The 1,153,433-nt window shown below is 45.1% G+C and overlaps 1 protein-coding gene across 1 annotated transcript; it reads left to right on the top strand.

The window, feature by feature from the left end:
• The first annotated feature begins 214,795 nt into the window (after positions 1 to 214,795).
• SYNDIG1 (synapse differentiation inducing 1) lies at positions 214,796 to 1,140,238 on the top strand. The gene is made up of 4 exons (XM_069235041.1): positions 214,796 to 215,499; positions 446,852 to 447,410; positions 630,405 to 630,542; positions 1,137,172 to 1,140,238. The coding sequence occupies exons 2-4, from the start codon at positions 446,931 to 446,933 to the stop codon at positions 1,137,328 to 1,137,330; spliced, it is 777 nt and encodes a 258-aa protein (XP_069091142.1). The 5' UTR covers positions 214,796 to 215,499; positions 446,852 to 446,930; the 3' UTR covers positions 1,137,331 to 1,140,238.
• The last annotated feature ends 13,195 nt before the right edge of the window (positions 1,140,239 to 1,153,433 follow it).

The raw sequence follows: 1,153,433 nt of genomic DNA, 5'->3' as shown, positions 1-1,153,433 counted from the left end.
TCTCAAGCACCGCTGCACTGTGCACCGCCGTCTCAAGCACCGCTGAACTGGGCACTGCCGTCTCAAGCACCGCTGAACTGGGCCCTTCATCTCAAGCACCGCTGCGCTGTGCACCGCTGTCTCAAGCACCGCTGAACTGGGCCCTTCATCTCGAGCACCGCTGCACTGTGCACCGCCGTCTCAAGCACCGCTGAGGCCCTTCATCTCAAGCCCCGCTGCACTGTGCACCGCCGTCTCAAGCACCGCTGAACAGGGCACCGCGGTCTCAAGCACCGCTGAACTGGGCCCTTCATCTCAAGCACCGCTGCACTGTGCACCGCCGTCTCAAGCACCACTGCACTGTGCACCGCCGTCTCAAGCACCGCTGAACTGGGCCCTTCATCTCAAGCACCGCTGCACTGTGCACCGCCGTCTCAAGCACCGCTGAACTGGGCCCTTCATCTCAAGCACCGCTGCACTGTGCACCGCCGTCTCAAGCACCGCTGAACTGGGCCCTTCATCTCAAGCACCGCTGCACTGTGCACTGCCGTCTCAAGCACCGCTGAACTGGGCCCTTCATCTCAAGCACCGCTGCACTGTGCACCGCCGTCTCAAGCACCGCTGAACTGGGCACCGCCGTCTCAAGCACCGCTGAACTGGGCCCTTCATCTCAAGCACCGCTGCACTGTGCACCGCCATCTCAAGCACCGCTGAACTGGGCCCTTCATCTCAAGCACCGCTGCACTGTGCACTGCCGTCTCAAGCACCGCTGAACTGGGCCCTTCATCTCAAGCACCGCTGCACTGTGCACCGCCGTCTCAAGCACCGCTGAACTGGGCCCTTCATCTCAAGCACCGCTGCACTGTGCATCGCCGTCTCAAGCACCGCTGAACTGGGCACCGCCGTCTCAAGCACCGCTGAACTGGGCCCTTCATCTCAAGCACCGCTGCACTGTGCACCGCCGTCTCAAGCACCGGTACACTGTGCACCGCCGTCTCAAGCACCGCTGAACTGGGCCCTTCATCTCAAGCACCGCTGCACTGTGCACCGCCGTCTCAAGCACCGCTGAACTGGGCCCTTCATCTCAAGCACCGCTGCACTGTGCACCGCCGTCTCAAGCACCGCTGAACTGGGCCCTTCATCTCAAGCAACGCTACACTGTGCACCACCGTCTCAAGCACCGCTGAACTGGGCCCTTCATCTCAAGCACCGCTGCACTGTGCACCGCCGTCTCAAGCACCGCTGAACTGGCTACCGCAGTCTCAAGCACCGCTGAACTGGGCCCTTCATCTCAAGCACCGCTGCACTGTGCACCACCGTCTCAAGCACCGCTGAACTAGGCCCTTCATCTCAAGCACCGCTGCACTGTGCACTGCCGTCTCAAGCACCGCTGAACTGGGCCCTTCATCTCAAGCACCGCTGCACTGTGCACCGCCGTCTCAAGCACCGCTGAACTGGGCACTGCCGTCTCAAGCACCGCTGAACTGGGCCCTTCATCTCAAGCACCGCTGCGCTGTGCACCGCTGTCTCAAGCACCGCTGAACTGGGCCCTTCATCTCAAGCACCGCTGCACTGTGCACCGCCGTCTCAAGCACCGCTGAGGCCCTTCATCTCAAGCCCCGCTGCACTGTGCACCGCCGTCTCAAGCACCGCTGAACAGGGCACCGCGGTCTCAAGCACCGCTGAACTGGGCCCTTCATCTCAAGCACCGCTGCACTGTGCACCGCCGTCTCAAGCACCACTGCACTGTGCACCGCCGTCTCAAGCACCGCTGAACTGGGCCCTTCATCTCAAGCACCGCTGCACTGTGCACCGCCGTCTCAAGCACCACTGAACTGGGCCCTTCATCTCAAGCACCGCTGCACTATGCACCGCCGTCTCAAGCACCGCTGAACTGGGCCCTTCATCTCAAGCACCGCTGCACTGTGCACTGCCGTCTCAAGCACCGCTGAACTGGGCCCTTCATCTCAAGCACCGCTGCACTGTGCACCGCCGTCTCAAGCACCGCTGAACTGGGCACCGCCGTCTCAAGCACCGCTGAACTGGGCCCTTCATCTCAAGCACCGCTGCACTGTGCACCGCCATCTCAAGCACCGCTGAACTGGGCCCTTCATCTCAAGCACCGCTGCACTGTGCACTGCCGTCTCAAGCACCGCTGAACTGGGCCCTTCATCTCAAGCACCGCTCCACTGTGCACCGCCGTCTCAAGCACCGCTGAACTGGGCACCGCCGTCTCAAGCACCGCTGAACTGGGCCCTTCATCTCAAGCACTGCTGCACTGTGCACCGCCATCTCAAGCACCGCTGCACTGTGCACCGCCGTCTCAAGCACGGCTGAACTGGGACCTTCATCTCAAGCACTACTGCACTGTGCACCGCCGTCTCAAGCACCGCTGAACTGGGCCCTTCATCTCAAGCACCACTGCACTGTGCACCACCGTCTCAAGCACCGCTGAACTGGGCACCGCCGTCTCAAGCACCGCTGAACTGGGCCCTTCATCTCAAGCACCGCTGCACTGTGCACCGCCGTCTCAAGCACCGCTGAACTGGGCACCGCCGTCTCAAGCACCGCTGAACTGGGCCCTTCATCTCAAGCACCGCTGCACTGTGCACCGCCGTCTCAAGCACCGCTGCACTGTGCACCGCCGTCTCAAGCACCGCTGAACTGGGCCCTTCATCTCAAGCACCGCTGCACTGTGCACAGCCGTCTCAAGCACCGCTGAACTGGTCCCTTCATCTCAAGCACCGCTGCACTGTGCACCGCCGTCTCAAGCACCGCTGAACTGGGCACCGCCGTCTCAAGCACCGCTGAACTCGGCCCTTCATCTCAAGCACCGCTGCACTGTGCACCGCCGTCTCAAGCACCGCTGAACTGGGCCCTTCATCTCAAGCACCGCTGCACTGTGCACCGCCGTCTCAAGCACCGCTGAACTGGGCCCTTCATCTCAAGCACCGCTGCACTGTGCACCGCCGTCTCAAGCACCGCTGAACTGGTCCCTTCATCTCAAGCACCGCTGCACTGTGCACCGCCGTCTCAAGCACCGCTGAACTGGGCACCGCCGTCTCAAGCACCACTGAACTGGGCCCTTCATCTCAAGCACCGCTGCACTGTGCACCGCCGTCTCAAGCACCGCTGCACTGTGCACCGCCGTCTCAAGCACCGCTGAACTGGGCCCTTCATCTCAAGCAACGCTGCACTGTGCACCGCCGTCTCAAGCACCGCTGAACTGGGCACCGCCGTCTCAAGCACCGCTGAACTGGGCCCTTCATCTCAAGCACCGCTGCACTGTGCACCGCCATCTCAAGCACCGCTGAACTGGGCCCTTCATCTCAAGCACGGCTGCACTGTGCACTGCCGTCTCAAGCACCGCTGAACTGGGCCCTTCATCTCAAGCACCGCTCCACTGTGCACCGCTGTCTCAAGCACCGCTGAACTGGGCACCGCCGTCTCAAGTACCGCTGAACTGGGCCCTTCATCTCAAGCACCGCTGCACTGTTCACCGCTGTCTCAAGCACCGCTGAACTGGGCCCTTCATCTCAAGCACCGCTGCACTGTGCACCGCCGTCTCAAGCACCGCTGAGGCCCTTCATCTCAAGCCCCGCTGCACTGTGCACCGCCGTCTCAAGCACCGCTGAACAGGGCACCGCCGTCTCAAGCACCGCTGAACTGGGCCCTTCATCTCAAGCACCGCTGCACTGTGGCGGATTGGTAGGTTGTGATGGGGTGGGCGGTACATTGACTCTCGCCTGCGCTGTTTGTTTGTCCCGACTTGGCGGGCGGTGTGTTGAAGTGGCGGTCTCTGTTGGCGGTTTCCGCCAGGGTCGGAACTCCATTTTTTTAACCGCCAGACTGTTGGTGGTTTAGCCGCCGCTTTTACACCAACCGCCAAGGTTGGAATGACCCCCTATATCTATCTAAAACTTTGAAATTACATAATTCTGGTTCTATTGATTTGATTTTTGTTGTTCTGATCTCCTTTTGCTTGTTACAATTTACTCTATTTTTTAATTAGTTTAGGATTTTTCTTGTGTTGTGTTTTGACTTTTTTAGCTGTTTGTGTGCTGGATAAATGGTTTACATATTGCCTCTAACTTATGCCTGACTGCTTTGTGCCAAGCTACTAGAGGATTAGGAACAGGTTAATTTAGTGACGCTTGTGACTCACATTGACAAATATTGTGGTTAGTTCCTGAGTGCGGTTTTCACCCCATCAACCAATATGCAGATTATTTACAGACTGTTCCTCCGAGACTCATTCATTGATGGGAGGGTTTGCATTGAATTCTACATAATATGACTTTCAGGATACATTTACCGGAAAAGGGAGAAAATCCTTATCTCCTTACAGTGAGTATGATTGCTGTACAGACCCAGGCACAAAGAAACAAGAAACTCATTAGTCAAATATATCCATTAACGATAAAAGAGAATGAACATTTAAAGAAATATATTGAAAAATAACGAGAGAAATATACTGAGGAAAATGAAGACACTCCTCCTCAACAGCTGGAACACCTATATATGTTAGCCCTAATATAATGGTGAACTGATACCATCTGTGGATTATCTTGAACTGAACAACAGCACAGTAAAGAATTGATGCCCGTTACCTTTAATTTCAGTGTTACTTGATTATATTGGCACTGCAAAATATTCAGCAAACTAGACTTACGATAACCAGGGAAAAATGCATCTTTTTTTGCTCGGGGGCCCCCCCTGTCACAAAGGTATCCCATGCCAGAAACTGTGCACCTAGCAGCTTTTGGTTTAGGTTCCTTCTTACCAATTCAGTACAAGTACACCTTACATGAAACAAGCAGTTACCCATTAAAGAGGCTTTTTCTTATTTGCGACATCATCTGAAGGGTGCCTTGTGACTGGCGACTGTGTGGAATCATCATAAAAACCTGGGATATTAAATCACTGAAATGTACCACCTTTTGGCCCAGAAGATGGATGTTGTTCTTTACCAGATTCCAATATTATATTAGATAACTGACTGGGCAGCCAGAAAAGGAAACAGAATCCAAATGTTGCTTACCTGGAAAGGCTATTGACTCTTCTATTCCGTGGTGAGGCCTGCTACAGAAAAGAACTGAAAACCCATTTATTCCTATTGAACTGATTCAGAGTGGTAAATTGACCATGTTAGAGCAGCGCCAGCACACTTCATATTAGTAACTGTGAGATTTGTAGATTTGCTTCACTCATTCATGCTGAGAGATGATTTACGATAATGGAATCAGAGCCAGTGTACTGAGGAAAAAGTTTAAGGCAGCACAATTATGGCAAGAATTGTTTTTCTTTTAATAAAGTTGTTCTTTCCCACTCCAGGTCTTTTGGGAAAAGGTCTTACATTGATGTCATGAAACTCCAAGTGCAAGACATCTTTGGCGTTGTCAGCAATCCATGAGAAGGGATGTAGTATGATAGAAAAGTCAATGCTCCATTTGTGCGGAGATGAAGTTTTATACCAAAAATCTTCTGGTTCTATGATTCCATTGACCACACCAGATAGATCATGGAGGACAATTCATCAATTGTCTTTATCACCATTCTAATCCATCTAGGAAGCATACTGTGTTTGTGGTGTAGTAGATTTGTTCTCCAAATATACCCAATTCATACCTTTACAGACATTGCCCACTGCTACCCAGGTAGCTATGGTTTTAAGAGAGAGATTGTGAAGCTGCATGGCCTGCCCTCTAAAATGTGACTGATTGTTGGTCAAAGGTCATTTCAAAATGTTGGAACACATTGAGTTATGCATTTGCACAGTCAATTTTAAATCTGTCATTTTTCCCAGTCAGGGGGAGCGAATTAATCAATCCTTGGGGCAGTATCTCTGTTGTTAGATCATGAACCAACAGAACCAATGGGTTACTTGCCTATAATTAGCAGACATTACTTAAAACAACTCCTTGTACTCCTCTTTAGGATAGTTCTCCTTCTTCTAACTCCTTTGGATTTCACCACCAATTGTTCCCTTACATTTCAGATCCCATCTCAGTTTCAGCAGTCAAAGCCTTACTATTTACAATGTTTGCAGTGCAAACTAACACAATATTCAATTTACAACAAGTTACGGCTGACTACAAATGTTTCTCTGACCAGCTCTGTGAAAAGGCCCCAGTCTAGGCAAAACGGGATTTAGGGCTTCATTACAAGGCTGGTGGTCACAAGACCACCAGCCTCACAGCTGCGGTCGGGCCACCTCGGCTTTGGTGGTCCACTGACACATTATGAGTTTGGCGGGCGGATCCTCCTGAAGACCATTGTCCCCTCCAGGATCCAAGATCCAGACGGGCTGATGGCGGTCCTGCTTGTAATCTGCCAGGGCAGCGCTGAACTCAGCGCCACCTGGCTGATTACAACCTTGTACTTTGCCAGCCTTTTCATGGCAGTTCCCCACCATGAAAAGGCTGGCAGAAAACAAGTGCAGGGGGCCCACCCTGCCCAGCAACGTCAGATATCGCACTGTCTGCTTTGCAGAAAGTGTACATTCCAAGGGTTCTTGTCGTCCTCCTCTGTGCTACAAGATAGCACTCTGCTCTTTTAAGGGAGCTGTGTCCTGTCTTGTAGCACTGTTCCCGCTGGTCTGACCGGTGGGAACACTCTATTTTAAGGTTTCCGCTGGTCAGCCAGATCAGACTGGCGGAAACCTTGTAATAGTGCGAGGAGTGGATACCACCACCATGGCAGTGGCGTCCTTCCCGCGACTTTGGCGGTCCTACGTAGGGACCGTCAAACTTGTAATGAGCCCCTAAGTTTGGTTGTTGACCCTTATCTTGTCTTTGCCTGGTTTCCATCCTAGACTTACACCTAGATTGATTTGTGGGTCTTTTCTCAGTCTTATATTTGGTGGGTCAGGGAAAAGTGGCCTTAGTACTGCTCAAGGAGTGTGCTAGACTTGGCATCATTTACATGTTCTCCCCTAACTTTTGCCTCTACTTCCCAGGCTGTCTCTATGTGCTGGACTCTGTTTTTGTTGTTTTGTTTGCTCTGGATATTTTTACCACTGCTGATCAATGCTAAAGAGTAAGTGTTCCCTGTATAAAATGTATGTGTACATTGGCTCTCCATGATTGGCATATTTGATTTACCAGTAAGTCTCTAGTAAAGTACACTAGAGGTGCCCAGGGCCTGTAAATCAAATGCTACTAGTAGGCCTGCAGCACTGTTTGTGCCACCCACATTAGTAGCCCAGTAAACATGGCTCAGAACTGCCACTGCAGTGTCTGTGAGTGCATTTTTAAACTGCCAGGTCAACTTGGCAAGTGTACCCACTTGCCAGGCCTTAATCTTCCCTTTTGTCTTCATGTAAGGCACCCCTAAGGTAGGCCTTAGGTACCCCCTTGGGCAGGCTGCAGTATATGTTAAAGATGGGGCAGGTACGTATGTGTTTTCTACGTCCTGACAGTGAAATACTGCCAAATTTGTTTTTCACTGTTGCAAGGCCTATCTCTCTCATAGGCGAACATGGGGGCTGCCTTTAAATATGACTAAAGTGTAGATTCCCTTTGGGAGCAGATAGACATGTGGAGTTTGAGGTCTCTGAACTCACAATTTCAAAATACATATTTCAGTGAATTTGGACTTTAGATTGTGTGTTAGAAAATGCCACTTTTAGAAAGTAGGCATTTTCTTGCTAAAACCATTCTGTGACTCTGCCTGTTTGTGGATTAGTTTGACAGTTGGGCTGTTTGTACCTCTCCTCTAGACAGTGACACAAAGGGAGTTGGGGTGTATCCTGCATATCCTGAAGGGTCATCTGGGCTGAGGGGAGGGGAGGAGTGGTCACTTACACCTGAAAGGGCTGTGCCTGCACTCACACAATGCAGTCTCCAACCCCCTGATGTGTGTCTGGGGCCTTGCCTGAGCAAGGCAGGATCTTGAAAACAACAGAGACTTTCCATTGAGAGTGGCCTTCTCCAAAGGCAGAAAGGGGTATAAGAAGAGCACCCAAAGCCCCTGAAAGTCAAATTACTTGTGAAACCAAGAGGAACCTCTGCCAAGGAGAAGACCTGGAGAAGCTGTAGGAGGAGTACCGCCACTTTGCCTGTGACTGTGCTTTGCTGGGTTGGCCTGCAGTAGCTGCTTCTACCTGAGGGAGGACAAAGACTGACTTTTGTGTGACTTCCCACTGGTGAAGAATCTCCAAGGGCTTGAATTGAGCTTGCCTCTTGTTGAAGTCTCAGGGACACCAAAGACTTCTCTCTGCCAGCACTTGGGCTTTCTGCTGAAAGTCCTGCCTGCCAAGTGGTGCCCTAACCTGTCTCTGGGCCCTTGAAAGGTGCAGCTGGTGGAAAAGGACAGAAATCCGCACAAAGACCGCCATACGGGGAAACTTTCAACACACCACCCGCTTCGCGGCTGAAAAAAAAGCAACGCGCCACCAGCCTCGCGGCTAAAATTAACACTCCACCTGCATCGCTGCTGTTAACGACGCAGGCCTCCACGCAGTACGGTTTGTTGACACTGTGAAACTGGATTTCACTGCATCATCACTAGGCATGGAAGAATCAAGGCAAAGCCTGCCCGGACCAGAGGTGCCCGTACGTATTGACGCATCGCTGTCTTGCGGGAGAGAAAAAACGGTGCCCGCTGACCCGACTGGAGGAGGTACGACACATCCTTTCACCTGCGGGTGAGAAATCAACGCATCGCTGGCCTTTTTCAACGCACACTCGTCCATGCGGCTTTATTTTGACACTACCCAGGTACTTTTGTATGCTAACAATGTTCTCACTGTTTTCTAAGGATTGAAGACTCCTTTGCTTTTGAAATTCATAACTTGACTTGTGTATGTGGGATTTTTGTCATTTTTGGTCTTGTTTTGTTTAGATAAATATTCTCTATTTCTCTAAACCTGTGTTATGTCATTTTGTAGTGTTTTCAATGAGTTACTGTGTGTGTTGGTACAAATACTTTACACCTTGCTTCTGAACTTAAGCCTGACTGCTCGTGCCAAGCTACAAGTGGGTGAGCGGGGGTTAACTGAGGGTGATTCTCCTTTACACTAGAGTGAGGGCCCTTGCTTGGACAGGGGGTAACCAGACTGCCAACCATAGACCCCAGTTCTAACAGAGTGAAGGGTGCAACTGGTATATCTGGTATTTCATAATTCCAGAATCAAGTCTGCCACATCTAAACCTACTATCACTCCGACAGTCACCAAAGATGGGTATACAAAATTTGCACAACCGGCTATAGTAGACATTAGGGGCCCAATTCATAAAGGTAACTGTAGACCTGAAGTCTAAGTTTAGACTGAGAAGTCTAAGGTCCCAGTTCACAAAAGTAATATTAGACTTCAGGTCTCAGTTTACCTTTGTGAATTTTGCCTTTGTTAAGTTAGCCCTAGGAGAGTAAAAGGAAAATGTCATTATGTAGGCACAGATTGAAGAAAAGTGGTGCTGCATCCAATGCAGCGCCACTTTTCTTGCGCCCCTTAGTGCCCACCTAACACCACCATGTGTGCGCCATTTTAAGCACCATGGTGGTAGTTAGGGAACTAGTATCAAAAATGTTGACGCTAGTTTGGCGCTTCGCAGAATTAGCATCAAAAATGTTAATGCTAATCCTGCAAAGCACTTTGAGGCCCATTATAAATAATGGTGTACCTCTTTTTGATGACTGCTCCTTGCAGGCATTAAAAATGACCCAGAAATTGGCATTATTCTGAAAATATGTTTAAACAGCAACAGCTTTTGCTTTTGCATATAGCTGTTTAAAGACGTATAACTATGTAGTTCATTAGTTTCCGGAGCAATCCTAATGAAGGGTGCAGCACTAGTACAAGCAAAACTCCACTATGGCTTGAGAATAAATGAACTGGTTGCCTGTAAATCAAAATATTTTGAACCACCTACACTGCTCCACATGTTCATTCATAAATATGCTTACATTAAAATAAATTACAAAGCAAATTAAATATGTTATAGTGATCACTTCATTGATCTCAAAGCACTGTTTAAATATGTTTTTAAAACTTTGGTCCACATTTATACTGAATATGCATAATTTTTATACGCAAATTCGGAGCAAACTTAACTCCATATTTATCTCTTGATCTTAATCAATCAATCAAAAAATGTATAGAGCGCGCTACTCACCCATGAGGGTCTCAAGGCGCTTGTGGGGGGGGTGAGGGAGGGGTTACTGTTCGAACAACCATGTCTTGAGGTTTTTTCTGAAGAGTAGGAGGTCTTTGGTTTTGCGGAGGTTGGTGGGGAGGGAGTTCTAGGTTGTGGGGGCGAGGTAAGGGAAGGCCCTGCCTCCTGTGGTGGTTCGTTGGATGCGGGGGACTGTAGCTAGTGCGAGGTCGGCTGATCGGAGGTTGCAGGTGGGAGTGTGGAAGTTTACTCTTTCGTTGAGGTAGGTCGGGCCGGTGTTGTGGAGAGATTTGTGTGCGTGGATGAGGATCTTGAAAGTGATTCTCTTGTCTATGGGGAGCCAGTGAAGGGATTTGAGGTGTGGTGAGATTCGTTTGTGGCAGAGGAGGCCAAGGACGAGGCGTGCAGCTGTGTTTTGGATTCTCTGGAGTTTGCGTTTGAGTGTGGTGCCTGCATAGAGGGCATTACCGTAGTCTAGTCTGCTGTTGATGAGTGCATGGGTGACTGTCTTCCTGGTCTCTGGGGGAATCCATTTGAAGGATTTTTTTAGAGTGTGGAGTGTGTGGAAGCAGGAGGAGGTAAGTGCATTGATTTGCTGTGTCATGGAGAGGCAGGGGTTCAGGATGATGCCGAGGCTGCGTTAGTGGTTTGCGGGGGTCGGTGCAGGGCCTAGGGCTGTGGGCCACCATGAGTCGTCCCATATGGTTTTGTTGGGGCCGAAGATGATGACCTCGGTTTTGTTGGAGTTAAGCTTGAGGTGGTTAGTTGTCATCCAGTTGGCGGTGTCGAGGAGAGCAGCGTGTAGGTTGGTTTTGGTGGTGGTGGGGTTGCGGGTGAGGGAGAGGATGAGTTGGGTGTCGTCTGTGTAGGAGAGGATAGTGATTCCGTGTGGTCAGAGGATGTTGGCTAGGGGGATCATGTAAATGTTGAAGAGCGTGGGCCTGAGGGAGAACCCTTGGGAGACTCCGTAGATGATCTTGGTAGCGGTGTAGTGGAAAGGTGGAAGGCGGACTCTTTGGGTCCGGTCAGTGAGGAAGGAGGTGTGCCAGTCTAAGGCTTTGTGGCGAATTCCTGTGTTGTGGAGGCGTGTGCGGAGTGTGTGGTGGCAGACAGTGGCAAAGGCTGCGGAGAGGTCTAGGAGGATAAGTGCGACGGTCTCGCCTTTGTCGACTTTGGTCCTGATGTCGTCAGTGCATGCTATGAGGACGGTTTCCGTGCTGTGGGTCTTGCGGAACCCAGATTGTGAGGGGTCAAGAGGGTTGTTTTCTTCGAGAAAGTGGGACAGGCGGGCGTTGACTAGTTTCTCAGCAACCTTGGTGGGGAAAGGGAGGAGGGAGATGGGGCGATAGTTGGAGAGGACCTCCGGGTCGGGTTTCGTTTTTTTAGGAGAGCAGTGATTTCTGCGTGCTTACAGGGGCCTGGGTAGGTGGCGGAGTCGAAAGAGGAGTTGATTATGTCGCGGAGTTTGGGGGCGATGGTTGGGCTGGCTTTGTTTAGACCCATTTAGCGTCAAAATATAGGAGTTAATGTAATTTTTTGTACTCGTGAACCCACCTTGTGTCAATGAGATGCAAGGTAGGCGTTCCCGTCCCAAAAATTACTCTAAGCCCATAGCCCATTTTTATCCCCCCTGCTAAATTGACACACGGGTGGGAGGCGGACCCAAAAAATTAAGTTTACCCCGTTTTGCGTCAAAATTTAACCCCTGGGTCTGACCAGGCATTATAATGAGGCACATCCACCACTACTTAAGTAAAATTCACAGAAAGAACATTTGCTACCTCCAGGACAACATGTAAGTCGTACTGCCATAGCTAGGTGCACACTGCAAACGTCCGCAACAACAGCAGCTCCCTCCACCTCCACAACATCAACCTCAAACACCACCACAGCACTCACAAAGGCAACACAGAAGACAGGGGAGGATATTTCAGCAGAGGACAACCCTCCTTGGCCTCAGGGAGCAAGACATCATCAGGACTTACCTACCGTCTCAACAGGGAGTCCACTTTACGCCCGATGAACCAGATTGCGCCAGGCTGCAAACTCTGAATAACATACCACCCATCACAAAGGTCCTCACTGTTCTGCACATGCTAGTTTCTGGATCATTTTAGGCAACAGGGACACTAGTGCCTGGTGTCTCCAAGCCATCAATATCAGTTTTTCTGCCTAAGGTCCTAAATGCCTTCATCCGCCTCACACCCCACCACATCTGCTTCCCAAACACCCAGCGACTGCAGCAGGAGACCAAGCAAGGTTTCTGTCTAATTGCTGGGTTTCCGCACGTGCTGGGTGCAATGGACTGCACCCATGCACAACTGGTACCAGCTGCTGACACAGGACATCTCAACAGGAACTGCAAATCAGGAATCCCCAAGGTGCCTCCCTTGTTATCAGTCAGCATCCCCAGGGATTAGGGTTAAATCATATATCTGTTCTTGGTTAAACCTTCATGTTTCTAAGTAAACAAATTGTGCTGTGTTACACAATTGGTTTTATCAATGCTTGTTTTAGCAGTGCTTGTTTGCTAATGTGAGCAAGTGTAGATATGTGCTTCTAATTGGGTGTGGTGTAAATATGTGCTTCTAATTGGGTGTGGTGACTCATTCACATGAGGAAACTCAACTGCTTTCCTGATTGGCTATAAGTAGCAGAGTGAAGCATGCCTCCCTGCTTGGCTTTGTTTTGCTTCCTGATCTCAGCATCTGATTTGGTAGTCCAGTCCCTTCTGTCATCCTCGTATTCAGGACTTATGAGGCAATTCCTTTCTTCGTTCCTGTACCAGCTGACACCAGACATTCCTCCAGCACTCCGGTGAAGACTGCAGCTAAGTGGCTAGTATTCTCCAGGGAGTTTGTTCTTTGAGGGCCGCGCTTTCCTAGAACAGCTGATGTATTTCAGACCTCGTATTTTGGCAGAGTGCTTATCTTGAAGAGACAAATTCATTTCTGAAAATTCTACATTATTATTGTAATTACTTGCCTAAATGTGCTTCAGGAAATCTGCTTGAGCTCAAGTACTACAAAAAGTGACAGTGCAATTTTAAAAGGGCATTTACTTGACTTTTCTTTCTCTAATAGCATAACTCTTGGATTTTGTGTCATTCATGCCTGTGTTTCAGGTTTGAGGAATTTTCTTTTGAAGGGTTTTTCACACACACAGTGAAACCAAACCAAACTGTGCCACCCTAACTGTTTAAACCCAGAGTGAACATTTGTATTTCTTGGATTGTTTTTGTTCCTTTTAGTTTAACCCTATGCATGCAGGAAAGTTATACGTGATATAATTAATGCCCTTGTTTGTCTTTCTTGTGCATGATAAGTGCAACCACAGTTCTAATTGTAGTGTGCAACAGTGAATCTCTGTGAAGCCAGCCCTAGTGTCGCAGTACTTATTGTTATGGCACTCAGTTTGGGTTTTTGGTAATGCAGTGTTAGTAATTGTGCCAACAGTTATTATTATCCAAAAAAAGTGCTGGAGCATCCTGGAGTTCTTTTACCACTCCTGTGCCCATATCAGAAAGAGAGATTCAGTTTCAAGGAAGTTGAGTGCACTAACTCTACTATCACTCTGTCAACAATGACCTGCCCCCGAAGATACAGGATACCTGGCTGGACCGGCAAGACGTGGCAGTGTTTTGCCTCTTTCTCTTCCACTCCCCTTTCCTTTTGAGACACCTGCCTGGATTTCTGTGTCCACCAGGACGTGCCGAGAGGTGTTCCAGGAGGTCGGGGGACACCATCGCCCCTGCAGACATCCTGCTTTTCAGGTGAGTGGCCCGTCTCCACACCGCAAGCACATCCATTTGATTAATGTGCAGGCCATTGTGGACCACCGTGGGCTCTTCCCGAACATCTCAGCCAAGTATCCCGGCAGTGTCCATGATGTATTCAGATTCCGGTACTCCACCATCAACGAGCGGTTCCAAGTTGGACAACATGTCAATGGCCTACTTGTCGGTAAGTCAACCAACCAATCAAAACACACACAACACACCAACCCTGTAGGACAAACAACATATACACCACAACAAATACACAGGGGCATGGGACCACAGAAGTAATGGCAACAACACATATGTAACATGCAGCAGTACACCACAATGATTGGACATCACAAAATCAGACACCCACATGTACCTAACATAGCCACAAACTAACAACCACACCACGTGAAGGACAGGTGGAGCTATGTCCCCTTTGCATACAGAAGAAGACCACCAACCACTACGAGTGTCCACTGGTTGACTACTAAATACACTTCACATATATTAGACCAAACCAACAATAGCTCTGCCATGTCAATGGCATATGGTATGGCCAGGTACAGAAAGTCCCACCTACGCACATCCCAACCTCATTCATGGTATGGAAGACTCAGGCACAATCAACATCGAAATGCCACCCAAGTGGTGCCTACCAAAACTACATCTCATCTACACATACCTGACATAGTTATAGGCTACACATACATCTGTTGAATGCATTGTATAGCGCACATAAGAATACTAATGTACCTTCCATTAAAGACTATGAGGCAGAATCATGAGAAATGGTGCCACAACTTCTCAACTGACACCTCACATGCTCCATTTAGTGGCCCCTAACACCATTGTGCCTGTACTGTAGATTATCAATAGTTCACCATGGTGCTGATTCACTGCTAAACCGTACATGAATGCCATAGTAGGCCCCTGCAGGAGTATGGAGGACATGATGGCCATACATGCACTGTACTAGGTGACACTTCAAACAAGTAGCTGGGCCCCCTCCCAAAGTCTGCACTGCACATGTGTAGTAAGTGTGGCTGAAATTCCACTTACTAAGAAGCTAGGATTCTGTACCAAATGTGATCATCATACTAATATGTGAAACACACCTTTGGACACCTGGGCACTCATCATGAGTTTGTTGTCCGGTGGAGGCTGCTCAGCAAACTTCCACCACCGTTAGACTGCCATTGCAGTCTAAACCCCGCCGGCCCTATTAGGAGTTCACCGCTGGGCCTAAACGTTGCAGCCGGTTCATAATTGAGCCGGCTGCAATGTTAAATTGGGGCAGGTGCAGCAGCACCGATTGCGCTTTCTACTGTCTGTAATTTGTGCAGTGGAAAGCGCTACAGAGCTGTCCATGGGGGCCCCAACACTGCCCATGCCAAGTACATGACCAGTGCAGGTGCCTCTATGGGTCACCTGACACCCCCATTCCACCAGTCCTTGCATGATGGTGGAACCGCCATGCAAAGACTGGCAGATTGGGGAGTCGAAATCCAGAGGGCAGGGCTGCCCTGGAGGTTTAAGAGCGCCGGGACTGCCAGGCTGCTGGCTGCTGGCAACCTGGCAATGTTGGCGGTCCAACCGTGGGGGGTCCACCACGGTCATAATGTGGCGGTCATACTGCCTCGACCACGGTGGTCCAACCACTACCGTGAGTCTGGAAGTCTTGAGAACTCCAGATTTATAATGAGTGCCAAGATGGCTGACACAACGATCATCTGCCACTAAGGCCCACTAAGTGTTGCACTGCATGCATAATGCCACATGCCAACATCGACGTAATAGGCTGACTTTGTATGGCTACTATGCTGGCTACACATCTAACACCATCGTGCTGCAAAGGGGTGGTAGCCTCCATCTAACATAAGGACATTGCTACTAATCTGAACTACACAAAATATATTACATACATGATGTGCATACGTACTGGAACCCAAATGGTCATATACAGGTCCTTGAGTCAGTACCCAAGAAAGTCATGTACATCAACACAGTCTAATTGAACCATCTTACAAGACCAGGGACATACACAACACCACAATCACCTCTGATTCACCACTCAAACTGCAACAAACTACTGCCATGGAATATTCCAGATCCCTCTCAAGTCTTTACTTTATTTCATCCTCTTATCTTTGTGGTTGACCAAGGTTATGGCTTACAACCATGGGTCATGACACCATTTGCAAATCCAACAACCAATGAACAGCGTGCCTACAATGAAGGACACAGGAAAACACACAATGTAGTGGAGAGGACATTTGGCCTTCTCAAATCCAGGTTGAGGTACCTGAAGTTGACAGGAGGAAGACTCCTGTATGCTCCCCCACTGGTATGCAAGATTATACTGGTATGTGCTATTCTGCACAACATGTGTTAGAAAATTCTTTCCCTGGGATGGTCAAGTTGATGTCTACAATGAGGAGAAAGAGGATGATGATGCGGTTGAGGACCTTGAGGGGGAACAACCAAACACAGTGGCAGGAATTTGAAGGAGACTGACTATTGTTGAGAACTTTTATATCTAGCCAACCAAAAAAAGTACTTTGTTAATACCTCCATGAAATATTTGTTTAAGAACAGTATTCTTGGTCTACTCATTGTCCAATACATATACCATTGGAATGTGATTCTAACCTCTGGGAGTGTGTCAGAAACACAAAAACAACAATTATGGTACACACATCTTTTGTGATGTAGGAGGTTCTATAGACTCTATCTCACATATCAGTGACACCCAAATCCCTTGCATTTGACTTTGGAAGGCCTAGATCTATGCACCACTACATATATTGTGCCAGCATGTGGACAATGTGCAATTGTATAGGTCATTCACCACCACAATACCATGTGTAACAGGTTGTATGCAAGGAGGCCACACATAAGGTAGGGGCTGTCAAGAGATGGGGGTTAAGTAATGTTAGAACTGAACACTGTCACTACTCTGTTTGATTGTAGCTTTGCATGCACGGTACATGTGTGTCAAGGGGGGGAAATCATAGGTAAAAATGACCCTTCAGTAATTGCTCATGGAATGTAATTAATGTTGGAAGCTGAGCCATGGGAATATGTTCTGGCACTGCAATTGGCCACATTACTGGCAAATGGGGAATGTAAACCATGTATGGCACATACACATTGGCTGGGGAATGGCCAATGACTTGGAAGCGACATAAAGCAGCTAGGGGTGTTGAATCCATATACAAACACATGACAGATTCAATGGTTCTATGTTTTATTAATGGGAGAATGCATCAGCCAAATGATAGTCTGGCTGGAATGTAGGCAGAGTATGTAGCACACCCTATATACATAGGCTGCACACCTGTCACACAAATTGGCTTGCTTCACACATGCCTTCTGCTAATAATGAGAAATATATGAAGACAAATGTATGGGTGTCCATCCTAGGTAGCAACAGGTATGCCGTTATCCATAATGATTGCCCTGTGACTGCATGTCTACACAGTATGCTCTATATAACAACATTATACAGCACATTGCAATACAAAGCACTCATTGTCACTTATATGACAGATCCATTGCATGGTACCAAATGTAATTAAATAGCTCTTAGATGTACTGGCCTCCAATATCGCAATCAGGTGTGGCATGTGCAGCATTGTTCTATACTGTCAGAGACCCACATCACACTGAGTGGGAGTAGACACAGCCATATCAGTAGCATATGGCAAATGATAAATACAGCACTAAGAAGAATAGACACCTCAACATCATTCAGTCATGGTAAGAGTCAGCTAGGTTGTGGCATGCTGAGAGAATTGCATTGCCATGTTCAATGGAGGATGTGGAAGGACAGCTCTGAGATACCCACAAATACTTGCTGATACAACACACTATGTCACATGGAGACTACTTAAGTGCTATTTCCTGTGTAATGTCATATGTGTCTGGCACTCATTACATTTCACTAATATCGCCAATGGGACATTAACTACTAAGCTGACAGTTGTATGAGAAGGGAATATCTCCACATTACACAAGTTACCTGTTGTATCCAGACAATGTAGCTGTAGAAGATGTGTACAAGGTGCTAACAGACAAAATACTGGGAGCAATGAAGGACACAATACATAACTCACCAGTTATGCAGAAAAAAAGGGATAATGACCAGACATACACCAAAACAGACATTGTAAGACACCAATGTCTACATGCCAAACTTTAACTGATGTACAGAGAGGGTGGCCACATTCGTACATGACCCAGACATGTTTGCCACTAGCATACCATGGAATTTGTCCTTTGCATGGTACCAGAGCAGGAGACAGTCATATACAACACCATATATGTCATGTGTCCAACCTTGACATCACTATAGTTATACAACCCCTAAGCAAGCTGAACATGGACACAACTTTGGAACCCAAAAATACATACATGTCCTACATGTGTAAGCACACGACCTATGTATCTGAGAGAGAAGGCTGCCATCAAATACTGCTTTGGAAATCATTACAACCAGGTCTGTATGACCTCATTTGGTAGGCCTGCCATCTTTGCAACATTGCAACACAGTGGTAGGGTACTGCATGTGACAGTCATGACTAACATGATGTGAACAAATCAGAGTATACATTTGGCGGCAGGCACACATATCTCAAAGATCTCTGCACACATGTACCACCATAATGGGCCAGCCATGGTAATGTGTATGGATTCAGTACAAAAGCTAACCAAGCAGCAAAATAATGGCATAGGTATCACAAAACCTGTGAGAGTTAAAATATTTTTATTATTTGTGTAGTGAAATACAGAACACAGGTGCCAGTGATGTGACTACACAAACAATAGTAAAAAACAAACTTCTGTCTATGCAGAAAGATATCAATGTGAGCTTGCACATCCCCTTGACACAGCAATGTTGTGATGTGTGACACAAATGACACACAACACAGGTCTATATAGATGTATGGCATTTAGTATTGTTGACCAACACACGTGTACAGAACATCTGCAGCAACTATCATCATCATCATCATTTAACTTTATTTCGGTAAGTAAAAACATACCATAAAAGTACAATACAAACAATGGCAGTTAAGATTAAGAAACACTAAAAAAGCGTGCACAATAAGGAATTAAAAAATAAAAAGAGATTAAGATCCAACCAAAGTATCAAAGATATAACTCTTAACAATAAAAGGATCCCCTCAACAAGGGGCAACTTCCCAAGGTCCATAGGTGCTCAATAATATGGTAAAACGGCAGCTTTATACTAGAAAGAAAACTATTTAAAATCAATCATCAAAAGTCAATAAATATATATAATAAATGTAGAAGTTAACTACCCAAAGTTCTTCTTTATAGTAACTGATCTAAAGCGCCAAATTGCTTCGAGAAATTTTGCCACTGGTAAAACTACCTGGACAGATGGATCAGATTTTAAAATTCTCTCAGCATGAAGAAGACCTGACACCTATAGATTTGCAGAGCGGGATAATCCAAAGAGCTCTTTGTTTGAGGTATGCATGGCAATAAAAAAAACCATGTGAAACAGACTCTTCACTTTTACAACCCATCAGGCAGAACTTAGATCTGGTAGTGGAACTAGGCCATTTGTGCGTCAAAGAACATAGGGGGAGAGACCCTACTCTGAATCTAACAAAAAGTGCTCGTGCAAATGGAGATAGTGCGATGTCCATGAGGGGCTCAAATTCATAATGGCATTTGATTGATAAATAACTATCCGCCATAGACGACGGGACAATCTTAGCAAATTGCATAATCTGAACGTTATGCCAAAAAGCATCCTTCAGTACCTGTGCAGCATTTATTGGAATGGAAGATGGGTCCAGCCAATAGGAATCTAGGCCAAGGTGAATTAAAGACTGTTTAACATAAGCACACCATTTGGTTTTAGTGATAGTGTTATCGCCCCCCAAATTGAAAAGCCTGCAGCGAAATTGGGATAGGGCATCTGTTGACCAAAACCGGATCCAAAATAACAAGGGCTCAAAGCAGCAATCTGCGAAATAGAAAAAAGGTTTAGGTCCATTCGGATGGGCAGAGATGGAGTGCTGGAAGGGACTTTAAGCAACATTTTCAAAAATTGGTTTTCTGCCCTTGCCAAGTCCACCAGGTTACAATGGCCCCAGAGTTCGGCACCATATAGGGCCCCCCCCGGCTTGAGATTTGTATATTTCAAGGGCAGGAGACATTGCAAATTTGGGAGATCTGGAAGCAAATCTAATGCCGCCTGCCCTTTGCTTCAAGCACAGTAAAGATTTCTGGCGTTGGGCATGCCAAAGGTGTGAGTCTTCCAATTTAATACCCAAGTAGTCGAAGGTGCCCACTCTTTCCAGGGGAACACCTTCTAGGTACACCGGCCTCTTCATTCTGCACCTGTTGTCCCCAAAGACCATATATTTTGTTTTTACTAAGTTAATTTCCAACCCGTGATCCATACAAAACTCCATAAAACGGGAGAGCAATCTTGAAAGGCCCATTGCAGTTCGTGAAAGTAACAGGGTGTCATCCGCAAACAAAAGGCAAGGGAACTTTTGCCCACCCAAGATTGGAACGTCACCATAAGAATCTGAAAGATATGGAATACATGCATTGATGAACAGTAAAAATAAAGTAGGCGCAAGAACGCACCCCTGCCTCACACCACGGGCTGTAGGAAAAGCTTAGGACAAATCACCAGCCGAACCCCAACGAACTCTGGCATAATTATCCGAATAAAGATCTTTAATAATGTTGATCATAGAGCCCGGAATTCCAGTGGTGCTCAGGACCTCCCAGAGCTTGGCACGCGGGACAAGGTCGAACGCAGATTTCAAATCAACAAAGGCCACGAATATGTGGCCTCAATCTGCGTCTACGATCTTCCACTTTATGTTAGTAAATCGGAAGACCTGGTCGATAGTGCTGACCTTGTCCCTAAATCCAGCCTGTAGATGGCTTAAAACCTGGTTTTTCGTTATCCAGTTCCTTAGTCTGGATAGAAGCTGGAAAGTGAATTTTTTTTGCAAATTGTCTAATAGACTGATAGGTCTATAGTTCCCTGGGGAGCTCTTGTCTCCTTTTTTGTGGATGGGGACAATAATTGCCACCTTCCACGAGTCCGGGTAAGAACGGGTTGTCAAAACGCTGTTCGATACCCTATTGATGTACCGGGTCCATACGGATAAATCTGATTTATACAAATCCGAAGGGATGCCATCAAGACCAGGTGCCTTCCCTATTTTTGGGCGCAAATATCCAGCTCTGTTTCTTTTAATGTAAAAGGCGGGACAGCAGAAAGACACGATAAGAGATTAGTAGGAGTGATGTCCAGATCCGGGCAAGACCCATACAGATCCACAAAGTGGGAAAGCCAGGTTTCTGCATCAATATGACACTCAGGGATGGATAAAAGAGCAGGGTCTCTGTGAGAAACAAGAGACCAGAAGAGTTTGACATCGCGAGCACAAGCCGCCTCCGCCAAACATTTCCATAGAATTTCCTCATATTTAAGTTTAGATGGCTTACAAGTAGAAACATAGTTTTGTCTCGCATATACAATAGCGTCCCGGAACTTTGACTTTAAAGCTTTGGACAGAAGGCTCTTAGCCTCCCGGCACTCCTTATCGAACCATTTACAAGTTGGTACAGAAAGTTTCTTATGTGTTATAGGAGTTTTGGTGAAAAGCTCCTTAAGATCCGCAAAAAGAGCCTTATGGGAAGGCATAACTTCTGAGGGAGAAAGTACAGTAGATTCATCGAGAAGCTGGTGACAGGAAACTAAGGTGCAGAGCTTGTCGCTGAGCAGATTGGATTTCGAAAGCGAAGACCATCTTACCACGCGCCTATTGCTGGATAATTCCAGTAGATCTTTGGAAGCATCCAAGGCGAAAGGCGATGCGTGCTCTTTAAAGAGCATTGCATGGTATACAATTTGTAAAGGGGAGTGATCACTAGTACACCTCGAACCTACCTCCACATCAATAATGGAATGCCAGACTCGTAGATCGAGAAGGACATAGTCCAGAATACTAGTATATGAGCCTCTAAAAAAGGTAGGTTTGGCAGGATTGTCATTAGGAAATCGACCATTCCCGAAACGGAGGCCGTATGTTACTGCAAGATCTATTATCTGCTGCGCCCTGGGTGGAGGAATACATGATACTGATTGAAGTGGACGCGGAGGGACGTTCCACACTTCATCTTCAGCCTGAATAGACTCAGCAAAGGCTGAGTCAAATTCAATTTGGGCATTAAAATCACCTGCAATAATAACATGATATTTCGTGTGGGATTCAGATAGAAAGTTGTGCAATAGGTGGATAGTGTCAGACTGAAGATTAGATGGTCTGTTGTAAATGTTGATACATAAAACGGGAACATCAGAATTTGGCCATATTGCTATTGCTAAAATGTTGCATGAATCAACAGCAATTTCCTTTACCCTGCCCACCTCAGTCAACTTGACCCAAGTACATAAACCCCCAATTGCCCTTCCCCTGTTAGATTGGATTGCCTTTTTGGTAAAACAGCAATAACCTTGCCTATACACACAGTCCTTAGACCAGGTTTCCTGGAACATGCAAATGGAAAAAGAATCAACATAAGTCCCCCACTCTGGGTCAGATAATTTGCTCTTAATACCAGCTACGTTCCAGGACAATAATTTCCTTGGTGCGGTACTACAACGCAGCTTGCACAAGTCAACATCAAAAGCTGGATTGGGGTTCGCATTAATAGTGCAAAGTGGGGCCCCTGAAGAATCGACACCCGTGCCAAGTGGAGATCTTAGAGGTGGCACTTCCTGGTAATATGGAGTACTGGGTTTCCCTGAGGTAGAATGGCGTAGTCAATCCACATCATATGTATCCCCTAAACGAACAGAATCTCGGGTGTTAACACATTTAATGTTACGAGCCATAGCAGCCCCATCACTAAAAAAAGGCAGCAAACCAGGGGGAGCAACAGGGGCAGGAACATTACAAGGAATTGTAGTAGCCCTAGGCGGGCAAGCGGACGAGGTCTTGACATCCATACCAGGCAAGCATTCTCTAAAAAAAATGTCTAGATCCGTTCTTGATGGATTACGAGCTTCCATCTGCAAAAGCCCCTTAACTAGAGCGGGGTTAGCAAGATTGAGTTTAATGGTATCCCGCCCCCCAGGGCAGCCTCGAACGCGTAAAGTGAAAACAATGTCAGCATGAATTATAGAGCCACAACCCCTGGTGTGGCGAATCCAATATGACACCTTATTGATAAGAGAGGAAGTGTCTTCCCTCTTATGGGGTGTTAGTGGGGGTACGTTGCACATGACAATACAATTTTGATTAGACACAAATATAGAATGGTCCCTAGAGTAATCAGAGCTAAGAGGAGCTGAGACGATCGAATGGTTTCTATGGTGAGATCCTCAACTAAGACCCTTATCAGCTTCTCGTGGTGGTGGCAAAACTACTGGAATAGAAGCAGGAGCCAAAGGAGAAGAAACTTGTGCTGGCGTTGAGAGCGAAGTGCACTGGGGGTTAATTCAGATTTTTTGAGAAGTTTTAAAACTTCAAACCGTAAACTCTTCAGTTCCCCAACTTCACGTTTCAGACTAGACACCAATGATAAAACGTCTTCACTAGGAGGATCGCAGATGGAATTAGGGACTACATGAGGCAGAGACTGATTGGCATCTGCCAATTCTGGGTGAGCCAAAACAGAAAATCGGTTTACAGAAAGAATCCCATTGAGGAAGGAATCGGGAGGAGCTCCCTCCAAATTGGAACAAGATCGAGGTAGAGGCGAAGGATTGGCAAAGCAAGGCGAGGTGGAGGAAGCGGGCCGAAGGCTGAGGATTTCGAAGGCTGAACTGCGGTGGAGTTGTTAGGGCCTGATGTCAAAAACGGGAGCAAAGATCCAGGTTTCAATCTCTTTCCAGCGATGCCCTCTTTTTCCTTAAGGATAGATTCCACTTCCTCGATTAAACTGTCAATTTCTCTAGAGACACAATTAGAATGGATCTGCGTTGCTCTGTTAGATTTGGAAGATTTGAACTTAATTGAAGCTGCATCGGGACTAGAGCGTATCTAACGCTTACCCATATTAAAGTAAAAGGGAGAGGCTCATTCAGCACCACTGGCAGCACAAGAAGCAAAAATTAAGAGGTGTGGCCCAGCCCAGCCTCTTCCGGGCACTGACGGGCAAAGGACGGGCCCGCCCTTGGCCTGGGCTTTGCCCAGGCAGTTCCTGTGCGCGTCCCGCTAAGCGGGGGCACTGTTCTAGTTTAAAGGGGGACTTGGCCCCGCCCCCTCAATCAAGCAGCAGCAGTCCACTGTGGAAGTCCCGGAATCCCAGTGATGGCAACCCGCGAAGCGGGCGCGCTGTTCTAGTTTAAAGGGGGACTTGGCCCCGCCCCCTCAATCAAGCAGCAGCAGTCCACTGTGAAAGTCCCGGAATCCCAGTGAGCACGACCCGCGAAGCGGGCGCGCTGTTCTAGTTTAGAGGGGGACTTGGCCCCGCCCCCTCAATCAAGCAGCAGCAGTCCACTGTGGAAGTCCCGGAATCCCAGTGAGCGCGACCACTAAGATGCATGGGAAACTCCATGGCACATGTGTAGTTGACCTATAACTAGTTAAATGCGATAAGTAACCAGTGAGTAGACACATATGCATGCTCAACTTGACGGGATATGTCAATGCAGTCCCAGTCCACTGCATACTCTGAGTACAAAATGTAATGGCTGACACTTGCCTTAGCATGTGTTTGAGACAGGGCGTAAATACAAATATGTTTGTAGGTATTAGTGCACTAAAAGATAGGAGTTGAGGTGAATCCAGCCGCACATATACATTCAAATTGTACAATAAATCAGAACCATGTGCACGAATCCAAGAGGCCAACTCCTTAGCCTTCTATTATCAGAAATCCGATACAACTTGCATACAAGATTCAGCACATACTATTATCCTTATTTAGTGCATATAATATATTGGCATCCAATTGTCTTGTTTCAGTATTCAAATCCAATGCACTCCAGTAATCCAGTCATACTCAAATTTTATAAATCTTTATTGCTTTATCTTGATCATTCTTTTCCATTTAAAACAGCTAAAACAGCTACTAGCCGATGTGTTTTCTCCTCATGGACTTCATCAGGGCCAGAATACCATCTGTTCTTTTTTCTTTCCTGTGCAGAATGGATCAAAGGAATGAAGGGAGCTTCTCCTGCTTGGTTAGGGTGGCTGCCGGTTGGGTTTCTGCCACTCCTCCTGTGGGGTGGAGGGCAGCTTTGCTGCCACACTTCCCTCAACCTGCTGGGCTTGCTCAGAGCCTCATTGTTCCTGGGGCAGGGTGGGGACACTGGTTGGGCTATGTATACATTTATTGCCCACAGACATAACTATGTAGTCCACCTGTTACTCACAAGACATACACATATTTACACATAGCACACAATAGCCAACATACATGTGGACACAGCGTAGGCACACATGCACATATGCACGAAGTATGAGTGAGTGCCTACAGCTGACTCATGAATACACTTATTGGTTGCACATACCAATGACACTGTAATTACATTAATGCATAGACTTGCACATGTAGCCAAAAAACATATACTACATAGTAGGACAGCCCATGTAACATGTGAATTGAATCAGGGTGCATTCAAGGGCTACAGTGGAAAAATTCACGCTATTCTGCGTAAAAAAAAAATTGACTCAACTACATCAACACAGCACCACAACGTGGAGAAAATGACGCCAGGGCCCTGAACGGCAATTCAATGTTACCACTACTCTCAGTGCACCATGGAGAGAAATTGACGCATGACTCTCATGCGTCCAAAAAAAACCATGCATGGTGCAAAAAACTTGGTGCACATGCCCAGGACATCCTGCCTGCAAGCATGGTACACTCAGTGTAGTTTCACTTTTACTTCACAGTCTGTTCCTCTGTGACTGTGTGCAGTTTTGTTTTGGAGGTGGCGGTGGGTTTGTGGTGTGTTTGGAGGTCTTGTTGTGTCCCTTGTGCTCTGTCCTGTGTTTTTGGTGTCTAAATTGTTTATTTACTTGTAATTTGTATTGAAAGTGTACTCTTTTTGTCATTGTATTGTGGGGTGTCTGTCTGGGATAGTTTAGTTGTTGGAGCAGTTTGGGAAGTTTGGGATAGTTGTTGGGCTTAAGTTTCCTTTTCTTATATTGTTTTGGGTGACATCCTTTCCCCGTTGGAAATGTCTCGGAAGGGTAGGTTGGGGATAATGTCCACTGATGAACTGGGGGGGGGTTCATATGGTTGGTGGCCCATTACCTGCCTCTGATGCTGCAACTAGGTGGCCGGGTGATCCTTGGCTGCCTCACCGAGGCAAGACAGCTGTTGTGGGGCAAGATGGCAAGCATTTTCAAGACCGGACGCAATGAGCACCAGCTCAATCATCGGTGGGCAGATCTGGTGGCAAGGGAGCAGGATCTGCTGGACCATTTGGCCACTGAAATCGGCTGAACTGTTGGTAAGTCTCCTATTGCCATACAATCGGCTGCATTTATCATTTGACTGACAGTTGCAAATAAGTCAAAGTTCTGCATGTAATGGTTGTGAACATGTTGTATGCAACCTGTATGAAGAGTCTCTGCGCCACTTGAGGCCTGCAGTTCAAATGTAGAACAATTCAGCCAATGCAGGACACATGTATGATGAACCCTGCACAACCATCATGGAGAGGCATATTTAAGAGCCCCTAGCACAACCTTTGTGCTGCCATAGTGTCACATTATTGACGTTAAGGAGGCGCAAAACTGCTATTTACCCCACGTTGTCTTTACAAAGTGTTGCAATGCATGCACTGCACCACTTTGGGAAGTCTTGGCACACATTATGGCTGTGCCAGGCACAGAGTTTGCAAGGGGGCCGTTCTGGTGCAAAGGGGGCCTCGAAATTAGCACAAAGAAGTCAATGAGATTGCAGCACCCAATTTTTGGCGGATTTCTTAACGCCTGTTTTTTGCAGGCGTTAAAAATATGCTCCCGTTATGATTAATGGGCCTCTGGGTGGACTAGCGAAAAAAACTTTTGACACTAATCCTGCAAAGCACCAGACTACTGGCAAACAATTTTGACACTACTCCTCTTAACTGCCACCATGGTGCGCAGTCTATTGGAGACAGCGCAGACATAGTGGTATCAGGAGGATGATAGGGCCCTCACTTCAACAGGCACAGCACTAGGTGCTACGCCACTTCCATATATATGGGCCCAAGTATAGTGATGCATGCACAGTTAAACTTTTCAGTAAACAGCTAAGAATGACGCCTGTGCCATGAAACAGACATGAAAGTGTGTGTTAAAATTAGTTAGGGAGGGCAAACTCCAAACCTCTGAGTCACGGCATATTTTCCTATGTATGTATTCCAAACACTATGTAGGGCTACTGAGTGACGGTTTGAAATTTTGGCATATAAATGTTTAAGAAGGGCCCCTATGTCCTCAACAGAGGTTTTCTTGATCTGTAGCATCTCCTGCTGAGAGCATCGTTGGCATTCAAATGAGTCCATGATATTGGACCACACCTCCATTATACTGTGACTTATTTATGACTATGCACAGACATGGCTGTGAATAAGGGGTACACTAAGGCCCAGAAGTACAGTATAGATGCAATAGGTGCTGCATTACTATAGTCCTTTAGGCCTCTTAATGTAATTTGCTCAAGGCCATGAAAGGGAGCTTGACCATGCACTGGGTCCAGACTACTGGCAGTTCCATTTGACCTGTGCATTGTGTATCAGAGTCAGCCTATACAATCTCCATGACCACACACATGTGCTGTGTTTGTTCCACTGGCCTGCTGCTCCTCACTGACATAATGGGGCTGCACTGCTTCAGCTCCATCACTGGCAAATCACTCACTAACCTGCAATACCAGATGCATCCTCTGACCAATGAGCAACTGTGTCTGTGTTGAGCGATTTTCCTGTGCCCATGTACTCATCCCTCACTGGTTCTACAATGGTATACCATGGCAACAATGGCAGGGCACACACCATTGTCAATACATCCATGTTTCAGATCAGTCAATGTGCAGGAAGGTATAACTATCTTCACAAGTCCACTGCCATTGAAACATTCACAGTGTGACTGACTTGTAATAGCACTCACATTTCACTTACTTCACTGAAGGATGTATAATGTCAATCCTCAACACCTTGGAAAATCAACCCAACCCCATCGTAGCAGTTTATCAGTTTGCTATGATCATGATGTAGATGTGTACTACATATAATGCAGGCTGACATGCTATGGTTGTGATAATTGGCCAGCCACTGCAACAACCATAGTATGGCCCTCAGGTGGGATACACATGTTCAAGCTGTCCCCTAAGGTTAAGGAGGTGCTGTGCTAACAGACAGCTACATGAAAATCCCATGTAGAAATGGTGCATTGAAATGCACCACAGGAGTGTCATGGACAGTGATGGTTTGTAGATGTGTGGGTCTACCTAATCAGAGAGTACGTGTGACTGAGTGATCATAGTTATATGTCAGATTCACCGATCTTCCATCAGGGTGACTTCCTCATGCAGCATAACAAGTTTACACTGAACTATGTAGGCCATTTGCATGAACTTTGCATTTATACTAAGCAATGCTTACCATTCATGTCTTACATGTGGATCTGCCCCATACACCATAGGAGAGGTGGCGAGATTTGAAGACCCCCGATGCATCCAGTAAATGTCATACTGTGGCTCCTGTTAGCTACTCCAGGGTTTGGTGTGAGTCAGTCAGAAGTGTGGAATACAATGAGTGATTTTTTTCTGGACCAATGATCAGAAATCATAGGAGGATGGATGGTGACATCATGGGTCATGTGTAAGTGGCACAAGCTCCACTTGAGCGTATATACTTGTGAGGCTCCCGGTACGCTATGCCCTGCACCGTGTATACAAGGTGGGCTTAAGACACATTTTGGGGCTTCACATTATCTTGTCAATACGGCCCCTTCACATGCAGAGCTTTGTGTGGAAGGAGCATGCAATGGGTGTTGCTGTGTCTGTGCCACAGCAACACCCATAGCAATTAAACGGTGTTGCAGATCAACACATTTTCTTACTCCAGAGGCTGTTTCACATTCTGAAAACAACCAAGGTGTGACGTTAGCAGGGCACAATGACCTAAAATATATGTTGTTGAACCCTCCAGTTTTGCTCTGTCAATTGACGCTGCTCTTGGCAGCACACATTGAAAGTTCAATGACCCTTTGAAGGTTATGTTTGTGTAGGAAGGTGATCCTCCATGCACAATGACAATCTCCCCCTCAATGCAGCCAGCTATGCACCGTGGGGCAAGGGTGGCTGGGTCAAGTACTGGAAGCAAAACTAGCAGTGGCGTAAGTGACAACACAGTGATGCGCCATCTCCCAATCAATATGGTGCATCCCTGCATTGTGAATATGGCAGAGTGCTGCGCTTCCAATTGTCCGTCAGCATAGCGCTCTGTCATATTCCCATCATGTATGTGGTGGGGTTGTGCTATGAGAATGGCTTGCATGTAGTTCTATGGGCAACGTGTGCTGGCATGGAATTGTGTTTAAAAGGAATAGTAATGGCTGACCACATATTCACGGATTTCTGCCTTCCTAGGTCCCAGGCCAGCTGTATATGTACATAGCATACCTGTTGTAAACAACCTTGTCACAGCACCATAATCAGCAAAGTGTGCCATACATGCTTACACTTAGTATGTGAACAACCAAAGTCTCAACCAAATTGTGGCTGTGTATAGGCGGTGCGCACATCCAAGAAACACTATTGTCATGGATATCGTAAGTCCATAGTAGTTAATCCGATTCAGACAGAATAGAGTGCTCAAGTGGTAGTACACCCAGCCACAGGGTGTGGTACGCTGTTAACCACAGGGTAACAGTCCATGTAGGAAAGAAGAAAACCACGGCACATCACAGGATCGAAGTAAGAAAACTTTATTCCTTGGTATTACGTCAGGGTTGAAATCCTCTGGTGTCATAAAATTGCACTAGGAACGTGGTAAAAGAACACAATACTTTTTTCCAGTTTGAAGAACAACAGCCGACACGTGTTTCGTCATCCTTGACTTTTTCAAGGCTTGTTCAATAAGAATAGTGAGATTAAGTCATAATGGGACTCCAAGATATCAAGACTTTGTACAACCAGGTGTACAGTGGATTGGCATGGGAGCAATCAAAGGACATAGACCCTGATAAGTCTGCAGAGCGTCCAATATATTATGCACCAAAAGTAAGTAGCATCGTCCTAGGACACTTGTCGACAAGATGGCACAGATGTAGGGTTCTAACTGCAGTACTCTACAGGGGGATTCCTTAGGAGACACACACACACACACACAGGTGCCTTTGGACCCTCCAGAAATGATGAGGTAGTGGTACAGCAAGGAGCCATAATGTGCAGAACTGCAGTAATCAGTGTACACACTGTGTGGACAACTCCATTCAAGGTGTTTCAGGTAAAAGTATATTAATCTTTTAACACCAGATGTCAGCAGTTTTTCCAATATGGTGCAGCCACCATGTGAATTGTGATTGATGTAGGTCACATCACAGATGCATAAGAAGGCAATGCTGTGTGTGTAGCTGGTGCTGTGAGGATATCTGACATGCATCTGCTAATGATGTAAGATGCTTCTGGATACAGTTGTAGCACCCATAGCTGTGCCACAATTACTGTAGCCTTAATGGCATCCATACTGCCACCATGTGTGTGCTATTGAACACACTTAGGACTACACTGCACAGGGTAGGGGGCTTCAGTGCTCTTAGGTCTTGACAACAGTGATGTGCAGCTCAGGATTTCCCCAACCTTTCTCATGGCAAGATAGCATCAGTTGTACATGTGACTATAGTATGAAAAATGCAGCTGGACTCTTGGAAAGTAGTCTCAGGCCAGGTTTTACACCTGGACACATGAATGTAGATTTACTACAACATAGAATACCAGCTTTGTAGTTAGCAGTCCACCTAACAAATGGGCCACACCTTCACTCCATGATGAGTGCTCAGGACTTTGTGTATCACCAGGGGTGTTGAGCTGATGGATTGCATGCCCACCCCCCCTTTTGCTCAGGGAGACAGGAAATCCAAACTTGTTGAGACACTTGTTGCTCACAGAGTGATGTTGAGGGGGCCATTATTAGTTCCCTTCAGCTGTGACCCCTTTTGGTTTACAATGGATTGATGTCATCCCACTGAAATATACAAGATACTGGTGATGTATGGTTGGATAAAGACGCAGATGAGGAGCAATTTATTTTTTGAGGAATGTGTGTAGGACTGTATGTGTAATCAGCTGTAGCAGTGTAAGTTACAAATCTGCACATACTCCACCCAATGCTGATACTGATGGTTGCTTGCCCTCATTTTCCATCTGCCAACATGACTAGTGATGTGAGGCGCCAGTTGACATGGAGGGCTGAACGCTACCACCACATCCTGGAAGTGCATACAGGATACCACCACTTGGCATGCCATTTTCATGCAGAAAAAGCTTCTGGGGAATGACGAGCATTCCCATACGGGGGACCGACACAGCCATCCAAGACAATGCATGGAGCAAGCTCCTCAACCATGCAGGGGCTCCCAGCTGCACCCACCCCATCCACATCTGCAGCACCAGTAACCACACAGGCATCAAAAAGAAGGTAAAAAATCCAAGAAATGAACTTGTAAAGTAATGGACCACCTCCCAGGTCCTTCCTATCTCTTTTAAAGTTGTAACATATTTTAGTTTGGGTTTTATATAGTTAGTGGTAGGTTAGTGTAGTGTAGCCATTAGTTAGGATAAGTGTAGTTGGGGGATGGGTTACTATTCTTATGTTTTTATTGGTGGGTGGTTGGGTGGTGGTCATGTTGGGGTATGTATGTGTTTGTGCATTTTATATATATATATATATATATATATATATATATATATACATATATTTGTTTAGGCCATATGATTAGTTAGTACATGTGTAGTTGTAGTAATTGTTGTCCTACTTGTTTCTTGTTTCTTGAGGGTGGTGGGGGCAATGTTTAGAGTGTGGTGTTTCATGTGTAAGTTAAATGTAGCATAGGTTAGATAGATATAGCTGTATGTCAAGTATAGCTAGTATAGGTTAGTTTAGGATAAGGTGGATTTTAGTTGTTTGTAAGTAGATTATATTAATAATAAATATCTTCTTATAATTGCATACATTTTGTGTGATTAGTGTGAGTCTCAGAGTTCTCCCCATGAGTGCACTGGACAAACTGTGGAAACGGCCTAGGGAATCCATACTTCCTTCAAAACCCTCATTTACCATGTGATATTCCTAGTGACAACGGAGCTGTCAATTTGACTGCATCATCACATCAACTAGTCCATGTATCTGCCATCCAGTGTACCCACTATTCACAATGACTATGTATACTTTGTATTGGACAGGTAAGTCTGATACTTCAACTGTCACTGTTGTAACAATGTTGGGTACTGTGACACATCTGACAACAGTAACAATTGGAACTCTATCCTGCAACAGTAACCAGTGGCCATCTCTGATAAGGTTAGCCACCTCTGTACCACACTAATGAGTTCTTCTGGTACTCCTAGCTGACAATATTGTCTTACACTTGCTTTTAAGCCATACCTGCCATATATGATGAGGAAACCATACATGAGTCTTTCATTTGTAACATACTCAGTTAATTGCTTGTAGGAGATAAAACCAACATACACATTTGTCATCTTAGGATCCTTGAATGTAGCTTTGTGCCCCCACAGTCTTGCACTCATGTACTGATGTTCTGTGACCAATGACATGAATTTACACATTACAATCATTTAGCTGAATAGATGGATCACATTAGACTTAGACATGCTAAATGTGTACAAAGCGTTTATTTAGCAAGTGGAAGTATGAAAGGGAGATATTTACAATATCCAGGTCAGAGACCCCATTTGTGAAATCCAGATATTTGTGACACAATACAAGTCCAGGGTTGAGGGATATGTCATGAGACATGCTTCAGAGTAGTGTTGATAAGTGTGAAGGAACAAAAATTGCCAATTGGTAAGTGAGACACAATGACAGTCCATAGCAGACAAGTCAAAAGTGGGTGGGTGAAGAGTGCTCATTTCTCACTGTGACAACACTGGCATGATCTTAAGCCCAGAACTAAGGAGAAACTGGCCATGTGGCACAGACTGATGCTACCGGGTGCTTTTCGGAGTAAAAGTAATTTGTTCCACATCTTCATCCTCTGATGTTTGTGGTGCCTCCTGTGCCATTGGTGGTGGTGGAGAGGTAGAGGGGCCACAAACACTGCAGGGGTTAAAGATGTGGAGTCCAAGCTCCCGGCAGCTGCAATTTGTGGTATGACATATGGTATCACTGCAACAAGAAGGAACTGCTGGTTTTTCAATATAGCTGCAACATCACGGTGGTAGGAAGCCTTCTCTTCCCTGAGGGAGCCAACTTCATGCTGAATGGACTCCAGCCTGTTTTCTGTCATGCTGCTGCCAGTTTGGGAGGGCAGTTGTTGTGGCCTCTCCCTCATGGCAGCAGCCATGTCTGCCAGACATTGCTGGACTCCATGCAGTGGGGAGTGTGTGCCTCGGATAGCAGCTGTCTTTTCATCAGCTGTGACGATGTATGTGTGCACTCCCTCTAGGCTGTGTGCCACGGTCTCCATCCCCACCCTCACTTGCTTAGCCAGCTCCCACTGAACTCCTACCACTGTCCTCTGGAAGCTTGTCTTTGGGTCCTCGGAGTCCTGAGCTGTATTTGTACTGGCAGGTAGTATATTTTGGGTGTTGGGTGGGTCCTCTGGGGAGGCTGCAACATTGGGTGTCCTCCTTGCAACTGGAGGTAGTGTCTGGAGGGATCCCAGGACATCCTGGAGAGTCTTTTGGCTGATGGTTGTCAGCTAGTCAACCAGGTCATCGGTGAAATCCAGGTCATGCAAATCATCAGGTCCATCATCCTCTACGAGGAGATGGTGTAAAATCAATCTTTCTATCTTGTGGCAGTTGAAATGGCACATCATTTAATTGCTGTTGGAGGCTCAGTAACAACTTAAAGCCCAAACAGTATTCTTGTACATTATGGGTCCTATTTATCAGCCCTTTGCCCCACCTGAGAGTCACGTAAAGGGAAGCTCAGGTGACACAATGGACTGTGTCATATTTACAAGGTGTGATGTATTCCCTTATATGCTTGACGCACCTTCTTATTATGGCCCCTACACATGCATCAGTTTGCATGGGAGGGCCTTGCAATGGATGTTGCTATGGTGAAGCCACACCAACATACATTGCATTTTGTCACTGTCCCAGATTTAAGTGTTTTCATACACCTAAAGCAGCACAAATATCTTACACCACCCCAGGGATGGCATTACCAAGTCGCAATAATGAAGTTTACTTTGATTGCTCCTCATGTTTAAGTTTGTGTATGTGTGCTGCATTCCACAGCACACATGGACCTAGCAGATTGCAATTTCTGTTTCTGGTTGTACTGGAAGGTGCTCCTCTTACACAACTATGATCTCCCCATCAACACAGTCAAATTTACACTATGGTCAATCAATCAATCAGTGTATTTGTAGAGCGCACTACCACCCATGAGGGTCTCAGGGCACTGAGGGGGGTGCTGCTACTGCTCAAATAGCCAGGTTTTGAGCTGCTTCCTAAAAGTCAGCAGGTCTTTGGTATGTCTTAGGGGCAAGGGAAGGGTGTTCCAGGTCTTGGCGGCGAGGTGAGAGAAGGATCTGACTCCGGTAGTCGCTCTTCGGATGCTGGGGACGGTGGCGAGGGCGAGGTCGGCTGATCGGAGTTGGCGGGACGGGGTGTAGAAGGTGAGTCGTCTGTTGAGGTAGGCTGTACCGGTGTTGTGGAGTGCCTTATGTGCGTGGGTGAGGAACTTGAAGGTTATCCTTTTGTTGACAGGGAGCCAGTGTAAGTCTCGCAGAAGGGGAATTGATGTGGCTGTGGGCATTGAGGATCAAGCGTGCTGAGGCATTTTGTATGCATTGCAGTCGTTTGAGGAGTTTGGCCTGGGCTCCTGCTTAGAGGGCGTCTCCGTAATCAAGTTTTCTGCTGATGAGGGCTTGGGTGACTGTTCTTCCTGTATCTGTGGGGATCCATCCGTGGATCTTGCAGAGCATGCAGAGGGTGTTGAAGGAGGATGAGGAGACTGCGCTGACTTACTTGGTCATGGAGAGTGTTGAGTCGAGGATGATGCCCAGGTTGCGTGCGTGGTTGGTGGGTGTTGGGGCTGCTCCGAGGGCGGTCGGCCACCAGGAGTCATCCCAGGCTGAGGGGTTGGCGTTTAGGATGAGGACCTCCGTCTTATCTGAGTTCAACTTCAGTTTGCTGTTCCTCATCTATTCGGTCATAGCCTTCATTCCTTCATGGAGGTTGGATTTGGCGGTGAGGGGGGTCCTTAGTGAGGGAGATGATGAGTTGGGTGTCGTCGGCGTAGGAGATTATGTAGCGTAGGAGGTTGTGTAGCCGGGCGACGCAGGCGAGTGGGGCCATGTAGATGTTGAAAGTTGTAGGACTGAGGGACGAACCTTGAGGAATGCCCAGATGATCTTGGAGGCTTCGGAGCAGAAAGGGGGGAGGTGGACGCTCTGGGTTCTGCCGGAGAGGAAGGAGGTGGTCCACTCCAGAGCTTTGTCCTAGACCCCTGCGTTGTGGAGCCATGTGCGTAGGATGCAGTGGCAGGCAGTGTCGAAGGTGGCCGAGAGGTCCAGGAGGATGAGGGCCGCGGTTTTGCCATTGTCAAGCAGGGCCCTGATGTCGTCGGTGGCGGCGATGTGGGTGGTTTCGGTACTGTGGTTGCTGCAGAACCCTGACTGGGATGGGTCCAGGATGTTGTTTTCTTCGAGGTAGTGGGTCAGTTGTCTGTTGACGATCTTCTTGATGACCTTGGCCGGGAATGGGAGCAGGGAGATGGGACGGAAGTTTTTGAGGTCTCTCTGGTCCGTCATGGGTTTCTTGAGTAGGGGTTTTATCTCAGCATGCTTCCAGCTCTCGGGGTAGGTTGTGGTCTCAAAAGAGATGTTGATGACTTTGCAGAGGTGGGGTGCGATGGTGGCGCTTGCTTTGTTAAAGATGTGATGCGGGCATGGGTCTGATGGAGCTACAGAGTGGATGGTGCCCATGGTTTTGATTGTGTCGTCTTCGTTCACGTTGGCCCAGACGTGCAGGGGATCGTAGTTGAAGGTGGATGGAGGGTCTGAGGAGTCGGTGATTGGCGGGGTGGTCTGGGTGTTGAAGCTGTCATGGATGTCTGTGATCTTGTGGTGGAAGAAGGCGGCGAGGGAGTTGCACAGGTCTTGTGAAGGTGGGATGTCGTTTGTGCTGGAGCTGGGGTTGGAGAGTTCATTCACGATGTTGAAGAGCTCTTTGCTGTTGTGTGTGTTGCTGCAGGCGGTCTTTGAAGGAAGTTTTCTTGGCAGATCTGATGAGGTGATGGTGACTACGGATGGCGTTCTTGAAGGCAGCATGGTTGTCCGGTGTCTGTTCGAGGAGCCACTTTCTCTCCAGTTTCTGGCAGGTTTGCTTGGAGGCATCAAGGTCCGAGGTGAACCAGCTTATTCTCTCATTGGCACCTCTGTTGGAAGGTTTATTGAGCGGGGCAAGAGTGTTGCCGCAGTCATCGATCCAGCGCCAGAGGTTGCAGGCTGCGAGGTCGGGCTTGGTGGATTCGGTGGGTGGTTTTCGGGTGAGGCTGGTGTTCAGCTGGTCTTGGCTGATTTTGCTCTAGTTGCGGCGAGGGATCTGTTGGGTGCGGTGGTGCGTGGTGGGTTTCTGGAAGGTGAAGTGGATGCAGCTATGGTAGGTCCATGGGAGTTCGGTGATGTGGCTAAAAGTGACGTGGCGGCTAGCGGAGAAGATGGGGTCCAGCGTGTGGCTAGCGGAGCGTGTTTTGGGTAGTGACAAGTTGTCTGAGTCCGAGGGTGGCGAGGTTGTCAATTAGGGTGGTGGAGTTGGGGTTGTTGTTATTCTCCAGGTGAAAGTTCAGGTCGCCGAGGACGACGTAGTCGGCGGAGGCTAGGGAGTGCCTGCTGACGAGGTCGGCGATGGAGTCACAGAACTTAGGCCGTGGTCTGGGGAGTCTGTAGATGAGGGTTCCTCTGAGAGTGGTGTTGGGGTTGGTGTGGATCTAGAAGTGCAGGTGTTTGGTGGTGCTGAGGGTGTCGTCGGTACATGTCGTGACCCTGATGATGTTCTTGTGGACGATGGCGATTCCTCCTCCGAATGGCCTGGCACTGGTAAGTTGCAGTCATCTAACAGACTGGAAATGCCACCTGTCTGATGACACCAGCCCAGCAGTTCAATCAGCACTTCCCTCCAGATTATGATCCCGCTTTTCCACCAGCCTTTGTATGGTGGTCCAACCTCCATGCAAAGATTGGTGGTAATGGATAATGGTGTGCCCCTGAGTGCCCTTGCACTGCCCATGTACTTTGAATGGGTAGTGCAGGGGACCACATGACCAGGCCCTTTGGGCTTTCCACTACCCGATTTACTGTGACAAGTGCAGGGTGTGCCGTCACACCCAATGCACCCCAAGATTGGCGCGGGGCCTATTTTATCCAGAAACAATGTTGTGGTGACTTCCTCACAGAGCTGACATTAGCAGACATGGTATTCACCTGCCATCCGAGCGTGAAACTCGTAATGCCAACGGAGGAGGGAAGACCGCACTGGCAGTCTTACCAACGCAAGACTTGCCCGAGTGGCATCCACCGCCCATCAATGTGATGATGTGCACCATGATGTTCACAGACATACACCATATGTTGTATTTGGGTGATTGTTTCCCCATTTCTATGTGGCTCACATGGCTGTGTCAGAGTTGTTGTGGGTTCAACCTGTATGTCTTTTGTTCTACAAATTGAATTGCAATCTGTAGTGCACAGTTCTTATCAGCATCAAAATGTGTAGCTCAACACTGTACCAGGTTAGGTCCGCAGGGTAGTGCCATGTTTACTGTGATACACGACCACCCTTCATTTCCCCTAGCAGCTGCACAAATTAGTTCTCTCTGCACCCAAACAGGCATTGATGCAGCATGATGAAGAAGTGGCTGCCTTGTGGGGATGTCTTGTATATGTGCAGGGTGGTGTTCCTTCCTTTGCATGTACAAGTAATGTTAGCTAAGGTGCCATTTCAATGTGTGCTGTAAGTTGCATCACACATGTGTTTCGGCAATGGGACATGGCGGTAGCAAATTGTTTCTGCAAAAAACTTTCTTCACTGTCTTTGAAGTCTAAGTTGTGTAGGTAGAGTAGGCTTGACTATATTCATGGGATGTTGTGATGACATCGCCACAGGCACAGTAATTAAATGTGCCTTCAATCCAATGTGCTGCATATGTACATATTGGGGTATAGCCCTGGTGATTGACGTATGTCCAGGTTGTGTATGTGTTGTAGTGCATGGCACAACCAAGGCATATGTACATGTGTTTTGCTTATGTGTGAATAGTACATCTTGATTCATGGGTAATGTGTCCCGCTGCAATCCTTTCACATGCATTGAATGTGTCCTATGTGCCTCCTCCTTCTGGCATTTGTAAAATTGGCAGTTATTTTCCCCATGCAACATACCCTGCATTTGTGGTGGTTGTCAGAAATCTGTGCTGTCCTGTCCTTGTATTCCTGTGACCAGCTCTTCCAAGATGACCGCTGCAACCATCTCCTCCATCTCATCCAGATCCTCCTGTGGTGTTAGACTTCCACCTCCAGTTTGCAGGGCTGCCTTTCTGTTCCTGGCCATTTTCTCCTTGGTTCTACACTTGCAATCATGCCAGCGCTTCTTGCACTCAGTGACAGTTCACTTCATCTCTGCCACATTGTTGATTTTGTTGACTATTTGCTGCCATATAGCCTCTCTCTTACCACATCATAATTTTGATGCTAGCTATTTCTTAGCGCCATTGTGCGTCATATTATGAATATGATGCATGGATGGCGCTGAGGAATGGAGCATGCCGGTGCTAAACTTTTTGATGCAAAACTGCGTTTGTACAGTTTTACGTCAAAAAGTATAGATAAGGGCCTTTATTTATCATTTTGTAATAAACCACAAGTGCAAACATAAACCCCTGCAGTGAGAGAGACAGTGGAAATTATAACAGTGTTACATTCAGGCCTTTGGAAGAGACCAGGTGACCAAAGTACACATCACAATCCCTGAAGCAGAGCAGCATAAGAGAGGAGAGCTTAGCGAAAAAAGGGAAAAAAAGGGGGAGGATTGGGGCAGTGACCAGTACACATGTTAATTGGGGCAAATTACTCATGTTGGGATACTAATACTTTAGTTGCCTTGCACATATACATTTTATTGTTTTGTGTAAGTCTGAGGCAGTGGGGTCCAATGTCAACAAATATGCTGGAAGCAGCTGCTAGATATCCTCTGGGCAGGAAGATGGGGGCTGTAACATAGCAAAGATTTCTCTGGTAGTGTCACAGTGGATCATACTGCGCAGCCAGGCAGCTGTGGTCAGGATGAATTTGCTACCGCAGTGTAGGCCAATCTCCCATTTAGCTAAGAGTAAAACAATAGCAGTGAATCTGCAGACCCCTTTAGAAATATCTTTAACATATCTGAGTAGGGTCAGCAGTGGGTATGGATCTAGTGTGGACCCTATCATTATGGAGAGCTGGGACAACACATCATCATGACAGAATTCCCCTATGTGAGAGCATGTCTAAGTCAGATGGGCAAAGTCAGCATTGTCTGCCTGACTCCTAGGGCAATTGGCAGATCTCAACATGTCGATCTTCCCCAGTGCAGTAGGTGTGGTATATTCTATACTGAGGTACTTATATCATATAAATAAATGTATGTCTGTGGTTCAGAGAAACAAGCTGAATTTGGTTGCAGCGTTAGTGCCAGATTGGATCAATCAGGATGCATCCCAGCTCCTGTTCCCAAATCTTCCAGAGCGTTCCATCCCTTGGGGGTAGAAGGGCAATGCTGGTGTGACAGAGTTTGGGAACTAAGGGCCTGATTTAGATCCTGGCTGAGGGGATTACTCCATCACAAAAATGCCCTTCTACCCCCAAGGATCTAAATCGAGTACTAAGTTGGTTCCCTCAGTGTCATTTATAACTAATGTCAGAAGGGTGAACTCTTTTGGGGCCAACAAGTAAGAGGGGATCTGAGCTCACAATGTGCTATATATGTGTCGCACTACAAAGATGTCCATGTAGGTGGCACTGGTAAACCAAGCATCATCAGTATGTAGGAGGACATGTCCATTGGGGTGCAGGTCTCTGAATGTGTATGTTGTAATGTGTCAATGTGTGCTGAACATGGTTCCCTTTGTGATTGGAAGCCATTGAATATCTGTCAGAGGTAAGGCTGGGGAATAGAGGAGCCTCCCCCCAAGTAATCAGGTGGGTTTTCTCTACGCCCAGCTGGTGGTCGTGAGGGTTTGAATATCGGTGTAATCTAGTGACAGGTCCTTCAGAAGGAGGGCACATAGGGGCGCCAGATCTCCTGATCCCTCTACCGCATAGCATGTGGTAGAAGCACGTCTGTGTGGTACCAGTAGGGTGCATACCGACACTGTGCAGCAAGAAGATATGATAGGAGGTCAGTAACACCGAATCAGCAACACTTATAGGGAAGCACGGGATTTCATCACCCAAGCCAGGGTCTGTGACTCGCCCAGATGAGCCACAGTAAGAGATGTAACAGGGTAGCAAAAATGATGTTTGTAAGTGGGAAGGGGATGTTTAGGAAGAGGTACAGGAATCAGGGAAGCAACACCATCTTGACAATGACTATGCGGCCAGTCGTAGAAAAGGGGAGATGGATCCACCACTAAATTTGAATAGTTAGACTACCAATGACGATGCTATAGTTTAGGAGTATTATTTGGTCCTTCTCCTGGTGAAATACCCAAATACTGGACCAAGCCATCACACCATGTCAGGGGGTAGCCACAGGAAACAGAGGCAGTTATGTCTGCGAGCGGGAATGGCTCAGAATTGCTCCAGTTGACAGTAGGCTAGAGAATTTCCCAAATCAGATAATTCCTCGAGTGAATGGGGGCAAATTATTTGCAAGGTGGTGGACAAATGACAATATGTAATTCTGTTTAAAGTACATAACCCGGTGGAGATGTTTCTCTAGTAGCTGACAGACCAGAGGTTCCATTGCAATGATGTACAATAGCAGGGAATGCGAGACACCAGCTGTGAATACAGTAACATGAAACTTTGTTCAGTACTGAGAATTCAGCCCTTAAGTTAAGCAATGTGAGGCGGAGAGAGACAAAGTTTGGCTGCACTGGTGAGACTACGTGTAGCCTTGGTGTCTGCAAACTTGCGCATTGCCTCTTGCACTGTTATTGTGAAGTCTGGGATAAAGGAGACAGTGGCACCCTGATATTGTATCGGGCCCTGTTCCCATGCCAGTCTGTGCTCAGTGTCCCTGTCTTGAAAGGTGAGCAAGGCATGGCCCTGGGGACCGGCCACCGACCTAGTGTCCAGTTTGCATGCTCTATTAGAAAAGTAAAAACAACAGATGATGGATGGAATGCAGAGCAAATCAAACATTCACCCCCAGTCACAGATCTGGATTTAATTGATCAGCTGTTTTGCTTGCCATGCCATTCCAGTATGGACCCAGCCATATGCAAATCAGCCTTGAACCTGTTCCCCATGAGAACAGTCCACCCCGAACTGCCAGGCCAGGTCCTCCCTGGACCAGAAAAAAGCATCCTGGGACCAGTTTCAGGGTATCACCCTTCTTTATCCAGGCTGGCTTGAATCTGGTGGCATAGAAAAGCATGGGACCCACGTCTGGGTATACCCTTGCCACTTGGGGAAACAAAAGCAAATACAATAGATGATTGACTTTTCTTCTACAAAAGTGGGCGCAAAGTTCTGAAGACCAAAGGGTTCCAAACATAGGCGCTCCACAGAGATGTTCATACGGCCAGTGTTCGTAGCCACACCAAGGTTGTGAAGATTGTTTCAGTGAGACCTAATCTCCAGATCCTCGTGCTTAGTGACCAAAGTTTTGAGCAAACGTTCGACCCTGACTAGTCACTTGGGAACCATGGATGTGCTGTCCTCCAAACCGGATATTCATTCTTCAATGCCATCTAATCTGGTGTTCTGGCTGTCAATTCACCCCCGCATATGGTTGTGTCTGTTTGTGAGGGTGTTGAAGCAGGTGTCAGTGGAATGGAAGCTAGCCGGAGCTCCATAATAATGGCATCTTTACCTGCCATGCAATATGCCGAGTGGGTGCCAGCAGCTCCAGCCTCCCCCTCAGTAGGTCTTTCTGGTGGCTCAGTAGTTCGCAGCTTCTCAAAGGGCAACTTGCGCTGTCTGGGGCTGCCTTCACTATGGTTGTTAAGTTAGACTTGCAACAGTGTTGAGGTGTTGGGAAGGAGGATACCACACACAGTCATGGAGAATTGGACAATTTATGTGCCTTTAGGTGTCTACCTGGGCATGAGGGAGGGCATATTGTAGGACCCAGAGGGGTCAATCAGGTCCGCAAGTAACGCGAGGGGTCCCCCAATGGTGGAGTGAAGGAGGTTGCCTAGGTGCCCTTTTAGGGCCTACAGGGCTCCTGTGACACCGCCGTTCAGTGGAGAGTCAATGATCAGGTGGGCCAATAGCACAGTCCAGTCTCTCCCACCACTGGCAGATGATGAAGAAGATATGCCACATGTGTGGATAAAGTGGTGTTGTAGGCCCCAAGTAGCAGGCCATAACTGTGGAGTGCAGTGATAGGAGATGGTGCAAGGTTTCAAGTCAGTGAGGGAGCTTAACTTGAACCCTGCCACCAGGCCTACCAATGTATAGCAGGTGGGTCTTTCCTGTAGAAACCAGCTGCAGCTTGGGGACACAGCCCACCTCTGACCCGAGGTGCAGTGTAACAGCACCTGGGGGAGGCAAGCCAGAAGAATAGCAGTTGGCAAATAACCAAGTGGCCAGGACAGCCCAGTGCCCACTTTCACCCGTGGCCCCAACTGCCATGGGGCTTCCAAGGATGGCAGGGCCACTGCGCCATCAGTCAGCTGCTCCGCAGCCCACGCAGCACTAATCTCTCTGGCATGCTGATAATGAGGTGGCGCAAGACCTATGGCTGGCAAGGGATTGCAGCATGTGCCTTACCGCCAGGCCCGTCTAATGTGCAGCAAGAAGGTCGTCATGTAATTGTCTTGGGACCGCAGTTCCCTGGTGGTGTATTTGTCTGCATCCCCCACCAGGATCCCACTGCAGCGGGGGAGGACCATCAGGAGGGTGCGGCGTTGATGGTGGGTGAGGATGCTATCAGATGGTCTCAGATACCTCTGGAGACCCAAATCTCAATATTAAGAGCTATGTTCGCCAGAGCATCACAACGGAGCAGCCATCTTGGTTGCTGGCTTTGCCATGGCCCGGCATGGTTTATATATGTAATATGACTTATTGTGGTCATGACAATGTTTAAAATTAGTGAATGTGTTTTTGAAAGTCCCAAAGAAAAAGGTAAAAAAAAAAAAAAACTTTAACATTGGAGGAAACTACAGACCTCTTCTTACTCCACATTCTTCTAAAAATAAACCACCCTCGTGCTCCAAATAGGGTAATGCACTTATGTGGGAGCACTTTTGTTCCTGTATGCCACGCCACTTTAATGTTCTTATTCGATGAGAAGAGGATCATCTTCATTGGCGTGCATTTGAATCTGGGAGAGAAAACTACAGATAATAGCTTTCTTTGACATGTATAATTATTTGTCAATCTTTATTCGATTAATGCTATCAGGAGCATTGCTCATCAAAAAATAATGTCTGCTCTTCAAGGGGGATTCATGCTGTTGTGCACGATTTAATTCCACAAGTAATTTCGTTGAAATGCTTATTTTATGGTTGTGGCAAAAAAAGGCATTTTCTTAATAAATTGTGCATGCAGCTCTTACCTCTGTCTTCGGTTTGTACAATTGTGAAATTTAAATGAGTGAATCCCCAGCTGAAGTACAGTGCTCAGTTTACTCTTATATAAAGGCCTAGGTGAAATTCCCCTTATGCTGGTCTAATGCCACATAATGTCTGTAATTTTGCATTACGTTTGTTACGCAAAAATCCTAAAATCACCCTATTGCACCATGTCGTGTAATTATGAATAGTTTGCAGCAAAAAGCACGAATAAGCACAGGAACAATATGAATGATCAAAATGGGAGTGGCTGCTTGTGTTTGTTGAGCTATTTTTTAGCAGGAAATGCGTCTTCGCATCCAAAATGATCATGAGGACGCATTTTGCTCTAAAATATAACACCAAGCACTGGTTTTCTTTTTTGGGTAATGACACATAATTTTGCAAAATTTTTCATAAATGTCACGTAATTATGCTGTGGTAAAGTACGCAGACTTTCCACACTAAATGCCAGTACATGCATACAATACGACAAGGAGGCAGAAAGCTCTAATAAAAAGCCTGCCACCAGTGTAACTCCATTGTATTTTACCTCTCTTGTAAGTCATGATAGTATGTTTAGACAACCCACGGTCCATACAAGCTAATAGAAACAATATTCACATAAACACACTTTCAAATAACATGTTACTACCATGCAGTTTAAAAACGTTATGACATTATTATTGTACATTTAAAAAAAAAAATACCACAAGGTTTAGGCACAATCCATGTTCTCTAAATCTTTGATAGAAATTCCAAGCATTGTCATTGATTTGAGCAAAAACTTACAAAACAGCGGAACAAGAAATGTATCTTTGCATACCAAAAAAATTTGATAGATGCGTCTGCTTATCAGTAACCTCACACAAATAATCTAAAATTTACATCTAAAAAATGTTCGCGCAACTGATATTGTTTTTTTACCCAAAATACACATCATCATTAAAAATATAGCAAACGTCAGGGATAACCCTAACTTGTGTCTTGTATATTTAAAGAGTCGATATTAAGGTAGGGTTTTGGGGAGCTCATTTTTCTAAGCAGATCAAAATAAATCCTTTCCTTGATGCTCTCCACATTTTTTTCCACCTCTTTCTTCTAAATGCTTTGAAGTCAGGACAATGACCCAAAAACGAAATCAAAGCTGCCATAACAAGCAGTTAGAATGACTTTGTTTCTATCTCCTTATCAATTACTCTATCGATTAACGTCTCCAATGAGAAATACTCCACTCCACTCTAATGATTATATTTGTACCAATACTCTGCTTCTAGAAATGTAATAAAATAAAATTGTTATCCTTTCAAGTGAATGTTGCTTCATGGTTTATGGAGATGAAGGCGAAGGAGGGAAACAATCTTCTGTTCCATGACTAACGCAGTGTTTGGGAGCCAACACATACTAGAGCAACACGTGCAAACTTCCTACTCTAGGAAGTTTGGAGGGCCAGATGCATTGCTCATTTGGACGTTAATGACAGAATAATATGGCTGCATATGTTCAAGGGGCAAACTGTCCCTTGAAAGTTTGAGGCCGTATGTTTTTGTGAAATTTGTAACAATCTACTTTTCTCTAACGGGTTGAAGTAATACCGAAAAAGGCCTAAGTACCACAGCTTTCTCCTTGTGTTTACTCTACCAGTCAGTTCTCTCGCTACCCCACAATGTAGTAATGTACACTGTGGCAGGTACAGGCAGAAAAACAAAATGTGTAGTGGGGAGAACTAGGAAGACCGGTTGAAAAGACACAAGCGAATGAAAGCAGTGCAAAAGAGAGACATACCTACAAATGAGAACAACAAAATAAGAAACAAGGGTGATGGTGCTGTCAGAGCCCCGTTCAGAGGGCCAATGGGCAAGCAGGAGCTAATGGGTCCAACCGTGGGTGTTGAGGCTTTTTAACCCTGATGTCCCGGGGTCAGACCTACTATGGATCCCAAGCAACTAGGCCAAGTACCCCTTAAGCACTTGACTCTCAGAAATAGCGTGGTCAGAGCAGTAAGGTCACCCTTGGGAAGAGGTAAATACACAGGGGATAAACACAGGCCCACAACATAAAATACATGCAGTAGCAGCAATTTATTACTGTCCAGCAAAATATTCACTTTTACGATCGCAGAAGTGTTTTATTTTTGCAACGAACAATACAAAGAGAAATATGACATTCACAAAAAATCACACATTCTCCCTGAGTTAGTGGCTCTGATGTTTTGTAAACAATTCCCTGTATCCCACTCCCTCCTCATTCTAGCAATAGAGGTTATTCCCTATTCACTATAGGCAACACCCAGAGTAATCCCCACTAGTAGTCCGAGCCTCAAGAGTCCAATCTGACTCTGTATTAAAGTCAAAAGTGTTCCAACACTAAAGTGATATGTAGCAAGTAAGTTCCCCCTGTGTTGACTGGCCCAAAATAAGTCTAACCCACACAGGCAGGATCGGAGCAACTGGAGTTCCTGAGCAGACCCCCCTCCTCATGCACCGGAGGGGCAGTGGCTGATTCAGCTGAATTCACTGCTCAAAGTCCAGGCAAGCTGCACTCAGTGGTCCTGAAGTTCCTCACACTCTTTCATGGAACTGCAGTGACCCAAGGATCTTTGGACTTGTTGGTCCTGGTGACCTCGTCTGGCATACAAGATCACTATATCTCTACTGCATGTGGGCTCTGACCTGATGGGCACAGCAGAGTCCTTTATGGCAGCCCCTCAAGGTATACAGAATCATCAACTCACCACTACACAAGGACTGCAGCCCTCTCAGCATGGCAATCAGTCCCTCCTCAAGGGTGGCTAATCCCTAACTGCACAGGGGCTTTGCCTGATCCGCACATCAATGATCACTGTTCACTCACAGCGGCTCCTCCAGGCATAGTGGGTCACTGACTTCTCAATTCAAATGTGCTATGACCCGTTCCGCACAGCGATGTCTACAGCTCACTTCACGGTGGTCCTCCTCTGGCACTGAACTTCTCTCCCTCCAACGCTCTCCTCTTTATCATAGGGTGAACTGGTCTTGGCAAGTAGGCAGGCGCTGGTGCTTTAAGTTCTAGGGCAGGTGCTCTTGGATTTCCTGAGTGTTGTCCCCTGCTGGGATGCTAGCAGTTCTTGTCCCCATCCTAGTCAGAGGCAGAAGTCTTGCAGAGCTTCTCCTCCTCGCTTCCTCTCTCCTGGCTGTATGACAGTTGATCATTTTTGGGGTCCCAAGCTCCCATTTCCAGCCAACAGGTGTGATTTAGAGTCTGTGTGTTTGATGTTTATGTTGGGTCTCTCCTTCCTTTTGAAGGGCCCACTCCCCTGCCCTTTCTTCCTCTTGAAAGCAGTCTGTCACAGGAGGAGTGACTCCAAAGCTGATAGCCCCACAACACAGGTCATGTGAGTGACTAGAGTTCACACCTAGATGTCAGCCACAGTGATGTGCGTATCAAAAGGTTAGTCCAGAGCTCAGCCCTACTGTTTATGATTTTCTTCTCAGCCCAATCTCCTTCCTGGGATATGCCCAAGCCCCCTCCTTGTGACCTTTCTGAATCGAAGAACATCCTTTGAAGTGTCCTGGAGGAGCCTGGCTGTCCCTTCACCAATGTGTCCCACTCCACTAACAGGAATGCAGCAATACACAAATCTATCTGAGAGAATTTCTATACCTCCTGCCCATGTTTCACCATACAGTTCTGGGTCTCCCAAAATGGAACCCAGAACCCTCCATGTATTATAAACTTTATAGGCACACATACATCCAACACATGTATTCAACATACCCACAATGAACAGCATTACATCCTTCATGTACTGCACCACTCACAGGCACACACATACCCAGCACTTGCATTTAACTTGCGAGCACTGCACAGCACTACATTGTTGATGGATCATTCCACTCACAGGCAGACGTACAACCAGCACATGCACTTAACATGCACACACTGGACAGACTATGTTCTTAGGTGCTGTCAGCACTCCACAACAAACAGATGTAGAGTAAGAGGTGTTAAGCACAGAGCACTGGAACTTTAAATGAGTGACCTTACTCCAGTGACACAGGTTGAACTGGACATATTTACTCCTACTTATCACCACATGGTCTGCTGCCACCACTGCTCTTGTGCTGCTTAACTCCTGGTAAAGGCAGTAGCCTTTCACCACTATGAATGTAGTGCCTTGAGAGCCCCTACCGGTCAACAAGACTGCAATTCATGAGACAGGCCTATGTCCTCGCACACAACCATTATCTGGGTGCCTATGAAAACAAAAATCAGCATTAGCGATCCAGATATTAGTACAGTTGGGGCACTCAGGGCAGAGGTGCACGTCCGTTTCCATGCAGAGGACTTTTCAGCCCCAACAGGTGCAACTTTTGTAGAAAAAACAAAACAAGGCTGAAGATGGGTCACAAAGGGAATATGGCCAGCCTCCACTTCATCTAAATGAGTGTATTAAACCATGTAAATTCCCAAGAGAAGTGTTTGAACAAATGCCGAAAGCCATTAAAACAGAAAACAAACTTTTTTCTCATGGTAAGAGCATGGGAAAAGATAAAACATGGGAGGCAAAAAGGTGGGAATACTCCAGGTGCAGCCAAAAATATAATGTGGATGTTAGTCACCTTTTAGCAGTGAAGGGTCGTCACTGAACAAATAGGTTTAATTATATGTATTAATGACTTGAACAGTTCAAGGTTGGAATCATTTTTTAAGTATCATTTTGGTCAAATCAGTTGTTCATTTTACCAATGCTTAATCCTATTTACATAGGACTTTCATTTTTCTATGAACACTTATAATGTTTTGAAATTTCTGAATAAACAATTAAAATAGAAATGCAAAATAATTTTTATATTTTTAAAATATATATCATCTTACGTTACACAACATTCAAGACTAACGGTCTTATAAAGAGTTTGGCCGTCTGGTACTTCACAAATTTAGGATATATCCAGTCCTTCTTATTTTCAAGTACAGTATAGCCATATGCGCTTGCATTAAGGCGGATGTGTGTAAGGGAGTACTTACCTGTCAAACTTCAAGTCAGGACGTTGGTGCTACAGGATGACGTGCCAGAAAGGATCTATGTCTTTCAAGAGGAATGATGAAGGAAAAACATAGAAATACACACACCTGTTAAGAAAAGATACAACTTGAGCACATTCTTGAATTCTGCCGAAAAGGAAAATCAAAATTAAAACCAAAAGTTAAATTAAAAAACATTGTGATTGACTGCTGCAAATAAAACAAATCAAAGGAAAACTAACGGGAGTACCAGAATGCAAAGTTAGAAATAAATCCAAAAAGGCTACACGTAATAAACTTCATCCAATGCGTTCAGTTAAAAAAAATTGAAAGACAAAATATTTTGCTTGAGTGCAGTCGCAAAATGTGTTTTATCTATTTTATTACCCTTTTGGAACTGTTGGTCTGCACCGTAGACCTCCAATGTAGTGGCTAAGATGAGCTAAAAGACAAATGGAACACATGACAGGAACTGTTATGAGAAACAATAAATAGAAAATGGTGAATGTGCAAGAACTATAATGCCAAGTAATAGAAATATTAAGTAAGAAATAAAACAAAAAGGGGCAATATCTCCCCTGACTGGACACACACACATAAGAAGCACGCTGATGAGTTTGAACAGTCACAATAACTTTTGAAACATTTTAAAGCATATTTCAAATCAGATATAGGTCAAAGTAATTTGGATTTAGAAACAATTGGCTATTATCTGGTACTTCTGAAAGTCACAAAGCTAGCGGCTATTTTGATACAATCTCATTCTTTATTGAGAGTCGTTCAATGGACCACATTGTGCTGTATCTTGATTTTCTCATGACTATCTTGGGGAAGATTAACCCATCTCATAAAAATATTTGCGTTTTCAATTCAGATATGTAGTGATTCGCAATATTTTTCACTCCTAAGTGCAACATAGGTGCAGGAAAAATGAAATATAAAGTCACAAATGAAAAATTCTGAAATACGGAATCAAGGGCCGTATGTAGGAAAGAAACTGTTCGCGATTTCCAAATAGCAAACATGTAGAAATCGCTTTTAGGGAATCACAAAATGAGACATACGTAGAAGTGTTTTCCACTAATATAAATTTCTCCAAATTTGCATTTGCAAATGGGAAATTTCCTATTTGGAAATTGCACAGATGCGATTTCTAAATTAGAAATTGCAATTAGGAACGTTACCATTCTGGATGCAGAATGATGATGTTAGAACCAGAAGTTAAGATGCGGCCAAAACCCTTAAGCCTAGGAAGATGCCAGAAGGAAGGAATGCTCCTGTCCGACTTCTGGCAGTGGAAATCTAATTTCTGAAGAACACCATGTCCAAGGAATATGAACACATGGACCCTGGCAGTAGGAAGCACAAAGTAAACTTTTTTCTGAGAAGGAGCTGTAAACAGAAGAATGTGTGGCACACATGGACCAGCTTTTTGGGAAAGCATCATTTTCTGTTCCCGAGGCCCAGATAAAACAAAAATATAGAACAGCATCTCAGAGAAAGTCAACTCACTTACTATCACCTAGAGAACCATAAAAAAGATTAGGAAACATCAGTATGACCTAAGATCCTGCACCAAAGAGAAGATGATTAGCAGGATGGCTGAGGCTCGTGGCACAGGTGGTGCACCCTCCAAATATCCTCCTCTCACTCCATTTGAATCTCTGATTAGGGGGATACTTGAACCTGAAAGTGTGATGGGAGTGTCAGAAATTGAAACCTCAAATCCTGCAGGCTCCAGTCAAGGTAAGTCATTTTCTTGTTCATTGCTTGCCATAACATATTGTTTGTAAGTCCTCAAGTGCAACATCTTAGTTAACAAAACGCCATGGAGATGTTTGCTGTACTTTGGCAGTGCATTATGCAGTTGTGGTACATCTTTAGTTACATGGTGTACTGTGTGTTGTTAATATAACCACACATATCTGCAAACACATGAATCACATTTTCAACAACATCACTCAAACTTAATAATCATTTATTTACGATACCTATGCACATACTTTACCACAGGTTATACCCAGGACCTATCTGACACCATGAGGCTGGCAAAGCAGTAGCCACACACATTAAAATGCTACTCTTACACCCAATAACTCTACTCTAACTACTATGAGAGCAAACGTGTCACTACTACCAAACTTTGAAGAAGGTGATGGGAAGCTATCCCAAAGCAGGAACACAACTTCATGTGTGTGCAGGACATACAGACACCGTAGACTCTAACAACCAACAGTTCACAATGATAATGCTACAGATGACATGGCAGGTGGTTCCCCATTGTTTGGTGGCCTGGCGAAACCCATCCTCACAAAGGAGCTCCTGGAAGCCAGCCAGAAAAAAAACTGTTCACAGGCATCTGCAAAGCATGTCAATGCTGCAGTTGCAGCAAGGATATTGTTTGCTGCCCTGGAGAAGGAGCAATGTCTGAAAAGATGCAGGCACAAGCCGCACATGTCACGCTATGATGCTTTCCCTAAATATATCAGTCAACTGGCCGTAGCCACAAGCACTCATGCCAGGAGAACTTAATATCCAAAATTACATGGGGCACTGCTGGCAAAATGTTGCACAGAGACTGGTCCAAGTTACCAATGCTTTGCAAAAGATACAGACACATACAATGTCTTTCCCAAACATTTTGCCAACACCTGAAAGTGAAGACAGCTCTAGCCTCTGTGCCACATGTGTGCCAGATGGATGCTAAACCAGGTGAACACACTGACAAACATCTGGAACAGTTGTATCCCCACCTCCACAGCCAAGTCCTGCTAAGAAGGTGACCCACACCAGAGGCTACAAAAAGTGACTTTTGTAGACACTCAGATGTATGAGACTACCTTGTTATATTTGTGTTTTCAAACTTTGTTGCTTTGTTAAAAAACATGCATCCTATAGGATTACAATCAATGATGATAAATTGTATTGTTACAACCTGAATAAAAAGTTAACTTTCATTCATCCACAAAACATTACTATCATGTGTGTTGCTTATTCCTTAGATTCTTCTTAGATTTGGTGATCATTCTTATTTTAGAAATAGTTGTTGGTGATCTCAGTGCATCAAGATAGACCCTCTGCTGCACGTGTCCCGTCCCACTGAATATTTAGTGCTAGTAGTTCATCACCTGAGTCTGATTCATGCTCTATGTTGATGTTTTGCAGACCCTTCCTCATAGCTATGTTGTGGAGAATGGCACATGTGGCAATGATTTTACAACAGGTCTTTGGTCTGTGGAGTAGTCTTCCTTCAGTTTTGTGTTGAAATCTGATCTGAATCAAGACTTGAGTATTTCGAAGGTATGTTCCGTTATTGATTGTGTTATCTTATATGCCCTGTTGTACTGCCCTACACTTCTGGTTCTTGGATGCAAGTATGATGTCGGTATCCAAGGGCGCAAGGCGTATGCACTGTTTCCTTAAATAGTACAAGAAAGATAGACCATTAGGTCATTGTACAAACACTATTGGACACTGTATGAATTGAGTTTCCAATTCTCTTACCAAGTGAAAAGCCATTGCCAAAATAACCCTGAGACAGACGGCTATTTATTATACTGGGCTGAACAAGAGGTAGCCATGTTTGCTTCCTGAGAATCTGGCTACAAGGTCAGTTATGATGCATGAGGCATCACACACTACTTGTACATTGAGTGAATGTGGTCTTTTTCTGTTTCTTTAAATGAATTAATTTGCAGAGGGGGGCATATGGCAGTATGTGTGCCATCAGCACAACCAATTAAATTGGGAAACTGTGCTACCCGGTAAAACTTAAGTTTAGTCTGTTGTAAATATTGGGGAATATTTGGAAAATAAATATATTGGTTCACTTTGCTAGCCGTGGTGTCCAGAAACCTGTGGATAAAATAGAAAAAGCACTTTGTGACACTCCCCCAGCCACTGCAATGACTCACTGGTAACTGCCAAATGCTAAAAGGTGTAGACAACATAGTACCTGGACATGTGTGGGGAATGCATTGCTTCTGACTGTTGGGGTCCATAGCTGAGTTTATAAATCAGCTATTAAATCCAGATATACCCACTACTTAGTCTGTACTTCTCATGTAGCTCCTTCTCCATCTGTTCAAACAGGGAAACCTTCACCCTAAATATCCTCTCCTGTCTCCTCCTCCTTCTCTGCCTACCAGACAAAATCTGCATTTTCCTTGCCAAGACATACAGAGCAGCCATACTGAAAAAGCCAGGTGCATTTTGGGTATTTTACCTTGTTACCACCTGATCTACATTGATGATAATTGCATTTCCTAAATGGTCAATTTGTGACTATTCACATGTGAATGGACCATAAAGTGGTTGGTAGCTTGATGTGGCTGTATGGCCCACTACCACTAAGTGTTGGGTTCAATACTGTGATAGTGTTATCATTATTTACTGTCTCATCCTATTACTACTAGGAGTGCCAATAATTTGTGCTTCACTTGTGGACAGATTCAGAATGAACAATAACAAACTCTCAAGTTTTTGAAAACTGAACACCCAGAGATGCCAGGGTGCTGATAAGTGCATTGATGCCATTATCTCATCTACAATACCCAGCAAGTTTCAAACTTTCTATAAATGGCTAATATCGCCAAATGTATACTACCCAGTGTTTCCACACTGTACAAATGCTCTCCTTGTGTATAGCACCTGTGAACCAAACTGTCCTAAAATGCTAAGTGGAGCAATTGGCCATAGGAAAGATGCGGTATTCAGGTCCTAGCGCTGCAGCTACTGAGGGAAACCTACCAAACCTAGACATTTCAGAAAACTAGACACCCAGAGGAAGTCCAGGGTGATGTGACTCATGGGATTCTGTGTGGCCACTGAACATGGAGCCAAATACTGCAGCTACTTCCAAAGCCAAATCAAGACATTTTTTTAAAGGAAATGTTGATGTCTTGACATTGCATTTCCGGCTTTATTTGTTACTAGCGATAAGAAGTTGGGTACCATTATGATCAAGAAATGTGTGGGAACGCTGGATGGTGGCAAAACCTTGTGAAAGTCCAGACTCAAAATCCACAGGCACCGACATTGCAAAAAGAGGTTGGTTTTAAACATAAAAAGCGGATGTGTCAATGTTGTGTTTTGGGCCCTTTCCTGTTATGTGTACTGGGCCCATCTACCCAAATGAAGTGCTATTTTTCTAAAAAAATGTGTGCAAATGTCAAGTGAGAAGACATTTGTGGGTCTCCATAGATTCTGGAACTTTTCCTCACAAAAACATGTGGAAAATGTGTGTTCTTGGCCAAAGTTTAAAGTTTGAAAAGGGTTTTTTGAGAAAAACACCTAATGAGCTAATGAGAACCACACAATTCACACCAGCCTAATTATTCACAGGTGTCTATAAAAAAAAAAAAACGATGGATTAAACCCAGATCTTTGTGACTGGGGGTGAATGTTTGCATTGTTCAGCATTCCGTCCATCATCTGTTCTTTTTGCTCTTGTTGCCCTAAGTGGGAAGGTTATGCCCAGAAGTGGTTCCCGTGCTCACTGCGCCACTGGATTCAAGCTAGCCTGGCTGATGAAGGGTGATACCCTGAAACCTCTCCCAGGATGCTTTTTACCAATCTAGGGAGGACCTGGCTATGCAGTGCAGGCTGGACTGTTCCCGTAGGGAACAGGGTCAAGACTGATTTGCACATGGCTGAGTCCAAACTGGTGTGGCATGGTGGGCAAAAAAACAATGGATTAACCCCAGCTCTTCGTGACTGGGGGTGAATGTTTACATTGTTCTTTATTCTGTCCAACATATGTTCTTTTTTCTTTTTTTTTGCCCTTAGTGGGAAGTGTATGCCCAGACGTGCATCTTGTGCTCACTGCGCCACTGGATTCAAGCTAGCCTGGCTGATAAAGGGAGATACCCTGAAACCTGTCCCAAGGTGCTTGTTTCCTGTCCAGGGAGGACTGGCTTGGCAGTTTGGGCTGGACTATCCCCAGGTGAAACTGGGTCAAGACTGATTTGTATATAGCTGGGTTCAAACTGGGGTGGCGTTGTGGGCAAAAAAAATGTGGATTAAACCCAGATCTTTGTGTCTGGCAGTGAATGTTTGCATTGTTTAGCATTCCGTCCACCATCTGTTCTTCTTGCTTTTGTTGCCCTAAGTGGGAAGGGTATGCCCAGACATGGCTCCTGTACTCACTGCACCACTGGATTCAAACTAGCCTGGCTGATGAAGGCTGATATCTTGAAATTGGTTCCAGGATTCATGTTTCCAGTTCTTGGAGGACCTGGCTTGGCAGTTCTGGCTATCCTGTTTCCATGGGGAACAGGGTCAGGACTGATTTGTATAGGACTGGGTCCAAAATGGGGTGGCGTGGTGGGCAAAGAAACAATGGATTAAACCCAGGTCTTTGTGACTGGAGGTGAATGTTTGCATTGTTCAGTTTCCATCCATCATCTGCTGTTTTTGCTTTTGTCATCCTAAGTGGCAAGGGTATGCCCAGGCGTGAGTCCCATGCTCTCTGCACCACTGGATTCAAATTAGCCTGGCTGCTGAAGGGTGACACTCTCAAATCAGTCCCAGGATGCTTGTGTCCAGTTCAGGGAGGATCTGGCTTGGCAGTTCAGGCTGGATTTTTCCCGTTTAAAACTGGGTCAAGACTGATTTGCATATGGTTAGGTCCCGGCTGGGGTGGTGTGATGTGCAAAAAGCAATGGATTAAACCCAGATCTTTGTGACTGGGGTGAATGTTTGCATTGTTCCATATTCTGTCCACCATCTGTTCTTTTTGCTTTTATTGGCCTAAGTGGGAAGGGTATCCTAAGATGTGGGTCCTGTGCTCACTGGCCACTGGATTCAAGTTAGCTTAGCTGATGAAGGGTAATACCTTGAAACCGGTCCTAGGATGCTTGTTTCTGGTCCAGGAGTCCAAACTGGGTTGGTATGGAGGGCAAAAAAACTATGGATTAAACCCAGATCTTTGCAACTTAGGGAGAATGTTGCTTGTTCAGCATTCTGTTCATTTGTCTGTTCTTTTTGCATTTGGCGCCAAAGTGGGAAGGGTATGCCCAGACGTGGGTCCTGTGTTCACTGCACCTATGGATTCAAGTGAACCTGACTGATGAAGGGTAACACCCTGACACCAGTCACTGGATGCTTGTTTCTGGTCCGGGGAGGACCTGGCTTGGCAGTTCTGGCTGGACTGTTCCCATGGGGAACAGGGTCAAGACTGATTTGCATATTGCTGGGTCCAAACTGAGGAGATGTGGTTGCCAAAAAAATGATGGATTAAACCAAGGTCTTTGTGACTGTTGAAATGTTTGCATTTTTCAGCTTTCTGTGCGTCACTTGTTATTTTTGCTTTTGTCCGATCCACATGTAATCACTGTTTTTTATCAGAAAATGTGTAGGACACAGAATAGCAAAACATCTGTTATTAACAATTGGGGGTATATTTTAAGAGCCCCTAGTGCCATTCAAATGTCACATTAGCGTAATTTTTTTTTTAAACTAATGTGGTGTTAGAAGGCCAAAAACGCTGCGCTATATTTACAAAGTGGCACAATGCATGAATTGTGCCACTTGTAACACTTTGCACTACATTGTGCCTGCGCTAGGCATAATGTATGCAAAGGGGGCATTCCCCCATTAGTGGGGCCAAACAAATGGTGCAAAGAAATCTAACAGATTTCTTTGCATCATTTTTTCTGGCACTCTTAGGGGTATATTTATACTCTGTTTGCACCGAATTAGCGTCATTTTTTTTACTCTGATTCAGTGTAAAACTAACTTCATTTTATACTTTGGCGCTAGACCTGTCTAGCGCCAAATTTATGGAATTAAAGTCACTTTTTCGAAGCCAAAACTTACCTTGCCTTAATGAGATACAAGGTAGGCGTTCCCATGTGAAAAATGACTCTATGGCCTTAACACCATATTTATACCCCCGTGCAAAAATGGTGCATGGGAGGGAGAAGGGGTCAAAAAATGGGGCAAAGCTTGCTTTGCCCCATTTTTTAACGCCTGGGTCAGGACAGGCATTATGGTACCTGTGGGCCTATTTCCATGGTAGAACACCGTGGAAGAACCCAACGGGTGCCCTCTCCAGGCCCCAGGGACACCCCCCCACACTAGAGGGTCTGCGGAGGATGGGGGACCCCATCCCAGGTAAGTACAGGTAAGTATTGCATTTCTTTTTTTAAAGTGCCATAGGGACCCTTGAAATGGGGCCCCTACATGGCACTGGGTGCAATGGCCATGCCAGGGGACCCTGGTCCCATGCGCTCACCATTGGGGTGGTGGGCATGACTCCTGTCTTTTCTAAGACAGGATTCATGTGGTATGGATGGTTTTGCGTCAGAAAATGACTCTAGGCAGGTTAGTAATTTCTTTCACTCTAACATGCCTACCGTCATTTTTTGGTGTAAAACCCCCTTCATCCATAGCGTCAGCCTCACCCGACTAACGTTTATGCTAGCCCACCCTTTCCACCAGCTTGCACCATTCCATAAATATGGTGCCTGGCTGGTGCACAGAAATGGTGCAAGCTGGTGTTAAACTTTTTGGTGCAAAACTGTGTTAGTGCAGTTTTGCACCAGAAAGTATAAATCAGGACCTTAATGCCTGCTCAGAGCAGGTGTTAATAGGAGGCTTTGATTGGCTACAAATCTTTGACGTTAATCCTGCAAATCGCCAGACTAGCGTAAAAAATTCTGACGCTAGTCCCATACCTACCACCATGGTGTGCCATATTTTAAATACGGCGCACACATGGTGGTGTTAGGGTGCGCTGAGGGGTGCCAGGAAAGTGGCACTGCACTTGTATCAGTGCCACATTCTTTAAATCAGGCCCTCAATATCTTGTGTGACATGTTTCCTTCATACCCATTTTTCAGTACAAAATAAAAAAATGATAGTAAGGAGCAGGACAGTTGTTGTTGCTGGGTATTATATTTTAGGGGAACCCACAAGCCCTACATATTACCACAACCAGAAGGTTTTGTTGAATGTAGTAGTGTATTGCTGTTGGAAATCGCCCTTTTTGCAGGGTCATCCACAGTCTTTTTGCCTCCTGCCTCCTGCCTCCTATTTTTTCTGACATGTTGCTGTGAGCTTTTGAACTCTGAGCACTTTACCACTGCTAACCAGTGCTAACGTGCATATGCTCTCTGTGTAAAATTGTATGTGATTGGTTTATCCATGATTGGCATATTTGATTTACTAGTAAGTCCCTAGTAAAGTGCACTAGAGGTGCCAGGGCCTGTAAATCAAATGCTAGTAGTGGGCCTGCAGCACTGGTTGTGCCACCCACATAAGTAGCTCTTTGATCATGCCTCAGACCTGCCACTGCAGTGTCTGTGTGTGCAGTTTTAACTGTAAATTCAATTTGGCAAGTGTACCCACTTGCCAGGCCCAAACCTTCCCTTTTCTTACATGCAAGGGACCCCTAAGGTAGGCCCTAGGTAGCCCCAAGGGCAGGGTTCAGTGTCTGGTTAAGGTAGGACATATAGTAATGTGGTTTATATGTCCTGACAGTGAATCCTGACAGTGAAATATTGCTAAATTCCTTTTTCACTGTTGCAAGGCCTGTCCCTCTCATAGGTTAACATGGGGCCTACCTTTAAATCTGATTAAAGTGCAGATTCCCTTTGGGAGTGGATGGACATGTGGAGTTTGGGGTCTCTGAGCTCACAATTTAAAAATACATCTTTTAGTAAAGTTTATTTTGAGATTGTGTGTTTGAAAATGCCACTTTTAGAAAGTGAGCAGTTTCTTGCTTTTACCATTTCTGTGACTCTGCCTGTTTGTGTATTCCCTGTCTGGGTCAGTTTGACAGTTGGGCTGGTTGCACCTCACACTAGACAGTGACACAAAAGGAGATGGGGTGTAGTCTGCATTTCATGATGAGCCATCTGTGCTAGGAGGGAGGGGAGGAGTGGTCACTCACACCTGAAAGGGATGTGCCTGCCCTCACACAATGCAGTCTCCAACCCCCTGGTGAGTGTCGTGGGCCTGGCCTGGGCAAGGCAGGATTTCACATTCAAAAGAGACTTTACTTTGAAGTAGGCCTACTTCAAAGGAGAAATTGGGTATAAGAAGGGCACCCAAAACCAGAGACTTTAGAAACACTTCTGGAACCAAGAGGAACCTCTGCCTGGAGAAGAGCTGAATAGCTGAGGAAGAAGAGCTGCCCTGCCTGTGACTGTGCTTTGTGGAGCTATCCTGCAGTTGCTGCTTATGCCAGAGTAAGAGGGCAAAGACTAGAGTGCCTTCGATCTTGAGAAGAAATCTCCAAGAGCTTGATCTAGAGCTTGCCTCTTGTTGTTTGAGGTCTCAGGGACAGCAAAGACTTCTCTCTGCCAGCACCTGGAGTCTCTGGAGAGGCTCCTATTCTGCCCTGTGGTGCCCATCCAGTTCCTGGGACCCTGAAAGGAGAAGCTGGCAGCCCAAAGACAAGGAAATCCATGCACAGAGTGCTGTGCGGGGAAAAGATTGACGCAACTCCGATCTGCGGCTGAAAAAAACGATGCACCACCGACTCCGCAGCTGAGAAAACGACGCTCGCAGGAAATGCGACCAAAGAATCAACGCACGGAGCAGGAGAAACGACGCACAGCTTTGCTGACGGAGGCTGGGAGATCACAACCTGCGCTGCGGGGATTTCGGATCATCGTGTGACTGGATTTCTGACTCACGTACCGCTGTGCAGTGTTATTTTTGACGCACACCCGTCCGTGCGGGGTTATTTTTGACGCGCACCAGGTACATTTTCACACTAGCAGCACTAGTGTGTGTTTAAAACTACTGAAAGACTCTTTTTGCATTTTTATTGATAACTTGACTTGTGTATTGTGGATTTTTGTCATTTTGGTCTTGTCCTGCTTAGATCAATATTTCCTATTTTTCTAAACTGGTGTTGTGTCATTTTGTAGTGTTTTCATTAAGTTACTGTGTGTGTTGGTACAAATACTTTACACCTAGCACTCTGAAGTTAAGCCTACTGCTCTGCCAAGCTACCAAGGGGGTAAGCACGGGTTAGCTGAGGGTGATTCTCTTTTACCCTGACTAGAGTGGGGGTCCTTGCTTGAACGGGGGTAACCTGACTGTCAGCCAAAGACCCCATTTCTAACAATTGCTTTTCGGCCATTGCAACAAGAATTTACAGATGAAAATGTTGTCACAAACCGATATTATCCCTACTCATTTTCATTATTTTTTTATTTCAACAGTTAGGCCCAGATTTAAGAATCGTGCCGTTCCACATCAAGAAGCACCACTTTTCTTGTGCCCCCTGCATCCTCCTTACAACACAATGTGTGTGCCGTATTTAAGATGCAATAGTGGCGCTTTGCTCCACTAGTGTAAAAAATTCAGACACTAGTGAAGCGGAGCAAAGTGCAAGGAGGCCCATTGATTCCAATGAGTGCGTCCTATTAACTCCTGCTTTCAGCAGGCATTAGAAATGATGTAAGAAATGGCACAATTAAATCTTGTAGATTTCATTGCACCATTTTTGCGGGCCTCCCTGCGCAAGAACGCCCCCTTTGCATTTATTATGCATGGTGCATGCATAATGTGGCACAAAGAGTTGCAAAGTAGTGCCCTGCATGCATTGCGCCACTTTGTAGATATGGCTGGGCATTTTTGGCAATCTAACCCAACATTAGCATCATAAAAATTCCATTAATGGGGCGTTAGATGGTGCAAGGCATCCTTAAATTTGGCCCAGATTTATACTCTGTTTGCACTGAATTAGCGTCATTTTTTTTACGCTAATTCAGCGTAAACGTAACTCCATATTTATATTGTGATGCTAGACTAGTCAAGCGCCAAAATATTGGAGTTAAAGTCATTTTTTTGATGCGTGACCCCACCTTGCGTTAGTGAGATGCAAGGTGGGCGTTCCCATCCCAAAAATGACTTTAAGCCCTTAGCGCCTCATTTATCCTCCCCTGCAAAAATGGTGTATGGGTGGGAGGCGGGCCGAAATAATAGCGGTAAGCCTGCTTATCGCCATTATTTAATGCCTGGGTCAGGGCAGGTTTTAGGGGACCTGTGGACCCATTTCCATGGTCAAACACCATGGAAAGAGCCTAAAGGGGCCCACCCCAAGCCCCAGGAACACCCCCACCCACATTAGAGAGACACCGGAGGAGGAGGGACCCCATCCCAGGTAAGTATTAAAAAAAAGTGCCATTGGGGTCCCTGAAAGAGGCCCCCCTACATGGCACTGGGTGCTGTGGCCATACCCAGGGGACTCTTGGGATGGTGGGCATGACTCCTGTCTTTTCTAAGACAGGAGTCATGTGGTATGGATGGTTTTCAATTAAGAAATGACACTAGGCCGGTTTAAGTCATCTTTTTTGACTGTAACTAGCCTAACGGCATTTGTTGGTGCAAAACACCATTCTTCCGTACCATTTTCTATGACATTAACCCACCATTTGCGCCGGATTGCACCATTCCATGAATTTGGTGCCTGGCTGGCGTTCTGGAATGGCATGACCCCCCACTATACCATTTGACGCAAAACTGCGCAAACACAGTTTTGCGTCAAAAAGTATAAATCTGGGCTCTAGTTTCTCTGAGAAAGCCTTGAGGGACATACACAAGTTAACCCTTGCTGAATTGAGAATGTTGTATTACTTTCTGGAAATGTGTAGATTTCCAGGATCATCCATGAGTTTCACATCTGTTTCTACCCCAAACCGCAAGTAGGTTGAAACCACAAAAATTAGGAAAAATGGATTATCTCATTGAAGAAGTAATAACTGTGGAAACATGTGATTTTTATGTAACTTTTTTTATATAACCTTTCATTGATGCCATTTTTTTGAAAAAAATGCTTTCTTGCATAGCAGTTTTTTACCACGCCCCCCCCCAAAATGACTATAGTTTGGCTATTTTCTTGGCTCCCTCTAGGGGAATCCACTATCACTGGGTACCTTTAGAATCCTCAGGATGTTGTGAAAAAGGATGGTATGGATACATTAGGTGCAAAAAAAGTTATTAAGGTGTAAGCTCAAAGTAGCCCCAATAGCAAAAAGCACAGCTCAGTACTTGGAGTGGAAAAACCTTCATAGCGGTTAATAAGATACTGTTTGAAATGGGGTATCTGGTTGGCAGTCATTTTACACCCTGTCCCAGTAGGGGTCCTCTCTCTAGTCAGGGTAAGGAAGTCATACTCCTAAGATAACCCCTGCCCACCCGCTTGGTAGCTTGGCATGAACAGTCAGCCTTATCTCAGAGGCAATGTGTGAAGTGTTTGTACCCACACACTGTAACACAGTTTAAGCACTACAAATGGACACCACACCAGTTTAGAAAAATAGCCAATATTTATCTAAGTCAAACAAGACCAAAACATAGACAAGCAAAGATATGAACTTTTAAAGATTAAATCCCAATAAAGCACTTAGAAACAGAATAGCTGCAAGTGGTGCTACCACGATGTTGTGACAAAGTCATTCCCAACAATCCAACGCCACTCGTGAGGGAGTGTGGTGCTGGTCACGGAATCGCACAGATCCCAGGTACAGTACCTTGGAAACCAGGTAGAGTCAAAATGTGGCACAGAGTCGGGGAGATGAGGTGTCGCTGGAGCTAGTGTAGCGTTGCTTCCATACTGCTACGCAGGAGGAGAAGTGTTAGTTCCTTACTGCTACGCAGGGGAGGTGAGGCAGTGGTTCATTACAGAGGCAACAGAGGTGAGGCGGAAGCAAGGCATCAGGTCCCTACGTTCTGGCTCGGTTGATGACTCCAGTAGGTTAAGATGCGATGAGGTGACCTCCTGGGGTTGCGATCAAACCACGGGGCCACAGGCGCCATGGCAGAGTAAGGTGTCATGGACATCAGTGGCATGGCACTCAGGACTCACAATGTTGCTGGTCTTCAGAGGTGCTGGGGCGTTGTCGGGCCTGCATTGTCTGTTGCAGTCATCGCACTTCAGTGGGGACCATGGCTTTGGGTTCAGGCAGCGGCGCAGGTTCAGTAGTCGTCAAGAGTCGGTGTGCCTGGTAATTCTTGTTTTTATGCCAGACTTCACACCAAAGGGTCCATAAACTGGAGTGGACATCTCTTGGAAAGTCAGGGTTCTCAGCAAGAGAACCCAGGAGCTGGCAGATGTAGTCTTTGAAGTCCCTGAGACTTCTAAAAAAGGAGGGAAGTGCAGTCCAAGCCTTTGGAGAAACTTCACAGGCAGGATACACAGCAAAGTCCAGTCTTTGTCCTCTCCAAAGCAGAAGCAGGAACTGCAGGCCAACACAGCCAAGCACACACAGCAAAGGGGTAGTACACAGCATCACAGCTCTTCCGCTCCTCTCCTTGGCAGAGTTTCCTCTTGATCTAGAAGTGTTCTAAAAGTCTGGAGTTTTGGGTCCAATACTTATACTCATTTCTGCCTTTAAAGTAGGCAAACTTCAAAGGAAAGTATTTGTAGTGCACAAGACCCTGCCTTTCCTGCCCTGGTCCCAGATACACTCTAGGGGGTTGTAGACTGTATTGTGCAAGGACAGGCACAGCCCTTTTCAGGTGCAAGTGTCAGCTGCTCCCACCACTCTAGCCCAGGAAGACCCATCAGTGATATGTAGGGCACACCTCAGCTCCCTTTGTGTGACTGTCTGGAGTAAATTCACAACCAGCCCAACTGTCATACTGACTCAGATGTGTATTCCACAGCCAGGCAGAGGCACAGAATGGTTAAGCAAGAAAATGCACCCTTTCTAAAAGTGGTATTTTTAAACACACAGGTAAAAACCACCTTCACTAAAATATGTATTTTAAATTGTGAGTTCAGAGACTCTCAACTCCACATCTCTATCTACTCCCAATGGCAAATTACACTTAAGAGATATTTCAAGGCCATCACTATGTTAACCTATGGGAGGAATATAGGAAAGTAGCCTCTTTTTAGCTTGGTTACCCCCACTTTTGGCCTGTTTGTCAGTGTGTTTGACTGTGTTCACTGGGAACCTGCCAACCAAGACCCCAATGGTTATGCTCGCTCCTTTAAACTTGGTTGCTGGAATTGTATTTCATTCCACAATTGGCACACTGGTTCCCCAATATAAGTCCCTGGTATATCGTACCTAGGTACCCAGGGCCGTGGGGTTCCAGAGGGATCCCTATGGGCAGCAGCATATATTTTGCCACCCATAGGGAGCCCAAACAAAGGGTTCTGCAGGACTGCCAATGCAGCCTGCGTGAAAAGGTGCAAGCACCCTTTCACTGCCACTTTTCACTTTAGCAGGTCACTTATAAATAACCCCTATGGCAGGCCTTCTAGCCCAGATTTGAGGGTGCAAAGTACCTGTGTGTTAGAACACCCTTCACTAGCAGAGGTGCCCCCACGAACTTCCGGCCCATTTTCCCAGACTTCATGAGTGCGGGGATGCCATTTTATGCGTGTACTGGACATAGGTCAATACCTATGTCCAGCTACATAATGGTAACTCTGAATTATACAGCCAATGCTTGCAAAAGCATTGGGGTATGATTCAAACATGCTTGACACCAAACATGCCTATGTTCGGTATCAAGCATGTTTGAATCATACCCCAATGCTTTTGCAAGCATTGGCTGTTTAATTCCATGCACTCTGGGGGCTACTTAGAGGACCCCCTGTATTGCCATTACAGCCTTCTGAGGGTTTCCAGGCAGCAGAAGCTTCTGCCACTTCCCAAACAGGTTTCTGCCCTCCTGGTGCTTGAGAAGCTCAAGCCCAGGAAGGCAGAACAAAGGATTTCCTTTGGTAGAGGGGTGTTACACACTCTCCCTTTGGAAATAGGTGATAGAGGCTTGGGAGGGGTAGCCTCCCCAATCCACTGGCAATGCCTTGAAGGGCACATTTGGAGCCATCCTTGCATAAACCAGTCTACACTAATTCAGGGGCCCCCAGTCCCTGCTTTGGTGTGAAACTGGACAAAGGAAAGGAGAGTGAACATTCCCCTGTCCATCACTACCCGGGGGTGGTGCTCAGTGCTCCTCCATAGGATCCCTGGGTTTTGCCATCTTGGATTCAAGGTTGGCATGGAGCTCTGGGAGCATATGAATGGTCAGTGCCAGCAGGTGATGTCAGTGCCCCCTCCTGATAGGTGGTCACCTAGCTAGGTGACCAATCCCCTGTCAGGGCTAGTTGGGATCTTTCTCTATTTCAATCTAGATGCAGATTGTAAGACTCCAGCAGGATTCCTCTGCAACTTCCACTTCGACGTCTGACCAATGAAACTGCATCTGGATGCTCCAGGACCCTACAAGGTGCAACACAGAAGCAAGACACCTCCTACAACATTGTATCCACGGCTCCTTCCAGCAACTGCAACATTTCCCTGGTTGTTCATCCTCTGAGGACAGCCTGTCTTCACCCTGCATCAGAAGGAAGAAGGAATCCCCCTCAGAGTGAAGGAGTCACTCCAGTGCTTCTTCAGGCACCAACTACAGCGATGACCAGCTGCGTGGATCCCCTTTCCTTCTGAGCTGCGTGGATTACTGCATCACGGGTGGTGAACTGAAGTGGTCCCAATGCTCCTCTCTTCCAGTCTTCCAAGTTGGGTGGAGGTAAGCCCTTGCCTTCCCACACAGACAGTAACCCCATGCATCACATCTTTTGCAGTTGCCAAGGCTTGTTGGCATCTTTTCCACAAGATGATCAGGCATCTTGAAGCTCCAGCACTCCTTCCTGTGATACACAGCTCCCTGAGTGGCACTCCAGCGGCGTGGAAGATTTTCATAGTGCTGCTTGGGCCTCCTCCTACACTGTTGTGTCCCCATCCTGTGGGAGTTCTGTGGGTGCTGCCTGGGCTTCTGTGGGCTCTCTGTGTTGCTGAGGGCCCCCTCTTACTCACCTTGCTGGGTAGAGTCCACCTGGTCCTTCCTGGTCCCCGGCAGCTCCACTTTCCACTGAGTGCAAATTTTGCGTGCGCCAAGGCTTGTTGGCAGAATCCGAAAATGCAAACCCAACTGGAATCCTCCTTCCAGCGTGGGACATCACCTGCATCTTACAGAAACTCGACTTCGTCTTCTTGGGTGCAGTGCTGACTCTCCTTCTTCATCGTAGACTCACCTCTTGCATCTTCAGTCTGATGGGTAGGGCTCCTGCCCTTCCTGGACTCTGCTACGCTTCTTGGACTTGGTCCCCTTCTTCCACAGGTCTTGTCCAGGAATGCATGGTTGGTGTCTTGCAGTCTCTTCTGGGCTTTGCATTATTTGTCTTCTTTTCTAACTGGTTGTTCTGGGGAATTTACAGTGATTTCCTCCTGCTTTCCTGGTCGCTAAGGTGGGTTGTGGTACTTACCTTTGGGCTTTCCTAGTACTCCCATCTCCCCTCTACACACTTCACTAATATAGGTGGGAGACCGATTCTCGCATTCCACTTTTTTAATATATGGTTTGTGCTCCCCACTTGGGCTATTTTTCTCTATTGTGTTTTTCACTAATTGCATTGTTTTCTAACTGTGTTTATGCCTATTTCTGCATCCTAGTATATATCATTTGTGTATTACTACCCCCTAAGGGAGTATAGCCTCTAAGGTATTTTTGGTATTTGTGTCACCAAAATAAAGTACCTTTATTCTTATGACACTGAGGCCCTCATTATGACCCTGGCGGACGGCGGTATTTTGGAGAAGAGTACTGCCAACAGGCTGGCGGTACTCTTCCCCAAAATATGACATTGGTGGTTTGGCTGAAGCCAAACCGCCAATGTACCACTCCGTCCACCAGGGCGATAACAGCCGCCTGGCTGGAGACTTCAGTCTCCAGCAAGGTGGCCGTCACCGTCCCACCCACGGGATAATGACCCCACCTGCCGCCATGGTTTTCGTGGCTTCCTTACCACCATGAAAACCATGACAGTAGGCACTATCAGTGACAGGGAATCCCTTCCATATCACTGATAGGGGTCTCACTCGCCTCCCTCCCCAGAGTCCTCCCCCACCCTCCCACTCCAGAACCCCCACAACATACATGCACATTCAAACACCATCATACACATGCATACACACAACAATGCATGCACACACGCATTCCACATGCCACACACCTGCATGCATGCATCCACAAACATACACCCACACCCCCACACACACAACACCCCCATCCCCAACGCTGTCGGAGCACCGGACTTACCTTTTGTGAGGGGGTCATCCGGCAGGATACGGGACGGGGCGCTGCTGCCAGCAGCAGCTCCCTCCAGCAGAAAACCGCCAGGCCGTATCATGTGTCATGATACCGTCTGCGGCGGTCTACTGTTGTGGCGCTGATGCTGGCAGCAGCGCCACCTTATTGCTGTCCACCGCCATGACCGTAGCCGAATACCTGGACCTAGCATAAAGTGTGAGTACCATAGGTACCTATCACACACCAGGCCAGCCTCCTACAAGAGATAGGCATTGCAATAGTGAAAACCAAGTTGGGCAGTATTTCACTATCAAGACATGTAAAACACACCAGTACATTTCCTACCTTTTAAATATACTGCACCCTGCCCATGGTACTTACCGGGGCCTGCCTTAGGGGTGCCTTACATGTATTATAAGATAAGGTTTGGGACTAGCAAGTGGGTGCACTTGCCAGGTCAACATGGCAGTTTAAAACTGTACCCACAGACACTGCAATGGCAGGTCTAAAGCATCTTTACAGGGCTACTCATGTGGGTGGCACAATCAGTGCTGCAGGCCCACTAGTAACATTTGATTTACAGGTCCTGGGCACACATGGGCCCTCATTCTGACCTTGGCGGGCGGCGGAGGCCGCCCGCCAAAGTCCCGCCGTCAGGTTACCGTTCCGCGGTCGAAAGACCGCGGCGGTAATTCTGACTTTCCCGCTGGGCTGGCGGGCGGTCGCCTTCAGACCGCCAGCCAGCCCAGCGGGAAAGAGGCTTCCACGATGAAGCCGGCTCGGAATCGAGCCGGCGGAGTGGAAGCTGTGCGACGGGTGCAGTTGCACCCGTCGCGTATTTCACTGTCTGCGCAGCAGACAGTGAAATACATGTAGGGGCCCTCTTACGGGGGCCCCTGCAATGCCCATGCCAGTGGCATGGGCACTGCAGGGGCCCCCAGGGGCCCCGCGACCCCCCCCTACCGCCATCCGGATCTCGGCGGTCCGACCGCCGGGATCTGGATGGCGGTAGGGGGGGGTCGGAATCCCCGCGGCGGTGCAGCAAGCTGCGCCGCCGCGGAGGATTCAATGGGGCCGCGGTACACTGGCGGGACCCCGCCAGTGGTGCCGGTCCGACCGCGGCTTTACCGCCGCGGTCGGAATCCCCATTGGAGCACCGCCGGCCTGTCGGCGGTGCTCCCGCGGTCCTCCGCCCTGGCGGTCAAAGACCGCCAGGGTCAGAATGACCACCATGGTGTACTAAACTAGGGACTTTCTACTAAATCAAATATGGCAATCATGGATGACCAATCATAATCACAATTTACACAGGGAGCACTTGCACTTTAGCACTGATCAACAGTGAAAATGTGCCCAGAGTACCAAAACCAGAAAAACGAAAACCAGCCCACAATCAAAAATCCAGGAGGCAGAGGCAAAATGACAGGGGAAGCCACATCAAAAATGCCAGGTCTAACAGATATTAACAGAAATGTTCATTTTTTATATTCATTTATTTCTTGTGTGTTCATTAAAGTTGATTAGATTGGTGTGTGAACAGTAAGTTTAGATTCCCAGAGAAAAATATATTTTACAATGTTGTTTATTATACTGAAATACCTCATTTGTAGCCTCGCCCCAATATACAATACTTTTTTTGAATTTGCATAGTTTAGAGTGGACCTAATAAGTCTGATCCCCCTCCCCTACCCTGAACTCAACATGTTCTCCAAAGTTGCGTTGTTTGAATGCGTTATAGTGAATCTAACTCACCCTCCCACTTCAAAACTTTCCTGTCTTGCTTATTTTGGCGTGTGAGTGTTCAATCTGACATTCCCCTGAGTCCAACACTTTCCCCATTTTTTCTGATTTTGGAAAGGGAATATGTTAGAAATGGGGTCTTTGGTTGGCAGTCAGGTTACCACCTATCCAAGCAAGGACCCTCACTCTAGTCAGGGTAAGTCACACACAATCCAAATTATCCTGTGCCCACCCTCTGGTAGCTTGGCACTGAGCACTCAGGCTTAACTTAGAAGGCAATGTGTAAAGTATTTGTGCAATAAATCATGCAATAACACAGTAGAACACCACAAAAATACACCACACAGTGTTAAGAAAAGTATATGTTTATCTGGTAAAATGCAGGTCAAAACGATTAAGATGCAATAAGTATATTTTGAAAATATCACTGTAAAAATTATATAAAGTGTCTTTAGTCTCTTAAAAGCAACAAATGTTTCTTGCAAGCGCTAAGTACATGGTTTGTGTACAAAATCTCTGCAAAGAACCGAAGAGGAGGAGATGCATTGAAAACAGGGAGGTGTGCGTCGATTTGTCGGGCTGCACACGGCGATGCGTTGTTTATTTTCCACATACGGAAGGCTATGCATCAGTTTCTGACACTCAGTCTTGAAACCTCTTTGGGTTGCGGAGTTTTCGGACGTCCCGGGTCCGATGTGATGAAATCTGGCGCAGACTGGATGAAGTCACAGAGGCTGCGTTGAACCATTGGCATTGAAATTTCTACCACATGGCAGGCGCTGCGTCGATTCCTCTCAGGAAGTCGGGCTGTGTCATTCTGGCTCGGCTGTGCATCGAGCCAGTTGGCCAAGCGTCGAATTTCTGGTCCCTACGCTGGCACTGCGTTGATCTTCTCCTTGCAAAGTGGGGCTGCGTCAATCCAGTTCAGCATGCAATTAATTTTTCACTGCGGTGCAGGCTGTGTGTCATTTTCTTCTTGCAGAGATGAAGTCTTATTGGTCCTGAGACTTCAGGGAACAGGAGGCAAGCTCTATCCAAGCCCTTGGAGAGCACTTCTCAGCACAGCCAGAGAGCAGCAGGAAGAACCATTCAAAATGCAGATGTATGCAAGTGAGGTTGAGCATCCTGTGTTTGGGGTTTGTCTGAGTGAATGCACAAGGGAGCTGTCAACTGAACCTAGCCAGACGTGGATTGTAAGGAACAAAAGGATTTAAATGCAGAGAAATGCTCTCTTTCTAAAAGTGGCATTTCTAAAATAGTAATATTAAATCCAACTTCACCAGTCAGCAGGAGTTTGTATTACCATTCTGGCCATGCCAAATATGACCATCCTACTCCTTTCAGATCAGCAGCTACCACTCAAACAGTATATGAGGGTAGCCCTAATGTTAACCTCTGAAACGCACAGGCCTCCCAGCAGTAAAAAAATGAATTTAGGAGTTTTAGACCACCTGGACCTGTAAAATACACAGGTACATGTCCTGCCTTTTGTCTAAACAGCACACTGCCCTACGGGTTACCTAGGGCCTACCTTAGGCGTGACTTATATGTATAAAAAGGGGAGCTTTAGGCTTGGCAAGTACTTTTAAATGCCAGGTTGAATTGGCAGTGAAACTGCACACCCAGGTCTTGCAATGGCATGCCTGAGGCATGGTTAAGGGGCTACTTAAATGGGTGGCACAATCAGTGCTGCAGGCCCACTAGTAGCATTTAATCTACAGGCCCTGGGCACATATAGTGCACTTTACTAGGGACTTATAAGTAAATTAAATAACCCAATTGGGTATGATCCAATGTCATCATGTTTAAAGGGAGAGAGCATATGAACTTTAGCACTGGTTAGCAGTGGTAAAGTGCGCATAGTCTCAAAGCCAGCAAAAACAGTATCCAAAAAGTGGAGGGAGGCAGGCAATAAGTTAGGGGTGACCACCCTAAGGCTGTCAGGTCTAACAGAATAGTACAGTGGACTGTCCATAGTTCAACACTTTGCCCAATGCCACTTGGTTTGCAGTAGCAATAGTAAATGTTACTCCCACCAACCCCCAGAAGTCAAACACTTTCCCCCATATTGCTTGTTTTGGAATAGGGATAGAAATTCTGACCTACCCTCTCCAAAGTCCAGCACTTTCCTCAATGTTGTTTACTTTGGAATGGGATTAGTAAGTTTGACCCCTTCTAAGTTCAGCACTTTCCTCAGTGTTACTAAGTTTGGAAGGAGAATATTAAATATGCTCCCCAAGAGTCCCTCCATTCTGGCTTAATTTGGAGCTGGAATAGTACATCTGTTACTCCCTCACTTACAGAGTCCAAGACGTTCCACAATGTTGCTCAATTTGAAGTGAGAATAGTAAATCTGATGCCCTAAATATATGCATTTGTCCCGGGAGGAAGTTGGTTGGGAGTTAGAATAGTTAAGGTGACCCCTCTAAAGATGCGTATTTTCTAAAATGTTCATTGGATTGAAGTTAGAATGGTAAATCTGACATCCCCTAAATAGCTGCACATTCTTTAATTTTAGTTGTTCTGGAGTTGATATAGTAAACCAGGCCTACCAAATATGTTAACTCATTACAAATGAAATTGACTAGAGGGCGGAGCTTGCCGAGCCGCAAAATGGCCGCACTGTAAGAGCGCTCAATCAGCCACCTAACAATCCGTTTATTATCTGTCATAACGAGCAAACTATAACATTGGCCTGAGTACGGCATTTGTTGGGGATAGTGTACTGACGCTGGAAATCTTGGCTGCGGATGCAGAGATAGCCCGCATCAGCGTGAATCAGCACTGCGGCCTAGACAGACCTCAGGCTGGCATGCTTGGAGCGGCCCTGGCTGGAGAGTCGGAGCACGGAGGTGTCCGATTGGGACACAGGGATACCACAGAGGCTGGCGGCGGGAGTCAGATAGCCCGCACGGGTCAGCACTGCGGCCTAGACAGACCTGGGGCTGGCGTGCTTGGGAGCGTTCCTGGCTGGCGAGTCGGGGCACTGAGGTGTCCGACCAGGACACAGGGATGCCACGGAGGTTGGTGGCGGGAGTCGGAGTGGATGCTGGCTGTAGCCGGACGCAGTGCTATAAAGAGCCCCGAAGGGACGGAGTTGGCGAGACGAGAGGTGGGGTGCGGCGAGAGCAGACCGTGCTGCTTGCACTTGTGAGTGGCCTTGTGCTAAGGTGGAGTGTGATGTGACCGCATGCCCTGCAATGTTTTGGTGCTGCTCTGCGCTTGGTAAGATCGGCCCCCTGGCTCCCCGCCCCCTTCGAGTCTAATCGACCTTTAATTGCTAGAGACAGCTGTCCTGGGTTAAGACACTGAGAGCCCTGCAGCTTACGAGGCGTGAACATTGAGTGTGCTCGCGGCGGCTGGTGAGGTGAAATATTTACCTAGGCCGGGTACCAGGTGGAGCGCAACAGTGCAGCTGGTAGTTGGTGGACAAAGTGGCGCTGAGCCGGGTGTAGTTGGTGCTCGTGCTCCAGACGCGTGGCAACGTAGTGGTGTGGAAGGCTTCACTTAGACCGACCTGCCCTCCTGAGACCCGCACTATGGGCAAATTGGATAAAACCCAGGCCAAACTGCAATTTGACCGGCGTAAAGCAGGTGGTCCCTCTTGTGAGGATGCGGGACCTGGCCCGGCAGGAGGACCAAGCATGCCAGCGGGTGAGGAGAAGGACCTGAGGCAGATCCTGGTGGCGATGCAGCACAGTCTTACTCAAATTGACGGAAAGATTGATTCCCTCTCCTATCGCATGGACAGAATGTCCAAACGTTTAGATAAACATGTGGAGAGGCTGGATCAGGCAGAAAGGCGGATATCAGAAGTAGAGGATGGTCAGACGGAATTGAACACTGCGCATACTAAACAGAATAAAAGTATGTGCTCCTTACAGGCCAAGGTGGATGACTTAGAGGCCCGATCTAAAACGAATAATTTGCGCAAAGTTGGTAATGCAGAGTCCACTGTGACAGACAACATGGAAAGCTTCATTGAACGTCTGCTCATTCAGCTGCTGGGGTGCACCACTTTCTCTGACTCATTAGTAGTGGAAAGGGCCCATCGCTCTTTAGCAACTCGCCGCCCTCGGGTGCCCCTCCACGTCCTATTATAGCAAGATTACTGAACTACAGGGACCGAGATGCGGATCTGCGCTGAGCCAGAGAATTGAAAACATTACAATACTAAGGTATGACTGTCTCACTATACCCGGATTTCACATTACCAGTGCAAGAGGCAAGGTGAAAGTTTATTGCTGGGAAAAAACAACTTAGAGACCTGCAACTGGAATATAGCATGCTGTATCCAGCCAAGTTGTGAGTGAAGGTTGACGGGAAGCCGCTGTTTTTCACAGAACACAAAAAGCTTGCTTTATTTATCAAACATAGGACAGCGAGGAATGTGGACTGTGGCAGAGACAACACTGATTCCCGCGCAGCCGAAGACTGAACTGCCCACCACTGAAATATACCCACGGGGAATGGATGGATAGCACTGCAATGTGACGTACAACACTAGTGCAGTTTAGGCCCTTTTGCTGTCCTTAGGTGGTTGGTGGTGTGGTTCTCAACACTGCTGGACGCTGTGGGGGCGGTTGGTATAGATACTGTTTGATGATAAGGGCGAAGCCTTTTCGATCCTATCTTGCTATTTCTTTTCTTTGGAATATGCCTTAATCTGCTGCTTACTTGTTTGTTAGTTATAACTGTTGGTGACTGATGTATAAGTGCCGGTACGTAGCGGCTGGGTAACATCCACCTCAGCATGTACCACACTTATAGACGGGGTTAAAGGAAGACATTTCAGTAGGGGGCAGACATATTGAGTTAATGTCAGCTAGGTGAGTTGGGGTAGTGCCTGCTGTGGGAGGGGGGTGGGAGTTGAGGGATATTTTATACTTTCACTGCAGATGTAGTATTGTGTGTGTCCTATCAAGTGAGTGCCGACATATAAGTGAGACAGGACTATCAAGCTATAGTGACCACTACACATGTAATGTCACACGATCCTACACGTATCCGGATCATGGAGGGACCCGGACTGGCTTAAACTGGTCACGTGGAATGTAAGAGGCCTAAAGACGCTCGAAAGGTACTTAAGATAGTAGCCTACTTACACAGACACAAAGTGGATCTTGCTATATTACAGAAGACACATTTAGCGCCGGACAGCCCGGTGCTCAGCCCCAGACTATTAAAGGGACAATTTGTGGTAGCAGGTTTCACTACTCATGCATGTGGTGTAATGATTTGGGCTTTGCGGCCCTCAGGGATGGACCTCAGGAAGGTTGTGGCAGACCCGGGAGGGAGATATATAGTAACACGATGTGAAGGGAGCGTTGCCCCCTTTCTACTAGTTGGGATTTATGGCCCAAGTTTTGATAATCCTCACTTCTACTACGACTTAGCCACTAAGGTGGACTCATGGGGTGGGTTGTCGCAGATCTGGGGGGAGGCTTCAACTGTACGCTGGACCCTGCGCTTCAAAGATCGGGGTGGTGACCGCAGGCTGGAAGCTGCGGCTAGAGCAGTGATGAAAGTGGCATCCGATCTGGGGATGGTGAATGCGTGGCGCGATAGGCATCCAGGCAAAGGTGGTTACATGACTACTCAGCTGCACATAATCTACACACACAAATAGATTTATGGCTGGTTGCCAGGAGCGTCCTGGGTGGTGCACACCCTGGAGATCCGTGGCTGAAGACATACTCTGACCATTCCCCAGTCCCGCTGAGTGTGGTTGTGGGTGTGTGAGTGCCCCCTCCTTTCTTGTGGCACTTCCCTCCCTATTCATTGTTGGATCCCATTTTTCGTAAAGAGCTAGCTGCAGCAATTGTAGCCTTTTTCCAACTTATTAAGGGTTCGGTGGCCAGCGTGGGCATGGTATGGGAAACATTCAAGGTGTACATTAGAAGGGTCACAATCTCAAAGCATGCTGGGGTTTTGCAATCGATCAGGGGGCGCCTATGCACACTGGAGCGAGAACTGATGCAGTTAGAAAAAGAACAGGAGCTCAACTCTGATGACAGGACCCTATGCCATATACGAGCTAAGTTGACTGAGATTCAAGATACTGAGGGGGCCGAGGTTCAACACATGGGGAAATATGCTACGGCTCGGGTGTATGGGGAAGGGGAGAGGCCGGGGTCAACCTTGGCAAAAGTGATTCATCCAAATAGAGATAATAAACTGATTGCAGTAATACAGGCAGAAGATGGTAGCAAAATCTGGGAGCCAGAATTGATACCTAACAGATTTCGTAAGTATTATAAGTCACTTTACGCCACCAAGATTGTTCAGGACTCGGAGGGGCTGCTGGACTGTTTAATGCATATTGAGATGCCGAGATTAGCAGAAGCAGACAGAGAGACTCTCAGCGCACCTCTGACATTAGAAGAAATGAACAAAGTGAGAGAGGGCATGGCAGAGGGGAAGGCTCCAGGCCCGGATGGGCTAGCTGTAAAGTTTTATAAAGCCTATAAACACCTATTATTCCCTCATCTCAAAGAGGTTTTTGATGAAATGGTAGAGAATGGTCTTATGCCCCCTCTATTCACGAAGCAATGCTAATCGCGCTACATAAGTCGGGTAAGCCCAAGGTACTATTCTCATCTTATCGCACGCTATCTTTATTAAATGTGGATTTTAAAATATACGCAAAGATATTGGCAGATCGGTTGGCCACACTGCTACCAAAAATGGTGCAGCCGGAGCATCGGGTTTCGTTCTGGGTCGCAATCTTACCACGAACCTCCGAACACTGTTCGTTACATAACAAATATAATCCTGGAGCTGAGGACCGTTGCAGTTTTTTTAGACGCTGAAAAGGCGTTTGACTCGGTGGAATGGTGTTTTATGAAGGCATTTCTGCGGCGATTTGGAGTGGAGATATATTTCTGCGTTTGGTGTCTACTTTATACGGAGACCCATTAGCCAGAGTGAGAATAAATGGGATAGTCACTGCTGTGTTCCCTATTACTAGAGGCACTGACAAGGATGTCTATTGTCCCCCCGCTATACACTATTGTAGCCGAGCCTTTGGCTTGCGCTCTGAAAGAATACAATAGTCATCGAGGTCTCAGCTTTTCACACTGCACCCTTCTGGTTTCCACCTATGCTGATGACACTTTATTATATATCAAAAACCCACAACATAATGTTGCTCCAGTTCTGCGTGAGATAGCGCGGTACATACCTATTTTGGTCTTAAAATAAACTGGGGCGATCCATTATGTTCCCTCTGACGCCAGTGAAATCACAGGTAGAAGTGGGATTCCCTCTCCTCTGGGAGGCAGGCTCGGACAGATATCTGGGCATTAAGGTCCATGCGGACCCACAGGTGGTACTATCAGATAACTACATGTCCGCTTTAGAGGCCCTAGCCAGTGATATCGAGAGGTGGATTACACTCCCCCTTTCGCTGATGGGCCTCGTGGCAATTAAGAAGATGGTAGTACACCATCAATTTTTGTTCCTATTTCAAGACATCCCTATGCCACTACCAAAAGCATACTTTGCAGCTTTGAAAAAGTTACTTACCAAACTGGCATGGGTGGGTAAGCAGCCACGAGTTAAGTGGCAAACTCTGACACTCCCATACTAGCTGGGTGGCCTGGGAGCCCCGGACTTGGAAACTTACCACATGGTTGCATGGGCAGCAGCTGCACATGCTTGGATTCATGGGTCTGGTGACCTCCCTTTTTTGCCCATAGAGTGTGAACTGGCATCCCCGTTGCAGAGTAGCTTATTTCATGCTCCAGATAGGCAAGGCGACGAACTGGCGTCTCTGAATTCAGTCATGCATGCTTGGCATTCCTTATTACACAGGCAGGGATTGGCTTTGCTGTACTCTCCACATGTGCCCTTAGGGTGGTGTCCCTGGTTTGCACTGTGGCAAGATAGGAGTTTGGTGCGGGCCATGGACACCTTAGGCATCATCAGTACGGGGGATTTGTTCCAGAACGGGGTCCTGAGGCTATGGGAGGCCCTTCATGGATGGGACTCCGGACCGTCTACGCTGCTCCAATATCAATACTTATGGGCGAGACATGCTATTGCAGCACACTTAGGGGAAGACATGCGAGAACCTCAGGATATGCTGGCTTTATCTGCGGTGTTGGTACATGACCAGCCCCAGAGACTGATATCATATTTGTATGCACACATGAAGACAGCACGTCCTAACAATCTAAATACAGCCCGGCTTGCGTGGCAGAGGGATTTGGGGATGCAGCTTACAGATGTGCAGTGGCGTCACTGTTGCGAATTGACTCGCACTGTTTCCCTGACTGGTCGACATTGCTTGATGCACTTTAAATACCTTAATAGAGTATACTACACTCCCCTTAAACTTTATGGCTATGTACTCCGCACCAGTACAGCCTGTCTCAGGTGTAGTGCGGACTGAGCGGATTTTCTTCACATGTCCTGGGCGTGTGCGGGGGTGCAGCAATTCTGGGTGCTGGTTTTTAAAGAACTGGAGGTGATATACGAACAAAGACTTGTTTGTGAGCCTGTCCTGGTGCTTCTGGGGTGGGATGGACACATACCGAAATCTATTAGACGGTTGGTGGCCATTGGCTTACTGTTAGCCAAGCAACAAATTGCTATGAGGTGGGATCGCGGCCCACTGCCGGCAATCGTAGACTGGCACAGAGATATGGTATATTGCAACACGCAAACAGATGTATATAGCGAATTGCTACCACCAACTCATAAACTAACAAACTATTGGGACACCTACAAGAAATATTTAATAGGTAAAGAAACCGGCGAATCAGAAGATGCATGTAATGCTACCCGAGAGCAAAGTGGAAACGGGTAGGGGATGGTATCAGAATAAATATGGATATTAATAGTGACTTTCAGCTTCCTGCCAGACGTGTCTGTATGCTAACGAAATGGTTGAAACTTACATAATGGTCAACTACACTACGTATAGATGCACTTGCTCTTTCTTTTTCCTACTTACTGTATGTGAAAGTGTTTAAAAGTATAAATAAAATAATAAAAACAATAAAAAAAATGAAATTGTTTAAAAAATACTTTTACATTTTCAGAGATTTATAAGTAATGATTCTATATTCTAAAATTTGAAAAATGCATTTACATGTGAACGCATTTTATTGTATTTCTGTTACAATTTATTGTATTTGTATATTAAATAAATGTATGAAGGTTTCCAAAAAGTTACTTGTTTAATTGATATATATTATGCACATTAAATGTATTTTGATGTAAAAGTAATTTTGTTATTATTTATAATTTAAAATAAATATTATTAAGTAATAATTACAACGTTAATTCATTTTAATGCTATAACATATATGTTGAAAAATATTGCAACGTTTTAAAATGTAAACTAATTTAAATAAATACAGTTAATATTTTTAATATATGTTATATTTTTAGACCTGTTTTAGTTTTTGTTATTGTTGGTAATTCTAATGTTAATTTTAATACTCAATATTGTTATAAGCTTCATTATGTTTAACTTTAGAAACTCCATGTTAGTAGGTTGATATTTTTGTTGTTCAAATTCAGGACTAGAACCTCTCTGATAAGATTTATAAACAAATCCTTAACAGTAGCTTCCTGTGTGGTACTAATCCTTTCCTCCCACGGCCACCCGAGTCTGGCAGTAAATTGGACTTCAGTCATCTCTTTTTGGTCTATTCAGAGTACAAGTATAGCTCGTGGGGTGTGAAGCACACTATAAAAATGCTAAATAAATACGTAATAAGTCAGAAATGTAACTGGTTAACTAAAAATACCAATTCAACTGAAAATAATACAGTTCAATAAAAGCAAATAACCAGTTCAAAAATAAACTAGCATCAAATAGAAATGCTTCTGTAGTACTTCAGCGAGTGTTCAAAACCTAACAAAATCTTCAGCGTCTGCCCCTGGATCCAATATCAGTCATCCAGTGCTCTGTGATTACCAAATGTCATGTTACAAGAAAAAATTACAGAATTACGAATGTGTGAATGGCCACTATGCCTTTCTAAAAGGGTCTATTTAAAGTTTTACTTAATGGTATTTATGTTATTTTTGGCAAATTAGTCAAACAACGGCTTACGGCTCAGCCCCTTTTAGCCATCATGTGTAGTAAGTGTCAGAAGCACACACATTCATCAATTACTGGGATGCATATAACTGTAACTCGTGAAATATAGAGTTTCTTCCATTCATAGGCATTTAATTCAAATTCATTGGAAGAGTAGCCAGAGTTTGCAAAATGTGGGACCTTTTTCAGAAATCCCAGGGCAGAAAGAGGTCACTGAGCTCAGATTGCAACAGTCTGAGCCTTTTACCACAAGCGTCCAAGGCTTTACCCTTCTAAAGAGCCCAAAACTGAGCCCAAAGTACACCCCTTTACCACTTGACTATCAGGGTAGAGAGGGAGAAGTCCATGGTTTCTCATGGAGGTGGTGTGGGGTTGAAATTCAGGGCTCATAAAAATGTCTTACATCAACCCATAAATCTTGGTCCAGACAGTGCTTACTTCTGATACACAAGTGTCCGGGGGCTTTATCCTACTATTAAGTCCATACTGAGCACAAAATGCATCTCTTTAGACTTAATCATCAGGGTAGCAAGGGGAGCAGTCCAAGACTTTCTCATGGAGGTGGCATTTGGTAGAAACTCATGAGTCAATATACATTCAACATCAACTATTAAATAGGGGTCCAACCAGTGCTTGCATAGAAACGAAAAAGTACTGCACTTCTTGTGAGAAAAATAATTATTAGTGGGGGAGGATCGGAGTACACCACAAGTAATCAGACCCAACTAGACACTACCACCATGCAGTCTGCCTATCCATCTCTACCAACACCCAGGGGATTACCCTGAACACCTGGCTCACCATCACCACTCAAGAAACTGCAACAATGCAATCCATACACTCTGGAGCCCCACTGGACTGCTGCCATCACCATGTCTTTTTCAAAAGACTGGATCCCGCCAGTGCAGCCCTCACTCTAAACCTGAATGACTCAATCATCACAGCCACCTACCCGGACACCTGGAAACATGCTACAGTATGCCCCTCCTCAAAACAAAATCCTTGGCAGATCAAAAGTCACTAGCCAACTACTTGCCTAGCTCCCTGCCGCCCTACCCAAATGCCTAGTCATCCACCTCCTCAACACCACTCATTCTGATTTCAGGCCTAACCACATTACTGAGACTGCCCTCACTGTCACCATGGATGACATGTGGATGATCATGTACAAGCGTGACACTGATGTCCTCATTCACCTGGATTTCCATAGACTTTGACACTGTTGCCTACCCCTCCCTTACACAATGACTGTACAAAGCCGGCATCCAAGGTCCTGCACTTCACTGGATTGGCCCCTTCCTGACTTAAAGCATCTAGTTGGTAATCTTAGCACTATGCACCTCAGACACCGTCAACCTCATCTGCAAAAATCCACAGCCATTTTTCACTCAGCTCCCCTCTGTTTAATGCCTACATTACCCCCTTGCCAGCATCATCCCCACCTACAGAATCAACATCATATCCTATGTTACCCATGCCCAGCTCATACTCTCCCTCTCCAACAAGAATCCAAACACCAGGACCAAGACCTCCGCCTGCATGATTGAACTTCCCAGATAAATGAAAACCAACTGCCCCAAGCTCAACACAAACAAGACAAGTGTAGTAATCTTTGCCCACAGCACCTCCCTTTGAGATGCCACATGGTGGTCTGTGGAATGTGGACAATCCCAACAGTAACTCATGTAAAGAACCTGGGAATAGTAATTGACAACCAACTCACCATGACTGGCCAAGTGAATGCATTTTCTGTCTGATGCCTCCACAGACTGAAGATCTTCAGATGGCTACCCACCAACACTCATAGAACCATCAGTCAAGCTTTCCTTGCCAGCAAGCTGGACTATGTCAATTCACTTAATGCTGCAATCAAAGTTTAACTGATCGGAATATTCCAGTTCATACAAAACGTAGCAGCAAAGCTCATCCTCACCTTTGCGTCCCATGCTCACATCACCCACACCTCAGAGCTCCTCTGGCTCCCAATCCAATAACAAGCATACTTCAAACTCCTCACACACACATACAAACCCTTACACAACATTGGCTCCACCTCTCTTGACAACAGCATAAATGTTCATAAACCAATCAGACATCTCGGCTTAGCTGGAGTCTTATTGCACATACCCCCCTGCATATACAGAACCAGATCTGGCAGTCATGCCTTCTTAAACCTTGCTCCTAAAACCTGAGACAATCTCCCCCTGCCCTCCCCCTGCACATAAGAGACACCTCCGCAGTTCTTGAATTCCACAGGAAATCAGAGATTTGGCTCTTCACCTAAATCTGACACTATATTGGCCCATACAGCTCCTGCTTCAGCATCAGGATACCTTGTCATATCCTCAATGTGTGTGACACCCGACTCCACCGCGGCACTTACTGCCCAGTGGTGACCACGACCCCATTAGGTCACCCCACTGCAACTTTTCCTGCCAGACATCGACCTCATAGGAAGTGTAAGGGACGGACACCTCATACCGACTCAGCCTTAATTCCACTGCTCCGCAGAAAGGACCCGACGCCTCACACTGATCACTCCATTCCTCTGCTACGCAGCACCGGACAGTGCCGCACCGGATCCAGTGACGGCCCGCTCCCCGACTCCGTGACCCAGCTTGTTTTCTAATTTTCACAAGGTACTGTACCTGGGGGGTCCGTGTGACTCTGTGACCGGCACCATTGACATCACATTGTTGGGAACAACCCCTGTCACGATGCCATTCTAACACCAAATTGCAGCATTTGTGTTTCTAAGCACTATATTCAGGTTTAAATCTTTAAAATGCCATAACTTTGCTTGGATTTTTGTCATTCTGTTCTTGTTTTACTCAAATAAATATTCAGTATTTTATTTTTCACTGTGTTACTGTGTACAAATACTTTACACATTGCCTCTGAGATAAAACTGACTGCTTGTGCCAAGCTACCAAGGGCGTGAGCAGGGGTTATCCTAGGTATGTACCTCCCTTACCCTGACTAGAGTGAGAGTCCCTGTTTGGACGGAGTGCAAACTGACTACCAATCAGAGATCCTATTTCAAGCACTGACCACATAGTACATGGCCTCCCAAGAGGAGAGTCCAAAGCTCCAAGAGCTTGGATCAATGGGCCAGGCACCTACCAAGAAGAGGAGAGGCAGGGGAATGGGAATCTGCCCCAGAGATTCCCACAGTTTGTGAAGATGCAGAAATTGAGAGAGATGTTGTGGAACCTACAGGGGAAGACATTGCTGCCCTGGAAGACGTATCTGAACTGGCCGGTTGGCAAGCTGAAGGAGGCCCCTCCCAGACAGACCTCTGCCAAGCGCAGAAGGAGTGCCTCACCCTTAAGGAAGTTTGGCACCAGGCTGAAGCCTAGGAAAATGGAGACACCTTTAGTGATCACCTCATGCACTGGGAGAATTATCTCCTCTATAGTGAGCCTAAGATTCCTGTGCCTGAGGTAACCCGTGTGTTGGTAGTCCCACAGGACTACAGAGCCTTCCTACTGAGACTGGCTCATAATGTACCCCTGGTAGGACAACTGGGGCAGACCAAGGCTCTAGAAAGGCTGGTCATCCACTTTTGCTGGCCCTGGATGAAAATTACATCTGATCCGTTCTGTAGGTCCTGTCCTACCTAACAAGATGAGGAAAGACAGAGGGAAAGCAGAAGGCTCCCCTGGTTTCCATTTTCATTGCTGGCGCCCACTTTGAAAGTGTGGGCATTGATATTGTGGGGCCTCTGGACCCAAGACAGCCTTGGGTAACAGGTTGAGCCTGGTCAATGTGGACCATTCTACCCGGTATCCAGAAGACATCACTCTGAGACCTTCACTGTGCCCACTGTGGCCAGGGAACTGATTTGGATTCTTACCTATGTGGGATTAAGACGTAGTCAGGTAAACATTACTAAAATAATGCACATGTCATAGTAAACATAAATGATCATTAAAGGAACATCAGCAAAGACATGGCAAGTCATGAAAAACATATGATCACAATGGCATGGGTCATAGTAAAACACGCTCATAACTGCCCACAACAGGAACATTACTGCCAAACCATTTCCATGAATGTACCAGCATGATTCATATTGCCACAGTCACCACGTCCTCAGAAATACAAATTACTAATGAGGCGTTCTCGGTCTGTTATATGGCCAGTTCCTGGGGCCACATGGGGGGACTCCCGCACTCATGCAACATTAAGGAGGCGGGATCCCAACACTAGCCTGGCGGGGCGGGGCCTCCATTGAGGTGTCCTCCCTCCCTGCTAGCTGTCTGAATGTGGGTGAGGAAAGGGAGCAGCACGCACCCCCTCCGATCCTCTGGGGGAGGCCCCTATACCTAACACAATGACCACAAGGGGGCACAACTGCCCTAGCAGCCCTCGAAGGCCACAAATAGTCCTCGCGGGGGCAGGGTAGCCAGTGTGAACGAAAGCAACACTGGAGCCTTCACGTTGCTCACGCAGCAACCAGGGGTGAGGGACTTGCCCTTGTCTCCTCTGTGTCCTGCTCTTGGGCTGCCCCATCATCGACCAGGGGCAACTTGCAACCCACTATTCACAGGATGGGGCCTCCACTAGGGCTTTCTTACCGCAAGGTGGGGAAACAGAGGCTTTCGCAGCCTTGGGTGCCTCGGGGGACCACACACCTCCCCCGAATGCACCATCATTGTTGCAGGCCTTGGGGTGGCCCTGGGAGCAGGAGGTACCTCCAATGAGGTCTCCGTCCCTCCTGGGGCTGCTCCTCTACATTCGTCCACACTTGATCTGGTGGGCGAGTGACCACCTCACTCCCCGGGCTGCAGCGGTGATTCTGCCAGAGTTGGTGCCTGCTGGTGCCCCGGAGGCACTCTTCTTAGTGCACTTTGGCCCAGGGGCACTGCTAGAAGCGCGCTTGCTCCAGGTTTCATTTCCTCTTGCCCTGGGGATACAAAATGTAGCGTTTTTCAGGCGCGCTTCAACAAAGCCCGGGTTGCGGTGGTGATTTTCCCTCACAGGAAACAAGGACAGCTCTCTCAAGGCTCTTTAGAAAATTAAAACAGGAGCTCACAAGGTGCTTTAGTAAATAAAATAAAGAGGTGCTCTCAAGGCGCTATGGGCTAAAGTACAGTGCTACTCAGGCGCTGCCGCAACCCAGGCAAAGCACTCCTTTTATCTGGAAAACAAGTAGATATATGAGGCAGGAACCACAGCACACAGCCCCAGGAGGAAACAAGTGGAGCACAGAGCGGCAGGGCCCAAAAGCAGGCCAGCACAAGAGGTATGCAGTCAGTGGCAGTTCCTCCTAGTGATCCAGCAGGTCACTGGTCTGTGACCATTTCCTTAAGATATTTTTGGGCATTTTACATGGGGAAGATCCCCTGTACCTATACTCAGTTTTGCAAAGCAGTTTCAAACAGGGGGAGAAGAGGTTCCAACCAGTTACAACTGGTTCTATGAGTGTCCCCTCTCTCCTCCAGCCCAGGCTCCAGACATCAGTTGGGGATAAACAAGCCTTTTGTGTGAGGCCAGGGTACAGTCTTTACAAATGCTGGTGTGCCCCAACTCCAATTCTCTCAGCCCAGGAAAACAATTCAATATGCAGATGCACCTCTGTGACAGCTCCACCCTCCCTGTGTACAAGCTGTCTGAAAAGTATGCACAAAGCCTAGCTGTCAGTCTGCCCCAGACGTGGATTGGATTCAAGCTGCAAAACACCAGAGTCATAAGCACAGAGAAATGCTCACTTTCTAGAAGGGAATTTCTATGATGATAATAAAAAATACAGCTACACCAGTATGCTGCATTTCTCACTACTGTTACAACCATACCAAACATGCCTACACGCCCCTCATAAATCAGACAATTCCCCCTAGTCATAATGTAGGCATTTCCAATGCAATCTTATAAGCAAGGCAGTGAGAAACCAAATAGGCTGTTTGTCACTACGAGGACAGGCCACATAACCAGGCACATGTCCTGCCTTCTACATACATAGCACCCTGCCCATAGGGCTAGCTAGGGCCTTCCTTAGGGGTAACTCACATATACTAAAAGGAGAGTTCAGGGCCTGGCAAGTAAATTTAGATGCCCGGTCCCTGTGACAGTATACTGCAAATGCAGGCCCTACACTAGCAGGCCTGAGACAGGTTTGAAAGGCTACTTCTGTGGGTGGTTCAAGCAGCGCTGAAGGCCCACTAGTAGTATTTAATTTACAGGCCCTGGGTATAGGGATACCACTGTACAAGGGACTTACAGGTAAATGAAATGTGCCAATTAGGTGTAAGCCAATCAGACTAACTTTAGAAGGGAGAGCACCTGCACTTTAGCACTGATCAGCAATGATAAAGTGCTCAGAGTCCTAGAGCCGACAGCAAGAGGGATTACCTAGTGAAAAGGGTCAGGTCCAACAAGGTCCATGTATAAGCAAATAAGATGATTTATCCTAAATGCCCATATCACCAAAAACATCATCACCCTCATCATCTGTATCCCGCAAATCACTAATATCAAGGTGGGAAGAGGGAAGACACCCTGAATTCCAAACCTCTCTGGTGGGAGGACAAGGAATTGTGGTAACACATTTTAACAAAGCATTGTGTAATGCAGCACATTTCTTTCCCTATTAGCGAGAATATCCATGGAGCCTGAAAACATTTTTGCCATGAGGTTTCCAAGTTTTTTGACATGTTCAACATTGAGAATGAAACAGCATATTGAACAGAGTCCTTGATAAAAGACTGCAAATTCTTCATAAATACGTGGGCCTCTTCATTATCAGCCATAACTAACCCTTAACAAGTGATAAATAATACATAAATTAACACAACTTAAATTGAGGCAAACAAATATAAATGAACAATAATTGTTATCTCCCGTTCTAACAGGTAATACAGACAAAAAATGGGTTAAAAGCCAGTGAGGAGAAAAAATTGTCTGGCTTCTTGAAGGATGAGGGCCACTGAAACCTACGGATATTTTCAAGCAGGTACTCGCTTTAGGTGAAAAATGGTGAAAAAAGGTTGAGGCGCGATACAGAAAACGTGTCGGCCTGAATGAGTAGAATAAATAGCAGCTCATGAGAGTCGTGTGTTGGGAGATTAAAGCAAATCAAGAGCAATGGCTTGCGAGCAAAGCAAAGTGAAAACAGGTGCCAATATTCACAGTACAATAAACATATGACAACATTTAACATTAGGAAAACCGTGAAGATGAATTTGCAATACCTGTCTTGACTGTACACAGCAGTTGCTCTCAATCAGAATAATAATTGGTGAAGCTGACGTCCCATTGGTGGACCTATTGTGATGTCACGTCTGTAATTCTGGGTAACAAAGGTTTTTCTTTTTTCTCTGCTGCTGTTTTAATAAAGCAAGAAAATATAGCATAATACTCGTCCCCGGTCTTGTAATAACATTAAGTGGGTCATTACAACCCTGGCGGACGGTGTTAAAGCAGCGGAAATACCGCAAACAGTCCGGAGGACAAAAAAAGGGAATTATGACCCTGGCGGAAACCGCCAACAAAGACAGCCACATTAACACTTCGCCCGCCATGGCGGTACAGACAAGCAGCGTGGCGGTCACCGTCAACAGACAGGCGGAATGTACCGCCCACACTATTACAACCCGCCAATCCGCCACCTTTTCCGGGCCGGATTCACCGTGGATGAAAACACGGCGGAAACAGCTTTTGCTATGGGAAAACGCTCGCCTGAACATATCCCACGAGGAACGAGGAATCCATGGATCCGGAACTCCAAATACTCCCTGCCCTTGTGTTTCTGCTCTTCTACGACCAACAGCTGCGGAGGCGCCACAGACAACGGTGAGTACTGCACCTACGACATGGGGGAGGGGGAAGGCAAAAGTTAGGCGGACACACACCAAACACCCCCACCCCCACCCTCGCATATTACAACATACACACCAATGCATTCACAAAAATCACAGTAACAACCCACAATCCCCCCGGAAGAATGAATACACGAAGCGAAAATCGGTCAAACAATGTAATGTGCCAATATACATGTCATACAAAAATATACAGATATATATTTGAAAATCAGTCAGAATTATATACAAGACGAGAAGTAGTGCAGATATGTACATAACAATGTCCGTCCACCATCAGTCCAAAAATACATGGGCGAGGCCCACAAACGATACCTGACCACAATCGGAGAGAACACTGCTGGGGCATCAGATAGAAATTCTACAGGCACCTCAGGGGGAAGGGAAGGGGAGGCACCTCAGCCGGATGACTGCAAAGCCAGATCCACGACGGGGCTCCATCCCCATTCATGCCCTCCTGGGGAGTGCAAAGCCACAGTCTCAAGTCTCTACAGTGGGTGGTTTTCCCACTGTGCCATCCTGGGGAGTGCAAAGCCACAGTCTCTCAAGTCTCTGCAGTGGGTGGTTTGCCCACTGTGCCATCCAGGGGAGTGCAAAGCCACAGTCTCTCAAGTCTCTACAGTGGGTGGTTTGCCCACTGTGCCATCCTGGGGAGTGCAAAGCCACAGTCTCTCAAGTCTATCCAGTGGGTGGTTTGCCCACTGTGCCATCCTGGGGAGTGCAAAGCCACAGTCTCTCAAGTTGATGCAGGTCTCTACTGGTACTGGGGGGGACTGGTGCCCAGACTGGATGAGTCTCCCTGTGAAAGGTCGTGTCCTGTCACTGTCCCAGCTGCACATGGGATAAGGATGCCTGATGAGGCGGGCCATTCATTCCTACCCGGTGCATTGCCCTGTTCAGCGGTGCTTTGCTATGGCGGTCTGTGGCCTGTTCAGCGGTGCATTGACATGGCGGTCTTTGCCCTGTTCAGCGGTGCTTTGCCATGGCGGTCTTTGCCCTGTTCAGCGGTGATTTGCCATGGCAGTTCAGGACAGTTCAGCGGTGCTTTGACATGGCGGTCTGTGCCCTGTTCAGCGGTGCATTGACATGGCGGTCTTTGCCCTGTTCAGCGGTGCTTTGCCATGGCGGTTCAGGACAGTTCAGCGGTGCTTTGACATGGCGGTCTGTGCCCTGTTCAGCGGTGCATTGACATGGCGGTCTTTGCCCTGTTCAGCGGTGCTTTGCCATGGCGGTTCAGGACAGTTCAGCAGTGCTTTGACATGGCGGTCTTTGCCCTGTTCAGCGGTGCATTGACATGGCGGTCTTTGCCCTGTTCAGCGGTGCTTTGCCATGGCGGTTCAGGACAGTTCAGCGGTGCTTTGACATGGCGGTTCAGGACAGTTCAGCGGTGCTTTGCCATGGCGGTTCTGATAAGGACATTGGTGTGTGGCATGACATTTCATCATTGCCCAGCGGGGCTGTGGCAGCCGGAGCCCTCCAGGGCACTGACTCCGGTGGTGGCGGTGGTCTCCTGACCAGTGACGATAGTGGGGCTCTCCTGGGCACTGACTCCGGTGGTGCCGGTGGTCTCCTGACCAGTGACGATACTTGGGCCCTCCTGGGCTGTGACTCTGGCGGTGGTCTCCTGACCAGTGACGATAGTGGGGCTCTCCTGGGCACTGACTCCGGCGGTAGCGGTGGTCTCCTGACCAGTGACGATACTTGGGCCCTCCTGGGCTGTGACTCTGGCGGTGGTCTCCTTACCAGTGACGATACTTGGGCCCTCCTGGGCTGTGACTCTGGCGGTGGTCTCCTGACCAGTGACGATAGTGGGGCCCTCCTGGGCTGTGACTCTGGCGGTGGTCTCCTGACCAGTGACGATACTTGGACCCTCCTGGGCTGTGACTCTGGCGGTGGTCTCCTGACCAGTGACGATAGTGGGGCCCTCCTGGGCACTGACTCCAGCGGTGGCGGTGGTCTCCGGACCAGTGACGATACCTGGGCCCTCCTGGGCTGTGACTATGGCGGTGGTCTCCTGACCAGTGACGATACTTGGGCCCTCCTGGGCTGTGCATCTGGCGGTGGTCTCCTGACCAGTGACGATAGTGGGGCCCTCCTGGGCACTGACTCCAGCGGTGGCGGTGGTCTCCGGACCAGTGACGATACCTGGGCCCTCCTGGGCTGTGACTCTGGCGGTGGTCTCTGGACCAGTGACGATAGTGGGGCCCTCCTGGACTGTGACTCTGACGGTGGTCTCCTGACCAGTGACGATAGTGGGGCCCTCCTGGGCTGTGACTCTGGCGGTGGTCTCCAGACCAGTGACGATAGTGGGGCCCTCCTGGGCTGTGACTATGGCGGTGGTCTCTGGACCAGTAACGACGGTGCTGGCGGTTGTGTCTCGACCGCCAGAAATGATGGTGCACTTCTCCGCTGTGACACTCACAACAGGCTGGGCTGACTTCCTCTGGCCCTTCCCCACCTTTGGTGGAGTCACAGCTGACTCTCCAATCCCCTTGGAACCCATGTCAGTTGTTTTCCCACCTGGAGTCTTAACACGGTCCCATTGTCCACTCTCCAATTTTATTGCCTTTACAGGGGGTGGGCTGCCAGTGCCTTGGCTCCAGGTCCTACTGCCTGCCCTGGTGGCCGGGCACTCCAAAAACCTTGAACAGGCACCACTGGTATTGGAGGCTTTTAGGCTGAGGCGCTACGACGGGACTGATGAATTGGAGGGGTTGGGGTGGGGGCAAAAAGGTCAACTTTACAGAGGGACAGTTTCTGACGAACACTGGGATGGGTAGCTGGAGGGGGTCTGGGAGTGGAGGAAGAGGAGGTGGTTGTCGGAGGTGTCACTTTAGGTGTTTTGGGTGCAGGTGCAGGTAATGGAGGCTGTCGTGAGGTGGATGGATGTTGGGTGAGTGATTGCCGGCATTTGTGTACTTTGGGAGGGGGTGTCACAGACACACTGGGAGAGGACACAGGGGACGTGTAAATGGCAGTGGAGGTGGTGAGTGCAGGTGAGCGGGGTGTGGTGCTGGGTGTACTGGTGCAAGTTCTAGTGGCTGTAGATGTAGTGCATGCAGGTGAGAGTGTAGATGACACTGGGAGGGAGGAGGGAGAAGAGGAGGAGGGGGACACAGTGGAGGCAGTGGATGTTGTGTCTGTATGTGGGTGAGGCTTGCGTGAGTGCTTGTGGTGTGTGTGGTGCCTATGTTTGCTTGAGCTACTTGTGTGTGTTGACTTGTGAGCATGCTGGTCTGTAGGTGTGCTTGGGATGGGCTGGAGTACAGGAGATTGGGTCTGGGTGGAGGAAGTTGGAGGGGGGAGGCTAGACACAGGGACAATTGCTGCCATCAGTACTGAGGCCAAAGATTGCAGGGTTCGCTGAAGGACAGCCTGACCAGAATGAATGCCCTCTAGGAATGCATTACCGTGTTGCAACTCTCGTTCTACACCCTGGATGGCATTCACAATGGTAGACTGCCCAACAGTGAGTGACCTGAGGAGGTCAATGGCCTCCTCACTGAGGGCAGCAGGGGTGACTGGGGCAGGGCCTGAGGTGCCTGGGGCGAAGGTGATGCCCACCCTCCTGGGTGAGTGGGCACGGGGCGAACGCTGAGGGGCTGCTGGGAGGGCGGTGCTGGTAGGGGAGGTGGCAGCTGTACCTGTAGAGGTGGGGGGCACAGATGGTGCCGCCACCACAAGGGAGCTCCCATCGTCGAACAAGTCCGTGTCGCTGCTTGGTGATCCGGTGGCCGACGTGAAGCTCCCCTCGCCCTCCGTCCCACTGGTGCATTCAGAGTCTGTGGTGTGGCCCTCCATGGCCATGTGGGATGCAGCTCCCTCGTGCTCCGGTGCCACTGTACCTCCGCCTATTGATGCTGATGTACAAAAGGACAGGGAGAGCAGACAAAGGGGGGGAGACAGAAGAAAGAGGGTTTTAGTGCATGGCATACCGCTACCGTTGGCAGAAAAGACAAACGCAGATGCCCCCTGCATTACGCCGTGCCCCTGCCCTCTGCACATGCAATTTCTGGGATATGGCCTATATGGCAATGGTGGACATCGGCGCACATGGATGCCACAGGGGCAACTATACCTCGACTTGGCACTCTGCTGAGGTGGGGTAGAGTGCCACATGGGCTACATTACGGAGGGGCCTTGCCTACCTAACTCGCTCTGGCCTAGGGACACCCACAGCCCACCTCCCCCACCCAGACACCTCAACTGCACGCAAAGTCCGCAGAATGAGGTTGTACTCACCCCCTTGTGTCTGCTGTGATGCCCTCAAGCGCCCATCCAACTCCGGGTAGGCCACCACCAGGATCCGGAACATCAGGGGGGTCATGGTGCGACGGGCACCCCTCCCACGTTGAGAGGCCATCCCCATCTGAGCCTCCGCCGTCTTCTTGCTGCAGCGGCGAATGTCCTCCCATCTCTTACGGCAGTGGCTGCCCCGTCTCTGGTGGGCCCCCAGGGTCCGGACCTCTTTGGCGATGGCACGCCAAATGTCCCTCTTCTAGTGGGCGCTGACCTACATGACATGCACAAGGAAAGAGGAACAGTCATTACCAACTGCACCGTCGTTGTGAATGGCCCCCTCCCTACTCTGGCCATGTGGCCCATTCATTCCCATGCATTAATGTTCTATGGACTCTGCCCCCTTCCCTCTTCCAACCAGCCCTCTCCACCCAGGCCTAGCCCATACAACGTTCTCTCTGTGTACTAACCTGTTGGTCTGGAGGACCGTAGAGTAGCATGTACTGGGGAGGACCCCGTCTACCAGTTTCTCCAACTCCTGTGCAGTGAAGGCAGGGGCCCTTTCCCCAGACGCAGCAGCCATCGTCGCTTCCAGACCGAGGTCACAGCAGCACTTGCAGTGTAGGTCCTCTCCTGTCGAAGGTCAGGTATGTAATGATTGAACAGATAGAAAATGGCGGTCACGTCCGTGGCGGTGACATCCGTGGCCGTGCGCATCATCACGGCCGGCGCACCTGTTCATTGGCTCCTGGGACCCATAGGGTCCAATGTTAACCAGTGCAGCATTGCGCCGCGGTCTACGACCGCCTACCGCAACGGTGTGTAACGCCAGCGCAGTTACCCCACAATCCCATTGTCCCAGTTTAGAGGTCAGGCAGCCGCCATTTCAGGGGCCCACATGGCTTCATTTCATACTGCGTCACACATAGCTAGGCCTACACTCAACACATACAGGAAGGGTTATGTGAGTGGTGTAGTCTTGTGTGTGACTGTGGGTACATACCTGCAGGACTAATGACTGGTTCTTCGCTGTTGTCCTTCGTAGGCCCGTCTGCTGGGACATATGAGAAGATGGCGGAATCCTTCGGTGTACCGACCGCTGGTGGACCTGTTGACAATGGAAGAGCGACATATCATCGTAACCTACCGGTTTGACCGTGCCACAATCTAGGAACTATGTACCCAGTTGGAGCCAGACCTGATGTCACCAATCCGCCATCCGACTGGAATCCCCCCTGACGTGCAGGTGCTGTCAATGCTCCATTTCCTTGCAAGTGGGTCTTTTCAGACAACAGTGGCCATGGCATCAGGGATGTCCCAGCCTATGTTTTCCAACGTCTTGTCCAGAGTGTTGGCTGCCCTGCTGAAACACGTAAGGAGATACATGAAAGGTGACTTCTATGCCCTTGGACGTATCCCCAACATCATAGGTGCTATTGATGGGACCCATGTAGCTCTGGTCCCCCCCCACAGGAGTGAACAGGTGTACAGGAACAGGAAGAGTTATCATTCCATGAATGTACAGATGGTATGTTTGGCAGACCAGTACATCTCGCAGGTAAATTCTATGTTCCCTGGCTCAGTGCATGACACCTACATCCTGCGAAATAGCAGCATCCCTGATATGATGGGTCAACTCCAGAGGCACCGTGTATGGCTTTTGGGGGACTCTGGTTACCCCAACCTTTCATGGCTATTGACCCCAGTGAGGAATCCCAGGACCAGGGCAGAGGAACGCTACAATGAGGCCCATGTGCGGACTAGGAGGGTGATCGAACGCACCTTCGGCCTCCTGAAGGCCAGGTTCAGGTGCCTCCATATGACAGGTGGATCCATATTTTACTCACCAAAGAAGGTGTGCGACATCATCATCGCCTGCTCCATGCTCCATAATTTGGCATTGCGACGCCAGGTGCCTTTTCTGCAGGAGGATGATCCAGATGACGGTGTTGTAGGAGCTGTGGAGCATGTGGAGCCTGTGGACAATGATGAGGATGAAGCTGATGAAGCAGACAACGACAACAGGGAGTCAGTCATACAGCAATATTTCCAGTGAGACACAGGTGAGAACATTTTCATTTTTAGCATTACATTAACTTTCGCACGTCTACCTCTATCCTGTTTTTCGATTTAAGTCAACATTTGTTATCTGAGTTGTACCCTTCCATTACGGTTTCACAGGTGTGGTTCCCTACGTGTCAACTGCTTGCATCCTTCAAGGGCTTGTGATGTGTGACATAGGTATGTTAGCTTTAGAATGGTACACCCATTATGACACTGTCATTGATAATACATTTTTACTAAATCACAGACTGACTCCAGATTGTTTTGTGTTTCAAGGGTGTTTATTGAAGTGCTCAGAAATGGGATGGGGTTGTAAAATGAGGATGGGAGATGGTGGAGGAATGTCTATGGCAGAGTCCAGTCTATTTGTCTCACAGGTGCACTGCCCATCTGGGCATAGGAAGAGGAGCTGGGGCAGTTAAAGTATGGACAGGGTAACAAAGTGGGACAGTGGGAGGATAATCAGGGTGGTGTCATTTCCTGGCGGGGTCTTGCCATCTTGCTCTGTCCTGTTCCTGGATCTCAGGGACCTCTTGCGTGGTGGTTGTCTGACTGCAGGGGGTGGGATGCTGGTGTGTTGGTCCTGTGGCGGGGCGTCCTGTCCACTAGCACCAGCGGAGGTGGTGGGCACTTCATCATCCTGGCTAGTGTCAGGGGCCCCTTGGAGTGCCACGGTGTCCCTCAAGGTCTGCTGTATGTCCTTCAGCACCCCAACGATGGTGCCCAGGGCGGAGCTGATGGTCCTGAGCTCCTCCCTGAACCCCAAATACAGTTCGTCCTGCAGGCGCAGGGTCTCCTGCAACTTATCCAGAACCGTCGCCATCATCTCCTGGGAGTGGTGGTATGCTCCCATGATGGAGGATAGGGCCTCGTGGAGAGTGGGTTCCCTTGGCCTGTCCGCCCCCTGTCGCACAGCAGCCCTCCCAGTTCCCCTGTGTTCCTGTGCCTCCGTCTCCTGGACTGTGTGCCCACTACCACTGCCCCCAGGTCCCTGTTGTTGTTGGGGTGGTGGGTTAGCCTGGGTGCCCTGTAGTGGTGGACACACCGCTGATTGACCTGTCCTGGGTAGGGAGGTTTGGGCCCGCTGGGTGGGTGCTGTGCTGCTGTTACCAGAGGGTGGAAGGTCGGTGTTGGGCTGTGCCTGGGCAAGGGGAACCAACTGTCCCGAGTCCCACGATGGTCCGGGCTGGTCATCAGGATCCAGTAGGGCAGAGCTGCTCTCGTCACTGTGGGCCTCTTCTGGGGGTGGAGTGGTGTTGTCTGGACCCTCTGGTGTGGTGATGGTCCTTCGGGTTCCTGCAGGGGCATAAGAGCATGATTATTGCATGTGTGTGTGTAATGGTGTGCAATGGGTGGGTGTTTGTGTACCCCAGTGCATGCATTCCTGTGTGTGAGTTTGTGTGATGATGGTTGGGGGAGTGTACTGGGTATGTGAGGGGTGTCCATGCTTAGTTGTGTCATGCAGGGCTTGGTGTTGGGATGGGTGGTTTGTGTCATGGGTAGATTAGTGAGGTGTTGTAGTGATAGGGGAGGGGGTGTGTGATAGCATGCAGGTAGGGTGGGGGATATGATAGTTAAGATTTGACTTACCAGTGTCCCATCCTCCACCGACTCCTGCGAGGCCCTCATGATGCAAGATGGTCAAGAGTTGCTCCTCCCATGTTGTTAGTTGTGGGGGAGGAGGTGGGGGTCCGCCGTCAGTCCACTGTACCGCGATGTTGTGCCTGGAGACCGTTGAACGCACCTTCCCCCGTAGGTCGTTCCACCTCTTCCTGATGTCCTCCCGATTTCTTGGGTGCTGTCCCACGGCGTTCACCCTGTACACTATTCTGCGCCATAACTCCATCTTCCTGGCTATTGATGTGTGCTGTACCTGTGAGCCAAATAGCTGTGGCTCTACCCGGACGATTTCCTCCACCATGACCCTGAGCTCCTCCTCTGAGAAGCGGGGGTGTCTTTGGCGTGCCATGGGTTGGTGTGGGTGATGTGTGTGGTGGTGTATGTGGTGATGAGTGTGGTGAGTGTAGTGGTGTGTGGTGTTTTGTGCGTGGATGTTGTGTGGGTGATGGTGTTGTGTGCCTCTGTGTAGTGGGGTTGTCTATTCTGTGCTCTCTCTCTGTCACCTTCGTGTCTAATTTTTGGTTGTAGGGGTTTGTGGGTGATGTGGGTGTGTGTTTTATATTGTGTTTGGTGTGTGGGAGTGTTGTTTGTATGTGTATCAGGTGTGTGTATTTTGAATTGTCCAATGTGGCGGTGTTTTGGAGATGTGTGTGTATTTTGAGCGCGGCGGTGTGTACCGCCAATGGAATACCGCGGTTGAAAGACCGCTGCGTGGATTTGTGGGTCGTAATAGCATGGGCGTGTTTCTGTTGGCGTGGAGGTGGAGGATTTGTTTCCGCCAGTTTATCACTGACCTTTGGTGTGGCGGTGTTGTGTTGGTGTCTGAATTTGGGCGGATTCCAAGATGTGTGTCATAATACCTGTGGCGGAATGCCGCTGCAGTGTATTGGCGGTCTTCTGCACGGCGGTAAGCGCCTTTTACCGCCAATGTTGTAATGACCCCCTAAATGGCTTTCCTTATAGTCCTTACCTCATGTGGCAACCTTGAATATTTGGCAATTAGTGGCAGCAGATATTTAGGACATTCCCTGCTTGCTTATCTCAAATGTGGTTTTCACATATCATAAACACAATAAATGTGCAGATATTGATGTACGTTTTGAACCAAAATGACAGGTATTTTGCCAAGGAACAACATATTGCAAAGCATGTGAAAGTATTTTCACTTGCTAACAGCAAAATTAGGAACATGTGTTGGCGCAAGGGTGAGCAAATACCATTGCTGTAAAACAATTTAAACAACTGCAGTTCTATTAGGAAGTTTAAATTATTGCTTCAAGAAGTTCTACCCTTGATGTGAAAGTCTGTATGCTGTATCTATGAATTTCATGTCCCCTTTATTTAGTGTGGGCTAAAGCACTATTGAAGGCTAACCAACGAGCCAATTGTCCAACGAGGTGTTCATAGAACATTTTCAAACCAATTATACCTCCATATCATACACTCAAATGTTAGAAGTAGCAGATAAGCCATTGAAGTTTGCAGTGAATAATCTCTCATATTTCCCATTTTCCTTGGTGGGGAAATTAGAAAGCAACATTGGCGCAGGATAACTAGTGTATCAAATCTCAGCCCTAGCATGGGAGGGTCTTGGGGGAAGCTAGTCGCAGACTAGTCTTCCCATGGGAAGTTTGGTGGGACGGAGGGAGAGAGTACAGGATTGGCAAAAGGTGGTCAAGCAGGTGGGGTCAGGACTATTTAGAGGGCTGGGAGAGGAACCAACATCCTCTCCCGGTGAATAACAGTGATGGAAAAGAGTATTTAGAGCTCCTCTCCTTTTCTCTGGGGTGAGTTGAAGGCCTGTTTTGGAGAAGACTGAGACCCTTTGGGAAAGGTTGTGCAGGGCCAGTGAGCAGGGTGCGGAGCAGGCTCGACAAGTCAAGAAGGCGAAAGGTACACTGATGAAAAAGAGAGACAGATAGGGGCCAGAGAGTACGGGCCCCAGGGGCCACTGGTTGTGGGTGCCAGAAGAACCGGGAGACAGAGGTCTGGCAGAGGGAGCTGGTGCGGCTCGTGGGTTCTGTAGCATAGTGTACACGCCAGGTTGGAGCGGTCTGGGGAGTGGTGGGGCGAGGCCAGTAGACGAGGCTGCCAGAAAATTAGTGACACCAGCAGGGAGCATGATGGCCCAGGGATGTTGGTCTGGAGAACTAGGGGGGTTATCAACGGCCCTCCCTACCACGAGGGACCGCGTGCTTAGTGCAACACCCAAGGAGCAGACTGCCCTTGAAGGGTTTAGGCACACCTCCACGGTTGAGCGAGTGACAGAGTGGGGTTTGGATGATGCGTTTGATGCTGAGGGTGTGCTGGAGCTGGATTATGAGGATGCAAGTGATGAGTCGGCGGAAGGTGAGGTTTTGAATGAGGGTAGTTGGGTTGTGAAAGCTGGTGGCAGGGGGTGCTAACAGGCGGCAGACATTGGTGTATTACAGGAGTCATGTGCAGACACCGGAGCAACGCAAGAGCGACAGAAGCCTGCAGGCACGGTGGCCAGGTGCCCAAGGAGGAGTGAAACGGGTTTCCTGACAGGTAAGAAGGCTTGGTCAATGGTCTGGGAGGGCCGAGGGGGGGTGAGGGGATGAAGGAGTGCAAATCGATCAGAGTGGGGGAAGGGGTGATTGGTCAGGACAGCAAGGCCCCGTCTGAGGGGAAGGACAGAGTAGTTGTTTCAGGAACACAGGCAGATTCTGCTGCATCCAGTGAGGCAGTAAATGAGGAAGATAAGGAGGACACAGGTCACAGGAAACACCTGCCATACATGGACTCAGCCATGCCTTTAGAGTCCCATTTGTCCAATAAGAGGAAGGGTAGACTGTGGCATCATGAATACGTAGGTGTGCTCAAACTCCTTCATAGGGACATACAGGCGAAGGAAGGGTTGAAAGAAGAGGAGTGGGAGCTGGCTAGGCGACCCAGGGTTCCCATTACTATGGAGAACTGGACATCCGCGTTCCTGATATACGCTAGTGTATATTGTGATAAATTCCCAGACAGGGCCATTACCTTGTTCAAGTACATATACATTGTAAGGAAACCCCAGATGCATTTTAAGGGGTTTGCCTGGCTCAGCTATGATGAGCAATTCAGAGCGAGGGTTGGTGTAATCCCTTAGAAGCCATGGAAGGATGTGGACTCGGAATTATAGATGCAGTGGATGTCGACCACACAACCTACAGCCTCAACACATATGGCGAGTGGCTTACCTATTACATACAAGTCCTTTCAGCTGCGTCCCACCCTACAAGGCACAGGTGCCACACCTAGCAGCGCATGCAGAGTTTCCTACCCAGAAGATACAGCGGGGCATGTTGGAATTTCAACAAGGGATTTTGCAACAGGAACCCTTGTATGTTCAAGCATAAATGCTCCAAGCGCGGGGGCAGACATCCCATTACACACCGCTTTACACTGGCAACCCCGGCAAAACAATGGAAGATGGGGAGGGGCAGAGGACAGCAGGGCCCTGCTGGTCCAAAGGGCTCCTCACCAGTTAAGTTGGAAGCGCTCTTGCCATGGTTGGGGCAATAGCCGGAGGCAGATGTGGCGTTGCAACTGGAGTGGGGGTTCAAGGAAGGTTTTCGGGTGGGTTATCAGGAACCCAGAAGGCAGAAGTGGGCTGACAATTCATGGTCAGCCAAAGAGCTTCCAGAAGTGGTGAGAAAAAAACTGAGCAAGGAAGTGCAGGAAGGGAGGTTTGTGGGCCCCTTTTCGGAATAGGCGCTACCTGATCTGATCATATGTCCTTTGGAGGTGGTGACTGAAAAGGAGGATGGGGATTTCCGGTTGATCCATCATTTACCCTGGCCTGAAGGGGTGTCTGTCAATTATTTTATAGCCACGGAGGATACCAAAGTGGTATGCGCGTCAGTTGATTATGCCATTGGTCTGATCAGACAGCGTGGACAGGGAGCGGAGTTAGCGAAGTGCAACATTAAATCGGCATTCCGGTTGTTGCCCGTTAATCCTGGGGATTTTTCCTTGCTGGGGATGCAGTTTGAGGGAGCCATCTAAGTGGACAGGGTGCTATATCTTGCGCTCTTTTTGAGGCTTTTAGTTCCTTTCTACAGTGGGAGAGAGGGAGTGAGCACAAGGAGGTTACACACTATCTGGATGACTTCTTGTTCGTGGGACAACCAGCTTCTGGTGCTTGGGACAGGCACTAAAAATTTTGAGGACATGGCAGAGGCATTTGGGGTTCCTTTAGATCCTGAAAAGACAGAGGGCCCCAGTACAACCTTGGTTTTTCTGGGGATTGTGCTGGATACGACCACTACAGTAGCAAGATTGCCAGGGCAGAAAGTACAGGAGATTCAGACTGTTTTGGAGGAGGTGATTGGTGTGGGTCACCTGGACCTTCGGAGGGCGCATAAACTGTTGGGTTTTCTCAACTTTGCTTGCAGAGTGGTGAGGGGGGAGTATATTCTGCAGATGGTTGAGCCTAGCCATGTCTGGTGCCACATTGCAGCATCACAGGATTGGACTTTCCTTGGCGATAAGGGAGGTTTTGAGGTTGTGGCTCTTCTTTCTGGGGGACTTCAATGGTGTGTCCATGTGGTTTCAGGAGGACAGAGTTGTGTGGCAGGTCCAAATATTTTCAGATGCATCAGGAGTGAATGGTTTTGGATTGTTTTGGAATGGCAGGTGGTGTGCAGAGCGCTGGCCACAGCAGTGGCTGCAGCAGGGGTGCAATATCACATTTCTGGAGTTTTTTCCATTGCTGGTAGCATTGGCTGTATCGGGTGATGAGTTGCAGAACAGGACAGTGATGTTTCATGTGGATAACATGACTGTGGTGGAGCTGGTGAACCAACAGAGGGACTGGTACTTGAGTGTTTTGAGGCTGTTGAGGAGATTTATGTTGTTGTGTTTGCAAAAGAATATCAATTTCAAGGCGACTCACGTGCCCTGTGTGAACAATGTTATTGCTTATTCGTTGTCTTGTTCACAGTGGCACCGCTTTCGCAGTATGGCACCAAGACCACAGGCAGTCAAGATGTCAGTCCCTATGGAAGTTTGGAAGTGGGGGGGGTGAGAGTTCGCAGGCTGGTGGAGATGTCTTCAGCCGAGTCTACCAGAAAAAAGTATCAGCTAGCATGGAAGGATTTTCAGGCATTCCGGGAGGGAGAAGGGAAGTCCACAAGCAGGCATGGCCAGGACCGGAAAACATTGGTTTTGCTTTATGTTCTAGAACTAATGGACAAAGGTTTATCCCTGACAACTATTGCTGGCAAACTGGCTGGTTTGTCCTTCTATGGGAAGCTCTTGTGGGGTTTCGATCCAGTGGGTGACGAAATGTTGGGCAAGGTGCTGAAAGGGTGGGGCAAGGTGAAAGTGGGCGCTTGGAGCAGATTGAGGGAAGCCATTACATTTGACTTGTTGGAGGAGATTTTGGGATGCCTAGATGGATGCTACTATGACGAGCGCATGGTGGCGTTGTTCCGTTTGTGCATGATTTGGATGTTTGTTGGGGCATTCCGGGTGTCTGAGGCTCTAGGGTTGGGGAGTGAGCATGGTGTGCGATATGAAGATGGTGAAGATGGAATCTGGTCGCCTTCAGATATGGTTGCAAAAGTCCAAGACGGATCATGCAGGGAGAGGGAAGTGGCCATGGCTGAATGAAGGGGGTGTGAGACGGTGTGCCCTGTGTGGAAGTGGCGGTCGTTTCAGGCGTGGCTGGGGGACAAGCAAAGGGGGGATGTTGTCATCAGGATGGCAGGATGGCAGCAGGGTCATGGATTTTCAGCTTTTGAGGGTTTTGCGCAGAGACTTGCTGGCACTAGGCTGAGATCCGGCTGCATTTGGGACCCACTCATTTAGGATCAGGCGGCTACATCAGTGGCGCGTCTGGGGTGGAACATGATGAACATGATGAAGGTGTGCAAGATTGGGAGATGGAAGTCCCAGTGTAGTGAGTGTTATGTTCAGAAGTGAAGCGGCTAACATGTTTTCTTTTTCCCTACGGTGCGTGAGAGGCCCTACGACTAGCAAGGCGGTGACTTAGATAGTGGACCACTTGTTCATCCATTGGGCGGCTAAATACACTGAGCGACAAATACATGGACGCAACCTGGGACTGCCTAGCAGACTGCATGAGGTGCTCTGGCGGAGAAAGGGTGGCATGCGACGGGGTGGTTTACTGCCTTGGCTAGCAACAATGGTGCCTGGGAAAGGATGTCTGACATGTTGGTATTGCACTTAGGGGAAAACAATTTGGTACAGTTATAGGGACTGACACTGCTGCAACATATGTAGAGGGATCTGGTGATTCTCAAGCATAGACTTTCTGGGGCATGTTTGGTGTGGAAGAATTTAATCCACGTAGGATATGGAAAGGGGCAGTAAAACATGCAGCAATCAACAAAGCACAGAAAAAAGTGAACAGGACAATGAAGGTTTTTTGTGCGGGACGGGGCATTAATATAGTGTCCCATGGGGATCTCAAGAAAGAGGGAGGGAGCCTTTTTGGGTGGATGGCGTGCACCTGTAGGAGCTGGGTTACCCCTATTACATGTTGGAATTCAGGGAGGTTTTGGGGCGGTTGTGGAATGAATCAGTGTGGTGCGAATGAAGTGCTGGGGATGATTGTGTTGCAGCAGTGAGCGGGGAGTGTGGTGGGGCAGAAAAACACCCACCAGGGTTTTTCCTGGCAGTGATAGATGGGGGGGAGTCAGATGCGGATGGATCCACCCCTTGGGAGGAGGAATAAGGTTTTCAGGTGAAGGAAGATCTGGGGGTAAGTTGGCTGGAAAAGGTGAATGAAGTGGTGGTTGGAGGATGTTTCTGAAAGGAAGCGAGGAGAATAACGGTGATGGGAGAGAGTGACAGGGTGAAAGGCGGAAGGAAGGTGTGAGACATTATGGTGAGAGATTGGGGATGTGCGGGAAAAGGAGAAAACTGTTATTATGTTAAGGATTTAGTATGTTGTGTTGTGACATGTTATAATATTTATGGCAATCCTGTCCTAATAAATGGCCTTTTGCACTAATACTGGAGTCAGGATGATTGTACCATGATTATTTTACGAGTGCACTTTTTTACAATAGCTTGACTGCAGAGTTTTCTTGTTATGTTTTTCATGTAATTCTTGTAAATTGGAGACTGGTTTGTCGAGAACATTTCACAGAGACGACAGCCCAAATCAGGGAGCAGGTATCTCTTGCGACTTTGTACTCATGGGCATACCGTGACTACAAATTTCTAGCTGAAACCAGCCAAACATTGAGCTGGTATTTTGCAAGAATTTTATAAGCAAGAGCATCCAGTTTGTAAAATTTTCCTGCAGACGGCTGAGACTTATTTTGCACATCTGTAGCAAAAATATGCATATTATGCCTGGGCAAATATTACACTGTTTCACATGCCAGTGCAGTGCTAAAATGTAAGGACATAAACATTAAATTAAACTCACATACACTTGGCTGTAATTTACCGGTCCTGTAAAGCGAGCTCCTTCTCAAGGTCAGCAATGTTAGTCCAGGGTACATGAACTAATGAATGGCCTATGTAACCCAATGCAGCTGAGCATGCTGTGCTGCACTCGCCCTTGACAGAGTGTGTGCGCTCCTTTTGGGTTTTGGCTTTACTGGACCTTCTGTCTCCCTCTAAGATGAGAGTGAGGTGGTATAGCACGTAAGCATATAGAGTATGAACACCTCATCCTCCTCTTGAAAAATGTTCTGGATGTCACACCTGCACAAAGCTAACAGGAGTGAGGAATTCTGCCTGAATTAGCCATGACTGGGACAGAAAGGGGTGACAAAAAAAAAAAAAAAAAAAAACAGGCAGAAGAAATGAAAAATAAAAGCAGAGGGACAGAGAAACTGGACAGGAAGCAAAACTAAAATAAAAAACGGACATTGGTAAAGCCAAAAAGTATGGCCTTGGCAAGCTGGGGCAGTGGTTCTTATCTTTTCAGGGTAGAGCGTGAGTGTGCGTGCGCTAGCACATACGTCTCGATTGCAAGACTCAGGCCCTCATTACGATCTTGGCGGTTTGGCCCGCCATGCCGGCAGTGGTGGCAGAAGCTGCCAGCCGGCATGGCGGGTCAAACCGCCATATTATGAACAAGGTGAGGGCAGCCAGCGGCAGCCCTCACCCACTGACAGGCTCCCGCCGTCAGGCAGCCTGGTGGCGAGTTGAAACACCATCCGCCAGGGTAGCCGCACTACCTTGCGGATAATGTTTCATTTCCCGCCAGCCTTTTCCTGGTGGGATATCCCGCCAGGAAAAGGCTGGCAGAGGGGGTGCCCCGGGGCAACCCTGGGGGCCCCTGCACTGCCCATGCACTCTGCATGGGCAGTGCAGGGGCCCCGGTGCAGAGCCCCGTCACGCAGCTCACTGCCTGATTTTCGGGCAGTGATCTGCGCAACGGGTGCAACTGCACCTGCCGCACAGAGGCATTGACGGCAGCTCCATGTAGAGCAGCCATCAATGTCCCGGCTGAACTTTTCTGTGGGCTGGCGGGCGGAAACAATGTTTCCGCCCGCCAGCCCACAGAAAAGTTCATTATCTGGCTGGCGGGGTTCGGGGTCTCTGGCGGTCAGTGTTTTGAACGCCAGCATGAACACGACAGTTGTTTCCGCGGTGTTCATAATGACCACCTCTGTCGTGAACAGTAAAGGGTTTGGAGCCCTGCCTGTTGTTAACCATTTGTTGCATGAGTGACACTCTTCTTCACAGCCTCGTAATTCGTCCATGCATGCCTGGCATAATTTCCGTTCCTCCCTGTGGAGCAGGGACCAAGCAACGATTGAGTCAACTTAATCAGTAGCCTTCAGCTTCTCCCAATGTGATTGCAGTACTATTTTGTTCTTTTTAACTTGTAGTGCCCTGCAAACAGAAGGCTTGTGACTGGCAAAAACATGCCCAGCAGGACCAACAAAATTGCTAAGTTTTCTTTTTTATTGCTAACTTTCTTTTATTTTGCCAAGAAGTCTTGTCTCATTTTCCACTCATGTTTTCTTTTGTTTTTTGCTAGTGGGTGATTTTCTCAAAAGGTAGCGATTATCTTGTTCGAAATATTGCAAAGTGACATTGTTTCTTTATTATGTGTAATTTACGAAATGATGCTTCAACACATAATCATGCAGTACACCCCAATCTGCCACCCTCCAGTCTGCCCTGCTACAATCAACCCCAATCCAACCCACTTTACCCACCACCAATCCACCCCACTCTAATCCAAACCACACACCCAATCAAAACCAGCCCCCTCATTCCAACTGGTCCAACCCACTCCAATCTAATCTTCCTCACTCTAATCCAAAACAATCTGCCCCACTCCAATTCAAAACAATCTTCCCCACTCAATACAAAACAATATGTCCCCTTACAATCTAAAACAATATGCCCCAATCCCATCTACCCCACTCCAGTATGCCCACTCCAGTCCAAAACAACCTACCCCACTCCAGGTTGCCACAATCCAAAAGACTTTGACCCACTGAGATCTGCTGCGCTCTAATTCAAAACAACCCCCCACTCCAATTCAAAACAATCTGCCCTATGCCAGTCCAAAACAATCTTCCCCACTCCAGTCCACTTCACTCCAATCTGCCCCACTTTACTCAAAAATATTCTACCCCACTCCAATCCGCCCTACTCCCATCTGCCCCATTTGAATCCAAAACAATCTGTCCCACTCTAATCCACCCTACACCAATCTGCCCCACTCCAATCCAAAACAATCTGCACCACTCAAATCCACATCCCTACAGTCTACCCCACTCCGATCCAAAACAATCTGTCCCACTCAGCCCCACACCAGTCCAAAACAATACGCCCACTCCAATTCAAACCACCTCACCCCAATCCAATTCACCCAATTCCATCCCAATTCACCCCACTCTAAACTACACTACCCCACTCCATTCCACCCTATTACAATCTTCCCCACTCCAATCTGTTCCCATCTCCAATCATAACAATCTGCTCCACTCCAATCTGCCCCACTCAATCCAAAGAGTCTGTCCCACTCCAATCTGCCTTACTCCAATCTGCCCCATTCCAATCCAAAACAATCCACCCCACTCTAATCTGCCCCACCCCAATCCAAAACAATCTGCCCGCTCCTATCTGCCTCACTTCAATCCAAAACAATCTGCTCCACTCCAATACAGAACAATCTGCCCCACTTCAATCCAAAACAACCTACCCCACTCCAATTCATTTCAATCCGCCCCATTCAAATTTGCTCCAATTCAATCTGCCCCACTTTAATCCAAAACAACCTTTGAATCTCAAACCTGCATCACACTACTCAGCCCCACTCCAATCCAAGACCGTCTGCCCTACTCCAATCCAATCCACCTCACCTCAAACCAATCCACCGAACCAAATTCCAATTCACCCTTCTCCAGTACACCACAATCCTCCCCACTACAATCCAGTCAATCTCATACCAGTCCAATTCACCCCAATCCAGCCCACCCAATCTACCCCACTCCAATTCAATACACCTCACCCCAATCCAATGCACCCCACCCCAATCCAATCCATCCCAAAGCAGCCCACCCCACTCCAATCCATCCCACCCCACTCTAATTCAAACTACCCTACTCCAATCCAAACCACCCCACTCCAGTCCAATGCACTCCACTTGAATCAAGTCCACCACTACCCAATCTCCTTCACTTCACTCCAATCCAATCCACCCAAACCCCCTCAGTCCATCCCACTCAATACAATCCACTTGAATCCACCCCACCCCATTCCAGTCCAGTCCACATTAATTCCACCTTCCTCCAGTTCAATCAACCCCACTCCAAACAACCTTAATCTACCCCACTCCAATCCAGAGCACCACTCTCTAATTAATCCACTTTACACCAATCCAATCTACCCCACTCCAATCCAATCCACCCACTCTAATCTGATTCAACCTGCTGCAATCCAGTCAACCTCACTCCAGTCCAATTCATCACAATCCACTTCACTCCAATCTACCTCACCCCAATCCAATTCACCCAACACCTATCCAATCCACCCCAATCCAATCCACTGCACTCAATCCAGTCTACCCCACCCTAATCCACCCCACTCAATCTAATCCACCCCACTCAATTTAATCCATCTCACTCCAATACCCTCCACTCTACCCCACCTGAATCCAATGTATCCCAATCTGATCCATCCCAATCCAGTCCAGCCCACTTCAGTCTACCCCACTCCAATTCAGTTAACCCCACACAAATCCACCTCACCTAAATGCAATCCACCCCATACCCAATCCACCTCACCCCAATCCAATGTAACCCACCTCAATCCAATGCACCGACCCAAGCCAATCCAATCCACCCCCACTCCAATTCCATCTGCCACCTCCAGTCAACCGACCCAACCTACCCCATTTCAATCCACTCCACCTCACTCCAATCCACCAACTCCAAAACAACCACTTCAACCCACCCAACTCTACCCTAATCTACCTCACTCCATCCAAATTCACTCCACTCCAATCCACCCCACTATAATCCACCCCATCCCACTCCAATCCACCCCACTTCAATCCACTAAAATACACACTACAATCCACCCCACTACAATCCACCCTACCCAATCCAATCCACCCTACCCCATCCCAGTCCAATCCATCCACCCCACCATCCTCCGATGCAACATACTCAAATCCACTCCAATCCACTTCAGCCCAATCCAATCCAACATTCCCCAATCCATTCCAATCCAATCCGATCAACACCACCCCACTCCAATCCAATCAATCTCATCATCAACACAAGCTTTATTCGGTCATAAATAACCACAACAATCCAAAAATTACATACTTGATAAAAATATAAATAAGAAAGTTAAAAAAACATCAATCAATAGTTATAATAAGATAAAATTCTCATTCCATATCCTGCAGCATACATATTTACAGATTACTATTTTTTAAAAGACGAGTATGTGTGTGCCATGCAGCCACAAGGAAATTACTAACAGCAGAAATTAAGGCAAGTGAGGTATCGCTCCTCAAGATACTAAGGGCGATACTACATTGTCTTATGCCCATATTCTGGCATACTGGACGAATCAATTTACGTCGGGGAAGGGCGTACGCTGGGCAAAAAAACATAAAATGTACAACAGATTCAGAAACATCATTACAGCCAGGACATAAGTCGGGTGTCGATTGTGGTTTCCAGCTACCGGTTAAGGGCATTAGCAGTAAACACCTGAATCTAAAACGAGCATTCAAACTCTTACCCAATGAGTCAGGAATAAAACCTAAATAGGATTCGAACTGGGGACACCACTTAAAATCAAGGAATCGAGTGATCAGTGGTCCATATGATGTACAAAGAAGATAGTTATTTCTGACAAAGGACCAATAGGCAGATTTCAGAAGTTGTTTCTGGGCCTTTCCTAGATTCTGAGGGTTCTCCCAATAGTTCCCAAGTCCCAGGGTGCTAAACCATTTTGACACATGCCTTAGCCATGGAATGGAAGCTGCATTAGGTCTTTTTAGAATGTCAAGGAGGGAGTCCCTGTAAACGGTGAGCTCTGGTGTGCTCCAGATCGTCACCCAGAAGAGTAAGGGTCTCAGAACTATCACATCAGCAAATGGATTAAGCCCAAGATCCAGAAAGACCGTAATTAAGGGTGTAATACGTGGATATGCAAGTACAGTTCTGGCGAAGTTGTTTTCGCCCACAGACAATTTTTTTGTATTAGAGAAGCCCCACACCTCAGCACCATAGGCTGCAGCACTCTGCACTTTTGCCAGGTAGACCTTGATAGCCAGAGAAACAGCTTTCGTGGCAGTGCTTTTATAAAAGCGCAGAATGGTGATACACCTTTACTGATCTGATCCTTCCAATGTAAGTTGTTTGTAATTCTTACTCTCAAATAATCTATTGAGCAAACCTTACTTAAGGGGGCCCGTCTAAAGTAATGGTACATCTCCCATCTGGTCCTGAACTAAGTACCATCAGTTTGGTTTTACTAGCATTGAGTTCCAGGCCAAAGTCTAAACAGAACGTATTGAACCCGTCAATGAGAATCTGAAAACCCATAGGGGCTTTAGAGATGAAGAGGGAGTCATCTACAAAAATTAATATGGGAATTTTCTGCGCATTAAGGGAGGGGGCGTCATTTTGACAGGAGGACAAAGCATGCACCACCTCATTTATAAATAAAGTAAATAGAGTTGGTGCAAGAGCACATCCTTGATGAACCCCCCACTGAATGGCTATATGGTCAGTTAATTCTCCCAGACTACCCCATCTCACCTGGGCATATGTTTTCTCATGCAACCGTTGTAGTAAATAAATTATGTTGGTAGGGGTACCTATTCTGTGCAGAACATCCTATAGCTTTTCTCTGGGGACCATGTCGAAGGCAGACCAAAGATCCACAAAAACAACATATATGTTTTGCTTCGCCAGGACTACATGTTTCCAATATAGGAGTGTCAGCCTAAAAACCTGTTCCACCGTACTGGTTTTCAGGCAAAGGCCCACCTGAAGTGGGAATAGCACTTTATGGTCTTGTGCCCCATCCAATAGTCTGTCCAAAAGCTGTTCAGCAAAGATTTTCTGAAGGTTGTAAATAAGGCTGATTGGTCTGTAGTTGGCAGGGGAGCTCATGTCGCCCTTTTTGTAAATGGGGACTATTTTGGCCCCTTTCCAGGTGTTAGGAATTGGGCCTCCTGCAGCTATGGCATTTGAGATCATATTTATGTACCAGGACCAAATTACTGGTCCAGATTTCAAAGGATCCCCCGGTATCTTGTCAGGGCCTGGTGCTTTGGCAGATTGTAAAGAGTTAATAGCAGCTGTGGTTTCCGTCAGCGTAAAAAGCAATGAAATCATCATGACTAGAAATGTCCATTCCTTGATCGTTGGGCAGATAGCACTTTTTAGCCGGCAGCGAGGGGGTGGAGAATTCCTGCATCACGAAAGTACTAGGTGGGGCACAAATTTTGGAAAAATATTCCACCCAACTTTTGGGTTGGATTTAAGTGCAGATTATACCTTTGCCCCCTCTATGTCTATTGGACAATAGCTTCCAGAATGTCACATTATCATTGTATTTAATTGCATCAAGCAATTTCTGCCACATTAGGTCTTCCCAGCTTTTCTTTGCCTGTATTAGGGTTTTATTATAGGCAAATCTAGCTGTTCTAATCGCCCCCTGTGAGTGAGTGAAAATGGCTGATATTAGAGCTGATCTGGCATTAGAACAATCCTTATTATACCACTCCCTAGTTTTGTAATTATCAGGAGATTGCTTAGTAGTAGTCTTCCTATAGAAAATATCCTGTAGATTCCTCATAATTTCTTCATGAATGCTGAGGATTGGAATGTCACTGACCTCTAGCTCCTCATAATCAGCCATAACATCAATAAACAGTTGATACATTTTCTTGATCAAATAAGGATTAGACCTTTCTTTTGGCCAGCTAACACGAGTATGACTATTGTTCGAAAGAGGCCCTAGAACCACAGTGAGATAGATGTTCTGCGATCTCCTAAATACATTACTATGTAGGGTAGGAAGCAGCGGATTATGGTCACTCTTGTGACGAAAATCCACCTTCATGTCCAATAATAATGACCAAAGCCTAACATCCACAAAAAATAGTCAATAATGTTGGAGAACAAACGTTGCTTAAACGTAGGTGCAATATTCAAATCAGAACAGGTGCTTCTATTACAGGCCCTAAGTCCATATTTAAAGCATAGGGAAGTCTACTGTAAGGCAGCACGTGAGCGAGTACACTGTGACTTGTTCATCAATTGAGGAATGCCCCAAAATTCATCCTCTTCAGCCATCAGATCACTACTTAAACAGAGAGGTTCAAAAGTACAATTCATATCCCCTGCGACCACTAATTTGGTTGAAGAATGCAGGGTGTCCATATATTCGGACAGCTGAGCCAGTGTCTAAAACTCTAATCCCTGGGAGACAGACCTTGCATATACGTTAATTATAATCATCTTAAAATCGTGGGCAAATACAACCAATAACCAACCTATAACCAATAACCTGGACACCCAATAAGTGGGGGGGAGTCTATAATTAATGCAAAATGAACACACTATAATTTATTATTTAACAGTATCATGAGACCCCCCTTAGCACAGCCAAAGCCCCCCACTGCTGGCTGGGCCGCAGAAAAATATGACAGAAACCCATCCAGGTAAACCGGGTCCTCGGCCCAAGTTTCCTGGAATAGGCATATGACCTGCCTATTTATATAATTGACCCACTCGGGGTCTCCCAACTTTCTGCCTAACCCAGCCAGATTCCAAGACATGGTAGAAAGTTCTGAACTGGTTATCAAAACACTAGGCCTAGAACACTGGGCTTCCCTATGATTTCTAGACCCCTCTCCAACACTAGTCCCAGGAATCACAGTTGAGGGCATTAGGTGAGGATCAGTAAGTAGTCAGTCTACTTCTGATAGTGTATGAAGATGATTTGCTAGCAGGACCAAAGCACACTTTTGACCATGATCACATTTCCCGCCTGCTGGGCCATCACATAAAATTGGTGACCTACCAGAGGGTGGGTAGAGTTTAAGTCTAATACCAACCCCTCTGGGATTCCTGAGATAACAGGTGAGCAGTTCGAAATCATTGAGGTTATCCACCAGCAGTCTGTCTACAAAACGAATAGAGATGAAATCAAAGGTTAAACCAAGCTGACTGTGTCTGCCCACGTCAAGAAAATCTGCACAGATAACAGAGAGGCAGTTTCGCTGGACTCGTAACCAATAGATGACATTATTTATGAGGAAATCCTGGGTTTCCCCAACCATATAAATAGTGCCTCCTTTGCTCCACAAACCTCGACCCTGGTTCTTAACAACAGGTTGACTCGTTCCAGCCCAATATAAAGCATCATCAGATAGCTTAATAAAATCAGTAGAGGAGATGGTTGTTCCAGCCTGCACCTGGGTGCCACTAGTCCTCCGAAGGCCCTTAACATGATCTGCAGACTGGGCTTTATACGGCCTCTCTGGCCCACATATGTTCCTGTCCTTAAAACCAGAATTATACTTCCGGCTTACAGTTGCTGGCACAACCGGGAAACCTCTACACGGGGTACAGGCAAGTTTTCAGGAGGGGAGATAATAGCTGGCCCCAGCGGAAGCTTGTCCACTCGAGTGCTGGATTCAGACACAAAGGGGGCAGAGGGCAAGCCCCCTGGAGCAGGCAAGATCCCACCCCCGTTTACCCTCAAACATTTGCACGCACACCTCTGTGCCAGTTCTCCCATAAATGTATCCGTCATCAACAACACCAAGCTCTTTAGTTTGTCTAATTTCTGAAGGATGGAGGCCAGATCAGGTTTCCCACAAGGCTGTGACAGTCTGTCTAGGTCCAAGGGCAAACTAGTCTCAGTGTTGTCATTAGTACAAGCTCCAGAATGTAAGTGTAGGTCACAGTCATAAGACCCCCCTAATCTCTAACAGAGGCCCATAATGATTAAAACATGGGATATTGTAAGTCACCAAGACCTCAGGACTTAATTGGCTTAATGGAGGACGGGGAGCCTTTTCCCCCTGTAGGAGTGCCATATCACTGCGCAGGGGAATGTTTGACACAGGTCTCAAAGCTTGAGGTGCCATGTTTAGTACATCCTCTATGGCGGGATTGGACAGTTGTGGCTCTTTCTTATGTACATCAGGAATCTTTTTAGCAGAAGTATCAGAAGTACCATGTTTTGTGCATGGTATGTTGGAATTACTTCTCAAAATGGCTTCCACCTTTTCAAATAATGTATCAATGTCTTCTAAAGGGTTACTTCCTTTGTTAGACAGGCAGCTCGTTTTACTATTAGTCCGTTTTGTAGTTTTTTTTGTTCCACAGGAGTGTCCGGGTACATCCACAGCCTTACGTTTCCCCATATCTGTTCAGTCGATGATATAATCAGAAACAATGAGCGTAACCAAGGCAACTCCCAAAAACAAAGCCTTACTTCCCAGGGGTTAGATGCGTGCGCCCAGGCCAGCCTCTGGCGGGCGATGATGGGCGTAGATGGGCCCATTCTTGGCCCAGTCTTTGCCCGTTTAATGGGCTTATGAGCACCTGAGGAAGCAGAGGAGCCTGGTGGATGTGGTCCCACCCCAAGAGTGCTGCCAAGAAAGTGCCCAGCAAGAAGCAGCGCGTCTCGTGCTGCGTGAGTCTAATGCGCTTAAGAGCGTCTGAGGAAGCAGAGGAGCCTGGGGGATGTGGTCCCACCCCAGGAATGCTGCCAAGGAAGTGCCCAATCTCACTGCAGCCCACCACACCCCAATCCAATCCACCCCACCCCACCCCATTTCAATCCACCCCACCTCATTTCAGTTCACCCACTCCAATCCACCCCACATTATTCCAATCTACCCAACTCACTCCAGTCCACCACATTCTACTCCAATCCACCCAGTCTATCCCAATCCACTCCACTCCAGTCTATCCCAATCCACTCCACTCCAATCCATAAAGCCTGCCTCACTCCTATTCATCCAGTCCATCCCAAACCAATTCACCCCACTTCAATTGAATCAAATCCACCCAACTCTAATCCAATTAACTCCAATCTAATCCACTGCAATCCAATCCACCCCACTCCAATCCTATCCACCCAACTCCAGTCCACCACATTCAAATCCAGTGAATCCAGTCCATCCCACTCCAAACCAATATACCCCACTCCTAGCAAATCCCCTGCACCCCAGCCCTATCATTCCAATACAAAGCACTCAACCCAATTCAGTCTAATCCACCCCACTCAAATCCACCCAGTCCCATCCACCTCATGCCTTTTCAATCCACCACACTCCAATACAATCCATCCCACTTCACTCAATCCAAACCACCCTACTCTAATTCACCCCACTGTAGGCCAACCCAATGCATCCATCCAATCCACCCCTATACCTCAATCCACTACAACCATCACCACCCTATTCAACCTCACTCCACTCCACTCTACGGCACTCTCTGAAACTGAACTCTGCTCCCTCTACTCAACTTCACTCAACTCTCAACACTCTTCTCCTTCCTCTCCACTCTGACATTCAAACAAACACACTCTACTCCCCTACTTCCACTCTGACCCTCCATGTCACTAACCTTTAACCATGCTGAAACAGCAGCCACACTGATGGACAACATGGCAAACACATTGCCAAAGCCAATAGCTCTTGTATAGGCAAGGCCTATAGGGTTTGCCATTGCTTGTTTTTATTGCAGTCATATGTCTCAAAACGTAAAAGAAAAAAAATGGTTGCACGTACACTTGGCCACTTTATGCCTGCAAAAAATAGCAAATAAAAAAAAATTCACTGTTGTGGCTGTTTTACTACTGATTGTTTTTAACCCCTTAGGTTCAGCAGTCATCCAATGGTTGACAGCCGCACGCCCTCCTCAGTGCTTCTGTTTGTCTGGTTTTAGGTTTGTGATGATCAACATGCAGGGTGCGCTGATGTCATTACACTTCTAATGTGAAAGTCAAATGAGCCCACTAAACACCAGAGATTTTTTTAGAACAATATAGGGGTGGGGCTACCCATCAGGGCTTGGCCATGCCCCACTGCTAACATATATATGGAACATTGCTTCTGACCCCCATCCCCATAGGGGGCAAATGGGGTGATTATCCTTAATGTGCCCACTCCCCAGGGGGCAGAAAGCCCACTGGACATATCAGGGTACATTTAAAAAAAATAAACATAGGGGTGGAGGCTGCCCATCATGGGCATGGCCATACCCCACACCAGTAAGGATACCAATAGTCGTTTTGCAGTCTCAGTGGTGGATAGGGGTGATTACCCCCAATATGCCGCTCTCCCCGTGGTCAGAAAGCAACCTAAACGCCAGGGATTTTAAAATGGTACCAAAACAAACAAAAGCAAGTGGGTGCCTACTCTAGCATTAAACATTTCCCTGGCTCCAAAGGAGCAATAGTGAATTTGTGCCCCTCCCCCAGAGTAGATAAGAAGTTTGTCCCAACTGTGGAGGTTGCCTCAAAACTGCTCCCTGGGCAGGTAGAAAGGAACTTGACGTCAGGCCTTTTGCATTTGGGGCAAAAGAAAGGGGCATGGATGTTGCATTCTGTCATTGGCCACATCATCATCCCAAAAGGGACAACCCAATCTTCCTGCCACTCCCCTGGAGTAGATTGAGGTTTCCCCCCAAATTTCCGCCAGAGGCAGAAAGCACAGTGGATGACAGGTCTTTTTTTTTCTTTTTGGAAAGAATAGGGGTGGGTTTGGCCCATCCTGACTTCAGGCTCCGGTGTCATCCCTGAAGCCTCAACAGTCTTTCTGCTCCCCTGGGAACTATTGCAAAAAGAACAGATGATGGACGAAATGCTGAAAAATGTCAGACATTCACCCCTAGTTACAGATCTGGGCCTAAATCTGTTGTGTTTTTGCTCGTTATGCAATTCCAGTTAAGACACAGTCAATCAGTCTTGACCCGGCTCCCCAGGCTCCTAAAGGTAACAGTCCAGCTGAATTGCCAGGCCAGGTCTTCCTTTGACCGGAAAATAAGCTTCCTGAGACCGGTTTTGGGGTATCACCCCTCATCAGCCAAACTAGCTTGAATCCGGTGGCATAGCGAGCACGAAATTCACATCTGGGTGACCAATGCAAAAAACAAAATGAAATTCGGAACAATGTCAAACATTCAACCCCAGTCACAGATCTGTGCCTAAATCCATTGTTTTTTCACTCACTATGCCATTCCAGAGTGGACGCAGCCATATGCAAAATAGTCTTGACCCTGCTTCCCATGGGAACAATTCAGCCCAAACTGCCACACCAGGTCCTCCCTGGACAGGAAAACAAGCATCCTAGAGACTATAACATCCAATCCCTGAGGCATGAGATAAGACAGTTGATTCTTTTGTTTTTTGTTTCTCCATTTAGGTAGTCGAGTGGGGCTAAGTCCCAATATTTTCCCACTTGCCATGGTGAATGGATGCACTTTTTGAGCTAGGGTAGACCAGCACCTGGAGAAAACTACCAGACCCAGACAATTCAGAAAACTAGGCATCAAGTGGAGTTCAGGGTGGTGTGTCTTGCATAGATCCAATTATGTTTTGTTACCCACAGTGCCATGCAAACTTTGCCTAAAATCACAATTTTTCCTTGCATTTCTGTGATGGAAACTTCGAGAATCAAGAGGAATGCACAAAATCTTCACTGCCCAGCCTTGCCTCAATTGTGCCGATAAAAGCGCTGCATAAGTTGTGTGGCTGAGCCTAGTGCCCGCATTAGAAATGGATCTAACCAAGGTCAATGGGACCCCTTGCAACGGGACTCCCCTTGACCTTGGTTCGGTCAATTCATGTGACATGCACTAGGCCCAGCCACAGAAGTGGTGCAGCATTTTTATTAGCACAAGTTGGGTAATAGTAGGTGGTAGGAATGTTGTGGTTTACGCCTGATTTCAGAAGTTTCCATCACAAAAATGCAAGGAAAACGTGTGATTTAAGGCAAAGCTAAAGGTTTACAGGGTATTGTAGGTACGAAAACCTCATAGGAACCACACAAGTCACCCCATCCTGAATTTCCCAAGGTGTTTAGTTTTCAAACATGTACAGCTTTCTTAAGTTTCTCTAGGTACTGGATGATCTAAGGCCCTAAATTCCCAGCTACCCACTTTTCAAAAAAGGGTCATTTTGAGTAGAAAAAGTTGATGTATACATGTTGCGTTTTGGGATGTTTCCTGTGATGAGCACTAGGTCTAGACACAGAGGTGAGGAACCATTTTTATCAGTAGACTTAGGAAACCACTGAGTGGAAGAAAGTTTGCTGCTCCCCACAGATCACAGAATTTTCCATCACCGAAATTTGACAAAAATGTGTCTTTTCTTTTTCAAGGGATTCTGGGTAAAACAAAACACGATGAAAGCCATGCAAGGCACCCCGCCCTGGATTTCCCCAGGTGTATTATTTTAAAAAATGTACATGTTTTCAAGGTTTCCCTATGTTCCCAGCTGGGCTAAGGCCCAAAATTCCCAGCTAACCACTTTGGAAAAAGAAAAACAATTTTGACTGGAAAAAGGGGATGGATCATGTTGTATTTTGGGCCATTTCCTGTGGCAAGCACTAAGCAAACCCACACAGACAAGGTACCATTTTTATCAGGAGGCTTAGGGGACTGCTGGGTGGAAGGAAGTTTGTGGCTCACCGCAGATTACAGAACTTTCCATCAAAGAAATATGAGAAAAATGTGTTTTTTCAAGTCAAAGTTTGAAGTTTACAAGGGATTCTGGCTAAAGAAAATCTGGTGAGAGACATGCAAGTCGCCCTAAGCTGGATTTCCCTGGGTATCTTCTTTTAAAAAATGTACATTTTTTCTTAGGTTTCCGTAGGTGACATCTGAGCTAGGGCCCAAAATCCACAGCTACCCACTTTGTGAAAAAAAGGGTCAGTTTTGAAAAGAAAAATATGATGTGTCCATGTTGGGTTTCAGTCATTTCCTGTTGTGGGCCCTAGGCCTACTCACACAAGTGAGGTACCATTTTTATCAGGATACTTAAGGTACTACTGAGTGGAAGGAAGTGTGTGGCCCCACAGATACCAGAACTTTCCATCACAGAAATATGACAACAATTTGTGTTTTGAGTCACAATTGGAAGTTTGCAAGGGATTCTGGATAAATCATCCTTCCCAGAACCAAGCAAGTTACCTGACCTTGGATTCCCTGGGTATTTTCTTTTATAAAATGTACAGGTTTGCTAGGTTTAACTAGATCCCCGGCTGAGCTAAGGTCCAAAATCCCCAGCTACCCACTTTGCAAAACAAAAGGGTCAGTCTTGAGAGAAAAAATGTGATGAGTCCACATTGCGTTTTGGGCAGTTTCCTGTTGCCAGCACTAAACAAGGTGCCATTTTTATCAGAAGATTTGGGGAGTGCTGGGTGGGAAGAGGTTTGTAGATCCCCACATATTTCAGAACTTGCATGTGAGGATAATGTGTTTTTTTGTCAAAGTTTGTGGTTTGCAAGGGATTCTGGGTAAAAAGCTACGAACATTTATAAAAAGATCAGATTTCAATAGAAAAATGTGATGCAGCCATGTTGTTTTTTGGTCCATTTTCGGTCAGGGGCACTATGCCTACTCACACAAGTGAGGTATCATTTTTATTGGAAGACATGTGGGAGCACAGAATAGTAGAACATTTGTTATTATCAACTGGATTTCATTCCATTTATGCCTTCCACATGTAAGCCTGTGTATAAGAAAGAAAACAATTTAAATCATATGCTAGTATGGGCACACACAAACTCAGAGATGTACAAATAACTACTGCTTCTAAACTCCTTTTCTTGTGCCCATTGGTCTATAGTTGGTACACAATGAAAAAACATTGCATGGTACAGCTTAGTTGTTGGCTCTAGGCATCTTGGGTTCTTGGAAAAACTATAAATCCTATATATTCCCATCGCCAAAAGTGTCTAGCAGACGTAATGGTGTATTGATTTTGTAAATCAGCCATTGTGACAAATGTTACAGGTGAGAATGTTCTCAGCAATGGCAGGGTTTTTTTGCTCATTTTCAAATTTCTTTATTTCAACAGTAAGTTTCTTTGGGAAAAGCTTGTGTAATCTACACATATGACCCCTTGTTGAATATGGAATTCTGCCCACTTTTCAGAAATCTACAGCTTTCTTAGATCACCCATGAGTTTCACACTGGCTTCCATCACGAACTGCAAGTAGGTTGAGAGCAAAAGAAAATAGGAGAAATGGGCTGCCTCTTTGTAAAATGTCAAAACTCTTGAGCCATTTTTTCCTATTTTTCTCCAAAAACTCAAAATGTAGCTATATTTTGCCTATTTTATTAGTCCCCTGCAGTGAAATGCACAACCTCCGTTTACATTTAGATTATGCAGAATTTTAGAAAAAAGGACACATGGATTCCTTATGTGGAAAAAATGTTACAGAGTCCTTAGCGGGAATTACCCCCAAATAGCCAAAAAAGGGCTCAGCCCTTAAACACTTTACAACACTAACATTAAAAATTAGATGTAAAATAAATCACCAACTCACTGGTTACCTGAAGTGAAGGTGTTGGAAATGGGATCTACCCATTTTGCGCACCAGGATTTTTTGCTACTGATTGCGTGTTTTTTTAAAGTTTACTGTGGGTGAGTCTCTCTACCCAAGTCTCACTAACAGTTATTTTATGGCACGCTAACATAAGAAATCATTGGGCTACATTGCTTCCTTTATTAAATGCTAAATTTGGATTTGTGCCAGCTGTAGAAATACTTCTTCCACTCATTTGAATTATAATATGAAATCCACTTTAATGATAAAGCAAGATTTTAAGTTACTATTCCGAAAATACAACTTTCAGAAAGCTAGCATTTCCCTGCCTAAGGTTTCTGGGCCTTTGTTTGAGTGGTCAGCCGCCTAGTGATGCCACTCCCACTGGGAAATATGTATTGGAGCCAGACAGTGAACAAAAGGTGAGGGGATGCAGAAGGAAGTGAACCTTCCTGACAGAATGACTAAAGAGAAGCCATGCCCTGCACTTATTACCCTTCGGAGGACCTTGCCTCCAGCTCACAAAAAGGAACCTGACACCAGGCCTTCCCTTGCCTTTGTTTCACTAGCCAGGGAGAAGCCAAACCCAGGGGAACGAGAGGAACTAATCAGAACCAGTTTTCTGGTTAGACAAAGGGGTGTCCCAAACCCACAGGCTGGTGCTGGGGATCAATGTGGCATCCCTAGAACATGAAGGAGAGCATGACTTGAAACTTGGACTCAAACTGTGGCAACACCATGATCAGATGGAAGGAAAATCCATCTGATGCCCTGATGGACTGGGGAACCTGTCTACAGCTGATAGCAGGATTAGTGAGTCTCTTCAGTGCCAGTGATGCTGACCCTCTTATACCCTCTGAGGACCATTTGGGGTAGACCTGTACTTCTGTGACCCAGCAGGAGGAAAAGAACATCAAGACCCAGGCACAAGAGGAAGCTTACATGGGGAGCTGGTGAAGCCAGCTCCCTCTATAGTGAGCCCTTTAGAGGCCAGGAGACCTGTGGAAACTGCTCCTGATGGCTAGGGCTCACCACCAGGAGCAAACATAGAGATTTGCCCAGCAAGGCCCAAGTTATAGAATTTTAAAGGATTTTGACCGTTGACCCCTTTTGCTCAAGAAATTAATCACATAGTGCTTCGCTACAATTTTTCAAACTTACCTCTGTGGTGAGTCATTAACTATTTCACCATGGGTTGCTTGCATACGTGCATTCCCCCCCACCACCAAAAGCATATCTCCTCCGGGGGCCCTCATCTCCCCAGGGGGGGATATTAAGAATGGAACTAGCACTGCTGGGCCAGTGTATTCCAAGATGGTTGCCTGGGACCCCATCACTGAGCACCCAAGACAGAAGCAGGGTCCTGGGGCCTCTTTTAGGGGCACAGAAGAAAGAATCTGTTTCCTATCGTAGTAGTGCTCTTGTGTGGTGGGAGGAGAAAAAGAAGTGTTTGAAGAGAAAGAAGCTGTCAGTTTGACTGATTGCAACATTCTGTATGTTGTTGTGGACAGAAATAAAATGTAAATGACAGTAAAAGATCATTGGATGAAGCCTGTTGATTAAAAGGCCCTCTATGTAGGTGAACTACATATTTTGGAAAAACAATAGTCTGACAACACAGTTAAGACTGTCTCAAAGACTAGACCATAAGATAGGGCAGATGGGGAGAAGACAGTCAAAATGGAATGATGAGGGCTGTGAAAAAAGCAGGCAGGAGTAGGTTGGAGACAGAAGTGCTACATCCAAACCAAAATAGCAACTCTCCTCCGTGAAGGTGTCAGAAACGCCATTTACCGTAATTACCAGAAATTTTACTCCTGCTGGCCTCCAGAAAGACTCTCATCATAAGGCACAGCAGGAGGTAGACACTTAGTTGCAAAAGCTGATTCTGGTGGTCTTCCACTAGATATGGGATCTGGAGGAAGAGGAGTAGGCAGTAAGTCAGACATCCTCTCAGCTGCCTGTTGAACATCACATTCGCCGTGGACAGCCAAGTCAAACTACCATCCACCCCCCTACCGCAGCCAGTTACAACCCCTTCTCCAAACACCCTCCAGATCTTCCTACATACTGTTCTGGGGGGGCATAGAGAGCTTGGCCAGGACCTCAAATACAGAAGGATAGGATGGACAGGCTGGAGGGGGAGAGGTAGGTTAGTTTTCTTTTTTATGGCAATAGGGTGGGGTGGGTTAGAGAAGGAGACGGTTAGTTTTGTGTTTTGTAGGGCACTGGTGAGTCTGTTGTGGGTGGTGTAGGTAGGATCAGTTGGGGGAAGGGGTAGGTTAGTTCTGTCTATTTTAGGGAATAAGGGAGGCAAGGGGTATGGTGTAGGTGGTGTGGATGGCTGGATTTTTCCCTTTTTTGAAATATATATTATTATTTTATACAAAAATTGTCTCTTCCTTTGCTAGTTCATTGGTTTACTTTAATATTTGCTAATTGGCAGTATACAGTGTAAACCAGGAAGGGCTACAGACCTTTTGACACAAGCCTGTATGTGGCCCAACAAAACAAACAAAGACGTTTCATCATACCCTCTCTAAGTCTTTCCACATGTGTTCCCTTGCAAGACTACTCCAAATGCAGTGACTGAAATCAGACTATGCCAATACTCCCCTTCATGACTTAGCACTTGAGCCACCTGCCATTAGCAATAGCTGTGTGCTGCACTTCCCTCTGAAGTCATAAGTGGTAGTACCCATAGAGCTGATGCTTCTCCTCACCTGACAAGCGTGGTGGTGAACTCACACAATAACTCTAAGTAGTTGTTTCTGCAGGGGTTTTGGCTGCTCTAATAGGCCCAGGCAGGGAAGACACTACAGGATACAAGGGCCCATCTTCAAGAAAAAAGACGCACAACTGCGCTAGCGCAGTTGTGCTTCATTTGTTTTAACACAAGCTAAAGTCATTCCTTAGCGCCATCCATGCGCCATATTTAAAAAATGACGAATGATGGTGCTAAGGAATGGTTACAGTAAAAAATAAATTATGTCAACTATTGAGATATGCCATAAGGAAATATGATGCTAATGCTGCAAAAGTGGCGCTAGACTGTTTTGTGGCACATAAATATGTCGCAAAAGGGTTAGCGCCATTTTTTTGCCTCATTAGCGTTAAAACAAAACGCACCAGCAGGAAAAATTCCAATTTGAAGAGAAGATGGAGTTTTCAGGCCAGGAGAGACCCCAGGGAGACCCCAATCATACAAGTACCAGCCAGGAGGGTTCAGAGAAGTACCAGTACAAGGAGAAGAGAAAGAGCAAGATTTGCTTTAGTGAGGAGGAGCATGACAACTTGGTCAGAGAGGTGACGTAACACCAACACCAGCTCTTCGTCACCTCCAAATTGCCAGTTGGTAGGAGAGACTCAATATGGCAGGAAATATTAGACAAAGTCAACAGCATGGCAAAGGTGAAGAGGACTGTCACTGAGTGCAAAAAGTGCTGGAACAATTGCAAGAGTAGGACTTAGGAGAAACTGGCTAGGAACCAAAAGGCAGCACTGTAGACTGGAAGTGGAAGTCCCGCACCACAGAAGGATTTGGATGAGCCCGAGGAGATGGTTTCAGAGGTCATCCCGGAGGATCTTGTTACTGGAATCACAGGACAGGACATCTCAGTCTACCAAGAAGCACCACAAATGCAGAGTAAGTTGCAGGGGGGGAAATATCTAGAATTCCACAAATGGTAGAAGGGGAGGCACATAGGACACACTCAATGCACACTAAAGGGTTGCATTGGGACACATAGGCACTGAATCAAGATGTGCCATCCCCATCTAAGCCACACATGTACTGACAATTTGGTTGTGCTATGCACTCCAACATATACGCAATGTGGACATAGGCCACTCACTATGGCTATACTCCACCGTGTAAATATGCAACACACTGCCTGGAAGGGATGTGCAAATAGTGTGGTTGTGCCATGACAACACCCACTGCATATTGTCAAAGCCCCTGCACCTACACAACTCAGACATCAGAGACTAGGACGGAAGTCAATACCACCCCAGGGGTGGTGTCAGGGTGGTGTATCTGGCCAAAATGCTTCCCTTCCTCCTTGTCACGTTGCCTTTACTCATGTATGCTGCATCTTGTAGCACACATTGAAATGCCACCTTAGCAAACATAGCTTGTACATGTTCAGGAAGAGACACCTCCGTGCACATAAACAAACCATCTCCTCAAGGCAGGCACCCCTTCATCATGCGACAACAATGCCCATGTTGGTGCAGGGAGAACAAATCTATGCAGGCACAGCGGGAATTGCAGGGCTGTACTGTATTCAAGTAAACATAGCACATCCCTGTGTATCTAAACGGGTGCAGTGTTGTGCAACATACTGCTTCCGCCCTTCTCACCATCTGACAAGATAGAGGCCCAGATCAAACAGAAAATGATGGTGCTTGGCGCTGTGCCAAATTAGGCAGTCTCACACACTGTCATTTTCAAAACGTAGGGATGCATTCTATTTAGAAGAATACAGAGATCCCCTTTTGTTTCCCCCTGCACCTGCGTGAAATTAGCTGTCGTGCCCCAATGCAGCCATCCTTGCACCATAGTGAAAGGATGGCTGCCTTGAGAGGGAGAGATTGTTTTTGTTCAGGAAGGGACACCTTCCCACACAACAACAAACTTAAATGGTGATTTTCTCTTTTATTGTATGTGCTTTGCTATGCTAATGCCACCCCTGGACTGGTGTTAGATTTTGGCGCTCCATCTGGTTTACAAAAACTTGCAAATCTGAGGCAGTGGCAAAACACAATGGGTGTTGATGTGGCACACCCACAGCAACACCCATTGCACGCACCTTCCATGCAAAGTGCTGTGTTTGCAGGGCCCATATATACAAGGTGGTGTTAGGCCACAAAAAGTGGCTTTACGCCACCTTGTAAATACAGCGCTGGGCACTGCGCCACAGGAGCCTCACCAAAAGTGACACTCAGGTGGCGCTCAGGGCACCTAAATATGCCCCAAAGTACACTGTGAGCTTTACCCATGTGTGATGCACAATGCAACACATAGGTGGTCATTACGAACATGGCGGTAAACACTGCACCGCCGGAGGTGGCAGTAACTGTAGGAGGCTGGCCTGGTTTGTAGTGGTTACCTTGGGTACTTACACCTTATACCAGGTCCAGTTATCCCTTATTAGTGAAAGGTAGTAGTGTTCTAGCAGCATAGGCTGATGGAGATAGCAGTAGCAGAGCAGCTAAGGCTGAACTAGGAGACATGCAAAATTCCTGCAATACCACTATAGTTACACAGTACTTATACACAATAAAAGACAATACTTAGAGTTACCAAAAATAAAGTTACCTTATTTTAGTGACACAAGGCCAATAATATCTTAGAGGCAATACTCCTTCTGGAGGTAAGTATTGTACACAATATATACACTAGACACCAAAATAAGGTAAGTAAATAGTCATAGGATAGTGCAAACAATAGAAAATACCATATAATTCAATTGGAAGAAATAGGTCTAGAGGCAAACACAAACCATATACTAAGAAAGTGGAATATGAATCACAAATTCCCCCCTAGACAAGTGTAGTGTGTAGAGAATTGGTGGGAGTGTAAGAAAACCACAAAGGTGAGTAAAATACCCCACCTCAGAGTCCAGGAAAGTGGGAGTAAAGAACTGCAAGTTTCCTTAGTACACACTACAAGTCGTGATTAGAGTTATTGCCCGAACCAAGCAAGACTGCAAGCAACAAATGGTGGATTCCTGGACCTGAAGACCTGTAAAGAGAGCAGATCAAGTCCAGAATTCGCAGAAGATTCCAGGAAGGACAGGAGCCCCTGCCAACCTAGAATATGGTGCAAAAGAGGATTCTCTGGTTAGAAGTCTGCAGAAGAGCAAGAAAGAAGATGGCTGCGGGTTCCTGCATGATGCAAAGGATGTCCCACGTGGAGATGTTGGATGCAGGCAAATTGCAGCACTGGATTCGTCCAACAAGCCTTGGTTCAAGCAATGTCACAGTTTGCGTCAAAAAGGTGCTGCCTGGACCCAGGAAGGGCCTGGGGGCCTCAACTTGGACTGAGGAGGCAGAGGGGGCTCCCAACACTGGAGGGAACCCACAGATGACCAGGCAGCACCCACGGAGGTCCCAGGACACCGGGACAAAGAAGGTGCAAATTGTGGTTGCTGCAGCACTACAAAAGAAGGTCACACACCGCAGGAGATCTACTCAGTGAGTTCAGCATTGCAGGATAGAGTGCTGGGGACCTGGGCCAGGCTGTGCATGAAGGATTCTTGCAAATAGTGCACAGAGGCCCCAGGAGGTGAAGATATCGCGGTACACAGGGGTACTGTCATAAATGGGAAGGCAAGCTCTTAACTCCTCCAAATTTGGACAGCAGGATCTTAGGGGAGTCTGTGTCAAAGCGGTCCACCACCTGTGTTCCAAGGAGCATGCTCGCCATCAGGAGAGGAGTCCAAGAGAACTGGTCGTCATCTTAGAAGGTGCCTCCTGGAGCAGGGAAGTGACTCCGTCACTCCGCAGGAGATTTCTTCAGTCCTTCTGGTGCAGGTGAAGACAGGGCGTCCCCAGAGCGTGCACACCATGGAAACTGGTGCAGCTGCTGGCTGGAGCTGAAGTTGCAGAGTTGAAGTAGCCCTTCTGGATACTTTGCTGCAGTTACAGTGGTTCCTAGAGCAGTCTTCAGTTGATCCCAGGTCAGAGGATGAAGCAGTGGTTGCAGAGGATTCCTGACGGAACTTGCAAGCAAAATCTGAAGAGGAACCCACAGGGGAGACCCTAAATAGCCCTGAGAGGGGGATTGGCTACCTAACCAGGTATGTACCTATCAGGAGAAGTCTCTGACGTCACCTGCTGGAAATGGCCACTCAGAGGCCTCCAGAGTGTCCCCACACCTTGGAAAACAAGATGGCTGAAGTCTGGGACACACTGAAGGAGCTCTGGGCACCAACCCTGGGGTGGTGATGGACATGAGAGTAGTCACTCCCCTTTCCTTTGTCCAGTTTCACGCTGGGACAGGAACTGGGGGTCCCTGAACCAGTGTGGACTGGCTTATGAAAGGAGGGCACCATCTGCGCCCTTCAAACATTTCCAGAGGCTCTGGGAGGCTACCCCTCCCAAGCCTGTAACACCTATTTCCAAAGGGAGAGGGTGTAACACCCTCCTCCCAAAGAAAATACTTTGTTCTGCCTTCCTGGGACTGAGCTGCTCAGACCCCAGGAGGGCAGAACCTTGTCTGTTAGGTGGCAGTAGCTGTAGCAGTGCAAGACTCAGAGAGCTGGTTTGGCAGTACTGGGGGTCCATGGTGTAGCCCCCAAGATGCATGGAATTGGCTCCCCAATACCATATTTGGAATGGGGGACAATTCCATGATCTTAGACACCTTACATGGCCATATTCGGGGGTTACTATTGTGAAGTTCCACATAGATATTGACCTATATGTAGTGCATGCATGTAATGGCATCCCCGCTCTCATGAAGTCTGGGGATTTGGCCCTGGACAACGTGGGGGCACCTTTGCTAGTCCTCACACTTAGTAACTTTGCACCTAGCCTTCAGTATATGAAAGTTAGACATAAAGGTAACTATAAATTACTTATGTGCAGTGAAAATGGCTGTGAAATAGTGTGTGCACTATTTCACGCAGGCTGCAGTGGAAGTCCTGTGAAAGGGTTTGGCTGACCACCTTATGAGTGGCAAAAGAAATGCTGCAGCCCATAAGGATCTCCTGGAACCCCAATGCTCTGGGTACCTCGGTATCATATACTAGGGACTTATAAGGGGGGTCCAGTGTGCCAATTGGAATTGGTAAATTAAGTCACTAAACTATAGTGACTAATTTGGAAGCAGAGAGAGCATAAGCACTGAGGTTCTGGTTAGCAGAACTTCAGTGACACAGTTAAGTACTATTAACAACACACACATTAGACTGCAAACTATGGGCACTGGGGTCCTGGCTAGCAGGATCCCAGTGAGACAGGAAAAACACACTGACAAATAAGGTTTTCACTAGGAGCACTGGGTCCTGGATAGCAGGATCCCAGTGAGACAGTGAAAACACAATGACACTGTTGGACTTTTGCTTATGCAGGGTCATCCCCAGTCTTTTTGCCTCCTGCCTCCTATTTTTTCTGACCTGTTGCTGTTGGCTTTTCAACTCTGAGCACTTTACCACTGCTAACCAGTGCTAAAGTGCATATGCTCTCCGTGTAAATTGTATGTAATTGGTTTATCCATGATTGGCATATTTGATTTACTAGTAAGTCCCTAGTAAGGTGCACTAGAGGTGCCAGGGCCTGTAAATCAAATGCTACTAGTGGGCCTGCAGCACTGGTTGTGCCACCCACATAAGTAGCTCTGTAATCATGTCTCAGACCTGCCACTGCAGTGTCTGTGTGTGTATTTTTACACTGCAAAATCGACTTGGCAAGTGTACCCACTTGCCAGGCCTAAACCTTCGCTTTTCTTACATGTAAGGCACCCCTAAGGTAGGCCCTAGGTAACCCCAAGGGCAGGGTGCAGTGTATGGATAAAGTAGGACATATAGGCGGTCATTCTGACCACGGCGGGCGGCGGTAGCCGGCCGCCATGCGGTCACCGCCATTTTGCCGCTCCGCGGTCAAAAGACCGCGGAGGCCATTCTGGCTTTCCCGCTGGCCCAGCGGGCGCCCGCCAAAGGAGCGCCCGCCGGCCCAGCGGGAAAGGCCCTGCAACACAGAGGCTGGCTCCGAATGGAGCCGGCGGTGTTGCAGGGGTGCGTCGGGTGCAGTTGCACCCGTCGCCATTTTCACTGTCTGCTATGCAGACAGTGAAAATCATGCTGGGGCCCTGTTAGGGGGCCCCTGCACTGCCCACAGTGGCATGGGCAGTGCAGGGGCCCCCAGGGGCCCCACAACACCCGTTCCCGCCATCCTGTTCCTGGCGGTAAAAACCGCCAGAAACAGGCTGGTGGGAAGGGGGTCGGAATCCCCATGGCGGCGCTGCTTGCAGCGCCGCCATGGAGGATTCTCCCAGCCGGGAGAAATCCGTCGGGAAACCGCCGGACCCGGCTGGGCGACCACGGTCGGAATCCCAAATGAAGCACCGCCAGCCTGTTGGCGGTGCTTCCGTTGACCGCCAGGGTTGGAATGACCCCCATAGTAATGTGGTTTATATGTCCTGACAGTGAAATACTGCCAACTTCGTTTTTCACTGTTGCAAGGCCTGTCTCTCTCATAGGGTAATATGGGGGCTACCTTTAAATATGATTAAAGCGTAGATTCCCCTAGAGAGTAGATGGACATGTGGAGTTTGGGGTCCCTGAACTCACAATTTAAAAATACATCTTTTAGTAAAGTTGATTTTAAGATTGTACGTTTGAAAATTCCACTTTTAGAAACTGAGCATTTTCTTGCTTAAACCATTCTGTGACTCTGCCTTGTTTGTGGATTCCCTGTCTGGGTCAGCTTGACAGTTGGGTTGTTTTTCACCTCACACCAGACAGTGACACAAAGGGAGCTGGGGTGTAACCTGCATTCCCTGATTAGCCATCTCTGCTAGGAGGGAGGGGTGGAGTGGTCACTCTCATCTAAAAGGACTGTGCCTGCCTCTGACAATGCAGGCTCCAACCCCCTGGTGTGTGTCTGAGCCTTGCCAGGCAAGGAAGGATTTCACAAGTAGGTGTGAGTCCGCTTTGAAGAAAGGTGACTTCAAAGACTAAAATGGGTATAAGAAGGGCACCCAAATCTACAGACTTTAGAAACACTTCTGGAACCAAGAGGAACCTCTGCCTGGAGAAGAGCTGATAGCTGAGGAAGAAGTGCTGCCCTGCCTGTGACTGTGCTTTGTGGAGCTTTCCTGCAGTGTTGCTTCTGCCAGAGTAAGAGGGCAAAGACTGGACTTTGTGTGCCTTCCATCTTGTGAAGATATCTCCAAGGGCTTGAGTTAGAGCTTGCCTCCTGTTGTTGGAAGTCTCAGGGACAGCAAAGACTTCTCTCTGGAGAGACTCCTGCTCTGACAAGTGGTGCCCTATCCAGTCCCGGGGCCTTTGAAAGGAAAGCTGGTGGAAATCCAAGGAAATCGACTTCGGACGACTCCAGACCGACGCCGCTGCTGAATCTGGTAACGCCGCCTGCACCCGACGCCGTGACCCTCGCTGGAACGCGACGCTCCTCACAGGCCCGATGCCGCTGCATCCCCGCTGAAGTCCGCGACTCCGTGGAAGTTGCCGCACCACGTCGTGACCGACGTCGCTCGAAGTGCACGGATTCAACGTTTCGCACAGACGCCGCGATCCCCGACTTCGCGCATCGGCTTGTTTTTACTCTTCACCAAAGGTACTGTACTTGGGGGTCTACACGACTCCGTGTCCGGCGCCGCTGGTGTCGGCTTGTTGGGATCGACTCCGTCACGACGCCATGTTAACATCTCATCGAAGCATTTTTGTTTCTAAGTGCTATTTTTGAGTTTAATCTCTAAAAAATTCATAACTTGACTTGTGTATGTCGGATTTTTATCGTTTTGTTCTTGTTTTGTTTAGATAAATATTTCCTATTTTTCTAAACCGGTGTTGTGTCATTTTGTAGTGTTTTCATTAAGTTGCTGTGTGTGTTTGTACAAATACTTTACACCTAGCGCTCTGAAGTTAAGCCTACTGCTCTGCCAAGCTACCAAGGGGGAAAGCAGGGGTTAGCTGAGGGTGATTCTTTTTTACCCTGACTAGAGTGAGGGTCCTTGCTTGAACAGGGGGTAACCTGACTGTCAACCAAAGACCCCATTGCTAACATCGGTGATCAGCCGTTGGGATTTGGACTTGTATTTGTACTTGACATACAGTAATTAAGTGAACACTACTTTTTGAGTTCAGACCACTACGTGACCACATACTACTTGTTTGGTGATCTTTTTCTTTTTCTCTTAAGGACTCCTTTTTGTTCTACTTCCATGATTTTGCTGATCCCTTGACTGAATCTTTTTACTTCATTGGGAACTTATTTTCTGCCTTTGGAACTTTGCACTTGTGACCATCATGTCTCAATCTGGAGATGCAACAGCTGGAGCGGTGTTTGAAATAGAGAAACTGAAAGAGTACTCAGTTGCTCAATTGAAACAGTTCCTTAAATATCTTGACTGTCCCACTGAGAGCTCCACCAGGGAGGGGGAGCTGCAAAAGGCACAGAGGGCCTGTGTGACAGTCAAGGAGGCTGGAGGGCACACAGAGGAGGAGGATGTGGGTGGGGAAGTGCAGAGGATACACAGTGGTGTAGTGGAGGTACCTGTTACGCCTGGGGGGAGGGTCCCCAGGAGGGGTAGCAGGGTGTCACCCAAGGGTCTGTCTCCTGAAGAGTTACAGGACAGACAGGCAGAGAGGGCTCGCCTGTTGAAGTTCAAGGAGTTGAGGATGCAAAGGGAGAAAGGGTTGGAAGAAAGGAGGAGGGACTTAGAGATCAAAAAGAGGATTTGGGCTTATGAGCTCAAAATGAAGGAGCTGGAAGTCATAAGGGCTGAGTCCAGCTGGAATGGTGGCAGCAACAATTTTATATCCAGTGCTGCTGAAGAAGTGCACATGCCCAGAGATGTGGTGCCCTACTTGAAGGAGGGAGTTAACACACACCAGGAGGTTCAGGGGTATGAGATAGCTCCAGTGGTGCATAGGGTCCCTGAGGTGGATTGGGGAACTGGCATAGGGAGTCATATTCCTAGTGATGGTAAGGACACTCTTCTGGGAGAGTGGTTCCCCCCAGGTAGAAGTCCTGGTTATGGAGTGTGAAGACATGCCAGAAGAGTGTGGGTTGAGTGTCAGGGACAGTCAGGTACTGTCTCACCAGTCTCAGGAGGGTGATGTGGGGTGCTTTTTCAAAGCAGAGTCACTGGATGGTTGGGTGAAGGGTACTTTGGTTAATTCATGTGAGGGGCTGAGTGATGTAATTGCTGGAGAGCGTATGTCTAGTCCTTATTTTCCAGAGCTATGCCAACACCAGGTGGAGTGTGAGTTCTCTGACCCCATTGAACTTACACTGGAGGCAGACCTTTGGGTGAGTACCAGAGAGTCTGAAGAGGCATTTGGGAGTGCTCCTGAGGGGAGTGGCCTAGGTATTTCCCAACCAGGTGGGGTAGGGAAGGATTGTAATGTCCCAGGTAGGTCCCAGTGTAATGGGATGGGTGAGGGACCCCATGTCCAGTCTCAGAGGAGAGGGAATGGGGATGGCAAAGGAGGCAGACTTCTGGTTGCATACCAGAGGGTCTGGTGTGGCATTAGGGGGTGTACCTAATGAGTGTGGTCTAGGTGTTTTCCAACCAGGTGTGGTGGGAAAGGCTTGTGTCCCAGGTAGGTCCCAGTGTATTGGGCCGGGTAAGGCACCCCATGTCCAGTCTCAGAGGAGAGGGAATGGGGTTGGGATGAGGCCCAGGGTACCTGAGCTCCAGTCCCCGGTCCTGGAGGGTTCCATGAGTGAACGCCAGGAGGTGAGCCTAGCCTGTGCCGTAGGGCCAGCTGTTCAGAAGGATCCCATTTTGTCACTAGGACTTGGGCGGGTGGCTGGTGATAGCGTTCCTCTGGTCCTGGTGGCTGGTAGTCTCGCTCTACAGTGGAGGAGGCAGAAATCCAGGCATAGGGTTGAGAGGGGGCTGCGGGCCCCAGTGGAGAACCTGGAGGGTCAGGGGTCAGCTCTGAGAGCAGAGCCCCCCACGAATGACCTTGGTGAGACCATTTCTGGGCCGGGGGGGAATCCAGACTCTGTCAGATGGGCAGGGGTCAGGAGACCTGAGCCAGCTAGACTCTTGTGTGGCCCTTGGGGAAGGTGTTTCCCTGGTGGGGGGTAGGTGTGCCCCCCAGGAAGTCCCCAGGTGCGCCAGGCAATGATTCAACCGCAGGGTGGTGACTCTGGGTTGCATGATCAGGTTCAGGGGGTAAACTCTGACCTGATGGGGAGTAGGTGTGCTCCCAAGGAAGTCCTGGTGCGCCAGGCAGTGGTTCAACCGCAGGGTAGTGACTCTGGGTTGGATTGCCAGATTCAGGGGGTAAGCTCAGATCTGGTAGGGGGTAGGTGTTCTCCCAAGGAAGTCCTGGTTCGCTGGGCAATGGTCCAGTCTAAGGGTGTCGTACCCTGGACTAGATAGACAGGTTCAGGAGGTAAACTCTGACCTGGCTGGGGGTGCGGTTAGTGTGCTCACCTCCCCGTGAGAAACGTCTGGTAGCTTCTTCCGAGGTGGGGAGACGCAGGACTCTGGAAGTGGGGTTCAGGGAGGGGGAAGCCCGTCCCGGACCCCGGTGCAACCCAAGGGTGTTGTTCCTAGGTTGGGTGGTCAGTCGCCAGGCAGTGATCCTGGGCTGGCGAGAGAGTTGTGCAGGGCTGCTGTACCCAGCACCCTGGCAAGTGTGGATTCTGGTAATACCCCTCCTAGGAGAGGAGGGCGTGATCCTAGACGGAGGGGTAGAGGGAGGAGAGCCTCGCCTCTAGCCCCTGTAGAACCTATGGGTGCGGACCCTAGGTTGGTGGATCAGTGGCAGGGTAGAGCCCCTGAACTGATTGGAAATGGAGTGGGAACAGGTTGCTTTGCACCTGGGGCTACCGCCCCCCACTCTTTATGGTTTCAGAGACCAGAGGCTCCTAGATGGCCTGGGGCCTGGTTCTGGCCATTGGCAGCTAGAGAACCCCCGTGGGTTGGTCTAGGCTGCCTGGGAAGCATTGACAGAGAGATCCAAGTGGAGTCAGGAAGGCATAGAACTGGAACATGCCCCTGCTGTTGTGGGCCTGGGTCCTTGTTCTATCGCCCCAATCAGGGAAGTACATCAAGGTATTGATTGTTCTCCCCTGGCTTTTGGCTGGTAGGGGGTTGTGTTGGACTTTTTGCCTTACGCAGGGTCATCCCCAGTCTTTTTGCCTTCTTTCTCCTGGTTTTTCTGACCTCTTGCTGTTGGCTCTAGGACTCTGAGCACTTTATCACTACTGACCAGTGCTAAAGTGTAGGCGCTCTCCCATTTAAAGTTGGTATGATTGGCCTATACCTAATTGGCATATTTCATTTTCCTATAAGTCCCTTGTACAGTGGTGTCTCTATACCCAGGGCCTGTAAATTAAATACTACTAGTGGGCCTGCAATGCTGCTTGCGCCACCCACTGAAGTAGACTTTCAAACCTGTCTCAGGCCTGCTAGCGCAGGGCCTGTGTGCACAGTTTTCTGCCACAGGGACCTGGCATCTAAACTTACTTGCCAGGCCCAGAACTCCCCTTTTACTACATGTAAGTCACCCCTAAGGTACGCCCTAGCTAGCCCTATGGGCAGGGTGCCATGTATGTAGAAAGGCAGGACATGTGCCATATTGCATGGCCTGTCCTGGTAGTGACAAACAGCCTAACTTGGTGTCTCACTGCTGTGAGTGCTGCCTTCTCATAGGATTGCATTATAAATGCCCTGCCTTATGTGTAAAGGGTATTGTCTGATTTAGTAGTGTAGGCGTGTTTGGTATGGTTGTGATGGTGATAATAAATACTGCTTACTGGTGTGGGTGTATTTTTTATTCTATCACAGAAATGCCACTTCTAGAAAGTGCGCATTTATCTGTGCTTATGACTCTGGTGTTTTGCAGCTTGACTCCAATCCACGTCTGGGCAGAGTGACAGTTGGGGCTTTGTGCATACTTTTCAGACAGCCTGTACACAGGGAGGGTGGAGGTGTCACAGAGGTGCATCTGCATACTGAATAGTCTTCCTGGGCTGAGAGAAGGGAGAGGCGGGGCACACCTGCATTTGTAAAGACTGTGCCCTGGCCTCGCACAATAGGGTCATTAACCCCCCACTGATGTTTGGAGCCTGTGCTGAAAGGAGAGAGGGGGCACTCCCAGAACCAGTTATAACTGGCTGGAACCTCTTCTCCCTACCATTGTAAAACACTGTAAGAACTGACTATAAGTACAGGGGAATTTTCCCCACAATTTGGAGACTCTTGGAATCATCTTGGAACTGGACACCAAAGGCTGAAAGGACTCACCAGGAACCGCCATGGACTGCTGCTGCTGTGCTGACCTGTGACCTGCCTGGTCACTGTGAAGGACTTGCCACTTGCTGCCTTTCCCTTGTGCTGGCCTGTAGCTGGGCCCTCCACCTGAGGACCTTGTCTTAAGATTCTGCTCCCAGGGGCAGGGTGCTGTGGCCCCGACCCCTACATCCATTTCTTCACAAGGGGTGCTTCTCCATGGTTGCGCCTGCCATAGCGCTGATTGCAGCGCGCTTATGGAGCCTTGGGAGCTCGTAGGCTCCTTGCTGCATTGTGCCCCTTTAAATAAGATCACCGCAGCGGCCCAGGAAGCTGGAAGAACACTCGCACACCGCATCGGGTGCAGGCGAGTGTCTGCTCGGGCCCCAGGAGGGGTCTGATCTTATGGCTTCACGGCAGGACCAGGGGAAGGCGCGGGGAGTGCCCCCTTTCCCCTGGACTCTGCATTAGGAGCAGGACGCTCCTTTTTCTGCTGTTAGGTAAAACGGGCATTATTGTGGGCCCCCCCTTGGTAGAAGGGCCAGTGGAGGCCCGGGGTGGCCCCCAGGGATCGCAGGTCCCGGGAGGGGCCGGTCATTAAACCGGAGGGGGTGCGTGGTGCCCCCCTCCTGCCCTAAATTGTTTTTGCTGGCTTTGGCCCCCCTCGTGAGGGCCGGTTTAGGCCCTGGGGGGCCCACAGTAATCAAGGTCCCCGGAGGGGCCTGTCTATAAAAGAGAGAAGGTGCATGTCGCCCTCCTCTGACCCCAAAGTATAAGGGAGGCCCCTGTTTTGCGCATAAGAGCGCCGGGGGCCCCATTGTTCGCCTTCTAGGCACTGGAGGTGCCTTCATCCAACCAGGTACTGTTTAAAGGACCAATATAGTTGCAATCCAAAGTTCTTTCTACAGACTTTTGTTTGATTTATATATTACCTACCTGCGTTTGATGTTTTTACATATGTGTATGGAAATGTTCCTTTTATGGACATGCTTGCTAATATGTTTTTCTAACTTGCCATATGTTTTTTAATGTTCCTACTATGGGCATTTTATGATATTCTTATGACAAGTGCTGTGATGTAATAACATGTTTTCCTGACTACTGCTTATGTTGCAGAATACTGAGTAACATGTGTGTTATGTGTGACTACTGCTAGGTTGCAGAGTAACTAATGTGTAACGTTCTGACAACTGCTAAGGTAGCAGGATAGTACTGATATGTGATGTTTGGTCTGATAATTGCCTTGTGTACAATACAGTATATTTTCATATAATCTGGTGTTGTGTTTCCTTTGTGGTGGGGATATTGCGTCACGTGTGTTGTGTGTGTTGTGCAAACGCTTTACACATTGCCTCTCACAAACATGCCAAAAGTGGGGGTAACCATGCTAGAAAGAGGCTACTTTCTCACAGTAACTGCCGCCAACAGGCTGACAATCCGGACCGCCAAATAATGAAGCCCATGTGAAGCAAGTAGCGGTCCATCCACACACTGCCATCTGTGTAGTCCCGATGATGACAGAGGAAGCTGCCTACAGGCCGGCAGAAAGGTCCACCAAATAATGAAACACCAGATTGTCATCAGTTCCGGGGTGGGAACCACCACCAGGTAAAGCGTGGCAGAAAGGAACAATATAAAAGGAAACACTCACTGGAGGTACACCGAACACGCTGACATAGACATGGAGCGAGAGTTGGAAATAATGCCAGTGCTTCTCCTTGCCACATTCCTCCAGGACCGTTACCGACGACAAAGACGATGAAGTACCCCAGCCTAGTACACATAAGAAGAAAGGGCACAGTAAAACCCCCACAATGCACTCCCAACCCCTCCCACATCCCAAGCCATACATACCATAACAAGATGTACTTACCAGACACAATCCAAGATATACCTGCACCAATGCACACACCTTTGCACACCACCCCCCCCAAAGTGAAACGCTGAACAACGTCACAATATTGTGCCAACAGCACTGCTGGCACTTTAACTTTATTTGACATAACAAAACTAATGTTCAAATAAGGCCATTGGCCAGTCCTGTAAGTCCCTGAAGGGCCAATGTAGCCCAAACTTGACTCCCACGTGTGCAAAGGGTACGCCACTGAAAAGAGGCATCAATGGGGCAGCCAGGCACCTCTGGAAACAGGGGCAGGGGGTGGCGGGGGTGGGGACTTAGGTCTGGAAGGGTGGGTCTTGGGCTTAGGTTTGGGAGTTGGAGGGGGTTTGGGCTTGCCCTTGGAAGGAGGGGGAGTTTGCCTGGACCGGGGGTGGCAGAGGGATCTGGGCAGCACGGGCCTCTTCCTCCCTGGGGAAGGGGCATGGGATTGTGAAGGGCGGACATGGGCGGACTTAGACGAGGAAGGAGAGGACTGGGCAAGGACATGGGAAAGTTTAGGGACAAGACGGGGTGGGCCAGTGGGTTTGAACAGGTCAACATGAGATAGGAAAACCTTAGGTGTAGTTGGAGGGGATTTGGAGGCAGGTTTGGGAGTGAAGGTTGAGGGAGTGCTTGTACCAGGTGTAGGTGTACAGGATGTGGATGCAGGTGCCTGTATAGTATGCTTATGTGAGGTGGATGTGTGTGGTGTGGATGTGTGTGAACGTTTGAGTGTTTTGGGAGGACAAGGGGTGGACACAGTGGGAGAAAACAGGCTGCCAGTGTGGATGGATTTTGCTTGGATGTCTGCAGGTCTGGTGAGTGTGCTGAAAGTGTCTGTAAATGTAGAAGTGGTGAGTGCAGGTGTGGTGTCAGGGGTCATGTCTGGATGTCAGATGTAGTGGTGACTGCATGAATGGGGGCAGCAGCAGTGACTGAGGGTGCAGTGCATGTGGATGTGCATGGTGAGGTGACAGACAAGTGGCGGGGGAGGTTGACACACTGGAGGAAGTGGATGTTGTTGTGTGTGCTTTGGTATGTTGGGTGTGTGCCTGCCTGTGGTGGGAAGTGTGGTGCTTGTCTTTCTCTGTGTGCTTCTTGTGTGTTGATCTCTGTGCATGGCTGTCTGGATGTGTGTTTGGGATGAGTGAAGGGAGTGGGGTGCTGGAAGGGGTAGAGGTGGTTGAGGGGGACGGAAAGATCAAGGACACTGTCTGCCGTCAAAGAGGAGGTCAGAGCCTGAAAAGATCTCTGTAGGCCAGGCATGGTACAGTGAATGCCTTCCAGGAATGCATTGCTGCATCTGGGATGCTAACCCCTGGATGGCATTCATGATGGTTGTCTGCCCTACAGAGATGGTTCTCAGGAGGTCAATAGCCTCCTCCGTGAGGGCAGCAGGGCTGACTAGGACAGGGGATGAGATGCCTGGGGTGAAGGAGACCCTCCTGGGTGAGCAGGTACAGGCAACTTGGTGGAGAGCAACTGGGAGGGCGGTGAGGGAATGGGTGGTGGTGGAAGATGACAAAGAATGGGTGGGCCCAGTAGGGTCCACCACCACCAGGGAGCTCCCATCGGAGCCGGTGTCAGAGTCACTACCTCCAGTGGTAGTTGCCTCCCCGTGGTACTCCCCTCTCCCTCCAACCCACTGGTCCCCTTGGAGTCGGTCGACTCTGCTTCCTTGGAACCAGGGGCTGCTGCCGGTGCCTCAGCTCCCTTGCAGATGATGCTAATGTACACAAGGACACAGGAGTACAGAGGTGGGGAAACAAAACAAAGAAAGAAGTATGTCAAATCCTGAACATATGTACATTTTGGGTCACACGCACTCCCACCCAGGTCAGGCACGTACCCTCAGCAGAAACAACATACATTACGAATGTGCCCCTGACTAGTGGGCATGACCCCAGAATACACCACATAACCCTCATGAAACACAATCCTGATACACTGTGTGAAGTACACCCATGAGAAACCATGCCCGGCCAATGCACTTACAAGTCCCTAAGGCCACAATGAATACCAGATGACAAAAAGGGGACCCCTCATAGGCCTATAGAGCCTGCCAAAAATAGCTATTACACCATCTCAAGGACCTGGAGGGGGGCAGGAGTGCAGGGACACACCTGTCTAAGTGCCTGCAATTACAATGCATACATCCCACAGCACCCAAATTCAACCATCAAAGTGGTATCACAACACTGTGGCTACTCACCCCCTTGTGGCTGCTGTGATGGCTTTAAGCGCCCAGCCAAATGCGGATAGGCCACCACCAGAATGCAGGTCATTAGGGGGTCAGGGTCCGACGGACACCCCTTCCTCATTGGGAGACCTTCCCAAGCTGGGTCTCTCCAGTCTTCCTGTCCTAGCGCCTCAGGTCCTCCCACCGATTCCTGCATTGGGTGCTCTGCCGGTTCTAGTCTCCCAGGGTCCGCACTTCCTTGGCAATAGCTTGCCACATGCCTTTCTTTTGATGGGCGCTGACCTCCATGGGACACACAGAGCAAAGAAACAGACGTGAGTGTGGGTGCCCCGTACACAAATGCCATGCCCTTACATACTGATATGGCCCATGTTGACATACATATCAACAACTTACAGGCAGAACATGCCAGGCAACCTACAGCTGGGCAGTCACACACCGAACACACATGCATACAGGCATCCACCACAATCACACACATCTACGGATGACAGATGGTAACTCACCTGCTCCTCTGGTTGCCCATTCAACTGTGCATACAGTACAAATGTAGCACACATTTGCCTGACGGTGTACCTCATTCTTTCAGTTTGTGTGTGTTACCTATGTGACTCATTTTAAAAAGTACAGTGATATCATGTGATGTAAGTGTATGTTGACACTCAGAATGTGTTATTTCCTCCCCCATAGATACAGACCCATGTGGCGAGGGAGGGCGCCATCTTTTTACAGACCCCTGGTAGATCTGGACACTTTGGAGGAAAGTCACATCATTTTCACCTACCGACTCAACAGAGCTACAATTCAGGGCCACTGTGCATTAATGGATCCTGCTCTGATGCCGGACAATTGGAATCAACATGCCATCCCTACAACTATGTAAGTGCTATCTGTGCTCCATTTTTTGGCCATGGGCTCAATTCAGATGACAGTGGGCATGGCGGCAGGGGTCTCACAGCCAATGTTCAGCCTCATCCTCATCCAAATTCCTGGATGCCTTAGTTCACCACTTGAAAACTTATGTCCAGTTTCCCCAAAGGGCTGAACTCACCGCCATCAAATCTGGATTCTATGCCTCCACTAATATCCCCCATGTCATAGGTACCATTGATGGAATCCACATAGTTCTCATACACCCAAGAGTGAATGAACAGGTGTATAGGAATCGTACAAACTATCACTCCATGAATGTACAATTGGTGTGTACTGCTGATCAGTACATATCACATGTCAATGCCAGGTTCCCAGGATCAGTCCATGATTCTTTTGTCATGAGGAACAGCAGTGTGCCACACATTATGGGACAACTACAAGGTGACAGAGCTTGGCTCTAGGTGGGTGTGTATGACACTGGATCAGTTATATAGCTGACAGCCAGGCTGTATGCAAATAAAGGCAGTTTGCTCAAGTTATCTTTCACCCACTTTTGCATGTGATTTTGGCTACCCCTACCTTGCAATGGCTCCTGACACCTGTGAGGAATCCCAGGACAGATGCAGAGATGAATTATAATGAGGCCCATGGTTGTACTAGGAGGGTGAGAGAGCGCACTATAGGACTCCTGAAGGCAAGATTTTGTTGTCTCCATCTTTCCGGGGGATCTCTGTGCTATGTCACTGACAAGGTGTTTAAGATAGTGGTATCCTGCTGCATGCTGCACAACATGGCTGCGAGGAAAGCTATCCCACTTCTGGAAGAGGAGGGTGCAGTCCAGCTAGCCCTGCAACCCCAGAGAGGGTATGAGAGTGATGGTGAGGAAGAAGAGGGGGGGAGATCTTAACTCCAGGACCCAGCTAATCCGGCTATATTTCCAGTGACTCTAAGGTACTGTCAAACATGCTGATGTCTTCACTGCAAAGTTACAGTCTGTCTCATGTAATAAGTACTGTGGTGTCTTTTGTCAGTGACAATGCTAAATCATGACTGAAGTGGCATGTGCCAGGGAAACCAATATTAGGTACAGTGTGATATACTTCAGACACTACAGTGTGTTAGATCCCTTCCTCCTGCAATAAAAGTGTGATTATGATAGTAACTGGCTAATGCAGTCACAATCACAATTGATATCTCATATTAATGAAGGACATACAATTTGAGAGTATAGGTGTATTTATTCAATGGCAATATATATATAAGTGTTGCAACAGTGAAAGGGAGTGGGCACATGGTGAAAAACATACTCAGGTACATATGCTCAGCTGTTGATTGCACTGGGGTTTAGTCCATGTAGCCATTGGATGATGGTGTGATGGCAGTGGCATGTCAACAGGGTGGCTCAGTGGAACACAAGGGAGACAGTTCAGGGCAGAGTCACTTCCTGGTGCTGGGCTTGGTCTTGGCTGGTGTTTCATTGGCCTATCTGGGTCTGAGGGCACATTTGTGAAGGTGCAGCTGGGCTGCAGGGGTAGGGGTGCTGGTTTCCTGTGAGTCCTCTGGCAGTGACACCAGTCTAGTGAATGCTGCAGATGCAGATGGCAGGTCAGTGTCCTGGCTAGTGGTAGGGGCTTGCAGGTGAGTGGAGGACTCAGGTTGGCTGTGGTACTGATGCTGCAGCACCCCTGCAATGGAGGTCATGGCGGCTATGAGCTGTTTCCATTGCTCCATGGCCTCCAGGTGGTGTGCTATCTGCAGCCTCTGATTCTGCTCCAGGGTGGCCAGGAACTGGCCAATCCTGTCCTGGGTATGTTGGTATGCTCCCAGGACCTCAGATATCACCTCCTGGGCTGCTGCATCAATCTTTTGGCCAGCCCCCTGGGTCATTGATGCCCTAGCCCCCTGTGCCTGTGTCCCCTGCACAGGTCTGGCAGTCCCACTTGCAGTTGGCCTTTCATCATCCTGCAAGTTGGTGGGTGGAGACTCTGGCCTCTGTACACGTGGGCAGCCAGTCCGTAGCTGGGAGACACTGGTGTGGGGTCGTTTGGCCAGAGCTGATGATGGTGGCTGTGTGGTAGGGGTGTCAGTGGTGTCCTGGGTGGAGCTTCTGGAGGGTGACAGTCCAAAACTGTGGGAGTGGCCAGGGATTTCCTCTGTGTCCAGGCATTCCTCTGCACTCCCCTGAGTGGGGCATCTGTCTTCAGGTGGAGGGCTGGCATGCCTTGACATCTCCGTCCAGGTGGCATGGATGGTGGTGCCTGTGTGTGGGAGAATAGACATGTGGGTGTCCTGTACTTTTTCGGCAATTGCTGCACTGGTCTGCATTATTTTATGTTTATATTCTCCTATAGTGGCATGCAAGGTCCCTTTGTGTACATTTTGTTGCATTTTTTGTGGGGGTGGAGGTGCATTGTGGGAGATGTAGTGCCACTGGGATTCCATGCAGGGGTAGGTGACTATACACAGGGGGCTGGATGGAGATTTGTTTGTGGGATTCAGGGCATGCAGGGAGTTTGGATGTGGGTGTTGTGGACTGGGTAGCGTATGGGGTCTTGGTGGTAGTGAGGGGATGAGGTGATACATGCATTAGAGGTGTGGTGAATATGAAGATATTGTAGTTGACTTACCCCAGTCCTGTCCTCCAGTGAGTTTGGTGAGGCCCTTGGGAACAGGATGGCCAGGACCTTCTCCTCTTAGTTGGTGTATTCGGGGAGAGGAGGTGGGGGACCACCACCAGTCTTCTGAATGGCGATGTTGTGCCTGGATGCCATAGACTGAACCTTCCCACGCAGGTCGTTCCATCTTTTCCGGATGCCATCTCATGTGCATGGATGTTTCCCACTGCTTTGACCTTGTTGACTATCGTCTGCCATAGCTCTATCTTCCTGCTACGGGTGTCTGCTGCACCTGTGCCCCGAATAGTTGTGGCTCAACCCTAAGTATTTCATCCACCATGGTCCTTAACTCCCTATCGGTGAAGCGAGGATACTTAGGGGGTGACATGGTGTGTGTTGTGGGGGGTGTGTTGTAGGAGTATTGGTGAGGGTGCTGTTGTGTATTTGGGTGTGTGACTTGTGTGATGTTGAATTCAGTGTATATGTTGTGTTGTCAATATCTGTTGTGCTATTGGCATTGCAAAGGATTGTGGGGAGTGTATGTGAGTATTTTATAGTGTTGTGGATGTGTGTCAGGTGTGTGGGTTTCAAACTTGCCAATGTGTGCATTTGTTGTTTGTGGGTCCCATTGCTGGCCGTGGCGGTCCGTACCGCCAATGGTCATTCGGCATTCACTGTCCGCCAGGCTGATTTGTGCATCATTATTTGGTGGGCGGAGGATTTGTCTGCATGGCGGTGGCGGGGTGGGGTGTACTGCCTTTCTGCAGTCGTTGGCCCTGGTGGTAGGTGGATGTTGCAGGATTTTTGGAGGTCTATCTTTTTGGCATCATTATTCTGCACTGTGCAGCCCACCGTCACTGGCGGTCTTCTGTTCACTGTCGGCACGGCAGTCAGCAGTGTTTACCCCCAAGTTCATAATGAGGGCCATGATGTACAACTACAACCTTGGGTCAGTAACATGTCACTGAGCCTCCAGTAGCAAATAAATGATGTGCCATGTAAACAGCCACAACAATCTAAGATTGACTTTACACTATCTCATTGCAGAGGATGATGGCTTACCTCCTGCTGAACTGCCTGCCCTGGATTTTACACATGACATGAATGACCAGCTGCCAACCATCAATGAACATACTCTCCAGGATGTCCTTGGATCCTTCCAGGCACCACTTCCAGTTGCAGGGAGGACACACAGTGTTGTGGGATCTCCAAATGAAATACCCAGCTACAAACACACAGCACCAGCCAGTACTGATAGAGCCCTGGCCTCCGAGGACCCAGATATCACCTTTCAGAGGACAGTGGAAGGAGTCCAGCGGGAGCTGTCCGAGCAGGTGCATGTGAGGATGGAGACCATGGCAGGCAGCATAGAGAAAGTGAGGACATGCTTCAGTCCAAATAAGAACAACTCAGCTGCCATTAGAGGCACCCACTCCCTGCTACATGGGTTCCAGCAGTCCCTGGTAGATAGAGCTGCTGCCATGAGGCAGAGGCTACAACAATTGCAATCCCAAACTGCCAGCAGCATAACAGACAACAGGCTGGGGGCTATGCAGAATAACCTTAGACTCGATACAGTGGGAAGTGGCATCCCTCTAGGAAAACATGGCTGCCTATCACTGTGATGTTGCTATGGTGTTGAAAAATCAGCAGTTCCTCCTTACCGCAGTGATGCATCATGTGTTCCCACAAATGGCAGCTTGCAGGACCTTTGACTCCACATCTCTATCCCTTGAAGTATGTGTGGCCCCTTTTAACTCCACAACAGCACCAGCCAAGGGACAGGAGGTACCACACACATCAGAGGATGAAGATGTGGAAGGAATACCATTGACAAGGAAAAGCACCAGTCTGTGCCAAATGGACAGTATCTCCTTTGTTCTGAGTTTAAGATCATGCCAGTGTTGTGACAGTAGGAAATGTGCTCTTCACCCAACTACTTTTGACTTGTCTGCTATGTACTGTCACTGTCTCCATTCCTACCAATTCACAATTTTTAACCTCCTCCCTAATGCACACTACTCCTAACCGTCTCATGACATGTTCCGGAATCCTGGACTCTGATTTTGCTACATATGGCTAACGTACACTTATGGGGTCTGTGAACTGGACATTGTATAGAATTTATAAATACACTTGCACCTATAAAGCACCTTGTACACATGTAGCATTTCTACGTTCACTGTGATCAATCTATTCAGTTAAATGATTGCATTGTGTGAATCCTTGTCAATTAACACAGAATATCTGTACGTGAGTGCATTACTGTCAGACACATAGCCACACACTAGGATCCTAACATGAACAAGGTGAATGATGGTGTTTTTGGCTACAACCAACTTACTGAGTATTCTGTACAATTATTGAACAGATATCCTTTGAAGTTGACATACGGCATGTATGGCTCAGAACCATGTCAATGGTAATTTACCCAGATGGGAGTAGCAGTACAACTTATTTATGTGGTACAGAAGAAGCTAACCTCATCAGTAATGGGCACCTGTCAGTGTTGCAGGACACCGTTCCAATTTTGCCTGTTGTCAGATGTGCCACACTTGCCAACAATGAAACTGCAGTACCCCACCAATTACAGTTGAAGTTCCATACTTGCCTGTCCAAGATAAAGTATACATACACATTGTGAATGGCTGGATCAGTGGATGGCAATGCATGGACTAGTTGACATTATTTAGCCGCCAATCTGACAGCTCCTTGGTCATAGGGGATGCACATGGTAATCCTTGGAAATCAAGCCAGTAAACATAATCAAGGCCATTCCTCCAACTTGGCCAGTGCACACATGAGAACCCCTAGACACTCAATCAACTTTGAAAAAAAAATAGTTTAATAGAAACAGGATTTATTGTAAAATGTTAAACAACCATACACCTTCTGCCATCCTAAAAACTACCCTACACTAAACTAACCTAAACTAACTTAACTTACAACTACACCTATCTAAACTATTCTAAATGTATCTTACACATGTAACACTACACTCTAAACATTGCCCCCCCCCACCTCTAGATACAAGTAAGACAACATAAACTATGACCACACATGTACTAACCTAACCTATGGCCTAAACAAATACATATTGTTTTTTTTTTTTAATTGTTTATTTATTTATTTTTTATACACAAATACACCAACATGACCTCCCACCCAACCCCCACCAATAAAGAAAATGTACAAAAACCTGCCCCACAACTATACTTATTCTAACTTATACCTATCCTACACTAACCTAATACTACCCATCTAAAATCAAATCTAAAACTATGTACAAAAGTAGAAGGGTGGGGAAGGAACTAGGAGGCTGTGGAGCATGCTTATTACATATTTTTAAGTTTTTCTATTTTTGTGTTTCAACATCTTCTTGTTATCAGCACTCTCCTTCTCCAGTTTGTCCAGTCTGGCCATTATGTTGGCCATGTCCCATCTCATGTCCCTTTCAAATTTGCTGCTCATGACTGCAGCAGGTAGCTGCACTGGTGCCTGGCTCCTAACAGGTGCAGCTCATGAGGAGGGGCTTGGATCTGCAGTGGCCCCTGCACCACTGATGTTTTGCCAACACTGTCCTTCTTTTGCTGCGGCTGCTGTGGAGGTCCCCCATGTGCAAACGCACACCATTCCCCAGTGGCCTTTTCCTCGCAGAACCTCTTTCCCATCCTGTGGTATTCGGCATCCACTTCCGTAATGTGCCTGTCCCATTCAGCCCTGTTGGAAAATGGGTTATTGGTAAGGGCACGTAGATACCTACACTTAGCAATAGGCCACTAACCTTCACTTAGGTCCAGTTAGGTCTCAGTAAATTAAACCCAGCTCAACCCTTGGTAGCTTGGCAACGAGCAACAAGGCTTAACTTAGGAGACAGAGTGTAAAGCATTCAAATATCAAAAAACAGTACTTAAATAAAACACAGGTAACAGTTTAAAAATCCAAAACCAATTCATAAAAATAGATTATATTTTTATCTTTAAAATGACACAAAAACGAATAAAATCGGATAAGGGGTACCGGAAATATGAATTTGTAAAGAATTATTGTTTTTTTTAAGCGCCTAGAAACAAAAAGCGCCAATCGGGTCATCTGGTTGCACCTCGATCGGGGCAAAGTCAAAGTTTATGGCCGACCGCGATGGAGCCCGGCTCGGCTAGAGGCCGCTGGAGGCCTCAGTCAAAAGTTTACCTTCGCACTTAGTCGTTTTTCTGAAGATTTTCTTCAGCGGGACGAACCTGCCAGTCAAATCCGACCTCCTGGAACTCTTCTCCGGATACGAGTCGCGGGAGCCATCGGTGGAGATTTTTACCTTCGGACATAGTCGTTTTTTTCGAGGTGAAAATCCTTCGACCGGGGCAAACCTGGATCTTAATCGGACGTCCCTGGACCCCTTCTCGGATACGCTGGCTGGGAGGTCCGGTCAACTTTTTACCTTCGGACTTAGGGGGTCATTACAAGCTTGGCGGGCGGCTACCGCCGGCCGCCAAGCGGTAACCGCTGTGCGCCCGCCAATGCGGCCGCACTCCCGTGGACCCCATTACGACATCCCCGCTGGTCCGGCGGGCGCAAACCAAGTTTACGCCCGCCGGCCCAGCGGGGATGAGGCCGCAACATAGGAGCCGGCTCCTAATGGAGCCGGCGGTGTTGCGGCCGTGCGAAGGGTGCAGTAGCACCCGTCGCGCTTTTCACTGTCTGCTATGCAGACAGTGAAAAGCTGCCCGGGGCCCTGTTAGGTTGCCCCTGCAGTGCCCATGCCAGTGGCACCCCTTACCGCCAGCCTCTTCCTGGCGGTGCAAACCGCCAGAAACAGGCTGGCGGTAGGGGGGTCATAATCCCCAGGACAGCGCTGCTTGCAGCGCTGCCCTGGCGGATTGTCACCGCCGGGGCTAAAACGGCGGGAAACCGCCGGCCCCGGCCGTGCGACGGTCTCTGTACCGCCAGCCTGTTGGCGGTACGGACGCCACATTACCGTCGTAATGACCCCCTTAGTCTTTTTTTGGAGATTTTCTTCGCCGGGACAAACCTGCAAATCAGGCCAGGCCGCTGTTGAGGCAAGCCGGCTAGAGCTGCAGCGGCGGGTCGGTCCCTTTATGGAGCTTTTTTTCAAAAGTATTCCAAACTTCTGAGTGGAAATTCCCTCCCACAGGCACATCTCTTTGTGTGAAGCCAGGCCACTTCACACCTCATCAATGCAGCCTGGCCAGGCTGCCAGAGGCTGGCTAATCAGGGCAGAGCAGCAAAAACAATGCAGGTCTGCAATTGGCAACTTTTCAGGTAAAGTTTAAAACTCTTTACCTGAACAAGTTATATTAAATCCAACAACTGGAAGTTGTGGGATTTATTATAACAATTAATTTGATACTAAACTATTGGTATCCATTACTTAAGGGGACTTTAAAAATTAAAATAAAGTCTCCCCATTCTAGCCTATGAAGGCCATTCACTACAATGAGGGAAAAACGCATTTGGCTGTTTTTACCTCACCAGGGCTTATAAAACTACTTTAATAAGGTCCCTGATTATAGTTACATGGCACCCAGCCCTACGGACACATAGGGCACACCTTAGGGGGGACTTATATGTAAAAATAAGGTAGTTTAAGACTTTGGAACTACTTTTAATTCCAAAGTCGAATTTGCATATAACTTTAATTTAAAAGCAGCAAGCAAGGCAGGCCTGCCTTTAAAATGACACTGGTCACCTCAGCAGTGCACCTATGGGTGCACTACCTATGCTGTGGTCCCTAAACCTACATGCCCTACCATATACTTATAGGTAGGTTATCATAGCCAATTATAATTAGCCTAATTTGCATATTGATTTTACAAAGAGCACAGGCCCCGGGACTGGTTAGCAGTACCCAGGGCACCATCAGAGTCAGTAAAACACCAGCAAAAAGTTGAAAATGGGGGCAAAATGTTAGGGGGCCTCTGCAATCAGTCCTGTTTTCTCACAAGCCCTTTTGTGGAATGCGTGCCATTGGGCAGGTGTCATATTGGCAGCTTAAAAATAAGGAGAATTAAGCATCTCATTCAGCTTTGGGTGGAGGTTGAACAGACATATAAAGTACACTGCAACTGCAGATGACACATGCAGTCCACCACTCCTTCATCAACAATGGGTTACTCCTCATCTATGACTATTTCCTATCAGCCATCTACGGTATCATGTACATGTCACTGGGATGACGGCTGTCCTTTGTGACCATCAAGGCCCAGAGGTGAGTGGACTTAATTGTCCTTGATCAACGTTTATGTTATCAAACTTGTGAAGATCACATGCCCCAAGAAGTCTGGATTTCCTGTATCCTTGTCCATAAGGGGGGCTTTGCATGAAATCCACCACCTTGACACCCCTGGTGAAACATCAAGGCTTGCCCAGTCATCATGGATGCAAGGTGGGGGGGGGCATATGATAGGGAGTCTGGAAACATCCCGCCAGCTATTCTAAGGTTTGGTAAATCATCATTCATCTTTCCTGGTTTAAGACCTGGCCTGAGCATATGTTGCAAGGGGGCACACCATTGCCCATAATGTGCCCACAAGTACGACTAATGCAGTATCCCCAGGTTGTATGGCCAAAGCCTAACCTAAACATCATGGAAATCACATCAAAGTTGTCTACACATTACAGAACTAATGCCCCTACCCTGTACTATGTTGTGCTACAAGTTTAAAACGGCACACACATGGTAGTTGTTTGGGTGCCCTTAGGCTCACAGTAGTTTGGCACTGCACTGCGTTCTGCAAAAGTATTCTTATATCATCACATGCATGCCAGACATCATCAAAGTACCAGGTACACACTCAGCATTCACATCATATGCACATGTGGTGTGACCTATATCACTCACAAATATCATGGTGGCAGGACCATGTTGTGAACACTGCTGAGATCTGGCTTTGGAAAATTCATATACTTTTCCCACAACCATCCTGAGCTGACTTGTCGCCTAATTGTATACACTACTGACTGTTTTCCATCACAATATAGGTCCTTGCAGTACTACAGACTCAATATATATCTGAATGGTACTGAGGCACCAGTGGTACATGTTTCTCCTACATAAGCCCTCTATAGACCACTAAAGATATAACCTACATCTGTACCGTGTTGTGTGTAAGTGTAAGCTATGTGTGGCACACAGTGCTGTCAATAGTGCTGTGACAAAGCTGTTGTCAACAGTCATGCTATTTACATAAACAGCTGCTCTGACACCTATCATGATAGACATCAATGAATATGTGGCCAGCCATTCAATTTCCCAATACCCACAATTCCATGCCAGCACACGTTGCCTCTTGTGGTATAACCAAGCTATTCTCAATGCTCAACATTCCAACAGACATGATGTCACCATCCTTACTCAATTGATATCATATCATAGGTCAGGCAAAACCATTATTCATAGCATTCCACACATAAGACTGACTCACACCAAACCCTGGATTGGCACACATGACACACAAGACTACACTTCCTGTCTGCATTGGGGTCTTCAAATCTGGCCACCTCACCAACGGTGTAGGGTGGAGGTCCACCTTCAAGACATGAATGGAAAACATTGCTTAGTGATATTTATACATATCAGTTAATGGATAACATTGTTTACTATCAACTTGTTAAGCTGAGTGAGCAAGTCATCCTAGTGGTAAATCAGAGCAACTGAGAAACATCTATGATCAGTCAATCACACATAGTCTCAGATAATGGAGACCCAGTCACCCATTAACCATCACTTTCCTAGACACTCCTGTGGTGCTTTTCACTGCACCATATATACATGTTATTGTCATGCAGGTGTTTGTTAGCTCTACACCTCCATGGTCATATGGGACTGCATGACACTGTATACTGCATCTGAGGGGCATGCAATGGTTGTTGCAGTGGCCAGCCCATTATGACACCCATAGCATTTGAGCCCGCCCCAGATGTTGTAGACATCTACCTCATTGTCACCTCAAACTGACAAACAACTGCCCAGGGGTAGTGTGGGTATTCAAAAGTTTTGAGGAATGCCGTGATACATCCTTGTTTGAAGTTACTAATATGTGTGTGCCATCACAAGGCACACACACAAGCAATAATGCCATGGAGTTTACTTATGTTTAAATAGATGTACCTAAATAGATGTACCTATCTGCACATTGACTGATTTAAATTACGGATGAATTGCCAATAGTGTTTGGCCAGCAATTGCTGGCCTGGTATACTATTATTTGTCCAGGGAGGGATGCGAGCATGCGCATAGACATACGCCTCAACACAGACGCACTTGCTCTGTGGTCCAAGGATGCATATGTTGGTGCAGCTTTCTGAGTAATGTGCCAGTGATGGAGCAGATGCAGGGAAGCCCCATACTGTCAGTAAGATGCAGCTGTGGTACTAAATCAGCACATGTGTCTGTGGCAATAGACATAGTATAGGGTTTATGTGATACACAATGTACAGGAAGAGGAAAGTGCCAGTAGTCTGGACCCAGTGCATAGTCTAGCTCCCTTACAAGGCTTTGGCCAATGACACAAAGGGGCAGATTGAACGACAGTGGTGGAGCACCAAGTACATTACTACAGTCCTTGTGGCCCTCAGTGCACACCGTACCCCAGCCATGTTTGTGCCTAATGAGAATTAAGGCACAGCATGATGCAGGTAGGGTCCAACTGCATCTATTTATGCGTAGGAAAATGAAGTACTTAGCAGGAGTTGCAACAAAACAGATCATCACGACTTCTGCTGAGTACAGGGGGCCAATCACATACATTTATATGCCCCCATGTAACACCTGCTCTCAGCAGCTGTTCAAAGTGCATGAAATATGGAATTTAGGTATTTTTCATTTTTCACAGAGGCTTTAACATTTGCCCCCAAACAGACTTTTGGCCCCTTTTGCATACATGATGCATGGCGCAGGCCTTATTTTGTGCTGCTCAAGATCGAGTTGTCCTATGCATGCATCACAACACTTTGTAATGTTTGTGCAGGGAAGATGGCACATCTGCCCTTCCTCAGCTTCCTTATTGTACATGAGAATGGCAGCCCTAAGGTGGCGTCTGGGCTCTTCATATAGGCAGCATAGGACATGTCTATATCCTTAAGCATGTCGTGCTACACCTGTCATGCACATGCAAATAATGGACTTTGTATGGAAATGAGATACTTACCAACTGCTCCACCAATCCTGATGCCCAGGTGATCCAGCAGATCTTGCTCCCTGGTGATAAGGTCAGCCCAGCAGTATTTCAGTTGGTAGTCATTCCTTCCCCTGACAAAAACTCTAGTCCCTTGCCCCACCTCAGCTTCCTGGCCTCTGTGGGGTAGCCCTGTATGACACGGCCACCCAGTACCAGCATCATGGAGAGGTAATGTTGTATCAACCAAATGAAGCCTCCCAGCTCACCAACCGACATCCTTACCATTCTCCCTTTCCCTGACATAATGCACTGCAAATGCAGTTGACAGAAAAACTTTCCCAACTAACCCAAATACCCCAAAAAACTATCCTACCCCAGACACACACCCCACAATATAGTGACAGATACAGAACACTTACAATACAAAAGACAGATTAAAAGACAAATAATACACAACAGCTACAGGACACAGCACAAAACACTCCAAATACTCCAAAAGTCCAACAGCACCAGCTCCACACACCCTCACACAGTCACAGACAATAAGACTGTGAAGTGAAAGTGGGCTCACTGTTCCATGTACGCAGGCAGGATGTCCTGTTTCATCACTTCCTGGGCCTATATGTCATGTTTCCAGTCATGCGTCATTTTTTTACGCATGATGGTCATTGCTTAGGAGAAAAGCATGGTATATATGTATACATGTAAATATGTGATGCATGACGGTCATGTGTTGAATTTTTCCTCATTATGCAAGAAAAGGCCTGTGGACATTCAATAGATGTTCAGGGTCCAAGCGTCTTTTATCTGTGGACAAAAGTATGAGGTTTTTGCGTTTGCATCTATATTTTTGAGGCATGACAGTAATGCGTCAAATTTTCCCCATGGTGCCTAAAAAGGGCTGAGAAGGTGTGATAGATGCTAAGGGGCAGGCTATATTTTTCTGATGTTGCAGAGTGTAAATCTGAGCCGCCTGAATCATTCTTTTTTAACGCATGACGGGAATTCATGGAATTTTGCAATGTAGGCCTTTAGTGCACCCAGATGCACTTACTATGCCACATGGGCTATGCAACAATGTTATAATTATGGAATGGCTTCATGTGTGTAACTATCCAGTCATATCTTCACAGTGACATTGCTATGTTGAACCTATAGGTTTGTTTATAAGACTGCTGCATGCGAATAATCATATCTTGTGCATATGTGTTATGTCTGAGATACAAATGAACACATACCAACAACTCACAATATGTGATGGCCTATGTCCAAAATACGGTAAGGAATGGGACAGCCATGACAATTTGTACTTTGAGGATGCAGTGGACTAGGATTGAGTTGACATCATGTTACCCCTGCCAATTTGCGTGTGCATGTGTGTCCACTATGTGGTGTGTTGCTGGTTTTGCCTTCATGATGCTCTGTTACACGTGTGACATATAGTTCCCCATGCATCTTAGTTGCAGGAGATGGCATGTACACGTGTCACTGAAGGTTGCTATGTGCTGTGTGTGTGTAAAGATAAATGTAGCGTCATTTCATTAACATATGACCACAGGGATGTGTTCATGGGGTGTGAAAGCTCACAGGACTATCTTCCTGTATTAACACATGTTGGCCTTTGACAAATGCCTGTGTAGTCATGTCAGTACCATCTATGTTTCTGGATGACGGAACACATGTGAAGCTCATTTCTTTCAGTCACTGATCTTGTGATACATATGCCCTTACATTTGTGGTAGGTTGCCTTTTGTTCATAATCCTACACACATTGCCATGCCTGAGTGATTTCAGTGGTACATGTGTGCTGAGATATGTGGTATATGTGTGCATGCCACCAACTAGGCACTCACATTTGTCCACATCATGTTTTTCATGACTGTCACATACAATGGCTTACTACTGTGTAGCAGTGTTGCAGTCTGGCATAGATGGCAACCTATTCGTCATCACTACTGTGGGAGTTTGTATGGCAACACCGAACCATGGTTGCATTTGAAGGGGTAGGTTTATGAAGCTCCGGTTTACTCAGGCCACTGTGCACATGCATCAGGCCCCTGACAATGTCATACGTTTATGTAGCCAGAGCAGTGGTGTTAGTGTGCTTTGAGCAGGGAGCTAGCCTCTTCATGATTGCTACTTAGCAAAACAATGCACACTCCCCTGCAGAAGGACGCATGCACAATTGTGATCAAATTATCCAGCATATCACATGTTCCTCTGTGGTACTTGATGTCAGCCTTCCCCTCTCATGTACAGAGGACTGGGTACTTGCACTTGTAGGACATGTCTCATCATTTGATGTCCTTAGTAATTTCTATGGGTAGGTTGGTTAGGGGTTGTATATCTGGTGTGACTTCTATTTTGGGAATGTGCCAGGGGACAGATGGTGTTATCTGTCACTGCCTCCTGTCATGTTGGCATGTGATGGACAACTACCAGGTTATTGGCAAACATGACTGGGTTATGTATTGACCTGGCCACCCTCTCTGTACGTATGTTGGATGCTCATATGTAGACATTGATGTGTTGCACAGTCAGTATTGGTCTATGTGTGTTCCTCCTCAATGTTATACTGCATTACTTGTAAGGTATATATTGTCTCCCACATTACTCCCATTCATTAGCCTGCTTGCACATTGTACAGATCTTCTACGGCAACATTGTTTGGTCATACATGGACAGGATGCAACATGTGACTTGTGTAAATTGTAGATGTACACATCTTCTACTACTGGCTACATGATAATTACCATCCCATTGATGGTATTTTTGAGATGCAATGAGTGCCAGGGACCCATGACATTACAACTGCCACAACATTTGTGTTGTCTCCAAGTGACCTCCCATGTTGTATTTGCAAGTATCTGTGGGTATCTCTTAGTTGTCCATCCACATCCTCCGTTAAACATAGGTATGCATTTCCTCCAGCATGCCACAATCTAGGTAACTCTTAACATGACTGAATGTTGAGGTGTGAAATCATCTCAGTGCTGTTTTTTTCGTTAGCCAAATGCAACATATATGGCTACTTCTAGTCCCATTCATTTTTTGATGGGTCACCGATATTTTTTAACATTGCTGGACATAGTCACACGTGTCACACCTGATTACCATGTTGGAGCTCAAAACATGTATGGGATCATTTGTAATTATTGCTACTTTGCACTTGTTCTGGCATGTGAATGACAATGAGTGGTGAGTATTGCTATGTGCTGTCTGATGTTGTTATACAGAGCACACTGGGTAACCATACTGACATAGGCCAAGGATTGTTGGTACTAGCAAACCCTTTGCTATCTAGGAAATACACCTGTACATCAGTCTTCACGTGTTTATCTGGAATTGCTGTAGGAATGTGTCAAGACAGCAGATTTGTGTGAAAAGTGTGCATCTTATGTACATAGGGAGTGTAACACACTACATTCCACCCAGATAATTATTTGGTGGTGCATTGTCCTATTTAATTCTTAGATCCTGACAATAGGTCATATGTTTGGACAGTGATTCAGCAGCCATAGCTGCTTCATTTGTCTGGCAACCCTTAGCACACTTCACAGCCAACGTGTGTATGCCATAAGTGAGGTACAGTCCACCATGTGTCAGGGTTGTGCCCAACTGCAGTGCCAGGACATAATCCCATGGATACACTGTGCAGGCTCTGCCTCTAACATTGGTTACAGTCCCTATACAATTCCTGAAGGTCCATAGTTACCAATGATGTCTCCCCATTATCACAAATGCACTGTGGAGGCAAAGCAGCAATCACCCTGAGATGTGACAGTGATCAGTTTCTACCTTACTTATGCACCATTTGATCATAGCCCCTACCTTATGTGTGCCCCCCATGTATACATCCTGGTAGGTGTGGTGTTGAGGTGGGGAAAGGGTCAGGAATTAGCACCTTGCCTACTTGACGGCACAATATATGTTGTGGTGCATAGATCTAGGCCTTCAAGAGTCACATGCCTATGAATTGCATGTCACTGATATGTGAAATGGAGGCAGTAGACTCTCTAACATCACAAACGATGTTGCTACCATACTTGTAACTATTGTGTTTTTTACCTGCTCCCTGAGGTTTGAGTTACACTCCAATGGTATATATAGTGGAGAAAGAGAATCAGGTGCAAAGCATTCTATCTGTGCCAGTTACAATGTGATTCATGATAGTCCAGTCAATATGTATAAAAGTTCTGTACTCTGTGGATTCTCCTGCAAACTCCTGCAGCAGTGTTCTGTTGTTCCTCCTCCAATTTAGCTGCTCCATCATCCTCCTCCTCCATGTTGGGGACATCAACCTTTTCATCCCCGGGAAGAAAAAAAAAACATTATACACATGTTAAGGAGGATTGTACATGCCAGAAGGATTTTACATACCAGTGGAGTATACAAGAGGCTTCGTCCTGTTGGGGCCAGGCACCTAAACCTTGACTTCAGATGCCCAAATGTCCTCTCCACCACAATGTGTGTTCTTCTGTGCCCTTCGTTACATGCACTGTCTTCCACTGTTGTAGGACTGGCAAATGAAGTCATTACCCATGGCTGTATGCCGTAACCTTGATTGGCTGTAAATGAATGAGAGAAGATGTGTTGGTAAAGCTTGATAGTGGTTTGGAATGTACCATGGCAATTATTAGTTGCAGGTGGAGTGGTGACTCAGACTTGCTTGTGGTATAGTGTATGTTCCTGTTTGTGTGAAATGGTTCCATAGGTCTGTGTTGATGGACATGATGATCTTGGGTAGTGGCTTAGGGATCTTTGGATTTGCATATTGATTCCAAACTGATGGTTAAACCATTGCAAAGATGTGCTGTGTAGTCCATATTTGAGGCAGTGTCCCATCGTTGGATGGAACCTACCACCTGCTTGCACCACAATGGTGTCAGATGTAGAGACACAATGGCAGCCCTACAAAGCCAAACTGTGCCATCCATGATACCATATGGCTCTATGCATGCAGTGTGACACTTAGGGGCTTATTTATACTCTGTCTGCGCCGAATGTGCGTCAAAAATTTTGACGCACATTTGGCGCCAACTGTGCACCATATTTAAACTTTGACGCCTGAGCCCGCGGATGTCAAAATTCCTCAGTGTGAGTCATTTTTGGGATGCGGGAAACTGCCTTGCGTTAATGACATGCAAGGTAGGCGTTCCCCCCCAAAAAATGACTTTAAGGCCTGTGCACCTTATTTATACTCCTGCGTCATTTTGACGCACAGGAGGGGGCAGGTCTTAAAAAATGGCGCACAGCCTGTTGTGTGACGTTTTTTAACGCCTGGGTGAGGGCAGGTGTTAAGGGACCTGTGGGCTCACTTCCATGGTCTCTGACCATGGAAGGAGTCCAGAGGTTCCCTTCCCTGCCCCCAGGGACACCCCCTGCCACCCTCGCCCACCCCTCGAGAACACCCATGGATGGGGGGCCCCATCCCAGGTAAGTACAGGTAAGTTGAGATAAGTATTTTTTTAATTTTTTTAAAGTGGCATAGGGGGACCTAATTTGGGCCCCCCTACATGCCACTGTGCCCAATTACCATACCCAGGGGACAGATTCCCCTAGGCATGGCCATTGGGCAAGGGGGCATGACTCCTGTCTTTGCTAAGACAGGGGTCATTTCAATGGGGGTTGTGCATCAAAAAATGGCGCAAGTCCGGTTTGAGGCATGATTTTTTACTCAAACCTGACTTGCAGCATTTTTTGACGCACAACCCCCATTTTCCCCTACGCCTGCGCTACCTGGTTTGAGTCATTTTTTTTTTACTCTGACCAGTCCGCAGCACCGGCTAACTTCATTCCTTAAATAAGGCACCCGCATGGCGCTTAGGAATGGCGTTAGCCGGTGGTAAAAAAATGTATGCAAACCAGCGCCGGCGCTGGTTTGTGTCAAAAAGTATAAATATGGGCCTTAGTGACCTTTGTGGCAGATGATGGTTGTGCCAGCCATCAAGTGTACAAGGGTGTGTATCACACATAGGTTGATCTAATTTGGTGCAATAGTATCTCCTATCTTCCAATACATGTTTTATCACACACACTTTCAACACATGCACAGTGCAGGCTTTGGGAGGGGCCACACCTATTTTTCACATAGGTCCCTGTGTTCAGTGCATGTAAGGTCAGGTATGCCCTCTCTAATCCTGTCTAGTCCTACTATGGCATCCATGATCTTTACAGTTTTGCACAAACTCTCCACCATGGTGGACTGTTTCTAGTATATGGAACAGACATGACAGTGTTAGGGGGAGTTAAGGGGCGCATGTGAGGTGGCACTGGAGTAGCTGCTGCCCCATTTCTCATGATTCTTACCCATAGTCTTTCATGGCAGGCCAATTTGTATTCCTATGTGTGCAACACTATGCAGCAGACAGGTGTATGCACACTACAGGTATGTCAGGTATGTGTAGATGATATGTAGTTGGTAATGGCACCACTTGGGTGGCATTTGACATAGGTGCTGACAGAGGCTTACACAACATGATTTACGTGGGACTGTTCCTATGTGTGACTTTCTTTACATGACCATGGCCTATGCCATTGACATAGCTGAGCTGTTCTTTGATGGTGTAATGTGTGTAAGATCTGTATTGATTTGTCAACCAGTGGACACTTGTAGTGGTTTGTAGGCAGCTTCTGTATGCAAAAGGAACATTGTTCCATCTGTCCACATGTGGTGTGCCGGTCAGGTTGTGGCTTTGTTATGTACATGTGGGTGTATGTGTTTGTGATGTGCAATGACTGTGGTGTAGTGTGGCACGTTGCATATGTGTTGCAGCCTGTACATCTGTGTTCCCCTGCCCATGTGTATTTAGTGTGGTGTATGTCTTGTTTGTCCTACATGGTTGGTGTGTTGTGTGTGTAACGATTGGTATGGTGGCTTACCTACAAGTAGGCCATTGCCATATTGCCTATCCTGAAACCGCTGGTTGATAGTGGAATGGCGGAATATGTAGGCATCATGGACGTTGCCGGGATATTTTCATAGGATGTTAGTGAAGAGCCCACGGTGGTCTACAATGGTCGGCACATTGATCGAATAGGTGTACTTGCAGTTCCTATATAGATGGTCGGTTGCTGCAGGCGGTCCAGTTTGGCATGGGTGCAGTCCATTGCACAAAGCACATGTGGGAACCCAGCAATTTGGTAGAAACCTTGCTTGCTCTCCTGCTGCAGTTGCTGGATGTTTCGGAAGCAGATGTGGTGGGGTGTGAGATGTATGGTTGCATCCAGGAACTTAGGTAGGAAGACCGAGAAAGATTCCTGGGATATACCAGTCACTTTTTCGTCCAATAACTGAAAAGATCCAGACGCCAGCATATGAAGGACAGTGAGGAGTTTTGTCATGGGTGGAAAAGCTGCAGGAGTTTGCACCCTGGCTGTGATGTGTGGCACAATGTTGTGCAGCAGGCGCACAATGGTTCCGGGTTCAGTCGGTACATCCTGATGACATCCTGTTCCCTGAGGCCAAGGATGGTTGTTGGCTGTCTGAAGATCCTCTCCCACCTTCTGCGCTGCCTTTGTGGCTTCTGTGGGGCTGTTTGGGGTTCCAGCGGTGGTGGTGGAGGGACCTGCTGTCTTCGCTGACGTCTGAGGCATGTACCAAGTTGGAGCAGTATTGCTCCATGTTGCCCTGGTGTACGCAAATGCTCCTTCTGTGTGTTTTCCTTGAGACGTGGTGTGAGGGCCTCTTTTTATATTTTGATGCTAATTGGACTTAGTGTCATTTTTGCAGTCCGCTTCCTTAATATGTGTTGTTTTTGCATCAGGAGGTAAAGATTGGTGCTAGAGGTCTAGCGTCATTTTTTGGATGGGACTGTCTACCTTGCATCTCATTGTCGCAAGGAGACACAAGGTGGGTAGGTGCTTCCTAAAAACGGCGCTAACTCCAATATTGTGACGCCAGAGGGGTCTAGCACCAAAATATAAATATAAAGTTAAGTTAGCACCGCTTTTGCATAAAACAAATTACATCAAGGAGACACTAACTTTCCAAAAATATGGACCAATGTTTCCTATTTTTAGTAGAGAAAGTGAACCAGCAAATTTATCTTACAACATGAAAGAAGACATTCACTAAATCCAGCTCTCTATTATTGTACTAACATAAAGGTAGTGTAAATAATATATGTAACAATGTTATTTATTATCTATAGACAAAGGATGAGTACACCTGTGTAAAAGGTTTGAGATTTATTTTTTAACAACTTAAACCTCTGTGGCGCATCGATTAGAAGGAGAAGAGTGCAAATAACATACGTATTGCTTACCATTGAAAATTATTTTTAGCACTGTGCTGAAACATGGAGAGGGAACGGGGGATGATGTGGGAAACTTTTGACATTTATTACCTTATAGTTGAGGTTGTTTATAGTTGCTTATACTATTCTTGCCCTCCCAAATGTGAGATTTTTTGATAGCCAAAATATTACAGCAAAGTAAATCTCACAATTGGGGAAGAGGGTTAGTGTTTCAGTTGATGGTTGGGTATCAGAGCAGAAGGAGCATCAAGGTTTCTTGCTGAAGAAAATTGTTGAATTAGAAAAGAAAAGGCAGAGTGCATAGTGTCGCCGGGTCAGAGGCATACACTTAAGTAAGTGCAATAGACTAATGGTTGGTCTGATAACATCCCTAGAGAACGAGCTGCATGTACCCTAAATGAATGTTCTCACAAACATTAAAGGAAGTTTCGATTTGCCCCTCACATCTGCACATTACTCACTCTGGGTTCGCCACTTGAGCCATTAGTCCCTACAAGTCAGTATCAATCTAATTAAATCACCCGTTTCCAGTCCATATGGTTTGCCTCTTTATGTAATAAAGGAGAGGTACACTCTATATAATGAAATGGATATATGTATATGTATACATTTATATAAGACAGAAATGGGTTCTTCACGATGTTGCCGACAGGAATTGGATTTTTTTTTTTCTTCTACATGAAACACTCTTAGTTAACAAGAAAATAAAAAGTAAGTGATTCTTAAGAGTCAGGGTTAATGGAGAACCAGGTCTCAGAAGATCCAAGAGCTGCTGGAATAAAGGTAACATTGGGCCAGTGAATTCCCAGAGTAATCATCCAAGCATTAAAAATATGAAGTTTACCTAAGCGTCTTGTATCTGTCACGTTAATTGATTATTTGAAGTTCATTAACGAATCTAATCACTCGTTTCCAAACCAGTGTGGTATATATCTACGTGGATTTTTCTATGGTAGACAGGCACATAAGCTCTACAGTCGTTTCAATCATTTCAGTCTTCACTGACCATGTAAATGAAAGGTTGAGCATAAGAGGCACTGTGTTCTTTCAAAAAATGATGCATCAATTGAAGTCTTAGAGCAGTTAATTGCAAAGTATGTAGTTGACCCAAATTTTAATAATTTTTCAATTGTATTTATTTATGTCACCATCCGGGTCACCAGGGCAAAATGGCTAGATTATCATGATGGTCTGTACCTTGTACGTACATCGACCCATTTCAATGTATTGTATTTACATTTCTTGGCACATCAAATATAAAAATATAAATGGGTTTTTACTATTCATTTTGCTTTTTTTCTGTTCTCTCTCTCTAGAATATTTATTTTTATTCCAGAATGTAGAGTTCCTCTTCGTATTCAGGGACTTACAGTCTGATTTATATCTTGGCTGTTGGCCTGTCCTCCATCCACAACAGAGTTTTCAATTCATCCATTTGGTTGGCAGTGTATCTCCCACCCAATTTATATATTGGACAGGAGAATCAGCATCAGCCTTGACTGGCGTTCTACCATTCAACTAGCGATTCTCCCCCATAGATGTTGCACAAACGTATGGCATTCGACATTACTCTGCTGCACTTTGAAGTGGCAGTATACAGCTTGTCAATTTCATATATGACCATTATAGTAACGGCCTCGCAGTAGTGCACTACCAGAGTAAATACGTGGCAGATCTGTTTTGGCTTGGCATATCCATGTGTCATAAAGATAGACAAGTACATCACATACCTGAGATGAATGTGCCAAACAATCACACCTGCATAGAACACTATAAAACACACCCCATTCCATACCATGATCCTTTGCCTTTCACACATGCAACCAGCTAGAACTAGGCTATTTGTATTTGTTGTTGCCACTTTGTTTTGCTGTGAATTGTGTTCCATTAATCCCAGCTACTTCATTTAAATGCTATCTTTTTTGTCTTTATTTACACCATGTCTGGCAGAAGAAAACCCATATTCTCAGATACATCATTGACAATCATGGTGGATGAAAAGATTTAGAGTACGGCCAAACTTGTTTGGAGCACTTGTCCAAAGTACTACTGTCGTTCAGAAAAGGCGAATGTGGGAGAGAATTGTCTCAAGAGTGAATGCTGTATCTAACAACAGACTCTCACAGGAGGAAATGAGTCAGTGGTAAAATGATCCACAGGTAGGGGTTGGATCCCAGGCTTCTAAAGCCCACCTAGAGGCTCACCAGACTGGTAGTTGTTATGACAGGTCTATGAACCTCTTCCCCTGGGAAGAGACAGTTATAGGATCCTTCACACTGAAGCCTTTGCAGGAATCCCTGGTGGTTTCAAGACTGATACGTACAATCATTGTATGTTACATGGCAACTGTCACTTTTTCAATAATATCCTGCTAGAAGTTAGTGAGCTTTAACTGTATGTTTGTGGAAACTGTTTATTACCATTGTATAATGTGAAATCAAATATCAACCTTAATTCCTTTTCCAAATCTAATGTGTACACCCAAATATATAGGTTAGTGGTATATGTGTTATACTCTGGTGACAATTAACCATCCTGGGTGTTATTTTACAGCACCTACGTTAAACTTAAGATAGTGCACGTTTTTTCTCTTTTTGTGGGTCTGATAAACACCATGCCCTTTGAAATTCTTTTTAATATATTGAAATGTGTAGAGTGGTTCGGGACCAAATTGACTGTTCTGGTGGAAGAATTCGGCCACATGTGAGTGACAGTAGGACAGCTAGCTGAAAGAAAAATTGCTGAGGGCTTCCTACTTGTAGACCGCGCTTCCATTTCCAAAAGGCCTGCTACCAAATGGGAATTTTTGAGATTAAGTATTAAAGAGTCACTGCGACCAGGAAGACCAGAAGAACCATTGGATCGTTCGAAAGATAAAATGTCGTCATGAATGATTGAACCACAGCCCCTGACATGTCTCAACCAATGCGAGACCTTGTTGGCTAGTGAAGCTTTGTCTTCTCTCGTGTTTGGGGGCAAAGGTGGAACATTGCACATATATATGTAGTTGTTATTAATTAAATTAGAGTTGTAGCAGGAAGCTTTTGTGGTGTCCCATTTGAAGGGAACATTAGAGAGAAGAGGAGTAGTTCTTCCAAGAAAGGGCATGGGCTGTTTATCAGGACACTGATCTTCTATAGGACCTGCTTCGCATGCTGGCGACGGGGGGGGCCCAGTTGATAGGACGCCTTTTACAGGTGGATGTTTAGTTGACAAAAGATTTAGCTTGGACTCGCTAATAGGGAGAAAATGTTTATTTTTGAGAAGGGTGGTGATTTCAAGCAATAATGATCTCAACTCACCAACTTCAGTCTTGAGGCTACACACCAGTGCTAACAGGTCATTTTGTAGAGGAGCACTCTCTGTGCGTGGCGAAGTTGGGGAGAATGGTTGCTGATTATTCAGGTCATTGGGAGCTAGAGGAGAAAAACGGTTGGAGCATGGAATTATAGGGTGTGGTGTGTAGGCTCTTGGTGCTTCCGAGTCAGAGTGGGGTACAGAAAGGGCAGTGGGGTCTTGGCAAACCAACGGCTGGTGAGATGACTGGTGAGATGAAACAACAGATTGTGAATTGGAGGCAATATGTGAGCTGGATGTTAAAAATGGAATAAGAGTACCAGATTTTAGCTCCTTTCGTTTAGTCCTCTCCTTGTTGTTTAAGATCTGTTCTACCTCTTCTATCAGATCGTCTATTTCCTTAGCAACACAGTTAGTGTGGGGTAACGTAACCTTATTGGTTTTGGGTATTTTGGATTTAACAGAGCCTGATGCCGGGCTATCTTTTGCCTTGCGCTTCCCCATTGGAGAATAATACTATAACACAATGTGAAGGAGAATTTAGGGTACTTCCCTGTACAAAGTAGGCTGATGCCGTGCCTTAGAGCCCAGAGGGGGGGCCCAGCCCAGCCTCCTTCGGCCTCTGACGGGCGCGGACGGGCCCGCCCTTGGCCCAGGCTCAGAGAGACCCACTATCCGATCTGGCTCCTATGAACAGCTCCGGTCCTGTCTCAAGGGCCCAAACAGTACACGATCTCGATCTTCAGGGGGCTACCTCGGACATTGACTGACTATGTTTTACCAACCCTTGCACTTCCATTTTCAGTCCAGACTCAGTGGCTACGGACTTTCCACCTAATCCATTTAGCCCGGGCGTTTTTCTTCCATCGGATCTACAACCTGGAATTATTAACAAAGCCACAAATTCATCTAAGGCGAATCCTGCTGACAGCTATTTTCCAGTTGATACTATTACGAACTCAAGTAATTGTACCACCCAGGACACAGCAAAACTTCTGTCCTGGAATGTGGCTGGCAATAATGGCAAACTCGTCGATACTGAGTGGGGGGCATTTTTCGAAAATGTTAATGTCTGTATGTTCCAGGAAACATGGGCAACACATTGTATGTACAAACAAGGGTTTAGTTCCTTTTTTAAACCTGCTAAGCCATCTCCAGCAGGTAGGGCGGCGGGGGTTTAATTACTTGGGTAAAATCTACAGAGGTGAGAGGTATAAAGGAGATATACGTGGATTCTTATGACATTTTGGCTGTTGCCATCCACCCAGTCTCAGGTTTTCCTGTCCTTTGTATAAACACCTATAGTAGGCCGGGACCTTCCAACCACCGCTCTTCCACTATCGAGCTTTTGAATACCTTAATCCCAGACCTCCGTCTTAAATACCATATCATAATAGCAGGAGACTTTAATGTTCAACTTGAACTTAATGTAGACCACATAGAGGTCATGCAGCTTGAAGATAGTGTATGGAACATCCCTTCCCTTTTGATTCCTCATTCCATCCAGCGAAATTCATATAAACCGTGTGCCAGGGCTACACAGATAATAGACCTTATGATATCCCACGGCCTCCGTTTTGGTAATGGCCGCTTCCCAGCTGACACTCCTGCCAGACCAACTTTTTTTAGGGGCTCATACAGTAATAAACTGGATTATATTTTTTTTGATTTAAGAGTTTGGCACCATATACTAGATGTGGAAGTGGGCAACCCACATACTAGCGATCATGCACCTCTCCAGATTACATATAAGAGACCTCTCTTAGCAGGAGTTGTACTCCCGCCTGTCTCTTCTATTGCTATGGAGTTGTCTAGTAATAGGCGTACGGTCAGATGGGATTCCTTTGTGCAATCAAATAAGCTTCGAGGAAAATTGTGTGCCTTAACTTCTTCCCATCAGCTATTTGACGATAACTTTACTCTTGCTCCAAACGAAGTACTGCCTCTCCATTTGGACCTCTTTGCTACCTTGAAAGAGTTGTTTACTAAATGCCCTAGGCCATCGACTATCTCTTGTATCCAACCTCACTCTAAATGGTTCAACAAGAGGTGTAGGGAGGCTAAAAATACTTTGGTCAATGTGTTAAGGACAAAGGATAGATCAGGTATTATCAATGCTAGACGTCACTATGCCTCTACATGTAACAAAAGCAAACTAGAGTACGAAGAGGGGCTCTGGCGCAATCTACTTGAGGCAGCTACAGTCCACGACTCCAAACGGTTCTGGCTTCTGGTCTCTTGCAGCGATCAGAACCGAGCACCTTATCTGGAGTCTCATATTTCTCCTGACACTTGGCTCTCTTATTTTAAGGAACTGTATGGCCCTTCACTGGCCAGTCACATTCCTGACATAACCTTGGGGGAGTCAACAACTCTGGGTGAGCCCACGCCCTCCTTGCCTCCCTTTTCACTGAACGAAACTGTGCTGGCTATCACTGCTCAGAAAGCAGCGAAAGCCCCTGGGTCGGATGGGATTCCCTCTGACATGTTTAAAGTGGACCAGAACACCTGGGGTCCATATATCAATAGGCTCTCTAATGCCATTTTGACTACCAGAATTTATCCTGATTCATGGAAAGAGGCAATTATTGTGCCCATACACAAGAAAGGAGAGAGGAACATCCCGGGAAATTACAGACCTATCAGCCTCCTCGACAACCTTCAAAAAATATTCTGCTATCAGTTGTTGAGCAGGCTGAACAAATGGACAGTAGAAAATCAAATCCTAAATCATCTTCAAGCGGGTTTCAGAGAAAAAACTAGCACGATAGATCAGATATTCCGTTTTATTTCTATCAAATGGAAAGTTGTCGATGTAGACTTAGGTCATTTATATGTAGCATTCGTTGACCTAAAATCGGCCTTTGATCTAGTACCCAAGTGGGAAGTCTTGTCCAAAACAGGAGTCCCTCGCCCAATTTTAAACATTATCAGAGATCTCTATACTGGCAATTATGGAAATATCAGATGGGGCCCCCAAGGTGAATTAACTGAAAAATTTCTTACTGCTCGTGGTGTAAGACAAGGCTGCGTGCTTGCCCCTACCTTATTCCTCCTCTTTATAAACACATGTATTCCTTATCTTATGGAGTGTTCCAACGATTCCCCCAAACTAGGAGGGCAGAAGATTCCCTGCCTTCTATTTGCCGATGACACCCTGCTGATATCCCAAACAGCCACAGGTCTCTCAACTTTGCTTTCGAGGTTCATGGATTTTTGCAATGACCATGGCCTCGAAATTAATCGATCAAAAACTAAGTGTATAGTGTTTGGGGACAAAAAAGGCAGGATACAACGACATATCTATTTAGAGGGTGCTGCGCTGGAAAGAGTCAGCGACTTTGATTACCTAGGCTTGAAATTAGAAGACTCGCATAAGTGGCAGTGTCATATCCAGAAGGCCACCCCACGATTGAAACAGCGAGCGAGTGGCATTATAAGATTCGCAGCTAGATCTCCTAGCTTTGCCATGACGCCCGCCGTTAAAATCTACAAATTACAAGCAAGAGGGGGAGCAATTTATGGAGCCGAATTGTGGGGCCACTGTAGCTTAGATGATCTGACAAAGGTGGAAAACTCCTTCTTAAGGTCGTTGCTAAGAGTTCCTTCCAGCACCCCATTGCTCCCAATACGAATGGACCTAAATTTGCCCTCCATCAGCCAGATCGTCGCACTTAGGCCCCTGTTATATTGGATTCGTCTATGGTCATTAGATTCTCTCGCCCCCTATAGATGTGGGCTAGCTAATTTGATGGCCAACAACACCAGCCCAAAAATCAAGTGGTGTGTATACGTAGAACGGACCTTCTCACTACTTGGCTTGGGGTCTTATTGGAAGGACCCGCTATCTATCCCAAAAAATGCAATACAGATATTAAAGGATGCATTTTGGCTCTATGTCCAACTTTCACAATTGTCTGCTGTCTCGCCATCTTCCATGACGGGCAATTTCCTACAATTCAAATGCCACTACGAATTAGTACAATATATGGACATAGTTTCTTCTCCGTTCGTTCGTGCATTATATATTAGATTTAGGGTAGGCTCTCTTCCTTTGCGTACCCTTACATATAAATGGTCTAACTCTAGCTGCACTTCTAAGATGTGCCCGATGGGCTGCACCAGAGAAGAATCTATAACCCACATCCTCTTCCAATGCCCCGCATACCACAAACAAAGAGTCCGCTGGATTATTCCTTTATGCAGGAAAATGGGTTTTAAAAATTGTTCGCTGGCTCTGAGAATTTTTAAATCTGACTCATCTGTTTTAGTGGTTTGCTGTTTGGCAAAATATTTAGATTCAATCTGGCATATTAGATTGAACACGCTCAAAAAAATAAAGGAAGATTTAACAACGGATGTGGGGAGCAGTCATTGATGAATCTATCTTTGTATGCACTTACTATTTTAATTGGCCTAGACGCATCTCCCCTCCGCCCTTTTTATTTGTTCTGCTTAGATACTTTTACACTTTTAAATAGAAATGTTTTTTTATCTGATATGTTTGGCCAGGTCTGTATTTGATTTTTAATACCTACTATGTATTTTAACGCAAATCTATAATAAGGTGTGATTTTACAGTAGGGAAATGCTTATGCCCAAACATTTCTTTTTTCTTTTTTAACTTTTTATGACTAAAACTGTCTATTATGTAGTTCGTTGTTCTTTTTTTAATTATGAAATTGTCAAATGTGATGTGCTTTTATGGTATTTATACTTACCGAAATAAAGCTAATGAAATGAAACGAAATGAAATGTGTACATTTGTTGCTAATACTTTTTATATTATTGATGGAGTCATTGTAAAGTGCAGTACAAAACTACTTCTACACTATTAGTGGTCAATGACTAGACCTCCCATAAATCTTCTTTATGAGTAATGTTGATGTATGTAATGTTTCACTTTCATCATACCATATATTGAATTCATATGACTTCTAGACAAGTGTGATAGTCATCTAAAAATCCAATTACCCACTTTACAAAGCCTTCAGATAGAAAGCTGGGTTATCTGTTTCTGTTGTTTTACATTTACCATATTACTTATGTGTACTCTGTGCTCCATGGGGGATATCGGTTCATACGGTTTCTGATGCATTTTCTTGTGTTTGTGATGCTTTACAAGTCATGCTTAATATACAAATTGTACATTAACATGATGCACTGTTCAACATCAAAATTGTAATGAGAAAGGTGCATGTGTAAGAACATGATAAATCACCGCACTATAGCTTTTGTGTCATGACTTACAAGTGTAAGGTTATATCAATACTTAGCATATGATTTGTTAGGAATGTAATGTTTTTGCTTCTGGACATCTTCTCACTCTGACTAAAGAAGTGTAATTTTAAGGTCTAAATTGATGTGTTTGTTGTCTCTCCCTTAGAACACAGAAAGGAGCATTTTATTCACATTGAGAATACATTTCAGTTTCTGTATATTAAGCATTTTCAAATTAAAGGCAGATACAGAAATATTTTGATACCCATTTATACCTAGATGCTCAACTAATTTTTAATATTTTTCATATTGTAAGATCATCAGCCAGAGTTGAAGTCCTGGAAATAGCACCTAGTACTCCAACCATTGGTTCTACTCTTGCAGATGTATTCAATGAAAACAAAACTAATGCTGGTGGTCCTGATCCAGATGAGGAGCAGCCTGGTATGTCAGTTGCATCTCAACAGGCTGATAGAGTGAACCGTACCCTGTCTACCATCACTCATAACAGCAACTATCAACATCAGTAGTGTGTACCACAGTCCTGGCGCCTGTACTGCTAGCAAAACCATCTGCAGTTGAGCCAGGACCTAGAGTGATGGTGCAAACTGTGCATAGGCCACAAGGTACTTGGGGTAGGGGTGTGCTAGCATTTGGCAACAGAGTGAGGACAATGTTGCCCATAGTGCTGGGAAACTATGGGTCAGAACATCATAGCAGCCGCCTCCCAGCACAGAGACCAGATGGGACTGGTCATAGAGCTCCTCGGAGAGAATAACTTGCTCATGGGGTACATTAAGCAGTTGCAGTTGCAGAGGGAGCACAATGACCTCATGGAGAGGCAGATATCCGTCTTGTGCTCCCTATCTATTAGCAGGGCCATTAGTCAGTTGTCTACCCATTCCTGTGGACCTTTAACATCTTAAAACACTCCTCCAGTCTCCTTCAAAGAAATGTATTCCAATGCAAAATTTAACTGTAACTTGGAGTGAGAGAATGACTGTAACTTGGAGTGAGGGCACCTAATATTGGCAATCGTAAATCTACTTTGGTCACTAGTGGCTGTCAGTCTCATTACTCAAATAAGCATCAACAAGAAACATGTATAGGCATTTTGGAAAGATTGGTGCTGTTACTAGTACTCTCAGCATGACCTACACAGTCTAACCACACCCCTAAAGGGTGTGGGCAAAGGTTCATCATATTCCACATTGAAGTATACAACATAAAAATGATGCACAGTTGACACAGTCCCTAAAGGACATTATTTGGTTGCTAAACATTGAGTAATAGCATCTTTCCCCACTAGAGGGTGCCTTTTCATATGATCCTACACATGTCATATTATTGGCCACGAAGCTACAGCTAAATGTTTTTAAGCACATTCAGCTCAACATGCTGCACTTTAACTAAAGTCCCTTAACCCGTTTGCTGCAAGGCCTTTTCCCCCTCAGGTGGCAGGCCTTTTTTTGGCTATTTGGGGCAGTTCCCGCTTAGGCCCTCATAACTTTTTGTCCACATAAGGTATCCACGCCAAATTTGCGTCCTTTTTTTTCAACATCCTAGGGATTCCTGAGGTACCCAGAGTTTATGGCTTCCCCTGAATGGGACCAAGAAATTAGCCAAAATACAGCGAACATTTCATTTTTTTTTTTTAAACAGGGAAAAAAGGGCTGAAGAAGAATGCTTGTGGTTTTGTCCCTGAAAATGGCACCAACAAAGGGTTTGCAATGATAAAATCACCATCTTCCCAGCTTTCAGTAACAGGCAGACTTGAATCAAAATACCCAATTTTTCAACACAATTTTGGCATTTTACTGGGACATACCCATTTTTACTATTTTTTGTGCTTTCAGCCTCCTTCCAGTTAGTGACAGAAATGGGTGTGAAACCAATGCTGGATCCTTGATAGCTAAACATTTCTGAAAAGATGACACAATTATGAATTTAGCAAGGGGTAATTTGTGTAGATCATACAAGGGTTTCCTACAGAACATTATAGCTGAAATAAAAAACTATTGAAAATGAGGTGAAAGAAACAGCAATTTTTCTCCACATTTTACTCTGTAACTTTTTCCTGCTATGTCAGATTTTTGAAAGCAAAATACCCTTACGTCTTCTGGACTTTTCTGGTTGTGCTGATATATAGGGTTTGTAGGTTCATCAAGAACCCTAGGTACACAGAGTCAATAATTGAGCTTGCAATGGATTTTCATTCTATACCGGGTATACAGCAATTCATTTGCTGAAATATAAAGAGTGAAAAATAGGTACCAAGAAAACCTTTGTATTTCAAAAATGGGCACAAGATAAGGTATTGAGAAGCAGTGGTTATTTGCACATCTCTGAATTCCGGGGTGCCCATACTAGCATGTGAATTACCGGGCATTTCTCTAATTGACGTCTTTTTTACACACTGTCTTACAGTTGGAAGAGAAAAAATGTAATGAAAGACCAGGGGCAGTAACACTTGTTTTACTATTCTGTGTTTCCCCAAGTCTCCCAATAAAAATGGTACCTCGTTTGTAGGTAGGCCTAGTGCCCACGACAGGAAATTCCCAAAAACACGTGGACACATCACATTTTCCCAAAGAAAACAGAGCTGTTTGTTGCAAAGTGCCTAGCTGTGGATTTTGGCCTCTAGCTCAGCTGGCACCTAGGGAAACCTACCAAACTTGTGCATTTTTTTAAACTATACACCTATGGGAATCCATGATGGGGTGACTTGTGGGGCTCTCACCAGGTTCTGTTACCCAGAATCCTTTGCAAACCTCAAAATTTGGCTAAAAAAACACTTTTTCCTCACATTTTGATGACAGAAAGTTCTGGAATCTGAAAGGAACCACAAATTTCCTTCCACCCAGTGTTCCCCCAAGTCTCCCGATAACAATGGTACCCCACTTGTGTGGGTAGGCCTAGTGCCTGCAAAAGGAAATGCCCCAAACCCCTACATGGACACATCAAAATTATCAAATACAAAACAAACTGTTTTTTTGGGGGGTGCATCTGTGTTTTTGGTCTTGGGCTCAGCAACCATATAGGGAAACCTACCAAACCCAAACATTTCTGAAAACTAGACACCCGAGGGAGTCTGGGGAGGTGTGACTTGCATTGATCCCCCAATGTTTCCTTACCGAAAAACGATTGCAAACCTAAAAATTTAGCTGAAAAACACTTTTTCCTCACATTTCGGTGACAGAAAGTTCTGGAACGTGAGACGAGCCACACATTTCCTTCCATCCGGTGTTCCCCCAAGTCTCCCGATAAAAATTATACCTCACTTGTGTGGGGGCCCAGGTGCCTGCAACAAAAAAAGGTTAAAAACCTGTAGAGATTGAGGGGATAGCACAGCGAATTGATAAGCACATATTTTTCTTTTATACATCTTTAGGTTGACTCTCCTTTGGGGACCCACACAGGTGAGGTATCATTTTACTTGGGAGACTGAGGGGAACACTGGGGAGTAGGGAATTTGTGCCGGAATGGTGATCCTACAAAGAAAAGTGAGGAAAATATGCTTTTTTAAACACATTTTGAGGTTTGCAGAGGAGTCTGGGTAAGAATATGTTGGAGGATCCTCTTAAGCCACACCTCCCTGGACTCCTTGGGGTGTCTAGTTTTAAAAAAGTGTCTGGGTTTGGTAGGTTTCCCTAATTGAAGGCCGCTTCCGGGTCCAAAAACATAGGTGCCCCCTCCCCCACAAACACAGGTAGTTTTGTAATATATAATTTTAATGTGTTCATGCACTTCTGCGATGTTCCAAACACTAAAATTGTGAAAAGAAACACACTTAGGTTATGTTAAAAAAAACTCTCACCCACCAATCAAGTTGGTGGCATGCTTCATCTTCGGGGTCCTACCTAAGACACCTAACGTGTCACTGGTGTGCTGCGACGCCTGATTACAGCAGAGCAGGTTATGTAATTTTTACCACACATACTGGTTGGATTTGACACGAGGGTGAGTGACAGTTCAGTAGATCAAATTTTATTAACAAGACATTTCACAAAAATGAAATGCACTGTAAATAATAGAAAGGCCAAAAAACGGAACCAATGACTCACAGCTCATGAGCTGTAAAGCCACGTCAAGGCATCAACCGCTTTACAGTCCATTCACACACCTTTCAAACATGACATACACAAGACCATTCACGCCGCCAGCCACGGGCCCAGCACATTACAACACCTGCATCGACAGACAGCGCCACTCAAGGGCCCATCACTTACATACGCCCATATGCCTGATACAGCAATCACACTAGCTGATGGGAGTGTGTGGACTGACGATTGGCTGGAACAGCCAGCCAAGCGCCACCCCACACACACTACCAGCCAAGCGCCACCCCACGCACACTGCCAACCAAGCGCCACCCCACACACACCACCGCCATCACTTTTTTTGTTTATAAACAACAAATAAACATTAACTAATTCTGAAATAAGTACAAAACTTCCAACACAAAAGCTCTAACTAAAAACATGACAGAAATGTGAAACTGAACATCTGAAAATATAAAACAGGCAGTTTACGCTCACTGTAGTTCTCCAAAAATGTTTTGGGTGTGGTAACTCCTGAAACAGCCGGCCACACACAGCCCAGGCTTTGAAGGGCAATCGTGGCATCACATCTAGCTCTCCCTCCGGATACCTCTTCGAGCACATACTCTACATTTCTTAGTGGGAAAGTCTTTTTTGGGAGTGGGAGGAATGTGATCTGGAAAGTGGTGATCTTTTAATCTAGCCACATCCTCCACCACTGCTACTCTTGGAACTCTTGCCTGTTCCACAACAATGAGGCTCTCTATCACTGCCTCCTGAAATTTAACAAATTTGATACTTGACTCTGGTGAACAATCCTTGAACACAATAAAAGCATTAAAGTTGCCAAATGAAATAAATGTATGGTTAACATTTTATACCACACATAAGACTTACGAAGAGCAGTGTAAGGTTCCAACCTCTGATCTACTCTATCAACAGCACCCATGTGCTTATTGAAGTCGAAAATGTACGCAGGCTTGTGCACTTCGGCAACCTTACTCCAAACATTCACAGGGGAAGTACTCTCATCATGGATGGTAGTTAACATGTACACATCCCTCCTGTCTAAAAGTTTCTGAGCTAGCAGCTCAGTATTCCACAAGGAACTGCACTATCCCCTCTCAAGTGTTTTACAGACAAGCTCCCTTGGATTGCCTTTGCGGTTAGACAGATTTTGCCACAAAACAACTCCTTGAACAACTGCACTCGAGTGTAGAAATTATCTATGTACAAATGGTGACCTTTGTTAAACAGTCGTCTACCAAGTTCCCACAAAATGTTCTCTGTAACTCCAAAAGTGGGCGGACAACCAGGGGGGTCAATACTGGAATCCGTTCTAGTGTAGACCCGGAAATTATACATGTATCCTGTACTTCTTTCTGACAGCATATACAATTTAATTCTATACCGTGCCTTCTTGCTAGGAATATACTGCTTAAAAACCAAACGCCCCTTGAACAGGACCATACACTCGTCCACACTTATCTCTGTGCCTGGCACATACACCTCTGAAAACCGATCTACAAAATGATCATTGACAGGCCTAATCTTAAAAAGATGGTCACAATCAGGGTGATCTCGTGGCAAGGCTGAAGTATTGTCAACAAAATGCAGCATCCGAAGAAGAAGCAAATGGCGATTACAAGTCATGGTTGCAGGAAATATAGCTGTTTCCATCAAGGGACTAGTAGACCAATAAGAAGCCAGTGACAGCATCCTTATCAACCCCGTCAAAAAAGTCAAACCTAAAAACTTTTCCATCTCTTCCAGATTTGTGGGAACCCCACTGAGTAGCTCCATTCTGAGGCCTAAGTCAGGCAGCGTTGTCCCTCAAATATTGCTCCACATACAAATTAGTCTGCTCAACAATCTCTTCCAAAAATAAATCATCTATAAACAAGTGAAAGAAATTGATAGGCAAAACGTTTTACAAATTGACTCTACACCCTGGGAGACCAGTAAATACAGGTAACTGTGGCTGCTTCATGTTTGGGGCAATCCAGGTGTAAGGTATTCCAATGGGAAACCCTTCAGCCCCAGGTTGCTGCACTCTTGGCACATCAATGTCCTCCTCTAAAACAGGCTCTTCATCTGCACTGAGTGTGGCTTCCTCATCAGAAGAATCCTCTCTGACAGAAAACTCACTGCCAGAATCTCCTATATCCTCCTCTGCTTCAGATGCAGAGTCAGTCTCACAATCAAAAGATCGACTCAAAAAGTATGCCAACAACCTGCTGAGCAGTCACTCTGCGGCTAGCCATGCTCCTTTCTAACAACAAATGGATTGCCAACAACAATCAGCACTGTCTAAAATAAGTAATAAACAAAGTGTAGCTTTATCATAAAGAGTTATGTACTAAAAAACTATACCACTCACTAGCCTGAAAAAGCTAGACTCACTAGCAACTGCTATGCACAGACACAACAATCACCAAAGATATCCCACTAAAAAGAAAAAAGCAAATTAGACATAAGACAACACAAATATCATTGTGCACAAATCTAAGGACAATTTCACACACAATCCTGCATTTAGTACACCACCTACAAACATGTCATTCATGCATGTCAACAATACTCCTTTGGAGTAAATTGCTTTTAATTACCTAAAACATGCAACTATGCAAACCGCAGGACATCTACTGCCAAAAGCGCAAGGATCGACAGCAAAGGAAGCAAAAGCTTTGAACTAGAATTCGAACAAAAAGAAGAAATAAACTGTTATAATCACAAATACAAATACTTCCCCAGTTGACAAACACCCCGCCCCCAAAATCGTAAAAATGTTCTCTGGTGCCTAAGTGGCTTCTGCCCCCCTTAGGGGCATATGGGCCTAAATGAAATAGGCCGATATGCCCCCAAGGGGGGCAGAAATGGCCAACAGCTCTGTGCCCCCTTTGGGGGGTGACCCTTGTCAAATGGGGTACCCCCAGCACAAGAAAAAACAAAGGGGACCAATAAAATCATTGACGTCTTAGTGGCTTTTGCCCTCCTTGGGGGCAGATGGGCCTAAACAAATAGGCCCATCTGCCCCCAAGGGGTCAGAAATGGCCACCACTAATTTCCTCTCTTTGGGGGGGTGACCTTGCCCAAGGGTGCTCCCAAGACCCAAAACACACACAACACACAATCCATGGGGCCTAGTGGGTTTCGACCCCCGAGGCGAGATTGGCCAAAAACATGGCTGATCTAGCCTGGTGGGGCCAAAACACGGATTGTATTTGCCCCCAGGGGAGCGACCCTTGCCCAAGGGGTCACCCCCCCCCCAAAATAAAATATAAGATCCCTGGTGCCTAGTGGCCTAGTGGAGGATTCCTGCTCCACAAGCAAGAAACCATTGAAAACAGGCACGGGGGTGGAGGAAAAACTCTTTCCTTTCCCCCTGTGTCTGTTTTCCCCAAAACAAAACTCCCAAAAGAGAAGGACTCACCTTTGTTGTGTCCTCTCTTCTCGGCTATTTGCTTCCAGCACGTCCTCTGCAGCATTTGATGACGTTGTTGCCCTGTGAGTGTGCTGACATCATCAGATTGCCGAGAGGGTGGGAGGAAGGCCCACGGGGGGGAGGCACTAGCGCTCCCCCCGTGGACCGGGTGCAGAACGAGCTGGTCTCGTCCTGGGCACACGACGAGACCAGCTCGCCCCAGGCACCCAGGGGGTTAAAGAGTTCTATAAAAGCACCTGTAATTACAGCCTTTCACCTCTAGAAGATGTCCACCTTTCTAACATCCCTTGTTGTCACAATTCAGGCCACAAGGACAGCAGCCATGATCTTCACACATAGAGGGCACAGATCCACCACCCTAAAACAAAAGTTCCAGCTGGGTCAGAGCTTGGAAACACCTTGGAACCCTGGAAGGGTTATCCTTTCCAAGTGCCCTGAAACTGAGGGTGGGGACATCTGACTTTCTCTTTGGGGGACCCTGCGCTCCTCCTGCATCTCCCCCATCCATTTGCTATACATTGTGGTGACCCCCCACCTCCTGGGGCCACCAGAAGCCTAAAATGAGCAGTTTTGACTTGAAACCATGGGCCTCGCCCCGCTGGGCATTATAGGGCCCTCCTTCAGGAGTGTGCATACTTAATTAGCATCTCTCCTACTGAACCAGGGAGAGACGCTTCTCATGTCCTGTGTCCTCCTTGGTGCTTCTTTTTCTTTTGGGGCATCTGGTCCCACCTGGACACCCGTATACCAGGTGTGGTGGGGAGCGGTGCAAGGAGTCCATCCCTTGCCAGCCAGCACACTCCAGTGCTGGAGCAGGAGCCGGCATTTAGCTGCTGTCTGCTCGCTCCACGAGCTGACTTTCACTGTGCGGTCTGGAAGCAGGCCACGGGGGTGTGAGCTAGCTTTCTCCCGTTTCTTCTGGAGGTCTTCATGTCCTGTGGGCTGACACATGGATGATGGTGGCCCTCTTAAACTTACAAGGGGTCAGATGGCAGTCCCCTGGCCACACTACAAGGTCCAGGGATGGGGTTCTGGTCCTCCCTGGATGGCACCTTCCCCGGAAGCATGTTGGCACTCCCTGGCTTTGCTTTGGGGTCGGCCATGCCCATCCAATCGTTCGGAGCATGATGGTGCTCTCCAGCTGGTCTCTGGCCACACGGGGTGCCGGGATGGGTTCTGGGACCTCTTCACACTGGTAATGGGGTGTGCAATGGCACCCCCCTTTCCATTGAACTGCCAGGTCCCCTTGGGACCCTGGGATGACATCCAGGGCCCCTTTCCTTGCAAGACAGGGAGTGAAACAGCACTCTTCTGCACTTATTTTCTTCTTGTGGGCAGCCCCTGGGGCCCTGGCCCATCCTGTGGGCCTCAATGGGATGGAGGCGGAGACCCATGCACTTCATTGCTGGTGCTGCTAAAGGTCGTCACAACTCCAGGGCATATCCTGGGTCCCGGAGTGCCATTTTTGATGATCTATGGCTGACTTTGCTCATGGTGGCAAGCCCTACAAGGTTCCCAACTTGGTGGGGAGCCAGTACCCCTCACTTCCTGCGCCAGCCCTTCATTTGGGTGCCTTCATTTCTTCTGGGCAGCATGTTCTCCTTGCACTAGAGCCTAGTTTTTCCCCCAATTGGTCTTCAGAGGCAGTGGGGTACCAGCCTACCTGGTCCTGGGGCATGTCCCACTAGATGGGGTGATTCAGGGACAGAGTCCTTGTCCCAGAAGACAGTAACTACTGCTTTCCAGTTGTCCATGACACCTGTCTTCAGTCCCAGTGTTCTGCACAGAAGCTCTCTCCACAGTGCAACACCTTTTAAGTGGGGGCGGAAGAGTCCAGCAGGGCTGTGCCTCTGACCTATTCTGATGTGCCACATCACTTCGCCGCCCCATCTTGATCTTCCTGCACAGTCTTCTGGGATAGCTACAAATGGTGTGACCCAGGAGACAGTTGGCACATGTCCTCTGAGATGCTCCGCCCCTCCTCTCTGACATTACTGCTAGGACCTCTCCCAGCCACTCCTCTAAGGAGCCTTTCTCATTGAGGGTCCTGGGGCAGGCCCAGTTCCTGGCATGGAATGACAGCTGGCTGAATAATGCAAGGCCCTACTCCTGCAGCTGGACAGAGCGCTATTTGATACTAATCCTGAGCTGAGTCAGAGAAAGATGACATTCTTGGATGACCCATAAGCTGTACAGATATATTTTGTAACCTACTGCATTATTCTTTTCATACAGGAGCTGCCATGGCGGACAATACTGGAGACAAGGCCCTTAACTTCATACCTGAGGAGTTGGAATTAGTCACAGATGAGGTCCTGCTCGAGTCACCCATCCGTATGACTTGCCACAGCAAAGGGTACACAATTTAAAAAATAATAGTTTCTCATTATTAACGTATATTTTCTTTTTGTGTTAATCCGACCATGTGTTACTAAAACAATGGGTTTATGGAACAAATGGTAAATAAAAATTAGGAGAACATTGTGGAGAGATATTTTAGAAGATATTGATAAGATAATAATGATGTTACCTACACAATGCTCTGTGTTTTTATTATGTTTTACCTTTGGTGTGTATAGTTATTTCATTATTGACAACAACAAAAAATTAAAGGTGTAATTCACAATGTGATTAGAGGGTGGTGACATACTTTTTTCATGTTACCTGCATTTTACAAAAAAATGTATTCCAGCCAAACAGAACGGATATACCAAAAATATATTTATTTGTTTGGAAGTTTACTAGATATATTGATATATATTTTTTTTATAAGAAATATATGATTATATATATTGCGCATGGTTACAAATACATACATATTATCAGAAAAAAGTGAGACACAATTAGCGTGCAGAAGAGACAGAAAATAAATTTGATAAAAAATTATATCATGACTTCTGTTTTTCTATATCAAGAAAAAATGTTGACAACATGCATATAGGTATTTTATAAAAGCAAATAATTGTTTCATGAAGTCAAATCATATGTTGAGGTTTATTGGTCGTGAGTAAGGGTGTCTTTTTGGTTAATTTTATACATATATATATATATATATATGTATATACACACAGATACCTTCTTCAGTAGGCATTAATTACTAACTAAACAAGTTCACTTCAATCCATAGTTCTTCTCTTACCTGAATAGATGAGGCAAGGGAGTCTTCTTACTGCATGGGTTTTCCAAAGGTGGCACCTTAAGGAGGTGGTAGGGATAGTAGCAGCAAGCTATTGTGCTAACAGGGAAGAGAAAAGGTGCCACTTCCACCTATCTGAACTCCAACTGCAGGATTAATTAAAGGGCTATCTATCACAGTCAACTAGATTGAAAGAAAACAGCGATTTTATGGGTCATCTGTCATAACTTTAGGAAGACTGAGACCAGACTATCACAATGACAGCATTAGACACACAACAAACAAGACTATATGATAATAAAATCTAACAATATAATTTTCTGCTGAGCAATGGTGGGGAGCCATAAAACTAAACTTAGGAAATTAAACATAATGGAGTCAGTAGAAGAGGGCTCAGACTTGAGTGGTTGGACCAGGTTAAGCGTTTATGGAACACACACACAAGGCATCAATGATGATGTTGATGGGGCCGGTGTAGAATATTGCACAGGTAATAGAATGTAGATGATCATGCAGTGAGTTGGCATTGCTTTCATCACGTCCACCCCAGAAAATTTGTGATTTAGTGATGGTGTTAAACTAGGTCAACCTCAATAAATCACACAGCCTGGGGGAAGAGCTCTAGGGGCTCAATGAATGGATGGGAAAGCAGATTTGGGGAAAGGTGTGACAAGGACAAACACTACACAAAAGAAACCATAACAATATTCATTGGGGCGCTGAGCAGCACACCATCATCAGTCTGTTGTGGAAGGAAACGAAGGGATAAGTAAGTTACAGTTCAGTACATTTATTGTAAACAGTCTTTCTGCCCCAGAGATATCCCAAATAGTATATCCTAAGTGTTATGTCTTCTAGTTTTGAGATATGTAAGATTGAATTTAACCCACCCTGTTCTAAAAATTATGATTGTTAAAAGAAAAATTATACTGTATTGTCAAATTGGGCGATGGATCTCCATTGTTCTTGGAATGTCTGTCACTCTGGTGCCCGTCTGAACATGTCCGGTAGGTAAGCTGGAGTCTTGAGCCTTCCCAAAGTTTTTTTGAGCAGGAAAGGACTATGAGAAGGCCTGTGTATTGAAAAAAACAGTAGCTGTAATATAAAGGAGAAGGACAAAAGAAAGTAGGGCAAGCTTCATGAGGAGTCAGGAGTGTACCAAGAAGACTTAGAGGCAGCGCAAGAACATAAGAGGAGTTTCACATTTGAGCTAGCAATGCAACAAACTCATATGCAGCAGCATTTCCACCTCAATGTGCCTATCTTTAGTTTACAGAGTTGAATACTAGGCCTCAGAGTCTTCACAATCATCAGGGGTTCTAATTTTATCCTTTCTAGCTATTGAGGTTTTCCCGCCCTGAGTCCTTCGATCTTTCTCCTCCAGATTCTAAGTAACTCCATCCCAGTTCCAAACCGAGCAAGGTAGTTCTGTGAAGTGCACTGCTGTTGAAGAACAAATAGAGAAACAGAACTGGAATATTTTTTGTTTATATTTGAGTTTGGTAACTAAAGTGGCTGGTTTGTTCTGAGGAACCAGAAAAAGTGAATGGACCCTGCACATAAATTTCACTAATTTTGAAAGGCCAATCACTTTAAGGAAAAAATGATCAAGCATCAGCCACCAAACATTGCAACTCATCGAAAACAAGTTTAGAAATGTGTTGAACTCCTTTACTCACTGTCAGCCACCACATACTGTCGTAGTTTGGACTCTTGCTCAAGGCAAGACTGCTGGTTAAAGGATAACAGTACTTTTGTCTGTAGGCGACTATGCCTATCCTACAACAAATCGCAACTGTTGTCCCAACCTTACCGGCTCACTAGCAGCACCTCACCAAAAACACAATAGTAAAAGGTGATTTTTGGCAGCCTTTACGCATGGACTCGAGAATAAGACATCTCAGGGAGTGTCGTGGTTATACGGAGATTACCCTTTTCTCACAGATATATCATGTCTCATTCAAACACAGGCGATGACAAAGATGCAGTAAAGTTTCAATAGTTTTTATTTAAGACTACTGCAATTTGTGATATGTTGCATGGGCTGCAATGATTAGGATAATGAATAATTCAAGAAACAGAATTGTGAAGACGAGAGTCATTATTACAAAGACCCCCACCATCTTGCAATGCATGTAAAAGACATACGAGATGTAATATGCCCTAATACCCTCATGTGATAGGCCTAACCTCCTACCTAAAGGAGAGCTGGGTTTGCTAAACCTAATCTGCCAAATGTCATGTCCATGAGAGGAGCCTCCAACCCTCGTTACCTTGGAATGAGGTCTCTATCTCAGACTCCGCAGGGACACGAAGACTGGGTCAGCATCAAGACGACGTGCAGCATCGGTATCAGCGATGGTAGCGATGCCCTCTGGTCGGAATCCCTCTGATTATCTGTCTAAAGTGCGATGTATTTATACAGATCTACCAGGACCCCTGACGTAGGTTTGTTCCCAAACAATAGATAACAGACATGCTTGGGACGGCAATTATTATAAACAAATCCCTCAAAAGTATAGAGAGGGAAAATCCCTAAGTGTGAACACCTACTGTTTGTTTGTCTTTGTTGCTTGATCTTGACGCCTTAACGCGATGGCACTGATAATGCAAAGCATAACAAGTGTTCTAACTATAAACAAGGCAGCCATCTTAGATGAATTAAATTATTAAATGGGCTAAGACAGAGCAAGCTAAGTAATCACTCACAAATTCACAATCAATCAACATATCACTACTCATTGGTGTAATAGTTATTAGTTACCTCTTCCAATCCACGTTATCCGCACATTGGAATTAAGCATTGGCACTGGCAGTCTTTTAATCAATGATCTTCTAGGGAATCTCTGCTAAGAGATGTAAAAAATAGGAGAGGCAATAGCATGTGAGGGAGGCAGGTATCATCTCCAATGTCCTGAGGGGTATGTGGGACATCTTCATTGCACATGAAACTCCAATTCGGGCTTATATGTGACAATAAAATGTTGGGGCAGCATAAATCAGGCACAAACATAATGTTGCACTAGCATATTTATTTTTTGGAATGAAAGAAAGAGAAAAAGAAGCAGAACGAGAAATAATTTCAAAGTTCTATGGTGGCACTGGCATACTCAGTACGGGAAGTAGAGTTTGTCCTCAAACTCTGGTGGGTCTCCCAGAAGCTGGTCAGCTAACATCCTTGATTTTGACCAATCAACCTCTTCATCCTTCTGTGGTATTTTGGGAATGCTTTTTCATTTTGATCATCTTCAATCTCTTGACGTTTTGGGGTCAGAGATTGATCCTTCTCACTTCAAAAACTGCACCAACTGCACTGAATACACTTCAGCAGACACACTAGCTACAGGACAAGCCAGAAACCTTATTGCCAGCCTGCTGAGCTCTGGCCATTGGTGCATCTTCCCATACCAAAACACCAATGGGTTTTGAGCCACATACACCTCTTTTGGATCAACCAGATACTCTTGGAACATCCTCTGAATGGTCATTGGTTCTGCCACCTGCTCGACCGATTTTTCCTGCACCTCTGCATTGGACTTAAGACCTGCCACTTGAAACCAAGCCAGCACAGTGGTTGGGTCCAATTCTTTTGTTGCTGTTGTTGTCGGTTTTCTTGTGGGTGAGGTTGGCGGATGTGAGAGAAGAATGCCCTCTATGGAAGTTAAAGGCGGCACCCTAGAACTGCGGAGTGGGACTCTAAGCTTCAGCCATTCTTCTTCCAGTTCTCCTGCTTGCTCAACAATCTACATCTAGTATTGTGAAACATCCACTTCAGAAAAAAGGAAATGAAAGCGCAAAGATTTTTTTGCAGCATGGATCAAGTAGGGTAGCACAGATATACTCTTCAGACGAGATAATGTCATTTTGCAGCCTTGCATTTTAAGTCAAACAATAGTTTAGGCTCTCAACCAAGGGATGCGCTTTTGGGTTTTTGTTCACACCCCCAAATGCATACCTTTCAGACACCTTCTTTAGCTACTCCTGTAGCTGATGCAATAACGGGATAGCTTGGCCCATTGTACTGTCCTCCTTGCTAACTTTCTGCATGAAAACGTCAAAAGGGAGTAGAATCTGTGTGAGGCATTTGACCAGGCCCAATTTGTCCGCATCCATGGTCATAGCTTTCCCAATTGCATCAGCTCCTCTTTGAATGACATAGTCATTGATCTGCTTGCACTACTCAAACAGACATTACAACATATAATAGGTTGAGTTCCTATGTGTTGGCTCCTGCTGTATCAGGGCTTCAACTGGTACTCTATTACTGCGCTGAATAATCCGCAACTGTTTCCGGGGTTTAAAAGAATGGCTGAAATGAGTTCAGATGTGTCTGCAGGTGGTCAGTATGTTGCTGACTATGTCTTCTTTTTTAAGAAAGCCTTGTACAACCAGGAAAATGCAGTTTATGAAACACAGGATCCTGAAATAGCCACCATCTGCCATGGCCTTGTCTATATTATTGCCACTGCCGTGGCAACAAATTCAGTTCGGAGACCTCTGGGTTGCAGCAATTAAGACACCTTGCTATTGAATTTCTCCAAGATGTTTGCAGCTGTGTGTGTTTTCTCCATGGTGAACATGTCAACTATTGCATGCTGCTGAACACTGTTACAAATGTATTTGGAGTCAAGACCTATAGATAGCTTTTGCTTTACCCCCACACAAGAGATCATGTGTGCAATGATGCACATTAAATAAATTGCCTGACAACTGGCCCACTTGTCTGTCATTAGGTGGAGGGTCTGGACAACACTTTGCTGCAAAGCTTGTCCGAGCAATTCCAGCACTTCACGATGCAGTGCAAGAACAGCAACTCTGGCACAATAGGTCCAACTTGGACCCTTCCATTTCGGGCAGAGGGCTGCCACAAACTCTAGGAATCCCACCCCTTCCACAAAAGAAAAAGGGAGGCAGTCCAGCACTAACATTTTTTGCCAGTTTCCCATTGGGCAATCATGCCATTGAGTGGTTGTGGTCATAGGGCCCCCTCCTGCCTGTACATGCCCATAATTGTAGCCTGAATTTTCTTCTTTTGTGGGGTTACTGTTCCAGGCAACTTTTGAGATGTAGGTGGTGTCTCCATCTGACTCTGAGTCTTCTTGTGCCATTGTGAGGTTGCTGAGGTGGGTGATTTTGGTGGACTGCTCGGGACAGGGCTGTTTTGCATGAGGATGTCACCCTTTTCTTCTTCACCTTCCACTGTGATTTGACCAGTTGTAGCTGATGTTTCCTGGCTCTCCTCAGCTTCACCACCGCAACCAAGTTGAGACATTTTTTAAGGTGCTCCTCCCACTGGATTGTGTGATGTTTTTTCATATGGGCCATCTGGCCTCCAGTACCATAATGTGGACCTGGCTTACCTCGATGAACACTCATGTGGCACATGGATCATATGGCAGCGTTCTCATCCTGTTTACCAATCGTAAAAAAGTCCCAAACTGGGGAGGATTACTTTCTTATTCGGCCACTGCCAATGCCTGAAGAAGAGCTGAATGTAGGGGGGGGGTGTTGATTGTCTTTCTGCAGTGCATATTTTTACTGAGGTATGGGTTGGTGCAGGTCTCTGCTGGGGCCTTACAAACATGCAAGCTGGTGGTGCTGCCTGTGCCACATCCCTCGGAGCAGGTTGGATAGTAATGTCAGACTCCTCTGTACCAGCTTCCACAATCACTGGGTCATTGTCATCATCCTCCTCTTCATCATCCCCTTCATGATGCTAAGGCTTTCAAGAACTTTTCTTTTACCTTGCCTCTCCTGGTGTCTCCCACACCATGCTGGGATCCACTCCATGTTTGGATCATTGTCATCAGAAATGGTACTTGGAGAAGTACTCTTCCTTTTTCTTGCTGGAGATCAGGAAGCCATTGATTCTAAAAGAAGAGCTTTTTGCTCAACAGGCAGCTTGGCCTACTTTTCTGCTCCAACTTCGGGAAGATCTGGCTGAGACTGCTGTCCACTTTTCTCCGTTTCCTGAAACGATTGGCTACTACTTTGCAAAAGGGACGAATCCAATTCAACATCACAAGCTGGTCGTGTTGCCATGATTGCAGTGGCTGACTCACTGACAGACATGGTCTTGGGCTTGGGTTGGGGTGGTACTGTTGATGCGGGAATGCTGCTCCCAGGTTCCTTCACAAAGACCAGTGTGGCAGGTACAAGTTTCCCAAAAAAGGTTGCATTTGGCACAACACTAGCGGAAAGCTGCTTCTTCTCGTTGGCACACTTTCTTGGAAGAAACTTTCTTTAGTACCTCTTAAGCTCTACGTTGGCAGTGGTACTAAGATGCACAAGGGAAAGAGTTTGGTGCCTGCGGACCGAAGTAACTGTAAAGCCTTCTCTTTGGCAGTACTGCAGGTGATATGGGGTCACTTCTCCTGTGCACCAAAAAACAACCAAGCAATAAAAACATGTAGTTACTGAAACATGGTATTATTGCAGGTTGAAATAGTACAGAGAAATGCAATCTTAGTGTTGTTGGTTACTTATGCAATATACCTATTTAATCAAACATTGTAAAGGCAAACCATACCACCACACCCCAAAAAAATATTTCACATCTGACAGAACAACAGCTCTTTGCTTTGTTTCTATCTGTTTCAAAGTAGACACCTGGGGTAGTCAGAGAGAGGTACAGGGGTAAATGAAATAATCTTTTAAATAACCTATGGCGGCATTATGCTGTTGATTTCTCTGCTGTGCTCCGCAGCTGGGTGTCCTGGAGGAAATGGAATTACACTAAAAGAAACTGAATGCTGTAGTGCAGCTGTGCATCTTTGGTAGATGGGTGGATGGAGGAAAGGATCTGATGGATGTGGATGGATGGATCAAGGCAAAATGCAGAATTAAATAAAAATACAAATACAAAAGTATATAAAAAAAAATATATCTATATATAAAAATTTTAATAAAACAGACATTTAACAAATTAAAATAAAAAATAAAAATAAAACATAAAATAAAAATGTGAAAAATAAAAAATTATAAATAAAAAAACAAAATATATAAAACTTAAACTAAAAAACGAAATTAAAAATAAATGAAATTTAAAATGAAATAAAAAATGGCATAAAAAATACAAATTGAAAATTAAAAATGTAAAAAGAAAAAAAAAATAGAAACTTAAAAAACAAATAATCAATATTTAATTAGATTTGTATGTAAGCCTTGACAAAAACATACTGGCTGCACGCCCAAAATGGCTGCCAGGCAGCCACATGGTCAAACAACAACAAGGAGCAATGAGACCTGGCAAACAATGAACTTATGCAAGCCTATGGCAAGGGACACTGGCTGGATGGACAAAATGGCTGCCAGCCATATGTTCAAACAACAACAACAAGGGGCAAGGAAGCATGGCAAACAAAGAACACATGCAAGCCTGTGGCTATGGGACACTGGCTGCATGCATAAAATGGCTGCCAGCCACATGGTCAAAAAACAACTATAAGGAACAAGAAGAACAAAGAACACTTGCAAGCCTATGGCAAAGAAACATTGGATGGTTAGACAAAATGGCTGCCAGCCACATGGTCAATCAACAACTGTGAACAAGCAGGCATGGGGAACAATGAATACATGCAAGCCTATGGCAAAGGGACTCTGGCTGCATGCACAAAATGCCACCAGTCACATGGACAAACAACAACTGTGAACAAGCAGGCATGGCGAACAAAGAACACATGCAAGCCTATGGCAAGGGGCACTGGCTGGATGAACAAAATGGCTGCCAGTCAGCCATATGGTCAAACAACAACAAAGAGCAAGGAGGCATGGCAAACAAGAACACATTGAAGCCTGTGGCAAAGGGTCACAGGCTGCATGCACAAGATGGCTGCCAGCCACATGGTAAAAAAAAAACACTACAAGAAGCAAGAAGAACAAAGAAGGACAGTTGCAAGCCTGTGGCAAAGAAACATTGGCTGGTTAGACAAAATGGCCTCCAGCCACATGATCAAACACCAACTGTGAACAAGGAGGCATTTGAACAAAGAACACATGCAAGCCTATGGCATAAGTAAACTGGCTGTATGCACAAATTGGCCACCAGCCACACTGTCAAACAACAGCTGAAACAAGGAGGCATGGCAAACCACGAACATATGCAAACCTATGGCAAAGGGACACTGGTTGCATGCACAAAATGGCTGAAAGCCACATGATCAAACAACAACAACAAGCAAGGAGGCATGATAAACAAAGAACACATGCGGGCCCATGGAAAAGGTATACTGGCTGCATGAACAAATTGGCTGCCAGCCACATGGTCAAACAACATGCTATCAAATATTACACTAGAATATATACACTTTTTGCACAAAAAATGAATAGCAAAAAATAGCCAACATTTTAAATTTAACCTATGCCATCCCTGCCCTAAATTAAGTTTTCAAAACATATTGCACTGAAACATTTATTTCATGCACTGATGACTACTAGTGCTGCACCTACTGGCTAAATGGCCCTTTGGAAATCTAGGCCACATACTAAAATAATATTACAAATGTTACAAACATGTAGAAAAGGTACTGAGCTGTGCAACAATTTTCCTTTTCAAATGGTGACAAATCAGTGAAATGCAAAATTAAAACTAGGCTTATACTAAAACTCCAGGCCCCCTACCACTATAAAATTTAAAAATGTAATTAAGGGACAAAGAAATACTGGTGCATGCCCAAGGAAACAAAGAAAACCCTTATACAATAGTTTGTTTAACTTACTTGCGGGATTGAACAAAAACAAAGGCCCTCATTTATGACCTTGGCGGTCAGCTGACCACCACACCAGCATTGGTGGTAGTACTGTGGCCAGGCTGGCGGAGAAGACCAACAAATTATGGCTACGGCGGTGATCCCTCCCATAAAGAGCCAATGAACTGCTTAAACCGCCAGTGCGGTCCGGTCAACGACCACAGCGGTTGGCATCTTTAGGCTGGCGGAACACCATTCACCACCCACCATGTTACGACATAGCAGACCGCCAGGATTTCCTGGGCAGGACGACTGCCATGGAAAGCCTGGCGGAAATGACTCATGTAAAAGGAGACACTCACCTCCAGGGACACAGGGGAGTCCGCGGCTGCCATGGAACCCAAACTGGACGCCCTGCTGATGCCGCCGCCGACGTCGAGTACAGCCACCTAGCACACACGGAGGGAGGAGAGAGTGAGACACCCACACGCACAACACACACCATACACACATACCACACACGGAGAACAATCCGCTGATAAAGCCAACAGCAACACAAGCCAGTACTAAAGAAAGCCAGGACAAATACCTTAGGTCCAACCTCTATATTCCAGTGGGAATAGGGACCATGTGAAGCACAGGCAACTATATGAATGAAGGGCCATTGGCCAGACCAAAAGTGTCCATGCCACTACACATGACAATGTGAGAGGCCCAACTTGACTCCTGACAGCCCAAGTGACTCCACTGGGCAGGGACATTGTTATACAAGGCAGGCACCTCAGGGGACAGGAGGGGTTGAGGTGTGGGGGGATTTCTTCTTGGGAGGGGGGTCCTTGGATTTGGGTTTGGGAGGGTCTTTGGTCCTCTGTCTAGAGGGCTGAGGAGTGGGCTTGGCGTGGGGGATCGGAGTGGCTGTCCTGTGTCCCGTAGTGGGAGCTTTTTCATCAAGGGGAGGGACATGTGTAACACCAGGAGGCCATGAGAGGACTGGGAGCTGGAGGTACTTGGCTGGGGGAGCGGACCTTCCTTTACCAGAAAATACGGGGTGGGGCAGGAAGAGAGAAGAGGTCAAGGCGGGCAGGGAAACGTTTTTTGGGTACAGTGGGGTAGAGTGTGGGGGAGAGATTTGGAAGGGGAGGTAGAGGGAGTGGTTGTAGGAGGAGTAGGTGTGCTGGAATTGGTTGCTGGTGCATGTACAGCGTTGATGTGTGAGGTGGATGGCTGTTGAGTGTCTGAGTAGGAGTGTTTCTGTGTTTTTGGTGGGGCAGACAGGGTGGGAGAGGACAAGAAGGTCGTATGCATGTATGTTGTGGTTGTGTTTGCAAGTGAGGTGGGTGTGCTGCATGTGGTTGTGATTGGGTGGTGGTGACTGTGCATGTGGTGAATTTGGTGCTAGTCTGTGTGTCTGCTGTTGTGGTGACTGTGGGCAAGGCTGTACAGGTGGCAGGATCAGGGATTGAAGATGTAGTGCTTGCAGGTGTGAGCGCTGATGTGACTGTGAGGGAGGAGAATGAGGGGGAGACAGTGAAGGCAATAGCAGTTGTAGTGTATGCACCTAGGTGTTGGCTGTGTGTGTGGGCGTGGCAGGATTTGTGGTACCTGTGATTGTCTTTGCAAATCCTGTCTATTGTCCCGGGTGCATGCAGGTGCATGTGTGCTTGGGATGGGTGGGGGAGAGGGCTCTGAGTCAGGTAGTTGGAGGGAGGATGGAAGAACCAGGGACACTGGCTGCCATCAAACAGGATGCCAAAGCCTGAAACTATCTCTGTAGGGCAGCTAACCCACCTTGAAAGCCCACCAGGTAGGCATTCCATTGCTGCATCTGAATGCCAGCCCCTGGATGGCATTCACTATGGTTGACTGCCTTCAGAGATGGATCTCAGGAGGTCAATAGCCTCCTCAGTGAGGGCAGCATGGCTGACTGGGGCTAGAGGCTGAGGTGCCTGGGGCAAAGGAGACAGCAGGAATGAACTCAGACACTACCATCTGAACACCTACTGGGACTCACTAAGTCATGTCTGCCATGGTGTACCAGCTACTTGCCAATACCAAATGTACATACCACTCACCATTGCTAAGCAGGGCTCTACAAGATTAGCTTCACGGGCATATTAGGCCATACACTGACTAGACCCTTGCACCCAATCACCATGGCAGGCATCAGGAAAGAATTCTACACAGTGTGTACTCATCCCCTTGTGGCTTTTGTGCTGCCTTCAAGCACTCATCGAACTCCAGATTGGCCACTGCCAGTATGTGGGCCAATTGGGGAGGGTAAGGGTCTGACGGGCCCCCCTCCCTCGTTGGATGTCCCCAGTTGGGCCTCTGCGGTCTTGTGGCCCAGCATCACAGGTCCTCCAACCTCTTTCTGCAGTGGGTGCTCCGTTGGATATTTACCCATAGGGTACCTAATTAGCAATGGCACGCTATAACCATTTTTTCTGGAGGGCGCTGACCTGTATAGGGAACACTTACAAAAGGACACCATGAACTCCACACTACATTCTGTTACAGCAATGGCTTACATACTGCATAGTTCCCACATTAACCTCACACATTACTCATACCTCTGCGTACTCATTGCATGCAGTAAAAATATACTCCCCAAATGACACACTGCCTGCACACACATACATCTACATACAGCCGTATTGCATCCAAAGTACCCAAAAAGTGCTCACCTTTTGATGTGGAGGCCCATACAACTGAACATACAAGGGTAGGACCCCATCCACAAGCTTCTCCAGTTCGTCAGATGTGAAGGCTGGGGCCCTAACCCCTGTAGCACGGGCCATTGTGAGTTTCAGATACAGGACACAGCAGCACACGCAGTGGAGGTGTTGATGTGGTTAGAGTCAGGAATCAAGTGAAGTGGGATACAGAAAATGGCAGTCACGTCCGTGCCCCTGAATACCGTCACCACCAGCAGTGATAATCATTGGCCCCTGTAATTCCATAGACTTCCATGTTGAGTAGTGTGCACAGTGGTGCAGACTGCCCTCCGCCATGATACCAAATGCCGGCAGAGTGAGGTCACTTCCACCTGTCCCTGCATGCAGGACAGGCGGTTGCCATTTCCTGATGGTGGTACTTATGACGGTCAGTTTAATGTGTGTCATAGGTACTGATGGTAGACACCAAAGCAATTCTAGTCCACTACATACTTTGGTTTGGTTGTAGACTTTGGCACTCCAATTAGATCTCATACCTGTACAATGCTTGCAGATGAGTAGTTGACAGAACATGTAAAATGGGATGCTACAAGTCTGACTACATCTGTGAGACACAATGGCAAATGAAAAGTTTGTATTTTTGAGGAAGTCTGTTTGCATGTAGAGGATACCAGTGCAAATTATAATCACTGTGTGAATTTGATGTGACTGCTCTGTGTACTGTTATATTGTTCAACCATCCTTCCTGTTGTCACACACTTCTGATGTTTGGTTAAATTAGATACCAACCACTGCGAAGGAGGAGGAGAAGGCAAGCACCCTTGTACAGACTTCTAGGCGACTTGGCCACATGGGAGGAAAGCCACATTATACTCACCTATCGTCTGGACAGGGCCACAATTACTGAACTGTGTCAACAATTTGAGCCAGATCTAATTCCTTCTATTTGTAGCACTACAGCAATACCCCCTGCAGCACAGGTACTGTCAGTGCTCCATTTCCTGGCCAGTGGTTCTTTCCAGATGACTGTGGACTTGGCTGCAGGTATGTCACTGTGAGAAAGTAGCCTCTTTCTAGCATAGTTACCCCCATTTTTTGCCTGTTTGTGAATGTTTGTCAGTGTGTTTTGTCTGTCTCACTGGGATACTGATAGCCAGGACCCCAGTGCTCATAGTTTAAATCCCTATTTGTCAGTGTCTTTTGCCTGTGTCACTGGGATCCTGCTAGCCAGGACCCCAGTGCTCATAGTTCGTGGCCTATGTGTGTTGTCAGCATGCTTGACTGTGTCACTGAAGTTCTGCTAACCAGAACTCCAGTGCTTATGCTCTCTCTACTTACCAAATGTGTCACTATAGTTTAGTGACTCCATATTCCAATTCTAATTGGCACACTGCACCCCCCTTATAAGTCCCTAGTATATGGTACCTAGGTACCCAAGGCATTGAGGTTCCAGGAGATTCTTATGGGCTGCAGCATTTCTTTTGCCACCCATAAGGAGCTCATACAAACCTTTCATCAGGACTGACACTGCAGTCTGAGTGAAATAGTGCAAACATTATTTCACAGTCATATTACACTGCGCTAAGTACCTATATGTCTAACTTTCATTTACTGTAGGGTAGATGCAAAGTTACTGTGTGTGAGGGCACCCTTGCACTAGCAAGGATGCTCCCACGTTGTCCAAGGCCAAATCCCCGGACTTTGTGAGTATTATAAGCATGCACTACATATGTGTCAACACATATATGTAGCTTCACAGTGGTAACTCCAAATATGGCCATGTGAGGTGTCTAAGATCATGGAATTGACCCCCAATCCAAATCTGGTATTGGGTGGCCAATCTTATGCACCCTGGGGACTCCACCATGGACCCCCAGTACTGCCAAACCAGCTCTCTGAGGTTTTCACTGCAGCTCTAGCTGCTGCCACCTCTCAGATAGATTTCCGCCCTCCTGGGGACTGAGCAGCTCAATCTCAGAAAGGCAGAACAATGCATTTCCTTTATGAGAGGGGTGTTACACCCTCTCACATTGGAAATAGGTGTTACAGGCATGGGAGGGGTAGCCTCCCAGAGCTCTGGAAATGCTTTGAAGGGCACAAACATTGCCATCCTTGCATAATCCAGTCTACACCGGTTCAGGGACCCCCCAGTCCCTGCTCTGGTGCAAAACTGGACAAAGGAAAGGGGAGTGACCACTCCCCTGCCCATCACCACCCCAGGGGCATTAGCCATCTTGGATTCCAAGGTGTGGGGACCCTCTGGAGACCCCTGAGTGGCCAGTGCCAACAGGTGACGTCATAGACCCCTCTTTATAGGTGCATACCTGGGTAGGTAGCCAATTCCCCTCTTATGGCTATTTAGGGTCTCTCCTCTGGGTGTTTTCTCAGATTCGGTTTGCAAGATTCCTCCAGGACTCCTCTGGATCCTCTGCTTCAGCTTCTGACCTTCAGATCAACCACAGACTGATCCAGGAACCACTGTAACTTCAACAAAGTAACCAGGATGACTCCTGTGACCTGCTACTTCAGCTCCAGCTAGCATTTGCAACAGTTTCCGATGTGTGCGTGCTCTGAGGACTGCCTGTCTTTGCCCTGCACTAGAGGAACCAAAGGAATCTCCCGTGGAGTGACGGAGTCACTTCCCTGCTTCTGCAGGCACCCTTCTGCGATGACAACTGGTACTGTGGGACTCCTCTCCTTATGACGAGCGTGCCCCTGGAACACAGGTGGTGGACTGAAGTGACCCAGACTTTCCAAAGGTCCAGCTGTCCAAATTTGGTGGAGGTAAGAGCTTGCCTCCCCATGCTGCGACGGTACCCCTGTGCACTGCGTCTTCTGAAGCTCCTTGGGCTTCTGTGCACTTCTACCAGAAGTCATTTGTGAACAGCGCAGCCCAGGTCCCCAGCACTCCATCCTGGGACGCACAGCTCCCTGAGTTGTTCTCCGGCGGCATGGGACCTTCCAGTGTAGTGCTACGAAGACCGCCCTTTGCATCTTCTTTGTCCCCATGTTTATTGGCTCCCGTGGGTGATGCCTGGTCTTCTGAGGGCTCTCTGAAGTGCTAAGAGACTCCTCGGTCTCCTCAGTTTCAATTGAGACCCCCAGGTCCCTCCTGGGTCCAGGCAGCTCCTTTTTGACACAAACTGCATACTTGCTTGAACCAAGGCTTGTTGGCAAAATCCAATGACGCAAACAGCCTGCATCCAACAACTCAATGTGGGACATCTACTACACAAGCAGAAACCCACAGCTATCTTCTTTGGTGCACTTCTGTACTTTTCTTCTGACCTGAGAATGCACTCTTGCACCTTCTTCTAGGTTGGCAGGGGCTCCTGTCCCTCCTGGACTCTTCTTCGACTTCTGGACTTGGTCTCCTCTCTACACAGGTCTTCAGGTTCAGAAATCCATTGTTTGTTGCTTGCAGGCTTGCTTGGTTCTTGCAAAATCCTTTATCGCGACTTGTAGTGTGTCCTGAGGAAACTTGCTGTACTTTATTCCTGCTTTCCTGGGCTCTGGGGTGGGGAACTTTACTTACCTTTGGTGTATTCCTACACTCCCAGTGCCCCTCTACACACTACACTTGCCCAGGGGGGAATTCGACATTCACATTCCAGTATTTTAGTATATGGTTTATGTTGCCCCTAGGCCCATTGCAATCTATTGTATTTTCCACTGTTTGCACTATTCTATGATTGTTTACTTTCCTGATTTTGGTTACTAGTGTATATATTGTGTATAATACTTACCTCCAGAAGGAGTATTACCTCCAAGATATTTTTGGCCTTTTGTCACTAAAATAAAGTACCTTTATTTTTGGTAACACTGAGTATTGCCTTTTATTGTGTTTAAGTATTGTGTAACTATAGGGGTATTGCAGGAGCTTTGCCTGTCTCCTAGTTCAGCCTAAGCTGTTTTGCTACAGCTACCTCTAGACAGCCTAAGCTGCTAGAACACTGCCTACATTTCACTGATAAGGGATAACTGGACCTGGTATAAGGTGTAAGTACCTTAGGTACCCACTACAAACCAGGCCAGCCTCCTACAGTCAGAGCCAATTTTTTCAAATGTGCTGAGAAGAATTTTGGCTGCCTTGCTGAAATACATGAGCATCAACATCTCAGTCCCCCTCAGTGATGATTTGCCCACTGCAAAGGCAGCATTCTTCACCATGGGACACATACCACATGTGATTGGGGCCATTGACCGGATCCATATTGCCTTGGTCCCATCCAGGACAAATGACCAGGCCTACAGAAATAGGAAGAGTTATCATTCAATAAATGTCCAGATGTGTGCCTTGCTGAACAGTACATTTCCCACGTTACTGCCAAATTTCTAGGATCTGTCCATGATGCCTATGTATTGAGGAATAGCAGTGTCCCACAGGTGATGGCACAACTAGAGGGAGCGAGAGAGTAGCTCATAGGTGAGATTGAGGTTCACCCAATGTATGTCACTATGTGCCACCTGGTGTTGTCCTCTGTGCTAGTGTACATGGTTAATGTGTGTCTCTCACTACTTCCAGATGACTCTGGCTACCCAAACCTATCCTGGCTGGTGACACCAGTGAGGAATCCGCGAACAGGGCCAGAGAATCGTTACAATGAAGCATGTGGTTGGACCAGAAGAGTAATCAAAAGGACTTTTGGACTACTGAAAGCCAGGTTCAGATTCCTCCATATTTCTGGTGGATCCCTACTCTACGCCCCTGGGAAGGTCTGCCAGATAGTGGTGGCCTGCTGCATGCTACACAATTTGGCCCTTGAACACCATGTGCCATTCCTGCAGAAGGAGGGGGAAGACAATGCATCTGTGGCAGCAGAAGGACACTGAAGACAGTGATGAGGATGAGGCTGTATCACATCTGATACAGCAATACTTCCAATGAGACTCAGGTAAGACTATACTTCTGTTCATACCTCCATTACAATTAAGTGCTGTGTGGCTGCTATGTTGTGCCCAGCACAAATGTGTGCATTATGTGACCTAGCACTATTCCATCTGTGGTCAGTTGTACCAGTGTTATGGTAACAGCGATCAAGCTTATTCAGCCTATGGAATGTGTCAGTAGTTTAGCATTTTCAAATTTATGCCCACTTTAAACTGTGTCCTCATTCCATACAGTACTTAGCATATGTTGCTGGGAATGTCATGTTACTTGCAATGTGCTTACACAACCGCTGTGTGACTTCAATTTTCCTGACAGTGTGGCCCAGACTAAGTGGTCCAGAGGAGGGATTACCATACTGACAACATACATATCTAATACTGTGGTATCTTGTGTGAGGGCCTGAAGTGAGTTGTTTCTCTTCACTTATGGTGGTTGGAGTCAATTGCTGTTCAAATTTCTGAGTTGAAGAGACCAGCTGAATGTAGGCTGTTATGTTACAGGGGCTCATGTTGCTCTACTCTCTTTACTTCTCAATTGAATGTCACTAATGGTTCCCTTTTTGAAGATCTTGGTGTGGTTGCTACTTTGGACTCATGTGATGCCTACAGACTGCTTTCACACAGTTTGGTGGATGGTGAATTGTGGTATGCTCTCACACTGGTTATGTGTACCCCAAACTGACTGTCCATTGGATGGCTTCACACTTTACATAACATTCGCACAGGATACTAAAGGTCAAGACACTGCATAGTGTTGCAATATTATCACAAAACCTTCAATTGTGTTTAAGTGTGTTTATTGAATTGACAAAAATAGAGGGATAGTGCACAAGAGTGGGGGTGATGGTGGACGATATCTTCAGTGTAGTGGCCCAGTTGGTTTGTAGCACAGGTCCAGTATCCATAGGGCCATAGGAAAAGGAGCAATAGCAGTCCAAAGTAAACAAGGTGTCTCAGTGGCACACAATGGAAACAAGTTGTTGAGCCTCACTTCCTGGCAGTGGTTTTGGTCTTGGCCACAGTCTCTGTAGGATGTCTGGCTTGCAGGGAACATTTGCAGGGCGGTTCTTCTGCTGCAAAGGGAGGGGTGCTGGTGGCCTGTGAGTCCTGTGGCAGGTTCTCCTGTCTACCAGCTGCAGCAGATGTGGAGGGCTGGTCAGTACACTGGCTAGTGGAAGGGACCCGCTGGTGTGTTGTGTACTCACACATGATGTTAGCCATGTCACTCAGCACCCCTGCAATGGAGGTCATGTTGGCATTTAAGGCCTGCAACTGCTGCATGACCTCCTCTTGGTGTTCCCCCTGCAGCCTCTGGTTCTCCTGCAAGATGGTAAATACCTGGCCTATCCTGTCCTGGGATTTCTGGTACGCTCCCAGGATATGTGAGAGTGCCTCCTGGGCAGTCGGTTCCCTGGTTTGACCCACCCCATGGTGCACAGCTATCCTCCCACTGGCCCTGGTCCCCTGTGCCTGTGTAACCTGAACTGTGTGCACACTCCCACTGACACCAGGACCTTCATCGTCTTGCCTTTTTGGTGTATACTTAGGTCCCTGTACAGGTGGGAACACTGTTGATTGTCGTGTCCTTGGGACAGAGGTTTGGGGACACTGGATGTCTGCTGTGGTATTGGAGTCCGATGTGGGGTGGCCTTTGGTGGACTGGGTGCGGGCTGTGGTGTACGACTGACCAGTGGTCTCAGATGGGCCAGGGAGATCATTCAGATCCAGACATCCAAAGTTGTTCTCATCACTGGAGCCTTCTTCTGGTGGAAGACTGGGTTGCATGGCACATGCTGGCCTCTGAAATTGTCTCGGGTACTGAAGTGTGATATTCCAAAGGTTTCAAGAAAGGAAAATCCAAACAAATTAAAGTTGTTTTGTCACAATGTTTATTCTGATCCTTTTCCGCAAGAAGAAACTCCATCCACACCTCCAGATAACTATCACAATCTAACTTATACTCTGGAACCCTTTAACATTCCAGAATACCACAACAGAGAGGTAACGCAGGGGGAGGTAGCACATACCATGTGAACACAATATTAAACTACAACACTACACAGGAAAAAATAGAATAATACTACATGGAAATAGGAAATATTACAATACACTACCCTCCCTCTCAAAAGATAAATAAGGAAAATAAATTCATGTGAGTTTGACAACTCTGTTCAAATTCCAAATGTGGCCATCATCAACCTTGACTGGCCCTTTGTACTCTTTGATAACTTAGAAAATTTTACTGGAATGTGACTGTCCTGCTTATTTTTCCCAGCAATTTAATTTGATGAATCTTCTACTGCCACATTTATTTCATTCACAGATTTGCGAATATCATATACGTGCTTTCATTATCTTGAACATGTTTCTCTTTTTCTAGAGCAATACTCTTCTGATCCTCATAGTTAAAATGCTCTTTAACATACTCTTTCACCCATGGTGAACTCACTTTTGTGTGCAGGACATGTTTTCCGAACAATACAAATGGAGGTTGACTGGTGCACAAATGCGGAGTGTACCTATAAACTTCAACCTTTGACTTAACCAAATCCACCCAATTCACTCTCATTTGCTTTGCTAATTGAATACTTTCCTTTAAAGTTCTGTTAAAACGTTCCACCATTCCATTGGATTCAGGATGGTACAAAGTACACTACCTATGAACAATACCTTTTGAAGCCAAAAAAATCACACATCAACTTAGACATAAATTGAACTCCATTGTCAGATAGAATGTATCTCAGGTTCCCTTTTCTACCAAACACCTCGAAAAAGAAATTTCACAACCGTCATAGACGTAATTTCTGACGTTATTAAAACTTCAAGCCAACGGGATAACATGTCCATCAAAACTACTACGTATTTGGAAACTGAGCCACAACATACAGGACCCATAATATCCATTGACACCTCTTCCTATACTTCATTAGGAATCTTCTTCAATACAATGGGATGCGTCCTAGATTTCAAAGTTTCATCAGCGACTTTACATTCTACACAATCTCTGACCCTTCTCTCCAGGGCCAATTCCATTCCTGGCCACCAATATGCACCTCTCAGTCTTTCTTTAGTTTTGCGTATGCCAAGATGACGGGAATGTGCTAGATTTATAAGACGCTCACGCAGACTAGAAGGAGGTATTAATCTACAACCTCTCAACACCAACCCATTTAGCACAGAAAGAACAATCCAAACTTTCTTGAACTGCATAATATCCTATTCATTAACTTGCTTGAAGCCAACAAATCCCTGATTTTCAATAATTCTTCATCTTTGTTAATCTCTTGTATCCATTATTTTTCTGAAACACAGCGTCTGTCACACTGCAAACTTTGACATCATCATCAATCCACCATGATGTTTCACCATCACCATCATCAACATCAAAGCTCTCAAGCCTCATTCTGGACAAGCAATCAGCAGTTTTGTTCTCACAACCAGGAACATACCTAACAACAAACTGGAAATCTGGTAGGCCAACTATCCACTTGCAAATACGAGAAGATATACAATCCAAGCCTTTTTTCTCAAGGATTTCTTGTGATGGCTTATGATCCGCCTGTACTACAAAATGTACTCCCCAAAGAAACTGCTTGAATTTTTTTGCAGCCCAATATATAGCTAATGCCTCCTTTTTGATAGTAGAATATCTCAATTCTGCCCCTCTCAGACCTTGTGAAGCAAAGGCTATAGTGTTTTCCTTACCATTGTTTACTTCGGTCCTTCTCCTGCCTTCTTTCCTGTGTTTCTTGGTTTCTTTCCTGCAAATCTGTTTTCTCCTCCGTTTTTTCCTTTTTCTTTCTTTCCTTCCTGGTCTCTCCCCCCTCCCCCTTCTTTTCCTTTTCTTTTTCTGCCATTTTCACCGTTTTTGTGTGTCTCTTTCTTTTGATTGGTTTTCCCCTCGTTTTTTTCTCTGTTCTTCGTTCTCTTCCCTTTCTGCCCCTTTTTTGCCCCCCTTTCCTTATTTGTTTACTATACTCCCTCCCCCTTCCGAACCCCCCCTCCATTCCTCCCCCTCCCAGTCCTCTTCATCTTTATTCTTTTTTCCCCCGCTTTCCCCTTTTTTTCCAACCACTTATGCAGCACTCGCGAGGTGTCGGGCCTCAACCGCGGGACTCTCCTTCCCAGAGTCCCGCGGTCGAGCCTGACGCGCCGCACTCCACGCGGCGCGTCATCTTTGGGCACCCCGCCGTATCACTTGGACGGGGCTCATTCGGAGAGCTTTCTCTGAGCCACACTCTCCTCGGGCGCGGCCCTCTGCCGTGGGACTTCATTTCCCACGGGTCCTGCGGTGGGCCGCGCCCGTCCGGACCCAGCGCGTCATTGTAATGCGCCCGACCGCACTCGGCCCCATTGCTGATTTCGGTTGGTACGCAGGTGTTCCACATGCGTACCAACCAGTCAGGACGCACGTTGCCCGACGATGTCGGCTACATCTTTTCCTCATTCCCTGCGTTGATTGCCTGCCACCTTTGGCCTCACATTTGATTGGCTATTGCCACCCTTAAAACCGGGCCATCCCTCCACCGAGTACCAGAGCGGCCTGGCACCGGCATGTAGGTACTCCCCCGGTAATCCCTTTGGAGTGGTAAGTTTGAGCTTTCTTGGCCTTTGGGACTTCTCCTCATTCTATACCAGAGACACCCTCTATGGCCCACAACCCTCTTGGCCTACTGCCTCTATTTTCTCTTCTCTCTTCTCCTCTCCAACCCTTGTCTCCCTCATCTTCTTCTTCTTCTTTTTTTATTTTTTCTTCTTTTCTTCTTTTTTTCTTTTTTTCGTTTTTTCTCTTCCTCCCCTTTTCTTCTTGCTTTCTTTCTTTTCTTCTACTTTTTGCTTTATGTGTTCTTGCTCATTTTCCCTTTCTTTCTTCTTCTCTTCCCTTTCTCATGTTTCCCCTGTTGCTCTCCTCCCCTATATATTTTTTTCTCTTCTTTTTATTTTTAATTTTCCTTTCCTTCTCTTTCTCTCTCTTTTTTCTTCCCCCGTTACCTTTTTCCCTTTCTTGTCTTTTCCTATCTTCCCCCCGTTAAACCTTCAATCTCCTCAGAGTGTGACTACAAGGGAAACCCCCCCCAGCACTAGCCAGACCAGAGGCCACCCGCCCCCAACTCCGGCGTAAGTCACTAATGCATGTGTGTGTGAGCTCCTTTTTCGATGCACTGTCACTTTTTGCTGTGTTGTGTGCAGTGGTGTGCCACTTCTCACTCGTATTAATTTGTGGTTTATCTATTAGCTATTACAGACCTACCACACCATGAACTACCTGTTCAGGTAGGCCATTAATGATTCACTTTGAGCACTTCACCTACTGCTAGTGCTCCGACCCTGACGAATGCCCCTGACCTACCAGCACGCTGTGAGGGCAGAAACATGTTGGTCATACGTATTTTCTTTTAGACTCTAAGAGACATTATCCTCGAATGAGCCTCCTCCCCTGTTCTTAACCTTACCAACATGCACCCCCATTAAAACTAACTAGGAATAACCGGTGACATGTATGGTAATTTTATTTCCACTCCATCTGGATCTCTGTAATTATCCAGTCAGTTTAATTTCAGCACTCCCTCTGGTTCTTTTAACCAAGAGGTTGAGTCTGCCCAAGTAGTATCATTCTTACTTGGGTGGGGCTAGGTGGTCAAATGATGAAGCAAGACACTATTATGTGTGTGAGACCACCTAGTCCGTAAGGGAACTCCCCCCTCCCCCTGTAGGACAACACAGCGCCCCGCCGCTGGGACACTCTTCACCCATTCTTTCCCCACTCCATAGCACAAGGCGACCTTACTGACACCGCCGACCGAGGGAACACTGACTCAGTTCTACCCTCAACTTCTACTACCCCACACCTTTAGTGATTATATAGATTTCAATTGGGAGGTGGTGTGGGATAGCGATAATCCCAGTACTCTCTATTTGTGTTTTATATATACTTGCTTAAGAACACATCCTAAGCCCTTATCAGAGGCATCAGTGATAACACAACAGGGCACTCCTGGCTGAAAGCTGCTGAGAGACTGAGCAGAAGATAAAGCGTGTTTCAGATAATCAAATTCTTCCTGACATTCTTCTGACCAGACAAATTCTGCCCCCTTTCTGAGCCATCCCCTATTGGAACTAGACCTCTTGGCAAACTTTGGAACATATCTAGCATAAAATTCTGCCATTCCTAAGAAAGCTTGAATATCTTCTCTCTTTTTGGGAATGGATATATTTACTATTGACTTCACTAAATCATCTTTAGGTTTAATACCATCCCCAGATATGACGTGCCCTAGGTACGTTATCTCTGGTCTGGTGAATTAGCATTTTTCCCCTTTTAACGTGATACCCTTTGACCAAAATATTTGTAGAACTTCTCTGATTTTCACTATGTGCTGTTCAAGAGTATCTGTGAAAATAAGTACATCATCTTGGAAGAACTTAGCTCCTTCCATTTTTGCAAAAATTTCATCCATAAGCCTTTGGAAAACAGACGCTGCAGAATAGACACCAAAAGGCATTCTATTGAATTTGTAAACACCAAAAGGTGTGATAAACGAAGTTAACAATTTGGATTGTTCACACAATTGCACTTGATGGTAAGCAGAACTTAGATCTAAAGTGGTGAAATATTTAGCATTTCCCAAAGAACTAACCATCTCAGATATATTGGGCAAAGGAAACTTATCCTCAGTGACCGCCTTATTGAGGTTTCTGAGGTCAACACACAACCTGATGTCTCCAGATTTCTTTGTAGCAACTACAATCGGAGCGATCCATTGAGGTGCTTCCACTTCTTCAATTATGCCTTCTGATTGCAATCTCTGAAGTTCAACTCTTACTTTATCTTGTAAACTAAGAGGGATACTTCTGACCTTACAAGCAATTGGTTGTGCATCCTTTTTCAAAACAATGCGATGCTTGTAACTCTTAATACATCCAACCTTAGAATTAAAAATATCAGAAAATTTGCGTATTAATTCATCACCTAAATTATTGATTTTCTGTACTTGCACTTGTGGTACAGAATTTGGATTCAAAATAATTCCCAACAATTTTTGATGTGGCCAGCTCAATATAATATCACCTACAACTGGTACGTAGACTTTACCAAACATCTTGTTGCCTTTAAATGTTATTGTTGCCTAAAAATACCCTTTCAATTCAATAGGTTTACCTCCATAATTGTAAGGTGTAACATCTGGATATCGAAGAGTTACTTTCCCTTGAAAATATTTAACATAATCGACTTCGGATACGAGTGAAAGCTTTGGTCCTGAGTCCATCATCATTGAAGTGCTGATACCATTCACCTCAACCAAATCAGAGGGATATTCACATTGAATACTAGAGACACAATTTACATCATTAACGATTTGTAGAACAAAATCACATTCATCATCGTCACAATCAACCTCATTGACCCTGAATTTTGATTTTGTCAAGGATTTGCAACATTTAGCTAAGTGTCCTTTTTTCCCACACTTGTTACAATAAACATTAAGAGCAGGACATTCTTTGCTGTTGGCTAGATGTGAAGAGGATCCACATCTGAAACATAACAACTTTGCCTTCATGTTGACATGAATTTTGTTCTTGGGTTTGATGTCTAATGTTTTAACAATATCAGAATTGTTTTCAGATTTTTTCAGATTTTCAATGCATGACTCAGAGTTTTCAATTTGCTTGGCCACCATTAAAACTTCATCTAAGGTAGGATCACTCTTTCTCTAATTTCATCACTTTTACACTCAAGCATGAGCAGATCATGAATACACTCATCCACACTTTCACCAAAATTACATAGTGCAGCTAGTTTAGGTAGTACTGGCACGAAATCTTCAATTGATTCATCATCACTTTGTTTACGTTTACCGAAATAATACCTTTGCCGAATAATATAAATTTTTAGTAAATAGTGTATATCTAACCTAAGTAAAGTTATCTCAAACTCATTTAAGGGGGTGTCCCCTTCAGCACCATCAGGAGAGTTTATCGTTGGTAACGTTTCTTGTCCTTCTGCTCCTAGGCAATGTTGTAAAACAGACGTCTTGCTCTCTGTAGATAAATTGCTGCCACATACTCGGATGTACGTTAGAAAAACTTTTTTCCATTTAGGCCATGCAATGGGAGGATCTCCAGGAATAGATTAAAAAATGGAGTAGTCATAATATTTTGCATGGTGATAGAAAGGAAAAAAATGACAATGATGGATAACCTGTTGAAAGGAAAAATTAAAATAAAAAATAAGGTGCAAATAAATATTTTTTCTTAACAAGTGCTTTACAATTTCACATACTTATTATATTTAAAAAAACAATAAATTGTAAACTGTAAAAGTCTCTGCGACAGATGGAAAAAGAAAATAGTAGACAAAAATACCAAAGTCAGAATTTTCTTCAATAGCTCGAAAGACAAATTAAATTGGAAAACAAAATACATTGAGAAACGCTTATCCTGAAGCAAAGCCTGGAATTGGAAAAGAGCTCTGATGCAGGACATTGTGCTGGAATGGAGCGTGAAGTAACCATTGGCAACAGAAGAAAGCATCGAGCAGAGCATCATGCACGTCATGACAACCGTTGCTGGGATACAGAAGAAACTTTACAATGCGTGTGAGGCTGCGCAAGGCCGAGAGAGTCACTGGCAACAGAAGACGGCGTTGGAAAAAGCATCATGCACGTCATGACAACTGTTGCTGGGAGACATCAGAAGCCTTCTGATGCGAGCAAGGCCTGAAGATCGTCCGTTTTGAAAAAATAATTGTTTGTTTCGGTATAGGGTTTCAAATAATGAATCGAGGGGATAAAAAAAAGGAAAAGGTGTCAGTACCTTAACAAAGCTCAGTTCAGTGCAATCGTCATGGAAGTTTCATTGAAGAATCCAAATGCAGGTCCGAAATACAGATCATCACCAAAGTGAAGTGTGATGTTCCAAAGGTTTCAAAAAAGGAAAATCCAAACAAATTAAAGTCGTTTTGTGTGTGATGTGTGACAGGTGTGTAGGTGGATGTGGTTTCTGTGTGCAGTTCTGTAAATGTTTGAGCTGGCAACATGTAGCTAGATTTTAGTGTTTGCAAAGAATTGCGGTTTGTGTGGGGGAGTGTTTTTATAGTGCTGTTGGTGGGTGTGTATGGTGTGTATATATGTGTCAGGTGTGAGTTTTTCAGTCTGTCCAATGCTGGCTTCTGTTGGTGTGGGGTGGCCAAATCGACCACAGTGGTCGGCACCACCAATGGGTAACCAGCGTTGAGTGACCGCTGTGACGATTTGTGGTTCATTATTTGGAGGGCGGTGTGTTGCAGATGTGATGGGGAGGGTGGTGCGACTGACTTTTTTTCACCTTCATTTGGTCTGGCGGGATTGTTGTTTTGGCTGCTTTCTGGTGGTTTGGTGTTTGTGTGTAGTAATATGGCGTGCGGAATGCCGCCTCCTCGGCGATCTGTTGGTGGCCGTCACCACAACCGTCTTCAGAAAAGACTGCCAAAGTCATAAGGAGGGCCAAAGTCCATAAATCCAAAAGTATAGCCAGGAGCCAAAGAAATTGATCCTTCCACCTCGAAATCCAAATGCAAAGTGACCAGGAGATGGACAAAGCACTGGGAGGAGCCTGATAGACAGGAACAGGAAGTTGGAGTCTCTGCTGCCCTTTCTTCCTGTTTGAAAATAAAAGGCTTCTCCATCTGAAAAACAAATTGCAGGGTCAATTGGAGAAGTCAAACTAGTCAAAATCTCTTTTTTTACTAGATTGGTGACCCTGGAGTAGAAAATCTACTTCAGAAGTGAGTTTACGCTCACGCGTGACCTTGTTTTGGCCACCGACGTGGCTGGAAAACGCATGAATGAACGTGAAGTCTTGCACGCATGCACTTGCTAGCAGCGCAGGAGTATCACCGCACTCACTAGCGAGCATCAAAACCCAATCTTGCGAGCGTGAACAAACTCTGCTCTGTGCCGGAGTGTTGAATTTGGGAACTTTGTGCTACACCACGTAGCGTGAAGTGTCTGAATAATGCAAACCCCGCTGGTGGATCGGATTGCTACGCCCAGGCCTAACATTTACCCAATGAGGTAGCACTTATTAAGTAACCAGTAGAAAGTACTTCAGTTGGGTAGACATTTTTTGCAAAACTGTGGATTATTGTTGGATAAACTGGCAGGTTCAGTTATTTTGTAGCCAAGTCACTCATGCAGCTACTGACAAACCCACACAGACACTGACAGTCCCACTCAGGCTCACACACCCACTCACAGACCCACTCAGAGACTCATGCTCTTACTCACAGACCCACTCAGAAACTCATGCATTCACTCACAGACATACTAAGAGATAAGTCAAATAAATTCAGAACCTAACCATAACGTCCCTGTAACCTTTGGTTTTCTCAGTGAATATGTATGTGTTTATATATATATATATATATATATATATATATATGTATAATTACTTCTTGTGAAGATAGATTAGATGAAGATACCATATTCATATTTGTAAAAACATATTAATGTGCAATGTTTAATGTATTCATTAGAGAATGGTGTTATTTTTAACATAGATAGGATTTCCTGCTGAGACATCTAATATATGTTTGTATATTTTTCACTGTTTTCCAATAACATAGGTCAGCACTCAAAATGTGAAAACCATCTGGAGGACTATCTCAAGAAAAGTGCAGACCCTGCATTGCCGCAAGCAATGGGAGAGCCTGTATATATTTATATATATAATAGCAGACATCCAGCTGAGAAAGTTCTCCTGGCAGCGGAAGCAGGTGTGACGCACTCTAAATCCCCTAATGACGTGCAGTATGCCACATGCCTTCCCACTGCTTGATGGGGAGCTGAAGGCCAGAGAGCAGCAAGAAGGGGGATAAGTATGAGTTTATATGTGTGAACTTTTGTATGACTCATATTCTTTTTTCCAGAGCAACCTCATAAGTAGGAGCAATTATTATTACATCACAACTGTGACAACACATTTTCTTAAGGTGTATTTTAAATGCAACTTTTGAATTGTTGTATAATTCTGTTTTTGTATTCAGAAGTGCATAAAAATAATCCCTAATATGATAATGTTTTGTATCTAACAGATATACATGTGAAAAGGGTGTGTAAAAGCAAAATATACCAGGAAGTTGCAGATATATCTGCTATGTGCTTAGAATCACTATGGGGCATATTTATACTCTGTTTGCGCTGAAATTGCGTCGTTTTTTTTACGCAATTCCGACGCTAAACTAACTCCATATTTATACTTTGGCGTTAGACGCGTCTAGCGCCAAAGTCCATGGAGTTTGCGTCATTTTTTAGCGTGGACACCTACTTTGCGTTAATGATATGCAAGGTAGGCGTTCCCGTCTAAAAAATTTACTCCGAGGCATGTGCGCCGTATTTACACTCCTGGGCAAAATTCACGCCCGGGAGTGGGCAGGTCAAAAAAAATGACGTCCAGCCGCTTTTGCGCCAATTTTTAGCGCCTGGTCATGGCAGGCGTTAAGGGACCTGTGGGCTCGGAATGAGCCCAGAGGTGCCCTCCCATGCCCCCAGGGACCCCCCCCTGTCACCCTTGCCCACCCCAGGAGGACACCCAAGGCTGGAGGGACCCATCCCAGGGACAATAAGGTAAGTTCAGGTAAGTATTTTTTTTATTTTTTTTGTGGCATAGGGGGGCCTGATTTGTGCCCCCCTACATGCCACTATGCCCAATGACCATGCCCAGGGGACAGAAGTCCCCTGGGCATGGCCATTGGGCAAGGGGGCATGACTCCTGTCTTTGCTAAGACAGGAGTCATTTCAATGGGGGTTGGGAGTCGGAAAAAATGGCGCAAATCGGGTTGAGGCGAAAAATTTGCCTCAGCCTGACTTGCCCCATTTTTTGGCGCCCAAGCTCCATATCCCCCTACGCCGGCGCTGCCTGGTGTACGTCATTTTTTTTCACGCACACCAGGCAGCGCCGGCGGCTAACGCCGGCTAACGTCATTGAATAAATACGGCGCCCGCATGGCGCTTCAGAATGGCGTTAGCCGGCGCTAATTTTTTTGACGCAAAACTGCGTTAGAGCAGTTTTGCGTCACAAAGTATAAATATGGCCCTTTGTGTATTTGCATCCATTCATATATGGGCATGAGGGAGAGAATTTGTAATGAAGTCATTAGAGAAATCTGTACAGTGTTTGAAACCAAAAAAAGGTGTGTAAATAAGTATCTGAAAACACTAGTGCCAATGTTCCTTTGTGATTATATTTGAAAAAAGCATTTCAAAGTTACTGTCCCCAGGCAAAATATCAAACGCACCCACCCAGTCAGGATGGTCAATTTTGCCAAAAAATAACCCACAATAATTTCCTGTTTGAAGTATAAAAACCAAACTCGGCTAAAAACATGTTCACACTCAGCTGACAGACGACAGAAGCTGCATGCATCCAAAGGTTATGATAACGTAAGGTGTCATTAGTTTATACACATTTGCATATATTTAATGCAATATCCAACTATTGATCAATGTGTTTGGTACACGTCCAACTTTTTAATCATACTCCACCACGGGAAATAGGATGTTACTTTCCACCCTCAGGGGTGACATATGCCTTAAAAAATGATGGATTATGCTTAGACAATGGTTACATGGGCAATGTAGTTTTCCCATTGAAAGAGTCAATGCAGGCAGGACATGTAGGCCTCAAACCTTGTTGAACATTCTCCTGAGATGAGTGGCTTATAAGTGTTGAAGGGCCAATACTATAATTATTTTATAGAGTGCCTAGGTATGTGTACACTGACTTTACTAGGAATGTACAATAAATAACATGTTCCAGTTATGTGTAAGGCACCTTTGGAAGCTTGAAGAAGAGCACTCAAACGCTTTATCACTAGTTAGTGGTCCTAATCTAAACTTACCCATGACACCATACTTGAATAGCTTATCTACACTGAAGGGGTGAAGGTAACCAGATTTGGCTATAACCTTCAGTGTGAGACTAGTGTGGCAACTGTGTAATAAACTATCCCATTAGAGAGGCCCAATGTATAGTTGGTAGGGTTGTCAAATATTGATAGACTTTGGAACATGATGGGATCTAGTTGAAAGATAAATGATGCCCAGAAAATCAACATGACATACTTCTATAAAACAGTGACCCATATCTTCAAATGGCTTTTATGTCTATTCTTTGAATGTTACCAGTGCATCCCTACACAAATACAAACAAACATTTTGATCCTGATTTTAAGAAATATACTTCTGCCGGAGATTCATATGTTGTGTACTGCATGATTATTAAATTTAGAACATAATTTAAAGGTAAATTATGTTTGCTAAGAATCTGAAACAATAAGAAGCTTGTTACATCAGCAAACACTTTCCATACTAGGAATGGTACATCAGCACATTATGATGTGTGGAATAGGTGTGTGTTCTAGTATGATATTGGATTGATCCATATTCAAGGTATGTGTACATAGTAGGCAGAGACCTATAGGTAGACATGAACATAACTGTTAATGTAATAATTGGATTAAAACATCCTAAGTGCCCTCATGTATTTATGTGCCTAGCATATTTGTTAGTTACACACACAACACATACATTCGTACACAATAAATGATGTGGGCATAATTAGGAAATATTATACAATCAATCATGTTGTTAAAATTTGTCTATAAACATAAATGCAAGTCCTGATTATGGTGGATGCGTTCAACCATCAGAATGGTTCCAGATATTATGTTTACCTTAATTTAAGTAGATTATATCATATGATAGAGGTTGATTGACAGTTTATCAGGCATATATGTAACCTACACATCTGTCCACCATGTAAACCAAAAATCACTTGTGATTATAATATAATTCTATAAATAGTATGTGGAGTGATGATGGTTTTTCATATGGGCTAGTTAGACCCCACTTCCTTAATGTCCACCTAGCTTCCCATGACGTGCAAGTCTGTGGCAAACTGTACAATCTGCAAACTGTAAAGATATCCCAAATCATGAAGGAGATCTTCCACATAGAGGCAAAGCAAGAAATTGTGGTGGAGCTTGGCTGGGTCCCCTAGGGCAGGGTGGCACATGGGTAGGCGTTGTTGGTGCTGGTTCTTGGATTTTAGAGAAGGTGAAAGCAGGTATTGATGGCCTAGGGCTTAATTTTTGCCTCGGATGTCATTGCTGGATGTAGGTGTCCACTTCATTGAACCTTCATATGAAGGAGGGCTTGGAGAAGATTGGGGAGTGGTCTTTCTTTTCCTAAAAGAGATGGAGAAAATAATAAGTATGAGAAGTCATGACATCCTACTCTGCAGCAAACTCAACTTGCTGCTCTTCTCAGACTTCATGAAGATTGGGTGTAGCAGATACTTGTTGTTGAGTTTCCAAAGAGGTTTTGCATTTTCTGGGACAATTTCCTTTAGGACTCCCTGGTCTCAGCCATAAGTGCAGGCACTGCAGCACTGAGAAACATCTGCTTTGGTTTGGGTGGTGGGGGTATCATTGGTGATCCACGGGGGATCCTTGCAGTGTCTTTCTTCCCAGAAAAGGGTACAGAAGGTACCCACGCTGTGTACCTTGCCAGAAAAATGAAAATAACCTGATGCCAGTGATTGCAACATACTTCTCCTCTCTAGCCACTTTATTGACAGGTGAATGTTTCTTAGGTGGCATCTTATTTACTTCTTGTTAATCAGGAAATGTAGTGGCACTTAGCAGAGAGGTCTCTGCGCTCCGGTGTCAGCTAATTAGCTAATTCCCAGATGCCTCTCTCCTTCTCAGTCTTACTCCATTCTACCTGCAAGCAGTAAAAAAATAAGACAAGATAATCAGGCATTGCTATTCTATACATATTATCATCACAATAATATACCCATATGTAAACTAATTAAAGTAATTGTTTTGTTAGAAAAGGCACTACTTAGATAAAATCAGGTAAAAGTTATGTAAATAATAAATACTTGGGTTGCCTCTAGGTCCAACTGGACCCCTGTGGGAGCCAGAGGACACTGCAAAAAAAATTGAAAATAATAATAACTGTGGTCCAAATGGCCCAACTCATGTGCCAGGGAATGTGGTAATGAATTTTTAAAATGAGAAATGAATACCTACTGTCCCTCTAGGGACTATGGGACTCCTATGGGAGCCAGGAGAGGTTGGCGCAAAAGTGATTAAATTAATCACAAGTAATGATAACCATGGATACTATTGACTACAAACTACTATGACCAGCCTACACAAACAATATAATATTAGGAATATATTTCTGAAAACTGGAAAAAATAAGCAAGCATATCTGTGCGCTCCAAAAGTGCTATAACACAAGCTATGGTCTTAGCAGATGCAAACAATGTTTTCAAAAGTGGCATACGTTAGTTAATATTCAATGATCAGAAAGAAACACTTGTTTCACAATATAACAGAGGACAACATAGCTTGATGAGGCAGAAATCATGGAGACCAAAGACAAGATGACCATCTATGAGGCGCACACTGGATAAAAAAAAATGCGAACGTCCTCCTTGCAAAGAAAAAGGAGGCATGGAAAACAACGACAAAGTGGCTGCCTATGAGACACACCAGTTTCACAAAATGGTAGATGTACATATGTTAACGAAGTAGGAGTCATGAAGGACAAATGGAAGATGGCTGTATATGCTGAATTCCGTTCCTCTTATATCCACCAAAAAACACATGTAGCATTGCAGGGAAATGATTGCACAAGAATATACCCACATTGTATCCTGCATATATGTGTTGGCCTACACAGGGACCTTGCTATTAAGTGGCAGGGTCTGAACAAATTATGCAGCAGGGTTGACTAAATTATGTTGCAAGAAACAGCAACATGGTAACTGTAAAAAATGTCTTTGATTATATTTTTTTAAATGTCCCAAATAAAAAACGATCATAGGCATGAATGACCACAGCAGATAGCTTTTTAAAGTTTCAGAAAATGCATTTAACCAACTACTGCACAGATGCACAAAAGAACAGAGGAAAATATTTGGCTCCATAGACCTTGACTCCTTAAATGACCTTCACCAAAGCAACCACAGGACAGTGTAAATAAAACATAGGCCCTCATGATGACTTAGGTGGTCTTTTCCAAAGACCGCCGAAGCCGCGGGTGCCGAAATATCACCAGTGCTGGCAGTCTTAAGACTGCCCTAATACGACTGATCTCTGACTTCCACCCAAAATTGGGTGGAATTCCGAGACCAGTTGTGCTGGCGGTGCAGAGCAGTACCGCCACAGGTACCGCCACGCCAAAAAGAGACCGCACATCGTATTACAACTTGTAATATGGTGTGGCGGTGTCCAGATGGCGAGGTGCTGCCGGTGGTGAAAGCGCCAGGACCTGTCCCCTCCCAGACGACCTCCTTGACGTACGAGGTGAGTGGATCGTGTGTGTGTGTGAGTGTCTGTGTGAATGTCGTGAATGTGACGGGAGGGGGAGTGTTTGTTGGTGCATGTCTGCGTGTGAGTGATTGTGTGTGGACAGGGTTGGGGTGATTGTGTAAGTGGATGGGGAGAGCTGGTGAGTGTGTGTATGCGGTGCAGGGTGTGTGTGTGTATATGTATGTATGCACATGGGGAGGGGGGAGTGAATGCGTACATGAGTGCGGTGTTTGTGTATGTTTGTCAGTGTGAATGGGTGTGTATGTTCTGTTTGTGTGGGTGAGTGGGGGTGTGTTTGTATGTAGAAGTGTGTGAGTGCATGTGTGCTCATATGTGGACATGAGTGTCAGTGTATCCTGACGACAGGAATACTTATTCCTGTCGCAAGGGTGCAAGGCCGCCACTTTTCTGGCTGTGTGACCATCAGAAAATGTTGGCTGTTTGCTGCCTTGTGACACCACTAACGGTATCACACCATCCGCCTTACTAGTGGTATGCAGTAATGTGCTGTAACGGGTGGAGGCTCAGCAGTTTGACTTTTGCCAAACTGCCAAACTCCTAATTTGGCAGTATTCACAGCTGGCCCGTTGGCGGTGACACTGCTACAGCGGCCTTGGTGGCTTTCGGAGTGCCAGGGTCATCATGAGGGCCATAGTCTAAACTGGGCTTGAATTTAAGGCCAACTACAGGTCCCTAAAATATTGCTAGCATAGCAGAAGTGAGAATTTGAAAATTCATTATAAAAGATTATCAGTGAGATACAGACTAGACCCCAAACAGTAAAACACCACAGTATAATCACAAATTTGGAAAAGGAGGAAATAGAATGTCAAGCCCCCAACAAAATGGCCATTGACATTATACTCTTTTCTCTTAACCCCCACATGGACATGCCTAGCACTCTGTGGTCCAAAGTCCAGGTCATCCAGCAAAAAATAAACAAGTTCCAAAACATTAACCAAGTGGTAGTGCCTACACTCGCTCAAATATCAAACATGTTGCAATGTGCTTCACTGAACGTAATTTTCGAGAACCAAGCATTCCTCCCATCACCTTTTGTGGGTTTCATGTAACTCTCTAGTTAGCCAAGGGTATGCCCTGATGTGGGTCCCATGCTTACTGCCAACAGGTGAGCTCCAATCATGATGAAACTGGCCTTGGATTGCTTGTGTTCTGGATCAGGGAGAACTTGGCCTGGCAGTTTGGTCTGGACTGTTTCTATTGAAGCAGGGTCAAGGATAATTTGCATATGGGTTGGATCCAGTCAGAGGTGACATAGGCGGTCATTCTGACCTTGGCGGGCGGCGGAGGCCGCCCGCCAAAGTCCCGCCGACAGGTTACCGTTCCGCGGTTGAAAGACCGCGGCGGTAATTCTGACTTTCCCGCTGGGCTGGCGGGCGGTCGCCTTCAGACCGCCCGCCAGCCCAGCGGGAAAGAGGCTTCCACGATGAAGCCGGCTCGGAATCGAGCCGGCGGAGTGGAAGCTGTGCGACGGGTGCAGTTGCACCCGTCGCGTATTTCACTGTCTGCGCAGCAGACAGTGAAATACATGTAGGGGCCCTCTTACGGGGGCCCCTGCAATGCCCATGCCAGTGGCATGGGCACTGCAGGGGCCCCCAGGGGCCCCGCGACCCCCCCTACCGCCATCCGGATCCCGGCGGTCGGACCGCCGGGATCTGGATGGCGGTAGGGGGGGTCGGAATCCCCGCGGCGGTGCAGCAAGCTGCGCCGCCGTGGAGGATTCAATGGGGCGGCGGTACACTGGCGGGAGCCAGCCAGTGGTGCCGGTCCGACCGCGGCTTTACCGCCGCGGTCGGAATCCCCATTGGAGCACGGCCGGCCTGTCGGCGGTGCTCCCGCGGTCCTCCGCACTGGCGGTCTTTGACCGCCAGGGTCAGAATGACCCCCATAGTGTGCAAAATAACGATGGAGTTGGGTGCAGACTGATTAGTTGACAGTAGTTGAGATTAATTAAAGCATTCTTTCCATTTATGTCTAGTTCACTATTTATCCCACTTGCCTGGTAAAAAAAAATAGAAGTAAAAAGATGCATTTTGCCCTAAAAAAGTTACCTGAACAGTTTGCTTGGGTAAGCATTTCCCCGCAGGGAGACCCAAAAAAATTGCACAGTGAAATTTACAAGACTTCACTGCGCCATTCTAGTGTCATTATTTAACGCCTGCTCAGGGCAGGCGTTAAATTGACGCTAGTTCATTGGCCTATGGGCATCTCTATGCTTTGCTTGACAGGCGCCAACATTTTTGGCTCTAGTCCACCAAAGCACCACAACAGCATCAAAAATTGTGACGTTATTGTCCTAATGTGCACCACGGTGCGCTGTTTTGTAAATATAGCACTACCATTGTGTTGTTAGGGGGGAGCAGGGCGACACAAGGAAATTGGTGCATCAGAGCCGATGCGTCAGCTCCTTGTAAATATGCCCCTTAGTTTCATGACCCATGAACTTATATATTAGTAAACCGAGAGAATAATCTGTAGGTATCAAACAACCACCCTGGCTAACACACACCACTCACAAACACACAGACACGCAGTGTGTTACAGTGTTTGGTCAGATGCAAATGCGCTTATAGGTACAGCTAATGTGTGTAGAATTGCACCACTGAAGGATTGGTTTCACTGGGAAAATGATTTATAACTCAATACAAATACCACCAGATGATTGCTACAGATCAAAGTATGATAGGAGTAGTAAACGTTTAGACTAAATAGTAAATGCTGCTTGATTGAGGACATTCGTTATGATTTATGCACCAGGTGCAGTAGCCCTGGGTCCCAGGAAGGTGAGAGGCCCTCTGCACCCTAATTAATGACTTTTTTTAATACCAAATAAAGGTAGACAGTCAATCTCTTTCCTTGCATTAGGGCCCTTTGCACCAGTGCCACCCACTGGGCCAATTCTGTTTTCTGCAGTTAATTTTGAGCTGAACCTGTAACTTGACGGCCCCTTGCTAGTGCATTGCCGAAACAGGGACACATTCAGTGTCCTTTGTCGTGGGGACCTGTAAATGACTGCTTTTCATTTCCAGCACTGCTGTCTGAATGATACATGCTTCACTGACAAATTATGTCCAATCAGTCTCTTGGATGGCAATAGTTGAAAGGTAAACTGCAGCACAGCTGGAACACCAAGACAAAAACATAACCCCAATGCTGTGTAAGTTCACAATGTTAAAGAAAAAAACTGAGATTTAAAGTGTTTGTGACTTTTCAGCGTCTGCGTAATATATGTAAATCTGTGCATGTTCTTTAGAGCTACTATGTACCTCTCCGTGTTTGTGTGAGAGTATACTAAAAATAACCATTAACGGCATAACATGCGCGTTTATTGATGTTTTTACTACAATGATGTCGGTTTGGGGTCCGTTTTGCGCACTAGTATAATGGCCTATGATACTCTTGCTACGCCGCTGCCCCGTACTTGACTCGCAGTATCCTCTTATGAACTGACTTTCTTTCAGATAGGGAGAAAGCAAAGGGCCATATTTATACTTTTTGACGCAAAACTGCGCTAACGCAGTTTTGCGCCAAAAAATTTAGCGCCGGTTAACGCCATTCTGAAGCGCCATGCGGGCGCCGTATTTATTCAATGACGTTAGCCGGCGTTAGCCGCCGGCGCTGTCTGGTGTGCGTTAAAAAAAACGACGTACACCAGGCAGTGCCGGTGTAGGGGGAAAATGGCGTATGGGTGTCCACAAATGGTGCAAGTCAGGCTGAGGCAAAAAAATCGCCTCAACCCGATTTGCGCCATTTTTTTACGACGCCCAACCCCCATTGAAATGACTCCTGTCTTAGCAAAGACAGGAGTCATTTCCAGCACTGCTGTCTGAATGATACATGCTTCACTGACAAATTATGTCCAATCAGTCTCTTGGATGGCAATAGTTGAAAGGTAAACTGCAGCACAGCTGGAACACCAAGACAAACACATAACCCCAATGCTGTGTAAGTTCACAATGTTAAAGAAAAAAACTGAGATTTAAAGTGTTTGTGACTTTTCAGCGTCTGCGTAATATATGTAAATCTGTGCATGTTCTTTAGAGCTACTATGTACCTCTCCGTGTTTGTGTGAGAGTATACTAAAAATAACCATTAACGGCATAACATGCGCGTTTATTGATGTTTTTACTACAATGATGTCGGTTTGGGGTCCGTTTTGCGCACTAGTATAATGGCCTATGATACTCTTGCTACGCCGCTGCCCCGTACTTGACTCGCAGTATCCTCTTATGAACTGACTTTCTTTCAGATAGGGAGAAAGCAAAGGGCCATATTTATACTTTTTGACGCAAAACTGCGCTAACGCAGTTTTGCGCCAAAAAATTTAGCGCCGGCTAACGCCATTCTGAAGCGCCATGCGGGCGCCGTATTTATTCAATGACGTTAGCCGGCGTTAGCCGCCGGCGCTGTCTGGTGTGCGTTAAAAAAAACGACGTACACCAGGCAGCGCCGGTGTAGGGGGAAAATGGCGTATGGGTGTCCACAAATGGTGCAAGTCAGGCTGAGGCAAAAAAATCGCCTCAACCCGATTTGCGCCATTTTTTTACGACGCCCAACCCCCATTGAAATGACTCCTGTCTTAGCAAAGACAGGAGTCATGCCCCCTTTCCCAATGGCCATGCCCAGGGGACTTCTGTCCCCTGGGCATGGTCATTGGGCATAGTGGCATGTAGGGGGGCACAAATCAGGCCCCCCTATGCCACAAAAAAAATCCAAAAAAAATACTTACCTGAACTTACCTTAATGTCCCTGGGGTGGGTCCCTCCATCCTTGGGTGTCCTCCTGGGGTGGGCAAGGGTGGCAGGGGGTGTCCCTGGGGGCAGGGGAGGGCACCTCTGGGCTCATTCTGAGCCCATAGGTCCCTTAACGCCTGCCCTGAACCAGGCGCTAAAATCCGGCGCTAATGCTGGTTTTTTAGACCCGCCCACTCCCGGGCGTCATTTTTGCCGGGGAGTATAAATACGACGCATATGCATCGGAGTCATTTTTTAAGACGGGAACGCCTACCTTGCATATCATTAACGCAAGGAAGGTGTTCACGCAAAAAAATGACGCTAACTCCATGAACTTTGGCGCTAGACGCGTCTAACGCCAAAGTATAAATATGGAGTTAGTTTTGCGTCGAATTTGCGTCGAAAAAAACGACGCAAATTCTGCGCAAACGGAGTATAAATATGCCCCAAAGTGTGTAGACTCCAGTGTGCGCATTCTGATCCTGGAAAGGGATTGAGCCACCACCTGCAGGACAATAAAATATGATTGAGCATCTCTGCAGGCAGGGAAAATAAACAGTTATGAACACTATATACCACAAGCGGTTAACAAATGCTTCTGAAGCCCGGGATGCGTGACCCGAACAGACTTCAGAGGGAGCGCAGGGATAGCTCGTGAAGCGAAAACACCAAACACGGAACAGGTTGTGTAAGCAGGAAGGTGGCGCGGGACAGGAAGACATGACAAGACGCGCGCAGGGCAGGTGAGGAGCTCCGCGGTGGCAATCAAGTGGGTTTTTCTCGATAGCTGACTAGTCGAGAAGGAGCCGATACAACTGGCTTATGAATCGCCAGTAGCAAGGAATGCTATCAGGGGATGCCATCGCATATGTCAAGCAGCACAATTTAGTGTGTTTCTTCCACCCACTACTTCGAACTCCCTTGCACTGGGCCACTGCTGAGGTAGGTGTGCGTGTGAGGGGGGAGGGTAGTAAGACGGGCAGTAGAGGGGCATTCCTCCCGCTCATTAGTGCCTCTTGAGTTCTAACGATGCCGCAGGGATAGTTCAGTTCTGTGCACTGATCTCACCCTGTCCTTTGAATGAAACGAGCAGTCAAAGCGGTCCAGGACTGCATCTGGGGTTTCCTTTCCCCCGATGAGCTTCCCTGGTGGGGTCCCCTGGGACCTCCCAACCCTCACGCTCATGTGACGGGGGTCTTCTCATTCATTAATCGCCAATTATAGAAAAAGGGTGGGGGCGTATTGGAGTCGGTATGAGGGTCTGTAGCCCTCTCCTCTGAGGTGGGTCACAGGGACCTTGCTCCGTATTCAGATCACGAGGCTGTGCCGCACAGGAGGACACCTACCGGGGCACGGTACCAGGCAGAACCACAGTCTGGCGGCTGAAAGACGACGACGCAGCGGTGTTACCAGAGCCACGGACCCCCGACTCTGTGCACCGCCCCCTCGTTCTTTCTCGCGCCCCGACTAGGGTTGCGGATGAGACCGAGCATCCCGACTGTTCCTCGCTGCCGCGCCACAGTAGTGGGCGGACTGCGGTCTGAGCGAGGCGGGGGTCGAGGCTGGGCGGGCGCAGTGCGCCTCCGGCAGCAGTACTCACCGGGCGCAACGCCTCCTCTGTGCGCCGGGCTACAGGGATGAGAGAAGGTGCTTGGAGCAGCGGCGCTACATCCGGGACCTCCTGGTTTCGTGATCTTCTCAGAGGCAGGCAGGTTAGTGAACGAGTCTCTTGGGTGTAGGGTTGTGGGGACGCCAGTGCCTGCCTGTCCAGCTGCTGCGGGCTGTGAAGCGCTAACCAGTCTCCTTGGACGGGCACTGTGGAGGCGATGTTTTGACCGAGCGGAGACAGACAGCATTGTGCCTCAGTCTCAAACTAGTCGCGTTCACAAATCAAAATATTGATGATAATAATGAAAATAGTAATAATAATAATAATAATAGGACTGTTCGGCACTGCAGATGGCTGTACGGCTGCTGCATTCACGGAGCTCGTCGTCTGCTGCAGCCTCCGTCCTGTTCAAATGTGTCTATATTTAAAGATGCGTGCCATGCCATACAATGTCAGCTGTAAATCGTGAACTTGTCATGTTCCGTATGGCGGTGTTGGTCATTGCACGTGCTTATATCGGAATTCGCATGTTCGTCGACCTGTCGAGGCAGCATTTTAAATGGGATAGAACTGCATATTGGGAACACAAACATCAGTTTGGAAACATGTTTTATTAGGGTTTGACAAAGTCGTTTACTCGCTGAAAACGAGTTTAGCACGCAGGAGCAGGAAAATAAGGGCAGTGTTTTGCCTATGGTAATTAATTAATTCAACGAGATGGTCCCTTACCCTCAAATGGTCCCCAAGCAAAGTATTTAATGTGCACAGCTCCCTGAAGCTGTTCCGGTTCAGCCTTCCTGGCTCTTGTTTGACTAGCTATAGTGAGTGATAAGCAGGCGTGATTTCCAGAAGACTGTCCTTGAAGCAGCCAGTGAAGCAAATTACTGTGCTGTACTCACACGCGCTGGGAGACTCCTTATGGAGAGCACGCAGGGCGCGAGCCACAACTCAGCGCTGCTTTCGCGCAGCATCCGTCCTCTGTGAGAGGATTCGCCTCAGGTACCGATTGAGCAATCAGTGTAAGGTTTCTGCATTACACGTGCACTCAGTTCACCAGTATTTCATTCAAGGGCAGATCCTTCAAGCTTTTTTTCCTTGAATGATGAGTTTTTCTCCTAAAAAGCTGAGCATCAAGTCACACCTAAATCAGAAAGTCTGGAGTAAGACACAACGGCTCACAGAAAAAGGGTGGTGAACTGGGCGCCTACTATTAATTTCCCACCAATATGTAATATCTGTACCTGTCATCTTACATAGATGCAGCCATGCGGTCATTCCTGCATTCTGTCAACTCATTCATCAGTTCATTCTCTATAAATATTGGTATTAATATAGAGTCGAGTAATTCATTCATTCAGTACCGACCTCTCATCAATGAGGAGCGCAGGAGTCTACTCTTATTCAGGAAACACGCCACAGGCCTGTGTATGGAAGTACAGGTAACACTGCTGTTTCACTGCATCCACATTCCCCCTCCAGAGCACAGGTATGGCGTCTCCGGGTGGTGCAAAAATCTGAGGCACAGAGCTGCAGCGCTTTCCATTAATTCATATTTAATCCTGGGATAAAGGAAAGTGGTGCACCCTTTAAGTTACTAGCTTACCTTGAGCAATGAAGACGAACAGAAGCATTCTTCATTGAAAATAACTCGCTGTTTGTCAACCCGTTTTTTATTAGCTAAAAATTTACTCAGGGGTAACAAGGTGCTTTACAGCTAGGTGTGTGCAAAATTTGCGTAATTTACTTTCCTGTATTTATGCGAAATTATGGCAAAATTATGTGTAACAATGCTAAATGCAAATATGTCATTTCGCCCTATACTTTAGAGCAAAATGCTTCCTCATTTCAACTTTTCACATGGAGACGCATTTCACTCCAAAAAAAGCGAACAATACAAAAGCATTGTGACCAGCAGCAGGTCACGTTCTGTAGTCCCTATGCAATTGCAGTACATTTTTACCACTAATTGTGCTTTGTTAAACAAAGTGGTGTAACACAACATTTAAATTTCATTCAGGCTTATTCACAATAAAGCTAGACCTGAGCTTAAAAGCGATTTTGCAGTTGCAAAGGTAAAATTTGAACCCCAGGGACCACAAAAAGGCTTTTTAAATGAGCAAAACCCAAATCTGATTCAGTTACACATTACTGGAATGTAATGTGTGTTTCAGACGAAATACAAAATTGGTATTTGGAAGGGGCATGTAAAAGGCATCTTTTCCAAATACTGATTCCATGATTTATGTATTAATGTTTTCTGTATGAAATCCGTCCACAAAACATTACTATTTTACCACCAAATCCAAACTGGTGGTAACTATTCCCAAATGGTAAAAGTTCCCGAAAGTACACCTTCTCCTTTGTGAATGTCCACAAAAACATTTTTAAGAGCAAACAGTGGTACACAGCAGGATAAGTCTGGGGTCACAATTAGGGCCGGGCACTCCCAAAAAAGTAGCCCACATTCCCAAATCGTTATTTATTTGTAGCTTTATATAGTAGGAACTCTGCCCAAAAGCATTGGAGCAATTACCATGAGCACCAGCTACACTGCACAAGATCAAATTATTTTTTATTTTAGGTAGGGAAATTAAGTGATACGCCCAGAATCACCGGATGTTGAGCTGATGCCAGACATCAAACGTATTTCTCCAGTTCCGGCGTTGCCGCTCTGAGAACATGATGGTACATCCTGTGTTTTTATTTTTCTCTGGGAAAGGTGGCCTCACTGCAATGCCTATGCAAACACTCCAGGAACCCTCCACTAAACCTTAAAGACACTGGGTCTTAGGTGACAACCCCTGTTCCCTAGCGAGGCCACTTCTCTTATTCACCCCCTCCTCAGCCCACTTTAGCCTCAGGGTATAACCTGCAGAGGAGGGTCAAGAAAAGCATAGGGCTGTTGCTGCTACTCCAAGGGGGTGTGGGGTGCTTAGGTCAGAATGCCCCCCTACGAGGCCCCTGCATACTCCCACACCCACCATGGCCTGAAATTGATGGCCCAGTGAAGTATGACACTGCTTATTGGTTGGGCCGGCCACACCAGGAATGAGTCCCTAGGTGAGAATGTCCTAAGGGTCAGTACAATACCTGGCCCCAGCCTCAGTTGAACAGCATGGCAGGGGACTGCCCATTATGCTGGTGCCACATTACAGTGGCCTGGCGGTAACTAACTAAGACAAAAAGTATTTGTGAGCCGGTTTAGAGAGGACCTCAAAATCTTCCCACAGGTGTCACTGAGGCACCGGCCCAATGCCCAACTGACTGTCTTCCCAAACCAACCCTTGTCCACAAACCCTGCCTTTCCCTTGAAATGTTTGTAAAATAATACAACTTTATTTCTTCATTTAAACGCAATTACAGACATGGTGGTCTGCAATCCCATTAGGGCACCATGCCTGTGACTCTAACCAATCATGGTGGGTCTTAAATTGAGACTCACCACATGCCATATTAATGAGGTAGTTTGACTTGCAATCCACTACATAGCGGTATTTTGTGAGCCAACCTATAAACAGTTCACAAAAAACCAATGCATGTGGTAGAAGTCAGTAATCAAATTGCACCCACTTCTACCAAATCTGTTTGAGTAGATTCCTAATAAGAGATTTCAAATTGAATATGTGACAGAACAACTAGGTCCTAAACAACTATAGCCTAAACCACTACTGCTAAACAACTAAAAAGTCGCTACAACTAAGTACTGAACAACTACTGTCTAAACAACAATTGTGCCTGAATAACAATTGCCTGAACAACTAATATATATATATTCTAAACAACTAATAAACCATAAAAAAAAAAAAAAAAACCTTACCTTAAAATTATTTAGTCAGGCAATTGTTATTCAGGCACAATTGTTGTTTAGACAGTAGTTGTTCTGTGCTTAGTTGTAGAGACTTTTTAGTTGTTTAGCAGTAGTGGTTCAGGCAAGTAGTGGTTTAGACCTAGTTGTTCAGGATGTTTCCCTTTCAAATTCATTGTGTGATGCAATTTACGATTTCCCATTAGAAATCTTTGTACACCAGGCCCACGTTACACAGTTTTCTCCTTTAGTTATGGTGAGGTATATTAACAGATTTACTGAGAATCACAGGAATTTGAATGAGGGGGATTCAAACCTCTTCCCCATTTTCCTAAGTCTGCAGCTCCAGCGAGTAGGTCATATTTCTCCTTGCATAATACAACTGACACTGCAATGCTAATAATATTAGAGTGTTTGGGCGGCAGCAGCAGATTTAGGCACCCACCCACCTGTAGAGTCACCATTGTACTATTGAAGCTGTCTAACTTGAGGACATTTTTTAAATTGATCGCTGGACAAAAAAAATAAATTATATTATTTTGTATAAGTATGAGTCATGCAAAAAGCTACACTAGTTTCTATCACACTTTATAAAGACTGGGTTGTCTGTACAATTACACATCTGATGGGTGTTGTGTATGTGAGGCAAGCCTACTCTTCAGACATGGTCACCAGTGGAGCTCTTGAGTTATCTCCCAAATGTTCATCTGTTTTCCTTATCATATGTATCTATGCATGTATGTGGTATTCAATAGGCCAAATAAAGCAAAGGGGGCTGTACAGGGTCGAAGCAAGCATAAAGTCTGTGAGTGAAATGGGAGATGCAGTAGTTTGTGAACTGTTACTGCCTTGTGATATAGTGTTCTTTGTAGAGCTGCATCTTTCACTCTTTCCTAAATGGGAGCAGCATTGTGGAGGTCCTGAGAGATATGGCGAAGTTATTCTAGATCCTGGGTGCATAGATGGAAAAAGCCTATGACCATGTTTTTTCTTTTTTACACTTCTCAGTCGACGGTGCCCTGGGTGTGGGTGTGCTGTAAACCAGCATATATGGACAACTTGCCTGCAAAATAAATGGGGGTGCTGGTGATGATGGCTTTATAAATGATGTAGGTGGTTTTGAAGAGTCTATGGGCCGGCAAAGGGAGTCAATGGAGTCCCATCAGGATGAGGGTGATGTGATCATATTTCTTCAGGCCCTGGATGAGACATGCTGCAGCCTGTAGTATGTCCTTAAGGGATGCCAGTGTGGAGTCTGGGAGGCCCTGGAGTGTAACTTTATCATAATTAGTGACATTGAATTGTGTGTGTATGAAATACTGAAATATGCACCAGGTTGACTAAATTGTATAGCAAGAATACACATATGCAGCACAATCAGTGGCAGTATTCATTTCAGTGTTTTTGTCATTTTAACAGACATTAATTCAGCCAACATTTTCATGTAAATGCCAGTTTAACAACTACAACAGCAACCAGCAACTGAAATGTGACTAATTAATCTTTAAAAGGGGTCTGCCACTGAGTGGCTCCAAAAGTGGCACATTAAAAAAAACGTTTGGTTGTTTGCAGTATATTCAGAATTATGTTGAAAATGCAGTGGGCAAAAAAAACATTTAATTCTAGTGGTCCTGATTATAAGCCACTCTCACCTCCTTACTTTTGAAATGCAACACAGCCTCAAACATCACCTCTTGGAAATGTGGAGGAAATTATCACATAGGATTGAACGGAAAAAAGATAAATCGATGGCTAGCTTAATTAAGGTTGGACTAATACTGGATGATTGCTTGCTACAACTAGTGACTCAGCTGAAGGCCTCTGTTGACTCAGAATCCTTGCTCCACTAAGTTTGTTTTTAAATCTTGCACAAATGTTTTCCCGTACTAGTATCTTTAGCTAGTCAATACATGTTTGACTCTCAGTGGTGGTTCCCAGAGGTGAAGCCATCACAGCTGGGATGTGGAAAGTGACGTACAAAAAGCGCAGTTTTTGTATGCAAGGTCTGAATGCTGTCCAAGAGGATAGAAGACTTGAGAAGGAGATTTGAGGGGCAACTGTAACAGCAAATGGTGCATTTATATCAGTAACGACTGTGATTTAAACCATTGCTTCAAGTGTACTTAAAAAAGGGGCACATGTTCGCCAGTGTGCGCAACGGAACTACATACCTTGGAGGGGCTAGCATTTATTTACTTAATAATGACGATGTCACCGGGCAGAGGAAATTCCTTTGTAGCAGGCTTCAAATTACAAACATCTGAATGCAAGGCGTAAGGATTGACACTTGGTTGACAAATAAATGAATACAAATCTTCGGCGTTTCTCAGCTCACCACGTCAACAACGTTGATCACTAGTTTGCTGGTATGATTTGCCCTGACTGCTTCGTCAACTTTAAAAAATGTTTCACCTCCATTTCTTTCAATTGATTCACCTTCTAAAGCCACCCCATCTCACCCTCATTGGCGATTCATAGTAGAGAGCCATTAAAGAAACAAAGATTGGCATACCTTGTCTCTACAGAACAAAAAAGATGTCTCATGAATAAAGACATGCTTCAAGGAGTTTTTGTTAAAATGTATATTCTCTTTAGACTTAAAATGTGCAACAAAATATCTTCTATCTTTGTTTTTATGTTTCTAATTTTATTTTTCATTTTTTTTGTAAAATGCTCTGACATTAAGCTTATTTGTTCAGGTCTATAATAAAACACAAAAATAAAGTTGAGGGCCTAAATATAGGGTCTACCTAGGCAGTGCATTGGGTGTAGTGCCACGTTGTAGACTGTAGATTGTGTTGTAGGATGTAGGTGGTGTTGTAGGTGGTTTTCTAGTGTGCAGGCGGTGGTGTGGTAGATAACGTAGAGTACATGGTACTGGAGTTGTAGGTGTGTGGTGGTGGTGTAGGGTGTAATTAGTGGTGTAGGTAAAGGCACTGTCCGAACCCCGACCCCAAGCACTGCCACCGAATTCAGTCACTTACATGCAGACAACCTTGATCTTCCTGAAACTGTCAGTCTGCTTTGCAAACAGAAATATGAACTACAACATGATACACAGCAGTGAACCACTTCTTTTGTAGTTAGCACCTGTAAAGTACACTGACAATATCACCCTCTCATCCAACTGCTGTAAAACAATTGAAACACTTTAGACGCAGTGATGCCAAAACGTGACTCCCAAAAACATAATAAAGACCTAGTGAACTCTGAATTATGTTACCGGCCTCAATAAAGCAAGAAATCCTGGTATCCAGGGTCAGTTTCTGATGTAAGCTGATATAGGTTCAGTATGCACTGTGGGCCTTTTGGGCATTTCTGGAGCATTTGACACTCAAGCTCTTGGTGTCCTGACCCGCTGGCTGGAATCTCAGACGGGGGTTACAAGGACCAGCATCGGGCTGGATAAATGTAGGCTTGCCAAACAAATAAAGGTGGTGTCATCTGGAAGAGTGTTAATGAGAGGACAGTGATTAAATGTAGTGAACAGGAGGGAACTCGCTTCTGCCTCTCATTTAACTCAAACCAAAGGAAGGTTTGGAATATGTACCTTCATGTATGTCAATTTACCCCATAGTGAAATATATAAAAACTTCCAGTTTGCGTCTAGGAAGGTGTGCCAGTTGCTACCTTCCATGTGTACTTCTGGTGACCTCATAGGTATGCAGTGATTCCTCTCTGACCTGTTCTGCCATGGAAATGCTCTAAGATGTACTCCTGTCAAGGGAAGGAGTAAATTCCTTTCCAGGGTGGAAGAAGAAAGGAACATTACAAAATTACATGGGGGTGAAGGGGATGGTGTTTGTTAGACTTGGGATTCTTGGCATGGTCTTCCCTAACTTTTTGCCTCTGTTTCCCAGGTTGTTGATGTGTGCTGGACATTGTTTTTGCTGTTTTTGTTGTTCAGGGCACTTTACCACTGCTATCCACTGCTAAGGTGCAAATGCTCCTATGTAAAATATATGTGTAATTGACTTTCCCTGATTGGCATATGCACAGTGACTAGAGGTGCCCAGGGCCTGTAAATCAAGTGCTACTAGTGGGCCTACAGCACTGGTTGTGCCAACCATATATGTAGCCATGTAAACATGTCTGAGGCCTGCCACTGTAGTGTCTGTGTGTGCAGTTTTAAACTGCCAATTCGACTTGGCAAGTGTACCCCCTTGCCAGGCCTAAACCTTCCTTTTTCTTACATGTAAGGGACCCCTAGGGTAGGCCTTAGGTAGACCCATGGGCAGGGTGCAGCATATGTTAAAGGTGGAAGATGTACTTATGTGTTTTACATGTCCTGACAGTGAAATGCTGCCAAATTCGGGTTTCACAGTTGCAAAGCCTATCTCTCTCATAGGTTAACATGGGGGCTGCCTTTAAATGTTATTAAAGTGCAGAATCCCTTAGGGAGCAGATAGAAATATGGAGTTTAGGGTTTCTGACCTCACAATTTAAAAATACATCTTTTAGTGAAGTTGGTTTTTAGATTGTGCGTTTGAAAATGCCACTTTTCGAAAGTAGGCATTTTCTTGCTTAAACCATTCTGTGACTGCCTGTTTGTGGATTCCCTGTCTGGGTCAGTTTGACAGTTGGGCTGTTTGCACCTCTCTTTAGACAGTGACACAAATGGAGCTCGGCTGCAGCCTGCATATCCTGATGAGCCATCTGTACTGGGAGGGAGAGGAGGAGTGGTCACTAACACCTCAAAGGGCAGTGCCTACCCTCACACAATGCAGTCTCCAACCCCCTGGTGTGTGTCTGGGGCCTGGCCTGGGCAAGGCAGGCTCTCACAAACAAGAGAGACATTCCTTTGAAGTAGGCCTACTTCAAAGGCAGAAAGGGGTATAAGAAGGACACCCAAAACCCCTGAAAAGTAGATCACTTCTGGAATCAAGAGGAACCTGTGCCAAGGAGAAGAGCTGAAGAGCTGAGGAGAAGTGCTGCCCTGCCTGTGACTGTGCTTTGTGGAGCTAATCTGCAGTTGCTGCTTCTGCCTGTGAAAGGGGACAAAGACTGGATTTGTGGTATATTCCTACTTGAGAAGAATCTCCAAGGGCTTGGACTGATCTTGCCACCTGTTCTAAACTCTCAGGGCCATCAAAGACTTCTCTTACCAGCACCTGGACTCTCTGCTGAGACTCCCTCCTTGACAAGTGGGGCCCCATCCAGTCCCTGGGCCCTTGAAAGGAGAATCGGGTGAAAATCCAAGAACACCAACTTTGGACAACTCTGGATCGATGCTGCTGCCGAATCCTGTGACGCCGCCTGCAACCGACTCCGTGGTCCTCGCTGGAGTGTAACCACCCTCACAAGGCCCGACACAGCTGCAGCCATGCCAAAGTCTGCAACTCCATGGAAGTCTCTGCACCACGTCATGACCAACTCCGCCCGAAGTGCGCGGATTCAAAGCTTCACACTGACGCCGCCTCACCTCCACCGCTCTGCAGCAAGGACCCAACGCTTTTTCGTGATGCCTCCGCTCCTTCACCCTGCAGCACCGGAACCGCCGCCGCCTTGAATTCAGCGATGCCGCGATCCCCGACTTCATGCACCAACTTGTTCTCACGGCTTACTAAAGTACTTTATCTGGGGTTCTGCGTGACTCCGTACCCGGCGCCATTGGCGTTGGATTGTTGGAAACGACTCCGTTATAACTCAGTGTTTTCACCTTATTGGATCATTTTGTGTTTCTAAGCCCTATTTTTGAGTTTAATCTTTAACAAGTCATAACTTGACTTGTGTATGTCAGATCTTTGTCGTTTTGGTCTTGTTTTGTTTAGATAAATATTGGAGTCATTTTGTTGTGTTTGTACTATATTACTGTCTGTGTTGGTACAAATACTTTACACCTGGTCTCTGAAGTTAAACCTGTCTGTTCGTGACAAGCTACCAAAGGGGGTGAGCGGGGGTTAACTGAGGGTGATTCTCCTTTACCCTGACTAGAGCGAGGGTCCTTTCTTGGACAGGGGGTAACCTGACTGCCAACCAAAGACCCAATTTCTAGCAGTGTTTCTTTGCAAAACAAGATATTGCCCCACTGGAGAAAAATATGGGGTACTGCACAAAGGTACTGCCATGTCTGCAGGTATATTTGTAAACCATGTACGATTAGGTTGACGGAAATGTCCACGGAAAGGCTTAGCCAATAATTTTACAAAATTGTTTATTGAAGTGTCCTTTCAAAGTTGTGACAGTGGCAGCTTTTGAGCTGTAAACCAGATAAACTTTGTAAATACCTGAAAATAGTAAATCTGCACAAATGCGTGTCATACACATGCAGATGCAGGTTTATGCCTTCATTTATGGATTGGGCCTACAGCTCTTACCCATGCATTAATGTGTTTGTGCAAATAGTTGGTTTTTGCATATATTAGGGAATACAGACAACATATTTTCAAGCACCTACTCTATGCATTGTGTACAGCATTTTTTTACAGCAAAATTGTTTTTTGGTCATTGCTCTACCTGCCTGAGAAATATCTGCATCAATTATTTCTCCACCACTCGGTTGTGAACTGGGGGCATATTTATGAGAGGCTTTCACTGCGGTTGCATTACTTTTAGTGATGAAGCGGCGGAGCAAACCGCTCAACCATATCTATGGGGCCACTCAAAGTCACTCTGCTTGGCTTTGAAAGGCCTCATAGATATGGAGCAAAGCTAGGCAGCACAAGTTGCTGTGTTGCCTTACTCTGTGCCAGGGAGGCATTCCATAGGAGTTGTGGTGGGTTTTCCACACAACTTTCATGGCTTGTAAACCTGGGATTGTATCAAAATTTTAGGCCTCCCCGATGGAAGCACAACAAGGAGAAATATTATGATTTATCCTTGTTTTTTCCTTTTTCTGCAGAACACCTATAAAGAGGAAAAAAACCTCCATGGATTGTTTCATGCAGGAAGGTGCCCCTTCCTACACAAAAAACAATCCTGCTTACAACACAGGCACTCTCGCACCATGGTGCAAAAGTGCCTACATTGGCACTAGGCTGCTGAAATGGCACCAGCACAGGGGGGAAAGGACAGGAATGAACTGTATTGCATAAATGCGGTGCATTCCTGCCCTTTCACTTTGATGTAGGGCAGAGAAGCAAGGTGAGTTTCTGAGCTGCCTTATGCTTAATCTCTGTAAAGATGGCCCTGGGTGTGCACATATGTGTGGGAAGTCCATCAGCAAATGCTTGTAAATACCCACAAGGGGCATATATATGAGCCCCTTGTGCTGCCGCTGTGTCACTTTTTGTGATGGAACGGTGGCGCAAACCTCCAAATCATATCTATTGAATGGCCTCATAGATATGGAGTACGTCAAGGCAGTGCAAATTGTTGTGGAGGTGTTCCAGAAGCATTGCGGTGGGTGTTCTCATGCAACACCCATGGATTCTGACACATCCCAAGGTTTACCAGAATCTGGGAATGCGCAAAACCTTACGCCTCCCTAGGGGACTGTCGGAGGTGGAGGGGCGTTGAGTTCCAGGTCTGCATGGTGAGGTAGGAGAAGGATCTTCCTTCAGTCATGTTCTTCTGGATTGTAGGAATGTTGGCAAGGGCCAGTTGAGTAGAGCGGAGTTGCCTGGAGGGTGTGTAGAAGGTGAGGCGGTGGTTGAGGTAGGCAGGTCCGATGTTGTGAAGGGACTTGTATGCCTGTGCCACATGTAGTTACATACTGTTCAAACATAAAGGATGTCTGTGAAACCCTACGCATGTGCACATTACAGCTTTTCCTGTGTGGCGGTAGAGACAGGCAAAATTGCATATACTTGTTCATGATAAATACAGATACCATTTCATAAATGTACATGCATTATGCAAATTACACTTGGGAATGTCCATGTGAAAACTGTGCACAAGGTATTAGCTCACATATGAAAAGGTACATGAGATACATACCTTACGGATTTTCCATAGAGTTTCTAAAAGTCATGTGGTGAACATTGCTCATTCAGCACATGTGGAAGCAGGGCATTTTCACTTTGCACGAGTCTCGACTGAGCAAAAAACATGCGTGAGTAGTAAACAGGGAAAATACTAGGGGTAACGTAGCATACATAATTTACTGTATCACAATTATGTGAAATTGTATGAGATAACATGTGTTAGAAATGGGGTCCTTGGTTGGCAGTCAGGTTACCGCTGTCCAAGCAAGGACCCTCACTCTAGTCAGGGTAAGTCACACACAATCCAAATTATCCTATGCCCACCCTCTGGTAGCTTGGCACTGAGCAGTCAGGCTTAACTTAGAAGGCAATGTGTAAAGTATTTGTGCAATAAATCATACAATAACACAATATAGCACCACAAAAATACACCACACAGTGTTTAGAAAAACATAAAATATTTATCTGAATAAATGCCGGTCAAAACGATTAAAGTTGAAATAAGCAAATGTAGGGATATTACTGAAAGTGATATCAAGTGTCTTTAGAGTTCAAAGATTACTGTAAAAGCAATAAAAAGTGTCTTAAGTTCTCCTAGAAACAACAAGTGTCTCTTGCAGGGCAAAGTACCAGGTTCGCATTGGAAAATCCTCGCAAGGGACCGCAGATGAGGCGATGTGTGGAAAACGGTGAGTGTGCGTCGGTTACGCCCCTTCGCACACAAACTTGCGTCATTATTTTCCATGCGGGGGAAGACGTTGCGTCGACTTCCGGTGCGTGGACTTGGATCCTCTTCGGGTTACGGGGTTTATAGGCGCCCCGGGGACGATGTGTGGAATCCTGGGCATGCGGAGCGAAGTCCCAGCGGCTGCGTCGATTCCGCTAGGCGATGTGTGGAATTTTCTTCCGCACGGCAGGCACTGCGTCGATTCCATCGGGCATTGTCGTTCTGAGTCGGCTTGCGTCGATCCAGTAGGGCTGTGCTTTGAAGTTCCGGTCGCGTCGCTGGTGCTGCGTCGATCTTCTGTTGCAAAGTTGGGCTGCGTAATATTAAATCCAACTTCACCAGTCAGCAGGATTTTCTATTACCATTCTGGCCATACTAAATATGGCCTTCCTACTCATTTCATATTAGCAGCTACCACTTCAAACAATGTAGGAGGGAAGCCCCAATGTTAGCCTATGAAGGGAGAAGGCCTCACAGTAGTGTAAAAACGAATTTACGGGTCTTACACTACCAGGACATGTAAACTACACAGGTACATGTCCTGCCTTTTAGCTACACAGCACCCTGCTCTAGGGATAACCTAGGGCACACCTTAGGGGTGACTTATATGTAGAAAAAGGGGAGTTTTAGGCTTGGCAAGTACTTTTAAATGCCAAGTCGAATTGACAGTGAAACTGCACACACAGGCCTTGCAATGGCAGGCCTGAGACAAGGCTAAAGGGCTACTTAAGTGCGTGGCACAATCAGTGCTGCAGGCCCACTAGTAGCATTTAATCTACAGGCCCTGGGCACATATAGTGCACTCTACTAGGGACTTATAAGTAAATTAAATAGTCCAGTTTGGTATGATCCAAGGTTACCATGTTTAAAGGGAGAGAGCATATGCACTTTAGCACTGGTTAGCAGTGGTAAGGTGCGCAGAGTCTAAAAAACAGCAAAAACTGTGTCCAAAAAGTGGAGGGAGGCAAGCAAAAAGTTAGGGGTGACCCCCCTAAGGCTGTGAGGTCTAACATGTGTCCCCCCCAGCTGAAAGTGGGGAGGACTACCCAACCTCCTGGGAGCTCTCATCGCTAAGGCGGAAGTATCTGGAGAGACCATCATCACTGGCGTGGTCAATCCCCAGGCGATGCTCCACCGTAAAGTCTATCCCCTGTAGGGAAATGGACCACCTCAAGAGTTTTAGATTCTCACCCCTCATCTGCATGAGCCATCTAAGGGGCCTGTGGTCCGTCTGAACCCAGAAGTGAGTCCCAAAAAGGTGTGGTCTCAACTTCTTCAGTGCCCAGACCACAGCAAATGCTTCTCTTTCAATAGCACTCCACCTCTGTTCCTGTGGTAATAGTCTTCTGCTAATAAAGACTACTGGTTGGTCTAGGCCCTCCTCGTTTAGCTGTGCTATGACCGCCCCTATGCCATGCTCGGAAGCGTCTGTCTGCACAATAAATTCCTTGGAGCAGTCAGGGGTCTTGAGCACGGGGGCCGTGCACATGGCTTCCTTCAGGGAGTCAAAAGCTTTCTGACAAGCCTCTGTCCAAATCACCAACCTAGGTTGCTTTTTGGATGTGAGTTCTGTCAAGGGTGTCACCATGGTTCCATAGCCCTTGACAAATCTGTGGTAATACCCGGTGAGGCCTAAGAAGGCTCTCACCTCTGTTCGTGTTCTAGGTGGGTGCCAGGCCTTGATAGTTTCAATCTTGGCCTGGAGTGGCTGTACCTTGCCACCACCTACTAGGTGTCCCAAGTACACCATGGAACCCTGCCCAATCTGGCACTTACTGGCCTTGATGATCAGGCCTGCCTGTTGCAGGGCCTGAAGCACCTCCTTGAGGTGGAGCAGGTGTTCCTCCCAGCTGTCACTGTAGACGGCAATGTCATCCAGGTAGGCTGCGCACAACACATCCTTGCCAGCTAGGACACCATTAACCAACCGTTGGAAGGTAGCAGGGGCATTTTTCAACCCAAAGGGCATCACCCGGAATTGGTAATGGCCCTCAGGTGTGGAAAATGCCGATCTCTCTTTAGCCCCTTCAGTCAAGGCGATCTGCCAGTCCCCTGATGTGAGATCAAAAGTACTAAGGAATTTGGCAGCGCCTAGTCTGTCTACGAGCTCATCAGTTCGGGGGATGGGGTGAGCGTCAGTCCGTGTTACTGAATTGAGGCCCGGGTAGTCCACGCAGAACCGAAGTTCTGGCTTGGCACCGGGGGCAGAAGCCTTGGGTACCAGCACCACACGGCTGGCCCAGGGACTGCTAGACTTCTCAATAACCCCAAGAGCCAACATCTTGGAGACTTCCTCTTTGATACTGGCCTTCACCTTGTCTGACAACCTGTAAATTTTTTTCTTTACAGGGGGACTGTCTCCTGTGTCCATATCATACACACAAAAGTGTGTGAGTCCAGGGGTGAGAGAAAACAGGGAGGAGTACTGTTCCAGTAACTGTTAGCAGCCCCCTCTCTGGTCTAGGGTCAGGGAGTCAGAGAGAATGACACCCTCCACTGACCCATCACCTTTCTTGGCAGCGAGGAGGTCGGGGAGAGGTTCGCTCTCCTCCTCCACCCCCTCATCTGTCACCAGAAGCATGTTGACTTCAGACCTCTCAAAATGAGGCTTTAGTCAGATGACATGGAGCAACCTTAGGAGGTTCCTAGGGGATTGGAGGTCCACTAGGTAAGTGGCCTCCCCTTTCCGCTCCTTCACTTCAAATGGGCCAGACCAGCGGTCCTGGAGAGCTCTAGGCTCTACTCGCTCCATTACCCACACTTTGTCTCCATGTTGAAACTCTACCAGGGTGGCCTTCTGGTCATACCAGCGTTTCATTACCTCTTGACTGCCCTCAAGGTTACTTTTGGCCATTTTCCAGAAGCGGTGCATCTGGTTGCGGAGGGCCAGCATGTAGCTGACCACATCCTGAGGGGGTGCCTTTGGAGCTTTCTCCAATCCCTCCTTGACAATGCTTAAGGGTCCCCTGACAGGGTACCCATAGAGGAGCTCAAAGGGACTGCACCCTACCCCCTTCTGGGGTACCTCTCTGTAAGCAAAGAGAAGGCATGGTAAGAGGACGTCCCACTTACGCCTCAGGGCCTCAGGGAGGCCACCAATCATGCCTTTCAAGGTCTTGTTGAATCTCTCCACAAGACCATTAGATTGGGGGTGATAGGGTGTGGTGAACTTGTGGGTTACACCACACGCATCCCACATAGACGTCATGTATGCAGACATGAAGTTAGTGCCTCTGTCAGACACTATCTCCTTTGGGAATCCCACACGGGTAAATATCCCCATCAGAGTTCTGGTCACCACCGGTGCAATTACAGTCCTCAGAGGGATTGCCTCTGGGTAACGAGTGGCATGGTCCACCAAATCCAGGATGAACCTGTTGCCTAGGGCAGTTTTGGGGTCCAATGGACCAACAATGTTGATGCCCACCCTTTCAAAGGGGGTGCCAACGACAGGAAGTGGAATCAGCGGGGCCTTAACCCTTTTTCCTGTTTTACCACTGGCCTGGCAGGTAGGACAGGACCTACAGAATGTATCTGAGTTTGTCCTTATTCAGGGCCAATAGAAGTGGGTGACAAGCCTGGCAAAGGTCTTGTCTTGCCCCAAATGTCCTGCCGGGGGAATGTCGTGAGCCAGTCCCCATAGGAAGGTCCGGTAACACTGGGGGACCACCAGCACACTCACTGCCCCAATGGCCGGAACCTTAGGCTCACTGTAGAGGAGATCATTCTCCCAATATATGTGGTGTTCACCAGAGGCTGCACCTGCTGCCTGGGCTGAGGCTTGCTTCCTCATGCCCTCTAGATTGGGACATACTTTCTGCGCGTTGCAGAATTCCTCCCTGGTGGGCCCACCCTCAAGTTGCCAGCCAGCAAGCTCAGGTAGGTCACCTAGGACGGCAATGTCTTCCCCACTTGGCTTGGGGGCCTCCTCCTCAGGAACTCCGTCAACCACTGCGGGAACCTCTGGGACCGGTTTCCCATGCCACTTGCCCCTCCTCTTGGCAGTTGTCTGGGCCATTGTTCCAGGCTCCAGACGCCCTTGACTTCCCTCCCGGGCAGCCATGGACTGTGTGGTCATGCAGACCCACTCATGCAATCCTAACATCTCCAAGTGAGACCTTAGCTCTACCTCCTTCCAGGTAGTGTGCTCAAGGTTGTTGCCTAACAGATACTCTACAGGCATGGCAGGACTCACAGCTACTTTTAGAGTACCAGAGACCCCTCCCCCACTCAAAGGGAACTAGAGCTACCGGTAGGTGGCTCTCACGATTGTCGGCGACTATGACTTGGTGGAATGTATTTGGGAGGACCTGCTCTGCTGACACCAGCTGACCCTTGACAGTAGTCATGCTGGCTCCTGTGTCACACAGAGCCTCCACCCTTTGCCCATTGATGGTGACCCACTGCCTATACTTGAAAGTATTGGCAGGCATGTGGGTTTTTGGCACCATCTCTGCATCCCCCAGGGACAATAGGGTTACCTCTGTCTGCTCCCCAAAACTGTCTGGGACCATCTCCTCGCCGAGCGCTACGCTAGCCAACCCAGGTGTCTTCCCTCCTTTGGGGGCTGTGCCCTCTTGGGACACTTGGAGTCGCCCTCAGAGTGCCCATACTTATTGCACTCTGTACATTGGGGTACAAACCTCCCTGTCTTATGGTCAGTAAAACCTCTCCTTTTGGAATCAGACCGGGACTGGTTACCACTACTCCATTGGAAACTATTTTGGGGGCCTTTTGAGAACTCTTTGTTTTTAAGTTTTTCTCCCCCCTCTTTCTTCGGATGGGAACCCTGACCACCTTTGTGGGTGTCCCCCCCCGATACCTTTCTGGACACTCTGGTACTAGTCCAGAGGTCCGCCTCCTCAACAAGCTTCCTTGGATCAGTAAGCTTACTGTCTACTAGGTGCTGGCGCAACTCTGTAAAACAAATACTGAGCATATGCTCTCAGAATCAAACTATACAATCCTGTGTAATCATCTACTTTGCAGCCCCATACCCATCCATTCAGTGCCTTACTGGAAAAGTCAAAGAAATCTACCCATGTTTGTGTGGACTGTTTGGTGCTGTCCCTGAAACTCTGACGGTATTTCTCAGGGGTCAGCCCAAACTTGGCAAGTAAAATGGCTTTCTGAAGTGGATTTGTGTTTTGATCCTTTGGGTCCAATGTGAGAAGTGTGTCCCTCCCCAATGCTGGCACATAACTCAACATAGCTGTACCCCATTACCCTTCAGGAACCTCATGAGCCCTTAGTGCAACTCCATAAGAAGCTAGCCATTTATCTATGTCATCCCCCACCACAAAACTGGGCACCACATTTTTGGGTATATCAACCTTCTTTTCTCCAGCAGGTCCTGCCTGTATGCTGCCACCATTACTGCTGGATTCAGACTGCTTTGCCTTAGGATCCAGCTCCTTGAGACTCAGTTCATGAGCCAACAAAAGTTTCTTTTCAGCCAAGGGTCTCTCAGCTGATTGCGCTTCTCTCTCTGCCCTCCTTTCCTCCTGTTGAGCCTCAATTTTCAGTCTTGCCATTTGCAATTGGAACTCCCTCTCCTCTCTCCTTTCCTCTGTGGTCAGGCCTTGATCAGAGACACTGCTCCCTGATCTGGAAGGGGGCACAATTGCAGTGGTAACTTCACTCACTGATGGCAAGAAATCCTCTGAGGGGCTGTCTTCTGGCTCCTCATCCTCAGCATCATCCTCTGAATGGGCTTCTGCCGAGGCCCTCAGTGCCACTTGAAAGTCCTCCTTTCTGGAGGCCCCTTGGGTGGCTACACTCATCTCCTTGCAGAACCCTTTTAGCTGCTTGACAGTATATGTCTTCAACAGGGCTAGGTCAAAATCTCCTGCTTGAGACCCAGCCTGAGACATGGGGAGTGAGGATTTAGGTTTAGAAAATTGTCAGGAAAAATTAATTTAATTCCAGAAAAAACAAAACTTAGCATTCCTTAGTGTCCTGTTTTTGGGATACAAATTATCAGATGAAGGCAAGAGCCTAGCTCCCCGATTTTTAGAAAAATGCACAAAATTGCAATGACCAAACACTATCCAAAAGCTCCAGTCATTGCTGGGATTTTCAAACTTTGGCAGAAATTACATTTTAGATTATTCACAATGTATTAAACCATATATAACTTACTATGTCCTCACTTTTCAAACAAATATTGGACTGTCAAACACACATTCATTCTCAGAGCATTGCAACAAAGCATGCATGCAGCTAAACACTTACACACAAGAGACAATAAAACAAGTTTGGTCATTGGAGTAATTGCTGGTGCCATTGGTTTCACCTATGTAACATTCAATGAGGGTGATACTGTCCCAATTGCATATAAACCACATTTGTATTTCACAGCTGAACAACACTTTCCTCCCACAGAAAAAATTCTGACTGCTGTTCGGATTGCTGAGACCTCAGGCACAGGAGAATATATTGTTGTTGTATCTCCGATCTCAGCCCTTGAGGTTGTCACCAAAGTCAGCATTCCAAACATCAAGGCATTCATGTTGGATTCAATGGGCAACATCTCTGATGGCCACTGCTGTTGATTATGTTTTTGACCCTAAATTACAAACTCAAGCATTTCTCCAATATGAACTAGAATACCCAGTTCCAGCAAACACTTTGCCTATTGAACAATATCCAATAGTAATTATGTACACTGATGGCTCAGCTCAGCCAGTGGTGGGCACTAAACATGAATACGTCACCACTTGTATGGTTGTGAGTGTCTACATGAAGGATGTTAAATTCCATGCACAACATACCTACACGCAGACCTTAAGGAACTGTACTGCACAATTAGCAGAGCTCAAGGCTCTGTTGAGGGCGCTAGAGCACACGGATCCAGGACAGTTAACATGAATCGTCTGTGATTTGTACAACTGTGTCCAGTCCTTCAATTAATACCTGCATTATTGGCATCAGAATGGGTTCAGAGACTCAAACACAGACTCCAGTGGGGGAAAGTAGCTGATCTGAAAGAAATGCTACCTAATGTCCATGTAGTTCATGCATTGGGACATCATTGTGTTGGAATACACGTTACATGCCATACCTTGGCTGATGAAGCATCCAAGTCAGCAGTAGCTGCGGCTTCTGTTGCTGCAATAACTCGTTCATGTGCACGATTGAATGATGAAAAATTGGCTGCTATGAAAGTTTTGGCTGAAACCAAGCCCATGCCAAAGGCATATCCTGTCAAGTATTCCTACCACATATCTAGCCTAAATACTGCCCTAGTAGCAATACCAGGGGTGGGTGATCGTGTGATCCCCAATGAAGATCAGACACCAGAGTTCATTAAAGCAGCGCATGAGCGAGCTGCATCTGCCCCTGCTGGTGTGGGGGCTACTATTTCATTATTACAAGTGTGTTACTGGTGGCCAGGTATATACAAACAGACCAAGCAGTATGTCCTTTGTTGTGACATTTGTCAGCAAATAAAAGGGTCCACTGTCAAATGTCCTCCACAGACACCCCTCCTAATTTCCAACAAACCTTAACATTGTGTGTACCTGGAGCACTGTGGTCTCTAGACACCTGATGTTGCATACAAATACATCCTCGTCGCTGTCGACTCCTGGGAATACACGGTACCAGAACCGTTATCCTACCACCGCTGCCTGGTTCTAAAGAAAACTGCTTTGTCTCCATCACCAATGTCAAGCTACACATATGGCCGATCCTGCACAGCATACCTAGAGGACTCCTGGGTAATCCCCAATTCCATCTCACTACAGACCAGGATGTTCCCCTACAGGTTTTGAGCAGCAACCCTGACACCTCTCTGAGCTTGGGAAGGGTGGAGAATGATCTTTCCCACTAACTTCTTTTGCGACAAGCAATGTCAACAATATTGAGCAATTTTACTCAAATTGAACTCAAATGGATGGAATTGTTTATTATGAAACACTAAGGGAGATTTCTGCCAGTTCTCCTCTTCCGAACACAGCTCCAGTTTTTGCACGAACCACTTCTAGATATTTTGCCAACGTCAATGACTCTTTCACCCACTCATCTGCCTCTTCTGCACCAACACAGTCAAGAGCATGTAAGTGAATAGATTGGCTCACGATTAACTATTTCATTCTTCCACCAAACTATCTGTGGCTTTTACTAACTGTACTTGCCTTCCTTCCTTGGATTGTGTGTGTCATCATCTTTTTGTTATTAATACATAGTCATTATCTTCCTGAATGCTCTATAGTTGAACTGGTGGATGAGGTCCTAAAACCATATTTTTTCTTCCATAAGGTCCGCAGAGACTTGTCCCTAGTAAATATTTCAGCTATACCAATTCCTGATGGGATTTTTTTGGATAAAGTATCTTTTGATATATATAGCCCGACCGAGGTTATTCAAATTCAATATGTATTTAAACTTTCAATGAATGATGTAATAACACCTGGAGTTGTTTCTGATGATTGGGATGTAAAAACGGCTGATTCTATGTTATCTGAATTAGAATATTTTACTGTATTTGAAAGTGAAGATGTTTATCAATTGAAAGAAAAATATGGAGACATGTTCTGTTACAATTATTATGGACATCATTGCATTCATAGAGAAAGTACCCCAAATATTATTTTTAATGAAATACAATGGGAACATTGTCACACTCTGCCAATGTGGAGCTCTGAAACATACTATGAAATTTAGCATTTTATTCTGGACACAATGTTAAAAATGCTGAGTCATGTTATTTTAAATTGCCAATAACGGAAATACACTGCATTCTATTAACTAATACAAAATGTATTTATTCTGGTTCCTATGTTTCCCGGTTGGCTAGAGAAGGCTATGAGTATTGGTTAAAGTCGATTGATATGAAAAGTGTATGGGAAACTAAAAATTGGCAAATAAGGGGAAAGGAAGCTTTATATATACATGCCTGATACCTGTTCAAATTATATTTTTAAATGAAACTGTTCAACAGACAAGTTGTTTAGGGTTGTCAAAAATTAAGGAATTGAATGCACCCACTATCCCTGCTTCTGCTAATTTTTATAAATGGCAAATATATATCAATGCAACTGAAGATCAGCTTGATGGGTGAGTCCAAAATGGAACCTTTAACACATCTTTCACGTCCTGGTGGGTGGTTACTGTGGCCAGTGGACACAAATGGCTATCATGCGCATTTTGTAAACTCAACTGGGGTTTTAGAACAAATAGACAGGACCCTCGCTATGTGTCATCAGAACATTCGGGTATAATAACAACATACAGTGTAGGGAGATTATGCACTAATGTTTAAAAAGTTCCTCACTAGATGCTGTTAAAGAACACCTCAGTCTCCTGTTTAACAACCCAGATTTGCAGGATTTCCTGTTAGGCCCCAGAAGACAATGTAAAAAGAGTTTCTTATATGCATGTGTGAGACTTATGTAACTGAGAGACAAAGATGAGATCTGATCAACCACGATTTCCGTGAGAAGTCATAATGTCATGTGCCCTGTTGCCACAAATCATCCCTGCTCTTGGGAAGAGATGAGGCGCTGCTAGCTAGCCAGAAACTAATTAGGCTGACAATTCTCACATGGTGTGGGATTGGACTCCGTTCCCCACAATTCAGGTGATGCTGCCACCCAAATTCAGCAGCATCTTTGGTCCAATGAAAGCCAATGTGAAACATTATTTAGAATTACATATTACAAAAAATACCTCGGCCTGGGTGAAAGTGCCATTTAAAAGTTAAAAAATCTGTACCTTGTCTGCAACAGTGACAAAATGGGTGGCCATACTTGTGAATGAGCTCCCACCCAATATGAGAAAAACTAACAAACTTTCTAAAGAGCAAAAAGTGCTGAATGCGTAATTGTAAGCATGCAGCAGGAAAAATATTACATTTAATAAATTATAATGCAAGTGTTGGCAGGTATCTTTTCATTAAACAAACGGTGAAAGGATGTTTAATGAAAAAATATGCATTGGAAGTCTGTCAACAGCTTACAGAGCAATACATCTATAACTAAAGATGCTAAGCAACTTATGGCATACTCTATGCTGTTCTCGTTTTGCATATTATTAATTAGCAAAATAATAGGAATACTACTTGAAAAGGAAAAACAAAAAACATATGATAGCCTTCAATGGAAGTCTGTACAAACCCATGCACATACTGCACATAAAAGAGTAATGAAATTGCTGGGGGTGGAAAAATGCAGTTAACCAGTAAAGAAAATAAGTCTGCAACCTTCCCAGATACATGTGAGGTTCCAAAAGGTAGTTGAATGATTTCTGATTACATCAACGAAGACATCATGGCCCATGTTGATTTTCATTAACACTTTCCTTTTTAATAAATATTGTTTTTAAAGTATTATTTATCTTCATAACACCAACAATACAAACAGAAAACAAGTAAGGAGCAATAGCGTTTGAATAGTTTCACCTTGTGAATATCCTTCTTCAGGACTCAGTTTCCCAATACAAAAGGCAAAATACACTCTTCTTTCATCATGTGTTGCATTGCCCCTGAAACAAAAACCTATGCATTTAAATCAGTGGCGGTTGCTGCAAATCTGAAGGGGAGGGGCAGGTGGGGCGGGGGATGGGGACAGTGGTGTGGGACAGGGAGAGTAAAAGAATAATAAAGAAAGTTTATCTCTTCCTGTCGCCACTTCCTGCCGTGTTGCTCCTCTTACCAGCTCAGACTCCCCAGCAATCCTGGCACTGCTTTCATGCTAAACCAAGCATGAAAGCAGCATCACGATCAGTCTAAGTGGCTTGGACTGCAGCTCAGACACTGCCTTGGGGTCTGTGCAGTTTTTACAGCCAAGCTGTTCAACACAGCCGAGCTGGAGAAACCTAAGTGTGCATGTGTGTTTGGCCAGCTTAAGAAGCAAACACACATGCGCACTTAGGTTCACTCTCTCCTCCTCCCACTCCCTTCTATCCACTCCCTTGGCCCAGCCTAGGCCCTCCCTTCACGTTGTTCTGGCTGAGCCAGCAGCTGAAAGATAAAATGATAAAGAAATGTTGTTTTATTTTTCAGCTCCTGGCTTAGCCAGGGGAACGACGCTTCTTCACCATTGCGAAGGATTCACCCCTCATTTAAATATGTATACTCACATAAGAAAACATACCTGCAATATCACTACCCAGACCAATAGTACCTAATTCACAGCCCAAACATGTTCTCACTTTTTTCAGACATCCTTTTCATCTTAGAATGATATCTCTCTTGTGATACAGCAATTGATGTTTGCACCTCATCTCTCTATTGAAGGGGACTCAGCACATCCCCACCTCTGTTCAATTCCTCTGTGCATAGCCAGGACACCAGAATCACACTAATAGGTTAACATACCATGCCAGTGTTTTCACATACCTTTTATAAAGCCAGGTTAATTCTGCAGTTCTGGCTATATCTAATTGTGTAAGTGAAGCTAGTAGAGGCCTTAAATCACATAGACAAAGCCACCTACTCCACACATTCTCAGGCACCAATCGTCTTGTGATTAACAGCATCGTTTCAGCACAATACTGGAAAAATCATTGCTGTGGAATATTTTGGTATGAAACCAGAAAACCTAGCTGTAACTACTACCTTCCGGCGGTATATAAACATCTTCTGCTATTCCATATGCTTTTATTGCCACTTAATCATTCACACAAAGGGACCTTAATGGATATAATAGGTCATCATTACTTGACTAAATCCAAATGAAGTGCTTTCAGAGTACATTTATCTAAGTGAGGTTAAATGTGGTATAAGGTGACCTCCCCTCTGTTCTTACATAAATTAAACACTGTAACATATGCTGTGGTATTTAATCCCATTTTCTAGGCACAAAATTTAATCTTTTGTGTGTTAGAAAAGCGGTTTCTATTTGGCAGTGGTTTGCAACCTGTCCAAGTAGGGACCCTCACTCTAGTCAGGTTAAGCAGGTTAAGGGAGTCACACAGCTAAGGTAACTCCTACTTACCCGGTTGGTAGCTTGGCTCAAGCAGTCAGGCTTATCTCAGAGGCAATGTGTAAAGTACATGTATACACATACATACACACAGTAACACAGTGAAAACAACATAAATGTTCTCCGCACCAGTTTAGAAAAATAGCCAATACTTATCTGAATACAACAAGACCTAAACAACAAAAATCCAACATACACAAGTAAAGACATGACTTTTTAAAAGTTTAAATAAGTCTTAATCCAGAGGAATCAATGGTTGTAAACAAAGACGATGCGGGCCCCAGGGGAGGTGAGGCACCGGAAAAACAAAGCAGTGCGTCGGTTCCTTACTGTGCAGGGGAGGTGACGTGTTGGTCCCTTACTGGAAGGTGAGGTGATGGGTCAGTTTTCTCCTCGCAGGAGTAGTGATGCATCGGTTCCATCCTGGCAGGGGAGGTGAAGTGTCAGTTCCTTACTGGCAGGGGAGGTGATGCATCGGTTCTCTCCTGATAAGAGAGGTGATGCATCAGTTTCTGGTCATGCAGCCTCGGTTCCTTGTTGCTGTTCTGGGTCAATGCGTGGAAAATTCAGACGTTCTGTGATGATAGAGCTGCAATGGAACAGGTACTGTGTCGGTCCTTCAGGTGCTGCATCGATTCACCCACTGCAAGACATCGTTGCAGCCATTCTTCAGCCATAAGACAGGCGCTGCATCGATTCTTTTGCCGCAAGCCAGGCGTTGTGTTGATTTTCATCTGCTGAGCATTGATGCATGGATTTTCCTCCTCAGGATACCAGCTTCCACTTTCAAGGGCCCAGGGACCGGATTTGGCACCACTGGGCAAGTTGGGACTCTCAGCAGAATAGCCCAGGCAATGGCAAATGAAGTCTTTGATGTCCCTGTGACTTCTAACAGGAGGCAAGCTCAGTCCAAGCCCTTGGAGAACCTTTGAAAGCAGTATGTAGAAAGCAGAGTCCAGCCCTTTCACTCCCAGGACAGAGGCAGCAGGCAGTTGTGGTCTCAGAGGTCCAATACCTATACTAATTTCTGCCTTTGAAGTAGGCAAACTTTAAAGGACAGTCTTTGTAGTGCACAAGACCCTGCCTTCCTTTCCCTGGATCCAGACACACACCAAGGGGTTGGAGACTATTTTGTGTAAGGACAGACACAGCCCTATTCAGGTGCAAGTGTCAGCTCCTCCCTCCAGTCTAGCCCAGGAAAACCCATCAAGATATGCCGGCCACATCTCAGCTCCCTTTGTGTGACTGTCTAGAGTGAATGCACAAACAACCCAATTGTCATCCTGACCCATATGTATATATCACAGACAGGCAGAAACACAGAATGGTTAAGCAAGAAATGCTCACTTTATAAAAGTGATATTTTCAAACTAACAGTCTAAAACCAACTTAACAAAAAAATGTATTTTTAATTTGTGAGTTCAGAGACCCAAAACTCCATATCTCTATCTGCTCCGAATAGAAATCACACTTAAAAGATATTTCAAGGCAATCCCCATGTTATCCTGTGGGAGAAATAGGCCTTGCTACAGTGAAAACCGAATTCAGAACATGTAAAACACATCAGTACGTATCCTAACGTTCAAATACACTGCACCCTGCCCATGAGGCTGCCTTGGGTCTTCCTTAGGGATGACCTACATGTAGTTAAAGGGAAGGTTCGGACCTGGCAAGTGGATGCACTTGACAGGTTGAACTGGCAGTTCAAAACTGCACACACAGACACTGCAGTGGCATGTCTAAGACATGTTTACAGGGGTACTCTTTTGGGGGACACAATCAGTACTGCAGGCCCACTAATAGCATTTGATTTAAATGCCCCAGGCACACATGGTACACTATACTAGGGACTTACTAGTAAATCAAATATACCAATTGTTAGACTTGGCAGTCTAACACCAATCATGGATAAACCAATCACCAATACAATTTAGACAGAGGCACTTGCACTTTAGTACTGATCAGCAGTGGTAAAATACCCAGAGTATTCAAGCCAGTAAAAAGGAAACTCAGCACAGGATGAAAAACAGGAGATCAGAAGTCAAAAAGGCAGGGGGAACCACGACATAAGCTGACAGGTCTAACATTGTGTTAATGTGATTTCCATTTTAATGACTAGACTGTATACTGAATACTTTGTGATAAGTTCAATAAAATCTATGACAGCTTGCAATATATGCATAGCACATGTGTTTCATTTTCTTATTCAAGTCAAGTGTGATATCACAAAGAAAACCTTTATTATAACCTACAATAAGACAATAAGGTACCCACTCTACTGGAATAACTTACTACACTACTGTGATGTCCCAGTGTCGCCCCTAAAATGCGGTCACAGAGTCAAATTACATCTCCTGTTTAAACAGTAAAAACGACTGCTACCTTTATTTGTCTTTTGTACTACATTTTCTTGACATGAATTGCCATTAGCGGAAAAAATACTTTTTTAACAGTGTATTCTGAAATGAAGTTCAGTGGCTTACATTAGTTCTTTACAATTTCTGTACTGCTTGGTTTCTTTGAATGTAATTTAAAACAGATGAATCATGCACAACAATTTCGATTCCTGATATAAAAATATTTACCAGAGTAAGGGATGTAGATAAAATTGTTCAAGTAATGTGTCTGGTACATTGCCAATCGACACAGAAGAATCCTTTGTGAATCTTTTGTTATGAGATGAGAGTGAAAAGTATCTAGTTAGAAAGATGGATGGAGGGAGATAGACATACTGAAACACAAACTGAAGGTGGGAGAGGAAGGGGAGAGCTAGAATCAGAAAGAGAGAGAGGGACAGACATCAGACTATCAGATTAATGCATACAACCATAAATTATTTTGCTGTTTTAGTTAGCAGCACAGGGGTATTGGCCTGTTCCTTTAAAAAGCATATTTGCCAGGGAGGCAGTAGTGTGGTGTGATGTATACAATTGTATGATGGGTTAGATGGTATAATCTGAATAGGTGGCTTGGGCATCAGGAAGTACTGAAGTAATCCCATTAGATTTGTGTCTGGTATCCGGTGAATAATGTGCTTTAAAATTTTGTCTGGGTTCTGCTTTTGACCTGATACTTATCCTGACTATTCCTTAATGTACCTAATAACATCCTCCTCAGTACGTCAGAAGGCCTCTATTATATCTGAGTCATGGAGCTAAAAGTATACAATAGTGATGGCCGAACTAGGCAGAGAGCACTCGTTGCCTTCTAGATGGACCTGGAAGGTTGGGCTGGACTGCTCCTGTTGGATCAGGTCCAAGCCTTATTTGCATGCCCCTGGTCTCTGTCTGAAGTGGCATAGTAGGTTAAAAAAAACAAAGGACTGGAGGAATGTGGCAGCGAACAGGTAGCGGAGATTGAGACTTTTTCACACATTCCATGTATCACCCTTGTGTTTCCCCTGCCCGCTAAGACAATTGTTTTTTTTTTAGATTAGTACATTAGTTTTAAAATGAAAACATTTATTTTATTGTATATTATAAGAGGGGTAAGCTGCAGAGAAAGTTAGCATGTACACTGGCTTTAGGGCACACCAAATTTACACCATTTTTATTTCTGTCAGATATGAGTTATTGTGATGGCATGGTATGATCTTCACAAACAAGATAGGATTGGTTAAGTTGTGCTGTGTAGAGATATCATCAATAAAATATGTTATTTGTCTTGAATTGATTTCTTTGAGTAATGTATTGTTGACTGCTCTTTTTATAACATCTTACATAGGTACTGAAAAGGATAGAGTTAACTCACTACTTGGCGCGTGGGTCATTAGTTGTCTGGCATGCACAAGTAATGGGCCCGCCCTTGACCACCACTTGAAACCAAACACTCCATTGTAGTGCATGACTCTTATCTTATAGGGTAACATTTCAGAGCAGTCCAAGGCTTACTCAAGGGAGTTGGTATGGGCTAAGAGTCACCATTCACAAGCACACAAGAAGAACCCTCAATAAATGATTGTCCAGTCTCTGCTTTTTCATTTGATAAAGAAAAAGTACATTTATTAAACACACACTACTCAATACTACGCAATAATTTACAAATATACACAAGTTGATGGAAATACTTTTGGAGGACATTACATAATCATTCTTGTCTCGCCAAAGTGGAGATATAAACCAACAACCTACATGGCAGAACATTCACTTGTACTCTAATGCAATATTTGATCGTAACTTGGGAGTGAGAGCATCTGATACTGGCAATAGAGTGCATTTACTTTGATTACTGGTGGCTGTCAGACTCATTACTCAAATAAGCATCAACGAGGCATGTTTAAGCAGGGTGGAGAGGTTGGCATTGCTAGGATTACTCCCAACATGATCTACATGGTTGTTTAGGGCTAAGTTCATCATGGTCCACGTTGAATTATTCAACATAAGAGTGATGCACAGTTGAAACAGTCCCTAAAGGACATCACTTGGTGGTAAATCATGATGCAACACGATCCTTCACACCTATAGGGTGTCTGTACATTTTAAAACACATTTAGAATACCATGCTTTCATTTTAGCTTTAGGGACTTCATTATTGTAAAAACACCTGCAATTACAGCCTTTCACCCCTAGAAAGTGGTCACCATCATTAGGGCCACAAGGACTGCAGCCATGATCTTTGCCCTTAGAGAATGCAGTTCCAGCACTCTAGAACAAAAAGAATCCAGCTGGGATGTTGGTGGAAGCATATTGGAGCCCTTGAGCCCTTGGGGGGTTATCATTCTCAAGTCCCACCCAAACTAGTGTGAGGACATTAGGAAAATCCTTGGGGGGTGGCTGCACTCCTTCTGCAGCCCTCCCATCAATTGGTTACATGTTGGTGGTGACTACATCTTCCTGTGAACCACCACAAGCCCAAAATGAGCAGTTTTGGTGCTCAAACCTGGCCCACAGGGCATTATGGGGTACTCCTCGCTGGGGTGTGCTTATTTTATTAGTGCCTCTCCTGCTGTGCTGGGGAGAGCCGTATTGCTGCTGGATGATCGATCACTGCCACACAAGGTGAGTCCCTCATTGGGGAGTGGCACAGGGAGCCCTTCCCTGGCCGCTCCCACCAGCTCCCAGTGCAGCCAGCACTTTCCTGTGCTGCTGCAGGGTCTGGCCCTTTAGTGGAGTCTGCCCACTCCAGCGGGGAAACGTGCTTGGAGCTGCAGCTGGGTGGCCACCGGGGGGAGTGCAGGAGCACATCCACTGTCTCTTCAGCACCCTCAGGGCCGAGGGATGGGGTCCTGGGAGCCCATCCCAGCACTGCAACAGTGCTCCCTGACTTCCTCTTCTTTGTAGGGCCCCAATATGGGGTACGGGGCCCCTCAGCATTCTTTATGTGGAGCGTGACGGTGCTACCCAGCTTCTGCTTCGGCCTCTGGCCTCGCCCACAGTCCACAGGCTCATATTCTGTGCAGGGCCCTGGGGTCCCTTGGGCAATCTTTGCAGGGCCACTACAGCATTCTCCATCTTTAGGGCAGTAATTGGCCCCAATCCTGAGGTGTGTCAGAGAAAGATGACATTCTGGATGACCCATAAGCTGTACAAATATGCTTTTGAAACCTACTGCATTATTCTTTTCATACAGGTTACAGTGCACATTAGTGAGACTCTGAAGTCTGTGGACCCTAGGGAACTGCAGTTGCACCCTAGGCCAGCCTTTCTCATTGGCATATAATGATCACTACAATGAAAACAGTAAAGCACATTGACTATCGTTCACATGTATAAACCTATCTCATAAGGCCTACTTCAGGTTACCACCCTATCTGCATGGTTCCTTCTGCGCCAGGCTACCTAAGCGGAGTTCTTGGGTGCGCATGCCAGGAATCCTCCCTGCGCAACCCTCACACAGGTGCACACATGTGTGCACACGTGATCATTTGTAACCAGCCCTGGGCCTTCTACCCTTGCTGCCTTCCAGCAGCCTTTGCTTAACAAGGCGGCACAAGCAGTAAACACGCACAGTAAACACTCACAGTCCATTTTACCATAAGTTTACTGTGGGTGATTCCCAGACTATGAGTCTCCCTCTCAGTAAAAAGTAAAAAAAACGGGTGATCCAAAAGCAAAAATTCAGGGTGGACCAGATAGTCAGAACCATCCTCTCACATTCCTGAATTTTATTTTGGTTGTAATAAGATATTTCGTAGGCCTTTTGTATTCAATTGTAAATTATATGTCTCTGCTAAGAAGAATGGATAGATATGTTTTATTGCAGATTACCTGCATATTAGCATTGATCTTAATACGAGATTTTTAAGACTGTCTAAAGTGTTTTGAAAGCATGAAGCTTTCTCACAGACTCGTGAATAGTGATGCAAACAATGATGTGTTCGGTAAATCCTGTAGTAAAACTAGTAGAGGACGGAAGATTACTGTAATCGACAGAAGTAACTGGAGTTTACCAAGACTCTGTAAGCAGTCTATCTGCAATCATAGTTATGTCCTTGATAATCTCAAGCTATGTGACTGATTGTAGTGCATAAATGTATTGGATGCAACTAAAAAGAGTTATTTAGAGGAAGAAAGGGATACAAAGCATTTGGTTTAAAATTTGATATGGGGACTTTGAGAGTAACAATTTTCTGTACTTCCCTGCACTTATGGATCTGCAAACAAAGGGGCATAAATTACAGAAATGCCCCCGGGAGGTGGTGGTCCCTGGGGCTGCAGGGGGGCTGCGTGCCCCTTGCATACATTTATAGAAATGCCCTGGTGAGATGTCCTCTCTAGGACTGCAGGGTCCACGCAACCCCTGCATGCATTTACATGTTTGCCCTTGGGAGGTGGTGGTCCCAGGGGCTGCAGGGGGAGTTGCACGGTCCCTGCATACAATTACAGAAATACCCCAGGAAAGTGGCAGTCACCATGGCTGCAGGTGGGTGCGCACCGGCACATAAAATGACACCAATGAACCAGGAAGGTGGCGGTCCCCGCAGCTGCAGGGGGCTGGGCGCTCTTCCCGCATTTAAACAAAAAAATAAGCTCAGGGGAGGTGGCGGGTCCCGGGGCAGTAGAAAGTCGAGGAGGTACCCCATACATCCCCTCCCTATTTATCACATTTATCATGTCACACTCTGTGTACAGATTTATGAGCATACTTAAACTGGTTACATCACACTTATGGACTATAACTACCATAATGCCCTGGGACGCAATGTAAAAATGAATGGCAAATGAAAGGACTGATCTATTTTTGAATATCCCACTTTGAGGAAGAAGGAGGTTAAAATGCTTCATGGAGCAAGATGGCATCAGAGGTGGATGTTTTGTCATATAAGATAGAACTCCAGTTCTTGAGTGTGCAACAAATTCTTTTTTGGTCTACAAATTTTGGGGGTGCGGTTAAGCCTGCTGCTCGCACCAGCAGGGAAGCACGCCACTTCTGATTGTGCCCCATACATCCCCTCCCTATTTATCACATTTATCATGTCACACTTTGGGTACAGATTTATGAGCATACTTAAACTGGTTACAACACACTTATGGACTATAACTACCATAATGCCCTGGGGCGCAAAGTAAAAATGCATGGCAAATTAAAGGACTGATCTATTTTTGAATATCCCACTTTGAGGAAGACGGAGGTTAAAATGCTTCATGGAGCAAGATGGCATCAGAGGTGGATGTTTTGTCATATAAGATAGAACTCCAGTTCTTAAGTGTGCAACAAATTCTTTTTTGGTCTACAAATTTTGGGGGTCCGGTTAAGCCTGCTGCTCGCACCAGCAGGGAAGCACGCCACTTCTGATTGTGTTTGGTGTATATACATATATATATATATTACTCAGTGGTGGGCAGCGGTGTCTGACGGTATAGTTTTTTTTTGTTTTACTAGTAACTTTGGTCCACCGTTTGATGAATCCACACAAAGCTTTCCAAAAAGGTGCTACTTTTTCACTAGTTTAGAAATGGAAAGTTTCAGGGTGATCTGTTTAGCAAGGGCCAAGAAAAAAGGAGGGATCCCAAAAGGCATAATACCAATTCATTTTTCATAAGCTTCTTCAGGCAGGGCTACAACAAAAACTTGTTGACGAAATAACACCAAATTTGGCAGGAAGCTAGACTTGTGATTTGGTGTAAATCCGCAGTATTTTTTACCAAAAATTATGGTTAAAAAAATGTGGGTATATCTGGATGGTTGGGCCCATGAGGTGCTCAGGAGAATCTTGCAGGAGTGCCAGTTCAGAAATAGAGTGTTCTGTTAGCCCATGGGGCTTTATTTCCCTTGGGCCAATTCACTCCCATGGGATCGAGCACCCTAATTGGCTGCGAGAAACCTGAGAAAGATATTGCTGGCAGACATTACAGGATTTGAGGACTTACTTCCCTGTCCGGAAGCTTAAAAAAAAGGTGGTATAAGGGGGCAGGGTAGGTGTCCCCTGTCCCCCTAGACCTCATGAAGATGACCCAGAGGGACACCCCCAGGGCCAAAATACATAACAATTTGGCATTTTTGCAATCCCTCATGACCCCGTGGTATTGGAAGAAACATGGCGTCTTGGGGTCACAATATGTGATTAACGGGAGGGGATGCACTGCCCCTTCCCCCAGCCATTTTAGGCCCCAGGGAGCCCATCCCCAGGGCCTAAAAGTGCACAAAATAAGAAGGGTACCAAGCAGTCCCCCTCCCCAAACCTTCTAAGTCCCTTGGATTTCATCACCCATGGCCGATTCATTTGAATAATGGGAAGGGGGCCATGAGGCCTCCCTCAGCCATTATAGGCCCCAGGGAGCCCACCCCTGGCCAAAAAGTGAACAAAAGGGAAGAGGAGTCATGTGGCCTCCTCCCCAAGCCTCCAAAGGTCCCAGGGATCACATCCACTGTAGCCAATTTCATTTATTAAGGGGAGGGGACCACAACCTCTCTCCAGAGCTAAATGATCCCACCCCAGGTCTGAAATGTGCCAGAGGGGGCTGTGTGGCCCTCCTCCCCGAGCCTTCAATGGCCTCAGGGACCCCATCCTCTAGAGATGATTAACTTTTTAAAGGGGAGGGGAGTCACACAGCCCCCACGAGCCTTTTGTGCCCTCAGAGACCCTATCCCCCAGGGCTGCCTCAACTACTGTGTCCTGGGTAGCCCCTCCCTGGAACATAGCAGTTTCCCTGCTGACATGGGCGATGGCTAGAAAAAGTGTGTTTGCTCTTGCCTGACAAGAGCATTTTCAAAACTCCCGCCAAACGGGAGCAAACACAAAGTCTTATCCCAGTGTTCAGGAGCTTTAAAAAAACTCCTGCCCCGTGGGAGCAGACTTGAGAACCCGGCTGGCGGGCAGGAGCAATGCCAGCTCCCACAGCATTCGGAGGCAGCTCGGGCACCCACGCAGTCCCTAATGTTGTGTATGATGGGTACCCTGAGTGGGCACCTGGGTGCCCATCTATATTAAATGTAAGCCTCTGGGGATGGAATCCCTGGGTCAGAATAGGCCCAGGGAGGTGTGGCCTGGAGGAGGAGGTCCCCAGGACCTAACAAGGCTCATGGAGGGAGGGCCGAGAGGCCTCTCCGTCCCCTTTAAAAAAAATCCCTGGGAAATTGGGTCCCTAGGGCCATTTGTGGCTTTGGGAGGAGACACAGCTTTTGAGACAACTGGAATATGTGTGTTGAAAAGAAATCAACCAAAGTGTGCACACAACTATGTTAATTCAGTATCACAAAGCAAACAGAATTCCAAGAGGGCTACACATTGCTTTGAGACCGATGTCATGCAAATCAAACAACCAGTACTTGGAGAAATCGTTTTTGATCTTTAACAAGTGATCACTAGACTTGGTTCTATTAATTATTGAGGAATTATCAAAGGTATTTAAAGTTCTGGAAGAACACATACACAACATCAAATACAACCTAAACAAGAGATTTTCTGATGATGAATGGACAACTACATTGGAGGACATCAGTAAAAAACTTGATAGTTATTCCAAGGAAACACATGAGCGCAAACTACAAATATTCAAAGGGGACACCATAGACTATAAACTTCATGAAGCATACACCTGGGCTGAGGTCGATTCACAAAGTAGGATACAAAAGAAACCCACTACAGAGTCTTCAAAAGAAAGCTTGCTAAGTGAGGCAGGATGTTGTTTCGGCCAGCAATGCACAGTCAAGCACCTCAAAGGGAAGATCACTCAGTTAGCAATGTTTCACAGAAACCAATGAAACAAGATTTTTCAGTGATCAGCCCCGAAGCCAACAATTAGCCTGAAAAAAGTATCGAAAAACCAGGCAAAGCCAAACCTAAGAAAAGGGGAAAATGAACCTGCATAGTAAGAAGAATTAGTCATCAATATATTTTCCATGAGTTTAACTCCATTTCAAACCAAAGTATTAAACTGAAGAACCTCATTTGTGCCAACCTATTGGAGTAACATCACAGAAAGTGAGATATCATTTTTTAAATTCACTAAAACAATAAGGCTAAAATACTTTTTCAGTACCCTTGAGCCACCAATACAGTCACACAACAAACCTGAATTCGTGGAATTTAAGCCAAAAGTTAATTCATGTCACCAGTTTCTCATAAAACCTTGGATTCATTTGAGAGGCTTGTAAAAATTGCATGAAACAGGTGAATTTTGACATTAGAGTTCTAACGAACCTATCAAGTAAGGAATGAAGCACTTTACGTTCATTGGCAGACAATTGTAAGAACAACATTGCAATCTGCAGATGAAGGGGGAGCCGTACTGGTGATGGGTACTGAATACTATGTGGGTAAAGTAAACATTTATGTTAATGATGCAAATGTATATATGCCACTGGAAACAGACCCTACAGAAACATTCCAACTAATCCTGAATGAAATATTCCACAAAGCAGTAGACATGGATTGGATTAGTGACTGCACTAAAGATTATCTGTTCACTGAATTCCCAAGGAGATCCAAACTGTAGAGGGTCCTGAAGATACATAAAAATCTCTATGACCCTCCATTCCAGCTGAATGTATCGGCATTCAAAACTATCCATGAATCAATTGGGTGTTATTTAGATCAGTTTCTCCAACCATTTGTACAACAGTGGCAAACTTACATCAAGGATACCACAGCTTTTTAAACGTGATCAGGTATTTAAAGGCAGATTATATTGCTGATTGGTGGTTATATACCATAATTGTCAATGCTTTATACACATCTATATCACAGAGTGAAGGATTGGACGCAGTGAAGAATGCGCTAATCCAACAGGATGTAGTTGGGGCCAATAAAGTTTTTTTATTGGTACTCATTCATTTTGCCTGGTATCATAGCTATTTTCAATGTCAGGAACCCTTCTTCCTGCAAAAACATGGAACATCCGTGGGTTTTCCTGGGGCTTTGTCATATGCAAATATCTTTATGGCAAAATTTGAAGCGAATTGGGAGTTGCAGGATGAGCAATGGCACCTACATGTAGTTGTGTATAAATGGCTCATTGATGATATCTTCCCGATATAGAAGGGCAATCCCATAACACTTATTGAGATTATTCACATTCAATATACCAATCAAATCCACAGACAAGAAATATCTTTTCTGGAAGTCATGGTAAAAATCACCTCCATAAATCAACTCAGACCTTGAAGATTTATTCAGATCCTATGATGAGTTCAAGGCCAGATTTAGACATTGGAAATATCGCAAACATATACTGGATCAATCCATAACTCAAGTTGAACAATTGGATAGAAAAAACTTGTTGAAAACAACTCGGAAAGAGGATTCTCAGAGGATAGCATGTGTGCTAAGATACTCAACAAAGGCTCATTCCTTTAAAAGTATTATACACGAGAGATGGGAAATCCACAAAAATGAATCTGACTTTCATGGATTTTTCACTGACAGACCCTTATGTGCACATAGTAGATCAGGGAACATCAAAGAAATCCTGTCTTCCAAGAAACAAAATTGGAACTCCATGTTTAAAAGAACTCAAAGATGCTGAGCACAAAAGCAACATTCTAAACAAAACCAAGATATCTAGTGTAGCCACACACTGGGAAGAACCTGGCTATAACATTTCTCAACTAAGTTTTCAGATTTTGGAAGTCGTATTAAGAGCAGACACGGGTAACCATAAAATGCTGTCCAAAAAGGAATTCTTTCAGATTAAAAGACTGGATACAATCCAACTGAACTGGATGAATGATAAGCTGGAATACATGTGTTTTCTATAATTATGTGATGTCCATTCATATATTTAAACTCTATGAGCTGTGGTTTGATATGTCCACACCCATGAGGTAACGATACATTCTTAAGTTTTAGAGTACCAACACACATATGCTGTATATTTGTTTGAGATTGGGGATTTCATTTTGGAACCACAAGGAGATCTAGGGGAGACCGACAAATATGAGTGTGGTCTTTAAGATACTTAGGGCCAGATGTACTAAAATGCAATTTAGAATTTCCTAATTAGCGACTTCAGAGAAATCACTGTTAAGGAAGTACCAAATGCTAGGTACAGAAATACAAATTTCCTAATAGCGATTCCTACAAAGTAGAAATCACTATTATGAAATCGCAAATAAGGAATCCCATTGCATTTGGGTCAATGGGCGATTTTTGTGTTTCCCAGATAGTGATTTCCCATTAGGAAATCACTACTTGGGAAATGCAAAACCAAGGATGGCAATGGGCAAAAGGCCCCCTTTGGTGCACCCCAAGGGGCACGTGTGTGATTTAAAAAAACATTTTGGGGTGCTTTTTTAAATTGCACATGGTTACAATCGACTTCAAACAGTGGTAATTGCAAATCACATTTAGGAAATGCTTTGTACATCAGAATAGGAATCTCAAATAGGTAATCCTTATTTGCCATTTCCTATTCAGGGGATCACAAACTGCGATTTCTAAAGGATAAAAATCTCAATTTGCTATTTCCTAAAGGCCTTTGTACATCAGAAGCCTCCGTTTTGGATTTCTTAATGGCCTGAAATACCGATTCGGACCGTTAAGAAATGTAAAAAGGCTTTGTACATCTGGCCCTAAGTTATTCAGTAAAAAAAGGACACATGCATGTATTCACCCTCTGTCACAATTCTATCGTTTTTCATTTGATTTGTTTTATTTTAATCATAGTCATATTCATATTCTTCTTCTTGGTATTATTATTATTATTAGCATTTTTGTTTTTATAATGCTGGTTATGTTTCGCAGGTTGCACTTATTTGCATGGTTATGGCCATCACCACAGAGCAGATCGCATGTACTTCATAGTCACATTGTTCATGTTAGGTTGATGTAGGTTTTTGATTGGCTAGTTGACAGGCTACTCCATGACTTCCTGTACTTCACTTCTGTATTTATGCAGTTGCATGAATGTTCCGAAGGGCAGGAGTGTCAGGCGAAAGCTGTCTTCAGATCTTGCCAACGCAGCACCATTATTTACATGTTGCACAATTAGGGGCAGATTTGAGAGCCCCTAGTGCTTCCTTGCGCCACATTAGCGTCATTTATTTATACGCTAATATGGCCCAACAAGGCTAAAATTGCTGCGCCAAATTTACAAAGTGGGGCAATACATACATTGCCACATTTTGTAATCCTTTGCGCTACATTATGCCTGTGCCAGGCATAATGTATGCAAAGGGAGCATTCCCCCTCTAGGTGGGCTGAAAAATGGCACAAAGAAATCTAAGAGAATTATTTGTGCCACTTTTTTCAGCACTTTTAATACCTGCTTAGAGCCAGCATTAAATGGAGGCACACCATTGATTACAATGGGCCTCAATGGGCTTTGCAGGATTTGCGTCAACATTTTTTACCCTAATTCTGCAAAGCTCCAAACTAGCATCCAAAATGTGGATGCTAGTTCCCTAACTACTGCTACGGTCCGACGTATCTTAGATACAGTGCACACATGGTTGCATTAGTGGGGCTCCTAGAGGCGCAAGAAAAGTGGTGCTGCACTGGGTGCACAGCCACTTTTCTTAAATCAGGCCCTAAGTGTTACCATTTGTCGGCACTATTTCAATATTGGGACACGGTTGTGTAAGTCATCCACAGTGTGTTTCTTAATCATGGGGCATGATAGTTGCATGGGGTGTGTGAGGCGGCATACCTTTGACCATTGCGGTTTGATGAAGTAAAGATTAAAACGGTGAACTTCCATTAAAGGGGCATGGCAGACGAATTTTCAAACTGACTGTTCCGATACATTTTGCGTATTGACCAAAAGGCATGCAGGCACAGCACCTTTCGGAACGGATAGAAGCAATCACTTTCTTCACCTGTAAGGCATGAGATAATTTAGGGTTTTTTGACATTCAGTCACGTGAGTTTGTTTATTACTTTTCTATTTTTAATTTCAAACACACTAGGGTTTTTCACGTTGGTCCAATGAGGGCTCGCCATAATGTGTGGGCTTCAGCATGTACGGATCCTCCATACCCTGACTGAGCGGCGTTTCACTCGCAACCTATGGAGGATTGAAGTTCATGGGAGCATTCACAGCATGTATTTCCACAGCTTGGCGTTCACTTTGATGATGGATAACAACATGGACATTAATGCTCATACAAGGCCACACAAGGGGGTGTGCAGTGACCTTTTGTTGAGGAAGCAAATGCATAAATGGCTGTATTGTTTGATTTGCTTGATTTATAGATACTCCTGATGAAGGGTAATGGACTCGAAATGCATTGGGAATTGACAATAGAGAATTTCTGGAGAATACAACTAACGTCCTTGAATTTATGTTGTTTCTATGAATACATGAACTCTTTTGGCCATAATTAATTTGGAGTTTAGTTCACCCAACTTTTTCACCATTGGAAATACAATATGAGTATGAATAATATATAAAGAAAAGTTCACTACAAAAGTCTGAATACCAAACTAATGAACGGATTGCACCCAAAAAATCGATAGATAGATAATGGGGAAAAACATGGCTTGTGCCAGATAAAAAGTGGTGGTGCTTGGGCACTTTGCGCTGAGCGCAAAGGCTGCCTTGGACTCAAAAACAAAGAAAGCAAGCAGAAGGCTTTCAAGTTCCTGACAGTTTTTACTGTGACGTTTTCACCACAGGTTGCCTGGTAAGAAGCACTCAACACAAGAAACTACCCTCCCCACTCTGCTAGCAGGCATCTCTTTTAGATACAATGTAGGTCATTTACATTAAGCATGGAAATAACGTTATTTGCAAGGCCAGCTTCCAAATCATGGCTTACAGAATAAGGATTGACAGACTTCTACACACTAAGGCCCATTATTTTGTAAGTTTGCACCGCTTTTATGTTAAAAGGCGGCGCAAAAGCGGCGCTAAAAAATTATAAATACGGGCCTAAGTGCATTTCAGAATGAGGAAATGGCAATAGTATGATAGAATGTTTGCTATTATAATTTCCAGGATACTGGAAGCTTCATGGCACACTTAGGTGGATATACCCACTAAACTTGTCATCGGAAGGACTAACTGTGTTTAAAGTGTGGGTATGGGGAGAGAACTCTGATATATTTTAGTGTTGCTAATTGAAATACAGTTTTCCACAGGAGAAAGCATTTTACTGGAGGAGCACAAAAAGTCATATGTGCATGACATCAATAGAATATAGGGTCTCATGTTTTAAATCTAAAAAGAAGGGACCCTCTGAACTGTAGGTCCATACTTTTAAGATATCAGGATCAAGGGAATTATTATGAAAAATGGCAGGGAAGCAAGAGTTATAGAAGCACCCTTAGGCTGTTTGTTTAGGATCTTCCCTCTCCTATCCTTTGACGTGTCCCAAAGAGGGCAAAACATAAGAAGCCTGATAGCAAAATGCAAGGCTGCCAATGTGCAGGCTGAAGTGCTGCAATAGATTCAACTGTGGGGCTCTGGAAGATGGAGTTTCCGTTAATGGAAGACCTTTCCGGGGCACAAGACCTGCTAAAAAATACAGGTGAAACAAAAGAAAACTTACAAAGTGGACAAAAAAATACAAATTGCTGGGCCAGAGTAAAATATGTGTGGGCTACATGCTCTATGTAGAGCATGGTGACTTGATTCGGTTGTGGCTCCCTTGGAGTTTCAACAGAGTAGGATTTTTCATAGACTATGGTGATGGAATACATACACACTTTATTAATAGTGAGAGGGAGCAGAGTAGAGGAACGGGGCTGAGGACTGTGTGGAGGAGGCTGAGGTAGGAATGGAGAAGTCTGAGAAAATGGAAAGTGAATCAATTAGTTAAGAAGTAGGGGAAGAGGAAAAAAGTAAGAAATAAAAAATAAAATATATATTAAGACTAGGTTAGAGATAAGGAAGTGCAATGATATCATGCCCTTCTTGGAACAGACCACAGCTGAAATTAATTGTCTCCTATTGATGCATCACTCAAAGAAAAACCAGAAGGCCTAAACCAGACATTTGTGAGTACAAAATTTAGGAAATCCTGTGCTTCAGCATTTGTACAGGGGTGACTATCATAAAGGAACAATGTGGGTGATAGATGGATTACTATTATGCTCAAACAAGGAAAGGCATCTTTACTAGAGTTCATTTATTATGCACCTATCTGAGACAATCTCACCTTTAAAGGAGATTGTTTTTGCACTGCTATATTTTACAGCTCCACTAATGGTAGGTGTGAGAAATTGGGATGTTGGTTGACTGTTGTGTTAACCCTGGTCAATCAACAGCCACAATCCCTGGAAGGGGGAACCACAAAAAGTCACTAAATTAATCTGTGCCTGATCCTGGGTAGATTGGGTACAAAAAGCACTCAGGTTTAAATTAGAGGCAAGATGTTAAATATGTATGCAGCACGCAAGCATTAATAACATGAAAACAGAACACGAGAAAATTCCCACATCAATTTAGAAAAATAGAGTCAAGTTTAAAAAAGTATTTGACAACAAAATGACAAAAATCCAATCAGTGGAACCCGAGTCATGAATTTTTAAGGTTTCTAGTGAAAACTAGCACCTAGAAGATCAAAACACCAACCGTAGACATCTACGCTAATTAGACCTGGTCAAAGTCGAATAATATGCATTAGAGTGCAGTTCAGATACAAGAAGTGGTTTGGCTGGCTCCAGTCGGCGCTTGCCTTCGGATTTGCAAGAATTTTCATAAAAAATGTTCTGAGATGCTAAAGTTTAGCGTTGTGAGGCTGCAAGCAGTGTCAGAGGATGTGAGTGTCGTCATTCAGGAGCCACTGGACAGAGTCACTGTGAAGATTTTTCAGTTCGGACTTAGTCACTTTTGGAAGTCTAAAATCTCCAGGAGGTCGGATACCCCTTAGTGAAGAGTCGCAGACTGGGTTTGCTGCTGTGGAGAAGAACATAGTAAGAACAGCCTTGAAGTCAGGCTGACTGGCGATGCACTTGGGGCAGATCGACAAGCAAGTTGATCCCTGTCTTCTCTCAGTTCTCAGAGCTGTTTATAGCCCAAAATGTTCTAAGTTCCAAGTTTTGGATTTTGACTATTTGGTTTGACACCACTTGAGGGTTCAGGACTCACTTAGGCTGGGCCTGGGAATGGATTCAAGGTGATGGGAGCCTTTCATGCCCCTGTGGCTCTAAAGAGTAGGCCAGCAATATAGCCCGTGGGGTAATTCTCATAATCTTGTGTTCAGAGGAACATGCAGGGCTGACACAGCAGGGCTGGACTCTAAGGGTTCAAGGCATGCTTCTAGTAGCAAATCAGTCCTTGAAGGTGCAGAAATCTAGTTTTGTGGAGTACACAGCAGGCAGTTCCTCTTAGAGTCCTGCGGGTCTAGAAAGTGAAATGAAGAGTGGATCTGAGGGCCCTATTTTTATACTTGGTGCCTCCTTCGAAGTTGGGAGAAGTTTCCAGAGATTTCTCTTAGAACTGCTTGTAATTTCCTGATTCCCCTACCTTGGCTCCAAGCTGGCTGCAGAGACAATTTGGAGGTGCCAAGCCCTGTGTGTGAAGACAGAGCACAGCCTATTCAGTTGGAAGTCGGGCTGTCCCCAGCTTTATCCCCTAATACTGCCAGCACATGGACCATTCAAGCACACCTAATCCTCTATTGTGTGAATGTCTGGGAGGTATTCACAAAGTCTGTTAGTTACACCAGGTAATGTGACCCAGTGAAGGCTGCAGACACCAAATAGCTGAAGGCAAGCAAATGGCAGCTTTCTAAAAGTGGGATTTTCAAAATTGTAATTTAAAATCTGACTTAAAGAGGATTTGTATTCATGGTTGTTCAGATGCCAAACATGAAATGCCTATCTGTCCTCAATCAAACGTTAGTACTTATTTATTGCAATAAGCAATCCACTATTATCCAATGGGACAGATATGCCGCACAGTAGTGGAAACCCATTTAAGAGTATTTCGCTACCAGGACATGCACAACTTAAAATTACATTTCCGGCCTTTTAATTACAATGCACCGTGGCCTATGGGATACCCAGGGCCTGCCTTAGGTTTGACTTTACTGTAATAAAAGGGGGTTTAAGACTCAGTAGTCGGCTTATATGGCCAAGTTGAACTGGTAGTTTAAATCTGCATTCAGGCTGCAGTGACATATATGGGACATGTTTTAAATGGACTACTTAAGTAGGTGGCACAGTATGTACTGTAGGTAGGCCCACTAGTAGCATTTCATTTACAGGCCCTGGGTTTATGGTATACCACACTCCAAGGTCCTTATAAGTAAATTAAGTATGCAAGTCAGATGTAAAACAATGTAATCATGTTGAGGGGTGTGAGCACACACACTTTAGCACTGGTTAGCAGTGGTAAGATTCACAGAGTCCTAAGGTCAACAAAAATTAATTTCAGCAGAAAATTGAGGTAAGTAGTCAAAATGTTTGGAGGAAAACCACCCTAACGCTGACAGGTCTTACAATAGATCTAGATTATAAAGTGGGCTTACCACGTACAGACAGATTCACTAGCTCACAGAAACAATTTCATATTCGGAAAGGCCATATGCACAAGGCTGTCTGAAGGTGGCATGTGGCAAGCCTGCATTGTCATGGATTTACACCCTAAAGGCTCGATTCACAAATTGTATTTTGTAGTATGCAAAGTAGTAATAGAGTAACTACTACTTGCTTCCTAAAAATGAATTCCCAACCTACAAGTGTAAATCTTCACCTCTACCTCTCCAAACTTTCTATGGGTGATCGCCACCCAAGTAAGTTTACTACTTAGTAGTAAATGTAGAAAGGGTCAGGGAAATGGCTGGAAAAAGAAGAATACTTTATAATAAATAGGATGGGTTTAGGAAGGGCTAAGGAGGGCTTTAGGGAGGGACAGATACCCACCAGCAATAGAGTAAGCCATTGTTATTTAGAAACCGCACTTCTAAAAATGTCACCGCCAAAAAGGACCCAAATCAGTGGCAAATGTACTCCATTTCAGACCTGGAGAAAGGCCACTGCCACACATGACTAACCACTGGACATCCTCTCATGGACCATAACAGAGGCAGTGACTTAAAATAGAACCCTGAAGGAAATAAAGTTAAAACAAATGAATTAATTTGGACTTTTTAAACAACGATATACTCTCAATATATGTTAAAAATATATACAAATAATATTATTTTATGATAAAATATGTTAATAACATTCTATTTTAAAAAAACATGTAACTTGATGCCCCTGGTTTTGAAGCGTGTAGAGGATTTTCAAACAATGTGATTCAAGGGCTGTATTGATATGGCAACATGCAAAGAAGGGGGCAACACAATGCCTATGCCATATCTTGTGTTGAATGTCCACAGAGCCAAAGTTCAATAGTCATAGGGCCAAAGAGGAGGGTGGAACAAGCGAACCGTGACATGTAGGCCTAAGCAGTGGGTGGTAACCGGGGAGGGCGGCCATAAACATTTTGAACAGTATGGTTTGATTTTGAACAGTATGGTTTGTTTATGTGGGCATGTGAGATGGTAGGCCAAACTTACAGAAAATTAAACTGACAGTATAATCAGATTAGTGTCATCAGTGGTTATTACCTGATATCTCACCAGTGCTCTAATAGTATTGTTTCTCAACATTATCAGACTGTTACTTTAGTGCCCAGTGTTATTAGTGGCTTAGTATTCTTAGTAATTCAGTATCACCAGCAGCTCTTTATCATCGATGTCTCAGCATTATCAGTGATTCACTACCCACTAGTGGTTTGTTTCGTTGCTGAATATATGTTATGTTATGGGGCTGTATATTACTCAGTATGTGTAATTACGCAGTATGATTATTGGCTCACATTGTATTAAGCATTCATCCTACACAGAATACTATGCTTTGATCACAGATCCGGCCTCTCTCACCATCAGCAACATAACAGAGGCCCCCGCAGCCTCTGAAGTGCGGGGGCCCCACACACTCACCAATACTGGATGGGGCCCCCTGAGCCCCTACTGACGTGACTGTTGGGTGCCCCTTCAACATATCTTTCAGAGGGGTCCTCACATTGTTACACAACTGCTGACCTCCATGATTTGTTATTTGCTTTGATGTGATAATCCACGCAGCATCTTGGTGTAAGAGGCCAAATATTTCAGAGAATGTGTGGTCACCAATGTTTGGTCTTGCCTTATGTTGTCAAAGGATATAGGCAGCACCTTTAGCATTGAGCTGGCTGAGCCAGAAAAGAAGGAAAATGCAGCATCTTTGCTTGTCTCCATGTTGCAAAAACGTTCTGCTTACCCACAAAAAAAAGATCTGGCTTCAACTTGATCCTTGAAAAATCACACAGCATCAACTTAAAAATTTGTGTCCTGCAAAGCAGCTCATGTAATGGATGGTAGAGAGCCATTGTAGTGGAAGAACAAAGGTATAACTGGACAGACCACACGTTGACAGCATTATGGATATGCAGGCACCAAACAGGCATTGTTTAAAAAAAGTAAAATGGCACATTCACTGTCAGTATTTCTAAATTACCTGCATTGCACAGTATGCTGCAATTACGAGTAGTATTGGGAAGGGCTACGATTGTCAGTGTGTTATATCTTAGGTCTTCATTTCTGTAAAATCAAAATGAAATGCAGTGTGAGGGAGCATCTCAGAGAAGAACTTAGAGGAAAAGAAACAGACAGACAAGCATAGTTGGCAAATTCCATCACACATATGGAAAGCTAGGGGTGTATTGTGGTCATCATCAAAAATACTTTATTCAATTGAGTTTTACAATCATAAAAGCGATTATACATACAAAAAACAGTATTCAAGAAACAGGCAAGTACAAAATGAATATATAAATATAAATATGACCAAGTAAAAGGATAAAAATAGTAGAAAATCAATAAAACAATTTAGTTAAAACAGGAAATATGCTCTTTGATGAAATACTTATGAAGCTTAGAAGTCCTCACTTGTTTGCCTCATAGTGTAGTCTGGCCTTAATCACTGCACACAGGTATAAGGCTAATCCATTACAAACCATAATTGATGGAAGGGACAAGAGGTACAGAAAAGCTGATCGACATTGTTTAAAGTGCATTGGTTTTAAAAGTGGTGTCACAAACGTTTTCCTCAGACCTGAGTAAAATTTATAGAAGAAAAGTGTGTGCATTGTGTTTTGATCAGAAACTGTGTCACAAGGACATTTTTCCAAAGCTAAGGACCAATCATTAGTCAGAGGAAAGTTAACAAGGAGATGGAAAATCTCTAATCTTAAACGCGTAAGGACAAACCGATGTCTTGGCTTCAATACGTTACTTAGGTAAGGTTCCATGCCATCTGTTTATTGTAGCATACGATTTCTCCTAACGCTATGTTTGTTTGCCTCTATATCCCATCTCAAGTCGGCCAGGTGAGTGAGACAGATGTTTTTCAAATCTTTCCTGGAGATTGTTTTCACTTTATCTGGAGTTAAATACAACTCAGGATGGCCCAACTCCACGAGAAAATTATTTATATAGTTTAGCCATGGAATTTTAAGCGAGTGAGTTAATGCTAATGCGTCTTCTATAATGGCCCTGTTCAGCCTGGCAGGATCAGAGGTCCATACTTTATGCCAGAGTAAAATTGGTTGAACGTGAATAAGATCTGTGAGATATGTTACTCCCATTTCTAAATGGCATACTGATGTTGAGGTAGATTTTGGGACGCTTAAAGTTGTCTTTAAAAGAGCATTTTCAGCTAACTGTAAAGTGTTACAGTCCTGGTGTCCCCAAAGTCCTGCCCCGTACAGTGTGACCGAAACGCATTTCACATTGTATAGTGACATCATATCCTTAGGAGTCACTCTCCCAACCTTTTTAGAAAAGTTTTTTATGGCCATAATGGTTTTTGTGAAGAACAGTTTCCTCACTTTTATGGCTTGTGCCCATGTACCTTTATTGTCAAACGTAATACCTAGATATGAGAATGTTCCTATATCAACTAGTTTCACGCCTTTTAGCATGATCTGACATTTCTTTATGGAACTTCTGCTACATGTCATTGAAAAGGTTTTAGTATGATTAGTTCTGAGACCCAGAGCATCCATATAATTATCAAAAGTTGTTATTAGCCGTTGCATGGCTACTGGAGTACGGGCCATCAAAACGGCATTGTCCGCATACAGGAGCGCTGGGATCTTTCGAGGGCCTACTTGTGGGAGATCACTGCAGGTGTCGGATAGCACCCCCTCTAATTTGTTGATATATAAGGCAAACAATAAGGGAGCTAGCACACAGCCTTGACGTACCCCTCGTTGAATGGGGAAGGATGAGGTACATTCCCCCTGGAGCCCATAGCGAACCCTGGCATTGGCTCCGACATACAATTCCCTAATGAAATGTACTATAGCAGTATCAACCTCCATATCCAATAAGATGGAGCACAGTTTAGAATGCACCACACAGTCAAATGCAGAGGTCAAATCGACGAACACGAGGTATAGAGCTCCGGCCTTGGCCCTTGTATATTTACCAAGTATGATATCTAGGTTAAGAGCTTGCTCCGTCGTCCATATCCCAGCCCTAAACCCATTTTGCAAGTCCGAGAGGATATGGTTGTCCTCTGTCCAATCTTGCAGCCTATTTAAAACAATTCGTCCCGCAATCTTTGCAAGTGTATCGAGCAGAGAGTTTGGGCGATAGCATGCAGGATTTTGACGATCTCCCTTTTTGAAGATTGGGATAATTATAGACTCGCCCCAGGTCGAGATGAAAGCTGTAGAGCAACAGGCGTGTAACACCTGCGTCAATAGTGGGCCCCAGAGTGACACATTGGTTTTATAAATATCAACTGGGACTCCATCTGGGCCTGGTGCTTTCCCGTTTTTGCTGGCGTTAATAGCGTCAATAACCTCATTTAGGCTGAATGGTGGAGTAATGGGATCAGAGTCTAATCTAGAGAGATTTGGTTCCAGAGCCAGATTTTTTTAGAAGTATATAGCGGAGAAGAAAGCGACCCAATCCTCTTCCGTGATGGCAATTTCAATTGTTGGTAACTTTCCATCACATAGGAGGGGGGAGTTCACGATTTTCAAGAACTCAAAATTGTCATTCTGGAGGCTTGCGTCGTGAAGGGATTGCCATGCCTCGTTTTTTAAGTTCTGTTTCCTTTTCTTTATAGCATTTTTGTACTCCTTCCTCTTAAGACTTATTTCATGTTTATCAGGGTTTTGTGATTGTAAATAATGTTTTAGATTCTTAAGGGCTTGTGTGCATTCAGCGTCGAACCATCCTTTATCTACCTGAGGTCTCAATTTACTAAAGCTTACTTTGAGGGACTGTTTTATTCCAGTAGTTATTGCGGTGAAGGCTTTAATACAATCTTGTGGACTGGTGTTGTCTGAGAGAGAAGCATGGAATTATTTGGAATAATTACTCATTAATTGTTCCATGAAACCTATAGGTTCAATCTCTGACCAGCGAATTGTATAGCCATTTCTTGCTCCCAATTCGATGTTTACTACCGCCTCTTCCTATTCCCTGTGTTTGAATATAGCTTGTGGAAGTGTGAGACCTAAGGTTTGAGGATTATGGTCACTGAACATGGTGTCTTGAATATTATACTCAGGTACGTAAGAAAGAAGATTGTTGGATAGTGATATAAAATCAATTATCGTATTAGCCTGCCTACCATTAAAGGTGGGTTTTAATTGTAGTTTACCATGAGTGAGACTGTTGCACAGAAGGAGGTCAAATCTGAATAAGGCTTCATTCAGCAAGTTGCCTAGATTATTATGTGTGAAGTGGAGTTAATCGTCATCTCCGCCAAGGGCGAGAGGGCAGAGTCCCTCAATCATTTGAGGGCACAGATGTATATTAAAATCACCACCCCACACAATGTAAGACTGTTTATGCGAGGAATTGCAAACTCGATCTAGATCTTCCTGTAGGAGATTGAGTACAAATTGAAAACTTTGTTGAGGAGTGTTGTTATAGAAATTAATGACCACCAATTGTGCAATATTTTTTAGTTCACATGTGATCACCTGATAGAACATATTAGAAGTTAAAACAATGTCCTTGATTATATCGCACTTATTAGAAATGAAGGTGCATAGACCACCTTTAGCCCTGCCCCGTGCGGAAGGGACGGCAGGGGTATGGAATGTCCTGTAGCCGTTTATATGAATTGGGTTTACAGACCAGGTCTCTTGAAGACACACCCAAGGGAAACATTGAATGTATTCTAACCAGACCTCGTTCATCACTTTAGTTTGCAGGCCTACCACGTTCCAAAGTAAGAATGAAAAGTTCTCCCTCTGTGATTTAGTACCCAGCCCCACAGGAAACTTATTGCTTGCCTGATTTTTCCCTAGAAAGATGTTGCTTTCTTTGCGAACAAAAGAAGTCATATCCCCAACATCATAGGTGCCATTGATGGGACACATGTGGCTTTGGTTTCCCCCAACAGGAGTGAACAGGTGTACAGAAACCGGAAGAGTTATCATTCTATGAATGTACAGATGGTATGTTTGGAAGACCAGTACATCTCCCATGTGAATGCCAAGTTCCCTGGCTCAGTGCATGACGTCTACATCCTGCGGAATAGCAGCATCCCTTATGTGATGGGTCAACTCCAGAGGCACCGTGTGTGGCTATTAGATGAGCACCTGGAAGCAAGACAGTGGGAATGGTTGTCTGGGTCTGGGGACATCCCTACAGGTTAGTGTGTGTCTAACAGTTGTCCCTCGCCATTTGCAAGTGACCCTGGTTACCCCAACCTTTCATGGCTACTGACCCCAGTGAGGAATCCCAGGACAAGGGCAGAGGAACGCTACAATGAGGCCCATGGGCGAACTAGGAGGGTTATTGAGCGGACCTTCGGCCTCCTGGAGGCCAGGTTCCCGTGCCTCCATATGATGGTGGATCCCTATTCTACTCACCAAAGAAGGTGTGCCAGATCATCGTGGCCTGCTGTATGCTTCACAACTTGGCTTTGCAACGACAGGTGCCTTTTCTGCAGGAGGATGGTCCAAATGGCGGTGTTGTTGCAGCTGTAGAGCCTGTGGACAGTGAAGACGAGGAAGCAGAAGAAGAAGACATGGACAACAGGGAATCAGTGATCCAGCAATATTTCCAGTGAAACACAGGTAAGAATACAGACCTGCCTACTACATGTACTTAAACACTACTACCTCTCTACTGTCTGTTGTTTTCACCCAGTGTATGGTCACTGAGTTGTCACTTTCCCTTACGATTTCACAAATGTGGGTCCCACAGTGTGACATCTGCTTTGATTTCTCATGGACTAGAGCTGTGTGACATAGGTATGTTGACATTACAAATGAAAGAGCTTTTTGCCACAGTGACTGCTAATACAGTATTCCGAAATCACAGACTGGCTCCAGATTGTTTTGTGCTTCAAGGGTGTTTATTTAAGTGCACAATATTGGAGGGGGTAGCAAAATGGTGAGGGTTGATGGAAGAGGAATGTCCATGGCAGAGTCCAGTCTATTAGTCACACAGGTGCATTGCCCTAATGGGCATAGGAAGTGGAGCAGGGGCAGTTTAAGGATGGACAGGGTGACAAAGTGGGACAGTAGGGTGACAAATCAGGGTGGTCTCATTTCTTGGCGGGGGTCTTGGCATCGTTCTCTATCTTTGTCCTGGATCTCAGGGACCGTTTGCGAGGTGGTTCTCCGTCTGCAGGGGGTGGGGTGCTGGTGTGGTGGTCCTGTGGCGGTGCCTCCTGTCCACTAGCGCCGGCGGAGGTGGTGGGCAGTTCATCGTCCATGCTAGTGTCAGGGGCCCCTTGTAGTGCCACAGTGTCCCTCCTAGTATTGAGCACTTCCTTCAGCACCCCTACGATGGTGCCCAGGATGGAATTGATGGCTCTGAGTTCCTCCCTGAAGCCCAGATACTGTTCCTCCTGCAGCCCCTGGGTCTCCTGAAACTTGGCCAGTACCGTTGCCATCGTCTCCTGGGAGTGGTGGTATGCTCCCATGATGTTGGAGAGGGCCTTGTGGAGAGTGGGTTCCCTGGGCCTGTCCTCCCCCTGTCGCACAGCAGCCCTCCCAGTTCCCCTGTGTTCCTGGGCCTCCGTCCCCTGCACTGTGTGGCCACTACCACTGCCCCCAGGTCCCTGTTGTTGTTGGGGTGATGGGTTAGCCTGGGTTCCCTGTAGTGGTGGACACACTGCTGATTGACGTGTCCTGGGGACAGAGGTATGGGCCCGCTGGGTGGGTGCTGTGCTGGTGTTTCCAGATCGGGGAAGGTCTGTGGTGGCCTGTGACTGGGTGAGGGGAACCGACTGTCCAGAGGTCCCCGATGGGCCGGGCTGGTCATCTAGATCCAGTTGGACAGAGGTGCTGTCATCGCTGTGGGCCTCTTCTGTTGGTGGTGTGGACATATGTAGACCCTCCTGTCCGGTGATGTAGGTTAGGGGTCCTGCAGGGGTATAAAAGGATGTTTATTACATCTGTGTGTGGCATGGTGTGCAATGGGTGGGTGACTGTGTACCCCAGTGCTTGCATTCCTGTGTGGGACCTTGTGTAATGGTAGTTTAGGTGGGTGTATGGGTTTCTGTAGTAGACATGCTTTGGTGATGGGTGTCCATGCTTTGTTGTTGCATGCAGGGCTTGGTGTTAGGATGTGTGGTTTGTGATGCTGGAACATGTGTGAGGAGTTAGAGTGATGGGGGTGAGGGTGAGGTATGTGCTGGCATGCAGGTAGGGGATGTAATATTTAAGATTTGACTTACCAGAGTCCATTCCTCCTCCTATTCCTGCGAGGCCCTCAGGATGCAGAATCGCCAAGACCTGCTCCTCCCATGTTGTTAGTTGTTGGGGAGGACGTGAGGGTCCGCGGCCAGTATGCTGAACCGCAAGGTGGTGTCTTGAGACCACGGAACGCACCTTCCCTCGTAGGTCATTCCACCTCTTCCTGATGTCTTCACGATTTCTTGGGTGCTGTCCCACTGCGTTGACCCTGTCCACGATTCTTCGCCATAGCTCCATCTTCCTAGCTATGGAGGTGTGCTGCACCTGTGCTCCAAATAACGGTGGCTCTACCCTGATGATTTCCTCCACCATGACCCTGAGCTCCTCCTCCAAGAACCTGCGGTGTCTTTACCGTGCCATGGGGTGGTGTAGGTGATGTGTGGGGTGGTGTGTGGGGTAATAAGTGTGCTGATATGTAGTGGTGTGTAGGTAGTGTGAGGTGCGTAGAAGTTATGTGGGTGATGGTGTTGTTTGCCTGTGGATGCTAGTATTGTTGATGGTGGTGGTGTCTCTCTCTGGCCTTCTCTCAGTAATTGTTGTCGTAGGGGTTTGTGGGTGATGTGGGTGTGTGTTTTATATTGTATTGGGTGTGTGGGAGTGGTGTGTGTATGAGTATCAGGTGTGTGTATTTCGAATTGTCCAATGTGGTAGTGTTTTGTATATGTGTATGTATTTTGAGCGCGGCGGTGTGTACCGCCAATGGAATACCGCGGTTGAAAGACCGCTGCGTGGATTCGTGGGTCGTGATAGTGTGGGCGTATTTCTGTTGGCGTGATGGTGGAGGATTTGTTTTTGCCAGTTTATCACTGACCTTTGGTGTGGCGGACTTGTGTGGGTGTCTGAATTTTGTCAGATTCCGTGCTGTGGGTCATAATAGCTGTGTCAGAATTCCGCTGCTACGGCGGTGTGTTGGCAGTCTTCTGCACGGCGGTAAGCAGCTTTTACCGCCAATGTTGTAATGACTGCCTATGATTCCTTGTTAGCACCTGATATTAATCCAGTAAGGTATGGTGGATCTAAGATTGATGTATTAGGATACAGAGTTATGAAAATTCAATTTTAAAACATGGAGACCATTGGTAAAGTTTACGTAGCTAAGCGGGGGATAACTTATTAGGCTGATGCCACCAACGTGACATGGGAATTAGATTGGATCCAAACTCTCTGTGTCAAGTGATGGCAGTAAGTAATGGGAATACTAACCAATATATTTTTAAGGGATTTCCAACAGTCTTTGGTGATAAATTAGGTGGTTTAAGGAACTTCAAATATAAGATTATTCTTAAAAATAAATTTAAGAGGGCACAAATTAAGCAGGGTTCCCAAATTAATGCTGGAATCTTTAAGGAAGGAATTACATAAATTATTGGAGTTAGGTGTTATTGAGGAGATTGAATCCTCAGAGTGGTTGACACCTGTGGAATTGGCACCCGAGGAGGGTGGGAAACAAATTTGCTTGTGTGTGGACCTTGGAGATCTTAATAAGCACATAGGGGTAGACCGTCAACCCTTACCTAATATTTCAGAGGAACTCACTAGTTTGGATGGATCAAAGTTTTTCAGTGTTCTTGATTTATCCTCAGCTTACCACCAAAGTCTGAGTCGAGACATTTGACATCCTTTGTTACACCCCTATGTGCATACCAATTTTTAAGAATGCTGTTTGGTTTAGCCTCAGCAGCTGCTTGTTTCCAGCGTATCATAAAAACAATTTTAGGAGACGTACCATCTGCATTATTTTTCCAAGATGACATTCTGGTCCACGGGAGGACGTTACCTGATCATGAAGGACTCTGAGGATGGTATTAACTAAATTACCCTCTCCAGGGCTAATAGTAAAAAGAGACAAGTGCAGGGTCACTGCTGTCACCTATCTAGGACACACAATTTCAGGAGAAGGTATTAAACCCAAATTAGAATTTGTAGATTCTATAGTTAAAGCACCTGAATCCAAAGATAAGGATGGACTCAGGTTCTTTTTAGGGTTAGTGAAATACTATTCCAAATTCATTCCAAACTTTTCGAGTGCAGTACAACCCTTGAGGACTCTCTTGAAGAAGGGGAGTAATTTTGTTTGGACAGATCATTGTACATCTGCTTTTGCTTCAGTGAAGAATAACATCCGCAAGATGCATACTTTGGGTCATTTCAATGCATTTGCTAGAACTGTATTACATACTGATGCTAGTATTAATGGTTTGGGAGTAGTTTTGTCTCAGAAAGTGGCTGGGGAAGAGTAGTGATTCCTTTTGCTGTTTGCTGCCCATTCTCTCAAAGGTGATGAACTGAATTGTTCTGTCACAGAAAGGGAAGCTGTAGCATGTTCTTGGGCTATCAAACATTTCAAGTTTTACTTTTAGAGTGCGCCTTTCGTAGTAAAGATGGACAACAGGCCTCTCATTCAGATTGTTTCCCCAAAGAAGAACGAGGAATTAACCCCCAGGATAAATAGGTGGTTGGAAGGTTTAACCAAATTTAAATTTCAGGTGGAATATTTACCTGGTGCAAAGAATAGTGTGGATGATTTCTTGTCACATGCTTCAATTGAAAGAGAAGATGAGGTGGATGTGGGTTGTGTGATTAGTTGGGTGAGAGAAGAATCCATTTTATAGGAAGAATGGAGATTAGTGGGGAAACAGGACACAGACAGGAAAATGCTAAAATAATTTGTTGTGACGGGGTGGACAGAATTTAGAAACCTTCATTATTCCCCTAGTGGTTATTGGACTGTGAAGAAGTAGTTATATTTGTGTAGTGATGAGTTGTTCAGAGGATTGCAAACTATACCTCCGATGGGAGAAAGGGAGAAGATGATCAATTTGGCTCATGAGGGTCTACTGGGCAGGAATGTAACTAAATTCAGGCTTAGGGAGATGTACTGGTGGCCTGGGCTCGTTGAAGCAGTAGTGAAAGACTGTGTGTTGTATGCACAAAGCGACAAGAGTAAATCTGTGACTAAAGCCCCCCTTTCACCTGTTGAAGTGCCTGATAAGCCCCAGAAGATGGTTTGGATTTTATGGTTCCATTTTATTTACTACCTGCTTCTGAATTCTAGGTGATGTTAGTGGATGATTATAAATCCAAATGGGTTGTGTCAAAGAGTGTAGGAACTTTGGACACAAGAGTGGTGATTGAGTTCTTTAAAGAAGAATTCTTCCATGAAGGTATACCTAACCATTTGGTAACAGACAATGGTGTACAATTCACCTCTCAGGAGAGGCAGGATTTTTTGAAGTCATTGGCCATTGTATATGTGAGAACAGCTTTGTACTTGCCGCAAGCTACTGGTTTGGAAGAACAAATTAATAGAATGGTAAAACTGCGTGTTCAGAGAGCTCTTGAAACTAGAATTCCCTCAAATGAGGTACTCAGGGATATGTTGTGGGCATGCCGCAATACACCCACTTCTATTACATTGTTATCTCCTTTTGTGTGTTTGAGAGGTAGAGTTGGGTGTACTAAATGAACCCAGCTTGGATGGAGGAGTTGTTGAAGGAAAAACAGTGTGAACGAAGATTGAACGAAGAACCTGAGCTCAGAAGAGTGTATCAGCAAAAGTATAAATCTAGGTATGTCTGTAAACATGGTGTTTCTCATGTCAAATGGAAGGTGGGTGATATGGAGTTGGTAAAGAAACCTGGTTTTGGGAAGAAAGGGAAATCTGCGTTCATGGGTCCTTTCCAGAAAAGGGAAGTGAAGAAGAATGTAGTTGTTTTAGAGAACAATATTGTGTGGAGCATATCTTCTATTGTGAGATGGAATTGCCCATCTACTAGTCCAAACAAGTGCATTGTTCAAACACACCAACAGGAAAAATGTAAAGCTAATATTCCTACTAAGGTAGATTTTAGAACTAGAATCCGTCATAAAACTGAATGGTTGAAGGATTATTTACCATAAGTGCGAAATATTGCTGTTACAGTTGTTATATTGCTGTTACGGTTATTTACATTTTATTTTTTCTATATTCTTTCTTTCTTTATTATTTACTTGTTTACGTATTGCTTGTCTTAATGTTAGAATAATAGACAAAAGTTTGTGGGGAGGGGGATGTGTTATGTTTTAATAGCTAGTGTCATGACAACAGTACCTGGGTAAGCAATAAAGAACTCTAGTAGCCCAGGGTTCTATAAGGAGTCAGTTGATGTATCACTTCCATGAAGGCTGCCTGCTTCAGTTGGTGTTTATGAATAAACTACGTTTTACACCTCTGATGTGTAGCCTGCTTGCAACAGTATTTCTCCAAATCCTTACTTTTATCTGGGATGTAAGTACAGAATTGCTGAACTTTTAACATCCATCAGACTCTGCCCTCTTTTGCAAGAAGAAGTTCTAACTGCAAAACCATAGATCACTACCATCTTAGTATTCACAAACAAACAATAAGGATTTTGCTGTACTTGTTGCCAATTTATCAACTATTGTAAACAACTTCCTAATCTTCAAATCATTCAGTATCACACCTACAGATGGAGTCAATGCACTAAAAGTATCTCCTACCACTTCTCCAGCACTAACTCCTCCCCTAGTTCTAGATTTCATTTTGCATAGAGATCATAAATAAATAAATATTATGTGTGATTCCATCCCTTGAACAATGTGAAATATGCTTTCATTTCACAAGTAAAGTATACTGAAAGGAATAACAGGATATTTTCCATCAAAAAATATTTTATCCTTTCCTTTACCTCAAAAGTGTGTTCACATTCACTCTTCTCTATAAGTAATGGATGCAAATAATTGTGGTCAATTCGTATGCACAGCTTTCCCTTATGCTGCCAATTTAAATCTATTGCTGGTTGATTTCCCTTCACTCAATGTTCAATTTGTTTTCTATTACACTTGTGCGGTCTATGAAGGTCTTTATCTGTTTCAGACATAGACTATAGATCTCTTCTTCTGTCTTCCACAGGATTCATAAAATTTGTCTCTTCTGTCATGTCACAAGTCAAATTATGTCTGTGTGCATATGTAGTGTCTAGTGTTGTGGCAGAAACAAAATATTTGCTTTCTATTTCTGCACATTTAAAATAAAGATTTTTATTCAGGTAATTAAACAAAGGAACTTCTGGAAGAACTAATTCATAGTTAAAGAAGTATTATTGAAAACTACCTTGCCTATAAAATATACTTAATAAAAGACTATAGTAAACTCCATATGTCAAAGAAATGTGATGGTAGGTGATACCTTGTGAACCCGAAGCAGGTAATTGCATATAAACATAGAAATCCCTTGCATCCATTTTCTAATTTAGTGAGTGCCTTCTATCCTCAGTAGGAACTTAAATCTTAGGAACACTTCTAGAACTAATATCCTCTATACTAGACAGTGTAGGTAAACTCAATCCTAAAAGCAAAACAATTATGACTATAAATGTCACAACTAACACTCCTGCATATATATATTTACCAGTTATTGTTTCCATCTTCTATGATTTCACTAAATTCATACCTATTTTAATAAAATGCAGCAACAGCAGTAAACAAAGTCTATGTGATAAACCGCAATAGTTTATTTACAAAGGTTTTCATGAGTCTTCTGGTGCCCTACTCCATGTTCTTCTAAAGGACAACATTACACTCCTTCAGCTATGCCTCGAGCTTCTGTACTCTTCTTAATTCCCTAACAAAGTCAATGCAAAGTGTCTACATAAGGCACAGTTTAAATTTGCTAATAATCACATCCAGTGGAAATGTCTCAGTCTATCCAGCAGCACAGAAAACTCAAAGTAGAAATGAAGCACAATGTTTAATTCAAGGAGGTTCTATTGGCTTTACAGTGTTATCTCTAAATTGCCAAAACTTTCTCTCTCCATCATTTGCAGCAAAATGTATCCATTCAGGTGAAGTGTGCCTTTGACAAGATAGTCCAGTCTTTTAGATATCCTCAGTGCCAATCCTTCGTTTTCACTTACACTAGGATCAGAGTTATCAGTTCCTTCTGGGACTGTTTGACGCACACACTCACTGGGTAAATCCAGTTTCCCTCTTTCTTGCTTTCTGGGCCAATAGTCTCCGGCTTCCACTAGCCTTCTCAGAAATCTAGGTCTTTTGTCAGGGTCTGTATCTGAAGTTGACTCATTTGCCGCTGCAGGATGAGACTCTTCCATCTCAGCTGTGGATCTCTCCAGGTGCCCTGGTAGAGGTGCTGTCACATCATGGGGACACTCAACTCTGTGAGTATGGGAAGCATGACTCCAGTTAGGGGGACCTCCACATTTATCACTTGTCATTGTCACTAAGATGACTTGATATGGCCCACGCCAACAAGGCTCCAAACACATTTTCCTAATCTGTTTCTTTACCAGGACCGAGTTGCTGGGACTGAGGTCATGGTACTGTTCCTGATGGTGAGGGGGTATGGCTGCTTCAGCCTGATGATACATAGAATGCATCACATCAGCTATCCTTTCTCAGTTCTCAAAGATCATATCATCTGTAATGTTCCCAAATGCATTCACAGTTATAGCTGGCAATCTCATAGCTCTGCCCATGATTATCTCATGGGGAGACAATCCAGTCTTCCAATCAGGTACACTTAGAAGACTTATCAACACAAGGGGAAAAGCATTAGGTCATTTCAAAGATATTGAAGCACACACTTTTGTGAATCTGGATTTCAGTGCCCCATTAACCAGTTCGACAAGACCCAAAGCCATAGGTCTATAGCTGCAAGGTAGTCTCTGTTTCACTTACAGAACTGTGCACAATAATCTCAGCAGCTCATGATCAAAATGGGTCCTTTGGTCTGTCTCTAGAGAAGTTGGGAACCCGTACCTAAGAATCAGTTCTCTTCACAATAATTTCGCTATAGTGAGACTGTCATTCCTTCCAGTCAGGTACATTTTAACCCAACGCGAGAAGGTGAACACGACAACCAGGACATAACTCAGCCTATTACACACAGGCGTCTCCATAAAGTCAAACTGCATCCTGTTAGAGAGACTTCCTGATCTTCCTATGTGACTTAATATTACTGCAGTTCTCGTCCCAACATTGTTCACTTGACACAAATTCATCTGTGACACAGCGCTTCAACCATCAATCTGAATTTGGGATTAAACCACGTTTGCCTAAACAATCGCACCATGACATCACTACCAACGTGAGCTGGACCATGGAAATGCCTAGCCAATGGAGGCAGCAAACTATGTGGCAACACAGGTTTTCCCTCCATTGAAACCCAAATATCATCATTCTCTCTCTCGACACAACCTGCTCTGACCTAACTCTGCTGTTCTTTCTTTGACACCTCTGCATGAAGCCTCATAACCTCTTCCCACATGTCTGCAGTTGTTAACAAAAGGTTGTAATCAGTCTCATCCATTCCCTCATTTCTATATTCTCAGGTAAAGGGTCAAATATTCCGAACACAGTACTTTGCGATCTCATTTATCTATTGCCCAAAGTTTCATGATCATCTCCACTAGAGTGTGGTGGGCTCATGAAGATTTTTCACTTGTTCACCATTCTGGATAGGGGTTCCGGAAGATGTCATAATTACCCTCTGGGACCATAACTGTCCAAAGTCATGCACAACACCAAAGCCATACTGACTATCAATGATAATCATCACTTTCAGCTGGTCTGAAACACAACAAGCTCCAGTAAGAGCAATCAATTTAGCCATGAATGCAGAAAATATTCCTTGAAGCCAGGAAGCTTCGACAACTCCTAAAATTGTGTAGACTACATTGGCAGCTCTCATACTTCCTCCTTTGTCTGGTAAACACGAGCCATTCACATATAGCACAAAATCAGAATGAGGTAGTGACTCATCTTTTATCTCTGCTCTTGGCTGGTGCATAGTTCAGTGACATGGAAACAGTCATGCTCCACTTCACAATGATCAGTTTTGTTTCCTGGTACAGGCAACAGCGTAGCAGGATTTAGAACAGCACAGCACTTGACAAACACATTTTCAGCCGCAAGTATGGTATGTTCATACTTAGTAAGGCAGCTACTTGTCAAATGCTGGGTTGTAGCCCTTCTCAACTGTAACGCCACAGAATGCAGCACATAAACAGTTAATGGCTGACCCATAACAATGTGTTTCCACCTTTCTATACTGACATTGACAATTGCCACTGCTTTAAGGCATCCTGGCTGTGCAGAAGCTACGGGGTAAAGAGTAGCAGAAAAATAGGCCATAGGCTGTGTGGCGTTTCCGTGTAACTGTGTCAGCACTGAGAGAGTGCAGTCATCCCTTTCACTGAAGAAAAGTGCAAATTGACTTATTGTAATCAGACATTCCCAGTGCAATAGTTGTCCCACATTATCGGATCAGACAAATCTTTGAGTGTCAGCCTCTGTAAAGGCTTGGCCACTAGCAAAAAGTTGGATATCCACTGGTGACTTGTTGCAAAAATGACATGGGTTTGTCTTTCAGACTACCGACATCCATTTGGGACACCTCATCCTCTACCCTGCATCACAGTAGTTCCCTGCTGATACACTCCTTGCACAGCACCAACATTCCCTACAAAAGGTTACATCTGACTACTTCTCTGAGCAGTCACCTTCTGCACAGCAATTAACTTCTCCTTCAGTTTCTTCTGATTCATCTCTTTTTCATCACTGCAGTACTTCACATATCTCAAATGACTTATTTTGCCAACAAATCAAATGCTGCTGAATCATCATGCTAATTTCAAGTCTCAATTCTGACACAAACCTCAACACAAAGTGTCCCATAGCCTATGTTTAAAGTATCTCCATTTCAGTATACTGCTTAAATGCCTGCAACAATCTCTCATAGTAAGCATGAATCACCTCTTTAGGTTCTTGAGTCATTCTGTCAATTCTGAACCAATCAATATATTTGGGTGACACCTTTTCTTTGAATTTAAAAATGTCATCACCTGTAGATACTTTTTCTTCACCAACGGCAAAGGGCCTTTCTTTACTAGGCTTCTTGGCGGTTCTGACTCAGGCAGTTCAACACCTATTATACATTCTGCCCACAAGTCACTCAGAACCACAATGTCAAAGTATTCAAATTGACCCTTAATACTTGTGAAATTTTCACAAATCACTCACCCTACTTGTGCTACTCTATTGGCTTTTCCCTCAGCTTGCAAAGGTCATCAATGAATGATTTAAGATCACTTGTGCTCCTAGGCACATGAACACAACCTCCACCTAGCACTACTCTCAGCAAGAATTTGATGTGCTCACCTCTCCTGCTACAAGAGGAGGTGGTTCCCCTGTCTGTTTCTTCGGTTCTTTCTTTCTTGCCTATTGAATTTCCCATTTGTCTAACTCATTCCATTTCCGAATGTTCTGAATTAGCTCTTTTATTTGTATTTTCATGCCTATAGTTCTCATACCGACTATGACTTCTTCATTTAAAGCATAGACAGTAACTCCTCTGCAAGGCTTTGGTCTTGTTCAATTCTATCTCATACATTTTAGCCAAATCAGATAGTTTGTCATTAACTTGTCCTACATGTCTGGTAAAATCCTTACACATGAACACAATCTAATTTTCTTGGTAAGAGTCTAAACAAGTCATTTCAAAATTTCCACTAATCATCTCATTCAATTCAAACTTCAATTTTCCTATATCCACCAAGTTTCTCCATCACAGGTGCCTCTGAATCATTCCCTGACTCAACTTAGAACTCCTGCTATCACTAAAATGAGTATTGGTTTTAAAAGCTTTCACCCACTCATTGATTTCCTTATTAATGAGACTCTATTGCACCACAAAGATCTTAGACATATTCCCATCTCCATGGGTACCGCTAGTGGAATTTAAAGGCGGCTCCCATACAGGAGTTCCTGAAGTTGCCATTCCCTGATATGTACCTATGGAGCTGCACACTTTAAGATTTAAAGTTCAATCATCACTTGCCACACATGGAAAGCTTGTGTGTGTCGGGACTAGAGGAACAAATCCTTTCCTATTGGAACTTGCTGCAGCATTACCTGAAGCATCTGCTTTACTCAGGACAGCCAAATTATAAGTTGTTTTTTCCTGGGAAATGAGGCTTAAACATGGGAACCACAGGATCAATAGTAACTGGAACAGTAATATCATGGGCAGTATTTGGGATTGTAGGGTTAGCAGAAACACAAATTCCTGAACCTTCTCTATTGGTTAATAATACACATTCACTGGATTAACCCCCAATTAACCATAATTCAAGTTTATTGGGCAGTAGCTAATCCAGGACTGCTACCACCAATAATGCTAACTCCAGCCTCAACTCAGGTCTCATCGTAAGGAGGTGGACATTCTGACATAACACATCGAAAAAAGCTGCCATCAGAATCACTGTCATTGATCTCGTTTGTATGATTTGCCTCTTCTTGTCTTCCACCTTTCATTTTCTTGTCCTTTTTCTTTTCCTTCTCTCTCTCAAATGCTTTAATCGTTAAGGCTGGGTACAATCTTATTCCCACTATCATGTCAGTTGTTCATCTCTTTTGTTCAGCATCCCATCTAGCATTTGCACAGTGACGCACTGCTTTTTGAGCTCTTCCCTGATACTTCTATTTGTCTCTAACATGAGCAGCACGTTCCCAAGAGTTCAGCGCCTCACACTGTGCAGGCCTAAGAGGTGGTTTCATCTCATATAATACCCTCCTCAAGTTTTCAATTCTCAATTCCCAGATTAAACGTGCTTTAACATGGAAACCTCAATACACCTTCTTTTTTCGGGATCTTGTGCCATTGACCAAGCCAAATACATGTGTGGAACACTATATTTATCGTCATATTATGACCTGGGGTACCTTCAGGAAGTGCCTCTTCTCCCTCTCTACTAGTTATAGGCACATCTCCTCTAAACAAATCTTGTAAAACCTTGAAACAATTCATTTTTAATCAAATATCAGTAATCACAAATAAAAAGGTTGTTCCGGATGAGGAAATAGCTCTTTTTCTACAGTTCTCCTTCAAAAGCAACAACCAATAACAACATGACCCCTTATGACATGGTCAGCCAATACTAGTGCAGCACCACACCAATCAACCAATACCTGCGTTGCACACTTTCAGGCCAACCTCGCTCCTTGCAGCGGTTCACCCTCCTTCACAATCTGTACGCACACACTCTTTTCAGCACCAAACACTTATAATAAAACACAGTACAAATAACTTTTGTCTGCTCCAATAAGAATTGACAATATTCAATCACACAAGAGTCAAAGTAGTCAAGCACTTCAAACGAAACCTTGACCTACGGGGTATCATTCAGATTGGTACAGATTCACCCTGCACATTAGGATCCACTATACAAACCACATCTCAAACTCATGCAAAGATAAATGTCCCTATATCAATTGTGCCATCAACAAGCACCACCAAACTTATCAGGCAATTACCATTTAGGTCTTCTACACTTTTTAATACTATCCCGAGATCTTAGTACACATCGGACCCGATAACAACTTCAACTTCTTTTACAAAACACAACACTCACCTGAGTTTGAGTTCCTCAAAACACCAGGCAAACCCGATAAAGCACCACAAGCTAAGCATAACCCACTGCAACTCACAATCCTATTGATACTCACTACTCCCCTGACGCAACTCTTTCCTGAACCTCTGGAACTCCACAGTTCCTCCAAATTCTGGACATAGGCACTAGGGACTGGGCTGTAGGGGCTAACTAATCTAGAACAAAGGGTTCTAGCTCTCCTTAATTATAAACTCAAACCATCCTTACTCTGCTACTACCTAATGATGCTCTAGGCAAATAGGTTTATTTTTTTTCTTCCGGCTAACCTTTTTGTGATGCTAGAAAAGCAAAGGAGAATCAAAATCAATAATTTGAATCAATTGACAGTCAATCCTATTTGGTGACACATTAAATCCAGGAGGCAGATGATAACATTTAAAGGTTTCTTACAAATTAAGAGCCAAACTGATGTATATGAATCTGAAAGACATGAAGGTGAAATAAAGGGTTGAATGAGGTTAAATCTTATAATCATAAGGCAAGTGAGCATTTTGGTTGAAGCAACACAAAAGATGAGAAACAGACCCTGGTCACCTGTAAATAAATCACAGTTCTTTTGCCTATTAATTGTAGTATCTAAGTTAATCTGAATACCCTAAACTAAGCTATAGGGAAATCCTACTTAAGTTTCAGGAAATATGTGAAAGTGTCAGCAAAACAGAAACCTCAGTAGAACTTCTGATAGAGAGGTGATGCATAGCATAAAGGCACAAAGAAATAAGAGTGGATCTGCTCTCATCTAACTAGTTAAATAGCAATTAAACCTACAGAACCTTTGAGAAAGCTATATTATCCACACCAGTAGTTTTTCATCTTCCTTGCACAGTTGAGATAGATGACTCCCCTCAAATTCTTATGTCACGAATTGAACATCAGGATGACCTTGAAGGCATCTCAGAGTCACACACGGGAGTCATTTCTTCCTAGTTCATTAGCGCTCCTGGTTCTCGCGAAAGTATCCTCCCATACCCCACTGTCTTCAATAGACATGCCTTTCATTAACTGTAGATTCTCACAAATGCACCTCTAAAGTAAGAATATTGCAAAGCGAGCAAAACTCCACATTGAAAATCAGGCTCAAGAAATCAAATGTTCCATGCCTTTGGGTATGCTAACTTAATAAGGTATTGAATGCACATTCGAGTTACATGATTATAAGTGCATCTAGCAATTATAAATGAAACATGATTATAAATAAAGGATGAATATTCATGTGGTTACATCTTGATTTCATAAACCGAGTACATGTATATAAATGTGCATGAAAGCTACATTTCAGCATGTTACATTCAAACATTAGAACACACGTAGATATGAATTTCCAATCCTCTACTGTAAATGCACATTTTGTTATACGATTAATATACTCCACTGTAAGTAATGGTAAAGCACACAAGAAATGTACTGTTGAATACATTATTATGTCACTCCTGTAGCACATGATGGCACAACCAAATTGTTGTTTTACCAGGGTCTGCAGAGGCCTGTGTTATGCACCTCTCTCATCCCGCTATCAACAATAGCTCTGTGTAACCAGTACTTCAGTGTCATAAATGTCTTGGTGTTGTCAGTGGCTAAGTCTTATCAGTGATTCATATCACCAGTAACTACACAATCTTTGACATTTTTCATAACTACACAGTCATTTTCTCTCATTTGGCATTATCAGTTGCTCAGTATTACCCAGGCGTGGGTATCATCTATAGCAGGAAATGTTGAGGAGAGACTGATAGGAAAATGGTGAGATGAAAATAGCAAATACTTGTGAGTACAGAGCAAGCACAACAGGGAGAGTTGGGGCACAAAAGTAAAAAAGATTAAGGGTGTAAGACAAACATTCTGGAGCTGAGGTTCCTAAGAGATGGTAACCCAAGTAGAACCTGTGATTAAAAGTATTGTTCCTATCACCTTACTTAAAATGTATAGTATTTCTCTCTGAGCCATACTGACTTCTTTTCCACTGGGGTACAATATATGACATAGTCACTATTAATCACCTGCACATTCACTATTTTTACATTTGCACACAGTTTCTTTTTGTCACATAAGTTTTGCAGCTGCAGAAATAATGCTTCATGTACAGTGGCAGGTTCTAAAGTATTTGACTATTTCATAAGCTCTCCTTTGGTGTTGTCTACTAAACCTCAGGCCTTTTAGGCAATATATTTCACAATTAGGCTGTAAATATACTTTTAGAAAAGCTTTCTGAGGATTAACATTATGCCATCTTTGTTGGCGAGCTAGGTGAAATCACTTTTTGACTAAGTGATTATTCTCACCTCCTCTAACTTTAGTTATAGTATGTCAGTGTCTGGTGGGCCCACTGGAATGAAATATCCTGCTAGTTTTGGACTACAAATCTGGTGTATGGAGAAGGTGAGGGAGACAGACTGGATCACAGCTCTTCCTTATTTTCTGGGTTCTTAGTACACATTGGGCAAACTTTTCCTTTTAACACTATTTCCATTAAATAGGTGTGCTGGGCACAAACAGGGAAAGTATACCCTATTACAGACAGTGTGTTGCCCTCAGGCAGCCATGAACTCATGCTGCCCTGGGGGGCAACGCATTCAACTGAAATATTGAGCGGCTGCTTCCAAGCTATTCCCTTTCTACTGTGCAGGTGACATCTTGATGCACTTTCAGGAGGAATTACGGATCTGTTTGCAGATAGGTGCAGTGAGTAACTGCACCTGCCTGCAGGGGGGATGTGAGAGCCATCCATGAGACACCCATTCCCCAGAGAACTGCCCTTAGACGGTGTACTGACAGTGCACCACTTTTTCGTGGCACACTTTCAGTGTGCCTCCTGGCAGCTTCTTTGCCTTTTTGCCCCCATCCATAATACAGCTTTCTCACAGAGAAAAAGGGATTCCCTTGATTGCATGTGGACACTTGCCCATGCAGATGAGTGAATGGCATCTTGAGAGAGCGCTGGTGCTACATATGCACCAGCACTATCAGTATTACAGAAGGGCCACACAAGCATATACGGCCCCTTCTGTAATACCAAAGTGTCCGCATGGCTCCCAAAAAAAACTGATGGATTTAACCCAGATCTGTGACTAGGGGTGAATGTTTGATTTGATCTGCATTCCAGCCATCATCTATTGTTTTTGTTTTTTGTCGCCCCAAGTGGGAAGGGTATGCCCAGACATGGGTCCGTACTTGCTTTGCCACCAGATTCAAGCTAGCCTGGCTAATGAAGGGTGATACCCTGAAACCGGTCCCAGGATGCATTTCTCTGGCCAGAGAGGACCTGGCCTGGCAGTTTGGGCTGGACTGTTCCCATAGGCAACAGGGTCAAGACTGATTTGCATATGGTTGGGTCCAAACTGGAACGGCATGGCAAGCAAAAAAACTGATGGATTAAACCCAGATCTGTGACTGGGATTGAATGTTTAGTTTGCTCTGCATTCCGTCCATTATCTGTTGTTTTTGCTTTTTGGCTCACAGAGTGGGCACACATTCCCATTGTGTGCCGGGGTGCTTTCTGTATATGGCACCCAGTAGTTAAACCGAGATTCCTGTGGAAACATGAGCTTACCCAGAGAGTGAAGTGCTGAGAGCTATGTGATAATTATTGCACCCAATATTTCGTCTAATAAATTTATGGCTTGATTTATACTTTTGTTTAGCTCCGCATTTGCGTTATTTTTTTGCCCAAAAGTGGCGCAAACTTACAAAATTCAATTATATTTTCTAAGTTTGCACCACTTTTGCGTCAATAAATTACGCAAATGCAGTGCTAAAAAAGTATAAATCAGGCCCTAAGACAGGAAATAGGAGGAAATAGCCTAGAAAAAAGCTAAACATTCAGAATTGGGTGAATTACATCTCAATTCTTCACTTTAAACCACAAATCCCAGTGGAAATCATGGACTGAGAAACATTTTGCCATATCATATAAAGAACTCACCTTAAAGGGTATTTGAGTTCCCTTTACACAGTAAACATTTCACCAATTTCTAACCTACTTGAAATAGAGGCCAATGAGAGAAACAGCAAGCTTGTCGTAATTGTTTCTCTCAGGAAGATTTTCTGTGCTTATGAGACTGTTAACTTTCAAGGTTACAGTGTCCATTGGTGTTTTTTTTATTTGCAACACAAAAATGCTCCTGAAATGTCTTTTGGGAATGGGAAGAGGAGTCTATTCTCATTCCTTACAATATTTACTGTCATATATTCTATAGTTAGTATTTAAATGATTGTTATTTGCAGCTCCTACATATGTATCTCCATATATCACCGATTCTTTTACAATGTAAATTCACACAGTGAATTTGACTAAGAGTAAGAGGAGTGCTGCAGTGGATAAACACTGATGTTTGTATCCAGAAACAATGGGGCATATTTACAAGCCCCTAGCCCCACCAGAGCATTATTTTTTTGTGACGCTCTGATTGGCCCTGTACCCTACGCCATATTTAGAAGGTGGTGCTAAGCCACTTTCTGTGGCTTAGCAAGGCATGTCAATATAGGCCCCCCACGCAGTTTTCTGCAGCAGAGGGACATGCAATGAGTGCTGCTGTGGACATACTCATGCAACACCCATTGCTTTTTGACACTGCCCCAGATGTACAAGGGGGGGCGTTAGCAAGGCGCCACGAGAAGAAATACTTTTATTTCTCCTCATTTTTGCTTTTTCTGTGTGTGCTGCATTCTGAAGCACACATAGGAAGAGCAAACTGTCACTATTGATTTTTTATGTGCAGGAAGGTGTCCCTTCCTGCACATAAACAATCCTTAAATAATGAAGATTTGCTACTTCTATGTGTGCTGCATTGATCAGCACACATAAGAGTAACAAATTGCCATTATTGATTGTTTTTGTGCAGGAAGGGACACCTTTCTGCAAATAAACAATCATACCCTGTAATTCAGTACTGCGCTGTGCCACTTTCTTGTAAATATGCCCCAATTGACTTCTACCCCTAACCTGATTTCGAAATTATATTGTTAACTGTCTTTCTGTAGGATAGTAAATGTCCGTTTGAAAATGTGAAAGTTCACTGGATTATTCTAAAAAAATAATACCTATTTATGACAACTGCCCAATTTGGTGTTTTTTTGTATTTTAAGCTGCACATGTCATTTATTTTTTCTTTTAGTTTTAGTTTTATCGAATGGATACATACTGTGATGTAGCAAGGGTGTTGTTACGGGCCCTGCCTCAAGCAAGCAAAATGCGTTCCTATCTCGTTTGATTAGTAATACACAAGAATAACAGGGGTGAGGCCCCTCAGCTCTCTGTGGCCCACATGCCGTTACACCTGCTGCGCCAGTTATCGTTAAGTTTCCTCAAAGACAGTTAAATAGATGAAAAAGTTCATTACAGACCTGATTCAGATTCGGTTTTGTATAGCTGCGCAGTGAGTTGAGTGAGTATATTAATTTTAATACGGTGTGAGTTTTTGGCAGACTGCAGTCAACTTATGCAATGTCGAAAACTGACACTTTCAACTATTCTTAGATTATTATCTATCAGTACTTTGCATTGAGGGATGTGTGGGCTTGCGTTTCTTGATGCATACATTTGAAAGCCTTTCTCTTTGGCAGTGCTTGACTCAAAAGCCTGGGCTGGCCACGGGCATCAGGGATGACATAGGACCAATGGAAGTTTCAAACCATGCGCGAATAATCATGTGCATCCCTTCTTTTGTATTGCCAGCAAGGTATATTTTGAGTACTCCAGTACTGAGCAGGCAACTGCACTGGCTTACCGCTGTGTCTTGGAGCACACTTCAGCTGCCATTATTTCACAGTGTTTTTTCTTTTTTTTAAATTAAATCCGTGGTTTTAATCATTATGTCGAAATAATATTTGCTCTGCTGGTCTTCTATTGGTCAGTTCATTTAGCAACTGAATTCGGAAGGGACCATTTGTGCAGGCTCAACATTAACTTGTACAAAAAGTAAAATAAAATGTATTTAGAATTCAGTAGTATTTACAATAATCTTGTTGTGGTAAAATGTTGAGAAGGTATGTCTATAGATTTAGATAAAGAAACCCAACACCCATAGTCCTATTTTATTTTTAAATGGAGTGTGATAACAATATTTATTGCTCCTAATAGAAGCATTGCAAGAGAATGGTCTATCAATACTCCCAAAATATGGGTGATAAGATGCTGGTCTTCTGTTAAAGCTAATGCTGTGGGAAAAAAGAACACATATGTCAGATCAAGAGTGGGAAATAACTTGTATGTAGCGCTTGCTATAAGTAATACACATGTAATTCCTGGTTCAATACATCAGTGTGTTTCTTTTGTGATCCAGGCCATCACTTTCCATGTTGAGCATAGAGATGAGTGTTTACTCAACCCAAGTTGTGGTTCTCCTCTTCTCAAGATGCATTCTGCTCAGCCCTCTTACCTTAAAATGTTAGTTCCATCTCTCTTCTTTCCATGCAAGTCAAAATATCTCAAAAACATTAATCTTCAACTAATTTTATTTTGACCCTGCTCATTCGGGATTTTCACTCGAACACAGCATGCAGGTGGTCCTTGTGCCTATGCTGCACAACATCACACTTATGTTTGATTGGAACTTTATTACAGCCCTCATTTCTCTTGATCAGTAAGCTGTTTGTGACATATTTGAGCTCCCTATGCTTATCTTGGGCCTGCTTCACATGGTGATCTCCCACACTCTGGCATGGCAGCAGTCCTGTCTGTCAGACAGAGTGCCAGGTGGTTCTGTTTCACTCTTCACATCCAAGTTCAAACCTGTTACCTGCAGGATCCCTCATGGCTCCTCACTCAGCCACAAACTGATCAATGTTTCCTGCAGCACCGATACACTCATTTGGTCTTGATCTCTACACATATATGGACAATAACAACATTCTCATCAGGGTGAATAATCCCTAATGAGCTGTTTTTTTCAAGCGTTCAATTCTATGTGATAGAAACGGTTGAGTAGATGTTCCTTTATTCACGTAACCCACCATTAATCTGATGTCTGCTTGGTGGCTGATTCACTGAGTACGCTTCGTACTCTGTTGTCTCATTCTGACAACATGGGTGCCTTTTTTGCATTATCTTTAGGTTTGCCAATAAAATGGCATACCCCTGCTTTCTCATCTTGGAGACTCTTAAAAAATACTTACTTTTTTATCCACAGAAGACAGTGGTTAAGAATAAGTCCAAATATTTCCTCAGTAACACAGAAGCCAGCGGCCAATGCTTTTCAATGTCAATGTACTGAGCACAAAAGATTCACAGTCTAGATCCCACCCCATATCTCTTCAATCCACCACCAGAAACCCATTGCCCTTTTATCTCATCGTTGCAAGATCCTGATTTCTCCCTTTGTCATGTTTTCCTGTCTGCCTCTTCCTCCTCCTTTCCACCTTGTGATTTTTCTCTCTCATGCTCTTGGTCAAAGTTTGAAGAGGAAATATGTGTTGTTGTCCCCAAAAATGAGCAGCACTGAGCCCTATCTGCAACCACCAGCACTCTAAGTTGGCCATCAATTGGTGGTCCAGACCGTCATATTGCCCTGAGAGTGCTAGTGGAACTCCCTATTCCCTGACCTTCCCCATCATCTCCTAGAAGATCACAAAAAGCTCATACACAGCAGTCCATCTCCTACTAGCACTCAGAATATAGGAATCTAGCTGACCTCTGTTGCCCTCTCTCTATTGACTCCCGTTAGAGGAACACACTTCCTTGAAATCTTCAGCCATGTCCATAAATCTATGTATGGCACTAGTCCATTCTTCTTATCGAACACATTTCCTCTTCATATTCATGGACAGATGCTAAAATGTGTTTCCCTAGTACTTATCACCACTCCTTTCATTCACAGGCCACACACTAAAGATTGGCTTTTTCTGGCAGCCTCTGCTCAGAACTTCAGCCCTTTGGATGGCAGATGTGCCTCCAATCTCCTGGCTTTCAGAAATCACCTTAACACCTTTTTGTTTTCTTCTTAATCCTAGACTCCACCTCTTTATCTTTTGTTAGCTCTCAAGAATGAGGTACGGTAGAGTTGTAGGCATCTAGGAAGCAGGTTAGCAGATGGCATGAGATAGAAGGGTGTCACTGCACAAGGCAATGCTTTCCAACACTAGTAAGATGGCAGAAAACATAGGTCATAGAAGAGTAGTCCAGCAATGTGGCTATTTTTACTGCTTACCTAATCTTTTTCCTGTTGCTGGGCTGATAGGGTGATGCCATGGATATTCTCCAGGAGTGTGAGGCTGCTTTCATAGTTTAATTGTTAATGAATTCTTAGGTCATCTATCCCTGGGAAAATCTTTAAAGAATCAACAGTGGGAAGAGAGAGAGAGAGAGAGCAATTGAGAAAGACAGAAAATGAGAAATTTAGAGAGAGAGTGAAAGAGAGGGAGACTGTTAAAAAGCAGAACACTCTCAAAGGTAGAACGTAATAAAAAGCCACATCTGTTACAATTCTGGTTTTTGTAAAGCACATGTGCAAGCAAGTAGATCAGAGCTGAACACTGAGTGGCAGTATTGATAGCAAAATATCCTGAAATATTAGGTCGGTGGAAGTCAGGGTGGCTCTTGGGACAGGACCTTCACCACTCACGTATTATTGCAGGCAAGTTGGCACCACTGAAGACCTCAGAGCAGCTCCACTGTGAGATATATATCAGCACTCCATTGTCTCTAATGGAGCCCCCAACATTCCTATGTTCTAATACAAAGATAAAATCAACAGTAAAACTGTCAGAGAACAACAGGCTACCGGGAGCACTGGCTATATGCATCTCATCCATGGTGAATTTCATGTGGTCAGCAGTTGAGCTATCATCAAATGATATTCTATGGACTGCCATTAATTTCCAAAATGACTATAATAAAGGAATACTCATCTACAATGTATACACACTACCAGATCTGGTAAGAAAGAGGCTAACTCAGGACACATTGCATCATCATCATCATCTAAAACATCAACAAACATCTTACCTGGATCATGAGGTTATTGTAACAGGGTACCTAAATGAAGTACTCTTACTGGCATACCTGCAAGTCCCTGCCCTATGCAAATTAAATCTGTACAATAAGATTCCAGGAATGGTACACAACACCATCATGACAGGCAGAAGTAATATATTTCTATTCGATCGGGGCTGATAAACATAAATGGCCACTTATAGCCTGACACGTCAGCGAGGCCAACTGACATAGTTGGCAGTTCTGCTAAAGTACTGGACTACATAGCAGTATCCCCACACCTGTTGGAGCACGTACGGCCCTTTCAAACAGATTCCAATGATAAAAGTAATCTTCATTTGCAGGTGGCAAAGATCAAATAGGAACTAAAATTCAGTGAACAATTTGTTACAATCTCCTCGGAGGATGAAACCATCAGACTGCATTAAATAAGATAGAACATTCGCTCACAGGACAAGTATAGAGAGTGGAAACGGCATGAAGGGGGTGATCTTCTAACCAAAATGAATCATGTGAATTAAGACCTATCAATAATCCCAACCTGGTATAATAGCATTTAATTACGGGTTGACTACCAGCAAGCAAAGAGTAATCGAATAACGTTACAAAAACAGAACAATTCTTGGAAAAGCAAAAATAAGAATGAACTCCAAAGGTAATGAAAGGAGATGACACATCCATAAAGATTTCAACAAACAGTTAAAACTGTGCCACTGGTGTGAGTCAAGGGCTAACAATAACTCAGCTATAAAACAATTAGCAAACAAATATAAAACAAATTGTTGGGAAGCTAAATTGGCATTTGATGTCTATACCAAGGATAATATGATGTTTTGGAGGATAATTCACAAACAAGAAATATCTGAATCTTTAATAAACAATATGGATGAGAAATCTTGGATGAATCATTTACTACACATCAAAGGTGTAAAACGTCATTTATTCATAACCACCAACTGATGCAGGCAGCCCTCGTGGAAACAATACATCAACTGACTCCTTCACAGAATCCCGGGCTACTAGAGTTCTTTGTTGCTTACCCAGGTTTTGTTGTCATGACACTAGCTACTAAAACATAACATAGAGGTTTTCATCAATTTATCAAGAACAGAGCTTCTTTTAACATCCTTTCCCTCCCAGCCCCGTGACCATATTTGTCCCTAAATACGAACCAAACTACAAGAAATAAATATATAGCACCGTGGGATTCATGTGCTACCCCTCAAAAGCTTGTTGTAGAGGGTGTGGGTACAGCTCAGAAACAAAAGCACATGTAATCTGCTTACATAAGCTTTTAGTGCCTCTCTGAAGGAAGCTTGTATTTGTATGCTTCAATTGACTGGGAATAAGGTCAATGGAGCAAGCAATTAACACATGCCTGTGTGAGGTTGGCCTATAGCTCATGAGCCATTTATTGAAATTCTTGGACCTGACTATATCTGAGCTGGGGAAAGCAAAAGTGACCCAACACGCCCTCTGCACTAACAGACCTGTTGGCTTTGGGCTGCCAAACTGACTTCATATTGGAGACATGAATGAGAGTTTAGTGTGATATGCCAGTGGATGTACTGGGATGCACAGCAAATGGCTCTTCATTGTTATATTACCACTAGGTGGCCATCTGCTGGCTCCAAGACTTATTTATGCAATTGGCACTTTAATAACGAATTTAGGGCCAGATGTAGCAAAATGCGATTTTGCGAATGGGAAATTGCGAGTCGGTGCGACTCGCAATTTCCGATTCGCAAAATCGTATGCAGAATGGTGTCTCAGACACCTTCTGCGAATCTCAAGATAGTCGCAAAGACCCACCTCATTAATATTAATGAGGTGGGTTGCAATTTGCGACCCCCTTGAGATTCCCTGCACTCACAGGGATGGTGGCCTGCTGGTGACAGCAGACCTCCATGTCTGTGACTGCTTTTTCAGTAAAGCAGTTTTTTTTTTTTTCTAATGCAGCCCATTTTCCTTAAAGGAAAATGAGTTGCATTACAAAAGAAAAAATTAAACAATTTGGTTTCGTTTTTTCAGAGTAGGCAGTGGTCGACTGGACCACTGCCTGCTCTGAAAAAATATTTTGGGTGACATTCACAAAGGGGAAGGGGTTCCCTGGGGACCCCTTCCCTTTTGCGAATGAGTTAGCACCCACTTCAAGTGGGTGCTAACTGCGAATTGCTTTGCGACCGCTTTCGTGATCACAAAGCAATTCTGCATCACGGTGCGAGTCGCAAATAGGAAGGGAATACCGCTTCCTATTTGCGAGTCGCATTCCCATTTTGCGAGTCGGTACCGACTCGCAAAATGGGAATGTGCATCGCGATGGACGTTTTGCATGGCGCAAACTGCGATTTTCACAGTTTGCGCCATGCAAAACGGTTCGTACATCTGGCCCTTAATTACCTATCCTGTGTAACCGCCATCATATTGGAGACATGAAAGAGGTTTCAATGATCCAAGACTTATTGATGCAGTTTGCAAGGCTCATTTAACAATGAATACAATGACCTATCCTATACAAACAGCGTCATATTGAAGACATAAAAGAGAGGTCAGGGCAATGCGCCTATGGACACACTTAAAAGAAAAGCATATAGCATTTTGTTGTTACTCCATTTATCAGGTGGCCAATTGCTGGGTCTATGACATGTTTATACAATAGGAATTTTAACAATTAATTTAATGATTTGGACAATAACTCTCTCTACATGTTTGGTACGTTAGCCATTAGCAAGAGTATGTACTGGGCAACTGTAAAGCAACAAATTGCCTGCTAGGATTTACGGTTGAATCAGGAAAAGTGGCCATCATAATTTAGTCTTTTTATGTTAATGATACACGGGCAGCTATGTGCAAGAGTTCTGTTTGGGGGGGTTCAGCTAAACACCTTTTCTTTTTGATTGTTATGACTAGTTCAGTAACCTGATGATTTTAATAACTGTCAGTTAGAAGCGCTGCATTTACACGTGCTTTAATTGTAATGGTTTTTATGGACCCATCAACAAATTTGACTTTATGGGTTCAACTTAAGAGGTAATCAGAAAGTGTGTGTATGTATACACATACACACACATACAGCTAGTTATGGTAATAAGATCGTAGCTTACATTAAAAAAAACAGACATTACCAAAAGGTAAAGTGATGTTATTGTTAGGTTGTGAAATGAGCTAAAAACGAATGTTTACAAAACAAAACACTGAAATTCACCAGTAATAGTTTACTGAACTAACTATAGCTTGCACACCCACTATGCACTGCTTAAGACCTCACATATTATATCATTCATGACATGTTAAATGAATCATTGATGCCATCACTGATGTCTTCTTTTTTTCTGAACCAATAAATGAATTATTTAAAAATTAAGGATTCACTACTTGAAATGGGTGGGTTAAGCCAACCCCTTACAAATACTGATTACGTAAGGTATGTATTAATGTTTTGTGACCAAAATTCAGTCACAAAACCTTAATATTTTACCACCAATTCAAAACAGATGGCAATACATACACAAATGGGAAGTGGTTTGAAGGGGATCTCCTCCTCTTTAGGAATGTTGACAAAAACCTTTTTAGCAGTAGGCAATGGTTCAAGGGACCACTTCCAACTCCTAAAAAAGGTTAGTTTAACTTTTCATTCTTTTTGCAAACTTTTCGTTTTCCTTTTAGAAAAATGGTCTGCATTTAAAAAAAATGCTTTATTTTAAAACAATCACAGACATGGTGATGGGCTCATCCCAGGAGGCCACCAAGCTTGTGAAGCTAGCCAGTGCTAATGGATCCCAATTGCAAGGTGCCTCATGCATATTAATGAGGTAGGTTGATTTACAACCCACTACGATTTGAGATTTTTTTAACTGACCTGGTAGTGCGTTCGCAATTTGCATCCACTTTTTGCAAATGGGAAATGTATACATCAGGCCTGTAATTCTAAAATTCAAGATGCTGATTAATGCTCATTAGAGGAGCAAAAATTAAAAAATGTCACAGTGTGTATTTCATTTTTTAATTACATTTTTTTGAATCAGCCATCTTTCCAATTCCTTAATTGTTGGAATTATTGGGCTTTTTCAGCTCTTTGTAATCAATATACATGTGATTAAATCTGCTGTATACATAACCCTTTAGTACTTTGACTTGACTTACTTTTGTCTCCTCCACATAGATGTTCTTGTAAGAATTCTCAACCATTTGAGAGCAACTACATCCTTTGACACATCGGATAGAAAACAATTCCTTCAATGGTGTTACCATAATACGTACTGTTAGAAGATATATATATATATTATTTTTGGTATGAATTGATTTCTTACATCGTTTATAACATTTTATAATCTTTTATTACATGATAAGAATTAATAACAACTTCATAAAAAAATAATATAAAACAACTATCAATTACATGCACAGTGTGTCATCTTACAGCCCACATTTATAACATTTAAAAAACACACTTCAACAGCTTTGGACAATAAAAATGATTTGCTTCCTTACATTACTGTTAGACCTGGTCCCATTTGCATGGTCTCCCCCATATTTTAATCTCCTGATGCTGAACCTGTTCTTTTGTTGACGTTAGGGTTCTGAGTGCTTTTTGCTGCCAACTAGGGGTTGTGTTCTCTCCCTAAAAAAATGGAGAAATTCTCATCTACCAGATTGGTACAGCTAACCTGTTTGCAAGTCCCTAGTAAATGATTCCACATGTACCCAGGGCCTTTAATTTAATTGTTACTAGTGTGCCTGCATTACTCATTATACCACCTGCCAAGGTAGTCTTTAAAACGTTTTGCAGGCGTACCACTGCAACCTGTAGTGCTGTTTTAAACTGCCATTCTGCCCTGCCAAAGTAAACCTTTTGCCAGGCCCACACCTTGCCTTTAAATATTTATAAGTCACCCCAAAGGTAGGTCCTAAAGACTAACATGGCAGGACGCATTGTAATAAACAAGTACAGTATGTGTACTTCAGTTTTACATGTCCTGGCAGTGAAAAACACCTGAAAGTTATTTTCATTGTGGTAAGGCCTATCTCTCTTCATCTCTTTCACTAGGTTACCTTATTACATTTAATAAGTGATAACCTTGGATTGGGAGCAGGTAGAGATATTGGCCCTCATTATGACTGTGGCTGTCTTTTCCGAACACCACCGCAGCTGCCAGAAGACCGCCAGTGCTGGGGGTCTTCCAACCTTCATATTATGACTGTCCCCGGATATCCTCACCTCTGGCGGTCGGTGACATTCACTATGGCGGTCCGTGGCGCTTAGGCAGTTCCTCTTCCAGCACTTCCACAGCAGAAAAAGACCACCCACAGAATTATGACCAGTACTTCTGTGTGGAGGCCTTTTCTGGCGTGGTGGTACCAGCGGTGTGAGCGCTGGGTCCTGGCCCCTCATAGAGGAATGCTTCATCGTTGTCCACAAGGGGAGGGAGGTGGGGCGGTGTGAATGAGTGTGTGTATGCGTGCCATGAATGTGGAGTGGAAGGAGGGGGAGTTATTGTGCATGCGTGCGTATGTGCCTGTGTGTAAATGTGGTGATGCGTGTGTGTATTCATGTGGACAGGGTGGGGGTGTTTGCATGGGTGAATTTGTAAAGGGTAAGAGGGGTGTGAGTGCTTGCGTTTAGGTGTGTGTATGTTTGTATGTGTATATGGCGTGTGTGTATGTGTGTGGGGTGAGGTATGATTGGGGTGGGGGTATGGTTGTGTTATGATGAGAGGGATTGGGTGTTGTGTATGTATGTAGTTGAAGGGAGGGGGTGGGGGGATGTAGAGTGTATGCGTGCATGTGTGATGTGTATGGGTATGTATGTGTATCCATGGGGTGAATGTTGTGAATGTGTGTGTGAGTGGGGGTGTGATTTTGTGTGTCCATGCATGCAAGTGTGTGGAGATGTTTGGGGGTATCCCGGCGATGGGAACGCAAGTTTCTGACATCGGGATACCTTTCCGCCAGCATTTTGTGGCGGTGAGATGGCCAGAAAAATGTTGGCCGTGTCCCTAGTCAGAATAACCTCGGCAGTTATTTGACTCCTGCTGGGCTACATGTGGAAACCTCCAGCCCAGTGGGCTGCTGTAAAACGGTAGGACAGACGGGGACTCAGCGGTTTGGCAGTGGCCAAACTGCTGCGGTCGTAATATGACAGTCTGCACCGCCAGTCCCGTGGCAGTGAGACCACCACCGTGGCCCTGGCAGTCCATCGACTGGCAGGGTCATAATGAGGGCCATTGTGTTTACACTCAGATGAATTGCAATTTAAAACCACTTCTGAAGGTAAAGTACAATTTTAAGTTGCAATTGTGAAAATGGCACTTTTAGAAAGTTACCATTTTCCTGCCCAAAAGTTTCTGAGACTTTCTAAGAGTTTCCAGCTACGTGGGCCTATGAATTACCAGTCATGAATAAGTATTGGGCCCAGACTGTAAGCAATAGGATCTGGGAATTGTTAGGTGAGGGCCATACTGCCAGGATGGCGGTAGTCAGAGCTGTGTCTTGCATCACTTAGATTGTAAAGGGTTTTTTCTGTAGCACTCACACTAGTCGTTCTTCACCCCAGACATATTGGATCCTTGACAGGGAAGGAAGAACTTTCCAGAACCATGTGTGGGGGTAGCGTAGAGAGTCTCCCACTTCAAAGACTGGCAGTCGATAAAGTTATACTAGGTATAAATATTGAACTGCCAGAGCTACTCTTCAATACACTTTTGTATCTGCAAACACTATAGAAGAAGGATTGCCTTGTTCCCCAGAGACCTGACCTACTGTTGAGGCCTGCCTTGTTTCCCAGAGTACTGCGCTGCTGCTACCAAAGTACTGCCCTGCTGCTTGAATCTTACTTTTTCCCCAGAGTCCTGCCCTGCTGCTTGAGGCATGCAGCTGGGAATAAGTTGGTTCATGCCACGACTCTCCCAACCTTGATGACCACCAACGTGAAGCTCTGGTGAACCAGATACTTTGAGATAAGCAACTGCCAGCATCAACCAGCAATGCAAAATCTGCAGTTCATGCTACAGCAATTACAGCCTGAGGTGATCGTCAACATGAAGCTTCAACATTGACTGTCTGTGATGCCCGACCGGATCTTCGCGTTACAGCCATGACTGTCTGTGACATCAGGCCAGCTCTTTGCACTACAGCGACAATCATCTGCAACACTCTCTTTGCCCATTGTGGCCTCCTCCACTGAGAACTGGACTTTTCACCATGAACTTTGAGAATGTAACTTTTTCAGCAGGACTACCCTGGTGCTGAATCTGTCCCTCACTCCATTGGGCTCAGCCTGAAATTGTGACTTTCCCTCGGTTTAGCAGTACGAGATGACTGAGAGAGGTTCTTTGTCCATTGAGGTGCTTTAATTATGTAAAATTTTGAAAGTGAATATCTCCGGTTCTACTGATGGGGTTGTTGTTGCTTTGGTATCATTTTATTTTTTTAAATGTACTATATTTCTATAAATTGGTTTGGGATTTTTCTTGTGTTTTATTTTCACTTTATTAGTGGTTGCATTCTGCATAAATACTTTACACACTGCATCTAAATTAAGCCTAACTGCTTTGTGCCAAGCTACCAGAGAGTTAAGCACAGGTTAATTTAGTGACCTTTGCGATTCACCCTGACAAGGATTTTGGTTGCTGTTTAAGAAGAAGTCTCCCCCCACTCAACCAACAAGGCCAATTTCTTACAAGGTTAATTGTTTATTTTACTAAAAAATAAAATCAAATTTAAATATTTTAATCCCACCATTGAAACCCTTGCAATAAAGGACAATGTGCCTTAGGTTTCTGAAATCTTTTCTTTAACATAAATAGACTCAATCCTTCCCAAAAAAAAATACCAATATCAATCTACTTACAGAGAGAGGCAAAAATAAGTCTTATCTTAAATCTAAGAAATAGGTTACTCACCTCAGTGGTAGGTATTGACAAAAAAAATGGCTTTTGCCCATCAACTAATTCCATCAACAAATAACATGCTATTAACATCCTTCTTTTAAACAACAGATCACTGATTGGAGTATAACATATCAAACATTCAAAGGATGGCCACAATGGGGAATTAGGAAGGGGTGAGGTTACATAAGCAGCACTGAGCTACAGCACACATGAAATCAGATGATGAAGGATAAGAAAGGAAGGAAGCATTGAGGAATAAGAATAAGAGGAGGTAGGGCATTTATTGAACCATATGCACCTCCCAAACCCACATACATCAAACTAGAAATCGTTCGAATAAAGAGATATAATATGATAGATTGCATGTATATGGGAGGAATGGAAATGAGTAATGACACATAAGAAACATGTATTCCTAATACATTTTATAACGAAGCAGTGTTTACTTTCTCTATGAATTGGTGAGACATTTATTTTCTATTTCCTATGTATGCAGGTCAAGGCAGCCCTCAAGGCAGTGGAAAACCAACTTCTCTAGTAAGACATTCTGGGTTATTAGACACATCATGAATTTGTGCCATTATTTCCATATGGGGAAAATCATCACCACGTGATTCTAGGATAACTGACAAGACCAGATTTCAATATGTGTGTTTATACTTGGGCAGAGACGGAGAATGTGGATAATGCCACAGCCATGATAAAACCATCTCTAACAGAAGAAGTCAGAGCTGAGTCCAGCTGAGAGTATGTGTGAAGGTGATTAGTGCCACTCATGCAGTATTTTGAATTATGTGCACTTCTCATTTTCCTTTATGACTCTTATCATGCCAACGTAGCAAGATTGACCACTTTTCCTCAGTGGATACTGAGGAGGAGTGGTTCTTGAAGTTCTTAAAAACGTGTGAGTACTCACTATATGGTGGGTTTGCAAAATATCTTGACTAGCAAGGACTTACTGAGGCACAAGAACAACTCTCAGTTTCAATTCTGTGTATTTGGATGATCTGACATAAGCAATGAAGAGATGGTGCAAGGGCCCAGGACTAGCAGTTCACAAAACAGTGTGACTGTTGTATATATTTCTTCAGTTGTGAGACGTGGAGGCTAAAGTCAGCCTATTCCATCCAGTGGAATGTGTAGTCCCATTAGGTAATCTTACATTATGTCTTACAGGTTAATTCAAATGAAGAACACATTTCTAGCTGCCTATCTGTCAAATGCCATGATAAAAATAAGGAGTGTATCTTTAGTTTAGTAGATTTGGCAGAATTATTATTCTTTTCTGCAACATCATGCGCCTGCGTAGTAAGTTTTTCTTCATTATCAGCCAAGCCATACTTTCTTTGTTCTTCTAGAGAAAGATATTTGGAGGGCCATTAAACCGGAAGCAGGAAGTGGAGGCCCCCGTCATTGTCACTGCTTGGAATTAGGAGATTTGCAGACGCAATCTGACTGCATTTCACTTGAACTGCTTTATTTTGCTGTCTCATTGAAGTAACTAAGTTCAAGGGAAGTTCAAAAGCAGTATCTCAAGGATGTAGTTGCACCTCAGAGCAATTGACACCTTCAAATTCTGAGCCATGTCCCCACAGGAAGAGATGAAATTTCAGTCAACAAAGAAAATAGCAGATGTTTTTTTCAGCAATGGGTTGATATTGTCCCGCAACATGTTGAGCACACCCCGCTTGAGCACAATACTTAGGAATTTTAAATGTGAATGGATGCACCTTTATGAAGATGGCTTTTGTTTATTTGTGTTATGGGTAGCATATATCTCTTTATCTACTTAATATTTAGATAAAAAAAGAAAAGAGAATGCAGATAGTTTTTGAAGCAGGGAGGGAAGAGTATTAGTTTCTACTCACCTGTTGCCCTGGAAATCCCTGTAATGTGAGATTGTCTAATTGCTCTTGTCAAAGTAATCAGCGCGAGATAGAATTTAAAGGGGAACCTTGCCAGGTGCCTCTAATCACCTAAAAGAAAATGAAACCAGAGGAAAAATCATCTTGTGTGGTCTGATTTGTGTAGAACCACTTTACCTTGCTGATGAAGTCAGCATAAATTTTCGCCTTTTTGAACGCACTACAGTGATAGCTCCACCTCTGAGACAAACACTTTCTCCTTGTCCAGGGAAGGCACTAACTCAGTGTTGAGAACATCCAAAACTAGCGAAATATTTGGTATTTGAGTATTTGTATTGTTCCTAGTAGGGTGCCCTAGAACTAATCCTCATTAAGAGTCACGTATGAGACAAGAGGTTACTGTGCAGAGCCTATCCTCAAGAATCTTGGTTAGGATCATAATATCTGAACTAATCAGGTAAATAGAGTGTTAAATGGAACATGCTAGTGGGTCCTTTTCAGGCACAGGGTTGACAGAGGTAGGAACCTTATTAAAGCTGCATGAAACAAATTGGTGTGTTCTGCATCCCTTTATATTCTTCACAGAAACAGATAGTCTGGGTCTTTCAGTCTTATACAGATCTATTGCAATGCCCGTATCCCAATCAACGTGACATGGTTTATTTTCAATATTTCTTTGGCAGTGCTTGACTGCCCTCCAAGGGCTTGAGTTTCCGGCAACAGACAAGGTACTGGGAGCCTGCAGGAACATGTTAAAGTTATTTACATGTCTGAAAAGGAGGTAAATTAACTCATGATTTCCTCATGATCCATGGAGATCAATTGCAGCAGTCTTTGAATTAAGTTTCCTAAAGGATAATAAAAACAATTCAAATTAGGCAATCAAGCATATGTGGGCATGCACATGCGTAGACAACACTATTTGTAATGGTAAAAAACATTTTAAGATGGCTGCATGCTGATACGGGAAAAGAAAGATCAGGAGAAGAGAAGACATAGCAAAGAAAGCTGCAAGTCCTGAGCGAGGGGCTGACCCAACTATTCTCTGTGTATTGTATTTTTCACAACAGGTCTTCTTGAACAGATAGCTAAGGCTCTCTGTAGGCGAGATCTAAAGTGTTATGACACTGTGGTAAGAGTGAGTCTGTTTATGCAAATGTGAGTGCTCATTCACTCCAAAGGTTCATCATGTCTTATGTTAGAATACAATAACAATAATGGTTAGCCTCTGTATCCAATGAAGGGTAGAGTTACTGAGGTATGTCTTATTCCATTAGCATGTTCCATTACATGCCAATACACTGAATTCTACAAAGTGCTTTTAAAGACTGTTAGGTGTTTCCTTTCATTGCTTTCAGTGTTTGGACTTTTACTTATGGTTGAAGCAACGCTGGATTCAAAGTTTTGAAAGTTTAGTAAACCACTACTTAAATCAGTGATCCTTGCCATTCTTCCATACTACTGAGGCTGCTTTGATTTGGGCACTTTGCCAACAAACGCCGAGAAGAAGAAAGGCCAAAATGTTTGATGTTGAAAATTATTTGTTGTTAAATAGATTTAAAAGCATATAAAGCAATTACCTTCTTGAGTACTCTTCCAAGCATGGGACTTCACCTTTGGTACATCCTAGAATTTTTACTACTTGGTGAGAAGAGCTTTTTACAAACTGACACGTGAAATTTTAGGTACATCTGTGAAATCTGTAAAATTCTGTGTGAGACAATTTGTGCTCCAGCCAATGCCCTTGCTTATTATCTACAGTGACATTTGATGCCTCAAAATGAATTTTACGAACGTTCATATCATTTTCATCAAACTTAATTAAAGAGAATTTTGCAGTTTTGCAAGGCCATACTTAAAATCCATAGCACCATGGAGAATGATCCCAATGATATGTCTGTGCGCAGATGTATGAAAAAGCGAGAGAAAGAGGAAAAAGAAAGCAAGACCAAAAGCCATCAGTAAGCACCACATACAGACAATTTTAAAGCAATTGTCTGCATAAGATGACATCCCTTGCCACCTACTGACAAAATATGTCATCGTATGGAGTATGTCCTATAAAATTGATATGGAAAAAAAGAAAACAGCTCACACTTTCCTCTCTTAAGGTAAAATCAAACGTTACCAAGAAACACAGCATATCGCGTTTGTTGCTTTAGCATTACTCCACAGTCATCTAGTATGCAGGTCTGTAGTCTGCTGGGGAAAGCAATCTGCCAGTGAATAGACCCACTGAACCCTGCAGAGTGAGTAATTATCTGATGGATCCAAGTGACATTGTTGGGTGAAAGTCAGCAGTTTAGACCATAGTAGAAAAATGCACTGCTCCAAAGAAAGCACATCAGTTATTGAAGTAAATATTAGAAAAGCTTTTCTGTCAACAACAGTCCACCGTTTTTCTTGATTTCCAGGAACGGCGAGCGTTTTGATGCATGGTAATGTGAGAAGCTCATAATATCCCTGCTATGGGTTAGTGAAATTTGCATAAACTGTTTTCACATAATTGTATCAGAATTTCGGCAAAATTATACGAAATTACTTGTAAGCATGCCAATGCAAATCTATCACATAGAGTTATACGTAAGCAGGAAATATGTACATGTGTCAGTTGTTTACACAAGGATGCATTTTGTGCTTAAAAAATAGTGCAAAAAACACGAGTGCTGCGCACAACAGCTGCTCACATTCTGGTTGCTCGCGTTGTTCCGACGATCTTGTGCTATTATTTTGCTGCAAATACCAGCGTAGTTACATGACGTGACATAATTTCGGACAATTTGTGTAAAACGCATACCACGAAATTACCAAAATAATGTAAATTATGCTAGCATATTTTACACTTGGCAAGGGCCTAATCATACTGAGCACCACACCTGACCATCTGTCTAGTTAATAAGTAAGGTCAAGACCATTTTACCACTAAGGCCTCAGTACATTTGCAAAACTGTTTGTGAGAAAACAGGGCTGATTGCAGAGGCCCCATAACTTTTTGCCCCCATTTTCCACTTTTTGCTGGTGTTTTCCTGACTTTAAAGGTGCCCTGGGTACTGCTAACCAGTCCCAGGGCCTGTGCTCTGTGTAAAATGGATATGCAAATTAGGCTAATTATAATTGGCTAAGTTAACCTACCTATAAGTCCCTAGTATATGGTAGGGCATGTAGGTTTAGGGACCACAGCATAGGTGGTGCACACCTAGGTGCACTGCTGAGGTGCCCAGTGTCATTTTAAATGCAAGCCTGCCTTGCTGGCTGCTTTTAAATTAAAGTTATATGCAAATTCGACTTTGGAATTAAAGGTACTTCCAAAGTCTTAAACTACCTTATTTTTACATATAAGTCACCCCTAAGGTGTGCCCTATGTGCCCCTAGGGCTGGGTGCCATGTAACTATAAGCAGGGACTTTATAAAAATAGATTTATAAGCCCTGGTGAGGTAAAAACAGCCAAATTCGTTTTTCCCTCATTGAAGTAAATGGCCTTCATAGGCTAGAATGGGCAGACTTTATTTTAAATTTTAAAGTCTCCTTAAATGTTACATACCAAGAATTTGGTATCAAATTGATTGTTGTAATAAATCCCACAACTTCCAGTTGTTGGATTTAATATAACTTGTTCAGGTAAAAAGTTTAGACTTTACCTAAAAAGTTGCCAATTTCAGCTCTGCATTGTTTTTGCTGCTGTGCTCTGATTGGCCAGCCTGCAGCAGCTTCTGCCAGGCTGCCTTGATGAGGTGTGAAGTGGCCAGGCTTCACACAAAGGAATGTGCTTGGGGGAGAGAATCTCCCCTCAGCAGATGGTGAGGCAGGAAGGGGGAGGGCTGCCAAACTGGTCTTCAAAGGCAGAGAAGGACATTAGGAGCACCCAGCAACACCCCCACATCCTGCAACCCCAGACAATTAGGTGCCCCCTTGATTAGATTAGGAGAGGGCAGGAGAGGGGTGTGTTTATGATTTTTAGCCACACCAGTGGGTGGGCTCAGCCAGATGTAACCTCCAAAAATCAGATTCATCCATGTTGGATTTTTAGAGACTGTTGCCTTCTGGGATGGATTTTTGCCACACTTCCCAGGAAGTGGTCATCACAGGGGGACGACCCTGTCCCTGATTGGAGAACCAGGGCCCCCCTGCTTTTCACCCAGGAGCAAGGATAAAACTGGCAGACCTGCTCCCACACCTCAGATCCCTACCAGATTTCAACAAGAAAAGAACTAAAGGAGAAGAAGGACTGCCCTGCTGGACCCCTGGCCTGCACCTGGAACCTGCACTCAGAAGGACTGCACCAGCTGCACACTTGGGCTTCACCACAAGAAGGACTTTGCCTGGCTTCAACTGGTTCAAGGAGGGACTCCCTGTTTGCTACAGGTGAAAAATTGCTATCCAGAGTCCCCTGCACCAACTCCTGAAAAAGGTGACCAGCTGACCACTGTCCAGTGGCCAAAAAGGAGTTTGCGCCAGGTGCATTCTGGGAGTTGAAGTCCGCACCCCCCAAGGACCATCACAGAACTTCTGGACCCTTGGGGTGAGCTGTGGACCCCAAAAGAACCTTAAAAGGACATCTGGGTGAAGCCCCAGAAGTTTGGAGAAGATTTGACAAATTTTGTAAAAAAGCTCCAGAGAGGGACCGACCCAAAGCGGAAATTCTAGCCGGCTTGCCTCAACCGCGACCCGGCCTGACTTCGTGGTTCGTCCCGGTAAAGAAAAACATCCGAAAAAGAGACTAAGTCCGAACGTAAAAAGTTGACCGGGACCTCCCAGCCATCGGATCCGAGAAAGGCTCCACGGACGTCGGATCAAGATCCAGGTTTACCCCGGTCGAAGGATTTTCATCTCGAAAAAACGACTAAGTCCGAAAGTAGAAATCACCACCGAGGAAACCCACATCGCGTATCCGGACAAGGGCTCCAGGAGGTCGGATTCAACTGGCAGGTTCGTCCCGGTGAAGAAAAACTTCAAAATAAAGACTAAGTCAGAAGGTAACTTTTTAACCGAGGCCTTCCGCGACATGTAGCCGAGCAGGGCTCCATCGCGGTCGGCCTGAAAGTTTGACTTTGCCCCGGTCGAGGTGCAACCAGATGACCCGATTGGCGCTTTTTGTTTCTAAGCGCTAGAAAAGTAATAATTCTTTAAAAATTCATATCTCCGGTTCCCCTGAACCGATTTTAATCGTTTTTGTGTCATTTTAAAGATAAAAATATAAACTATTTTTATAAATTGGTTTTGGATTTTTAAACTGTTTCCTGTGTTTTATTTAATTACTGTTTTGTGATATTTGAATGCTTTACACTTTGTCTCCTAAGTTAAGCCTTGACGCTCGTTGCCAAGCTACCAAGGGATGAGCTGGGATTAATTGACTGAGACCTAACTGTACCTATGTGGAGGTTAGTGGCTTGTTGCTAGGTGTAGGTACCTACCTGCCCTACCAATAACCCATTTTCCAACACTGTTTAATTTGTTAAACAAAATAAATATGTGCAGCAAGTCCCAGTTTTTCTTAAGAGTCTTTCCCCGTACTACCAAATGTCGGGGTTAATGAATATCAAAGCTGGCTAATCCTGATTCCATCTAATGCCTCTTTCTTCCACCACTTCCTAATAATTTAACTCACATTTGCAGCCCAGATTCTCTCTTTGTCAATACGTTCCTGCATTTATTTTCTTCCTTATTTCTCCCTTTTTTTAAACTTTTTTCTGTCTTGTTCCAAGGCTAAGTCTGATGATAAAAATAAGTCCCAGCGGCAAAAAGAGTGCTAGAGCCAATACAATCACCAGCACAAATATGAAATAATACCCTTTGGCCAGAAAATGCAGCAAGATGCTAGCATGCCAACTTAAACAAATATGATCTATCCCTAGAGCATGTTGTTTGTTTTCACAGTTGTTAAGAGAGACTTTGTTAAACATAGGCCCCTTTTTATACTTTTTTGCGCCGCATTTGCATCATTTTTTGATGCGAAAGTGGCACAAACTTGCCAAATACAATTATATTTTGTAAGTTTGCGCCGCTTTTGCGTAAAAAAATGACGCTACTGCAGAGCAAAAAAAGCATAAATGTGGGCCATAGGGCCAGAAGTATCAAAGGGTTTTACCCATTCTGTGTCTATGGGAAAATGTGTTGGTACATTTGGCCCATAGGGGGTCATTACGACCCTGGCGGAACAAGTCCGCCAGGGCCGTGGGACGCGGTGGCACCGCCGACAGGCCGGCGGTGCCCCGCGGGGCATTCTCACCGCGGCGGCTCAGCCGCGGTCAGAGAAGGGAAACCGGCGGTCTCCCGCCGGTTTCCCGCTGCCCCAAAGGAATCCTCCAAGCCGGCGCAGCATGCTGCGCCGGCATGGGGATTCCGACTCCCCCTCCCGCCATCCAGTTCCTGGCGGTTCTCCCGCCGGGAACCGGATGGCGGGAGGGGGAGTCGCGGGGCCCCCGTAAGAGGGCCCCTAAAAGTATTTCAGTGTCTGCAAAGCAGACACTGAAATACGCGACGGGTGCAACTGCACCCGTCGCACCTTCCCACTCCGCCGGCTCTATTACGAGCCGGCGTCATCGTGGGAAGGGAGTTTTCCCCTGGGCTGGCGGGCGGTCTTGTGAAGACCGCCCGCCAGCCCAGGGGAAAACTCGGAATACCCTCCGCGGTCTTACGACCGCGGAGCGGTATTTCGGAGGGGGGAAGCCTGGCGGGCGGCCTCCGCCGCCCGCCAGGCTCGGAATGAGGGCCATAGTGTCCAAATGTGATCACTTTCCAATTGAAGAGGCAGTTTCACAGACACAGGATGGGTTAAGGGTCCACATGGAGGATCTTAATCCATTCCTTATCTTTAACACTAGTCAACACAAAATAAGAGAAATGTGGGAAGGGTTGCTTAGTAAAAAGATAAGTTCATTTCTATCAAACAGCAATTTGTGAAGATTTTCATTTTCTTAAGAGAGCCCCGTTGTGTGGTTTTATTTGGTTCTATACATATCTCTTACTCAATTAAACTACTTTCACTTTGCAATTTACTGGTTGCTATTGCACTTTCTTGAATTATTCAGTCATTTTGTGGCAACTTTCCAACTGTTTAATTGCTTTTGCTTTAATAGATAATGATGTCAATTGATTCTTGTACAATGTAAAAGCAATACCCTAAATTTAGAAAATCTCACCTGTTTTCAATTCTATTCAGCCTTGTCCTCAAATCTGCAAATATATTTCCTTTTTATAAAAAATATTGTGGTGATAAAAATGAAAATTAACACTGATGATCAGCTCAATGAAGCTGGATCTTTATTGGACACAGTCATCGACTGCTCCAACTGCTTTCTACAACTGTCCTCTCTGGAATCCCCTAGAGGATCTCACATTCCACATTCAATGTATAGCATGGAATGTAGAAGGTATGAGAACACCACAACATCTTCATTCGCTATACAAAATGATAACATCTGAATATAAATGCATTTCAAAATACATAAGTAAAATGATATCAACTGAATATAAATGCATTTCAAAATACATTAGTAAAAGCTTCATCACAATATCTAGCAAGTTTTTTTAATAATCCTCTTACTTCTGTGTCTTAATAGTTCTTCATTGTTTGCTTTCAAACAAGGTTTGTTTTTTTATATTTGTTCACTGTGATTTTTAATCCTACTTGACTCTTCAGTAACATCGTGAAATCTCCCTCTAGTGTCATCATCATAATCTCTCTTGATTTTCACTATTCTGCTTTTGTTCCACTATTCGTGACCTTTGTTTTTGGAAACAGCATCTACTGCCTCTGGACTTCTAAATTTGGACAACCCCTCAGCCACATTTTTGGGATCTTTTACTCTGATCCAATCACCTATATTAATTTCGGTCCTTTCTACCCATGCATTGTGTTTGTATCATAGTTGTTGTTAGACCTGACAGCCTTAGGGTGGTCACCCCTAACATTTTGCCTGCCTCCCTCCACTTTTTTGACCCTGTTTTTGCTGATTTTAAGACTCTGCGCACTATACCACTGCTAACCAGTGCTAAAGTGCATATGGTCTCTCCCTTTAAACATGGTAACATTGTATCATACCCAATTGGACTATTTAATTAACTTATAAGTCCCTAGTAGAATGCACTATGTGTGCCCAGGGCCTGTAGATTAAATACTTCTAGTGGACCTGCAACAATGATTGTGCCACCCACTTAAGTAACCCCTTAACCTTGTCTCAGGCCTGCCATTGCAAGGCCTGTGTGTGCAGTTTCACTGCCAATTCGACTTGGCAATTAAAAGTACTTGCCAAGCCTAAAACGCCCCTTTTTCGACATATAAGACACCCCTAAGGTATGCCCTAGGTAACCCATAGGGCAGGGTGCTGTGTGGGCAAAAGGTAGGACATTTACCTATGTAGTTCAACTGTCCTGGTAGTCTAAAACTCAAAAAATCGTTCTTAGACTGCTGTGAGGCCTACTCCCTTCAATGGGGCTGCCCTCATACATTGTTTGAGTGGTAGCTGCTAATCTGAAAGGAGTAGGAAGGTCATATTTAGTATGGCCAGAATGGTGACATAAAATCCTGCTGGCTGGTGAAGTTGGTTTAATATTAATATTTTAGAAATGCCACTTTTAGAAAGTGAGTATTTCTCTGCACTTAAATCTTTCTGTGCCTTACAATCCTCATCTGGCTGGGTTTAGTTGACAGCTCCTTGTGCATTCACTCAGACACACCCCAAACACAGGATACTCAGCCTCACTTGCATACATCTGCATTTTGAATGGGTCTTCGTGGGCTGGGAGGGTGGAGGGCCTGCTCTCACACAAAGGACTGCAAAATCCCCTACTGGGACCCTGGCAGACAGGATTGAACTGAAAGGGGACCTGGTGCACTTTTAAGCCACTCTTTGAAGTCTCCACCACTTCAAAGGCACATTTGGGTATTTAAACAGGGCCTCTGCCCATACCAACTCAGACACTTCCCGGAGAAGAAACTTGTAACCAGAACCTGCATCCTGCCAAGAAGAACTGCCTGGCTGCCCAAAGGACTCACCTGACTACTTTCTGTGAAGGACTTCTGCCTTGCTGTTGCCCTGCTGCCTTGCTGCTCTCTGGCTGAGGTGAAGAAGTGCTCTCCAAGGGCTTGGATAGAGTGTGGCTCCTGTTCCCTGAAGTCTCAGGACCAAAAAGACTTCATCTCTCAAAGAAGGACTCCTTGTGTGGTGAAATTCGACACACAGCCTGCCAGAAACGACGCACAACCTTCACTGCGGTGTAAATTTCACCACACGCCAAACCAGAACGACGCAGCCTGACTTTGCATCAAGAAGATCAACGCAGTGCCAGCGTAGCGACGGGAAATTCGACGCACAGCCCACTGGATTGACGCATAGCCGAGCTGGAATGTCGAAGCCCGATTTCCAGAGAGGAATCGATGCAGCGCCTGCTGTGCGGTAGAAAATTCAACGCAACACCCACCGGATCGACGCAGCTTCTGTGACTTCATGCTGACAGCACAGCAAATCCACACACCGTCCCCGGGGTGCCTGAAAGCCCCACAACCCGAAGAGGATCCACGACTGAGCTCCGGAAATCGACATACAGCCGTCCCCTGCGTGAAACTAAAGGATGCATCACCATGTGCGGCCCGAGAAATCGACGCACACCCCTTTGTTACCACGCTTCGCCTCCTCGTCCGGCCCTTTGCGGAGATTTTTCATGCAAACCAAGTGCTTTGTGCTTGAAAGAGACTTTGGTGGTCATTCTGACCCTGGCGGTCTTTGACCGCCAGGGCGGAGGACCGCCGGAGCACCGCCGACAGGCCGGCGGTGCTCCAATGGGGATTCCGACCGCGGCGGTAAAGCCGCGGTCGGACCGGCACCACTGGCGGGGTCCCGCCAGTGTACCGCGGCCCCATTGAATCCTCCGCGGCGGCGCAGCTTGCTGCACCGCCGCGGGGATTCCGACCCCCCCTACCGCCATCCAGATCCCGGCGGTCGGACCGCCGAGATCCGGATGGCGGTAGGGGGGGTCGCGGGGCCCCTGGGGGCCCCTGCAGTGCCCATGCCACTGGCATGGGCATTGCAGGGGCCCCCGTAAGAGGGCCCCTACATGTATTTCACTGTCTGCTGCGCAGACAGTGAAATACGCGACGGGTGCAACTGCACCCGTTGCACAGCTTCCACTCCGCCGGCTCGATTCCGAGCCGGCTTCATCGTGGAAGCCTCTTTCCCGCTGGGCTGGCTGGCGGTCTGAAGGCGACCGCCCGCCAGCCCAGCGGGAAAGTCAGAATTACCGCCGCGGTCTTTCGACCGCGGAACGGTAACCTGACGGCGGGACTTTGGCGGGCGGCCTCCGCCGCCCGCCAAGGTCAGAATGAGGGCCTTTGTTTGCTTCTAAAAGACTTAAGACACTTATATCAGTTTTCAGTGATATCTCTACATGTACTTATTGCATCTTTGATTGTTTTGACCTGCATTTAACCAGATAAATATTATATATTTTTCTAAACACTGTGTGGTGTATTTTTGTGGTGCTATATGGTGGTATTGCATGATTTATTGCACAAATACTTTACACATTGCCTTCTAAGTTACGCCTGACTGCTCAGTGCCAAGCTACCAGAGGGTGGGCACAGTATAGTTTGGATTGTGTTTGACTTACTCTGACCAGAGTGAGGGTCCTTGCTTGGACAGGGGGTAACCTGACTGCCAACCAAAGATCCCATTTCTAACAGTTGTCTTTCATTTTATTCTGAAACTTCTGAACACAAGGTCTAATGATCTCATCTAAAGACTTAGGCCCATATTTATTCTTTTTTAGCGCCGCATTTGTGTCTTTTTTTTATGCAAAAGAGGCGTAAACTTACAAAATACAATTGTATTTTGTACATTTGTGCCGCTTTTGGGTTAAAAAGTGGCGCAAATGCGGCGCTAAAAAAGTATAAATATGGGCCTTAGCTGTATCAGCTTTGGTCTTAACTTCTCTCAACCAAGCAGGACACAGCTTAGAGGCCGAAAAACAACTTCTCATCACTTCAAACGGACTTACACCAGTAACCGCTTCTGGAGAGGAACGGTGTGACCACAACATGTCCTCCACTGCTTCATTCACTTTTGTTTTATTTTGAATCACCCATTGTATACATTCAACCAGTGTGCGATTAATTTTTTTCAACTAGACCATTTTCTTGAGGATGATAAGGAGCTACCCACTTGTGTTAGATGGCATCTTTTCCCCAAAATTCTTTCATTTCTCTAGAGATAAACTGTACCCCGTTGTCAGACGCTAATTCTTTAGGGACTCCTTCCCTGGCAAATAATCACTTCAAACTTTTAATAACCGCATTTCCATTGGGTTCCTCCATAAAGTCTACTTTCCACCATTTTCTATCATAGTCCAGCACCACAAACACAAATTTAGATCTTCTTGTTGGGGTGCTAAAGGGACCAATAAAATCAATGGCCAGCCTGATCCATGGTCACACAGGCAAAATACTTGGTATTGAAGGTGCTGTCCGAGTTTTCAACACTTTGTCACTGTTTGCAGTTGAGCTTTGGAGGAGGCCTTGCTGGGTGGATCGTGCTCCTTGGCCGTGCTGCATGCTGGCCCCTTCTTCACCTTGGCAGGTGGCGGAATGGGTTGCTCCTTTGCAGGGATCAGTGGCACAGTGCCTTGCCTTATGGGTGTCCCCTTTGATCCTCTGGGAATTGCAGTGACCACAGCGGACGCCGACTTGGTGGCTGAGGTGCTGGCCTGGGATCTGGACACCCTGGCCCGAGGGGAAGGATGGGGAATAAGGGGTAGGTATACCATTGGCGGTACATACTGCCGTGCTCAAAATACACACACTCAAACAAAACAATACCACATTGGACAGTTCAAAATACACACACCTGACACACATACACACACCACACACTCAAACCACTATAAAACACACACCCACAATACCCACAACCCCTTACATCGTAAAAAAAGAGATCAAGCACAGAGAGACAAGCAAGGAGCACCCATTCAAACAGAGGCACAGACCACCATCACCCACACACCATTCACGCACATCACAGCATACACCACAACACATCACCCCACACATCCTCATCCCCAGGGTCCGCACCTCCTTGGCGATAGCATGCCAAATACCCTTTTTCTGGTGTGTGCTGACATGGAGAGAAAAGACAGCAGAAATGGAAATCACTCACCTGTCCGGACCGTCATACTCATTGCCCACCAGTTCCCACCCATACCCTGACACACATACACCGACGACCTTACATGCTGCACTCTAGCCAGGACGCCTCAGCACCCTCAAACATGTGGCTTACATCCACAGCATTCCATACATTCATGGCCCACTCATCATGCTCACAGTGTACTCACCTGTTTGTCTGGAGAACCATAGAGTAATGTGTATTGGGGTAGGACCCCATCCACCAGTTTCTCCAACTCCTCCGCTGAGAATGCAGGACCTTTTCCCCAGACACATGAGCCATCGTCTCTTCCAGACACAGGTCACAGCAGCACTTGCAGTGTAGGTCCTCTCCTGTTGAAGGACAGCTGGCAAGTGAGTGAATAGTTAGAAAATGGTGGTCATGTCCGCAGCGGTGCATACCGTCACCGCCGGCGTACATCGCCATTGGCTCCTGGAACCCATAGGGCCCAATAATAGCCAATGCGCAAAGTTGCGCAGCGGTCATCGACCGCCTACCGTGATGGCGCACAACGCCAGCACAATTACCTCATTTCATCTGTCCCTCCTCACAGATCAGGCAGCCACCATTTCAGGGGGGCTCAGGGTACGGCACCTAATTGCGTCACAGCAGACATTGGCACATCAACTGACTCTCAAGTTCACATACTGCTTCTGTAAAGTAAACAAATCTACATTAGTGCAAAAGATATGGAATTATGACCCTCTGCTCACCGTTATCTTCCATAGGCTTCAACCGCTGAGGAAGCATAAGAGATGACGGCATCCTCTGGTGTACAGACCACTGGTGGGCCTTGCGAAAATGGAGGACAGACACATTATCATCACATACAGATTTGATTGTGTCACAGTCCTAGAACTGTGTGCCCAATTGGAGCCAGACCTGATGTCAGCTATCCCCCAGCCCACAGAAATCCCTCCGCTAGTGCAGGTCCTGTCAGTGCTCCATTTCCTGGCAAGTGGTTCCTTCCAAACAACAGTGGCCATGGCATCAGGGATGTCTCAGCCAATGTACTCCAACATCTTGATCAGAGTTTTGTCAACCCTGCTGAACACATGCACAGCTACATTGTATTCCCCCAGGTGGAGGATCTGGCCACAGTGAAAGCTGACTTTTATGCCCTGGGACATATCCCCAACATCGTTGGTGCCATTGATGGTACACATGTAGCATTTGTCCCCCTCAGAGAAATGAACAGGTTTACAGGAATAGAAAAAGCTATCACTCGATGAATGTGCAGCTGGTGTGTTTGGTGGAGACAGTACATCTCCCATGGTAATGCCAAATATCCTGGCTCTGTGCATGACGCCTATATATTGAGGAATAGCAGCATCCCATATGTGATGGGCCAACTCCAGAGGCACTGGGTGTTGCTAATAGGTGAGCCAAAGGATCCTATCCGAGTATATGTTGATGTCTGGGTATGGGATTGCCCCTAAGGGTTAGTGTGTGTCTAACAGCTGTCACTCTATATTCACAGGTGACTCTGGTTACCCCAACCTCTCATGGCTACTGACCCCAGTGAGGAATGTCAGGCAAGGGCAGAGGAACGTTTCAATGAGGCACATGGGCGTACAAGGAGGATTATAGAAAGGACCTTCGGCCTCTTGAAGGCCAGGTTCCGGTGCCTCCATCTTACTGGTGGATCCCTGTAGTACTCACCCAAGAAGGTGTGTCAGATCATCGTGGCATGCTGTATGTTGCACAACCTGGCCTTGAGACGCCAGGTGCCTTTTCTGCAGGAGGATGTGCCTGGAAATGGTCTTGTGGCAGCGGTGGAGCCTGTGGACAGTGACGAAGAGGAGGCAGAGGAAGAAGATGTGGACAACAGAACAAACATCATACAGCAGTACTTCCAGTGACACACAGGTAAGACACTGCAAGTTCACTTTACATTTCAGTTTTCTGTTTGACATTGTACATGGCAGCCTGTTTCCCTATGTCTATGGCAACTGACTATTCCCTTTGGAATCTCTATTTTCAGATCACTGTGCCCCATTTTGGCTCCTGCTACATGTACTGCTGCCCACCAAAGGTCATCCTGTAGTATATTTCACTGTACATATAAGTTGCAATGCTTTGATGATAATGTACTAATACTACATTTGTGAATCATTAGAATGATTACAGATTGTTATTTGTTTCAAGGGTTTTTATTTAGGTGCTAAAAGTATAGGGGTATGTGCAAGGGGCTGGGGTGATGGTGGAGGAAAGTCCATGGTAGAGTCCAGTCTCCTGGTATCACAGGTGCATTGTCCAAGGGGGCATGAGAAGGGGAGCAATGGCAGTTAAAGGTGGACAGGGTAACAGAGTGGGGCAGAAGGGTGAAAGTCAGGAGAGTCCTATTTCCTGGCGGTGTCTTAGCAATGTTCTCTGGCTTCTGCCTGGATCGCAAGGACCATTTGCGGGGTGGTTCTCCCTCTGCAGGGGGTGGGGTGCTGGTGCCCTGTTGGTCCTGTGGCGGGGCCTCCAGTCCACTAGCACCAGCAGAGGTGGAAGGCTGTTCCTCGGTTTGGCTAGTGTCAGGCATCCTTTGTTGTGCCACTGCCTCTCTCATGGTGTTGCCCATGTCAGCCAGCACCCCTGCAATGGTGACCAGCATGGTGTAGATTTTTTTTAGGTCATCCCTGATCCCCAAGTACTGTCCCTCCTGCAGCCGCTGGGTCTCCTGCAACTTGGCCAGTATCTGGCCCATGGTCTTCTGGGAATGGTGGTATGCTCCCAGGATGTTGGAGACTGCCTCGTGGAGAGTGGGTCCCCTGGGCCTGTCCTCCCCCTGTCACACAGCAGTCCTCCCAGCTTCCCTGTTGTCCTGTGCCTCTGTCCCCTGAACCGTGTGCCCACTGCCACTGACCCCAGGTCCCTGATTGTCCTGGGTTTGTGGGGTTGCCTGGGTTCCCTGTAGTGGTGGACACACTGCTGATTGATGTGTCCTGGGGACAGTGGAATGTGCCCGCTGGGTGGGTGCTGTGCTGGTGGATACTGAGGGGGGAGGCTCTGTGGTGGGTTTTGACTGTGGCAGAGTAACCGACTGTCCAGAGGCCCCTGATGGGCCAGGTTGGTCATTGTGATCCAGGCATGCAGAGCTGCTGTCGTCACTGTGGGCCTCTTCAGGGGGGGACTGGATGTAGCTGGCACCTCCTCTCCAGTGACGTCGAGTAGGGATCCTGTTGGGATGCAAATGCATTGTTAATGTATCTGCGTGGCCCATATTGTGAATGGGTGTGTTTCCATCTCTGATTTCCCTGTCAGCTTTGCTTTGTGTGAGTGGTGATTTTGTGGGCTGGGTGAGTCTCTCTACTGGGCATGCTGTGGTAATGGGTGTCCATACAGGTCTGTGATGGGTGTCCATGCACTGGTCTTGCATGCAGGGCTTGGTATTGTGATGGGTGGGTTGTTATAGTGGGGTATACGTGAGTTGGTGGAGTGATGGGGGTGAGGGTAGGGGTCGGAGTTTGTGATGGCATGCAGGTAAGGTGGGGGATATAGTAGTATAGATTTGACTTACCAGAATCCAGTCCTCCTGCTACTCCTGTGAGGCCCTCAGGATGCATGATCACCAAGACTTGCTCCTCCCATGTTGTTAGTTGTGGGGGAGGAGATGGGGGTCCACCGCCAGTCCTCTGTGCAGCAATCTGGAGTCTTGATACCATGGAACGCACCTTCCCCCGTAGGTCATTCCACCTCTTCCTAATGTCATCCCTGGTTCTTGGGTGCTGTCCCACGGCATTGACCCTGTCCACGATCCTCCGCCATAGCTCCATCTTCCTTGCAATGGATGACTGCTGCACCTGTGATCTGAAAAGATGTGGCTCTACCCAGATGATTTCCTCCACCATGACCTTTAGTTCCTCCTCTGAAAACCTGGGGTGTCTTTGTGGTGCCATGGATGTGGTGTGAGTGATATGTGTGAGGATGTGTGGGGTGATGTGTTGTGTGGTGTGTTGTGGTGTATGCTGTGTTGCTTGTCTCTGTGTGCTTGGTCTCTCTTTTTACGACGTAAGGGCTTGTGGGTATTGTAGGTGTGTGTTTTATAGTGGTCTGGGTGTGTGGGTTTGGTGTGTGTATGTGTGTCAGGTGTGTGAATTTTGAATTGTCCAATGTGGTGTTGTTTTGTTTGAGTGTGTGTATTTTGAGCGCAGTGGTGTGTACCGCCAATGGTATACCGTGTTTGAAAGACCGCCGCAGTGATACTGTGGTTTATCACTGACCTTTGGTATGGCAGACTTGTGTGAGTGTCTGTATAGTGGCAGAATTCTATGTGTGGGTCATAATACCCGTTGCGGATTACCACCGCGCTCACGGTATGTTGGCGGCCATCAGCACGGCAGTAGGCGGCATTTACCGCCAGGGTTGTAATGAGGGCCATTGTCTCTTAAGCCTCTGTGTAGAATGAATTTATTGTTCCTCATCAAAATACAATTTTTCTCTACCAATAATTTGTCTGTAACTTTTGTGTAGGCTTGTAAATTTATTGGCAAAGAACTTTCCATGGGTTAAATAGTTCATATATGCATACCATATCTTCATCGTTTAACGTTTCTTTGTTCCACTCAGTCTCCATAAAAGTGTTGCCATCAAACACATCTACAACCGCACTTAAACACTCTTCATCTTCTTCATCCACAAACTCTTATTTTCTCGTCCGAATTGATTGGCGAACAAGACAAATATTCGGCCAAGATATGTTTCCAGCTAGGAATACACTCTACTTTGAAATCATACTGCAGTAGTTTTTAACTAAATCTAGCAAGTCTCAGAGTGTGTTCTTTGATAACTTCTCCACTAAGAATGTTCACTAATGGTTTATGATCAGTCTTGAGTGTGAACCTTCTCCTCCAAATGTAGTTCTTGAATCGCTCAACAGCCCAACAGCAAGCCAATAACTCTTTTCTATCACAGAAAAAAACATTTTGTTGACTCTCAAAGAACGTGACGCAAACCCTATAGTTTGTTTTTGATTGTTTTTGTCTTCTTGGGATAACATTGCCCCCAAAACATTGTTAATAGTATCTACAGTAACTTAGTGCAAGGTACAATAGGATCAAATGGCGCAAAAATTCCTGCCTGAACTATGTCATTTTTAACAGCTCTAAATTCTTCCTGTGATTTTGCATCCCATAAAAATTATTTATTTATCTTGAGGAGTTCCCATAAGTTTGCTGTTTTAGTTGAAACATTCTTAATAAATTTTGAATAAAATTCACACAAACCCAGAAAATATGCACCATGGTCTTTTCTTTTTGGTTCAGGTGCACTAAAAATCAGTCTTGGTTTAACCCAATCTTTTGAGATAAAATGACCTAAGTACTCTATGCTGGATTTAGCAAACTCAATTTTTTTTACATTTGCTACTACACCATATTTATGTGATCTTTGTAACACTTTATTCATTGCTTCATCACGGGTAGGTTCATCCTCACCAGCGATCAATATATCATCCTGAAAAGTTACGACAGCTTCAATACCCTGAAGTATTTTTTCTAAAACCCTCTGAAAGACAGAAGCGGCGGACACCAACCCAAAAGGCATTTTTCTAATTGAAAAGTGCCAAAAGGGGACACAAAAGCTGTGTAATGCCTTGAAGTTTCATCTAACTCAGCCTGATGATATGCCGAAGATAAGTCTAGTTTGCTGAAAACTTCTTTTCCAGCAAAAGTAGATGTGATGTCATCAATGCATAGTAAAGGATGTACATCGACCCATATGACCTTGTTCAGACTACGCAAATCAATACAATCTCTTAATTGCCCATTTGTTGGGGGTGATGACCAATGGAGATAACCAAAGTGACAACTCTATTGGTTCTATTACTCCATCAACAACCATTTGGTTAAGAATACTCTCTAAATCCTGTTGTACACTGAAGGGTACATTTCTCAATTTATGCTTTACAGGTGCTTCACCATTTTGTTTCAAACATGTGATCTTGCCCAAATTATTAGTGAACACCTTATTGAACTTTTGTAACCACATATTCGTGGGCTGTTTGTCTTGAACTACCAGCGATTCATCATTTAACTCATCGGTAACTAACGAAACTTGAACTATCCTCCCCGGTCTTAATGTTATCCTGATTAACCCCTGGTGATACCACCAGAGTATATTCAAACCTTTTTTAGCTACATAAACTTTTCACTAGAATCACTTTGTTTTTATATTTCATAAGTGCTTCAAAATAACCAATGAGGTCTACTTTTTTCCATCATACGACACAGGGTTTCTGTCAGAGAGTAACAAGCTCTTTTCCCCATTAGATTGCAATAGCAATTCTTCAGTAATTATGGCCATCCTCACCCCAGAATCTATTAATAGCCATAGTTTCTTCCCATCTACCTCAATGTTTTCATGAGGGTCTATGCAATTATGTTCACCACATTGGACCACTAGTATTACATCTTTCTTTGGGTTCTCTTCATCGCTAGCGCTTACATCTGGATCAAGTTCTTCAATCACATTCACTTTATCAGGTGTTTTACTACTCTGACAAACTTTGACAAAATGCCCTACTTTCCCACATATTCTGCACCTGACATATTTAGTTGGACATGGGAGAGTGTTGTTACATGTCTAGGATTACCCCATCTGAAACATATGTTCCTTCTGCTGAAGAATTTGTCTTTAGTTTGGTTCTGTGGTGGTCTCTTTAGTGTAATTGCTGGAGTCCCCTTTAATTTTGACAGTGCTTACTCCAACATGTTCTTTTTTGAAAGTTCTTTGCATGCTTTCTGAGACACTTTTTATACTTTTTACAATTTCTACTGTTTCTGACAAAGAAGGATTTTTTAATGTTAAACGTTTTTCTTGAACTTTCTCATCTCAGCAGTGTACCACTATTTGATCACAAATAAGTTGTGCCGTAAAGCTCTGCAAATTCGCATTCGGAAGCTAATGTATGTAAAGTTGCTACATAACAGTCAATTGATTCATCTTGACATTGTGCTTGTGTGAAAAATGTATGTCTATTTACTATGAAGCTTTGTTGAACACCAAACTGCTTTTCGAGTTTTATTTACTTCAAGTTGATACTTATCAATATCATCTGCTTCACCATCCAGTAATTCGTACAGTGGTAAGTATTCATAAACTGATTGGCCTTCAAACTCTAAATTGTGTTTTAATAAAACTCTTTTCCTCTCTGGGCAATATCTATTACCACCTATAGCTCCTAAATATTTTGTGAAAGCCCTATGCTAACTTCTCCAAGTGTTGTTGGATGTTCAGGTGTTTGTAAATATGGTGGCATAGTGTTTACGCTCTGCATAATGGCTACGATAATGTGTTGTAATAGTATGTGAACATAAATTTGATTAACATTGCTTCCTTTCTGCTTTGAATACATGTTGCAGTAGTGTTGGACCTGGCCCTTGTGGCAGGTTCATCCCCTGACTTTTTGCCTCCTTTCTCCTATTTTTTCTGACTTCTCGCTGTTGGCTCTAGGACTCTGAGCACTTTATCAGGGCTGATCAGTGCTAAAGTGCAGGTGGTATCCCATCTAAAGTTGGTATAATTGGATTATACCTAATTGGCATATTTAATTTACCTATAAGTCCCTTGTATAGTGGTTTCTCTATACCTAGGGCCTGCAAATTAAATGCTAGTAGTGGGCCTGCAGCGCTGCTTGCACCACCCACTGATGTAGCCTTTCAAACCTGTCTCTGGCCTGATAGCAGAGGGCCTGTATGCGCAATATTCTGCCACAGGGAACTGGCATCTAAATTTACTTGCCAGGCCCAGAGCTCCCCTTTTACTACATGTATGTCACCCCTAAGGTAGGCCCTAGCTAGCCCTATGGGCAGGGTGCCATGTATGTAGAAGGCAGGACATGTGCCAGGTTGCGTGGCCTGTCCTGGTAGTGACAAACAGCCTTACTTGGTGTCTCACTGCTGTGAGTGCTGCCTTCCCATAGGATTGCATTAAAAATGCCCTGCTTTATATGTAGGGGGTATTGTCTGATTTATGAGGGGTCACGTTTGCAAGTTTGGTATGGTTGTAATGATGGTAAAAAATTATTCATACTGGTGTAGGTGTATTGTTTATTAATATTACAGAAATGCCACTTCTAGAAAATTAGCATTTCTCTGTGCTTATGACTCTGGTGTTTTTTAGCTTGACTCCAATCCACATCTGGGGCAGAGTGAAAGTTGGGCTTTGTGCATACTTTTCAGACAGCCTGTACACAGGGAGGGTGGACGTGTCACAGATGTGCATCTGCACACTGAATAGTATTCCTGGGCTGAGAGAGGGGAGAGGCGTGGCACACCTACATTTGTAAAGGCTCTGCCCTGGCCTCACACAATAGGGTCATTTACCCCCAACTGATGTTTTGAGCATGTGCTGGAGGAGAGAGGGGGCACTCCCAGAACCAGTTGCAACTGGTTGGAACCTACTCTCCCCTCCTTTGTGGACACACTGTAAAACTGAGTATAAGTAGAGGGGAGTTTTCCCCATAATTGGGAGACACTTTTGGAACTTACTTAAAACTGGACACAGAGTGCTGGAGGAACTCACCAGGAACCACCATGGGCTGCTGCTGCTGTGCTGACCAGTGACCTGCTTGGTCACTGTAAGGAACTGCCACTTGCTTGCATCCTCTTTGTGCTGTCCTGTTGCTGGGCCCTTTCTCCTGTGTGCCGTGACCCTTCAACGATCTGAGGCGCTTGAGGAGTGCTTCTTCTTCCTTGATCTAGCGCCTGGAGGGCACCCTGTTTCTTCTTAAAAGCCAGCGCTTTGAAAGCGCTTTGTTTTGTTGCCAGAATTCACCTCTGTGACCAGGGTTTATTACGATGCCCTAGCGCTTTGAAAAGCACGTCGCTGTGCCCCGTTTCACTGCCACAACCTGGGCTCCCGAATTATCTGAGCGCATCAGAGATGCGCTGCTTTTGTGCCCCTGGGGCACAAGGAAAATACATAGAAAGGAACTCGGAGCAAGCGTCCTCCTATCGGTGCACCCGGGACGAGGTTCACTTAGAGGAGCGCCCCCAGGGCACCAGTAGGACAGGACTTAGGCCTATTCACTGCTGCGACCCAGCCGGGAGCAGGAACACTCACGCACCAGACCTCATCAGAGGTCTCCCCCCGATCCCAGGGCCACCCAGACAGCAGGACGCGGAGGAGGTAAGGAAAGGACCCCTCCTCCCCGGTCGCTGACATGGGAGCCTGAGGCTCCAGTGATCATTTGGGCACGGGGAAGGGCAGGTGGAGTGGAAGCCTCATCGGAGGCATCCCGCACCACTGGGCCCCTTGCTGGTTTTCCTTGAGCATTAATGCGCCCCCTGTGTGGAAGGGCAGTGGAGGCCAAGGGGGGCCCCTAGTTATTGCAGGCCCCTACAGGGGCCCGTTACAAACCAGAGGGGGGCGTGGCACCCCCCTCCTTCCCTAATTGTTTGGCTGACTTGGACCCCCCCTCGTGCGGGCCGGTTCAGGCCGGAGGGGGGCCCTGAGATCGCAGGCCCAGGAGGGGCCCATCATAAATCCAGAGGGGGTGCGTGTCACCCTCCTCCTCCCCAAATCACAGGAGGGCCCCCATTTTGCACAGTGGAGCGCTGGGGGCCCCGTTCTGCCTTTCATAGCACTGGAGGTGCCTTCATCATAAAACCAGGTACTTTTAAAAGGACAATATATATATCATAGATTCTTTATATAGACATTACGGATTTATATGTTGCCTACCTATGTTTATGATGTTTCCTATATGTATGCAAATGTTCCTTTTATGGGCATGACACGCTAATATGTTTTCTTGACTTGCCATAAGTTTTATAATGTTCCTAATAATGGCGTTTATGATATTTCTATGACAAGTGCATTGGTGTAGTAACGTGATTCCTGACTACTGCTTATGTTGAAGAATACTAAGTAACCTGTGTGTTATATGTCACTACTGCTAGTTTTGCAAAGTAACTAATGTGTAACGTTCTGACAACTGCTAAGGTAGCAGGATATTACTGATATGTTGTGTTTGGTCTACTAATTGCGTTGTGTACAATACAGTATATTTTCATATAACTTGATATTGTGTTTCCTTTGAGGTGGGGATAGTGCGTCACATGTGTTGTGTGTGTTGTGCGAATGCTTTAAATATTGCCTCTGGAATCGGCCTGACTGCTCGTGCCAAGCTACCAAGGGGGCGAGCAGGGGTTATCTTGGATGTGTAGCTCACTTGCCCTGACTAGAGTGGGTGGGTTCTGCCTGGCTTAGGTACATACCCCAACCACCCAGAAACCCAAATTTCTAACAAGTAGTATGTAAAAATACATTTGTTTAACACTGCTTCACTTCTATTTCAGTGGCTCCCTATTTGCATGTGGACAGCAGTAAAATCCACAAACTCCTGAATATTATGTGTGCGAATCGGAGTGAGTTTTTTCATGGGGGTGGCAGTAAAATCTACCGACTCGTGAATATTATGTGTCATCTGATCACAGTGGATTTGTTGTATGTTCGTATCTCAGTGAAATCCACACATTTCTGTGAGGGGTTTATTATGCGTGTGGATCTCAGTGAAGTCCACACGCTTCTGTGAGGGATTAGATTGCTGCATGTGTTGCTACGTATAATTCCACGTTTCTTTAATGTATTTTGCCAAAGTATGTCCACCGTACTTATTATGCGTGCGAATCGAGGTTTCCCAAAGTATGGCTGACGTGCGTATTTGTACGTGCCACGTGGCGTGGGTGCCTCAAATTGCATGGGGCTGAATATACGTAATGATGTAATGTGATGCTGGACGTGCTTGAATGCGTGTGATGCTGGACATGCGTGAGGCTATGTAGTGCATAGAGGAGACCGTTGGGGACCGGAAGTAACAATCACATAAAGTTGTAAAATGTAAACAAAATGAACGTACATGGGGGATCTCTGGCACGGAGCCTGTCAAAACTTCACAACAAAAACAAGCAACGGGCCTGAAACCATGTACCGCAGTCTGCAAGCTCTTCGCGCTCGTTGCGCTCGATGAAGGAGAATCCCTCAAGGTCCAGAAAAACTGGAATTGGGTTCTTGACTGTGGCCAGCTTGTCTCCAGATTTTGTGGTGATAAAAATGTGAATGAACACTGATAATCAGTTCAATGAAGTTGGATCTTTATTGGCCACAGTCATCGACCTCTCCGACTGCTCTCTACAACTACCCCTTCTGGAATCCACCTGAGGATCTCTCATTCAACATTCCATGTATAGCATGGAATGCAGAATGTATGAGATCACCACAAAAATCTGTTAAATAAGTAGCTCTTTTCTTGCCGTCTATGGCCCTGACTATGAGTTGGATGGCCCTGGAAGGGTGCAATCTCCACACCCCGGATTATCAGTATGATGCAGCAACATTCAACCAGTATCAATCATTTACAAGTTCAATCCCATGGAATAGTGAAGAACTGTGCGGACTTGGGGTTGTACAACCCACAGAAGTCTCATGTTTGTGGATTCAACTACTCCCATTTACCAACTGCTGTCAGTGGAGAGGTGTACGAGGGGAATGGATGAGGATAGGGAAAGGAAAGTGAAGAGGGGTACTGGCAGAGAGAGCATTCAAGGCTTTCTCCAAGCCAGAAAAGATGTTGGTGGGGGTAGGTACATGGCCTAGCTGTTGTTGCAGCTGAAGCCTAAAGTGATTTTACGAGCCAGTATTTCCAGCCAATAAAATTTGGACCTGTGTTCTGCAACTCAAGAAAACTGGGTGCAAACAAATACCAGTCAAGTCAATTCGCAATCAGGCAGAGCGTAATTGTATACAGGATTTTCGCTCCACATTCATAATGAGGCCCTAAATAATAAATTCTGAATTTAATTTATGATGTCTGTTTTTCATTTGCATTTATCATCAACCTGACTTGAAATGTGTAATTTGTAATGTAGTCACTGTGGTGGAGTCCTACCCTGTGTGGTGTCTACTGCTAGAAAACATTAATATTTGCTCAGACACAACAAAGTCATCTTCCTTCACACTATGGAAAAATTGGAGCTCCAACAATTTCTATTCTGAAGGTGATGAACACCAGAAAAGGTCTAGTTCCCATACACATTTTTTCTGTGAACTGGAAGTTGATATTGAGCACCCAGAATAAAAAAAGTTTTGCTTCCCCTGTAATGTGGAATAGAGCATTCCTAAAGAGAAGCCCTGCAATAGACTAGCCAAGAGCTTTGAAACAGGTATAAAGCTATGATCATATTTTAGAAGCTTATGGTTTGGAGCCACATGGTGTCTCTGCTTATTAACAAACCATTTAGTGAAGACGAGGGCTTAACTGGTCTCCAACACCTAGACACAGTAAACTTCAAAAAGCATATTATGTGGATTGATGGCCATTTATCTATCTATTTCTCTGTCAGTATGCCTGTCCGCCCACTCATCCTTTAATTTATATGTTATCAATCTGTCTTTTTATTTGTCAATCTATCTGCCTATCTGCTGGTTCTTCTGTCCTTCCATTCTTCCATTTACCTCTTGAGGTAAGTCACATGTGAAAAACAAATGCATGAACTTGGTAGATAGAAATCTGACTACCATAGGAAATTTGTCCTTTCTGCAGGGTCACCCCAGATTTTTTAAATTTTTCTGGACCCTATATTTTTGCTGGCTGCAGACCTCTATGCAATTTACCCCTCCTAACCAGTGATAAAGCGCCTGGAATCCCAGTTTCACCATGGTGAAATTAGCATACCCATATTGGCATGTTGAACTTGCCAATAAGGATCTAATGTACATGGTACAAAGTGCCCAAGGGCCACAAAGTTAAATGTCACGAATAGGCTGCAGCACCCATTGTGCCACCTACTACTGTGACAGGGGATACTTTACGACAGGTCTACCAATCATAGCCTGGCTGTTGCAGATTTAAACTACAAATTCAAACTATCACAAGAATAACCCCTTTTGACAGGTCAAACCCTTCCTTTTAAATATCTATAAGTCATCCCTGTATAACCTTTATTGCCCATAGGACATTTAGGCCCTCATTTCAACCTCGATGGTCTCCTCCAGAGACCGCTGAGGTACCGCCGGGCCGAAGACCGCCCGCCAACAATATTATGACTGCTGGCAGCCCTCCACCCTTTTTTGGATGGAGAGCTGCCAGCTGCCATACTGGCTGTCGTCGGTGAAGTGGAGGCTGCTCCACCATCACTGCTACGCCATCAGAACACCGCCCACCAAATACGACTCAGTATTTGGCGTGGCGTTGTTCCGGTGACGGGGTGCTGGCAGTGGAGCAGCCCCCATGGATCCTGTTCCCTCCCGGAGGATCACCGGAACAGGTAAAGTGATCGTCCGTTAGGGTAGGGGGGTAGGGGTTGTTGTGTGCGTGCATGGGGGTGTGCGTGTGAGTGAGTAGAGGGGTTGTGTGAGTGCATGTATGCATGTGGGGGTGTAATGTGTTTGGTGGAAATGTAACTCGTATGTATGTGTGCATGTGTGCATGTATGTGCGCGTGTATGTGTGTGAGTGGTGTGAGTGTGCATGTAGGGGAGTGTGGGGGGTATGTATGTTTTTTTTTAATGGGGATGGGGTGGAGAGGGGAGGGGGTCCTACTACCTTTGAGGGGTGGTAGGTGGGGTCGTGGGTGTGGGGGGAGGACTCAGGGGAGGGGGGAGACCCCAATCAGTGCCAGGGAACTAATTCCCCGGCACTAATGGTGCATACCCCATAGATTAAAAAAAACTAGTGACAGCTGTCGGGCTGGAGACCGATGTCTCCAGCCTGGCGGTTGTTACCACCAAGGTGGACGGTGCAGGACATTGGCAGTTTGGCATATGCCAAGCCGCCAATGTCATAATGGGGTGGTAATGACCGCCGGCCTGTTTGAGGTCTTACCGCCCTATTTGCGCTATCCGCCAGGGTTGTAATGAGGGCCTTAATGTTAAAGGTCCTTATACTGAAAGAGCCCCAAAAGTTATTTTTCACTGCATTACATCCAATTTGTGGTAAAGTCAGATTTTCGATACATATTAAGGAAAAGGTACTTTCTGAAAGTTACCTTTTCCCTGCCTAAAGCCTCTGGAGGACCTTTCACATTTGCTCTCCCACATGTGCCAGAAAATGATTAGCATAGGTGTGAATGAGTTATGCTGCCTTTCAGGAGCAAAAAATATACTGGCCTGAAGGGGCAGAGGTGACACTTCTGAATCTGACAGAATATGCATGGTGGAGCTGCAAGCATCCTTTGTGACATTACAGCTTCAAATTGTGCTTGAATGTCGAATCCTGCTTCACAGGTCTACTGTGTTTTTGCATATAACACTTGAGACACTCTTGCAAAAAGTGTCCCATATTAAAGGTAAATGTTAGTTGACTCCTGGACAGGGCACCTCCTTTTTCCCCCTTTCAAGACATGCTTTAATCACAAAGGGAATCTTTTTGACATTGTAGATTAAAATCCAGTTGGACTGTCGCACTCTGACAGGTCTGCTGATGTTTACATGTAATACTTAGGAAACACCTCAGAGGGCGAGAACAGGGTGCCCAAACAATTCTTATGTATCTGCTGCCTGGTTGCTGGAAATCCCAGATATCTGTCTCTTTGTTTATTGGGGGTACGGTGACTGCAGCAAACTGGATTTTAGAGTTAGAGGTGGAAGGACACTACGACTATCATAGTACATACCCATACACATTAAGCCCTCAGATTCAAAGTTTGGTTGACCAAAGAATTCTGCCACCTAAAAAATGCAGAAGGTGGGCAGGATTGCCCAGGAACATTTACCCCATTGGCTAGGGCATGCCTAGGAGTCATTCCTACACAGTAGCCCATGCTAGGCTTAAATGTGGCATCTCCAGACACCCACTTCAAGACCCTCCTTGACCTGAGGAAGATTCTAAGAGGACTGAACCTGCTGTCTGTGACCTCAGAAGAACCCGGAAAGGATCTGATCTGCTCTCCCTTTTGTAACCAGGACAAAGAAGTGGACTCCAAGGGGCATAAGGCTGACCTCCTGTTAAAGCTACAGTGATACATTAAGTAATAAGAGGCTTTATATGCAACCACCCAGCTGACCAGTGGCACTGTATCTGGACTAGATGCTCTGCCTGGCTCCCGGTGATTCTCTGTGTGTCTTCCTTAAGGTCCTGGGAGGCTTTAGAAGTGTATTCCTGTGGTGGCTTGTGGCTTACAGAACTAAAATCAGATGGACAAGGGCGTGACTGTTCCTTGAGATAGGTAGTCACCCACCCCAAGTTTTAATCCAGTTTATTTATTTTTTTGCAAGGCTGGGTAATAGATAGTTGTGGGATCCCCCACTGCTCATCTTCTTCATCAGTTAAACCACTTGTGAGAATAGAAGGCTCGAAGGTACAGTTAAAATCTCCAGCTATGATTAGAATAGTTGAGGGGTGGAGGCTGCCTACAAATTCAGACAGAATAGCCAGGGTATGGGACTCGGAGCCATTTGGGACCGATCGTATATAAGCATTAACAATAACAATTGATAATCTTCTGTTAAACGTAATAGACATGGCTTTTAGATCTACAGAATCAATTCCCAAAAGCTTGTAGTCACACTGCAAATTCTTGTTAACAAGTAATAAGAGCCCACCTTTTGCCCGGCCCCTCCCCTTCTCTGGAGGTATAGCAGGTGCACTAAATGAGAGAAATCCATCTATGTTGGTGGCATCCTCCGCCCAAGTTTCCTGAAACAAACATATGTCTGTTTTTTTAATAAAAGAGGCCCATTCACCATCATCTAGTTTATTTGCCAGGCCGGCAACATTCCATGACATAAGTTCTAATGTACATTTATCTTGGTTTGTCACCACAGGTGTGCATCCAGCGTCTACCACACTCGAGTCAGTACTACAAGTGTTTGGTGATAATGTTTTGTCATCAGCAGTGGGATCCAGGACTTATATATTTCAATACTACTCAGCGATTTAAGCTAAAATCAAAAATCCTTTTTGTAACTTGCCATCAAAGTTAGCTTTTTTATTTTTAAATTAATTTCTGATTTTAATTGCCAATTTTCAATTTTCCCTAAATTCACACCTTACCTCAAGTGTTTATACCTGTGATTTGTGAAGGAATGGAGATGGATCTCAACAGCATGGAGAGCCTCAGCATGACAGATCTGAGGAGTATGTGCAACATAAGTGGGAGCTAAAGCTGGTGAGGGTATCCAAGAATAAGAACTAACAGATTGCCCTCAGAGCCTGAGAGAAAGAACGCATTCCACTGTCACCCTCCCACCATAGAAGCAAGTGAGTGAGGAAGAAGAAAGGAGGTGCAGGAAGGAAAGAAACAAATATGACATTCAAGAGGAGCCGGACAAGAATGAGCCCACAGGGGCCAGATCACCAGCAGTGTACAGAACAGGGAGCAGTGTGTCCTGTCACAGCTTAACTCAGTCAGAGCTGGACGACAGGTGGTCACAGAGGGCTTTGAAATTGCAGTTGTATGCCCTTGCCCTAGAGACAAAGAAGGTGACTATGGCCAAAAAAAAGCAGCTCTGATGACTGAAGGAGAAAAGGCAGCATCAACTTTGGCCCTGGAGGAAAAGAAGTTCACACTGGCATAGGGGGAGGAAAAGGTCCTGCTGGTCCAAAGGGGATCTAGCCCAAGATGTACTTGAAGATGGTGGCAGAGACAGTGAAGTGCCTAGGAAGGTAAATGGGACTTCATCCCAAAAGACCTGGTACCTATCTGTATGGTGGGGGATGGCATAGATATGTGGTTAAGAGCATTTGTGGTGGTCCTATGTATGCATAGAGTCCCAGAAGGGCGTTTGGGGGCCAGTCTGCTGAAGTGTGTGCCCCATGCAGGAAGGAATACCTTTTGGTCCTTGAGGAAGCCACCCAGATTAACTATACTCCTGTGAAATAAGCACGTACAACAAAGTTTGGTTTAACCCCAAGAAATATTTCCTGAAGTTCAGGGATAGTCAGAAGCAGTCACACCAGTCATGAGTAGATTTAGTGTATTTTCCTAGCAAGGCATTGGATTGTTGGGTGAAGGGCAGCAAAGTGAATGATTACAAAGCATTTTACAGTTTGTTTATGAAGCAACACAATCTAAGTAATTGTTTTACAGAATTGCGGCCGCACTTAGTTGATGCCAAGCTTAGTGTGTCCACTGTGCCCTGTAGAAATAACTAACAAATTCTAATAATATATTCGCTAAAGTTTTGCTTTAGATTGGATGACAATTGGTGAGATCCATCATTAACATAGTAAAGTGCTCATTTAGAGTTTGTGGGAATGGGCGATCCACAATCAACTGACATCTTACTTGTTAAAATTGGTGGATTACATTGGGGGACCCTCAGCTGATTGTGATGGCAGCAAATCCTGGCCTGGCAGCAAATCTACCACTGATTACATTAGCTCTCCTCCTATTTAGGGAACACCAGCCATTACTTATATTTCCCTCTAAAGGACCACTATACCAGGAACATAGCTCACAGGAATTCAAATATTCAAATGTCTCCTGGGCAAAGGGGGAAAACTGTCAAAATATAATCATAGTTGGAAATAATGGTGAAAGCCATGCAAAGCAGGCCATGAAGGCCACCCACGATTTTGTCAGCTGAAATTAATCATGTTGCCTGCTTAGAAATAATGAATGAATTACACAGTACATTCTTTTTTCAGTTTTCCCTTTTTACTGATCCTTTTTGATGTTCCTTATATCATCCTGTAATGTGCCTTAAATTATGAGTTAATGTTACATCCTACAATATTGGAGACAATTCTAAAAGTGTAAAAAGTTTAAATGATGGCTTTGTTTCTTGACATCGGTCCTGCCTGGTTGTTATTATAGGCCACTGTTGAGGGTTATACCAGATATTGAATGCCTTGAACCTCAATTATAAGCCTGAGCCCCGGGGAAGGGCCTATCAGATGGCCTTAACAACTAATAGATCCAGACACAAAAAGGTGATAAAGCTATTAGAACATCTACCAACAGAGAGTAGAATGTTCTAAATGAAAAAGGGAGAAACAGAAAGGCAAACGTTGGAATGTTAGAGCAGAAGGCTTATACCAGTTATCATAAGCCCTGAGCCACTCCGTTGTCTTCAACGGATCTCCGAACATTCCAGTGTTTTCATATAGCCTTGAAGCCCATCGTAGCATCCTATTTCGGAGCTCAAGGGGGTTGGAATCCCAGAGGCTCCGAAGTCTTCGTTTCAGAGCTGTTGCTGTGATTGTTTTACAGGTAACACCCACGTGCAGGGCCAAGGCTGCTAGCTGTTGAACATTCATAGCAATAGCTGTAAAAGGAAGCTGAAGTCATCCCCTTGTTCTCCCTGGGCTCCTCTAAACTGCTTTTTCTCATTCAGCAGGGCCAGGGAGAGCCAGGAGATGAGCAACATTCCCCCTCCTCCTTCCAAGGCTCAACTGATTCTGAGAACTACTGGGGGAGGGTGAAGGATCCGGATTGTTCTGCAGCACAGCCTCTACCTTTCTCTTTCTCCTCCTCACTCCATATATTTTGGAGAGACAAGGGAAAGAGAAATGCAAAGGCTGTGTACAAGAATAATTAAATGCTGAGATTGATTGTCCTAGATCAGTTTAAATAGGCAGCTACTGTACCAGTGTTCTAACCTGACTTAATGAAGACATCAAAAGGTGATAATAAAATGCCATAATTTTAACAGAGGAAAGACATCAGGATATGGAATACATTTGGGTAAATGTCCTTAGAACACAATGTTTGTAAGAAGGCAGTGTAGGAAGGCAGCTTCCGAAAACTAGAGTTGGGCCATAAAATGTGCTACCTAGTCTTGTTAACATACAATAACTTCCAATTGGGCACAGGTCACTGTTGATGTCTTGCAGAAAATTCTCAAAGTTTTGATGCATGTCTTTAGACAAAAGCTAAGCATGGAATAGGTAACATGCCTAAAGACATTTATGTAATTTAGTATGGGTTGCAATGGGAATGTCCTTGCATGGTGACATAAGCAATGGTGGGAGCCTACTGATTTTTGCAAAAAAGAATGCATCCTGAACAGACATTTTTTTCTGTGTGAGAGATAAGTTAATTCTTCTTGGGTGAAAGTCCTGCTTCAGTGTAACACCTACTAACTTTCACTGACATTATGTGGGTATGTGTTGAGTGTATGTGTACATTGTGTATGTCCGGTACAGGGATGCCGATGAGACTGCATTCAATGTGATTATGTTGGCTGGGGCAAGTGGGAATCATTTTGGATCGACTCTGGTTTAACATGGCAAAAGAAGGAGGATGGATACTTCCTCAAATAGTAGTCCTACATTCCTGAAGTTGGAAGGTAGCATCCAGATACCAAAGTGAGGGAGGATGAAAAGTGGCTACTCTTAGAAATTCTACGAGGACCTTTCAGCAAGGGATTGCTGATTAGATTTTCCTTAGCAGTGCTAATTGATAAATGGTTGGTGAAAGGGGATTAGTCGGACATGTCTATTGTTACCAGTAGGGAAGTTTCTAGATAGGACCTACCCTTTGGTCTCTCCATGATTGCTACTTCAGGAAGTTGATGACAGCCAGGTAGAGAGTCATAACACTTCAATGATCCTCTGTTTTGGAAAATTCTGCTTGGAGCCAAAATCATCGCTATGTACTGAGTGAGCTGCAATACAATCAGAAAATGACATTTGAAAGGGACCCACCTCATACAGGTTCCAACACCTTAGATGGTAGTTCCACAGGCCCTGTCTTGAAAATAAGTATGAAAGTGGGATCCAGACTATCCTACCTAGTTAGAGCTCCAAGTACTATTAGACCAAACAAGGGATTTTTCCATGGAGTATTGAGTAGCTGTTATGGGAACAGGGGTGATCTCTGTATGACAGTCAGTCCTCCAGAAGTGAGGAGAACACACTTGAGGTCTGTGCAACCTGCTGGGGAAAGTGTGGGTTTGCCAAGCACCTAGACGCCTTCCTACAAACTCATAGAGGAAATGAATGTGCTTAGTCTTGCAGGTGGAGAGACTGTCCAGGAAGATACGCCCAGCCATGTTGTCAATATGTGGAGCAAACAGAAGAGGCTGACGGTCAAGTGGGAGTATCACAGGGGCTGACTTGAGACATTTGGTCTTCCATTTTGTGGTACCTGTGATGAACTCAATAACAAAACTGTGAAGCCAAACAAAAGTGTGCCAGCCAGCAGCCCAGCAGTGTAACCAGAGGACTAGTGCTGCTGATGTGTGTCACATTTCCCCATGGAGCCATCATTGTTGCTGAAGCATGAGACTTGTCCTTGCTCTGGAAACTGCAACAGCTGAAGATAAGCACCTATCAACCCCGGTTGACATTCTGAACTATTGTTCTGCCCAAGTGAAGGGTGTGATCACACCTGTGTTCAAGCGATGCCAAAGATGACACAGATAGGCTGAGCCCGATGAGCGCACCATCCAGTTCCAACTAGGTCGTGTCCCTCATGAAAGGCTGTGTTGCAAATGCACTGAAATAAACTGCCATAGGAAATTGCGTTTGTTAGTACAAACTCTTTAGGTTTAGGACTATTCAAATTGAATTACATTTTATCTATGTGTTAATGACTTAGTGTACTTGTACTGAAGAGTATTCTTGCCTATGACCGAATCATACAGAAGTGGGACATTGGGAGACACAATAAAGCAGGAGAAGTGCACAATAGAGGGTGTAGTACTTTACCTAAGAGTGCTTGTTAACCTTTTAGTCTTACCCTCTTTCTAATTGTGTAGTAGTATTTCCTGCTGTGAAATTAAAAGTGCTTTCTTTTTAGAAAAAGATAAACACTGGTCTGCAAAGTGATTTACTGCGCTAATTGAGTTCTGAGTCTCTGTGTCCCACACTTCCTCCCTGAGAAGGCTTTGACTATTCATCCTTACTTCCCTGAGAGTCAAGTGTAAAAAGGGTGGCCCATTTTTCAGAACCATAGCAGGACAGGCCCCCAGGACTCCAGTGATAAATGACCACAACCACCACAGTTGTAGCCCAGTATCCCCACTTTGCCCTGAAGCCCCCCAAAGTGGTTTGAGAGATTGCCTTCTAATTATGAAATTTCAATACATTACAAAATATTAATGAATCCTAAATTGACATGTACAGAGCCTGGACGATATCAGATTGCTAAGCAATGGTAGAGAGAGGCCACAGTCTTTTACTAAGCTCTTATGATGCCCAGTGTGATCCCTATAAGTTAAGTTACTTTCAGGAATCCATGGCTCAAGCTTGGTAACTTGGCTCAATTAGGAAGGCTTTCTTCAGAGAAGTGCATGTGGCCTTTGGCCAGAAACTAATCAAAACGAAAAACAATTAAGGCAAACCTTTGACGTTACTTAAAATACTAACTATATAAATAAGAAAGTCAGTCAATGCAGTGCAGTGCAGCAAGTCACTTTGCTGCACTGCATGACAGGGAAAGGGCAGGAATGCACCATATTTAAAATAAGATAGCACATTCCTGCATTTCACTGTGTATGCACCGTTTTGCCTGCCTAGTGCCATTACAGGCACCATTACACCATGGTGCAAGAGTGCCTGCAATGTAAGGATTGTTTTTGTGCAGGAAGGTGGACCTTCCTGCACAAAAGCAGTCATCTGAGGCATTTTCCCTTTCTATGTGTGCTGCAGAATGCAAAGATGAAAAAAGCTGAAAAAATTAAAATATTTCTCCTTGTTATGCCTCACCTGCAGTAGCAGTTTTGGCACATTCTCAGGTCTACCACTTTTGGTAAATCTGGGAACAGACCAAAATCTGTGGGTGTTGCGTGGGAACATCCACACACCACACATGAATGACTCCCTGGTGCACACAACGCAGTGATTTGCACTGCATTGCTTTACTATGGATTCATCAAGCCACTCATTGTCACTCAAGGTGGCCTTGCGTGGCTTGATAAATTTAATTTTGGAGTTGCGTTGCGCATGCACCATGTTGCATGGTGCAAGAGGTATGCAACTCCCTTATAAATATGGCCCTAAGAATTCAGCAACTAAAATACAAAAGACGGAAGGAAATCTAAGGTAGGGATCAAATGGTAAAGAAAAATGAATTGAGATCACTTTTGGTAAACCTAGCGTGTGAAAGCTTAGCACGTTTCAACATCACATTTTTTTTATTTTTTTATTTCATTTTTTTTATTTTTTTATTTAAAACTTCACCAGCTTTAAATGCAAAGTCAGTACTATTCTTTTTTTAAATGAGAAACAAAGAATCTCTACATGATAGAAACAACATTCCTGGTGCTACTCAGGCCAAGGAGGGTGCAGCAGCATTTTATGTTTCCAAAAATTTTGCAAGACCCACAGCAGCTAAAATGCAAAGTAGTAGCTGCTAAATGGATGTTGGCTTTTTGGGCTCCTTTCAACTATTCAGGACTAATGCCATCCCCGGATAGAACAATGGTAAACAATTTCTTGCAGCCTGTAGTTCTATCCATTGTGGTCGGGAGATCTAGTTGCATGCATCCGGGCCCTAGTGACACTTAACTTTCTGCTCAAAAGGTTTTCTTGACTTTCAAAACTTTGCTGGCAAAGTTTTCATGTTTCCTTTTACTTATAAAAATATCTTCTTTATACCCAGCAACCAAATCTTTGCTGTTAAATTTCATTTTATTAGAACAGTACAACCTGCCTTGAAAAAACTTTGTTTATCACACGGATCCCAATAAAAAATCAGTGTAGAGAGTAAAGTAACTGGGTACAACTTTGCATTGACTAGTTATTATGAGCCTGGCTCATAAAGGTAAATATGGGTCGAATGTATGAAGAAAGTCATTTGTGAGTCCCTAATAGTGAATAGTGAATTTTAAGAAATCGCTATTTCAGGCACACAAAATGTGATGTAACAAAATTGCGAGTCGGAAATAGCGATTTCTTAAAAATCGCTAATGCAATTTGCGAGGTCCAAATACTGAATCGCGAAAATAATTGTATTCGGTATTTGAAAATCGCAAATTGTGAAAACGGTCCTCTGGCATAGCCTGATGACATCACAAGCAGGAAGTGAGTCAGCCCATGCTGTTTCGAGGTACCACACCCACAGGAGCAGTCAGAGAGTCACAGACCAGCCCCAGGGAGCAAGTTTGTGAGCAAGCCAGGACCTGACACCAACATGGCCAATGCTGGTAATGGGAAGCAGAAGGGAGAGAGGAAGATGAAGCTGAAATTCAGTGAGCAAGAATTGGAGGTGCTCACTGAGGAGGTGGTCATGACGGGCTCTTTGGGAAGAGCTCACTTCAGGTGCCAGAGAGTGAGAAGCGGAAACTTTGGGCTGACATCCAGACCAAAATCTGCACAGTGGGGGTTGCGCAGCGCTCAGTGGAAGAGATACACAAGAGGTGGTACGACCTGTGTTCCCGTGCCTATGAGAGGGTGGCCATCAGGCTAAAGGAGGCAAGGAGCACAGGAGACGGACCATCCACCCAGACACCCTACACCCCCATGGAAGACCTGGTGGAGTCCACACTGCTTCCAGAAGCTGTCAGTGGGGTCACTGACATTGACACTTCCGGCACACCCAGCACCTGTAAAGTTAAGTCCAATAATGATATGTAACCCCATATGTGCATGTACAAATGCCCCTTAGGAAATAGCAAGTAGTGCAAAGTATTGTGATAAGTAGTCCATTCCACATCTTACATGCACAATAATGCCTTATGGGCGTGGTAGTCCACAACCCAGAGCTCAAAATAGCACATAGAATGCAATTAAGTAGAGCGACACCCAGAAGAACAAAACACCCAGTTCATAGTGATACGATGTAAGTGTACATTTATTACCATTGTGCCACTTTTGGTGATACATACATAAATGACATGCTGCACATTGTCGTTACAGATGGCTCAGGCCCAGCAGCAGCAGAATGTGCCAATGTGGGGGATGCAGAAACACAGCCTCTGTCTGACTCAAACACCAGCGAGTCATTGTGTATAGCACCAATCAGACGCAGGGCAAGGGTGTTACCTCTCCACGATTTGAACCTGGACTCCGATTACATGCCGGATAAAGGCCACACACCACCCCCAGAAGCTAGATCCACAAGAAGGCAGCAGTCCCTGCCCCCGCGTCACTCAACTCCCCGCAGGAGGCCTCACGATGCAGGCATACAGCACACAGATGTAGGTGAGGGACCATCATTCTTTGGTGGCCTTGAAGCGTCAATGCTTAAAGTGCAGCGCCTGCAATACAAAAACATGAGGGCAATGCACAGGCAGTTGCAGTCACACAATGCTAATACGGGGGGGGCTGCACAAGCAATTGGAGTGTCTGAATGCAAACATCTGCAAGATGCATGAGGGACAGCAAACCGCTGCAGAGAAAACCAAGGAACTGACAAATGCCATTAAGGAACTCTGGCGGTCATTCTGACCGCGGCGGGCGGCGGTCGCCGCCCGCCATGCGGTCACCGCCGAATGGCCGCTCCGCGGTCAGGAGACCGCGGATGCCAATCTGGCTTTCCCGCTGGGCCGGCGGGCGACCGCCAAAAGGCCGCCCGCCGGCCCAGCGGGAAAGCCCCTGCAACGAGGAAGCCGGCTCCGAATGGAGCCGGCGGAGTTGCAGGGGTGCGACGGGTGCAGTGGCACCCGTCGCGATTTTCACTGTCTGCAAAGCAGACGGTTCCCCTTTTCTGACCGCGGCTTTACCGCCGCGGTCAGAATAGCCCTGGAAGCACCGCCAGCCTATTGGCGGTGCTTCCGCTGCTCTCCGCCCTGGCGGTCAGAGACCGCCAGGGTTGGAATGAGGGCCTCTGTACTAAAATCAGGCATGAGCGAGTTAGCCACCGCAGGCGCGAAAGGCAATTCATGGGAATGTTCAATGGCTTTTGCAGATCTGTAAATCGTCTTGCTACATCTACTGCCCTGATATCACGGAGTGCTGTGGCCGCACAGGTGGAGGCAGCACATAGCAGTCGGGATGTTGCCCAGGGATTGGTGCAAATTACCAAGGTTCTGGATGCTATGCTGACAGCACACAGTGCTACACCCAGCGAACTGGGAGTTGGGGATACTGAGGAGTCATTTGCCTCAGCAGTCTTGCAGTCCCTGTGATGGATCCTAGGCGTCGCAGTGCCTGGCACAGTACTGCCTGTGAGCCTGATACAAGAGGTGCTGGCGAGGCCACTGCGCACTCAAGTGGAATGTGTGGTCGTGAAGTGACATTGAGGGCCACAGGGGACTACCTTCACATGTAGCAATACAGTAAACTACGATGACAATAGTGTGACACTGTTAATAGCTCATGTCTGACTCATATGTATTGCTTTGTCTTAGTGACACGTATGTTACCTGATGTCAAGGTAATAAAAGTGCTAACTTCCAGAATTCATGTCAGTGAGGTAGTGTTGTCATAACTTACATCTGAAATGGTTGTGCGTGATGTCAGCACGCCTTTGCCTGCCCTCTGCTGCACTGGTCCTGTCTGCTGGCTGTAGGGGTGGTATGGGATCATCATCCTCATCTGAGTCTGGCTCCGATATTTCCACAGGTATGCCCCTGGTGGTGGCAATATTGTGTAAGATCGCACATGTGGCCACTATTCTGCAGGTCCTGTCCAGGCTGTACTGTAGTGCCCCCTCCACTTTTGTGGATGCATCGGAAGCGACACTTCAGCAGGCCATAGGTGCGCTCCACAACATTGTGGGTTGCCCTGTGTGCTGAATTGTATCTCCGCTCTGCTGGCGTTGCAGGATTTAGATAGGGCGTCATCATGTAGGTGCGCACTGTGTAGGCACTGTCTTCTGGAAGGAACAGAGGGTATAATGAGTAGCTGTGCCATCTCACGTCACATTGCCATAAATGCACCATTGTAAAGTGGGAAATTACCGAGTAGATATCCTTCACAAAATTCCCCAGCTATCAGTCTTGTGGGAATCCCGCTGTGGCGAAAGATGTACGAATCATGTGTGCTCCCCGGGTACCTGGCCACGAGATCAGTTATGATGTAGGAGGCATTGCATATCACCTGTATGTTCATTGAATGTTGGGATTTACGGTTGCGGTACACATACTGTTGGAAAATGAGTTATTGGTAGGGCAGGTAGGTACCTACACCTAGCAACAAGCCACTAACCTCCACATAGGTACAGTTAGGTCTCAGTAAATTAATCCCAGCTCTACCCTTGGTAGCTTGGCATCGAGCGTCAAGGCTTAACTTAGGAGACAAAGTGTAAAGCATTCAAATATCACAAAACAGTAATTAAATAAAACACAGGAAACAGTTTAAAAATCCAAAACCAATTTATAAAAATAGCTTATATTTTTATCTTTAAAATGACACAAAAACGATTAAAATCGGTTCAGGGGAACCGGAGATATGAATTTTTAAAGTATTATTATTTTCTAGCGCTTAGAAACAAAAAGTGCCAATCGGGTCATCTGGTTGCACCAGGACCGGGGCAAAGTCAAACTTTCAGGCCGACCGCGATGGAGCCCTGCTCGGCTACAAGTCGCGGGAGGCCTCGGTTAAAAAGTTACCTTCTGACTTAGTCTCTTTTTTGATGTTTTTCTTCCCCGGGACGAACCTGCCAGTTGAATCCGACCTCCTGGAGCCCTTGTCCGGATACGCGAAGTCGGTTTCCTCGGTGGTGATTTTTACCTTCGGACTTAGTCGTTTTTTCGAGATGAAAATCCTTCGACCGGGGTAAACCTGGATCTTGATCCGACGTCCATGGAGCCCTTCTCGGATACGATGGATGGGAGGTCCCGGTCAACTTTTTACGTTCGGACTTAGTCTCTTTTTTGGATGTTTTTCTTTACCGGGACGAACCACGAAGTCAGGCCGGGTCGCGGTTGAGGCAAGCCGGCTAGAATTTCCGCGTCGGGTCGGTCACTTTATGGAGCTTTTTTTCAAAAATTCTCCAATCTTTTCCAAACTTCTGTGGCTTCACCCAGATGTTCTTTTAAGGTTCTTTTGGGGTCCACAGCTCACCCCAAGGGTCCAGAAGTTCTGTGATGGTCCTTGGGAAGTGCGGACTTCAACTCCCAGAATGCACCTGGCGCAAACTCCTTTTTGGCCACTGGACAGTGGTCAGCTGGTCACTTTTTCAGGAGTTGGTGCAGGGGACTCTGGATAGCAATTTTTCACCTGTAGCAAACAGGGAGTCCCTCCTTGAACCAGTGGAAGCCCGGCAAAGTCCTTCTTGTGGTGAAGCCCAAGTGTGCAGCTGGTGCAGTCCTTCTGAGTGCAGGGTCCAGGTGCAGGCCAGGGGTCCAGCAGGGCAGTCCTTCTTCTTCTTTAGTTCCTTTCTTGTTGAATTCTGGAGGGGATCTGAGGTGTGGGTGCAGGTCTGCCAGTTTTATCCTTGCTCCTGGGTGAAAAGCAGGGGGGCCCTGGTTCTCCAATCAGGGACAGGGTCGTCCCCCTGTGATGACCACTTCCTGGGAAGTGTGGCAAAAATCCATCCCAGAAGGCAACAGTCTCTAAAAATCCAACATGGATGAATCTGATTTTTGGAGGTTACATCTGGCTGAGCCCACCCACTGGTGTGGCTAAAAATCATAAACACACCCCTCTCCTGCCCTCTCCTAATCTAATGAAGGGTACACCTAGCTGTCTGGGGTTGCAGGATGTGGGGGTGTTGCTGGGTGCTGCAAATGTCCTTCTCTGCCTTTGAAGACTAGTTTGGCAGCCCTCCCCCTTCCTGCCTCACCATCTGCTGAGGGGAGATTCTCTCCCCCAAGCACATTCCTTTGTGTGAAGTCTGGCCACTTCACACCTCATCAAGGCAGCCTGGCAGAAGCTGCTGCAGGCTGGCCAATCAGAGCACAGCAGCAAAAACAATGCAGAGCTGAAATTGGCAACTTTTTAGGTAAAGTCTAAACTTTTTACCTGAACTAGTTATATTAAATCCAACAACTGGAAGTTGTGGGATTTATTATAAAAATCAATTTGATACCAAATTCTTGGTATGTAACATTTAAGGAGACTTTAAAATTTAAAATAAAGTCTGCCCATTCTAGCCTATGAAGGCCATTTACTTCAATGAGGGAAAAACGAATTTGGCTGTTTTTACCTCACCAGGGCTTATAAATCTATTTTTATAAAGTCCCTGCTTATAGTTAAATGGCACCCAGCCCTAGGGGCACATAGGGCACACCTTAGGGGTGACTTATATGTAAAAATAAGGTAGTTTAAGACTTTGGAAGTACCTTTAATTCCAAAGTCGAATTTGCATATAACTTTAATTTAAAAGCAGCCAGCAAGGCAGGCTTGCTTTTAAAATGACACTGGGCACCTCAGCAATGCACCTAGGTGTGCACCACCTATGCTGTGGTCCCTAAACCTACATGCCCTACCATATACTAGGGACTTATAGGTAGGTTAACTTAGCCAATTATAATTAGCCTAATTTGCATATCCATTTTACACAGAGCACAGGCCCTGGGACTGGTTAGCAGCACCCAGGGCACCTTTAAAGCCAGGAAAACACCAGCAAAAAGTGGAAAATGGGGGCAAAAAGTTATGGGGCCTCTGCAATCAGCCCTGGTTTCTCACACAACCCCCCCGCCCAGCCCACACACCCAGGAGACTCAGCCCAACCCTGGGAGAGTCTTCCTGGCTTGTTTGGCGAGGAAGACAGTGAAGAAAACTGGCTGTCCCTTTGCAGGGCCTACTCTGCCTTATATCCTCCTGTCAGGGTCACTCCCTATGGGTAGTGAAGCCATCCCAACAGTAAAAGGACCCAACTCAAACTGAAACTTTCCTCTAGGGGGGTCTTCCTCCTTTCTCTCTGCCAACTTGGGTAGTGAGGTGCCCACCTCCCGTACTCCAAACTTTGCTAGGGCAACACCTAGCTTACCCAAAGAGGTCACCCAACACTTGAGCAACCCCACCATGACCAATAGGGTCAGGGGGCCTACTTTGCTATTGGCCCTGGGGTCGGCCTCCCAGGCCAAGTACAGTGCTGCCAGGAAGGCTAGCACCCAGCAGAGGCTACTGACAGCTGTCAGTACCCAGAACCACACCCTAAGCTCTCGACTTACAGGTGGCTGAGCTGCTTTAGGGGCATCTTTGGGGTCCTGGCACCCCTCTTGCTGTCTAGAGTGGGGGGCTACCACCTCCTGTGGCAGACACCCTCCTTCCACTCTCCCTTCTGTCACTGCAGGGGCAACACCTTGCATCTGGACAGCTGCCTGACTACTCAGGACTTCCTTGGGGTCAGGTGAGGCCTCACCAGTGCCAACTCTGGGCTCCCCCCCTACTGGGGCAGAAGGCCCTTGGCTCCCTGGAACTCTCTTTAAGAGTGGCCTACCCTTCCTTTTCTTCTTTCCTTTTCTTGGGGACCCCTGTCTCCTAACTGTAGGGACTGACTCCCCAGGACTTTGGGTTGGGGGGGCGCCCTGGGCGACCACCCCATCTGTGACCAGACTCACCTCTGGGAGGTCATTGCCCAGGATACAATCTAGGGGAAGGTCAGCACTGACTACCACCCTAATCCAGTCAAGGATACCCTCCCTCTCTAGGGGCACTATGGCTACAGGTTTGGAGGTGACCTCCCCTGTGGCTATCCTGACTTTCTTTGTCTTTCCTGGGACATACATGTCTGGGGTCACTAACCGGTCACTCACTATAGTGTGACTGGCACAGGTGTCTCTCAGGCCAGTGGTAGGGATCCCATTCACTTGAATGTGGTGGAAGTGCCTACTCCCACCCTCAGGGATCACCAGCTTACCATCTGGTCCTGTCTCCCAGCACAATGCTAGGAGGACTTCATCTTCTGAGGAATCCTCCTCTATGGCTACACTGGACAGCCCAATGCTAACCACCTTCTTTGGACAGGCTGCATCTCCTCTGAAGTGACCTGTCTGCTGACAGTCAAAGCAAGCCCTACTGTCCAAGAGCTTTTTTAACCCTGGGTCTCCCTGTCTCTGCTTGTCAGAGTGGGAGTGGGATTTACTCTCCTCCTTCTTAGGGTTCTGGGGTACAGAGGGAGTCTCTGTGGTGGGCTTACCACCTCCCTCCTTAGGTTTTTGGGGACCTGTCCCCCCCCTCTTGGAGTCTCCCCCCTGGGACTTGACAACCACCCTGGTTCTCAACCACTCATCAGCTGCCTCCCCTAGCTCTCTAGGGTTGGTCTGCTTAGAGTCCACTAGATGCTGGCGTAACCTTTCTTGGGTACAATTGGTCAAGATGTGCTCTCTCATGATCAGATTGTATAACCCCTCATAAGTATCTACTTTGTTACCAATAATCCAGCCCTCTAGTGCCTTTAGTGAAATGTCCACAAAGTCAACCCAAGACTGGGTACTGACCTTCTGGGTGTCCCTGAACTTCATTCTATATTGCTCTGGGGTCAGACCAAACTTCTTGGCTAAGCACCTCTTCATACTAGGGTATGAATCTGCCTCCTCCCCCCTTAAGGTCAGAAGCCTATCCCTCCCTGAGTTGGGGACCAACTCCCACAAAAGGGAACCCCAGTATTGAGGCCTAACCCTTCTCATTTGGAGTGCCCTCTCAAAGGCCCCCAGCCACTTATCTATGTCATCCCCCTCTACATAAGCAGGAACTACCCCCTTGGGTAATCTGGGGCAAACTCCCCCACCCATGGACACCTCAGCTTCTTTATCGCTGCTTCCATCTCTTTTGTCTTTGTATGCCCACTTTTTCTTTTCTAGGGCCAGCTTCTCTGCTTCCAAAGCTATGTATGCTAGCTGGGCCTCCAGCTCTCTTTCTCTGATGGATGGGTTCTCTCCTCCTGAAAGGACCCCCTTCCCACCACTAGCTTTGGATCTGCCCCTAGTGACTGTATTTACTGAGGACCGTTCTTCCTCATCCTCACTTAGGGTCAGATGCCTTCCCTCCCCTGAGTGGTTAGAGCTTGCATCCTCCCTTCTTTCTCCCTCCTCTGGAGCTTCTTCTGACTCTACCTCTTGGGCCTCAGCCCATGCTGTCAGGGATGTGATCAGGATTTGCTTCCTGAGATCAGTGGTTGCAGGCAACCCTCTTTCAATACACAACCCCCTAAGCTGGACTACTGTCAGTGTGGGTAGGCTAGCCAGATCAAGCTCCATGGTTCCCTAGTTTTGTGTCAACAAAAACTTTTTGCTAAAATTGGAAACAAGAATTTAGAAAAATTACAAAAATTCAATAATTGAAATTAATCCAAAAAAAAATTAAAAACAATTTTTGCACAAGGACAATTTAAAGGATTTTTAATTTGTTTTACTGAAAACTGTAACGTGATATTGAACACAAGTACAGGATCCCGTCGCTGCTTCCAATTATGTTGGATAATGGGTTATTGGTAGGGCAGGTAGGTACCTACACCTAGCAACAAGCCACTAACCTCCACATAGGTACAGTTAGGTCTCAGTAAATTAATCCCAGCTCTACCCTTGGTAGCTTGGCATCGAGCGTCAAGGCTTAACTTAGGAGACAAAGTGTAAAGCATTCAAATATCACAAAACAGTAATTAAATAAAACACAGGAAACAGTTTAAAAATCCAAAACCAATTTATAAAAATAGCTTATATTTTTATCTTTAAAATGACACAAAAACGATTAAAATCGGTTCAGGGGAACCGGAGATATGAATTTTTAAAGTATTATTATTTTCTAGCGCTTAGAAACAAAAAGCGCCAATCGGGTCATCTGGTTGCACCAGGACCGGGGCAAAGTCAAACTTTCAGGCCGACCGCGATGGAGCCCTGCTCGGCTACAAGTCGCGGGAGGCCTCGGTTAAAAAGTTACCTTCTGACTTAGTCTCTTTTTTGATGTTTTTCTTCCCCGGGACGAACCTGCCAGTTGAATCCGACCTCCTGGAGCCCTTGTCCGGATACGCGAAGTCGGTTTCCTCGGTGGTGATTTTTACCTTCGGACTTAGTTGTTTTTTCGAGATGAAAATCCTTCGACCGGGGTAAACCTGGATCTTGATCCGACGTCCATGGAGCCCTTCTCGGATACGATGGCTGGGAGGTCCCGGTCAACTTTTTACGTTCGGACTTAGTCTCTTTTTTGGATGTTTTTCTTTACCGGGACGAACCACGAAGTCAGGCCGGGTCGCAGTTGAGGCAAGCCGGCTAGAATTTCCGCGTCGGGTCGGTCACTTTATGGAGCTTTTTTTCAAAAATTCTCCAATCTTTTCCAAACTTCTGTGGCTTCACCCAGATGTTCTTTTAAGGTTCTTTTGGGGTCCACAGCTCACCCCAAGGGTCCAGAAGTTCTGTGATGGTCCTTGGGAAGTGCGGACTTCAACTCCCAGAATGCACCTGGCGCAAACTCCTTTTTGGCCACTGGACAGTGGTCAGCTGGTCACTTTTTCAGGAGTTGGTGCAGGGGACTCTGGATAGCAATTTTTCACCTGTAGCAAACAGGGAGTCCCTCCTTGAACCAGTGGAAGCCAGGCAAAGTCCTTCTTGTGGTGAAGCCCAAGTGTGCAGCTGGTGCAGTCCTTCTGAGTGCAGGGTCCAGGTGCAGGCCAGGGGTCCAGCAGGGCAGTCCTTCTTCTTCTTTAGTTCCTTTCTTGTTGAATTCTGGAGGGGATCTGAGGTGTGGGTGCAGGTCTGCCAGTTTTATCCTTGCTCCTGGGTGAAAAGCAGGGGGGCCCTGGTTCTCCAATCAGGGACAGGGTCGTCCCCCTGTGATGACCACTTCCTGGGAAGTGTGGCAACAATCCATCCCAGGAGGCAACAGTCTCTAAAAATCCAACATGGATGAATCTGATTTTTGGAGGTTACATCTGGCTGAGCCCACCCACTGGTGTGGCTAAAAATCATAAACACACCCCTCTCCTGCCCTCTCCTAATCTAATCAAGGGGGCACCTAGCTGTCTGGGGTTGCAGGATGTGGGGGTGTTGCTGGGTGCTGCAAATGTCCTTCTCTGCCTTTGAAGACTAGTTTGGCAGCCCTCCCCCTTCCTGCCTCACCATCTGCTGAGGGGAGATTCTCTCCCCCAAGCACATTCCTTTGTGTGAAGTCTGGCCACTTCACACCTCATCAAGGCAGCCTGGCAGAAGCTGCTGCAGGCTGGCCAATCAGAGCACAGCAGCAAAAACAATGCAGAGCTGAAATTGGCAACTTTTTAGGTAAAGTCTAAACTTTTTACCTGAACTAGTTATATTAAATCCAACAACTGGAAGTTGTGGGATTTATTATAACAATCAATTTGATACCAAATTCTTGGTATGTAATATTTAAGGAGACTTTAAAATTTAAAATAAAGTCTGCCCATTCTAGCCTATGAAGGCCATTTACTTCAATGAGGGAAAAACGAATTTGGCTGTTTTTACCTCACCAGGGCTTATAAATCTATTTTTATAAAGTCCCTGCTTATAGTTACATGGCACCCAGCCCTAGGGGCACATAGGGCACACCTTAGGGGTGACTTATATGTAAAAAAAAGGTAGTTTAAGACTTTGGAAGTACCTTTAATTCCAAAGTCGAATTTGCATATAACTTTAATTTAAAAGCAGCCAGCAAGGCAGGCTTGCTTTTAAAATGACACTGGGCACCTCAGCAATGCACCTAGGTGTGCACCACCTATGCTGTGGTCCCTAAACCTACATGCCCTACCATATACTAGGGACTTATAGGTAGGTTAACTTAGCCAATTATAATTAGCCTAATTTGCATATCCATTTTACACAGAGCACAGGCCCTGGGACTGGTTAGCAGTACCCAGGGCACCTTTAAAGCCAGGAAAACACCAGCAAAAAGTGGAAAATGGGGGCAAAAAGTTATGGGGCCTCTGCAATCAGCCCTGGTTTCTCACACATACTCTGTGGCCGATGGTGGACAGATTGCAACATGTGTCCCATCTATGGCACCTAGAACGTGGGGGAACTGTGCTATCTGGTAGAAATCTATTTTTGTCTGCTGTATTTCCTGTGGGGTGTGGGGGAATCTGATGTACTGGTGTATCCTACTCAGCATGGCATTTAGAAATGCATTGAACATCTAGAGAGGGCACTCTATGATACCCCTCCAGCTGCTGCTATGACCCTAAGATAGCTCCCTAAGGCAAGTAGTTGCAGGGAGCATAATACATAACATGGGTGGGTATGCTATTGGTCCTATGTGTTGTGCGCTGCAGTATGGGTTGTAGCTCAGCTATCAGGTCAAGTATCATGGCTGAGCTCAACCTGTACTTCTCAAATATTTCCTCCTCAGTCTGATCAAAAAGGGTAATGCACACTCTGAAAATTCCCTCCTGTCTCCTCCTCCCTCTCCTCAAACCTGCCAAGATCCTCATTCTCCTCGCCATGACGTAGAGGACAGCCATTGTGGAAAAGAGGCTGAGTCATTCTGGGCCTCTTTATATAGGTTGCACCTGGTTACCACCTGGTTTCAATCCGTTGTAATTTGCATGTGTAAAAGGCCATTCTGCGGATATTCGCAATTTGCGATTTTTTGATGCATCGAATTGCGACATGGTTTTGCGTGTCGCAATGTGTGTATCGCAGTTTGCGACGAGAAATACTGAATCTGTATTTGCGGGCCTAACATTACTTGCCAGATTTGGGACTTGGGACTTTTTTCCATTACTTTCCATTACTTTGGCACACTTTTTTAAAATGTAAGATTATTTTTTGTTTTTTCAGAATTGTTACAGCTTGTAGGGAGATGGCTCTTTATGTAGTGGACCAAATTAGGTACACCATGCAAAGAGTTTAAGCTGTCCTCTAGAAATATCACAGAAGCACAAGTGACATTGCTGGTGCTCTCTTTTTGGGTTGTGTGGCTGAGCAGTTAGGCATATCGAAGGGTAGTATGAAGCATGTAAGGCACACACTCATGCAGTGAGACACACACTCAATAAAGAAATGGGACACCAATTAAAAAAAAATAATGTACTTTTATAGAACGTTTGATACCAGGATCACCGAAATCAGGTGAGTACTTTTTGAGATAGAAATTTTTACAGTTTTAAAAAGTTGACACACTATGCAGTTTTTGGGTGTGATGATATTATTCTCTAAGAGAAAAACATGTTCTGTATTCAGGCATTTCATAGAGACTTACAGGACTGTTCTCAGGACTTAAGGTCCAGGGGAACCCATGGGGGACGTGACTTTTGAGGTCCTTGGGCATGTGGGGACACCATCAGAACACTTCTCCGTGAGCTGTGGGGCTCGGGTGGAGTGGTGTCTTTTGGTGCTGGGTCTGATGCTGGAGTTCCTCACGGTTCAGGGGGCCGGCAGAAATAGTCTGCAGGTGTGGACTGGGGCTCTAGACTGACCAAGCCAACAAGTGGGCTCAGGTCTCACAACACTGGGAGACATGAGGACATCCTTGGTTCTCTTCTCCTATGTCTGAGGCGGAAAGGTGCAGGGATGTCCTGAGGCATCGGGTTTCTGTCTTCTGGTTACTCACGGTTGCCGGGGGGTCTGCAGAAACAGGCTTCAGATGCCGTCTCGAAGACCACAGTGGGCAAACTTAGGATGAGCTTCATCTCTGGAGGGCCTGAGGACCATGGTGACCATGGTGACCCAGTTGGGCCACTTTAACTTGGACTACGTGGCTCAGGTGCAGTGGTAATGTCCGGCATTGGGTTTCTGATGCTCCCATTCATCACAGTTCTAGCTCGAGTTGCCTGCAGATGCAGGGGAGCAGCTCCTCTATCCAAGGGAGTCTTCTTGGTGATTTGAAAGGCACTGGCAACTCTCACTGGTTTTTGGAGGCTGCATTGGCAGGACAGGTCAGTTGCTCCACGAGGGTCGGGTGCAGCAAGCAGGTTGGCAGTGTTGGTGCCAAGTCAAGCATGATACTCTGTTCTCAGGTTCAGCAGGCTTCTTGTTTACTCCTTCCTCTTTGTCTGCGAAGATCTGTTTTCCAGGTATTAGGGAGTCTCCTACATACTCCATTTAGGGGGTGTTAAGGTGGGTGAAGGGAAGTAGGTAATGGGCTACTTACCCTTGGGGTCACTGCACCCCCTAGATCAATGGTTCCCAACCTGTGGTCCGGGGACCTCTGGGGGTCCATGGAAACTCCTCAGTGGGTCTGGGACTGCTTATAAATGTAAATCATATTAACAGATTAGGTCCCCATCTTTCAGTATTGACTCAGTGGGGGGGGGGCAGATTCCAATAATGATTCTGTGGGGGTCCCTGGGTTCCAGTAATGATAAAATGGGGTTCCACAGAGGTCAAAAGATTCAGAATCAGTGCCTTAGATGACCACTTCCTTAGGGGAGTGGGCATCACCCTGTTTAGAGTACTTAAATTCCACCACATGCAAGATGGTGGAATTACTGAGGCTGTCTCCACTTCAGGCTGGCCACCCTAGGGATATGTCCAGCCTAGAAATGCGACACACCACTGCATAGCTACATTTTTCACCTGTCCAGGTGCCAGATGGGCCCTGAGGCAGGGAGGTTGCCAGTTCTGTATACCAAAGGCTGTGAGCTTCTTTCAAGCTCCATACCATGGAATGCAGATTTGTGGGCCATCCTGTTGGGATGGGTGTGTTAAGACCCCTGCCAGTGCAGGCTTTGCTTCTGAGCTCCAAGAAGTGGAGGCTCTCACACCTGGAGGTCAGATTCTCGTCTTTTGGTGGCAAACTGATTAGAACTGGTCACTGAGCTCACCAGCAGTTGGTAGATTTTCAGGGGGCACCTCTAAGGTGCATCTGGGTGCATGTATTAATAAATCCATCACTGGAACTAGTGAGGATTTATTAATATGATATTCTTTGATACCAAACATCCCTAGTTTCAGTGTAGCTATTATGTAGCTTGGGAACTCATATTGACCAGTGGCCAGCACATGTATTTAAACTGGCTTCCTTGTTCACTTACTATGTCTAAGAATCCACACAGACAAAGCAGGGGCATATCTGCTCTTGCAGATATGCCCACACATAATATAATGCACCCTGCCTTAGGGCTGTAAGGCCAGCTCTAGGGGTGACTTACAAATATTACATGCAGTGTTTAGGGGACATGGTACACAGACTGTGTGCCATGTTGTGTTTTCAGTTTTAGGGACCACCTTGTCATGCATCCTGCAATAGAAGTCTGCATGACTTTGGTGCTGGGCCCCTTAGAGTGGCACAGCATTTAGGGCCTTCAGTACCCATGTCCTCGGTAGTAGGGATACCATTTACTAGTGATTTACAGAGGTGCTAAAGGGCCTGGCCTCTGGTGGATCAAGTGATCAAGGGTCTTGCTTTGGGGATGGAACATTGGCACTGGGGACCTGGTTCGCAGGAAAACCAGTAGCGGCTAGTACCAAAAACTATTGGTGGGGCTACCAACCAAAAATGTAGTGTACCAGCTGCATGTGAAAAATAAAAAATACAAATGTACTCACCCCATTGGCTTGCCTTTTCCCGATACTCGGCTCTCGGTGCTCTGAGTGCAGCTATTCAATGCTGCATCCCAGTCTAGATGATGTTCTCATGCTATTGATGTTAGCGGCATGAGAGCAGCATCAGGATTGGTTGGAGCGGGCTGCCTCGACACTCCAGCAGGCACTGGGAACCTGTGCCTGCTCTCCACTCAGGAGAGTAGTTCTCTGTCTCTGCCTCTGTCAGGCTGGCCGTCGCAAGACAGCCAGCCAAAATTACATGTGCAGTGTAAACTGTGCAGTGTAAACTGTGGGCATCACACCCCTGCTGCCAGTCAGCAGTAGTGGCCCAGCCCCAAGCACAGCTGGCTGGGCAAAGGGAAAAATAAAATGTAATAAAATTATTTTTTCACTTTTTTGGCGGCGCTGGCTGGGAGCAACCGCCGCTGAGGAACTCAGTGCACTTCAGTCAAAGTTGCACTAAAAACAGGCAAAACGTGTGTGTGAGGGGTATTGCAACTAGAACCCAGCTTCCCACACAGCTATTCAGATTATATACACAGGCAACAAAATTACAAATACGTCCATGAAACCTTCATGAAGTGGACAGTACAGATTTCTTGTATGTCCTCTAAGAGTTAGTCTGTGCCTCAGACATTCCTAGGTGTGCTCAATGCAATGTGAGAAAAGAAAAACACAGTTGTGACATTTGGTAAATAGCAGGTATTACTGTTATCCAGTATAGTGGTTCTCAATTTATTGATTTCTGAGAAAAGGACGGATGGGTTGAACTTGCGAGTTTTGATCTCATAACCTTCACATCATAGAAGATGTCTTTGGATAGGGTGAACTCACTGAGCTGTACTGACATCCTGAAATACATACTTATTGAATCTCATGCAAACTTGGTAATGATCACTAAACCTAAGATTAAGCACATTTCGCACAAGGGATTCCTATATTTCAGTATATACTGGGAACGATTTCAACAACGGATTTATTTAAAATGTTAATTTGTTCCCAATGAAATGTATTAAACAACGTGTAAATATTATTAAATAGTGTCAACATTTCCATGGCAAGAAATACTCACCGAATCGCTGCATGAAAACACGTTTCCACAGTTTTCTGCTGGCATTCCAGCTTCTAACGCCTTCTTTTCAAATTCTTATGAGTCACACTGCTTTGAGTACTGTTACTTATCTATTTGTTCTCCGTAGTAGGCAGCTTAAGTTTTTATTATATTAGCCAATGCCATTGTGACTTACAGTAACAAACACTGAGAGTCAACATATGAAAGATATATTTAAGTTGATTACTACATACATCATGCTATGTGCTTTTGTGGCCATAAAATGTCACGCTAATTATAATCTGCATCACCAATTTACGAATTTGTGTTTTTCATTCATTCTTCAGTTCTCTTTCGAGAAATGTCAGGATTGTGACCTACAGTTTTAATCAGATGTTTGAAATTCTGTTTATTCATCTGGCACGAATGTGTGTGTGTTTGTGTAAATGTTTTTTTGTGTGTGTGTGTGTTTTTACAATGGATGCTAATTTGAAGGCATTGATTGAAAAAAGAAGGCATACCTTCCTTAACATGTAGATGACCTTTTTGGTACTTTGACTTTTTGGTGAAAAGTCAAAGGGAATGTTCTACTGCATATACCATCTGAAAATAGACAGCTTCCCCCATATACATATACATATATAATGTATACTCTCAGTAATGACGCCATGGAAGCATGCCATTTCATTAACAGCTATCTCTCAAAAGGTGAGACCGTGACACACCTTCCACAATAAATAATAATAAAGATTTGTTTCAACGAATTGTCCCTTGACCTTAGTCCTTCCTTTTTGATCTAAGACCCTGCTCCTCCAAAGAATTTTCATAAACATGTCACTCCCCTTGAAAGACACTTTTACCTTCTGGAGACAGGTGTTTTATGTCTTGAGTCCATGAGGAGGCCTAAAAATAGGTAAGAAGGGCCTGGGCGAATGAGACATTTAATTGTTATTTAGTTCTATATCTTAAATTACATGCATAAGTTTAGATCTAAACAAATCAAGCCAAGCCAAGCTATGCTAAAGTGGGCTTGTATTCCAGTTTTGTCTTTATTCTTGTGGCCAGTCCTGGAATATGGAAGGTGTGAGGTCTTCAATAATACCAGAGATGAAGGCTGGCTTAGACGAGCCAGTGCCCTGTTGTAAGAAAATGGGTTATTTGTTGAGAGCCCCACTCAAGTAATAAACGTAATTTTTGCCAGGGTAAACCACACAAACCACTAAATAAAGCTGTGCTTAACCCAAAAGCAGTCAGGCTTAAGTTACAGGCAATGCGTAAAGTACTTATGCAGCACTCAAGCAATAATAAAGTGAAAACACAACACAAGAAAAACCCCAAGCAATATAGGAAATATAACACATTTCAATAAGTAAAATGACACCAAAATGACAAAAATCCAATCAGTAGAACCAGAGTTATGAATTTTTAAAATGGTAGGCACAATTTGCACCAAGAAGCACAAAGAGCCACTAGCAGTTATCTGGACCAGAACACTGTCACAAGTTCAGGATGATCCTGATGAAGCATGGGTCAAATAAAGGGAGTCATTTTGTCCTAGTGAACAGTTTACTTTCTCAATGTCCAAGTCCATGTGAGGAGACATAGCTGGGGCATCACTTTGTCAGGGCCCAACAGGAGGCCATTGTCTAAGCGAGGAGCGGTTGCTGCTGGAGCTTTGCACTGGCAGTTGAAGCGGGCAGCAGCTTTTTGGTGAAAATAGCGGGTCGGCATCTGAACTTCTCATTGGTGGGAGATTCTGTGACCACTGCTAAAGTGAGTAGCCCATTTGCAGTTGCGAAGTTCTGCAAACGTCTGAACTTTCACCTCAAGATTGATATTGGTGATCAGGACTCACTCTAGCAGAGGCCTGCAGTAGGGCTCAGACTGGCCCAGTTGGGGCTAGTCAGCTAGGCAATTGGAGGGAAGGCCTCTGGAAGCTTGATGTGTCCCTGTAGGTCAAACATGAGGTCAGCCAACTGACCTTTGGAATCAGTACTAGGAATCCTGGGTTCAAGGTAAGCAAGCCTGTCTCCCTTCTTGAGACAGCAGGGCGTTTTTTCTTCTGAATATTCCACAAGTCCAGGACTATTCTGATTAAAGGTTCTGAGGGTGCCATTCTTATACCCAGAGCCAGCCCATGGGTGGTGGAATGCTGCCTTTTCTAACCTTCTTCCTTTCCTGGGTTTGGTTCCAGTCCGTCTAGGAAAACAAAGTTATGCAGGCCTCCGTGTGAGTTGCATTTGTCAGTGGAAGGGCAGGCAACTTTTAAACGTCAGGAATGGGGAGGGCACAACCCTCAGGTTACCCCTTTGAAGATAAGGAAGGGCTGAGTACAACACCGCAGGACATCCTGCTCAGACAGGAACACCCCACCCAATGCCTATTTGTTCCCATGTCTGGAAGGAATATAAGTCACACCAAAGGAAAGGTATTACAGTCATGTGACCTGAGACACTGGCAGAGAGGCAAATTTGGTTTGGGCAGAGAAAAGCCAACTTTAAAATTAAAGCGGGCTTCAAATTACAATTTGAATGAGTGGAAGAGGTACTTTTCTATGTGTCCTCAAACTTAGGTTATCAAGTATACAGAGTCCTAATGCCAACAAAACAAGTTCTGCAAAAAAAATGGGAGCGGATCCAAAACAGTCTAGGAGAATGCTATACCAGGATTGTCAGGTTTAACACCTTTTTTCAGCAGCAGTTGCAGGGTGAAGGAGGCTTGAGAACACAGCCCTTGTGTGGCTGAGCCCATGATCTGGTGCAGCCCTTGATGACAAATCTAGACTGCCTGCTACCTCTTTAATCCCCCAATCATGAAACCCATGGCTTTACCAGAAGGTTATTAGGCCAAGTGGCGGCAAGGTTGTGAAGTTTTTTTGGCCTTTTTGGGAAAGGTCAATGAGCAATACAAGTGGTGAAATCAGAATATCAAGTGGAATTCCAATTCCTGCCTCTTGAACATTGGTTCCATTCTATTCTTTTGCCATTAGGAGAAGAAAAGAGAGATACTCTCATCAAAGTACTCTAATGTCTCCTACAAAATGATGCAGTCATTTAGATATGCCATCTCCAATACAGTGTAGAAACGTACTCCATCATATCATTGGTCATAAAGGGGGTGATTTTAACCTTGGCGGACGGCGGAGGCCGTCCGCCAAGGTACCGCCGTGAAATGACCGCACCGCGGTCAAAAGACCGCGGCGGCCATTTAAACATTTCCGCTGGGCCGGCGGGCGCTCTCCGAAAGAGCGCCCGCCGGCCCAGCAGAAATGCCCCTGCAACGAGGATGCCGGCTCAGAATTGAGCCGGCGTAGTTGCAGGGGTGCGACGGGTGCAGTTGCACCCGTCGCGTATTTCAGTGTCTGCAAAGCAGACACTGAAATACTTTGCGGGCCCTCTTACGGGGGCCCCGCGGCACCCCCTACCGCCATCCTGTTCATGGCGGGTTTCCCGCCATGAACAGGATGGCGGTAGGGGGTGTCTGAATCCCCATGGCGGCGGAGCGCGCTCCGCCGCCATGGAGGATTCAATGGGGCAGCGGTAAACCGGCGGGAGACCGCCGGTTTACCCTTTCTGACCGCGGCTGAACCGCCGCGGTCAGAATGCCCTCGGGAGCACCGCCAGCCTGTTGGCGGTGCTCCCGTGGTCGGTGACCCTGGCGGTCACCGGCCGCCAGGGTCAGAATGACCCCCAAAATCTTCAGGTAATGTGAGACCCATTCTGGATCTGAAATGACAGAACAGGTTCATTCCAGTGGTTAACTTCAAGTTAGTTATTCACTTTATCAATCCAACAGATTTTTTTGTCAACTCCTGACTATTATTCATGTGCCATTTCATCTGTGGTCCCAGAGGTTTCTCTTAATTTCCAACTGGCAGCAATATTTATCAGTTCAGAAGCATGCCTTTCGGTTTATCTTCTGCATCCAGGACCTTCACAAAGCTACTGGTTCCCCTAGGTGCCTTTCGCTAGTTCAGGTAATTCAGTTGTTTCCCTATTTTATTGATTTAACTTGTGTGTTTCCACTTTGCTTAATAGCATGAGGATATATAATGGACCGCCAGGGCCGCGATGGCAGTCTTACCGCCACGGGACCGGCAGTGCAGACCGCCATATTACGACCTCGGCAGTCTGGCCACTGCCAAACCACCGCATGGAGGTTTCCACATGCAGCCCGGTGGGATTTGGATAACCGTCGAGGTTATTCAGACTAGGGACACCACCAGCATTTTCCTGGTGGTTTCACTGCCATGAAAATGCTGGCGGAAATGTATCCCGATGACAGGAACTTGCATTCCTGTCACTGGGATACCCCTAAACACCTCTGCACACACGCACGGATGCACCCACACGTACACAATCACACACAGACACCCGCCCACTCACACACGCAGTCAAAACATTCACCCCCATAGATATGCATATATAACCATACACATCATACACTCTCCATCCCCCAATCATTCCCTTCAACTACATACATACATACATACACAACCCCCACCCACTCACTCATCTTCTCACAATCACAAGTCCCACCCCAGTCGTACCTCACCGCACACACACACAGCATATACACATTCAAACATACAAGCACCTGCACGCACATACTCACACCGCCTTAACCCTTTCACATTAACCCATGCACACACCCCACCCCGTCCACATGCATACACAAACGCATCACCACATATACACACACACGCACACACGCACACACGCAAATCACTCTCCCTTCATCCCCCCAACATTCATGACACAAATACACAAATACACACACTCACACACACCCTTTCACCCCCCCAACCCTTTCCCCTTGCAGAAAACTCTTACCTTGTCCCACGAGGTGCTCCTTCATGAGGAGATGGGGCCCGGTGCTCCCACCGCCACGCCAGAAAAAGACCACTAAACAGAATTTCTAGTCATCATTCTGTGGGCTGTCTTTTTTCTGGTGTGACGTTGTTGGCAGTGGGACTGCCTATGCGCCGCCGACTGCCATAACGAATGCCGCCAGATATCCAACCTCCGGCGGTGTGGATATCCAGTGGCAGTCATAATATGGTGGTCAGAAGACTGCCAGCACTGCAGCGGTCTTGGGAATAGACCGCCACAGCCATAGTGTGTGAAATTCAACAAGACTGCAGATTTCTCTTGAAATTGAAAAAGCCACACATGATTCTAGCTTATTCATGGAGGCTATGTCCAGAACAGATCTGGGGATGGGATCTCATTTTCTCGTTCTGTCTCATTGGGATCCCACTTGTTTGAGTCTGCAGACACCAGTGCATGCTTCCCATTTAATTCGAAGAGAACTAGTGTAGTGGCTGATGAGTGGATGTCTCTTGAGCCTCCTCTTGGCATGATTGTTACCGCTCATGATGTGGGATGGAGAGCCATTCTAGAGGACTCAGTGGTGCATGGTCAATGATTTCAGTTGGAATTGGAGGAAGTTCTTAGTGGTGTTTCAGTGTCTCTAATAATTTGCTACTTACTTGATAGGTCACACAGTCTTAGGGCCTGATTTAGAGCTTAGAGGATGGGTAGTTTGACCCAAAATTGACAGATAATCTGAACCCCTTACTTTGAGTGCATTATGGTATCATGCACTGAATACGGTGGACAAAATTCCATTACATTTCTGATAGAGTACCCATCTGACAAACTTGAAATTGGGCCCTTCATCTGCTCAGACAACTAAGGAACTAACTTCTACAAAACACTCTATACAGTAACAGGCTTTCAGATTCTGGCAAAAGTGGCTTGCTCCACAGCATTGTGAGTGGAGTCCCAGATAGTGTCTTTGAAGGCTTATTACATGTGAGGGTCAGAAAATACCAAGCAGGCACACTAGGAGGAGTGTTACCATTTGCCATAGAATTCCATTCCTGTCTGGATGTCTGTCAAGACTTGACTTTGTAGCTGTGGGTTCCTTGGCTGGATTTATTTGTATCCCAAGGTGATGTGTTACAGCCCCAATTTACACCAGAATGATATTAGAGCATTACCCCTCAGTCTACCTCTCAGAGTTTTGCTCTCAGCGCTGGGAGGCCTATGGGTAGCCCTGCACTCTGTAAAAGACTTAACATAACATAACATTTTTAATGGTATGAGATTTAGATGCACTGTATGTCAGATGGCCCACAGGTCTCCTATATACCTTTCCTTCATTTCTCATCATCCCAGGGTTGTTCAGGTAGACTCAGCAGAATAAAGCTCAAGTGATATTATCACCTCCTTATTAGTCTAGGAAACCAGGGTTTTCTCTTTTAAGTAGATTGTCAAAAGTTCCTCTAATTTATCAATAATTAGCACCAAGTCTAGTACGGTTTCCCCTGTTATGAGGAGATGGAAACAGTGGAAACATTTGCAGGAAAGTCTTTAACATCAAAGATCAATGATTCATGTGATCTTCCCTATTTTACAAAGCCAACAGGATATCCTTTTGCACCCTTATCAGGCAAATAATATTTGTTATTTGCAATTATGTTAGCTTGGTGTATAGGGCATTAAGGACTTTGGTTTTTGAAGAACCGTACCTCAAATGCTTTTCCTGACAAACATATTTTGACTTCTCTGGATCCATGGAGAAGGCTAGACACAAAGCGGGGACCCTCCTTGGGACAAGCAGCCCATACTGGGGTCCTCTCTCCGTGAGTACCGATGGGACCAGACTCATTTTAAGCTCTAGGTCCTATTCAGCATCACACAAATTTCCTCAAGAATAGGGGTAACTTCAGATTTTCTGTTACTTTGACAAATGTGATACCAGGTGTGGGTCCGGTGGACACTATTAGGTACACCTAGAGATTAGATTAGGCATTAGTCCATTGGTTCTAAAAAAATATTACTGATCCATTTAGGGGCTATACCTGGTAAAAAGCAGGTTGACCTAGATTGGATATTGTGGAACCTGGTTTTCCCAACATCTCCATTGTTTTTTATCTTAACAAAGGCCTCCATGGATTAAATAGAATAGTTAGTGAGTTCAATTATTGGGGCAACGTAATTTGCACACACATCAAGCCTATGAAATTTGGACATTGTAGCTGATTCGGAAAAAAAGATATCTGACAAAGACCCCCCTTCAGGGTTCCATTGGGCATTCCAGCACTAGCACAATGAGGGGCATAAGCCCAATGATGAAGCATGTCACCAATTGGTGGGTGAGGGCTCTTGCTCCTAAACATTAATACTGTTTTTGACCCTCAGATGGTCCACTTATCAAAAATGGTTGTGCGTATCTCTTCAGAACTGCCCACCAGGAGATATGAATATGCCATTCAAACTAAAATATGTTGTTTGTATTTAAAAATGGATATTAAGCTCCCTGTTTTTATTCAGAACCCATCTTCCCCAGAGAATGTGAGCTGACACTACTTAGATGTCAGACAGGCAATGATAATCTATTTATCACATTCTTCTGTTTCTGCCCTCCTTTATTTGTTATTTATAAATAGAACATAAAGTTAACAAAACCACATAATTTACTGTTAGTTGGCAGATAAAGATGGATATTTCCACGCATGTGCAGTTGCAGGATTAAGGGAATCAAAACTTCCTGGATCGAGCAAAGCAAAAAGTATGTAATCTTTCATATGTCTTTAATTTGTAAGGCAGCCACCTTAGCTACCTCTAACACTTTTGTTCAACTTTATCACTTGGGTGATTTTTAGGACATGCAAGAGCCTTATCAGAAGAGGTTTTGACCTTTTCCACTGGACCTTATTAGATCAGTATGCCTTTTTTGTTAAGGAGTAAATAATTGTTGCTTTACAATCTGTGTTAAAAAACAAATTGAATGGTCAGCAGATAGTATATTAACTTAGTTGATTATCACTTGGTAAATAGGGGTGTGTGAAACACTGTGTAATTTGCTTTTGTGTAGTTACGCATAATTTTAGGAAAATTATGTAAAACTATATGAAATGCAAATTCGGATTTTAGCACTATATTTTAAGACAAAATGCATCATCATAAATTTTTGACATCCTATTTCTTTGACAAAGATTTCATTTCATGATGAAAGAAATCTATGATGAAAAACATGAGTGTCATGCACAATAGCTCATGGTAAAATTTTGCATCGCACAACGCATAACTCTTTCATGTTCATTCTGGGTGCAGAAGTGCTTAATGCTCAGTTTTGCCCACACAATTTTTTCCAGTTAATACATTAAGTAGTTGTGCTGCTAAAACAGTCCAAAAGGGGCCGTTCTGGGCTGTAAATCAATCGCAGACCATAACCACAAATATTTCCTCTGTTAAGGCTACCATTACATGTGTAATTCTAATGTGTCACAAACAAGCAGTTACCAGAATACCTGCAATTATAAATTTAGTGGGAACATCGCTGTTGTTCAAGCAGGCAAAGTCTTGGATATAAGTCTGAGAACATAAGGGAATCAGTAGAAAAAGCCTGATTCCTGCATGCTAGTCCTAAAAACATCTTACCATCATTACGCCCATCCACCAGGAGCCCAGATAATAGCTATTCAAAAGGAGCATTTCCTCAGATTATTAAGCCACTTGCAGCTTCTGAGGGAGGTGTTCAGACATATACAGAAAAGTGGCCTAACTCTTCGTAAGGACAAATGCAAGTTTTTCAAGATTGAGGTAACTTACTTTGGGAGCACCATAAGTGCTGATGGTGTCAAACCAAAACTCTGTCTTGTTGTATCAATTTTCAATACTCCAAGACCTACAAATAAGGATGAATTAAGATCATTTTTAGGATTGTGAAAAATGTATGCAAAGTTTATTCAGAACTATTCGGACCAAATTGAACCAGTGCAGAGTCTGACAAGAAAGGTGTTGACTTTGATTGGAATGATGAATGTGAAAGATGTGTTCACAAATTGAAGGAAGAAATTCAAAAAGCACCTTCATTTAATTTATTTGATGAAATCCTTTGCTCCATAGTAACTGTTGAGTGAGTAAGATTGGACTTGGAGCCATTTTGAGCCACCAATAACAACATTAAAGTCAATTGATTGCCTTTGCATCACATAAGCTAAAGAAAGCCGAGACAAGATACTGTGCACTTTGAAGAAGTTATTGGCTTGTGTGTGGGCGGTGGCAAAACTTTAAAAATGTTTGTTGGGAAACATTTACTAATTCACACTGACCATAAGCCATTGATAAGCATATTTAGTAAGTGCAGTACCAATAAGGTGTCTCCACATGTAACCCAAATCAGCCTGTATGTTACATGGCTATGTTTTCGATGCTGAGTATCTGCCGGGAAAGACCTATGTTACAGCTGACTATTTATCTCATTTGTCTTGTAAAGACAATGAGGAAGATTAAATGAACTCTATGAATTTTGACCTGGCTGTTGCTTACTTAGGGAGGCGTTAGGGGAGCAAGATAAACCTTAAAACTGTTTTTGCGAGGGAGGGTATACATCACTGTATTGTGAGTGACAATGGGTCTCAGTTCTTGTCAGTGGAAATCAAAGCAATTTTGCAAGCTTCAGTAATTGCCATTGTAAGTCATCCTTATGTCATTCACAAGGAAGTGGCCAAGTGGAGCAAGCTAACCATTTCATTAAGGAGGCCATTCAGCTGGCTTTGAGAAATAAGATACATGTGAGGGAGGCTTTCCATTATCGCTTGTGGGCTCACCAAACCACTTCCCACAGTGTTATGGGCGTCACACCATTTGAGTTGTTGAGGGCAAGAGTGCCTGCATAAAAACTGAGTACACGTTATGTGGCTAGACCTACAAATACTGGCATTGTAGATGTTCAAAGTAAGAGAAATAAGGTACAGGAAGTGGCAGCTGACAAGTCTGAAGAAGTACTATGATATGAGAAAGGCTGTTGTAGGAGACTGTGTCTCTATCTATTGTACAAAAATGATGTGCACTGTGCAGAGAGTCCAAACAACCCCACCTTGGATTACAGAGGTAAAGACTAGACCACCTAATGCTCTAGTTTTATGGTAATTTGGTTGAGTAGTTAGGCCTATCTTGGAGAAGTGCAGAGCATTTGTTGTACTCACAATATCACTATATGTGGACACACGCTTAAAAGAAAACTCAAGACCAATTTACAAAAATACTTTAGATTTGTATATATTTTTTAAGACCAAGATCATCAAAATTGGGTAAGTACTTTTTAAATTATGGTTTTTCAATGTTTAGCAAAAACTGTCTTTTTGTGCGTAATCATGCACCATAGGAATCAATGGTAGAACATTTTTAAAATGCATACCTTGGGTCTTCTTTGTTGCAGGCCTTCTTGTGTCCTTGAAACCTGAAACCTGATCTGAAGTTCTGGGGTGCCCACTAAACACTTCCTTTAGTAGGTGTTTAGGGAAGTCCTTAGCAGTGACTAATGGGTCATCTACCTTAGTGTGGCTACTCCCACTATGTGACCACTTCCTGCCGACAGAGGTTATGTCCCGATCCCTGATTGACTATTATCCTACCATGCAAGATGGAAGAAAATGAAATTGAAGGATCACCTCGCATGCAACACCTTAGGGTTGGTGCAAGCTGGGGGGTGGCCACTCCTCCTCTCCTTTCTGCATTTTCCCACCAAAAGTGGGGATTTGCAATGGGGTGGCCATCTACTGTCAGCAGCATGCCTGTGTCAAATTTCAAAGGTGAAGCTCGCTTGCAGGGCAGGGCAGTGCACTGCACATTCCTGTGGGAGGAGGTGTAACACCTCTGCCAAGGAAGGGCCTTGTTTTCTGAACCCAGAGAGCAAGGGCTCTCACCCCAGGGTTCCAGAACCTTGTCTGGTGGTGGCAGGCAGGTTGTGACCAGCCAGCAACCATGACAGGATTAGTTAGCTTTTGCAGAGGGCACCTTTAAGGGGTGGCTTACCTATATTGCAGGCGGCGTATATTGGACAGGTCACACAGGCTATGTGCCAAGTTAGTTTTGCACTTTGGGATTTCACCAAGACACTGAGCCTGCAATAGCAGTGCTGGGTGCACCACCAGGATGCATGGTCCCCAAGGGTGATACTATCTGTGCCTGCTGCCCTCAGGGGCATACCCTTAGTACTCCATGCCCTAGGTACCTAAGTACCATGTACTAGGGACGTTTAGTGGTAGCTAAAGATGGTGCCAATTGTGCCAAAATGTTTGCAATTTTAGGGAAAGAACACTGGCACTGGGGGCCTGGTTAACCGATACCAGTCCACTTCAGTCCAAGTTGCATACAGAAAGCAGGCAAAAGGAGGCGGGGGTATTGCAACAGAGTGAGTATCCCAAACGTGTGACAAAGGTAAATGTAGGTGATTATGTGAGAATTAGATGTCCTAGAATTAGTACAAGTCTAACTCAGTTTGGAGAACCACATAGTTCATCATCATCAAAAATACTTTATTTGATGAAATTCAACAATCATAAAAGCAAATACATACTGATAGCATCAGTCAACAATAAAAAAAAAAAAAGATAAAGGAAACATAAAATAAATCAAGCCATACAAAGAAAAAATAAGAGCCATATAACAGGTTACATTAAAAAAGATTAAGTGAATTTTCATGAGAAGCAATATAAAATCAGTAAGACAATATGTTTAAAACAGAAACTATTATCTTGGGTAAAATACTTGTAAAAGTTAAAAGACCTCACTGAATTGCCTAATAGTGTGATCTAGCCTTGATCACTGCACATAGATATAAAGCTAATCCATTACAGATCGTGATAGATGGGAGGGACAAGAGGTAGATAAAGGCTGGGCGACATTGTTTAAAATACATTGATTTTAAAAATGGGATCACAAACACTTTCCTCAAATCTGAATAAAATTTACAGAAAAAAAGTATGTGCATTGTACTTTGATCAGACACTGAATCACAAGGCTAAAGTCCAGTCATTAATAAGCGGCAAACTAACAAGACTATGAAAATTCTCTAGTCTTAGGCGCGTAAGTACAAACCGATGCCTTGGGTTTAATACGTTTCTTAAATATGGTTCCATGCCATTTATTTGTTGCAACATAAGGTTCCTCCTTACGCTAGTTTTTTTTTACCTCAATAGCCCATCTCAATTCAGCGAAATGTGTAAGACAAATGTTTTTCAAGTCTTTCCTATAGATTGTTTCCATTTTATCTGGAGTAAAATATAGCCCAGAATGGCCCAACTCTGTGAGAAAATTCCTTATGTAATTCAGCCATGGAATTTTCAGCGAGTGAGTTAATGCTAGTGCATCTTCTATAATAGCCCTGTTCAGCCTAGCAGAGTCAGAAGTCCATACTTTATGCCATAATAAAATTGGTTGAATGCGAATTAAGTCTGTGAGCTATATTACCCCCATTTCTATATGGCATACCAGTGTTGGGGTGGATTTTGGGGTGGATTTTGGAACACTTAAAATAGCCTTTAGAAAATCATTTTCTACTACCTGTAAGATGTTACAATTCCTATATCCCCAGAGTCCTGCCCCATACAATGCAACAGAAGCACATTTTGCGTTATACAATGTCATCATGTCCTTAGGGGTTGCTCTGCAAACCTCTTTAGAATTTTTTTTATAGCCATAATAGTTTTTGTAAATAACAATTTCCTCGATTTTATGGCTTGTGACCAGATACCTTTATTATCAAACATGATGCCTAAGTATGAAAAGGTTCCTGTGTCATCTAATTTCGCACCTTTTAGCGTAATCTGGGGTTTCTTTGTGGAATGTCTACCACATGTTATTGAGAAGGTTTTAGAGTGGTTAATTCTAAGGCCTAAGGCTTCCATATAATTGTCAAAAGTTGTTAATAACCGCTGCAAAGCTACTGGAGTGCAGGCCATCAGAACGGCGTCATCCGCATACAGGAGTGCTGGGATCTTTCGAAAACCAACTTGTGGGAGATCACTGCAAACATCTGACAACACCCCCTCTAGTTTGTTAATGTATAAAGCAAACAATAAGGGAGCTAGAACACAGCCTTGGCGTACCCCCGCTCAATGGGGAAAAGCTGAGGTACATTCCCCCTGAAGCCCATAATGCACCCTGGCATTGGCTCCGGAGTATAGTTCCCTGATGAAATGAACAATGGTTGTATCTACCCCCATGTCCAATAAGATAGGCCACAATTTGCTATGAACCACAAAGTCAAATGCTGAAGTCAGATCGACAAACACAAGGTATAAAGCTCCTGACTTGGCCTTCGTATATATTTACCAAGTATGGTGTCTAAATTCAGAGCCTGCTCCATGGTCCCTATCCCAGCCCTAAAGCCATATTGCAAGTCCGAAAGAATGTTATTATCTTCTGTCCAATCTCGTAGCCTATTTAGAACAATATGTCCAGCAATCTTTGCAAGAGTATCAAGCAGAGAAATTGGGTGGTAACATGCAGGGTTTTGACGATCTCTCTTTTTAAAGATTGGAACAATAATGGACACAGCCCAGGTCGAAATAAAGGCTGTGGCACAACATGCACATAGAACCTGTGTCAGTAATGGGCCCCATAGTGAATGTGTGTGGGCGGTGGCAAAAGTTTAAAAATGTATGTTGGGAAACGTTTACTATGTGTATTATGTAAATATCAATTGGGACTCCATCTGGGCCTGGTGCTTTCCCACTTTTACTAGCATTAATAGCGTCTGTAACCTCATTTAAACTAAATGGTGGTGTGATGGGATGAAAATCTAGTCTGGGGGGATTTGGTTCCAAGGCCAAGTCTTTTGAGGAGTATATACCAGAAAAAAAAGTGACCCAATCCTCTTCCGTGATGGCTATTTCAATTGTTGGTGACGTTCCGTCACATAGGAGGGAAGAGTTCACGATTTTCCAGAATTTGACATTGTCATTCTGAAGACTTGCGTCATGAAGAGAATCCCATGCCTCATTTTTTAAATTCTGTTTCCTTTTTTTATAGCCTTTTTGTACTCCTTCCTCTGAAGACTTATTCCATGTTTGTCAGGATTTTGTCTTTGTAAATACTGTTTTAGATTCTTATGGGCTTGTGTACAATCGCTATCGAACCATCCTTTGTCTACCTGAGGTCTTGGTTTGCCAAAACTTACTGTAAGGGACTGTTTTATTCCGGTGGTGATAGCAATGAAAGCTTTAATACAATCCTGTGGACTGATATTGTCTGAGAGACAAGTTTCAAACTCATTGGAAAATGTACTCATAAATTGTTTCATGAAACCTGTAGGTTCAATCTGTGACCACCGAATAGTGTAGCCATTTCTTGCTCCCAGTTCAATGTCCACTACCTTCCCTACTGGTTCCTTGTGTTTGATTATAGCTTGTGGCAATACAAGACTTAGACTTTGAGGATAATGGTCACTAAACATAATATCTTGGATTTTATACCCAGATACATAAAAAAGGAAGTTATTGGATACTAATATAAAATCAATTATTGTGTTGGTGTGCCTGCCATTAAAAGTGGATGTTAACTGTGATTTACTATGATTTAAACCATTACACAAAAGGAGGTCGAATTAAAATAGTGCTTCATTCAACAAGTTACCATAATAATTATGTATAAAATGGAATAAATCGTCATCTCCACCTGTGCCAAAGGAGCAAGATTTCTCGACAGTTTGAGGGCACAAATGTGTATTAAAATCACGTCCCCACACAATAAAAGTCTCTTTATGCGATTAATTGCATGCTCGATCCAGGTCTTCCTGCAAAAGCTTGAATACAGATAAAAATCTTTGTTGAGGGGCATTATTGTAAAAGTTAATAATCACCAGTTGTGCAATGTCTTTTAGTTCACATATAATCAATTGATAAAACGTATTAGAAATTAAACTAATGTCCCTAATTAAATCAAACTTATTAGAAATGAAAGTTCACAGACCACCTTTTGCCCTACCCCGTGAACATGGAACTGCGGGTGTATGAAATGTCCTAAAACCATTTATATGAATAGGTTCCACAGACCAAGTCTCTTGGAAGCACACCCAAAAAAAGAATTGAATGTATTCTAACCAGTCCTCATTCTTGATTTTAGAACGCAGACCCGCCAGATTCCAAAATAGAAATAAAAAGTCCTCTCTCCGAGTATTAATGCCCTGTCCCACAAGAGACTGTTTTATTACTTTATTTTTTAGTGAGACAATGTTACTCTCTTTGTGAGGAAAGAAAGTTGATGCAGAGAGGGGCGATTAGACAGGAAGACCACTTATTAGCGCTTCATCGTTGACAATTTGTCTCTGTGATAATTCCATGGCCATCCGTTCATCTCCGATACTCTCCGCCAGACCATCGCCACCCTTCAATAGATCAAGGGTTGGGGTTATCGTAATAGGCTTAGTCCTGCCCACTTCCTGATCAAATAGTAGTCAATCAACTTCTTCCGAACAAAGAGCATGGAATCTGTTCTTGGTTGGAATCGTATAATCTCTCTCAGACCTGTTTATTTGTTTTTCAGGATTAGAACCAAAACGATCATGACCTAAAATACAGGTGTAGAAAAACCCCAGAGGGAGCAATCCAATGCCGTGGTCCGTGATCTGCCGCGGGCCTAGGTTTCTCAGAATGTCTTCGACCAGTTTAGGGGTTTTAAACGAAAGTATTGCACAGTCACCCCTGAGTATTTTGTGGTTCCTGCCCACCCATTTTACCCTTCTAACCATCTTAATATCCTCAAAGAGTACATTTGTCATGCCAGATTTCATGCGAGATCCTATCCAGTTCAGAGATTTATTCCTCAAAGCTGTCCATGTTTCCCTGTGATCCCCGGATAGGGTAGGAACATTTGCGAGGACTATCACGTAGAGAGTACCCGCAGGAGGAAGATATAGTATATCTCTTGATGTTGGGGAAATATCCTGGAAAGGTTTCAATCTGTTCGGTATTTCCCCTCTGATTGTCTTCACTTTTACATATTGGGGACTTCTGGCACTAGCTGATGGTGTATGAGAGTCTACATATCGTTGAGTGGTCTGAGTAATGAATGGTAGCTGTTGATGCTCTGTTGGTAAATTACAATTATCGATTGGGCCTGTATGGCCACAATGTTGAGTAGTTGCAACTGTTAAGCTTGCAAACTGTGCCTTCATTAAATTAAACATTAGCTCCACATTTTCCTCCAATTGATTTAAACGTTTTATCATTAGGTCAAAGGATGACCTAACTAGATGTTAGTAGTCTCTAGTGGGTTGGTTTTCACTTTAGCTATGGGTTGTTTATTCTTCTGACCAGATTTTATATTCTCACAAACGATTTGTACGTGTTGCGTGGGTTCCATGTGTTGAGCTCCAGAAATACCATGTCTGATATTATCAGGTGGCTCTTGACTGAAAACTTTGTCCTTCCTAGCTATTTTAGGTTTCCTTATACGTTTAGGTGAAGGTGGATGCTCGTCAGCATCTGAAATAGAGTCAATTATATCTTGAATACATCCATTTATACCTCTAATTTGAATTCCGCTTTCCAAGGGCTTGGGCGATTTTGAGGAGGTTATTGCTGGTGGGGGAGGATTAGGAGGTCCCAACGGGCCCTTCTGAATTAATATCTTTTCCTCAACATTAGTAATCTGTTTATCAATTGCCCCCATGGCGCCTGAGATAAATTTGAATATTGATGAATGATCTTTCTGAGAAGTACTATCTTTTGCACTAGGATGCTTCCTTTTACCCATTCTTACTAATTATTCAGTTATTCAATACTAGAAGGGTTCAGCAGTAATATTCTAAAAACGCTCCTTACTAATAGAAAAAATGAGGGACTAACCCAGATGAAACGATCTCTATATGACTGTGGCGAAACAAGGTTAATAATAAAAGTCGTCTTCTCACAATGCTAAGAGTCAGTTTGCAGGGTCACCAAAGATGCAAAGATTAAACACCCTGCTGCAAAAAATAAAAATAAAAAAAATAGAAAATACCTGCTTGAAGGCCTGATGACCAAGTCCAGTGATCAGAGAGGAAATGTCAGGGGTGTGGCCCAGCCCAGCCTCTGCCAGGCGCTGACGGGCGAAGGACGGGCACGCCATTGGCCCAGGCTTGGTCCGTGCACCGCCCGCGCGCATCCCGCAATGCCGGAGCACGTCCAAAGTTTAAAGGGGCTCTTCTGGCCCTGCCCCCTTCCTTGCTGGTCCGCTGCGCGCTTCCACATAGTTATTAAAACATCAGAGTCAGCCTTTCTCATAGAAAATGTAGGGTGGTGGAACATGTCCCAGTATACTCGTGTGACTCCCACTGTGGTGGAAGATTCTAGGAAAGCTATGGGTAGTGAAGGTGCTAATGGTGACCAGGAAACGCAGTCAAGTTTGTCAGACATAAATACATGTTTCCAAGCATACTTTAATAGAACTGCATCATCACATTTTGCTTAAGGTTCTGATGTCAGCAGTTATAATCAAATGATGGATACCAATGATGAATCAGTTTGCAGGCCTAAACATAAGTGGGAATGCCTTCCAAGTTCAAGGATTGTGTAATGCTGTAATTTCTCTGAAGAAAGGAGATGATGTAATATCCTATATTTGTGTAAACATTGAGTGCACATATGTTAACACACTGTTAGTGGTCTTTTGTTTATTTCCACCATGTCGGTGAGCACGTGGAACCCTGCACTCACCATGGAATGTTGAGGGGATTTGATAGTTGGAGAGAAAATATTGGTTAAGAGTATTCTATGCATGGCTGAGGTAGTGAACAAACCTGCCTTGCATACTCCGTGTCCTGTCGTTACTGCATTGGCCAGTGCTTTTCTGTTTACCTAGATGGTTGGATGGAATGTGAGTGCTTCCATGGTCACCATGTTTGGTTGTATTCTCATATACTTTAAGAAAATACTTTCCAAAATACCTAGCAGCACAAATGTACAACGGGAGCCAGTGAAAGAACCTATGCAATTTAGATTGTTGATGGTTTGTGCTTTCTTTAAATATAACAAAAGAGATTCCACGACCCCCTCTATGCATGTCTGAGTTTGTACGTGTGGCTGGTCATCTTAGAATGGTTATATAGGCATTTTAAGGTGGTTGTCCGCAGATTAGGCAGCTGGTGATACAAGTGCAAGTGAAATGGGAGGGAAAGTGGTCATAAGGTGTGGTCCTAATATTGACAGGATGGGGACAAGGATGGAAAGTTTATTAAATAGAGGTGGGAGAGGGAGCATGGACAGAAGGAGAAAAATAGTCCCTCGTATTCACTGCAATATAAGGTTTAACATCACCATGCCATCAAGTCCAAACACTGTGAGATCAAAATGCTTCTGGTTAGGACACAATCGAGAATAGGGAGGAAAGCCATCAAATCAGAAGCAGAGATGTGAGATAGGCAAGAAAATCATCCAATCATGAGTTAGTGATTGACCCTAAACCACTCTATGTATGCTATTATTCACGATAAGTTTACAACAACAGATGGCTGAAGGCGAGACCTAATAAAGGACTGACAGTAGCTTCTACAATGGGCCTATTCCATATTATCTAGCTCAGAATTTCTTAAGATCTACTTTTACTGTCCATAATTGCTAAAATAGTTTCACAATTAAAGGTGTTACTTACTCCTATTGGATACTTTTGTGGTTAGCTTGGTTTTCTGTGTATCATTCTACTTAGTAGAAATTGCTTAAGGAGGGGGCTGAACATCAACATGCTCTTACTGTACATTTACTCCTGAATTGTTTTTCATTTGAGCATCGAAGGTCAGATGCATTTGCTCCTGTTCATTAACACCACCAGCCATATTTGACAATAATCAACCTAAAACAATAAGTACCACTATAAACTTTTTTTCTAATTCTCACTTTAACTATAAAAAGATTATGAGTATGATTGCTGACTGATCTAGAATGGCAATTTCAATTTTCCTATTTAGAAAAATCCATACATTTCTTTACTGCTGCTACAGTTGCAGTCCTCTGAACCATTGAAACTGTCCATGAGCAAGAAATACACCACCCTGGCTACAACTGTACATTTATGTATTCACTGAAAAGCTGTAGAGACTATAACTTTAACGGCAAACATTCTCACAAACTACAGGGAGGTCAATAACTGAGCTTTAGGTCGGTAAGTCAATAACTGAGCTCCAGGTCTAGTTGCTGAACTGAAATGTAGCAGAGTTTAAAGTGTTTGTATACCTGCATACTCTAGTAGAAACAGCTATTGTAAGAAATCAGGTTAATAGTTGTTGGAGGAGGCTGCCCTGGTTAGTAGTGGGTACCTAAGTTCCAGTTATCCCTTATTAATGAAATGTAGGCAGTGTCTAGCAGTTTAGGCTGTCTAGAGGTAGCTGTAGCAGAGCAGCCAAGGCTGAACTAGGAGACATGCAAAGCTCTTGCAATACCACTATACAGTAGTCACACAGTACTTATACACAAAAAAGACAATACTCAGTGTTACCGAAAACAAAGGTACTTTATTTTAGTGGCACTAAACCAAAAATATCTTAGAGGCAATACTCCTTCTGGAGGTAAGTATTATACACAATATATACACTACTAACCAAAATCAGGCAAGTAAACAGGCATAAAATAGTGCAAACAGTGAAAAACACAATAGGTTGCAATGGGCCCAGGGGCAACACAAACCATATACTAAAATAGTGAAACGTGAATGTCAGTTTCCTCCCTAGGCAGGTGTAGTGTGAAGAGGGATGCTGGTAGTGTAAGAAAACCCCATAGGTAAGTACACTACCCCACCCCAGAGCCCAGGAAGACAGGAGTAAAGTACAGCAAGTTTCCTCAGAACACACTAGGAGTCGTGGTAAAGGATTATGCAAAAACCAAGCAAAACTGCAAGACACCAATGATGGATTCCTGGACCTGAAGACTTGTGGAGAGAGGAGACTAAGTCCAAGGACAGGTGAAGAGTCCAGGAAGAACAGGAGCCCCTGCTAGCCCGGATGAAGGTGCAAAAGTGGATTCCCCGGTTGAAAGAAGAAGTCAGAAATGCACCAAAGAAGACAGCTGCGGGATCCTGCTTGGTGCAAGAGATGTCCCACATCGAGTTGTTGGATGCAGGCTGGTTTTCTTTGTTGGATTCCGCAAACCAGCAAATGTCATAGCTGATGGGAAAAGGTGCTACCTGGGCCCAGGAGGGACCTGGGGTCTCAACTTAGACTGAGGGGACAGAGGGAGCTCTCAGCACTTTAGAGAGCCCTCAGAAGATCAGACAGCACCCACAGGAGTCTGAGGGCACGGGGACAAAGGAGTTGCAAAACGCAGTCATTGCAGCACTACACAAAGGGATCCCACACCGTTGGGGAACAACTCAGGGAGCTGAGCGTCACAGGATAGAGTGCTGGGGACATGGGCTATACTGTGCATGAAGGATTTCTGGAAGAAGCGCACAGAAGCCCTTGGAGCTGCAGAACACTTTGTGCACAGGGGTACTGTCTGACCTGGGGAGGCAAGCCCTTACCTCCACCAAATTTGGACAGCTGAACCTTTGGACAGTCAGGATCACTTCGTCCAATACCTGTGTTCCAGGGATGACGCTCGTCGACAGGAGAGGAGTCTCAGAGTACCGGTTGTCATTGCAGAGAGGTGCCTGCTGAAGCAGGAAAGTGACTCTGTCACTCCACAGGAGATTCCTTCGGTCCTTCTGGTGCAGAATGAAGACAGGCAGTCCTCAGAGTGTGCACAACGTGGAAACTGTTGCAGTTGCTGTCAGGACCTGAAGTTACAGAGTTACAGTAGTCTTCTTGGATACCTTATTGCAGTTACAGCATTCCTGGAGCAGTCTGTGGTTGATCCGATGGTCAGAAGTTGAAGCAGAGGGTGCAGAGGATTCCTGCTGGAGTCTTGCAAACCAAATTGGAGGAAACACCCAGAGGAGCCTAAATAGCCCTGAGAAGGGGACTGGTCACCTAACCAGGTAAGCACCTATCAGGAGGGGTTTCTGATGTCACCTGCTGGCACTGGCCACTCACATGCTCCCAGAGTTCCCTGACCATCCTGGAAACAAAATGGCAGAACCCAGGGACACTCTGGAGGAGCGCTGGGTACCACCCCTAGGGTTGTGGTGGACAGGGAGTGGTCACTCCCCTTTCCTTTGTCCAGTTTCGCTCCAGAGCAGGGACTGGGGGTCCCTGAACCGGTGTAGACTGGATTATTCAAGGAGGGCACCATTTGTGCCCTTCAAAGCATTTCCATAGGCTCTGGGAGGATACCCCTCCCATGCCTGTACCACCTATTTCCAATGGGAGAGGGTGTAACACCCCTCTCCTAATGGAAATGCATTTTCTGCCTCCCTGGGATTGAGCTGCTCAAACCTCAGGAGGGCAGAAACCTGTCTGTGAGGTGGCAGCAGCTGGGGTTACAGTGGAACCCTCAGAGAACTGGCTTGACAGTACTGGGGGTCCATGGTGGAACCCCCAGGGTGCATGGAATTGGCCCCCAATACCAGAATTGGATTGAGGGTACAATTTCTTAATCTTAGACACCTCACATGGCCATATTTGGAGTTACCATTCTGAAGCTACATATATGCATTGACAAATATGTAGTGCACGCTTATAATGGTGTCCCCACACTCACAAAAGTCCTGGGAATTGGTCCTGGAGAATGTGGGGGCACCTTTGCTAGTGCAAGGGTACCCTCACACACAGTAACTTTGTACCTAGCCTTCAGGAACTGAAGGTTAGACATATAGGTGACTTATAAGTTACCTGATGCAGGGAAAATGGCTATGAAATAGTGTTTGCACTATTTCACTCAGGCTGCAGTGGCAGTCCTGAAAGAGTGTTTGTATGAGCTCCTTATGGGTGGCAAAAGAAATGCTGCAGCCCATAAGAATCTCCTGGACCCCCAATGCCCTGGGTACCTAGGTACCATATACTAGGGACTTATTAGGGGGGTCCACTTTGCCAATCTGGATTGGAATATTGAGTCACTAGACTATAGTGACAAATTTGGAAAACAGAGAGAGCATAAGCACTGGAGTTCTGGTTAGAAGGACTCCAGTGACACAGTCAAGCATACTGACAATACAGTAAAACATACTGACAAAGCAATAGGTCCACAATTCCCCCTTACTGGGAACCAAACACCCCACTGTGGGGCTTGACTCTTTCAGCACTCCAAGGCCTATTCTATGGAGGTGGTGTGAGCTAGTAATCACCATTCACTATCATGCAATAATAACAATAAATAATTGTCTTGTCAGTGTTTGTTCTTTAAAAAGTCACAGTACTGCCTTCTATTCCAAACAACACATTACAATATATGAGGGTATCACTTAAAAAACAAGCCTATTGGCCTTATCAAGGGTCATCACTGTATATAAGGCAAGCGTATTAGCTTCATGAAGGGTTAGAACAACATATAAGATGAGCCTATTCACTTTATCAAAGGTGCAAGATGCTAAATGCCAAACAAAGCACATGTTATACATAACCACCCTTTCATTATATTATAGTCATTAATCATGTCTAAATTAAATCCTTATTGTCAATGAAGTATTACCAATAAATGATTTTAACATTAATCAAAAGCACTGTGATTTATAAAGCATTGAAAATAAATAACATTTCTGTGTCTTTTTTATACACCTTCAGGCCACATAAAATGCAGTCATAGCACTAACCTTTAAAGGGCACTGCACTCACAGTTGTAGAGTGAACGCTCCCTCCTTAGCAGTTCTTGAAATAATGAGGAAAATCCTAATGTGGTGGTGACAATTTTCCAGATCCCTTAGATCGAGAGGGTCAATTGTTAAATTCTTTTGGAGGGTGGGGTTGATGCAGTCCTGTAGCCCCCCCACCCCCCACTATATATTATCGGTGGAAACCCTGCCCATTTTGAGGCCAACTTTTCTAGGGGGTGCCTGGTCCCACAAGGACACCCCAACCTTCAATATGTAGTGAACACACAGTACGCCCACTCCAATATAGCACACCATCTCCCCATCTGACTGGCATTGTCCTTGCCAGCGCAGAAGCCAGCAGTCTCTTTCTCCCTGCCCACTCTGTGAGAAAGCTGCACATGTGTACGGTCTGCTCATGTGAGCCTGGCACAGAAGGAACTCTACAGGGTTGGACACTGACCTGGGGTATGCCTTATAATATTAATGGGCACTCATAGATACATTCTGCATGGTTTACTATTTTGTCTGCAGTTACACTTTATTATATTCATGGGGGAATTCTGCCTTAGAGTGCAGTTTTGCTTACCTTTAGCCTACAAAGTCCATCGAGGTATTGAAATAGGGTAAATAATGTGCGCTAAGATGGATTATGTAAGTCTGAAGCAGGCATATGTACATCTCATGGGTCCTCCAGAATTCTCATATTTCCTGGTTCAGCTCAGGATGAGAGTCCAGGCCGTTTGTTACCCTGCTGGGCCACATATATTACAGCAGAGGGAACAAAGGCCTCCCCACAAAAAAAGAGTAATTAACAGTGCTTCCCTCAGCTCTTGAGGAGGAAGGGGTGGAGAAGAAAGTCTGCATCTGTTAATTAGCAGTCACACTGTGAGAAGGCTGGGAGCAGACCAACCCACAGAACAAAGGAGGAAGCCCAGATAACTAGAGCCAACACAGGTGGGGGCTCTTCTTTGACGTTTTCGTAGGATATGTTTTGGTAGTGATGTCAGTGAGGGTCGGAGCTGAGGCTCCAAGATGAGATGTGACCAGTGACTTCTGGAAGGCAGACACTGTTGGTAAGCACATGAAGACTGTTTACCAAGTGGTTACCGTGAGTGAGATACATGTAGTGAGATTCACCCACCGTAAAAAGTCCAAAACAGGGTGATCCAAAAAGCAAAAAATCCAGGCATAGTAAATGGGTGAAATCCAACAGCTGTGTTATGGAAAATCACTAAAGTAAGGGAATGCTAACACCAAAAGTACATAGCTTTACAACTCTGAGCACACCTTGATTCTGGAGATGGTAGCCCACATGAAACTAATCTTCACCCTCCAAACAAGAGTAGGACTTCATTTGGATCATCTGCCCTGTAAATCCTCCTCACTCTGCAACAAATGTTTAATCTCTATTGTTTTCAAAAGTGCACCATCCAAAACCACTCATTTTTACCGTCTATGGAGGCCCCAAAATGTGAGGATCTGCACAGTTTTGTAGGTCTATACACAGTAATCTTTGAACAGAGTCTGCCTTTTCATTGATAATTAAGGTCCTCACTCATAGACTCTGTTTTGGGAGGGGAAAGAGTGAAACAGTTTTAAAAAAGCATATCTTCTTTTTATTACCACTTGGAAACAAACATTAGAGTTTCTTTTAATGTTGGATATTGATTAAGGGGTTAGTAGGGCATACAAATGTTCCTTTAGTTCCAACCCCTCCGTAGCTATAAAGTAAACACTTGAAAAATTGTGTAGCTCATTCACTCCTTACCAAATATGAAAGTGCAAAAGAGTCAGTATTGATTTGCCTATTTAGTATGCGCCCAATATCTTCTTCTGTTGTGCAGGGGACTTACATATTTTTTTTTAATTCAGTCACCAATGATTTATTTGAAAAAAGCTAACTGTTGACATCTCTTTGGGCCTCTACTGTAACTCTGTGGCTCTGATAACTTGCACCGAAATACTCCACCTGATAATAGCAGAGGGACTCTCATAGTGAAATACTGGGGATAAAGGAGGAATAATCAATACAATCAGGTGCACAATTACAGATTCCCCTGATAAATCCACATTTGTAAGGGTACCCAACTAAAACATGTGGTAATTCTGTTCCTGGTAGTTATCAATGTCGCTAGCATTAATAACTTCAGGGTAGGCCAAGTTACTGGGCTAAACTCCAGTTGCGATAGGAGCAGGTTGTTTGTATCAATGACTAAAGGTAAGGAAGAACTGACTATGATTGGGTGCTGCTTGCTTCTTTAACACATGAACACTTACATTTAAATAAATATTCTTCTCAAGGTAATTGTACCATAAGAGCACTGTAGGCTTTAAAGTCACATTAAGTTTTGTTCTGAATAAAGTCTTTCAGCACTGTGTTATTGACAACATTGTTTTGATTGACATAGTGCAGTCTTTCTCTGTAGCAATAAGGCTTTTGTGGCACATCAATGGTTCTATTCACCAGTGACCAGGCACCCATGTGAAGGTGATCATAACTGCCCATCTAGGAACCCATACATTAGTAGGCAATTGATTTTAAAGTGACAGAAACTATTCTATTGTCCAGAAGATCCAAAAGAATAATTATTGAGCCACTAGAGAATGTGTTGCTTTCCTACAATGCAGTAACAGAGGCAGGTCTTTCACAGCCCATGGAGGCTAGGACTATGTAGAGATAGACTATTTTCTGGTCACTATTTTGGAAAGATGTGATAGGGATGATTCTGGAGTTGCTGTAATGGAATCCAATCTCAGAAAAGAATCAGATGTGCATCATCACTACTTCATAGGTTATAAGGAATAGACATGGCAAACAAAAACATCTAATAGTGATTAATGGATGCTGACGGGGAGTCACAAAGGCAGATGGAGTATTAAATGTTGCTGAAAGATGCTGGCATCTGTTGTTCATTACTTAGGACCCTCCAGAAGATTCTTCTGTTGTTACCTGCCTCGGCCCGAGTGCAGGTTATTCACAGTGTCATTCTGAGGATGCTGGACCTCTTGTTTGGTGACCCTACATTTTTATTAAATAGGCTTTCAAGAGTTCACTTTTTCGGCTGCCAAGTTAGCTCTAAACAGACCTCAATGTGCTTCAGCATCAAAAGCACTAAAGGATCTTCATTGGCTCCCACTGAGGTACAGGATTGTCCATAAATCTCTCTGTATCATTTTTAAGATCCTCCAGGGTCATGGTCCAGCCCCCCTGAGAAAAAGGTTCAGGAGATATTATCCAGGGAGATGTCTTCGTTCTTCCTCAGCCAATCTTTTCTATGTAGCTAGATTCAGGAAAGTAAGATATGGTAGGAATGCCTTTTTTATCAGAGCAGCCCAGTTATGGAATCATTTGCCTATTTCCTTTCACTCCCTGGCTGACCTTTTGACTTTCAGAACAGCCTTAAAAACCTGTCTCTTCCCGAAATAGGTTCCTCTTTTTAAGTATCTCTCTAGTGGCTACTATCAGCTTAGGCTGCTGGTAATGTTATAGTGCCAGGATACCAGTTTGTTGGCAGTGCACTTTACAAATACCCTAAAATAAATCAAATTAAAGATGGGAAATAAACATGCTTCTTCCACTTTCAGAGATTAGAAGTTGGACCTAAAACAATAATGGAAAACATCTGCAAATAAAAAGTATTGAAAGATAAATTATGTCAAAGTAGAAGTGGGGTTACAGTAAAATATTGTAACAGCCATGTAATATATGTGGTTACACATCAAACAAGTAAAATAAGAGGCAAAGCTAGGGTTGTTGGATGAAGACAATGATCAATGTGATTACCATCAATCACCAGTAATAGCAATTCATAAATGCTGAGATACTGCTGATTCCTCTAAAAAGATATCATAATGTATCTAGCACCTTGTAGCAGGAATTATAGCTGTAAACTGTTTGTTAGAAGGGGTGTTTTCATAGACCTGTTTTGGCAGGTTTTACATGGAACAGGCTTATGGTATTTTTGGGTTTTTCAATTTTTGCACTTTTGAAATGCATTGTAGTCAATGTCTGGTTTAGAGGTTCCCAAAAAAGGGGCATTTCCAAAAGGTGATAGCAGATTCTCCAGTGTTCGTTTGCTGCATCACCACAGAGTTCCAAAGAACAGCTAAATTGCAAAAGTGTCTAAATTAATGAAAAAGTGAGGCACAGCTGAGCATCATGTCGCTGAAATAGGAACTGCAGAACTATGGAGAAGACTGCAGTAAATGAACAGCATGAGGGTTTTAGTTTTGTAGATGGGAATTTTGGTTTGTACTCCAGAAACCTAAAATGAGGGCAGAGTTCTGTGGGTGGGTGAAAAATTCCACTCTGCCAGTGGAGTTTGCATGTCTTGCCCACACCGTACTCCACTTGGAGTGTGGAATTCCAGCAAAATTCACCCAACCACTAATTGGGGGTGTTTTTTTGTGTGTGCGACTCACCAACGTTAAGTTAATGACTGAGAATTTGCCCCCTCTAGAATGATTTTTGGACGATACAATGCCTCCAGGTAAGATTTCTCATCACATGTGGTCGCCGCAGGTCGTGACTGATTGTGTTGAGGAAGCTGCTGCTTGAGTAAAAAATCCACTCGAGCAGCAAAAGGAAGCAGAGCCCTCTGGCATGCCGCATGATGTGTTCATGCTAATTTTACAGTGCGGAACAAGCTTCTGGTGCTAAAAATCAGCACGAGCAGCACAACATTCCCAAATTGTGCTTACTCACGTATATGCATGGAATCTCGCTGAGTTTCTATGTAACACCATGGAATTCCTGGAATTCAATGGAGTAAAACTATGCAAGTCCTGCCCAGGCCTAGTTGATACTTTAATGAGCCTTGACTTAGGTGTTAGCTATAAACCACCTAGACAGTTGTTGACTGGCTAGAAGCCAATCAAAATGCAGCATTTGGTAAAGCAAAGCTGTCTGATTTACAATTCCTCATATTAAGTCCAAGAGAACGATAGATATTTAGACTTTATGTAGGTGACAGTATTTGGGTCAAATTATATACTGACAAAGATATTCTGGTACCACACCTTTATAGCATGCTCTGGAAGCAAAACTTAAGCTCCTACCTATAATACAGCTCTAATTGTTGCCCGGCAGGCTGTGTCGTAATACCTTACCTCATCTTATGGACGTTCCAGACCTGTCCTATAGCTCAAGAACTCTAAGCCTGAATGGATATAGAGGAAGGTACTACAAGTTTGAAATATGTGACCCACGCCTCATTGAACATTACAGTACCACCGTACTGGCAACATTCCGAAAAAAGAGTTGGATTTGTCTGCTACCGAAATTGGAGAAATTAAAGAATCAAATGCCAACAACATTAATGCCATTTTCATCTAAACATTCCTATGTTATGACTAGTATTTTTTTGCATGAGACAAGTCGCTGATGAAACGTCTATGACCAAAGGAAAAGCATAAAGTATATGCAGAAACATGGAATTCTGCTTTCAAAGAAACCACTATTATGAGGGGATCTCACAATCTATGACACAAAATCATGCATTCTAAGCGTGTTTTCTGGCTGTGGGACCAGAAAGAAACCATCATCTGATTCATTTAACACAATGATGGACGTCACACATAAACACCCACCACACATGAACGTGAGATTGCACTGTGTGTTGATATGATATAACCATGCAAGTAAAAGCAATTACGGCGACCTGATTAGCTAAAACACTACAAAATAGAAATAGAAAACAGCATGTACCTTATACCATGAATGTACATGTATGTACACTTAAGTAGCATATTTTGTGGCGGAAGCTGACTCCATGCAATTATGTAATTAAAAACTCGAATAATACATTTTTACTATCTGTAAAGCAAAAGCATTTTCATAAGAAATGATGTGTATATCAAACTATTTACAGAACACACAAGATGTCAGTTTGGATAGCAATGTTCGATAAGGTTGCAGAATTGCTACATGTGGATATTTATCAAATCGGATAGTACAAACATATTTATATATTCATATTCAAAGATGCACATGGCTTAGTGTGAAAGTTATGTTATTGTGTGATGAAGGTTTCTGACTTTCTTCACGTGATTCTTGACAGCAGTCATTAAGGAGATGAGGATAGAGGCAGAGCACATTTATGCCATGACAAAGTTTAAGTACTGGGCTACCAGGAAACAGAAGAACTGAAATCTGAAAGCGGTATGTGGATGTTTGAGAGTGGCAGAGAGATTAAGTTAGTTGAGTGTAGGTTAAAAGTCGGGACATATGTATTTAGGATTGAGTAATGGCTATTGGGGAAGGAGGCGTTTGTCGCCTTGAACATGAGAATAAGCACATTTACAACTCCTACTCCTGCGTAACACGTTGAGGGGTACTACGAGATGGATCTCAATCTGGGATATTGATGCAAAAACCTGATTTGTTTTAAAGACAAATCTCTAAAGTATTATTTAATATTCTTTGGTTTTCAACTCCATGCTGAATTAATTTTCAGCCGTTAAGTATAAAACTGCTGGATAAGATCTGAAAACGGCTACATAAAAATTGAGCAAAGTTTCTTATTTTAGGAACTTTCAGGAGCCAAGTAAAACACTGTCAGAACCCTTTTCAGAGGTCCACGGTGCAAGCAGGAACCACTCCGTCAAACTGTGAGGGTTGCCTTTTACTGCTGATGTCCTGGGGCTCGACTTATTATCGGCTCTGAACAACTAAGCTCAGTACTACCCCTTCAGTACTGGAGTCTCAGTGGTACCACAGGTCAAGCAGTCCAAGATTTCTCAGGTGAGAGATCGTGCAAGGTTTACATGGATAAAAAACTCAAAATACATTCAGAAACCCCAGTAAATGATTGTCCAACCGGATACTTGAGGATGTGACAATAGTAGTATTTATGTACAAACATAAAATAAAATATGGTACATACAAACAATATACACAATCTATCTGGATTTAATTCCTGATTTATTATGTAAAAGTTTGTATGCCCGTTTTAGATATGGGTGTTTACCGTTAAATTCTTTTACCGGCAACTGGCGGCCATAATTTACATTTGACCTATGCCTTAGTTGCAATTGTGCTCCCAAATCTATAGTACATTTTATGTTCATTTGCCCAGCTTATGGGTTCGCTCTGCGGAAATGGATTAGTCCAGTTTGCAGGAATCTGGGTATGAGAAACGGTAAAGTTGCACTTAGGATGTTGATGAGAGACACTTCCCCATTCTTAATTTGTGCGGTTAGCAAGTTCCTTGCAGCCGCATGGTATACACGTACTCGCTTTTAATATTTTTTTTATCTTTTAATGATTGCTGTTCTAAAACTTTTTATCCAGTTATTTAATTATGTATATAAGTTTCTGATTGTTGTGATTTCTCTTTTTTTTATGCTTTGATGGTTATATGTGACCGAATAAAGGTTGTGTTTGATGATGAATATACACAGTCTTCGTAAGACCAGCACTCTAGCTTTGTCCAGGTAAGATCCTGAGGCTTTCTTCCCTGTCTTCTGGCACTGGTTATTCCCCATTTATGTGAGGCAACATTCAGGTTAGGCCCACACTACTGAGTACAAATCTTAGAAGTTCCACAATGGCTTTTTATAAGTCAAAGTGCCATAGATCTAGTAGTCAGAGCAAGTTCCCCAGGGCTCTGTGTCTCTGTGATCAGTCTTACCGGCTCCTGATGGCGTTGCATTGGGAGACCAGGGAGCTTTCAGCAGTCTGGCATTGTGGTAGATTGGTGCAGATTCTGGCTAGGAGTAGTGTGTCATTGCTACAGGCAAGTCTGCTGGGCATCGAAATCAATCAATCAAAAAAAGTTGTAGAGCGCGCTACTCACCCATGAGGGTCTCAAGGTGCTGGGGGGGAATGGGGGGGCAGGGAGGGTCACTGATCGAACAACCATGTCTTGAGTTTCTTTCTGAAGACCAGGAGGTCCTTGGTTTTGCGAAGGTCGGTGGGGAGGGAGTTACAGGTTTTGGGGGCAAGGTAGGAGAAGGACCTGCCTCCTGTGGTGGTGCGGTGGATGCGGGGGACTGTGGCTAGGGCGAGGTCGACTGATCGGAGGTTGCGTGTGGGAGTGTGGAAGTTCAATCTATCGTTGAGGTAGGTCGGGCCAGTGTTGTGGAGGGATTTGTGTGCGTGGATGAGGATCTTGAATGTGATTCTCTTGTCTATGGGGAGCCAGTGAAGGGATTTGAGGTGTGGTGAGATTCGTTCATGTGCGGGGGAGGCCAAGGACGAGGCGTGTGGCTGTGTTCTGGATTGTCTGGAGTTTGCATTTGAGTTTGAGTGTGGTGCCGGCGTAGAGGGTGTTACCGTAGTCCAGTCTGCTGCTGATGAATGCGTGGGTGACTGTCTTTCTGGTTTCTGGGGGAATCCATTTGAAGGATTTTTTTAGAGTGCGGAGTGTGTGGAAGCAGGAGGAGGTTAGAGCATTGATTTGCTGTGTCATGGAGCGGAAGGGGTCAAGGATGATGCCGAGGTTGGGTGCGTGGTTTGCAGGGGTGGGTGCGGGGCGTAGGGCGGTGGGCCACCAGGAGTCGTCCCATGTGTTTTTTTGGGGGCAGAAGATGATGATCTCGGTTTTGTTTGAGTTGAGCTTGAGGTGGTTAGTTGTCATCCATTTGGCGGTGTCGAGGAGAGCGGCGTGTAAGTTGGTTTTGGTGGTGGTGGGGTTGCGGGTGAGGGAGAGGATGAGTTGGGTGTCATCTGCATAGGAGAGGATAGTGATTCTGTGTGCTCAGAAGATGTTGGCTAGGGGGATCATGTAGATGTTGAAGATTGTGGGGCTGAGGGAGGACCCTTGGGGGACTCTGCAGGTGATCTTGGTAGTGTTGGAGTGGAAGGGTGGAAGGCGGACTCTCCGGGTCCAGTCGGTGAGGAAGGAGGTGAGCCAGTCTAAGGCTTTGTGGTGAATTCCTATGTTGTGGAGGCGTGTGCGGAGTGTGTGGTGGCAGACGGTGTCAAAGGCTGCGGAGAGGTCTAGGAGGATGAGTGCGACGGTCTCGCCTTTGTCAACTTTGGTCCTGATGTCGTCAGTGCATGCGATGAGGGCGGCTTCCGTGCTGTGGTTTTTGCGGAACCCGGATTGTGAGGGGTCAAGAGTGTTATTTGCTTTGAGGAAGTGGGATAGGCGGGCGTTGACTAATTCTTCTGCAACCTTGGCGGGGAAAGGGAGGAGGGAGATGGGGCGGTAGTTCGAGAGGATCTCCAGGTCGGCTTGTTTTTTTTTAGGAGAGCGGTGATTTCCGCGTGCTTCCAGGCGTTTCTGGGTAGGTGGCGGAGTCGAAAGAGGAGTTGATTATGTTGTAGAATATGGGGGCGATGGTTGGGCTAGCTTTGTTGTAGATGCGGTTTGGGCAGGGGTCGGAGGGGGAACTGGAGTGGATGGAGTTCATGTTTTTTTCGGTGTCTTCGTGTGTGGTGGGGGTCCAGGTGGAGAGTGTGGTGGGGGATCATGATTGGGGGTTGGGTAGGATGAGTGAGGGCTGTTGTGGATGTCCAGGATTTTGTGGAGGAAGTGGTTGGAAAGGGCGTCACATAAGGGCTGTGTGTGTGTGGGGTCTATGTTGCTGGCTTTGGGTTTGGCAAGTTCTTTGATGATGGTGAAGAGTTCTTTGCTGTTTTGAGAGTTGTTGTCAAGGCGTGTCTTGTAGTGATCTCTTTTGGCGGTGCGTATGAGTTGGTGATAGGTACGAATGGTGGTTTTGAGGGTGGAGAAGTTGGTTGTCGAAGGTTCTAGTCGCCATATTTTCTCAGCTTGGTGGCATTTGTGCTTGGAGTCTTGGAGTTCAGGGGTGAACCATGGAGCGTTCTTGATGTTGCAGGTGGCGATGTGTTTTCTGAGGGGGGCTAGTGTGTCTGCACAGTTAGTGATCCATTTGGAGAGGTTGTGTGCTCCTGTGTTGGGGTCATTGGCGTGGGGGGGGTTTGTGGGCCAGTTGGGAGTTTAGTCGTTCTGTGGGGATCTTGTCCCACATGCGGTAGGGGGTGGTGTGTTGATGGTAGTGTGTGGGGGGTTTGGTGAAGGAGAAGTGGACGCAGTGGTGGTCAGTCCAGAGGAGTTCGTGGCGTGGGTGTAGGCTATGTGTTGGCTTACGGTGAAAATTGCATCGAGCGTGTGTCCTGCTGAGTGGGTGGGTGCGGTGACCAGTTGTTTAAGTCCGAGGTTGGTGAGGTTGTCTATTATGAGGGAGGTAGTGTTGTGGTCCTGTGGGTTTTCTAAGTGAAAGTTGAAATCACTGAGGATGATGTAGTCTGTGGAGGTGAGGGCGAGTGAGCTGATGCTGTCGGCGATGGTGTCACAGAAGACGGGGCGTGGTCCGGGTGGTCTGTAGATTAGTGTACCTCTGAGGGTGGAGTTGTTGTTAATGTGGATGAGGAAGTACATGTGTTCAGTGTTGTCGATAGTGTCTTGGGAGCTGGTGGTGACTTTGATGGTGTCTCTGTGTAGGATGGCGATGCCACCGCCTGGCCTGTTGAGGCGGTCTTTGTGTTGGAGTTTGGATACCTTGGGGGTGGCTATGTCGGGCTCTGAGGAGGGGTTGGTCCAGGTTTCCGTGAGGCAGGGGATGTCAGGTGAGTGTGATGTGATGAGGTCCCAGAGTTCTATGGCATGTTTGTGAAGGGAGCGGATGTTGAGGAGCAGGCAGTTGAGGTGGTTGTTGTGGGTGGCGTTGGTGTGGTGCGTGAGGGTGTTGTTGCGGGGTGTGTTCTGGTTGTGGGCTGGTGTGCGGCGGGGTTGGTTGGTGGGGGCAGGGTGGGTGAGTGTTGTGTTGAGGGTGTCGTGTTTGTTGATGGTGGGATCGCTATGGTTGGTGTGAGGTGTGAGGGATGAGAAGCAGGAGAAGTGACAGGTGTGGCAGTTGAAGGGGCCATGAGTGTGTGTGGGGCTAGATGGGGTGCATGTGGGGTGGGGGCCTGGGTTGAGAGAGTGGAGGGTGAGGGGGGAGTAGGTGTGTCTGAGAGGGCCAGGGGGACTGGCACTGGGCACGGTCTTGGCGCGGACGGGTGCAGATGGGCTTGCCTTTGGCGCGCCAGCGGCGCGTCCGCTGCGCGGCTGTGCCGTGGCTGCCATAAGAGGAGGGGAGGAGGGGAGGGTGGGAGTGGCAGCTGGGAGGCGGGAGTGCCTGATGAATGAGAGGGCTGGGGCCGCAGGGGACGCAGCGGTGGGAAAAACCAGGCAAAGGAACGGTGAGGAGGAGGGGGGATGCCGGAGGTGCCATAGGGGACGCAGCGGCAGGAAAAACCAGGCAAAGGAACATTGAGGTGGAGGGGGGAGGTGGGAGGGGCCGCAGGGGACGCAGCAGCGGTGTAAAACCAGGCAAAGGAACGGTGAGAAGGAGGCGGGAGGGGCCGCGGGAGATGCAGCGGCAGGGTAAAACCAGGCAAAAGAACGGTGAGGCGGAGGGGGGACGCGGGAGGGGCCGCAGGGGCGCAGCGGGGGGGAAGGCAGGAGAGAAAAATGGAATGGAGGTGGTGCAGATGGCGGAGCGGGGAGCGACCTGCCTTCTCCTTGTGGTATGGTAAGTTCCCCTGAGCCCTACGGCAAGTCTTAGGTGGCTAATTTGTTTATAATGCTCCAGAATATGCTTTGGTTGAACTGGTCAAAACCTGCTATAATTCACAGTTGCATGCTGCACGAGCATCCTTCTTCTCTGCGGTCCCTACTTGACATTTGGGGGTCGCAAGCAAATGCACACAGGGCAGCAGCCGTTTTCTGGTCACTATACTGTGCTAGGGTAGAAGTTCTCCCTCTTTACAGTGGTGCACCTGGGTGAAAGCCCTTACTCTACATGATAGCCCCTCCCTGGTATACAGTATTACTTACTGGGTGGCACACAGACAAGCGTCCCAACCTGTGTGGCAGTATTTATCTTCAGTGTGGCCCTCTTTAGCTTATGGGGTCGAATTTGGGTGGCACTCAGGCAATGGCCTGATCGGTGCAGCAGTATGTATCTTCATAGTAGTCCATTCTGCCATATGAAGTTGCCAACTTTGGGGAGCACTTAGCAATGGCCCAATCGATGCAGCAGAACTTATCGTCACACAGACCTTCTGGGGCATACAGGGTCACTGACTTTATAAGGCACACTTGCAGTGGCACAATCGGTGCAGCAGTTCTGTCTGGACCATATACCTCATACTTCACTTTCAGGATCCACTCAGCAGGCTTCCAACTCGACCTCACTCCCTCTGGGCATTCTCCTGCCCCTCCTCAGTAGGTCTCTGGTGTCCCCAGGCAGGCAGATGCTGGTGTTCCAGGTCCCAGTGCAAATGTTTTTTGTTCTCCTGGGTAATGCCCTGTCCCCACCAGAGTCTGATAGCCCCACAACACAGGATAAAAGTGGCTTGAGGATCATACCTGATTGTCAGCCTCACTGATATATGTCTAACAAATTTTACCAAGACCTCAGCCCTGCTTTTTATGATTCCCTGTCTCTGCAGTGTTTTCCTTATCAGCTTTATCCTCTTCATGAGATGTGCCAGGCCCTACTGACCAGTGGCCTTTCCAGAATCAAGCAGCCCTTTTGAAGGGCACTGGAGAGCCTCGCTCTACCTTCTAACAATGTATGTCCCACTCAGCTCTCAAAAATGTAGCAATCTACAAATCTGTTTGTGAGGGCTCCTCTACCCCCACAAGCTTTACTAAGGCCCTGGGTTTCCAAAATGGAACCCACACGCCTCCATGTAGTCTACCACTCAGAGGAACATATACATCAAAGGACGCATACAAAACTCACACATGCTGCACAGCACTACATGCTAACATGATTTATGCCCAAAGGGAGTTAAGCACACAGCAGCAGAACTTTGCATGAGTGGGTAGATAGGTCTGACTTCAGTGAATCAGGTGCCAAGGCTTATTCACCAAATTGATCTTTATTACAAAAATGCAGGGCTGCATCAACAGTGCTCATATCACTTAAATCTTCTTAAGGGCAGTAGCCATTTGCCACTATGAGAATAGTGGCTCCCAGCCTGTCAAGACCACAATCCATGAGACAGGCGTAGGTTATGGCACACACTCATGATCTGTGTTTGGCCATGACAAAAAACCTGTACCAAGGATTCAAGTATCTTTGCAGCTTGGGCACTCAAGGAGGAGTGAACATCCATTACTATGCGGGTGACTATTCCCTCCCAACACACCTGGTATACTAGAAACTGTTTCATGCATTCTAGAAGATTTATGATTAGAGAAACCTTGCCTTAGAGTCATATTACACCATAACCGTAAGAAACACATCGAAGACCCAAGTAAGACCTCAGATTTTCAGTGGTTCTCAGACAAATGTAACTCCTGACAAGGCCAGGGCAAAATTTGATTATGCCAGAGTAATTTCAGTAATTCCTCTTTACTCTTTAATGCAGAATTACTAGTATGTGATTGCTCTTCATCATGTAGTCGAAAGTAATTTTGGAGGAAAATCCTAATGCAAGACCACATTTAGCGCGTGCGAGCAGCCGCTCACGCTCACTATTTATGGTCACCTGAATGTAGCATTGTATCTTAGCTTAAAGTTGATTCTTGCATCAATTTTGGATGAGAAGGTGTATTTTGCGCTAAGAAAATAGAACTAAAGCCAGTAGTAAGTTGTGGAATATCCTACCCTAAAATCACATTAATTGTGCATGAGCGGCTGCTCGCGCTGGCTTTTAGTGTTCTTTTGCTCGCACTGGATATTAGTGTTCTGCTGCATTTAGTGGTGTTTCTTAGTGCAAAATGCACCCTCAGATCCATGTTGGGCGCAATGGGGCATTTTTGTGCCAAGATATAGTGCTAAACACCAAATTACTCTTCTTGCATAATTCAAGCATATCCTTGAGGGGATACACTGAATTACCTACTCTTGATATTTATGACTCTCTTTATGATAGGGAAACATCATGAGGGACTCTTACACCAATACTTGATATTTAACACTTGCTATGTGTAAAAATATTTTTGAGATTGAAAAATCTATAGAGGTCCAAAGCACCGCAGATCTGGAAACCTCCTGCAATTCTGATTGCATGAGTGGGATAAAAACTGTGGAGCTGATTCACAAAGCCATTTTCACATTTAAGTCTACTAGATATGCACGGTTCAATTCGTAAGTGAAAGTTCACGTTTGTAATTCAGAAAATGCACATTTACAATTATAAAAGGAATCTACTCATGCATAATATTACCTGTATTAATCTTTCATAGCAGAAAGTCCTGAAACATCTAACACCAGAAGTAAACTCATGTTTGTGTGGCCATTCAAAAAAGTCCACATGCCGGAGTTCCACACAAAAAGTAGTCGGAGATTTACTCTTGTTGATGACAGATGGAAATCCTTTTCCCAATTGGGAATGGAACACTAACATCCCCACGACTGGGGAGGGTGGATGGATAATCTTTCTTCTAGGTAAAGTCATCAACTCTGCATCCAAGTAAGGGAGTAAACCTTCGAGTGCAGACTCACAATTTGCTTAGTGTTTAGAATAGGCCTACGATTGTCATATAAAACTGTCCAGTAATATTTATTCTACGTTTTGAGCATGAGGTCCATGGTTTACGTTGTCTTCTAGAAGTTAAAATACATCAAGATCTCTTATAACTGATCACTTATTCAGCAGACAACTTATTGCTAGTAACCAGAAGGCAACGCAATAAAATTATTGTATTTTAGAAACATACACATAAATTGCCCATGAGATAAAGCCACTCAATGTATTGTAAGATCTGAGATCCTATAGAATATTCTGGGGGTCACTATGCCCCTGGCGGTCGGGGTTAATATGGCGGTAGTACCGCCAACAAGCTGGCTGTACTTAACGGCATATTATGAGATTGGCGGATTGGCTGCAGCCAACCCACCACTTCTCCACTCATAACGCCATGGCGGCATGAGCCACTGGGCCGGAGATGTCTATCTCCAGCCTAGCGGCCCACAGAGTACCACCCATGGCATTATGAGTCGCCCTACCACCATGGTTTCCGTGGCATTAGCAATGTCACAGAATCCATGGAGGTAGGCCCTACCGGTGATGGGGAATTCTTTCCCTATCACCGGCAGGCGGTTCCCCCACTCCCTACAACGCTCACCTGATGCCCCCCACCCCCTCCATCCAAACTCACCCACCCCCATAAACACACTAAACCCACACCCCTGATACACAAATGCACACCCACCCCCACCCCCACCGATCCACAAGCACACCCCACCCCTTCTGATCCAGAATCAGACCCACACCCCCTCTGATCCACAAATACACCCCCACCCCTCCGAACCACAAACACCCCCCACCCCTTCCGATCCACAAACACACACCCACACCCCCTCCGATCCACAAACACACCCCGCCCCCTCTGATCCACAAAAACACCCCATACATGCACACACCTGCAGACAAGCACATACCACAACTTATCCCACAGCCACACATGCACAAATAACCCCCTTCCCCACCCCACCAGTCACAGCGCCCCTCACCCCCCTCCTGCATACATGCACACGGACACTCACACGCACCACACATACACTCATTCACTAACACTGCCATACAACTATTCATACACACACTGCATACATGCATTCATACACACATTGCATACACGCATTCATACACACACTGCATACATGCATTCACTCACACGCATACAATCATGCAAACTACACAACACACACACACGCTTTCACACATTCAGAAACACACACAACACCCCCACCCGACCACCCCCCTCCCCTGTCAAACGCCCGACTTACCTGGTCTGGCGAGGAGGTCATCTGGCAGGGAACAGGAAGGGGCGTATTTCTGCTCAAAATACGGCTGGTGGTGTTCTACTTGCGTGGCCATGCTGGTGGTAGCAGCGCCAGCTTACCACCATCCGCCAGCATGATCACTGCCAGATTTGCACCCTTCTTGTGGCAGAAGTCCGGCAGTGATCATAATATGGCAGATGGATGGTAGCTGCGGTGATGTTATTTTGGCACCTGTCACCGTAGCGTTAGGCGGTTTTTACCACAAATGTCAAAATAACCACCTTTGACTTTTTCACTGGATTTGACAGAATAAGGAATAAAGGGCTCCATCATTTTTCATATTCTGCTTTAAAGGAAATAATTCCATAGTATAAGAATAGGCTGAGTGGTTTGCATTCTCCTTCGAAATTTGATGTCTTTCTGAAACTGACAGCTGGAAAGTTCATCTAAGTGATCTTTCTATTTGGATGAACATCATAGCCTGTAATGCAATGCGTAACGTGTGCCAGTGCTTTGAGAATCAACTGGTGTACACCCACGACTGTCAGGATTGCTTTGCTTCACCTCTGAAAAGCTTTCCAATGGCCTTTTAGAGTTGTGCAGTATTACAAAGGTGTAGTGCACAAAAATATACTGTACCACTAAATGTGTCCTCTGCCAACGTTATGGTTGTGGGCTGGTAGAAATACAGGAATAAGGGCCCAAAAAACTGGAAGTTTCCTTTCAGGTTCGAATTAATGTGTTATGACTGACAAGGCATTTTCTCTTGTTTTGTCTCAGCAGCCACAGTCCACAGATTTCCCTCAGTGCAATTACCAATCCAAACATGAATCTCTCTCATTAGTACTAAAATATATAAAACATTATTGGGGTCATTACAACATTGGCGGTAAAAGCCGCTTACCGCCTTGCAGAAGACTGCCAACACACAGCCGCGGCTGTGGAATTCCACCACGGTCATTATGACACACCGCTCAAAATCCGTCAAAATCCAGACACCCACACAAGTCTGTCACACCAAAGGTCAGTGAAAAACGGGCGATAACAAAACCGAAACAGTCACGCCAACAGGAATACGCCCACACTATCACGACCCACAAATCCACACGGCGGTCTTTCAACCGCAGTATTCCATTGGTGGTACACACCGCCGCGCTCAAAATAGACACACATATACAATACACATCCACATTGGACAATTCGAAATACACATCTCTGATACACATACACACACCACTCCCATGCATCCAATACAATATAAAATACACACCCACATCACCCACAAACCCTTACGTCAACAATTGCGAAGGAAGGCCAGAGAGAGACACCATCAGAAAGAACAATAGCATCCACAGGCACCCTACACCATCACTCACACAACATCCAAGCACCTCACACAACACACCTCTAAATATCACCCCATACATCACAACACACCCCATCCCACACATCACCCACACCACCACATGGCCCCGCAAAGACATCTGAAGAGGGGCTCAGTGACATGGTGGAGGAAATCATCCGGGTAGAACCACAGCTATTCGGATCACAGGTGCAGCACACCACCATAGCTAGGAAGATGGAGCTATGGCGAAGAATCGTGGACAGGGTCAACGCAGTGGGACAGCACCCAAGAACTTGGGATGACATCAGGAAGAGGTGGAACGACCTACGGGGGAAGGTTCGTTCCGTGGTCTCAAGACACCACCTTGCGGTTCAGAGGACTGGCGGCGGACCACCACCTCCTCCCCCAGAACTCACTACATGGGAGGAGCAGGTCTTGGCTATACTGCATCCTGAGGGCCTCGCAGGAGTAGCTGGAGGAATGAACTCTGGTAAAGCAAATCTTTCACTACTTCATCCCCCACCCACCTTCATGCTATCACATACCCCCACCCTCGCCCTCACCCCATCACTCCAACTCCTCACGTATGTCCCAATATCACAAACCACACATCCCAAACCAAAGTCCTGCATGTAACACCAAAGCATGGACACCCATCACCAAAGCATGTCCACTGCACATACCCATACACCCCCCTAAACCATTATCACACGAGGTCCTACACAGGAATGGAAGCACTGGGGTACAGGGTCACCCACCCATTGCACACCATGGCACACACAGATGCAATAATCATGCCTTTACACCCCTGCAGGACCCCTATCCAAAGTCACCGGACAGGAGGGTCCAGACATGCCCACTCTACCCACAGAAGAGGCCCACAGTGATGACAGCAGCTCTGTCCAAATGGATCTAGATGACCAGCCCGGCCCATCTGGGACCTCAGGACAGTCGGTTCCCCTCACTCTGGCACAGGCCACTACAGAGCTTCCCCTTCTGGAAACACCAGCACAGCACCCACCTAGCAGGCCCATACCTCTGTCCCCAGGACACGTCAATCAGCAGTGTGTCCACCACCACAGGGAACCCAGGCTAACCCACCACCCCAACAACACCAGGGACCTGGGGGCAGTTGCAGTGGGCACATGGTTCAGGGGACAGAGGCCCAGGAACACAGGGGAATTGGGAGGGAAGCTGTCCGACAGGGGGAGGACAGGCCTAGGGAACCCACTCTCCACGAGGCCCTCTCCAACAGCATGGAAGCCTACCACCATTCCCAGGAGACGATGGCAACGGTACTGGCCAAGTTTCAGGAGACACAGCGCCTGCAGGAGGAACGGTATCTGGGCTTCAGGGAGGAACTAAAATCCATCAATTCCATGCTGGGCACCATTGTAGGGGTGCTGAAGGAACTCGTCAAACACCAAGAGGGACACTGTGGCACAACAAGGGGCCCCTAACACTAGCCTGGCCGATGAACTGCCCACCACCTCCGCCGGCGCTAGTCGACAGGAGGCACCACCACAGGACCACAACACCAGCACCCCAGCCCCTGCAGATGGAGAACCACCCCACAAGCGGTCCCTGAGATCCAGGACAAAGACAGAGAACAATGCCTAGACCCCCACCAAGAAATGAGACCACTCTGATTGTGATCCTTCTGTCCCACTTTGTCACCCTGTCCATCCTTAAACTTCCCCAGCTTCACTTCCTATTTGGACAATGCACCTGTGAGACTAATAGACTGGTCTCTGCCATGGACATTCCTCCACCATCACCCCTGACCATTTTGCAACCCCCTCCACTATTTAGCACTTAAATAAACACCCTTAAATCACAAAACAATCTGGAGTCAGTCTGTGCTTTCACAATTGTGTATTTGCAATAACTGAGGGAAATAGCAATGTCCATTGTATTGTCAACATACCTATGTCACACAGCTCAAGTCCATGCGGGAACAAAGCAGATGTCACACAGTGGGACCCACATCTGTGAAATCGTAAAGGAAAGTGACAACTCAGTGACCATACACTGGGTGAAAATGACAGACAGGTGAGAGGTAGTAGAATTAAATCAGTTGTAGCAGGCAGTGTTGTCTTCTTACCTGTGTCTCACTGGAAGTTTTGGTGGATCACCGTGTTCCTGTTGTCTATGTCCTCTTCTTCTGCTTCCTCGTCTTCACTGTCCACAGGCTCCACAGCAGCCACAACACCTCCATCTGGACCATCCTCCTGCAGAAAAGGCACCAGTCGTCGCAAAGCCAAGTTGTGAAGCGTACAGCAGGCTACGATGATCTGGCATACCTTCTTTGGTGAGTAGAATAGGGAACCACCAGTCATATGGAGGCACCGGAACCTGGCCTTCAGGAGGCCGAAGGTCCTCTCTATAATCCTCCTAGTTCGCCCATGGGCCTCATTGTAGCGTTCCTCTGCTCTTGTCCTGGGTTTCCTCATAGGGGTCAGTAGCCATGACAGGTTGGGGTAACCAGAGTCACTTGCAAATGGCGAGGGACAACTGTTAGACACACACTAACTCACAGGGACATCCCCAGACACCTATTCACACTGTATAGGGTCCATGTCCTCACCTAATAGCCACACACGGTGCCTCTGGAGTTGCCCCATCACATAAGGGATGCTGCTAGTCCTCAGAATGTAAGCGTCATGCACTGAGCCATGAAATTTGGCATTCATATGGGAGATGTACTGGTCGGCCAAACACACCATCTGCACATTCATCGAATGGTATCTCTTACGGTTTCTGTATACCTGTTCACTCCTGTATGGGGGGGCCAAGGCCACATGTGTCCCATTAATGGCACCTATGATGCTGGGGATATGGCCCAGGGCATAGAAGTCACCTTTCACTGTAGGCAAATCCTCCACCTGAGGGAAAACGATGTAGTTCTGCATGTGTTTCAGCAGGGCAGACAACACTCTGGACGACACGTTGGAAAACAGGCTGGGACATCCCTGATGCTATGGCCACTGTTGTTTGAAAAGACCCACTTGCTAGGAAATGGAGTACTGACAGCACCTGCACTAGAGGGGGGATTCCTGTGGGATGGCGGATAGCTGACATCAGGTCTGGCTCCAACTGGGCACACAGTTCCAGGATTGTGGTACGATCAAGTCTGTAGGTAATGATCACATGTCGCTCCTCCATTGTCGACAGGTCCACCAGCGGTCTGTACACCGAAGGATGCCGCCATCTCCTCACCTGCCCCAGTGGACGTTGCCTATGGAGGAGAACAGCAAGCAGAGAGTCAACCAACTCTGAGGTACGTAAACACAACTTAATCAGAAAATGTTTGCAAATCGACATATGGCTGTAATAGTGTTTAAGCAAAGCCTAGATATGTGTGACGCAGTCCAAAATAATGCCATGTGAGCCCCTGAAATGGCGGCTGCCTGACCTGTAAAGTGGGACAAGGGGATATGAGGTAACTGCGCTGGCGTTGTACACTGTAGCGGTAGGCGGTTGAAGACCTCGGCGCAATCCTGCATTGGAGCCAATGACGATGTACGCCGGCGGTGAGGATACGCACCGCCGCGGACGTGACCGCCATTTTCTCTCTGTTCAATCACTTGATACCTGATCTTCGACAGGAGAGGACCTACACTGCAAGTGCTGCTGTGACCTCAGTCTGGAAGAGACAATGGCTAGTGTGTCTGGGGAAAGGGCCCCTGCCTTCAGCACGGAGGAGTTGGAGAAACTAGTGGATGGGGTCCTACCCCAGTACACGCTACTCTACGGTCCTCCAGACAAACAGGTGAGTACACTGTGAGCATGCTGTATGGGCAATGGTTGTTTGGAGTGGTGTGGATGAAAGATAGGGGGGGGAGAATGAGGTGTGCATGAAACGACGGTGAGTACATGTGCGTTATGGCAAGGGTAGAGATGCGGGCCAATGACTGTGACGGTGCGGACGGTTATATCTTCTCCTTTTCCCCTGTACTATTCCTGTAGGTCAGCGCCCACCAGAAGAAGGATATTTGGCGTGCCATTGCCAAGGAAGTCCGGACCCTGGGGGTCTACCACAGACAGAGCACCCACTGCCGGAAAAGATGGGAGGACATTCGCCACTGAAGCAAGAAGATGGCAGAGGCCCAGCTGGGGATGGCCTCCCAACGTGGGAGGGGTGCCCGTCGCACCATGACCCCCCTGATGTTCCGGATCCTGGCGGTGGCGTACCCGGATTTGGATGGGCGCTTGAGGGCATCACAGCAGCCACAAGGGGGTGAGTACACTCTCATTCAGCTGATTCGGCGCGCATTGTAGGTGTCTGGGTGGGGGAGGTGGGCTGTGGGTTCCCTTAGGCCAGGGCGAGTTTAGTAGGCAAAGTCCCTTCTGAAGGCAGGTCCTGTGGCACCCCACCCCACCTGTGTATAGAGCCAACTACGCCTAGTCAGGCTCTCGTGACATCCATGTGTGCAGCAATCGGGCATAGCCTTGTAACCCATGTCCCTGTGATTGATTAGCAAACTCCAAGTGCACGGCGTTGTGCAGGGGGCTTCTGTGTCTGTAGTGTCTGCCAACGGTAGCGGTATTGCATGCACTCAACATGTCTTTCTTCTGTCTCCCCCCCCTTTTTGTGGTCTCTCTGTTCTTGTGTGCATTAGCATCATCAGGCGGAGGAGCAGTGGTACCGGAGCAGGTGGGAGCTGCTTCCCACATGGTCCTGGAGGGCGACACAACCGAGTCTGAATTCACCAGTGGGACGGAGGGCGAGGGGAGCTCCACGGTGTGGACAGGAGCTGAGACCAGCGATACGGACTCCTCCTCTGATGGGAGATCCCTTGCGGTGGCGGGCCCATCTGTGCCCCCCGCATCTACAGGTACAGGCGCCACCCCCCCTACCAGCACCGCCCTCCCAGCAGCCCCTCAGCGTTTGCCCCGTGGCCGCTCACCCAGGAGGGTGGGCATCTCCTTCGCCCCAGGCACCTCAGCCCCTGCTCCTGTCACCCCTGTTGCCCTCAGTGAGGAGGCCATTGACCTCCTCAGGTCCCTCACTGTTGGGCAGTCTACCATTTTGAATGCCATCCAGGGTGTAGAGAGGCAGTTGCAATGAACCAATGCATACCTGGAGGGCAATCATTCTGGTCAGGCAGCCCAACAGCAAGCTTTTCAGGCTCTGGCCTCAGCACTGATGGCAGCCATTGTCCCTGTCTCTAGCCTCCCCCCTCCAACTTCCTCCACCCAGACCCAAACTCCTGTACCTCAGCCTATCCTAAGCACATCGTCAGACCAGCATGCACACACGTCAACACACAAGGAAAGCTCAGGCAAACATAAGCACCACACATCCCACAGGCACTCACGCATGCATCATACACATGCAGACATACCAACATCCACTGCCTCCACTGTGTCCCCTCTTCCTCGTCTCCCTCCTCCCTCGCTGTCTCGTCTCCACTCACACCTGCATGCACTACATCGTCAGCCACTATCTCCATCACCAGCACACCCACCACCACACCCCGCTCACGTGCACTCACCACCCCCACTACCATTCACACATCCCCTGTGTCCTCTCCCAGTGTGTCTGTGAGCCCACCTCCCAAGGTACACAAACGCAGCCACACACCCACCCAACAGCCATCCACCTCACGACAGCCTCCAGCCGATGCACCTTCACCCAAAGTCAGCAAACGTACACCTCCTACAACCACTACCTCTTCCTCCACTCCTAAACCCCCTCCATCTACCCGTCCCGGTCTGCCCAAAAAACGTCCAACCTTGACCTCTTTCCCTCACCTCCCGCACCCCTTCAGTCTCCTAGGGCCCGCCTCTCCAGGTCCCAACTAGCGCCTCAGCCACAACATCTGCGGGAACAGTGGTGCCAGTAGTAACCGGCTTCTGGAGTGTGCCAGGCAACAGGGCAGCCAGTGTGGCAAGGAGCCAGAGCACGGACAGTCCCCCACCTCAAAAGCATAAAAAGTTGACCAGGGCCTCTGCCACCAAAGCCGCTCCCAGGGGTACAGTTGGGAGTGTGGAGACAGCTGCGCCACCATCCAAGGTGGGGAAGGTGCACAGTAAAACCGGCAAGTCTGGTGAAACCTGCACAGTGGACAAGACAGCAACAAGCACCATTGCCAAGGACACCGCCGCCACCAGCACCACTGCCAAGGACACCGCCGCCACCAGCACCGCTGCCAAGGACACCACCATCACCAGCACCGCTGAACAGGACACCGCCACCACCAGCACCGCTGCCAAGTACACTGCCACCACCAGCACCACTGAACAGGACACCGCCGCCACCAGCACCGCTGCCAAGGACCCCGCCGCCACCAGCACCGCTGAAAAGGACACCGCCGCCACCAGCACCGCTGAACAGGACACTGCCGCCACCACCGCTGCCAAGGACACCGCCGCCACCAGCACAGCGGAACAGGACACCGCCACAACAAGCACCGCAGGCCAGTGAGCGCCAAAGATTCCGACGCTACTGAGGCTGCCACGAGCAGGATGAAGCACTCTGGGCACAAAGCCCCCTCCAGAACCAGTGGAGAGATACCTCCACTACCTCAGTCCTTGGTAGGATGAAGAACTCTGGGCACAAAGCCCCCTCCAGAACCAGTGGAGAATGACATCCACTACCTCAGTCCTTGGCAAGATGCAGCACTCTGGGCACAAAGCCCCCTCCACAACCAGTGGAGACTGTTATCCACTTGAGAGACTGTGGCTTTGCACTCCCCAGGATGAAGCAGTGGGCAAACCACCCACTGTAGAGACTTGAGAGACTGTGGCTTTGCACTCCCCAGAATAAAGCAGTGGGCAACCCACCCACTGTAGAGACTTGAGAGACTGTGGCTTTGCACTCCCCAGGATAAAGCAGTGGGCATGGCGCCCCCTCGTGGATCTGACGTTGTGCACTCATCCGGCTGAGGTGCCCCCCCTTCCCTTCATCCTGAGGTGCCTGTTTTATTTCTATCTGATGCCCCAGCAGTGTTCTCTCCGTCTTATTTGGGTATTGAGTGTGGGCCTCGCCCATGCATTTTGGGCCTAGTGGTCCACGGACTATGATAGTGGAATCCCTTGGACTTGTATTCTTGGTGTATATATTTGTTTATAGTGTGAATATCTTTATATATGTATATATTTTTGATTCATGTATTTGAATATATTACAATCATTCAACTCATTTCCTTTTGTCCTTACATTCTTCCAGGGGGGTTTGGGGGGGGTGTAACTGTAATGTATCATGATGTATTAATGAGTGTGTTGTCGTGGGTGAGGGTGGGGGTGGGTGTGTTGCATGTTGCGTGTGTGTGTCACTCTCTTTTCCCTCCCCCCTCCCCTGTGTCGTAGGTGCAGTAGTCACCGTGGTCTTCGCCGCCGTCTTTGCTGTTCTTGGTACAGAAGCAGGAAGATAAAGGCTGGCAGTATCTGGAGCTCGGGTTCCATGGCATCCTGATTCCTCGTGGGGTGTGTAGAGGTGAGCGTTTTCCCTTCCAAGTCCTGTTTCCGCCATGTTTTTGTTCGTGGTGAATCCGCCCCGGAAAAGGTGGCGGATTGGACTGTTGTAATTCTGTAGGCTGTACATTGTCCTCTGCCTGTCTGTTGGCGGTTACCGCTGCAGTGTTTGTTTGTACCGCCTTGGCGGTCGGAGTGTTAAAGTGGCTTTCTATGTTGGCGGTTTCCGCCACGGTCGTGATTCCAAATTTCTTTCCGCCGGCTTGTTGGCAGTTTTACCGCTGCTTTAACACCGACCGAAAGGGTTGTAATGACCACCTATGTGACAATATTTGAGCTTGGACCAATTGTACAATAAATATAAGACTTGCGATGAATGCATCATTTCATTTTTCAAATATGGGCTGTGTTTTTTTTATGTGACCACCTCTAAATGTTTTTTTTAATGGATTTACGATATCTGATCAGTGCTTTTCTACCTGGAGACACAATTGTTTTGAGAATGTGAGAAACAGATAATCTTAAAAAGATAGCTACTCCTTAGACAGAGGCAACGGGTCTGATTAGGACCTTGGAGGATGGAATACTCAGTCACATACGTGACTGATATCCTCCCATCATTTTACAGATTCCATAGGATATTATGTAACTTGTAATACGGCGGTCGGAGTATCAAGGTCGTAATAAGGCCCAAAGTCTTTAATGCTCTCCCAATTTTAATAGGTGAGATTCACAAGATAAGGATAATTGTTAGATGTTCCATATGGTGGCTGCTGCCATCAGGAAGGTCAGTCCACCCAGTCTTATATTCATTAACATCGTAAATCTAAAGTAGATTCCAATGGTGAGGGCCAGTACCAGCTGAAGAACAATGTGAGGGAATATTAGTCTTGGCAATCAGAAAGTTCTGTATTAAGCATACGAATTTAAAAATCACCCTCTGCTTCATGAGGAGCCAGTGTAAAGAAGATGAAGCAGAGGTCACATAAGCCATTCAAATCAGCAGTGGGACTTTCACTAAGATCTAGTGGCCATGATGAGAATGGGACAAAAAAAAAATATATGATTTTGATCTCCTTTCAATTTCAATCAAATATGACTAAATCTTACTTCAACCTATGTCAAGCATAATTTGAGAGCGGCTGCTAGATCAGTTCTTAGGCCATCTGTGACATTTAGGACTATCCGGGTGTCATTGGCATACGTGAAAAAAAGTACAACCACAAATTTGATTAAGAAAATCAGGAGTACATATAAATTAAAAAGCAGTGGGAACATGATGAAATCCTGAGGTGCACCCTATATAAGGTTTTGTACAGATGACATAAACAGAGCACCCTCAAAATTTTGGGTTAGGCTATTGAGACAATCTTGAGAAACTGATGATTTGCAGTTTTAAATGCTGCTGACAAGTCCAGCAAAATGAGTGCAGCTGCACAATATTGGTGGTACATCTGAAGCTCGTCTACTGAGCTGAGTACCACCATTTCAGTACAGCAGCCAGATTGAAATCCTGCTTGCATGACTGAAGAATATCATTTGTCTCAATGAGATTCCGAAGTTGGTGATAAACTGCTTTCTTAAGTAATTCAGAAAGAAAAGGAAGTTGTGAAACTGGGCAGTAGTTTATTGAAGATGTGTAGTCTAAAGATGGTTTCTTCAAAAAGGGCCAACAATTACAGTTTTCCAATCATCTGGTTCCTACCGAAGCTGTAGTCAGAGAGGAATTTATAATATCTCTAACATATGTTCCCTCAATCAGTATGTGTTTCTTATGGATGCAAGTGGAGAGCATGGTCTCAGGAGATCCCAATGGTTAATAAACTCTGGTGTAGCTGATTTAAGTCTTTGCTTCTCAGTGGTTGAATGCCAACAGGAAAACCTGAATATCTGGAGCATTGAGGACATTCTCTTGAAGATCTACAAGGGTTTTTTTTCTGATTTTTAAAATAAAAATAATATTTACGAGCTTAGAACTAAACTAATCAGCAAACTAATTGCATCTATGTTAAGAACTAGATCCACTGGATGGGCAATTAGGATGCAGAATGTTTTGGTAATGGAGAAGATCATAGCAGACTTATTTGGTAGTTTAAGGCACTTCTCTGCAGGGTATAAAGCTATGCAATTCTTGATAGCCCGTTTATAGTTGTGATTACTCTGCTGTCTTTTGAGTTTGAGGTCATAGGCATTGCACCATTTGTGCTTTAATATTTAAAGTTAATTCTCCAATTGTTTAAGTTCACAAGTGTACCAAGACTGAATTTTAAGTGAAAATCTTGAAATGAATTATGTAAAAGCTTCTTTAATTCATCTTCATTTGCTAAATGATGCACTTGAAATGTTAATGTGTCTTTATAAAATGGGCATTGGACCTGGCCTTTTCTACAGGGCCATCCCCAAACTTTTTGTCTTACTCCTCTCCTCTTTGCTGAGTTCGTTTTTGTTGACCATAGGACTCTGTGCACTTTACCACTGCTAACCACTTCTAAAGGGCTTGTGCTCTCCTTAAAACATGGTAAAATTGGCTTATTTTCACTTGGCATATTTAATTTACTTATACGTTCCTAGTCAAGTACCCTACACATGCTCAGGGCCTTTAAATAAATGATGCTAGTGGGCCTGTAGCACTGATGGTGTCACCCACTTAAGCAGCCCTTTAAACATGACTCAGCCTGCCAATGAAGAGCTTGTTTGTGCAGTTTAAATTGTCATGTCAACCTAGCAAGATAAACCTTTTGCTAGGCCCAAACCATCCCCTTTTATATATATGTAAGTCGCCCCTAGAGTAGGCCCTGAACAGCCCAGAGGGAAGGGTGCCGTGTATTTAAAATGTACTTATAAATTTTACATGTCCTAGAAGTGAAAACTATTAAATTTGAGTTCCACTACTGCAAGTCCTATCTCTCCAAACAATAAAATTAGAGTTGCCTTATTACATGTATAAGTATAATTTCCAAATGGGAAGAGATATAACTGAGTCATGTTTGGTGTCTCTGGAATCCTAATTTAAAATCCTAACATGTTAGAAGTGGAGACTTTGGTTGGCAGTCAGTTTACACTCTGTCCAAACAAGGACCCTCACTCTAGTCAGAGTAAAGGAAAAACACCCCTGGTTTAACCCCCGCTCACCACCTTGGTAGTTTGGCACAAGCAGAAAGGCTTAACCCAGAGGTAATGTGTAAAGTATTTGTACCAACACATGCAGTAATACAGTGAAAACACTACAAAATGGACACCACACAGGTTTAGACAAATAGTAAATATTTATCTAAATAAAACAATACCATATACGAAAAAACCTACCATTCAATTGAAAATATGACTTTAGCAATTAAAAACAGAAAGATTGTGCCTAGAAGCACGAATGCTGCAATCTGATGTTAAATCAGCGTCTTGATGGAAACATCTCCCACAATGCAATGCCACTAGCGCCGTTTACAGAGTCACACAGACCCCCAGGCACAGTACCTTAGCAAAACGTGTGGAAAACAGACCGGAGCACAGAGTCGGGGAGTGAGGCGTCGCTTGATCCGATGCGGCATCGGTTCTGGTGCTGCGGGGCAAAGGAGCGGAGGCATTATGAAGAATTGCCCAGTCCTTGCTGTGGAGCGGTGGAGGTGAGACGGCATCATGGAGAGGAATCAGTCCTGTGGCACCTCTGGCAAGGTCGAAGTCTGGTGAAGTCACAGTGCTGCGGATGGTGAGGTCACGATCATGCCACAGGTGCTGTGACAGAGTCAGGTGTCGCGAATGTCGGGTTTAAGACACTCTAACTCATGAGTTAGTATGGATGTCAGTGGCTTCAGCGACGTTGGGCCTATGCTGACGGTGGGGTTGTTGCGCCTCAGCAAGGTCCACGGATCCAGGAGTAGGCGGGTGTTGAAATTGGCCCTTTATGCAGGGTCATCCCTAAACGTTGTGCCTCCTTCCTCCTACTTTTTCTGATCTGTTTTTGTTGGGTTTAGGACTCTGGGCACCTCACCTCTGCAAATCAGTGCTAAAGTGTATATGCTCTCTGTGTAAATTGTATTGTTGATTGGTTTATCCATCATTGGCCTATTTGATTTACTAGTAAGTCCCTAGTAAAGTGCACTAGAGGTGACCTGGGCCTGTAAATCAAATGCTACTAGTGGGCCTGCAGCACTGGTTGTGCCATCCACATTAGTAGCCCTGTAAACATGGCTCAGACTTGTCACTGAAGTGTTAGTGTGTGCAGTTTTAAACTGCCAATTCGACTTGGCAAGTGTACCCACTTGCCAGGCCTAAAACCTTCCCTTCCCTTTTTATACATGTAAGGCGCCCGAATGTAGGCCCTTGGTAGCTCCAGTGGTAGGGTGCAGTGTATGTTAAAGGTGGGACATGTATGGATGTGTGTTACATGTCCTAACAGTGAACTACTACTAAATTCAGTCTTCACTGTTGCAGGGCCTATCTCTCTCATAGGTTAACTTAGGGGCTGCCTTTAGAGATTATTGTAGTGCAGATTCCCTTTGAGAGCAGGTAGAGAATTGGAGTTTGGGATCTCTGAACTCACAATTTAAAAATACATCTTTTAGTGGAGTTGTTTTTTAGATTGTTAGTTTGAAAATGCCACTTTTAGAAAGTAGGCATTTTCTTGCTTAAACCATTCTGTGACTCTGCCTGTTTGTGGATTTCCTGTATGGGTCAGTTTGACAGTTGGACTGTTTGTGAATCCCCTCTGGACAATGACACATAGGGTGTTGAGATGTAACCTACATATCCTAATGAACCATCTGGGCTGGAGTGGAGGGAGTATTGGTCACTTACACCTGAAAGAGCTGTGCCTGCCCTCACAGAAAGCAGTCTCCAACCCCCTGGGGTGTGTCTGGAGCCAGGCCTGGGCAAGGCAGGATCCTGTACACAACAGACACTTTTCTTTGACATTGGGCAACTTCAAGGGCAGAAAGGGGTATAAGTATTAGATATATATTGTGTGTAGCATATTCTGTGCTGCAGGCCCACTAGTAGCATTTGATTTACAGGCCCTAGGCACCTCTGGTGCACTTTACTAGGGACTTACTAGTAAATCAAAAATGAAATCATGGAAAGCCAATTGCACATACATTTTACACAAGGAATACTTGCGCTTTACCACTGGTCAGCAGTGGTAAAGTGCCCAGAGTAACAAAACCAGCAAAAACAGAGTCCACCACACAGTCAAAACACAAGAAGCAAAGGCAAAAAGGACAGGGGAGACTATGCCAAGGATGTTAGGTCTAACACAACATGAAGAAATCAGATTTAAAATTACAGTTCGGAAAATGCCTCTTTCTGGCTTTAGCCATTTGCTGCCTGTCTCTGGTCACATGACTGGGTGTAGTAGGCAGTTGGGCTTTCTGTGTTCGTCCTAGACAGCCTCACACAATGGAAGTGTAGGTGTGACTGGATGGGCCTTCACTGGCAGAACGAGAGGGAGGAGCTGGGCTCAGCCTCACTTACACCTGATTTGGCTGTGTCCTCTCTCCACACAAAGGGCTGAATACCCCATTAGTTAGTCTGGAGTCAGGACCAGGGAGGCATGGCATCTGTGCACTTCAAAGGCATGGTTCTAGATGTTTTTCTCCACTTCAGAGGTGTAGCTGTTGTAAAAGAAGGACCTCAGACAGCACCACTTCAGTACACTTCTGGAACTGTGGATACTCTACCAAGAAGAAGGACTGCATGCTATTACAAGGACGGCCACTCTTCTGGACTGCTTCTTTGAGGGAATTACTGCTCTGCTGTGCTGACCTGATGCCTGCTTCCCTCTTACCTGTGAAAAAAGAACTGGACCTGCAACTTCGTTTTGAACCCAGGGCCACATAGTGACTCAAAGGGCTTGACTTCTGACCTCTTGATCTGAGCTGCAGTGACAAAAAAGGTCCACAACAGCTCTTGGACCAGTTTGCAGTGAGTTCCTGATTCCTAAGTGGTGCCTCTCAGATCCTGGACCCTTGGTGTGGCCCCCGAGCTCCAGAGTTCAAGATTTTGGGCTCTTCGTGACTGCAAATGGGCTACTTTGCACCAGAACTGCGTTGCTTTCATCGAAATTCAGTGCGAGCTGCCGCTCTTTGCACAGCAAGCATCAGTCATACGTGGAGGATCACCATTAGGAAGCACCAGCCCACCTGTCCGTGACACTTGGCCTTTGTCTCGCACCACGCCTACCACCACCTGCAACGCTCTCCTTGCTCCCTGCAACCCTCTCTAATGAGAACGGGTCAATTGGCCCAAAACTTGAGAAGATAAAGTTTCAGCAGGATGAATATCGGACTGTATCTGACTGGCCCTCTATTATGGTCAGCCTGCACTTTTGAATGTGACCCAGTCCACCACGATCAGATAGCTGCGGTTGGTGCTTAAAGCTTTTAGGTGCTATATTGCAGTTTATCCTTTAAAAATCATAACTCTGGTTCTACTGATTGAATTTGTATAGTTTCGGTCTTGTTTTATTTATTGATTTTTGCTCTAGTTTCCTAACCAGGTGTGAGATCTTTTTTATGTGATGTTTTCACTGTTTTACTGTTTGAAGTGTTGCACAAATACATGACACATTGCCTCAAAGTTAAGCCTAACTGCTCTGTGCAAGCTGCCAGGTGGTGAGCACAGGTTAATTTGGGTTACTTGTGCCTTACACTGTCTGGGATTGTGTTTGCTGTTTGACCAAGGGTCACACCCTAGTCAACCTCTACCCCAATTTCTAAGAATCGGTTTCTCTGTTAACAACTTGGTTTACAATCCAAGGATGTCACTTGCTTATTTAGACATCTCTTCCCTCTTTAAATCTCTGCTCATGCCCAGGAATATTTTGAAGTCCATTCATTTGTGTTTCAACAAAGTTGCCCCTTTTGGGTTTTATTCCTGGTGCCTTCTCCTGCTGTCTGCACCTGTGCCTGACCCTCTGGTGCCTCTTGCAGCCGGCACTGGGGGGGTCTATCCCAAGTGCCTGCCTTCTACTCTTTGACATGTTTTCCATCCCATTACCGCATTTCACTGCTGTCTGACCATGTGCATCGATCCTTGATGCTTACTCATTGTCTGTGCCAATACCCCGATAACTTACCATTCTACACATCATTAGTCAAGTCATTGCTCACAAGGTAAATCCCACCTCGAAGCATTAAACCTTTAGAAAAATATTTACATTTCAAGCCCCGTCCACCTCCTCTGATGCCATTAAGTGCTGGCATTCCCAGCATTCCTTGTTTTTCCCTGTTTCTAAAAGAGATAATGAGCTGGAGGGCATGCATAGGGTCTCTGCGTGGCTTCATCTCCCTTATTTCTATTCAGTAGTGTACCTTTGCAGGGTATGGGGGATATGGTCACACCTCATCAGACAAGGATTTGATCCCCACCTGTTTACCGGTTTGCAGGAGTGAGAAGCTTTACTTCTGATCATAAGGTAGACTTACGTGGATGTTGGGATGACCCACTGGATTATTGTTGTGTTGTGCCTCTTACTCATTCGAACAAACAGTGGTGTAGTGAGGGTGGGTCCATGACCAGCATTTTGGAGCCTGTTTCTCTAGTATGCTGATATGAAAAAAGTGGGCAGTAGCAGAGCTTTTGCCATGTTCCTAGGGCTGAGGTCTCACGAGAAAGGCTCCTGATCTTGTCCGGGTCAGTTCTTTGTTGTGTAGACTATTGGATGTTTGGCCGGAGGGTGATGAAGATGCTTTGTTCCCATTGCATTATAAGTGACACTCCTGTTTTTGTGCACCTGTTTTGACTGGGGATGGTTTGCTGCTTTGTCCACTCAAATCTGCTTGTTGGGTGGGGATGTGAGCCTGTTTCATTTGAGGCACGTCCCCGTGAGAGGGGAAATGTGAAGGCTCTCCTTTTTGATCAGGGTCTTTTCCAGTACAAGAAAGTCATAGTCGTAGTCAGCATGGCGGGGAGGTTGTGGCCTGAACCGTTTGTGTGTGCTGAGAACAAAGAACAAGGTGGGTTGGTGGTCTGAGCTCCTTGATGTGTGTTCAAATAGTGGAGGGGTCATAAGCTTTAAACTTCTACACTTACATGTCTCCTATTTGCGATCCTTTGGCAGTGAGTTAATTAGTAATAATGCCTTCTCTTTCATTTCACAAAACGTGAAGCGCCAAGAGCATGTTTTGAAAAGAAAGGCTGACGATATTGCTGTTTGTTAGGGCTAAAGTTGTATAGGGCTCCTCAAAACCGAGACATGGGGTTGATGAATAATGTCTGGGTCGAGGACGAGGGACCTAGACGTAATGTGCTTAACTCCTTGATAGCTTTACCTGCTCTCCACTCACGTGCTCCACCCGCTGGAATCTGCTTCTTCTAGATCGGGAAGTGTTTCATCCTTTATTTTGTGTGTGTTCTCTCTGCACACATCTTTGATCTTAGTTAACACACCTCACCTGTGGTGTGTGTTCTGACTGCTTGTGCACCTGTTTTACCAACATTTCTAGTCATCTAATTTACTACTAACACAGTCAAACAGACCATAGCCTCTTCTCCAAGTCAATCCTTTCTTTAACTATTTCACTGTGTATTGGGAGATGCACAGTTGTAACTCCATTACGACGGCGGATTGTTCGAATTCAACATTCCTAATATCCTTGCTGTTTCTTGATTATGTAGCTTGGAAGCTCTTCGGAGAACCCACTATTTCATCGAGTTCTTCCATTATTAGAAATGACCCATCCACTTGGGAGTCCCTACACAATTATTTGAGAGAGTGAGATGGTGCTCAGTAACACAGCCCGAAAGTTTAATAAGCCTGTTTCCACACTGCGTGAGAGCTGTAGGTCATTTGTTGAAAGTGTTATGGTATTTACTACTTACAATGACTTAGTGGGTATATTATAGCAAATAACTAGCAAGCTATAACGTGCATGCTTGCTTTTTGCTTACAAGATCCCAGCTTTCATCGGTTTATTTTCAATTTCCACACTACAGTATAATCCGTGACAAATAAATATGGGCTAATGCAGCAAACTGATGATTGATATGTCATATCATAGGCGAGAAGTGACCGGGTCTTCATGTCCCTACATTATGGCTGATGCACCATCTAGATTCCTTTCTTAAAAATCCACCAAAACCACTGATTAATCACTTATGTTATTATAAGTATACACTCCTCACATAAGAGACCCATGAAGCTTTTCTAATTTGTAGTACTATATAGTATTATTGTACCACATACTCAGTATTTTTAGAATATATTCTACAGGATAACAACAAAGGCATAACCATATCAGAATAGTATTGTCACCTTTGACATCCTATTTGTATTAATACTTCTGTCATTGGAAAGCAAATCCTACAATCAACCACCAGACAGCGGAGAGAAGTGTATCATTTTCTTAGATCCTAAACAATTCCATAATTTGCTGTCTCGTCTCCCATCACAGGCTTCCCCTTTTCCTGTTCCATGCAGAATGAGCTCACTGGCTTTCTTTTCATTTGCTCCTCGTTACCCCGGTCTCGTGGTTTGTTAAATGTAAAGTAACTGACACCCACTGAGGTAAGAGTACCTATATAAGATCAATACATTAATAAATAAAAGTGAAAGAAGGAGTGATGTTTCAATTCGTCTTATTTGGAAAATGTGATGCCTAAAAAACATTTGTGGTAAAGACGTGTTGTCTGGGAACAAGTATTGCAATCTGAATTAACATTCACAATACAAAAACTGTAACAAACAGCCACTTCATATTCAATTTATTTTATCATTTATGTGCAATTTCACTCAATCATTTAGGTAGCAGTCATTACATACACACAATACACTCTTCAAAGTAAAATATAACATAAACAGATACAATAGATTGAAATAACTGCTCACCATTGTGCTTCTGGGAAATTAAAGTTGTCCTGAAAAAAAGAGATTTGCGCTGTTAACAAAGGAATGAATACTTCATGCTGAGTCTTTCTGGGTGTTCTGTGTAAAGAAAATGATATATCAGCTAACGGTGGATCTACTGCCACTGCTGAATACTAGCCTTATTAGGGTTTGAACTAAGTGTTCATTAAAAAAAGCAATTATGTATAGCAGTTACTCTTACAAAAATACTTTCACATTGTTCAAATAAGTACTTATATTGCAAACAGACTATAAATAGGATCGTATTCACCAAGTTAATAATCAGCCAAGTGCTCTTTACGTATGGTGCTTACGCTTTCCACTCAATAAGGAGCAACAGCGTATAGACCTCTGCACCCAAGATCACGCAGGACAGATGAAAAAGAGGCGAGTCATACTTACTGAAAAATTACTAACATCACACAAGACCTCACATGGAATACAGATGTGGCAACCTGTACGCAGGATGCAGAGTTTCCTAAGTTCTCCTCCCCACCGCCCAATCTCGGGTAGAGCTCCACAGAGCGAACTCTCGTTTTACATTTAACTCCTGACAAATCGATAGGATGAATGCGCTGCACTGCACAAGCACTTATAGCCTGTGTGTGTTTTAAGGTACGTGGTTTAAAGAGACAGGGGATGCTTCTACACATAAGACAGGACAAAATCAAAACAAAATGATTTCATTTAATATCTTCTCCAGTCCCCTTGGTCATAGTACAATCTTTCTTGACTAAATAACAACATCCCCACCACCAGAACAACGCACTATTACTTCAAGTAATATCTTCCTAAAAGACTTCAACTCCCACTGAACATCGGCAAAATCGCCCTCTCCTCAGCAATTAAAGAAATCTGTACACTTCACAGTCTCTCTAAATGTGCTTCTTTTCTGCCTCACAGAAAAACACACACACTAGACCCATTGATGTCCTTTCAAATCCTCTCACCTAGATAAATCTTTTAAAGACAAGGGAGACAGCATTCTTCGCTGCTAAACTGAGGGTTAAAGACATTTATAACAACTAACTATCAAAAATCTAAAATCACAGCAAAAGCCAAAGATATGCTTAAATCACCTGAACATCTTGCTAAATACTATAGGCCACTTTTCATGTGCACCTTAGTGCCTCCCTAACGCCACCAGGTGTGCACTGTATCTAAGATATGGCGCACCATGGTGGTAGTTAGGAAACTAGGGGCATAATTTATTTACGCTAGTTTGAAGCTTTGCAGGATTAGCGTAAAAAATGTTGATGTTAATCCTGCAAAGCCCATTGAGGCCAATTGTAAACAATGGTGTGCCTCCTTTTAACGCCTGCTCTGACCAGGCCTTAAAAGTGCCGAAAAGAATGACGCAAAGATATCTTTTAGATTTCTTTGCACTATTTTTTACGTCCCACTAATGGGGAATGTCCCCTGTGCATACATTCTTCTGGCTAAGGCATATTGTAGTGCCAAGGGTTGCAAAGTGGCGCAATGCATGCATTGTGCCACTTAGTAAACTTGGTGCACTATTTTAGCCTCATTGGGCCACATTAGCATCAAAACAAATTACACTTATGTGGCACAAGGAGGCACCAGGGGCTCTTAACTCTACCCCTTTAGATTTGTCATTCCATATGCAAATAATAAATGTACTCTTGTCACACAAATATCGACCAGAAAGATATGTGTTTCAAGGTATACCAGACAACTGAAAGCGTAAGAATAATCACAAAAAACCTGCAACAAGACCTAGAGAATAGTGAACAAGCCGGAAACACTGTAGGTTCTGAAACACCATTCATAAATTCTAATTCCCCTCACCAAAAACAATTAGAAAGGAGATCAATGAGGCCTCTAGCCATTTCAGATCACTCTTCCAAACCAATAAATGTTATGTGTGCTCACAAATCAAAAGTCCTGAGTTTGGTTCTTATTTAATCCAACATCATCATAATCTTCTTAGAGAAGATGTTTAAAATGAGCAAGGGGCATAAAACAGCATGCCAGTCCCATCCGCACAAATACCAACATAAGCGTTTCAAAAGTCACCTTTCAAGAGCTCGATGCAAAGTTCTTTCAAGAAATTATGGCCTTGCTCCACCGTACATAGGGGCATATTTATACTCTGTTTGCGCCGAATGTGTGTCAAAAAATTTGCCGTACATTCGGCGCAAACTGTGCACCATATTTAAACTTTGACGCCCGCGAACGCCAAAATTCTGCCGTGTGCGTCATTTTCTGGATGCGGTAAACCACCTTGCGTTAATGAAATGCAAGGTAGGCATTCCCCTCCAAAAAATGACTTAAACACCCATGCGCCTTATTTATTCAATCGCGCAAAAATCACGCACGGCTGGGAGGCAGAGGCGGAAAATGACGCACAGCCCGATTTGCGTCAAAAAATAACGTCTGGGTCAGGGCAGGCGTTAAAATGGGGCAAACACACCAGTACTTAATGAAAACACACAGAAGCAACAGAAGAGCTCCAAAAGGAAGACATGGAGGTGCTTTTCATCCAGCATGCACGCAGACGCAGAGCACAGGAATAACAACAGCAGCTTCCACAACACCAGCAGGGACCCCAAAGGCAACACAGAAGGCAGGAAAGGATATTCCACACCAGGACAACCCTTCTGGGAATCCCCCAACAAGACATCATCCAGAGGTACAGGCTCAACTGGCAAGCCATTCAGCAGCTGCTGCGCAACATTAAGCCACAGTTAGCACCCAGCTTGCAGACACCCAGCACCATTCCACCAGAAACCAAGCTGCTAGCTGTACTCCACATGTTGGCAAGTGTCTCCTTCCAAACCACTGATGCCCTGGTTGCCGGGATTTCACAGCCCCTATTCTCTGCCTTCCTACCCAAGGTATTGGATGCCATCATCTCCCTCACACCCCGCCACATCAGCTTCCCCAACACACAGCAGAAGCAGCAGGAGATGAAACAGGGCTTCTACCAAATCAACGGCCTCCCACATGTCCTTGGTGCCATTGACTGCACACATGTACGCATTGTGCCACCTGCTGCAAATGAGCATCTATACCGCAACAGGAAGCACACACACTCCAGCAATGTGCAGGCCATTGTCGATCACCGGGGTTTGATCACCAACATTGTGGCAAAGTATCCTGGGAGTGTACCTGATTCATTCATCTTCCGTCACTGCACCATCAATCAACACTTCCAGGATGGAGGATATGGAAATGGCCTACTTGTTGGTAAGTACAGAAACCTACTTATATACACACAGCACAGCAACCCTCTAGCAGACACAACACATACACCACAACATCGACACGTGGCCAGGAAGAGAATGAGGTTGTGACACTGCTAGGCATGTGTGATATCCTGACGCATTTGGATATACACCTATGGACAAATGACAGTACCAAATAACAACAGATGCCACTCCACAGACACAAGGGAACAATTTAAAACAGCACAATGACAATGACATGGCCTCAACTGGCAGTACAACTCGGAAGATTAATCTTTCAGTATTGCATCAATAACACTCAATCAAACACCCTTCCAACCAATACGTACTGTGTAAGGGGTGTGTAATGTGTTATGCTGCAGGTCAAACACCATGACACAAATAGCATGATGATGACTACAATGAAGGTGACATGGAATCATTGAGGCTGTACCAATATTACACATCACTCCTGCTCTCACATTGCCCACTACCAATAAGCAAGTGGACTGTGCAAAGAACACATATTGATGTGACAATATTGAAAGTGCACATTCCTACACATACGGATTGAGACAATTTCACACACACACACACAACAGATGTACAGGCATACAGACATTCTGACACTCAAAATGACAACCTCACAACCAAGTTAGCCAGCTGAACTAGAACATGTTCAGATGTATAGGTACACGTTAAAACCTGAGTCGACTTGGCAAGGGCAGAGAAATAGGTCTGCAGAGAACTTGTCCCACATGGGATATTTGTGCAAAGTCAAATGTCAACACGTCAGTGCTGACAACGTACGGAGATTTGTTGTACATTGTCACCTTGCCACATCTAAGGGTCTCACTGATGTTGCAATAATTCTATTGCATATGTGAAATTGGATGGGATGTCCAGGGTATATAGATGCAACCGTGTTATCACCACTGTGGAATAGATTCTGTGTATGGAAGTATCATGTCACCCCCAGTAAAGACACATGGACACCTCTTTCACATGACATAATGCAAGGGAGTACACAATGTACTGCAACTCTACAAAAAAACTGCTGACATCCGGTCAATCATCCAAACAGCCGTTCAGATAAGGCCACAACCCAATGCTGATGGTACATCCTAGAAGCCTAGGATTCCACACAATAACACAAACACTGATGAGTCACAGACAACACAAGAGAACAACTGCCATGCAAAGTGATAATCATGGTGGAAGCTACGTCAACATGTTCTCACTCATTTTCTCTTTCAGCTGATCAGGGGTATGAGATCCAGCCATGGATCATGACCCCATTTGCAAACCCAAGCACTGCAGCAGAGCTTGCCTATAATGAGGCACATCGGAGGACACGCACCATAGTCGAGAGGACCTTTGGCATCCTGAAGTCAAGATTCAGGTGCCTCAACATCACCGGACGCAGCCTCCTATACTCACCTGAAATGGTGTGCAAAATCATTTTGACCTGTGCCATCCTGCACAACATATGTGTAAGAAGGAACATTCCCCTATGTGAACCCGACCCACAAATGCCTGAAGAGGAGGAAGAGGAGGATTCTGTCCATCAACATGAGGGGGACCATCCAAACACAGCTGCAGGATTGCGTCGGAGACAACATATTGTCCAAAATTTCTTTTAACTCTACTCATGCATCGCCACTGCCTTACCATATGTCAATAAACACCTATTCTAATCACTATATCATGGTCTGGATAATCATTTTTGCATAACATTATCCCTAACTATCAGAATCAGAGTGTAGCCTCATGGACCATTGCAGAAATACAGATTAGGATACAGAAAAATCCACATCAAATTTGATGCGTATGAATGTACAGCCAAATTCACACTCACTGTAAATGACATACATCCTGTACATTTCACATTTGAAGGGCAATAGCAGAGGACCACAGCTATTTCACACATACATGTTGGCAACATGGTTCATCGCAGCATATGGCACACAACTAAGACACCATCAGTCAATAAGGGAAAAAATGCCTCATACATGAGGCAGTGGATGTGCTATTGCATTGGTACCATAAAGGTGTGACCAGACCCTTGACAGAAGTAAGTGTTACATCAGCTATCTTTGCAAGGACTATGTGTTGCAATAATTCCAAATAAGCATCAAATGGATAGCACAAGTGCCCCAGGTATGACTAGCATTGCTCACAAGACATCCGCTGCACATGGTAGCCAGGTCGTAAGTCCTGCCACACCCATGTTCCCTGTCTCACCCCACCCTTCTTCAGAGGTCCCTGGAAAGGGAATATGTGTACCCATATAATCCCTCCTCTACACACACACCCAGACTCACATTGTGAATCCAGTGTGCTCCCCTCTTTAGTATGGTATGCCGTAGTCATTGTACTTCTGTCTGCATGGACTTCTGGTTAAATAGTGAACTGCCTTGTAGTCTGTAGGACCCGTAATCACATGTACATTGCTTCCCATGTGAAAGGTACTGTTGGCCCTTGGAACTTGATTTTCACCTACAGGACGTGTGAGAGACTGAAGCTGCACACACCTGTGAGCACCTCCATGCAGACCAGCCATTTGAACATGCTTTTCCCTTGCAGCTGCCTGGAACAGCATAGAAGCTGCCATTTTATGTATAACACTGTTATGCATTGCCGTATAAATCACTTGTGTAACACAGCCCTTGGGTTATTGTGTTACGTTCCAACACACAGGACACACACAGTTTTCATTTTCCACAGTGTTGTTCCACCTTGGACCAGTCTCAGTCTGCTCACTGTGTATTTGCCTCGTTAAATTTTTTGATCCTGATTGACCCTGCATCCCGGTAGCCGACTGGTTCCTGTCTTTCAATTATCATAAAGGTTCCCTGTGGCTACATTTGTATCATAGTTTCTTTCCCAGCCCTCACTTTCCTCCGGGGGTATTGTGTCAGGTGGATCTACAATGAATACTCAAATACATTGTATCGCATAATCAGTTTACTTATCGTACCATGGGGTGGAACTTGTCTCCAAATAGCCTAATTATGGCCCATCCCTTGTCTGGGTTTCATGTATGCATGAGTGACAAATAGTGACAGTGTACCATGCTGTATGCATGGATTGGGTATGGTGTCTCCAGCACAACAAACAACGCCAGATAATGTGCATGAAATGTCAACACATGTTAGGACCCTGACAGTCCACACGCTGATTCACATTGGCCCCACATATTGATGGGGCTTGCCTGGTGAATAGATGTGAGATTAATCAGCACAGAGGCACTGATGTTCCCGAATGCAGTGGGAATTTTAGAGGCCGACCAGTGTACAAATGTTGTGAGGAAACCTGCCGGTTTAAAATTCCTGATCCATTAACTTTGGCAGCACACCAAGGTTGCCCTGTTGTCAGTCTCATAACACGTCTGCAGTGCCATAGCTGGACTATCCCCGTGTGTTCTCAATCCCTCATTGGCTTTCCTTCAATTCAGCTGTGAAGGATACTTTGTAGATGCAGAAATGGCTCCACAGACTCATGACTAGACCTGCACGTAACTGTGACAACATGGACCCCAATAATGATACAGGCTAAACATTGGCCCACACACTTGAACCGTACACCTATGTGCATTTTAATACTGGAAATATGTGAACACGTGCTGCTTGGTCTGCTGGTCCTCCACTGCCACAGGAGAGACATGGCTCATTTATATGACTCCTACCGTGGCGTGACATGACATTTGTGGATTGTATTTGGGACTCGGTGTCACAAACTCCGTACATTATCCCATGCCTCACTCATGGGGAGTAAACAAACAAGTGCCTCGGAAGTATTATCCAACATTCCAGGACATGTGATGGCTTAGTTTTGAAGCATTGCCATGATCAACCGTCTGCTAACTATCCTGTGCATGCTTTGTCATTGGTGGAACTTATGTTCCAAAAAACCTAGGAAGTGCACACAGCATTTGTTGCTACGTGTATGACAAACATATTTCCTCTCTCATTTCCACACTGAATAGCATCTGATGGTTGGACACATTGGCCCTCATTCTGACCTTGGCGGGCGGCGGAGGCCGCCCGCCAAAGTCCCGCCGTCAGGTTACCGTTCCGCGGTCGAAAGACCGCGGCGGTAATTCTGACTTTCCCGCTGGGCTGGCGGGCGGTCGCCTTCAGACCGCCAGCCAGCCCAGCCGGAAAGAGGCTTCCACGATGAAGCCGGCTCGGAATCGAGCCGGCGGAGTGGAAGCTGTGCGACGGGTGCAGTTGCACCCGTCGCGTATTTCACTGTCTGCGCAGCAGACAGTGAAATACATGTAGGGGCCCTCTTACGGGGGCCCCTGCAATGCCCATGCCAGTGGCATGGGCACTGCAGGGGCCCCCAGGGGCCCCGCGACCCCCCCTACCGCCATCCGGATCTCGGCGGGTCGGAATCCCCGCGGCGATGCAGCAAGCTGCGCCGCCGCGGAGGATTCAATGGGGCCGCGGTACACTGGCGGGACCCCGCCAGTGGTGCCGGTCCGACCGCGGCTTTACCGCCGCGGTCGGAATCCCCATTGGAGCACCGCCGGCCTGTCGGCGGTGCTCCCGCGGTCCTCCGCCCTGGCGGTCAAAGACCGCCAGGGTCAGAATGACCACCATTGACTCTGCATGCATACAAGCAGATTTGCAAAAATGCATCTTGTGATGTTCAGACAGTGGGACAACTACAATAGTAAGAGCCAAATCACACACATTGACCCATAGGCATTGAGTTTCTGTATTGAGTTGCAACGCCTTGCTATCCTCTCTTGACGCGAAACATGCCCAAACTGGGTAATACCTAATTGTATTCCACACGTTTGGCCATCTATTGCGTCAGTGAAGAGTGCAAATCCGGTACAACAAGTAGAGGATCACGGTCCGCAGTAATATGATCTGTCATGTTCCCATACACCGGAATGCACAATGTTGGTGCAATCAGCCTATCTCTGTATTGTCTCACCTGTCATGTACTGTTACAAATGAGAAATAACCCAAACCTAGTCAAAGACAGAAATGTTGACGCATATGCGTAAAAAAAGACGCATATGCATCAAAAAATGATGCATATGCGTCAAAATATGACACTCATTGCCATGAAACATCCATTGGCCCTGAGCGGTAATTCCCACACTGTACCCCCTGAAATTGGTTAAGTATGCAACATATTTCAAAATATGGATGCGGGGTTATTTCTAAGCATGTGCATCAAAATAAAATGACGTACAGAGTGTAAGCGTTATAATATTTTGACGCATAAGATTAAAAACGCACCGCATTTGAGGCAGGAATTGATGTAATAGGATATCCTGTTTACAGAATTGGTACAGTGGGTGTACTTTCACTTTCACTTTGCAGTCTGTGATATTTCCTGACTGTGTGGCTGTGTTTTGACTTGTCTCTCTGTGCATTTTGTGAATTTGTCTTCAGTGTGCTCTTTAAATTGTCTTTTTGTGTTTCTTAAGTGTCTGTGGTATCCTGTGTTAGCGTTTTTTGGCCATTTCTGGTGTTTAAATTTGTCTTTGTACTGTTGGGAGTCTGTTGTGGGTAGTGTTAGTTTGGGGATAGTTGGGTTGTGTTCTGTTAAATTTTTTGCATTCCCCTCTCCTACTTTCCCTCCATTCTCCTCTGTACCCCTTTATTCCCTTTTTTGGTGCAAGCATGTTGGGTAGGCCTCATCTTGGCAGGATGGGAGAGGAGGAGCTGGGTGACTTTATTTGGCTGGTGTGCCACTTCCTACCCTTAATGATCAAAGAAGGTGGGCGTGTGATACAGGGGTATCACACAGAGGCAAGGACGCTCCGGTTGGCAAAGGTCCTGTACCATCTACAGCAAATCTAAAACACACTGTGCAACGACCACCAGCTGAAGCACTGTTGGGTTGACCTGGTTGCCCGGGAGCAAGACCTGCTGGACCACCTGAGGATTATGATTGGTGGCCCTGTTGGTGAGTACACATCAGAGTAATGTGCACATTTAAATGCTCTGTAGTGACAGTAGAAGATTTGTTCAATGCTGCAGGCAATGTTTTTGAACACGTGGAATGCAAGTTAAACATACAGGCCCATATTTATACTTTATTAGCACCGCATTTGCATCATTGTTTGAAGCAAAAGCGGCGCAAACTTACAAAATACAATTGTATTTTGTAAGTTAGCGCTGCTTTTGCATCAAAAAGCTGCGCACTTGCGTCGCTAAAAAAGTATAAATATGGGCCATAGTTGCCTGTGAGATATACAATAATTCCTACACATTACCATCATTTGTTGATGCCACAGCTAGACTAACTTACAAAACACAACAGGAGCCTGTACATTAGTGCTACCTTCACGTCAATGGATGATGCAAATGTGGCTCTAACATATGTTTCATGCATGGTCTGTGAGTGTTCCAGGAAACATGTTTTAAATCTCGATTTTTACAAGAAATATTGTGTCCCTCAATTTTTTCAGATACATGTCTGAACTGGATTCTGACACATACGTAACAAGGTATAGCTGACCTCAGTTAACATCTTAGACTGATTTTGGACTCTGTAGTGCCACAATTAAATTAGGGATGGATGCCAAAAGTTATGCACACAGGTTCATATCTCTATGGTTGGTGCAACTTACCATAGCTGTGGCACATAAAATGAAGAAAATGATACAAATTGAGGGCTACCAACTGTCCCTGGCCCTCTGTACATAGTACCTGTGTGTTTTAAATTATCTTAGTCACAATAGCTGGGTAACTGGTATTGCAGTCCTCCCGGAAAGTGGCTTTGCATATCTCTCATGGATACACATGATGAGGGGAATACACTCCATGAATCAGTCTGCTAACTAACGATGGAGCATGTTTGCCACCACATGGTAGTTAGGGCCACTGCATGTGTGCAGATATGTGTGTATCACTCACTGGAGTCCCCGGGTCTGTACATATTTGCAGTGGTATGTTGGATGCAGTATCATCATGTCTGAGAGGCTTGACTTTCTGATTTAATATTACACATAGTATTTGTATTTGGAAGTTTTGTACAGTGCAAAGACATTGAGCACATTTCTCCCTTCCATGCCTTACAGGTGGACCTGCCCCCTACACTATCGGAGAGGTGGCTCGATTTGCGGACCCAGACATCTCCAGTAAGTGTTGATATTTCTGTTCTGTGTTGTGTTTGCTGATGTTGTGTGATTGACTCCTGTGTCTTGGACACATAGCAAGGTGTGATGCGCTGGTCACTGATCGGATACGTTCCTTGAGTGGAATATCGTTTTTTTCCCCATCTTTGAGTTGGCCAATCATTAGCGTATTGTCATAATTTGGGATTGTAGGTCAGTCCTGTAGGCACGGCCATGTGAATAGGGATGAGTTTTGTGGATAAAACTTAAAATCAGAAAATGTCGCAGAGGGCCATATTTGTGATTTAGTCAGCAAGTCAGACCCTGATTCTCTCAATTAATAGGGATGCCAAAGCCTTACCAACAGACTTCAGCTTCCCTATTCACTAATGAAGATGTTTGACTGTATGTTTTACTTCCTAGCAGCATGTAGATCCACATGTTGTGCTATGAGTATGAGGCACTTGTGTACAATGGCCTAGGTGTGCATGCAGCACATGGCCAGATGTGTGCTTGCATCTATCTGCTTGTTGTAAGTCATGTGTTACTGGTAGGAAATGATGTTGACAATTGTCTGCATTTCAAACATAAGTGTGGACGGGATTGTCCAAGGTTTGGCTGTGTCTTAGTTGGACTTCCTCCTTATCTGTGGTGGGCTGCCCAAACCCAAGTTCAATTGTCCAAAGCTTCCTGGGTGTCCTTGTTGTTTGAAAGTATTTGTTGCCTGCACCCCCCCAGGCACAGGCATAGAGGCATAGGGTTGTGAAAAGTGTACCTAGGACTGATGATCCAAGTTTAGTACACAGACATGTAAATCTGTTAGTGACTTGTCCAAACCTAGGATACCCACTCATGATTAGCAACTGCATTCTATCCTGGCAATTCCATTTACAACTCGCTGATCTTGTGGCTCTTGATTGTCATCAAGAACATACGGCCAGATGTATCATCACGGCCCTTTGCGATTCGGAAATAGCGATTTTTAAGATATCGCTAATTCCGACTCGCAAAGTGCCATGTATCACATTTGCGATTCGGTAATAGCGATTTCTTAAAAATCGCAAATGCTATTACCGAATCGCAAATTGCGATACCAGCCCCATTCGCAGCTAGGGGCCTGTTGGCCCATATCTGCAGATTTTTTGCATTTCCAAAATTGTGATTTCTGAACCAGAAATCGCAATATTGGAAATGCAAAACCCCAGGGTGCTGGGGGGCTTAGGCCCCCTCTGCTGCACCCCAAAAAATTTGGGGGGACATGTTAGGTGCACACATGCCAAAAGGGCATGTGCGCTTACATGTACAATTTAAAAATGCATTTTAAATGCATTTTTAAATTTTGCACATGGTTACCACCAAGTTCAACTTGGTGGTAATTAGCGATTCCTAAATGCCAAAATCGCATTTAGGAATTGCTTCATACATGTGGTAAGAAATCGCTAATAAGGTATTCTTATTTGTGATTTCTAATTTAGAGAGTTGCAATTTGCGACTCTCTAAACAGGGTCGCAGTTTTAAGGAATCGCTATTTTAGCGATTCCTTAAAATTGCGTTCAGAATGTATTTCATACATTCTCAACTGGCATTTTGCATTCACAAACGGGCATTCGCACCGTTTGCGAATGCAAAATGCTTTCATACATCTGGCCCATAGTCATTAGTTGACCTGTCAGTGGTGGAGGACTTGAAGCATTTTTTTTACCTAACAAATGGCTGAACAATGATGCATAACTCATTCAAGTTGTTACCCATCTTTTAGAGTATTGCTGTGCTGTTTGATAGGACATGTGTAGGCTGCATTGGCATGTACTTCCCCAGGGACAATCAGTGATCTGTATGATGATATGGCCTGTTTCTGGTACATTAGATGTATTGTCTGATTTACTTCTGGAGCCATATTACACAATGAAGTACCTAATGTTTGGTCTTCTATTTGTTTTAACAGCTGCCAATATGAATCCCATCCAGATTCTGGAATTTCAGCGCAGGGTGATGCGTTACCGCCACATTCTGGATGTGGAGTCGGGGTTCCGCAACATGGCAAGGCGTTATCGCCATGAAAGAGTCTCCGGAGTGTGGAGGGCATTTGCCAAAGGGGGCCCTTCCGTGTCCACCACAGCCACCACCACCAGCACCACCACTACCACCCAGGTGGCACCAACCTTAGCAGGCACCTTTGCTGGTCCGTCAACCTCCACTGCTCCAGGACCTGTCACAGCACCACCTGCATCCCCTCCTACAGACATGACACTGACAAGGGCACATAATTCCTCAACTGGCACCCAGAACACCCCTGCTGCAGTCATAGACCCAGCAGCTTTTCAACAGATGCAACGGAACTTGGACCGTATGTTGCGGAAAATGACCAGGCTGCAGCAGGAGGTGGCACAGGTAAATAGGAGGGTGTGTGCCATAAAAAAGACCCTGCAGAGGGCAAACTTGTAGACAGTATACCCTCAGCCATGATTGCCCCCCCTCCCTCCTCCTTCCTGGTTCTTTTAATTAGTGGGTTTAGGGGGATTAGTGTTAGGTTAGTATAGGCTGTTAGTTTAGTTAGTAGTAGTGGGTGGCGAGGTGGGGGTATGATACTTTTAATATCTGTTTTTATTATGTGTGTATGATGATGTTGGGGTTTTGGGGTTTAAAAAAAATATATAATAATTAAAAAAAAAATCCCAAAAATATATATATTTGTTTAGTATAAGATAGTATGTGTTTAGGTTAGTATATGTTGTCCTCCGTGTGTCCCATCTTATAAAGGGGGGGTTGATGTTTAGATCGTTTCATTAAATGTGATAAGTAAGTTTAGCTTAGGTTAGTTAGGGCCAGTTGTGGGTAATGTGTAGTTAGGACAGGTTAGGTTAGGTAAGGTGTTTCCCCTGGTTTTAGCTTCTGTTTTTACTGTTTAATGAATATTTTGGTAACCCTTTACAGTATGTGTCACATGCTTGGAGATCAGGGCCTTGGCATTAGTGAACAGTGTCTCTTTTGTATTAGCTTTTGTGTCCCATGCTGCAACCAAATACCAAAACAGCTGTTACATTGGCAGCTACACCAAAGCTACTTTGCTCAGATTCCGCCATCCATTGCACCCACCAGTCACGGTTACTAAGGATCACAAAGTGTGGTTAATTTTTGATTTATGTTTTCAATGCCACATACTTTTCTAACAGAATTGATATTGATGACACTGTGTTAAGTCTACCTGCAGCCTGATGTCCAAGCGAATCCTTATATGGTGAGTGGTAGTATGCTCTCATGTAGTATGGTATATATAACTCCCACCTATCATTTGTTACAATATTCAGCCCGGTGACATCTTTGTATGTAAACTCATACACATCCATTCATGCAGTATGGTGTGTGTTAGGTAAAATTTGGGTCAAATGTCACATACGTAAGTTTTGGCTTGAAGAAAAATTTGAAGGGAATATTTTTTGGCTTAGACATCCCTTGAGGAAGCGTTATTCTGTCCAACACAGCATTATGGTGTATAGTTTCTATTTTCCTCTGAAATAACCCTCAGGGAGGGCAGATGATTGTACAATCCAGACCACTGTGCATAGGTGTCAGCCAACATTCTTTCAGGTCAGGTGTATTGACAATCTATGATCATTGACCTGAGGTAAACATCACTGATCTACCCCATGGTTGATGTGTCACATTACACAGAGACAAAGTTGTTGTGTAAGTGCTATTTATTTTAAAGTGCTGTAGTGCTATATGTACATTGTCCATGATTGTGAGTCCATTAGTGTGACACTTTCCATTGTGATCCTACACAAGTGCAAAAGAACATGTCATTGGACATGCTGGGGTGAAGTGTCAGACATTGCAGAGGGACAGGATTTGCCAATGAGTTAGTGAGATACAACCACAGGGCAGGGTGACAAGATAAACAGTGGGCTGAAGAACAGTGCTTGAGTACAGTTGTTGCAAGACTGGCATGTTACAAAGCACAAGACCTTGGCAATAGGTGGCCATGTGGCAGAACTAGTGCTACCAGGTACTCTTACGGGTGAAGGTGATCTGTTCCACGTCTTCATCTTCTGATGTGTGTGTTGTCTCCTCTGCCCTTGGTTGTGGTGGTTGTGAAGGGACAACACACACCTCAGTGTTTGAAGACGTGGAGTCAGACATCCCGGTAGCTGCCAACTGTGGGGCTATTAAGGGCAGTACTGCAGCAAGGAGGAGCTGCTGGTTGTTAAGAATAGCAGCCACATCACTGTGGTAGGCAGCCAGGTCAACCCTGAGGGGTTCAATATTGCATTCGTGCACGCGTTGACAGGATTGTTGTTGTAGGTGTTGGGTCAACTTTCTTACAGCTGTGCTGATTTCCTTCAACCTTTTTTTAAGTTCCTGCAAGATTGTTGTTTGCCCTTGCATGGCTGCTGCCTGTTCTTCCGTTGACATCATGCACGAACGCACCACCTCTAGGCTTGCTGCCATATTTTCCAACCCCACCCACACCTCCTTGGCCAGCTCCCGCTGTCCTCTAACTCCAGTTCTCTCAAAGCTGGTGCCAGTGTTGTCGGAGTCCTCAGCTGTGTTGGAGCTGGCAGGTCGTACAATTGGGGTGGTGGGTGGGTCCTCTCTGATGGCTGCTAGTTCTGAGCTCCTCCTTGTGACTGAAGGTGGGGTCTGGAGTGTTCCAAGGACATCTTGGAGGGTCTGCTGGCTGATGTTTGTCAGCTCGTCATCCATGTCATCAGGGTAGTCCTGGACAGGCATATCCACAGGAGGGCCATCATCCTCTGCAATGAGATATGGCACAATTAGTGTGTCTGTGTTGTGGGATTTGTAATGTGACGTGCCTGCCTTCCTATTATTTTCACATTGTGATCTTGGTTCCTGTTTATTGTTCCTGTCTTTCATAATAGCATTCTCCCAGGCCTATGCCTCAACTGCATGTCACATGTATTGTGGTCAGTTTGTGGACTTGTCAGTATCACATCCTCTAGGTGTTGGTTCTGGCCAAATTGTGAATTGCCACCTTCTTGTCCTATTCAACCCTCGGTCTACTTCCATTTTCATGGTGAGGCCTTTCACTGGCTGTGGGTGTTCTGATGGCACTAGCACCACACTTAACATTCTGGAACTGTACCAGTCTCTGATATTTCCCATCCACCTATATGTTGCTGAGATCTAGCATATACTATGTATAGAATTGGTATGGCGTGATACGGATGTCAGCATTAGTAATGTGAACTGATGATGTTGGGAAACGTGTGCTACATTGGATTGCACTGATAGTCCTAGCAGTGTTCCATCTCCTCCTCTGACTGTGCGGGTGTATTTCTGTAACCAGTTACATATGTCCTCCCCGTCAATGCTGTTGTCTGAGCAGTATGACATTTGGGATGTTGCATTGTGACCCAGGCACAGGGTGGACCCTGGCACTTGCAGCATGGGTATGACATTAGTGCTGTGTACCTCATAATGTTTATGACAATGGCTAATGTTTGTAGCAACTATGGACAATCACATTTGACAGGCTTAGAACATTTGTATTGATTTCAGGGGATTGATAATGTTGTGATCCTGAAACCTCTAATTTGGGTGCGTTTGAGCCATGGGGATGTTACTGCCATTAGCTACTTGACCTGCACACACAGCAGCGGTGATAATGGCAACTGTTGTCAATGTTAAATTCAACTTGCAGATATGGCCAGAGGTTGTTAATTGGGCCCTAGTTCATGTAGGGAGAATACTGGCTGACGTGTAACGGGCATGCCAGTTTTACGTTGTACTCTACCCTCCTAGCCTGGCTTTACCTTTCCAACATTCTTGGCATGGCGGCATACCCCCATGCAAAGGTTGTCGGTGTGGTGTAGTACTATGCCCCAAGTTTCCTCTGAATGGGCTATGCCCTCGTACCGTGCTCCTTTAACCATGCCACTCCCTGAATATCATGACTTCCATGCATTGTGTAGTGGGTATGTCCCCCCCCAGGTTGCAGTTAACAATTAGGCATTTTTGTTCCCCATGTGACTTACCCTGCATCTGTGTTGTCTCCTGGTAGTGTCCGCTGTGCTGTCCTTGAATCCCTGTGACGATCTCCTCAGGAATGATGACTGCCACCATCTCCTCCATGTGGTCCAGGGACTCCTGCCGTGCTGGACTCCCACCTCCAGTCTGCACTGCTGCCTTCCTGTTCCTGGCCAACCTTTCCTTGGTCCTGCGCTTGCAGTCATGCCAGCGTTTCTTGCACTCGATGACTGTTCTCCGTACTTCTGCCACAATGTTGATCTTGTCAACAATTTGTTGCCATATTGCCTCTCTCCTACTAATTGGCAACGTTGAGGTGACAAACAGTTGGTGCTGGTGTTCCGTCACCTCTTTCACTAGAATTTCCTGCTCCTCTGCACTGAAGCGACACTTTCTTTTCATCTTCTCCCTGTCCTGGGTCTTGTGTGGGTCCTCCTGGCTGGTTCCTGGTCTGTTGTCATCTTTCTGGGGTCTGTGCAAGCATCTGGTATCCATTTTGGCTCTCCTTAGCACATTTTGCTATGTTTGTGCCGCTTTTTGACGCTATTGCGTAGAAAAATGACGCGTTTCCGGTTTGCGACGCCGTAAATCGGCTCACAGTAATTTTTGCCACGTTAACGTCATTTTTCTTTATAACGAGATGCATTGGTTTGAGTCAAACAAAATGACTCACACCTGTTGTTTGCGCCGCCGTACGTCAAAGTATAAAATTGAGGCACGCACGGCGCAAAGAAATGGCGTTAGCCGGGGGTAAAATTCTTGACACAAAACTGCGTCGGTGCAGTTTTGCGTCAAAAAGTATAAATATGGTCCATAATGTGCAGAGAACTCGATCCCACCTTATAAACTACTGTGCTTCAGAACAAAGACCCTTTAATACTGGTAACCATAGACTTCTTCCTAGAATAAAACAGGAAATGTAGATCCCTTGGATTTCCAGAGCCCAAAGCAGGTGTCCGTGCATTCCTTTTTTCGAAAAATTATCGAACAAGCAGTCTTGAATCCACTTGTATCCCTCATAGCAAATGCGGTTGTTGGACTTTTGCTTATGCAGGGTCATCCCCAGACTTTTTTGCCTCCTGCCTCCTATATTTTTCTGACATGTTGCTGTTGGCTTTTCAACTCTGAGCACTTTACCACTGCTAACCAGTGCTAAAGTGCATATGCTCTCCTGTTTAAATTGTATGTAAGTGGTTTATCCATGATTGGCATATTTGATTTACTAGTAAGTCCCTAGTAAGGTGCACTAGAGGTGCCAGGGCCTGTAAATCAAATGCTACTAGTGGGCCTGCAGCACTGGTTGTGCCACCCACATAAGTAGCTCTGTAGTCATGTCTCAGACCTGCCACTGCAGTGTCTGTATGTGTATTTTTACACTGTAAATTCGACTTGGCAAGTGTACCCACTTGCCAGGCCTAAACCTTCCCTTTCCATACATGTAAGGCACCCCTAAGGTAGGCCCTAGGTAGCCCCAAGGGCAGGGTGCAGTGTAAGGATAAGGTAGGACATATAGTAATGTGGTTTATATGTCCTGACAGTGAAATACTGCCAATTTCGTTTTCACTGTTGCAAGGTCTGTCTCTCTCTCATAGGATAATATGGGGGCTACCTTTAAATATGATTAAAGTGTAGATTCCCCTAGAGAAGAGATGGACAGGTGGAGTTTGGGATCCCTGAACTCACCATTTAAAAATGCATCTTTTAGTAAAGTTGATTTTGAGATTGTGAGTTTGGAAATGCCACTTTTAGAAAGTGAGCATTTTCTTGCTTAAACCATTCTGTGACTCTGCCTTGTTTGTGGATTCCCTGTCTGGGTCAGTTTGACAGTTGGGTTGTTTTTCACCTCACACCAGACAGTGACACAAAGGGAGCTGGGGTGTAATCTGCATTTCCTGATTAGCCATCTCTGCTAGGAGGGAGGGGTGGAGTGGTCACTCTCATCTGAAAGGACTGTGCCTGCCTCTGACAATGCTGTCTCTAACCCCCTGGTGTGTGTCTGAGGCCTTGCCTGGGCAAGGCAGGATTTCACAAGAAGGTGTGAGTCCCCTTTGAAGGAAGGTGACTTCAAAGACTAAAATGGGTATAAGAAGGGCACCCAAACTTACAAACTTGAGAAACACTTCTGGAATCAAGGGGAACCTCTGCCTGGAGAAGAGCTGATAGCTGAGGAACAAGTGCTGCCCTGCCTGTGACTGTGCTTTGTGGAGCTTTCCTGCAGTGCTGCTTCTGCCAGAGTAAGAGGGCAAAGACTGGACTTTGTGTGCCTTCCATCTTGAAGAAGAAATCTCCAAGGGCTTGATGTAGAGCTTGCCTCCTGTTGTTGAAGTCTCAGGGATAGCAAAGACTTCTTCCTGCCAGCACCTGGAGTCTCTGGAGAGACCCCTACTCTGCTCTGTGGTGCCCTTCCAGTTCCTGGGACCCTGAAAGGAGAGGCTGGCAGCCTAAGGACAAAAATACACGCACCGAGCACCGTGCGGAGAAAAGATCGACGCGAATCCGATCGCGGCTGAGAAAACGACGCGACGCCGGCTCCGCAGCTGAGAAACGACGCCGCTGGAAACGCGACCGGAGGATCGACGCCCGGAGCAGGAGAAACGACGCGCAGCATCGCTGACGAAGGCTGAGAGATCGCAACCAGCGCCGCGGGACTTCGGACCGTCGCGTGGCTGGCTTTTTCGACGCGCCTCGCCGAGCTGTTTTCGACGCATATACCCGTGCCGGGTTATTTTCGACGCACACCGCCCGTGCGGGGTTATTTTTGCCGCAAACCAGGTACATTTTCACGCTAGCAGCGCTAGTGTGTTGTTACAACTACCTAAAGACTATTTTTATTTTAAACCTTTAAAAAATCATAACTTGACTTGTGTATGTTGGATTTTTGTCGTTTTGGTCTTGTTTTGTCTAGATAAATATTTCCTATTTTTCTAAACTGGTGTTGTGTCATTTTGTAGTGTTTTCATTAAGTTACTGTGTGTGTTGGTACAAATACTTTACGCCCAGCACTCTGAGGTTAAGCCTACTGCTCTGCCAAGCTACCAAGGGGGTAAGCAGGGGTTAGCTGAGGGTGATTCTCTTTTATCCTAACTAGAGTGAGGGTCCTTGCTTGAACAGGGGGTAACCTGACTGTCAACCAAAGACCCCATTTCTAACAGCGGTCAATCAAGATTCTGCCACAAATTCAGCACAGGAACAGCAACCGTTCAACCACTCAATGCCATTTTATGTCTGCTGGATAAGGGCTTTTCAAAGCATTTACTATTACCTGTCCCATTAGTAGTATTAAACAAACCTGACCACAAGCATCTCTTTACTATCCCTTTCACCAGGATGAGAAAAGAAGGACACGTTTTCATTATTTATCACTTCATGATCACAATAAAAAAATAATTTCTTCAGATCCCATGTCCTACTTTAATGTGTGGGTATCGCAAAGCTCAATCATATCTCCTCCTCTAGTCAGTCTTTACTTGATTCTCAAGCCAATGCTCTAGGAAAAAGGGACCATCATCATCAATATGCGTATGGCGATCAACTTTATTTAAGAATCTAAAATCCATATGGCATAAGGATGCTAAAAACGTCCTAAAATGCCCTAAAGTGTTTGAGCTCATTTTCCCTGAAACTAAAGCCAAAATTTCTTCTCCAATCATCAGAGAAAAATGGCTAGAACATTTCTCACATCTTTGAATTTCACATATGTAAATCACCTTTGCTACTGGGAAGGCTGTGCCATCATATAACGATAACAGTGTAACATTGCTACACTTATGATGCCTTTCATTTCCAAACATGTCACCTTCTACTAACTACTTTTCCTCAAACTTGCCATTCATCTCCTCAAGCTTCAGCCTTACAGCACATACCCTAGATTTATCAAATCTGGATTGCAGTAATGTGGTATGGGCTGACCTCCTTAAATCTACCCACATAATGCCATTATCCATGCTGCAGCCTCCTAGTCAAAGGCACAAAGAAATAAGACCATATCACATCTGTTATAAAAGTCATCCTTTGCCTTTCACTTGAAACCAGAATTAACTTTAAAATTACTTGTATCACTGTAAGAAAACAGGCCATTGGTAGTGTAGCCTATGGCTTGTATCACTTTAAGGAAACAGACCATTGGTAGTGTGTTCTATACAAGCAATCAGTCCGCATGTGCCCGCCACTGGGAACCAAACACTCCGTAGTAGTGCTTGACTCCCACAGGGTAGCACAGCAGAGCAGTCCAAGGTCCACTCAATGGTGTGGTGTGGGCTAGTAATCACCATTCACTGGCATGCAATAATAACACTCAATACATAATTGTCCAGTATGTGCTTTTTCTTTAGAACAGTAAAAGTACATTTATTGCAGACACTGCTCCATATAATGCAGTAATTTACAAATGTACATAGGGCTGGGTGAAATACCTTTAGTGACATTGTGTAGTTACCTCTGACCCCCTAATGGGGTCAAAATCAACTAACTACATGTCAAAAAACATAATTTTAGAAGTAGTTGCAATAATCACTTATAACCATAAGTGAATGTACTTATTAATGTTCATAACACATATGCACCTTGACCGGTAATTACTGTCAACATTATTATTTCAATAAAGCATTTACAAATGAACTTCTGAGGGGTCTGTGTACTTTTCATATATCTTCCAACCATTGAAAACACAATTATAAATACATTCCATAGAACAAACCACAATTTGATAAAAAAACATGTAATCATACATTTCATTGTTGGAAAGCATGGGATAACATATGTCTTCATTTAGACATTTTTAGGCTACAGTAACTGCAACCATCCATTAAAAACACAACACTCACAGTTGCAGCACAAATGCTCCAGCCATGACAGTGTTTATAAAGGCATTAAAGCCTGGGATAGTCAGTGTTTCTATTACCCATTCAACTTAGGGTCAGTACTTTTTTTAAAGTACTTTGGGTCCTTGGGGGGAGCTGTGACACCTCTGCAGCTTCCCTGCACTCTTTTTTATGTTGTTGGCGGTGGCCCCCACTGTCCTGGAAAACCACAGCAGCAGAACATTTTGTCCAATAAAGACCCACTGGGCATTATGGGGCTCTCCCTCAGGAGCACACATATTTGATGAATGTCTAACATACTGCTCTGGGAAGAGTTGCTGCCTTTGTTTCTTGCCACACTGCCCTGAGCCGTGAAGCCTTTTCTTTTTATTTGGGGGTGCCTGGTCCCAACCGGGCACCCTCCATGTGTCCACACTTTGGGGGCAGTCGAGGGTGCCAACCACTCACTGGCCCACAGGCTCGATGTGCGGGCAGCACTCTTCCATCCGTTCAGTTGTGGGAACTATTGCGTCTCTTCTGCCCTGTTTGCCCTTGTGGGCATGGCGCAGATCATGGTGGTGGCCTCCTGCTCCCCCCAGACATGAGCACAGGGAGTGGGGTGGACCCAGCCCTGCGGGGGTACAGTGGCAATCCCCCTACACATGCCAGGGGCTGGGCCCAGGGATGGGTCCTGAGCCCCTCCTCCTCCATTTGTGGGAGGTGCAATGGCACTCCAACGATTTCCTCTGGCAGGAAGGGCCAAGGATGGAGTCTGTATTGTGGCTCAGAGATTGGCATCCCCGGACCTTTAGGTCTCTGAAGAGGGGGCTCCACGCATACACCCTCTGAGGACTAAAAATACAAAGGATTCATTGTGGCAACCACCTTGCCCTGGCCCACCCAGTGGGAGGCAGGTGGGGGGATTTGCTCAGTTGGCAGCAGAGTTTCAGACGCTCTGATCGCTGGTGGGGGTCAAAGGTCAAATCCTTCTTCAGCAGATATCTCGAGCCCATTGGGCCATTTTACTCCATCTTGGGTTCATTTTGCTGCTGGTGGAGAGCCCTACCCACTTGGAGCACTTTACTCATGCCTCTGGGCCTATAAGGTGATGACATTTCGAGAAAGATTTTTCACTGGGTCCCTGTGCCAGCCTTTTTCCAATGTTGCATCTGGAGCTTCTCTATCTTTAGTACAGAAGCCCAGTATTTGCCCATCTAGTTGTAAGGGGCACAATGGGATCAGCTTCTGTTGTCCTGGGGAGAGTCCCACTGGTCCTAGGGGCAACTGCGGGCAGAGTCTTAGTCCACATGGATATCAGCGGGTTCCTTCTTCCAGTTGTCCATGGCAGGCACCTCCAGTCCCCAGCAGAAAAACACAACCAAGAGAGAGTTCTTCCTCTTGTATCAGTCCTTTTAAGTGGGGTGGAGGTTCTGGAAGCAGGGCACCTCTGACTTATCATAGGGTCCCACATCACCTTTCTGCCCCTGTTCCAACCCTCCTGCGCAGCGTTCTAGGACATTTCAAAATGGTAAAAGCCAGGAGTCCCTATTCACATCTGCTCTGGGGCCTCAGCTCCTCCATTAGCTGACATCACTGCCAGGGCATATCCCAAGAAACCTCCAAAGGGAGCGATCTTCTGTGTTGGCTCCAGAGGACTGGGCTCAGTGAGCTTGTCTGGCCCTTCCCTGATACAGTGTGGCACTGATTAACTGATGCCTATCCTTCATCCCTACCACTTTCCTCCTTAGGAGCTCAGTCAAGGGCTGTTACTTGCTCCCTTTGTGTGCCACCCTTTGTTCCTGCTGCTCGAGAGAAATTTAATTAACATGGAGCAGTAGGGTAATAAAAGGCCTGGACTCTGATCCTGAGCTGAATCAGAGAAATATGACAATACTGGATGACCCATAAGCTGTACAGATGTCTTTTTGGAACTTGAAGAAAGGATTTTCCCACACAGGTTACACCCCAATTCGACATGTCATTGATCTTTGTAGGCCAAAGGGGAGCAAAGCTGTTCTCTAAGGCAGTCTTTCCCATAGGTGTATAATGGAGTGTCACTGCAGATAAGACAGCTAGCACACTCACTTTCTCTACGAATGTACACTAGCATTATAAGGCCTACCCCAGGTCAGTATCCAATCTTGCAGGGTCCCCTCTGCACGAGACTACCTGTGCACAGTTACTGGGCTGTGCACAACAGCAGTCTCCCACGCACAGCCCATAGATGTGCACACATGTTCACGTGTAACCAACCAAGTATCCTTTACCCTTGCTGCCTTTTAGAGTCCTTATCTTAAAATGCAAAAACTGGTGGTAAACAAGCTAATTCCATTACCTGTGAGTTTATGAGTGGGTGAGTCATCAGTTGTAAGGCTCACCCATAGCAAAAAGGTCAAAAACTAGGTGGTCAAAAAACAAGGAATCTGGGCAGATTTTATGGGCAGAACCAATTTCTTTACAATCACAAATAAAGTCTACGTTTCTGCCTATATATAGATATGAAGAGCACATTTTGGACCTCAGAAAGTGAAAGAGACCATAGAAGCAAATCAAATCCATTCAACTACTAGAAATCCTGAAATAAAAAAAAACCGAAACTATGAACTAGGCCTTCTGGTGTGAGTCATTCATTAAGAATCTAGAACCATTTACCAAAAGAAAGCAAAATCCACCCAAATTTGCTGTCCTTCCAAAAAGATCTATCAGTTCATCTATTCCGAGTCTATCTTCAATATTAAGCATCATTTGGAAAGTCAACTGCGCTCCTAAAATGGTTTTATTGATTATAAGTTAATAGATTTACAACTGCAGAAAATAATTAAAATGTAACATTGTAGTCATGTGTCTATTTATCCTTGCATGTTATTACCCCACAATTGTGTAATTTTAAAAGCGAATTAAACTCACATAGTGGGAAGGGAGTCTTGACAGTTTGAGAATGCCTATAGATAGGTAAGGTTATGGAAAATCAGAATCTCTTTTCCAACCGTTCACCTTCCTGGAATTAGTTAGAAATGTGCTACCGTGAAAAACTTGAGTACTGGGTTAACAAGAAATGGAAAACTCCTAAGCTTTGAAAGGATCGCATTCTCCACAGTGAAAATATTTTTCCTGTGGAGAAAGAAAAGCGAATTTCCAATACCAAAATGAAAGGTAACTCACATAATTTTCCTCTAAATCACCTTGAAAGCTGCAGCATGTGGTGCTTTTTATATATTATGCTGAGACGTTTTATGAATACGAGTCCTACATATGCTGCAATGTATATATTATCTTCATCAACAAAAATAGAAGTGGTAATGTTAATATCACAGCAACAATAAATTGAGTGCATAATTAAAGCTATATTTTTCCATCTGACTTGTAAAATGATTCCAAAATCTTCTGCAACAAATACATAGCTGATTTTTGTGTGTTTAATTTTCCCTAGAGATTGTATTCTTCATGTTTGAAAGCATCCTACCTGTTTCGTATAAAAAAAGCTCCATTTCAAGGATTTAAGTGGTTTGAGGGAAGGGTTATAATGTGATCGTGTAGTATAAGAAATGCAGTAACTTAGTTGTACATCATAAGGGTATTGGAAATGCCTGTGAGTTCCATCACTTTACAGAGAAACAAGGCCTTCAGCATTCAGGGAGACTCACAATATGGCCAAGCGACTGCTGCTTACTTGACCATGTGTTTACAAGTAGAAAACGGTTAAATGGCACTGATTACCATGTTAGCTGAAGTTAAGGAAAAGAAGCAAATGTTTCCTGTACTACTTATCTTTACAAACACCTTCGATTTTAAAGACGTCATGCAACAAACGTAAAAATATGATAAAGTCTCTTCAATATTCAAAATGGTGTTTCTAAGCTCATGTTTGAGAACTGCCACATTTAATAAATATATCTCAATGCAGGGATGTATCGAATGATATCACTGTATTGAGATGTATTTATTAAATGTGATAGTTTTCAAACATAAACTTAGAAACACTTATGCCTCTCCTTGTTATGACAGCATATGATTAGTTAACCAAGAGGCAAGTCAGTTGTCATGTGCATTTCTGGGTGGCCTAGGTTGTGAATATACATGGAACAAAGTAATAGTTTATTCAATGAAACACAAGAGAAGATTTTGTACAGCACATAGCGTGAACTCATGATATTGAAGGAAAGGGAGGCCAAGAGAAATAAAGCAATTGTCTAGGATCACACAGTTCGGTCAAGTTAGGAAGTCCGATTGTTCTCAGGTTTTCTGGTGCAATTGAGCCACTGGATGGGTTTTCTTTCCTTGTCTCATTTTACATCTCAAAGTGAATGCTTTGTCTTCAATTCTTAGGTCATGAGGTTAGAGCATGAGCAGCACACAAAAGGCATAAGAAGACTCGACTTGGTTTGAGCTTTATGATCCAAATTTGCCTCAAACTGAGCCGGGAAAGATTGACTTGAGCCTTCAGTGGCCGACCAACCTCTTTTACAGTTATGTGGATAAAGGCTTGCAAAGATGTTGCTTTCACCATGATTTATAATTTGGTAAAGCAGGAATACCAACACCATAGTGCGCCACAGTTCAAGACTCATTATGTCCAGATTGGTCACTTTCTCACTGCACCATATTTTTGGTGAGCTGACTTTAAGGCTGGCTGTTCCCTCCCAAGAGAGTATAATTAATTGATTGTTGGGCTACAGTACTGTTTTCTTATCACACTTACTACCAGTGTTTAATTTAAAATGTTCCTTTCTCTATTTAAATTAAAAAAGGAGCCAAGCACTGAAATATGTTCTGAAAGTGATTACCCAAGAGGGCACAATTTGTAACAAGGATAGGCTGAGAGTTACTAAAAAACAACATGCCTCCTGATTCAATGGTTTCTATGTTTATGAGAAACAAGATAAGATTTCATTAAATGCAAGCATATGCTAATGTTTATGTGTATATAATGCTTATATTTACCTGGATGTACTGTTGTATTATATTTGGCTGCTTAATTTTGTAAAATGCAACAGGAATCAAAGTATGGATGCATGTTTATCAGTTAAATATATGTGGAAATATACCACATTGTGACTCCATTTATTTTCAAAACACAAAATAAATATGGATACATACCAATGCGATTGCCCCAAATAAAAAATATGGCTAAATACAGATGGAAATATATTCCATAAAACCGAGAGCCCTAATCATAGGCTACCATAGCTTGAAGTGCTTCCTTCTTTTTCTTGACTCACAAAGCTTGTCAACAAATTGTAAGGTTTTGTCCTGGCAAATGAAACAAAATGTTGTACAGTTGGAGTGTCACTTTATAGAAGCACCCCATCCATCTAGCATTCAACTCGTTTTGCTCCCAATTTAAATGTTAGCATTCGGAACTTCAAAGAAAATTGCTCCGCTAGGAAAGCAGCCACCCTTATTGTTGTACAGATATGTCAATACGTCACAGAAGTGACAATGTCAAAGGATCTTTTAAATCTGTTTGAGTGAAACGGATGAAGGAAAGAGGTGGGCTATCACCAGCAGAGTGGCAAGTGTATACTAGATGTTGCAGATAGCCAACTGAATAGAATTGTTCAAAGTCACAAGGGGCCAGATGTATCAAGCAATTTTGCATTCGCAAAAGTTGCGAATCTCAAAATTGGGTCGTTTGTGAATGCAAAAATGCCTTCAAAGATGTATGAAAGGTATTTGTTGTGCAAATTTAAGGAATCGCAAAAATAGCGATTCCTTAAAATTGAGACCCCATTTAGAGAATCGCAAATTGCGATTCTCTAAATAGGAAACTGCAAATAGGGAATTGCTATTTGCGATTTCCAAAGCACATGTATCAAGCATTTCCTAAACGCGAATTGGGCATTTAGGAAATGCAACTACCACCAAATCCAATTTGGTGGTAAGCATGTGCAATTTTTAAAAATGCATTATAAATGCATTTTTTAAAATGAAATGTCGCCATAGGGCAAGTGTGCACTTCACATGTCCGCAAATATTTTTTAGGCCCCCTTTTATGCACCTTGGGTACGCAGTACCTAATTTGCCATTTCCTAACTGGAATTCACAAATTAGTCAATGCAAAACCATTCACACCTATGGGCCGACAGGCTTATAGGGACGAATGGAGTCTCGTTCCCTAATTGCGATCGAAAATAGCGACTGCAAATTTTCAAAAATCGCTATTACTGACTTGCAATTTTCATACATCCCATTTTGCATTTCTTAAATAACGATTTCTTAAAATTGCTATTTAAGAAATGCAAACCGGGAGCTTGATACATCTGGCCCTATGTTTCTTAACAGCCTCAGGTAAGCCATTTTTCCTTTTCTATTGAGGTCCAAATTTTGATCTTGGGAAAAGTGGTAGAGCATAGGATTTTAAAACTAATTCCATGTCCATTTTTGGTAGGCTGGAAAATTCCACACCATCCTATAACATTTTCCATACTCTACTCTGTATTTCTGACAGCATACAGTTGTCCTTATCCTGGGTGAGAGCCCTTTTGGTAATTGCACAATGGCAATTGAAAAAAGAAACATGGTGCACTTTCTGAAGTGTGTGGAAGAACTGTAGCAGAAGATTGAACCCGTTTCAAACTCTTCTGACAAAAGATGAACTAGTCATCGAACATCAAAGGTATTCATCACCTCTCTACAAAACCAACCTGCATGATCAACTACAGAACATTGTATAGCTGTGCCTGGGATATGACCACCTTTTGAAAAACCTGAACAAAAGACCTATTATTAAATTCCTGGCCGAAACAAGTAAATTCCTAATGCTGCGCCAAATCTTTTTTGTCTTTAACCTAGGATGTTTTTGAACTATGGAACTGGCAGAACTCACAGTAGGAAAATTAACAAAAGATAACTACATTGCCCTTCAGACTAAATATCATATTAACCTAGTTAATTCACATCAGGACAAAAGCAAAATATTTAAACATCAATTTCCCATTTATAAAAAAGGTAAAACAGATATTGGACATCTGTCTTGTAATTTTTCTCTTGATTGTTAATATCAAAATGTCCTGGCACATTAATAAATAAAACAAATGTAGCTTTATACAGGGCACCCCCTTCTGCTTAGGTTGATTTGCAGTAATTATTATATATATGAATAATACCATTTTATGAGGAGAATACAGTGGCATCGGCCTGTTTGTCAGACCCTGGGCCACAGCAGGTATACACTTGGGGCCGGATTTAGATCTTAACGGGAGTCCCGTAGTCCTGCTGTGGCGGTGGTTCAAAGTACTTCATCAAGCTGACAGACTATAGCAGCTGAACCTCGATCTGCATTAAGAGAGTGGAGTCTGCCGTGTACTCAGTCTATGGCTGCTGATGGGGCGGAAGCCAATGCTAGCAGATGATGCCATGCTGCTGACTAGAACAGGCATAGCGGTGCAGTGTCTTTTGGATTGTTTTGTGGATTTTGCAAACTCCCTTCATGAACCACACAAAATTTCACCTTATGGTTATGGGCCCTAAGCAGAAAAATAATAACCTTAAAAAATGTTTTGAGGTGCGGTTGAAATTATGAGGGTTAATGCATTTTCATATCTGGGAGTGCTCTTTGATGAGACGGGCTCATGGACAGCACTAAGGATGGTTAGGAGAAATGCCATAGCCAGTTTGCAACTGCTGTCTTCTATTCAGCTACCAGACTGGGTGCCAAACCTGTTCAGGCCCTTCTGAAAGTGTTTCACTCGAAATTTATTTCTTTAAGCAGTTATGGATGCAATATATGGGGCTGTAAGATCATGTCTGAACTGCAGGTTGTATAGAACAACTGCTTGAAAAGATTGATAGCGGCTCCTCAGTCCATTGCCTCTTATATTGTTCATGTAGAACTGGGCGCTGATTATATCTTTGATTTTCTGGCTTTGTGCTCGGTGGTTAGGTGGCTCAGGATTTGGAGCAATCCAGAATTAACATTAAATTAAATAATTATCAGGGAATGTCTATCTCTGGAGAAGAGAAGTAGTATCCGGTGTCTTGGGTCAACATGTACGATGATCCAGTTTTGCGACTTGCAAACTGCGAGTCGCAAAAACAGATGTAGAACAGTGTCAATGACACTGTCTGGGATTCGCAATGGGGTCCCAAATCACCTACCTCATAAATATTCATGACGTAGGTTGCAATTTGAGACCCCGTTGGGAATGGCAGCACTCACAAGGGATGGTGGTCTGCTGGTGTCAGCAGCCCAGCATGTCTATCACTGCTTTTAAATAATGCTGTTTTTTTAAAAAAAATGCAGCCTGTTTTCCTTAAAGGAAAATGGAATGCATTTCGAAAAAAAAAAATGAAAAGTTTTCTTTTCATTTATTCAGAGCAGGCAGTGGCCCGTGGGACCACCACCTGCTCTGAAAAAATGTTTTCAGATGCATTCACAAAGGGGAAGGTGTCCCATGGGGACCCCATTCCCTTTTACGAATGGGTCAGCATTAATTTGAAATTGGTACTAACTGCAATTGTTTTGCGACCGCATTCGCGGTCACAAAACAATCATACATATCATTTGGATTCGGTATTAGGAAGGGACGTCCTTGTCACGCCCCTTCCTAAGTCCGAATTGCAAAACCCAAACTGCAATTTGGTAATGAGTTACCGAGTTGCAGTTTGGGCTTTGTACATCCCAAAAAGCATTTTTCAAGTCGCCAACGGGTCGATTCTTCAAATCGGCTCCTTTGAGACTCGAAAAATGCTTCGTACATCTGGCCCTTGATTACATTAGGTTGGGCATGGTCAAGCTGAGCTGCCCCGAATTGTATAGCTCCCAGAATCAATCCTTGGCCCAGGCTGAAAGAGAAGCTAGAAAGCTAGTCAAACACTCTGTTAGGGCACATGTTTTATTAAAGTCTGGCCCTGCAATCGAGCCCTATTTATATCCAGTGACCATCCCTCAATATCGGTTCCTTGTAAGTAGATTTAGGTTAAATCTTTTGCACTGGCTATTAGCCTACCCTTTGCCTGGAACATGGTGGCTAACCTGGACCTTTGTAGTTATGATAATTACTCACCCCAAGACTCACTATGGATGTTGTCATGTTTTGTGATTATTGTTCATTAAGACAAAGATACATTTTCCCATTGTTAAAAGGGATTGACTTTGTAGACGCCAGACCTGCTCTTTTATACTAAAGATGATGTCCAATATCAAAGTATGTTTTAATATAGCGGGATTTTTAATGGGGGACTTACGATTAAGGAAGAGAGTCATCCAGACACAACGGCGGGTTTGTAGTCACAATGATATTGCCATTTCAGCTCGACCAGAAGGAGTACCGTATATATCTGTATGAGTTTGTTGTGTTCATGAATTTTATGTCACATTTTTAATAGCTGTTAATCTCTTTTTTACAACTTTAATGAATTGAATAAAGATTATTTGATGATGATGATGATGACACACACACTGCACCCACTCCAGCTCCCTCTCCCTCCCAAAGCCTATCCTCTCCCAACCCCTTCTATCCCTTTTTCTCCATATGCCTTTTCAAAATACCTGGCCCTGGCCCTGCCTCTGACTCCAAAGAAATCCAATCCCACCCCCTCCAAGAAACATCATTGAGGTGCCTGCTCTGCCCACTACGGGCTGTATCACACATACGGTGCATTTTCCTTGTTTGCTCTAGGCACACCTTTCAAAAGGTGTGCCTGGTGCAAGCAAGGAAAATGTACCATATTAGCATTATTGTACTGCTCCTAGGGCAGCCGCAAACTTGCACTGCTCTGGGGGCAGGGCATTGATGTGAAAAATTGAGTGAGTGCTTTGCTTTAAAGCTGCTCCATTTTTCATTGTGCAGGCCACAACCTGCATGCATTTTAAGGGGATTAGAGATTTGCAGTGAGTGACCACACCCACTTGCAAGGGGATGTCTGGGGGGTCCATTGGACCCCTTTTCCCTCCTCAAGATGGCTGCAATCAGCGGGCACACTGTCAGTGCGCCTCCTGACAGCTTCTTTGCCTCTGTGCCAGCATCTACAATACAGTGCAGGCACAGAGGCAAAGAGATCCCTTTCACTTGATTGGGACCACGCCACCATGCAGATGAGGGATTACACTGGGCCACCTCTGTAATATGGCCCCTGATGCCCCTTACTGGAGAAGTTGTACTTGACAGTGTACTTAGGAGGCAAGCTCCCAAGTAGGGCCTGAAGCCCCTAGATGAACTCTATTGATAATGGACACTATGGACAATTCCCTTTTATTATTTTTTTGATTTAAAGATGAGAGAAGTATCTCATTCTTTGATAACATTTCATTTATTTTCACTACCTTTGTCCTGGCATTATTTTTCAATTATTTGTAATTGATTGCTGACAATGTTTTTGACACAGATGTGTGTAACATAAACTTATTTTCTTTTCTGACAATGACAAACACAGTATTTATTTTTTACTTATGTATGTAGTGCATACATTAGTGTTGGACATTTGTGATGGACATGTTAATTTTGGTGCAAGCATCATGATAATTGACTCTCACACCAAGATTAAACATGTGTACATTTTTGTAACTTGTGAATGCTTCTGTGTTTATTTTAAAATGATGTGTTAATAATAAACATGTATGCATTACACATGGTAAATAACACTTTTGAGTTCAATGAAACCTAATGGCTAACAGAAATTGAACACGACAAGGGGAAGTGTGACATTAATACATCTATGGTATGTTTGAAGTTTACAGGTGACATTGGTTGTACATTTTGTGTAAACCCACTTGTTTCATTGTATAGTGCACTTACTGCATCATATTGAATGTATGTAGTTACAATGGTCTGTACACTTTATGTATATGATATGGTAGTTTAGGGAAAATAATTACAAACACCTGTATGGACACATTTGGAATTGGGGATTAATGTAACTTTTTTGTGTTGGTGTCTATTGGCATAAAGGCACTCAATACCAGACTTGTGAGTGTTAATAATATATAGAGGTGTGTTTTTTAAGTTTCAAAAACTACCACACATATCTATGGCACATCATTGTACTATTGCTTGCAAGTATTCTTTAAGCACGCACAAGTCCAGAGCCAAACAGTCACTTACCTTCAGTTCCGATGACAACGGGGTTTATTTGCATCATGGACCAGTATCAGTAGCTAGACCATGGTGATTGGATCCATGGTGACAAGGGAAGTGAACAAAAGAGAAAATTTTAATTTTCGGCCTTTTATCCCTTCCAATTCGCCAAGTCAGGTGTGGAAGTTTAACCGACACAGTCGCATCTATGAGAAGGCAGATCTTGATTGGCCTGGAGGTAAAAGTTACTGTGGTCCTGCCACCAGCCACTTTTTCCTTAGCTGCTGTTGATGCAGGTGTAAAAAAACTGGCATTGACGGCGATTCACTGATGAATTTTATTCTATTGGCCCACCAGCATCTAAATAGAGCAGACGGGCCGCCTAGTTGGAGGGCGGATTATCCAGTGGAAAACCGACAGCAGGAACAATTCTGCCAAGATCTAAATCAGGCCCTTAGATTTTATGTCTTACACTTGTATGCAGGCATTAATAAATGTGCATGAAAATAACTTCATGGCTCAACTAGTGGAACCGATCATTGGGTTGAGTGAGGCTACACAAGGGCATGCACACAAAGGCTGAATTTTAAGAAGAAAATCAGGCAAACAGACAGTGACCACAATGCCCATGACATATTTCCATTGCAGAAATTATACATGCACAACAAGTCCATATGCTCACCACAAAATATCTGGAAATGAACATTATAACATACCTGCATTCATCATCCTCACCCCTGATCTGCAAGGAAAGGCTTCTGCCTATAACAACACTCCACCACTACACTAGCATGGATAGCACAGATGCGTTTATTAACTGACTCGTTAGTGTAAGAAAGCATAACATCTCTGACACCACTAACATGGATCCATGCCAGCAAGAGGAATTCATGTGTGAGATAAAGTGTCTCTCTCTCTCTCTCTCACACACACACATACACGCACACTCTCTTGTGGTATTATCTGCTCTGTATAAAATGAATATATACTTATTACAGCTGTTCATATTTCATTTATAATCACTGTCTAGGAAAAACTATTTTGTTCTGTTATATTGTTATGTCAGTAATGAAAACATTTTTTATTTAATAGCAATTATTAAATGGTATTGCTGTGGGTGAGCTTGCTCCAGCGGCACAGCGCCGAACTACCCACCCATTTAGAGCGAAGGGTTGGGTGGGTTTTCTCTGCTCCTCACTGCTGGGAAAAACTTGGCCTTACCGGACAGAAATAAAAGAAAAATGAATGCCACACCCTGGGAGAACCCTCTCATGGTGTTGTGTCATTAGTTTTCCTTGTTTTTCAATAACAGACTCCTATTTTGGGACATAGTTTTGAAAAGCAAAACCATGTGGTGCGGGGCCACATGAAAGATGATTATCATCCATTAAACTTGTAACTACTTCTGACACTGACCAACGGTGCAGACTGCCCGTCAGACTCTGAATCAGCCCTATAATCTAGTTGTATCTTCTATCCGTTCAGTATTTTTCATCAGCCTGGTCACCAAAACTACCACATATTTTTAGGTATGATTATCGTTAATACATATTTATTTTTCATAACATTAAAATGATTATGGTTAATTATTATTATTTTTTTCTCATAAGAATGCAATTCCAAATGGGCTTGGTTGAGTGCTAGTAGATATATTATTTATTATCTTCAACAAGGTCATCACAAAGTTGAAAAATGCAGATATTTATTTTAGAAATGTACCTGTGTTAAACAAAAAGTGACGGAGCCAACTGTGATGGAAAATATAGAGGGAGAGAAGAAATACGTTCCCTTTTGTATCCTTCTTTCTTTGCACCTTATGATAACTGCACACTATTTATATGAATATGGTAGGTCTGAATAATCAATCCATACACATGGCATCCAAGAGCATCTGGAAAGACCAAAGACTGTCATGATTCAGTTAAGTAAAGAGTTGAATGACCATGCAAAGTACACAAACAAAAAGATTGTATGAAATGCAGCAAGTGCCAACACGTACACCTCAATAGCACAACTAATAATATCCCCAAAAAATACATTACGAACAGGAAAGAAAATTCATTCAAGAAACAATGACCCTAAAAGGAATAATGAATGAATGAATGAATGAATTAATTAATTAATTAATTTATAGGGATGTATAAAGCGCACTGTCACTCAAACAAATGAGCATCCTGGCACTAGTGTGTGATTTAAATGAGGGAGTAGCAGAGCTCATCAGAGGCTTGAAACACCCACGTCTTCAGGGTCTTTTTAAAAGTCTCTTCCAAGTTTATAAATCAAAACTACATTGGCAATCCATTCCATGCCTTCGTACATTTTACTGTAAGGGATTTTCCGCCTCTGGTTTTTAATCTAAACTGGTGGGGGTAGAGTGGCTTCAGAAAATTTGCATTTGAGGATCTCAATGCTCTCAGGGACTCATAGGGGGTCATTATGACCCGGCGGTGAGTGGTAATGTAGCGGCAGTACCGCCAACAGGCTGGTGGTACATACCGCCACATTATGAGAATGGCGGGTTGGCTGCAACCAACCCGCCAATTCTCCACTCAGACCGCCATGGCGGTAGCAGCCGCCGGGCTGGAGATATCAATCTCCAGCCCGGCGCCCGCTATACTACCGCCAGCGGCATTTGGAGCCAGCCTACCACCATGGTTTTCATGGCGTTAGCAATGCCACGAAAACCATGGTGGTAGGCCCCACCAGTGACAGGGAATTCCTTCCCTGTCACTGGTAGACGGCTCACCCAACCCCCCAAACACTCCCCAGACGCCCCCCATAACCCCTCTTCCACGCTTCCCCCTTCCTATCCCCCACTACCCCATACACGCACACATACGCAGACACGCACCATGCATACAGCCACTCACTCACACTGGCATACACGCATTCATACACGCATACATCCAGTCATGCTCGCACACATATGTACACACATTCACACTGACATGCAGACACGCACTCACATTAACATTCATACACGCATTCACACACATGCATGCACCCACGCAAACAACACTACACACACAGACGCATTGACACACACACTCACACATTCATGCACACATATATCCCCATCCCTCTGCATACAAACACACACGCACACAGACATACAGACCCATCCCACACCCCTTTCGGATGGTCTACCTACCTGTCTCGGACAGGTTGTCATCCGGGAGGTGATGGGCGTTGGTGTTTCTACCGCCAAAACTGCACCGCACCACCGTTCAGGAAACCACTGCACCGTATTACATGTCGTAATACGGCAGGCAGAGTCCTGTTCTGCATGGCGGTGCTGGCAGTGCAAACTCCTCTCTTCTGCCTTCGGCGAGGCCGACAGTGTCAGATTTCCACCCATAAATGGGCAGAAATCCAACTTAACTCGTAATATGGCAGTCTTTGGACTGCCAACACTGGCGATCTTCTGGTGCCCGCAACTTCGGCGGTCTTGTGAAAAGAATGGGTTCTTGTGTAATGTAACCCATGCTCATGTAAAGCACTGTAATACCTTGTATCAAGTTTGCACTACATTAACTCTATTTCAAGAGGCACAATTTACATCCAATGGCTAGATGTTTTTTGCCATCAAGCATGAGGCTGTAAAGTGCCTGGGACTGGAGTGACTACTCTTTTTCTGCCATTTTGGAGACAACACTTTTCACCATCTTCTTGCCGAGAACTAACCTCTTGCTTGGTTGGTGACTCTCCGGAGGTTATCAAGAGCAGGTGCTTTTGCCTAGTGTTAAGCTCTACTCAAGTCAATTGGTTAATGCATCCACTGCAGAGGGCTTGATAGAATGAGAATATCACAAATTACAATCCAGACATAGCTTTTTTACCTCTTCATCTCTGCAAGGTTGATGCAAATGAATTATAGCATTGTTGTTAATAATGGCTCCTGCTTTGCAGTGCTATGAAATAGCAGAACCAAGTGCTATATAACAAACCGAGTTATTCCCAGCATGCCCTAACACGCACCAGACAAAGAATCTTACGGGAGAGGATGTGGTGTAAGGGCCAGAACTTCCGACTTTGGTGCTGAGGAACACAGCTCCACTCTCTGAGCCGGCTCAACATCTTGTGATTCTGGGCAAATCACTTACTCTCCCCTTGCCACTAAAAATGAATATGTTCTTGTGTAATGTCACTGGTGCTCATGTAAAGCACTGCAATACCTTTGTATCGAGTTTGCGCTATATAAAACTTCAAAAAATATAAATAAATAAATTGCTCCAATACCTTCATGTTGAGTTTGTGCTGTATAAAACTGCAAAAAAAAGTAAAAAAGACCCTACATACATCGCAAAGAAACAGCAAGATGCCCAAAAACAAGGAACAGAAAGGAACAACATAACACCATGAGCGCAAAATGACAAGGGCAAATAAACAATTAGTGCATCACACTAAGGCATCTCACTGATTGTGCAATAACCATGTAACAGGGTCAGTATCCAAGGCAGTAACAAAACAGCCTCAAGGTGTGACGCATTTACCAATGACATCAAGGGATTTTTGAAAGGCAGGCCCAGGAATGAATTAAAGTGATGGACATGAGGTGGGTGTGGTTAAAGCCCAAAGAATAGAATTCAACATGTCGAGAAGAGCAGTGCTTGTGCACTGCTGTGCTCGATCTAATGATGTCTGGTATGTCAGAACCAGAATTTTGTTGTAGTTGCTCCCTACCAATGCCATTGTGGTCCTCCCCTATAACAGTAATTACTTCAAATTTGATACCAACATTTTGCCTTGGGTGCTCCCATCTCAAACATTTCCTCCAGTATGCCATCATCAACCTTTTTCATAAGTGCCCTGCCTATATGTCAAAAATTACCTCTGGTGTGCCAGAAGAAGTATTTTGTTATAGGTGCCTGTCATGCTAAGAATTAACTCCATCACGCCAGCATCATGGGTGCCGCCATAAGCCAAAAATTACTTTAGAATTCAGGATCAGCAGCAGACTCGGAAACATAACTCAATATTGTTTTGCCCACTTACATTCACTCACTCACAATCATTCCCAGAGTCATTCTCTCACTCACTCATTTACACTTATATATTCATTTGCTTACTCATTCATTCTCACTCCCTTGCACTCACTTTTTCTCCCACTCATTCATTCTTGTTCATTCTTGAATAGTTGTGTCCCTGATTCCTTTCTGAACTACAGGAACCTTGAGTGTGAATGGACATTATCAGCTTTTCAAGTATAAATAGTGTTTTTTTAACAGCATTGAGTTCAAAATATTGACCTGCCACAAGATTAAAATCAAGTACCACACTATCATAAGGTAAGTATGTAGCTAAGTATAGATTTGCAATTCTTAATTCCACATATGTGTACTGTGATGACATATACTTTCCAGGTGTGTTACTGTGGAAATAATAGTTAATCTACAGTTATAATATGATGGTAGTCACTATTCATCATTCAATATTATTCCAGGTCTATATTTTGTCACTTGATCCAAGAGCATACAATATGCATTAAAGAGAAACGTTACAGATACCAAAAACATGAATGACTTACACAGACATACAGTAGCGACAAACTACTTAAGTGATTCTACTGCAAACATCTAGACTGATTATTACATCTGGAAGATCATTTCCTGGACGGTAGAAGGCCTTGAGAAAAAATACATGACAAAGAATTGTTGACAGGCTTTGAAGTCTGGATGTTATTGCACTCCAAGAAACGTGGGTTGTTAATGATGTTAGCATCCTGGCCTAAAAGTATTTAATAGAATTGCAAAGGCAAGTCTGTAAGGTGGAGCAAGTGATGGCTTATTTCTCACATAAAAGAATCTCTGGTATCAATAAAAAACAAAAAATGTAGGCAGATCATCTAATTTCAGAGTGATATCACTATGGCCTGGGAAAACCAAAAACGGAAACATCTTCAAAGAGTATAATAATAAATAGTTCTGTTCAACTGAGCTTATCCCATTGTCGAAGAGATATAAATGAGTCTCGATACAAGTATAAAAATGAATATGGAAAATAAGGGCAGCTTTTCTATTGAATTGGGAACTTTACCCCAAAATTGACTTACCCAGATGACGTTTCCTGAAAAATTGAAAATAATATTAAGTGGGATATACCACCACTATCTCTGGTATTCTGTTAAAAGAGAAATATATAGAACTAGACCAGAAGGGTCTGAATGGAAGGTTTAAGGCAGACCATCCGCTAAACTACATGAGGATTCACAAAAGTCACCAGTCCTTAATTGAATGGCCATTTATTGTAGAAAATACTTCCTTTAGTTTGACTTTCTATATCGACCAGAGTGTTCACTATCCCCACAAATTTTGTTCTCACTTAAAGTAAGCAATCAATGATGATGACAGAAGAAGTGATGCTAAGGGAGAGAAGAAAAATTGATTGGAGTAATGAGATTTAGGAACATGATTAACACAGAAAAATGTTGAAGTAATAAAGCACAATGTACAGCATGAATTGAAGAGCCCTAAACTTAAAATGGAATCCATCAACAATTTACTTAAAAATAGTAAATTGACATAGCTCAAGCAATATACTTCCAACAATTGTTTTGATCGAGAAGTAACAAAGAAAATAAAACTTTATGGAGCAACCATGAGGAAGGCAAGAAAGTAGGGCTCAATGCATCCATCAAAAACATTAGAAAGCATCTGAAACAGTAAGCAAACCTTCAACCTCACGTGGTATACATAAAAAGAAGAAATTCAGAAATTGTGAAATAATGCAGAAAGAAATTATATTTTATTATTATAAGAAGTTCTGGAAATGAGTAACTTGCTTAAGCATCATGTGTAAGATAGTGTAACATATTAGTGTAAGATCATGGGCCTCCAAAAGAGTATACCAATGGAAGTAATATAATTGTAAACTGATATTATGGGCCTGATTACGACCTTTGTGGATGGGATATTCCATCACGAACGTAATGGATATCCCGCCCACTGTATTACAAATTCCACCACATCTTATGGAACTTGTAAAATGGCGGGTGGGATATCCATCACAAACGTGACGAAGTATCCCATCCCCCAAGGTCGTAATCAGGCCCTATGTCAGTTGTGAGTAGAGCAATTCAATCATTGCTATGCTGGCTTGATACATTCAGCACCTCATTCAATCTCAAAATGGATTCTTTACATTCAACAACAGATCGGTGCATTACAGCTGATATAAAAAGGAATGTGAACTACCGACTAATAAATTGGATCTTAAAGGCACTCTAGCGGAAGAAAGAATATCAACAAATGTAAAAAAAGTATCCATCACAAAATACTTAAAGATCCCATCTCGAAGATGATAGTATAAGAGAAAATAGAACCTTGTAGCTTCAAAGCGAACAATCATGGATTATTCATGATACCTTCAAGGAAGGTATTCAATCCAAAACATTGATTCTTGCACAATTTAATCAAGTGCCAACATGTAAGGTGAGGAATAGATGGCTGAGAAGACAGAAGTTACCGACTGGGCAAGGTCAACACAGAACCCCACTTACATAGTATATTTCAACACTTAAAGGTGATAAATATTTAAGACCAAACTATTCTGGCTGTGTTAAGATTGATGATAACGAAATAGTTGAAAATGTTATAAATGGTAAAAACGTGTTGCTTACTTAGCAATTGTAAAGAAGTGGTTTCATTATTTTGTATTGCAACCTTTTACTTTTTACCTCCCCCCAAACATCTACTCATGGATTGTGTAAAAAGATATATGTAATAACTCTGACAGATGTAAAGGCAATGAAACATTTCAGCATAATAAAAAAGACAATTCTTAGAATCAATTACCCAGAATTGAATCAATTACCCATAGCTGCTTGTAGTTACTCTTGTTTCGGTATGGGCTTGGAAAAAGACAGTGCAACATTTAGAGTGTTGTATCATGCCCAGACAACAATTGACATCCAATAAATGCTCATTCATAAATTGAGAATCAAGACCAAATTAACTTGCATAGTGTGTCATTGGCAACATTGTAACAAAAGGTACATACTGTACACAAAAGAAAAAGATACAACAGAGCCTTTTGGTATCATGCAGATTCCTGCCAGGTAAAGAGAGTGTTCCGGGGTACCCAAGAAAAAGAGAGCATGAGAAGTAATCCTGAAATCCAAAAGATTGTAGGATTCAGATTAGCAAGAAAACAATCAATCTGTAGATAGAGATCGTCCAGATAACCCCGTTCACTCCTCCTAGCTGGGTGGCCCTGCTCCAACCCACCCCTGTAGGAGGGTCCAGATATGTCTCCCCTTATCCTAGTTTTCCTTCCTTTCTTAATATACAGGGTACTTTCAGGAATGTATAATGATAACAGCCGGGCTAGCCATTGATGGAATGTCAGGGGTAAGAATTACTGCCATGTCTATAAAGACCAAAAAAGTGCAGACCTTGCAACCCCTTAATTATGTACACCGAGCACCATTAGCTAAGGGGTCATGATCATATCCACCGCTAGCACATTTTTCATAAACCTTGGGGCATCTGCTAAGAACATGAATGAGATCCACCCCCTAGCGTTGACACCAGGGGCAGCAGCAAGTACCTGCCTCTCCTCCCTTTTTGGCAATTTTGGCTGGCGTGTGGTACAGGTCAAAAATTGTTTTGTATTGCTACACCTGTAAACCAGCAAACAGCAGCAAGGTTTGGCCAAGCTCCAGGGATTCATAGAAACTACAGTCTGTAGAGCCTAGTTTCTTCTGCCACTTTCCAAGATACTTTTCTAAGTCATCAGACGTATAAACCCTAGAAGCCCATAGATTTGACTAATTGTACAACTGGCATTGCTCCACACCATCCCCATTAATGCACTTTTGGAAAAGCCAATTGGACCCTCTCCTTCTTTTCCAAGAAAATCCCTGATCTGTAGATATTTGAAGAAGTCCTTCTTATCAATCCTGAACGCCACCTGTAGTTCTTCAAAGAAGCAATCCTGTCTTGCATGAAAAGATCCCATAATCTCTTTATATCCCGGGCCTCCCACCAAAGGCAATCAAGATCATGAAATATTGCTGCAAACATAGTGGTTTCCCATAATGAGGTTTAATTCTTAAATCTTCCAAGCCCTATTTTTTGGCTGCACAAAGAGTTTTGAACCAAACCTTCTTAAAATAGCTTGGCTCGACAATCCCTATAAAAGAGCCCCTAGCATCTTCCCCCAGTAAAAGCTTTTCATTGGGGGGAATGTTCTCTCCCCTCTTGCCATCTTCCTCATTCCTGCCGATAAGAGAGTACAGATACTGGAGGGCAACTACTCAATAATAATATTTAAAATTTGGAACTGCCCAACCACCTCTGTCGCTTGGATGCATCAGATATTTTATTGCCCTCATGGTTTTAGCATACGACAATACATATGCTTGCCAGATCTTCCATAACTTTAAACCAGCAATTTTTAAAAACCAGAGGGATCGCCCTAAAGTGATGTAGAATCTTCAGCAAAAAAAGCATCTTTATGACATTACAGTGACCCATAATTTTGACAGGTCTAGGTTGTCTCTTTTCCATAGATCCCCTTTGCTTTATGGATTACCAGGACCAAATTGGACTTGACTATTTGATCTTTGTAAAGTTTTAAGTGATGTTAGCATTTTGGTTAACTAATTGTCGGTCTTACCTATCCGTTTATAAGGTTTGTATTAAATTGCTCTTTATGCTATTCATGTGGACCCTGATCTTGGTTAATTTTCACAGTAAAGAAAGTTTTTATGTTGTATTTGTGAACAAAATGTGGCATTACGAAGTCTGCTTGAAAACTGATGAAATATTTAACTCATGTGAAGAAGAGTTTTTATTTTGTAGCAGCTTCTGTGATAGTTGTTTCTTGCCTTGGCTGTAGTATTATGGAGAAGAGTGTCTTTTGTTCCTTTGGGTCATCACGTGAACAAATGGGATCTTTGTCACCTGAAACATTTTGGAAGAGGTAGTTTGTTAGGGTGCATGGTTAGTGGGAAGGTCGTTTCCATGCCGCTTTTCAGAGTTACAACCAGGCAGTTGAGGAGTTTGTTAACATTAGTTGTTTGTAGTGTGGTTGATAAGGTGAAGAAGCCTTACTGAATGTAGACATGGGAATATTCTGAAAGAGCAGAACTGTCAATATTTAGGTTTTTTGGGGTTGCCTCCTTTGGGTAGACAAATCATGATGAAATGATACCAGTACAGTGAGATTATTTGCCCAGTCCATTGGTATCAAATATGACAGGTGAATGATACGGGTTTGAGGACTAGATAGCAAATACCGATTTTGATCTAGGTCATATGGTGATGTTTTGTGCGATTTCAAGTTTTTTTTAGAGAGATTTGGGAAAGTAAAGGAATGTTTAAATCAGGCTCTTCATTTTAGTGTCACTTGGAAGGATGAAGCCTCTGACGTTAGAATTCCTCATGGGTGTGGTCTAAATGAGGTTGGCTGTTTCATCAATGCCATTTTTGTTTGAACTTTGGTATCGGTAAAACAATTAGGACGTAGACATCTTGGAAGTGGAGGTGTGAAAGTGGGGATCCCTGATAGGCATTGACTGGCGACAAGTAAATGGGGCAGTCCACGATTTGTATTTCTAATAGTTTCCATTATAGATTAAGACGTCGGGGCACATAGAGCTATGGTGGTTATTTTCCTGTAAAACGAAAAACGAAGAATGCTTTCTTTCATTGCATTTGGAACATGCATTAATATTCACAAACGACTCTGAATCGTACTCTAATTAAGAGGTATTATTATTAAAGAATACATTGCCATTCATTGCTTATTTATAATATTCAGTGTTTTCTATGCTTGTAGGAAAATGGAAGCCATTAAGCAAATGTGACCTGCCTTTTCAAGTTACAATTAACACCTCAGCAGCAGGAAGGCAAACATCATGGATGGTTTAATTGAACAGAGCAATGTGCTAATGCACAACAAAATCACTGAAGCTGGAAAAAGGAATGGCCTAATCAACACAAGAAACTTAATGGCAGAAAATAGGGATGGGCTGGTGTCGGTTTATCCCACTCCACAGTACCAGAGCCATATTGTTGGAAGCATTTCGACTCAGCCCTGCAGGGACAGCAGCACGAATGACCCGGTGCAACAGCTGCTTGACCCAAACATGCTCCAGCAGACTGTGGAGTCTCACTATCGGCCCAACATCATCCTCTACTCTGAGAACATGCTTCGGTCGTGGGGTGAGAATGTCAGTTCGGAGTGTTGTGAAACGACTTTCATTGAAGACAGGTCGCCCACCAAAGACATTTTGGAATACCCAGATGGCAAGTTCATCGACCTGTCAGCTGATGACATCAAAATCCACACTCTTTCGTATGACGTGGAAGAAGAAGATGATTTCCAAGAACTAGAGGTTGGTTATCGTGTTAGGACTAATTGATTGTATCTTGGTATGCTTTGGTGTGTATAACCCTGAATCTGATGTATAAACAGACTGTAACATTCACCAATCCTGCACAACACACTGGGAGGCTTTTCAAGGGTGAGAAACCAAAATGGAAGTTATCAGTCTCTACATTGCAGTTTCATGAGACTCTCAAGAAAAGGGGGAATTCATGGCCTTTGCCCCTTCCTTGTACTTTGCAAAGAAATGTATCAATAGTAAGTAAGGACTTTGGCTATCACAGATCTCTTTAAGTATACAAGCTTCCCCTGTCACTCAGTAATCATCCGCACAGTCGCTGTTGTCCTTGAGGGACAGCTTCAGCTGAGTGAATGACTGCTGTGATGAACAGAGGAACTATTGCTGGACTGGGGAATCAAAATCACCACATGCAAAAATTCTCAAACTGACCCCACTCTTCCTTTGCTTGCTTTATCTCTTTCTTCCATCCTTCCGCTTCTTCTCTCCCCTCCCTCTCTGATCACTTGCTTTCTCTCCATCCTACTCCCCCCTCCCTCTCTTGCTCTTTGTAACCCCCTGTGCTTGCTCAGTTAATGCAGAGGAGATGGGGAAAGTCGGAAAAGCACCAACAGCGGTTTTGGGCTTTCAAAGCCGGTACCTAATCTCTACAGTCCACCAGTGAAATAGCTGTTGGGAAAATAACCCTGTCCAGCCCTGGAGAAGCAGACAGCAGTCCTACCGAGATGTAGGTCTGCTATACCCCTATTTCTGAATTCGTATCTGATCACAAGAACTCACAGAAGGAATTATGCTTTTTGAGTATTGATGAGACGTCATTTCAGAAGATCATTTCGGCAAGCAGGCAGTGCTATGCCGGCTCGATACAGCGAACAGATTGAAAGGCATTGGCCAGATGACATTGCAGGGGCACCAGAAAGACAGTGCACGCTGCTCAATGAAACAGTTTTTCTTCATTCTTCGCCAGTGTCTTTTAAAATGTGTATTAATGTTACGGCGTTTGTAGAAGTTAAAGTAGAGATTATTTCCTGTACAAATTCAAAATACCTCATCATAAGAAACGACCATTCAATCGTTTACACAAAATAACTATTATTCTTCTAAATGATGCTAGGTAATCATTTTGGGATACCGAGTCAGAAAGTGTAGCTTATTTTTTTAAGAAAAGTAACTACTTTATGTAAGCTTTTGAACAGTATCTAGTTAGGTACGGATAATATTAATTGCTACTAAATCGTTCCTTAATGCCGACCATTATTTCGAGCCTAAGGATGCAAGATATGATATCACCCATTAATAAACGAGACCCGTGGGCAGTTGCAGGTCATGGAATATGGAGTGTGAGTTAGGGGTGGGTTTAGAGCTCGAGGAGGCTTGTGGCCTGACTTGGGGAGTATGGCATAGGAGAGTGTTGAGGGGCGACCTTTTCCTGTGCCCTCTACCTACGCCCAGATCAGCGGGTGATTGTACCAGGTGCCGATTATCAGCAATAACATTATGCCTGGTAACTTCAGGTTTGCTGCAAGCATTTGGGTTTGACCGATACTGGATGCTCACTTGCTTTAGACAAAGCTATACTTCTCTGACACCATCTAATAAATGCAAGACACGTGTCAGAAGCTGCTTTTACTTTCTCCACATTAAACTGAATGATACTACACCAGTCCAGAGCTGTGATTCTGTGCCTCCAATGGTAAAATGTATTTGCTTTTTTTCAGTTTGTCATCAGTAGAGCAAGCTAATCTTATGCTTAAAGACTTTGCTGCACGAATGTCACTTTTCTATGTATGCATGGGAACACTGTGCTAATTCATTGCTTTAAAATTCTGCTTGAAAAACAACCTTTGAGGTGGGTAGGTTTAGACTGTCTTTGGTGTTTTTGACAGGCTCCTTAAAAATGAAACAGATTACAAATGAAATATTTTACAAATATTACATATTTGGGTGTTTTTGTTGCAGAAAATGTAGTGCTACAAACAGCCACTTTTCACAGTGAACCACAAAATTAGGGAAATATTTTGTGATTCCCGGTGAATTATTGGGGTCCTTCAATATAATATCTACCCATACACCACGCTGCAAGCTTTATCATAGTCAGGACAACTAGAGTTAAGTGGCAGCAGAGGGCCACATTACACAGCAAGGTCATCTCCATGATGAAGCAAGAAAAGACACATTGTGAGGCATATCCTGTTTCAGTAAAGGTTTGATGCATTATTACAAGGCAAAGCAAGTGGGAAATATTGTTGAATCCATAACTATATACACAATCCGTAATTACGTGCAAAAAACTGAGAATTGCACAATTCCACTGCTTTGATTATTAGCTGTAGTTTTATCCAGAATCTGTTCATGAAGGGTTAAACAAGAACTTCCATTCTTATTCCAGTCAGTGCTCATTGATAACTACACCTTGAAGACAATAGCTTCAACTGACTCTCTTCTCTATAGACACAAAGGGAATTTTTTTCTAAAATGGCATCTTCTCTTTTTTACTTATTTAAGTATTGTACCTATTAAATATCGTAGTTTTATTGTGGACAACCAAGTGGTATAGTCTGATAGTCCAACATGGATGCTAACATGGAATGTTCTGCAGTCTCCAACAAAAATCCCTGTCTTAACTGGATTCTGAATGAAGCCAGCTTCTGCTTAGTCCAGGAAAGATATAGTATGCCTTCTAAGTTTGTGAAGATATCATATTTTTGACTTGGAGTAAGTGCAAAAAAAAATAAAAGCTTATGTTTCAATAAATATTTACCTGTTTAAAATTGCACATTTTTGTATTAATTACCCTAAAATGTACATGCAATATAAATAATACACAACACAGAGATAGATAGATCAATAAATAGGCAGACAGACAGAAGAGGAGCAGGCCGGCAGATAACAGATAAATATCTCATAAGCATAAAAACACATGAAACTTTAGACAGTGGCTGCCAGGCCCGGAATGAAAACCAAAATCAACCCTGGCAAAAGTTGCAAACAAACCCCACATTGCAGAAGCAAGCAACAGATAAAGCCATGTGAGCATGGTTTGGTCATGCCATCCAGTCCTGCCATCAAAGCAGCCAGTAGCCTGCAACCCACTGAGAAAATGTCAGGGAAGCAGAATGGACGGCCCGGCTTCGGCTGCCATGTTCAACTACAGCTAAAGATGTACTACAAAAGAGTGATAATATAGCTCTAAGAATATTTCAGCAGATCATCATTAAATAGTCATCATAATCCTCATCAGAAGACTTTATTTTGAATCTTAATAGATAAACATAAAAAGTACAGTTACATAAAATATTATACAAAATATCCAAAGCATTTTATTTCGACAATCAATAATACATTTAAAAAATGTGCAGCCATAAAGGAAACAACATGACTGAATAGTCCTTGTGATGGTCACTTATGTTGCCATTGACTTGTTTACTACAATGGAAGGTTAACGAGAGACTCACTTTAATCGTCTAAGGGAGAAGATGACGATTATGGTACAAGACATTCCCTCAATGGTTATTGATACAGATAATGAGGCAATTCTGCCATTGATAGTTCTTCACATTGCTATGTTCATCAATATTTCTAATATTTAGCACAGAGATCATCAATATTATTCACTAATTAACACCCGTCACTAAACTTGCCTGTCAGCTTAACCCCTTTCAGTTCAATGACACATAATGACCGAATTGTAAAGCACCCCTTTTAAGTGTGGCACATGAAAGTGTTTCATTATGCCTTTTTGGTCTCATTGGTTTTATGAGCACATTTCAAACCTGACTTTCTGAAAAATGTAATACGACCCTCTTGTGGTAAAATAAAGATTTATGGTTAGTTTGCCATCAATAGATAATAAAACGCGTCATGTATGCCGCAGCATCACATATATTGGCACATTGTTGGATATACTCAGTCATTTGGTGAATGAGCAATAGAGACAAGGACTAGTAGAGAACAAGGGCTCCCTGAGGAGCACCTTCTGACGTGATGTTTTGCCTAATTGTGGAAGAAATGCTAGATTTCTGTTCTTCCTGCTTCTTTAAAGTTTAACCTACCTTCTATGTCCAATATGTGCAGCATCACAAAAGAAAGGCTAAAGCGGCAAAACGGCAAGCAATTCTACGTGAACCACTCAGTTTCAATATAATTACAGAACGCTAAGCATCCTCCCAGAACGTATCAGATGGGGCTTCCAGGTGCTGAAGAAAACATTGCTAGAATATTTCAGTGAGCTATGCAGAAGGCTGAATAGCGTTAGAGGACGCAGGAGGAGCTCTGGCCCCCATTGCCCTGCTGGCTTCCCGCTTGCACCCATCCTGGGTGCAGCAGGGGCCAGGATTGTTCCTACCTGGATTGAACAATGTATTTTTTTGTGCTTCTACTGGGGCAGGAATACCCTGAGGTTCGCACCTGCAGCAGGCAGGGATACAGATGTCTGCCCCCACCCTGTGGGAGCATTTTAGCAGCTCCCACTAGGTGAGAGCAGACACATTTTCCCTGCCCGCGCTCTTGTTAGCAGGGAAAGAGTGTCCTTGGAATGGGCTTCCCAGTACACAGTGTTTCAGTGGGCCCCATGGTTGGGGTCCAAAGGCCTTTCAAGGTTAAGGGAGTGGTGCTGCATGCCCCTCACCTTTTCTGAAATATTGGTCCCGGGCGATGGAGTCCCCTTGGCCTTTAGAGGCTTGGAAAGGCAGACACCACCTCTCCCCTTTCATTATATGTGCTGGAACTGGGCGATAGACTTCCCAGGGCCTTTGCAGGCTCTGGGAGAGGGGCTGCTGTGCCCCCTCCCTTCTTTTTAAATATAGTGTCCCTGGAGGATGGGGTCCACAGGACCAAAATCAGCTTGGCGAGGGCTGCCTCATACAAGCACCCTCTCCAAAGCAATATATATATATATATATATATATATATATATATATATATATATATATATTGTGATATCAGGCTCTGGCCCACCACAGGTGTCATTGTAATCTAAGAATGAATAGTAGTTGCCATTCTGATCTTTTTTGCCATGATCCTGCAGAAGTAGCATGGGAGTGCAGCAGAAAAACACATGTTTTCTTTAATACTGGCCCCAGGGAAGTACCTCAAGGACTACCCAAAATGGCTGGAGGGCAGAGTATCTTTATCCCGCAGACTTATACCTTTTTCTTTAAACATTGTCAGGACAAGGGACTAAGGGGGTCATTACGACCTCGGCGGTCTTTTTGCAAGACCGCCGAAGGACCGCCGTGCGGAAGACCCCCTGTGCAGGAGGTTTGCCGCTCGGCGTATTATGACTGTTGGCTGCTCTCCGTCGTTATTCAGACGGAGAGCCGCCAACAGCCATACTTGTGGGCCTCGGGGAAGTGGAGGTTGCTCCACCTCCACCGCCATGCCAACAGAACATCGCTCAGCGAATCACGTCCTGAGATTCACTGTGGCGGTGTTCTATTGGCGTGGCGTGTTGGCAGAGCTGCCCCCATGGCTCCCGTCCCCTCCCGGAGGATCGACGGAACAAGTAAGTCGATCGTCCGTTAGGGGCGGGGGTGGGGGGATGTTGTGTGCGTGCATGGGGGTGTGTGTGTGTGCATGTAGAGGGGGTGTGTGAGTGTGTGTATGCTTGCAGGGGTGTTGTGTGTATGGGAATGAGTGCGTGTATGGCTGTGGGTATGTCTGTATGGATGTGTGCGTGTATGTTTGAATGTGGGTGTGCGTGCCTGACAGTGTGTGTGGCTGTGGGCATGTATGTCGGGGTGTGTGCATTTGTGTGTTGCTGGTGCCTGCATGCGTGTCGGTGTGTGTCAGTAATGTTATGTCGGGGGTCGGGGTGGGCAGGGGGGCCCTGCCACCTTTGGGGGGTGGCAGGGGTGGTGGGGGGTGTAGGGGAGGGAGTCGGGGTGGGGGTCGGGGGTAGTTGAGACCCCTATCAGTGCCAGGGAAGGAATTCCCTGGCACTGATAGTGCTTACCGCCATGGATTTCATGGCGGTTCAAACTGCTGGAAATCCGGCGGTATACTGACGGCTGCAGGGCTGGAGACCAAGGTCTCCAGCCCAGCGGTCGTTTCCGCCCTGGCAGGCGGGACGGAGAACCGGCGGATGACCATGGCGGTAACCGCCATGGTCATAATTCACCTAGGTAAGACCGCCAGCCTGTTGGCGGTCTTACAGACGGTTCTCCGCCATCCGCCAGGGTTGTAATGACCCCCTAAGTCTCTGAGTCCTGTAATAGCAGCCACAACATTTTTGTTTAAGTTGCGGTAAGCCAATCAGAGTGCTTACTCCCACAGGACCCTCTCTCCCACAGGAGCAATGTGGCCCAAGGGGACGAAATCCTACTTGGCCAATTAGAACACTTTATTTTTTTAAGTTGTGCTCCTGGGACTCTCACAAGAGTAACTCAAATGAAACCATCTCATTATACAAATAATATTAAACCTTAATTTCTCAAAAACTACTGATCTTCTTTATACTACATCACAAAAAGCACATTTTTGTGATTTCTGAAAATTTTGTGTCAATCCGTTCACCAGTTTTCACACTACAGTGTATTCTATTGAAAATGCATTGGGATTTTGAGTTATGGGGACTCTCCCCACCCCCTTTTTCTTGGTTCCTGTTTGAGAGATCCTGCCAAAGATTTCCATTAGAAAACAGCAAAAAAGGAGCACTTCTTTGGAAAGTTTCCTGAAGATTTGTCAACTGCGTCAAAGTTATTAGCAAATCAAAAAAGGTCTCTTTCCTGTGGAAATGCAGGCCTAACTATCAGTACTTCTCAATTATGAATTTTTTGTTTTGGTCTGTGAACAGTCTAATTTAGTAGTCTGATGGTGCCATATAGATATTTACTGCATTTTCCCTTCTTTTTTCACCTTTTTTCACATTTGCACTGGTATGGTTATGGTACCTCAATCACGGACAGTAAGAGAATGTGGTTTTAGGAAAGTGAGTTTTTATAGTTTGCTCCACTTGTGTCAGAGCCCCTTTTAGGGAGCCATAGGGAAAATCAGGAGCTACTGGATCCTACTGTGGTGGCTAAAGCACTTTACTCCTGGTGTTGCAGTCCTGACCTTCTATGGGTCCTTATAAACTGGGCCAAGTACGCCTTCTGCACTTGACTCTCAGTGTTAGCACTGTGCAAGTAGGCTAAGGCTTCTCAAGGGAGAGGTAGGTTCAGTGTTAATACAGGGTTAAGACTCAAAATACATTCAGCAACCCCAATAAATGAAAGTCCAGCTAGACACTCTGTGTAATGACAAAAGTAGTGTTTATACAGGAAAAAAAGTGAAACACAACATACACAAACAATATACACAGCCTTACACTACTGCTTTGCCTATGCAGGGTCATGAGCCACGCTTCCTTGTCTACTGGCAATGGGTATTCGCCATTTATGCTAATTAACATTCAGGTCAGGACCCTCTATGAGTCTGAGCATTACACGTTCCAAGATGGCTTTCTAGAAGTCAAGGTGTTCCAGCACAATAGAACTGAGTGCTAGAGCAAGCTCCCCCTGGGCTCTCTGGCCTGCTGACCAGTTAGAGGATCTCCCATTCGTACTGTAGTACGGAACATCCTGGGAGCATTGAGCACTATAGCATTGCAGTGGACTGGACTGGATGCCGGTGATGAGTGGTAGTCTCATTTCTGCATACAAGGCTGCTAGTCGTCTGTGGACCTCCTCATAGGATGTGGTATGTTCCTGTATTCACGCTGGCATGTTATGGCAGTCACTCAGCTTCCACTGCTTTAGTCTGGTCACCGGCACCATGCATCAGCACTATCTGTTCTTCATGTTTATATGCTGTTCATATGCTGAATACATGTGCAACAGCCCTCTCTCTTGGCATACAGTGCACAAGGGAGTTGACCCTTGCTCTTCATGGCTGCCCCCTCTGGCAAATGGGCTTTCAGATGTTTGGGTGAATGGCTTGATCATTGTGGCAGCACATATCTTCACAGCGGCCCCTTCTGGCATACACAGTCACTGAATTTGGCCAGCAACCTGGCAGACGGCTCAATCTCTGCAACAGCAAATATCTTTATGGAGGCAACCTTTGGCATAATGGGTAACCAACATTGGCCAGCACACAGGCAGAGGGGCCAATCAGTAAGACAGCAGATATTTTCACAGTCGCTTTGAATTGTGTGTTGCGGGAGTGCCTCCATTGAAGTGCCTTCTCCTCTGTCTTGTCTTCAGCCCAGTAAGAAGCCTGTCATTGCAAGAGTGACCCCAACCCAGATAGCCCCACAACACAAGCTACAGGAGTTACTTATGAATCACACCTGGATGCCAGTCTCATTGATATTCCTAACAAAAGGTAACAAAAGCCCCTAGCCCTACTCCCTATGATTCCCCTATCAGCCCTTTGTAGCTGCAGTTTGTAGCCAGTCTCCCTGCCCTCTACCGCTGCATTTAATTCATTGATTGTGAGTTGATCACTGTTTTTTCTTCTCTTTTTCACAATTTCATATATGGCTGACTGTGTTTTATTTTATTTTTATTTTGCCCAAAGTTCGATTATAGCATGTTTTTTTTTCAAGTTCTTCACAACATTAAGGTTAACGGTTCTTTAGAAAAAGAGAATGTCTTGCCATTGGAAGCATTTTTTTATTTTACTCAAGTACAAATTTTAAAGTAAATAGCAATGAAGAAATCACGTGTAAATGTCAACTTAAGCAGCAGTAGTAACCTAGAAAGATGTAGTGTTAAAAAATGTGAGTTTTCTTCATTTTGGCGTTTGTATATCTGCACAAACCCAGGAAGGGGTGATTGGTATACTTTGCAAGCTCTCGGCAGTTCCACCTAATTACCTTTGTACAGCAGCAAACATAATGCTTCAGTTCTACCTACATTCCTGGCTGGACCTAAAGTTTAGAAACACTGTATCCAGTTTGCTGTCCGAGGTGCTACTTTCATCATAGTCTGCTGATTTATCCTTCACAATCTTTAAGAATGAAATTTCTAATCCCAGAATGAAACTTTGATGTTGCGTAAAAAAGTAAACAAAGGCTCGCGGAGTTACTTAATCCTTTTTTTTATCATCTCATTACATGGGCATAATAACTTTACACCTGGCAAATTATCACTCAATGTGGCACAAAGGCGTTTGAATGTCACACTTAAACACATGGAAAAACATCAACATCTGAAGCACACTGTGATGTTTATTCAATGAACAGAGTGCATTCCACAGCTTCATTCGGAATATAAATGGTTTTACAACTGTTTTCCAGCAATATGCCGTAAGGGGCTAGCATATTCTAGAGTTAAGTAAAACCTTCATTTCTTTTTAGGCACTTTCTACCATCGGCGAGCGTGGTAGCCATCTTAGAATGTTGACACACTAACTAAACACATGCATTACCGTTTTAAAACAAGCATGAAAACCTCCTGCAGATTATTTCATACTTCGGCCTCTAATATAATTACCTGCTCCCCAACTGAAAATCAGCAATTCAGGGGTGGGGAAATTGTCTGAGAGTCTCTGAACTTGGAGCTAATCCGGCCTTCTCCAGTGAATATTTTGGGATGGAAATACCTTGAGTTCTTGTTCTCTCATTTCATTCGTGTCAGGACAATACATCAGACTCAAAGAGCTGCTTTAGGGATATTGATCGAATTAGTGGCTTAGTACTATCTTTACACACCCACAACCAATTAATAGCAATTATCAGCACATCACTTGGAGAAGTAGGAAAGAAGAATCTGGAGCTGCCAGGAATTGGGAGAAAGGTCATCAAACGTCTTTGGAGTCTGAGCTGCAAACATCCCTCCACCCCTAAGTAAGAAAGACAAGAAACCCACGATTTTGTCATACAAAATATGCATTGTAGCTTCTTGCCTCTTAAAACGTACTCCCCAAGTTCATCTGAAATGTAATTCTATCACAGGACCGGAGGCGAGGATTATGCAGATCTTTCTTCACTTTTAATTAAACAGCAAGTTCAAAGTAAAACAAAACATGAACAAAAAAACTACAAGTTCCATGAGCCCGCCGCCATGGTAACGAGTATCCAATGAGGTGCGCTCCTTCACGTTGGTATAAGTATCCCGAAATGCGTCACACTTCCTCTTTCTTCACTGCTGTGAGCCAGATAAGTGCCTTTCTGCCTCCGGTTCGGGGGTTTCTGTTTGCTTTGGCGCGTCTCTGCTACATTTCATTTTCTGTCTTTCGTTCGCCGGAACGAACGTTCCGCTCGAGCGTTTCTCTCGTTTTCTTCCCTCCGGCGTGTTTAAATACACGTCGGGCCCACTAGAGGGCGCACGCACGCTGTTTTTCTTTCGGAGAGCATGTAGCTCTCAGCGCTCGGCGCTCGCGCCTCGCGTTTGTTTTCTTTTTGCCAAATTAAGGGTTTTTTGGCCCTCAATTACACGTTTGTACCTTCGGTACAGTTTTGTCCCTACCTGTGACACCCATTTGGGTAAGGTTTACCCCATTAGGGAAGATATTATTTTTCTTGCACTTACAGTGACAGAGTGGGTAGGGATTTTACCCTATATATCATATTTTTTGTTGGGTGTGCACTCTGTCCAGTCCTCATTATGCACTCCTCTCAAGAAAATTAGCCTTTTCCCAACATGTCCCCAGGTGAGGGTTCCTCTCGCCGTACCCTCCCCCCCGGGGTGGACACTTTGTTTTCACAGGCTATTTCCCACGCTTTAGCCCCTCTTAGGGATAGTGTAGCTAAACTTACTGAACAGGTGTCCAGAGGTACGGGCATGTTTGGTGTGACGGGAGCGGAGGGTGATTCCTCTACCCTTTCGGCTCCCAGGAAACTGCGCAAGCGCGACGCGGGGCACCTGGAGGAGGGCGAGTTTTTTTCCCATCCCAAGAGTGCGCGCGCGCATACGCGCTTACCCTCCCGGGAGGGCTGTTTGCCCGGGGTAATGGGTGACTAGCTTCACCACCTATGGAACCCTGATTTGGAATCCCCCAAAGGCTTCATGGGAGGTTCAGATGAGGACTCATCATCTTTGGATGACGACTCAGGTCGCCCTTGGCGCCCTGGGACTACCTTACCAGATCCTTCGGATCGCGCTGATTCTGCCTCCGATATGTTTGAACCGGAGGGTATCTACCATCCACGTTCCTCGGAGTGGCGCCCAGACCACAAGGTGGCTGAGTATGTCGCCAGCAAAATTAGGCAACCTCTGGACAAGGAGGTGCGGGCCCGGCTACGGGCAGAGTGCCCACGCCCGTCTTTATCGGATAAGGTCGCTTGTACACCTGATATTGACCCTAAAATGTGTACGTTTTTTGCAAAGTATACCAAGGATCCCAAAAAAGGGATTGACCGCTCCTGGCGAGCATGTCAAGATAAACTTCTTGATGTCCTTGGTCCCCTCACACAGATTGTTCAATTGGCGGAGCGTGCCAGGCAAGCAAACACTCCCCTACAGACGGACATCATCGCAGGATGGGCTCAGAGAGCTGTTTGTCTCCTGGGCAACGCGAACTGTGCCATCTCTGCAGAAAGACGCAGGTCTTTATTAATCAAAATCGACCCCAAATTGGGGGAACTATCTAACTCGGAGGCAGGGGCTGTTGCCCAAGGCAATTTATTTGGCGACCCTTTTGTCAAAGAATTGGGGAAGTTTGTGGCTACGTTTTCGGCTTTGGATAAAGCGCAATCTTCCATTAAGAAGATTTTCCCCAACAAGGTTTTTGGCGGGGCCGGGCGAGGCAGGGGTCGCTCTTCCGGCCGTCCTTTCCAGCGAGGCCCCAGTTCCTTCCGGAACAACGGTTGGAGGGACGGCAGACAAGGAACTTTCTTCCCCAACAGAGGCAGGGGAAGAGGCAGAGGGTCCAGAAACACGCGAGGAGCATCTAACGCCCCTGGAGGTCCCTCTGGTGAGGCTTATCCCTTTTTCCCCAAAAAATTTTGGAGGGAGATTGAGGTTTTTCAAGGACAATTGGAGGCGCATTACCTCCGACGCATGGGTTCTCCAAACTGTCTCAGGTTTTCAGATAGAATTCTGGGGTACCCCACTTCAGGAGAGACTGCCTCCGCCCATCGTATTTTCGGCAGAAAACTCAGAGCTCATAGAATTAGAGGTTCAGGCCCTTCTCCACAAGGTAGCCAGGGTGATCGGCCTGCTTTCCTCCTCGATTCAGGCCATTTTTCCGGGTCCCCTACACTACAGAGCCCTGCAACGCTTGAAAGCGTTTCACCTTCGCCGAGGGGTCACGTACTCCGAGTTGATCTCCCTGTCTCCAGAGGCAAGGACGGAGTTGTTTTGGTGGCTGGACCACATGGAGGCATGGAATGGCAGGGCCATTTTTGGTGCAGCCCCGGATCTGGTGATCGAATCAGACGCCAGTCGCCAGGGATGGGGGGCTCGTTGCGGAGACATATCGTTCGGGGGACGCTGGACCCCGCAGGAACTAACCATGCATATCAACTGCCTGGAACTCCTGGCGGGATCTTTTGCGATCAAATCTCTCACGAGAGACAAAGTCTCATGTGTTGTTCTACTACGGATGGACAACGTATCGGCGGTACAATACATAAATCGCTTAGGGGGAACAAGATCAAGAGCCCTAGCGGAACTGGCGAAGAATCTTTGGCATTTTTGCCTTCAACACCAAATCTCAGTCACAGCAGAGTATCTTCCGGGAGTCCAGAATGTAGGGGCAGACTGGAATTCTCGGTTTCTCCAGGATCCCAGCGATTGGCGGCTACATCGCTCGGTTTTTCAGCCGATCATGGATCGCTGGGGTCCCTGTTCAGTGGATCTCTTTGCGTCTCGTGGGAATGCTCAACTTCCCCTATACTTCAGCTGGCGACCGGATCCGGGAGCGGCGGCAGTAGATGCGTTTCTCCAGCATTGGGGTACCCTTCAGGGTTATGCTTTTCCCCCATTTCTCCTCATTCCGCGGGTTGCGGCTCAGGTTCGCCGCCAAGAGGCGACGGTGGTTCTGATAACCCCCTGGTGGAGGTCACAGCCGTGGTTCCCGACCCTGTTGGAACTCTCGTGCGAGTGTCCTCTTCGCCTCCCGCATTTTCCCTCAATACTCCTGGATCCGTTGGGTTCCTATCACCCTCTGGTCCTTCAAGGTCATCTTTCCCTCATAGCTTGGAAAATTTCCGGCATCGTTGGCAAGACAACCGACTTTCGCAGGAGGCTAATAACTTCATCGCACAGGCCTGGGCCCCGGGTACATGCAAACGATATAGATCTGCATGGAACAGATGGTCTCGCTGGTGTGTGGGCAAACACTGCGATCCCATGGGGGCCAGTATTACCGACATCATAAATTTCCTTGCAGAATTAGGGGAATCTGGCTTAGCGTATCGCACTAGCAATTCTTTTCGTTCGGCCATCTCGGCGGGCCACCCGCCCCTTAACAATCTCCCGATCGGGGAGCATCCCTGGATTTGTAAACTTCTTAAGGGTATTAGACTCTCCAGACCTCCGCAACCCAGATATTCGGAACTCTGGGACGTGAACTTAGTTCTTACTCTCTTGTCCTCTTGGCGGGACAACCAATATTTGTCACTAAAGGAATTGTCAGCCAAATTGGCCATGCTTCTCTGCCTCATTTCCTGTAAGCGAGTGTCCGATGTCAGAGCATTGGATATTTCCGCTCGTATCTTTTCTCCAGAGGGAGTCACGTTTACTATTGCAAGGAGGACAAAGTCTAATACCAGGTCGGTATCCTATCCCGCTTTTCCTGATTCCCCGAAGCTATGTGTGGTTCGATGTCTCAAAGTCTATGAGGAAGTAACCAGTTCTTGTAGACCTCCAGGAGTCGTGCAGTTATTGATTTCTATAAGGAAACCGTTTAAGGCGGTTTCTTCCCCTTCCATTGCCAGATGGATTCGATGGATTCTCTCTGAGGCAGGAATAGATGTTCAAGTTTTTGGCGCCCATTCTACTCGGGGAGCTATGGCTTCCAAAGCCATACAGGTGGGGGGCAGATTGGAGGACATCATGCATGCTGCTGATTGGTCTTCAGAGTCTACTTTTAAAAAGTTTTACTTTAAACCAATTCATGAAGCAGCCGCACTTGTGGTGAGTAAGCTTTAAACTTGCATAATCCTCGCCTCCGGTCCTGTGATAGAATACGAAATTTCCTAGCTATCGTGAAGGAAAGTTTCAATTCTATTAAGGACACGGAGGCGAGGATTATCCCACCCACATACTTTACGCTGGTATGTCCCCTCCCGATTACTTCTACCTACGTAACAAGGTAGTATACTTGAGTTTGTACATTTATTTATTGTCATTCTGATCATGTTCTAAATACATCATGTTGTACTTGATTCAGATGTGATCACATTCTATTTAGAGGTATTTTAAGGTTCATGACTTTATTGCAGTCAGTATGTATCTGTGTTTTATCGGATTTGCATCTAATTATACCTTTTTTGGTAGGTTCCGAGACTACGACCAATTGACTCTACCAGGATTCCTTCCGCAGTGAAGTCGAGGAAGTGTGACGCATTTCGGGATACTTATACCAACGTGAAGGAGCGCACCTCATTGGATACTCGTTACCATGGCGGCGGGCTCATGGAACTTGTAGTTTTTTTGTTCATGTTTTGTTTTACTTTGAACTTGCTGTTTAATTAAAAGTGAAGAAAGATCTGCATAATCCTCGCCTCCGTGTCCTTAATAGAATTGAAACTTTCCTTCACGATAGCTAGGAAATTTCGTATTTTCCGTATGTTGGAATAGGTGGGCTGTCCTATTTTTTCTGTGTCATGAATGGGTGACTAGTGTTCTACTTTACTGTGGTGGCTATCCTCCTGCTGAAGAACTGAACTAGTTAGGCACATGCTGCAGTTATTGAACCAGGAAAGCTGTTAGTGCTTCCCACCAAAGACCGATTCTCGCATTCATTTCTTATACTAAGCATTTCCAGGTTGTCACAAATGACCACAGTTCGGAGGACGGGTTTGATCCCCATGTTTCCTTCCACCGGAACCGGAGGTAGATTTTACCCTTCTTTCCACAAGAGGTCAAGACAACATTATCTTCTATTAAAATTGGCAAGATAGTTCATCCTCATTAACAGTATTTTAATAGTGGTTTATTGAAACTAGAACGTAATTTAGTTCCTAAATGTATTTAATTATTTGGGAGTCTTGCAAAAAGCTGTTCAGAAGAACGAAGGGCCAGAAGGGGACGTTAAACACCAGTCACTTAGCCGTGTGCAATATTCCTCTCTCTTAACACCAATTCTGTACTGAGTGCAGTTGATAGCAAGTGCAGATAGTTCTATTTTCAAACATTTTCTGAAATGCATTTAGATTGTTCAGACATCAAGCTAGAGCATATGATGATGTTCCTCTACTTTCCAGCAGCCCCCCCCCCCTGATGAGCTCTTCCACTGTAGCAGGTTAATTGGTGGTTGTCATTGGGCATGATAGGCTGTTGGACAGGGTCCCTCTAAAGCAATAATTAATTGCATTGGGCATCCTCTTTCTGATGGTCTGCAAGCAAAACACCCTTAATCAACACTGTTAGGGGACACTATGGAAGAGGGGTGTGGGATGTGAGCTGAAATGTAGATTGAGGGAAATGGTGAAAAGGGGGAAAATAGGAGAAAAACACAGAGGCAAATAGAAAGTGAGCATGAAAAAGTTAAAAACGAGCAGGTAAGAATGCGAGGAAACAGATTTAATGATAGGTGAAAGAAGAAGAGGGAGGCAAAGAAATGGCAAATGAAATGTTGGAAACATGAAGGAAAGAAAAAAGATAATGTGAACTGTAGGATGAAAGGGTAAAAGGAAGGATAAAATAATGAGTACATGGAAGGGAAAAACGATGGATGAAAGACTGAAATGATTGATAGATGAAAAGGTGAATGATTTGAAAAATGGAAGAAAGGATACATGGGCGAAACAATGGAAGAGCGAAAGGACAGATTAATAGTTGGATAAGTAGACATATGGAGGAGCAAAAGGATAGATGTATACGAAATAGCTTACAGATGGACCATGAAAGAAAGTGTATCTGGATTATAAAAGTGTAGGGAACAGAAGACTGGATGGATAACTAGATGAAAGAGTGAAAGAATAGCTGGACAGATGGATGGAAGGAAGTTAAAATGGCGAAGGCGACTCTTCTGAGGAGAATCGGGTTCTCTCACTTTATATGCTGGGTGTGATGATTGGTGCAGTTCAAAGTGGGTGTCTTTTAGTTTTCTGAGTACTCCTTTGACTTCCACAATGAACAAACAAAGGCTACCCACAAAATGAACCAGAGGATAATAAGTCATTTTATACAGAGATACACGCCATGAATCTGAAACAGATAGAACGTTAGGGAATCATTTACCACCAGGTTTCTATGTCGTAAATGTACTGTGATGAATGCACCGGCAATGCATGTTGCCTGAAGACTTATAATTTGATTGACACCATAATGTGACCCACGTTTTGCTCATACTGGCAATGGCGAGTGTAGAATTACAAGAGGCCCTCCGTGGTGAACGTAACACCTCGATAATTACAGTGCACTTCCCTCTACCTTTCAGGTAACCACGCAGAAAGCGAACTTTAAAATTACCCGCAGGCCCTTCACTCTACATGCGGCTTTTTATAATGAAAAGTTAATTTCCGGAAGGGACACTAATGGATTCTGCAACTTCCATGGAGAACAAATGAAGCAATAAAGATGCCACTGCTGAATGGAATAGTCCGTTTTTTATTTTATTATTATTGAATCGATATGTTTTACCCAAGCAGAAAATGGAAAACAAGTTGCGTGAGGGAAGAAGGAGAGCTGTCGGAATTCGAACAGTATTAGGCAGCCTTTTCCAGGGGCTGAAACATATAAAGTAAAATTAGAAGGCAGGATACAAGGAGAGCTTTTTCACATTAACGATAACGTTGAAAATCAAATATTGTTAAAGTGTATAATTATTTAAGTGCTTATTGCTGATTCTTTTTTACATCTGCAGAAGCATCATTTGGTATGCTGCCTGACACCATGAATGAAAATCTATCTATTAGGCACACCTATTAGCATCTGATTATATCCTCAAACACACCGTCGTTTTACACACGAGAACTGGAGTGCTTTGTAAGTAGTGTCATGAAGAGTCGAAAATCAGCGGCCCCTTTGCTAGCTGCATTAGTACATCAAAATAGTTAAGGTCAACATATTTTTCTTCTGTGGTATATGGAAGTAAATTCCAAGAAAATTGTGTGACATTTGCTATCATCCAGTACTTTATATGGCATGAAAAAAATGAAGGGTCTATAAAAAGGGTGAAGCCTATTTAATTAAGGGTATAGATCAATGGTTCCCAAACTTTTGACTTCCGTGGACCCCCACTTTATCATTACTGGAACCCAGGGACCCTGGGTGAATCAATATTGGAATCCAGGAAACCCCTCTCCCTCGGAGTCATTAATGGAAGCAGAGACCCTGGCCTAAACCACGTTGATGTTTTAAAATGGAAAACAACACACACAAATGCAGACACAAGCATTCATCAAACACACACACAGAAATGACAACACATTTTATCTCATAATAACTGCAATACAACTAAAAATAGCTAGGGCTCTTAGCTTAGTCGTTTGATGTAAGCTGTTTAAGATAACTTACCATATTTTTTGTAGATAAGAAGTATCTCAAACATTTTAGTTCTGATCTTGTAATACTGTGAATTAAACATTGCTGAGGCCTTTGCAACATCTAGTTGTCTTCAGAGAGTCTCTGTCCCTCTCTTTATGCTCACTAAATGTCCAACTCCATATCTTACACCTCATCTCTTTCCTCTTCAGCATCTTCTTTTCCTTGTCTCATACCTGTGCTTCCTCAAATATCCTTCACTTTACCGCCCCACAAATACGCAATGCCCCCACTCACTTATATTACATTTTCTTTACTTTAACCTTGTCAATATTTTGACAATTGCATACCTCCTTCACACACATTTGCATAGAATCACAATTGCAAAAGGAATACATGATAATTTCTTTTGAGCTCTTTAGAAAGGCCAGTGATTGGATGTGCATGTATTCTGAACACAACCTTGACCCACTGACAGGCATTGTGAGAAACTCACACTGCCTTCAGCCTCAACTTCAGAGCTCTCAATAATGACTATTAATTAAAACCTGGAGGCAACTTAGTACAAAGTATCCACTATAGAAATAGTAATATGCTACACAAAATACAGTAACTCAATATCCTGGAAATAACTGTTAAAGTAAAATGTGAATTATAAACAGGAACTAAATTAGAGACATTGATTACTTTAATGTTTTTTGTGTTCATTGTTCAGAAATTGTTCAGAAATTGTTCAGTGTTTTGGAATACAGAGTTTCAATGTTCATTTTTAAAAATTGCTGGCTCTGAGACTCAGAGGGAACTAGCCAACTTAAATACCGGTATCCTCCCATTTGAAGATAAGGGTAAAAAAACTGATAACTGATTTGTCTGGTCAGATTAGGGTATTTTGTTTAATTTTCGTTTTCACCAGGCAATAAAGGCCATTGAAAAATAAATTAACCACAAAAACTACCCGTTTGTGAGTAGTTCCAGCAATTCTTGTGGTCCTCCTTGGACCAATTGTACCAGGGAGGATCACAGGAAGTATTGGACCTGTATTATCTGCCAGTTTCTCAGGTTCCCTTGCAGAGCAATCCTTGACAAGTCCCTCGTAAAGTGCATTACATGTGCCCAGGCTTGTCAACTGAATGCAATGCTGCTAGTGGGCCTGCAGCAATGGTTGTGCCACCCACATAAGTAGCCCCTTAACCATGTCTCAGGCCATTTCAAGGCCTGTGTGTGCAGTTTCGCTGCCACTTTGACTTGCCATTTAAAAGTACTTACCAAGCCTTGAACCCCTCCTTTTTTCTGCATACAGGTCACCCCTAAGGTACACCCCAGGCAACCCCTAGGGAAGGGTGCTGTGTAGGTCAAAGGCAGGACATGTACATTTGTGTTTTATATGTCCTGGCAGTGAAAAACTCCTAAATTCATTTTCCACTACTGTGAGGCCTGCTCCTTTCATAGGCTAGAATTAGGGCTACCCTCATACACTGTTTGAGTGGTAGATTCTGATCAGAAAGGAGTAACCAGGTCATATTTAGTGTGACCAAAATGGTAACAGAAAATCCTGCTTATTGGTGAGGTTGAATGTTATATTACTATTTTAGAAATGCCACTTTTAGAAAGTGAGCATTTCTCTGCACTTAAAATCAATCTGTGCCTTACAGCCTTTCTCCTATCAAGGACTGGGCTGGGTTGGTTGACAGCTTTCTTGTGCATTTCACCCACTGTTAGACTTTTCATCCTCAGCGTGGTCTCCCCAACTTTTTGCCTCTGTTTCCCAGGTTGTTGATGTGTGCTGGACTCTATTTTTTCTGTTTGTGTTACTCTGGGCACTTTACCACTGCTATCCAATGCTAAAGTGCAAGTGCTCCTGTATAAAATGTGTCTGTAATTGGCTTTCTATGATTGGCATATTTGATTTACTGGTAAGTCCCTAGTACAGTAAACTAGGGGTGCCCAGGGCTTGTAAATCAAATGCTACTAGTGGGCCTGCAGCACTGGTCGTGCCACCCACATTAGTAGTCATGTAAACATGGCTCAGACATGCCACTGCAGTATTTGTGTGTGCAGTTTTCAACTGCCAATTCGACTTGGTAAGTGCACCCACTTGCTAGGCCTAAAACTTCCCTTTTCTTACATGTAAGACACTACTAAGGTAGTCTCTAGGTAGCCCTTTGGGCAGGGTGCAGTGTATGTTTAAGCTAGGACATATACTAATGTGTTTTATATGTCCTAACAGTGAAACACTGCCAAATTTGTTTTTCACTGTTGCAAAGCCTACCTCTTTCATAGGTTAAATTGGGGGCTGCCTGTCATAAATGCTTAAAGTGTAGATTCCCTTTGGGAGCAGATAGACATTTGGAGTTTGGGGTCTCTGAGCTCACAATTTAAAAATACATCTTTTAGTAAAGTTGGTTTTAAGATTGTGTGTTTTAGAAAGCGTGCATTTTCTTGCTTAAACCATTCTGTGACTCTGCCTGCGTGTGGATTCCCTGTCTGGGTCAGTTTAACAGTTGGGCTGTTTGCAGCTCTCTCTAGACAGTGACCCAAAGGGAGCTGGGGTGTAGTCTGCATATCCTGATGAGCCATCTGTGCTAGGAGAGAGGGGAGTAGTGGTCACTTACACCTGAAAGGGCTGTGCCTGCCCGCACACAATGAAGTCTCCAACCCCCTGGTGTGTGTCTGGGGCCTGGCCTGGGCAAGGCAGGATTTCACAAACAAGAGAGACTTTCCTTTGAAGTAAGACTACTTCAAAGGCCAAAATGGCTATAATGGCTATAAAAAGGGCACCCAAAACCACAGACTTTAGATCACTTCTGGACATCAAGAGGAACGTCTGCCTGGAGAAGAGCTGAAGAGGTGAGGAGAAGTGCTGCCCTGCCTGAGACTGTGCTTTGTGGAGATATCCTGCAGTTGCTGCTTCTGCCTGTGCAAGAAGACAAAGACTGGACTTTGTGTGCCTTCCTGCTTGTGAAGAAATCCCCTGAGCGTGCCTCCTGTTCTTGAAGTCTCAGGGCCATCAAAGACTTCTCCTGCTCTGCTGAGACTCCTGCCCTGCCAAGTGGTGCCCTATCCAGTTCCTGGGGCCTTGGAAGGTTAAACTGGCAGACCAAGACTGAAAATCCACGCAGAGACCATGTGCCGGCAAATATTCTATGCACCTTCCGAGAAGCGGCTGAAAAACTACGTGACGCCGGCTTCACAGCAGAAATCGACACTCAAATGGCAATTGCGGTTGGAAAATCAACGTACGGAGCTGGAAGAATGACACGCAACACCCGCTGACGGAGGCTGTTAACGTCGCAACCCACATTGCGCGGTTTTGCTGATACAATGTGGCAGGATTTTTGATGCACACCTTACTGGGCGTGGAAAAATGATGCAACGCCTGCCTGCACCCGAGTGCTGCCCAGATCGGCGCATCGCTCCCCTGCGAGGAGTTAAAATGACGCACTCTGACCAGAGAACGAGAAATGACGCACGGTCCCGCTTGAGGGGGAGAAATCGATGCACTGCTTACCTTTTTTGACACACACTCGCTCGTGCATGTTATTTTGATGCTACCCAGGTACTTTTCAAAGCTAACAGTGTTATACCTGTTTTCTCAAGGATTTAAGACTCTTTTTGCTCTTTAATTAATAACTTGACTTGTGTATGTTGAATTCTTTTTCGTTTTGGTCTTGTTTTGTTTAGATAAATATTTTCTATATTTCTAATCCTGTGTTGTGTCATTTTGTAGTGTTTTCATTAAGTTACTGTGTGTGTTTGTACAAATACTTTACACCTAGCACTCTGAAGTTAAGCCTGCCTGCTCGTGCCAAGCTACCAATGGGGTCAGCGGGCGTTAGCTGAGGGTGATTCTCCTTTACCCTGACTAGAGTGAGGGTCCTTTCTTGGACAGGGGGTAATCTGACTGACAACTAAAGACCCCATTTCTAACATCCACACAACCACAAACACAAGATACTCAGTCACACCTGCCCTCATGTGCATACTGGATGGTTCTTCCTGGGCTAGAAGGGCAGAGTGCCTGACACTTACATTTCAAAGGATAATGACCTTCCCTCACACAATGGACTTCCAACCCCCTACTGGGAACTTGGCAAACAGACCTGTATCAAAACCACTCTTTCAAAGCCCCCCCCCACTTCAGAGGCATTTTTTGGCATATAAACTGGGTTTCTGACACCACCAAATCAGACACTTCTGGACCTGTCAAGAGGAACTGCCTGGCTACCCAAAGGACTCATCTGGACTGCTTTACTGAGAAGGACTGCTGCTCTGCTGTTGCCCTGCTGCCTTGCTGCCCTCTGACTTTGCTGAGAAGTGCTCTCCAATGGTTTGGATTGAGCTTGCCTCCTATTTTCTGAAGTCTCATGGACAAAAAGACTGCATCTCTTCAGGAAACTCCTTGTGCACCAAGAATCGCCACACAGCCTGCCGGAAAGAATGCACAGCCATGTAGCGACTGAGGAATCACCGCACAGCCAAGCCAGAATGAGGAAGCCCGACTTCCTGAGTGAAGAATCGACCAAGCACCTGCCATGCGGCTGAAAATTTGACACACATCCTACCAGATCGATGCACAGCTGAACTGGAAGGACGCAGCCCGAATCCCGGAGTGAAGAATTGATGCAGCGTCTGCCGTGCAACAGAAAATTTACTGCATCGCATACCGGATGGACGCATCGCCTGTTACTTCGTCCCACACACCCAGGATTTCCCCGCATCAACCCTGGGTGTCAAAAAGATCCCAGCATCGCAATGAGGAACCAATAGTGCACGCTGGAAATTGGTGCAAAGCCCCTTTCTGCATGAAAAGAAACAATGCATCGTCTGTGTAGCATTGGAAAATCCAACACACGCCCTATTTTACCACTCATCTCCTCCTCTGTGGTCTCTGTGCATGTAATTTTTGATGCAAACCAGGTACTTTGTGTGAACAAGAGACAACTGCTGACTTCTAAGATTTAAGGCTCTTTTTAATCCTGCAAAAGTGATATCTCAACTTGTGCTCATAGATTCTTTCTCGTTTTTACTTTAATTTAACCAAATAAATATCATATATTTTTCTAAACCTGTGTGGTGTACTTTTGTGGTATTTACACAGTGTTACTGTATGACTTATTGCACAAATACTTTACACATTACCTTCTAATTTAAGCATGACTGCTAAGTGACAAGCTACCAGAGGGTGGGCACAGGATAATTTAGATTGTGTGTGACTTACTCTGACTAGGATTGTGGTCCCTACTTGGACAAGGGTGTATACCTCTGACAACTAGAGACCCCATTTCTAACAGTCACCAACTCCTATTTATATTACAGTCAGTTCTACTCCTTCTCATAATGATTAGAAAGGAAAAGGAACACAGTTCAACCCCTGCAACAGATGCCATGTTGCATCTTTTTCTGTCTTTTGTCTGGCTATTTATTATCATCTTTTCATGCAGAGAGTTAATAGGGACATCCTTGAAAGAAAGAAATGATGCACAAAGAGCAGAAATCTCAGCATCCAGATTTGACAAACACCAGTGAAAGTTGTGACATGAAGCCTTCCAGAGGGAAACTTGAATATAAGATGGCTTACAGAGAAGAGTATCCAAATTACATCACTTTTCAAGTTGATTTGATGACCAAGAAAAAACTTCAATACTATTAAGAAAAGAAGTAGGACCTCAGCTGTAGGCTCGAAAAGGTTGGACTGCAAATCCTATGCTTTCAGAGGAACTTCCTTTGGAATGAAAAAAAACACTTAAGAGGACAAGATAACAGAACATTCCACAAGTACATGGAATAATGTCATGCCTCTTCAGTTCTCTTCCTAGGCACTTTTAAATCTGTGGGCCTGAAAGCCTAGGCAAATGACAGAGAAAAATAATTGAAATAATTGGGGCATGCAAAAGCATCAACTTACACCATGCACTTAATACTTATTTGCCTGTGAATTGATCCCCCTCACTACAAATACATAAGGCCCCTCTTGTCTATGGACTTTAGACAAATTGGCCCTGTATTTCTGAATTTGAAACTTTTATCTACATCGAAAATGTGTTTTTATGTATCATGGTTTCTGGCTGTTGTTTTTGGGGCATGTTTTTAGTCCTATTGTCTATTAGTTTTAAGTGTTGTCTTGATTGATACCTTTCTATGCACCAAGAATTTTGTTTAAGGCTGTCTGCGAGCTATTGATTTTACCATATTTTATACTTTTTGATGGTGTATTCTTTTAGTCATGTGAAGATTTTATAGATTTTTGTATCGATGTTTGTGGAATGTTATTGAAAAATAAACTTGTATGATTTATGCTACAAAAATTGAATACATTTTTTTAAAAAAAGCATCTACTTCTATACAAAAGACAGGATAGAGGAGGATGTGTCATTTTGCATTTTCTGATCAGTTATGAGATGAAGTCATTGAGCTGAAGAGTAAGGTGAGCTATATAAGCTGGAAAACATTTAATAAGTCAATAGATTTTGTTTTTTGTGTGGAGGATTTTGTGCAGCTATAAAACATGATTTTAAGTAGAAATAAAGTTGATCATGAGCCCTTGATTCTTTCCTTTAAGTTGTGTGGAAGACTTGTATATGTGTATGTATTGAAATTTATGTAGTCTTTTGTTTGTCAAAAACAAAATCACACTTTTGAAGTTTGATTTTCCAAAACCTGGTGGTATATCAACAAACATTCAATGCCTTCAGAGGGGGCTTCACGTGGCAGATGCCTCCAAATATGCAAATATGCATCATGCATGTTTATGAGATATTTGAAATTTTTCAAGATATTCGTTAGGCAAACTTGCATAAATTACATTGCATAGCTAAGCCATGAGTTAACCACTGCAAATACAAGACAGTTTTGTTAGGCATCCTCAAAATAGGAAAAGGTTTGTGTATTAATTAAAGGTGGTGGAAAGCACCTTTATCAACAACATGACCAGGGTGCAAGAAGGATAATTCTCAAACAAATCATTTAAATTTAGTACTTTTTATATTGTTGTTGGAGGTTGAGCACATGTCTGGCAATAAAAATGGTAAGGGAAAATGACTTGTGGGTCTCAGATACAGAATCTTGATGTTGCACTCATTGATACATCACTGTGTGACCTGGTCCTTTTGCATGGTCATCCCCAGAATGTTTCCTTCTGTTGCGTAAAGTATTTTTGTTGGCATTAGGACTCTGTGTACTTTTCCCCTGCTAACTAGTGGTAAAGTGCTTGCACTGTCCCTCCCTAAAACATGCTACAATTGCAATATACCTGATTGGTACATTTAAATTGCTTATAAATTCACAGTATAGGGTACTACATGTGCCTAGGATTTGTAAATTAACTGGTACAAGTAGACAGCAGTACTCATTGTGCCACCCACTAAAATAGCACTGTAAAACCTGTCTCCGGCCTGCCACTGCAGCTTGTGTGTCTAGTTTTAAACTACCATTTCGACCTCGGAAAAATAAACCTTTTGCCAGGCCTAAACTTTGCTTTTTAATACTATTAAGTCAATCCTAAGCTATGCCCTAAAGGCTCATAGGGCAGGGAGGATTGCATTTCGAAATAAGGACATATGTGTTTAAGTTTCACGTGTCCAAGCAGTGAAAAACTTGTTAAGTCGTTTTTCACTGTAATAAGGCCTATCTCTCATATTGACTAACAATAGGTTATATTATTACATTTAATAAGTGGTAATTTTAGATTGGTAGCAGATAGAGATTACACTCAAATGAATTGTAATGTAAATTCCTCTGTAATGGTGAAGTCTGATTTTTAGTGACAAGTTTGAAAATGCCACTTTTAGAAAGGTGGCATTTTCTTTTCCCAAACAGTTCTGCCTTCTGCCAGTGTTCTAGGTCAGATGACTGTAAATGGATCTGCTGTTGGGATTTGTGTATTGATTCTTGACAGTGACATAAAAACGGCTTAGATGTGGACAGAATAGCCAATCCTGGCATGATGAGTGGGGAGGCGGTCTGTATCCAGCTCCACTTATACTTCAAAGGGCTTTGCTAACCACACAGAAAAAGGAGCCTGACACCAGTCCTGCCTTTCGTAATCCCAGAACGATTTAGGGCCTTGATCAGGGGAAGGGGAATAACTGTCTAAAACCAGTATGAGAGGTAGTTTAGGGAGTTCCCTACACAAATGTTGACACCAGGTATAAATATTAGATCTCCAGATCCACTTATCCGAACACTCCTGGACCTGTTGAAGATTCAGAAGAAGGACTGCCCTGCTGCAGATGGCTGACATGCTGCTGAAGGAACATTGGACCTGCTTGACTCCATCCCAAGCTACCCAGAGTAAATTCAAAGGTCACTTGGCTAACCTTCTGTGCGAGCTACAGAGACACCACAAGGTTTAGAGGCCTTGCTGCATCTGCCCCAGCTGACAGGTGCAACTGGTCCTGCCTGAGCTCAGCTGCTGGAGTGAGTCCTCATCCTCAAGTGGTGCTCCCCTCCAAGTCTTGGACTCTTGCCCAGTATCAGTGGGAGATACTCCAAAGAAAATGGTGCATACCCTGAAGTTTGGGAACACGTCAACCCCAAATGAGTTGTTCACACCAAAACTCTGCCACCCACGAAGACAGCCAAAGCAAGGCTCTGGTGAGACCTGCTCTTCCCACCGACAGTGACCACTTGTGACGACTGGCAACATGAGACCTCAATTCATGCTATAGCAACAACATCCCACGATGACTCCCAACATAAAGCTCAACTAACAACTGGATCTTCTTTGTACATCAATTGCCTGCTATGATGCTTAACTTCCTGTTTGTGCTGGAGGCCTCCTCTTTGCGGCTTCCTCCAACTTAAACAGAACTCTTTATGCCAGACTTGAGAATGTAACTTTTCAGCAGGTGTTAGACCTGACAGCCTTAGGGTAGTCACCCCTAACTTTTTGCCTGCCTCCCTCCACTTTTTGGACACTGTTTTTGCTGGTTTTTAGACTCTGCGCACTTTACCACTGCTAACCAGTGCTAAAGTGCATATGCTCTCTCCTTTAAAACATGGTAACCTTGAATCATACCTGATTAGACTATTAATTTACTTATAAGTCCCTAGTAAAGTGCACTTCATGTGCATAGGGCTGGTAAGTTAAATGCTACTAGTGGGCCTGCAGCACTGGTTGTGCCACCCACTTAAGTAGCCCCTTTTTCCTTGTCTCAGGCCTGCCATTGCAAGGCCTGTGTGTGCAGTTTCACTGCCACCTCGACTTGGCATTTAAAGCTACTTGCCAAGCCTAGAACTCCCCTTTTTCTACATATAAGTCACCCTTAATGTGTGCCCTAGCTAACCCCTAGAGCAGGGTGCTGTGTGAGTAAAAGGCAGGACATGTACCTGTGTAGTTATATGTCCTGGTAGTGTAAAACTCCTAAATTCGTTTTTACACTACTGTGAGGCCTGCTCCCTTCATAGGCTAACATTGGGGCTGCCCTCATACACTGTTGAAGTGGCAGCTGCTGATTTGAAAGGAGCAGGAGTGTCATATTTAGTATGGCCAGAATGGTAATACAAAGTCCTGCTGACTGGTGAAGTCGGATTTAATATTACTATTCTAGAAGTGCCACTTTTAGAAAGTGAGAATTTCTTTGCACTTAAATCCTTCTGTGCCTTACAATCCACGTCTGGCTGGGCTTGGTTGACAGCTCCTTGTGCATTCACTCAGACACACCCCAAACACAGGGTACTCAGCCTCACTTGCATACATCTGCATTTTGAATGGGTCTTCCTGGGCTGGGAGGGTGGAGGGCCTGCTCTCACACAAAGGACTGCCACACCCCCTACTGGGACCCTGGCAGACAGGATTGAACTGAAAGGGGACCTGGTGCACTTCTTAGACACTCTTTGAAGTCTCCCCCACTTCAAAGGCACATTTGGGTATAAAACAGGGCCTCTGCCCTACCTCATCAGACACTTGCTGGAGAAGAAACCTGAACCAGAAACTACATCCTGCCAAGAAGAACTGCCTGGCTGCTCAAAGGACTCACCTGTCTGCTTTCTACAAAGGACTGCTGCCTTGCTGTTGCCCTGCTGCCTTGCTGAACTCTTGTCTGGCTGTGAAAGTGCTCTCCAAGGGCTTGGATAGAGCTTGCCTCCTGTTCCCTGAAGTCTCAGGACCAAAAAGACTTCTCTCTTTTACTTGGACGCTCCGTGCGCGAAAATTTCGACGCACAGCTTGTTTCGCGGCGAGAAAAACGCCGCACTCCGACGCTGATCGACGCGACGCTCTTGGGACGATCGAAGATCCGACGCACGGCCTCGCAAGGACAACGCCGCCCGACCTCTAGAGGAGAAATCGACGCGACGCCTGCCGTGAGATCGTAATTTCAACGTGCAGCCCCGCAGATCGACCTCTAGAGGAGAAATCGACGCGACGCCTGCCGTGAGATCGTAATTTCAACGCGCAGCCCCGCAGATCGAAGTCTAGAGGAGAAATCGACGCGACGCCTGCCGTGAGATCGTAATTTCGACGCGCAGCCCTGCAGACCGACGCGCAGCCGGAGAACAAGCAGGAAAATCCACGCACAGACCCGGGACATCTGGTAATCCCCGCGATCCACAGAAAGAGACTGTCCGCGCGCCGGAAAACGACGCCCGACTTCCCCGCGTGGAAAATAACGACGCAAGTCTGTGTGTGCTGGGGAGAAATCGACGCACACACCCGTTTTCCACGCACCTCTTCTTTTGTGGCCCTCTGAGGAGATTTTCCACCAGAAACCAGGTACTTTGTGCTTAAAAGAGACTTTGTTTATATTCTAAAGACTTAAGACACTTTATATAACTTCCCTGTGATATTTCTACAATTTTCCATTGCAACGTTATTCTTTTTGACCTACAATTATCCTGATAAATATTATATATTTTTCTGAACACTGTGTGGTGCATTTGTGTGGTGCTATATGGTGGTATTGTATGGTTTATTGCACAAATACTTTACACATTGCCTTCTAAGTTAAGCCTGACTGCTCGTGCCAAGCTACCAGAGGGTGGGCACAGGATAATCTTGGATTGTGTGTGACTTACCCTGACTAGAGTGAGGGCTTTTGCTTGGACAGGGGGTAACCTGACTGCCAACCAAAAACCCCATTTCTAACATTGGTGATCAGCGGTGAGGATAGGACTTGTATTTGTGCAGTGACATACAGTAGCTAAGTATTTCACTACCTACCCACAGTTGAAGGTCAACTTGGTTTTTATCTCTTTTTGAAAACCTGATTTTTTTCCTGACAATTTTCAAAAACTAAATCCTCACTCAACATGTCTCTGACTGGGTCTCAGACAGGGGACTTTGACCTAGTCCAGTTGGATACATATACGGTCAAACAACTAAGAGGATTCTGCAGGGCACTGAGGGTACCCACCCAAGGGGCCTCCAGAAAGGAGGACTTTCAAGTGGCGCTGAGGGCCTGGGCAGAAGCCCATTTAGAGGATGATGAGGAAGAGGAGCCAGAAAATGGCACCTCAGAGGAATTTTCACTATCTGTGGATGGTGTTACCACTGCAATTGTGCCCCCTTCCAGACCAGGGAGCAGTGTCTCTATGCAAAGCCTGACCGCAGAGGAAAGGAGAGAGGAAAGGGAGTTCCAATTGCAAATGGCAAAACTGAAAATTGAGGCTCAACAGGAGGAGAGAAGGGCAGAGAGAGAAACCAAACAAGCTGAAGCTGAAAGAACAGCCAAGCAAGCAGAAGCTGAAAGAGCAGCCAAACAAGTGGAAGCTGAAAGAGCTTTGGCTGAAAAGAAACTATTGCTGGCTCATGAACTGAGTCTCAAGGAGCTGGAGATCAAGGCGAGACAGTCTGAATCCAGCAATAATGGTGGCAGCATACAGACAGGACCTGCTGGAGAAAAGAAGGTTCGTATACCCAAAAATGTGGTGCCCAGTTTTGTGGTGGGAGATGACATAGATAAATGGTTAGCTGCTTATGAAGTTGCACTAAGGGCTCATGAGGTTCCTGAAGGGCAATGGGGGGTAGCTATGTGGGGTTATGTGCCGCCATTGGGGAGGGACACACTTCTCACATTGGATCAACCTGATCAAAACACATACCCACTTCAGAAAGCCATTTTACTTGCCAAGTTTGGGCTGACCCCTGAGGGATACCGTCAGAGGTTCAGGGACAGCACCAAACAAACCACACAAACATGGGTAGATTTCTTTGATTTCTCCAGTAAGGCACTGAATGGATGGGTGCGGGGCAACAAAGTAGCAGATTATAAAGGTTTATATGACTTGATTCTGAGAGAGCATATGCTTAATGTTACTTATACAGATTTGCGCCAGCACCTAGTGGATAGTAAGCTGACTGATCCCAGGAAGCTTGCTGAGGAGGCGGACCTCTGGGTTAGCACCAGAGTGTCCAAGAAGGTACCTGGGGGGGACTCCCACAAAGGTGGTCAGGGTTCCCAACAGAAGAAAGAGGGGGGAGATAAACTTGCAGATAAGGAACTCTCTAAAGGCCCCCAAAAGAATTCCCAGGGAGGGGGTGGCAACCCTTCCTTTTCCAAATTTGGGAAAAAGCCAGGGACATATGACAAGTCAGGGAAATCTAGCCCCAAATGCATGGAGTGTTACCAGTATGGTCACTACAAAGGCGATCCACAGTGCCCCAAGAGGGCACCGTCCACTACTGGACAGGCACCTGGGTTGACTAGTGTAGCGCTCGGGGGGGAGATGGACCCAAGTAGCTTTGGGGAGCAGGTAGAGATTTCCCTAGTGTCCCTGGGAGAAGGAGAAATGGTGCCCAAGGCCCACATGCCCAGAAATACTTCCAAGTACCGGCAGTGGGTCACCATTGATGGGCAGAAGGTGGAGGCTCTGCGTGACACAGGAGCCAGTATGACTACTATCAAGAGTCAGCTGGTGTCAACAGAGCAGATAGTACCTAATACATTCCACCAGGTCAGAGTCGATGACAATCGCGAGAGTCACCTACCGGTGGCTCTGGTTCCCTTTGAGTGGGGGGGGGGTCTCTGGTACTCTGAAAGTAGCTGTGAGTCCTGCCATGCATGTAGATTGTCTGTTAGGCAATGATCTTGAGCACACTGCTTGGAAAGAAGTGGAGCTCAGGTCTCACCTGGAGATGTTAGGGTTACCTGAGTGGGTCTGCATGACCACACGGTCCATGGCTGACCGCGAGGGAAGTCAAGGGCATCTGGAGCCTGGAACGATGGCCCAGAGGGCTGCCAGGAGGAGGGACCAGGGGTGTGGGAAACCGGCCCCAGAAGTTCCCACAGTAGCTGACGGGGCTCCTGAGGAGGATGCTCCCGAGCCAACTGGGGAAGACATTGCCGCCCTAGGTGACTTACCTGAGCTTGCTGGCTGGCAAGTTGAGGGTGGACCCACCAGGGAGGAATTCTGCAAGGCGCAGAAAGAATGTCCCACTCTGGAAGGTTTGAGGAAACAAGCCTCAAACCAGGCAGCAGGCGACGCCTCTGGCGATCACCACCTATATTGGGAGAATTATCTCCTCTACAGTGAGCCTAAGGCTCCGGGCTTTGGGGCAGCACGTATGCTGGTGGTCCCCCAATGTTACCGAAGCTTCCTACTGGGTCTGGCTCACGACATTCCCCTGGCAGGACATTTGGGGCAGGACAAGACCTTTAACAGGCTTGTCACCCACTTTTATTGGCCAAAAATGAGGACACACTCAGATAAGTTCTGCAGATCTTGTCCTACCTGCCAGGCCAGTGGTAAAGCAGGAAAAAGGGTTAAAACCCCCCTGATCCCACTTCCTGTTGTTGGCACCCCCTTTGAAAGGGTGGGCATCGACATTGTTGGTCCCTTGGACCCCAAAACTGCCTTAGGCAACAGGTTCATCCTGGTTTTGGTGGACCATGCCACCCGTTACCCAGAGGCAATCCCTCTGAGGACCGTAACTGCACAAGTGGTGGCCAGAACCCTGATGGGGATATTTACCCGTGTGGGATTCCCCAAGGAAATAGTGTCTGACAGAGGCACTAACTTCATGTCTGCATACATGAAGTCTCTGTGGGATGCGTGTGGTGTGACTTACAAGTTCACCACACCCTATCACCCCCAGTCTAATGGTCTTGTGGAGAGATTCAACAAGACCCTGAAAGGCATGATTGGTGGCCTCCCTGAGGCCATGAGGCGTAAGTGGGACGTCCTCTTACCATGCCTTCTCTTTGCTTACAGAGAGGTCCCCCAGAGGGGGGTAGGGTTCAGCCCCTTTGAACTTCTCTACGGGTACCCTGTCAGGGGACCCTTAAGCATTGTCCAGGAGGGATTGGAGAAAGCTCCAAAGACACCCCCGCAGGATGTGGTCAGCTATATGTTGGCCCTCCGCAACCAGATGACCCGCTTCTGGAAAGAAGCCCAAGATAACCTTGAGGCCAGTCAAGAGGTGATGAAACAATGGTATGACCAGAAGGCCACCCTGGTAGAGTTTCAACCTGGAGAGTGTGGGTAATGGAGCCAGTAGAGCCCAGAGCTCTCCAGGACCGCTGGTCTGGCCCATTTGAAATAAAAGGAGCGGAAAGGGGAGGCCACTTACCTAGTGGACCTCCAAACCCCTAGGAATCCCCTAAGGGTGCTCCATGTGAACCAACTAAAAGCTCATTTTGAGAGGTCGGAGATCAACATGCTTCTGGTCACAGATGAAGGAACGGAAGAGGAGAGTGAACCTCTCCCCGACCTCCTCTCTGCCCAAGAGGTGATGGGTCAGTAAGCGGGGTCATTCTGTCTGACTCCCTGACTCTAAATCAGAAAGGAGACTGCTATGAGCTGTTGGAGCAGTTCTCCCCCCTGTTCTCCCTTACTCCTGGACTGACCCACCTCTGTGTTCATGATATTGACACTGGTGATAGTCTCCCTGTGAAAAACAAAATTTACAGGTTGTCGGATAAGGTGAAGGCCAGCATCAAGGAGGAGGTCTCCAAGATGTTGACTCTAGGGGTTATTGAAAAATCCAGTAGTCCCTGGGACAGCCCAGTGGTGTTGGTTCCTAAGGCTACTGCCCCAGGTGCGAAGCCAGAACTCCGGTTCTGTGTGGACTACCGGGGTCTCAACTCAGTTACACGGACTGATGCTCACCCCATCCCCCGAGCTGATGAGCTCGTGGACAGACTAGGCGCTGCCAAGTTCCTGAGTACGTTTGATCTTACTTCAGGGTACTGGCAGATCGCCCTGACTGAGGGGGCTAAGGAAAGGTCCGCATTTTCAACCCCTGATGGCCATTACCAGTTCCGGGTGATGCCGTTTGGGCTGAAAAATGCCCCCGCTACCTTCCAACGGTTGGTTAACGGGGTCCTAGCTGGCAAGGATGCCTTCTGTGCAGCCTACCTGGATGACATAGCTGTCTACAGTTCCAGCTGGGAGGAACACCTGCTTCACCTCAAGGAGGTGCTTCAGGCCCTGCAACAGGCAGGCCTGACCATCAAGGCTAGTAAGTGCCAGATTGGGCAGGGTTCCGTGGTGTACTTGGGACACCTGGTGGGTGGTGGCAAGGTGCAGCCACTCCAGGCCAAGATTGAAACTATCAAGGCCTGGCAACCACCACGAACGCAGACTGAGGTGAGAGCCTTTTTAGGCCTCACCGGATATTACCGCAGGTTTGTCAAGGGCTATGGTACCATTGTGTCACCCTTGACCGAACTCACTACCAAGAAACAACCTAGGTTGGTGAATTGGACAGAGGCTTGTCAGAAAGCCTTTGACACCCTGAAGGAAGCCATGTGCACGGCCCCCGTGCTCAAGGCCCCTGACTACTCCCAGGAATTTATCGTGCAGACAGAAGCTTCAGAGCATGGCATAGGGGCAGTCCTAGCACAGCTAAATGAGGAGGGCCAAGATCAACCGGTAGTCTTTATTAGCAGAATGCTATTACCACGGGAACAGAGGTGGAGTGCTATTGAGAGAGAAGCTTTTGCTGTGGTCTGGGCACTGAAGAAGCTGAGACCCTACCTGTTTGGGACTCACTTCCGGGTTCAGACAGACCACAGGCCCCTCAGATGGCTCATGCAGATGAGGGGTGAGAATCCAAAACTCTTGAGGTGGTCCATTTCCCTACAGGGGATGGACTTTACGGTGGAACATCGCCCAGGGGTTGACCACGCCAATGCTGATGGTCTCTCCAGGTACTTCCGCCTTAGCGATGAGAGCTCCCAGGAGATCGGGTAGCTCTCCCCACTTTCAGCTGGGGGGGACACATGTTAGACCTGACAGCCTTAGGGTAGTCACCCCTAACTTTTTGCCTGCCTCCCTCCACTTTTTGGACACTTTTTGCTGGTTTTTAGACTCTGCGCACTTTACCACTGCTAACCAGTGCTAAAGTGCATATGCTCTCTCCTTTAAAACATGGTAACCTTGAATCATACCTGATTAGACTATTAATTTACTTATAAGTCCCTAGTAAAGTGCACTTCATGTGCATAGGGCTGGTAAGTTAAATGCTACTAGTGGGCCTGCAGCACTGGTTGTGCCACCCACTTAAGTAGCCCCTTTTTCCTTGTCTCAGGCCTGCCATTGCAAGGCCTGTGTGTGCAGTTTCACTGCCACCTCGACTTGGCATTTAAAGCTACTTGCCAAGCCTAGAACTCCCCTTTTTCTACATATAAGTCACCCTTAATGTGTGCCCTAGCTAACCCCTAGAGCAGGGTGCTGTGTGAGTAAAAGGCAGGACATGTACCTGTGTAGTTATATGTCCCGGTAGTGTAAAACTCCTAAATTCGTTTTTACACTACTGTGAGGCCTGCTCCCTTCATAGCCTAACATTGGGGCTGCCCTCATACACTGTTGAAGTGGCAGCTGCTGATTTGAAAGGAGCAGGAGTGTCATATTTAGTATGGCCAGAATGGTAATACAAAGTCCTGCTGACTGGTGAAGTCGGATTTAATATTACTATTCTAGAAGTGCCACTTTTAGAAAGTGAGCATTTCTTTGCACTTAAATCCTTCTGTGCCTTACAATCCACGTCTGGCTGGGCTTGGTTGACAGCTCCTTGTGCATTCACTCAGACACACCCCAAACACAGGGTACTCAGCCTCACTTGCATACATCTGCATTTTGAATGGGTCTTCCTGGGCTGGGAGGGTGGAGGGCCTGCTCTCACACAAAGGACTGCCACACCCCCTACTGGGACCCTGGCAGACAGGATTGAACTGAAAGGGGACCTGGTGCACTTCTTAGCCACTCTTTGAAGTCTCCCCCACTTCAAAGGCACATTTGGGTATAAAACAGGGCCTCTGCCCTACCTCATCAGACACTTGCTGGAGAAGAAACCTGAACCAGAAACTACATCCTGCCAAGAAGAACTGCCTGGCTGCTCAAAGGACTCACCTGTCTGCTTTCTACAAAGGACTGCTGCCTTGCTGTTGCCCTGCTGCCTTGCTGAACTCTTGTCTGGCTGTGAAAGTGCTCTCCAAGGGCTTGGATAGAGCTTGCCTCCTGTTCCCTGAAGTCTCAGGACCAAAAAGACTTCTCTCTTTTACTTGGACGCTCCGTGCGCCGAAAATTTCGACGCACAGCTTGTTTCGCGGCGAGAAAAAAGCCGCACTCCGACGCTGATCGACGCGACGCTCTTGGGACGATCGAAGATCCGACGCACGGCCTCGCAAGGACAACGCCGCCCGACCTCTAGAGGAGAAATCGACCCGACGCCTGCCGTGAGATCGTAATTTCAACGCGCAGCCCCGCAGATCGACCTCTAGAGGAGAAATCGACGCGACGCCTGCCGTGAGATCGTAATTTCAACGCGCAGCCCCGCAGATCGAATTCTAGAGGAGAAATCGACGCGACGCCTGCCGTGAGATCGTAATTTCGACGCGCAGCCCCGCAGACCGACGCGCAGCCGGAGAACAAGCAGGAAAATCCACGCACAGACCCGGGACATCTGGTAATCCCCGCGATCCACAGAAAGAGACTGTCCGCGCGCCGGAAAACGACGCCCGACTTCCCCGCGTGGAAAATAACGACGCAAGTCCGTGTGTGCTGGGGAGAAATCGACGCACACACCCGTTTTCCACGCACCTCTTCTTTTGTGGCCCTCTGAGGAGATTTTCCACCAGAAACCAGGTACTTTGTGCTTAAAAGAGACTTTGTTTATATTCTAAAGACTTAAGACACTTTATATCACTTCCCTGTGATATTTCTACAATTTTCCATTGCAACGTTATTCTTTTTGACCTACAATTATCCTGATAAATATTATATATTTTTCTAAACACTGTGTGGTGTATTTTTGTGGTGCTATATGGTGGTATTGTATGGTTTATTGCACAAATACTTTACACATTGCCTTCTAAGTTAAGCCTGACTGCTCGTGCCAAGCTACCAGAGGGTGGGCACAGGATAATCTTGGATTGTGTGTGACTTACCCTGACTAGAGTGAGGGCTTTTGCTTGGACAGGGGGTAACCTGACTGCCAACCAAAAACTCGATTTCTAACAGCAGGCCAAACTTGTTCCTTGTACCCAACCCGTGCTGAATTGCAGTTGGCCTAAACATGCAACGTACCCCCGTTTAGCGCAACCAGATGACCGCAAGCCTTACTTTGCGCTTTTAGATGTTCTTTTTACCTAACAGTTTAAAATTTGAAATTTCTGGTTCTACTGATTAGATTTTTTTTCATTCTAGTATAATTTTATTTATTGAAACATAATCTATTTTTCTAAATTGGTTTGGAATTGTTTTTTGTGTTTTCATTTTATGACTCTTTGTGTGCTGTATAAATACTTTACACACTGGCTCTGGTTGAGCCTGACTGCTTTCTGCCAAGCTACTAGAGGGCTAAGCACAGGTTAATTTAGTGTCTTTTGTGGTTCACCCTGACAAGGATTGTGGTTGCCTTCTGAGTGGGGCTTTCATCCCCTTCAACCAATAGCCCAATTTCTTACAAGAGCCAGTTGAGTTTCATCCATTATTAGACTACTTTCAGGCACTTAACCACTATTTAAATTTTGTCAGAACCTTCTTCAAATTAAACGTATATCTGCATATTGCTGACATGCATGTGATGGCCAGTATCGTGGGTGTTTAAGATGTACATTAAAGCAAACATGTAAATGCTGAAAATTAGTGAGAGAGCTGATCCACGTGGTACTCTAGATTCAATAGCAATAGTTTCACAGAGTTAGTAGTCAACTTTGCTGAGTGTGGCTCTTTAAGAATCTTTAAGAAGGAGAGCAATTAAGTATGCCACTGGTCAATGGTGACAAAGTCCAATACATCCAAAGGAATCAGATCAAAAGTTACAAGTAGACCACATGAAATGAGCAGTTATTCTCTGAAGTTGATTAGTGCTGCTTCCGTTCAATGATAAGGCTAGAACTCTGATTAGAGGTCACGCAGTATGTTGCTAATCTCTAGATGTAAAGAGAGTTGTTTGGTCACTGCTCACAGGGCCTTTGCAAAGCAGGGAGTATGCAATAAGGACTTTTAGTTAGAAACAACTTTTAGATCCAAATGAGCTTTTTTCAAGAGTGACATAATAATGGCATGATAGAGTTTTGAGAGGGAACACCTGTAGATGTTAACATTTTGCTGAAGACAGGGGTAGGGGGAGGAAGACATCAATTATTGAGTCTTGCATTGTGTGTTCTTTCGGGTGGCAATTTCTTTTAGATATTTTGAAAGTTTAAAAAAGATAATATAAAGATGACAATTCAATCAATCAACCATGTTTATTTGTACAAAAGAAAAACATTATACTTACCACAACACAGTACATACCACATTTCTGAAATATAAAATATTAAATGTTAAAGATATAATGAGAAAGTATAGAACTAACAGCTTAAATGATTCATGAATATGCTGCTTGAGCACATACTATTACCAGAGGTAAAAAAGCTAGGGCTCTGGACAGTACTGGACAATGGAGAAATATTATAGGGTAGATAGGAATGCAGGCTATATAATGGACAACTGAGTGTGTGGGACTGAGAAAAGCTTTTTCGAGGGTATTCAATTAAGTATGAACATATTACATTAAATTGCTGCACATTGATGTAGGATAAATTGAAATAACTTGCAAAAAATGTGTCAATGGCATAACTTGCTAAACTTTGTCAATGGTAGACTTCCTTAGGGTTGTCTTTCCCCAAACCTTTTCGGCTTATTCCTCCTTTTTTTGTGATGATCTCATTTTTGTCGGCCTTAGGACTCTGTGCACTTTACCACTGCTAGCTAGTGCTAAGGTGTCTGTGCTCACTCACTAAAACATGTTAACATAGGCTTACACCCAATTGGCAAATGTAATTTACTTAGTAGTCCCTAGTTCAGTGGGCGTGCAAGAATCCAGGGCTACTAGTAAGCCTGCAGCACTTTTTGTGCCACCCACTTAAGTAACTTGAGTAGCCCTTTAAACATGTCTCAGTCCTGCCATTGCAGCCTGTTTTGCAGTCTCTAACTTCATTGGTGTTTGTGTGGTGGAAAAAGTGGTGCAGACCAATCAGATTATTCTCCTAGGGATGCAAGCAGGTGGGGTTCCTAACCGAGCTCAAAGATTTATCTTTGTTGCTTTGGCTATAGCTCGACTTTGTATTGCTTTTTGTTGGCTAGATAAGACACCACCAACCTTTCAGCAATGGCTGGCATGCATTTTGGTGGGTTTTCACCTGGAAATGGGTCTGTATGCTAAAGGAGGGAATAAATCTAGGCACCTAGGTGAAGGCGTATGGGCACCATTAATAGATTAGCAAAGTCAGCTAGATCCGAAGTAATTGAGCCAGGAGGGTGGTGAGCGTGTGCCGTGGGTGGGTGGAGGGGTAGGGCCAGTGTTGTAGATCTTGAGGGAAGTATACTCTCACACTTCAGAATAGACTGGAATGGAGATTATTATCCTCTTTGCCAGTACTCTAGTAATTTGACTGTCTCTCCTTTTTTTCTCCTGTCAAGGGCCAATTCACTCTCCCTTTTGAAGTGTTGTTGTATTGGTTCTGTACCGGGAATCACTATGATATTCCTTTTCTTTTTTCCATGACATTTGTTTTCTCTGTCCCTTCGGGGGGTCATAAAAACAAAGGAATGTTCACAGATCATCAATATGGGATGAATTTCAGGAAAGCATGCATTTTAAATCTGAGACTGTTACTACTATAAATTTCCTTGCACAGGATACTTGTTTTTTAAAATAGTCTGTAAAGGCACATGTTTATTGGTGGAATGTGAATTAAAAAATAAAATAAAAAATAAGCTGCCAGTTTGATGTGGCAAAATAAATCTTTTGGCAGTAATAAACCTTAGTTTTAATACATGTAAGTCACCCTTGCAGTAGGCCCAAAGAGCCAAATGGCTCCCAAGAGGTAATATTGGGTTATCATATAACATTTAATGAGGGGTAGCGTTCAATTGGGAGCAAGTGGTGATTTCAAGTTTATTGTCTAAAGAACTGTAATTTGAAACCCTATTTAAGGTTATAGTTGGATTTTTAAGTCACAATTCTGAAAATGCCACTTTTAGAAAATTAGTATCCTATTGTCTCAACCACTTGGGGACTACAGCCTGAACCCTGGGTAACACGACTAGGTGTAGCTGGCAGTTGGCCTTTGCATATTGCTTCCAGACAGTGAAACAAAGGGGGAATAGGTGTTCGTAGGATGGGCTATCTCTGACTTGATGAATGGGAGGAGCTATCACCAGCCATACTTGCACATTGCAAAGACTCAGTTTGAGCACCCTCACAAAAGATTTAACACTAGCCTTTTGTGCCCCAGACAAGCTGGGACAGGAAACCAGGAAATTCCAAACACCTGTGCAGGTGGAAACCTCCAGAGCCCCCTCCTACTTCAAAGTGAGCACCAAGTATACATATTGGACCCTCAGACCCTAATCTTGAGTACACCTCTGGAACTGTGGAGTACTCAGAAGGACGGCTGTGCTACTCTGATGCAAGAAAGACTGCTATTCTTCTGTCCTGCTACTCTGCAGCCCTGCTGTGTGAGTGAAAAGAACTGGACCTGCAGCTTGAACCCAGCACTATGATAGTGGCTCTAAGAGTTAGTTGGCTGGTCTATTTTTGTTAGAGTCAAAGAAGGCCCACGAATACTGTGAACTCAGTACCTGGACTCTGTCTGCTATGGGTCTTACCCCTTCCAAAGTGCTACAAACACAGTTATAGACCCTTTGCTTTACTAGACCAACTGTGGTACAAGCAGAACCAATGCAGCACAGCGCATCCCTTCACAAATCTGTATTGGAACTACCTCTGTGTGACGCATCCCCTGATGAAGGGCCATGCAGCTCTTTGTAACTGACACTTCCTGATGCCTTCTCACTGCAGGGCCACACATCTCAGCTTGCACCTCCTTGGAACTTCCTCTGTGTGAAGCATCATTACCACAGGACCTTGCATCGCAGCCCCACAGCTTCCTGGAATTGTTGCTGCATGGTGCATCCACAATGCAGGACCTCGCATCATACCCCGCAGCCCAATGGAACCGCAGCTGCGTGACACATCCTCCATGCAGGATCTCATAGTACTTCACAACCCAGATTTAATGTACTTTGTTCAGCGGGCTTAAACTGGTCCCCTTATCTGGCCTGTTCTCCATCGTGATTGGCCTGAACGCTTTGTGCTTCTAAGCGTTGTTTTCACGTCTTTACATCTTTAAATTTGCATATCTATGGTTTCACTCAATGGATTTTTGTTGTTTTGGTCTCAAATAATTTATTAAATTGTACTCTATTTTTTAAATTGGTGGGATTTTCCTTGTGTTGTGTTTTCACTTTATTACTGTCTGAAGTGCTGAGTAAATATTTTGCACATTGCCTCAAAATTAAGCCTGACTGCTTTTGTGCCAAGTTACCAGAGGGACAAGCACAGGTTAATTGGGAGTTTGCATGTGAAGTCACCCAAACAGAAACTGTTGTTCCTGCTTGAATAGTACTCTCAACCAGTTACCAACTTTCCTACAGTAAATCACAAATCAGCCACAGAGCAACAATGAGAACAAAGAAACCCATTCACTGATGCTGGAAGATATAAAAATATAGCATGGACATGGGAGGCACTTAAAGGAGCATGTGGCACAGAAACATGGTTCAAGTAGGTTGTGTGTGTTTATGCATTGCTGTTTTTGAACATATTAGCACATCGCAACCTGTCCTATGACCTTTACTAGTGCTTATTTTCTCTTGCACATTGGTCGGTTGTGTTTATATATATAAATTAATGTTTTAAAAACAAAAAACACTGAAATTCGCCTGTAACCTCACAATATTTTGGTCTGAATTATGTCCATAGTGTTGGTTGGCCTGTTGTGGAGGGTTGGGTGCAGACCCTGGCCACAGGCTAAGCCTTGTGCCATGCCCCATGTATGGCTGAAAATTGGGTGCAGTGGAGCTTGGGTGTGGGGCATTGCTGGAGGGCTGGCACTAATTCCAAGCCCTGATGCAGATTGGATGGAGGGCCTAGCCAGAGGATATAACTAAGACGTCATGAGTGATGTAATTTAACAAGCCATCAGTCCTGTAATATGTGAGGTCATAAAGGCTGTATTTCAGATAACTATAACATCACTTTAACTGAAAGTTTATCGGTGATTTTCTGGGCCCTTGTTTTAAGGTAAGTTAAGGTCTTAGCAGCAAACCTAAGTTTAATGTCATGAGGGAGCACACAGGAGAGAAATTAGTTTATTGGCAAGTGGGATGAAACCAAACCGTACTCGAGCAACAGACAAGATCTTTGTCAGGGTGAACCACAAAAAGTCACTAAATCAACCTGTGTTATTACAGTTACCCACACTCTACGATACACCATTCCAATCTACTCCAATCCACAATACTATGGGGGGGCGGTGGTACCAGAGGCCGGGAGTTGAGGGCACGGGTAGGATTGCGGATTTGAGGGTAGGGAGTGCAGCAAGAAAAATAAGAGCCACATTGGATGCAGTTTTTCAGAGGACGTTTGAGAGTAGATATTATTTTAATGGGTGATTATGTCAGAAACATATTAATCTGTAGAAGGCCTAATTAATTTTACTTGGGATATATACATAAAACTAGTAAAAAGGTCTCCTTAGATAAATAAAAAATGTTCACAGACCAATAGGTCATTTAGTGTGTTTCATAATGTGGACCAACTGCCTGACTCTGAATGAGCCCCCACATTTTAAGACCATTGGGGGTGATCAAGCCTCAGTCACACTCTGACAAATAATTAATTGCCTGTGGTTCATTTTCAGTTTGGACCATCGGATAAAAAAAGGAGGACACTGATTCCTTCCTACAGATCTGTTTCCATTTGTCACTCAAACAGTGCACGTGCCTTCCAGACTTATGAGCGGCACACTGTGCGTTTTTATTCCATTGCTTAATGTAATCGTGTATCTTTCCTTGTGTTAAAGAACCAGGGGTACACATTTCCTCCCACTAAAATTTCAAACTCTTGCACAATCGATTTAGTCACTGAGTAGAAGTGCGCTTTTTTACAGGCTATACTCATCCTTTTGTATGAGAAGCAGCAGAAGAACCCATTCATATCATTCATAAATAAAAGAGTGTATATTCATTTTCATTACTGAATGAAAGACTACACATATCTTGCCATTACAAAATAAATTACACATGTCCTTTCATTACTTTAATAAAAGAGTGGGCATTCTTTGACCCTACTGACAAAAAAGGCCATAATTCACTTCATTACTGAATACAGGGCACTTTCGTCATAACAAACATTCTGTAACTTTAGTTGTGTTTCTTTCCAACCAGCACTTCACCCAAAGTAGGCCAATGCCATGCACATACATTTTTTTTAAAGTTGCTCTTTATATGGCTCTTCATTTTATTGAGTTGTTTGCATGTTACCATTATCCCGTAAAATTGTTCAGCTTTTAAAACTAATCTCCTTGCTTCAGTGAAATGGCATTTGGCGAACTACACGTATACGCCACCCACCATAATTCACTTTTACAGCGATCTTCATGCATAATTCAGTTCCCCTTCAATACTCTTTAGGAAGAAAGGGCACCTTTACCGGACCAGAATATTTTATGAATAATCAAAAAATCTAAAGTGGCAGTACAAATGTCAAGTGATTTCATATGGACACTGCATCTGCATCTCAAGAAGCTGTTGTTCCACCTATTATCCCTCCTTCTATCACCCTGCTTAAGAAAAATAAGGTAAAGAAAACCACAGTGCTTCATTTTAATTCCTTGTTATTTGAATCAGTAGTTTTGAGTCTTATTCCTAAACTGCAATTTTTCTTTTGATTTCTTTTGATAGAGATCAGGTTCTCTCTCCCCTTGGTCCTTTTCTGTTTTGCAGTGCCACTGACTATCCACTGTCGAGTTTAGCAGGTTCTAGTCAAAGCTTATTTACAGAAAAATCCCAAATCCCAAAATAAAAAGAACAAGGGTTGCTGTAGTAGTGCAGTCTACCAATTGCGGCTAGCGACTTGGCAAAGTGCGGGCGGAGCAAAACAAAAATAAAAAATATATATCTAAAAAAATGAAACTTACTTGGTCGCCGCCACGCACTGCACCGCTGCCGTACCTCAGGCACAGGCTCCCAGCCTGTAAATGTTGAGATTGAGGACCCACTTAATAAGTACTTGTAAGTTAATATTGCATAATGCAATCTTGCAAGCAGTCAAAAAATCGTCCAGTCCATGTGTTGTGATTCAAGTATATTTATTGGTTAATTCGATGAGATCCAATCTTGGAAGAGACTTGAAAGTTACACAACGAACACAGCCAACATGTGTTTCGCCCTCTATGGAGTGTTCACCTAGGGATTTCTCAAGGCTGCAAGTGATCAAGAATGAGTAAGTCAGTTATTGAAGTGAACCTTCCAAGTAAAAGTGGGTTAGGAACATGTGAAAGTCATGCAGAGCTCTCACCCATCAGTGCAATTATTCCAAGAACTACGTGAGGATAGTGAGATTATATGCGAGGGGGACGGTCTGAGAGTGTACCTTGTGACCCTGATTTAAGGCACTTTTTAAAGAAGAGAAAAGAAGAACAAAAATGTGTTGACTCCCTATAGCCCTTATCCTGTTAGTCAGGATTGAGTGAGATATCAAGACAAACCTGTACAAAATTTGAATGGTCAGTGGATTAGTGTAAAGTTGGCAGTGGTGCTGGCACATTTAACTGAGATATAGTGTTAGATTAAATAGTCCAGAATGTCCAAAGATCCCACAAAATTAATCAAGCACTCTTATTGATATTCAACAAAGGCGAAGGAAAAGTCATACCATTACAGTTTTTTTAAAAATCTGTTTGTTAATTTTTATCATTGTTTACATTGAGCTGAGCATATCACCACATTGTCACATCAATTTATCTTACATTTGGTATGTCTCTGCAGTTTACATGATGTATCAACAGATCACTCAGACTATATCCAATTAAAAATAAAACAAAGGAGAAAAAGGTTAACAATAACAAGAGGCGCCAGAAATAGGTTGAATTGCTCATATATGGTTTCAGTCTGTGTCCAATGATGTGGGGAGAAATAACCCGGAGGGAGGGTGGGACGTGGGCGAGAGCGTTGAGAGGAAGGTGGGAGGCAGTGGGAGAAGCAGGGTAGGTGGGGGGGAGGAGCGGCGGAGACGATGTATAGAGCTAGGAAGAGAGAGAAAGGGGGGAGCTCAGTAATCAAGGGGGGGGTCCAGGTAATGGGAGGGCATGCGGCCCAAGGTCAGTTGAGGAGATGAATTATCTATTTCAATGCTATCTTAGCGACACGGAGGAATAGCGCATGGGTGTATCTACTCCCGGAGTAGCCATAGCTCTTGTTCAGGAGGGCCGGGTATCGTCTTTTTGTTCCAGCTGCTCTGTGATAGAGTCCCATATATCTGCCCCTTTGACTTCCACCCCGCTGTCGCGCAGTGTATGTAGCACTTGTGTTTCTGCTTTAGTCCAGTGTAGCATCTCCTGTGTCCAACGATGTATGTTTGGTGTGCAGGTGATTTCCACTGTATGGCTCTTAAGCGTTTGAGTAAGATGAACGCGAGATCAGCGCATCTGTGTTTTTGTTTGCCTTCCCCCCCTCTAGGGAAGGGAGTAGGGGTAATCTCAACCAGGTGGCTGTTTGTGTTGTTGCTTCCTGCCATATGCGATGTACCGGTGGGCAACTCCACGTCATATGTAAAAAATCTGCTTCCATCAGCCCGCATCTCGGACATTCTGGGTTAGACTGTGGGAACATCCGTTTTATTCTAGCTGGAGTGAGGTAGGTCTGGTGTAGATAACTGAATTGCGTGTATCGGAAACGAGCATTACGCGATACCTTTTTTGTGTTTGCCAGTGCTGTGTTCCATTTTTTTGTGGGTAAAGGTGCAAGTAGAGCCATCTCCCATCTATTTTTTGCTTGTGTTTGGGCCTCTTCTGGGTGATTCTGTAGCGTCCAGTATATCCATTATATAGCTGTTTGCATGCCTGCCCCTATCAGTAAGCCATGAAGTACTGGTGAGGTATTAGGTTCATTGCTGCCGTTTCCCCATGTATTGCGCACCACTTTTTGTAGCACCATGTGTGTGAGGAATTCACCCTTACCTAGGTTGAACCTGTATGTTAGTGCTTCATATGATAGGAAGTGTCCCTCTTCGAATATATCTCAAATTGTGTTAATACCTTTAGCGACCCAAGTTGCTAGTTTAAATTGTTATGTTATGTTGTTTGGTCATGGGGTAGCTAGTAATGGGATTCTGGGTGAGTATGGTGGTGTACGCCCCGTCGTCGCCACGTATCGACGCCATATCCCGTCCGCCACTTCCAGCAAGATATTGCTGTTATGTGCTGGTTTGTCTCGGCCGATGAGGCAGTTTATCACGTCAGATTGTCCCAGCAAGGTGTTTACCATTTGCCCCTCTGAGCCATTTGGGTTGCATAGTATTTGTGCCGCTGCGTAGTATAATTCGAACTGGGGTGCTTCCATCCCTCCCTTTTCCAGTGGCAGGTAAGTCTTGGCTAGAGCTACTCGGCGGCGACCTGTGTTCCACATCAAGTCTGTCAGAAGGCTAGCTAGGGGTGCAAAGTAGCACTTGGGGAGCTTGAGTGGTAAAGACGAGAAATAGTACAAGATGCGTGGCAATATAATCATTTTAGCTACTGCTACCCTCCCTATAGGCAAAAGTGGGAGTGAGCAACAGAAGGGCATCGAACTTTTTATAGACCTGATTGTTCGGTTTAAATTACCTTCTCTGAGGTCCTGCTCGTTGTGATATATTTGCACCCCCAAATACTTGAAGGTGGTGTAGCACCATTGTAACTTGTGTGTGGAAATTATTGCTCTTTGGGGGTCTGGTATTAATTGCATCGGGGACAAACATGACTTTGCCCAGTTTACCCACAGGCCTGATATTTCCCCAAATGTAGTTAGCAGGTTCAATAGGTCTTATAGGGATTCCGAACGGTTGCGCAAGTATACCAGCGTATCATCTGCGTATAGGGAGACGACCTTATGTGCTTCTCCGTCAAGAATGCCCCATTTTGGCGCTTCATGTCGCAATCGTGCTGCAAGTGGTTAAATTGCCAGTGCGAACAGTAGAGGTGACAGGGGGCAACCCTGTCTGGTGCCTCTGCCTATTTCAAATCTCTCTGATATCGTACCGCCTGTCTTCAGTCTTGCTTTCGGGTCTGCATATAATGTTTTTATCCATCTTATGAATGTATTGCCGAAGCCCATACATTTTAGGGATCTCATCAGGTATGGCCAGCACAGTGTGTCAAATGCCTTTTCTATGTCCAGTGAAATCGCTGTTCGTGTATAATCAGTTTTTGGGGTCTCGGCTATTAATCGTAAGAGGCATCTAATATTTGTGTGTGTGCTGCAACCAGGTATGAAACCGGACTGATCCGGGTGGATTAGTGTTGGCATCAAGCATGCCACAATATTCGGGCAGACCTTCTTGGGTGAGTAGTACAGGGATCCACCTGTTAGATGGAGGCAACAAAACCTGCCCTTCAGGAGGCCAAAGGTCCTCTCTATAATTCTTCCTGTTCGCCCATGTGCCTCGTTGTAACGTTCCTTTGCCCTTGTCCTGGGATTCCTTACAGGGGTCAGTAGCCATGAGAGGTTGGGGTAACCAGAGTCACCTGCAAATATCGAGGGACAACTGTTAGACACACACCAACCCGTAGGGCCCACGCCATGCCCATACACCAACATCCACAGGCTGAGAACCAGGGCTCACCTATTAGCCACACCCTGTGCCTCCGGAGTTGAGCCTTCACATATGGGATGCTGCTATTCCTCAGGATAAAGGCATCATGCACAGACCCAGGCTATTTTTCTTTGACGTGGGAGATGTACTGGTCCGCCAGGCACACCATCTTCACATTCATCGAGTGAAAGCTCTTTTGATTTCTGAACACCTGTTCATTCGGCCGGGGGGAAAAATGCTATATGTGTACCATCAATTGACCCAATAATGTTGGGGATATGTCCCATTGCATAGAAATCAGCTTTCACTGTGGCCAAATCCTCCACCTGGGGGAAAACGATGTAGCTGCTGCATGTGTTTAATCAGGGCAGACAACACTCTGGTCAGCACTATTGAGAACATTGGCTGAGACATTCCTGCTGCCAAGCCCACTGCCACTTGGAAGGAGCCAGCTGCCAGGAAATGGAGCACTGATAGCACTTGCACAAGAGGGGGGATCCCAGTGGGGTGACGGATAGCATGTATTAGGTCAGGCTCCAATTACTCTGTGATTGTGGCCCTGTCCAGTCTATAGGTGAGAATAATGTTGCCAAGTCCACCAGGGGTCTGTACACAGGGGTATGTCTCTATCTCCTACTCATCAACAGCGGTTGCAATCTATGGGGCAAAATGGTGAGCAGCTGGCCAGTATCTCTTATTTCAAACCACTACACTTAAATGCATGTCATGATTGTAACAGTATTTTGTTGGAGAGGTCCAAATGGTGTATATGTGTACTGTGATGCAGTTAGGAGCCATGGCCTGCACCCCCCCTGAATGGCCTGAATGGCCTGTACCCCCACACCTCCTGTTTGGAGGGACAGGTGGAAATGAGGTAATTCCGCTGACTTTGTGCGCAGTTGCGGGAGGCAGTTGAAAACCGCCTTGCAACTCCTCATTGGTTAACATTGGGCCCTATGGGGTACCATGCCAAAGGTGATTTACGCCGGTGGTGACAGTATGCACCGCAGCAGACGTCATCGACATTTTCTATCTGTTCACTCACTTGTTACCTGACCTTCAAGAGAAGAGGACCTACACTGCAAGAGCTGCTGTGACCTGTGTCTAGAACTAATCATGGCTCATGTCACTGGGGGCAGTGTCCCTGCCTTCATTTCGGCAGAGTTGGAGCAACTGGTGAATGGGGTCCTACCCCAGTACTGAATGCTGTGTGGGCCTCCAGACCAACAGGTGAGTTCACCATGAGTACGATGCAGGGGTCGTGAATGCATGGAGTGCTGTGTGTGAAGGCCTTATGTAGGGGGGGTTGGTGGATGGGCCCTGAGCAGCGTGCTGCATGTATGGTGGGTCATGTCTGTGCTAATGGGGATGGGAAGAGGCTTGGTGGGCCATGAGTGTAACAGGCAGAACGGTCAGACTAACATCTTTCCCTGTGTCCATTTCCCTGCAGGTCAGCGCCCATCACAAAAAGGGTATATGGCTTGCCATCGCCAAGGACGTGCGGACCCTGGGGTCTACGGCAGGTGGAGCACCCATTGTCACAAACGGTGGGAGGACCTGAGACGCTGGGCACGGAAGATGGTGGAGGCCCAGCTGGAGATTGCCTCCCAACGAGGAAGGGATGCCCGTCGAACCCTGAACCCCCTGATGGCCCGCATAGTGGCAATGGCCTATCCGGAGCTGGATGGGCACTTGGGGGCATCACAGTAGCCACAATGGTGTGAGTACAGAGCCTCAATATACAACTTGCACATGGTGGGGTGGTATCCGGGTGGGGGATGTGGGCCTGTGGGTGACCCTAGGCCAGGCCTGACATTGCAGCGTAGGTCCCATGTTGGGCAGGGGTTCTGATGTAAAATACCTCCAACCAAGCTAGTAGGCATCCACTACTGGGCAGGGGTCTGTTGGTCTCAGGTATGCTGCAATTGGAATTAGGTGTCCCTATCCATGGGCTGGTGACTAGCATTGTGACTGGTAGCGCATTGCCTAGTTTGTAGGGCTGTTTCCTGTGTGTGTGTGTGTGTGTGTGTGTGTCGTGTACACCAACAGTGGTGTTTTTGCCACCCTTGACTAAGCATATACTTTGTCTTTCCTCCCCTTTTTGTTTTGTCACCCTGCCCTAATGTGCATTAGCATCATCTGGCGGAGGAGCTGAGGCACCAGCGACAGAGGGAGCTACATTCCACAGGTCCCAGGAGGCCGAATCTGCCAATGGTGAGGGCAGCCGTGGGATGGAGTGCGAGAGGAGCACCACAGCAGAGACAGGAGAGGACAGTTCGGACACAGATTCCTCCTCCAATGGAAGCTCCCTGGTGGTGGCAGACACCTCTGTGCCCACCCCAGCTACACATACATCCGCCACCTCCATACCTGCACTGCCCTCCCAGCTGCTCCTCAGCATGTTTCCCGTGCCCAATCACCGAGGAGGGAGGGGAATCTCCTTTGCCCCAGGCACCTCAGGCCCTTCCCCAGTGAGCCCTGCTGCCCTGAGTGAGGAAGCTATTGACCCCCTGCGATCCATCTCTGTTGGGCAGTCAACCATTGCGAATGCCATCCAGGGGCTGGCAGCCCAAATGCAAAAGACAAATGCATTCCTGGCGGGCATTCACAACGACATGGCAGCCCAAAAGAGATTAATCCAGGCTCTGCCTCCTCTCTTTTGGCAGCCATTGTCCCTGTTTCTAGACTCCCCCCTCCAACTTCCTCTACCCAATCCTATCCCCTCAACCCCAACCTATCCCAGGCACACAGTCAGACAAGCAGGCACCCAGGACAACCTACAAGAGTGGACATGGCAAACACAAGCACCACACTTCATCCCACAGGCACTCACACAAACACCATTCAGATGCAGACACACCAACATCCACTGCCTCCACTGTGGCCCCCTTCTCCTCCTTGTCCACTTCCTCCCAGTTGCGTCTACACTCACACCTGCATGCACTACATCCTCATCCACTACCCCCATCACGAGCACACCTATCAGCACACGCCCCTCACTGGCAGTCACCACCCCCACTTCCATGCACACGTCCCCTGTGTCCTCTCCCACTCTGTGCCCCCTCCTCCCAAAGTACACAAACGCAAGCACTCAGACACCCAACAGCCATCCACCTCACAACAGCATCTAGCCCATGCACCTGCACCCAAATATAGCAAACAGACACCTCCTACAACCACTCCCTCTACCTCCACTCCCAAACCATCTCCCTCTTCCCGCCCCAATATCCCTAAGAAGCTTTTCCTCTCCACCTTTGACCTCTTCCCTAGCTCTCTCTCCATCCCTCACATCAAGCCAGGATGGTCAGAACCCAGCCCAGCACCTCAGCCACCCAGTCCAGGGGCACAGTAATGTCCACAGCTACACCAGGTGAGAGAGGATCCCGGGCACCAGGCAGCCACACTGATAGGATGCCTGCACCAAGTGCTGCAAGGAAGGGCAAGGAGGCACCCCCAGCTGCTGCAAAGAAGGTCAAGGAGGCACCCCCAGTTGGTAAAAAGAAGGGCAAGGAGCAATCCCCGGCTGTTGAGAGGAAGCACAAGGAGCAGTCTCCAGCTGCTGCCAAAAGGAGCAAGGAGCCATCCCCAGCAACTGGCAGGAGGGGCAAGGGGCCTCCACCTGCAGGCAAAAAGGACAAGAATACATGGTGCTAGGACTCAGTCAGAGCCCCCACCACCAACCATGGTGGTTCAGCGGTCAGAGGCTGCAATGGATGGGCTGGAGCCTCCCCCACCACTGCTAGCACCGCCACCAGCACCACCCCCAGCACCACTGTCAGCAGCAGCAGCCCCAGTGGGCAGCTGTCCGAGGCTGCATGGGATGTGCTGGTGCCTCCCACCACCACTGCTAGCACTGCCACTAGCACCTCCACCAGCACCATCACCTGCACCACTGCAAGCAGCAGCAGACCCAGTGGGCAGCCGTCCGAGGCTGCAGGGGATGGGCTGGAGCCTCCCCCCACCACTGCTAGCACCGCCACCAGCCCCACTGCCAGCAGCAGTAGCCCCAATGGGCAGCCGTCCGAAGCTGCAGGGAAGGGCTGGAAACTCCCCCCCCCCCACTGCCAGTACCGACACCTGCACTGCCACTGCCACCACTGAGCAGCCGTCACTGCCAGTGGACAGTGTGTAGTCCTGCATCCATGGGCTGTTGTGCGACCTGGCCCCTGCAAACCCTGTGGGCCTGACACCCAGCTGAGAGACTGGGACATTGCACTAACCAAGACCTGCATCACAGGGCACAATGCCCCCTTCAGAACCAGTGGAGAAGCCATCCACTCACCCCATCTTTCCCAGGGAGAAGCACACTGGGCACAATGCCACCTCCAGAACCAGTGGAAGTAGTCACCCACTAGAGAGACTGTAGCCTTGCACTCCCCAGGACAAGTCAGTGGGCAAATCACCCACCTGAGAGACTGTGGCCTTGCACTCCCCAGGACCAAGCATAGGGCATGTTGCCCTCTCCAGAGTATTTGGGCAAGTCACCCACTTGAAAGACTGTGGCCTTGTACTCCCCAGGACCAAGCACAGGGCATGTTGCCCCCTCCAGAGCACGTGGGCAAGACACCCACTTGAGAGACTGTGGCCTTGTACTCCCCAGGACCAAGCACAGGGTGTGCTGCCCCCTCCAGAGCACGTGGGCAAGTCACCCTCAGAGTGATATGCATGTTGCCCCCTCCAGGACCAGTGGCGTTGTACCATCTTCTGGCTGAGGTGCCCCCCCTTCCCTGTCCCCCTGAGGTGCCTGTCTATTTTTGACCTTATGTCCTTGCAGTGTTCTCTCCGTGTTGTTGCAGGAGTAAGGTTGGGCATTGTGACCAAACCCATAAATATCTGGAGCATAAGTCAACAGCGACTAGAACGTATTTGTATGCACTATCTGGTGTCAGGGGACCAAAATGGTCCACGTACACACATTGTAAGGGTTTGTTGGAAATTAAGAAGTGTCTGCGGTAGGCGCTTGATGGTAGATCCTTTAATTTGCTGGCAGATGTCACAACAAAGGACATACTGCTTGGTCTGTTTGTAAAGACCTGGCCACCAATAGCGTGATTGCAATATTGAAAATGTAGCCGCCACATCAGCATGACCAGAAGCAACTCCCTCATGTGCTGCTTTTATTAATTCAGGTCTTAAGTCTTTATTGGGAATCACTCAAACTCCCACACTTGTTATTGTTACTTGTGCATCAAACATACCACCCATCAAGTAGGAATATCTAGCAGGATATGCATGAGGTAAGGGCATGCCATCAGTCAAAGCTTTCACGGTTGCCAGTGTTTCATCATCCACTTTCAATTTGGAACAAGATACTGCAGCAACAGAAGCCAGAGCTATTGCTGATTTGGCTGCTTCATCAGCCAAAGTGTTGCCCTCAACATGTATTCCAGCACGCTGATGCCCTAGTGTATGTATAACATGGACATTGGGTAGAGTTTCTTTCAACTCCGCTACTTTCCCCCACAGAAGTCTGTGTTTAATGGTGTTGCCTTTTGCATCTCTGAACCCATTTTGGTGCCAGTAATGCAGATATTCTTTGAAGGACTGGACACAATAGTACGAATCACAGATAATCAATGTCATCTGCTCAGGATCCATATGTTCCAGTGCCATCACCAGAGCCTTGAGCTCTGCAAGTTGTGCAGTCCAATCTCCTAGAGTCTGCGTGCAAGTATTTTGTGGATGGAACTTGCCATCCTTCATGTATCTACGCACGACTGCGGAAGCAGTGGAGTATTGATGTTTGGTGACCATTGCTGGTTGGGCTGAACCATCAGTGTACAGTATTGTATGATATTGTGCAATAGGCAATGTATTTGCTGGAACTGGATTCTCAAGTTCATATTGTAAGAATTCTTTGGTTTGTAATTTGGAGTCAAAAACATAGTCAACATCAGTGGCCATCAGAGACGTTGCCCATTGGAACCAACATGGATGCAGTGCTTTAGCGTTTGGAATGCTCGCTTTGGTAACCCTCAAGGGCTATTGTTGGGGATAAAATAATAATGCACTTCCCCTGGGCCAGAGGTCTCTCTTTAAGGACCGCCATCTGAACAGCAGTGAGGATTTTCTCATTGGAAGCAAAGTGTTGTTCAGCTGTGGAGTATAAGTGTGATTTCTATGCAATCAGAACAGTCTCACCCTCATTGGATGTCACATAGGTGAAACCAATGGCCCAGCAATTACTCTGTTGACCAAATGTTTTTGATTGTCCTTTCGATGCAAATGTTTTGCTTCGAGCATGTATTTTTGTAAAACTCTTAGAATGCGTGTGTATTCGACTGTCCAGAATTCGCTGGTAAAGTCAGGACGTATTGAGTCATACAATGGTTTGATGTGCTGTGCATAATCTGGAATATATGTTCTGCCAAAGTTTAAAAAAAAAAAAACTGACTGGAGCTTTTTGATTGTGTTTGGTGGTGGTAGTTGTGCACAGTTTTCTAAAAATTGGGGTGGAAGGTTCTTGCCTTCATCCGACTGTTTGTATCCTAAAAACAACACACTAAGTTAGGCTATTTTTAGGTTTTTTAAGGTTGAATTTATGGCCGATTTTGTCAAATCCTATATCTTAAATGTTGCATGAGGTCGTCATCTGCGAGATGGATGTCATTCACATATGACAGCGCCTCATGGTCTGTGTCATGTAAGATAGATGTTACACAAACTGAGAACAGTCGTGGGCTGCTCTAGTACCCTTGTGGGAGTTGGCAGGATTTTTTCTGGGAGCCAACGGCACTAAATTTGTTACGTCCCTACTTTCAGGTGCTATGTTTTGACAGAAAAAACAGTTGGAAAATATCCAGGGTCAATTTGTATTTTCTTCGCACTTTGTTGTTTATCAGTGCTGTGCTATGTGCATTTTGTATAGCTAATGTCTTTGTATGACTATTTAAATGTCTGTAGTCTAAGACTATTCTATATGACTGGTCAGATTTAGCGACTCAAAATAATTGATTCTTCATTGATGAGTCTGAGGTTTCAATGACACCCTGGTATTCTAATTGGTTGAGGATTTCCCTCACCGGTGCTTTTGCATCATACTTTATTGGATATTGAGGTTGAGGTTGTGGTTGGGATTTTATTGGTATTACGTGGTAGGGAGAATCTGTATCCCACCCTACATGATTGCGATATAATGCAGGTGCTCGTGCCAGTGCCCAATTAATGGCATACATTTCAACAAGCTTTCTCGGAACAAGGGGCAAGAAGGATTTTTGAATAACATCCTCTCCATAAGGGAGATTGTGGATAAATCTTGGCGGCCAAGCTGTTTAAGCCAGTAAAATAGCATAAATAGAAACAACGTGGTCCCAAAAGATGGCATCTATCATGCGTTTTATGTCTCCTAACTGAATAGTTACTTTAAACACCCTATTGGGTGTGGAGACACTGATGTCCGCAGTCTCAACTTGCAAGAAGTCATCAGTTTCTTTCACCTCCAGATGCTCTTGAAGATCCTGGCAAACCATTGTGACCTCTGCCACACTGTTGAGCAGTGCCAGTGCCCGCTTCCTGTTCTTCAGTAAAGCCTTCTTCTTGAGTGGCATGTTGGATTGTCATTGCTGCCACTTTATTCTTTTGTATTTGGGGTTTTTGTTGGGGAATTTTCTCCTCTTTTTTAACTGAAATTTCAGACGAGCGTTGTGAGTCCTTTCTTGGTTTCACATACTCAGTTCACTGCTCTGGCCGTCTACCTCTCTTGCTGCATTTTTCCGGTGAGTCTTGAAAGGAACGAGATTGGCGTGTATTAGTATATTGATATCTGTCAGGAGTTATTATATTATCCCTATTTCTAAGGTTATACCTATTTTTTGGAGTCTCCACATGCGGTGATCCTCCCCTTTCTTTTTTAGGTGTTTGTTGTTTGTTATCCCAGCGTTTCTTTAGAACTATCAGGTGCTTGCTTGGTAGTGCCTTTGTTATATCTACCTTGAAATTGTGGTTTAATCGGTCTGGCCCCCAGACTTTTTTGACCAATATTAGAGAGGTCTTTGCGATAATCTTAGGCAGCTCACATTCTTGATCCTGTACAGGAATGTCCTGGAGCCGCATGTGCACCGCTAGTGCAACTGCTTCCCCTGTAAGGTTACTTAATATAATTGAAGCTACTGTGGCAAAATCCCCCTTAATTGCATCCCCAAATCCAGGGCCGGGATAGTCCTGTATTCATCTTGAATTTGTTTTAACACCTCCGGAAGATTGGCAAGTGTTTGTGTATCATGTGCGGTAGTATAGAGCATATACCATGACCCATGGTCAATTTACACAGAGAGCATATACACTTTAGCACTGGTTAGCAGTGGTAAAGTGCCCAGAGTTCAAAAGCCAACAACAACAAGTCAGAAGAAATAGGAGGAAGGAGGCAAAAAGTTTGGGGATGACCCCGTCAAAAAGACAGGTTCAACACATATGCTCTGTATTGTACAGGTGCAGGCAAACTACCTTGCGTCAATGAGATGCAAGGTAGGCGTTCCCGGGCAAAAAATGCCTCAAAGGCCCTAGCGCCTTATTTATCCTCCCATGCAAAAAGCACGCATAGGAGGATTTGGAGGGCCTTAAATAATGGCACTAAGCCTGCTTAGCGCCATTATTTAATGCCTGGGTATGGGCATGTGTGAGGGGACCTGGAGGCAGATTTCCATGGTCTGAGACCATGGAAATTGCCCACAGGTGCCCTTCCCTGTCCCTAGGGCACCCCCACCTACCTCTACCCATACCAGGAGGTCACCTATGGATGGGTACCCATCCGACGGTAAGTCCGGGTAGGTATTTTGTTTTTCTATCCAACACCACTCTGGGGTCCTGACTTTGGGCCCCCAGCATGGCACTGACCCAATGGCCATGCCCAGGGGACAATGGTCCTCTGGGCACGGCCATTGGGGTGGTGGGCATGGCTCCTAACTTTACTAAGATAGGAGTCATGTCAATGGGGCTTGTGCGCCAGAAAAATGGCGCTACACTGCTTAGAGACAATTTGTTTACCTCTAAACAGTGTAGCAACATAATTTGGTGCACAAGCCCTGGTTATCCCTATGCCTCCAAGGCCCTGTTTGCGTCCTTTCAAAGGACGCTAACAGGGCCTTAGTGCCGGCTAGTGGCATTCTTTAAATATTGCGCCTGGCCTGCATCTAGGAATGGCGCTAGCTGGCACTATACTTTTTGCTGCAACCCTGCGCTAACGCAGGTTTGCTGCAAAAGGTATCAATCTGCCCCTAAATCTGTTATCTGGGGGGATGAGAATGACCCTCCTCTCATCTTATAATACCCCCAAGTATCTGTATAATTTGACTTGTTCAAGTTTTGAGCCTTGTAGGTGCCACTTATATGTTTTCAGTCTTCTGCTGCTTATTACCATAATCTGTTTTTGTTCTCATTTATAACTAAACCATTTTGAGCTGCAAAATCTGCCAATTTTGTTACCAAACGCTGTAATCCAATTTTCATGGAACTTAAAAGGACAACATCGTCAGCATAAAGCAGATTTAAGATGAAGAGATCCCCAATCTTTTGGGGCTGTGCGCATTTACCCCATTTAATATATGAGACAGATCTGATAAATAAATATTGAAAAGATAGGGTGCCAGGACGCTGCCTTGTTGAAGACCACGTTCAGTCCCCACCTTTCTTGATAGAAAAATACCATTCCCAATTTTCACTCTAATACAAGTGTCAGCATACAGCATCTGCACTGCTTTTAATAATTCTGATGGGAAACCCCATGTGTTTAATTTTGCCCACAGCAGGCTACGCTGTACCAAGTCAAGAGCGGATTTAAAATCCACGGAACATACAGACAGAGGTTGTTTTCTTTGTTACCATTTATCTATAATAGCAGTGAGGGATAGGACATTTACTGCTGTTCCAGACCCCTTTATGAAGCCTGACTGGTTGATCTGAATAATGAGGGCACTCGCATGTTATTTATCCTCAGTGTCAGTTAAGGTGATTAAACAATAATTCTCAGAGTTGGCACGATCACCCCTTTTAAAAATTGGGTGGATAATGGCACCTTTCCAAGATCATGGGATAGTTTCATGCTCCAATGCACTGTTATAGATTGTGACCAGCCTCTCTGCCCAGAAGCCTGGAATGGTTTTATATAAAGCATTTTGGACCCCATTCGGGCCTGGGGCCCCGTCCTGCTTGTTTCTATCAATAAGTTTTGTTATCTGAGGAACAGAGAACATTTGATCATTATCATCCGTAGGTCTGTAACTGGTTGAATTATTACCTGATTGCAGCCCATGAGTCACTGATAGACTCCCTGTGCAAAGTGCCTCTTCTTTAATTTGTTTATCATGATTAAAATGCTGAGTAAGAAAATCATGCCAAGATAACTCAGAGATATCTGAACTTGATAGAATTATAGATGCCCTGTTTAGGTTATTAATCATTTTCCAGAAGGCCTGAGAGTTCTTTTGTTTGCTTCAGAAGTAGGCCTTTGCCCAAGAGTCCTGCCTTTTCTTTGTTTTTTATTCCCACATCTGTTTACGATATTGACTATTTATGACTTTAAGTCTTTTTGTATACCAGGACCATTAGAGTGCTTTTTGACCAATCTTTCAGACCCCCCTTCAGCCACCCAAATTTCTTCACCTTATAGGCTGCGGAGAAGAAACCCAAATAGTAATCAATTGTGAAAGGATTTATTGCCCAGGTCTCCTGAAGAAGCACAATTTGAAAGTCTTTTAATAGGGCTAGGTCTTTTTGCTGATTATTGGCACTTATCCCGTTTATACTCCAGGAACAGATTTTGAATGAGTTACGAGGACAGTTAACTTTGGGAGATCTAAAGAGAGAGGAATTTTGTCAGAGGCTCACACCGGGGTGGAGAGCTGCTGAAAGCCATCCTATATTTATTTGCCCTGGGTCATGTTCATTATCTAGCATGTAATTTATTGGGTGATATAGCCTGTGTAAGGTTTCCAGTTGCTGCCCTCAAAATTGAATAAGGTTTTAAGGGTTTACTCTTTCCCGTGGGATCTACCATACGGCTAACCAAAACCAAGGGTTCCAGATAGCCGATCAGTCTGGAAGTTTTAAGCTCAATTCCCCATTTTTAAAAGACATTTTTCTCCTTAAGAACCCAGTTGGTGACAGATGCAGAAAACCAGGTCAACAGGGTGGATTCTTGGTAGGGGCTGTTTAGCGTCAGTTCCCCAGTTACACATTCTATGGAATCTATGGCTGCATATTGAGTATTCTCCAGCGGGGGAATAGCTTTCAAGAGTTTTAGTATATTCCCACGATTTAATATGTCTTGTGAACCCCTAGTCCGATATCTCAGAAGAAAAATGAACTTATTTCCACCCCCGGCTGGATTCTGTTGGTAACCCTCTGTTACTGGGTACAAACCTACTGCACGGGACAGTCCATGCTGGGCACTCGTAGATGTATGTGAGGGGCACTCTCTAATATTCAGTGGCAATTTACCATGATCAAGATCCATTCTTATGCTGACATTCGTAATCAGCTCTGTCGAGGGCTCAATAAGCCCGCCCCCACCCAGGGGTTCAGGCACAACAGGGGCAAATTCCTTGATACTGGACTATTACCCTTTATGTTAACTTCAATTTTAGGAGCTACGTTTTTTTAACCTTTTTCATCTGTCTTCCTTCTACAATTCCCTCTTTGACATTCTTTTTTCTTGAGTTCCGATTCAGGACCTAGTTTTTGATCATTACACCCTGCCTCTTGTTGCACTTGGGCTTCTACTTCCCCACAACATAGATTATCCATTTTTGATATAAACTCAGCCTCAGCCTCGTCTAAACAAGGGGTGGACATACTTGAACCTAAAGTGAAAGACCCCCTTTTTTGTATGTTAAATAAAGGGTACACCTTGGTCGTTGAGAGACTACTCCCAATATTTCAGTTGTTCTTAATAATTTCCCCTTTTTCTGTATTGATACTTGCAGGAATTGGAATATTTTGCATATCTACATTGTTAGTCATAAGGGGACCTTTTAACCTTTTCTTAGCCTTTCTTGGATTTTTTTCTTTGCCTTTTAGTTTCTGGTGATTTAGATAGTTGTCGTTGTTTTTTTTGTTTTTTTCGCCAGGGAGGAGGAAGAAGATAGGGACAAAATAGAGTGGTTGGATCGCCCTCCTTGTGCTCCTATTAATTCATTTACTGGTGGCACTGTAATGCATTCATTAACAGGACTAGGATAATCCTTATTTTTACCATCCCCTGTTATACTAATTGACTCTGTAAAACCTTCATTACCAGGGTGATGACAAACCTTTTGTTTACCAACCCTTATTTCATCCACTTCTTCCCCTTCACTGTTTCCAACACCAACCTGTTCATCCATATTTAACTTCAAGTCCATATCATAGCTTTTTGAGGTGGCCAGATTAGCTTTAAATTCGGTCAACTGGGAGTTTATAACCTCAGTGAGAGAGGCTAACTTATTGATTATTGGGGCACAGATGCGTTCATGCTCTGTTGTTTCGGCATAAGTCTTGGCTCGTTTGTTCAAAGCATTTAAGTCTTCCAGTGTTTGGTTAATCTCGGCAACCGAATGCGCCATTATGTTCAATAAATCCACCTGCATATCCATCTTTATAGACTGATAGGAAAAAGGGTCCAAAGTTAATTGTGAAGTTTTAAAGAAGATGTCCCAAACTTTGTTTTGGTCTAAAGGACCCTCGTGGGTCTCTTCAACAGTGGGGCAATCATATTGTTGAGCTAGCATTGGGTCCTTCTCCTTCAGGCCCAGTTTACCTTGTGATGATAAATTGGACTGATAATTGGTTGCAGTAATCTGCGCTATATGCGGCACATCCACAGACTCTAATATAGAATAGTTTTTTAAGTCGCTGGTTAAGCAGTTACCTTGGCCTTTATGGGAACACACCTGCCATTCATTACATAATCTTCCACTGCCCACAGTGGGACTTATGGTTAATGTTTCCGTAGAGTGTGGGACAGTTGCTGCTGACTGCCTGAGTAGCTTTGAGAACCTCAACCTGGGCATTTGTTGGGACCATTGAACCAGCATCTAACCCACCATTATCCCCCTTTCCAATTATGATACTGCTTTCGCTTTTTGTTGGAGAAATGGGAAACAGGAGAGCTGTTTGGTCTTTGATAGAGGAGTAAATCGCTTCCAAGGGGTCAGTGAAAAAGTCAACTTTATGCAGCAGTTTTGCTCCCTTCTGAAACATACGAGCTATGGGGAAAATCAGGGTCAAACTCTCTTCCTCTGAGTTTTTTAATTGCTTTGACTTCACAGATTGCATGGTAAGTGATTTTTGTTTCCTCTTGTTTCTTTTTGCTTGTGAAAGTGATGCCCTCTCTTTCTCTGAACGCATTCTCCCTTGCGAAGAATAAATAATTCCTTTGGACTGTGATGTCCGCCTGTATTGATTTTGCTGCTTTGCAGACTTTGAGGAATACTTGATTGATGAGGCGTACTAGAATGAATAGGAACACGCTGCCACACCTCGACAATCAAGGGGCACAAGCATGCAGGAGACTGTTAATTGAAGGGGCGGAGGGAGGAGAAAGAAAGGATTTTATAGTTTATTGTAGTTTACTGTGGGGAGGAGCCAAGATGGCAGCCGGGACGGTCGCTTGATACGTGTGCTCCGTTCCCGGCTCCATCAAATCATCCTGATAGGCGCCCCCCGCGGCCTGAAAACGGTGGTCGGGACGGCGGCTTGACAGTCGGCTACCGGGGCGCCCGGCTAGCGTTGCGGGCGTCCCCAGATGCGGGCGCGGGGCGGTGCTGCGCCCACGCCGAGTTGGACGTGCGGCGGGGGTGCCGGCGGCGGCGGCCTCGGCCGCGCTCTCGCCGGGCGCGGCCGCCCTCGCTCTCAAATCCTGTTCGGAGCTGGGGAGACCGAGCGGGCGCACCCGAGAGGCCGGTGCGGACCGCGCGACTGATGCTGCTCGGCACCTGGGCCCGGGCGAGGACGGCGTGAGGCGCGGAGGCGCCATCTTGGGAATTGCTCCACAACAAAAGAAGAAGGCGACTGGAGGCAGCGGCGGCGGCCCATCAGACAGACGGGGTCCCGGAAACAGGGGTGAAAAATACCCTTGCAAGAAGGCAGAGGATCGAGGTGAGGAGTGTATCAACGAAGGGGGGGGGATCAGCACAACTAAGCAGAAGGGGGGGATCCCCGGAAAAGACAAGTACCCTCCCCCCCTCTACACCTCACCTCTGCCTCTACATAAAAGACAGAACAATTGGGGAACGCGTACTCCTGGAGCCTATACTAATGTAGAGTCGATGGACAGGTCGGACTGAGGGTATGCGGCTGGCAGTGGTCTTCCCCTCAACGGGTGCCCGCTGCGGCTGTCCTTAGCTGCGTGAGCTTTATGTATGGCGCGCCGCAACCGCCCCGGCCCGCGTTCTACCTCCTGTGCCGACGCTTCTCCCGGCTGCCCAGCACCGTTCCCCTCCTCCTGAAGGAACCTTTGGCACCAGGCCCTCCCGCCACACCGAAAGTAGCGAGCGTCCTCCCTCAGCGTGTACAGCCCTGCATGAACTTGCAACTGGATCATTGCACTTGGAGTAGCCTGTAGCACTCGCGGTTGAGCACCCACGCCACAACAAACTAGAACAAGTCTAAGCCCCCATGTTTGGCAGCCTAAGTTAACGCTATCAAAGCCTGCTGTGTACTCCAGGCCCAGGCGACTCAGTAAAAGCTTAAAACAACGGAATAGGAGGAGTAAAAGTGAACAATTGTCGCGGCTTGGAAGGCAATCTCAACAGAGCTAAAATGGCCGGCAGAGCCAAGTCAACCAGAAATCCGGACCGAACCACCCAAGCAATAACGCCTACAGATCTACAATCCGGCCCATCCTTACAATCTCTGGAAAGCACACTTCTAGCGCATTCTGCTCAGTTTGAGAGAGTACTGCAGGCAATATTGGACACTAAGCTATCTCTGGAAGGTAGAATTGACGCAGTTGCGCAGGACTTGAACCTCTTACGAGTGGATCACCGAAGCCTAGCTGAAAAAGTGAAAACAGCTGAAGTTGAGATAGCTGATCTAACTCCAATAGTACAAGGGAACCAAGAACAGATTCAATGCATGGATGAGGAACTGAAGAAGCTTTGGAGAAGATCGGAGGAAGCGGAGAGCAGGGCGCGCCGGAATAATGTAAGATTCTTGGGCTTTCCGGAAAGTATGCATCAACCGGAATCAGAAATTACCCTAGAGCAGTGGTTAATCAAGGAGGTGCTAAACGGGGCTCCATCAAAGTATTTTTCAGTTGAAAGGGCTTACAGAATCCCGGGCAGACCCCCAGCTCCCAGCCAGACTCCCAGGCCATTGATTGCCAGGTTCTTGAACTATAGAGACCGAGACGCAATACTGCAACAATTCCGCAACAAGGGCCCGTTCAAGTACGAGGACGCGAACATCAACGCTTACCCAGATTTTACGCAGGAAGTGCAGAACCAACGTAATTCTTTCGTCAAAGTTAAGCAACGCCTACGTGAACAGAACATAAAATATGCCCTGCTATTTCCAGCCAAGTTAAGGGTAGTGATGGAGGACCGAACCCATATATTCACCAACCCCGAGGATGCATGGACATGGCTTCACGCCAAGGGCCTTGCGCACCCCCGAGAGGACGCAGAAGAGGACGGGAAATGGCAAAAAGCAGCTGCAAGAAAGCGCTCCAAACGGCGCACCAGAGGTCAGCCCAATGTTTGGCAAGCAGCAGAGGAAAGAGCGAAAGTCCTGAAAGAGACGCCACTGCATTTGCAAAGCTGTAGTGCAACGGCCAGCGGCCCTGAAGAACTGGGTTCGGACTCAGACGCAATCAGCTCTGTCTCCACGATAACAGGAGAATTAGTTGGGCCGACGTTCACCCCAAGAACCGCCGACAAGTTATAATTCACTCATTCAGACCCAGAGAGACTATCAGTGACGCTGATTGGAACACGATAGGTCTACAGATGTTCTGGGACTCTGCCGGGGCGAAGGGACATAGGGCCTGATTCTAACTTTGGAGGACGGTGTTAAACCGTCCCAAAAGTGGCGGATATACCACCTACCGTATTACGAGTTCCATAGGATATAATGGACTCGTAATACGGTAGGTGGTATATCCGCCACTTTTGGGACGGTTTAACACCGTCCTCCAAAGTTAGAATCAGGCCCATAGTGCCTTTAATAATATGCATCTTTATTACAAATGCTAAGCTAAGTTTCTGGGGGCATAAATAGGTGGTATATGGCGGGGGCGGGACCAGGGGGAACGGATTTATGCTAAGGGGGGCGCCTGTAGATAATGGCAGACTGAGTCTGCGGCACGATGTGAGCCCCTTACAAGAGCCACCTCTGTACGATATGAGAATCCCACTATGCAAATCCAACTGGATAAGAGTTATGTTATACAATTTTAAGTTTTGTAGTTTCACTGCAGTTGTAAGCAGTATAGGGGGTTTAAGTAGGGGGGGTGGGATTTATAGTTTAGTAGAAGTGCAAGAATCGGAACCACTAAACGCACATAATACAGTCCTGCACCCGCTATATAAAAATATCAGCAATAGAGAGGCAGAGTCCAGGTGGGCCAATACTAAAGCCCAGAACCACAGCACAGCAATATACCCACAGCGCCCTTTGCGATGTCTTCCCGAGTCCACACGAAAAACCAGTACATAATAGTAACATGGAATATTAGGGGCCTTGGGATGCGGAGTAAACGGGCTAGAGTGCATACTCGACTTAAAAGACTAGGAGTACATATTGCCATTCTGCAAGAGACGCACATGCTGGAGGGGGACTTGCGCGACCTGCGTACGAAGTGGGGGGGCCAGATGATAGGCACAACGTACTCGGCCTTTGCTAGAGGGGTGTTGATCTGGATAGCGGTTGGTGTCCCATTCCTCATGTCAGCACACAAAATAGATCAGGAAGGGAGGTACGTAGTGGTGGAAGGCAGACTAGACGGTAGACAAATGGCTGTGATTGGGGTATACGCCCCTAACAGTGGCATCCCGGGCTTTCTCACCACTCTCACCCCAGCGTTGTTGTCTAACCCCATGCCCCTAGCCATCTGGGGCGGGGATTTCAATAGCACCCCATCAGCAGCATTGGATAGATCCAGTGCTCACCCGAGTGCTCCAACTAGCAGGAGGCTCGTAAGTCCCCTGCAAGAATGGGCGAATGCTATGGCTCTATACGATATATGGCGACTAGGCCACCCAGAGCATAAAGAATACTCATTTTACTCGGTCCCACACAACACCCACACTAGAATCGACATAATCTGGGGCACCCGCGAGATAGGAATGCTGATCGCCGAATCTGAATACCTGGCAAAAACAGTCTTGGACCATGCGCCCCTGAGAGTTACATTGAATTGGGGGAGGGCACATCAGGTAATTCCCACTTGGAGATTACAGGTGGAGGCATTACAAGATCAAGCATTCGCCGCATCACTGAGTAAATCTATAAACCAATTTTGGGAAGCAAACGCTATGTCTGCAACAACCCGGGCGATAGAGTGGGATGCCCACAAGGTAGTAGCACGCGGAGTATGCATGTCCACTACGTGGGGAGTGAGACGCTCTTTACAAGCGGAAATTAGCAAGCTAGAGAAGGAGCTAAGGATTGTGGAAAAAGCGGTGGCACGGGGGGAGGCCGCCAGTACTGCCCTCAAAGAAATGCGCTCAAAATATAATGAAGTAGATGGCAGACTCCGCTGCCACGACTACAATTATTACTTAGGTAGGCTGCAAACGGAAGGAGATAGATCAAGTAGAATGCTAGCGTGGCTACTCCGAGAGGATAGACAGCAAGCACCGATCGGTGCCATCCGGGTGGGCGCGCAGGAGATGGCTACTACGCAACTAGAAATAAATGAGACGTTTAGGAATTATTACTCAAATTTATACACTAAACGCACATCGTGCACAGCCACTCAATTCGAGGATTTTCTGGCGGATTCCTCCCTGCCCCAATTGCCACAAAATGACAGAGAAGGAATGGAAACCCCTATTACAATAGATGAAATAGAGCTAGCGCTTGCGCAGCTGCCTAGGAACAAAGCGCCTGGCACAGACGGCCTCCCGTCGGAGTACTACAAAGCCTATCTGCCCAGCCTAAAATCCCATTTGCTAGGAGTTTTCCAGGAGGCATGGATTGCAGAAAGCTTACCCAGGTCACAAAGGGAAGCTATGATAGTGGTACTTCCCAAAAAGGGCCGAGATCATACGGATGTTAAATCATACAGACCACTGTCATTACTGAACACAGATTGCAAAATATTAGGCAAAATATTGGCTAACAGGCTAGCTCCCCTCATGCACTTATTAATTCATGCAGATCAAAATGGCTTCATTCCAAAGCGTAACACCTTCCTAAATATTCGCAGATTACTGAGCATAATGGGTGACACCCCCAAGAGCGCTCAGGAGGAAATGGTGCTCTCACTAGACATAGAAAAGGCTTTTGATACGCTGGAATGGGACTTCCTGATGGCCACGATGGCCCGCATGGGAATAGGCCCCAATTACATTCGGTGGGTCCGGACATTGTACTCTAACCCAAGTGCCAGGGTGAAATCAGGCGGGGTGATCTCTGATGGTTTCCAGATATTCAGGGGAACGCGACAGGGATGTCCTTTATCCCCACTACTGTTTGCCATAGCAATGGAGCTGCTAGCGGCAAAAGTACGCCTCATGGAGCAAGAGTGGGGAATTATCAGGAATGGGAGGCACCATGTGATTTCATTATATGCAGATGATGCTTTGATATATATCAGGAACGGTAGTGCAACTATCCCACCAGTAATGTCATTATTGGCTGAATTCGGAGGATTGTCTGGCCTTGTGGTAAACTGGGAGAAGTCCTGTGTGTTCCCCCTAGCAGAAAGGGCTCCCAATAACCAAGACCCCCCGAAGGTAGGGCGCCTAAAGTGGTGCCCGACAACATTTAAATATCTTGGGATAAACATATATCATACCACAGAAGATTTAAGGGACGGGAACTTGGGTAAGGCGCTAACCTCCATAAAAGGCTCCCTACAATTCTGGAACAGGCTTCCGCTCTCGCCACCCGGCAGGGTGGCAATTGCTAATATGTTGATTCTGCCTAGGCTCCTATATTATTTTGCGGCCTTGCCGATAAACATTCCCAAAAGCTTCTTTGGTAACTTAAACACAGCGCTAGTGCGGCTTATTTGGGGAGGTGGCAGAGCGCGAGTGGCGCTATCTGCGCTGCAATGTCCATTGGACGATGGTGGCTTGGGAACTCCGAATCTTGAGAGATATTACGCAGCCGCACAACTACAGTGGGTCCAACATTGGATCCACAGTCCGGAACATGCCGAATTTATGAGTCTAGAGCCCCAGTGGAACGGGACCCTTCTCCTAAAGTGGCTTACGTCAAAGCCCTCCAAACTGGTACTGGTTAACCCATTGCTTGCAACCGCGCATGCGTGCTGGATCAAATATGTGCAAAAAGGAGCGGATAAGCTTCCATACTCCCACATATTCCACTAAATTATCTATTGGCTGGGACGGTTGCGGGCAGGCAAGCTGGGAAACTTTGGAATGAAGCAGGAATACAGGTAGTAGGAGACTGTTTCGAAGACGGCAAATTAATGACGTTCGAGGCCCTCCAGGCCCTCACGGAGATAAACCCGGGTCAATTCCTGACATACCATGCCGTATGTCACGAAATCAGGAAAATTTGGGGAATGGGCGCTTCGGAACCAGAGATCTCCCCAGTAATTCATCAGCTTTTACAACACAGCGATCAAACAAAAATAATATCCAATCTATATAGAACCCTTAACAAAACCCCGGAGGCGCAGGCAGGGAAAGCATGGGGTAGATGGAACGCAGTACTCCCCAACCCGATCCCACTGGTAGACTGGCCTAAGGCCCTGTCTCACATTAGAGGCGTGTCAAGGAATCCACGATTTAGATACACCCAATTCAATTACACGCATCAAACATATCTTTCTCCAGCCAGAATAAAGCGCATGTTTCCTGATTCAGCACCAACATGCCCTAGATGCAGGGCACCCTCAGCACCCTTCTACCACATGGTATGGGACTGTCCTAATATACAAACGGCCTGGGCGGAGGTGGTAGGGGAGGTATCCGGACTAACGGGACTCCTGCTGTTGGCAGATCCTGGGTCCTGCCTGTTGGGTTTGAGGAAGAGACCAAAGAAACAAAGACACCTGCACAAATTTACAGATCTGGCCTTCTTAATGTATAAAAGATTAATAGCAATGCACTGGAAGGCCCCTAAGGCTCCCAACCTGAAATCCTGGTACTCATTAATTATCCGCTGGGCTCGCACCGAATACCAGGTACTAAAAAGAATGGTGCGCGAGGGGCGGCAGCACACAGGATACTCCACATGGGAAGATTTGGTAACAAAAATGGAGGCCAAAAACGATGAGAAGCCTCCCTGAATTGGGGCACACATAAACGGGACAAGCGAGGCACAAATTCCCCAGCATTCCCCAACTCGGAAACAGGCCCACAGGGCACCCAGGCACCACAGCGCACACATATAATTTCTTCCCATCACTCAGGAAACAGTTGCCCTTCAAATATTCTTCATCACAGGCCCAGCGCTACGCGAGGAGCGGAGAATCAGGCTAGTTGTCTGCATATACCAATTGGGACGATGCCCTCCTTAAGCGCCCAGGGAACCCAAGCATGCAGTGTTAGGCCCACACTGGCCTCGAGCGTATGCCTATATAGAATAAACAATAAAGGATAAACCCACGCAGGGTGCAGCCAGAAATGATACTGTGAAACTAGAAGCGTTCCGTGAAGTGCATATTGGGGGGGGGTGTGATTGTTATATGATTTAGGTATTAGTTATTGTATTGATTTATCCTGAGCTTGCAAATTGGACAATTTGTATTACATGTTGAAACATAAAATCAATAAAAATATTTTTTTTAAAATAAAAAATTTTGTAGTTTACTGTGGCTTGTCACCAATTTCTGGTTGCAAGTTGTACCCCTAATCAGGGACCACTTCCGTAATCCAGTGCCTCCAAAATTCCTCCATATTCCACATGAAGTTCCTCCAAAGAAGTCCAACCACTTGCACACTCAACACACAGGGACCAGTGTTCTGGAATTTGCCTCTTGCGGGCCTCTGATAGTGCTAAGCTACTAGCGCAAGTGGGGCTCACAGGCCTTACAACAAGCTGTGCCAGAACCTGGTTGTGCCTCTTCCACAGTGGGCCTGGGCTTGCTCTCAGTAGTGGACCACTATGCCCACTACACTTGCTGTGGATTGAACTCCTTCCAGGCGCTACCCTGGCACCCTTTTGTCCTTTAAATTCTCATGATCCGGACTTTCCTGAAAATGGCTGGATCTTGATAAGGCTGGTTCTTGATAAGGCTGCCAGGCCAATGTCAATGTAGTTGATGCTGTTAATGCTGATTATGCAGGTAAAATAACCGCTAGCCGCCAACCACCAGAACAAAGTACAAGGGGGGCAAATGGAGGTAGCAGTGAAGTCTGTGGAGTGGGTAAGTGGTGAGGTGAAGTCAGCAAATGGCGAGGTGAGGGCAGCAAAGGCAGCAAGACAATTGGCGTTAGATGGCAGAGAGCAAGGAGTAAGAATATAAGGAAGGTAAGGAAGGCAGCAGGACAACAGGGCAACAAGTGCTAGTGCTATTTCTTTAGCAGGATCAACTCACTGCTCAATGCCTGCAGTCCTCAATAAGCCCTCAAATGTGCTGGAACCCACACAGCTCAATTCAGATGAGTTCCGGCGCGACCTGCGACTTCTGACCCCCAAACTCCAGCCTCCCACCTTAGGAATGTCCAGGACACTAGCCAATCCTCTTCCGTGTTGCTGCTCTCTCAACTCTGCGGTCACAGGGGTGTCTGCTCCTCAGCGCCAGAGTCCACAGTCACCGACCTTTCCTCCCACTGCACACCATGGCGTCACAACAGGAAACAGCTTCACATGTCACAGAAAAAGTAGCATTTGTTTAGGAGGATCTGAAAATTAGTGCCTGACCAAACGTTGGTGGTGCCATGTGACATAGGTTCTCATTATGCTAATGAGGCTACTGTATTTGGGCGGCAGGATCACATGGATTGTGAGTACTAAGTATGATTCCACACCACATGACACCTGTCGGCCTAATCCGGGTTTTCCGGCTAACTAGCAGCACCTCATCTCTCACCGGGATAATTGTGGCAACCAGGTGCATAACAAGAAAGAATCCTCAGGGGAATCGTGTTCAATCAGATCTCATCCCTTTCGCCCAGTTACCAAAGTCTCATATTGGCAAAGACAATAGAGGCAGAGTATAGTTCAGTAAGGATTTATTGAAGTAACTGCATCTTAGACAAAAAAGGCATGTATTACAATAACTAGGATGATAAAACACGCAGGTTACCAAAAGAGTAAAACACAAAAACAGCCCTACCATACTGTCATTTGGAGTGAGTTATATTTCACCTACCTTCACTATGCTTGAGCACAGCGTAATAAGACTAATCTGTCCTTTGAGTTTCCCTCTGGGAGTACATTGACTCTCATACCTGGAGAAAGAAGCCAGTAGTCTAAAGAGACACCGGCCCCAAGTGGATCAGGGGTTCAGCTGTCTAGGTAAGTAGCTGTAGCGAAGTAATCAGAAATTGGCATACAGTTGTGGTCATCTGTCTGGAATCTCCCTCTAACGTGTCTGCGACAAAGGAGTGATTTTATAATAAAGCAACTGAGATTCTATGAAATGGTCCCTACATGAGTGTGTTTTTTTCTAGGAAAGTTGAAGACACTGCATACCATGTTTGTCAGCAACCCTATCTGACTGTAGCCTTGGAGAAAGCACAAAGTGAAATAAATGTCCTACTAAGAGCGTGATGCTTTCCTAGGCGAAAGGACAATGAGATAGAGAAAATAAAACAGCACCGCAAATGTGGCTATTGCTAGAAAAATGAAGCAATGCTGAATAAAATGTAACTGGGTTAAAGTGCATATCAGCAAGCCTAGTTAGCAAAAACATTGTGTCTAAAATATGGCTAAAATAGCTATACAACACTACTAGCACACTATAATCAGTGCAATTCATCACTGCTTATCTAATTATATCAGTGCTTCATAAGAACTATCATAACATGATATATATGTACATCAAAACTCCCATTGTATAACTAACTTAATAAAAATAAATAAGTATTGAAGAGCCAATCGGGCCTGTTAAGAAAGGTATGTATACATGTGTATGTTTACTTGACACCTCAGCATCTTCCCAGGAACTTTTGTGGTGATTCCTCAAGCGTTGGCTGAGAAAAAGGGGGATCCCAAAACATGTTATCCTTATGCAATATGCCACAGAAGAATGTGCCATGGTAGAATTGAACAGCAGTACAGCCAAAATGGCTGAACAGAATTAGACCTGTGATTTGGTAAAAATCCATTCAGTAGTTTTTGAGAAATGAAAGTTAAAAATGTATGTGTATTTACTGATTTGGTACCACTGAAGAACTACTGTGGGGCAAGCTCAAACCAAGAGGCTTTGTTGGCTGGCCACAACATGAAGAAAACGTTACGACCACCATTTTATGAGTCAGAGACTTGGTTCTTGGGTTGTCAAAAGCAAATAAAAATATGTAATAAGAGTGCACTGTAAGAGTTTCTTGGCTTGGGTGGCTTTTGTGCAGATTCACTGAAAATAGCAAACATTAAAGTGAGGTGAACTTGCCATGCACTGTTTATTACATATATGTATGTATATGTGTATATGTTTTTTTTCTCCAAAACTTGGTTTCCGCAACCAGTGATCAGCGGCACAACCTGAGAGTCATTCAGCCGCAAGAATCAGACTTTTAAACAAAAAAAAATTAGTTTTAATATGACAAGCATAAAAGTAATCATGGGCGACATGTTTCTGCATGACGCCTTCAACCTGGACTAAACGTACCCCATAATAGGCACCATTATAATATATCATCCTTTCACCATTTCATCAGCTCCAAGTGCTACACCGCCAACCCATATTATTCCATAGCTATATTCATCCTCCATTTTCCCACCAAATATATAACCCATTCAATGTTGTTTACACTCCCTAATTTTTATAAAAGGCTCCTCATAGAACAACATATGCACATTAAAATAAATCAACATTTAGACATCAAAGAATATTCCTCACCTTGATAATAAATTCATATATCTACATATATTCGTAATTAGCCACATACCCAGCATGTATTCCTAAAGGAAAACATTTTTTATCAATAATCTTTACTATTCTTAAAGGGTGCGTGGAGTAGTGTTATTCACACAAAATGCATGTGTTAAAGATATCTCAAGGGGCAAGTGCTGGTCATCCTCACAAGTTCAAATAAAGTGCTAGTACTTTAAAAGTACTTTAATACAGTACAGCTTAACATAATGCAGTAAGAACTAGTCATCTTCATCACATGTATGGTGGTAATGCTTTCTTAAGGTGCCCCCTCATAACGTATTGAGTTTTGTAAAGTAATACATTTTTCTGAAGTGCGCTTAGTATCACACACTAAAAGGTAGTTACTGCTACTCCCCATCACATATAAAGTGCTGATGGTTTCTTAAAATCATTACCCATTTGTAAAGTGCTAGAATCTGCTAACGTGCACCTAATATAATACACTAAAAAAAGGAATTACTAATGCTTCACATTGAGTCTCCTTTCATTAGAGGACTACTATTGATCCTATAATTCCTCACTGCATTGTACTCATATAACATGACATATTAAATTTTTCTAACATGAACTTAATATAACACGTTGAGGTGGTTACTAATAACCCCATCATACATAAAGTGCTGGTTTGAAAAACCATGCCAAGTCCCGGAAAAAGGCCAAAAGTTACACGGATATTGTAGTTAGGTTCTGAATTTACTCATAAAAAAACATAGAAATTCAGCAGTTATAGCTAGAATTGTTTCAAGTAACTATAATTTGTGCTTTCACTAGGCATGTATGATTGAATGAATTAGTGTATGAATAAGTCGTGGTTTTTCTTTCAAATTTTTCCACAATCATGAATAATTAGCAAAAAATCACAAATTTTCACAAATACAGGGCATAGTGATACAAAATTATTTTAAACCCATAATTTGCACCTAAAACACACCTATATCACATCCCTGGGGTCCTTGTACCTTCACCCTGATCCCTTATGCCACTTTCAATTTGGCTTTTCACCACCAGGAATCGTGTCCCGTCAAATACAATGGCGGCCCCAACTTCGTAGTCAGGTTGCTGTCGGCCAATTGCAACGCTTCTTTTCACACGTGTATTTGCAAATAATTCTCAAATTTCGCGAATTATTCACAGACAGAGATCTACACATTTATTTTCCTTTCAATATCTCAAAAACTACTGAACAGATTCACACCAAATAAGCGATGCGTAATATGCGTACCGACAGCTAGCTTTCTGCCAAATTTGGTGCAATTCTGACCAGTGGTTCGGCCTGCAGTCATGTCTAAAAAATCCTATGGGAATTAACATGGGAAGTGCAAACTTTTTTGAGCCCTCTTTTCTCTGCCCCCGCTTGACTGATCACCTCAAAACTTTCCATGCACAACAAGAATCACCGCAACACTTTTTTTTGGGACATTTCATGAAGATTCGTGTAACAGTGCCAAAGATATAAGGAAACATGGTCCTAACTATAACTGCCCACCACCAGTCACAAAGGTTACAGGGACATTATAGTTAGGAAATACAATTATAAAAACATGGAAATTCACTTACAAAACCAAAGGCTCAAAACCTCAAGTAACTATAACTCGTGCCCTAGGGTAAGGTGCCTTCGCCATGCACTGCTAATAACCCCACATATTACATCACTCATGACATCTTTGACTGCATCATTGATAATATCAATGTAACAGTTGCAGTAAAATTATTCTGTAAATTTCTACGTTTAAAAATAAATTCTATTTCCTAACTATAACGTCCCTGTAACTTTTGCTTTTGTTCAGTGAATTTCTATGTTTTTTTAACATATAGTAATTTTGAATGCTATATGTTAATCCAAAAACCACTGCACACAGCGTTTGGTTGTGCATGGCAGTGGTTGGTTGCAGGGCCTGTGGCCAATCCCCCTAAACACGCAACTCCATGCATGTAAGGGGGAGCTGGCCACAGGTCTGCGTGCCCCCCCCCAGCTGATTTCAGCCCTGGGGACCACATCACCTGAGGCCCAACTTTCTAAAAAAAATGTTTTGAAGGAGTGGCGCCACTCAGCCCCCCTCTCCCAGCCAATTTTGCCCTGGGGACACTATCCCCAGGGCCAAGCATTAATATGTATATTTTTGGGGGGAAGGGGGCCGTGTGGTCCACCTCCCTAGGCTGATCTTGGCCCAGGGACCCTATTTCCTGGGGCCCAGTATAAATTATTTTTTTGGGGGGGCATGTGGACCCCTTCACCAGGCTGATCTCAGCCCCAGGGACCTCATTCCCTGGGCCCAGCATAAAATGTTTTTGAGGGGTAGGGGGACCTCGTGTCTCCCTCTCCAGACTGATCTTGGCCCTGAGGATCCCATCCCCTGGGCCCTGGCCATGTCACCTGGGTGACCACTGCTGGGGACTGTGGCAAAGCCTGAAGATTCCCCTGGTCCCAGCCAGCTCCCCTCCTCTTGAGGGAGCAGGCATTGCTGTCACAGACTGAGAGCTTCTGAACATGAATCTCCCTGTCTGTGAGAGCAATAGTTTCCTCTGTTTCCCTGCCTGCATATCTGCAGGCAGGTAAACAAAGGAAACCTCCGATTCCAGAAAGTGAGAGCTGTTTGACATTTCAATTAGCCCTGGGAAGGTGGTGGTCCCCGGGCCCGAGGGACCAAATGGCCCCCTTTTTTATTTAAATTTAGACCTGTGGAGGTGGTGGTTCCTGGGGCTATGAGGGGGCCCAGGCGGTCAGCCCACTTTTCATTATATCTTCTGGCCCTGGGAGGTGGCAGTCACTTGGGCTGCGGGAGGGCTGGGTGCTCCCCGCATTTAATATTTAATACTGTTTGGCCCCAGGGAGTTGGCTCTCCCTGGGGTTTTGGGGGGACAGGTGGCCTCCCCAGCATTTAATACTGTTTGGCCCTGGGGAGGTGGCATTCAGAATGTAATGCCCCCAGGACCTGCTCTATCTGGGGGCTGTTTACAAAACAAAGCCTGCGCTTGTTTCATTTTTTTTGCTAGGTCCCCTGCAACTCCCATTGAATTTTTTTTTTTAAAATGCTTTTTTACTCTTGGAGGGGTGGGGGGGTCCCCGAGGGACCCCAGCTCCAGAACAAAGGGATCAGGGTGCACCTACATTGGCCCCTTCTTTTTTAAAAAATTCTTTTTTCTGGGACTCGACTGAAAATGAGCCCCAACTTGGCTGCCAACAATTCCTTGGTGAAGTGTTGTCAGCCAATCAGATCTCAGCACGAGATCGGGAGGGTTCTTGGAGCCTGTGCGTCCCCATATATATATATATATATATATATATATATATATATATATATATATATATATATATATATATATAGATATATATAGATATATACCAAATAAAAAAAGGGTGCTTTCTGGACCAAGAGCTACCTTTCTGCCAAATTTAGGCCCATATTTGTATTTTTTTGGCGCTGTATTTGCGCCATTTTTTTACGCAAAAGTGGCGCAAACTTACAAAATATAATTTAGTATAATTTAGTGTAATTTCGTCAAGTGGTTCAGGCTCTGTTCCTGTTCAAAATAGCTATGGAAAAATGCATGGGGAAAAAGCGTTTTGGTCCCCTCCTTTTTGTCGGCCCCCGGTTATGGATCACCCGGAAACTTTCCAAACAACAGCTAAAGTGAGCATTGTGTTTTTGTTTTAAATATGTTGTGAAGATTCATCAAATGGCACCACAGTTATTAGCAAAACAAAAACACTTTTTCTACAGAAACGAGGTCCTAAATATAGCTACCTAGTGGAGACTGCCACTAGGTAATATATATATATATATATATATATATATATATATATATATATATATATATACTTAAAAAAACAAAGGTTACAGAGACGTTATAGTTAGGTTGACAATTTACTCTCACAAAACCATAGAAATTCAGCAGTTATAGTTATGGTTATCTCAACTAACTATAACTGGTGCCCTAAGGTAACTAGAACTTAAGCCCTTCTCATGCAGTTTTGTCATCAATACTTTTATTGCAAATGTTGCAGTAATATTATCAATGATCTCATATAAGGTGTCATGACTCATGTAATATGTGGGGTAATTACCAGTTGATCACAAGGTTGTGAGTTATAGATACTTTAGACACGAGTTATAGTTACTTCAGATAGCCATAACTATAACTGCTGAATTTCTATGGTTTTGTGAAAGTAAATTCCGAACTCACTATAACCTCCCTATAACCTTAGTTTTTTAATTGATTTTTTAAATGTTTTTTTAGTTTTATTTCCTAGCTATAATGTCCCTGTAATCTTTGTTTTTTTCAGTAGATTTCTATTAAATAAATGTTATTTACTTGACATTAATCCAACCACTGTTGTGCACAGCCATCAGCAGTTTGCAGAGGCAGTTGGCCACAGGGCCTGTGGCCTACCCCCTATAACCACCAAACCCAGCATCACGCACAGCCTTTGGCCTGTGCGCAGTGGAGGGTCTCCCCCTCGTCTGATGGCGACAAGTCTCTCCCTACAGCAGCTGCCTCCCTCTGTGCTCTGGTGCACACTGCAGCCCAGTTATGGGATGCACTGTGCAAGTGCAGACTGTCTGCAATTGTGCTGTGCAGCCCATACTGGGCTACAGCTTGCAGCAGGTGAGCTCTGCTCCGCTTGCGGGGCTAGCAGAGTTTTTGGACTTACTCCACGGCGAGTTCCAAAAACTCAGTTAGCTCCGCCAGCGGAGGGGAGCTCCCCGCTCACCCCTACTCATGAAGAATGCGACTCCAGAAGAAAATACTTGCTTTGCCTTGATCATGCATGAGAAATTAGGATGATTAGTACTTTATAGAAGAGGAGCTTGAACTTGGGCACCTGCTTTGTTTATATCTGTAAGTGCTTTCTTTTGAGGTTTAATTTTCTGTATTGAGCATCATGCCAGAATTAATCTTGCCATGTGTATTTATCCAAGAAGAGGCTAAGGTTTTGTGCAGAATATCTATCCACCAGTAGTACTCTCTACTGGCTAATTAATAAGTGCTGACTCTTTGGGGGTATGCCTAGTGCATCTTCTACACTACAGCTGCTTAAAGAATGGAGATGTAATGTCTCAATTGACCTTGTTTCTCTATAGCTTTGCCAGTTTTATGGTTCCTCAAGCGTCGTCATCAAATTACTTTTGAAGAGGGAACTACAAAGGAAGAGCACTTGGATCATATCGGATACTGTGGGGGAAGCCCCAAGGCTTTCGCGATCGCAGCCAGCTTCCTGCCTTACAGTGGCCAGCATTGTTCCCGCACAGAGGGATCTGCTGGAAATGTAGCCCCCTGCATGTGAGAGGAATACTTTCATCTCTTTCCATGCCTGCATTTCTGTAGGCAGGGAAGGAGATGAAAACTCTGTTTCCAGCAGGAGGGAGCATTTTGACAGCTCCCACTTTCTGGAAGCAGAGTGTTTGCTTGTGCTTCACAAAAGATGTTACAGCTCATGCCAAGCAAAACTAAACAAGTATCTCCCGGGGGTGGGCACCTCAGGAGGTAGCAGGAGCTGGCCCTTGTGGGTGATAGTCCCCAGGGCCATTAATGGCTCCAGGAGACAGGCCATGCAATCCCTTCTTTTGCATGGGCAGACCTCGGGGAGGTGGTGGTCCCCAGGACCGTGTATGGCCCGGGAGGTGGGCCACATTCCCCCGTTTCATGTTTTAAATAAAGTAATTGGCCTCAGGGAGGTGGTGGGACCAGACATGTCTGTGGGCCCCCCTGAATATTTGTTATATGTAGCCCCAGTTAGGTGTTGGTCTCTGGGGCTTTTAGGAGCCGTAGGAGGGGGGCCCTGTACACCCCCTCTTTATTTATTAAATTTAGCATGCCCCCGGAAACTGGTTCACCCGGGAGCTAAATTATAACAGGCACATGAGACCGAACTTAGTTTTATTTTATTTTCGGCACAATTGGTGGATCCACTGCAGACTTTGCCTTGGTGGGGTCCCAGGGGTACCACACCACCAAGGATTGGGGGATAGGGGATTCTTATTCTGTCCCCTTTTCTTTTTTTTGCATTTTTTGGACTCAGCCAAAGCTGAGTACCCAGATGGCTGCCAACACTTCCTGTTTGAAGTGTTAGCAGCCAATCAAATATGGGCACGGGGACTGTTGATCCACAGAGGAACAACTTCTCTATCTATCTATATTTATTTTTCTTTTAATATCTCTAAAACTACTGAACGGATTTACAACAAATTACCAAAAGCACAATCTGTGCACCAAGATCTAGCTTCCTGCCAAATTCTGTTTCATTCTGTTCAGTGGTTCGGGCTGTAGGGGTGCCTTAAAACCCTATAGGAAAATGCATCAGGAAAACCCCCTTTTTCTCAGCACCAGCTCAACAGAGCATCCAAAAACTCTCAAGGTAGCAGCTGAACTGACTGTTGTATTAGTTTTAGAAATTCTGTGAAGATTCATCAAACATTGTCAAAGAGTTTGATAAAAACAAGAAACGCTTTTCCTATGGAAACTAAAGGCCAGACGATCTAAGCTTTTTAGTGGTTGCAAATGTTCCAATTTGCATAATCGGCCAATTGCAACAGCCAAAAAGCTGTTTGGCATGTTCCAATGCAAAATTGTGATTCAGTAACTTGTTAACAAATCAGAATTTGAGATTGCAATTCGATATTAGGAAGGGGCGTGTTTAGGGCAGCACTTCCTAAATCCGAGTAGCAGTTATATGTTTGAATGATGTGCAACCGAAATGCGGTTGCAAAACATTTGCATGTTGCCACCAATTCCAAATTGGTGGCAACCCATTTGCAAATGGGACCCCCTCTCCTTTGTGAATGTCTGTAAAAGCATTTCACAGTGGTCCGACGATCGCCTACTCTTAAAAAACGAAAAGAAAACTTTTCATTTTCTTTTTTAAACACAGTCCAGTTTCGTTTAAGGAAAACAGGCTGCATTTTTTTTAAAACGATTGCTTTATGTAAAAGCGATCACAGAGATGGTGGTCTGCTGACTCCAGCAGGCCACCATCACTGTGATATTTTGTGATCCCCAGTAGGTCACCAGCGAGACCTATCTCATGAATATTAATGGGGTAGGTCTATTTACGACCCAGTGGAAAACGCAACTGAAACTCAAATGAGTATCGAACATTTGAAATTGCAATTTCCTAATTGCGGTTCACATAGAATCACAATTAGGAACTTACAATTCAAAACGTACGTACATTTGGCCCTTGGTCCTAACTATGGCTACCTAATGGTGATCGCCTGTAGGTAATATATATAAATATATATATATATATATATTTTTTATTTTTTATTAAAACATATGTTGGGTGTTGTTATTTTATTTCCTTACCTCCACCCTCCACTGTTCACCTTTAGGACTGTAGTAACTTTATTAGTGTAGGTACACCACTGGCAATGGTCTCACTCTTCTGTAGGTGTTTTAGGTGTGTGTGTTAACAAGTCTCTCCCTAATCCTCTCCCTAAATTTCCCTAAACCTCTCTAATTTAGTAGTAAGAATTCCTCATTTTCCAGTCACGTCCCATTGGCCCTCTGACATCTACTACTAAAATGTATTCCTTAGTCTAGGGAGATCTCTGTCACTATGGCACAGATATCTACACAGAAAATAAATTAAAGGTGGAGGTATCCAACTGTAGATTTATGAACAGCATTTTGTTATAGGCTGGTAATGCTGTTGCAGTAATTCTTTACATACTACAAGATGCATTTTGTGAATAGGTTCCTGAAGGTCTAGAAGGAACACTTTGTTTGTGTTAGAGTCATGATATACTCAAAATTTAAAATCTGAAAAGATACATTTTGTTCACAATGTCAATATAAAGATTTTTGGCAGAGCTACCCTTACAGACAAAAGCTAAAATAAGTTAATCACAGGGAGCCCCAATATACGTTTTTATTACAACTTTCTGTTTCTTATTTACAAGTAAACTTTTCGGCTGCAAAGATATATCTATCAGTTTTATAAATAACACTAACAGATGATGCATAATTGAGCATAATCTAGGTACCCTTGGTCTTACTTACTAAATCTTAAAACTGTTAGAGACATGGTGCTCTCATCCAAGAAAGTCACAATTGCTTTCTTACTTTTATACTTTGCCCCTGACTTTCCAAGGTAGTAGAAGCAACAGCCATGAGGATAAAGTGTTGATGGGACGGATGGATCTTACACTGAATAAAAGTGTGTTTTAGCTATCCCTTAGGTACAAGATACAGTGTTCCACAAACACACACAATATGGAACAGTGACTAAGTTTATATCTGCATAATCTTCACCCTATTTTCGTTTCATGTTTTCTCTTTGGAGGAAGACAATCCAAAGTTAACAGAGCACATGGTGAAAAATAAGTAGCCTTTGTTTTGAGTAAGGTAGGAAGGAAGGAATACAACTGCTTGGTAATAAATGTGTAAGACTTTTTCACTAAACAGGAGTGAGACGTTTCCATAAATGTTTCTAGATCTTCATTACATGAGATTAACTTGAGATGCTTCTTGACAGTCAGTTTCGATTTAGAAGTGGAAGAACACTATTCCCCGCTGTTTGGATTTCCAGGGCCAATAGAGATAAAATTATGTGTTTGTTTGAAGAGCTCTTGGATTGTGTTACACCTGAAAAACGTCCTCCCATAGATTGGCTTTCAGTGTTCATTTTTTTGTGGCTTTTTTTAAGACATGATAGTACTTAGGCCCATATTTATACTTTTTCATGCAAAACTGCGGTAACAGTTTTCCGCCGGCTAGCGCTATTCTAAGACGCCGGCCCGGTTTCTTATTAATGAAGTGGCGCAATCTGGCGCAAAGGGTGGGCTAACATCATGGAAAATTACATTAGCAGGGTGGGGCTGGTGTTATGGGAGAAGAGGGTTTTGCACCAAAAAATAATGTTAGGCTGGTTAGAGTAAAAAAAGATTACTCTAACTAGACTAGCACATTTCTTGATGCTAAACCTACTATACCACATGACTCCTGTAATATAAAAGACAGGAGTCATGCTCACCACCCGAATGGCCAGCACTGGTGACAAAGGTCCCCTGGGAATGGCCATTGCACCCAGTTCCCTGTAGAGGGACCCATTTCAGCACCACCAATGGCACTTTAAAAAATAATAAAATACTCATCCCTACTTACTTATACTTACCTGGGATGGGGTCCCCCATCCTCCGCTGTCCCTCTGGTGTGGGTGGGGGTGTCCCTGGGGCCTGGGGAGGGCACCTGTGGACTTATTCCGTGGTATACCTTATACTTCTAGATGAGACAAAGGGCTTACATGTCCTTTTTCTCTACATACACGCCAGCTTAATTATCGGCAAGCAAGACCCAGTGCCCCCACACAAGAAATGTACCCAAAAGATCCATACGTGCTGACTTGTGAGTACTCCCTCACGAAGACTCGGGGATCATAGTGTTTTGCCCCCGTCACGTGATTCCCACTACTCTTTCTCTATTGATAGTACATTATCTTGAAGAGTTTTACTTGATTAGGATAAGCCATTTATTCATGTTAACACCTTACTTATACTTTGGCCTGAGAAAGTCAATGAGATTAATTTCTCATAGACGAAACACGTGTTGGCTGTTGGATGTTGTTGTGATGACCACATATGGAATCTTTCTGATGTGATGAACATGTATGAAAATCTCGCACAAGAATAAAGACACTGAACTTTAACTCTGGATTATATATTGATTCTCCGAAGACCAAAAACCTAACTGCACAGACTCTTATCTTATTTCATACGAGTGCCCTGGCCTTTTGAATTAATACCCAAAAGGGCCTACTTTGGAGATATGTTTGCACTGGACTAAGACAAAGTAACACGTTCAGACTTATGGAGAACGGACCTGCTACAAAGACCCACATCGGCCAGCTGAACAGAGTACTCTAAATACTGGTTTGCAGACCGTTACGAGGATCCGCGTTGAAGATGTGTTGGACAGCAGAAGCAATGCATCCGTTCCAAGAGGTTGAAATGCAAGGGCCTGAGCCCAATCAATACAGTAGCAGTGAAGCATTGGTTCTGCTGGGGTTTGCGTCATGCAGAAGAAGAGATGTGTCAGGTATGCTAGATCCACAGTGGCTGGCAGAGCACCTAAGCCCACTTCCAAGGGTCTAGGACTGGGGTGGCACCACTTGGCATCGTAGACTAACAGATGGGAGAGACCAGGTGTAGGTGCAAGGTTGTTGGGAGCCTGTTGTGTCCCTGAGGCTTCAGATCAGGTCAGCCACCTAGCCCTTGGAATCACTCTGGGTTCTGCATTCAGGAGATGCAGTTCTAGTCCTTCTCACCCAGGAAAGAGTTCGGTAGGCAGCAGGCCATCACCACAGGGCAGCAGTCCTATAAAGCAACTACCAGAAGCACAGCAGACCTTCTTCCTGGCAGAGTATCCACAAGACCAGAAGTGTACTCAAATGGTGGAGGCTGAGGTCCAGTAGTTATACCCAGTTGAGCACTTGAAGTGGGGAGAAGCTTCTAGAGTCACGCCGCACAAGTGTCATGCCTCCCTGGCACTAGCTCCAGGCTAATTACAGGGGGTATGTAGCCCTTTATGTGGAGACAGAACACAGCCTATTCAAGTGTAAGTGGGGCTGTGCCCAGCTCCTCACTCCTTACCTGCCAGTGGTGGCCCATCCAATAACCCTTAAGCTCCCCATAGTGTTTTTGTTTAGGAAGGATAAACAAAGCCCAACTGTCAGCCACACCTAGTCATGTGACCAAGAGACAGGCTGCAGGTACCAAATGGCTACGGCAAGAAAATGCTAACACTCTAAACATTGCATTTTCAAAATTGTAATTTACAATCTGACTTCACCACATGTTAGGATTTTTCATTACAATCCCAGAGATACCAAACATGAACTGATTACCTATTCCCATTTTGAAATGACACTTATAAAATTTAATAAGTTAACTCCAATTATATCCTATAGGAGGCGTCGGACTTCCAGTAGGAAAAAACAAATTTAAGAGTTTTTCACTACCAGGGCATGAAAAACTTAAATGTACATGCCCTCATTTAGGTACATTGCACCCTGCCCTCTATGTGGCCAGGGCCTTCCACAGGGGTTACATATGTATTAAAATGGAAGGTTTGGACCTGGCAAAAGGTTTAATTTGCCAGGTCAAAATGGTAGTTTAAAACTGCGCACACACAGGGTGCACTGGCAAGCCTGAGACATGTTTAAAGTGCTATTTATGTGGATTTCACAATTACTGCTGAAAGCCTAGTAGGAGCATTTGATTTAGAGGCCCTGTGCACATGTAGTGCCACTCCAGAAGTGAGCACAGCCAATCTAGCACTGGTTAGGAGTAGAAAAGTCAGCAGAGTCCTAAGTCCAGCAAAAACAAAGGCAGCAAAAACAGGAGGTCTGAAGGCAAAAAGTAAAGGGGAACCACTCTAAGGACACCAAGTCTAACACTGGGTTTCTTTTCACAAATTCTAGACTAAGTCGTGATATAGAGGTCAGTTTGGGAAAGTGGAAAACCATATAAACATTACTTTAAGAATTATCTAAGCAACTGGAAAGGTTGCTTTAAGCAATCTCTGCTTCATGGATTTAAACAAAATGTTATTGTTTTCAATTAAAAACTTAACCCCTTCGCTGCCAGGCCTTTTCCCCCTCCTGTGCCAGGCCTTTTTTTTACCTATTTGGGGCAGTTTGCGCTTAGGCCCTCATAACTTTTTGTCCACATAAGCTAACCAAGCCAAATTTATGTCCTTTTTTTCCAACATCCTAGGGATTCTAGAGGTACCCAGACTTTGTGGGTTCCCCTGAAGGAGGCCAAGAAATTAGCCAAAATACAGTGAATATTTCGTATTTTTCAAAAAAAATTGAAAAAGTGGCTGCAGAAGAAGGCTTCTGGTTTTTCCCCTGAAAATGGCATCAACAAAGGGTTTGCGGTGCTAAACTCAGCAGCTTCCCACCTTTCAGGAACAGGCAGACTTGAATCAGAAAACCCAATTTTTCAACACAATTTTGGCATTTTACTGGGACATACCCCATTTTTGCAATTTTTTGTGCTTTCAGCCTCCTTCCAGTCAGTGACAGAAATGGGCATGAAACCAATGCTGGATCCCAGAAACCTAAACATTTTTGAAAAGTAGAAAAAACTCTGAATTTAGCAGGGGGTCATTTGTGTAGATCCTACAAAGGTTTCCTACAGAAAATAACAACTGAAAAAGAAAAATATTGAAATTGAGGTGAAAAAAACATCAATTTTTCTCTATGTTTTACTCCATAACTTTTCCCTGCAATGTCAGATTATCGAAAGCAACATACCGTTACGTCTGCTGGACTCCTCTGGTTGCGGGGATATATAGGGCTTGTAGGTTCATCAAGAACCCGAGGAACCCAGAGCCAATAAATGAGCTGCACCCTGCAGTGCGTTTTCATTCTATACCGGGTATGCAGAAATTCATTTGCTGAAATATAAAGAGTAAAAAATTGCTATCAAGAAAACCTTTGTATTTCCAAAAAGGGCACAAGATAAGGTGTTGAGGAGCAGTGGTTATTTGCACATCTCTGAATTCCGGGGTGACCATACTAGCATATGAATTACAGGGCATTTCTCAAATAGATGTATTTTTTACACACTCTACTATATTTGGAAGGAAAAAATGTAGAGAAAGACAAGGGGCAATAACACTTGTTTTGCTAATCTATGTTCCCCCAAGTCTCCCGATAAAAATGATACCTCACTTGTGTGGGTAGGCCTAGCGCCCGCGACAGGAAACGCCCCAAAGTGCAACGTGGACACATCCAATTTTTTTAAAGAAAACAGAGGTGATTTTTGCAAAGTGCCTACCTGTAGATTTTTGCCTCTAGCTCAGTCGGCACCTAGGGAAACCTACCAAACCTGTGCATTTCTGAAAACTAGAGACATAGGGGAATCCAAGATGGGGTGACTTGTGGGGCTCGGACCAGGTTCTGTTACCCAGAATCCTTTGCAAACCTCAAAATTTGGCTAAAAAAACACATGTTCCTCACATTTCTGTGGCAGAAAGTTCTGGAATCTGAGAGGAGCCACACATTTCCTTCCACCCAGCGTTCCCCCAAGTCTCCCGATAAAAATGATATCTCACTTGTGTGGGTAGGCCTAGCGCCCGCGACAGGAAACGCCCCAAAGCGCAACGTGGACACATCCAATTTTTTTAAAGAAAACAGAGGTGATTTTTGCAAAGTGCCTACCTGTAGATTTTGGCCTCTAGCTCAGCCGGCACCTAGGAAAACCTACCAAACCTGGGCATTTCTGAAAACTAGAGACCTAGGGGAATCCAAGATGGGGTGACTTGTGGTGCTCGGACCAGGTTCTGTTACCCAGAATCCTTTGCAAACCTCAAAATTTGGCTAAAAAAAACCATGTTCCTCACATTTCTGTGGCAGAAAGTTCTGGAATCTGAGAGGAGCCACAAATTTCCTTCCACCCAGCGTTCCCCCAAGTGTCCCAATAAAAATGATACCTCACTTGTGTGGGTAGGCCTAGCGCCCGCGACAGGAAACGCCCCAAAGCGCAACGTGGACACATCCAATTTTTTGAAAGAAAACAGAGGTGATTTTTGCAAAGTGCCTACCTGTAGATTTTGGCCTCTAGCTCAGCCGGCACCCAGGGAAACCTACCAAACCTGGGCATTTCTGAAAACTAGAGACCTAGGGGAATCCAAGATGGGGTGACTTGTGGGGCTCGGACCAGGTTCTGTTACCCAGAATCCTTTGCAAACCTCAAAATGTGGCTAAAAAAACACATGTTCCTCACATTTCTGTGGCAGAAAGTTCTGGAATCTGAGAGGAGCCACAAATTTCTTTCCACCCAGCGTTCCCCCAAGTGTCCCGATAAAAATGATACCTCACTTGTGTGGGTAGGCCTACCGCCCGCGACAGGAAACGCCCCAAAGCGCAACGTGGACACATCCAATTTTTTTAAACAAAACAGAGGTGATTTTTGCAAAGTGCCTACCTGTAGATTTTGGCCTCTACCTCAGCCGGCACCCAGGGAAACCTACCAAACCTGGGCATTTCTGAAAACTAGAGACCTAGGGGAATCCAAGATGGGGTGACTTGTGGGCCTCGGACCAGGTTCTGTTACCCACAATCCTTTGCAAACCTCAAAATGTGGCTAAAAAAACACATGTTCCTCACATTTCTGTGGCAGAAAGTTCTGGAATCTGAGAGGAGCCACAAATTTCCTTCCACCCAGCGTTCCCCCAAGTGTCCCGATAAAAATGATACCTCACTTGTGTGGGTAGGCCTACCGCCCGCGACAGGAAACGCCCCAAAGCGCAACGTGGACACATCCAATTTTTTTAAAGAAAACAGAGGTGATTTTTGCAAAGTGCCTACCTGTAGATTTTGGCCTCTAGGTCAGCCGGCACCTAGGGAAACCTACGAAACCTGTGCATTTCTGAAAACTAGAGACCTAGGGGAATCCAAGATGGGGTGACTTGTGGGTCTCGGACTAGGTTCTGTTACCCAGAATCCTTTGCAAACCTCAAAATTTGGCTAAACAAACACATGTTCCTCACATTTCTGTGGCATAAAGTTCTGGAATCTGAGAGGAGCCACAAATTTCCTTCCACCCAGCGTTCCCTCAAGTCTCCCGATAAAAATGATACCTCACTTGTGTGGGTAGGCCTAGTGCCCGCGACAGGAAACGCCCCAAAGCGCAACGTGGACACATCCATTTTATTTAAAGAAAACAGAGGTGATTTTTGCAAAGTGCCTACCTGTAGATTTTGGCCTCTAGCTCAGCCGGCACCCAGGGAAACCTACCAAACCTGGGCATTTCTGAAAACTAGAGACCTAGGGGAATCTAAGATGGGGTGACTTGTGGGGCTCGGACCAGGTTCTGTAACCCAGAATCCTTTGCAAACCTCAAAATTTGGCTAAAAAAAACACTTGTTCCTCACATTTCTGTGGCAGAAAGTTCTGGAATCTGAGAGGAGCCACAAATTTCCTTCCACCCAGCGTTCCCATAAGTCTCCCGATAAAAATGATACCTCACTTGTGTGGGTGGGCCAGGTGCCTGCAACAGAATAAGGCCCAAAACTTGAAGAGATAGAAGGGAAAGCACAGCGGGTTTATAAGGGCATATTCTTTTATACATCTTTAGACGGACTCTGCTTTGGGGACCCAGATAAGTGAGGTGTCATTTTACTTGGGAGACTGAGGGGAAAACTGGGGAGTAGGAATTTTGAGCTGGAGCAGTGATCCTACTAAGAAAAGTCAGGAAAATATGCTTTTTTATGCAAATGTTGAGGTTTACAGAGGAGTCTGGGTAAGAAAATGTTGGGGGAGCCACGCAAGCCACACCTCCCTGGACTCCTTGGGGTGTCTAGTTTTAAAAAATGTCTGGGTTTTGTAGGTTTCCCTAGATGAAGGCCGCACCCAGGACCAAAAACATAGGTGGGCCCTCCCCCCCAAACACAGGTATTTTGTAAATCATTTTGATGTGTGCACATATGTCCGTGATGTGCCAAACACTAAAATTGTGAAAAGAAACACACTTAGGTTATGTGAAGAAGACCCCTCACCCACCAACCAAGTTGGTGGCATGCTTCATCATCGGGGTCCCACCCGAGGCACCTAGCGTGTCACAGGTGTGCTGCGACGCCTGATTACAGCGGAGCAGGTTTTGTCATTTTTACCACACATACTGGTTGGATTTGGCACAAGGGTGAGTGATGGTTCAGTGGATCAAATTTTATTAACAAGAGATTTCACAAAAATGAAATGCACTGCTAATAACTGAAAGGCAAAAAACGGAACCAATGACTCACAGCTCGTGAGCTGTAAAGCTGCGACAAGGCACCAACCGCTTTACAGTCCATTCACACACCTTTCATACATGACACGCACAAGACCATTCACACCGCCAGCCACGGGCCCAGCACATTACAACACTCACATCGACAGACCGCGCCACTCAAGGGCCCATCACTTACATACGCCCACTTGCCTGATACAAGAATCACACCAGATGATGGGAGTGTGGACTGCCGTTTGGCTGGCACCGCCAGCCAAGTGCCACCCCACGCACACCGCCAGCCAAGCGCCACCCCAAGCACACCGCCAGCCAAGCGCCACCCCACGCACACCACCTTACAAGCGCCACCCCACGCACACCGCAAGCCAAGCGCCACCCCAAGCATACCGCCAGCCAAGCGCCACCCCAAGCACACCGCCAGCCAAGCGCCACCCCAAGCACACCGCCAGCCAAGCGCCACCCCACGCACACCGCCAGCCAAGCGCCACCCCAAGCACACTGCCTTCCAAGTGCCACTCCACGCACACCGCCAGCCATGCGCCACCCCACGTACACCGCCAGCCAAGCGCCACCCCACGCACACCACCATCACTTTTTTTGTTTATAAACAACAAAGAAACCACTAAATATAAAATAAGCACAAAACTACAAACACAAAAGCTCTAACTAAATACATGACAGAGATGCCAACAGTGAAACATATGAAAATATAAAACAGACAGCTTACGCTCACGGTATTTCCCAGAAAGTCTTTTGGGTATGGTAACTTCTATAACAGCCGGGCACACACAGCCCAGGCTTTGAAGGGCATTCGGGGCAGTACATCCGGCTCTCCCTCCGGATTAATCTCCGGGCACATACTCTACATCTCTTTGTGGGCAAGTCTTTTTTGGGAGTGGGAGGAATGTGATCTGGAAAGTGCCGATCTTTCACTCTAGCCACATCCTCCACCACTTCTACTCTAGGAACTCTTGCCGGTTCCACCACAATAAGGCTTTCTATCACCGACTCCTGAAATTTAACAAATGTCATCCTTCACTCAGGTGAACAATCCTTATATACAATAAAGGCATTAAAAGTTGCCAAATGAAATAAATGTAGGGCCAACTTTTTATACCACACATAAGACTTACGAAGAGCAATGTAAGGTTCCACCCTCTGATCTACTCTATCAACACCACCCATGTGCCTATTGTAGTCCAAAATGCACGCAAGTTTGCGCACTTCCGCAACCTGACCCCAAACAGCCGCAGGGGAAGTACTCTCATCATGGATGGTCGATAGCATGTACACATCCCTCCTGTCTGAAAATTTCAGAGCTAGCAGCTCATTATTCCGCAAGGCACTGCACTGTCTCCTCTCAAGTTTTTTACAGACAAGCTCCCTTGGATAGCCTTTCCGGATAGAACGGATTGTGCCACAAGCAACAGTGTCCACCCTAAACAACTCCTTGAACAACTGCACTCCAGTGTAGAAATTATCTATATACGAATGGCGACCTTTGTTAAACAGCTGTCTAGCAAGTTCCCACACAATTTTTTCGCTAACTCCAAAAGTGGCCGGACAACCAGGAGGGTCAATACTGGAATCCCTACCAGTGTAGACCCGGAAATTATACACATATCCTGTACTGCTTTCTGACAGCAGATACAATTTAATCCCATACCGTGCCCTCTTACTAGGAATGTACTGCTTAAAAACTAAACGCCCCTTGAAAAGGACCAAAGACTCGTCCACACTTATCTCTTTGCCTGGAACATAGACCTCTGAAAACCGATCCACAAAATGATCAAGGACAGGCCTAATCTTAAAAAGACGGTCACAATCAGGGTGATCTTGTGGCAAGGCTAAAGCATTGTCTACAAAATGCAGCATACGAAGAAGAAGCAAATACCGATTACGTGTCATAGTTGCAGGAAATATAGCAGTTGCCATCAAGGGGCTAGTAGACCAATAAGAAGCCAGTGACGGCTTCCTGATCAACCCCATCAAAAAAGACAAACCTAAAAACCTTTTCATCTCTTCCAGATATGTGGGAACCCACTGAGTATCTCTAGACTGAGGCTTAAGTCTGGCAGCGTTGTCCCGCAAATATTGCTCTGCATACACATTTGTCTGCTCCACTATGTCTTCCAAAAATACATCGTCCATAAACAAGTGAAAGAAATGGACAGGCAAAAAGTTTTCCGTATTAACTCTACACCCTGGGAGACCAGTAAATGCAGGTAACTGTGGCTGCTCCATGTTTGGGGCAATCCAGGTGTCAGGTCTTCTAATGGGAAATCCTTCAGCCCCAGGCTGCTGCACTCTTGGCACATCAATGTCCTCCTCTAACACAGGCCCTTCATCTGCACTGAGAGTAGCTTCCTCATCAGAAGAATACTCTCGGACAGAAAACTCACTTCCAGAATCTCCTGCTTCCTCCTCTGCCTCAGATGCAGAGTCAGTGTCGTAATCATGGTCTGAAGACGACTCAAAGAGCATGCGAACAACCTGCTGAGCGGTCACTTTGCGCCTAGCCATGATCCTCACTAACAACAAATGGATTGCCAACAACGACTAGCACTAAAATAAGTAATAAACAAAGTGTAGCTTTATCACAAAGAGTTATGTACTACAGAAAAACTATACCACTCACTTGCCTGAAAAAGCTACTCACCAAGCAACTACTCTGCACAGACACAGCAATCACCAATGATATCCCACTAAAAAGAAAAAAGCAAATTAGACATATGACAACACAAACATCACTGTGCTCAAATCTAAGGACAATGTCAAACACACAATACTGCATTTAGTACACCACCTACAAACATGTCATTCATGCATGTCAACAATACTCCGTTGGAGTAAATTGCTTTCACTTACCTAAAACATGCAACTATGCAAACCACAGGACAACTTCTGCCAAAACCGCGAGGATCCACAGCAAAGGAAGCAAAAGCGTTGAACTAGAAGAAAAAGAAGAAATAAATTGTTATAATCACAAATACAAATACTTCGCCAGTTGACAAACACCCCACCACCAAGAACTTAGAAGTTGTCCCTGGTACCTAAGTGGATCCTGCACCCCTCGGGGGTAGATGGGCATAAAAAAATTGGCCAATCTGCCCCCAAGGGGGGCAGAAATGGGCAACACCTCTGTGTCCCCTTTAGGGGGTGACCCTTCCCAAAGGGGGCACCCCCAGTACAAAACAAAACAAAAAAATCCCTGGCGTATTGTTGGTTTCTGCCCTTCTTGGGGGCAGATGGGCCTACAAAAAATAGGCCCATCTGCTCCCAAAGGGGGCAGAGATGGCCAATACGAACTTTCCCCACTTTAGGGGGGCAACCGTTGCCCAAGGGGTGCCCCCAAACACACACCACACACACACACACCATACAATCCCTGGCGCCTATTGTGCTTCCACCCCCCGGGGGCAAGATCACCCCAAAAAATGGCTGGTCTGCCATCGGGGGTGGCGAAACAGAAAAACAAAAAATAGCCCCCCAGGGGAGCGACCCTTGCCCAAGGGGTTGCCCCCAAAAAACACAATAAAAACAAAATCCCTGGTGTCTAGTGGATTTCGACCCCCCCCCCCGAGTGCAGAATAGCCGAAAATTCAGCGATCTGCCCCCAGGGTGGGGGCGAAATACTAAAAAAAATAGCCCCCCCAGTGGGGCAACCCATGCCCAAGGGGTCGCCCCCTAAAAGAAACTTTACACTAAAAATAAATCCCTGGTGTCTAGTGGATTTCGCCCCCCAGAAACACTAAACAAAAATTTACCCCGGGGGGGGGGCGACCCTTGCCCAAGGGGTCTCCCCCAAAATAAGCTAACAAAACAAAATCCCTGGTGTCTAGTGGATTTTGCCCCCCCCCCCCCCCGGGGGCAGATCTGCCGAAAAAAAGGCGATCTGCCCCCAGAGGGGGGCGAAACACTAAAAAAAATTGACCCCGGGGGGGGCGACCCTTGCCCAAGGGGTCGCCCCCAAAATCAAAACACAAAAACAAAATACCTGGTGTCTAGTGGATTTCGCCCCCCCCGGGGGCAAAATACAAAAAAAAATTGGCCGCCAGGGGGGCGACCCTTGCCCAAGGGGTCGCCCCCAAAATATACACTGCAAAGAAAATCCCTGGTGTCTAGTGGAGATTCCTGCTCCACGATCGCGGGCCCTGCCCGCGATCGTGGAGCAGGAATCTTGTGAAAACAGGCACAGGGGGAAAGGAAAAAGCCTTTCCTTTCCCCCCATGTCTGTTCCCACCCCCGCAAACCCCCAAAACGGAAAGGACTCACCTCTTGGGTCCTTTCCCGACGACGCGCTGGAAGCAAATGGCTTCCAGCGCGTCCGGCAACACCTGATGACGTCGGCGCGCCGTGCGCGCGCTGACGTCATCTGATTGCCGGGGGGGGAGTCGGGGGTGGAAGGGGAAGGTCTTCCCCTTCCATCCCCACCTTGGGGGGGAGGGGGGTGCACGGGGGGGTGCGCTAACGCTCCCCCAAGTTCCCCTGTGCCTTGGACGAGGTGACCTCGTCCAAGGCACAGGGGAACTGTAGCCTTGGACGAAGTGACCTCGTCCAAGGCACAGAAGCGGTTAAAGCAATAGCTACCATGATACATTTCAATTAATGAATAATGCGTTACAACAGTACATAGTAAATTGATTAAAAATGACTAGCACGCAAATACATATAATAAATAGGTTAAAAATTACACTTAATCAAGTACATATAATAAATAAGTTTAAAATGACAAGAAAGCAAGTACATAAAATAAATAGGTTTAAAATTACGAGCAAGTAAGTACAGTGTGAGTGCAAAGACAAGCAAGCAAACACATATAATGAATAGGTTAAAATGACAAACAAGTGGTGGCTTGAAACAACTACCCCACATACAGTTACCCCTTGCCAAACTGTCATATGTAGTGCGCCAAAGTGGCCAACATCTTCAAAAGTTCACCACAGCAGTTCCAATTCCCACCCAGATGATCCATGCAAGGTCAGTTATTACCACTCTGCACATTTTGAGAAATCATGGAGCTATTTGATGTGTCTCAGCCATCATTTGGGGCCAACAAGCAATCCACAAGGTGTTCCCATGCTCAAGCCCTTTCAGTCATTTCTCATTCTTTTTTCAGCTCTCAAAATAACACTTAACTCTCAAGACCAGCCCATTTAACCAGTTCTTCTTGCCATTTAATCCTTCGAGGGCCTCAAGTAGACATCCAATACATTGTCGAATCTTGTATTGCCAGAATCTATACTAAGTCCATAAATCTAGCAGTGGTTTTTCTCTTTTTGGGAGGAGGGCATCCCCCAAGTACACAGGCCAAGGGTGTTCAAGGGATCACTCGTAAAGTTATCTTGTTAACATAGTTCATTACTGCTTCCCAGAACTCTGCCAAGGATGGGCAGGACCATACCATATGGAACAAATACCCCCCCCTAAAAAGGCTGTTAATTTTGCCAGGGGTAAGATAAGTTCTTTCTAGAACATAAACATTTATTAATTTGAATCTGGCATTATGAGAAACAGCAGGTATATGTGCTATGATTCTCTCCCATTTCATATCAGTAATCTGAAGCTCTAGATCCAGCTCTCATTTCTCTTTTAGATCAGTGAGGGAAGTAGGAACACCAGCACTAATATCACAATATAGACATGTGACTGCTTTTACGTGACCCGACATTGTGCACAGCAACTGACACACTTGGGGCCAGATGTATCAAACATTTTTGTGATTGCAAATGGCCCAATACGCAGTTTGTGATTGCAAAAATGCATTTTGGTACGTATCAAGTCCAATTTGTAATTCAGTAACTTGGATCTGTGACAACACACCGATTCAATATTAGGAAGGGGCGTGTCAAGGGCATCCCTTCCTAATACCGAATCACAGAGGTATGTATGATTGTTTTGTGACTGTGAATGCAGGGACCCCTTCCCCTTTTTGAATGCATGCAAAAAAAAAACATTTGAGCAGGCAGTGGTTCCACAGACCACTGCCTACTCTTAGAAAAGGAAAGAAAACTTTTAATTTTTCTTTTTTAAAGGCTTCCAATTTTCCTTCAAGGAAAACGAACTGCATTAAAAAAAAATGTTGCTTTATTTAAAAGCAATCACTGACATAGTGGTCTGCTGAGCCCAGCAGGCCACCATCCCTGTGATTGTAGCCATTCGCAATGGCTCACAAATTGCGACTTACCTTGTGAATATTAATGAGGTAGGTGCATTTGGGAGCCCTTGCGAATCGCTATATAAAACTCCTGGAGTTTCATACATTCCAATAGCGATTACTTAATTGCAATTTGCAAAAAAGCACAATTTGGTAATCACTATTGGAATTAATTATACATCTGGCATGTGTTATATGTTCAGCACCAACATTCCCTTAGTGAATCCTAGTCATGGCAACCACTGCCCTGTGCAACAGGAATTAGCCTCCTGACATACCGAGTTCTTCATCAAAGTCTTCAGACACAAGCATTCCTCCATCCTGTGCGATGACCCCATAGTGAACTCATCATCCCTCTGTACCCCCAACTCTTCTATGCGAGGAACCATTTTCAACCACTTTATTGGCAAATCAGTTGGTCCGGGTGTAGAACTCCACTCCATCAGTGGAGTTTGCAGAATTCAGACACTTTGCGCTATGCTGAGTGGTGTGGAGTTCCCAAATGCCACAATCTGGCATGGAGCTGAGATCATTCACGTGCACACCTGGGGTTGGGTTTTGTCTCTCTCTTGTGAGACCCAAAAATACTCTAGGGCCACCAGCGAACATGCGCAAGACTTCGCATTCGCTCATGCTGTTTCCGGCCACATGAACAAGACTTTGCGTTTACTTGTGCTGCTTCCAACCATGACAGCGGCCAAAATAATCTTTCTCACGTGTGCAAATGCACATGGAGTGGATTTCTACTCAAGATACATCTAAATCTAGTCAAAAAGTGTTTTGAGTGGATTTTCTTCTTCAATAGACCCTTCAAGCTGTTTTTTAGATTGAGAAGCCTTTTTTTCTTTTCAAACAGGAAGGAAGTACCCCAGAGACTCCGAATTCCTGTTCCTGTCCAGCAGTCTCCTTCCAGTGCTTTGTCCATCTCCTGGTCACTTTTCACTTGGATTTCAAGGTGGAAGAATCCCTCTCTTTGTCTCATGGATATACCTTTAGATTTCATTACTTTGTTTTTGTGAAATCACACAAGTAAGTTCCAAAACTTCTGAGTAAAGGTGTTGTTTGTTTTCTTAGGCATGCACCAATATTTCTTTGTACTTTAATTAGATTTTCAAGATTTACAGTGGTGGGTGGCCTGGAGTTCAAGTATGGGCCTATGTATTTATTTTTCATTGCTTTTTCAGCTTTTGTAAAGGAAATTGTTGCACAGCTGTCATTTTTGACATTTTTGTAACACTTGCAGTATTATTGTACCCTGTGGCCTGAATTTCCAAAGGGCCATCTAGCCAGTAGGCCCAGTACTAGTAGTCATCAGTGTGTGAAATAAATATTCCAGCTGTATATGTTTTTTTAAACCTAATTTATGACAGGGATTGCATTGGATTAAATTAAAAATGTTGGCTATTTTTTGCATTTCATGTTTTTTTTCAAAAAGTGTATATGTTGTGTGGTAACATTCGATGACCATTTACGATCCCTTACGAATCGCTATATAAAACTCCTGGAGTTTCATACATTCCAATAGTGATTACTTAATTGCAATTTGCAAAAAATCGCAATTTGGTAATCACTATTGGAATTAATGATACATCTGGCAAATGTTATCTGTTCAGCACCAACATTCCCTTAGTGAATCCTAGTCATGGCAACCACTGCCCTGTGCAACAGGAATTAGTCTCCTGATATACCGGATCCTTCATCAAAGTCTTCAAACACAAGCATTACTCCATCCTTGTACAAATCCCCTATGCGACGAACCCCATAGTGAACTCATCATCTCTCTATACCCCCAACTCTTCTATGCGAGGAACCATTTTCAACCACTTTATTGGCAAATCAGTAGGTCCGGGTGTAGAACTCCACTCCATCAGTGGAGTTTTCAGAATTCAGACACTTCGCGCTATACTGAGTAGTGTGGAGTTCCCAAATGCCACAATCTGGTATGGAGCTGAGATAATGCACGTGCACACCTGGGGTTGGGTTTTGTCGCTCTCTTGTGAGACCCAAAATACTCTAGGGCCACCAGCGAGCCTGAGCAAGACTTCGCATTCGCTCATGCTGTTTCCGGCCACATGAACAAGACTTTGGGGGTGATTCTAACCCTGGCGGTCGGTGATAAAGCGGCGCCCAAACCGTCAACAGGCCGGCGGTCCAAAAAATGGAATTCTGACCCTGGCGGGAACCGCCAACACAGCCCGCCACTTTAACACTCCGACCGCCATGGCGGGACCGACAAACAGCACGGCGGTCACCGCCAACAGCCAGGCGGCAGACAATGTACCGCCCACACTATCACAACTCACCAATCCGCCACCTTTTCCGGGGCGGAAGCACCGCCGATAAAAACACGGCGGAAACAGACTACGAACGGGAAAACGCTCACCTCTACGCACTCCACGAGGAAGGAGGACAGCATGGAACCCGAATTAAACATCCTATCTGCTCTCGTCTACCTTCTCATCTACCACGAGTACGAAGTCCGGCGCAGACGACAACGGTGAGTACTGCACCTACGACACACGGGAGGGGGGAGGACGAAAGGTTACGGGCACACACATATGCGACCCCCACCCCCCCCAAGATGTACACACCAATGCAGAGCAACAACTCACAGTGACACCACCCAAACACCCGTAAAAAATACAATCACATAACCAAATTGAGAATAAATATTTATGTACAAAATAGCTGCAGAAAAGTCTTATTCAACCATCAAAAAATATTTCATAAAAAAAAAGTATTTACACAGCAGTGGATAACTGAAGCAAGTAGTCCTGCACATCTTACGAATTCATCATGTACGTGGGCCAAAGTGTAGCGAAACAAGGGCAAAGCCCACACAGGAGACCTGAGTCCTTTGGAGAGAACACTGCAGGGGCATCTGGTGACAAAACTACAGGCACCTCAGGGGGAAGGGAAGGGGGGGGCAACACAGCCACATGAGTCCACGACGCCAGATCCACGAAGGGGCCACCATGCCCACTGACATATCCTGGGGAGTGCAAAGCCACAGTCTCTCAAAGTCTCTACAGTGGGTGGCTTGCCCACTGTGCCATCCTGGGGAGTGCAAAGCCACAGTCCATCAGGTGGATAACAGAGTCCACTGGTCATGGAGGATGCATGGTGGGCACAGTGAACCGTGAACAGTGCTTGACAGGAAGGGCCCAGCGGAGCGGTGCTTGAGACGGCGGGGCCCAGCGGAGCGGTGCTTGACAGGAAGGGCCCAGCGGAGCGGTGCTTGACAGGAAGGGCCCAGCGGAGCGGTGCTTGAGACGGCGGGGCCCAGCGGAGCGGTGCTTGACAGGAAGGGCCCAGCAGAGCGGTGCTTGACAGGAAGGGCCCAGCGGAGCGGTCCTTGAGATGAAGGGCCCAGCGGAGCGGTGCTTGACAGGAAGGGCCCAGCGGAGCGGTGCTTGAGATGAAGGGCCCAGCGGAGCGGTGCATGACAGGAAGGGCCCAGCGGAGCGGTGCTTGAGATGAAGGGCCCAGCGGAGCGGTGCTTGACAGGAAGGGCCCAGCGGAGCGGTGCTTGAGACGGCGGGGCCCAGCGGAGCGGTGCTTGAGACGGCGGGGCCCAGCGGAGCGGTGCTTGAGACGGCGGGGCCCAGCGGAGCGGTGCTTGAGATGAAGGGCCCAGCGGAGCGGTGCTTGACAGGAAGGGCCCAGCGGAGCGGTGCTTGAGATGAAGGGCCCAGCGGAGCGGTGCTTGACAGGAAGGGCCCAGCGGAGCGGTGCTTGAGACGGCGGGGCCCAGCGGAGCGGTGCTTGAGATGAAGGGCCCAGCGGAGCGGTGCTTGAGACGGCGGGGCCCAGCGGAGCGGTGCTTGAGATGAAGGGCCCAGCGGAGCGGTGCTTGACAGGAAGGGCCCAGCGGAGCGGTGCTTGAGACGGCGGGCCCAGCGGAGCGGTGCTTGACAGGAAGGGCCCAGTGGAGCGGTGCTTGAGACGGCGGGGCCCAGCGGAGCGGTGCTTGACAGGAAGGGCCCAGCGGAGCGGTGCTTGACAGGAAGGGCCCAGCGGAGCGGTGCTTGACAGGAAGGGCCCAGCGGAGCGGTGCTTGAGATGAAGGGCCCAGCGGAGCGGTGCTTGACAGGAAGGGCCCAGCGGAGCGGTGCTTGAGATGAAGGGCCCAGCGGAGCGGTGCTTGACAGGAAGGGCCCAGCGGAGCGGTGCTTGAGACGGCGGGCCCAGCGGAGCGGTGCTTGAGATGAAGGGCCCAGCGGAGCGGTGCTTGACAGGAAGGGCCCAGCGGAGCGGTGCTTGAGATGAAGGGCCCAGCGGAGCGGTGCTTGACAGGAAGGGCCCAGCGGAGCGGTGCTTGAGATGAAGGGCCCAGCGGAGCGGTGCTTGACAGGAAGGGCCCAGCGGAGTGGTGCTTGAGACGGCGGGGCCCAGCGGAGCGGTGCTTGAGATGAAGGGCCCAGCGGAGCGGTGCTTGACAGGAAGGGCCCAGCGGAGCGGTGCTTGAGATGAAGGGCCCAGCGGAGCGGTGCTTGACAGGAAGGGCCCAGCGGAGCGGTGCTTGAGACGGCGGGGCCCAGCGGAGCGGTGCTTGACAGGAAGGGCCCAGCGGAGCGGTGCTTGAGACGGCGGGGCCCAGCGGAGCGGTGCTTGAGATGAAGGGCCCAGCGGAGCGGTGCTTGCCAGGAAGGGCCCAGCGGAGCGGTGCTTGAGATGAAGGGCCCAGCGGAGCGGTGCTTGACAGGAAGGGCCCAGCGGAGCGGTGCTTGAGACGGCAGGGCCCTGTACAGCGGTGCTCTCCTGCACGGCGGGGCCCTGTTCAGCGGTGCTCTTCTGCACGGCGGGGCCCTGTTCAGCAGTGCTTGTCTTCATGGCGGGGCCATGTTCAGCGGTGCTCTTCTGCACGGCGGGGCCCTGTTCAGCGGTGCTCTCCTGCACGGCGGGGCCCTGTTCAGCGGTGCTCTCCTGCACGGCGGGGCCCTGTTCAGCAGTGCTCTTCTGCACGGCGGGGCCCTGTTCAGCGGTGCTCTCCTGCACGGCGGGGCCCTGTTCAGCGGTGCTCTCCTGCACGGCGGGGCCCTGTCCAGCGGTGCTCTCCTGCACGGCGGGGCCCTGTTCAGCGGTGCTCTTCTGCACGGCGGGGCCCTGTTCAGCGGTGCTCTTCTGCACGGCGGGGCCCTGTTCAGCGGTGCTCTTCTGCACGGCGGGGTCCTGTTCAGCGGTGCTCTTCCAGTCAGTGTAGGGAGTCAGACCTGGCCTTGACAACCTGCTCACTCGCCCTCCGAATGTGCAGTGTCAGGCCCCTTCGGAGACGGAGTCCTGGGCCCTTTGGTGTCGTCCCTTGCAGGCGGGATGGGGCGTGTGGGGCCCTCCTGCTCCGCGCTCCTGCTGGCTGGCCTCTCCGCCCTGCTGCCCTTCCGCTCCTTAGATGGGGCTCTCGGGCCCTTGCCTCCCCTGGCTGTTGTGGCAGGTGAAGTGGCCGGAGTTACCTCCTTGGGGGCAGCCGTCTCAGTCCGCTCACGGCGGCCCTTCACTTTCCGGGTCCTCTTGCCTGGGGGGGCTGGCAGTCCCCTTGCTGCTCAGTGAAGTGTCACTGCTGCCAAAGGGTGGGCTCCATAATCCATGCACCACTTGTACCTTAGCAGCTGGGCTGGTGGTGGCTGAGGTGCCTTTGGGACTTTTCCCAGATGGAGGGGGTGGGTCAGGGGAGGGAAAGAGGTTAACATTGGAGAGGTAATACTTCTTTGGACCAAGGTAAAGGGTAGGAGTAGTGGTGATAGAAGTGGAGGAAGAGGATGTGGTTGTAGGAGAGTCAGGTGTGCTGTCCTTGGGTGCAGGTGACTGGGACGTAGGCTGTCGTGAGGTGGTTGGCTGTTGCTTGGGTGGCTGCCTGCGTTTATGTGTCTTGGAAGAGGGGGTGACAGACACAGTGGGAGAGGACACAGGGGACGTGTAGATGGCAGTGGGGGTGGTGACTGCACGTGTGAGGACTGTAGTGGAGGGTGTGCTGGTGATGGAAGAACTGGCTGATGTTGGTGTGCACGCAGGTGTGAGTGTAGACGTCACTGGGAGGGAGGAGGGAGACGAGGAGGTGGGGGACACAGAGGTGGGAGTGAATGTTGGTATGTCTGCATCTGGGTGTTGCTTGGGTGAATGCTTGTGTGTTCTGTGGTGCTTATGTTTGGATGAGCTGGCCTTGGGTGTTGAGGTGTGTGCAGGCTGGTCTGATGGTGTGGATGGGATAGGCTGAGGAACAGGAGACAGAGAAAGGGTGGAGGCAGTCAGAAGAGGGAGACTGGAGACAGGGACAATGGCTGCCGTCAGTGCTGAGGCCAGAGAAGTGAACGCTCGTTGATGGGCAGCCTGACCCGAATGAATGCCCTCCAGGTAGGCATTGCTCTGTTGCACCTCCCTTTGCACCCCCTGGATGGCATTCAAAAGGGTGGTCTGCCCAACAATGAGCGTCCTCACCAGGTCAATGAGCTCCGCACTGAGGGCAGCAGGGGTAACAGAGGCAGGGGCTGAGGTGCCTGGGGCGAAGGAGACGCGCGCCTTCCTGGGCGAACGGGCACGGAGCGAAGACTGAGGGGCTGCTGGGAGGGCGGTGCTGGTGCGCTGGGTGGCGGCTGTACCTGTTGTTGCGGGGGGCACAGATGTTGCCGCCCCTGCTAGGGAGCTCCCAAACGAGGACGTGTCCGTGTCGCTGGTGTCTCCACCGGCCCCCGTTGTGGTGCTCCCCTCGCCTTCCGGATCACTGGTGCCCTCGGTGTCTGTGTCAGTGCCCACCGGGGCCTGGTGACCTGCAGCTCCCTCGTGCTCCGACGCCAATTCTCCTCCGCCTGATGATGCTAATGCACAAGAAAACAAAGAATAAGGGTGGGGGGAGAAATAAAACAACGTTGAGTGTATGCCTTGTCAAAACCCTTGGCGGAGAGGACAGACACAGGTGCCTCGTGCACTAAGCCGCAAACTTGGGGTATACTACTCAGTACTTCTGACTAGGCCAACAGGTCTAGGGACAACAGACGCGCACATGGGTGATGGAGGACCATGGATAGCTGAACTTGGCACCCTACAGAGGTGGGGGGCGGGGGCACAGGGCCATGTCTAAGGGAGGGGACTACACTACGGAAAGCGCCCTGGCCTACTGTCACACACAGGCCTCCTCCCCCACCCAGACGCCTCAACTGCGCGTAAGGATAGCAGAATGTGCTGATACTCACCCCCTTGTGTCTGCTGTGCTGTCCTCAAGCGCCCATCCAACTCAGGGTAGGCCACCGCCAGAATCCGGGACATCAGGGGGGTCAGGGTACGACTGGCACCCCTCTTAGGTCGGGAGGCCATCCCCAGCAGGGTCTCTGCGGTCTTACGGGTTCTGCGGCGGATGTCCTCCCACCTCTTCCGACAGTGGGTGCCCCGTCTGGTGTAGACCCCCAGGGCCCGGACTTCCTTGGCGATGGCACGCCAAATATCGATTTTCTGATGGGCGCTCACCTGTTTGACATGTACAGGGTGGGAAAGAGAAATTTCTGCATGTATGGAGTAAATGCCCCCCCCTCCCCAACCTTGCCATGTGGCCCATTCTCACATCTGTCGTGCGTTGGACTCCTCATTTTCTCCCCACCCCACCCCACCAACTGACAGCCACCCCACTCCACACAGGCATAGACCATTCAAGGAGCACTCAGTGTACTCACCTGTTGGTCTGGAGGACCGTAGAGTAGCGCATACTGGGGGAGGACCCCATCCACAAGTTTCTCCAACTCTTCAGTGAAGGCAGGGGCCCTTTCCCCAGTCGCAGCAGCTATTGTCACTTCCAGACCGAGTTCACAGCAGCACTTGCAGTATAGGTCCTCTCCTGTGGATGATCAGGTCTCGAGTGATTAATCAGATAGAAAATGGCGGTCACGCCCGCAGCGGTGCGTACCGCGGCGGTGCGTACCGCGACCGCCGGCGCACATCGTCATTGGCTTCTGAATCCCATAGGGTTCAATGTTAACCAATACGACTTCGTACAGCGGTCTTCGACCGCCTACCGCCACGGTGTGCCACGCCAGCGCATTGACCTCACATCCCATTGTCCCACTTCACAGGTCAGGCAGCCGCCATTTCAGGGGCCCACATGGCTTAAATTTGACTGCGTCACACAGGCCTAGGCCTTGCATTGCCACACATACACGCCTTTCAATGCATTGCGATTCTTTAACTGTGCAAGCTGTGTGAAAGTACCTGTGGTTTGCCTGACTCGGTGCTCCATGTTGTCCTTCCTAGGCACCGTCCGCTGGGACTTCCGAGGAGAAGGATGAATCCTCGCGTGTACCGTCCGCTGGTGGACCTGTCGACAATGGAAGAACGCCATATAATACTACGCTACAGACTTGACCGTGCCACTATACATGAACTGTGTGCCCAGCTGGAGCCAGCCCTGATGTCCCCCATCCGCCAACCCACAGGCATTCCCCCTCTGGTGCAGGTTCTGTCAGTCCTCCATTTTTTGGCAAGTGGGTCATTCCAGACAACAGTGGCCATGTCATCTGGAATGTCTCAGCCTATGTTTTCCAAGATTTTGTCCAGAGTGTTGTCTGCCCTGATGAAACTCATGCGGAGCTACATCATTTTCCCGGAGGAGGGTGATTTGCCTACAGTGAAGGGTGATTTCTATGCCCTTGGACATATCCCCAACATCATTGGTGCCATTGATGGGACCCATGTGGCTTTGGTGCCCCCAAAAGATGATGAGCAGGTGTACAGAAACAGGAAAAATTACCATTCGATGAATGTCCAGGTGGTCTGTTTGGCTGACCAGTACATATCCCATGTAAATGCCAAGTTCCCTGGGTCAGTGCATGACGCGTATGTTATGCGAAATAGCAGCATCCCCTATGTGATGGAGCAGCTACAGAGACAACGTGTGTGGCTAATAGGTGACTCTGGTTACCCCAACCTGCCTTGGCTACTGACCCCAGTGAGGAATCCCCGGACAAGGGCAGAGGAACGGTACAATGAGGCCCATGGGCGAACTAGGAGGATCATAGAAAGGACCTTTGGCCTCCTGAAGGCCACTTTTAGGTGCCTGCATATGACAGGGGGATCCCTGATGTACTCACCAAAGAAGGTGTGCCATATCATCGTGGCCTGCTGTATGCTTCACAATCTGGCATTGCGACGTCAGGTTCCTTTCCTGCAGGAGGATGGTGCAGATGGTGGTGTTGAAGCAGCTGTGGAACCTGCGGAGAGTGAAGAGGAGGAAGACTCAGAAGACGACACAGACAACAGGGACAGAGTAATAGAACAGTATTTTCAGTAGCACACAGGTAAGAATCACCCATGCCATTTTACATTTCTTGAAAGCCTCCTGCATCTCAACTTTGTCTATTTCCCCCCAGAACTTTAAAACTGATGTTTGATTTTCCGTTCCCTTTTCAGTGCTGTATGACCCACTGCGTGACTTCTGCTTGGTTAGCCCATGGACTAATGCTAAGTGACCTCGGTATGTGTTCAGCACAAAGTTAACAGAACGTAATTGATATGTAATGTGTTATACATTTGTAAATAATACAGGCTGACTCCTGATTGATTTCAGTGCAATGAGTGATTTATTTTTAGTGCAAGATGATGGTACATTCTAGTCAAACGGTGATGGGTGGGGGTGGAGTGATGTCCATGGCGGAGTCCAGTTCTCAGTCTCACAGGTGCATTGTCCATATGCCTGTGGAAGGATGGAGCAGGGGCAGTTCAAGGTTTGACAGGGTGGCAATGTGGGACAGTGGGAGGACTTCAGGGGGTATCTGATGCTGGCGGGGGTCTTGACATCCTACTCTGTCGATTTTTTGGATCTCAGGCTCCTCTTGCGGGGTGGTTGTTGTTCAGCAGGAGGTGGGGTTCTGGTGGCCTGTCGTTGTGGTGGGGCCTCCTGTCCACTAGCGCCGGCGGAGGTGGTAGGCTGTTCCTGTTCCGGGCTAGTGACAGGGGCCCTGTGTGATGCCACATGGTCCCGAAACGTGTCCTCTATACGGTTGAGGGCCTGGACTATGCTCCCCATAGCGGTAGAGATGTTGGTTAGTTGTTCGCTGAACCCCATGTAGCGTTCCTCCTGCTGTGCCTGGATCTCCTGGAACCTGGCCAGTACCTTCGCCATCGTCTCTTGTGAGTGGTGGTAGGCTGCCATGATGGTGGTGAGGGCCTCTTGGAGAGTGGGTTCCCTGGGCCTCTCCTCCCCCCCCTGTCGCACAGCAGCCCTCCGAGTTGCCCGGTTTCCCCCGGCCTCTGTCCCCTGGCCGGTGTGCCCACTACCACTGCCCCCAGGTCCCTGTTGTTGTTGGGGTGGTGGGTTACCCTGGGTGCCCTGTAGTGGCAGACACACCGCTGATTGACCTGTCCTAGAGACAGAGGCATGGGCCCGCTGGGTGGGAGCTGTGCTGTTGTTCCCAGAGGGGGTTGGGTCTGCAGTGGCCTGTGGCTGCCTGAGGGGAACCGACTGTCCAGAGGTCCCCGATGGTCCGGGCTGGTCATCAGGTTCCAGGTCGACAGAGCTGCTGTCATCACTAGGGGCCTCTTCCGGGGGTGGGATGGACATTTCTGGTCCCTCCTGACCGGTGTGTTGTCGTTCGGGTCCTGCATGGGGTAAGAGAGTATGGTTATTGTTTCTGTGTGTGCAATTGCATGCGATTTATGGGTGCCCTTGTCCCCCAGTGCTGGCATTCCCTTGGGGGAGGTGTTGTGAGGGTGTTTTGTGGGGGGGGGGGTATGTGCAGTGGTCATGCTTAGGTGATGGGTGTCCATAGTTTGTGGTGGCATGCAGGGGTTGGTGTTGGGTGGGTTGTGCTGGAGAGACATTCTCAGGGAGGATGTGTGATGGGGGGTTGGGGGTGAGGGTGGGGGTGGTGGTTAGCATGCTGGGGGGGTGAAGTAGTTGAGCTTGTACTTACCAGAGTCCATTCCTCCGGATACTCCAGCGAGGCCCTCAGGATGCAGGATGTTTAGTACCTCTTGCTCCCATGCTGTGAATTCGGGTGGTGTGGGTGGTGGTCCCCCGCCAGTCTTCTGCACTGCGATGTTGTGTCGCGAGACCATCGAGCGCACCTTCCCCCGTAGGTCGTTCCAGCGTTTGCGGATGTCGTCCCTATTTCTGGGATGCTGTCCCACCGCGTTGACCCTGTCCACGATCCGCTGCCATAGCTCCGCCTTCCTGGCTATGGTGGTGTGCTGCACCTGTGAGCCGAAGAGCTGCGGTTCAACTCTTAAAATTTCCTCCACCATGACCCGGAGTTCTTGGTCCGAAAAGCGTGGGTGCCTTTGGGGTGCCATGGGGTGGTGTGTATGAGGTGTGGGGTGTTGTATGTGGTGATGTGTGTGTTGGTGTGTGGTGCTTTGTGCTTCTATGTGGTGTGTGTGATGGTGTAGTGTGCCTCTGTGTGATGTAGCTCTCTATTCTGTGATGTTTCTCTCTCTCCTTCGTCTCTGATTTTTGTTAGTAGGGGTTTGTGGGTGATGTGGGTGTGTCTTTTATATTGTATTGGGTGTGTGGGTGTGGTGTGTGTATGTGTTTTAGGTGTGTGCCTTTCACATTGTCCAATGTGGTAGAGTTTTGTAAAGGTGTGTGTATTTTGACCGCTGCGGTGTGTACCGCCAATGGACTGCCGCGTTTGAAAGACCGCCGCGTGGATTTGCGGGTCGTAATGGCATGGGCGTATTCCTGTTGGCGAGGCGGTGGAGGTTTGGTCATCTCCAGTTTACCACTGCCCGCTGATGTGGCGGACTGCAGTGGAGGTCGGATTTTTGGAGGTTTTGCAGTTGTGGGTCAGAATGTCCGTAGCGGCTAACCGCGACCGCGGCGGTATTGTGGCGGCCTTCTGACCGGCGGTAAACGGCTTTTACCGCCGAGGTCAGAATGACCCCCTTTGTGTTTACCTGCGCTGCTTCCAACCACAACAGTGGCTAAAATAGTCTTGCTCACAAGTGCAAATGCACCTGGAGTGGATTTCTACTCAAGATATATCTAAATCTAGTAAAAAAGTGTTTTTGAGTAGATTTTCTTATTCAATGGACCCTTCATGCTGTTTTTTTCAGATTCAGAAGCCTTTTTTTTCTTTTCAAACAGGAAGGAAGTACCCCAGAGACTCCAACTTCCTGTTCCTGTCCAGCAGGCTCCTTCCAGTGCTTTGTCCATCTCCTGGTCATTTTTCACTTGGATTTTGAGGTGGCAGAATCACTCTCTTTGTATCCTTGGTAGACCTTTAGTTTAAGTACTTTGTTTTTGTGAAATCACACATGTAAGTTCCAAAACATCTGAGTAAAGGTGTTGTTTGTTTTCTTAGGCATGCACCAATATTCCTTTGTACTTTAATTAGATTTTCAAGATTTACAGTGGTGGGTGGCCTGGAGTTCAAGTATGGGCCTATGTATTTTTTTTGCATGTCATTGATTTTTCATTGATTTTTCAGCTTTTGTAAAGGAAATTGTTGCACAGCGGTCCTTTTCGATATGTTTGTAACACTTGCAGTATTATTTTACCTTGTGGCCTAGATTTCCAAAGGGCCATCTAGCCAGTAGGCCCAGTACTAGTAGTCATCAGTGTGTAAAATAAATATTCCTGCGGTATATGTTTTTTAAAACCTAATTTATGACAGGGATGGCATTAGATTAAATTAAAAATGTTGGCTATTTTTTGCATTTCATATTTGTTTGCAAAAAGTGTATATGTTGTGTGGTAACATTCGATGGTATAGGATGCATGTGTGTACTGTTGTGAATTTGTTATAGCTCAATTAATTTTCATGTTTTGCATTGCTGAAATAATGTTATTGTTTTCTATAGTGTTACCACCATGCCTCCTTATGGCCAGTGTGTGCATGTGTTTGCCATCAATCACCATGTGCCTTTGTTTTCAATTCCATGTAGCCAGAGGGAATTTTGTGTAGTCTATGTCCGTAGGGTTGCATATGTTCTTTATTTTCATGTTTTCTTGTTCACTGTTGTTGTTTTTCCATGTGACAGGCAGTCATTTTCTGCAACCAGTTAGTGTGTCTTTGCCCTAGGCTTGCATTAGTTATTTGTTCTCCTTGCTTCCTGTTGTTGTTGTTTTACCATGTGGCTGGCAGACATTTTGCGCAAGCAGCCGGAGTTCCTTTTCCATAGACCTGCATGTGTTCTTTCTTTGTTCTCCATGCCTCCTTGCACCTTACTGTTGTTGTTTCACCATGGGACTGGTGGCCGTTTTGTCCATCCAGCCAGTATCCCTTTGCCATAAGCTTGCATTTGTTCTTTGTTTGGCATGCCTACTTGCTGTTGTTTTACCTTGTAGCTGGCAGCCATTTTGTGCATCTAACCAGTGTGTCTTTGCCATATCCTTACATGGGTTCGTCTTTGTTCCCTATGCCTCCTTGTCCCATGATGCTGTTATTTGACCATGTGGCTGGTGGCCATTTTGGCCCTCTAGCCAGTGTCCCTTTACCATAGGCGTGCATGTGGTATTTGTTTGCCAAGCCTCCTTGCTCCTTGCTGTTGTTTTGCTATGTGGCTGGCATCCAGTTTGTTTATCCAGCCAGTGTGTTCTTGACATAGGCTTGCATCTGTTCTTCTCTGTTCCCCATGCCTCCTGGCTCCCTGTTGTTATTATTTGACCATGTGGCTGGTGGCATTTTGCCGATCCAACCAGTGTCCCATTGCTATAGGCTTGCATGTGTCTTTGTTTGCTATGCCACCTTGCTATTTGTTGTGATTTTACCACGTGGCTGGCAGCCATTTTGTGCATTCAGTCATAGGTGTACATACAAACATCATTTATTATTGATCATTTGTTTATTTATAGTTTGTTAAATGTTTTAGATTTTTATTTTTATTTCATTTTATTTAATTCTGCATTTTGTCTTTTTCCTTTCATTCATCTCATTTATCTCACCTTGACTCATCCAAAACCCCTCCTGCTACTGTGATCTCCCTAACCCTTTCCACATACTCTTCCCTCCTCCATCTCTCCTTCACTCATCCCAAGCCTCATCCTATTCCTATAAACTCCCATTTAACACTTCTCGATTCTTCCCTCCTTTATCCCTCCATTACTCTAGTCAATCCAACTAATAAACTCATGTATCGTCTGCTCAAATTAACTCATAAAAAATACTAAAACTGAACTCATATTTCCCTATAATAATCCACCACTAATTCCTCTTGGGTTCCGGAGTAGCATGCTACTCTCCGAAAAGCATTTTGACGCTGCGTCAGGGGTAGTAAGCGCTATATAAATATTATTACAATTACAATTACAATAAAACAAAGTAAGCAAAGTAGGTAAGCAGCATGCCCCTCTCCAGAAGAGCTCGCTTGTTAATGCATGCAAACAATTATTCAATCATCCTTTCATTCTTCCTAATATATTCACCCATAGCATAACCACTATGATTTAAGCTTTTCTTTTTCTCATCCACTCTTTCATCAAAATTCACAATCCATCATCCATCCATTCAGTATCTACTATCCACCCTTTCTTTCAATCATTCTTTCACCCATCCATCCATTTACCCAATACTCACCATGCATCCATTCACCCTCCCACACATCCTTTCCTTTCACTCATTTGACCCATCCTTTCTTTTAACCTTCTGTTATTTCCCATTTCCATCAAGCCATCATTTCCAGCGTTCACTATGTGTGCTTTTGCTGACTTGCAAATAGAAGAGGCAACAACCCAACCACCGCTCTTGCTGGTAAAGTGGGGGCTTCACAATCATTATGACACCCTTGTAGCTAGTGAGTACAATAGTAATTGTCAATAGGCAAACAATGTGACTTACTACCGTCCACTTCTCCCCCGCTCCTTCTCCTGCAGCAGCACTTGAGCCGGGGTCACTGGTGGTCGGGTGGGCTAGAAAACACATTATACAGTTTTTAGATGCCAGGTGCACCTCCACTTAATTTATTGTCACAATACATCCCTACTCTTTGGTTAGCACTACACTATCTTCTATCAAAAATATAATTCCAGGCCTTTTGTTGTTCCACAATGTTAGAAACGCCAGGTAGTCAAGCCAATCAGAAGCATTTTGTAATGGAGGGGCAGAGCTATAGCTCTGATGACTCAGAATCATTGAAGCGCTATGAAGGGGTGGTATAAAATGGTCAATGAAGGACAAAAAAAGATAATGCAGGCATAAGAGGAATTTACAAAAATTGGATAGGAGAGTTGGAAAAAAGGAGACAGTATAAAAAAATAAACAAGGAAAAATTAAAAGTAGTATAATAGTGGGGAAATAATAATAATAATAAATAATAGCACCTACTGGAATGAGTAGAGTCCTCAGCTTTAGTGCTGGTGGTCAGTGCCTCCTCTCCAACTCTTTCCACACCCCCCTCTGTGCCCTTCTCCTTGCCCTTGGGTGCTGATGTAAGAATTGAAGAAGAGAAAAAAAATAGATTAACAGCACAATTAATCTCCACAAAATTCTTATAACAGGCAAACACAATAACATTGTACTTATCTAACTCAGATCACTTATGGTACTAGGATGATCAACTTTCATTGAGTTAGCTATACTCCTAAAAACCCCATTCCAAATTTGCTTACCAAAATCTACATTTGGAACAAATGCATTCCAATGAATGATCTTTGATTCTATTCTCATATCTCAACCTCCTTGACGGACCAAATCAGCCTTCCTTTTTTGCAATGCATAGGTGAACACTAGTAGTACTACACATCACTGTGAAATTGCTTGGGACTGTACGAACTACATAGATAAAAGTCACAGAGACCCTAACTCACTGATATCACTAATTCACTAAGGTGACAGGAGGCCAGAGAAGTTTGAATTGTAATGGCTTCTTAAATAATCAGCCAGAGTGCGCGCCAACGAGAACAATGAGGTAGCACCGAGCACCTGCCTAGCTCTAACTGGATCACATAATAATATTCTTAACGCGAACTTAACGTAACTTGCCTTTGGTGCTATATGGAAAAAAAGGTTAGCATTGTAGAACACAAACACAATAATAATGTTAATACCCACGGAGCCCCAGAATCTCTATGCTAGCAGGTTAAGTAGGTCCTGCTTGCGGTCGATGATATCTGCTACTGGATGGTGCACTATACCTGGCTGGTGCACCGCACACACCAGCGCACCCTCCCCCAACATAGCCAACACTCCTGCAGGGGGTACCCCCTTCCAGGCCTGCTGACAACATGGAGGGGAGGTGGCGCTGCACATAGAAACTTAGTGCAGCCACCTCCACCTCGCAAAAGAGGAGCCGGGGCTGCACCTCTTGGCAGAGTTGCCACCCACAAGGTAGATGGCTGCTGCCGCTGGCTGTTTGGCAGGGCCAGGCACCTATGCTCCCATGCTCTCCGCTCTACTCTGCCATGTCTCTGGCTTGGGTGGGGTAAAGAAAATGAAAAGAAATAGGAGACGGAAGGAAAATAGGAAGGAAGAAAATTAAATATGGAATTAATGGGAAGAATAATGAAAATACAAAAAATCACTAAAACACAAATTGAAATAAAAAATGTAAAATACAAAGACATAAAAACACACACTAATACAATAAATAAAAATGTGGTCTAGATAAATTAAGGGTGCGGAAGGCTGAAAAGATAATAGGACCAGCACTATAAACAGAGTATGAAAAACAAGATGGTCATGCCCATGCAAACCACAAGGTGGCACTTGTGTACACTTTTGAATGCAAAAACGTACTTCATGTCACGTTTGACGTAAAATGCAACATGAATAGTGCACCAGGGAATTCCACCCGGCCGCGGAAGTTTGCGTAGTGCGGCAGAGTTTTTGGGCCAGATCGAGGAGTTGAACGTAGCCAACTCCGTGCATTCCACCTAGGCCTATAAATCAGGTGAATAAATCACCTGAACACTAGCCTACGGTAGACAAAGTCGCCAGCACTGCTGTACTACTAGGAACTCCCAAGAGAACATAGGTAAACATCGCCACTGAACCAAGAGGGCCTGCAATAAGTCCCAATGATACCCTCATCTTCTGGATTCATTCTGCAGTAAACCCACTTGTTTAACCTTTGCAGTTAGCCCGCTAATTTGTGAGACTTTAAGTCAGGCACCACCAGTCCTCCCTCTGCCACAGAGTGCTACAAATTTGTTAGTGCTACCCTACAAATACCTGTCCCCCAGATCAGTTCTAAAGTAGGGATTCCAGGTGCCAGAACAGCCACTGAGGCACCAGAAATGGCAGCGTGGTGAAGAACCAAAGAAATCTTGGGAGCGCAACCATCTTAGCCACTACTATTCTACCAATCACAGATAATGGCAATGTCGTCCAAATGTTTATTCTAGTTCAAAAAGCTCTGATGGCTGCCCCAGCTTTACCATCTAGTAGATTATGCCAGTTGTAGTGCATTTTAATGCATACATATTTGAGAAATGTAGGGCTCCAGGAGAATCTGTGCCGGTTCAGAGGAGGGATGGCATTTCCACAAGTAGGAACACATGAGATTTCTGTCAACTAATATGCAGGCCCAATACTGACCCAAAGCGTTCCAGAAAGTCTACTGCTCCCGGTAAGTCCACTCTGACATTCCAGGGAAACAATAGCATATTGTCAGCATTTGATGGGATTGCCCACTGATCTCTAAGCCATGGTAAACCCCCTCACACCTCAGGTGAGCACAGCTGGCCAGGGGCTTCATTGCAATGGCAAATAATAAAGGGGAGATTGGACCCTCTTGCCTAATTCCGCACCCAACATCATGAGGGTCAAATACAGTTCTGCCAATGCAAACCCGCACCATGGGACATCTGTAGAGAAGCCTGATCTAATGAATGAATCTAGGACCCAACCTCATTCGAGCCATTACTTGGTACACGAATTCCCAATTCAGACTATGAAAGGCCTTCGCAATGTCAATTGCCATGATAGCAGCAACCTCTTATCCAAAATATCATCGTTCAGGAGTGAGTTGAGTCTCCAGATATTAATCGCTGTATTACAGCCAGGAATAAAACCAGCTTGATCTATATGAATCAAGGAGGGCATATAGGCCAGGAGTCAGGTCACAAGAATTTGACTAAGAATTTTATAATCCACATTGGACAAGGACAAAGGCTGGTAGGCACTGACATCTGTGGGAAAGCGACCAGGTTTCAGAACAGGAATGACTAGAGCTTCGCATGTAGACACTGGTAGATGACCTGACTTCAGAGCTGCAGAGAAAAGTTACACTCGTTTTTGTGCCAAGCTGTCCCTATATGCAGCAAAAAACTCCACAGGCAGGCCATCTGCTCCAGGAACCTTACCACATGCCATGTTTTTAATGGCAGCTCTAACTTCTTAGTAATATCTCCCCCAAATCATCTGCATCTTCCTGCGAAAGTACCTGCAGTTGACCCAGTGGCAGAAAATCCTCAATGTCCTATGGTCCTATGGAGGGATGTATAGAACTCTCCAAATCTAATGTTAATAGTGGCTTCACTATATAAAGATTCTCCTGCATCAGAGTGTAGCTCCTAGGTCAAAGAACCCCCTATAATTGGATTAATGAGCCACGCTAAAAGGGAACCTGTTTATCACGCTCTGCATGAGCACAAGCCAGAAATTCACTATAATCAATGCAGCTGAGTCTCTCAACTTGGGCTGGCAGTAATTCCTTTGCCTCAAGTAATGGATACTTAAGAGCAGGGTTACCCGGTCTTCGTGTTCAAGATTCCAAAGCATCTTTCTTTGAGCCTCTACCTCACCTACCAGCGTTCTACGCACCCCAATCACTTCTGGAATACAGCAAACCCTGATCACTGTCGTAAAAACATCCCACTCAATCAAAGGGGATGTAGCAGTGCCTGCATTGTCAGCAAAATAAGCACTTATGGCTTCTCTGATATTGTTTTTAAAGACCATGGGGGTCATTACGACATTGGCGGGTGACATCAGCCGTCCGCCAAGATCTGACCGCCATGCAGCCGCCAATGCGGCCGCACCCCGCCGTGGCCATTTGGAGATCCCCACTGGGCCGGCGGGCGGAAAACTGGTTTCCGCCCGCTGGCCCAGCGGGGATCATGGCCGCAACATAGGAGCCGGCGGTGTTGCAGCCGTGCGACAGGTGCAGTTGCACCCGTCGCACTTTTCACTATCTGCACAGCAGACAGTGAAAAGCCACATGGGGCCCTCTCAGGGGGCCCCTGCACTGCCCATGCTAGCGGCATGGGCAGTGCAGGGGCCCCCAGGGGTCCCACGACTCCCCGTACCGCCAGCCTTTTCCTGGCGGTTCAGACCGCCAGAAAAAGGCTGGCGGTCGGGGACTCGTAATCCCCTGGGCAGCGCTGCAAGCAGCGCTGCCCTGGCGGATTACATCCAACGGGGCCATTGTGGCGGTAAACCGCCGGCCCGGCGGTGCAACCGCGGCGCTACCGCCGCGGTCAAAATACGGCAGGAGGCACCGCCAGCCTGTTGGCGGTGCTCCCGTTGTTTTGGCCCTGCGGTTATGATACCGCCAGGGTCATAATGACCACCCAAGTCATCCAGTACCTCCACCTGCAATCTCTGAACCAGATTACAAGGTCACTCATGCTCCCAATTTAGAGAGACAAACCTGGGTTATGATCTGAAACAATCCATCACAAACATTCTATTCCATGAACTGCACAATGGACAGTCAGGGTGCAAAAAAAGGAGTGGAGCTGAACATGAAGTTCATGCAAGCCTGACTAAAATGAGTAGTCTCATGCCACAGGGTGAAGTTGCCTCCAAGAGTCTATGAGTCTCCACTACCTGTTGCCATGCAGAGAAAATGTGAAGTGTCCAGGTCATTGGGGGAATCTCCCAAGAGTAATGTGAATGATCGCGCATGGGATCTGCAACACAGTTAAAATCCTAAACTCAATAGTATGGTCTGAGTCGGGTAAGTTACCAATGCCCTAGATAGATCAGCAAGACCCCCCCCCAGTCTGTATTGGAAGCATAGATTCCGACAATAGCATGGTTGCATCCCACCAGCATCAAAGATCTGATCACGTACCTCCTGTCTGGATGTACAAGTTCATTTTTTTTCTGAAATGGCAGTCCCGGTCTTACCAAAGCAAAACAGCACTAGCAAAAGCCAAATAAGTTGCAGCATACACCTGGCCCCACCACCTCTTGTGAAGTTCCAATCCTTCAGACCTAGTAAGATGGGTTTCTTGTAGCAGAGCTATGTGAGTTCCCCCCCACTTAAGATAGGAATACACCTTGTATCTTTTAGACATACTATAAAGACCCCGGACGATCCAGGAGATGAAGTTGTACCTCATGGACGTCACCATGAGGGTGAATCTAGAAGAGGGACCATTCCAGCCCAAATGACAGAGGACCTCATTTCTGCCAATAATATCCAGGAGCAGCAGGCAGGGGTAACACTATAAAAATCCCATAAACAAATATAACCAACCCAACTCTCTATCCCCAGGACCCGAAGCAAATGACTCCCTATCCAAACCAGTTGTAAGCAATCCAACTCACATGCATGCATTACAAGCACAACAACAATATGAGGGGAGATCTAATGAAGGTACCATCCAGCCCCACAGCGCACCATCTGCAGTATACGAAAACAGAATAATCAACGCAAGATAGGCAGTATTCACGTTGACTCCAGCTCTCGTGCAAAACCAAACCATCTGCAGGATACACACAGAATACTCATCTCAAGATTGGGCCATGCATACAGGATTTTGGCCTTGCATACATGATAATCACAACAAGAAAGAGCTCAGCATGACAATTAGCCCAGCATTACAGTATTATCATTGACATTCCATCAGACAGGATAATTTTGGCTGCTACTGGTGAGAGTAGTGAAAGGTAAGAGTTTGGGTTTTTGATTTTAAAGCACCTAAAGCACCTACTAAGTCTACTCCAAATAACGCTGTAATACAGAAATGTCTCTATTTGTTTCCCTTTTAAGTGAGAAGAGCCACACTAGGAGATTGTCCCATTAAACATCACCACTTTGATTTTAATTTAGATTTACACCCATATGCATAGTTTCACAGTCCTGGCAAAGGGTCGAAGATGCCTTTAAAGCCCAATTTCAGTCATATTCATTCAGACAATATTATCTTTATATTACAAAAAGTTAATTCTCTATCCTGGCTGCTTTGGTGACTGAGATATTTTATCATTTAAACACTTACCTAAGCCTGCTATAAAAGGATTAAAGAATAGCTGTCCTGTTTAAAGTACTAAACGTGGGGCTTTATGGAAACCAAGACTATCCAGTGTCATGTTTATTTTTTCCCATGTTCAAACACAAAAGCTGTATTGCCCTTAGCATATGTGCCTGGAACCCCAGATATATAATTTAGACTAAGGAAGTATGTTTAATTTATCAATGGCAGATGTGAAATTTACAAAACAGGGGTAAAGTGATGATTTTTGGAGGATAGCTTCTCTATCAAAACAGATAGGGCCTCAGTGATTTATTTTATCCCAGCATTAGATAAGAACTTTGCCTGGGTAAAGGTAACTAGGTTTCTGTCTACTGCGCAGGTCTCCAGTCCTGCAGTTGCCTTAATAATATTGTAGCAAAATATTTTGCCACAATATCGAAAAGGACAAATAACCTAACAATTGATAGGATTGATGTAGTAACCTTGTGTTAAAGAGGGAAATGCTGTTAGGTTGGTTGCAGCAGTAAACTGTTGGAAATGTAAAGGTTAATAAAATAAGTGAGGTTAGTAGATCTTTATATTGTACTGTAAATATTAACAGATCTTGATACACTGGTTTTGTAACCTCGTTTTCTGCAACTGTAGTAACAACTGACTCAAGCATTCAAATACGTTGACAAGGACAGAGTTTTATCTTCCATGAACAGCATATCTTAATATGAAGACTCTAAAAGTATATGTTTTGTCTATAAAAATGGACTCTTGTTTCATCATGATCACTGGTAATTCAGACCCTCCATTTCAGGTGTTATCTTTCTTATAGCCATAACGTTTTGTGTTATTCACCATCTGTTTGGATGTTGTTTTGCTCAATTTCAAAGATATAGTTATAACTTAAATTTAAAATGTATGCACCATCTTAAAATTCCCATAACTTGTGCATCTTCATAAATAGTGCTGTGAACGCACTTGCCACACTAAATTAACTATAACCCGTGCATTCATGATACACTCCTTAGACCCTTTTATATCAGTTAAACCATGTAAAATCATAACATTCATAGCAACACACATGGCATATGAAATCATATCATTTATAAGAACGCTGTGAATGGGAGAGGGGTAAGTTATAGGTTTTTCATCATCATCAAAATACTTTATTCGGCTCTAAAGAGCCATAAAGACACAGTCAATTACAAGCATCATAATAAAAGCTTAATGAATAAAATAAATAACAGCGTCCGATATAAAAACTGATTAAAACAGTTAATAACAATTACGAATTTAAATAGCAGCATTTATGAAACTAAGCACCGCCTCTATTATCTCCTCTCTGCCCAAATGCTGTAAATAAGAAAAGGCAGGGTAAATGCGTCTGATACCTGAGAGAAGAAGGTCCAGGCGTAAAAACCTTCTTCTAGGGACTCTGCATAGATTAAAAAAAGAGAATAAAATGAAAGGTACTTTGATACGATCTACCATCACAGCCTCATGGGGGCAGATTCTTGAACCAGGTGCCTTGAATAGGAAATGGCAATAAAAAATATATGGATTTCAAGCAAATTCTAGTAAGTAAAAACGTATGCCGTTCGGAGGTGATCAAACTAAGATTTAACCTGGGAAGTAATGGCTTTGAAAATGGATGCACCCGAGCCCCAAACATATCATCAGTTAAATCCTGGTTATGATTAAAGTGCAAGTACAAATCCTTAGTTCTCTGTATAACCACCCTCAACCCCGGCAAGGAGGAAGGATTCTGGAAATATTTATTTGCCCCAAGATGTGAAAACAGGGAATTTTCATATCTAATCCAAGGGATATCCAGAGAGCTTGCCAGTGACAAACAAACAGCCATACTCTTTGCCAGATCAATAAAGGTTGCCTTCTTATATAATCGGCTATATCCCTCAGCCCCACTTCATCATGGCAAAAAGCAGCTGGAATGGATTGAGGGACTGCTAACAACCGTCTCAAAAACATATGTTCTACTACCTGTGAACTTGAACAATCCTTGTAACCCCACACACTAGTTCCGAATGTGGCAATTAAAAGACAATTGTTTTTAAAAATGATCATCATTTCCTTAACTGGTTTATTTGTCAGTTTCTTTGAGAACCTAAACACTGCGTCAATGGCTTTTTGAAACTGCAGAATATGAACATTAATTAGAGATTTCCAATTAAAATTCCCCAGAAGTAAAATTAGGGACCTTATGTATTTCTGCACCCTCTAAAACAAACCTTTTGCTTTTTGATGACTTTGGGCCACACTTCATCACATATGATTTTGTCCTATTAATTTTAAGGCCAAGATTACCCATAAAAATATTAAAAGTGTCTAATAGGGATTGCAGGCCATTTGCTGTCCTTGAAATAAGGACAGCATTGTCCGCGTAGAGTAATACTGGTAATGGCTGAGAATTAATAATCTGGGGATCCTTCCCCATCTTACATAAAAATAAAAAAAACTTCTAGTCCATTAATATAGAGCAGAAAAAGAAAATGGGCCAACACACACCCCTGTCTAACTCCCTTGAAAGAAGGAAATTCTTCTGTAAGATCACCCTTCTGGACCCGAGCGGTGGTGCAGGCATGAAGTCTTCTGAGTAAGGAGATCAAGTCGTCATCAATTCCCATATCTGACATGACAGACCACAGTTTATGTCTTTGAACTTTGTCAAAGGCACAGGATAGATCCATAAAGGCTAAATGGAGGCAGCCTTTTTTAGCTTTAGTGTATTTCTGTACTATGAGGGGTACAGTCTGTTCAATTGTGCCCAGCCCTGGTCGAAACTCAAACCGAACCTTCACGAGGCTATTGGTCTCCTAAGCCCAATGTTCTAACTTGTTCAATAGCACATGCCCTAAAATCTTGACAGAACTGTCTAAGAGAGAAATTGGGCGATAACACTGCAGATCTGCTCTGTCCCCCTTCTTGAAGATGGGCACAATTATTGCCTCACTCCAGGTGTCTACCAAGGGGCCCATCATAGCAGCTCTCAAAACATTAGTAAGAAGAGGGGCCCAAAATTCCGGCATGGCTTTATATTTGTCAGCTGGAATTCTATCTGGATCAGGACCTTTGCAGAGGGCAGTTTTGAATAGCCTGAAATACCTTAGATACTTCCAATAAATTATGAGAGGCAATTATAAATGCATCCCCCCCTTTTAGCAAATCCAGTTAGATCTCTCTGTGAAGTGTTAGCTTCTGTATTAAAAACTTTAGAGAAATGCTCCAACCAAACTTGAGAGGGGACAACCATGTCTATTATCGAATATCTTTGTCCACAAGTGGGGTGGTATTAACCACTCTCCAAAAAGCCTTCGTATCTTTACTGCTACTGGCCTCAATTAATTCATCCCAGACAATTTCCCTCATCTATTTCTTCCTAGCACGGAGAGCAACCTTACAAATCCTTCTAGCCTTTTTAATATCAGATTAATTGTGTGGCACAGAATTAGTGATCTTCTTTAGATCCTTAAGGGCAGATGTACATGCATGATTAAACCAGCGGGGATTTCTATTTCTATTAATACTTGACTGCCATAATCTATTAGCCATATAACTTGTTATAGCAGAAAAGGCCTCAATAATATTTTGTGCCGGGGCATGTTCACCTAAGACAGTCATGATCTCTTCCTTCTTGTTCTTCATCAAGTCTATATAAAAACTATGTTTATCTACCTTACCCCACTTGGTTATCACGCCTTTGCGCCTATTAAAACTCAAAGCTGGCTGCTGTGACTTGCCATCAGTACCCTTATCCCCACCTTGCCTAAACTCTAGGGCTAGGGGATCATGATTGCTCATGCAGTTTGCAATCACCCTAAACTTCCCTACAAAGGGGGTAAGATCTTTAGAAGAAACTATAACGTCAATTATCGATTGAGCACTACCCCCTGTAAACGTGAGCATATTAGCGGCCATCAATCGATTTAATGCATTCCCATAAGGAGAATGTTTAAAATGCTGAATGGGACTATCGTATTCATTGGTAATGCCACAACTGTCTAATAGTTCAGAATCACATAAATGGACATTGAAATCACCCACCTGGATAATCATAAAATCCTTCTTACTTCCGTTCAGGGTACCATAGATCTTGAGTTCCAGGCCGTCAATCACACTCTTATCTGACCAGTCCAAGATGGTATTGTAATAGTTAATCAATAAAACATCATATGGGCCAGGCAAATTAAGAAGGAGTATTAGGTAGTATGGTGTTGTATCGATGATATGTATAGCTACTTTTTTTACAGAAACAGATATGAATATAGCCAAACTTCCCTTGGCCCGTCCCGATGGTGATTTGTTAGCAGGGGAAAAATAGGTGGTGAAGCCGTTAATATAGGGGGATGTAAAAGCCAAGATTCCTGACAGCAGATAATTGAGTATTGACCCACAAACACAAACAAAGCCAAGCTGAGTTATCCAGCTTATCTTCAGACCAGCCATGTTCCATGAGATAAGCCCTGTAATTGTGACAGAAGAAATATTAGTTAAACTAGAGGGGTAACTGTCTATTGTGGGGAAAGTATCTATCTCCTGACCTCCCTCTGACATTTTCCCACAGATTGATGGTCAATCCAATTGCTCCTAATAATTCATAGACTCAGAGCTGTTAGCTAAAGAAATTAGACAACCAGAGAACCTGGACTGATGGGAAGAGCTGGTTTTCTGCAAGTCAGGTTTACTAAAACTAGACTGCTGTGCCTGAGTGGAACAGAACTATGACAGCCATCTTACCCTTATAGATCTAAAGTCAAGTGATGATGTAAGCAAACAGTGATGCAGAGTAGCAACTAGCTGTGGGTTCCTGAAATTAATGATAATGCAGTCCCCTAGAGAGGCTTTACTGGAGGAGCTTATCCATGGTACCCTTCTTACAGTTAAAATGTCTCCAGAAAGATCTGAGCTCCAGCCCGAATATTTCCTAACCTAGTACATAGCTTTTAAATAATTTTGAGATTCCGAATGTGTGGCAGGCACTCTAGGTACATTTTCCAAAATCAGGATATAAGGGGCACAAGCTGGAGGAGTCCATGGATATGGAGGGTGAGAGTTGGAAGTTATTGGCGGCGAAACCTGTTTAGGGGCCTTATGGGTGGGGTACTCCTCAGCCCTCTCCTGGCAAGATAATTTCTGTGTATGTCTTTTGATTCCCGTTTGTTGATGCCCTTGATTTGGGCCTTCACTCTGACATATAGGGGTGATGGAAGCAAGAGGGCAAATGGATTCGCAAATTTCAGACAAATTGTTGTCTCCTAATAGAGATAGAGGGGCTAAAGATTTCCAAGTAGGTATAATAATGTTTACCTTACCTTCCAGAGCTTCCATTTTCTGTAAGACTGGAGAGCATAGTTGCCTGATATCTTTGAAAAAGATTTCAATCTGACTAAATTGATCACATGAAATGGCGATAGGCCTCTCATTGACAACACTTTCACTCGCAGACCTCTCAGACTTCTTTAACTGGGGCCTTCCTTTTCCCCTCTTTGGAGCTTATGGAACCCTACCAGAAGAAATTATAGTCTTTGGGTACAACAATGATGAACGAGAAGGCGGGTTTATGTTGTTTTAGGGGCCTTGTTGTCTGTTCTTTTTGAGAGGAGGGCTATCAGTAAAATTACTAAGGAAGTAGATTCATTTAGGCACTCCTGCTCTATAACACATGGGTTACTGGGCATAGCTACAGGAAGATTCACAGAGGGGGCTGCTTCTACTTTATCTCCTAAAACAGATTTCTTTAGCGTTGGGCACAAACAAGCTTCTACCCTCCCTATCTCGGTTTCTATAGCTCCTATCACAGAGGTAAGATAGCTATTTATTAGTTTTTGGCCCGTATCCCCAGGTAAAACTCCTCCCAGCCCATTTGAGTTTTTACGCTTCCCCATCTTGAGGTGACTTATCAATAGAAACTAATACAGTAAAATCACACAATATCCCAGTCTCCCTCCTACAGATTAAACAAACAAGCCTAAAGACAGGGCCCGGCCCGGTCTCATCCGGGCACAGACGGGCACAGACGGGCACAGATGGGCCCGCTTTGGCCCTATCTTCGCCTGGGCACGCGCGCGTGCGTCCAGCACAGTGGGGCAGAAGTCCGATAATAAGCGCCTCTTGGTAAGATGGAACCGGCAGGGGTGGCTTCCTGCTGCAGAGGAGTCTGAGTGAGGTAGTCCTGCAACCCCCAGCCCCCTCTCAGCGCGTCCCGTGCAGAGGGCAGAAGTCCAACAATAAGCACCTCCGGGCGCGAATGAAATGGCAGGGGCGGCTTTCTGCTGAAAAGGAGTCTGGGTGAGGTAGTCCTGCAGCCCCAGGTCCCCTCCCAGCGCGTCCATGCAGCGAGGCAGAAGTCTGATAATAAGCACCTCTGGGTGCGAAGGGAACAGCAGGGGCAGCTTCCTGCCGCAAAGGAGTCTGGGTGAGTTAGTCCTGCAGCCCCCAGCCCCCTCTTAGCATGTCAAGAGTCAATAACAAGATCAGGCAGCAGAAAGTTCTAAACTTTCTTAACAAAAACAGCTGTGTATTTAGGTGCTATGCAGGAAAAACGGTGAACCAATCTGTTGGGCAGCAGCTTGGATGTATCTCCTCAGGCTCCCGCCTCAGCTAGCTGCGTTTCGCTATGACACTCCTTCAGAGCACGTCGGAACTCATACGTGGCTCAGCCTTGCCACCCCTCGGCCTCTGCTGGGCCCGGCGCCTTCTTGGGGCCGCTCACTGTGTAGAAGCACACAAACTCAGTGACATGAACAAAGCTTGGGGTGAGCTTGATGGGTCTACCCTTTTCCAGGCAGGTATGTTATAGGTATTTATACGTTATAACTATACCTTTATATCTTTAATTTTTTGACAAAACACAAAGTAAATTTATGATTGTTTTTCCTTTTATGTGATTTCAAACAAAAGTTCCTTACTTATACTGATACTTCTACTTCCATAACAGTAGAATGTTACAAATAGCATTCATGTTCCCAAGAGTAGCTTACACCAAACAGATCACAACTCGGGTGAGATTCAGTAGCTATTATTCCTAAAACAGCCATACAGAAATCCAAACATATTGATGGAGCTGATGATCATTTTCAATGTCTCTATTATTTTTTTCAAGAAGAAATAGAGCTGTATTGCTTTCCAACAGTCAGTAGAGTCTCTATGGTTATTTCTGTTATTTTGTACTATTGGGCTGTGATGATAACCCAGTGGATGTTACTTTTCCAACAGTCAGCAGAGTCTCAATGGTTGTTGTTAGTAATTAGTAGTATTGGGCTGTGCTTATAGCCCATTTGGTGTTTTTAACCAATCACATAATGCTTTACTCCTTAATTTAATTTCTTATCAAATATGTTTACTTAAAAAAAAACAAAGGCTATTGTAATATTCATCCTATATTATGTGTATTTTGATTTTGTCACATGTATTTCATAAGTTCCACAGAATCTTGTTTTTGTAAAAAATAATTTCATTGGCCTAGAACTCTGTCTATTATAGGTTGCAGGAGGTTTATACCCCTTTTTCCCCATCTCAATAGAGAACTTTAAAGGTGAAGGTTGTACTCTTACTCAGAGGGAAAATTGTGTCCTTCCAAACCACCTTTGTGTTGTTGGTGAACTACAATGACTGACAAACAAACTCCTGTCCTGCTTGAGGAGGAGGATGGAAAGGTGGAACAGAGAATGCAGGAGGAGGAACAGGAGTTACAGAAAAGGAAAAAACGTAAGTATTTTATACTGTGGGAGCTGTTCTCCTTGCCAGAGAGAGAAAAGAAGATCAAAACCACACTGGTAAACTTCAATCTTTGCAAGAAGGAAATTTCCAGTGCCAACATCAAACTGTACTTATTTTGTACTATGGGAATGAGGAAGCATTTGCAGGTGATTTATTGAACCAGGTTGTCTCGTGCCGAGAGAGTGGCATCAAAGGGAGTAGTACAAGGCTGAAGCAAGAACATCTGCAGCGGCCAGTTCTTCTGCTACTGCAAGAACTTTAACTTCTTCAAAGTCAGCACAACCTCCACAACCACCCACTGCAACTGTTCCTTTAGTAGCACCTTCAAGTTTGTTTTTAGCTCCAACATTACCTCAACCACCACCCACTGTATCTGTCCCGGCATCAGTACCTGCTTCTAGTACTGTGTAGCGAGTCCATTGGTTGAGGCAAATTAGACAAATTCTACAGCAGTATGACAATACTGCAACATACTGCCTTCTGTGCCATAAGTGATTGTTGCATGAGAGGGAGATCACACCATACACCAGGAGTTTATCATAGCTCACCAGTGTCCTACCCAACATTCTTAGTTTTTTTTAGCACTTTGATGTCCTCCAGTTTTCTGTTAGTTTTTTTTTTTTATTGGTTGGTCATGTTGACTTTTGAAAAACAAAACAATGCTTCCAGAAACAATCTAAAAAAATGAAGGACTTTTTTTTTTTACAAAACTAACCAAATATCTGAAAACATAAAGAGCCTATACCAGTATTGACCATATTTTTCAGGTATCAATTTACAACATTGTAATCAATATAGACATAAAAGGGAAGTGTAAGGTCAGTTAAACATGTGCTTTATGGTGGTTTCATACTACATAGTAAGTTTATAATACACTACTACAGTGATGTATTTAGAGTGGAGTACACTTGTGTAGAGTGGTGTGGCATAAATTGGAGAGGAGTGTCCTAGAGTGAAGTGATGTAGAGTTAAGTGTCTTGGAGTGGAGTCATGTTTATGTTGGGTGCCGTTGAATGGAGTGTCATTGAGTGAAATGTCATTGACTGTAATGTCGTAGAGTAGCACAGAGTGAGCAGAGAATTAGAGAATGGAGGGACAACAAGCGGAGTTGTGTAGAGTGGAGCGGCATACAGTACAGTGAAAAAGAGGGTTGTAGAGTGGAGTGGCCTGTAGAAGAGTAGAATGGTGTGTTGTACAGTGGAGTGGGTTGTCATAGAGTAAAATGGAATGGCGTCTCATAGACTGGACTGGCATATTGTGAATTAGAGAGGCATATCAGAGAATAGAGTGGCATATTATATACTGGAGTGGAGTGGTGTGTTATAGAGTGTAGTAGAGTGCTGTAGAATTTAGGGGCATAAAGTACAGTATTGTAGAGTGGAGTGGTATGTTGTAGAGTTGAGTGGAGTTTTGCAGAGTAGAGTAGCATGCTGTAGAGTGGAGTGGCATGTCATAAAGTGAAAATACATATTGTAGAGTGGAGTGGACTGCCTGTTGCAGAGTGTTGTAAAGTGGAGTAGAGTGCCAAAGAATGTAGGGGCATAGAGTGGAGTGACGTGATGTGGAGTGGTGTGCAATAGGGTGGAGGGCGTAGAGTGTCATAAACTGTCATAGAGTGGATTGGCATATCATAGAGTAAAGAGGCATATCATAGAGTGGAGTTCCATGTTGTAGAGTGCTGTAGAATGTGGGAGGATAGAGTGGAGAATGTTGTTAGAGTGAAGTGTCATAGGATGGAGTGGCTTGTCATAGAGTGGAGTGGAGTAGTGAGGGGTTGAGTGGAGTGACGTGTCATAGGGTGGAGGGGCATGGAGAGTCACAGAGTGGAGTGAAGTGTCTTAGAGTGGCGTGGTGTGTCATAGAGTGGCATGTAATAGAGTGGAATGGTGTGTCGTAGAGTGGAGTGGTGTCTTGTAGTGTATCATACAGTGTGTGTTGTACTCATGTCTCCCCCTGCTCCCTCTGAAATTGAGGGCTCAACAGAGTTCTGCCATAGGTTGGCAGAATTCTTTCACTTCACTCTAAAGTTTCTAATATTTATGATCAGGATGAGCATAGAGATTTTCATCTCACAGTCCTGTTGTAGCAGTGCTTTTTAGTTATTACTGAGGTGGAGGAGATACATACCGCAATTTTGTCTTGGTTTCCTCTTCTAACTCTTGATTAAATAAAGATACATCTGCTGAATTTAAAATTGGGATCCCTTCTGAAAACTTGTCCCCCTAAGATTCTCCAACCGGCAGCTAACATAATAGGACAACTGCCATTATGAACAGAGCAATCAGTTCTGAGAGCTAACCATGGTTGTGAAAAGAGGCCTCTTCTCAAGAAACCTGGGCCCATATTTATACTTTTTTAGCACCGCATTTTCATCATTTTTTAAAGCACAAGCGGCGCAAACTTACAAAATGTATTTTTGTAAGTTTGCGCCACTTTTGCGTAAAAAAATGACGCAAATGTGGTGCTAAAAAAGTATAAATATGGTCCCTAATGACTTGAACAACACAGCTAAAAATCTAGGAGTTATCCTTGACAGAGATCTGTCTTTGGATCTTCAGGTTAATTGCACTGTGGTGACCTGCTTCTGGATTGTTAAAACTTTACTTTTGATTTTTCCATTTATCCCCTCCTTTATTCGTAAGCAGGTAGCCATAGCACTAATGCCTTCCAAGGATTGACTTTTGCAATGCACTTTATCCTGATGCTAATAAGATGACTCTGGGCAAGCTATAATTTGTATAAAATAGAGCGGCAAAGATGACATTAGATATCCCCAAGTATTTATCAGTCTTGAGTGGATTGCTTGACCTTCACTGGCTTCCGGTACAGAAGTGTGTCACCTTTAAAGCTATACGCATTGTTCACAAAAGCAATATCTGACACCAGCCAAGGTGGAATTAACACTATGTTTCAAAGATATTCCCCTAGTAGACGTCTTCACTCTGCAGTGACAATGTAGTGGTCATTCCTAGATTTTGCAGAAAGAGATGGGGCGGTAGAGTCTTTTCCGCTGTGGCTGCTAAGCTCAGTAATTCTCTCCCCCTCCATTTGACCTGCATGAAGCTGCATATCCCTTTTAGGCAGACCTTCAAACCTGAATTTTGTCTCCTTGATGCGGTTAATTACCACATGCCACTATGCTCCACTCCATGATAATGTACGACACACCACTTCGCTCCACCGTACGAGATGCCAATCCACTGTATGAGATACACTCCAGTCAACAACATGCCACTCCACTTAATGACACTCCACTCTACAACACTCTACTCCACTCTTTGACCCCCCACTGTACAGCACTCCACCCCACTGATATGAAATATAATGATGTTGACTTGTAAAGAGCTACAAACTCCCAAAGGTGTCAAGGTGATCATTGTTAATCCTGAACGTAGCCAAGGCCCACAGCAGAAACCCTATAATGCAGTAATTAACCTCATCACAGAGAGAAAAGTCAGGCTTTGAAGTCCTTCCTAAAAGAGGAATGCAGCTTCATGCAGGTCAAATGTAGGGGGAGTAAATTGCTTCATGTCACTGACGTCACTAAAGTGTTTACACTGCTGACAACACGCTTTGTAACCATTTATTAATCACCAGAGGACGGTTAAAATACAAAGCCTTGCTTGTTAGATGTTGAGTTATATCATGAATGTCGACAAGAGATAGATAGGCGTACGCATAAATTATTCACGGCTGGAAAATGACATGCTTTTACACCATATCCACCTGGGTTTAAATGATGTAACGCTCTTCTTTCTCCACTAAATCCTGAAATCATTATACCACTGTTCTGCACATACGCAAGTTATTACTCCTCTGTGACTTAAATTAAATTATGGACATACTAAAGATTGCAATTTCTTCCGGACTGAAAAAACTGAGGAAGACTTTCAAAACGCATTTGCTCCCTAATAGACTTGCAAATTTGTTGAAAGTTGTGAATAATTTAGATAATCCACAAGACAAAATGATCACTTCATTTACTTGTTCGCAGTGTATAAAATAGGTAGTTTTGGAATCCCATATGTTAAAGAGACAACGAGTCTGCTGCATCAAAGCGTTTCAACAATTCTATGTCTATGAGGAAATGTGTCTATACATAAAGGCCAAAATGCTTACTGAAATTGAATTGAAAATGCCTATGTAGATAGCGCTTACTATCCCAAAGCCGCTTATGCGAACAGACACCTAAAAACCAGAAACAACATTTTCATAAGATTTTTCTATTATTCTCTAAAGATGTCAGAAGAGCAGCATGTTCTTTTCTGTGATACAGGTTTCCATTCCAAATTACATAAAGGAGCATTCAAACGTAAAGCAAATGTCGTTAATGTGCCTTATCTTCGTGGCTTGAGTAGATACAGAGGGGCATATTTATACACTGTTTGCACTGAATTTGCGTCATTTTTTTTTAACGATAATTCAGCCCAAAGTTAATGCCATATTCATATTTTGACGCTAGACCCATCTAGCATCAAAATATTGATGTCAACATAATGTTTGGATGTGTAAACCTCCGTGTGCCAATGAGATGCAAGGTAGGCGTTCCCCTCTAAAGAAATTACTCTAACCCTCTAGCGCCATATTTATCCACCCGGGCAAAAAAGGCACACGGGTGGGAGGCGGACCCACAAAATGACGTTAACTCCGATTTGTGTCAAATTTTAACATCTGGGACAGGGCAGGCATTAAAATGAGGCAAGCTCATCACTACTTAAGTAAAACACACAGAAGCAACATTACCAACCAACAGGAGAAGATGGAGGTGATACTGATCCAGCTTGTGAGAAGACGCAGAGGACGGCAACAACTATCACCACCACCACAAAGCAGCCTTCAAAGGCAACACAGAAGGCAGGAGAGGGTCTTCAGAACCAGGACACCCCTCCTGGCCTCAGGGACCAGGACATCAAAAGGACCTACAGTATGAACTGGCAAGCCACACTACACCTGTTGCACCACATTGGCCCACAAATCACAGCCAGCCTACAGACCCCACACAACATACCACCTGTTACAAAGCTGCTAGCTGTCCTGCACATGCTGGCAAGTAGCTCATTCCAAACAACGGGTGCCCTGGTTGCTTGTGTCTCACAGCCGTCATTCTCTGCGTTCCTACCAAAGTTGTTAGATGCTATGATCTCCCTGACATCCCACCACATCAGCTTCCCCAACACCCAGAAAAAGCAGCAGGAGGCAACACAGGGGTTCTATCAAATCCATGGCTTCCCGCATGTGCTCAGTGCAATTGACTGCTCCCATGTCCAGCTCGTACCACCTGCAGCAACAGAGCACTTATACCAGAATTGCAAGCACACACATTCCATTATTGTGCAGGGCATAGTGGATCACCGGAGACTATTCATAAACATTTTGGCCAAGTATCCTGGGAGTGTACATGACACCTTCAAATTCCAGCACAGCAGGATCCTTGAACAATTCCAGGATGGACAATATGGAAATGGCCTACTTGTAGGTAAGTCAACAAACCTAGCAATATACACACAACATACCAACCCTGTAGGACACACAAGACATACACCACTACATAAACACATGGCCAGGGTAACACAAATGTGCAGATATCAACACATATGCACCATGCTGTACTTCAGCACAATCAGTGCACATTCCAAACACATACACCCACATGTACTTAACACACCTAGAACTTGACAGGAACACCATGTGAAGGACAGGTGCAGATATGTACCCTTTGCTAACAGAAGAACTACACAGACCACTACAAGTGCCCACAGGTTGCCCACTACGTACACTTCACACACAGTAGACAAAACAAAGAATAGCAGAGCCATGTCAATGGCATACACCATGCACATGTTATGTAAGACTCATATAGGCACAGATCCCTCAAATCATACCATGCAAGTCACTGCCAGAACAAACATAAAATGCCACACAACTGATGCCAATACCAACTACATCTTATCAACACATGTGCATGGTGACTTACCTGTAGTGTGCATAGACATCTGCCTGACGCATTGGCTCACACACGTAGGAATACAAAATCAGTGCCCATCACACACCATGTGCCAGATTTGTGATAGGTGGCACCATACCTACTGTAGTGCCACATCGCATTACCACTTACTGACCCACAACACCATCATGTTTGTACCAAAAACAATAAATGGTCCGCCATGGGGCAGAGTCACTGTCAGGCAGTGCAGATCATGGGTGCCATAGTGGGACCCTGTAGGAGAATACAAGACATCACTGACCTCACATGCACTGTGCCAAGGGACACATTTGCTTAGTAGCTGAGCTTCATCCGATAGCCTGCACTGTGCTTGTGTTGACAATATGAATGCTGATTCATGTGTTGGAAGATAGGAGAGACACTGATAGTTATGTTGATCATTCTGAAACGATTAGATACACACCCTTGGACACCTGATGGCTGCCACAAACATTAGCTGCCACCCAGAATTACCAAGGAACCTATGTAAAAGCCCATAGTGCCATTTGCATGACCTGCACAATGTGTACAACTTGCCACATGACCATTTTTTTATGACTTGAAGCCACATTGTAAATCGGCCACCCTCCCATGCAGCATAGCGTGGAAGTGGAGTGCAATGTGTGTTGCTGCAGGTCAGTCACCACAAGATACATAGCATGATGATGCTGACTCAGATGTAGGTGTCACCTGAAACCTTAGGCAGTGGCAACATCAAATATCACCCCAGGGGTGTCATTTGCAGGTTCGAATATGGAATGAGACTGTGGTTTGAACTCATATGAATGTGCCACCATTGCATGCTGCATACTGCTGCACACACAGAAATAGCCAATTGTCCATCAAACAGCATATGTATAGGGTGGTGTCCCTTCCTGCACAGATACATCCACCTCCACAGGGCAGCTAGCCAATTACCCTGGTGCAAGGTTGGTAGTGTAGGTGTATGGCTGCATATGAGCTACTGGTGCAGGGGACAACAAATGGTTGCCTAGTAACATGTCACACATGAGGCATTCTTGCATAGTCAAAATGTTTCAGGACAGTGCTGCGAATGTTGGAGACGTGGTGTGCATTGTTACTTACTCATTTCAATGGGCCTAAGTGTCGCACATCATCTGTAATTACACACGTCAAAATGGATGGGATGTCCAGGCTCTGTAGTGCTACCATGTTGCCACCACATCTGACCCCATTGTGTAGTGAGAATGTGTTTTGTCCCCTTTAGTGATTGCACACTGATATAAAGGTGCAGTACACAATGCATGGTACATACATACTGACCATCAGTTAGGAATACAAATCATATGTCCCAGGTCCTTGAGCCAAACTCAAGAATGTCATGTCCAACAACCCAGTGCTGAGAAGAACTTACACAAGGCCAGGAACTCACACCATACTACAAATACATATGAGTCACAACCAACTCAAAATATCAGCTGCCAGTCTACATGACAAACCTGTTGCAAGCCTTAACAACAACCTACTCCTTTAATCTTTTGCAGCGGATCAGGGTTATGGCATACAGCCATGGATTATGACCACATTTGCCAACCCAAGCACAACAGCAGAGCGTTCATATAATGAGGGACACTGGAAGACACTGAATATCGTGGAGAGGACATTTGGCATCCTGAAGGTGCCTGGAATCCTATATGCCACACACATTGTCTGCAAGATCATAATGACATGTGCTATCCTACAGAACATATGTGTGTAGATGAACATCCCCTCATATGAGCAGGTTGATGACCTTTCTGAGGAGGAAGAGGAGGATGATGGTGATGAACAAAATGAGGAGGAACAGCACAACACAGCTGTTGCGATTCACAACAGACAGCACATAGTTGATAACTTCTTCACTTAAAAATCACTTAACTAACCTTGTACATATTGTAAATAAACACCTCACTTATTCAAACAGTCCTGCTTTGGTCTCTTCAATCTCCACAAGATATACTTTAGGATTGTGAGTCTAACCTCAGAGAGCAGTTACAAATACTAATCTGAAAAGTACTGTTGCAACATCACATGTGAAGCATAAGATTGTACTGCTACCATCACATACATCACAAATAGCCTCATCACCTGAATGTGGCAACTGAATTACACAATCTATGGACCACAACATATGAATTACATCCACGTTGCCAACTTGTTCATCATTAGCTCATCGCACACAACTACAACATGTCCAAATAGGAGGTAAGCAAGGGGCCCACACATGAGGCAGTGGTTGTCAAAAATTAGAAAGACAGTAATGTTAGAACAGAACACTGTCACAACTCAGTGTGAGAGTTGCAATGGCTGCATGGACCATGTGTGACAACATGGGGGACAGTATTGCTAACAATGGCCATCATGATTAGCCCAGGTATGACAAGCAATAGAAGAAGTTGGGCCTGCGCAGTACATGCATGATAATCAGTCCTGCCACTGCCCTGGGGCCCAATCCTGACACAGGGTACACATGACTTCACACTTTGGACGGACATGTCTGTTGAATGCACATCAGTATGAATGAGAACATATGCAGCTAGGGCTGCAGGGCCACCACACAAAAACAACAACCACTGCTAAATGTAATGAGTTTTATCAAACATTTGTGGTCAAAGCATAATCTGGGTGGAATGTAGGCAGAGTGTGTCATACACAGTATGTAACAATGATGTACACATGTCAGATATATGTGTAGGCCACACACAAGTCACCATAAACTCCAAATCTACATACGTGGACAGTTGTCGGGTAATATTTCCAAGGTAGCATTGTTCAGCCATCATCAATAATGCCTGAGCTGTGTATGTCGTCTTAAATGTTGTGCTCTGTAAGACAACTTCACACATCAAATAAGTAAACACAATCCACAATCACAAACCAGAACTATTGTATTGTACTGCCTGCCATACATGTGTGGATACATTGTTGTCACACATGCATACATATGGAAGAGGTGTAACTATTTGCATGCTGTTAACTCTGTAACACACATATTGGGGTAACAAACCAATCACACCCTCATCACATTGTTGCATGGACTACCACATGTGGCCATACACACTATGCCACACTGCAGCACAGCCCATGTCATTTGCATGTTGATACATGGTGAATCCATAGACAATGGAACAAGTCATGCAATCAGGAATTGAGTCAAACAAATTGATGCAAATGTATCTAAAACATCTGCAAACGCAAAGTATATGACACATGGGCCCTTAGCGTGAATTCTACCTTCGCACTTTTCTCAATGCTGATTTTCAGTGAATTTGACGCCTAAAGGTAAAACGACGCACGTACATCATGCATCTAAAATACCCATGAAAATGTCATATGCATCATATAAATACACGCATAACAGAAAACGTGATGCACAGGGACAGGAAGTGAAGTAATAGGAAATCCTGTGTACATACATGGTACAGTGGGTGTACTTTCATTTTCTCTGTACAGTCTGTGCCTCTTTTGACTGTGTCGTTGTGTTCTGGAGTTGGTGGTGTGATTTTACGGCGTTTTGTATCTTGCGGTGTCCCTCCTGCCATGTTTTTTTCAATTTATGTCTGTATTTTATCCTAGTGTTTTTAAATTTGTGTGTTTTTTCTTTAGAATTGTACTTGTACTGTGGGGTGACTGTCGGGACTAGTTGTTAAATTGGGTTAGTTGGGATTAGTAATTGGGCTTAAGTTTCCTTCATATTCAATTTATTTTTGTACTTAAATCCTTGTGGTCAACCTGTACTGTGATAATATGTCTGGTATGGGGATGTTGACCAGGATGGGAGACTAGGAGTTGGGGGGCTTTGTGTAGCCCACTACCTGTCATTGATGTTGGAGATGGGGGGCCGGGTAATACAAGGTTACGGGACCGAGGCGAGGCGGCTGCAGTGGGGTAAGGTACTCCACCACCTGAAGAGGGTATTTCAGAGCACAAGGAAAGAGCACCAGCTGAAGCATCACTGGGCAGGTCTGGTGGCCAGAGAGCAGGATCTGCTTGATCACCTTGGTGCGGAGATCGGTGGACCTGTTGGTGAGTCTCCCATTGGCTTACTATTCAGTGGAAGCGCTCTTGAATGACATTAGCAGATGTGTTGGAATGCTGCATGCAATGCTTGTGGACAGTTTGCATGCAACCAGAATGAAGTGTAACTGTGCCAGTCTAGACATGGAGTTCACATGTCCTACCATTATACCAATGCAGGTCAGAGGTCTGGTGAGTCATGCACAATCATCACTAAGGGGCTCATTATGAACACGGCGGGAAAACCCACCCTGTTCATGCTGGCGGTCTTTTGTAAACCGCCAGCCCCCTTGACACCCCACCGGCCCAGCAGAATGCAGGGACGGGACATTGCCGACCACTATACATGGAGCCGTCGTCAATACCTCAGAGCGGTGGGTGCAGCAGCAAACCGTAAATCGGGCAGTGACCTGTGCGACGGGGCACTGCACGGGGGCCCCTGCAATGCCCCTGCCAAGTGCATGTGCAGTGCAGAGGCCCCAGGGGGGCCTTGGAGCACCCCTTCGGCCAGCCTTTCCATGGCAGGGGAACCCGCCAGGGAAAAGCTGGAGGAAACAGGGTTCATTATCCGCCAGGAAGCGCTGCTTGCAGTGCAGCCATGTCCGATAATGATATCCGGCATCATCAGGCTGCCTGTCGGTGGTAGCCTGGCGGTGGCAGAGGGCCACCACAGACAGCCCTCCCTGTGTTCATAATATGGCGGTTCAGACCACCATGCCGGTGGCAGTATTTACCACTGCCGTTGGCATGGCGGTCTGAACCGCTGTGATCATAATGAGGGCCTAAGTCACACATTTCAGGTGGTATGGCGACCCCTGTGCCCCAGCATAGTGTCATGAATGATACACCAAGACACCGCCAGCCTACCATATTTACCTGGATTGTGTCAACAAAGTAGGGCAATGCATGTATAGTGCTACATTGTCATCATTTTACACACATGATCCCTACCATCATGTTGACAAAGTGGCTTACCTGCCTTTAGGGGCTATGTACATGGGGAATTTGATACCATCAGACAAATTTGCCACATCAGTCATGGATTACTCAAAGCATGATTATTGCAGATTAATAATTGAGCCGCATGTCCATCACAAAGTGCCTCTGGGTGCCTTGCAGGACAAGCTTGAATACCTGAGTCAATTGTCTTGCAAAGCACCAGGGTAGTGTCATGTATTTGTCATACAACTCCCATCCATACAATGGAATTTCATCTTCTATAGATTGGCCACATATGGTTGTTGCAGGGTGTAGCACTACATGAGTCTCAGGTCCAGAGCAAGTGTGCGGATGTGTGGCTCTCACTCACCTGAGTGTCAGTGTCATCGTGAGTTTGTAGTAGTGTGTCTGTTGCACTGTTTTACACCAGGATAACTAGCTCACGCCTCTACAATAGTAATTTGTTGTCCACTAGTAGTGACAGTGATATGACACTAAGCATGGTTTTCCATTTATATCTGACAGGTGGACCTGCCCCCTACACCATTGACGAAGTGCCAAGATTTGAGGGCCTACATGTACCCAGTGCGTGTGATAATGTGTGTCCTGTGAAGTAATCCAGGGTTTGGTGTGAGTCAGTCACACAATGTTGCACAAAATGGTAGATGTGATAAGCTGTCAAATGATCAGATATCAAAGTAGGCTGGATAGTGACATTGTGTCTCATTTAAAGGTTCTCCATGCACGAGCAGAGGGTCATATCTTGTGAGGCTTTTGGTGCTCAATGGGCAGCATTGTGTAAACAAGGTGATGACAAACCACATGTAGGGCCATATGTGACTAAGAAGTGCAACGCTATGAGAATATTGGCACTGGGGCACTCCGTCATTCTCACAACACAGTGGTGCACCATTTTGAACCCAATTTGGTGCAACTCTGTATTGTAATGTATATGGAGGACTGGGTGGGGAATTGTCCCCCAGCATGGCACTCCATATTTTGCATTCCATGTAGGTAACACTTATGTGGAATGTAATAGGCATGCATGCAGGCCAAGGCCAGACATGTGCTGGCATGGATATGGGTGTGTAAAGAATTGTATTGGCAGATCATGTATTGATGGGTATCTACACCTGGACTCGTGAATGTAGATGTGAAAGACCAATGGATACCATCTTCCTAGTTGGCAGCCCTCTAACATATGGTCCACTCCATGTATGAGTGGGCGTGCCTTGGTGGATGAGCAGGACAGTTGAGATGATGGATTGCCTGGCCACCCCTCCTTAGGCACAGGGGGAGAGGAATACCAAATGTGTAGGTAGATGTGAAGCTTACAGTGTAGGTGACAGTCATATTGATCAGGCTTGCATGTGTACCTTTCAGCACTGACCCCTTATGGTTATCAACTGCATCCCATACCCCCAATAGCATATTCAAGTTACTGGTGATGTATGGTTGAAACTTGACACAGATGATGAGGAAATTTGGGCCCGATCCATGTGAAGTTTACAATGCCTTTGCACTATAACATTTAGAATAGAATCAATGCACACCTAATTTGGTTTGGTTTCTAATCTTGTTGTGAGTCGCTCTGGTGTCAATTAAATGATGCTAAGGTAGCATTGTCATTGCATTTATCAGAGCCATTGTCTTTTCTGGAATGTGAGTAGGAGCCCATGTGCAATTAGATGTAGAGTGTAAGCCAATAATCTGTACATACTCCTCACAATGCTGACACTGATGGTTCCCTGTCTCAATTTAACAGGAATGAGGAACTGCGAGCATTCCAGAAGTGAGCAGTCCACTATAGACATATCCTGGCAGTAGAATCTGGGTTCCGGAGGATGGCATGCCGCTCTCGCACCAAGAGATGAACCGGAGAATGGCAGGTACTCACCCAAGGGGGCCCCACACTGGCAGTATCAACACAGAGGAGACCAAGCTCCACAGCTGTGCAGGGGGGGCACAGCTGCCACCACAAGTACAGCAACAACTGCAACACCTTCCACATCTGTTCCACCGCCCACACCACCTGCTGTCATGCACCAGAAAATGATCCAAGATATTCAGAGGGACATGACACTGGTTCTGAAAAGGTTGGACAGTTTGGAGAAGGAGGTGGCAACAAACACAAAAAGACTGAAATTCATCAAAAAACCATCAAGAGGGCAAAGCTGTGATTGGCTTTGGAACTCTGACCCCCAGTTCTGTCCCCTCCCTCCTCATTTGTTTTAATGTTTTACAGTGGGTTTTAGTGGGTTAGTGTTTGGTTAGAGTAGGATAGTAGTTTAGTTAGGATAAGTGGGTTTTCTACTTTTTACATGTTACTTTGTGCGTGGGTGGGTGTGGGGGTAATGTTGGGGCATATATGTGTTGTATAAAAAACAAAAAAATACCAAAAAAGTATATATTTGTTTAGATATAGTTATATATGTGTGGTTTAGTATATGTTGTCCTGCATGTGTCTTGTAAAATAATGAGGTTGGGGGGCCAATGTCTAGAGTGTTTAGTTAGATTTGTTAGGTAAGTTTAGCATATGGTAGTTAGGGTCAGTTGTTGGTTAAGTATAGCTAGGATAGGGTAGGTTAGGTTAGGATAGGTTTTCTTAATTCTTATTAGTTTAGTTTCATTGCTATTGAAATCTTTGGTACTCCCTTACTTCATGTGTCATATGCTTGTTTTCAGGGTCTACCCATGAGTGAACAGTGGAAATTGTGTGTTGGCCTAGGGATTCCATACTGCCTCCAAATACCTCTCTTTACATGTTCATCACATGTTTACAACTGAGCAGTCATATTGACAGCTACCACACATCTACTTGTCTATGCATCTGCCATCCAGTGCACCCACCACTCAGGGAGACTATGTTAACTTTGTATTGGACAGGTAGGTGTGGTAGTTCATCTGGCATTGTTAGGGTCCTGTGTAGGAATGTTGGGCACTGTGGCACATCTGACAACAGCCTACATTTTATATCTATCACGCTAAACTGACCAGTGGCAATGACAGATGAGGTTAAGTACCTCTTTTTCACACCAATGTGTTCTACTGGTACTCCCAGCTGGTCATATTGCCAGAGAATTGTTTCACAGCCATTCCTGCCATATGTAGTGGGTGAAGAATATATGTGTTCAACATTTTTGACATACTCAGTGAATTGCTTGTAGGGATGAGACCAGCATTGTCGTTCATCATGTAGGAACCTTGTGCGTATATGTGTGACCCTATATTCCTGCACTCTTGAACTGACACTCTGTGACGACTAAAAACATGTCACACACATCACAATTCCTAAGCATAGTGGATGTGTCACAATACACAAAGACATGCTGGTTGTGTAGGTGGTGTTTATTTACAAGTGTTGTAGTGCAATATTTACAATGTCCAGGTCTGTGACCCCATTAGTGAAAACCATAAAATTTTGACACCACACAAGTCCAGGGTTGAGGGACATGTCATGGGACATGCTTGGTTGAAGTGTTAAGTGAAGAAGAACATGATTTGCCAATTTGTAGGTGAGAGACAATGACAGTCCATAACAGACAGGTCAGCAGTGTATCTTTGAAGAGTGCACATATCCATGTGTGCTTACACTGGCATGATCTCAAGCACATGATAAAGGAAAACACTGCCCAGGTAGCATGGTCTGGTGCTACTGGGAACTCTTTTGAGTGAAGATGATCTGTTCCTCATCTTCATCCTCTAAGAGTGTGGTGTCTCCTCTGCCCTAGATGGTGGTGGTGGGGAGGTAGAGGGGGCTACCCACACTTCAGTGGTTGTAGTTATGGACTCCCAATTCACTGCACCTGCCATCTGTGGAACAACATATGGCATCATTGCAGCAAGGAGGAACTGCTGATTTTTTTTAATAACAGCAAGTTCCCTGTGGTAGGCAGCCATATCTTCCCTGAGTGAGACAAGTTTCTGGTGCATGGAGTCCATCTTGTTAACAAGTATGTTGCTGCCAGCTTGGGAGGGCAGTTGTTCTGTCCTCTCCATCATGGCAGCATCTATGTCCCTCAGACACTGCTGAACTCCATGCATTGGGGAGTGTGTGCCTCAAATGGCTGCAGTCTGTTCAGTGGCCGTAACAATGAACATGTGTCTACCCTCTAGGCTGGTTGGCATAGTCTGCATCCCCACCCACACCTCCTCTGCAAGCTCCTGCTGGACTCCTACCGCTGTCCTCTCAAAGCTAGTCCCTGGGTTCTCAGAGTCCTCAGCTCTGTCTACTGTCTACTATCTGCTGCCAAATTGCCCCTCTCCTGCCAAATGGTGATTTGGAGGTGACGAAGAGTTGATGTTGATGCTCCGTCATCTCTCTCACCAGTATTTCATGCTCCTCCGCTCTGAAATGACACTTTCTCTTTGTCTTCTCCATCCCCTGGGTTTTGTCTGGGTCCTCCTGGCTTGTTCCTGGTTGATTCCCCCTCTCCCCCCCCGGGGTCTTGCCTGGCTTTCTGGGTCCATCTTGCCTCTCCTTTGTACTGTTTTCTCCATTAGTGTCTGTATTTGATGCTAATACAGGTAAAAATGGTTTTGCAATATGTTTTCGTGTCATAAAATGGGTTAATTTTCTCCCCTGTTAACTTCATTTTGCCTTCCGACAAGGCGCAAGGGTTAACATGAAAAAAACTGAATCTAACCTATTTTTAGCGCCACCTAGTGTCATAGTAGAAATATGACGCCCGAGTGGTGTTAACAAATAGCACTATTCAGCACTCAACTTTTTGACACAAAACTGTATTAGTGCAGTTTTGTGTCAAAATGTATAAATCTGGACTAGAATCTTTCCACAAAGCCTATTAAACAAATAGCCTTCGCTTGTGGATGTATAGTGTAGATCAAACGAAACTTGATAAAACATTTTTATGGATTTATGGAATTAAGGAATTTAGTGTGGGTGGCCAATGTTGCATTTAAAAACACGTGATATTGACATTTATTGATTAATTGTGAAGAGAAAATACAAAAGCTAGACACTAAACAGGTAGGAGGGTAAACAACTGACAGCTATTAAGAAGCAGATAGTATTACCTTTGTGAATTTGTACTTGTCATAAACCACAGATGTAAATAAAGACACATAAATCTAGGTGCGCACGTGTGTGTGTGCGCGTGTGGTGTGTGTGCAGTGCCAGCTTCAGGACGTTGCCACTGGTGCGGCTGCAGCAGGTGCTGTCCTGGAATTGGGGGGGGTCACTGACCTCAGAGGAGCACTGTGTTTAGCAATAGCTTATGAAACTTGCAATTTGAAAGCACCTGCTGAAAAGGTCCTTGTGCGTCCAGCCTTCAGGTGCAAATAAAATGTCATGATAACTCCTTCTTGCTAAAGAGGGCGATCTGAGTTTTGTCTAGCAGCAGTTTTGACTCAATTTAAAGTAGCACAGAGGGTTAACATGCCTGCTGCAAGAACAGAACTATGGGGCATATTTAAGAGCCCCTAGTGCCTCTTTGCACCACATTTGCGTATTATTTTGATGCAAGTGTGGCCCAAAGAGGCCAAAAACACTGTGCCATATTTGCAAAGTGGCGCAAAGCATGCCTTGCATCACTTTGTATCCCATTGCGCTACATTATGCCTGCACCAGGCATAATGTATGCAAAGGGGGTGTACCCCAGTTAGGGGGGCCAAAAATATGGTGCAAGGAAATCTAAGCCATTTTGTTTGGCACTTATAACGCCTGCTCAGATCAGGCATTAAAGGAAGGCTCCCATTGCTTACAGTGGGTCTCTGGGTTCTTTTCAGGATTAGCGTCAACATTTTTGACACTTATCATCCTGCAAAGTGGCAGACTAGCATCAAAAAGTTTGATGCTAGTCTCCTAATTACTGCCACCGTGCACCGTATTTTAAATACGGCACACACATGGTGTTAGGGGGGCTCTAAGGAGCGCAAGAAAAGTGGCACTGCACTAGGTGCAGTGCCACTTTTCATAAATCTGCCTCTATGTTTTATGTGGATAGCTGAGTGGATTAGTAAAGCCAGCCTTTGCAGGCACTTTAAAAAATGAAATGTAGAGGGGCTAAGGAGAGATAAGGGGCACTTTTGCCGTGTGGTAGTGAGTGAATCGGAGGAGGTGGGCATGGAGTGGGGGGTGCCACAAAAAGATTGCTGCACCAGGCGCCACCAGCGCTAAGCCGGCACTGTGTGTGTGTATATAGTTACATTCCAATTCTAAATTAAAATAGGGGCGATGAAAGAATAAAGATTGAAAGAAGTCAGTCGAATTTGTCAACGTCACATAGCCAAAGTTGTATGACTTCAGCAATGTGAAGTTTCACACTAGCCAAAAGGTCAGAAGGATTGCACAACAGGTTTGTTTCTCAGCTGCTGAATGTCCTGCCTATGAAGGACGGAACATCATGCACAAGAAAAAAGGTCTCTAATTGCAAACCAAGGGTGATGGAATGGAATACTGGTAGCTGAAGCAGTTGTAAGGAATGTAAGAAATACTGCAAGAGTGATTTTTCCTCTCAGAATGATATACTGATAAAGGGATGATGCCAAGAGAAATGTTTAAAGGCGTTTACATATAAAAACAAGCATTTGCAATGCAACAGGTCTTGCGTTTGCTCGCGTTAGAGCTATGAGCGCTGTAGACTCCTAACTGGTCTTTTCTTGCCACATAAACTAATAATGAAAAGTAAAACAGTTTCACATGTGCGAGCTGATGGTCGCCATGAGCATGAAGGAGACAGAAAAGGAAATAGAGGTTTGCTCGCAGGGACACTTAACAGCAAAAGTGCAACTATCTATGTGACCCGCAAAAGTGCAATTATCCACGTAACACAGTCGATGTCATGCAAAGCAATTGACTTCTGCCCAGCAAGATCATGCTGTGCAGGAAATGAAAAGATAAAGTAGTCCAGAACCCAGTGAAAACACGGAGCCTCGTATGTTTTCAGTAGTTTACCAGGGCACTCGAGGAGGGCTAAACACAGAAAAGGCATGACGTATGCATGCCTTTCACAAATGGAATGAATCAATTTTTAAATGGCAAGCCCACAAACTAATGAAAGTGATGGGCATGACATGGGCATGTTTAGAAGCCCACAGAGAGATTACAACATAGTCCAGAGCGCTTGTGTGCTCCCGACCCTAAAAATAATGTATGGATATTGGGGTCCAAGGAAAGAGTTTAAGGAAGAAAAGTCTACTTTACACAGCATTAAGGCTGGAAATGTTCCCATGATTAGTTTTCAAATTAGAGTATGATAGTAAATAAATAAATAAGCAACATAGCACTTAAAAACTAGGAAAGACTTACCAATGAATGGGTATGCAACTTGTCCTACTAAAAATGTGATTTTTACACACTAAAATGCTTTTTCGTAAGTTATATGTGGGGTACATTGTGGAAAGTGGATTTTTGGTAAAGGCAGGTAAATACCTACACCCAGCAATAGGCCACTAACCCCCACTTAGGTCCAGTTATGTCTCAATAAATTAAACCCAACTCAACCCTTGGTAGCTTGGCAACGAGCGACAAGGCTTAACTTAGGAGACAAGTGTGTAAAGCATTTAAAAATCACAAGAAAGTAAATAAGTAAAACATAAAACACAATAAAAATCTAACACCAATTTACAACAATAGATTACATATTTGTCTTTAAAATGACACCAAAATGAGAATTTTTAAAGAATTAATGTGTTCTAGCGCATACAAGCACCTAGCGCTCAAAGGGTTAAAAAAGGTCACACTGGAAAGGGACAAAGTCCAGAGTTCAGGCCACATATTTGGCAACACTGTCATACTTACTTTCAAAAGTGTTTCTTGATTCAGGAAAGTGGTCCACAGCACCAGCAAAGGTTTCAGAGACTCTGGTTTGCCTCTTGGGGTATGAGACTGCAACTCCCACAATGCACCTCTTCCACTTATGGAGTTGCTCCAGATTTCCCCAAACTTCTGGATCTTCTTCCAGAGGTCCTTTTTGGGTCCTTGAAGTGTCTACAACATGATCCAAGATTCCAGAAGCTCTGAGTTGCTCCTTGGGAGTTGGGACTACAATTGCCAGAATGCACCAGGTCAGAATCCTTAAATGGACACTGGACGCTGGTCAGCAGGGCTCTGCTTACAGGGCTTGATGCAGGGGACTCTGGCCAGCTCCTTTGTACCTGTAGCAAACAGAGAGTCCCTTCTTGAAGTCGTAGAAGACAGGCAAAGTCATTTTTGTGGTGAAGCACAAGTGTGCTTCTGGTGCAATCCTTCCGAGTGCAGTGTCCAGGTGCAGTTGGGGTCCAGCAGGGCAGACCTTCTTTTTCTTGGTACTTGTAAGGATCTGCGGTGTGAGCGCAGCTCTGCCACCTTTATCCTTGCTCCTGGGTGAAACACAGGGGGGTCCTGGGTATCCAATCACAGGCAGGCCCCTTCCCTCTTTGATGACCACACCCTGGAAGTGTGGCAAAAATCAATACCAGGAAGCAACATTCCTCAAAAATCCAACATGGCTGAAAGTTATTTTTGGAGGTTACATCTGGCTGAGCCCACCCACTGGTGTGGCTAAAAATCCTAAACACACCTCTCTCCTGCCCTCTCCTAATCTAATCAAAAGGGCACCTAATTGTCTGAGGTTGCAGGATGTGAGGGAGGTGCTGGGCTGCTCCAAATGTCCTTCCCTGCCTTTGAAGACCAGTCTGGTTGCCCTCCCCCTTTCTGCTTCGCCAACCGCTGAGGGAAGTTATCCTCCCCCATGCACATTCCTTTGTGTTCAGCCCAGGCTACTGCACACCTCATCAAGGCAGCCTGGCCTGGCTGCCAGAGACTGGCCAATTGGAGCAGAGCACTACAGGTCTGAAATTGGCAACTTTTTAGGTAGAGTTTAAAACTCTCCCTGACCAAGGTATATTAAATTGAACAATTGTACGTTGTGGGATTTATTATAACAATTAATTTGATACCAAACTCAAGGAAGCTGTCACTTAAGGGGACTTTATTAATTAAGATAAAGTCTCCTCGTTTTAGACTATGGAGGCCATTCACTACAGTGAGGGAAAAACGAAGTTGTCTGTTTAACCTCACCAGTGCTTATAAAACTATTTTATAAAGTCCTTGCTTATAGTTACGTGGCACCCAACCCTATGGGCACGTAGGGCACACCTTCGGGGTGATATATGTAAAAATATGGTAGTTTAAGACTTTGGAAGTACATTAATTCTAAAGCTGAATTTGCATATACCTTTAGTTTAAAAGCAGCAAGCAAGGTAGGCCTGTCTTTAAAATGACAATGGGCACCTCAGCAGTGCACTTATGGGTGCACTACCTATGCTGGGGTCCCTAAACCTACATGCCCTTGCATATACTAGGGACTTATAGGCAGGTTGACATAGCCAATTATAATTAGCCTAATTTGCATTCTCATTTTACACAGAGCACAGGCCCTGAGTTATCAGTTATCAGTAGTCAGAGTCAAGAAAACACCAGCAAAATGTGAAAGATTGGGGCAAAAAGTTAGGGGTCCTCTGCAATCAGCCCTGTCTTCTCGCAGTACACCTCCTGTAATGTGTATAGTGCAACACAATCCTCTGTGTAAAAGATAACATTTGCAGTAAGCAAACACATCTTGTAGATTATGGTCAACCTCGAGTACAATTAAAATTTCAAATAGTTGAGAAACTGGAACAAGGAGATTCTGCAATAATAAGGAGTTTAATATTTTACATAAAAAGATTAAGACACACACAGACAATATCGTCAAGTTTTATTGAATACAAACTTGATCACAAGATTATACCAGTGAACGACAAGCCTCTGGCGAATAATAGCAACAAAAGAGGTAACATCAAAAGACAGTGGTGTGTTGTTAACATGGATCTCTCTATAGCAATGTTGCATGTACTAATAAGGATTGGCATACTGGAAAATATATTTTAATATTTCCCTTCTATTTTGTTAAGGTAGATTCAATGAGTAGTAAGGTATCTGTTTTACTCTATATAGTGGGGCTAAGGAGACTTTCACCTCATATCTTTAGCAAGTGATGTAAGTGTTATTTCTAAGTGGCCATATAGAATCTTTGGAGACTGACTCCATGGGCAGTGGGTGTACACTGTAATTGTTTTCCATGGAGCAACTTGGAGTTTTTTCGAGATGTTGTTACCCTCAAGTAGTTGCAGCATTTTACTCTCTGTAGGGGCTGGAACCAATTGTCCATGTGCACTGCAGATTTTCGTTACATTTTGAGAAGACCATTTTGCTTCTATTTACATTCACCCTCAAGAAAAAACATTTGGAGTAATCAATTGATTCTTCTATCCCTTTTTGTAGATCAATGTGAGTTTGACCAAAAAAATATCAATATCTTTAGGATAAAAAAATTGTTTTTGAATTGCTCGCCCAGCTACAGTCAGAAGAATCATTTACTTTTTGGAATAAAAGAGGGAATCCATGAAAATATAAGGAAAATATAAAGACAGACAATGTGCATGTTTGTTCTATGCTATTCTTTGTTTGTATAAGAGTGCTACGTCTCTGCCTCGCTTAATAAAATTTGATAACATATGTCAGCATGAAGGGCTGTGTGAAATCTATGCAAGCAATCCTTATGCTGAGAGCATCAAGTGTGACTATAATAATTAGGAATCAACTTACAGAAGGTGGTGAAGACATCTTGGTATGCCACAGAGCCTGTCTGATGTTGAAGGAGATAGTTTTGAATGTTTGCACTTAATGCTATGCTATTATCTAAGAAGGAGGAGTTTACGAAAGTCAGTTTGTGCTTCGGGTGACATTCCACCCAGTTTCGAAGATGCTCCAACAGACATTTGCTAAATATTTTACTGAGTAAGATAATTTAGCAATAATTTTGACATGTCGCTTTTGCCCCTTTCTTGTGTATTGGGAGGAGTATACTACCATTCCAAGATGATGGACTTGAAGGTCTTCGGGGGAGGGGGTTCACTATCTCATGACATTTAAGAAATATTCAATAATTCATAAAAATACCCATTTAACTGCTGAATTTTGTAAAAGTATGGCATTTCTCCAAGCCTTAAAACCCCTAGAAATTCTGGTGATTCAGGCACTAGTGAACATGTTGGGTGAGTCATAGTTGTAATTTGTCATAAAAGTGGTAAACACTACTGAGTCAAGTATGAATGGAGATTTTCCATTGCATCATTGACTATCTGTCCTTTGAAACCTACTAATGATCTCTATAGCCCTTCCTGAGAAAGGGTAGTTTTAGACAATCTTCTTCCTAACCAACATATCTTAAAATTCCATAACTCTATGGCATAATCTCTCATAACTCCCCCCTCAAGGACAGGTGCACGCCATTGAATGAAGAGGAATGTTTAGTATGTGGGAATAAACTAATACTATGAGCTTTTCAAAGGCCTTATAGATGGTCATAAATTCCAAAGATGGTAAATGCCAAGTGCAATCAAAAAGGGAATACTGTTGAGGAAGAATGACAGATAACTTCCAGGAAGATGAGATGGAGTAGGAAGATGTTTAGCTTTAAAAACAAGCATCATTTATGCCAATTTAGAGACAAAGTAAAAGAGAAATGAAGTCAGAAATTTGGGGCTAATCAAACTCAGGTGATCCTTAGCACCAAGCTCATGATCCATGCTGTTGGCAGTCTGCTGGTAGATGGGTTCAAATAGTTTAAAACTTAACTTGTATAAGAATCAGGTCCCTGCTACCATCAAGCACACCCACCAGTGGTCAAACTCTATAGGCCCTAAAAATATTAATTGAACCTAAAACCTCTACATACTGTCCAACAGTGATTTAATGTTTGCACCATTGATCAGTAAAGTCACTAGTTCTTGAGTGTTAGAAATTGAGGTATCTAGTTGACGGAGTTTTGCACTCTGTCCAAGTGGAAACCACAATCCTAAACAGGGTAAGTCACAACGCAATCCAAATTATTCTGTGCTCAACCTTTGGTAGCGTGGCACAGAACAGGTAGGCTTAACTTAGAAGGCAATGTGTAAAGTATTTGTGCAATAACTCATACAGTAACACAGCGAAACCACCACAAAAAGTACTGCACACCAGTTTAGAAAAATAGATAATATGTATCTGATAAAATAAGATAAGAACAACAAAAATCCAATATGCACAAGTCGAGATATCACTTTTTAAAGGTTTAAATGAGACGCAATCCATAAGAAACAGTGGTTGTGTCCTTCTAACACACAATACCTGGGATGTGTCAAAAATAATGACGCAAAGGGATGCAGAGGAAGAGATGCATTGAAAAATAAGGCACTGCGTCAGATTTTCCGTTGATGCATAAACGATGCGTTGTTTCTTTCACGCTGCAAGTTGATATGTGGATTTTCAGCAGCGCAGCCTTGGTTTCTCACTGGGATGCGGGGATATTTTGATGCCCAAGGACTATGTACTGAAATTATTGACATGCTGGTAGAAGGAGCAGGTGCTGAATCGATCTGGTAGGCAATGCAGTGAATTTTCAGCTGCAAGGCAGGTGCAGCGTTGATTTCTGCAGGTGTTGTGTTGTTTTTCTTCTTTTTGAAGAAGTCTATGTGGCTATGAGGCTTCAGAACATAAGGCAAGCTCAATCCATGCACTTGGAGACCACTTGTGGGGAAGGCAGAGTCCTTCCAGCAGAGTCATAGGCCAGCAGGCAGCAGGACAACAAGCAGGGCAGCAGTCCTCCTCAGCAAAGCAGTCCAGATGAGTATTTTAGGCAGCTAGGCAGTCCCTATGACAGTGTACGGGTGTAGATCCAGAAGTGAAATGGTGGGGTCAGAGACCCAGTATATATACCCAAACGTGCCTTTGAAGTAGGTGAAACAGAAAAAAAAGTGTTTTTGAAGTCCACAAGTTCCCCTTTCAGCCCAGTCCTGTCTGCCAGGATCCTTGTGGGAGGTTACCAGTCCTTTGTGTGATGGCAAGCCACTGGCCTTTGGAGTGTAAGTGAGAGCCCCTCCAATCTTTCTGCCCAGGGAGACCCATTCAATATGGAGATCAATGCAGATGTGACTGAGTGTCCTGTGTTTATGACTGACTGGGTGGAATGCACAAGGGGAGCTGTCAATCAACACAGACTAGACGTGGATTGGAGGCAGGCTGTAAGGCACAGATGGGAGTAAGGGCAGAGAAATGCCCATTTTCTAAAAGTGGCATTTCTAAAATACTAATATTAAATCCAACTTCACCAGTAAGTGGGACTTTCTATTACCATACTGTCCATACTTAATATGACAGGCCTACTCCTTCCAGATCAGAAACTACCACTTAAAAGTATATGAGGGCAGTTCTGATGCTGGCCTATGTGAGCAGCAGGCCACGCAGGAGTGGAAAATGCATTTGTGAGTTTTTCACACTGCCAGGACATGTAAAACACATAACTACACGTTCACAATCAAATTTTCTTCCTTTCCCTCCTTCATTTTCTCATGCTGTGTAGCATATAATCTTTTCCTCTTTCTTGTACTCCTTCTCATTTGTCAGTATCTTTTGTTGCCTTTGTTTTTGCCCATCCTTGGCCTCTGTCTCTTCCTCTGGTCCTTGGTGTTTTTTGGTCCAGGTACACCAACTTCATTTCGCTTAAAAATGTGGTCTTTTTTCAACTAGGGCTCGGTCCTTCCCCTTCACTTTGATCTGTCTCAGATCCAATATTTTCCGTACCTTCCACCTCCTCTAAATTAATTACACCTCTATGTACCTGTTGCTTCAAAATATCAACCCTTTTGGAGAAGGTCAGAATGCGACCTGTTTCATAGTCTTCTTCATCTCTCTGGAACTTGTTTCTCTTTCGCTCTTCTATTTGACTTTCATACTTGTCCAGAGTCATATTAAGCGTTTTTTTGAGCTTATCTTGTTCTTCACCCTCATCCAATGCCTGTATTCTCAGCTCTAATCCTTTTATATTATCCCTTAAATTCAGGATGTCCTTTTTAGCATACTTAACAATGATTTCCATCATATGTTTAGAACATTGCATGCTGTTTGCTCCCCATTCTACTAGCATCTCAGGACTAGTATCTGGGTGATTTTGAAGCGTGAAAATTTGTAGCCCTCTTGGTACTCTTTCCATTTGTATATATTTTTCTAGAGTAATGATTTCCCAACTTTTTGAAATCTCTTTTTTCATCAGTCATTCCAACTGTATATAAAGTTGTTTGATGTTCTCCATTGGTGATGGCGTTCCTTCTCCTCAAGGCATTTTAGCCATCTGTGATCTATTTGGCCTACTAAAAGTAAGTTCAGCACGTTGGATTCTTTTCGCTGCCCTCCCTTCCATGATTTATTCAGGTTACCTTTCCAAAACAAGAATATCTCAAATGCAAAATAGGTAAAAAGTCACAAAATCACTCTCATTGGGTATTCTCTCTCTGGTGTTTTTTGTAGATTCATATGTATTGTTGCCAAACACAGGGACACCTGGGTTCCATTAGAGCAACCCTATTCCATCGCATCTATGAACCACTGTGACAAATGTGTTTCTAGATATGAGCCAATGGTGTCAAATGCTCACCTCAGATCAAACCAAACATTTAGAGCCAGATGTAGCAAAAAAATATTTAGTGACTTGCAAATTGCGAGTCACAGCGACTCGCAATTTGCAACTCGCAAAATATTATGCAGAAAGGTGTCTCAGACACCTTCTGCGACTCGATATGGGGTCGCAAAGACCCACCTCATGAATATTAATGAGGTGGGTCGCAGTTTGCGACCCCATAGCGAGTCATTGCACTCACAGGGATGGTGGCCTGCTGGAGACAGCAGACCACCATGTCTGTGACTGCTTTTAAATAAAGCAGTTTTTTTTTTGTCTTTTTGCAGCCTGTTTTCCTTAAAGGAAAACGAGCTGCAAAACGAAAAACTTCCGAAACTATTTGGTTTCGTTTTTTTTTAAAGTAGGCAGTGGTCCATAGGACCACTGCCTGCTCTGAATTTTTTTTTGGGGGGGCATTCACAAAGGGGAAGGGGTCCCATGGGGACCCCTTCCCTTTTGCGAATGTGTTACCATCCACTTCAAGTGGATGGTAACTGCGAGTTGGTTTGCGACCGCATTCGCTGTCACAAACCAACTCAGCATGGCGATGCGGTCGCAAATAGGAAGGGAACACCCCTTCCTATTTGCGAGTCGCAGCCTCAAATTGCGAGTCGGTACTGACTCGCAATTTGAGGTTGTGCATCGTGTTAAGCCTTTTGCGGGTCGCAAACTGCGTTTTTCGCAGTTTTCGACGCGCAAAAGGCTTCCTACATCTGGCCCATAGTATGGTGTCCCCAGATCACCACTCCATTGAGTTATCAATAGGCAGCTTCGACCATATTAGTAATTTTCTTTGATACTTTTCTCCCTGGGACACCCACATGGGTATGTTCTGTATCCTCATGAGGCATTCACCACGCAAACACTATGCCTTTGTTCTGTTTATCCATTTAATGCCGTCTTTCCAAATTCAAATATATTGGTGTAGTCCTTTATTTTTTTCTTACTTTTACATAGTCCAAAAAGATGCACATGCCCATGTACTGTCACATTCTTTGAAATACTTAGGCCCATATTTATACTTTTTGATGCACAACTGCGCCAACGCAGTTGTGCGTCAAAAATGTTACTGCCGGCTAACGCCATTCCAGCGCGCCATGCGGGCGCCTTATTTATGGAATGACGTTAGCCGGCGCTGCGGACTGGTGTGCGTCAAAAAAATGACTCACACCAGGCAGCGCCGGCGTATGGGAAAATGGGGGTTGTGCGTCAAAAAATGGGGCAAGTCAGGTCTGAGTCAAAATTCAGGTCTCAAACCAGATTTGCGCCATTTTTTTTTACGCCCAACCTCCATTAACATGACTCCTGTCTTAGCAAAGACAGGAGTCATGCCCCCTTGCCCAATGGCCATGCCCAGGGGACTTATGTCCCCTGGGCATGGCCATTGGGCATAGTGGCATGTAGGGGGGGCCAAATTAGGCCCCCCTATGCCACAAAAAAAACTGATAAAAAATACTTACCCGAACTTACCTGTACCTTACTGGGATGGGTCCCTCCATCCTTGGGTGTCCTGAGTCTCTTGCTAAACCCTTTCTGTGAGGAAGGGTGGGAGGCAGCAGCTAGACTGTCAGAATGGGCCTCCATGCTGTTACTAACAGTCTCTGGGATAAAGCAATCCTGGCCTGTGCTCTACAGATCTCCAGGAGGAGTTCCTCCTCCCTAACACCACAAGGCTGGGAGTCACTGGGGGCAGAAAGTCAACTATACTGTCCCTGTTTTAATCTCTTTCCAATATGCAGTCCTTTTCAAAACTACCCCACGAAGCCAGGGCTTGGTTCTATGTGTACATGGATAACACCCAACTGACCAATGGATTGTTTCATAGCTTGCAGCAAAGGATTCAATTGTACAGTGCACTCATCATTTGCTTATTTCTCACTTAGTTCTGGTATTGTGCTTACTACAATTGGAGGTATTGAAGGGACCGTAATGTAAAAAAAATCCATTACATACACTCTGGGTATTACTTAAATCATTATTTTGACTGAACTATTTTTTTCCTTTAAACATTTTATGCATTTTGTAGCAGTCTATCTTATTCTGTGTGTAATGCACATTTAAAATAATGGATGACATACTCACAGTGCCTTCTGTCACAGGTTTGTCGCAGGCTGTGTCCTCATACCACTAAAACCGCCCACAAAGCTAAATCTTACAACAATTGCATAGGCGAAACCTAATGCAATTACCAATGCTTGTTTTTACTCATATCACCCTTAAGGTATGTCATAAGTGCCCCCAGCATTCAGTGCAGTGTAACTATAAGAGGGACGTTATAAAATATGTTTTATAAGACTGGGTTAGGGAAAAATAGCTAATGTTTTTTCCCCATTGTAGTAAGTGGGCTCTTTTTCAAAATAATAGTCTTATTTTCCATAGAAGGAGCTAAGTATGGCATGTTTAGTATCAAAGTAAAAGTCATAATACAGCCAACAACTTGCCACTATAACCTGTACCTGGAAAATGTTTTGGAACTCTTCCTAAAAGTTATCAACTTCAGCCCTGTAGTGCCCTTCTCCTATAGGTCAGCCTCTGGCAGCCTGAGCCAGGCTGCCTTGATGAGGTGTGGAGTGGCCTGGGCTGAAACAAAGGAAGCATCTGGTGGGAGGAGATCTGCCTCAACAGATGGTAGAACAGGATGGGGAGAGCAGACAAACTGGTCTTTAAAGGAGGGAAGGAAATTTGGGACTGGGTGAGAAAGTAGCCTCTATTCTAGCCTTGTTACCCCCACTTTTGGCCTGTTTGTGAGTATATGTCAGGGTGTTTTCACTGTCTCACTGGGATCCTGATAGCCAGGGCCCAGTGCTCATAGTGAAAACCTTATGTTGTCAGTATGTTTGTTATCTGTCATTGGGACCCTGCTAGCCAGGACCCCAGTGCTCAGAAGTGTGCCCTGTATATGTTCCCTGTGTGATTACTAACTGTCTCACTGGGGCTCTGCTAACCAGAACCCCAGTGGTTATTCTCTCTCTGCTTTCCAAATTTGTCACCAACAGGCTAGTGACTAAATTTACCAATTCATATTGGCATACTGGTACACCCATATAATTCCCTAGTATATGGTACTGAGGTACCCAGGGTATTGGGGTTCGAGGAGATCCCTATGGGCTGCAGCATTTCTTTTGCCCCCCATAGGGAGCTCTGACAATTCTTACACAGGCCTGCCACTGCAGCCTGCGTGAAATAACGTCCACGTTATTTCACAGCCGTTTACCACTGCACTTAAGTAACTTATAAGTCACCTATATGTCTAACCTTCACCTGGTGAAGGTTGGGTGCAAAGTTACTTAGTGTGTGGGCACCCTGGCACTAGCCAAGGTGCCCCCACATTGTTCAGGGCAAATTCCCCGGACTTTGTGAGTGCGGGGACACCATTACACGCGTGCACTGTACATAGGTCACAATGGTAACTCCGAACATGGCCATGTAACATGTCTAAGATCATGGAATTGTCACCCCAATGCCATTCTGGCATTGGGGGGACAATTGCATGATCCCCGGGTCTCTGGCACAGAACCTGGGTACTGCCAAACTGCCTTTTCAAGGTTTGCACTGCAGCTGCTGCTGCTGCCAACCCCTCAGTTAGGTTTCTGCCCTCCTGGGGTCCAGGCAGCCCAGGCCCAGGAAGGCAGAATCAAAGGACTTCCTCTGAGAGAGGGTGTAACACCCTCTCCCTTTGGAAATAGGTGTGAAGGCTGGGGAGGAGTACCCTCCCCCTGCCTCTGGAAATGCTTTGATGGGCACAGATGGTGCCCATCTCTGCATAAGCCAGTCTACACCGGTTCAGGGATCCCCCAGCACTGCTCTGGCGCGAAACTGGACAAAGGAAAGGGGAGTGACCACTCCCTTGACCTGCACCTCCCAGGGGAGGTGCCCAGAGCTCCTCCAGTGTGTCCCAGACCTCTGCCATCTTGGAAACAGAGGTGTTTGTGGTACACTGGACTGCTCTGAGTGGCCATTGGCAGCAGGTGACATCAGAGGCTCCTTCTGATAGGCTCTTACCTCTCTTGGTAGCCAATCCTCCTTCCTAGGTAGCCAAACCTCCTTTTCTGGCTATTTCGGGTCTCTGCTTTGGGGATCTCACCAGATAACGAATGCAAGAGCTCACCAGAGTTCTTCTGCATCTCCCTCTTCACCTTCTGCTAAAGGATCGACCGCTGACTGCTCAGGATGCCTGCAAAACCGCAACAAAGTAGCCAGACGACTGCTAGCAACCTTGTATCGCTTCATCCTGCCGGCTTTCTCGACTGTTTCCAGGTGGTGCATGCTCTGGGGGTAGCCTGCCTCCTCTCTGCACCAGGAGCTCTGAAGAAATCTCCTGTGGGTCGACGGAATCTACCCCCTGCAACCGCAGGCAACAAAAGACTGCATCACCAGTCCTCTGGGTCCCCTCTCAGCACAAAGAGCGTGGTCCCTGGAACTCAGCAACTCTGTCCAAGTGACTCCCACAGTGCAGTGACTCTTCAGTCCAAGTTTGGTGGAGGTAAGTCCTTGTCTCCCCACGCTAGACTGCATTGCTGGGTACCGCATGATTTGCAGCTGCTCCGGCTCTTGTGCACTCATCCAGGATTTCCTTTGTGCACAGCCAAGCCTGCGTCCTCAACACTCTAGCCTGCAGTGCACAACCTTCTGAGTTGTCCTCCGGTGTTGTGGGACTCCCTTTTGTGACTTCGGGTGGACTCTGGTTCACTTTTCTTCTAAGTACCTGTTCAGGTACTTCTGCGGGTGCTGCCTACTTCTGTGAGGGCTCCCTGACTTACTGGGTGCCCTCTCTGTCTCATCATCCAAGTGGCGACATCCTGGTCCCTCCTGGGCCATAGCAGCATCCAAAAACCCTAACCACAACCCTTACAGCTAGCAAGGCTTGTTTGCGGTCTTTCTGCGTGGGGACACCTCTGCAAGCTTCTTTACGATGTGGGACATCCATCCTCGAAGGGGAAGTTCCTAGTCCTCTTCGTTCTTGCAGAACTCCAAGCTTCTTCGAACATGTGGCAGCTTCCTTGCACCCTCAGCTGGCATTTCCTGGGCATCTGCCCACTCTCGACTCTGTCGCGACTATTGGACTTGGTCCCCTTGTGTTACAGGTACTCGGGTCCGGAAATCCACTGTTGTTGCATTGCTGGTGTTTGTTCTTCCTAGAATCCCCCTATCACGACTTCTGTGCTCTCTGGGGGCAGTAGCTGCACTTTACACCTACCTTTCAGGGTCTTGGGGTGGTCTATTTTTCTAACCCTCACTGTTTTCTTACAGTCCAGCGTCCCTCTACAAGCTCACATAGGTTTGGGGTCCATTCGTGGTTCGCATTCCATTTTTGGAGTATATGGTTTGTGTTGCCCTTATACCTATGTGCACCTATTGCAATCTACTGTAACTTTACATTGCTTGCATTACTTCCTTTTGCTATTATCTGCATAATTTTTGTTTGTGTACATATATCTTGTGTATATATCTTATCCTCATACTGAGGGTACTTACTGAGATACTTTTGGGAAATTGTCATAAAAATAAAGTACCTTCTGTGTATTGTGTTTCCTTATGATATTGTGCATATGACACCAGTGGTATAGGAGGAGCTTTACATGTCTCCTAGTTCAGCCTAAGCTGCTTTGCCATAGCTACCTTCTATCAGCCTTAGCTGCTAGAAACACCTCTTCTACACTAATAAGGGATAACTGGACCTGGCACAAGGTGTAAGTACCTCTGGTACCCACTACAAGCCAGGCCAGCCTCCTACAGACTGCAACTGTACCTCCTCATTTTCTGCAAACCCAGACAGCCAGGTACCCCCTGATTAGATTAAGTAAGGGGTTTTTTAAGGGGAAAGTAGCCACACCAGTGGATGGGCTTAGTCAGACCTAAACTCTAAGACTGAGTTTTTGCCATCTTGGATGTTAGAGGAATGTTTCTTTCTGGGATTGAATTTTGCCACACTTCCCAGGAAGTAGTCACTCATGAGGGTGGTGGACTGTACATTATTTGACAGAGACCCCTGCTTTCCACCTTAGGAGAAAGGATACAATTGGAAGAACTGCACCCCACCACAGATCCCTACTGGAGTAAGACAAGAAGAAGAAGGAATGCCATGCTGGATCCCTGGCCTGCACCTGGACACTGCATTCAGAGTGACTGCACCAGGTACACATTTGGGCATCACCAAGAAAAGGACTTTGCATGTCTTCTACTTCTTCAGAAGCCTTGAACAAATTGACCAGCTGACCAGAGACAAGTGGTAATTTGTGGTTTTGAACCAGATACATTCTTGGAGTCCTAACCCCCAAGCAGCAACTCAGAGCTTCTAGAACCTTGGGGTAAGTTGTGGACACCTATAAACCTTGCAAGAACTTCTGGAAGAAGATCCAGAGGTTTGGAGAAGTTTGGAGCAACTTTGGTAAAAAGCTCCATAATTGGACGGCCCCTACGTCGAGAGCCAAGCCGGGTTACATCGACCATGACCCAGCCTGACTTGCAGGTTTGTCCTGCTGCAAAGTTCTGGACCCCCAAACTTCCAGGATTTCACTGGGGCTCATGGAAAGGCAATCCAACAATGTCACATCAAAATTGACTTCCTGTGGAGAGTTGTCCAACGCCAGAGAGAAAATGCACCAAAAAAGTTTCTAAGTCCAAACCTAAAAGGTTGACCGAGACTTCCCACACAGTGGATCCCACGACAGCTCCGGGGAGGATGGCTTAAATCTCAACTTGGTCCTGGGCAAAGATTTCTGTCCAAAAAAATCGTCTAAGTCCAAACATAGAATCCTTGATCAAGGTCTCTTGAGAGGAGTATCTGAAGAGTGTTCCAGGGAGGTCGGATTCAACTTGTAACTTCGTCCTGGTCCAGAAAATCTACTAGAAAAAAGATTAAGGGACATATTTATACTTTTTGACACAAAACTGCGTTTGTGCAGTGTTGCGTCAAAAAGTATAGCGCCGACTTGCACCATTCCAGGATGCTAGCTGGGCGCCATATTAATGGAATGGTGCAATTTGGCACAAAGGTAGGGCTAGCGTAAAAAAATGACAATAGCCGGGTGGTGGTGGCTGTATGGGAGAATGGTGTTTTGCACCAAAAAATGATGTTAGGCTGGTTTGAGTAAAAAAATATGACTCTAACCAGCCTCGCGTCATTTCTCAATGCAAAACCACCCATACCACATGACTCCTGTCTTATAAAAGACAGGAGTCATGCCCACCACCCCAACAGCCAGCCCAGGGGACTAGGTTCCCGTGGGCATGGCCATTGCACCTTGCTCCATATTTATACTCTGTTTGCGCTGGATTTGCATCCATTTTTTGGATGCAAATCTGGCGCAAACCTAACTCCATACTTATATTTTCTAGTGCCAAAATATTGGAGTCAAAGTCATTTTTGCCTGTGGAAAACTACCTTGCGTCAATGAGGTGCAAGGTAGGCATTCACGGGCAAAAAATGAATCAAAGGTCCTCACACCTTATTTATCCTCCTGTGCAAAAATCACACACTGGAGGAGCAGGGCCTTAAATAACGGCACTAAGCATGCTTAGCGTCATTATTTAACGCCTGGGTATGGGTAGGTGTTAGGGGAGCTGTGGGCCTTTTTTCCATGGTCAGAGACCATGGAAACAGCCCTTAGGTGCCCTTCCCTGCCCCTCGGGTCACCCCCACCCACCCACGCTCACACCTGAGGGACACCTAAGGATGGGGGGGACCCATCCCAGGTAAGTCCAGGTAGGTATTTAAAAAAACATTTCAAAGTACCATAGAGGGGCTGTCTTGGGCCCTCCTACATGGCAGTGGGTCCCATGGCCATACTCAGGGGCCACAAGTCCCCTGGGCATGGCCATTGGCCTGGGGGCATCACTTCTGTCTTGACTAAGACAGGAGTCATGACCATGGGGGTTGTGCATCAAAAAAACTCTAACCTGACCAGCGCTAGTCTTTCACGCACAACCTACAGTTTTCCATACACCTCCCCTACTCGGTTAGCGTAATGTATTTTGGCGCTAACCGGGCCTCAGCCATAAATATGGCACCCGGCCAGCATCTTAGAATGGCTTTAGCCGGCACTATACTTTTTCACGCAAAACTGCGCTAACACAGTTTAGATACGTATAAATCTGGGCCTTTGTGCCATGTAGGGGGGCCCATTTCAGGGCTCCCAATGGCACTTTTAAAAAGTCTGTAAAATACTTACCTCTACATACCTATACTTACTTGGGATGGGGTCCCCCATCCTGTGGTGTCCCTCTGGTGTGGGTCGGGGTGTTCCTGGGGCTTGGGGAGGGCACCTATGGGATCTTTCCATGGTGTTTGACCATGGAAATGTGTCCACAGGTCCCCTAATGCCTGCCCAGATCCAGATGTTAAATAATGGTACTAAGCAGGCTTAGCGCCATTATTTAGGCCCGCCTCCCTCCTGTGCACCATTTTTGCCCGGGAGGATACATAAGGTGCTAGGACCTTAGAGTTAAGGTGGTTTCATACATCCAAAAAATGACTTTAACTCCAATATTTTGATGCTAGACTAGTCTAGCGTCAAAATATAAATACGGAGTTAAGTTTGCGCTGAATTAGCGTAAAAAATGACACTAATTCAGCGCAAACAGAGTATAAATCTGGGCCTAAGGACCTCATTTTGACCTTGGCGGGTGGCCGAGTGAAAAGTACCAAGGGACCATCCATGGGGGCCCCTGCAATGCCCATGCAAAGTGCATAGGTAGTGCAGGGGCCACCAATGGGCCCCCAGCACCCCCTTCCCACTAGCCATTGCATGGCAGTGGGACTGCATGCAAAGGCTGGCGGAAAAGGGGTCTTGTAATCCAGCGGATTGAGACTACTGGCACCGCCAGGCTGTCAGCTGGCAGCAACCTGACGGTGCCGGCGGTCGGGCTGTGGCAGCTTTGCCACAGTCGTAACATGGAGGTCGGACCGTTGCTTTGACGGCGGTTTCCACGGTGGCCCTGGCAGTTTCATAAGTGGCAGGGTTGTAATGAGGGCCTAAGTCCGAAGGTAAAACTTTAACTGAGGCCACCCACTCACTATAGCTGGCAGGGCTCCATCGCAGTCAACCTCAATTTTTGACTTTGCCCTAGTTGAGTGCGAACAGATTTCCAAATTGGCGATTTTGATTTCTATGTACTAAAAAACATTTATTCTTTAAAAATTCATATCTCCAGTTCCCTTTATTGGATTTTTGTTATTTTAGTGTCATTTTAAAGAGAAAACTATAATTTATTTTTATAAACTGGTGTTGGATTTTTATTGTGTTTTGTATTTTACTTATTTATTGTTTTGTGGTTATTAAATGCTATACACACCTGTCTTCTAAATTAAGCCTAACTGCTCATTGCCAAGCTACCAAGGGTTGAGCTGGGATTAATTTATTGAGACCCTGAGTGGGGGGGATTGTGACCTATTGCTAAGTATAGGTACTTCCCTTACCAATCATCCACTCGTTATACGATAAAGTATCGGCTACTTGAACCGAAGCTTCAAGGGTATGTTGCAACTGTTAAAAGGCAATTACGGTAGAACAAGGATCGTGCTATTCAGTTATAATTTCCAACAACAAGCACTTTTTTTTAACCATGCTGGCAGAGTTACTTGTTATGCAAGTTTATTCTGTAAATTTGTGCCAAATAACTGTGCATAATGTTGTTTGCTTTACTTCCATCCTCTGATTGCGGTGAATGGGTGAAGTGTGGGATGGATATATGGATATACATATATCTATCTATCTCTATATATATCTATATATATATATATATATATATGTATATCTATATCCCACTTATCTATATCTATATAGCACGTCCTGTGATTCAGTGTGGCGGTGTTCTGTTGGCGGTGTGGTGTCAGCGGAGCAGCCCCCATGGCTCCGTCCCCTCCCGGAGGATCGTCGGACCAGGTAAGTCGATCGTCCGTGAGGGGAGGGGGGTGGGGGGGTGTTGTGTTTTGTGTGCATGCGTGGGGGTGTGCGTGTGTGTATGTAGAGGGGGTGTGTGAGTGCGTGTATGCTTGCGGGGGTGTTGTGTGTATGGGAATGAGTGCGTGTATGTCTGTAGTTATGTCTGTATGGATGTGTGCGTGTATGTTTGAATGTGGATGTGCGTGTCTGACTGTGTGTGTGGATGTTTGCATGTATGTCGGTGTGTGTGCGTGTATGTGTGTTGGTGGTACCTGCGTGCGTGTTGTGTGTGTATGAGTGTTGTTATGTTGGGAGTCGGGGTGGGGAGGGGGGTCCTGCCACCTTTGGGGGGTGGCAGGAGTGGTGAGGGGTAGGGGAGGGAGTCAGGGTAGGGGTGGGGGTGGGGGTGGGGGAGACCCCTATCAGTGCCAGGGAAGGAATTCCCTGGCACTGATAGTGCTTACCGCCATGCATTTCATGGCGGTTTCAAACCACATGAAATCCATGGCGGTAAGCCGGGTCAAAATACCGGTGGCGGTATGGTGACGGCTGCCTGGCTGGAGACCCTGGTCTCCAGCCCCGCGGTCTTCTCCGCCCTGGCGGGCGGAACGGAGAACCGGCGGATGACCATGGCGGTAACCGCCATGGTCTTAATACAAAAAAAAAAAAATGCCACTTCTCCACCTTCTGCCAGGGTCATAATGACCCCCTTAATGTCTAAGTTATTTGAAAAGACCAAGGGGGTGATGTGTTTTCAGGATGACATTTTGATGTTTGGGGAAGATAGGAGTGTGCATGATAGAAGGTTGCGACATGTGTTGGAGGTGTTGGAAAGCAAAGGTCTAACAGTGAAGTTGAGCAAGTGCAAATTTGCAGAGAAAAGTGTGGAGTATTTAGGACATGAGATCAGTGGAGAGGGGGTAAATCCTAAAGTGTCGTTGATTGATGTTATTGTTAATGCACCAACCCCTACAACCAAGGATGATGTAAGGTCATTCTTGGGGATGGCGGAGTTTTGCGCGAAATTTATCTCAAAGTTTGCAGAGAAGGTTTATAACATGAGACTACTGCTTAAAAGAAATACACGGTTTGTGTGGAATGCACTTTGTGAATGAGAGTTTGTCAAGGTTAAAAAAGTATTAAGCAAGCAAGTCCCCTTTGGAGCTATTGTGTTTCTAAGCACTTTAGTGTGATTTAATCTTTAAAAATTCCTAACACTGCTTGCATACATTGGATAGCATTTCAACCTTATTTTATTCAGATAAATATTATCTATTTTTCTATCCCCGTGTGGTGTATTTTTGTGGTGTTTTCACTGTGTTATTGTAAGATTTATTGCACAAATACTTTACACATTGCCTTCTAAGTTAAGCCTGACTGCTCAGTGCCAAGCTACCAGAGGGTGGGCCCAGGATAATTTGGACTGTGTTGTGACTTACCCCTACTAGGATTGTGGTCCCTAATTGGACAAGGGTGTATACCTCTGCCAACTAGCGACTCAATTTCTAACTGTAGTGTTAGGGGGGGTGCTACGGGGCGTAAGAAAAGTGGCACTGCTTAATGCCACCTTGTAAATACGGTGCAGTGCATAGCACCACCGGAGCGTCACTAAAAGCAACGCTCCAGTGGTGCCAGGGGCTCTTTTTAATGCCCCTCAATCTTCATATTATCTTTATTTACTACAGAGAAGTAGTCATCATTCAATTAAAGACCTCCTGAGATCGGTTATTAGTGGCCATCTCCTTAGGATTTTTCTCAAGGGTGATGATCAATTGTGTATCATTAGCCTATGAATAAAACTTAATGACAAACCAATCAATCAGATTGGCTATTCAAGTGACAAAGAAATTGAAGGGTAAAACTTAAAATTGACCACTGTAGTTGTCACTGCGTTTGTGGTAATTATTTTTGGAGTTGATCTAAACTTTGCAAGAGACAGTGCTTGTGTGTGCTATGTTAGAAAGGAGGTGGACCATGTAAGCACCTTAGCTCTGACATTAACACACTCAAGGCTTTGTAATAGAAGTGAGCGGACATGGTGTCAGAAGGTACTGACAAAACTAATAAATTCAGCACACCCACTCCTCCATCATCCATAATGGCTTTAACATCCTGGATAATCTTCTCTACCATGGTTTCCATCAAGGGGACTGAACTTTTTGTAGGAAACAATTAGGGGCAAATTTAGGAGCACCTAGCGCCATTCCAATGCCACATTAGTGTAACTTGTTCACGCTAATGTGACATTAGAAGGCCAAAAACACCACGCCATGTTTACAAAGTGGCACAATGCATGCAAAAATTATGACACTAGGTCCCTAACTACCGCCATACTGATCTGTATTTTAAATACAACGCACACATGGTGGCATTAGGGGGCTGCAAGAAAAGTGGTGTTGCACTGAGGGATGATGTTGTCTAAACTGTTAATTTTTTTGGCTATTAGGTAGATAAACTATAGTATAATTCCAGATATGATCCAATAGAATTACTCATAGGCTTTAGACATTCCACCTGTTTATACACTTTGAAAAATTCTCTAGATGCATTATTAGATCCAGGAATTTGTTTTTGTGTAAACTTGGCTTTTGCTAACCTGATACTTTTATGATAGTGTTTCAGCAATAGCTTGTATTGAAGTTTATCCTTAAAGGTGTAGTTTTCCTACACCTCCGTTCCCAGATTTTACTCTCCTTATTCCAGATATGCAGTTGTGAGTTGAAACAAGAGCTGAGAGAAGTTTTCTCTTATGTTTCATCAATTTGATGGGAGTCATTTTGTCTAGGGAAATGGTCAGCTAGTCATTAAATAGTTGATACTAAAAGACAGATCGTCATTCTTCATGGTCAAAGTGGTTGACTGATCAGATTCACATTCCTTACCATACTGGTTTTCATGACCTGGCTTGGATCAACAGCTCTATAGATTAAGATGAGTTTACAACCTCCCGTGACCCTTGAAACAGATATTATAATGGATTTCTAGGGGAGTGGAATGCATTCTTCTTTGCTAGTGCCCCTCCTGTTTCACCCCCTGAGGATGTGGGTATAGCATGTCCATCATCTATTCAATCACTGAGGCATATCTTTCCCACTCTTCTAAATTTCTGATTGGGTTGCTCCTGAACCACAATCTCTAAAATGCAGAGGTTCCCATTTAGACCCTGGCAAACGGGCTGCCAGTCTACACAGGCATGGGTCATGACTCTTGAAAGAAGCATGCATAGCAGCCAGTCGCTCTAAAAATGCACTACTAAAGCCAGACTACCCTATAAGAGCTATGCTTGCCATCTTGGGCATTTCAGAAGGAACTAAGCTCTAGTAGTAACTGCTTATTGAAGTTCATGTTACGCAGCACCACCCCTCTACAGCTAGGAACATCGCAGCTATTCCCCCAGCCAGCCCAAAGCCTCCCCCTTTAAAACTGATCATGTGGCATTATTTGTCTGTTTCTACCAGAGTCACTGTTCAAGACAGGCTGCATGGGCAGCATGGAAAAGGGTCAAATAAGACAGAGCCATTCCTGTGTGGCTCTGGTAGGGCCTGTAGTGAAACTAGGACATCCCTCTTTTTCTGCAAATGTAAAAAATATGGCTCCCTAGAACATTATCTGGATTAGTCTCTGAGTCCAACTTCCCTGCCTAAAGACTGTAGTTATTCCCCATTTATGTAAGTAATCATTCAGGTTAGGGCCCACTTAAGCCATGAGCCAAGACCCCAAATTGAGGCCATATGTACCCCTCAGGGGGGATGGGTTCTAACAAGATTATTTTGCAAGGTATGGATGCCTAGCGATGGAAAATATGTAATAGCAAATCATCACTCTTTGCCTTTTGGCTGATATTATTAGATTAGCAACCCTAATTAAAAAAAAAAAAAAATCTTCATATTTTTGATAAATAGCATGCAAATTCATCATAATATGTGGAAAAATAATATAATTCAATCAGATTGGTTAAATTCAATATAATGTAAAAAATAGTTATGATTATTAATTGTGATAATAACAATTTAGCCCTTAAAATAATAACAATAAAATGCCACTGTATTCCTCATATATTGATATAGATTATATGCAAAATTTTCATTTCAAATTTCAAATAATAATATTTGTCACATTTTACATAGGCATTGTATGTCATGAGTGAACATAAACACAATTTAATCATTCACATTCATCGTTATCATCATCTTCTTCTGAGTAGGTGTCATCATTCACTGCATCTGTCTGATTTTCACTGGTGGGAGGTCTGCACATGTCAGTGCACCTGAGGTCATTTACACAGCAGACTCATGTTGGCATGTGCATTTTCGTACCACAACTCAGAAACAACTTAGCCATGGCTCTGTCATGGATTCCCAAACACATAATAAACACATTGGTGTAATTTGAGCTTATCATTACTGCCTTGTAACCCTAATTAGCAGCATGTGAAGAATGAGCACCAAATGACCATCTGCTTCTTCGTGTGCACTGTTGAGATCGGGCACTTCATGGCTTCCTTCAGATGTGATTTTGTAGCATTTATCTTCATAGTTCGCAAAGTGTTTTCCTCTCAAGTTTTACAAAATACTCTGGTTTACTCCATTCATAAGCAAGAAATTAGATGAGAGTTCCAGATATATCTGGATAGGTTATTCCTTATGTGGCTTAGGACCGTTCTCCACTGTCTGACAATCTGGGAAGTTGAGATGCTCTGCAACTGGTGCATGAGCTCTTCCCCTCTGATTGTCCTTTCACTGTTCTTAATAGATGTCTCACTGTACGTATCCAACATAACATGAAATCTTCGACTTCTATTTCCTTCCCGCACAGCCATGGACAAGACAGACATAGTCACCTCACCAAAGTTTGATTCCTCTCCATTTACTCTCTGAACAAATATCCTTACCATCAATCAGTGTGGCTGAATTTCCAGGTATTTCCTCAGCAGGGGTAATGTTTTTCTGCATGTTGCTAAAACATCTTCATATGTCTTTTGGAGCAGACCTTCTGGAGATGCTAACGCCCATGGTAAAGGTCCTAAAGGATGAGAGAGTACATCTGCCATTTGAAGGTTCCAATTGTGTGCTGTCACAATGATTTGACCAAATCATGGTCATTGTTCTGCGGTTGCTGTTGACTGCCTTCTTCTTAGACATGTTAGTGAAGGTTTTTAATTCATTTATTTTCATTGGGTCATGAAGATTCTTGGTTGATTCACTATTCCCTGCATTCCTCTGCATGTCATGTGGGTTTCAAACTTTTCACTGAGAGTCGCCGTAAGTATTAACTCTTTGTTAGGAATATTCACAGTTCTAATGTTTTGAAATAGTTCATCATATGCTTCAATTCTCACATTTTTGTAGTGATCATCTGTTTGAATGCTGGATGCAAGATCTTACTCTTTTGCTTTAACCCTTGTATAGTTCCTATAACTAGAGGCATGATAATTGGCTTCTACAGCCACTATGTCACTACTGCAAACTGCTAAGATCTTTAAAACACAATTAATGGTTGCACACTCTCAAAGCCTTTTGTTAACTCTAAGCTCTGTGGTCTTGATTATTTTCTCACGTATTGATATTCCCTTGTGGCATTTTATTTTTCCACAAAACATACATTCTTCAGCATATACATTTGACTTTAATGATGTTCTTCTGTTTAAGTGATTACTCATTCACTTACTGGTTCCAGCATCATCACTGACACTTGCTTAAGCTTTTTGCTTAATAGTCTATAGATCTTTCTTCATAGTAAACAGGCTCCTGCACTTTCTGTGGTAAAACTCTTGGGGAACTGTGTTGCTTCCCACGTTTCTCTCAATGTCTAACAGTGGAATGTGACAATCTCTACAATGCTTCTCCAATAATGCAGCAGATCTTGGGTGCTTCTAGTTAAGCTGATGCTCTGCTTCCATGGATTGCAACCTGCTATGCTACACTGGTGCACACTGCTCCAGGGTGATTGTCCACTCTCTTCACATTGGCTACTAACTGGCATACGGGGGTCACAAAGAATGTACCCAGGTTTGCCAGATCACAATACTGCACGGGCCAACAGCCGGCTCCATTCACAGTGATGCACCAGGGCAACAGCCCTTAATCTTCACCACAGCCTCACCTAGTACTGGAGGATTGTGAAAAGCAGCACACAGACGGGTGCCTAATAGGTGCAACAAACCTCAACCTTTACTGCAGAGGAAAATCTCACACTCTGCTCGAGAGAGCCACTTGATAGGACCCCTACTGGACCTCACTTCCACCAGGTACTCTCTTTCTACGCAACACAAAAGAATGATGGACGGAGTGCTGAACAATGCAAACACTCACCCCCAGTCACAGATCTGGGTTTATTCCATCATTCTTTTGCTCCCCATACCTCCCCAGTGTGGGCCCAGCGATATGCAAATCAGCCTTGACCTTGCTCCTCATGGGAACAGTCCAGCCTGAACCGTCAGGCCAGGTCCTTCCTGAACCGGAAACAACCATCCTGGTACCTGTTTCAAGATATCACCCTTTATCAGCCAGGCTAGCTTGAATCCAGGGGCACAGTGAGCTCAGGACCCACATCTGGGCATACTCTTCCCACCTAGGGCAACTTTAGCAACACAAAAGGTTGATGGATGGAGTGCTGAACAATGCAAACACTTGCCCTTAGTCGCAGAATTGGGTTTAATCCATCATTGTTTTGCCCACACTGCCACCCCAGTTTGGACACAGCCATATGCAAATCATTCTTGACCCTGTTCCTCGTAGGAACATTCCAGCCTGAACTGCCAGGCCGGTTTCAGGGTATCACCCTTCATCAGCCAGGCTAGCTTGAATCCAGCGACACAGTGAGCATAGGAATATCGTCTGGGCACATCCTTCCCACCTAGGGCAACTTTACCAACACAAAAGGATGATGGATGGAGTGCTGACAATGCAAACCCTCACCTCCAGTCACAGATCTGGATTTAATCCATCGTTCTTTTGCTTACTGTGTTACCTACACACAGGTTACGCCACTCAGCAGGTACACATTCCCTGGTTATAGAGCTATGGGCTTTGAAGTACCAGTGACATTCACTTTGTAGTAAATCTCTGTACCTATACTGTGCAGTACTTATACTACCATAGCTGTTACTGTAAATTACACATCAAGAAGCTGCTACTGTAAATTGCATATAAACAAGACAACACATTTACCAAAAGGTGTTCCAGTCAGTGTAAAGGCTGGCAACAGGAGTTACTGACCCCTTTGGAATGTCAACAGATATGGTTACTCTGTGTATCAGGAGCCTTTCACCTAGAGACAAATGTAATTAAAGCAGGTGGAGTCTTGGGTGAAATTGCAAAGGACCTGAGAAATAACCAAGGGACTCGACCCCCTGGTAATTCCTCATTTCTATGTGACTCTAAGGGTACCACACATAATTATTGACTCCGACCCCTGGCATTACTGATGCATCCAATATCACTAACTTTGGAGGGGCGGAGATACCAAACCAAGCAATCGCTTAGAATGAACAGCAACGTGCCCATAAGTGATTCACAAAGTTCGCAACCTCCACTTCAGAAAAAAACACTAAATTCCTGCCACTTCATCGATTTCCACACCTTGGAGAAGTGTCTTGTCAGTGGATTCAAGCTCAATGACAAGATTCCTTCAATGGTCTGTACATCATTCACGAGTGCCTTTTAGTCACTGCTCAAAAACACTCCAAACAATGTTTAATTTTTTAAAAAGAAAACATTAAAGCAGGTTTCTGTGGTATTTCTTGGGCATCTTTTGCCAGTGCTGCTGAATATCGAGATTATTGATTTACTGGCTGGCTATTATTGATTCCACATTGTGCCTCTTCTTTAACCACACTATGCTTCCTCTCTGAATACAAAAAATAAGCCATGTTCCCCAAAAATAAACCAGTGGTGCTGCAAATAATGGCACAAATTAAGTGTTGTCTGCTATTCATTAAGCATCACACTTACCTTGTTTGGGTTGGGGACTGTAACATTCACCACATCTACGACCTGCTCACAGACACACAACCTGACTTACTATTCATTACGGAATCCTGGTTGGGAGATGACATGGCACCAGTGTTGCATGAAGCCGTTCCTCCGGGCTATCAAACCATCACACAAAACCGTATAGGCAAGAGAGGAGGTGGACTAGCTATTATATTCAAACAGGCAATGAACCTCAGTAAAACAGACAACATCTCCATACAAGGTTGTGAAGCCCTCCTTACCAGATGCCACTCTACTCCAACTTCCTCCTGTAACTTTCTCCTCCTTTACAGACCTCCACCTAGCAACTCCACTTTCCCAGATGCTTTTCTGGACACAGTCTCAAACCTTATTACACTATACTCCAATCTATGCATTCTTGGGGATCTAAACATTTGGGCCGTATTAATACTCCGTTTGCGCCGAATTTGCGTCGTTTTTTTCGACGCAAATTCGACGCTAAACTAACGCCAACTAACGGCATATTTATACTATGGCGTTAGAGGCGAATAGCGCCAAAGTTCCCAGAATGTGCGTCATTTTTTAGCGTGAACCCCTTCCTTGCGTTAATGATATGCAAGGGAGGCGTTCCCGTCTAAAAAATGACTCCCAGGCCTTTACGTGGTATTTATACTCCCGGGCAAAAGAGACGCCCGGGAGTGGGCGTGGCTAAAAACGGCACATTTGCGCCGCTTTTTAACGCCTGGGTCAGGCATGGCGTTAAGGGACAAGTGGGCTCAAAATGAGCCCAGAGTGCCCTCCCCTGCCCCCAGGGACCCCCCCTGCCACCCTTGCCCACCCCAGGAGGACACCCAAGGCTGGAGGGACCCACCCCAGGGACATTCAGGTAAGTTCAGGTAAGTATTTTTTTTTTTTTTTTTATAATTTTTTTTGGCATAGGGGGGCCTGATTTGTGCCCCCCTACATGCCACTATGCCCAATGACCATGCCCAGGGGACAGAAGTCCCCTGGGCATGGCCATTGGGCAAGGGGGCATGACTCCTATCTTTACAATGATAGGAGTCATGTTGATGGGGGATGGGCGTCGTTAAAAAATGGCGCAAGTCGGGTTAAGACGATTTTTTCGACGTAACCTGACTTGCCCCATTTTAAGACGCCCATACGCCATTTTCCCCCTACGCCGGCGCTGTCTGGTCTACGTGGTTTTTTCCCACGCAAACCAGGCAGCGCCGGTCTGATTGCGCCGTCTAACGCCATTCCATAAATACGGCGCCCGCATGGCGCTTCAGAATGGCGTTAGACGGCGCAAAACTTTTTGACGCTAAACTGCGTTAGCGCAGTTTAGCGTCAAAAAGTATAAATATGGGCCTTGGTTTGACAAACCCAATATGCCCCATCCAAAAGCTATCACCACTGGCCTACTCGCATTGAACCTACATCAGATTGTACACAATCCCACACACATCGCTGGTCACATCCTAGATGTCATTTTTGCTAAGCCTCAACTCATTACTATTCAGAGCATCACACCAACCACCTGGTCAGACCACCATATGATAACTTTCCAACATACAACTCCACAAATCAACACACCGCACAACTACTTACATACATACACCTATCGACCATGGAGCAAACTCAATTTGGATCACTTAGAAACACAACTAACAGCAAACACAGATCTAGATATAATTAATTATGTACCAAAACTTTATGAGTGGCTACAGGAAGCTTTTGATGTCCTAATACCACTCAGAAAAACTAAACACAACAAAAGAAAACCAACACCTTGGAGAAACACAGAACTTAAAAAGATAAAGCAACAAATCAGAAAGTTGCAGCGGACCTGGCTCAAAACAAACAACAGTCAAGACAAACTGCAGCTACACAAACTTAACAGGATATACAAATCATCAATCAAAAAAGCTAAAAGAAGATACTACTCAGACAGAATTCAAAATGCTCAATCTACAACCAAGGAATTTTATAAAATTCTCAATGAATTTCGAAAACCTACATGCATGGAAGGAAGTCATCCCACCACTCAAGATTTCACAAACAAATTGGCAACTCACTACACAACCAAGGCAGACACATTGGACTCCAATTTAAAACAGAAGAAAACCATCAGCACCAACCCCTTTACTAAAATACCCTTTAAGAATAAACCATCCTAACCTCTACAGTCCTTCAAACAAATATCCCAGGATGAATTTATGGATTTGGTCAGACCTTCTGGTTGCCCTTCTGACCCTTGCCCTCCACAAATCTTCAAGAACATCCTGCTATCTACTTCTGCTGCCACACCTGTAAGAAGAGTCATCAACAAGTCTTTAACTTCAGGAACTTTTCCTGCAGACCTGAAAAAGGCATACATACGACCATTATTAAATAAAACAAACCTAGACCCGCAAGACCCCAACAACTACAGACCAATCACAAAGGGACCTTTCCTGGGCAAATTGATAGAAAGAGCAGCATTCGCCCAGAGGTCACAATTCATTGAAGACAATTCTATACTTTCAGACTTCCAAACTGGATTCCGCCCAGGAAGAAGCACTGAATCGGCACTCATGGCAATCTGGGACGATCTTAAAAACACAGTCGACCGAAATGGAGTTGCTGCACTACTTCTCTTGGACCTCTCAGCTGCCTTTGATACGGTTGACCATGACACCCTAACTCAAAGACTCCACGAAGCCGGCATACAAGGGATTGCCCTCGACTGGATTACTTCCTATCTTCAAAAAAGAGCGAATATCATCCACTCGCCGCTCTTCTCGTCCAAACCCTACCTCACAAAAGCAGGGGTCCCCCAAGGGTCAATCATCTCACCTTTGCTTTTCAACATCTACATGATATCTTTACCAGAACTGATCATGATTTCCATCTCACATGCTACAACTATGCAGATGACACACAAATACTACTTAAATTAGAAGACCCCAAAAACATTGAAAACTCACAAATCTTCAGTTGCCTCAGAGCCGTTGATCAGTGGATGACCTGGAGCCATCTCAAACTAAATACCTCCAAAACAGAAATACTCATATGTGGTGACTGGAAAAATTATGACCCTCTGTGCGTCTGGCCTGACGATCTCGGACCACCTCCTCAATTGTCCAAGGAAGTTAAAAACCTAGGAATCACCATGAATTCCAAGTTAACTATGAATGCCCAAGTAGACAAATTAGCACGCACAAGCTTCATCACCTTAAAGACTTTATGACGCATCTTCCCCCACCTCGGATTTCCACACAAGGTGCAAGCTACTATCTCGCTTGTACTATCCAAACTGGATTATGCCAATAGCCTCTACCATGGATCATCTCTATCTGTTATGAAAGAAATACAACGTATCCAGAATTCCGCAGCCAGGCTACTACTACATATAAAGCCGCAAGCCCACATCTCCCGCTACACTGGTTACCCGTTGCCAGAAGATGCACTTTCAAGCTGCTTTGTATCACCCACAAAGCTATACATGGAACAGGACCGCTTTTTATCAGAAAGAAAATTACCAAATACATCCAACAAAGAACTCTCCGCTCAAGACTGGCCCCCCGCCTTAGAACACCACCATACAAGAAAAAGACTATAGGTGGTACATCCTTCTCCGTCCAAGCAGCCAAACTATGGAATTCACTACCCCCAACTATAAGAGCCACAGATAACTTTCTTGTCTTCAGAAAACTACTCAAGAGTTGGCTCTTTCCTTCATAACCACCTTTTTCAAACAGCTATGAACTGCATATGCCTATGTGGATAAATATTTTTTTCAGATTATATGTATATTTCTATTTATTTATAGTTTCTTTGGAAAATATGTATTGCTACTATGTCATAACAATAAAAATACACACACACACTCTTTAAACCTGATATATATATATATGTATGTATATGTTGTTTCTGTGCTTGGCATGTTCGTAGATCATTGTATGGCTCCTGGTTTTGGGTTGTTATACTAGATATCTATGAATTCCTGCTCTCATCTTATCACACTTATCTACTCATCACTCTTATGTCATGTCTCTATCAAACTATCCTCTATTCTCACTCTGACTCATCCCAAACCCCTTCTACCACTTTAATCTCCTAAATATCTCTGCCTAAGCTCTTCCCTCCACCTCCACATCTAACTCACCAAACCTCACTCTACCTCTGTGACCTCCCACACAACCCTACTAAATTCTCCTGCATTCATCTCACCCTGCTACTATGCTCTCCCTAACCCTTCCACATACTCTTCCCCCTCTGCCCCCCTTTACTCATCCCAAGCCTTTGGGTTGAGTAAATGAAGGATATACTCCCAATTAACACTTCTGGATTTCTTTCCTCCTCCACCCCTCCATTACTCCAGTCAATCTAACTAACAAACTCTCATATCCGCGGCTCAAATTAACTCATCATAATACTAAAACTGTACTCATTATTTAACTATACTAATCCATCACTAATTCTTGTTGGGTTCCGGAGTAGGGTGCTACTCATCGAAAAGCGCTTTGACGCCTCGTCAGGGGTAGTAAGCGCTATATAAATACGATTACAATACAATACAATTCACTTATGAACATATGCTCCAAAGGCGTTTTGCGGGCTTGAAGATGACAAATAGGTTGGTGAGTCACATTTCCTACGACCTATGTTACTGCCTTGAATGATTGATTTACTTAATTTAATATGAGTATTGCAAGCAATTCTTGCTCAAGAATGTACAGGAAGAGTGGCTACTTGTGAAATTGATTATATTGTGATTTCTGACAACTTAGCTCCTTTCACGAGAGGTTTGATGCCATCCCATCTTGCTTACGTGATCACAATTTGGTTAAAGTAGATTTGATCTGGGGAACTGAGCCTACAGTGTGCAATTTGGATGTTGCTAGACCAAATGGAGGTCATACCAAATGGACTGCGGTCAATACCAATAAACTTCTCCCCAAATATAAGGGAATGTTTCACACCAGTCTGACAGATCACATCAGTCCCACAAAGGTAACTCTTGTTTGAAGCTATTTGCATTACCTACTATTGATTTAATGTTGGTCCTAAACTGTCACCTCAGGAAAGAATATGTTAAGGGGTGGTTTGAGTAATAATTCCATTATCTCAGACATGCAGTTCGGTTTTAGAAAGGGTCTGGGCACCTTGAACATTGCTTAAACCTGTAACTTTTAGAGGGCAAATATTTGAAGGCTAAGAAGAGCTTCTTCTTCCTGGGTTTTATTGACCTTGGCAGTCATTGCATTTGAATATGTTATTCACTCTAAGGTATGGCATATTATGATTTTGATGAATCATACTAATACTACTGAATTATCTTTATCAGAACGTTGCTGCAAGGGTCCGATATGGTCCAGGAGGTGAGATGTACTGGATCTTTTAGGGTGCAGAGGGGATTATGACAAGAGTGTGTCTCAGCCCTCTTCTTGTTCACTCTTTATATAAATGGATTTGAACATGCCTGTTTGAGCTCCACAACCGACTCACCAAGGATAAGCTCCCACCCTATCCCTGCTCTGATGTACGCAGATTATGCACTTCTTATGGCATGCACCACAAATGGCTCACAGCTGCTTCTAAATTTATTTCTGACATATATGGAAGGACTGAACCTAAAGGTCATTCTTTCAAAAAATCATTATGATTTGTGTAAAGGGAGTACCTAAAACTAGGCAGTTTGCTATTAAAAACACCCAGATCCCTTAGAGTATCTACACTTTGCTATCTAGCGATGCTGTTTGATGACTCTGGGAATGTGGCTCCTCAAATCCACTTTAAGACTCATCAGTTGAAGAAAGCTGCTGTCTGTTTTCCGGTTTGCCTTTAAATTGGGGTCAAGACCCATAAGAGATATGATCACAATACATACATGTAAAAACACCTCCTCTGCTACTTATGGATCAAGTATCTGGGGTTATACTGAATGCTGGACCTTGCAAAGAGAAGATAATTCACTCATTAGAAGGTTACTTGCCATTTCTCAAGCTACTCCAGAGTTCATCTGTCAGAAGGATCTGGAACTCTCTTACATTGAGGAGACCATCAGATTAAGGCCAATGCAGCTTCGAAATGTGTTTTGAACGAAACCTGAACCTATTTTGATTACAGCTTTGATAACTGATTGCTTGTTCCTAGATCAACCTTATAAAATCACTTGGGTATAGTTCATCAGATCTAGTCATAACAACCTAGGAATACTATTACTACTATTCTAAAAAACACAAACTTAAACACAAACTGAAAGGGCTGGTGTGTGCAGCTAGAGAACAATAGACTCTGATTTGCTGGAGGTATAAATCGTTTGCTCACACCATGATGAATTTGTAGAAATTTGTGATTTCCTATGCAAGGAAGCTGTATATAAACCCTTGATTTTGGGGGTGAGCTGGAGCTTTCCTAAATGCTGCTCGATTTCTTTTTGACTTTGCTGTTCACTTGGGACTAGGATTTTTTCTGAGTCTGCAAGATATCCTGTATTACCCTATTTACTGGGAGACTTCATAGCAATAGCTTCATGCGTTTGCATTTATGATTTCTGTAATGCACATTTTCAATTTTTGAAATAATACTCTGACATTTCTATTTCTGCTCTCGGCCTAAATTATTTACTATGTCCTTACTTAATTGACTCAGTTTTTGAAATGCTGTAAGGTGACTTATCTCGGGAAGACATTGCCTCATGAAATTGAGATTTTACAACGTCTCTGATGCATCGACCCTTAGGCGTGCTCTTGAGATAATATTTTGTGGTGAACAATTTTAAGGATTCCCCGTGCCCACTCAAAGTTGAACCTAAACATATATTTAATGTTTTTTTAATGCCTGATTTTGGCTTTACATAATGAAGTACTTTGCAACAATGCTCTTTTTGGGCTCCAATAGGGTTGTAGAGTCTATTTATGGTTTACATCAAGGAAACTCTCCAAAATCTGGCAATGAAAAGAAAGATTGGACTCATGCCACCCATGACGTACTATTTATATAACTTTATAATGTCTACCTCTATTTAAGGAAGGTGTATGGCCTTTGAAATTAGTTTAAGCTGCCTGGTGCTAAATTTGAGCTATGCTGGCAAATAGTTTTTTGCGGTGCTACACACTTCATAGCTCTAAACGATGTACATGAGAGCCTCCTTGTTAGAAATGGGGTCTTTGGTTGACAGTCAGGTTACCCCCTGTTCAAGCAAGGACCCTCACTCTAGTCAGGGTAAAAGAGAATCACCCTCAGCTAACCCCTGCTTACCCCCTTGGTAGAGCAGTAGGCTTAACCTCAGAGCGCTAGGTGTAAAGTATTTGTACCAACACACACAGTAGCTTAAAGAAAACACTACAAAATGACACAACACCAGTTTAGGAAAATAGGAAATATTTATCTAAACAAAACAAGACCAAAACGACAAAAATCAGACATACACAAGTCAAGTTATGAATTTTTAGAGATTAAACTCAAAAATAGCGCTTAGAAACAAAAATGCTTCGATGAGATGTTAACACGGCGTCGTGACGGAGTCGTTCCCAACAAGCCGACACCAGCGGCGCCGGACACGGAGTCGTGTAGACCCCCAAGTACAGTACCTTTGTGAAGAATGAAAACAAGGCGATGCGCGAAGTTGGAGATCGCGGCATCTGTGCGAAACGTTGAATCCGTGCACTTCGAGCGGCGTCGGTCACGGCGTGGTGCGGCGACTTCCACGGAGTCGCGGACTTCAGCGGGGCTGCAGCGGTGTCGGACCTGTGAAGAGCGTCGCGTTCCAGCGAGGGTCACGGCGTCAGGTGCAGGGGGCGTTACCGGATTCAGCAGCGGCATCGGTCCGGAGTCGTCCGAAGTCGATTTCCTTGGATTTCCACCAGCTTTCCTTTCAAGGGCCCAGGTACTGGCTAGGGCACCACTTGTCAGAGCAGGAGTCTCTCCAGAGACTCCAGGTGCTGGCAGAGAGAAGTCTTTGCTGTCCCTGAGACTTCAAACAACAGGAGGCAAGCTCTAAATCAAGCCCTTGGAGATTTCTTCACAAGATGGAAGGCAAACAAAGTCCAGTCTTTGCCCTCTTACTCTGGCAGAAGCAGCACTGCAGGAAAGCTCCACAAAGCACAGTCACAGGCAGGGCAGCACTTCTTCCTCAGCTATCAGCTCTTCTCCAGGCAGAGGTTCCTCTTGGTTCCAGAAGTGTTTCTAAAGTCTGTAGATTTGGGTGCCCTTCTTATACCCATTTTAGTCTTTGAAGTCACCTCTCTTCAAAGCGGACTCACACCTACTTGTGAAATCCTGCCTTGCCCAGGCAAGGCCTCAGACACACACCAGGGAGTTGGAGTCTGCATTGTCAGAGGCAGGCACAGTCCTTTCAGATGAGAGTGAACACTCTACCCCTCACTCCTAGCAGAGATGGCTAATCAGGAAATGCAGGTTGCACCCCAGCTCCCTTTGTGTCACTGTCTGGTGTGAGGTGAAAAACAACCCAACTGTCAAACTGACCCAGAAGGGGAATCCACAAACACGGCAGAGTCACAGAATGGTTTAAGCAAGAAAATGCTCACTTTCTAAAAGTGGCATTTTCAAACGCACAATCTTAAAATCAACTTTACTAAAAGATGTATTTTTAAATTGTGAGTTCAGGGACTCCAAACTCCACATGTCCATCTACTCTCTAGGGGAATCTACACTTTAATCATATTTAAAGGTAGCCCCCATATTATCCTATGAGAGGGACAGGCCTTGCAACAGTGAAAAACGAAGTTGGCAGTATTTCACTGTCAGGACATATAAACCACATTACTATGGGGGTGATTCTAACTTCGGCGGGCGGCGGAGGCCGCCCGCCGAAGTTCCCCCACCAAAATACCGCTCCGCGGTCGAAAGACCGCTGAGGGTATTTTGGGATTTGCCCTGGGCTGGCGGGCGGCCGCCAAAAGGCCGCCCGCCAGCCCAGGGCAAATCAGCCTTCCCACGAGGACGCCGGCTCAGAATGGAGCCGGCGTAGTGGGAAGGTGCGACGGGTGCAGTGGCACCCGTCGCGTATTTCAGTGTCTGCATAGCAGACACTGAAATACTTTGTGGGGCCCTCTTACGGGGGCCCCTGCAGTGCCCATGCCATTGGCATGGGCACTGCAGGGGCCCCCAGGGGCCCCGCGGCACCCCCTACCGCCATCCTGTTCCTGGCGGGAGTCCCGCCAGGAACAGGATGGCGGTAGGGGGTGTCAGAATCCCCATGGCGGCGGAGTGCGCTCCGCCACCATGGAGGATTCTGCAGGGCAGCGGGAAACCGGCGGGAGACCGCCGGCTTCCCGCATCTGACCGCCGGTTTCCCGCATCTGACCGCCGCCGAACCGCCGCGGTCAGAATGCCCTGCGGGGCACCGCCGGTCTGTCGGCGGTGCTCCCGCCGACCCTGGCCCCGGCGGTCTCTGACCGCCGGGGTCAGAATGACCCCCTATATGTCCTACCTTATCCATACACTGTACCCTGCCCTTGGGGCTACCTAGGGCCTACCTTAGGGGTGCCTTACATGTAAGAAAAGGTAAGGTTTAGGCCTGGCAAGTGGGTACACTTGCCAAGTCGAATTTACAGTGTAAAAATACACACATAGACACTGCAGTGACCGGTCTGAGACATGATTACAGGGTTACTTGTTTGGATGGCACAACCAGTGCTACAGGCCCACTAGTAATATTTGATTTACAGGCCCTGGGCACCTCTAGTGCACTTTACTAGGGACTTAACAGTAAAACAAATATGCCAATCATGGAGAACCAATTACGTACACATTTTAAACAGGAGCACTTGCACTTTAGCACTGGTTAGCAGCGGTAAAGTGCCCAGAGTAACAAAAACAGTAAAATCAGAGTCCAGCACACATCAACAACCTGGGGAACAGAGGCAAAAAGTGAAGGGAGACCACGCCAAGGATGAACAGTCTAACACGTGTGTCCCCCAGCTAAAAGTGGGGAGCAACTACCCTCCTCATGGGAGTTCTCATCACTAAGGCGTAAGAACCTGGACAGACCATCAGCATTGGGGTGCTCTGTACCAGGACGATGTTCCACCGTCAAGTCCATCCCCTGTAGGAAAATGGACCACCTCAACAGTTTTGGATTCTCACCCCTCATCTGCATTAACCATCTGAGGGGCCTGTGGTCGGTCTGAACTCGGAAGTGAGTCCCAAACAAGTAGGGTCTTAGCTTCTTCAGTGCCCAGACCACAGCAAATGCTTCACGTTCTATGGCACTCCACCTACGTCCCCTGGGTAGTAAACTCCTGCTAATGAAGGCTACGGGTTGATCTAGGCCCTCTTCATTAAGCTGTGAGAGGACTGCTCCAATACCGTGCTCTGAGGCATCTGTTTGCACAACAAACTCCTTGGAGTAGTCAGGTGCCTGCAGCACAGGTGCTGTGCACATGGCAGCCTTCAGGGCATCAAAAGCGTTCTGGCAAGCCTCTGTCCAGATCACCTTCTTGGGTTGCTTCTTAGAAGTCAACTCAGTTAAGGGGGTAACGATGGTACCATATCCCTTAACAAACCTACTGTAATATCCTGTGAGACCTAAAAAGGCTCTCACTTCAGACTGGGTCTTGGGAGGCTCCCAAGCCAGAATCGTGTCAATCTTAGGCTGTATGGGTGCCACCTGGCCACTCCCCACCTGGTGTCCTAAGTACACCACAGAACCCTGCCCTATTTGGCACTTGCTCACCTTAATAGTGAGGCCTGCCTTCTGCAGGGCCTCTAACACTCTCCAGAGGTGTTGCAGGTGTTCCTCCCATGTGGAACTAAACACAGCAATGTCATCCAAGTAGGCAGCACTGAACTCATCCAGTCCTGCCAACACCTGGTTGACCAACCTCTGAAAGGTGGCAGGGGCATTCTTCATCCCAAAGGGCATCACATTGAAGTGGAAGTGCCCACCTGGGGTAGAGAATGCTGACCTCTCCTTTGCCCCCTCAGTTAAGGCAATCTGCCAGTACCCAGATGTTAAATCAAACGTACTGAGGTACTTGGCAGCTCCTAACCGATTAATGAGCTCATCAGCTCGGGGGATGGGGTGTGCATCAGTCTTGCTGACCGCATTGAGACCCCAGTAATCCACACAGAACCTAAGTTGCGGAGTGGCACCAGGAGCAGCAGCCCTTGGGACCAAAACCACTGGGCTGGCCCAAGGACTGCTGGAGTGCTCAATAACCCCTAGGGTTAACATTTTGGAGACTTCCTCCTTAATGCAAGCCCTGACCCTGTCAGTCACCCTGTAAACCTTATGTTTAACAGGTGTACTGTCCCCAGTGTCCACATCATGTGTGCAAAGGTGTGTGACTCCTGGGATCAGGGAAAACAGCGAGGCGAACTGTCCCAACACGTGGCGACAGTCCTTCTGCTGTTCCTCAGTCAGGGAGGGGGAGAGGATCACTCCCTCCACAGACCCATCTTTCTCTCCTGCAGACAAGAGGTTAGGAAGAGGCTCACTCTCTTCCTCCTCCCCGTCATCTGTCGCTAGGAGCATGGATAGCTCAGTTCACTCAAAGTGTGGTTTGAGGCGGTTGACATGTAGGACCCTCAAAGGGTTCCTGGGGGATTGCAAGTCTACTACATAGGTGACCTCGCTCTTTCTTTCCACCACCTCAAAAGGCCCAGTCCACTTATCTTGGAGAGCCCTAGGCTCCACTGGTGCCATGACCCACACTTTTTGTCCAGGCTGAAACTCAACCAGAGTGGCATTCTGGTCGTACCACCGTTTCATATCCTCCTGGCTTGCTTCCAGGTTCTCCTGAGTGAGACTCCTGAAGCGGGTAGTCTGGTTTCTTAGTGCCAGCATGTAGCTAAATACATCCTGGGGTGGTTTACTAGGACCTTTCTCCAAAGCCTCCTTCACCAGACTGAGCGGTCCCCTCACAGGGTGGCCATAGATGAGCTCAAAGGGGCTAAAGCCAAGTCCCTTTTGAGGCACCTCCCTGTATGCGAACAGAAGGCATGGCAAGAGGACGCCCCACTTACGCCTCAAGGGCTCTGACAGGCCCTGAATCATGCCTTTCAAGGTGCGGTTGAATCTCTCAACCAGACCATTACTTTGGGGGTGGTAAGGGGTGGTGAACTTGTAGGTTACCCCACACACCTTCCACAGAGACTTCATATAAGTGGATATGAAGTTTGTACCTCTATCAGATACCACTTCCTTGGGGAACCCCATGCGGGTAAAAACTCCCATCAAGGCACGTCCCACCACGGGGGCAGTGACCGTCCTTAGAGGAATGGCTTCTGGGTACCATGTGGCATGGTCCACCAAGACCAGGATGAACCTGTTGCCCATGGCTGTCTTGGGATCCAGAGGCCCCACAATGTCAATTCCTACCTGTTCAAAGGGAGTACTGACAACAGGCAAAGGCTGGAGGGGAGCTTTACATTTCCTCCCACTCTTGCCACTTGCCTGACAAGTCTGACAAGACCTGCAATGTGCATCTGAGTGTCTACGCATTAGGGGCCAGTCAAAGTGGGTGACAAGCCTCTCAAAGGTCTTGTCCTGCCCCAATGTCCAGCTAAAGGCACATCATGAGCCAACCCCAGTAGGAAGGCCCTGAAGCACTGGGGTACCACCAGCACATGGGCTGACCCAGGCTCAGGAACCTTAGGCTCGCTATACAGGAGGTCATCCTCCCAATAAATTAGGTGTGATCCTGGCTCCTTGCCAGCCGCCTGGTCTGCCGCCTGCTGCTGCAAACCCTCCAAGGTAGGGCATGACTTCTGTGCTGCACAGAATGCTTCCCTGGTGGGCCCCCCTTCCTGCTGCCACTGCGACAGCTCAAGGACCTTCCCCAGTTCAGCCACCTGTTCCCCTGTAGGCTCCAGGGCATCACCCTCAGGCTCTGCCTCCTCCCGGACTGTGGGAACTTCTGGGGCTGGTTTCCCACGCCCCCTGCCCTTCCTCTTCTTGGCGGTCCCCTGGGCCACTGTTTCAGGCTCCAGGGGCTCTTGACTACCCTGATTGGCTGCCATAGACCGGGTGGATACGCATACCCACCCAGGCAGACCCAACATCTCCAAGTGAGACCTGTGTTCCACCTCCTTCCAAGGGGAATCCTTCAGGTCGTTGCCTAGCAAACAATCAACAGGCATGGTTGGACTCACAGCTACTTTCCAGGAACCTGAGACCCCCCCCCATTCAAAGGGAACCTGTGCCACTCTGCAGAGGCGCTCAGAGTTGTCTACCGCAACTACTTGGTGAAGTACCCAGGGATCAATCTGATCTTCAGACACCAGGTGACTCCTCACTGTAGTCATACTGGCTCCTGTGTCTCTCAGAGCCTCCACCCTCTGTCCATTGATGGTCACCCATTGCCTGTACTTCTTAGTGTTTTCAGGCACTAGGTTTCTCTGGACCATCTCACTGTCACCTAGTGAGACAAGGGTCATTTCTGCTGGTTCCCACCCACCTGAAACCAACTCCTCCCCAAGCGCTACACTGGCCAAACCCTGGGACGGTGCACCAGGGGGTGCCGGTGTACTTTTGGGGCATTTGGGGTCCCCCCTCACATGACCTACCTGGTCACATGCATAACACTTACGTGGGGGACCACCTGCCACTGGCTTCCCTTTGGACAACCATGGCTTCTTTTCACTGGGGGGTTGGGAATCCTTACCCTGGGAATCAGTTTGGGACCCTTTAGAGAACTCCCCCTGTTTGCCCTTACCCCTCCCTTTCTTCTGAGAGGGACCCTGCCCACCCTTGGTGTGGTCTCCCCATACCTCTTTTGGACCCTGGTGCTCTCCCAGCGGTCCGCTTCCTGTGCAAGCTTCCTGGGGTCAGTCAGCTTGCTGTCAATGAGGTGCTGGCGCAGCTCTGGAAAACATAAACTGTACAAGTCCTCCCAAGATAATTAAATTGTAAAGCCCCTCATACGTGTTTACCTTACTGCCCTTCACCCAACCATCCAGTGGCCTGCAAAAAGAATCAACACATTCCAACCATGTTTGGGATTCCTTTCTCTTGTAGGATATAAACTTCTCCTTGTACTGCTCAGGGGTGAGACCATACCTGGTGAGTAAGGCCTCCTTCATGACAGGGTAGGTGAGATCCAGAGCATCCCCTAAGGCTGTCAGTGTGTACCTCCCCTCTGCCTCAAAATGCTGCCACAGGGCTGCCCCCCAATGAGCTTCAGGGACCAGGTTCATGTGGAGAGCTGACTCATAACCCTTGAACCACAAGTAGATATCATCCTCCCTCTTATAATCCCTCTCAAGGTCTTTTGGGATATGTACCCTTCTCTCAGGCTGCACTGTAGGATTGCTGCCACCATCTCTACTGGACTGGCTTCTATGTTTCATCTCTCTCAAGCTAAGCTCAAGAGCCATCGCTAACTTCCTCTCCTCAAGGGCTAGCCTCCTCTGCTCCAATAGGTACTCCTTTCTGCCTGTCTGTCCTGTAACTCCTCAGGTGTCAGACCCTTGGATGAGACACTGCTACCTGCCCTGGAGACCTTCTCCCTGGACATAACAGGCCCACCCACAATACCATTGTATACTGAACACTCTTCCTCATCCTCCTCATCTCCCTCATCCTCTGTGTGCCCTTCAGTGCTCTCGGCTGTCACCCAGGCCCTCTGCGCCTTTTGCAGCTCCTCCTTCCTGGATGAGCTCTTAATGGGACATTCAAAACTTTTACAGAACTGCTTCAACTGAGCTTTGGTATAACTCTCCAATTCCTTAAGGTCAAAGTCAGCTCCAACTGATGCATCTCCAGCATGGGACATGATGAAGATTCAAAAACAAGTGTAAAGTTCCAAAGGCAGAAAAACAAGTTCCCAAATGAAGTTCCAAAGAAAGTCAATCAAGGAATCAGTGAGAAAAAAATGAATGCAGAGCAAAAACAGTCCAAATAGAAAAAAAACTAAAATCACTAGACTAGTAGTATGTGGTCACGTAGTGGTCTGAACTCAAACAGTAGTGTACACATAATTACTGTATGTCAAGTACAAATACAAGTCCAAATCCCAACCGTTGATCACCAATGTTAGAAATGGGGTCTTTGGTTGACAGTCAGGTTACCCCCTGTTCAAGCAAGGACCCTCACTCTAGTCAGGGTAAAAGAGAATCACTCTCAGCTAATCCCTGCTTACCCCCTTGGTAGCTTGGCAGAGCAGTAGGCTTAACCTCAGAGCACTAGGTGTAAAGTATTTGTACCAACACACACAGTAGCTTAATGAAAACACTACAAAATGACACAACACCGGTGTAGAAAAATAGGAAATATTTATCTAAACAAAACAAGACCAAAACGACAAAAATCCGACATACACAAGTCAAGTTATGAATTTTTAGAGATTAAACTAAAAAATAGTGCTTAGCAACAAAAATGCTTCGATGAGATGTTAACACGGCGTTGTGACGGAGTCGTTCCCAACAAGCCGACACCAGAGGCGCCGGACACGGAGTCGTGTAGACCCCAAAGTACAGTACCTTTGGTGAAGAATGAAAACAAGCCGATGCGCGAAGTCGGAGATCGCGGCGTCTGTGCGAAACGTTGAATCCGTGCACTTCGAGCGGCGTCGGTCACGACGTGGTGCGGCGACTTCCACGGAGTCGCGGACTTCAGTGGGGCTGCAGCGGCGTCGGGCCTGCGAAGAGCATCGCGTTCCAGCGAGGGTCACGGCGTCAGGTGCAGGCGGCGTTACCGGATTCAGCAGCGGTGTCGGTCCGGAGTCGTCTGAAGTCGATTTCCTTGGATTTCCACCAGCTTTCCTTTCAAGGGCCCAGGGACTGGCTAGGGCGCCACTTGTCAGAGCAGGAGTCTCTTCAGAGACTCCAGGTGCTGGCAGAGAGAAGTCTTTGCTGTCCCTGAGACTTCAAACAACAGGAGGCAAGCTCTAAATCAAGACCTTGGAGATTTCTTCACAAGATGGAAGGCACACAAAGTCCAGTCTTTGCCCTCTTACTCTGGCAGAAGCAGCATTGCAGGAAAGCTCCACAAAGCACAGTCACAGGCAGGGCAGCACTTCTTCCTCAGCTATCAGCTCTTCTCCAGGCAGAGGTTCCTCTTGGTTCCAGAAGTGTTTCTAAAGTCTGTAGATTTGGGTGCCCTTCTTATACCCATTTTAGTCTTTGAAGTCACCGCTCTTCAAAGCGGACTCACACCTACTTGTGAAATCCTGCTTTGCCCAGGCAAGGCCTCAGACACACACCAGGGGGTTGGAGTCTGCATTGTCAGAGGCAGGCACAGTCCTTTCAGATGAGAGTGACCACTCCACCCCTCCCTCCTAGCAGAGATGGCTACTCAGGAAATGCAGGTTGCACCCCAGCTCCCTTTGTGTCACCAGTGACCGGTCTAAGACATGATTACAGGGTTACTTGTGTGGGTGGCACAACCAGTGCTGCAGGCCCACTAGTAACATTTGATTTACAGGCCCCGGGCACCTCTAGTGCACTTTACTAGGGACTTAACAGTAAAACAAATATGCCAATCATGGAGAACCAATTACGTACACATTTTAAACAGGAGCACTTGCACTTTAGCACTGGTTAGCAGCGGTAAAGTGCCCAGAGTAACAAAAACAGTAAAATCTGAGTCCAGCACACATCAACAACCTGGGGAACAGAGGCAAAAAGTTAAGGGAGACCACGCCAAGGATGAAAAGTCTAACACTCCTGCTGTATCGTCTAGTGGGAAAGCACTGTGGCAATTTCTGAAGGAAAGGTGATTCATATGCTTTTTCACTCATAGTCCCGATTTAATTTTTTGGTTTGTTTCTATCAGAAAACCTACTTTTCATAAAATAATCGAACTTAAGAGCATTGAACAGTTCCATTGAAAAACTTGGAATAGCTATCTTCATACAATATATCAACTTTTAATTTACCAAACCTTTTTGAACAAAAAAAGAACCCGGTGATACTCTAACACCTATGTTTAAACTTAATTGTATCTAACAGCCATGCTATTATTTTTCTATGAGTTCATGGCTGTTTTTTAGAGAAAGGTATAAATGTTTCAATTCTTCACTGATAAACACTCCAGTCGATGTAGCATACTTCAGACTAGGGCCCTGATTTATACTTTTTGGTGCAAAACTGCACTAATGCATTTTTTCACCCAAAAGTTTAGCACCGGCTTTCACCACTTCTGTGCACCAGCCGGGCACCATATTTATGGAATGGTGCAAGCCAGTGCAAAGGGTAGGCTTGCGTAAAAATAAATGACGCTAGTAGGGTGGGGCTGGAGGTATGGAAGAAAAGGTTTTTGCAACACAAAATGACGTTAGGCAGGTTAGAGTAAACAAAAATGACTCTAACCAACCTGGAGTCATTTTCTGATACAAAACCATCCATATCACATGACTCCTGTCTTAGAAAAGATAGGAGTCATGTCCACCACCCCAATGGCCAGCACAGGGGACCAGGGCCCCCTGGGCATGGCCATTGCACCCAGTGCCATGTAGGGAACCCATTTCAGGGCCCCCAATGGCACTTTAAAAAACAAATACTTACCTGTACTTACCTATACTTACCTGGGATGGGGTCCCCCATACTCCGCTGTCCCTCTGGTGTGGGTGGGTGTCCCTGAGGAGGGCACCTGAGAGCTTATGCCATGGTGTTCCACCATGGAAATAGGCCCACTGGTCTCCTAACACCTACCCTGACCAGGCGTTAAAAAATGGTGCAAAGCAAGCTTTGCACCATTTTTTTTACCCCTCCTCCCCCCAATTGTGATTTTTGCACGGAAGGATAAATAAGGCGCTAGGGCCTTAGAGTCATTTGTTGCCCAGGAATGCCTACCTTGCATCTCATTGACGCAAGATAGTTTTCTGCAGGCAAAAAATGACTTTAACTCCAATATTTTGGCCCTAGACATGTCTAGCGCCAAAATATAAATATGGAGTTAAGTTTGCGCAGGATTTACGTAAACCAAATGATGCAAATCTGGAGCAAACAGAGTATGCATATGCCCCCTATGAGTCCAAGCCTTGAGTCCAAGCATACTGGTACAGGGGCTGGTGTCTACCTCACTCAGAAAATACTCATACCCTAGAATGAAGTATTTACCAAACGTAGTGATTACTAACTGCTGTGAGTTCTGGAGGCAAGAATGGGCAACTGAGTGTGAATCTGCCGTTTAGCACACCCACATTTGCATGCATCAGAGTTATCCCACACATACTCCCCGTTAAAATTCGTGAGGTTTGAACTTCAAAAAATTGCAAAAAGCAGAACAATTGTCAGTGTTATATGTATTACTATTCCAGTACATGCATAAATTGCTGTTTGTACCTCAATCAACAGTTTCCTCCAAATTCTTAAGCACGTCTTATTCTTAACATAACTTCGGAATGTCTGTTTTTAACATTATTTTCTGTCTCTTTTCAGAGTGATTACTCAAGTGACACAGAGAGCGAAGACAATTTTCTGATGATGCCTCCACGGGACCATCTGGGGCTGAGTGTGTTTTCCATGCTGTGCTGCTTCTGGCCTTTGGGGATAGCTGCCTTTTATTTGTCACATGAGGTAAGGTAAAGGGAATGGGGCGATATTGTACTGCCATCTTCCTCTTACGCAGCATACACATTTTTATTTTCTGCATTAAATAATGATCAGTAAAGCACGAAGAATTATGGAACGTTTTGAGGCAACTATTAAACAAAACACTTCTATTATGCCCAGCAATGTGATCTAGGTGTAATGCTCAATGGATGATTACATCAAACTTTGTTTCTGTTCCATCCTTAACTCCCTTTGTTTCCATGTTGTTATCCTTGTAGATTTTGTTGGTAAATGACTGTTTAGTTCTCAGTGGTGTATAACTATCCAGATATCTTCTTTCATATATAGCAAACTGGGTAATAGAGACCCTAGTGTGTGGTCCATCCGCCCATCACTGTCAGTGGAGGCTCTGACCTCTGCTTCCACGTTTTTGGATGATTCGCCATATATAGAGATCCTTGCCAGACAGGCAGGGTCCTCAGTGCCTTTAACAGAGCTGCCACTTTAGAGTCGCCATTGAAGCCACTACATATATGTATGATGCGCCCACTTGGCATCGTTTCTATTTTAAAGAAATAAACTGCAAATATTTGTTTGCTGAATGAAAACAGACACTGACATTCAGAAAGCTGTCCCTCTGTGCGTGTGGATGTTTGTGCCTTTTCCCTTCTCAGGATAGCCATGCAAGGGCTTGGTAGGGGAAACGAGGGGAAACGAGGGACGACTGTCTATGCTAACTAGAACCAGGAGCCCATCAGTTTGGCTTGATTGTCCTGTAATGAACAGTCCTTCAGTTAAAGGTCCTTGACCACCAGCTCAGAGCAGTTACTTCTCATTCCAGGAAGAAAAACGTGTAATTGCATGGTTCAGGACTGCAATTACTAGCCAAAATCAGTGATTTCGGACATGTTAATTTGCCTTGCATCGTGGTCCTGTGCAGGGAAAATGCAGACTCATCACCATTCTCCGTGTAACTCGAAATCAGGCTGATAGTGAGCCTGTAGGGTGGAAGACGAGGATCATGGTTTGGATAGCACGATATTATTCGCTGTAGTTTGGCAATGGTTTTTTAAAAGCGAAGTCCCTCTTCATGTCTTAAGTGTTCTGGTGTCATGTGGCATCTTAAGGAATAAGCTTTTATTTATTTGGCCGTCTTGTGGTGTTGGTTCATTAGAGTATTATTGTATTTTTTTAAATTGTATTGTGCCAAGAGGCTAAACTATCATCAGCTAGGTGTTGGCTAAATTTAGGATTTGGTTCTTTAATTTGGAGCCTGTGTATATTTTTCAGAATTGGAGCGATGTGTTTTGCCTTCTCTCCACTTTTATTATTTTTCTTTCTAGTTTATTATTGGTCCCAGACATACATTGGTTTCACTGTTGTCTACTGACTAGGAGATGTTATGCCTAAGAGGTCGTGCTTTTGTATTGCGTACATAACAGTTACTGGTATGTTTACAACAATATCGAGTAACATACCCTGTGATCATTAACGCCGGTTGCAATATGAAAACACTCAATCCACAATTCAGCCCTAAGCACGGGTGTTCTTTGTATCGGACGAGGGAATATTCCATTTGCGGTCAATACCATAAGCTCTGTTTTTGCCAGCAAAAGAATCATTAGAAACGAATGCCACTTTCCCGTATGGTCAAAATTAAGCAGCTAAATATAAATCACTACATAAATATTGCCAATAAATCACCGGGTGCGCTGAAATAATATTAATAAAAAAAACGTTTGAAGGAAAAAGGTTTGCTGGAGCCCAAGTGTGTTGCTGTTTTATACATTGGCAGAATGTAAAGGCGCAAGCTTTGATCAACAGTTTATAAAGTCTGTCCATGAAAGATTACATATTTATAAGTGTGGTCGTTTTTTCAATGTGTATCACAAATGCAATCTTTTTATGATAATTTCTAAGCAAGGGGCCGGATCTTCCTCAGCGTTAGTTAGTCATCTCGAATGCCATGTGAATAAGTAAAACCCTCACCACAGACGAAGACCTTGAAATGGCGTCAAACATAGACCATCAATGCTTATGTCATATCGTAACCCTGAAGAGCGGGCAGCCCTTCGGCCCTTTGCGGAAAATAAAGACACAATTATCATTCTGAAAGAGCCAGTAGTGCAGACGTGCTTTTTCATGTTTTAATGTTTTTACATTTTCCTCTATCCCTACAATAGAGGGCTATACCTTAAACCATACTAATCAATGCAGAGGACGTTTTAGAAATGAATTGCAGTTGCCGAATTTCTGAATCTGTTTTGGTTGTGTATACGGGAATGCTGGGTTTTGCTGTGCATATTTTTAATATTTGGCGTCTGGACACTGTAGGACTTCTAGAGGGCTCCATGCAAATAGAGAGATTGATTCATAGGCCAGAATTCCTTTTACATATCTCCTGTATCAGGGTATAAAATAAAGAAGATGAAAAGGCACAGAGGCAACAGGAAAATAGATAATTTTCGTTTTGGGTGGCTGTGAGTTACGAGCGATCTAGTGGCAGACGGCTGTGACGATCTTAAAGCTTTGAGGTTTTAAGAGAGGGCTGAAGACCGGAAATGAGAAAAAGATTTGAGGCACATCTGGGAAGAACTGATGGGACAAACTGAAGGAGGATAACTGGGCTGATGGTTTGGGGGGGTGTTAATCCTGGTCGAGCAACAGCTACAGTCTCTGTCAGAGTGAACCACATAAGTCACTAAACTAACCTGTGCTTAACCCTCTGATAGCTTGACATGAAAGCAATCAGGCTTAACTCAAATGCAATGTGTAAAGTACTTTTGCAGCACAAAAGCAGCAATAAAGTGAAAACATAGCACAAGAAAAATCCCACACCAATGTACAGAAATAGAGTATATTTAAAAAACATAAAATGATCCCATTGACAACAATCCAATCAGTAGAACTGGAGACATACATTTTCACAGTCCTAGGTAAAAGTAGCACCAAAAAGCACAAAATGCCACATGAGGTTAGATGGCCATGCCAGACAGATGTTCAAGCCAACCCTGATGGAGCACTAATGGGCTAGAGGATCCACTTTAGCCCACTAGGCAATGAACCGTGGTTGTGCTAAGACTGAGATGCAAGATCCTTTGTCGAGATGTGATGTTCTGTGCCAGTTCCAATGAGGCTGCCAATCAGGAGCTGTGATACGCTGTGTCAGGTTGTATCGCAACGTGTTAGTTCTGAGGAAACTCAAAGTTGGGCCAGGAGGAGCACACTCTGATACCTTGGGGAGATCAGGTCTTACTCCAGAAGAGGTCAGCAGCAGAGCACAGGCTGGTCCATTTGAGTCTGGGCAGCTTGGCAGATCAGGTCTCTGGAGCACAATATGTCCCAGTAGCTTAGAAAAGGAGGCTAGTCAACTAGCCCTTGAGGTCACTCTGGTGGTTCTGGGTTCAAGGAGCAGTTCCAGTCTTCCTTGCTCAGGCAGCAGGGCAGCAGGGAAGTCCTTCTTGCAGCAGGGCAGCAGGACATTCCTTCCAACAGCAAGACAGCGGAGTGATCCTACTTCCATAGGTCTAGAAGTGAACTGCAAAGTTGGTCTGAGAGTCCAATATTTATACCATGTGCCAGCTTTGACGTGGGAGAAATTTCCAGACTCTTCCCCACATCTAGTTCTGGCATTTCCTTCTTTTCTTTGCCCTGGCTCCAAGAGGTTTTGGGTGACGATGCACTAGTGTGAAGTCCTTTGTGAGCGTGCTAAGAAGTGCAAGTGTGGTAGGTGACAGCTCCCCTCCTCCAATTAGGTCAGGATGGCAGGTTCTGCCAACACCCTGTCCCCCTTTGTGATGCTGTCATGGAGGGATACACAAATGCCAACTGCCAACTACACCTAGTCATATGACCCAGGGCACAGGCAAAAGGTTATTTTGTCAGCTCTAAATGGCAGTTTAATCTGCACTCAGAATTAGAAATGTGGCTGTCAGGTCTAACAGGCTGCCAAGGCAGACCTGAGACAGGTTTTAAAGGGCCACTTCAGTAAGTGGCACAATGTCTAATGTAGGCTCACTGCTAGCATGTAATTTGCAGGTGCTGGGTATACCACTTTGCTAGAGACTTACAAGAAAATTAAATGTGCCATTTAGTGTAAGACAATTTTACAATGTTTAAAGGAGAGAGCACAAGCGCTTTAGCAGTGGTTAGCAGTGGTAATTTCCACAGAGTCCTAAAATCAACGAAACCTGTTTCATCAGACAGGAGGGATGAAAGCAAATAGAATTGGGGCAGACTGTCGAGAAGGCCAGGTGAACATGACATTATTCTATACAGCCATTTTGGTTTTTGGGTTGCCTAATTTTCCTTTGGAAAAATGAATGGGGAAAACATGTTTTGTGACCCCACTTTTCTCAACATCCTCTTGGTGGATCATCCCGAAATATATCTATATTTGAAAGCAATTACTATTTATTTTCATTGATGACAAAATGTACTTGCACTACTTAATGGAACTTGCCCTTGTTCTGATGTATACTTGTTCTGGACTGTAGCTCACATCATGTTGAAAACATGTGTAGTAATCATTTTCTACTAATCTGGCAATAACAAGTCTAGTTACCTGATTAGACCAACAAAATTTTTGAACTTCTCAAAATTCTCCTCACTGTGCCATGTTGCATAACGTTTTTACAATAGTGCGCATCTTCTGTTAAAAAGTCTCAGATAATACTAGTGGAAGACTAGTTAGAGCAGAAAATGTCTTGTCACTGGACATGTTCTACTATTATCACTGCCAATATACCACAAGACATTTAAATGCAAAATATTTCCATACTCCTTCACTTTCTACCAGTTTCTCTCCTTCTATCACGCCCATCAGGACATGTTTTTTAGTCATAAAATCAGCATCCTTCACTACTGACTGTTACAGTTTAAATAGAGATACATTAAGGAAAACCTGGGAGGGTGGGGTAATTAATAGTCACATTAAGCCATAGTAGTTTATGATAAATAAATATTCTACAATACAGCTATAGTTTTTAACTGACAACGTAGTTTGCAGTAAGATAGTGTTGCCAGGTTTCAGCTTTATGTGTTTAGGGAGTAAGAGGAGATTTTATTCCTTCAAGTGGAAAAAGACTAAGGGCCTGATTTAGATCTCAGCGGAGGGGTTACCCCGTCGCAGTGGTGGCGGATATCTGGTTTGCCGGAATCTAAATACCATTGTTTTCTATAGTTTTTAGATTTCAGCAGACCCGATATCCATCCTCGCTGTGACAGAGTAACTACTCCACCAAGATCTAAATCAGGACATAAATTCATAATTTTCACACTTCAGAAAGCTGCAAAGGTTTGAACACTTTATCAGGTTACTCCACCGGAGAAGCTTTTCCTTAAAAACCCATTTTGAACAAATATATTTGTCTACAGAAGGTCAACTTATGAGCTCCATTTGTCTCAGAAGTAAGGGCCAGATGTAGCAAAACAAAATTTTGCGAGTTGCAAATTGCGAGTCAGACCGACTCGCAATTTGCAACTCCCAAAATTCTATGCAGAAAGGTGTCTCAGACACCTTCTGCGACTTGCTATGTGGTCTCAAAGACCCACCTCATGAATATTAATGAGGTGGGTCGCATTTTGCGACCCCATAGCGAGTCCATGCATTCACAGGGATGGTGGCCTGCTGAAGACAGCAGACCTACATGTCTGTGACTGCTTTTTTAATAAAGCAGTTTTTTTTTAATTGCAGCCCGTTTTCCTTAGAGGAAAACGAGTTGCAATACAAAAAAAATAACGAAACCATTTGGTTTCATTTTTTCAGAGTAGGCAGTGGTCTATTGGACCACTGCCTGCTCTGAAAAATTATTTTTAGCGACATTCACAAAGGGGAAGTGGTCCCTTGGGGACCCCTTCCCGTTTGCGAATGAGTTACCACCCGCTTCAAGTGGGTGTTAACTGCAAATTGCTTTGCGACCCCTTTCGCATCGCAGTGCGAGTTGCAAATAGGAAGGGAACACCCCTTCCTATTTGCGAGTCGGATTCACATTTTGCGAGTCGGTACCGACTCGCAAAATGTGAATCAGCATCGCGATGGCCGTTTTGCATGGCGCAAACTGCGTTTTTCGCAGTTTGCGACATGCAAAACGGTTCCTACATATGGCCCTAAGTCTCAGGGCCTGATTTGGAACTCAGCAGATGGGGTACTTCATCACAACAGTGATGGCTATCTTGGCTGACGAAATCTAAATCCTAATTTATCCTTTGGGATTTGGATTTCATCCGACGGGATATCTGTCATCGTTGTGACTGAGTAACCGGTCTGCTAATTGCTAAATCAGGCCCTTAGTTTGCTCAAAAATATAACTCCAAAATGCAAATTTGCTGTTTACTTTCAGAAAGAACTTTTACAAATATATATGTCACAAAGTTTCTCACAGCCCTTTTTTATAGTGTGGGGAAGCAAAAATCTACAACTTTTGGGGCTTAGGAAAAATATCGTAATTGTCAATGTTGCTGTCCAATCAATTCAAAGTAACCATGTAAAAACAAACATGACAGCCCACAATGAATGAAAAACGAAACAGCCAATAAAAATCGAGAAATAAAGTATTCTTAATATCATAGATAACAATGGGTGTCTCATTACTAATTACCTGGAATTCGGCATGGGAGGTAACAGGGACAAAATAAAACATTTCGGCCACTATCTCCTCCCGTGAATCCTGGATTTATATCATACACCACATGGGAAAATATGCGCACCTTGGGGCACCAAACCCTTTCCTGCATGTACATTTCCAAACCTGGGACCTTTCTTCTGACAGTTTCCATCTGCTCTGAGAGCATGGGAAAAGTGAGCGCAACTTCTTGTAGTTTTACAAAGCGTTGAAAACTGGTCCAGTATTCGGGTGCCATAACCGGGCAACTCAGACACTGCAATCCTGACAGTATTCCTGACGGTGATACCACTTTGGCCAAATAATAATGAGGTCAAAGGGTGGCGCTTTTAGCATGAGCTGTGCACAAAATATAACAGGTTTGTATTTTCTTGAAAGAAAACCTTTAAGCTCATCAAACAGAAATACTAGATGTAGCAACACATTGGGTTCATCAAGTCGTATATAGATTGGGTTGCTGCACACAGAAGAGGGTTATAACATGGACTTGAATTTTAGGAGTGCAGATGTGTAAACATTCTGTTACGTAAAGCTGAGATAAACTAAACAACATAGTAACAAAGAACACATCTTTACAATTTGTAGTCAAGAGTAAAATTTGTGACTTCAATATTAAAAAGATTGATTGAATACTGATGAAACATTGAAAAGAATGGTGTAGGATGAAGATTTTTTCCACGATGTAGTGAGCGTTCAGATTATAAGGACAATTGACTGCGCTTTCAGGGCTTGTTTAGCATCAGTAAGGGGGCAGGCATCATGAGAGTGTTGGGGAGAGCATTCCAGAGTAGTAGACTTTGGAAGGAAATTAAGATGGTTCAGTATGGCCCAATCACAATGGTGGAAGATGACTGTGTAGTGTAATGACAGTTACCTAACCACAAGCCCTTCATTGAATTTTAAAAAAAGTATGAGTATTTTGGATTGGACCTCGTGCCTGGGGGGGATAACCACGCAGTGAAGGAGTTCAGTGATGACCAGTTTGTACACTAATCTGACTGCAAAACTCATCAATTGATTTAGGAACATGAGAAAATACCAAATTTGAATTAAACCTAATAATCATGCTTACTCATCACTTTCCTTACCAGGGACTTGGCCTCATAAATTGGATACTGTGGGCAGATGTTGCTTAGATTTAGTGGTTGAAATGTAGCAGAAGTGGCAAATTATAACAGGCATATGCTTAAGCTTAGAAGAAGTGTTACATCTTTGGTGTAAAGTAGGCATGGGAGGTAAACTCCGCTCTCTGGGAGAGTTCACAGAGTTTGCCAATTCAGCGCAGAGTGCAAAGTTAGGCAAATAGCTCTGCCACCCACTGCATAGCGGAGTTTATCTGCGCTCACCCTTTAGAGCTACAAAATATGTATCAATACGTATCTTGCCAAACAGTTCAAAAACCTACCTCTGCTACTGTCTCATAGGTTCTCATCATCCTAATGAGGTTACTTGATGTGGGTGGCAGGATCAGATGGATTGTGGGTACTTAGTATGATTCCACAGCATATGACACCTGTCGGCCTAATCTGGGGTTTCCAGCTAACTAACAGCCCCTCATCTCTCACCAAGAGGATTGTGGCAACCGGGCGTATGACAAGAACGACACCTCAGGGGACTAATGGTCAATCAGATCTCATCCCTTTCCCTCAGTTACCAAAGTCTCATATGGGCAAACACAACAGAGGCAGAGTATAGTTCAATAAGGATTTATTGAAGTAACTGCTTCTTGGATAAAAAATAATGTATTGCAATACCTAGGATGATAAAACACAATAAAAACAAGCAGGTGACTAAAAGAGTAAAACACAAAAAAAGTCCTTCCATACTGTCATTAGGAGTGAGTTATATTTCACCTACCTACACTACATGTGAGCACAGGGTAATAAGCCTAATCTGCCCTTTGGGTTTCCCCTTTGAAGTAGATCATTCCTCAAACCTGGAGACAGAAGACTGTAAAAGCAGTTGGACCACTAACAAAGCCATGGCGTCCCTGTAAGCCCTTGAGGCAAAAGCAGGGTACCAGTAGAAAGCAGCAACAGCATATGTACCGATAAAGACTTCCAAATCTTTATTAAAAGTTTGAGCGTCAGCCGAGCATTGTGGCCAAACCCATAGAAATCTGGAGCATGAATTAACAGCGACTAGGATGTATTTGTATGCACTATCTCGTGTCAGGGGATCACAATGGTCCAAGTGCACACATTGTAAGTGTTTGTTGGAAATTAGGAGGGGTTTCTGTGGTGGGCGCTTGATGGTGGATCCTTAAATTTGCTGGCAGATGTCACAACAAATAACATATTGCTTGGCCTATTTGTAGAGACCTGGCCACCAATAGCGTGATTGTAATATTGAAATTGTAGCTGTCACACCAGCATGAGCACAAGCAACTCCCTCATGTGCTGCTTTTATTTATTCAGGTCTTAGGTCTTTATTGGGAATCACTCAAACTCCCACACCTTGTATTGTTGCTTGTGCATCAAACATTCCTTCCATCCAGCAGGAATATTTAGCAGGATATGCTTTAGGTAAGGGCATGCCGTCAGCCAAATGTTTCACTGCTGCCAGTGTTTCATCATCCACTTTTAATTTAGAATGAGTTTCTGCAGCAACAGAAGCCAGAGCGTTTGGTGATTGGACTACCTCATCAGCCAAAGTGTTGCCCTCAGCGTGCATTCCAACACACTGATGTCCTGGTGTATGTACAACATGGACATTGGGTAGCATTTCTTTCAGCTCCGCTACTCTCCCCCACAGAAGTCTGTGTTTAATGGTGTTGCCTTTTGAATCTCTGAGCCCATTTTGGCTCCAGTAATACAGATATTCATTGAAGGACTGGACACAATAGTACGAATCACAGACCACCAACGTCATCTGCTTAGGATCCGTATGTTCCAGTGCCATCACCAGAGCCTTGAGCTCTGCAAGTTGTATGGTGCAATCTCCTAGAGTTTGAGTGTAAGTATTTTGTGGATGGAACTTGCCATCCTTGATCTATCCACTCAAAAACAAGCAAGCAGCGGAGTATTGATGTTTGGTGCAAATTGCTGGTTGGGCTGAACCATCAGTGTACAGGATTGTATGACATTGGTCAATGGCCAGTGTATTTGCTGGAACTGGATACTCAAGTTCATATTGTAAGAATTCTTGGGTTTGTAATTTAGAGTAAAAGACATATTCAACATCTCTGGCCGTCAGAGACGTTGCCCATTGGATCCAACATGGATGCAGTGCTTTCACGTTTGGAACGCTTGTTTTGGTAATAGCCTCAAGGGCTGGAATTCGGGATGCGACAATAATGCGCTGACCCTGGGCCAAAGGTCTCTCTTTAAGGACCACCGTCTGAACAGCAGTGGGGATTTTCTCAGTGGGAGCAAAGTGTTGTTCAGCTGAGGAGTATAAGTGTGATTTGTATGAAATCAGGATGGTCTCACCTTCATTGAATGTCACATAGGTGAAAACAATTGCCCAGCAATTACTCTGATGACCAAATGTATTTTATTGTCCCTTGTATGTAAATGTTCTGATCAAGCATGTCTTTTTGCAAAGCTCTTAGAATGTGTGTGTGTTTGACTGTCCAGAATTTGCTGGTAAAGTCAAGACATATTAGGTCATATAATGGTTTAATGCATTGTGCAAAATCTGGAATATATGTTTTGCCAAAGTTTAAAAAGCCCAACATTGACTGGAGCTTTTTTATTGTGTTTGGTGGTTGTGCGCATTTTTCTAAAAACAATTGGGGCGCAGGGCTCTTGCCTTCATCCAACAGTTCGTATCCCAAGTATAGAACACTAAGAAAGGCTATTTTTGTTTTTTTGAAGTTGAATTTATAGCCGATTTTGGCAAATCCTACAACAATACGGGCTACCCGTCTTAAAAAATGTTGCATGAGGTTGTTGTCTGTGAGATAGATGTCATCCACTTATGACAGTGCCTCAGGGTCTATGTCATGTAGGATAGATGTAACACGAGCAGAGAACAGACCTGGACTGTTCTTGTAGCGTTGTGGGAGTTGGCAGAATTTTTTCTGAGAGCCAAGTGCACTAAAACGTATTAAGCCCCTACTTTCAGACACTATGGGGGTTATTCTAACTTTGGAGGAGTGTTAATCCGTCCCAAAAGTGACGGTAAAGTGACGGATATACCACCAGCCGTATTATGAGTTCCATAGGATATAATGGACTCGTAATACGGCTGGTGGTAAATCCGTCACTTTTCCGTCACTTTTGGGACGGATTAACACCTCCTCCAAAGTTAGAATAACCCCCTATGTTTTGGAGGAAAAAACCAGCTGGAAACATCCAGGGTCATTTTGTATTTTTTCATCATGATGTTGTTCATCAGTGTTGTGCTCTGTGCATTTTGTATAGCAAATGTCTTTGTATGACTTTTTAAATGTCTGTAGTCTAAGACTATTCTATATGAGTGGTTAGGTTTAGTGACAGGAAATCATGGATTATTCATTGATGAGTCTGAGGGTTCAATAACACCCTGGTACTCTAGTTGGTTGAGTATTTCCATCACAGGGGCTTTTTATTGAATATTGCGGTTGCAGTTGGGATTTCATTGGTATTACGTGGTAGGGGGAATCTTTGTCCCACCCTACACGAGTGCGATATATTGCAGGTATTTGTGCATCTGCCCAATCAATGGCATACATTTCAATGAGCTTTCTGGGAGCAAGGGACTAGAAGGATTTTTCAATAAGATCCTCTACGTAAGGGAAATTGCGGAAAAATTCTGGAAGCCAATCTTTTTCAGCCAGTAAGATATCATAAATAGAAATTACTTGGTCCCAAAGGATGGCGTCCATCATGTGTTCAATGTCTCCTTCTAACTGAATAGTCACTTTATACACCCTATTGGGTGTGGAGACAATCATGCCGGTAGTCTCAACTTGCAAGAAGTCATCAGTTGCTTTCACCTCCAGATGCTCTTGAAGATCCTGGTGAACTATTGTGACCTCTGCCGCACTGTCAAGAAGTGCCAGTGCCCACTTCCCGTTCTTCAGTAAAGTCCTTTTCTTGAGTGGCATGTCAGATTGTAACTGCTGCCACTTTTTTCTTTTTAAATTGTTTTTTTTTGGGGGAAGTTTCTCTTCTTTTTTAACTGAAACTTCAGATGAGCGTTGTGAGTCCTTTCTCAACTTCACGTGATCAGTTCGATTCTCTGACCGCCCACCTCTCTCACTGTGTTTTTCCGGTAAGTCCTGAAAGAAACAAGATTGGCATGTATCAGTATATTGATATCTGTCAAGCGTTTTTATATTATCCCTATTTCTAAGGTTATACCTGTTTTGTGGGGTCTCCGCATGCGGTGATTCTTCCCTTTCTTTCCTTGGTGTTTGTTGTTTTTCACTTGCATACCCAAATCCAGGGCTGGGGCAGCCACGTATTCATCTTGAATTTGTTTTAACACCCTGAAAGATTGGCATTTGTAGGTGTACCGTATGCGGTAGCATAGAGCGTGCCAAATACCTTGCCCCATGTATTGCATTTATCAACTGTGGGAACCACCCCGAATGGCAAGCACTTAGTGAGAATTCTATGTTTATCCTGCGGTCCCGTATGGGGAAAACTGATTCCTGCGCATTTGTTTTTTGAGCTTAACAAAACGGAATTTCCTCCCGCTTGGCGGGTACCTCACCCATGATCGAATGTACAGTGGCCAAGTTAATGCCAGGCGTAACTGTATGTGGTTGCCCTGGGGCAGCATGTTCTGGGTTAGGATTAAATGTTTGCATAACAAACTGTACTAACTGATCTAACAGTCTGTATATTGTTGTGAGCACTATACATAGGTGGTGAACCTCAGCTACTGCTAAGCTTGCGGCATCAGGGTGTGGTGTATATGTGGCCAATAAAGGCCAGGTCGGGCCGTCATTGCTCACAGGACCTAACCTAACGGGTAATATTGTTTGTGGTAGGGCGCCATCAAGCCAGTTATTATGGTCTTGATAAGATAAAGGTATTTCTAAATATGCATAAGGTCTGTATTGTGCAGGTATGTTTGCAGGTGTGTAGTAGTGAAATGTATTTGTGTTCCCATCTGCTGCTGGAAAGGTGACTCAAGAATAAAACAATTATGTTCTGTAGGCTGGATGAGCCTCAACAACAAATGTGACTGTACCCCCCTGGTCCATTAGGCCATTTGCCAATAAATGTGCAGTGAGGGGAGGTTGCATATTTACTGCAGCTGCTACCTGTCGTAGGTTCCCCATATTAATGGTAGATATTTGTTCAGACATAGGAACGCCAAGTGGGAAATGGTCCTTTTAAGGTTCAAGCTTGTACAACTTACAGCTAAAGATAGGTACTACCTATTTAACTTAGGAGGACATCCTCAATACCACAGACACCTCTGTATTTAGTATTGAGGTGTCTTTAGCCTTTAATGAGACTGAGATACTTAGGAGGATCCAAAAATTAGTGCTTGACCAAACTCGGGCGGCAGGATCAAATGGATTATGGGTACTAAGTATGATTCCACGCCATAAGAAACATGTCGGCCTAATCCGGGTTTTCCGGCTAACTAGCAGCGCCTCATCTCTCGCAAAGAGGATTGTGGCAACCGGGCACCCCTCAGCTACTGCTAAGGTTGCTGCATCAGGGTGTGGTATATATGCGGCCAATAAAGGCCAGGCCGGGCCTTCATTGCTCAGAGACCTAACCTAACATGTATTATAATGTGGTAGGGCGCCATCAAGCCAGTTACTATGGTCTTGATAAGGTAAAGGTATTTCTAAATATGCATAAGCTCTGTATTGAACAGGTATGTTTGCAGGTGTGTAGTAGTGAACTGTATTTGTGTTCCCATCTGCTGCTGGAAAGGTGACCCAGGAATAAAACATTTTTGTTCTATGGGCTGCATGAGCCTCAACAACAAATATGACTGTACCCCCCTGGGCCATTAGGCCATTTGCCAATAAATGTGGAGTGAGGGGAGGTGGCACATTTACTGCAACTGCTACCTGTCATGGGTTCGCTATATTATTGGTAGATATGTGTTCAGAGAAAGGGACACCAAGTGGGGATTGGTCCTTTTAAGGTTGAAACTTGAACAACCGACAGCTCAAGATAGGTACTACCTATTTAGCTGAGGAGGAAATCCTCAATACCACAGACGCCTCTGTATATAGTATTGAGGTGTCTTTAGTCCTTAATGAGCCTGAGATACTTAGGAGGATCCAAAAATTAGTGCCTGACCAAACGTGGGTGGTAGGATCAGATGGATTATGGGCACTAAGTAAGATTCCATGCCACAAGACACCTGTCGTCCTAATCCGGGTTTTCCGGCTAACTAGCAGCGCCTCATCTCTCGCAAAGAGGATTGTAGCAACCGGGCACCCCTCAGCTACTGCTAAGGTTGCTGCATCAGGGTGTGGTATATATGCGGCCAATAAAGGCCAGGCCGGGCCTTCATTGCTCAGAGACCTAACCTAACATGTATTATAATGTGGTAGGGCGCCATCAAGCCAGTTACTATGGTCTTGATAAGGTAAAGGTATTTCTAAATATGCATAAGCTCTGTATTGTACAGGTATGTTTGCAGGTGTGTAGTAGTGAAATGTATTTGTGTTCCCATCTGCTGCTGGAAAGGTGACCCAGGAATAAAACATTTTTGTTCTATGGACTGCATGAGCCTCAACAACAAATATGACTGTAACCCCCAGGGCCGTTAGGCCATTTGCCAATAAATGTGGAGTGAGGCGAGGTGGCACATTTACTGCAACTGCTACCTGTCATGGGTTCGCTTTATTATTGGTAGATATGTGTTCAGAGATAGGGACACCAAGTGGGGATTGGTCCTTTTAAGGTTGAAACTTGAACAACCGACAGCTCAAGATAGGTACTACCTATTTAGCTGAGGAGGAAATCCTCAATACCACAGACGCCTCTGTATATAGTATTGAGGTGTCTTTAGTCCTTAATGAGCCTGAGATACTTAGGAGGATCCAAAAATTAGTGCCTGACCAAACGTGGGTGGTAGGATCAGATGGATTATGGGCACTAAGTAAGATTCCATGCCACAAGACACCTGTCGTCCTAATCCGGGTTTTCCGGCTAACTAGCAGCGCCTCATCTCTCGCAAAGAGGATTGTAGCAACCGGGCACCCCTCAGCTACTGCTAAGGTTGCTGCATCAGGGTGTGGTATATATGCGGCCAATAAAGGCCAGGCCGGGCCTTCATTGCTCAGAGACCTAACCTAACATGTATTATAATGTGGTAGGGCGCCATCAAGCCAGTTACTATGGTCTTGATAAGGTAAAGGTATTTCTAAATATGCATAAGCTCTGTATTGTACAGGTATGTTTGCAGGTGTGTAGTAGTGAAATGTATTTGTGTTCCCATCTGCTGCTGGAAAGGTGACCCAGGAATAAAACATTTTTGTTCTATGGACTGCATGAGCCTCAACAACAAATATGACTGTAACCCCCAGGGCCGTTAGGCCATTTGCCAATAAATGTGGAGTGAGGCGAGGTGGCACATTTACTGCAACTGCTACCTGTCATGGGTTCGCTTTATTATTGGTAGATATGTGTTCAGAGATAGGGACACCAAGTGGGGATTGGTCCTTTTAAGGTTGAAACTTGAACAACCGACAGCTCAAGATAGGTACTACCTATTTAGCTGAGGAGGAAATCCTCAATACCACAGACGCCTTAGTATTGAGGTGTCTTTAGTCTTTAATGAGCCTGAGATACTTAGGAGGATCCGAAAATTAGTGCCTGACCAAACGTGGGTGGTAGGATCAGATGGATTATGGGCACTAAGTAAGATTCCACGCCACAAGACACCTATCGGCCTAATCCAGGTTTAGCGGCTAACTAGCAGTGCCTCATGTCTCACAGAGAGGATTGTGGCAACCGGGCGCATGACAAGAAAGACTCTTCAGGGGAATCGTGGTCAATCAGATATCATCCCTTTCTCTCAGTTATCAAAGTCTCATATTGGCAAACACAACAGAGGCAGAGTATAGTTCAATAAGGATTTATTGAAGTAAATGCATCTTAGATAAAAAAAGCCATGTATTGCAATAACTAGGCTGATAAAACACAATAAAGACAAGCAGGTGACTAAAAGAGTAAAACACAAAAACAGTCCTTCCATACTGTCACTAGGAGTTAGTTATATTTCACCAACTTACACTACATGTGAGCACAGCGTAATAAGCCTAATCTGCCATTCGGGTTTCCCCCGGGGAGTACATAATCGGTCATACCTGGAGAAAGACACCTGTAGTCTAGCGAGACACTGTCCCCATGTGGATCAGGGGTTCGGCCGTCGAGGTAAGTAGCTGTAGCAAAGCAATCAGCGATCAGCATACAGCTGGAATCTCCCTCTAACGTGTCTGAGACAAAGGGTTTTTTTTATAATAAAACAACTGATATTCTAAAAAATGGTCCCCACGTATGAGTGTGTGTTTTTCTGTGAATGTTGAAGACACAGTATACCACATTTGTGGGCAACCCTATCTGACTGTAGCCTTGGAAAAGCACAAAGTGAAATAAATGTTCTACTAAGAATGTAATGCTGACCTAGGCGAAATAACAATGAGTTAGAGAAAATAAAACGTCATCGCAAATATGTCTATTTTGAAAAAAATAAAGCAGTGCTGAATAAAATGTAACTTGGTTAAAGTGCACAGCGGCAGGCCTAGTTAGCTAAAATATTGTGTCTAAAATATGGTTAAAATAGCCATACAACACCACCAGAGCTCGTAAGCTCAAGCATTTTTTAACAATTTCTAAACACTCGAACAAGAGAGTGCGCTCAGATCCCAAGAAAAAGAAACTTACCAGCCTGGTGATAACCAGAATTCAAGTACAGAATGCAGATTTCTCCAACATCTTTACCAACAGTATGTGACACTCACATCAAACCGCTTCCGGGTGCCTAGGCCTTGCAGCAGTAAAGGGTTCTAATGTGAGGTTAGTACTCTAGCCTTTTTTATTGCTGCAAGGTCCACACACCCAGAAGCAGTTTGATGTGCGGTTCATAGCGTTGGTAAAGAACGTGATGTCAGAGAAATCCACATTCTGTACACCAACACCACTACGAAATCTACGTTCTGTACACTGACTGAACCCACTTGACTTTCAGGATGGTAGGTTTGTATTTTTAGCATCTGAGTGCACTCTCTTGTTCGAGTGTTTAGAAATGGTTGAATATTGCTTAAGCTTATTGCCTTTGGTAGTGGGGGTAGTTTTTTTTATTTGTTTGGCAAGATATAATTTCACTAGCAATGGCAATTGAGCAAGATCATAGCTCCATAGAAACCTTTTTCTGTTTCTAAAAGCAAAGAAATGTATAGAAGTGATGTTATTGTTCTCCATGCTCCCTTCACACTCTCCCTCCCCTGCATCCTCCCTTAACTAACTTACTCTGCCTGCTCGCAGAACTCTTTGGAATTGGGCAGAGTCTTTTGGCAACTCCCCAGAATTCCATGGAGTGAAACTCCGCAAGCTCTGGCCAGGCCTAGTGTAAAGGCAAGAAAATGGGAGTGGAGACTTTGGAGGAGGTGGACATTGAAGGGACATTCATTATTTTAGTTTAAGATATCAGTAAACAGAGGGCCAATGACAAATGATTATAAACAGTCATATATATTAGATTAGAGGGTGGATGACAGCGAGATGAAGGAAAAGGACAGCTCTGTATATACTTAGCTTATTGACTCTAAGAGAAACGAAAAAGGAGATGTGGAGGCCGAGATTGATCGCAGACTTTTATAACAGGGGAAGTCTTAAATCTGAATCTTGGGATACAGAGACTGTAACTGTAGTCAAAAGTGACAGTGAGGAACAGTGTTTAATTTGTAAAATAGTAAGCTCGAGGGCACTCGTCAGGAGGCCACTGCAGCTTGCACCACCTTTTGCCCTGCCCCTGCTTCCAGTGACAGTACCAACACAACTACCAAGCATCATACTACTACAAGTATCAAAGTTCTGACTATACCAGGCCCACAAAGCTATAAGAATGGCTTGACCAGCAAGTATTAGTTATTTTAATGTATTTTGAACTAATAAACAACTGTTGCTCACCTCTAAATTAGACAAACAGCAGATCCTTGTGGCAGAATGTCATAATTAAGTGCTCATGCCATGCACCAGAAACCTCTAGCTCAAACAAAGCACTGATGAGGAGCATCATGACACAGAAAAGGAGCAATTAGAGAGAGAGATTAGAAGGGAACCATTTTTGTGTGATGTGCAACATATCCAGGGAGGCTGGATTGTTAGCCTGGTATAGCCACAAAAGGTTGCTGAAAGATCACAGAGGAAAAGTAAGGGGGAAAGGTGATTATAACGAGCAGAGGCGATTAAGTTTAAGAAATGTGTAAAGGCTGCCACACTGGAGTGAGGGTGATGGAAGACAGATTGTAGATTAATGAGGCTCAGGAAAGAGAGAGAAAAGGAGAGTCTATAAAAGAGCAACTGTTCAAGAGCTTTGTTAAGACAATATATTTGAGAGACTGGAAAATAGTTGGAAGGGAAGGAGGGAAAAACAGTATATTTATTTAGCAGAAGGAGTATGACCGCAGATTAGAAACAATCAGGGCAGTGGTTAAATAGTTGGGGATGGTTGAAAGGGTGAAGAGCCAGGTATCAACACTGATTGAGAAAGCAAGTGGGTTGTTGATTTGATTTGAAGGGATGGATAGGGCAGAAAGTGAGTTGTCCTATCTCAGAATGGGACTGAGATTCTAATTTGGTTGTCAATGAGTGAATAAAAGACAGGACAGGCCTTATACCTGTTTTCAAAGGCTACTTTAGGGGGAGGCACAATGAGTGCTGAAGGAACTCTAGTAGCATTGAATTCACAGGTTCTGGGTACATGTAGCACCATCACTAGAGACTTACAAGTAAATTAAATATACCAATAACATCTAAACCAATTTTACTGTGTTTGAAGGAGGTGCCATACGCACTTTAGCACTGGTAGCAGTGGTAAAGTGCACAGAGCCCAAATGCCAACTAATAAATTCAGCCAAACAGGAGGTGTGAACGCATAAGGTTTGGGGAAATACAACATCAAGGATGTCAGCTCTAACAAGACGCATTAAGTGGAACCAGGACAGGGTAGTCTTGGTATTTGACAGCTTTAAGATTTGTCTGCAACCACTGAATGCTTTTATGAAAGGCACTGGGCCCCTGTACTAAAGTTTATACAAGTTAAACTCCCCTTCATTCTCTCTGATTTAAACTTTCTGTTTTCATATTCTTCAATTAAAATGCACATTGCTCAAATAACTTGTTTTCAGAACCCCTTTAAGAGGGCCACAGGCAGCAAAGGTTACTGGGGCCAACCGTGGAGGTTGAGACATTGTTCTCCTGATGTCCCAGGGCCTGACTTAGTATGGATTCTGAGCAATAGGGCCAATTACCCTTCTTTACTTGCCTCTCAGTAGTAAGCATGGTTGAGCAGTCCAAGGTTCCCTTGGGTAGAAGGTGTGCATACAGATTAGTGGGCTTAGAACTCAAAAGGCACGCAGCAGTAGCATTAAATAACTGTCCTGCCAAATACTCAGAGTATTTAGGCCCGTATTTATACTTTTTTTGCACCGCATTTGCGTCGTTTTTTGACGCAAAAACTGCGCAAACTTGCAAAATGCCATTGTATTTTGTAGGTTTGCGCCGTTTTGCGTTAAAAAGCGGCGCAAATGTGGCGCTAAAAAAAGTATAAATACGGGCCTTAGTTCTAATGCTACCCACACAAAGAAGTAGTACAACATGCATAGACAATTTATACAGTCCTTCCCTAAGGTCGGGGCTAGAGTGTCTCTGCTGGTTCTCTGTTCCACTCACTCCTTATGTTAGCACTTGTGGCTATTCCCCATTTACTATTGGTAACATCCAGGATATGCATTGCTACTAGTCCGAGTCTCAAGACTCAACTACAACTTTGATCTAAAGTCAGTAGTATTCCAGCACACATATGCTCAATTTTAGCAGCAAGTTCCCCTTGGGAAATAAGGCCTGAAGTGCATATGCATCTCCTTCATTTTCCTCTTGAAAAGCAGTCTGTCTCAGAAGGGTTCTCTCAGAAGTTGATAGTCCCACAAACCAGGCCATGAGGGTGACTAGAGTTCACACCTGGATGCATCAAATATTTAGCATAGGGCTCCCAGCCCTACTTTTCACAATTCTCTTATCAGCCCCTTCTCCTTCCACAAATGTACCCAAACCCTTCCTTGTGACCTCTCACTGGATCAAAGAGCACCTTTTCAAAGTACAGTGGAGGTCTAGTCCTCCCCTTCCCTCCCCACTATGTGTTCCACCCAGCTTACTGGAATACAGCAATTCACAAATCTGTTGTAGGAGGGGTCTCTTTACCACCACTCCATGTTTTACCACGCAGGCTTAGGTCTCCCAAAAAAGACTCATACCATTCACAGGTACACATGCACACAGTGCATGCATACAACACACATGCACTGCACAGTATTGGATCCTCCATGTACTGTACCACTCATAAGCACACAAACATCCAGCATTTAACATACACACACTGTATCCTACATGTATTTTACCTCTCACAGATACACATATGACCAACACAGGCACTTATCCTGCACACACTGTATCCTCCATATATTGTAACTCTCACAGGCACACATACAACCAGCACAGGCACTTCTCCTGAACGTGCTGTACCTCACCACATCCTCCTTCAGGTACTATACAACTCATAGTCACATGAACCTCCAGCACATGCATACACCAAAGACACACTAATCGGTACTGCCTCATCCTTATATGGCACCCTAGCAGGCACTCACTGTTGGCACGACTTCTGCTGTGTAGCACTCAACAGCAACATGATGTAGGTGAAGGTGAGTTAAGCAACCAGCAGCAGACCCTTTAAAAAACAAGTGAGACTATAGGCCTCACTCCGGTGAAACAGGTTACAAAGGATCAATCATACTGGTCACAAAACACTATGCTGTCACCACCGTGCTTGGCTGCTTAATTCCTCATGAAGGCTGTAAACTTCCCTCACTATGAGGGCAGTGCTTTGGGCCCAACAAGACTACACTTCATGAGACAGGCCCATGTTATGGCATACTCAGGGTTTGGGTGCACATCTATTTCCATGAAGAGGGCTTTTGTTCTCACCAAAACCTTTTCACGATGCATGCACTATTCCCCACTTGATCATCGGGTCATCTGTTTGTCTCCCTTCCTTTTCCACTGCTCAAGGGGATCCTATTTAAATGAGGAGGGGAAGAGTTTGGGTAATCCTGTTAGCTTCAGCCCAGACAAGAAAGTGCTGCTTTCCTCTAATACAAAAGCTGGCTAGACACCCAGAGTGGCTTCTTATGTTTGTTCCATGCCCTCTCAAATTCCTCTCCTGTATCTTGAACCCCAATGAATAGGTCTCTGTAGTTTGAATTTAACATCAAAGACAGCTTTAGCTATGCAACAATCTAGGCAACCTTCTACGTTGTACTCTAGTAATAGGCTCAAGTCAATTCTTTAGTTGGTGTTCTGTTAAACTTACTGATACAATGACATATGACAAATTCCTAAGGTATGGTTTTTTGGATAGGTCTGTTGGTTGTCTCATTGCGATGACAGGTTGCTGCATTTACAGCTTTCTGTTGTTTTTCAAGTGACGTAGATACTTTGATCTTATTAGCCTCAGCACTTTTCCAGAGATTTGATTTTTTTCATCCAAGCACACTGTCCCCTTTTTCCTCATGTTATCTTCCTCTTGTTCTTATAACACTTCAATCTACTTCTTTTGAACCTTCGCAAGAGGTGTCTTTTAAGAGTTTATCTTCTACAATTGTTTTATTTGTAGCAATCACAGCTGCACCCAAACTATGGGAAACTGGGGCTCTACTTTCCTCCGTGCCTTACTACACCTTCTTCTTTAGGGTATAACCTTAGGTTTGTCTTATAATAGCATTCCTAAAGTGTTTTCTGATTTTCACTTGAATCAAGAAATTGTTCTTTCTTAGTTGTGGCTTTCACCAACATCTATTGAGAATTGCACATTACATTCTGTAGATGTTGGAAGGGCTTTATGGTTACACTTTCAACGTACCACAGTGTTTTGTTGCTCAGACTCTCTTTTTCATAGTTTTAGGTACACTCACACAGCGCACATAAAGCTTTTGTATCAACTCTTAGTCAAAGTTATTGTAATCTCCATGACTTTTATTTATCTGATTTTCCCTTACCAGCTCAGTGTCTAGGCCACTCCACTAGGAGCATGGTTATCTTCTGGGCAACTACACAGGGGAGTGACGGTTCAATTGTGGATGTTTGTTGAGCAGCTCCTTGGGCATATCTGAGTATTTTCAGTATTGACTACAGACTACAGGTTTTGGAGTCTAGGGCTGCTGTGGTTCCACTACGCTTGGTTCCTTGAAAGTATGTTTATGTGCTTTGTGTAATAAAGAATACACTTTGTAGCATATTTTCCTTACTTTAAGAAATTGAGCTGTTAGCTGAGTCGGTGGAAGCCTCGCTCAGGCAACAACCACAATCCTTGCCTGGGTGAACCAAAAAAGTCACAAAGTTAAGCTGTGATTACCCCTCTGGAAGCCTGGCACATAATCAGTCAGGAGTAAGTTAGAGGCAATGTGTAAAGTATTTATACAGCACACAAACAGTATTAAAGTGAAAACACAACACAAGAAAAAACCCAAGCCAAATGAGAAAAATAGAGTACATTGTATAAATAAAATAACATAACAAGAAGAATTCAACCAGTAGAACCAGAGATATTAAATTTTAAAGTTTTAAGTGATATTAGCGCCTAAAAGCACAAATCGCCACTTGCAATCATGTGCTCATGCTAGGCAGGGAGAAAATCACAAGCTCAGGTGAAGGAGTGAAGGCCAAATACAGGTACCAGGTTAGTCCAGCTCAAAAGGAATTTCACCTTTTCTTGCAGGAAGAGCTTCACCTGATGCCAGCCAAGGTTTCAGGACCCAGTCGGGGCACCTTTTGAGGATCATAACTCACTCCAGCAGAGGCCAGAGCATGGCTCAGGCAGGTCCAGTAGCAGGTCCAGTTGCAGAAGGACAGTGAGTAATTGCAGGGAGGCCTCAGAAGCTTGTTGTATCCCTGTAGCTCACACAAGAGGTCAGCCAAAAGACAATTGGAGTCACTCTGGGTGTGCTGGGATTAAGGCAAGCATATCAAACTTTCCTTCTCCATCAGCAAGGCACTCTCTCAAGCAGTAGGGCAGTCCCCTGGCTTCAGGACACTCTTTCTTCTGAATCTTCCACATGTCCAGGAGGGTTGTGAAGAGGTACTCTTTAGGTGCAATATTTATGCCTTTTGCCTGCGTTTGTGTGGAGCGGACTCCCTGTCCTACTCCCAACAATGGTTCTTGAAAGTGCTCCTACTTTTCCTGGTCAAGGCTCCGAACTGTCTGGGGTGACAAAAGACACAACAGGCCTGGTATCAGTTTCTGGGTAAAGCCCTTTGAATTATAAATGGAGCAGGGTACAGCCCCTTCCCAGTCATCCTACCAGGATGGCCCATCCTGCCCACACCTAAAGCCCCTCTTATCTCACTGTCTGGAACTAATACACAAAGCCAAATATCAGAGTCATTCACAGTCACAACCTAAGACACAGGCAGAAGACACAGCTGGCTGGGACAAGAAAATGTCAACTTGGTAAAAGTGTAATTTTCAAAATTGTAACTTAAAGTCTGACTTCACCATTAAAGAAGATTCTAAATTAAATTTGATTTTGAGTGTGGGCATGATTTAGAGTTTGGTGGATGGGTTACTCCATCACAAAGGGTATCCTGCCTGCTGGATTACAATCTCCCTAGGCTATTATAGGATAGTAATATGGCAGACGGAATATCTGTCACATTTGTGATGAGTAACCCCCTTGCCAAACTCTAAATCAGGCCCTATGTCTCTCTCCGCCCAAAGTTAGCAAATATTAATTGCAATAAGATAATCCAGTGTTCGTGAATTGGAGAAATTTTACATCAGTGCAAAACAACTTTAAGGATTTTTCACTTCCAGGACATGTAAAAGTTAAGTACATATGTCCTCTGTTTTAAATGTAGTGCACCCTGCTTCATGAGCCTGTAGGGACTACCTCAGGGGTGAGCTATACTTATTAAAAGGGAAAGGTTAAGCCTGACAAAAGGTTTAGTTTGCCAGGTCAAAATGGCAGTTTAACACTGCACTGCAGGCTGCAGTGGCAGACCTGAGACATGTTTTGAAAAACTACCTGAATAGGTGGCACAATGAGTGCTGCTGCCCACTAGCAGCATTTAATTTAGGGCCCCTGTATACATGTAGTACCATTTACCAGGGCCCCTCAGGTAAATTAAAATGTATCAGTCAAATATTTGCCTATTGTAATATGCCTAGGGAGATAGCACAAGCACTTTACCAATGTTAGCAGGGAAAAAGTGTACAGAGTCCTAATGCCAATGAAAACAGGTTCAACAGCAGAAGACAAAAATATTCCATGTCTGTTGTGACTTTAATCTTTCAACTTCACTTGTGCTGGCCCTTAACTTTTTTAAAGGAAAGTTTAATCTACAATTAATAACCTACAGGCCATATGACCCATACTTTTCCCTATGATAGATTCCTCCTATCAATGAGGGAGAAAATACCTGGAACCAAAAAAATGAGAGAACTCTGGATCCTTTGAATTTGGTAAGCAAGGTTCTAAGTCTAGACATTTCTTAGGAAGCAGCTAATTACAAAAAGTCAGTTTTACACTTTTCTTCATGTCTTACAAGCTGGCTCAGAATTAATGAAGGTTGAGAAGTTGTTGCTGGTGGCGGCAGAAGGGTTCTTTAGGACCACTCTACAATGCATGCCACTTTCAGTCATTCTGGTCTGCTCGAGCGCATATAAGCTAAGCTGAGTTAATGGGGATAGTCCAGGAACTGAGACGTGGAATTTCCGAGGACATTCTCCTTCCCCAGTGTTTTTAAAAGTATTTGTCTGCTCATTAAATTGTGTCCTCAGTCTCCTATCACATCTGCCTTGTCGTGAGCTGGTTTGCCTTCTTAGCCATCTGTGTCTTCTTTTCGTTCTGCAGCTTGGCATCTACTTACACTTGGTACATCTCCAGGCATTCTTTAGGGGTTCTCTATGCATTCTCAATACTCTCTTAGTGGATGCTGTAACCCAACGGGAAATACATAGACAGTTCAGTTACAATGGGTAGTTTTTAGTGATCTCACCCTAGATGCCCCAGTCATGTCCTCAAGTCAGTCGGGAGATTCAGTCCGTGTTCCTTTTAGGTGCAGATGCAGATCCAAGGGAGAATGTTGGAGGAATAAAGTGTATTTTTGCCCACCATAATGTCATGGAAATAATCTTGTTTTTATGAAAAAGCGAGAGACAGAAAAGATCGATTGCAGCGATAGATGAAGCAGCGAACGCATTTCAAGTAAGCCCTAAAGCAGCCCACTGACTTCACCGATCCTGGGAGAGAAATCAGGAGGCTGGCTTCCCTAGCAATGACAATAATTCTTCCACCACCAGAATTTCAGATCGAATTCCCTTTTACTTTTTTACTAAAGTCCTATAACACTAGGATTATATTGGTATGTACTACTAAATCAGTCTGGCACTGTCCCTATTAAGACTCAAAGTGCCTTTTACTATAGTGTAATATGAGCAAAAGCCTCTTGAAGTAGATTTGTGGCGCATCAGATCTCGTGCATTAAAGACGCCAGGAGTCTCTTTTAGGTCTTTCTGCTGGTAAAAATGCAAATGCCTTCCAATCTCCCATGACAACAACAGGCTGAACTCTCCTTTCATGCAGCCAAAGATTCTCTCTGTCCCCATGGATGCCACAGAGTACTTCAAATCATCAACAAGATAGGCTTATTCATGCACATATCCAAGTTAAAAAAATCATACATATCATTATATTTAATCAAGTAATAGCACACATTTTAATAAAACAGCAGTAGGAATATGATTACAATGATGCATATTATTCATGAAGAATATAGATAAGGCATTCTCCAAATTTGTCTAAAACGAACTTATATGTTGTATAATGCAGATCACTTTTGGATAATTAGATACGGTATGTTTAGTTACAAAATTATCTTGTGTATCGTAACAAAATAAGGCCAATTGACTTGGGGGGGGGCAAAATGGGATAGTTATTTCCCAGAAATTACTCAAAAAGTCTGGAAAAGTGTGCAAAATGATATGAAAATTAACCAAAATGCACATTGGGGCATCGCAAGTTAAAATTGAACACAATGGCATACTTACCAATAAGAAGTCACTCAAGGTACCACGAAGGGAATGGTTAATGGATAAAATTACTTTCCCAACACATTTTCCGCTTAAGACTATATGAGACAAATTATTTTCTGCTTGAACCTGTCCTCTGCAGTATAGAAAGTATGCAAAATTATTTCATGCTGCTATAAATTCCAACATTATTTTCACTTTCGGTATAGTGAAATTGTACAAATTGTTTTTTGCAGAGGACCTAAATACAATTGAGCTCTTTTGAGTACTCTGTGAGCAATTTCATTAACAATTATGCCTAGAGCCTCTTGTAGACTGGGCATAGAATCTACAATATTATATAAATGTGATGGATTACCTAATCCTCCAAACCCTCAATCCGCATGCCCTATTGAGAGTTGGTTGGAACATCAGCTTTCCTTCGGTCTTGCGCCCATTGACTCAGTCGAAAGAAAACCTGGCAGTTATGGGTGTGGGGATCATTGGTTATTAGTTTTTCACTTTGAGAGGTTAAAAAAAAAAAAAATGATTGGTGGACAGTCATCAAAACCAACGGCGATCATCCACCAAAATATTTGTACCTTCAAGGGAATGCTGTGATGGTGGATCAGCTAAAAGTACAGAGAGGATCGCTGGGCTCGCAATGATCTCTAAATTTGGTGGGCAATATTTTTACAGGGTAGATGGCATAATGTTTTCTGCCCTCTCAGTGATGGACTATCATCCTCCAAACTGTAAATTTGACCTTAAGTCCAAAGTTGTCTTCTTTTAAATGATAGAAATTATTTGAAATATTATTTTTAAGAATAGGTTAACTGTGATGGCAGACCCACAAACCCATACCTGGCAGATGTCACAGAAGGAGATTGCAGTGCTATGGGGAAAGGTGTTTACAGACTGCCTGAGCTTCAAATCTCAAGTACAGTTATGACCAGTCAAAAGACCTCTTATATAATGACAATCAATGTGCAGTACACTTAATATTATTAGTTCATTTCCTGCACTGGCAGTCTGGTGGCCTGCCAAATATTGGATCTACAGATAACAGAGCTGGTCTGCCAGGAAACATACAGAATTGTTAATCAGCATATACTGAGTGATGCTGCATTTCATAACAAAGGTCACGAAGTAGAGGTGAAAACTAAGCAAAAATCTGGGAGTACACCATCTGCAGATTGATTTCTCAAAGTGCCACTCATTTTAGGGCGTCCTATGAATGTAAGTAAACACACACTTAAGGACAGTATAGGTCTTCAATAGAATAATGCAAATTATGATTTCAGATAGTTAAGACTTTAAGCGAGGGCATAGCTAGAAAGTTTAGAATATTTAAAGTTTGGTGTAGATAAAATAGGGTTATATAGGGTAAGCCAGGTCCTGCAGCACTACAAAGTCAATCAATATCAAATAATTAATAAAAATATCAATATAAATTGAATACTTTAACAAAAACGCGCAATGCTTGACTTCAAAGTAGACATGCTCCATATTTCATAGAAACAAACCCAAAATATTTACTTTGATTTACTTTGAAATTTCTTCCTGAATGCTGCCTTATATTCTCCAAGATCCTCTTCATATGCAACAAATCACAAGTGATGGGCTTCTTGATTTATAAAATGCCCTTTCTAGATGAAATTCAGATAGCGTGCCCCCTGGGCACACAGAGCCCTGAAGCATGAACTTTCGGTAATGAAACATACAAATCATATCAATGGCACTGGGTCCACGGAGGCTTGTGGAGCCAGGGTTTTGTATTTGATTTTTGCTTCTGTACTCTCACTGATCACAGAGATGACAGCTGGCAGATAGATCGAAGTTCAGAAAGCAGGCAATGGTCAGGAGCATATTAAATCAAATGAAGACTTTTGCTTCTCCCCCCAACCCGAGGAAGTGTACATTTGGTTGAGTTTGAAAGTAGTTGCACTTTAAACAAGTGAAGAAAGCCAGAAGATAGCTTTCTTCACAAACACGGGTTAGGTAGGCCCTTTACAGCACTGTAAAAGCAATGCTCGCTAGCAATCTTCAGTTTAAAAAAGCAGAGTAATTAATGATTTAAAGAAACAATTCTTTGTTAGCATGATATTAATGAAGGAAAATGACACACATAGCACGGAACTTGCACATTGTGATGAATCAGAAATGTACTCCATTGCAAAGGAATTCATGTAACAGCATGGCACTTTATGGAGTATCTATAGGGATGGGCAAAATAGTAATTTTTCTTGTGAACGTTCCACAGTTCCAGTGAATACTTATCAGTAGATCCCGAAGTTCACACTATTTTGGCATGAGTGCCTTTTAGGTATTAAACACAAATAAATCAACAACACCTATCCAGCTTCGCAGTAACGAGGAAAACGGGTTGACAGTTATTGGATATAGTGCCATTTTGCGTTGTCAGTATATGTAAGTATCCCAAGAGTCTAGAGGCAACCCAATAACCTTTATCTTCACGAATTCACACATTGTTCAGTCATTGAATCGCACCAAACAACGGGATGCGTGCTAACCCAGCGTGATCGTAATGTGAGATGTTTCCTTGACCATTATGAGTTTGTGCCAGGTTCACCAAAATCCTGAACAAAAGAGGTGGGAGAAAGAACCCCCTGACTTGCACATGCTACAGGAGGTTTTAGGGCTTCAGCTGCATTCTGGGGACTGGTGTGACACGAAGGCACTATTCATACCTATCGAATATGTTAAAGACATAAATCATACCAATAGGTTGATGCTATATTCCTGAGCACCACACCTTAACCCCTTCGCTGCCAGGCCTTTTCCCTCTCCTGTGCCAGGCCTTTTTTGCCTATTTGGGGCAGTTCGTGCTTAGGCCCTCATAACTTTTTGTCCACATAAGCTAACCAAGCCAAATTTGCGTCCTTTTTTTCCAACATCCTAGGGATTCTAGAGGTACCCAGACTTTGTGGGTTCCCTTGAAGGAGGCCAAGAAATTGGCCAAAATACAGTGAAAATGTCGTTTTTTAAAAAAAAAATGGGAAAAGTGGCTGCAGAAGAAGGCTTGTGAATTTCCCCCTGAAAATGGCATCAACAAAGGGTTTGCAGTGCTAAACTCAGCAGCTTCCTAGCTTTCAGGAACAGGCAGACTTGAATCAGAAAACCCAATTTTTCAACACAATTTTGGCATTTTACTGGGGCATACCCCATTTTTGCAATTTTTTGTGCTTTCAGCCTCCTTCCAGTCAGTGACAGGAATGGGCATGAAACCTATGCTGGATCCCAGAAACCAAACCATTTCTGAAAAGTAGACAAAATTCTGAATTCAGCAAGGGGTCATTTGTGTAGATCCTACAAGGGTTTCCTACAGAAAATAACAGCTGAAAAAGCAAAATATTTTTCTCTACGTTTTACTCTGTAACTTTTCCCTGCAATGTCAGATTATGGAAAGCAATATACTGTTACGTCTGCTGGACTCCTCTGGTTGCGGGGATATATAGGGCTTGTAGGTTCATCAAGAACCCGAGGAACCCAGAGCCAATAAATGAGCTGCACCCTGCAGTGCGTTTTCATTCTATACCGGGTATACAGCAATTCATTTGCTGAAATATAAAGAGTAAAAAATTGCTATCAAGAAAACCTTTGCATTTCCAAAAAGGGCACAAGATAAGGTGCTGAGGAGCAGTGGTTATTTGCACATCTCTGTTACCATACTAGCATGTGAATTATAGGGAATTTCTCAAATGGATGTCTTTTTTTACACACTCTCCTATATTTGGAAGGAAAAAATGTAGAGAAAGACAAGGGGCAATAGCACTTGTTTTGCTAATCTATGTTCCCCCAAGTCTCCCGATAAAAATGATACCTCACTTGTGTGGGTAGGCCTAGCGCCCGCGAAAGGAAACACCCCAAAACGCAACGTGGACACATCCCATTTTTTTAAAAGAAAACAGAGGTGTTTTTTGCGAAGTGCCTACCTGCAGATTTTGGCCTCTAGCTCAGCCGGCACCTAGGGAAACCTACCAAACCTGTTCATTTCTGAAAACTAGAGACCTAGGGGAATCCAAGGAGGGGTGACTTGCGGGGCTCGGACCAGGGTCTGTTACCCAGAATCCTTTGCAAACCTCAAAATTTGGCTAAAAAAACACATGTTCCTAACATTTCTGTGGCAGAAAGTTCTGGAATCTGAGAGGAGCCACAAATTTCCTTCCACTCAGCGTTCCCCCAAGTCTCCCGATAAAAATGATACCTCACTTGTGTGGGTAGGCCTAGCGCCCGCGACAGGAAACACCCCAAAGCGCAACGTGGACACATCCAAAATTTTGGAAGAAAACAGAGGTGTTTTTTGCGAAGTGCCTACCTGTAGATTTTGGCCTCTAGCTCAGCCGGCACCTAGGGAAACCTACCAAACCTGTGCAGTTCTGAAAACTAGAGACCTAGGGGAATCCAAGATGGGGTGACTTGCGGGGCTCGGACCAGGTTCTGTTACCCAGAATCCTTTGCAAACCTCAAAATTTGGCTAAAAAAACACATGTTCCTCACATTTCTGTGGCAGAAAGTTCTGGAATCTGAGAGGAGGCACAAATTTCCTTCCACTCAGCGTTCCCCCAAGTCTCCTGATAAAAATGATACCTCACTTGTGTGGGTAGGCCTAGCGCCCGCGACAGGAAACACCCCAAAGCGCAACGTGGACACATCCAAAATTTTGAAAGAAAACAGAGGTGTTTTTTGCAAAGTGCCTACCTGTAGATTTTGGCCTCTAGCTCAGCCGGCACCTAGGGAAACCTACCAAACCTGTGCATTTCTGAAAACTAGAGACCTAGGGGAATCCAAGGAGGGGTGACTTGCGGGGCTCGGACCAGGTTCTGTTACCCAGAATCCTTTCCAAACCTCAAAATTTGGCTCAAAAAACACATGTTCCTCACATTTCTGTGGCAGAAAGTTCTGGAATCTGAGAGGAGCCACAAATTTCCTTCCACCCAGCGTTCCCCCAAGTCTCCCGATAAAAATGATACCTCACTTGTGTGGGTAGGCCTAGCGCCGGCGACAGGAACACCCCAAAGCGCAACGTGGACACATCCAAAATTTTGGAAGAAAACAGAGGTGTTTTTTGCGAAGTGCCTACCTGTAGATTTTGGCCTCTAGCTCAGCCGGCTCCTAGGGAAACCTACCAAACCTGTGCATTTCTGAAAACTAGAGATGTGGGGAATCCAAGGAGGGGTGACTTACGGGGCTCGGACCAGGTTCTGTTACCCAGAATCCTTTGCAGGCCTCAAAATTTGGCTAAAAAAACACATGTTCCTCACATTTCTGTGGCAGAAAGTTCTGGAATCTGAGAGGAGCCACAAATTTCCTTCCACCCAGCGTTCCCCCAAGTCTCCTGATAAAAATGATACCTCACTTGTGTGGGTAGGCCTAGCGCTGGCGACAGGAAACACCCCAAAGCGCAACGTGGACACATCAAAAATTTTGGAAGAAAACAGAGGCGTTTTTTGCGAAGTGCCTACCTGTAGATTCTGACCTCTAGCTCAGCCGGCACCTAGGGAAACCTACCAAACCTGTGCATTTCTGAAAACTAGAGACCTAGGGAAATCCAAGGAGGGGTGACTTGCGGGGCTCGGACCAGGTTCTGTTACCCAGAATCCTTTGCAAACCTCAAAATTTGGCTAAAAAAAACACATGTTCCTCACATTTCTGTGGCAGAAAGTTCTGGAATCTGAGAGGAGCCACAAATTTCCTTCCACTCAGCGTTCCCCCAAGTCTCCCGATAAAAATGATACCTCACTTGTGTGGGTAGGCCTAGCGCTCGCGACAGGAAACACCCCAAAGCGCAACGTGGACACATCCAAAATTTTGGAAGAAAACAGAGGTGTTTTTTGTGAAGTGCCTACCTGTAGATTTTGGCCTCTAGCTCACCCGGCACCTAGGGAAACCTACCAAACCTGTGCATTTCTGAAAACTAGAGACCTAGGGGAATCCAAGATGGGGTGACTTGCGGGGCTCGGACCAGGTTCTGTTACCCAGAATCCTTTGCAAACCTCAAAATTTGGCTAAAAAAACACATGTTCCTCACATTTCTGTGGCAGAAAGTTCTGGAATCTGAGAGGAGCCACAAATTTCCTTCCACCCAGCGTTCCCCCAAGTCTCCCAATAAAAATGATACCTCACTTGCGTGGGTAGGCCTAGCGCCCGCGACAGGAAACACCCCAAAGCGCAACGTGGACACATCCCAAATTTTGGAAGAAAACAGAGGTGTTTTTTGCGAAGTGCCTACCTGTAGATTTTGGCCTCTAGCTCAGCCGGCACCTAGGGAAACCTACCAAACCTGTGTATTTCTGAAAACTAGAGACCTAGGGGAATCCAAGGAGGGGTGACTTGCGGGGCTCGGACCAGGTTCTGTTACCCAGAATCCTTTACAAACCTCAAAATTTGGCTAAAAAAACACATGTTCCTCACATTTCTGTGGCAGAAAGTTCTGGAATCTGAGAGGAGCCACAAATTTCCTTCCACCCAGCGATCCTCCAAGTCTCCCGATAAAAATGATACCTCACTTGTGTGGGTAGGCCTAGCACCGGCGACAGGAAACACCCCAAAGCGCAACGTGGACACATCCAAAATTTTGGAAGAAAACAGAGTTGTTTTTTGCGAAGTGCCTACCTGTAGATTTTGGCCTCTAGCTCAGCCGGCACCTAGGGAAACCTACCAAACCTGTGCATTTCTGAAAACTAGAGACCTAGGGGAATCCAAGGAGGGGTGACTTGCGGGGCTCGGACCAGGTTCTGTTACCCAGAATCCTTTGCAAACCTCAAAATTTGGCTAAAAAAACACATGTTCCTCACATTTCTGTGGCAGAAAGTTCTGGAATCTGAGAGGAGCCACAAATTTCCTTCCACCCAGCGTTCCCCCAAGTCTCCCAATAAAAATGATACCTCACTTGCGTGGGTAGGCCTAGCGCCCGCGACAGGAAACACCCCAAAGCGCAACGTGGACACATCCCAAATTTTGGAAGAAAACAGAGGTGTTTTTTGCGAAGTGCCTACCTGTAGATTTTGGCCTCTAGCTCAGCCGGCACCTAGGGAAACCTACCAAACCTGTGTATTTCTGAAAACTAGAGACCTAGGGGAATCCAAGGAGGGGTGACTTGCGGGGCTCGGACCAGGTTCTGTTACCCAGAATCCTTTACAAACCTCAAAATTTGGCTAAAAAAACACATGTTCCTCACATTTCTGTGGCAGAAAGTTCTGGAATCTGAGAGGAGCCACAAATTTCCTTCCACCCAGCGTTCCTCCAAGTCTCCCGATAAAAATGATACCTCACTTGCGTGGGTAGGCCTAGCACCGGCGACAGGAAACACCCCAAAGCGCAACATGGACACATCCAAAATTTTGGAAGAAAACAGAGTTGTTTTTTGCGAAGTGCCTACCTGTAGATTTTGGCCTCTAGCTCAGCCGGCACCTAGGGAAACCTACCAAACCTGTGCATTTCTGAAAACTAGAGACCTAGGGGAATCCAAGGAGGGGTGACTTGCGGGGCTCGGACCAGGTTCTGTTACCCAGAATCCTTTGCAAACCTCAAAATTTGGCTAAAAAAACACATGTTCCTCACATTTCTGTGGCAGAAAGTTCTGGAATCTGAGAGGAGCCACAAATTTCCTTCCACCCAGCGTTCCCCCAAGTCTCCCAATAAAAATGATACCTCACTTGCGTGGGTAGGCCTAGCGCCCGCGACAGGAAACACCCCAAAGCGCAACGTGGACACATCCCAAATTTTGGAAGAAAACAGAGGTGTTTTTTGCGAAGTGCCTACCTGTAGATTTTGGCCTCTAGCTGAGCCGGCACCTAGGGAAACCTACCAAACCTGTGTATTTCTGAAAACTAGAGACCTAGGGGAATCCAAGGAGGAGTGACTTGCGGGGCTCGTACCAGGTTCTGTTACCCAGAATCCTTTACAAACCTCAAAATTTGGCTAAAAAAACACATGTTCCTCACATTTCTGTTGCAGAAAGTTCTGGAATCTGAGAGGAGCCACAAATTTCCTTCCACCCAGCGTTCCTCCAAGTCTCCCGATAAAAATGATACCTCACTTGCGTGGGTAGGCCTAGCACCGGCGACAGGAAACACCCCAAAGCGCAACGTGGACACATCCAAAATTTTGGAAGAAAACAGAGTTGTTTTTTGCGAAGTGCCTACCTGTAGATTTTGGCCTCTAGCTCAGCCGGCACCTAGGGAAACCTACCAAACCTGTGCATTTCTGAAAACTAGAGACCTAGGGGAATCCAAGGAGGGGTGACTTGCGGGGCTCGGACCAGGTTCTGTTACCCAGAATCCTTTGCAAACCTCAAAATTTGGCTAAAAAAACACATGTTCCTCACATTTCTGTGGCAGAAAGTTCTGGAATCTGAGAGGAGCCACAAATTTCCTTCCACCCAGCGTTCCCCCAAGTCTCCCAATAAAAATGATACCTCACTTGCGTGGGTAGGCCTAGCGCCCGCGACAGGAAACACCCCAAAGCGCAACGTGGACACATCCCAAATTTTGGAAGAAAACAGAGGTGTTTTTTGCGAAGTGCCTACCTGTAGATTTTGGCCTCTAGCTCAGCCGGCACCTAGGGAAACCTACCAAACCTGTGTATTTCTGAAAACTAGAGACCTAGGGGAATCCAAGGAGGGGTGACTTGCGGGGCTCGGACCAGGTTCTGTTACCCAGAATCCTTTACAAACCTCAAAATTTGGCTAAAAAAACACATGTTCCTCACATTTCTGTGGCAGAAAGTTCTGGAATCTGAGAGGAGCCACAAATTTCCTTCCACCCAGCGTTCCTCCAAGTCTCCCGATAAAAATGATACCTCACTTGCGTGGGTAGGCCTAGCACCGGCGACAGGAAACACCCCAAAGCGCAACATGGACACATCCAAAATTTTGGAAGAAAACAGAGTTGTTTTTTGCGAAGTGCCTACCTGTAGATTTTGGCCTCTAGCTCAGCCGGCACCTAGGGAAACCTACCAAACCTGTGCATTTCTGAAAACTAGAGACCTAGGGGAATCCAAGGAGGGGTGACTTGCGGGGCTCGGACCAGGTTCTGTTACCCAGAATCCTTTGCAAACCTCAAAATTTGGCTAAAAAAACACATGTTCCTCACATTTCTGTGGCAGAAAGTTCTGGAATCTGAGAGGAGCCACAAATTTCCTTCCACCCAGCGTTCCCCCAAGTCTCCCAATAAAAATGATACCTCACTTGCGTGGGTAGGCCTAGCGCCCGCGACAGGAAACACCCCAAAGCGCAACGTGGACACATCCCAAATTTTGGAAGAAAACAGAGGTGTTTTTTGCGAAGTGCCTACCTGTAGATTTTGGCCTCTAGCTGAGCCGGCACCTAGGGAAACCTACCAAACCTGTGTATTTCTGAAAACTAGAGACCTAGGGGAATCCAAGGAGGAGTGACTTGCGGGGCTCGTACCAGGTTCTGTTACCCAGAATCCTTTACAAACCTCAAAATTTGGCTAAAAAAACACATGTTCCTCACATTTCTGTTGCAGAAAGTTCTGGAATCTGAGAGGAGCCACAAATTTCCTTCCACCCAGCGTTCCTCCAAGTCTCCCGATAAAAATGATACCTCACTTGCGTGGGTAGGCCTAGCACCGGCGACAGGAAACACCCCAAAGCGCAACGTGGACACATCCAAAATTTTGGAAGAAAACAGAGTTGTTTTTTGCGAAGTGCCTACCTGTAGATTTTGGCCTCTAGCTCAGCCGGCACCTAGGGAAACCTACCAAACCTGTGCATTTCTGAAAACTAGAGACCTAGGGGAATCCAAGGAGGGGTGACTTGCGGGGCTCGTACCAGGTTCTGTTACCCAGAATCCTTTGCAAACCTCAAAATTTGGCTAAAAAAACACATGTTCCTCACATTTCTGTGGCAGAAAGTTCTGGAATCTGAGAGGAGCCACAAATTTCCTTCCACCCAGCGTTCCTCCAAGTCTCCCGATAAAAATGATACCTCACTTGTGTGGGTAGGCCTAGCGCCGGCGACAGGAAACACCCCAAAGCGCAACGTGGACACATCCAAAATTTTGGAAGAAAACAGAGTTGTTTTTTGCGAAGTGCCTACCTGTAGATTTTGGCCTCTAGCTCAGCCGGCACCTAGGGAAACCTACCAAACCTGTGCATTTCTGAAAACTAGAGACCTAGGGGAATCCAAGGAGGGGTGACTTGCGGGGCTCGGACCAGGTTCTGTTACCCAGAATCCTTTGCAAACCTCAAAATTTGGCTAAAAAAACACATGTTCCTCACATTTCTGTGGCAGAAAGTTCTGGAATCTGAGAGGAGCCACAAATTTCCTTCCACCCAGAGTTCCCCCAAGTCTCCCGATAAAATGATACCTCACTTGTGTGGGTAGGCCTAGCGCCGGCGACAGGAAACACCCCAAAGCGCAACGTGGACACATCCAAAATTTTGGAAGAAAACAGAGTTGTTTTTTGCGAAGTGCCTACCTGTAGATTTTGGCCTCTAGCTCAGCCGGCACCTAGGGAAACCTACTAAACCTGTGCATTTCTGAAAGCTAGAGACCTAGGGGAATCCAAGGAGGGGTGACTTGCGGGGCTTGGACCAGGTTCTGTTACCCAGAATCCTTTGCAAACCTCAAAATGTGGCTAAAAAAACACATGTTCCTCACATTTCTGTGGCAGAAAGTTCTGGAATCTGAGAGGAGCCACAAATTTCCTTCCACCCAGCGTTCCCCCAAGTCTCCCGATAAAAATGATACCTCACTTGTGTGGGTAGGCCTAGCGCCGGCGACAGGAAACACCCCAAAGCGCAACGTGGACACATCCAAAATTTTGGAAGAAAACAGAGGTGTTTTTTGCGAAGTGCCTACCTGTAGATTTTGGCCTCTAGCTCAGTCGGCACCTAGGGAAACCTACCAAACCTGTGCATTTCTGAGAACTAGAGACCTAGGGGAATCCAAGATGGGGTGACTTGTGGGGCTCGGACCAGGTTCTGTTACCCAGAATCCTTTGCAACCCTCAAAATTTGGCTAAAAAAAAACATGTTCCTCACATTTCAGTGGCAGAAAGTTCTGGAATCTGAGAGGAGCCACAAATTTCCTTCCACCCAGCATTCCCCTAAGTCTCTCGATAAAAATGGTACCTCACTTCTGTGGGTAGGCCTAGCGCCCACGAAAGGAAATGGCCCAAAACACAACGTGGACAGAACATATTTTTTCACAGAAAACAGAGGTGTTTTTTGCAAAGTGCCTACCTGTGGAGTTTGGCCTCTAGCTCAGCCGGCCCCGGGAGGGGGGGGGGGGGGCAAAATGCCCTAAAATAAATTTGACCCCCCAAACCCCCCTGCCCCTGCCCGGGAACAACCCCTGGCTACGGGGTCGCTCCCCCTGCATTACATTGGCGCCAAAAAACAAATCCCAGGTGCCTAGTGGTTTCTGCCCCCTTGGGGGCAGATTGACCTAAAATCGGCCAATCTGCCCCCAAGGGGGGCAGTAATGGCCTAAATACAATTTGCCCCCCCAGGGGAGCGACCCTTGCCTGATGGGTCGCTCCCCATCTCGAAAAAAACAAACAAAAAAAAACACAACAAAAAAATTTGCCCTGGTGCCCTGAGGGTTCTGCCCCCCCCTGGGGTCAGTTCGGCCTAATAATAGGCCGATCTGGCCCCAGGCGGGGCAGAAATGGCCTAAATACAATTTGCCCCCTAGGGGAGCGACCCTTGCCTGATGGGTCGCTCCCCATCTCGAAAAAAACAAACAAACAAAAAAAAAACACAACAAAAAAATTTGCCCTGGTGCCCTGAGGGTTCTGCCCCCCCCCTGGGGCAGTTCGGCCTAATAATAGGCCGAACTGCCCCAGGGGGGGCAGAAATGGCCTAAAATAAATTTGCCCCCCCCAGCCCCCACCCCCGCCCCCCGGGAGCGACCCTTGCCTACGGGGTCGCTCCCCCTGCGTGACATTGGCGCCAAAAAACAAATCCCAGGTGCCTAGTGGTTTCTGCCCCCTTGGAGGCAGATTGACCTAAAATTGGCCAATCTGCCCCCAGGGGGGCAGAGATGGTCTAAATACAATTTGCCCCCCAGGGGAGCGACCCTTGCCTGATGGGTCGCTTCCCATCTCTAAAAAAAGAAACAAAAAAAAAAAAACACACAAAAAAAATTGCCCTGGCGCCTAGAGGGTTCTGCCCCCCCCTGGGGGCAGTTCGGCCTAATAATAGGCCGAACTGCCCCAGGGGGGGCAGAAATGGCCTAAAATAAATTTGCCCCCCCCAGCCCCCACCCCCCCCCCCGGGAGCGACCCTTGCCTACGGGGTCGCTCCCCCTGCGTGACATTGGCGCCAAAAAACAAATCCCAGGCGCCTAGTGGTTTCTGCCCCCAGGGGGGCAGAAATGGCCTAAATACAATTTGCCCCCCAGGGGAGCGACCCTTGCCTGATGGGTCGCTCCCCATCTCGAAAAAAACAAACAAACAAAAAAAAAACACAACAAAAAAATTTGCCCAGGTGCCCTGAGGGTTCTGCCCCCAGGGGGGACAGAAATGGGCTAAAATAAATTTGCCCCCCCCCCCCCGGGAGCGACCCTTGCCTATGGGGTCGCTCCCCCTGCGTGACATTGGCGCCAAAAAACAAATCCCAGGCGCCTAGTGGTTTCTGCCCCCTTGGGGGCAGATTGACCTAAAATCGGCCAATCAGGGGGGCAGAAATGGCCTAAATACAATTTGCCCCCCAGTGGAGCGACCCTTGCCTGATGGGTCGCTCCCCATCTCTAAAAAAAGAAACAACAACCAAAAAAAAAATACAAAAAAAAAAATTGCCCTGGCGCCTAGAGGTTTCTGCCAATGGCCTAAAATAAATTGCCCTCCCCCCCAGGGAGCGACCCTTGCCTAAGGGGTCGCTCCCTTTGCGTGAAATTCACGCAATGAAAAAACTCCCTGGTGTCTAGTGGTTTCTACCCCCCTTGGGGGCAGATTGGCCTCATCAAAATAGGCCAATCTGCCCCCAAGGGGGGCAGAAATGGCCAAAATATAATTTTCCCCCAAGGGGAGGGACCCTTGCCTAAGGGGTCGCTCCCCACCCAAAAAAAAAAAAATTAAACATAAAAAATAAAAATAAAAAATAAAATGGTCCCTGGTGCCTAGAGGTTTCTGCCCCCCCTGGGGCCTTCCCGAAAATATGCCCCCCCTGGGAGCGACCCTTGCCCAAGGGGTCGCTCCCTTTTGTCAATAACAGAAAAAAAAAAAAAACCCTGGTGTCTAGTGGGGTTTCAAAAGCCGGATTGCAAGCAATCCGGCTTTTGAAACCCTCGGAGGGACTTGAAAGGGAAGGAAATACTTTTCCTTCCCTTTGAAGCCCCTCCGGGCCTCCCAGTGATTGAAAGAGAAATGCTTTTGCATTTCTTTTTCAATCGCGCTGGAAGCAGAGCTTCCAGCGCGACTAGGGAGGCCCCTGTGACAAATCAGCGCGCGCTCGCGCGCTGACATCACGGGGGGGTGGGGGAGGTCGGGGGTGGAAGGGGAAGGTCTTCCCCTTCCATCCCCGACTTGGGGGGGGGGGAGGGGGTGCACGGGGGGCGCGCTAGCGCGCCCCCATGTTCCCCTGTGCCATGGACGAGATGATCTCGTCCAAGGCACAGGGGAACTGTAGCCTTGGACGAGATCATCTCATCCAAGGCACAGAACCGGTTAAATTAGATAATTTGAAGAAATCTGTAAAGAGACCTCTACAGTGGTTATAGAACTAAAAACGAAAACGACCAATAAACAGCTTCTACTTTGAAGTACATATTACTTTTAGTAGGAAGTTCATCTATGAAAATAATTATTATTTTATCTTGGATTCTGCTAAGTCCCTGATAGCTTCTGTTTTTGGACCTTAGTGCCTGGTCGCCCGGTTCAGGTATTTTAAATATATCCCTTGTAACAATAATACTGGAGGAAACATGGCAAGTCACTTTTCTTCATTGTATGAACCTGTCCCACAATTAGCCCTTGCAGAGAGTATAGAGAAAAATGGTACCCACACTTTTAAAATATTAGAAAAAGTAGAAGATAAGTCCATTCAAATAAAATTCCAATGCCTAATGGGATCACAGTTGATCTTTATAAATCTAAGGATTCTCTATAGGCCACACACTTTGAAATGTGTTCATTATAAGACACAGCTTCATAAACCCTTGACATCCTCTTCAATAATATCAGTTTTCAAGGAGGGAGAGCTTGCAAACCCGGCTTGTTTTCACCTTATCTCTTTAGTTGGCTAATTACTGAAGATCTTAGGTACAATCATATTGGGAGGGTTACAAAAAATGACAAGAAGAGAAGCTCTGCTTTCTGAGGTCTAGTACGGATTTAGGGAACATCTAGGTGTACAGGAACAGTGCTCCAAGCTGATAAAAGCAAAATATTCAATGCTGAGTATGGGTATGATTCATCTGGCTTTTATTGAGCTGTCCTCCACCTTTGACATGATTGTCAGGACCCAACTTTGGAAGATAGTGCTTATAGTGTGGGCTGAAACTCACCAGTGGCACCCTTCTTCCTAGCCTACATATGAACCTGGCAGGAGAGGTGAGACAAGAGAATAAGAAAGGAAATACTAAACCACTCAGTTTGCGGAAGGGGTTGATGCTGGGGAGTGTGCTTCTACTGTTTGTCTGTTTCACCAAAAATGAAGGGCAAGCTTTTACCATTTTACTCTATTCAGTTGACGCTGTGTTTTTACAACAAACAACAATCAGACTTGAGTGGCTAGAAAAAAGACATGCCGAATATGATCACCTTGAGCCTAAAATCAAACTTGGCTAAGTTGAATATAATGATGATAAACAAACACTGCATAAAAAAGAATGCACTAAGAATCAACAATTGAAAGTGTGGGGACTGAGGTTTAACTACCTGTGGGGTTACTTGTGTGAGAAGGTGGTTCTGAGCACCTGATCAACCCAGATTGTTTTTTTTTGCTTTTTGATCACCTGTTTTTTGACCGTTTACTCTGAGGGAGCCTCATAGCTTGTGACTCACCCACAGTAAACTCATGGTAAAATGGACAGTGCATGTTTACCACCTGTGCCTGCCTTTTAAGAAAAGGCTGCTGCGTAGCAGCAAGGGTAAAAGGGACATGGCTGGTTGCACATGAGCATGTGTGCACACGCAGGAGGGCTGCTCAGGGGAGACTCTTGGTGTGCGCAGCCCAAGAACTGCGCTTAGGTAGCCCGGCGAGGAAAGGTCTATGCAGAGTGGGTGGTGGCCTGGAATAGGCCTTATTATGTGGGTTTACACATGTAGGGAAAGTCAGTGTGCTCTACTGTCATGACTCTAGTGACACTCCAATATATTCCAATGGGAAGGGCTGCCCTAGGGCGCAACTCCAGTTCCCCAGGGTCCACAAACTCGAGTCACACCCATGTCCACTGTAACCTGTATGAAAAGAACACTGCTGTACAGCTTATGCATTATCCAGGTATATCATCTTTCTCTGACTCAGCTCTGGATCAGAGCCCACGCCTTTTGTGACCCTGCTGGGCTGGGTTAAATACCATTCTCTCCAGCCGCAAGAACAAAGACCTCACCCATCAAAGGAAATGATTAACAGTGCTTATGTCATCTCTGAGGGAGGAAAGGAATTATGTGAATGGCCCTGTATCAGTCAGCCAGCTGTCATCCTATGTCAGGAGAAGGGTCTGCTCCAGGCCTCTCAACAAAGGAAGGAGTCTAGATCTCTGGAGCCAAACCAGAGGGTGGTGCTCCTATGAAGATTTGCTGGGGGAAGGCCCTGGCCATGATTCCAGAGAGGTGTGGAGTTAAAACCCCCAGAGCACAAGTGGCAACTGGCTCGTGGGTAATGCCATTTTGAGCTATCCCAGAAGACTGTACAGGGAGGTTGGAACAGGTGCGGACAGGTGATGTGGCACATCAGGATAGGCCAGAGGCACAGCCCGGCTGGACGCTTCCACCCTCACTTGAAAGGTCCTGTGCAGGAGGGAGAGCTCTCTCTTAGTTGTGGTCTTCTGCAGACTACTGGGACTGGAGGCCGGCACCATGTGCAATTGGAAGTAAGAACCCCCATGACTGCCCACTGGATCAATGATTCTGCTTCTAATTGTCCCCAGGACCAGTTGTCAGAGAGACTGGGCTCTGTGCAAAGAGAAAAGGCCCAGAGAAGAACCAAGTGAAATGCTGAAGCAGGGAGCCAGTGAAACCTGCTCCCTGGACAGTTTGGCATCTGTGTGGCCAGGAAGGCTGAATAAACAGCTTCAGGTGGCAAGGGCTCACCACCAGGACCAAAAGGAGACCAAGATAATTCAAATCAGCCCAACGGGGTCCACATATCCCTGTTTGAAGGGCTGCAACCTTTTATACATCACCATGTTGCTCACAATGGGACCATTACCCTTGAGAGGTAAAAGGTTGCAGCACTTCAAACAGGGATATGTGGACCCTGTTGGGCTGATTTTAATAAGTATATATATATATATATATATATATATATATATATACTACAAGATTAAGGATCACACGAAAACAATTAAATTATATGCAATTGGAATCTTCACTCATGATGGTTTTTGAAAATCCAGCAGTGTCAGCTGTGCAGCCACTGAGCAAACCATTTTTTACTACCTGAGGAAGGAGGAAGCTGAAACGTTGTAGTAGAAATATATTTTTGATCTTTGGTGAGATCATCTGTTTGAGTCACTTCTTTCTTGGATATTACATTTTCTTGTGACTCATTGCATCCTTCTGGATCCAGATTTTTGCCCTGGCTGGCTTTTGTTTTCTTGTGATCTTTCATTTTCTAGAGTACTGTTTGTGGGATTACAAACCTGTTTCCTCCTTGGATTGGACGCTCAAGCCAGAAGCAACCACCATGTCAAGAACAAATCTGCATCCTAGATCTGCACTGTTCATCCAGGAGAAAATCAGTAAGTGCCAATTTACAATAGCACATTTACAAATATATAAGAAACTTAACATCTTTCCCATGGGGGTGGAGATTAAATCTAAGCCACCTTTTAAACTAAGTAACTGTGAATTGTCTACTTCATGGAATATTTTACTGCATAAGTCATCAATGGCCCTACTATCAGTGTATGTTAAAGTAACCATTCAAAAAATGCAGATGCTTAAAACCAAGCTACAAAAAGCATTGGAACTTTTAAAGAACACAACAAGGGACTCTGAAGTGGCACACATACTGCAGAGGATTGCAGAAGTAAAAAAGATCACACCAAGGAATGCTTTTAAAATGAAATCTGAAAAACTGAAAAGAGACATGTTAAGATTTCATATATCTCCTCTCCCAAATCACCACTTTATAAATCATTCTGTTTTTGGAGATTCACTTGTCAGTGTATGTACCGTGGGTAAACAGAATAAAAAAAACAGAAGATTTGTAAGACAAAAAAGACTGCATAGCACCAGCCAGCTACAACCCTTCCAGATATCAGATACAGTTATTGACTTAACTGGAGGGCTGCTATCACCAGGTGAATTCAAGCTCTTGAGCAAAGGCCTCTATTTCTGTCTTGTGCCTAAGGACCGTAGTACAGCCAACATGAAGAGAGACCTAAAAACCTTTGAGAGAAGGTGCAGACTTGCAGAATACTTTACCAATAATTCTAATGTTGATCTGCCAAGCTACCTTCCAGATCCATTTAAGAGGTTCCGCAATCGCAAATCATGGACTCTTCAATATGGTAGAAATCCTGTTATTGATACATACATTTTATCCATTAACAAACTCATGAAAGAATCAACACCTAAAAGGATTTTTGATAACATTACCAGAGAGGAAAGAAAAGCTATCCACCACCTTCAACAGAAAACAGATGTCATTTTAAAATTGGCAGACATAAGTGGTACAGTGGTTTCCACAAAAGTATGTAAGTATATTGAGGAGGGAATGAGACAACTGATGGATACCAACACTTACAAACCATTAGAAACTGATCCCACCAAAGACTTGAACAAAGAAATCAAGAACATGGTTGCAAAGTATGGTAGCTTTAACCTCATTGATGAAACAACAGCAGATATACTTGTTCACCCCAAACCAAGACCTGTGAGATTTTATATGCTTCCCAAAATTCACAAAATGAACAATCCTGGCTACCCCATCATATCTGCCAATGATACAGCCAGTGAGAGATTACCTTTATTTGTCAATCTGCACCTCCAGCCCATTGTCCAAGAATTTCCATCGTTTGTTAAGGACACCAATCACTTCTTCAGATTATTGAAAAATTAAACTAAGCCAACACATTTGATGATGACACTCTTCTGGCTACATTTGATGTTACATCATTATATACCAATCTACCACATGATGATGGGCTTATGGCGTTATCTGAAGCTCTTAATAAAAGAACTGTGAAAAACAAAACATCAACAAATGTGCTTACCAACTTTGCAAGAGTTTTCCTTAAATCCAACAATTTTACCTTCAATGGTAAAAACTATCTGCAGATACAAGGAACATCCATGGGCACTCGGATGGCTCCTTCCCATGCAAATATCTTTATGGGCAAACTGAAGGACTATACACCTGCGAGTTCTAACATCAAACCACTGGTATGGCTAAGATACATTGATGACATATTTATAATATGGAATGCAGGAAGCAGAACATTGGAACAATTCACAGCTTTTATCAACAGTATCCATCCTACCATCAAATTCACTGGGAGCAATACTAAACAGAAGAGTCTTCTAATGTTTCTGGATGTGTTACTCACCATTCATGAACAAAAAAGTATAACTGATCTGTACCACAAGGCTACAGATGCTCATTTGTATCTAAACTGGACTTCATGTCACCCACGCCACACTAAACTCAGCATCATCTACAGACACGCAATCAGAATAAGACGCATCTGCATCAATGAAGACACTTGTAATGACCATCTACAGGAGCTTGTTACATTATTTAAAAAGCGATGCTATCATCTGCATATCATTCTGCAACAAATTTACAAGTCTTTGCAGTTACCCAGGGAAGCACTTATTTGGAATACCAACAGAAGAATCAAAAGTGACAGAATCCCATTTGTGGTTGACTATCATTCATCATTTCCCAACTACAGAAATATAATACAAACAACTTTTCCCTTACTATCCACTTGTGAAAAATTGCAAAAGCTTTTTTTAAAACCGCCAGTCGTTACTTATCACAGAGCTTCCAATTTACGATCGCTTGTTGTGAGAGCTGAACTTAAGCAAGCTGTAACAAATGCATGAACTCATTGCTGTGCTTCTAAAAGGTGCATCACATGTGAATACATTTTACAAACATCATCAGTATCTAGCTCTGTTACAAGAAAGACCTAGGGAATAAGACAGCATCTGTCGCTCAACATGCATTATGTATGTGATTCAGTGCAAACGCCAAAGCTGTAAAAAACAATATGTAGGCCAAACAGTGAATGACCTCCGTACACGATTCAGGAACCACAAATCGGAAATAATTAACAAGAAACTTGACCAGCCTGTAGCCAATTATTTTATCCTTGTGGGCCATTGACTGTCAGATTTGGAGATTTTCCCCGTAGAACATGTTTTAAAGGAAGAACTACTGGACATCAGAAAAAAACCCATCTGGAAGTACTGTTTAAAATCATTGGATCCAGATGGACTGAACATCACTGATAATACCACTTGATTTCTGCATATTTGAACAGTTCTCAGGACTGCATTGATTCAACATTCCAATTGGAATCATCACTCATGATGCTTTTTGAAAATCCAGCAGTGTCAGCTGTGCATCCACTGAACAAACCATCTTGTACTACCTGAGGAAGGTAGAAGCTGAAATGTTGTAGTAGAAATATATTTTTGTTCTTTGGTGAGATCATTTGTTTGAATCACTTATTTCTTGTATATAGTACATTCTTTTTTCTATCTTTATGGGGTTACTCATATATGTAATGTGTTTGAAGTAAAGTACTTTCCTTATTCTTGTTTACACTGCATTAGGAATAGTAACATTTATCCCTCTTATGTCCAACACTTTCCCTACTGTTGTGCTGTTTGGAGTGAGAATAATAAATTAAACCTATCCAAAGTCCAATGTTTTCCCTACTGTGGCACAGACTGGAGTGGGAATAGCAAATTTTACATCTTCAAAGTCCAACACTTTCCCTTCTGTTGTGCTGTTTGGACTGGCAATAGTGAATTTAACTCAACCAAAGTCCAATGCTTTCCCTACTATTGCACAGGCTGGAGTAGGAATAGTAAACGCTATCCCTTCTAAGTACAAGAGATTGCCTGCTGATGAGTTGTTGAGAATAGTAAATTTAACCCCTCTGGAATTCAATGCTTTGCCTGCTGTTGCACAGACTTGAGTGGGAATAGTAAATTTTACTCCTTCAAAATTCAACACTTTCCCTACCATTCCATTGTTTGGAATGGGAATAGTAAAACCCCAGATCTGAAGTTTAACACTTTCCAAACTGTTATTTTAGACTGGAACAATATGTTTTTTTTTTTCAGGGGTACATTTTTCCCCTCCAAAATTCAACACTTTTCCCTACTTTTGCGCTGTTTAAATGGGAATAGTAAATTTTACCCCTTTGAAATCCAACACTTTCCTTGCTATTGCACTGTTTGGAGTGGGAATAATAAATTTAAATGTCCCCCAAAGTTTAACACTTTCCCTACTGTTGTTTAGTCTGGAGCAGGAAAAGTAAATTTCACTCCTCTGAAGTCCAACACTTTCCTTACTGTTGCTTGGACTGGAGTGGGAATAGTAAATTTAACCACTCCCAAGTACAATGCTTTCCCTACTGTTGCACTGACTGGAGTAGTAATAGTAAATCTAACACATTCCAAGTCCAACACTTTCCCCCAGTTGTTTTCCCAATATTGGGTAAATAGATTTTATAGCATTATTATTTTTGTATAATCTGGTTTCATTTTTAAATCTGTTTTAATGTGTATTGTATTTTTAGTAAATATGTTTTGGGGTTTTTACATTTTTAATTTATTGTATTGTCTACATTAATTAATATATTATTTCTCATTGAACTGTTTATATTTTATGGTTTTAATATAAACAAAATATTTTATATTCTAGTAATTGTTTTATATTTTAAATGTATTAATAGAAATACACATATGTAAACACAAGCATGTATATATGTGTGTTTTTGTGTTCATATGTATATATTTTATATATAGCATTAAATATTAGTGGAATTAATTTAATGTGCATTATATTAAAGTTATTTGTTACAATATTTGACATTTAATTACTTAAAAATCTATGTATATTATAAAAACTATATTTTTGGATATTTATGAATGATATTGTGTCAATAATTATTTGCTAGATATTTTGTTACTTACCATTATAAATACAGGAGCACAATATTGTGGTAACAGATATTTCTGACACTGTAATTTTGTCAAAAGTATTTCTTTCCACAATATTGTGTAAGTGCTAGAAAAGTTGAGTTCTGTCCTCTCACATGAAACTGACAGGTTAGGCTCATGGTAGCATCAGTGCATGGCTACGTTTTAGGTGGCTGCTTTCACATTGCAAGCATTGCTTTGGCTCACAGCTAACAAGAGCTAAAAAGAGCAGAAAGTTAGGTACTTTCTTCTCCTTTCATTCTGCGAGGTGCTCTATTCAAGCAAGCCTAGAGCCCACAAAGTGAACGGTCATGGTTCGAATTTAAGGCATAGTGTCAGTCAGAGTTTTGGACTGATTGGTGCCCTAAATTGTTGAAGAACTGATATAGGAGTGCCTTGCCTTCTTAGACATTTGTACATGTTTTGGACAACTTTTAAACTAATGTGGTTATATTGGTTGGGAATGTTGCAGCATTTGTTGAATCTCTAAAGTAATACAATACCATAACACAAAGCAAAATAACAACACAAAATACAATGGAGCACAATATAACACAAAGCAATCAAAAGAGAACTCACTACAACAACCACATTACAGCACAACAATATAATGTAATAATGCAACATAAAAACACAATAGCATAAAAAACAACACAATATAAAAATGAAACGTAATAACATAAAACAACAACATATCATCACAGCATCACAGCCTAAAATCACAACACAAATCAACACAGTTATGCACCACAAAATAACACAATGGCATAACACTAATTCACACATCATCACATTGAAACAATAAAATAATAACACAACAGAACATAACAAAAAAACACATAAAACAACACATTACACAAAAATTGCACACTGCAATACTTTATGATCCACTATGTGACAAAAAACACACAATAAACTCGAAAAATCACAACCACACTACAATAAAATGAAATCACAACACCAAAACAAATGACACAATCTAATAATGAAATGGAAAATTTCAGCGATTGTGTTAAGTTCTGTTTGAAAAGTATGTTTATTAGGACATTTGTCGATAACACTGCACAAACAAAAATACATATTACATTCATTCCAACCAGCAATCATAATAACAATATAATAGTATGAAAACATTTCATTGGACTGCACTTCATTATCCACACATCATAAAATAATTTTATAACTATTAAAAACCTAGCAACCCCGCAATCATGTTAGCTAAAAAATTTGATTGCAAGCTGCCTTGAATAAATTGTTTGCAAAAATAAGGGTTTTAAAAGATGTTTCCACAGATTTAAAAACTAAAAACACAGGGCAATCAATTACTATGTGATAGATAAAATATTTAACATTTAATATACACAGGTGTAATCCCATTCTGTCTTTTATTATTGCACACAGCTCGGAAAGAGAATACAATTAATTATATCCTACTGATAATTTTACATTTTTTAACCGTAGCTGAGGGTTGAGTAAGCTAAAAAGATATGGCAATGTATTTTCAATTCTAATGATGCTAACCTAAATGTGATGGAGGCTTTCTTCACTAGATGTTCATGGTCTAGTTTTAAAAATAATTTAAAACACCGAGCATGTTAAGGCTTTTTTTTTTTGTCCTCATAAGAAAATCCCACCACAGTGCACGAGGGTCATCAACCAACATCAAACATGGTAACCCAGTAAACCAGGTTGCAACCCAAGCAGATGCAGCTCTTCACCTCTCCCGGGCCCTCCCAATGCTCTTATCCAACCGCAAATCCATCAGCGAGGAGGAGAAAGCAGAAGGGAAGAGGGGGGGAAAGGAGGCAGAAGTAATCATTGGACTACTTATTGTGGAAAGAAGGCAGAAATAATCATAGGACTACATATCAAGAGTAATTCCATTTTGCCGAGCATTTTCCCAAATGCCCCAACATTCATCATTGTTACCCATTGGACCACTACGTTCTAAGCAAGAAAAATAATCTACTGAAAACAGCCAATCCAAAACATTTGGGGGTATAGGGCTGATCCACTTTAAGCATTTGTCTCCTTGCCAATAGCATCAACAAAAACAATATATCCTTATACGGCCTAGATAACTTCTGTTCCCATATAGACCCAGGGGAGACACCAAAATAATACTAGAGGGGGAGTCACTTTCACATCAGTACTTATAAATTGCTTAAGGAAACCATTAATCCCCGACCAAAAGATACCTAGATTTGGGCAGTTCCAAACCATATGTACATCATTTGCATTAGGCTCCCCACATCGCGGACACTTTTTTTTCAGACTTCCCCACAGTGGGCAGCCTCTGAGGAGACCAATAAACCCTATGCATTGTAAACAGTTGATTTTTTTTCAAAGCGGCTGATCTAGTTACCGACCATAGCATAGAGCTTGACATTTCCCAAATATGCGCTAAATCCAAATCTGGGAAGACCTCTCCCCATTTCTTCTCAAGAGGCAAAAACGCTGAATCTGACGCATCAAGCAATGCCTAATACCAAACAGAAACATTTTTATGTACCAAGATCGAGGATAATTTCTCTTCCCAAGGATTATACACCCCCCCTTTCTCCTGAAGAGATGCCGCCCAACTTGCTAGTTGTAAATACTTGAACCTTGAAAGTTTGTGATCTGTTAATTCCTCTAATCTTGACCAGGGCACCAGTATTGCATCCTTAAAAAGTTGTCCCCACTTCATCACCCCCTTTAACACCAAAGCCAGTTTATCTAGAAGAAACTCAGGAGTACCAGGGGACTCCCAGACCGGAGCCCTGGGACTGTAATAGTAAATGTGGAGAACTTGGCGTACCAACCACCATACTCTAGCAGCGTCTTTAAGAAGCTTCAATCGTATCTTTTTGAAGAATTTTGGGTGACCCAACTTATATAAGAAAAAACTACCAGCAGCTAAAACTCTTGAGTCACTGCGCCCCAAAAGAACGTTTATTCAGACCTATCCCGTAGAAAGATCCTAACACTTTTCAAGTGAAAAGCTAAATAATATTTGTAAAAATCAGGAGCTGCAATCCCCCCTTCCCCTTGGGCCTAGATAGTTTTTGCCAGGCAATCCTGACACCTTTTGAGGACCAAACGAACAAAGTTAAATCGGCTTGCATCTTCTGAAACCAACTCTTCTTGAATTCCAAGGGGATCGTGTTAAACAAGAATGTAAATTTAGGAAGAATTATCATCTTAAGGATATTTACTCTACCTATAAAAGACAGAGGGAGCCCGGCCCAAGCCTTAAGTAAGTTACGAGTCTCCTTGCAGAGCTTATCAAAATTAACCCTAGCCAATTCATTGAGATTTGAAATAACTTGAATACCCAGGTATCTAATCTGTTGCTTAACCAGCGGACTATCAAAGGTAGTATTCCAACACATAATCTCAGTTTTCTCTGGGTTAACGGAATAGCCCAAAATGTCTCCATATTACTTTAAACATGCTAAAATTCTAGAGAAAACCTGCTTCAAGTTCCCCGTGTATATCATAAGATCTTCAGCATATAAAGCAATCTTCTTCTCCCAGCCCATACATTGAAAAGGAGGGATCGCTCTGTCCGCCCTAATTCTGGCTGCTAAAGGTTCGATATATAAATTGAAAAGAAGAGGAGATAGTGGACAACCCTGTCGTGTCCCTCTCTGGATGCTAAATCTGGAAGATAACTTATCGTTAATCAAGATACGAGCTGATGGGTCTTTGTAAATACCCTGAATTGCCTTAATACATTTCGGGCCTGTTGGACTTTTGGCAATACGCATGGTCATCCCTAGTCTTTTTGCCTCCTTCCTCCTGGTTTTTCCTATCTCTCGCTGTTGGCTCTAGGACTCTGAGCACTTTTATCACTGCTGACCAGTGCTAAAGTGCAGGTGCTCTCCCATCTAAAGTTGGTATGATTGGCTTATACCTAATTGGCCTATTTAATTTACCTATAAGTCCCGTGTACAGTGGTATCTCTATACCCAGGGCCTGTAAATTAAATACTACTAGTGGGCCTGCAGCGCTGCTTGCGCCACCCACTGAAGTAGACTTTCAAACCTGTCTCGGGCCTACTAGCGCAGGGCCTGTGTGCGCAGTTTTCTGCCACAGGGACCTGACATCTAAATTTACTTGCCAGGCCCAGAAATCCCACTTTACTACATGTAAGTCACCCCTAAAGTATGCCCTAGCTAGCCCTATGGGCAGGGTACCATGTATGTAGAAGGGCAGGACATGTGCCATATTGCATGGCCTGTTCTGGTAGTGACAAACAGCCTAACTTGGTGTCTCACTGCTGTGAGTGCTGCCTTCTCATAGGATTGCATTAGAAATGCCCTGCCTTATGTGTAAAGGGTATTGTCTGATTTATGAGGGGTAGCATAGGCGTGTTTGGTATGGTTGTGATGGTGATAATAAATACTGCTTACTGGTGTGGGTGTATTTTTTATTACTATCACAGAAATGCCACTTCTAGAAAGTGCGCATTTACCTGTGCTTATGACTCTGGTGTTTTGCAGCTTGACTCCAATCCACGTCTGGGCAGAGTGACAGTTGGGGCTTTGTGCATACTTTTCAGACAGCCTGTACACAGGGAGGGTGGAGGTGTCACCGAGGTGCATCTGCATACTGAATAGTCTTCCTGGGCTGAGAGAAGGGAGAGGCGGGGCACACCTACATTTGTAAAGGCTGTGCCCTGGCCTCACACAATAGGGTCGTTAACCCCCCACTGATGTTTGGAGCCTGTGCTGAAAGGGGAGAGGGGGCACTCCCAGAACCAGTTGTAACTGTCTGGAACCTCCTCTCCCTATCATTGTAAAACACTGTAAAAACGGACTATAAGTACAGGGGAATTTTCCCCACAATTTGAACATTCTTGGAACTTGAAACTGGACACAGAACGCTGATGAATGGACTCACCAGGAAACTGCCTTGGACTTCTGCTGCTGTGCTGACCTGTGACCTGCCTGGTCCCTAGGAGGAACTGCCACCATCTGCACCCCTTGTGCTGGCCTATAGCTGGGCCCACCAGCCCTGTACCTTCTCCTTGCTTATTGTTCCCAGGGGCAGTGTGCTGTGGCCCCTGACCCCTGCACCGATCTTCTATAGTATTGCCTTAGCGCTTGGGGGAAAAGCGCTCTTTTGGATAAATGCTGCAGAAGATCACCGCCACAGCCGGTCCTCAGATTGGCCTTGGCGCTTTTAAAATGCATTATGAATGCTCCCCGGATCACCGCCGCAGCCCGGAGAAGTTAATTCGGTAAAACGCGATTGTTGCACGTTTACCGGTGCCCCCAGGGCACGAAGACAACCTTCTTTTTGTCCTCAGGAGCCAGCGCGCTCCTAGCGATGCCCCTGGGGTAGGGATCGCTCCGAGGAGCGCCCACGGGGCACCAGCAGGCCCCACCTTGGGCCACAACGTCATCAGGACTCAGAGGGAGAGGAGGACGCCTCTCCCTCGCTTGCAGGAGTCCCGGAGGACTCTTCTGCCACTACGGGCCGGGCGGCAGCCTCACGGAGGCTCGCCCTGGCCACCGGCTCTCTTATTGGCCCCCTCGCGGGCCAGTAGCATTTTATTTGGGAGTCTCCCCTGTGTGAGGGCCAGTAAAGGCCCGGAGAGACCCCAGGAGTTTTGCGGGTCCCCGGAGGGGCCCGTGTTTCAACCAGGAGGGGGTGCGTGGGGCCCCCCTCCCCCTTCCAAGGTTTCCCTGACCTGGGCCCCCCTCGAGAGGGCCGGTGGAGGCCTAGGGCGGCCCCCAGTGTTTACGGTCCCCAGAGGGGCCCGTTTTTGGCATAGAGGAGGTGCGTGCCACCCTCCCCTGACCCCAGGAGATCAGGGAAGCCCCCGTTTTGCACAGAGGAGCGCCGGGGGCCCCATTATTCGTTTTAGGCGCTGGTAGTGCCTCTTCATCAAGCCAGGTACTTGTAAAAGGACCAGTATAACCATAATTGAAGTTCTTGCTACAGACTTTATTAATTGTGTTATATTGCCTACCTGTTCTATGATGCTTTTACATATATGTGCACATGTTTCTTTTATGGGCATGACTTGCTAATATGTTTTCCCCAACTTGCCATAGATTTTCTAATGTTCCTACTATGGGCGTTTTATGATATTCTTATGACAAGTGTTCTAATGTGACAACGTGTTTCCTGACTACTGCTTATGTTGCAGAATACTGAGTAACCTGTGTGTTATGTGTGACTACTGCTAGTTTGCAGAGTAACTAATGTGTAACGTTCTGACAACTGCTAAGGTAGCAGGATAGTACTGTTATGTGATGTTGGTCTAATAAGTGCGTTGTGTACAATACAGTATATTTTCATATAATCTGGTGTTGTGTTTCCTTTGTGGTGGGGATATTGCGTCGCATGTGTTGTGTGTGTTGTGCAAACGCTTTACACATTGCCTCCGGGTTAAGCCTGACTGCTCGTGCCAAGCTACCAAGGGGATGAGCAGGGGTTATCTTGGACGTGTAACTCCCTTGCCCTGACTAGAGTGGGTAAGTTCTGCCTGGCTGAGGTGCATACCCTAGCCAACCAGAAACCCCATTTCTAGCAGGGCCCATCTCAAAGGCCTCCATTACACGTTGCAGAAAACACCAGTTTTTGCGATCAAAAGCTTTAGCTGCATCAAACGTGAGGACTGATAGGGGAACTTTTTCAGAGGTCGCCAGATCAACTGCACCCAGTAAATCATGAGTCAATTGATGCAAGTATCAACCTCTGACAAACCCTTTCTGGTCCTCATGAATCAAATCACAAACCACACTCTGAAGCCTGTTAGACAAAATATGTGTGTAAAGCTTATAATCTGAATTCAGCAGGGAAATTGGCCTGTATGAAAAACAGAGGGCCGGATCTTTCCCTGGTTTCAAAAGGAGGCTTATGACTGCCTCACTCCAAGACCTGGGCATATCCACCCCCTCCTGTAAAAGGAAATAAAACAATTCTGTAAAAATAGTTACCAACTCCTCGCAAAGATTGCCGTATAGTTCGTTAGGCAGACCATCTGGACCCGGAGCCTTCCCCTTCTTTAAATTCAAAATCGCTGCTCTCACCTCCCCAGGATCTATTTTTCTCACAAGTTGGTTCTGATTTGATGCTGTTACCTGAGGGAGATGAAGTGCTTCCAAATACTCCTTTACAGACATTTCAAACGTTGCAGCAGAGTACTGATCTTCTGTATACAAGTTCTGAAAAAAAAACACAAAGGCCTCATCTATCTCGGAATTAGTTATGCATACAGCTCCCATAATCTCTGATCTGGTTTTCCATGCCAAGAGTTTTCCACAGCCTTCCCCATATTCATAGTGGGCTAATCTAATGCATTCCCATGCCCTTCTCGCTTTCCCCTCTAAGAATAGACCCAGCTCCAATCTAGCAGATTCTAACTGAGCGTTGAAGAACCCCTTCTGATTTTCCTCCACCCTTAAGGAAGCTTCATGCAAGGAAGCCACCTTGAATTCGAGTTGTTTCAACTGATCTCTCTTGGCTCTATATCTACAAATGGCCAACCCCGCAAGCCTACCTCTAATAAAGGCTTTGCATGCGTCCCACAGTGTCTGCAGTGTGGTGGGTCTGTAATTCAATTTAAAAAATTCATTAGTGTCTTTCCTCAGCCCGTCCACAAATAACTCATCCAAAAACAAGGAACGATTTACTGTCCATCTGGGAATAGAAACTAGACTAATAAGGGAGACTTGCATTATCACTGCTGAGTGATCTGAAAGATGTGCCGGGGCATGACAAATCGATATTACCATGTCTCTTATCCTTGAATGATGACCATACTTCTTATTACTAAATGTGTATCAGAAACCCCTCCACCATTCTGATGACAAATATCAATTAAACCAAGGTCCAGCATTCCTTGTTTTATCTTTGACCGAGTTCTAGGTAAATTGACTGTTGGTCTTGGTGTGGACTTGTCTAAAGAAGGATTCAATAAAATATTAAAATCTCCACCAATTATAATCGGATGTTCAACAACCAGAAGATGGGCAAAAAGATCTTGAAAGGGTGAAGGATCATCAACGTTAGGACCATAATACCCAGCGATCGTAAACCATGTACCATGTAAGGCAGCTTCCAAAATCAACCAGCATTTTAAGGCTTTTTGAAAAAAAGTTTGTTTTGGGAACAAATCTCTTACAAATGCAACAAATTCCAGACATTGCAATCTCATCATAATGTATACAACTACAGATTGAAAAAAAGGCAATAAAATCTATAAATTGTGCTTTCATCATAATATACACATCCTAACGTAGTAAATTAGGTATACAGCAAGGCTCACTTTGATGGGAACGGTTCGCATCATGCAATGCCACCAATTCTTCATGTTTATCTCTGAAATTTGCTATCAACCTTTGAAAAGGTCTATTCCACTGTCTTGCACTGTGTAAGTGTGTTTCACAACAAAGAGAATACTTTCTGTTGGATGCTCACTAGAAGACAATTCACAAAAGGTTTTCAACAATGGAACTCCTACCAATTCAGCTCAAGAAATGAGACAGTTCATGTGAATTAGCCTATATCAATATTCCATTTGGAATATTTAACACATTTCCAACATAAACTTTCAGAAATCATCTACATGTCACATCTGTCAAAAACACCACTTCCAACCCATAAAGTACCATTGCAGAAATGTTAATTTCATTAGTGTTCATCAGAGGTGTTAATAAAGGACCGTGAAATCTACAGTTGGATTTTACAAAGGCTCTTTACTGCATTTAGATGGGCATTGCAATTTAGAGTTCTAATGAATAGCATACCCAGAAACTTATAAGATTGTACTTCCTTAGTTCTCTAAATACTAAAACAAGTTTATTGTTTTCCTGCCAAAATTATTTTAGTGTTTTTCAATATTAATAGGCATAACATATATTTTGCAATACCTAGCAAAACAATCAAGCATCAGTTGTAACCCCACTGCTGTTTACAGTACAGGATTACATTGTCTGCATAAAGTAGACAAAGTACAAAGCCCCCCATATTTGGCAAGAATTACTTTTTTCTCTCAAGGCAGCCATTAAATTTGCCAAAAAACTGCCAAAAGGAAGAGAGCCAACACACTTAGCCATTTCGTTTGTTAATTCTTTTAGACAACCTACCAGAAAAATCTAACTCTACCTGAACGCAATTTGATATTTGTGATGCTTTAATAAGAAAAAGGCCATAACTCTGTTTATTCCACTACTAATCTCTATACTCGGAGACTAATGCTCTTCGGAAGTCAGTAAAGCATACGTGCAATCTTTTGTTTAGCTCCATTGTCTTCTGCACTATGGCCCATAATGCAAAATAGTGATTGTTAGAAATGGGGTCTTTAATTGGCAGTCAGGTTACCCCCCTTTCCAAGAAAGGACCCTCACTCTAGTCAGGGTAAGTCACACACAATCCAAATTATCCTGTGCCCACCCTCTGGTAGCTTGGCACTGAGCAGTCAGGCTTAACTTAGAAGGCAATGTGTAAAGTATTTGTGCAATAAATCATACAATAACACAATATAGCATCACAAAAATACACCACACAGTGTTTAGAAAAGATATATAATATTTATCTGGATATTTGTAGGTAAAAAAGATCAAAGATGCAATAATTAAATGTAGAGATAACACTGAAAAGTGAAATTAAGTGTCTTATGTCTTTTTAAAGCAAACAAAGTCTCTTTCAAACACAAAGTACCTGGTTCATGTGAAAAATCTCCGCAAAGGGCCGCAGAAGAGGATAAGCGTGGAAAGAAAGGGGTGTGCATTGATTTCTCGGACCACACATGGCGATGCATCGTTTAGTTTCCACGCAGGGACAGCTGTGCGTCGATTTCCAGTGCTCGGTCGTAGATCCTCTTCAGGTTGCGGGGTTTTCAGACACCCCAGGGTCTGTGCTCAGAATCCTGGGCTTGCGGAGCGAAGTCACAAGTGCTGCGTCATTCCTGTGGGCGTTGTGTGGAATTTTCTCCCGCATGGAAGGTGCTGTATTGATTCCCCTCTGGAAGTCGGGCTACGTCATCCCAGGTTGGCTGTGTGTCGATCCGGTGGGCCGTGTGGTGAAGTTCTGGTTGAAACGCAGGCGCTGCATTGATCTTCTCCTTGTGAAGTCTCTATCCAAGCCCTTGGAGACCACTTCTTCACCACAGCCAAAGAGCATCAAGGCAGCAGGGCAAAAGCAAGGCAGCAGTCCTTCACAGAAAGCAGTCAGGTGAGTCCTTTGGGCAGCCAGGCAGTTCTTCCTGGCAGGATGCAGGTTCTGGTTACAAGTTTCTTCTCCAGGAAGTGTCTGAGTTGGAAGGGGCAGAGGCCCTGTTTATATACCCAAATGTGCCTTTGAAGTGGGGTAGACGTCAAATAGTGGCTTAGAAGTGCACCAGGTCCCCTTTCAGTTCAATCCTGTCTGCCAGGGTCCCAGTAGGGGGTGTGGCAGTCCTTTGTGTGAGAGCAGGCCCTCCACCCTCCCAGCCCAGGAAGACCCATTCAAAATGCAGATGTATGCAAGTGAGGCTGAGTATCCTGGGTTTGGGGTGGTGTGTCTGAGTGAATGCACAAGGAGCTGTCCACTAAACCCAGCCAGACATGGATTGTAAGGCACAGAAATATTTAAGTGCAGAGAAATGCTCACTTTCTAAAAGTGGCATTTCTAAAATAGTAATATTAAATCCAACTTCACCAGTCAGCAGGATTGTATATCACCATTCTGGCCATTCTAAATATGACCTTCCTACTCCTTTCAGATCAGCAGCTACCATACAATGTATGAGGGCAGCCCCAATGTTAGCCTATGAAGGGAGCAGGCCTCACAGCAGTGTAAAAACGAATTTGGGAGTTTTACACTACCAGGACATGTAAACTACATAGGTCCTGCCTTTTGCCTACACAGCACCCTGCCCTATGGGTTACCTAGGGCATACCTTAGGGGTGTCTTTTATATAGAAAAAGGGGAGTTTTAGGCTTGGCAAGTACTTTTAAATGCCAAGTCGAATTGGCAGTGAAACTGTGCACACAGGCCTTGCAATGGCAGGCCTGAGACAAGGTTAAGGGACTACCTAAGTGGGTGGCACAACCAGTGCTGCCGGCCCACTAGTAGCATTTAATCTACAGGCCCTGGGCACATATAGTGCATACTACTAAGGACTTAAACGTAAATTAAATAGTCCAATTTTGTATGATCCAATGTTACTATACAACAAAAAAATGATAAAATTGAAGAAAACGACTAACTGCCAAAGTGCAAACATTATGGGGGTCATTTCGACCTCGGCGGTCTTTTCCCAAGACCGTCAAGGGACCGCCGTGCTGAAGACCGCCAGTGGTGGCGGTTTTCCGCTCGGCGTATTATGACTGCTGGCAGCCCTCCATCCTTTTCCGGACGGAGAGCCACTAGCAGCCATACTGGCGGGCGGTGGGGAAGTGGAGGTTGCTCCTCCTCCACCGCCACGTCAACGGAACACCGCCCACCGAATCACGTTCTGTGATTTGGCGTGGCTGTGTTCTGTTGACGGTGTGGTGGCAGCGGAGCAGCCCCCATGGATCCCGTCCCCTCCCGGAAGATCAATGGACAAGGTAAGTTGATCGTCTGTTAGGGGAGGGGGGTTGGGGGGGTTTGTGTGATGTGTGCGTGCATGGGGGTGTGCGTGTGAGTATGTAGAGGGGGGTGTGAGTGCGTGTAAGCATGTGGGGTGTAGTGTGAATGGAAATGTGTGCATGTCTGTATGGATGTGTGCGTGTATGTCTGAATGAGGGTGTGCGTGTATGACTGTGTGTGTGTCTGTTGGCATGTTTGTGTGTGTGCGGGAATGTGTGTTGGTGGTGCCTGCATGCGTGTCGGGTGTGTGTCTGTGTTGTGATGTGGGGGGTAGGGGTGGGGAGGGGGATCCTGCCACCTTTGGGGGTGGCAGGGGGGTGGGGGGTATCGGGGACGGACTCGGGGGAGGGGGCGGGGGGTGGCGGAGACCCCCATCAGTGCCAGGGAAGGATTTCCCTGGCACTGATAGTGCTTACCACCATGGATTTCATGGTGGTTCCAAACCCCATGAACTCCATGGCGGTAAGCCGGGTCATGATACCGCCGGCGGTCTTGTGACGGCCGCCGGACTGGAGACCCAAGTCTCCAGCCCAGCGCTCGTCTCTGCCATGGCGGTCTGATCTTAGAAGTGGCGGATGACCATGGCGGAAACCGCCATGGTCATAATTCCACATTTTTTACCGCCAGCCTGTTGGCGGCAAAACTGCCACTTCTCCGTCAACCGCCAGGGTCGTAATGACCCCTTATGTATTTAACCTTGTACCCCTGCCGACTTGGATATGTGGGTGAAACAGGCAGACAATTTAGGCAACAATTTAGCAAGCATAAATCAGCCACATAGAACCATCGCTCTCAAGCTCCGCTAGTAGACCACTATTGGGAGAAGGGTCATCTATATGATGACTTAAAGTGGACCATCTTAGAAAAGATTACAATGCCCCATGGTGACTTTGACAAATCCAGAAGGAAAAGAGAGGTCTTTTGGATATATTTTGCTGGATACTGTTAATCGAGGACTTAACAAGAGGATTCTGTGGGAAAATGCTTTCTCTTAGGGTCTTTCTCCTCTCAGGATGGTAAATATTCATTGATAGTGGGTCCCCGTGTGTTTTTCTTTTTTTAGTTCATGATGAAGTCACAATATACTTTATAGTTTATTCATTTTGGTTTTTCAGTTCCTGTATATTTCAATTATTTTGCTCACTTTTTTCTCTAGTTCCCATTGTTTCAATCAATATTTGCTGAATAGATACAGTGCTGTTACTATTTAATTTGGCTTCCATCCTGTTAAGATGGCGGCCATGTAGCTTTTAAGCTTCCTCTGTGGTAGGACGTTTTTTGTCTGTCCTCGGTTTCTATGAACTTGACGGCATCCCAGAAGTGTCCCAGCTGCTCCGACAGCCGGGCAACGTGTTTAAAAGCTGTTCAGTCTTCTGCTTGGCTTTCTTTAATTATACCATGACTTAGACGAACGCGGTGGAATTCCTGGAACAGGGCCAACAATATTTACACATCTTGGCAGGTATGCGAAAGCAAGCGAGTTATTCCTGACCGCTCCTTTTAGTTTTTTCTTTAATTTGTTCATTTGTTTTTTCTTTTGAAAGTATTATAATGTGCGATAGTTCTCAAAGTTCTGGCGTTTATTGCATTTTCAGGTGAGGCTAATATAGTTTTCCCTCACGGTTGAATTTCTTTCTTTCAACATGCCTATTTTTTCTTGAAAATTACATTTGGGACCCCAGCAATAATAAAGGGAATGTTTGAGGCTTAGGTGAGGCGTCGGTTTTTCATGACTACTTTGTCAGCTTCTTTGAGAATTGGGCAGAGAATATACATAACTCTTCTTGGTCCTATATTTTTCTTATTGTATATAGCACAAGTCCTCTCCTCGTGAGACATCCCAATTAAATTTGTCATATCTATTATGGAGCTGCAACAGTTTTCCAAGTAAGAGATTTAGATTTTTGCCCTGGGATTTCCATCTGTCGGTATGCATGTTCACCCAGAAAATACCTATTTGGGCAGAGGGAGCCATCTTGGGACACCATATTTTTTACTTTTCCTTTGCACTTTTGGCTTTTTTCAACACAACTGTAAATATATGTAACCACGAGGTTGGTTCCTTGATTACCATGATTTTGCACATGCATGCTTATCGTGGATGTATCAGATATTGCTGGCATATGCACTTTGGCGTCTTGAGTTTTGAGTGCAATCTTTTTAAGATATATGCACATCATGGAACCAGCAAAAAATAAGACTTCAATATGTGGACCTGCCAGTAGAATCTTTTTGTTCCTTTCTTTCATTAATTTAATTGTATCCATTTATCTATCTCTGCTTCTTCTTTTATTTCTGACTTTTTCTTTTTTTCTTCTTCCGTTGTTGTTGTTTACTCTATGTTTGTTTGGTCTTGTATGTTTCAGCCAAGATATATTAGTTTAGTCCATTTTAATTACAACATTTTGCTTTCTTTAGGTATTCAAATTGAGAATTATTATAGTCCCCCCTGGGATTATTATAGATATTTAAATAAGCTGTGTGTCCTGATGAAGGTGAGTGTCCTTTTTAGGTCACTCTTCACCGAAACATACGTCGGCATTTGCACACCGGTACCAAGACTTTGGATCGGATTTGTGTTCCTTCACAGCCACAAAAGAGACTGACTTAAGAGACAATATATCAACACATAAAAGAAAAACTGTTTTCTGTTTCTATATATGAGTTGCAATTTGTATCTTTGATCAAACTTTACAAGGAGAAGATTGTTGTTCCTCTTCTTTTTCGACCTATCTTGGTGCTAGGTGTATTCTGGTTTGTTTTTAGAGTATGATTGAGCCTGTATGATTGTGCATTTTTTATTGCTTTAGAATAGGGGATGTTTTGACTATGTTTTCTCTGAAAGTTTTTCTATTTTTCTATCGCTTGTTTAGATAAAGTATATATATTTTATGTATTAATAAATAAAATGTATTAATTGTCTATTTGCTTTATGTTTATAGTTTGTTTTGGATTTGTTTGGTTATTTTTGTAGTTAGCTCTGCAGTCAGAGCTTTATAGGGATTCTGGTATTTCAGAACCCTTAGCATGAAGTTTGGTTGTTTTCATTCTATTTGGTATGATCCAATGTTACCATGTTTAAAGAGAGAGAGCATATGCACATTAGCACTCGTTAGCAGTGGTAAAGTTTTCAGAGTCTAAAAACCAGCAAAAACCAGTGTCCAAAAAGTGGAGGGAGGCAGGCAAAAAGTTAGGGGTGACCACCCTAAGGCTAGCAGGTCTAACAATGATCATTCCTGGTATGGCTCTCACAAACGCACCTTATTCCATTTGTTTCGGCCACCCACTCCTCAAGTTGGCTTCTAAAACCATTGGGATGTTGTATCAACTAATCTTATCGGTCTACAAAGTGTTGCATCTATTCCATTCCCTGTTTCTGAAAATTGGTTAAATAATGGCCACACCCCAGGACTTGGGAATAATGCCAGTTTGTGCTATTCATTGCAATTGTGAGGAAGTATTTCTGCCCACCAATCAATAGTCAGCAGAAGGATCATTGCATGGATAGTACCAGTTCTTGCTACTCTAATAATTTTTAAAAGTACGATTGTACCTCTAATTCTTTAATTAAAAAAAGTTTTAACAATCACAGACTTGGACATATATGGATTGGGTTCACTGTAAGGAGTTAATACAAGTTACTTACATTTAGAACCCATCTTTCCTCCAGCATCATGCAAATCATAAAGTCTGGGCTGGAGTTAAAAGTGGCATTTACTAATTGCCAAAAATGTTTTTTTCTGATTACCATGCTAAATTATTTGAGTCATCAAATCTCGTTGGCTATTAAAGCAAGATATATTTTTATCTCTAATAATATCCTTATACTCCCTTTTTTCCCTCTTTAGTTGTACAACATCATTTAAAGATGAACCACATCTAAAGGCTTACCCATCTTACATATTTAACTTTTTAATTTGTTTGCTTGTAGAATCAAACTAAAGTAGATTAAGTGGTGGAACACTGGATTATGTTTAGTGGGTGGGAGGTTCACTTGCAGGCATTGTATTTAAAACTGAAAAGTATCATGCCAATATATCTTTCATTGTTATAAATCATTTAACAAACATTTTGAGGCTTGAAATTCAGGTAATAGCTGAATGTTGAATGGATCCAACCATGTTGTAAGTCTTCTTGAATATTCTTTCTTAAAACAAATAACACTATCAGCCTCCTGAGCCTCCTCCAAAAAGGATGATATGAATAGATGATTGCTGTCACATGTAGGAATATTATAATTTTCATAAAATGCAAATTGCCAGACTTATAATTAAATATAGTCAATAGGACATAACTAGAACCCTGCACAAAAAGCTTGCCTAGCTGTAGAATCCAAAGGAATTCCCCCTTTAAAACAAACAATTTGTGCCATCCAGCTATATATTTTTCACAAACCTTTCTTACTCTGACATAGGCAGTTATAATTATTGCTTACCACGCTCCATTATGAATCTCTCAAAAACCATAGCAATTGTATTAATTGTTTCTGTCACCCTAAGCAGAATAGATTTATGTATATACACATTTATCAAAATCATAACTTTTGTTATCTTTTTTTTGGTCTTTAAAGTTTACCCACAAGTTAGAATCCATCTACTGTTCTATGATTTGAGTTACATCAATTGAGATTTTAGTTGAGACTAAAGTAAGCAGGCCACCAGATATTTGTCCTCTACTGTTCAAATGATCAGTAAGATTCTGAATTGTAAATTAGTCAGCAATTGGGTTCGCTCATAGCCAGGTTTCATGGAGCAGAATAACAACATGGCTATCCTTTACAATTTCCTTTAATGAATGCTCCTTTTTTAATGACTCAAAATTATAGATGTTCCAACGAGTTATTCTGAGTTTCTGAGAAAACACCTGTCGCTAGGCAACCTCATTAAAAGGTGAAATAGGGTAGGACAAATCTACTGTGTCTAGCAGATCATATTGAGTATGTGCTGAGTGGAGGGACATGCAACCATCCATATTCTCGCCATGATTATTTGACACAATAATTTGGTGATTTCCTGCTCAAGATGTATGTTTCTCACAGTATTATAACTGTGAGGGTATCAATAATATTGTCCTTGGAACACATAATTTGGCATGTGGTTAAACTAGCATAGAAATTGAGTAAAGGTTTTAACCATCCATCACAATATCAGATTTCGATTTTTATTTCAAGGCATACTGTGTTTAATTTTTAATTGTCTTCAGGAATAGAGAGCACTGTGAAATTAAAAAAAGAAATACCTCATTTACATTACACCCAGATTTAACAAAAGCAACAGTATCCAGATTTTTAGACCCTCATTATGACTTAGGGCGGTCTTTTTGAAAGACTGCCAAAGCCACGGGTGCCAGAAGATTGCCTGTGCTTGCGGTCCTCAGCCCACCATATTACGAGTACTGCTGGATTTCTACCACATTTTGTGTGTGCATGTGTGAGTGGGTGTATGTCTGCATGTGTGTATGGGTGTTTGTATGCATGTATGACTACGTGTGTGTATGGGTGTTTGTATGGGTGTGTGCATGCGTGGTTAAATGAGAATATGGGTGTGCAAGTGAATGCGAGTATGGATGTGGAAGTTAATGCGTGTATGGATGTGGAAGTGAATCCGTGTATGAGTGCTGAGGTGAATGTATGTATGAGTGCTGAGGTGAATGTATGTATGAGTGCTGAGGTGAATGACTGTATGAGTGCTGAGGTGAATGCGTGTATGAGTGTTGCAGTGAATGCTTTTAAGGATGCGTGTGAGTGAATGCATGTATGTAAGTGTAGGGGAATGAGTGTAGCAGGGTGCGTGTGGGTGTCTGTGTGCATGTGCATGTATGTGGGGAGGGGCACTGTACTTGAAGGTGGGCGAGGGGGAAGGAAGTGCAGTACCTGAAGGGGAGGTGGCATGTTCTGGTATGGAGGGGAGTGGGGCATTATTGTGCTTGCTGGGGGGGTGGGGGAGTTGTCTGTCGGTGACAGGGAAGAAATTCCCTGTCACCAGTAGCCTTTCCACCAGGGGTGTTTGTGCCAGTGCTAGCACTACGGAAACCCTGGTGGAAAGCCGGCTCATAATCCTGCCGGCTGTCTTCTGTGGACTGACTGGTCTTAGATGCTCATTTCCGTCCTGGTGGGCCCAACCCTCATGGCAATATGAGTGGGGATGTGGCGGGTTGGCAGAGGCCAACCCGCCACACTCATAATGTGGCGGTCTTCACCTCCAGCCTGTTGGTGGTAAAACCGCCACCTTTGCGGTCATAATGAGGGACTTAATGTCTGTCAAAGTAGGTGTCGCCCTAAAAAAATAACGAAGTCTTGAACAATTTAATAGGCAAAGCTTTTAGCCCTTTCCCCCTTATGATTTATAATAAACTATAACACAAAACCTTTGCCCGAGACTTCTGACTTTGCAATTACCTAAGCTGCATCAACAATTGTCCTATATTCTGAATCATCGCTTAACTAGGCTGAAATCTCCCTTCGATCGTTTTTTACACTTTTTCCATTATTCTTATTTAAAATAATGATCTTATCCAATGAGTTTTATGCTAATTGAGGTGAATGGGATTAATTTATGCAAATGTTTTGCATGAAGAATCTGTAGTCCTTCTTTTTAATCTGTTTATGAAATGTAAATTTCTTTATTTTGTGCTGAACATGTATTAGAGAAAGGGGTATTTCTACAAACATCCCCAACCCCCCCACCATGGGTAGTGGTTGGGAAAAGTTTTTCCCAAGATTGGGCAGATTTGTTGCCCAGATTTGCTGCTCCAGTCTCTACAGGTTCTATCCACTTTAAGACTTGACAAGTGTTGATTGACGTCCGTTGACTAATTCCACCTATACAGTGCTGGCCCAAACTGTGTTTTTTCCCAGGAGGTGCAGGCTTGTGGCGAGGGTGATTTAATAGAGACTATTCCCTTGCATGTAGACCATGATTTGGAGTATTCAGTAGCAAGCCATGCCATTTCTTGTGACTCAACGTCACAGTTTTGTATTGTGCTCACCAATAACTCTACTTATTCCCAGACTACAGTTAACAGCCTTGGGCAGTCACTTTCATACACCCCACAAAACAAGACATGTATACCTGCAAATGAATCTTTATCTTCCTATTTATTATTGTCCTAGAATATTGTGGGCCTGAGTGGGAAAATTATGGATGCAGATTGGGGAAATGTATCAATTTACATGAGATCATTTTTCAGATTGGGTTATTCCAATTTTAGTATAGAAGCAGTACCCTCCAAGGTCAGACACCCTCTTGGTGGCCTTCAACTATGGGCTAAAAATATGCCAAATATAATCATTAAAAAACTGGACACTAAAAGTAATGACATTCTACGTCTGTCTATTAGGGATAGAAATGGCAGTACAATTGATCTCTATAATGTATATAATCACTCTGTGCATCATAATAAAGAATCTCCTACATTACAAACACTCACCCATTACCTCTTCATTAGAACAGACAGTGAGCCACTTATAATTGTCGGAGATTCCACCTTTAAGCCCCTAGATGGCCCAGCTCCAGCTATCGATTTAGAAGACAAAGCTAGAGGCATACACCTACTAGAGAGCAAACCTTTATCATCATGGCCAGTCTCTGCCACACAGCTTCTGTCAATCACCCTGAACCATGGCTTGTGGAGCCTGCATTGGGAAGTTTCCTTCTGACATACGACATGCGCATGCATTTGCCTGAGGCGTTACACAAAGTAAAAATCACTTTGTTATTTTAGACCTTGATCTTTGGCGTAGGGCGATTGACTTTGAAATTTAAACTAGATCAGGTAGTAATCATAATGCACTGGAAGGCAATCTGTTGAGGAACTCCAACATCCTGGGTGCCCAATCTGAGACAATTGCAACCTTGGGAAATCACAGAAAATCTATCAAATGATCGAAACATAGCTTTGATACCAAATCTCTAACACAAATTTATAATACTTTTAATGTCATCCTTAAACCCCTCATTGAGCAACCTTTTGATACATCATCATTTCTAGACCACCATGACAATTTATTTAAAGCCTTGCACTATTTTTCACCAAGGAGTTCAAATGTAAAAAGGGCCCCATTCAGCAGTTAACAGCCTGGTTCTCTAAAGATTGCCATGAGTCTAAAGGGCAATTGATTGAAGCTGTTAAAAAAGGAACCCGAGAGGTGTGCTGCTCATGCAAATTTTAAATGCATTATTACAACCACCAAACAGAGTTGGATATATTCAAATTGGTTAGCCCTGGTTGAGACAGTGGAAAAAAACGATCCTCAGACATTTTGGCATATACTAGCACATGGCAGACCTAAATCTCACAAACCCCTTAGAACTAGCAATACAACTGCAACAGTCGGTAGACCACTTTAGTGACATCTGTGCCCACATTAGTACAGGAATTGTCACACCAAAGGTAAAAGTGCTGGACTTGGGGGAATCCTATAATTGACAATCTGATTCTCTTCATCCGTGAAGAAACACCCAGAGCTATTCAGGTTGTGCAGTCCGGGAAGGCACTATGCCCTGACAAAGTTCCAGGTGTTTTGTTTCATTCTGAAACCACCATATGTGGCCTTTACATAAAAGCACTGTCAAATGGGATATCGGCAGAAAGGAAAATCCCTGACTCTAGGTGCAGTGCTGAGATCATCCCACTGTACAAAAAGGGGGACAGAGCAGTACCAAAAACCTATTGACCCATCAGTCCTATTGACAACCTTTAGAAGGTGGTCTGTTGTCAAGTTTTGGTTAGACTGCTAGACTGGATTGATGGGCCCTCCATCTTGCCCCCTTTATAGGTAGGCTTCTGCTCCCAGGTGAGTACAATAGGCCAAGGGGATCATTACGACCCTGTCAGTCAGTGCTATAGTGGAGGTATTACCGCCAACAGGCTGGTGGTACCTACCTCCACTATTATGACATTGGCGGTTCGGCCAAAGCCAAACCACCAAGTCAACACACCAACCGTCACGGCGGTAACAACCGCCGGGCTGGAGACTACAGTCTCCAGCCCGGCGGCCGTTATTACGCCGCCCATGGAATTTTGACCCTGCCCACAGCCATGGTTTCCGTGGGTCCTATACTGCCATGGAAACCAAGGCGGTAGGTACCATCAATGCCAGGGATTCCTTCCCTGGCACTGATAGGGGTCTCCCCTGCCCCCTCCCCCAGAGTCCTCTCCCACCCACCCCCTCCCGCTCCCTACCCCCACTCATTTACACACATATATGCACATACATACACACCCATACACACACGCATACACACATTCACCCAAACATTCATACATCTATACACACTCACAGCAACATTCATTCACATACATCCAGGCACACACGCAATCTCATGACACAACATGCACGTACACTCACACCCACTCATGCACACATGCATTACACATGCACGTACGCATTCACACACAGTCACACCCCCCCCACACACACACACAACACCCCCCACCCCCTCTCCTGTCGGAGAACCCGACTTACCTGCTTGCATGGGTCCTCCGGCAGGAGTCAGGACAGCGTCCACCAGCAAAACACCACCAGGCCGTATCGTGGAACATGATATGATAGGCGGTGTTTTGCTGGCGTGGCGCTTACCGCCGTCCACCGCCATGACCGTCAACGGAATTCCGTCAGCATTCTAGCGGAATTCCATCTACGGTCATAATGCCATGGACAGTCAGTAGCCACGGCGACGGTATATTGGCGGCCGTTGCCGTGGCGGTGGGTGGCATTTGCCGCCAATGTCATATTGTTTTGACCTTATCATTTTGAAATATCTTAGGCTCTCAAAGGACCACCTACAGATGGCATTTGTAGACTTTAGGGCAGCCTTTGATCTTATCTCAAGACAGCACCTGAGGTCCAATTTAGTGACTATGAGCATTGATCATGCATTGTTAGACATACTCATCAGATTACATGATAACACATTTGCTCAAGTAAGTTGGGGGTTGGGTTGAGAACTGACTGATTGCAAACCAATTAAGTGAGGGGTGCGCTAAGACTGTGTACTTGCACCAACATTGTTTTAGTTGTATATTAACCCCTTTGTCGCCATGGACGTAATGGTTGCGTCCATGGCTGCGCTCGTGTGGCACCATGGACGTAACCATTATATCCGGGGACCGGCCCTCGGGGGAAGCGCTAGCTGTCCCCCCGAGGGCCACCCCTCTACCTCCCCAGGCCAGGGCTGAAAGGGGAATCCCTTCCCCTCCCAACCCCGACCCCCCGCCCTGTGACGTCAGCGCACAATCACGCGCTGTTTGTCACAGGGCCTACTCCCATCGCGCTGGAAGCTCAGCTTCCAGCGCGATCGGAAGAGAAATGCTTTGCATATCCCTTGGGGGAGGTCGAAAGAGGCTTCAAAGGGAAGTAAAGTTATTTCCTTCCCTTTGAAGTCTCTCTCTGCGTTTTGGCAGCCGGATTGAAAGCAATCCGGCTGTCAAAACGCCCACTAGACACCAGGGATTTTTTTTTTTTTTTTATGAAACTGACATAAGGAAGCGACCCCTTGGGCAAGGGCCGCTCCTGGGGGGGCATTTTTTTGAAGGCCTTTCCTGCCCCCAGCGGGGGCAGCAACCTCTAGGCACCGGGGATAAAAAAAAAAAATGTGTTTTAGTTTTTGTTTAGTTTTTTATTTTAGAGGTGGGGAGTGACCCCTTAGGCAAGGGTCGCTCCCATAGGGGGCAAATTATTTTTAGGCCATTTCTGCCCCCCTTGGGGGCAGATTGGCCTATTTTTATAAGGCCAATCTGCCCCCAAGGGGGACAGAAACTACTAGACACCAGGGAGTTTTTTTTGTTTTGTTCGTGAATTTCACGTAAGGGGAGCGACCCCTTAGGCAAGGGGCGTTCCCCTGGGGGGCAAATTTATTTTAGGCCATTTCTGCCCCCCAGGGAGGCAGATCAGCCTATTTTAATTAGGCCGATCTGCCCCCAAGGGGGGCAGAAACCACTAGGCACCAGGGATCTTTTTTTTGCGCCGTCAAGCAAGGGGAGAGACCCCTTAGGCAAGGGTCGCTCCCCAGGGGGGTGGGGGAGGCACATTTATTTTAGGCCATTTCTGCCCCCCGCGGGGGCAGATCGGCCTATTGTTATTAGGCCGATCTGCCCCCGGGGGCAGAAACCTCTAGGCGCCAGGGCTAATTTTTTTTGTGTGTTTTTTTTATTTTTTTAGAGATGAGGAGCAACCCCTTAGGCAAGGGTCACTTGTATTTAGGCCATTTCTGCCCGCTTTGGGGGCAGATCGGCCGATTTTAGGTCAATCTGCCCCAAGGGGGGCAGAAACCACTAGGCACCAAGGATCTTTTTTTTTGTGCCGTCACGCAAGGGGAGCGACCTTGTAGTCAAGGGTCGCTCCCGGGGAAGGGGGGATTTATTTTAGGCCATTTCTGCCCCCCTGGGGGCAGAAACCTCTAGGCGCCAGGGCAATTTTTTTTTTTTGTTTGTTTGTTTTTTTAGAGATGGGGAGCAACCCCTTAGGCAAGGGTCGCTCCCCTGGAGGGGCAAATTGTATATAGGCCATTTCTGCCCGCTTTGGGGGCAGATCAGCCGATTTTAGGTCAATCTGCCCCCAAGGGGGGCAGAAACCACTAGGCACCAGGGATCTTTTTTTGTTGCGCCGTCACGCAAGGGGAGCGACCCCGTAGGCAAGGGTCGCTCCCCGGGAGGGGTGGGGGGGCACATTTATTTTGGGCCATTTCTCAGATCGGCTTATTGTTATCAATACGATCTGCACCCGGGGGGCAGAAACATCTAGGCGCCAGGGCTAATTTTTTTTTTTTTGTTTTTTGTTTGTTTTTTTAGAGATGGGGAGCGACCCCTTAGGCAAGGGTCGCTCCCCTGGAGGGGCAAATTGTATTTAGACCATTTCTGCCCCCCTTGGTGGCAAATCGGCTGATTTTAGGTGAATCTGCCCCCAAGGCGGGCAGAAACCACTAGGCACCGGGGATCTTTTTTTTTTGCGCCGTCACGCAAGGGGAGCGACCTTGTAGGCAAGGGTCGCTCCCGGGGGGGGGGGAATTTATTTTAGGCCATTTCTGCCCCCCTGGGGGCAGAAACCTCTAGGCATCAGGGCAATTTTTTTTTTTTGTTTGTTTGTTTTTTTAGAGATGGGGAGCGACCCCTTAGTCAAGAGTCGCTCCCCTGGAGGGGCAAATTGTATTTAGACCATTTCTGCCCCCCTTGGGGGCAAATCGGCTGATTTTAGGTGAATCTGCCCCCAAGGCGGGCAGAAACCACTAGGCACTAGGGATCATTTTTTTTTGCGCCATCACGCAAGGGGAGCGACCTTGTAGGCAAGGGTCGCTCCCCGGGAGGGGTGGGGGGGCACATTTATTTTGGGCCATTTCTCAGATCGGCTTACTGTTATTTAATGCGATCTGCACCCGGGGGGCAGAAACATCTAGGCACCAGGGCTAATTTTTTTGTTTTTGTTTTTTGTTTGTTTTTTTAGAGATGGGGAGCGACCCCTTAGGCAAGGGTCGCTCCCCTGGAGGGGCAAATTGTATTTAGACCATTTCTGCCCCCCTTGGGGGCAAATCGGCTGATTTTAGGTGAATCTGCCCCTAAGGCGGGCAGAAACCACTAGGCACCGGGGATCATTTTTTTTTACGCCGTCACGCAAGGGGAGCAACTTTTTTAGGCAAGGGCCGCTCCCCGGGGGAGGGGGGTGGGGGGGCAAATTTATTTTAGGCCATTTCTGCTGAGCTAGAGGCCAAAATCCACAGGTAGGCCCTTTGCAAAAAAACACCTCTGTTTTCTGTGAAAAAATGTGATGTGTCCACATTGTTTTTTGGGGCAGTTCCTGTAGCGGGCGCTAGGCCTACCCACACAAGTGAGGTATCATTTTTATCGGGAGACTTGGGGGAATGCTGGGTTGAAGGACATTTGTGGCTCCTCTTAGATTCCAGAACTTTCTGTCACCGAAATGAGAGGAAAAAGTGTTTTTTTGGCCAAATGTTGAGATTTGCAAAGGATTCTGGGTAACAGAACCTGGTCAGAGCCCCACAAGTCACCCCATCTTAGATTCCCCTAGGTCCCTAGTTTAAAAAAATGCACAGGTTTGATAGGTTTCCCTAAGTGCCGGCTGAGCTAGGGGCCAAAATCTTCAGGTAGGCACCTTGCAAAAAACACCTCTGTTTTCTGTAACAAAAATGAGATGTGTCCACGTTGTGTTTTGGGCCATTTCCTTTTGTGGGCGCTAGGCCTACCCACACAAGTGAGGTACCATTTTTATCAGGAGACTTGGGGGAACGCTGGGTGGAAGGAAATTTGTGGCTCCTCTCAGATTCCAGAACTTTCTGTCACCGAAATGTGAGGAAAATGTGTTTTTTTTTTAGCCAAATTTTGAGGTTTGCAAAGGATTCTGGGTAACAGAACCTGGTCAGAGCCCCACAAGTCACCCCATCTAGGATTTCTCTAGTTTTTAAAAATGCACAGGTTTGGTAGGTTTCCCAAGGTGCCGTCTGAGCTAGAGGCCAAAATCTATAGGTAGGCACTTTGCAAAAAACACCTCTGTTTTCTGTCAAAAAATGGGATGTGTCCACGTTGTGTTTTGGGGCATTTCCTGTCGCGGGCGCTAGGCCTACCGACACAAGTGAGGTATCATTTTTATTGGGAGACTTGGGGGAACATAGAATAGCAAAACAAGTGTTATTGCCCCATGTCTTTCTCTACATTTTTTTCTCAAAATATAAGAGAGTGTGTAAAAAAGACGTCTATTTGAGAAATGCCCTCTAATTCACATGCTAGTATGGGCACCCCGGAATTCAGAGATGTGCAAATAACCACTGCTCCTCAACACCTTATCTTGTGCCCATTTTGGAAATACAAAGGTTTTCTTGATAGCTATTTTTTACTCTTTATATTTCAGCAAATTAATTGCTGTATACCCGGTTTAGAATGAAAACCCACTGCAGGTTGCAGGTCATTTATTGGCTCTGGGTACCTAGAGTTCTTGATGAACCTACAAGCTCTATATATCCCCGCAACCAGAAGAGTCCAGCAGACGTAACAGTATATTGTTTTCAAAAATCTGACATTGCAGGAAAAAGTTACAGAGTAAAACGTGGAGAAAAATTGCAGATTTTTTCACCTCAATTTCAATATTTGTTTTTTTCAGTTGTTATTTTCTGTAGGAAACCCTTGTAGGATCTACACAAATTACCCCTTGCTTAATTGAGAATTTTGTCTACTTTTCAGAAATGTTATGGTTTCTGGGATCCAGCATTGGTTTCATGCCCATTTCTGTCAGTGACTGGAAGGAGGCTGAAAGCACAAAAAATCATAAAAATGGGGTATGTCCCAGTAAAATGCCGAAATTGTGTTGAAAAATGGGGTTTTCTGATTCAAATCTGCCTGTTCCTGAAAGCTGGGAAGCTGGTTATTTTAGCACTGCAAACCCTTTGTTGATGCCATTTTCAGGGAAAAAAACACAAGCCTTCTTCTGCAGCCCCTTTTTCCCATTTTAAAAAAAAAAAACTAATTCTTCACTGTATTTTGGCTAATTTCCTGGCCTCCTTCTGGGTAACCCACAAAGTCTGGGTACCTCTAGAATCCCTAGGATGTTGGAAAAAAAGGACGCAAATTTGGCGTGGGTAGCTTGTGTGGACAAAAAGTTATGAGGGCCTAAGCGCAAACTGCCCCAAAAAGGCTTGGCACCTGAGGGGGAAAAGGCCTGGCAGCGAAGGGGTTAATGATGTTGGTAAATATCTCTGTGAATTTGTCCTCGACTCCCCAAGGTTGTGTGGATGTTCCATTCCTGTGCTGCTTTTTGTAGATGATACCTGTCTGCTTTCTCAAACCTCATCTGGGCTTCAAAACCTGCTTAATAAATTTACTGAGTTCTGTGAAACTCATGAGTTGGAGGTGAATACCTCAAAGACTAAGACCCTCATTATTATTTTGGCATTCCGAGGACCGCTGAAGCTGCGGTAGCGGTGGGACCGCTGCACTCCTGGTGGTCCGACCAGCAGATCACGACCCTGGGGATTGTCGCCTCCACCAGGATCATGGATCCAGGTGGGGTGGCGGCAGCCGGAGTCGTGGTCAGCTACGGTGGTGCTGAGTTCAGCACCACTGTGCTGATCACAAGTCCCCTTTCTGCAAGCCTTTTCTGAAAAGGCTGGTAGAAAGAAAGTGGTGGGGCCACAGGGGGACCTCCGCACTGCCCACAATCTTGTTGTGGGCAGTGGTGGGGTCCCCCTGCCCAGCACCCTGAGAATGCGCACTGTCTGCTATGGCAGACAGTGAGCATTCCGAGGGTGCTGTGTGCTCCCTCTGTGCGAAGGCATTGGCCTCAGCTCCATGAGCTGAGGCCAATGCTGCTGCACTCTTTTCACTGGGATGACAGGGAGAAATCTCCGAATATGGAGGTTTCTGCCAGTCAGTCCAGTGTAAACATCATAATTAGGCCAGGTGGGAGACCGCCAGCTCTGGGGAAGAGTTCATCAGAAAAAACTACTATGCTCAACATCTTTGCATAAAAATTCTAAATGAGGTTTTTTGTGAATACCACCATCAGGTGAAGTTACTACCATACTGATATTTATATTGCTTTGCAATAGACCTTAAGATGAGAAATGTCGGGACAGTGGTTTTGTAGAATGTTTAAAGTGTTTTGCAACAAAGTTCCTGATAGATTTGGCTAGAAGAGATTGCACAGAGGCATTGCATCAAAGATGTTAATTTCCACTTTTTGTACCTCCTTTTACATTCTGAGCGGAGGAACCACAGATGTTCCTGGCATCAGAAGGTGGGGTGGCGAGAGCTTTGGATACAGGATAATGTTATAATAAAGAAGCCAATGAGAAGGTCCCACATAATAACAAAGAATTACAATTTCTTTTTTAAATCGAGCAATTTAAAATCTATATTTTAAGGCAGGGCACACAACAGTGTACTGGAGGTTGGGACAATGCACAGCTTCTCCTCAATTACAGTATTTGCCTATAAAATATAATATCTGCTGTTGAAGTACAACTGTTGATAAAAATCCAGCTTTACAGCATAAATTTTGGTGCTTCGAGTGGCTTGCCAGCAACTTTTCCAAAGACAATATTCGCCTGTAGTGGCATGCAGACACCAAAGTCTTATCACATGCTTGTCTTCTTTGTTTTTATGTCATTGGGCATATCAGGGGGATAATGAACAGAATAAAAAAAGAGTTCAGTATACAGACAGCCCAACACACTGACCTTACTTAAGGGGGGAATATATGCAGAAACACTACAGTGCTTAAACAGTTCCAATTCCCACCATCACATTTAGATTTGTTGATCTCTTTGGGAGAAGATAGGAGAAGAAAAAAGTCAGCTTTTTGTACAGTCTAAGTCTTCCATCAAGCAGGCAACTCCTTTGCCACACTGTCTACATCCTTATATTGCTATATGGCCAGACCTCAACCCGTGTGCTGTGGCAAAGCTTTGCAAATACAATACAATGGGGGTCATTATGACTTTGGCAGTCACAGGACTACCATGTTGGCGGCAGCAGTCGTACCACCAACAGGCCTGCAGAAAAGACTGCCAAATTATGACCATGTCGGTCTTCCCAACAGAATACAGCCAATCCACCACTGGCACCGCCAGTGGGATCAGGCAACCACGGATGGTGGTAGGCACCTTCAGGCCTGCAGACACCATGTTCCCACTGGACAGATTACGAGGCTGCACACCACCAAGGTTTATGCCGCAGTCACACCACCATGGAACACCTGGTGGAAACCAACACTATAAAAGGAGACACTCACCTTCTGGAACAAGTACCAGACTGGAGCCGCCATGGAACCTGAACTGCACATCCTCCTACTGCTCTTGCTCGCACAACGACTCCGGAACCGGCGAAGATGACAACAACTGTGAGTACACACACCTATCTGACACTGTAGGGAAAACACAAAATACCCCCACACACAACATACACATCCGGGACGGGTGGCAACGGTGTCACACACACGTAACCACACACAATATGCACATTAAAAATCAGCCACAAACACACACACACACATACTATACACACCACGGCCAACACACACGTACAATACATACCAACCCGCTGACACACAGCACCGGCACAGTCGAACACAAAATACACAACACCACAGAATTATACAACAACGCCACAACTGCAACTACATAAAACGCCACCTCAAACAAAGACAATACACAACTCCACCTGACACTACATACATACAACACGTGACAACACCTGACAACCAATACACACAGCCATACAATGAAACGTACGTCATACCACAAAAACACACAACGATTTAAACATACACATCACTATACACACGCATGCACACACAACAACCACACAAGGGCACACAACTCAACCATCACACATGCTAACACAAACAATGCACAACACATCAACATACATGCATGTTCCAAACACAAACAAGTCCAACACACAATACACAGCCATCACAGAGGTACAAATGCCTGGGCCACACCTACACATACTGCCCAGACACAACAACTAGCACAACCAACACACACACATGTCACTCACACACAAACCAAAGCAGGCAAGACCACAATAACCATGTGGAAAGAAAGGCAGGACAAATATGTTACCATCAAAACAACAACTGGTTGGCCAAGAGATATTAAATATATAAATATGTATATAAAAAACAAGTGTGTACAGGATAAAAGGCCATAGGCAAATCCAATTTGCCAAGTGCAAAATGCACAGATGACACTTATGTGTGCCCCTACATGACTCCTGACTGCTATATGACCTCCACAGGGTAGTGGTATCAAGGGGGCAAGCAGGTACCTCAGGGATTGGGGTGGGGTTAGAGGTGGGTTTGGGCTTAGGTTTAGGAGGGGGGCTTAGGACAAGCTTTAGGTGAGTGCTGGGAACAAGTGGGAGGGGTTGACTTCTTGGCAGGGGGGGCATGGGTACTAGCTGGGGCAGGGGAGGACTTGGAGGTGGAAGGGCTGGACTTGGGGAGGGACACATACCATTTGGAGGTATCACAAGGTGGGAGAGGAGTATGGAAGAGGGAAAACTCCTTAGAGGAACACCTTTTTAGACACACAAGGTGGTCATGGCAAAAGGGTTTAAGAGTGGAGGGTGAGGGAGTGGTTGTAGGAGGTGTCTTGGTGGATGTCTTGGGTGCGTGCGAGGAATGCTTGTGGGTGCTGGGTGTCTGTTGGGTGGGTGAGTGTGGGCGTTTATGTGTCTTGGGAGGAGGGAGGAGGAGGTTCCGGTAGATGCCATCCTGGATGGGGAGGGTGTTGGTGGTTGTGGTGGCTGCGGATGTGGTGACTGGGGTGGATATCTGAAGGTCTGCTATTGTACTGACTGTGGGTAGGATAGGAGGTGTGGCTGTATTGGTGAATGTTGGTGTGGTGTCTGCAGGTGTGTCTGGTGTAGTGTCTGTGATGTTGGGGTGGGGGAGTCTGTGCAGGTAGTGGATGTTGGTGTGTCTGCAGGTGGGTGTTTTCTTTGTGCATGCTGGTGGTGAGTCTTGTGGTGCTTGTATTTGTCAGCTGTAGACTTGGATGTTGTAGTCGGTACATGCTTGTCTGTCTGTGTGCTTTGGCTTTGGGAAGAGGGGATTGGGAATGGGAAGAGGTAGGTGGAGGTGGAGGGTGACCGTAGACAAAGAGTGACTGGCTGCTGCCAGTGTGGACACCAGAGCTTTAAAGGATCTCTGTAAACCAGCCAGTGCACTGTAAATGCCCTCCAGGGACGCACTGCTCTGCTGCACTCGAGCTACCAGTCCCTGGATGGCATTCACAATGGTTGACTGACCAACAGAGATTGAACTCAGGAGGTCAATAGCCTCCTCACTGAGGACAGCAGGACTGACTGGGGCAGGGACAGAGGTGCCTGCGGCGAAGGAGATGCCCACCGTCTTGGGTGAGCGGGCATGGACAACTGAGTGGGGTGCTGCAGGGAGGGAGGTGCTAATAAGGGGGGTGGCGAACAAAGATGGTGCTGGGTGGTCCCAGAAGGGTCCGCCAACGCCAGGCAGTGTCCAATGGAGGAGTATTCCAAAGATGATGTCAAAGAACTGGTCTCCCCTCATGGCACTCCTCTCACACTCCGAGCCACTGGGTCTCGTGGCCTGCAACATCCCACTGGCCTGTGCCCCATCTCCTTTGCTTGCTGATGCACACAAATTGAGATAGAGAGGGAGGAAGGGAGAGGGAGAGAGAGGGTCAACATATAAGCCACATACACACATTTAGACACGTATATCTGTAGGAATACACATCCTGGCTAGGCTGTCTCTGGTGCCAATACACATATCGTACATCATGTCACAAAATGTGACTTCTACCCACTCCTGTATGCCAACCCTCACACCCACATCAAAGTCAGCATGACTGGAGTCATTCACATCATCACCACCAAAGCCATGTTTGCATGCACATCATGCCCTGGCTGAAGCACAAATGACTACCTGAATCATCATCATACCTCTGCATACTCCTATCACCTATTGGAAGTGCAGCTGACTGAACACAATACATCAGGCCTCTTCAGTTACTACACCTAATCCGTCCATGACCTTTGCCAAGTCCCATTATTGTGAAGACTGCTCCACTCACCCACCACACAGCACATGCCTGTCACATAACATGGCTGACATGACATTCTGTACAGAGAATCAAATAGTGAACTGATAACTGTTGCTGCCAGACACTACAAGTTGGACACCCATACAGATAACATCTGATGTGTAAAATACATGTCTGGGGCACATACATGTGATAGGTCAGACCCAATCACAGATAAAGATCTACAGACACCAAATCCATTTATACCACCACCATCTATACAACTAAGTGCATCTACTAAGGGCCCAGATTGCACACAGTATACATCCACACTCAATCAATGAGTGCAGTGTTACAACTGATGAACTTCAGGAACACACAAATGACATTATGGCCCACATACAGTTCTACCAGCCATGCAGTATCAGTAGTTGGACTTCACAACATGTTAACACCGCTATCACTCACACCATTCCTAACATGTGAATAACTGTGCCTCAGTCCTGACAGCAGAGATGTCAGACAGAAAAGACATGTAAGCATTATGCACACATAGACCAACATGACTGCCATAGCACTGACAACAGATCCCACAACTACATAGGGGTGCTTCATGAAAGACGAAATAACACATATTTCACATTAACATCTCAAAAGTCATACAATACCAAATCCTGTCCAAATCAGCCAACTTAGCTAGGCCCAGGATATCAGTCATTGATGAAGGATGCAACTAAGCTATGTTGCACTGTAATTGCTAGGACATTGGCATTCATGGCATTTACATTACATATTGTAAATGGCGAGGTCTGCCTAGGCACCTACCACCTCTAGTACTATCCTATTGGGTGCAAGGTCACATCCCCACAAGTCTAGCACATTGAAATGCATGATGACTGTAATCATACTGAAATCTAACACCCAAATCAATATATCCTACTGTTGCAACCTTCACATACTCCACAGATAGTAGATGAACATCACATGGGGATACAACTACCAAGCCATAAGTCCAGTGCCATACATATATCATTTTGGAAAAGTAATGGCTGCCACACGTGGAGTCAATACCAGTACCAGATCCTGATGTCTATAGTCCCTTTGAAAAAATGCATCGTCCACTTGCTAATATATGTGTGCAATACAGATGGGAGTGGACTGATAATTAGAGCCACTAATTCTCAAAGGCAGATGAATGGTGTTAGAAAGTAGCCTCTTTCCAGCATGGGTACCCTCATTTTTGGCCTGCTTGTCAGTGTGTTTTAACTGTATCACTGGGATCCTGCTAGCCAGGACCCCAGTGCTCATGATTTGTGGCCTACTTGTCAGTCTGTTTTACTGTTTTTGTCAGTGTGCTTAACTGTGTCACTTGCGTCTTGCTAACCAGAACCCCAGTGCTTATGCTCTCTGTGGTTCCAAATTTGTACTTACATACTGGTAACCCACTATTTCACTCCAAATTGTCATACTGGACCCCCCTTATGAGTCCCTAGTATATGACACCTAGGTACACAGGGCATTCAGGTTCCAGGGGATCCTTATGGGCTGCAGCATTTCTTTTGCCACCCATAAGGAGACCATACAAAGGCTTCTTCAGGACTGCCATTGCAGCCTGTGTGAAATAGTGCATGCATTATTTCATAGCGATTTTCAGTGCACCAGGTCACGTATACGTCACCTATATATCAAACATTAAGACCCTGAAGGCTGGGTGCAAAGTACCTGGGTGTGAGGGTACCCCTGCACTAGCAGAGGTGCCCTCACGTTGTCCAGGCCCAATTTCCCAGACTTTGTGAGTGCAGAGACACCATTTTAAGTGTGCACAGCACATAGGTCAATACCTATGTACAGCTTCACAATGGTAACTCTGATTATGGCCAGGTAAGGTGTCTAACAACTGGGATTGTACCCCAGTGCTGATTGATTTCAGTATTGGTTTTACAATTTCAGACACCCTGGTGGCTCCACCATGGACCCCCAGTACTGCCATACCAGTCTTCTGAGGTTTTCACTGCAGCTCCAGCTGCTGCCACCTCACAGACAAGCTTCTGCCCTCCTGGGAGTTGAGCAGCTCAATTCCAGGAGCAGAACAATCCATTTCCTTTAGGAGATGGGTGTTACAACCTCTCCCTTTAAAAATAGGTGTCACAGGCATGGGAGGGGTATCCTCCCAGAGCCTCTGGAAATGCTTTGAACGGCACAGATCGTTCCCTCCTTCCATTATCCAGTCTACACCGGTTCAGGGACCACGTGTCCTTGCTCTGGCACGAAAATGGACAAAGGAAAGGGGAGTGACCACTCTCCTGTCCATCACAACCTCGGGGGTGGTGCCCAGAGCTCCTCCAGAGTGTCCCTTAGTTCTGCCATCTTGTTTTCTGGATGGTCAGGGATCTCTGGGAGCATCTGAGTGGCCTGTGCCAACAGGTGACATCAGAGACCCCTCCTGATAGATGCTTACCTTAGGTGACCAATCCCCCTCTCAGGGCTAATTAGGTCTCCCCTCTGGGTGATTCTTGAGATTCGGATTGCAAGACTCCAGCAAGAATCCTCTACATCCTTTACTTCATCTTCTACCGACAGATCAACCGCTGACTGCTCCAGGAACTCTACAAAACTGCAACAATGGATGACTTCTGCAACATTATATCTTCCGCTCCTGCCAGCAACTGCAACAGTTTCCACGTTGTGCATCCTCCGAGGCCTACTTGTCTCCAGCCTGCACCAGAAGAACTGAAGAAATCTCCTGTGGAGGGACGGACTCACTTCCCTGTTTCAACAGGCACCTTTCTGCAGAGACGACCGGTGGCTTGAGTGCCCTCTCCAGATGACAGACATGGATCCAGCAACATGGGTGGTGGACTAAAGTGACTCCGGCAGTCCCAACGTCCAGCTGCCCAACTTTGGTGGGGGTAAGGGCTTGCCTCCCCACGCAAGACAGTATCCCCGTGCACCATGTGACTTGCAGCTGCTAAGGCTTGCGACCTTCCAAGAAGTTTTTCGTGCACAGCACAGCTTAGGTCCCAAGCACTCAGTTGTGTGATGCAGAGCTTCCTGAGTGTTTCTCTGGCAGCATGGGAATCCTTTGTGTTGTGCTGCATAGGCCTCCATTTGCACCTCCTTTGTCCCCATCCTGTGGGACTCCTGTGCATGCTGCCTGTTCTTCTGGGGACTCTCTGAGTTGCTAAGAGCCCCCTCTGCCTCCACCTCCTGGGAAGAGTCAACCTAGTCCTTCCTGGGCCCAGGCAGTGCCATTTTCTGCAAACCGCCAGCTTTGCATTTACCAAGGCTTTTTGGCAGAATCCAGCGACGCAAGCCAGACTGCGCTCATCCAAAAGGCGAGGGATATCTTCTGCACCAACCAGAAACCCGGATCTGTCTTCTTTGGTGGAATACCGACTTTGTCTTCTGGTGGTTATTCTTTTACACCTTCATCTGGGTTAGCAGGGGCTCCTGTTCTCCCTGGACACTTTAGTGCTTCTTGGACTTGGTCCCCTTCTTCCACAGGTCTTAAGGTCCAGGAATCCATCATTGGTGTCTTGCAGTCTCTTCTGGTTCTTGCATTATCTTCTATCATGGCTTCTAGTGTGTGTTAAGATACTTGCTGTGTTTTACTCCTGTTTTCCTAGGCTCTGGAGTGGGGTATTTTACTTACCTTAGGTGTTTTCTTACACTCCCAGTACCTCACTACACCCTACACTTGCCTAGGTGGGAAACCGACTTTTTTAGTATATGGTTTGTGTTCCCCCAGCCCTTTGCAACCTATGTTATTTTCTCTATTTGCACTATTTTCTGACTATTTACTTACCTGTTTTTCGTTACTACTGTATACATTGTGTAATTTACTTACTTCCTAAGGGAGTATAGTCTCCAAAGTATTTTTGGAATTGTGTCACTAAAAATAAAGTACCTTTATTTTTGGTAACACTAAGGCCCTCATTACAACCCTGGCGGTCGGTGTAGATGTGGCGGTAATACCGCCAACAGGCCGGTGGAAAAAAAATGGAATTACAAGCATGGCGGTTACCGGCATGCAAAACCGCCACTTCTACACTGCTAGCGCTAGGGTGGTAACGACCGCTGGGCTTGAGACTTCGGTCTCCAGCCCGGCGGGCGTCACTAGACCGCCGGCAGTATCAGGACCCCGCATACCGCCATGGACTTCGTGGGGTTTTGTACCTCCACGAAATCCATGGCAGTAGGCACTATCAGTGCCAGGGAATTAGTTCCCTGGCACTGATAGGGGTCTTCCTCTCCTCCCTCCCCCTACCCAGAGTTCTCCCCCAAAACCCACAACCCCCCTAGCACCCCCCAAAGGTGGCAGGACCCCCTCCCACCCCTGCCCCCATCCCCCCAGAGAAACATCCACACACCCCCCGCCCCTACACACACGCTCACACCACTCATACACATACAAGCAGACATACACGCACACATACATGCACACAGACATATACGCACCCATTTCCCATACACACAACACACCCCTGCATGCATACACGCACTCACACAACCCCTCTACACACTCACACGCACACCCCCATGCACGCACACAACACACAACACTCTCCCACACCCCTCCCCTAACGGACGATCACCTTACCTGGTCCGGTGATCCTCCGGGAGGGAAAGGGATCCTGGGTGGCTGCTCTGCCGCAAGCACCCTGTCACCAGAACACCGCCACGCTGAATCCTGGGAAGTGATTCGGTGGGCGATGTTCTGATGACATGGCGGTGGAGGTGGAGCAGCCTCCACTTCACCGCCGACCGCCAGTATGGCTGCTGGCGGCTCTCCGTCCGGAAAAGGATGGAGGGCTGCCAGCAGTCATGATACGGTGGGCGGAAGACCAGCACCACTGACGGTCTTCAGCCCGGAGTTACCTCGGCGGTCTTTTGAAAAGACCGCTGAGGTTAAAATGAGGGCGTAAGTGTTGTCTTTCATGTGTGTGAATACTGTGTGACTACAGTGGTATTGCAAGAGCTTTGCATTTCTCCTACTTTAGCCTTGGCTGCCCTGCCTACAGCTACCTCTAGACAGTCTGGCTTCTAGGAACTGACTACAATTCACTAATAAGGGATAACTAGACCTGGTATAAGGTGTAAGTACCTTAGATACCCACTACAAACCAGGCCAGCCTTCTACAGATGGACAAGGTAATACACAATGGGTAGGGTAAAATACAGGCCCACATCCATGTAAAGGTCAGGATGGAGGCACACATTTGCCACTGTCTTTTGCCCATCTCCACATGCAGACATGGAGATGTGTTGCTACAGGATATGTACATCTACTGACAACAAAGAATGAAAACACATCAAAAATTAATACTCTGGACGGGAGAATACTACCCATGTCCAGTAGTCCACATACATGTTTCACTCACTACATTGTCACATAAGCTACAGTGAGGCAGCTCATACCATACAACCAGATCCAAATTCCAGGATACAGTCAGTACTCACCCCCTTGTGGCTGCTGTGCTGTCCTCAGATGCCCCTTCACCTCAGGGTAGGCCACAGCCAAAATGCAGGCCATTTGGGAGGTTAGACTCTGGCTGACACCCCTCCCTCATTGGGATGACATCTTTTTCCCGGCCTCCGCGGTCTTCCTGGCCCAGCATCTCAGGTCCTCCCACCACTTGTGACAATGGGTGCTCCTCTGGCTGTGGACCCCCATGGTCCGTACTTGCTTGGCGATGGCACGCAAGATCCCTTTCTTCTGATGGGCTTTCACCTGCGTAGATGACACAGACAGAAGGAGAAAGTCATGTACAATGGCAATATACCAACAGCAGTGGCCAATACACATCTGACTGTCCATGTGGCCACACATACCCATCCTCTCTGCTCACAAGCTTTCACTTTCGGCCCTCTGAATGCATATACTCACTCACAGGTACACTTGCACGAGTCACCGTCACATGCAACACCTATCAAACATGACTATGGAATTGGATGTACCTGCTCCTCTGGTGCCCCATATAGCTATCTGTACGGGGTAGGGCCTCCTCCACAAGCTTCTCCAGCTCTTCTGGGGTGAAGGTTGGGGCCCTATCACCTGAAGGATGTGGCATGATGGCTCCCTGAGACAGCACACAGCAGTTCAAGTTGTGGAGGTCTTGCTAGCAAGAGTGTCATGAGTCAAGTGAGCAAGGCTGCTACAAATGGTGGTCACGGATGCCAAGTACTGGACCGTCACCACCGGTGGTCATTGTCATTGGCCCCAGTCTGCCACTGGCAGCAATGCTAACCAATGACAAGTAGCACGGCAGGTGCGGCCATCTACCACCGTGATGACATTCGCTGGTGGACTTTTGTCACTTCCAAACTGTCCACTTCAGTAGGTCAGACATCTGCCATTTTGTGCACATATAAAACATTGATGTGCCCATATAAGTGTGAAATACACATATTCATCCAAATGGCAGAATAAGCCTATGTTGTGCCATCATGGAAGTACAAAATAATGTGACAGTAATGACACAGTGACGTGATGTGGCAGTATATCTGATGATGGCCATTTACAGATACTCAAATACACATAGGCATTGGCACTATATTGGTATTTTCAAATCCGTTTCTTTTGATCAGTGCAGGACAGCTCAGTCAGACGCATATGGTACATTACACATGTGACATTTGTCCTATACAGCTTACTTGTACAGCAGTGTGCTACATAGATGGTGTCCAAAGTGCTTTAGCATGACCGAAATTGTATATATCAGCAGTGCTAAGCATTTCCTACAGTGTTCGGTGTGTGCTATTTTGACATGTTCTGCTTACATGTGTCAAATGCTTTACTGAATGTACATCCTCTCCTATCAACCTAGATATCCTGCCATGAGGAGAATGAGACAACCCCCATTGTACCGTCCACTAGTTGACCTTGCATCCATGGAGGACAGGCATGTAATCCAGACTGATGCCTGAATCGACAGACCATCATGGATCTATGTACACAGTTGGAGCCAGATCTGTTGCCAGCCATATGAAATCCCTATTGCATCCCTCCCACAGTGCACGTCCTGTCAGTGCTACACTTTCTTGCCACAGGCTCCTTTCCGAATGCAGTGGCCTTGACAGCAGGGATGTCTCAGCCCATGTTCAATTTGGTGTTGAAGGATGTACTGTGTGGTTTGTTAAAACACCTGGACAGCTACATCAGGTTCCTCCAATGTGCGGACTTGGTCTTTGTGAAGGCAGACTTTTATGTTATGGGACACATTCCTCATGTGGTAGGGGTCATTGATGGCACCCATATAGCCCTTGTCCTTCCCAGTGCCCAGGAACAGGTGTATAGGAACAGGAAGAACTACAACTCCATAAATGTTCAGGTGGTGTGTCTGGCAGACCAGTACATCTCATAAGTCACTGCCAAGTTTACTGGATCGGTGCATGACTCCTTCATTTTGAGGAACAGCAATGCCCCACACATGGTGGCACGACTACACACACAGAGGGCCTTATTTCACTGTTACAGCACCTGTCATCATAATCTTCCCTGCTGCTGTACCTGTTATTTCACTGGTCCTACATCTATGCACACAGGTGACTCTGGCTATCCTAACCTTCCATGGCTGCTGACACCAGTGAGATACCCTGCCACGGAAGGTGAACTCCGTTTCAATGAGGTCCACAGGTGGACCAGGTGTGTAATTGAAAGAACATTTGGCCTCCTGAAGGCCAGATTCAGGTGCCTGGACCTATCTGGAGGTGTCCTCCTCTACTCGCCCCAAAAGGTATGCCAGGTAATAGTTGCCTTCTGCATGTTCCACAATCTAGCCCTGATATGTCAGATACCATTGGTAGCTGATGAGGGTGAGGCAGCTGGAGTAGCGGCGGGTAATGCTGAAATGACAAGTGAAGAGCAGGCAGAGGAGGAAGGTACTGCTGACTCTAGAACTGAGCTTATCAATCAGTACTTCCAGTGACAATCAGATATGTTGAATGTGGTTTGCACCCAATCCTTGGTGACAATAGTCCTCCTGACTTGAATTATCATTGGGGATGTAATGTGGTCCTATCCGAATGTGTGAGTTGTGGGAGCTGACTGATAGAATGTAAGGTGCAGAGCTAAAGTGTATCAGCTCTAACAAGTGTTTTCACTGCTGTTTCCTACATTTACATCTCAAATGGCCAGACCAGTATTGAGCTATGTTTGCTGCATACTCCTGTTCTCATGTCATTCCATCCGCTGATTATATCTTACTCAGTGCCTCTGCAACCTGAGGCTTGAGGCATTCATAGTAATTAGCCATTGGTAAGTGATAGCTGAGACGTTTGTTGAACATGACATGTGTCAGGTAAAGATATTTGTATGTATGATCTGTGACTGGTTATGTATAGATAATATATGAGTGCCTCTGCTTAGGCGGTATCCTGGTTTGGGCACGACATCTATGACCTCATATGTTGTTTGTGTGGTATCATGCCGTCCATTCTGATGGTACTCTCTGTCATGGTATTTTTGAAGGTTGGAATTCTGACTACAACCTTGTGTGGCCCTGGATTTCTAACTATCTGACATCTGCAGTGGGACATATCTCTTGTACTGCTGAGGATGCCTCCCTCTGTTGCCCATTACACTGCCTTTTGGATGTGGGGGGGTGTTACCAGACCACAAATAGCAATCAGGAAATGTGGTGATGTTTTTATGAAGACACATATACAGTAGCAGTGTTCCATGGTGTTTATTGTGCATATCATTACATTGTGAAGCCACAAAAAGATGCATACATTGTCCAACAGGTTGCTGGTAAAGCAGTTGGTTGCACAGGTCCAGTGTCCATGTGCCTTTTGAAAATGGAGTAATGTTATTGAACAGCCAACAGGGTGTCTCAGTGGCACACAAGGGAGACAAATCAGGAGAGGTTAAGTTCCTGGCAGTGGGTTTGGCCATGGCATCTGCTCCAGCCGGATGTCTGGGTGGACATCCACGTTTGAGGGGAGTTCCTCAGCTATACAGAGAGGGGTGTCTGAGGCCTGTGGTTCCCTTGGAAGGGCCTCCATTCCAATATCTGCAGCTGATGTAGATGGCTCAGATGTTAGAATGCTAGAGGAAGGGGGCTGCTGGAGGGTGATGGAAGCATGCAGGGTAGTGTTGATGTCCCTTGGCACCCCTGAAATTAAGGCCATGGTTGCATTGTGTGCCTGCCATTGCTGCATGATCTTCTGGTGGTATTCTCTCTGCAGCCTTTGGTTCTCTGCCAACATGGTGATGATGTGGCTCATCCTGTCCTGGGAACTTTGGTATGTTCCCGGGACTTGGGAGATGGTTTCCTGGCCAGTTGAGTCCCTTTGGCAATGACTGTGTGGGCATTTGTGCTGGGTGGAGGTGTGGCATGCAGGAGAGAGGCATTATGTTAATAGGTGGGAGCTGTAGTGAGACATACAGCAAATTGGGGAGTATTTGGGTGGTGAGGAAGCATACAGGACACAACAATTGTGTGCCATGGTAGTTGTGGGTACCTACCAGAGTCCAGTCCCCACAGGTATTCCCGTCAGGCCCTCGGGATGCAGAATGATCAAGACCTTCTCCTCCCAAGAAGTGAACTGTGGGGGAGGAGATGGGGCCCACCACCATTCTTGTGCACAGTGATTTGGTGTTGTGATGCCATGGAACACACCTTCCCCTGTAGGTCGTTCCACCTCTTCCTGATGTCCTCCCTTGTGCATGGATGGTTGCCTACTGAGTTGACTCTGTCAACTATTCTCTGGCACAACTTCATTTTCCTGGCAATCGACGTTTGCTGGACCTGTGCTCCAAACAGTTGGGTCTCTACCCTGACGATTTCATCCACCATGATCCTCAACTCGTCATCTGTGAACCATGGGTGCTTTTGTTGGGACACGGTAGTGGTTGTGTTGAGGGTGGGGGATGTTGTGTATGTAAGGGTACAGTGTAGGGTGATTAATAGGGTGTGGGTGGTGAGTTGTGAGTGATGGCTGCTTGTGGTGTTTGTGTGTGCTTGTTACATGTGTTTTGTGTTGGTTGTGCAGTGTATTGTGTATGCTGAGCGACATGTGGATTTGTGCCTACAGTGTAAAGGTGCTATATTAGTGCATTTGCCTGCTGTTGGTGTCTGTGAATGGTGTTTTAGTTGCAAAGGATTGTGGGTTGTGTGGCGGGGTGTTATATATTGGTGTGTATAGGTGTGTCTGCTGTGTGTATGTGTGTCATGTGTGGGGTATTCAAACTGTCCAATGTGATGTTGTGTTCTGAAAGTGGTGGGTTCTGACCACAGCGGTTAGCACTGCGAATGGTTTTCCGCCATGGAAGAACTGCTGTGCTGATTTGTGGCTCGTAATCTGGTGGGTGAATTTTTGTCGGCCTGGCGGTGCTAGTGGTGGAACTGCCTCTTTCCTGCCCTCTTGTTTCCTGGCGGTGTCGGATTTCTGGCTGCTTTCTGGAAGACTTCAGAGTGTGACTCTTAATAAAGCGGTCAGATTACCACCAACATGGTGGTCTTTTGGCAGCTGCTACCATGACGGGCTTGCCAAAAGACCACCCGAGTTGTAATGAGGCCCAATATGTTTAACTTTAAAGAGTCAATATATACAGGAGGCTGTAAGTATAGGGGTGCTGATTGAGAGAGAAAAGAAGTGAAACATATTTAGTATGAGGCAGAGGTCCAAGGGGAAAACCCAGAGCAGTCTACCACTTCAAAATCAAAGGGGAGAGATCGACTGCTACCTCGGTCACCCAAAGTCCAGGCTGGTTGTTGATCCGCCTCACAGGCCAGGCCAGAGGAAGGGGCCTGCTGGAGGCACACAGGAGCTACCAACAACGGCACAGGGCAATAGAAAGTCACCTCCATAATGGGGGGCTATGAGAGCAAAGGAGCCCAATATACCCTTGAAGGCACAAACAGCTCCCCTATGTATTCACTGTCACAACACCACCAAAGCCTCAGCTCAATCTGCTTAGGCCACATACTAACCTTTGCATCAAAACGAGAGGATGGGAGGAGGATACAATGACAATTGTGCAGTTAGGCTGTAATGTTACTGGGAGGATAGGCAGAACAAGCAGTGAAAACAAGCTGAGCCAAGACACAGATTGCAACTTCAACCAAAAAGAACACCCAACATCCGATGCCTGATTCACCACAGTAGCCACAATCGACTGTAGGAAACAACCGAAAGTTAAAAAATCTCAGCAAGGCACAGGACAGCTGATGCAGCAAAAACGAAGATGGAGACGCACACAAGGACCGGCTCCACCAGGGACTACACTGACTGCCTCCGTTCAAAGCCATGCTCCTTTCACACCAGAAGCCTAGTGTTCTGATGCAGACCATAAAAACATGAATGCTTTACATGAAGGGAACAGCTATGGTGCTTTATGTTTTGTGGTAACACCTCCCATGTTATGACACATCCCAGTACCAGATTGTCTGAGGTGCTTTATATAATGGGGCAATAATTGGCTCACTGCTGCCCTAAACAGCATTTCTTTGGTGTTGTACATATATATTTAATCCTTGTCTGCAGACTTTTGTATTACTTTGTGATAACCTGTCAAGCTTTTGTGTTTTCTGCAATGATAATTGTGAAAGTTGTCCATGCTATGGTGCTTTGTACTTTCGGGCTGTTGTTTTCATGTTTCAATAAAAGATCTGCAACAGTTATATTTAATTATGAACAGAAACTATGCTAATTAAACAAGTCTTTCAGGCTCCCGCCATGATGACTAACGCCAGTGGAATGAGGTCACTTCCATCTGTCCTCTACATGCACGACCTGCGGCTGCCATTTTACATATTTTTAAGATATCTAGGTCATCCTAGTGCGTCATAGAATTAAGTTAATCAATGGTTGCTTGATGTGTGATGTCAACTCATATGATATAACTAGTGAAGTTGAGTGTCACCTGCCAAATTGTCAAATGTATAATCTTTTCAATGTGTGGATGCTTGATAACTGTATTCGACTTAGGGAGGAGTTTACTATGTCTGACTTCCATCTCTGTATCCCTAGTGATAAGTATAGCAATGGAACTGACAGCCAGGATGTTGCAGTTGTGTAGTTTGTGAATTATGATTTCCCTGTGTCAGGTTTAAAATACCTTACGTGACTTGTCCTGTTTTCTACTTCTGTGGTGTACTTTAGTAACAACAGTGTAATAGATATCCTGAAATGTGTTCTGCCCTATGCCTAGATACTGTCCAATGGGGAGAATCAGAGATGCACTGGTCTACCAGCCTCTAGTCAACCTTGCTACTATGGAAGAAAGACACATTATACAGATATATCATCTGAACTGTCTGACTATCAGGGAACTGTGTACCTAGTTGGAGCTGGATCTCCTGCCAGCCATACGTAATCTACATGCCATCCCACCAACAGTGCAGGTGTTATATGTCCTGCCTTGCCTCACTGCAGGATCTTTTCAGGTGACAGTGGACTGGCTGCAGGAATGTCACAGCCACTGTTCAGTTTTGTGTTACAGAATGTACTGGATGCCTCAATCAAGCACTTGAACAGCTGCATCAGGTTCCCAAAACATGCTGATTTGTACACTGTGACGTCTGCCTTTTATGACATTGCACACGTTCCACATGTAATAGGGGCCACTGATGGCATCCACATAGCTTTAGTTCCTGCCAGGGCCAATGAGCAACTCTACAGTACCAAGAATTACTATTCAATCAATGTCCAGGTGGTGTGTCTTGTCGACCAATACATATCCCTTGTGACAGCAAAGTTTCCTGGATCTGTACATGATTCTTACATCTTGAGGAATAGCAGTGTCCCACAAATGATGTTGCGACTACAGAGAGAGAGGGCCTAGCTCAATGGTAAGTGTACCACTGTCTATCTCTAACGTCTATGCTACTTCACTTCACAGTCAGCTCTGTGCCTCTCATAGTTCCCTAATGTGCACAGAGGTGACTCCGGCTACCCCAACCTTCCCTGGCTCCTAACACCAGTGAGGTACCCTAAAACAGATGGGGAGGATGGTTACAATGAGGCTCACGGCCGAACGAGGCATGTAATCTAGAGCACATTTGGGCTACTGAAAGCAAGAGTCAGATGCCTACGTGTGACTGGTGGTGCCCTACAGTACAAACCACAGAAAGTCTTCCAAATCATTGAGGCATGTTGCATGCTACACAATCTTGCCCTGAGAAGGCACAGTCCACTGTTGGATGAGGAGGAGGTGGCAGCTGGACCAGTGGCTCAGGCTGATGACTCTGGAACTGACAAGGAGGCACATGAGGATGCAGTTGACTTCAGGACTGAGTTGATTTGACAATTCTTCCAATGAATGCCAGGTATGTGTGGTCTGATTTTAATGAGACCTCTAACCCTCTCTGCCTAGTGACATTGCCCCTTCTTGTGTTTTGCAACAGGTGATATGAGCGCACTACATCCGTCTGTCTTTGTTATGCATTATGATGGGATGCTGACTTACCATCAGGGGAGGTGTAAGTGCTATACTGCCAAAGCCATGTGGTACTTGCTGTTGGCATGGCATGACTTCAGTATAGGGTTCCCCATGTTGCATGGTTTCAAGACTGCAGTTTGGATGTGTATGGTCTGGCCTAATCCTATCACATGACAGTCCAGCTACCCATCCACACTGTTCCTAAAGTTGATGTCTGGCACCTACCTGTTTCAGACATTTCAAGATAGGTTTTCTGTTGGTAATGTTAGCTTTGAGGAATGGTTCTTTCACTCTGTATGTGTGTGACCTACAGACCTACCTTGTAGATATGTGGTGACCTCCCCACTGCAACATGATTCCTGTGGATTGCATTATGTCCTGTATGTGTATTGGATTGGCAAAATAGGAGACAGCATTGAAGCTTTACCCATTCTTGTTCTAGCTTCAAGTCAGATGTGTGGTTCCACTCTGCTTTCCGACACAACTGTTGGCACCCTTGGCATAGGATTACAGAACTTAAATGATGTCATGACCAATCTGCTGGACATTCCTGCCACATCTGTCCATCTGTCAGACTTATTGACACCTATATATGTATTTCAATTTTTATCTTTCATATTAGTAGTACTGGTGACAATGAGGACATGTAAGCCATTGCTGCGCTGAAATTTGTTTATTGTGATTGAAAGTGCATTTTCTGAGGTGTGGGGACATGGGATTTGACAGCATCAGAGTAGGTGGCCCAACTGTTTCACGGGTCCAGTCTCCAAGGGCCAAGGGGAAATGGAGTTTTGGCAGTGGACAGTTAACTGAGTGCCTCAGTGGCACACAAGGGAGAATGTTCAGGTGAGAGATCACTTCCTGGTAGTGTTTTTGGTCTTGACGTCAGGTCCTGCCAGATGCCTGGATGGACAACCTCATTTGCATGGGGGATCTTCAGCTGCAGGGGCAGGGGTGCTCAAGGCCTGTGGGTCCAATAACTGGGCCTCCATTGCAGTAGCTGTGGCACATGTAGTTGGCACTGGTGTTGATTGGCTACTGGAAGGGGCCTGCTGGTGGGTGGAGGACACACGCAGGATGCTGGTGAGTTCAGTGAGCACCCCACAAATGGAGGCCATGGTAGCATTGTGTGCCTTCAACTGCTGCATGGCCTCCTGGTGGTATTCCCTTTGCAGCCCATGGTTCTCCTGCAAGGTTGACAGTATTTGACCCACCCTTTCCTGGGATTGCTGGTATTTTCCCAGGACTCTGGAGGTGGCCTCCTGGCCAGTCATGTCACATTGGCACCTCATCCTTTGACCCACAGTTGCCCTACCACTGACCCTTGCCCCCTGTGCCTGTGACCGTATCAAAGTGTGTCCACTCCCACTGACACCAGGACCTTCATCATCATGGATGTTAGGGGTCGACTCAGGTCCCTGTACTGTGGGGCACACTATAGATTGATCTGTCCTTGGGACACAGGTTTAGGAGGAGGGATTTCCTGTGCTGTAGTAGCCGCAGAGGTAGGGGGACTCAGATGTTGGCAGGGTGAGGCTGGTGGAGGTGGAATGACCATTCATCCCACATAGGCCAGGTGAGATGTCCGCTTCCAGACATCCAGAGTTGTAGTGCTCAATTGGGCCTACTTCCAGGGGCTGACTGTCTCTGGCATCCTCTGCTGGGTGGCAGTAGTAGGGATACCTGTGGATGGAGAGGAAATATGTTACATTGTTACAATGTACTTGTTGTTTACATGGTTATTTGCAATCATAGCCTTGACATGTTTTCCAGTGATGGCAATGACAGTTGCTTGACTACTGGCAATGTTTAAGGGCTGATGGATAGTGCTGTTGTGTGCTTGTAGTATAGTAGGTTGTGCTCATCAATGCTGTCATTGCTATGTACTAGTGAGTAGTCCAAGTATCCTGTACGTGAAGGGGGTGTCATGGTTATACGTGCAGGTGTCCTAATTTGGAGTAGAATTAGCAGTTATACAAGGGTGGGGAGTGTTGCCTTGTGGTAGTTGTAGTACTTGCTACAGTGGGAAATATCCATGCACTTGGTGGGCCTGTGTGCGGTTAGTGGTAGTGGGGAGGTGTGGCATACAATGGAGGGTATTGGGTTCAGGATGGATTGGTCCACTTATGGGTGCTGTGAGTGGGTGTAAGGGCGGTGGGGGTACATGCTGCGCAGGAGTACATGGTGCCCGAGGAGTATTTTTGACTTACCAGAGTCCAGTCCTCCTGGTCTTCCAGTCTGGCCCTCTGGGTGCAGGATGGCCAAGAACTTCTCCTCCCACGATGTTAAATCTGGGGGAGGAGGTGGAGGGTCCACCGCCAGTCTTGTTGATGGCTATCTGGTGTCTTTCTGCCATGGACCAGACCTTCCCCCGCAGGTCATTCCACCTCTTCCTGAGGTCCTCCCACTTAGTTCAACCTGTCGAAGATGCTCTGCCACAACTCCATTTTCCTGGCTATGGATGTATGCTGGACATGTGCTCCAAACAGTTGTGGCTCCACTTTGATGATTACCATGACCCTCAACTCCTCTTGTGTGAATCAAGGGTGTTTCTGTCGTGACATGGTGAATGTGTTGTGGGGTGTGTTATGTGCAGGGAGTGCTGTTTGGTGAGGTGGAGTTGTGTGGTTTGGTGTGCTTGTGGTATGTGGTGGATGTGTGCAGTGGTGATGTGTTTGTTGTGTGCAGGGGTGCAATTGTGTAGTGTGTGCTGCGTGTTAGGTTTGGTGTTGCCTATGGTATTCACATTCAGTGTCATTTATTTGTGTGCTCTTCCATTTCTCTTTGAAAAATTCAGGATGCAAGGGGTTGTGGGTATGTATAGGAGTGTGATTTATAGTGCAGTGATCAGGTTTGTGTGGTGTGTGTATGTGATGTCAGGTGTGGGGTATTCATACTGTCCAATGTAGTGTTGTGTTCTGGTAGAGTTGAGTTTTTGACCGCGGCGCTTCGGATCACCAATGGATTACTACTATGCAAAGAGTGCTGTGCTGATTTGTGGGTCGTAATTTGGAGGGCGGGGTATTGCTGGTGTGATGGTGCTGGCAGTGGAACCGCCTCGTTCCCGCTCTGGGTCGGGCAGACGGTGTTGGATTTTTGGCTGATTTTGGCCAGTCTGCAGTTTGTGACTTGTAATATGACAGTATTGACACACACTAGTGGGTAGTTGTAATGACCATGATGTGAACGCCCCAGGCACTTTTATTACTTTGTCTCCTTACTTCATGGCCTGCACCATAGGGAACACATTTGGAGGGTTATGATATCGGAATATCCTTCACGCTCCCTCGCACAATGGGCTCACCCACTGAAGCAACATAACAATCCCCAGTGAAGCTTTCCTTGTCCATAATGGGTTGAATTTATAGACTGACAGTAATTACTAATTGCCACACTAGTTATTCATAGCACCCATTATCTAAGGAGAGCTTGAGGGCCATATCATGTTAAATGTTCTGTGGTCTGACGGTCAAGGGTTTAGCAGGATGTTGCATTGAAAAATGTGCTCCAATTCAAAGCTTGTTACCATAGAGACAATTCTCGTATGGCCTCTTGTGGACTGCTGGAGGACTGTGAGTACTATCTATCACCCCCAAGTACTGTACCCATGTACAACTTGATAATGTGCCAGAAGTGGCCCTTTTGGCATCATAATGACTATTCAGTTCATGTTCCAACTGCCAGTCCCCAACACCACCCCCTCCGAGTCTCCAACTCTACATGAATGATAAATTGGGTGACCCCACCATCTGTACTCTTCAACATCATCTCGTAGTCAAGAGCACAGTGTTCTTTACAAACCCAATTAGCAAAGACCTTCTAAATGAATATGTGTGAAGCTTAAGTCATGTCCAAATCATTAATAAGAGAGAACTACTCACAGAAAACGATCTATAGATTAAGCCCTTACTGTGGATTAAATGTCAAACGTGCATTTTACCATGGATTTGCTAGGGTGATGGACAAGGCTGGGGTGCTGTGTGTCAATTTTCAGACACAAAATAGTAATTCAGAAACCAAGGAGGGATTGTGGTCTAGTTTTCACAGTATTTTTATGTTTTATATTGTATTGTTTTTATGTACTTTTTAAATTATGTTGAATTACTATTTTGTTGTTCATAAAGCCATTTATAATTAGCAGTATAAAGGGTTTTATTTTGCTACATGCTTTCGACAAAATGTATTTATTTTGCTCATATGCAATTTAAAGACAATTTTCTTTTTTTCGCAGCTCATGCACTGACACCTTAGCAGTACCTGTCTTGTCATTAGGGTTTGCTTTCTCATTGGCTAATGTCACCAGAATTCTTTTAATAGTATGTATTACATTACAGCATAACGTAGGTCATGCAAAATGTTATATCCAGCATTCAAATTACCAATTAGTAGTTGCAAGGATTTGAAACTTGTCACTGTATCTTTTCAAACCTAGGCGGTTTCTTAAAGTTGTCACATAGTTATATGGCTCTCTGGTGACATCATCATCATCACTCTACCATGCTAATACGAGATTCAGCCTGTGCAACATATTGGGTGTATGTAAATGTATATAGAAAAGGGTTTAGGAGAGACATACTATACATCACTGATTGTTAATCATTTTTGATTTGAAGATTTCAAGGCTATTAAATTAGATAGAATTTTGCACCAGAGAAAACGGTGCTGCATCAGGGACAGTTGAAAATATTGGAAACGGTGCTCTATGAGAGAATGTGGTATCTGCATCCAAGGGTCACTAAGCTAGCACACTGTACAGTGTACCAGTAATTTAACCCCCAACCTACATTCTAGTAGCAATATTGCAGTACACTGAATCAGGGCAATCACGACTCACCCCATGGTATTGCATCTTATAGACACAAAGGCCCTCATTCCAAGTCAGATGGAGCAAAATTACACCATGGAATTTTGCTTCCCCACTTCCAAGTAAGTTGTTTTTTTCCACACCTGAAATTTTAGAGCGAGCCAGACCCTAATTTTACAGAACACTAATTCCACATGGTAAAATTGCACGAGGCTTTGGCTGCAGCAGCAGCTAGGACTCATTCCATGTTTTGCTCTTACAAGAGTTATACAAAGCTCCCCCAGCCAAAAACACATTCTCCTTTCTTCCTCTACTCCTCCCTCACCTTGCACCCCACTTAGTAGTTCCTGCACGTATTAAACACCTCCTCCGATGAGATGATAAATGTGTGCATTACACCACAAAGATTTGGGCATTCCATTTGGTACTATCAATTGAAAAAATCATGTCCCATTGGCGATTCCCCATTCCATGGTGTTTAACTTATAATTGCATGCAACTGGGTTTAATTTACTGCTTGGTAATGATAAATTACAATGCAAATTTACCCTCCAGTAAGCCCACCCCAGTACCTCACAAATTGCAGTTAGGGCCTAATACGCAACAGAACCATGTCCTGCATCCTAAGAATAATAACCAATCATTCTTCACCCTAGTGATGCCAATGTACTATACTTCACTCCATCTCAGGACATCTGATGACACTAATCCACCACAAGACACCTTAGAACATTAAGACTCCACTCTTCACTGCCACTGAAGGAATGTAGCCTAGAACACTGCACTGAATCCTTGGTGTGATTTCCTCACTCCTCCTGTTTTGCTGAATTTGTTTTTGTTGGCTCTACTTCTCTGCACATTTTACAACTGCTAACCAGTGCTACAGTGAATGTGCTATCTCATGGCAGAATTGGCTTACACCTAAATGGCATATCTAATTTACATGTAAGGGTCTCCTTAAATTGATGTACCATTTACCCAGAGCTAGTAAATTAAATGCTACTAGTGTGTCTGCAGCACTTATTGTGCCACCCACTTAAGTAGCCCTTTAAGTACAGGCATTGTATGTAGTTTTCCTTTACTAAGACTGTTTGATCATAGGAGTGGCAATGATCCTGCCATTTTGATTTTATGCCATGATTTATGCTAGATAATCCCGTATCTGTATCCCCAATGACTCTGTCACTGTATTCAAGTTACTTTTAACATGATAAGACAATGAAGATATTTTTTAAAAGCCCTTTAAACGCTTAAACGCTTTCCCAGGACTGCCATTCAGCCTGTGTGTGTAGTTTTAATTTTAAACTGCTATTTCAGACTTGCAAAATAAATACATATATCACCCTTATAGTAGGCTCTAAACAGCCCATTGAGCATGGTGCATTGTATTCAAAACGTAGGACATGCACTTTCATGTTTTACATGTACTGTTAGTGAAAAACTTGCAAATTCAGTTTTCACTATTGCATTCCTACCTCTCCGATAGGATAACATTGGGTTACCTTCTTACATAGGTGCTAACTCTTGTTTGGAATCAGGTAGTAATTTCCTGTTTGGTGTCTGAAAATAGCACTTTAAACCCTCTACAATTGTAAAGGTGGATTTTAAGTCACATTTCTGAAAATGTAACTTTTAGAAAGTAACCATTTTCATTGCCTAACCATTTGGTGCCTGTAGCCTGTTTCCTGGGTCACAGGAGTAGGCGTAGGTGGCAGTTGACCTTGTGTATTCCTCCCAGATAGCCACATAGTAGAGTGTCAAGGTGTTGGCAGAATGGGCCATCTTCACTTGAGAGGGGTAGAGCTGTCACTTGTCAGGCTTGTACGTAAGAGACAATGCCGAAGATCACACGCAAGGACTTCACTCTATCCATTGTGCCTCCACACAGATTGGGACCCGGGCAGGGAAGCAGGAAATTCTTGGCACCTATGTATAGAGAAAGCTCCAATTGTGTTTCATTTCAAAGTGGGCACCAGGTATAATAGAGAAACCCTAAGACTCACTCTTGAGTAGACTTCTCGGCCTGTGGATATTACACAAGAAAACCTGTCCTGCTGCCAGAGGATTATCCTGCTGCTTGAGACCTTCCCTGCTGTCTGAGAAGAAGACTGGGCCAGCACCCTTCATCCCAGGCTGAAGTGACTCCAAGGGTCAGCTGACTGACCTTCTGTTCTGAGCTATAGTGCCCTCTCTGCAACTGCCCAGCTGACCTGCTCTACATACCTTCCCTGGCCTTGCAACTGGACCTGCCTGATCCCTGCTGGCCTTTGCTGAAATTAGTTCCTGACCCTCTAGAGGTGGTTCCCAGGTTTTGGCCCTTTGGTGTGGCATCCGCTGCCCCTCCTGGAAGAAAATGAGAAATCCTGAGGTTTTGAGCTCTTTGCGACCATAAACATGCCCATTTGAGCCAAGATCTTGCTTCCCACAGACACTGTCTGACTCTTGCAGTACAGCACCATTCAGCGACAACCGGGCAATGTGAAATATGCCCTTCGCACTACAGCATCAACAGCCTGCGGGGAACACCAACCCAAAGCTCCAGCAAAGACTGTCTGTGGTCCCCAACAGGATTGTCACACTACGGCAATAACCACCTGCAATGCCTGGCCTGCTCTTCGTGCCACAGTGACGACAGTCCGCAGCACTCTCTCTGCTCCTGGCAGCCTTCTCCACTGCAAAGTGGACACTGAATGCTGGACTTTAGAAGGTAACTTTTTCAGCTGGTCTAACATAGTCCATGTATCTGGCAAGCCCTTGACTGCTGTCAGCCTGAACTTGTGACTATCACCCGGTCTTGCACAACCAGATAACGATGAGTGGTGTTTTGTGTTTTTAGGACTTATAGTTATCTTAAATATTTGAAACTGCATATCTCCAGCTTTAATAATTGGATTTTCATAGTTTTGTTGTGAAATAAGGTATTACATTTTACTCTATTTTTCGAAATTGATGTGGGATTTTTCTTGTGTTGTGTTTTTATTTAATGCTGCTTTACGCATTGCCTCTTAGTTAAGCCTGACTGCTTTTGTGCCAAGGTACAAGAAGGTTAAGCACAGGTTAATTTAGAGACTTTGGTGGTTCACCCTGACAAGGTTTGAGTCTGTCGCTTGAGAATGGCGTACACTCCCCTCAGCCAGCAATCCAGTTTCTCATAGTAGACCTGGTAAAAATTCCCATACTTGACCTGCAAGTTAGCCTGACCTTCTCAAGGGTGGTTTGTGTGGAATGTTTTTAGAAAACTGTGGCAAAATTGTGCAAATATCACCACAGTTTTTCATATATATTGGCTGGCAAACCAAACATTTTACCAACATTCCTGATAAGCAACAAAATAAAAATACCATTAGTTCAGGCTTGGGCACAGAAGCCGGGAGTCACATTTCTCTATTGCATCAAACAATGCACATGCCAATGCAGTTGGGAGTTAAGAATATAATGCTTGTGGTCTCTGTTAAAGATGCTGTTGTGTGGGCAAAGCCGTGGGCTAAATAATACCTCAAAGGACATCAGTGCCTTTTGGATTCTGACAATGATGTGTTGCTATTATGGACAGTGCACGGCAATAACACTTTCAATCCTTGCAGCTCAATGTGGTTTGATCAGACCCTACCACCTGCATAAAAACAACTGCACATAAATTAAAGTATTGCACTGAGTGACTGTTATATGTAATATTGTTTAACTTCATGTTGGTTAATACCTTGAGGAAAGTGACTTGTGTAATAAGACATTACCTGTTAGGGAGATTAATTTCATATAATTGTCGGCAAAGAGATCAATCTGTGGGATTGATGTACAAAGCAATTTTGCAGTCTCAAATCCCGCTATTACCTCCTGAACTCTATTTCTCATCCCAATACTTACATAAATGAGGCTATGGGCACCATAGATTCCTTGACCTCCTCCTCCAATCTTCCTGTGCTGTCCCAAGAGATTGTGGACCTCGTCAGAAAACGGGTTGTGGTGCCTGTGCCGGTGGGGCAAAGAGGAAAGGGGAGCTATTCTCCGGTCTTCCTAGTCCCAAGACCTGCAGGGAAGGTCATGCTCATTTTCAGCCTCAGACATTTGATCCTGTTTTTGAGGAAACCCCACTTCAAGATGGACACTCTACGGTGCATTATTCCCCTAATTCACCTGGGCGAATGGCTGGCCTTCTTGGACTTGAGGGATGCTTACCTTCACATTCCTATTGCTCTGTCCCATCAGCGGTTCTTCGCTTTTGTGTGGGCGGTTTCCACTGGCAGTTTTGGGTCCTCCGCTTCGGTGTGGCTACCTCTCCCGGAGTGTTCACCAAGGTGATAGCCTCTCTGGTGGCTTATCTTCATGGTTTCAGGGTGATGATTCATCCCTACTTGGACAATTGGCATCTCCATCATCCTGTGCTACTTGTCCTCCACTCTCAGATCTGCAGTTCATCTGGACCCACTTCCAGATGGCAGAAGGTTTTGTCAGCCTTCCTCCGGAACGGGTTCAGTGGTTGCACAATCTCCTCCTGGATCTGGGTGCAAGAGGTCTGGTGCCTGCTTGATACTGGTTTCTTCTTCAGAGTCACATGGTAGTTTGCCTTTGTTGTTCTCTGGTTTTGTCTCCTGCTGTATTCTGGTTTGGATTTTTCCATTCTTTCTTTTTCTTTCAGGCATCTTGCATCTTTGTCGTCCCAGGGGCTCAGCTGCACTTGGGTCCTCTGGTTTGTCATCTGCTGTTGCATTGGGTGCCTTGTCTGTATCAGCTGGACTTTCTGGTGCCTGTCTCCCAAAGCATCTGGCACTTGCTGCAGTGGTGACTCAATCCCCTTCATTTGGCCTAAGGCTTTTCTCTGGCACTGCCCCCTCACAAGGTGGTTACCACAGATGCCAACATGCTCGGTTAGGGGGCTACTCTGGGCACCCTTTCCGTTCAGAGACTGTGGTCTTCTCAGGAGAGCAGGCTCTCCTCAAATTGGAGGGAATTTAAGGCAGTTTTGCTGGTTCTGCCACATTGTTCTCCCTTGCTGAAGGGCTAGGTGGTGCTGGTAAGGACAGACAACACTGTAGCCAAGTCCTATATCAACAGACAGTCAGGGACGGGTTCTCGGTTACTGGCCTTTCTTGCTTTTCAGGTAGGGAGTTAGGCAGAGTCTCATCTTTCCTCCCTCTCAGTCACTTATATTCGGGGGAGGGACAATGTTCAGGCAGACATACTCAACCGATTTTTTTCCTTCTTCCCTAAAATTCTAGCTGGCCCCAGATATTTTTGCCCAGATTTCCCACCAGTTCGGTACTCCTCAGGTTTACCTGTTTGCATCCGCGCCAATTTCCTCCTTCCCCTATTTTTTCCAGGACCCTGGATAGGGTTGTTGGGGGATTGATGCTCTGTCCCACCCTTGGCCACAGCTGCTTCTGTATGCCTTTCCTCTGTTCCCTCTTCTTCCCCTACAATTAGCCAGGCTTCAGATAGAGTTAGTTTCTCTCATTCTGGTGGTGCCCTTTTGGCCTCGGATGGGTTTGTTTCCTCTGTTGCATCTGATGTTGGCTGCACCAGAGCAGATTCTCCCATTCCACCCTTGTCCTCTTCAGACGCCTATTCTTCCCCCATCCACTTGCTGCCGGATGTGTCTGATGATTTGGCTCTTGAGAGGAGGGGTTTGATGTTGCATGGTCTATCTGCTCCTGTGGGAGTTTCAATTCTGAACTCTTGGAAATGTTCCACCAGAAAGACTTACGCTCATCATTGGTACTTTTTTGTTCAGTGGTGTAGGAGTAAGTCTTTGGGCCTGGCATCTTGTCCTGCCTCTTCGGTCCTTCAACTTCTTCAGGATGGTTTCCAGAAGGATTTGGCTGTTTCTACCTTGAGAGTCCAATGGGAAGCCATTCGGGCTATTCGCTCACCTTTTGGTTTGTCTGAGCTCCTTCCTTTGGGTTTCTGACTCCTTAAGAGTTTTTCTTTACTGAAGCCTCAGATTCATCCTGTAGTTCCTCCTTGGGACTTGCTTCTGGTTCTTAGGGCCCTTCAGTCTCCTCCGTTTGAGCCCTTGAACACTGTGGGCTTGAAGTTTCTTTCATTGAATACTTTTTTCTTGTGGCCATCATTTCTACCCAGAGATTGGGTGAGCTGGGGTCTTTATCAATCCAGCCTCCCTTTTTGCAGGTGTTTTTTGACGGAATGGTTCTTCGCTTGGATCAGGGCTTCCTTCCTAAAGTTGTCTCCTCCTTTCACCTTCATCAGGAGATAACAATGGCTTTTTTCCAGATTCTGCTACTCCTGAGGAGGTTGCCTTACACAGTTTGAATGTGTTGAGGGCTTTATCCATCTATTTCTCTTCCACCAGGGGTTTTTGTCAATTGGAGGCCCTTTTTTGTGAACTTTGGTGTGTTTCGTCATGGCCGCAAAGTTTCTATGTCCATGTTGAGTCGCTGAATTCGCTCTTTGATTTACTTGGCTTATGATTCTCAAAATGGCTGTTTCCCAGGTGGTTGCAGGGTCATTCCACACGGGGCATGGCGGCTTCCTGTCTCTGTTGGACATTTGTCAGGCTGCTACTTGGGCTACTCCCTCTACCTTTGTCTCCCATTACAGGTTGGATATTAGAGAATCCTTGTCCTTCGGGTCTCAAGTTTTGGTTACTGTTACTAGTTCATCACCTTGGTCTCCTGTATGATGCGTTCTGGTTTGTAATAAATATTGTTTCTGCAGTATTCAGAGTTTGTGGCATTTGTTTTGTGGGGATCAGATTGTTCTGAGTTTGCTTTCGCATATCCTCATATGTGTACGTATTGGGACGAGAAATAGGGTTGAGGAGGTAATAAATTCATTACATACATAATCCTCATTACTTCAAATACCCTTTTTCTCATACCAATAGTTATGTCCCACCCTTCCCCTTCCTTCCTGGATCACAACCCTTTCCCTTTGTTTCTTGGGCTTGGGGTTGTACAGGATGCCTTCTGGGCTCCATGCCCTTTTATAACCAGATCTGTCAAAGGGTGATTGGGGAAGGGGTGGGTGGGCTTTGCGCAAAAATCTTTTAATTGGTTATGGCTAGGGCACATGGTTCTGAGCAGAGGTACCCTCATATGTGTAAGAATTGGGACGAGAAACAGGGTATTCAGAGTATTGAGGATTACCGGTAAGTAATGATACATTGTGGGTCGCAAAACACATTTTTCAAGTTGCAAAAAATACATTCATTTGCAAAAATTACATGGTGTTACACTATAAAATGGCTGTTTGGTATGTATGAAACCCATTTTTAGGGTTGAGCCTGCTTTGCATGCGCTCAAGCATGCGTATCGCAGCGAGACACTTTAGTGTTTAGAAAAGGGCTTGGAGCCCAATCAACGTCACGTCAGTGTTTATTATTGGTTCGTGGGCTTGCCTAATAAAATCTGCTTGCTTTCATTAGTCGAAGGCACGCATACGTCATGCCTTTTCCGGTGGCTAGCCCTCCTCGAGCGCAGCGACCAAGTACAGATAACATGCAAGGCACGCAGTTTTCCATCGGGCTCGTGGTCTTCTTTTTCTCTAATTTACGAGCACGATCTCGCTTGCCAGAAGTCGAGCGCTTTACAAAGTTTATTTAACTTTTTCGGGTTATGTACATAAATGCAATTTTGCCCGATAAGTGAAAAGTCGGGTTAGGAGTTTACAACGCGATCAGCTCTAACATGAGACCCGTTGCATTGCAAATGCTTGTTTCAATTGGAAAAGCATTTCCAACTTGAAAAATGTGTTTTGCGACCCACAATGTATCGCAATTAGGAATGGAATGTGTGTCCCTACTTAATTGTAATTTGGTATGGTGTGTTTTAATGGCTTGAGACCACAATTGCAGTTATAAACCATGGATCAGTCCTGAAACCCCTAAGGAAACCGTAACTGGTTTGCAAAGGACATGGTGTGCCTTTGGAATACCATCTCCTTCATGAATTCAGTCAGCAACTTCGGAAGGAGTATGTACTCTCAGCTCCCCCAAAGTTATCTCAAACTAGAATTTATGTTTAAAAAAACACCTGTACATTTGAAAAACACTCGCTATTTAAATAAAACTCAGTTTAGGAATGCAAGTCAAGACATCTATCTTTAAAAAAAATAGGCAGGTTATTCTGGGACACGCTGAGACAGAAGATTTTGTGACGTGACCTGGGAGTAGATGGGTCACATCATAAAACCAGATACAGGTCCCAAAACGTCAATGTGCAAATCATGTCCACTATTTGTGACCTGAGTATTTTTGTACACGACGCCCATACATTTGTTTCAGGTTGGGCAACCTGAACATGAAGAGTCATATAGCTAGATGGGGCTGGGATCACACAATTTGCTATCTTTGCTTTCACAGCTTTTTGAGGACAAATCATGCTTCTGATTTATATGTCCATGTTAGGTTAAATTACAAATGTGAGCAATACACGTCTTAATTATGTTTGACATTTTGAACAGATTGGCAGCCCTATGTCTCTGCAAGAGGACAAACAAAATAAAAGTACAATGTTATATTGCTAATTGTGTCTAAAACATAAGGGAAAGAGACTACATCACTGAACGTAGTCGTATCTTGAATAGCTTGTGAATGTGCTTACCCTTTTGTTTTCCGTATTAATGCTAATCACTAATGTAGTTGACCTTTTTAATCCTGATATTTCAGTATTGATTGCTAGAATGACTGTAGCTGTATATACCTTTTGGTAGAAGAGATCTTTGGAGGTCGATGGGCATGGTCATAATGCTTATAAATAATGTTTTGTCCCCTCCTTTCTGTATAAGAACATTTTGTAATGTTGAATTTTGTTTTCTAATTAAATATACAATGTTTTATTGTGTATGGCTTGTATGAATGTTTGATGAAACAGACATTAAAAAAACTAAGGGGCATATTTTGGAGTGGTTTGTGCCATGCGTCCTCCACAGAATGTGGTACATTTGTGGTGCAAACCACTGAGTACTATTTTTGTAGCTATGCAAAGCCACTTCATGTGGCTTTGAATAACTTAAAAATTATGGAGTAAGGCAAGGCAGTGCAAATCGCTGCATTGCCTTACTCTAAGCAAGGCGTTCCATGGGCGTGGCATGGGTGTTCCCGCACAGCTCCCATGGTTTTTGACACATTTTCAGATTTACCAAACCTGGTAAACCTGGGAATGCATCCAAAAGATCGGCCTCCCCAGGAGAGGCATAACAAGGAGAATTTTTTTGATTTCTCCTCATTGTTTCCTCTTTCTACATGTACTGTATTCTACAGCACACATAGAAGAGGGATAAAGCCTCTCATGAATGATTTGCAGAGGAAGGTGTACCTTCCTGGAAAAAACAATCCTGCATGCAATGCAGGCACCCTTGCGCCATGGTGCCATATTGGATAAATACAGCACATTCCTGCCCTTTCCATGTAATGCAGGGCAGCACGGCAAGGTGACTTCCTGCTCTGCCTTGCACCACAAAAACCAGAAATATCGGACTAAAAATGTTTATGATGATGTAGATCACCATACAAATATGGACTCGGTACAAACGGCTGCACACTGGATGTACAGCTAACACATTTGTACCAAAGGAAAGCAGTGCCCATTCAATAATATGAGTCTTGCTAAAATAAACAAGAATTCTAAACCAAGAAGTATTTTTTACTTACTGAGCCACTGCATTCAAGCGTCACGTAACAGTATATCAATAGTTCTGGATTCGAACATAAAACACAATCATAATAATCTTTTTTATTTGCCACGTTACACCTATCATATGTCATGGTACACACAATCTAAATAACATATTCTAAGTCAGTTATAAAAATGTTAAGCTGTACTGATCTCTGATTACAAAATAGGTAATGGAACTACTCACAGTGCTTTGGGCTTCTCCATGTGGCAGGTGTCTGCTCAGGGCACCACAGATGGCGCAGGCCACCAGTTATGCTCACTTTTAATTAAAGTTGAAACAAGGGAGATTTGGCTTTCACCCAAATAAATATAAACTACAAATAATTACAAAGAATTGAAAATATTAGAAAATGTTACACATTTCACGGCTCTGGCAAAGGTGCTTCTTTACATTTAGCAGTAAAAGCACAGAAGGGAAGTGTTCCATTTTACGAATTTCCAAGATACCCTTACAGCGCGTGCCTTGTCTGGCACTCGTAAACCCTTATTGCGCAGTTCGATGGTATTTAGACCACTATGCATTACACTACGCAGCATCATTAAAGCTATGGCGAAAGTCAGACATTCCAGTCTAAATAGGTTGCTTTTCTGACAGTGCAGACATCAGGAAATAATTGTACGTTAAATTACAGACTCTGCCATTCGCTACGTTATTTTTAGTTGTCACAACAATGCCATATGGAAAGGACGCATATTTACGGCATTTCACACTGCCCATTGTGTAAAGTGTAGCTTGACAAGTCAGTTTCTCCATTTACCCTGTGTCTAAAATTATCTGTTTCGTGTATTCTAGAGGCACAAACACACCTCAATGTTTGCGTTCTAGACGCATCACTTAATCACGTTGCGTTGCACGTTGGAAATCCCAGTAATACTGCTTTTAAAAATCGACCCATTATGTGGCACTGCATGCTAATGCCACTCGTGCACCACATGGCATGAATTGTGTTCTAAGGAGACTGCACTCTTCCTCAGAATCCGTACTCTACAGCACTACATCCATCATAGGTGTTCTAAGGGATCCTAAAGCAATGTGTAGTAAAGGGAGTTGTCCACCCGCTGTATCATTTTAGTCTCTACAATAAAAACACATTTTTGCAGGCTATTTACAGAGAGTACATACTCTTGAAAAGAGCTCTGAATGATTTCCATACTCCTGCCTTATGTGTCAATCCAAAGAGGTTAACTAGTTTCACAATGGGTATGCTAGCTCAAATTTGATTGGTCACTATGTATGAGTATAAATATCATCCTCATATGAAATGTGTGAGGTTATATGTGTAGAAGAGCATCCACAACCAAATACAGTAAAAGTGAAAGAAAAAATACATTATTGGGCAACACCAAATTTAAATGAAAAGTTAAGACCATCAACATTCATCAATATGCCAATGAAACACAACTCTACAAAGAGGCCTCTACTGCTCCAAAAATTCCAGCATCTCAAAAACTACCTGCACATGTTATGTTATGTTATTGAGACTTATATAGCACCAGCTACCCAGAGGCCTCGTAGCGCTGAATCAACAAGACCTGGATGTCCAGTGCTTACCTGAAACTTAAATCCACCAAGACAGAATTCCAGTTTATTTGCCAAGAACAACAAATGAGAAACAGTACAAACCTGGCTCAATGACATGATCCTTCAAGGCTTTGAATCCCAATGCCAAAAAAACAAAGGGGGCTTAATGCTAGCTGTTTCTTCTAAAAAAAGTGAAACAATTTCTTCAAGAAAGTTACTTCGGAACTGCTGTTAACGTTGTCACACTCTCACTTTCAGGTGTGGTAACACCCTTCTCCATGGCCTTCCACACTCCAAATTGGCTCCTTTGGAAGATATCCTACATGCTGACAAACGTCTCATCAAGTGCCTGAATAAATTTGATCATATCACCCCATCCGATTTATCTCCATTGGCTCCCCTCCTCAGTCCACATCTTCAAAACAACTGAATCATTTACAAAGCCATCATGGCAAGCACCCCTAGTTATCTTAGAGACAAGCTCACCACCTATTGTGATTCTCAGTACACCCACAGCAGGGTACCATCAGACACCAGATTAAGAAATATAAAAAACAAAAAACAAAAAACAAAGCTGCAGGCCTTTTTTTATCTATGAACCCAGGATTTGGAACACAATCCCATTGTCCATCAAGACCACCCAATGCTGCTCCAATTTAGGAAACAGTTTAACATGCGCTTCAAAAAAGAAGACTCAAATTTTTTTCATATTAAGCGCTTCGGACCCCCAGGACTCTCAGTCCAGAGCTTCAAGGGGGTGCAGAGAGGCAGTGGCTGGGTCAGGCCTCGAGGCAGACAGCCAGCTCAATCCCAAAATCCAACTACGAGTTTATTACTGCAGCAACTTTAATATATGCTATTGGAGCTAGAATTACAGTAGCTGATGGCACCAGACTTGTCCTCCAATCGATCCTCGTTAAAGGATTCCAATTACATGGCCTCAAAAGAGTCCTGTATTGCTATTTTTTGTCACTACCTCCCTGAGTCAGGAGTTGGTCATTTGCGTGCCTCATTCCTTCCTTGGATGTGATAGCTGTTTATCAGGCTACCTCTCCGGAATCAAACCCTGATTCCCTGTTACCCGTGGTCGCCATGGTAGGCACAGAAAGTAACTTTGAAAGTTGACAGAGCAGACATCCGAATATATCGTCACCATCACATGGACATGTGATCAGCCTGAGGTTACCTAGAGTCACCAAAGCGGCCGGGCAAGCCCGCTTTGGTCTTGGTCTGATAAATGCACGCATCTCAGGAGCTCATCAGCATGTATCAGGTCCAGAATTACCATAGTTATCCAAGTAACAGACAGAGCGATCAAAGGGACCATAACTGATTTAATGAGCCATTCACAGTTTCACTGTACCGGCCGTGTGTACTTACATGTGCATGACTTGATCTTTGAGACAAGCAGATGCTACTGGCAGAATCAACCAACTTAAAAGAACAGTATATCACAATGGATTAGCCAGCCACAAACCCGCTACCTCTCCTATCACATATTGACTTTATGCTCAAGCCTGGAAGAAGGCCATTGTTGTCCCAGTTTCTAAAAAGGGAGATAAATAGCAACCTTCTTGTTATCACCCAATTTCGTAACTCAATTTGACACTGTATATCTAAAGTGGGTTTTTGTTACTTAGAGTGGAGTCATAGGCTGGGGAAAATAACATTCTCTCAGATATTCAGCTTGGTGTTCACCAAGGCGTGGGGGCAGTTGAGTAGTGCTGCAACTTTGCCCTTATTGTAGGGAAGCATTCAACAGCCAGGAGAGGTGCCATTCATATGGCCTTTGTGGACATTTCCTGTGCTTTGGATACCGTTAACCATATTAAACTGGGGCCATGCTGAGAAGTCTGGGGGTTGAGCATGTTCTGGTAGACCTTCTTTGTCATCTTAATTAGGGCAAGATTATTAAAACTTGGTTTAGCCAAAATGAGGAATGCACCTCTCAAATTAAATCAAGTTGGGGGGTTCACTGGGGTGCTTCCTGGCCCTTTTACTTTTTCCAGCTTTATGTCAATGGTTTAGAGACCTTCCTAGCTCACAATGGGAAGAATATGCAGCAACTTGTGAGGCATGCAATCCCAAAACTCTTGCATGCAGACAATGTTGTTCTCATTGCAGGAACAGAAAACAGATTACAACTCTGTTGCATTTTGTTGTCCATTTTATGAATAATCTGAACTTAAATGGTAATATATCTAAATCTTTTACTATGGTTTGTGTCCACCAAAGGCCAAGGTTAAAACAAAGATTGGAGTGGTCAAGATCAACAAGGCCCAAAGATTTAATTATTTAGATATTAATGCACTTCTTTCATCACCAGTGATAGCATTGCCATTCAGAGACAATGAGCTCACATTAACTGATCTGCTTCTCCCTCAGCATTTAGTTTTTGTCCTATTTAATCCTAGGTGTGGCTGATGGCATTGGCAGGTTTCTTAAAAGGGTGAAGATCTCAATGATGGGCATATCTTATAAATTCCACCAAGCTAGTTCAAGCACACAGAACTCCTTGTCCCATAGTTAACAGGCCTAAAATAGGTCTTTCACATTTGATTGATGAGTTGATCTATTCAGGCCAGATAAACATATCCTGTACTTCTAGTGCTGGTCTCATTTACTCAATTCAAAGATGCACATTTTTCTGAATGTTCTGCAGTGACACTCTCAGAGGACAGGGAAGCATCTATCCTCCCAGACACAGCTACATTTTATTCAAATGTAATGTAACAACCGAGTAGAGGAATTGAAAGAAAAAGCATATTATTATTCAGCAGTTTCAATAGCTACTATGTAGTCAACAGGACAGGCTGTGCTTCACCACTACCACTTTCTGAGAAGGAAAGTGATAATAGTACTTTGCCAGTTTCCTGTTCCCAGATGAATGCTCTAATATAGAATGTGCCTGGTCTACAGTAACAGGTGCTGCTCTATGAAGTCAAATACACACCTGGTATGACAGTGCATGGATAGTAATATTGAATAGAAGTCATCAGTCCACAGCATACTCCAAGGATAACTGTGTAGATGCAGTCATGTGTGACTCTCAGTATGAGATGACTGATCAAAAAAAGGAAATACCATCAGTAGTTGATATAGCAAATGTGTGGGAAGTTATGTTGAGACCATCGCAACTGACTCTTGAGGCCTTAACATACCAATCTAATAACATGGATGTGCAAATAGATTTATTGAATTTAATGGCAACTTCAATGTCAGGTGTTGACCAAAATCTCTCAGATTTAATTAGTTTGATTACTCTTGCACAAACGATGGCGGCATCATCAAATATTGAGTGTATGTGTGCCCCGGTTATTAATAAATTGTAATCAATACCGGAGGTTTCCGCTTCCATAATAGAGGATTTAAAAGTGGACTATGCTGTTTCAAATTTTAAATCACAAGAGGAAGTGAAAAAATATAGCCTCCTCAAGCATTAGGGCCAACAAGCCCCCGAATGTAACAAACAGATATTCTTAAAAGATAAAAAAAAAGGTGAACTCAGTAATTTTAATGGAGAAATAAAGCCAATGATTTGAAAACTGGTGATGTTTCGAATGACAACGGCAAGCCCATAATGGATGCGCAGCAAATAGCTCATGACTCTGAAATGCAATCTTTAAATCATTCATCAGAGCGGGAATGACAAACAAACATAGAAAGAAAATGCTTAATTCTAGAAATCAGCAAGGCTGGAGGGAAAAAGTTGTGAGATGCAACCAGTAGTGGAGCAACCCGAGATAGAAAGTGCAACATTTTTTCAAGCCTCAAGATAGTCATGCATAAAAGACTTGGGATGTTGAGTTAATAAAGGTCGATAATCCTCCAATAATAGCAACGAAAGTAGACAAGACTCTAATAACATTATCTCAGAATGATAGAAAGAACACTATTAATCATGAGAGATTTGTGATCTGAAAAATAAGGTAATGATAGCACAGCAATCAGAAGTATTTAATAGAGTGGGATTCTGACAAAGTGAAGATAGCAAATATAAACCTCAGCAGGAGACTTGTGTCTGGAATATTAAGGCAGCAAGAGTGAAACCATCAAACACAATTAAATATACACAAGGGGTATATAGTGGAAGTAAAAATATGTTATGTGTCAAGCATTGGATTATGATGGGGACAGACATCGGCAACATATTGCAGGCACTGAAATAATATGCCAGACTAAAACATCTGTAAAAAAGGAGGTCTTGGTTTTTATTACTCAGTCATTGACTTTATTAAACAAAATAATTTTATCCCCACATATGAGTTGAGAGATGCATATGATATCCTGAACCAAGAGAATATATTGAATTTATTACATGCAATTCCATTATTGTAAAAGATAGCTTAGAGTGATATAGTGTCACTTGAGTTTCTTAGCCCAGTGGAAGGGAGGGCACAGGAAGCTACCTTCTGGTGCCAAAATAACTCAATGGTACAACTAGTAATGAGAGAAAAGGATGTTATGGCAGCCTGGGTAATTGAGTTAAGCCTACCCCCAAAGGATTTGTACGCTGTGCCATTTGTGTTAGCAGAAGCAAAATCAACTGCTATCCTAAACTATAGAGGGGGTTAGACATTCTCAGTTCTGAGATCTGCAAGTGGTAGGATGGAGAACTCCGCCAAATTTCGCCAACCATTTAGTTTAGTAGAGAATTAAAGGGGTACACAAGTAAATGTAGGATGGCTAACCAGGCATTACATGGCAAGCATAGGACATGACCAAATTGGAGCAAGGTTATTAATGTACAGCATGATTTGCTAACTATTTGTTCCTGGAATATTAATGGAGTACAAATGAAATCTCTGAAGAACGATATTGCTCATTTGCTAGAAGGAAAGCAGAAAATATGTCTCCAAGAAACATGGGCTCTTGAAGAATTTGAATTGACTGGGTATGTGGGTTATTTTAGATCAGTAGTTAAATTGAAAAATCAGGGGAGTCCAAAGGGAGGGTTAGAAATTGTCATTGAAATAGCATTGAAGATTGATGTGACTCAGTTGAAATTAGAAAATAAAACTATTCTAGTGATTAAATTGACCAATTGGATAAAGGATAGTAAAACCCCATTAAATACAATAAATGTTTATACCTCGATATGCAAAAAAAAAGTGCTCAATAGTTTGAGCTTTTTAAGGTGATAGTGGCATTTTTGCAGGAATCCTATCTTCGTGATATATAAAATGCAGGTGATTTTAATATGGATTTAATTAATTATTTTGAGCATGAAGACCAGATTATTCAGCAAGGCTATATGTGCCCCCACAAGCTATAAGGGACCCTAACAGGAGAAAACGTGATTAGTGAGCAAACATTTTATTAAAGGACTTGGAGTCTTTAGGTATGCGAGTGTTAAATGGCAGGTATCAATTAGATAGTCCACCTGAGTGCTACTATACTCTATACTCAACTACAGCGTGCTCGATAATAGACCATTCAGCAGTCATGCTTACACTTTTGGGCTCGGCAATATCTTTTAATATTAGAAAAACTGATCGTATTGATCATGGACAGCAAAGGAGTGTGGTCTCAGCCCAAGTACAGCATTACCAAATAGCTCCACTCTTGTTTGGAGAACATAGCAATTTAAATGACCGAAGGCTTACATGGTCAGACAATCTGGATGTTCAAAGTAGAGACCTACCTGAAAATTTAGTAAAAGAAGGTTTTGCCGGCAGACACAATAATCATGTCAAACGGTGGGCAATATTTCTGGAAAAAATAATAGCTAAACAAGCAGAAAATAGGCCCCAAACGATTCCCCGAAGAAGGGCAGTGCATGGGAGCAAATGTAGAATAAAATTGACTATTTCTTCTTTTGCATTAAGAAAGAAGCGAAATCAATTGCATAAAAGGATTAAGAAAGATCCTTTTGATGTAGAGTTACGCTGTGCTCTTGTTAAAGTAAATAGGTGTTTTCAAAGATCAGTATGGGACGAAAAGAAGAACAGCAAAATATATTTTCTGTATTTATCAAAGCAACAGAATTCAAGGCAGCTTTAGAAGGTAATAAATAATCTAAATTGTGTGCTCACCCGTATAGTTAGCTCCAATGTAGCAGGGAAGACGTTGGTCAATTATGTAAAAGAGCTATTTAAAATATCCACAACAGTGATAGAAGAGGGAGCTTCCATATATTACAGTAGTAGTAAGAGGGGGCTCAAAAATGATGATCTTGTTCTGGATAGCTTTTCTAAAAAAAGCAGGTAAAGAAAATATTGCAGAGATCCAGACAAGATGGCGCCCCATGTCCAAATGGGTTACCCCAGGTCCTTTTTTAATCTAATACAGAATTTTGGGTACCAGTTTTAACTTCAGTCTATAATTGTGCATTACGGCATCAGATAGTGCCTGACTCATAGCAAGGTCAATAATAAACCCGATATTTAAGAAAGGGAATAGACACCAACCGGAAAATTATTGTCTGATTACTCTTCAAAATGTTGAAGCCAACTAATTGGGCAGGCAGTTGATAACAAAACTGTGCCATTAAATCAAACGGGGTTCACACAAGGGGTTGGAACCGGGACCAATATATTGACCTTGTGTAGGAGGCTGGCCTGGTTTGTGGTGGGTACCTAAGGTACTTACACCTTATACCAGGTCCATTTATCCCACATCAGTCAAATGTAGTCAGTGTCCAAAAGCCAGGCTCTCTAGGGTTAGTGTGGGTGAGCTGCCAAGGCCTAGCTATGAGACATGCAAAGCTCATGCAATACCACTGTAGTCACACAGTACTCACATGCATGAAAGAAAATACTCAGTGTTACAAAAATTAAGCTACTTTGGGGGTCATTCTGACCCCCGCGGGCGGCTGTAGCCGCCCGCCTGGAGGGAGCCGCCATATGGCCGCTCCGCGGTCGAAAGACCGCGGAGGCCATTCTGGCTTTCCCGCTGGGCTGGCGGGCGACCGCCAGAAGGCCGCCCGCCAGCCCAGCGGGAAACCCCTCCCCACGAGGAAGCCGGCTCTGAATGGAGCCGGCGGAGTGGGTATGTGCGACGGGTGCAGTGGCACCCGTCGCGTATTTCAGTGTCTGCAAAGCAGACACTAAAATACATAGTGGGGCCCCACAACACCCCATACCGCCATCCTGTTCCTGGCGGGCGACCCGCCAGGAACAGGATGGCGGTATGGGGTGTCAGAATCCCCATGGCGGCGCAGCAAGCTGCGCCGCCATGGAGGATTCTGCAGGACAGCGGAAAACCGGCGGGAGACCGCCGGTTTTCCTGTTCTGACCGCGGCTGAACCGCCACGGTCAGAATGTCCTGAGGGGCACCGCTAGCCTGTTGGCGGTGCTCCCACCGACCCTGGCCCCGGCGGTCCGTGACCGCTGGGGTCAGAATGAGGGCCTTTATTTTGATGCCACAAATGCCAAAAATACCTTAGAGACTACACTTCCTTAGGAGGTAAGTAATATACACAGTATATACACTAGAATGCAGTAACAGCTGTAAAAAAAAGTTAGAAAACAATGCAAATAGTGAAAATCACAATAGTTAGAAATGGGCCCAGGGGAACACAAACCATATACTAAAAAAGTGGAATGCGAAAGCTGGTTTCTCACCTAGGCAAGTGTACTCTATAGAGGGGTGCTGGGAGTGTAAGAAAACACCAAAGGTGAGTAATAGAAACTACCCCAGAGTACAGGAGAGCAGGAGTAAATCACAGTAACTTTCCTAGAACACACAAGAACACGTGACAGAAGATTATTCAAGAACCAGAAGAGACTGCAAGACCACAAAATGGATTCCTGGACCTTAAGACCTGTAGAAGAAGGGAACCAAGACTACGAAGCACCGAGGAGTCCAGGAAGAACAGGAGATACTGCCAACCCGTATAAAGGTGAAAAGGAAGAACCACAGGTGAAGAAAAGCAGTCAGTATTGCATCCAAAAAGATGGATACGGGTTCCTGGTTGGTGCAGATGATGTCCCACGCTGGATGAATGATTGCAGTCTGGTTTGGGTTTCTGTATTCCACCAACAAGCCTTGGCACACGCAAAGCACCCCGTTAGCAGAAAATGGCGCTGCCGGGATCAGGAGGGACCTGGTGACCTCTACCAGGAGGAAGAGACAGAGGGGGCTCTCAGCAGCTCAGAGAGCCCTCGGAAGACCAGGCAGCATGCACAGGAGTCCCACAGCATGGGGACAAAGGAGGTGCAAAAGAAAGCCTGTGCAGCACGACACAAAGGGATCATTTACCGCCGGAGAACCACTCAGGAAGCTGTGCATCACAGGATGGAGTGCTGGGGACTGGAGCTGCACAGTGCATGAAGAACTTTGTGGAAGAATGCCAACAAGCCTTGGCAACTGCAAAAAACATGGTTCATGGGGTACTGTCTTGTGTGGGGACGCAAGCTCTTACCTCCACCAAAGTTGGACAGCTGGACCTTCAGGATGACTTCAGTCTACCACCCGTGTTGCTGGATCCATACAGTTCTTCAGGAGAGGGGACCCAAGCCTTTGGTCGTCGCTGCAGAGGGGTGCCTGCTGAAGCACAGAAGTGACTCCTTCACTTCAAGGGACATTCCTTCATTCTTCTGGTGCAGGCTGAAGACAGGCAGTCCTCAGAGGATGTATGACCTGGAAACAGTTGCATTTTCTGGCAGGAGCTGAAGATACAATGTTGCTGAAGTCGTCTTTGCTTCTTTGTTGCAGTTTGTAGAGTTCCTGGATGGTCCAGATGCCGTTTCGTTGGTAGAAGGTGAAATAATGGAAGCAGAGGATTCCTGCTTGAGTCTTTGAATCCGAATCTGAGGAAACACCCAGTGGAGAGACCCTAAATAGCCCTGAAAGGGGGATTTGTCAGCTACACAGGTAAGCACCTATCAGGAGAGGGCTCTCACGTCACCTGCTGTCACTGACCACTTAGATGCTCCCAGAGTGCTCTGCCACCTTGGAATCCTAGATGGAAAAACCCAAGGATTACCTTATCTGTAAATATTCAATGGTAGTATTACTGTGCCTGCGCGTGCATGGGGTTCCCTCAATATTATGGGGGTATAATTGCGTGCTGTGAGCCGTGGTTGAAATCCTGGTGCCTAGTGTCTACTCTGTTCCAGGTGATTAGTTTAGAATTCTGGCGTGCTAAATGGTAAGCGTGTCAGTGACCCTTTCATGCTGCCCCAAGTTTTCAATAGTCGCTAGGTCACCTGAAACGCTAGGCCATCCAGGCCGAGTCGGGGGTCAGTCTCAGGGGTTTGTAAGAGTGCCAACATCGCTTCCCAGCCACCTGAAAGAGGGTACTTGCGCAAGCCAAGCACGTCCTCCTGCCCCAGCGCCACTCACTCGGCTCCCGCCCAAATAAAAAATGATCGCTTCCAGGCCGATACAGACGGCGCCTCAGCAACCCTCCATCTGCGAGTTATCAGCCGCTTGGCTGTTGTAAATCCCAGATCTAAAAATCGTGCTGTAACCCTGTGACGCGGACCTCTAGGAAATAAGCCCAGCACGCAGGTCTCCCAGGTGGGTGGTAGTGTGCATGATGTGCATGTTGATAAACAAGCGACTACAGCTCCCCAATAGCTGTGCAGGGAAGGGCAGGACCATAGCATGTGTAATATATCCACGTCTAACAGTTTACAACGAGGACAGGCTGCATCACAACGGAGGAAGTATCTGTTAATGCGAGCTGGTGTAAGGTATGCCCTATGAATAATGTAGAATTGTATGAGTAGAAATCTGGCATTGCGGGGGATGATGGTGTGGCTGGAGAGGACAGACTTCCATTGCAGGTCCGTGAAGGGCGTGTCCGATTCTCTCTCCCAAGCAGTACGCAGAGTACCATGCTCTTGTAACATGTGAGTTTGGAGTGCTTCAGATGTCTGCCCCTTCCCACAACCTGTATATATTGTATTAATGGATGGGTTGGGGGAGCAGTTGTTCGGTCTCCCCATCTGCTCGATAAAGATTGCAATAGTTAGTTATACAACTGAAACTGTCCCACCGGGATACCCGCATCAGCGACCAGGGTCGGAAACACAATCAGCGTACCATCACTGTACAGATCGCCCAGTGTGTGCAGATCTGCAGCGTGCCACGCCCGGAGTTTGGCCTCAGACGTGGCCCCAAGGCCACGAGGTGTGCCCAATAGTGTCATGGCCAGGGCAAACGGGATAGACCCTCTTGTGAACTGCAGGGACCTGCAGTAACAGCAGTGGGCCACTTGGAGAAGGAGCTCCTCCGGAGGAGCCGAGTGCGTGAGCGGGTGGAACAGGTGCATCAATCGCAAAAGACACCAGGGCCCTGCGGTAGTTGCTGTGTTGGATAAATGCAGTCCGCCAGCCATCTGGACACCCACTGGAGCTAGGAGGCCAAATAATATTGCTCCAGGTTGGGCGCTGAAAGACCGCCCGCTCCAAAGGCACATAGAGTTTCTTAAGCGCAACTCTGCAGCGCCCTTATTCCAGATGAATTCGCGTAGCTGCGGTTCCAGTTCCCTAAAGAAGCTGGCCGGTATGTAGTATGGGAGGTTGGAAGAGTAGTATAATAATGGTGGCAACACAATCATTTTCAAAAGAGCAAGTGTGCCTGCTACAGAGAATGGCAGCGTCTGCCAAAAGGTCATCTGGGATCTGATAGATGTTTCCGCCCTGCCAAGATTTCCATCAAATGAATCCTCCTTTTGATGATAGATGCGAATGCCTAAGTATCTAAATGTATGGGCCTGTCAGGGAACATCTACACCAGGGAGGTGCAACCTTGGGTTTGGGAGGTTGGGATCATAGGGAAAAAGACATGACTTTGCACAATTAACCCGTAATCCGGAAAGTGTGGCGAAGTGTTGCAGTATTGTCCCGACTGCTGAGGGGACACACGTGATATCCCTAAGGTACAGTAAGAGGTCATCTGCATACAATGATACAGTGTGCAGGCCGTCTCCCAGCGCAACGCTCCAGTGGGGGCCCGGTCACATAGCACCGCAGCCAGGGGCTCCATGGCAAGGGAAAACAGTAAGGGAGAGCGGGGGCATCCTTGTCTCGTGCCCCTGCGCACCTCCACCGGCTCCAAGATATTTCCCCCATCTTGACCCGGACCCTGGGATCAGTGTACAGTAGCTTAACCATACGGAGGAAGTGGGGTCCTATGCCAAACTGCGCAAGATCTGAAAAAGATATGGCCACTCCAGGGATTCAAAGGCCTTTTCCAGTTCAAGGACTAGGCAACCCGCCAACGGCCAGTCCTGCTTCGAATAGTGCATGACCCGGAACAGCCACCTGATATTATGGGAAGTATCGTGGGCAGACACAAAACCGTTTTGGTCGGCATGCACAAGATCTGGCACCATGGGCTTTAATCGCGTCGCCAATGTCTTGGCCAGCACTTTATAATCCGTGTTAAGCATTGCTAATGGTCGGTATGAGCCAAGCTCCAGTGGGTCTTTGCCCGCTTTAGGGTGTGACGCCAATAGTGCCTCGTTCTGCGATTCCGACAGAGATCCCCTCCGCACCGACTCCTCATAGATGCGGAGGAGACGGGGCGCAAGAATAGAGGAAAAGGTCTTATAAAAATCAGCTGGAAGACCATCTGGGCCAGGAGTTTTACCCGCAGATAAATCATTTATACTAGCCTGGATTTCAGAGAGCTCTAAAGGTTCCTTCAGTGCGTCCCGCTGGGCCTCTGTCAGGTGGGGCAGTGTAGTTGGGAAGAGGAATTCTGCACAGTTCTGCCAACTCGGCGAGACGGCCAAGCCGTAGAGGGCCCAATAGTGCTGTGTAAACACGGAGTGGATATTCAAGGGCGTTTGGAGGATGTCACCAGATGCCGAGCGAATCTCCATAACCGGGTCATGGCTTCGCTCGGATCTAGTCAACCAGGCTAAGAGTTTACCTGATTTGTCAGCAGAGGCATGGGTGCGAGCCCAGATTCCACTGCGTTCCCATACAGTGACCTCTAATAAAAACCTTGAAGGCATCCCATTCCACCAGCCCTGAAGATGCAGTACCCTCGTTGTGTGCAAAGTATTCAGCGATTGCCCCCTCCAGCGATGCTTTAAATGCTGCATCTTCCAGACGCTCAGGTCGGAGCCTCCAGGTAGGGATAATAGGGGGTGAGGTATCCCAGCCTAGTTGTACAGGTTGTGGGTTGTGATCTGAATGAGTGTGGCTTAAATAATCAGTATCCAGTACTGCAGAATATAAATTATGCGTGCACAGTATTCTGTTGAGGCGCACATGCAGAGAATGAGGGGCAGAATAGTATGAGTAGACTCTGTCAGTGGGGTTGCGGTGGCGCCATACGTCTAGCAGGTGCCAGTCTTGAATCCAAGTGTTTAACGCACGTGCGGCAGTCATGATGGGCGCCGAGGGCAATGGGGGAAAGGATCGGTCCACGTCGGGGTCCAGTATACTATTAAAGAAACCCCCCAATAGCCAGGGGTAGTCACTCCACCCCGATAGTCGGTTGGATAAGGAGTAGAGGAAAGAGGCCTGATCTAGATTTGTGCATAAATGGAACCCAATACCAAAACCCTGCCCGCAAGCCGCCCCCGCACCAGCACATAGCGCCCCTGATCATCAATTATTTGATCTTCTGCTACAAAGGGGATGCCCGACCTAATCCAAACCAGAGCGCCCCTAGCGTAAGTGGAGTGACCTTTCGCAAACAACTAACCTCTCCATCGTCACTGCAGACGTGAGATCTCCAGGAGCGCCAAATAGGTCTCTTGTAGGAAGGCTATGTGTACCGAGTGTTGTTTAAGGTAGGAGTATATAGAGTACTGTCACTTTGGCGTATGTATGCCGCGCATATTTCATGTGAGAGCAGTATAGGTATTCATGGTGGATTTTGGTAGTGAGAGCAACTAATCAATTATGTGGCCCATGTAGAAAAGGTCATGCGTGAGGTAGAGGGGTTCCAACACTCCGGCAGGCTAATAAAGTATGTCCTCCATATCAACATTAATAAACAAAATACCATCAGAGCAGAGAGACAACCGGTATCTGCCCAAACTAAATAACCCACAAGGGCAACAAAACAACTATGTATAATGAGTCTCCACTAGTAGGAGAGTGGGGTAGGCCGAGGGACTTGTAGGTGTGCGTGCAGCAAGTCACGTACTCCAGTGTGTGTGGGGAAATGAGTGGGTGTGAGGCCAGTGGAAATTGATACCTGTGAGCAGCAGGAGCACGAGGGTGGGTGACGCGCCCCATCAGGAAAGTCCCCTGTAGTGTCCCAAATGTGTCCCCAATCTACCAATTCAGCGGTGCAGGACAGGCCCGTGAACAAGGTACTCAGAATTCACCAAAGAGACATAGGATTATAAAATGCACACTTGTAAGGCCATTAAGAGGTCAAAATGAATGGGGAGGGGTGTTAGAAAAGTTTGTCCATTGTACGAGGGGTCACCACCATGCGCGCCAGCGAGCTCGTCTCAGAAAGATGGTCTGGGGTAGCGAGTCCTTCACTAATGGGCTCAGGATTTCAGTTTCTGCATCCGAGGCCGCAGAGGAAGTGGTAAGGGCCGCCGCCAACTGTAGCGCACTGCGGCGTTCCCGGATGATTTACTCCAAGTCAAGGACATGTTTTGCCCTCTCTGGGGTGATGCCATGAGCTCTGCTGCGCGTCTCGCACGGGTGCGCCTACCCGGCAGCGTCGGCGGGTCCACCTCCGGATCTCAACCACTAATTCGGCCCGTGGACTCCAACCACTCCCACGCCGCCTCTGGTGCAGAGAAAAAGTGGGATTTGTTCTCAGCTATTATGCAGAGCTTGGCCGGAAATAAAAGGGAGTACTCAAGATCCAGGGCCCAGAGCTTGCGTTTTAAGGGTAAGTAGGAGGCACGGTCTCTCTGCACAGCCAAAGTGTAGTCCGGGAACAGCATGACCTGAGCGTTATCCACTCGAGGCGGGGCGGACGACATGGCAGCCTGAAAAATAATAATCGCCACAGAGAAGAAAGGTGTCTTGGTGCCCTCCGGTACCAACCCCCAGAGCCAGGCCTCGGAGTAGGCAAAGCATCACGGCCCTCCGCACCTTCCGGAAGGCCAATGACCGTATGTTGTTCCTTCGGGTGCGGCCCTCTGCATCCTCAACACGACGCTCCAATTCGCCTATGCGGGCCAGTGCGTCTTCCATTGCAGTTTCCAGTAGAGACGCCATGGGTGCCAGTTCGTCAAGTGTACCTGTCTTCTCCGCCAGTTTGCGGTGATCCACGTGTAACAAGACATGGTTGCCAGACACCTTGTCAATTTTGCCCTCTAAGGAGGTGCAGGCCCTCTCCAGAGAGTCGCCTATATGCTCCACCGCCGCCAGCACGGCATCTAGGTTTTGCCCATCTGGATTGGCGCCCTCCTGCATGTTTCTGGCACCAGTTCCAGAGCGAAGGCAGCCAGCCCCCACCATATCTACAGACTAGAAGAGATATCAGGAATACTGTAGTTCGCTGCTCCACTCACGCAATGTGCCCCAAGAGTAGTTGTCTAGGGTGATCCACCAGCACTCCGCTCAGGTTCCGCAGATTGAATAGCACAGGGTGTTCCGGCCTTTCTCACATCTATGCAATGGAGCAAGCCTATTTAGGCAGACTTCTGTCCCACTGCGTCAAAGTGGCCGATGTATCCTGCGCTCCTCTTGGAGTGTCTATTTGGGGTGTGCCAGCCACTCCCCAGACCACAGGACTATGACAAGCGGCCAGAAGACCAAGAATGAGGCCCCCCCAGATACCTCCACCGGCAGGATGCAGCATTGTTGTAGCGATGGAGGCGCGGCTGGGCCCGCTTGCATGCGTGACAAGAAGGGCGTTTCGCAGCAGCACGCACGTCCCAGCCACGCGAGTCCGTGCCTTCTATCCGGGTACTCGGACCTCATGGCTGCCAATGGAGTCCCAAAACTCGTGTGCCGATAACCTTGGGACGCCCGTGGCGATCAGGAACAGGCCCGCCTCACTCCCACGGCATCTGCAGCACCCCGGCAAGGCCGCGCAGTCCCCCCGGCCACAGGGTGCCCAGGCGCGGCAACAAGATCAGCAACTCACTCGTCGTGGGCTCTGCTTCAGCTCCAACGTCATTCTGAGACCCGCCGCCACCACAGGACAGATGCGGTGGCAGCGCCCTCAGCTGGCGCAACCCATCCCCCATGCCTCCCTCGCATGGGCCGCTGCCCGCAGCCACGTATGCTCCACCACAATTTACCACCTCGAATGCGGCATCACAACACCTGAGTCTGGGCCATTGGTGTCTTGGGGGACTCAGCGCAGAGAAGCGCCCGCTGTTTGGTGGTCACTGACCCCACATGTGTATTTCGCCGTTGGATAAGCCGGAGTCGGGATGCGGAACTCAATCAGCTCGCGACCGCCATCTTGGCCAGCTAGCCACGCCCCCCAAGCATTTCACCATTATTATAAGTGATATCAGCCAAGCTGGTACCAAGCTAAACATATGGTAGTGAAGCTCTTCATGGAAGAGATACATTAGGCTTAAATACAATAATAATAAATATGTATGCAGCTTTTTTGCCTTCTGGAAAATACATGTCCAGCACAAATCAAATATGCTTAGAGTTTGGGCAACTCAAACAGACAATAGCTAGGATAAAGGTCTATGTGAAGACTTGGTACAGAATAAGAATGACTAAGAAGGACAAATTGTGCCAGGCGCTGTGGCAATAACTTCAAAGAGGCCGCAGGACCCCTACGTCCCACTATCTGAAGCTGGCAATAAATGATTTGGGTGTGCATGACATGAGGGAAAGTGCTCCATTTACAGCATGTTTTAAGAGAGCAGTAAATGGTAATATGAAGAGGTTTCCTTGTTGAAGGATAAATAATTACTGTTGAAAAGGTCACATGCTTGGGGGATCCTAAATGATTATAAGTCCCTTCAATATCAACCGTATTCTGAGGCTGGATGGTCCTTTGTTTTAAAAATAGCCTTTTTGCATTTCTGATTGGTAAAGCTGCCTGGTCAAACAAGTAAGATCCTAAGAGAAAAGGAGAGACTGATGGAGACTTGAAGGTTATGAAAAGATGTAAAGAAGAACCTTATACACTTTTTTTGAATCTGCCCTGTCTTATCACATGAAAGAAGATTTTTGTTAAAATCTCTTTTAAATGAACTATATGTTCATACGAACACATAGACAAACAGTAATTGCATGTCTTAAACCAATACTCAATTCACGTATGGTGAAGCTCTTAAAAGTGGCAAACAAGAGGATGGTTCTTCAAGCAAGTGGTGTTGGTAAATCAGAGTATACCTTCTCAGCCGCAGCAGGTTTAGTGACTACTAGTGATACCCATTAAGTTGATGAATTGCTCTAATTGGATTTGCATATGTGCTAACTTTATGTTGGATTTGGAAAACCGCAGTACATATGATCGTTAACTGTTGGCGATAAATGGTTTATTACCCTTACTAAAGGTGGTGTAAGTGGTCAGAAGTTAGCAATCCAGTATAGATAAAATCAAGAATACATTTCTGCTTAGTTTTCCAAGTCTATAATAGTACATCATAATAGGAGAATGGGCTGTTTGGTTAAATAAGTATATTTGGAAGTCTATTTTACTATTGTAAAATTCAGATTTGAGGATATCTCTTTATCCAGTGGGTCCAGTCTATAATAGGTCAACTTAGTAAGAAAATGAATTAATCTGTTGGACATGTATACTTGTAAGTTTGTTTCAAAATTGCACAATTGCACTTTGCAGAAATGTCGACCAATGTAGTTAAAGAGTTAACATATTGATTAGAATTTAAAATGTTTCTCTAAAAAGGATATCCTTATGATATGATAGGTAAATTATTTTAAAGGTTTTTTATCGTGTTTAAAAATGTCTATTTTTTAAGATGATGTAATGATTAATATGTTTTTTATGTTTATTGAAATTAATATTTCTTTTTTACTGTGACAAATATAAATGTTTTTTGTAATGGTTTTAATTAACTATACAATAAAGCATTCCTGTATTCTTCAGTCATATCTAACTTGCACTTACATTTGTTTGATGCTTCACAACAAAGTTTTAAAGACTATGGGTTTAATTTATTGTTTGTCTCATACACAAATCAGATTTACACCTGGAAAATACTATGTGAATTAAGCTAGAATGTTTACGGAACAGGAAACATGCATGAACCACTGGTAGAAGCCTAGCCAAATATACTCCTAGATTACAAGGTGGGTGGAATAGAGATGGGTATTTACCATGCCTGAGAAATACCATTACCTCAAGGTGAGTTATTTACTGGGTGTGTGTGTAGGAAGCTGGCCGTTGTATGGTGGGTACCTAAGATACTTACACCTTATAGCAGGTCCAGGTATCCCCTATTAGTGTAGTGTAGGCAGTGTCTAGAAGCCAGGCTCTCTAGAAGTAGCTGTGGATGAGCAGCCAAGGCTTATCTAGGACACGTGAAAAAAGCTCATACATTGTAGTCACACAGCACTTACACATATGAAAGAATACACTCAGTGTTACAAAAATATAGGTTCTTTATTATGGTAACACAGCACCAGAAATACTATAGGGGCAATACTTCCTTAGCAGGTAAGTAATACACAATATATATACACTAGCTGTCAGAAATAGGCATAAGAATAGTTAGAAAACAGTGCAATCAGTGTAAAGCACAATAGCGAATAGTGGCCCTAGGGGGAGCATAAACCATATACTAAAAAAATGGAATGCAAGATTTGGACCTCCACCTAGGTAAGTGGAGTGTGTAGAGGGGTGCTGAGGGTACTATGAAAGCACAAAGGTAGGTACCACAACACCCCCCAGCGACCAGGAAAGTAGGAGTAAATCACTAGAATTTCCCCCAAAACACCCACTTAGAAGAAAAGAAGAGAATTGCAAAACCCAGGAGCGACTGCAAGAAACCAATAGTGGATTCCTGAAGAGAAAGACCGGCAGAAAAAGTGGACCAAGTACAGAAGACACAGCAGAGTCCAGTGGGGGCAGGAGCCCCTAACCACCAAGCTGAGAATGCAGGAGTTGGTTGATGGTGAGATTGCAGTCGGGTTTGCGTGTTCGGATTCCACCAACATGCCTTGGTGCATGCAAAACTCGAGGTTGACGGAAAGTGGTGCTGCCGGGGACCAGCAAGGCCCAGCAGGACTCAATCCAGGAGGGGGAGTCAGAGGGGGCCATCAGGGTCGCAGAGAGCCCACAGAAGCATAGGAGTCCCACAAGATGGGGGCACAGAAGTTGCTAAAGGAGCCCATGCAACACTACAAAAAGGAGTCCCATGCTGCATGAGAGCCACTCAGGCAGCTGTACATCACAGGAAGGCGTGCTGGGAGCTACACAATGCCTTGGAAGAAGTACCAACAAGCCTTGGCAGCTGCAAGAGACATGGTGCATGGGGGTACTGTCCTGCGTGTGAAGGAAAAGGCTTACTTCCACCCAAGTTGAACAGCTGGTAGAGAGGACCAAAAGGACTACTTCCAAACCTCCACCTGTGATGCAGGATCCACGCAGCTCAGCAGGAGAAGAGATCCACGCAGCTGGTCACCATTGCTGTTGGTGCCTGAAAATGCAGGGGAGTGACTCCTTCACTCCAAGAGAGATTCCTTTTTCTTTCCTGTGCAGACTAAAGATGGGCTGTCCTCATAGGATGCACGACCGGGGAAATGTTGCAGAAGCTGGAAGGACCCGTGGAAACAATGTTGCAGGTGAATTATTCGTCTACATTGCAGACTGTTGGGTCCTAGAGAGCCCAGATGCAGTTTCTTTGGTCAGAAGTCAAAGCGGAAGTTGCATAGGAATCCTGCTGGAATTTTGCAAGACGAATCTGAGGAACCCGGCAAAAGAGAGACCCTAAATAGCCCTGAAAGGGGAATTAGTCACCTAGCTGTGTGACCACCTATCAGGAGGGTGATCTGAAGTCACCTGCATGATCTTGTCACTCAGATGCTCCCAGAGTTCCCTGCCAACCTTGGATTCAAGATGGCAAAACCCAGGGACCCTCTGGAGGAGCTCTGGGCACCACCCGTGGGGTCAATCCCCTTTCCATTGTCCAGTTTCACACCAGAGCAGGGTCTGGAGATCCCTGAACCAATGTAGACTGGTGTATGCACAGAGGGCACCAAATGTGCCCTTCAAAGCATACCAATGGCTTGGGGAGGCCATCCCTCTCAAGTCCAGTAACACCTAGCTGCAAAGGGAAAGGGTGTAACACCCCTCTCCCAAATAAAACCCTTTGTTCTGCCTTCCTGGGCTTGAGCTGATCAAGCAACAGGAGGGAAGAAACCTGACGGTGAGGTTGCAGCAGCTTGGGCTGCCTGGAAAATCTCAAAAGGCTGTAGGAGAAATGCTGTGGGTCCTCTATGGAGCCCCAGAGTGCATGGAGTCATAGAACCAATACTTGCAAAATTATTGGGTTATGATTCCAACATGTTTGATACCAAACATGCCAAGATGCGGAGTTACCATTATGTAGCTGAACATAGATAGTGACCTATGTCCAGTACACACGTAAAATGGAGTCCCCCCACTCACAAAGTCTAGGAAAATTGATCTGGAGTTTGTGGGGGCACCTCTGCTAGTGCAGAGGTGCTCCCACACAAAGGTACCTGCACCCTGCCCTCCGGGTTGAGAGGACCAACCATAGGGGTGACTTGTAGTGACCTGGTGCAGTGACCTATAGTGAAAATGGGTGCATGAACATGGTTCATGCAGACTGCAATGGCAGACCAGCCGAACCCTTTACATGGGCCCCCTATGGGTGGCAGAATAACTGGTGCAGCTCATAGAGATCCCCTGGACCCCCAATGTCCTGGATACCATATACTAGGGGCTTACATGGGGGCACCAGTATGCCAACTGTCTGATGAAAAACAGAGTTTTGGGAGAGAGAGCATAATCACTGGGGTCCTGGTTAGCAGGATCCCAGTGAACACAATCAAACACACTGACATCAGGCAGAGAAAGGGTGTAGCCGTGCCAAGAAAGAGGGTACTTTCCTACTGTATGGTAAATACCTCCTGTTGTAATTTGTGAACTTGGAATGGAGGCAAAACATGCTGAATTGATATTTCACACACTTGTGTTGCTTTTTGCTTTGGCTTTTCCACTGGTAAATGTAAGCATGTTTGATCTGCTGAAATCTGTCAAGAGAAAACATTGAGGGGATAATAATTATCATAGAATTTAGAGTTCAGATCCATGTGGAAACATCTATTTACTCAGGGACAGAATTTACCACCCATGTAGTAATAATGACCAAAAAAGTTCTGAGTTGCCCCTTCAACTTGAGCAAGCCTCATAAATAATGAACCTGGTAATAGCAATAATGAGGCTAAATGGTTCATTTTCATGGTATGGTAAGATATGCATGCTAAATAATGTGAGGTTTATTCTGAAAAGTTACAGAGAACAGCTGCCATTAAAATAAAGACCCCTGCTACTTTCCCCTGAGCTAAGACACAATGCAAACAATCACTGGAATAGCAAATCAGTTGCATCGTTTTCTGCCAGCCTTTTGACTTTGTCAATGTTTGTTTTGTTTGCCATGATTTTCATAAAACATAGCTGTGTCAGCTGTCAAGCTCTTCTCAATATTTAAAAAATGTAAAAAATCAGAAATTTGTATTGTCTCAGAAAGCGTGCATTTCCATAGTAATTTCTGCCACTGAAGAGAACTACCCTTCTATGGTACCCTTGAATACCATCATAACCTGTTCCCCCATGTTGTTTGCAGTACTGCGGAAGTCTTGTATGACCCACACACTGGACTTTTCCTCCTGGTCCATCTAGCAGTGCCAAGCTGCACGAAAGATCAGTCAAGCACTGAAATCTCAACCCTCTCTCGCTCTCTCTCCAAGTTAGTCCTAAATTTTACATTGATAACCTTATGAAATTACGTCCATGCCACATCCCTGACAGAAACCCCTGATAATCAACTGTATATCTGATTCATCAACGACCATTCATAAAAACGAAAGATACAGGCAGATCTTTGGGAGTACAAGGTCTCCAACTCTCTGAGCACTCTCACACACACTGTAAATCTAGAGCAAATTAGCAATTTTCCCAGAATTTCCTTCTGCCAGCCATGGCTTAAGAAAAAGTAAAGTACAGGTAAAATTCCATGACCACACATGCGGTTGTCAGTTCTTGCAGTGAAAACTAAAAAAACAGTGTGTGGTTCTGGCAGTCCAGTAGCCAGCTACAACGTTCAGCCTACCTAAATGGGAAAATTACTTTTCAGAAGAGAAGTGCTGCAAGGTTCCAAGTAATTTAATTCCATTAACGCAAATAAGATTAACTTAATTGCATTTCCCAGTCTTGACAGACTTCCTGAAAGGAACTTCCCTGTCAACTTTAATCTACCAAAGAGATGAGGAGCTGACCTTGTCACGTTTTTAATTTGTAAGGCAACCCCAAATTCACGTCTCTTGCAAACAGATGTCAAACTTCACCTATTTCAGTTTTTGCTTGAGTATTTTAAACAGCACTATGTTCATAAATGCATACACAAACATTTAGACGCACACACATGAAAATACACACTCAAACATCTTCATCACTAACCACAGACAGCAATTGTGAGTCACTGAAGAAAATGTGTTTTTTCAAGTTATATTACCAATACTTTGGCTTATGATCCATGTGTTACTCTAAAATCATGTATGTTTCTTTACTCCACCACTGAAAGTAATGCTTTGAGCTAAATGTCAATCAAAGGAAAGTAATAGTGCTGTTTTCAGACGTTTATGATTACATAATAACACACAATTAACAATATGACTTTGAGTCTGTCACACCATTGTTGTCTAGTATTCTCATTTTTGAAAACATTTATCAAGTGAATTGTTCAGGGTCTGAAGAATTTCGTCCAAATCAGGGATACAGGGTTAAAGCTGCATTGGCTCATTCACTAGGTTGCATCATCTTGAATACCAGCTTCATCAACGACAAGGGTTTAAGAATTAATATTCTTGTCTATCTGGCCAATAAACAAACTATTTTGGACAAGTTGCACCTCTAGGCGATGCCAGGACGTGGTCAGATTAAAGATGAAGAAATTACCAGGAGTCATATGTTTGCCATCTATGCTCTCAGGGCCTGAAACAACTCTCCACTCCACATCACTGCTGCTCCTGCCCCTGCCCTACAGCAATTCAGATAGAAATTGTGGACTACTCTCTTCCAAGAACACTACCACCCTGCACAATAAGGAAAACGATTTTAAGTACATGATTGAGTTATATAAATACAACATACAAAGATAAATATCACACACATGCTAGTTTTTTACAACCCACTGACATATCCCAACTTTTCCAAATGTTTTTTCAAGAGAATACCATCTGTGCAGTGTATGCACTCATATATTTTGCAACTGAAGTGCTACACGTATGGGCTTTGTTCCCAAAGGCAATGAGGAGTGGATACTAAAATACAAACAGAGAGAATATCAGAGGCAATGCATAGACAGATACCAGGAACACCACACCAAACTATACATAATGAGAACCCCTATACCTAGGAGACTGAAAAAAAGCAGTCTGACTTTTGTCCCTTCTGCAACTTACATATATTCTTCTTCGAAAGAGAACAAATACAAATACATCCTCTTTCCAATTTCAATTTTCAGCAACACCCCATTCCTATCCTACTGCGGAAATATCACTGGTGTAACAGGTAATTTCTTAATACTCCTCAAAGTAAAAAAAACATTACTTTAATGTTTGGGTGTAGTAAATAGAAGTTGGGTGTTTTTCCTTGTGTGCAATTCTACATAATTATGAACAGTAACCATATTTGAATTTACACAGCCATGACCCTATCCACTCTTTACTCCATTACCAAAATGTTTTCTTGTTTTAGTTCTAGACATATATGGTGTGCAGATGGGAATTAATTATTTAGAAGGGGTACCAACTTAATAAGGCACACTCTTGTTCGGTCACAAAATGGTGCACTGAGATAATACTGTTTAGCTGTGGCACAGGAGAAATGAGTTAAACTAATACCAAACAACATGAATGTTAAGAACAAAGCATAAATAAATTCCTAAACCAATTTAGAGAAAAAAAGTAAAAGGTATCAAACAAAATTTCACAAAATGTTTAAAACAGGCTGCAGGGACTTTGAGCCAAGAATTTGTGAAGACATTTTCAAAACAATGTCCATAGAAATAATAGGGGAATACACAAAATGAAAGCTTCAGTTGTCTCGCCAAATACATTGCTCAAAAACCTGGTAAGGATCCATGGAGTTGTGGTTCATATCATCCTATAACCCTATTGAATATGGACTAATAAGATACATGAAACTATTAACATTTGAAATGTCTTGAATGATGGACAACTAGGTAAAACAGGGTTTATGTTGGTCTGCTGCTTTCAGCAAATGATCCCTATATGTGGGAAACAATCGACTACATGGAGGTTACATGAAGTCCTCTCACTATTCTGTTCTTAGACTAAAAAAATGTTTTGATTCAGTTAACTAATTTATTAAAACCTTAGAATTACTAAATCTACATGTCTCCATTGAATTAGTCATTGAAGAAAAATATGTGGGCATTCTCATATTCAAACGTGAAACGACAGTAGGTAAAGGTATCATTTGTTCAAACCCTTTGTTTTTGCACTTTTTTCCAACCATCATTCAGACGTAGTGACATAAGGAAGGAGACTGAAGTAAGGCGCAAAGTTAATCAGGTAAGTAAGATAGGTGCTGACAAAATGCTATCTTCTTTAATCCAGAAAAATTCAACATGAAGGAATACATTTTAAGTAACTGAAAGATTATTGTACCTATATGAATATAAAATAAAGAGGCAATAAACTGAAGGAATATTAGTAAATTTAGACAAGGCAAAATTTGTGAAAGAATTTCAGTAAATGATCATTGACCAATAATCCAGAGCAATATTCAGGTATTATGGTGAAGGGTTGAACACACAGGTTACTGAAACTAAGTAATGAAAAAATAATTAATAAAATATGGCAAGATTTACAGATATGGTCACATATCTCACTGTCAATTGTAGGGTGCATACATTTATTTAAGATGATTACACTAACCCAGTGCTTATTTACATTTCAGTAAATTTCATGTCCTTTAACTAAGACTTTTTAGCAAACTATAAAAAATGATCATTCCTTTATTTGGGAAAAAGCCAAAAGTCTTGAGAGCTAACCTTTGTGTTTTTTTAATGGATAGTGAAGGCACTGACAGATTTGGAATTTTATTAGCTTGCCAGCAGGGCTCAACTTTCACAAAAGTCTAGTACCTGATGGCCCAACTCCTTTAGGAAAGTGTGGTTTAATAGGTTGTGGCATTATGTCAAAGCTATATATATCTCCTTGGAAAGATTATTTACAGTTGATAGTGCGAGAGATTGTTTACCATTATGGGACAATACAAAACATTCTCCTGAAATGACTACAATATATAATCCATGACAAGTAAAGGGAATTATAGAACTTGTTCATACTATGAATGATATATGCATAATGTCATTTATGAAGATTCAAAATATGTTTGCAATTGAAAGGCATACCGGATTTTTAAGTATTTAAAATTAAAAGATTTTTAAAGGGATATTGATTAAGTAAACAGTTATTAGTTGAGGTATTCTAGCTGTTGCAAAGCAAATGTAACATTAGCAGGGTATATAATTGATAATTAACACCAAAAGTCCTAAGCTTGCAAAGATTCTTACTAGTTGGTCAGAAGACCTAGGATGCACATGGAGCCCAGAACCATGGGATGTTATCAATGAAAGCATAAACAAAACATTAGTTAGTTTAAATTTAAGGTGCACTCAGTATGTTTGCGTATATTACTTATATCATGATCCCACAGCCACCACAAACGAGTAACCTATGCTTTAGATGTCATCAGACATAAGGAGATTGGGGCACATATTTTGGCGATGATTTGGGCTGTACCGCTATGGAAAAAATAACACAAACTCTCCTCAGAAAGATCCTGAGGTGTCTAGACAAAAGTCGGAATGGCAGTCAAAATCAATATGTGAAAAATGCAATTCACATTAGTTCCATTGTAGCTATATATGTCTTGGCCGTAAAAGTTGCTCAATATATAATCTAATGTTTGAGAAATTGACTGCTAAAATGAGAAAATCTATCATTTGGAAAATACACATCACGTGCAATTAGGCTTATGTCGAAAGGTTGACAGGATACAGGGGTTTTATGGCAACTAGGCTGATTCACTAAAGGCTTAGACTTAACTCTGCTATTTTGCAAAGGGACTGGATATGCAATTACAGGTAGAATGAAATATTGCAGAATATAAAATGTAACATGTTTGCGTGGTAAAAAAAAATACTTAAAAAAAGAGCCAAAAAAGAGCAAAAAATTTAACAAAACAGATTCACAAAATAATCAAAACGGAGAGTGGCTACCAAAATTCACGAATTATACGAAAAAGACTAAAAATATGTGAAATGTTGAATATGCGTAATAAGCGTAATAATACTATAGTAGTATGTCATATTGCGCTATATAATGTATGTTTTGCCTTATATTGTATAGCTAACTTAGCCTAAGTTGTGGCCTAGTTTTGCCATGCCTCAGGCAGAAGCTGAATAATCATGCAATGTAGAAAAGCTGATGTGTTGAACTGATCCTGAACTATTAGTGTTAATAAAATCTGCTTAGCTAGAATTTTCTGCAATGAACCGACGGACAGGAGATGAGGGAATCAATATTATATCAAGGTCTGTGTAAAGTAGACGAGATGTACTTTCCCAGGACTCGAACAATAGAGACACTGACTGGAGAAGAAGATGCAACATTTTCGATACCTGATGAGCGGGATGATGAGGACATCGTACAGTGAACCAATTGACACCCTGAGAACGGCGTAATATTAGAATTCATAGATTTGAAAAGCTGAATGTATTGGGCACCGTCATATATGGTGACTAATTGACCAATTAGGATTTGTGGTATAGTCTGGGTGACTTTATTATAATGTCGTGACAAAGGGGAAAAACTTCAGAACCGTTGGAGAGAATTGATGTTGGAGACTAGGCCTGGATGTTCGAGAGATCCGAGATTCTGCCATTGGGCTCAAGTTCTTGAGAGCCTGATGCGTTGCTGATCGATTGATGACCTGAAGACGAAGAGTGACTTTGTTGCTGATCCATACCGTCGATAGGTAGCTATGACAATGTGACTGATTGACTTGTTGTGCCTTTTCTTTCTAGGTACCAACTGTGCTGTTTTTCTCCTAGTTAGATGTTTTTCCAAATTCATGCTCTAAACTGTTTTCGCATGAAGTCCCACATGCTAATGCTAATCTGTGTTAGGTAGGGTTCTGATTCTGAAACGTTGACATATACAGTGACAAATGATTGATGGTCTGATTTGCTGAACTCTGCTACTCATGTTAACATATTCATCATAATTAGTTTATGCTGAGGCATTAGAACGTATATTTTCTCAAGTTCTGATTAGATTATGTTATTGGTGGTCATTAATAAATTAATCTTGAGTGGATTTAATAAAGTTTGAATTACGTACGCAGCACACCACCTGGGGCCAAGGAGGAGGCGGCAGGAACCTAATCAAAGGGCAGGAGCCCTTTAAATCTCGGGCAGCTCTCCCGCTTCGCGGGACACGCAGCACACCACCTGGGGCCAAGGAGGAGGCGGCAGGAACCTAATCAAAGGGCAGGAGCCCTTTAAATCTCCGGCAGCGCTCCCGCTTTGCGGGACGCGCGCAGCACACCACCTGGGGCCAAGGAGGAGGCGGCAGTAACCTAATCAAAGGGCAGGAGCCCTTTAAATCTCGGGGACGCGTGGGCGGCGCCCGGGCAAAGCCAGGGCCAAGTGCGGGCCCGTCCTGCGCCCGTCAGCGGCTGGCAGAGGCTGGGTTGGGCCACCCCCCTGAGAACTTCCTCGCGATCTCAGGATTTGGTTCTTAGGAATCCAAGCAGGTACTGCATTCTTCTCTCTTGACTCCCTGTGATTATCCTTCATAGCCTGTACCCCTGTCCCTCAGTTAAAAATCCCCAAATACTGTGAGAAATCCACTTACCCTTCCCTGTTTCCCCTTCTTTATAAATAAACGCCTGCTACTATATCTTTCAAAAGAACTCTTCCCTCACAGGCAATTATTAAAGAACTCTTTTTGTTCAAAGCAGTCAGTAAGAATGGGAAAAAGGAAGCAATCTAGTGCAAATGATATATCCTCCCGGAAAAATCATACGTCAATATTGAAATTTATCTCAGGAGCTATGGGGGAAATTGACAAACAGATTATTAATGTTGAAGGAAAAATACTTTCCCAGAATGGGTTACCAGTCTCCCCCAACCCCCTTCATTAGTAATAACTCCTGATAATTCAGTAAAGCCTGTGGCAAGTGGAACCCAGCCTAGAGGTATAAATGGTCGCTTCCAAGACACAACTGATTCCATCTCAGATGCTGACGAGCATCCACCCTCACCAAAACGCAAAAGGAAACCCCAATTAGCAAAGAAGGACTAAGTATCTAGACAAGAGTCACTTGCTAACATTAGGCTTGGCTCCCTGGAAGCCCAATCCAATGTACCTACGCAAAACGTACAAATTGGTTCCCAAAACGTAAAACCTGACCACAAGAATAAATTTCATACGGCAAAAGGGAAAACTAGTCCTGCAGAGTCGACGACTGCTTTAGAAAAATTAGTTAGCTCATGCTTTGACCAAGTAATAAAACGCCTAACTCAATTGGAGGGAAAAATGGATTATTTGCTTAAAGCATTGAAGGCACAATCTGTAAATCCATTGGCCCCAACTACCCAATATTCTGGCGACACTGACCCTAATGCTAGTTCCCCTCTAACACATCAGATTCTACCACCTATTTCCCAGACCACCCAAAGACAAGTTGATCCTTGTGCCTTACCCGATAGATTTAATAACTCCCAATTTCATAAAATGGCGCTAAATAGGGAGGAACATGTAAATACTGTTAAATCTTACCAGGGCATTTCACCAATAGGGAAAGGTACACTTGATCTCCCGCCTGCGGCAATCCCTTATGTGGTAGTCCTTGCCAACGTCCCCACCCTACCTGGAGTACAGGGGGAATCATGGGCAGCCCTGAGGAACAAATCCCTGAATTGGATTGTAACCCGTTTGAAACCTGGCTTGACAAATAAACTTCTTGAAGACATTAAGATGGTTAGAAGGGTGAAATGTGTGGGCAAAAACCATAAAACATTTAGGGGTGATTGTGTAGTTCTCTCATTTAAAACCCCTACACTGATCGAAGACATACTAAGAAATTTAAGTCCACAGCAGATTACTGATCATGGTATTGTCCTGCTTCCCTTGGGTTTCTTTTACACGAGTTCCATGGGCCATGAGGGCCCTGGCCTTCATTTTGGGGAACAGCCAAGCAGGCCTTAGACCCAATACACGACCCCCACTGCAAATAGATTTCGGGGGCTCAGCCTGGAAGACATAGATTGACTATCACCTGACAAGGAACTCCTTAGGTCCATGCATTCTATAGAAGCATTAGTCCCCGTCCAACTGAGCGTTGACAGTCTGGCAACAGATCCCGGAGAAGAATGGCTGGTCATGGAACCCTTCCTTAGACAATTTGCCAAAGGTGAATTGCTTTCAAGTGCCCCGTCAAAAAAATCGCCCACCTGCGTACTGACTTCTTTCGCACGTAAAGAAAGCAACATCATTTCAGGGAAAATTCAGGCAACCAACAAGCTCCCCGTGGGGCAGGCCACAAAAACGCATAGAGAGCATCTTTCACTTTTTTTCTGGAACGTGGCAGGCCTTCGATCTAAAGTGGAGAATGAGATTTGGTCAGAATATATTCAGCATTTTCCCTGGGTGTGTCTCCAAGAGACCTGGTCTGTGAATCCGATTCACATAAATGGCTACAGGACATTACATACCCCTGCTGTTCCTTCTGCATGGGGCAGGGCTAAGGGAGGCCTATGCACCTTTATTTCTAATAAGTGCTATATAATCAAGGACATTGTTTTAACTTCTAATACGTTTTATCAAGTGATTACATGTGATTTAAAAAATACTGCACAAATGGAGATCATTAATTTCTATAATAACGTACCTCATCAGGACCTTCGATCAGTACTTAGGGGGTCATTACAACCTGGGCGGACTTTTAACAAGACCGCCGAGGGACCACCATGCGGAAGACCGCCAGTAGCGCGGGTTTGCCGCTCGGCGTATTATGACTGTTGGCTGCTCTCCATCCTTTTTACGATGGAGAGCCGCCAACAGCCATACTGGCGGGCAGCGGGGAAGTGGAGGTTGCTCCACCTCCACCGCCACGCCAACAGAACACCGCCCAGCGAATCACGTCCTGTGATTTGGCGCAGCGGTGTTCTGTTGGCGGTGTGGTGTCGGCGGAGCAGACCCCATGGCTCCCGTCCCCTCCCGGAGCATCGACGGACAAGGTAAGTCGATCGTCCTTTAGGGGAGGGGGATGGGGGGGAGTTGTGTGGGTGCATGGGGGTGTGCATCTGTGTATGTAGAGGGGGGGTGAGTGCGTGTATACTTGTGGGTGTGTTGCGTGTTTTGGGAATGAGTGCGTGTATGTCTGTATGTATGTCTGTATGGATGTGTGCGTGTATGTCTGTATATGGGTGTGCGTGTCTGACTGAGTGTGTGGATGTAGGCATGTATGTTGGTGTGTGTGCGTGTATGTGTGTTGGTGATGCCTGCGTGCGTGTCGTGTGTATGTGAGTTATGTGATGTTGGGGGTCGGGTGGGGAGGCGGGCCCTGCCACCTTTGGGGGGTGGCAGGGGTGGTGGGGGGTGTAGGGGTGGAAGTCGGGGTTGGGGTGGGAGGTGGGGGAGACCCCTATCAGTGCCAGGGAAGGAATTTCCTGGCACTGATAGGGCTTACCGCCATGGATTTCATGGCGGTTCCTACTGCTGGAAATCCACGGCGGTAAGCTGGGTCAAAATACCGGCGGCGGTATTGTGACGGCCGCCGGGCTGGAGACCCAGGTCTCCAGCCCAGCGGGCGGAACGGTGAAGCGGTTGATGGCCATGGCGGTAACCGCCATGGTCATAATACTGAAAAAAAGACCGCCAGTCTGTTGGCGGTCTTACCGCCACTTTAATATCGTCCGCCAGGGTTGTAATGACCCCCTTAATCTCCTACAGGATGATCTAGATCAAGCTTGCAACTCTTCAAATAAACAGTCCTACATCGTGTGGGGTGGCGACTTTAATACACATTTGTGCGCTCGAACGATTAAGGTTCTTTGCCCTTACGACCCGGGCGGAGACGATGATCTACTACACTTCACACATAATAACTCAGGCAACTTGTTGAATGAAGCCTTATTTAGTTTTGACCTTATCCTGTGCAATAGTCTGACCCATGGTAGACTACAAATGAAACCCACTTTTAATGGTAGACATGCCAATTCGACAATCTATTTTATTCTACTTTCTAACAACCTTCTTCTTACGTATCCGATTATAATATTCAAGATACTATTCTCAGCGACCACAATCCTCAAATCCTAGGCCTCATACTTCCTCAACATACTCCCAAATATAGGGAACTGGAAGAGGTAGTAGAAAACATCGAATTGGGAGCCAGAAACAGCTATACAATCCGGTGGTCAGAGATTGAACCCATAGGTTTTATGAAACGACTAATGAGTAACTATTCTAAAGAATTCAATATCTGTCTTTCAGACAACACGAGCCCACGAGATTGTATTAAAGCCTTTACCGTAATTACTGCTGGAATAAAACGGTCCCTTAAAGTAAGCTTTAGCAAACCGAGACTGCAGGTTGATAAAGGTTGATTTGACGCTTAATGTACACAAGCCCGCAAGAACTTAATACGTTATTTACATCTACGAAACCCTGATAAACGTGAATTAAGTCTAAAGAGGAAGGAGTACAAAAATGCCATAAAGAAAAGAAAACAGAACTTAAAAAATGAGGCATGGCAATCCCTTTACGACGCAAGCCTCCAGAATGATAATGTTAAGTTCTGGAAAATTGTGAATTCCCCCCTCCTATGTGATAGAAAGCCACCTAAAATTGAAATTGCCATCATGGAAGAGGATTGGGTTGCTTTCTTCGCTGCCATATATTCCTTAGAAAATCCGGCATCGGAATCAAATCTCCCTAGCTTAGACTCTCATGCTACCATCCCACCATTTAGTTTAAATGAGGTTATTGACGCCATTAATGCAAGCAAAAGTGGAAAAGCTCCAGGCCCAGATGGAGTCTCAGTTGATATTTATAAAACTAACGTGTCACTCTGGGGCCCATTATTGACGCAGGTGCTACGCGCCTGCTGCTCCACAGCTTTCATTTCGACCTGGGCCGGGTCTATAATTATCCCAATCTACAAAAAGGGAGATCGCCAAAATCCTGCATGCTATCGTCCAATTTCTTTGCTCGATACACTTGCAAAGATTGCGGGATGAATCGTTCTAAATAGACTGCAAGACTGGACAGAGGAAAACCATATCCTCACTGATTTACAATATGGGTTTAGGGCTGGGATAGGGACGATGGAACAGGCTCTTAACCTAGAGATTATACTTGGTAAATACACAAGGGCCAAGGCCGGAGCCCTATATCTCGTGTTTGTTGACCTGACCTCCGCATTTGACTGCGTGGTGCATTCAAAATTGTGGTCTATTTTATTGGACATGGGGGTTGACACTACCATAGTTCACTTTATTAGGGAACTGTATGCCGGAGCAAATGCCAGGGTTTGTTACGGGCTCCAGGGGGAATGCACCTCATCTTTCCCTATTGAACAAGGGGTGCGTCAAGGCTGTGTGCTAGCTCCCTTATTGTTCGCCTTATATATTAACAGGTTAGAGGGGGCCCTATCTGATGCTTGCAGCAATCTCCCACAAGTAGGCCCTCGAAAGATCCCGGCGCTTCTGTATGCGGATGACGCTGTTTTGATGGCCCGTACCCCAGTGGCCTTGCAACGATTAACAACAACCTTTGATAACTGTATGGATGCCCTGGGTCTTAGAATTAATCACACTAAAATATTTTCAATGACATACTGCAGAAGTCGTACAAAGAATTGTCACATCGTGTTAAAAGGCGCGAAATTAGCCGATACAGGGATATTCCCGTACTTAGGTATCATGTTCGATAACAAAGGCGCATAGGCACAAGCTATAAAAGCGAGGAAACTGCTATTTACAAAAACTATTATGGCCATAAAAAACTTCTCTAAAAAGGTTGGGAGAGTAACCCCTAAAGATATGATGACTCTCTATAACGTGAAATGCGTCCCTATTGCAATGTACGGGGCAGGACTCTGGGGTTATCAGGACTGCAACACCTTACAGTTAGCTGAAAATGCTCTTTTGAAGACAGTTTTAAGCATCCCGAAATCAACCTCAACGTTAGTATGCCACTCAGAAATAGGAGGAACATATCTTACAGACCTTATTCGTGTCCAACCAATTTAACTTTGACATAAAGTATGGACCTCTGATCCTGCGAGGCTGAACAGGGCCATTATAGCAGATGCTCTAGCACTAACTCACTCGCTTAAAATCCCATGGTTAAACTACATAAAGAATTTTTTTTTGTCGAGCTGGGTCATCCTGAGCTGTATTCTACCCCAGACAAAATAAAAACAATCTCCAGGAAAGACTTGAAAAATATTTGCCTCACCCACCTGGCCGAAGCGAGATGGGATATAGAGGCAAATAAATATAGTGTCAGGAGAAATCGTATGATACTGCAAACGAACGGCATGGAACCATACTTATGTAACGTTCTGAACCCAAGACACCGGTTTGTCCTTACCCGCTTAAGATTAGAGTCTTTTCATCGTCTTGTTAGCTTCCCTCTGATTAATGATTAGTCTCCACAATTGGAAAAATGCCCTTGTGACACAGTTTCTGACCAAAACACAATGCATATACTTCTTTTCTGTAAATTTTATTCAACCTCGAGGAAAACGTTTGTGATACCATTTTTAAAATCAATGCATTTTAAACACTGTCGCCCAGCTTTCCTGTATCTTTTGTCCCTTCCATCTATCATGGTTTGTAATGGATTAGCTTTATACCTGTGCGCAGTGATTAAGGCCAGATTACACCTTAAGGCAAAAGAGTGAGATCTTTTAAGCGTTATATCTGAGAGTACCCTTCCTGTTTTAACTAAACTGTTCATTGATTCTTTTTGACATTTTTTATTCTTTTACTTGGTCATAGTTATATATATATTTATATTTATACCTATTCTGTATTTGCCTCTTCTGAATATTGTTTTTATGTACAATGGCTTTTATGATTGTTAAAATCAATCGAATAAAGTATTTTTTGATGATGATGAATTAACCTCATGACTTAGTATTGTAACTAATAGGGAAATAAAACTGATAAAACGTATAATTAAGTTGTGGTTTTCACGATTATTGACTAATGTTTGGCTTATTGGTTTGTGTATTGGTTTTGATGCTCATTGGTTACATCATAGCTAGGAGACGCCATGCGATTCAAAAGGTTCATCGACCTATACGTGTCCCCTTGTAAGTTACTTACTAAGGACCAGGCGTGCTAACAAGGGTGAAAACATTAAATACAAGAGCTGTCTAGCAGTCTATAAACTGTAATAATAAAGGAGAAAGCACCTGTCTGACAGATGGAATTGGTACTGCGAAAAATTAAACCAAAGAGTTATTACAAATGGTTGCCCAATTAACCACTTTACCATCTAACACTCATTTAAACATCAATCATGAGCTCTGCAACTCTATAGCCACCTTCTTCCAACAGAAAGTGGAAGCTGTGTATAATAACTTTTCATCTTCAATCCCAATCCTCAGTGTTGATGTTGGCAGTACAATAAAATCTGAGATTGACCAGCATCTCAGTTTGTTCTCCTTACCCTCTAAGGAGAAAATCATAGGCCTATTAACCAATGTGAAATCCAGGTCTACTAAAGGCTCCTGTCCTCCTAGAATAGTGAGATTGGCTGCTAAGACTATTGCTCCACTATTGCACAATATTTTCCAACTCATGTGTAAGACTGGCTCCTTTACAAAAGTCTGGAAGAAAGCCTCAATACTCCCCCTTATAAAAAGCCTCATCTGGATCCAAAAAACACTAATAATTATCACCCTAAATCCCATCTACCCTTATCGGCAAATGTAGGAAGTTGGCTCTGTATGCACTATTTCAAAGTAAGGAATAGTAAGCACAGAGTCCAAGGGTTCCCCTTAGAGGTAAGATAGTGGCAAAAAGAGATAATTATAATGCTCTATTTTGTGGTAGTGTAGGCTTATCAGAGGGTAGTGTTAAGCATTTGTTGTACACACACAAGCAATAAATGAGGAACACACACTCAGAGACAATTCCAGGCCAATAGGTTTTTGTATAGAAAAATATATTTATTTTAAGAACCACAGGTTCAAGATTTACATGTAATACTTCAAATGAAAGGTATTGCAGGTAGGTACTTTAGGAACTTTGAATTAGCAAAATAGCATATACAGTTTTCACATAAATGACATATAGCTATTTTAAAACTAGACACTGCAATTTTCAACAGTTCCTGGGGGAAGTAAGATTTTGTTAGTTTTTGCAGGTAAGTAAACCACCTACGGGGTTCATGTTTGGGTCCAAGGTAGCCCACCGTTGGGGGTTCAGAGCAACCCCAAAGTTACCACACCAGCTGCTCAGGGCCGGTCAGGTGTAGAGGTCAAAGTGGTGCCCAAAACGCATAGGCTTCAATGGAGAAGGGGGTGCCCGGGTTCCAGTCTGCAAGCAGGTAAGTACCCGTGTCTTCGGAGGGCAGACCAGGAGGGTTTTGTAGGGCACCGGGGGGGACACAAGTCCACACAGAAAGTACACCCTCAGCGGCACGGGGCGGCCGGGTGCAGTGTGCAAACAAGCGTCGGGTTTGTAATAGAAAGCAATGGGAGACCAAGGGGTCTCTTCAGCGATTCAGGCAGGCAAGGGGGGGGCTCCTCGGGGTAGCCACCACCTGGGCAAGGGAGAGGGCCACCTGGGGGTCGCTCCTGCTCTGGTGGTCGGATCCTTCAGGTCCTGGGGGCTGCTGTTGTAGTGTCCCTACCAGGCGTCGGGTTCTTGGAAGCAGGCAGTCGCGGTCAGGGGGAGCCTCGGGATTCCCTCTGCAGGCGTCGCTGTGGAGGCTCAGGGGGGTCAGCTCTGGCTACTCACGGTCTCGCAGTCGCCGGGGAGTCCTCCCTGAATTGATTGTTCTCCACAAGTCGAGCCGGGGGCGTCGGGTGCAGAGTGCCAAGTCTCACGCTTCCGGTGGGATACGCTTGTTGTTTCAAAGTTGCTTCTTTGTTGCAAAGTTGCAGTCTTTGGTGAACAGAGCCGCTGTCCTCGGGAGTTCGTGGTCCTTCTAGATGCAGGGCAGTCCTCTGAGGCTTAAGAGGTCGCTGGTCCCTGTGGAAAACGTCGCTGGAGCAGTGTCTTTAGAAGTGGGGAGACAGGCTGGTAGAGCTGAGGCCAAAGCAGTTGGAGTCTCCGTCTTCTCTGCAGGGTTTTTCAGCTTAGCAGTCCTCTTCTTCTTAGGTTGGAGGAATCTGAGTTCCTAGGTTCTGGGGAGCACCTAAATACTGAATTTAGGGGTGTGTTTAGGTCTGGGGGGTTAGTAGCCAATGGCTACTAGCCCTGAGGGTGGCTACACCCTCTTTGTGCCTCCTCCCTGAGGGGAGGGCGGCACATCCCTAGTCATATTGGGGGAATCCTCCATCTGCAAGATGGAGGATTTCTAAAAGTTAGAGTCACCTCAGCTTAGGACACCTTAGGGGCTGTCCTGACTGGCCAGTGACTCCTTGTTTTTCTCACTATCTCCTCTGGCCTTGCCGCCAAAAGTGGGGCCGTGGCCGGAGGGGGCGAGCAACTCCACTAGCTGGAGTGCCCTGGGGTGCTGTAACAAAGGGGGTGAGCCTTTGAGGCTCACCACCAGGTGTTACAGTTCCTGCAGGGGGAGGTGATGATAAGCATCTCCACCCAGTACAGGCTTTGTTACTAGCCACAGAGTGACAAAGGCACTCTCCCCATGTGGCCAGCAACATGTCTGGTGTGTGGCAGGCTGCTAAAACCAGTCAGCCTACACGGGTATTCGGTTAAGGTTTCAGGGGGCACCTCTAAGGTGCCCTCTGGGGTGTATGTTACAATAAAATGTACACTGGCATCAGTGTGCATTTATTGTGCTGAGAAGTTTGATACCAAACTTCACAGTTTTCAGTGTAGCCATTATGGTGCTGTGGAGTTCGTGCATGACAGACTCCCAGACCATATACTCTTATGGCTACCCTGCACTTACAATGTCTAAGGTTTTGCTTAGACACTGTAGGGGCACAGTGCTCATTCACTTATGCCCTCACCTATGGTATAGTGCAACCTGCCTTAGGGCTGTACGGCCTGCTAGAGGGGTGACTTATCTATACTTCATAGGCAGTGTGAGGTTGGCATGGCACCCTGAGGGGAGTGCCATTTCGACTTAGTCGTTTTCTCCCCACTAGCACACACAAGCTGGCAAGCAGTGTGTCTGTGCTGAGTGAGGGGTCCCCAGGGTGGCATAAGACATGCTGCAGCCCTTAGAGACCTTCCCTGGCATCAGGGCCCTTGGTACCAGGGGTACCAGTTACAAGGGACTTACCTGGATGCCAGGGTGTGCCAATTGTGGAAACAAAGGTACAGGTTAGGGAAAGAACACTGGTGCTGGGGCCTGGTCAGCAGGCCTCAGCCCACTTTCAAATCAAAACTTAGCATCAGCAAAGGCAAACCGTCAGGGGGTAACCATGCCAAGGAGGCATTTCCTTACACAAACCCCCCCCCCCAAACGAAAGAGGATGAGACTAACCTTTCCCAAGAGAGTCTTCATTTTCTAAGTGGAAGAACCTGGAAAGGCCATCTGCATTGGCATGGGCAGTCCCAGGTCTGTGTTCCACTATAAAGTCCATTCCCTATAGGGAGTTGGACCACCTCAACAGTTTTGGATTTTCACCTTTCATTTGCATCAGCCATCTGAGAGGTCTGTGGTCAGTCTGAACTACAAAGTGAGTACCAAAGAGGTATGGTCTCAGCTTCTTCAGGGACCAAACCACAGCAAAGGCCTCCCTCTCAATGGCACTCCAACGCTGCTCCCTGGGGAGTAACCTCCAGCTAATGAAAGCAACAGGCTGGTCAAGGGCATCATCATTTGTTTGGGACAAAACTGTCCCTATCCCATGTTCAGAGGCATCTCTCTGCACAATGAACTGCTTGGAGTAATCTGGAGCTTTAAGAACTGGTGCTGTGCACATTGCTTGTTTCAGGGTGTCAAAGGCCTGTTGGAATTCTACAGTCCAGTTTACTTTCTTGGGCATTTTCTTGGAGGTATGTTCTGTGAGGGCTGTCACTATGGATCCATATCCCTTCACAAACCTCCTGTAATACCCAGTCAAGCCAAGAAATGCCCTGACTTCAGTCTGGGTTTTTGGAGCTGCCCAGTCCAGAATAGTCTGGATCTTAGGCTGGAGTGGCTGAACTTGGCCTCCACCTACAAGGTGACCCAAGTAAACCACAGTTCCCTGCCCTATCTGGTATTTGGATGCCTTGATAGAGAGGCCTGCTGATTGCAGAGCCTTCAAAACCTTCTTCAGGTGGACCAGGTGATCCTGCCAGCTGGAGCTAAAGACAGCAATATCGTCAAGATAAGCTGCACTAAAGGACTCCAAGCCAGCAAGGACTTGATTCACCAACCTTTGGAAGGTGGCAGGGGCATTCTTCAAACCAAAGGGCATAACAGTAAACTGATAATGCCCATCAGGTGTGGAGAATGCTGTATTTTAGTTTGCTCCTGGTGCCATTTTGATTTGCCAGTACCCTGCTGTCAAGTCAAAGGTACTTAAGTATTTGGCAGCACCTAGCTTGTCAATGAGTTCATCTGCTCTTGGAATGGGATGGGCATCTGTCTTGGTGACAAAATTAAGTCTTCTGTAGTCCACACAAAACCTCATCTCTCTCTTTCCATCTTTGGTGTGAGGTTTGGGGACTAAGACCACTGGGCTAGCCCAGGGGCTGCCAGAGTGCTCAGTGACTCCCAATTCCAGCATCTTGTGGACTTCCACCTTGATGCTTTCCTTAACTTGGTCAAACTTGCTGAAAAATCTGTTTTTGACAGGCATTCTGTCTCCTGTGTCCACATCATGGGTACACAGGTGTGTCTGACCAGGGGTTAGGGAAAAGAGCTCAGCAAACTGTTGCGGGACCTTCCTACAGTCAGATTGCTGTTGGCCAGAGAGAGAGGGTGTCTGAATAGATCACTCCATCAACTGAGCCATCTTTAGGGTCTGTGGAGAGGAGATCAGGGAGAGGTTCACTCTCAGCTTCCTGGTCCTCATCTGTTACCATCAACAGATTCACATCTGCCCTGTCATGGAAGAGCTTGAGGCGGTTCACATGGATGACCCTCTTGGGGGTCCTGCTAGTGCCTAGGTCCACCAGGTAGGTGACCTGACTCTTCTTCTCTAGCACTGGGTAAGGGCCACTCCATCTGTCCTGAAGTGCCCTGGGAGCCACAGGTTCCAAAACCCAGACTTTCTGCCCTGGCTGAAATTCAACCATAGCAGCCTTTTGGTCATACCAAAACTTCTGGAGCTGTTGGCTGGCCTCAAGGTTTTTGCTTGCCTTTTCCATGTACTCTCTCATCCTTGAATGTAGGCCTAGTACATAGTCCACTATATCTTGCTTAGGCTCATGAAGAGGTCTCTCCCAGCCTTCTTTCACAAGAGCTAGTGGTCCCCTTACAGGGTGGCCAAACAGAAGTTCAAAGGGGGAAAACCCTGCTCCCTTCTGAGGCACCTCTCTGTAAGCGAAAAGCAGACATGGCAAGAGGACATCCCATCTCCTTTTGAGTTTTTCAGGGAGCCCCATGATCATGCCTTTCAATGTCTTGTTGAATCTCTCAACAAGGCCATTGGTTTGTGGATGGTATGGTGTGGTGAATTTGTAAGTCACCCCACACTCATTCCACATGTGTTTCAGGTATGCTGATATAAAGTTTGTACCTCTGTCAGACACCACCTCCTTAGGAAAACCCACTCTGGTAAAAATACCAATGAGTGCTTTGGCTACTGCAGGGGCAGTAGTCGACCTAAGGGGAATTGCTTCAGGGTATCTAGAAGCATGATCCACTACTACTAGTATGTATAGGTTCCCTGAGGCTGTTAGAGGTTCAAGTGGACCCACTATGTCCACACCCAATTTTTCAAAGGGGACCCCCACCACTGGAAGTGGAATGAGGGGGGCCTTTGGGTGCCCACCTATCTTACCACTGGCTTGACAGGTGGCACAGGAGACACAAAACTCCTTGACCTTCTGGGACATGGTGGGCCAATAGAAGTGGTTGACTAGTCTCTCCCACGTCTTGGTCTGTCCCAAATGCCCAGCAAGAGGAATATCATGGGCTAAGGTCAGAATGAACTCCCTAAACTCCTGAGGCACTACCACTCTCCTAGTGGCACCAGGTTTGGGATCTCTTGCCTCAGTGTAAAGGAGTCCATCTTCCCAATAGACCCTATGTGTTCCTGTTTTCTTTCCATTGGACTCTTCAGCAGCTTGCTGCCTAAGGCCTTCAAGAGAGGGACAGGTTTCTTGCCCCTTACACAACTGAACCCTTGAGGGTCCCCCTGGGCCTAGGAGCTCAACCTGATAAGGTTCTAACTCCAGAGGCTCAGTTCCCTCAGAGGGCAGAACTTCTTCCTGAGAAGAGAGGTTCTCTTTTTCTTGTTGTGTTGCAACTGGTTCCCCAGTTGTCTTTCCTTTTCTCTTGGTAGGTTGGGCCCTTTTTCCAGGCTCCAACACCACTTTTTCACCCTGAGCCTTGCACTGTGCCCTTGTCTTGACACACACTAGTTCAGGGATACCCAGCATGGCTGCATGGGTTTTCAGTTCTACCTCAGCCCATGCTGAGGACTCCAGGTCATTTCCAAGCAAACAGTCTACAGGGATATTTGAGGAGACCACCACCTGTTTCAGGCCATTGACCCCTCCCCACTCTAAAGTTACCATAGCCATGGGATGTACTTTAGTCTGATTGTCAGCGTTGGTGACTGGATAAGTTTGTCCAGCTAGGTATTGACCAGGGGAAACCAGTTTCTCTGTCACCATGGTGACACTGGCTACTGTATCCCTCAGGCCTTCTACACTTGTCCCATTAATTAAGAGTTGCTGCCTGTATTTTTGCATGTTAGGGGGCCAGGCAGCCAGTGTGGCTAAATCCACCCCACCCTCAGAGACTAATGTAGCTTCAGTGTGACACCTGATTTGCTCTGGGCACACTGTTGATCCCACTTGGAGACTAGCCATTCCAGTGTTAGCTGGAGTAGAGTTAGAAGTGGAACCTTTCTTGGAACAGGCCTTGTCTCCAGTTTGGTGTCCAGGCTGATTACAGCTACGACACCAGGCCTTTTTGGGATCAAAGTTTTTACCCTTGTACCCAAAATTAGAATGTGAAGAGGCTCTGGGCCCACCCTCCTGTGCAGGTTTTTGGGGGCCTGTAGAAGACTCTTTACTATTTTTCCCTTTGGATGTCTCAACACTCTTCCCTTGGGGAGGCTTTGTGACCCCTTTCTTTTGGTCACCCCCTGTGGAAGTCTTGGTCACCCTAGTCTTGACCCAATGGTCCGCCTTCTTTCCCAATTCTTGGGGAGAAATTGGTCCTAGGTCTACCAGATGCTGATGCAGTTTATCATTTGAACAATTACTTAACAGGTGTTCTTTCACAAATAAATTGTACAGCCCATCATAATCATTTACACCACTGCCTTGAATCCAACCATCTAGTGTTTTCACTGAGTAGTCAACAAAATCAACCCAGGTCTGGCTCGAGGATTTTTGAGCCCCCCTGAACCAAATTCTAGACTCCTCAGTGGAGAATCCAAAACCCTCAATCAGGGTAGCCTTCATGAGGTCATAGGATTCTGCATCTTTTCCAGAGAGTGTGAGGAGTTTATCCCTACACTTTCCAGTGAACATTTCCCAAAGGAGAGCACCCCAGTGAGATCTGTTTACTTTTCTGGTTGCACAAGCCCTCTCAAAAGCTGTGAACCATTTGGTGATGTCATCACCATCTTCATATTTAGTTACAATCCCTTTAGGGATTTTCAACCTGTCAGGAGAATCTCTGACCCTATTTATGTTGCTGCCACCATGGATGGGACCAAAACCCATCTCTTGTCTTTCCCTTTCTGTGGCTAGGAGCTGTCTCTCTAAAGCCAATCTTTTGGCCATCCTGGCTAGCAGCAGGTCATCTTCACTGAGGCTATCCTCAGTGATTCCAGAGGTGCTGGACCCTTCTGTGAGAGACACAGCATCTCTGACTATCACAGTTGGAGTCAGGGCTTGAGGAGCCCTGTTCTCCCTAACTACGACTGGAGGTGGGACTTCCTCCACATCACTAGTTTCTACCTCTAGGAGGTCATCCTCAGAGGGGTTGTCTTTGGCAAACTCTGCCAACACCTCCTGGAGCTGTAATTTGGTAGGGTTTAAACCAGCTTCAATATTTTTTAATTTGCAGAGAGACCTTAACTCCCTCATTCTAAGATGGAGGTAAGGGGTGAGGTTGAGTTCCGTCACACTCTCTTCTGCATTAGACATTATGGGGGTCATTCTGACCTCGGCGGTAAAAGGCGCCTACCGCCGGTCAGAAATCCTCCATAATCCCGCCGCGGTCGCGGAAACCCGCCACGGTCATTCTGACCCGCAGAAGGCAAACCTCCGAAAATCCGACCGCCACAACAGACCGCCAGACCAGCGGTCGGCGGAAAGGTGGAGGTGACCAAACCTCCACCGCCACGCCAACAGAAATACGCCCATCCCATTACGACCCACGAATCCACGCGGCGGTCATTCAAACGCGGTATTCCATTGGCGGGACACACCGCCGCGGTCAGAAACCCACAAATGAACAAAACTCAGCCACATTGGACGATTTGAATCCCACACACCTGATACACATACACACACCACTCCCACACACACAATACAATATAAAACACACACCCACATCACCCACAAACCCCTACGCTAAAAAATTCGTCAAGAAGGCAAGAGCGAGACACCAGCATCCAAAAAATAACAGCCACAGCCACTCAACACCATCACCCACACACTATCCACACACAAAACAACACACACCACCACACTCAACTCACTTAAATACACATACTCCAACCCACACATCATACACACCACCCCATGGCACCCCAAAGACAACCCCGCTTCACAGACGAAGAACTCAGGGTCATGGTGGAGGAAATCGTTCGGGTAGAGCCCCAGCTGTTCGGCACACAGATACAATACACCAGCATTGCCCGGAGGACGGAGCTATGGCAGAGGATTGTCGACAGGGTGAACGCAGTGGGACAGCACCCCAGAAATCGGGAAGACATCAGGAAGCGATGGAACGACCTACGGGGGAAGGTGCGTTCCATGGTATCCAGGCACAACATCGCCGTGCAGAAGACTGGCGGAGGACCCCCACCTCAACCCCCACAATTCACATCATGGGAGGAGGAAGTCTTGAACATCCTGCATCCTGACGGCCTCGCAGAAGTCGGCGGAGGAATGGATACTGGTAAGTTGAAGCTTCAATACTGCTTCAAACCCACCTGCATGCCAAATCAGACCCCAAACCTCACCCCCATCCTCGAACCCCACCCTCACCCCCACCCCCATCCTCACCCCCACCCTCACCCCCACCACCATCCTCACCCCCACCCCCAGCACACCTATTCCCCGCCAATGTCTCACCATCACAACCCACACATCCCAAAACCTAGGCCTGCATGCGTCCACTAAGCATGGACACCCATCACCAAAGCATGCCCAATGCATATACACATCCCCCCCACAAGCCACCCTCACCAAAGCCCCCACACACGAATGCCAGCACTTGGGGACACGAGAACCCACAGATACACCCATATGCCACACATTGAAACTATAACCATACCTCTATACCCCTGCAGGACCCGACCGTCAACACACCGCGGCGGAGGGGCCAGAATTCTCCACACCCCCCACCCAAGAGGCCGTCAGCGATGACAGCAGCTCTGTCGACCTGGACACCGATGACCAGCCCGGACCATCGGGGACCTCTGGACAGTTGGTTCCCCTCACACAGGCCCAGGCCACTACAGACCCAAACCCCTCTGGGAACACCAGCACAGCTCCCACCCAGCGGGCCCATGCCTCTGTCTCCAGGGCGCGTCAATCTGCGGTGTGTCTACCACTACAGGGCACCCAGGATAACCCACCACCCCAACAACAACAGGGACCTGGGGGCAGTGGTAGTGGGCACACCGGCCAGGGGGCAGAGGCCCAGGGAAACAGGGGAACTCGGAGGGCAGCTGTGCGACAGGGGGGGGAGGAGAGGCCCAGGGAACCCACTCTCCACGAGGTCCTCACCACCATCATGGGAGCATACAACCGCTCCCAGGAGACGATGGCGACGGTACTGGCCCGGTTCCAGGAGATCCAGGTGCTGCAGGAGGAACACTATCGGGGGTACAGGGAGGACATCAGAGCCATCAACACCACCCTGGTTACCATGGTAGGGCTGCTGCAGGACCTCGTCAACAACAGGGCGGACACTGAACAACACCCAAGGGCCCCTGCCACTAGCCTGGACCAAGAACAGCCAACCACCTCCGCCGGCGCTAGTGGACAGGAGGCCCCCGCACAGCAGCAGCCCACCAGACCCCCACCTCCTGCAGGAGAAGAACCACCCCGCAAGAGGGCCCTGAGATCTCGCAAGAAGACAGAGTAGGATGTCAAGACCCCCGCCAGCAATGGATACCACCTGATGTCATCCCACTGTCCCACATAGTCACCCTGTCCATCCTTGAACTGCCCATGCTCCATCTCTCCACAGGCCTCTGGACAATGCACCTGTGTGACTGTTACTCTGGACTCTGCCATGGACATTCCTTCACCATAGCCCCCACCCACTTGAAACCACCCATCCCATTTTGAGCACTTAAATAAACACCGATTTTGCACCAAAATATCTGGAGTCTGGCTGTGATTTCAATAGATTGTAATTGACATGACAGTGCAAATATGTCCTTGTACATGGTGAAGTCAACAAACAGCTGCCACAAAGCTGTAGTCCATGGGGAAACGAAGCACAGGACTCGTAGTGGGGACCCCAGATCTGAAATAGGGAGGGAAAAGCCAAAACTCAGTCATCATACACTGGGGCAAATAGACAGGCAGCAGAGATGCTGGAGAGTAGTTAACTTTTACTAAATTATCTTTGAAATGTTACCTGTGTCCTATTGGAAGTACTGTTCAATGATTCTGTACCTGTTGTCTGTTTCAGCCCCGTCGTCTTCCTCCTCGTCACTCTCCTCAGGTTCCACCGCTGCCACAACACCACCGTCTCGACCATCCTCCTGCAGGAAAGGCACCTGGCGGCGCAAAGCCAGGTTGTGAAGCATGCAGCAGGCCACGATGATGTGACACACCTTCTTAGGTGATATGCAGGCACCGAAACCTGGCCTTTAGGAGGCTAAAGGTGCGTTCGATCACCCTCCTAGTATGCCCATGGGCCTCATTGTACCGTTCCTCTGCCCTGGTCCGGGGATTCCTTACTGGGGTCAGTAGCCACGACAGGTTGGGGTACCCAGAGTCCCCCACTAGCCATACACGGTGTCTCTGTAGCTGTTCCATCACGTAAGGGATGCTGCTATTCCTGAGGATGTAGGCGTCATGCACTGACCCTGGGAATTTGGCATTTACATGCGAGATGTACTGGTCAGCCAAACACACCACCTGGATGTTCATTGAATGGTAATTTTTTCTGTTCCTGTACACCTGCTCCCTGTCTCTTGGGGGAACCAAAGCCACATGGGTCCCATCAATGGCACCAATTACGTTGGGAATATGTCCAAGGGCGTAGAAATCACCCTTCACTGTAGCCAATTCGCCCACCTCAGGGAAAATGATGTAGTTCCTCACGGATTTCATCAGGGCAGACAACACTCTGGATAACACCTTCGAAAACATGGGCTGAGACATCCCAGAAGCAATTCCCACGGTTGTCTGAAATGACCCACTTGCCAAGAAATGTAGTACTGACAGGACCTGCACCAGAGGGGGAATCCCTGTGGGTTGGCGGATGGGGGACATCAGGTCGGGCTCCAGCTGGGCACACAGTTCATGGATAGTGGCACGGTTAAGACGGTAGGTCAGGATAATGTGGCGTTCTTCCATTGTCGACAGGTCCACCAGCGGTAGGTACACGGGAGGATTCATCCGTCTCCTCGCCCAACCCAGCGGACGGTGCCTAGGAAGGACAACATGGAGCACACAGTGAAGCAACCCACAGGTACGTACTCACAGCTAGCACAGTATACGATTCTCTATGCAGTGAATGGCGTGTCTGAGTGGCTATGCAAGGCCTAGGCCTGTGTGACGCAGTTGAAATTGAGCCATGTGGGCCCTGGAAATGGCGGCTGCCTGACCTGTGAAGTGTGACAATGGGATGTGAGGTCAATGCGCTGGCGTGGCACACCGCGGCGGGCGGCGGGCGAAGACCGCGGCGCGAAGCCGCATTGGTTAACATTGAAGCCTATGGGTTTCAGGAGCCAATGGCGAAGGGCGCCGGCGGTGGCGGGACGCACCGCCGCGGTACGCACCGCCGCGGACGTGACCGCCATTTTCTATCTACTTATCCACTTGCGAATTGAACTTTCACAGGAGAGGACCTATACTGCAAGTGTTGCTGTGACCTCGGTCTGGAAGGGACAATGGCTGCTGCGCCTGGGGAAAGGGCCCCTGCCTTCACTGGAGAGGAGTTGGAGAAACTTGTGGATGGGGTCCTCCCCCAGTATGCGCTACTCTACGGTCCTCCAGACCAACAAGTGAGTTTAATTCAATCTGGATTTGGGGCCACTGGCTGGCTTGGGGGCCTGGCGGGGGGCCTGGCGGGGATGGGGGGCATGTTGGGCCTGGCGGGGGGCATGGCGGGGGGCCTGGCGGGGGACCTGGCGGGGATGGGGGGCATGTTGGGCCTGGCGGGGGGCATGGCGGGGGGCCTGGCGGGGATGGGGGGCATGTTGGGCCTGGTGGGGGGCCTGGCGGGGATGGGGGGCATGTTGGGCATGGCGGGGGGCATGGCGGGGGGCCTGGCGGGGATGGGGGGCATGTTGGGCCTGGCGGGGGGCATGGCGGGGGGCCTGGCGGGGATGGGGGGCATGTTGGGCCTGGCGGGGGGCCTGGCGGGGATGGGGGGCATGTTGGGCATGGCGGGGGGCATGGCGGGGGGCCTGGCGGGGATGGGGGGCATGTTGGGCATGGCGGGGGGCATGGCGGGGGGCCTGGCGGGGATGGGGGGCGTTGGGCCACTGGAAAGGAAAATGCTGAGAAACTTGAACGTGGTATTTCTCCCTCCCTGTACGTGTCACATAGGTCCGCGCCCATGAGAAGATCGGGATTTGGCGTGCCATCGCCAAGGAAGTCCGGGCCCTGGGGGTCCACCATCGACGGGGCACCCACTGCCGCAAGAGGTGGGAGGACATCCGCCGCGGGACCAAGAAGACCGCCGAGTCTCTGCTGGGGATGGCCTCCCAACGTAGGCGGGGTGCCTGCCGTCAACTGAGCCCCCTGATGTTCCGGATCCTGGCAGTGGCCTACCCTGAATTGGATGGGCGCGTGAGGGCAGCACAGCAGACACAAGGGGGTGAGTACAAGCATTATCTACTCTGTTGTCGCGCAGTGGAGGTGTCTGGGTGGGGGAGGAGGGCTGTGGGTCCCCCTAGGCCAGGGCGATATCTGTAGGCTGGGCACCCCCGTAAGCCCCTGTGTCCCCAGCAACCACCCTCAGTAGTTTGTCAGTACAGCCATCCCTGGGCCGTGTCATCCATGGGTGCAGTTGTCAACTCTAGGCGTGTAGGGCATGTTCCACGGAATGCGTAGCGTACCCCAAGTGCGCAACTTAGTGCAGGGGGCATCTGTGTCTGTCATGTCCGCTAACTGTACCGGAGATCCATGTACTCAATATCCCTTTATTTCTCTCTCCCCCCCCTTTTTGTTTGTCTTTCTGTGCTTGTGTGCATCAGCATCATCAGGCGGAGGAGAAGTGGCATCGGGGCAGGAGGGAGCTGCATCTCACATGGCCCAGGAGGGCCATGCCACAGAGTCAGACTGGACCAGTGAGACGGAGGGCGAGGGGAGCTCCACGACGGGGACGACTGGACCCTGCAGCGACACGGACACGTCCTCGGAAGGGGGCTCCCTTGCGGGGGTGGCACCATCCGTGCCCCCCGCCATTACAGGTACAGCCGCCACCCAGCGCACCATCTCCGCCCTCCCAGCAGCCCCTCAGCGTTCGCCCCGTGCCCGCTCTGCCAGGAAGCCGGGCATCTCCTTCGCCCCAGGCACCTCAGGCCCTGCCCCTGTTACCCCCGCTGCCCTCAGTGAGGAGGTCATTGACCTCCTCCGAACGCTCATTGTTGGGCAGACTACCCTTTTGAATGCCATCCAGGGGGTGGAGAGGGAGGTTCATCGCAGCAATGCGTACCTGGAGGGCATTCATTCGGGTCAGGCTGCCCATCAGCGATCGTTCCAGGCTCTGGCCTCAGCACTGACGGCAGCCATTGTCCCTGTCTCCTGCCTGCCTCTACTAACTCCCTCCTCCCAGTCTCCTGTTCCTCTGCCTGTCCCACCCACACCATCAGACCAGCCTGCACACACCTCAACACCCAAGAGAAGCTCATCCAAACATAAGCACCACAGATCACGCAGACATTCACACACGCAACATTCCGATGCAGACATGCCAACAGTCACTACCACCTCTGTGACCCCCACCTCCTCGTCTCCCTCCTCCCTCCCTGTGACGTCTACACTCACACCTCCTTTCACCTCACCATCAGCCAGTGTTTCCATCACCAGCACACCCTCCACTCCAGTCCGCACACGTGCAGTCACCACCCCCACTGCCATTTACACGTCCCCTGTGTCCTCTCCCACTGTGTCTGTCACCCCCTCTTCCACACCACACAAACGCAGCCACCCACCCACCCAACAGCCATCCACCTCACGACAGCCTATCCCTCCTGCACCTGCACCCAAAGACAGCAAACGTGACTCACCTACAACCACATCCTCTCCCTCCACTCCCATTCCCACTGTACCTACCACTCTCCATTGTCCCAAGAAGCTCTTCCTCGCCACTACTAACTTCTTTCCTGACCCTGAGCCCCCCCCTCCTTCTCGTCGGGGTAAGAAGAGCACCTCAGCCACCACCAGCCCTGCAGCCCCCTTGACAAGGGTGCAGGGGTATTGGATCTTCGCCCAGCAGCAAGGGGACAGGCAGCCCACCCCCTGGGAAGAGGAGCAGAAGGCGGAAGGGTCGCCGCAAGAGCCCGCCTTCTACATCCCCCCCGGACACCACCCAGAGACAGTCACCAGCCACAGCTCCAAAGGGAGGAAAGGGCCACAGGCCCACGACTAAGGAGGGCAAGGGCAGCAAGTCAGAGAGGTCAGGCAGCAGGCCTGCTGCCCAGGAGGAGCCCACAACCCCCATAGCCGCTGCCCCGGGAGGAACCGGCACAGCTGCCCCGGGAGAGCCCACCCACCACCCCCATAGCCGCTGCCCAGGGAGGACCCAGCCCAGCTGGCCAGGAGGGCCCCACCACCCACAGCCCAGGTGGGCAGTGAAGGAGCACCATCCCCGCTGCCCAGGAGGGCACCACCAGGCAATTAGCAGTTGGCCATAGACCGTCCGCCGTCTCAAGAACCGCTGAACTGGGCCCCGCCGTCTCAAGAACCGCTGAACTGGGCCCTTCAGGGCAAGAACCGCTGAACTGGGCCCTTCAGGGCAAGAACGGCTGAACTGGGCCCCGCCGTCTCAAGAACCGCTGAACTGGGCCCTTCAGGGCAAGAACCGCAGAACTGGGCCCTTTAGGGCAAGAACCGCTGAACTGGGCCCCGCCGTCTCAAGAACCGCTGAACTGGGCCCTTCAGGGCAAGAACCGCTGAACTGGGCCCTTCAGGGCAAGAACCGCTGAACTGGGCCCCGCCGTCTCAAGAACCGCTGAACTGGGCCCTTCAGGGCAAGAACCGCTGAACTGGGCCCCGCCGTCTCAAGAACCGCTGAACTGGGCCCTTCAGGGCAAGAACCGCAGAACTGGGCCCTTCAGGGCAAGAACCGCTGAACTGGGCCCTGCCGTCTCAAGAACCGCTGAACTGGGCCCTTCAGGGCAAGGACCGCTGAACTGGGCCCCGCCGTCTCAGGAACCGCTGAACTGGGCCCTTCAAGGCAAGAACCGCTGGCCCTTTGGCAGACGTGGCAGGGCAGGATCTATCTCGGGCAGGGCTGCAGGATGTCCTCTGGCCAACTTGCCTCCTCCAGTGGCAGTGGGGTCTGTTATGGACTGTATGGACTGTGGCTTTGCTCTCCCCAGGATGGCCCAGTGGGCAGGCCACCCACTGTATGGACTGTATGGACTGTATGGACTGTGGCTTTGCTCTCCCCAGGATGGCCCAGTGGGCAGGCCACCCACTGTATGGACTGTATGGACTGTGGCTTTGCTCTCCCCAGGATGGCCCAGTGGGCAGGCCACCCACTGTATGGACTGTTTGGACTGTGGCTTTGCTCTCCCCAGGATGGCCCAGTGGGCAGGCCACCCACTGTATGGACTGTATGGACTGTGGCTTTGCTCTCCCCAGGATGGCCCAGTGGGCAGGCCACCCACTGTATGGACTGTATGGACTGTGGCTTTGCTCTCCCCAGGATGGCCCAGTGGGCAGGCCACCCACTGTATGGACTGTTTGGACTGTGGCTTTGCTCTCCCCAGGATGGCCCAGTGGGCAGGCCACCCACTGTATGGACTGTATGGACTGTGGCTTTGCTCTCCCCAGGATGGCCCAGTGGGCAGGCCACCCACTGTATGGACTGTATGGACTGTGGCTTTGCTCTCCCCAGGATGGCCCAGTGGGCAGGCCACCCACTGTATGGACTGTATGGACTGTGGCTTTGCTCTCCCCAGGATGGCCCAGTGGGCAGGCCACCCACTGTATGGACTGTTTGGACTGTGGGTTTGCTCTCCCCAGGATGGGCCAGTGGTCATGGAGTCCCCTCGTGGATCTGGCGTCGTGTACTCAAGTGGCTGAGGTGCCCCCCCTTCCCTTCCCCCTGAGGTGCCTGTCCTATTTTCTTTCTGATGCCCCTGCAGTGTTCTCTCCATGGAGTTCTTGTCGTGGGACTGGGCCTTGCCCCTTTGCACAGGACCCCTGTGATCCACGGACAGTGGTTGGACTACATTTAGTAGCTGTATATATTTTGTACATAGTTTATTTATTAATTGGGATTACTGGTGTACATATTTCAATATATCTGCCCGTTTATGATCTCTTCTTTTGGTCTTTGCATTATTTCGGAGGGGGGTGGTTTGTGGGTTGTGACAGTGATCTGTGGGAATGCATTGATGTGTGTGTTGTAGTGGGTGTGGGTGGGTGGGTGTGTGCCGGTAATCTTTTCCCTCCCCTGTGTCGTAGGTGCAGTACTCACCGATGTCTTCCGCGCCGCCGGGCGTGCTCCTGGTATATGAGCAGGAATAGGAGTGCGGGGATGACCTGCAACTCTGGCTCCATACTGCCGGAATCTCGCGTGGAGTGCGTAGAGGTGAGCGTTTTCCCGTTCGTAGTCTGTTTCCGCCGTGTTCTTATCGGCGGTGCTCCCGCCCCGGAAAAGGTGGCAGATTGGTGGGTCGTAATAGGGTGGGCGGTACATTGTCTGCCGCCGGGCTGTTGGCGGGAACCGCCGCGCTGTTTGTTTGTACCGCTGTGGCGGTCGGAGTGTTAAGTTGGCGGGCTGTGTTGCCGGTTCCCGCCAGGGTCAGAATTGCATATTTTAGACCGCCGGCCTGTTGGCGGCTTGGCCGCCGCTTTATCACCGACCGCCAGGGTCAGAATGAGGGCCTATGTTTCTAAAAGTTGGAATGCTTTTTAAGAATCTAAAACTATCTCTAGAACTTAATTCAAACTTTTACAAAACTTTTAAACTCTAAAAGAAATGCTAATAGGGACTAACACAAGGCCCTAGCAGGACTTTTCAAAATTTTGAAAAATAGCTCAAATTTCAAAAATCAGTTTCTAATGACAATTTTGGGAATTTAGTCGTGTGATCAGGTATTGGCTGAGTAGCCCAGCAAATGCAAAGTCTTGTACCCCACCGCTGATCCACCAATGTAGGAAGTTGGCTCTGTATGCACTATTTCAAAGTAAGGAATAGTATGCACAGAGTCCAAGGGTTCCCCTTAGAGGTAAGATAGTGGCAAAAAGAGATAATTCTAATACTCTATTTTGTGGTAGTGTGGTCGAGCAGTAGGCTTATCAGAGGGTAGTGTTAAGCATTTGTTGTACACACACAAGCAATAAATGAGGAACACACACTCAGAGATAATTCCAGGCCAATAGGTTTTTGTATAGAAAAATATCTTTTCTTAGTTTATTTTAAGAACCACAGGTTCAAAATTTACATCTAATACTTCAATGAAAGGTATTTCAGGTAGGTACTTTAGGAACTTTGAATTAGCAAAATAGCATATACAGTTTTCACATAAATGACGTATAGCTATTTTAAAACTAGACAGTGCAATGTTCAACAGTTCCTGGGGGAAGTAAGAGTTTGTTAGTTTTTGCTGGTAAGTAAACCACCTACGGGGTTCAAGTTTGGGTCCAAGGTAGCCCACCGTTGGGGGTTCAGAGCAACCCCAAAGTTACCACACCATCAGCTCAGGGCCGGTCAGGTGCAGAGGTCAAAGTGGTGCCCAAAACGCATAGGCTTCAATGGAGAAGGGGGTGCCCCGGTTCCAGTCTCCCAGCAGGTAAGTACTCGCGTCTTCAGAGGGCAGACCAGGGGGGTTTTGTAGGGCACCGGGGGGGACACAAGTCCACACAGAAAGTACACCCTCAGCGGCACGGGGGCGGCCGGGTGCAGTGTGCAAACAAGCATTGGGTTTGGAATAGAAAGCAATGAGAGGCCAAGGGGTCTTTTCAGCGATGCAGGCAGGCAAGGCGGGGGGGCTCCTCGGGGTAGCCACCACCTGGGCAAGGGAGAGGGCCACCTGGGGGTCACTCCTGCACTGGAGATCGGATCCTTCAGGTCCTGGGGGCTGCGGGTGCAGTGTCCCTACCAGGCGTCGGGTTCTTGGAAGCAGGCAGTCACGGTCAGGGGGAGCCTCGGGATTCCCTCTGCAGGCGTCGCTGTGGAGGCTCAGGGGGGTCAACTCTGGCTACTCACGGTCTCGCAGTTGCCGGGGAGTCCTCCCTGAAGTGATTGTTCTCCACAAGTCGAGCCGGGGGCGTCGGTTGCAGAGTGCCAAGTCTCACGCTTCCGACGGGAAACGCGTGTTGTTTCAAAGTTGCTTCTTTGTTGCAAAGTTGCAGTCTTTGGTGAACAGAGCCGCTGTCCTCAGGAGTTCTTGGTCCTTCTAGATGCAGGGCAGTCCTCTGAGGCTTAAGAGGTCGCTGGTCCCTGTGGAAAGCGTTGTTGGAGCAGTGTCTTTAGAAGTGGGGAGACAGGCCGGTAGAGCTGGGGCCAAAGCAGTTGGTGTCTCCGACTTCTCTGCAGGGTTTTTCAGCTTAGCAGTCCTCTTTTTCTTAGGTTGCAGGAATCTGAGTTCCTAGGTTCTGGGGAGCCCCTAAATACTGAATTTGGTGGGGTGTTTAGGTGTGGGGGCTTAGTAGCCAATGGCTCTTTGTGCCTCCTCCCTTAGGGGAGGGCGGCACATCCCTAATCCTATTGGGGGAATCCTCCATCTGCAAGATGGAGGATTTCTAAAAGTTAGAGTCATCTCAGCTCAGGACACCTTAGGGGCTGTCCTGACTGGCCAGTGACTCCTCCTTGTTTTTCTCATTATCTCCTCCGGCCTTGCCGCCAAAAGTGGGACCGTGGCCGGAGGGGGCAGGCAACTCCACTAGCTGGAGTGCCCTGGGGTGCTGTAACAAAGGGGGTGAGCCTTTGAGGCTCACCACCAGGTGTTACAGTTCCTGCAGGGGGAGGTGATAAGCATCTCCACCCAGTACAGGCTTTGTTGCTAGCCACAGAGTGACAAAGGCACTCTCCCCATGTGGCCAGCAACATGTCTGGTGTGTGGCAGGCTGCTAAAACCAGTCAGCCTACACGGGTAGTTGGTTAAGGTTTCAGGGGGCACCTCTAAGGTGCCCTCTGGGGTGTATGTTACAATAAAATGTACACTGGCATCAGTATGCATTTATTGTGCTGAGAAGTTTGATACCAAACTTCACAGTTTTCAGTGTGGCCATTATGGTGCTGTGGAGTTCGTGCATGACAGACTCCCAGACCATATACTCTTATGGCTACCCTGCACTTACAATGTCTAAGGTTGTGCTAAGACACTGTAGGAGCACAGTGCTCATGCACTTATGCCCTCACCTATGGTATAGTGCACCCTGCCTTAGGGCTGTAAGGCCTGCTAGAGGGGTGACTTATCTATAATTCATAGGCAGTGTGAGGTTGGCATGGCACCCTGAGGGGAGTGCCATGTCGACTTAGTCGTTTTCTCCCCACTAGCACACACAAGCTGGCAAGCAGTGTGTCTGTGCTGAGTGAGGGGTCCTCAGGGTGGCATAAGACATGCTGCAGCCCTTAGAGGCCTTCCCTGGCATCAGGGCCCTTGATACCAGGGGTACCAGTTACAAGGGACTTACCTGGATGCCAGGGTGTGCCAATTGTGGAAACAAAGGTACAGGTTAGGGAAAGAACACTGGTGCTGGGGCCTGGTTAGCAGGCCTCAGCACACTTTCAAATCAAAACTTAGCATCAGCAAAGGCAAAAAGTCAGGGGGTAACCATGCCAAGGAGGCATTTCCTTACAGCAAACATTGTTGGAAAAATGATCAACAAACAATTGATGGACCTTGTCAATTCTAATAACATCTTGGGTGATACACAGTTCAGCTTTTGCAGTGGACACAGCACTGAGGCGTCACTGAACAAGGCGACAGAGGAGATTAGACTACCACTTGATCAAGGTAGAAGAGCTGTTCTCATTCTGCTAGATCTGTTGGAAGCCTTTGATATAGTTAATCATGGGCTGCTAATTGAGGGCCTTGCAAAATTTGGGTTCAGTAGCGAGCTTGGGATCTGCTGAACTCTTTTCTCCCTGAGCAGAAGCAGGAGGTAAATCTGGGTGGTTTTGTTTCACCTTTGTTTTCTCTCTCCATGCAGAATCCCAGAGGGATCCTCACTTATCCCCACCCTCTCCAATTTTTATATCAGCCCTCTTGCTGACATAATCAGAACCCATGGTTTTGCCACTATGTCCTATGCAGATGACACTCAAATCGTCGTCTCTCTTGCCAGTAATGACACTAGGGCTGAGTCCAGGTTTTGTTGTTGTATGCGGTCTGTTTACACCTGGATGAATAAGAACGGTCTGAGTTTAATTGCTGGTAAGACCGAGGTGCTGTTTTTGTGGGTCCCAGACCTCTTTCTGGACCCCCTTCTGGTGTTGCTTCTGGCACCCACATCGAAGGCCTGAAATTTAGGAGTCCTCAATGATAATAAACTGTCCTACACTGAGCATTTCAGTGACTGCCTTACTTATCCTTAGGTCAATAAAAAAGATTCTCACCTATATACCGGAGCACCTGTAAAATTACTGGTCACCTCTTTGGTCATAGCCAAACTGAATTACTGTAACAGAATATTCCTAATGGCCCATCAACACATATTAAACAAACTACAAATTCTGCAGAATTCTTCAGCACAGCTATGCTAAATAGGCCAAATATGCTTTAGTATCTAGCCATATTGTGAAATTGCATTAGCATCTGTAATACAGATAACTGCATTTAAAGTACTCTGTTTTGCTTACAAAGCACTTAATAATCTAAGCCCAGCTTTTTAAACAAAGCTTCCAATTGTATATTCCAGCTAGGACCCTCCGCTCTACCTCAGAGAGTTTGCAGTGGTTCCCAATTTTGAGTGCATGGTTAGAGATGGCAGAAGCATTATCAGGGGAGTGATGCTTACCTGGAATAAACTGCCAATTGCCATCAAATCATCCCTCAACCTTCTGGTTTTTAGGAAAGCAGTAAAAACATGGCAGTTTAACAACAAGGAGGAGTACGTCCATCTTGACTCTAGATTGCTGTTTTCAAATAGGAACCATCATTGTCATTTAGCTAGCACCAAAAAACCTCTGGGTATGGGCTGCGCTTTACAAGCTGATTTCAAATAACATAACATAACAGAACATAACATAACATCACATTAAGAATATTATAGATTGATGACCAAAAACATATTTTAATAAATGACGCACAACCCCAGATTTGAAAATACCTGCTTTGTTAGCAATACATCAAAAACAAAGACTGAGATCAGGCTAAAAACGTGAAAAAGTTAAAAATGTAGACGGATGTACCTAACTGGGGAAAAGGAGGAGTTCCCATGACAACCTCAGTAGATTGACAGTCAACGAGGACCTGCAAGGGAAGAAATGTAGAAGGGTTAGAAAGAAAGGAAAGACTGGTGACAGGAAAAGGAAAGTAAAACAGGCCAGAAGACAAAAAGATCAATAGACATGAAAAAAACAAAAGAGGGGAAATCAAGGGAGGACTATTAAAGGATCTTCATGCAAATAAACTTTGTGCCCAAGCAAAGTTCGAACGGAGGACAGCTCTCATGGAACCAACTCATGGAGGAGGACACTTTGCCCCAAGATGAACATGACAAGAAAGCAGTAGCCAGCATGAGGCAAAGAATGGGTGAACTGCAGGAGTTGCCAGCAGAGGGTAGAAGACCACAAACTAAGAGGATGGACCCAGAAACCCAGATGAATGAAGGAGGCCAAATCTTGCGCTCCATTTGGGGACATTGTAGCCCCGTCATGGTCAATGGGAGGATCATGTCTGACCAAGTGTGTGACCATGGCAATACAGAGAAGTGAGTCGGAGAGAATACTGATTTAGAAACAGGGGTGGGACCATTGGGGTCTAACTTCAGCCAAACCCAGGAAATTCAAACACAGAGCCCTTTCACAAGGTGAAAGACATGAAGTCATCTGGCATTTTTCTTCCCTTTGCAGTTTTGGGTTGCTTAAGGAAGATTCTGAGAAAGCATCTGCCCCATTTTCAAATTTTTCTAGTTCCGACAAATATTTTTAGGAGTCCCAAGGGATAAGAGTATACACATCAATACTTTCAAACAATTTACAGTGTACACATTGAACCTCAGAGGCGGCAATTAAAGTTCAAAGGCTTTATTACAAATTTGAAGCCAGCCTTATGTAAATGAGTCTCAGAAACATAATGTGCAAGTACTGGATCACCAAAGACAAGTTAAAGCATCTAATCAGGTTAAATCGCACAAGCATAAGGCATACCAATATTTCAGCCGCAGCAATATAAAAGATATGGAAAAGTATTTGATGTTCGGAGTCCAGATTGAGATCCTCCTGTCTAATCATTTGAAAACTAATTAAATCTAAATATACTAATTAAAATAAAGGAAAGCCTAAAGATTTCTCTGGAAAGGCAGTGGATAGATTTTTTTTGTATATTCTTTATTGGCATATTAGCATACAATACCAAGCAAATCAAGTAAAACACTCACATACTATAACCTCCCAACCCAGCCTCCCAAACCCCAAGCACTCTACCATAGCAAATTACAATCATTTAAGGAGAAAATACAAAATTGTGTGAGAACATTAAAAATAGTATTAGTTCCCCCTCTAGGTCTTCATCACTTCTGCAGGCTACCCAAATTACTACTCATCCAATGTATCAGCATCTGCCAGTAATTGTGGAATACCAATGCTGCCTCCCAGTATACCAACATTGCCTTTATGATTGTGAACAGTTAGTCTAGGGAGGTCTAGCATCCGGGGATTCAAGTAGGTCAGCAAGCATAGCAACCCATGCCTGTATATCATCGGCTAATTTATTGTCCATCCTACATTTGTGCAAACAAATCGCTTCTGCCACTGTCCATTCTGCCACATCCTTCACCTTCTCTTGCATTCCGGGAGGGGTTGGGTAGAGCCAGTGGACAGCCACCCTATGTTTGGCAAGAACTAACCTCAACAACAGGAATTTTCTGCTCAGGCCCTTTTTCTTGTGAACCGTAAGTAAGCCTAAAATGCATTGCTTGGGATCCCTCAGGACCACCCAACCGGTGACTGCATTTAATCGATCTATCATCATATGCCATTAAGTATTCAGTGGCTGACATCCCCATAACATATGTAGAAAGTCCACGCACTCAACCAGACATCGGAGACAGACAGAGTACCTTCCTGGGTAGATAATGTTTAGAAGAGTTGGAGTGAAATATGATTGGAGAATTATATTATATTGAATCAGTTTAAACGTCACATTAGTTGTGGTAGTCTGTAACATTGCATGCACAGTTTTCCACTCCTTTTCTGTGATTTGTTCCCCAAGCACTCTGTGCTTGCAACACGCCATGGGTAACATCATACTGCAACTCCCTGTATATAAAAAAAATTATACTATCCGGAAACTTGGTGCTACACGCTACTTCGCGTCCTAACAGGTTATCACCACAGGCTTATCAAGGCCTGCTATACCTGCCTTTTCTTGCAAATTCATGACCCCACTCAGCCATACTTTCAAATGGCTCATTCCTAAAAGCTTCACTTGACCTTCCACTAGCCCACACAACTGGTTACGGGGCACCCATATTACTCGCTACGTACCATTCTGGCCACATGGCCCAGCCTTGATAAAGTCACTTGTGTGACGAAACACGTGTTGGCTGTATCTCGTTGATGGCACTCTGATTTATAGTTGCCACAAATAAAGACACCTTCTGCAAACCAGACCTGAGACTCCATTCAACTCTTTCACTTCGACAACCCACCACCAGGGATACCTATCCCTGCAACACTATTGAACTTTACATTCTGTGTGTTGCTGGCCTTCCTGTTTAATATAAAAAAGATATCAATCTACATCCTTCCATCATATTTAGCGGTGTGACTAGTATACTAGACTCATTAGGAACCTCAGGGAATGTGGGCCGTATTCCACAGACAGTGGCCGCAATTTTTGTAAATTGAGGAAATTGCCCTTGACCTAGATTAAAGGTCTCCACTGCATTCTGGACCTTGATGAATCAATCATTTGCATACAGATCTCGTAGTATATTACGACCTCCGGCCCTCGACCTATCCATTGCATATGCGCATGTCCAGTGCATGGGGGGCAAGTAAGGGGCCGAGTTGGGAACTCCTGCCCCCTCCAACAGGACCTCAGGAAGCGGCTTGTCACCATAGGTGCCATACAGTAAGCATTTTTCCCAGTTTTCCCTTCATCCAACCAATGTACTCCACATTGCAGCTGCGCTGAGAGGTAATAGTGCTCCAGATTGGGCAGTTCCATCCCTTCACGGTTCCAGGGCTGGTTTAGCATTATCAGACTCAGTCTTTTCCTCCCGGCCACTCAGAGTAGTTTGACAATAAGACTGTTGAGTTCCAGGAAATATGTTTTGGGTCTATCAAACAATGTACCCTGAAATACAAAAAGAAATAGCAGGTAATATAATCAGTTTCACTAGTTCCACCTTACCCATTAAGGATAGACAAAACACATTTGTAAATGTATTCCAAAACCTAACCGAGGGCCTAAGGCCTTTTAGGACCTATGTTCAGGGATTCAAAAATCACCACCTTCCCTGCAAGTCATATACCAAGGTATCTCATGCTAGTGGTCTCCCATGGTAGGTGGAATTGCAGCAGCTGATATTGCTGAGTTTCTCCTTGAAGACCTACTGGGAACAGTTTTAATTTGGCAGAATTGACATGGAGTCCGGGGACCTCTCCGAACTCTGCAAGGGTCCCCAGCAGAATAGGCACAAATAAGCCAATGCGTCATCTGCGTGTGGAGAGACCACATGGGTGGTCCCCTCTATTGTCACTTCCGAGCCGCACACCACCAAGCGCAACTGACTCGCCAGCGGATTCACACCCAGCACGAATAACAGCAGTGACAATGAACACCCCTGTCTCGTCCCCCGCTGGGGGGGGAAATAGAGGCAACACCGTCCTGCCAACTCGGACCCTCACCACGGAGTCCCCATAAAGCAACTGCACCCACCTAATAAATACCTCTCCCATACCAACTTTATGCAGGACCTACCATAGGTATTCCCAAGATAGGGAGTCAAATGCATGCTCAATATTGAGTAGGGCTAAAGCACAATCCACCTCCAACAGTTCGGGTGAGAACAGTACCATGGACAGCCCTCTTATGTTGCATAAGGTTTTTCTGCAAGGGATAAAGTCGCACTGGTCGCCATGTGCCAATGTTGACGTGTGTTCCAGTAATGTATTTGCCAAAAGCTTGCTAAGCCTTTTGGCATCCGCATTCAGCATGGAGATGGGACGATATGAGGAGATCTCTTTGACATCTCTGTCAGGCTTAGGTATCATGACTATGAGTGCCTTTCACATTGAATCCTCCTTGAAAGGCTTCCTGATAAACCACCAGCAAGCAAGCTACCAAAAAGTCAGCTTTTCTTTAGTAAAACTCAGTTGGCAGTGCATCTCCCCCGGGGATTTAGAGGTTTTAACTGCATGGATTGAGTACACTATTTCTTCCTTAATAGGGAGTGCATCTAATTGTGTCTTGTGTTCCTCTGTCAAACAGGCCATCTGTAAACCTGCCAAGTATTCTGTCTCACTAGAGTGAGAGGCATTGTGCAGTTGTGTATACACTCTCTGCAAATGTTCTGAAAAATGTTTGGTTGTGAGCTGCTGGGGTCTCGCCTCCTATCCCTAACCACCACCACAGGGGCCTTCTGGATTTTCATTACAGAGACAAGCAGGCAACGTTCTACCAGGCCTATCCCCTTCTGCATAAAGGTACTGCCTGTAAGTGGTATGCACATATTTATAAAATTTGCCCCATGTTTCCAATAGTTCTTTCTTAGTATCCTTCCATTCTCCCAGCTTTTGGGGAGTCATTACCAGTTCTTCCTACATCACCCCCAGCTTTTTCCTGTGCACATTTAACATGTGTGCGAGCTGCATTTTCACACTGTAGGACACCTTCATGTATTCCTCTCTCAAAACCACCTTCATGGTGTCTCACTCTGTGGCCCAAGTGTCATGGCTCTCCCAGCTTTCCTCAAAGTAATGATCTAATATTTCAACAACAGTGTGAGCAAATGTTGGGTCAGCCAGGTCTTCTGCCCTCATCCTCCAGAGTGGAACCTTGGATCCCAGTAGCTGGAGTGCAGAAGAAGTAAGTGCGCTGCAGTGGATTGTGCTCCCTTCAAATGTCCCATAGACCAAGACGCTGCACTACCTTACGCAGTGTCCCTGTCATTCCTGGTTTTCTGTCAACTCTAGGGGGTTCACGATCAAGCTCACCGTTTAGTACACAATTAAAGTCCTCAGTGTATTCATACAATGTAAGTCCAGTGGTGCTGGGCTAAACCTCAGAGCCCACTTCCCTGCCCATACTATGGGGGCCAAAGCCTCAACCTTTAGTTTGCGTTTCACTGAGAGTCCACCATCATGCCAGCCCAGTAAGGCTAAAGTTGAGCTGAACCTGCAGGACCGTAGCCCTCTATCCCTTGTGGCTAGCCATCTATGACTCTACCGGCCACCAGTTCAGGCTGGCAATATTAGCACAAAGTTCATCGAAAAGATAACATAATGGTTTCCCCTCCAAAAAGACATCAGATATGAAGCAAGGAAAGGCAATGACAACAAACCCCACCATACAAGAGGAACAAGTGTACCCCCAACAGTATAATGCCATATACAGAGGCCAGAAGCAGAATTATACATTACTGTCCCATCAAAAAATGACAGCTTCACATCAGAGAAGTCCATGAAGCCCTGGTCCCTTGGTAGCAGAAGCCAAGGTGGCCCCCAGTTAGGCAATCAGAACCCAGTGACGGTTTGCTCCCTGGATCACCATCCCCATTAACAGGGCAGCTTGAGTTTTGACAGAGTTCCTAAGGCCCTAAAACCGTACTGTCACTGAGGCTATCTCGGTCTCCCTGGTGGCAGCGAAAGGATTCACCAGTGTTCTGCACACAATTGGATTCCTCAAGAGTACCATCCTGGTAGACCACGATCCTTCCAGTTGGCCAAGCTCCAGTCTGTGTCTTCGACCTAGCGATCTTGTACCTCTTTGAGGAGCAGCTGGGGTGCTATGTTTGTGGTTCGAGGGAGGTTTTGGTTTCACTCCCCTCAGTGTGTCCAGCCATTAGTTGGACACCTCCGGCATATAAAAAAAGATTACCTTTTGTTGTACTGTACCCTGAGCCTCGCCTTGGAACATCAAGCCATATCTAAAATCAAGGTCATGTAGTTGCTTTTTTGTGACAAAGCATTTTTTTCAGAGTTTCTGTACTTTTTGTGTATAATACTGAAAAATTATAATGTTCTGCCTTTCATATCGCAGTGCTCCATTAACCTGGATTATTGTAAAACTGTCATTATTTCTGTAGTTGAAGAGTCTGGTGATGAGGGCAAAAGGGGGGCACCCTGATTTAGGCTCAGACACCAACACACAATGAGCACATTCTATTGAGAACAAATTTGAGAGTTTCAGAACAGTGGTAATCCACTCCTCCAAGAATAGCTCCACAGAATGTCCTTCTGCTTTCTCTGGGAAGCCCAAAAAGTGTAAATTGTTCATCCTGGAACACCCCTCTGCATCCTTATCCTGGTCTTCCTTGCAAGCGTTGGTGGTGCCGAGTTCCGTCACTGTCTATTGTAGGGTCGCCTCCTCCTGCTGAAGCACTGCAACATGTCCCTTACTCTACGTCACCCATTCCAATATGTTCCTAAAGCCGGTGTGAAACAGACCTACCTCAATGGCCACCCTCTCTATTATCACACACACAGCCTCCTTCAAGCTCCTGATAGCTTACATAGGGCCTGATTTAGAGTTTGGTGAAGGGGTTACTCCATTACAATGGTGACGGATATCCCATCCACCAAAATATAAATCCCATAGGATAAAATGGGAGTTATATCTTGGTGGACGGGGTAGCCATCAACATTGCGAAGGAGTAACCCCGCTGCCAAACTCTAAATCAGGCCCATAATGCCGGTCATTGTTAGGGAACCTTTGTCCACATGCAGATCTTGCTAATTAGGGGTCTCTGCCATCATCCCCGGGGCACAGGTTGAGTATAGTTGTCTATTTTGACAGTCTGCATCAGCTTACCAGGTTTGTCTTTTGCCATATTGCATTGGAAAGAAGCCTAAACAATTAATAGTGCTTGGGCCCAGTTCAGCAGGTGCGGCCTTCATCCTCTGAGCGCACCCTACCCAGCAACAAGGAAAAGTGCTTTTGAAGTGCTTTTGATGGAGCCCAGGTTCAATAACACCCAGAAGTGCTGGCCAGTAGTGCTAGTAATTTTCCCTGTGGTGCACCTCCTACAGCACAATGTTTGGCAGTGCAGGCAGGGCCTCAAACAGGCCCTGCAGTCTTCACTGCAGGGCTCTAAATGTGGGTGACAGCCCAACAATGTCTTGCGGTTCGCTCACCCTCCTTATTGGTTCTCCATATATGTCTCAGCGCTCATTAGACGCCCCCCCTTATGATTCATTACAATGGACCATAGGTTCCTCAATTTCCAATGGGGATCTCTAGTTCACCACAGGGATGCAGGGACACAGGGCCCAATCCAGAGTTGCACTCACCTCAATGTTTATGGTTTTGCGTCAGTGCCACAGAATTAGTGGTAATTCAAGGAGAGGTTGGATCCAGCAATGCGAAGGCAGGGGGAAGAACACACAGTCCCCTGCAATGAAGGCTGCATTGCTCCTGTACAGTCTACAATTCAGGTGGCTCAGAGCCCAGAGTCCTCCTGGTTGCTCCAACAACCAGAAGGTGCCTCGATGCGTCAAGTCCCATAGTGCAGTGATCTCTTCGCACCGTCCCAGTGGGACAGCCCGGCCTTCCACAGCTCACGGTGGTCCCTGGAAGGATCAGGACTGCACATCGACCCAGGCCAGAGGCTTAGTGTTCTCCTACGGACGGAACAGAACTATAATAAAAAATGTCAGCATAACAGAAACCTCAGTAGACGTACTGTAAGAGAGATGTGCGTAGAATAAAGCCACTTCAGGTTAAGTAAAGTAGAGAGATGTGTACCCCTCTGAGTCTCTAGGGATCCATCCTAGTCAAAGGTAGAAAATGTCTGCTTCACCTAACTAGCTAAACACCACTTTAGACTTTGCCAAACATTCAAGGGTTTTTGTCATCATCCCCAGTAGTTTTCCACTCTGCACACAATTTGGAATTTACAACTGCCATTATGCTTTCATCAGACAAACCAAGCTTCAGGTTGACCTTGGACCCTCCCATGTCCAGGAGCTCGGAAGGGAGTTCATCTTCATATCCTCTAGTTAGTGGTTTACGTCCTTGCCAAAGTAACCCTCCCATACCTCTTAATCTCAAACTAATAACAGGCCTTTTATTAACTGTAGACTTTTGCAGAATCAATTGAAATGCGAGCAAAACTCCACATTGAAGGTTAAACATGGAAAGACATTTCAGGCCTTCCTAAGTCAAATTAAAATAGAATTCAATGTATATTAGAATGCATAGCTATACTTGAAATTTTCTTCATAAGTACAATAAGTTGTGAATAACTGTAATGATATAACATTTAACTATGATACCATAATCCCAATGCATTAAATATAAAAACATACATGTGTTATTTTCCAGTAGATAATTGTCATAACAAAACATACATACAACTTTTCTAAATTTCTACTAATAACTGCACCTCAGAAATATACTATTTTGATGCACCACGTTGACACAAATACATCTGAACACGCATTATGTATGCCATTGATTATATTTTCATGCCACTTCTGGAACATATAATGGCACAGCCAAGTTATGCTCTCTCAGGCCACAATATTATGTTAAAAGGAAATGGTGAGGAGAAGGAAAAAATAGAAAAAACAAGATGGCAAGAACCCCAAGTATGATGCAAATGGAGGGTCAGCATTTAAAGTAAAAAGAGAATAAAACATAAAACTAAAATGGAGGAAAACCAAATAATAGGCAAGAAGAAAAAAAGACAACCAGAGTTAAGGAGCAGAAAGGAATCTGTTTCCTGAACGTTCTTCTTTTATTTTTCTTTATATTGTTCCGTTGGTTTATAATAACATTTATTGCTACTTTAATCCAAGGGCACTTGCAGTGGAGTTCACGGCTGGTCTCAGGAACATAGAAGGGTGTTCGGTAGGACATCAGGAAAAGAAGGAAGCAAAAGAGACAATTATGTGAGAGCTATTAGGGCTACACTTAGTACAGATTATTAAAATAAAAGATTGATGGAGCACGGTAAAACCTTCTTTTTACCTTTTTACCCATGAAACATCGTACTAGGACTGTTACTCAACTAGAGCAAACCCACAGTTTGAAATACTAACAAAAAATAGTCTTAAAAATCATCCCTTCTCAGTGCAAATTTTCATGGGCAAACAGAGTATTTTTCAACTTTGCTAACTTCAAGATAGAACCAGTATTCTAGCTAATTTATCTTCAACAATTATGTATGCTGATCGACGAACAAAAAGAGCCTGATTTATACCTTGTCGGAGGGGAATACTCCATCACAAATGTGACGGATATCCCGTCTGCCATGTTACAATCTACTAGGGATATTCCATCCAAGAGATGTAAATCAGACCCTAGATTTCCAACAGGTTGTTGTAATGGACTCGGAGATAACCATTGAGATAAAAGAGTGAACTTGAAAATTTGAAGGAATCACATGCTCTACAACCTTGAAAATATTAGCTTAGATGGGGGACAGACTAGTAAAACAATTTCCTTGGTAAGACAGTCAAGCATTGTGTACCAGGAGAGACGCATTCCTAGAACATATGTTTTCAGTGTCCGATTTGAATTAAAACACATCTGGAGCAGTAGGGTGAAAGTGAGGAAATATTTTATTCACTGTGACTGGATTGTACTGTAACATCCATCTATTATAGACAATCATTTAGTGAAATCTGTCTCTTCAAACTGGAATAAGTAAGTTTACTACTAGAACACCATTCTTTCTCCCGATACTTAATGCTTGTATATCCCTTCCATTTTGGTTTAATCTGAATTTACTAACTGGCTAATTCAGTCTCCAAAAACACGGATGACTACTTAAAAATTGAAGGTATTTTTAGCAGGCTCTTTTGGGAGTTTATGAGCTTTGATGAAACTAGGCAAATCTGAAATTCCAAATTATGAAGCATTTTTAAAAGAAAGCTACAGAGTTCAGGAAATGCTAATCCCACATTTTCACGGAGAAGTTTCAAAATCTTAATTGTAGTTCTGGGTTTTTTGTTTGTCTAGAAAATACTTGAAAAGAGACCATCTATTTTAACAAAACGGTATTAGGCAAAAAGCATGGGATAGGCATGAAAAAAGAGAAACAGCAAAAGCACTGACATTTTAACTAGTGACATCTGACATATAATAAAGAAAGACAGATTATAATATAACATTTGGAAAAGGTTTTTATGATTGTGTACCAGATGGTTGTAGTTAATATCAAATAGGGCATCTGAGTCTTTGGAATATTTTACCCCCCAACGGCATTTTGGTTGAAAATTGTAATGAGAACTGCAACCAGTCACGGCTAGAGGGAGGGAAAAGGTGCATGGCTGGGAGGGTGGTGGGGCACAAAAAAAAAACTTACCTTTTTTTCCCGTGCTGCGCCGCTCGGCTCTGCTCCTCCATCGCAGGCTGCAGGAAGGCACAGGCTCCCAGTCTGCCCTGCGGCCAATCCTGACGCTTCTCAAAGCAGCATCCTGATTGGCTGGGAGCACCCAGCCAGGGCACTCCCAGGCAGATTGGGAGCCTGTGCAGGCTCTGTCCAGCCCAGCAACCATGTTGCTGGGCTGCAGAGAGCCCTGTGTGCATGTTTGTATGGCCGGACCCAGACAGCCGGCCAAAAAGAGTTGCGCATTGAGGGGGAGTGCTGACCACTCTCCCTCCGTCCACGTCATGCCAGTGGCCCTGCCCACTTTTACAGAAACAACATAATAAACTGAGTTTATTATGTTGTTTCTATAAAGGTTTTGCAGCTCCTTCTGCTGGTGTGGGTGGGGGGCGACACTCCTCCACCCTAGTGGAGAAGCTGCCCCTGACTCCACCTATTGATAATTTAGACTTTGAGGTGTTAAAAAGTAAAAGTTCCATTTTAGACTCATTCATTTCATATTCTCCTACCTTTGAGGAAATCTTGACTGCATCCAAACCTGATGTTATAATGTTAGGATCTGCTGTACGGCATAAAGCAATACTGTCTGCATAGTGCCTAGTCACAAATATATTATCAGTCAGTCATAAAAATCATAAAATCTTTATTCAGTCCAATTATTGACCATAAAACCACAATCATAAATACATCTTCACAATAAATAACAATATACAATCATATCATTATTTACAGTAGAAAAGGAGTTGCACAACAGATTACAGTTTAGGCCCCCGTCCTTGTAGCAGCAATTCTACCTCAATAAAAAATAAAATTTCTAAAAGACCTAAGAAAAACAACCTACCAAAATATAATTAGTTTACAGTTTAAATGGCATTGTTTTTCTATAAATATATGGTAGCACTAATATAACTCAAGACAGAGAAAAAAATTGCCGCAGTAGCTACCAATTCCAAGTATCTAAAACCATCTTTAAATGATGTATAGTGCTTAAGTATCAGAATGGGGTGTAAAAACTGAAACCTCAGTGCTCAATACAATTTGCAGAATAGCATGAAGTGCACAGTTCATTGCAAGGAGACAGAATAACATTGATAGGGTGGAAAAAAAGGTTACTCTCACACCTGCTAAACAAAAGGCAATTAGATGATGGACTGTGTTCAGCCTTAAACTTGTCAGGTAAAACCTGTACTGGAGAATGGTTAACCAGGCTAAATGTGAATTAATGCCTGAGGTGTTAAAACGTTGCATGTAACTCACCATGGAGCCCATGCTAAGAGACCTTATATTTGAAGCTTCCTTCCTATGAGACAAAAAAACACTTTTTAAATCTTTCCTTTGTTTGGGGGCATATCTCTTCAGGGAAATCAAAGAGGGAGCTCAAACCTAGGCTAAAGAAATTATTCTTAACATAGGCCAACCACGGAATTTTGTGCCTATTATTCAGGGATAAGCAATCCTCTATAACCTTCAGGGAGAATCTGGCCTTAGGAGTACTGTTGCAGTGTAGTTTTTATATTCAATATTAACATGAAAAGCCTGCAAAATAATGTATAATGAAGCTGCATAGAAAACGTGATAGAAGAAAATTAATGTGCACGTTTGAAAAGTGCCCATGGGGAGTGGCCACAAATGTATACGATGATTAATGAAATTGACTAATAATGAATAAATAATGTGCTCATGTATGATTTTGTACTAACATTAAGAATTTTGCATTAAGGTTTTGCTAAGTTAATCACTAGGCCTTAGTTAGCAAGGGTCTGGTCCTAGCTGTCTGGTCTCATATTAAATGTGTTTTTCTAACGTGCAATGTGCTGTCTTCCGGAAGGACATAAAACTGTACTTTTCCAGAAGCTAGAGATGTGTGTGTAACCGTAGTAAATTCCTCCTCATGAGACCCGACTTGCTCAAGGAGACATTCTTGCCGAATGCAACAGTGTAATTCGCAACAGGTACAAGGTCGCCTAAACTGGTAAAGACAATGGAACTACTGACTGGAGTGGCGAGTGTAACTTTTCTTACCTGACATTCTACCCGTTGAAGACGTAAATCACAGGAGCCAATAAACTGCATAAGAACTGTCTTAGGTGAAAATTCTAATAAGGTGATCAATGGATTATAGGACAGAGATAACGAGGCACCAAACATTGACCAATTGGAAATTAGAGACTTGTCTGGCAAATTCAATTTAACGACATGTCACAAGAAGAAACCAGCCATTACCTAGCCATTACGTGCCTTTTACTGAGCCATTAGAGGGACACTCTGCTGTTTCTCTGATATTTTGCTTTAAGACTTTGCTGTTTGATACTTTAAACCATCCTCACCTTTTTCCTGCCTGGCCCGATACTTGCTTCTCCTCCTTATGAGGGAAGAATTCCTTTTGCCCGACCTTGTTGAGACTTTGCTGTCTATCCTGGCTGATGGCGAATGAACTGCTGTCCTGAGGACGAAGACTGACCTTGTATGCTGACCCATTATGGAGGGTAACTATATGATAATGAAATTGTAATTGTCTGTATGCCTTTCCTTTCTAGGTACCAACTGCTCCTTTGACAGAGGCCATAATTAGAGGATTTCCAAATTTATGTTGCTAAATTGTTTTGGGTGAAGTCCAACATGCTGATGCTAATTAGGGGATAGTTAAGGAATTCACTAATTGGATGCAAATAGACAAATGACTGGATATTTGCCTTGTTGAACAACTTGCTTATGATACTCTGCTAAAGTTGATTCATGTTGACGTTGTGTTTTGTCCTAATGTTCATGATCTTTGCTTTGATAAAGTCTTATTCAAGTTGCCATTTTGTTACTTTGTTAATGTGTTTGTTGGTACTGAGACTAATGAACTTGCTAGTAGAGTGTAACAAGTAGGGAATAAATATCCAAAATCTTATTAAAGGTTGTGTGGTTATTCATGGCTAAAAGGTCATGGTGTGTTTTGCTTATTATTAATGTTGATAACTAGTTGATTAATTTGTTATTGTGAATATTGATGAGATTATTGATTTATTGATTGCAATGCTGAATAGATATCTCGTCTTAAGGTGTCTCCAATCAGGGTCAAAAGATTCATTGGCCTAAAACGAGTCCCTGTGTGAGTAAAGTACCTAGTTCAGGATGCGTTATCAGTTCTACATATTTTAATCCATAGTAACAAAGGAGCCATACCTACAAAATCCTCCAGGAACCCCATTACAAGTTCTAGATGCAAAATAAAATTTGCAGTGCTTTGGGGTATCGCTGGGAGGTGGCAGAAAGCTTATTTTCTACTGCCTGCAACTTCCCTGGCGTGGCACATCCCCAGGCACTGGCGACGTATACGCCAAGAGAAAAAATAATTTACTCTTAGAAGCTGAGCCATCTCCCTAATTGTTTTACAGCCTATCCCGTTAGTGCATCTAGATATAATTTCACAGGCTGCTCCCATTTGCTGTGCTCTTTGATTACTTCACTTCTCCCAGGACCCAGTGGCATCGAACAGGATACCTAAATAATTAAAATAAGGTACTCTCTTTATTGGATATTAAAACATTTAGATTTGGTATTTTTAGGCCCACAGGTCAATACAAATGATTTTTGATGATTAACACTAAGGTGTAGTTTTATCATGAAATCATTAAACCCATTTAAAAGATTTTGCAAACCATTTGCAGTTAATTTCAAAAGGACCCCGCCATCCACATCGGAGAACCGGAATGGCCTGTGAGTCGATTCAAGAAATATCTTTATTATGAGACTCTAAAAAAAGCACCTAGAGAATTAATATATAATACAAACAGCAAAGGGGCTACAATATGGCCCTGACTCACTCCTCAGGCAACCCCTGGATACTGTGTAGCGCACATTTGTGGTTGTATCCTTATCCAGGCACTGTATTAAATCCAAGAGGAAAGGATCAATTCCCATCTGGTCTATCAGCTCCAATAGTATTTTCCTATCCACTAAATCAAAGGCACAGGATAGGTCATGAACGTACTATGAAGGGCACCTCTCCTGGCCTTGACATACTTCCCCCAAATGAGGGTCAGGTTGAGAGCCTGCTCTACAGTCCCTAAACAGGCTCTAAAACCATGTTGTAATGGTAAAAACAGGAGGATGACTCTGCCCAATCCTCTAATTTACCCAAAATTACCCAACAAGGATCTTTACTGTGGAGTCTATTAATGAAATCGGGTGTTAACATGAAGGTAAGTTCTGATCACCCTTTTAAATATTGGGACTGTGAAGGCCTCTGTCTAGGAATCCATAAGGTTATCCTTAACTGCTGCCCTCAAGACATGGTCAGGCCCTTTGAAGAGATCTATTGTTACCCCATCAGGGCCTGGAGCCTTGTCACTGGCTGCATACTGGATTGCTTTAGCAACTGATGCGGGGTCTATGAGGTCTGCTAACCAAACCCCATTTAATGGTAAAGAAGGTAACCCCAGGCCCTTTCCTTGATCATTTGTTTTGTCTTTAGGATTGAAAATGAGAGTTAAATGATCAAGCCAATCCTGGTCACTAATGTGACATTCAATACCAGTAGCTGAGTTATCTGTAAAGAAAGGCCTGTTTACAATTTCCCAAAAGAGTTTGTTATAATTTAGATAGGCCACTTTTTCTAAATCCTCCCAGGTCTTTATTCTAAATTATTGTTTTCTTTTCCCAGGAGCTTGTTTATAATCCTTTCTATCTCTTCTTATGTCCTTAAAGTTATGTGGTATCTGATTAGAGGACTTTTTTAGCGCTTTAAGCACAACTGTATATTCAGCGTTAAACAAAGATTTAACAGGGCGCTCTCTCACTGATTTATTTAAGAATAAGTTGCAGGCTTCAGTGCTGCTAATTTTACTAAAACTCTCGAAAATGTCTTTGGGGTCCTGTCCAATGATAAACAACACAAATATAATTGGTAGTTGTACTAATCAGGTTATTAAAAAATTAATTCGGATTAATATTATTCCAATTCAAGCGGTCCCCTCTAATTGTGGGGTAACTAACAGGTGACTGTATTAATATAACCAGCTCATAACATAACTTAACAGCAAAGTATAAACAAACATGATTTTGATCGTTATAAGATAGGGGGCACATATTCGAACTGTACTAGACTGCGTGCTAGATCAGGTGCCAAAAGCATGATTGTGCTACCCTTATCTCTTCCAATAAATGTGGGGGTGTTAATACTATTCTGTCCCTGAGGTTAGATGCGTCAGTCAAGTTGTGTGTCAAAATTAATCGATTTATAGCTTCCTCGTAGGCTGCTTGTGTAAAATGACTAATAGCTACACCCTGTACATCAGTAAACCCACAAATGCATTCCACACTATAATAACATTTTGTAATATTAAAATCGCCTGTACATATGACAGAAGGGGAATCATTCCTGTGTCGATTGTCAAAAACCAAACGTGTACTCCCTAATTCTTCGATTATCTCTGTGGTTTGTGGAGAGAAAAAGTTCAAATGGAAATGTATTAAAATCACATTTTACAAATCAGTCTTTTGCAAATGTATGATTTGATAACAAGGAGTAGATGCAATGATCATGACCTTCAGACTTCCAATTGCATAAGATAGGAAGATAACAAGACGCCCCTCACCTCTCCCTGGTATTTCAGGTGAGCAATATGACTTTAACCCATTTAAAGCAATGGGATCGACAGCCCAGGTTTCATGACAGCATATAATATCAAATTTTCCAATATAATTTACCGAGTCTTCATTAAGTAGTTTATCCCGAACCCCTGCAATGTTCCACGAAAAGAACTGCAAACCATGGCCACAATCTACATTGTTACTATTGATGACGCAGAAATGAAGGTTTTACATTTATTAGCGCATAAACGTAGTATCGCAATAATTAAGTGTGACTTTAACCGAATGTGTAATGATTGTACTGGGACAAATGTGCCCTCAGAGTAGTTTGCCAACATTTATAAGCGTGCTTTATATAACGTGATGTATTAGCATTGTACGAATCTGACATAATCGTAAACGTGTGCCATGATTTGCTTGTTAGAAATGTTTTAGCTTAGCATAACTTTAGTGGAGGCTTTGGCCTAGTTGCCTTGTCTCACGGTTTAGATGCCCCCTATTTTTCCAATGTGCTAATCAAACGTGTATTCTTGCTTGAAGCTGTACTTTTCCAGTGAGATCGGTTCACATGCTTATCTTTAAGGTTTCGTGCCAGCCTGGCATCTTCTTCTTTGCTCCAAGGTCAATCTGCAGGTGCGGACAATGGAAGCTCTGAAAGTGAGTTAATTGGTAAAATATGTTGCAACTTACGTTCCCGACTCCAAGGATAATGTATGCCTAGGTAGAAGCTTGTAAATTGTTGTTTTTGATTGGACAATTTGAAGCCAACCTATGAACCCTCCAATGGAAGACCCTACTGGATTTGAACTGTTGTTTATTTAAACCAGGTGCACAAGAAGAAAGCAGCCATTACCCATCGGACATTTGGACATTGCCCATTATAGACATTATGGCCCATCTTGCTGCGACGCCATTTTGAAAGAAACTTTGATGCTTTCTCTAATCGAGAGAAAGAGACTTTAAGTAATTCTCGCCCTAGGGACTTTAACTTCGATTTGCCCCTTTGTATGAAGTAGTAGTTTTATCTTGCCGCTGTGAGGCAATTGCCCCGTCCACCCTGCCCCTTTGCCCCGTCCCATGCTGATCGAATCCGGTACCTGTGAGACGAAGACTTCCTTGAATGCTGATTGAATTTGGTAAATATGAAAGAAAATGTACAATTGCATTGTGTTTCTTTTTAGGTAACCAACTGCTGATTTTTGATAAGAGCCCTATTTAGGAGTTTTCCAAATTAATGTTGCTAAATTGTTTTTGCATGAAATCCCACATGCAGATGCTAATTTGAGGTTAGATGAGGATTCATTTGTTGCATGATGCAATTTGAGACCTTGTTGTACTGACCAATGTATGCAATTAGCTCATTACAGATTATAGTTTTAGTGGTTTGCGTTGCTATCATAGAAGGCATTGTTATTCAAATGCTGCATAGATTGCATCTTTTCCGTCGTTATGGACAGCTATTAATGTTCATTTACATATATCATTTGGTGTTGAGACACATTTATATTGTGCTAGCTTTGTTAATATAGGGAAATAAATGCATTAACTTTGAATAAACTGGTGTGGTTATTTATGGCCGAAAGGTCATGGTTTCGCCGAAATGTTTTCTGGATTAATTGTGAAGTGTTATGTTGATCAGGGTATTGCTTATGTTCGTTATTGATTATTGATTGTTGATTTTGATTGATTACTCTCGGGTGAAGAGAGTCCCACTTGGTCAAAAGATTCATCGACCTAAGAGCGTCCAGATACAGGTAATTTATTAGGTCGGAACGCTCTATCACTATCAGGGCATACCCTATGAGGTAACTAAGGGAAGAGAGGATAATTAGAAGAAGCCTCCATTGTGTTAGCAAAATTAATTGTATCCTGGGTCGGCGATAACTCTGGGCATCAATAATTATATGTCAGCTCTGTCAAAACCTCGAAATGGTTCAGATGGACACGTAATGCTGGAGATACTAGACTTTGCAATGGCCTGTGAGGCCTGCCATTGGATATTTAAAAAAAAACAACTAGCTAACCGGCGTGCCTTTAGTTTACTAGAGTTAATACTCACAGAACTCAGGCGTGATAATGGAAAATGAACAAACTCAGGATCTTTGAAGTGTAAGACAACACAGTCCCCTTCAATACATTTCGATGTGAGTCCAACCCAACTGACTCTGTGGGCCATAATGAGTTTATTGATTACTGCTGCGGGGCATTCAGAATTCCTCGCACACCAAAACTCACCTTTATTCATTAACTCTGACAACTCTCATATGTATCTTCTGCCAAAGGCAGAAGAGCAACAAGAACCATTGTATGTGTATCCCACGGGATAAATGCAAGCAATCAGGAGCACCTTTGAATTTGACAGAAGGAATGAGTTATTGGGTTATTAATCCTAGATGGTCGATTATAATGCACCCTCCACTGTAAGCCCAGAGAATCCATGCCCCTATCTCCCTGATTAATGATAGTCACAGGAATGCTGGAGGTAGATTGAATGGTTTGCACTTGAACGGGCTCTACACAATCATTGAGTGGAGTGTCTGCAACACAATCATTAATTTTCCTTAATTGGGCACAATCTTGATTCATAAGGTCTGCCTGGAACAAGCTTGATTGTTGGCCCTTATTAATAGCATTTAAGTGCTTAAGTTGATTGTCAATCTTCCCTAGTCGGTTCAATATCAGTTTCAGAGTGTTACTAAGTAAGTTTACGATGTAGGACTACAACTCCTCAGGTGAAGACAGGGCCCTCCCTTCACTCAAATAAGTCTTCACAGAGTTTCCCTCCTGACTGGGGCTATGCACACTTTTGTGAAGAGCAAGCTTTTATTTCTTAGATTTCATAACAACCTCGGCCCTTTTTCTTATTCTTCCCTTAGTTTTTAGCCTCGTTTTATCCCCTATATCCTGACTTGAGGATCAGAGGTGATTAGAAAGATCTACAGAAGAGTTATCACAAGCAACTATGGGAGAGAGCGGGACAGTGGGTTGTGCTGCCTGCCGAGCCTCTGCCTCACAAACCCCACATTCCTTGTCATAGCTGTTTCAGAGAGTGGAGTGAGGATAGAGACAGACTTCTTTCTGCCACTTCAATTTCTTTGGTGAAGATGGAGCGAGTGCTGTTTTACATTTTCCCATAGCTTCCCCTAGAGAGTCCCAGGCCCGTGATCAGTTACTGTGAATCAAATTACAGAAATAAACACTCAGGGCAACTAATGAAGCATCTACTAAGAGTAGCATGCAGTACCTTATCTGTCTATGAATTATCCATAGTCATTAAAAAAAGAAGTAATGGGCTGTTGTACAGCTATTTTTGCCATATTTTTTACACATTATTTTAGCTAACTAGGCCTGACGCTGTGCACTTTTACCCAGTTACATTTTATCCAGCATTGCTTTATTTTCTAGCAATAGCCACATTTGTGGTGCTGTTTTACTTTTCTCTATCACATTGTCCTATTGCCTATAAAAGCATTACGTTCTTAGTAAGACATTTATTTCACTCTGTGCTTTCTCCAAGGCTACAGGCAGAAAGGGTTGTCGACAAACGTGGTATGCTGTGTCTCCAACATTCACAGAAAAACACACTCATACTTGGGACCATTTCTTAGAATGTCAGCTGTTTTATTATAAAAACACCCCTTTGTCATAAACACGTTAGAGGGAGATTTCAGTCAGATGACCACAACTGTACGATGATTGCAGATTGCTTTGCTTGCTTAGAAGGCCGAACCCCTGATCCATATGGGGACGAGGTATCTCTAGACTACAGGCTTCTTTCTCCAGGTATGAGGGATGATGTACTTCCAGCGGGAAACCTGAAGGGAAGTTTAGGCATATTATGCTGTGCTCAAACGTAGCTTAGGCAGGAGAAATATAGATCACTCTTAGTGATAGTATGGTATGACTGTTTTTGTCTTTCACTCTTTCAGTAGCTTGCATTTATTGTGTTTTATTATCCTGGTTATTGCAATACATGCTTTCTTATCTAAGATGCAGTTACTTCAATAAATCCTTATTGAACTTTACTCTGCCTCTGTTGTCTTTGCCTATATGAGATTTTAGTAACTGAAAGAAATGGATGAGATCTGTTTGACCACGATTCCCCTGAGGAGTCTTTCTTGTCATGCACCCGGTTGCCACAATCATCTTGGCCAGAGATGAGGTGCTGCTAGTTAGCCGGAGAACCCCGATTATGCCAACAGGGGTCATATGCTGTAGAATCGTAGTTAGTACCCACAAGCCATGTGATTCTGCCGCCCAAATCCAGTAGCCTCATTAGAATAATGAGAACCTATGCGACATGTCACTGGCAATGTTTGGACAGGCACTAACATTAGGATCTCTTAAGAATCTTTTTCTCACTAAAAGCTAAAGACACCTCAATACTATATACGGAGATGTCCGTGGTATTGAAGATTTCCTCCTCAGCTAAATAGGTAGTACCTATCTTAGGCTGTATGTTGTTCAAGCTTGAACCTTAAAAGGACTGATCCCCAGTTGGTGTCATTATCTCTGAACTACCATTAATGAGGCGACAATTGCAGTAAATATGTGACCTCCCCTCACTGCACATTTATTGGCAAATGGCCTAATGGCCCAATGGGGTCCAGTCACATTTGTTGTTGAGGCTCATCTAGCCTACAGAACAGAAATGTTTTATTCTTGGGTCACTATACAGCCACTGATAATGTTTTTGACTCAAAATTACAGACCCAGGAATTTTTACAGTATGAACTTGAATATCCAGTTCCAGCAAATACATTGCCTATCGAACAATATCAGGAAATTCTGTACACTGATGGTTCAGCCCAACCAGCAATAGGCACCAAACATCAATACTCCGCCTCTTGAGCAGCTGTGAGTGGATACATGAAGGGTGGCAAGTTCCATCCACAAAATACTTACACACAGACTCTAGGGGACTGCACTGCACAATTTGCAGAGCTCAAGGCTCTGGTGATGGCACTGGAACATATGGATCCTGAGCAGATGACGTTGATAGTCTGTGATTCGTACTATTGTGTCCAGTCCTTCAATGAATATCTGCATTACTGGGCAAAATGGGTTCAGAGATTCTAATGGCAACACCATTAAACATAGACTTCTGTCGGGGAAAGTAGTGGATCTGAAAGAAACACTCCCTAACATCCATGTTGTACATACACTAGGACATCAGCATGTTCAAATACACATTGAAGGCAACACCTTGGCTGATGAGGCAACCAAATCAGCAGTAGCTCTGGCTTTTGTTGCTGCAGTAACTCGTGCTAAATTGGAAATGGATGATGAAACACTGGCAGCCATGAAAGCTTCGCCTGACGGCATGTTCTTACCTAAAGCATATCCTGCTAAATATTACTACCACATGGCAGGCGTTTTTACAGCACAAGTAACAATACAAGGTGTAGGAGATTGAGTGATTCCCAATAAAGACCTAAGAGCTGAAATAATAAAAGCAGCACATGAAGGAGTTGCTTCTGCCCATGCTGGTGTGGTGGCTACAATTTCACTCTTACAAGTACGCTATTGGTAGCCAGGTCTTTACAAGCAGACTAAGCAGTATGTCCATTGCTGTGACATCTGCTAACAAATTAAAGGTTCCAGCGTTAAACGCACACCGCAGACACCCCTCTTAATTTCCAGCAAACCATTACAATGAGTGTACTTGGACCACCTGACACCAGATAGTGCCCCCTAGTCCCCTGACACCAGATAGTGCATACAAATACATTCTAGTTGCTGTTGGCTCTTGCTCCAGATTTCTATGGGTTTGGCCACAACGCTCAGCTGACGCTCAAACTGTTAGTAAAGATTTGCAAGTCTTCCTCGGTACATATGCTGATGCGGCTTTCCACTCGGACTGGGGCCCTAATTTTGCCTCAAAGGCTTCTAAAGATGCCATGGTTTTGTTAGGGGTCAAACTCCATTACCCATCTCCATTTCTTCCTGAGGGAAATAGTGTTGTGGAGCGATGAAACTGAGATTTAAAGCAATCCTTAAAAGCTAGAGTATTAGGCATTGGTCATAGTTGGCTTACAGTCTTGTATGGAGTAAGAGAGCACTTAACAATCTGCTCAGGAGGTCCCTGGGGGGGCATACTTGATACAAATGCCTGTTTTGAAATCAAATGTATGTTCCAGATCTTGATGGTCCTGGCACGGAGGCAGCAGATACATCCTTTGACATAAATGAACGTGTCACAGTCTTGCAGGACTTACAACAGTTCTGTGATGACAACGCATCTGAAAGTGCTGCCTCCTCTGGAATTAGGGATGTACCAGTAACATCTGCCAGCTGGATTCCTGAACTTGGGGATCTAGTACGTGAAAAGATTGCAGTGAAAAAGGAGTTTGGTCCTTCTTTTCGTGCACCGGTTCCAGTCCTGAGAATACACGGTACTAGAACTGTCATTCTACCACCGCTGCCTGGCTCTAAAGAAAATCACTTTGTCTCGGGTGACAATGTCAAGTTACACCATGTGGCCGATCCTGCACAGCAGACCTAGAAGACTCCTGGGTAGTACCTGAATCCCTCCCACTACAGACCAGGATGTTCCCCTACAAGTCTTTAACAGTGACGCTGAGACCTCTCCGAGCTTAGGGAGGGTGGAAAATTAGATTTAATTTGTTACACTAACAACTAATTCTACAATAATTACTGGTAATAATGAGCAATTTGATTCAAATTCTACACAAACGGATGACATAGGCCCTCATTATAACAATTGTTGTAAAAACCGCCTACCGTCATGGTGACCGCTGCCAACATACCGTCACCATGCGTCTGACATATTATGATCACTGCCGGACTTCCGCCACAAGAAGGACGGAAATCCGACAGTGATCACACTGGTGGATAGTGGTAAGCTGGCGCTGCTACCACCAGCACCGCCACGCCAGTTGAACATTTCCAGACGTATTATGACCTGTGATATGGTCTGGCAGTGTTCTGCTTGTGGGGCGCTGCTGATGGTATCAGTGCACCTTCCCGTTCCCTGCCGGAAGACCTCCTCGACAAAGGTAAGTCGGGCTTCTGCCAGGGGAGGGGTGGGTGTTGTGTGTGTGTGTCTGATTGTGTACATGAATGTCTGAGTGTGTGTGTGAACGCGTCTGTGGGTGTTGTGTTGTTTGCATGGTTGTATGCGTGTGAGTGAATGCGTGTAGGAATGGTGAAGTGAGTGGGGGTCTGTATGTCAGTGTGATTGTGTGTAAGAATATGTGTAAGCATGTTTGGAAGTATGCATGTATGAATGCGTGTATGCCAGTGTGAGTGAATGGGTGTATGTGTGATGCTTGTCTGCGGGTGTGTGCGTGTTTGGGAGGTGGGAGGGATTGTGAGGATCGGAGGAAGTGGGGGAAGATTGGATGGAGGAGGGTTGGGGTGTCAGGTGTGTGTTGTGTGGGAGCCGCCTACCGGTGACGGGGAAGGAATTCCCTGTTACCCGTAGGGCCTACTGCCATGGTTTTCGTGGCATTGCCAATGCCATGAAAACCATGGTTGTAGGCCGGCTCATATTGACGCCGGCGGCATTATGCCGGCCGCCAGGCTGGAGATTGACATCTCTGGCCCGGTGGCTGATACCACCATGGCGGTATGAGTGGATCAGTGACATTCTGATAATGTGGCAGTATTTACCGCCAGCCTGTTGGCGGTACTACTAACACTTTTCCACTCACCGCCTGGGTCATTATGACCCCTATTGTCTACTATGAACCACAGAGGGACTCTTCTGTAAGTTCTCCTCTATAAAACACAGCTCCAGTTTTTCAACAAACTGATTTTGGTTATTTTGTCGACGCTAATGACACTTTCACTGACTCATCTGCCTCTACTGCAACAGAACTGTCAAGAGCACGTAAGCTGATACATTGGCTCAAAATTAACTATTTTGTTCGTCCATGGAACTATCTATGGCTCTTATTAACTATACTTGCTTACCTCCTTTGGATTGGATTTGTTATTGTTTTCTTTGTCCTTATTCACGGTTACTACCTTCCTGTATGCTTTACAGTTCAACTGGGGGATGAGGTCCTAAAACCACATTTTTCATCACACAAGATTCACAGAGACTTGTCCCTAGTGAACATTCCAGCCATACCAATTCCTGATGGGATTGTTTGGGGTTAAGTATTATTTGATATATATGGGCCTACTGAGGTCATTCAAATACCATATGTATTTAAACTTTTCATGAATTATGTAATTATGCCCAGAGTGGTTTCTGATGATTGGGATGTGAAAAACGTTGATGCTATGATGCCTGATTTACAGTATTATACAATATTTGAAAATGAAGATGTGTAGCAATTTAAAAGAAATTATGGAGGTATGTTCTATCATAATTACTATGGACATGACTTTATTCACAGAGCAAGTACCCCAAAGACTATTTTTAAATACACACAGTGAGAACACTGCCCTACTCCACCAGTAGACAGTTCTAAAACGTATACTGGAAAGTTTGCATATTTTTCTGGGCACAATTTTAAAAATGCTGAGTCATATTATTTTAAATTGCCATTAATGAAAAGTCAACATGTTTTATTGACAGACACAAAATTGATGTATTCTGATTCCTTTGTTTCCGTATTGGCTGTAGAAGCTTACGAGTATTGGTTGAAGTTGATTGAATAAAAATGTGTGCAGGGAACAAAAAATTGGCAAATACGAGAAAAAGAAGCTTTATTTAGAGCATGCGTGATTCCTGTTCAAATGATATTTTTAAATGAAACAGTACAACAAACAAGTTGTTTAGCCTTAGCATACATTAAGCAATTGAAATTACCCAGTATTTCTGCCCCTGCTAAATTTTACAATTGGCAAAAGTATATAAATGCGTCTGAAGATTAGCTCGATGAATGGGTCAAGAATGGAACTTTTACCACATCACTTTCACGTCCTGGTGGGTGGTTATTAAGGTCTGTAGGCACCAATAAGTGCCACACATATGTCACCAGGAAGGTCGCTCCCCCCATCTGCCACGCAGCCCCCTGTGGGTTGACCCTCCGTTGCCGCTTTTGCCGCCTGACTACTCGCTCCCTTTTTTCTGTACCCCTGCGCTTGGCTTCTGTGCCACTTCGTTTTTTTCATTCTGTGCCCCTGTGTTTTGCTTCTGTACCCCTGTGCTCTGTTTTCCCTCTCCCGCCGTCTTTTCCTGCCGTTTTTTCCCCAGGTTTTCACCTGGGTTTTTCCCCGGGTTTTTCCCTTGCTGCTGAGCCCCTGCTGCCCCGCCCCCTTCACTCCCATTGGCCACCCCGCTCCCACCTCCCAGCTGCTCCTCCCTCCCTCTGCCCTCATATGGAGGCCGCTTAGCGAGTGTGCCGCTGGCGCGCCAAAGGCGCGCCTAAGGAAAGCCCGTCTGCGCCCGTCCGCGCCTGGACCACACCCAGCACCAGAACCCCTGGAACCCGCACCCCCCGCAACGCCAGACTGCACTAAGATGCAAACACCCTCCATGCACTCAACACCAGACGAGACCACCCCTGCTACCGGGCCACCCCGAAACGCACCCCGGGGCCTTTCACCTGCCGGAACTGTTGATTCACCAGCATCCAACCCTCCAGACCACCAGCCAGAGAACCCAACCACCTCCGCTGCATCCTCCTCAACACCCGCTCCGCTCGTAAGCACGCCATCGAACTTTGGGACCTCCTAGACTCCACTGCCCCCGACGTCGCCTTCCTGGCGGAGACCTGGCTGAACGCCACCTCAGCACCAGACATCGCCATAGCCATCCCACAGGGTTACAAGATCTCCCGCAGAGACCGCACCAACGGAGTGGGAGGAGGAATCGCCATCATCCACAAAGACTCCATCAAAATCTCAACGAACACCGATGACACCCTCACCACCGCCGAGCACATGCACTTCCAGATCCACACCGACCCCAACACCACCCTCAGAGGAACTCTCATCTACAGACCTCTCGGACCCCGCCCACAGTTCAGTGACACCATCGCCGACCTCATCAGCACCCACGCCCTCGCTTCCACGGACTACAACCTCCTCGGGGACCTGAACTTCCACCTCGAGAACAACAACGACGCCAACTCCACCGCCCTGATCGACAACCTCGCCAACCTCGGACTCAAACAGCTCGTCACGACGCCCACTCACGCCGCTGGACACACGCTCGACCCCATCTTCTCCGCAAGCCCCCACGTCTCCTTCAACCACACCACTGAACCACACTGGACCGACCACAGATGCGTCCACTTCACCTTCAGAAAACCCACCACACACCACCGCACCCAACAGCTACCACGCCGCTGCTGGGGCAAGGTCACCGAGGACCAACTGACTACCACCCTCGCCCTGAGATCACCCACCAACTCCACCGACCCAGACACTGCCGCAACCAACCTCACACAGTGGATCAACGACTGCGCCAACACCCTCGCCCCTCTCAAGACCTTTACAATCAACCACACCAACAAGAAAGCCGCCTGGTTCACCGAGGACCTCCGGATCTCCAAGCACACCTGTCGGAAGCTGGAGAAGAAATGGCTCCACGACCGAAAACCAGACAACCACACAATCCCTCAAGAGCGCCACCCGCAGACATCACCAACTCATCAGGACCGCCAAGAAGACCGCCTTCAAGGACCGCCTAGACAACAACGCACACAACACCAAAGAGCTCTTCAGCATTGTGAAAGAACTCTCCAACCCCAGCTCCATCACCAATGACATCCCGCCATCTCAAGACCTGTGCGACTCCCTGGCCACCTTCTTCCACCGCAAGATCACCGACATCCACGGCAGCTTCAACCCCGACCCCCTGCACCCACCACCGAGTCCACAACCCCTGCGACTACCACTCGCACCAGTCACCTGACCGTCTGGTCCAGCGCCAGCTATGAAGACATCATCAAAACCATGAACTCCATCCACTCCGGATCCCCATCGGACCCCTGCCCTCACCACGTCTTCAACAAAGCCAGCGCAGCCATCGTGCCCCACCTCCAGAAAACAATCAACTGTTCCTTCGAGACAGCAACCTTCCCAGAAAGCTGGAAGCACGCCAAGATCAACGCCCTTCTGAAGAAGCCCAAGGCGGACCCCAAGGACTTCAAGAACTTCCGTCCCATCTCCCTGCTCCCTTTCCCAGCAAAAGTGACCAAGAAGATTGTCAACAAACAGCTGACCCGCTACCTCGAAGTCAACAACATCCTGGACCCGTCCCAATCTGGTTTTGGCAGTAACCACAGCACCGAGACCGCCCTCATCGCCGCCACTGACGACATCCGGACCCTGATGGACAAAGGAGAAACAGCTGCCCTCATCCTCCTGGACCTATCAGCAGCCTTTGACACAGTCTGCCACCGCACCCTATCAGCACGCCTCCATGACGCCGGTATCCAAGAGAAGGCCCTGCCCTGGACCACATCCTTCCTCTCCGGCAGAACCCAGAGTGTCCGCCTCACACCCTTCCACTCCAAAACCACTGAGATCATGTGCGGCGTCCCACAGGGATCCTCCCTCAGCCCGACACTGTTCAATATCTACATGGCCCCCCTCGCCCATGTCGCACGACAACACAACCTCAACATCATCTCCTACGCCGACGACACCCAGCTGATCATATCCCTCACCGAAAATCCCCACACCGCCAAAGCTAACCTCCACCGAGGAATGAAGGCCGTAGCCGACTGGATGAAGGACAGCAGACTGAAGCTGAACTCAGACAAGACGGAGGTCCTCATTCTCGGACCCACCCCATCAGCCTGGGACGACTCTTAGTGGCCAAATTCACTAGGCACAGCCCCGGAACCCACGGACCACGCACGCAACCTGGGGGTCATCCTCGACTCCACTATCTCCATGACTAGGCAAGTCAACGCCATCTCTGCGTCCTGCTTCAACACCCTCCGTATGCTCCGCAGGATCTTCAAATGGATACCCCTCGACACGAGAAAAAACGTTACCCAGGCCCTCATCACCAACAGACTCGACTACGGGAACGCCCTCTACTCAGGAACTACAAACAAGCTCCTGAGACGACTCCAATGCATCCAGAACGCCTCGGCCCGACTCATCCTCGATGTCCCCAGCCGCAGCCACATCACACTCCACCTGAGAGGCCTGCACTGGCTCCCCGTCAACAAAAGAATCACCTTCAAGCTCCTGATCCACGCGCACAAAGCACTGCACAACACCGGACCCACCTACCTCAACAACCGACTTTGCTTCCACACCCCCACCCGAAGCCTCCGCTCAGCCAACCTCGCCCTCGCCACAGTCCCCCACATCCGAAAAACCACCACCGGCGGCAGATCCTTCTCCTACCTCGCAGCCAAGACCTGGAACACTCTCCCCACCATCCTACGACAGACCCAGGACCTGCTGTCCTTCAGAAGACTCCTCAAGACCTGGCTCTTCGACCAGTAGCACCCCCCCTCCCCAGCGCCTTGAGACCCTTGCGGGTATGTAGCGCGCTTTACAAATGCAGTGATTGATTGATTGATTGATTGATTTGTAAACTCCTGGGGGGGTTTTAGAACCATGAGGCTGGACCCTCGCTATGTGTCCTCAGAACATTTGGTTATTGTGACAACATATAGGGGGTCATTCCACTGCCCGCCAAGCGGGAACCGCCAATTGGCCGCTCCGCGGTCAGAAGACCGCAGGGCCATTCTGACTTTCTCACTGGGCCGGCGGGCGCCCACCAAGGGAGCGCCCGCCGGCACCGCGGGAAAGGGCCTGCAACACTGAAGCCGGCTCCGAATGGAGCCGGCGGTGTTGCAGGTGTGCGACGGGTGCAGTTGCACCCGTCACGCTTTGGGCCCCCAGGGGCCCCAGGACACCCATTCCTGCCATCCTGTTTCTGGTGGTGAAAACCGCCAGAAACAGGCTGGCGGGAAGGGGGTCGGAATCCCCATGGCGGCGCTGCTTGCAGCGCCGCCATGGAGGATTCGCCCAGCCGGGGCTAATCCGGCGGGAAACCGCCGGACCCGGTTTTCCCACTAGCCTGTTGGCGGTGCTTCAGTCGTCCGACCGCCAGGGGTCAGAATGACCCCTATAGTGTGGTAAAGCAATGACAGTAAATGGTTAAAGGGTTCGTCACTGGATGCTGTCAAAGAACATCTTAGTCTACTGTCCAATGAGACAGATTTACAGGATTTCTTGTTAGGCCCCGGAAGACAATGCAGAAGACGCTACTTATATGTGGCATATAATGAAATATGGAGCTCCCCCAACAAGAAGCGACCACCCGCTTAAAGCAAATAGATCAGAAAAATGTACAGAAAGCATTAGTCGTTGTTGATAATGGGACGAACACCTTGGCCGTCCGAATATACACCTTCAATAATATTGTGTCCTCTGCAATAGACATAGTACAGTGATGTGTCATTTTTGCAACATGGACAAAGTCAGCTAAGATCCGTTTCGCAGTTAGATTGGACGCTACAAACAATGAAAGCAGGTCGTGTTCCCTGGCAACACGTAATCGGAAGGGAAGTTTTTTTAACATTATTTTAACGTGACAAAAACAAATAATGGCTAAGAAGGAAGCCACATACGTTATGTTAAATAGTGATAAATTAGAAAAGTTGCCTTTTACTGTGGCTGAAATACTATCTGCTGAGTGGTTAATATATGGGGTTATAAATGTGCCCATTTCAATACTTCAATTCACATCCTGTTTGAAACACATTCCAGTGGGCAGATATGAAAGGCTGGGAGATAGTTACATACACAAGGTGTGGGAGCTTCCCTTCTCGTACAAATGTTACAATGGCATGAAAGAGGTCTTTCTTAGCGGTAGTGAATGCAAGACTCTGTGAGCAATTCGATGGTTTGTACACAGCTGTCCTTGCACGGGGCATGTCATGCCTCCATGGCAAATTTGGCCTGTTATCTGAAGGGAGTCCCAGTCCCCTTGATCAGACCTGCATTCCAGATGCTCTCAAATGCCAGATATGTGCTTGTTAACAGTGAGAGCTGTTGTGGAATGCAAGCCGGAATATCTTATGTTGTTTCGGTCTCCCAAATTGTTACATGTTGCAGGAATGTCCTTTCTCCCCCTACGCAACTGAAAGGAGTAGCAGACATCTGGCCTTATATTGCTACTTCTGATGTGAATTTTAACAAGTTGAGCAGACTAAAGGTTTTATTGTTTCAAAAACATGTGACCCTTACATCTACACACAAGACCTATGTTCTTCAGGTTGAGAGGTCATAAGCGGATATTCAGTCCCTTTCAAGCACAAATTTTTCAAGACACTTTGGTGAACTTTTGGGGCGAACATTAAATGCATCCAATACGACTGGAATCACCCACTTTTTTAAGGCTGTAGCTTCTGGTTTATTCACACCTTCTCCTCCATATTCAGCTTCATACCTTCAGCCATACACTCAATATTTTCGAGTGTTTTCGGGGGATTACTTTGGCATTAGTAGGTGGCATTTTGCTGTTGCTACTATTTCTGCTCAATGGCTGTTGCTTCACAGCTAGAAGGACTGAAAGCGCTTCCGCCAGCGCAACTATGCCGTGAATGCATGATGCAACATTTCGGAGCACCACTCCTGGAACAATTGGATCGCATTCTGACTGGTTTTGGATTGTGTGCAGCCCGTGTTATGATGCCTCTGGTGCCTCTTTGAATGTGCACTGGATGTCTGTCTTTCTACGCGGCCTTACTTTCATTGGAAGGTGATCTGTTGATGTTCTGGATGAGGGATCATTATCAGACATGCGCGTTGAGGGTGCGTTTGCTACGGGAAGCTGTGTATGAGTTGCCCTTTGTGGATTCTGTAACTCTCAACTCAATGGTATGCATGACACGGAATGCTGCTGCCTCAGCTGGAGCTCAGGCATAGGAACACTAGTGCTCTGTGGTTTTCCTTGGACATGATCTGGATATTTTACCACCTGCTGAAGTGGAACGTCTCCTGGCTTCAATTGTCCTGGATGTAATTGGTGCTTTCCAAAATGCCACTGAATACTGAAACTGTATTCTTTTTTTTTGCGCCATTTGTGGCTTCTCAGATTGTACTTTTTCATGCCCCTGTGTGTCTAAGCTTGCGCCTATTGACATAGATGTTTATTTGCTTTTATTGCAGGAGTTTTATTCAATTTTTTTATCTTGAGCTTTTCAACCACCTTTAACCGGTAAGGGGAGGGTGTTGTACAGCTATTCTAGCCATATTTTAGACCCATTATTTTAGCCAACTAGGCCTGCTGCTGTGCACGTAACCCAGTTACATTTTATCCAGCATTGCTTTATTTTTCTACAATAGCCACGTTTGGGGTGCTGTTTTACTTTTCTCTACCACATTGTCCTTTCGCCTAGGAAAGCATTATGTTCTTAGTAGGACATTTATTTCAATCTGTGCTTTCTCCAAGGCTACAGTCAGATAGGGTTGCCAACAAACGTGGTATGCTGTGTCTCCAACATTCCCAGAAAAACAAGCACTCATACACGGGACCATTTCTTAGAATGTCAGCTGTTTTATTACAAAAATACCTCCTTGTCACAAACACGTTAGAGGGAGATTCCAGCCAGATGACCACAACTGTATGCTGATTAAAGATTGCTTCGCTACAGCTACTTGCTTAGACGGCTGAAAGCCTGATCCACATGGGGAGGGTGTCTCTCCAGACTACAGGCTTCTTCCTCCAGGTATGAGGGATGATGTACTCCCAGGGGAAAACCTGAAGGGCGTATTAGGCTTATTATGCTGTGCTCAAACATAGCTTAGACAGGAGAAACATAGATCACTCTTAGTGACAGTATGATAGGACTGTTTTTGTGTTTCACTCTTTGAGTCACCTGCTTGCTTTTATTGTGATTTGTAATGCTAGTTATTGGAATACTTTCTTTTTTATCTAAGATGCTGTTACTTCAATAAACCCTTATTGAACTTTACTCTGCCTCTGTTGTCTTTGCCTATATATGACTTTGGTAACTGAGGGAAAGGGATGAGATCTGATTGACCACGATTCCCCTGAAGAGTGTTTCTTGTCAGATGCCCAGTTGCCACAGTCATCTCGGCCAGAGATGAGGTGCTGTTAGTTAGCCGGAGAACCAGGATTAGGCCGATAGGTGTCATATGCTATGGAATCGTACTTAGTACCCACAAGCCATGTGATTCTGCCACCAAAATCCAGTAGCCTCATTAGCATAATGAGAACCTACGCAACAGGGCCAAGCGAAAGGGCCCAGCCTCATCTGGTCACGGGTGGGGCATGACCTACGTGCGTCCTGCATAGCGGGGATCTGCCTGTCCTAAAGGTATTGTCAAACTAGGCATTGTTCAGGGCTCTTTGAATAGAGCAAAATGGATAGAAGATAATGGGCAGCCATGATTGGTGTTTCTTTTTGCCTCAACTATTCCAATATCAGTTTGTCAACAATAATTCCAGCTGATGAAATCATATACACAGACGCAATCAACCTTGGTGGCAGTTAATCAAAAGCATTTTTTTAAACTTTTTTTTTCACATGGAAATATATTTTTCCATGCAAAGTCTTCCCTTCCCACAAAGAACTTGAAAAAATGTGACAGTTCCATTCTCCTCTTCATGGCTTTAGCACCTATAAATCAATCAAGTTTACATGTATCAATTCAGATAAGTGTAGGATGGCATTGCATCTATTGGTGTGTACCCACAATGTAACTATTGTCTTGATATCAACTTGCTTTGCACAACTCACTCCCCTGACAATTTCCAAGTTATTTATGTTTTCAGAAATATCTGCATACTTCTAATCTCATGACTGACATCCTTCCATGGAAAGAATACAGCAATTTTCAAACTGTTATTCAGCATCAGATTTTGCGTTCCCTTTTCTCCATGTGACATTGATCTGGCTTAAATTGAGAAAGGAGGTTGTGAGTTGGGCCCTGGAATTCGATTTTTTTTTAATTGAAAAAGACAAACGAGTACCCATGGATATTTTCTAATGTATTTGATGATATATCTTGATATACGAATGAATGAATGAATGAATGGCGTAGTTTATATGGCTCAACAGCTACTCTATAAGAGTGTCCCAGCACTGCAACTGGTGTAACAGGAGGGTGGAGGAGAGGCCATTACTCATTGAGGAGATGGGTCTTTAGGGCTTTGTGGAATGCAGTTTAATTATCTATGCTTCTAACCTGTATTGGAAAGTGGTTCCATATTTTGCCAACATGTACTCGGAAGGAGGCACCACCACATCTAGTTCTTCTGAAATAGGGGTGAATATTAAGTGATCCTTACTGGACTGTAGATTTCTTATTGGCAGGTACTTTTCAATTCTTTTGTTTAGGTAGATGGGGCCTGAATCATGCAGAGCCTGGTGTGCTAAAGTGAATGCTTCGAAGGTGATCCTTTTACAGACTTGGAGCCAGTTCAGTTTGGTGCTGAAAGGTGAGGTAGAGGGCATAGTGGAAAACATTGTTGAAAGTCACCAACAAGTCTAAAGGAATGAAGGCAGCATTATGTATTTTTCCAGTGAAATTTTAGTGTCTCGGAGACTTCAAGCAACACTGTTTCGGTACTGTGTTCAGAAAGCAGATTGGGGGATTTGCAGCAGATACGTGGATTCTAAGAATTCTGAGAGTTGTTTCACAACTGATTCCAGGATTTTAGTGGTTGCCAGAAGGAGAGAGATGGGTCTGAAGTTGGATAAGATCGTACTGTCTGTTGTTGGCTTCTTCAATAGCGGGACAACACTGACTTTTTTCCATATCACAGGAACCAAAACTGGCATTGACAGGGCATATAACATCTGTTAATTCTCTCAAGATTTGGGGAGGGCAAGGGTCTAGCGGTGAGCTAGATTGTGAGAGAACAGGACTGATTGCAGAGGCCGCCTAACTTTTTGCCCCCATTTTCCACTTTTTGCTGGTGTTTTCCTGACTCTGATGGTGCCCTGGGTACTGCTAACCAGTCCCAGGGCCTGTGCTCTGTGTAAAATCACTATGCAAATTGGCCTAATTATAATTGGCTAAGTCAACCTACCTATAAGTCCCTAGTATATGGTAGGGCATGGAGGTTTAGGGACCCCAGCATAGGTAGTGCCCCCATGGGTGCACTGCTGAGGTACCCAGTGTCATTTTAAAGGCAGGCCTGCCTTGCTGGATGCTTTTAAATTAAAGTTACATGCAAATTCGACTTTGGAATTAAAAGTAGTTCCAAAGTCTTAAACTACCTTCTTTTCACATATAAGTCACCCCTAAGGTGTGCCCTATGTGACCACAGGGATGGGTGCCATGTAACTATAAGCAGGGAACTTATAAAAATAGTTTTATAACCCCTGGTGAGGTAAAACAGCCAAAAAAGACTAAGGCCCTCATTACAACTTTGGCGGGCGGCGGAGGCCGCCCGCCAAAGTTGCGCGTCGTGAATACCGCACTGCGGTCGGAAGACCGCGGCGGGTATTCAGAGTTTTCCCCTGGGCTGGCGGGCGGCCGCCGAAAGGCCGCCCGCCAGCCCAGGGGAAAACGACCTTCCCACCATGAAGCCGGCTCGTAATCGAGCCGGCGGAGTGGGAAGGTGCGACGGGTGCTACTGCACCCGTCGCGTATTTCACTGTCTGCTATGCAGACAGTGAAATACATTTTGGGGCCCTCTTACGGGGGCCCCTGCAGTGCCCATGCCGTTGGCATGGGCACTGCAGGGGCCCCCTGGGGCCCCGCCACTCCCCCTCCCGCCATCCGGTTCCCGGCGGGAGAACCGCCAGGAACTGGATGGCGGGAGGGGGAGTCGGAATCCCCAAGCCGGCGCAGCAAGCTGCGCCGGCTTGGAGGATTCCTTGGGGGCAGCGGGAAACCGGTGGGAGACCGCCGGTTTCCCTTCTCTGACTGCGGCTAAGCCGCCGCGGTCAGAATGCCCCGCGGGGCACCGCCGGCCTGTCGGCGGTGCTCCCGCGTGCCGCAGCCCTGGCGGTTCTATACCGCCAGGGTCGTAATGAGGGCCTAAGTCCGAAGGTAAAAATCTCCACCGAGGGCTCCCGCAACGTGTATCCAGAGAAGAGTTCCAGGAGGTCGGATTGGGTTGGCAGGTTTGTCCCGCTGAGGAAAATCTTCAAAAATATGACTAAGTCCGAAGGTAAACCTTTGACCAAGGCCTCCCGCAGGCTGTAGCCGAGCCGGGCTCCAGCGCGGTCGGCCTTAAACTTTGACTTTGCCCCGGTCGAGGTGCGACAGGTGACCAGATTGGCGCTTTTTGTTTCTAGGCGCTAGAAAACAATAATTCTTTAAAAATTCATATCTCTGGTTCCCCTTATCCGATCTTATTCGTTTTGTGTCATTTTAAAGATATTTTGGATTTTTGAAACTGTTTCCTGTGTTTTATTTAATTACTGTTTTGTGATATTTGAATGCTTTACACTCTGTCTCCTAAGTTAAGCCTTGTCGCTCGTTGCCAAGCTACCAAGGGTTGAGCTGGGTTTAATTTACTGAGACCTAACTGGACCTAGGTGGAGGTTAGTGGCCTATTGCTAAGTGTAGGTACTTGCCTGCCCTTACCAATAACCCATTTTCCAACACAGATTTACAGGAGAAAAAGAACTTTTCAGTTCTTCTTCACCTGGTGCTAAGTACGAAACCAGTTGGTTGGTTGGGGTAGGATCATCTGGCATAAGGGAGGGGTCAAAGGTAGGGGGAGACAAGGCCACTCAAAGGTTATTTCTTGTCGTTGATAATTTTGGTTTTCAAACAAATCGTTTAACTTCTGGCCTCTTTTTGGAGTAAGAGTGACTAGGGGAGTGCATGCTTTGGCATCCATAAATCAAGAGAAAATGTTAAAGATGCCTTTTGGCCGGTTTTCGGCCTGAGCAATTTTTAAAGCATAGAAGTAGAGCAAGTTTTTTTTTTATATTGTTATGGCAGTTTCTAAGGGCCAGTTTATAGGTCATTTTATCTGCTTCCCGATATTCTTTCCTCCAAGATTTCTGATGTATTTTACATGTTTCTCTTTCTGTGCCTGATTCAGAGGAGAACAGGGTGCAGTTGGGGTCGATTTCTACTTTTTAGAAGTGGAGGTTTATATGGGGCATCCAGAAGCCATTGGTTAACTAGGGACTCGTCCCTATTGGCATCACCCACTAGCCTGGGAATCAAGGAAAGAAGGGTTAACCGTAGGTCAGACATGTTCACTTTGTTCCAAGGCTTTGTGAAGAGGCTTTTAAGCTTAGGGTGTGTATTTCACTTGATTCTGAAAGAATCTTAGGTAAATTTTAGTAAAAGGTGGCCATATCAGGTTATTTCAACTGGCGCCTCTAGATTAATTTGTATGATAGACAGTATTAAATCGATTAAATCGATGACGTGCACTGCCTTAAGTGTGGGGCTTGCAGGAATGAGTGCAAGGTTAAGGGCTACAGTAGAATCTAGAAGACTCGGGTCACTTTGTTTTCCGACTTGTCTGTGTGGAGATGTAAGTTTCCCAGTATGGCGAAATTGAAGAATTGTATTACTAAGTGGGTGAGGGCCGAGTGAAGCTGGGCATCCGTGCTGCGGCCGTTTTTTATGTGCAGGGCTCATCAAAATCACTGAACCACCTAGGCTCCTCTACATACTTCATAATTCACCATACACTCCATCACAGGCCTTCTTTAATTGCCCCCTCGGGGAAACAAGGTCATTCATGTGGGAGACAAACAAACCCACATAGCATTTAACAAATGCACCCATTCAGTGTACGAAGGTGGCAATGTTGATATTCAGTGTGCCACTGGGTTTTACAGTTGGTCATCGTAAATTAATGACTCATTACTGAAAAAGAAGAACTAGCCTTTAGTGGAGGGTCTTGGACGACATAAGAATACGAGTCATCCTTTAATGAGGCTCGACCCTCAAAACACTCGCACCACGGATCAAATTAGCACTGCTGTGCTGGCCTGGAGCCATGAAGTGGACACAATGGCACTTCGAACCAATACGTAAACCAACACTATTTTACAGACCTAGGCTAATGCATTCAGCCCCGTTTTTGTCTTTAAATCTTGAGACAATATGGGGTTTTCTGTCTTGAGGCAGGCTTGGGAGAGCACCGCAGTAAGACCTTTGTCACTTTACAACGAGCATTCACTCTTCACAAAACATGATTTTACTATTACAAAGCAGGCACACACTCAACGTGAGTCACATTGGCTTAGCACTCTTACCAGAGTTCAAACGATTAGAAGCTAGAATGCTAATAAGACATCTAGGGCAAGCCCCCATTACTATGACGTATAAAACATTGATGGGTAACACCCCAAGCCCATCCGAGCCCTTAAAAATAAATGTGAATAAGATGCATGTCTCTTAGATGATGCAGGTGGAGAGTGACACCAACAGTCCCATATACCCTGTCCGTATTAGGCAGAATGAGATTTATTCAGATTAACTATTGACACAGAGGCCTATATTTATACTTTTTTTGCACCGAATTTGCGTCATTTTGTGACGCAAAAGCAGCACAAACTTACAGAATACAATTATATTTTGTAAGTTTGCACCTCTTTTGGGTCAAAAATTGACGCAAATGCGGCACAAAAAAAGTATAAATATGGGCCAGAATTTTCTATATGTTTGTGAGGATTTGGAAAATGGAAATTCCACCATCCCAAATGCTGTATATGCCATCACAACAAAGGAGACTTTTCCCACATAGTCTGGCAATGCCCCGATTTTGAATGCTACTTGCAGTATGTTTGAAAAACTTTGACTCTGGTGCTGGGAACACTGGATGACGTGTCATCCAACATGCTCTTACTAGATGCACTTGACGAGATTGGGAAACGACAGGCTAATAGGACCCTCATAGGCATAGGAGCTTTGCTACTGAAAAGAGACAGCGCTAAATATTGGTAGGTAGAATGTGGTGCTCATAAGGGGGAAGGGCTCAAAGGCATAGGAAGATGTTTATAAATAGGTGGACTGATTAAGGACCCCGAATGGAACCACGTCCAGTTAAACACAACATGACCCAAAATGTAGCTTGATAGGGTATCATGGTACCTTAGATCAATTGGACAATCTGTTAATACATAGGGGAAGCAACGGTTACTGGTTGTTGAATTGGGACATGTCATGTTTGGCACCTGAATGGTTTGTTTTGTATCAAAAACAATAAAAGGTGTTTATATAATAACATTAAATGCTTAAAAATTTTAAGGATAAATAGGATTGTGAACAGTGGTAATGTTAGGCAATACCAAGTCACATTGTTCAAACTTAAACTTGCTTTAAATACATTGTACAACTGTGAAAACAATTGCAGAGATTAATATCTCTGGCTGTATGAATCTAACAAAAGTATCGCTGTCATATTTATTTGTTTTTTCCCCCAAAATCTGATTTAGCATCTGAAAAGTATATTCTTTTCCTGTTTGTAGATATAAAGATAATAAGGCTATAAGTAGTCAGGAATCTGTTTAAATCACCCCCTAAACCAAACATGTTCTCACTTGATGTGGTATCACGGGGGTGACAATTGTTGAGTTGGTAAAGAAGGCTGTAATTCTTATTTTTTACAGAGTTTTACATAAACGTATAGGCAGAAAACAATGTGTTTACCTATCTGTATTTATCAAAAAAAATCATTGCTTCATGTATCTCTCATTGCATCATATTGCTCTTTACTGGGGCTTTTAACTGTCCTTTCAACATGGCCGCCATACACCAGCTTTTAGGCTAGCTCTTGTCACATACAATCTAGTCCATGTTCCATTTTTATTCCTGCCTCATTTCTTTTTTTTTCATCTGACGCACAAATATAAATCAACGACTTCTGTTCCTGATAATTTGTTTTATACACGCACACTGGTCTGATGAAGCTGCAGGGCAAATATCTATTAATATATTCATTTAGCCACAGATCTCCAATATGTGTATTCTCATAACATGAGACTCGTATTCCATTTATAGTAGTTATTGGAGGAGCCTCCAAACCTTTCTGTAGTGAGAGCTACTTCTGATCAATGAAAATCATTGTGAGCTACTGTAGGCTAAACAACTTGTGCACTGTTACCAGACACCCCACACCCAGCTTCCTTGACTTTAAGCCTAATGTCCATATAGCCAGATTCTGTGGTTTGAACAAAATACTTTGATAAGGGGCACTGTGACAAGGCTGCCATGTGTGTCAGTGAGAACATGATCTTTGGGGAGGTATGGCCAGGTGTGCGTATGAATTGGATAGTTGTGCATGGGTGACTGACAGTTTGTGCTGCCTGTACTTGGGGCACAGGGCATACCTTTTGCCATGTGTGGTCCTTTACATGTATAATACAAATAGACGACCATTTTTTAAAAGGGAGAAATGTAAAGAGCAGAAAAATGTTCTGAAAAAATATCCAAAATATGGAAAAATTTTCTGCACTTTAAATTTCTCCCATTTTAAAAAATGGCTATTTTTGAGGTTTACATATGGCACAACGCATACAGGCCACTTAGAGCATGAGGACTGTTGTTTGTAAAGGTCGTACTTTAAAATGGGGGAAAATTAAAATGAAGAGTTAACTTAATCATTAATGTAACCTTTCATTTGAATTTTCTCCCATTTAACAGCATTAACAAACCTTTTGTTCTCAGCTCTAATACTGAGTTGACAAGGAATTTTATTTAAGAGTTTATGATAATAAAATAAACACAGACTTCCTTAACCTTAAAAAGAATATGGTACCCCCAGTTGGCGACACCTATGTTATAGGTATGAAGGTCATACCTTAGCTTTCACTGTCTTCCTCCTGCAAACCACATTAAGAGAGGTATGCTAGACTTGGCATCCTTGACATGGCCTCCCTTACCTTTTTGCCTCTGTTTACCAGGTTGTTAATATATACTGGACTCTGTTTTTTCTGTTTTTGTTACTCTGGGCACTTGTCCACTGCTATCCAATGTTAAAGCGCAAATGCTCCTTTGTAAAATGTATGTGAAATTGACCTTCCATGATTGACATATTTGATTTACTAGTAGGTCCCTAGTACAGTGCATCAGAGATGCCCAGGGCCAGTAAATCAAATGCCACTTGTGGGCCTGCAGCACTGGTTGTGCCACCCACATTAGTAGCCCTATAAACATGGCTCAGACCTGCTACTGCAGTGTCTGTGTGTGCAGTTTTAAATTTAAATCGCCAATTCAACTTGGCAAGTGTACCCACTTGCCAGGCATAAACCTTGCCTTTTCTTACATGTAAGGCACCCCTAAGGTAGGCCCTAAGTAGCCCCAGAGGCAGGGTGCAGTGCATGTTAAAGGTGGACATGTACTTATGTGGCATACTGCCAAACAGTATGTCACAGCAGTGACATACTGCCAAATTCGTTTTTCACTGTTGAAAGGCCTATCTCTCTTATAGCCTAACATGGGGTCTGCCTTCAAATGTTATTAAAGAACAGATTCCTTTTGAGAGCAGATTGGCATGTGGAGTTTGGGGTCTCCGAACTCTCAATTAAAAAATACATCTTTTAGTGAAGTTGGTTTTTAGATTGTGCGTTTGAAAATGTCACTTTTAGAAAGTAGTCATTCTCTTTCTTAAACCATTCTGTGACTCTGCCTGATGGTAGATTCCCTGTATGAGTCAGTTTGACAGTTGGGCTGTTTGCACCTCTCTCTAGACAGTGACACAAAGGGGTGTAGCCTGCATATCCTGATGAGCCATCTGCACTGGGAGGGCGGGGAGGAGTGGTCACTCACACCTGAAAGGGCTGTGCCTGCCCTTACACAATCCAGTCTCCGACCCCCTGGTGTGTGTCTGGGGCCTGGTCTGGACAAGGCAGGATCTCACAAACAAGAGAGACTTTCCTTTGAAGTAGGCCTACTTCAAAGGCAGAAAGGGGTATCAGAAGAGTCCCCCAAATCCCTGAAAATGAGATCACTTCTGGAATCGAGGAACCTCTATCAAGGAGAAGAGCTGAAGAGAAGTGCTGCCCTGCCTGTGACTGTGCTTTGTGGAGCTGTCCTGTAGTTGCTGCTTCTGCCTGTGAAAGGGGACAAAGACTGGGTTTTGTGGGATAGTCTTGCTTGCGAAGAATCTCCAAGGGCTTGGACTGATCTTGCCACTGTTCTGAAGTCTCAGGGCCATCAAAGACTTCCCTTACCAGCACTTGGACTCTCTGCTGAGACTCCTGCCCTGACAAGGAGTGCCCTATCCAGTCCCTGGACCCTTGAAAGAAGAAGCTGGTGAAAATCCAAGAAAACTGACTTCGGATTACTCCAGACTGATGGCGCTGCCGAATCCCGTGACGCCGCCTGCAACCGAGTCTGTGGTCCCAGCTGGAGTGCAATGACCCTTGCAGGCCCAGCACTGCAGCAGCCCCGCCAAAGTCACGACTCCATGGAAGTCACTGTGCCGTGTCCTGACTGCTGGATATCGACTCTGCCCGAAGTGCGTAGATTCAACGTTTCTCACCGACGTGCCTCACCCCCACTGCTCCACAGCAAGGACCTGACGCCTGTTCATGACGCCTCCGCTCCTTCGCCACGATCCCCGACTTCGTGCACCAGCTTGTTTTCACACTTTACTAAGGTACTGTACCTGGGGGTCTCCTTGTCAGGCGCCGTTGGTGTCAGATTGTTGGGAACAACTCCGTCATGACACCGGGTTATCACCTCATCAAAACATTTTGTGTTTCTGATTGCTATTTTTGAGTTTGATCTTAAAAAATTCATAACTTGACTCGTGTATGTCGGATTTTGGTCATTTTGTTGTTTTGATCTTGTTTTGTTTATATAAATATTGGCTATTTTTTTAACCCCTTCGCTGCCAGGCCTCCTGTGGCAGGCCTTTTTTTTGCCTATTTGGGGCAGTTCGCGCTTAGGCCCTCATAACTTTTTGTCCACATAAGGTAACCAAGCCAAGTTTGCGTCCTTTTTTTCCCACATCCTAGGGATTCTAGAGGTACCCAGACTTTGTGGGTTCCCCTGAAGGAGGCCAAGAAATTAGCCAAAATACAGTGAAAATTTCGTTTTTTTAAAAAAAATTGGAAAAAGTGGCTGCAGAAGAAGGCTTGTGGTTTTTCCCCTGAAAATGGCATCAACAAAGGGTTTGCGGTGCTAAACTCAGCAGCTTCACAGCTTTCAGGAACAGGCAGATTTGAATCAGAAAACCCAATTTTCCAACACAATTTTGGCATTTTACTGGGACATACCCCATTTTTGCAATTTTTTGTGCTTTCAGCCTCCTTCCAGTCAGTGACAGAAATGGGCATGAAACCAATGCTGCATCCCAGAAACCTAACCATTTCTAAAAAGTAGATAAAATTCTGAATTCTGCAAGGGGTCATTTATGTAGATCCTACAAGGGTTTCCTACAGAAAATAACAACTGAAAAAGAAAAATATTGAAATTGAGGTGAAAAAAACATCAATTTTTCTCTACGTTTTACTCTGTAACTTTTCCCTGCAATGTCAGATTATCGAAAGCAATATACCGTTACGTCTGCTGGACTCCTCTGGTTGCGGGGATATTTAGGGCTTGTAGGTTCATTAAGAACCCGAGGAACCCAGAGCCAATAAATGAGCTGCACCCTGCAGTGTGTTTTCATTCTATACCGGGTATACAGCAATTCATTTGAGTAAAAAATTGCTATCAAGAAAACCTTTGTATTTCCAAAAAGGGCACAAGATAAGGTGTTGAGGAGCAGTGGTTATTTGCACATCTCTGAACTCCGGGTTGACCATACTAGCATGTGAATTACAGGGCATTTCTCAAATAGATGTCTTTTTTACACACTCTCCTATATTTGGAAGGAAAAAATGTAGAGAAAGACAAGTGGCAATAACACTTGTTTTGCTGCTCTATGTTCCCCCAAGTCTCCCGATAAAAATGATACCTCACTTGTGTGGGTAGGCCTAGTGCCTGCGACAGGAAACGCCACAAAACGTAACGTGGACACATCCCATTTTTTTTAAAGAAAACAGAGGTGTTTTTTGCAAAGTGCCTACCTGTAGATTTTGGCCTCTAGCTCAGCCGGCACCTAGGGAAACCTACCAAACCTGTGCATTTCTGAAAACTAGAGACCTAGGGGATTCCAAGATGGGGTGACTTGTGGGGCTCGGACCAGGTTCTGTTACCCAGAATCCTTTGCAATCCTCAAAATTTGGCTAAAAAAGCACATGTTCCTCACATTTCTGTGGCAGAAAGTTCTGGAATCTGAGAGGAGCCACAAATTTCCTTCCACCCAGCGTTCCCCCAAGTCTCCCGATAAAAATGATACCTCACTTGTGTGGGTAGGCCTAGCGCCCGCGACAGGAAACGCCCCAAAGCGCAACGTGGACACATCCAATTTTTTGAAAGAAAACAGAGGTGTTTTTTGCGAAGTGCCTACCTGTAGATTTTGGCCTCTAGCTCAGCCGGAACCTAGGGAAACCTACCAAACCTGTGCATTTCTGAAAACTAGAGACCTAGGGGAATCCAAGATGGGGTGACTTGTGGGGCTCGGACCAGGTTCTGTTACCCAGAATCCTTTGCAAACCTCAAAATTTGGCTTTAACCAAGGGTAGGTCGCTCCCCCTGCCGCTGCAGCTCCTCCAGCTCCTCCAGGTTCCTGAGTTCCTGAGACCCACCTCACAGTAAGTACCCCCCACCTCCCAGCCCCTCGCCCTGCCCCGCGCTACTCACCCTCTCTCCTGCTCCTGCTTCTTTTCCTCCTCTCTGTCTCTTCCTCCTCGCTCCTCCTCTGCAATCTTCTTCTGTACTCTTCTTCTCCCCGTCTTCTCTCTTCTTCTGTGTGCTCCTCAGCCTCTCCTGTCACCTCTGTTCTTCCTCATCTTGCTCTGTGGTCTTCTGCCTTCTGCTCTTCGTCTTCTGTATCTTCTTTGTTGATCTTCTGTTCGTCTGCTCTTCTGCTTCTTCGTCCCCGCATCTTCCTCTGTGTTCTTCCGGTCTTCTGTCTTCTTCTCTTCTGTTCTTCTGTGTTCTTCTGTTCTTCTGTGTTCTTCCGGTCTTCTGTGTTCTTCTCTTCTGTTCTTCTGTGTTCTTCCGGTCTTCTGTGTTCTTCTCTATTGTTCTTCTGTGTTCTTCCGGTCTTCTGTGTTCTTCGCTTCTTCTGTTCTTCGGTCCTCTCCGACTCCTGTCTCTTCCCGCCCCTGTCTCTGCCCTCCTGCTCCTGCCTCACCCCCCTCTATCTCTCCACCTATCATTAACTATCACCTACATCTACCCTTTCGCTACCTGCCTCCCTCACTCCTCTACCTATCTCTCCACCTAACTCCCTCACTCACCCCTCCTCCTATCTACCTATTTTTCTATCTCTCCACCTATCTCTCCATCTATCTATTTCCCTATCTCTCCCCCCCGTCCCGACACCCCCTCTGTTACCTATCTCCCTATCCTCTCACTCTACCTCTCACCCTCACCCACCTCTACCACCCCCCCTCCCCTATCCTTTCAACCCTACTCCTATCTATCTCCCTATTCTCCTAAAACTCTAAAACTCACCCCCCTCCACCCTTAAACCCCACTCCCCCAGCTCATCTCACTCTACCTGTCCCCCCTCCCTCGCGCTTTCCCGCCGCTACCTCCTGCACGCCCCCGCCCCCCAGCTCCCATTCGCCCCCAGCTGACCCCCCCTCCTCCCTCTTATGGCGGCCGCTGCGCGACTGTGCCCGAGGCGCGCCAGAGGCAAGCCCGTATGCGCCCGTCCGCGCCTGGCCGAGCCCAGTGCCACGACCCCTGGTCCCCAGCCCTCCCCTACCCCGCTGACCCGCTACGACCCCACCACCCTCCACGCCCTCAACCCCGGGCGCTCCAACACCTGCTTCCAAGCCCAACCCAAGCGCACCCATGGACCCTTCGCCTGTAACTCCTACAAACGCATCTTCCACCACGCAACTACCACGACCACCAGCACACGCGCCATCAACCACCTCAAGTGCATCCTGGTCAACGCTCGCTCTGTCCACAAGCACGCCGTTGAACTCTGGGACCTCCTGGACTCCACAGCTCCGGACGTCGCCTTCATCACGGAAACCTGGATGAACACCTCATCAGCTCCAGACATCGCCACTGCCATCCCCGAAGGCTACAAGATCTCCAGAAAAGACCGCACCAACCAAGTAGGAGGAGGTATCGCCATCGTCTTCAAAGACTCCATCAGCGTCACCACCTCCACCGAAGACACCCCTCTCGCCGCTGAACATCTGCATTTTCAAATTCGCACCGACCCCAGGACCACCCTCAGAGGATCCCTCGTCTACCGTCCCCCCGGACCGCGCGCCCCTTTCAGCGACGCCATCGCCGACTTCATCTCCCCGCACGCCCTTGCCTTGCCGGACTACATCCTCCTAGGCGACCTCAACTTCCATCTGGAACAGAACAACGACCCCAACACCACCGCCCTGCTCGACAACCTCGCCAACCTCGGCCTCAAGCAAGTGGTGAACACCGCCACCCACATCGCCGGACACACGCTCGACCCTATCTTCTCGGCCAGCAAACACATCTTCTTCAGCCACACCTCCGCTCTACACTGGACCGACCACAGCTGTGTCCACTTCACATTCCGACGCGAGACCCGTCACCTCCGCACTCAACCCATCCCTCGTCGACAGTGGAACAAGATCCCCGAAGAGCAACTCTTCTCCGCACTCGCCGCCAACCAACCCACCCTCACCACCGACCCCAACGACGCAGCCCTCAGCCTCACAAACTGGATCTCCAACTGCGCAGACAACCTTGCTCCCCTCAAACGCACGCATCGACAGACCAACACCAAAAAACCTCTCTGGTTCTCTGACACCCTCAAAGAATCAAAGAAAAGTTGTTGCACCCTCGAGAAGGCCTGGTGCAAGGACCACACCGCTGACAACATGACCGCCCTCAAGAACGCTACCCACGAACACCACCACCTGATCCGTGCTGCCAAAAGGAACTTTTTCACCGACAGACTGGACAAAAACAGCCACAACAGCAGAGAACTTTTCAGCATCGTCAAGGAGTTCTCCAACCCCAACGCCAACGCCGTCACGCCCTCACAGGATTTGTGCGAATCCCTCGCCACCTTCTTCCATCGCAAGATCAGCGACCTCCACGACAGCTTCGGACACCAGACCCAACCAAACATCACCGAACCCGCACCCCCGGCCTTCACCTTCAACAACTGGACCCACATCAACACTGAAGAAACCAAATCCATCATGAACTCTATCCACTCCGGCGCCCCTTCGGACCCCTGCCCTCACATCATCTTTAATAAAGCCGACGACATCATCGCCCTGCACCTCCAGGCCGTCATCAACTCTTCTTTTTCTTCTGCTACCTTCCCCGAATGCTGGAAACACGCCGAAGTCAACGCCCTCCTAAAGAAACCTACGGCTGACCCGAGCGACCTGAAAAACTTCCGCCCCATCTCTTTCCTGCCTTTCCCAGCCAAGGTAATAGAGAAGACCGCCAACAAACAGCTGACCACCTTCCTGGAAAACAACAACCTGCTCGACCTTTCACAAACCGGATTCCAAACCAACCACAGCACGGAAACCGCCCTCATCTCAGTCACAGACGACATCAGAACCCTGACAACGGTGAACCAGTCGCCCTCATCCTCGTCGACCTCTCGGCTGCCTATGACACCGTCTGTCACCGCACCCTAATCACCCGCCTCCGCTCCACCGGGATCCAATGCCAGGCACTGGACTGGATCGCCTCCTTCCTCTCAAACCGTTCCCAAAGAGTTTACCTCCCACCGTTTCGCTCAGACCCCACCGAGATCATCTGCGGCTTACCTCAAGGCTCATCACTCAGCCCGACACTCTTCAATGTCTACATGAGCCCCCTCGCCAACATGGTACGCAAGCACAACATCATCATCACCTCCTACGCCCACGACACCCAACTTATACTCTCCCTCACCAAGTACCCCGCCAGCGCCAAGACCAACCTACAAGAGGGGATGAAAGACGTCGCAGATTGGATGAGGCTCCGCCGCCTAAAGCTGAACTCTGACAAAACGGAAGTCCTCATCCTCGGCAACACCCCGTCCGCCTGGGACGACTCCTGGTGGCCCACGGCCCTCGGCACCGCACCGACCCCCACAGACCACGCCCGCAACCTCGGCTTCATCTTGGACCCCCTTCTCACCATGACCAAGCAAGTCAACGCCGTGTCCTCCGCCTGCTTCCTCACCCTCTGCATGCTCCGCAAGATCTTCCGCTGGATCCCCGCCGACACTAGAAAAACCGTGACCCACGCCCTCGTCACAAGCCGCCTGGACTACGGCAACACCCTCTACGCTGGGACCACCGCCAAACTCCAAAATCGCCTGCAACGCATTCAAAACGCCTCGGCCCACCTCATCCTCGACGTACCCCGCAACAGCCACATCTCCGCACACCTGAGACACCTGCATTGGCTCCCAGTCAGCAAAAGGATCACCTTTCGACTTCTCACCCACGCACACAAAGCCCTCCACAACAAGGGACCGGAATACCTCATCCGACGCCTCAGCTTCTACGTCCCCACCCGCCTCCTCCGCTCCTCTGGCATCGCGCTCGCTGCCGTCCCTCGCATCCGCCGCTCCACGGTGGGTGGGAGGTCTTTCGCCTTCCTGGCAGCCAAGACCTGGAACTCCCTCCCCACCAGCCTCAGGACCACCCAGGACCACTCCGCATTCTAGAGACTCCTAAAAACCTGGCTTTTCGAGCAGCAGTAACCCCCCCCTTTCCCCTAGCGCCTTGAGACCCGCACTGGTGAGTAGCGCGCTTTATAAATTTTAATGATTGATTGATTTGAAATTTGGCTAAAAAAACACATGTTCCTCATATTTCTGTGGCAGAAAGTTCTGGAATCTGAGAGGAGCCACAAATTTCCTTCCACCCAGCGTTCCCCCAAGTCTCCCGATAAAAATGATACCTCACTTGTGTGGGTAGGCCTAGCGCCCGCGACAGGAAACGCCCCAAAGCGCAACGTGGACACATCCAATTTTTTTAAAGAAAATAGAGGTGATTTTTGGGAAGTGCCTACCTGTAGATTTTGGCCTCTAGCTCAGCCGGCACCTAGGGAAACCTACCAAACCTGTGCATTTCTGACTACTAGATACCTAGGGGAATCCAAGATGGGGTGACTTGTGGGGCTCGGACCAGGTTCTGTTACCCAGAATCCTTTGCAAACCTCAAAATTTTGCTAAAAAAACACATGTTCCTCACATTTCTGTGGCAAAAAGTTCTGGAATCTGAGAGGAGCCACAAATTTCCTTCCACCCAGCGTTCCCCCAAGTCTCCCAATAAAAATGATACCTCACTTGTGTGGGTAGGCCTAGCGCCCGCGACAGGAAACGCCCCAAAGCGCAACGTGGACACATCCAATTTTTTGAAAGAAAATAGAGGTGTTTTTTGCAAAGTGCCTACCTGTAGATTTTGGCCTCTAGCTCAGCCGGCACCTAGGGAAACGTACCAAACCTGTGCATTTCTGAAAACTAGAGACCTAGGGGAATCCAAGATGGGGTGACTTGTGGGGCTCGGACCAGGTTCTGTTACCCAGAATCCTTTGCAAACCTCAAAATTTGGCTAAAAAAACACATGTTCCTCACATTTCTGTGGCAGAAAGTTCTGGAATCTGAGAGGAGCCACAAGTTTCCTTCCACCCAGCGTTCCCCCAAGTCTCCCGATAAAAATGATACCTCACTTGTGTGGGTAGGACTAGCGCCCACGAAAGGAAATGGCCCAAAACACAAAGTGGACACATCACATTTTTTCATAGAAAACAGTGCCTACCTGTGGATTTTGGCCTGTAGCTCAGCCGGCACCTGGGGAAACCGAGCAGACCAGCACATTTTTGAAAACTAGAAACCCAGGGGAATCCAAGATGGGGTGACTTGCGGGGCTCTGACCAGGTTATGTTACCCAGAATCCTTTGCAAACATAAAAATTTGGCTAAAAAAACACATGTTCCTCTCATTTCGGTGACAGAAGGTTCTGGAATCTGAGAGGAGCCACAAATTTCCTTCCACCCAGCGTTCCCCTAAGTCTCTCGATAAAAATGGTACCTCACTTCTGTGGGTAGGCCTAGCACCCACGAAAGAAAATGGCCCAAAACACAACGTGGACACAACATATTTTTTCACAGAAAACAGAGGTGTTTTTTGCAAAGTGCCTACCTGTGGAGTTTGGCCTCTAGCTCAGCCGGCCCCAGGGGGGGGCAGAAATGCCCTAAAATACATTTGACCCCCTCCAAACCCCCCCTGCCCGGGAGCAACCCTTGCCTACGGGGTCGCTCCCCCTGCGTGACATTGGCGCCAAAAAACAAATCCCCGATGCCTAGTGGTTTCTGCCCCCTTGGGGGCAGATTGACCTAAAATCGACCAATCTGCCCAAGGGGGGCAGAAATGGTCTAAATACAATTTGCCCCCCAGGGCAGCGACCCTTGCCTGATGGGTCGCTACCCATCTCTAAAAAAAAAAAAAAAAAAACACTTTTTGCCCTGGCGCCTAGAGGTTTCTGCCCCCAGGGGAGGCAGAAATGGCCTAAAATAAATTTGCCCCCCAACCCCCACGCCCCCCCCGGGAGCGACCCTTGCCTACGGGGTCACTCCCCCTGCGTGACATTGGTGCCAAAAAAACAAATCCCCGGTGCCTAGTGGTTTCTGCCCCCTTGGGGGCAGATTGACCTAAAATCGGCCAATCTGCCCCCAGGGGGGCAGAAATGGTCTAAATACAATTTGCCCCCCTGGGGATCGACCCTTGCCTGATGGGTCGCTCCCCATCTCTAAAAAAACAAACAAAAAAAAAAAACAAAAAAAAAAAAACATTTGCCCTGGCGCCTAGACATCGGCCTAATAATAGGCCGATCTGCCCCCAGGGGGGGCAGACATGGCCTAAAATAAATTTGCCCCCCAGGGAGCGACCCTTGCCTAAGGGGTCGCTCCCCTTGCGTGAAATTCACGCAAAGAAAAAACTCCCTGGTTTCTAGTGGTTTCTGCCCCCCTTGGGGGCAGATTGGGCTCATCAAAATAGGCCAATCTGCCCCCAAGGGGGGCAGAAATGGCCTAAATATAATTTTCCCCCATTTTCCTTGCCTAAGGGGTCGCTCCCCACCTAAAAAAAAAAAAAAAACATTAAAAAAAATAAAATTATCCCTGGTGCCTAGAGGTTTCTGCCCCCAGGGGGGGCAGAAAAGGCCTTCCTGAAAAAATGCCCCCCCTGGGAGCGACCCTTGCCCAATGCCAATTTCCAACCAAAAAAAAAAATCCCTGGTGTCTAGTGGGTTTCAAAAGCCGGATTGCAAGCAATCCGGCTTTTGAAACCCTGGGAGGGACTTCAAAGGGAAGGAAATACATTTCCCTCCCTTTGAAGCCCCTCCGGGCCTCCATGGGGAGGCCCCTGTGACTAATCAGCGCGCGTTCGCGCACTGACGTCACGGGGGGATGGGGGGGAGGTCGGGGGTGGAAGGGGAAGGTCTTCCCCTTCCATCCCCGCCTTGGGGGGGAGGGGGAGCACGGGGGGTGCGCTAGCGCTCCCCCAAGTTCCCCTGTGCCTTGGACAAGGTGACCTCGTCCAAGGCACAGGGGAACTGTAGCCTTGGACGAGGTCACCTCGTCCAAGGCACAGAAGCGGTTAAATCAGTGTTGAGTCATTTTGTGGTGTTTTTAGTATATAACTGTGTGTGTTGGTACAAATACTTTACACCTGGTCTCTGAAGTTAAGCCTGCCTGCTCGTGCCAAGCTACCAAGGGGGTGAGCGAACGGGGTTAACTGAGTGTGATTCTCCCTTACCCTGACTACAGTGAGGGTCCTTGCTTAGACAGAGGGTAACCTGACTGCCAACCAAAGACCCTATTTCTACAAAGGTGCGACTGTATTTCATATATGGATGCATTTTGGAGCAGACAATACATAGCTTCTGGCTAGGGATTATCATGGTATCTATAACTACTCATACAAAGTTTTCAGCCGTACACTACACGTTTCAGCCACATAGACTACAATTCATATATTTTCTTATAGACAACCTAACTCTAACAATGTTTCTCAGGCCTATATATACAATTTTTCAGGGACAATCTACTCCTGAATATGTAAGAAATACATATGCCTACTTAAGTCTTTTCTTTGGTATGGACTCGCACCATGATATACTTACCAATATGCACTTTACTTATCTTTCATTACAGCTTCACCCAGTACAATTTGTGACTCAATCTTCTTCATTTGGCATGTTACACCCTCACTATTCTAACCTTCTTAATACCTTGCAGCGAGACACATATGGCTCACCAACACATGAGCAGGCACAAACAATATTTGCCGCACATTTTAATGGATAGTCTGCTTTAGCTTGATTCTCTACCATGTGCTGAAAGGAATTTGATATATGCCACCTACTGCACACTGTGTACTAATCATTTCGACTACTATCTGAAAGAGAGATTTAACATGTGCAAACTTAAACCTAAGCATGAGACCTTACATGATCCATTTTTTACCGTGCATAGATGATATCAACATCAACGTGGTTCCAATTTCTTTTTCTTTTAAATCTGTTTATTGACTTTCTATTTTGGTTAAAACTTGCATCGTTCAAAACCTTCAAAGAAAGGCGTGTATCAAGTTGATGTCTGCCTATATTTCTCAGGTTTAGGGCATTGGCATATCAGTTTTGTTGCATGTTCTCATTATCATCTAAATCTTAGACTGCATTACAAGGCACTATTGTTCGTATGCTGTTACTTCAATGTGAGTGCTCATCCGGTGAAACCCTACATTTCTGGATCAGGCAGACCAGGTCTCAACATATTCGACTAGCTTAACATACTGACTCGCCAGTTTGATTCTTTTTACCTCGGCGGTGCACCATTTCCATACATTGCAGAGGCAGCTAGTTAACAAAGGGGTTCTGGAGCTTTACAATTATATTGTCAAGCGTCTTTTGGCTTGCAGCATTTAGCTACACTTGGGGCATTCTTCACTTTTAGCTGGATTTATTTTATGAAGCATGTCACGTGTCATATACGTTCTCTGGATGAAATGATGTCTGACGTCTGAACCTGCAATTGCTGGCAGCTGTTTGTATGAGAGTCAATTCTTTTGTCCATGCCTGTTTCACTTGTATTTACTTGGTTTATTCACATTAGGAAGCATCAGCTAAATGGATGTGTACTTATCATTAGCATAGTCACAGATGTGGCTTAACCTATTCACAACCGCTTAGCAAACTATTAAGTTTCAAGCCAGGTATATTCAATCGTTGTAATTAAGATCTTATTCTATTGAATTGCAGCCTTGAAAAAGTCCTTAGGACAAAACAGTACTGATATTTGGTTGTCAACTATTTAATAACACATAATGAATGTTTGACTCACAAACGTGTGGCCTTTGATTGTTCATATGTACTAGTTGCTTTGAGTGCTCTGGTGCAACAATCCCTTTCCAATACTGCGAGAATGGTTTGGGGAATCAGTTTAGAGATTATGTTTGTGAGCAGGATTTAAGCACATGGATAGAAATCTGACTAGCAGATAATATGGCAGAGAGGTCACAGTTGTAAAGTGTGTTGTGACTGATCTCTGACAATGCCAAAACTGAAGGGCCCACACACATAAACCATACCCTTGCTCCATCTAAATAGCTTAGCTTTAGCTGCAATCCAGAATCCAGAATAATGTATATCAGGTATTGCAAAGAAAAGAACAATATAACAAAAGCTTAAAGAAGAATGAAGATGAGTCTTAGTTGCAAAACCATGCTAGATAACAGAATAACAATTTAATATGCAAAACGTCACAAACATTAAGAAAATCCGAACGTGAAGACAGGTACAAATTGAATATGCCCATTGTAAAATATTCACCCTAGATCAGCAGCATATCACGAGTGTTTACAAGCGGGCACAATTGCCTTCACAGAGGCCCAGAGAAATAGACCAAGTCAGTTACCTTGATTGTTAGCTACGTTTTCCCATTGGTAGGGTAAGGCTTTCCACCAGAATTTATGCTAAGTCCAGCCCACAAAATGAAAGCTTTAATGTTTTTTCAAAACTAGTCAGAAGGTTTTAAGACTCTTTCAGTACTTCACTAGTTAAGGAGAACTCCTTTCAGTTTATAGGAGACATCCTTTGTCCCAGGACCTATCATTTTCAAATACTTTTATACTATGAGACAAGTTACACAGCAGGTCCTAGACTCCCAGAGCAGGTCATGTCTCTACTGCTGATGGGACAACTGTCTTTTGCAGTTCTCAAACTACCGAAGTTCCAAATGAAAGTTGGTACAACCTTGCTCATATGTCATCCTTTTTCATCTCTCCTCTCCAGGCTTCCACTGTGAAATCTGCGGGGGGCTACTAGTGTTTTAAAATGATCAGATTAGTTTAGCATTGCTAGTTATTGCTATACCAGTTCATAACTGGCCCTTATGAGTCCCACTTAAAGGTTTTCTTCAGACTGATGTCACGACTCCTTAATGAAACGTGTTTAATGTATGTAGAATCCTCATAGGGAATTTCTTGAATGGTCCTACAAAGTGGAAACGTTTCTCAAACATTCAGATCTCTGCTGGATCAGTTAGCCCTCGTCCTGGGCACTAATCGTACTGCCCTTCAATTAAAGTTATTCTCAAGTGTGTGAAGCTGAGTGTTGCAGATGCCCCTGCATGGCCATTTACATTTGTTAATTAGTTTCTCTCTCCAGCCCAGAAATGTGATCCATCCCTAACTCATTATTGGCTGGAAAACCTGTCCTCTTGATGAAAATGTCAATCTTTTTTTGGTATGGTGTTCCCTGAGATTTTTCCCTTCTGTTTCTGAACCTATTATTGTTGGCCATAGGACTCTGTGCACTTTATTCCTTCTAACCAGAGGTAAAGTACTTGGGTTCTCCCTTTCAAACAAGTAAATCTGGTATACACTTAATTGACACATTTATTTTCTTGTAAGTCCATGACGGTGTGTGGTACTACTTGTATCCAGGGCCTGAAAATTAAATATCACCAATGTGCTACAGCACTCATTGTGCTACCTACTAGAGTAGAACTGTAGAAACCTGCCTCCAGGCTACTGCTGCAGCCTGGTGTTCAGTTTTAAACTGGTTTTTTGACTTGTCAAAATACCATTTTGATAGGTGTAAACCTTCCTTTTAAATACTTATGAGCTGCCCCTAAGGTAGGCCTTAAATGCCCAAGGTCACAGTGCATGGTATTTAGAAGTAAGAAATGTATATTTATATGTTCTAGCAAATTCGAATACTCCAGAGTCATTTTTACTGTAGCAAGGTTGGCTCTTCCTTTGGCTAACACTGGTTTATACTATAACACAAAAAAAGTGTTAAAGTCAGATTGTCAGCAGCTAGAAAAAAAATTCAAGGAATCATTAAACAGTAATTAAAATCCAATTTAACAATATAGTCAGATGTTACATCAGTATTTTGGAAAATAAACTTTTAGAAGTTGCCTTTTATCTGCCTAAAACCAAAAGGCCTTTCTGCAAGTGTCCAACTACACCTGACTACTGATGGCTCCCCTGTGGTGAGATATATATAGCTTCCAGGCAGTGTAGAAATGGCCCACAGTGTAGGGAGGGAGTTTCCCCCCTTGACTGAATGGTCTGAGGCTGGGCCGAGCCCTTTCCTGAGCTTTCAAGAATGCCTACCCTTTCATTGAATGATGATGCTCACATTTAGGACTGCTACCCTTTTATCTTTCTAATCAAGCTGGCTCCAAACCCAGTGGGATAGTGGGAGTCTCCCTGAACTGGTTTAGGGAGTGGACAAAGGATTGCCCCCCCCACTCAAAGGCTGGCACTGGGCATAAAAGTGGCATCCCCATAACTATGTTAAACCTGAAGCAAGATGGGAATTGCTTGTCTTGAAACCCTGACCACAGAAGTGACTCCAAGGGTCATTTGTTTTACCTCTTGTTTGAGCTACAGGGCTACAACAAGCTTCCAGAAGCCTTTTTTCAGCTTTCCTGGTGACTAGACCCAGTTGCACCTGACCTGTTCCCCTCTGTAGTCTTCTGTGGTAGTGAGTTTTGTCTCAAATTTGTTGTCAGCAAGGATCTGGTCCCTGGTCTTTGGCCAGAGTGCACTCCTCCCTCTGCAACCGAAATGTTAACCGGACTCAACACCGAGCTTTGACACACCAAGCTTATGCCTTATGGTGCCCAAAGATGACGCTGCTAGTATTTTTTGTACTGAGTGGTTAACTTTTTCACTGATTCATTGGGAGCCTGCAATTTACTTTTGACAGGGGCATTAAAAACAATTCCCAAACTAGCGGTCTCTCTTGGCAGGACATGTCATTACCTCCCATATGTTTGACTGAGACACCTGGTGGATCAAGTACCATGGAATCCAGCACCTTCTGCAGCTGGTCAAAGAAGTACTTCAACTGACAGATGCCTACCTACTGATGTCTCACCCTTGCCGACAACTGTGTACTCTCAATGCAGGGCCCAGGGAACTGCTTACCTGCACAGAAAAAAATGGAAAAATATGAATGGCCACAAAAGCAGATGTATACCAACCTTCGAACAGAGGCTGCAAGGTGAGCATTAGGAACAACAATTCCTCTTACCACACTATCTGTTGTTGCACCAAGATAAAAAATTCCAGTGGGGAAGAGGGGCAGGGAAAGCAGACAAGCACTGTGGACCAGTTCTCTCCCACCAGGTGAGGGCAGACATAACGGTCAAAGACTTCCACCTTTCAACCCCCTTAATGCCCTCTGGGGCAAGCTCAATACCACTGCTGTGGGTGGAAGACCTGATTTGGAAGGAGTGGGACATTAAGTGGGATGTGTCCATCCCTAAGCAGGGCAGTGTGCACTTACGTAAGCGCATAAACAGAAAATGTGTGAGTAATGGATCATCCTCGTGTACTAAGAGATTGTGGTGTACGCTTTTGGTTCTGTAGCAAAGGTATTCCCTTATTAGGGCCAGTGGACAATAGGTGTTTGAGGCCACAGATAGTTGCACCCATATTCCCCTGTCCACCTGATAAATTTTTGACTTTTTTATACTAATTCTCAGGCAGTCCTCTGACTTGACTATGTCTGTGATGCTAACACCCGCAATTGACCCGACTTTGTTGCTGCGACCAGTTCAGATATCCTGAAGGCCCACAAGAATGCTAGGGAATAAGCTAGTCTAAAGAACAAGACTATATACTGTGAAGAGCATATGGTTGACAGTATTGCAATGAGATGCAACTGTGTAGCTACATTAATCAGTCTCCTGGCATCCTGCACAGCTGGGGCAACGAACTCTCATCCCTTGAGAGCCCTCTGAACCATAAAGTCCTGTGTCGGGTGCACCACAGCACTCACACCTTCAAGAAGGCGATAGCTGATAGCTGCTTTCTGACCAGCACCACTGATCTGCCAAGCTGCCTCTGCTTAGCTAAGAACTTTAGAACTCTAGATACGGTAAACTGCTCTCCCTCAACACCTGCTTTGAATGTGGCAGCATAAGTCCACCATGCAGTCTTACACAGACGCTTAGTCCTTGGGGTGAGGGATGCTGCAATCAGGTCTGGAATAATGAGGCATCAAGCTTCCACAAATCCACTGGGAATTTCCTCCATCCCCTTGTCTGCCGTCGGCCGTGGTGCCCTGAATTCTGTCAACTTAAAATGAGATAATGCTTCAGACCTCCTGGCCAGTGTCTTCTGCCCTCCCAAGCTCTTCTGGCTGCTGCTGCTTCTGCTGCCTCTGGCATATGCCTGGGATGAACTGAGAGTCTTCTAACTCTCAGTTCGAGGCCCTCCTCCACCCACAGGCTCGTCCCTGCACCTCATTCCTGGTGGTCCAGTGGCCATCACAAGTATTTCTCTCTGTTGCTCTTTCACTTGTGCTTTTTCTGCCTTTTTTTCTCTCAAATCTCTTGTTTTTCTGCCTTCTTTCTCTGGTTTCTGCTTTTTTCTCTTGTTACGCTCATTTTTGCTTTTTTTCCTTTCTCCCCTCTTTTCCTCTACCCCCTTCTCCCTGCAAAGCATCTTTAACACCTTCCCACCTCCCAGCTGACTGCTCCTCCCACCCCCTACGCTTCTTAATGGTGGCCAAAGGCAAGCCCGTCTGTACCAGTCTGTGCCTGGACCATGTCCAGAGCCAGGAACCCTGGACCTAAAACCACCCACTGGCCTGCCTCCATTACAACTCCAAGATCCTCCTCCGCCTAAACACCAGACGTCTCAGCAACTGCTGCATCATCTCCCCCAAGGATACCCATGGACCTTTCACCTGCAGGAACTGCAACTACAGTACCAGCCCCAACAAGCTGAAGGTACTCTATGCACACAAAGATAGCAACAACCTCCACAACCCCATCAACTGCTTGCTCCTGAACATCCACTCCCTCCACAAACATGTCACTGAACTCTGGGTTTCTATCGACACTGCCCTACTGGACATCGCCTTCCTTATCGAGAACTGGACCAACCCCACCTCGAGACCAGACATCGCCATCACCATTCCCGATGAATACAGCATCCCAAGGAGGGACAGGCCCTCCCGCCTGGGTGAAGGACTCACCATTGTACACAAGTCGTCACTACGTGTCAAGGTCATCCCAGAAGAACAATGCACCCCCATGGAATACCTGCACTTCCTGGTCCACCCCAACCACAACTCCTCCATCCGCAGCACCTTGGTGTACAGGCCAGCCAGCCCCCAACCAGTTTTCATTGATGACGTTGAAGACATTGCTACCCCCAGGCCCTGGCATCAGATGATTACCTCCTCCTTGGTGACCTGAATTTCCATCTCGAGGACCACACCGACTCAAACTCCACCACTTCACTTGACAACCACACCCCCCCTCGGCCTCAGACAGCTGGTCTCCACACCCACACACATCACAGGACACACACTGGACCCCATCTTCACCTCAAGCAACCGGATCAACATTGAGACCATCTCCACCCCAGACTGGACCAACCACCACTGCATACACTTCACAAACACTGCACTCAGCAGCCTCTCCTGCACCCCCAGGACCCCCCACAGGAAATGGAACGAAATCACCAATGAGCAACTCACCTCATCGCTCGCCAAATCCCTCCCTCCTTTCTCCGATGACGCCAACACAGCAGCACGCAATCTCAACGCATGGATCACCGAACGCACTGACACTCTAGCCCCTCTCTGGCTGACTTTGGTCAAACATGTACCTAAGAAAGCCAACTAGTTCACCATCGAACTCCAAGAATCAGAGCATACCCGCAGACTTTTAGAGAAAAAATGGAGGAACAGCCAAACCAGCAAAAACTTCACCTCATTCAGAGCTACAACCGCCACCCACTGATGAAATATCAAGAAAGCAAGGAAGGACACACTCCAGGAGCTCACCAACTCCTCCGCACACAACTCTAAAAAACTTTTCTTGGTCATCAACAAGTTCACAGATCTCCCCTCCGAAGCAGCCAGCATACCCCTGTCACAGGACCTCTGCGACAAGCTCACCACCTTTTTCTACCACAAGATCCAGGACATCTACGACAGCTTCCTCCCAGAAAAAATCCTGGCCCCGGAACCTGTGACCGACCCACTCCCCCAGAACTTAGGAATATGCGGAAGAGCCCGGGAATGGATCCACTCCTTTCTCTCCGGGAAGGCGCGGAGGATCAGACTCCGCCCTACATTCCAGACCCACAGGAGTCAACTGTGGAGTCCCCCAAGGATCCTCACTGAGTCCCACACTGTTCAACATATACGTGGCCCCTCTCACTGCCATCGCCAGAAGTCATGGTATAAACATTGTGTCATATGCTGATGACACACTACTCATCATTTCCCTCACAGAAGACCCAGACACAGCCAAAAGGAACTTCCACTCAGGAATGGAAGCCGCCGCCACCTGGATGAGAGAAAGGTTCCTCTAGTTCAACTCTGACAAGACTGAGCTTCGGAAACTCCACCTCAGGTTGACTCCTGGCGGCCCACATCCCTCAGCGCCACCCCTGCACCGACTGAGCACGTCTGCAACCTAGGAATCATCTTCGACTCCTCCCTATCCATGATCCACTAGGTAAATTCAGTCGCCTCCTCCTGCTGGCACACACTCCGCAAACTTCGGAAGATCTTCAGATGGATCCCAGCAGAATGTCGTAGGACAGTCAATCACACCTTAGTCACTAGCAAGCTCGACTAAGGCAATGCCCTCTACGCTGGCACCTCAACTAGAAACGTCAAAAAATGACAACTCATCCAGAACACTGCCACCAGACTCATTATGGACCTCACTCGCCGAAAACACATCTCCCAACACCTGAGGACCCTCTACTGGCTACCAGTCAAGAAGTGAATCACCTTCAAGCTACTCACCCACACATACAAGGATATACACAACGCAGGACCAGCCTACCTGAGCTGCCACGTCTCCTCCCACACCCCTGCCAGATCCCTCGGCTCCACCCAGATGGCCCAGGCCACCATCCCTTGCATCCACAAAACCACCACTGGAGGACTATACTTCACCTACATTGCAGCAAAGAGCTGGAACAACCTCCTCATGCACCTCAGACAAAGCCCGTCACTCGCCACTGCCACACTTTAGGCCGACACCCTGAGCCACACCTTCTCACCCCACAAACCCCATAATAAAACCTGCAATTACATGATGTAATATGCATTGCCCATGTCTGAAAAGTGCACCCCATCATCCCGGAAGAGTACTGCTTCTTCTTCCTTGGACCCTTCATGTGTCATTACCTTAATATCATGGGCCAAGCAAAAGACCTTCATTGCTCGGTGGAGTTTCCTCTTAGCCTTGTCTATCGCCCTATGTTTCATCACCCCCATCCATTTCCTCTGGGGCACAAATTCTGTCCATACCAAACAGGTTTCAGCTGTCCTCTGCCAAAGCAACTCAAGATTCCGTTGCATGTGTTGCAGTAGGGTAAGCCCAGAAAGTCGCACCAGATCATTTGCCCCCAGGTAAAGCACTAAAACATCGGGACAACCCCAATTATGTAACATTGATGTATGAAAAGGAAGAAAATTGCCCCATCTTATCCCACTCTTTCCCTACCACAAAACCTCATGATGGCTGCCTGGCAGTCCAAGAGAGAATCCATAAATCTGCTTCTAAATATTTTGCAGCCCAGTGTAGAAAGGAATTCCCGACCAGCCATGTGACTACCTTGGACCTCTCCCGGGCCACTCACACATCCTGTAATGAGAAAACAAATATCAATAGAGGAAAAAAAGCCTCTTCCTCCCACCCCTAGTTTCCTTAATGCCCCCGTCCTTTCGGGTTAGCACTTCCCTGCCTTGCATCCAACAACAGATCACGTCCGCACATACCGCTCACAGCATTGCAAATACCACCTTGCAATCCACCTGATCTGCGTTCAGTCACACCCCAGCCGGGCTGCCGCAGTAGCGGCCCCAATCCGGAGTGAGTGAGTCCTAAATTTACTTGCTTGATGACCAATCCACCATAACGCTATCTGCAAAATAGCCAACAACTGAAATGCTGTAAGCTTCACACCATTCACGTGACAAAAAACACGCTCATACTCACGCACCACCTGTGCCTGAAAACTATCCCACTCACTTACCAGGCATGCCCATCTTGGGCCTTCTCAACCAAATACCCAAATGCTTACCCTCAGGGCACACCTCCCCTTGCTTCACGCCAACAACCTTGCCCACACTCAGCAAGTCTGACACACGAAAAGCCCCAAAGAACATCCATATCATGCACAACCTAAACAGAACAACCTCGTATCCATCTGTACAGCAGAGCAGCAGCATGTGTAAAAGTTCCAGTAGTGAATCAAACATAATGGCCTCCCTCACTGCTGTACTTGTCCCTGCCCTGTCTTTTCCCCACCCTTTTAACATTCCCCCCCAAAATGTTATCTCTTGCTGGATCAAAACCAAAAACACAACTTCCCATTAAAGGAAACCCCACTAACTTGCACCTGATCATAGCTGGCGACAAACTTTTCTTGATCAAAAATAGCACAAAACTGATCACTTGTGTTTCAGGCACACCCTGTTCATACCCTGAAACAAAAATTGCACCTTAATCCCTTCAAAAGATTGAAACTTCAACTATGCCAAACAATAACTCTGCCGGTGGATTCTGCTAGAGACTCCTCCTCAAGCCTAAAGACCATCATGCCCCCAACTCCTGATTGTCCCCTGGGACCGCCATCTTGTGCTCGTCGTCTCCAGGTGCCAAACTGTGGAAACGTTCCCAATATGTACAAGATAGGAAATCAGAAATAGAGTTGTTGACCCCTGGAATATGTGCTGCCTTAAAAATTATATTTTAAGTTAGACAATGAAACATGAATCATTTTAAGAGCTGCAAGACCCCGAGACATCTTGCTCTCTGCTTATTTACTAATTCCACCACTGTCAAATTATCCACATAGAACATTACAGTCCCCCTGTACCAACCACTGAGCTTCAATAGCGTGAAACTACTACACTCCCTGAGCGCATTAGGAACAATTACATAGCGGAACCACCTTGGAGAACTCTTATTTTGTTTGCTGACTGCACTTCCAGTGGCTGTCCCCCTGCTGCCTCACGTACCAGCATAGGGGGGCATTGAGGATTTGACATATATTGCTTGCTTTGGCAGTAACTCCTAGACATAGCCTGATGGCTCCTTCGACACTTTTGAGGTGCCGCCCACCGGTGATCCTCCGATACGGGTCCTATCCTACTAAGACTTCAACTGTTGTACTCTACAATTGCCTTGTGAAAGGAGACATGGGCAAACTTAGAAATAAACAAACTCCTGCCGCCTTGGATCAACCAGGAACCTGCCCACTCATGCAAGATGGAATTGAAATGAAGGGCCACAGTGACTCATCAATTCATTCCCATCTAGATAAAGTTTTGGCTGCCATTGCAGATACTAAAATACCTTGCAGCAAGCTATAGGTGCAGTTTCTCTGGGCCTTGTCCTCCCCCGGGCGGAGCACAATTAACTGTCTGGAAGGGTGAAATCTGTAGAATACGCAGTGGAAGAACTTAGGCCTGAACACAATGTGCTCTCCCACAACTTGCAAGACCATTGCCAGAAAAGCTCTCTGCGAAGAGGGATTCCAGTATACCTTAATCTTCCCATCAACATTGCGGATTATCCACGATGGTGCAACGCGTTTTTGTACGTCAACAGACAAGGCCTGGTCCTGGCTTTAAGAATATAAATCAGACTTGTCACGCTTGATGCTCAAAATAAAGCTTAATAATAAAGTCAGACAATGACGCAGGAAGAGATCTCAAGACTCGATGGGGGATCCCCACTGAGGAAGCCCCCCCCTATACTGACCAAAAGAAAGAGGGCAGTGGAGATGGGAGCTGTTGCAGACCTGGTACTGACACAAAGAACTGAGGGAAGTACCAAGGACTCTTTAGGCAATGGCTTAATTGCTTTGGATTCAGCCACCTCTCATTTATCTGGAGATACCCCCCTGATGCGACCCCGCAGACAGCCGGGGAAATGATTTGTTATCTGGCCAGTATACAACACCTCTGAAACCTTCTAAGCCTCATGAACAGTGGCCTCCCTACTGGATTCCACAGTTTTGTTGACTGGAGCAGACTACCTGTGGCCGACCTTAATAACGGAATCCCCCTGGGGACCAATCCCGTAAGAGTTCCAGAAATATCCCTAATAATAATTATTAAGGCCGGAGTGGAGTTCTAGAACAAATCCCTTACCTACTCACCCCCCAAAGATCACTGTTACCAAATGTTTGAAGGAGGTGATCTTATATTGATGTATTGTTTGGACTGCCAGGAGATCCTGGGCTGCCCTTGGGTAGGGGAGTTTGTGGTGGGTGTTATTTTCATTGGTCCAGGGGGTGATATTCCTACTGGGGGTGGGTGGGAGAGAGCTCAAAAGGAGTGAATCAGGGCATATCCTTTCAGCTCCTACATGACCGGACCTCGATCAACTGAATAGGGTAATGCTGTGACTATAATCACTTGCAACATTAGAGGGGAGGGATCAGCCACTAAATGGCATAATATACACAGGTATTTGTGGAGATATGGTGCTCAGATAGTCATGTTACAAATAGCACAACCTTACTGGGGAGGTTGAATTCCTACGCCATAGGTGGCAAGCCACATCTATGCCACTTCCTACTCAGCCTACTCCAGTGAAGTATTGATCTAGGTGCGGGCTGATGTCCCTTTTGAACACATGCACACATTAATCAATAAGGATGGCTGTTATGTACTGGTCAAAGGCAGAATGATGGACAAAGAGATAATGCTGGGGAGTATTTATGCTCCAAAGCAGGATCAGTTAACATTCCTCCACGAGTTGTCCACCCATTGGCCTTGATTGGTATTGGTAGCCTACTGTTAGGGAAGATTTGAATTGTGCGATATATACTGACATAGATAGCTCTACCCCACCACCGCTTGGAGCTCGTAAGTTGTCAGAGGGCGTGAAACACTGGCTTAACCATTGGGACTTGCTAGAAATGTAGAGGATACAACATATTCAACTGCAACAATATTCATATTATTCACCAGTATACAAATACATACCAGATTAGACATTGTCTTATGCTCTGCACCAATGGGAGGCCAAATGTTACACACAGAGTATCTGGGGCATACGATGTCAGACCACAATCCCCTATTACGAAGATATTGCCCCTTACCAGAAAGATTGGTTATACCTTTGTGGAAATTTAACCTTTTGCTGCTGGAAGACAACCCCTTTCAAACCTCTCTACAAAAAAAACATCACAGACTATTTTTGCCATAACCAGATAACTGCCTCCTCCTCTATACTTGAATGGGATGCATATAAAGTGGTGGTCCGGGGTCACGGCAAAGGACAGAAGGTAGGGGCCAAGAGGGCTGTGGAGGAACAACTCAAGGCACTAGAGAGCAGGCTACAAAACCTGGATAAGAAGCTGTGACAAAGGAACATTGTGGATACGTCATATAGAGACAAATCTGAGAGGAATACCATAAGGTAATAGAATGCCTGCATTGTCTTAATTATAATTATTACCTAACTCAAGCCTATGACGAGGAGGGAAAAATGGGAAAATTGATAGCATGGCTAGTTAACTCACCAACCAGGGGAAGGCCCATCACACAAATACAGAAAGAACAGGGACTCCCTACTCGCTGAATGATATTAATACCACGTTTTGTAGATATTACAAAAAACTGCATTCTAGTTACAAGCAGCAGTCATGAACAACAATAATTGATTTCCTGTCTTCCATTCCATTACATACAGTTGACCATAAAGCGCCAAAAATATTGGGTGGTCCAGGGACGGTGTACGAAATTTGAACAGCTATCAAGGAGATGGCTAATGGGAAAACTTCAGACCCTGATTGATTGCCAGTGGAGTTCTATGCTGCCTTTTCTTCGGAACTGGCACCTAAATTACAGACATGATATGCAGACTCACTCTGACTGGGGTCATAACGGAATTTCACAAAGGAGGCCCTGGTGATACCACTTTCCAAGACCTCCGAGCTAGGCGCCCCAGCGTTGGTGCGTACCCCCCTCCTTATTGTTGAATATGGATTTTAAGCTCTTGAGCAACGTCCTTGCCATGTGACTAGAACCACTCATGCATACATTAGTACAGCCAGATCAGAACAGGTTTATCCCGCTGAGGAACACTTCCCTGAACCTTCACATGTTATTTCACATCCTGTAACACCTGGAGCTACATCACTACGCAAATGCTACACTGATGCCGATTGATCTTGAAAAAGCATTCTACTCCCTTAACTGGTATTTCCTATTCGCTGTCACATTTCAAATGGGACTTGCTGACACACGATTAGTAAAGGCACCAGACAGGGGTGCCCACTGTCACCCCTTCTATACGCATCAGCCATTGAGTGGCTGGCCGCATTATTTCAACAGCAAGCCTCTGAACATAGCCTGACCCTGGATGGTGGATCATATATTAAATGCTTATATGCAGATAATCTGCTCCCTTTCCTGAGAGATGGGTATAAAAGCTCACCGATTGCAATATCCCTATTGTCAACATTTGCAACTCACTCCAGCTTAAAAGTAAATGTGGTCAAAAGACATCTGTTCCCATTGTCTCAGGATCCAGAACACCCTTCCTCACTCCCACAGGGCCTGGTCTGTTCCCCAACATCATTCAACTAGCTGAGTGTTAGAATATTTCACTCCCCAGTCAACCTACAAGATGCTAATCTGGGTACTGCTCTCAGATCAGCAAGCTCCTTCGTACCATTATGGAGATCCTTAAAGCCACCAATCATTGCCCAGATCTCCTTATCCAAAGTAATCATGTTATCCGGACTACTATACTATTTTACCAATCTATCTGTCAAGATCCCGGCATCGTGGTTCAGACAATTGGATTCCCTCTTACAGGAACTAGTACTGGACACGAGACGCAGCAGGATCTCCTTGGAGTACCTCCGGAGACCACCACGGGAGGGTGGTCTGGGTGTCTAAGGCTTTGAACTGTACTCGCTAGTGGCGCAGTTGCAGTGGGTTGCCCAGTCAGTAGGTGGTTCCCACTTGCACAAACTAGGGCTACAGGGAACAGCAAATACCCAATCAGTACTAAGGGCGAAGTTGCTTAATGGGGCCGAGGTGCTCCCTCATCGCAGTCAACTGGTTGAGGTTGCACTGTGGTGTTGGAGGAGGTGCCATTACCTTTCCCCAGGGACCTTACTGTACGCAAAGGAACTCTCCCTAGTTAGCCTTCCACATGGACACCCACTTGCCCTCTTCACACATATTCAGCTTGCACTTGGACTGAAGCAGCATACAGACTGTAGGAGGCTGCTGCCCCTGGCTGGCCTGATAGAGCAACATGACTGACCCCCCCTGGCCAATTTCTAACTTATCAAGCTTGGACGCATACATTTAAGAAACTGTGGCCAGGGACTACACAGGAACCAGAGACACACCAAGTACTGCACTGTCTCTTAATTATGGGATTTGCCAGACACTTGATAAAGTGGCTATATTAAGCTCATATACACACCCTAAAGAAACCACTATTAACAATAAGACGGAGATGGGAGACACTGCTGGGACTTGACATCTCAGATTCAGATTGGCGGAAGGTGTTGGCCTATCTGGAGAGAGTATCTAGGAACAGCAGGCTGAAGTCTGTTCAGTTTGACTAAGTATATATATCACATACTTAACACCACACAGACTACATGTTATGAATGGGGGAGAACCCAGACCATGTTTGCAATGCTTTTACCTTGATACAGACTTTGCACATATGGGCCCTCATTACGACCTTGGCGGTCGGTGGTAAAGTGGCAGTAAGACCGCAAACAGGCCGGCGGGAAAAGAAAATGGAATCCGCCACTTCACCATTCCGACCGCCATGACAGTGAGAACCGCTGGGCTGGAGATTACGGTCTCCAGCCCAGCGGTCGTCACTAGACCGCCGACGGTATAAGGACCCTGCATACCGCCATGGATCTCGGGTGTTTGGGAACCGCCATGAGATCCATGGCGGTAGGCACTATCAGTGCCAGGGAATTCCTTCCCTGGCACTGATAGGGGTCTCCCCCACCCCCGCTACCCCCACGAATCCTCCCCAACACCCCCCACCCCCTGCCACTCCCCAAAGGTGGCACAACCCCCCTCCCCCACCCTCCCCACCCCAACCCTGAACATGCACATATACACACCCCTTTACGCACACACACCCAACATGCACATATACACACCCCTACACGCACACATACACCCTGACAACACATTCCCGCACAAATACAACCAGACATGCACACCGTTTGACCTGCACACATTTCCCATACACACAGCACCCCCGCACGCATACACTCACTCACTCACCCCCTCTACACTCTCACACACACACCCCCATGCACGCACACAACACCCCCTCACCCCTTCCCTAACAATCAACTTACCTTATCCGCTGATCCTCCGGGAGGGGACGGGATTAATTGGGGCAGCTCCCCCACCAGAACACTGTCACCAGAACACCACCACATCGAATCATGGGATGTGATTCAGTGGGCGGTGTTCTGTTTACGTGTCGGTGGAGGTTGAGCGACCTCCACTTTCTTGCTGTCCGCCAGTATGGATGCTGGCGGCTTTCCGTACGAAAAAGGACAGCAGCCTGCCAGCGGTCATAATACGCGGCGCGGAAGACCGCCACCACTTGCGGTCTTCAGCACGGCGGTACCTCGGCGGTCTTGCGAACAATGACCTCCATGGTGTGGGAATGTGCAGTGATACATAGTTTTTGGGTGGGTGTTATTAATAGCCTTAATGATACTCTAGGATGTGCCCTCCAATGTACATTATAGACGTGCCTACTGGGCCAATTCCCTAGACCACGTCCTAAAAAGGTGGGTTCTAGATTTTTGGATCTGGCCCTGGTACTTGCTAAATGCTGCATAACAAAGCAGTGGACATCGCCGGCAGGGCCGGGTTTATCACAATGGACCCTAAGGGTTACATTATGGGCCAGGGTGACGAGAGAGCACTGATTAAAGATGATACACACAGTGTGCAGAAAAGGCTGATAGCGGGGCTATGGTCGGAGATATTGAGCCCCTGGGAACAACCGGAAGAGGATTCGGGTACAGATACTAGAATGGAGGCCCTATCTCCAGTGGACGCAATAGAGGATACATGATGAGCGCAGTCTGGAAATTACATTCCAGGTATTCCAGGCTAGCTGTTGTATACTGGCTAAACAAGAATTGTAATTACTGGATGCAAGTTGTGATGGTGCCTCGCCCTCTGCTAACCCCCTAGCACTTGCTTGCACTCCCCCCAGTAGGTTATACAAAATCCACACTTCCTATGTCAATGGTTGTCCTTTTGTCGTTTTGAAAATCTGAGCAGTAACCCCCAAGAATGGTTGTATTGTTACTGTTATGGTTGTTAGTTTGTGAGGGTATAATGGATAATTATCTAATGGCTGCTACAGACTCCAGGTTATTTTCTCTACAATGACACAAATGACAACCAACGGGTAGCAAAACGCTTCACATGACCTCCAGAGATGCAGTTATAAGACCTGATTTACTGTATTTTACTCTTTTCCTGCTCATATGACTGAGGTATAATGTCGGCCAAATGTGAAACTATAATGAACCTTGTCCTCTATCTACATGCAAAAGTCAATTAAAAGATATTTAAAAAAATAAAGCAAGCGAGGGAGAGCCACCACTTAGGCAACTGCTATGTGATCCACCAAGGACAAGGGGAGGGTCCTCCAGAAACTCACATTAGCATGAATGTTGCTGTTTAAGATTTCTTTTGTGCTGTGATATATTTTGACCCTAAAGTATTTCATACAGGTTCCTTTCCAGAGGAGTCCGTGTTGGTCCCTGGGTGGTTAGTAAGGGAGAATATGAGTGCTTTTTTCCAGTTTATACGAAGCGCCTAACTGTTGTCAAAACACTTCATCAGCGATATAGCTCCAGGGAGGCCCTCTGCCCTGGCGAGGAACATCAGCATAAAAGCTATGGAGAAGCTATGGAGCTGTCCCGCTTATTCAGCTCCCAATAGGACCCTCTCATTTCTGCCCTACTAGCCAATGGTTTCACCGCAATGGCAAACAAAAGAGGGGAGAGGGGGCAGCCCTTCCTGGTATCCCTCACCCACCACACAGGAGTTGGAGATTGCTAGACCTGACAGCCTTAGGGTGGTCACCCCTAACTTTTTGCCTGCCTCCTTCCACTTTTTAGATACTGTTTTTTCTGGTTTTAAGACTCTGCGCACTTTACCACTGTTAACCAGTGCTAAAGCGCATATTCTCTTCCCCTTTAAACCTGGTAACATTGGATCATACCCAATTGGATTATTTAATTTACTTATAAGTCCCTAGTGACGTGCACTATGTGTGCCCAGGGCCTCAAGATTGAATGCTACTAGTGGGCCTGCAGCGTTGATTATGCTACCCACTTAAGTAGCTCCTTAACCTTGTCTCAGGCCTGCCATTGCAAGGCCTGTGTGTGCAGTTTCACTGCAAATTCGACTTGGCATTTAAAAGTACTTGCCAAGCCTAAAACTCCTATTTTTCTACATTTGTCACCCCTAAGGTATGCCCTACGTAACCCATAGGGCAGGGTGCAGTGTAGGCAAAAAGCAGGACATGGACCTGTGTGGTTTACATGTCCTGGTAGTGTAAAACTCCTAAATTCGTTTTTACACTGCTGTGAGGCCTGCTTCCTTCATAGGCTAACACTGGGCCTACCCTCATATATTGTTTGAGTGGTAGCTGCTGATCTGAAAGGAGTAGAAAGGTCATATTTAGAATGGCCAGAATGGTGATACAAAATCCTGCTGACTGGTGAAGTTCGATTTAATATTACTATTTTAGAAATGCCACTTTTAGAAAGTAAGCATTTCTCTGCACTTAAATCCTTCTGTGCCTTACAATCCACGCCTGGCTGGGTTTAGTTGACAGCTTCCTTGTGCATTCACTCAGATACACCCCAAACACAGGATACTCAGCCTCACTTGCATACATCTGCAGTTTGAATGGGTCTTCCTGGACTGGTAGGGTGGAGGGCCTGACACTTACATGCCAAAGGACTGTAGCTTGCCTCACACAAAGGACTGCCACACCCCCTACTGGGACCCTGGCAGACAGGATTTAACTGAAAGGGTACCATGTGAACTTCTAAGCAACTCTTTGAGTTCTCCCCCACTTCAAAGGCACATTTGGGTATTTAAACAGGGCATCTGTCCCTACCAACTCAGACACTTCCTGGAGAAGAGAACCTGAACTAGAACTTGCATCCTGCCAAGAAGAACGGCCTGGCTGCCCAAAGGACTCACCTTTCTGCTTTCTGTGAAGGACTGCTGCCTTGCCATGGCCCTGCTGCCTTGCTGCTCTCTGGCTGTGGTGAAGAAGTGCTTTCCAAAGGCTTGGATAGAGCTTGCCTCTTGTTCCCTGAAGTTGCAGGACCAAAAAGACTTAGGCCCTCATTCTAACTCTGGCGGGCGGCGGTTGCCGCCCGCCAGGCGGGAAGCGCCATTTGGCCGCCACGCGGCCAAAATACCGCTTCCGGCATTCTGACATTCCCGCTGGGCCAGCGGGCGCTAAGCAAGTTAGAGCCCGCCGGCCCAGAGGGAATGTCGGCCGCAACACAGGAGCCGGCTCCGAATGGAGCCGGCGGTGTTGCGGCGGTGCGACGGATGCAGTTGTTAAGCAGACAGTGAAAAGCCGCCCTGGGCCCTGTTAGGGGACCTGTGCACTGCCCCAGGACACCCGTTCCCGCCAGCCTCTTCCTGGTGGTGAAAACCGCCAGAAACAGGCTGGCGTAAAGGGGGTCAGAATCCCCAAGGCAGCGCTGCTTGCAGCGCTGACCTGGCGGATTCACCCAGTCGGGTGTAAACCGGCGGGAAACCGCCGGCCCCGGTTTTCTGACCGCTGCTTTACCGCCGCGGTCAGAATGGGCTAGGAAGCACCGCCAGCCTGTTGGCGGTGCTTCCGTCATTCGCGGCCCTGGCAGTCTTTGACCGCCAGGGTCGGAATGACCCCCTAAATCTCTACAAGAAGGACTCCTTGTGCGGCAAAAATCGACGCACATCCTGCCAGAAATAACGCACAGCCTGCACCACGGTGAAAAATTCACAGCACGCTGAACCGGAATGACGCAGCCCGACTTCGCAACGAGGAGATCGACGCAGTGCCAGCGTAGCGACCAGAAATTCAGCACATGGCCCACTGGATCGATGCACTGCCGAGCTGGAACGACGCAGCCCGACTTCCAGAGAGAAATTGACGCAGCGCCTTCCATGCAGTAGAAATTTCCACGCAACACCCACCAGATCGACACAGCCCCTGTGACTTCGTCCTGTCAGCGTGGAAAATCAACGCAACGTCCCCGGGGAGTCTGAAAACCCTGCAACCCAAAGAGGATCCACGACCCACCGTCGGAAATCGCTGCACAGCCGTCCCTGCGTGAAAACTAAACGACGGATCTCAGTGTGCAGCCCGAGAAATCGACGCACACCCCCTTTGTTTCAACGCATCTCCTCCACTGCGGTTCTTTGCGGAGATTTTGCATGCAAACCAGGTACTTTGTGCTTGAAAGAGGCATTTATTACTTTTTAAAGACTAAAGACATTTTACATCACCTTTACAGTGATATCTCAACATATACTTATTGCATTTTAATCATTTTGACCTGCATCTTATCAGATAAATATTATATATTTTTCTAAACACTGTGTGGTGTATTTTTGTGGTGCTATACTGTGTGATTGCATGATTTATTGCACAAATACTTTACACATTGCCTTCTAAGTTTAGCCTGACTGCTCAGTGCCAAGCTACCAGATGGTGGGCACCGGATAATTTGGACTGTGCGTGACTTACCCTGACTAGAGTGAGGGTCCTTGCTTGGACAGGGGGTAACCTGACTGCCAACCAAAGACCCAATTTCTAACAGAGATCATTTTGCCAGTGCAGGCCTGTGCAATCAGGGCTGTGTACCAGAGCTGGGTCCATTGCGAAAAGCCCATTCCCAGCCCCAACTTGTCCATTACATCATGCAAGTAATTGAACCGTAGGCTATGAAATGCTTTCTCTATGACGATGGAGACGACCACTGTGTCATCTTCCTCTGAGTTTGCATGTCACAGAGAAGTCTGCAAATATTTATCACCAGGTTCCCTCCAGGGATAAATTTGGTTTGGTTGGGATGTATGGACATGTGGGGAAGCAGATGGGAGATTAATATTCAACTCAGAATTTTGTAATCCATGTTGAGCATGGATAAAGGTTGATATGTATGAACATCCAGAGGGGCTCTCCCTGGTTTGACCAATGGGACAACCAGAGCCTCACCTGTGGTGGTCAGCAGCTGACCCACCTCCCAGGCCACAGTATATAACTTCACCAACCTAGCAGCAAATTTGTCAATGTAGGTGGCGTAGAACTCCACCAGGAAGCCATCAGTTCAAAGCACTTCGCCTTTTGCTACGGACTTAACGGCTGCCCGCACCTACTGCACGGTGATGGGTCCTCCCAGGCTGTCAGCATTCAACGCATCTAAGCGCGGAAGCTCCTCTCTTCCCAAGAAATCAATCAAGCTCTCCTGTGGCGGCTTGGGGGGAAGAATACAGGTCAGTGTAAAAGTCCTCAAATCCCTGGTTAATCTTAGCCTGGCCATATAGATTTTACACCTTGTGCTGACTCTAAATTCAATATTGGGGAACCTCTACAGGTGGGTCTAGAGAGCCACACCAACAGCTTACCAACTTTGCTGTGCTCTTCGTGAGCTCTGATCATATTTTTGTGATGGTCGAAGCACGTAAGCTTCTGCATGAATGCAGCTAGTTGCTATTTGGCATCCAACAGCTGCTGCTGCAGTCCCTGATTCCCAGGACAAGCCTTCTCTTCCGCTCTCAAAGCTTGTTCCTGTACCTCCACTTCCACAGGGATCCATTTGGCACCTGGTGGGAGAGCTCAAGGGCAAAGAATAAGGAGAGGCCCTCAGTGGCCACCTCGATGTGGAGCCACCCCTCCAAGGAGGCAGTCATATCAGCTCCAGGTCCCTTGGTACGCTCTGGCAGGTAATTACGCAGAGGTTATTATGTCTTGCTCTGTTCTCCATGTCTTCTGCCCTTGGCTCTAGAGTCTTTACCATGGTGACCAAGCAGTTCCAAGTCAGTACCAGTGTGTCAATATTGAGTTCAAGTGCTTATCGGGATGCATTGATCACCTGAAGGATGGTAGCCAGCATTGCTCCTTCATGCTCCTTTTGCAAAATTCCTCCAGCTCCATCCACCATTGCTCACACAGCAGGGGTGACATGGTAGCTGAGAAGGATCACTAGTAGCTCTTTTTTATTGTATTTACCCATCGTGTTATGTTCTCTGGGCACGCAGGACGCATTATCGCCAGCTCGCTTCAGGGAGGTGCATGTTCATTGGTGACGGTCCTCCAACTCTAGGCATGAGTACAGGAAAGGGTCAAGCGCCTGTGCCGTGGCCCCCCAGTAATTTGTCAGCGAGCTCCTCTTCAGGTGTTGCTGCATGTATTTCCACCAATGCAGGGGCAGCTACAGTTCGGCCCGCCACATGTAGCAATGGTTTTCAGTACAGCTTTTAGGGTCCAGAGTAACCTCTAGGTAGTGCTTTACAAAGGGTCTCTGCGCCCCTGAAAAACAAGCCTCTCTCCTCTGCTGGCACCTCCCCCTCTTTAGTTCTGCACCGATTCAGGGTGGCTGGCCATCTCTGTGGGCCATAAATTGAAATTCCAGGTACCCAGCTTAATGATGATGAGGAGAATTTAAATTTGGGATGTGTTTAATTAGGGGACATTTTCAGTTATCTAGGCCAATGTACCTTCAAGAAACACAAAAGATCAGAAGAGTGTGTATTTGAAAGATTTTGCAGATTAAAAATTAGCTGTATGGTCAGCATATGAACACTCTTTCTTATTGAATTGTTGTACTAACTCAGTTAACATTTCACATAAAACATAGGAGATTCATTTACCTTGGGGAACATCCCAGTAACAAGGCCTGGATGAAGAGTGGCAATTTCCCATATGGATAGTTTGAGATTGGTCAGCAAGGAAATAAATAATCCAAGCTAACACTGTGCCTTAAATATTACAGCTCACAACTTAATACACATGTGGTTAATGGTGTCATAGGCAGCCAAGAGGACCTCAAGGACCAAAACTCCTTGCCACCCTGGTCCATCACATTCTGTAGGTCATTCACAACAACCACTAATATGATGCAGCCATCTTGTCTAATGGATATGTGAACAGCATGACAAAGCTTTTTCGATTTGATTAAAAGAGATGCAGTTGTTTAGGGCAGCAGGGAAAAAGAACACACATTAGAGAAGGATTGCATGTTGTCTTTTTTTTCAAGAGAGGGTTCACCAGTGTTGCTCTAAAGTTGGCAAGCTCATGACCAGCACTTAAGTTGTCCATTGTTGTCGGCTATGGTGTTACTTGCTTTCAAATAGATGTCCAGAATTGGCATGGAAATGAACTATCTAGAGATCTGGAATGTCTACGCTCTTTATTTAACACTACTACTTTTACCAAGGCTGAATATTAAATGCTGCGGATGTGGAAGAATACATTAATAAGAGTATCTGGTTTTAAGTTATCTCTGATGTTTTGAGTTGTATCATGAAAGAAGTTGCTTGTACCATCTACTAATTCCTTAGATGGACAAAGATTGTTGCAGGCAGCCTTTGGGTTGGACAGTGAGGATATCTTACTAAAGATGTAATAAGCTATGCTATTAGAGTCCCTGATCCCACTGTGTATCATTTCCATTTAGCTACTCTAATTAAAGAGTTAAACTTCCATATTCAAATTAGTGGTCACAGTTGCATTCAAACACTACAATCAGAGAGATTTGTAGTATTACCAAATAGCAAAGGAATTCCAGGTGGCATATAATTTAGAACCTATCAGCGTGGACAAAAGCACTTTCCATGTACGAGACCTTAACTTGATTTTTATCGAAATAGGCTTAGATGTGATTGCTAGAAGCCCACCATATTCAGGTATATATAGTAATGGTCAAACTAAAGAAACAGAAAGGAGTAGTCTTATGAAGTGAAGAAGTCCAGGGACTCTGGAGTTAAAAGAATTGAGTGTTAAAACAGGGGATCTACTCCTGAGGCCTAATAGACACACCTGTCAAGGCTCCAACACGTGGTTCAAAAAAGCATAAAGTCAAGCAAATAGAAGGTTACGTGCAGCACTGAAAGGGGAGCCAAAACATAGGGACATGATTGCCTAAAGCCAATATCTGCACAAATGATCCCTGAAAGAAGAAGGGAGTTACAGATGGAAGCCTAGGGAAAATTGGTCTTAGCTTACTGAAGCTAGAGATAAACTGCTGCATTCTGGAAAGCAGTATATACCACTAATTCTTCAGAAAAACATTACCTTATCTGTGAACACTGCACCTGATTGGTGGGTTGACACTCTACTAAGATATGCAGCCTCTCAGAAGGGGATAGAGTGGCTACATATAATTTTTCCCTGAAGTACTCAGTTCAAGCAACATGACATAAAGTCAGCTATTCTGAGATGTCCCTGTAGCAATGTTCCGGGTCCTGATGGTTACCAAAGGACTTATACAAGATGACAGGTGAGTTGTGGGCTCCACTACTTACTAGTATTATCAACCCAGCTCGCAAAATGGAGCTCCCCTCATAATGGAAATCAGTTATCATTGTTCCTATTTTTAAAAAGAATTATCAAGATGATCCTCACTGTTATCGTCTAATCTCACAATTGGACTCAACAATTAAGATAACAGAAAAAATAGAGCTAGATAGACTCATGGTGTGGACCAGAGAGTGCTCTTTACTGCTGGAGATGCAGTATGAGTTTCAGGAAGGTGTACAGACATTGGAACAATGTCTAAATTTACATCTGCTTATCAGTAAATAGCCTGTAGCCAAATCCTGCCCTTCATACCTGTCATTTATGGATTTGTTTTGCACCTTTGATAGTGTGAATAGATCTAAGTGGTGAACAGCACTGATCCCCAAAAGCCCAGACAGAATTCAATTACTTTCTCTGGGCTTTCCATTTCGATCTTTCAGCCTCAGAGATTTGGGGAAAATGGTGAATGTTCTAACTTGACTTAGCTCAGGGAGTGGGACAAGGTTATGTCCTTGCACCAATCTTGCTCCTAGTATATGTTAACAAGCTAGAGGTGAGGCTCATAGAGAAGGAATAGGATATGCCAACTGTTAGGCTCAAGCCCATACTTGTGCTCTTATATGCCGATGATGGGGTGTTAGTTGCTAGAATTCCCAGTGAGCTAAAAACTTAATTGATGCCTTTGCTTGCTTCATAGAAGAGCAAAACCATGCAACCAATCCCCATAAAACATTTTAAATGGCCTGTGGGTGAAAGAATGTGAAGATTTAGGTGTATTAAATTAAAGGCCAACATATAAGAAGGGTGTTTTCTTTCCCTTACTTGGATGTATGGGATTGGCTCCTGGGATTCCTGTTTGGCAAACAGGAAACTACACAATGGGGGTGATTCTGAGTCTGGCGGGCGGCGGAGGCCGCCCGCCAGACTTCCCCCACCAAAATACTGCTCCGCGGTCGAAAGACCGCTGAGGGTATTTTGGGATTTGCCCTGGGCTGGCGGGCGACCGCCAAAAGGCCGCCCGCCAGCCCAGGGCAAATCATCCTTCCCACGAGGACGCCGGCTCAGAATTGAGCCGGCGGAGTGGGAAGGTGCGACGGGTGCAGTGGCACTCGTCGCGTATTTCAGTGTCTGCATAGCAGACACTGAAATACAAAGTGGGGCCCTCTTACGGGGGCCCCTGCAGTGCCCATGCCATCGGCATGGGCACTGCAGGGGCCCCCAGGGGCCCCGCGGCACCCCCTACCGCCATCCTGTTCCACAGGATGGCGGTAGGGGGTGTCAGAATCCCCATGGCGGCGGAGCGCGGTCCGCCGCCATGGAGGATTCACAAGGGCAGCGGAAAACCGGCAGGAGACCGCCGGTTTTCCGCATATGACCGAGGCCGAACCGCCGCTGTCAGAATTCCCTGCGGGGCACCGCCGGCCTGTCGGCGGTGCTCCCGCCGACCCTGGCCCCGGCGGTCTCTGACCGCCGGGGTCAGAATGACCCCCTATGTCTAGTCTGTAGGCTTCTTGCTTAACCTAGGGGTACAAGCATTGCCCAGTTAATGGGAACTTACACTTATAGGAAAGGCCCTATCCTGAGCTACAAATCCAATGTCTGGGGTTACAGGCCTTCAGGTTGAGAAAAAACACATTCTTCACTGCCTACTGTAGGTTACACGAGTAGTGATAAATTTGCAGTTCACAAAAAGTTAGGTGTGGGAAACATAGAAGACAAGATCAACTTGGCTCCCCTTTAATGTGGTGTTCCATCAGGTGCACTGGACACACTTCTTTGAATAGCGATATAATTCAGGACTGTATTACTTGTGATCAAGCCTTGAAGATCCCATGGTTATATTTAAAGTCTGTCCTACAGTAACTGGGGAGGTCCTATTTGTTTATTAATCCTCAGAACATTACTAGCCTTGACAAAACTCTTGTTAAGCAATCCTTTATGCACACACAATCAAGAGAGGGAACTGCAATGGCACCTAAAAAGCAAAAAAAACAGGATTAGGTAATGATTCAAACAACAACTATCACTGAAGAAAACATTTAGAACTGGACACTAATTCCTGAGAATAATCGATTAATATCAGGTTTAGACTCTGCTTTTAGATGACAAGTAAGCTTCCCACTGAACAAAGTTGATCCACAGACTATCTGTGTGAACCCCTGTGATGAAATGTCATCATATTGTTTACTAACTTGGTGTTATTTTGGAATTTGCTTTGATTTACAAAATGTAAACCTTTGATTTCACCCAACTCCTTACTAAACATTTCAGCTTGAGCCTCTAAAAGTTCCATAATACTTTTTTTGTTAAACTGACTATTGATATCTATCAACCATGACACTTGTTGAACACACCCAGATTTCAAAATAATACCCAAATAACCCTGGTGATGCTAACCAAGAATGTTGGGTCCCACAACCAAGACATAGACTGTCCCTTGCACTGCTCTTCCACGGAATTCAATAAAGGTTTAAAATTACCCTTCAATATCAATCCATTACGCCTGCCGGGAAATACATCAGGAGAAATAAGAGTCAGGTGCAATCCTTTCTTATCTAATGTGGCTTGAGAAATTATAGTAATTTTTGGATCTGAATCTATCTTTAAAGGAACAAAAACACCATCAAGTAAAACATTTTTCATGGGATCTTTAGCCACTGACAAATCTTGTTCATGCACTTTTACATACAATAAAGTATTGTTAATTTGGTCACTCAAGTGTTGATCTTTCTGGCATTCTGTCACAAAAAAAGCATCTAAAGATCCCTTGCTTGAAGGACATACCCTCGCACAATGTCCCAATCTCCCACATTTCACTCTTCCCTCTGGGCACATTTTGTAATAACAACATGAGTCTTTGAACCAAATCTAAAGCAAATTCCCTCAAAGGAGAGTATTTCTTTTTGTAGGAAAACGTGTTATCCTTGAAAGATTTTGCACACTTGACAATACATATATCTCCTAGGGATTTGTTCAGTTCTTTGGCTGATTCTTTCCAGCAGCAGCTAAGACAGAGGAGCGTCGCCCCACTGCTCTGAGCAGTGCAAAAAATAAAAATGTTATTATCATTTTATTTTTTAGTGCGGAGCCAGGTTAGGGCAGGGTGATGCTGGCCTGTGTCACATGGAGGAGGGGCATATGCACCACAGGTGTGAATGGCGGTTTGGCCGGCCGGGTTGGGCCGGCCCAACAGACATGCACGCTTAGCATTTCATTTCTCTACCTGGCTGTATTGCACAGTCAGGTGGAGAACATGAACAGGCTCCCACTCCCTGTCTGAGCGCCAAACCAGGCCAATCAGACCAATCATGATGCTGCTCTCATGCTGGTGACAGCAGTGTTGTGATTGGCATAGGAAGCCTGGGATCTTGTTTGCTTCCTGGAGTCAGGAAGAGGATGGAGGAGAGACGGAACCCAGATAAAGGAGAGACGGACGGAATAGGTAAGTGTTTTCTTCTTCATCCGCCCTGCCACTCCCGTTCTATAGCAGCCGCCACTGACCCTTTCCATTGCTGAATACTGGTAGGCTATGTTTACAAATCCTTCATAAAAAGATTTTTACTAGTCAAAGGTTTTTTTCTAATGCCAGGGTTTGGGAGGGATCATAGGGCAAATTTACGCAAACCAACTCCCATGACCACAACAGTGTACACTCCTGAACGAGGTGGGTGCCGTATCACTACCCAGAACATGACACATTATGTCTGAGAGTAGGTTTGCCCCCCTCTTCTTCGAATGCCCTCACCGACAACCCTTGATGTTGTTGTTTGACTGGCTGGTGATTCCCCTTCTATTTATATGCCTGAAGCACTTTAGTGGGCGAGGTGTCTTTACTTGGGTATAGCGACTCTGGGAGGTAGACAAAGGGAAGCAGGAGGGAGGGGAGTTGAATGGGGTTTACTTGACCGCTGTGAATTGCGGGATAGAGGGGGCATTCTGACTGCTATGTGCTTATGTCAATATCTGCTGTTATTGGGACTATATCATTCAGTGCTAACTCATGTGTTCACAATACTGTAATTGAACCCTGATATCCCTCTCATTGCTGCTTTTTATATTAAATGCAATAAAGTATGCTAAAAAAAAATCAAAGGTTTTTCCTGTAGCCTTTTGTTGTAGCACCTTGTGACCATTTGAACCCTAATTAATTGTTCTGGATACTTTGAACTTCACATTTGGCTGCAAAAACTTTCTCATTTTCCTGCTGCTCTTGTGAAAATAAAGTTGTGTATCCTAATAAGTTTTGGTAGTTTAGCCAAAAGTCTTTCTAACCTCTTAACTGCCTCTTCATATCCATGTAATTGATTATCATCTTTGCAACAAATACTGCCTTAAATTTGAGACCATCAATCACTCCCAAATATGCATTAAAAGTCCTATATGATTCCTTGGACCTGTAGAGAGGTTTGCCTGTTAACTGCAGAAATGGTTGTGGAGGATTAATTGACTGCAAAGATGCCTCAATTAATAATAAAAATAAACAGGTATTAATGACTGAAACCACAATTGATGATACTACCAAGAAACTGTAGCGTAGAAAGTCTTAAAAGCACTCTTAAATAAATATACAGGAAATGAGCTACAAAAACACATCTTTAATGCAACTTTTTGTTTAGAATGTGGCCATTGCTATTTTGGTTAGCAGCGCATAAAGTGTTTCAAAAGCCCCAGCATCACAACCAGTGAAAGATTCAGCACCACTATGATGGATGCCTTGCTCGACAGGCAGGCGTGATGACATCAACGCGTACAACATGTTACTCGTCCAGCTCCCTTGGCCTGATTGGTGACAGCATGGAAAATCAATGTTGCCCCACCCAATAAAAGTTAAATCAAAGCTAAACACTCCTCATCTGTAAGAGCACAACACGTAATTATTATGTCCTCACGCTTTCCCACAGAGACAGCCTCATGTGGGACAGCTCCCATTACCAGTCTCATGAGATGAAGAAGTTAGGAGACGTCGGAGGTGAAATGAGTAAGTAATGTGTTTAGTGTACAATAGTGCAGCGCTAGGAAGAGCTCAGAGCTTCAACTGTTGTCTGCCAAAGCACCTGCACTGATGTACTCCACATACCAGGACACCTGACTTGGCACATGCCAGGCATACCGGAATGAAACAGACACCACAGTGTATCCACAGGGTTACAACATACCTTCCTGCTTTAATCAAAAGATTTACATGCATACATCAATAAAACAGTACAAACCTAGTGGAAGAAACGAGGGAGGAGTCAAAAAGAAAGAAAAACAGAAAATAAAAAGGCGTGATAGTGAAAAAGAAGGAAAAGAAGTAAGAAAAATGTGTAATACAAAGCTGAAGGGTGCATCATATTCATGTCAACGTGTTGATGCTTCACTGCCTGAGGACCTATGGGATTTAGGTGTAGAGACAACCGCAGTGGTGAGGAGTTTTTTTTAGTAGGTTACATAGCCCTAGCTAGTGAAGTCTATAAAGGGGGTTGAAGATGTTTCCGATGATTACTATTAAGTGGTAATGTTAAGGGGAATCAAAGGCAACAAAGTGATTTGATGTAGTGTGATGTGGAGCTTATTTACTGTCAAATATGATATCAAACCTGTCTTTCATTTATAACATTGTTACACTCTGGAGAATAGGCGGTTCTGTTTCATTAGGCTTAGAGTGTTTATTCTAGGGCAGTTTTGTGCTTCCTGTGATACAAACCAAAAAACTAATATCAGAAAGTACTTGGTACAAGGGAACTTAAAAGCAATTTTTAGTTTCAGATGTGTTTGCCTGGAGGTTATTGCAAATACATTCTTGCAAACTCCTCGAGCGTCAAATAAAGCTGACCAGGTGTAGCAGCTGCTGACCTGTCTTTCTTACCTTTCGCTACATCGGATATCTTCCATACAATTGCAGTCTCAGGAACAGAACTTGCAAAGCATTCTAGCGAGCCAGCTTACTATATACTTTCCAATTCGTGCCTTTCCCTCGGCTTTTCAACTGTAAACAGAAGGCTGTTGACGACCTAAGGGTGCGAGAAAAGGTCTCCCGTATATATACATATGTATATTGAGTACCTAAGGGTGCGAGAAAAGGTCTCCCATATATATACATATGTATTTTTTGTATATATATGTATCTATATATATATATATATATGTACACACACACACACACACACATTTTATATATATATATATATATATATATATATATATATATATATATATATATATATATATACATACATACATACATACACTTTAAACTGCTGAGTTACAGCCACTTTATAGCGGCGAGTCCGCGGCAGGGTAGCGAGCCCTACAAATCCCAACAACGCGTTGCCTTAACAAGCGAACCACCTCGACATTAACCAAGCAACATACCACAACTTATTTTCTCACCAGCGTGTTTATTTCACATGCAGCAAAGAAAATTCCTGATGCATTTCGGAGCCTCCGCTCCTTGCTCACAGGTTAAATGTACGCCATTGTGCTTCAGTAACATTATAAAACATACTATTGCATTTGCGCTAACAACATAGAGAACGGACTCATACACCTTCTTCTATTGTTCGTAAAAATTCGGCCATCTTGAATTGCAAAGAGATTCACTTTATTTCTGCCTCAAAATTATATACGAAAGCACTCAAATATCTTCTATTCACTTCATAATTATTATTAATTTAGAATACCTACGGGCTAATTCATCTTAGACAGAAACTGCATAGATTTCAAACATAATGATCACTTCATATCCACCCATAATCTAAAGTACATAGATTACATTAATTTATATCGCTAATAATTCATATCTTTCTTTCATCAAACTCCATTAGTTCCCTTATGTAATATAAGACCTAAATGAATTGTTTATTTCTTAAATATGCATAAATAAATACAAAAAAGGGTTTTCTACTTATTGATTATGTTTCAAACTCGATCACGTGCAGCACTCGAACAATTCTTCAGATATAATAACTCTTTTGCATTTATTGATATAGCTCCGTTGTCACAATGTCACCCTATTAAATCAAATGAAAAAAACGAATTGCAAACAATTATTGAACTTACAACCTACACCTAATTTCTACAGTTTACCAAATCTAATGCCTTCAACAACCACAAACTCTAATAAAATCCAAAAAATCCCTCAAAATATACATGAAAACACAGCTGATAATACTTTTTAAAATGCATTCATTTTTAAATTTATTCCAAATGTTCTGATAATTCTTCATCCAGGTTTAATCCTCCTGCATATTTTGTTCTATACTTAATAATTCATTTTGATTCCAGTCTCCTGAATTCCTGTTCTCTATTCCCTCCTCTCACACAAATAGGAATACTGTCCAATACACAAAATTTCAGTAAGTTAGTATTCTTTTGATGATATAAAGCAAAATGCCTCGCAATGGGGTATGATTTATTCTCCTTAACAATGGCTTTCATGTGTTCAAGCACGCGTTTTTTTGCTTTATGGATTGTGCTGCCAAGGTAGATTTTGTCACACAGACAACTCACAACATAAATAAAAAATTCTGTATAATAATTCAAGTGTTTTTTGATTATATAAGGCTGTGTTTGTTTTGATAACTGAATTTGATGGGAGCTACAACTACCTTTACATCCTTTGCATGAACCACATGTAAAAAACCTTGTATGGGTGACTTTGTATAGATTGTGTCAGACTTGTACAGAGCTTGTCCTTGAGAGAGGTGCATCTTCTAAAAGTAATCTGGGGTTTTTGCCTAATGAAATCCGCCAAATGCTCCTCCGTTTTTAATATATCCCCCCAAAAATTCAAACTGCGTCTTACCTCCCACGCTTGGTTGTGGAAGGTTGTGATAAATCTTACAGACCGACTCGCATTAACTTTTTCTTTGACCCGGGAAATCAATAATTTCTCACGGTCCAACAACAACACTTTCTTGCAAGTGTTTTCAAAAAGATTTAGGGGATACCCTCTCTCAAGTAATCTATTCCTCATAATTCCCACTTCCCGCAGAAACTCAGCTTCATCACTGCAATTTCTTTTAGCTCTGAGTAATTTTCCATAAGGAATGCTCTGTATGAGATTCAGAGGATGACAGCTTTTAGCATGGAGCAAACTGTCTCCAGCTGTTTTTTTACAGAACAGAGTACTTACCAATTTTGTATCTCTGACCTCCAACCTCCAATCTCAAATCTAAGAATTCTATTTCAGAGGGATGTATATGGGCTGTAAATTTGAGATTCAGTTGGTTGTCATTGAATTGTTTAACAAAATCTAGTGCCTCATTCTCACTCCTATTCCAAATACAGAAGATTTCATCAACATAACGAATGAAAGGACAGTGTGTTCGTTGAAATGACAGATATTATACACAATCTGCTCCTCCCAGCAGCCCAGGTAAAGTCCTACATAGCTGGGGGCAAAGCAAGTGCCCATTGCCATCCCCTGGGTTTGCCTATAAATTTCCTTATCAAAAATGAAAAAGTTATTAGTTAAGCATGTATTCATCATCTTCAAAAGCATATCAGTATGCTGTAAAAAAGAAATTGATCTCGCTCTTAGGAAATGTTTGCTTGCTCTAATACCTAGCTCGTGGGATATACAGGTATATAAACTCTCCACATCTAAACTAAGCAATAAGAACTGTTTATCCCATAAAATACCATTAATCCTTCTCAGGAAATTACTAGTGTTTTTGATATAGGAGGGCAGAGATTCTACAAAAAGGGCGAAGAAAAAAGTCGACATATTTTGATGTTTTCTCTAACAAACTACCTCTGGAAGAGACGATAGTTCTACCTGGTGGATTAACAGAATTCTTATGTAATTTGGGCAACAAATATAATACTGGGAGCTTGGGGCAATCACATTTTAAGAAAATATATTAATCTTTTTCAATTACTCTTCTATCACTCCAAGCTTTTAATTTGTCTAAATATTCCCTACTCGTTGTTAAATATTTTTGGTCCCCAAATATAATCAAGAGGAAGTATATGATACTAAATCGACACTTACCTTTATGATATTTTCGTAGTTGGTGCTGTTGTCATAAAATATGTGCATGTCGATCGTTTGTCTACTATATTGTGACATTCAACAGTTTCAATACTGTTTGTTTATTATTGACATTTGTGTAGCACAGATCTCTCCAAGCAGACAATGAAGTACTATACTTTTAATAACTTGTATTATTTATACTTTACTATGTCATATACTGCAGCCCTAGAGTCAAGTAATGGGGAAGCACCCAAATACATTTTTATTGTGTGAATAATTAAAATCATTGCAACTCCTCATCTGTATGAATGCATTGGAAAATGGTGATGTGGTTCGAAAAATTTAAGCAGCAAACATACTGAAATACTCTCATACAAATTTTGTGATTCAATTATACAAATGTAAAAACATACATATGCATTAAAATTATTACAAAAAACAGCTTCAAATGTCATTAAAGGCTTTCATGTGGTTATAAACACATCAGAGACCACTGTTCTAAGGTACTTCATCGAGTTACTTAAAATGTGCATGTAGGCACAATAAAGTGCAAGTTCTAAGTGAAATTTCACTAAAACGTTTTTGTGTCATTATAGCACATCAGAGACAGAAGTTCTAAGGTACTCCATTGCGTGACAAAAAATTTAGGGGGGCAGAACCCATGGAGATGTACTCCGTAGAATTCCATGGAGTCCCCTAAAAACTCAGCGAGATTCCACTGAGTTCTGTGAGTGTCGGAATGCCCATTCTTCTATCCCTGCAGAGTGAACGGCTTTGTGAGGCAGCACCAGGCAGAGGAGGCATGGGCCTTTCTGAGGCGAGCCCACTTCCCCCTGTTCTCAGAAACCCTCCGCCACCTCCTGTCTGTGCCAGAAGTCACGTATCACTGGCAGTCCCTGCACAATAATAACAGCTTGTTCTTTAATGCTTCCAGCCATGGCCCATGGTTTTTCGATGCTCGGGCAGCAGGTGTTACTGTTACCCAAACTCACTGGGCACAGAGGGTTGGCCTCAGAAACATGAAAGGGTCACTTGCTCCCTGTGGTTTCAGCTGTGACCTGTTGGTGAATCCGTGAAGCTGGCCAAATTAGGTTTACCCGATGTGGGATGGGAGCACATGAAAAATTAACTCACTGAGCCATTTAAGTCGTGAACTGGTAATGAACTATTTAACTACAGGTTACATAAATGCTTTTATAGGACAAGTGTGGACTGTTTTGTAGATCATATGTCTCAGAGGATACATTCCGATCTCTGCCGATAACTAAGCTGCTGAGTCAATCTGATGGTGCAGAAAGTTAAAAAAACTTTGCTCTATTTTACATTTTACAGACACAGCGCACAAGGTTGCATTCACAGCCTCATAGGATACATGTAGCAACAAGCAGGTTGCACACTCTCTGTGAGTTGACCCACACAGCCCAGAGCATCCAACACACACATGGCACACTGCAGGCAGACACGAGGAGGTGTCACATGTACATGAGAAAATTGCACACTCCCTGACAGGTTCCACAAAGACTCCAGCAAGTTGCACACATCCCAGTAGGTTGCACACTCACCCCATACAGCTGCACTGAGACCCAAGGAGCTCATTCACCTTTACATGTAGCACCCAGACACAAGCGGGTCACACACAGCTGACTACACAGTGACTCTAGAAATATACATATAATGACCAGCATATTTCACACACAACTTAGCAGGTGGCACACAGTCCCAGCAGGCTGCACACAAAATTCATCCATTTTATATCCGCTTAGTTCAACAGCTTGACAGACATCCACAGCGCACACACAGCAGCATACACATGCACCTGCAGCTTACACATGCCACAGCACCTCTCAAAGGGCAGCTTGAAGATGCCTCAGCAGCTTTTACTCACACCTGCAGCTTGCACGCATACCTGCAGCTCACATGCACACACACGCAGCTTGCATAAACATACACACACTGCTTGCACACATCTCAGCAGCTTGGCACACTCATGCTGCTTGCGCACACTTCTCCAGCTTTCACACACATCTGCACCTCGCACACAAAGACACACACACATGCTTGCAGCATGCGCACGCCTCAGCAGCTCTCACAAGAGGACTCTAAGGGCTGCCGCAGGAAGAGTGCTTTTGTGCTGCCAGGGGGTCTCTCCAAGTCATCCCCAGTCACTGAAAGGAAGTGAGGAGTGGGGTCTCCTTCAGCTAAGGGCTCTCTCCAGCAGGGTCTGTGCAAAGCAAATAAAGGAGTACCTTAAATTCCTGGCTGACACAATGGCACCACTGCCGGTTGCTGGGGACTGCATTTCCTTCTTCCTTCTTGGCAGTAGGAAATTCATGCTGAAGGGGAATCTCCTGTGCGAGTTCTGCATATCTCTGCTGCCTGATGCCTGCTACATCACTGCACGTGGAGCTCTTCCCATTCATAATCAAAGTGCTGAGAGAGTTCAAGCAGAAGGGTGGGTCTTGCCAATATACACATCATGTGCTGTTGGCAATGGTTCCAAAACAACAGACTGCACCATTGGTTGTCTGAAGCTCTTACACAAGCCATAAGCTACCGTGAGCTGCAAAATTTCCTGAAATGAAATGACCGGCCCTGGGCTATGCAGACACAACACACTGACTCCCCGGAATGATGGCTTGTAGAAGGTGCTATTTGTAAGTACCATGTTCCTCTTTGTCTCCTATAGTGTATATAGGGGGTCATTCAGACCCCGGCGGGCTGCGGGAGCCGCCCGCCTGGGGGGAACCGCCGAATGACCGCACCGCTGTCAAAAGACCGCGGCGGCCATTCTGTGTTTCCCGCTGGGCTGGCGGGCGACCGCCAGAAGGCCGCCCGCAAGCCCAGCGGGAAACCCCTTCCCACGAGGAAGCCGGCTCCGAATGGAGCCGGCGGAGTGGGAAGGGTGCGACGGGTGCAGTAGCACCCGTCGTGAATTTTAGTGTCTGCTATGCAGACACTGAAATTCAAAGTGGGGCCCGCTTACGGGGGCCCCTGCAGTGCCCATGCCATTGGCATGGGCACTGCAGGGGCCCCCAGGGGCCCCACAACACCCCTCACCGCCATCCTGTTCCTGGCAGTCGGAACCGCCAGGAACAGGATGGCGGTGAGGGGGTCGGAATCCCCCATGGCGGCGCAGCAAGCTGCGGCGCCATGGGGGATTCCTCAGGGCAGCGGAAAACCGGCGGGAGACCGCCGGTTTTCCTGTTCTGACCGCGGCCAAACCGCCGCGGTCAGAATGCCCTGCGGGGCACCGCCAGCCTGTTGGCGGTGCTCCCGCCGACCCCGGCCCCGGCGGTCAATGACCGCCGGGGTCGGAATGACCCCCATAGTGTCTACGTTCCTTGCAGACTTTGTACAAGGTGGGCAGTGAATTCCACCATGTGGCCGATGGTGAAGTGTTTTGCTGAACTCGGCTGTCCAAGCAAGGCATAGAGTGGGCAAAACTCCGCAAACTCTGCAGGTGGAGTGGAGTGTAAAATTTACTAGCTTTTGCGTCAAGAATTTTTATTTCTTATAAGGACACGGAGGCGAGGATTATGCTTCTCTTTCAATGCTTTATTTTCTACAGCAGACAATAAAAAACTTTTATTAAAAATACTACATTTCCCAGAAAACATATTGATCACATGACCAACCATACAGTATCTGACCTATAAAACCTGATGACATGAAACACACATCCTCTTTCTTTGCAACTGAATACCCAACAAAGTCCCAACCTGGAACATGCAGGAACAGTCCCAACATCTGAACTTACTTAAAACCCAAAGTCCAGAACCAGAATTATCCAGATTCTCTCGACGACCATGGAGCCATGACTCCGAACACGAGGATCTGGAGGGGGAAATGACTCCCAAACAGACAACCATCGAACTTCAAGTTTGCTTCTGTTCATTTCCTAAAAATGAAAGAAAAACCATAAACACTATTCACAAAATAATTCACATATGTAAATGCCATAACAGGAGGAGATATACTTAACACTTGAAACTTTCAAAGAACCTGAATTGTAATACTTAGTCCTTATGATGTAAACACACATCTCCTTTGGGTGCGATAATCCTCGCCTCCATGACCTTAATAGAATTGAAAATTCTTGACGCGTAAGCTAGAACATTTTATGCTCTTTGTCAGGACCGGAGGCTCCAATTATGCTTGTTCAAAGCTGTGCAATCACCACTGACGCAAAATCCAAGCTTTCAATGTAAATTCAGAAGACCAATCTACAGCCTTCATGATTTCATTCAAACTAGAACCCAATGAAAAGGATTTTGAAGCCCTAGCGCCTCTTGCCGAATGAGCTCCAAACACCAAAATATCAATACCTGCTCAGAAAGTAACCAGAGGAAACTAGCTTAAAAGGTTTTTGCAAAGTGATAAGTAATTGCCCCTGAGGTTCTAACCGAAACTCTCAGGTAGCTGACTCAAAGGCCTGAAGTCACTGTACCACACAGAGCTTATAATCCTGTGTAAAACACGGATAGGAAATCATCTTCGTATTAGTTTTTGTTCTCCTTGACACAGAAAAAGATACTCCCTCTGGAGAAAAAGATAGAACCTTGAGATCCAAGGCTCTCACATCTGATACCCGTTTACATGAAATCAGACATAATAACATGGTCAACTTGGCCAACAACTGTTTGCTTGACAAATACTTATTATCAGGCAAAGATCTAAAAAATCTAAGCACCACATCAACATCCCATAGGGAAGTATATTTTGGTTGAGGTGGCGTGGCAAAACAGATGCCTATTAGCAATTTGCACACTAAAGGATCCTCACCAACCGGCTCAGTATTGAACGGGATATGACTTGCCGAAATAGCAGATCTGTAATTAACTGATCTATGGGCTAACCCAGACTAAGCTAACGAAGATAAAAAATGTATTATGAAACACACATCCGCCTGAGAGGGATCCAAATCCCTTTTGCTACACCAATTAACCCATCTCCGCCATGTGCCAAAGCATATTGCTTGTGTGTACTAATAGACCAAAACTGGTCGATGAATGCGGAAGTTGATGGCAAAATGCCTGACATTTTCCATCTATCCCTGATACCCTCCATGCCACTAACTGCGGTTGTTTCGAGAGAATCAGAGGATGTTGAAGGCCTACTGGGTCCAGCAACAGGTTCTGACGGTGAGAGATAAGGAGAGGAGAATCGAATGACATCTCTGGAATCAAAGGGAACCAAGGTTGAGCCCTCCACAGAGGTGTTACAAACACCAGGTCGACCTTTTGATGCTGTATTTGGGTGAGAACCCTGGGGATCATGCTGAAAGGTGGGAATGCATACCCCTTAAGTGAAGACCAATCCTGCAAAAACGCATCCGTCGCTAACGCTTCTGGATCGGTACCCCAACTGAAAAATACAGGAATCTGACGGTTGAGCTGGGAGGCAAACAGATCCACTGAACATGGACACCACAGACGATTCATTAGAGGAAAGGCCCGAGGATGTAACCTCCAATAACTGAAATCCCGAAGATGACGGGAGTACCAGTCCACCACCGAATTTGTGGACCCTGGCAGATATTCCACAATGAGCGAGATCCGATGCTGAAGACAGTAATGCCAAAGATCCTGGGATATCTCTGCTAGCATCTGAGACCTCAGACCCCCCAGCCTGTTGACATAAGGTACCGCTGAGATGTTGTCCATTCTCAACAGAATGCAAAAATCGTTCTTGAGAGGGGACAGGCTCCTGATCGCAAAGGATCCGGCCAGCAGCTCCAGGCAGTTGATATGGAGTTCTAGTTCTGACTCCGACCAAAGACCCCGCATGGAGAGGGGACCGCACCTGGAACCCCAGCTCCACCTTCTGGCATCCATTTCTAGAATAACATCCGGGGCGCTGCCAAAAATCGCTCTTGATGTTCTGAATCTTTTGGTGAGGGAGAATGGATTGGGTCAAGACAGAGTCTATACAGAACCCCAAGAATTCCATCCGTTGTGAAAGGACTAGACAGGACTTCAGTTGATTGATTACAAATCCCAGAGACTGCAACAGCTAAACTGTCGAAGACAGGTGCTCCGTAACCATAGGAGGATCCTGGGCCATCAGAATGAGATTGTCGAGGTAAACAATCAACCGAATGCCTCTGGCACGAAGTGCCTCCACTACCGGCCTCATCAGTTTGGTAAAGCACTATGGGGGTGACGAGAGACCAAAAGGGAGAACCTTGTACTCGTAACATTGCCCCTGCCAAAAGAACTGCAGTAAGCGCCTGTTGGGGGCGAAAATAGGAACTGGCAGATAAGCATCTTTTAGATCCAAACAACCACCAAGTTGTCTTCTAGTAGTAAGTCCCTGAGAAGATGGATACCCTCCATCTTGAGGAGTCTGTAAACTATCCAAGAGTTGAAATTCTTGAGATTGAGCACTAAGCGTGAACTTCATCCTCGTTTGTTGACCAAGAAAATGGAACTCAGGAAACCCTTGGGATGAGGACTGGTCCAGTAGATAACTTCTTTCCAGACCAGTCTGGCAATCTCCTTAGTTATGAGATTTTGATCGTGTAGGGAAAAATACAGATCTGGGTAAAGAGAATCTTGAACCGGGGAACTGTAAAATTCCAGTTTATATTCTCAGACGGATTCTAGAACCCAGGGATCCTTGGTCAGTTGTATCCAATTGCTCACAAAATGCTGAATCCTTCCCTCCAGTATCACTTCTGAACAAGGTAAAATGCTCACCTGAGTAACCTGACTCCTGGGAGTTTTGTTGTTGGCCTCTGTCATAGCCCCTGCGGAATATCTGGTGTCCTCCACGTGGATGGGAGGGATAGAAGGTTTGGTCAGCTGATTGGTCCTGCTAATTGCCACGTGGGTGATTGAAATTTTCTCACAGGGAGCCCTGGTAAAATCCTCGGCCTGACGAACGGGCCCTGAATCGTCCAGCCCTTCTAAAAAGGGAATTGCCAAAGACCTTTTTTAATGACAAATAGGCTTTACCAAGGTATTACAGGTGGCTGCAAGCTTTGCCAAATCTTTCACAAAGCGACCTCCAAAGAGGAGACCTTGAGCCACAGGACCAGCTTCGGAGGACGCTAGCTCACTAAGTTTTGGATCAATGCGCATTAGAATACTTCTAAACCTCTCAGTTGACAGTGCCACATTGGTTTTACCCAAGAGGCAGATTGCACGCTGCGCCCAACCAATCAAGATGTCCAGGTTGACAGCTATACCAGACTCTTTAGCCTGAAAGCCAAGTTCAAGGATATTGGTAAGGGGTGCTGACATATCCAGTAACTTGTCCTGGCATGACCGCCAAGCTCTGTCAAGACCCTCTTCAGGTCTTTGGACCACTTCTTCATGAAGGTAACCCTAGTCCGGTCCACTTCTGGAGTATCTGAAACTTTCCTAATGAGATCTGGATGAAGACATTCAGAATGAAGCCTCGCCCTGACTTCCTTGTCAAAGCCCTGCCTAAGATGGGATTGGACATAATTGAAGACCTCTGGTAAAGGAACCCAGTTTGTAGACCTGGGATGCGCAATCTCTGTGAGATCAAAAGTGAGCATCTTAGGGGGACTTGGACCAGGATCCGATCCGCAATCCTGGTGCTTTTTCGTCATCCTGATCGCTGTCTGATGAATCCTGAGAAGAGGAGTCTGAACCCAAAGCGTCTGGATACTTGAAAGCATCAGCTGAAGTAGAAGCCTGTGGCTATGAATGGCTATAACCATGGTCTGCCAAGACAGAAGCTGAAAATTGTTCAAAGGCATCAGACTGCCAACGTTTCCCCTGGGACTTCCCTTTAGCCTTACCACCAGATGGGTTGGCATTTTGCATAGCAGACTCTAAGGCCAGAAGAGGGGGAAGCCAGACTTGCTGGCACACAAAACCTTTAAGGGGAGATGTCAGAGGACCTAAAGTCTTAACCAAGGCCTTATTGACTGAATATTGTACGTTAGAATCAAGCTCTTCGACTAGGCTGTCTTCAAATGAAAGACCCAGCTCTTGAGCTTCACCTCCATGTCCCTCATAAGGATCATATTGGGCCATAGTGATTATTCAAGGTGGATTCACCCAGCAATTTAAGCCTATATGTATATATATATATATATTGTATTGTATTGTAATTGTATTGTAATCATATTTATATAGCGCTTACTACCCCTGACGAGGCGTTGAAGCGCTTTTCGGTGAGTAGCACGCTACTCTGGAACCCAACAAGAATTAGTGATGGATTAGTATCGGGAAATAATCAGTTTTAGTATTATTATGAGTTAATTTGAGCCGCGGCTATGAGAGTTTGTTAGTTAGATGGACTGGAGTAATGGAGGGGTGGAGGAGGAAAGAAATCCAGAAGTGTTAATTGGGAGTATATCCTTAATTTACTCAACCCAAAGCCTTGGGATGAGTAAAGGGGGATGGAGGAGGGAAGAGTATGTGGAAGGGTTAGGGAGAGCATAGTAGCAGGGTGAGATAAATGCGGGAGAATTTAGTAGGGTTGTGTGGGAGGTCACAGTAGTAGAGTGAGGTTAGGTGAGTTAGATGTGGAAGCGGAGGGAAGAGCTTAGGCAGGGTTATTTAGGAGATGAAAGTAGTAGAAAGGATTTGGGATGAGTCAGAGTGAGAATGGAGGATAGTTTGATAGAGACATGACATATGATGATGGGTAGATAAGTGTGATAAGATGAGAGCAGGAATTCATAGATATCTAATATAACAACCCACCCAGGAGCCATGCAATGACCCACAAACATGCCAAGCTCAGAAACAACATATACATATATATATATATATATATATATATATATATATACAAACACAAACACACACACATGAATACACACACATATGCACATACAATACATAATTAGAACTATGGGTAAAATATACTTAGTCAAACAGGTTTGAAGAGTGTGTGTGTATTTTATTGTTATGACATAGTAGCGATACATATTTTCTAAAGAAACTATACATAACTAGAAATATACATTATCTGAAAAATATTTATCAACATAGGCATATGCAGTCCATAGTTGTTTGAATATGGTGGTTATGAAGGAAAGAGCCAACTCTTGAGTAGTTTTCTGAAGACAAGAAAGTTATCTGTGGCTCTTCTAGTTGGGGGTAATGAATTCCATAGTTTGGCTGCTTGAACGGAGAAGGATGTACCACCTAAAGTCTTTTTCTTGTATGGTGGTGTTCTAAGGCGGGGTGCCAATCTTGAGCGGAGGTTTCTTTGTTGGATATATATATATATATATATAGTCAAAAGCTATGGTGGGAGTGTGGCCCCTGCAGGTGAGATATGCAGTAAAGAGTGGAGGAAGATGCCTGCTAAACACTCTAGGCAGAGCCTATGCCAATTATCACTACCCTGGACACACTATGATGCCCCAGGGCATCAGGAGCCAACAAAAACTGCTCAAAGAAGGTAAAAAAATAGCTTGCGTAAGTATGGTAAATAGAGGGCGATGGAGCGCACCGCCCGACGCTCTCCCAAGCCTCCTCGCTGCTGAAATGACACACGTGGCCTTAACGCGCATGCGCGAGGCAGTTCATAGTCCAGAGGGAATAGAATGAATGGATTACGGCCATTCAAGATGGCGGGAGCGATCGGCTCCACTCCCGCTCCACAATCGTAACAGGTCCACAAGAGTTTTGTGACCTGGGGAGGCCGTAGCACTCCCAACAAGTACCCTGAAAGGCAAGGTAAGTAAAATAGAACAGTGTATGCTAAAATGTGTGAAACAAGAACAGCGGGAGTAACCGCGCGCGTTCAAGACACATTACACATAACATCAATCATGACAAGTATAAGAACACAAGACTCAACTGGATGCGGAGCAGTAAAGAAAGAGGACGTGTGTTCATGTCATCACGTTTTATAGGAAAGATACTCTATGGTTGGTCATGTGATCAATATGTTTTCTGGAAAATGTCGTTTTTTTAAATAAAAGTTTTTTATTGGCTGCTGTAGAAAATAAAGCATGGAAAGAGAAGCATAATCGGAGCCTCCAGTCCTGACATAGAATTTACAGCCTACCCCTACTAAAAGTGTGCATATGAGCAGAAATAAGTGCAAGGTCTGTATGCTTCAAAGCGAGTTGGGAGACAGTATCTTCTAGGTGAGTTGAATTTGTTTAAATGCAGGAGGTCTTCTGCCAGTCGCTTGACAAAGTGTAATTTAGTGAGATAAAGTACAGGGTCTTCCACATTCAACTAAGCGAGATATCATATAATTCCTGCAGATAGTGAATGAAAAACTAACACAAACAAAATTGTAATTATACCTTGTGATAAGCACCATAGTCTGTACTTTTTTAGCAACTTGAAGGAACAATATCGTTTATCAGTGGAGTAAACTGCTATGTCTGTGCAGTCCATCACAAATTGGGCACCAGAGTTTTTTCAAAACAGATTTCGTCTTTGCTACCATTACATCACCTTGCTTCTTTCAGTGTGGTTCTTGCTGGTTGCATGAAATTGCCAAACATGGACACATCCAAGGGGACCGTGCTCGAAAGGAGAGCTGCTTTTGCTTCTACACATGTCATAGCCCCACTGACCGGAAAATTGGTTTTAGCAGTTTCTGTTGTTGCTGTGACCGGGCTGGGCAAATGCATATAAGATGCAACTGAGACTCCTTTCTGCAGCTACAAAGTCTGCATCCTGCAATATGGGATAGCGATTTCCAGGTAAGAGTTGATTCTTGTATTTGCAAAGGCAGCAACCTGGATCCAAGGATCTTGTTCGGGCATTTCTTTGCCAGATTTCTCCATCTATGAACTCAGGATTTTGAACAATGTCCTTGTATCTATCAGAATCACCGCAACCCTGCTGCAGTTCGGGAAAAAGTTAAAACTGCATCTCATAAAACATCATGATGAAGTTACAGTCCACAAATCAGTTGCCCTTCTGATCGCTTGTAGACGTTAGCCTTACGTTTGACTCTTTAGAACACTCCATTGCTTTTTGGCTTCAGTTGTGCTACAATAAATACCAAATACATACTTACATAAATACAGAGCACATGGCATCCAAAGGTACAAGATGACAGGCAGTGCTTTTGTAAATAAAAATGTGCCCTCCTCTTAGACATGTTGCCGCTGCACCTAAAGGTGTGAACATAGAATACTGAGGCAGTGTAAACCTGAAGCCATCTCGGGCCTCTTCAATCCGTTTAAAGCCACTCCCTTCCCCTTCATCTCAGTCTTGTAGCTTTCTGCTTTCTCCCATTGTGTCGCTTTTTCGTTTTTCTCTTCCTCTGTCTTTCCCATAACGTCTTTTGCTCGCAGTAAATGCTTGAGGCAGAAAAATAAGTGCCGGCCCTCCTAAATAAGTGCGGGTGTTCCGCACTGGAAACAACAATCACAAATTAAGCACTGATGACAGGTTGGTGAAAACTTCAGCTTTTTGGCTGCTGCTGTTGAATGTGTTATTTTGAGAAAGTACCCTTTTTTGCATACTTACCCCTATTTTTAGTGGATGATATCACTGCTTTTTTAACTCTTTGCACTAGGGCACTGATGTCTGAGCCCTAGTGTAAAGGTTCGGAACCCTAAAACATGAAAGAATTAGCTATCTCTTGATTGGCATATTGAAATTTCCAGTAGGGTCATAGTGTATGGTGCAGGGAAATACACCAATGGAATAAAAAGTTAAATGTCACCTGTGGACAGCTGCACTTGTTGTACCAGCCGCTAGACTGACAACGAAAACATTTCTTCAGGTGTACATGTGTAGCCAGCCTTCTGCAGCTTTTAAACCTGCAGATGATCCTGTGAAAATTACCCTTTTTGATTGAAAAGAACACTACTTTGAATTATTAAATAGATAACCCCAGTGTAGGCCTTGTAGCCAGAAGGCGATGGTGCCCAGTGTTTAAAAGTGGTACATTAAAGAATTTAACGCTGGCTTGTTCCTCAGTGACTAGCTCCAAATGCAATTTTCACTGTACCATGATGTGACTGATCCTATGAGAACAAAAGTACTGTAACTCCCATCACAGTTTCTTTCCTTTGCTTTCCTGCCCGAGCAGTTGTGTTTCCCAAAAATAATCTTCCGGAATATTGTTGGTGGGATATGAGGCATCATAAAAATAAATTATCGCATTTCAGAAGGACTCCACAGCCTTCACCTAGCCCTCTCAAAATCTCACAGAGAATATTTGAAAGAATTTATCAACATTTTATTTTTTCTATCTCTAAGCAGGAAATTTTTCATAAGCACATTTCACCTAGACACTTGCATTATGCTGAGCACAAAAATAGTAGCATAAAACATATTTTGAAGATTGGTTTCCTTCTGTTTTCCACATGGTTTAGTTTTTAAATATCCAGTACAGGTTTTCAGAGAGAGGATTATCATACATTTTACATATTAGATTCAGTCGTCGCTCGAAACCAGCAGAAGGGGCGGGGCGGTGCACGGGGGTGGGTGGGATGGGCTATAAAAATTGAATAATTAAATTAAAAAATTTTTTTTTTAAAACACTTACCGCCACCGCTGTTCCCGCAGCTGCTCCATCCACTCCTCTGCAGGCACAGGCTCCCAGCCTGCCCTGCGCCAATCCTGGCACTGCTCAAAGCAGCATGAGGATTGTCTGGGAGCACCCAGGCAGGGCACTCCCAGGTAGACTGGGAGCCTGTGCAGTCTCTCTCAAGCCCAGCAACTGTGTTGCTGGGCTTGAGAGAGTCCATTGCGCATGTGTGTCTGGCCGGCAAGTGGGGAGTGCTCTGTGGACTCCTCTCAAGTGCTTGTCACAGCCTGTGGCCCGCCCCTTTTCAAGAAAATGATAATAAACACTGTTTACCATTGTTTTCTTGAAAAGGTTTTTAGCTGCTGCTGCTGGTGGTGGGGTGACGCTCCTCCTCCCTCATGGAGGAGCCGCCCCTGATTATATTTTACACAGTTATGACAGGAATTAACATGTGAAATAAACATGACATACTAAAATCAGTTTAGACTAACACTAATACATGAAAATTATAGAGGTAAAGATGGAGCCAAATACACCCACATTCGCTATTGAGCTTCAGGGCATACAGGAATACAGGGAAAACCTATCCCAAGCAGTCCCTTTCATGGTTTCTCTTTGATGCTCTGCTCATATGCCCATGTAATGTCGCTAAGGTAGTCCTAATACAGGGGCCAATGACAAGTGCACTGTTCAGACTTTCACAGCTTTGAAGTAGGAGGGCATTCTGGAGGTTTCCACCCCAAAGATGTTTGGAATTTCTGCTATCTGCCCTGGATTCAGCTTGTCTGGGGGCAAAAAAACGAGTCTGAAACCCTGTGTGAGTGTGCTGAGGCAGAGCCTTTGTGATGTATTGAAGTGTGGTAGGTGACAGCTCCTCCCCTTATCAAGTCAGAGATGTCCAAACACTGCTAACATCTGTTCCCCCTTTTGTCTCCCTGTCTGGGAGCAATACACAAAGATTAACTGCCAGCTTCACAAAGTCATGTGACCCAAGATATAGGCTGTATCACTAAATGGTTGGTTCAAAGAATGGCATCTCTCTAAACTGTCATCTTCAGAATTGTGTCCTAAAGTCTGACTTTATATTGAAAATGGTTTTAAATGACAATTCTTTAGACACCAAACTCCAAACTCCTAACTGCTCCCAATTGAACGTTATCACTTAATACACATAATAAGATAACCCAGTGTTATCCTTAGGGAGATATAGGCCTTGCGGTACTGAATAATGATTTAAGAGGTTTTCACTACCAGGACACGTAAAAGTTAAATGTACATGTCAAACTTTTAAATCACTTCACCCTGCCCTGTGGACTGTTCATGGCCCACCTTAGGGGTGAGTTACATGTATTTAAATGGAAGGCTTAGGCCTGGTAAAATGTTATTTTTCCAGGTCACAATGGCAGCTTAAAACTCTACACACAGGCTGCAATTGCAGCCCTAAGACATGTTTAAAGGGCTACTTAAGTGGATGGCATAATCAGTGATCAGACGCATTATTAGTATTGCATATACTGGTCCAGGGTAAAATGAGTGCCAACTTATTAGGGACTTACAAGTAAAGTAAAAATGCCAATTGGGTGTAAGCCAATTTTTACCATGTTTAAGGGAGAGAGCACAAACACTTTAGCACTGGGTAGAAGTGGCAGAGTGCACAGACTTACAAAGGCCAACAAAAACAGGATCAGCAAAAATGGAGGAGTAAGGCAAAACGTTTGAAGGAAGACCACCCTAAGGCTGACAGGTCTAGCACGTCTTTCCTTCAACAATGTGCTGTCACCTAACTTCTATTTTTTCTTGATTTTTAGTTCTCCATCACATGCGTAATACAGCATATGTTAAGCTGGATTCACATGAATACAACATAATAAAATACCCATCAGAACCCTTTATTCCATAGCTACCTAATAGAAACTGAAAAGAAAAAAATATGCTCCCATAAACATTGTAAGTCCATTCATTTACTGGGTTCTGAACTCTATTAAAGAGGGTAATAAATAATGCTACTTTTTCATCACTAAAATTATTCTGTAATCAAATAATTCTATTAGTCTTAAACTGGGTTTATCTCCCTCCTGTCATAAGAGTATTTTGAACTGTAAATTGAGTAACAACCTCAACTCTCTTCAAAATGTTGTCCTCTTTAGACTTAGCCTTGACAACATTTAAGACACACTGACATAATTTGTGTAATGTTGGGAATTTCAAGTTCCCAAAATGACATCATTACCCCACTTTGTATGATTATCTGCTATTTGTAGCACACATTTACAGACAGCAGTAAAAATGTACTGTGAATTTACAGGAACAAAAGAATGTGAGCAGCTGTTGTTTGTGGTGCTGTTATTCTTTTAGCATTTTTAAAGTATGCAATATGTTCTTGCATTAAAAAATGCGAGGATGCATGTTGCACTACAATATAGTGCTAAATGTGGATTGTCACATCACCTAACTATGAATAAATTCATGTGATAGTTAGGAAATTGGCTTAATTATGCAAAACCAAATTATGCCAGTTTCTCATACCCTTACTTTTGGCCACTTCCCATATTTTTCATAAACATATGCAAAGGGTTTCCACTCAGAGGTCAGTAACTCCAGTAGTTGAGGCCTACAAGGGTTTGGGGCACAGATTCTTTGGATACCCTTACATCTGAGGAAACCCATTTTATAAGGTCCTTACTTCTCCTTCCCCAATCCACGCCACTTGTTCCCTTTCATTTTGAGCTAGCCCTTAAGCGGATTGTTGCTTTGAGAGCTTTGGTTTATTGAGATAAGATCTGGTTCTGTCCTGAGCTTGAATCACATAGATTGTTCCTTGGATACTTTTAATCAAAAATAGCTCTTTATTTTTGCTCTGAATGTCCTGTGGATCAACCCTTCTGCTACTAATTGTTCAATGAAGGCTATTGTGAAGAAAGCATTCTGGAAGCACATAAGAACAGAACGCAAGCGCAAAGCAGACAGCGACAGCTTTACTGTCAGTCAGATTTTACCTATTAAACCCTTCCACGGTACGAATTGCATCTTGATGAGTTCACCCCACAGTGGGCCAAATCCCTTTTTCATAAATTACGGTTGGCACTTTAGCACAGAACAGTTTTACATATAAGTAGAACAAGGTGAGGGCCGAGGGGAGCAAAAAGCAACTATGCCCTTCATGTCTGGATCGGGTAGAAAATATAAAACATATTCTGTTGTGTTGCCCACTGTATTCTTCTGCTAGAGCTAAATGGCTGAAGCCCTACTGCTGCAAATTGGGGCCCCAGCACTATCTACTTGCTCTTCGAATACCGAGCTCAGATAGGAACAGGATAAGGGACTTATTTAGATTTCGGTGGACGGGATATACCGTCACCGTAGTGATGGAGAAACCCCTCTGCCAAAATCTCAATCAGACCCTAACTGTTTTCTGTGTGAGCAGATTTTCATTGGTCGTGGGTACCACTAGGAAACGACCTAACCTCCCATTATAATACTAGAACATTTGCACTTTACTCAATGGAAATATATAGGGTTTGCATGTGTCCTTGGGTTTTGATGTGGGACTTGCTTTTGACACTTAGAATAGAAGAGTTATGTTTTAACTTATATTTATGATTTATGAAGTCTACTTTCAACTTCTTTTGTGCAACAAAGTACTACTGGCACTATTAATACTATATGCATAAACTCCACAACTAGACATGGGCCTTTTAGGTTTTTGTTTATAGTTGTGTTGTGTTTTTTTCATGTAATTTGGTTAGTAAGGAAGTACTTTATGTGATATTTTTATGTGTGGGAGATTCCCAAGAGTGTTGTACTGTGTATCTATGAGCTTAACATACTGTGTTTTAACTTGTTTTATGGGAGAACGTTTATAGCCTATGGCCGAAATATAGCATTTTTCTTTTCTGCATAGATAAACGTTTCTTTGTGTTTTCTTAAAGATAAAGATGTGAAAGGAGGGAATCTTTTTTTTAAAAGAAAAGGTGTTGTACTGCTGGTAGCTAGTTTGAAGAGACTAGAATTTTCTACCTATTTACGTAACATGACGAGATAATGAATTAAGGGTCTGATATGAGCACTTTTTTTTAAAGAAGGCATCGGACTAGAAGGGAAAGTAAATAAACAGAGCTTTACTTTCCATAAACTCCACTCCATGCCATTACTCAGTACAAGAAAAATGAGCAACGCCCACACAGCTGCTTGCTGCTAAATATTGAAAGAACAAGAAGAAATTTAGGACATGCGTGCAATGGATAAACGTGACAAACGCACACAAGCTATAGGTCCCTATTTATACTTTTTTGTGCCGCATTTGGGTCATTTTTTGACGCAAATGCGTCGCAAAAAAAGTATAAATATGGGCCATAGTTAGTTATCCTATAAAATCTACAGCACTTTATTTGCTGACAAAATTACCTGCTAAATTGCCTCGGATCGTGCCGCAAAGCATTGGCAATGCATGATAGTAAAGACAATAGCGGGCACGTGTATGAAACTGGGCGCCAGCCAAATTATAGCAGCATGCAAAGTGAACAGTGTCTGCTTCGAGTAATCTCCACCCCGCACACTCATATCCATCAACCTTCAAAACAAATATTGCGGCAGAGGTTATTTGGCACTTGTCCCGTGAGGGCTTCCGTAGACACATTATATATATTAACTCATCTAAAAGCTTTTCAATTATTGTGTCCTCGTTTTTGGTTGTTCGAACTTCCGACATAATTTAATTACGCTGAAGGCAAGACTAGGCAGCTTTGTTTTAATGTTGTAAACAGGCAGGTTGATTAAAATACTCAGTGGCACTCTCATGAATAAAGAGCATCATAATAAGTCACAGATGTCCTCTGCACATTTATTCAGCAACCAGAGCATGGAAGAAGTGAGAACACATCGAAATTAGCTGTCCATTGTAATTTGGGAAGCAAAGCACTTTGTCACAGAAGTCGTCACGCATTCTTTAAATGATAATATAACATGCATGAGTGTTAAGCTCTAGTAATGAGACATTTAGTCAAAAAATTGATGATTTTTAATAACGGTGGAGAAGTACTTATATTTATGTAGAGGGACACGTTTGGGATTGGCATCCAGCACTGCTCATATAATTTTATTATTCATATCATTTCATAAATCATGTTGTGAAAGTGTGGCAAATAGTTGTATCTCAGAGAGTCAAGGTATTTCCGAGTTCAAAATTCGCAGATTAATATAAACTCAGGGGCCAAAGTTCTCCTTAGGAGGTCCTCTCTGGTGCTGGCCAATGCCAGGGTTGTCATATAATAGAACTGCCTAGTCTTGGCTCCACCTCAAGCCTCTTTCTTCAACCTCCCCACACCACTTAACTCTTTATCTTACTCTTGCACGATCTTTCTCATTTGTCACTATTTTCCACTTTCCCTTCCCTCTTCTTTCCCCGTTTTTTATTTTTATGACTCCTGCTCTGCATCAAAGTGTGACCAAGAAAAACAATTCCAGTTCCCAAAATGAGTGCCACCAACAGTATCCTGCCCAATTAACTAAACCAATGTAGTGGATTCTACTACATACATTCGAAAAGCCTGGGGGGAGACCGGGCAAGCCCCTGCTTTCCCAAAATCCCATCAGGCGAAAACGGCGTAAAAACCACAACTCACCAAATAGGAGTAAAAGGCCTCTTTATTGGACAGGTCTGGCAAAACAATTACCTTGGCATTAAGCCTTACAAAACTTAACCACCTCACTAATAGATGCTACTTCCTAAACCCCACCCTCTAATAGAACGTAGCCCTCATCAATGCCCCCTTCCCCTCCTCACCTTGACCCGAATCAATCCAGTACCCATCTGTCCTGCTGTCCCCCTTCTGTAGTTACCCTAGCATTTCCCTCCCTTTTGTTCCCTTTCAAAAATCCCTGACCTCTCAACTTTGTGCATCCGTACCCCTCCCCACCCCCAAAGCATGTCTGTAAAAACCCACTACTAAGGAAAACTTGCCAGGTGTTTTCCTGCCCCACCAAAACCATTGAGTTTAATTGTGATCCCATAGATTCTCACCCAATAGATCTGCAATCCATATTCTCAATTGCAACAAATAATGCTCATTATCCATGAAGGATAAATGAATCCCTGTCCAAAAAGAGTAACATAAACATGGATAATTTCTTCATGTCTCAAAACTGAAAACTCTTATGAGTCACAAAAACCCATCATTTCCCTGTTCACTTTTTTGTATTGCTTCTCAATCCCTATAAAAGATGTTGCTCCCTTCCAAACTCTCCTCGGTACTAGCTCCGTACCAGTATATGTACCTGCCCACTTCTCTTTGATCCTCAACAAGTCCATCTTCATAGTGTTCAACAACCCAACACCTGACAACGTCACTAAATCGTTTTCTTCTAAATGAATCGCTAACAAATCCGGACAAAGCCCTTTAGCAAAATTATTGGAAAGAACATACAACAATTCACCCCACCTCATACCACTTCTCCCTACCCATAACATTTTTATTCTTGCCCCATTCAAACCCAGTTGCCGACCAAAATGTCTTGATGCAGCATGCTTCTCGGCCCAACGCACAAAGGAATACCCCACTATCCAAACCGAAGAACCTGTTCTGTCCACACCAGCCAAACAACATAGAAAATAAAACACATAATTAGCCCAAGACAATAGATGGGCACTTTTGATTTTGATTTTTCACAAACCTTTGACGGGCTTGACCTAATATAACGCTTAAAGCACTGAGACCTCCAAGTCCCAAGTCCATTATAGCCCTATCTGATTGACCACACTTCTTAGGTTCCGTGGCTGCCCGATCCGGAATGAATGGGCACCATATGATTTAGATTCCATACCCAACTTACTGATTGCTTTCTTTAATACTGAAAGCAACTGATGAGACTTCAAGTGTGATCCATCCTTATGAACAAATACAAACCTAGAATCCTTCAGCAAAAAGCTGCTAAAAGAAACCCAACAATACATTGCTACTCTGCATAACCACTTCATGCCCCTTGCCCAAAGAATCAGTGTTAGATGTCTGAATCCACAGATAAATAACACCCGCCCTCAGATATACATTAGAACATAGCATAGCCCTATCTGATTTACCACACTTCTTAGCTTCCGTGGCTGCCCGATCTGGAATGAATGGGTACCATATGATTTAGATTCCATACCCATCTTACTGATTGCTTTCTTTAATACTGAAAGCAACTGATGAGACTTCAAGTGTGATCCATCCTTATGAACAAATACAAACCTAGAATCCTTCAGCAAAAATCTGCTAAAAGAAACCCAACAATACATTGCTACTCTGCATAACCACTTCATGCCCCTTGCCCAAAGAATCAGTGTTAGATGTCTGAATCCACAGATAAATAACACCTGCCCTCAGATATACATTGGAACATAGCATACTCATCTCCCCTTTTACACCCAAAAGCTCTGAAACTCTAAAAGCACAGTGAAAAAGTAATGCCATACACAATGACATTAAAGCCACCGCCCACTTTGAGAAACAAATTTCCTTTAAAGTCAAAATGATACCCCGCAGTAGTTATGTTGTTATTGGGTGTCTCCCCTGTCCTGTTCTAGCCCATCCCGCCAGAATTCTTCTACAGATTTCACCTTCCATAGGATCATAACCCCAAAAATACTTACCATAAAAAGAAGTTCCTGATAACTTTTCTGATATAGTTACAGCTGATAAACCTAAATCAATTTGCTGCATAATGAGAAGAACTGCATCCTCCCTTCTTTCTACATGACAGGGCCCACCCACCCCCACCCACCCGTCTCACTGCACCTGATTTCATAAATTCAGATCAAGCTTGCTCATAACATTTCTGTGTAGATGAAGCTATTGACTGCTGAATCATCTCCAACATCCTCATATTCCTAAATCCAATAATGCCCTTCAAACTGCAGTTTTCTGTGAATCCGCTCCCAGTGCAAGACCACAGAATCTCTGTCACTGCAAACAAGATTGCGCATCAGCAATTTCATTATCTACTCCTGGAATGTACTTTGCCTTAAACCGTATGTTATATTTCAAATAATTTAGCAGAAACACCCGTAATAACTTCAGCAATTTTTCATCTTTAGCCTTCTACATATTCAGCTCATTCACCACGTTTGATTGTCAACATTGAAAACAACCTTCCTACTAGCCAATACCTCGCCCCATAATGACAATGCCGCCACCAATGGAAAAAAAATCCAAAAAGGCAATGCTATGCCGTACCTCTCTCCACGAATCTGGCCAACTCTCAGCTACACAATGCCCATCCCAAAACACGACGAAACTGTGTGCACCTGAAGCATCTGAAAAAACTTGAACTTGCCTTAACCAATCATCTTTTTCAAAGTACATGGTCACCCCATTGAAGCCTTGGAGAAAAGAAATCCACATCCTCAAATCCGCTTTCGTACTGGCTCGAAGCCGAACATGATGGTGAGGTCGAACTGCTCCCCTTATTGCAAAACCCCAACCATCTACAAAAAGCCCTTCCCACTCTCACAACCTGACAGCCAAAATTCAAGTGACCAAGCAAAACTTGCACCTGTCTCACTTCAAATGCGGGCTTTCTCCAACAAACCAATTAGCGTATTCACTTTTTCTTGTGGTAAACGCACCTCCATTTTGATAGAGTCCAACTCAACTCCCAGATAATTCAAACAAGTAACCAGGCCTACTGTTTTCTCCTAAGCCAATGGAAGGCCCATGTCAAACATGGCCTCATGAGCTCTCTTGCAATCGCCTGTTCCTGCCGCAGAAATCATATAAGTAGTGTGTAACTTACTTATAACCACTCCTTGATTGATAAACCACTGGAGAAATGAGCTAAAGGTCTCAACCAATAAATACGAAATTGAACAACCCAGAGGTAACATCCTGTCAACATAGATGGCGTTCTCAAACTGCAAGCCCAGCAAAGAAAAATCATCTGGTTGCACTGGAAGGAGCCTAAAAGCTGATTCTGTATCAGATTTTGCATTTCAGCTCCACAATTTCTTACTAAAGAAATCTCCTTATCAACAGATGCGTAATGGACTGTAGTGATCTCCTGGGCAATTAAATCATTATTAGACGCACCCAAAGGCCAAGAAAGATGAAGGATTAACCTGAACTCACCCAATTGCTTTTTGGGCACCACCCCAAGTGGGGAAATAGTCAAATTCTGTAATGACCAACAATTAATTGAGCCCACTATCATACCCAACTCCACTTCTTTGTGCAGCTTGTTTGAACCACTTCAGGATGTTCAATCGCAGCCTTCAAATTCCTTGCCCATCTCCGTATTCTAGGACCCTGATAGCATAAGCGAAAAACTTCAGCAAAGCCCCGAAACAAAAGTTTTGCATCAGCAACTCTTGGATAAAATCAAAGCCAATAATGCAGCAATCCCACTTTAATAGGAGTAGGTCAGTTTTCCCACCACATGGTGTGTGGAGCCTGTTACCCTTATCACCACCTCTCCCTTGGTTGCCGAGCCATCCCCACTGCATTCCTCTAAAGCATTGGAAACCCAGATACCTTCCCCCACAACTTTAGCAGTCATGCCTGAATTTGTACTGCTGTCTTGTACACCCTCCACTATTAAATGACCAGCATGCTCCGTTCTGTGGCAATTTTCATTTTGGCATATTCTCACCCCCATATTGGATAGGGCGAGCCTGAAAGAGCTTATATTGTAACGGTAGACCACTAGCCATATGTGTCACCAGCACATTTCTGGTAGTACAAAGCCATTGCATCCACAGTTCATTATCAATCTCTCCCCACTCCTTGCCTGGAGAAATGGCCATCCTTGCGCTAAACTCCTCATCATACCGAAACCAACCAAAACCCCCATAATCCATTTGGGCTCTCCGAACAATATCCATATATTAATACAAAGCTACAGATCTCTCTGGCAAACATTCACAATAAACGCTTGCATGTATCAGAAAGGCTGATTTCCAGTTTTTCTATGGTGGTAGGTACTTTGGGTCTGCGTGCCAACTCCCACTCTTCCTCCTTTGAACCCTCTTTGGCCTGTACTTCCCTATGTAGTAGCTTGAAAACATTCACAAATTCACCTTTACAAATTCTCTCTTTCATATTTGGAGTGAGATGTGCCCCCAAATGCATCAACACCACAATGTATGGAAGCTTTATATTCTTGGCATTGCCCCCATCAACATCCTTCCCTGACTTATTATCCTGTAGCTGAATTTTACTACCTGAAACCAATCCTCTTTTACCTGAACCCTTTTCCATATTTTCTACATCCTGTTTCTCAATTACAATTTCTGGTCTCTCTTCCTACTCTAGAACCACCTGAATACCCATATCCCTTCCCTTAGATTGCACCCCCACATCTGTATATCCCCCTGACAAATTACGCACAGAAACCGATACCCCTTGAGAAACCGCCCTGCTTCCCGAACATTGCCCTCTCTTCTCACCGCTAGGTGAGTTTGCCATAGTGATTGTCTCCTTCCGTTCCCATCTCCACAATCGCCCCGGACCACCTTCCCTGCTTTCTCCTGAAAAACACCAATACTCCTTCCCCCATTAGGTATTATCCTTTTATCACCACCCTTCACCACCACCCTCAGTTGCACGATCTCCCCCACTACTGGTTCTTCCCCATCCTCATAATCCAAAATGTCCTCTTCCAGACAGTAATTATGGATAACGAAATCAGCACCTCAGCTGGTAGATGACTCGTCCCACAACCTCTGCTGATGCCTTTCTTGATGTTCATGTTCGCATGCCTCCCCCAATGTCTGGCGAGCCACTCCGGATCTCGCCCTCTCTTCTAGCCGATGTACTGGGGGTGCTCGATCACCAACCAGTGTCTTCCTGTTATCTGCTGACTGCCCAAGCGGCAGTGATGTTGACCGCTCCTCAAGCACGCCCATTGCATTAGGACTACCACACCCAGCCTTTGCTCTCACTGGCCCTATTTGCCCAGGATCTAATCTACCCTGTGCCACAACTCCCTTTACTCCAACATTCGCCTCCCCATATAAAATACCTCTCATACCTAACTCACTTTGGTCTTTTATTTCAATATTTATTTCAATATGCTGCCCTATCTGATATATATGGTTTGATTATTCACGTCCCATTCCTGTACTCTATGTAGCATGGGACTGACCAACCTAGGGATAATCTGTATCATTCTGCCCTCGGGCATAATTATGGGCATGTTCTTTAACTGAAAATCTGAAATCAGCCCCTCGGACACAGCCTGTGTCTCTTCTTCCTCATCTGACACAACAATCACATTGCCCCACAAGGGCCAGTTTATCACAAAAAAGAGTAGCAGGAGTGCAAAATGCACCTATTAACCTTCAATTACATTGCAGAGCTGCCCCTTTGCACCATTTATTGACCATCGCCAGTCTCTTTTTTGCCTGTAATGAGCTATTGCAAGGCCAAGAACTGCCAACTACAGAAAACAACTATGGCTCAGGAAAGTACTATGTACTTTCTGTTCATGCACCAGGCTTAAAGATCAAGGACACCAGGGGTGGCCAAAGCAGTGCTGGGGGTAGTAAAGAACAAACTAATGGTAGTAGCTGCTGACCTTTGTGAAACCTAATAAACATGCCTTTCTAGCTCTTTGTGGTTTTATTATGATCCTTTGGGTATTTCCTGGTCTAACAGACAGACAAACCTCAACCAACTTTTGAGATTTCTTGCCTAGCCTTTGATCAGGTCTTGTCACATTGGATTTTTCAATTCCAGTGATTTCAGGATGGCGTTCTGCTTTCTCAGAAACAGGATATAGCTGTACATTTTGTCTTCCCATTCCACACTGTTGTTCTCCAGAGGCAAGATTTCCACAAGTTTCTCACTAGGGGAGTACTCAACTTCACAAAATAAATTGTTTACCAAAAGCAGACTTGATTGTAACACAGGTGACTAATGTCCACGTGTCCAGCCCATGACACAACTAACAGCGGGTGGTAGCTGTGTAATAGTCATAAGGTCATGCTTTTTTACCTGTGCCCAAATTGGGGAGGGTGTATACTGGCCATCCAAGGCAAATACAGATGTGACGGGGAGCCCTTAAATCCTTTATCATATGAGATTGTTTGTTCTATATGTTGTGGAGTATGGGTATGGTGGTCCCCCATTGTAAGAACAGCATCAGGTAGGTGGATTGAAATGTTAGTATACAAACTAAGACAGCTGACTCCCCTGTTACCTTTGCATGTCATTGTGCTCCCCATGTCACTCCTCCTCTCAGCACAAACGATTGTAGTTTTGTTAGTGTGTCTCAGTACGTGCAGCTAATTCAGCTTCAGAAGCACTTCAGAACTGCACTTAATCACATTTTTTCAGTAACTACCAAATAAAGTGCAAAACAGTAATTTTCCATGAACAACGCGCATTTCTAAGTATGTTGACACTAGCCCCGGTTTTGAGATTAATGAGGGTAGGTAGGGCTAGCACTCTCATTTCCGCACATATTTATTTTATATCTTCAGGCAACTTTTCTTTTCGTTTTCAATAAGCAAGTGATGCAAGGGAAACACCTTTGATTTTAAAAAATGATTCTTTTTATCTAAAAAACAGTCAGTCCCCGGGGAAGGCGAAATCACCAATTAATTATTGCGCCGTAGATTGTGTGATAGGTTCCAGACCGTGCCATTAAATCTTTCAAGTGGCCTTCCCTGATCAGATCCTTGGCTAATCCAATCAATGCCAAAGGCTAATTTTGCCTTGTATATCACAGGAAGCATACTACTATTACAACAGATTACTCAACTCCGATAGACCTATCCACATTTTGTTTTTTGGGATTTTCACATTAAGGAAACCTTAGCTTCTCAATATTCTGCATTGTAAAAGTAAGCCATTCACCCTTTTAATATTTTCATTTCCATGCTACCATCAAATTGTTTCCTGTTGAAGCTCAGGTTTCAATATTTATGTTTTCTGATAACTATTTCATTTTTGCTTAACTTTTCAAAATATTTACAGTTCTTATGGAGATATGTAAGTGTCACTGCCTGGTGGAATCAGCCCTGCTGAGTTTCATGCTTTTCGCATTAGAATTACACATTTCCGGTCATTTTCCTGCACTATCGCAATGCCTAAGATAGTCACACAAGTCCTAAAGTGCGGTAAAACCTTCTTGTTCCCATTTCTCACTTTGTTAGGTATGCTCCAAGTAGTGGAGCTGGTGTACAACGGGGTAAGAGTACAATAGGATTCTCTATATGTTACAATATATATATGTTACAATATATATATATAGTTTGCTTGTCTTCATCGCTTGATTTTGCTTGCAAGAAAGTCATAGTCATTGAAATATCACTCATAATTACACTGAAATTATGAAAATGTCACACATAGCAGTATGAAACCTTGGCAGCTATGTGGAATCAGAGGCTTATCAATTACCTGAACAAACAAGCATTTGCAATGCAATGGGTCTCTCGTTTGCTTGAGTTAAGGCTATTAGCGTTGTAAATTAACCCGTTGAGTGCGGGCGTCGGCCACTGGCTGACGCCCGCACTACCTCCCTGGTGCGGGTCACGATCAGAGGCGGACACCAGGGAGGTGGTTAGAAAATCCTTTTTTCACTACCCGGGAGACACTGAAGCTTTTCCGTGTCTCCACCCGCCCCCCACCCGCCCCTTTGTGACGCCTGACGCCACATTGTTGTTTTCCCCATCGGAGCAGGAAGCGGGCGTAAGGCCGCTTCCTGCTCTGATGGGGAAAATGGCCCTGGGGCATATTTATTTTTATAATGAGGTAGGTGGCAGCTGGGCTCGATATATGTATATAAATCCATGTAGATAGATATATCTATCTACGTAGATAGATATATCTGTATATATATAGAGATCACTTTTGTCAATGCATGTGTGGTTTCCCTGGGGGCTGTGATCTGCCTCCAGGAATACCAGACCCACATATCAAAGTGATATATATATATATATATATATATATATATATATATATATATATATATTTGCCACCATTTGTCTTGTAGTTGTAGCTTGCATCTTCAAAGCAATGCACATACTTCATCTGATGCATTTCAACTGTAGCTTTTAGGCAGCAATAAAAAAAAGTCAAGTAAGTCTTTTGATTACGTTTCTGCTACAAAAGGATCAGACTTTTGTCTAGTGGCAGTTTTAGTGCCATAAAGAAGCGTCAAATGTTTATATGCCTACTGCAAGGAGCAAATCTGTATTTTATGTAAATAGCTGAGTACATTAGTAAAGTGAGCCACTTCCTACGCTATAATACTAATCAAATGTATGTGCGGGATCGGTGGTGGCTATGGAGAGATGAAAGGCACTATTGCTGGATGGTAATGAGGGAATCCGAAGAGGAGGACATGGGAGTGGGAGCACCAATAATGATTTTTGGACTGGGCGCAGGAGGTGCTAAAGACTGTGACGAATGGTATATGACAAGGTGTTTTTTAAGTGTTTTGAAAGAACGTGCTGATTGAGGGACGAAGCGCAGGTAAGGTGGCTTCTACTATTGCACGTATCACACACACACCAGCAATTTTGTGACTGTCTACGTAGGCTAGTGTTTTAGAGCAACAGTTCAGCTAATAGCAGAGATGGCATCTTGATGGATGACTGCTGCTGACACCGTCGCTCGGGTTATAGAAGACAGCTCTGACATAGGATCAGAGACTGAGACAGCAGATACTGAGACAGCATCTGAGGGATAGGACAATGGCGCAGACTCAGGGAGTGATTTTTCTGTGGGAGAAGTCCCATTGGATAACTCCTCTTCCAGTAAATTATGAGAGAGGTGATGAGGACAGTCCTGCTGTCCCTTCGCAAACACAGTCTGTGCAACAGGGCAATAGTGGGTTAGCCCAACCCAGAGAGCAGGTAAATACGGCGGCAAGCACAGAGAGAGAGTTCTCTCTTGGGAGCGCCCCAATTTAGTTCAGCCCCAAATTCCACTGCCCAAATCATATTATGGAGACATCAGAATTATCTATCACAAAACAAAATGGTTATGTAAGGCAGGCATCTGTGTTTTTGGTCCTGGGTTCGCTGGCCATATGTGGAAACATACTAAACCCAAACATTTCTGGAAACTAGACATCCGGGGGAGTCCACAGAGGTGTGACTTGTGCGGATTCCCCAAAGTTTTCTTACCCAGAATACCCTGCAAAGCTGAAATGATGAATAAAAACTCTGTTTTTCTTGCATTTCTGTCACACAAACTACAGGAATATGCTGGCATCCACAATATTCCTACCATGCAGTGATTCCTCACCTGTCCTGATAAAAATACTACCCCACTTGAGTGCCTATACCTAGTGCCTGTGTCACGAATGGATCACCCCAGGGTCAACAGTTGCCTCATGTAAGGACCAAAATTGACCGTTGTGTGATCTATTCCTGTCGGGGGCACTAGGCCTACCCACGCAAGTGAGGCACCATTTTTATCGGGAGACTTGGGGGAATGCTGGGTGGAAGGAAATTTGTGGCTCCTCTCAGATTCCAGAACTTTCTGTCACCAAAATGTGAGGAAAAAGTGTTTTTTTGGCCGCATTTTGAGGTTTGCAAAGGATTCTGGGTAACAGAACCTGGTGAGAGCCCCACAAGTCAGCCCATCCTGGATTCCCCTAGGTGTCTAGTTTTCAGAAATGTGCAGGTTTGGCAGGTTTCCCTAGGTGCCGGCTGAGCTAGAGGCCAAAATCCACAGCTAGGCACTTTGTAAAAAACAGCTCTGTTTTTTTAGGAAAATGTGATGTGTCCACGTTGTGTTTTGTGGCATTTCATGTCGCAGGCACTAGGCCTACCCACACAAGTGAGGTACCATTTTTATCAGGAGACTTGAGGGAACACTGGGTGGAAGGAAATTTGTGGCTCCTCTCAGATTCCAGAACTTTCTGTCACTGAAATTTGAGGAAAAAGTGTTTCTTTGGCCCATTTTCAGGTTTGCAAAGGATTCTGGGTAACAGAACACGGTGAGAGCCCCACAAGTCAGCCCATCCTGGATTCCCCTAGGTGTCTAGTTTAAACAAGTGTGCAGGTTTGGTAGGTTTCCCTAGGTGCCTTCTGAGCTAGAGGCCAAAATCCACAGCTAGGCACTTTGCAAAAACAGCTCGGTTTTCTTTAGGAAAATGTGATGTGGCCACGTTGTGTTTTGTGGCATTTCCTGTCGCAGGCGCTAGGCCAACCCACAAAAGTGAGGCACCATTTTTATCAGGAGACTTGGGGGAACGCTGGGTGAAAAGAAATTTGTGGCTCCTCTCAGATTCCAGAACTTTCTGTCACCGAAATGTGAGGAAAAAGTGTTTCTTTGGCCACATTTTGAGGTTTGCAAAGGATTCTGGGTAACAGAACATGGTAAGAGCCCCACAAGTAAGCCCATCCTGGATTTCCCTAGGTGTCCAGTTTTCAAAAGTGCACAGGTTTGGTAGGTTTCCCTAGATGCTGGCTGAGCTAGAGGCCAAAATCCACAGCTAGGCACTTTGCAAAAAACAGTTCTGTTTTCTTTAGGAAAATGTGATGTGTCCACATTGTGTTTTGTGGCATTTCCTGTCGCAGGCCCTAGGCCTACCCAATCAAGTGAGGTGCCATTTTTAACAGGAGACTTGGGGTAACGCTGGGTGGAAGGAAATTGGTGGCTCCTCTCAGATTCCAGAGCTTTCTGTCACAGTAATATGAGGAAAAAGTTTTTTGGGGCCACATTTTGGGGTTTGCAAAGGATTCTGGGTAACAGAACCTGGTGAGAACCCCACAAGCCAGCCCATCCTGGATTCCCTTCGGTGTCTAGTTTTCAGAAATGTGCAGGTTTGTTAGGTTTCCCTAGGTGCCGGCTGAACTAGAGGCCAAAATCTACAGCAAGGCACTTTGCAAAAAACACGTCAGATTTCAGTGTAAAAATGTGATGTGTTCATATTGCCTTTCATATCACGAGCATTAGGCCTACCCACACAAGTGAGGTACCGTTTTTATTGGGAGACTTGGGGGAACACAGAATACCACAACAAGTGTTCTTGCCCCTTGTCTTTCTTTACATTTTTTCCTTCCAAATGTAAGACAGTGTGTAAAAAAGACATCTATTTCAGAAATGGCCTGTAATGCAGCTGCTAGTATGGGCACCTTGGAATTCAGAGATGTGCAAATAACCACTGCTTCTCAACACCTTATCTTGTGGCCATTTTGAAAATACAGAGGTTTTCTTGATACCTATTTTTCACTCTTTATATTTCAGCAAATGAATTGCTGTATACCCGGAATAGAATGAAAACCCATTGCAAGGTGCAGCTAATTTATTGGCTCTGTGTACCTAGGGATCTTGATGAACCTGCAAGCCCTATATATACCTGAAACCAGAAGAGTCCAGCACACGTAACGGTATATTCCTTTAAAAAATCGTACATTGCAGGGAAAAGTTACAGAGTAAAACGTGGAGAAAATGGCAGTTTTTTTAGCTCAATTTCAATATTTTTTATTTCAGCTGTTATTTTCTGTAGGAGAACCTTGTAGGATCTACACAAAAGACCCCTTGCTGAATTCAGTATTTTGTCTACTTTTCAGATATATCTTTGACTGCCAGGGTTGTTTTGGCGATTGTACCGCCAACAGGCTGGCGGTACAATTTGCGGTATTATGACTGCGGCGGTAGCACCGCGGTTGCACTGCCGGGACCGGCGGGTTTCCCGTCATCACTGTCCCGGCGGGTTTCCCACCATCGTTGTCCCGGCGGTTATAATCCGCCAGGGCAGTGCTGCTTGCAGCGCTGCCCAGGGGATTATGACTCCCCTTCCCGCCAGCCTGTCCATGGCGGTAGAGACCGCCATGGAAAGGCTGGCTGTAAGGGGAGTCGTGGGGCCCCTGGGGGCCCCTGCACTGCCCATGCACTTGGCGTGGGCAGTGCAGGGGCCCCCAGGCACAGCCCCACCCTGCTTTTCAATGTCTGCAAAGCAGACAGTGAAAAGCGCGACGGGTGCAGCTGCACCTGTCGCACGGCCGCAACACCGCCAGCTCCATTAGGAGCCGGCTCCAATGTTACGGGCGACATCCCCGCTGGGCTGGCGGGGATGTTGTAATGCAGCTGGTGGGATTGCGGCCGCATAGGCGGCCCCTCGGCGGTCCAACCTTGGCTTACGGCCTCCGCTGCCTGCCAAGGTTGTAATGAGGGCCTATGTGTTTACACTGTTTATCTCATTATATTAGGAGTATGCCCGGGTCTTTTGCAGGAAAAAGGAATGTATTTTATTCAGCTTGGACTGACAAGTCAAATTGTGACTCAATTAATTCCCTGTTAGAAAAACATGACAGCACTTCTTTATGTATGACTGAAATATAATAATAGCAGTGTACAGCTACAAATTCAGAACCTTGTATATCTGTTACACCTCTATGTGGTATTTTTGCAGTCCAATTCACATTGAACACTTGAGCTTTATTTAGAACTTGGCAGACTGAGTATGTACCATCACCATGGTGGAGTAGATTAATACTGCCATAGTAAGGGGACTCTGCCTGCCGAATTTAGAGATGTCTGCTGGCCCAGCAACAACTCTTGCATTGGCAGGAACCTCATGGTGGTTAATGTCAATGAATTGAATGTAAAAGAGCCGTACAGCATACCATCAATTTTTTTTTATTTAAAAAAAAAAAAAACATTCCAAAGCAGAATTTTCTTTTTGAAAATAAAAAAAAGACCTCCTTAAAATGCAAGATGTCTCCAATTGTGTGTGTATCATTTACAAGCTTTGATGAACAGTAAAAACTGGCCATTTGACCATTCACTCTAAAATGGGCGAATGATCAAATGGCCTAACCTGTGACAACCATTACTCTGCCAGACTGTCGGAGGTGTATGTCAGTGGCAGAGACAAAGTAGTCTCTGTTACTGATATAATGTGGTTTCACCCGACTCTAAATCAGGCATGCACAGCTTCACTTTTATGAAGAGGCTACTCTGTTGCCTTTGTGATGAAGTACCCTCTCTGTCAAACTCTAAATCAAGCCCTTTGTATACCACAAGCATTGCAATGTGGTGTGTTTTTTCTCTGAAGTCTCTTTTTCAGCATTAGATCAAAGTGAATTCCTGTTGGAGTAACAACAGTTGGGGAAAGTACATGGAGAAACACTGGGTCCTCACATTTGTGCCCCAGCCTAAAACAGAGATTTGTTCTTCTGGTTAATTCACAGGAGTGGCTGCAAAATAGAAATGTCATATATTAAATTTAGGCAAAGATGAGAAAGTCCAAATGCCACACTCCTAATCATGCTACTGACTAAGAATGAGATAAACTGAAATTACCTGTGAAGCTAACTTAGGATAAACTAGGCAGCTTTGAAAAATCTGAGAAAAATGATCTGCACATAGCTGCTATATATGCTGATCATGCTCAGTTGGTGGAAGGCTTACTACAGAAAATTAACAGATTAGATAGCCACAGCAAGACTTAAACTAAAGGTGCCTTTGGATTAACAGTTTCAGGAAACCTTGAGATGTAAACATATTGAATTGCAAGGCAAATTGGAGCCAGTCTTTAATAAGATCCAGTAAAAAAAAATATTTTCGACATGATGTTTCTCAAGGTAAGAAAAAAGGAGCATATATTGAGCTCCTAGAGAAGACAGAGCCAGATGACTGATCACCCACAAGTACACCTGGGAAAAAATCCACCTTGTTCAGAGAGATTCAAGTAAAGCATGTCAAAATTCCATCGAATTCCCAATCATATACAGTGAATGCACATACTCTGACCCTAGTCTAGGGCTCAAAAGATATACAAGCATGAACTTTCATGGAAATTGTGAGAAATTGCCTCTTTTTGCATGGGCACCCTCATTTTGTGTGCACTGATGCATCTGTTTTTTGACTCTGCACTGGGACATTGCTAACGAGGCCCAAGTGCATGTGCTCTGACCCTATAAAACATCTTGAAATCAGCTAAAATTCTAATTGGCATATTTAATTTTGCCTACAATAGAACCATGACATGGAAAGTTGAATATCACCCATGCGCTACAGCACTATTGCACCATCGTTTAGTGTAACAAGGCAAACATGAATCCAGGCCTACCACTGTAGCTTGGCTGTTGTAGCTTTGTCACTAACCTGACCTGTTAAAATAAACACGTTTGGCAGGAGAAAACCTTCCTCTTAAATATAATAAGTCGCCCCTATGTATGCCTTGTAGCATAGAAGGCAAGGTGACTGTTATCTGAAAATAGGACATGAAATGTAAATTTAACATGTCCTTGCAGTGACTAGCACCCAAAAGCTATTTTCACTTTTAGAAGGCTAGCTGGCCCAAAGAGAAATGCTGGGAAGCAATATTATAGATCCATTCAGCGATCTCAGGCTAGGGACAAGCTACAAAAATAATACATTTAAATACCAAACTCATTGATAAAGTAAGACATATAATAAATATAAAAGAAAAGGGACAGTTATAAAGTTACCTTTTCCCTGTCTGAAGCTCCTGAAGGCTAATTTGCATTAGCCTCCAACTGTCACCTAGCTGGGGAATGACCCTAATGAAATGTGAACATTTTCCCAAAGCTGAGAAAATAGGTGGCCTGGAGAGGTGTTCTGTTCCTCTGACAGGAAGACCTGTTGGGTAGTGAACAGAAACATCAAATGGGCCTCACTTGCTGATGCCAGATGACATCTGCATAAGCTCCTTCGATTGTCCTACCAGTCAGACAGGCGGCAAATGCAGTGGGGGGAAACCTGTTCCAAGAAACGGTTTGGAGTGACCAAAGAGGGGACCACTCAGTACTCTGGTCACACCTCTGGGTATACTGGAACCACTGCAGACGTGAGTAGGATTATACCTGGGTTCTTTTACCCTATTGGCTAGCAAGGGGCCAGGAGTCACACCCACCCACAAGCTATTGTCACACAAAAATGTGGCACCTGAAGTCACCTTTTTCAGAACACTACTGTGCCTGTGGGACTGCACCTGCTGTTTGAGGCCTGTGTGGACACCTGAAAGTCTGGACCTGCTCCCACGTGCACCCTGGACAAAGAAGTGGACACCAAGAGTCAGATGACCTCCTATGTAAGGTGTAGGGCTCATGCAAGATGCCTTTTTCATGATGAGCCCTGCTGGCCTGCCCTGGAACCAACCTGTTGAAAGCATCTGCTGGAGTGAGACTGGACCCTCTAAATGTTATTCACAAAGTCCTGGAACCCTTAGCTGTGTCTAAGTGGACTTCTCCAGACATCCCTGAAAACTCTTAGAAACCTTTTGGACTTGAGCACCTCCAGAGGACCAGGACAAACCTGCCAAGCAGATCCACTCTGGATCTGAAGATCCATGCTGAAGAAACAGGTTCCCCCCACTGAAAGCTTCTCCACAGCAGCAAATGTGATTCAACAGGATCCTCTTCAGATACAGCCATCAGCCTTGCCCCACTGGAGGATTCTGAGCCTTGAAAAATAGACTAAACCTGAATGCAGAAATCTTGACCGACGAAGACGCAAAAGTATTAAACCAGCAAGAAGACTTCCCTGGACATGAAATTCAAATTTTCTTGCTGGGAACTTTTCTCACTAAATCAAACGGCTAATGTCTATCCAACGTCTATTTGATGTCGTGGAGCTCTCCACAAATACACGCTGATGCTTGTACCCTTGATGAATTGTGACATGCATTCACCAGACTAAGGGCCTCATTATGAGTATGGCGGTCCATGGATCCCCTTACCTGTGATGGCGGTTCAACTTCCGCACCCTTGGTGGTCCGACCTCAAGAATAGGATGCTAGCAGTTGACCACTGCCACTTCCAGGATCATGGATCCCGATGAGTTGGTGGCATTGCAAGTCCTGGTCAAGCACAGTGGTGCTGATGCTTGGCCCAACCATGCAGATCACAACTTGGATTTCCACCAGCCTTTCGATGGTGGGGATCTTGCCATAAAAAGGCTAGTGGGCAGGCAAAGATGGACCATAAGGGGGCCACTGCACTGCGGCCCCCCGTCAGTGCACTCGGAGTGTTCTGGCAGCATCAACAGTGTGGTGTCAGTGGCCAATGCTACCGCACTGCTTCCATGGCCTGCCCGGTGGAGAGTTCATATTATAGTGGTCTGGAGGCAGCTTGTCAGCGGCCTCCAGACCGCAGTATTGAAGAGCAGATGGTCGAAACGCCAAACTTTTAATCGCCCCTAAGTCTTAAGGTAAATCCTTTGACTCTGTAGAATCTGGTTGGTGTATATCACCAAAAAAGCAATTCAATTTATTAGAGTCAGTAACTGTACGCACAATGACCATGACAACAATCTTGAATAAAAGAATGACTATTCTACACCAGTTGCCACAGCTTCTCTTTTATAAGGGCTGACCTCAGTGAAGCTTCACATGCATCGAAGAGATGCCGAAGGTTAGTGGGTGTTACTTGGGGAGGAGGGAAGCAAAATGAAAAGCATTAAAAGACCTAATAAACATTGAGATGATTGATACATATATCACTTACAGGAATGTTATAGTTCGGTCCTGAATTTATTTGCACAAAACCATAGAAATACAGCAGTTATGGTTAGAGTTATTTCAGGTAACTATAACTTGTTGCCTAAGGTAACTATAACTCACTCCCCTGCCATGCAGTTTTTTATTCAATAATTTGACTCATAATGTTTAATTAATATTTTTATTGATGTTAAAAAAGTTGGCATCAGTGCTGTAATATCTGGGGTAATTATCAGAGCATGGTGAGGGTGTGGGTCCCCAGGGCCATCTATGGCTCCACAAGCCCCCTCCAATGTTGTATTTGGGGAGGTGGTTGTCCGGGGGATCCACAATGGACCCCCTTCATTCTTCAAATTGAGCCTCAAGGAGATGGCAGTCACTGGGTCTGTAGGGGGGCAGCATGCCCTCCCTCACTTTTCATGAATAGGTGCCAGTCCCCCAGGGGCTGTGAGAGGCCATGCGCCCCTTGCTTCCTGTATAATTAAGCCCCCGGGACATAAAAAGCCCAGGAGGGTGGCCCCATGAGCCGCCCTCCTTTATTTTTATCATGCCCCAGGGACCTTGCCCACATGGAGGCTTTCTTAAAACAAGTGCAGGAGACCGCACTTCTTTTTAAAAAAAATGTTTACCACAGATTTGCGACCCGTCACAAATTAGCAGTAATATGTTTTTTCAAAAGTACTTTTTTGCCCTGGGGAGGTCCCTCTGGGACCCCAGCACCAGAGCCAAGGTATTAGGATGTCCCTACCCTGGCCCCTTTTCTCATTTTGTCTTTTTTTCTGGGACTTGGCTAAAGATGAGTCAAAAGATGGCTGCCAACACTTCCTTGTTGAAATGTTGGCAGCCAATGAGATCTCAGCACGAAATCGGAAGAGTTCATGTAGCCTTCGTGTCCCTATCTATACAAATTACTGTTCTGTTATAGTTACCTTAGGGCATGGGTTATAGTTACTTGAAATAACTCTAACTCTAACAGCTGAATTTCTATGGTTTTGTATATTTATAATGTGCACCTAACTATAACACCCGTGTACCCTTTTTTATGAGAATTTATATGTTTTTTTTATTCTATTTCTCAACTATAGCGTCCCTGTAACCTTTGTTTTTTTTCATTGAATTTCTATGTTGTTTCAAACGTAAAGTAGTTTTAATTACTATACATGAATCTAACCACTGCCATGTATGGCCTTCGGCTGTGCACATTGGAGGTTGGCCACAGGTTGTGACCTGGAGCCAGGGTTGCGGCCAACGCCCTGCAACCACCCAACTCCGCATCACAGGGGCTGCCAGCAGGGCCTGGCCTGCGGTTAGCCCCAGTGGTCAATGCCACCTATCCACCCTACTCCACGCCACGCACTGCTGAAGGCTGTGCTCCACAGGTCTTGGCCACAGGGGCCTGCGGCCAACACCCTATAACTATCCAACCCGGCTGGTACAAGGTATAGAGCTTTAAGGAGGCAACATTATATATATATATTTCGGGCGGCTGCACAAGCCCCCGTAAACACTGAGGACCACTGTATCCCTGGGACAACATAATAAAAAAAATTAGGGGGTCCGTGTGAACCCCCCCTAATTCTGTGGACCACTGCCTCCATGAGATAACATTAAGTAAATATATGGGGCCCAGGAACCAACACCTTCCTGGTGCAACATATTAAAAAAAAATGTTAGAGGGGCTGAGCAAACTCCCCGAGTTCTTGTTATCACTGCCTCCCTGGGACAACCTTATATAAATATATTGGGGGCCACATGAACCCCTCTGGGCCCCCGAGACCACCACCTCCCCGGGACTGCAAGAATAAAATAAAACGGGGGCTGCATGAATCCTCCCCCGGGCCTCGGGGACCACCACTTCCCTGGAGCTTTATTTAAAAAAAGATGCGGGCTGCATGAACCCTCAGAGCAATACCTTCCTAGGGCAATATTTAAATAATATAAGGGTGGTAGTGCAGACCCCCTGGGACCTGGGGCCAACACCTCCCTGGGGCCAAATAATTATTTTAAAATGGGAGGTGGGCCATATGACCCCATTACATATGCCGATTTCAAGCCCAGGAAACCCATTCCCTGAGGCCCAGGGTCATGGGTACCCTGGTCCCACCAAGGGCACCCAGTAAAGACTCATAGTGACTCTTGGGGGATCTTCCAGGCCCCCGTGGTCCTGCTGGCTCCCTGTTCTTGTAGGAGTCGGCATTGCTCCCACATGCAGGGAGCTGCTGCAAATAGCAGCTCCCTACGTGCAGGAGCAATCATTTAATCTCTTTCCCTGCCTGCATTACAGCGGACTGGGAAAGAGATGAAAACTCCGTTCCCAGCAAGCAGGAGCAGTTTTAATGCTCCTGCTTGCTGGGAGTGGAGTTATGTTTACTTTTGCTTGGCCAGAGCTGTCAGCTCCTGCCAAGCAAAAGCGATCAGCTACCTTTCTGTGGGTGGGCACCTTGGGAGGTAACCAGAGCTGGCCCTTGGGTTGGCCGGCCCCAGTGCCATATATGGAGCTAGGAGGGGGGCCAGATGACCCCCATATTGAAACTAAAGGCATTAGCCCCAGGGGTGAGTTGTCCCCCATGGCCCTGGGGTGTCTGCGTAGCCCCCACATCCTATTTTGCTTGTAGCCACGGGAAGGTGGTAGTTGCCTGGGCTCATAGGGATAGGCGTAGCCCCTGTTTTATTTTGTTATTGTGTCCCCCAGGAAGGTAGTGGTCCACAGGGCCCGGGGATCAGTGCTGTCACCGTGCATTTTTATAATAGTGCTGCCCCAGAGAGGTGGTGGTCCCTGAGGCCCAGGGAGGGGTCTGTGCGGCCCACATAATTTTAAATTCAGCCTCAGGAGGTGGTGGTCCCCAGGGCTTCCATACGTCCTTGGAAGGGGGCCCTCCATGCCCCTTCCATTTTTTTAAAATCCACACAATGCCCCTGGGCCCTGGCCTACAGGGAGGGAAAAATGAAAACCAAATGCAGAAGACTGTTTTCTTAAATTCAAAGAAATATTCACAAATATTGTCAACTTTTACCTCACATTCTTTTTAAAAATATTGTTTTGCCCCAGCAGGGTCCCTGGGGACCCCTGGACCAAGGATAGGGAGAGAGGGTAAATGTACCCTGCCTCCTTTTCTTTTTTTCATTTTTTTGGAACTCGGCTGAAGCCAGAGATACTGCAAGCCACCTATACAGGACAACATCTGGTAATTTGTATATTCTAATTTGTGTCGACCTCTATATAAAAAGAATTTTCATTCTACTTGCATGGGACCAGTTCTTCTACGAAGACTAATTACTTATTTGTCTCAGATGATATTATTGATAACTGGTGCTTGTAGAAATTTGAGCAGCAGTTCGGATTTTGCCTAAGTTCAGTTAAATTGGCCCCAGAAATAACAATAGGATGGACACTAGATTTTAAGATGTTTGTCACCTCTGACTAAAGCATTACATTGCATCAGCCAAAATTAAGGGAGGCTGTTCTTCATACCTAATTTTGGATACACTACAGGGTTTGCGAATTAGGTTGCGGACAAAGCTTTAAGTAATGGTGATGCTTATGCTGTTCCATATTGGAAAGACCAATCACAGAAAAAAGCTTTGGAGGAGGCTAGAGGTGGGTTTTCTAGAATTTGAGTGATTCGAATCATGCTGCTACTGAGACATATATTGGTAATATTAGGAGGGCATGTTTGTAATATATGGATAGCGTCAGTGCGTAGTTTGTAAAAGAATGAGTGATGGTGCCCAAAGCTCTGGTCAGAAACCTGCAGCAGATTATTTTAAATGTTGGTGGGCTGAATACCAAGCCTGCCTGTTCTTGACTTAACCTCATGGCTCTTCCATTCACTGATAGACACTCCTTTCCCCTTTATCTTTCTCCTTCAGATTCCTGCTTTCTCCCTTTGTAACATTTTTTCTGTCTTTCTCTTCCTACATGTTGGAAAATGGGTTATTGGTAAGGGCAGGTAAGTACCTATACTTAGCAATAGGCCACTAACCTCCACTTAGGTCCAGTTTGGTCTCAATAAATTAAACCCAGCTCAATCCTTGGTAGCTTGGCAACGAGCGACAAGGCTTAACTTAGGAGACATATGGGTAAAGCATTTAAAAATCACAAAACAGTAAATAAGTAAAACACAAAACAGAATAAAAATTCAATACCAATTTATAAACATAGATTGTGTTTTTATCTTCAAAATGACACATAAATGAATAAAATCAGATAAGGGGAACTGGAGATATGAATTTTTAAAGAATTAATGCTTTCTAGCGCATAGAAACAAAAAGCGCCAATCTGGTCATCTGGTTGCAGCTCGACCGGGGCAAAGTCACAGTTTAAGGCTGACTGCGATGGAGCCCGGCTCAGCTACAGCCCACGGGATGCCTCGGTCAAAAGTTTACCTTAGGACTTAGTCGTTTTTCTGGAGATTCTCTTCCTGAGATACGCGTCGCGGGAGCGCTCGGTGGAGATTTTTACCTTCGGACGTAGTAATTTTTTCGAGGTGAAAATCCTTCGACTGGGGCAAACCTGAATCTTGATCTGACATCCTTGGAGCCCTCTTCGGATGTACTGCCTGGGAGGTCCTGGTCAACTTCCTACATTCGGACTTTGTCACTTTTTCTGAGATTTTCTTCACCGGGACCAACCTGCAAGTCAGGCCGGGTCACGGTTAAGGCAAGCCGGCTAGAGTTGCTGTGGCGGGTCGGTCCCTTTATGGAGCTTTTTTTACAAAAGTTCTCCAAACTTCTCCAAACTTCTGGATCTTCTTCCAGATGTTCCTTTAAGATTCTTGTGAGGTCCACAGCTCACCCAAGGTTCCAGAAGCTCTGAGATGCTCCTTGAGGGTGCGGACTACAACACCCAGAATGCACCTTGCGCAAACTCCTTTTTGGCCACTGGGCAGTGGTCAGCTGGTTGGTTTCTTCAGGAGTTGGTGCAGGGGACTCTGGTTAGCAAGTTTTCACCTGTAGCAAACAGGGAGTCCCTCCTTGAACCAGTTAAAGCCAGGCAAAGTCATTCTTGTGGTGAAGCCTAAGCGTGCAGCTGGTGCAGTCCTCCAGAGTGCAGTGACCAGGCGCAGGTCAGGGGTCCAGCAGGGCAGTCCTTCTTCTTCTGTTGTTCTTCCTTGTTGGAATCTGATAGGGATCTGATGTGTGGGTGCAAGTCTGCCAGTTGTATCCTTGCTCCTGGGTGAAAAACAGTGGGGTCCTGGTTCTCCAATCAGGGGCAGGGTCCTTCCCCCTGTGATGACCACTTCCTGGGAAGTGTGGCAAAAATCAATCCCAGGAAGTAACATTCCTCAAAAATCCATCATGGCTGAAAGTGATTTTTGGAGGTTACATCTGGCTGAGCCCACCCACTGGTGTGGCTAAAAATCCTAAACACACCCCTCTCCTGCTCTCTCCTAATCTAATCAAGGGGGCACCTAATTGTCTGGGTTTGCAGGTTGTGAGGGTGTTGCTGGGTTGCTCCTCCAAATGTCCTTCCCTACCCTTGAAGACCAGTTTGGCAGTCCTCCTCCTTCTTGCTTTCCCATCCGCTGAGGGGAGGGCTGAAGTTGGCAACTTTTCAGGTAAATTTTAAAACGCCTTACCTGAACAAGTTATTTTAAATAAAATAACTGGAAGTTGTGGGATTTATTATGACAATTAATCTGATACCAAACTTGTGGTATTTGTTACTTAAGGGGACTTTTAAATTAAAATAAAGTCTCCCCATTCTAGCCTATGAAGGCTATTCACTACAAGGAGGAAAAAACTAATTTGGCTGTTTTACCTCACTAGGGCTTATAAAACTATTTTTATAATGTCCCTGCTTATAGTTACATGGCACCCAGCCCTACGGGCACATAGGGCACACCTTAGGGGTGACTTATATGTAAAAATAAGGTAGTTTAAGACTTTGGAACTATTTTAATTCCAAAATCGTATTTGCATGTAACTTTAATTTATAAGCAGCCAGCAAGGCAGGCCTGCCTTTAAAATGACACTGGACACCTCAGCAGTGCACCTATGGGGGAACCACCTATGCTGGGGTCCCTAAACCTACATTCCCTACCATATACTAGGAACTTATAGGCAGGTTGACTTAGACAATTATAATTTGCCTAATTTGCATACTGATTTTACACAGAGCACAGGCCCTGGGTCTGGTTAGCAGTACCCAGAGTACCATTAGAGTCAGGAAAACACCAGAAAAAAGTGAAAAATGGGGGCAAAAAGTCAGGGGGCCTCTGCAATCAGTCCTGTTTTCTCACACTACATCTTTCCCTTTGTGTGTTTTGCCCTCTTTCTCATGATCAGTGTATAATGAGAAACATTAAGTGCTGGACCCCAAAAACGAGTGCCCCTGGCCCCACTGGCAACCACTGACTTAAATTAAGCACTGAATAGTGTGTGACTTGCTCTCAACCCTAGTTAAACTTTGCAGATATATAATAAAGGAGAGCAAGCACGGTGTTTAGCAAAGGTGCCCTATGGAGGTTTATGCTGTATTCATGTCTTTGTTATGATATTGCATGTACAAAATGCTGAATTGTATGCTGATGTTATGAGTACGTTTTTAGAGTTGAATTGCTGGCCAGTATGCTTCCAAATGTACTTGGATAAAATTTCAATAGTAATCATATATAGTGCAATTTCAAATTTCAGAAATAAATGAGGCCAACACCAGATGCCATATAAGCTGTGTTCTATAAACACCTCATGAGTACCTTAGCTTATTACTCAATTGAACTGGTTAATACATTCATAACTGTGGAGGAGGCCTCAAATCACATAAAGATGCTTTAATAAGTGTCATCCTTAAAACAAACAAGGGACCTCATGATTATGAATCATGAAGACCTACCTCTTCATTAATCCTGGATTTAAAGGTCTATGTTAGGATACTCATCACTAGGCCTATATAATGCCTACCTGACATGCTCCACAGTAACCAAGCTCAGTGTATTGCTAGTAAATGGCTACTTAATAGTACTCACACAAATTAGGTTCCATTGTCATAACTCCGGAATGTAGCTTTAGTTTTGATTGCCATCAACAATGAAAAGTCTTTTAATCATCTCAATATGGATAAATAGAAAAAAAGATTTGCTGCAATAGTGGCTGTTTTTGTTCATCAGAAGAAATCTGGAACAATAATAATCGATGTAAAGATGACTTATCTCCTGATTACAAATGCAGGACTAAATTGCACAAGAATCAGACTGCAAGATTATGATCCTGGTTGTCAGACTGCCAGGAGACTGCCACATCTGCCGGGATCAGTGATCCTGAAGGATTGGTAGCAGTCAAAGTCATGGTCATCCATGGCAGTGCAATGTTCAGCACCCCCATGCTTATCACCACTTTCCTTTCCACCAGCCTTTCCACGGTGGTTGCACTGCCATGGAACGGCTGGCAGAAAGGCAGTGCTTGGGTTCACAGGAGGGGGGGGGCTGCACTTCCCACAACCATGTCAGCACCTGTGGAATGCGCACTGTCTGCTGTGCAGACAGTGCGCATTCCAAAGGTGCTATGTGCAATGGCATTGGCCTCGGCTCCCTCAGGGAGCCGAGGCCAATGCACCGGACTGACCAGCAGAAACGTCATAATACAATGGTTTCCACCAGCCAGCCTGGTTAAAACATCATAATATGGTGATGGTGAGGCTGCCGGCTTGATGCCACCTCAACACTGTTGTATTGGAGTAGTGGCGAGCTGACTACCATTGTATCATAATTACTATGTTCCATATTAGGCTACACTGGTTGGAAAGGGAAGCTCCAAATATGAGTGAGTGGATGTGGGTGGTGGATGAAATAGCACAGATGAAAATGTGAGATTAATGACAAAAACTAAAATACTGGCATCTTTGGAAAGTGGTGATATTTAATGCACTCATGACTTCACCTGCTTTCCTTTTTATATGTATTTGTTGGTGTGGTCTTACTTTTACCTCCTTGTTAACTAAATGAGACAACAGTAATATTACATTATAGGCCACTGCTGAGGTTATAACGTTTGTTAGAGGCGATCATCTCAGGATATACACCCAAACTGCATTCCAGTATAGTAATTAAAGTTATACTGCAAGAATTCATGATTTCGTATGTGGTAGCCAAAACAGATGGCTTTTGCCTTCTAGTGTTCCGTCTGTGGCATGCAAGTTATTAATTAATGAAGTTAAAAAACATAGTTTAATACATTTCTCTAAAACCTAGGGGTCATGAAAGATCATAAAACTTATCTATAGAAGTGACCTTCAAGCGCATAAGATTGGATTGGCCTCATTTTAGTCATGTGTCATAATATGCAGGAGTCCCTATTCATGATTTGCTTACAAGTGGAATACTAAATATAACACACAGTACCCTAGAAGTTGGTAGGTTGCAGAGGTTTTCTATCTCTGGCATCAGTTTGAATGTGATCATGCCTGAGTACATAAAAATGTGCAGCCCGAGCACGTGCAAGCGCATCTATTGAGCTCTCTGTAATTCGAAAGGGCGCTCTGGCTTCTGTTATAACAAGCTCAGTGTCAACTTCTTCACAAAACCCCTTCCCTGTGATTATCTCTTTTCTAGCATAACAAAGATAATGAGATTCCTTCACTGCTTCTTCCCTCTGTGTCGGTCGAATATGCTTTGATCTTAGAAGTATTGTTCACAGTTTGTGATAGGTGTTGGTGCATCCTTTAATGATCTTAATCTTATTTCTTCTTTTGTTATACTTGGTGAAAGAGTAGATATCTAATTTATTTTCATAGCAGCAATATTTATGTTAATCTGTTGGTTGTGGCAAACTTTGAAATGGCTAGGAGCTTCAGCATTTTCTTTTTCATCATTTTCATCATGAAAGTGCTTTGATGGTGGTAGTGGATTTTTAAGAGAGATCCACTGCAGGAAAGAGATATCATTTAAAAAACAAAAACAAACAAGCATTGAATTGACTACCCCACTGAAACCAAATGGAGGGTATTGGCCTTAATTTGGGTGGATTTTTCGACTCCTACCTCTTCCAATAAATGGCATTTTGTTTACATGATTTCAGTATGTCCATGTCCCACAGATGTAACCAGAGACAACTTTTGCCTCTACTAACATTTTTAATTTTATTTATTCTGGGTATTTAAAAAAGCATGTGGGAGATTTATAGAAAAAATATTTTAAATGTAAAAGGGGCATATAGGACATGCGCTCATGTACATCGAATACCAGCGCACTCATTATGAGTAACTCATGAAATAGGCCATTATCTCCCCACCTATGAAGTTGTCAATACCAGGTTATTGGTAACTCTGGGGATGAGGAAATGAGAAAATTCAGGTCCATAGTGGTTTGGGTCTTAAAATCCCACCAATAAATGAGGGATTACTGGGGTACTTGGTAAAGCAACACTCCTGTTAATTCCTAATGTGCCAGGACTTTCACCTGTATATTTTGGCTGCATTTAGTAGGGTTTCAGTGGATTTCATAACTTAGGTGTTGCTGGATTTACAGTTACCAGCACCATTGAAATTAAATGGCCACTCATAATGAGGGCCTACATGGGGTGGAGCTCAGACCAGATTACCAAATTGGTGTATATTGTGAATACAGCATGAATTAATTAAAAATGTGTTGATGGCCCTCTCCTTTGACTATGCATTGCACATGATGGGATCCTTACACGGAACTACGATGTAAAACTCAAGGAAACATACGAATGAGTGAGTCTTAGAACCACACTGTTCAACCCAAAGTTCATGCATAAGGAGATGATTAATTTAGCCAAAACCACACAGTTCTTAGGTTCAGTGCCTAAAACAGATTTAGGAAAATATCTACAGATTTGATATTAAAGTTAGGACTTTAGTCACTACACAACACGTGAGGTCATCTATCAATCAATATAAAAAATCTGACACTTTCAAATTTGGCAGAAATCATGGGTTCCATCAATGTGCTTCTATTTCCGAGCAAGTTAGCACTTGCTCTCTGTCCCACTTCATTTTAATGGATTGTGAGAAATCAACTTCTCTGAATGAAAGAATAGGTAAAAATAAGCGAGTGTCAGGAAAGTGTCAAACACATCATGATAATTCAGTGGTTGTTACTGCACATGAATTCGCTCAACAAGTAAAAAAACAATCAGTGTTAAAGACTTTTCTAAACACTTTTTTACATATAATCGCCAGCCTTTATTCTTATAACTATTTGTCTATTTGTCCTGGATTGCCCTGTTATTGTTTGCTCTGTATGTTGTCTATATGGGCTGGTGATTAGACAAAATATTGTGGGGAAAAATATCACATGACCTAAGCATCATGTCAAAAATAAAGTGGCTGCAAAATATCATGGAACAGAATATCCAGGTAAGAATATCTTTTTCTTGGTATATAACATAAAAAATCTGCATTTAATACCACTTACTTTAAAATAGTACTAAAGATATTGTTTGTATAATATACTGATGCATATTAGTTAACATAATTATTTGTTGCTAATGTTGGCATAATTGGTATTAATTTATTAAATGTAGTTTGTAATTTTAAACTTGCATTTTTTTAATGTATTTCATACTTTATAATGTAGTAACGGGTTGTTGGGTTTGTAGGAAAATAGAGTGGGACGTTAATTAAATTATAGCAAATTTAATCTTAATGTTAAATACTTTTTATAATTTAATTTTTTAATGGATGAATAATTATGTACATTTACAACATTGTTTAATATATTTAAGTTTCATTAGTTAATTTTATGTTCATTTTTTAATTTATGTAAATTAGTTATTTTTTAGTACTGGGTTGTTAGATTTTTTAGGGGAACAATGTGGAAAGCTACTTATTTTATAGTGAATTCAATTTATATGTTATTTAAATGTTATGATAAAATAATAATTTGAGTATGAATGTATTTAGTTATTAAATTAACAGATATTTTGTTTATTACAACACTATAGTTAAATTATAAAGTGTATTTGAATTTTTATACTTTTAGCACTAATTTATAGATTAGCCGTGGATTGTTGGATCTGTAGCAGAATAGGGTGAGAAGTTATAATGTTAATTGTTTTTTTAAATACTTTTTAAATGTAACTCGTTTTAAAAACAATTATTTTGATAATGTTTATTAATCATTTAAATTATTTGTTTCATTTGATTTATTGATTAATTTATTGGTATGTTTTAAGTATTAATATTGATAAAATGTGAACATGATGAGTATTCAGTATTGTTTTCAATTAAATAGTTTTTTTATTAGGATTGTAGGGAGGGAAGGTATTTTTGTAATCATTTTATCTTTTTTCATAATGTATATTTTAAAATATTGTTTTACACACACACACACACACATATATATATATTGAATTTGTGATGATATCGTTTTAAACACATTGTTAAATTATTTAACTATTATTAATATATTTAAAACAGGAATTGTATTTTTATTTCTATATTTAGTTCACATTATCACATAAAACCTGTTTTAACATGTTTATTTTAATATTTTCATTAGGTTAAATATTTTTGTTGGTTGTATATATGCTTGATAACTTTTAATTTATTCGGATGTTGATAGTTAACATTAAACTATTCTAAACATTGTTTATTTATGGTTGAGTATATAAATGTTCTATCTATCTATCTATCTATCTATCTATCTATCTATCTATCTATCTATCCTATATATATGTACATATATATATATATATATATATATATATATATATATATATATATATATATATATATATATATATATGTATACTTATTATTTTCACTGAAAAAAACAGAGGTTACAGGGACCTTATTGTAAGGTTCTCGTTTAGCCCATACAAAACCATAGAAATTCAGTAGTTAGAGTTATAGTTATACTTATGTAAAGAAACTATAACTCATGCCCTTGGGTTAATTAACAGCATGAGTTAAAGGGCCTCATTTCGAGTTTGACGTTCGAAGGACTGCCAGACTCACAGTGGTGGTCGGGCTGCTGCACTCCTAGCAGTCCAACTGCCAGAAGAATGCCATCTCCACCAGGATCAGGGATCCCGAAGGGTTGGCAGTGGTTGAAGTTGTGGTGAGGGAGTTTGGCACCACCATGCTGATCACAACTTCACTTTTTGCCAGCCTTTTCGCAGAGGGGTCCCCACCATGAAAATGCTGGCTGAAAGCCAGTGCTGGCGACCCCCCCCCCAGCACCCTTAGAATGTGCACTGTCTGGTCTCCTAGGGTGCTTGTGTGCAATGGCATTGGCCTTCGGTCCCTAAGGGAGCTAAGGCCTTTGCCATTGCACTGTTTCCACCAGTCAGCCAGGTGGAAACACCATAATACGACGGAGTGAGGCTGCCGGCTTGATGGCAGGTTCACTTCCACCGTATTGGTGGTCTCAGCGACAATACCGCCAAGATCGTAATGAGGACTATAGTTTCTTCAGATATGTAAAACTATACGTAGAACTATATCTGCTGATTTTCTATGTTTTGTGTGGGTAAAATGTAAACCTAACGATAACTTCCCCATAAGCTTTGTTTTTTCATTAAATTTCTGCTTTTTTTTAACATAAAGTAATATATTAATACAGTATGTTGATACAACCACTGCCGCGCACAGCTGTACGCGGTGGGGTATGGTGTGTGAGTGGATGATGTTTTTTCTCCATTGGGCTTTGGATCCGCTCCCCACGATATCTATATTTTTTCATTCAATAACTATGAAACTACTGAACAAAATGAGATCTTTTAGAACCAAGATCTAGCTTACTACCAAATTTGGTGTAAATCTGTTCAGCGGTTCGGGGTGTATTTCTGTCTAAAGTCCCTATGGGAAATTGCATGGGAAAAAACATTTTGGGACATCCCCTTTTCCTCAGCTCCCCCCACATGATGAATCACCCCAATACTTTCAAGAGAACAAACTAGTTTTGAAAATTGCATGAAGATTCGTCAGGCAGCGCCAAAATTAAAACAAAAGACGCTATATATATATATATATATATATATATATATATATATATATATATATACACACACACACACACACACATATTGTAATAGTATTTATTGTATTGTATTGTATTTATTGTAATAGTATGTATATAACGCTTACTACCACTGATGAGGCGTTGAAGCGCTTTTCGGCGAGTAGCACTCTGCTCCAGAACCCAAGAGGAATTAGTGGTTGATTAGTATAGGGAAATCTGAGTAAAATTTTAATATTATTATGAGTTAATTTGAGCAGAGGATATATGAGTTTGTTAGCTGGATTGACTAGAATAATGGAAGGATAGAGGAGGGAAGAATCCAGAAGTGTTAATTGGGAGTTTATAGTGATAGGATAAGGCTTGGGATGAGCAAAGTAGAGATGGAGATGGGAAGAGTCTGTGGTAAGGGTTAGGGAGATCATAGTAGCAGGAGGGGTTTTGGATTAGTCAAGGTGAGATAAATAAAGGAGAATTTAGTAGGGTTGTTTTGGAGATCATGGTAGTAAACTGAGGTTTGGGTGAGCTAGATGTGGAAGAGGAGGGAATAGTTTAGGCATGGTTATTTTGGAAATGAAAGTAGTAGAATGGGTTTGGGATGAGTCAGAGTGGGGATGGAGGATAGATTGACAGAGACATGACATATGCTGATGGGTAGACAAAGTAAAGCTTACAAGAGAGTAAATTTAAATTATTTGTATTTATGTATAATGTTTATATATATATATATATATATATATATATATATTAGGTGGTGATAATAGGTTGTTTTGGAATACATTAAAGAATTAGCGAAGTGTTATGGAGTACATTTTATCATAATTATTTTTATTTAATTTATTTATTCATATTATTATTTTTTTAACTTTCATTTACTCATTTACTTAATTAGAATTAGAATTTTATTTACAGATTTTATTTCATTTATTTTTATTAAATTTTTCTCTAGTACAGTGGGACTAGAGTAATAAATAAATAGATATGTAAATACATAGTAAGGGAACATATGTTCAAGGATTATAATAATGGGTATAATAATATGAGAAGAAAAGTAGTATTGTAGAAACACAGACTTTCAAGATTTGTAATATTTGAAGTTAATTAATAAGTGTGCTTTTCTAACATTTATTTATCTTTCCTCAATCTCTGAATTCGAAATGCTTATGATAATAAAACATTTGATCAGTGTGTTATAAAAACAAGAGCAGGGATTCATAAGTATATATGTGTGTGTGTGTGTGTGTGTGTATATATATATATATATATATATATATATATATATATATTTGGGTCAGCGTTTCCATAAGAAGAGCATTTGTTAGTTTGCTAATAACTTTAGCAACCTTTGATCAATCTTCACTAAACTTAAAAAAAAAAAAAAACAAGGTTCATCCTCCTCAGCTCTTTCCTGGAAAGTTCGGGTGCTTTGTCAAGTAGGAGCTGAGAAAAAAGGGGGTCCCAAAATAAAATTTCCCCATGCATTTCAGATCGACTTTTTTGGAAAGCAATACAGCGAAAACATCTTAAAGGAATTACACCAAACTTGGTAGGAAGCTAGATCTTGGTCCAGAAAGGATGTTTAGTAGTGTTAGAGATAGTAAAGATCACAAATATTTCTCCATCTGGTTGGTTGGGTTTGAGGCATAGTCCCTCAATCCAAATTTTAAAAAATAGAGCATTCAGATTGGCCTTTTTTCCCCTTGTGTAAATTTACTCCCATGGGAGAAACACTCCTGCAGGAGTGAGTGCTCTGACTGGCTGCCTGCATCATGAAGGAAAATGTTTTTGGCAGCTACTACAGGACTTAAGAGCATAGTCCCCTGTTGTGAGTTTAAAAAAGTAAAAATAGATGGGGAACAGTATAGGGATATCCTGCTCCTCTAGCCCTTGTAAAGGGGGTCCCAGAGGGACCCCTCGTGGGGCTAAAATAAAAAACAAAAGATTTTTAAAAAGTCAAAAACCCACAGGATCATGACTTTTTTAAAGAAATTTTTAAAAAAACAACGGGGATCATTACGACCCTGCCGGTTGACGGAGAAGTGGCGGTTTTACCGCAAACAGGCTGGCGGTAAAAAATTTGGAATTATGACCATTGCGGTTACCGCCATGGTCATCCGCCACTTCTCTGATCAGACCACCATGGCGGAGATGACCGCTGGGCTGGAGACTTGGTTCTCCAGCCCGGCGGCCGTCACAAGACAGCCGGCGGTATCATGACCCGGCTTACCGCCATGGATTTCATGGGGTTTGGAACCGCCATGAAATCCATGGCGGTAAGCACTATCAGTGCCAGGAAATTCCTTCCCTGGCACTGATAGAGGTCTCTGCCACCCCCCACCCCCTCCCCCGAGTCCGTCCCCAACACCCCCAACCCCCCTGCCACCCCCCAAAGGTGGCAGGACCCCCCTCCCCACCCCTACCCCTGACATCACAACACAGACACACACCCGACACGCATGCAGACACCACCAACACACATTCCCGCACACACACGAACAAACATGCCAACAGACACACACACAGTCATACACGCACACCCTCATTCAGACATACAGGCACACATCCATACAGACATACATACAGACAGACACGCACACATTTCCATTCACACTACACCCCCGCATGCATACACGCACTCACACACCCCCTCTACATACTCACACCCCCATGCACCCACACAACACCCCCCCACCCCCTCCCCTAACGGACGATCAACTTACCTTGTCCGTTGATCTTCCGGGAGGGGACTGGATCCATGGGGGCTGCTCCACCGCCAGCACACCGTCAACAGAACACCGCCACGCCGAATCACAGAACGTGATTCGGTGGGCGGTGTTCTTTTGACGTGGCGGTGGAGCAACCGCCACTTCCCCGCCGCCCGCCAGTATGGCTGCTGGCAGCTCTCCATCCGGAAAAGGACGGAGGTCTTCCAGCAGTCATAATACGCCGAGCGGAAAACCGCAATCACTGGCGGTCTTCAGCACGGCGGTCCCTCGGTGGTCTTGTGAAAAGTCCACCGAGGCCGAAATGACCCCCAAAATGAGGAAACATGAGTGTGGCCCTCCCACCTGAGCAATACAGTGTCCCTGGGACTCTATCCCTGGGGCCAAGTACCGTTTGAAGGGAGAGGGCTTGCTACCTCACTCCGGGAGCCTCATATGGCACAACAGGGATTTCAGTTGCTGCATAAACTACACTATTGGTCTGCACCTGCCCGTTAGTGAACAGACTACTTAATTTTGTTTACGTGAATTATTGGACTGTTGGCAAGCTCCTCCAACATTCACGCTTCACCCCCATCAGAGAGAGGGTTCCTTCGGGAGTATTGTGTATCTATCTATCTATCTATCTATCTATCTATCTATCTATCTATCTATCTATCTATCTATCTATCTATCTATCTATCTATTTATCTATCTATCTATCCATGTGAGGATTTGTGTACATTCACAAATACCATCTTGGGACCAGTCAGGTATGTTTACTCAACCTTAAGCTCAATCCTGAGTGGCTCTGGCTGCGAGCAGTAAGGTTTAGCGAATAAACATTTAACAGAATATGAAAGTCACACAGCTTGAAAGAAACAGGACACCAGGTTAGAAATACAGATTTGTTTTTTATGTATCTTTAGAAACCTTAATCATCAAAATCCACCAGAGTGTTCTGGAGATAGAGATTTTTAAAGGAAAAAATACCTTTAGCATCAACTGCAAACAAGCATTGATCAACAAAAACTTTACAAACGTTTGAAAAGTTTTGAAACTTAGCTCTGCAACTCCGGCCCAAAGTGGGTGACCAAGTCTGGCAGGACACAGATCCAGGGAGCCAGAGAGGGTACTTTGGGCAGTTACCTGGCCACCAGTGGAGTTTTAGAGCAAGATCCAAACTTTACAGGATGACTGCCACGGATGGGAATGGAGTGGTTCTAATGCAGAGGGATGCAGGCTCAAAGATGCCCAAGGATGCTCCAGATGCTGTCCAGTCCACAAGGATGACATCCAGTCGATTTCTCAGTCCACAGGTGATTGGGGGGCACCACTGGCCACAGGTTCTGAGGTCCCACAAAGTCCTCTGTGCAGGGTTCCAAGGGCTACCGATGCAGAGCTTTTGCTTTTGTAACACAGTAGTCAGAGTACAAATCTTTGGTTCAGGTTGGTGGCACTCTCGGGTGATGAATCCGGTCACAACCAACACTCATTGGACCAGCACACACAGGTGAACCTTTTTGCTATCTCTGAATTGTCTTTGGGGGTGGCGGTGTCGATAGCGGCAAGACTTCTGCAGTGGCTACCAGAGATGCAACCTGGGCTCCTTCAACTTTAATGCCCCCAGGGTTGTTCTGGGGGGCCAGCCAACTGACCCTAGGGGTCTCTGCATTGGACTGGGGCTGAGGGTCAGCATTTCCCTAAGCTAGGCACGCAGAGAAGGGTCCAAACTCCATTAGGCAAAAGTGCAGCAGATGCAGTCGCTCTGGTGTAGCAGTCTCTTTTTGTGTTCTTCCAAAAGGTGCAGAGTGGTCTCTTTCTCGTCCTCTTTCCAGGGCCAGTGAGTACCGAGAGGTCAGCATGCCAGGGGTGCCATATTTATCCCAAGAAAGTGCCCTGAGGGGGCCAGGCAGTCACTAGCCAATGAGCTACTGGGTTCTCTCCTACCTAGTGACGGAATTCCTGTGATATGTGGCACCTGGCTATCCCAGAATGGCACATTGTTGCCCCCTCAAAGATGGCACAACCCTTCCTTGGTCGTGAGGAGCAAGGTAGCCCACCTACGAGGTGTGACCGCCTGGGGAGCAACACACCCATGGTAGAATCAGTTTTGGGGCGAGTTTCTGGCTTCTGGTCCTGTCCCCATGCTGTCTACCAGGACAAAAGGCATCATGCTCAGGGGGTTTGGGCCTAATGGCCCATCAAAGGCGGCTTCCCCTTTGAAGCACGCTGCCAGGCTAATCCCCTGAGTGGCCATCCTGGCAGAGGAGGTGACACTTTGCTACTATGGCACTGACTTTGTCCTTGAGACTGGGAGTCATTCACATGTCTCCCCAGGTGGTCAGAAACCTGTCTGTATGTGCGTGCCTTTGTTAGTCAATTGGGCTTCCAACTTTATCCGCAGCAAAATGACAATTTGGAAGTGCTGCTGTCGACACATATCAAAATATAATTGTCTCACTCAACAAAATACAGCTTCTTGCAAATTAGATATATGTAAGTAAATGTTATGATGGTAAATTTAGTTAAAAGGCAAATTGATTGTAATGTAGTTTGGGATTGAGCGTAAAGATCATGTGATATAAATGTAGAAAAACAAAATGGCGAATTAGAAGCTGACGAAGGCGGTAATGCCGAAACGCGTTCTTTTCTTTTGTGCCAATAAACCCTGATGAATCACGATTCCCGCAGAGTGCTGTCCTTCTCTGTATTAAGGGGAACAAGTGTGGATTTATAGCGAGGTAGCGCTCGCAAATTGACGAGCACCGCTGACGTTTTGGAGCAGGACTGGTATGCTAGTCGGAAGTGTTCATATATGTATATATATATATAAAACCTAGTGATATATGTAAAAATAGTAGAAATGTTAAGACGTTCAAGACAGCCTGTGGAGAGGTCAGAACAATTCCCAAAGTTATTTCATGTGTTTCTGACTACTATATTTATGTATTACAATGCCCTTGTGGCCTCCAGTATGTTGGTAGCACCATTGGCCTGGTCAAAAAGAGGATTTTAGAACATTATAGGGCTATTAAGAATTATGATATTTCTTATCCTGTGGCGAGACATTGGTCTAGGATGCATAATAGAGATGCTGATTAATTATTTTATTTTGGGATTGATAGGATTGAAAGAAATGTACGGGGAGGAGACAGAGAGAGACTCTTTAGGATTAGGGAATCAGAATACATCCTTCTTCTCGGGACGAAGACCCCGGGGGGCCTCAATGAGGATGAGGAACTTCATGTACATGTTGGCTAACCATGATTATTATTATTGGGAATTAGTATTTCATCTTCCTCTGTCCTCTCCGTGTGGGATCTCATGTTTTGATTATAGCTTGGGAGATCTAGATATAAATTGAATACATATACATTGTTTGCAGTTTGTAAATGAATGGTTATTATTTTTATTTTTAGTTTATTATGAAGCTAGTATCATTATTATTTTCAAAATGATATTCTTGCTGAATTGATATTTTGGTTATACTTTTGTCCGTTGTATATACAGCTTACAATGATCAGGATCATTTGATTTAAAATATTGGCAATTGCACCTTGATTTGTGTGTATTTTCTAATTTATTCGAATTGCTTATTGAATTCATTTAGAATTTTTGGATGATATCATGTGAACTTTTTTCTTTTTTTATAGTATTTATTCTCTGTTCACTGCAAGGGGTATTTAAGTATGGCTTGAAATGTGCCCAGGTTTTTTCAATTTATGCCATGATGAAGACACTTTGGTGTTGAAACGCGTTGCCTTTAAGTCAGTTTGCTTCTTTATGGATAATATATATTTTTTTTAAGTAAAATTCTATTTTTGAGGAGTAGACATGTCGAGTGCGACTTCTTTCTTCTTTTTTTTTAATAAGTACAGAAATGTTTTATATATATATATATATATATATATATATATATATATAATACCTAGTGATTGATATATATATATACATATTATATATTTATAACCTAGTGGCAGTCACCACTAGATAGTTATAGTTAGGACCTAGTTACTATAGAACAAATGTTTTGCTAATAACTTTGGCGGCAATTGATGAATCTGCACCAAATTTTCAAAACGTATACACCCACCTTAAATCTTTTGAAGAATTGACAAGTGAATTTTCATTGGACACTAAGGATTTTTTTTAATATTTGCAAATTAGACACTTTTTGGGGGTAAATTCTAGATCTGCAGCTGGAGGATAGAATCCCAGTTATGGAGGTTCTTCATAACCCCATTAGATGGCGGGTCTGCTCGCTTTATCCTCTTTTTTTTAATTTAATTCCAGATGATTTGAGCAAACAGGCGGAGAGGTGGACTCAGAATATTGGAGTTTCTGAAGTATTATTACAGACCTCTTTAGATATGGCACAGCGGTTTATATTAGCCGCTGGGCCACAAGCCCAACATTAGAAAACTGTTTTTCATCTAAATTATACCCCCGCTAAGCTATTCAATTGGGGCAGTTCAAGGGGGGTGGTGTGTCCCAGATGTAAGAGTGTATCGGCCGACTTGTCACATATGTTTTTTAGTTGCAATAGGCTACATGAATTCTTTACTGATATGGCTAACTTTTTAACTAGGCTTATTTATCAGGAGGTGGTAATTACGCCGCAACTAGTATTATTGGGAATTGATGGAGTGGTGTACCTAGAAAACTCGCAGAGCTTCTTGTTTTTAGCTATGTCTGTGGCTCGCTGCTGTATTACATCTGATTGGCTGGAGTCGACCCCACCAACTTTTAAACATTGGCTGGCTCGGATGTGCTCAATGTTTTATCTGGAGAAGGGCTCTTATGCGTGCAAGGGCCGCACGCGAAAATGGATTGGTGAAGCTATTTAGGCCCCGTTTGCACAATGGTTAGGTAATAACTGAGTCAAGTTTGTAGGGGATTTATCTATTTAAACATGTTCAACTTTTGTACTTTATTTGTATTTTAAGGTTTCTAATAGGTTCCTCATGCTTCCCTTTTTAGTGGTCTTGTTGTCGGCTGCATATTGATGAAACAAACATATGTAATGATGTGTATTTATACAACATATTTATTGTAATTATTTAGCCTTCTCTTTGCTTTGGTTTTTGTACATTGTGCATCTTCAAAAAAAAAAAAAAACTGTTTGAGTCGTATGAACCAATTTCATTTCACAGGGGTTCAACGTAAAACATCTGCATTTCAAACATTCCAGAAGATTTATTTCATCTGCTTGTGGCTACCTGATTTGATAGCTTACCTTTCGAGATGTCCAATTTGCTTAGAGACGAGCCATCATTTGAGTGATATCTTTATTGACCTGCACCCTTTTGTAGATCACCGTGTTTATTGTGTACTTGAGACCACAAGTTCTGCAAAGGTGGGCATTTTAGTTAAATTTGTACATTGGTTTCAAGTTTCTTAACCTCTTAGCTGCTGGGCCTTCCCGCCCCCCCCCCCCCAGTGCTGAGCCCTTTTTTGGCTATTTGGGGTAGTTCGCGCTTAGGCCTTCATAACTCTGTCCACATGTGCTATTCATGCCAAATTTGCGTCTTTTTTCCAACATCCTAGGGAATCTAAAGGTACCCAGAGTTTCTGGGTCCCCCTGGAGGAGACCAAGAAATTAGCCAAAATACACCTAAAATTTCATTTTTTCTTCAAAAAAAATGGGAAAAAAGGGCTGCCAAAGAAGGCTTGTGTTTTCTTTCCTGAAAATGGCACCAACAAAGGGTTTGCAGTGCTAAAATCACCATCTTCTCATCTTTCAGGAACAGGCAGAGTTGAATCAGAAAACCACATTTTTCAACACAATTTTGGCATTTTACTGGGACATACTTCATTTTTACTATTTGTGGAGCTTTCAGCCTCCTTCCAGTTAGTGTCAGGAATGGGTGTGAAACCAATACTGGACCCCGGAAAGCTAAGCATTTCTGAAAAGTAGACAAAATACTGAATTCAGCAAGGGGTCATTTGTGTAGACCCTACAAGGTTTTCCAACAAAAAATAACAGCTGAAATAAAAAAATATTGAAATTGAGCAGAAAAAACAGCCATTTCTCTCCACGTTTTACAATATACCGTTACGTGTGCTGGACCCTTCGGTTGCGGGGATATATAGGGCTTGTAGATTCATCAAGATCCCTAGGTACCCAGAGCCAATAAAAGAGCTGCACCTTGCAATGGGATTTCATTCTATTCCAGGTATACAGCAATTCATTTGCTGAAATATAAAGAGTGAAACATAGGTATCAAGAAAACCTTTGTATTTCCAAAATGGCCACAAGATAAGGTGTTGAGAAGCAGTAGTTATTTGCACATCTCTGAATTCCGGGGTGCCCATCCTAGCATGTGCATTACATGCATTATGTACATTCTCAAATAGATGTATTTTTTACACACTGTCTTACATCTGGAAGGAAAAAATGTAGAGATAGACAAATGGCAACTGTTGACGCTGGAGTGATCCATTCCTGACGCAGGCACTAGGTATAGGCACTCAAGTGGGGTAGTGTTTTTATCAGGACAGGTGAGGAATCACTGGGTGGTAGGAATGTTGTGGATCCCAGTATATTCCTGTAGTTTGTGTGACAGAAATGCAAGAAAAATTGAGTTTTTATTCATCATTTCAGCTTTGCAGGGTATTCTAGGTATAAAAACTTTGGGGAATCCACACAAGTCACACCTCTGTGGACTCCCCCGGATGTCTAGTTTCCAGAAATGTTTGGGTTTTGTATGTTTGCCTATATGGCCACCGACCCCAGGATTAAAAACACAGGTGCCTGCCTTACAAAACCTGTTTGTTTTGTGATAGATCATTCTGATGTCTCCATAATACGATTTGGTCGGTGGAATTTGGTGCCGAAACTAATTTGGCAAGCTCCCAAGAGAGCACTCTCTCTCTGTGCATGCCGCCACATTTACCGGCTCCCTGGGTTGGGCTAACCCACTATTGCCCCGTTGCACAGACTGTGCTTGAGAAGGGACAGCAGGACTGTCCCCATCACCTTCCTCATAATTTACTGGAAGAGGAGTTATCCAATGGGACTTCTCCGACTGAAGAATCACTCCCAGAGTCTGCGCCATTGTCCTATCCCTCAGATGATGTCTCAGTATCTGCTGTCTCAGTCTCTGATCCTATGTCAGAGCTGTCCTCTATAACCTGAGTGACGGCGTCAGCAGCAGTCATCCATCAAGATGCCATCTCTGCTATTAGCTAAACTGTTGCTCTAAAACACTAGCCTACCTAGACAGTCACAAAATTGCTGGTGTGTGTGTGATACGTGCAACACTAGGGGCCACCTTACCTGCGCTTCGTCCCTCAATCAGCACGTTCTTTCAAAACACTCAAAAAACACCTTGTCATGCACCATTCGTCACAGTCTTTAGCACCCCCTGTGCCCAGTCCAACAATCATTATTAGTGCTCCCACTCCCATGTCCACCTCCTCGGATTCCCTCATTACCATTCAGCAAAAGTGCTTTTCATCTCTCCATAGCCGCCACCCATCCCGCGCATACATTTAATTTGTATTATAGCATAGGAAATGGCACACTTTACTAATGTACTCAGCTATTTAAATAAAATACAGATTTGCTCTTTGCAGTAGGCATATAAACCTTCGGCGCTTCTCTATGGCGCTAACACTGCCACTAGAGAAAAGTCTGATGCTTTTGTAACAGAAACATAATCACAAGCCTTACTTGACTTTTTTTATTGCTGCCTAAAAGCTACAGTTGAAATGCTTCAGATGAAGTATGTGCATTGCTTTGAAGACGCAAGCTGCAACTACAAGACAACTGGTGGCAAATTTTATATAGATATATATATATATATATATATATATATATATATATATATATATATATATATATATCACTTTGATATGTGGGTCTGGTTTTCCTGGGGGACGATCGCAGCCCACAGGTAAACAACACATGCATTGACAAAAGTGATGTATATATATATATAAAAATATATATATATATAACTATATAGATATATCCATCTATGTAGATAGATATATCTACCTACATGGGTTTATCTATAGATAGGAAACCCTACAACTACTAAAAAAAAGTATTGTCCCCACATGGGGCTCGATCGCATCCCCCCAGGGGCCACCTACCTCGTTATCAAAACAAAAATGCCCAGGGGGGGCCGGCCTGTTTTCCAAGGGGGCCAACCCCCCTAAGTGAAATCCCTGGTGTTCAGTGGCCTTTCCTGGCCCTCGATCACAGCTGTGCTGCGATCGAGGGCCAGGAAACGCATTCAGGAAGGCCTCGTATGAAAGGGGAGATTCTTCCCTTTCATACGAGGCCTTCCCGAACGTGGGGAAGGCCGCTGGGGCCGTTTTCCCCTTACGGCCGCTTCCTGCTCTGATGGGTAAAACAACAATGTGACGTCAGCGCTTTGTGGCACGCTGACGTCACAAAGTGCGAGTGGGGGGCGCGGGGAGACACGGAGAAGCTTCCATGTCTCCCGGGTAGTGGGGGAAAAAAAATTATCCTCAGGTGCGACGCACCCGAGGATTTTCTTACCTCCCTGGTGTCCGCCACTGGACCTGACCCGTACCAGGGAGGTAGTGTGGGCGTCGGCCAGTGGCCGACGCCCGCACTCAACAGGTTAATCACTGAAGAACCCGGAACTCAAAATAACATTAGAAATTGTGTGAAATTGTGAAAACTATGTTCATATTCTCATAGTAATGCATTAAACCTGCCCCCTTAGTGAATGGTTGCAGATTTACTGTGCTTGGGAATTCACAAATGTTCCCAGTAGTACACCTAAAAATCTGCATAAGGCACACTTTCAGTGTTATCTTCAAAACTTTACTGCAGGTGGTAATAAATACATTATGTTTAATAATTACATACAATCATTTTGCAATGATACTGGTAATGTTAACTACCTGCCACACTGTACAGTGACATTGATTAACAAAGATAACCAAAGAATGTGATAAATATATCAATTAAAAACATTTACTTATATTGAACATAGTAAAGGGTTAATGATAAATATAGGCAGCCTGCAGGGAATGTCAAGTGTAATCTTTCATGGGATCTGGCCTCCCCATTTTGTCAGTCTATGATGTATACAATTGCACAATGGAGAAATGCAACCAAATGAGGCAAAGTACAAACATTACATTTTTTTTACCCATTGGGAAAACATTTTCTCCCATGTAGAAATTTCTTCCCTCATATCCCTTCGATGAGAAACTGGATTATTAGTTGGAGTGGATGGTAGCCACGCTAAAGTAATAAGACTACTATTGTTGTTAATTTCAGTAATTTAAACTGGAGCTCAACCCTGGTAGTTATCGCACAGAGCAGACCAGGCTTTACTTAAGAGATGTGTAAAGCATTGAGAATGATAAAAACTGTTAAAAAGTTGAAAACACAATACATTAGAAATCCTACCCAATATATTGAAATTTAGAATAATTTAATAAACATAACGGCAGCAAAATGACAAAAATCCAATAATGGGAAGTGGAAATGTTTAAAGCTGATATTTGAAAATAGTGCCAAAAGTGTTAGGTGCCAACCACAGTCATCTGGCTGCGCTTGATTGGTATGTAGGTGCAATTTAAGGCCAACCGTAATAGAACATGGATTGGCCTTTGCTAAAAAAGGCTTCTTGAGGCTGAATAGCCTTCAGACGAAGACCAAGTGAAGAATGTGACTTTTGGCAACGAAGCTCAGAGTGGGAGAAATTCGAAATTAGCTCCCAAAGGAGGTCCATTACCAGCCAAATACGTTTACCTTCTTTTCCAGGTGAAGTTTTTGCATTAGGGCCTAGTCACTTTTATGGAGATTGGATCATTCCAGCAGGGCAAGACTGCAAGCAGTAGCTAAACAAGGAGCCACAAAGCCAAATACCCTCCTTGTGACCGCTCGCTGAGACCGATTTGCTGCTGCAGAAAAGATCAAAGTGGGAATAACCTAATTCTCTGTCCCAGCAGTAATGCACCTTTGTCAGATTGACTTGGCAGGTTTGTTCTGGTCCTCAGGAGGTCTTTGGAGCCAAAAAGCTTTTAAGTCCCAGGTTTCTCACAATGTTAGTAGTACCCTTGCACACAGACAAAGGTCCCAGGAGCGCATAAGCAGCACCTGGGGGTTAAGACTCACTCCAGCAGAAGCCACCAGCAGGGTCCACAGCAGGTCTAATTGGAACTGGTCAGCAGGGCTCTTCAGGAAAATGGCTTCTAGCAGTTTGTTGTGTCCTTGACACTTAACAGGATGTCAGCCAACTGACCCTTGGCATTCATTTCTTTAGCATGACTACAAGTGATAGGATGTCCAGTCTTTCTGGTCTCCTCGCAGGTCACAGCAGCCGGTGCAGCCCTTCTTCTATCTTCCACAGGTCCAGTAGTGTTCTCAAGAGAGTGCCCAGGGAGTGCTACATTTTTACATGGCACTAGCCTGTGGGTAGGGGTGACTCCTTTCTCCCTAACCAATAGGGAAAAAGTCCCAATGGGAAACTCTGCCTACTTTTGCAGCAGTCCCTGCTTGCCTCAAACCATCCAATCTCACAGTGCACCTCTTTGCCCAAATCCAAAATGGTGAAACCCTGCTCCTATTGTGAAAAGCCTATGTGCCCGCCCTACAGGTGTGGCCAAGGAAAAGAGCATCTTGTCTTTTGGTGTCTCTTCAAACGAGTTCTGGGGACAGCTCCTCTCTAGGGGTGGGTGCAACTCACCTAATTGTCTGTAGCTTAATTGTGGAAAATTACCATAAATGTACATGAAATTATGCATAATTACAAAAATGCACCCCCATAGGTAAACATTCAACACAAATTTTTTATTTTGAGTTGATTTCCAATTGATTGTGTTCAAAACACTGCTAACCGCATACCAAAAGGTTTGCAAGGTATGAAATGTACCTGAGATGTTTGCTGACCGCTCATGGAAAAGTAACTGCTGCTGGCATTCTAAACACCGCCATTCGTATTCAGACTTGTAGTATTACATTCAAAAAGCACCTGAAAGGTCCACATCAGTGAAAAATCTGTCTAAACTCCTGCTCATGCTGAAAAACTACCCAAAAGGTACATCTTGTGTTCAATCTTGTGAAAAACCTTCTCCCCAAAATTATGCTATGTGGTGTAAAAAGCATAAGCTCATTAAATATGCATAACTTTGTTATGTGAAATTATCAAAGTTATGTGTGACTGAAATGTCGCCCAGGCCTACTCCTCTCCCACTGGGATTGGTGCCTACCTGACTTGGGGAAAAAAGAAGGGACCACCCTGGTATAAGCTAATGTTTCAGTGTGGCAGGGAAGGCCTCTTTGAAATTAATCAAGTTTCTCGGCACATCCCAGATAGCCATCCTGCCAGAGGAATGGAACACCTCCACACACCAAAGGCCTTTGTACTGCTCTCGGAGTGGTTTTCATACCTCATCACGAGGGCTATTCATCTGCATGTTGACATTTGACACTCAGGCAAATGGGCCTCCAGAGGCTTTAGGTCCGGGAAAAGATAAACTTATAAAAGTGCTTTTTCAAAAACACTTTTTACAACTCCAAATTTACTGGTCAATTGGTCTTGCAATATAATTTGAAATACATATTATAAAAAGTTTAAGAATTGAATTTGTGGCAGTTTCCTTGTTTATGTGTAGTATATTTTCAAATGCTCTCCTATGGAACAGCCAAACCTGCTACAGTGAAAATAGCTTTTGATGCCTTTTCAGTGTAAAAGCAAGTTCACAATTAAACATGCTCTGCTTTTGATTACCAATGACCCTGTTTGTGGGTAGAAAGGCCTAGTAGGGATGACCTATTAGATTTACAAGGCTGGTGTAGGCCTGTCGCAAGTTGAATTTGGAGTTTTAAAACTGCACAACCAGGCTACAATAGTAGTCCTGCAGTCTTGTTTGCACTTTCACTGTAGTTGGTAGCAAAGTTGGTGATGCAGTCCCCCAGTGACATTTAACTTAAACACCATGCATATCCTTTATACCATATATTGGGGACTTATAGGTAAGTTAAATGTGTCAATTATGAGTATAGCCATTTTACATGTTTTGGGGCCAAACCTCATGTACTGGGGCCTGGGTAGCAGAGTTCCATTCCACAGAATCAAAAGACCAGCAGCATCAGTCCACACAAATGTGGGTGCTCATGCAAACAAGGCATTTCCCTACACCCTCCAAGTTTTGATTGATCCTTTCCCTTTCCCATCTTGGAAGGGGAGGTACTTCCAACCCTTGTTGCCATAACACTCAGATCATTTTATTTAATTTCAAAATACTTTATTTGGTTACCATCACCATCAAAGTACACAATAAAAACATACATAATAATTAAAATAATAATTTATAAAAACAACCAATAAAATATGAAATAAAAGATAAAAACGTTTAGTTTAGATACAGACACATGTTTATGATCTCTTAAAACCTTCAATATGGGGTGATTAATAAAGGGCAAAACAGTTCCATCAATTTCTGTAAGTACTTGAAAAAATGCAACGTACTAGAAAAATGCCCATATTAGAAAGTGGTACAGGACTCTTGCAATACAGAGAATTGCTTACTTATGACTAAGAAGACGCCTCACAACAATACGTGTTAAGAGCGCAGTGATGTCTACAAAACTGAGACCCTTAAAGGGTAAATTTGTCTACTTCCCATAATAAGGGTATTCAGCCATCAAGTGGGATTTATCATGCAACACGACTTCAAATTCAGCTGATTCAGTGTGTCTGGCAATTAAGAACCATAGGTGCATAAGGTGCTATGTGCAAAAAAAATTAATGCAAAAAAATAAAAAAAATACCACAATTCTTCATACGAACAGACCCATAAAAATGGTGCAGCTGGAAGAGATCATCGGAAAACAACAAATCTTGGTATTACATCCATAATATTGTAGCAATCGTGATTCTCTGAATATTACTATGTTTCTCCCACAGTCCAGACATACCAAGCTTCCAAAACTAGCTAGATACAAACTTTGCCCAGGACATTTTTGCAATGCCACGCTTTTTCAGCAAGTCCCCTACACAATCTTTATACTCATCTAGCTCTAGTGTAGCCCAAATCCACATCCAGTAGGTCAGTGGCATCTGTTGCGCCTGATCATCAATCGGCTTAATGCCCAGGTCCTGAAAAAGTGGTAAGAGAGGCGTGCTGACTGGGACTGAGATAAGCAATCTTACAAATTAATTCTCAGCCAGGGCCAGTTTCTGAATATCAGCATACCCCCAGATTTCAGCACCAAAAAGGGCTGCGCTTTTGGCCTTGGCGCAGTAGATCTCAAGACCAGGGGAAATAGACTGAGAAAGAGATCGCTTATGCAAATGTAGTATAGCTTTAGATCTGTGTGTTGTCAACAAGGAGCTCTTAATAAGTTGATGTTACCAAGTTAGTTTGTCTGTTATTCTGACTCCTAAATAAACGAAACTGAAAACCCTTTCAATGGGCAAATTCACTATCTTTGTAACACAGTTCTTGGTAGTTCCTGCTCCGTATAACATAAATTTAGTTTTAATAACGCTCAGATCCAGGCCCGGATGTTTGCCAAAATCCACCAATTTATCTAAAAGCTTTTGTAAGCCTATAGAGATATTCGAAATAATTAAAGAGTCATCTTCAAATAGCAAAATAGGAATACTTTTCCCATTCAAAACAGTGGAGTCCTTACTGCAGTTCATGAACTTCTCCACCACTCCATTAATGTGCAATATGAACAGTGTGGGGGCAAGGACGCAGCCCTACTGCATACCCTGAGAAATGGAGATACAGTTAGTCAGGTACCCCAGCGGATCTGGCCATAGTTCCCTTCATGCAACCTGGCCAAAAGATTGATTAGAGTAGCAGGTGCCCCTATTGAGGCAAACCCTTCCCATAAACTCTCTTGTGGAGCAGGTTACATGCTGCATGTACATCTATAAATGTAACATAAAGTTTTGCCTACCTAGCCATTATAAAAGTGCAAGTCTGAAGACCTGGTCAGAAATGCTTGTTTTTCACAAAACCCAGCTTGTAAAGGGGATACAATAATTTCATGATATGCTTATCAAGTATCTCCCTTGCAAAGATTTTTTGTAAGTTTACAATTAAACTCATGGGCCCGTATTTTGATGGACTGCAAAATATCCCTTTCTTCTTAAACATGGGAATAATTTCCTTCCCCTTCAATGTATCTCGGGTCTCGCCCCCTGCCACAATCACATTTGACAAGGAATTTATGTAACTAACCCCGACTCGAGGATCAAATTTAAATAGGTCGCCCGAGATCCCATCGTAGCCTGAGGCTTTAGCTGATTTTAATCGACAAATGACAGAGTAAATATAATCTAAACTAAAGAAAGGCTCACTGTGCATCTGGGAAACAAACCTAAAAATGTCCCAGGAAAACGTGCAGGTCTAACGGCAGTAGAGGGTGTGTCTGGAGTATTTTTAATTTACAGTTTAGCAAAGTGGTCTTCCCATTTCTCTAGTTTAATAAAGTAACAGCAAGTGTTAACAGTGTCTACCCTCCCATGAAAAATTATTCGTCAAAATAAACATTTGTCATTAGTTTTACCGGCATAAAATATACCCGGCCACATTTTTTCATGCCAGTCCCGTTTAGCTTTCTTCTGTAGTGCTTTATAGCTGCTTTTGGGCTCAATGATTTCAACACGCACCCTCCTTTGACAGAAGCTTTATTTTAAGAGTTTTATTTCCAGAGTTACACGCAGAGTTGAACCATTTCGGATCATGGGGTAATTGTGCTGATTGTGGCCAATTTTGTTTTATAGAAAATGCTTTGTAATTTATTGGAGTCGTTGTTGGACATCAAGGATAGCTTCAGGTAAATCAGGACTCCCAATTTCAGGCACAAAAAACACAAACCAATTGTAAATCTCAGCGTGTAATGAGCCCCCCCACCCCCGTGGGTGATTTCCATAATGGGAGCTGGAACCACAGTTCCGGGCAGGGTAAGGGTCCTTCTTAAAGCTTCCCCTTTTAGATTAGTAACCAATGGGTTGTCGTCGTTGTCTGAACCAGAAGCTACTACCACGTCAGTAAGCACTGGTGAAAGACTAATATCAAGAACGATTTAGTCAATGGCACTTGAATAGGCTCCCCTTTTAAATGTGGGTGATCTCCCAGGATCAGAGTGACTGCATCCATTGCAAGCCCCAATGCCCCGACCAACAGCATTTACAGAATGGGAAAGGTTTAGAAGGAAATTCATAAATGCTAACAACTTACGTGTCTGTGGTTGTTCAAAAGTTTTCAAGCCAAACCATACTGTGATCTGCTCACTCCACATACGTTCCCACAGTAGACTTTTCAGTAGTAAAATCAGTGATGCCTGTTAAAGACCCATCTGTGAATATCTGACATACATAAATGAATCAATCTTTGGCCATAAATTTAGGCATACAGCATAAAGTAGCTTTGTGAATCAGATTAAGACATCTTCAGCAATTCAGTGAGAGATCACTGAATATTTCCACATCGATTTTGTTTATCTATATGCCGTGGTAGACATTGTGCAACATTTTTTAATGTGCCTTTCTTGTGTAAAGGCCTGGAAATCCAAAGTGAAATAGCTAAATTCGCATGCTAGCAACTAATATCACACTTAAACAACTGCTTGGTTCTAAATGATACATGATGTTTGTGGAATACGTTCGTCATATTTAGGGGTTAACATCGCGTTTTTTTTTGTTTTAATCTATTGGCATCAATGGCAGATTCCGCTGAGAGTGTGCCATTTTTGTTATCCACTACTGCATCCATGAATACAAAAATAAGGGACAAAGGTCTGTCTGATGAACGGGTGTGAATTCCCTAATGCAAAATAGCTCGCCTGCTATCCAGCCTGCAGAATTACGAAACTGAAGGATTCCAACCATACCGCATTTCTTGATGTCTCATTTTGTTTTCCCTTGTCGTGGGTCTAAATTAAAACAAAACGTCTTTTCTGTGATGGATTTAATGAGGAAAGCATCCAATACACAACCCTGGATTCAAAGAGAATTTCAGAAGTATTCATGGAAATCTATTACAGAAGTATATTCAGATGGTACACTCCTATTCTTCAAAATGTTCTGTAGACAATGCAAAAACATATGGAAATTTACACTTGCGCATTCGACATCATATTCAAGTGAAAATATTTTTCCCAACAAACAACTCTTTAACCTTCATCTTATTATCTAAAAAGTCGCCCCTTCTCTTCCCACCCAAGAAAAAGAGCTTACACCTGCCTTTCACATGTTGACGTTCTGGTTGTATTTCTAGAGAGGGGAAGTAACAGCAAAGAATGTGAAAACACTACACGTATTCGTGCATAGTTTGATATCTGCATTTTGTTAGCATCCTTTCCCTGCCCTGTTCTTAACTCTCAATATATGAATGGGATAATCTCCAGGGCCAGTATATTGTCTTAAATTCCATTGGAAATGTAATTATTAATTTATATTCTGAATGAAAATAAGACATTTTGAATTGAAAATTGTTTTGTACACCAAGTTTATATTTTGGCATGTGAATAGCTTTGTTAACCTGGCCCAAAATATTTGATCATCGCAGAAGAATAGATTTGCAATCTGTTTCTTTCACATAGGAGCCCTAAATCCAGAGAAACCACTTTAAACAACACGTTTATCCAAAGCACACATTTAATTTGCACTGGTACCACAAGATTACCAATCTCAAATATCTGCCAGGCCATGTGACAAGTTAGGCTGAATAGGTGAAGTTTTTACCACGTGTAGTAAACACATTACCCTAGGGTGAGGTATTTAACACGTGCGGTAAATAACTCTTACAAGTTTTCAGCAGGTTTGACCTGCCGGAATTTATTAGGGGAAAACTGCTTGGTAGAGATAATTATCTCAGAACTTGCTATGTACATCCCTGTGCAAACGGGTCACCCCTACTCTTGTAAATCAGGGTCATAGGGCCTGATTCCAAGTAGGATAGAAGAGGGGTGCTGATTTATCAGCTGCATTAAATGCCTTCTGTTCCAAGTTTCGAGCCCAATGAGGCATGATGTTTCTTCAACACTTTCACGGGGCGGTTTGACATGCCGAAATCTGTCAGGAGAAAACAAGGATGGTTGCCACTATACGGAATCACAATCCCTGACTCAGAACTGAGGCTAAAGAGTAGCAGCAATTTTCAAAACAACCCCTAGTGAATGACGAAATCACAAAACTTGCTTAAAATTAATGCAGCTTCACTAAAAGACTGATGGAATGTGTAAATCTTCAAATCAAAGCACATGTCTTTGTTCTTAAAATAAGAACACATTATCATTGTTAAACGAGACAAGGTAGGACCTTTCAGTAATGTGTTTCACTTTTAAATATGGTCGCATAGTAGTATTGTAGTAAAACATGTAATTTCTTTTAAATCAGGGAGGAACATTTGTTTCCCACACTCAACTGTCTTTCTCTAGTACACTAAGCAGAGCTGCGTTTGAAAAAAATATAATATTTTGCTCACAGTGTACCGTATTGCTCGTTCCCTTTTCAGTGATGCTCTACAGGCACCAGGGCCCAAAGTAAACATCGAGTCCAATATCCTGTTTGCATCCTGGCACACTCCAGTAATTAGGTGTGCCTGCCACAGACTGGGGAAGTGTGCTTGATTACGTAAACAATGTGCTGTCCCTAACACGGCACTAGCTCGAATAGTTTACGGCTGTTATTCGGAGAATGCGTTCATAAAAGAAGGGCCATGGTTTGAAACATGGGCTCAATCTTTCTGAGGCTGGATTGGCATTGAAGAGGGTGAAAGACATGCCCCTGAAGGTGGGTGCAGTGCCTCCCCACACCCAACTACAGGGCGATGGCGGGCAAGGCCCCCCCAATACAAGGGGCAACCTTGGATGTTTGACTGAATCTGCACTGTGCCACATAGCTGTTAGCGCGGCTGACCTTAATAAGTAAACTTACACGGAGATGCGAATAGGTCAATGAACCTTTTGACTTGCAACTACGATGTTCTTACAATAGCTCCAGTATAATTAATAACCAATACACAATAATCAATAATCACAATCAATCAATAATCAATGGAGTCAGTAATTGTCACACACCATGACCTTTCAGTCATGAATAACCACACCTTTGGTAAAAGTTAGAATATTTATTTCCCTATATCAACAAAGCTAAAATCATGTAGATTAATCTCAATAACAAATGAAACACATACAGAAACAATATTGGCTGCCCAAAGCAGAGGAAGAAACGTAATCTAATCAAAGCTTGAACTACAAAACATTCTAAAGTTATGGTGCAAATCAATAACAAAGTCAACTGCATCAATGTAATTACATACATGAAGTTTAGCAAAGAAATTCATCAAGCTTTAATCCCTATTAACATGATTTCATTAGTGAGGATCCTTAACTAACATCAGATTAGCATCATCATGTTGGACTTCATGCTAAACAATTTAGTAACACAACTTTGGAAAAACATCTAACTATGGCTCTATCAAAAAAGTGCAGTTGGTACCTAGAAAAAATAAATATATGCATAATAATCAACAGTCTGTGTCATAACACCTATCCTCAGTGTGGATCAGCAAGCAGAGTCAGTCTTCCTTCTCTGGAAATCAGTCGATCAGCAAGGCATCAGGATTCAGCATCAGAGTTCTGAAAAAGCAAAATTGCTAAGCATTAAAGTTAAGCACGCATTTTGTCAAGGCGCACAAGGAATATTGACCTTTCTGCCAGCAAGAAAATGGGCTATGGGGTTGTCTTCTCTTAGTGTAATCCTGTTAAGTCAAAACTACTAAAACTAGTTCCCAAATCCCTATTGGTTAGTTAATCGCATGATCACACTTTGTCCAATAAAACTAAAACTTTAAATCTATGAATTCTACTATTATTCTGTTCACATGTTGTTGATTGGTTCGCCTTGAAATGTCCTCATCATCCGGCTTGTCAGGTAACAATATTGTTGCAGCTTCCACTCCAGTCAGTATCCCCATTGTTCTTCTCCTGAGAAAGTCAGTCTCACACACATTACACACAAAATGTTACATTAATAGAATCAGCATCCTCTAGCAGTCATTCTCATGAGAAACAAGCCTCAGCTACTAGCACACAATGTAAAATGGAAAATCACAGTTTAACTCTCTAGGACAGCCATTTTATTAAATGTTGAAAAATACAGCTTTTACATGAGGCCTGGCAAGTAGGCCTTGACATTCGCTAAGTTAAGGCCTACAATTAATAAAGCTAGAGCATACTGCATAACCCTCAATATGGCATATTACTACATTAGTCAAACGTATATTCAACATTTCACAATATTAAATTATTGATTAATACATTGTGTTAACATTGGTGGCCATTCTTCGTAATCACATTTTCAAATGTGTGCACTATTTTTCAACGTTATTATTTTTCTACACAAATTGCTTATTCAGAATACATGAACACTCATTAATAACTTTTATTAAAACACCTGCGCTAGCACAGCTAATGTGTCTGCCTACTGGTTCTTTGTCTCTGGTCTCACATCTTTAATATGACATGGATGCAAAGTGCTGGGGTGACATATTTTATCATTTGAATGCAGCCACAGCACCCCTCAAAGGAGGTAAGGTCCCCCAATGATCACATCAGCACAAAATGTGCTCTTCAGTGATTCATAGTATAAGAGGGGCATCACGAGCTTCTGCAACTCCTTCTATAATATCAAATCTTCATGAGGATTAATGACTGTTGCCCACCCAGTGAAGTTTCTATAATGTGTCCCCATGTGAACACTAGTGAATTGGTATTAAAATAAATGTAGTGTGATAGGGTAAAAAGTGACGAAATACATGATGTAAAATGCTTCTGTCAATAAGTGCTTTCATAACTGTGTGCCATGCCGCAATTCACTTCTGTTAAAACATCATGAAGACAAGGATACTCTTTCTTAGAAATAAATTTTTTAACCATACTGTGCAGGAGGAAATGTTTGCTCCCGACAAGGGGAGCCAAAGCAATTTTCCCTTCAGACATTTCCCTCCTTGGATCCCACATGCACCTCCACTCACAGGACTGGCAGTCTAATGCTACTCTGTTGGAAAACGGGTTATTGGTAAGGGCAGGTAGGTACGTACACCTAGCAACAAGCCACTAACCTCCACCTAGGTACAGTTAGGTCTCAGTAAATTAATCCCAGCTCAACCCTTGGTAGCTTGGCAACGAGCGTCAAGGCTTAACTTAGGAGACAGTGTGTAAAGCATTCAAATATCACAAAACAGTAATTAAATAAAATACAGGAAACAGTTTAAAAATCCAAAACCAATTTATAAAAATAGTTTATATTTTTATCTTTAAAATGACACAAAAACCATTAAAATCGGTTCAGGGGAACCGGAGATATGAATTTTTAAAGTATTATTATTTTTCTAGCGCTTAGAAACAAAAAGCGCCAATCGGGTCATCTGGTTGCACCAGGACCGGGACAAAGTCAAAGTTTCAGGCCGACCGCGATGGAGCCCTGCTCGGCTACAAGTCGCGGGAGGCCTCGGTTGAAAAGTTACCTTCTGACTTAGTCTTTATTTTGAAGTTTTTTCTTCACCGGGACGAACCTGCCAGTTGAATCCGACCTCCTGGAGCCCTTGTCCGGATACGCGATGTGGGTTTCCTCGGTGGTGATTTCTACCTTCGGACTTAGTCGTTTTTTCGAGATGAAAATCCTTCGACCGGGGTAAACCTGGATCTTGATCCGACGTCCGTGGAGCCCTTCTCGGATATGATGGCTGGGAGGTCCGGACAACTTTTTCCGTTCGGACTTAGTCTCTTTTTCGGATGTTTTTCTTTACCGGGACGAACCACGAAGTCAGGCCGGGTCGCGGTTGAGGCAAGCCGGCTAGAATTTCCGCGGCGGGTCAGTCCCTCTCTGGAGCTTTTTTACAAAATTTGTCAAATCTTCTCCAAACTTCTGGGGCTTCACCCAGATGTTCTTTTAAGGTTCTTTTGGGGTCCACAGCTCACCCCAAGGGTCCAGAAGTTCTGTGATGGTCCTTGGGGGGGTGCGGACTTCAACTCCCAGAATGCACCTGGCGCAAACTCCTTTTGGGCCACTGGGCAGTGGTCAACTGGTCTCTTTTTTAGGAGTTGGTGCAGGGGACTCTGGATAGCAAATTTTCACCTGTAGCAAACAGGGAGTCCCTCCTTGAACCAGTTGAAGCCAGGCAAAGTCCTTCTTGTGGTGAAGCCCAAGTGTGCAGCTGGTGCAGTCCTTCTGAGTGCAGGGTCCAGGTGCAGGCCAGGGGTCCAGCAAGGCAGTCCTTCTTCTCCTTAAGTTCCTTCTTCTTGAAAGTTGGCGGGGATCTGAGGTGTGGGGGCAGGTCTGCCAGTTTTATTCTTGCTCCTGGGTGAAAAGCAGGGGGGCCCTGGTTCTCCAATCAGGTACAGGGTCGTCCCCCTGTGATGACCACTTCCTGGGAAGTGTGGCAAAAATCCATCCCAAAAGGCAACAGTCTCCAAAAATCCAACATGGCTGAATCTGATTTTTGGAGGTTACATCTGGCTGAGCCCACCCACTGGTGTGGCTAAAAATCATAAACACACCCCTCTCCTGCCCTCTCCTAATCTAATCAAGGGGGCACCTAGCTGTCTGGGGTTGCAGGATGTGGGGGTGTTGCTGGGTGCTCCAGATGTCCTTCTCTGCCTTTGAAGACCAGTTTGGCAGCCCTCCCCCTTCCTGCCTCACCATCTGCTGAGGGGAGATTCTCTCCCCCAAGCACATTCCTTTGTGTGAAGCCAGGCCACTTCACACCTCATCAAAGTAGCCTGGCAGAAGCTGCTGCAGGCTGGCCAATCAGAGCACAGCAGCAAAAACAATGCAGAGCTGAAATTGGCAACTTTTTAGGTAAAGTCTAAACTTTTTACCTGAACAAGTTATATTAAATCCAACAACTGGAAGTTGTGGGATTTATTACAACAATTAATTTGATACCAAATTCTTGGTATGTAACATTTAAGGAGACTTTAAAATTTAAAATAAAGTCTGCCCATTCTAGCCTATGAAGGCCATTTACTTCAATGAGGGAAAAACGAATTTGGCTGTTTTTACCTCACCAGGGCTTATAAATCTATTTTTATAAAGTCCCTGCTTATAGTTACATGGCACCCAGCCCTAGGGGCACATAGGGCACACCTTAGGGGTGACTTATATGTAAAAATAAGGTAGTTTAAGACTTTGGAAGTACCTTTAATTCCAAAGTCGAATTTGCATGTAACTTTAATTTAAAAGCAGCCAGCAAGGCAGGCTTGCTTTTAAAATGACACTGGGCACCTCAGCAGTGCACCTAGGTGTGCACCACCTATGCTGTGGTCCCTAAACCTACATGCCCTACCATATACTAGGGACTTATAGGTAGGTTAACTTAGCCAATTATAATTAGCCTAATTTGCATATCCATTTTACACAGAGCACAGGCCCTGGGACTGGTTAGCAGTACCCAGGGCACAGCCAAGAGTCAGTAACCACCAGTACCTATCCAAAAAGAGTGGGGGAGATCAGGCAAAAAAGGAGGACTTTCCTACACTGCCCCCCCCCAGATGAAAGGTGATGGGTACTAACCTACACCCTGGTAGTCCTCATCAGCTAAGTGGAAAAACCTGGAAAGGCCATCTGCATTGGCGTGGGCAGTCCCAGGTCTGTGCTCCACTGTGAAGTCCATCCCCTGTAGGGAAATGGACCACCTTAACAGTTTTGGGTTTTCCCCCCTCATCTGCATCAACCATCTGAGAGGTCTGTGGTCAGTTTGTACACGGAAGTGAGTGCCAAACAAGTAAGGCCTCAACTTCTTCAGGGACCAGACCACAGCAAAGGCCTCCCTCTCAATGGCACTCCATTTTTTCTCTCTGGGGAGTAGTCGCCTGCTGATGAAGGCAACTGGGTGATCATGGCCCTCTTCATTAACTTGTGCTAACACTGCCCCAATCCCTTCCTCTGAAGCATCTGTTTGTACTACAAACTCCTTGCTATAGTCAGGGGCCAGTAACACTGGTGCTGAACACATAGCCTGCTTTAGGGTGTCAAAAGCTTTCTGACACTCTGGGGTCCAAATTACCTTCTTGGGCTGTTTCTTGGAGGTAAGCTCAGTCAGAGGGGCCACTATGGTCCCAAAATTCTGAACAAACCTCCTGTAGTACCCAGTCAGGCCAAGAAAGGCCCTGACCTGAGTCTGGGTTTTTGGAGCCTCCCAATCCAGGATAGTCTGGATCTTGGGCTGGAGAGGTTGTACATGGCCTCCACCAACAAGGTGGCCCAGGTACACAACAGAGCTTTGCCCTATCTGGCACTTGCTTGCCTTGATAGTCAGGCCTGCTTGAAGCAGGGCCTGAAGCACTTCCTTCAGGTGGACCAGGTGGTCCTTCCAGGTGGAACTAAATACAGCTATATCATCCAGATAAGCTGCACTGAAAGATTCCAACCCAGATAGGACTCTGTTCACCAACCGTTGGAAGGTGGCAGGAGCATTTTTCATGCCAAAGGGCATCACCTTGAACTGAAAGTGGCCCTCTGGTGTGGAAAATGCTGACCTCTCCTTAGCTCTTGGACTTAAGGCAATCTGCCAATATCCTGAGGTCAGATCAAATGTGCTCAGGAATTTGGCAGCCCCCAGCCTGTCAATGAGCTCATCAGCTCTAGGTATGGGGTGAGCATCAGTCCTAGTGACTGCGTTTAGACCTCTGTAGTCCACACAGAATCTCAATTCTTTCTTCCCACCTTGGGGATTAGCTTTGGGCACCAGTACCACTGGACTGGACCAAGGACTATCAGAGGGCTCAATTACCTTGAGGTCCAACATCTTAGCCACTTCAGCTTTGATGTTGGCCTTGACCTGGTCAGACAGCCTGTACAGCTTGTTCTTGACAGGCAAGCTGTCACCAGTGTCAACATCATGGACACACCAATTGGTGAGTCCTGGGGTCAGGGAGAACAGGCTAGCAAACTGTCCCAAAACTTGCTTACAGTCTTTTTGTTGCTGGTCTGTCAATTTGGGAGAGAGTACCACTCCCTCCACTGACCCATCTTTTGCCTTTGAGGACAGGAGGTCTGGTAGAAGTTCACCCTCCCCCTCCTTCCCTTCATCAGTGACCATTAGCATGGTCATGTCTGCCCTGTCCTGGTGGGGTTTCATCCTGTTAACATGCAGGATCCTGTGAGGATTCCTGGGGGTGCCAAGGTCCACCAAGTATGTGACCTCACCTTTTTTCTCCAGAATTGGATAGGGCCCAGTCCACTTGGCCTGTAGTGCCCTAGGAGCCATGGGCTCCAAAACCCACACCAGCTGTCCTGGGTGATACTCAGGCAGGGTAGCCTTTTGATCATGCCAGAGCTTCATGAGCTCCTGGCTGGCTTCCAGGTTTCTGCTTGCCTTCTTCATATACTCAGCCATGCGTGACCGCAGGCCCAGTACATAATCTAGCACATTCTCCTTGGATTCTTTGAGAGGCTTTTCCCAAGACTCTCTCACCAAGCACAATGGGCCTCTTACAGGGTGCCCAAACAGTAACTCAAAGGGGCTGAATCCAACCCCCTTCTGTGGCACCTCTCTGTAGGCAAACCGCAGGCATGGGAGGAGGACATCCCATCTCCTCCTGAGTTTGTCAGACAAACCCATGATCATGCCCTTCAGGGTCTTATTAAATCTTTCCACGAGACCATTGGTCTGTGGGTGGTAGGGGGTGGTGAACTTATAAGTAACACCACACTCATCCCACATGGCTTTCAGATAGGCTGACATAAAGTTTGTGCCCCTATCTGAGACCACCTCCTTTGGGAATCCCACTCTGGTGAACACACCAAGTAGGGCCCTAGCCACTGTGGGAGCAGTGACTGTCCTGAGGGGTATTGCCTCAGGGTACCTGGTGGCATGGTCCACTACCACCACAATGTACCTGTTACCTGAAGCAGTTGGTGGGTCTAGGGGACCAACAATGTCAATCCCCACCCGCTCAAAGGGAGTCCCAACCACTGGCAGTGGTATCAGGGGAGCCTTTGGTTTGCCTCCTGTCTTGCCACTGGCTTGACAGGTGACACAGGAGCTGCAAAACTCCCTGACTTTTTCTGACATTTGGGGCCAATAAAAATGGTTGACCAGCCTGTTCCAGGTCTTGGTCTGTCCCAAATGACCAGCTAAGGGGATATCATGGCTTAAGGTAAGGAGGAATTCTCTATACTTCTGGGGGACCACTACTCTCCTAGTAGCCCCTGGTTTGAGGGCCCTTGCCTCAGTGTAGAGAACTCCATCCTCCCAGTAAACCTTGTGGGACCCACTGGTATCCCCTTGTTCTTGCCTGGCAGCAGTCTGCCTCAGGCCCTCAAGAGTGGGACACTCTCTTTGTCCCTGGCACAAATCTTCTCTGGTGGGCCCACCTGCCCCTTGCAGTTCTGCCAAGTCAGGCATAGTTTGCAGGGAAAGTGTCCCTCCCTCAGAGTTCAGATCCTCCCCCTCAGGGTTGGACTCTTCCTGACCCTCTGTACTTGTTGGGGCTGGCAATCCAGACCCAGTGCCCTTTCTCTTTTTCTTGGAGGCTTGGCCCATTGTTCCAGGGTCCAAGTGTCCAGCATTTCCCTGTTGTGCTGCCTGTGACCTGGTCACAGCACACACCCATTCAGGGAGGTCCAGCATCTGTGCATGGACCCTTCTCTCCACTTCTGACCATTCAGATGCTTCAAGATCATTTCCCAGCAGACACTCTACTGGGAGGGCAGGAGCTACAGCTACCTTTTTAGGGCCAGTCACACCTCCCCATTCCAGACTCACCATAGCCATGGGATGGAGTTTGGTTCTGGTATCTGCATAAGTCACCTGGTGGAAGACACCAGGTAAGACCTGCTCTGGAGAAACCAGCTTTTCTGTGACCATTGTCACACTGGCTCCTGTATCTCTCAGAGCTTCCACTTCAGTCCCATTGACTTTAGGCCTCTGCCTATACCTCTCCATGATGGGAGGTAAGGTGGCCATAGTTGCAATGTCCACCCCACCCACGGATACTAAGGTGACTTCAGTGTACCCTGATTCCACCCCTGGGCCAACTTCCACCCCCAACCCTACACTAGCAATCCCCTGGGATTGCCCACCAGTGGGGGGCTTCTTGGAGCAGATAGCATCTCCTCTTTTATGTCCAGGTTGATGACAATCAAAACACTTGCCGGCCTTAGCAAGCTCCTGAAACCTTCCTGCTTTAGCAGGATCAAAATTCTTTCCCTGATACCCTTTCCCTTTAAAAGTGAATTGGCTCGGGGCTCCCCCTCCCTGAGAAGTTTTTGGGGACTCTTGTGAGGACTCTTTGGGCTTTTTATCATCTTTCCCCTGGTTCTTCCCCTGAGAAGAACCATGTCCTCCCTTTTTCTGATCACCCCCTGGGGGTTTCTGGTTAACCCTAGTTCTTAACGAGTCATCTGCTGCCTCCCCCAGCTCTCTGGGGTTGGTCAACCTAGAGTCTACTAGATACTGGCGGAGCCTCTCTTGGACACAATTAGTTAGAAGGTGCTCCCTCATAATCAAATTGTACAGCCCCTCAAAGGTACTTACCCTGTTGCCCTGTATCCAGCCCTCCAGTGCCTTTACTGAAATGTCCACAAAGTCCACCCAGGACTGGGTGCTTGTCTTTTGGGTGTCCCTAAACTTGAGCCTATACTGCTCTGGGGTCAGACCAAACGTTTTAGTCAAGCAACTCTTCATACTGGGGTATGAGTCTGCATCCTCCCCACTCATGGTTAGGAGCCTATCCCTCCCAGAGTTGGGAACTAACTCCCAAAGAAGTGAACCCCAGTACTGAGGCTTGACTTTCCTCATCTGGAGGGCCCTCTCAAAGGCCCCCAGCCACTTATCTATGTCATCCCCCTCTACATAGGCAGGAACCACCCCTTTGGGTAATCTGGGGGCAAAACCCCCACCCAGGGACACCTCAGCCTCTTTATCGCTGTCACCATCTCTTTTCTCTTTGCTTGCCCACTTTTTCTTTTCTAGGGCCAGCTTCTCTGATTCCAAAGCTATGTATGCTAGCTGGGCCTCCAGCTCTCTTTCTCTGATGGATGGGTTCTCTCCTCCTGAAGGGACCCCCTTCCTACCACTAGCTTTGGGCCTGCCCCTAGTGACTGTATCTACTGAGGACCGTTCTTCCTCTTCCTCACTTAGGCTCGGATGCCTTCCCTCCCCTGAGTGGTTAGAGTTAGCATCTTCCCCTTTTTCTTCCTCCTCTGGAGCTTCCTCTGTCTCTACCTCTTGGGCCTCAGCCCATGCTGTCAGGGATTTAATCAGGATTTGCTTCCTGAGATCAGTGGTTGCAGGCAATCCTCTCTCAATACACAACCCCCTAAGCTGGACTACTGTCAGTGTGGGTAGGCTAGCCAGATCAAGCTCCATGGTTCCCTGGTTTTGTGTCAACAAAAACTTTTTGCAAAAATTGGAAACAAAAATTTAGAAAAATTACAAAAATTAAATAATTGAAATTAATCCAAATTAATAAAAAAAAAAAAAAAAAAATTAAAAATTAAAAAATTAAAAAAAAAAATGTTTGCACTAAGACAATTTAAAGGATTTTTAATTTGTTTTACTTAAACTGTAACGTGATACTGAACACAAGTACAGGATCCCACCGCTGCCACCAAAAATGTTGGAAAATGGGTTATTGGTAAGGGCAGGTAGGTACCTACACCTAGCAACAAGCCACTAACCTCCACCTAGGTACAGTTAGGTCTCAGTAAATTAATCCCAGCTCAACCCTTGGTAGCTTGGCAACGAGCGTCAAGGCTTAACTTAGGAGACAGTGTGTAAAGCATTCAAATATCACAAAACAGTAATTAAATAAAACACAGGAAACAGTTTAAAAATCCAAAACCAATTTATAAAAATAGTTTATATTTTTATCTTTAAAATGACACAAAAACGATTAAAATCGGTTCAGGGGAACCGGAGATATGAATTTTTAAAGTATTATTATTTTTCTAGCGCTTAGAAACAAAAAGCGCCAATCGGGTCATGTGGTTGCACCAGGACCGGGACAAAGTCAAAGTTTCAGGCCGACCACGATGGAGCCCTGCTCGGCTACAAGTCGCGGGAGGCCTCGGTTGAAAAGTTACCTTCTGACTTAGTCTTTATTTTGAAGTTTTTTCTTCACCGGGACGAACCTGCCAGTTGAATCCGACCTCCTGGAGCCCTTGTCCGGATACGCGATGTGGGTTTCCTCGGTGGTGATTTCTACCTTCGGACTTAGTCGTTTTTTCGAGATGAAAATCCTTCGACCGGGGTAAACCTGGATCTTGATCCGACGTCCGTGGAGCCCTTCTCGGATACGATGGCTGGGAGGTCCCAGTCAACTTTTTACGTTCGGACTTAGTCTCTTTTTCGGATGTTTTTCTTTACCGGGACGAACCACGAAGTCAGGCCGGGTCGCGGTTGAGGCAAGCCGGCTAGAATTTCCGCGGCGGGTCGGTCCCTCCCTGGAGCTTTTTTACAAAATTTGTCAAATCTTCTCCAAACTTCTGGGGCTTCACCCAGATGTTCTTTTAAGGTTCTTTTGGGGTCCACAGCTCACCCCAAGGGTCCAGAAGTTCTGTGATGGTCCTTGGGGGGGTGCGGACTTCAACTCCCAGAATGCACCTGGCGCAAACTCCTTTTGGGCCACTGGGCAGTGGTCAACTGGTCTCTTTTTTAGGAGTTGGTGCAGGGGACTCTGGATAGCAATTTTTCACCTGTAGCAAACAGGGAGTCCCTCCTTGAACCAGTTGAAGCCAGGCAAAGTCCTTCTTGTGGTGAAGCCCAAGTGTGCAGCTGGTGCAGTCCTTCTGAGTGCAGGGTCCAGGTGCAGGCCAGGGGTCCAGCAGGGCAGTCCTTCTTCTCCTTAAGTTCCTTCTTCTTGAAAGTTGGCGGGGATCTGAGGTGTGGGGGCAGGTCTGCCAGTTTTATTATTGCTCCTGGGTGAAAAGCAGGGGGGCCCTAATTCTCCAATCAGGTACAGGGTCGTCCCCCTGTGATGACCACTTCCTGGGAAGTGTGGCAAAAATCCATCCCAAAAGGCAACAGTCTCCAAAAATCCAACATGGCTGAATCTGATTTTTGGAGGTTACATCTGGCTGAGCCCACCCACTGGTGTGGCTAAAAATCATAAACACACCCCTCTCCTGCCCTCTCCTAATCTAATCAAGGGGGCACCTAGCTGTCTGGGGTTGCAGGATGTGGGGGTGTTGCTGGGTGCTCCAGATGTCCTTCTCTGCCTTTGAAGACCAGTTTGGCAGCCCTCCCCCTTCCTGCCTCACCATCTGCTGAGGGGAGATTCTCTCCCCCAAGCACATTCCTTTGTGTGAAGCCAGGCCACTTCACACCTCATCAAAGTAGCCTGGCAGAAGCTGCTGCAGGCTGGCCAATCAGAGCACAGCAGCAAAAACAATGCAGAGCTGAAATTGGCAACTTTTTAGGTAAAGTCTAAACTGTTTACCTGAACAAGTTATATTAAATCCAACAACTGGAAGTTGTGGGATTTATTACAACAATTAATTTGATACCAAATTCTTGGTATGTAACATTTAAGGAGACTTTAAAATGTAAAATAAAGTCTGCCCATTCTAGCCTATGAAGGCCATTTACTTCAATGAGGGAAAAACGAATTTGGCTGTTTTTACCTCACCAGGGCTTATAAATCTATTTTTATAAAGTCCCTGCTTATAGTTACATGGCACACAGCCCTAGGGGCACATAGGGCACACCTTAGGGGTGACTTATATGTAAAAATAAGGTAGTTTAAGACTTTGGAAGTACCTTTAATTCCAAAGTCGAATTTGCATGTAACTTTAATTTAAAAGCAGCCAGCAAGGCAGGCTTGCTTTTAAAATGACACTGGGCACCTCAGCAGTGCACCTAGGTGTGCACCACCTATGCTGTGGTCCCTAAACCTACATGCCCTACCATATACTAGGGACTTATAGGTAGGTTAACTTAGCCAATTATAATTAGCCTAATTTGCATATCCATTTTACACAGAGCACAGGCCCTGGGACTGGTTAGCAGTACCCAGGGCACAGCCAAGAGTCAGTAACCACCAGTACCTATCCAAAAAGAGTGGGGGAGATCTGGCAAAAAAGGAGGACTTTCCTACATGCTCTCTGTTGTTCTTGCACGTTGGTTACACTGCATGGTCATGACTCAGATTCCCCACCATCTTGTGATGCCACTGCTGGTGCTATGAGGTCTTGAGAGGCAACACATATGCGGACAGTTTGCTGGACACCTTCATCATGAAATGGCCAAATTGGACCCTGTCCTCCTAATGTCACTTCCACTTTTCAGGCATCTTACTCGGTGCTCCTCTGTGCAGCAGATCCTGTAAACTCACCAAGGACGTGGACAGCAGTGTGCTGTTTGGGTGAAGAAAGAGCAAGGAGGCCATGTCCTTACCCTGTTTCCTTTGTCTCCCACACTCACTTTGCTTCAGTCTTTGAGTGCTCACACCATTGAAACGAGAACAAATAACAAAATATACCAAAAATGTGAAACACTAAAGCCTGGCACTTTCCTTCTCATCAACATTTTATCATTGGCGAGGAGAGCGTCTTTTTAGGATCTGTCTAGAGACAGCTTTATCTTTGTAAATACTATGTTATCACTACACGCAACAACATGCACTATGCAACATATTAATCAATACACAGAAAGAGGGTTTGAGACGTTCATCTTCATGGGTGGTTTCCTGGCATTTTGGGGCTTTCTACATTTGCCAGCAGCTGGAATGATATGGAAACGCTCGTTCCTGTTTTATTTCTTTTTTTTTGCATTTGTAACATGAAAGATTCTACATTATCCCTCCCATTACTTCCTCCGCTGGGCTTATTTTACCATCTCTATGCTTCTAAAGACCCTTCCTGCTCCCCTGCTGTTCCTTCCTTTGTCTCCCAACTTTATTGGCATTGCCACTTCTTGTTATAATGTCTTTTTTTCTGTCGCTGATGTGTTTAAACATTTCATTTGCTCCAGGTTTGCACATCCAAGTGCAAAGTAATATTTATCAAATAACCGCAAAACCTGATGGCTGTAGTGTTTGCTTCAGATTCCAAAAGACACTGGGCTAAAATTGTTTGGCTCACAGCACACCACAGTTCTGCATTCTTAAAAGCATATTCACATGGACTGGTGTGGCTTTGCCCCGAAATTGGCAGCACCGTGCTGCATCAGTTCTGAAACACAGGTATGCGTCATGTTTCCGCTAGTGGTGGTGTTAAATGTAGCTGCTAACGCAGGCACCCTTGCACCATAGTGCAAGGGGTCAGTGTTGAAGAAAAATGATTGTTGAAGTGTAGGAAGGTGTCCTTTCCTGCACATAAACAATCTACAATGGCAATTTGGCACTTATATTTTGTGCTGCAGAATGTAGCACACATAGATGTAGCAAATCGTCATTAATTAATGATTGTTTTTGTGCAGAAACGGACACCTTCCTTCACATAAACAATCATTCATGGCCTTTTGCTCTTTCTATGTGTGCTGCAGCACACAGAGAAAAAGCAAAAGCACAGAGAAATAAAAATATTTCTCCTCGTTGTGCCATGCTAACGCCACCCCGAATTCTTGTAAATCTAGGGCAGAATCAAAAGCAATGCGTGTTGCGGTGGAACGCCCACAGATACACCTATTGCCCCCCACTCTGCTGCAGAAAACTGCGTCCGAGGGACCATACAAGGCAGTGTTATGCCACAAAAACTGTTTTTGTGCCACCTTGTAAATATGGCACAGCGCCAGCGGAGGGTCACACAAAGTGAGGTAGGGGCTTTTAAATAGTCCCCTTTGTATTTTTAAAGTGCAACCCAGGGTGAGTTTTCTGTACCGCTCCGTCAAAGAGGGGTGCTAAAAAGGGGTGCTCACTGAATGATAGTCCTATTGAAAGTTATAACGAGAAGACCTATGTTAAAAGAGACACAGATATTTCACATGTAACTCAGGTGGTTGCACATCACAGCAGAATGTGGACTCGTTTTGTTTTAAGACGATGCTTTCAATATGCTTGTGGTTGTGGAGGAAGTAGACGTGCCTAACCCATTGCCTGTCTTCGCATGGGGGTATTTATAAAGCATAAAGCAAAGGTATTGTGTGTCCGAGCTGCAGAGTAAAAATGATAAATTGTCTTGGCTCAGCGTGATGACCTGATCATGATAAGGTGGTAGTGTAGATGCAAAAAATGCATGCAGTGACAGTTACATAATAATGATCATCTGCTGCACACCTAAATAATATACTGGGAAGAGGTGGCACTGAATCCTCAAAATTATGTCTTGTTCATCTTTTCTGAAAGAATGTTTATTCAGGAGCATTACTTGAGGGACGTCTGTGTGGTTTGTCCCGTGTAAATAGGGCTGTAACTAAAATCGAATGGGAGCAATTCTTAGTTTGTAAAAAATGTAAGTGCCCGGCACAAGTATTTTCCCAGAAACCAATGGCCGCCTCTGCTGAATGTCAGGGGTTGAAGAACACTGATCTAATTCTGATTTCACATCATGCCTCTTTCGTCCACCACCATCCACCCCTTATCTCTGTATCTCGCACATGCAGGATGTTTCATCCCTGCTTCATATTTTATCACTGCTTTCCTTTCTTTTTTCCATAATTTTTTCCTTTTTTTGCATTTCTTTCTCTTGTTCTGAGTCAAAGTGCAATGAGGAAAAATAAGCCCTGGGCTCGAATTATGAGTGCAGTGGGCCTCACCTGCAATCCCTGGCTCAAATTAAGCACTACATGGGAGGGAAGAAACACATCCTGATGGCGCATTGCGAGCAATTTAAAGCATAAACAGAGTTGTAAGTGGCTGGGCTTACAAATTCAGTCCTAATAGTTCAGCTGACACTCTGTAATATATTTGCATCGTTAGAGTAGTTAACTTATTCAATCAAGTGTCTGGTCTAATGTCGCAAAGTATTAAGGGCTTGCTGGCTCGTCCATGCTCACCCTTTATAGCGTCCATTCGTGACCTATACCTGGTACCATTAAACCCGGTGTAAGCAAATAATTATTAGAAAATGCTAGAGGCCCTCGTATACATAATTATATCAGGCTAATGCCAATAGTTGCTTATTGTATATGTAGATCGTGCCCATATTTATACTTTTCTAGCGCCGCTTATGCGTCATTGTTTGACGCAAAAGCGGCGCAAACTTACAAAATTCAATTTTGTTTTGTAAGTTTGAGCCGCTTTTGCGTCAAAAAATGACGCAAACCCGGCGCTAAAAAAGTATAAATATGGGCCTTATACTTTTATTTAAAAATGAGTATTAGACACAAAAGTGAGGCAGCTGTGATAATTCCATGTGTCTGTTCTTGACAAACATTCGTTCCTATTACATTAGTTATCTTTATTTTTATAGCCAACACGAATTTCGACCCCGAATGCTGATAAGCATGGAGCTTATTCAGTTTGGATTGACTGTACTGACTATTGGTAAACTGGAAGTCAGGAAAATAGAGAATCAGTTTCAGGAAAAGCCTCATTTTCCCTTGTTCACTTTGGGGTATAATTATAAGCCCCTAGCGCCATCTTGCACCACATTAGCATAATTTATTTTTCACGCTAATGTGTCCCAACGTGCCCAAAATCCTCGTACCACATTTACAAAGTTGTGCAATGCATGCATTGCGCCACTTTGTAAATATTTGCACTACATCATGCCTGAGCTAGGCATAATGTGTGCAAAGGGGGTGTTCCCACGTTGGGGGAAAGGGGCGGAAAAATGGCGCAAGGAAATCTAACAGATTTCCTTGCATCTTTTTTTATGGCACTTTTAAAGCCTGCTCGGAGCAGGCATTAAAAGGGGGCTTCCATTTTTTATAATGGGCCCTATGTACTCTGCAGGATTAACACCAATATTTTGGCACTACTCCTGCAGAGTACATTAATAGTGTCATGAAAAATGATGCTATTGCCCCTTACCCTGTGCCATGGTGCACCGTATTTTAAATACGGGGCACACATAGTGGCGGTAAGGGGGTGGTAAAAGGCACCCTTAGTCCCTGGCGGGAGAGTGAGTGTATGTAGTCACAGATGTCACAAGCATGGGTCTTGGGGTGCACAAGGCACACATTTACTCCCAGACTCACCCTCTGAAGGGCCCTCTCTTATTCAGCAACATTTATTTATAGAGTTATAATCACTAGCAAGTCTGTTGTAGTGTCTTCCCCAGCCTGCTACCCGCTGAATGATTAGGAAACACACAGAGCTATGAATCACACCACTTTATTCCTCTTGTGTATCGGGAACTCTAACATTCTAAACCAAGCTTTCATTACATTCTATTCTAGCGATTACATCACACAGAGTCCTCGAGGAGCCAGTAAGGTTCCGTTCTGAACCATGCAAGACACAACACCTGGCATGGCTGATTCATTAACCCCTTAGCTGCTGGGCCTTTTCCTCCCCCAGTGCTGAGCCCTTTTTGGCTATTTGGGGTACTTCGCCCTTATGCCTTACTAACTTTTTGTCCACATAACCTATTCACACCAAATTTGTGTCCTTTTTTTCCAACATCCTAGGATTCTAAAGGTACCCAGAGTTTGTGGGTTACTGGGGGGAGACCAAGAAATTAACCAAACACAGCTAAAAAGAGCTACAGAAGAAAGCATGTGGATTTTCCCCTGAAAATGGCATCAACAAAGGGTTTGGGGTGCTAAAATCACCATATTCCCAGCTTTCCAGAACAGGCAGACTTGAATCTGAAAACCACAACAAAATTTTGGCATTTTACTGGGACATACCCAATTTTTACTATTTTTTGTGCTTCTAGCCTCCTTCCAGTTAGTGACAGAGATGGGTAAGGGAGAACAGGGGGGAAAACTGCTCCAACAGCTCATAGCAGTCTCCTTTCTGGTTTAGAGTCAGGGAGTCAGACAGAATGACCCCGCTTACTGACCCATCACCTTCTTGGGCAGAGAGGAGGTCGGGGAGAGGTTCACTCTCCTCTTCCATTCCTTCATCTGTGACCAGAAGCATGTTGATCTCCGACCTCTCAAAATGAGCTTTTAGTCGGTTCACATGGAGCACCCTTAGGGGATTCCTAGGGGTTTGGAGGTCCACTAGGTAAGTGGCCTCCCCTTTCCACTCCTTTATTTCAAATGGGCCAGACCAGCGGTCCTGGAGAGCTCTGGGCTCTACTGGCTCCATTACCCACACTTTGTCTCCAGGTTGAAACTCTACCAGGGTGGCCTTCTGGTCATACCAGTGTTTCATCACCTCTTGACTGGCCTCAAGGTTACTTTGGGCCTCTTTCCAGAAGCGGGTCATCTGGTTGCGGAGGGCCAACATATAGCTGACCACATCTTGAGGGGGTGTCTTTGGAGCTTTCTCCAATCCCTCCTGGACAATGCTTAAGGGTCCCCTGACAGGGAACCCGTAGAGAAGCTCAAAGGGACTGAACCCTACCCCCCTCTGGGGGACCTCTCTGTAAGCAAAGAGAAGGCATGGTAAGAGGACGTCCCACTTACGCCTCATGGCCTCAGGGAGGCCACCAATCATGCCTTTCAGGGTCTTGTTGAATCTCTTCACAAGACCATTAGACTGGGGGTGATAGGGTGTGGTGAACTTGTAAGTTACACCACACGCATCCCACAGAGACTTCATGTATGCAGACATGAAGTTAGTGCCTCTGTCAGACACTATTTCCTTGGGGAATCCCACACGGGTAAATATCCCCATCAGGGTTCTGGCCACCACCTGTGCAGTTACGGTCCTCAGAGGGATTGCCCCTGGGTAACGGGTGGCATGGTCCACCAAAACCAGGATGAACCTGTTGCCTAAGGCAGTTTTGGGGTCCAAGGGACCAACAATGTCAATGCCCACCCTTTCAAAGGGGGTGCCAACGACAGGAAGGGGAATCAGGGGGGTTTTAACCCTTGTCCCTGCTTTACCACTGGCCTGGCAGGTAGGACAAGATCTGCAGAACTTATCTGAGTATGTCCTCATTTTGGGCCAATAAAAGTGGGTGACAAGCCTGTTAAAGGTCTTGCCCTGCCCCAAATGTCCTGCCAGGGGAATGTCGTGAGCCAGACCCAGTAGGAAGGTTCGGTAACATTGGGGGACCACCAGCGTACACGCTGCCCCAAAGGCCGGAACCTTAGGCTCACTGTAGAGGAGATCATTCTCCCAATATAGGTGGTGATTGCCAGAGGCGTCACCTGCTGCCTGGTTTGAGGCTTGCTTCCTCAAACCTTCCAGAGTGTGACATTCTTTCTGCGCCTTGCAGAATTCCTCCCTGGTGGGTCCACCCTCAACTTGCCAGCCAGCAAGCTCAGGTAAGTCACCTAGGGCGGCAATGTCTTCCCCAGTTGGGTCGGGAGCCTCCTCCTCAGGAGCCCCGTCAGCCACTGTGGGAACTTCTGGGGCCGGTTTCCCGCACCCCTGGTCCCTCCTCCTGGCAGCTCTCTGGGCCATCGTTCCAGGCTCCAGATGCCCTTGACTTCCCTCTCGGTCAGCCATGGACCGTGTGGTCATGCAGACCCACTCAGGTAACCCTAACATCTCCAGGTGAGACCTGAGCTCCACTTCTTTCCAAGCAGTGTGCTCAAGATCATTGCCTAACAGACAATCTACAGGCATGGCAGGACTCACAGCTACTTTCAGAGTACCAGAGACCCCCCCACTCAAAGGGAACCAGAGCCACCGGTAGGTGACTCTCGCGATTGTCAGCGACTCTGACCTGGTGGAATGTATTAGGTACTATCTGCTCTGTTGACACCAGCTGACTCTTGATAGTAGTCATACTGGCTCCTGTGTCACGCAGAGCCTCCACCTTCTGCCCATCAATGGTGACCCACTGCCGGTACTTGGACGTATTTCTGGGCATGTGGGCCTTGGGCACCATTTCTCCCTCTCCCAGGGACACTAGGGAAATCTCTACCTGCTCCCCAAAGCTATTTGGGTCCATCTCCCCCCGAGCGCTACACTAGTCAACCCAGGTGCCTGTCCGGTAGTGGACGGTGCCCTCTTGGGGCACTGTGGATCGCCTTTGTAGTGACCATACTGGTAACACTCCATGCATTTGGGGCTAGATCTCCCTGACTTGTCATATGTCCCTGGCTTTTTCCCAAATTTGGAAAAGGAAGGGTTGCCACCCCCTCCCTGGGAATTCTTTTGGGGGCCTTTGGAGAGTTCCTTATCTGCAAGTTTATCTCCCCCCTCTTTCTTCTGTTGGGAACCCTGACCACCTTTGTGGGAGTCCCCCCCAGGTACCTTCTTGGACACTCTGGTGCTAACCCAGAGGTCCGCCTCCTCAGCAAGCTTCCTGGGATCAGTCAGCTTACTGTCCACTAGGTGCTGGCGCAAATCTGTATAAGTAGTATTAAGCATATGCTCTCTCAGAATCAAGTTATATAAACCTTTATAATCTGCTACTTTGTTGCCCCGCACCCATCCATTCAGTGCCTTACTGGAGAAATCAAAGAAATCTACCCATGTTTGTGTGGTTTGTTTGGTGCTGTCCCTGAACCTCTGACGGTATCCCTCAGGGGTCAGCCCAAACTTGGCAAGTAAAGTGGCTTTCTGAAGTGGGTATGTGTTTTGATCAGGTTGATCCAATGTGAGAAGTGTGTCCCTCCCCAATGGCGGCACATAACCCCACATAGCTACCCCCCATTGCCCTTCAGGAACCTCATGAGCCCTTAGTGCAACTTCATAAGCAGCTAACCATTTATCTATGTCATCTCCAACCACAAAACTGGGCACCACATTTTTGGGTATACGAACCTTTTTTTCTCCAGCAGGTCCTGTCTGTATGCTGCCACCATTATTGCTGGATTCAGACTGTCTCGCCTTGATCTCCAGTTCTTTGAGACTCAGTTCATGAGCCAACAATAGTTTATTTTCAGCCAAAGCTCTTTCAGCTTCCACCTGTTTGGCTGCTCTTTCAGCTTCCTCTTGAATCTGTTTGGCTGTTCTTTCAGCCTCAGCTTGTTTGGCTTCTCTTTCTGCCCTCCTCTCCTCCTGTTGAGCCTCAATTTTCAGTTTTGCCATTTGCAATTGGAACTCCCTTTCCTCTCTCCTTTCCTCTGCGGTCAGGCTTTGCATAGAGACACTGCTCCCTGGTCTGGAAGGGGGCACAATTGCAGTGGTAACACCATCCACAGATAGTGAAAATTCCTCTGAGGGGCCATGTTCTGGCTCCTCTTCTTCATCATCCTCTAAATGGGCTTCTGCCCAGGCCCTCAGCGCCACTTGGAAGTCCTCCTTTCTGGAGGCCCCTTGGGTGGGTACCCTCAATGCCCTGCAGAATCCTCTTAGTTGTTTGACCGTATATGTATCCAACTGGACTAGGTCAAAGTCCCCTGTCTGAGACCCAGTCAGAGACATGTTGAGTGAGGATTTAGTTTTTGAAAATTGTCAGGAAAAAAGTCGGATTTTCAAAAAAGAGATAAAAACCAAGTTGACCTTCAACTGTGGGTAGGTAGTGAAATACTTAGCTACTGTATGTCACTGCACAAATACAAGTCCTATCCTCACCGCTGATCACCAATGTTAGAAATGGGATTTTTGGTTGGCAGTCAGGTTACCCCCTGTCCAAGCAAAAGCCCTCACTCTAGTCAGGGTAAGTCACACACAATCCAAGATTATCCTGTGCCCACCCTCTGGTAGCTTGGCACGAGCAGTCAGGCTTAACTTAGAAGGCAATGTGTAAAGTATTTGTGCAATAAATCATACAATACCACCATATAGCACCACAAAAATACACCACACAGTGTTTAGAAAAATATATAATATTTATCAGGATAATTGTAGGTCAAAAAGAATAAGGTTGCAATGGGAAATTGTAGAGATATCACTGAAAAGTGATATAAAGTGTCTTAAGTCTTTAGAATATAAACAAAGTCTCTTTCAAGCACAAGTACCTGGTTTAGCGTGGAAAAATCTCCTCAGAGGGCCACAAGAGAAGAGGTGCGTGGAAAAAGGGTGTGTGCGTTGATTTCTCCCCAGCACACACGGACTTGCGTCGTTATTTTCCACGCGGGGAAGTCGGGCGTCGTTTTCCGGCGCGCGGACAGTCTCTTTCTGTGGATCACGGGGATTACCAGATGTCCCGGGTCTGTGCGTGGATTTTCCTGCTTGTTCTCCGGCTGCGCGTCGGTCTGCGGGGCTGCGCGTCGAAATTACGATCTCACGGCAGGCGTCGCGTCGATTTCTCCTCTAGACTTCGATCTGCGGGGCTGCGCGTTGAAATTACGATCTCACGGCAGGCGTCGCGTCGATTTCTCCTCTAGAGGTCGGGCGGCGTTGTCCTTGCGAGGCCGTGCGTCGGATCTTCGATCGTCCCAAGAGCGTTGCGTCGATCAGCGTCGGAGTGCGGCGTTTTTCTCACTGCGAAACAAGCTGTGCGTCGAAATTTTCGCCGCACGGAGCGTCCAAGTAAAAGAGAGAAGTCTTTTTGGTCCTGAGACTTCAAGGAACAGGAGGCAAGCTCTATCCAAGCCCTTGGAGAGCACTTTTACAGCCAGACAAGAGTTCAGCAAGGCAGCAGGGCAACAGCAAGGCAGCAGTCCTTTGTAGAAAGCAGGCAGGTGAGTCCTTTGAGCAGCCAGGCAGTTCTTCTTGGCAGGATGTAGTTTCTGGTTCAGGTTTCTTCTCCAGCAAGTGTCTGATGAGGTAGGGCAGAGGCCCTGTTTTATACCCAAATGTGCCTTTGAAGTGGGGGAGACTTCAAAGAGTGGCTAAGAAGTGCACCAGGTCCCCTTTCAGTTCAATCCTGTCTGCCAGGGTCCCAGTAGGGGGTGTGGCAGTCCTTTGTGTGAGAGCAGGCCCTCCACCCTCCCAGCCCAGGAAGACCCATTCAAAATGCAGATGTATGCAAGTGAGGCTGAGTACCCTGTGTTTGGGGTGTGTCTGAGTGAATGCACAAGGAGCTGTCAACCAAGCCCAGCCAGACGTGGATTGTAAGGCACAGAAGGATTTAAGTGCAAAGAAATGCTCACTTTCTAAAAGTGGCATTTCTAGAATAGTAATATTAAATCCGACTTCACCAGTCAGTAGGATTTTGTATTACCATTCTGGCCATACTAAATATGACCTTCCTGCTCCTTTCAGATCAGTAGCTGCCACTTCAACAGTGTATGAGGGCAGCCCCAATGTTAGCCTATGAAGGGAGCAGGCCTCACAGTAGTGTGAAAACAAATTTAGGAGTTTTACACTACCAGGACATATAACTACCCAGATACATGTCCTGCCTTTTACCTACACAGCACCCTGCCCTAGGGGTTACCTAGGGCACATATTAAGGGTGACTTATATGTAGAAAAAGGGGAGTTCTAGGCTTGGCAAGAACTTTTAAATGCCAAGTCGATGTGGCAGTGAAACTGCACACACAGGCCTTGCAATGGCAGGCCTGAGACCAGGAGAAGGGGCTACTTAAGTGGGTGGCACAACCAGTGCTGCTGGTCCACTAGTAGCATTTAATTTACCAGCCCTATGCACATAGAGTGCACCTTACTAGGGACTTATAAGTAAATTAATAGTCCAATCAGGTATGATTCCAGGTTACCATGTTTTAGGGGAGAGAGCATGTGCACTTTAGCCCTGGTTAACAGGGGTAAAGTGCACAGAGTCTATAAACCAGCAAAAACAGTGTCCAAAAAGTGGAGGGAGGCAGGCAAAAAGTTAGGGGTGACTACCCTAAGGCTGTCAGGTCTAACACTGCCATTAGACAAAAGTTAGATCCTTTTGTAGCAAAAACATAATCACAAGAATTACTTGACTTTTTTTATTGCTGCCTAAAAGCTACAGCTGAAACGCGTCAGTTATAGTATGTGCATTGCTTTGAAGATGCTACAACTGCAAGAGAACTGGTGGCGAATATATATATATATATATATTGTTAGACCTGACAGCCTTTGGGTGGTCACCCCTAATTTTTTGCGTGCCTCCCTCCACTTTTTGGACACTGTTTTTGCTGGTTTTTAGACTCTGCGCACTTTACCACTGCTAACCAGTGCTAAAGTGCATATGCTTTCTCCCTTTAAACATGGTAACATTGGATCATACACAATTGGACTATTTAATTTACTTATAAGTCCCTAGTAAAGTGCGCTATATGTGCCCAGGGCCTGTAGATTAAATGCTACTAGTAGGCCTGCAGCACTGATTGTGCCACCCAGTTAAGTAGCCCCTTATCCTTGTCTCCGGCCTGCCATTGCAAGGCCTGTGTATGAAGTTTCACTGCCAAATTCGACTTGGCATTTAAAAGTACTTGCCAAGTCTAAAACTCCCTTTTTCTAAATATAAGACACCCCTAAGGTATGCCCTAGGTAACCCATAGGGCAGGGTGCTGTGTAGACAAAAGGCACGACTTGTACCTATGTAGTTTATATGTCCTGGTAGTGTAAATGTCCTGGTATGCTCCCTTCATAGGCTAACATTGGGTCTGCCCTCATACATTGTTTGAGTGGTAGCTGCTGATCTGAAAGAAGTAGGAAGGTCATATTTGGTATGGCCAGAATGATGATATAAAATCTCGCTGACTGGTGCAGTTGGATTTAGTATTACTATTTTAGAAATGCCAGTTTTAGAAAGTGAGCATTCCTCTGCACTTAAATCATTCTGGCGGTCATTCCGACCCTGGCGGTCATAAACCGCCAGGGCCGGGGACCGCGGGAGCACCGCCAACAGGCTGGTGGTGCTCCCAAGAGCATTCTGACCGCGGCGGTACAGCCGCGGTCAGAACCGGAAAACCGGCGGTGTACCGCCGGTTTTCCGCTGCCCTGGGGAATCCTCCATGGCGGCGCAGCTTGCTGCGCCGCCATGGGGATTCCGACCCCCATACCTCCATCCTGTTCCTGGCGGTTTTGGCCGCCAGGAACAGGATGGCGGTATGGGGTGTGGGGCCCCTGGGGGCCCCTGCAGTGCCCATGCCAATGGCATGGGCACTGCAGGGGCCCCCGTAACAGGGCCCCACCAAGATTTTCAGTGTCTGCCATGCAGACACTGAAAATCGCGACGGGTGCAACTGCACCCGTCGCACCCCTTCCACTCCGCCGGCTCCATTCGGAGCCGGCATCCTTGTGGAAGGGTGTTTCCCGCTGGGCTGGCGGGCGGCCTTCTGGCGTTCGCCCGCCAGCCCAGCGGGAAACCCAGAATACCCGCGGCGGACTTATGACCGCGCAGCGGTATTCTGGCGGCTCCCGCCGGCCCTGCGGTTACCGCGGCCGGCGGGAGTCAGAATGACCCCCTCTGTGTCTTACAATCCACGCCTGGCTGGGTTTAGTTAACAGCTCCTTGTGCATTCACTTAGACACACCGCAAACACAAGATACTCAGCCTCACTTGCATACATCTGCATTTTGAATGGGTCTTCCTGGGCTGGGATGATGGAGGGCCTGCTCTCACACAAAGGACTGCCACACACCCTACTGGGACCCTGGCAGACAGGATTGAACTGAAAGGGGACCTGGTGCACTTCTAAGCCACTCTTTGAAGTCTCCCCCACTTCAAAGGCACATTTGGGTATATAAGTAGGGCCTCTGCCCCCTTCCAACTCAGACACTTCCTGGAGAAGAAACTTGTAACCAGAACCTGCATCCTGCCAAGAAGAACTGCCCGGCTGCCCAAAGGACTCACCTGACTATTTTCTGTGAAGGACTGCTGCCTTGCTTTTGCCCTACTGCCATGCTCTCTGGCTGAGGTGAAGAAATGCTCTCCAAGGGCTTGGATAGAGATTGCCTCCTGTTCCCTGAGGTCTCAGGGCCAAAAAGATCTCATTGCTTCAAGAAGGACTCCTTGTGTGGTGAAATTCAACGCACAGCCTGCCAGAAATGACGCACACCCTGCACCGCGGTGAAAATGTCAGCGCACGCCGAACCGGAACGATGCAGCCCGACTTCGCAACGAGAAGATCAATGCAGCACCCGCATAGCGACCGGAAATTCGACGAACACCCCACTGGATCGACGAATAGCCGAGCCAGAACAACGCAGCCCGACTTCCAGATAGGAATCGACACAGCACCAGCGGTGTGGTAGAAAACTTTACGCAATGCCCACTTGATCAACGCAGCTCCTGTGACTTCATCCTGCCAGCGCAGGAAATCCACTCACCGTCCGCGAGGTGTCTGAAAACCCGCAACCCGAAGTGGATCCACAACCGAGCACTGGAAATCGATGCACAGCCATCCATGTGTGGAAACTAAATGACGCATCGACGTGTGCAGCCCGAGAAATCGACACACACCCCTTTGTGTCCACGCTTCTCCTCCTCTGTGGCCCTTTGTGGAGATTTTTCACGTGAACCAGGTACTTTGTGCTTGAAAGAGACTTTGTTTGCTTTAAAAAAGTCTTAAGATACTTTATACCACTTTTCAGTGATATCTCTACTTTTACTGATTGCATCTTTGATCGTTTTGACCTGCATTTAACCAGATAAATATTATATATTTTTCTAAACACTGTGTGGTGTATTTTTGTGGTGCTATGTGGTGGCATTGTATGATTTATTGCACAAATACTTTATACATTGCCTTCTAAGTTAAGCCTGACTGCTCAATGCCACGCAACCAGAGGGTGGTCACAGGATAGTTTGGATTGTGTGTGACTTACCCTGACTAGAGTGAGGGTCCTTGTTTGGACAGGGGGTAACCTGATTGCCAACCAAAGACCCCATTTCTAACATATATATATATATATTAAGCTCAAACAGATCCACAAAAGGAAGCGCGCTCTACTCGTCGGTGCCGGCATCCGGGAAGGACCTATTCCCGTAAATCATTATATATATATATAGAGAGAGAGAGAGTGATCACTTTTATATGTGGGTGTGGTTTTCCTGGGGGACGATTGCAGCCCCCAGGGAAACCACACACTTGTTGATAATAGTGATCGGTATATATACATATATATATATATATATCAAACCAAAACCCTTTCAGGGATAGAGTGACGCATAAATTATATAAAAAAAACAAAGGAGAACTCTGGGAAGTTCCCAATTTTAGGTGGAGAGCTGCTCTAGTAAGGAGCACCCTGCAACACCAGCGACACTCTAGATTTGCTCACCTCAAATGTCTGCTTCTCTAGCAAAGTCTTTAAGCATAGGATTAGCACAGTGCTATCCTCGCCGAGCTAGACAGTGACAAAGGTGGTCATTCCAACCTTGGCGGTAAAGTCAGCTTACCGCTGTCAGAAGACCGCCAACATACCGCCGCGGCCGTGGTAAACCGCCACGGTCATTCTGACCCACAACAGGCAAACCGCCAAAATACAGACATCCACAAAAGTCCGCCACACCAAAGGCCAGCGAGAAACTGGCAATGACCAAACCTCCACCGTCACGCCAACAGAAATACGCCCACACTATCACGAATCCACGCGGCGGTCTTTCAACCGCGGTATTCTATTGGCGGTACACACTGCCGAGCTCAAAATACACACACACTTACAAAACACAACCACATTGGACAAATCAAAATACACACACCTGATACACATACACACACCACTCCCACACACCCAATTCAATATAAAACACCCACCCACATCACCCTCAAACCCCCACTCCTCCAGAATCGGGACCACGCACAGAGAAATAGAGATCCGAGCACCCAGACGCGCATTTTACTTACACCCAGCAATAATACCACGCACTTCACACAACACACCAATACACATCACCACACTTAGCACCACACAATCCACCCCACACATCACCCACACCACCCCATGGCACCGCAAAGACACCCCAGGTTTTCTTAGGATGAACATGGTGGAGGAAATTGTACGGGTAGAGCCACAGCTCTTCGGGACACAGGTGCAGCACACCACCATTGCCAGGAAGATGGAGCTATGGAGCAGAATAGTCGACAGGATAAATGCAGTGGGACAGCACCCAAGAAATAGGGACGACATCAGGAAGCGGTGGAACGACCTACGGGGGAAGGTGCGTTCAATGGTATCCAGGCACAACATCGCGGTGCAGCGGACTGGCGGCGGACCCCCACCTCCTCCCCCAGAATTTACAACATGGGAGGAGCAGGTCTTGGCGATCCTGCATCCTGAGGGCCTCGCAGGAGTATCTGGAGGAATGGACTCTGGTAAGTCTCATCTTCACTACTTCATCCCCCCACCCCACCAGCATGCCAACTCATACCCCCACCCTCACCCTCACCCCCATCACACCTACTCCATGCAAATGTCTCACCATCACAACCCACCCATCCCAACCCCAAGCCCTGCATGCGACCACAAAGCATGGACACCCATCACCAAAGCATGCCCACTGCACATCCCCATCCCCCCCCAAACCACTCTCACAAAAGCCCCCACACAGGAATGCCAGCATTGGGGTACACGGGCACCCACCCATTGCACGCTATGGCACACACAGATGCAATAACCATCCATTTTTCCCCCTGAGGACCCGAACGCCACGTCACCGCGCAGGAGGGTCCACAAATGTCCACTCCACCCCGAGAAGAGGCCCACAGTGATGACAGCACCTCTGTCGACCTGGATCTAGACGACCAGCCCGGCCCATCGGGGACCTCGGGACAGTCGGTTCCCCTCAGGCAGCCACAGGCCACAGCAGACCTTCCCCCCTCTGGGAACACCAGCACAGCACCCACCCAGCGGGCCCATACTTTTGTCCCCAGGACACATCAATCAGCGGTGTGTCCACCACTACAGGGAACCCAGGTTAACCCACCACCCCAACAACAACAGGGACCTGGGGGCAGTGGTAGTGGGCACACGGTCCAGGGGACAGAGGCCCAGGGAAACAGGGGAACTGGGAGGGCTGCTGTGCGACAGGGGGGGACAGGCCCAGGGAACCCACTCTCCACGAGGCCCTCTCCTCCATCATGGGAGCCTACCATCATTCCCAGGAGACGATGGCGACGGTCCTAGCCAGGTTTCAGGAGATCCAGCTCCTGCAGGAGGAACAATATTTGGGGTTCAGGGAGGAACTACGAACCATCAGTTCCGCCCTGGGCACCATTGTAGGGGCTCTGAATCAGGTAGTCACCACATTGTGGGACACTGTGGCACCACAAAGGGCCCGTGACACTAGCATGGACCAAGAACTGCCTACCACCTCTGCCGGCGCTAGTGGACAGGAGGCCCAGCCACAGGACCAACAGGCCACCAGCACCCCACCCTCTGCAGATGGAGAACCACCCCGCAAGCGGGCCCTGAGATCCAGGAAGAAGACAGAGTAAGATGCCAAGACCCCCGCCAGCAAAGGATACCTCCCTGATTGTCATCCCACTGACCCACATTGTCACTCTGTCCATCCTTAAACTGCCCCTGCTCCACTTCCCACAGCCATTTGGACAATACACCTGTGATAATACTAGTCTGGACTCTGCCATGGACAATCCTCCACCATCACCCCTCACCGATTTGCAACCACCCACCAATATAGAGCACAGAAATAAACACAGTTATATCACAAAACATTCTGGAGTCTGGCTGTGATTTAGTACAAATGTATTAGAGATTACTGTGCCAAAATGCATTTTTACATTGTGATGCCAACATACCACTGTCACACAGCTGTAGTCCATGGGGAAACAAAGCATATGTCACGCAGTGGGGCCCACATCTCTGAAATCGGAAGGGAAAGTCACAACTCAGTTACCATACACTGGGGGAAAAGGACAGACAGTAGAGACGTAGTAGTGGTTAAGTATATGTAATATGCCGGTGTGGAATCTTACCTGTGTGTCACTGAAAATACTGCTGTATTACTGTGTTCCTGTTGTCTATGTCGTCCTCTTCGGCTTCCTCGTCTTCACTCTCCACAGGCTCCACAGCTGCTACACTACCACCATCTGGACCATCCTCCTGCAGAAAAGGCACCTGGCGTCGCAAAGCCAGGTTGTGAAGCATACAGCAGGCCACGATGATCTAGCACACCTTATTTGGTGAGTATTAGAGAGAACCAACTGTCATATGGAGGCATCGGAACCTGGCCTTCAGGAGGCCGAAGGTCCGCTCGATCACCCTCCTAGTTCGCCCATGGGCCTCATTGTAGCGTTCCTCTGCCCTTGTCCTGGGATTCCTCACTGGGGTCAGTAGCCATGACAGGTTGGGGTAACCAGAGTCACCAATTAGCCACACACGGTGCCTCTGGAGTTGACCCATCACGTAAGGGATGCTGCTATTCCGCATGATGTACGCGTCATGCACTGAGCCAGGGAACTTGGCATTCACATGGGAGATGTACTGGTCTGCCAAACACACCATCTGTACATTCATCAAATGATAACTCTTCTTGTTTCTGTACACCTGTTCACTCCTGCTGGGGGGTACCAAAGCCACATGTGTCCCATCAATGGCACCTATGATGTTGGGGATATGTCCAACGGCATAGAAGTCACCTTTCACTGTAGGCAAATCCCCCACCTCAGGGAAAACGATGTAGCTGCGCATGTGTTTCAGCAGGGCAGACAACACTCTGGACAACACCTTGGAAAACATAGGCTGAGACATCCCTGATGACATGGCCACTGTTGTTTCGAATGACCCACTTGCAAAGAAATGGAGCACTGATAGCACCTGCACTAAAGGGGGGATCCCTGTGGGTTGGCGGATTGGTGACATCAGGTCTGGCTCCAGCTGGGCACACAGTTCATGAATAGTGGCTCGGTCAAGCCTGTATGTCAGTATGACATGTCTTTCCTCCATTGTCGACAGGTCCACCAGCGGTCTGTACACAGGAAGATTCCTCCATCTTCTCGCATGTCCCAGCGGACGGTGCCTATGAAGGACAACAGCGAGCACAGAGTCAATCAACCCACAGGTACGTAACCACAGCTTGCACATAACACGATTCCCAATGCATTGAATGGCTTGTATGAGTGTTGATGCAAGGCCTAGGTATGTGTGACGCAGTAGAAAGAAAGCCATGTGGGCCCCTGAAATGGCGGCTGCCTGACCGGTGAAGTGCGACAATGGGATGTGAGGTAAATGCGCTGGCGTGGCACACCGTGGCGGTAGGTGGTGGAAGACCGCGGCGCTAAGCACCATTGGTTAACATTGAACCCTATGGGTCTCAGGAGCCAATGAAGATGTGCGCCGGCAGTCGCAGTACGCACCGCCGCGGGCGTGACCGCCATTTTCTATCAGCTTAATCACTCGATACCTGATCTTCGACAGGAGAGGACCTACACTGCAAGTGCTGCTGTGACCTCGGTCTGGAAGAGACAATGGCTCATGTGACTGGGGAAACGGCCCCTGCCTTCACTGCTCAGGAATTGGAGAAACTTGTGGATGGGGTCCTCCCCCAGTATGTGCTACTCTACGGTCCTCCAGACCAACAGGTAAGTACACTGGGACCATGCTTTGTGGGCAATGCCTGTGTTGAGTGGGGTGGATGAATGATGGTGGGGAGGGGAGCGATTGAGGAATGCATCAAACGACGGATGAGAGCATGTGCCACATGGCAAGGGTAGGGATGGGGGGCCACTCACATTGAGCATGCAGATGGTGATGACTATTTTTTCCCCCTGTACATTTCACATAGGTCAGCGCCCACCAGAAGATCGATATTTGGCATCCCATCGCCAAGGACGTCCGGACCCTGGGGGTCCACCACAGACGGGGCACCCACTGCTGGAAGAGATGGGAGGACATCCGACGCTGGAGCAGGAAGACGGCGGAGGCTCAGCTGGGTTTGGCCTCCCAACGTGGGAGGGGTGCCAGTCGGACTTTGACCCCCCTGATGTCCCGGATCCTGGTGGTGGCCTACCCCGATTTGGATGGGCTCGTGAGGACATCACAGCAGACACAAGGGGGTGAGTACACTCTCATTCTGTTGGCTTTGCGTGCAGTGGAGGTGTCTGGGTGGGGGAGGAGGGCTGTGGGTATCCCTAGGCCAGGGTTATTTCTGTAGGCTAGGCCCCTCCGTAAGGCATGGCCCTGTGCCCCCGCCCCCCACCTCTGTAGGGTGCCAAGTACAGCTAATCAAGGCCCTGTGTCATCTATGTGTGCAGATGTTGTCCATAGGCTTGCAGGCCATGTTCCACGGATTGAGTAGTCGACCCCAAGTGCGCGGCGTAGTGCAGGGGGCTTCTGTGTCTGTCCTGTCCGCCAACGTCGTCACCAATGCATGCACTCAACATGTCTTTATTTTCTCCCCCCCCCCCCTTTTTTGTGGTCTTCCTGTTCATGTGTGTATTAGCATCATCAGGCAGAGGAGAAGTGGCATCGGAGCACGAGGGAGCTGCATCCCACATGGCCATGGAGGGCCATGCAACGGACTCCGAATTCAACAGTGAGAAGGAGGGCGAGGGGAGCTCCACAGCGGGGACTCAGGCAGACATCAGCGACACGGACTCGTCCTCTGAAAGGAGCTCCCTTGTGGTGGCGGCAACATCTGTGCCCCCCGCAACAACAGGTACAGCCGCCACCCACCGCACCAGCACCGCCCTCCCAGCAGCCCCTCAACGTTTGCCCCGTGCCCGCTCACCCAGGAAGGTGGGCATCTCCTTCGCCCCAGGCACCTCAGGCCCTGCCCCAGTCACCCCTGCTGCCCTCAGAGAGGAGGTCATTGACCTCCTGAGGACGCTCACTGTTGGGCTGTCTACCATTTTGAATGCCATCCAGGGTGTCAAAAGAGAGGTGCACCAGAGTAATGCATACCTGGAGGGCATTCATTCTGGTCAGGCTGCCCTACAGCGATCGTTCAACACTCTGGCCTCAGCACTGATGGCAGCCATTGTCCCTGTCTCTAGCCTCCCCCTCCAACTTCCTCCACCCAGACCCTATCACCTGTACCTCTGCCTATCCCTGACACACCATCAGACCAGCCTGCACACACCTCAACACCCAAGGGAAGCTCAGGCAGACATAAGCACCACACATCACACAGGCATTCACACAAGCAACATCCACATACAGACATACCAACACCCACTGCCTCCAATGTGTCCCCCTCCTCCTCGTCTCCCTCCTCCCTCCCTGTCAAGTCTCCACTCACACCTACATGCACAACATCTTCAGCCACTACGTCTATCACCAGCACACACACCAGAAGCCCCCGCACACGTGCAGTCACCACCCCCACTACCATTTACACGTCCCCTGTGTCCTCTCACAGTGTGTCTGTGACCCCCCTCTTCCAAGGTACACAAACGCAGGCAGCCACCCGCCCAACAGCCATCCACCTCACAACAGCCTCCAGCCCAAGCACCTGCACCCAAAGACACCAGACTTCATACTCCTACAACCACAGCCTCTTCTTACACTCCCATACCCACTACACCTACCATCCCACTGCTCCTAAGAAGCTTTTCCTGTCCAAACTCAACCTCTTTCCACCAACTCCCCCACCCCGTCCATGTCATAGGACTATAGTCAGCACCTCAGCCACAACAAAACCGGGCCCTGTCATGACAGTCTGCCATGGACTGTGGAATCCTCCACCCTCCAGGGCAGCAAGTTCAGTACGGAGCCAAGACACGGGCAGCCCACCCCCAGAGAAACATCCAAAGATAGGCAGTGGCCGGCGCGAGAGGGTGAAAACAGCAGGGACTAAAACCCCTACCATGGCTCCGGCAGGAAGTGTGGAGACAGCAGGCACACCGCCCAAGGTGGGGAAGGGACACAGGCGATCAGGGAAGGCTGGGAAGGGCAGCACGCCCGATAACACCGCCTTCAGCCCAGCTGGCCAGGAGGGCCCCGCCAGCCCCATCCCAGGTGGGCAGGAGGGCCCGCCAGCCCCATCCCAGGTGGGTAGGAGGCCACCAACAGGCCCGGCACTGCAGCCCAGAAGGGCCCCGCCAGCCACAGGACAGATGGGCAGGAAGGTTCCGCCAGCCACAGGACAGGTGGCAAATGACCTCCACGCCATGGCCAGATCCGCTGCACTCGGCACCTCCGTCTCAAGCACCGCTGAACTGGGCCCTTCATCTCAAGCACCGCTGAACTGTGCACCGCCGTCTCAAGCACCACTGCACTGGGCACCGCCGTCTCAAGCACCGCTGCACTGGGCACCGCCGTCTCAAGCACCGCTGAACTGGGCCCTTCATCTCAAGCACCGCTGAACTGTGCACCGCCGTCTCAAGCACCGCTGAACTGGGCCCTTCATCTCAAGCACCGCTGAACTGGGCACCGCCGTCTCAAGCACCGCTGAACTGGGCCCTTCATCTCAAGCCCCGCTGAACTGGGCGCCGCCGTCTCAAGCACCGCTGCACTGGGCATCGCCGTCTCAAGCACCGCTGCACTGGGCCCTTCATCTCAAGCACCGCTGAATTGGGCACCGCCGTCTCAAGCACCGCTGAACTGGGCCCTTCATCTCAGGCACCACTGAACTGGGCACCGCCGTCTCAAGCACCGCTGCACTGGGCAGCGCCGTCTCAAGCACCACTGCACTCGGCCCTTCATCTCAAGCACCGCTGAACTCGGCACCGCCGTCTCAAGCACCGCTGAACTGGGCCCTTCATCTCAAGTACCGCTGAACTGTGCACCGCTGACTCAAGCACCGCTGCACTGGGCACCGCCGTCTCAAGCACTGCTGCACTGGGCACCGCCGTCTCAAGCACCGCTGAACTGTGCACCGCCGTCTCAAGCACCGCTGAACTGGGCCCTTCATCTCAAGCACCGCTGAACTGGGCACCGCCGTCTCAAGCACCGCTGCACTGGGCACCGCCGTCTCAAGCACCGCTGCACTGGGCCCTTCATCTCAAGCACCGCTGAACTGGGCACCGCCGTCTCAAGCACCGCTGCACTGGGCACCGCCGTCTCAAGCACCGCTGCACTGGGCCCTTCATCTCAAGCACCGCTGAACTGGGCACCGCCGTCTCAAGCACCGCAGAACTGGGCCCTTCATCTCAAGCACCGCTGAACTGTGCACCGCCATCTCAAGCACCGCTGCACTGGGCACCGCCGTCTCAAGCACCGCTACACTGGGCACCGCCGTCTCAAGCACCGCTGAACTGGGCACCGCCGTCTCAAGCACCGCTGAACTGGGCCCTTCATCTCAAGCACCACTGAACTGTGCACCGCCGTCTCAAGCACCGCTGAACTGGGCACCGCCGTCTCAAGCACTGCTGCACTGGGCACCGCCGTCTCAAGGACCGCTGTACTGGGCACCGCCGTCTCAAGCACTGCTGCACTGGGCATCGCCATCTCAAGCACCGCTGAACTGGGCACCGCCGTCTCAAGCACCGCTGCACTGGGCCCTTCATCTCAAGCACCGCTGAACTGGGCACCGCCGTCTCAAGCACTGCTGCACTGGGCACCGCCGTCTCAAGCACCGCTGCACTGGGCACCGCCGTCTCAAGGACCGCTGTACTGGGCACCGCCGTCTCAAGCACCGCTGAACTGGGCCCTTCATCTCAAGCACCGCTGCACTCGGCACCGCCGTCTCAAGCACCGCTGAACTGGGCACCGCCGTCTCAAGCACCGCTGAACTGGGCCCTTCATCTCAAGCACCACTGAACTGTGCACCGCCGTCTCAAGCACCGCTGTACTGGGCACCGCCGTCTCAAGCACTGCTGCACTGGGCACCGCCATCTCAAGCACCGCTGAACTGGGCACCGCCGTCTCAAGCACCGCTGCACTGGGCCCTTCATCTCAAGCACCGCTGAACTGGGCACCGCCGTCTCAAGCACTGCTGCACTGGGCACCGCCGTCTCAAGCACCGCTGCACTGGGCACCGCCGTCTCAAGGACCGCTCTACTGGGCACCGCCGTCTCAAGCACCGCTGAACTGGGCCCTTCATCTCAAGCACCGCTGCACTCGGCACCGCCGTCTCAAGCACCGCTGAACTGGGCACCGCCGTCTCAAGCACCGCTGAACTGGGCACCGCCGTCTCAAGCACCGCAGTACTGGGCCCTTCATCTCAAGCACCGCTGGACTGTGCACCGCCATCTCAAGCACCGCTGCACTGGGCACCGCCGTCTCAAGCACCGCTACACTGGGCACCGCCGTCTCAAGCACCGCTGATCTGGGCACCGCCGTCTCAAGCACCGCTGAACTGGGCCCTTCATCTCAAGCACCACTGAACTGTGCACCGCCGTCTCAAGCACCGCTGAACTGGGCACCGCCGTCTCAAGCACTGCTGCACTGGGCACCGCCGTCTCAAGGACCGCTGTACTGGGCACCGCCGTCTCAAGCACTGCTGCACTGGGCACCGCCATCTCAAGCACCGCTGAACTGGGCACCGCCGTCTCAAGCACCGCTGCACTGGGCCCTTCATCTCAAGCACCGCTGAACTGGGCACCGCCGTCTCAAGCACTGCTGCACTGGGCACCGCCGTCTCAAGCACCGCTGCACTGGGCACCGCCGTCTCAAGGACCGCTGTACTGGGCACCGCCGTCTCAAGCACCGCTGAACTTGGCCCTTCATCTCAAGCACCGCTGCACTCGGCACCGCCGTCTCAAGCACCGCTGAACTGGGCACCGCCGTCTCAAGCACCGCTGAACTGGGCCCTTCATCTCAAGCACCACTGAACTGTGCACCGCCGTCTCAAGCTCCGCTGTACTGGGCACCGCCGTCTCAAGCACTGCTGCACTGGGCACCGCCATCTCAAGCACCGCTGAACTGGGCACCGCCGTCTCAAGCACCGCTGCACTGGGCCCTTCATCTCAAGCACCGCTGAACTGGGCACCGCCGTCTCAAGCACTGCTGCACTGGGCACCGCCGTCTCAAGCACCGCTGCACTGGGCACCGCCGTCTCAAGGACCGCTCTACTGGGCACCGCCGTCTCAAGCACCGCTGAACTGGGCCCTTCATCTCAAGCACCGCTGCACTCGGCACCGCCGTCTCAAGCACCGCTGAACTGGGCACCGCCGTCTCAAGCACCGCTGAACTGGGCACCGCCGTCTCAAGCACCGCTGAACTGGGCCCTTCATCTCAAGCACCACTGAACTGTGCACCGCCGTCTCAAGCACCGCTGCACTGGGCACCGCCGTCTCAAGCACTGCTGCACTGGGCACCGCCATCTCAAGCACCGCTGAACTGGGCACCGCCGTCTCAAGCACCGCTGCACTGGGCCCTTCATCTCAAGCACCGCTGAACTGGGCACCGCCGTCTCAAGCACCGCTGCACTGGGCACCGCCGTCTCAAGCACCGCTGCACTGGGCACCGCCGTCTCAAGGACCGCTGTACTGGGCACCGCCGTCTCAAGCACCGCTGAACTGGGCCCTTCATCTCAAGCACCGCTGAACTGGGCACCGCCGTATCAAGCACCGCTGCCTCATGAGCGGCAGGGGCTGGCCCGCATCTGTGTTGGGCAGGGCTGCACGAAGCACTCTGGGCACAAAGCCCCCTCCAGAACCAGTGGAGACTGTTATCCACTTGTGAGATTGTGGCTTTGCACTCCCCAGGATGGTCCAGTGGGCAAACCACCCACTGCAGAGACATGTGAGACTGTGGCTTTGCACTCCCCAGGATGGTCCAGTGGGCAAACCACCCACTGCAGAGACTTGTGAGACTGTGGCTTTGCACTCCCCAGGATGGTCCAGTGGGCAAACCACCCACTGCAGAGACTTGTGAGACTGTGGCTTTGCACTCCCCAGGATTGAACAGTGGCCATGGAGGCCCCTCGTGGATCTGCCGTTGTTCACTCATCTGGCTGAGGTGCCCCCCCTTCCCTTCCCTCTGAGGTGCCTGTAGGTTTGCTATCTGATGCCCCTGCAGTGTTCTCTCCGTTGGAGTCAGGTATCTTGTGTGGGCTTTGCCCATGTGATTTGGGCCCAGTGGTCCACGGACAATGCATGCTACAATGCTCGGACTTGTACATTTATGTATATAAGATTTGTGATGTGTAGATATATTTATAAGCCAGTTGTACAATATATTCCAATGTTTAGAATCATTTCCTTTTGTATTTGCATTATTCCGGGGGGTTTGGGGGGTGTCACTCTGATGTGTTGCTATGCATTGATGTGTGTGTTGTAGTGGGTGAGGGTGAGGGTGGGTGTGTCGCGTATGTGTGTACCCGTAATATGTTCTTCTCCCCCCTCCCCTGTGTCGTAGGTGCTGTACTCACCGTTGTCTTCTGCGCTGGCGTTCGTGCTCCTGGTAGAGGAGTGGGAACACTATCGCTGGGAGTATGTGGAGTTCGGGTTCCATGCTGTCCTGATTCCTCGTGGGGTATATGGAGGGGGGCGTTTTCCCTTTGAAATGGCTGTTTCCGCCGTGTTTTTTATCGGCGGGGCTACCGCCCTGGAAAAGGTGGCGGATTGGTAGCTTGAGATACAGTGGGCGGTACATTGTCTCCCGCCTGTCTGTTGGCGGTGACCGCTGCGCTGTTTGTTTGTGCCGCCGTGGCGGGCGGTGTGGTAATGTGGCGGTCTCTGTTAGCGGTTTCCGCCAGGGTCGGAATTCCATTTTTTACCCCACCAGCCTGTTTGCGGTTTGGCCGCAGGTTTAACACCGACCGCCAGGGTTGGAATGACCCCCAAAGTCTTTTGCCATTTGTACAGCTAAATCTTTAAGCATAGGATTGACATAGTGTCAACCGTGCCGAGCTGTAAAATGTCAAAAGCCATTTACCACTCCAGGCACAGTATTACAGCTTTGGACTGGTCAAATAACGTCCAAGCCAACCTGGAATGAATAAAGCTTTTGTCATTTTACAGCTCGGCAAGGATGACACTATGGCCCTCATTCTGACCTTGGCGGTCGGCGGAGAGACGGCGGTCGGACCGCGAACAGACCGGCGGTATTAAAAATGGCATTCTGACCGCGGCGGTCACCGCCGCGACCGACCGCCACTTCCCCACTCCGACAGCCACGGCGGTCATGACCGACGGGCTGGAGTCTGCGCACTCCGGTCCGGGGGTCGACCCAAGACCGCCAACGGTATCATGACCCTGCTTACCGCCGCGGTTTCTGGCAGTCGGGAACCGCCATGCGAACCATGGCGGTAGGCACTATCGGGGCCAGGGAATTCCTTCCCTGGCACTGATAGGGGTCTCCCCCACCCCCCACTGCCCCCCCGAGTCCTCCCCCCACACCCTCCACCCCCCTGCCACCCCCCAGAGGTGGTACGAACCCCCTCCCCACCCCCACCCCGACATGCACATACACGCACCCCGACATGCACACACCCCCTACATGCACATATACACACCCCCTACACACACACATACACAACGGGGACACATACCCGCACACATACATGCCGACATGCGCACCTGCCGAACTACACACATTGCCCATAGGCACAGCAGCACTCCCCGCCCGCATGCACGCACTCACACACCCCCTCTACACACTCCCACGCACACCCCCATGCACGCACACATCACACAACACCCCCCCACCCCCTCCCCTCACGGACGATCAACTTACCTTGTGCGTTGGTCCTCCGGGAGGTGACAGGAGCCATGGGGAGGTGACCGCCAACAGAAGACCGCCAACAGAAGACCGCCACACAGAAATGTGGGTCGTAATTCTGTGGGCGGTGTTCTGCTGGCGTGGCGGTGGAGGTTGACCAGTCTCCACTTTCCCGCCGACCGCCAGTGTGGCTGCTGGCGGTTTTCCGGCGGTACGCTCCCAGCGGTCAGAATGCGCACAGCGGCATACCGCCGCGGTCGGCGGTCTTCACCGCGGCGGTAACTCGGCGGTCTTGCGAAAAGACCGCCAAGGTCAGAATGAGGGCCTATGTCAATAGAGCAGCTCTCCACCTAAAATTGGGAACTTCCCAGAGTTCTCCTTTGTTTTTTTGCATATATATATATACAGACATCTATATATATATATATATATATATATATATATATATATATATATAGACATCTATATATAGACATATCTATATATGGATATATCTATCTTTATAGATAAATATTTCCATATAGATAGATATATCTACATAGATATGTCTATCTATCTCTCTCTCTCTCTCTCTCTCTATATATATATATATATATATATATATATTTTTTTTTTTAATAGCAGTATGTTTTCCTTGGGGGCCATAGTGCCCCCCAAGTGAACCAAACAACTATTAAAAAAAATATTATTATTATTATTATTTGTGGTGCTATATGGTGGCATTGTATGATTTATTGCACAAATACTTTACACATTGCCTTCTAAGTTAAGCCTGACTGCTCAATGCCAAGCTACCAGAGGGTGGGCACAGGATAGTTTGGATTGTGCATGACTTACCCTGACTAGAGTGAGAGTCCATGTTTGGATAGGGGGTAACCTGACTGCCAACCAAAGACCCAATTTCTAACATATATATATATATATTATAATCTAAAACAGATCCACAAAAGGAAGCGCGCTCTACTCGTCGGTGCCGGCATCCGGGAAGGACCTATTCCCGTAAATCATTATTATACCAGTTTAACACTTAGGTTAAAGATGCCGCACTCACAGGATTGTGATGAATCCACTTTTATTTTCAATAACGAAACATCCCACCACCTAACACCTACGCGTTTCGACCTTCACAGTCTTGGTATATATATATAGAGAGAGAGAGAGAGAGAGAGAGGTCACTTTTATATGTGGGTGTGGTTTTCCTGGGGGACGATTGCAGCCCCCAGGGAAACCACACACTTAAAAGTGATCGCTAAATATATATATATATATATAAATATATATATATATATATAGATCTGTATATAGACATCTATATATAGACATCTATATATATTTACATATCTATATATGGATATATCTATCATTATAGATAAATATTTCCATATATAGATAGATATATGAACATAGATATGTCTATCTATCTATCTATCTATCTCTCTGTCTATATATATATATATATATATATATATATATATATATATATATATATGTTTTTTAATAGCAGTATGTTTTCCTTGGGGGCCATAGTGCCCCCCATGTAAACCATACAACTAGTAAAAAAATTATTGCCCCCACAGGGGGTCGCCCTGCCCATGGGCAACCCTTTGTCAATTTCATTTTTTTACTATCATTTGTAAAAATAATAATTTTTAAACGCTGGGGGGCCCCTCAGGGGTAAACCGATCCTTTTTCTTAAGAAAATGTGGCCCGTTTTCCGAGGGGGCCGAGCCCCCCAAGTGAAATCTCTGGTATCTGCTGGGAGCCACAGGGGGGATCATGGCACTGCCAATGCCTATGGCATGGCCAGTGCAGGGCCCCCCCTGCCAGCACTCTCGGAATGCACACTGTCTGCACTGCAGATAGTGCGCATTCCAAGATTGTTGTTGTGCCCTTAAGGGAGCCGAGGCCAATGCCAGGGCAATGTTTCTGCCAGTCAGCTCGGTGGAAACATCGTAATACGACTGGGAGGTAGGCCGCTAGTATGATTGCAGCCTCCTCCCCATGGCTTTTGCGGTTGGCTCATTCCGACCGCCAAAGTCGTAATGAGGCCCATACACATGTGGTAAATACTTAGAAATATGTGTCATGTATAGCAGCTGCCCAATATGCAAGTGGCATCCACACGGCCACACATTAGGTTTTTGGCCCCAGGTCTTACACTAACTTCTGACAAGTGGTTCTTAGTTGCCATGTTCCCAGATTTGTAAAGTTACAACAAAGTTTAAAAATTCCTACAGTCTGTCAGACAAAGACGTGCATTTATTTTTTGATTAAATTGTTTAATAATATGCAGTTTTTTTTGTTCATGGCTAATAGAACCTAACACTCAGGTTTCAAAATAGGGTAGGTTCTGGAGAGTTACATAAATGCATTAACAATTTTATATTTACTACTACCTTGCTAATCCAAACGAAATTACAAGCGCAATCATAACGAGGCCCTAAATTTAACTCTTATGAAGGTAAAGTCCCCAAGGAAGTAGCTATTGTCTCTTACTTGTAAATAAGGTTTTCTCAGACCTGAAACAGCATTGCTGCCTATTGACCAGTGGTCCCACTGAACTGAACAAATCAATTTGAAGTCTTCAGTCATACGAGATCAAGTGGCACATATGTTGTCTACTATAGAGCTCTATTGCAGGTTGCAACTTTGCAGCAGTCACTCAACCCACTCAGAAAGCTAAATGGAATTGTAAAGTATAGTCTGCAGATTATTTACCGATCCCTGCAGCAGCTACTCAACACATCAGGTTGTCTTACTGCTTACTGCATATATATGCAATTGCATTTCAACACAGAGCTCTATTTTGCAGTCACCTTTTTTTAGTAAAGTGCATCCTAGAACCATTTTACCAATATACACTGTCAATGGGCGAACACTGAACGCCCTCAGAGGGGAGACAAAAAATATGCTTTAAAAACACATCTTTCAGAAGATTAAAGACTCCCAATTGGGAGTACATGAAGGACTGGTTGGATGTTTTAGAGAAGGTTCCACTGCCATTTGTAGTGGATACTCTCTGTACTCTCTTGTAAGAAACACAACAGCTGTTCCCTGTGTTGGTCCTGATTAGTCTTTGAGTGGTGGTTGCTCTGCTGCTGCCTGTATTGGTCCTGATTAGTGTGTGAGTGGTGGTTGCTCTGCTGCTCCTTGTGTTGGTCCTGATTAGTTTGTGATTGGCGGTTACTCTGCTGCTGCACGTTTCACGTACTATGTCTGTGCTCAGGATGCTTGAGACAATCTTTCCACAAGAAAGAGAACAAAACTACTGGCTTTGGCAATTTTGTTCATTCATGGTTATTGTTATAGCACTGCATTCACCAATCACTTGCCCTTTGGTGTGTTGTGGTTTGCTGTTGTGATTCATCCAGTTGAGGTTCTACACTAGTAGATTTCTCATCCATATCATCTAATCACTACAAAAAGGTGATAATGATCTCTTAGGGACATTCAATCACAAAGTTAGTGCACAATTTGGAAAATAAATGTAAGTCAGGTTCCCACAGTTTTTCTAAGAAGCTCACCAAAGCTGGCTGTAGGCATTGTCAAATGCTAACGTTGCCATAAGCATGGTGTTGATTCTTCCTCACGCCTCTTCTTTTCACTAGCCTACACTTCCTGTTTCTTTATCTCACTTTTGCTAGTTGTCTGTCCTCTCAGATTTCTCTTTTTATCATTGTTTTTCTGCCTTTCTATTTCTCCTTCTTTCTTCTTTTTTTTTGCCTTCCTCTTTTTTGCCTGTTCAACATGTAAGTGCTTCATGGTGCCCTCGAGTCACTGAGGAGATTGCAAGGTTGCCAGTTCAGAACTCATAGAATTTGGGTTATATGTCTCACCAACACAAATGTGTTGCAGTATTCTTCACCATCTGGAGTGACCCCATCAAGAACATTATCAGCACAGTAAACAAGCCATCGCTAAAGTTCAGTCATTTCACCCAACCGTAGGACCTGGCAAAGTTTAATTGTTAGTTGCCAAAAGTTGACACCAGTCCCTCACATCAGGAACTTTATTTCACATTTTTAGGCCATGATATTAAGGAAATCTGAGATTCCATAGTTGTGTGCATATACATTAATAAACCAGCCATAGCTCACACTCAGCCTCCCCTTATATGAAATGGTTATCTGACACAGACGTTATTAGTTTTGTCTTGGTCCAGGATAGTTTGAGCCAATGTTCTTCTTTTAAGCTGCTCATTTAAGCCAGACAGGAGATCCGATACCAGAATGCTGTATTTCACTTGCTTCAATTAAGCAACGCTACAATTCGTTTCCAAGAAAATACCAAGTAACATGACGTCACATAACATGACATCATTTAACATGATTTCACCTGATGTAGCATGAATTGGCAGAATAACAAACTTGTCTTTCATCAGTACCATGACTGAACTCTAGGTATGTTCTCTGGAAAATTATTCTTTGGCCTCAAAATGGGCACATGGCCCTAGTAGACTTTGGCAATGAAGGGAACTATTTTTTGTGTGTGGATGTGCTCCTTCTGAAAGGGCAGAATGCTATGACTCACATTAAAATTAGCCAATGCAATAGTGGAAGGAATAAAATTAGGAGTGGGTGATATATTCTGCTCCGCCAGCCCAGTTAGTGGAATTTTTACCACTCTGCGTTATGCTTGTAATGCAGATTTCTAGCCTAATTCTGATGACCACCGTGTGGTGGAGTTTTTTTCTCATCCGCTGCTCGCCAACAGTAAGTTGGTGAGCACGAGATGGGATTGGCATCCCAGAGAAGGATTTTCAAGGGCTAGGGGGGCACCCTGCAAGATTTTCTCATTGCAAACGGTCATGGACGGTCATGCCTGTTTGATATGAGAAAGCTGCTGTTCAAGTACAAAATCTACTCGAGTGGCAGCAAAAACAACTTGAGCTGCAGAACCCTCTGGCACACCATGTGGTGCCGTGCGCAAAGATTTTCCACTGCATAAGGAGCCCTGTTTGCTATAAATCAGTGCTAGCAGAGCAACATGCCAACTTCTGCCCATTCCCAGAACTCCATGAATCTTGCAGAGTTTCCATGTAACTCAGCCGAATTTCGCAGAGTAAAACTCCACTAGTTCCTTCCACTGCAATACAAATTTTAGTGACACAATAACATGCTAATGGAAGAAAAGGGCTGGCTGAAACCCATGTATAAGTAATTATATTTTACATACAAATTGAGTAAAATCAAAAGATCTTGGCTAACACAAGACCTAAAAAATGAAGTACGACAGAGAAGGTCCGTGGGTAACAATTAAATTGTCTGTATTAAATCAAAAGTGAAGTTTTTTCGTCCCCACGTTTAATAAAATATATGAACAGGTATAAAAGAGAACAAATATACTTCGCAATTCAAATATGAACTACTCCAGGCCTTAAAAGACAAACTGTGTTGTTTCTGTTTCAGGGAAAATCATATTTGAAGAACATTATCCTGAAAGAAATCAAATGAGTTTAAATTGTCACAACTGTTGAACATGTAGTGTATTCAATTCAATGCACCTGTTAACTGATGCATGGAATGATCTAGACTCAATGATTTTCGTGCTTGGGTTTGAATGCTGAGAAAAGAAAATGAGATTTATGGTTGTCAAGTGCTGTCACACTTTTTATCATGTCTCCAGTGAGCAAAGCAGGCACCCTGATGCTTTAAAGCCTTTTGTAGCAATCACAACCCTCATAATGGACCCGAAATTGATTGTCCTCCTTATTTCATTGGGGGCAGTGCTTGTTTTATTGTATTACCTCATTTTCCTCAATATGCATTTCAGTACCCAGCATGAAAGACTTTTTAGAACGGAATGTTGCAATTACAAAAGGGAAATATTTATAAATCAATTTCTGAGAATCCTTCTGAAAGTGTGAGGCAATGAACTAAGCAGTTGGTAGAAAAAAAATCGTTCGATATATTTTTCTTACTGTGGAAACATGCTCTGAATAGTAACTACTTGTCGTTTGCAGGCTTAGAAACGCCATTAAAGTGTATTCTAAAACATGTTCAACCTTTCCTGTTGTAAATCAAAAATAGTTGTTCTAAAAAAGACAATACAAGAGAGTAAAAGATGGTATGCTACAGCGCATGTCTTTTCTGTGTTTCGAAACGCAGCACTCACGACATGCTTGTTATACATTTACAGTATGCCATCTCCGAGGACCTCAAGCAGGGACCACTTCAAGATTTTGGGGCTATCCCACCTTAAATCTATAGTCATCAAACGTAACAAAATTAGCAAACATTTAAATCTGAGCTCCTCATTGGCTTGAAAACATAATGGGCCTGATTCTAACTTTGGAGGACGGTGTTAAACCGTCCCAAAAGTGGCGGATATACCACCTACCGTATTACGAGTCAATTATATCATATGGAACTCGTAATACGGTAGGTGGTATATCCGCCACTTTTGGGACGGTTTAACACCGTCCTCCAAAGTTAGAATCAGGCCCAATGTCTGCTTATCCTTTTTCACCCAAGCCTGATTTGGATCTCGGCAGAGTGAATACTCCATCACAAATGTGACGGATATCCCGTCTGCCGTATTACGATAGCCCATTATATCCTATTGGGATCGTAATATGGCAGACGGCATATCCATCACGTTTGTGACAGAATATTCCCTCTGCCGAGATCTAAATCAGGCCCTACAGACCGCATTACAAGGTTGGCAGGCCAGCCATAGGCCCGCCAACCCCGTGGAGACGAGACCACCACGGAGTTGGTGGTCTCCCTCCCCAGCCCAATTACAAGGTTTCCACTGGTCTGACTGGCAGAAATCTCAGAAAACTGAGATTTCCACAGTCAGCTCAGGGGAAACTATGAGGAGGCATTGGTCTCTGCTCCTAATAGAGACAAGGCCAACACCTTCGCACAGAGGCCCTAGGAATACACATTGGCCCTCATTCTGACCCTGGCGGTTCTCTACCGCCAGGGCCAACGGGGGCGGGAGCACCGCCGACAGGCCGGCGGTGCTCCCTTGGTCATTCTGACCGCGGCGCTTTGGCCGCGGTCAGAACGGGAAAACCGGCGGTCTCCCGCCGGTTTTCCACTGACCTTAGAATCCTCCAAGGCGGCGCAGCTCGCTGCGCCGCCGAGGGGATTCTGACCCCCCCTACTGCCATCCTGTTCATGGCGGGAAAGCCGCCATGAACAGGATGGCGGTAGGGGGGGGTCGCGGGGCCCCTGGGGGCCCCTGCCGCGCCCATGCCATTGGCATGGGCACGGCAGGGGCCCCCATAAGAGGGCCCCGCAAAGTATTTCAGTGTCTGCCTTGCAGACACTGAAATACGCGACGGGTGCCACTGCACCCGTCGCACCTTCCCACTCCGCCGGCTCGATTACGAGCCGGCATCCTCGTGGGAAGGGAGTTTTTCCCTGGGCTGGCGGGCGGTCTTTTGGAGACCGCCCGCCAGCCCAGGGAAAAACTCATAATACCCTCTGGGGTCTTCTGACCGCGGAGCGGTATAATGGAGGGCGGGATCCAGGGTCATAATGAGGCCCATTGTCTGCCATAGCAGACAGTGAGTATTCTGAGGGTGCTGAGCAGGAGGACTCTCCCACTGGGTTTCCACCAGTCTTTAAATGGCGGGGTCCCCAACATGGAAAGGCTGGCAGAAACAGGAGTTGTGATCAGCACATCGGTGCTAAGGTCAGCGCTGCCATGGCTGACCACGAGTCTGACCTCCATCCGCCCATCGGGAACCATGTTCCTAGCAGTGACGGGGGTCCCCTGGCGGTCCGACTGCCAGGGTCATAATTTGACGGTCTGATCGCCTGGAGTGCGGCTGTCTGACTGCCACCCCAAACATGGTGGTCCTTAAACCGCCAGAGTTGTAATAAAGCCCTAAGTCTTTTATATAACATATAGCTAGCATGGGATTTGTCTCCACTCTTAGGAGTATTACCCTCTCTTTGCATGCTATTGGTTCTTTGGTATATCATTCCGCTTCCTTTGGAGTACCTGCATTGCAATGTATCAAAATGACACCAAATCATCACACAGTAAATTATTTATCTCATAGAAGCCTTTCATTCAGAAAATATTTTTTTGTTTTGTTTTTCAGTGCAAAAGGCTTTTTGATGTTTTAGTCTAGACTCAAAATGCAAGCCAGATGTACTGGATTTGCCATTTTTTTGTTTAATGATGGCAGTTGTGAAAGACAGAAACCCTAACACGCCCTCCTCTGTTTGTAAGGAACACCCAATAGTCAGAATTACATTTCGTTTTAAAATTCAAGTATGCTAGTTAATCTGTTTTTTTTTTAATAGATTGGAATGAAAAACTAAAGTTTAATGCCAAAAGAAACATTATTTTTCTAGATGATCTATAGTATGCAAGTACATATTTCCTTGGTTTTCACGTTTATCAATTATGTATGCCCAAGTGGCAACTACTTATGCATATGATTCTTTTATGGAATACAAAACAGCGGCTGTGGATGCACACCTTATGAGACACCAGTAAAGGTGCCCTTCCTTTCAACTTTTCTCGCTGTCTCACAAAGTGTTAGGGGTGGCCATGGAGCATGGATACATGATGATCTCTTACAGTTCGCTGTTCATGATTTGGGTACCAATATGCAGGAACTGAACACAACACCAGTGCTTTTGTAGTCATTAAGATGCCCACTTTGCAATACATGGGCTGCTTCAAAGGCCTTCTTACAATAAATAAGCACAAATTGATTTTTAGCATTACATATCGCTCTTTGCACTGTTTACATTTTCACTGCATATTAGCTCTGGCTCACCAAGTAACTGCTAGTTTTTGTCAGGTCACTCCTATCTGCCAGGATAGTGTCTCAAACATGGTAGTCCTAGATCCCTCAGGACCCAGACCTTGCTTGAGTGTCCGAAGTGCACTACAGCCAGCCAATTCATTTCCATGCAGGTGATTAAAGGTGGGCCAGCAGCGTCTTTCCTGGCAGTCATATCACAGAGGGTGCTGGAGCACTACATTTGTGCAGTCATTTGCCTGTGATGGGTTTCTGCATTAGTCAGAGCCTTGGCTTACTTTACATCGTCAGAACTTGACCAATAGCAAGAGAGACAAAGGCCGAAAAGTGAGGAGCAGGGAGAAATATAGTAAAACTCTGACAATGGGAAAACACAGATACAAAAAGAACCTGCAAAAGTGAGTATAAACAGAGGAAATATAGGGTGGTAAAAGAAAGAAGCACAAGGTCGAATCAAGGCTGGACCACCTTAGTATTCGGAAACCTGGCACTTTGCAGCCCTGGCAGTGGGTTTCTGAGGAAAACACCCAGCCCCACATTTACTTTCTTTTATTAATGGAAGCTTATTGCTAGTCTGTGCTGTGTTACACAAATGAAGCTGAACTGGGTTCACCCCGTTGCAGCACAAAAGAATGTGGGAGCAAACATGGGTTACCACCAACTTGAAGTTGGTGATAACTGCATTTGTTATGTGACTGCATTCCCAGTCGCAAAATGCCCTGCGAGTCACTATTAGGAAGGGACGCCCTTGAAACGTCCCTACCTAATAGCGAGTTGCAATTCCTATTCTGGGATTCAGTACCAGGTTACTGACTCTCAAAATAGGGATGGTAAATGGCCAGAAGCCTTTTACCGGTCAAACTGCTTCACACATCTGTTCTTTAGTTACTGATTCGATTTGAGAGTGAAGTCATTAAAAAGGAGGTAGACAAGACAGGCCCCATGGGCTGCTTCCATTCACAGCGAACACCTCTTAGTTGTTCAGGCACATCCGTACTCCACATTAGCTAGAATATCAAAATTGCAATTAAAGGTGAGCACGGTTCAGATGTGCAAGATTGCGACAGCCATCTCGTAGCGCTCCCACCCCTACATCACAAATCCTCCCTAATGCTGGGCAACTGATCAGGGTCCAAAAGACCCCCACTGGGCTGGGTGGAGCCATTCAGCCTCCGGACAAGCCTTCAATGAGGCAGGACAGGCCAGGGCCCTTGAAGAGCAGAACAGGCCGAAGGGACCAGGCAGACAAAATAGCGGTGAGTAACCGGGTGGCCGCTCTGGTTGAAAACAGGGACTCCGACAACTGGTGAGTGAAATCTCCCTCCCCCTCCGCTCCCACATGATTCCAGAGGGGGGAAAGCTGAGTAACTAGCAGAGTCAGCAGCAGCAGGGAGTGGCCACATCCCAGAAACATAGACACTGGACCTCCTGGGGCTGCAGTGAGACAACCCTGAGGTCTGCCTATTGGCAGGAAGGACCAGAGGATGACCTGGGGCCCCATAGAGTGAAGCTGGGAGTGAGTGGTTGAGGTGGCCATGCACTTTGGGCCAATTGATGGGGGGTTGGGGGCCAGTGACCTTCCCACCCCATGGTGCAGACAGAGGGCCCCTGTTGATGGGGAACCACTGAGCCCTGGACTCTAGGGTGAGAGAAGGACTGCAACAACTCTGTGACCTACAATGGTGTTTCCTCCCGGGGTGGGATGGGGAACATCTGAGCCATTGGTGAATTCCTGTGCATGACAGCTGCTGCAGTGCAGAGAAATCCTCAGGCCAAATAGTGGATTTCACACCTTAGGCCAATGAACCGACACAACATTGATTAGAGGGGATGTCAATGGTGTATGTCATAATCATCCCAATAAAACATCAATAAACAATCAATTGTCAATCTAATTACACTGCAATGTCCACACCAGTTTTTTAAGAAGATTTGTAAATTTATTTCCAAATATTAACAATGCTAAAGTCACGAAAATAATTCTCAAGCACAAATGATGAATATAAAGAATCATCAATGGCTGGTTAGAACGTCTTATGTATCTGAGTTTATTCAAAGCAAGTAAACAAATTAACTCAAGAATTACAACACAACTTAATAGCACCAAGATTTGCGCTAGTGAGAGAATATACTTTGAAGCAACAGATCAAAGACCGTCAACACGAATCAGGAGCATATAAAGACAGGCTCCCTCTCTAACCACTAATTAGCATTAACATGTTGGGCTTCATGTTAAAGTTTAAGAAACACAAATTTTAAAAACATACTAACTCTGGTTATATGGAAAATAATAATATTATTATTATTATGCAGCAATTAATCAACGAGTTGCAGCTGGTACCTGTAAAACATAAGACTCTCAACAATTTACATTATACATTACCCATAAGGTCAATGAATAACAACAGGAATCACTTCAGCAAGGGGACATCATCACCCCAAAATCTGCAAATCTCTGACAAGTCTCTCATAAACCGAATCTCTGAGAATAACTCAAAAATGTCTGACCCAAAGAATAAGTGACAGAACGTTAAATTAATTCTCACAAAGCCCATGATTGGTCAGGACATGGGGTGTTGTACATTCAGCCAATAAAACTACTGTTAGATAACTAAAAGTTACACATTCACAGTACACTAAGGGGGTCATTCCAACCCTGGCGGTCGGTGTTAAAGCGGCGGCCAACCCGCCAACAGGCAGGCGGTAAAAAAAATGGAATTCTGACCCTGGCGGAAACCGCCAACAGAGACCGCCACTTTAACACTCCGACCGCCACGGAGGGGCAAACAAACAGCGCGGCGGTCATCGCCAACAGACAGGCGGGAACCAATGTACCGCCCACCCTATCACAACCCACCAATCCGCCGCCTTTTCCGGGGCAGTAGCAACGCCGATAAAAACACGGCGGAAACAGACATTACGAACGGAAAACGCTCCCCTCTACACACTCCACGAGGAATCTGGACAGCATGGAACCCGAACTACACATCCTACCAGCTATTGTCTTCCTGCTCCTCTTCCAGGAGCACGAACGCCGGCGCAGAAGACAGAAGACACCGGTGAGTACTGCACCTACGACACAGGGGAGGGGGGAGGCAAAAAATTACGGGCACACACATACGCGACACACCCACCCTCACCCTCACCCACAACTACATACACATCAATGCAGAGCAACAACTGAGAGTGACACCCCCCAAACCCCCCAGACGAATGCAGAGACAAAATAAAATGATCATGAATTTTGAAGTATATTGAACGACTAAGTAAAAAAATATATCAAACATCTATAACTATATATACAAATGTAAATTGTCCTGTCCAAATTGGGTATCAGCCATTGTTCGTGGGCCAATAGGCCTAAACACATGGGCAAAGCCCACACACGATACCCGAATCCATTGGAGAGAACACTGCAGGGGCATCAGATAGCAAAACTACAGGCACCTCAGGGGGAAGGGAAGGGGGGGCACCTCAGCCAGATGAGTCCACGATGCCAGATCCACGAGGGGCCTCCATGCCCACTGTTCAATCCTGGGGAGTGCAAAGCCACAGTCTCACAAGTCACTACAGTGGGTGGATTGCCCACTGTGCCATCCTGGGGAGTGCAAAGCCACAGTCTCACAAGTCTCTACAGTGGGTGGATTGCCCACTGTGCCATCCTGGGGAGTGCAAAGCCACAGTCTCACAAGTCTCTACAGTGGGTGGATTGCCCACTGTGCTATCCTGGGGAGTGCAAAGCCACAGTCTCACAAGTCTCTACAGTGGGTGGATTGCCCACTGTGCCATCCTGCGGAGTGCAAAGCCACAGTCAATCATACATGGATTACAGACTCCACTGGTTCTGGAGGAGGCATGGGGCCCAGAGTGCTTCGTGCAGCCCTGCCCGACACAGATCCGGCCCTGCCCCTTCTGCCAATGGGCCAGCGGTGCATGAGACTGCGGTGCCCTGTCCAGCGGTGCTTGACTTGAAGGGCCCAGCGGAGCGGTGCAGAGACGGCGGTGCCCAGCGGAGCGGTGCTTGACTTGAAGGGCCCAATGGGAGCGGTGCTTGACTTGAAGGGCCCAGCGGAGCGGTGCAGAGACGGCAGGGCCCAGCGGAGCGGTGCTTGACTTGAAGGGCCCAGCGGAGCGGTGCAGAGACGGCGGGGCCCAGCGGAGCGGTGCTTGACTTGAAGGGCCCAGCGGAGCGGTGCAGATACGGCGGTGCCCAGCGGAGCGGTGCTTGACTTGAAGGGCCCAGTGGAGCGGTGCTTGACTTGAAGGGCCCTGTTCAGCGGTTCTTGAGACGGCGGTGCCCTGTTCAGCGGTGCTTGACTTGAAGGGCCCTGTTCAGCGGTTCTTGAGACGGCGGTGCCCTGTTCAGCGGTGCTTGTCTTGAAGGGCCCTGTTCAGCGGTTCTTGAGACGGCGGTGCCCTGTTCAGCGGTGCTTGTCTTGAAGGGCCCTGTTCAGCGGTTCTTGAGACGGCGGTGCCCTGTTCAGCGGTGCTTGTCTTGAAGGGCCCTGTTCAGCGGTTCTTGAGACGGCGGTGCCCTGTTCAGCGGTGCTTGACTTGAAGGGCCCTGTTCAGCGGTGCTTGACATGTGTCTCCAGGGCACCAGATCCGGCCATGACATGGATCACACTCACCACCCAACATGTGGCTGCCGTGCCCTTCGTGCACATCTGTCTTCTCGCTTGCGGGGCCCTTCTGTGCTGCCGTCCCGGGCCTGTGGGTGTCCTCCTTCACCCCTGGAATAGGGCTGGTGATGCCCTCCTGGGCAGCTCGCCTGCTGCCGGACTTGTCGGGCGTGCTGCCCTTGCCACCCTTCCCTGCTCCTCTGTGGCCCTTTCCTCCCTTTGTCGGTGTGCCAGGTGGCACCCCACTTCCTAACCGTGCCAGGGTAGTGCCCTTGGAGCCTGCTGTCTCTGGCCTCTCGCGCCGGGCACTGGCTTTCTTGGCTTTCTTTCCAGGGGGTGGGCTGGCTGTATCTTTACTGCTAGCCGAAGTAGCTGGCCTTGAAGGTGGTGGACTTCAAAATTCTTGGACTATTGTCCTTGTAGGTCCAGGTTTTGTGGTGGCTGAGGTGCTGATTGGAGTTTTATGAGATGGAGGGGGTGGGTCAGGTGATGGAAAGAGGTTAATTTTGGACAGGAAAAACTTTTTTGGAGCAGTGGGAAGGGTAGGTGTAGTGGGTATGGGAGTGGAGGAAGAGGATGTGGTTGTAGGTGAGTCAAGTATGGTGTCTTTGGGTGCAGGTGCTTGTGCTGGAGGCTGTCGTGAGGTGGATGGCTGTTGGGTGGGTGGCTGCCTGCGTTTGTGTGGTTTGGAAGAGGGGGTGACAGACACAGTGGGAGAGGACACAGGGGACGTGTAAATGGTAGTGGGGGTGGTGACTGCACGTGTGCGGAGTGTTGTGGTTGGTGTGCTGGTGATGGACGTAGTGGCTGATGATGTTGTGCATGCAAGTGTGAGTGGAGACGTCACAAGGAGGGAGGAGGGAGACGAGGAGGAGGGGGACACAGAGGAGGCAGTGGCTGTTGGCATGTCTGCATGTGGCTGTTGCTTGGGTGAATGCTTGTGTGATGTGTGGTGCTTATGTCTGGATGAGCTTCCCTTGGGTGTTGAGGTGTGTGCAGGATGGTCTGAAGGTGTGTCTGGGATAGGCAGAGGTACAGGGGAGTGGGACTGGGTTGAGGAAGTTGGAGGAGGGAGGCAGGAGACAGGGACAATGGCTGTCGTCAGTGCTGAGGCCAGAGCGTTGAACGATCGCTGATGGGCAGCCTGACCCGAATGAATGCCCTCCAGGTATGCATTACTCCGGTGCACCTCCCTTTCTACACCCTGGATGGCATTCAAAATGGTAGACTACCCAACAATGAGCATCCTCAGGAGGTCAATGACCTCCTCACTGAGAGCAGCAGGGGTAACTGGGGCAGGGCCTGAGGTGCCTGGGGCGAAGGAGATGCCCACCTTCCTGGGTGAGCGGGCACGGGGCGAAGGCTGAGGGGCTGCTGGGAGGGCGGAGCTGGTGCGCTGGGTGGCGGCTGTACCTGTTGTTGCGTTGGGCACGGATGTTGCCACCACCACAAGGGAGCTCCCTTCCGAGGACGTGTCTGTGTCGCTGGTGTCACCACGTGTCCCCGCTGTGGAGCTCCCCTCGCCCCCCGTCTCACTGGTGAACTCCGAGTCGGTTGCATGGCCCTCCATGGCCATGTGAGATGCAGCTCCCTCGTGCTCCGATGCCACTTCTCCTCCGCCTGATGATGCTAATGCACACATGAACAGGAAGACCACCAAAAAAAGGGGGGGGGGGAGAAATAAAGACATGTTGAGTGCATGCATTGGGGACACAGTTGGCGGAGAGGACAGACAAAGAAGCCCCCTGCACTACGCCACGCACTTGTGGTACACTACTCAATCCGTGGGACATGGCCTACAAGCCTATGGATGACAAATCCACACATAGGTGACACAGGGCCATGATTAGCTGTACTAGGCAACCTACAGAGGTGGGGGGCGGGGGCACAGGGCCATGCCTAACGGAGGGGCCTAGCCTACGGAAATCGCCCTGGCCTAGGGTTAGCCACAGCCCTCCTCCCCCACGCAGACACCTCCACTGCGCGCAAAGTCAGCAGAATGTATTTGTACTCACCCCCTTGTGTCTGCTGTGATTTCCTCACGCGCCCATCCAAATCGGGGTAGGCCACCGCCAGGATCCGGGACATCAGGGGGGTCAATTGACGAGTGCCACCCCTCCTACGTTGGGAGGCCATCCCCAGCAGAGCCTCCGCGGTCTTCCTGCTCCCGCGGCGGATGTCCTCCCACCTCTTGCGGCAGTGGGTGCCCCGTCTGTTGTGGACCCCCAGGGTCCGGACGTCCTTGGTGATGGCACGCCAAATGTCGATTTTCTGATGGGCGCTGACCTATGTGACATGTACAGGGGGAGAAAAATAAACAATAATTTTCTGCATGCTCGATGTGAGTGGCCCCCCCATCCCCACCCTTGCCATGTGGCACATGCTCTCATCTGTCGTTTGATGCATGCCTCATTCGCTCCCCTCTCCACCATCGTTCATTCACCCCACTCAACCCAGGCATTGGCCAAAAAGCATGGTCTCAGTGTACTTACCTGTTGGTCTGGAGGACCTTAGAGTAGCGCATACTGGGGGAGGACCCCATCCACGAGTTTCTCCAATTCTTCAGAAGTGAAAGCCTTTCCCCAGTCGCAGCAGCCATTGTCTCTTCCAGACCGAGGTCACAGCAGCACTTGCAGTATAGGTCCTCTCCTGTGGATGATCAGGTATCGAGTGATTAAGCAGATAGAAAATGGCGGTCACGCCCGCGGCAGTGCGTACCGCAGCGGTGCATACCGCGACCACCGGCGCACATCATCATTGGCTCCTGAGACCCATAGGGTTCAATGTTAACCAATGCGCCTTTGCGCCGCGGTCTTCGACCACCTCCCGCCACGGTGTGCCACGCCAGCGCATTGACCTCACATCATCCCACTGTCGCACTTCACAGGTCAGGCAGCCGCCATTTCAAGGGCCCACATGGCTTAAAATCTACTGCGTCACACATACCTAGGCCTTGCATCAACACTCATACAAGCCATTCAATGCATTGAGAATCGTGTACTGTGCAAGCTGTGGGAACGTACCTGTGGGTTGATTGACTCTGTGCTCCATGTTGTCCTTCCTAGGCACCGTCCGCTGGGACTTGCGAGGAGATGGAGGAATCTTCCTGTGTACAGACCGCTGGTGGACCTGTCGACAATGGAAGAAAGACATGTCATACTGACATACAGGCTTGACAGAGCCACTGTACAGGAACTGTGTGCCCAACTGTAGCCAGACCTGATGTCACCCATCCGCCAACCCACAGGGATTCCCCCTCTAGTGCAGGTTCTGTCAGTACTCCATTTCTTGGCAAGTGGGTCATTCCAAACTACAGTGGCCATTTCATCAGGGATGTCACAGCCTATGTTTTCCAAGGTGTTGTCCAGAGTGTTGTCTGCCCTGTTGAAATACATGCGGAGCTACATTGTTTTCCCTGAGGTGGGCGATTTGGCTACGGTGAAGGGTGATTTCTATGCGCTTGGACATATTCCCAACATCATTGGTGCAATTGATGGGACACATGTTGCTTTGGTCCCCCCCAGCACGAGTGAACAGGTGTACAGGAACAGAAAAAGTTATCATTCCATGAATGTCCAGGTGGTCTGTTTGGCTGACCAGTACATCTCCTATGTAAATGCCTAGTTCCCTAGGTCAGTGCATGACGCGTACATCATGCGAAATAGCAGCATCCCTCACCTGATGGAACTACTTCAGAGACACCGGGTGTGTCTAATTGGTGACTCTGGTTACCCTAACCTGTCATGGCTACTGACCCCAGTGAGGAATCCCAGGACAAGGGCAGAGGAACGGTACAATGAGGCCCATGGGCGTACTAGGAGGGTGATCGAGCGGACCTTCGGCCTCCTGAAGGCCAGGTTTAGGTGTCTCCATATGACAGGTGGATCCCTAATGTACTCACCAAAGAAGGTGTGCCATATCATCGTGGCCTGCTGTATGCTTCACAACCTGGCTTTGCACCGCCAGGTGCCTTTCCTGCAGGAGGATGGTCCAGATGGTGGTGTTGTGGCAGCTGTGGAGCCTGCAGAGAGTGAAGAGGAGGAAGACGAAGAGGACAACACAGACAACAGGGACAGAGTAATACAGCAGTATTTTCAATAACATACAGGTAAGAATCAACACCGGAATTTAAATTTACTTAAAGTCTCCTGCCTCTCTACTGTCTGAGTTTCCACCCAGTGTATGTTCACTGAGTTGTGTCTTTCCCTTCCAATTTCAGAAATGTGGGCCCCACTCCGTGACCTCTGCTTTGTTTCCCCATGGACTACAGCTGTGTGACAGTGGTATGTTGTCATCACAATGTAACTGGACATTTTTGCACAGTTCTGTGTAATACATTTGTTCAAAAATACAGGCAGACTCCAGATTATTTTTGTGCAATAAGTGTGTTTATTAAAATGCTCAATTGTGGGTAATGGTTGCAATTCGGTGATGGGTGATGGTGGAGGAATGTCCGTGGCAGAGTCCAGATTTTCAGTCTCACAGGTGCATTGTCCATATGGATCAAAAAAGTATACACACAGTTCCAACACCGACGGGAGAAGAAGGGAGGGGGGTTCTCTAGACCAAAGGTTTCCAAAAGGACGGGCAAGCAATATGCTTCAAGCAAGAGCCCTCACTCACCTAACGGTGACATGCTTCATCATAGGGCCATGCTCCTCGTCAGGCCGGCACTGCAATGCCTGACGGGCCCCTCAAGGGGGCTCTTTGCCGGAGATCTTTTGAAATTTGTTATGAAACCGGTCAAAAAATGAGGAAGGATTGGTATAGAAAAAGTAAAAGTAAAAATGACTAGGGGTTAGAAAACAACTATTTATTCTAGATATCAAAAACCCCTGACATGATTAAAACAATAAAGGGATATGGTAAAATAATGTCTACCCTCCCTTAAAAAATGTACATATAGATCTCATAGTGAGAAAGGTACAAAGAGAGAGAACACAGAATTCCTGTGCCACTCTATCAAAGGGTCAACATGTTTCTCGCTTTTCTCGTCAAAAATGATCTCATGCGATTCTTCAGGACCTTCATACGTACCTAATCCTTATGAAAAAAAGATAATCCGAGTTCCCTACTAGGGAAGTCAAAAAAAAACTCCAAGTATTACTGGTGGGCCCCATTGGGGAAGAATCAGGCTTAGAGCTCCATTATAGTTTGGAGTGGAACCACGGCTATCAGATTCACCTAGAAGCACCTTCATACCCCCGGAACTCGAGTTTATTGTTTAAACATGTCAGGGGTTTTTGATATCTAGAATAAATAGTTGTTTTCTAACCCCTAGTAATAACAAATTTCAAAAGATCTCCGGCAAAGAGCCCCCTTGAGGGGCCCGTCAGGCATTGCAGTGCCGGCCTGACGAGGAGCATGGCCCTATGATGAAGCATGTCACCGTTAGGTGAGTGAGGGCTCTTGCTTGAAGCATATTGCTTGCCCGTCCTTTTGGAAACCTTTGGTCTAGAGAACCCCCCTCCCTTCTTCTCCCGTCGGTGTTGGAACTGTGTGTATACTTCGTTGATCCATTATTGGGAGACTTACACACTGAACCAGGAGTTGTTTTCTCCGAATCTCCCATTCTTGCCCCTCATTTTGTTGTTAGCATTGTCCATATGCCTCTGGAAGGTGGAGCAGGGTTGGGCAGTTTAAGGTTGGACAGGGTGACAATGTGGGACAGTGGGATGACAATCAGGGGGTATCCTTTCCTGGCGGGGGTCTTGGCATCTTACTCTGTCTTCTTCCTAGATCTCAGGCCCCGCTTGCGGGATGGTTCTCCTTCTGCAGGGGGTGGGGTTCTGGTGGCCTGTTGTTCTTGTGTCGGGGCCTCCTGTGCACTAGCGCCGGCGGAGGTGGTAGCCTGTTCTTGGTCCATGCTAGTGACAGGGGCCCTTTGTGTTGCCACATGGTCCAGCAATGTGCTGACTATCTGATTGAGAGCCACAACGATGGTGCCCATTGCAGAACTTATGTTTCTGAGTTCTTCCCTGAACCCCATAAACTGTTCCTCCTGCAGTACCTGGATCTCCTGGAACATGGCCAGGACCGTCGCCATCGTCTCCTGGGAGTGGTGGTATGCTCCCATGATGGAGGATAGGGCCTCATGGAGAGTGGGTTCCCTGGGCCTGTCCCCCCCTGTCGCACAGCAGCCCTCCCAGTTCCCCCGTTTCCCTGGGCCTCTGTCCCCTGGACCGTGTGCCCACTACCACTGCCCCCAGGTCCCTGTTGTTGTTGGGGTGGGAGGTTAACCTGGGTGCCCTGTAGTGGTGGACACACCGCTGATTGACGTGTCCTGGTGACAGAGGCATGGGCCCGCTGGGTGGGTGCTGTGCTGGTGTTCCCAGAGGGGGGTAGGTCTGCTGTGGCCTGTGGCTGTCTGAGGGGAACCGACTGTCCCGAGGTCCCCGATGGGCCGGGCTGGTCATCTGGGTCCAGGGAGACAGAGCTGCTGTCATCACTGTGGGCCTCTTCTGGGGGTGGAATGGACATTTCAGGACCCTCCTGGGCGGTGTCGTGGCGTTCGGGTCCTGCAGGGGTATAAGAGTATGGTTATTGCTTCTGTGTGTGCAAATGGCGTGCAATGGGTGGGTGCCCCTGTACCCCAGTGCTGGCATTCCCTTGTGGGGGCTGTTGTGATGGTGGTTTGGGGGGGGGATGGGTATGTGCAGTGGGCATGCTTAGGTGATGGGTGTCCATGGTTTGTGGTCGCATGCAGGGCTTGGTGTTGGGATGGGTGGATTGTGATGGTGAGACATTAGCAATGAGGATGTGTGATGGGGGTGGGGGGGAGGGTGGGGTTTGATTTGGCATGCCGGTGGGTGGGGGGGATGAAGTACTTGAGATTAGACTTACCAGAGTCCATTCCGCCGCCTACTCCTGCGAGGCCCTCAGAATGCAGGACAGCCAAGACCTGTTCCTCCCATGTTGTAAATTCTGGGGGAATAGGTGGGGGTCCGCCGCCAGTCTTCTGCACCGCGATGTTGTGTCTGGATACCATGGAACGCACCTTCCCCCGTAGGTCGTTCCACCGCTTCCTGATGTCGTCCCGATTTCGTGGATGCTGTCCCACAGCGTTGACCCTGTCCACTATACTTTGCCATAGCTCCATCTTCCTGGCAATGGTGGTGTTCTGCACCTGTGTCCCGAAGAGCTGGGGCTCTACCAGAACTATTTCCTCCACCATGACCCTGAGTTCGGCGTCTGAGAACCTGGGGTGTCTTTGGGGGGCCATGGGGTGGTGTGGATGAGGTGTGGGGTGGTGTTTGTGGTGATGAGTGTGGTGAGTGTGCTGGTGTGTGGTGTTTAGTGCGTGGATGTTGTGTGAGTGATGGTGTTATGTGCCTGTGTATGCTCTGTACTAGCTGGTGGTGTCTCTCTCTGGCCTTAGTCAATAAATGGTGGTCGTAGGGGTTTGTGGGTGATGTGGGTGTGTGTTTTATATTGTGTTGGGTGTGTGGGAGTGGTGTTTGTATGTGTATCAGGTGTGTGTATTTCAAAATGTCCAATGTGGCAGTGTTTTGTAAGTGTGTGTGTATTCCGACCGCGGCGGTGTGTATCGCCAATGGAATATCGCGGTTGAAAGACCGCCGCGTGGATTCGTGGGTCGGAATGGAATGGGCGTATTTCTGTTGGAGTGACGGTGGAGGTTTGGTCATCGCCAGTTTTTCGCTGGCCATTGGTGTGGCGGACTTTTGAGGATGTCGGGATTTTGGCGGTTTGCCTGTTGTGGGTCAGAATGACCGTGTCGGTTAACCGCGACCGCGGCGGTGTTATGGCGGTCTTCTGACCGGCGGTACGCGCCTTTTACCGCCGAGGTCAGAATGACCCCCTAAGTTCTAATTCGCCAAATTCCAATCAACTAAATCATTAGCTAAACACAATATATAACAATGTTTTCTTCTCTTCCGTCTCGTCTGTGGATCCATTGTTCCATCAGGTCAAAAACTTCAGGCTCAGGAAGAATCTTCTAATAATGTTGCATCTACTCCCACCCTCGAGAAAAAAACACACGTTAGTAACATTTTCTAATCCATCGGACAGTCAAACCCTAGCAATGACCTATTAAATCTGACCTTGTAAGGCATAACATACAATTCCAATTGGGGTAGCTGTTTACACTTCTAATAAACTATTAAACACACTCCTTTTGAGTAAGCATTGAGTAATGAAAAACAATTCAATTATAAGCTAAAGTTAGCCTAAGTAAAAAACAAAATGGATTATGGTGGCCATTTACAAAAGTCACCCGTTTTGTTAGCATTTATTAGAAAATCACACATTAGTTCATCAATGATCAGTACGTATTTAATTATAAATTTCACCAGTAAAATCTCTACTGTCACACAGCTAAGGGCCCCATTTCCACATCTGAATGCAGAAGACTGCCACGCACATAACAGACAGACCCACCTCCACTGAAAATTGAGCTAGGTGAATATTCATCCCAGACACATAACCCTGGGGACATTTGTGGGTCCCTCCAGGACGAGACTGCAGAGACCTATCAAACAGGACAGGCCAGATAGTCATTCCTGAGATATCTGGGAGCACCTGGGATACCTCCACCTGGATGCTGGTGCTGCCAATCCTAGAAAGTGCGAGCTGGGGACTGGTGGGCCGACAACATTAACGGAAGCTGGGATCAGATCCTGGAGTGGCATGCCAAAATGGTGAAAGAAAAAGCAATGCCTAAACGAGGGAAATCAAACAAGTTCATGAAGCTAATTCTATAGCCCCCACAAAGGGAGCCGTTGGACTACTCCAACATGTCACAAAGTGAAGAGGGTAGATTTATTCCCCATCCTGGCAGAGACGTAATCCTGAGGGCAATTGAGGCCTCCCATCAGGCATTGCAGACCAAAATCAGTGTGATGGGAGTGGATGTGGCACTGCTAAGGCAAGCTCTGCATAAAACCATGGGCCTGGTAATGGAAGCGGAAAGTCGCATAGCCACATTGAAAGACAGTGTCAAGGAACTGAATCAGAATATCCAAAAGATTAGAGGACTGACTGGAGAGCTAGCTGCCCGAGTGGAGGATGCAGAAGGCCACTCTTGGTGCAATAATCTCTGCTTCTTGGAATGTCCGGAGGGGGTGGAGAGTTCACACCCAGAACAGTTCCATGAAACCTGGCTGGGTACCTTTCTCATGGAAGATCAACTTTCCAACTGTTTTCTTGTATAACAAGCACATCGGTCACATTTTGAGCAGCAGCACATTTAGCCAGAGACAGAAGAGTAGGAGGTCCCACAATGGTATAAACTATAAACACACACCATGGGGACAACTAGAGTCATGCCACACGAGACCCTACACATCCTTGACCACCTGACCACCTTAACGTGGAACGTCAAGGGGTTGGGTTGCAATATCAAATTGACAGTAGTGATGAACTATATGCAAAGGTATTCACCTGATATGGTGTGGTTGCAGGAGACCTACCTGATTGGGAACAACTGCAGGTACCTCCAAAGGGCTGGATATATGCTGTTGGCCTATCTGGGGTTTCCATGGGGCATCAGGATAGTCATTATATTGGCTAAAAAAACAACCTTCCCAAGTGGAGATCAATGCATGGACCCGGAGGGCTGTTATCTGGTGGTGAAAGGTTGTTGGAATAGAAAACTCATGGCCATTGTCAACATTTATGCTCATCCTAAGTTACAAATGGGGGTTCTAGACAAGGTAGTTACCATCCAGGTCAAAACGGATGTGGACATACATAGTGGGGAGAAACATTACTGATGTTATGAATGGGAATCTCAACTGCTACTCATCCCATGAACCTCAGATGCGAACACCAACAGCCCTGACACGCTTTGCTCATGCACTGGGCCTAGCAGATGTGCTTAGGTTTGCCCACCTCTCTTTTAGGCAGGGCTCATTCCTGTCAGGGGCATACAGATCCCTGAACTGACTGGATTACTTTTTCATCTGAGGAAGCAAAATTGAAGAGGTGAGGGAGGTGAAAAATATCTGGCGCAAGGCATATCAGACCGCTTAACCCTGTAGATGATGATGGGTGCTCCTACATGTGAAGGGATCCAGAAATGGAGACTGGAGGAATGGGCATCTAAAGATCTGGACATAACTAACACCCTGCAGATTGATTCCCAACTATACTTTGAAGGGAATGAGGGGAAATGACCTCCCTAGCTATGCTCTGGGAAGCTTACAAAGCAGTTACCAAAGACGTCTCATAGAGTTATAGAATGCATGAGTCCAAACAGATAATCCAAAGATATACCTACAATTGGAAGCGACCAGGGAACAGTACCAAATCCTCATGCACAATGCTGCCAGGCATCTATGGATACAGAGGAAGCTGTATACCAGAGATTAAGCGTGTCAACTTCTCATCTGGAAAAAGGAAAAAGAATTGCACTGATATCAGAGGTGCAGACAGAAAATGGGGAAATCATCCAAGTTGATAAGAACATAACATAAACATTTGCACAGTACTACCAAACACTCTATATGGCCAAACATGAGCGCACAGAGCAAGACAGTGAATCATTTCTGGGGGAGGTACTGGTCGCAGACCTAGATTCGGCACAAAGGGAATTGCTAGAGGAGGACCTGATAGAAGAGGAAATTGATGAGACAATAACAAACATACAGTCATGGAAGGCGCTAGGCTCTAACGGCCTACCAGTAGAATCTTATAAGACATCGGCCCCACTCCTTATGCCACGCCTGCTGGACCTGCTCTGGGTAGCCAGAAACTAAGGGAAACTCCTACCAGATCCAATCCATGCCACCATTGTGGTGATCCTGACCGGACAAACCAGGTGACCTCTGTGGCACTTACAGACCTATCTCGCTGTTTAGTACGGAAAGTAAAATCCTAGCAAAGGTACTTGTGAACAGAATGGCCAAGGTGATAGTCTCCTTGGTACATGCAGACCAAATGGGGTTTACGCCGGGGAAGGGTGATGACTTAACCTCAGATGACTACATGTGTGGTTAAATATTCTTAAGGACACAAAAGAAACCAGAGATCATTAGATCCCGAGAAGGTGTTTAACTCCATAAACAGGATCTACTTGGAGTTGACCTTGAGAAGATTTAGTTTTGGGCCTAAATCCTGTACCTGGGTGGCTTTATTATAGAGAACACCTGCGGCAGTGTTGAGGGTGAGTGATGCATAATCCAACACGTTTCACTTAAGACAGGGGTGCCTGCTGTTACCCCTGATATTTGTGTTGTCTTTGGAACCACTGGAATGCCGGGCGAGACAAAGGGTAGCCATTGAGGGCTTCCCAGAAAAGTTGAGCAAACAGGAAAAGATTCTGCTATGTAGATGACCCATTGCTCAACGCCGCTGACCAAACAATGTGAATTCAAGCAGTACTGCCAGTTTTCTGAAACTTTGAAACCTTCTTGGGCTACCAGATTAATTGGAAGAAAACCACCCTATATCAGATAGGGGACTAGGAATGTCATGGCACAGTGGAAGGGGCATTCCGTATAACACAAAATAGTTTCAAATACCTGGACATTTAAGATAAGCAGGGATGGAAAGGTTTCTAGAAGTGAACCTGGTCTGGGTCTAAGGTGAGGTAAGAGAGGACGTCGAAAGATGGTGCAAGCTCCCACTCATATATTTGGGCAGGGGAGCTATCTTCAAAAGGATTACATTGCCCAAACTGCTCTACATTCTACTGAATACATCCTTTTTGGTGCTGAGCACTTTACTCTGGGATGGGGCACCCCAAGAGAGGCCTTGCGGTTGTTGTGCCTCTTGGTTTACAACGGTGGCCTCAGTTTCCAAGATGTGAGTGCTTTCTAAAGTCCACCTAGCTTCAGGTTATCAATTGATGGGGGTTCACTCCACAGACTGAACCAGGAACCAGAATGGAAAGAGTAGAGATGAAGGAGGCACCTATCTGCATTATGTATATGGGAGGAAAGACTGGAGGTGCATGCCTGGACTGACCTAGGCATCCCAGAGAGTGTAGAACAACACCACAAAAGCTTTGGAATGGAGAGGAACAATTACCCTGGCTACCGTGTTATGGAAGGAGAGTGTGCTAAGGGAGGTTTGGCAAACTTGCAAGTTTCAAACAATAGATGGAAACACTAGGAGATATACTGGGGTGAAGGGAAATTAAATTGTTCTAGAGCTTACAAAAAGAATACATTTTAGCACCCACCCAAAGACATAAACATATTTAATTGACACATGCCCTGGAAGCAAAGGGATTCCAGGGATGGAGAAACCTAATCACTCCCCACTAGAAAGCTGGGTGCTGGGGGGGTCTAATTACCTAACTACTGGTCTCTCAGCTTCACCGTACTATCATTAACAATACGCCAGCTGTCCTCTGGATCCTGCAGAGTAGATGGGAGGCCAACTTAGGAGCCTTGGAGGACATCGATTTGGATGCAGCCCTGATGCACCCAGAGGAAGTGGTTAAAAAGGTAAGCTCTAGGTTGACGCAGTTTAATATTTTGCATCAAACAAACTACAACAGGACCAAACTATACAAAATGGGGAAGGCGATAGGCCTCTATTGTTTAAGACGGGGCGCTCCTACCTACACTATGTAAAATGGGAATTGGAAGATATTATGGACGTGGATATTCCTAATATACCCCGCCTTGTTATTTTGGGTATCCACAGTGATGTGTAAACTTCCTGAAATTATTATATAACTGTCGTTCCTACAGGTATCATTCAGGTCAATGTCTGTATAGAGGTTAGATGACCTCATGCAATACATGTTTAAGCATGAAGCATTGATTGCAAGAGGGCATTCTAACTGCTATGTAGAATTTGGCCTGAATGATACCTATAAACATGACTGTTGCTTAATAATTACTTGAAACCCAGGTTGCCATGGGTTTAAGGGTTTCTCTTGTAGCTTTTTCAGCAAGGCCACCCCCGGAGCACAACTAATAGTTGTACAGTGTGCTTCGAGGTCACAAAAAGGGATGTGACTAATCATTTGGATCAACCATTAGTGCTGATGAAATCCATGTGACAGCCAGGCGTTGAGGGATGTATGTAGACAAGAAGGGTGGTGTATGTGGATCCTGATTTCCCTAAGAAATTTCACAACGTGTGGGCAAAGTATCAGACGTACCATGGACTTCATGATGATCAGGATGACACCAAAGGGCTGATGCACTTGCTTAAATTCACCCCTAAGAGACACCAGCCAAGACATAGAACCAAGGGTACCCAACAGATGATCAACTTCCACACCCAGACAAGGATGATGGAAGGGGGGAGGATGATGGGGTGACACTTCCAACGAACTGTATCCTTATGAGAACATCATGTGTTCATTTTTTCTGTGATGAAAAACAATAAAAAGAATTAAAAAAAAAATTGTGATCAGTAGTTAGTGTGTTCCTTAATAATAGCCATATAATATATATGAGGTGGAAATCATTAATTGGAAGGACATAGCTGAATTGGAAGTATAAAAGACTATGGGGATCATTCCTACATTGGCGGGCGGCGGTCGCCGCCTGCCAAGCGGGAACCGCCGAATGACCGCACCGCGGTCAAAAGACCGCGGCAGCCATTCTGGCTTTCCCGCTGGGCCGGCGGGTGACCGCCAGAAGGCCGCCCGCCGGCCCAGCGGGAAACCCCCTTCTACGAGGATGCCGGCTCCGAATGGAGCCGGCGGAGTCGAAGGGGTGCGACGGGTGCAGTGGCACCTGTCGTGATTTTCAGTGTCTGCTTTGCAGACATTGAAAATCTTAGGGGGGCCCTGTTAGGGGGCCCCTGCAGTGCCCATGCCAGTGGCATGGGCACTGCAGGGGCCCCCAGGGGCCCCACGACACCCGTTACCGCCATCCTGTTCCTGGCGGTGAAAACCGCCAGGAACAGGATGGCGGTAAGAGGGTCGGAATCCCCATGGCGGCGCTGCAAGCAGCGCCGCCATGGAGGATTCCCTGGGCCAGGGGTAAACCGGCGGGAATTGCCCTTTTCTGACCGCGGCTTTACCGCCGCGGTCAGAATGGCCAAGGAAGCACCGCCAGCCTGTTGGCGGTGCTTCCGTCATTTTAGCCCTGGCGGTCGCCGACCGCCAGGGTTAGAATGACCCCCTATATCCTATCATTTCCTGGTGTTTTGGAAGTGGCTTAATCATCATTTTTTCAGTTAAATAAGATGTTATGGCGATTAATAGAGAAGACAGTACAAGCATGATGTTATTAAAGCGTGCATAAAATATAGACAAATAGATAACATTTAATGTAACAAGAAATACAAGTATAAATGTAAAATGGAACATAGTATAATATTATAAAACCTATTTTTTTAAAGAAAAAGGCGAAAAAGAAGTAGGTAATAGAAAAGAGAAAGAGAAAACAATTAGAGTAGATTGTCTGATAAATATGTAATAAGAGGTAACCATAGCAATTCAGCTTTAATCATAGCTTCAACAATTTTAGGAGCAGAGATTATGTCAATTCAATTGTTGTCACGTGTATGCTTCCACCAAAGGCAAATCAACACAGAGGAAGAATCATTCCACAAGACGGTAATCTGCCTAAAAGCAGTAGCAAGAAAAAGATCTAATAGTTTATCATTATTATCTTATGTAGAATCAATGAGAGGAATTGAACCAAGAAAGATATTGTTAAAGGTAGTGAAAAACTCAATATTAATAAATATGTAACCAAAACATTTCTCCAGTATTGGTAGAGATTGGTGCACTGAAATGCAATATAGCCACATGCAGTAATGTGGCAAGTTCTTTAGTATAAGACAAACATAAAATGGAAGCAGTAGAATCAAACTCTGCAAGTCACACAGAAGTAATTAACAATCTATTACTGAACAAAAGATTGTTAATGGCAGCGGACCTGGGAGTGTGAAATAGTTTCTTCCAAATGAGTGTCCAAGAAGATATATAACAATTTTGCTGCAAATCACTTTTCTAAATAAGTTATAAATCATGATTGACTTTTCTTGATATTGGTTCATGTAGTAATTCATAAATAGTAGCAGCTTTAGGAAAGTATGACCAGACACCAGCTTCTAGAAGTTGTTTGTTGGTGGAATACTTAATGGTTGACAAGTAACTGTGGCATTGGAGAGATACATAGATATAAACTTACTTATTTGTTACAATCCGAAACAAAATCATCAGATAGATTGTATTCAAACTGAAGTGTCATAAAAGGTGAAACAGAAATACCATCTGTTGGACATAGTTCTGCTGAAGGAATTTTCCTGAAACGTATTGCTTTTTTTCTCCCAGTCTTTGCTGACTCACTGTGTTTGACCTTAGGACTCTGGACACTTCCCCACTGTCTGGCAATGGGAAAGTGGGTGCTCCCATCCTACCTATGTGCAGCAGGTATACACATACCCGGGTTGGGTATGGCCCTGGCTGCTAGGATGATGTGCACTGGGTATGCCACCCCCTAGAAGACCCCATTAACCATGACCTAGGCCTATGGGATAGAGCTGCAGGGGTGTTATTGCATCTGAGCTCAGGGTGGCAGTCCCTATGTCTGGGCCAACCTTGAGCTGCCTTACCCCATCACTGGAGGGTCCTGACAGCAGGGCTGGTGATAGGCAGAAGGCAGGGTTGGTATACAAAGTGTGTCCTGTCAGAGCAGGGAATTACCCCCATGTGGGTGTCCCATACCTGAGGGGGGGGTCGTTTGGCCACTTCCATAAGGATGGACTGGTCCCCTACTAGTGGCCATGGGCACTGTCCCCCTGTTTGGGCAGGGTGGGTATGTGTGTGCATGCACTCCCCTGGAGGGGAGGTGGTGCTGACCAACATGTGTGGGCCCAGGGTGTGCTCAGAGGCCAGAGGCCCTTCAGAGGTACTAAGCCTGACATACAAGGCCAGTAGGTGCACACTTACAAATTGAGAGATTTAATGTATGTTACGCTTGGCACAGCTTGCCAATAGGCGCACCTCTCTAGAGGGGTGCCTTATAATATAGTGAGCCTGGCCCAGGGGGTCTCTCCATGCCCATGTGCACGAGGGAGTTCATATATATGGGGAACTTGGCATAGCTGGCCTCTAGGTGCCTAGTCGCACCATACGCTTAAATGGGACTGCCACAACTTGCCAGTGTGTGCATACTTGCACACAGGTGTTACCATGTGTAAGAGGACTAGTAACACTCACTTGTGTGTACGCACTTGCACCGGGGTGGTTTTCATATGTAGGTACTGAAGCTGGCATCACTTGCCAGGGGGAACGCATTTGAGCACAGGTATTCTAATATAGGACCTGAGCCTGCTAGAACACGCCAGTATTCATGCACTTGCACCTTGTTGATGGCATTAACGAAGGTGTCCCACATGCCCTGCCAGGCATGGGTGTGCACCAGGGCATATGTGCCCCAGGGAGTGCCGAATACCCATGCGTGTTCACACTACCTATGAGTGCTGCTCTGCTCATAAGCTCACATGTAAGAATGTGTCTTATTAATTCTGGCTGCAATAGTGGATTATAGGGGAGCAGCCTCATCATATTTAGTATCATTGGATTCAGAATGACAAACCCCTTTGGATGGTAAAGGTGGTTTTGTCACTGATGCTCTAGAAATGCCACTTCATGGGCACACTGCCAGAGGAATCTGTTGTGCCCAGGATGATAACTGTCCCGGAAGGAGATGATGTGCTCCCCTTCCTGCTTAGAGACTGACCTGAAGCTGGTTGCCTACTGCTGTGTAGCATCTCAAAGGGTAACTCTCCAAGAGTAGTTTGGCTTGCCCCCTGTTCTCTGAGGAGGTCTCTGGGACATAAAAGACCTCCAGAGAGGGACCTACGTTGATGACCGGTAATATCTGGAGAGCAATGCCCTCTGTTGCGCCTACATCGTATGCTGACTTTATTGGCAGCAACAGCATCAGCGTGGCCTAAGCATTGTGTCTGAAGACTAGAATTGACTGATGCAGAGCATGCCAATGACTGCCTGCACTTCAGGTGTCTGGCCCTTCATCATGGGGACCACTGCACACCAAAACATCTTGGTGGTGTGAACAGTATCACCTGGTGTGGGATCCCATGGGTCCCGCTATTGTCGAGTGTGTCACATTTCTTGCATGTGAGCCTCGGCTGCACGCTCATTGCATACGGTCTCTGTTTATTGATTGTAACCCTCGGGAAATCGGTGTGCAACCTGAGTTGTGCTGTACTTAGCCTCGTATGGCACTGCTTAAGTTGTGTTGAAGTGTGTGACCGGGGAGTCTTGTATGACTAATGTCAATGTGTACCAGACAGTGTGCCTCATTCCAGAGAGGTATGGAAACCAAATTTAAAGTGTGACTGGATGGTCTAGTACGACTGAAGTCATCCTTTGCTAGACGTTGTGCCTTCCAGAGGGGAGTAGGATTTACATCCTTCGTGGGAGAGTCTGGGATTGTCTGGTGTGTTTCAAGTCATCACGCACCAGACTGGTACCTCTCTCTGAGGAGATATCACCTTGGGAGTTGGTTTGTGAATGAACTTGCAGTCAGGGCAACTTAGATCGTCTGACCCCTGAAGTTGTGCCCTCTTTTTGTGGAGGTGTGGCACTGAGCAGTTTTCATATGGAATCATAACCGTCTGGTGTCACTTGAGTCTTCATGCCCCAGATATCGCACCTCCTGGTACAGGAGGTGCGGGCCTAGTAACTTGTCATGCACAACTGGAAGTTTTGAGGGTGACTCAAGTCAACAAGCCCCGATGGCCCTTCTCTGCTCTGCAGGTGTAGAAATTGGTAAGTGTTTGGTAACATTAGACTGTCTGACTGGGATGGGAACCTCAGTGTCTAATGGCAGCCCTAGTGACCCTCTACCTGCGTTTTGCAGGCCTCTGAGTGAACCTTCTGTGGGGAGCCTGGACGTCTCCTTATTGATTGTTTACCGGCTGTTGTCTTTCCTTCCCCCCACCTTGACCCCTGAACCCTGAGAATTGTGACTTAGCCGCAAACTGCCTAGTAACCAAGGAAAGCTTGATATAATCTTTGGTTTGTAGAGGGGCAGGCTACCTGCCGGTTGGTGTAAGTAACACAGTTGGGAGCCCGGGGGACTTGCAAACACAGTGGCATCCACTATTTGGATATCAGGGCCCTGCATTAGGATGCTGGGAATGAGTGTGTACGAGTGACTGTGTGCACATGCTGACTGATACCCGTGGCACTACACATCGTTGCAGAGTAGATGTGTGGGAGGGACTGTGGATGACTGTAAAGGCAGTACCGTGGTGCTGCTGGTCACATTATTCTGTCATGGAGTTCTTACAGTTAGCATTATGTCTTACTAGTGCGGCTTCGGCCATAGTGCTACATAAAAGTTTTATAACCCTGTATGTACATTTTGTTGCTAACTTTGGGAAATGAGGTGAAACCTGAATTAATGTGTCACACTAATTGTGGGGAATTCCAGGCTGAGACTCGTGCTGACAATGTTTATGGCACCATATAGGGGTGTGGGGATGGAATGTACTGTTTTCCTCATGTGTACACACAGTAGCTTGTGTCTAACACAGTTGAGCCTCATATTGTGACTTCCATTGCTAATTGGGGTATAGGCCCAGAGTTACATTATAATGCTGCTGTGTTGACAATGTGGGTGTGGAATACAATCTTTTTATACGTACAATGTGTATGAAGTCTCATTTGTGCTACAAAGCGTGGCTGTGGCGGAGAAGTGCTGGGTCTTTCTTTACACACTGCCTCTGTGTAATAAGCCTGACTGCTCTGTGCTAAGCTACCCAAGGGTGAGCACAGGTTATACAATGAGTTTAATCACCCACCCTTGAGGGAAGTGGTGGCTTCTTCCTGACTAGGGGTGTTCCTCAGCCAACCAGATTGTGCCGCCTCCAACACCAACCGAAAGCAGAATAATCCAGAACAGACCTTTATTTAGTCAGTGTTTTCGAAGACAAAATCAAATTTTCATTTTTTATTAGTTATTGTTCCATAGTAATCACAAACGAAAGCTTTGAGATACAGTATAGTCAGAGAAGAGAAATTTAGAGCCAGTTTTATGTGTAAATTTCAATTATGAACAATTGTACAGGTGGTTAACACTGGACATATGAGGAGACTCATGGAAATACAAATTATCCAAAAAGTAATTCTCCGTAAGAATCTATAATGGAGCTGAACACTCAGTGAACTTGAAAATTAAAATTCATGCTTGTCTAATAGTGAATGAGCAGTGATATAATTTGAAATCAGGAACTATAATGCTCTCTTCTGATTTTGGTAGATTAAGTTTTGATAAGGCTATACATGTAGGTTTATTATTCCATTAAAATTTGTAGCAAATGCTTCAAAGTGGATAATGAAATTGTATAGCCCAACATAGATAAGAAGAATTGGATATGAGGAACAACCATGTGGTATCAAAGCGACTCCACAATGAGAGATGTAAATGATAGCAAATAGCAAAGATCTGAGTTTTTCTTTTAGGAAGGAAACATTAAAATCTATATTCCTCTTAGAATTGATGGCAAACCGTGTACCAAGATATCTAATTTTACAGGAAGGCCATTCAAAATTAGACCATTGAAATATATTAACAGTGCAATGAACATTCATTGGTAATACTTCAGTTTTATTTATGTTGAGTTAGTAACCTGAAACCATTGAGTTTGTGTTAACCTCATCTAAAAAGGAGTCCAGGCAGGAAGAGTGATTGGACATATATATTAGGGCATCATTTACATAGGAAGATAATTTGAATTTCAATGTAAATTTGGTTAATGTTGAATATTAACCCCTTCGCTGCCATGCCTTTTCCCCCTCAGGTGCCAGGGCTTTTTTTGGCTATTTGGGGCAGTTCGAGCTTAAGCCCTCATAACATTTTGTCCACATAAGCTACCCATGCCAAATTTGCGTTTTTTTTTTCCAGCATCCTAGGCATTCTAGAAATATCTAGAGTTTGAGGGTTCCCCTGGAGGACACCAAGAAATTAGCCAAAATACAGTGAAAGTTTAGTTTTTAAAGAAGAAGGATTGTTGTTTTGCGGGGATAAAATCACCATCTTCCCAGCTTTCAGGAACAGGCAGACTTGAATTAGAAAACCACATTTTCAACCCAATTTTGGCATTTTACTGGGACATATCACATTTTTACAATTTTTTGTGCTTTTAGCCTCCTTTGAGTTAGTGACAGAAATGGGTGTGAAACCAGTGCTGGAACCTGGACAGCTAAACATTTCTGAAAAGAAGACAAAAGTCTACATTCAGCAAAGGGTCATTTGTGTAGATACTACAAGGTTTTATTACAGAAAATAGCAGCTGAAATAAAAAATATTGAACTTTTTTCTGCAATGTCAGATTTTCAAAAGCAATATACCGTTACGCCTGCTGGACTCTTCTGGTTGCGGGTATATATAGGGCTCGTAGGTTCATCAAGAAACCTAGGCACCTAGAGCCAATAAATGAGCTGCACCCTGAAATGGGTTTTCATTGTATACAGGGTATACAGCAAATCATTTGGTGAAATATAAAGAGTGAGAAATAGGTATCCAGGAAACCTTCCGTATTTCTAAAATGGGCACAAGATAAGGTGTTGAGAAGCAGTGGTTATTTGCACATCTCTGAATTCCGGGGAGCATGTGAATTACAGGGCATTTCTCAAACAGACATTTTTTTACACTCTTTCTTACATTTGGAAGGAACAAATGTAGAAAAAGACAAGGGGCAATAACACTTGTTCTGATATTCTGTGTTCCCCCAAGTCTCCAGATAAAAATGGTACCTCACTAGAGTGGGTAGGCCCAATGCCCGCGACAGGAAACGCGACATGAACACATTACATTTTTGCATTGAAAACTGATGAGTTTTTGGGAAAGTGCTTAGCTGTGGATTTTGATCTTTAGCTCAGCGGGCACCTAGGGAAACCTACCAAACCTGTGCATCTTTCAAAACTAGACTCCTAGGGGAATCCAAGATGGGGTGACTTGCAGAGCTCTCACCAGGATATGTTACCCAGAATCCTTTGCAAACCACAAAATGTGGCTAAAAAAACACTTTTTCCTCTCATTTTGGTGACAGAAAGTTCTGCTATCTGAGACGAGCCACAAATTTCCTTCCACCCAGCGTTTCTTCAAGTTTCCCAATAAAAATGGTACCTCACTTTTGTGGGTAGGCCTAGTGCTCGTGATAGGAAATGCCCCAAAACACAACGTGGACACATCACATTTTCCAAAAGAAAACAGAGCTGTTTTATTAAAAGTGCATAGCTGTGGAGTTTGGCCTCTAGCTCAGCCGGCACCTAAGGAAATCTCCCAAACCTGTGCATTTTTGAAAAGTAGATACCAAGGGGAATCCAAGATGAGGTGACTTGTAGGGCTCTCACTAGGTTCTGTTACCCTGAATCCTTTGCAAACTTCAAAATTTGGCCAAAAAACACTTTTTCTTCACATTTCGGTGACAGAAAGTTCTCTAATCTGAGAGGAGCCACAGATTTCCTTCCATCCAGCGTTACTCCAAGTCTCCCAATAAAAATGGTACCTCACCTGTGTGGGTAGGCCTGGTGCCAGCAAAAGGTATTGCCCCAAAACACAACATGAACAGATCACATTTTCCCAAATAAAATGGACCTGTTTTTTTGCAAAGTGCCCAGCTGTGGATTTTGGCCTCTAGCTCAGCCGGCACCTAGGAAACCTAGCAAACCTGGACATTTCTGACAACTAGACACCTTGGGAAACCCAGGATGGGGTAACCTGTGGTGCTCTCACCACGTTTTGTTAGCCAGAATCCTTTGCAAATCATACAATTTGGCAAATAAAACACTTTTTCATCACATTTCAGTGCTCGAAAGTTCTGGAATCTGAGGGGAGCCACAAACATCTATCTACCTAGCATTCCCCCAGGACTCCTGATAAAAATGTACCTCTCTTGTGTGGGTAGGCCTAGTGCCCACAACAGGAAAACACTATGTGGGCACATCAAAATTATCAAACACAAAACTACCTGTTTTTTTGGGGCGGGGCACCTGCGTTTCTGGTCCTGGGCTCAGCAGCCATATAGGGAAACATACCAAACCCAAACATTTCTGAAAACTAGACACCCGAGGGAGTCCAGGGTGGTGTGACTTGCATGGATCTACCAGTATTTTCTTACCCAGAATCCTCAGCAAACCTCAAATTTAGCTACAAAATCACATTTTTCCCACATTTCTGTGCGGGATCACAGCACCGGCACAAATTTCCTACCAGTCAACGTTTCCCTCAGTCTCCTGGTAAAAATTATACCTCACTTGTGTAGGTGGGCCAAGTGCTTGTGACAGGGAAGAGCCAAAAACTTGTCAAAATGAAGATGAACCAAAGCGGGTCCAAAGGGGCAGTTTGAGAAAAAACATTTTTAGGCTGACAAGTTGGGCAGACCGTTTATCGGTATAGATGCGACAATGCTGGATGGTAGGAATTTTGTGGATTCCTGCAGATTCCGGAAGGTTCCATCACAAAATTGTGGGAAAAATGTGGGAAAAATGTATGATTTCAAGCAGAATTGGATGTTTGCAGGGCATGCATGTGAAGGGGTGCATGTGAAGGACACCACCCTGGACTCACCCAGATGTTTAGTTGTTACATGTGTGTAGGTCTCATAGATTTTTCTACATGGCAGCGTCCCAAAGTCCAAAAAGTGCAGCCCTCACCATACCAAGTGGGACGATTTTGAGAGTTAGACAAGCTCTCATGGCCCAAATGTAACATCAAAACCCAAAATAATCAAACGTCTTCTTTCTTGCCCTGGGATAAGATTTTTTAGTGTGCAGGGGAGAGCTGAAAGACTCCTTCAGTTGGGGTGGAGGCATAACCAAGCCCGTACTGGTCATTAGCCACCATCCCACTATTTTGTATTTAAATTCCCTGGCATCTTGTAGGCTTTCTGCTCCCCAGGGGAGTGAATCAAGGGTAATTGCCCCATCTACCCACAGGTAGGCAGAACAAGTTTGTCCCCATTTATTTGGGGTGGGGGTGGGGGTATGGCCATACCCCATCCTCTTTTTTGGAAAAATAATCTTCCCTAGTCGGTCTCTGGTAGGCTTTTTGCCCCCCTTGAAGACAGACGGGCCTTACAAAAATAGATTAAACTGCCCCCAATGGGGGCAGAAATAGCCAACAATAATGTGCCCTCCATGTGGAGTGACCCTTGCCAAAGGAGCTGCCACCCCAAACAAAACACACACCAATACCTGGTGCCTAAGTGGTTTCTGATCCACCTGGGAGCAGAATGGACTATTAGAATAATAAAAATAGGCCAATCTGCCCCCAAGTGGGGCAGAAATGGCCTAAAATACATTTACCCCCCAGGGGAGCGACCCTTGCCTAAGGGGTTGCTCCCCTGGCATAAAATTGTTGCAAAAAAAAAAGAATTCTGCCCTCCTTGGAAGCAGATTAGCCTAAGAAAAATTGGCCGATCTGCTGCCAAGGGGGGCAGAAAAGGCCTAAAATAAAATTGCCCCCAGGGGAGAGACTCTTGCCTAAGGGGTCGCTCCCCATCTGTAAAACAATTTTCAAAAATCCCTGGTACCTAGTGGTTTCTGTCCGGCCTAATTAAAATAAGCTGATCTGCCCCCAAGGGGGGCAAAAATGGCCTAAAATAAATTTGCCCCCTCAGGGAAGTGACACTGTCGCTCCCCTTGAATGAAATTGACCTGAAAAAAAACCTGTTTTCTAGTGGTTTCTGCCCGCAAGGGAGGCAGAAATGGCCTAAATATAATTTGCCCCCCAGGGGAGCGACCCTTGTCTAAGGGGTCATCCCCACATCTAAAAGACAAAAACAGAAAAAAAGAAAACAAAACAAATATATCCCTAGTGCCTAGAAGTTTCTGCCCCCCGGGAGCAAATTGGCCTAATAAGAATAGGTTGATCTGCTCCCGGGGCGGGGGGTCAGGAAAGGCCATGAAAATAATTGCCCCCCTTGGTCAAGGGTCGCACCCCTTATGCCATTTTCACGATGAAAAATTATTCCTGGTGTCTAGTGGGCTTTTCAGCAGCCGGATCACTTCACGATCCGGCTGCTGAAATGCTCAGAGACATCAAATGGAAGGAATATCCTTACCTTCCCTTTGATGCCTCTCATGCCCCCATCACATGATCGGAAGAGAAATGCTTTTGCATTTCTTTCCCAATCCTCACTGGAAGCTGAGGGGCGACCTCTGATGAGGTCAACACGTGATCGCACGCTGACGTCATCAGACGTCACTGGGGTTGGAAGGGGAAGCGATTCCCCTTCCATCCCTGCCATGGGGGGTGGGGACGTGGCCCTCAGGGGGAGTGCTAGCACTTCCCCCGAGGGCCATTACAAGGATGTAATGGTTACATCCCTGGCACCTCGGTGCTGCACCACCGGACTTACCCATTACGTCCTTGGCGCGGAAGGGGTTAAACGATTGTATCATATACACTCCAGCAATGGTTCAAGACATAAGACAAATACTAAGGGAGGTAAGGGACAACCTTGTTGTACTTGTCACTTTAAATGAAAATAAGGACAAAAACTATTATTAACATATACACTAGCCCTGGGATGTAAATGCAGTAACTTAATCAAGGAGATAAAATAAGGACCACATTTAAACCATTTAAGATGTTTGAACCTAAACTGCCATTTAATCCAATAAAAGACCTTCTTAGCGTGAAGAAAAAGGGAGGTGGGTACGATTTAAGTGTGGGTGCTAATGGGATTGCGTTGACATGATACTGTTTTTAATAGAACCTGATTGGTCTCTCTTAACTTAAGAAGGAACTACAGATTCTAGTTGTGTAGCTAATATTATTGCATACATTTTACAGTCTTAACTTATTAAAGAGATAGGTTGATATATTTTACAGTAAGAGGAATATTTATCTTGCTTAGGGATTATAGTAAATAAAGCTTCAAGGAAAGAAGAACAATACAATATAAAACAATACATTACTTTTGTTTTAAGTGCATGACTGCCCAAATAGAGTTTCCCAGGGCTTTATATACAGGAAAGGACAAGAAGAATGTTAGAAAATCCACATTTCACACACCTACTGAATTCAAGAAGAGAGGCACCGGTCCGAGCGAGGATTAATATAATGTAAAGAGTTACATAATTCCAATAACTTAGATATAAACAATGAGGAAAATGTATCAGTTCATTTAATAGCGAGCTTTAGAATTTTTCAAGGTCTTGATGGCCTGTGAAATTTCCTGAGAAGTAATATTTTCCCTCCAAGTATTATAATCAGACTTTTGTAATTTAGGTTCAAGTACATTTGAGAAGTTGTCCTTAAGAATCTGATCAGAAGGATTCTTGTCCTCTGAATCAAGCAATTGATAAAATCTTTCAAAGGAATTAGTGATGTCTGAATTAGAAAAATATATCGAATTATCTATTTAACTATTATTTTTTCCAATCTGCTTACATTAAGTGTTAATTTTCAGGAAGTTTGCGAAAAATGTTACTAGATTTATTTTGACTACCACAGTATTTAGACTTTATACGCACAGTACACTGTAAACTGTGAGATGGCAATCCTATGTAATTCTATTTTATTCTTTATAAGCTAATTCAAGATTGAATTAGTTCTACATGGACAATATTGACATTTCTTCTGTGCAACATACAAAATAACAAAGAGGGCGTGGCTTGAGGAGCCAACATGGCAGGCACCTGGTAGAGGAGCTCCGCTAAGCCACTCATTTCTCCTGAGTGAAGCGACTGGCACAGGAGGATAAACATGCATTCGGTGGCACAGAAGGAAGATTGAGGGACTGTGCCATTGGGCACTGGCTCCTGTTTACTCAACGACGACCGCTGGTGGGCGAGATGTCTCAAGGTGGCTGCGCAGCCCGGGCAGCCAAATGGCGCATTGAGCGCGGGACTGACCGGCGGTGCCATCGGGACCGCCTTGCCGCTGGCCACCCAACTGGGATCAAGTGGACGGCAAAGGTGACAAGCGGAGGTGCCCAAGGCATTGAGTCTGCAGATTGGCTCAGACGTAGTAAGTGGTGCTCTTGAAGGGAGGATCACGTAAGCCTTCGAGGCGTGCTGAGACTGCGGGAACTCCCCTGCTGAGGCGACTAGAGGCGGGGGTGTTCCTTGAGGTGCCTGGGTCTTGTGGTTCGGACTCTTTAGTTGAGGGATGATTGCGGGTGAAGTCGGCTGCCGGACCCGTCGTGGCACCTCCCTGGTGGAGGAGCTGCCGCACAGGAGATGCATGTCCGGGGCCGGTGTCGGCATGCCCGGTTGATGCAATTGCCCTGACCCACTCTGATGTACTGTTGAATGCCTGAGGAGTTGTGGCACTGGATACCGTAGTGCAGCCATCCGACATGCCCCACTGTGCAGCGCCTGATGGTGAGATGGATGTGCTACCCTGAGGGAGCTTGACTTTGAAAGGCACTCTGGCTGATTACTCCTGGGAGTGGAATGCCCTTATATTTCTATCTCTGGCCAGCAGAGTGCATAGTCGGCGGCTCAACTCTCCTACCGCTGTGTCCCCATAAAAGTTATACGCTGCAGCGCGTGGTGCAGACGAGGGAGCACCGGGCCCATTGCACCGCTTCACCAACTCACGGACAACGCTGCACTGCGAGCCATGGGTCGCCAGCATATGGGGCGTGGCCGCCTACGTTGCAACATAGAGGGTCCCCACCACAATCAACGATAGCCATGGCCAATGTGGAGCGCCCGAGTGCACTAGAGGACAAGTTAGACGTTGTGCTGCTGGCCATTGACAACACACGGACCTCACTAGAGTCCGAAATAGACATGGTTTCCTCAGATACGGGTCTACTGCATGCAGATCACAGAAATCTGCCATACAGGGTGACACTGGTGGAGCAAACTATCACGACATTGCCGCCCAGAATGGACAACCTGGACACTGCCCTAAGGAATTAATGGAGAGAGTATGAATGTTGGAGCAGCATGCAGAGGATGCGGAGGGCAGATCCCACAGAAACAATGTTCGCTTGGTGGGCCTGCCGAAGGGCCCCAAGGGCCATGATCCCGTGCAGTATATCGAAGCCTGGCTGCACACTATTCTCCTCCCTTACTCGCTCTCCCGCTATTTCTCCATTGAGCGAGCGCATAGAGTGCCGACCCGGCGTCCCCCAGCGGGTGCCAGCCTGTGACCAATGGTGATACAATTCCTTCATTACCCTGAGAGTGACATAGTGCCCGATGTAGCAAACAATTTTGCGAGAGTCAAATAATGAACGTGAGACATATTTTATAAATTTGTGCATGTGTACATTTTTTAACAAATTTACAAGAATAATAAATAAAAACATATCTCTTGACAGTTGATTTGGATATCACCATCATAATTACTTCTAGGCATGGCATAACCGTGTCTCTTTTTATAACACAAAATTCAACCAAAATATGATGGGGTCTTGTAGCTATACCAAGCAAACAGGTCAGCGGGAATTCGAGACATGTATAACTGGTTGTGGTATCTATTTTATTCAGTATTGTTAGTGTAATGCACGTTCGGTGGATAAGGTTGAAATTAATCTGATGGAACGGGGCATTGCTAGTGGCTCTGAGTGTGCATGCAAGAGCGTCCTTTCATTTTTTTATCTGTCAGGTATGCTTTACAGTTTGTTTTCCACTTTGCCCACGCTATTACAGTTTTTTTTATATATGTGCCCTCACTGCTGTATGTATATCCTTGTGATTGCTCCTCTACCCGGATTTGTTTGTAACAAAGGGTCCAGAGTGAATGATCTGTGTAGGGTATCCTAGCTCACACCCACAATACTTCTTGGCAAATTTAGTATTAAATAATAAGGAAGGTATTCTCCTGTCCCAAGTCTAAAGCTTTCTAGTACACATTGTCAGGGGTGACTCTTTTGCAATGGTGAAGGAGAGTTGCCCTGCTGGCTGAGCCAGCAGCAGAAAAATAAAACAATAGTTCATTGTCATTTTATTTTTCTGCTGCTGGCTCAAGGGAAGGGTGGGCTGGCGAAGGAGGAGGAGACAAGAGTGCACCTAAGTGCGCATGTATGCTTGTTCAACCATCTCAGGGCGGCCAAACACACATGCGCACTTAGGTTTCTCCAGCCCGGCTGGGTTGAACAGACGGGCTCGAGAAACTGCACAGGCCCCAGGGTTGTGCATGAACAAGCCACTCAGACCAATCCTGACGCTGCTATCATGCTAGCTTTCTGGGCAAGGATTTCTGGGGAGCCTGTGTTGGTGTCCCAGTGAATGCTGGGACACCACATAGAGGGAAGAGTGACGCGAGGTGGCAGGAGACGGTGGCATCCTTGAAGGTAAGTTTATTTTTGTTTTTAATTATGTTTTTTATTTTCACCCCCTCGCTGTCTCTGTCCCTCTCTGCCCCGCTCCTTGAAATTTACTGAGGCTGCCACTGCACGTTGTAATGTGAGTAAGGAGTCCATATAATAAAGGTTTGCCACCAGTGTGCACCCCCCTTCCTTCCATTTAAAAATTGGTATGTCTGAGTGTCTCTTTCCCAATTCAGGTATCTACCATATTAGTTGATACTGTGCATATGAGACAATCTTCCCCATCTGAATAGGAATATTCACCATCCAGCCAGCGTGATGTATACTATGTGTGGTATATCTTCACCAACCCTACCTCTGTCAGCTTATTAGTAAGTGTGGTTGTAATCAGCACCCCTTCGAACAAGTATCTGTCCACACTGTGATCGGTATTGTATCAACCCATTACAACCTGTATCTGCTGTGCTTGATAATATGACTCCAGGTCTGGCACCCAAAGTCCTCATAGTTCATATGTGCATTGCAATGTATTCAGAGGCTCGCTGCTTCATTTTTTGGCTCATTTGAGACTTATCATCGTAGTTTTTAACTGCTTAGAGAAAATACATGGAATATGAGAAATGCAGCACTGATATAGATGGAGGCATTACAGGAGTATCAGCATCTTAGTTATCCCTGTATTGCCTGCCATTGATTCAAGGAGAGATAACAATTTGACAATAGTCTTTTGTATGGCTACAATCAACTTAGGGGTTCAGCTCTAGCCAGCTATTCTCAGATCAGTGATCTGTATGCCTGGCTAGGGAAGGGAGCCTGCAGTCCATGGTGTGCCAGTCTTCACCAACTCGCTATGGGGAACCTGCTGCACTGCCCCATAAGGAATTGAACCAATTTTTGCTTATTTTCAAGCCAGTTAGGGTACTAAAATGGTCTAGATCCTCCAGTATTTTTAGAGAATATGCTGAGTCCAGCAAGTGCACCAACCTACACCAACACCATATTTCTTTTGTGTCCATTTTGCCCAGTCTGCTGGTGTTTGGCATAGCTTGCAGGCCAGTGGCTCTATGGCACAAGTCTTCAAACTTTTTGATGCCGAGACCCCCCTGTCATAAGTTTTTAGGTGTAAGGACCCCTCCTGACAAAACTTTCTAGAACCTGCTACTCCTCATTATCGACAACCATAAAGTCCCCTAATTTCCACAGAAAATAATTTTTGCCGTAGAGAAATAATATTAGCCAGTATTTAGCAAACCAATGTTTTGTGGGTGACTCCTAGTTGTGTTAGTGTGCTGCTGTTGTTTGCTTCAGTCATGTTTGGGGGGGAAATGTTGGAGTGCCTTGAGAGTCAGAGCATGGAGAACCATGTGATAGTGCTTCCCGACCCAGTGGTATAATATCCTGTGCTGTGCCCCCATTCACCTTAGGGTTTAATTAATGTGTGCACCTGAGACACACTGCTTTCTTTTTCTGCTGCTGCCTGGGAGTGAGAGCTGGCCTAGGTGCAGGGGTACAGCCATATGCTGAGGCAGGCACTGTCTGGGTGGGATAGCGGCTTTGGCAGCAGCTAGCACAGTACTGCAGGACAGTGCATGTCTGCATGACTCAAAAGAATTCGATTTAGCCTAAAATTAAGTCAATGAAGCATGCACCAACTGGAGGCACAGGCAACAGCGTGAAAACAAAACATAACTGTCACATGCCATCAGGGCTGAGTGAGTCTCAGCTGTGGTCAGACTGTGGCAGCCAGCACAGTTGAGGCCCCAGGCCACTGCGACTGGTGCCAGCTATATTGTGATGAGTGAACTGTTCTCACTTAGGCATCAGTGCTGAGTGAAGTTGAGTGCTCCAATTCTTGTCAACCTCCCACCATCCGCACAGGTGTGGGCAGTCAGGCCAACCAGATATCGAATTGCATTTAAAAAAGTATGGGAGATGCTGCATGCAACAAGGGTGATGTCAGTGAGGGTGGGGGTTTGGTCAAAGGTGTGGCTAAAACAAAATATTCTGTAAGTTTTTTAGGTCTCTCACGGTTGGCTAGCTACATATAAAATAACACACAGCTTAGAAGAAAATTAAATACAAAAATATGTTACTCATTGGGAAATGCACAATAGTGCCTTAAGAAACCTCTATTAGTTAATGCACTGTATTGGTCTGTTTGTAACCAGAGATCCACACAATTAAATCTTGGGTGGCGTGGTGGAAACTAGTGACTTCTGCAATGTAAGAGCTACGAGGTTACAACCTGTGACAAAAAGCACTTTGAATAGTCAAGTTGTTATTTCAAACTCGCATTACACGCAGAATGAAATATACTGCTACAAAATGCATTAAAAGTACAATGAAAAGCACTCAAATCACAACTCAGTTGTTAACTGCACTACCACTCAAAAATAACAAATCTTTGTTAACACAAAAATTCAATCAATTAAAGCCAGTACTGGCTCCCAAGCATCCTTTACATTTGCTGATTACCTTTTACATTTGCAGACTGACTAACTGTTAGCACACATTTGCATTTCTTTCAGGCAGCAGGCACTCTGGCATTAAGTTGTTTATTTGTCTGCTCGGCTTCAGTTTCACAGAGCAGGATGACACTACAGCTGAAGCATTTACAATATAGGAATTAACATTCCCCTGATGGTTGTTTTACAACAAGTAGGAGAAGAGTTTTTCATTAATCCTTTTGGTGCTGACAGTAAGGCTGGGGAATGTGTGACCCCCTTCCCATGACTCCACGCCCCCCCTGGGGGTCACACCCCACAGATTGAAGACCTCTGGAAAGCCAATGTAAATAAGATGAGAGAGGGCAACCTTGTCTGGTTCCTCTCTCTAGTTCTTGCTTGTCGGATATAAAAATGTTTGTTCTTCTAACTCTAGCCACTGCTTTCATGTATAACAGGGAGAAATTGTTATAGTGACGGCTGAAGATCATTGCTTTGAGTGCAGCAAAATAGGTACAGCCAACCAATGGTGTTGAACACTTTTTCCACCCTAGAATCCAAGAGAGTAGTCTACATGGCCTTGCCGCTTCATTTTGCAGTGTTTGTCTGTACTGTGTTACACAGTATTTGCTTTTTGGTTATCTTTTTTACCTATGTCTGAACCAACGACAACTCTCTAACAAAGAAAATAAGTTAAAGACAGACGGCAGCAGCAGAAAGAACATCACACAGTTGTCTCATAAATACAGGATAGGTACAACACAGGTTGCCAATGCACTAAACTTGATTGTGAGGCATTATACAAAGAAGATGTATAATTTCCGTACACAGCTATGAACATACAGAAGTACAAAACTCCTGCAAGAAATAGCCAAACCTTTCATAGAGTTACCACACATTCATTGAGTCATACAGGATGATGAATGTTCATTCCCTAATGTTGTGTGTGTGCTTTAGCACTGTACAGCATCCTAGTTATGGGTCTCTCTCTTGGGAGAGGTTATGTCACTTCTGTGACATTTATGCACTCCATTTGTTAACTGTCAGACCTATATTAAACTTTTATGTGGGTGGCCTAAAAGTGTTAATTTACTGGGCTCCTGCAACCACATGATTAGAAACAGGAGGGATGAGCAACAATTCCCACTTCTCCTGTCCTGTGTATGGGGTCAGGCGTATACCCCCGCAATGTAGCTTTCTCACACCAAATTTTGTGAAACAATCCCTTGTTCATCGAGCATGTTCACCAGCCTCAGAAAGGGAAGAGGCAATAAGGTAGTTCTCGCAACAGGCTATTGGCGAGATAGTCAGTACAGAGCATCTTTCCCAGAATGAGTCATTATTATTGCAGGCTGCAGTATGAAACGGGCCATGCCTACGTCCATGCTGCCAAGCTACATTCCCAACTAAATGGGTGTGGGTAGCAGGATGGCATATGCCTTGAAATTATGAACTACACACTTAACACCAAAGCATCTCTTGCCTCACTGCAAGCAGTAGGAGAGTAGTGAGAGGGTGACCACCTGATCCCATAATTCTGCACAGCTCTAGCTGTGTGATTTGACTGTTTAGGTGTATTGCATTGGCCATGATTATACTTCTTAACACCACCTTCATCGCATCCCATTCCATCCCTTTACCAGTCCCTGAGTTTGCTTTTATGTTAAAGCATTCTTTCCAATCACCTTTTTGACTATCCTACCCTGTAACGCACCCTCCATATAGGTATTCCCATCCGGTATTTGTAACATTGACATCTAAATTTGAGTGAAGAGTGATCTGAGTAAATTCTTCTCTTGTGTTTCACATCTTGTAACCTTTGTTCTCTTACTATATCGGGTAGGACGAAATTCAGTTTAGAGTTTGTGCTGCAAGCCTGTATATAGCGAGAATATTTAGATTTATGCGAATCCTGCTGTCTCCATACATCAATTAAACTTGAGGAATGCATAACTTGTGATAGTGACCTTGACATTCTCTGTTTGCATGTTGTGGACTGTGGGGTTCTGCTGATATTGCCATCTAAGACTCAATTGCTGACCAGTTGCCTCAGTGCCATGTGAATTGCTCGATCATCTATGTTGGGGACGTACATACCTATTACTGTCAGGTCTCTAACATTAAGGGGCAGATTTAAGAAAAGTGGCGCTGCACCTAGCGCAGAGCCACTTTTCTTGTGCCCCTTAGCGCTCCTCTACCGCCACCATGTGAGCACAGTATTTAAAATACAGCACAGCGCACCATGGCTCAGGGTAGGGGGCAATAACATCATTTTTTTTAACGCTACTGATGTACTCTGCAGGATTAGCGCCAAGATTTTGGCTCTACTCCTGCAGAGCACATGGGGACCCATTATAAAAAATGGAAGCCCCCTTTTAACGCTTGCTCTGAGCAGGTGTTAAAAGTGCCAAAAAAAGGTGCAAGGAAATCACTTAAATTTCCTTGGTCCATTTTTTCGCCCCCCCCAACGGGGGAAGGACCCCTAGCATGAATTATGCCTGGTGCAGGCACAATGTGGTGAAAATGTTTTTTGTAAATATGGCCGGGGGAAAATGCCACTTTAGCACGGCCCTAGCATAAAATAAATGATGAAATGGCAGTGCAAAGGTGGTGCTAGGGGCTCTTCAATCTGCCCCTAGGTTTTTCATGTATAACTGTATAGCGACCCTCCAGGTCCAAATTGCGTCTATTTTACCATACACTACTTGTGCAGCTTTTCAGATTCCCACCCCTCTGGCATGCATGCTGTAACCTGTGTGATATAACAATCCCATTAATTTCTTTTTTGCCTCCTCTGGGGTGTTTTTGCTGAATACAGGCTATTTAAACACCTTGTTTGCGGAGGCATGCTTTCACTTACTCAATGCAATAGTTGTTCATAAATCTTTGGGAATTTTATTGGTTTAAAATGACATTTTGACATATGGTACAAAAATGGATTAGATAATTTTTTTAAACCACCACCAAATATTATATTAAGTTTAGAGGTGGAAGGGAAGCTATTTTGTCTTTAATAAGATTGCAAAGAGAAGAATCATATTTCGCTGGGCCACAATCTTTAAGAAGCAAAAGAATAGTCTGATCAAACTTAACATTAACCATAACCCAACAACCCTCATTATCACATTTATGAGACACATTAAAACAGGTTTAAGTGACTTATGGAGCAAAATAGCAGCCCCAAATTTTATTTCAGCTACAGAGAAAAAAAACAGATCCCACCCAACATCTTTTTAATTGTTATGATTTTTAATTAATATGATTCAACAGCATTAAAATGTGTTTTTCTTCTAAAAAAACAATTTAAGAATTACATTTAGAAAAATGAAACAATACCTGTTGATGCTTAACAGTTTTACCAAATTGACAGACATTCAATGAGACAATATTAATCAAGGGGGCGGGATACAAAAGAGGATGAACAGCAGAACATAACAATCTACAAATACAATAAAGAAACAATAGCAGGTGAATGTTGGACTAGGCATCCTTAGCGAGTTTTTCTCCCTAATTGTATTGCCTTCACACCTCCTGTTTTTTGCTGACTTGGTTTTTGCTGGCATTAGTGTAGGAGGCTGGAATGGCTTGTAGTGAGTACCAAGGGGTACCTACACCCTGCACCAGGCCCAGTTATCCCTTATTAGTGTATAGGGTGTCTAGCAGCTTAGGCTGATAGATAATGGTAGCTTAGCAGAGCAGCTTAGGCTGAACTAGGAGACGAGAGAAGCTCCTACAGTACCACTAGTGTCATATGCACAATATCATAAGAAAACACAATACACAGATATACTAAAAATAAAGGTACTTTATTTTTATGACAATATGCCAAAGTATCTCAGTGAGTTCCCTCAGTATGAGGATAGCAAATATACACAAGATATATGTACACAATACCAAAAATATGCAGTATAGTATTAGAAAACAGTGCAAACAATGTATAGTTACAATAGGATGCAATGGGGACACATAGGGATAGGGGCAACAGAAACCATATACTCCAAAAGTGGAATGCGAACCACGAATGGACCCCAAACCTATGTGACCTTGTGGAGGGTCGCTGGGACTGTAAGGAAACAGTGAGGGTTAGAAAAATAGCCCACCCCAAGACCCTGAAAAGTGAGTGCAAAGTGCACAAAGTTCCCCAAAGAGCACAGAAGTCGTGATAGGGGAATTCTGCAGGAAAGACACAAATCAGCAATGCAACAACGATGGATTTCCAAACGAGGGTATCTGTGGAACAAGCGGACCAAGTCCAAAAGTCACAAGCAAGTCGGAGATGGGCAGATGCCCAGGAAATGCCAGCTGTGGGTGCAAAGGAGCTGCTACTGGTCAGTAGAAGCTGAAGATTCTGCAGGATTGACAAGGGCTAGAGACTTCCCCTTTGGGGGATGGATCCCCCACACCGTGGAGAGTCGTGCAGAAGTGTTTTCCTGAAGAAAGACCACCAACAAGCCTTGCTAGCTGCAAATCGTACGGTTAGGGTTTTTGGATGCTGCTGTGGCCCAGGAGGGACCAGGATGTTGCCAATTGCGTCAGGGGACAGAGGGGGCGCCCAGCAGGACGAGGAGCCCTCTCAGAAGCAGGCAGCACCCGCAGAAGTGCCGGTACAGGCACTGCGGAAAGGAGTGAAACGGTGCTCACCCGAAGTTACACAAAGGAGTCGCCGGAGGACAACTCAGGAGGTCGTGCAATGCAGGTTAGAGTGCCGTGGACCCAGGCTTGGCTGTGCACAAAGGATTTCCGCCGGAAGTGCACAGAGGCCGGAGTAGCTGCAAAAGACACGGTTCCCAGCAATGCAGTCTGACGTGGAGAGGCAAGGACTTACCTCCACCAAACTTGGACTGAAGAGTGACTGGACTGTGGGAGTCACTTGGACAGAGTTGCTGGATTCAAGGGACCTCGTTCGTCGTGCTGAGAGGAGACCCAGGGTACCGGTGATGCAGTTCTTTAGTGGACCGCAACCGCAGGGGGAAGATTCCGTCGACCCACAGGAGATTTCTTCGGAGCTTCTAGTGCAGAGAGGAGGCAGACTACCCCCACAGCATGCACCACCAGGAAAAGAGTCGAGAAGGCGGCAGGATCAGCGTTACAGAGTTGCAGTAGTCGTCTTCGCTACTTTGTTGCAGTTTTGCAGGCTTCCAGCGCAGTCAGCAGTCGATTCCTTGGCAGAAGGTGAAGAGAGAGATGCAGAGGAACTCTGATGAGCTCTTGCATTCGTTATCTAAGGAAATCCCCAAAGCAGAGACTCTAAATAGCAAGAAAAGAGGGTTTGGCTACTTAGGAGAGAAGATAGGCTAGCAACACCTGAAGGAGCCTATCAGAAGGAGTCTCTGACGTCACCTGCTGGCCCTGGCCACTCAGAGCAGTCCAGTGTGCCAGCAGCACCTCTGTTTCCAAGATGGCAGAGGTCTGGAGCACACTGGAGGAGCTCTGGGCACCTCCCAGGGGAGGTGCAGGTCAGGGGAGTGGTCACTCCCCTTTCCTTTGTCCAGTTTCGTGCCAGAGCAGGGCTGAGGGGTCCCTGAACCGGTGTAGACTGGCTTATGCAGAAATGGGCACCATGTGTGCCCATGAAAGCATTTCCAGAGGCTGGGGGAGGCTACTCCTCCCCTGCCTTAACACCATTTTCCAAAGGGATAGGGTGTAACACCCTCTCTCTGAGGAAGTCCTTTGTTCTGCCTTCCTGGGCCAAGCCTGGCTGGACCCCAGGAGGGCAGAAACCTGTCTGAGGGGTTGGCAGCAGCAGCAGCTGCAGTGAAACCCCTGAAAAGGCAGTTTGGCAGTACCCGGGTCTGTGCTACAGACCCGTGGGATCATGGGATTGTACCAACAATGCCAGGATGGCATAGAGGGGGCAATTCCATGATCTTAGACATGTTACATGGCCGTATTCTGAGTTACCATTGTGAAGCTACACATAGGTAGTGACCTATATGTAGTGCACACGTGTAATGGTGTCCCTGAACAATGTGGGGGCACCTTGGCTAGTGCCAGGGTGCCCACACACTAAGTAACTTAGCGCCCAACCTTTACCAGGAAAAGGTTAGACATATAGGTGACTTATAAGTTACTTAAGTGCAGTGTAAAATGGCTGTGAAATAACGTGGACGTTATTTCACTCAGGCTGCAGTGGCAGGCCTGTGTAAGAATTGTCAGAGCTCCCTATGGGTGGCAAAAGAAATGCTGCAGTCCATAGGGATCTCCTGGAACCCCAATACCCTGGGTACCTCAGTACCATATACTAGGGAATTATAAGGGTGTTCCAGTATGCCAATGTACATTGGTGAAATTGGTCACTAGCCTGTTAGTGACAATTTGTAAAGAGAGAGCATAATCACTGAGGTTCTGGTTAGCAGAGCCTCAGTGAGACAGTTAGGCATCCACAGGGAACACATACCTATAGGTCACAAACTTATGAGCACTGGGGTCCTGACTAGCAGGGTCCCAGTGACACATAACAAACATACTGAAACATAGGGTTTTCACTATGAGCACTGGGCCCTGGCTAGCAGGATCCCAGTGAGACAGTGAAAACACCCTGACATACACTCACAAACAGGCCAAAAGTGGGGGTAACAAGGCTAGAAAGAGGCTACTTTCTCACAATTAGGACTCTGCACACTTTACCACTGTTAACCAATGCTAAAGTGCTTGAGCTCTCTCTTTAAAGCATAGTAGATTTGCTTATACCCAATTGTCATATTTAATCTACTTGTAGCCCACTAGTAAAGTGGCAATACCTGTCCCTAGGGCCTGTAAAGTAAATGATCTTAGTGGACCTAAAGCACTGATTTTGCTAGCCACCTAAGTCGCACTTTAAACATGTTTTAGGCCTGCCATTGCAAAATAATAAATCTTTTGCCAAGCCCAAACCTTCCCTTTTAATACGTATGTCACAGATAGGGTGCAAAAAAGTTGGACATGTACTTAACTTGGTAGGAATGTGCCTAAGAATTGTAATTGAGAGCCCTCTATGATGGTAAAGTTGTATTTTAAGTCACAATTCTGAAAATGCAACTTTAGGAAGTTGGCAGCTTCATGTCTCATGTCCCAGCCATTTGGACACATGATGAGGTATAGTGGGCAGTTGGATTTTTTGTATTGCTCACAGACAGTGAGACAAAGGAAGAATAGGCATTGGGAGGATGGGATGGGCCATCTCTGATTTGATAGGAGGGGGAAGGAATCACCTTCCACACTTGCACATCACAAAGGCTCTACCTTAGTACACTCACAAATGGTTTCATTCTAGCCTTTTGTGCCTTCAGGCAAGCTAGGGCCAATGCAGGGAGACAGAAGATTGCAGATACCTCTTGTAGGGAGAGGACTCTAGAGGTTTCTCCCACTCCAAGGTGGGCACCAGGTGTAAGTAGTGGGCCCTCAGACCCAGCTCTTCAGTACACATCTGGTCCCGTGGAAGACTCATAAGAAGGACTGCTGAGCTGTTCTGATGCAAGAAAGTACCTGGATACCCTCTTGGAAGCTCCTGAATACCCTCTTGGGTGATTCATGTGCTATAAAAATTAACAAAACATGGCATATCCTTTTGCTCTTCTCCCTGAGTGAGGACTAGACCTGCAGCTTGAACCCTGGACCACCACAGGGACTCCAAGGGCTAGTTGGGTGGCTGCCTAATCATAGCCTCAGGGGCAGAAAAGGGCCCAACCACCCTCAACCCCACACCTAGACACTGCCTGTTGTTAGTTGTGTTCCACACGTGGCACCACTCCAGTCCCGGACCCTTGGAAGTGGGCCTGAAGGTGCTCTGCTAGCCCAGCTGTAGTATTTTGAGCAGAACCAACATAGCACAATGCATTTCCCTGCAATTCCGCATTGAAACCACTGCTGCATGATGCAGCCTCGATGAAGGACCTCATAGCACCCTGGAACTGCCTCTGTGCAGTGCATCCTCTAAACAGGATCTCACATTGCAGCTCCGCAACTCTTTGGAATCCCCTCTGTGTGACGCATCATCAACTCAAAACCTCACATTGGTAGCTTCGCATCTTCCCTGGAATCACTACTGTGTGATTCATCTCAACGCAGGACCTTGCATCGAAGCACCCAGCTAATTGGAACCATCATTGCATGGCGCACCCTCAAAGTGAGCTCACAAAGCAGGATTTTAAGTACTTTGTTCAGTGGTCATAACTTGGTTCCTGTATCCAGCTCTCGCTTCGTAGCGATCTGCCTGAACTTGTGACTTTATCCCAGCCCAGTGTGATCAGGTAACCACAGTTGGCACTTTGTGTTTTTAAGCACTATTTTTACTTACATCTTTTTAGATGAATATCTCTGGTTTCATCACATGTTTTTTTATCACGTTGGTCCAAATAATTTATGAAATATCGCTCTTTTTTTCTCAGTTGGTGTGGTATTTTCCTTGTGTTGTGTTTTCTCTTTATCACTGTATCAGCCTCTAAGTTATGTTTTTCTGCAAAGCTACCAGAGAGATAAGCACAGGTTTATTTGGGGTTGCTTGTGTTTCACCCTGACAGGAATTGTGGTTTCACACCCCTAAACTAGTAACCCAATTTCCTACACATTGTATCAAGAGTAAGTAGTGGGAATGTGGCAAATTATAGCTTTCAGAAAAGTTCAAAAGTGTGTACTGTGTTCTCAGGTGCTTATCTGCAGAATTAGAATCAGAATTGGGAGGTCCTTCCACTCTATCTGGCAGTTCGAGATGTGTGTTATCTGATGCTACTTGGCATTGTGCAGGGGACCATGTTTGAAGATATTTTATTGCTAGTTGAAGGTATTCCCTCTGTTAAGTCTTGATGCGCCTGTGAAGCCATGGAGGACTCTGAGTAAGATAAAGGAATAGTATAAGTGGTCACCATCTTGAGTGAGTGCAGATGAGTGGTCACATACGTGGGCTGGTTTATTATTATCTTGGTCTCAATATGTTAAGCCTTATTATATAATTCACCTGTTTGAGGAAAAGTTTATGCAATATTAGGTTCGGTTCATTCTAGTTGGCAGTTTGTAAGTGTGAAATTGTTTTGGGGCTGAGGCAGGGATGATAATGTGTGAGGACGTAGGTGAAGAGGTTTGAATGATTTAAGGCAGTTGCCATTTTAGGTGCAGAGGGGTCTGTCGAAACCCAAAAAGGTAGAAGAAGGTGATAATTTCACAGTAGTTCTTGTGGGCGAAAACCTAAAGCGAGGGTCATGTATGCTAAGTGTTTAATATTCTTAATACATACATTATGTTACTATTCAATTCTTCCTTGGTTGGCCCGTCGTATACCAACAACAAAACCAATACCTGTTTACATGTAGACATTTCAGTGGCAATTCTTTATTTGGTGATAGGACTGTATGTTTAGGATGCGAGCACGGCAGAGTGTGGAAGACTGAGTGCACCCCACACCATTAGTAGCTGTAGGCCTAACTCCTGGCTAGCTCACAGTGCCTCACCCAAACCTCCAAACCCACAGGGGTAAGCAGTGATAATGGCAACCTAATAATGTCCCCAAGGAAGATGTGAAAACACAATGTACCAATTTTGCACAATTACTAATGCATGCCAAGGTGAGACACAAATAGGCAAGATAATTTTTCAATACATTTATTAAAAGCATATGCTGCAATAATTAGGCACATGAAACAAAGCAAGGTAATAAGCATTGTGATTATGATAAAGGAGATACAACAACCAACCATGATCTATGTGATTTGAGATGCTTTAGATGTTCTAGAGTTTCTTACCTAACCCTATGTCTATGTCTGAGAGCATAGCAGTTGTAACCATCTTCCTGGCCTGATCTAAGGGATTGGCCCCAGACCTGGATAGAATATCAGGAATCGGCCTGCCATGTAGATAGCGATATTCTTGGGAAGCTGGAAGTTCAGCACCAGAAAAACTGCCTTTTCTGCAGTACGCGTCCAAGGATGATCATGACTGGAATGCCCTCTTCCCTTCTTGTGTCACTGTGTAGTTTATATAATAACCTGTGCCACATGCCACGTTGGGACGACAGCTCTGATGTAATGCTGTGTCTTGGACAAAGAAGCTGGCACCTTGACTGACACCACAAGTTAGCATATCACTGCTTTTAACAGCTTTGGACAAAGAGTACTGATTATTTGAAGTGCAGGGGCTGAATAAATGAGCAGCGTGTTCCTTGCTTTCCTAGAATAAAGCAACCAATAGAATTAGTAAAAAGCCATAGGTAAAACATGTATAAAATGTGGATAAAACACAAACTGTAAAAACTAAGGGAAAACAGGGGAGGCCAGCCTGGGTACTAAAAGGGTCCTCACTACAGTAGGTCAATGTTTAGAGGGTCTCAGGGTGAGCTGAAATGGCAGGAAAAGGTCCTTGGCTTAAAAATGTATTACATACCACTATAAATTTGTCTGAAGTATATTTTTTGGTATTCACACACTTAAATCTCCAGTAGTTGGCCCATCACATTGGCTCGTTCCACCTCTTACATTTTCACACCAGCCAGTGTGACTAAATCTTCCTCCCAGTGCATTATGAGGCTATATGTTAGCCTTGGGTAAACTGAACATATTGTATCCTCCTTACTGAGCTACAGCCTTCCAAATGAAAGGAACACTTTGACAATCCTTGCCTGAATGTGTGCCAAAAGAATTTCTTCAAAACATTCTAAAGAGGATCAAAATATTAGTTACTTCTGTATCGCACTCACCTGTGATAACTCTATATAGAGCCATGGAAATGGCCTTAAAAAAAAAAAAATTGTCAGTTTTGATGTGTTGGTTCTCACTTGTAATTACGTTCTGTTTAAAGCTATTTGACCCATGACCCCCAATTTAAGTCTTGTCTGCATGCTAGAAAACTGCAATATATGTGAATGAATGACTAGGGCAAATGTTGGCACTAAACTTATTGAGGTCACTCTGGTCTACACAAGTCTTACCAGAAGCTGAAGGCGACTATTTGAATGGGTAGCCACATAACAATTCTAAGGGGAATACTGATAATCTAGTATGAGATATTTGATCAGGCTTTCCAGTCTCCTGAGCCTCTTGTAAATGTGAGAACTGCCAATATAATCTGCACACTTCTACAAATCCGTCCTGTAAACTGTATACATGTCTAAATCTGTTACCCCACACCATGTGCTGTAATTTTGAAATCTTTTGCCAGGAGTTGATATTTATCACCCCATAAACTCTAAACTAAGATCACTAAACCTCTGTCTAAAACTGTGTTCTTGGTAGCCTTTTGTGAACCGAACGCAAGGTGCTGTTGTAAGAGGCTTGCCTGGTTTGTAGTGGGTACCCTAGGTACTTACACCTTATACCTCATATATTTACCCATGGTTCTAATAATGTAGTGTATGTACATATGTGTGTATTCGTGTGTTTGTATGTGTGTATGTATGTATATATATATATATATATATAATATGTGTGTGTATATGTTTCTGTGCTTCGCATGTTCGTGGGTCATTGCATGGCTCCTGGGTGGGTTTTTATGCAAGATATCGATGAATCCCTGCTCTCATCTTATCACACTTATCTACCCATCATCATATGTCATGTCTCTATCAAACTATCCTCCATTCCCACTCTGACTCATTCCAAATCCTTTCTACTACTTTCATCTCCTAAATAACTGCCTAAGCTCTTCCCTCCGCTTCCACATCTAACTCACCAAACCTCACTCTACTACCATGACCTCCCACACAAACCTACTAAATTCTCCCTCATTTATCTCACCCTGCTACTATGCTCTCTCTAACCCTTCCACAGACTCTTCCCTCCTCCATCCCCCCCTTTACTCATCCCAAGCCTTTGGGTTGAGTAAATGAGGGATATACTCCCAATTAACACTTCTGGATTTCTTTCCTCCTCCACCCCTCCATTACTCCAGTCAATCTAACTAACAAACTCTCATATCCGTGGCTCAAATTAACTCATAATAATACTAAAACTCTACTCATATTTCCTGATACTAATCCATCACTAATTCTTGTTGGGTTCCAGAGTAGCGTGCTACTCACTGAAAAGCGATTTGACGCCTCGTCAGGGGTAGTAAGCGCTATATAAATACTATTACAATACAATACAATACAATACAATAATCAAACCAGAGTCAACAGCCAATGATAAACATACTTTCCCTATTTGTAACATGTTCCTGAGTATTTTAAGTGATAAATATATCCATATCTATTAAGTGGGGCACATGTTCAAGCCACAAACGCTTGCACTAGCAGAGAGAGCATGCCGGTTTTTCACCAATTTGCATGCACCCTTATTAATGACGTCATCGCCTGATTCCAAAGAGGTCTGATAACATCAAAACAACATGTTGGGCTGCGGGAGGATACAAATCCTCTGCGTGTGCACTCAGCAATTGGAGACAAAACGATCCTGGATTGGCATGTACTCCATGCAACGCTTAATGCAAGACTCAGCAACTGCGTGGTAAAGCTGGGATCACTGAGGAAGGTGGTGAGCATATGCCCTGGGACATTCATTTCTTGGAATTGATGCAGCCTGTGAACTGAGGATTGCCTCAGCAATCAGGGCCCATAGAGTTGTGAATGCTAATGTTATCAAATATAACAAACATTACAATCGCCAGACAAATAAGTATGTCATAGAGGTTACGAAACCAGACTACAAATCCCAGAGTGCCCCTTACTGGAGAGTGGGGCTAAAAATATTTATCTTTTCAGAAACTCATTCACCATGAACAAGGCTATTATAGCTGAAACGAGTAGGTGGAAATGTTTGGCGAAATGCAAATATGAGTATTATTAAATAATTGGTTATACTAAAACTCTTGGGAGTGCAGCGTCATTTCCTTTGCTTTGACCATTTGAGTGGGAGTGGTGCACATGGTCAAGCCCCAAACGCTTGCACCAGCAGAGAGAGCGCGCTGGTTTTGAACAATTGATAGGTATATATATATATATATATATATATATATATATATATATATATGCACAAGTTTCTCTGATTCAGGGGGCCGCTTAATAACATTATAGTCCACAAATCCTCAGTTTACCATAATGCACCAAGGACGTACCATTGATCCTGTTAGAGCTGCAGTACACTGCAAATGCCAATATTTCAGTTTTTCAGTTTTTGGATTTGTCAAGTTGACACAAATAGAGTTCATAATTTTCCATATTTTTATTTTATTTTTAGACTTTCACAAAATGCCATTACTCTTCTTCAGCATGTCGCAGATAACAAGTAATGGCAGACATCCTCCTTTAACCAAAGTCTGCCTGACGACATAAAATACATCTCGCCTCAGGAAAGTGTAAAATATAAGGTTAAATCCTTTTGCTTCGCTTCTTTAGAGACGAGTGGGTCATGCCCCCAAAATTAAATCCAGCACAAGTTTCTATGATTCAGGGGGCCCCCTACTCTAGCAGGGTGGCTTCCAGTGAGCAGGAACAGAGCAACCTGCTTAAACACCAAGTGAAGCAACAAACAACTGGAGCCTGACTATGGAGGGAGTTTGTCCTTTATTAATAACACAGTGGCATTGCTTAATCACTTCCAGACACGTTTTGGCTGATCAGCAGCCTTAATCATTCGCAAGAGTCAGCAATGAAATCAATTGAATGCGCTACTTAATAACATTATAGTCCACAAATCCTGTTTACCATAATGCACCATATCTATATATATATATATGTACATTTAATTGTTTTCTTTTTTTCTTTTTCTTTTTTTCACAATGCGGTCCAGTTAATGGAGCTATCAGGCAGCTGGTGCAGCACATTGGGAGTCAGACAGTATACCTCCAATTGTTTCAACCAGGCAGTCTTGTTCACGGTTGGTTAGTCCGTTTTTCTTGCCATTATTTATACCTTTAGGTCCCACTAGCCCGTTGTGAGGCACTCTGGGATTTGTGGTTTACGATATTAAAAACATTTAAAAAAAGAAAAAAACATGATTATGCGACCATAGCTAGATAAGCATGAATGCCCACAGTAATCCAAAGTGGTTGGTTGTTTGAATGTTTCATGCAAAACATTATAAGGTTAGCATACATTGCAAATTCATTTGGAACTTGCCCAGCTATTTTTTTTTTTTTACTTTTTTGCTCAGGGTATGGGGGGTCTCTCTGGGACCCCAGCACCAAAGCTAAGAGCTCAGGGTGTTAGGACCTAAGTTAACTAGATTTCACAACCCCACCATGCACAGTTTTTTTCATCAAAAATGTTATTGCAAATATTACGCTGATATTATCAATTATGTTATCAAAGATGTTATGAGTGCTGTAATCTCAGTGAAAAAACCTTTGGGTTTTTCAGTGACTGTCTATGTTTTTTTTCACTTAAAGTAATTTTCATTACTGTATGTTAATCCAACCACCGCCATGCACAGCTTTTGACAGTACTCAGCGGAGGTTTACTGCAGGGTCTGGCCTATGGCCAGGCCCTGCAGCCAAACCCCTATAACCACTCAATCCTTAGCTGCACTCCCCTTCGAACTTGCACAGCAGAGGTTGGCCACAGGGCATACTACTATGTCCTATGGAGGTCATAGCAGGAGCTGGCCCTGGGGGGTGGCAGTCCCCATGCCCATTTATGACCCCTCGAGGTGGGCCATGCACCCACCCTCCAAAATAATTTAACTCTGGGGAGGGGATGTGATCTCCGGGGGCTTGGGGTCTGAAATGGACCCCCTTCATTTCTTTATTGTAGCCCTGGGGCGGTTGCTGTACCCAGGCTGCAGTGGTTGTCTGGGCAGCCCCCCTGCATTGTATATCCTTAAAGCTCCGGGGAGGTGGCGTCCCTGAAGCTGCAGGGGCACCACGTAACCCCCCCCCACATTGCATTTTCTTAAAGCTCCATGGAGGTGGCGTACCCCGGCATTGCTGGTGGGCTGCACAGTACCCCACATTGTATTTCCTTTAAGACCCAAGGAGTTGGTGGTCCCTGAGGCTCTGGGGGGGGCATGTGGCCCCCACATCACAGCTGTTTAAAGCCGTAGGGAGGTGGTGGTCTCTAGTGCTGCAGGGGGCAGGTGGCCCTCACATTCAGTTTCTTTAATGCCCCATGGAGGCGGAAGTTCCTGGGACTGCAGGGGGCTGAGCGCACCCACCAACATTCAAAATGCAAATGCCCCTAGGACCTGACCTGGCTTCTTAGAAACAAGCATAGCCCACGCTTTAAAAAAAAAAAAATCCAATGAATTTGCGATGTCGTGGTGAAATCGTGGCAAAAGTTTTTTTTTTTTTAAGTGTTTTTTAAGCCCTGAGGGGGACCCACTGGAACCCCCAGCACCAGAACTAAAGGTGCAGGATGATTCGACGCTGGCCCTTGCCTTATTATTTAATCTCTTTTTCTGAGACCCGGCTTCCTGGTTGAAGTGTTGACAGCCAATCAGAGCTCTGCAGCTACGTGCACAAACTTGTTATTATTCTCAAAGTTGTCAGGGAGGATCCACGGCCCTAGATAAACAAATTTATTTTCCCTTGTACTATCTCAAAAACTACTGAACAGATTTACAACAAAATGAAAGTGTAATCTGCGTACCGGCAGCTACCTTTTTGCCAAATTTGGTGTAATTCCGTCCAGTGGTTTGGAATGTAGTCACGTTGAAAACTCCTATGGGAATCAACATGGGAAACCCACATTTTTCACCACCCTTTTTCTTGGCCCCCACTTGACAGATCACACCAAAATTTTCCATGCCCAACAAGAATCACCTGAACACTTTTTGGAAAATGTCATGAAGATTCATCAGGCAAACACTGAAAAAAACTAAAGGTTACAGGGACATTATAGTTAGGAAATAGAATTAAAAAAACCTTAGAAATTAACTGAAAAACACAAAGGTTACAGGGAGGTTGTAGCCAGGTTCTGAATTCACTTGTACAAAACCAGATAAATTCAGCAGTTATAGTTAGAGTTATAGAAATTGCCATGAGTGCTGTAATGTCTGAGATAATTAGAAGTGCATGGGGAGGGTATGAGTTATAGTTAACTGAAGGTGCAAGTTATAGTTACTTGAAATAACTTTAACTATAACTGCTGAATTTCTCTGGTTTTGTACAAGTAAATTCCGAGCCTAAGTATAAAGTCCCTGTAACATTTTATTTTTCAGTGAAATTCTAATATTTTTTCATACTATTTACTGACTGTAACATCCCTGCACCCTTTGTTTTGTCAGTGAATTTCTAGAGTTTTTTAAATGTAAAGTCATTTATATTACTATACGTTAACCCAGCCACCACCGCGCACAGCCTTTGACCGTGCTCAGTGACGGTTGCCCACAGAGCCTGCAGCCAACCCCTATTACAAGCTAGCCTGGCCTGCAGACAGGCCCTGTGACCAACCACTATAACCATGCAATCCTGCTCTGTGCACAACCTTTGACTGTGCCCAGCGGGGGTCAGGTGCATGGCTCGGCATGCAGCCAGTCCCTCTGACAAACCCCTATAACAACCCAAACACACACATCCCCACTCCCCAGGCTGATCACAGCCCCAGGGATCCCATCCCCCAGGGCTCAGCCTAAACATTACATTTTTGAGGGTGAGGGGGCCACATGATCCCCCCTCTCCAGGCCGATCTCAGCCCTGGGGACCCCACCCCCTAGAGCCCAGCCTAAACATTTAATTCTTTTTGGAAGAGGGGACCATGTGGATTTAATTTTTTTTTAGCGGGCCAATCTTGGGCCTGGGGACCATATTTCCACAAGGTCTGGTCTAAATGTTTTTTTTAGGGGAGGGGCTGCACAGTCCCCCTTCCCAGGCTGATCTTGACCCTGGTGACCCCATTCCTGTGGGCCTGGCCATGTGACCTGGGTGACCCAGGGTCACCCAGTCACAATGTTGGGCACCATGGGGGAAGCCTGAAGGCCCCCATGGTCCCAGCTGGGTCCCTGCTTCCTGTGGGAGTCAGCATTGCTGGCCCAGAGAACTCCCTCTCTGTGAGAGGATATTTTTCCTCTGTCTCCCTGCCTGCATCTCAGCGGAAAGGGAAAAAGAGGAAACCTCTGCTCGCAGTGAGGGAGAGCTGTCAAAGCTGCCGCCAAGCCACAGCAAACAGCTATCTCCTGGGGGTGGGCACCCTGGAACAAAGCAGAAGTAGGCCCTGAGGGGTGGTAGTCCCCAGTGCTTTCAGTGACTCCTCAAGTGTGGCTTTGCGTCCCCATCCAAAGTAGAAAGCCACAGGAAGGTGGTGATGCCCAGGGCTGCAGGTGTCCGAAAAGGCCCACTTTCCTTTTTTTAATGTTTGCCCTGCATACCATTACATGAATGTCCCAGGGAGGTGGCGGTCCCTGGAGCTGTGGGGGGCTACATGCTCCCCCACATACAATTGCATGTTTTCCCCAGGGAGGTGGTGGTCCCTGGGGCTGTGGAAGGGCCGTACGGCACCCACATACAATAACATGTTTGCCTCAGGAGGTGGTGGTGGACCCCGGGGCTGCAGGGAGGGGCACCCAGCACCCTGCATACAAATACATCAATGCCCTGGGTTGGTGGCAGCTCCTGGGGCAGCAGGGGGCCACGCAGCTCCCCACTATGCAATTACAGAAATGGCCTGGGGAGGTGCAGACCCTGGCATCAGAGGGGGCTTCCAGGCGAACTATCCTTATTTATCACATGCCTTCAGTACCTTGCCCACCTGGGGAATTTAATAAAAACAAGCACGGCAGCCTGCACTTGTGTCTTTTGTTTATTTTTTAGTCGTGAATTTGCGGCAAAAATCTTTTTACTAAAAAAATGCTTTTTTGCCCTGGCTGATCCCTCTGGGACCCCAACACCAGAGCTAAGGGGTTAGGGTGTCTGTACCCTGGCCCCCTTTCTTCTTTTATGCTATTTTTTTGAGGGACTCGGCTGAAGCCAAGTTTTTGTAATTCTGTTCAGTGGTTTGGGCTGCAGCCTTGTTCAAAGGTCATACAAGAATTACCATAGGAAAAGCAACTTTTTTGACCCCACCTCTGTTTCTCGGCCCCTGCTTGATGGATCACCATGAAACCTTCTATCTATCTATCTATCTATCTATCTATCTATCTATCTATCTATCTATCTATCTATCTATCTATCTATCTATCTATCTATATATATATATATATATATATATATATATATATATATATATATGTATATATATATACTTTATGGCAGTGTTTCCCAAAGTGTGCGCCGTGGCTCCCTGGTGGCCAGTAGAACTAAAATAGATACATGGTAGTATGAAAGAGAAAGACTTGCAGTGGAAACAAACCAAACTTGATGGATTTTACAATAGACATTGTAACATTGCAAAAACTTAACAAGTTTGATTTATCTGCACTGCGATTCTTTCTGTTTCATACTACTGTACGGCTCTATTCTAAAGATAAGTTACGTTTAGAATGGAACCGAACAGTAGTATGAAAAAGAAAGAATCAGAGTGGAAATAAATAGGGGTTTGCAGTTTTACATAGTGTTAGAAATGGGGTCTTTGGTTGGTAGTCAGGTTACCCACTGTCCAAGCAAGGACCCTCACTCTAGTCAGGGTAAGTCACACACAATCCAAATTATCCTGTGCCCACCCTCTGGTAGCTTGGCACTGAGCAGTCAGGCTTAACTTAGAAGGCAATGTGTAAAGTATTTGTGCAATAAATCATAAAATCAATAAATCATACAATAACACCATATAGTACTACCAAAAACACACCACACAGTATTTGTAAAAATATAGAATCTTTATCTGAATAAATGTAGGTAATAAACGATTAGAATGCAATAAGTATACGTTGAAATATTACTGGAAAAGTAATCTAAAATGTCTTTAGAATTTTAATTTTACTGCAAAAGCAATATAAAGTGTTTTAAAGTCTTCTAGAAACAACAAGGGTCTCTTGCAGGGCAAAGTACCTGGTTTGCGTTGAAAAATCCTTGCAAGGGGCCGCAGAGGAGGAGATGCGTGGAAAAAGGTAGGTGTGCGTCAGTTTCACCCCTTCGCACACGGACTTGCGTCGATATGTTCCACACGGGGAAGCCGCGCGTCGATTTTCGGAACGCGGATTCAGGTCCTCTTTGGGTTGCGGGGTTTTACGGACGCCCCGGGGTCAATGCGTGAAAAATCCTGGGCTTGCGTCGAAGTCACAAGCGCTGGGTCTATTCCAGTGGGCGATGCGTGGAAATTTCTCTGGCACGGCAGGTGCAGCGTTGATTCCTCTCTGGAAGTCGGGCTGCGTCGTTCCGGGTCGGCTGTGCGTCGATCCAGTGGGCCGTGCGTCGCAGTTCCGGTCGCGTCGCAGGTGCTGCGTTGATCTTCCTGTTGCGGAGTCGGGTAGCTTCGTTCTGGATTCGGCATGCGGTGATTTTTCACTGCGGTGCAGGCTGTGCATCGTTTTTCGCAGGCTGTGCAGAGATGAAGTCTTTTCTGGTCCTGAGACTTCAGGGAACAGGAGGCAAGCTCAATCCAAGCCCTTGGAGAACACTTCTGCAGCACAGCAAGAGAGCAGCAACACAGCAGGGCAACAGCAAGGCAGCAGTTCTTCACAGAAAGCAGTCAGGTGAGTCATTTGGACAGCCAGGCAGTTCTTTTTGGCAGGATGCTGGTTCTGGTTTCTTCTCCAGGGAGTGTCTGTCTTGGTAGGGCAGGGGCCCAAAAGTTCCTTTGAAGTGGGGGAGACTACAAAGAGTGGCTCAGAAGTGCACAAGTTCCCCTTTCAGTTCAATCTTGTCTGCCAGAGTCCCAGTAGGGGGTGTGGCAGTCCTTTGTGTGAGGGCAGGCTACTGTCCATTGTCATGTAAGTGTCAGGCCCTCCACCCTCCCAGCCCAGGAAAACCCATTCAAGATGCAGATGTATGCAAGTGAGGCTGAGTATTCTGTGTTTGGAGTGTGTCTGAGTGAATGCACAAGGAGCTGTAAACTAAACTCAGCCAGACGTGGATTGTAAGGCACAAAAAGATTTAAGTGCAGAGAAATGCTCACTTTCTAAAAGTGGCATTTCTAAAATAGTAATATGAAATCCAACTTCACCAGTCAGCAGGATTTTCTATTACCATTCTGGCTATACTAAATATGACCTTCCTACCCCTTTCAGATCAGCTACCACTCAAACACTGTATGAGGGCAGCCCGAGTTTTAGCCTATGAAGGGAGAAGGCCTCACAGCAGTGTAAAAACGAATATAGGAGTTTTACACTACCAGGACATGTAAACTACACAGGTACATGTCCTGCCTTTTGCCTACACAGCACCATGCCCTTTGGGTTACCTAGGGCATACCTTAGGGGTGTCTTATCTGTAGAAAAAATGGAGTTTTAGACTTGGCAAGTACTTTTAAATGCCAAGTCGAATTAGCAGTGAAACTGCACACACATGCCTTGCAATGGCAGGCCGGAGACAAGGTTAAGGGGCTACTTAAGTGGGTGGCACAATCAGTGCTGCAGCCCACTAGTAGCATTTAATCTACAGGCCCTGGGCACCTATAGTGCACTTTACTAGGGACTTATAAGTAAATTAAATAGTCCAATTGGTTTATGATCCCATGTTACCATGTTTAAAGGGAGAGAGCATATGCACTTCAGCACTGGTTAGCAGTGGTAAAGTGCGCAGAGTCTAAAAACCAGCAAAAACAGTGTCTAAAGATTGGAGGGAGGCAGGGGAAAAGTTATGGGTGACCACCCTAAGGCTGTCAGGTCTAACACATAGTAAATTGTAAAAACCCATCAACTTTGATTTGTTTCCACTCAGTGTTTAATTATTTATAAATAAAAACGTACCTGAAAGCTCTCCTTTGAAACACGGGGCTGCTGCAGTTAAATATGAATGCACAGAACATTGAGGCAGCAGTAATACTAAAGCCATCTTGGGCCTCTTCAATTCATTTACAGCCTCTCCCTTCCCCTTCAGTTCAATCTTGCATCTTGCTCCAAATCTGGAGCTTTTCCGTCCTTCTCTCCCTTCGTCTTTCCCATATGTGCCTTTGCTCGCAGTAAATGCGTGATGCAGAAAACTAAGGCCCATATTTATGAAAAGTTTGTGCCGCATTTGGGTCATTTTTTTATGCGGAAGCGGTGCAAATTTACTAAATATAATTATATTTTGTCAGTTTGCGCTGCTTTTGCATAAAAAAAATGCAAATGCGGTGCAAACTTTTCATAAATATGGGCCTAAATGCCAGTCCTTAAAAATAAGTGCCGGTGCCCCCACTGGAAACCCAGTGCTTAATTTGTAAATAGAAATGTGCTGGTGCTCAAAGCTCTGTTTTGAAACATATGGATGCTGCATTTAAATGTGCGAGCCTTCTCGGGCCTCTTTAATCCATTTACAGCCACTCCCTACTCCTTCAGCTCACTCATGCAGCTTTCTACTTTCTCCCTTTGTGATGCTATTTAGTTTTCCTCTTCCTCCACATTTCCCATATGTACCTTTTGCTCTTACTAAATGTCTGATGCAGAAAACCGGAAACCACCTGCTCAAATTAAGCCCTGGCTCAAATTAATCACTGTTTGCACTTCAATTCTTTCTCTTTCATACTACTATACGGCTCCATTCTAAAGATGTGATGTTTGGAACAAAGCCGTACTGTAGTATGAAGAGGAAAGAATCTCAGTGCAAAAATCAAACTTGTTACGGTTTTGTAATATGCATTTGCAGCCCTGAGTGACCCATGTGGATATGTCATGTGGGGGTGTTATGGAAGCCACAGCTGTCAGCATCTGGAATGGTTTGGACCAGCGCGTGACGTCTTGCCTAATAAATAAAGAGCGTGTCCGTTTAGGCAGGGTCAGGCACAATCAGGACAATGATGGAGTATTACTTCTGTCTGGGTTTTGCAGCTACTCAAGAAAATAGGGTAATCATGAAATTACAAAAATGTCAACATTTAAGAGGAAAGTGGGAGATTAAAAAAAAAGAATCAGGAGAATGTATTTCTCCCCTTGAGGCCTAAATCAGGTCTATTGTCATATGTGGGACTTCCAAGTATGATGCTGCAGGATCTGAGATCAAAAATGCTAATGTGTTTTTTTTTTACTTGCTAGGAACAAGAAGAAAGCACTATGGCATGCAGAAAGAGCGTGACAAAAATGTTGTGCATTGGCCTGCAGCAGCAGATTACTGCCAGTGCGTACTTCAAGTCACTAAAGACAAGTCCTTATTGCAAAAACCCTTAATAAGCTTCATCCCAATTATTTTTTAGGGAGAAAAATGGAAGTGATCATGAGTCCTAGCTTACATCCTCCCACCCGTCAAAAAAAGTGACATAACGGGGAGCCGCAGCCAATGGCCAGTAGGTCAAGGGAGCCACGGGTCGAAAAAGTTTGGGAACCACTGCTTTATGGAATATGAATATTCCATAAAGTTAAATGTGGTATTTAGACACAGATACAGATCCTGTAGTTAGCCAATACAATAGTTTAATTAGGATAGGATAATAATCCTCTCTTAATATATAAGAATACTTTAAAAAGGGGAAAATTGGTTCCAATATATACTGGAATTATTGAGATGCTCATTTACTTATAGCACTGACAATATCAATACAAGAGAAATTATTAAAATCTGGAAAGTTTAAGGAAATAATTAATCCAATGCTTTTTTACTTAAAGAGTTATATACATTTCTTCACTATGTTATAGACACAACATTACACCCCCAAACTTTACGTGCAACAAAATGATGATAGAGGCATGAGTATGTTTTTAATGACAGTGGAGAATATCGAATAAGCAGAAAACCCAGAGTAGCCTCTGTTGCATTTCTGGTTCTTTGTTAAGGGTGTGTTTCACGGTGTACAAGCAGATTGTCCATTCACTCTCATTTCTCTGCCTGTAATCACAGTTGCCCCCATGGGATGTGTCCTCCTATGGTCAATGACAAATTAGTTGAATGTTCATTGATGTTCATACCATGACTCCAAATGTGCTGTTGAGGGGGTGGGGGATTGGGATGTGATTTGTGGATGTTACACTTGTGCTCTTGCAGCCTAGTTTTCAGGGAGCATCCTATGCTTCCGATACACAGCAGTTGGCATGGACATAAAGTGAGATAAATGAAAATATTGCTGCTAGATTTAAAACAAACGTGAAGTCTGTATTTGGAGTCTTTATGATATTGAAATGTTGCATTCATATGCACCCTCTCCAAGTAAGGACCACAAACCTAATCAGGGTAAATGAGATATACAACCTTTGCTCACCCTCCTGTAGCTTGGCACAGAGCAGTCAGGCTTAATTAAAGAGGCAATGTGAAAATTAATTGTGCAATACTTAATTACCATAACAAAGTGAAGGATACCAAAAAAAGACTCCACGCCGGATTAGAAAAATATAGAATATCTATTTGACTAAAGCAAGACCAAAATGACAAAAATTGAATAAGTAGAAGTAGAGATATGATTTTTTTAAAGATTAAATGTGAAAACAGTGCTTAGAAGTCACTGGCGGTCAAAAGGTTACTTGAGGTCGCGAGAGACCACTGCAAATCCAAAGTTCAGGACAACCGCAAAGGAGGGCTGGCCAGCTATAGAACCCACATAGGGTCCGCTGAAACAGTACCTTTGATGGATCAAAGCATTGAGGGTATGATGTGTCAGTTTTTGCACAATTCAGCTGCAGAACCCACTTCTGAGGCCCAGGATTAGAGGGGGAACCATGGGCAAGGGTAAACCTCCCAGATGTCAGAGTCTAACAGCACCAGGAGAGTTCCAAGCAATCTTTGATGTTCTTGAGACCTTAGAGATCAGGGGGGAAGCCAACAAACCATTGGAGAATCTTGGTTGCAAGGATGTAGAGAACAGGTCCAGTGCTTCTCACTCCAGGCAAGAAGCAGCAGGTAGCAGGCCAATACAGCAAAGCAAGTAACAAAGTGGCAGTCCCTCCTACACCACAACACACAGCGAGCAGTAGGCCAACACAATAATGCAGTTGCATAGTGGAAGTCCATCCTAATAGCACAGCAGTCCTACTTCCTGGAAGAGTGTCCTTGATTCCAGTAGAGTTCTGATTTGGTGGTACTTGGGGTCCAGTACTTATACTCAAATGTGCCTTTGAAGTGGGGAGACTTCAAAGAGGCCTCTGAATAACACAAGGTCTTTGTCCTTTCTTCTGTGGCTCCCCACATGGGGTTCTTCAGCTCTTTTTGTGAGGAGAGGCACAGTTCTAATCAGGTGAACGTGAGGCAGTGCTAAGCTCCTCTCCCATCAAGCCAGTTAATGGCCCATCAGCCTGGTGATGGGCCATCAGGATGCAAATGTCACACCCCAGCCCCCTTTGTGTGTGACTGTCTATAGGGAATCCATCAAGCCCAGCTGTCATCCACCTCAGACATGTATTTAGAGACGGACAGAGGCACAGAATGGTTAAAGTAAGAAAATGGGAACATTCTAAAAGTGGCATTTTCAGACTTACAATTTTAAATCCAAATTCACCATAAGTTGTGATTTTAAATTGTGAGTCCAGAGACACCAAACTCCTGATTTCTATCTTTTCCAAATAGAAAATAACTTTTAAGGTAATCCCAGTGTTATCCTATGGGGGAGATAGGCCTTGCAATATTGAAAAATGAATTTAAGAGTTTCTCACTACCTGGACATGTTAAACTTAAAAGTACATGTCCAACTTTTTAAAAACAGTGCACCATGCTCTTGGGGTTAACCAGAGGTTACCTTATGTGTGACTTGCATGCAACAAAAAGGAAGGTTTGGGCCTGGCAGGTGGGTACATTTGCCAGGACGAAATGGCAGTTTGAAAATACACACACAGGCTCTGCAGTGGCAGGCCTCAGGCATGTTTGAAAGGCTACAGTAGTGATAGCACAATCAGTGCTGCAGGTCCACTAGCAACCAAACACAAATGATGGACAGAATGCAGAACCAATCAAACATTCACCCCCAGTCACAGATCTGGGTTTAATCCATCAATTATTTTGCTCACCATGCCACCCCAGCCTTGACCCTGTTCTCCATGGGAACAGTCCAGCCCGAACTGCCAGGCTAGGTCCTCTCTGGACTGGAAACAAGCATCCTGGGACAGGTTTCAGGATATCCCCATTCATCAGCCAGGCTAGCTTGAATCCAGTGGCATAGCGACCCTGGGACCCACTTCTTGGCATACCTAGCACACTTCAGGCGACAAAAGCAAACAAACACAAATGATGGACGGAATGCAGAACCAATCAAACATTCACCCCCAGTCACAGATCTGGGTTTAATCCATCAATTATTTTGCCCACTATGCTACTCCTGTTTGGACCTAACCATATGTAAATCAGTCTTGACCCTGTTCCCCAAATTCGGGCCGGACTGTTCCCATGGGGAAAAGGGTCAAGACTGATTTGCAAATGGCTGGGTCCAAAATGGAATAACATGGCAAGCTAAAAAACTGATGGATTAAAACCAGATATGTGACTGGGGGTTGCATGTTTGAATTGTTTCGCATTCCGCAATCTGTTGATTTTGCATTTGTTGCCCCAAGCGGGATGGGTATCTCCAGATGTGGGTCCTGTGCTCGCTATGCCACCAGATTCAAGCTAGCTTTGTTGATGAAGGGTGATATCCTGAAACCAGTACTAGGATGCTTGTTTCTGATTCAGGGAGGATCTGGCCTGGCAGTTTGGGCTGGACTGTTCCCATGGGGAAGAGGGTCAAGACTGATTTGCATATGGCCGTGTCCAAACTGGAATGACATGGTAAGAAAAAAGAAAAAAAACTGATGGATTAAACTCAGATCTGTGACTGGGGGTGAATGTTTGATTTGTTCTGCATTCTGTCCATCATCTGTTGTTTTTGCATTTGTTGCCCCAAGTGGGATGGGTATGCCCAGACGTGGGTCCTGTGCTTGCTATGCCACCAGATTTAAACTAGCTTGGCTGATGAAGGGTGATATCCTGATACTGGCCCCAGGATGCTTGTTTCTAGTTCAGGGAGGATCTGGCCTTGTAGTTCGGGCTGTATTGTTCCCATGAGGAAGAGGGTCAAAACTGATTTGCATCTGTCTGGGTCCAAAATGGAATGACATGGCATGCAAAAAATTGAGGGATTAAACCCAGATTTGTGACTGGGGTGAATGTTTAATTTGTTCTGTATTCCTTCCATCATCTGTTAATAATGTGCAGCTCAAATAGTTGCATTTAATTACAGGCCCTGGGCACATATAGTACGCATTTCTAGGGACTTACAAGTACCAGAGCTAAGGGTTCAGGGTGTCTGTACCCTGGCCCCCTTTCTTTTTTATGCTATATTGTTTGAGGGACTCGGCTGAAGCCAAGTCCCAAGATGGCTGCTAACACTTCCTAGTTGAAGTATTCACAGCCTGTCAGAGCTGTACATTCCTCTACATGAGCTCGTCATTATTTGTAAAGGTTTTGCAGCCAGAGATATACAGATTTGTAGTTCTTTAAATTTCTCTAAAACTACTGAATGGATTTAAACCAAATAAGCAGAAGTGTAATCTGCGTACTTAAAGCTAGGTTTCTGCCAAATTTTGTGTAATTCTGTTCAGTGGTTTGGGCTATAGCCTTGTTCAAAGGTCCTATGAGAATTACCATAGGAAACGCAACTTTTTTTACCCCACCTCTGTTTCTCGGCCCTTGCTTGATGGATCACCACAAAACCTTCTATCTATCTATCTATCTATCTATCTATCTATCTATCTATCTATCTATCTATCTATCTATCTATCTATCTATCTATCTATCTATCCATATCTATATGTATGTACTTTATGGCAGTGTTTCCCAAAGTGTGCTCTGTGGCTCCCTGGTTCGCCATCAGAACTCGCCAGGGGCGCCGCACACTTGCTTTCGTTTTCATACTACCGTACAGCCCCATTAAAAAAAATACATCACATTTAGAATGAAGCTGTACAAGAGTATGAAAAAGAACGAATCACAGTGGAAATAAATTGAACTTGTTAGGGTTTTGCAATGTTATGTTGTAAGTTGTATAACCCATCAAGTTTGATTTGTTTCCACTGGGGGTATCTCTTTCATACTACCGTACAGCTAACAAAGCTGCATAGAAAGACTTGCAGTGGAAACAAACCAAATTTGATGGATTTTACAATAGACATCGTAGCATCGCAAAAACCTAACAAGTTTGATTTATTTTCACTGCGATTCTTTCTGTTTCATACTACTGTACGGCTCCATTCTCAAGACAAGTTACGTTTAGAATGGAGCCAAACAGTAGTATGAAAAGGAATGAATCAGAATGAAAATAAATCAAACTTGTTAGGGTTTTGCAGTGTTACATAGTAAATTGTAAAACCCATCAAGTTTGATTTGTTTCCACTCAGTGTTTAATTATTTATAAATAAAAACGTACCTGAAAGCTCTCCTCTGAAACATGTGGCTGCTGCAGTTAAATATGCATGCACAGAACATTGAGGCAGCGGTAATCCTAAAGCCATCTTGGGCCTCTTCAATCCATTTACAGCCTCTCCCTTCCCCTTCAGTTTACTCTTGTATCTTTCTCCAAATTTGGAGCTTTTCCGTCCTTCTCTCCCTTCGTCTTTCCCACATGTGCCTTTGCTCGCAGTAAATGCCTGATGCAGAAAACTAAGGTCCATATTTATGAAAAGTTTGTCCCGTATTTGGGTCATTTTTTTTTATGTAAAAGCTGTGCAAACGTACAAAATATAATCATATTTTGTCAGTTTGCGCTGCTTTTGCATAACAAAATAATGCAAATGCGGCGCAAACTTTTCATAAATATGGGCCTAAGTGCCAGACCTTAAAAATAAGTGCTGGTGCCACCCCACTGGAAACCCAGTGCTTAATTTGTAAATAGAAATGTGCTGGTGCTCCAAGCTCTCTTTTGAAACAAGCGGATGCTGCATTTAAATGTGCGAGCCTTCCCGGGCCTCTTTAATCTATTTACAGCCACTCCCTACTCCTTCAGCTTGCTCATGCAGCTTTCTACTTTCTCCCTTTGTGATGCTTTTTAGTTTTTCTCTTCCTCCACGTTTCCCATATGTATATTTTGCTCTTACTAAATGTCTGATGCAGAAAACCCGAAACCACCTGCTCAAATTAAGCCCTGGCTCAAATTAAGCACTGTTTGCACTGCGATTCTTTCTCTTTCATACTACCATACCGCTCCATTCTAAAGATGTTATGTTTGGAACAGAGCCGTACGGTAGTATGAACAAGAAAAAATCTCAGTGCAAAAATCAAACTTGTTAGGGTTTTGTAATGTGCATTTGCAGCCCTGAGTAACCCATGTGGGTATGCCATGTGGGGGTGTTATGGAAGCCACGGCTGTCAGCGTCTGGAATGGTTTGGACCAGCGCGTGACGTCTTGCCTAATAAATAAAGAGCGTGTCCGTTTAGGCAGGGTCAGGCACAATCAGGACAGTGATGGAGTGTTACTTCTGTCTGTGTTCTGCAGCTACTCAAGAAAAGAAGGTAATCATGAAATTACAAAAATGGCAACATTTAAGAGGAAAGTGGGAGATTAAAAAAAAAGAATCAGGAGAATATATTTCTCCCCTTGAGGCCTAAATCAGGTCTATTGTCATATGCAGGACTTCCAAGTGTGATGCTGCAGGATCTGAGATAAAAAATGCTAATGTGCTTTTTTTTTAACTTGCCAGGAACAAGGAGAAAGCTCTATGGGCGGCAGAAAGAGCGTGACAAAAATGTTGTGCAATGGCCCGTAGCAGCAGATTACTGGCAGTGCGTACTTCAAGTCACTAAAGACAAGTCCTTATTGCAGAAGCCCGTTATAAGTTTCATCCCAATTATTTTTTAGGGAGAAAAATGTAAGTGATCCTGAGTCCTAGCTTACATCCTCCCACCCGTCAAAAAAAGTGACATAACGGGGAGCTGCAGCCAATGGCCAATAGGTCATGGGAGCCACGGGTCGAAAAAGTTTAGGAACCACTGCTTTATGGAATATATATATTCCATAAAGTTAAATGTGGTATTTAGATACAGATACAGATCCTGTAGTTAGCCAATACAATAGTTTAATTAGGGTAGGTTAATAATCCTCTCTTAATATATAAGAATACTTTAAAAAGGGGAAAATTGGCTCCAATATATACTGGATTTATGAGATGCTCATTTACTTATAGCACTGACAATATCAATACAAGAGAAATTATTCAAATCTAGAAAGTTTAAGGAAATAATTAATCCAATTTTTTCTTACTTAAGGAGTTATATAGATTTCCTCGATATGTTGTAGACACAACATTACACCCCCAAACTTTACGTGCAACAAAATGATGATAGAGGCATGAGTATGTTTTACTGACAGTGGAGAATATCGAATAAGTAGAAAACCCAGAGTAGCCTCTGTTGCATTTCTGGTTCTTTGTTAAGGGTGTGTTTCACAGTGTTCAAGCAGATTGTCCATTCACTCTCATTTCTCTGCCTGTAATCACAGTTGCCCCCATGGGATGTGTCCTCCTATAGTCAATGACCAATTAGTTGAATTTTCATTGATGTTCATGAAATGACTTCAAATGTACTGTTAAGGCGATGGGGGATTGGGATGTGATTTGTGGATGTTACGCTTGTGCTCTTGCAGCCTAGTTTTCAGGGAGCATCCTATGCTTCCGATACACAGCAGTTGGCATGGACATAAAGTGAGATAAATGAAAATATTGCTGCTAGTTTTAAAACAAATATGAAGTCTGTATTTGGAGTCTTTATGATATTGAAGTGATGCATTCATATGCACCCTCTCCAAGTAAGGACCACAAACCTAATCAGGGTAAATCAGATGCACAACCTAAATTAACCTGTGCTCACCCTCTGATAGCTTGGCACAGAACAGTCAGGCTTAACTAAAGAGGCAATGTGTAAAGTAATTGTGCAATACTTAATTACCAGAACACAGTGAAGGACACCACAAAAAGACTCCATGCCGGTTAAGAAAAATATAGAATATCGATTTGACTAAAGCAAGATCAAAATGACAAAAACGGAATAAGTAGAAGTCGAGATATGATTTTTTAAAGATTAAATGTGAAAACAGTGCTCAGAAGTCACTGGCGGTCAAAAGGTTACTTGAGGTCACGAGAGACCACTGCAAATCCAAAGTTCAGGACAACCGCGAAGTAGGGTAGGCCAGCTATAGAACCCACATAGGGTCCGCCGAAACAGTACCTTTGATGGATCAAAGCATTGAGGGTATGATGTGTCAGTTTTTGCACAATTCAGCTGCAGAACCCACTTCTGAGGCCCAGGATTGGAGGGGGAACCATAGGCAAGGGTAAACCTCCCAGATGTCAGAGTCTAACAGCACCAGGAGAGTTCCAGGCAATCTTTGATGTTCCTGAGACTGCAGAGACCGGGGGAAAGCCAACAAACCATTGGAGAATCTTGGTTTCAAGGATGTAGAGAACAGGTCCAGTGCTTCTCACTCCAGGCAAGAAGCAGCAGGTAGCAGGCCAATACAGCAAAGCAAAGTGGCAGTCCCTCCTACACCACAACACATAGCAAGCAGTAGGCCAACACAATAATGCAGTTGCATAGTGGACGTCAATCCTAGTAGCATAGCAGTCCTACTTCCTGGCAGAGTGTCCTTGATTCCAGTAGAGTTCTGATTTGGTGGTGCTTGGGGTCCAGTATTTATACCCAAATGTGCCTTTGAAGTGGGGAGACTTCCAAGAGGCCTCTGAATAACACAAGGCCTTTGACTTTTCTTCCCTGGCTCCCCACATCGGGTTCTTCAGCTCTTTTGGTGGGGAGAGGCACAGTCCTAATCAGGTGAACGTGAGGCAGTGCTAAGCTCCTCCCCCATCAAGCCAGTTAATGGCCCATCAGCCTGATGATGGGCCATCAGGATGCAAATGTCACACCCCAGCCCCCTTTGTGTTTGACTGTCTATAGGGAATTCACCAAGCCCAGCTGCCATTCACCTCAGACATGTATTCAGAGACGGACAGAGGCACAGAATGGTTAAAGTAAGAAAATGGCAACATTCTAAACATGGCATTTTGAGACTTACAATTTTAATTCCAAATTCACCATAAGTTGTGATTTTAAATTGTGAGTCCAGAGACACCAAACTCCATATTTCTATCTTTTCCCAATAGGAAATAACCATTAAAAGATCTTTTAAGGTAACCCCAGTGTTATCCTATGGGAGAGATAGGCCTTGCAATAGTGAAAAATGAATTTAAGAGCTTCTCACTACCTGGACATGTGAAACTTAAAAGTACATGTCCGACTTCTTAAAAACAGTGCACCATGCTCTTGGGGTTAACAATAGGTTACTTTAGGGGTGACTTCCATGCACCAAAAAGGAAGGTTTGGGCCTGGCAGGTGGGTACATTTGCCAGGTCGAAATGGCAGTTTGAAAATACACACACAGGCTCTTCAGTGGCAGGCCTCAGACATGTTTGAAAGGCTACAGTAGTGGTAGCACAATCAGTGCTGCAGGTCCAATAGCAGCCAAACCCAAATGATGGACAGAATGCAGAACCAATCAAACATTCACCCCCAGTCACAGATCTGGGTTTAATCCATCAATTATTTTGCTCACCATGCCACCCCAGCCTTGACCCTGTTCTCCATGGGAACAGCCCAACCTGAACTGCCAGGCCAGGCCCTCTCTGGACCGGAAACAAGCCTCCTGGGACCGGATTCAGGATATCCCATTCATCAGCCAGGCTAGCTTGAATCCAGTGGACCGGTTTCAGAATATCCCCATTCATCAGCCAGGCTAGCTTGAATCCAGTGGCACAGCCACTTCTTGGCATACCTGGCACACTTCAGGCGACAAAAGCAAACAAACACAAATAATGGACGAAATGCGGAACCAATCAAACATTCACCCCCAGTCACAGATCTGGGTTTAATCCATCAATTCTTTTGTTCACAATGCCACTCGGGTTTGGATCCAGTCATATGTAAATCAGTTTTGACCCTGTTCCCCAAATTCGGGCTGGACTGTTCCCATGGGGAACAGGGTCAAGACTGATTTGCAAATGGCTGGGTCCAAAATGGAATAACATGGCAAGCAAAAAAACTGATGGATTAAAACCAGATCTGTGACTGGGGTTGAATGTTTGATTTGTTCTGCAGTCCGCAGTCATCTGTTGTTTTTGCATTTGTTGCCCCAAGCGGGAAGGGTATCCCCAGATGTGGGACCTGTACTTGCTATGCCACCAGATTCAAGCTGGCTTTGTTGATGAAGGGTTATATCCTGAAACCAGTACTAGGATGCTTGTTTCTGATTCAGGGAGGATCTGGCCTGGCAGTTTGGGCTGGACTGTTCCCATGGGGAACAGGGTCAAGACTGATTTGCATATGTCTGGGTCCAAACTGGAATGGCATGGCAAGAAAAAAGAAAAAAAACTGATGGATTAAACTCAGATCTGTGACTGGGGGTGAATGTTTGATTTGTTCTGCATTCTGTCCATCATCTGTTGTTTTTGTATTTGTTGCCCAAAGTGGGATGGGTATGCCCAGATGTGGGTCATGTGCTTGCTATGCCACCAGATTTAAGCTAGCCTGGCTGATAAAGGGTGATATCCTGAAACTGGTCCCAGGATGCTTGTTTCTAGTTCAGGGAGGATCTGGCCTGGTAATTCGGGCTGTACTGTTCCCATGAGGAAGAGGGTCAAGACTGATTTGCATCTGGCTGGGTCCAAAATGGAATGGCATGGCAAGCAAAAAACTGATGGATTAAACCCAGATTTGTGACTGGGGTGAATGTTTAATTTGTTCTGTATTCATTCCATCATCTGTTGTTTTTGTGCAGGTCACATAGTAGCATTTAATTACAGGCCCTGGGCACATATAGTACACATTACTGGAGACCTACACGTATAGTAGATATGCCAATTGTGGATAAGCCAATTTTACTACTTTTAAGGAGAGAGCGCATGCATGTTAACCGTGGTTAGCAGTGGTAAAGTGCACAGAGTCCTAGAGCCAACAAAAACAAGTTCAGTAAATGAGGAGGAAGGCAAAACGTTTGGTAGTAATCCAGCAGAATGTGCCATTTCAAACACAATATAAAATACCACAGGTTCAGGTCATGCATCCTCCATTACGCAGCGCAGTACCAGTGATTGAACGGTGTTTACTCCAGGCACACACTGGCAAATGATGCCAGAATGGTGGCGCTGCTGGTATGTCACATAACCAGCATCAGTGATGATCAGCGTCTCTGATTTGTACATGCATAGGTTTGTAGGAATTTCTTAAATGTTTCGTACAACTTTACAATGATTGTGTTTGAAGTATTATGTAATGAATTCGTATTTTGGGATCTGTGGTTGGGTGTGAAGGCTTTAGAAATATGTTTTTGTGAAGTTACCATTTAACGGGATGAGTCAAAATTGGGTGGTATTTTCTCGTTGTTTTTCTGCTTTCCATGTGTCTATTAACCTCCGATACATGTTCTGGTAGAGCGCGTGCAGCCACAGTAGTAACTTCAGCCACGGCAGCCACAGTAGTAACTTCAGCCACGGAAGCGGTGCGGCACCACAGGCTCACTGAATTCCGCTAGAGTCTGTCACAGATCCAGTAACCCTCCAGCAAATTAATTTAGCTTGTCCCTTCGGACGTCATTGTATAGATCGCGGCAGTGCTCTCTTCAAAGGAGGGAATAGGGAGCAGGTTCACATCAGGTTGCAAAGGACTAATTTTCAGTCACAGCACAATATGGAAATGGGTTAGTGCACACTATTTAATTGTCTTATAACTTTAACATGTGGAAGCATGTCTGTACATTAAACTACGCAGTCATGCCCGCACTTTTATTGGTTGTATTTGCTGAGATCAAATCGATTCATAAACTAGCAAATGGTTGAGAGAGCATGTGCACCTAGTAGCTGTGCACATTATTTAAATCAAATAAAAGTTACATTACATGTGTTTATACTTTGCGTCTATCAGCCCCTGTTCTGATGTTGTCAAAGCAGTGGTACTTGTATGTTTTTAGGTCTGGTCAAGAGAGAGTTTTATCTGAGTCATCAATATTGTGTAAAGGAAACATAAAATAAAAGATTGTAAACGTATATACAAAGAGGTGTTTTAGGTCAGACCTCATCATCCACTAATCTCTTCCACTGCCATTTACATGTTACTTCTACCTATCAGCGCATACAGAATGGGGGTATGAGGCCCACTTCCCACTTTTGGTCTCCCCTCTGTCAGCGAATTCATTTTGCCTAATCTTTGGTACACAGCTGCCTAAAAAGAAACGTGCTTCAAAGCCACAGCTGATGGTCCAATACTTTGCAATAGTTTGTTCTTTACCTTTAATATCATGTTATTAGCCATCGTTGTGTGATAAACTATGTCTTCAGGTTACGTAACTCAAATCTAATATTCCATTTTCTGTGTGACATTAAAAGTCACATTTTTCTGTGATGGGTATTACAACTCAAAGGGTTTCTAAAGACATTCTCTGTACAACTGCCCGCTGGGAAGCGCTCATACTATTCTAATAAAATTATTTGAATTATTAATTTTCTGTTAATACGTAAAGCATTTTATTGAAAGAATATGGTTGCCCATTTGATGGTGACATTTGTGTTTTTTCTTCTATTTAATTCAGTGGAATGTGCTTGAAATGTGAAAACTAATAATGGCAACCATTGAATCAATTGTAAAGACCAGGCATGTTGTCTTTGTCAATGTTTTTTTTTCATTATACGATTCATACGATTGTCACGGTCCAGCAGATAATATGTTATCTCTACTTTTATTATCTAACTATTTTTTACAAATTCCTTTCCAAAGTTTCTAAAGAACGTCAGAGTTACACTTATGTTAGTGTGAAGTTCACAAAAAGAGACACATTCGCATGGAAATATTTGCATGCCAATTTTTAAGTTTCATAAATTGCCGGGGGAAAAGTTATTATGTGATAATGAAAAAACGTTCTTAGTTACCTTAATACATTTGACCTATAGTTGATTCGTTCGTATAATAATACAAGCTGTGGAGTGGTGATTGCAAAGTTCAAGGAATGGTCCTTGCCTGTGTTCTGTAATCGGTGTGGAGTGTGGAGGTAGCATAGGAAGCAGCCCTAAACTTCCCACGGGAAGGAGTGTTGCAAATCCTGGAGGGGGTCGTCTTGTCAGGTGAGAGTTGCATCCATGAAAGATTTCAAAGGATTAAATACTGAGTTGCATCGTACACCTCATTTTACCCTCCAAAACTGACTATGCGGGCACTTACTATACCCAGTAAATACCTCACATCAGAGGTCAGTATGGACTGGGTTTAATTAAAATGTTATCTTGCGCTTGGAACCTTGCTGTATAGACAAAAGCAAGCACATTTATTTTCTGATCGAGCGTTCCATTATTTTGAATCTAGTATCTTGCTCCTGCGAACTGTAGTTGTACATCTTTGAAAAACAGATGAAAAGTGCAGTACAGTAATGAACGCCAGGTGCAGATGTTTAGGGGCATATTTATACTCCGTTTGCGCCGAATGTGCGTCAAAAGTTTTGACGCACAATCAGCGCAAACGTTGCCCCATATTTAAACCCTGACGCCCGAGGCCGCGCACGAGAAAAATCCGCAGTGTGCGTCATTTTCTGGAAGCGGCAACCCGCCCTGCGTGAATGATATGCAGGGTAGGCGTTCCCGTCCAAAAAACGACGCACACGACCGCGCGTCGTATTTATGCTTCCGGGCAAAAAGGACTCCCGGCCGGTAGGCGGAGCAAAAAAATGACGCAAAGCCCGATGTGCGTCAAAATTTAACACCTGGGTCAGGGCAGGCGTTAAAATGGGGCAAACACACCTGTATTTAATCAGAACACACAGAACAAACAGCAGAGCAGCAGAGCAGCAGAGCAGCAACAGGGAGACATGGAGGTGATTTTGATTCAGCGTGCACGTAGACGCAGAGCCCTGCAGCAACAACAGCAGCTACAACAACAACAGTAGGGACCCCAAAAACAGCGCAGAAGGCAGGAGAGGATATTCCACCCAAGAACAACCCTGCATGGCCTCAGGGAACACGACATCATCCAGAGGTACCGGTTGAACTGGCAGGCCATTCAGCAGCTGCTGAGAAATATTGAACAGCAGTTGGCCCCCACTTTGGTGACACCCCGCACCATCCCAACAGAAACAAAGCTGCTTGCCGTACTTCACCTGCTGGCAAGTGGCTCGTTTCAGACAACTGGTGCCCTGGTTGGTGGAATATCACAACCATCATTCTCTGCATTCCTGCCAAAAGTACTGGATGCCATCATTCGCCTGACACCCCGCCACATCTGCTTCCCTAACACACTGCAGTAGCAGCAGGAAACTAAACAGGGGTTCTACGCCATCAGTGGCTTCCCACACGTCCTTGGTGCAATCGACTGCACACACGTACGCCTTGTGCCACCTGCTGCAACAGAACACCTCTACCGCAAAAGGAAGCACACACATTCAATCAACGTGCAGGCCATAGTCGATCACCAAGGACTGATCAGCAACATCGTGGCTAAATATCCTGGGAGTGTACATGATGCATTCATCTTCCGTCACAGCACCATCAACCAACACTTCCAGGATGGACGGTATGGCAATGGACTACTTCTTGGTAAGGACAAAAATCAAACTCATATACACACTGCACAGCAACCCTCTAGGACAAACGACACATACACCACATTAGCAACACCTAGCCAGGAACACACTGAGGTCCTCACATCACTAGCCATGTGTCATAAGTCACCATCGAACCTGTCGCACATTGGAATGTACTCCACAGCTTAATGTGAAGACATTAATGAGTGTGGTTGCCTAAAGGTCACCTTGCAAATTGGAAGTGTCACAATAACCTGTACATTAACACATTGCATAAGTCTTAAGGTATGGGATGTCCAGGGTAATTTCATATGAACGTCTTAACTACACTTTCATGTTTTAACTCTGCATGGAACTATCATCTCACCCCCAGTGAAGACACACGGACACGTGTATCACAAGTCACAATGCAAGGGAGGGCACACTGATATGAAAATCAAAATACAGACTGCTGACAAACGGTTAGCTAACAAACACTTGCTCAGCCAAGGAAAAAACTCAATTCAAAACTTTTCCCCTACAAGTATAGGTTGTCACATTAGTACACAAAAGAGTCACAGACAACACAAGACAACTACTGCCATCAAAGGTCTGTACAAGAGTGCTTTCTACATCTAATTGATCCCATTCTGTGTTTCTATTTCAGCTGATCAGGGGTATGGCATCCAGCCTTGGCTAATGACACCATTTGGGAACCCCACTACTGCTGCAGAGCGGGCATACAACGACGCCCATAAGAGGACACGCAGCATTGTTGAGCGGACCTTTGGGATCCTAAAGTCAAGGTTCCGCTGCCTTGACATCACAGGCGGTAGCCTACTCTATTCCCCAGAGATGGTCTGTAGGATCATACTCACTTGTGCCATATTGCACAACATTTGTGTAAAAAGGAACATTCCCCTCCTTGAACCAGACCCAGACATGCCTGAAGATGACGAAGAGGAGGATGCTGGCCGGCAACAGGAGGGGGAACAACCAAACACGGCAGCTGGAGTGCGTAGGCGCCAACAGCTTGTAAATATTTTTTTTTCATAATTTCTTATATCAACACTTATTGCACAATTGTAAATAAACACAGATAACAAACACCACATCATGCTTTGGCCTATTCATTTCTGCCCACCTTTAGTTTGAAATTGCTGAAGAAGAATGTCGTCTCATTGAGCAATAATGACATAACACTCATCACACAAAAAATATACACCACAAATGTCTGCACAGAGGGTAGGATGTTACATGATACATTACCATCCACAGAGGCCAACAGGAGTACAAATGTGGCAATGACTCATGCCTGATCCACACACCTGAGACAGTCTCTCACTCAGCCCAAAAATGTAGATCATTTGAAAGTCTCATTACACGTGTTCAGTGACAGGGTGGGATCATCCATGTGTACGTGACCATGTCCTCAATGGCTTCTCTCAGTATTTGATATAAACAATACCCAATTGGAACAACATTAGCTGCCACTAACTCATGAGGAGACCTTGAAGTTACAGTGACAACATACACCCAGACAGTTGATAGTGGATCCACATTTGCATACACATATAAACATATGTCATCCAATCAACCAAATATTTGCAAGCAGCCCATCCCAGTAGTGTCCCAGTTCGAACCTAGCAGGAAGAATGTAACATGCCACTAAACCAGGTAATGCATAAAGGGCCACATACATCAACAACCTATTTGTCATCAGCACATGAGGAACGCTGAGATTTAGCAAACATAGTCAGTGCAAAATGGTATGTCAGATTGCTCCAAATAATCAATAGGGCAAACGTTAAATTGGCTAATGAGATGAATGAATGGCTAACAGTGATTCATACCCTATGGCCTTCCTTTAGCCTGCTGCTGCAGGTTTTGCATAACAGAATAAATGAAAGCCATGGATAAATTAGCAAATCTGGAAGGGCACACCCTAGGGTGCTGGGGGCCTAAGTCCACCTCTACCGCCCCCCAAATATACAAGAATCATGTGCTTGTGAAGTAAACACATGCATAAGGCGCATGTGTGGCCTACATGTCAAAAGTCAAACACAAATCAGATACACAAAATCATAATAGGACATGGTTAGCCCCATAAAAAGTGTAAGTGACTATTGCACTCCCTGTTTGGACTATAGATAAATGCATTACCATGATAAATGTGGACACATTTTTGAGAAGGAATACATCATGGTATCCCATTCATCATTTCAAAATAGCCATCAGCAATTACCCAAAATATGTGTACAAATATGGTTAATAAATGTTTTGAGGTATCATAAATATTACAGTGTGAATGCCTTCTATACATCCAATAAGGGACATGTGTCATAGCTAACCACAAATGAAGACATAATTTAAAAATGCGTCAAACTTCCACGCATACAGCATGGTCGTCATCATTTTTTCACGTACAGGAGTGCACAGAATGCAGAGTCAAAAAATATGATATGAAAAATAATAAATTAATAAGGTACATGACATGTCCACCATATTGTCCATGATGTGTCAAATTTCCACGCATAGAGCATGGGCGTCATAATTGTTTCACGTACAGGAGTGCACAGAATGCAGAGTCAAAAAATATGATATGAAAAATAATAAATTAATAAGGTACATGACATGTCCACCATATTGTCCATGATGCGTCAAATTTCCACGCATACAGCATGGGCGTCATACTTTTTTCACGTACAGGAGTGCACAGAATGCAGAGTCAAAAAATATGATATGAAAAATAATAAATTAATAAGGTACATGACATGTCCACCATATTGTCCATGATGCGTCAAATTTCCACGCATACAGCATGGGCGTCATAATTTTTTCACGTACAGGAGTGCACAGAATGCAGAGTAAAAAAATATGATATGAAAAATAATAAATTAATAAGGTACATGAAATGTCCACCATATTGTCCATGATGCGTCAAATTTCCACGCATACAGCATGGGCGTCATAATTCTTTCACGTACAGGAGTGCACAGAATGCAGAGTCAAAAAATATGATATGAAAAATAATAAATTATTAAGGTACATGACATGTCCACCATATTGTCCATGATGCGTCAAATTTCCACGCATACAGCATGGGCGTCATAATTTTTTCACGTACAGGAGTGCACAGAATGCAGAGTCAAAAAATATGATATGAAAAATAATAAATTAATAAGGTACATGACATGTCCACCATATTGTCCATGTAGCGTCAAATTTCCACACACACAGCATGGGCGTCATAATTTTTTCACGTACAGGAGTGCACAGAATGCAGAGTCAAATATAAATTTTCATATATGTTTCTCATATTTGCCAGGAACTTATAATTCTACACTAGAACTGTAAACTCAGCCTCACATTAATGTAAGGGAACAATGAAGAAATTACTTTTGACTCTGCATTATGTGCAATGTTATGCGTCAAAAAATCTGACGCACAATCTGTATGCGTGAAAATATGACGCATAACGGAAAAATAAAAACGGCGGCCATTTTATGCAGGAAGTGATGTAATAGGATATCCTGTTTACAAAATCTGTACTGTGAGTTTACTTTCACTTTCACTTTGCAGTCTCAGATTTATCTAGACTGTGTGGTTGTGTGAAAAGTGTAGTCCTGTGTTTAACTGCTTTTGTGTCCTGTGTACTTGTATTTTGTGTTTTTGTGATCATAGTCTTGTTGTCTAATATTGTCTTAGTCTGTTTAGTATACTTTTGTCCAATCCTGTTTTTGTTTGTATTGTCTGTGGGAGTCTGTTCTGGGTAGTTTAACTTTGGGGTTAGTTGGGCTATTTTTCTTAAGTTTTCTTTTTCCTTCACTACTCTACCTTTCCCCATTTCCCACTTTTACTTGTTTGTCTCATTTTTCACCTTTCAATTTGTTAATATGTCAGGTAGGCCTCGGCTTGGCAGGATGGGTGAGGAGGAATTGGGGGGATTCATTTGGCTTGTTTGCCATTTCCTCCCACTCATGCTGGTGGCTGGGGGCCGTGTGATACAGGGGTATCACACGGAGGCACGTAAAGTCCGGTGGGGGAAGGTGCGCCATCACCTGGTCCGGGTGTACGGTAGCATTAGGAATGAGCATCAACTAAAGCACCGCTGGGCTGATCTCCTATCCAGGGAGCAGGACCTGCTGGACCACCTGGGAATCAGGATTGGTGGCCATGTTGGTGAGTATAAATCAATTACATGTGAATAATTGAAAGCTGTGTGGGGACATGTGATGATTGTTACCCAATCTGCTAGATAAGTAGCTGACTGTGTGTAATGCTAGGGAAACCTAATGTGTATTTGTTGCACAATGTGTAGGAAGACCAATGCTAGTAGTCAGATGGCTCATGTTTTCAACACATACCGGATGCCTGTAGCTGTATGTAATGTAGTGTTGCCTTTGTGTCAGACAAGCGACACGTTAATGCCTCTATTTGAACTCTACAGGTCATATTTGCCAGTGAGAAAGTTATGTTGAAACAACATACCTACATATGTAGACGCCATAGCTAGACAGAAAATTGTAAACCCATGATGATGCTATAAATGTGTGGTGCCTTCACGTCACATGAAGTTAGCTATGTTGTCCACACATATGTCACATGTGTGTCTGGTTGCTGTGTGTTGAAAATGTCCACATAGCCTGTTTGAGTTTGAGGGGTCATGCAGTCCTCAAGCAACCAGCTTTTGGATGTCTCTCTGGGATGCACATGATGAGATGAATGCAAGCCATTATTGTTGGGGCATACTAATGGAGGTGTATCTTTGACAACACATGACTGTCCTGGCCACTGTATGTGTGTAGTAGGGTGTGTAACTGTAGCAGGAGACTCATCCAATGTTAATGTTGATTAAAAATTCATCCATGCAGTATGAGCATGTGTGAAAGTGTATCATTACCATGTCATATTCACACAGTGTCATAGTAACTGCAATTATTTGTCAGTGCACGGAGTCTGAGTATATTCTTCCTTTCATGCTTTACAGGTGGACCAGCACCGTACACCGTGGGAGAGGTGGCACATTTTGAGGACCCCGATACCTACAGTGAGTGTGGCCTGAGTGCTATTTTTATTGTTTGCTAGTGATGCATGATGGACTACTGTGTGTTCAACAGAATTCATGATTTGATGCACTGCCCGTTCATTGGCATTGTTGCTTTAGTGGGATTTCAAATATCTCTTCTGTTTCTGTAGACCAATACTTAGCCATCTCTCAGATTTAGGGGCTGTAGGTCATTCCAGTCGGCCCGCTATGGGGAATGGGATGAGTCATGTGGAATACACTGGTTAATGTAAGAGTTGGTCTGGGACTTGGCTTGAACTGAGTCTGCATATCAGACTGACATTCTCCCAGATAGCTTTGGCAAATGGCTTGTATGAAATATGCAGCTTCCTAGTTGAGGATGCACTGTGTACACTGTAGGTTGGATCTTCCGGGGGCATGTACTTCCACAAGTTGAACTAGAAGTGTGTGTGACTAGAGTGCAATGGCCTAGGTGTTCAGTCGACTCATGATCATGGGTGTTCTTGCTCCTCTGTGTGTGTGGTAAAACATGCCTCACTGATAGTATGTGATGTTGGCCTGAGTCAGAGCATTTTGACATGTGTGGACCTTGGATATGACAATGTTTGGCTGACTCCAACGTGTTGCTAGCCCTTCATTGGTGTTGTGTGTGGAGGCAAATACTTGTTGACCTTACTATACACTCCTGGGTGTGCATTGAACCTGGGATTGTTGGTTGTTCTTCCCACCCCACCCTCAAAGACTGCCATGTGATTGGGAATAGGGTACCTAGGACTGTAGCAACCAGTATGTTACACGTACTTGTGACCTTTTGCAACTTTGTTTAGAACCTAGTGTACACATTCGGTTATGGCCCATGGGTTCAATATTTGCAAACAACAAATTACAAATGGCATTGAGTGAGGGTTGTGATAGTTATCACATAGAGTGACATATGTAGTGAAGTCAGTATGCGGAAGAGGTTCAGCCATAATGTCAGCTGCATTAGGCATTATTTGGATGAGTAGTTTAGGCTGATGTCATCCATCATGTAGAGACATGGATATGCTAGGTGTGAGATGGCCTTATGTATGCAGGCTTCACATGTACTTCCTCTGAGACTTTAAATGAACTATGTTGTGACAATTGCTGTAACAAATACAGTACAAGCAATGTACAAATAACCCATTGTGCTATTCCACCCAATGCAATTCCCATGGTAAATATTTGCCATATCTCTTCACAGCTGCAAACATGAGTGCCGCAGATAGACACCAATTTGAGAGGCGTGCCATGCGATACCGGCACATCCTGCAGGTGCAGTCGGGGTACAGGAGGATGGACCGAAAATACCAATCAGATCGGGCCTCCGGGGCATGGTGGGCCTCACCACAGGGTGGCCCTACATTGCCCACAACAGCCACCACCACCACATCCACCAGGTCTCCCCAAGTGGCCCCAGCAACGTCGGGCACAGTTGACCCTGGCTCCTCATCAAGACCTGGACCCAGCCATGTTCAACAACCAGGACAGTCCAGTGGGCATTCAACTGCTGGCACAAGGTCCACCTCGGCCGGCACACAGACTGCATCAGCCCCTCCTGTGGACCCAGCCGCATTCCTGGCATTGAGCCGTAAATTGGACAAGGTGTTTACAAAGGTGGACAAGCTAAGCCAGGATGTGGCATATATAAAAAAAAGGGTTCGGTCCATCAGGCGGACCCTACGGAGGGCCAACCTCTAGGACATTTGCCATGTTTAACTTTTACCCCTCCCCTCTCTCCTCTTTCCTATTTTGTACTGATAGTTGGGTTTTGGGGATTAGTATTAGGTTAGTATAGGTAGTTAGCTTAGTTAGTGTTAAGGAAGAGGGTGGGGGGTCCTTATTCTTTCTATCTTTATTTTTTGTGTGGGTGGGTGGGTGGGTGTCAATGTTGGGATTCCTGTTTGTTTAAAAAAAAATATATATATGATTGTTTAGGATAGTATAGTATGTGTGTAGGTTAGTAAGTGTTGTCCTGCATGTGTCCTGTCTCATAATGGTGGGTGGGGGGTTGATGTTTAGATCGTTTAGTTATATGTGTAGAGTAAGTTTAGCTTAGGTTAGTTAGGGACAGTTGTGGGTTAGTAATAGTCAGGTTAGATTAGTGTAGGTATTACTTTTCCCTTAGTTGCCTCTTGTGTGAATAAATAGTAATAAATATATAGTTAACCCTTTACATGATGCGTTAGGTGCTACTTTATCATGGCCTTGACATCAGTGTAGGTGAATGTTTTTGTATGACATTAGTGTCCTATGCTAGCCCTCCCCAGAAAATGGAGGTTTAACATGCCAGCTACCCGTGTGATAACTTGGTAAGTATCCACCATTTGGGAGACCCACCATTGGTAGTTTGCATCGATCACCAAGGTTTTGTGTTGGTGAGTATGTATTCTACTTCACAAAGTGTGCTTCCAGACTTGTTATTGTGGGCAATTTTATAGGTCGGACTGCAGTGTGATGTTCAGGGAGATCTTTGTAGATGAGGTGTTGTTAACACTCTTGTCTTGTTGCCTTCATTGCTGACCTACATCATGTGTGTACTAATTCAGCATGACTTTCCTTCATGGAAGTATACTCAGAAAGGGTGATTGATGCAGTGTTATTTTTTTATGTTTGCTTACATTTTGCAGCATAATTTCATGTTTTAGTATTGCATGGTGCCTACATATCTCAGCCACCATTAGTTGACTAGAATTGCTATAGATGGTGCATTATTCTGTACGACACAGCATGATTGTGTGTGGTTTGTCCCTTCATCAGTTATTCTCCTCAGTATGGTAAGGCTATGATGCAATCCTGGCCACTGCACAGATGTATCAGACTACATGATGTCAGGACAGTTGTACTGACAAGCTACATGGTTGCCACACAGGCACTTTGGAGTTATGTACTGCACAGTTGAAGTGTGAAATAACACACAGACATATTAGGTGTGCAAGTGCTATTTATTGATAGGTGCTGTAGTGCAAAATGTCCATTGTCCATGTTTGCTGGGTCCGTTCTGGTGCATTCTTACATGGTGATCCTACTGAAGGGGTGTGGATGAGGCTCCTGACATGCTGGGGTGATGTCACAGACAGTGCAGAGGGACAGGAATTGGCAAATAGTAGGAGAGAGACATTCACTGGCAATGGTGACAAGTCATACAGTGGATAGCAGAACAGTCATTGAGTGTAGTTGTAGTGAGACTGGCATTTGACAAAACGTAGGACCTTGGTCAAAGTAGGCCATGGTGCAGGGACTAGTGCTTCCGGGTACTCTTCCGTGAGAATGTGATCTGTTCCATGTCTTCTTCTTCTGATGTGTGTGTTGCCTGGTTTGTCCTTGTTGTTGTTGGTTGTGAAGGGGCAACACACACCTCAGTGTTAGAAGACGTGGAGGCAGACATCCCGGGGGCTGCTCCCTGTGGAGTTATTAAGGGCAGTACTGCAGCAAGGAGGGCCTGCTGGTTTTTGAGAATAGCAGCCACATCACGATGGTAGGCAGCCAGGTCGGCCCTGAGGGGTTCAATGTTGCATTCGTGCACACGTTGACTGGATTGCAGTTGTAGGTGTTGTGTCAACTGGTTGACAGCTGTGCTGATTTCCTTCAGTGTTTTGGCAAGTTCCTGCAAGAGAGATGTTCGGGCTTCCATAGCAGCTGCCTGATCTGCAAATGACGTCATGCACAAACGCACCCACTCAAGGCTGGCTGCCATGTTTTGCATCCCCACCCGCACCTCCTTTGCCAGCTCCAGCTGTACCCCAACTACAGTTCTTTCAAAGCTGGTGCCAGTGTCGTCAGAGTCCTCAGCTGTGTTGGAGCTGGCAGGTCTTACAATTGGGGTGGTGGGTGGTTCTTCTGTGATGGCTGCTTGTTCTGTGCTCCTCCTTGTGACTGAAGGTGGGGTCTGGAGGGTTTCAAGGACCTTTTGGATGGTCTCCTGGGAAATATTTATGGGCTCGTCATCCATGTCATCAGGGAAATCAGGGACAGGCATATCGGCAGGAGATCCATGTTCCTCTGCAATGAAACAGGGTATAATTAGTGTGTCTGTGTTGTGACAATTTTGCCATAACATGCAAGCCTTTGGATGACTTAACTTTGTGCTCTGGTTTGGTATTGGTATCTGCTGTCCTTCATATGGGCATTGTTATAGGCCTATGGCCCACCTGTGTGTCACATGTATGATATAGAGTTATCAGACTTGTCTGCCTAATTGCCTCTAGGTGTTGCTTTGTACCAATTTGGGAATAGCCATCTTTTTGACCTACTCGTCCCTCCGTGTATATCTATTCTTGTTGGAGAGACATTTTGTCGTGTGGGCTCTCATTATCCTACATGAGATTACTGGCTTTCTAGGCAGCAGGATAGCTAATGGTGTGGGGGACTGAGTCTGACCCACTTGTAAATGACTCTGTCACCCTAATTCTTTCTTTTTGCTCTGGCTAACTAGCAGTGCCTCATGTCTCCCACGGCAAAGAAATGATTAGACAGCCGAGCGCATGACATCTTTGGAACTTCACAGGGAAGTCGTGGTCACTCAGATCCAAACTAATTCTCTCTTTTCCAGTATGATCTCATATACAAATGACAAAGACAGTATTTGTTTTATATGATGATTTCATAAAACAACTGACTTTTAGATAATTAGGTGTGAGCCACAATAACCCAAACAATACAACATGATAGAATTGAAATAGTCACCAGGAGTGTAAAACATTTGAACAAAGCTATAATGGTGCCTAACTGTTTCTACTCTCCCTCTGCTTGTTCTATTTAGAGCACAGCATGTTAAGCTTCGAGCTTGCCTGTCTGAATCACTGAGCAATGGCCTGTGATCTGGTTCAGCATCTGCAGCAAGGCAGGCAGCGTCTAGTTGTGGTTCTCTGTTCGGAAACTCCCTCTTGCGTGTATTGGGACAAGGAAGTGATTTTAAAACTAACATGTCATCGTGATGACAAAATGTCCCTACGCAGGAATGCCAAATCTGAACTCCTACCACGTCTATCGGCAATGTACCAGACTGTGGGGGTCATTCTGACCCCGGCGGCCGGTGGCGGCCAGGGCCACCGACCACGGGACCACCGCCAACAGGCTGGCGGTGCTCCCACGAGCATTCTGACCGCGGCGGTTCAGCCGCGGTCAGAGGCGGCAAGTCGGCGGGCTCCCGCCGACTTACCGCTGCTCGGGGGAATCCTTCATGGCGGCGGAGCGGATTCTGACCCCCCCTACCGCCATCCTGTTCATGGCGGGAAAGCCGCCATGAACAGGATGGCGGTAGGGGGGGTCGCGGGGCCCCTGGGGGCCCCTGCCGTGCCCATGCCAATGGCATGGGCACGGCAGGGGCCCCCGTAAGAGGGCCCCGCAAAGTATTTCAGTGTCTGCCTTGCAGACACTGAAATACGCGACGGGTGCCACTGCACCCGTCGCACCTTCCCACTCCGCCGGCTCGATTACGAGCCGGCATCCTCGTGGGAAGGGAGTTTTTCCCTGGGCTGGCGGGCGGTCTTTTGGAGACCGCCCGCCAGCCCAGGGAAAAACTCATAATACCCTCCGCGGTCTTCTGACCGCGGAGCGGTATAATGGGGGCGGAATTCTGGCGGGCGGCCTCCGCCGCCCGCCAGAATCAGAATCACCCCCTGTATCCTTGACTGGAGCACAGAGTGAATATGTTATGGAGAACTCCAGTGCTGAAGTAGGCAAAACAGTGTGATATGAATAAAAAACAACACCGTAGAACTGGCTATTTGCAAAATAACTGATACGAAGCCTAATAAAAAGCATTTAGTGCAAAGTGCACAGAAGCTCTAAGCTGTTAGCGAATGAATAAAAGTACATTCAGGGCAAAGTGCACAAAGGCATAAAGCCTGAAGCTAATGCGCAAAGTATATGTAAAACTTACCACACTACACTTTGACTGGCTGTGGGTGTTGTGAATGCCCTGGCAGCACACTTGCCTCTCAGGACCTGCCCCAAACACTTTTTATTCACATTGACCTAAATGTACATGTTATGTGGCATATCCTATGCATGGCAATGTTAGGATGTGGTATAGATGTAAACATTGTTGATGTTTCCAGATGATGTTGGGTAATGTGTGTTTAATTGGATTGCCCTGTTTATCGTTTCAAAGTCCTATTTGGGTCTCAGACTGTGCAGGTGTGTTTCAGTGACCAGTTGCATGTGTCCCCTCCTCAATGTTGTTGTCTGAGCAGTATGACATTAGTGATGTTGCCTTGTTAGCCAGGCACGTGAGGGACCCTGACGTATGCAGCATGTGTGTGTCCTTAGTGCTGTATGGCTCCTATTGCTGTTTACTTTGGCTGATGTATGTGTCAACTATGGGCATTGGCATTTGAGTGTACTGGTGCCTTTGTCTTATTTCTAGAAATAGTTGCAGATGTCATCCTCACCCCCTAATTTAGGTATGTATGTTCCATGGGGAGGTTCCTGCCATTTGCTACTATAGCTGCACAGAGATCAGAGGTGTTATTGTCAACTGTTGTCGCAGTTACATTGCAGTTGTTGTTTTGGCTACTGGATTACTGATAGGGACCTAGTTGATGTAGGATACATTTTGACTGACGAGTGCCTGGATGTAAGTTTGACGTAGTGGCCTTCCCACCTGTCGCTGCTTTCCCTTGGCTCCATTGTTGTAATTACAGGATGGCCCCATGGGACTGTTGTTGGTGCTGTATTTTGTCGTGCCCCAGCTTCAGTCTGTGCTGGCCATGCCCCCCTGCCGTGCCCCTTTACCCATGCCACTTCACATATATGCTGAGGTACATGCATTGTGTAGTAGGTATTCCCCCCCCGTTGCAGTTATCATTAGTGCATTATTATTCCCCATGCAACTTACCCTGCATGTGCGTTGTGTCGTGGTAGTCTGCACTGTCCTGTCCTTGAATCCCTGTGACGATCTCCTCAGGGATGACGGCTGCGACCATCTCCTCCATGTGGTTCAGGGCCTCCTGGTGTGCTGGACTCCCCCCTCCAGTCTGCAGTGCTGCCTTCCTGTTCCGGGCCATTTTTTCTTTTGTCCTACGTTTGCAGTCATGCCAGCGTTTCTTACACTCGTGACTGTTCTGCGTTCTTCAGCCACACTGTTGATCTTGTCCACAATTTTTTGCCATATGGCCTCTCTCCTACTGATTGGCAATTTAGAGGTGATGAACAATTGGTGCTGGTGTTCCGTCACCTCTTTAACCAGGATTTCCTGCTCCTCTGCACTAAAGCGACACTTTCTTTTTTTTCTATAAATGTCCTGGTTCCTGTATGGATCATCCTGACTGGTTCCTGGTCTGCTGTCATCTTCCTGGGGTCTGTTGTGGCATCTGGGATCCATTTTGGCTCTCCTCTGCTGAAAGGGCAGTGTTCGCGGGTGATTTTGATGCTATTGCGTAAAAAAAAAACGGCGCTTTCCGGGTTGCGCTGTCGTAAATAGACCCACAGCGATTTGCGTCGCGTTAATGTTGGTTTCCTTTATGACTTGACGCCGCTGTGTGCGTCACGAAATAATGACCCCCACCTGTTGGTTGCGCCGCCGTGCGTCAAAGTATAAATTTGACGCCCGCACGGCGCATCGAAATGGCGTTAGCCGGCGCTAAAATGTTTGACGCAAAGCTGCGCCGGCGCAGCTTTGCGTCAAAAAGTATAAATATGGCCCTCGGTACGTAGCTGCGGATGCCGCACTGCTAACATTCTCTACAAAGCAGAATTGGCATGAACGACCTTTTCAGGCATCATGATATCAAAGTTTTTTTAACGTGTCTCACATTTCGCCTTTGAGGAGATCTGCATTTGCTACTAGGGTCTAGGCAAAAGACAAGTGGTTTAAAGTATGGAAAGTAAGCAGGGCTCTTGCACCCACACCTTTCTGTGGCCCTGACCCTTTCTGTATGAATGGAGTCCAGGGTAGCACGAGCAGTGGTACTAAAGATCAAGAAAAGGGTAGAAATTTCTGTCTTCCACTCACTGCCATTATTAGCGTCCATGGGCAATGTACACAACAAAAAACAATTGATTATGAACTAATAGTGTATTTACATTGTTTTATCATTTAATGAACCATGTGTATCCAACCCGCATGATCCATGAGTTGTAGCTTACAGAAGTATATTCAGTGTAAAAAAGAGCTGGCAGGTAATTTCACTTGCTAGAGTCACAATTTATTAGATGCATAATTTGTTAATCAAAATGTGTGTTTCACATTTTTTTCAGTGCAAGCTACCGTCCAGATTTGTCATGTGAAATACAGCTCAATAGGTGTTATCAAAGTACAGAACACACATTTCATTCACAGGTGGAGAAGAAGCATGAATTTCTGAATTGGTGGCTCGCTGTATCCCTTCAGAGAAGTAGAAACTCGCAGTATTTTGTATTTTGGCGAAACTGCAATTGGCCTCCCCATACACAAAGCACTCCAGTCCTCATCATACTTTGCAGTTAGCTGGAGAAAGGAGACATTTTTCTACAATGATAACAAAAGAAAGCATTGCAAGGCTGTCAGAAATGGGGTCTTTGGTTGACAGTCAGGTTACCCCCTGTTCAAGCAAGGACCCTCACTCTAGTCAGGGTAAAAGAGAATCACCCTCAGTAGGCTGAACTTCAGAGTGCTAGGTGTAAAGTATTTGTACCAACACACACAGTAACTTAATGAAAACACTACAAAATGACACAACACCAGTTTAGAAAAATAGGAAATATTTATCTAAACAAAACAAGACCAAAACGACAAAAAATCAACCATACACAAGTCATCAATAAAAATGCAAAGAATCTTTAAGTAGTTTTAAACACACACTAGCGCTGCTAGAGTGAAAATGTACCTGGTGCGTGTCAAAAATAACCCCGAACGGGTGGGTGTGTGTAAAAAATAACTCCGCATGGCGGTACGTGACTCGAAAATCCAGCCGCACGATGATCCGAATATCCCGCAGCACAGGTTGTGATCTCCCAGCCTCCGTCAGCGATGCTGCACGTCGTTTCTCCTGCTCCGTGCGTTGATTCTTAGGTTGCATTTCCTTTTCCCCGCACGGCGCTCTGTGCGTGGAATTTCTTGTCTTTAGACTGCCAGCTTCTCCTTTCAGGGTCCCAGGAACTGGATGGGCACCACAGGGCAGAGTAGGAGTCTCTCCAGAGACTACAGGTGCTGGCAGAGAGAAGTCTTTGCTGTCCCTGAGACTTCAAACAACAGGAGGCAAGCTCTAGATCAAGCCCTTGGAGATTTCTTCTCAAGATGGAAGGCACACAAAGTCCAGTCTTTGCCCTCTTACTCTGGCAGAAGCAGCAACTGCAGGATAGCTCCACAAAGCACAGTCACAGGCGGGCAGCTCTTCTTCTTCAGCTATTCAGCTCTTCTCCAGGCAGAGGTTCCTCTTGGTTCCAGAAGTGTTTCTAAAGTCTGTGGTTTTGGGTGACCTTCTTACACCCAATTTCTCCTTTGAAGGCCTACTTCAAAGTAAAGTCTCTTTTGAATGTGAAATCCTGCCTTGCCCAGGCCAGGCCCCAGACACTCACCAGGGGGTTGGAGACTGCATTGTGTGAGGGCAGGCACAGCCCTTTCAGGTGTGAGTGACCACTCCTCCCCTCCCTCCTAGCACAGATGGCCCATCAGGATATGCAGGCTACACCCCAGCTCCCTTTGTGTCAGTGTCTAGTGTGAGGTGCAACCAGCCCAACTGTCAAACTGACCCAGAGAGGGAATCCACAAACAGGCAGAGTCACAGAAATGGTGTAGGCAAGAAAATGCCCACTTTCTAAAAGTGGAATTTTCAAACACATAATCTTAAAATCAACTTTACTAAAAGATGTATTTTTAAATTGTGAGCTCAGAGACCCCAAACTCCACATGTCTATCCGCTCCTAAAGGGAATCTACACTTTAATCAGACTTAAAGGTAGCCCCTATGTTAACCTATGAGAGGGACAGGCCTTGCAACAGTGAAAAACGACTTTAGCAATATTTCACTGTCAGGACATATAAACCACATTACTATATGTCCTACCTTAACCATACACTGCACCCTGCCCTTGAGGCTACCTAGGGCCTACCTGAGGGGTGTCTGATATGTAAGAAAAGGGAAGGTTTAGGCCTGGCAAGTGTGTACACTTGCCAAGTCTAATTTACAGTTAAAACTGCACACATAGACACTGCAGTGGCAGGTCTGAGACATGATTACAGAGCTACTTATGTGGGTGGCACAACCAGTGCTGCAGGCCCACTAATAGCATTTGATTTACAGGCCCTGGCACCTCTAGTGCACTTTACTAAGGACTTACTAGTAAATCAAATATGCCAATCATGAATAAACCAATTACATACAATTTTACACAGAGAGCATATGCACTTTAGCACTGGTTAGCAGTGGTAAAGTGCTCAGAGTTCACAAGCCAACAGCAACAGGTAAGAAAAAATAGGAGGCAAAAAGATTGGGGATGACCCTGCATAAGCAAAACAGTCCAACACGACTGACCTTTAAAATTAAGTGAGACAAAATACGAGATTACAAAAACAATCTTTTTGATTAAATGTTGTATTTTTGTATGCTTCTTCTTTGGGAGAGCTCTGGTCGGTCAGATATTTTTGGGGAGTGGGACAAATATACTTTCAGGGTCGCTGTAGTAATTTCCCACTGGCCTCCCATAAAGGCTGTCTGCTATTGAGCCCTATCATAGCTTACACTTCAGCAATAAGCAGGCCAGTGTTGTCCTGTGAGCATATATATTTTTTTTTAATGTTAACCTCTATCTGCAAATCATTTGCAGAAATGAGGGACCCTCACAAGCCCGGAGCTTGGGAAAAACATCCTCCGATTATGGCGGTCGTTATTGAGCTTCTGCTACAATTGTTCTGAAATATTTGTTAGGCTTATGTTTCAGTACACAACATAGAAAACCATGTAAAAACGATCTGCTGGTTTCAACTTGAATGGCTGTCTTAATCTAGTTAGATTTGTTCGATTTAAAAAAACATTCTCAAGTGATATTCATTAGCTTGCCCAGCTAGAATTGATTTAATCATCACTTCTGTGCCAGGCATAATGGGGCATGTATACAAGCCTCTACCGCCACCTTGCGCTGCCCTAATATCATTTTTTTTGTGCTAAGGTGGTGTTAAGGAGGTATTCCCCCACAACATATTTACAAAGTGGAGCAATGCATGCATTGTGCACTTTGTAACCCCTTGCTCCACATTCTGCCTGCACCAGGCATAATGTATGCAAGGGGGGCGTTCCCCCCAAAGGGTGGCCCGAAAAAATGATGCAGTGAAATTTACAAGATTTCACTGTGCCATTTTTTCCGTCATTTTTAATACCTGCCTTAGACAATCGTTAATGTGATGCTCCTGTATTGGCCTATGGGCCTCCCTGTGCTTTTCTGCACTAGTGCCAAAATGTTTGTCGCTAATGCAACAAAGCGTGACAACAGCGCCAAAAATGTTGACGCTGTTGTAGTTACGACTGCCATTATAGTAAATATGGTGCAACAATGGTTCCTTTAGGGGGACACACTGGAATGCATGAAAAGTCGCGGATCAGGACCGATGCGCCACTTTCTTGTAAATATGCTCTGACTCAAGGAGGCCTGAAAAAATAGCACATCATTTTTCCCATCAGGTTTAACACCCGCTCAGAGCACTTGATAAAATGATGCACCCATTTTAATCAATGAGCCTCCCTGTGCTTTGCTGCACTAGTATCTACATTTTGGACGCTAGTGCAGCAAAGTGGCACAATAGCATCAAAAATGTTCAAGCTATTGTCCGAACGATTGCCATGGTGCACCGTATTGTAAATATGGCGCAACCATGGTGTCATTAGGTGGAGCAGGGGAGACACAAGAAAAGTGGTGCATTGGGACCGATGCACTACTTTCTTACAAATATGCCACAATGTATCTACCATGCAGGCCATTCCTGAGATCCTCAGTCCCAAAAATTGCGTCTAAGCTTTCAGGATCGGTTTCCTTAGATTTCTGGCTATCAATGAGTTATTTCCAGTATTTGATGGCTTGAGGTCTAGCCAAAGTCATACAGCCTAATTCCTAAATGTCTTTGCATGCCTAAATTCAGTGCAGCAGTGCATACACTTAATTTGAATGGGCAAAATCCCATTCTTAAATTTAGAGATTTCGTCATTGCAAAACTATAGTCTCAAAAGCTGGATTTCTGTATTAGGTACAGCTGCCAGGCTGGAGGATTGTCAATATTCACAAATTTATTAGTATGGATGGGTTTGTGGCCATTCCTGGAAGGGCTCACGTATGGAAGGTGGTCAATACCCACCAACCTCAACGTTTGTGGGTTTCCATTATTTACAGGCAGTTTTCCTTTCACAAAGCCACACAAGTTTGCTGTCAGCAGCTAAAGCTAGTGTATTTTCCTCATGGTAATAGGGAGACATCACCTCTCAATGTCGTCTCTTTTTTTGGAGAAAGGGTCTCTTAACGTTGATGAATAAAAAAAGTTGTATATGTTCCCACAGATTTGTGTCTCGTTTCTACATGCAGAAATGTACCCAGGGGCATTAGTTTTCATTTGGAAATACATAGGATTTTGAGCCTTTTTGGAAGTCTATGACATTCAATGATTTGTAGACTTACACCAGCTCTACTTGGTGAATACAGTGAAAGAAATTTGCCTCAAACATCGGAGTAAGCCTACGAGAGTAAGTTAAACACTTCTTTGTGATTCTGGCCATTGTCGCTGTTGGGCTAGCCCTCTTGAGTGCTGTTGAGGTTGGACATTCATATTTTGCAACCAATTGAATTGGGCTTAGATAAAGCTTCCTTTTTCTTAACAATGCTGACTCAAAACATTAGGGTTTTAACTGCACTTTCATCTGCTTTGTGAATGGCATTCAGCTTTTTAAAGCTAAACCTTTTTGCTGGACATTTATTACCTTCTAACTGTTGTTTAATAAAGATACATTAAATTAGTTTGTTACCCCCATAATGTGACTCTCTGGGCGAGTTCGCTAGTTGCCCGCCTAAAGATTATGTCATCACGTTCTCCAGATTAATGAGTGACATGTTATGTCAGGCCCCTTAGATATAGAAATTAGCCTTTTCTTTGCTGTATGATGATAGAATAAATCAACTCGGTGCAAAGCGAGACAGTTGCAGTAATTGTGTAGTCAAAGCAGTTTATGAATGGGAAATGCATACTAGATTCACAAAACAACATAAAATGTTTTTTAAATTCCCTAATGAATCACAGGGAATCATTATTCATTGTAACTTCTAATAATCTCCATAACTGATGTCTATCTACTGGCATATCACTTACCCACAAACCAAACATGAAATTTTGGTCATCTACTATGGAGCAGGTGGCATTCATCCGCATAGTGTAGTTTACACACAAATACTGCACATACAGCACTCTTAACAACAAAACCAGCAAAATATCAAGTTTTATTTTAAAAAAAAGCACGTAACTATGCAAGCAATAAACAACAGTGGTTTATCTGGGTCAGAAAAACATCACATACGTCAGATATGTAAAACAGTGAAATTTAGAGGCCAGTATTAGCCTTTAAAATTAGAATTTAAAAAACACAAAGATTCAGAATTGTGCTACGTTTTTCATTAAAATTTGTATCAGAGAAATGGCTAATTTACCATTGGGCTTTGGGTTAAGGAAATATTTTAGTATGGAGGTAGTCCTACAAGTCCCTCAATTAGTTTGAAGAAGGTAATTTTCCTGTTTGAATTAGACAGCGGAAGATTCAGATATACATAACATATTAGCAGTAAAGTTTTCAGTATCCTGCTCAAAGAGCAAAGGGCCCATCTAGTCTTAGAACAAGCTTAACTGCCAGAGGAAAGAAGACTAAAACAAGTTTAGACCATACAATGATGGTTTCTGCGTCACAATCCCGAGGACCACTGCTTTCTAGGGTATTTGAGAAAAGGGATGAGTGATATGGAATAGAGTTAAAATGACCCTTAAATTGTTATCAAACTTAGACTCCACAAGCACTCATCATAGATTATGAACTGGCTAGACTCACAGTAGTGAAGGCAATCGATGTGAGCACATGATTAATAACAGACAAAGAGTACAGAATATTGAATAAAAAAAGCTACCTTGTGTGCCTTCAATGATCTAGCCATAGGGAGCACAGAGGGTTATACAAATTATTCTGGCGTAGCAAAGTTGATGGGCTTCTGGAGTCTTTGTCTCACCTCCAGTGAGTAAAAAATGAGCATAGAAGAGAAAAGGCAATTAAAATGCAGACATTTACATACCCTGGTGCATGTCAGAAATCCAAAAGGACCATCAACTTTGTATGGTAAAATATGTGTAAGGAAATGTTCTTTTATTTCTTAAGGCCCATTCAGTAATGGTAACGGAATTTGTTTTCACATTGTAAAAAAAATTAAATCGCAGATATAGAAGAATTGCCTTGTCAACCAACTAAGTAGAAAATGGACCAGAGCTGGCTCCTCTATTAGGTGGAGGAACGTCACCCTCCACCCCCGCCAGCAGCACCAACTGCAAACCTTTTACCAAAAAATGATAATAAACTGTGTTTATTATAGATTTTTTGATAAAAGAGTTGAGGCCACAGGGATGACGAGCAGTACTGCACATGTATGTTTGGCCGTTTGTCTTGCGCCGGCCAAACATACATGCAGAGTAGGGCCTCTCCAACCCAGCAACACTGTTGTCGGGCTGGAGAGAGCCTGCACAGGCTGCACAGGCTCCCAGTCTGTCTGGGGCCACCATGGCTGGGCGAACCCAGCCAATCCTGACGCTGCTTTGGGAAGCGTCAGGATTGGCTGCAGAGCAGGCTGGGAGCCTGTGTCTGCAGCCTGGAAATTCGAGGGGCAGAGGAGGTGGTAAGTGTTTTTTTAAAGTTTTTTTTATTTCATTTTTATTTATCTCCCACACACACCACCCCTCCCCTTCTGGTTGCTGCAAGCCACGACTGAAAAAGACTAGACATAATGTGAAATTGAATCGCCATTAGAGCTAGAAATTAAGGCTTCCCTCATCCTTTCATTCTGCCTTGTATTGAAAGATGGTGCCCTAAAATTATCTTTGCACTTCAACCTGCAGATTGTAACCTATTCCATGATCAACAGGCAGTACCAATGGTGGTGAATTGTGAGGTGGGTTGTGGAGGTGGTGGTTGCAGTGGGTAAGCATTTCATGCACGGACTAGGGCTTCTTTCTTATACTTTATATTTCAGAAGGAACCCCAGAGATTGGGTAGACTCTAATAAGTGTGAAGTGATTCCATTATTTGCTATAATGAAAACATACCAATACCAGACATCTTTTCCTTTCTTTACGTTTCTCTGCCTTTATTAATATTAAGAACCCTACTTTTCGACTCAATTACATTTAAGGAAAGTCCTAGCTGTCCAGACATCATTCCCAGAAAAACAACTCTTTTGATGGAAGATGCTGTCATCCGATAACGTTCTAAAAAAATGATTTGGGTGTCATCATCACACTGATAAATGGTGACCAACCAGTTGGCCATTTGATCTCCAGAAATCAATGGTGACAAGATAGACTCCAGAGAAAACACATGCCATGGGGTGGGGGAGTGTCATGATAATCTTCATGCAATGTGTGCATGCAGAAATGGAAGTCTGAAAACCAATCCAGAACATTCCTCATCCCCATTCAGAAGCAAAGACTGGACAAAGTTCCCTACGGCTCAACATGTCCAAAGAGCAATTTTGAATGAATCTCAGCATCTCTCTAGAAAGGACTGTGTGTGTTTGCATTACACCCCAGAGTTTGTATGGGCATTGGCGAAGGCAATTGTTGAGGACAAACATGCCAATAATGATCCCTTTCGGAAGGTCTGCACTTGCGCTGCAGAGAGGCAGCTATGCCTTGAGCTGTCTTCAGGACATTGTAGGCATGTGCATATCAATGCCACCACAAAAGGTCCCAAGACAGTACCAAATTGACTAAAAAGGCCTTTCTTTATAGTGGAAAGATGATGACCACCAACAAAATATCACTTCTACATGCATGTGTTTGGATGTTTGAATACACGCCAGACCCATTGGCTTTGTCAGTGCTTGATTTCTTGAGATCTTTATCTTAGATACATACCCACAGACATTTAAAGGGGTCTGAGTATGTGCATCTGGAGAAGCTTGATTTAATTAAAACATGGGACCTTCTATAAATAGTAATATATTAATATATTTTTTTCCTTGTCTGCTCACCAACTATTCTCAAAAAATACACAAATAAAAACTTTCAGATAGTTCAAAGCTAAGATACTGTTTACTTTGACACCAGAGACTGAGCAAGGGATTGCACGTAACAACTTCTGTCAAAGTTAATTAACTTACGGCTGCAGAGGGGATATATCTTTCCTTCATCAGAGGAACGTTCAGCATTTCAGTGAGTTAAATCAAACACGGATGCCAGAAAAACTCCTAGCTATATAAATGTTCCCTGTGGCAAATATAATTCAGATTTTTAAATTCTAAGAAATAATAAAGAACCTTTTTTTTTTAAATGCAGTATTGTAAAATGGCGTTCTACTCTCTGGGTGTTTGCCATCTCCATAACTCTTTAGTGCAGTTAAAATGCAATGTTTGCCAGTAGGTCCAAGAGTAGGTAACAGATTCTGGTTAGGTTTTGCTAACACAGTGCAAAAGAACTGATGTATTTAACCATATAGCCAAGCACAGACACCTGAGATACAGTTCAGCAGAGTCAACCCTTGCTTAGGTAAATGTAAAGGTCACACAGAGAAACCTCTGGATTACAGAAATCATTGCTCAACTTCTAGAAACAGGTAGTGAGGGAGCCAAATAATATATTGGGAACCAGTTCCACCTAGTCTTTATTCAACCTCATACTCCTGTCCTACATCAGCTTGCACTTCCAGCTCTTTTTCTCATTCTTGCAGCGTCGTTTTCACTCCTGTTTTCAATTTCTAACTATTTCCCTTTTTTCCTCTTCATCGTTCTTTTAAGCTTTTCTGAGTTCCTCTCTTTGGCTCTGAGTCTAAGTCTGATGATAGGAAAAAAAATGATCTTTAAAAATCGATGTTGGTGCCCACCACCCGAAATTACATTTGATAACCCATGTGGCCCATTTTCTAGTTTCTCTAGCGCCATCTGACCTGTTTAGGAATTCTGAGAATCAAGGAGAATCAAATCAACACTTTCAAATCAATGCACAGTGCAACCCATGTGGTCACACATTAACTCTCAGAAGTGGAAATTCAAATTCAAAGCTTTATTGCAAATTCAAGGACAGACATATAATTGAGTCTCAGGAACATGTTATAAAAGCATAGAAGGAGAAGTAAAGTGTTGAATCAGGTTAAATTGTACAAGCAGAAAGAATACAAGTATTTCTGTTGCAGCAATACAAAAGATGAGGAACACTAATTGGTGGTCATAATCCGAATTGTGATCCTCTTGTCTAACAATTTGGAAGTTAATCAAATCTATGTATCCTAACAAAACTGTGGGAAAAATGTAAGCATTCTGGGATAGTGCAGTAAGATAGTAATCATTAATGTGAAAACAGAAAACTCTGAAGAAGGTCTGCAAGAGAGATGTGTGTAGAATTCCTATTTGTGATTTCCTAAGCACATGTCAATGGTAACCATGTGCAAATTAAAAAAATGCACCCAAAATGCATTTTTTAAAGCGCCATGTAGCACGCACATGCCCCTGAGACATTGTGCTCTTTACATGTGCATCACTTTTTTTGGGGTGGATTAAGTGTGTCATAGGCCCACAGACACCCTTCGTTTTGCATTTCTTAATTTGCGATTTCCTGTTAGGAAATCACACATTTGGAAATACATTTGGAAAAACCATTTGTACCTACGGGCCTTTAGGCCAATAGGAATGAATGATGAAGCAATTCCTAAATAGTGATTTTCTGATAGTGATTAATACTCTCTAGGAATCACTATTATGAAATCTCTATTTTTGTACATTCCATTTTGCATTTGCTAAATAGTGATTTCTTAGGATGCAACATTTAGGAAATACAAAAACTGAATTTTGTACATATGGCCCCATGTGTGAAGGGAATCCACTCTAGTCAAAGGGTAGAAAGGGTCTGCCTCACCTAACTAACTGAACATCACTTTACACCTTGTAGAATCTTCGAGAATCCATGTCATCATCACCAGTAGTTTTCTATCTTCTGTACGCAGTGTGGAATTTTTAACTCCCATTAGACTTTGATACCAGAAATCAAACATCAGGACAGTGGTGGCTAGTGACATTTGAAAGTAGTGGGGTGTAAAAGTCTGGTTATTAATTTTATGTAGCGAGTGAAACAAGCAAGCTCAATGGTCAAACGTGGGGTTGAGGGTGGGTCTTCCTCCCAAGAAAATAATAAAAAAAGATTGACAAATGGTGTATTTGAAAGGAAATACATTTACTGAGAAAGCAAGGTCTATAAAGCAGTGGGAATGTGTAGTCTTGAAATATAAAACACATTAAAAACTGCCCCATATCTTACTGCATTAATATGTTCACCCTTCACTTTAATGTGTAAATTGTACGCTGCAACAACTTCAAACCCTTTAGGGTGTGTGTTTAACCAATGTCTTACACTGCATGTAGCATCACCTTTGGAAGAAAATGCTCTAATCAGGCATCAGGAAGCACCCACAGCCGCTGGCTGCAATCAGTCATTCAGAAATATGTGCAAACAGGTCTTTAAGTGTGATTAAAAAGTGGGGGCTCTCTAAAAGGGAACAGGTAAAACACATTTCTGTGGTTCTCTAAGTGTTCCACCTGGCCTGTATTTTGGTTTCTCTCTGAGATGTTATTGCATTCAGATATATAACACAACTGGCATACACTAAAACCTCTCAGTACTGTTGGCTTTGTCAATGGTTGTTAGCTGTTTAAGATAAAAGAGTAACAACAATGATTAGATATAAATAATTAACATTAGAAATATTTCAATTCTGAAATTGTGAGACTGTGAATTAAATGATATTGAGGCCTGTGAAAGGAGTAGGGTCTTCAGTTATGTGTGCTTTACATTAGATATGTTTGCCCTTTTTCTTTTCACGTCTCATCCATCTGCAAATTTTCAACCTCCTCTCTCCTCTTCAGCACCCTCTTTTCACTCTCCTCTGAATGCACTTCCTAGCAGCTCCCTCTTTTTACCATCCCAAACATAATCTGTGCTCATTCACATTTGAGCACTTTATTTCCTTTTGCTTTTGCCTTCTAAATATTTTGACCTCTATGACCCCCCTTCACACACGTTTACACTGAATTTCAATTCTAACTGGAATACATGACCATTGTTCTGTGTGCTCTGCAGAGACGCCAACCCACTGACAGGCACTTTGCTTTACCTTCAGCCTCAGAACCAGTGCTCTCAATCAAAGCTCCTCATAAACACCTGGCAGGAATCAAAGTGTGCACTATGCAAGAGTAATAAAATGCACAAAAAAAATACAGAAACAGCATGAGGAAACAGCTAACTCACTTGGCGAATGCAACGTTAAGTAATATTTATGAAATAAGAGAGAAACAAAATCACTTTTTAAATTAATTGTTTACATATGAATCCATGTTTTGGGCATTAATATTAAGGGCATGACGATAGGGCAAGTTTTAAAGCCATTTAGCAGATAAGTGCCTTTAATGTAAGCACATATTTCTCCGTTTGTCCTGGACTCCAATATTTGGATCAATTTAGCAAAGGAACAAGAACCATGCTCAATTTTTGGATCAATTTTGTGAGGGAACAAATACAGCAGCTCCACTTCTAAAGGTGCCAGTGATTTGCAGCCAGGGCCTGGGGTGTTACAGTGAGGGAGGTTAGTGTAACAAGGTGTCCTAGTACAATAAAATAACACAAGACTAGCATTATAACACCTACCATTACCACAGACAAGGCTTGCATCCACTCCTACTGCGTCACAAATGGGTAAAGGGTGGGAATCTATACTTTCGATAGACAGATGGCTGCCTGCCCACAGGAATGAAGACTCCAACGCCCAAAATCATGATGCTAAAAGTGTCACTGGTCTATAGTGGATCCAGCTCCTGTACACAGATACTTGGGTGAGGATACGGATAGGGGATGGGTCTGTCTTTTCAAGAAAAATAGATACCTTCCAAGGACTAAAACAAGGCTGTGTCCTGACACCCTATCTTTTTAACTTGTTCCTAGCAGACCTTTCACACGTACTAAAAGTAGCAAACTCACACGCACCAAGACTAGGCCAGATGACTATATTGAATCTGCTTTATGCAAACAATGTTGTTCTTGTAAGCCAAACACAGATTGGACTACAGAGATTAGTGGGAAGGTCATCAAATTATTTGAAGGAAAATGGTCTTACAGTAAATTTAGAAAAGTCCAAGGTAATGGAATGTGGCCGGAGGATAAATAAAAAGCATGGACGGTTCATGAATGGAGAACAGGTTGAGCTAGTGCAATCCTATCGCTGTCTAGGAGTATGGTTTGACGAACGGGAAGGCTTTACCCAACATAGGGAGGACTTAAAAAGGAAAGGTTTAACACTGCAGGTAGACCTTTCAATTCTAAAAAGAACCTTGAATTTTACCATTATTAAAGGTGATATCAGCCAAATGGGCACCTAGCTTAACGTATGGCAGTGATGCACTGCGCAGGCGCGATGCAGCATGTCTAAACACAAGTATAGAAAGAACATATAATCAGGTATTTGGCTTATCACTAAATGCATCGCCAGCACAAATACGCTTGGAGTTCAGGCTAATAAACCAGACAATAGCTAGGAAAGGGGTCTACACAAAAACCTGGTACATAATAAAAACAAACAAGAGGAATGACCTGTGCTAGGTTTTGTGGCAAGAACTTCAAAGAAATAGTGAGCATCCTGCTGCGCTGTACTTGGACGTAGCAATAAAGGATTTAGGGTTGCATGAAAGTTGGGAGAGTGACCTATCTGTAGCATGTTTTAAAAAAGTATTTAATTGCAAAATGAAGAGGTTATCTTTATTGAAAGATAAATAAATATTATCAAAAAGATCTCATGCATGGGGCGGTGTTAAATGACTATAAGCTCCTTCGACATCAGCGCTATTTTGTAGTAGGCTGGTCCCCTGTTCTAAAAATAGAATTTCTGCATTTTTCGATTAGGGAAGTTGCCAGGTGATAACAAAAATTACATAAGGGGAGGGTGAGCTCAAACAAGAGTTGTAGGTTATGCAATAATGGGATGAGGAATTTGATACACCTCTTATGTCTGTGCCCATCCTTAGTGCAAGAAAGAAAATGCTTGCTAAAATCGCTTTTTAATCATTTTGGTATTAGGACATGCAGTCAAGCAGTAATAGAATGCCTAAAACCAGGTGACCCAATCCTGAACTTTCGTATGGGGAAATTTTTAAAGAGGGCCGAGACGAAAGTTCTAGAAAATGAGTGAACAGAATTATGCAGTCAGAAGGGGGACAATACCACACTGTGAAATATGAATGAATCGGTGCATGGGTACCAAAAAAAAGACTCAGGTCATGGGTAAAATCTGCCTTTTAAACTATATTTTCTTTTAAGAGTTTGTAATATTCATGCTTATATATGGTAAGACTGTGATTTTCTATTAGTAACATATGGCACATTTTTGTAATGTTTTTTATTAACTGTACAATAAATAGTTATTCATTCTATGGTGGATACTGCCACAGACTACAATGGAAATGAAGGACTTTAGAACATTCAGCCCTTGCGTCTTGCATCATTGTGTAAAACGTTGAGAAACTGCCTGGCTTCCGCCCCTGGTTTAAAGCGAGGTGCGGCAGGCAGCTTGGGACAGACAACCCAGACTTAAAATGCATTGATTTGTTTAGAGTTACGATTTTTATGATCACATCTCTGAACCAATCAATATATTTATTTTTTTGTTGCTGTAATGCATAGGAATTTCAGAGGGGCGCAGCCCCTGAGCCCTAAGGAAGAAAACGCCCCTGCATCAGGATAACCTTGGGTATCTCAACCATTTATTAGCACTCACTGTCCTTGCCAACATATCTTCCGGCACTCCTTTATCTCAAATACACATCATGCCTTTCATTAACTGTAGGCTTGTGCAGACACATGCAAATAAATAATAATTCAACATGAGCAAAATGCCATGTAGAAGGTTTAAACAGAGAAAAGCATTTCAGGCCTTCGTGAATAGTACAAAACTATTCAATACACAATCAAAATGCATAAGTATACGTGCATTTCTCCTAATAAGTATGTTAAATGGTGAATAACAGTGATTATACAACTTTACACTATAATACCCTACTCCAAATACATTCAATATAAATGCATACATGTACTATATTTTAATCGATTATGTAATTATTAAAACATGCATATAACATTTCTGCATTTCTGCTTGTGAATGCACCTTGATTAATATGAATTCAATGCACCACTTAAGGCACACAATACATATATTGCTGGTTACATTTAATGTCACTTCTACAACATGCAATAGCACAGACAAAGTTATGCGTTCTCACATTCAAACATTAAGCATTGCAGTAGATTGTTTTGTGATCATTAGCTCTCCATTTTCATTGTGTTTATATTCATCCAACCTTTTACATCTTATTTTAGCTAAAGGCAGTGGTAGTTTTTCATTCTTTGCTTAATCAAATGATGGCAGAATTGGCAAATGTATGCACTGAACTATATGTCAAGAGGTTATGACCAAGGGAGAAGGTGTAACCCTTGCCAAGTTTATTAATGGTAAAAAGAGTGGGGGAGAAGAGGGTGAGGGAGGAAGAGTGGCTCAGATCACCCTGGAAGATTGGAAGACGTGTTTCATGGCCACTGCAAATCGGTGTTAAACACTTCATGAATGCATAATTCAGATTTCAGTCACATCCCATTCAAGATTTCAAGTTGCGATCAATAACTCATGACTTATAAAGATGCTTACATTTAAAAGTACAGCTTATGTGAATTTGGGGTAAAGACTAATGTTTATTAAGAATTGCAATACATAACACATCTTGAAAAGTATTTTAGCACCTATAGTCATGAGAAGATGCAATTTTAATATTCAAGTAAAATCCATCTTAGAAAACTGGCATTCATTTTACAAGTATTAAGGTACAATAAAACATACATTTTACAAGTATCAAATTACAATAGAAAAAAGAGGATACCTCATTCTTTATGATCCGTATTTCATGGTATCCATCTCTTACAGAAATCGTCCTTAGCTCAATGGACTCTCATCTTCCACACAAATCCACAGTGCTTTGATTAAAAAGTTTGATTAGTTACATACTACAAATTATTTGAATAGACAGCAGTTTATCTTACTACTAAGGTTGATATTTTTCCCAACCTCCTTTATTAGGAAACAAGCATCAGAAATATGTTGTATCATTAGATAAATACATAACTTCTGCTATTGTTCCAGTACTATATACACCTAATAGGAGGTTAGCAAATTTTTTCTTAGAGTCTGCATATGGCAGGCACAGAAAAAGAAAGTTTGGTAAGTCTCTTGTGGCAACATTTAACCTGAATTGCTTAGTGGAAGTATAGATTTTCCTTTTGCTGCATTCACTCTGAGACACAAGGGACAAAACAACTGAACTAAATCCCACATAGAAAATTTGCACCTTGCAGTGGTAGTTGATGAGGTGCAGAACCTCATGAAAGGAAGATAGACTACCCTTTTGCCACACTTTTACTCAACATAATCATAGATCTGTAATTGTGAACTGCAACTCATTTTATAACTGAGGGCCTGATTTAGATCTTGGTGGTCCGCTGCCACTTTTTTGACAGAAAACCTGTCCACCTGCCTGGCGGTCTGCATGTCCGATTTAGATGTTTGCGATCCCATAGATGAAAGACTGCCTGAGTCCCTCCGGCTATGCCAAATATTCCAATCCACATCAATGGTGCCTTTGGAAATAGTGGCTCGTGGTGAGACTCCAGTCACCCCTTCCACTGTGCAGATTTGGAGGTGCCTTACCGCCAAGCAGCTGTGGTGGTTCGACCTCCACACCTGAGTTTGTGGATTGTTGGGGGGGAGGTAGAGGTAAAATCATACCTTTTTTCTCTCTTCCACTTGCATTTTTGACTGACCACGACTGGACAATGCCTTCTATAGTTGCTGCCACTGGATCACGGAGGACACACGCCTCACCCCCTACCCCCCCTGCCGCCATACTCAGAGGTAGAGAGCCCACATTACATGTGTCCGTTGTGTGTTCAGTGCACATGATCTCAGGACCACTGCAGTCATATACATGTCACAATAATTTTAAAAAATATACTGTGACATGCATATGTCAGAGAAACAATAGTGTAACCTTACTCTGTGTAGAGTTAGACTTTTGGTCTATGTTTAGACCAAAAGTCTAACTTTACTATGAGTAAAGTTAGACATTAGGTCTAAACTTAGACTTTTGGTCTAAGTTTACCTTTGTGAATGGGGCCCGTAGATTTCTGCCAATGGCTAGGTGGAGATCAAGGCACAGATGTATTCACCAATACCCAGTGGAAATCTCCACCTAGTAGTAACGAGTCTATACTCCCTCAAATAGGAGATGAGCTTCTACAACTGCAATTAGAACCATAAAGATGCTACTAATAACTTTATATTTTGAGTTCTTCTATACACCCATTGAGGGAGTTTTCTGCCCTGGGGTCGGAGATTTCTGCTGGCAGAGAAGAGAATTCCAAATAGAAGGGAATAAACTATAATCTCTTTTTTATTATTTTTCATTGCGTCAACAGACATCAACAACATACAGTTGTATCACCTGTATATTAAAATTGGTAGGTGCATCACAGATCCAACATTGCAATGGCACCCAGTGAGTCCTCTATTTAGTTCAATGAGTAGATATTCGACACAACAAATTATATCATTTAATTGGGCAACAATATCAACTCATCTTCAGAGCTACAATTATAAAACACATTTTTCAATGCTGCTATGATGTATTTACCACTGTGAACTGCCTAGGTTTTAGGTATGATTTGTAGAATGTGGTCAAAGGTATGAGGAGATATCCTGCGGAGTGTGTCCTCGGTGACAAGGTGAGCACGAAATGCCACCCTGATGTCTTTCAGTTTAAAAGACTCCGGCTGCAATTCAGCATGTATGTCAAGTTGCTTGTTGCAGTAAGCCAGATGCTTAGCAGCTTGCCATTTTGATATTGGCAATGACAGTGCTACCAGTTTCCTATAGGACTTTGGAGACATAGCCTAATACAGCTAGCTTAATACCTGCTGCAAGCTTTACTCCTGTCATTTCTGAAATTATATTTATAAATTCCACATAATATTGGTGTGCTTGTGACCATTCCCACCCCAAGTGCAACAATCCTGTTTTAGCCTCTTCACATCTTACGCAGCACAGGTTTGATTGTAAACCCTTTTTCCCAGCCCCAGCAGTATGTAGTAAAGGATTTGTAAATATCTGAAGTGTATTGTACAGAATCTGCTGCTGGAAGACAATAAAGCCATCTTAGAGCAACAGTACTCTCATTCTTTATTAGTTAAAGAGAAACCTAGATTGCTACTCCATCTTGCCTTGGAACTCAGGGAATATATAGTAGCCCCATGCTGAGTGGAGATACATTTGTTCACCACCAAGTTTTGTGTCGATTTGGCCAGAAGCTAAACTTCCACTGGTTTCTTCTTTGGGATGCCTGGTATATTTTCCTTATTGTGGCCTTAAGCCTGTAATATATGAAAATGTCAAGGGGAGTAGACACTGCATGTTTCATTATCATGTTTATTTTAATAATATACCATTGTGATCCATCACCCCACTTTTCTATATTCACTTTCTTTAATTTAATAATATTTTTCCCTGAGTGGTCAGAATTAAACACCGGTGACCTGATAGAGGTATAGATGATGACTAATGAAGTGATAGCTTTTTTATCTTTTAATTTTTGGCACACTAGAGATAGACGTTTGAAGTTGATGATTTCAGACCTAGTTTTACGTGGTGGCTGCAGGATAGGTTGGTGATTGCATTTTCAGACTCCACTGCTCTATGTGGTCTGAGGGATTGTGGGATGTACCAATAGTAGGCAAGTTGAGCCCACATGTAATATAATTCAATGTCGGGTGCAGTGAACCTACAATTAATGTATGATAGAAACATACACTCCAGAAAGGTCCAGCACTCTCTTCATAAAAGCTCTATTTTTTAAGGGGTTTGAGGTACCAACGAGGTGTCGACCCCTTACATTGACCTCAGTATAGGTATATCAATCTACAACAAAATATTGGTACGGCCAAATTTCAGATTAATAGTCCATGTCTTCACACCAAAGTCATATTTGAATAAGCACGTTTAGCCAAGTAAGTGAATCCAATGAAGATTTGTTATGAAGTACATAGATGAGAAAAAACGCTGACACGTGTTACGACTCCTAAAGGTATGTAAACCTGGGTTTGCTCAAGGCTGTAAAAATACAAAGAAGAATTAAAGGGAATCATTCTTCTGTTTACAAGACAAAAAATGAAAGTTATGGAATGTCACCCAAGTGCAAAAAAGCTAAAGTGCAAAAGAAAAAAACCTAAAATGTGGAGCGAGCGATCATCTCCAAAGATAGTGTATTTCAGTTTGTCTTTCAGATGAAACCCAATACAGAGATATGGTGAATTTAATTTAAAAATGAGTGCTAGCACGTGACTAGAGCAAGAAAATACATTAGTCCCAAGGAAAGGAGAAGGAAGATTTGTAACCAAGACTAACCACAGGTGTTGGGCTAGAAAACAAGTGATGAATTCATGGAAGATCCATTCCATGTTAGTAGTAAATTTAAACTTGAGATCAGGAAGAAATGACTAAGGCCCTCATTCCAACATTGACGGGCGGCGGAGGCCGCCCGTCAATGTTGCGCGTCAGGAATACCGCTCCGCGGTCCAGAGACCGCGGAGGGTATTCCAAGTTTTCCCCTGGGCTGGCGGGCGGCCGCCGAAAGGCCGCCCGCCAGCCCAGGGGAAAACGACCTTCCCACCATGAAGCCGGCTCGTAATCGAGCCGGCGGAGTGGGAAGGTGCGACGGGTGCTACTGCACCCGTCGCGTATTTTACTGTCTGCTATGCAGACAGTGAAATACAAGCGGGCCCTCTTACGGGGGCCCCTGCAGTGCCCATGCCATTGGCATGGGCACTGCAGGGGCCCCCAGGGGCCCCGCGACACCCCCTACCGCCATCCTGTTCCTGGCGGGCGAACCGCCAGGAACAGGATGGCGGTAGGGGGTGTCAGAATCCCCAAGTCGGCGCAGCATGCTGCGCCGCCTTGGAGGATTCATTTGGGCAGCGGGAAACTGGCGGGAGCCCGCCAGTTGTCCCGGTCCGACCGCGGCGTTACCGCTGCGGTCGGAATGCCCAAGGGAGCACCGCCGGCCTGTCGGCGGTGCTCCCGCCCCCGTTGGCCCTGGCGGTTCTGTACCGCCAGGGTCATAATGAGGCCCTAAGTGACTGTGCAAAAAGAAGTGACCTAATTAAATGGTATGAGTGAAAAGTGATTAATCATTGATCCACCCATGCTAGTTGCAGCGGGATGATACAATAAATATTCAATAAAGGTAAGTCCTTGTTAAAGGTTCATTGTCAGATTATGTTGATCAAGAATCATATCTGCACCAATAGAAAATATACAGAAATCACCTTCTTTTTTATGTCTCCATGTTATCATTCATGCATTATGCAGATCTTATATAGGTAAGTACGAGTTCAACATAACTCCTGACAACAGGAAATCTGGGAATAAAGATTGCCCAAGACCCCATTGTAATAAAGTATACCTTCAATATATAACATGAGTCCTGAGAGGAAAGGGGGACCAAGTATTTTATGTATATGTTTTTGTGTCCATAAAATAGCTTGATGCTTTTTTCATAATGAGACCCAAAGAAAGTATATGAGTCATAAATTGTGAAATAAGATACTGTTGGGAAAATGATTAGCACTCAGAAGCTGGTGTTATTAATAGGAGTATGGTCAAATGTTATGCCACTATGTAAAATGTTCTTAATATTGTGTTGTCTTATCTGGTTGGCAATGTGGCATATTGGGTGTCAATTATAGGGAGAGACAATGCAATAACCATTATTTAAAATGTCTATCATCTGTTTTCTAACTCCTAAAATAGAATGTTATTCTGTAAAAGTATGCGCTTCTTGTGTTTAGCCATTAATTGAAATTGCTGCCGGTTGGTGAGAAGAGGGATACGATAACCGATGCTGCAGATTTAATTGTCACAAGGCCAAAAGACAGATAAGTTAGCGATTTGTTATTAAATAATGTGTATTATCGGAGGATATTTATAAATGTCATTCACCAAAAGATCTTGAAGGTGGAAAATAAGAAACCGCGTTATGGAATGTCAGGGGATAAATCTCCTGGTCTCAGACTAAGAAACCTTGGGTCGGGCATTCTAGTTCAGCGCCATATTTATTAGGGATGGTGAATTGGTCCTACTTTAGTTTTTACTAGCTAATGTTATGACATAGAAACCGAGGGTGGCCATCTTGAAAGAGGAGCAAAGTATTAAAATAAGACAAGAAGTTTGAAATTTGGCATCTCATAGGCAAGGATCTAAGTGCTTTTTATAGTTTAGTAATTGTTAAGGAAGCATAGCCATGACGTTATTTTATTTTAAAAGGGGTAGTGAAAAATAGAAAAGCTATACTAGCACGTCAGGGGATATTCGAGGTAAAGAGCCTTGTCCTACTTCTAAATTAGTCACAAGGCTAGCTCATCAGGCTGTAGATGGCAGCCATTATTAAAGTTATTGTATACAGGTAAGAGGCTTATGTCATGAGTCATGACTTATAAGAAGGCAATCTAACTCCTTACAGCTTTGTGAAGAATATTAGGCAACATGAAATTAATGTGGAGTCTGTATGCTGTGTATATATTAAAACATTATAGTGATGCATATTAATGCAAACTAAAAGATCTACAAGCTAGGTATTCATTATAATATAAATCTCACAGAGTGTAAGAAAAGGTATATTATATTATAAGGTATCAGTGTACATGAGATTCAAGAGAGGCTCATGCTATGCATTTGTCATTTTTAGGTGTACATAAGTTTTCAGGCAAGACATATTTTTGTAAAATCTTAGTCCATCAATCTGCATGTGAGGGGGGCATTTGTTATGGTATTACATGTGAGGGGGGCATTTATTATGTTATTTATCAATTTAATTTGGTTCTATATGCATGTGTTCGGAGAGAATGTGGTAGCCCATTGGGGCTACCCCAGAGGTTCTCCGGGCTGATAATACCGTCTCTCTTAAGTATGTTAATTGTTGAAATTATTTGTGATGTTAAAAGATATGTTTTTATTTATAGCAACCATATAATTAAAATACTTAATCTATAGTGTTACATAGAGGTAGTCGAGGCATACAAAGGTATACACATCAGTTGACGGTTACAGTTACAATAATGACATTCTGCATCTTTGTTTAAACCATGTTGAACAGTGTCAAAAATAATAATAAGGAACTTTCATGTTGTTGTAATTTTAGTTCCAGGTCCCTTCCTCGAGGGTGATGCTTTAATTTCAGAGAACCACAGAAGGAAAAGGTCCTAGAATATGAATGACATGATTTGAAATGTTCACCCAATGGGAGGTGCAGGTCATCTTTATTACGAAAATGTTCTTGTATCCTTTGTTTTAGGTGTCTAGTCGTGCTCCAAATATATTGTTTGTCACAAGGGCAGGAGATGAGATATACTACAGTAGTGCTTTCACAATTGGTGAAATCACGTATTGCAAATTCTTGACTATTGATGTTTATTTGTTTTGATTTTGACAATCCGAGTTTACAGATTGAGCAATTAGCACAAGTGCAGAAGCCAAAGACTGATTGAAGAAAATGTTGCAATGTTTTTTTTATCATGAAGGGATGAAGGACAAAGTTTATCCCTAAGATTGGGTGCTCTTTTGAAGCACATTTGAATAAATGGTGAAATGTCTCGTGAAATAGATGGGTTCTCTGTAAGTAAGGACCAATGTTTTTATAACAATTTGAGGACATGTTGGTGACCATTGCTGAATTTAGTAATGAAGTGGATAGATGTTTTGGCTTCCTGAATCTTAATGTTATATAAGATGTTCTTATGATCTATATTAGCAAGGTGATCTTTTATTTGGTTTAGCCTTGGTTGATGATATCCTCTCTTAGCTAGCTGTTGTTTGATCTCTAGTGCCTGTTGTTCATATTCCTCATTCATGCTGCAGTTTTGTCTGGCCAGTCTATATTCCCCTGAGGGTATGTTGATTATTGTGTTTTAAAAAAAAACATTTTTATTGTCCTCATTCACTTGTCCAGCCTCTCGATGGGGGAGATCAGTTCAAATAACAAACAATCTCCCCCTAGAGACTCTTGTCCAGGACAGCCCGTATCTCTGATTAGCAGAGCCTCACCAGCCCGCCTTCAAAGCCTCATTCTTACGATTCCAACCATCTTTTCAGTGGGTCCCAAAATTTGTGCTTTTTATTTGGTTCTTTATCCCTTACATCCAAAGTTAAATTATATATTAGTGAATCCTTCCACTCTATCGCCGTCGGGGGAGAAGCACTTATCCATTTCTTACATATCTCCCGCCTTGCTAACAGCATCATATAGAAAAGTAGTTTAGCATTATCTTTTGTTTCATTCCTGGAGTCCAATTGACAACCAAAAATAACCAAGGAAGGGCTTACCTGGTACTCTAGGGGTATAATTCTGTTCACTATCTCACCAACCTCTTTCCAGAACAAACTGAGCTGGGGACATTCCCAAAACATGTGGATGTCGCTTGCTCGATCCGTGCTGCACTTTTTACAACTAACCGGGGTGCCTTCCATCAGTTTAGACAGTTTCCCTAGGGGCCAGAAGGCCCTGTGAATGGAGAACAAATGATTTCGTCTTAAACAGGCAGGTTTGACTGTAGCATACAATAAAGTAATAGATACTTGCCATAAATCTCTTATCAGTACTCCAGGCAAGCATCCTCCCCAGATTTCTTCAGGCAAGTGAAATTCTCCATTCACCGTTTCAATCAATGTCCAATACCATTTTGCTACTTCTTTCTTTCCCACAGGGTCTTAAAATAATAGTTCCTCCAATTCATTGGAACCGCCCACCTTTTCCTTGACACTCTTCAGCCAACTCCATATTTGTAAGTATTTAAATTTGGAAAGAAGTCCATCTACCTTTATATTAAGATCCTCATAGGGGAGTAGATCCCCGTCAATACAAAACTGTCCCCATTGCACCAGCCCAGCCTCCTTCAAAGGTATAGCCAAGATGTCTCTTGTCCATTCCGGTGAGCCCGGAGCATCCCAAAGAGGCGCATATTTACTATAAAACGGTAGCTTGGTAGCCCTCCTTAGGTCATACCAGACATTAGCAGAGTCTTGCAATACTTTAAACCTCACCTTTTAAAATATTTTGGATTCCCAAATTTATAAAGGAACCCTAACTGTGTATCGTAATTGGATTCCATCATAACTTTAAGGACCTGCCCCAACTCTGAAGTCTTTGACACATTCAATGCCCCCCTCATGTTCTTAATGAAGACCGCCCAGGCATATTATTGAAGGTCTGGCAGAGCTAACCCTCCCTTCTCCGTCTCAAATTCATCCATGCAATTCGCGCACCTTTGGAGGCCCAAATAAAACTACTAATTCTACCTTGTAATTTACTCAAACATTCTTTCTTATATTTCAATGGGACCGCATTGAAAATAAATAATAACTTTGGTAATATCGTCATCTTTACTAGATTAACCCTCCCATAAATAGTAAGAGGTACACTAACCCAACTCTTCATTAATTTGCTGACATCTGACATAACTCTCATAAAATTAACCTCTGCTATTTTGTCTATGGCGGTCATTACCGCCGCCCGCCAGGCGGGAACCGCCAATCGGCCGCCATGCGGCCAAAAGACCGCTGCCGGCATTCCAACATTCCCGCTGGGCCGGCGGGCGCTAACCAAGTTAGCGCCCGCCGGCCCAGCAGGAATGAGGCCGCAACACAGAAGCCGGCTCCAAATGGAGCCGGCGGTGTTGCGGCCGTGCGACGGGTGCAGTTGCACCCGTCGCGCTTTTCACTGTCTGCTAGGCAGACAGTGAAAAGCTGGCCGGGGCGCTGTTAGGGGACCCCTGCACTGCCCATGCCAGTGGCATGGGCAGTGCAGGGTCCCCAGGACACCCCTTACCGCCAGCCTCTTCCTGGCGGTGAAAACCACCAGAAACAGGCTGGCGGTAAGGGGGTCAGAACCCCCAGGGCAGCGCTGCTTGCAGCGCTGCCCTGGTGGATTTGCCCAGCCGGGGCAAAAACGGCGGGAAACCGCCGGCCCCGGTTTTCCGACCGCGGCTTTACCGCCGCGGTCAGAATGGGCTTTGAAGCACCGCCAGCCTGTTGGCGGTGCTTCCGTCATTCTGCGCCGCCAGGGTCAGAATGACCCCCTATATCTTGTGTGATCACGATACCCAGATATTTTAATTGCTTCTTAATTAAACACTCTCCTCTTGCATATTCCAGGTCATAATTTCAGTCTTTTCCTTATTAACCGCATATCCAGCAATTTCCCCAAACTCCCTTGTCAGGTCTTCCAAAACCGGTAGGGTTTGCGGCAGATTTGCTCTATACACCATCAGGTCATCTGCATACAAAGCTATTTTCCTACTCCAAGCCCCACCCCGAAACGTAATTATCTTCTGTTCTCTTCTAATCTTGCAAGCCAAGGGTTCAATATATATGATAAATAGCAGTGGTGATAATGGACAACCCTGTCTAGTTCCCCTCCCAATTTTAAAGGGGCACGGTAAAGTACCTTTGACCAGGATTTTTGCCTCCGCATTCTAATATATTATCTGCAATGCCCTAGTAAATTTCTCTCCCAAATTAAAAGCCTCAATATACAGAGTCAGGTCTAAACATTCAAGTGATTTGTGTGAGATTTGGTAGGTTACTTCAATATCCCATCTGTTGAGTGTTAATGTTCTCAAAAATTGTCAAAGGTGGGTGTCCAGACCTTGCCAGATAAATAGAATATCATCTATATATTGCCCCCAGAAAATAATATTATTGGTTCAGTTATCTGTCTTGTCTCTGCTCAGCCAAAATCTTTCCAATTCTCCCACCAGAATGCAGGCATACGGTGGAGCAAAGCGAGCTCCCTTCGCAATACCTTGTAGTTGGAGGTAGTATTTACCCTCAAACAAGAAAATAATATTTTTTAGACAAAAATGAGCATTTCAAGAATCATGTTATTTCTGTCAAGAAAGTGTACTGAGTGTGTTGATAGACATTTGTGTACTGCTTCAATGCATCTTTATGTTTAATTGAAGTGTATAGGCTGACGACATCTATTGTTGCTTATATATAGTGCGATTGCCAGTCATTATTCTGTAATTTTTGAAGTATATCCCTTGTATCTTTGATAAAAGAGGGTTCATTTTTAATGAAAGGTTTCAATTCGAGGTCGATGAAGCTGTCTGTATTTGAACAGATAGAGTTGATTCCAGCAATAATAGGTCTGCCTTTGGGTGGAAGCCCTCCCTTGTGAACTTTTGGCAAAAGGTACAAGGTTGGAGTGGTGGGAAGTTTTATAAACAAATAAGCCTTTTCTTCCAGGGCAAGTAGTTCTTTGGAGTGCCAAAGGTCAAGTAGTCCTTTCTATTTGTTTTGGACTTCCTGGGTTGGATTATTGGGCAATTTCATAAAGCAAGTGTTATCATTCAATTGTCAATATGCTTCCCTGGTGTAGTCTTCTTTGTTAAGGACTACAATAGTACCTCCTTTATCTACCTCCTTAATTATGATTGTCTTTTCATCTTGTAATTCACGTATAGCTTGTCTCTGTTTATAATTAATGTTCATGGGTAAATATTTTTGCTTGGTTGTGTATTTCTTGTGTTCCCTGTCCAAGTCTTGCATCATTGCCATAAGGAAAAGATCAATTGTATTGCCAGATGATAATGTTGGTGTAAAAGTAGATTGAATTGGTAGTGCTGAAGATTTGGAGTGGGAAGTGTCAATACCAAGTTCTGATGCTGTTTTGTTAATTGGTTGGTCCACCCCTTCTGTTCTTGAGAGATTGTTAAGTAAATTGACAGTTTCCAGGTCTTGTACAGTTCCGTTACTTATAATAGGTTGGTCAGTAACCCTGGTATTTGATAGTTCTCTGGCAGCAAAGAAAGATTTTAACTTCAATTTTCTAGTAAATTTGAATAAATCAATTTTAGTTTGAACTAAGTCCAATTCAAAAGTTGAACAGAAAGAATGTCCCTTTGTTAATATCTCAATCTGTGATCTTCAGAAAACTTTATCAGATAGATTTAGAATTAATTCCTTGTTCAAGTTTTGTTCTTGGCCTACTTGCTGCAAGCCCTTGTCTGTACACCTGATGTACTTGGTTCTTGATTTATGGAACTTGGTGGTCTTTTTCGATTGTCTTGTGCTGTGCCCAAATGATGTCTTTGTACTTCCTCGTGAATATGTACTCCTGGTCTAGTGGTGAGTCAAATATTTGGTTGTGTCTCGGTCTCATCTACTGATTCCACATCGAATGGTATTGTTTCTGAGCAACTGGGTAATTCAGTTGTAGGTTTAGAGGTGTTGCTATTGTTGTATCTCTTCCCAAAAGCATCTACTCTGCCCATTTGGTAATCTGTAAGGTCCCTTCTGAATTTTTGTTTTTTTGTTTGGATCATGTCTTCCTCATATTCATCAATAACTTTATTAAGAATTTCATAGTATTTTTTTAATAATGCCACCTCAATTTGCTTCCTCAATTTGTTTATTCAGTGTGTCTTCCTCCTCTTGATGCAGTTCATATTCTTCCTGTGCTATTTCCGCCAGCAATTGTAGCTTGTTATTTGAAGCTGTGTGTAGATTTGCTTCCCATTGTTTGAGTCTCTCTTGGGATGTTGTCTCTGTGGATGGAAAGATCAAAATCCTGAGGCCTCTAGGAATAAGATCAGGTTCCATGTCTTTTTTTAGGGAGGCGGCTTCCCACCATTTAGATATTTCTTTATTTACCACTCTTTATAATGTCTAGAAAGTATTTTGGGCAGAAAAGGGATTATAAACATTAGAGCGACTTTTGCTAGCACCTGTTGTATCAAAGATTTGATTCAATTTGCTGCCCCTTAATTCACAACGTTTTCGGTAATCTGCCATTGACGTTGGTTAGTAGAGATTTAGGGCTTGTGAGGAGAGAATTATGTGTCGTAGAAACATACACTCCAGAAAGGTCCAGCACTTGCTTCATAAATACATTTTTTAAGTAATTTCTTCCTGATCTCGAGTTTAACTTTACTACTAACATGGAACAGACTTAAGGTATGGTAATGTTAGCACTTCCCTTCTGACACAGGCCTGCCCAAACTAATCTAATGGGAAGGGATCTCAGTATTTGAAAGAAGGTTTTAGTAAGGGGTATATGTATATTTGTAAAGTAATATAGAAATTGTGAGATCATCACCATTTTCTTTACATATTGTAATGCATCTTACTACAGATAGTGGATGATGAATCCAACACTCTATTCTATCCTCAAACTGGGAAATGTTTGTGCCATATTTTTTCCTTATTACATTGTTCAAACCATGGTGTATTCAAATACCCAGATACTGGAAGGGACCATAATTCCATTAATAGCAAGAAATCTGATATAAAACTCTTCATATTTAAATTAAGATGAAAAGTAACCAACTAGTCCATATTTATGGTAATTCCTGACAGGCCTCTAAATTTGATGAACTCTCTTAGAATAGGGGTCAAACCCTCTTCGAGATCATGCAAGTATAGGGTCATGTCGTCAGCATATAGCGATTCAGGAAAAGGGTGATATCTAATCTGAGGGCATGTGCATTATAGTGTTGATATAGTTCAGCCACAAGTGGTTCCATCATCTGGACAAACAAAATAGGGAGAGCAGACACACCATGTCTTGTGTGCTTCTATGGATCTCAAAATGGGACAGAAAGTAACTGGCTTACGCTAATTTGACGGTAGGTTTTGAGTAGAGGTGCTATTTAAAATGAGAAGGAGAATCCTATCTACTATAGTACATTAAACATTGATCCAAAAATATTGCCACCACTTGAGTTTCCAAGTCTATTTGATGTATAATTGTAAATAATGTACGTAAGTGATGCTGCGTAGAGAAACCTGGGACAATGTCCGACTGGTCAGGCAATGAAAGATCTATAAGCAAGAAAGCAGCCTCTTTCCTATGAGCTTAGCTAGTACTTTTATATAGCAGTTAGTCAGTCACAAAGGATTATATGACTCATTTTGTTCTGGGGTTTTCCTGAGTTTAGTGAGGCTTATCAGCAGGGCTTCACACATTGATGGAGGGAGTGTCTTCTTTTTATAGGCTGTCTCAAACAGGGTGCGCAAGAGAGGCATCAAGATCTCACAATATTCCTTCTCAAATTCTGCAGGTAGCCTGTTGGTGCTCAGGACTTTGTCAGGTGGGAGACGGTGATATATTTCTCCATGGGGAACAGCTGTTTTAGATATTCTTGTTGACCATTGCTGAGCCAGGCTAACACAGTGTCCTGTAGATAATTCACAATCTTTTCTGTAATATTGTGTGCTGCAATCATTAAGATTGCTCTAGAATATACAAATAATTGTAAAGTCCCTTCAATCTCTATATGCATAGTATCAGCTCCATCTAGTATGCATTGTATGAGCTCCATCTAGTGATTTTTCTGGCCACCCTCAATCTCTTAGGAAATGAAGCCAATCTGATACAACAACAGCCATCCCATATGTGTGCGGAGGTGTTCACCCTCCAACATCTATGGGCCTTCACTTATTATCCAAAAAATTGAATATCCCTCGTGACAAGCTCATTGTATTCTGTCACCTTTTATATCAGCTCTGCAAGGAGTGTCGGGTCTAGAGTAGGCTTCCAGGTTTGCTCAAGTACTTTGATAGCTCATCCAAGTGAGCCCACGTGTGCCCTGAGCAATATGAGTATACCATGGCCCATATTTATACTTTTTTAGCGCCGCATTTGCGCCACTTTTTGACGCAAAAGCAGCGCAAATTTACAAAATACAATTGCATTTTGTAAGTTTGCGCCGTTTTTGCGTCAAAAAGCGGCGCAAAAACGGCGCTAAAAAAGTATAAATATGGGCCCATATTTTTTAAAATTTATAAACCCAGACAACAATACTGAAGACCTCCCAAACAAAGGACATACTGTTGACAGACCCAATATTTGTGATAAAATATTCTAATACCCCCTGTTTTAGCTCATTATGAAATGCACTATCTCTGAGTCTGGATCTCCATTTCACTAGTAAAGAGTACATATCTGGAAATGTTATACTTAGTTCTACAGGGGCATACTCTGACAATGTTCTCAACATATTAATAGATGATGGATTCCCATGATAGAGTTATTAATCTCCCCAGTAGCCAGCCAGTGCTATACACATAAACACATATTGTGTGCAGAAGATATGAATGTGCCCTCCTTATGTGCTGCATTCCTTCTCTCCATAAATCTATCAAATTTGATTATCAAATGCTATTATTTCCTTCAGAGCTGTACTTGCTGTCACAATATAATTAGTTTGTTTGAGTCACCTATCTAGTTTAGGACTGAGGGCCACGTTAAAATCTTCCACTTAAGATTGATTTTGGTGTTATCTTACTCACATTCACCCAAAATGTATAAAACTGTCATCATCAATATTTGGGCCATTTACATTAATCTGTTTAATATGCTTATCTTCCAGTATTCCCTTTTGATTAATGTATCTGCCTGTGAATACTCTATGGCGGGTAGGTGCTGGAACCTTCTGCCTTTTTTAAATTAGTATTGTGACTATCCCAAGCATATGTGTAGTATGTGGAGAAAGCATGAGCTGTCCTTCCAGGTTGGAGCAGTTTTTCACTTGTCTTCATTAGGTGGATTTCTTTGAGAAACACCACTGCAATATTTTGTCTAGTAAGATATGTAAAGAATTATTTAGATTCCTTACGTTCCATGTGAAGAACTTAAGAGTGGGTTTCCTTTTGGTTGGGGCTAAATGTATTTATAGACTGCACATGCTCTTCAAGCCATATACTCTCTTTGGGTGCAAACTTCAATTGCTTCTATCATAAAGAACTGGTGTAGACATTGTGCATCAGTATGATACAGAAAACATGAGCCATTACATTTTCCCCTCTCCCAACTCAAACTAGTATCACCAACCTTGCAGCCCCAGTGAATCTAATCACCCTCCCATCTTCAAAACAATAATACATCATTCCACACAATCCATCACTTAGTTAACAGTAACTTCATCCAAAAGATTATCGATAAGGGATTTACCCAAGGCCTACAGTTGAGCAAAGCACCTCTGAGGGGCAGATGGGGCAGGAGCATCGGATATGGAGTGGAAAAGCTGTGCATCACCCACTACACCCTGGGTTAAGAGCAACATTCAGTTGTGCGCTGTCATCAATGGTCATTACTTAAGTTATTATGGCTGCCATGTGAGGAGTTCAATAAATGCTGCCATCCCCAAAGAACATATGATGGATGGAATTCTGAGCAAGTCACAGGTCTGGCCTTAAATGCATCTTTTTTTGCTTGCCATGCCATTGTAGTTTGGACCCATCCATATGCAAATCAGTCTTGACCTTTCCTTCTGTTCTGTTCTTTTTGCTTTTGTCACCCTAAGTAGGAAGGGTATGCCCAGAGGTGTATCTCCTGCTCACTGTGTCACTAGATTCAAGCTAGCCTGGCTGATACTCCAACACTGATCCCAGGATGCTTGTTTCAGGTCCAGAATGGACCTAGCATGGCAGTTCAGGCAAGACTGATTGGATTTTTTTGCATTTGTACTGTATCCAGCAGCATCAGGCAGTGGTATCTTGTTGCACATCCTCATTTTCTTGATCCTTGTTTCTGTGCTGTTTTTGGAGGGACTTCAGAAAGGTGAAGTGGCATAAGGGATCTTAAAGGTCCGCTAGGCCCCATTATGATCTAATCAGAGTTGACCACATGTTATGTATAGTAAAGTTAATTCCTTCTGTTTGTAACTGGCGTTTCGCTGGGAGGAACTCCCTTCGTGCAGACTGAACTGCAAGCCTGAAGGCCGGGACCAAGGCAACCTTGCATACTTAGAAATATAGTTCACACCTTTCATGGGCCCATTTGGGTACTCTATCGCAATTCCTATAGGCCATATTATCAAGACCAGTAGTGGTTAAAACACATTAGAATTTTGTTGATCTTTGTATATCTGCAAAATAAATGTCACACACTCTGACATAAGTGCATTTTGTCCTTTTGTTATTTATTTTTTATATACTACCCAGTGGTAGTCACCACTGGGTAGTTATAGTTAGGATCACATTTGCATAGAAAATGTATGTTTTTATTCCTAATAACTTTGGTGCCATTTGATGAATCTCCATGACACTTTCCAACAGATTGATTCCTTTTGCCTAATTTGTGCATAGAAACTTTCAGGGTACTCAAGATGGGGGCAAGAAAAATGGGGGGACCTAAAGCTTGTTTCCCCATTCATTTTTCGACAGGAACGTTAGGCACAGCTACAGGCCAAACTGCTGAACATTTTTACACCAAGTTTGGTGGAAAGCCAGTACTTGGTCAAGAAAGAGTGCTTTTTGTGGTTTAGTGTACATCCAATCAGTAGATTTTGAGCAATAGTGCTAAAAAAATGATACATTTTAAACGCAGAGGATCCACATGCCAACAAATCGTATTCTGAGATGTGATTCACTGAAAAAAGAACAGGTAATGGACGTAATGCTGAACAATGTCAAACATTCAGCCCAAGTCAGAGATCTGGGCCTAAATCTATTGTTGTTTTGCCCACCATGTCACTCCAGTTTGGACTCAGCACATGCATATCAATCTTGACCCTGCTTCCTATGGGAAGCATTCCAGCCCGAACTGCCAGGCCAGGTCCACTCAGGACTCAAAACAAGTATCCTTTTAGAGCTGTATGACAGCACTGCAACATACTGTGTTTTATGCCATACTGTGATAGTTGCAGGACCGAGAGATCTCACCATACACAGGGAGCTTGTCATGGCTCAGTAGTGTCCTCTTCAATGTCCTTAGGTTTTTCCGGCCTTTGCTGTCCTTCTGTTAAGAATTTCTTTGTTGGTTGGTCATGTTAACCTGACAGAACTAATCAAATGCCTCAAATAATAAGAAAAAAGCATGTACCAATACTAACAATATTTTTCAACTATCAGAAATACAACAGTGTAAGGTAAGTTAAACATGTGAATTACGGTGACTTCATACTACATGGTACGTTTATATTATACTACTACACTGACATCTGATTGTATTTTGAGTGGGGTACACTGTCCTAAAGTGGAGTGCCGTAGAGTGGAGTGTCATAGATTGGTATGTCATAGAGTGGATTGTCGTTAAGTGGAGTGGTATAGAGTACAGTGAAAGAGTGTTGTAGAATGGAGTTTTTGTACAGTGGACTGTTGTACAGTGGAGTTTCGTACATTGTGGTAGAGTGGAGAGTGTTGTACAGTGAAGAGATTATCGTAGAGTGTGATAGAGTGAAGTAGAGTGTTGTAGAGTCATATAGAGTGGAGTAGAGGGTCATACAGTGGCTTAGATTGTGATGAAGTGTTGTAGAGCAGCATACAGCAGAGTAGATTTTCATATATTGGAGGAGCTTAGACTGTTATACAGTGTTGTTGACTGGAGTAGATTCACTTGCAGTAAACTGGTGAAGAGTGTAATAGAGTTTTGTATAGTAAAATGATATGACATTGGGTAGTATGCTGTAGAGTGGAGTGGCATATCATATAGTGGAGCTGAGTGTCATGTTGTACAGTGTTGTAGAGTAGAGTGTCACAGAGTGGAGCGATACACAGTGGAATACAGTGTTGTAGAGTGTAGTGGCATGTCGTAGAGTGGTGTGTTATAGAGTTGAGTGGCATATTGTAGAGTGGAAAACAGTATTGTAAAGTGCAGTGGCCTAGAGTGGAGTGGTGCATCATAGAGTAGAGGTGATTGGCATTGAGTGGAGTGGTGTGTCGTATAATATAGTGGAGTGGTGTGTTATATAGTGGCATGTTGTAGAGTGTCTCAGAGTGGAGTGGCATGTCATAAAATGGAGTGGCATGGAAGGGCATAGAGTGGAGTGCAGTTTCATTGAGTTGAGTAGCGTGTTGTAGAGTGGAGTGACATGTCATAGACTGGAGTGGCATGTTGTAGAGTGGAATGGCATGTCATAGAGAGGAGTGGAGTGTCGTATAGTGGAGTGGTATACCATTGAATAGAGAAGAGTGTTGTACCATTGAGTGGCCTTTAGTGGATTGGTGTGTCGTAGAATAGAGTGGACTGGCAGAGAGTGGAGTGATGTGTCATAGATTATAGTGCAGTGATGTGTTTTACATTGGTTGAGAGTGGAGTAGACTGCCATAGAGTAGAGGTGAATACAGTGGAGTAGACGGTTGAAGATTGAAGTGCCATAGAGTGGAGTGGCATGTCGTACAGTTGAGTGGTGTGTCATAGGGTAGAGTGGCATGTTGTAGAGTGGAGTGTTGTAGACTGGAGTGGAATGTTGTAGTTTAGAGTATCATATCTCACAGTTGAGTGGCGTAGAGTACTGTAGAAGGGAGTGGAGCATTATACACTGCAATGGCATGTGATAGAATGGAGTGGCATGTCATGGAGTGGAATGGCATCTAGTATAGTAGAGTGGATTGGCTTCTTATACAGTGTGGTGGAGTGAAGCAGAGTGGCATGGAGTGGTGAGGCAAAGAGTGGAGTCGGGTGTTGTAGAGTGGGGTGGCATATATTGTAGTGGCATATCACAAGGTGCAGTGGTTTGTGTTTGGCTTGTTGGGCACAGTTTCATTTTGTGGGCCAGACAGCATGTTAAGAAAGCAGATATGGAAACTGATTTGGGTTTGAAAGGAGTAGAAATAATGTGGATTGGTGTGAGAAGTCTGAGATGGAATCAGGTACTTCCTCTGCTTTCCTCTTGTAGTACATGTGACCATCCCCAATGTATAGTTATCCAGTGTAGTGGCAATGCTAAAGGCCTCCTAACTGGACCTAGACTGGAAATTTACATGAAGTAGACATTTTCCTTCCTAATGTCTATGTTTCTGAACACACATTTTGCCAAAAATAAAAGTGAAATTAGTCTACTCTAAATGCTGCTAATTGGGTCCATTTTACACCCTATGGAAACCATCATTTGTACAAACCTGAAAATTGGCTTCAGAAACATATTTAAATATGTTTAGTTAGAAAAAAAAGGCTTTTTTAACAACCACCCTATATCGTGCCTAATTAAGGTTTATCATATATCAGGCATATTTTAAATTTCAATATGCATCGCAGTACTTCATACTTTCTCAATAGTACCGCTGCACTTGATAAACATTAAAAAAAATATTAATCAATTAAACTACTTTTCCCTATCCATACAGGGATTGCTAAACTGCTTCACACCTTCCTCTTCAATTCAATCAACATATTTTTCGGGGGTAATGACCTACATGGTCCCCCACCATGGGCCAATTTCAGCCCGAGGGCCCTATCGCCGGGGTCCTGCCATCTGTCTTGGATGTCCCACAGGGCACCAAGTATGTGATGGGGCTGTCAGGAGAGCCTCAAGGCCCCAGCAGTCCCCACCTCCTACAGGAGCTGACATTGCTTTCACAGGCTGGGAGTTGCTAAACATGCAGCTCCCTGTCTGTGAGAGCAGTTGTTCCCTCTGTTTCCTTTCCCGCATGTCTGTGGGCAGGGAAACAGAGGAAACCTCCACTTCCAGCAATCGAGAGCTATTTGACAGCTCTTGCTTGCTGGAACCGGAGCGTTTGCTTTGACTTGGTGGGAGCTTACAAACTCCCCTCATGTCACAGCAAACAGCCATGTCCCTGGGGTGGGCACCCCAGGGCATAGCATGAGCTGGTTCTGGGAGGGTGGTGATCCCCAGTGGTATTATTTGCTCCTCGAAGTCCTCCTCCAACATTTCACTTTTAGCCCTGGGGTGATGGTGGTCCCTGGGGCTGCAGGGTGGGGGGTTCATGCGTACCTCCCTTATTTGTTAAAATTGCCCCAGGGCTGCATAGAGTTCTGCAGGACATCTCCTATTTATCTTAAACGCATTGCCCTGTGAAGGTGGCACCACCGGGGCTGCAGGGGGTTGGCAAGACCCCCCCCCTTAATTGTTAAAATTTCCTCAGGGAGGTTACAGTCCCTGGGGCTGGAGGAGCGGTCAATAGGACCACCATACTTGTTTTACACACTTTGCCAAGGGAAGTGATGGGGCCGAGGCTGTGGGGGGGTTCCACAGGACACTCTCTTCCATATTTTACCCATTTTGCCCAGAGGAGGTGGTAGTCCCAAGGGTGTGGGGGGCACACAGGGTGTGGGGACGCACAGCCCCCCATACTATTGAAATGAAGCCCCAGGGACCTGGTGGTCCCCATGGTAATAATAGGCCAATGAGGGGGGCATTGTGTGACCTCATCCTTTAATTTCTACAGGCTTCTAGAACCTGCCTGCCCACAGGCTTTATTAAAACAAGCGCAGGGGACTGTGGTTTTCTTTTTTCAAGTTTGCAGCAGATTTGCAAACCTGAATTAGTGGTAATTTATTGTTTTAAAAGTGCTTTTATGCCCCACGGGTGGGTGTGGAGGTCCTTGGGAGGATGTATGACGGGCTACCGAATGCTATTAGCACAGATGGCTTTAGAATGAAAGCGTTGTAATGAAAATGCTTTTACAAAGAAAGGCTTTTACAACAAAACAAGATATTTTACATGAAAACAATATATATATATATATATATATATATATATACATTGTTTCTAGAATTGCACTCAGCACTTTATACTTTATATAGTTAAAAAAAAGAATATTTTTGGACTTGGATTGGTGCTGCCGGTGTCATACATGCAACGAGAAGCCGAGGAAGCATGGTTCCTGTTGTTGTTGAAGTGACTTCATGTTAAAAATATATATATATATATGTGTGTGTGTTTGAGAGTATATATATATATATATATACATATATATATATAATAAATATATGTATAAAAAAGAAGTGAGAACTCTGAGTAGCTAGTAGTTCCCAAGATTAGATGGAGAGCAGCTCCAGTAAGGAGCACCCTGTAACACCAGCGACACTCAGGATTTGCTCACCTCAAATGTCTGTTTATCTATTTTGTTATTTATTTATATATATATATATATATATATATATATATATATATATATATACACCCTACACCCCTGTTAACTAATTACACCTGAAACCTAAATACCTTTCCCAGCACAAATTCCCTTACCAGCCACAGACCCATGACCACTCTAAACCTTATGTATCCCCTTACCACCCAAAAACCCATACCAACTCTAAACCCTAAAAAAATCCCTTACCACCCAAAAAACTATACCCACCCTAAACCCTAAAAAATTCCCTTACCACCCAAAAACCCATACCCACCCTAAACCTTAACATTTCCCTTACCACCTAAAAACCTATACCTGTCCAAAGCCCTAAAATTCCCCATTACTACCCAAAAACCTATACCCACCATAAACCCTAAGACTTCCTTACCACCCAAAAATCTATACCCACCCTAAGCCCAAAAAACTCTTACCACCCAAAAACCTATACACACCCTAAACCGTAACAATTCCCTTAGCATCAAAACACCCATACCCACCCTAAAACCAAAATTTCTCTTACTACCCAAAAGCCCATACCCACCCTAAACCCCAAAAAATTCCCTTCTGATCCAAAAACCCATACCCATCCTAAACCCTAAAATTCCTCTTGCCACCCAAAAACCCATACCCACCCTAAACCCTAAGATTTCCTTACCACCCAAAAACCATTACCCACTCTAAACCCTGAAAATTCCCCTACCACCCAAAATCCTATACCTATCCTAAACCCTAAAAATTCCCTTAACACCCAAACACCCATACCCACCCATAAACAAAAACAAATATTTTATTACCCAAAAACTGATGCCACCTTAAACCCTAAAAATTCTCTTACCAGCCAAAAACCTAAACCCACCTTAAACTCCAAATATTATCCTACCATCAGAAATCAATACCAACCTTAAACCCTAAAATTCCCTTACCACCCAAAAACCATACCCAACCTAAAAATAATATATATATATATATATATATATATCTGTTCATATATATGTATATACTTACAAAAGTATCCACACATATATATTTAAAATAATAATAAGAAATAAAAAATAAAATATATATACATATATATATATATATATATATATATATATATATATATATATATATCTCCAAAGAACAACACAATTCACAAAAGGCACTCTAAGCAGCTTTTTTTTTTTTTTTTTTTTTTTTCATTTATGTATTGAGTTATTCAAATATAAAGTGAACTTCCAACATATAGATCTCAATCAACAACCAGAGAAAGATTAGTAGATCTCGAGATCCGAAATCATGCATAAGTAACAGATAGAGGTTCAAACATTCCAGAGGCAGCTCAAAAGAAAAATCCAACCTCATATCTCAATGACAGCACGAGAAAAATTGTCCTTGTCGATATAAAAGTATCAATGAATATTGCATAGTAACCACAATTCAAGAAGCAAAGCAGCAGATCCGAGATCCATGAGAGACGGAAAAGAAAAGAAAGGGGGGAAGCCGGCAGAGGGAGTACACCCAGGAGGGACACATCTATCCTGTACAAGTCCATCCTGCAGAACAGAAGCAGAAGAGAAAGGAAAATGGTTGAATGCACTGCTGAGTATGATCACATCGCAGCATCGGTATTAGATTCAAGATAGGAATGCAGTGGAGCCCAAATGTCCCTAGGTCTAGAGCCCTCAGGGGTCAACTCCCAAAATATAATTAATTGTTCTTGGCAAAAGGAGGCGTCCCTCAGCCAGTCCGATCCACGTGGAGCACGTCCACGACCCCAGAACATTGCGACCCTATGCTTAGCCAGAAGCAGCACCATACCCACCAATCTCCTGTAAGCAGGCGGAACCTTCTCCACACAACCATGGAGCGTTAGTTTAGGAGATAAGGGTAAATCCAGGCCAATCATCTCCCCAATCATGCGCAACACCCCTGCCCAGTAAACACTCACGTCCCGACAGGACCACGACAGGTGCAGAAAGTCAGTATCAGGAGCACAGCACCGCTCACAACATGCGTCTGCACACAGACCCATAGAGTGCAGCCTACGTTGGGTATAATACACGCAATGCAGGAATTTAAAATGTATGAGATGCAGTCGGTAATTAGGCCACAGGACTTTCATATGTGCACAACATTTCCTCCATTCGTCCTCGGAGATACTCTCACCAACATCCACCTCCCATTTAGCCCTAACAGATTGTGCCAGATCCCCTCTCTGTATCTGTACTTTACTATACAGTTTAGTGATGAGCTTACGCGGCGACTGCACACTTCACAGCACCTCCAGGCCCTGGCATGTCAATGGCAACTCAGGCAATGGAGGTAAACGGGTGCGGAGCATCGCACACACCCGCAGCACATACAATCTATGCAGTGCAGTGTCCCGCCCCCCTCCGAGCACAGCTGCCGGTGAAATCAGCCGCACGTCCACAAACCAATCCCCCAGCTTAATCAAATTTGAAGCACAAAGAAAGCTGCGAAGCCCCGAATCGCGGAACATTCGCTCATACACGAGATCTAGCACTGACATCGATGGAGCAAAGGGTCTCGGGACACCTGTGCGACGCAATAGAACAGTCCATGCTCTGGCTGTGCATGCCACTATGTCCACTCCACAGGGCTTGGGCCGAGCTGAACCCCCAAGAGCCCGGGATAAGCCATCCGGCAATACTGCATCGCTTTCAGGCGCGAGGTGAGGCAGATACCGGACGGGACATAACCAGTAATAAGCAAAATGTGCTTGAGCACAATAATAGTAAAGTTCCAGATCTGGGGCGGCCATGCCACCCTGCTCGAAGGGCAGCATCAAGGTCTCACAAGCAGCCCTAGGCTGCCTGCCAGCCCACACCAGCTGTATCAAAGCCGAACGGAGTCTCCGCCAAAAGCTTGCATTAAGATGGAGGGGAACATTTACAAACAGATATAGAAACTTAGGCAGCACTAACATTTTGGCAATAGCAATTCGCCCGTCAATGAGAGAGGCAGTGAACGCCACACCTCCACCTTCTCTTCCAACCATACAATTGCCCTGCCGTAATTAGACGACCGGAGGGAGTTCTCATCTCAGCTCAGCCAGACTCCCAAATAACGTATGGGCTCATCCGTCCAGTTGATGGGGTATCGGCTAGGGGAACGCATCGTCGCGCAGGTCAGAAGTAACACTATGGATTTAGGCCAATTAATTACAATGCCAGAGAATGCACTGGAATGTACTATCTCATCTACCAATATGTCCAGGTTATCCCGCGGTGTGCGCACATACAGCGCTATATCATCTGCATACATCGAAATTAGTACAGGGCGTTGACGGTACGCCAGCCCTCTGTCATTATGGTGCCGCCTTAAGTACACCGCAAGTGGCTCCATCGCCACCGCAAACAGCAGTGGCGATAAGGGACACCCCTGTCGAGTCCCTCGAGCTAGCCTGAAAGGGTCAGAGATACTGCCATTCAACCGTAGCCTGGCAGTGGGTTCGGTATATAGTAAGCGAATCAACTTCACAAAGCGCGTACTCATGCCCACTCTGGCAAGCAACCTAAACAGGTACTCCAATGCCAATGTATCAAAAGCCTTGGCATCGAAGAAAACCGCAGCAGCCTCCTCCTCATCCCCAATTGTCCCCATGACTGTGAAGAAAGTACGCAGATTGTGGGTCGTAGACCGGCCCGTGACAAACCCGGACTGATCCGGAAGCATGAATTTCAGAAGCAGCGGCTGTATCCTCGCCGCTATCATCTTTGCAAAAATCATATTATCTGTGATAATCATGGACAGCGGACGATACGAGTCACAGCAATGTTCAACTTTGCCAGGCTTAAGGATCGTGACAATTAAGGCCTCGTGGAGGGAAGCAGGGAGAATCGCAGCCTCCAAAGCCTCTGCATATACGCCCAGAAGCCGGGGAGCAAGAATATCAACAAATTCCTTGTAGAAGGCCACGTTTAACCCATCCAAGCCAGGGGACTTTTCACCAGGCAGGCTCTGAATTGCAGCCTTTACCTCCTCAACTGTAAAGGGGGCATCAAAATACAACCTGTGCACATCATCAAACCAGAGAAGGCTAATCTTCGAAAAGTAGTCCTGAGCAGCATCAGCATCCAGCTGTGAGGGCTCAGCGTAGAGATTCGTGAAAAAATCAATGAATACCTGCAATACTCCCTGCGTGCCTGCCACTCGCTCACCTGCAGCATTATTGATTCCTGTAATATAGTCGCTGGCCCATGGTCTGCGGAGCATATTCGACAAAGTGCGGCCAGCCCTCTCACCCTCATCATGTCTCCTAGCTCTGGCAAACTTACCCAAGAAACAGGTCTCCCTAATTGAGGCCTCCTCATTTGCGGGAACCGCACTCCGCAGAGCTGCAAGAGTAGCACCAGACCAGTCAATCACCAAACGCTGCTCTAAATCCACTATCTGTGCCTCCAAATCCGCCACCTCCCGGCACAGCTATTTTAGAACCCCGTGTTGCTTTGAGAGGCATACCCACGGATCACCACCTTAAAGGCCTCCCATAGTGTGCCAGCAGATTGCACTAACCCCTCGTTCTCAGCAAAATAATGTATTATTGCCTCACGAACCTCCTCCCTAAACTCGCAGTCCCTAAGCACCCCATGAGGCAGGCGCCAAGTAAATGCACGCCCCGGACCCCCAGGCATCTCCAGAACCAACTTTACCGGGAAGTGAACTGAAAGGGTACGCGCCATATGCTCCACTTACTTAGTCCAGAGTTCCACATCTTTCGTCCCCAGCCAGCGATCAATACACGACTAGCTGTTATTGGCATAATTAACACATGTACCCTCGTGTATAGTCCCATGAGTCGCCCGCCATAGGTCTACTAGTGAACCCGTGGACATCACAGACGTCAGGGCCCTGGCCGCAGCAACATGATGCACTCTGGCAAGACTCTTTTGGTCAGCCACGGGATCCAGTATGAAATTGAAATCCCCACCCCAGATCACAGCCCCATCAAGCGCCGGGTCGCCCATGTTGGGGCCGTATACAGACACAAGCCTGCAGTCCATGTCTAAAAGCATGCTGCTCAACAACACATATCTGCCATTAGGGTCTACAATTATTTTATGAGTGCACCAAGCCAGGCCTCTACGCAGCTGGATCACAACTCCTCTTGCATATCGCGAAATCCCCACACAGTGATATTCCCCAATCCATACTGCCTTCAGATGGTCCTGCGTTACCGCAACTAAGTGTGTCTCCTGAAGCATACATACATCAATTTCCTGGCTTTTAACGTAAGTGGACACCAATCCTATCTTACGCGCATCATTTAAGCCACGTACATTCCATGTTAAACATCTAACCGTTGTCATGTTTCGTGCATGTTAACATACATTCGATCAGCTACATCGCCAGCCAAGTGCCTCCCCCTGGATCCGCCATTCCCATAAAGAGGGAGAAGAGAAAGGAAAGAAGGAAAGAAAAGAAAAAGGAATCAAAGACAATACATATCCCTCCCCCACCCACGCAGACCCCCCAACCGGGTCGAAGCAGAGAGCCCACCCCCCACCAAGCATTCAGAACCCCAACAACAACAGCAAACATTATGAAGGGACTCATCCGATAGGCGGTTGCTAGACCATCCACCCCACCCCTCAAAAATAGGCAGGAGGGAGGAGGGGCATAGGGCCCAAAGTACAAATCAGACAGCAGAGTGGCTAATTTAAAGAGTCTCTAGTTCTTCAAGCGTCCCAGCACCCCGAAAGAAGGGGCCCCTGGACTCCATTACACAGCTCGGATCAGTCATAGTCACTTAATTCTGCATGCCCATCTTCCCGGTCGCCTTCTTAGGTACCGTCTTAGCAAACCTCGCTCCCAGCTTAGGATCTGTAAAGAAGTGCAGTTTACCCCCATGTTGTATCTTCAACTTTGCGGGATAGATAAGGGAGAATCTAGCATCCGTTTGGCTCAGAGTACGTTTAATCGGCCCAAAGGCTCTCTGTGCAGCCTGTACACTGGGAGTGTAATCCGGAAAAATACTTAATTCGGAGTTTTTCTAAATCACCGGTCGTCTATCCCTGGCTAGTCTGAGGATCGCATTCCAGTCGCGATAGTTCAACAGCCGAGAGACGATAGGACGTGGCGGAGTGCCAGGCGGGGGCCGTGGCCCCAAGGATCGATGCACCCTCTCCACCACCAACAGGTAGGAAAGTTCTCCCGGAAAAAGGACAGTAAGCATACCCTCCACAAAATCCTCCATCTTGCCCATATCCGTAGACTCCAGGAGGCCAACTATACGGATGACGCGATCTGGCCTCAAAATCTTTATTTTTGCTGCAGATGACTTCCAACAGTTGTCAGCTGTTCTCGTGCACCGTTGCACTGATCCTCCAACTCAGATGTGCGTGCTTCCAGCTGCTCAAATGCGAGCCATGGTCATCTACTTGCGCCTTGATTCAGCCTAGTTGTTCAGTCAGATGGTCAAGTTTAGCATCAATACAGGAGAGGCTGCTTTTTAGATCTAAAAACATAGCTTTGACCAAGATGTCAGCAGCTCCTGCGTCGACCGGCGGCTCCTACGGCTGAGACGTGGAAGTACCGCCCTTCTTCCTACCACCATCAAAGGTAAGCTTGGATTGCCTGTGCTCCGCCTTGTCCATCTGTACAACAGCAATGGCCCAATAGGCAGGGAAATCGCTAATTGTGATGTTAAAAAGTCTATCCCTTCCTGGGGCACAGATCACGCAACAGCACCAATCACCCTAATGAACAGGGTGGCCGGCCCGTTCACGCGGCAAACGCACCTTCAAGGTTCCACCGGTGCTAAGTTCACCAGCCTGACTCCAACACAGCAAGCTGTCATTCACAAGAACTGACCAGCAATCCCCACAAAGGTATTCACACATAGGGAGTCCACCAAAGCAGCTCCTGGTAAAGTCTCAAAGGCACCCCGGCTTATGGGCACCCACTCCGGGACAAAGGTGTTGCAGTCTCCCTGGGCAAATCCAGGCGGACCCTCAGCGCTGCAAGGGACTCCCCCAACCACAGAGGGGTCCACACCAGCCAAGGTGAGCAGCGCCCAGTCACTCACCAGTCACACTGGTCCTCAAAAGGAGGGTCCAACCGGGGAACCCCCGCTCCTTCTCCAAAACAAAGAGCTGACCTGAATCCCTCCAGGCCCAGCTAGTCAGTGCACCCGGGGGGCCCCACAGAATCCACCAGCGCCTACCAGAAGAGGAGCAGGTGAAGAGCACCCGGGCCGGCCGGCCAGATCCCAGAGCAGGCCGCCGGGAAAAAGAGAGGTGCCGGACCCCACCCAGGAGGCTGAGGTGGGCGGAGTTCCAGAGTCCAATGTCCAACCGCCGATTGACCTCGGACTAATAGGCCACTGCCCTCTCCTCCGTCCTCGGAGGTGAAGCCCCGCAGCTCCCGCTGCGAGATCAGCAATGCCGACCGGGAGGGAGCCTCAACAAGAGGCGAACCCCCCCAGCCCCAGGCCCGACCGGGCCGCAGTAAAAATAAATCCACCCGGTTCCAATCAAACAGGGGCGTCCGGCCCAGCAGCGCCGGCTGCCGCCCGACACAGAGCCGGCGCGACTTTCACTCCCTGGGAGGAGACCACATACCGAGCCGAAGTGACCTGGGGCGCGCACGGCGGGAGGAGGCCTCTAGCAGGACACCCCTCCCGTGCCTCGGATCCAGTGAGCTGCAGGGCCCACTCACGCAGCAGTGACAAAACTGGGGCAACGGGCCCCCACCAGCTCTCGCTGCCGGCACCAAACCAGGCACACCAGCCTCAGAGGGGGCCGCAAGAGCATATAAGATGAGGTAGCCGCTCCCTCGAGGATAAATGAATCAAAAAGGCCCACAGCCCAGCAGAGCCTCACAAGGTGACGGCCATCTTGCTGGCTGGCCTAGCCACGCCCCGCCCACTCCAAGCAGCTTTAATGTTTACTTGAGGCTCATGTAATTCTTTCAAAAGAACAATATATCAGCTTGAAAAAAGCAATGCCTTTCGACCACATCTGGGCCAATGAAGAAGACCGCATAGGTCTAAACGTGTCACTTTTTGCAAGCTGATATATTGTTATTTTGAAAGAATTATATGGGCCTCATGTAAACATTGAAGCTGCTTGGAGTGCCTTTTGTGAATTGTGTTGATCTTTGGATATATTACGGGTCCTGAGCCCGTATCTGTGCACCGACTCCACGAGGCACAACCAGGACGAATAGCAGGAACTGTCAAAGTATATATATATATCGAAACTGAATACGTTGTATATGTCATTGAATGTGGGTGTCGCAAAAAATATGTGGGCAGTACCATTCATAAACTGAAAGTCAGGTTCCTGCAACATCTCAGAGCCATTAAGAATCATGATCCATCTTATCCTTTAGCTAAACACTTTTGGGATGTACATGAAGGTAACTGTAGTTCCCTAGCATTTTATGGTGTTAAAACCTTTGCGGCCCATCCCCGAGGAGGCAATAGAATTGCACATTTGAGACAAATGGAGTCCAAAATTATTTTACTTTTAGGTACAGAACACCCTTGGGGTCACAACTTGGACGCAGAGCTTCATGTACATCTGTAAGTTTTTAGATTTTCCCATACAGATATATACACATTTTTTTACATTTTCTCACACATAGATTTTGTCCAATAGAAAACATGAAATGAAATTGATGACTTTTTTAGAATATTGTGTTTTGTTAGGATCCTTACTGATTGATTTTATCATTATTGTTATTATTATTATTATTAGCATGTTGCCGGATTGAAACTTAGTGTATTTTGGTAATAATTTTTTATTAATAATTTATTCACTTTTAGGGTGTTATACTCATCTATTTTATTCCTATACTGTTGCATAGGTCCTTGGGGAGGATAGCGGCGCACATATACTGTACATTCTCCTGTTGCTGAATTTGTGGGGTTTATTTACAATTTCCTAATCGATAACAATTTGACCTATGATATGGATCTATTAATTAATCTCTTCAGATTCCTTTTAGAATATATTAATTTATAGCACTATGACTAATTTAATGAATTATGATGATGAATATCCATTTATTTATTTATTCCACGTTGAAATCGCTATTATCTGTATTTTATTTTGTATTTTTAGAATTGACTGAATTTATTCTATTTATTTGTCATCATTTGTCATCTATTTATAGCCTGTATATGAAGTGGATGTATTGCAATCAATTGGCAGTACATATATTTATATATTTATATATTTATATTATTAATTAATTACATTTATATACCAGGCTTTTAAAATTAAAACTAAAATCAAAATCAAAATTAAAATTATTAGGTATAAGTGGGCAATATGTGGACATCAAGAGTAAAAGGAAAAAGGAAAAAGGAAAATTGAAAAAGAGAAAGAGAGAAAAAAATAGCATACATGGGATTTGTTTTGTATTCAAGAATTGTAGACTGTGATTACAATTAATTATTTTTTTAGTGTTCACAGGTGACCAGACTATATTTGTGATAATGTATTATAATATGAGAGAAATATATAATGTCACATTTTTAGTTCATAGTTTATTTCAAAACATGCACAGGATTAGGAGTTTCTCATTTTTAAGTTAAAATTGTGACGTTATAAAATGGCCGCTCCATTTGCACTTCTCTTGAGCTATGCAATGAACATCAAAGAAGGACTATATGGTTTAAATAGTTGAGTGTAAAATGTCTGCCAATGTCCTGTTGAAGGCTTCGGCCGAAAACGCGTAGACATTTGGTTGGGACAGCGTGTGTGTCTTTTGAATGGTGGGCACATTGTCGATCTTTTTTTGTGCTTTTTGTACCAACTTTTGCTGGTGTGATTTACCTGCAATCTAATCTTTTTTCAATAAATAGCAGCCAATGAATTTATCGAGAATAAGTGTTTTTTTGAGTATTTTACCAGCTGGTATTGAATGAAGTGCAGCCCTTGGTGTGCGATTTAAATACACCATTTTTCTGGATATATATATATATATATATATATATATATATATATATATATAACATTATTATTATATATACATATATATATATAGAGGTAACTATAAGTCACAACCCCACCATGAACAGTTTTTTTGTCACTTAGCACTTAGCCTGCACCATGCAGGGAGTTCACCCGTGTGTAGGGGAGGTTGCCTGCAAGACCTGGCCCACAGCCAGACCCTGCAGCCAACTCCCCCTAACCACTCAACCCCATGCTGTACACAGGCCTTTAGCCATGCACAGCGGGAATTGGCTGCAGCCTCACTGGGTGTGAGAAAAGGCGTGAGAAGGTGTATCTAGGATGGAAGTGACTGTCAGATTGTCTGTCTTGGTGTGAGAGTACGTACATCGGTATTTTAGTGGGTGTGTCAGTGTGTGCACAGGTTCCGTGAGTGGGTGCTTGAGGGTTTCAGTGGGTCTGTGAGTGGGTGTCTGAGAGTCTGAGTGGGTCTTTGATTGGGTGTGTCAGTGTCTTAGTGGGTCTGTGAGTGGGTGCATGAAGGTCTGACTGGGACTGTGAGAGGGTGTACGAGGGTCTGAGTGGGGCTGTGAGTGGGTGCGAGAGTGTCTCAGTGGGTCTGTGAGGGGGTGCGTAACTGGGTATGTGAGTGGAAGAAACATTGAAAGTAAGAGAAAGACAGTGAGAGGGAGAGAGATAGAGGGTTTTTTAGGCTTTGTTGGATGATATACTTAGAATGAGATATGTCTTCACAAATTGAAAAGAAAAATATATTTGTCAATTAAAAACAGTAGGATCAACATTTAGTGTGGGACTTAAACATTCACACTTCAAAAAAAGGAAGGAAATTATGAGGAATACACCTGTACTCAAAACACTCAACGCTCAGTAAGAAAGTCTGTGACTCTTTTTTATTTTAATATTTTCTTTAGCCCTTTATGGGCTATTTGAGACCCCGGGGTGCCTCAAGGACTTCCCCGGGGTCCCTGACAAGTTTTTTATTTGTTTATTTTATTATGTGTCCTTTACGGGCTACCTGGCACCACGCAGGAAGCCTCAAGGACTCCTCTGCGGTCCATGACAAGTTTTTTTATTAATATATTCTATTAAATTCCCTTTACAGGCTTTCTGGGTCTGCAGGGGGGCCTCAAGGCCTCCCAAGCGGTTCCTGTCGATTTATTTTTATCGTGTGCCCTTTATGGACTACCTGGGACTGCGGGGAGAGCCTCAAGGCCTCCCTTATGGCACCAGTGCTCCAGCAAGGAGGCAGCTACTTTTAACAGCACCTCCCTGCTTGCTGAAGCAAAGCTTTCATTTCTGTTCCCAGCACACATACATGCCTGCAGGGAGCAGAGGTGAAAACTCTGCTTTCTGACAGCGGGACTGTTTTGCAAACAGCTATGTCCTGGGGGTAGACACCCCGGACAAAGCAGGAGCCAGCCATGGGGGGTGGCGGTCCCCAGGGCCATCAGTGGCTCCTTGCGGAGGGCTGCGCAGCCCCACTCCAACGTGGAGATATCCCCAGAGAGGAGATGGTACCCGGGGCTACAGGGGGGATGAAACGGACCCCCTTCACTTTTCTTAGTCAGTGCCTCAGGGAGGGGGTGGTCCTTCAGCCAGCAGGGTGCGTGCCCACTGCACTAATATTAAGAAGGCCCCAGGGAGATGGCGGTCCAGGGGCTAGTGGGTGGGCACACCTCCATATCTAATTCAAAAAGCCCAAGAGAAGTGGAAGCCCCTGGGCAGCGGTGGGGGTAGCCCCCTGCAAGTTAATTACTTGAAGCCCTGGGGAGGTGGTGGTCCTCAGGGCTGTGGGGGAGGCCAATGGGCCTTCCCAAATTCCACACAGCATTTTGTACCGGGGAGGTGGTGATCCCTGGAGCCGGTAGGCCGCGCAGCCTCCGCACATTTAACAAAATCACCCTGGGGAAGTGGTGGTTCACAGGGCTTATTAAAGACCAAGGAGGGGAGCCTTGTGCACCTCCCTTCTTTATTAAGGCCCAAATGCCCCCGGACCTGGCCCACCTGGGGGGGTAAAAATAGATAGCTCGGGAGACCGTTTTTGTAAATCTTGTAAAAAGGTGCAAATCCATTCCCTTATTTTTCCGAAGTTTTTTCAAGAAAAAAATGCTTTTTATCCCTGACGAGGTCCCTAAGGGACACCAAGCAAAGGCTAATAGGTCAGAATGACTCTACCCTGGCCCCTTTTCTTTTTTTGGCCTTTTCTTTCTGGGACTCAGGTAAGATGGCTGCCAACAGTTCCTTGTTGAAGTGTTGGCAGCCAATCAGATGTCAGCATGGGGACAGTTGGATCCGTGGAGCATACATATCCCTATATATCTATATTTTTGGGCCTTATATTTCTCAAAAACTACTGAATGGATTTGCACCAAACCTCAAAAAGTGTGTTCTGCGTACTGGTATCTGTCTTTCTGAAAAAGTTGGTGTAATTCCGTTCAGTGGTTTGGGCTGTAGGCGTGTCCAAAGGTCCTATGGAAAAATGAATGGAGAAAACATGTTTTGGGACACCCTTTTTCTCGGCCCCTCCACTTGACAGATCACCCCAAAACTTTCAAGACAATAACTGAACTGACAAAAGTATATGTTTTGAAAATTTCGTGAAGATTCGTTTTGCGGCGCCAAAGTTATTGTTAAGACAAAAAACACTTGTCTATGGAAACTATGTGCTAACTATAAATACCTAGTAGCGACCACCGCTATGTAACATATCTATATATATAAATATATATATATATTTTTTTTTTCACTGAATAAACCAACTGTTACAAGGACGTTATAGTTAGGTTTTGAATTTATTCGTACAAAACCATAGAAATTCAGCAGTTATCATTAAAGCTCTTTCAAGTAACTAAAAACTCACTTCCTAATGTAACTATAACTCGTGCCCTCGCCATGCATAGTAGTCTCATCAATAAGTTTATTGTGAATGTTGCATCGAGAGTATGAAAGATGGCATAGAATATGTCTTCAATGAGGTACCATGTGGAGTAATTAGCTGTGCATTAAAGCTCTGCTATTTGAAAGCGAGACCTGATTTAAAGGTCCCGCAGTCAAACAACAGAGTGTTTGCTGCAGCCAAGCCATAGGAAACAGCTATGTCCTGGGGTTTGAGCTGCTCTGGGGGATGGCGGTCCCTAGGGCCATCAGTGGCTCCAATAGGACATAGCTCAGGGGGGATGGTGGTCTCCAGGGCGTGGGGTCCCATGGGCCCCCGCATGTATTTAATTAGATTCCCTGGAAAAGTGGTGTTCTCCAGAGTGCACGTTGGCGGGCTACCCGGGGCCCTATAAAAAAAACAAGTGCTTCAATGCTTGATTTTTTTTTATTTGTTTGCCGTGAATCTCGCAAACTTGCAGCAAAAAAAATAATTTATGAAACTCTGTCCCAGATGGAACACCAGTGCTAAGGAGTGAGAGTGTCCTTACCATGGCCTCTTTTATTTTATTTTTACTTTTTTCTGGAACTCAGCTCAAGGCGAGTCCCAAAACAGCTGCCAACACTTCCTGGTTTGACGTGTTGGCAAACAATCAGAGCTGTGCAATTCCCTGCACAATCTTGTCTTTGTTCACGAATACTTCACAGCCAGAGATATACAAATTTGAATTTCCCTAAACTTCTCAAAAACTACCAAACAGATTTACTCAAAATAAGCAAAAGCGTAATCTGCGTACAGAGAGCTAGCTTTCTGCCAAAAATGGTATAATTCTGTCCAGTAGTTCGGCCTGTTGTTGTGTCTAAAGAATCCTATGGAAATTAACATGCAAACAAACACAACATTTTTTGAGCCCACGTTTTCTGGGCCCCACTTGACGATCACCCCGAAACCTAAACTTTCCACGCTGAACCCCTGCACGGCGCTGGCTCAATGGACATGCCCAGGGGAAATATGGTGCCTGGCCAGCATCATGGAATGGCGCTAGCCAGCGCTATACTTTTTGATGCAAACCTGCGCTAACACAGGTTTGCGCCAAAAAGTATAAATCTGCCCCTTAGTGCTGTCACAAGATGACACTAAGCAACAAGCAACAGGCTACAATATTCTTGCACACAACTTCAGGGGAGTACAGAAGCACACACCTGTATGATCAGGACACTGAAGTGCTACATGAAGATGCCAAAAGTGTGCTTCATGATTGCTAGTGTACATATGTATGCCCTGTTGAATCTCTGATGAGGCTTTGTGGCCTGACATCAGAAGAGGGTTAGTTCCTGTCTGATGTTGATCTTGTCCAGTATAATATTTTTCCTCCTCTAATAATTATTCTTCAGAATGATTGTCAAAGCAGTAAAGATAAACACTGAAATGGTGAACCAAAATGTTTTGGTGTGTGACTTGTTTTTTATGTGGACAGCTTGCATGTGATTAATTGATATTGCACTGACTTTAGGTGCTAACAGAGTCCTTAATGATCACTCCTTTCTCCAGTGCAGTATAATGTGCGATTAATGCATTGAAGTTCAGATGCAAAATGTGTTTTTTACTACTCTTATGTTTTTAAATGTTGTTTGTAATTATGAAAACATTTTTTACAATAAAGAGTGTGTGTTGCAGTACCATTGATTGTCTGTATGTGGTGCCTGATTTACTTCAAGGCTTGGCTGGAAAAGATTGGAACTCCTGCAACTGCTGTAGATTTAGGAGTAACGTTCATGATTAGAACTTGTCTTACTCTTTTGTGGCTGTGTTCTCCTATTGTCATGTCCTTATATATCGCTCCACCCAGCTGTGGAGTTTTCAAGGCCTGGCACTGCTCATTGAGTCCAGATGGGACACTGTACATTTTTGTATACAATTTGTTGCTATCAAATAATTTTCCAAAATCCAGTCCTATGCTTCAACAGTTTTTATCTTCATTATATAAAGTATAATTTTAACTTTCAAAAGGTACAAATCATTCATTATCTGTATCCATGTATAAACTGCACTATCCTCCATGTATTTTGAGTAATCCACTCTTCACCAGGGGGACTCTGTTTAATTATCTACAAAAGGATAAATAGAAGATTGCCTCGACTAATCATCCTAAAGAAGCAAAAGACCTTTATAGTCAAGACACAAAAAAAGTTAAGTCACAGTGCCTTGCATTTGCACCTGCAATATCTGCAATGGTATTCAGAGGCAATCAAATTATGATTTAAAACTTATATACATCATCAAATTGACATTTTTGGAACTACAGTTACTAGTAAAAAAAGTATACCTCATATTCTGTTATCTCCAAATGGGTGAAAAAATCTTTGGCTGAAGATTTGTGAATTGTATTTGTGAGTAAGGGCCTCAGTACAAGTTTGACAGCCGGATGAGTGGACCACCAAATTTCTAGAGAGTACGCAATCGTCATACCGGTGACATCCCCCTAAGCGTATTACTATGTTCCCACCAGGCTGACTGGTAGGAACATTGTATTACGCATTTGTGCTACGATATTGGTCTTGGCTCCCTTAAAGGAGCCAAGACCAATATCGTAGTGCACCAGCACTGTCTGCAAAGCATTCTGATGGTGTTGGGAAGGACATGGGCAGTGCAGGGCCTCCACGTGGCTTTCCACCAGCCTTTTTATGGTGGGGTTGTAGCACCGCCACAGCTGAGTACAACTTAGGCTGCCGTCAGCCCGTCTGGAACCATGTTTCTGGCAGGGGAGCTGTCCCCTCATGATCCGACCACCTGTGTCGTAATGTGGCTGTCGGACCGTCTGGAGTGCTAAGTAATACTAAGGGAGTACTACTTCTGTACTCCAAAATGCTTTTGTAAATAGACCTACATGTCTGCTGAAAGCAAACAATATGTTGAGAAACAAAAAGAGATCAGGCCCGATACCTTATTTTGCATGTAACCCAAAGATGTTACAGTGCTTTTGGGAGACCGTCTCACTCATCTTAAAAGATGTGATACACCTGTCATCAATAGTTGACAAATTAATCCATGTTATCCATGTTATCCAGATCAAGGTTACCGCTAAATGTCTTAAAGGGCCTTAGTTGGAAAAATGCATATCTTAAGCCTGTGAAGCTAACTGAAGTGCAACATTTCTTCTATGACAAACTATTGGCATCAAAAATATTATTATACCAAGCATTGTGGCTAAATTATAGCAGCTCTGAATATTGAGATAAGAAACTAAAAATGTAAACTATTGAGACAGAGATACCAACATTTTTTAATTAGTATAACTTTAAACAATGAATTAGCTCGTCTATATATACAATAAAACATGAAAATAAAGGTAATTCATTTATTTAATGTAAGAGGATCTATAGAGAACTGCTTGCCACCCATGAGTGTATCCAGGTGCTGAGTAGGTGAAAATAGGTGTGGGGTGAGGCTGGGCCTAAATACAGGCAGTCTTGACGGCCCTGCAAAAGATTAATTGAAAGCCAGGGCTTCTGCTTCTTGTGGAATTCAAGAAATGAGGAGGAGGCCCTATGTGTTGAGGAAGATCATTACATGATTTGGAGGTTTGGTATGCAAATGATTGACCTCCTGTTCTTCCTCTGTGGATTCGGGGTGTGTGTACGAGTGAGAGTGATACTGAGAGACGATGTCTAGTGGATTGGTGGAAGTGAAGCTGATGATTGAAGTATGTGAGTCCGGTGTAAGTGTCCACTCCTCCCTCTACTTTAGCACAGATGGCTCATCAGGTTATATGTAGGCTACACCACAGCTCCCTTTATCCCACTGTCTAGAGGGGATTCACAAACAGCCCAACTGTCCACAGAAAGAGTCACAGAATGGTTTAAGCAAGAAAATGCCTACTTTCTATAAGTGTCATTTTCAAACTAACAATCTAAAAACCAACTTTACTAAAAGATGTATTTTTAAATTGTGAGTTCAGAGACCCCAAACTCCAAATTTCAATCTTCTCTAAAGGGAATCTGAACGATAATGATATTTAAAGGCAGCCCGCATGTTAATCTATGAGAGAGATAGGCCTTCCAACAGTGGTAACTGAATTCAGCAGTATTTCACTATTGAGACATGTAACACACATCAGTACATGTCCTACCTTTAACATACACTAGACCCTGCCCATGGGGCTACCTAGGGCCTATCTTAGGGGTGCCTTACATGCATACAAAGGGAAGGTTTAGGCCTGGCAAGTGTGTACACTTGCCAAGTTGAATCTGCAGTTTAAAACTAAACACACAGACTGCAGTGGCAGGTCAGCCATGTTTAAGGGCTACTCATGTGGGTGGCACATCTAGTGCTTCAGGCCCACTAGTAGCATTTGATTTACAGGCCCCAGGCACCTCCAGTACACTTTACTGGGGACTTATTAGTAAATCAAATATGCCAATCATGGATAAGCCAATTACACATGCATTTTACATAGGGGCACTTTAGCACTGGTAAGCAGTGATAAAGTGCCCAGAGAATCAAAAACAGCAAAAACTGAGTCCAGAACACATCAACAACCTGGGAAGCAGAGGCAAAAAGTTAGGCAAGCCCACACCAAGGATGCCAAGTCTAACAATGAGTTTCATAAAAAAGTAGTTTAAACTGTCATAACTTTAAAAAAAGAATGAACTCATCTATATGTATAATTAAAACATGGAAAACTAAAGGTGATTAATTAATGTAAAGCAAGGAGGATTTTTAGAGCACTGTTTGTCACCTGAGGGTGTGTTCAGATGCTAAATAGGCTGGTGAGGGTGGGAGCGAATACAGGCAGTCTTGATGGTCCCTTAAGAAGAAGAATTAAATAGCCAGCTCTTTAGCTTCTCGTGGAGTTCAAGAGATTAGGAGGTTGTTTTCGGGGAAGGTCGTTCCAGGATTTGGTGGCATGGTAGGGTAATGATCCATCTCCTGTTCTGCTTCTGTAGTGGGGTGTGTATGCAAGTGAGAGTGATGCTGAGACAAGTTGTCTGGGGGTTGGTAGACATGAAGCCAGTGATTGAGGTATGCGGGTCCGGTGATGTACAGTGATTTGAATGTGTGTGTTAAAAGTTTGAAATGGCAGTACTTCTGGATGGGGAGCTAGAGGAGGTCTCAGAGGCGTGGTGTGGGTTTGGTGCAGGAGGGTGAGGACAAGTCTGGAGCCAGTGTTTTGGATGGTTTGAAATCTGTGAAGGAAATGGGTTGGAATGCCAGCAGAGAGTGGGTTACCTTAGTCCAATCTTATTGTGATTAGGACCTGTGTGATTGTGCATATGGTGTCCAGTGTGCCCAGTCGGTACCGACTCACAAAATGGGAATGCGACTCACAAATAGGAAGGGGTGATCCCCTTCCTATTTGCGAGTCGCATTGCGATGCAGATTTGCTTTGTGACTGCGAACGCGGTCGCAAAGCAATTCGCAGTTAGCACCCATGTGAAGTGGATGCTAACTCATTCGCATTAAGGAAAACGAGGTGCAATACAAAAAAAACTGCTTTATTAAAAAGCAGGCACAGACATGGTGGTCTGCTGTCTCCAGCAAGCCACCATCCCTGTGAGTGCAGGGAATCGCAAGGGGGTCGTAAATTGCGTCCCACCTCATTAATATTAATGAGGTGGGTCTTTGCGACCCCCTTGCCATTCGCAGATGGTGTCAGGGACACCATTCTGCATATGGGATGGCGACTCACGAATTACGAGTCGCAATCCCAAACTTACCTACGTCTGGCCCTACATTTCCTATTATCACTACAACTAAGCAAAAGTGGGGAAGTGTTACAAAAAGATTTAGGCCCTCATTCCGAGCCTGGCGGGCGGCGGAGGCCGCCCGCCAGGCTTCCCCCCTCCGAAATACCGCTCCGCGGTCGTAAGACCGCGGAGGGTATTCCGAGTTTTCCCCTGGGCTGGCGGGCGGTCTTCACAAGACCGCCCGCCAGCCCAGGGGAAAACTCCCTTCCCACGATGACGCCGGCTCGTAATAGAGCCGGCGGAGTGGGAAGGTGCGACGGGTGCAGTTGCACCCGTCGCGTATTTCAGTGTCTGCTTTGCAGACACTGAAATACTTTTAGGGGCCCTCTTACGGGGGCCCCTGCCGTGCCCATGCCATAGGCATGGGCACGGCAGGGGCCCCCAGGGGCCCCGCGACTCCCCCTCCCGCCATCCGGTTCCCGGCGGGAGAACCGCCAGGAACTGGATGGCGGGAGGGGGAGTCGGAATCCCCATGCCGGCGCAGCATGCTGCGCCGGCTTGGAGGATTCCTTTGGGGCAGCGGGAAACCGGCGGGAGACCGCCGGTTTCCCTTCTCTGACCGCGGCTGAGCCGCCGCGGTCAGAATGCCCCGCGGGGCACCGCCGGCCTGTCGGCGGTGCCACCGCGTCCCACGGCCCTGGCGGACTTGTTCCGCCAGGGTCGTAATGACCCCCTTAATATTTAGAAAATATTAAAAAACGAAACTTGAACATTTATTATTTAATATTTCAAATAATATAATTTAATATATTCTTAAACTATTAAGACGGTAACGCAGTTTTGCGCCCAAAAAATTAGCGCCGGCTAACGCCATTCTGAAGCGCCATGCGGGCGCCGTATTTATTGAATGACGTTAGCCGGCGTTAGTCGACCGGCGCTGCCTGGTGTGCGTGAAAAAAAACCACGTACACCAGGCAGCGCCGGCGTAGGGAAAAATGGCGTTTAGGCGTCCCAAAATGGGGCAAGTCAGGCTGAGGCAAAAAAATCGTCTTAACCCGATTTGCGCCATTTCTTTTTGGCGCCCAGACGCTTAGCAAAGACAGGAGTCATGCCCCCTTGCCCAATGGCCATGCCCAGGGGACTTCTGTCCCCTGGGCATGGTCATTGGGCATAGTGGCATGTAGGGGGGCACAAATCAGGCCCCCCTATGCCACAAAATATATTTTTTTTAAAACTTACCACAACTTACCTTTTCTTCCCTGGGATGGGTCCCTCCAGCCTTGGGTGTCCTCCTGGGGTGGGCAAGGGTGGCAGGGGGTGTCCCTGGGGGCTTGGGAGGGCACCTCTGGGCTCATTCTGAGCCCACAGGTCCCTTAACGCCTGCCCTGACCCAGGCGCTAAAATCCGGCGCAAATGCGGGTTTTTTAGTCCTGCCCACTCCCGGGCGTCATTTTTGCCCGGGAGTATAAATCCGACGCAATAGCATCGGAGTCATTTTTTAAGACGGGAACGCCTACCTTGCATATCATTAACGCAAGGAAGGTGTTCACGGAAAGAAATGACGCTAACTCCATGAACTTTGGCGCTAGATGCGTCTAACGCCAAAGTATAAATATGGAGTTAGTTTTGCGTCGAATTTGCGTCGAAAAAAACGACGCAAATTCGGCGCAAACGGAGTATAAATATGCCCCTAAGTGTTTCTTTTAAAAAGGCATTCCTATACGCGCCTACAAAATTATTTTAAATATACTACTGCCCTACAATACTAACAATCCATATAAAACTGAAATTATATTAAAAAATTAAAACATTGTAAAATCTTTCAAAAACTGAAATATGACAGAATAAAATAAAATAAATATATTAATTTAATCAATAACGAATTGCCATAAAACATTATTATCCAATTTTTAAAAAAATTATAATAATTAAAAAAAATTTTTTTAATAATTAATGAATTAAGAAATATACATAACTAATGATCAAATTGGCTGACCAGCAGGAACATTATAAGACGTGTTCCTGCCAGGCTGACCGCAGGGCACAGTGTTAAAGTATTGGTCCTGGCTCCTTTAAGGGTGCCGAGGCAAATATCGTAGCACACCAGCACCCTCGGAATAAGCACTGTCTGCGAAGCAGACAGTGCACATTCCGAGGGTGCTGGACGGGACATGGGATGGGCCATGGGCATGGACAGTGCAGGGGCCCCCCTGAGGCCAAGGCACTTGCTTTCTGCCAGCCTGTCCATGGCTGGGTCCTCGCCATGGAAAGACTGGCAGAAAACTGAGTTGTAATCAACCAGGCGTCTCAGAGTTCATAGCTGAGTACAAAATGAACCGCCTTCAGCCCGTCGGGAACCATATTCCTGGCATAGATGGTGGTCCCCTGGGTGGGCCTACCCACCATGGTGGTAGTGTGGTGGTTGGACCACCTGAAATGTGGTGGCCAAACTGTCACCACGAGTGTGGGGGTCCTCAGACTGAAATGCTTAATGCACAGTATTCTTACCTGCAATAGTCTGTATCATTTTATTTTTGTCAGCACTACATTTTTGTGATTAATTTTCTGCAAAACTATACTTTTTACTCAATATTAACTTTGTACACTGCTAAACTGAGATCATATTAACTAGACTCTGTTGTGTAGATGGCATCTCATTAAGATGCAACAAGGGCATCCAATCAGTATGTGACAAGTTAACCATAAATAACCACGTTTTGAACCAAATTCGACCTGGCTAGCCCGATGAGCAAGGAGCTCTGGAGTCAAGTTTATGTAATATTGACATAGGTTACAACCTTTGCTGAATTATGAACTTCCAAGGCAATCACCTTCATATCCAGGATCAATACTTTTGCATGAACTAGCTGTTCCAAAATGCACATTGTTCATTGTTCATACAGCTTATATAAAATTAAAATCTTAAGAAGGCAGATAAGCATTTATCTAGAGCTTTCAATCGCAGAACAATTTAACAGTTGTGGGACTGCTGAAAGATTTGCTAATGTACTTTCCTTCCTGTCCTGATGAACAGCAAACAAGTCGAATGACTGTCCTCTGGCATTAATATTGCAGCTGAAACTATGACTCAATATCTGCTGAATGAATGTACGAATTTTATTTGATTCATCAGAAATTCATGGATATCAAAAGTCACAAATCCTCAAAAGGGAAATCGAATTTATATATTTAAGTAGCATTTTCTTTTGTTATTGGGAAGTATCAAAAAATAGAAAAGCATTACAAATACAAATTCCATTTATGAAACAGACAGCATTACATATATGCCTGAAGAAACTCTTTTGTCATACGTCTTGGCCAGGCATAAATAAACCCAAACTAAAAGGTGAATGAAAACTGCCATATAAGATTTCCTAAAATATCTTGTAGGTAGCCAAGAATGAGAGAAGTAAGACATTCCCTGACTGGTTGCCACAATTCGTGCAAATTGCCTCTATTTTGATGGTTCTGAATGATAGTGAACTCCAACCTACATGCAAAATGAATTCCTGCCAACAGGATTTAGGATCCTGTGATTCACCTTGAAACCAAACTTTAGCAATACCCAGCCTTGCAACAGTAATGGTAGAAAAGTAAATACCTGCCAAACAGGGAGGTATCCTATGGGAGTGGAACAACATAATTAGCTTCCAATCCAGCTAACATCCACTTGCAACAAGTTGTTCACTTTGTTTAAAAGGGTTCCCTAAAATAATAGGGTGGGGAAAATAGCAAAGACATGAGTGTTGTTGAGATCTGAGCCCTTACACCGAAAGCAATAAAAGGGCTCTGTGCAACCCATTTTAATTAAATATTAAGGTGTGTAATGCATATCATAGAGAACTTGGGTTGAAATTTACGAGAAAATGACGAAGCGCGACGTGGTGGCAAGTTTGGCAGTGCCACACTCCGTCATTTTCAAAACCTAGAGACGTGCTAAATTTGCTACCAAGCACCAATGCAGCCACCCTTATGCCATGGTGCATGGATGGCTGTGCTGTGGGGGAAATTGTTTTTGTGCAGGATGGAACACCTTCCTGGACAAAACAATCTTCAATGGCCTTTTGCGCTTTCTATCTGTGCCGCAGGTTGCAAAAACGGGGAGAAATTAAAGCATTTCTACTTGTTGCACCATGCTAACATCACACCTGGTGTAAATCTGGGGCACCTCCTGTGACCTATTGCTTATAAGAATCTAATAAACCACTGCTGCCCCTTTAGGACCAATGCAAGAACAACATCAAAATGGATTTTGTTCCATTGAAAGCTCACTGGATGGCAGGTGAGTGACAATCTCGCAAAGCTGAAGCTAGCAAAAAAAATCATATATCATATTTCAGTACTTAAATAAATTAAGCCTTTAACTGTGTTCTCTGAGTACTTTATTTTTGCTCAGCGATAATGACTATTTGCGCAATTACTCTAATTCAGACCTGATGAAGTGGATCTTATCTTGAATAAAGAGAGAGACATTTCAGACTACAATCTTTTTTGTGATGATTAAAGGCACACAATGTAGCTATGTTGTTTTATGTTGCAAGGTCCATTGAGTTATTTTAAAGAATACTAATACTGTAAAAAAGTCCCATTCTTAACTAACCAGATTATGGGCCTCATTATGAGTTTGGTGGTCCCACCACAGGACTACCGACCTCACAAGGAGGAAGCCACTGCCATAGCGGTGACATTCCCCCCGAGCGTATTACAATGTTCCTGCCTGGCTGACCTGCATGAACATTGTAATACATGTTCCAGCTGGGCAGCAGAAACAGTGTTAGGACAGTGCGCATTCTAACGGTGCTGGTCAGAGGGGCCTCTGCACTGCCCATGCTATCGACATGGGCAGTGTTGGGGCTCCCCCGTCGCCCTCGGCACTGGCTTTATGTCAGCCTTTTCATGGTGGGATCGCCGCCATGAAAAGGCTGGCGGAAAGAGGGGTGGTAATCAGCCAGGAGGCACTGAGTTCAGTGCCGCCCTGACTGGTTACATGCCTGACCGCCGTCATGCCATTGGGAACCATGTTCCTGCTGGGGATGGAGGTCCTCAGGCTGGTCCGGCCACCAGTGTTGTAATTGGGCGGCTGGACCGCCAAAGTTGCGGCTGTCTGGCCTTCAACATTAGTGTGGCAGTGCTCAGACCGCCGCACTCGCAATGAGGCCCAATATTTTTTCCCTTTATGCAATGAAAGTCGATAGTTAATGTGTATCTTCCTAATCAAATTTGCCTAGTACATATCTTTAAAAAGTCCAGCAAAATTCATATATTTTATTATTAAACCTTGTTTTTTGTTTATTTTACAGACCAACAAAGCTGTGGCAAAGGGAGACTTCCACCATGCAAGCTCTAGCTCCAGACGAGCACTCTTCTTGGCTGTGCTGTCAATCACTATTGGAACTGGCATTTATGTGGGAGTGGCTGTGGCCCTCATTGCTTACCTTTCAAAAAACAATCACTTATGAAACTGTGTAAATGGCTACTGGAGGTGACAAGGAGTCCCAGCTAAGTCTCCACATGTTGTATAGACAACATTCAGAATGACTTTGATCTGTGAGCTCTACTGAACACAACTATTAATGTGGATTCTGTGGCTGGGTAAAGGGAACATTTTTGTGAAAGTATTCAAGCCATTGAAGAAACTATGCTTTGCCTCTGCTTTTGTTCTCTGCAAGACTATGGGAATTATCCTTCGTGCACTACACTGTCTTTTATCCAGAAGATGAATGCTTCTAAAACTGGAATACAAAAAAACTATCTGGCAAAAAACCGTTATCAATTGTACAGAGTTCAGAATGATTTTACACTATTACAGTCTACAGGTTGGGCACTGCAGTGTATAAACAAGAGAGCAATACCACAAAGTGGAATGAACAAGGCACCTGGGACTGTGGGTGAATTTGTGCAAGGGAAAGTCGTATGTGTTTCATCCACAGCCCCATAGATTCTAAAATCATGTTTTTCGTTACTGTGTGTTTCTGATAAGGGCAAAAGATGAAGCTGTGCAAAAAGTGTCTCAGTACTTCTGTTAAGTCAAATGAACATCAGCACTTGTCAACATTACACTTGAGCGACCACTGCATAGTCCACAAATAGCTTCTAATGTTGCAGGCCCCTAAGTGTGAAAATGGGACTCCTAATGAAACCATTATGTGTCCTTGATTTACTGGTTGTGTGTGTGTGGTAGGGGACATATATATCTAAGTCTGAAAGAAAGTCTGTGCAATGTATAACTGCAGATGTTGTGGAAAGTGAGTGAAAAATATCTGGGGAACAGCGGCAGCTCGTTTTTATATAATCTTTCCCCACTGTTATTATAAACACATGAACATTTATTATACAATATAATATATGAGAAGCAAACATATCTGAATGTGATGCGCATTTTGGATAATATCATTTAGTTTAGTTCAGGTCATGACTTAATATATTTAGAGATAGACCTGTAAGTCAGTTATTAAATGTGTTTTTCAAACGTATTTTCCAAAAGTTTACAAAGGTGGTCAATTTAACACTAAATTGCATGCATACGAAGTAAACACTGCAGTAATACAACCAACTATATTTTGCAACTATATTTCCGTTCTAAAACTCACCTTTGAATTTTCATTTTTACTCATGTGGCTATTATTGCAAAGTCTTTCAAAATCCTGCATAACGTGGACCACTACTGGATGACTCTATGACTATATCCACTCAGAAGCAAGTTCCTGTTTCGTAGGGGTTTGTTTTGCATCTTCATACTTCGTAGTCACTGTTTGTGGTGCAACCCAAACTTTTCATTTTACATCTGAAGTCCAACTTCACATCCATGTACTAGCTTGAGAAGGCTGTCCCCTTTTAAGTAAAAAATCACGAAGTGCATGCCATTATAGGTACAATTTCATTGCACTACGAAGATTCAGACATTGGAGGATTTAATGATACAGTAGTTGACGAAGAACATGTCACATGAGTAGGACTACCGGCCTTTCCATGTAATTTTTCAAATTAACTGGTTGTACACAAATAATCAAACAATGAAAAAAACAAAATGAACATGCCTTGTTCTTATAGCTCACAAGTCTTGCCTTTAGGCTCTTTGCTAATACTTTGATGCACTGCCAGCAGCAATTTTTAAAGAGACAAACATTCGAAAACACATTTTCGATGTCCGTCCTAGAAAAGCATTCATTGTGTTCTGTTCCTCAGCTTTTTATAGGCGATGCAGTGTGATTCCTACATGGGAATGGAAAATATTCTGGATGCACTCACAAAGAAAGAGCAAAGATCATGTTTGCAATGTTGCATTTATGTACTGAACTTGTTCATGTAATTCATGGTCAGGACTTGTACACTTTGCCCAGCAATATTACACGTTTTTCGCCCTTTCATTGAAGCCAATGTTTTGACTGTTGGCGTACATTTTTTCCTCAATTAGTTTTGGACTGACTGAATTCATCCAGGACAACTCATTGAACAGGTAAACAAAACAGTGAAATTCAAATTCCAATTAGATTTTTTGTATGGGTTAGAAATATTTGACAAGTTCAATGAATGAGAAACGTTACCTATGACCTGGAATTGCAGGTCACAATAGTCTCTATATCTTCGATTTATATGTCCATAATGTGGCAAACATCTTGTACAAATATGTATATACTTATCTTAAAAGAAGACAGATGTTGCTGACATCATCTATAACGCAAAGCAGCATTTATGAATGACTTTGGAAAATGGATTGGTTAAATTGGAAACCTTCTAGTTCAGTGGTTCCCACCCTGAGGTCTGGGAACCCTTTGGGATCTGCAAAACCTCCTCAGGGGTCCATGACTGCTTAGAAAATGAAATAGAATTAACTGATTAATAAAGTGTGAAAAACTAAAGTGGGTAAATGTGCAAATTACAATTTGAAAAAATACTGTGAACGTCAAGGAATTTCAAATTGGAGGCTAAAAATTAAATGAGTTTCCTCATATTGAGTCGTGGGGGCAGTGCAGGTGCATCAAACCGAATATAGTATCGATGTTGTGTGGCTTCTATTGAATTTAGAAAAGCTCCAACCTTCCTATGAAATGAATTATTTATTTTGTAATTTATATTTGTTTGTAAATTAGTTACAATGTGTATGTCTATGATGACTGCTTGTTTTTGTGTATTGTTCTGTTTCAAATCATCAACAATGTTTAGGCTGGGGTCCCCAGCTTCCAATAATGACTCAGTGGGGGGGGTTCCAGTTTCTGACAATGATTCAGTGGGGGTCCCAGGGTTCTAGAAATGATAAAGTGGTGGTCCACATAAATTAAAAGGTTGGGAACCAATGTTCTAGTTTCCAGTGTGGCTGAAATGTGATATTACTTGAGTTCAGGGATTCTAATTAAAAAGCAACGAACAATGCTTGTCGTCATTTGTGTTTCCTGAACTTTTCATGTTGCATCTGGAAGGTATTTTGACCATTTCCAATACATGGGGCTCAGTTCATCGAAATCTATTAGAAAAGCTGATTTAAAGTTGAAGAATAATGCAGGGAATCCAAAGAGGTAATGTATTAAAATTACAACCAAACAACCTCAGCCATTAACTAACATATGCTCTTTACAACTTTGAACAGCAGATGGAAGCTAAACATTCTACAAGTTCTAGTAAAAGTACATTCTTAAAACACCGCACGACATCACTTTTTCAATTGTAATTGCAATTTCACAAAAATGTTAATTTTAACTCAATCTTTCACACACATCCGCAACTTTGACAGCTTTTTGACAATCATAATCTTGTTTTCTTTTATTTATGTTCTGTTTCTCTCTGTACCTGCAATCTCTCACACCTGATTTTACCTCCTCAGCACAATATCTCTTTTTATTCACCAAACATAGACACATCATACAATTAGACACTATCTTTTAGAACATTTCAAAAGGTGAAACACAAGTGGTGGGATGTGGGGTAAATGTATATGTTCTTACTTTCCTTTCTAGCTCTTTTATGCACACAATTCACAAGCAACTGAATGCTATATCGATTCCTTTTACACATTGATAAAACATTCTATCATGTCATTGGCTTTGTAAGGGTACAACACTGCTTTTTATGTTTAATCTATCTCTTAAACATTTTCTATGTCCTTTGGCCATAATCAGTAGGGATAGGCAAAATACTCCATTCTGCCAGTGGAATTAACCGAATTTTGATGACTCTACGTTGGTTCTGGACACATTCCGCCAATCATCGCGTGGCAGAATTTTTTCTTGCATGCATGCCGAAACACTTAGGGGGTTATTACAACTTTGGAGGAGGTGTTAATCCGTCCCAAAAGTGCTGGTAAAGTGACGGATATACCACCATCCGTATTACGAGTTCCATAGGATATAATGGACTCGTAATACGGCTGGTGGTACATCTGTCACTTTACCGCCACTTTTGGGACGGATTAACACCTCCTCCAAAGTTGTAATAACCTCCTAAGTTTACGATCATCAAGATTTGAGGTTGCTTTGAGGTTATCCGGCAAGATGCTTCCAATGTGAGCGGTTGCAAACAGTATCAACTGTTCACGTTCAGAAGGTTGCCGCCCAAGTAGAAAAGTTACTTGAGTGACAGCAAAATCAGCCTGAGTAGTTGATTCCGCTGGCGCACTGTGTGGTGATGTTCATGATGATTTTTCAGCACAGAACATGCTCCCGGCACTAAATCACAGCACAAAGAGCAAAGCATGCTTATTTATGCCCATTGCTGGAACTCTGCGGAATCTGACTGAGATTTTTGTCACTCCATGGGATTCCATGGAGTGAAATTACGTGAGTTACGTCCATCCCTAATAATCAGTTAATGACATGAAAGGAAAAGACCACTACTAAAAATCTCATCAAGGAAATTTTATGATATCACACCTTTCTAGAGAATTCTCTATCTTAATCTCAGGCCAGAGGGAGTACATATCAATGCAACATAAAACTTAAAACATATTCATCCAAAGCTGAAATCCTGATTGGACCAATATTAACATATTATTCACAACTATATCTACCCTTGGTCCAGATGTGGGCTCACGCAAAACTATTGATTGGTTTCTGCATTTCAGAATTTTAGTACTCTTGAGGGACTCGCAGCAGTGTCTTACAATCAACTAGGTTATCAAATCCATCCCTGGCCATCAATAACCTTCTTTGATGCTCTCTTTGATTTTGGCTATTCCCAAAGACTTTCACAGGCACTGTCAATCATTGTCTAAAGCTACTTGAAGGCACAGTAATCTAATATCTCTCCACAACAAGCCATCCTTTAGACATAGATGCTCCCTAACATCCCATTCCTGAACATTCCAATGACGTTTGGTATTCTTATCAACTAGTCCCCTTATCCATTTCTCCTCCTTAATGATGTTATCTGTAATATCAGATACATTTACATCTTCTTTAATGGTTTCATCACTAGAAAATCACTGATCAAGTCTCCATTTTAAGATTGCATTACACATAATCTAGAGAAATAATCTGCTAGCAGCTCTTTGCACTAGGAACATTTGACATTAAAGTCAAATCTGTGGTGAGCTACCACTCACCAGCGAATTCTGATCGTTTTAATTTCAAAATGACCACTCCACAAATTTTTATTTCAACTTTGTCACAGCTCAGAATACAGCCAAGGTTTCTTTTTTATGACATAATAGTTATGTTCTGCCCTTTCAAACCTTATGAAATAAACAAAAATGGTTTTCTCTGGTTCATGAATTCTTTGCAAGAGCACAACACCCATCCATTTGAGCTGGAATCCATCATCAAACTAGTGTCACCAAGTGCTCATAATTACTGAAATGGAATGCCTGCTCTGAACAGTTCTTGATATTGTTAAATCCAGCTTTATAATTCTGTTTGCAAAGAAACTCGGTGTGCATCTTCAAAAGCTCTCTCATGCTTTTACGTTTTGCAACAAAATCAGGAAGAAAAGTGCTATAGTATTCTCCCATTCCCAAGCAGCTCATCCTTATTCACAAGGTTAGACATTATTAACAGAGCTAACAAGTTTGTTTTAATGTACTATACATTGCCTTGTAACTCTATGACAAGATACGCTCTCTAGAATGTTAAATCTACACTTCTCAGACCTATGAGTCAGTCCACGTATTCCCAATCTCTTCAGTACTACATGGAGTCTTCCCACATCCTACCATACATCAGGGTAGCTTCAGGGTAAATATTTACACTATCTACACCTTCTAAAACACTCTCCGTCACTCTTTGAAGACCTAAGAAAGCCAAAATTAGTCCAAACAGCAACCACACACATTTCTAAGTATCAAATGAGGTAGCAAATGAGTATTGAAGGTAAACTGGTGATAAGAAGATTTTAAATCTAAAGAAAAAAATGCCCATGACCGACCAAAGACCACAACATCTCTGTGATGTTGGGTAAGGGATAAGGATAAACAACCACACACTTATTAAGTTCCCTTAAATCAATACATAACTGCACCTCATAATTAGCCTTGCATTCCATCACCACAGAGAACAGCCATTCAGTAGCCCCAACTTTGTGAATAATGCCTCATTTTCTTTCAGCTTCTCAATTTCTCAGGACACAGACAATCACAGACAGATTTCTTATTTTACTACCTTTGGCTGGGCCATAGGTTTAAATTTAATAAAAAGGAGAAACTTCTTGAGGCAATCCAAACCTTTGTTAAAACACCTGGAACATACTCTTTATAAGTGAAAGTCTTAACAGAAATGTAAACTGCTTCAACCTTTTCTCTCAACCTGGCTGAAGGTACCTCATTTGTGTCATAGACCTAATAATGAGTCTGGTGGTCCCACGAGGGACCGCCAATACACGTGAGGATGATGCCACGTCCAAGGCAGTGCTGTCCCCTTCAACCGTATAACAATGTTCCCGCCGGGCAGACCGGCATTAACATTATAATACAATTTCAAGCCTGGCTGACCGGTGGGAACAGTGCTACTGTATTGGCCTCGGCTCCTTTAAGGGAGCCGAAGCCAATATCATAGCACATAGCACCCTCGGAATGCGCACTGTCTGCACTGAACCATAAAATTGTAGCTTTTCCTGACTAGAGGAGAATGTAATCCTCAGAAAGGGATTAATAGGGGCATGCTCTTGGCTCCATTACCAGAATACTATGTATCCCAGGAAAAGCAAAGGACTTGAAAGATTCAATTGAATATGATGATCTTTCTAACTGAGCACAAAGATCAATATGCTTTTTGGAATTGACAATGCTGCCAAATCTCTGGAAAGAAGAAAAAGTCTACTGAATAAAATTGACCCTATGTTTGGTTCTCGGACACAGGGACTGCTTTTGGTGAGCCTTTCTTAAAAGAGATAGGGAAGTATGTCTTGACCATTGATCCCCTAGATATGGCTCATCCTTCCTTGACGCATACCTTCGGAAGATAAGTTTTGTCTGAGGGACTAGAGATATGTGGATAGTTTTTTTTTCAATTCACATTTTGAAACAGACTCCAGCATAACTACCCTTGTCATTCCATCTGGACAATGTTCTTTACCCGGCTATGGAGAAGAGAGATTGCAAGCACTCCCAGAGGTCAAGGAAGAGGAGTACCAATACAAGGTAAGGGAAAATCTTGGTTTTGTTCCAGTAGTTTGGGGCATGTTATCAATTTTCTTTACAATTGATTAAAAATTAAAGTATCAAAACATCCTAGTATTTCGCAAGCTGTTTGAGGTTTTTATATAGACTTCATGTGCCTCCGGTTCAGAGTTGTATCAAAAATATAATTCACTTTTCACATATAGAGGCACCTCCGTTTTCTTTAGAAATAGAGGCTCTAGTAGCAAAAGAAGATGTTTGTAATCAAGAAAAAGAATAACATGTTTCAACCCATTATAAACTTGAAAGATTTCACTCAGTTTGAAATATACTGTCTCTTCATCAGGGAACCTATTATACATTCTGTCCAAAGATTTGTTGGTCCTTATAAAGTTTGGGGCATATTTACAAGCCCCTAGCGCCTTCTTGCGCTGCCCTAGCATCATTTTTGTTTTATGTTAAGGCGGCGTCAAGGAGGCCTTTTCTCCACGCTAGATTTACAAAGTGGTACAATGCAAGCATTGCACCACTTTGTAACCCCTTGAGCCACATTAAGCCTGCGCCAGGCATAATGTATGCAAGGGGGCGTTTCACCATTAGGAGGCCCAGAAAAATGGTGCAGTGAAATTTACGAGATTTCACTGCACAGTTTTCCCATCATTTTTAATGCCTGCCCAAGACAGGCATTAAAGTTACACTCCCATTGTTTCCAGTGGGCCTCCCCAAGCATTGCTGGACTAGCGCCATCATTTTTGGAGCTAGTTGACCAACAGCATAAAAAAATATTGGCGCTGTTGTGCTAACATGATCTGTGGTGCGCCATATTGTAAATGCCATGCTACTGTGGTGACCTTAGGGGGTGCATGGGGTGAAAGAAATATGGCACCCCCTGCCATAAGGGTGAATATGCCTCTTATACCTGGGGAGCATGCTGACTGTATTAGCTTGAAATTTTTCATGAGAGCTTGATGTGTCCTTGGACTTTCAGACACAACTGTAAAATTCATTGAAGCTTCCTGGGCCAAGGGAAGCCCACAGAGTATGCTTGGGTTATTTAATCTACCTGGTGTCTGAAAAGGACTAGTGATCCCATTTCATGAGATGATGCATGATTTTCTTAGTTCTTTGTTTCATATAATAACTGGTTACTGGTCTGACATTTCAGCAGGTTGTGCAAAGGTAGGCAATAAACCAGTTGAGGAATGTCATCTGGTGGATAGATTATTTAAGTGAATAAGATTTTTGAATCTTTTAATTTCTCAGTATTTCTCTCTGGCCTTGCTTTCTAGTTGTCGGAAGAGTAGCTGTTTTTTAACACTCTTGATAAAATCTTTGGGGTTCAGAATTTATTAGCTGTAATAAATAACACCTATTCTGAGGGATTAGTCAATAGCATGCAGATTTTGGTGATTATCAAATCAAAATACATGTTACAGCAAATACTGAATTGTTTTCCACTGTTAAATTCTGGCAGCTTTGCCTACTGGTTACCAGGGACAAATAGTGCTCAAAAAGTAAAGGATTGTGAGGGAGGTCCAGTTTGGCTTTTGAGTGTTCCCCACCTCTAAGCAGCCCCAACAGCCTATCAGCCTTCCTGTAGGGCAGAGTGTGGATGGGGCAGTAAGGCTAAAACAGGGATATTATTTCTACAATGGAAGAAGAGGTTGTAGTGGCCCGCCCAAGTATTGTGAAGTGCCTTCAGCACATAACTGGCTTAACAATCTATCTGCCCCTTAGGTGGGAGGTGGACAGAGATCCCACAGGATGTATTGGATAGGCTATTTTTTTTTTTAAAGGATGGGGTGGCGACCAGTCCTGACATGAGGACATACCCCACACAACAATCCTTCTGTCCTGTTGGTTGCAACAGTATCTCTATCCCCATGGCAAGCATAAGGACATTTCGATTCTTGCCTACATATCTATAACACATGCAACAGCAGAGGGTAGATAAATACCAGTATCTTCTATCTTTCCATACTGAATGACTACATTCTTTCGGCTCTCCATCAGCTGCCAAAAAGAGAGACATATGAACCATTGGCATTTCTGCGACCTAGTGTTGTAATCCAGAGTAATATTGCTTGTGTGGATATGCTACATTTTGTTTACATAGAATGCTCTGTAGATGTCAAACATTGGATAAAATCCTGCATTTTCCTAACATTTCTGAGGAAGTGAAAGTTCTGAATCTGGAGAAATCCACCTAATTCTTAGTACTCAACATCCACATACCTTTACCAATAAAACACTACTCCACCTAAGTGGCTAAAAAATAGCCATCAACCAATAGACAAAGTAACTCAATGTCCAACCATGTGCTTGTTATTTTGAAAAAGAAAGTAGTTATCACACAGCAATTCTAAATACTACAAATTCCTATTTGAGAATACAGCTTAATATTCCTTATCACCATTCCATTGAGGTGGTCATCCTCCCTTTCCTTTGTGCTCATTCCCACCCAGTGACCCTAGTCGTAATAGCTCCTCATGTATTTCTATGTGTAGAATTTCTATAGCACAAACCTAGCCATGCTTTACGTGGTGAAAAACAAGCATAATGTCAATGAGTGATCGGAGAGGTACCAGGTTTGTGGATCACTGATATAATATCTATCCAACAAGTGTCGAGATACACAAATATCAGATATGTCATATTAAGAACAAACATTTTGGCTCTTCCACTAATATTGAGTAGACAAATATCATAATCAAAACCCCTGATTTTTTCAAATATAGATAACAAAAATATCAGAAACACTAAAATTGTCACCTGTAAATAAACATATAACATGTCACAAATATCATTTACCACAATATCGACTACATTATTGTTAAAATAACAAATAAATACATTAAAAAACAAAATACCAATTTTATCAGAAACTATTTACTTCCAATAAACCCAACACTTATTATTAACATCTGCAATTAAAAAAATTAACATTTATTACACCAACTAGAAATTAAGCATTCACCACCAAAAATCATTCAGTTAAAAAACAAAAAATAAATACCCCAAAAACACAACCAAATATATGCTGTAAGTAAAAACAAATAATTTCATTTTTAAATAAACAACCATAACAGATACTACAAAAATGGAACATAAATTAGTGATTAGTGTTACCAAACAAGGGCTCAACTTATAAGAAATTCAAAGTAAACCAACCAATGAAATAACACCATAAATACCTTTAATCAATAAAATAACACAAACAATTAACCAAACTTGTGGAAGGTGTTGGACACTAAAGGGATGACATTTCCAATTCCCACTCCAGTGTAACCATATTGGGAAATGTGTAGGACACTATAGGCGTGACATTTACTATTCCCCCTTCAATCAAAACATATTGAAAATGAGTGGGACACTAAAGGGGTGAAATTAACTATTCCCATTCTAACCTACACCAACTTGGCGAAGATTGTGGATACTAAAGATGTGATATTTATTATTCCCACTTAAATGAAAACCAACTTCAGGAAGCTATAAAAAAAAACTAGATTTTTTAATCCAGTACAAAATAAAATATCTAACTTGCAATATTATATTTTTAAAATACACAAGACACGCTCATTAGTACAAATCATCAAACTTTACTTATTTTTTATATTTAAAAAATAATCATATTTTAATACACTAGTTTAAACTACTAACATTTATATACAAATTTTAATTTAAAAAATACAATTTGGATTTTATTCAATCTTAAAGTTTTCAAAATTTCACTTAATGTTATCTAACATTCATAAACTTAAAAAACTATAATTACATTTGTTAGAAATCAGCAAATTTTCCAAAATAAATTGTTTGAAGAATTTCATCAATTTTATCAACGGATACATTTTAAAAATATTTCAACATTTTTTCCAAATATTTACTAAATGTTAAATATTTCATACAATTGTAAGAATTTCATTTAACTGATGCATCTACATACATGCAAATATAACACTTTGTAAGAAATTATCTCAAAAATTTAAATGTATGTTTTAAATAGTTACATATTTATTTTCCAAAAATAGCATTTATATATATCATAATTCACTTAAAATATAAAAATAAAGTAAAACACTTACAAAATACATGTAAAAAATTGCACACCTTGAAAATTATTAACTTAACTTTAAAAATTAACAAATATTCTTTTATTAAAATCTGCCCACCTTTATCCCCATTAACTCAACATCCTGCTACTACAAAAAAATCTATGATTACTAAAATGTCATAAATACAATTAAAAAAGAAATGTAAACAATTAAATAAAAAGCGTCTAAGATAAATAAAATAAAAAAAATTTAAACACATAGATTAAAAATGCAAAACATGACATGCTATTTAACAACACAAAGATTATATCCAACGATATTTAGGGCCATATTTATACTTTTTGACGCAAAACTGCGCTAACGCAGTTTTGCGTCAAAAAATTAGCGCCGGCTAACGCCATTCTGAAGCGCCATGCGGGCGCCGTATTTATTCAATGACGTTAGCCGGCGTTAGCCGCCGGCGCTGCCTGGTGTGCGTGAAAAAAAACGACGTACACCAGGCAGCGCCAGCGTAGGGGGATATGGAGCTTGAGCGCCAAAAAATGGGGCAAGTCAGGCTGAGGCAAATTTTTCGCCTCAACCCGATTTGCGCCATTTTGTTCGACTCCCAACCCCCATAAAAATTACTCCTGTCTTAGCAAAGACAGGAGTCATGCCCCCTTGCCCAATGGCCATGCCCAGGGGACTTCTGTCCCCTGGGCATGGTCATTGGGCATAGTGGCATGTAGGGGGGCACAAATCAGGCCCCCCTATGCCACAAAAAAAAAAAAAAAAATAACACTTACCTGAACTTACCTTAATGTCCCTGGGATGGGTCCCTCCATCCTTAGGCGTCCTCCTGGGGTGGGCAAGGGTGACAGGGGGGGTGCCTGGGGGCATGGGAGGGCACCTCTGGGCTCCTTCCGAGCCCACAGGTCCCTTAACGCTTGCCCTGACCAGGCGCTAAAAAATGGCGCAAAAGCGGCCGTACGTCATTTTTTTTGACCCGCCCACTCCCGGGCGTGAATTTTGCCCAGGAGTGTAAATACGGCGCACATGCCTCAGAGTCAATTTTTTAGACGGGAACGCCTAGCTTGCATATCATTAACGCAAAGTAGGTGTCCACGCTAAAAAATGACGCAAACTCCATGGACTTTGGCGCTAGATGCGTCTAACGCCAAAGTATAAATATGGAGTTAGTTTTGCATCGGAATTGCGTCAAAAAAAACGACGCAATTCCGGCGCAAACAGAGCATAAATATGCCCCTTAGTTTTTCAATATTTTTTACATAAATATCATAAACAACATTAAAACGATATTTTTAACATTAAAATTCCTTACCATTATATATGTGAAGTCCCGATATTCTTGACACAATATTTCTGCAACACAATATTTTGTATCCAATATTTTGTCCAAACACCCTGTTTTGTAGGCTGTCAATTCAATGTAGTGCTTTTTGAAGATGTGTGCTTCAAACTTCTTCCTAATTTGAAGCAGCATTTGGGCTGTTCCAATGTAGTGTTTGGTAGGAGCATAAAGTAGGAACAAGTGCAGGTGATGTTTTCCAAATGTTGAAATGTGAGGTCAGTTCTTGTTGTTTTTACCTGCGTATTGTAGTGTGTAGAAAACAGTCTCAAGTCTTCATGCTTGAAATAGCGTACTACAATGGCTCGGTCCTGACTGCTGCCAATGTTCTGTTTATGTAAAATTCGCAGGTGACACTGAACACAGCCCACATTATCAGTGTGCACAGCCATCATGGAAACAGATGGACCCGCTAAGTGGGCCTTGGAGCATTCATCCCAGGGTCCTCACAAGTTGTGGCCCAGTTCTGGGCCAGCGCAGTCGAAACACATGATAATGCAGTTGCAGCTCCTTTGTGCTAGTGCACGGAATTGTACAGCAAAGTAGCTGCAGCGTGGTAGTTGTGGCCCAACTCAGACTGGTGCATGAAGCACAAGCAAGGCAGTTGTAGCCTGTCTGAGACCTCAGTGGTCCTTAATAGGAATCACAAAGAGAAACCAAGAGAGCCACTGCAGCACAGGCCACTTTTTTAGCTTTGCTCTCTCATGCCTCTTGCTTTCTCTGTGGGTTCCTTGGGCCAGGAACACACTGAACTTTTCTTCTTGAACAACCTTTTTTGCTACAGGACCAGAAAGAAACCAATTATGTCAAATCTCAGAACTGACTAGGAGTGATTTTATGTACTCTTCTGAGGCTGCACTCTAAGCACAATTTGTGTGTAAATTGATAGTTCTCAGAGCAGGTAGCACTGGGGTTGTCTCTGAACTAAAAGCATTTGCAACAAGAACCAAACAAATTGTGAGGTTTCTGCATATGGCTGTCATAAGCCTTCCTGAAGCAGTAATGAGAGGCTGAAAAAAGGGCAGGTCTGACATAGAAACTTCCACACATTGCACAACAGAAACTGCATCCCATCCTTACCATTGAGCAAATGTCATTGTTCAGGAAGCACTAATCAGCAGCCCATTCTTAACAAAGGCTCTCATTACGACCCTGGCGGTGGGTGATAAAGTGGCGGAAAGGAAAACCTTTTTAGGGATATTGGGGCGGGAGAGGGAGGAGTAATGGGAGTGGAGGATGAGGGAGTGGTTGTTGGAGGTGTTTGTCTGTTGGATTTGGGCGCAGGTGCATTGGCTGTATGCTGTGTGAGGTGAATGGCTGTTGGGGTCTGAGTGCTTGCGTTTGTGTACTTTAGGAGGGGGGAAAGACAGGGTGGGAGAGGACACAGGGCACGTGTGCATGGAGGTTGTGGAGGTTTCTGCCAGTGAGGTGTGTGTTCTGCTTGGTGTGGTGATGATGCTGGTAGTGGATATTGATGTAGTGCATGCAGGTGTGAGTGTGGACGTAACTGGGTGGGAGGTGGAGGAGGAGGAGGAGGGGGAGACAGTGGAAATAGTGGATGTTGTTGTGTCTGCAAATTAATGTCATTTGTGTGAGTTGCTGTGGGATGAAGTGTGGTGCTTGTCTTTGACTGTGACATTCTTGTGTGTTGTCTTGTGTGCATGCTCATCTGGCTGTGTGTTTGGGATGGGTTGGGGTTGAGGAGAATGGGACTTGGAAGTGGAAGTTTGAGGTGGCACAGTTGAAACAGGGATAATGGCTGCCATCAAAGAGGAGGCCAGAGCCTGAATCGATCTCTGTTGGGCCGCCAATCCACTGTGAATGCCCTCCAGGAATGCATTAGATTGCTGCATCTGGGCTGCCAGTCCCTGGATGGCATTCACAATGGTTGTTTGCCCTGCAGAGATGGATCTCAGGAGGTTAATAGCCTCCTCACTCAGGGCTCACTGGGGCAGGGCCTGAGGTGCCTTGGGCGAATGAGATGCCCACCCTCCTGGGTGAGCGGGCATGGGCAACTCTCTGAGTGGCTACTGGGAGGGTGGGACTGGAATGGGGTGGCGGATGTACATGCAGCTGGGATGGTCACAGAGGTGTCTGCCACCACCAGGGAGCTCCCATCGGGGGAGGTATCAGTCTGTATTGTCCCCTCCAGTCTCCGCCGTGGTGCTCCCCTCACCCTCTCTCCCACTGGTGCTCTCAGCGTTTGATTGAAACTGTTGTACATTTAGTTTTGTGACTCACAATTTGCAATTTGCAAATTGCGAGCCGCAAAACGAAATTGTCGTACATCTTGCCCTAATACCCACAGGTAGGAATGGCCTTGCGTTTCCAAAATACTGATTTTCTAATAGCAATTGCGACTCTGTAAGAATCACTATTAGGAAATCAGAATTTGCTAGTATTTCAATTTGCATTTCCTAAAAAGTGATTTCTTAGGATTCGCTATTTAAGAAATGCAAAATTGAACTTTCGTACATAGTGCTAATATTGTTTTGAAGTTAAAAGAGAAAAATGTTCAATTTATATTAGATCATTTTTGTTTTAGAGTTTCATCTGAACAGTGCATTCAGCGCATGTGGTGTCCTTGCCAAACCCCATGTAAACAAACAAAGATTTAAAAGGGGCTTAGAAAGCACCCTTACTTAACCCCTTCGCTACCAGGCCTTTTCCCCCTCCTGTGCCATGCCTTGCCTACGGGGTCGCTCCCCCTGCGTGACATTGGCGCCAAAAAACAAATCCCAGGTGCCTAGTGGTTTCTGCCCCCTTGGGGGCAGATTGACCTAAAATCGGCCAATCTGCCCCCAAGGGGGGCAGAAATGGCCCTAATACAATTTGCCCCCCAGGGGAGCGACCCTTGCCTACGGGGTCCTTCCCCCTGTGTGACATTGGCGCCAAAAAACAAATCCCAGGTGCCTAGTGGTTTCTGCCCCCTTGGGGGCAGATTGACCTAAAATCGGCCAATCTGCCGCCAAGGGGGGCAGAAATGGCCCTAATAAAATTTGCCCCCCAGGGCAGCGACCCTTGCCTGATGGGTCGCTACCCATCTCTAAAAAACAAACAAACAAAAAAAAAACAACAACATTTTTTTTTGCCCTAGCACCTAGAGGGTTCTGTCCCCCCCTGGGGGCATCTTGCCTGATGGGTCGCTCCCCATCTCTAAAAAAACAAACAAACAAAAAAAAAAACACAAAAAAAAAATTCCCCTGGCGCCTAGAGGTTTCTGCCCCCCCTGGGGGCAGATCAGCCTAATAATAGGCCGATCTGCCCCCAGGGGGGGCAGAAATGGCCTAAAATAAATTTGCCCCCCAACCCCCCCCCCGGAGCGACCCTTGCCTACGGGGTTGCTCCCCCTGCGTGACATTGGCGCCAAAAAACAAATCCCCGGTGCCTAGTGGTTTCTGCCCCCTTGGGGGCAGATTGACCTAAACTCGGCCAATCTGCCCCCAGGGGGGGCAGAAATGGCCTAAAATAAATTTGCCCCCCCAGGGAGCGACCCTTGCCTAAGGGGTCGCTCCCCTTGCGTGAAATTCACGCACAGAAAAAACTCCCTGGTGTCTAGTGGTTTCTGCCCCCCTTGGGGGCAGATTGGCCTCATCAAAATAGGCCAATCTGCCCCCAAGG

The sequence above is a fragment of the Pleurodeles waltl genome, chromosome 5 (genome assembly GCF_031143425.1).
Source record: "Pleurodeles waltl isolate 20211129_DDA chromosome 5, aPleWal1.hap1.20221129, whole genome shotgun sequence".
In the NCBI taxonomy this organism is placed as follows: domain Eukaryota; kingdom Metazoa; phylum Chordata; class Amphibia; order Caudata; family Salamandridae; genus Pleurodeles; species Pleurodeles waltl.
The sequence above is the reverse complement of the archived record's forward strand: the minus strand, read 5'-3'. Positions and strand labels throughout refer to the sequence as shown.

Excerpts from the sequence above, each read along its gene's own strand:
- SYNDIG1 (XM_069235041.1), top strand. The coding sequence starts at position 446,931 with ATGGATGGTTTAATTGAACAGAGCAATGTGCTAATGCACAACAAAATC. Across the intron at positions 447,411-630,404 it reads ATGATTTCCAAGAACTAGAG|AGTGATTACTCAAGTGACAC; the intron begins GTTGGTTATCGT and ends GTCTCTTTTCAG. Across the intron at positions 630,543-1,137,171 it reads CCTTTTATTTGTCACATGAG|ACCAACAAAGCTGTGGCAAA; the intron begins GTAAGGTAAAGG and ends TTTATTTTACAG.